General features: G+C 46.5%; 1 protein-coding gene across 2 annotated transcripts; it reads left to right on the top strand.

Moving 5' to 3' along the window:
* Positions 1-170,749: 170,749 nt before the first annotated feature.
* Positions 170,750-1,119,266, top strand: ACSS2 (acyl-CoA synthetase short chain family member 2). 2 transcript variants are annotated; one of them, XM_069652108.1, is made up of 19 exons: positions 170,869-171,146; positions 301,705-301,900; positions 452,914-453,005; positions 500,869-500,972; positions 575,067-575,139; positions 576,504-576,579; positions 630,199-630,313; positions 643,772-643,810; positions 722,445-722,582; positions 782,074-782,244; positions 873,769-873,902; positions 900,650-900,782; positions 910,532-910,588; positions 928,845-928,925; positions 968,771-968,879; positions 995,096-995,164; positions 1,007,627-1,007,803; positions 1,014,998-1,015,072; positions 1,117,407-1,117,740. In XM_069652108.1, exons 1-19 carry the CDS (start codon positions 171,014-171,016, stop codon positions 1,117,532-1,117,534), a joined length of 2,100 nt encoding a protein of 699 aa, XP_069508209.1. In that variant the 5' UTR covers positions 170,869-171,013; the 3' UTR covers positions 1,117,535-1,117,740. The 2 variants fall into 2 exon arrangements, with proteins under 2 accessions (XP_069508210.1, XP_069508209.1); XM_069652109.1 differs by lacking the exon at positions 643,772-643,810 and having other exon boundaries at positions 170,750-171,146; positions 1,117,407-1,119,266.
* Positions 1,119,267-1,134,884: the final 15,618 nt, after the last annotated feature.

Here is a 1,134,884-nt window from a genome sequence, read left to right as displayed (position 1 = left end):
GCCACCCGTCCTCAGTTTTTGCACAGCTGGGAGGCCACAGGAGTGAGAATCCCTTGAGGGTCCCGCGGGAGAAGCAGGGGAGGAGCAGAAGCCAATGTTCAAAGGTAGGGGAACCATGTGCTGCAGAACCGCTAACGTGTAATGAGGATAACATGGCACTGCTGAAGCTGATTCTCTGAATAACTAGGGGAACTGGAGAAAAGGCATAGAGAAAATCTCTTGGCCATGTGAGGGAAAGCGCATCCGTCCCCCTGGATCCCTACACCCTGGTACGGAAACAAAAGAGGGGCAGGTGAGAGTTCTCCCAGGAGGAAAACATATATATCCTGGGCAGGCTACAGGACTGGGTGAGGATGCCGAATGCCTCGAACAACAACCTCCAGTCTGTTGAGAATGCATACAACCAAATCAGTCTGTCCACCATTGAGTTGTCTATTCCTCTGAGGTGAACTGCTGTGAGTGAGATCAGATTGGCCTTCCCCCACAGGTCCATATCCCAAGCAACCTGATCCAAATGCCTGGACCTTGTGCCCTATCTCTGTTCACATGCGCTATGGTGATCGAGTTGTCCGTGTATACGAGGCCCACCAAGCCCTGCGGCTCTGGCTAGAAAGCTCACAGGGCTCGAAAGAGGGACTCCAGCTCCTTGTGATTCAAGGACATCTTGCTTTCCTAAAGAGACCAACCACTCTGGTACGTTCTGGACCCCACGACTTTTCCCAATCAGCAGCACTGATGTTCATGATGGGGCTCGGAGGCGGTGATGGCTCCAACAGAAATCCCCTCAGTAGGTCTGCTGGGACAACCACCATTGAAGCAGGTCTTTGAGCTCTTCTGATATTGTCTTTCTTGTCTCAAAGTGCTAGAAGTATAGCCCCCACACCCAATGTAGGTGGTGGAAGGGGTCGAAGGGTTGAGGATGGAGGCGTGCCCATGGAGTGAAGAACACTGGTGCTGCCATGAGGCCAGGATTCTGAGACAAGTCCTGGCTGGTGTAGGAGGCATGACAGATCGAGAATCACAGTCCTCAGAGACGCATCCCCTGTCACTCTGGTAGTTGGACCATTCCGCTACCTGTCACTAAGACGGCAGTGATGAACTGAGTAGGAGTCAGATGGGATTTGGCAACAATTATCAGGAGACATATCTTTTCCCCTGTGTTGGGAATGGGTTTACCGGCATCCAAAATAATCTGTTAAGTATCTTAATTTGGCGGGCTCAATCACCCCTATTCAACGGTGAGATTTTGAGATTCTCACAAAACGAATTCCCTTTCCCTTCAGCTATCCTCTCCTAACACCTTCGACCATTTAGCCAACAAACATCGGTTTCTCTCCATACATTTTGTAGTTGAGAGTTCACCAACAAGACAATCAGTGATGTCAGTTCACCAAAATGCCAGGGGTAGCGGAAGTGACATCACACGCCCAGGAAGTGACATTTGGCCCGGTGACATCAAAGGGAATAACATTACATGACATAACAGGAAGGACTAACATGTGTAATAATATCTGCATACAATACCATATAGGTGCTAAAGCTGACATATGACCATTTTAGATGGCAGCCATATTTTAATAAGGGCACTCCGGAGCGGAGTGTGGCGAGTGTTTCCTGTGTGGAGAGTCTTGGCATTTTACTTCTTGCCTTTTTGCCTTTTTTTTTTTTTTTTTGCCGCGCTGAGGAAGAGGAGGAGACTTTAAAAATGGCACCTACGCGAAGCGGAGCGTAGCGGAGTGTGGCAAGTGTTTCCTGTGTGGAGAGTCTTGGCATTTTACTTCTTGCCTTTTTGCCTTTTTTTTTTTTTTGCCGCGTTGAGGAAGAGGAAGAGGAGGAGACTTTAAAAACGCCACCTACGCGAAGCAGAGTGTGGCGAGTGTTTCCTGTGTTCCCTGGTGGTCCGTGGGGGGCCTGTGAGGGCCGGAGTGCTGTCCGACGCTCTGAAGCTGGCAAGACCAAGTAAAGTACAAGAGGTCTCGGTAAGAGCTGTGTACGCCTCCACCCCCCCCCCTTGAACCCTTGTCCAGTGGTCAGTTCCATCTGGCCAGCCGAAGTGAGTTGTGCGACAGTCATTGTGGGGAAAAAACGCGGCTCACGTTCTAGTGAACTGCAGAGAATCTGTGGCGGACTCGAGGCCCCTTAGAAAGATACAATGATGAGGGCCAGCGCTCCACCTAACACACGAGCGTACGCCAAGCGGGGGCTAGCTGCTCCAAACACCCAAACATTTAATGCAAGCACCCCCACCAGTACGAGGAGGAATGCCACCGGTGGTGGTGGGGGGGGGGAAATGATGGGAGAACTGTGCCCCAATGTGAGATGACCGCGGCCATGCCGCCCCATTGCGAGACTCATAACAACCCAAAACAAGCGTGGAATGACCGTGTGGCGCCAAATCAAGGCGCAGACAACACTAATGCAGCCAGCAATGAGCTGGATACAGATAGTGAATTTGTGAGATCAAGCGACTCAGAACTTGAGGATGAGGACGAGGATGAGGAAGATGGAGATGAATTGCCTGTAAGGGACACTGAAAAGTCAGCGGAGTGGGTGTCACAGAGAGTGAGAAGCGAGAGTGAGAGTGGATCAAAACAAAACAACAGTCACTCGCCCACCTCGGCAAGAATTATGGAAAGTATAGAGTTGGTAAGGGCAGAACAAGATGACCAGCACGCAATAAGGGGGGGTGAAGTGGGTTGTGAGTCGAAGCTGAAAGTATGCACCGTGATGGTACATTGTGCCCATGCCCACGACGAGTCATCAACAAACAGCAATTACCCACCATTGCATGCTAGGAGTGATGAGCGTAAACATGTCTCTGGTAGGAGGAGGTCGGCAAGCGGGAATTCAAAGTGTGTCCCTCCAGAAGTCCTCGGGGAGCCCAGAAATCATTCTGATATCACACGAGAGGAGGAGGCCACACCCAATGATGAAAGGAACGACAAAAAATCAAAGAAACAACTGAATAATAAATGTGGTGTGCCAAATGAGGTGACCGATTTAACGACGCCTGTCACCCCAGTTGAGACATCTCCTAGCCATGAGAGACGTCCAAGTAGGCTCTCAGGAGATCACGTAGATGAGTCGTCTAAACCACCCCACAAGGGTTCATCGCTAAAGATCCTAGCATGGACAAGAATGACCTCAATGCACAAGGGGAACGGAAAAATCTTAAAGTACCAAGCCCAAAAGACGAAAAAAGATGACTTAGTGTCAAACAAAACAGGCTATTCAGTTATAAACCCCCCTGATGTAGAATCAATCGGAAAAGTGAACATCGGGGTGACTGAAGAGGCCCCCACCGAGGAGTGGGTGTGTGCTGCGCGATGGAAGGAAGGAACACCTAAAGACGGAACGGCCGAGCCGCCTTGTAGAAGAGACTCAGTAGGACTCGCAGATCAACTCCTGAGGGACATAGTGGAATTGAATTCCAACTTGTCAAAACATTGAAAAAGCTCATTAATAACCTGCTGTGGAAAGTCACCTCCACAAACTGATGGCCAAATGACCAAGGAAAAGAGTCTACTTGACATGATGACTCTAGAAGAAAATACACCATCCTTTGAGGCCAGAAATGATGAGATCTTGATCTCACAAAAAAGGAGCCGGACGAAGGTGCAAACAAAAGATTTAAAAGAAACTCAAGACAGAGTTTGACGCCTAAACCGGGGTCCCCGAGCAAGCATGGGACAAAACCAGGTTCAGCAGTGTTGGATGATGTAGAAAATATGGCGTCTCCTAAAAAGAGAAGTTCACAGCCTGGTCAACTTTCGGATTCGATGACTCTGGAAACAGCTATGGACGAGAAGAAGCTAGTGGAGACCATAGTCGGAAAGTTGAGCCTGACACTGATGTCAGCCACAACAATAGCAGTAGCACCATTGCTCAAACTTTACGAAAATCTAAATGAAAGCCTCCGGGACCAAACAACCTTGGTCGCCCTGTTAAACTCAAAAATTGTAAAACTCGAGTTAGATCTGAGAGACATGACGGCTCAGGTTGTGACAACCAGAAGAGGCAATGACATCCCATTAACGGCACTAAGAGAATCTTTAAAAACGACAGCGGAAGACAAAAGACTCTTCGCAGAAGTGACGAAACAAGCTTTAATGCTCTTCCAAAAAGATCGTGAACATAGAACAGCTGAAGTAGGGACGTGTGTCCCCCAAAAAACCCAGCAGAATGCAGAAACAGGACGCATGGGGAACTCAATAGACGACAAAAATGAACTTGTACCAGAGGACAGAACGTCAAAACCAATCCCTCTGCTCACAAAACCAAAAAGTATCCAGAACTGCTGTTCTGAAATAGACTCTGAGATAACCATTGTGTTGAGTGACAGTCCAAAAGACACAAATAAAAAAAAGGTTCCTAGTGCAGAAGACAAAGCGAAAATCAATGAGGCAAAAAGAAAGAACAACAAAGCCAACACGAAAGAGACTAAAGAGAGAGATAGAATCTTGATGACCACAGCCTATGATTTACCACCAAAAGAAGGGAGGGTGGAAGAAATTGACCTTACGAAGACAATACAAAAGGGAAAGGAAGACAAAAGAAGTGAGAATGAAGTTGTGGAGGAGCCGAGAGTAGGCGGTAACGACAATGAGGCGAGGACTACTCTAGTAAACTCCAAAGCTGACGACATGACCGAAAAAAAGAATGAAACTGAGTGGTTTGACATCTTTGACTCCAAAAAATTAAAAGAGAGCACCGGCCTAAACACGCAAGGCGAGTCACTGCTCCAAAACAGAGTAAATGTAAAAAGAAATCCAAAAACCAGCAAATACAGAAGAACAAAAAGCCACGAAGCACAGCGAACTTCTTTCGGAACATAAAAGCGCTAACTATCACAGTAAACAACACTGATCCTACAGGCCCAAATAGTGAAAAATGTACTATAGAGTCCACTAAGGCTGACGGAACAATGGTCGCTGAATTACCTTCAACGAGGAAGACTCAGACCTTAGAGATAACGGAAAAAGAAGTCAAACAAAAAGCCCTAGTGGAGACTGAAATTGATGATGAGGAGGACGAAGAACTACTGAATATGTCAATCTATAGTTCTTCGGTAGTCGATGACGCGGGCGCTGAAGGCGTCAGTGAGACTGACGTGGAAGGTAATGTAAAAAACCAGCACGATAAAAAGAAGGGAGAACCAACCGTGACAGGCAAGACCCCGTCGGACACTGAGCCTGAGAGAGAAAAGGGACAACCAGGTAAGAGAGCCTTCTCATGGCCTCAAACTCCAAAAGAAGAAGATTCTCCCCTAAAGAATAAGTGTCCTAATGAGGGACCTGTTAAACACTTCTTTACGCTAGAAGAGAGACGTATAAGAAGTATCCAAGGTCAAGAAAAAACAATGGTGTGTAACACACCGGGACCAGCAACTAAGTCAATCAAGAAAGGTTCGAAAGACAAACTGATAGAGGTGGCCCAAGCGGCAGCAATCTCAATTCCAGAAAGTGGGAGGGAAACCTCTAATCCTATTGACCATACAAACAAATCTACCAACAATGACAAAGCGACTGAATATAGAATTTTTGTGGAAAAAATCAATTGCAACAAAAGTGATCCGTCGCTAAACAGATACACAGTACTACAGATATTTCAAAAGATCCCAGCACTGAGATCTGTAAAGAGTCCTCAAATTGAAAGGGTTGAAATAATAGCAGACTCTAATCAAACATTTGTCTTGCTACACATTGTGGGAAAAAAGGTTGCGAAACAGATCATGACAAACAAGAGACAACTGTTGAACGCAGGCTACCAAGTATACGAGGTTGACAGTGCATTGGGAGGAGAAGATTGTGGTACCTCGACAGACAATGGCCCGCAAAGAAACAAAAAAGACTCACAGCAGTCCTCTCGACTGGATAACAATGCAAAAATGGAAGGTCACGCCACAGCCAAAAGAAAATCAGTGGGCGAGGATGTTGGCGAACAGCTCTCACTGGAAGATATAAAACTGAAAAAATGTAAAATAACAGTGGAGAACAGCGAGAACATAAAGAGAGTGATGTGTAAGGACAACTCGTCTACAGAGGAGGAATCATATGCATGGGTATGGATAGCAAAATCCCTAAATGGAACATCGAGCTAATGCCTAAAGGAAAAGTTGGTGATAGCCTCTTGCAACACGAGAGGGTTCACCCATCTGCTGAACTCTGCACCCGTACACCTGAGGAATGCCGACATTATATGCACACAAGAAACACGGTTAACAAGTACACCATGTGTAGAAGGCTTTGAGGTAGCTTTCAATCCTGCAATCTGCAAAGAGAAAGGCCACCCAATGTCGGGTCAACTAACCCTGATAAACAGAGAAAGCGGACTGAGAATTAAGAATGCATGGAATATTTCACCCCATCTCCAAATTACTTGTATTGATCCAGTGAACATGGTAACATCAGATAATCAGACCATTTACATCCTAAATGTCTACTGGAACACAACCATGAAATTGCATTCAAAATTTGAAGATGACATCTTAGATGCAATTGACAGCATACTAGTGAGTGAACCACAAGCTTCAATAATTATATGTGGAGACTTTAATATGAAATTGATCGAGATCCCACAATCAAAGCAACAAGTGAATAGCAGAGAAAAAACAAACTATGAGCGATGGCTTGATGAGATGGCGTTTAGAAATCTAGTAATGCTAAATGGAGGAACAAAGGGTGATACTCCAGCTAGACCGACCTGGACACGAGGAACTCAAAATTCAATACTGGATTATATGTTTGTTTCAGGCAATATATTCCAGGAAATTGATTCATTTAAAGTGATTAACACTAAACACAGTGACCACAACATGGTGGTAGCGGAATGGATTAACATCAACAAAATAGAGCGCAAACAATGGAGCCAAGCTCTATCCTTGGTCCCAGGTCGCAACAGACTGCGTATAAATCAGTGCAACATTGTGACAATTACCGAACTGCTACTGGAAGCGCAAGACCAGAATCCCTCAAGGTCAATGGAATATCAACAGTTCTTTGAGATCTACAAAATCAAGAAAAAAACGTCCCAGACGAGACCTGTGATACAAAAACACAAATATGACCCTGAGGTAGCTGCCAGAAAGAGAGTGGTAAGAAAAATTACAAGGAAAATACGTGCCGCAAACCCAGAGGACCTAATGGTGCAGATAAAAAAGGAAAAAAACAAGTATAACAACTGGTGCAAAAATCGCAAGGTAACCATGGAACAACAGGACGCGGAAGCAATGTTGAAGGCTCTAAATAGAAGGAACACAAGAGGCTTTTGGGACATTATTAATGACACAAAGAACTCTGATAAAGCACTACTATCAAGTACAGTTCTGGAAAAGGACTGGGAAAACCACTTCATAGCACTATTAAAAGAAGAAAAACCTTGAGTCCGACAAAAGTGGAGACAAGCCAGCAGTGGGAAATCGAAATGGAGAGAGACGATATACGAACTACCATCAGAAAATGTAACGCCTCTCGCGCTGCGGGTCCAGACAGTTTGTCAAACGCAGATCTTAAGGCAAACAGCAAAGAATGGGCAGACACACTCTTCACCGCCATAAAAAAGGAAGGGAAAATACCTGAGACTTGGAAATCTGGGATAATTGTCCCGATCTGCAAGAAAGGTATTCGCTCAGACCCGGCAAACTATCGTCCAATTGCCTTACTGGATGTATTGGGGAAGGTGTTCGCCTCGATGCTACTAGCCCAATTGACCTTGTGGGTCCAGGAAGAAAAAACATACGACGAACGCCAGTCGGGCTTTGTTAAAGGTGTAGGTTGTGGTGTAAACCTACTCATCCTGAACCTGTTAAAAATCGACGTCATTAGAACGGGACGAAAAATATATCTGGCGTTTATTGACATGGCGAACGCCTTTGATGTCGTGGATAGAGAAACCCTGTGGGAAAAACTCAAAGAAAGGGGGTGCGATTAGAATCTCAAGCACGCTATCCGCGAGCTGTATTCCGACACCTATATCCAGGTGAGACTAGATCGTGAGGGAAACCTAACCAACCCCATACCAACAGAGAGAGGTGTGAAACAAGGATGCCCGTTAGGGGCCACCTTGTTCAACTTCTATATATCCGAAGTAGGAACAGCTCTGGCCGATGTCGTGTCATTTCCACCACAGATAAATGGAGTGCCAATAAACCATATCTTATATGCAGACAATATGGTGATTCTAGATCAGTCTCCTATTGGCCTCCAAAGAAAACTTACAGCTCTCAAAAGTTTCACAGAGGACTTAGGCCTTGACATCAATGTGGCCAAATCGGAGATCCTAATATTAGGAAACCAAAGAGGTATATCTGCAAGTAAAAAAAAAACAATGTGGTCAATAGGTGCAAATAAATTAAACCAGGCACCCCATACAAGATATCTAGGGATCACGATCAACTCTAGCATTAACGACATCCCAATGGTAAAAAAAACTCCTGAATAGCTGTAAATTACTGATAGCTCAAGGTACCATTTTACAGCAAAGATACGGCAAATTTTCCATCGAGCCGATAAGGAGATTTTACCAAGGTAAAGTGACCCCAATTCTCGTCTACGGTGCCGAGAACATGTTCGGGTGTGATTATAAAGTATGGGCCCGATGTGAAAGTCTCTTTTGGAAAAAGATTCTCCAGATTCCCTTAAGTACACCTACAGCTTGTGTATTGTATGAAGTTGGAGCCTCTACCCTCAATTCAAGAATCACCTGGAATAAGCTGGCGTTATTCAGGAAGACACACGTGGAGGCAAACCTCCCATCTGTAAAATTCTTGTCGGAGAAAAAAGGACATGAAAAATCGGCTTTGCATATCTGGAAACATCAGTGCAGAGAGATGCTAGCACAATTGGGCACAGACGAAAAAACTTTGTGGTGCAATCCAGACCTGGTCAAGAGGAAACTGCTCGACTGGGACTGGATTGAAATCAATGACAAAAGGTCATCACAAAAAGCTATGAAGAATACCCCACCAGAAGCTAAAAGACGCAATACGCTTCTGTCCTATTTAATATTGTCACCCTGTAAACGCCTAAGAAGGCTATACCTGAAATTTCGTTTGAACATCTACGAAACCAAGGAAATCCTAATTCATCGCAGGAAGATTCCTATGAACAATTCGAAATGCAGGTTTTGTGCAATTGAAACAGAAGACCTAAAACATCTGGTCCTACAGTGCACCAAATTTAAAGTCCAACGCGAAAAATGCCTCGGAAAGGAGAGATGCAGAGTTCAAACTTATGATCTAGAGGAATGGTGAAAGCACCTTCACATTGGTGAGAGCCGATCACTGGTGATTGCAACAACGAGATTCCTTGACCAAATGCAAACACGACTAGAGGCGACAACACCGTATGGGGAGAATGAGTGACCCCAATAGATGCCACATCCAGTAAGCCAGAAAAGACACACTCAGCAAACAAATAATACTGCAACTAAAGAAAGTGTGCAAATGAACTTTTTCAACTGCCATAAGACAGGAATTAAATGAGATGAGTCAAGTGCAAGTTCACGACCAATCAGTCGCTTTTAAGTCATTTGAGCGTTTTTCTCTGTTCTTTTTCTGTCAAAAATAAGGGCACTCCCTTTATATGCCATGGATAGGGTATGATATGACAAGGGGTTACTCAGCAGCATCAACATGCCATCTTGTACCCATTATGTAGTAATAAATGTCATAGTCATATGCTAAGTAAAGCCCCACAATCCCAGGTACTGCCATAATACAGTATGTAAAGGGTAGCCTCCTATATGCAGATAGTGCCATCATATGTCTGTTACAACCAGAATATGTTTAGCTTTGTTATTGTGATTTATACAGCACACCGCTGGCATTTTTATGGTCTCCAGGCACACTGGCATATCCGAAAAGGAAGGGGGTTGGGAGGGGTCAGTTAGTGAGATTGATAGGGACAAGCGCAAGAGAGCTTTGATGTGCTGTTGGTAGCTTCAGTTCAGATAAAAAGGTCGCAGTGTGCTGATTTGTTTTTAGTTGATCAACATTGTGTGGTATTTTGTGCACGGTTGTGTATGGTTGGTTTGTGTGTGTTTGGGTTAGTGTCCTGTTGAGTGTTGATGAGTGTCTGTAGAGTGTCTGTTTTATTTGCCGCACATGTATGTGTCTGCTTTGTTCGGTGCTGGAGGGTGGTTATGCAGAGCATTAGAGAGTTTTTAGTAGGGTTAGTTGGCGGTCGTCAGAGTCCTTTTCTGCAGTTTAGGTTGAACCGTCTGGTTAATTTTATTCTAAGGTGTTTTGCTTTATTTCTTTCAGCAGCCCTGTTTTGGGGTCAGGTTTTCTGTGTTTTTATTGTGTTGCTTTGCCGGGTTTCCTTCAATGATGTTTCCTCTTTATCTTAGTGACTTAAAGAGCCATGTTTTTAACAGTTTTCTGAATTTTAGGTGATCTTCTGTTGTGCGTATTTCCTTTGTGTTTTGAAGCCAAAAAAGTGCTGGTGTGATGTGTTCTCTCTTAGTGAGTCTTGCTGCTGCGTTCTGTATTCGTTGTAGTTTTTTCATAAGGTATTCTGGCATTCCGAGATCTACCACCATGATTGGTCACCTGCATGACCAAAAGCTGTCCATTAGGGAGTCGGCAGGTGGTCGCTGGCCCCCCACCAAAGGCCCTCACTCGCCCACCAAAGGTAAGCCCACTAGGGCTACACATGGTAAAACTGCTGCATAAAGAAGCAATTTTATAAATATAGCCACACGACTGCAAGTCGCTCATATAATGGCTATATTTAGGCATTACGCACTGCCTGCACCTTGCTCATCGAAACGAGCATCATTTCTTGCCAATGTCAATGTTTTTTTCACTACTGCCATGTTGTTTCATCTGACCCTATCCCTCACAAAATGGGTGCTAAGTCATTGCGCACTGGAGTGCCCCTCTGACTTCCTTGTTATGGTCTTGACTACGATGTGATTGGTCACCTGCCTGACCAAAAGCTGTCCAATAGGGAGCCGGCAGGCGAAGGCTGGCCCCCCACCAAAGGCTATCACTCAAGGCCCCTGTCCCGAGCCTGTCAGAGCTGTAAGGACCGAGGCCCTAACACTAACTTTGTACTCTATCTAATATTACCGCCGGCAACTAGTTGCTAACTATGTTCTACGCTTGCTTTCTCCCATTAACTTTTGTATGATTTTTCACGTAAGTACTCTGCATGTCTACGACAAACAGTGTACCTCGGCTGGATGCATGCATCAGCTTCACTATGTAATTGTGTGCCCTCCATTCAGCCCAAAGCAGTTATAGCCTCCCTAGTCTAAGCGTACTGCACTGTATAGTAAGGTGATAAGGCTCCGGTATTGTTGCGATATTTACATGTGCCATTAAGCCTACAGTCATTCTAATCCTTTGATACAATCGCCTGCCTGATCCTTAGATTACGGCGCTACCACACAACACCTAATCTAACCTTAGGTGCACACATCATGACGACAGTTTTTGTCAGCTGCTGCCACACCCAATCTATACTTTAGCCTTTACAGCGGCACCCACTATTAATGGTATCTAGCCCACATGCGGTAATTATCTACATGCATTCTGCCATTGTTGTTATTACTGCTAAATGTTCTCATTAAAAACTATCGATGCATAATTTGTTGCCACCACTGCCAGTGATCGTGCTAAATACTACTAACCTGCAATTTGCCAACACGGCCTTGCCCATGCCACAAATTGCCCACATACATTTTGCCTTTGCTGCCACCGTCATAAATGTTTTGTTTAAACTGTCTATTTGCATTCTGCCATTGCTGCCACTGTAACTAGTGCTTTGCGAAATGCTATTCATCTGTAACTAGCCATCCCAGCCACAGTTGCCACTGCCTTGATATACAATGTTAACCTACTATCCACTATTACTGCGTGTGCCATTGCCAACATTTCAAACGCCTAAACCTATTAGCAATAGTTAATACACAAGCGTGTCCCATCCACCTCACCCAACAAATCCACCACTAAGAAACACTAAGATTCCTCATGGACCCTACAAACCTAGGGGATCGGCCTTGCTCAGCAGGCTCATTAATTCAGGTAGAGAACGGCCTCAGCCGCTTATGGTGTGCTTGACACCACCCCTCCCATGCCCTACCCCCTTCCTCCTCAAAGCACCTCCCTTCCCTGCGCTAACACTCCTACCCCATGTTAGGCAAGATTGTATGCAGTAAGTACCCTTTGGGTGCACTACATCAACCCTGACCTCCTGGCAATAGGAACCCATTTTGGTATAAGCTTGTACTACACAGGTTGGTAGCGTGTTGAGCAGCCAGGCTTATCTAAGGAGGGGTCAATGTGATCTGTAGGGGAGTTACACAGAGATTCACAGTGACTAGTAGTCAAATAAACACTTACACACAAGGTTTCTTGAATAAACAATTATGAATTTTTTTATCCGTCAGTTAGAATTTGCCTTCTTCAGAAGGGAGCAATATAAAAGCAACACACAAATACACTTCAAAACTACCCACTCTTAGTTTCTAAATCAGTAAAGACCCTTTTAGGATGACCCACAGCCACAACCTTCAATAGTTAGGCTGCTGGGGACATTAATATCTTACTGTTGGCATTTAGAATAGTCTTAGCACTTGGTTAAAGGAAAAGGTGATTAGAACAAACAAAAGACCACAAATATTCTTAAGCAGGTAAATACTTTTGGATCCCTTAAGCAGAGTCATTCAGTATAACAGGTTACGCAAAAGTCAATGGGCAAAAGTCTTATATAGCCTGCAGCACTTCTGGTAGGTAAGTGGAAAAGTCTTTGCACAATGTTTTAGAAGTCTTTGAAGAAAAGAAGAATCAAACGCTGGGCCACAATCTGATTAGACTTGTGAGTAGTAGAAGATGCAAGCAACTCTACAATGAGAGGCAAGTTCTCTCAGACTTTACAGTACCTTTGTATTGAAGAAAAAGTGCAGCAGATGACCCCCGTTCTTGTGCAGCTCTGCATATCTCACTGTTCCTGGGCCTCAGTCGTGGGGATAAGAGGGAGGACTTCTGGGGACTCCTGCACTGCAATGGGACAGTCACCTCTCGCAACCGGCAATCTTTCCAACAAGTGGCACTTCAGTGTTTCAGCTCCTTGCAACGACCGTAAATAGCAACACCACGGTTTCTGGCTGTCGAGATGGACTTTCCTTGCTTCTGGGGTCCCGCACTCTGTTGAGGGGGCTTAGGCTTGGCCAGTCCTGCTTTCTGGGAATCCGGACGATTTTCCTGGAGCTCTTGGCCAACTTAAAAGCAACGCACACAATCTGATGTTCCTCTCCCTGGTGTTTCGGTTTCCAGCAGCAACTCTGTGGAAATGCAACCAGCTCCAAGAGAATGTCCAGGTGGCTTACTTTGGAGTTGATTGGTCTCTCCAACTCAAGGGGAGAAGTCGTCCTTGCAGGGGCTTCTCTGTCGATACGAATTTGTAGTTTCAGCACAGCAGCAGGGCTTCACCAGGCAAAACAACGGTCCAGGAGTTGCAGCAGGCGTCCTCTTCAAGTTCATCTTCGGTTCCTTCGTCCAGTGGTCGACTCTGCCTTCCAAGCCAAAAGCCTCACCTTTTATTCAGTTCTCTCCCATTCATTTCAGCCTAGCTGTCAGTCACCCAGCAGGGTGGCTGTCCTTGCCGGACAGTCAGCCAGCCAATCATTACAGAGTGCATTTGGGTCTACCTGGAGACTAAGCACATGGGGTTTCGGGCACCTCCGTCACTTCCTGCTCACCCCAGACACCCTGGAGCTAGAGGCGGGCTTCACTCGTGAATCATGCCAAAGGAAAAGCGAACAAAGGGACCAGACCTGGTTTGGCACACAGAGTAAATCTCAAGAAGGACCTTTCTATAAAGAAATGGTGAAAAAAGATGACCAGGGCCATTTTAACAAAAATGGCACCCTTGGGTGCTTTACTGCAGCTGCGAACGCAACCCACGGTAAATGCACACCACAGAAGTTAAAAGTAAACCACTGCCACCAGCCATTCAGTGAGAAAAGGGTAACATAAAAAGGTTACATGAGAAGCTAGACAAAGGGGATACTAAGTAACCCCTCCAGTACCCTATTGTAAGATAGTGTGTGCTGGGCCTAGAAAGTTACAAATGTAAGTAAAGTCAATTTCACTTCACTGCTCTTGGAAACAGTAGTTTATCTAAGAGAAGGTATTTAAACCTTTGAGAAATCTGAAAGAGTTCCCTGTGCAAATGCACTGAAGGTGCTTTGTGACACAATATAAAAGATGATGCCTATGGAGTTCGTCAGACTCCACAACCAAAAGAAACAGAGTTCAAAATCACATTAAATAAATGAGAGAGTGGGAAAAAGTGTCTCACTCTCTCCAGTTTTAAAACAATCAAGTCCTCAAAATCCAGCAAAGCTGCTGGGGGTCTCTAAGGTAGAGGGAATTAGCACATTTCTGAGAATACTCTCAAACACCCCATATCACCTCAACAACCCAGTGCAGTGAGACCTCATGCTCCACTGCCTCAGTTAGCCCTCCCTCCACATGTCCCATTGCTGGACCCACAAGGAGATTTAGACTCTCATCTCAGACTGGCCCACATCACACCCAAAGGTATAATACGGCCCCTGCATTGTCTGTCCAACTCTTCACTTTGCAAAGTCCACAGAAACCCCTGATACCTGACACACCAGCTTCCGGGTCGACCCCACCTCAGCAAACCCATACATCACCACCTCCTAAAAGGCCGACTTCTGCTACTCTAGCATACCAAGCGTCACCAATAATTGGAATTGGAGATAGGTCAAAAAGTCCAAAGAATGCTAACCCAAATATTAAGAAATCTGACCACACCGACACCTCTTTACACTTGAAAGGTGCCCTTATTGACGCTAGATCAATCACAGCCCATGCCCTTGACATTGCAGACCTCATCAAAGCCAATGACTTAGACATTCTGGTAGTCACGGAAACCTAGTTCCACACGGCTCCAGGCCCTTCTTTATCATTAGCCATCCCAGAGGGATACACCATTTATAGTAAGGACAATATAACAGCCAAAGGAGGTGGAATAGCTCTCCTAGCCAAAAACACCATTGATATAAGAATATCAGGAGAACTCCCCTTCACCTCTGGTGAATTGATCACCGTGAAAATTGCACTCACGCATACCTATACCCTCACCCTTCACATTGTCGACAGACCTCCAGGTCTTATATCCATATTTGAAGATGACATTACCTCTACTGGCCTACAATATGAAACTCATTGCAAAGCCATCATCCTAGGTGACTTCAACCTTGTCTTGAGGGACACCCTTGACACGCATGCAGGCCTCCTGCCCACTCTATGAAAGCCCAAGGGTTTACACATCATATCTGCTCCCGACTCACGAAAAAGGATGTACCTTAGACTGGATTGCTGACACCAATTGTGCCACCTACATCCTTTCCAACACTCCATCTCCTTGGTCAGACCATAACACCATAATTTTCTCTACCACTATAACAACCAAATCTATGAAACACACCCCACTCACATCCACTCTACCATCCAGAACTTCAGAAAACATTAATGGTGACAACATGCTACCCCTCTTGTCACCAATAACGAATGCTACTTACCCCGATGCTGATCCGTCATTACTAGTCAGCTAGGATAATAAAACCATGGTAGCTACCATTGACTAAGTAGCTCCACTGAAATCTAAAAAAAAGCTAAACCCAAATCACACGACAACCCGTGGTTCACCTCAGACCTGCAAACCCTGCGAGCGACCAAAAGGTCTGCCGAAAACAGTTGGTTAAAATCACCAAAACCTGCAAACAAAGTCCTCTTTCAGACACTAAACAAACCCAAGGTGGGAACCTCAACAATCACTGGCACCTTGAGGTAAAGGCATATAGTAGAACAAAGAATGGTACCAGGGTAGCGGGAGCCACTAAAGAAGGAGGACAGAAAGTTTATAAGAATCAAATTATTATTTTCATTTCATTTTGATTTACATATAAAAATCATTACATATTTTAATCAATTCTCATCTAAAAGATGCATCCTACATATCATGCATTCAAACACTCATTCAACTAATTGAATCCCTAAAACATATGAATATTTTAAGATGTTAAGAAACTTCCAATTAATTTCCATTATATTATTAATGATTTCCGACAAGGGATTCAATTAGTTGAATGAGTGTTTGCATGCATGATATGTAGGATGCATCTTTTAGAGAATTGATTAAAATATGTAATGATTTTTATATGTAAATCAAAATAAAATGAAAATAATGATTTGATTCTTATAAACGTTCTGTCCTCCTTCTTTAGTGGCTCCCGCTACCCTGGTACCATTCTTTGTTCTACTCTTTCAGACACTAGCCAACAATTACAAGGAAGCAATCATTAAAGCTAAAAGCGAATCATGTAACCAGAGAATCCCAAATGCCAAATCAAGCTCCACAGAATTATTTGCCATTCTCCACAAGTTGGAATCACCAGCACCGACTCCAGACCACTCCATCAAAGATCAACGTGCAAAATGCCCTCGCAAATAAAATCACTTTTCTGCAAAATAAAAAAATAAAATTGAAATTAAAAAAAACTAAACTGAACATTGACTCTGCCCCCCCTAACTACATATAGAACCACATATGACCAGTAAATTTACGTTCACGCCTGTATCCACACTAGAAACCATTAATGTTATCAAAGGATTAAAACGTTTGAGATGTAAAGTCGACATTTGTCCCGTCTCCTTTATAAAAGAATGTGCCAACGAGTTGGCACCCTTCATCACCAGCCTCATCAACAGTAGATTTGCCACCAGCACAGTACCCGATGACTTAAAAGAAGCCTGGGTACTACCATTGATAAAAAAAAACTACACTGGACCCTAACATTCCAACAAATTTCCGACCCATCACTACAGTTCAATTCTTACTAAAAATCCTCAAACGTGTAGCCTACCTACAGATCCAAAAATTCCTGGAATCTAACAATCTCCTAGGCCTGAGACAATGCAGGTTCAGACCCGATCATGGAACAGAAATGGCTTTCTTAGACTTAAAAACACAAATGGACCAATTCAAGGACTTTGGAGACTTGTGCATCCTCCTCCTGTTAGACCTGAATGGTAAGACAGATGATGATGAAGGAAGGGTACACCCATCTCCTTGCAACACAGATAATGGAATTACAGGCAGCCGCACCAATGACAGAAAAGGAACTATGGGTAAAAAGAGGATGTACGATGTCCCCAACAGACGCACTGTGGCGTCAAAATAATACCGGAAAAGTGGTCATGCTATTGGCACTGCTGAACTCCGCCCTGGCCCAGCTCCATCATCCAGCACATACAGGAAAGGAAGTGATTGCAGCACGAATTAGGGAAGATTGGTTCTGCCCCGAGTGAAATTCTCATGTAACCAATTTCATCAGCAACTGCCTCACATGCCAACAGTTTACGGCCGGTCTCACGCTGCAAGTGATAAAAGGTACTATACCCCGGCCCAAGGGAACTTTCCTACACCTTCATATTGACTACATTGATATGATCAACGTATGTCAAGGACATAGGTATACGATTGTAGTTGTATGTCCATTCTCCAGATGGATCGAGGCCGGACCCTGCTCACATGCGGATGCATTCAGAGCAGCTAAATTTTTTGTGAGAAAGGTCTTCCCCAGGTGGGGTGTTTGCGAAGTGCTGCGGTCGGACAACGGCCCACACTTTGCTAATGAAATGTTTCAACACATCACATCCTGGGTGGGTATTAAACATAAATTTGCATGTGCATACCACCCGCAGGCCAACAGCGTATGTGAACGCCTGAACGGCCTATTGAAAGAAGAGATCGCAAAAATTCAGCAGCCAACTAAAAAGAGCTGGTTGTACTGCCTTCCGCTGGCCCTGTTTGATCTGAGGAATAGGCCAGGGTCTGATCACCACCTCACTCCCCACGAGGTGGTGACAGAACGTCAAATGCGCCTTCCTTTAACGCCAACATCAAGAGCATTTAAGGACTATGAAAACACTGCAACTGTTCTTGGTGACGAAATGTATCAATATGTGTCTTCTTTGATTACTAGTGTCGCCTTTGTATCTCAACAGCTCTAGCGCACGCGGGGCGGGTCGAAGAGTCCTCAACAAGAAGACACCAACAAGGAACTGGAAAAGGAAGGACTATGCACTATTGCTGAAGGTGACCATGTGCGTCTTCGCAACTTCAATAGAAAGTGGAACGGCCCATGCTTTACCGGACCACACTTGGTAGAGGAGGTGGCTCCCAGAGCAGTGAAACTGCAGGATAAGCGCGCCTGGAATCACCTACACGACGTAAAGATCTACAAACTCCAGACCCGCCCTAGCGTTCACGACCGGGCCATCGGAAGAACAACAACATCAACAGCGTTGGCTACAGAGAAGGATACATCGACCACCGCTGAGGACAATAGTGTCACTACACTTGACCACCCCCCAGATTCCCCAGACACAACCACTGCCATAGACATTGGACGCTTGTCCACAGCCCACCCCATGGTCACGAGATCACAAAGTAAACAAACTTCTGCCCAATTCAGCCCCAGCCCTCCCCCTCCAAGGCCACCACCGATTGAAGGACATTGTATAACAAACTTGGATGTTACACACACATAAAACACTTGTATGTTTTCTCTATTTTTCTCTCGCACATGCAGGTACCGCATATAATTGTACTGTTTAGAAAATAAAGTAACTAACAGTGTGCTCTGCCCAGGAGTAGATGCTGCCCACGGATAATAACACCCCTGAAGCCCTATCACACCAATTTGTATATCATATAAGAAGGCCAAAGTACCTAAAAAGAAGAAGGGTACGCGTATGTTACACCGCATTTGTCTTGGCCATAGAACAATCATTTCCCCATCTTCACTAGCACTTGCCAGCTCTAAGAGATAGATCTCTAAGATTAGCCTGGGAACAGCTCTTCACCTGGGCACTGAACGATTACTTGATAGGGAGAGCTTAATTAACAACAGCTAACAATAATAACCAGCATATTGAGAATTTTCAGGCAGGCACCTTTAATGTCGCATGAATAAGCTGCCGGACTGCAGCAAGGTAAGAGGAAAATGCCGGTGAGACTAGCTCTTGTAATAAAACTGATAGGGGTGTTGGTCATCACTGGTCTGTTGGATGCCTCTGTATGGCAGAAAAGTTATGCTATCAATATTATGACTGCACCCAAAACTAACATGCCCCCTCCCACGGCTGCAACAGATATGACGTCAGGTGGTACTAGCAACCCTAAGGGTAAGGGAAGTAGAGTTAAACGCAGCACATATACTGACAACAAAGGTATCGATAATTACATAACAGATTCAGCACACGTCTCAAACAACATGTGGTACCAGCACATGACCCAAATTGGTAAGCAGACAACAGAAGATAGCTGTTATGTGTGCTCATTGATCCCATACACCATGAGCGCTTCAAGGACATTCGTTGCCACAGAAATACAGGAAAAGACAGCGCGATGTATAGTGTTAAGAAAGGAAGAAGGCATACTATGGCAAAAGGGAAAATGCACACAGTTGCACTGTGAACAACTCTGAATCTAACAACGTGTATATAATACCCAAGTCTTGTGTATATATGTAAAACCCAGGAACGTCAATAAGGTAAAACAGTATTACCAATCTAGGAAAAGGGATGTGGGGTAAACACTTAGGACCTCCTTATGGCTGAAAGGAAAAGTCGGCAAACTCTTTACCCACTATGCTCTTACAGATACTGACAGCGCTAAACCCACGTAGCGGGCAAGCAAGGACAGATTCTGTGAACTGACAATCTGTAGAATACTGAATAAGGCAATTATAAACAGTACTCACGAGGACCGGAAAGACCACTTGAATGTCAGTGAATTCACGAACCCTGTAGATCAAACAGGGACCCAGAAGGCTGTAAAAGCAAAGGGTTAAAGATAACAAAATACATAAGCCCTAGTAAAAGGCAAGTCTGAATAGTGATAATAAATCGTGAGGAAAACTAAAAGGGGAACACTCTGGAACTTGTAACAACAAACCCACACCTAATAATCAATGGAAAATGAATGCAGAACTGTAATGGATAAATCGTGAGGAAAACTAAAAGGGGAACACTCTGGAACTTGTAACAACAAACCCACACCTAATAATCAATGGAAAATGAATGCAGAAGTGCAATGGATAAATCGTGAGGAAAACTAAAAGGGGAACACTCTGGAACTTGTAACAACAAACCCACACCTAATAATCAATGGAAAATGAATGCTGAAGTGCAATGGAAAACATGGAGTGGAATCTCAATAAGTTGGATCAGGAGCAGGGAAAATGATATCACAAAAGGAAACCTTTCCCACCCAATCCAAGGAGAAAAGGCAGTAACTAATTCTACGAAAGTAAATAATAATACATCATGCTTTTCAGTAACCAGGGCAGCATAAAGGGACAGAAAACACCGGCAAACTGGGCTGCATCAAATAGTAAAGTATAGAGAAAGGCTGTCTGCAGACAGAGGAAGACAGAAAGGGAAATTCAGAAAGCATAAATCAAATAAGCGCATAAATCCGAAATCCAGGACAGAGGAACAAGATACAGGAACTAGTAACTGGGCACAAAGCTAGGAACTAGGTACAAGGCATGGAACTAGGAACAAGGAACTGGAACTAGATACTTGGCACAATATCTATGAACAAGGAACTGGAACTAGGTACAAGGCACAGAAACTAGGAACAAGGAACTGGAAATAGATACTTGGCTCAATATCTATGAACAGGGAACTGGAACTAGGTACAAGGCACAGAAACTAAGTACAGGAAACAGGGACTAGTCACAACAGGAACACTGCTACAATGACCAGCGCCGGACTGAAGCAAACTGAGGCTTTTAAAGCTGCTTAACGAGCACACCCCTCAGGCGTGCCGCCTGCTGCACCTGCAGCCACAGGTGTTGCATATCCTCCTCCCAACGTTGTGCTGCAAGGGAGGAGATGATGCAGTGAGCCAGGCATTCTGGGAAGCAGGAGGTGAAGCAGTGAGCCAAGGCATTCTGGGAAACATAGTCATTTGATTTAAATAGCATGCCGGATGCCAGAGAGGAGATGAAGCAGTGAACCAGGCATTCTGGGAAGCAGGAGGTGAAACAGTGAGCCAAGGCATTCTGGGAAACATAGTCATTTGATTTAAATAGCATGCTGGCTGCCAAAAACCAGGAATGGATCCGGAAGGGAAGTAACTGGGAAAATAAGGTTTTAACGCTCCCAATTCATCAGAGCACTGTAGCATAGGGTTCAAAGGAAATGTCCAGTAAGGAATAAACCCCAGAACATGCCCCCAAGTGGCGGGGACGGGAACGAAGGGAGCGAGCCGTGACACTATACCCCCTTCCACGGCCGACTCCAGGCGGCCGTTACTCGCACAAAACATCTTCTTTCCATGACTGGAGCGCTTCGTCTTCGACGGTGGCACAGACGAAAACAATGATCCACGGGCAGAAGCAGAAGGACTGGAATGAATAGAATCAGGCTGCAGTCTATAAGAGTCATAGGCAGGTTTTTGGTAAGGAAAGGACTCATGGGTTGAAGAAAGGCATGAAGGACTTGCAGGACCCGAAGCAGAGTCGGAAGGTCCGGGAAGCTTAGTCACTGGAAGAGGATATGCATACATCTTTGGGGAGAGAGGCAGGCTGGTGCTACATGCCTTAGACAACGGTAGAAGTTCTGTTAGCCTCACTGCCGAGAGTGGACATACAGGAGGTGAGGAAACAGCAGGTTTCAGGAAATGTTTATGTTCGGAAGAGGAAGCTGGCGGCTGAGGTAGAGGTTCGGATACTCTGTCATCCATCTGGGTAAAGGTTTGTGGTTGAAAGTGACAAAGATTCGCCTGCATAAGTTCCATGCCTTGGAGGTCTGGAGATCCAATGGGTTGTACGAGGCTGCCACTCCGATTGACAGTCATGTAGCCAGTCAAGTAGCCACCTTGTTGCACGTGGGATACAACCGCAGGAACGTTTGGCATACCGATAGGAGTGATAGACGCAGTACTTGGTACATCAGGCACACTCGAAGCTGGAGCAATAACAGACACATCTTGAACTGCATCAGTCATATCCTCCTTTTGGCTACTAGCACCCGAATGGTGCAGCAGTAGGGGAACCGTGCCCGTCCCTTCCTTCAGGCTCATGTGAGATCCGGCAACAAAAGGGCTGTCAAGCGGTTTATCCAAACTGGCCCCCAAATGTGAACCGTCCGGCCCGTTATCCTGGTTGGCTGCTTGTTCGATGTCTAGGCCATGGCTGATGGTATCGGTCACCCTCTTGTAACACTCCAGGCAAGTCCAACGGCCTTGCATGTAAGGCTCTCCCAAGTCATGAACCAGCTTGATGTTTTTGGCAGGAGTCTCAGACTCAGATGTAGCATATGCGGGAGGTGCTAATTCTACAGACAAGCAGTTGGGGGAATTAGCTTGTGTAAAAGGCAGGCCTTCTGGTGATCCTCCTGAAGCATAGGATGGGCAGATTGGATGTTCATCCGTAATAAATGGCTGGGATTTAGGAGGTAGCTCTGAAGTAGATGAATCTGCAACATGATCAAACAGAGCAGACGGGTTCACCTCTGATATTGGCAGGGAGGCTGAGCAGGATACAGGTCTTTCATGAACTGAAGCCAAACTAGCAGTAGGCTCTGGGACCGGAGACAGGTACTCAGGATGTGCTACCAGAGGCTTCATGGTGGAAGGATAAACTGCTGGATGAGTCACTGTATCTGAAAACAGGCATGCCAGAGGAAATTCAGAGGCTGAGGGCATGCAAGCTGGAGCCGTCTCGTTAGCTGAAGACAAACTTGTCAAGGTCTTTGGCTCTGACCACGTACATGGTGAAGGCTCTTGAGTGACTGGCAGATATAGCAATTGTTCATTGATTGAAGACACGTTTGACAATGATGACTGCAGAGCCGTGGACTGGGTAGTCGAAGAGTCAATAGTTGTAGAAGGACAGACTGAAGTCCCAGAAGTCGACAGACATATTTGTGGCTCAGGAATGGAAAGCACCTTTAGGGCGGTTGACTCCATGACACCATTAATCAAAGACTGAGCTGGACCCATGCCGTACCTTTCGTTAGTGGATGACACAGAGTCATTTCCAAAGTCTCTGTTAATCAGGATTTCGTCAAGTGTCCATTCCTTTGTCTTAACTTCTGAAGGTGGCAGATTATCAATCAACAGTTCAGGAATCGCTTGCCTGGTCCTTGTTTTAGTATACTGTGGAATGAGTCCATCAAAACAAGAATTATGTACTGTCTTTGATTGTTCATTGTGACAAAAATTGGCAGAAGGAGGAGTGAACACAGAGGTAGCATCGTTTTCCACATCAGCTTGAATGTTTACTTCAGTCTCAGCAGCTGGATCAAGGGCTGAACCTAAGCCTACAGTAATGACTGATTCTGTGTACGCAACCATTGTGGATTGTGTTTGGAATACAGAAGCATGTATGTGTTCAAACTCTGAATTATGACTGACTGCTACAGAGGAATTCTTAGGCAAAGGAGTGACTTGTAAATCTTCTACTAACAGCAATTCCTGACAAACGGTAGAACAATTGTCAGAATCTGTGCTCTGAATAAGTGCTGTGCAAGAAAGAGGACTTTCACTCCCAATAGGTTTTTCATATTGACAAGTATCATGACCTACTAAAACCTCCTCACTCAGAGATTGAACAGTATTCACTTCATCAACGGATAAAGTTGGAGGTGTAGTCAGAAACAATCGTAAAGTTTTATTCTCCTCTAGTGAACTGATGTATTCTCGTCTTAATTCCTCAAGTTCAACTCTTAACATGCCCAGGCTTAACTGTACATCCCTATCAGTAGTCACAAGGGAAGGCATGGTGGCATCGGGGCTGGAACCTGCCCTAGTCATCTGGACGTGTACTGATTGTACATCGTCATTTACTGCTTGCAGGTCTTGTGATCTATACTCTCGCTTACCGACTTGGTCTGTGTTACCCTTAAGTAAACTACTGACATCAGACCTCTTGACATTAGGGACTACAGTAAGTACTTGTGCGGAGGAGTAAGCAGTTGGCTGAGGGCTGAAAACAGAAGTTATGTAATGAACCCCTTCATTCTTTATGTTTGAATCATGAAACTGTTCAATCTGAGGTAAAACACAACCGGAATCATGGGGTTCAACAACAGATGTACTCATATTTAGTAAATCTAACAGTGTTTTATTTTCCACTGCTAAGGCTTGTGCGGACATATCTGGGTCAAAGTTAAAAACAGAATTAGGATCAAGCAATGTATGATGGGCCAGGCGATGGGTATAATATTTTGCACGTAAATACCCATTCGTGTCAAGGAGTTCATTTAAGTCTGAATCAGTGTTTTGATTATCACAGGCAAACGTAGTCAAAACTTTCTGTACACATTTTTTAGTAGCCTTGCTACCCTTCTTTCTTGATCTGGCCGTATACAAACGGGAAGAAGGGCTGGTCATTCTGTTAAGAAAGGAAGAAGGCATACTATGGCAAAAGGGAAAATGCACACAGTTGCACTGTGAACAACTCTGAATCTAACAACGTGTATATAATACCCAAGTCTTGTGTATATATGTAAAACCCAGGAACGTCAATAAGGTAAAACAGTATTACCAATCTAGGAAAAGGGATGTGGGGTAAACACTTAGGACCTCCTTATGGCTGAAAGGAAAAGTCGGCAAACTCTTTACCCACTATGCTCTTACAGATACTGACAGCGCTAAACCCACGTAGCGGGCAAGCAAGGACAGATTCTGTGAACTGACAATCTGTAGAATACTGAATAAGGCAATTATAAACAGTACTCACGAGGACCGGAAAGACCACTTGAATGTCAGTGAATTCACGAACCCTGTAGATCAAACAGGGACCCAGAAGGCTGTAAAAGCAAAGGGTTAAAGATAACAAAATACATAAGCCCTAGTAAAAGGCAAGTCTGAATAGTGATAATAAATCGTGAGGAAAACTAAAAGGGGAACACTCTGGAACTTGTAACAACAAACCCACACCTAATAATCAATGGAAAATGAATGCAGAACTGTAATGGATAAATCGTGAGGAAAACTAAAAGGGGAACACTCTGGAACTTGTAACAACAAACCCACACCTAATAATCAATGGAAAATGAATGCAGAAGTGCAATGGATAAATCGTGAGGAAAACTAAAAGGGGAACACTCTGGAACTTGTAACAACAAACCCACACCTAATAATCAATGGAAAATGAATGCTGAAGTGCAATGGAAAACATGGAGTGGAATCTCAATAAGTTGGATCAGGAGCAGGGAAAATTATATCACAAAAGGAAACCTTTCCCACCCAATCCAAGGAGAAAAGGCAGTAACTAATTCTACGAAAGTAAATAATAATACATCATGCTTTTCAGTAACCAGGGCAGCATAAAGGGACAGAAAACACCGGCAAACTGGGCTGCATCAAATAGTAAAGTATAGAGAAAGGCTGTCTGCAGACAGAGGAAGACAGAAAGGGAAATTCAGAAAGCATAAATCAAATAAGCGCATAAATCCGAAATCCAGGACAGAGGAACAAGATACAGGAACTAGTAACTGGGCACAAAGCTAGGAACTAGGTACAAGGCATGGAACTAGGAACAAGGAACTGGAACTAGATACTTGGCACAATATCTATGAACAAGGAACTGGAACTAGGTACAAGGCACAGAAACTAGGAACAAGGAACTGGAAATAGATACTTGGCTCAATATCTATGAACAGGGAACTGGAACTAGGTACAAGGCACAGAAACTAAGTACAGGAAACAGGGACTAGTCACAACAGGAACACTGCTACAATGACCAGCGCCGGACTGAAGCAAACTGAGGCTTTTAAAGCTGCTTAACGAGCACACCCCTCAGGCGTGCCGCCTGCTGCACCTGCAGCCACAGGTGTTGCATATCCTCCTCCCAACGTTGTGCTGCAAGGGAGGAGATGATGCAGTGAGCCAGGCATTCTGGGAAGCAGGAGGTGAAGCAGTGAGCCAAGGCATTCTGGGAAACATAGTCATTTGATTTAAATAGCATGCCGGATGCCAGAGAGGAGATGAAGCAGTGAACCAGGCATTCTGGGAAGCAGGAGGTGAAACAGTGAGCCAAGGCATTCTGGGAAACATAGTCATTTGATTTAAATAGCATGCTGGCTGCCAAAAACCAGGAATGGATCCGGAAGGGAAGTAACTGGGAAAATAAGGTTTTAACGCTCCCAATTCATCAGAGCACTGTAGCATAGGGTTCAAAGGAAATGTCCAGTAAGGAATAAACCCCAGAACATGCCCCCAAGTGGCGGGGACGGGAACGAAGGGAGCGAGCCGTGACATATAGTATATCTGGCACTATTCCAAACGAGAGGACGATTCCAAGGAACGGTGGTGAGGATGCAGTGGGAGACAAGGGACACATACCCATACGAAAACAACTTCCTCAAGTCATGTCTGAGCTACCGTAAGAGCAGCTTACACGCTGAGGCATTCAGATACGTGACGAGTGGCCCTGATAAAGGAGAAAAGAAGAAAGTAACGCTAGAATACCTGCCATGTGATTGGTACGCCACTGAAGTTCCTGGTGTGCAGGGATGTTGGGAAAGACCACTGATAACAATAACAGGGAAGATATACGTGAACAATGAATGGGAAATAGGAGTGGTTGGGAGCAACATGATAACAAGAGAAAATGTTACCACCATACAGGAACACAACGACAGATGCTGGACGACATTGTGCAAATATGTACCCATGCTGACATGGATGGAGAAACATGAAGACCCAAGAAGCATACTACCGCTGACCGCACCCAAGCTTTGCTACCAACACAAAGGAGATGTGGAGGTGGGATACAACACCAACTGCGGAAGCGTGATAGGACTACCAGAGGGGGGTGCTGGAACGGCAGTAATAATGGATCACTATTAGGCCTGCGGAGATAAGGCATACCACACCTTGCCTCCGTTGTGGAATGGTATATGCACCATGGTACACATCAATGTACCATCACTAGTGGTGCCCAAAAAACATGTGAACATGGGCAATTTCCCCAAAATGGACAAAGGAAACAAGAGGAAGAGAAGGTCCCTACAATCACAAGAGGGAGAGAACAACAACAACAGCAATAACATCCTATCGAGAATGAAAAGACAAGGAGAACCCCTGACAGGAAACTATCTGTGGGGAAAGTCAGAAACAGCACTCACCTTCATCCCACCAGAACATAGATTATTCAGCAGGGCTGCAATGTTCTTCTCGTCAATAATACACCCAGGACAACAAGCATATGCAAATGCAAAATGGCTTCAGATCACGCGATGGGAACTAATGATGACGATTAATTCAACAGTAAACGGATTCAACGCCATAAAAGAGGAGCTGCGAGCGGTAAGAATGGTAGCACTGCAGAACAGATATGTACTGGATCTTCTCACAGCTATGGAAGGAGGAGTTTGTGCAAAAATAGGACATTCATGCTGCACATTTATTCCTACTAGCGATGCAGATAATGGAACACTTACTTAAGCAGTATCACAACTGGCCCAAATGCACTCCAAAATGATGGAAGGAAGTAAAGGAGTGAAGAAGGATACTAGCTGGTTTTCATTGTTATGGTCATGGATGCCATCATGGCTGTCAGATGGACTGAAAGTGATCGTTGGATGCATAATATTAGCTGCAGCAGTGTTGATTGTAATAAGGTTCTAGAAGGCCAGGAAGGCACGCACTACAGACGAAATGATCGAAATGGTTGGCATGCATCCCTTGATGCCAACTGATGATGACCAGCACACGGATGTGATAATAAAGGAAAGAGAGAAACTGCGCAAACAGATCGTCACCAACCACTTGGATCCACCATCTGTAAAGTTGGAGAACCCAAGAAACCTGAGGAGCTATGTTGGAAGATGGGTATACTGCAAACCAGGAGGGAGCTGTGTTAAGACGTACTGGTCATTTGAAGACCATGTCAACCACTATGGACACTTGGGTGGAATAACTAAAATATGGAGAGTAAGAGGAGATAAAGAAAAGGATATGTTTGTGGTCGACAAGTTGGCCAGAGGGGGGACTGAAGTGGGAGAATGGGAGAACAAGCTCCCCCCAAACTCATCGCGACCATGGCCTAGAGGATCGCGGCCCAGGCACCCACCATGAGACGAGTTCGCCTATCTACCAGATGACAAAATACCCTGCTTCAAGAACATAAGGATATGTCCACCAGCCTGTCCGACTCAAGCCGACACCTGCGGCATGGATGAACTCGACTAAGACAGAAGCAACGAGCACCCACATCGTTAGAGATGCCACAACGACCTAGCCAACTGCCAAGAACACACGTGCCACCATGCACACTGGTCACTCAAACACCAGCCTGCACGAAGAACATATTCAGTGCTATGACGTAGGTGACAGACACACCCACTGACACGCATCTTTTTTATTTTTCACATAGGCCCCTTTATAGTAATGCAGAAACGCAAGACGCCTGAAGAATATTGCTTATGACGCCATGTCAAACCGCGACATAGGTACCATGGATTATGCATCCCCACCCATGAACTAGGCCCAAGTAGGCCGCAAGCAAGAGCCACCATGAACACTGTATGAGCAAGAATACAAGTGCTGATCACGCAGAATGAGCCCAACGAGAGCTCGTAGCCAAGGGCGCGATGTTGCAACTCGTATGTTACCAGCCGGCGCCAAGGTCACACCTGTAAGCAAAGCCAAGCACACAGAAGCGAAATACAACTTTAAATGTGCAGAATTCCGCTCCAGCTACGGTCTCTCCACACGTGACCAAGCCAATCTGACAAGGTGCCAGACCCACGAGACAGAAGTCGCCTGGGTCCCATGTCTGGGATACAGGTTGCAACAGCGAAATGGCAATATGGACACCTACGGCGATGGGAATGGCCTGCTCTCAAGCCTATGAGCAAACCTGTACATTGTCTGCACAAACACATAGTTACACATTGTTGCTAGTAACAGGTACACCGCGAGCTGGGAACGACGGTGGTCCCAGGCTTGGGGGCTCGCGAGAGGAACAATCAGAACATGGGGGGACTCATCACTGACGCCACTAACATTAGCCAATCATCAGGGGTCTTCGTGTAACAATTTTCATGTATCTAATAGAAGGGACAGCCCAAGTATACCACCTGAATCATCCTTAACCACTAATATTCTTCTCTATATGTATCCTATACTAACCCTACCACTCGAGGAACCAATCCGAAGTGGCAATAGGTTTTTTCGCTAACTTTCCCTTTGCAAGTAGCGCATCATACTGCTGTAAAAAGGGCCTGCAAGTTTGAGAGTCTGGACGGACGCGTACGATCCAAGACCCATCCCTGCCGTTGTTATAATAAACAGCAGAACCACCTTGCTCCTTGTGTGTGTCTCATACTCGTTTTTGGGAAGCACAGGAGGAGTTGGGGCCTCCCAGCTCGTAGGTCCGCGGACGGCTCAGCCGACCCCGGGAGAATCACCCCGACAAGTTGGAGGCACTGCTGAGATCTGTTTAAGGTCTACCTTTTCAGTTTTTATTTTTCCAAGGCCTCTTGTTGCGAGGAGGCCTTGCGGCGCGGCCCCCTTTGCCGCTGCCCCCTTTTTGAGGACTACAGGACCATCGCGGAACTGCGAGAAGACCGGACGGCGCAATCCGGATATTGGCCCTCGGGAGCTGGTTGAGAAGTATCCAGCCCGCGGTTGGCGAGTGTCCAGACGTGGTCCAGACGAGAGGAGGTGGCGAGCCGCTTGGAGGGGTGCACACAGTCGAGCGGCCCCGCATCAAGAGAACTTGGTGAGTATGTCACACCCAACAAGCAATGTGAGATTGTGAGGGAGGGGGGAGGAGTTGTAATAAGGGCGGCGGGAGGTGTTATTAAGGTGTGCGGCGACGATTGATCAATTAGTGTTGATGGACAAGTGAGTGGTAACGGGACAGGCACGAGAGCCGTCTGCTACCACGTCACGGTAGAAGGGTGGGTGGAGCCAGAAGGCACCACGTGCGGTTGCTCGTAGACACTGATTGGCCTAGGTTGTGGCCACCTGTAAAGGGGGTGTGTGTGGCTTTCCTACGAATTGGTGTTTTCGATCAATGAGTAGATGAGGATCCCTATTGATTGAGCAGTGAAACTCGATAGATAGATGACGTTTTCCTGTAGGAGGTAGCTAGACTCTTGGCAAGTACGGAAGAAAATTGGCTGGTTAAGGCCTCCCGGTGAGGGGCGTGACACAAGCAAAGCGACGCTGAGTGCGCAATCCGATTATAAGAGTGTATTGTTGGTTACCTTGTTCTGGGCGTAACAAGAGGAAAGCTGTGGGGTTAACAGGGACAAGCAGTTAAAACTTATTGCGCGCTCTCTTGAAGTGTAAAGATCTTACCGGTAGTTGTTGAAAGAGGTTGGTGACGTCACCCGTAGGGCCTTCATAGGACACCTTGACCACATTGCGTTGTTGAAGGGTGGTGGGGAAGTAAACCGAGGACAAGGGCAGTGAAACAGAGGTGAGGGAAGTGGGGGGGTGTGCGCGGAGAGCACCGGCCACCCCAAATACGGGACAGGTGGAAAGGGGGAAGTGACCGCGCACAGAGAATGCCGGCACGCTGAGTGAGGTGGAAGGAGGAGGGGAGGAGACAAAGTGGGGCGGCTGTATAAGCACGTCACACAGGGCACGCAGCCGCAGGGGGCTTCGTGCGCGGTGGCCGCAGGGGGCCGTAACGGTATCAAGGAAGAAAACAAACACAGGAAAAAGACTGTATATTTGTAATTGTTATATTTGGCTGTTTTTCTTTTAGCGGACGGTCGAAAGTCCCCAATCTACGGGGCCAGGTAACGACAGCTGTACTGAAGGGAGCTAAAAACACAGTGTAACCATGTCATACGGGTTAGGATCGGGAGGGTGGGGCAATACCCTGACTACCCCCCTCCAGCACAATTGTAAAACACTATCACCCCATAGGGAAAAACTAATCAAATATAGCATAGAATGGACACAAGGGACAGACAACAAAATGGCAACACCCTGGCCGCCTAACGGCAGTTTCGACCCATACGTCCAACACTCACTACTGACACACATACATAACACGTACAAAGGGAAGAAGTTGGCACATCACGTGGAGGTGTTTAATTTATGGAGGATGTTCCAGGGGTCCCGACCAGGGCCAACCAGATGTTCACTGTGGAAGGGACGACAGAAGAGAAGGGGAGCGAGGAAACAAAGGAGGGGAAGAAGATTAAGGAGGAAGAGGGAAACGGGGAAAAGGTGACCAGTAGCGCACAGTGCGCGGGAAGAGACAGGAAGGGGATGAAAGGCCTGGCACTGTACATGAAGTAGAAGTTAAAAAGGAAGGGACCGACGACATGCCCCTAGCGAAAGTAATGAAGAAGGTGGGTTATATGCTGTGACAGAGCTACGAGAAGCAGCAAGGCAACAACTAACGGCAGCTGAGGGTTATTCGAACCCCACGTACAGCCCACCACCATATACAGCTACTGGTAGCTACCCGGGGGGGAGGAGTTGACAAGCACGGTAGGTTCGACTTGCACGAAGGTGCGCACAAGGGAAGGGAAGAACAGCGAAGAACCCATTCCAAACATAGGACACGACGAGTGGGTAGCAGCGCAGGTGCTCTTAAAGCTGCGGGGGACATTAACAGGAGAAGAAAAAGAGGTGGTAAGGAGAATGAACAAGGACGACGCGGATAGCACTGAAATAAGAGGCGAGGAAGGTAACACGAGAGAAGGGGAGCTGTCACAAGAAGAGGAGGAGATGTTGGAGGAACGATTGGCTGAATTAAGGGATGAGCGAATGCACTGATTAAACAGCTCGAGAAAGAGGCACGAGGAAGAAGGAGGGAAAGGAAGGAAAGTAGGGATGAGTTAGAGAGAATGAAGGAGCGAACTGAAGAAAGGAAGAGGGAAGCTGAGAGAATGAAGGCAATAGCAGAAAGGGTATCCCGAGCAGCACAGCGTGACAGGAAAAGAGAGGAAGAAGAGAAAGAAAAGGAAATGGAACTATGGAAGAAGAAAATACTCTCCGAAAGCACCAGGAAATACGAAGAAGGTAAAGTAATAGAAAGTATATTGGAGAGAGAAAGGGAGAGATGGGAAAGGAGGAGAGAGGAAGAAAGGATATTAGAGAAGGTAAGTAATTAGGTGATGGAGGAATTGAAAAAGAAAAGAGAGGAAATAGATGGTTAAATAGTGGAAAAGAAGGAAGAGGAAAGAAGAGAAAGGAAAGAGGGAGTGGGGTAAGAACATATGTGCGTCGGGATGCAGAAGTAGCTACAACATCAGCGCAAAGGGGAGCAACTGATAAATGAGAACAGGAAGGAACGGATTTAATAGACTTAAAAACGGTGACGATCAGGGGAAAAGGACAGATTGGGGGTTGTCGCTCCTGGATGAATTTTGCAGCGAAGAAGAGGAAGTGGGGGGGAGAAGGAAGAAGCGGTGGTAGGGAAAGCTTAGACAAATTATACATCACACGCACAAACAGGAAATCACCCTGGGCATGCAAAAAGAAGGAAGAAGTGAAGGGAAGTGAGGAGCAAGAAAGAGAAGTGGCGGGAGGGCAAACACGTGCAGTTACACCCGCATCATTACGCCCAACACGCCCACCCACACCCGCTCCTGAACACACCCCATATGCCGGCAGGCTCAGAGACCTCCCGGGACGCAGGCAGGAAGAACGGACACACACACCTGCAGTAAACAAAGAAAGCAATAGGAGAAGGGGGAGTAATGAAGGAGAAGCTACAACAAGCAGCGGTAATATGGACATGGCAGATGATCTATTTGACACAGAGGAAGAGGAGGAGTATACAGACTCCACCCCGTAACAACTAGGGGGACAGATGGGGCACAATTTAATGCCACGATAGGAGAGGGGAGGGGTTAGACATCACCACCTCCTAAAAGGCCGACTTCTGCTACTCTAGCATACCAAGCGTCACCAATAATTGGAATTGGAGATAGGTCAAAAAGTCCAAAGAACGCTAACCCAAATATTAAGAAATCTGACCACACCGACACCTCTTTACACTTGAAAGGTGCCCTTATTGACGCTAGATCAATCACAGCCCATGCCCTTGACATTGCAGACCTCATCAAAGCCAATGACTTAGACATTCTGGTAGTCACGGAAACGTAGTTTCACACGGCTCCAGGCCCTTCTTTATCATTAGCCATCCCAGAGGGATACACCATTTATAGTAAGGACAATATAACAGCCAAAGGAGGTGGAATAGCTCTCCTAGCCAAAAACACCATTGATATAAGAATATCAGGAGAACTCCCCTTCACCTCTGGTGAATTGATCACCCTGAAAATTGCACGCACGCATACCTATACCCTCACCCTTACCCTTCACATTGTCGACAGACCTCCAGGTCTTATATCCATATTTGAAGATGACATTACCTCTACTGGCCTACAATATGAAACTCATTGCAAAGCCATCATCCTAGGTGACTTCAACCTCGGCTTGAGGGACACCCTTGACACGCATGCAGGCCTCCTGCCCACTCTATGAAAGCCCAAGGGTTTACACATCATATCTGCTCCCGACTCACGAAAAAGGATGTACCTTAGACTGGATTGCTGACACCAATTGTGCCACCTACATCCTTTCCAACACTCCATCTCCTTGGTCAGACCATAACACCATAATTTTCTCTACCACTATAACAACCAAATCTATGAAACACACCCCACTCACATCCACTCTACCATCCAGAACTTCAGAAAACATTAATGGTGACAACATGCTACCCCTCTTGTCACCAATAACGAATGCTACTTACCCCGATGCTGATCCGTCATTACTAGTCAGCTAGGATAATAAAACCATGGTAGCTACCATTGACTAAGTAGCTCCACTGAAATCTAAAAAAAAGCTAAACCCAAATCACACGACAACCCGTGGTTCACCTCAGACCTGCAAACCCTGCGAGCGACCAAAAGGTCTGCCGAAAACAGTTGGTTAAAATCACCAAAACCTGCAAACAAAGTCCTCTTTCAGACACTAAACAAACCCAAGGTGGGAACCTCAACAATCACTGGCACCTTGAGGTAAAGGCATATAGTAGAACAAAGAATGGTACCAGGGTAGCGGGAGCCACTAAAGAAGGAGGACAGAAAGTTTATAAGAATCAAATTATTATTTTCATTTCATTTTGATTTACATATAAAAATCATTACATATTTTAATCAATTCTCATCTAAAAGATGCATCCTACATATCATGCATTCAAACACTCATTCAACTAATTGAATCCCTAAAACATATGAATATTTTAAGATGTTAAGAAACTTCCAATTCATTTCCATTATATTATTAATGATTTCCGACAAGGGATTCAATTAGTTGAATGAGTGTTTGCATGCATGATATGTAGGATGCATCTTTTAGAGAATTGATTAAAATATGTAATGATTTTTATATGTAAATCAAAATAAAATGAAAATAATGATTTGATTCTTATAAACGTTCTGTCCTCCTTCTTTAGTGGCTCCCGCTACCCTGGTACCATTCTTTGTTCTACTCTTTCAGACACTAGCCAACAATTACAAGGAAGCAATCATTAAAGCTAAAAGCGAATCATGTAACCAGAGAATCCCAAATGCCAAATCAAGCTCCACAGAATTATTTGCCATTCTCCACAAGTTGGAATCACCAGCACCGACTCCAGACCACTCCATCAAAGATCAACGTGCAAAATGCCCTCGCAAATAAAATCACTTTTCTGCAAAATAAAAAAATAAAATTGAAATTAAAAAAAACTAAACTGAACATTGACTCTGCCCCCCCTAACTACATATAGAACCACATATGACCAGTAAATTTACGTTCACGCCTGTATCCACACTAGAAACCATTAATGTTATCAAAGGATTAAAACGTTTGAGATGTAAAGTCGACATTTGTCCCGTCTCCTTTATAAAAGAATGTGCCAACGAGTTGGCACCCTTCATCACCAGCCTCATCAACAGTAGATTTGCCACCAGCACAGTACCCGATGACTTAAAAGAAGCCTGGGTACTACCATTGATAAAAAAAAACTACACTGGACCCTAACATTCCAACAAATTTCCGACCCATCACTACAGTTCAATTCTTACTAAAAATCCTCAAACGTGTAGCCTACCTACAGATCCAAAAATTCCTGGAATCTAACAATCTCCTAGGCCTGAGACAATGCAGGTTCAGACCCGATCATGGAACAGAAATGGCTTTCTTAGACTTAAAAACACAAATGGACCAATTCAAGGACTTTGGAGACTTGTGCATCCTCCTCCTGTTAGACCTGAATGGTAAGACAGATGATGATGAAGGAAGGGTACACCCATCTCCTTGCAACACAGATAATGGAATTACAGGCAGCCGCACCAATGACAGAAAAGGAACTATGGGTAAAAAGAGGATGTACGATGTCCCCAACAGACGCACTGTGGCGTCAAAATAATACCGGAAAAGTGGTCATGCTATTGGCACTGCTGAACTCCGCCCTGGCCCAGCTCCATCATCCAGCACATACAGGAAAGGAAGTGATTGCAGCACGAATTAGGGAAGATTGGTTCTGCCCCGAGTGAAATTCTCATGTAACCAATTTCATCAGCAACTGCCTCACATGCCAACAGTTTACGGCCGGTCACACGCTGCAAGTGATAAAAGGTACTATACCCCGGCCCAAGGGAACTTTCCTACACCTTCATATTGACTACATTGATATGATCAACGTATGTCAAGGACATAGGTATACGATTGTAGTTGTATGTCCATTCTCCAGATGGATCGAGGCCGGACCCTGCTCACATGCGGATGCATTCAGAGCAGCTAAATTTTTTGTGAGAAAGGTCTTCCCCAGGTGGGGTGTTTGCGAAGTGCTGCGGTCGGACAACGGCCCACACTTTGCTAATGAAATGTTTCAACACATCACATCCTTGCTGGGTATTAAACATAAATTTGCATGTGCATACCACCCGCAGGCCAACAGCGTATGTGAACGCCTGAACGGCCTATTGAAAGAAGAGATCGCAAAAATTCAGCAGCCAACTAAAAAGAGCTGGTTGTACTGCCTTCCGCTGGCCCTGTTTGATCTGAGGAATAGGCCAGGGTCTGATCACCACCTCACTCCCCACGAGGTGGTGACAGAACGTCAAATGCGCCTTCCTTTAACGCCAACATCAAGAGCATTTAAGGACTATGAAAACACTGCAACTGTTCTTGGTGACGAAATGTATCAATATGTGTCTTCTTTGATTACTAGTGTCGCCTTTGTATCTCAACAGCTCGAGCGCACGCGGGGCGGGTCGAAGAGTCCTCAACAAGAAGACACCAACAAGGAACTGGAAAAGGAAGGACTATGCACTGTTGCTGAAGGTGACCATGTGCGTCTTCGCAACTTCAATAGAAAGTGGAACGGCCCATGCTTTACCGGACCACACTTGGTAGAGGAGGTGGCTCCCAGAGCAGTGAAACTGCAGGATAAGCGTGCCTGGAATCACCTACACGACGTAAAGATCTACAAACTCCAGACCCGCCCTAGCGTTCACGACCGGGCCATCGGAAGAACAACAACATCAACAGCGTTGGCTACAGAGAAGGATACATCGACCACCGCTGAGGACAATAGTGTCACTACACTTGACCACCCCCCAGATTCCCCAGACACAACCACTGCCATAGACATTGGACGCTTGTCCACAGCCCACCCCATGGTCACGAGATCACAAAGTAAACAAACTTCTGCCCAATTCAGCCCCAGCCCTCCCCCTCCAAGGCCACCACCGATTGAAGGACATTGTATAACAAACTTGGATGTTACACACACATAAAACACTTGTATGTTTTCTCTATTTTTCTCTCGCACATGCAGGTACCGCATATAATTGTACTGTTTAGAAAATAAAGTAACTAACAGTGTGCTCTGCCCAGGAGTAGATGCTGCCCACGGATAATAACACCCCTGAAGCCCTATCACACCAATTTGTATATCATATAAGAAGGCCAAAGTACCTAAAAAGAAGAAGGGTACGCGTATGTTACACCGCATTTGTCTTGGCCATAGAACAATCATTTCCCCATCTTCACTAGCACTTGCCAGCTCTAAGAGATAGATCTCTAAGATTAGCCTGGGAACAGCTCTTCACCTGGGCACTGAACGATTACTTGATAGGGAGAGCTTAATTAACAACAGCTAACAATAATAACCAGCATATTGAGAATTTTCAGGCAGGCACCTTTAATGTCGCATGAATAAGCTGCCGGACTGCAGCAAGGTAAGAGGAAAATGCCGGTGAGACTAGCTCTTGTAATAAAACTGATAGGGGTGTTGGTCATCACTGGTCTGTTGGCTGCCTCTGTATGGCAGAAAAGTTATGCTATCAATATTATGACTGCACCCAAAACTAACATGCCCCCTCCCACGGCTGCAACAGATATGACGTCAGTGTGGTACTAGCAACCCTAAGGGTAAGGGAAGTAGAGTTAAACGCAGCACATATACTGACAACAAAGGTATCGATAATTACATAACAGATTCAGCACACGTCTCAAACAACATGTGGTACCAGCACATGACCCAAATTGGTAAGCAGACAACAGAAGATAGCTGTTATGTGTGCTCATTGATCCCATACACCATGAGCGCTTCAAGGACATTCGTTGCCACAGAAATACAGGAAAAGACAGCGCGATGTATAGTATATCTGGCACTATTCCAAACGAGAGGACGATTCCAAGGAACGGTGGTGAGGATGCAGTGGGAGACAAGGGACACATACCCATACGAAAACAACTTCCTCAAGTCATGTCTGAGCTACCGTAAGAGCAGCTTACACGCTGAGGCATTCAGATACGTGACGAGTGGCCCTGATAAAGGAGAAAAGAAGAAAGTAACGCTAGAATACCTGCCATGTGATTGGTACGCCACTGAAGTTCCTGGTGTGCAGGGATGTTGGGAAAGACCACTGATAACAATAACAGGGAAGATATACGTGAACAATGAATGGGAAATAGGAGTGGTTGGGAGCAACATGATAACAAGAGAAAATGTTACCACCATACAGGAACACAACGACAGATGCTGGACGACATTGTGCAAATATGTACCCATGCTGACATGGATGGAGAAACATGAAGACCCAAGAAGCATACTACCGCTGACCGCACCCAAGCTTTGCTACCAACACAAAGGAGATGTGGAGGTGGGATACAACACCAACTGCGGAAGCGTGATAGAACTACCAGAGGGGGGTGCTGGAACGGCAGTAATAATGGATCACTATTGGGCCTGCGGAGATAAGGCATACCACACCTTGCCTCCGTTGTGGAATGGTATATGCACCATGGTACACATCAATGTACCATCACTAGTGGTGCCCAAAAAACATGTGAACATGGCCAATTTCCCCAAAATGGACAAAGGAAACAAGAGGAAGAGAAGGTCCCTACAATCACAAGAGGGAGAGAACAACAACAACAGCAATAACATCCTATCGAGAATGAAAAGACAAGGAGAACCCCTGACAGGAAACTATCTGTGGGGAAAGTCAGAAACAGCACTCACCTTCATCCCACCAGAACATAGATTATTCAGCAGGGCTGCAATGTTCTTCTCGTCAATAATACACCCAGGACAACAAGCATATGCAAATGCAAAATGGCTTCAGATCACGCGATGGGAACTAATGATGACGATTAATTCAACAGTAAACGGATTCAACGCCATAAAAGAGGAGCTGCGAGCGGTAAGAATGGTAGCACTGCAGAACAGATATGTACTGGATCTTCTCACAGCTATGGAAGGAGGAGTTTGTGCAAAAATAGGACATTCATGCTGCACATTTATTCCTACTAGCGATGCAGATAATGGAACACTTACTTAAGCAGTATCACAACTGGCCCAAATGCACTCCAAAATGATGGAAGGAAGTAAAGGAGTGAAGAAGGATACTAGCTGGTTTTCATTGTTATGGTCATGGATGCCATCATGGCTGTCAGATGGACTGAAAGTGATCATTGGATGCATAATATTAGCTGCAGCAGTGTTGATTGTAATAAGGTTCTAGAAGGCCAGGAAGGCACGCACTACAGACGAAATGATCGAAATGGTTGGCATGCATCCCTTGATGCCAACTGATGATGACCAGCACACGGATGTGATAATAAAGGAAAGAGAGAAACTGCGCAAACAGATCGTCACCAACCACTTGGATCCACCATCTGTAAAGTTGGAGAACCCAAGAAACCTGAGGAGCTATGTTGGAAGATGGGTATACTGCAAACCAGGAGGGAGCTGTGTTTAGACGTACTGGTCATTTGAAGACCATGTCAACCACTATGGACACTTGGGTGGAATAACTAAAATATGGAGAGTAAGAGGAGATAAAGAAAAGGATATGTTTGTGGTCGACAAGTTGGCCAGAGGGGGGACTGAAGTGGGAGAATGGGAGAACAAGCTCCCCCCAAACTCATCGCGACCATGGCCTAGAGGATCGCGGCCCAGGCACCCACCATGAGACGAGTTCGCCTATCTACCAGATGACAAAATACCCTGCTTCAAGAACATAAGGATATGTCCACCAGCCTGTCCGACTCAAGCCGACACCTGCGGCATGGATGAACTCGACTAAGACAGAAGCAACGAGCACCCACATCGTTAGAGATGCCACAACGACCTAGCCAACTGCCAAGAACACACGTGCCACCATGCACACTGGTCACTCAAACACCAGCCTGCACGAAGAACATAATCAGTGCTATGACGTAGGTGACAGACACACCCACTGACACGCATCTTTTTTATTTTTCACATAGGCCCCTTTATAGTAATGCAGAAACGCAAGACGCCTGAAGAATATTGCTTATGACGCCATGTCAAACCGCGACATAGGTACCATGGATTATGCATCCCCACCCATGAACTAGGCCCAAGTAGGCCGCAAGCAAGAGCCACCATGAACACTGTATGAGCAAGAATACAAGTGCTGATCACGCAGAATGAGCCCAACGAGAGCTCGTAGCCAAGGGCGCGATGTTGCAACTCGTATGTTACCAGCCGGCGCCAAGGTCACACCTGTAAGCAAAGCCAAGCACACAGAAGCGAAATACAACTTTAAATGTGCAGAATTCCGCTCCTGCTACGGTCTCTCCACACGTGACCAAGCCAATCTGACAAGGTGCCAGACCCACGAGACAGAAGTCGCCTGGGTCCCATGTCTGGGATACAGGTTGCAACAGCGAAATGGTAATATGGACACCTACGGCGATGGGAATGGCCTGCTCTCAAGCCTATGAGCAAACCTGTACATTGTCTGCACAAACACATAGTTACACATTGTTGCTAGTAACAGGTACACCGCGAGCTGGGAACGACGGTGGTCCCAGGCTTGGGGGCTCGCGAGAGGAACAATCAGAACATGGGGGGACTCATCACTGACGCCACTAACATTAGCCAATCATCAGGGGTCTTCGTGTAACAATTTTCATGTATCTAATAGAAGGGACAGCCCAAGTATACCACCTGACTCATCCTTAACCACTAATATTCTTCTCTATATGTATCCTATACTAACCCTACCACTCGAGGAACCAATCCGAAGTGGCAATAGGTTTTTTCGCTAACTTTCCCTTTGCAAGTAGCGCATCATACTGCTGTAAAAAGGGCCTGCAAGTTTGAGAGTCTGGACGGACGCGTACGATCCAAGACCCATCCCTGCCGTTGTTATAATAAACAGCAGAACCACCTTGCTCCTTGTGTGTGTCTCATACTCGTTTTTGGGAAGCACAGGAGGAGTTGGGGCCTCCCAGCTCGTAGGTCCGCGGACGGCTCAGCCGACCCCGGGAGAATCACCCCGACAAGTTGGAGGCACTGCTGAGATCTGTTTAAGGTCTACCTTTTCAGTTTTTATTTTTCCAAGGCCTCTTGTTGCGAGGAGGCCTTGCGGCGCGGCCCCCTTTGCCGCTGCCCCCTTTTTGAGGACTACAGGACCATCGCAGAACTGCGAGAAGCCTTGACGGCGCAATCCGGATATTGGCCCTCGGGAGCTGGTTGAGAAGTATCTAGCCCGCGGTTGGCGAGTGTCCAGACGTGGTCCAGACGAGAGGAGGTGGCGAGCCGCTTGGAGGGGTGCACACAGTCGAGCGGCCCCGCATCAAGAGAACTTGGTGAGTATGTCACACCCAACAAGCAATGTGAGATTGTGAGGGAGGGGGGAGGAGTTGTAATAAGGGCGGCGGGAGGTGTTATTAAGGTGTGCGGCGACGATTGATCAATTAGTGTTGATGGACAAGTGAGTGGTAACGGGACAGGCACGAGAGCCGTCTGCTACCACGTCACGGTAGAAGGGTGGGTGGAGCCAGAAGGCACCACGTGCGGTTGCTCGTAGACACTGATTGGCCTAGGTTGTGGCCACCTGTAAAGGGGGTGTGTGTGGCTTTCCTACGAATTGGTGTTTTCGATCAATGAGTAGATGAGGATCCCTATTGATTGAGCAGTGAAACTCGATAGATAGATGACGTTTTCCTGTAGGAGGTAGCTAGACTCTTGGCAAGTACGGAAGAAAATTGGCTGGTTAAGGCCTCCCGGTGAGGGGCGTGACACAAGCAAAGCGACGCTGAGTGCGCAATCCAATTATAAGAGTGTATTGTTGGTTACCTTGTTCTGGGCGTAACAAGAGGAAAGCTGTGGGGTTAACAGGGACAAGCAGTTAAAACTTATTGCGCGCTCTCTTGAAGTGTAAAGATCTTACCGGTAGTTGTTGAAAGAGGTTGGTGACGTCACCCGTAGGGCCTTCATAGGACACCTTGACCACATTGCGTTGTTGAAGGGTGGTGGGGAAGTAAACCGAGGACAAGGGCAGTGAAACAGAGGTGAGGGAAGTGGGGGGGTGTGCGCGGAGAGCACCGGCCACCCCAAATACGGGACAGGTGGAAAGGGGGAAGTGACCGCGCACGGAGAATGCCGGCACGCTGAGTGAGGTGGAAGGAGGAGGGGAGGAGACAAAGTGGGGCGGCTGTATAAGCACGTCACACAGGGCACGCAGCCGCAGGGGGCTTCGTGCGCGGTGGCCGCAGGGGGCCGTAACGGTATCAAGGAAGAAAACAAACACAGGAAAAAGACTGTATATTTGTAATTGTTATATTTGGCTGTTTTTCTTTTAGCGGACGGTCGAAAGTCCCCAATCTACGGGGCCAGGTAACGACAGCTGTACTGAAGGGAGCTAAAAACACAGTGTAACCATGTCATACGGGTTAGGATCGGGAGGGTGGGGCAATACCCTGACTACCCCCCTCCAGCACAATTGTAAAACACTATCACCCCATAGGGAAAAACTAATCAAATATAGCATAGAATGGACACAAGGGACAGACAACAAAATGGCAACACCCTGGCCGCCTAACGGCAGTTTCGACCCATACGTCCAACACTCACTACTGACACACATACATAACACGTACAAAGGGAAGAAGTTGGCACATCACGTGGAGGTGTTTAATTTATGGAGGATGTTCCAGGGGTCCCGACCAGGGCCAACCAGATGTTCACTGTGGAAGGGACGACAGAAGAGAAGGGGAGCGAGGAAACAAAGGAGGGGAAGAAGATTAAGGAGGAAGAGGGAAACGGGGAAAAGGTGACCAGTAGCGCACAGTGCGCGGGAAAAGACAGGAAGGGGGATGAAAGGCCTGGCACTGTACATGAAGTAGAAGTTAAAAAGGAAGGGACCGACGACATGCCCCTAGCGAAAGTAATGAAGAAGGTGGGTTATATGCTGTGACAGAGCTACGAGAAGCAGCAAGGCAACAACTAACGGCAGCTGAGGGTTATTCGAACCCCACGTACAGCCCACCACCATATACAGCTACTGGTAGCTACCCGGGGGGGAGGAGTTGACAAGCACGGTAGGTTCGACTTGCACGAAGGTGCGCACAAGGGAAGGGAAGAACAGCGAAGAACCCATTCCAAACATAGGACACGACGAGTGGGTAGCAGCGCAGGTGCTCTTAAAGCTGCGGGGGACATTAACAGGAGAAGAAAAAGAGGTGGTAAGGAGAATGAACAAGGACGACGCGGATAGCACTGAAATAAGAGGCGAGGAAGGTAACACGAGAGAAGGGGAGCTGTCACAAGAAGAGGAGGAGATGTTGGAGGAACGATTGGCTGAATTAAGGGATGAGCGGAATGCACTGATTAAACAGCTCGAGAAAGAGGCACGAGGAAGAAGGAGGGAAAGGAAGGAAAGTAGGGATGAGTTAGAGAGAATGAAGGAGCGAACTGAAGAAAGGAAGAGGGAAGCTGAGAGAATGAAGGCAATAGCAGAAAGGGTATCCCGAGCAGCACAGCGTGACAGGAAAAGAGAGGAAGAAGAGAAAGAAAAGGAAATGGAACTATGGAAGAAGAAAATACTCTCCGAAAGCACCAGGAAATACGAAGAAGGTAAAGTAATAGAAAGTATATTGGAGAGAGAAAGGGAGAGATGGGAAAGGAGGAGAGAGGAAGAAAGGATATTAGAGAAGGTAAGTAATGAGGTGATGGAGGAATTGAAAAAGAAAAGAGAGGAAATAGATGGTTAAATAGTGGAAAAGAAGGAAGAGGAAAGAAGAGAAAGGAAAGAGGGAGTGGGGTAAGAACATATGTGCGTCGGGATGCAGAAGTAGCTACAACATCAGCGCAAAGGGGAGCAACTGATAAATGAGAACAGGAAGGAACGGATTTAATAGACTTAAAAACGGTGACGATCAGGGGAAAAGGACAGATTGGGGGTTGTCGCTCCTGGATGAATTTTGCAGCGAAGAAGAGGAAGTGGGGGGGAGAAGGAAGAAGCGGTGGTAGGGAAAGCTTAGACAAATTATACATCACACGCACAAACAGGAAATCACCCTGGGCATGCAAAAAGAAGGAAGAAGTGAAGGGAAGTGAGGAGCAAGAAAGAGAAGTGGCGGGAGGGCAAACACGTGCAGTTACACCCGCATCATTACGCCCAACACGCCCACCCACACCCGCTCCTGAACACACCCCATATGCCGGCAGGCTCAGAGACCTCCCGGGACGCAGGCAGGAAGAACGGACACACACACCTGCAGTAAACAAAGAAAGCAATAGGAGAAGGGGGAGTAATGAAGGAGAAGCTACAACAAGCAGCGGTAATATGGACATGGCAGATGATCTATTTGACACAGAGGAAGAGGAGGAGTATACAGACTCCACCCCGTAACAACTAGGGGGACAGATGGGGCACAATTTAATGCCACGATAGGAGAGGGGAGGGGTTAGACCACAATACGTCCCTTGGAAGCATGCCGATAAGGAGAATATAAAGTGCAGGCTTCCATCACTAAGTGGAGGAGCGGGGAAATGGATATACGAGATGGAAAAACACACCACAGGACAGAAACTAGCAGTAGGAGACGTGAAGGGTCTATTAATATCGATATTGGGGGACGCGGCAGACGACATTTGGAAGAGGGCAGGATTCCCCGGAGTTACAATAACGAACACATCACATGACTGGGCGCCATTTGCGAACTGCAGGCATGCATTATGGCAAGCCCTGAGGGTACAGTATCCAGACACATCAGATATAGGAGCAATTACGTCAGGCAAAATGCGTGAGGGCGAAGATCCTGTTGATTATATCCAGGAGATTCAGGAGAAGTGGCGCATGGAAACTAGAGAGCAATGGGACAAGACACCGGCAAATTTTTACCACATACTGGTACAAGGGCTTCCGGAGGCAGTACAAAAACAACTGAAGAAGATAGTGGGAATAGAAGCTAAGGCCTGGCCGGAAATACAATTAACAATAGTACACCATTGTAGGATGTGGCAAGAGAAGATGAAACTAAAGGAAGAAGATAGGAAAGCAGAAGAGGCAAAATTAGTGCAGAAAAAACTAAGTATACAATGGAAGGAGTACTAATAACTACACCAACAACAATGACACCAAACCCCACGCAAGTAGTGGCTGCACAGGATCCCTCACAACTACAAATAGCACCACTACCACAACCACCATGACTTATAACACAACAGATGCCACCCCCCCCCCACCATACACGGCTCCCATAGGAGGAGGGTACATGCTACCGGGAAATGGATATTATAACAACACCAGGGGAAAGGGCGAAATAATGAGAGGGAGGGGATATGGCCAATCTGCACAACAGCAAGGGGGAGGATTTCGGAGCTACTACCCCAATGGGCAACAAGGGTACCAAGACAATGCAGGAAGTTTCCCATAGCAGACCAGGGCCTGTATGTTGGGTTTGTGGACTGTTAGGACACATGTCGTGTACGTGTAGAATGAGACCCTCCCCACCAGCATGGGGGGAACAAGGACCACAAGGGCCTATGAGGGAGCAGCAAGGTTACCAACAACTGCAGGGAACACAACAGAGCAGCACACAGCAGCAATTAGCACAACAACAGTTGCAGACATACTCACCACCGCAGCAACAGGTCACAATAACACAACAACACCAAGTACAACCAGTGCAACAGCTCACTCAAATACAGGAACATGAATTAACCCCCATCGATACACAGCTGCAACAAACACAGTTGGGAAGGGTGACTATCTTGGGACACAACCCTTACACAGGAAGCGGTCAGTCACTGTACCCACAATAGGACAGCCCACAGACGTCCTTGGTGTGTCCCATCCTGTCGATAACACCTAATAGTGCGGAGGAACCACGCATTGAGGTAGCGATAGGTGACAAAAAATTCTCCTTCCTTGTTGACACTGGGGCAACCAGGTCTTGCATAAGAGAGGGTAAATTTAAAATGTCAGGTGAGGCCATGAACGCCCAAGGATTTTCTGGGGCTAGAGGGTTGGTTCCCTTTACTGATAACATCTCCTTATCTATAGGAGATTATGACATGTCTGTCCCACTCCTGTATTCAAGGGAGTCGCCAGTGAACATACTTGGAAGGGACATAATGAGCAGGTTAAATATGACAATCTCCTTCACAGAGAATGGCATAATTTGCTCCACACCAGGAATAAACATGCTTACTGCACGACAAATACTGCAAGCGTACTGTGGCCAGACAGTAGCTCGAGCTGAGCCTGTGGATGGCGAGCTGTTCCAATACGGAACAGACATGGCATTTGCATGGATGCCAGGAATAGAAGGAAAGATTTGGAGGAGGCCAGCAGCATATTTGTTCAGGCCTGAGACACCAGCTAGTGAACCAGAGGGGAAGGTGATTTCGGTGAGCATCGAGAGCATCATAGCAACTGCTGATTACATCGCAGTACATGCCCAAGACAGGGAAGGGAGAGCATGGAGAGCAGTGATAGCCCTGGCCGAGGGTTACAGGCTCACCCAGGTGTCTGATGAAGAGCTCTTTTCAGAAGACAGGGGAGAAGGAGAGATGGTATTTATGATGAGTGTAAACACCTGGCTGAGAGTAACGCACAAGCAAGTGGCACAGAAAATGGCTATGGCACTCGAGGCACCTGCATCTACCCCAGTACCATTTTACGAGGAAGATATGGCTAAAGTTCCAACATCACTGTGGAACACCAGTCCCTATGACGTGGGCTGCATAAAGAGTATTGGATGAGTAAAAATAAAGCTGAAAAAGGGTGCAATACTACCTAGAGTGAAGCAATACCCACTATCAAAAGAGGCAGATGAGGGCATATATTAAACCATAACGGCCCTGATAAATAATGGCATATTGGTACCATCAGAATCACCATGTAGAGGCAAAATACCCCATAGCAGCAAACCCAGTCACAATACTATGTGGAATACCAGCAGAGGCATCACGGTTCACTGTGATTGACCTCAAAAATGCTTTTCTCTCAATACCTCTGTACCCAGAATCACAAGACTTAACAAGCTTCACATACAGGAACACAAAATGGAAACACACAAGGTTACCACAAGGGTACTGCGAGTCACCCTCAATTTTCAACAGAGTAATACAGATGGATTTGGGGAACATTGAATTGGAAAGTACGGTGCTGCAATATGTTGACGATATAATAATTTGCAGCACAAGTGAGGAGAGGTGCAGGGAGGACTCAGTGAAAATGTTGACAGTGTTGGCTGAAAAGGGGTACAAGGTAGACAAGGAAAAGTTACAATACTGTCAGGAACAGGTACTATACATTGGTCAACTAATATCCCAGTACGGAAGAAAGATTGCACCACAAAGAGCACAAGCCATATCAAACACGCCACAACCACAAACGGTGAGGGAACTGCAGCAGTTCCTGGGCTTATGCAACTACTGTAGAGCATGGTTTTTTGATTACAGCTCATACATAGGACCCCTGCCCGAGGCATTGAGAGAAGCACACAAAGGCGACAAGACATTGGGATGGACAAGAGAAATGAAGGAGGCGTTTGATGAGTTGAAACACGCTATATCCACGGCTCCCGTACTAGCCACCCCAGATTACGAACGGCAATTTTTCATCTTTTTACATTGCGACTCAGCAGTAATGAAAGCAGTATTGACTCAGAAAACTAGCATGGGACACAAGCCAATAGCTTTCTACAGCGGTCACTTGGACCCTGTTATGCTAGGACATTTCCCTTGCGAACAGGGACTCGCCGCAGCTGCATTTTCCGTGGAGAAATCATCATCAATTACAATGGGGTGCCCCACCACACTATTTGTGGAGCACGCGCTATTTGCAATCTTAAATAAACCTAAGTCCACACTGACCACACAGAGGGTGTCAGGTTATTAGATCATCTTATCTAGACCCGAATTGTCAATTGTTAGATGCAGTACCGTAAACCCAGCAAGATTCATAGCGGAAGTTGTTGAGGAAGGTGATTATGCTCACGATTGCACACAGACTATTGAAAAGTACTCATGCATAAGAAAAGTTGAGGAGGATGCACTTAAAGGGGGAGAGATTCTATACATTGATGGTTCGTCAACAATAGACCAAAGTGATGGGATAAGGCGAACTGGGGCAGCAGATGTAAAAATTACAGAAGATTTGATCTATGTCCCGGTGAAATGCGTGCAATTACCACAGCATTATTCGGCTCAAGCAGCGGAATTGCTCGCGCTGATTTTGGCGTTAAAGGAAAGTGTTGACAAAAGAGTTACCATATATTCTGATAGCGCAAATGTCACATCAACAGTCCACTCAGGGCTGATAAAATGGCAGAGAAGGGGGTTTAGAAGAGCTGATGGCAGCCCAGTACAACATGCACTCTTACTAGCAGAATTGATTGAAGTAATTAATGACCCCCAAGAGATAGCTTTGGTTAAATGCCCGGCACACACTAATGGAGATGACTATATCTCGAAAGGAAATGAAACAGCAGATGCACATGCCAAGCATGCGGCATACTTTGGTGAACTGTGGAACCCCCCAGAATCAGAGAGAGGGAGAGGGAGAGGGAGGGGAATGGCAAGACAGATGATGATGAAGGAAGGGCACACTCATCTCCCTGCAACACAGATAATGGAATTACAGGCAGCCGCACCAATGACAGAAAAGGAACTGTGGGTAAAAAGAGGATGTACGATGTGCCCAACAGACGCACTGTGGCATTAAAATAATACCGGAAAAGTGGTCATGCCATTGGCACTGTTGAACACTGCCCTGGCCCAGCTCCATCATCCAGCACATACAGGAAAGGAAGTGATTGCACCACGAATTAGGGAAGATTGGTTCTGCCCCGAGTTAAATTCTCATGTCACCAATTTCATCAGCAACTGCCTCACATGCCAACATTTTACGGCCGGTCACATGCTGAAAGTGATAAAAGGTACTATACCCTGGCCCGAGGGACCTTTCCTACACCTTCATATTGACTACGTTGATATGATCAACGTATGTCAAGGACATAGGTATATGATTGTAGTTGTATGTCCATTCTCCAGATGGATCGAGGCCGGACCCTGCTCACACGCGGATGCGTTCAGAGCAGCTACATTTTTAGTGAGAGAGGTCTTCCCCAGGTGGGGTGTTTGCGAAGTGCTGCGGTCGGACAATGGCCCACACTTTGCTAATTAAATGTTTCAACACATCACATCCTTGCTGGGTATTAAACATAAATTTGCATGTGCATACCACCCGCAGGCCAACGCTTATGTGAACACCTGAACGGCCTATTGAAAGAAGAGATCGCAAAAATTCAGCAGACAACTAAAAAGAGCTGGTTGTACTGCCTTCCGCTGGCTCTGTTTGAGCTGAGGAATAGGCCAGGGTCTGATCACCACCTCAGTCCCCACGAGGTGGTGACAGGACGTCAAATGCGCCTTCCTTTAACGCCAACATCAGAGCATTTACGGACTATGAAAACACTGCAACTGTTCGTGGTGACGAAATGTATCAATATGTGTCTTCTTTGATTACTAGTGTCGCCTTTGTATCTCAACAGCTCGAGAGCACGCGGGGCGGGTCGAAGAGTTCTCAACAAGAAGACACCAACAAGGAACTGGAAAAGGAAGGACTATGCACTATCGCTGAAGGTGACCATGTGCTTCTCCTCAATTTCAATAGAAAGTGGAACGGCCCATGCTTTAACGGACCACACTTGGTTGAGGAGGTGGCTCCCAGAGCAGTGAAACTGCAGGATAAGCGCGCCTGGAATCACCTACACGACGTAAAGATCTACAAACTCCAGACCCGCCCTAGCGTTCACGACAGGGCCATCGGAAGAACAACAACATCAACAGCGTCGGCTACAGAGAAGGATACATCGACCACCGCTGAGGACAATAGTGTCACTACACTTGACCACCCCCCAGATTCCCCAGACACAACCACTGCCATAGACATTGGACGCTTGCCCACAGCCCACCCCATGGTCACGAGATCACAAAGTAAACAAACGTCTGCCCAATTCAGCCCCAGCCCTCCCCCTCCAAGGCCACCACCGATTGAAGGACATTGTATAACAAACTTGGATGTTACACACACATAAAACACTTGTATGTTTTCTCTATTTTTCTCTCGCACATGCAGGTACCGCATGTAATTGTAGTGTTTATACAATAAAGTAACTAACAGTGTGCTCTGCCCAGGAGTAGATGATGCCCACGGATGATAGCACCCCTGAAGCCCTATCACACCAATTTGTATATCATATAAGAAGGCCAAAGTACCTAAAAAGAAGAAGGGTATGCGTATATTACACCGCATTTATCTTGGCCATAGAACAATCATTTCCCCATCTTCACGAGCACTTGCCGGCTCTAAGAGATAGATCTCTAAGATTAGCGTGGGAACAGCTCTTCGCCTGGGCACTGAATGATTACTTGATAGGGAGAGCTTAATTAACAACAGCTAACAATAATAACCAGCATATTGAGAATTTTCAGGCGGGCACCATTAACGTCGCAAGAATAAGCTGCCGGACTGCAGCAAGGTAAGAGCAAAATGCTGGTGAGACTAGCTCTTGTAATAAAACTCATAGGGGTGTTGGTCATCACTGGTCTGTTGGCTGCCTCTGTATGGCAGAAAAGTTATGCTATCAATATTATGGCTGCACCCAAAACTAACATGCCCCCTCCCACGGCTGCAACAGATATGACGTCAGGTGGTACTAGCAACCCTAAGGGTAAGGGAAGTAGAGTTAAACGCAGCACATATACTGACAACAAAGGTATCGATAATTACATAACAGATTCAGCACACATCTCAAACAACATGTGGTACCAGCACATGACCCAAATTGGTAAGCAGACAACAGAAGATAGCTGTTATGTGTGCTCATTGATCCCATACGCCATGAGCGCTTCAAGGACATTCGTTGCCACTGAAATACAGGAAAAGACAGCGCGATGTATAGTATATCTGGCACTATTCCAAATGAGAGGACGATTCCAAGGAACGGTGGTGAGGATGCAGTGGGAGACAAGGGACACATACCCATCCGAAAACAACTTCCTCAAGTCATATCTGAGCTACCATAAGAGCAGCTTACACGTTGAGGCATTCAGATACATGACGAGTGGCCCTGATAAAGGAGAAACAAAGAAAGTAACGCTAGAATACCTGCCATGTGATTGGTACGCCACTGAAGTTCCTGGTGTGCAGGGATGTTGGGAAAGACCACTGATACCAATAACAGGGAAGATATACATGAACAATGAATGGAAAATAGGAGTGGTTGGGAGCAACATGATAACAAGAGAAAATGTTACCACCATACAGGAACACAACGACAGATGCTGGACGACATGGGGCAAATATGTACCCATGCTGACATGGATGGAGAAGGATGAAGACCCAATAAGCATACTACCGCTGAACGCACCCAAGCTTTGCTACCAACACAAAGGAGATGTGGAGGTGGGATACAACACCAACTGCGGAAGCGTGTTAGAACTACCAGAGGCGGGTGCTGGAAAGGTAGTGATAATGGATCACTATTGGGCCTGCGGAGATAAGGCACACCACACCTTGCCTCCATTGTCGAATGGTATATGCACCATGGTAGACATCAATGTACCATCACTAGTGGTGCCCAAAAAACATGTGAACATGGCCAATTTCCCCAAAATGGACAAAGGAAACAAGAGGAAGAGAAGGTCCGTACAATCACAAGAGGGAGAGAACAACAACAACAATAACATCCTATCGAGAATGAAAAGACAAGGAGAACCCCTGACAGGAAACTACCTGTGGGGAAGGTCGGAAACAGCACTCACCTCCATCCCACCAGAACATAGATTATTCAGCAGGGCTGCAATGTTCTTCTCGTCAATAATACACCCAGGACTACAAGCATATGCACATGCAAAATGGCTTCAGATCACGCGATGGGAACTAATGATGACGATTAATTCAACAGTAAACGGATTCAACGCCATAAAAGAGGAGCTGCGAGCGGTAAAAATGGTAGCACTGCAGAACGGATATGTACTGGATTTCTCACAGATATGGAAGGAGGAGTTTGTGCAAAAATAGGACAATCATGCTGCACATTTATTCCTGCTAACGATGCAGATAATGGAACACTTACTGAAGCAGTATCACAACTGGCCCAGATGCACTCCACAATGATGGAAGAAAGTAAAGGAGTGAAGAAGGATACTATCTGGTTTTCATTGTTATGGTCATGGATGCCATCATGGCTGTCAGATGGACTGAAAGTGATAGTTGGATGCATAATATTAGCTGCAGCAGTGTTGATTGTAATAAGGTTCTGGAAGGCCAGGAAGGCACGCACTACAGACGAAATGATCGAAATGGTTGGCATGCATCCCTTGATGCCAACTGATGATGACCAGCACACAGATGTGATATAAAGAAAGAGAGAAACTGCGCAAACAGATCGTCACCAACCACTTGGATCCACCATCTGTAAAGTTGGAGAACCGAAGAAACCCGAGGAGCTGTGTTGGAAGATGGGTATACTGCAAACCAGGAGGGAGCTGTGTTTATATGTACTGGTCATTTGAAGCCCATGTCAACCATTATGGACACTTGGGTGGAATAACTAAAATATGGAGAGTAAGAGGAGATAAAGAAAAAGATATGTATGTGGTCGACAAGTTGACCAGAGGGTGGACTGAAGTGGGAGAATGGGAGAACAAGCTCCCCCCAATCTCATCGCAACCATGGCCTAGAGGATCACGGCCCAGGCACCCACCACGAGACAAATTTGCCTATCTACCAGATGACAAAATACCCTCAAGAACATAAGGATATGCCCACCAGCCTGTCCGACTCAACCCGACTCCTGCGGCATGGATGAACTCGACTAAGACAAAAGCAACAAGCACCCACATCGTTAGAGATGCCACAACGACCTAGCCAACTGCCAAGAACACACGTGCCACCATGCACACTGGTCACTCACGCACCAGCCTACACAAAGAACATATTCAGTGTTATGACATAGGTGACGGACACACCCACTGACGCGCATCTTTGTTATTTTTCACATAGGCCCCTTTATAGTAATGCAGAAACGCAAGGCGCCTGAAGAACTCGCGTATACGCTTGCTGACGCTTCTCCCACCTCTCGCCACGTGATGACACTATAATATAGACATAATATTGCTTATGACGCCATGTCAAACCACGACATAGGTACCATGGATTATGCATCCCCACCCATGAACTAGGCCCAAGTAGGCCCAGAGGCCAGTGATTAGTTATTAGGAGAAAGACAGTTCAGAAACGAAACTGAAACTGATTTTTTCTTTACCGAGGATTCCCAACCTGACGACAGGGAAAATTCATGAGCATGTGAATCCATGCCAGACCCCATGCTGGAGAACTGGCAAATCATTACCATGCCTGCCTTCGTAAAAACCATTCACCAGCATCCCCCTACCAAAGCCAAGATGCCAAAACCTGACAAACCTAACTCTACCTGGTTCTCAGAGGACCTCTTTAAACTACGCAGGAACAAAAGAGCCTTTATTATATGATATGATATGGCATTTATAACGCGCCTATACACAAGTGTTTCAAGGCTAGATGAGGCAAGGGGGGGGACCAAGGGAGGACAGACAACGATCTTACTAGGCCAGGTGTCATTCAGATCGCGCAAGTGCATGGGAAGGAGGAAAAGGAAGAGTGCAAGGGGGGAAAGGGAGAGGGGAAAGGGCAGTACATGGGAAGTGGAATAAATAAGATAAATAAAACACATACAAAACAGGCAAGTGCAAGGAAGTGCGGACAAAGTGCTGGAAAGGGGACTGAAGGGATACAGAAAAACAGTCCACAAGTGCAGAGGTTGCCAGGGAGGCAGTGCAGGTGGGCAGTAGACAGGGCCTGGGCCAGAGATCAGAAGGGTGGCCAGGTAACCAGTGCAATTTCAGTCAATAGTTCAGCAAGGGACGGGAGGAGAGAAAGCAGAAGCAAAGAGGAAGGTTTTGAGGTGTTTCCAGAACCGGAGCTGGTTCTCCTCGAGTTTCAGGGGGGCAGGAAAGGTGTTCCAGAGAGAGGCCCCTGCCGAAGAGAGTGATCTGCCACCAACTCGTTGCTTGGAGAAGCGACTGACCTTGAGGGAGTTGGAGGCAGATGAGGGGCGAAGAGCTCGAGAAGGAAGGTATTTAGGAAGAGTTGAAGGTATTTTGGCCCCAGAAGGCCTTGTGTACAATGCAGAGGGTTTTGAATGTAATCCTCGCAGCCACTGGGAGCCAGTGCAGAGATTTCAGTCCTGGAGAGATACAATCCCTGGGCTTGAGGCCAAGGACAAGTCTCGCAGTCCTGTTCTGAATAAGTTGCAGAGGGCGGAGAGTGGAGGCAGGAAGATTTAGATAGAGGCTGTTACAGTAGTTCAGCTTGGAGAGGACCAGGGCTCTGGAGACAGTGAGCTTCTGGGGGAAGGATAGGAAGGGAAGAATACCTCTAAGGAGGTGCAGCTGGTAGTGTGACCTCTTAGAGACGTCAGAGATGTGTGGGGAGAAGGAGAGTGCAAAGTCGAAGATGACCCCAAGGTTTTTTGCCTTGCAGGTAGGAGTGGGAGGAGGGCCAAGAGAGGCCGGCCAGAGAGCTGCAGGGAAGGAGGGAGTGGGTGTGCCAATGAGTAGAATCTCAGTTTTACTGGCATTAAGGCAGATGAACATCTGTGCAAAAGGCATCCTACCCCAAATAACCATGATACATTTACCGCTATCTCCGCTCTACAAAAAAGCCATTGTCTCACATACAGCAGAATCATACAATAGGAGAATATCAAATGCTAGTTCTAATACCAAAGAACTCTTCTCTATCTTGAGACCCCGCTCCCCCATCATCTCTGCGACCCCCAATGACAAAGCATGGTGTACCACAATACAAAATGCTCTCTCCCCCAAAACGTAATCATTGTGTGGTTAAATGATTATCCTTGCCTCCAAGTCACCTGCACACACTGCACTTACAAGTACTAATACAACACTCACTGACTTTTCACTGCATTTTAACTTCAGGGAAGTGACTCAAGAACATGTCCTATTTACCATCCTTGCCCTGTAATCCTTCAACTGCAAAGGAGACACTTGCCCAGCCCACATAGTTAAGCTTTGCGTGCCCTCCCTGACCGCGATCATTACCAACTTTGCGAATGTGTCCTTCGCTACCTGTAAAGTACCAGCCAGTGTCAAAGCTGCCTAGATCACACCCTTACATAAGAAATCTTCCTTAGATGCCTCTATCCCCACCAACTGTCGCCCCATCACTACAATCCCTTTCTTCTCGACCGTCTGACTTACTTATAAATACAACTATTCCTTGAGCACAACCAACTGCTAGGGCCAGGACAATCTGGCTTTCGCCCTATACACTGCACAGAATCGGCCCATCTCAAATTAAAAATACAGATGGACACCATCATTGACTCAGGCAATCTAGCTATCCGACTGCTATTAGATTTATCAGCAGCTTTTCATCTGGTGGATTATGATACCCTGTGCTATAATCTCTCACACCACTTCCATTTCTCCCAGGATGCTACCTCTTGGGTCAAATCATTACTTGGTGAATGCACCACCAGAGCGTTCATTAGGGAAGCCTCTGCGGATTCCATCCCTGCTCCCCTAGGCATCCCGCAAGGATCCTGCCTTTCACCCACGCTGAACAACACCTATACGAAGCCACTGTTCAACTTATTGAACGCTTTGGTTGTCATCTATACTAACTTTTATGTTGATACTCAGATACTTATCCCCATCTCAGGTGATTACGCTCTCAACACATCCACAATCAACAATGTTTAAGGCACCATACAGAACTGGATGACTACCCATAACCTCCGCCGTAATGATGAGAAGATGGAACTCCTCATTGTGGGCTACCCTCATGGTCTAAAAAACATTGACCCCCACTGCTCCACTTTCTGCATAGACAGTACTAGCATGCCAGTGCTGCAACAAGTTGAAACACTAGCGGCCTCATCACGGGTTTGGCGGTAACCCTTAAATGTATTTAAGGGTCTGCCAAATCATGGGTTTGGCTGCATTTACCCCCAACTCCGAGCTGGGGGTTAATGCGCCAGGACATTTCCAATTTTCAGGTTCAACTATTGTCGCACCATTCCCCAATGGACCCAATGGGGAATTACTGTTACCGCCAAACCCGTGATCCGGTGCTAATAGCACCGGGGGTTTGACAGTAACGCTATTAGCCCGGGCGGTATCCCAGCGGCCGCCCAATTCGTGATGAGGCCCTAGGTGTTTACCTTGAAGTGGACCCGTCCATGACCAAGCCCATAAATGCACTTGCCTGCACTACCGGCTACACATCAAGGCTCATCGCACTGAGCAGACAATTCCTCTCCCAGAGCACCTGCCTTGCTCTTGCAAGAGCATTCATACTCACAAAGTTGGATTACTGTAACATTCTACTCATGGGCACCTCACCATCTAACCTGGCAAAACTGCAACTACTACAAAATAAAGCACTATGGGCTGCTCTTGGCTTCAAATGATCCCATCAAACCCTTCATGAGTATCTGATTTCTCAGCCCCTCCTGGGCTATGTGCCTGTCAAGCCTGTTTGGTTTCCTTCTTTCTCCCCATCGTGGGCTGGAAACTCATTGAGCACTGTTTAGTGCATTTATTTCACCCCCTTGTGGGGTCTTCTGCTTCTCAGCCTCAGGTGGGCTATGAGCCCATTTAGCCCTGTTTGGTACGTTTCTCTATCCCCTTGTGGGGTCTTCAGCTTCTCAGCTCCAGGTGGGCTATGGGCTTGTTCAGCCCGGTTTGGTGCATTTATTTCACCCCTTAGCAGGGTATTCAGAGTCTCAACCCCAGGTGGGCTATGGGCTCATTCAACCTGGTTCAGTATAGGCCTCACCACCCTCCAACCAGTCTCAGTGTGCAGCCATGTACCTTCTTTCCAGCTTTAGGACTCGGTATTGGAGTCAGATTCTCTGACCCCTGTGATCTGCGACCTTCAACTCTTCTATGGTCTGCATGGTCAGTTATTTGGTTTTCCTTGTCCTCATTCGGGACTTCTGCACCTACACGATGAGACACTGGTACTTCTTGTTGCTTCTTCGCTTGATTCCTGACTCAGCTGCCCACGCTTTCTTGGGGTCTCCACCTTCGTTGAAGCGGTAACGTTCCTCAGAGAGCCCAGGTTCTCCACCCACCACATCCTCTTTGTGGCTCTCCATTCTTCAGAGGAACTGCCTCCCTCCTCTGTGTCTCTGTGCAGACTGCTGCTCTGCAGCTGATTCTCTCCTTTTTGTCTGGCTTCCTTCTGGATTTAAGTTTCTCCTTGAAATGGAGAAGAAGATTCCATTGGCCATCAGTTTCTCCAGGAGGTGGTAACGAGTGCAAGTCCGTAACCAATCCATCCACTTTAAAGGGGCCCTGTGCATTATTAGCATGTTCAATTCCCATATAACCAACACACATTGGGGTCTTGGAATGGAACAGAGGTAGCATGGAACCATGACTTGGGCATTACTTGTCCCAAGAGGCTGAGGGTCACTCCCTCAGCCAACAAACATTGGGGTCTTGGAATGGAACGGAGGTGGTATGGAACCCTAACTTGGGTTTACTTGTCCCAAGAGGCTGAGGGTCACCCCCAGCACGATTCCACTTGCCCGGACCCCTAGGAAGGGTATTGCATAGCGGGTTCACCACTCTAGTCCCAATGGGGGTGGCTCCATCTTGGGGAAAAGGGATGAATTCCCTAGATTCATCACAATATAGGATGGCAGTTGTTCCTGCTGGGGTATTTACACAGTGTAATAGCCTGTATACTTGGTTATTGCTAAATCAACTGCATTATGTTCATATGATACCTCTGCAATGGTCTCCTTAATTCAATTGTGTACAGATTTTGTGGTGTTATTTGTTAGATCTGATGCCAAACTATCACACCATTGATTACTTTCAGTCATAAAATGCCATTTGTTTTAGTGTGTGCGTAATCATCTGTCCAATATGACTTCCCTATGTGATAGATAAAGATGTTTTGCCTAGCCTGCCTAATTTTAATCGCATAGTTTGGTCTTTCTTTTAGCAGCGTACGTGTATCAAAATTAGCGCAAACTCTGCGCTAATGTTTTGAATAGGCAGCTCCCTAGGCCATCCTATCTGCTTTTTCACCCATACACCATCAAATCTTCAGCACCAGCTTTGCACCAAACCTCACCACCACAGGCCATGACAGATACAATTCTAATTATATATATATATATAACTAACAAAATACCTTGTTAAAGGGAGATTATGGTTAAGTTGCACCACTACAAAACCTATGAAATTCAATGCAAAAACGTTGCTACAGGGACGTTATGGTTACAGGTAAAATAGTGGTCGAAGTGTACGAAAAGAAGTAGTGGAACTATGTTCTCTGCTGGCCTGCACCCACTCCCCACAAACCCCATCACCACGCCCCCTTCCAAACACAATGCAAACTCCCAAACACATGCATCTGCTTTTTAAGGGAATGTTCAGTGCAGTGCACTGAAAGTGCAACTTTCAACTTCTTCCTACACTTTTATTTTAAAATGAAACCATTCCGGAATGGTTTCTTTTTAAAATAAAAGCATAGGAACAGTAAAACGTAATAAAAAAAGTATAGGAGCACCACTCCCAACCGCTCATGCTCACTTCGACCACTGTGGTAAAACCATAACTCACGCTACCACTGTGCACTGGAAGGACTAACACCCATGACATCAAATATGACATCACAAATGTCATGGATGACATCACTGGTGACATCACACATCTGGCACCCTCTTTTTTAGGTTAGTGAGATATGTACACTAGGTGATTTTCTTGACTAGGAGTGAGGAATTGCAGAATGAGAAGGTACTACATTTCTATACCTTACCGTTCTCATATGTTCTTACACTGCTTTCCTTAGGGTTCAGTGACATCATATGCTACATATATATACAGGAAGAAGGGAGCCTGAAATACAGCACTTATTTCTGTGCATTAAAATAATCAGTTAGGTTATGAACACTTTGTGGTAGTACTGCTACCTTTTTGCTTACTTTACTTTGTATATTCTGCTATTGGTATGCGTTGTGCTGTCTTTCAGTTTTGTGTGCAGTAGTATATTTATATAGTAACTGAGGGATTGGTAGCTACTTAACACATGTTTAACAGTCCACAAAATTCTAACAGCAAAGCATGCATCATTTCACTATGCAACATGGGGAAAATGTGGATATTGCACCAGTATTACACATGCTGCGCACACTGCTTACGTTTGTACATGAGTTAGGTCTTGTAATGGAAAGAAATATGTAATACAATGCTGTTTATAGCAATACCTTGTGTAATTACCTACTTATGCAATGATAGTTCTCCCTGTGATCTCTGATAGTTTTATGGCAACATAACAAAGACAATTCCTTCTAGAGGCTTTTTATGACAACTACATATACATATGATGTCATCATTGACATTTGTGATGTCATCTTTGATATCATGGGTGTTAGTCTTTGCAGTGCACAGTGGTAGCACGTGGTATGGTTGCGTAGCTTACAATAACTTGCGAATTTCTGGGGTTTTTAGGTTTTACCTATAACCATAACGTCCCTGTAGAAACGTTTTTCCATTGAATTTCATAGGTTTTGTAGTGGTGCAACTAAACCATAACTTCCCTTTAACAAGGTTTTTTGTTAGTGAATTTCATAGGTTTTTAGTAGGGCACTTTAAGCATAATGTTGCTTTAGGGTGGTTTTTTCAGTAAAGGGAAAAGGTTTTTACTAACATATATAGACTTCACCTTTTTGGCGTATGTGCAATTACACAGCAGGTATCCGTAGGACTCCATTAGTGACTGCATGTCCGCATCTTCAAATGCACTTTTAAGTAGTTGTGGAAGTGCACATGTTTACGTTCCATACCTAGACCCATGCATAGGTCATGCACTGTATGCTGATAACACTGCCCCTGTCGCCCGCCCTACGTATTCATGCAGTAGGCTACCACATTTAAAGTATTGCTGTCCACTTCGTGGGTGGCTCTGCAAACTTAGCAATGTGTGGCTAAAGTACTCCTAACTGTACAACGGCCACTTGTAAACAAAGAACAGCAACCTGCAATGTGACATGGGTGTGTTAAATGTGGCATTACTTTGATTTATCTGCTGCTTCCCTTTCCATGACCCTTTAAACAGATACATTGTGAGTGCACTCAGCACTGTGGCGGAAAGTATGAACATGTTGCGTGCCGGTTATACAGTTGAAGAAAACATGTAACTGGAGTGGGACAGTTTGTAGTAAGGCTGCAAAATGGCAAAGCTGGTGCACCTTCTTCACGCACATACTAGTGCATTTAAAGGCAAGTAAGGAAACAGCAGAATATGCACAGCGCAAACAATCTTAATGGTGGTTAGAAAAGTGCTGTATGTGCATGGGTTGCACAGAATAAATGGCTTTGTGGTATAAGTAAATAAGCTGTGGTTGGCGTTGTTGTAAACATTCTTGTATTACACAATGTATGTATATCCGTGAAAGCATAAAGTGTTTGTGCTGCATGTGACGACAACTCAAATTAAAGGACAAAGGAGCAGTAGGCCTGCTACCACCTTTCGAAGAATGACGTTGGGTACTTTCATGTACAGCATTTGCCACATCTGCTGCGGACAACAAGAGGGGCACTCCTGTAGGGCAGCAGAGCTGTAAAACAACCTTTCCAAAGCATATGTTGCGTTACAGACCCTTACCCGGCAAAGGGCATTGTATTGTACATGTAGTGCAATGCGCTACTGTACCCAGGGAAGGTACTGGAAAGTGCATTGCAACGGTCGTTACAGGAGCATTACAATGAGTGCCGCCTATATAGGTGAGGGCCACCCAATAATTCCGTCTCCCGGCACGTCCCCTATAGCATCTAGGCAGGTGCTGCCCCTTCTGTACTGGACCTTTCCTTGCTTTCCTTCTGTGGCGTGTGTGAGAACACAATAATAAATAAAAATGCACTAGGGAACAAAAAAAGGTATAAAAGAAAGCACCTTTCGCAGATGAACAACGGAATTGCCAATGCACACATGCAGGGCGTGAGGTGTGGCATTGTGGAGAACACTGGAGTTCAATCAGTTAGAAAGGAGTACACTGTATAACAAGGTTTCTTTACGTGTTGCAGAGCATTTTTAAGAGAGTCACAGCGCAACACTTACTACAAGAAAATATCACTACTTGCAAGAAAGTCAGCAAGCCAATCTAGATGGGGTGTGCAGAAATCGAGATAGCTGGCACAGTAAGATGAACGTTATAGCTAGGGAAAAGTATTTTTGCTGTAAAATGTCATAATGCCATGGGCTAAGTATGCCATTGGCACATGACAAAGAAATGCACAAATACACTTCTTTGCAATGTACCGCGCTGTCTCCATTGATGGACCAAATAAAAAATGACGCTGCCACATCAGTAGCTGCGTACTGCGATAGAAAGTTATGCAAGAGATCGGAAAGAAAAGCATGAACTGGGCAAGTGCCTTCTTCATCGCAAACAGCACTGAAACCCGTGTAACATGCTGTGCAATGTTCCCTGCACAATGAACAACAATAATATCGTCATGATTGCGTATCACACACACAAACCAAAACTAGGCACTTCATTGTACCTACTCCATAGCACTACACATGCACATCATAGATTAGTAAATGAGTAGTTCACTTTCACTGAATGTATGTCAGCATACCCTAAAATCTGCATGCTGTGCCTCGTAAAACACACAGCCATAACGGCACCCTTGCCATTTCTGTGAACAAATACACAGTGTAGCACCGTCGGTCCGTACACACCACATCCACAAACTTTATTTCCACATCCATAGCCTCTGCAGGCCCATTTCAATGGGCGTCATCTGCTAAAGGGGTGTATGTACCAAGTGCCATCCTGCAACTATCGCGATATTCACAGACATTTCGTGCTGCCCGCACGCGGGAGTGGAGGAATAACTTTCTACCAGGCTAGCGCACGTCAATGGTTGTGGTGGCTCTTAAAAGAACCTTAGTTTTTTGATGTTTTTGTTGTTTGTTTTTTTTAACGTGCTTCCCTAGAAACACTTATTTTGGGGTTTTCATACGTGAATGTATGTTTTCAACTTCAGCTCACATTCTTACAGTAGGGTCTTCATTGCAGTCTATAAATTGTGAACAAACATTTCATTGCCACTGGCCGACAAAGACATTTGCCTTGGAAAGGTGTATGTATCGGGAACCAATGTTCTCATTCTCACAGGAGAACATCCCAGCAGCACTCAAGAAGTCACACATGCTTCTGTTGATGAGACCCCTTCTGACCTCTGGCTGACGACATGAAGCATTGGAATAATCCCACGTGATTCTCAGCAGTATATATGAGAAAAGCACCTTGGCAGTAGGAAAAATACGCTGCACTGCTTTCATCAAAATCTTCAGTTGACTGAACACATGGGAACAAGGCATGTAACCCAAAAAGAAGCCTCCAAAGTGCACAATCACAACATGTACAGTTTCCGACGAGGCCACATGTCGACATTCTAGAAGCAGTCCGCTGAAACAGCACGATTCCCCACCACTCCACAAAACGTCCACTCCCTCCAAACCTAAATTGCTAGACAAGTCTTCTTGGCGAGCATACACGCACAGATCTTTCACAAAGTAATCACCAATGACGAAAACTGTGCATTTTGCCATGTTTGCCAGCCGCAGTACACAAAGTTATGGAAAAGCGAATGCCTCCCTTTCCTGTGACGCACACCCAGAGCACCTGATTGGCCAAAGGCCATATTCCCATTTCCATTGGCCAACATTGTGAGAAGGGCAAAATGTGGCATGTGCCTTTCTCCAATCACTGCGAGGGACGCATCCCGGTGAAGCAGGAGGACTCCTTCTCCCTATTGGTGCTCTTTTCTGTAACGTACACCCTAACCACCTAAGCCATAGTCCCATTTCTATTGGCCAGCATGCTCACAAACGCAGAATGTGGCACGTGCCTTTCTCCAAGTACCCCCAGGGCTGTGCCCCAGTAAAGCAGGAGGAGTCCTTCTTCGTATTGGCGCGCTTTCCTCTGATGCACACCCTGAGCAGCACATGATAGGACAATCACTACAGTACCATTTCCGTAGGCCAGCATGGTGAGGAGCGTCGAATGTGGCACGTGCGGGTCCCCAAGTACGTTTCGGTCGGGTCCTCAGTGCAGCAGTCCCTCTTCCTATTGTCGCAGATCCTAAGCAACTCATTGGACAATCCCCACAGTTCCATTTCTGTGACCGACCACCCGCAAAATCCCTGCATGTGACTTTCGAAGTAAGGGGCGACTCTTAAAACAGTCTGTATTTTTTGTTTTTGGTGTAGATCCTTCTACAAAAACACCTTTTTTGACTGTTTTTAGTAGCTGTTGTGTTTTCTTCTAAGCACATTAGTTCAGTAAACTCTTCACCGCATCCTGTAAGTGAGCAAAGAAAACTGCATTGCCAATGGATGACAACAAAATGCCATTTTCTTGGAAAAACTCTGCATTTCCACAAGTAATAAGGTCATTGTTGCAGACGAACATTCCACAAGTGTATAAAAAAGTGTACATGCTTGTTTTGATGAGACACCTTCCTTCGTCTGGCTCGAAACAACATCCATGAGCAGTAGGCCATACTCTTCGCCGTATTATAGATAAGAAAAGCACCTTGGCGGTGGGGAAAAAAGTCCTCACGAAATCCAGCAACCTCCTCAGTCTACAGAACAAATCTAAGCAAGGCAGGTAACCCATATGCATGCCGCCGTAATGAATTACGATAACATATACTACTGGAAACGTGGTGAGGTCTTTGCAAAGTGCATATCAAAGAAATTGCACTCATACACAGCGTTCCACATTGCGTCCACTCCCTCCAAACCAAAATTGCTGTCAAAGTGTCTTTGCAGGGCATAGTTGTGCAGATCTATTACAAAGGGGTCACCTACAGTCAACACAATACGCTTCGCCACGTCAGCCACCCTCAGTACGCAGAGTGTAATGTACAAGATGTGGCTACTATCTATCGGCGACACCTGGGCAGATTTCTTCCTTCCTCTGAGTCGGCGGACCTCTCCTCCTCACTCATGGCCTCAACCACTCAACTCCTCCTCCTGGGAGACTTCAACATCCACCTGGATGCCTCCTGCCCCCCCTCTGGACTCTTTCGCGACCTCTGCGACTCTCTCTCACTCACCATTCTCCCCTCTGGCCCGACTCATTCTGCAGGGTACACTCTCAATGTTTTGATCTCCTCAGACCTTCCCATCTCTGTCCCCCTCTCCACTCCTCTCTCCTGGAGTGATCACTTTCTCCTATCCTCCCACCTCACCCTCCCTAACCCTCAGGCCAAGCCCCCTCCATCACTGCCACCCACCTTCTTGGTCATCCGACCCAAGAAGGGCATGTCAGTTAAGGCTTTCACCACCACCTTCTCACCCCCTCCTCCCCCTTTGGCTGACTCTCACCCGGACACAGCCCTCTCCATGCTCCACTCCTCTATATCTGATACTCTTGATATCCTTTCCCCTGTCATGAGAATCCACCTGAAGCCCAAAGCCAAGTGCAACTCATGGTATGACTCAGACCTTGTCACCCTAAAACGCAAGTGCAGGGTGGCAGAGTGGAAGTGACGTGCTTCCTGTTCATCCTCTGACAAACTGGCCTTCCGCCTGCTGCAAAGGCAATACCGGCTCTCCGTCCTCACCAAGAAGAGAGCTCATATCCAAGCCTTGCATCTCTGCGGCATCTAACAACTCGGCTGAACTTTTTAAAATCGGCAAGGAACTGGCCAATCCTGCCACAGTCACTACCTCTGCTGTCCCTTCCCAGGCCCCCTGCACGGCACTGGCCTCTCATTTCATTTAAAAAACTCAGGACATCCTGTCCTCACTCTCCTCCTATCGCCTCCCTCCCTCTATTCCCTGCTCTTCCTCTGGCCCTTCTGCAGCCACCCCCCCCTCCTTCTCTACCTTTCCCCTTTTCTCGGCAGACAAGGTTTCTAGACAAGTCCGATCTATGACAGTCTCGTCGAAACAGGTTCACCCCAGTTCCTCCAAAACTATCATGGACCACATCGACTCCCTGGCTCCTGCCTTGGCTGACTTCTGTAATCACTCCTTCACCACCGTAGTCTTCCCATCCCCCCTGAAGCACTCCTTTGTGCACCCTCTTCTTAAGAAACCCTCTGCCGACCCCTCCTGCCCGGCTAACTATCGGCCAATCTCCATCACCCTTCCTGGGCAAGCTCCTGGAGAAACTGGCCATCTCCCAACTTAATCCCCACACCAAATCTATTGGCTGTCTTCATGACCATCAGTCTGGCTTCAGAGCTGCCAGAAGCACAGAAACTGCTCTCCTGAACATCCGTGAAGACTTGCTCTCCAACCTTGACTCCAACACCCCGTGCGTTCTCATCTTGCTGGATCTCTCTTCTGCCTTCGACACCGTCAACCATGCCATCCTGCTCAACCGTCTCTGTGATAACCTGGGTATCACTGGTCAGGCTCTGGCGTGGCTGACTTCTTTCCTCGCTGACCGACCCTCCCAGGTCCAACTTGGGTCCTTCCTCTCCGATATCTTTTTCTCTACTGTGGTGTCCCCCAGGGGTCTAACCTCTCTCCCTGGCTGTTCAACCAATACCTGGCACTCCTTGCCCACCAAACCGCCACTCTCTGCCGCAATTTTCAGTGTTATGCAGATGATACCCAGCTAATTTTCAGGTTACCCTTGGACTCCTCCTCTCCCTCCCTCCTCTCTGACTTTCTGTCTGAAATCCAGGAGTGGTGTGCCGCCAATCACCTCTGCCTTAATGCCAGTAAGACTGAGATTCGACTCATCGGCACACCCACTCCCTCCTTCCCTGCAGCTCTCTGGCTGGCCTCTCTTGACCCTCTTCCTGCTCCCACCTGCATGGCTAAAAATCTCAGGGTCATCGTCGACTCCGCACTCTCCTTCTCTCCTCACATCTCTGACGTCTCTCAGAAGTCACACTACCAGCTGCACCTCCTCAGAGGTATTCTTCCTTTCCTCTCCTTCCCCCAGAAGCTCACTGTCTCCAGAGCCCTGGTTCTTTCTAGGCTGGACTATTGTAACAGCCTCTATCTAAATCTACCTGCCTCTACTCTCTGCCCTCTGCAACTTATCCAGACCAGGACTGCGAGACTTGTCCATGGCCTCAAGCCCAGGGATCGTATCTCTCCAGGACTGAAATCACTGCACTGGCTCCCAGTGGCTGTGAGGATTAAGTTCAAAACCCTCTGCATTGTCCACAGGGCCTTCTGGGGCCACAATACCTTCAACTCTCTCTCCCTAAATATCTTCCTTCTCAAGCTCTTCGCTCATCCGCCTCCAACTCCCTCAGGGTCAGTTGCTTCTCCAAGCAACGAGTTCGTGGTAGATCTCTCTCTTCGGCAGGGGCTTCCCTCTGGAACAGCCTTCCTGTCTCCCTGAAACTTGAGGAGAACCATCTCCGGTTCCGGAAGCACTTCAAAACCTTCCTCTTTGCTTCTGCCTTCTCTCCCCCTCTCCCCTGCTGAATTCCTGGCTGTTACTGCACTGGTTCCTGGCCACCCTTCTGATCTCGGGCCCAGGCCCCACCAGATGCACACCTGCACTGCCTCCCTGGCAAACCTTGCACCTGGGGACTGTTTTCTGTATCCCTTACAGTCCCCCTACCAGCACTTATGTATGCACTTACCTTGCACTTGCCACCTTTTGGCCATTTTACTATCCCATGTACTGCACTTTCCCCTCTCCCCTCTCCCTTCCCCTTTGCACTTTTCCCTTTCGCTCTTCCCATGCACTTGCGCGATCTGAATGACACCTGGCCTAGTAAGATCGTTGCCTGTCTTCCCTTGTTCCCCCTCCCTTGCCTCGTCACGCCTAGAAACACTTGTGTATAGGCGCGTTATAAATGCCATATCATATCATAACGGTTTCACCTCCTCTTCCTGTTAACCACACCCACACTACCTGATTGGCTAATCCCCACACTGCCATGGCAATTGGGCAAGGTGGTGTAAAGGGCAGATTTTGGCACGTGCACCTCCCAAAGTAGCACGTGGGCCGCACCCCTGTAAAACTGGAACAGTCCTACTTCCCTTTGCACTATCTTCTCTGCAGCTCTACTTCTTTGGGTTACTGGTAAATAGGCACAAACGCATCCACCAATTGCATTAAAGCCACCATCATTGAACACTGTCACTGCTGCACAAAACTTGAAATGTACTGTTACACATTTGCAGTACAAATGTCGTGCCATTCCAAAGCATGTCCACTACAAAGTTCAATTAAAGAATGTGCGATTTCTCGATCTGCATACATTCACATAGCCACCCAGGATGTGGCACGTGCAATCCTGAAAGTACTGCGTAATCCACTACCTTTTTGTGATAGTGAAGGTTGGGAGGGGGGGCGTGTTAAACAATATGAAACTGGGCAGGGGATTCAGTCTTTCAAAGTATATGTATAAAGTGTTTTTTATTGTTTTATGTGCATGCAATTTATTATTGTATTTTCTCTTTAAATGCGTTTCTGTTTGCCGGTCCTCACATTTTTAAAACATTCTGGTCAATGCTTTTTGCACAGTGTAAAAGAAAATGGCTTTGCCAATGGCGCTCAAATAAATGCCATTTCTACAGAACCACTGCATATTTTGTGATCTCATAGTGGGTGGAGAACATGCCAGCAGCTTGCATAAACTGAGGCATAATTCTGTTTATAACACACCTTCCGACCGCTGGCTGGGGACAAATTACACCGTCATGGATCCACACTGGTCTTGGTGTTATGCATGAGAAAACCACCTTGGCAGTAGGAAAAAACGCATCACTGCGGTCAGCAACCTCTTCAGGAGACGGATTAATCGGCCACACTACATGTAACCCAAAGGTACACTTCCATAGTGCACCACAACACAGTCCACGTTCGTGACGGACGCCACATATCTGTAAAGGTGAACCATCCCGCCAAAACTGCTTTCACCTTGACAGGCCCAGAAACATCCACTCCTTCCAACCCGAAATTACCAGCAACGCCTCTTTGCACGCAAAACCTGTGCAGATGGTGCACAAAGGTATCACCGACGATAAGCACTGTGCGTCCCTCCATTTCGACCACCCTCACGACACAGTATTTTGACAAAATGGTACCACCCCTTCCTATGAACCACGCCCTAAACTCCTAATTGCCTATTTCTCAGAATTCCATTTCCATTTCCACCCTGCTCATAATGGGAGGATGTGCATGTGCGTTTTCCCCATCTACAGTGACGGTCATGGCCCAGTAAAACTAAATAAATATTTCTTCCCTTTGCACGTTTACTTTTTGCAGCACTCCCCTAATTGGGTGCTGTCACATTTCAAAACATGCATGCACCAATCACATATAAAACCTCTGCATTTCACACTGTCATTTCTATACACCACTCCCTATTTACCGTTAAACACTTTCAGGACACGTTCCGTTTGATTGCAAAGCCCCTCCACCAGAAACCTCTACTAAAGAATGCACTATTGCAGCATACACAAACATCCTAAAACGCCTTTGGCTATTCACAGAACATTGCAACCCTTTCCACACCCACCACAACACTATACAACCAAGCAAGCAACCATGTGGGCACCTAAAATTATGCACAAACGTTGAATACCCATCTCCCCCAAACCATAAAACACCCATTCATAAAAAACATATCAGACTTAGCATTAGCAACAAAAATAGTGCAGCCTGCACAACCCCTACGCACTACCATGTACACGCTATTGTGTCACTGCCAACCTAGGTACACCACATTCACAACATTGGGCCTACTTCAATAAATCTGCACACGGCAGAGTAACCAACATCATATAAACTGCCCTTAAACCATACACACTTCCATACTCACATTACGTACACACTGCACCCTGTGGACACACTACCCAACTTCTCACTGCACCATCTCCTGCCACACACCAAATACTGTAGCATGTTCCAACTATCACCACAACCAGAGAATGCACAATACACGCTTTGCAACTCACTTGTGCTGCTGTGGCACGTCAACAATGTGCTCCACATGCATTCTCCAAAGATCACCACCCTGTGCCTCATACACTGGCAAACCTGCATTGCTCCAGTGGGTCTGCTCCTTGCACACATCCCCCCCACCGTAATTCAACAATACATGTCAGCATATCACCAACTACCACTATACACATATGCACCACTGCCACCAGCACTCCTAACCAACCTCGACACCGCAATGGACATGCACATCATTACATACAACTGTTACCACAATGTATAAACATAACACTGTCTCCGGCACCCCTCCGCCCTTTCATTCACATACTATTGTCTTACCCACTTCCAATCAGAAAGGATTGTTTCACTGGCAGCATAAGCACGACATGTTTACAACATTGCCGATACTGCAAGCATTGTGCACACAGCACACTATCCAAGCACAAATAAGCTGACCTTCAACCATACCCTGGAACATATTGACAGCATAAAAGCATTGCACCCAGTGCCCACACAACGTGACTTTTCACTGCAGCATCTCCAACCACAGGGCACCGCCATGGTGTCATGGGTATGACTCGAACTTGGTCTGTCTGGCGCCGCTGGCGTTATTTCCCTACGAGGAGATTTCCCTCTACCAAGATGGCGTTGCTAATTACCAGTGTTGTTACAGCTCCCTTCCCAGGAAAGAGTATTTACGGAAACAATGCCAGCGGATCCGTGCGTTGCTACACTCATCGTCAGCCACGCTTCGTGAGTTTCCTGGATTCAGCATTCCGACTCACCTATTACCTTTAACTTCCTATCTTCTATTTCATTCACCCTTTCACTATTGTATGTCCCTAGCAGATTTGGTAACTGTGAGCCTTCCAGCCCGTACCCTCCGGTCCTCTCCCCGAGCAACTCTCCTTCTGGTATCCTCCGGGTGTATGTGTACGCCATCCATCTCATACTTCCCCTCATCCTCTCCTGGGGTCTTGCAGGGATCTAACGTTTCCCTTGTCTCCTTAGTGCCAGTTTGATCACCCTTGAACGTGGACTACTTTCCCCATTATCCTCTAGGATTGAAAGAAGTTCGCTATCACGACAAGGCGATCCAAATGCCTCTCGCTCACGGGTAGGCTCTCATGTAATACAGGGCTTAGATAGTCTCCATTCTGCCTTTACCCCGTCTCACTTCCTGATTCCCTCTTCCAGGTCCGACCCTCAATAGAGCCCCGTAAGCCTCCTCTTCCAGGGGTACTTGATTCAGCTCCTGCAACCACCACAGCCCCTTTATTCCGATCAGACCTTGGTGAAGCCCATTTAAGGTATGCCACTTTAGTATTTAGTACTTACCTTCAGAAGCATGGATACTTCCGCCGAATCCCTGTTCCTTATATTTACAGACGGAAGTCCAGTGTCTTATAAGAGTAACCTCTGAATCTATCTCCGCTGAGAATCATGCTTGCCCGCTCAGTCGGCACCTCCCGGAGATCTCCAACGCACCCCAGCAGCACAGGGATTTTTCCCCTTCAGGGGTTTCCCTGGCTCCCTCACTCCACGTCTGGTATATCAGGCGGGGCGAGAGGGGATCAGGTAGATCATTCCATTCAGCCAGGTCGTGTGAAGACAAGGTAGGAGTATCTTTGTTCTTTATTTTGGTTTCTAACTGCCTGCACTCACTAAGAACTACCTCTGTCAGAGTGTCTAGACGTCCTACAAGGCACCTAGTGTGGTAGACTTTGTTAACACATGGAGCTATGCAGTAACAAATTGCAACAGTTACCATAATGTACAAACAAGACACTCTCTCCTGCATCCCTGTGCACTTTCAGTCACATACTATGGGCGTACCCACTACCATGCACAAAGTATTGTGCCACTGCCAACCTACCCATAATCTGTTTGCAACAGTGGCCTATAACGGTTTAAATGTGCTCCACACCCATTCCTTACATGTCACCACCCTCTCATGCACATTGAAAAATACATTACTGCTGTGCATGTCCTCAAGGCCTAGGCTCTTGAATGCATGGCCTACGACCTTCAGCCTTCGCCATGCATCCAATAGTCTAGGCCTTGAGCACACTCACGTCAACGTAATGCTACCATGCATGTCTCCACATCAGCAACTGAGACAATCCACATACACAACACTGCCATCAACACAGTTAACATAATGGCCATGGGGGCAGCTACCATTTTGCACAAACGTGCCACTCGTAGGTAGCAGCACTTCACCCCAACTCCCCCCACACCTTAAAACAACCAATCACGAACACAAGTCGCACTTATCAGAATGCACAAACATACCACATCGTCCACCAGCTTCACCAACAGACTTTTAAAAAGTATTGTGTCACTAACCGCACCAATTTCACAACATTCAGCCTACTTCAACAATTCTGCACACAGCATAGGCCTTGAACACACCTACAGCAACATAATGCCACCATGCATTTCACCATTTCACCAACTGAAACCATCAACATACACACCACTGCCACCAGCAGTGCTATCCAACCTGCGTACCACCATGTAGCTATGCAGCAACAAATTGCAACAGTTCACACAATGTGATAAGAAAACACTCTCTCCTGCACCCCTATACACTTTCATTCACATACTATAGGCGTACCCACTCCCATTCACAAAGTACTGTGTCACTGCCAACCTACCCACATTAAGTTTGAAGCACTAACGCTACTGCACCCAATCTGCACACACCGCACTATACAAGCACCACCCTGTACCGGATGCAGAGTCAAACACGCCTTCCCACGGTGTGTATGTTGCAGCCCTACGCTCCTCAGTGCATGCCCTACAGCCTACGGGATACAGGCTTTGGACATGCACCAAATAGTGTAATTCTTCCACAAACCCACCGCACCTTCATTTGCCCATGCATGCCTTCATGTGCCCAACTACCGCATTCCATCCGCAGCGCACCAACAGCTCTCCCACCCAACCTATAGGTTCCATGTAATGTCGCTACAAAAATATCGGCATACAAAAATATCTCTGAAAAATGGCCGTTTTTTGTGGCGACATTATTGCATGGAACATGCAGGGGACACCCCCGCAACCGCAAATTTTTTATTTTTTAGTTTTATTTATTTATTTATTATTATTTTTTTGCCCCTATCGCCACATATATGGTCACCCAAATAATATTGCCACGACATTTTCGCAGTGATATTATTTACGGCGACCATATATGTGGCGATATTAATACCTGATACCCAACCTATGTCATGTTCAATTCACTTCCCACCTCAAAGATCTGCCACCACTCACCACGAAAAGAGTTTGCCACAACAGGTCGCGGCAGAGGCTAAGGGATCGTTATGACAGCTGCTTCCAATCACCACTTCTCACTCCCCCAGCCATTCCCTCCCTTATTGCCACCAACACAATGTGTATGGTACATTTTCCAGACCCTTCCGCCGCCACACTGTCCTCTGATACACCATGGCGGCTGTCCCAAAAAATGCTTGCAATGACCCAGAACGTGGTGTTGTGGGCCTGAAACAGCAGCGGATTGACCCTTCAGGCTCTGCCCTCTGCTTTCATCGCTGCCGAGGGAGCTCCCCAGTCATTGCGAGCATCTCTGCTGCCCACGGCAGGGTCCGGGTAGCGGGGCTCACGCGCGCCTCTGACATTCAGGAGAAGTGAAGCTCCCATGTCTCCCCAACCAACTGACAGGCCGCCTGGTGCAGCGAGGAGGTTCCTGTTCGTGGCGCCTGGTTGGAGTACCATTTTCTACTGCCCGCTGGCCCAAAGCGGGCTGAATTGCCTGAGGTGGGAGACATCGGCTGGGAGTTCGCACCTGGCTGCGTTGCAAGTACTGAGTCCCCTCTTGGCCGTTGTGAGCAGCATGGCCTGAGGAGGAAGCGTGAGACACAGTGAGCCCGATAACAGTCATACGAGCACAGAGGTGAGGAGATCCTGGGGGCCAGCCTGCCATCCAGAGGCTTCATCTGTGACATCAATGGAGTGTGACAGTGCCCAGTAGCATTCCTGGCCCTGGCGGATCATAAGAGGCCCTACCTCCTTGCCGCCAATTGCCAGCTGGATGAGCGGATGCTTGGTGACCCGGTGGACCAGGTTTTGAGACCCAGGTGCCCTGCGGAGTGCCCGTTCAGCACAGCAGCCACAGCGGGCAAGCACAGGTGAGCTCAAGAGGCAGCAAGACCACATGAAGGGTGCGTATCAGTTGGCAAACATCACTATCCCCCGAGGGGTCCACACAGCACCACCATATGAGAATATGGCGAAAACGCACAAGGTGGCGAAGCCATCGGAAATCACAACCTTACTAATGAGCACCACAGAGAAGCCTAAAAAAGGGGAGCAGGTTAAAGCCATGGTTCGTGTAGAGGACTCTGAAGTGGGTTCACTGCCTCCCCGCTAAACAGTGATGAAGACTGACCTGCAAGATCTCCTTGCTGCCATGACAGGGGAGTATCAAAAAGGTACTGGGGAGTGCCTAAAGAAGATCACTAGTTTGGACAAGCAGGTCGAGGAGGGGGAGAGCAGAAAGGCTGAAGTGGAGGTCACCCTAAGCGAGCATTGCTACGAAATAGGCAATGGAGCCAACAGGATCATTGCATTGCAAGCCAGATGCGAAGCCCTAGAAGCAAAGCAGGAGGACACAGAAAATCGCTCCCGCCTCAATAACATCCACCTGTGGGACATACCAACCATGGTCCCCGATGCTGACATAGAGGAATTTGTGCAAGATCTCTTCTGCTTTGTCCTTGCCCTCCCTGACAGTGCTTCACCGGAGCTGGATGGACAGAGTTCATCTCACCCACCGCTGCACCCACTGGCCTCGCCTCCGAACATCCTGGTGAGAGTGAACTTTTATAAGGTCAAGGAAGAAATTATGAGAACAGTCAGGGGCTCCTCATTCGCACTATATCAGGCTATATATAGCAGCCTCAACACTAACGAAAAAGAAGGACTTGAGACCCCTCACTGCGAGAGAGGAAAATCGCCAATCGATGGGAATTCCCCACAGCTCTGATTTTTATATCAGGTGGCAAGCCATGGAAGGTGCGCTTGATGAAGGAGGCGGAGGAGCTTCTTAACCCGGATGCCGCAGGTGACAGGGGCACGCCTGACAGTGCGCCAGGTACGGCCCCCTCATGGGTCTCCATTGAGTCCTGGGCCTGAGTGAGCAAAAGAAGGAAACCCAACGGCCCGGCCCGCAAAAAGAAAAAAGGCTCTGTGGGTTGAAGCAAGGAAGACTGTGTGATACCTTGCTATGGGGGTGGGGGGGCTTGGGTGACCTGGTGCAGAGCTGTGGGGCTGCAATATGACACCTAGTCGTCATGGGTTTTGGCAGCGACTCACGCTGGGAGCTGCGATCGGTTGAAGGTTGTGAAATGTTAATTGTTGAGGCATTGAACTGGACTCGGAGGTCTCTGGGATATGCATGGGATCTTCTGATAAAGGTATGCGAGGTGATGGCTTGTGGTTGACTGGGTGGGGCCGATTACCCCAGGGAATGTGGGCTTTGCTCTTCTGTTGTTCCCATATTGGGTTGGAAATGGGAGGGAAGTTGAGGTGGGGGAGGGGACAGAGGGGGAAAACTCATAGGGGGTTTATCTGCAACAAATTGCCACCAGCGTGGTATTCATCCCGTGGCTTGTATATAATTTCGTAGCTGCAGACCTCCACAGCTTCAGGCACAAGCCAAGGGTCGCATGTAACATGCCTGTAGCAAGTCATGGCTGACAGCAGTGTAAAACAACTTCATATAAAACAACAAGCAACGTGCAGGGCCTTAACTTTCCAGCAAAGCGAAGGTCAGTCACCCGCAGGCTAACGGGCATACCAGCTGAAATAGTTTGCCCGCAGGAGATGCACTTCTTAGACACAGATGAACAATGTATCAAGTTTGGCCGGTTCCATAGATCATATTTTGCCACATCGGGGGAAAAAAAGGGGTAGCGCTGCTGTTCAGTGAAGAGGTACTTTTAACTGCGGTCATGGCGAAGCAGGACCCAATGGGTAGATATATATACTAGTTAAGGAACGTTTGTTTGAGCAAACACTCACCTTCGCATCAATCTATTGCTCAGGATCGGTTCCTGTGAGCTATCTCCCCAGAGATTGGGCCTGATCACGAGTTAAGCTGTTGCCCTTAAATGCAGAGGTAACAGGGTTACTGCCGCATTTAAGGGTCCACCCAATCTCGGGTCTGGTGTGTTTACCCCCAGCTTTCAGCTTGTGTAAAGACGTCGGTAAAATGACAATTTTCTGCGCAATTACCGCTGGTGGTATTACCGCGCAGTAATTGCATTGAAAATTCCCCATTGGGTCATGGGGACTAACAGTTAGCGCCCAACCCATTATTGGGCGCAAACACCAATAAAGTTGGGCAGTATCCCAGCCGGGATACCGCCTAACTCGTGATCAGGCCCATTATCTCCTTTGCAGAAGGCTGGATCCTCATTGGGAGTGATTTCGATCTGGTACCCAATCCAGCGGCTGACAAAACGCTCCCGCCCACTAGAGAGTACTACAAACAGGCCACTGGGTTCGCCCGGTTTGTCGGGGAAGTGGGGATAGTGGACGTCTGGAGGATATCCAACTCAGGGTTACATGATTGCTCGTTCTATGCCCACGTCCATGGGAGCCTCTCAAGAATACAATGAATCCTCATGTCCAGCGCACTCTTCTCCTGTCTTGGGGGTGTTAGCATTCTGCCAAGGACAATCTTGGACCACGCCCCGGTGGTGGCCCGTATTCGAGCCATCGACTTCCCAGCCATGCTCCAGAGACTGTGGAAACTGCAGTGCTCTTTGCTGCCCGAAGTGGCAATTCGGAATGAAATATCTGCCGCCCTAGCTAACGTCTTCGCAGAAAATACACCCGGGCCCACCCGGATGGGAGGCCCGGGGACGTAAGCTGGGAGGTGGGGGATTTGTGTGAAGTCCCGTGGGGCAGCGCCTGTTTGGCGCTGCCCCACTTAGCATGCACATGGTGGGGTCGGGCTGCTGGGTCCCGTAACAATGGGAACCCAGACAGCGCGTCTCCACGACAGGAGGGTGAGGTGAGAGGGGCAGGTGACAACCGGTAGTCACTGCCCCTTGTCACCTTGCCCTCCATACTTCAAAGGCCCCCCCTTCCCAGCCTGCGGATGCTGGGCGGGGGCCTTTTGAAGTTCAAAGAAGGGGCCGCCTTGCCCCAGGCCGAATTTTGCCTTTATCTGGCTGGGGCAAGGTGGCCCTTCTCATTCTTCCTCCCCGTCAGCCACGAACAGCAGCAGGACGGCTGCAGGTCTGCACAGCAGTGAGCAGCTACAGACGGAGCTCGAGCACATCACAAGAAGTGAGCAGATCACAAGAAGTGAGCAGAGCCCCAGCAGCAGAGCCTCCGTAGCACCGCAAGCAGAGCGTCAGCCTCGGGCATACAAGGACTTCGGTTCAAGCCCCAGGGAGAGCGCAAGAAATTATTTTTGGCCTAACAATTTTAAATTTCTCTCCGGCTCTGGGAGGACACTGGAATCAAGTAAGGCAGGCTCCGAAGTGCTCGAGGAGGTCTGCACGGCGGTGAACGGCCGCACACGGAGCGAACAGAGCCCAAAGAAGGCGGGTCCTCGAGCACAACACAAGGAGTGAGCAGGCTTGCAGCAGCAAAGTCTCCATAGCACGGCAAGGAGAGCATCAGTCTCAGGCATACAAGGACATTGGTTCAAGCCCCGGAGAGGGTGCTAGAATTTATATTTTGCCAAACAATTTTTAAATTTCTCTCCGGCTCTGGGAGGACACTGGAATCAAGTAAGGCAGGCTCCGAAGTGCTCGAGGAGGTCTGCACGGCAGTGAACAGCCGCACACGGAGCGAGCAGAGCCCAAAGAAGGCGGGTCCTCGAGCACAACACAAGGAGTGAGCAGGCCTGCAGTAGCAGAGTCTCCATAGCACTGCAAAGGGAGCGTCAGTTTCAAGCTTACAAGGACATTGGTTCGAGCCCCAGAGAGGGCACAGAAATTATATTTGGGCTAAACAATTTTTAATTTCTCGCTGCAGTGGACAGAGGTCAGCTGGAATTCCCAGACGCACATATCGACAGACCTGCACTAGAAGGAGACTGAGTGAGAGCCACAGCATTTTACCTCGCCTGGGAACTACAATAAGGGGGAAGAGGACCCTGACCCACACAGCAAGTTGGGAAACACTAGGACAACCCATTACGAACCAGCACGCAGAGACCCAAACAGGCAAGAGATGGCCAACGCCTTATCCCTGAAAGACACATTACTCCTGGAATGGGCCAAAGCAGCGGAAGCCGTTCATGGCATGGATGTGGTGCAGGAAAGAATGGCAGAGCTCGCATCCACCAGTCTCAATGAAGATGACGCAGACGCCTTGGAAGAGGAGGTCGACGGCGAGGAGGAGCCGGCAGAAAGGGAGCCGCTAGCTAGGAAGAAGCAGCGCCTTGATGTCCGCAGCATGCCCGCCTCTTCAGACACCCACCCAGGCACCAAAAGAAAAGCAAAATCAGGTACTGTGAAAAGCAATGATTTGGGGCCTATGCTTGAACAATTTTTAAAATGGCATAAGGGTGCGGGTGCTGGGAAAAAGAGGAGGCACAGGATTGACTCGAGCAACTCCAGCAGCGAGAGTGACAGCACAGACACAGAGTCGGAATCGGGGGGCGAGGAGGACCAGGGCCACCTTATAGCATGGGTTGGGCCTAGCCAAGATGTACCGTCTCCAACCCCTCATATGACTAAATATGGGAGGCGCACTGCCGGCAAAAGTGTAAATAGAAGCCTAAAGAAGACCATTGCATGGCACATTGAGCGGAAAATTAAGAGAAAGATATGGAAAAAGCAATTTATTGACATTTTCTGCCTATTGGAATATGAAGATTTAGGTTTTGGCATTTCAAAAAGGGATAAGAAAGAGGAAGAAAAAGAGAGAGCAAAGAGGCCCACACTGGAGAAGAATATTCAGAACTGGGAGGCCTCTTTCCAAATACTTTCCACAATAATTCTAGAAAAATTCCCTGAAGAGGGCACAGCACTGATTGCCTACCACCACAGAATTTTGGAGATTCACAATACCTTTGGGGGGGAGTCTTGGCTGCACTATGATAGAGAGTTTAGGAAGGAGATGCAGAGATTCCCTGACCTGGGCTGGGAGGAGGAAGACCCTAAATTGTATCTTTTTCATGTCCTAAAAGAAAACTCAGCTAAGAGCGCCCAAAGCAGCAAGGATTATGAGCATCAGTATAATAGAAGGGGTAGAAACAGGCAACATAACCAGCGCAGGGCTCAACAGGACAGTATAAATACTAACAAAAACAAACCTCCCTTTCGAAGAACGCCCCCAGGGGGGCAAAAAACAGGGCATAATCAGGGGCAATCTGGCAATCGCAGCAACGGGGGGGCCAAAGGAAGCACTCCGGGGTCCTGCTGGTACTTCAACAGAGGGTCATGTAACAAGGGCACAGAGTGCAGATACAAGCACCAATGCAGCACATGCAGTGGTGGCCACAGCAGCAACAATTGCACAAAAGCCTCTCCTTCCAGGCCCAGCCCAAAAGTCACTGATGGCAAAAACATGCACTAGCTATAGATTAGGCGCCTCACCAATAAAAATCGACCAATTGCAAAAAATGTTAGATAACTACCCTGACCAAGCAGCTAGAGCATCCCTGGCTCAGGGTTTCAGAGATGGCTTCCGGATCCCATTCAAGGGCCGGGGATCTCCCACCATACCCAAGAACCTAAAATCGGCCTCATCCCTAGCTACCATAATAAGCCAAAAAATTGATAAAGAGTTACAACTAGGGAGGATTGAGGGCCCCTTCCAACATCCCCCCTTCACTGAGTTTTTATGCTCCCCCCTGGGCATCGTGCCCAAAAAAGAGCCGGGGGAGTTCAGGATGATCCATCATTTATCACACCCACCCGGTAGCTCTTTCAATGACGGCATCCCTGCCACGGAGGCCGCTGTCTCTTACAGCTGCGTGCAAGATGCGGTCGACCTAGTAAAAATGTCAGGTAGACACGCACTCATGGCTAAAGCAGACATTAAGTCAGCCTTCAGGCTGCTGCCTGTGCACGAGAGCACCTACCAGTGGCTGTGTTTCCATTTTTGACAATAAATTCTATTTTGACAAATGCCTTCCCATGGGCTGCGCCATTGCGTGTGCCTATTTTGAACAGTTCAGTTCTTTCCTACAGTGGGCGTTCCAACAGGCCATGCCCAGAGCCAGAACAGTACACTATTTGGATGATTTCTTTTTCACCGGCCCAGCTGGGTCCCTCCTATGCAGCTCATCCCTAAAAACATTCAGCGAAACTATGCAGGAGTTAGGGGTTCCGCTGGCACCCGAAAAAACTGTAGGACCCACCACCACCCTGTCATTTCTAGGAATAGAGATTGACTCTTCCATGGGCGAGTGCCGCCTGCCCAGGGACAAAATAGAGGACCTTCTTCAGACAATAAGGCAGATAGCAGGCAGGGACAAGGCTACGCTGCGTGAAATACAGTCCCTTGCTGGGAAGCTGAACTTTGCCACCAGAATCATGCCCCAAGGCCGGGTTTTTCACAGGAGCCTGGAACTAAAAATGAGGGGGGTTACAAAGCCACACCACCACATCAGACTGGGCAAGGAAATAACACAAGACCTGGTCATGTGGGAAGCATTTCTTAACAACTTCAATGGCCAAGTGATATGGCGCAAACCCATGAATGGGGCAGACAAAAGGTCCCTGTTCACGGATGCGGCTGGCAGCAGAGGCTTTGGGGTATGCTTTGGTAACAAGTGGTGCGCCGGCCACTGGCCGCCCTGCTGGCAGCAGAGGGGCTGGACCAGGAACATCACATTGCTAGAGATATTCCCCATATGGCTGGCACTCTACCTATGGGGGGACCTGTTGGCCAACACAGAGCTGGTCACATGGTCAGACAACATGGCGGTTGTACACATTTTAAACAAGGGTGCTGCCTCCTGCCCTCTGGTGCTAAAAGTGTTGAGAGAAATGACGAAAGTCACCCTGAAAAATAACATCGTTATAATTGGACGGCACATTGCAGGCAAAGATAATAAGGCCGCTGACGCTCTGTCCCGTTTTCAGTTCTCCACTTTCAAGGCACTAAACCCACAGGCAGAAGCCAAGAGGACAGCGGTTCCGGAAGAGGTTTGGGCCATCATGGACACACCCAAGGCACCACCCGCCAGCCAGCCGGTAACAGCTCTTCCCTGAGATGCCCGCCCCCAGCTCTACCCTCACCCCTGGGCCTGGACAAAAGGGGTTGCCTTTCCCGGCACCACACTCCTACAGGTGAGCCTAAAGGCGTTTTAGGGGAACTGGCCAAAAAGGCGCTGGCACAGAAAACTGCCAAAATGTACAATAAGTGCTTGACTGATTTTGGAAGGATCACAAAAGTCACCAACATCAGGGATATACAGGAGTGCCATGTCAATGACTTCATGGAATGGGCTTTCAAACAAAGCAAAAAGAAGGCATGGGCTTCATCCCATCTGGCAGCAGTTTCATATTACACTAGATTAGCGGGGGCACCCGACCCCACACACGGCGCACTAACCAGATATGCTCTCAAGGGTTGGTCCAAAATGGAAGGGGTCAAGACAGACACCAGGCGCCCCCTCAATTTTGCTAAACTAAAAATTCTGCTAGACACCCTCCCTGCAGTATGCAACAATGCCTATGAGACCTCACTATTTAGAGCCGCCTTCACACTAAACTACTTTGGGGCGTTCAGGATCAGCGAGATAGCCTCCAAAAACACAGGATCAGAGGAAGGGCTGGATATAGGCGACATCCACATGGGGAAGGATTCCATGGCTGTGAAACTGTGCAGGTCCAAAACTGACCAGTTAGGAAAAGGGAGGATCATCAACTTGTACTGCATTGAGGAAACAGAATATTGCCCCATTTGCACCACCAAGGCATTCATGAGCAAGCGCACCAGTCGGGGGGGGCAATTATTCACACACAAAAATGGGTCTGCCCTCAGTAGATTCCAGTTGAGGTCTGTCCTCAAGAAGACTATAATAGCTATAGGATGGAATCCTACTGAGTTTGGATCCCACTCCTTCAGGATAGGAGCAGCCACCTCAGCCTGGATGGGGGGGATGCAAGAGAAAGCCATAAAAGGGATTGGGGGTTGGAGATCGGGGGCTTACAAAAGATACATCAGGAAAGACTTGATCTAATAGTATCCTCCATCTCCCCCCCCCTCCTCCCCCCCTCCCCATACCCCCCCCCTCTCTATTTTCCCTATAACACAGGCTACCCCCCATCCCAGACGGCTTGGATTGTGGGTCACTCTTTCATTACCAGGGCCAGCAGATGGCTGGAGGAAACCCAGGACGGCATGCATTTCCAAGACACCATCACCTACTGGTGGGGTAAGCCGGGCATGCGCTGGGGAGACCTACACGACAAACTCGCCGGCCTACTGGGGGCCTGCTCACCTCCTCCCGATTTTCTCATCATCCACCTCGGGGGCAATGACTTGCCTCAGCTGGGCAGGAAGCTTCTCCTGGCCGAAATCTGCACCTCCCTCAGATCCCTGGCACACATGCTAAGACTTCGAACAGAAGTGATGATGTCGGAAATCATCCCTCGCCAACATTGGCATGGGGCGGAGTGCAACAAAGCCATGGAGATTTCTAGGCGCAAACTGAACAAAGCTGTGGCCAATTTCTGCCTTTTCTTAGGCCTCAAATTTATTAAGCATGGGATCTCGGTACACAACCAGGCCATGTTCTGCAGTGACGGGGTTCACCTGTCCATTGAAGGCATGGACATCTTCACCAGGAATATTTTCTGGACCCTTGCAGCCAGAGGCTGTACTTAATCTATAATCCCTTATTTTGGGGGGACCTGGGAGACGCCGGTCAGCATCCCCTCAGGGTGGCGGCGGGGAACAGCCTCGAGCGGCCCCTAATTGGGATTAGGGCCCCCTGCTCACCTGTTCCCTCTGTCCCCAAAATATTTTTATTGTTATTCCTTATGTGATGTTATGGCTGGTTTTTCTTTCGCACCATGGCTGGTACAAAAATAAAGCTTGTGGCCAAAGTTTTTTCCACCTCACATCCTGGTCGTCAGTCTCCTCACTCTTGCAACTGTCATTTCTGTATTGCCTGTCTTGTCACACTTGTCATCCATCCATGTCACTCGCATGCCACTCCCCAACACAAAAACACTTCCAGGCTTATACACCCGGGCCCACCCGGATGGGAGGCCCGGGGACGTAAGCTGGGAGGTGGGGGATTTGTGTGAAGTCCCGTGGGGCAGCGCCTGTTTGGCGCTGCCCCACTTAGCATGCACATGGTGGGGTCGGGCTGCTGGGTCCCGTAACAATGGGAACCCAGACAGCGCGTCTCCACGACAGGAGGGTGAGGTGAGAGGGGCAGGTGACAACCGGTAGTCACTGCCCCTTGTCACCTTGCCCTCCATACTTCAAAGGCCCCCCCTTCCCAGCCTGCGGATGCTGGGCGGGGGCCTTTTGAAGTTCAAAGAAGGGGCCGCCTTGCCCCAGGCCGAATTTTGCCTTTATCTGGCTGGGGCAAGGTGGCCCTTCTCATTCTTCCTCCCCGTCAGCCACGAACAGCAGCAGGACGGCTGCAGGTCTAAAAAACCATCCCTCCTACCCTGCAAAAACTGTAGGGAAAGGAATATCGAGGGCCAGATAGAAGATGGAACACAATCATATTATTAGGGTAGGCTAAAACGCCTCACTTTATAAAATAAACATAAACATTCAACTCCAAGAAGGGCCTCCTTCTAAAATACCGGGGGGTCTTGTATCTATTAGTTAATATTCTAGGAAAAGACAGTTATAGAAGACCCAGGCGCTCAGAATCCACCAGAGAACATCAATACAGGTGGGAGCGCTAAGGGTTTTACAAAACTGAAAAGGAGAGAGGAACTTGAGCATAAGCTTGTACTAGTATGCCTCAAGTATCCACCCCCATGCTTGCAGAAGGGGGGGTCTCACCACAAGTGGATCAGGAGCAGGGTAAGTACCTAGTAAGGCTCCGGAACCCACCCCCCCTCACATTTTTCTATGCAGGATAAGCACACTGGGGTACGCAAGTGGATCGTGGGCAGGGGAAATTCCCAGCTATGCCCTTAGAACCCACCCCAGTGGCGGAATAGTATAACACAAGCACGGAAGGGGTTTTCACACAAGTGGTTTGAGAGCAGAAAAAAATTCTAGTAAGGCTCTCTTTTTGAACCCCCCCCCCTTTTTTCCAGCTCGCCGAGGGGGTCTCATAACGCAAGTGGATCGGGAGCAGGGGAAGAAACCTAGTAAGGCTCTTTGAACCCACCCCGGCTGTAAAAACAAGCAGCTTTAAGCGCTGAAGGGGTTTCACAAGGCAAGTGGATCGGGAGCGGGGTAAAAACCCAGTAAGGCTCTTGGAACCCACCCCGGCTGTAAAAACAAGCAGCTTAATGCGCGGAAGGGGTCCCGTGGCACAAGGGGATCAGGAGCAGGGAAGACCCTAGTAAGGCTCCAAGAACCCACCCCTGATGAAACAACTAGCCCGCAAACGGAGCGTGGGGGCTTCAAAAACTCAAGTGGATCATGTGTGTAATAAATGCCAAATTCATCTCCGAAGAGTGGACCAAGAGGCTAAAACGCCTCCATCCATGGAAAAGTACAGAACACACAACCCAAAAATAAAAATGGCTCTAAGAACACATCCCGCGGATGATCAAGTGAAAGGCTTCACAACGCGGGGTTCCTGTTCTATCTAGAAATACGGATCAAGAGCCATAACTTCAGCGGAAATCACCCTGTGAGCGAGAGAGGGTGCAAGTGCTAAACCCGGTCGGGTTGGACATCAATAAAGGCACACAAGCGCACACCTCCCCACCTCACAGGGAAAGGACAAGAGAAAGCAGGAGGAACCTGCTCCAAAGACAAACAATTACGAACATGTCACAGCTCACACGCTGTGGCCAAACAATTGTCACAAGCATTCATATGAATGGCGGCGGGGAACAGCCTCGAGCGGCCCCTAATTGGGATTAGGGCCCCCTGCTCACCTGTTCCCTCTGTCCCCAAAATATTTTTATTGTTATTCCTTATGTGATGTTATGGCTGGTTTTTCTTTCGCACCATGGCTGGTAGAAAAATAAAGCTTGTGGCCAAAGTTTTTTCCACCTCACATCCTGGTCGTCAGTCTCCTCACTCTTGCAACTGTCATTTCTGTATTGCCTGTCTTGTCACACTTGTCATCCATCCATGTCACTCGCATGCCACTCCCCAACACAAAAACACTTCCAGGCTTACTCCTCTATGGAATGCTCGCTGTCAACTGTCTGGGACGCTATGAAGGCGGTTATACAGTGGGAATTCATTACGTGCACTGCAGTGCTTCGCAGAACTAGTAAGTTGCAGCAAGCGCAGTTAGAAGACAAGGTTCAGACGGCAGAGCGTGCGCATAAAATCAGTTTAACAAAGCATGGCGGGATCTCGAAAAAGAGAAATCCCTACTGGAGCTGCACTTAGCTAATGCATCCACCCATGCCCTATCACACACCAAGCAGTTTTACTACGCAAACAGTAACAAGTCAAATAGGCTGTTGGTATATAAACTGTATAAACTGAAAAATATACGCACTCGCAAAGACACTGGTGGGTCGGGATGGGTCCCTGAAGTTTACAGATGAGGACAAGTTAAACATCATGCTAGAGCATGACAGAGGCATTATGGTGGGAACTCTGATCAGGAATAACATGCAAGCAAACTACCTGGCCACTACCCCCCCATACCGTCCTGCCGAGGCTGCTCGATCCCCTCGAACACCTCATCTCCCCAAGGAAGTGGCAGCACCAATCAAGTCACCAATCAAGTCCCTGAAGCACACATTGCCGGGCCTGGCGGCTTTACAGCCCGATTCTACAAAACCTACTCACACATCTTGGCTCCCCACCTCACCCCTCTCTAACTCTTTCTTAGTCACAGGGTGTATTTCACCATCTATGGAGGTATTTCTGATGCTCATACCAAATCATGGTAAAGACCGGAAAGACTGTGGCTCTTACGGGCCCATTACATTGATGAACAATGATGCAAAAGTCGTCTCTAAGATTCTAGCCTCTAGACTCTCTGTGGTCCTGCAAAGCTTGGTTCACCCGGACCAGACTGGGTTCATCATGCACCACCAACAATAATATCAGGTGCATCCTAAATCTTATCGATAGCGCTTCAAGGCCGGGACTGATGCTTGGCATTGTGTCATTGGACGCTCATAAAGCATTCGATGTAGTGGACTGGGGCTACCTAGAGAGGGTTCTCACTGACTACAGGGTTGGCCTGAACTTCAGAAAATGGGTCTTGGCTAATTATGAGCAACCTACCACTTTGCTTACAATCATTGCACTCAGGTCCCCAAAAGTAGAATTTTACGGGAGCGCAGGCTGCCCCCTGCCCTCCCTAATGTTTGCACTATCAATGGAGCCATTCACTGCTAGGTTCTGGGCCAACCCACAAGTACAGGGAATTAAGGTAGATGGATACTGCTCTAAAATCTCCTTATACGCAGGCAATGTGCTGCTCTCCCTCACACATTTGGGCTCCTCCTTCGAGGCCTTGTGGCAAGAAATCTTGATGTTCAGTGAAGCTTCTGGTTTCAGGGTTAATTTCTCAAATTCTAGCAACCTGGGGGTGAACATCTCGCAGAGGCAGTATGGAGCTAATCGCAAACAAAAGCCTGCTCCCCTTGGGTAAGGCCAACATCACCTTTCTAGGTGTCCGGAAACCGAACAAGGTCACGCAAACCTACCAGGCTAACTTCCTGCGCTTATTCAGAACCCTGCTGGACCACATAGAACACTGGCACAAGCAAGAGGTTTTGTAGATTTGGAGGATTGCAGCTCTTAAAATTAACCTTGTCCTGAGTCTCCTTTGCCACTGCCTCGCACTGCCTGTCATGTTTCCCGAAAAGGACCTGGGTAGGTTGCAAAGGGGGATGATGAAGATTGTACAGCCCAGGAAAAAACCACAGGCGGCAAAGACGATGATGGTCAGGGGTGTCTCTGATGGCGGTCTAGAGGTCCTGGCAGCACAGCTATCCCTCGCCTTTGCATGGCGCCCAAATAGAAGCATATTGAAGAATCCTGGGCTCTGGCCCCTTTGAGAAACCTGATGGTATTCTCCCACCTACTCCCCCGGGATCCTCTGCTCAGGTGGCCAGGGGATGGCCATCGCTGTTGGATCCAGAACCTGGGGGTGGACAAGCGAGGGAGGATCACCTGAGTGGAGGGTTAAGAGGGATTGGGAGGAGAATACCCCAGGGCGAGACATGGTATTCCCACTTTTTCAATTGTATACCAACGCACTCTCCTTCAGCCTTAATGCGGTATTTCGAAACACACCCCATGCCCCCTCTCCCCATTTTACCCCTGAAACCCTGTTCCTCAGCTTTCATATTTACAATCACATTCCATCCCACCCTCCCCATTTTCAACTAGTACTGGGAAGAAGAAGAGGCAACCGAGAGCAGTGAGGATTACCCATGAGAAACATTTTGAGAAATAGAGGAAAGACTGCCACCAAACACCATTAGGTTGTCCCATAAATAATTAGGCAGGATCAGGCATTTAACAATGACCACTCACACCGGACTCCACTTGACTCTTTTTTCAGGACTAAAAGACAGGCATGTTCTTTTAATTGGAATATTGAAGGTCAGCCAAACCCAAGCCTGACCACACACTTGCAGCCCATCGATACACCACCAGGGTATAAAAAGGGAATGCTCAGAGAGCACAGGGAGAAGCAGTTGAGAGCAGGGGGAGGGTCCATAGCTGAATCCAGCAGCCAGATTTTGAAGCCAGAGCAGAACAAGCACAAGAAGCATTTTGGACTAGAGAAGCCAAGGAGCAGGGAGATGCATAAGGAGAAGCCTATGTAATCCAGAGCAGAACAGCATGCCAAGAGGCTGGCCCTGTGTGTGTGAGGGGGTGCAGCATGGCTAGGGAGTTGTGTCTCCAAGGTGCCAGAGTGAGGCAAACTGTAGCCTGCTGGCCGTATCCGAGCTAATGCTCATTCCCTTGGGATGTGTGCCAGTCCCAAGGGTGTCTGAGGGGCAGGTGGTGAGACCCTGACATCGACCCAAAGCATCCTGGGGAAACCTCTCGGCAGCGCTACACTACCCGGTGAGTTTTGTGTGATGGAGGGAAACTCGGGAGCGTGTGGGTGGCTGGAGCAGAAGAGGAGGAGAAGCAAGATTGTTAAAACGGCACAAAACAGAAAGCAAGTGATTGGTTATAAACGCAGTCCACTATTGTCCATAGAGAAAAGGGCATTGTGGGACTTGTAGGAGAAAGCCAAAGGGGTCTGGATCCCAAATTAATGAGAAAGTCAGAGGGGTCTGAGACACATGTGGTTAAGAAAATAACTATAAAAAACAAGCATTGCCTCAGTAAAAAGGAAACCAGTATTGTTTCAGCAAAGAGGCTATTTGATGCTGACAAAAAGCAAAGTGAGTTGAAAAGCGGGCAAGAGGCCCACATGTAAAATTGAAAGCAAACACCAACGCCAAAGTAAAAGAAAGCGTGCAAGAGGCAGAAGGGGAAAACAGAAGGGCACAGAGGGTGCGAGAGACATGGGGAGACACTGCAGCAACCGCAAGCCAGAAGAGAAGGGAGCCAAATATCAGAGTGGTCAGGCATAGAAAAAGTAAAAAGCAATGCGTTTTCGAAAGCCTTTGATACAGTCCCAGTGTTAACTAAAAGAAACCAGTAGCTCCCCTTCAGAAAGGTGAAGTGGGAGCAAAATTCTTAAAGTGGTACAAATGCTGCTCTTCCCGAAAGAGAAGAAACTGTTGAATTTTGTGCTTCATGAACTTTTGTGTGTTATGAACTTGAAGTGAAGCCATTGAGACCAGAGGGCTACAGCTTGAAGAAAGGAATCCTGTTCTACTAGTAATGTGGGATGGAGAAGGAGCTTAGAAGCCATTTCTCAACCTTATACTCCAGTAGGGTAGTAGTCATTTCATAATTACACTCTCACTATTCTAAGCATTGCGGGAAACTGGGACACTTTTTTCACAGGCTCTCCAGTGGTGCTATATGATCTTACATACCTCTGGAAAGAGAAGAGCCCTCCATTCTCATTTTGGGTCAATTTCCTAAGCGGACAACTATTGCTGGACCAGTCCCCTCCTTATATCCATGTATGCTCCCTACCTGCAAACCTGTAGCATCTAATGACCGTCAGCCATCCGGCATGATCCACTTTGCCCAACTGCTCTTGCAGCTAGGTGCTGCAGAGGTTCTTCAGGTTTCATCCTTCTACACATTCCAGGATTCCAACACACCTCATAAATGGGACCCTTTTAAAAAAAAATTCCAACATTTCAACATGAGCCCCTAACTTTCTAGGTGGTGAGAATATTGAATTCATTCACTGCATCAGCCTGTTCCAGCTCCTCATATGCAACAGCATGGCTATGCTCTCTATTTTTATCCCTTCAGCTTTAGAGGTTTAAGATTGTCTCATTTAGCTTACCCAATTTAGCTTTTATCCTAGATCTGGTATTCTCTTTTTTGTTTAGCATCTCCATTGTTGCATGACCATATAAATAAACCAAAACCTGACTATCCCTCACCCTATGGTTTAACTGTTGAGGTAAAGACGTTGGATCCCTTGACTATGAGTGCATGTTTATGGGCTTTGTTGGCAGGTTTAAGGTTTATCTCAGATTGCGAATAACAGTTTTGAAGTGCAGCCAAACGACCAGCCAGACTAACAGGATACATGGAGACTGCGTGTGGGCCTCATACTTCCACCTGCTAGAACATCAATGTTGCTGCCGCTCAACCGAGTAGATTGGCTTCTGGTTCAGCCTGCATACTGATGCTTCCTCTTCATAAGTGGATTTGGCCCCTGCTACCTGGCCACATCATGGCTACCCCATAGCTTCTGTGGCCTAGTGTCTCCTGACATTCATGTGGCAGTTCTCTCATGGTCCTCAGAACCTCCCTGAGGCTCCCACTGTCATCTTGGCGCTTTGAAACACAATTCTGCTGTATAAAAAGCCTTACTAATGCACAATAAAATAAAATAAATAAAAAAGTTCTCATCTGGGGTACCAGCAAAGCTCAGCATGGCACACACCTATATAGCCTAAAGTCTGGCTGTCACATCACATAGATGGAGTGACAAATAGGGTCTCTGGAAACTGCTGCAGCTCAACTGGAGGTAGAAGGGAGTTGGGTGGTTCCATATGGACTTCTTTTCTCAATGGTATCAGGCACCTGGCCAGCCTTTCCAAGGGGTTCTGACGACAATGCACCCGGGCAAGATTTCACACAGAAATTGAAGTAGCCAGAACTTTTAATTCTGTGATGAAAGAGTTTGCAAGCAAGCGTGACAAGGTGGTCAGCTCAAATTATATGCTCAATACATTTTCACTTTTTATTAAGACAAAATATACAAATAAAAGGAACTTGGCACTCAGAGTTGTGAGCTCGAAGAGGAATTTCCCTACATATAACCAAAACTAAGGATCCGTCGGTGTCTGAATGTCCAAAACAAAAAGTGTCCCATGTCCAAAGTTCTATCCTGACCCTCGCACTAAAACTAAACTTTAAGGTGAAATGGAAAATGTCTTTAACCTTGTGAGGTTTAGAAAAGTGTTCAAAAAAGAAGAATAAATGACTCCAAAGGTTCTTGCTCCAGAGGATGGTTCCCTTTATGCAGATAGATTCATCTTTGTTCTCTGAAGTTTAACATACAACAGTTCCTTGTACCTTTCTTATCCCACAACAATATTAATGTAGAAACTTGTATGACTTTGCAATTATATATCTTTTGAACTGCTGGTTCACACAATCTCTTTCCCTAGTCCTGATGTTTCCTCTCAGGACCTCTTTGGTTTTAACCAACACAGTTCTTTTCTCAGTCCTGATGTTTAGTCTCAGGACCTCTTTATTACACACCGGTTTAGTTACCTGATATTTTGTTCTACCACAACTTCTTGTTTTCACACACTTGTGATTGCCTGGAACACTCTCCTGCTAGGGTTTCTTATATTCACACACTTATGATTGTCTGGTATACTCTCCTGCCAGGGCTTCTTGTTCTCACACAGGCTCTTTGCCCTTCCCCAAAGGTGCACACATACGTTGTTTGTAAATATGTCCTCCGGATATATTATCCAGTCCTGGTTTCTCATATGTCTGCACAATTTAGCTTCATCTGCTTGTAAGGGTTGTGTTTGCAACTTAATTCCCCTTTTAATATTAAGTTCATTCATTCTTTCTCTCTCGCGTGCTTGCCATTAATTTACTTGCATTTGGTGTGGCTGCCGATACGCCCTGGGGGCTACAGTGCCTCTGGGTGGGCTCACCAGCCCTTGTTGGCATTCCTGTATTTCCCACGGTCGCCAGAGAAAGGTTTCTGTTTGCTTCCTTATCGTGACCGCTTCCTCTTGGTTTCTTTGGCTCTCGAGGCTTCCACTTCACACATCTGCTTCGTTCCAGGCTCCGGTAAGTAAAGCGCTGCTAGCTGTCACCTGCGAAAGCCCAGGTGTCACTCGCCAGCTCCTGGCGTTCCTGCGTCGTGCCCTTCTCACGTAGCAGCCTCTTCCTTCTTCGCTGGTGAGCCACCTGGCTACACCATGCCGGTTATTGCCTGCCGGTTATTTCAGCCTCAGGGAGAGACGCTGCTCTCTCCCGCCAGGAGCAGACCTCGATTCCCTGCTTCACTTGCCTTTTAAAATTCACAGGCACAGGTGAAAGCGAACAACAACTAGCGTGGTCCCTGACATTGTGGCCTTCACTGATCTTTACTGCTCTGTTCAGCTTCCTTGTCAAAGTACTTTTACATGTATGGCGATGAAAGTCAATGCTTGGTAACTTCCATGCAAAGTCCTGTTTTCCTTTTCCATACCATGATACAGATACACTGGTATTAATGAGGAGGCTTGGTTCTATAATTTCAGTAGCTTTAAAGTCACAAAACTGGTATGTTACACAGTCACAAGGATTCCTGTTGATGTTACCCAGTCCTTTTAACATGTGATATTGGGGAAGCTGATGTTAGATCTTATTCAGAGTAATCATTACTGCTCCCTGCCATTTCTTCGTTCCAATTGTAGATATATCGTCCCTATGTCACATGGGGAATTAGTAGGGGTGGAGTTGGCAAAGGGTTGTGGGGGAATATTACATTAGGCCACCAGGGCCTAGGAAAGAGAAGGAACACCCCTAAAGGGAAGGGGGGGGGCATGTGTCTTCCTTCACCGATGCCGTGTCGTCTCTCAGAGGATCACCCACCCCCATATGGTACTCCCTCATACAGCCACCCCCAGGGTCTAGATAAGAAAGCACCTGTCTCACCCTGGCCATATGATGGAAGGTTACCTCAGAGAAAGGAGTGATGGCATTATTGGATTCATCACAGAGTCTAGAAGTGGCCTCTACCTGCACTCACATGTTCTTATGTAGTATTAGTTTACTATAGACAGGGTTCCTCTACTTTCTAAGCATATCCTGCTCTGTGGAGCAGGGCAAGCCTAAGGATGCCGATGCCACCACAGAGTCAATGGAGTGGACTGGATATGAGGAACATGCATAACAGTCTGCCCCCCTCTGCCCATGCCTGAGGGGTGAAATTTTCCAGTGTGAAGATGATAAGTTTGTACGAAAAAGGGGTGCATGGACATTGGAGGAGATGCTCCCAAGTACTGTCATACATTCTATAACCCTTCCAATCCACTAGGTACTGCAGACGACCACAGTGATAGCGAGAACTCCATCCCTTACGATTAGCATCATAACAGATTTTAGCCAGTTAGGAAAACAGCTGGTATGATGTTGTTCCAATTGGGACACATGGAAAAGTGAACAGGTATGAGACCATGAGCTAGGTGGTTGGAAGAAGAAGAAGAAGACAGGAGACACCTGCTTTGTAATCTGAAAAGGTCCAAATTATTTTGGTCCCAACTAGGTAGGGACCAATTCTGATGGTAAATACAGGAAAGAAAGCCAAAATAAGTCTCTGACTTAGTAGGTTGGTGCCTCCAAAGGGTGCATGTCGCAAACCCGTTGCCAGATGACGGGGCTTCCTGGAGAGTGTGTAAGGCCTTTTTATGACCATCTTGAATGTCATGAGAAAGTCGATCCAGGGACTGTATATTTAATCTCCATGAGAGGAGAGGTGGAAAATACACTGGGATGGTACACGTAAGTGCAGTAAAGGGGGGATACAATGTACAGCGGAATAGACAGTGTTGTGAGCAAATTCTGCAGTAGATATAAGATGGAACCAATTATTACTTGTAGTTGAAGAAAAGCATTGCTGATAAAGCTAAGGGGTTTGATTGAGCCGTCAGCTCGTCCATTAGTTTGGGGATTGAAACCTGAAGAAAGAGCCCTTTCTATGGCTAGGTTCTTGTAAAGATGAGCCCAGAAATGAGAAACATATTGTGGTCCTTTGTCTGAAAGGCACTTGCTCAGTAACCCAGGTAAGACGTTCTGGTGAAAACACTTTCGCGAGCTGCTGGTACCTGAGGCAACGGATTAAAATGAGTGGGTTTTGTGAAGTAATCTATGGTAACCAAGGTGACAGTATGTCCATTGGTAGGGGGTAGATCAACTATGAAAAATGTAGAAACGTTGTGCCAGGACAGAGTTGGCAGTTCCAATGGTGGATGGTTTCCAGGAGGCACAAACTATGTGGTCTTGGAGTGTAGGCAAATGGTGTACAGAAATGTAATCCCAAATGATAATAACCCATAAACATAGGCCCTAAAAATTGTCAGTGTACTACCTTAGTGATAGCATAGGTACACCTATGACCAGACGGGAAGACTCATGACACAGACCAAGTAACAGCAACTATAATGCCTGAGTTGGAATGTAAAGCTCACGACCCAAAAACATAAGGCCTTGATGTCTGTGTAGCCCTAAGTAGCTTTGACGTTGAATGCAGTCATCTGAGACTCTGGCAGTAGCTTGTTGTACTTTCTGTATGAATAAGGAAATGGCATGAATGAACATGGCCTTAGACAGCAGACTCTCTGGATACTAGAAAGGTTGAAACTCTACGTTCCTGTGGGATAAGAATGCCACAATCACAATGTGGGTTCCTGGAAGGCAAGCAAGAGTTTTTTTTGTTTAAATCTGTTCATTAACTTTCTTGCAGTATGATCATTTATACACTCAAACAGCACTGTAGAGCTGTTACCATTTTCAACACCATTTTTTTGCCAACTTCTACAAAACATAAAGAATACACATAATACCAGCTTGCCTTCCACCATCCTCTCACCTACCATATTTAACAACTCTTGGAAGCCCAGACCAGAATTCCAAAGCCCACCCATCGCAATGTCGACCTCAGGGTTACCCGCCATACCCCTCCACATCGGTTTTATTGTTCCTTTCAATTTATGTGTGTAACTTAGTTTATTTGTTTTTTTAAATCATAATGTTTTGCTTTTTCAACAGAAAAAAAGAAAAAAACATAAGCATGCACATACTAGGAGTCTGATCCCACCCGCCACCCACCCATAATAGTACAAAGCGCACCAAAGCAGCATGAAATATTGACATGACCCAACATCCTGCCCAATAGTGTTAGTCTGTCGTCGTAATCAAATATTGTACATACGGATCCCAAACCTCCGGCGGTCGGGCATGCAGTGGCAAAGTTCAAATGAAAGCAGTCTCCGCATCCTGACAGTATGCACCGTCCTGCAACCATCCCTGTACACTGAGAGGGTGGCCCATTCCCCATGTCATGGCCACCCTTCTGCGAGCCACCACCAACAGCCCTGCAATCTCCCCACCCCCCTGCCGCAAGGGCCCAGTGCATCCCAAAAGTGCCACAACTGGATCTGGCTCCTGTTGGTCCTCAATGATCAGGGAGATTTTCTCAAGTACCCCTGCCCAGAAACCAGAAACACCCGAACATTCCCAGGCCATACAGAGAAACCTGGCCGGGGCAAAGCCACATCTGGCACAGGCGTCTGGTGTGGAGGAGAAATGCCTAAGGAGCCTAACCGGGCTACGATAGACCTGATGCAGGAATTTGATGTGTATTAGCTTGAATTTAGAGCTCAGTGACACCTTCTGGGTTTGTCCCAACACATATGCCCAATTCTCGTCTGCTAAGGTCCTGCCCGAGGCCTTCTCCCACCGCCTTCTTGCCACCTCCCCGTCCCATGGCATGTCTGACATAATGCTGTTGTATATCTGCGGGACCAGGTGGCCCTCTCCCTGGGACTAGAGCACTACCTGTAATAGTGGCCACGTGGGGGGGGTTGTGTGGAAAAGGAGGGAAATCATGCTTTAAGCGCATGCCATAGTCGAAAATAAAGAAGGATATCCAGGGCTGAATCACCTCCTCTCCCCCTTGCCTGCTGGACAGAGATAAACCCATCATTGACAAAAAGATCCCCAAAAGGGACTATGCCAAGCTTATCCACCCACTGAAGATATATCCCCTGCCCCGTTAGAGGCAACCCTGTCACATGTTGTATCGGGAGGAGGGGCGAATACAAAACAGGGACATCCAGCTTCCACACGATCCTATGTCAGACCTCACAGGTGATTTTGACAATATTCCAGGTGTCAAGAGGCACTCTGGGTGCCTCGAGGATCACTGAACGCAGCAGGTCTGGGGCGGCAAGCGCTCTCGCCATCTGCACATGTGGCCTCACAAAATGTGTAGCATACTATTGCCTGAGGAAGTGCGTCCTGTGCCGCTCAAAAGTACAGTTCCAGATCTGGTAGAGCCAGGCCCCCCGTTGTCAATGGTTGCGTTAACGTGGTGTAATTTCGCAAAAAGCAGATCAAGGATGATCCCCCACAGTCATCGAAAAAAGGCGCCACACAATAGCATGGAGGCGTTAATGAAAAGGTACAGAAATATAGGGAGTACAATCATTTTCACAATTGAGATGCGGCCCAAAGGTGTAAGTGGAAGGGCCCACCATCTCGTCACTGCCTCCTGGAGTTGCCCAATTGTCTTCCTATAGTTTTCACGAAAAAGATCATCTCGGCTATGCGACACCTCCACCCACATCCCGAGGTACCGGACACCAGAGGATTCCCACCTAAGGCCTTGAACCTCATAGTCCCCTCCGTGAGGGGGAACATCACCGATTTATTATGATTGATACTCAGATCCGGGAACTCCCCATATCTGAGCACCTACCGCAACACTGTGCTCATATTCCTAATCGGGTCACAATTAAAAGAGCCACATCGTCTGAAACAAGGAGATGAGCAACCTGTGAGGACCCAGCATCAATCCTTTTTGAATGTGACACTCACACAGGATTGCCACCAGAGGCTCTATAGCAAGCGCAAAATAAAAAGAAAGTGGGGAGAGCGGGCATTCCTGTCATGTCCCGCTCCCCATATCGAAGCTCTCGGACTTCACCCGCCCTACCACAATGTTCGCTGAGGGATTGACATATAATAGGGAGACCAGTCGGATAAAGTAGGTGCCTAGCCCCATCCTCTGGAGTACCGTGAATAGGAAGGGCCACTTAATAGTCGGAGGCCTTTTCGGCATAGAAAAACTGCAACCGATTAGTCCGTCAGCTAAATTGCTGTGAGGACCCCAAAAAACAGCGCAGGCCGTACGTGGTATTTCTCCCAGGAATTAACCTGGTCCGGCAGCACCAAGCACAGCATCAGAGGGAGCAACCGATTAGCAAGTATTTTGCCAAATATTGTATTATCCACATTGATTAGAGAGATAGGCCTATAAAAGGCAAAATCTTCAGCTGGTTTCCTTTTTTATGTAAAAGCACAATGTTGGCCTCACGCAGTGAGGGGGGGAGAGCCCCAAAAGCCAGCGATTACATGTACACCTGCAGGAGATCCGGTGCTATGATGGGCGAATACGCCTTATAAAATTCCCCAGTTAGGCAATCGGGCCCTGGGGACTTGGAACCCGGTTGTTGCTTAATTAATTCCAACATTTCTTCTAGTGAGACCTTCCATTACAGCTCCACCTCCTGTAGATATTGCTGCAGACTGTCCGGATACTGCGAGCACCTGGACTCGTAAGTGCTTGTAAAACACATGGAATTCATCCGCAATACCCTCTGTATCCGAGGGGGCACCCGGGGTCTATATTACATTCCACTTGCAGAGGTCGCCTATCAGCCATCAGCAACCGGGCCAGCAAGGTGTCTGGTTTCTGCCCTTCCTCATATTGGCGGATCGGACGGCCTCAACCCAAGAACCGAATCTCTCAGCTAGCATTTGCCCTAAACCAGTCGAGTTCCTTGCGGAGCTCGACCAAGGTACTAGGGTCAGCCATCGACAAATAATCAGTCTCCAGCTGTTTGAGTCAGACTTCCCCCGCCGCAAGGTACCCCCATTCCCCCAGAGGATCCCAATTTCCTTGGCCATGCATACACCTCTGGCATAGCACTTAAAACATTCCCAGAGTACACCCGACGAGGAGACAGAGCCCTTGTTGTGATCGAAGTAACACTTATCTCATCCTGCAGTTCTCGATGGAATACTGGGTCCTCCAATGCATAAGATTTGAATCACCAGGAGTGGGCCCCTCCCCGTCCTCTTAGACGCCCCAGAAGCATGGGCGAGTGATCTGACAACGTTAGAGGAAGAATCCAGCTGTCACCCCACTTGAGCTTCCCCTCGCGGGATACCATTATGTAGTGGAGCCTAGAGCTGGAACCGTGAACCCAGGAGTGAAAAGTGTAATGACATTCGTCCTTGTGCTGGCGCTGCCACCCATCCACCAAATCATATGCATATTTCCTGCACCTGTAGACTCGCCTTAGACACAAGGCTGGTGCCCGCCACGGTTCTATCCATAAGAGGGTCCATGACTGTATTTAGATCCACATCCCACACAATGGTAGCACCCGACACCCTGCCAGCTGCACCATAACCCATTCGAAGGCATTAGCGTTGTCCACATTGGGGCCATACAAGTTCACCAGTGCTACCAGCACTCCCTCCAGGACACCACATGCCAACAAGGCCCTCCCCTCATCATCCCTTGCCATTGAAACCAAGCAAAACTTGACCCCCCCACCTATTAGGATGGCCACCCACCTTGCATAGGAAGAATACAAGGAGATATACCAGTGGCATCCCCAGTGGGATCCGCATTTGTGTTCAGAGGAGGAGGTGAGTCTCCTGGATGAAAGCCAAGTCCACACGGTGCCTTCTGAGATACTGTGCCACCTTCCTGATGTTGGAGGGGGTGTTCCCCCCCTAATGTTCCATGTTCCTATCCGAAATGCCACCTTCTCTGCCGTTTCACAATGGACAAAGACGGTCTCCCTGTAACCTCCAGCTCCTCGCTGATTGGGCAGAAACCAGCCACCAAATAAAGAAAGTGACAGTGAAACACCAGGTTAGGATTCGGACTCCTGTCAAACATAACACACCTGCCTCCCTCCTTCCCCTTCCCCAGCCAACCTCTGTAACCCCCCTTCCCCTAAGACCACATCCAACTCTCCACCCCCACGGGAAATCCCCAACCTGCCTGATGGGTCCACCCACAACCATAACCAGTGCTGTGCTTGGGGCACTACAGCCCGGCCAAGCCGACGAGGGCCCCTCCACCTGTAGGTGGTACACACATTTCCAAGGCAGCCAGTCAATAAAGATCAGAGAAGTCAGCAGTGCCCAAAGAATTGTTCAATAACCCAATCATTTCACTCTACTGCAATTGTCATGAGGCCCGGCCTCAGGAGACCTCCCGGCCCCCTCAACCCGGTTCCCGGCACCATCCTGGGGCCTTGGATTGTTAGGTCGAGGGCGCCCACCAATCTTGTCCAAAAAGGGGCTTGCCGCCTCCGGGGACATGAAGACTTCCCATCGTGCCGAATGTGGAACTTCACAGGGAAGAACATGGAGTATGAAATGCTACAGTCTCTGAGGTGTCTTTAACCCCGGCAAAGGACCTTCTTGAAGCTTGTACTGCCGTCGAGAAATCCTGATGCATCTGGACTTTATCCCCGTCCTCCTGAAGATCCCCTTTCAGTCTAGCCAAATGAAGGATTGTGTCCCGGTCCCTGAAATTCAGGAGGCGAGCAATAATAGGGCGGGGAGCCGCCCCGGTATTGCTTGTGTGGCTGGTATACAGTGGTCCCTCTCAATCACAAACAGGGGGGAGAGCTCAGACCCACCAAAGATCTCATTACACAGAGTTTTGACAAACTCCTCCATCTTGAACTGCCCCTAACGTTCTCCAATGCCCACTAAACGGATATTGTTCCTGCGGGCCTTACCATCCAGGTCCTCATTCTTGGTGGTCACTGACTTGATCTGTGCCTTGAGGGTCGACACCCTAGCCATGAGTGATGCCAATCCATCCTCCAGCCCGACACTCTCTGTTCTACCTCTACCAGGCCATCGCCATGCTTGTCCAGCCGGTGTTGTTGCATATCGACCTTGGAGGAAAGCGAGTGCAACTTGGCGTCCAGCCCTCCAATGCCCACCTTAAGATCCAACAGTATTTCCTTTATGTCCAGCTCCGACACCGGAGCTGCTCCGCCCACCACTGCCCCCATTGGCTCTGACGTCTCTGCCTGGTGTTTCGTCTTAATGTTCTGGAGCAGGCCCCCCCTCAAAAGTGGGTTTCCCCTGTGTTTTGTCAAACTTTCCCATGCTGGGGGCAGCCCTCCGTGGAGAACGTCTCCCATCCGGGGGAGAACAAGGGCGCGAGAGCCCCAAGAACCGGCGAGGTATGCCCTGCAAAAGGACCCGGCGCCAAGGGTCAGTGGTCCCCCACAGGGCCTCGCTGTGTTCCACGTAGCTCCGGCTCTCTTTGACTTGATGTGAATCAATCGGGGCAGGAGCCCACTACCAGAGGCACTGTCGCGGGTCATCGTTATTTAAAGTTAACCAGGCAGGGCGAGTGCCCACTGCCAAAGGATAACAGTCACACAGTCAGCCCCAGCACCCAACACTGTCCGGGATGTCAGCCGCCCTGCCCCTCGAGTCCCAGCGCTACCTGGGCCACAGCTGCTTTCTTCAGGGCCTCACAATGCCCCTCACTGCTCAAAATCACTTAGTCTGTTTGGTGACCTGGACAGAGGCCACACAGCCAACCCCCCTCCCCAAGCCCATCTGGGGCCCCTGGGCACTCACTGAAGGCCTCGGTCGGAGGGAGGACCAGGGGAAGGCACGCAGGCCTGGATCTCCTCCACACCGGGAGCTCCCCTGCCACCTCACACTTTGGGCAGGTTAGCCCAGCGACTTCAATAGAGGGCCTCAGTCATTGCCGGGAGCGGGCTCCCAACTGCCTCCACCCCAGAGCTTCACAGCCCCGCTCTCCTATGTCTCTGCACTGCTGCCTTCACGCTGGTAGGCCTCCGGCAGGTCCTACCTGCACGCCCTCAGTGGGCGGATGCGGAAGACTTGTCGTGGCCCAGTGGGGGGGGGGCAGCTACTCACACCGTTGCCCCCTCACCAAGGAGGCCGATCACAGGGTCCACTCCAGCTGCTGTCCACCACACTCCGCCGCCATGCCAATTTGCGGCAGCGCTTCCAGGTCAATTGTGCCGGAGTCCTCCGGATAAAAAATTATCATAGTTCAGAGGAAGGGTGCCCACAACACCCCGCAGCCCCACCAGCTGGATACGCCTGGCCGTTTCTAAGCCGCTATTGAACAGGATTCATCAGAGCCCTCACACGGAGTTCAATGGGAGTCCACCATCTTGGTCGGGCTCTCTAGCACCACCTCAACTTCGTCTGCTTCAACCTCAAGGAGGCATGTCTTTAAAGGGGGTAAAACATTGATTTTATTCCAGGCCTGAATGTTATTATTTATCTCTAGATTACTCCTATGTACAGACCTGTACCACAGAGTAGTCTCTGATATTGACCAGCGCTTGAGATCAGCCCACCTGCGCAGCTGCCTGTGATTTTCATGTCATGGCAATCCTATGCTTTGCCAATATGCAGGCCAAAGTCCATCAGTTTGGGGACATGCTTCTTGGCCTTTGGTCTGGGGGTACATACCCAAAGCACGCCCCAGGTGTCCATGTGAACCTAGGGATCCCCATCCTTTCTATATGTATTCTATCTGCCACCCAGAGAGGCTCTGGCACCCGGGAGATGCCACCAGTGAGAACCTTGCTATCCTGTATGGCGTCATATATGCCCTGTGAAGGATGTGTAATTGGATTAGCTTGAATCAGGCATTCCTGGAAACCTTCTGTGTGTATATATTATCCCATTCATTTTCCTCAATCCCTCTGCCCAGATTCTTCTCCCACAAATCTTTAACCCTGAGGTCTCCCCTTCTTGAGCCTGCAAGCATTCTGCAATACAGCCTGAACACCGGTGTGCAGTCATAATGTCGAAAAAATAATATCAAATTGCAAAAATGTCTAAACAATAATGTCCAAAAAAAAGTCGATTTTTTTTTTTTTAATTTACATGTTTTTTTGGGTTCCGGGGGTAAAAAAAGGGGTAAAACAAACAAACAAAAAAGGATGGTTGGGGGGGACCCCCCATTTCGAACAAAAAACAACCCAAAAAAATATTTGACATTTTTTTTCTTCGACTTTTTGTTTTAGACATTATGACTTTCGATATTATTTCATTCGACTTTATGACTATAAACCCTGAACACCCCATGTCCACCTTCAGTTAAGTCATTTAACATCACCAGAGTAGAATCTGGTTCTGGCTCACCAGGCAAGACCTGCCACCGTTTCACAGCTTCCTTAGTCAATCTGATGCGCGTCAACAACTGCCCTAGGTGTATGCCATAGTTCGCCATTACACTTCAAATAATTATTCGGCCCTCACACATTCCAGGTCAGCACACTTTATGTGATTAACTAGGAGACCACACAAGCATCAGGCCCTTCCTCTCTTCCAGGCATCCCACCTGCCAGGGGCGTAGGAGACACGAACAATCTGGGGGGGACAGGGGACATCTTGGGGACTTTGCTTTATTTATTTATTTATTTATTTATTTATTTATTGTGTTTTAGTCAAAGAACTCGACTTTTCACAAAATTAGAATTAAAATAGCAGCATGTATTAAATTACAAATATCACTGTATAAAACAAGAGAAAAGAAGAAAAGAAAACAGAAGAAGATTAAAGGATGCAGCAGCAAAGAACATGTCTTTATGTTGAATTTCTGGATTTTTCATGTGACTAAGAGAACATGGTAAGAGAGAGGAAATAACAATTACTTCCAGTGGGCCACAGCTAGGACGCCAGCTCGTTAAGAGGCAGATCACCTGTAAGTGGACTCCTGCCAAATAAAGGAGTTGAAGCCTTTTCTACCAACTGCAAGTTGCTACTTTTTTTGTTTGGGGCAAGGAGACGTGGGTGTCTCTTGGAATGGAAAGATGGGGGGTTTTAAAGAAAGAGGAAATCTTGCTTGTACCTCTGAGTAAGCCCTGTTATGGGAGTAGAGGGACCAGGTGTGTGATGTTGCTGCTTTGACTGTCCTCCGGGGGGTAAGGGGGTACAGCAAACAAGGAGGATGAGCGATCGCAAGCCCACCCCCTTATAGGCACTCCTCACGTCCGCCGCCGGATGTGTCGGACCCGGGGGATGCCTAGTAGGTGGGGTGTATTTGGACCCAGGGGGTGGCAAGAGGGGCAGCCCGATATGTGGGCTGCCCCTCTAGCGCCCCTGCGAGGGCCGGGCCAGCCTCTCACGAAGAGTCTGGTCCCTCTTATTCCATCTCATGCTGGCTTCAGAGCCTAGCCTTTGTTATCCTGAATGCAGAGCTGGACTCTGTTCCTTCCTCATTTAACATTTGCTGCAAAGCCTGATCTATTTGATTCTCTCATGTGTTACTAGGACGGCAGAGCATGGGTCCTCTGCCCTGTTACATTATTCAAAGAGCCCCTCCGGCCTTTCTTTGCCTCTCCCTTGTCTCACTGCTTGCTTGCTTGCTTAATACATACCTCCTTGCTTGAACACTCAACATTTTCTCCCTAACACAGCAAAGGCAGCTGCAGTCTGTCTTAACTTCTATTATTGGCCTATTATTTCTGCTTTTCTGTCTGCAGGGGAAAGGCATTTGCCAGTCACTGCCATGATGGTTCTACCTGGCCATAAGAGGGCAACAGCTAGCCATTATTGGAAGAACATGTGCATATTATGCCAAAGGCTGGCAACTGCCTTCCTAATGCCTACACAAGAGACACAACTCTTGCCTTTGTTTCTAACAGTAATTCAGTGGATGAAGAAACGTGAGAGCACACATATTGCTTATAAATGAAGGGGATGATGTCACACTTGGTTAAGACATTTTTATTATGCCAGGAGCTAATTTCCAGCTGCAATTAAGTGATTACCTTTTAGACTTCTGGCTTTAAATAACGTTAGTATCACCTGGAAAGCACATAGGTTGCTCAACAGGGATCCTGGAGCACGAGGGGTACCCTACTCGTGGGCATGTATGATTGGAGGGCATTCTTGCCCTGTTTCAGAGCCTGGCCCCTACAGCCATGATGGGGGAGGGGCCTATAACCTTTGGGTGTATGTACCCTTTGAGGGTGGGCAGACATTGCGTCCTGCTTTAGCTCACTAATTGCACTGCTTTGCAACTTTATCACACATACCTGTCAGGTGGCATGTAACTCAATGCTACTAATGTTATCAGCCTCAGAAGTCTCGAATACTTTGCCACATCAACTAGGGTACAGACTTGCCACCTGAGACTTATCCATGTCTGAGTCAGCATCTGTTGCCCTGTGGGTAAGACACGCACAGAAAGAGCAGGGCACAGTGCCCTTGTGGGTTTTTCACACTTCTTCCTCAGGTTGGGCACAATTCACTCAGCAGAGAAAGTGGCACATGCTGGGCAACATTCTCCCACTTTGACAATGTCACCCAAAGAGTGAAATTGGCCATTTGAAATACCTCTGTTGACTTATTATTGCGCAATCCACACTGATGGGTTTCAGCACCTGCTTAACACGAGATGGCAATTAAGGGCATTTTCCAAAGCACTCAAGAAGCACAGGGCACCTTCTTACCAGCAACATGCTCACTCATTGTGATCTCGAATTGGCATTTATCTGGGGTCAAGTTAAATGTATTTATTTATTACATGTGTAGCATCACGCAAAACCCCCAAGCATCAAGGCACAAAGTGAACTGCATGGAGCACTTCCATTGGCGCACATTTTTACTTTTCTGCCACAAAATGGAAGATTTTAGCATAAAAGGCAGGTGAAATCACATTGCTTTTCCACTTTGGAAGAGTGTAAATACCTCACGCAATTAGCGATTGCTGGCTGAATTGACAATGGCTTCCTCTGGACTCCACCCGCTTTTACCAGGTTTAAATTCCAAGCAGGTCCCAGAGGAATCCCTTTCCTTATTTCCAGCATGAGAATCCATGGTGGCAGTAAGGCCGCATTTGTCTGGTGGAGCGGGAAATACAGAGGGTCCTGGTGTGTCCACTCAGCTCCCGAACTCCACCCAGAAAATGCACAAAAATCTGGCCAATTAGAAAAAGCGACAGTATTAGTGTTTTCCACCACTTTTTCTGAACCAATTGACCTGGAAAATGCTGCGTTGCATCGGAAGCTGAATGCATTCATTCTGCCTATTATCCCACCGGAAGATTAAGCCAGATGCTAGACACAGGTGTTACATATTCCTGTGCACAATCTGCATTTGGAGAAGTAACAAACTGAGCTACCTTACAAATGATATCTCCTCTGGGGCTTTACCGTCTTAACCCCTTAACTGCCATGGGTGTTTCCCCCCCCAGAGCCAAGGCCTTTTTTGGTGATTTTCGGTATGTCGCCATTCAATCCCTTGTAACTTCTTTGTTACATGAGATATCTCAGCCAAAGTTGGCCCCTTTTTTCCCACATGTAGTCGGTCGTAATGCCACCCAGGAATCCTAGTTTGCTGTAGGGGGGTGAGAGAAAATAATCAAAAAGGAGAACATTTGTTTTTTTTCCAGAAAATGCCAATAAAATGTTGTACAAAGAAGCCTGTGGTGTTTTCCTTGTAAGAGCTACGAACAAATGGTTTGCTGTGCTGGATTCGCCATTTTCCAGGCTTTCAAGAACAGATTGGGCCTCATTACGAGTCTGGCGGTAACCGAGCCGGGAAAACCGGCAGGTTACCGCCGGACTCGTATTACCATTCCGCCTCCATGATTCCCGGAATTACCGGGGCATTACGACCCTGATGACCCGGGAATTCCAGAGGCGGAATTCTGTAAGTACCCATTCCCATGGAGTCCATAGGACTCCATGGGAATGGGGAAGTGGAAACACCGGCACCATGTGGTAATGGTGCCAGTGTTTCCATGTCTGCCTGCAAGCAGGTGGTGTTAAACCTGCCAGATCAGACCTGGCAGGAGTGACACCTCCCGCCTGCAGGACTCTTAATCAGCCGGTCCGGAAAGAACGGTGGTGGCCGATTAACCACCACTGTTCTTTCTGGACCGGCTGACTCGTAATGAGGCCCATTGAGTGGAAACCAAAATAACATATTTTGATATGCTAATCAGCCGTTTTGAGAGAGGTAAGCGATTTTGGCGTTTTTTTTCCAATAGGACATGCGTGAACGGAATGGAAGAAAAGGGTAGGAAAGCTGAATTGGAAGCCAGAAAGGTACACATTTCTGAAAAGTAGACAATATTCCAAGTTTAGGAATGGGTGATTTGCATAGGTCAGGCAACAACTATGGAGGGAAAGATTCCATAGTTTGGGGTGAAATCGGGAAAATGACAGAAAAAAACTCCAATTTCTGCACATTTCACTCTGGTCACCCACCGAAACACGCAGCCAACAACACATGGCCTACATTCCTGCGTTCCCACAGGTTTCCCGATGAAAACGGTACCTCACATGTGTGGGTTCACCTACCTGGGTGCAAAGGGAAAAGCCTAAAACACTGGTAACCCCAAGTCTTTTCCACAGCAGATTTTCAGGAATTTTCCTCAAGTGGACAACCTACAGATTCGGTCCTAGGGGTCGAAGCCACGAAGGAAAACAGGGAACCCCATGCATTTCCGAAAATAAGACACCCGTGGGAATCCACAGAGGTCTGACTTGGTGAATCGCCCCATAATTTATGACCCACAATACTTGACAAAGTTTGAAATTTAGTGGAAAAAACAAAATTTTCACTTTGTCTGGGATTGTGGGTAATAAGTTCTGGGGCGATGCAATCAAGTCAGACCTCTGTGGATTCCCACAGGTGTCTTCTTTTTGGAAATGCATAGGGTACCCTGTTTTCCCTCGTGGCTTCGACACCGTAGGCCCAAATCTGTAGGTTGTCTCCCTAAACCCTTTGGGGGTTACCAGTAGTTTAGCCTTTTCCCTTTGCGCCCAGGTAGGTGCACCCACACATAGGAGTGCATTTCCAGGAGCTTTCACTCGACCGGCGGCGGAACGCCGTGTAAATGCAGAATATACCCTCTGCCTTTTGTCTTTAACTTGCCATGCCTCAAGTGCCAAATTACATCTGCTTTGAGCCGCATTGTATGTAGCCACCATTCCTCTACACAAGCTTCGTGTGCAATTCGAAGATGACCGCCCGCTTGCTGCGAGGTACACCCTCTTCACTTTATTCAATCTGATCCTCCCATGTGATTCTGATTGGATGCCTGGTGCTTTTTTTGCACCTATTGCGAGCCGGCAGGCGATTCGAGCCGGCCCACCAACACTAAGGCATACCAACACCAAGGCTTCTATCCTGCCTGTCCTAAGCCTGTCATGAGCTGTCGGAGCCAGGGGCCACGGACGCTGCCCCAGGATCCAGATACCCTCACAGTATGCATCTGGGTGAGTGTTTGCTAAGCGCCCTTCAGGCACTTCACTTACCTGTTACATGTACGCCCCTACGTCGGACCGCCCTGAACATTTGACTTTCACTTGACTTGCACCGTTGTGCTCTCCATGCCCAGTGTAGCTGCTTTACATTTTCTATGTTCACTGTTACCGTTGGCTGCCCACTAAATGTATGCACAATAACTACCGTTCTTAAACCAATTGCATAGCCTCTCAGCTCTGTATGCTCTACATGCTATAGCGTCTTCGAAAAATGTCTTTGCCCCACTGGCTAAACGTACCTCTAATTCACTGATTGCCTATGACTTTGATTCGTGCCTCGTGTACACTGGCCTGCAATTTTTACCAGGGCCCATCCTCTGTACACCTACAGTGCACATTTGAGTGCTAACCCCTATTACTACTAATCACTGTACCCGCAGTCATTATGCACTTGTAACTCTGTACCTGTACAACGTACATATACTCATTGCGTCCCCTTCTCACCTGTCTAACTACATTCAGTCATTGCTAGCTATATGCACCCATTGCGCCTTCTCTGTAATTCTATGTCTAATAACGTTGAGTCTCTGCTTAGCATTTGCACTTAGGATGCTGCTTAGGTCTTTTTATGTGTGACCACATTTGGTCTTTGCTAAACACCTGTACTCACTGTGCCGGCCTAGGCCATTACATGTCAAATGTAACAGCTAATCAATATTAGACATTGACAGACTCATCTTGCCGCATTAGGTTGCTAGGTATTATCTGCTGTACTTTTTCCCGGTTTGCCCAGCGTAACTACTAGTTGACTCCCTAGACTACAATGTATTGTGCCCTTAGACAACACCTGCATTTCCTAGCCTCACACGCCTGCGCCTTAAAGTTTACACCTCGGCCTAACCTTCAACTTGCCTCCTACGCACTGCTCACCATCCTTGCCCTATTTGGCCCACAGCTTTACCACACTTCTGCCCGACACCACACACCATCTTCAACCACAATGCAAAAAACCATGCTGCCCACATTGGTTGCCAACCTACCGGGTGCACCTCCGTCATGCGACACAACTCTGGCTAACCCATACCTAAATGCACCTGCCCTCTGGCTACAACACTTCACCACCAAACCTACCCCCAACCAACCATGCCCCACTAGCACCAGGAATGCCAGGCTTGGCTCTCGCCTCTACAATAGCAACACATCAAGTGCTACGCATAAACATATACTGTCTCTTCAGACTACATTAACCTTACCTAACCTCCCGAAGCAACCTTGTGACACTTCTTTTAGAAACCAAAGACTAGCTTCCAGATGCCATCACTGGTCCTATCATATGAGCGTCCCTAACATGGAAAAAACCAAAAACACCACTTCTTCTCTGGCACCAACAACTGTCGTAACCCCCACTGATAACTATCCCAACATTGTGACCAAACTCAAAGGTGCACTTATTAACGCACGCTCTGTCTCTGCCCACCCCTTAGACATCGCTGATTTCATCACGACAGAAAACCTAGACTTCCTAGCTATCACGGAAACCTGGCTGCACGCGGCCTCGGGGCCTGCCCTGACCTTAGCCATCCCTGACAATTATTCCTTTATTAGATGTGATAGGGACACTAACCAAACTAAAGGGGGTGGATTAGCATTTATTTTCAAGAGCTCACTCAATCTTAGAGTGGCCAACACACTGCAACTGCCATCTGCTGAACTACTCTCTATTAAACTACTGATTTCTCCCAATCACACAGCCTCAGTGCTTCTCATATACAGGCCACCCGTCCCCACTTCCACATTTGCTGAGGACATCTCATCCATCTTAGCCTCCAGCATTAAGCCAAAATCGCAAATCATCATACTTGGCGACTTCAATCTGGGATACAAGGTCACGAATTACACCAAAGCCAATGACATAGCCACTGTTCTGTCTGACTTTGGTCTCACCCAACATGGGAACGAACCCACTCATATCGAGGGACGTACCCTCGATTGGGTCTCAGACATGAACTGTGCACTAAAGGTAACCTCTGTGACACCTTGTGCTTGGTCTGATCACTACAAAATAATATTCTCCATTAACTCCAGCCCACCCATTGACAATCCGAACATTGCACCACCTACCTTTACTCGAAACAAGAACGATATCACGGTTGAGAAACTACTCCCCCTTATCCTCCCGTTACTGAACACGACCTCGTCCACTTGCTCAGACCCTACTGCCGTCGTTGACACCTACAACCGTGCCATGCTAAAAGCCCATGACACTATTGCCCCTCTCAAACTACGCAAACAAAAACCTTGCAAAAATCTTAATTCATGGTTCACCCCTCACCTACGTGAACTACGCAAAGCAAAAAGAAAAGCTGAGTCATATTGGAAAAGCTCACCTACTCTTGCCAATGGAAATAACCTTACAGCCGCCTCCATCACCTACAAACAAGCTATGCTAACAGCCAAAAAAGAAGTGTACAACATCAATTTCACAAAAGCTCAATCCAACACCAAGGAACTCTTCAAGATCCTTAAGGAACTAGAGTCCCCAGTAGCTCAATTGGAGACATGCACCCCGGACGCTGAATGGTGTTTCAATATACAAAAAGCACTACTAAACAAAATTGCCTTGCTCCAAGCTAAAATAAATGGCAAAAAAGCCTCCTCTCAGATTCAGCGGGTAACCCCCAGTTCTACAGTACCCCCGCTCTAAAGCATTCATTCAAACCCTTCTCCTTCTCACCCCTTTCCATCAAGGAAGTTGAAAACATCATTATGAAACTTAAGCCTTTCAACTCCCAAGGAGACGCCTGCCCTGCGCCGGTCATAAAGGAAGCAGCTCATGACCTTGCACCTTTCATAACCGCCTTTATCAATTCTTCATTCAAATCGGGCGCAGTACACGACAACCTTAAGGATGCATGGGTTATCCCCTTAATCAAAAAACCCAACCTTGACCCCAGCAATCCTACCAACTACAGGCCGATCACTACAGTGCCTTACCTACTTAAAATTCTGGATCGTGCAGCCTATCTCCAAATCCAGGATTACCTGGAGACCAACAACCTATTAGGGCTTAAACAATCCGGCTTCCGTCCAAGACATGGTACAGAGACAGCCCTGATCGACTTAAAAACCCAAATCGAGTACTTGAAAGACAAGGGCATACTAGCTCTCTTGCTCCTTCTTGACCTCTCTGCCGCATTTGATTTGGTCGATCACCAAATCCTCTTCCATCACCTCAAGATAGCCCCCCACTTCTCTGTTGCAGCTACTTCTTGGATCAGCTCCTTTCTGGCAAATAGATCTATGAGGGTCTTTTCCGCCTCTGCCGCAGCCGATCCAGCACATGTCCCTTGCGGCGTCCCGCAAGGCTCCTGCGTATCGCCCACGTTGCACAACGTGCTTCCTAAACCGCTCTTTGATATTCTTGACTATCTGAGTGTCTCTTACACGAATTATGCTGATGACACCGAGATACTCATCCCTATCACTGGCGACTATGTAACCGATGTCAACGCACTCAACTCAGTCTATTCAGTCATCCAGGCCTGGATGGCACACCACGGCTCTGCCTTAACGATGAAAAAACTGAGTTACTCATCCTAGGCTCTCAGCCTAAACTCACAAAACTTGACCCTAAATATAACGCCTTCATTATCGATGGAAATGTCATTAAAGTCACCAACGTCACAAAAACACTTGGAATCTACCTAGACTCCACGCTCTCTCTCAACAGACAAACCAATTCAGTAGCCTCAGCCTCATCGGACATATGTAAACTCATCACAGCTTGTCGTCCCTTCCTCACTACTGACAATTGCCTGATACAAGCCAGAACCCTCATCATGTCTAAAATTGACTATTGTAACGCCCTCTATTTAGGGACTAGTCAAAGAAACCTTGATAAACTTCAGGTCACCCAAAACAATGCCATTAGGGCTGCCCTCAATATCCCTAGGCGCTCACACATTTCTTCCACTAGGCGCAACCTACACTGGCTACCCATTACACTCCGTATTGCACTCAAAACACTTGTTCTAACACACAAGGCGCAAAACAATGCTGCACCTGCTTACTTGTCCTCACGCTTTACACAACATACAGCATCTAGACCACTGAGATCAGCACAGGTGCACACATTAACCATCCCTAGCTTCAAGCTTCAGACAGCTAGGGGTTCGAGTTTCCCAGTCCTGGCTGCTAAGTTGTGGAATTCCCTTCCCAATGATCTCAAGAATGTACCAGCCACCCAATCCTTCAAAAACAGAACTAAACGTTGGCTTCATGAACAAGATGCACTGACCTCCGCCTTGTAATTCTCACAGCGGACACCTGCAATCAGGCCTCCCACTGTACAGACTGTATATTTGACCTCTCTGCCAGTCCGTGCATTAGCTATGATCTCTGTTACTATTCTTGCTGTAAATCTTGTATATATAATGTAATGTAATATTTGTACCTATCTTTGTAACACTCTTCTGTAACCACCTTTCTAAACATGCGCCCTGATTCCCTTGGGCAGGTTGCGCAATACAAATAAACAAGTACAAATAGAGTCCCAGGAACCACCTCCTGCAGTAGCAGGTTCTCCATGTATATGGTCGGATCACTACAATCTCCTTCCGGCAAGCCCAGTAGACCTATATTCCCGATTCTTCACCTTCGCATCTAGGTCCTGCCCCATTGTCCGGAGATCCTTTGTGGCATGCATTGTTTCCATTACATTAGATTCAGCTGCTCCTCCTTTCTCTGTGAGGGAGCGGCCATCCTACCGGAGTAAGTTGACATCGACCTTCACTTCCTCTACATTTGATTTCACAGAGGTTCGCATCGATGCTATGGCTTCCAGGATTTGGTTCTCCTATGGTGGCAAAGCAGGAGGCGGCATACACAGAGTCCCCTCCAGATCTTCAGGGGCAGGAGAAGAGCCTTTGGTGCACAGTTGTGAGTGAAAACCTCTTTCTTTGATAGCTTAGCCCTCCTTTAGGCTACTTTTCCTGCATAGATTACAGCCAAATTATCACTTGAAGGCAAGTAAGAGTCGTATTGTGCAAAACAAAATAGGCACATCTTTTCCGACGGTTGTTTTAACCTTTAAATCACTGTAAAACTTAATGGTGGCCACTTATTTTACGGGATGTCTGGAACATAGGAGCAAGTTCCTATATTCCAAGCAAGCATGTTTCATAGCCAATAGCTCTTTTCTGAGGACGAGTAGTGTTGCTCACTCTCTGCAAGTGTCCTGGACATGTAAGCTAGTGATTGTTCAATTTGAGTCAGGTTGTTCCTGTTTAAGTACTGCTCCAAAAGCATGATCCGATACATTGATTTCCAGTATAAATGGTCTAGCAGTGTCTAAATGCCCAGGGTTCAGTCGGTAGATAAATCTACCTTTAGGGTCTGAAAGACCTTGTTGGCATTATGGTCTTAAAGAAGATGTGTACCCTTCTTGTTGAGCTTCCCGATAGGGAGAATTGTTCCAGAAAACTGTGGAATGAATCTACGATAAAAAACTGCCCAAACTGTGTGTCCGGTCCTCTGGCCTTCTGTGCTGAGAATGTCCTTCGGAACCATGGAATGTGTTCACCAATGCCACTATAATAGTCGTTCCCTATCCCACTACAAATTACAGGGAAGGGAATGATCATATAGGGCAGGGGGTGACTTATTGGTTGTGTCCCTTTTCTTATTCCCCCAATCCAGATCGCCAACACAGGAGCTGGATCTCCTGTTTTGTTTATCTAGAACCATCCGGAGGGGAAAAGTCTGGGTTGTATCACAGGATGGACTCTGCATAGCTAACAAACAAATTTGGCAAGAGTCCAAATAAAGGACTACGGTAGAGAGCCCTAGTGCACTGGTATCACTGCTTGGATTTCTATAATTAATAATAGAAATAAATGAAGAAGATTCCTTATCTAGTATGGAACCAAAAAAACAGGGCGCTCTAATACTAACACTGCAACTTCAGTAGAAGTACAGTAATTCAAGACCCGAAAAATAGAGTGTCCAAAGAAACGGAAAATAATGAAGAACATGAAAACAATCAAACCCTCTCCTCCTTACCTCTCTAAATACTTTAAAATACCTCGAAACAGAGAAGAACAGGGTTGGCAGGAATCTCTGGTCATACGCAGTTTGCAAGACGACGTTAGCCTGTTTCACTGATTGCTTTATGCTTTCGGTCTGCTCCGTATCGGATCACCCGACCATTTTCTGCCAGCCATCTTGATAAACACCAGACCTTTCATCCTAGGATCTACTCTGTGTAACTCTCGGTGGCCACATGCAATTCCTTCTTATAGAAATAATTCAGAGAGCTCTTCTGATAATCAAACATACTTATAGGTAGTAACATAGAAAGGATCCGGCAATGTCCTTTATATTCTTATGGAACTCCCGATGGTCCTCTGGTATCGACTGGTTAACGTGGGCTACCATAGTCTCCCAGGTAGCAAGGGAGCTGTTCGCACCCTAGCCCTAACACTGAGAAATTGTTTAATCACCTTCACTGAGCTAGGAGGTGCCCATTCTAGGATTGTAATGACCTTCCTGGGGACCACTGATATATCTTCAGCTGACAGGATGTGACCAAAGTATGAAATTGTGACCGGATAAAAGGTGTATTTCTTAGGTTTGACGAGAAGATGATTAGCCTGGAGTCATCGTATTACTTCCTATGCATGATGCACATGATCAGTGGGTGACTTGACACAAGAATGTCATCCAAACAGATAATTACAAAATGCAACAATAGATCAGAGAATATCCTGTCCATAAATGATTGGAATACCATAGGAGCAATACCCAACCCAAAGGGCATTATGAGGTATTTAAAATGAGGAGAGGGTGTCCGGAAAGAGTTTTCCATTCATCTATAGTTTTTATCCCGATTAAATGATATACTCCCTATAAGTCAGACTTTGTTAATATTGTGGCACTGTGGACAGCTTCCAAGGTATCTGATAATTGATTGTGACTTTATTCAGATAACGGTAGTCATAGACATAAAACGTAGCTCACTGGTATCCTTTTTAAGCATGAATAATAAGCAAGCGCCAAAAGTGACTTCGATTTGGTATTGAGCCATTCTTGAGACTGGCTTGATAATACACTTGAAGGGCTGTTTTCGTTGCTTCTGACAGGATGTACATTCGGCCGTATAGGACTTGTGCTGAGGGTACTAAATCAATGGCACAATAAGGAGGAAGCACTTTTTGTGATGTTTGTGGAAAACATCCTGGAATATATGATACTGACTGTGAATTATTTGCAAAACTCCAAGACGGCTGTCTCCGTATCTGGTTGATTCAACAAGGTATGGTATACAGATTCATTTTTGAGTTTCAGTACTCTGACCCCAGAAGCAAGGTACCAGCTGTCTAAGTAATAAGGATTATGTATTAGAATCCAAGGAAGCCCCACTATCACAAGGAAATGGGTTTCTTTGACCAAGTCGTAAAACAGCGATTCCTGATGGCTAGCTAGCATCATGCTTGCTAGCTATCGCCATGTGTGCCATCTATCACCATGCTTGCCAGCATAGTTTTTTCCGGTCTGGGGCCAGATAAGAAGGGCAGAACAGTAACCCATTCTATCTTAGCTGCCCTCCTCACCCAAGTCAGGAAGCTCAATCATGGTGCTATTTCTTGAAGAAATAGTTTTGAGATGCAATATGCATACAAAAGCCTCGACTACAGCACTGAGAACGTTCCTCCCCAGATAACGGCCCTCAAGCAGCTCCAACCTGCATAGGCTTGCGTTCTTCAGGTCTTTCCGTAGATGTTATTGGCTAGGAAGGCAAAGTTAGCCACTGCAGACTGTGCCTCTTCTTCCTCTCGGTATGCCAATGCATATTTTAGATCCTCATTCAGGCCTCTTCGAAAGAGAATTATCAGGGCCGCTTTAGGCCTCGCTGTCTCAGAGGCCACTTGCTTGAAACATCTTAATAAGTCAATATATACATAAATGCTATGGGGAAGTTCGACTAATGCTTCCTGAGCAGATGAAGCCCACTGTACGTGGCTAAACAGGGCAAGCAAGTTGTTGACCAAAGGCGTGACCTTGGAAAGAGCGCTATCAGAATGATTCAATATTATGTATCCAACCTTTGCCCAGCCAGTTGAAAATGAGAGCGCTCTAAAAGGTAAACTGTATAATGCATGCATCAAGTAATTTGTGATCTCTTCAGGGTCCCATCAAACTTCCCAGAGGCATGGGCTAACAGGGGGGACTCTATGTCGGAGGCATTGAGGCATTGTGGATTCTAACTAATGGTCAGAGAGTAGTATTCTTGATTTTCAATGCCTGTACTTACACAGTGTGATCACTCTAGAAACAATCAGGACAGAAGCAGCTGATTATCACTGTGTCTTTTGTTGTGCCACAATTCCACACCAGAATTTAAAGCATTGTAGTCTTCTTTCTATTTAGTGTCTGGAATTTTTTTGTGCCTTCTGGTCTTCCCCTTCCTAGTAGGTCCAGGTTTACTGCTGCTCTTCCTCTGTGACCCCCTCCATTGGTTTCTGGGGAGAAAACAAACACCATGAGTTCCCAGGTACTGCCGTTTTAAATGCCCTTCCTCCGTCTGATTGGATTAGGTCTACGTCAATCCTGCCTCTGTGTAGGCTGAAATAGTGTCTGAGCATTGCTTCCCCTTTTCGTTTGTCCTGTGGGGCTCTACTGCGATAGGCCCACCTCCCCAGAGGCCAGCATTGTCTCTTGTGCTTGCGGCTGACTGCCGTCCTATTTCCCCAGGCCACCCTGTGAAGTGTTGTGCTGCTGAAGACAAGGTAAGGGCTTTGATACGACCTGTGGGCCAGGGGGGGTCTGGAAAGTGAGGAGCCCTCTGTAAGGAGCCAGGAATGAGACACAGAGGACTCATGGTTTTGGTAATACACTTTTATTCAAAATAATAAGGGGATGGAAAATGCCTAATGTTGGGGTGGCCCCACAATGAAGAGGGGTTTATGTTTTGTGCGTCATATTGGTGACTGGTGGTGCGGCGAACTGGGCGTGATGTTGCAATTTCATATGTATCCAGTGTAGTTATTTATGGATGGGATGTTACTTTAGTGTTACTTTTTGTTTAGAGTTGATACACATTAGATTTGCACATGCTCAGAAAGACAAGGTAAGGGCTTTGATATGACCTGTGGGCCAGGGGGGTCTGGAAAGTGAAGAGCCCTCTGGTAGGAGCCAGGAATGAGACGCAGACACAGAAGTCTCATGGTTTTGGTAATACACTTTTATTCAAAATAATAAGGGGATGGAAAATGGCTAATGTTGGGGTGGTCAGGAAAGGTCCCCACGATGAAGAGGGGTTTATGTTTCATGCGTCATACTGGTGACTGGTGGTGCGGCGAACTGGGTGTGATGTTGCAATTTCATATGTATCCAGCGTAGTTATTTATCGATGGGATGTTACTTTAGTGTTACATTTTGTTTAGCGCTGATACACATTACATTTGCACATGCTCAGAAAGATAAAATGCTAAAACTACAAAATGAAATAGAAATACGATTCAGACATAATGTGCTATGGAGTTCCCTGAAGCAGGCAATGAGTTTTACAATGCGCATGCAAGAAAGATGGGCCTGTCCTGAAGAACCCACTGTAAAGGAAAGATAGCATTTATTAAACAAGCATGCACACTGAGAAACATATAAAGGGGATTTATAAATCTGTATGTAGTGGGTTTTTATGAATGCATTTAGACTCTTCAGCCAGCAGTTTGTGCAGTGACTTTCAGTTGGCTGGAAAATTCTAGTTCTACAGGTTTGCAGGCTGGGAGGGGAACAATGATTACCTAAAACAGAAGGCCAGCCGTTGAACAGGACACAGGTTTATGGCTTAGTAGTTCCAGAGGGAATAGATGTTATCACTTTCAGTGAATTTAAGTCTTGCAGAGGGATTTGCTCTGGCCAGCAATAAATACGGGGTGAGATGGTGCACGAGGCCATGGTGTTCGATACTCAATTGTTAATTGGCTATATGTGTTGAAGTGGTAGTCATAAATTAGAATGTCTGAATGGAGCCAGTGAGCTGGGGTGGATGAGATATCCATCGATAGTTCAAAGAGAACTTGTTTGCTCAGCTTTTCCTCATACTGCTTGAAGTATCCATGTGGACCATGTGCAATCACAATCAAGGTTAAAGGGCTCAGGCCAGTTGTTACTACTAATGAATGTATGCACACAAATGTTTAACTGTTTGATGATGTCATGACTTACCATGAACAAATCCCAAGAAGGATTGTGCTATGAATATAATCTGGAGGTGGTAGTTAAGATTGTCGATGACCAATGAGAAAGGAAGAACTGGAGAAAGATAGGATTTCTTTGTAGTAGGTTTGCCCTATCATGTGTGGGGGTGGATTGTAATAAAATATATGGGAGTGTTTAACTGTTGAAATAATGTGTATAAATGAGTCAATAGGGTTCAGTGAGACTTGGGTTAGTTCGGCTCAAGAGAGTCATCTTGCTGATATGTGGACGATTGTACAACAAACTTGCTTTACGTACAAAACGTGCACTCGTTCCTCAGGTGGTGGGCCCGCTTTGGGTTAAAGTAATTATGGGCCCACACCCACGCTTACTATCCCTAATCTAGGAGGTATTTCCATACCTCAACCAAAAACAAAGGGCTTTGTCCATTGGCAAGAATAAGCCCACCTTTCTGAGACAAAGCTTATCCTACTTCTGGGTAGCTTATGTACTTAATGACTTAAGTAAAGTTATTTAGAACAACATTTCACTTTCATTTTTAGAAATTAAACAGTAATTAAAGTGACAACAGGTTCATTTCTTCATTTGAGGCTTTTTATTCCTTTTTCCCCAACATGTTTTGAGATTTATATTCTCTTCTTCAGAGGCTTTCAATATTAAACATTTCTACAAAAATAATCAAATAATACAGTCTTGGTTGAATCATTTCACTTTAGTGAAATCTTACATCAACCAATCTTTACTGCTTCTACTGGAACAAAACCTAATTATTAAGCATAATGTAAATGTAATCTGTGGCCTTGTTTGGCATAACATCTTTCCTTCATCAATATGATAATCATTACCAAAGGAAACTTAGGGTGACTAAACCCAAGTCCCTTAAACAAACCAAAAATAGTCATAGGTGCCCCTCTGCGAGAACAAACACGGCTAAATGACCTGCATCCAGACGTGGACCCCTTGCTCACTGTGCTCAGAGAGGCACAGCTCCACCTCACTGATGCCCAAAAAGGCTGAAACACGTGTATGGGGTTGCTGTTGGTACTCTTGTTCAGAAGGGAATTGCCATAGCATTTCGGTGCTGGACTGCCCATGTGGGCGGGACAAAGACTGTTATGCAAATGGATATTTCCCATCTGTGAAAGGTACAGTGAGCTAAAGTATGGCTACACCTATGACTAAATTTGGATTCTTTGCAAACTTACTTGCCCTGATATACTCTCCTGCCAGGGCTTTCCTCATGTGGTTCACTTTATACACTTGCCTTTGCTTTGCATTGATCTTGTATATTTCTGGCATTCACTTTATTATTCTGAAGACATTGTATCTCAAATTCCCTTTCATTCACTTTGCCTGCTTTCATGTGTCCTTGATAATGTTTATGTAGTGCCCCTGTGTCCCAGTTTCCCTTCTCGGGACTCATCGTTCGAGCCCTTCCACAGTAAATGGGTTGCGGCCTTCCAGTGTCCCGCTGTACCCTCACGGCTCCCGCCTTGCTGTGGCGCCCTCTCTGTGTTCGGCCAGATTTGGTACGACTGCTTGGCGCCCACGGCCATCAGGGAGCCTTCCCACTTCTTCCTGTGGTGGCTCTGATACGGCCAACCAGCATCTGTCCCTAAGCCCACACCGAGAGGAAGACCTTTCCCAGTAAGCATATCTGCTCTCCATGCTGGTCTGATTTTTAAATGTCCCGCCACCTATCACAGGTCTGCAAACAATAGGGCATGTGATGTCTTTTTTAATCCATTCAGTCTCCTCGCACCAGTATTTCTATACATATGGGATTGATATGCAGTTTTTTTGGTAGCTTACTCATGGAGTTTTGAAAAATGTCATTAGTAGATTTGGGGGAAGTTTGAAGAGTGATCTTCATTACTCTGTTCAGTATCCTTGCCTCAGTATTTCTATGCAATTGGGATACAGATGCAGTTCTTGGTAGCTTCTTCATGGAGTATTGAAAAATGTCATTAGTAGGTCTTGTGGTCTGTAGAAAGGGGTTTACCATAGTATGCCATTAAGGTATGAGGGATGGAGGGAACATTCCTATAATGGAAAGCGGGATACCATGCCTCGTCTGATGATGTTAACCCCCCCCCATGACAGTCACCTCGCCCGATGTGATCCTCCCTCGCATAGCCACCTCCAGGGTCAGGTAGTGGCTGCCGTCCCCATGCCACATGAAGAGAGGTTATCCTTGGGAAAAAAAGTGATGACATCATCATATTCATCACATAGTCCAAAGTAACAATATGTCCTGTGTCTGAAATCCTAGTCTGGCTCTCAGACTCTAAAAACGAACTCTAAAGTGCAAAGGATAGTGTCTCTGGACCTCAAGGTGCACAAATGTTCAACTTCAACACAAAGATGCAAGTCTAATCAAAAAGTTCCAAGTGGATAATATTCACAGTTCCAAGAAATGGCTCCCTTGCCCTGGTTCCCTTAACCAATAAGAAAAAGTGCAAACAAAGAATAACAAGTTCTTTAGAACCACAAGAGGATAGCTTCATCTTCTGGGGCATTCACAGTTCTGGGGAAATAGCTCCTTTCCCCAGGTTTCTCTTCACGTTTCAAATAATTTAGAATCCTAAGGGCATGTGACTTGCTAGGAATTCTCCTTTTACTGTCATCACTCTTATAGCACATCACAATCTCAAGGGCATTTGTCTTCCTTGAGATACTTCTCCTGTAACTTATTAGACACTCTTGACTTTGCCTAGTATACCCTCCTGCAAGGACTTCTTTGCAGTCTTTCAAATACTTTGTTTTAAAAAAAATGTTTTTAAAACAATTATTATTTTTAGACATACATTCACATCATTGGTTTTATACATCATGCGTACACTTCCATTACTGATCAGCGTGTGTCTACAAAGCAGCATTTTACCTATCCCGCCCTTTGCCCCTCGTCCCTAACCCAACTTTAATGAACAAATGCAGTCAGTGATGGCCCATGCACCTATTTTCTACTTGTGCATAGTCCATAGTTTGTATATGGCTCATGACAGATTGTCTAATCCTATCCACTCTATGAACATCTTCCATTCTTGCAGGTTCGTTAAGCTGTCCGATTGGGCTATATTAATCGCCCTCTGCGATAACGAAGTTTCAGCCTTCGCCAATTTGTAAATGTCTACCACCAATGTTCCATCACCAGTTTCTTCAGGTATTTCCATCCCATGGCCATTCTGAGTTTTGCTAATATGTATGATAGCGCTTCCAATTTCCCAATATGTTTCACGTGTTTTGCCCTTGTAAACATCCCCAGCAAGCAAGCTGCTGAGGATTGCACATTCAATGCGATATCTGCTTCAGACAGTTTATCTGCAATCGATTCCCAGTATTATTGGGCCATGGGGCATGACCAAACCATATGCATCGTGCCATCTTTTTCCGCCATGCATTTGGGGAAGTCTTTCAAATACTTATCACTTTATCACTGAAAATTGCCATATCTTTTCTGCCCAGAGAAGATACAAGACCGGTCGGTACTGTGCAAATTGTCTATAAAGACTTGAACCAACCTTCTTGCTCTAATGTCTTTAAAGACTGCACACAAAAAAATAATAATAAAAAAATCAAAATAAAAAAAATTACAAAATGCAGAGTATCCGTCACTGCCTCACAACCAAAGGGATACACCTTGCCCTCCCTGCCCCCTGACTATCGGGACAATGTGGATCTATTGGAAGGAACTTAAATTGTGCTCAGGTAAGGAGGTTTATCTCACCAGGATTATTTGCCCACAATAGATAGTTTTGTATTGCATATACTGAAATAATTGCCAGCTTTCTATTGATGCCCTATCTTCCATACATTCTCTCTCAGAGATAGAAAATGCTGGATGCTTGAGCTGGGTCGCAACAGCTTTGGTAATTAGCGTAGGATTCATCAGGTGGTATTCAACATTCCGTTTTTTATCTCATCTTCACCTGGTATACTCTTCTGCCAAGACTTTCACACAATGAGTTTTATGACACCATACAATCTCAAGGGCATTGATCCTTGAGAGATATTCTTCCTTCTGTTTATCTTCACCTGGCATACTCTCCTGCTAGGACTTTCACACATTGAGTTTTATGACACTTTTTATCCATGAAATATTTGCCCACCATTTGCGCATTGTTCCTAGTTTCACAGTGATTGTTTCAGTAATACATCTCTCTTTCATACAATGGGCATCTGACCCTTTTTCCAGTGCGTTCACTTTTACTTGGCTTTCTTCCACAATTACTTTGTTTTCTCTTTTTAAGGTGCAGGTTCAACAACCCCTTCGTGGCATAGCTTACATATATGCTATCTTCTTCACCGATAAAGCTTTGCTTGTGTGTTGCTTTTATGATATAAGCCATTTATAACACACCTGTACACAGGTGTTAGGCAAGACAAGGAAGGGAGGACAAAACAACAATCTTACTAGCCCTTGAGTCATTCAGATCGTGCAAGTGCAGGGAGGAGGAGAAGTGCCGGGGGGTTGGGCGGGAGTGCAGGTAGCTCATATGTGCTGCTGGTATGTGGCTTATAAGTGCAGAGAATTGGGGGACTGCAAGGTTACAGATACAGGCCTGTAAGCACAGCGAGGCCTGGAGGCAGTGTAAGGGTAACTGGACATGCAGGAGCCTGGACCCAAAGTTCAGTGGGTGGCCAGGTGACGGGTGTGTGGAGCAGTCAGTGAATCAGCAAGGCAGAGGGAGAGAGAAAGCAGTAGCGAAATGGAAGGTCTTGAGTAGCTTCCGGAAACGGTGCTGCTCAAGTTTGAGCTAGGGAGGCTGTTCCAGAGGGAGGCCCCAGCCAAGGAAAGAGATCTACCCCTCCACTCTCTGCCTGAAGAAGCGTCTGATCCTCAGAGAGTTTGAGGTGGATGAGCGCAGGGCTCGAGAAGGAAGATGCTTAGGAAGAGAAAGTTGAAGGTAGTGCGGTGCCCGGCACCAGAAAGCCTTGTGGACGAAGCAAAGGGTCTTGAACTTGTCCTTGCAGCCACAGGGAGCCAGTAGATAGATTTCAGAGCTGGAGAGATAAAATCCTGGGGCTTGAGGCCAAGGACAAGTCTCGTACTTCTGTTCTGGATAAGTTGTAAAGGGCGCAGATTTGCAGCAGGTAAGTTTAGAAAGAGGCTGTTACAGCAGTCCAGCATAGAGGACCAGGGCTCTGGAGACAGTGAGCTTCTGGGGGAAAGGAAGAATACCTCTGAGGATGTGTAGCTGATAGTGTGACTTCTTAGAGACATCAGAAATGTGAGGAGAGAAGGAGAGGGTGGAGTTGAGGATGCCCCAAGGTTCTTAGCCTCACAGGAAGGAGGAGGTAGAGGGCTCAGGGTCGGCGGCCAGAGTGAGAGAGGAAATAAGGGAGAAGGTGTTCCAATGAGGAGGATCTCAGTCTTACTGGCATTAAGCCAGAGATTATTGAAGGCACACCATTCCTGAATTGTGGACAGGCAGTCTGGTATGAGAAAAGAAGAAGTGGCTGAGGGGATCCAGAAGGAGAGCTGGGTGTCATCCACTCTCAGGCAACCTGGTAACCCTTCCGTTTTCTCTGGGCTTTCTGGGTGCTTGTATGTCCCTCCCGCTTCACTGCTTCAGTTCCCTTCGAGTTGCTGGCTCGGCATGCATCCCGTTAGCCGCTGGGGCCCTCGCTGAGTCTGATTAGGATCCCTGCTGCCTTATGCTCTCGGGCAGCGAGCCGTCTGCTCTCCCATTTGCTCTTCTGCTGCCTGGTTCAACCTCGACACCGTTTTCTGCGGCATCCTCTCCCTCTGCATACTGGTCGTTGTCTGTGCAGCTCAGCATATGCAGCTCTCCCTGCTTGCTGTCAGCTGTGCTAGTTTTAAACTTCTCAACATGATTGAATAGTTTCCAAAGACAATACCGCTGTGTGGGCTTACTGGTTTAGTGATCGTCATTGTTCTATCCCTCTTTCCCATCTCAGTTATCACGTCGTTCATTATGTGATGTAGAGGAAACTGGTATGGGAAAATTTTGCTCCCTGCCTCTTCCTTGTCTCAGTGGTTTATATATTGTTATTTGTGCCATGCGGGGGATTAGTTAACGTAGATCTGGTACATGGATGAGGGAAAGTGTTGCAATATACCATTAAGGCATGAGGAATGGAGAGAGCATCCCTTAAAAAGGGAGGGGGGTATGTGACTTTTCCTAATGATGTCCTGTCATCCCCCACCCCTCCGAGGGTCGCCTCCCCCCAGTGGTCCTCCCTCATGTAGCTGGCCTCAGGGTCAAGTAGCGGCTGCTGTCCACTGGCTATATAGGGAGAGGTTACCTCAGTTAAAAAAGCGATATCAGATTCAACACACCTCTCTGCGGCTTTCCTGGCGAATGGCCAGACAGTGGAGGCCTCTTGGCGGCTCCCCGTTGGATGCAGCGCTGCTCTTCCTTTCGACGGCTTCTCGCTGCAGCAGCGCCTCGCCGGCCACAGCACACTCCTACCGACGGCAGCTTCCTGCTGTGATGGATCCCTGATCCCGTCCCCTGCATCTGTACCGTTCCCGTACCCCTGTCCAGTAGACACAGCTGCTACTAAATGCTTCACCTGGTCCATGCTTATTGCGGCTCTCTGGAATTGCAATTGATCAGCGAGGTATTCGTTTGGTTTTTCAGTAGGGTCTGTGACGAACCAGAAGGAGTCAGACTCAAATACATCACTTTAAGGGTGTTTATTTAACTCAAAAGAAGAAGACAAAACGCCTATCTGTCCCTATTGCTAAGAGGGACTGCCCTTCCTAGTAACTAAACAAAGGGTGCGTGTTTTTAGCCAAAATGAAAATAGTCCCCAGTCCAAAACCTACCTAATATGTGGCCCAAGCACTTTAAAGACAAATCAAATATATACTTTGCACTCTGCTCAGACTTCTCTATTCCAGTTGCAAGCTGTTGACTCAGGATTTCTTCCCGAGTCTCCAGCACAACCCCAATGTTCATTTTTACAGTTCATCACAGAAAAGTCCCTCAGTCTTTCTCTGGGTTGCTTAACAAAGAAATTGAAGTCTTTAAAGAAATCAAAAGTCTCAAGTTAATTAAATGAAGGCACTATTCCCTTAATCCACTTCAACCAGTTGGGTCGCTAGTTTGCTTGTTCCAATTGTATAAAAAATTGAGTCTCCCTATTCCCCTCTTGTCTTGGTTGAATGTGCCCTCAAGGGTCCCTTTCACATAAAGCTTTCAACATTCCACTTATCTTGACAGGGCACTCTAGACCCCCCTCTCCCCTGCCTTGATTTTCTTAGCTCTTCAGGCTGTCTCTTGAGCCTCTGCCAATGTCCATTTCCTTGATTTATAGGGCCCCTTTAGCCCTCTAGGGTTTACGTTCTCTGTGGGTCGGGCTGATCCATATGTGGTTTTATTCCACTGGTTTTTCTTTCCCCTTTCAGGTTTTGGTCAGCTCGCCCCTCTCCTGCCTGGGAAACCCTGGTGCGCTCATTGCCTTTGGGAGAGAGCTCCAGTGCAGTGGCGTCTCTCAGAGGCCATTGACGATTCTTGCTCTCCTCATCGTCTTCATCAAGTAAGTGTTTGGTTTCCATATTCCGTCTGCTTTAGTGCTTTCTTCGGTTCTTGCACGGGAATGAAGGATTGGTTCCTCTGCAGCGCTCTGCGCTTGTTCGCAGGTCCGGGGCCCACCGCGGCTGCAGCATGGCCATGCCACCAGGTACTATGGCGTCTAACCCATTATCGCCTCTGCCATATTGCACTTCTCAACGCCAGCCTCCCAACATCTCTCTTCTGGAGCTAGGTCTCTGCATGCCACTGCTAGCTCCACAGTACAGCGCGACTCTGCCCCTCTAGAATGTTGTGTCATCAGAGGATCGCCTATGCGCAGGATTTCCCCTCTCCATTCAGGATTGGTCGTTCCTTTATTCTTGCTGCCGTACTTCCAGGAGGCATGTTGCATCCCATCAGTTATTGTGTTTCGGGGAAGTTCAGCATTATCATGTGCCAAAAGTACAGAAGCAATGTCAGTGTGTTTTGAGTTTCTATCAACGATGCGTCTCTCCTACTCCCATATAGGCAGACGAGGCATTTCTAAAAGTGAGATCCTGATAGGAATGGGAGTCTGTGTCACCTCGAGGAGAGTCATTCCCAGTGAGGTCCCACTTTCCCATACCCCTAGGGAGGGTTTGCTTTCACCTCTTTAGCCTCAAAGGGGGTGTTCCCCCTCTGGGAAGAAGGGAGGAATTCCCTAGATTAGTCACAAGTTGCTTGAAGAGAAATTAGCCATGCCTCTTAACAGCCACAATGCTCTCTCGACAAGCCGCTGACATCTAGAGAACCACTCATGGGGTAGAAAACCCATCAAGAAGATGTAGCAGGCTAAAGATCGTAATGCACTGGGCAGAGATGGATGCTTCAGGAATTACTTGAAAGGGTGTTGGGGAACAGGACAGGAAACAATGAAAACTGGCAGAAGGATGAGGCAGAAACCTAGGAAGGGGAGGACCCAGAGTCATAGAAGAAGGGAGAGAGGAACAAAGGTAGCAGGAAAGTGAGCAATAACTGTGCGTTTGCAAAGCGCTGCTCCCTGATCGCCAAAGAACTTGAAGAAAGGCAGAAGTGAAGACATCAGCTTCTCAGTTACGAATCCCATCTTGACGCCAGTGTGTCTATGCTTCCAAACACATTTCTTAAAATCAAAATCTGTTCACAATCTAGAGAATATTTGCCCATGGCTTCTGTGATGGGACTGCTGCTGGTCCTTGTAGAGTTCCTGGGAAGAAAAGAAAAATCGTACCTAGGTAAATATCAGGCCAATCACATGTCCTCCAGAGTGGCATTATATAACAATCTTGACCTGTCCCACGACTAGGTGCACAGCTCACAGGTTTGGTGCTTGCAAATGACATGGGGCAAACCTGCACTTGCCATCATCGTTCTGAGGTCAATGAGCAGAGTAACATTTACTTGCTTAACAATAAAGCTATTATTGCAGCACTTAAGCAGCTGGCATGATGCATTATACAAAAACCTAATATTGCATATTGATTCCATCGTTTTATCTCAAAAACGGTAGCAGTCGCTCCTCTCCAGAAAGAACATGGCATGATAACCTGCTCTGAGAGAGTTTGCAGCACACGTTTTTTGCTCACTACCTTTCACAGATGGCAAATATCCATTTGAATATCAGTTTTTGTCCCACCCACATGGGCAGTCCAGCACCGAAATGCTATGGCAATTCCTCTCTGAACAGCAACCCCATACACGTGTTTCAGCCTTGTTGGGCATCATCAGTGAGGTGAAGCGGTGCCTCTCTGAGCACAGTGAGCAGGGAGTCCACGTCTGGGTGCCCCCAGGTAACTCAGGGTGACCAACCCCAGGTTCCTTGCAAATATTTCAAAAACAGTAGCAGGCGCTCCTCTCCAGAAAGAACATGGCATGATAACCTGCTCTGAGATGAGAGTTTGCAGCACACGCTTTTTGCTCACTGTACCTTTCACAGATGGGAAACATCCATTTGCATATCTTTCGTTTTATCATTTATGTAATGCTGCCTTTTTACTTGCATTCTTCCTTCTGCATCATGCTTGTGGTTTTTTTTGTAAGGAAAAAGGGGCTGCAAAGCGGCTCAGAATAGTGTTCCCATGCAAAAGCAGGCAAGAGTCTACATTTCCCATGAGCCTTGGGTTTTCAGTTGGCCCGGCATGTGCGCAAGCTCACTCATGCTATTTAAGTCACTCTCTGGCCTGTGCTGCCTGTTGGCGATTGTTGGCATGGCAGGCACGGGCCGGAGAACAGGTGTGCAGGCGTTCATGGAAGACATATGCAGGACCCGGGCCAGGCGGTGAGGTGGCATGCTCCTGGAAGGCTCTGTCCCTCGCAAGGGCACGGAGCAAATCACAGTGGCCATCCCAGCCAATGCTGGATAACGCTTTGCCTGGTGTGGTGTTGGTGATCCCCTCACCCCCAGGCTTCCGTTAAGTGCTACGAGAAGTGTGTGTGAGATATTTGGGTGCATGCAGCCTTTACTTGAGTGCAACTCGCACACTGTGTAACACTCTGAGCATTCATTCTCTGCAGGCTGATAAGATCAGTACACGTGTCACCGAGTACCGAACATGTGTTTTCCCCCTTTCAGAAGGGAGTCTCATGAACTCATGCTGGGCAACCGCGGGAAGCAGAATCCTAGCGTTTGAACATTAGAACGTTGGGGGTGGGGGGAATTTTTTCATACGAAGCGGGAGGCGCTTATGTTCGTTTGTGGCCGTTTGCTCTTGTCCCCTTCATGTTTGTGGCAAGCTGCTCATGTTCAATGCATTTCAAGGAGTAAACCTTCGCCTGATGACATAGCAGGAGGGTTTGAAGTTATTCCAATGGGAATACCACACTGCTGCAAGATACATGTTTGTATATGTTTGTTGCATTGTGCTTTTGTCCATTTCATGTTGTACGCTGCTGCTCCAGTTATCCATGGGCCATTGTGTGCTAATGTTTGTTGCTGGCAGGGGGTGAACAAGTTAGGAATACATGAATTGTGAAGCTATATCCTAATCAAGAAGGGCGTTAGCTAGGGTCAGGAGGTGATAGGTGTTACACAAGTTTAAGACAAGTGTGTGTTAAGAGGTTGTTTATTCCCCTATGTTCCCTATACCAATCCATTTCAAGTACCCTAAACCTTTTTCTGGTGACCCTAACGACACCTATCTATCCACAACCTCTCCCTAACCCTCCTCCCCCCCCTTAGCTGCCTCGAGGTGCCTGTATATGCAAAAATCAGGCACCCTTGCCAACCAAGGTGGGAGGGGGGGGGGGGGTCAACTACATTTGGCTTCCGTGGCTAGGAAGGAGATGTGCGATACTCCAGGGGTGTGACATATCCTGGCCATCCACATTTCTTCCTTTCTTGCCTTCTGTCTCATCATCACTTTACTTTTTTCCCCCCTTATCCCTCTCCTGGTTATTCCTTCTTATTTTGGCTATCCTTTCCTTTTTTCCACAAGGTTCCTTTAACTAATCAAGGGAATAGGTCGCCTCTAACCAAGAGACTAGGGAGGTGAGCTTGCTAAGCTTAACACCCCATGGGACAGGGCAAGCGGAATTCCACTAGGGGTGACCCTGCCTTAGAATACAGGAGGTCTGTAAGGGACAAGTTTTCCTCACTATCCCCAAGATTGTATTAGTATTTTGCTTGGCTGCATGGGAGTTGAAGTATCTTAAAACATGCAAGAATGGTTGGTGTGGTTTTTGGCCCTCTGTGTGTTCCGAGTCAGTTGGGATTGAGCAAGTCATGGGAACTCCTGACCGAGGGAGGGATACATTTAATAAGTAGTAAAGTCCATTTCAGCCAAGTCACACATTCCACAATGCCACCTAGTAGCCATCGCTGACTTGGCTCAAATGGACTTTCCTACGTTCACATTTCAGGTGAAAGCGTTGTTTCAAACCTTTTTAAACCCATCATCGCTTTCTTGGTGTTATGTATATATTACTGATGTTATTAGCAGCCCTGTCGTTATAGTTAAGTTTCTCAACTCATATGAAGAACACTTTTTGGACAGCTTATAACTCCCCCCCGCCCCCTGAACGAATCCTCACCAAACTGTGCAAAAACGGTATATGGCCCTCTCAGATGGATCATCCGAGGCATGGTGAGGTTTCGTCAAGGGGGAGGGACAAAGTTATAGGGGCGGTCCCAAAATTTCTGTTTTTTCAATAGACGCAATGAAAAAAAAAATGTGCTCACGTCTAAAGCCCAAACCGCTCAACGGATTTTCACCAAATTTGCAGCCGGAGTGGCGGCTTGATCCCGAAAGTGTGCTTTTGTAAATTTGGTGTAAATCCATCCTATAGTTCTTTTTAAAAAAACGTCCCAAAAGTAGGTAAAAAAAAAAAGTTATATATGGGTTCGTCCACGGACTCACTTCCCTGTTCACTCCGCGGACAGGCCCCGATTGGCCCAGAGGCCGTCATGAGGTCCACAGACCCCAGGCATGCTCACAGATTTGACGGTGAGGAGTGTCATATTTTCCCAAACACCCGCCATGTTGGATCTGCCGACAGCCATAACTGACCACGGACGAATCGGTGGGGAAAGTCTGGAAAACACATTTTGGGTAATTTGGTGTTGGAAAGAGGGGCTGAGAAGGGTGGGGAGTGGAAAAATGATGATACAGGGCTCTTTGAATAGGTGGAAAAAGAGCATACGGGTGGCGAGGTAGTCCGTGGACAGAGTCTTGGACGGACAGCTTGAGAAACACATTTGGGGTTCTTTGGTGACTGAATGAGGGTTGGCCAGGGGAGTGGAATATCAATAATATGGGGATGTTTTCATAGGTGAAAATAGGGTTGGCAGTCCATTTTGAACTCTGCAGACATCATTTGAATTGGGAGGTTTATGGCGAGTTGTGTTATTCCAATATGTATTGTATGCCCTTGTTATGTATGGTTTAATTATGGTGTGGTGGTTGTGGCCAGATTCTTGGGTGCATGGCCGTGTTATGCTGTGGTGGATGTGGCCATGCACCCAAGAATGTGGCCCCTGGCCACAACCATTATAATAATATGGGTATAGAAATTGAATCTGGCCACTGGATACAACCATTAAAATAATATAGTAATTATAGATATTGTAGGGGCAGTATACAGTATTTGTAACATGGTGCCATAATGCAATTGAAGTTCAAATAGTACTTATGATTGCTGTACCATTGGGGGTACAGGTTGAGTTTTTTTGTACATGGTAATGAAGGAGAAATCTTTGATTCTTTCTCTGTGAATAAAACAGTACAATATTTTAGGCAGGATTGTTTCCAATGTTTCATTCCATACAATCTCACATATTCATGTATTTTTTAGACCCACATAATCAGAACATTCTAAGCACTATGTTTGAAACATGACTTGTGTTCTGCACAGTTGCTGTTTCCGTCTGCATAATCATTGGGAAAATCCATACAGGATAAAAAAAATGTTAAAAAAAGACTAGATTTATGTGAGTTTAAGTTTCACAGTATGTTTGTTTGAAGTGTGCAGTACTTAAGGGAATGTTTAAAGTGCACAGATTGCATTTGTTGTTACAAGCAATGTTAGAGTATGAAGAATCGTGATGGTGTATTTGCAATGAAGTATAATGAAGGGTATTTTTGAAGTAGTTAGATACTAGTACCCTCCTCATTGGTACACTTTCACCAACCTTTCTCCACACTCTCTGGCCGGCCTCTCTTGGCCCTCCTCCTACCCGCGGGGCTAAGAACTTCACACTCCTCCGTACACATCGGATGTCTCTAAAAAGTCAAACTTCCTACTCCACCTCCTTAGAGGTACTCTGCCTTTCCTCTCCTTCCCCCAGAAGCTCACAGTCTCCCAAGATCTGGTTCTCTCTAGGTTGGACTACTGTAACAGCCTCTTTCTAAATCTACCTGCCTCCACTCTCCGCCCTTTACAATGGTGTCCGGGCAAAGAATCAAATCCGAAAGGATCGAATGCCATAGGATCGAGTTAATTTGACCTAAAACAAAAGGGTCAAATTTTTTTTGTTTTAAATATTTTTTTTTTGGGTTTCCGTTTTGGAAAAAAGTCGTTTTTACCACAAAAAAGGGGATTGGGGCAGCCTACCCGCCCCAAAAAAATGGCCCTTTTGTTTTAGGTCCTTTTGATTCAACCCTTTTGTCATTCGATCCTTTGCATTCGAATCTTTGACCTATAACCCTAACTAATCCAGATCAGGACTGCAAGACTTGTCCTTGGCCTCAGGCCCTGGGATTGCATCTCTCCAGCTCTGAAATCCCTTCCTTGGCTCCCAGTGCATGCAAAGATTACATTTAAAACCCTGTTTTGTCCACAAGGATTTCTGGGGCGTGGGTCTGAAATATCTTCAACTATCCCTCTGTAAATACCTCCCCTTTTTAGCCCTTCGCTCCTCAACTTCTATCTCCCTCAGGGTCAGTCGTTTTTCAAAGAAACGTGCTGGGGGTAGATCTCTTTCTTCGGCGGGGGCTTCCCTTTGGAACAGCCTCCTGGCCCCCTTGAAACTTGAGAACCATCTCCGGTTCTGGAAGCACCTCAAGACCTTCCTCTTCGCTTCTGCTTTTGCCCCTCTTCTCCCCTGCTGATCTGTTTTCACTCTCTCAGTACAATGCTCCTGGCCACCCTGTGTCCTTCGGGCCTAATTACATGCTCACCCACCCGCACTGCCTCTGAGTCACCCCTTGCACTGCGATCTGTATCTGTACCCATACAGTCCCCCACTTTCTTCTCCACTTATCAGATATACCCTATCTGACAAATCATGCACTTGCCTCTGCCTGTATTTATTTATTTGCACTTAATTTATCCATTGCACTTCTTATTTATTCTGTTCTCTCCTTTGCGCCGTGCTGTCCACCTCCCCCCCTTCCTTGCACTTAACCCCTTTCCATCCACTTGCCCGTTCTTAATGCCACTGGGCCTAGCAAGATCGTTGTTTCTCTCCTGCGCTCCCCTCCCTTTGCTTGGTCGCGCTCTGAAACACTGGTGTAGGAGCGCAATATAAATAAAATAGATAATACCCATTGGTGTATTCAAACTGTTTTGCTTTTCATAAGTACAGTTGTACTTTTTTTTAAAGCTATTTTTAAAGTACTTAGATACCTATTGGGGTATTGAAACTGGTTTTGCTGTACTATAGATGTAGTTAGATACCAGTTAGCATATTCTAACTGTTGTTAGTTTTACAGGTCAGTGACTAAATTTAGGTTTAAGGAATATCAAGTAGTCATTTGTTATGTTTTCAGGTAATCCCTGTTTTAGACAAACAAAAGTGTTGTTGCATTCAAACCAACCACTTTTTTAACGTGTGCAGTGTAGTGACCTGCAGTAGTTGTGCCACCAGTATGGTAGATTATGCCTACGGTTGTGAAGGTTTTCTTGCCAAGAGATACTTGCCCGTGTGTGAAGCTAGTAAGCATGCAGTTGTTTTTGGTACCATCTGCGTTGTACCATAAAAGCATTAGTATCAAATATTGGCTATGTGAGTTTATGTGCATGGTAGAACGATTGTCTGAATTGCAAAAAGTGCATAATATGCCACGATTTGCATTTTGCAACAGCTAATGTAATGGATTCACAATTCGTTATAGATACATACACAAATCGTTTGTTATGGATGTGCTTTTGTGAAACATGTTTGCAGAGAGTGCATGTAGGTTTCCACATTTATGAAATCTGGAAGATTTCATTCATAGGTATGATTTTGGTTTCCAGTGCTTGCAGTAAGTACATTAGAAATTTATTGTGGATCTTCCTATGTGTTTATGATGAATTTTACTATTCCTTTACAGTAGTCCAACTCTTGCCGTATTCCTGAGATACTAAGGTTAGGGGGATTTGTGGCATTTCTATGAAGGATGAGCATTTGCAAACACAACCGGTCTCAGCCGTTCAAGTAAACGTTTTGAACAATTGGAACAGAAGACTAATTGCTACATTTGCATAGCAATTTACATCAGTTGTGTTAGAAAATGTAAATGGACCAGAGAGTTCTATCTCCGTCATTTGCTGGACCTTCAATTGTTTTTATTTAGAATAAATATTTCTCTTTATATCTGCTGATGGGTGTGCAGTTGTGTTTTGTTTGTTTGGAGGTATTGTTAGATCTCTTATAAGTTTTCATTAATTTTCTTTTTAAAACATTACCTTGTTGAGGAACAGTTTACATATCTAGATGGGGTGTGTAGAGTGCACATAGTCTGTTGTACTCTACGAGGCAAGGAATGTCAGCCTTGACTTTGTTTGCATTACAATTTACTACGAATAGTCCTTAAGAGTGTACGTAGACGTGAAAGTGCTACATAACTCATACCTTTTTAAAGACTGTGCTGCCAATGCCAATCAATGCCTGATCTGGGTTTAGATTTGTGAATAGTGACTGCATATGCAAGAGACAGAAAGAATTGTTCTCTCCATACATACATGTCTTTGAAAAGAAGGCATCATGCCGTTGAGCATCCTTATCCTTAAATTCTGAAAGTTTGTCAAAGTGGATGTTGACAAACTGAATATTGTCATGTGGATACGTCTGGAAGCCAACAAATGTACCAATTGCTCCATTGACTAAACCTTGCTCTACGTCAAGGTTACGTCTAATAATTACTCTGCAGTTCAGACACATTAACATTTTCACCAATCCAGGAGATAGACTTTTCTAAGCTATTTAGTCGTGCTGTTCCTTATTGACACTTAGGGAGTGTCATGCTGTGCACTTCCAGTTTTGTCTGTGGAGCTAATATGCAATATTTTTTGCATTTCTTTTCTTAACATTGTCTTGTTGAATTGACTACAGCTTGCAGGGGTTGAAATTAAGGACATGCATTTAACATTTTTTTGCGCTTATTGTTCCATGACATCAGGAGCAGATGTGTTACGCCCATATAGCTCATGGATGAGTCTACTATTTAATATGGATTGTGCATCTTTAGAAAGAAGACCAGTTCTAATGCTTTTTAAAATGTTAGCATAGGTGAGGTCGGCAGATTGACACATGTTTTGAGTTAGTCCTCTCTATTGGAAATGTTGCCAGAGATTTAAATTTTCTATGCTGTCAATTGTATTGCAGCACTGTTTGTGTCATAAGGTTTTAAAAATAGGTTCAGCTTTCACTGGTGTTAATTGTAGGAGATCTCCAAAAACAATAACGTGTTTTCCTCCAAAGAGTTGTTCGTAGTCCATCTGAGGTAAATTAAAGCCAACATAAGGTTGGAAACCATGCTTACCTCATCTATTAGGAGCATTTTCATTTGTTTCAGAATTCTGTGTACTTCAGTAGTAGCTTCTGCTGATAGTTTGCATTATTCAAATTTGTTTTTGTGTTCTATTGGAAGGAGCAGTAGTTGGTGTAAAGTAACACCTCCTATGTTGTAGGCAGCTAAACCCGTGGGGGCTGTTACATGTTGTGTAGGAATTTGCTGAGGATTTTAATTAAGAATGTTTTTCCAGAACCAGCTTCACCACTTCCATAGAGGAGCAGAGGTCTATCATTTTGACAGATACAAGTTTTACTTTCATGCTTCAAACCATGTTCAATTTCTTCAGTCACTTCTAGGGAAATGGTAAGTAGCTCATTATTAGCTGTGATTTCAGCACTGACAAGTTTTGTTCAGATTCTGTATATTGATACATGGTATTTTCTACTTCAGTCAGGGCCATTTCTGCTTCATTTAGAATGAGTGGTTCTGCAAGTGGTTCTTGGATTCCTTTAAGAGAAAGACGACTGCCCTCAGGCGCGTCTTCATTTAGTTGTGCTTGAAATTCTTCCTCTTGTTGGTGTTCATTGTCCAACTTTTTTTTGTATTGCCAGAAATTGACATTTGTTATACTGCTTTCATTTGCATTGAATGCAGCTTCAAATGAGTCATGGTTACCTAATAATTATTTTCTTCATAGTTTAAAAAGTTGCAGTAGGGTCATGTAATAAAGTTTTCTATGTTGAGGAGTTTTAAATGAGAATTGTATCTGATTAATTAGGCTGGGTTTGCTACGTTTGACGAGGCTTCCTTCACAAGCTGAGACAACATATTTTCCTGTTTTTTCATCTGGTTTGACATTATTTTTGTAGGAGTAGTTTTGGGCTATGTGGTATAGGCACATATTTTCCAAAGCAGTACTACTGTTTGGGTCGTATGTGTCTTATACATTGTTTTTTAAAATGTCCTGGGTGTTGGGATCGTTTTGGGACATTGTTTCTATGTCTTGGTAGATTTCAGCACTCTTTCTGGATGCAGCTGGAACAAGGCTTAGCCAGACTATGGGCCTCATAAGTTTGCTGGTACCATAGTTACCGTAACTGCAAACTACGCAGTCTGCCCCCGGGTGCCTGTCAGCCCGGCAGGTCCGGCCTGCCGTGCTGAACGGCACCCGTGAGCAGACCTACCCGGTAGCGACGGCACCATTATTGATGATGCTGGCGCTACCCGCCTCCCCATTCCCACTGAGCCCTATGGGGCTCAAATGGTAAGTTTTTAATACCGGCACCCGGAAATTACCGGGTCTGCAGGGCTGCAATGCCCCGGTAATTGCCCATGGCCGGGTGCCAGAAAACAAAATGACTCAAGCAGCAGCCGTGCCAGCACGGCTACCGCCATAGTCGGAAGAGGCCTTAGACTTGCCATATAAGGCTGTGCCTGCGGTCTGCAGCTTCGTAGCATCCACATTCTCTGTGGGAGAGCATTTTTAAGCCAAAGCTGCACAATTTTTGTGACAGTGTTTTGTCAGATGATATGTCATCCCAGAGGTGTCATGAACCGCCGTTTGCGTCCCTTCTGGACTTCGTGGTCCCTGAAACATAGGGGATTGAACTCAGTAATCCTTCCAACATGGCCGCTTGATGCGGAACGCTGCTTGCCAGTCTCTGCGCTACACGCTCTACAAAACAGACACATCACCGCGGCTCTGTGCGTCTCAACGCTACTGCTCGTCGTAGCTGGACGTGTGCTGCCGGAGTTCGCTCTGGGCTAATTTCCTGAATTCTATTTCCCAGTTCCTTGATTACTCCTCCTTTCCTTTCATCCCTCAAACTTTACCGAACTTTCCTGGATTTTCGCCCGCGCTTGAGTCACGGCTTCTGTGCCTCCGCGCGTGATCATTGTTCCTTCCTGGTTCCGTCCCGGACAATCTGAACGAAGCACGCTGGAATCCGAAGACCCGCGCACGGACTTATACAAATCCCGGACCGTGCGAATGAAGTCACAAAAGAAGGTTGCAAGCAAACAGGTGTCAAGACTGCTGTCAATGTCAGAATCCTCTTCCCTCCCTTCCTCCTCACCTGTATCTTCCTGGCGGTCTTCCTCTAAGGACTTCTTGTGACGCCGGGGATTCCGGATTTCCTTTCTCACGTTCTTCCCCTTCTTCTGTAGCAAGTAGGGCCTCTCTCCTCGGGAAGCCACCCTGTCGGCAGGAAAACCCCAACAGAGAGGCCTCCCTGGGAGCCAGACCCAAGAATACAGGGAAAAGCCGACCAGCACAAAAACCCTGTAGCGATCCTTAGAGCTTGATCAGCAACCTTCCGTCTATCTCTCAGATGGCTATTCGGCACCGTACCAAGGTGGGAGCGGTCTGCAATCCGAGGATTGCAAAATCCAAGTGACCAGAAGGCACAGCAGCTGTGGTACGGTCAGTGCTTAATTTGTAAAAAAATAAGTGCCAGTGCCCAAAGATTATTGGTCCCCATAATGCCGGGTGCAGCGCCACCCTCAGTGCGGGTGCGCCGGCCGCCCCAGTTCAGTGCTAGACCTTCCTAGATCGGGCCACGACCAGCCCATCACACTGCTGTTGCTCCATGTCACATGTTTGTCGCTGCAACAACTGCTGGCACTGGCTAGTAGTATATACGCAACTAAGACATGCTCCTCCTGTAATTGCGCCTCGATGCGCCCAGGCTGTGTGAACGCTTTGAAAATGCAAATAAATAAAGCATTCTGTTTCAGTCACTGATGCACTGTATTTGTCTCTACCCCTTCTGCCCCATCTGACAGTCTGTTCAAGTACACCAAGTGTTGTTAATCGGTTACCTCCTGGAAGAGCACCCTCCCCTCAGCCCATTCTTCAGTCACCTCATCCAGGTGTTTTGTGTAATCAATTTACTCTCAAGCCCTTATCAGTCATCGCATCTCATAAATGCATCCCCCTTCACCCTTCCTTCAGGCATGAGCATGGTGTTGTATAACTTGGAAAAAGTCATTTCTGCAAGACATTGGGCCTCATTACGACCTCGGCGGTAGCCATGCCGCTATTGGCGGCATGGCTGCCGCCGTAATCACGTCTGGGTCCTCAGAATGAGGAATTACCGGGCCATTCCGAGTTCGGGAGGCCTGGTAATTCCTCCCTCCAAGGACCCGGACCCGGTCCTTCCCCATTCCAGCCCCCATAGGGCTGAATGGGAGAGGGAGCAAACAACGGGCCATTACGAGTTGGCCCGTTGTTTGCTCCCTCTTCCCCTCGCGGGACCCGGTAAGCACGCCTGGTTTGACCAGGCGTTGCTTCCAGGGGACCTCGTAATGAGGCGGTACGGGGTAAACGGCGCCGGCACATGAGGCTCATTGTTGTGAAATCAACAGCCTGTGCTACTTCTGCTTTAGGGCCTCTTTCCACCTTAACACATATTAAAAAACTAAATATGTTTTGTCACCCAATATTCAGAAGCCAGAGGAGAATGCATATTTGGATATCTCCTTCCCACTGACATGTTTTTGACATACTTCACTAAACTGCAGCGTGTAACAGACACCCACCTCCCTATCTGAGGATTGCATGTGCTCTCATTCGGAGCACATGCTCTGAGCGTATTGTACCCAGGTTAAGGGGTCACATCTGGTGTATAAACCACACATCAGGATAGAAAACATGCGCTGGAATTATGTAAATAAAATGACAGCAAAAGATGGTTGAAAATTATACATGAATACCCAACTAGTGCTTTTATTTACGACGGCAGATTAGTGGGCATGTGCACCAGGTTTATCCGCGTCTAGTTTCAATGTGTGCATCTTTAAGCCTGAAATGGCATTTCAGAAGTTCGTCTTTGCATGGCCTTTTCTCGCGAAGTGCAGCCGGTTCGGTTTCGGCAGAATACGTGCACCGTTCCGGGTCCCCTAGCTGAAGCTCGTTTGTGAACTAATGAGGCCGATAACATTAAAAGGAAGAACGGAAACACTTGGCAAAAATTCATGTTTTGCTTAGATGAATGCTATCCAGGGTCGGACTGGTGCATACAATTGTCTCGAGTTGGGCTTGGCACCAATGAAAAAGTGGCCAAAGTTGCAAACGACAATTAATTCCTTTTGTGACAGACACTAGTGGGACCACGCTGCCGCCCGTGCCCCACCCGGTCCTGGGCTTTGCCCTGCCTTGCCTCAATCACTTAGGCTACCTTCGGTGGGGCCACCACCGCCATGGCCATGCTGAGCCTGATGATGACAAAAATAGGTGCGAGGTGCAGCGGCCCTACGGAAGGTAAGATTTTAAAAGAAAAAACATATATTTGGGTGGCAGGGCCCATCACTTTCAAAGTGATGGGCCACAGCCGCCACTCAAAATAAGTTATTTCTTTTAAAACCTACCTTCCGTGGGGCGGGGCCCCAGCCACCGGCCCAACGGAAGGTCAGGTTTTAAACAAAAAAGTAAAAAACATACTTTTGGGCACAATCCATGGGCCCGGCCGCCCGCGGCAGAGTCATCCATCTCAGTCTGCGGCAGCCGGCAGCCCCTGGTCGCAGAAATTGGCCTGGGCCTGGCACTGACTGCAGTCAACAGCACACTGCACACAGGTCACAGAGACAGAAGCCTGGGCGCGGACGGGCTCCTGGTGGGGTCCTGAATCCTCGGCAGTCAGGACACCACCAGGGGACTCTGCCGCCACCCGGGCCCCAACCTGGGCCTTCCTTGCCTGATCACTTGACTGTGACAGGCTCAGGCTGCACCGCACGCAACAAGCGACTTACCTGCTTTGCTGGCTGGGACTTGGTCTCCTGTCGGGGCCTCAGGGTGGGGGGTGGGGGGGGCCGGCCGGGTGTGCACACTGGCACCGACACAAATGAAAAAGCAGGCAGAGGGGGCTGCAGGAAGCAACTAGGCCGCACCACGCAGGGCAGGCTCTCTCACAAGTCAGGACAGACGACTCGACACCTTCACTTCAAAGTAACTTGTGAAATGAAGGTTGCGCTGCGCTGCCTCCTGTGGCAACAACAACACGTCACCATGTAATTTCACTGGCTCAGAAGAACAGCCAATGAAAACTACACATTCTGTGTTACTATACAGAATGCATCAAATACTGCATAGTAACAACAGAATGGTAGTTTTCATTGGCTGTTGTTTGTAACAGTTTGTTGTTCATTGCTATTGCTGGCCCCTCCCAGGCCCAGCCAGCCATGGCCTGCAGCCTGCAAGCACGAGAGAGATCGAGATCAGAATGACAAATTCCAATGATTTATAATCGAAGCAAAGCGAAGTGGAATAACAAACAAAGCAATTGTACATGCTCTGGCCCCGCATGAGTTCCAGTGCCCAAAAAAAGAGTGCCGGTTTTGGGCACCGGCAACCACCCCCACAAATTAAGCACTGGGTACGGTAAGGAAGGTAGAACAATGGAGTGGAGTAGGACCAGGAGGCAAAGCAGCACAAGCGTAGAGGGGAGCAGATCGATGGCCGCAGAAAGCCACAGGCAGGAGGAAGGCAACAAGCTGAAAGGCAGAACCCGGTAAGCGAGGCAGGAGCCGAGCAAGGCGGAGCAGAAGAAAACAGGTAAGCCACTAAGGAAAGAATAGCGGCCAGCTGACAGGAGGAAAAGGAAAAATAATAACGCCGGGCCGAAACCCAGTGCAGCGCACGCATGAAGGAAAACAAGTACAACGCGTGGCACTGCAGGAGGAGAGGATGTTTCTGCACGGCGGCGGCTATTGTTGAAACAACTAGATTGTTACCAAAACAAACAGCAGGAACATAACGGGACTAGTAATGGCGCCACCATCTTCCCCACAGTTTCCAGCCGGGCATAACAGGAAAAACAGGTGAGAAGGGGAGAGACTTGTGACAGATTGAGACGCCTAAAAATCGATACGGATACAGGGATGGAAGCCGCGGTTCAAGACCTCATGCGAGGCATGCAGGAACTCACCATAGAAGTTCAAAACATTAAAGCTGAGAACACTGCCTTAAAGCAGCTGGTATGGTCTCGCGATTCTGCTACCAAGGAAAGTGCATTATTGGGATGAGTGGTGGACAAATATGATGGCTCTCCAAAGACCCTTCGTGTCTTCCTTGATTCATGCTTGGTTCATTTCACCTTCAAGCCCTACTACTTTTCCACCCCTAGAGCAAAGGTGGGGTTTATGATATCACACCTCACTGGAAATGCATTACCTGGGCAACTCCCTTAGTCAATTCGGGCGACACCCTCCTGGATGATTACAATGGATTCGTGGAAGCCCTAAAGGCCATGTTTTATCGTCCTGAGCAGGTTTACAGCGCTCAAGAACATCTACTTGATTTTCGACAAGGATCCCATGATATGCTTACCTATAGCACTCGTTTCAAACAACTTATGAAGGAAGCAGATTGGTCCCAAGAGGCTAGCGTCACTCTCTTTCGCAGAGGCTTGAATGAAGAAATAAAGGACGAGCTAGCCAGGGTAGCTCGCCCCAATTCATTCCAGGCCCTCTTAGACCTTTCCTTGCAAATTGATTTTCGAATCCAGGAAAGAAAGGCAGAGAAAAAGAAGTCGAAATCATCATTCCAAAAGGCTGTCATAGACCACCCTTCTAGTCCAGAACCCGCAGTTTCTCCGACCTCAGATCCAGAACCCATGCAACTGGGGGCCTTCCGGTGAATGCACCCTATTCACATTGGTCTCTGCATGTATTGTGCCTCCGATAAACATCTTGTCAGAGAGTGCCCTATTGCTCCTCCAAAGCGTTCGGGAAACGCCAGCTCCCGATCCTAGATGGGGCACAGTTTTGGGAGAATGATGTCTGCTCCACATCAATTCGTTCCTTGAACTCTCCTGGACCAAATAAGCTTGTGATTCTTCAGGCCTTTCTATCGCCTTCCAAGAAAGAATCTTACCCCATTCTGGCATTAGTGGATTGCGGAGCCATGGGTATATTCATAGATCATGATTGGGTCACTACTCACAACATTCCACATGAACCTCGAGAGACGAAGCAACCTGTAAGGCAATTGATGGAAAACCCCTATCTTCAGGACCCATAACCCTTCAAACTTGTCCTTTCTCTGACCCTTTTTCTCCCACTTCCCCCCTTTGCTTCCACACTCTCCTCATCTGAGCTGCTTGAGTCAAAGGCTTCGGTGGACAGGTTTCGCCTGGCGAGGTAGTCTTTCTCCTTTTTTGGTGGTAATTGCCCGTCACGGAGGGAAGCCACAGTGAACGCTGATGGAACAGCACGCCTGTGGCTCCCTCCCCGGGAGAAAGCCGATACACAAGGGAAAAAGCCAAGCGGCAGAAAAAACCCTCGTCAGGCGCCGAACTGCAATCTATCTGACTCCAAGTATGAACTTCCGAAGTGATGTAGCAGGAGGAGGTGTGGACTCAAAACGGCAGCGATCCGTAGCAAACGTGAAGCCAGAAGGCATGACTGGTATCCAATGCAGCCCGGCAGGACACAGGAAGTAGAAGACTCAGGTAAGAGAAGAGAAAGCTGAATAATAGGAAGTAGACTGGAATCCAATTGGAGAGGAACCCAGGGTAAACTGAGAGGAGAGAGCAGAAAGAGCAAAGGCACCGGGTCTCAAAGGAGAGACACGCGACCCGGACAAAGGAACCGGAATGAAACTGGTAAGAGGCAAGTAACCAAGAGAAGGAAAACTTGGTGCAGAGGACGAAGTTTATGACAGAACAAAAGCACTGACGATCCAGACAGAGTGTCAGCAGCAAGCGTAAACCCAGAAGCTGGGAACAAAATCCAGAGGGGTTGCAACGCAGCGTCCACCGGAAGGAGGAGGAATAAATACTCCCGGCAGGCTCAGCGCTTAGGGAACTGGGACGGCTGCTAGAGCCGTAAAATAGAGAAAGGACTACCAGTCTCTAAACCTATACTGCCAGCGATACCGCAGAAGTATCCGCCAGTCTCGACGGTGGCAGATGACAGTATGCCCCCCTCCAGTGCGTGAAAACCCAGGCTTACCTGGGTGTAAGCGGTGGAATCTGGATATTAACCTAGGGGCATGTATCTGTGAAGCAGGTTCCCACGAGTCCTCCGACTCGGGGTAACCCTTCCAAGACAGTAAGTATTCCAAACGACCTCTATAATACCTAGAGTCCCGTATGGAAGACACCTCATATTCATCCTTGTTCTTCTCAAGAAAGAGAACCTGACGGGGAACCTTTCTGCAGTGGGGGTCAGGTATGAAGGGTTTGAGAAGGGAAGAATGAAATACTGGATGAATGCGACTGAGGGTAGAAGGAAGCTGAAGCCTAAAAGTGACAGAATTGACTCTAGAGAGGACAGGGAAAGGACCCAAGAAACGAGGAGATAGTTTAGAAGGATGTGTCCATTTGGGTAAGTATCTGGTGGACAACCACACCTTGTCGCCTGCCTCCAACCTCGGGCATTCTTTGCGATGCTTGTCAGCCTGCTCCTTATTGTGTCTTCTACTGTCTTCCAGGCTTCGTAAAGCGGCGGTCTGAGCTGCTGCAATATTCTGTAGAACTTCTTCTGGAGCCGGGGAATTTGTGAGGCTTGTAACATTGAGCAGAAATGCTTTGGGGTGAACTCCGTAAGTACAGTAGAAAGGAGAAAGACCGATGGCAGAATGCTTGGTGGTGTTGTATGTGAACTCTGCTGTGGGAAGCAGAGAAACCCAATTGTCCTGGTGTTGATTGATGTCATCTCCGGTACTGCTCCAAAGTGGCATTGAGGCGTTCGGTCTGGCCGTTGGTTTGAGGATGAAATCCCGAGGAAAGCGCTCTTTCAATGCCTAGTCTGACACAAAAAGCCTTCCAAAACTTTGAGATGTACGGACTCCCTCGATCAGAAATAATCTTGTACGGGATGCCATGTAATTTGAAGATGTCTCTGGCAAAAACCTCAGCCATTCTCGCTGTGCTGGGAAGACCTGGAAGGGGAGAGAAATGTGCCATTTTTGAAAACATATCCACCGTGACCATTATACATGTATATGATTTGGACATAGGCAGATCCACTATGAAGTCCGTGGATTTAAGTCCCCATGGTCAAGTGGGGAGTTCCGCTTGTGTCAGTAGTCCAAGGGGTTTGCCTGTAGGGTATTTGGCTCTGGCGCAGGTGGGGCATGCTTGTACATAATCCAACGTATCTTTTTGAGTAGACGGGTAGTGGGATACACCACTTCAGAGAAGTCTGGTATGAATCATCTGTAGAAATTGGATAAACCAAGGAATCTTTGTACTTCTCGAACTGAAGTAGGGGCAGGCCAGTCAAGAATAGCTTGAACCTTGTTGCGATCCATGGCAATACCCTCCGCAGATAAGATGTACCCTATATATGGTACTGAAGGAACTGCAAAAATGCACTTCTCAGCCTTGACCAAAGGTTGGTTCCTTTGAAGACGAGCCAAAACCTGAGTGACAGAAGGAATATGTTCTTTCATGTTGGGAGGAAAAAATGAGAATGTCGTCCAGATAATTACAAAAATGGTGAGCATGTCGTAAACCATTCGGTCCATAAACCGTTGAAATACAGCGTGAGCGTTCACCAGGCCAAATGGCATTACCCGGTAGTCGTATAATCCGAATGGAGTGCGAAAGGCGGTCTTCCACTCATCGCCTTTGGCTACGCAGAGCAGATGGTATGCATTCCTTAAATCGAGTTTCGTGAACACCTTAGCCCCCTGGACTGCTTCAGTGATGTCTGTGATCAGAGGCATCGGATAGCGATCCCGGATGGTGACCTTGTTTAGAACCCTGTAATCTATACAGGGTCTAAGCTCGTCAGTACCTCTCTTCTTAATGAAGAACAAAGAAGCCCCAGCGGGGGATTTTGAGGGCTGAATGAGGCCATTCATCAAGTTGGTATCCAGATAACCTCTTAGTACCTTTTTCTCTGACAGTGTGAGGGAGAACATTCTTCCAAATGGTACTAAAGCGTTAGTCTCCATGTCAATGGTGCAGTCCTCTGGTCGGTGTGGGGGTAATCTGGCGTGATGATTCTCTTGAAACACTTCTTCAAAAGGTGAGCAGAATCGGGGTAGCGCATGCACTCCCAGATGGGTATCCGGAATGATTGTTACAGACTGTAAATCACACCGATCTTTTAAGGGAAGGCAATTGGTAGTACAGTAGGTAGAAGAAAAGCTCAACTGGTTGTTCGTCCAATCAATACGAGGATTGTGTCTTCGGAGCCAAGGAATTCCAAGAATTATGGGGAAATGGGCTGCTCGTATGATGTCGAACCTCAGCATCTCACTGTGATGGTTGATAGTCAAGAACAGATCCTCTGTGGAATGAGTGATTAGACCGGAGGACAAAGGGGATCCATCTACACCTTCGACTTGTGGGCCTTCTTGACGGGCGATCCTGCGTAGGCCTACTTTATCAGCCCGCAAGGTATCAACAAAGTTGCCTGCAGCTCCGCAGTCCAACAGGGCTAAAGACTCGACTTGCTTACCCTTCACTTTGAGGGCCATGGACAGAACCATGAGTCTCGAATCTTCTTTAGAATCCGGAGCTGACAGAGAGAAACGTAGGGACGAGAAATGGAACTTGATGACCCTCGGATGCCTGTCCCTACTGGCGCCGAGGGTAGTCGTTTCCCCATTTCCTGTTGGGTACCTCCATGCAGTCTTTCAAGAGATGCTCACCCGAACCACAGTAGGCACATAGTCCTTTTTCTCTCTGTCTTCGTCTTTCCGCTGCTGATAGGGGTGTCCTAGTAGCTCCAATTTGCATAGGTTCGTCTGAAGACTTAGAAGGAGAGAGAGAAGGGGGAAGGATGACAAAGAGGGTCCACCAAAGATCCTGAAGTGCGTTGCTTGCGACGTTCAGATCTTCTTTCCTGAAGTCTAAACTCTATGTGGAGAGCGGCTGCAAGTAGATCAGAAAAAGTTGGTGAATGTGGAGATCTGGCTTAATCTCCTCCCTTAAGCCCCTCCGAAAGATAGCGTACTGGGCGGGTTCCAGCCAACCTGCCCAAGCCACCAAGGTCTTGAAGGAAGAAATGTAGGATAGGATGTCCAAAGAACCTTGTCTTACGTCCAACAGTTCCTCACAAGCGGTAAAAGACAACTCAGGTCTTACGAAGGTCTGTTTAAGCAGGTTCTGGAATCCCGTAAAGTCATGCAGTATAGCATTTGCACCGGTTACCAAAGGAGTTGCCCACGCCAACGCATTCCCAGTCATATTTGAGATTAGGAATCCAACCTTGGCCTGATCGGTAGCGAAAGTGCGGGGTCTAAACGTGAAATAGACGGTACAAGCCTCCAGGAACTCTTTTACCCTTTTGGGAGAACCATCAAATTTTCCCGAGGAGAGTGGCATGGGAGGTAATTCCACAGTAGGATGTTCTCTAGCCGATACCATTTGTTTGAGAAGAGCGTTCTCTGTCTTCACTCCCTGTAGCTCTACAGACATAGCCTGGAAAGCCTTCCAAAGCTCTTGAACTTGATCCTCCGCTGACCTCTTGTTATGTTTTGGCGTTGCAATCTGTCCTTTCTCTGACCCTTTTTCTCCCACTTCCCCCTTTGCTTCCACACTCTCCTCACCGGAGCTGCTTGAGTCGAAGGCTTCGGTGGACAGGTTTTGCCTGGCGAGGTAGTCTTTCTCCTTTTTTGGTGGGAATTGCCTGTCACGGAGGGAAGCCACAGCGAACGCTGATGGAACAGCACGCCTGTGGCTCCCTCCCCGGGAGCAAGCCGATACACAAGGGAAAAAGCCAAGCGGCAGAAAAAACCCTTGTCGGGCGCCGAACTGCACTCTGTCCGACTCCAAGTATGAACTTCCAAAGTGATGTAGCAGGAAGAGGTGTGGACTCAAAACGGCAGGGATCCATAGCAAACGTGAAGCCAGAAGGCGTGACTGGTATCCAATGCAGCCCGACAGGACACAGGAAGTAGAGGACTCAGGTAAGAGAAGAGAAAGCTGAATAATAGGAAGTAGACTGGAATCCAATTGGAGAGGAACCCAGGTTAAACGGAGAGGAGAGAGCAGAAAGAGCAAAAGGCACCGGGTCTCAAACGAGAGAGATGCGACCCGGACGAAGGAACCGGAATGAAACCGGTAAGAGGCAAGTAACGAAGAGAAGGAAAACTTCGTGCAGAGGACAAAGTTTATGACAGAACAAAAGCACTGACGATCCAGACTGAGTGTCAGCAGCAAGCGTAAACCCGGAAGCTGGGAACACTATCCAGAGGGGTTGCAACGCAGCGTCCACCGGAAGGAGGAGGAATAAATACTCCCGGCAGGCTCCGCGCTGAGGGAACTGGGACAGCTGCTAGAGCCGTAAAATAGAGACAGGACTACCAGTCTCTAAACTCATATTGCCAGCGATACCGCGGAAGTATCCGCCAGTCTCGACGGCGGCGGATGACAAAACTAAAGAGATCCTACCCTCTATAACTCACCATCAAGAGAGGATCAAATTTGACATCATAAGATCAGCCCATTATCCAATGGTTCTAGGCATGTCCTGGTTACAGAAGCATAACCCCTACATCAATTGGGCAGCAGGCTCCTTGTTTCTTGGCTCTGAATACTCTGTCCCACTGCTTATTCCTAGATTCCTTTACCAAAGTCCTCTGAAAACTCGCAAGAATACCAGCAAAGTCCAGTCACTGTCTATAACATCATCCAAATTCCCAGGGCCTATCAGGCTTACACAGATGTATTTTCAACTGCCATAGTTCAAGCTCTTCCCCCTCACAGACCTGAGGATTGTGCCAGCGATACTGAACCTTCAGCAGTGATCCCATTCGGGAGAATGTTTATTTTATCAGAACCTGAAAAGAGGGCCCTCCGGGAATACCTGGATACTAACTTGGAAAATGGCACCATACGACCATCCAAGCTCCCGGCGGGCGCTTCGTTATTTTTCTTTCCCAATAAAGATACCAAGGAGCTTAGACCATGTCTAGATTACCGTGGCCTTAACCAGTGTACTCTCAAGGACCGCTACCCATTGCCTCTCATCTCGAATATCCTGGAAGCAGTAAGAGGTGCAGTAGTATTCACAAAATTTGATCTCAGGGTTGCCTACCATCTAATTCGTATAAAGGAAGGTGGCGAATGGAAGACAGCCTTTAGAACCCCTTTTGGCCATTTTGAACACCTGGTTATGCCCTTCGGACTTGCTAATGCCCCAGCGGTCTTCCAACGTTTTCCTCTTCGTCATTGTATATCTGGACGACATACTGATATACTCCAAGGACCATCTGAAACATGAAGAACACGTAAAGGCAGTTTTACAATGTCTACGTGAACATAAGCTCCTGGCCAAACCCGAGAAGTGTCTTTTCCATTTATCAACTGTTCACTATCTCGGATTCGTTCTTAGCCCTAAGGGGATTTGAATGGAACCCTCAAAAGGCAGATTCCATTCTATCCTGGCCCGTTCCAACTCAATCCTTCCTGGGGCTTGCTAACTTCTATCGGAAATTTATACCAGCCTTTTCGGGGATTGGCCATCCTATTGTTACATTGCTAAAGAAGGATACCCCCTTTCAGTGGACCTCAGCCTAAGATACGGCTTTCGAACGGTTGAAGTTGGAGTTTACACAAGCTCCCATCCTAGCTCAACCCGACATTGGTTGCCCTTTTCTTGTGGAAACTGATGCCTCCAACTACGCCATCGGGGCAGTCCTAAAATAAGAACTTGATGATAAGTTAGAACACCCCATCGCCTATCTTTCTCGCACCTTGACTCCCAGTGAAACTCATTATTCCGTCCTGGAAAAGGAACTGCTAGCCATCCGCCAAGCCTTCACTGATTGGCGTCATCTTCTCCTGGGAGCCAAACACCCGGTACAGGTCCGCATGGACCATCGGAATCTTCAAGTCCGGCAATCCCTAGAATGTAGAAACAGTCGTCAAGCCCGTTGGGCCTTCTTTTTTGCTCAATATCAGTTTCAAATCCATCATGTCCCTAGAACACAACATTATAGCCGATGCCTTATCCAGACGTCCTGATTACGAAACCCTTGAAGATCGGACTTTTCCTAAAATGTTTCCCCACACAATATTTGTTGCCCAACCAATCACCCTCCTGGAGGATATTCAAATTCAAACTCAGTCCTCTGAAACCTGGAAGGAGTTTAAGAGAAACAATCGATGGAAACTCAAGACAAGGGACAGGTATCTGTTCAAGGACAATCGCTTGGTCATCCCCACTCCTTGACTGCGGCAAAAGATCACAAGCCTATGTCATGATACTTTTCATTCAGGACACCGTGGTATCACTAACACCCTCCGTTTAATACAAATACAATTTTCGTGGCCGAGGATGAAAGAGGATATCCGGATCCATATCCAGACACGTGCAGTCTGCAATCAGAACAAACATGATAAGAAACCGGCAGGTCTACTGCTTCAACCAGCAATACCAACAAGACCCTGGGAATTTATCACCACAGATTTTATCGTGGAACTACCATCTTCCAGGGGATAGCAACTATCATGTTTACCATTGATTTGTTCACTCATATGGCTCATTTTACACCTTTATACAAACTGCTATCCTCATCTGAACTCGCTGGAATCTTCCTGGAACACATATTCCGGCTTCATGGGCTACCCTCCAAGATAATTTCTGACCGAGGACCTCAATACATATCCCAGTTCTGGAAACAATTATGTCGTATACTGGGAATCCAACGTGCCTGGCCCTCAGGTTATCACCCACAGACCAATGGAGCCACTGAACGTGTAAACCAAACTCTGGAACAATATCTTCGTTGCTTTGCCACCAAGGTCCAGGATGGTCACTCTAATACCTGTGGCCGAATTCGCTTACAATTCGGATCATTCAGCTATCAACACCAGTCCTTTCTTCTGCAGTCAAGGATTTCATCCTTCAGTTCTACCTTCCATTCTCCCACACCCTACCCCAGTTCCTACGGTTGATTCCTGGATTGAAACCCTTATTAAATGTACACAAAGAAGCAAAGGAACACTTAGAAAAGGCCCTAAAAGATGTTAAACATCATGCGACTCCAAAAGAAGACCTGGGCCTTCTTTCTCAGTAGGCGATAAAGTCTGGTTATCCTCGAAACTCCTTCCTCAACATCTGCAACCAAATAAACTGGCTCCCAGGTATTACGGGCCCTTTTCTATAAAAGAAATCGTCAATCCAGTGGCCTTTCGACTTCGGCTACCAGAATCATGGAAAAGGATCTATCCAGTCTTCCACACTTCTCTGTTGAAACCATATGTTCAGCCCTCTCGAACTGCTCCAAGATCTACCCCAGTGATTATCAATGACCAACTCGAATATGAGGTTTCCAGAATCTGTGACTCTAGATACCGACGTGGTCAACTACAATATTTGGTCGAATGGAAAGGATACCCTCCCAGTGAGCGCACCTGGGAACCAGTGTCAAACATTAATGCTCCCAGGCTGATTAAAAGATACCATCTTATACATCCGGGCAAACCCGGGAGGAGCTGGGCTTCAGAGGAGGCATACTGTCACAAACCGCCGTCTGCGTCCCTTCTGGACTTCGTGGTCCCTGACACATAGGGGAATTGAACTCAGTAATCCTTCCAACATGGCCGCTTGATGCGGAACGCGGCTTGCCAGTCTCTAGGCTGCACACTCCATGTTCTACAAAACAGACATGCCCCCGCGGCTCTGCGCGTCTCAACACTACTGCTCGCCGTAGCTGGACGTGTGCTGCCGGAGTTCGCTCGGGGCTAATTTCCTGAATTCTATTTCCCGGTTCCTTGATTCCTCCTCCTTTCCTTTCATCCCCCAAACTTTACCAAACTTTCGTGGATTTTCGCCCGCGCTCGAGTCACGGCTTCCGTGCCTCCGCGCGCAGACATTGTTCTTTCCTGGTTCCGTCCCGGACAATCTGAACGAAGCACGCTGGAATCCGAAGACCGGCGCACGGACTTATACAAATCCCGGACCATGCGAAAGAAGTCAGTGCGAAAGAAGTCACAAAAGAAGGTCGCAAGCAAACAGGAAAAACAGGTGAGAAGGGGAGAGACTTGTGACAAGAGGTCTTTTAGCTCTGTTTTCGCAGCTTTGGTGAGATAGGCTGTGACATATCTTGCAAAAGCAGTGGAATTGTCTGCACAATATTGTGCATCTATATTTGCATTCCACAAGAGAGCAATGATTGCATTGTAATCATTGATGTACTGTGAAGCATTGTTTCTTTTAATGTTGTATGTGTTTCTTAGGCCATTTGCCTTTCACACTGTGTCTAAAAGAAGACATCAATCCGTTTACTTGTCTTTTTGTTGAACCTGGTCTAGGGAAACCAAAGCACCATTTGGTGTAGTATTTATATCTACGTCAGCAGTATTTGCCACACTTATGTTTTTGGAAGCGTAAAATTTGTGTACGTAGGTCAGTATGTGTGGTTTCTGAAGGGATGTCGCAGGATATGTATTTGTGAATAACACTGCAAAAAGAGTGGCATCACTGTCATGACCAAATTTAGAAGCATCTTTTATCCACAAAAGCATGTGGATGTGTGGTGCTCCTCTGGATTGATATTCTTTTCTCCAAAAGAAGTGTTCCACTTCTCTGAGGGGAGGGGTACCTTTATTGCAGATGAAGTGCAGCACAGCAATAAAGCGGTAGCATCTTAATACATTTACAGGGTCAAGACAACAGAGTTCTCCTGATATTTTTTATGTCTATTCATTCTTTATTTTGGTTTGCCATGTGTAAGAAGTCATGCAAGTCATCCCATGCATATTTTGCACAATTTAACGTAACAAACCATGTGGGTGGGCCGAGGTGCCTTAACATACAACGTACATCGGCGTGACTTCGGAACCAGTATTCTTTTGTACCACGCATGTTTGCCAAGAGAGTTGTGATACTTGACTGCAAAACATCATCTTTGTCTGAAGCAGTTGGGAAGCAGACAAGTTAAAAAAGTTAGAGCCTGTTTTTAATGTGTGTGCGCATCTAAGTAACAGAGTTGCTAGTTCACTTTCGAACAGGAGGCGGAATGTGTAGTCTACATTTTCTCTGAATATGGGGTCTTCAGAATACATTTGTAAAGAGTGATATTCTGATGCTGTTATTTGTGTGGATCTTTCATCATATCTTCCTCCTTTTCTTGTAGGAAAGAGTAGAGGAACGGAACGTCCTTCTACACTTTTCTCCAATATGCTGAATGGAGATCCTTTAGCTTGACACATTTGATATGTTTCTAATGCATTGTCAATGGTGTCTTCGGAGTGCAGTGGGTGAATTGTATACTGGCCCAAAATATCGGCTGCCGTAATAGGATCTACACGTTCAAATTGGGCAGTTGGTGATGATTCCTGAATTATTTGTGTGGTTTCTCTTAAGTTCTATTCTATGTTCACATCATTGTAGTATTCATTGTTTTATTTTAGCTATTGTAGGGCTTTTCTAACGTTGTTAGAGTCTACTAGTTGTTGCCAATAATTTTTGTCTTTTGTTGGTACACCATTAACTAGGATAATCAAAGATTGATCTATTGACCATTGCACTCCTAGAGTTTCTACATTTTCATTAAGACCTAATGGCAAATATTCTACTTTGCCACAAATGTCTTTTAATAATTCAGAAGGAGGCCATTTGGCTGTTTTGGGTTGAAGGTGTATTAGAGCCTGAAATTAGTGTACTGTTTGGATTAAGTTATTAGTGACAGCACGTGATGGCATTTGGTTATTATCAACCTTTGTATTGCAGTATGTAAAAAAGTATTGAGAGGTCACTTATTTTGTATTTTCTGTTATAAGATATAAAGCTAATTGGAACTATTGGGATTCCTCATTGTCCTCCATTTTGCAAGTCGTGTACAATTGTTGTGCTCTTTTTATAAAGAGTTCTGCGACAAGAGACACATACTTTTCACTTCCAAAATATTCACTTTGGATGTGTTCTATTTGAAGGAGTTCTAGTCGAATATCCCTTAATGTTTAGTTTCGATTTAGAACATCTGGTTTTTTAATCAAAAACTGATGTTTGTCTTCCTCAGGACAAATGGGCATATAAACACGAGTATACATTTAGAAACATAGTAAATAAGTAAGTATCTGTAGGATGTTTCGTCATTTCTTTCAGTGCTTTGAACAACATCCGAGTCAAATGCCTACAACGTGTTCTATAAAAAACAGAAAAACACAGTTAAAAACCGATTAAAACCCGACCGTCCACAACTCATTTCTCCAGCTAGAGTTCCATATAAAGTAAAGAACAATTCACCCTTCTTGATAAAGATGGGGGGGTTGCATCATCCTCCAACCAAGAGAAAAATCAGACAAAGAACAATGTATCTATTGAGACATAGAAAAGAAAAAAAAACTGGGGTTAGTACAGCCCCTAATTCAAGTGTGGGGAATTGAAAACAAAACCACATCATGGACCAAAGCGATATACACCGACATCTGTCTAGTAGCGCAATATCATCCAAAAAACATCTTTCCAATGTAGAATAGAGTCTCTGGTCATCTGAAATGGTGAAATCAACCTTAAGGCACTGCAACATTGTGTTTTGCATGTATCTGTGATTAAACGGAAAGGACTTCCTGTTAGTAAACAAGCAGGCTTAGTATCAAGATACAACTCCGCATTTAAAAGGCACGCGTAGTACAAAACTATTTAATGCTACTGTGTACGGCTTAAAATGGCAAGCATTGAGAGAAAATTGAAAGATTGCTCTTAACAATGCACCTCATGATTCAGCCGTCGGCATGGATAGCAATGCCTTATTTAAAGGCCTGCATAGTGCAAAACCATTAAATGCTACTGCGTAAGGCTTAAAATGCAGAGCACAGAGAAAATTGAAAGGTTGCTTTTGCTAGCAGTACCCGAAATGCAGGCTAATTAATGTCCTCACATTCCAGTGTAGTTGCGCACTGGACAGGAGTCCATGGCTTGTAAATTTTTAATTGTAATTTAGTCTTTTAGTCTCACGGGGATTGAGAAATTGTAGTAAAAGATTTGAAGGATTGTTTCCGTACGTTACACATTGAGCTGCATGGCCATTTGTAGACTGGACGGATTGGTTGTGTGAAAGGGACAGTTGATTGAACGTTTGTTTAATACCCTCAGCCATTACTATGTATGGCAATTGTTTTTTTGTTGTTCTTGTTTATAAGCCTCTTCATTGAAATATGGTTCTGTGCCGCTTGTGTGAATCCATTCACCTTCACAGAAGTATTTATATTGACATTGCGCATGTTTAGAAGTACTTTTTGGAATTTACTGTTAGTGGTTTAATTCGGTTTAAAATTAATATAAACAATTTTCTTTTCAGCAGAATTGCACTGTCAATTAGAGCTTCCAGGATTAGTCTTCTACAGTAATTATTAAGGGTAGAGTGTGACTTTTCAGCTGTTTTCATAAGATTGTGAAGTACTCTACGGTGGAAAAGAAAATGTTGTAAAATTATTTTTTGGAATGCTTAACTGTGGCTACGTTAACATTGTTAGAAATACTGGTAGGGTAATTTCTTCTTCTTTAAACTTTTTTTTTATTTTCATTTTATGTTGGTAGAGGGACCCTAGTTGTTTTAGTGGTTGCTGGTTTAGTTTTGTTGACTATTTTTACTAGCAGTTTTGTTTGCCATAAATTCTGCTACAGGTGGATGAGTATTTGGCATGCTTTTATTTGATCTGCTCTATTTTTTCTTTGTTTTATATGAGTTGCTTTTTAGTAGGCATTCTGTTCCGCCCGTTGGAAAAAAAAAAAGAAGTGTGGGTTTGAAAGTGGTGGAATATATATGCATGTATTGTGAATGAGTGTGTGAATAAAATGGCAGACAAGGCTCTGCGATTGTGCAATGGGTTGACAGTTGTGGTTGGAAAGGTTGTAAGAGTAGCTGTGTGAAGGGCTTGGGTTAGTGCGTAAGAGTGGTAGTCTGAATGAATAAGTAATGACATTACAAGATTTTCAGGATAATAGTGGGGGTTAGAATAATGGTGTTTAGGTGAGAATACAAATAGTGTACATGCTGAGGTGTAATGAGTAAGAACGAAATAAATGTTGATTTGAAAGGAATTTTGTAGGCTATGTGGCTAAACTATACTGTAACAGAAAGAATACTACTACAATAATGCACTTACTTTGTAGGATGTGAAGAGTAGTTTTCTTCAGGTTGTCATCTTCCTGGAGGTTGTTGTTCACTGCAATTGCAAAAGAAGAACTTTAGTGGGTATATATGGTAAAGGTGAAATAATTTTAGTACAAGACGACATTATTTATGAATGTAGATTTTGTTGGAAAGAAGACTTATTGGGCCTCATTACGAGTATGGTGGTAACCCTGCCGTTGCTGCAGACAGGGGTATGCCCAACGGGTCACAGCAAGAAAATGTGACATTTTTATACAATGCAAAATGGAAAATCCTGAGCGTTTAAAAAGCTGTCCTTTTTGGGAGGCTGTACATGAAAGTAAAAAAATGGTTTTGTGGATTCATAGCAGCACAGTGTGTAACTTTCTTTATAAATAAAACAAGAAATGGAGATGGAACCTATTTGTAGAACACTTTTAAGTGCCACTTGTGTGAAAGTTTATGTTGTCAGTACATGCATACTTGCCAATTTGATGCATTCTAATATATAGTTGCTTATTAAATGATGGTTCTTTTCTCTGTATTGTTTCAAGTTGTGGTTGCACTTTTTGCATTAGAAAAGAAAGGTGCACTAGAACTCCCAGAATGCAGATTAAAATGTAGGCGCCAATAAGCACGTACAGATTAGAAGGGGAATGTTAGCCAGTATGCATGTGCGTCAAAGTTAATAAAATTGCACACACCAAGTGTTATTTCAAAATGTTGCACAAATTGTTTCCATTTTCTTTCATTTTTTTAAAATTATGCACAGTACTGTTGTAAATGTATCCATGCATTGCATTTATTAGATTTACTTAATGGTGCTGAAATAAATATAACGCATTGCATTTTGCCATTTTTTCATTCCATGTACATGCCATGCTTTAGTAACATGCATGCAGTTTTCGTTTTGACTTTGCATTGTGAGAATGCCATAGTGTAACTCTGTTAGTGGGAGAAATGGTATTGAAAGTGACAGAAAGAAAGAAAAAAACACTTGGTAGATTATAATGGGTCATATTGGCAAGTATGCATGTACTGTCAATATATTGAACACAGGATCTAGCATTTAAACATGCTGTAGGAATGTTTAAAATGTGCTTTTCTTTTCTTTCACAAAAAAAGACACAGACAGTGCTGCTGGAATTGCAATTATGTATTTTTAAACTTATGAAAATGCCCATTAAAAGAAAATGTTATAACCACATAGCATTGTAAGTAACTTCCACTTGATGTCAGGAGGTGGGACAAAAGAGAGTATGATTTTTGACTATGTTAATGGAGGGTAAGTGGCAGGAAGCCTGTTCATATGCATTTGTAAGAGAGTTGGAAATATACATTTTTAAAAATATAAGCAGACTTGTACTTCTTGATAGATGCAGATGTGGTTGAATCTTCAAACAGAAATCTTGGAGATTTTTATAGTCGTTTTTGATGCAGGTGCAAGTATATAGACCTTATAGAATCTGATGGCAAAGTGAAGAATTGAGCATCATTTCATGTGCGGAATGAAGATTTAATGTGCGGAGAGCACTGAAGAAAATGCAAGCTGTTTTCTAATTCTACAGATGCTGAAACGCAAGTATACTAAGTAATCATAAGGCTGGCTATATGTAGTGAATAGCCTGCAGGTGGTGCCAAAAATATATTATATATGAGTCTGGATTTTTTCCACGCCCTGTTTTAGAAAACTAGGACCCCATGAACAGAAGGGCTGAAAGTATGGCGCAGTAGAAGAAAAAGAAAAAAAAAAAAAAAGAGCCGACTATGAGGGAAGATTCGAGAAAGGTTGTCTGGCCCAAAGTCAAGGGTTGGGGCAGCCAAGAAACTGGTTATCTATTTGAGAAGATTCAATGAACGTGAGAAGTGAGGCGAGCTCCTGTTGAGGTGTAATGGAAAAACACTAGAAATGCCAGAAGAAGCCAAAAGGGTTGCATATTCACCAGATATTTGATACTCCAGATGTAAAGAGAAAATTTGTCACGATTATGATTGTAAATGAAAGGTTTAATCATTTGTCAAGAACAGGTTCAGGGTGGTGCCCCACAGGAAGAGCAAGAAATGTGGAAACGGAGGGGGTGTTCTTTATCGTCCTATTAAGCATTGTGGCAATAGGACACCACTGGAAAGCCGGTGAAGCCTGTAGGTTTGTTAAGGGTAGCGCTTGAACAACCGCACTACCATGTGCATGTGACTAGGGCAAGCCTCACAGCAGCTAATGCGGAGGACTGGTTTGTAACGAACATGTTGCATTTACGTAGTAAATTGCATCGCAAGTCCAAAGTTTACCGCTGGGCATACACTGCAAATGATCTGAGGAGTGATTCCTCGACTGAACGGTCCTTTTCAGCATTTACATATTGACTATGTTGATATGTTGCAAGTATGTAGTGGATACAGGTAGATGATAGTGGTGGCGTGTCCCTTTTCTAGGTGGATCGAAGCAGGTCCTTGTACAACCCCTGATGCCACTTGCAGTGAAGTTTTTAGTCCGAGAAGTCTTTCCCAGATGGGGAGTATGTGAGGTGCTGAGATCCAACAAAGGGTCCCATTTTGTTAATGAATTACTTGAACAGATTAGCTTATTGCTTAGTTTAAAACACAAGTTTTCTTCGGTTTATCACCCACAAGCAAACGAAATATGTGAGAGACTCAACAGTCTCCTTAAAGAGAGAATTGCAAAATTGACATTGAAGAAGGGATGGCTGTATTGCCTGCCCCTTGCATTATATGCAGTAAGGAATCAGCCTGGGGCGGACCACCACCTACACCCCACAAGTTAGTCACAGGGACGCAAATGAGAACACCCTTGTCTCTGCCATCGAGTAGCAGAAGCGATGCCCAGAAGACTGCAGAAACGTTAGGAAATAAGTTACGTGCTTATTTGACATGTATGACCACTAGTATCTCTGTCATTTCAGATCAACTCAAGCATGGTGCGGGTCGGTCTCAGGACACAGATGAAGACCATTCAGCAACCAGACTTCAAGAACTACTTACTGTACCTAAACTATTTGTCAGAGATTCAGTCCTAGTGCGTAACTTTACAAGGAAGTGGCACAAGCACTGTTTTTGTGGACCCTACATTGTTGAGAACATTACTCCCTCAGCAGTAAAAGTCCAAAAGACGCACCTGGATCCACTTAAGTGACGTAAATCCTTACGCTGGTGAGACTGACACACCCCCAACCGTTGATTCACAGAAGCAAGACAAGAAGTTCTTCAGCATGTGCAGACTTGATGAATGACGAGGAAGAAGGACGCCAAGGTTGCTGATTAAATAAATGCATGTGTGAATTTGGACTGTGGCTCACCCCGGACGCTCTTTATAGATATTATAGCAGGAGTGTAAAACTAAGTTCTTGAGTCACAGGAATCTTTGATTTGGACTTTAGAAAGTGTTGACGTTCTAAATATGCCAAATCTTGAGTTTGAGTTAGACGAATGGAAATGTGAGCATTTTCCAGATTGATTCCTCTCTGAGTTTCTCTTTGGTTCATCCCATGGTCCTGTCAGATGCTGATGCCCATAATTACTTCTCGCTGTCTTTGTTTGCATTCTTTAAGTTTATCCTGCGCTTGTTGGATGTAGTACTAACGTACGTGTTTTTCTGCACAATCCTAAAAATGGGCCTGCAATTTGGAGGCTGCTTATGGCGATAGTTGAACAGATCCTGCAGTTACTTGAGTATTTAACAAGGCTGCCTGATTAAAAGATTTTTTCCTTCCTTAAAGCGGTACACAGGCACAATGAGGACTGTCGAGAACGGAACAGATTCGGAAAGTAAGCAAACTCAATGACAGAGAATCGTAAACGGTGGGGATTAATGTATTGTTTTTTCTGATTTTGCTAATCCATACTACTTCATTGGTCCAAGTAAGGTAGAAGTCCCTTTGATTCTTCCCTCTCCAATGACTTATGCAGAATTATCTGTTACAGCAAGACCAAGGCCATTTGTGATTATCCCAACACCAGTGACACATGTAAGGTCACCCATTTCTCTGACAAGTGTTCCTATGATCCCCCCTGTAGGAAGGACCCTTATTGATGTACTTCATGAGCATTATGCACACACCCTCCTTGCAAGAGTGAGTCACAGGAGAAGCACAAGGGAAGACGATATGAGTTAAATAATTATCTAGACAGTGCAGCAAATTTGGGGAACAACAAGTGGAATCAGCACATGAAAAAGGCGGGAGAAAGGACATCCAAGGAGAGTTGATATGTCTCTGCTCGCATACCTTATGCCATGGGGAATTTTAAGATATTCATAGATATAGAAGTAGCAGCACAGAAAGCTCACTGCCTGACGCAATTTCCACTCTGCCATACGAGAGGTCAGTTCCAGGGTCGAACAGAATCCTTGTTATGGGTGACCGAGAAGACAGCTCTAGAAGAAGATAATTATGTGCAAGATTTGAAGACAAGAGAGATCCCACACAAGCGATCATGTGATAAGATATGAACAGCCTGGAATGAAAGCAGGACTCAGATGGAAAATAAACAAAAAGCTTGATTGTCAAGGAAAGAATTATGAAGAAATGCGAACATGTAAGGAGAGGTCTGCTGCAAATCAAGGGAACAGTGCTTTCTCCAGATGGATAGGAGATAGGCCGGATTGTGTGCAAAGCGCCAGCACTTACAGGATACTATGAGCCAGTTCCAAATACTGCAGAGAACGAATGCAAGCATTAGTGGCTGAAGATTGCAAAATTGCTGACAAGGTTGATCACAAAGGAGGCCCATTGCAGATGGTGCCTCTGGCTAGTGCAGAGCTATGCTTCAGAAACAATGGCACAAGAAAGGTTGGAGTGAATCAGCAGTCCGACTGAATTTTCGATGTAGCGGGCATGAAGGATGGAACAGTAGTGAGAATGGAGCACTACTGGGCCTGCGGATCCAGAGTTTATATGAAATTGCCCAAGAACTGGGGAGGTCTGTGTTCTATAGTGATTGTCCATGTTCCAGCATTGGTGATTCCAAAGAGTGACTTGAACATTGGAGAGTTTCCAAAAGCAGGTGTTCACCTGAGAAAGAGGCGATCGGTTATTTCTCAATAGAACAAAAAGGGAGAACTACTTTTCAGCTAAATCAATAGAAGCCATTGATTCTATTTTGTATGAACACAGGTTATTCAGTCAGACTTCAGCAGTATTCGTGATAATGTTCATGCCAGGGATCCAGACGATGGCGAATGCCAAATGGTTACAGATTACCAGGTGGGAGATCCTGCAGACGATCAACACTACCATAAAGGGATTCAACACTATCAAAGAAGAATTGAGAGCCATTAAGACCGATGACCCCACAGAATAGATATGTCATGCACATGATTACAGCTATGAACGGAGGTGTTTGTGCCAAAATCTGAGAATCATATTGCGCAATCATACCTTCTCACGATGACGAGAATGGGGTCTTGACAGAGGCCATAACGATGTTGACGAACTTACACATCAAGACGGAAGACGAAGTAGAGGATATTGCAGATGACAGCTTGTTTGCATCAATCTTCTCATGGGTTCCACAATGGATGGTGAATTTTTTCAAGTTTCTCTGAGCATTGTTGGTGATGATCATGTTTGGATTCTGTGTGATAAGAATAATAAACACACAGTGCAAGAAGAAAGGAAATAAAGCAGTAGGAATGAAGATCATGATCGATGTTGGGTCAGGGTTTGGACCCAAAGAGCTGACAGATGAAGGAATCAGAAAGTATATAGAAGCAAGGGTTCTAGCACCTGAGTGAATGAAGTTCCTGTATCCGAGAAACCACAAGAAGTATGTGGGAAGATGGATCTACTGCAGCACGAATGGACAATGTAGCCCCATGAGCTGGAGTGTTGAGGAGCATGTCAAATCAGCAGGATGTCTAAAAGGAGTCATGAAGATATGGACTCCAAAGAAGCACTTTTTCAGCCGAGGATGTCTAGATGTGAAGACCGATGGGAGAGTGGTCGATGAATCAACCAGAGGAGAGAGTGTAGAGGAGGATCCAAGTGCCTCTACCTGAAGCCCTGTCCCCATTCTTACTATATGTTGGAAACTGGAAATTGCGACACGGACAACGCCAATAATGGTCCTATACCGTGAAGAATCCTCGAAACAAGGTATGCATTGAGAAAACCCTATATGATGTACCGGTGGAGCAATGAGTCTTTTAAAGGAGGTTCCGGAAGAAGTGAAGATGAATGAAAGAGAAGACTGGTGACATCACGAGGCAGAAAGGATGCACCCAGAAGAGATGCCAATGAAGAGATATAGACCTCATAGAATCTGATGGCTAAGTGAAGAACTGAGCAACATTTCATGTGCGGAATGAAGATTGCACATGTGGAGAGCACTGAAGAAAATGCAAGCCGCTATTTTACAGATGCTGAAACGCAAGTAGACTAAGTAATCATAAGACTGGCTATACGTAGTGAGCAGACGCAGGCAATTACATCATTATAAATATCTGTATAGAATCTGGATGTTCCACGTTGTGCTTTAGCAAACTAGGACCCCATGAACAGAAGGGGTGAAAGTGTGGCGCAGTAGAACAAAACAGCCGACGATGAGGGACATTTTTGAGAATGTTGTCTGGCTCAGTGTCAAGGGTTGGGGCAGCCATGAAACTGGTTATCTATTCGAGAAGACACAATGAACGTGAGAAGCGAGGCGAGCTCCCGTTGAGGTGTAATGGAAAAACACTACAAATGCCAGGTTTTATTCATTTAATAGTGTTAAATACGAAAGAAAGAGCTCAAAGAGGGTCTCCCTTCACATGGTCCAAATGAAAATAGACTTTGGGAAAGCTACACGGAGACTTGAAGATAGCTTGCATGCTGCTGGCTAGTGGAATATTCCAGAAGGGTACAAGCGTACCAACCAATTGTAGAGGGCCACATAGCAGAGAGCCCTATAATTTGAAAGCCAATGAAACGTTGTGTATTCCATGATGGCGAAGATGACTTGCACTAGGGGTGGGCATAGCTGTCCACCTGACCTTAGAGACCCAATCACAATCCTATTCCCCATAGAAAGTATACCTAGATGTTCCCCTTAAGCCTATCACAACCCCAATTCGTTTTTCTTATTTTGCCACGTAGTTTGTCAATGATGACGCGTTTTTGCTATAAAAGAAGTATATTTTATGAAATGCGTGGAGACTTATGCTGTGCGACGTCCGTTGCACTCCCTGTTCCAGACAACTGCAATTAAAATATGTTTTGACAACTTCCCGAGTCGGTTTTATTATTGGTATAAGAGTCAAATCTGCATCCCTATCCATCCCATATAGTGCTACCGCGCTTAAAGGGCCTACGCGTTCACTGTGGTTTCCACAGATGAGGGAGCAATGACCAAACTTAGCCCAGGGTGGGGTACGAGCAAGCCAACCACAGGGTGGAGTGAGAACGGACAGAGGCCAACACGGGCCACACAAAAAATTATCCCAATGCGGGGTGCACCAAAACATAACCCAGGGCACAGGGAAAACAGCCATAGCCCTAGAGGCGGAGAGAGAAACCCAAGTCCAACATGGGTCGCAAGAAACCATACCCAAGCCGGGATGTCCGAGACAATACCTCAGAGCGGGCGAAAACAAGCATAGCCCCAGAGAGGGAAGCCAAAGCCCAAAAGGGGCTGCAGGAAACCACAAAGCAGGGTGCCCGTAACCATACCCCAGAGCGGGGTGAGAATCACGGTATCCCAAAGCAGGACCAGAGGAACCCAATCCCTCGATTGGGCACGAGAAACCGTATGCCTAAGCAGGGTGATCCAAACCAGACCGCTGGATGGTGGGGGGGGGGGGGGTGGACACAATACATCAAGATAGGGTGCCAGAACATATACCCGAAGACTGGGTGGGAAGAATCAAAGCGCATGACCACCTGAATTATGGGGACATCCTCATGGGCTGTAACGCCTGTGACTCATCTGGTAAAGTATACCAAGGACACACCCTCCGTGTTGAAGGTGGGGGGAGGAAAGGACATGGATTAAACGATCCCCCTGACGGGACGTAACAAAGCAAACCACTTGCACATACTGGTTGGAACCACTTAAAAAGAAAGACGGACTAGAACAGTCACTCCAGTTTACACTCTCGAAACACACCTAGGTGGAAGTCAGAAACCAACCACCATTCCAGAGCTAGGGCCAAAGGCTTACATGCATCTTATCTTGTGCTATTTTGGTTTCTTTGTAAAAGTCGTAGGGGTAGAGTGCAGGTTACAATAGAGGACTTTTCTTAGTTGTGTAGGGAAAGCCTGACAGGCACCCTATTGGACACATTTACTTTGCTTTAGGATAAAATCTTAAAAATATGGATAGTTCTGGCGAGAGATACACCGAAAGCATTCACAATGCCTCCTTCCCATTCTCCTAATACTACTACCACATTCCCCTGAGGGGTTGCTGGAATGGTATCAAAAGCCTATCTGTTACAGTGGGTTGGCTGTCTCCCCATGCTATAAACTGAAATTATGCTCCAGATACCCCAAGTTGACCTTCAGGAACAAGTTCAAAAGCATCCTTGCTTATTTTGCTGGCATCCGGGTGTCCCCGTTAGCCACAGAACATAGACGTCCATTTCCAGGGCAACAAGATAGCTCAGAGAATTAAGTGTAAACTCCAGACATCGTTACGGCCCTTTTTTCCCCAGAAGAGTCAGCCCTTCATTCTGTCATGGTCAATAAATTGAGTACCATTCAATTAGTTAATTTCAAGTGCTATTATTATTTTTTGTTTTTAGTATTGCGATTAATTTCCAAGCAAAACCTTACACATACAGTTAGACAAGACAACAAATACAAAATACTTTAAAATTACTCATGCTTGCTTGAATCCATAACATGATAAAAACAATCTGAAAGAGAGTATATAGTGTCAACCTCGATGTTAAGCATATCAAAAAGCGCAATTCAAAATCTGTACAGAGCAAGCAACAGGGCAATACTGGTGCCCACCCTTAAATTGTTTTATAAATAATCACTAGAATCACCAAATGCATTGTAAACAAATAGACTAAAATAAAGTTTCCTAAGATCACAAGTCGAATCATAGTGCAATGCCAGATGTTTCAGTGATTCCATACAGTCAGCCCTACTGCATAGTCTGCAAACTCTTGCAGATTTCTCCCAGTGCGATCCTGGGCCAATGCACTGAAGAGTAGGCAATTGGTTTAGCTTAAATCCAATATAAATTGTCCAAGCACGACTGCGGGGAAACAAATAATTATATCTAGACAACTTGTATCTGTTTCTAACAAAGCCTGCATATTCTTTATACATGTAGCATATCATCCAATGCATTTCATACAATCTTGTCTTTGTTTTATTTGGATTTGTTGGCAATTCTTCCACATTAGAGTACATTTTGTCCAAAATCAAATCTATTATTGCAACACTGGTAATCAGGAGGAATTCTGTATAGAGTACCACATCAAAATGCGATATTATAATATGGAGGAACCTTGGATGGCAGGAGCAAAAGGAGGTTTGTGATAATGATTGGGATATCTCTCATGATATGGAGAGGATGGATAAACAGCATGCATTTTCAGTCTGTGTGGCCATTACTGTGCATTTAGTGGCTACATACAGACTCCCCCAGAAGACTGTTGATAATATCGAGAGGTGTTTGCAGATAGATACAATCATTGTGATTTATTTGTATTTTCTCGCTCTGATATGATAGTTTATTTATATAGCGCCTATACATAATGGGCCTGACTCATGGAAGTGTTTTATAATGACGCAATCTCATAGGAACACGTTCCAAGAATCAGGCCCAATGTGTTTCAAAGCGCTTCACAGCAAGGGAGGGAACAAGGGAAAATACAATTACATTTTTACAGACCATGAACAACAAGAATGTGAAATTAACTATCATACTCGGGCTGTCAACATTTCAGATAGTGAACACAGATAGGAAGGAAATGGGAAAGAGACAGGCGACTACCGTACTAGGCCCGACGACATTTCAGATAGTGCTGGGGGGGGATAAGTAAAGGGAAGGGGGAGGAGACAAACATTTGTTGCTATCATACTAGGTCCAGGGACAATTCTGATGAAATAAGTGCATAGAAAAAAAGTAAAGGAGGGCGGGAAGAGAGGGAAAACAGAATAAAACAGTACGAAAAAATATATAAACGCAGGTGCCAACCTTGAAGCTTTATTTCCATGAGGTTCCAATACATCTGAACTTCAAAACTGCGATGTTCAGCCAGTGGGTCTGCATCACTCCCACTTTCTTTCTATTCTTCTTTTAAATATTTAGGTTTTTCACATTTGCTCCCGTTTGGCTGTCCTTGGCCATTACCACCTGACTATGGCAGACCGGTCTTACCCCAGGTAGTTCATGAACTTTTATGTCTGGACCTGCAATACTGAGGTTACATTAAGGGATGTGGGAGGTATAAATAACACATTCAAGATTTGCTGAGACAGACTATAATATTACAGTACATAATATCAGTAAATACTGCAGTACTGACAGTGTACTGGCCACAGTTTCTCCCCTAAAATATAAAGTACACAGCAGCATGTAATGGTTTTGACTTATTTACACATATTTCAAATGTGACAAATGCTTTGCCTTCTTGCAAGGCTGGGTTGTGTTGTAGCGTTGCCTCAGGAGTTTTTTTTTTACTACCATCCAGGTTTACATGGGTCAGCAGAACACCATAGAGACTAAAGGAAAGTTATAATAATCGAAATCAGTTATAATAATCGAAATCTTTCCCGCTATTTCTTTCTTCTGCCCTGTTCTACTTATTCGAGCCAGAACAATGCAACATCTCAGGGAAACACATCCTGCTGCCCTCTCCCCCCCCCCCACCCAGATACAGTGCTGGGACCTTTGGTCTCTGCAGGATCCATGGAGGCCCACCTGTTTGCCAGGGATTGCCACCCATTACAGAGGCGACGCTGCATCCCTTCAGCATACCGGTAAGCCGCTCCAGCACTCTTGAACTCCCGCACCTGTGACTTAGATTCTTGCTGCCAACAGTTGCAGCTCTCTCCTTACGCTGGATATTAATCCTCAGGTGCATCCTGGTTTACTCAGACCAGAGTACAGATCCGATCCACTGTGGGGTGGGGCCCCCCAGAGAAAATGAAATGCCAACAGTAGCTGCTACTCCTCCATACCATGCCCTGTCGCCAGAAAATACGGCCAGTGAAAACAGTACATACATCAGACTGCATACAGAAAGTGATCACAACAAAAATAAACACTTGCCACAATACGGTACAAAAAAAAGCCACATGCCAAGGCTGTCGTTTCCACGTCACGTCTACTGAGTGAAAAACGAAAAACTAGGAGGGTGCTCCTAAAGTGTCCTGTCTCGAATACACTCTACACACCATCTGACCATGCAAGATGAACATGCCCCACCTGTTGGGGAAGGGTATCATTTGTATGTTTCATCCCCTCTCCTAGAGAAACCCCCATCACTTCTGGAACTTTTCCTTTTTCCTCCTCATTCATTCTCATTTGCTTTGACTTTTGGAGCTCTGTTCTGTGTTTTATCTTTACTATGGAGTCTGCTTTCCTAAATATATCTTTAAAGGCATCTATATACCTTCTGCAGCACACAGCACTGTATGTGCAGTGTTGCTGGGAAGCCTTTGGGTTCTTCCTTGAGATTATTTCCTTATCCTTACCAACTACAGTTCTTAAGGAAAGTATCCCCTCTAAAGCGTTATACTATGAGAGATTAGCACACACCACCTTATGTGGAGTGCAAAGGGGATACTTTTCTCTGCTCTTGTCACATAGCCAAGTCTATAGTTATGGCTGGTGGCAGTGGACGTGTACTACAAACTATTGTGCTATTTTTTACTGCAGAATGTATTCACAGTCTCGGTTATGCGCAATAGGATCACCTATGTGCTAACATGGTGACTCCTTTCTTTTTTCGCCATTTCTATCATAGTCCTTTGTTATCACTTCTACCATTTTGGTAGTGGGAGGTGCATGGGTGAGTTTTGTCTTTGGCTGGAACCCTTGGGTGTCCCCCGCCTAGGATCCTGTGTGTCTGGCCAGGCAGAAAGTGGGGGAGGAGTTTTTCACTCCCCCCACCCTGTGTCTGCCAAAGTGCCTGAATGGAACCAGTTCCCACTGGGAGGCTGGCTGTACTGATTGGACAGCCACCCGCCCCTTTCTGTAAAATGCCGAGAGTTTGCATAGGAGTGTGTGGGAAAACTGAATAAAAAGGTGAGGTTCCTGACGTGAAAAGGCAAGTCCACCATTGGAACAGAAGAACCAAAGCTGAAGACGCCCAGAGACACCTGCAGACCCTTCCAATCACTGAAGCGACCACTGCTATCCTGAACCGGTTTTCTAATCGACAGAGGATCTCTGAAGATGACGGCTCCTTCCCTTTGGCTGGTGGGACCAAACGGCACTGAGACAAACTACAAATTGAGCCATCTCCCTAGGTGCTGTGCCTTCTCAGAGCTGCAGACCGCGAATACCAGGAGAACTCCGACCCATTTTCAGTGTATCATCTTGGAAAGGTGTAATCCGTCCATAACTTTGGTGAGCTCCATTTGGACCTCCAGAGGCAAGATCCAAATCATCTAAGCCCCCTCATCAGAGTGCTGGACTTCAGAAGCGAAGATCAACCGGTGAATACCGTCCTTTGTTGGTGCTGAGAAAAAAAAGATGCCAAAACCGCAGACCGACCAAGGAGACTGAAGAAATCTATGCCAAGGGTCCGTTCGATACTCCTTGCGCTGTTCTGCTACTTAAGACTTTGAATCCACACCTACATGACTTTTTCATATAGTTATGGTTTGAACTTGAAAAGCATTAGTTAGCCTGGAAAGTGTCTTCAAAATGTTAAGCTCTACTGCTGTATGATTAACCAAACCTTTTCCTTCCTAAAAAACTATATTATGTGGTTTTGCTAACTAAATACAATTATGCTATATCTATGAAGTAACAAGTGCGCGGTAGTACCGTTAATACGGTAGAACTGTCATTAGTGTCAAACTCTGTAACAATTGTAACTGTAAGCAACTGCTATTGAAGCAGTGGCCTTTGAAAAGTATTAAGAATTCCTATGTGTGTTGGTTAGTGATTTAAGTATTTATCTACCTTACTTGCGTAAATATTATAAATGTATATTTTAATAACACATGTATGTTATGTTTAAGTGTTTCTTTGGACTATTGTTTTTACTGGGTTCTGTGTACTTACGTACAGCTCACATCTTCCTCCTATGATAAGCCTGGCTGCTATGCCATTCTACCAAGATCCTTTGGTTAGTGCAGTCTTATACTAAGAGTTGGGGACCTGTATGACTGTATGACAAGGGGTAGTTTTATGAAGTCTTAGCTCAAGGTGACTTTAGTAAAACTCCCCTAACACCACCACCCTAGCCTGCAATGCACCCTCACTGGGCATCGTTCCTATGTAAGCCAGATCCCTTTCAATTGGCACCATAGGCTGACTGAGGCCCGAGATGGGCCGAGGACTTTGAAAATTTCATTAAAGCAGTTGGCGTCAATGACACTAAAGACTGGCCAATTTATATGCAAACCTGGTGAGTCCAGAAGTCAAAACTGATCAAAGTGCTGGCAGAACGAGACAGTCATACACAACACTCATTGCTGCACTCAAGAGCAAATTTGTCATATAACCGAACGAGGACTATGAAAGATTGCGATCAATGCGTCCAGATACCACAGGAAACCATAGAGGAGTTTGTCCTAGGCCTCCCAAAAAAATAACCCACTGTCAATTCAACACATTCTCTGATGAAGAATCCAAACTGCGTATCATAGTAGGATGCATGTCATCCACATTCAGGAAATATCCCCCCAACAGTCCATCATCAGTGAGAAACTGATGAGGGAAACCGATTTCAGCTACTACTCACCACCTATCGCCGTCAACAGTCAGAATATTTGAGGGGGGTGCCACACACCCAAGCAAATGCTTCAGCTAATTGTCTTGCATGCTCGGTCACCACGCAAAGCGCCTTGGACTCTGAGGTCACCCGTCACATATCCAATGACCACAGCAAACAAGTGTCCAAGGAAAGAATACAAGAACAATGCTTACGGCTAGTGACAGGCCTCGGGAAGCTCAACAGCCCCCCCCCCCGCCCACTTCATGTCCCCCTACTGCCCTAAACATACATTACAAATTAAGGCCAGTTCAACAACACTCAAGAAAGAAAGGATCCCATCAACAACAGTAGGTATCCGATAAATTGTATTTTTTTTAAATAATAAAACAGGGTCCTTACAGCTGACTTAATGGAACATGCCACTGCACCCACACCCTGGGTTTCCCCAGTGGTGGTTGTTCCATAAGACAATTGGCCAATAAGGTTCTACATAGACATGCGCATTCCCGACATAAAAATTTAACATGAAAGACAGGAAGGCTGCAGTATTGAGGACATGATACTCAACAAAGCAATCAAATGTACATTCAACCAAGTTTAACATCAGCTACTATTACATCCTGCGTCCAGAGCAATCATAGGAACCTGTTCAGAGCAAAAAGATTAAAACTTCGCTATCTCGCCTGCAGCAGAAATATTTTCATGGATTCAGCGCCTACTCTTTTCCCCAGACATTTAATTACAGTGATGACATTTTAATTTTCAGCCGCACCCAAGAAGAACACGACCAAACGCTGAAGAAAGCACGCCAAGCACTTCTCCCAGCTGGACTGACTCAAGCTAGACAAGTGTGAAGTGAACAAAGACATCCTCAAATTTTACAGCCACATATGCTCCACAAAAGGCATGATCCCTCCTCACCCGATGAAGGTTAATACCATACACTAGTTACCTCATTCTCAAACAAGAATTCACTTTACAATGCACGACTAAAGGCCAGGTGCCATTTGACGCTATTAAGGACACTCTGGCAATTACACACTGATGTATCCTGCCTCCTGCAGGTGTACAGAAGTCACGGTTGGCGCTAGTCCCATTGGATAGGGAAAATCCTGGATAGCATGCTGCCAGGACACCACAAACCAAGACAGTGGTTGCCCACGTCAACATTACCAGGTCTTTAAATGGAATACTTTCAACCTAAAAAATAAAAACTAAAACAAAATATATATATTTTTTTTAAAAGAGCCTAGCTGTGAACATGTTCACCACTTTCTAACTCGAAAGACCACCGGGCTCTCATATCATTGTTTGGGAATCCAAGAACAAAAATGCTACCACACATGGAGAGGTGATGGGGTGGGGGAGGGGGGGCGTGTGCCTTCAAGAGTATGACTACCAATCATACAGAAGCTGGGGAAAGACCTCAATCCGGAGAACTATATAACCAGAAACCCTGTACAGAAGAAGTACGCAGGAGAGAAATATCTCAATATATAGTGCCAATGCTTTATCACAATTTCAGAATAAGACCTATCCACAGCATTCAGAAACTACCCTATGATTGATTCAAGCTGTGATTGCTTTAACTAAGTACGATAGTTGAGGAGATTTGAAAAGACTTGCATTGGATCAACCAGAAATTAAAATGAAGTAACTACAATGCACAGCGATGGTCCATACTGAGCTAGCAAAGTCTGACTCCTCAGTGCTACTCAGAACGATTAAACTAGTCATTCCCAGCTCCCTGAGGAAGTGTATCATTTACATCACTAGTGAGGGACATCAGGGAATGGTGAACACAGACTCCTCAGGAACCAAGTTGATTTTCCCAAAATGTATGACATTTTACACAACATGATCGAGAGATGCGAGACATGTCACTGTGAAAGCCAACCCTCTGTTGCCACTGAAAGTTACTGAGCTTCCTGAAACAGTATGGCACACAATAGCCATTGACTTTCATGGACGCACATAGGAAGGGGGATATGTATTTGTCCTACTAGATTAATATAGATGTTTCCCCATTATACCAGTTCAATGCAGTGGCCTATAGGGTAGATTATGCTTTCAGTGAATGTGGCACAACTGAGGTGGTAAAATCAGACAATGGACCACTCTTTAACAGCCAAGATTAAAAAAAATAATTAGCAGCTCATCCAGGGTTCACCCACTTCAAGAGTGCGCCCCTATGTCCTCAAGCTAATGGCATGGCAGAATGCTTCATGGCAATGATAAAAAGTCTGCACAAAGCTCAGACGTAGATAATATGTTAATACAGAAGACCCTACGCAGAGCACACAAATCTACTAAAATGTCATCTCATAATGGCTCGTCCATTAGTGACACGCTCCCCCTATGGCGTGAGAAAGATGCAGAGGTCAGAGCAAAAGAAAAAACAAAGGAAAAGGGTATTTTGACAAATTGAAACATTCACAAGAGCGATAAATTTGATCAAGGTAATGACGTACTGTTGGAGCAACAACAATAACTGAAAACTGATTCAAAGTTCCGTCCATAACCATTCCAGGAAATATCACAAAAATTAGCCATTTTTACCACAGCGTCAACTGATTAATGCATCCCACTTCGAACATTTACATCCCACTTCAGACATTTACAAAGATGAAAAGACACCGACACCTAGTGGTGTCACTTAAACTATTTTGTGGTACGCATCCTCATCACTGAAAACGAGGAAAGAGATGTTTTTTGAAGCACAGAACGCGGAGGTTTGTGTGTGTGAAATTCTGATAACGTTTTTAAGTCTTACCTTTTATTACTGGGCTGGGGCAGACACAAGTGTGAAATGGACAATGCAAATACCCCCTTTCCCCGACATGCCACTGAGAAAGAGCCATTGGCATTCCAAATCCGCCTCAATTTGTGTATACGCCATAGTAGATGTCTGCACCACATTAGCCTGTTTTTTTTCTAGCTAGTCTCCGATGTGTCAAAGTTAACATGAAAACAGTGAGGTAATGCAAACGCACGTGCACACTTTAATTAGAAGATGCTTGTGTGAACCAATTCTGTGATGTGAAGACAAGTAGGGTAATACACAGATGTCTGGTTGTCTTGTGCATGTTACAAAGTTTATAGCATCAGGGTGTTGTAGTTTTTATTACGGACTCCTTGATTTCGGGAAGAAGGGGTGTTTAAAATTAATGTTGAAAACAAGGAAATGGGGATTTGTAAAGCATGGGTACAAATTTAGACTGAGAGTGCCACCACCGGGCACAGACAGGTCCGACGTCTGAAGGGAGGTAGACTAAGAGCCAAAACAGCACTGGCAAAAAGTTAATAGTGGCAAACAAAGCAACTGACTAATGAAGTGATTAACCAAGGAAATATAAAAGATTACACATGCAGAAGGGTGCTCAAGAAACCCTACAGGCTGGTAGAAGAGATGTAGAAATAAATAGGTATGCAGGGGGAGGTGGCATGTCCTTTCCAGAACACCACAGAATATGAACATGGAGAAGGGGGGGGGGTTTAGGGTGAAGGAAGGGAGGACAGTTGAAGAAGGAAGTTTGAACACGAGAGAGTTTCGAGAAAGCAATAAAGAAAAGTTACATTAATCCTAAGGGCTCCTGCTATTTCTACGCCGTTCTATTTGTTCTTGTTATACCATTAGCCTTTTTAAACCACGACGACGGCCCGTATATCAGCTGAGAGGGCCCCCCCCCCCCAATAGGGGAATGGACCTCGTCGAATCCTCTAAAGAAAGTCTTCTTTGATAGAGCAATGACAACTGCATACTGGTTTACCTAGTCCATAAACAAAAATAATTCTAAATGATAGCTTCCCTGCTATTGGTGCCGTTTATATTATATCTGCGGTATTAATTATACCGTTTATAACAGAATTTTTTTTGTCCTAAGGTTTATTCTAAAGACCCCTCCACAACTATGGTGTAAAATTATCTTTAAACGTAATGTTGTTCTGGCAAATGGTACCCGCCTGCATCGTTTGTTGGAAATCTCACCGCAACCGCAACCAACAAACGTACACTGCCCCCATTGCTCGAGGGTCAGGAGGCCCGCTGTTAATAAATGTAAGCAAATTACTCCAACGCATGACTTGTCCAAGCCTCGTCGCTATCTGGGTGACACTTGGGGAAGGCTCTGGGCAAAACACGTGCTCGCTGTCAGGAGGTCCCTGTGGAGAGTCCGCCCGCTTTAGGCCCGCGGACTGAGCGCCCCGTCCTTGGGAGTGTCCGCGCTCCCTCTCTGACTGGAGACTAATCACGGATGTTGACGAGAGGCGGTGCCGCAGGCAGCCGCATCCCTCCTCGGAACTCTCCACAGCCAGTCCCTCCATGGCGCGCTCGTCGCTTCCCGGGGAGGCGGGTCCCGCCTTTCAACGGTAGGCCTCCCTCGCCACCCCGGCATTGGCTGCTGGCCGCAGGCCGCCTCCCCTCTCCCCGAAGGACAGCCTAGAGGAGGGGAAGGGGGGGGGGAGAGAGTAACAGGTTCGTCCTCCACGCCAGGAGAGAACCTGGCCCTGTCAAGGAGAAGGGGGAATAAGCGCAGGGAGTAACAGTTCCTCCCCATGCCAGGGCAACCCACCCCTGCCCCTTTCTGCTGCTCCTTGACATTACGGGGCACCTGTGCTACTTCCCTCCTACTGTTCCCCCGGTTACGACCCTTCTGATCCCGGTGCTAAATCCTTGTTCCAGCAGCTTTGTTGATTTCCCCCCACCCTGTGCCTTGCTGTCGCCTCATGATGTCGCTTCCCAGCCGGGGTCCTTCCGACGGGCTATACCGAGCTTCCCCGGAGCTGAGAGAAGAGGCGCATGTGCCCTCCTTCCAACACTACGAGCAGCTCTACCGGGACTCGCTGCGGGATCCTGCAGGTGAGTGGCGGGCAGGAAGGAAGGGGGATCCTGTATTTGACATTGGGAGATGGTGATCTTCGGTATCGGTGTTGCCCCCCTGCACGCAGCGAGGTGCTACAGAGGCGGATGCACACGTAGCTAGACTCCCCGGTTCCGGCCTGTCCTCACCCCGCCCTCCTATTCCTACTCAACGAGTACCAGTGCGCAGCCTCAGTTCGCTGTGCGTAAATCATGGGTAGCCTCCACTGCCCACCCGGACTCCTTAATGCCATAGCTTTCAAGCCTCAAGTAATTAAACCACCCGTTAGGGAAAAAGAGAGTCCTGTTTGGATAATCATTTCAGTGGGAAGTTCGTATTAGAGCAGGCCACTGCATTCCAGTATCCGATCATTCTCAATCACAACTTTAGGCAGATTGAGAGCTGTGCTTCCCACCGAGATTTGTGCTACTTCCAATCTCTGTCCCTTCAGTTCCGCCTCTTCCCTTTAATGCCTCGTCTAATGCCCCAGGCCCCGTGCTGCACGAAGTGCGGCACGATAGAGGGCCTGGGGGGTTAGGCGCAGGGTGGGGGGGATCCCAACAGGCGGGAAAGCAGAAGGGAGGGGCAGACAGAGCGGCGCCCCCACCCACGGAGCGACCAAAAGGAGACACAAGGAGGGAAAAGCAAGGTGTGAAAGTATCAGGGGGGTGGGGGGACAGGAAGGGACACTGCGGCCCAAAATCACCACAACAAAAGGCGGAAGGGGGATAAATACCCCAGAGAAGAAGGAGCAAGACACAACCAGGTTAGGAGCTCACCTCACTCGGGTAAGCTCCCAGCCCCTGGTTAAAGGCGGTAAAGGATTCGTTTTATAGCATTGGTATGACAACCAGGTTAGGAGCTCACCTCACTCGGGTAAGCTCCCAGCCCCTGGTTAAAGGCGGTAAAGGATTCGTTTGGTCGCTTTCGCCTCTGCGGGCTTAAACGGCGTGGTGTCGGTTCTTCCTCTTGGTTTTGCCTCTACGGGCTTTGTTGAGAAAGAGACCGCCGGTGGAGCAGAAGGAAGGAAGACTCACCTCGTCGGGTCGGAGAACGGGACCACGAAGCAAGAAGACCGGAAACCCAGTGCATCGGAGGCGGCGGTCGGAAGCAGGAGAAGCCGGGAGAAGCAGTCCGGGAGAAGCAGTCACACCATCGCCGGCTAGGAGAGTCTGCAGCAGAGACGGCGGTCGGAAGCAGGAGAAGCCGTGAGAAGCGGTCCCGCCATCGACGGTTCGGAGAGACTGCAGCGGAGGCGGCGGTCGGGAGCAGGCGAAGCCGGGAGAAGCGGTCCCGCCATCGCCGGCGAGGAGAGACAGGAAAGAGGAATTAGGTGCCCGCGGAAGAGCCGAGGAGCAGGAGAAGCCGGGAAAGCGCATCGCGGAACAGGAGCACCGAAGAGGAGGAAGCAAGCGACCGCGGAAGGTGCGGAGGACGACGTCACGCATCGGAGGCGGGCATAAAGGCATACAGGAGGGGGCCTTAAAGGGGCAGCACACCACCAAGCGAGAGCGGCCCCAGTGGCCTGATGGATAAGGCAGTGGCCTACTTAAACCAGAGATCGTGGGTTCGAGTCCCATCAGGGGTGGATCCTGGAATTTCGAAAGAGCAACGAGGGGCAGGTGGCACAGGGAGTGAAGGCGCGAGTCGCACATCAGCGGCAGTGCCTGCGAACACAGGTTCGAAGCCCGGCAGGGGCAATCTCAGCCCGCCACCCTTCCGGAGCAGGAAAAACACCCATCAACCAACGGCATTATTGATTTGTTTTAGCCAAGCCAGTTGCTGTGACACGGGCAGTAAGTGGCAGGATTGGCCCTGAAAGTAAATCATACAGCTCCAAAAAGATTACAAAAATTTTCACCAGAAGCAAGAAAAGGAGAGGAATGGAGGAAAAGCTAAGAAAAGCGCAGGAGTTCAGCGCATGGGCCAAAAAGGCAGAGAAAAATTATGGAGCTAAATGGGTCTTGGATGTGATACAGAAGGAGGAAAGGGCTAGGGCAATGTCGCCCCTGCTGCTGGAGGATTCCACAGACAGCGAGGAGGAAGCAGCGGTACCCCAAGGCCAAAAGAGGGCAAAAGGAACAGGGGAAGAGCTGCAAGAACCGGAGAGGCCCAGGAAGAAGCAGAAAAACAAGGGTATCTTAAAATTAAGCAACAGTATTAAGCACAGCTGAGAGACCCGTGGGGCAAGTCATTCTCGGTTGGTGCCGATAGCACATGGAGCAGAACACAGAGTCCTGCGCAGAGCCGGTCGAGCTCAGGTTCGAATCCCGGCAGCATCAAACTCAACATATATCGAAGAGACCCAAAGGCAATAATCTGGAAGGAAAAGCAAAAGGCGGAAACGTAAAATGGCAAGGAGCAGTAAGGTCGGAAGAAAGGGCTAAGGCAATGTCGCCTCGGCTGCTTGAGGAATCCGCTGGCAGCGACGAAGAAGCTGCAGTACCACAAGGTCAAAAGAGGTGAAGAGAGATCTCAAGGGAGCGACATGAAGAAAGAGCAAGAAGAGCACAGGAATTCAGTGCATGGGCCAAAAAGGCGGAGAAGGAATATGGAGCGCAGTGGGTAATGAATGTGGTACAGTCGGAAGAAAGGGCTAGGGCAATGTCGCCTCTGCTGCTTGGGGAATCCGCTGGCAGCGACGAAGAAGCTGCAGTACCACAAGGCCAAAAGAGGTTAAGAGAGATCGCAAGGGAGCCACAAGACCCCGAGGATAAAACGGAAGAAAGGAACCACGAAAGGTATCGTAAAATTGAATAACAATATTAACAAAAATGATGAAAGTGTTAAATGCAGGTATCACGGCTCAGGATAAGTCGCCCAGAGCCAACAAGGGGAGAAGGAAGGAGTACAAAAATAGGGCAGGGGCGGCCATCCGAGGCAAATAGTAGCGAAGATGAAGAGAGGGATCACCTGCAGGCATGGGGGGAAACAAAAGGGGTAATAAGTAAAGAAAAACAGAAAGCGGATAAGGCAGGGGTAGGTCAGGGGGCAGGAGGTCAAGGGCCAACAGACAGCGGGGATCCAATAACACAAGGGCCTCCACAAAATACGGGTCCCCAGGGGTCACCTGCCATTGAAGCAATAACTACGACAGAGCCGCCCGTAGTGAAATAACAGAGCCTACCTCAGTTATGGCTAAGTAGGCCAACGATAGGCAAGGATGCACAGGGTCGGTCCTTAAAGGCACAAAGCATGGTATAGCTATTATAGGAAACAATATGTTCAGAATGATTACGGTAACGAGTATAGGTACAACAGGAGATACGAGACTCCATATGACAGATCAAGGGAGCAGAATTCCCGGAGTAGAGAGGGCGGCAGAGCAACATATCCCCGACGGCACAAGGGGGTGGTAAAGGGAGTAACGGGACAGCGAGGTCGGAGCCAGCACTAGGAGGTGAACCCCAGCTTACCAGTGGCACCCGCAGGGTTCACCCAGGTACCAACACAAGGGACAGTCATAGTCCCAGCAGGGCCACTCACTGGCACAGCAGGAAAGGAGGGTGACCCAGTATGGTGGGCCCACGGTTGGGAAGGACACCCAAGGCCAGTCCATGAAGGCACAGTCATGGCACATTAGGGAGAAGGTAAAGGAGAAAATAGGGAGAAAAGTGTTTATAGATATTTCTTTGAAGGGCCCGGATAGCTCAGTCGGTAGAACATCAGTCTTGCCCTGCTGGAATGCCAAAAGAGAGGACAGAATGCATCAATAGGGGGAGGATGAGAAAGGCGTATTAAGGTACCAAAGAGTTTTTTAAAAATAGATGGCGGTTTTTCAAATAATGTCCACTATTATACTGCAAAAATACCCAGAGGACGGGGTACCGTTGGTGAAATACCAGCAGAGAGTATTGAAGGTACAAAGCATTTAGGGGGGGAAGCATGGAAAAATAGGACCACGAATTTAAGAAAGAAATGGTTTGCTTCCCAGATTTAGGTTGGTATGAGGAAAACTGCAACATGCATGGCCCCAACACTTCAGGGGGCACCAATAGTGCCAAACTCAGGAGGGGTACCGCAAGGTACCAACCCGCAGCCAATAGGACCCATAGGAGCAACAGCAGTACCAGTGGCAGGAAGGGGTACTGAGGAGGGCAACAGTCGTAAAGAGCTTCGACAGCTGGATGACTGCCTTTCAGACAAAAGCCGACAATTATATTACAGAAACTCCCAGAGGGCGGGATAGCATTGGTAGCATATCAGCAGTGGGCGTTAAAAGTATACAAGGCATGCGGGGGGGATGCATGGAATGAAGCAGGAGCACGAGTTTAGAGGAGAAATGGATTGCTTTCCGGATATGGGATAGGACTTTTTTGAACCTGACATATTTAACATAGTAAAAGAAGAGTTGATCAGGAAAAAGGAAGCACAGAAATGGCTAGGTATGCAAGAGGAGGAGGAATATTTCAGGGAGATATGTCTACATATGGGGCGTGCCAGCCCACGGCATATGGATAGAGGGGAGGTTCAGTCCGGCAAGGGGCAGTCTGCAAAAAGGGAGGAACAAGGCCACCGTGACAGAACGGCAAGCATTAGCTGAAAAGCTAAATACGGCGGGAATGGTTCACTAGCTGGGTAGCATTACGCGCAGCGGGAGGGGTGCTGAATAAAAAAGAAATAGCGGTGCAGTCGGATAACATGGCAGTGGTGCACGGGTCGAGTAAAGGGGGTGCACCATGCCCAGCTGTAGTAAGACTGTAGCTGTCACCTTGGCGCAGTTTCAGTGGCGAGAGGTGCAGGGAGCCAAGGCCGGGCACCAGAAAGGAGAAAACGCCCACGCCAAAGAAGGCATGGGTCCCATCAAAAACCCTGAAAAGGGAAGAACGGTTGACTGTAAAGGTTAACTCAAAAAAAAAAAAAAAAAAAAAAAAAAAAAAAAAAAATGTGAAGGCTTGGTAAGGGCATTGGCCAAAAGGAAAAGGAAAAGTGGAAATGTCAAAGAAAAGCTCTGGAAAGAAGTGCAGAGAAAGTGTGTGAAGGTTTGGAAGAGGCATTGGCCAAAAGGAAAGAGAAAAAGTCCATTAAAAACCTGGAAAGGAAAGTACGGTTGACTACAAAGGTTAACTCAAAAGGGAAAGAGGATACAGGACGGGTCATAAACAAGCGAGCAAGGAACGCCCTAATGTACAAAACAGGTAAGCAGTACGAGAAGCAGGTAATAAATGCAGTGGCGAAAACAGGAGCACAGGAGGTGGGCGTAATTTCGGCAAAAAGGGGTGAATGTTGGGAAGAGGCATTGGCCAAAGGGAGAAGGAAAAGCTGGGCCGAGTCATACCATGGGGTTTTTTCAGGGCAGGGGAACTAATGGCCCGTAACACGATAGATGGGGAGAGCCAGGCGAAAAGCAAGGTTCGGATTCCAATAGGGGCGGGCTGACGCGCAGCATAGGCGAGTCATTAAGGGCAATAGCCCAATGTCGGTGGAATACCGAAATTTTCATGTCCGAAATAATTACCCGCAGAACTTGGTATGGGGCACGCTGACGGCAGGCCATTGAGACGGCACGGGAAAAGCTAAACATAGCTGTAGGGAAATATTGTAGGAGCACGGGGTTACACTTCATAAAACAGGGGTGGTCTCAAAATGACCCCGAGTGGTTCCATCAGGACGGGGTGCACTTATCCAACAAAGGGTTGGGCAGATCAAGGCTGGGACAGATTTGCGGACAACATTTTTTCAGCGCTAGCGGCACAGGGTTACAAATAGTTAGGGCAGCAGGGTCACTGTTTTGGGGGGACCTGAGCGGTTTAGCCAAGCAACCCCTCAGGTGTGGCGGCACGTGTCCAGGAAAGGATGCCACAGGACATCGAAAGGGAGGCCAAAGGAATGGGGGCATCCCAACCCCTGGACACGAGGTGCCCAAAAAAGTGCTGATTACTGTACAGCGGTCATAACCAGTGTACAGTGCCATTATTTGTATATAATAAAGGCCTACGGCCATTTTTAATTTTCCACACAAACAGATCTATTGCGTCATCATTTATGGGACAGGGCACATTACAACAGGGTCAAGAGCAGGGGGGGGAACCCACACTACTCAGCCTATGCCCCAGGCCCCGTGCTGCACGAAGTGCGGCACGATAGAGGGCCTGGGGGGTTAGGCGCAGGGTGGGGGGGATCCCAACAGGCGGGAAAGCAGAAGGGAGGGGCAGACAGAGCGGCGCCCCCACCCACGGAGCGACCAAAAGGAGACACAAGGAGGGAAAAGCAAGGTGTGAAAGTATCAGGGGGGTGGGGGGACAGGAAGGGACACTGCGGCCCAAAATCACCACAACAAAAGGCGGAAGGGGGATAAATACCCCAGAGAAGAAGGAGCAAGACACAACCAGGTTAGGAGCTCACCTCACTCGGGTAAGCTCCCAGCCCCTGGTTAAAGGCGGTAAAGGATTCGTTTTCCACCCAACCCACCCTACAAAAAAAGGGAAGAAGAAAACCGGAACAGGAACGCCGAGTACTTCTGACGGTACACGGTAGAAGAAGAAAAAGTCGTAGGCGGCGGCACGTGTCCAGGAAAGGATGCCACAGGACATCGAAAGGGAGGCCAAAGGAATGGGGGCATCCCAACCCCTGGACACGAGGTGCCCAAAAAAGTGCTGATTACTGTACAGCGGTCATAACCAGTGTACAGTGCCATTATTTGTCATTTCAGTGGGAAGTTCGTATTAGAGCAGGCCACTGCATTCCAGTATCCGATCATTCTCAATCACAACTTTAGGCAGATTGAGAGCTGTGCTTCCCACCGAGATTTGTGCTACTTCCAATCTCTGTCCCTTCAGTTCCGCCTCTTCCCTTTAATGCCTCGTCTAAATGCTCTGAGCCCTTGGAGTGCACCAAGTGAATCCCTGAGCCTTTTACAAAGCCAAGCCCTTGTGGCTCATGTGGAGTCACTGAGCCCTCACGTGAAGCCACTGAGCTTTCACTTCCCCCTCCTGGGAAGTCCATGAGTATTTGTTCTGTTCCATTCATGAGAATACATTGAGCCATATGCTCAGTTCTCCTCATGTGAAGCAACTGGGCCCCTGGGAAGCCACTGAGCCCAGAGTCCCCATCACGTGAAGCCACTGAGCCCTCAGTTCCCCTTTTGAGAAGCCTCTGTGCCTTCAGAGTGACATATGCCCAGTCTCTGACTGGCCTGAAGCGCTGAAGTAGACAGAGGTGACCACTGGGGCAGTCCCTGTCCTCAAGTACCCTCTCTGCAGCCTTTGTTCCCCATCAGTGACCCCTATGCACAATCTGACCCTGGCAGTGCAACGTGTGCTGACTTCACCCTGCGTAACCTCCTCACTGTTCAGTGCTGCCTATGTGCCCTGCAGCCCCATTGCACTGTCCCTGTAACTTTGAGTGCCACCCTGTCATCCTTTCTCTTGCATTTTTTTGCCCTATGCGCAGATCCTGACCCCTTCTCTGCCCCATATACCGCCTGTGTCGCTGAAGTTGCCCCTCTCACAGCATAGGTTAGTTGCTTCTTGGTACTTCTGACAGTTTTCAGCAGTGTTTTCTCCCAGGTGTCTTGCTTGTTGTCTGTCAAGATAAAGCGCCTAGATGCCTTCGGGCGCTATACAAATTGCTAAATAAATAAAACATAGGGGCCTTGAATTCTGCCCTGAGACATCTGGTTTTTGGCACGTTTTATATCTTTTGAGAAGTTACTCCAGAAGCAGGGAGTAATTTCAGGAAATGTTCTTTAACCCTCTGGTCTTGCACAACCTTTTTGCGATTAGCAGGCGGTTGGTTGGCCTGTGAGGAGTGGAGGACACTCGGATCATTATTGTGAGATCTTTTCTTGTCTTAACAATGATGCAGAGGCTTCATTTGCATATATTTACATGCACGGTAAAGAACCTTGAATGAGATCCTGGCCTGCAGCAGAAGCTAACATCTTCTTTTGAGCTGGTTGATAACGGGTTGGCCTTAACCTCTTACAGTAACTGCTTAAGACATGGCCCTCCACGTCCTTTTGTAAGCCCTATATAATACGGCAGATGTAGAGAGCCACATCCTACTGTCACCCATTATACTTGAGGATGCTTCACTACTGCGTTTTTTAAACGCTGTTTAAATGTGTCTTACTTGCGGTGTTCAGGACTTTTTGTATTCTTTCGATTAGGTTTGTGGGGAGGCTCTGGTAGAGGGCGTAGCAGGAGACCAACGTTATTTATTTATCGGGTATTTATAATGCGCCTATACACAATGTGTTTCGAGGAGCGAACCTTGAAATTACAGGTGCTCTTACCACTAATGGGTGGTTCACTGTTGATGTGTAGGGTAAAATAATAATTTTTTTGTTTTATCGGAATGAAGGGTGTTATGACCACTCATCCCCACCTGCAAATTCATGCTACGGTCGGCATCCCAGATGAAGCATACGTTTTGTACCTTTATTTTTCTTTTGTACCTTTTCTTTCTTGCTTGAAACAAGGTGCGAGGGGGGGCTAGTGAGGCTGGCCAAGGTCAGTATTTCCGTTTTAGTACCATTGAGCTTGAGGCTGTTTTTCATTATTTAGTTCTCTATGCCTTTGAGTCCATTTGGAACATTCGCAGAATGGTCATGTTGGTTTGTGACCTTTGGGTTAATTTGCACGTCATTGGCCTAGTAGTGGAAGTGGTTTGTTTTGTGTAGTAGGCCCCTGAGTGGTTTGACATGCATGTAGAAATTTGAGCATGTTTAATCGGGCACCGAGAGATGGACCTTGGCCCCTTGATCAACATTCAAACCTTTAATCATTAGACTGACATTGGCAGTGAGGCTGCTTTGTTAATGAATCAAATTATCTTTTTTTAACATCATTTGACTAACATGATCATGGGCCGATTTTGTGCATTCTGAAGCTTGCTAATTGTTTAAGAGCTTAACTTCCCGGACCAGTAACACCAGTTTGCCCTACTGGTCACCAGTGTTTCTTTGTGTGCCCTTGTATAAGGGTTACCATGCCCTTACCCCTTGGGGCAAACTGATTTCTCGCCAGCTTTCTTGTTTCTATTCTTTCACATGATGGTTGCCTGATTATATGATCAGTTCTGTAAGGAGACACGGGTGGCTGTGGTGGAGGCCTTTCCTTCCTCCACTGGAAGGTTATTGAATGCTGTCAAGCCTCCTTCCCGTATATAACAGTTCCCTGATAAAGGAAGCATTGTTGTTAGACATAAAAATAAATTATGTTCTTTCTACAAGGGAATGCATAAAGAAAAACACCAATTGTGATGCAAAAAACACTGATCATTTGCATGAAAGCAAACACTAGAAAACGTGATGTCCCTCCTGGAGTCTGGAAATAAGACAGTTGTACTCATGATGGTCAGCGATTGAGGTTGACTTGTATAGTTTGTGTCTCCCTTCCCAGCGTAGTCCATTCTGAGGAGTCATGGGGGGGGGGGGGCGGAAGGGGGGGGGAGTCCAATCATCTGGTGAGCTGCAAAGGGAAAGAAATGAAACATCAATTTTAAAAAGTGGAATTCAAATGTTGCTGTGCTTTATTACGTAATATTAATAAATCAAAGAAGCAACCCTTTTCTTTGGACATGTTTTCTACGCCTATCTTTCCGAGTAACTTCTAACTTCTGAGGTTTATTATTCTCTAAATAAAAACGCAAAGCCACAACACGCATACATTATTTAAATAATGTGTCCTGTGGCTTTGAAAGTAATCGCACTTGCACTGATATTTTTTTCTTCAAGGAATCTTCAGGGGTCTGGGCACATTTATTATCGTCATCTATCGGTCTCTAGTAGGACTTGGCACTTCGACTGATGAATTTTAGCATAGTTAAAAATTTAATTAATTGAATAGATTATGTCAGAACGATATATGTGTGAATTACTGTACACTAGACATTTTATTTATTTGGCATACATCTGATGATGGTTTTAATTTAAAACTGATTTTAATATGGCATAACTATTTTATGACACGTAATATAGTTCTTTCCTTCCTTCTGTGCTAGCTTCTTTGATTTACTTATCTTTTTACTGGTGGCACTAAGCACTGAACTGATGTTTGGAGTACCAAGGTAGCGTCATGGCTCCAACTATTTGGGTGTATACGCTCTACTAGGCACTATGCACGTTAGCCACTCCTGTACTGAGAATTATACGTTTTTTGATATCAGCACCAAATGTATTTTAGTTTTTAAAGTAGAAATCCAGTTTATTACTGCTTCTATTGATGTATTTTTAAGGTTGAATTGTTATAAAATGTGAAAGGTAAACCAAAAATGGTGAACTTTGTAAACCAAACCACTATAAAAAATAATTAGATATAGCAACAGGGGTTTAGGGGTTTAATGTCATATAGTGGAATGCATGTGTAGTACTTTACTGCCGTGATTCTCACATAACATTTGCGATGGCAATGGAGATGGAGGCAGATAGAAATAGATAGAAAGTCAAGATACCCACACTGTTTACAATGCAATGCCGCCCTCCTTATCTAGGCCAGATGACAAATGCTTCATTCAGTGAGAGCTAAAGCAACTGAGTGGGGAGGAATTCTGAAGCGTGGCTTGAAGTTGGTGGTATCGGAGAAAACAGCATATGTTGAAAAGCAGCTAAGATTTATAATGTTAATGGCAATCACTTGATTTCAAGTTTCTATTTAAACTCTCTAGCCTGAGTTTTCATGCTGTCATCAATTTAATAACCATTTTTTATACTCCAGACCACGTCATTGTGAGGCAGCTTCATGTAATGTAAAATACAGTGTCTGTGGTTACTCTGGTAAGTGCCCATAACGTCGGGTGCCGGAGGGAATAGAAAGTGGCGAAATAGCTCACTTGTTATACATGTAGTTAAAAGCTTTCTGGAATAATGCAGATGCTTTCTGAATACATCACAATTTTGATTACGGATTTTAGACACAGCTTGCTGACAGTGTCTGTGCCCTTTAAAAAAACATTTTTTTTGATGGATCTTTTTCAGATGTATCTGTAAGTGTTAATTAAATGTAGCAAGGTTTTCCCCCAAAAGGAATTGTATGTCAAAGGCGCAGGAAGAGGGTTCCCTTTGACGCTAAATTGACTGGGAAATGAAATGATATTGAAGATCATCCTTAAAAATGCATATGTTGTGACTAGATTCGTCTATGGTCTCTGTTGTGGGGTAAAGAGTTGGGCAGAGAAGAGGTGGAGACAAATGTTTTGTTCAAGCGTTATCATGCTTAGAGTGACTTTATCAGAGATTCGAGCACACTGCCATTCGATTCATCAGCATGCCAATCCTCTGATTGTTTGTAGGTGATTCATCTCCCTTTCAAGTAGATTGTTATTTAAGATATTTTTGCAGGTAGAACACTGACATTCTGACAACTGCCTATCTTAGAAGCTGCAAATACACTAAGAAGGTTGTAATATATTGTTATGGTGCGAACACAGGAGCACTACCAACATTTTCTGACCCAATCTCTGTACACCTGATTCTGTGACTAGTTAATCCAAAGCGGTCACTATGCACACCCATGTATTTTAATCTTCACACCCACCGATATAATCTTATCAACCCTCATAATCAAACCACAAAGCAGGTACTACCACAGTTGAATGCTGCTCTCCCTTGGCGATACTCGCATCGCATGCAATTACGTTTTTTTCTCGTTTAACAGTTTGTATTTTCTTCAGTTATATGTTCAGTTTGTGTTTTACTTTTTTTCACTAGGGTTTATTTCATATTAGTATTTTTTAAAATAATTTTGTCTGCATTTTACCTCTCCACTTCCATATACTTGATAGGTGAAGGGGGAAAAAAAACGGATGCATCCGGGCACTGGGTGAACAACAGACCACATTTATTGTCTGTAGGGTCAGATAGCACAGTGAGTAGAGCGCTTGCTTTGACATCCGTGCAGAGCCTGCCGACGCATGTTCGAATCCCGGCAGAGCCAAACTCAGCCTTTTATTCTTCAGAGGTCGATAAATGAGCATCACACACCGTGGGTAATAATAAGCAGCACTCAGATACCTGAGGTTCGGTAGCACTATATAAATTATAAGCATACAAACATTGTGAGTTAAAGTTCAGGCTTTGGCCTGGTGGAGAGCGGGAGTGGTAATGAAGCCTGCAGAGGGTGGTGTCCTGGAAACATATCACAGAGAAATACAGAAGACCCTAACCTGTAAATAAAGAGTCTCTGGCTCCAGGATTACTGCTGATTACTCACACACAAGTATTGTTATTGGAGGTTCAATATCGGTCGATAGTTGTGAAGATGTTTTGTGTCCGTCTTTTCTGGGGGTTTTGTACATGTTTTGGCTTTGTGCATGTTGTGGCTGATTTGCACATGCCACCCTTTATCTGGTTCACAAAGCTTTATACTGAAGCAAATCTGAAGATGCCAAGAGCATCTTTGAGTTGTGTTGGGAAGGAGAGAGGGTCTTTCCACCCTCCCTAGGCTACTCCAAATGAGAAACAAACGATAGACCATACGTCTGGGGGAAGGGGTGTCTGAATGCAGGGGAGTGCACGATCGCATAGTGCCTGCATTAGGAGCTATATAGTAGAGGTAAGTGTAAACGCCATCTAAGTTATTGGCAGCCATTTTGGAACATAGGCTGAAGTGCAGTGAAAGCACCAACCATGTCAGTATTGGGCCCGCATTATTAGCAGAGGCATAAGCCACACCACAAGTGAGTTTTGAGGAGTTACAAGCCTTCCATTGTCTCAGAGGCTGCAGGCCTTCGCAACTGGTTAGAATGTGTTCTGCAAGGCCACGAGTAGGGGGCAGAGCGCCTCTTGGCAGTTACCATCCCACGATACAGATTGCGTGGCCCCTCGGCGCCAACACCCCCCACGTCAGAGCTTCAGCCATAGTATATTTTGATTCCGAACACCCCCACATAGCACGGTGCCAGCAAGGCCCGGACCACAGACTATAAAGCTGTAAGACCCTCGATTGATCAGAAAGCAAGGCTATCACGCCTTCACACTTGGGTCACGTGATTTGTGCTACGAGGTACCGGGGAGAAATGAAATTATAGCCTAAAACAAGGGTGGAATACCTTGGAAGGTTGCTTGCACATTTGGGAATGAGTGAAGTATGCGAGTTAGTACAACCTCGGCTCTTCCCCCTGGGTTCATATCTGTGTCTGCCAGGTGCACCATTACAGTGATAGAGTAGCATTGTTTTCAAAGTAACTAATTGCTTATTAGGCCCTGTTTTACTCCGGATGACAACCCCAGCAGCACCCACGTGGACAGAGACAGACAAAAAGGCTGGGACCGGCCTAATACCCCCTATGGAGTAGGCCGCCCATGTATAGGATTTCGCCAACCAGCCTTGCGGGTTTTCACTGTATGTATGCTGACAGAGATGACGCCAGGCGCTCTTTTGGCTTACTGCACACCCCTAAGTGGGCAGAAAGTTCAGCGGCAGCAGAGTTCTTTGCTGATGCCCTTCTGTTTTGTAGGAATACAAAACTTGTTATCCCTGCAAGTGGTGTCTTGGGCCTTTTTCCCTGGCGGGTTGTATTTTTTCTGGTGTGAGCGTGTAGGGGCTTGACTTCATTTGGTGACCCCTGACATGATCTACAATCAATAAATACAATTTTGGTTCCCACTACGAATTCCATGTTCAAATACATAAAAGAAGTGTAGAAGTCCATCCGGTATCAGAAGTTGTGCACTTTTTAACTGAGGGCCTCTCATACCTAAACTAAATCAGTTTGAGTGAAATGAAACTCAAGTTTAACAAAAAGGATGTCATTGTGATAATATTACAGCGAGGTGCTACTTCGAATCCGATCAGCGGAGGCAAGTCACTCGCGACTCATAATTGCCAAGTTGGGGATGGCTTGCTTCTGCACTCCCAACAACATCAGGATCTAGGCCTGGTTTTAAGAAAGAGTAACTGTAACATTTTAAATTGGAACTCTTGTGGACACAACCTGTTTGTGAATACTAAAATGAAGAAGGTCTTTGACACATTTGACATTATTTTCCTTCAAGAAACTTGGTTAAGAGAGCTTCCAGTTATTGATGGTGGAAAATAAGATTGCCAAAAAAGGTTTGAGGGAGACCTATTGGAGGGATCTTAACAGCTGTAAAAATTAAAGATGTTCCTCAGATGCTGTGCTTGCCACAATGGTAATGGATTTTAGTGAGGGCAAACAATTCAATATCTTATTACTTGCTATCTACTTCAATTCATCCTTTTCTGAGATAAAAGAGGGGTTGAATGATATTGAAAATGTACTGATTTATTGGCAGAAGGAAAAAAATGGTAGCCGTGTGATTTTAGGTGGAGATTTTACTTGCAGATGTTTAGCCAAACATCCTGCCCATGAAGATGATGCTTGTAAAAGTGTGACTGACATAAAGTCTTCAGTAGAGGGAGATGGGGGTAACCATTGGAGGCTATGGTTGCAATACCTCTCTGTGGGGGTTTATGCTATCAAACCTGTTCGATGGAAGGTTGAAGGGAGAACCGACCTGGTTAGTTTGATATCCTTGTCTACTATTGACTATATCTTTTTAAAGAATATTGGGTGTGAAGAAGTTCAAAATTCTGAGAGAGAGAGAACCTGCAGGAGTGATCTTGCGATGCTGAAATAACCGTTCATAGGAGTGTCGAGGGAAATCTGAGTCAGTATTTGGAACCAAAGCAGTTGGTTGTAACGGGGACCAGAAATAGTCGTTAAATCTGATGGCAACTATGATAAGGTAAATCATGATTTAAAGAATTGGTGCACTAATCTTACAGAAGAGAAATGGTCACTCCTCTCATGTAGAGTTCCCAGTTTTATTATCTAAATTGGGGAGACCTTCTAATGACAACTCTAATTGGTCTCAGCGGTTCTTTACTCAACACCACAGAAACCAGTTTGATAGAGAAATAAAAATAAAAAAGCGTGAACTTTAGTGAGCCATCAAGAAGTTGACTAAACACACTGTAATGTCCTGGGAGAAAAGCTAAAGCAAAGAAAATGGTGTTGAAACAAAAATATAAAGATTGGATTCAGCACTAGAGGATTCAAAAACACATTGGCAAGAATCAGGACCTTATAGATAAGATTATCAGGAAAGATACACTTTCAATTTGGTGGATTCTAAATAACAAAAATGAGACCCAACCTTATGTTCAATCTTGTTCTGTTTCAGAAGAGGTGTGGGTATTTTACTAATAAGTACAGGGCAAGTATTGGTCATATGATTATTTAGATGGGCTTTTACGTTTGATGGGTCTGATAATGTAATGGTAATTGGAAAGTTGAATAACTCCAGACCTAGTGGTCCCAATTGCGTGGCCAGTGGAGTTTTTAAGAACAATCCAGTGCTGTGGTCCGAGATTTTGTATAAACTGTTCTCACACATCGCTGTTGGAGGGCATTGTCCTAAGTCTTGGACACAAGGGACTCTGATGCCAATATTTAAAAAGGGTAAGAGGGAGGATCCATCGAGTTATCGACCAATTTCATTGTTTGATCACCCCCCCAAAAATGTTACACATAGATCTAATCCGCTACAAACTGTTTTCAGGAAAGGGGTGGGAATGGTTTTGAGTGGTCTGGCCCTGTCAGTATGCTATGCATCTCTGATATAGGGGTCAACTTATGAAGAATATTGTATGTGGCAGCGATAGATTTATCTTCCGCTTTTGATAATGTAAATTTAACACGGCTATGGCGGAAATTAATAACCTGGGGGATTGATTTGGGCTGCACATGATACAGTTATTGTATACTGGCAACACAGTAAAAGTCAGACTAAATACTATAGGAGAGCATTCAAGGAGTGTTCCTTTAGAGAAAGGAGCTTGCCAGGGCTGCGGTCTTACCCCAGCTTTATTTAATCTCTATTTACCAGATTTGTGGTAGGAAAGCATGTCCTCACGGGGGTACTCCCCTAAATGGTCTGGCTTGAATGATGTACTACACTCCGCCAGGATTTCAACACCTTCTACTGTGAGTTGGGTCTTATTTCAACATAAATCTAATAACTAGTAACCCAGTAAAATCGTATGTCATGAGTTGTACCACCTGTAGAAATACTAGATGTGATGTGTGGAAGCTGAACAATGAGGAAATAACAAAAGTCGAGTCACTTTGCTACTTGTGGTTTGTAGTTTCAGTAAAGAGGTAATTCGAAAGATATAAAGTAAGGATGGAAGAAAATACCCGTTCATGCATCTCACTGATGAGGTCGGTGAAGAGTAAACTATGTGTGTACTCGCTGATTCCTGACATCGAATTCTATAGGCTAAAAGTGTCTACAATTGTGTTATATGGTAGTGAATTAGCAAATTTTAAGAACAAGAAATTCTTTGACTTATTGGAAGGAGGAATTTTAAAGCAGATACTGGGTATCTCGCCATCAGTCCTAATTTTTATAATCGGATTAGAGTTGAGTCTGTTGTCTTGGTGGGCACAGTACATTAAGAGAAGCTTATCCTTGGTGAATAAGCCATTGAAGACAGACAAACTGAGTCTGAGTTCCTATCGAAAATAACTTCTAATGAAAGACTCTAACACTTTTTTGAGGAAATTTTAAGAGGAGATGCAAAGCATTTATTACTATGGTAGATCTTGATGGTCTTGACTTAGACCATATGACGAAAAACAAAATAATATGTTAGGATAGGATGATGGCTTTTCAAGATCTGGGGAGATTACATTTATATGAGGACATCTTTTTACTCCCGATGAAAAAATTAAGAACGTATCTCTGAAAATTTCCATCTCATGTCTATCGTGATTGGTCTTTTAAATTTAGATTAAATTGTTTGCCAACACTGGAAGTTATCAGTCCTAAACTAGGTATACCTAGGGAACTTCGAGGGTGCCGATTATGTGGTACGGAACCCATGGAGATCCTTTAAGATCTTGTGATACATTGCCCGATACTCAGTAATCATAGGACTTTGAGCTTAGGTCCCTTTAAACATTCGACTGCTTAGGTACTTTTTGATAATCTATGGAGCAGGTTAATGACATGTTCTCAACTTGCTCTTACATTAGCATTGGTTACATTTCTGATGAAAATCTTCTCTGATTTAAGGGTGTTGCTCTTCCTTGTTAAATGTAACAGTGATTTCAGAGAAGTATAGATGTTCATTTGTATTCTCTTGATCGTGTTGAGATTGTAATGTAATTTACATTTTTACTTCCTCTTTTATTTCTGTCTTATACAATATCAAATTGTGTAAAGGACTTTGTGCACTATAACCGCAAATAAAAAAAATTGACCTTCTGGAAACCTCAAACTTGACTCCAAAATACGATTTACCTATGATTGGGCAATGAATAACGTATTGATAGATACCAGTACCTCTTGTTTAAAGATTTTGCACTGATACACAGGAAAAGAGATATTTTACTTATGTGCATCTGCAAATTTCCATCTGTCCAACTTTGTGCAGTTCTTTTTCGATACCACTGGAGCCTGATATCTGCGTTGGGCATGGTGGGCCCTAGAATAGGTCTGAGCAATGATCACAGCCTGCACCAGTTTCTATACTGGAAAGGTATTCAAATGTATTAAACATTTATTAGTCTATTGTGAGGGGACCAAGGATGTGATTTTTCTTTTTAGCACTTTAGCAGCATTATGAGTTATTGTCTTTGGTTAGCAAATTTATTTGGAACAGATTTAGTAGCTTTGTATCAATTATCACCTAACTTGAAACTGGCCAAAGCTCTTTTCAATTCACGATTGTTGCTGAATGAAAACAGTGAATGTATTGTAGCCTATAATGAACTTTATTAAGGCATGCTGACCAAAAGTCAATGTATTTAATTTTAATATCTGATTTGATAGTTTTGATTATGAAGTATTGTAATTGCTTTTATTCCTTTCCTTGTTTTTTTGTTTACTACAAAAAAACTGCAAAACGTTAATTTAAACCAGTTTGCAAAACTCGCCAATAGCCATTTGCTAATGATATTTGACTCGTGGCGAGTAAGAAATGGTATGCTGTCTCTATGTATAGAAGGACAGTCACTTTTTTTAATGGCTGGCTGGTTGCTTGCAACTTTAAATGTTGACCCCTGTTTAAACAATAACACCAAGAATACAAAAAAACCTCCTATGTTGGCTTCAACTCATGGCAGCCTGAATGTAAGGTGTGTTTTTCCGGTATGCTCCCCGATATTATTTTACAGTTAGATGCAAACAATTCCTGTTTGTGTAACTCATGTGGCCTTTGACAACTGGGGAAAAATGGTTCGATCAGGAGGGCACAATGCATGACATAATGCATAATGGGCTCCTTTTGTCGTAAAGTGTTTAGCCAGAGATTCAACCAGGTACTGCATCCTCTCCAGGATGAACAATATATCAGAAGTACGATGTATAAATCCTCTTGGGCTGCACAAGGTCCAAGCATATCTAGCCAGGGGCCGCTGGCATTCTTGCATGTGCTGTCAAATTCCTATTCAAGCGGATTGCGTTTTGAGCTTGTACAGTGCGATGATCATGGACTGGATCTCTTGCCACCACATGAACCCATCATAGGGAAATATCCCAGGATGATGGTTCCCCTTCTTAAAATGCACTTGCATTTTACCTATTTGTAACTACTGGATTTCACACGTGCAGTCTGCGCTGCACTTGCATTTAACCTATGCGTAGCTACTGGATTTGACACTTTGCAGCCTGTGATGCACTTAACATACTCGTAACTACTGGATTTGACTCACACTGCCTCTGTAGTCCTGACTGTAACACGCTTACCTGTACTTCGACAGTAGCCCCCGTACCATGAGGTGTAGCTCTGCCATAGCTGTAATCTAAGCACTAAGAGTAACATGTATGTAACAGCGCCCTGATGCTTAAGGGTTTGGTGTGCTTTATAAATGTAAGAATAAATAAATAATAGATCTTTGCATCCAAACTCAATGCCCTGCCCAGTTCCAGAGCGTCTTCACTTGGCATCCAGATCATGAGCCAGTTGCGATGGATGTGTTCCTTCAGAATTGGGAGAATGAGCAGCTGTATATCTTTCCCTCTTTTCTTTGATCATAAGAGTGATTCTTAGGATATGCAGGCAGATGTCTGCTCCTTCAGGCCAACGTGGGTTTGGGATCCAGGCCTCGTGGAACTTTATATGGATTTTCTGGTTCTGTTTCCACTATTTTACCGATGGCTTGGATTTCAGAAGTGATTGGGTACTCCAAGGAATTTCTGCAGAGACTAATAACCTCATCCAACATTCTTGGATCCGAGGTGCCACCAAGAATTGTAGAGTGGCTGGCTCTAATTGTACTGGCTGGTGTGTGGAATGGGGTCTCACGCACCCCGATTGCCTAGTAATATACATCATACATTCCCTCTATTCTCTTTATACTCCTCAGAAATACTACAGGACTATGAAAGTAGTCGATCCGCACTCTCCGGCAGGGCACACAAAGGTGGACATTCAGCTTGTGGGTAAACGTGCACCATAGTTTGCCTCATGACAGGGGGTTTTGCCACCCTCTGCTAAAGTGCTCCCACTTGTGGGATGTCAATGCGGTTTTCTGATTTCGTTTCTAGCAAGCCTGACGGTTCCATTTGTCAAGGCATCCCTATGCGCACAAGCCACCACTAAAACCCAAGAGACACCTATTTGATGCAACACAACCTTTATAAACTAGTTTGTAGTCATTTGGTTCAACAATCATATTAGTTAAGCACACTGCTTCTTTCCTGGCGGACTGGAGTTCAGATGGTACTGCAAGGACGGATTTTGAGCAAGCATGATGGGATTGTGCACTGCTAATAAGAGCAGGTGTGCTGGGGGGATGGCAGCACTCCCTATGTGGCCCAACTAGTTGAGGTCGGTCTACACAGGGCTGTAATGATGCTGTTTGGGTAGAAGATGAAATACTTCCTATGGGTTTTCTTGTATTTCCATGTGTCTTCATCTCTTGTTTCTAGTCCTCTGTGGTCAAAAATAGCCTTATTTCTGGAATCTGACTGGAGGAAAATATGAGGTACTTTAGGGGAGTAATAAAGGATTGTTTGGAAACCATGCATAGTTTAATGCAAGGAAGCTCCCACCTGACCCCCCTCTATCCCCCCCTGCCTGGCCCAGCTTCGGCAAAAACAGCAGGAAACCTTTTCATACACTGTAGAAAAGATTGGCGTGAAGGAGCTCCTTAATGAAGTGGGGGGTCTAAAAAAATGTTTTCTTTTGGCCACAACCCCTTTAGGACCATTTCAATGTTGTAGTTTAGTTGCATAAGTAGCAGTTAAAAGTAGATTTTCGAAAATGAATTCATGAAATGTGCACATAAACAATTCATAATTATATAACTATGCAATTAAATCATATATATATATACACAGACACAATAACGCATCACAATTTCTAAATATAGAAGCCATAGATAACTATATGTATCCACCTCTGCAGCCATTTACAAAAATCTACCTGTGTCTAATGCTTAATGCAGCCAACAAGAATGTTCAAAACCCCAGCAAGTAGAATTATAATTGTCTTGTTTCAAATAGATACAAGTCAAACGACACTCTCAATAATTAATATTTCTCAGACGCAGAGCAATAAAACATTTTCTTGGATCCTTGTAACACTTACAAAAAAGAAGAAAGTGCATGCTTGTGTCTTTGCAAATAAGATCACATTGACTTGTTGTAGATCGATTCTTATCCCAGCAGCCACACATGTCGCAAGAGGTAGCTGGGAAAGCTCAGTCTTGTGATCCGCTTTCTAGAAGTAAAAGTAGCTATTCTGTTGCCCTAGAAGCCTGAGAGATAAATCGTTTACTAGATGTATTGATTATCAATGGATTTTGGTAAACCCAATTTACATAAGAGCCCTCTCACACAGGGGACCTACTTCGACGGCTTCACATTTTCTAAAGACCTAAAATCGTTAAGGATAATTATTTAAGGCCACTTTCTCGTTTTGACCAAACAGAGGCGTATAAAATGAGCCAACCAGTGGCCAATTGCAGCCTGGGATCTTCAACCTAATTCTAAATACAGAAGCTTATTCGTCTTACTCCTTTAGTTCAAGAAGAAATTTCAGAAACCAGTGTTCCACTCTTGCAAACAGCAGAGATCGCCCAGATAACAGCAGCATACCTAGCCAAACCACCAGATTTGTGCCTTTTAGAGTCGGCATTAATCCGGCTCCAAGACGTTTTGTAGTAAATCTCAAAATTTCTGCATTGGATTGCATAAGTCTAGTAGCAAGGCTCTCCATGCGCTTCCTTCAGGTATTTCAGGTAGAACATCTGATTGCCAAATAATCAAACTGGCTGACTCCAATTTTAACTTGTCCTATATAAAAAAGATTGTACTTTTTTCGCTTAATTTGAGTCGCAATATTTCTGATGTGTTGCAGCTAAAGACCATTTCCCTGGTAGTCATAAAAGCCTTCTGTCCTACGAATAACCTTTGTAGTGCCAGTGGCTGTCTGGCAATAGGGACATCGTCATATGTATAGACTAGGATCTATCGAGATTAAAACTACTCAAGTAATCACCCAAACGATTTAGATATTGGTTGAGCAAGATTGTCATTACTACACAATCTTGGCGTACACCACTGCTTATTGGAAATATCTGTCAGTTCCCCTCTTCTAACAGAGGATACATAACACTTTGTTTCAGTATACAGTTGCGCTATTAAACAAAGTAGTTCATGTTTGATCCCTAGGCCTATTAGAACTTCCCAGCGCAAATGTACAGTCGCACAGTCAAAAGCTGAGGACACATCCATGAAGGCCAGGAAAAGACTCCACCTCCTGACGTCTTAGTATTTGTCATTCAGGAAAGATAAATGGAGACATTGCTCAATAGTTTCGAACCCTTTCCTGAAAATGCATAGTTATGTTCTGTCTGCTCTCATTCACGTTTTCCCTACTGCAGGGTACATACATGTTTTCCCCTTTAGTACTGCATTGCGTTGACCTGGTGTCCTTTTTTATGTTGTCACTTATAGCTGCCTCTGTTTGTGTCATTTATTGAGTTTCGAATAACAAGCAAACAACACCAACAGATTACCTCTAGCCCACGGACTCACCCACCCCATTCCCGACACAAAGCATTAGCTCCCATTACAGACATTTAGGTCTAGGCAGCCAGTACTATACAACAGGAGGAGGAAGTGTTCACTCCAGTCACCCCCCAGGTTCCAGGATGGGAAGCCATCGGCCACAGGCTTACACTGTTGAGCATGATCCAGAGAGGGGGTAGGGAATTACGCAGTTGAGGGCATATCCGCCATGTACTGTCTCAGAGGATGCCAATCCGTTTGTGTCATTAATAAAATAGAAGTACGTTTCCAATCCATTCTGCAGTCTTTTCTTCGTCTCCATAGCAGGACACCGTGCATCTTGCTGGCACCAAATCCTAATGGCTGGCAAAAGCTGAGCAAATTCTGCAGTCATTCCTTTATCTGCATACAGCAGCGGCCATTTTCTGATGGCCAGTTGATCTGTTTAAGATGGTAAAAGATTTGCAAGATGATTTAAAGGACTTAAGCTTTGTTTTCATGCTGCCTACTACATTGATGATTTTTTCACTTTTGTGCTGGAAGGAAAATAACCTCATGTGTGATTCAAAGAACAAATATCACTGATCGTAACTCATGTAGCTGGCAAAACATTCAGAAATTATACTTTATTTGCCAGATGGAACAATGGTGACAAAACACCCAAATACGATTTTGCGTGGTTCTAGAATGAAGTCATCTAGGTGCCAAGAAAACCTACCTCTCCTAATTAATGTGTCAGGAGAATAGTGTTTTTAAGTGCATTGTTTTGTTTCCATACTTCTTGTACAGTCCAGTACCACATGTGATTCATAGGTGGCACTGTGCAGTCTAGTATTGTGACCACAAACCCGATGCAGCATTGCCCTCCCCTTATCGCCATGTTCGAACAGTAGATGAGTGTAAAGGAGGAGATGTGCAATACAAAGATGGACCTTGAAACTCCCTGCTAATGGGCAAAATGGCTTCTGAGCCTGTTAGATCAGTGGATCAGCCATTTTGTAAAAGACTGGTCTCGGGGCTCACGATGTGGACTCTCTACTAGTCATTGGCTATTGAAAAATGACCCTTGCCCGGTAAGAAATGGTGTGCTGTGTAAATGTTTAAATTGAGGTGCAAGTGATTTTTTTATGGCTGGCCAGTAGCTTGCAACTTTACATCTCCACTCAAACCACCCCCCCTCTTCCACCCTCTCTGCTGGTCTGATTTGTTGGCCGAGCTAGATTTGTAGATGATGCATATAAGAGCCCTTTAGTCTACTCTGCCTAGTGTGTTCATTATTTGTTGTACCTGTGCGGATTTGTATTCTTCCATAAAGGTGCTCAATGTTGCTGTTAAATTATTATTGAATTGTGTTTTAAGTGCAACTGTTATTTCCATGCTGTTTGTACAGTTCAGCAGCACGTGTGTTAATAGGTGGTACTGAACAGTCTATCACATGTAGTGCATGGTAAACACTAACCAATGTTTTTGCTTTTTTTGTGACCTCAAAAACGGTGCAACATTTCCCTTCCTCTGCCTCATGCTAAAACAGCCATGAAGTTAAAGAGGGAGATGTGCAATTCAAAGGAAGAGTTTGGGCTTTCCGGAAAAATTAGCAAAACGGCATCCGAGTGCAACACCATTTTGCAAAAGAGCTACTGTGTAAGTTAGGGTTGGAGTTATAGAAGGTTGCCTGTAAGAGCTCTTTTTTTAAAAAAATGTTTTATTGTTCTTGGCTAGTAAATAACCTTTAATAAACCATCACACTATTTTATCTAACATTATACAATGACAAAACAACATCATTCCAAGTTAAAAACATATTAGGTCTCAATTCATAGGCCCCAATACCTTTGTGGAAATAAAAAACAGAACAAACATTATATAAAAAAGAAGAGAAACATAATATAAAATCCTTTCTAAATCTTAAATTCTTAATCCCTAATTCATATTTCATAAAATTAATTCAAGAAATACAACAATAATCAGCTAATAAAGTGACAGAATCTTAAATCTAATTATCCAGTGCACAATAGACTAAATTAAAGCCTTAATAAAACCTGTGACGGCTATTACTACGTATGTAGTACGTCCCGCTAAGCATATATCCCATATCAAACCAGCCTGCCTCATCGGGCATGATTCAAATATCTTCCTCAAATGATTGGACCGTGAACTCTATACAGATTGACAAAATAACATCTGATGTTCAAGTTATTCAATCTCCCCACTTCCCTTATAGAAGCGGCAAATGGCATGCTCCTCAGAAAGCATTTGATATCTTACCAAAGTCTGCTTAGTAAGTATAAGACCCCAACAAAATCGTAAAAAGAGAAATTATATACTCTTATCAAGATAAAGTGAAAGGAAGGGAGCAAGAATTCCAAGCTTCTCATGATCACCCACTAAATGCTTTAGTGAGGGATACGTATGCATATTATCAACCGTACAAGTCCAGTCATACAAGTAAAGGGAGCATTTAACAGTATCTGGTCTCTCCACTAAATCTTCAATCGTACTACCAATTTCAGTCAAAAGCATCTTAGCAAACTTGTACATATCCTCAGTCCAGATACATGCTCTTGCTTACATTAAAACCTTCAAATCAACAAAAAGGGAATCCACAGTAGGACATACATTTTCTGGAGGAAGGACAGAATTTTCCAGAACGCTCTTGCCTTCAATGAAACAATCCCTAATTCATAGCGAATTGCATGCACTGGGACAGACAAGGACAATCTCATAGCCCGCCTCCAAATAAATGCTTCAAGAGTTGGTAGAATATTCCATATAGCAAGTTTGGTATAATCTTCCCCAAATAGCATCGAACAGCAGGTTTTAGGGAGAATTTACCAAATTTGGAATCAACCCTTTGTAGCTGATTTGCCATGGCCAAGACAGCAAAGCTAATCATGATGCTTTCCAATATTAGGCTTTGCAGTAACCAGGAATCCCAGATACATTAACAAATGAACCCTCCCTACGGCCTCATCTACAATATGCCAACAAAACCCAGACTTTCTCGTCCCCTTAGTACACTGTAACACTTTAGTTTTTATCAGGTTAATCTTTAAAGAATGTTTCGCATGAAAAACAAGAAAAAGCATGAAGGAGATGTTGCAAACCTATAGGCGTACACTCAAATAAAAGAAAATCATCAGCATAATATAACCAATATGCTCTCAAATGAAACAATTTGGTTGACACAAAAGTTGTGGATTCAAGATACTTATCAATGTCGGCCATGTAAAGATTAAATAGGCAAGGTGTGATAAAGCAACCTTACCTAACTCCCCGAAATGTTTGTATCCTAAGGGAGAGCAGACCGTCATGGTTAAGATGCACACATATATAGTTTTTTGCATACAGCCCTATAATCGATCTACTGCATCAAATGATGATGATAAATCCACTGAGGCAACATAGATCGAATCATATTTCCATCCCCAAGCTAAGTTCTGGACACATTTCAAGAGGAACCAATCCAATGAGGTACACATTCCTGTGGAAACCAGTTTGCCATTTATTCAATGCATACGACTCCCCGGCCCATTGTTCCAGGTGCGACGGCAAGATTGATGCAAACACCTTGCTGGTCAGAATCAATGGTTGCAATGGGCCTATAATGCAGAGGATTAGTTATATCATCCTTTGTCCAAATTGCCAAATTGGAACAATATAAGCAGTGGACGAAGTAGATGGATACAAATTAGAGGTGATAATACTTAAAAACAAGCAAGATAGTATCGTGTCCCATACAATGGGTTCCCCTTTAAACAAAACGTTCGAAGGACCATTTGGTCCAGCCGCACCTGTACAAGAGAGCTTGTTTATACCACCTTGTGATCCATATCCATTCCAACAGGTGGAAAGGCTGTATCTCCGCTTAACTCCTGAATAAGCTTTGAACCCTCCACCTCCGCATACAAGGCATCAAAATGCCAGACCCACACAGATTCAGGCACTGCATTAATTAAGGTGCTAGACTGGCTACTACCAAACCATTAATAAGGGACCAAAAACCCTAGTATTGTTCTTCCCAAGGGCCTCTAATATGCCCTCTGAATCCTCCTGGAGTCTTTCGCGTCTGAAGGAGCCAATTTCTATAAGACTGCCGTAAGCCTTTGACTACTATAAGCATCTGTTCTGGCAATAGATCACTCCTATTCCATGCAGCCCTCACAGACCGCCTCATATCCTTTCGTCGTAACACCACCTCTATATTATAAACGTGTGGATGATGTTTACCCTGTGAGCCTTTTTCTGACCACAGGTGGTGGACAGCAGAGACTCAATACAATCCACAAAAGGATTCACAGAAAAGGTATCGGTCATCCATGCATCTGTGGTATTTAAGAGAGTTTTAAATAGGCACTGATTTAATTTAAACACATTTGTGTCATTACATTTCACTCTATTACCAGTCACATTAACTATCAAGCCAGAGAGTTCTTTCACGGTTTCCCCTTGTGTTCCCATTATCACCTCAAACCAGGCCTCCAACATGCAATGATCACTCTTCTCAGTATATATAATGTTAAAATTGAGACATTTCAAGAGCAGCCAGGACTCCCCATAAATATCATCAACGTTGAGTGATATATTACATTTGACCAAGTTGGTAATAAGACAACATCTTCCTTTTAGAATATCATGCAGCAGTGACATTCCCAGGCCGATCAGGCCATTCCGCCAAATATCTCAATTTTTCTGTTTATTACCACGTGATTCTTTAAAGAGGACAGTGTCCCTCCAGGTAGAGGTGACAGTCAGAATTTAAATCTCCAACTAGCATAAGGTGTCCCTTTGGATACTGGTGAAGCCAAGCATTCACATAATGCGGAAGCCGTCCAAGTTCTCCTTCAAATCTCCTATGCATTCGTGCCAGTATATATTAAGTATGAGCAGGTCTAGACAAAACTTGCCCATGGAGCTAATATGGGTTACCAGAATGCCAAACAAACATCTTCCCTACCCACAACCCTAAGGGCATTACAAAATGTTGCCATGGTTAGGAGGCCTCCAGAAGGTCAGCCAACCAGTCTCTGCGTGGCAGATTTAAAAGAGATTTCATAGCCATCAAAGACCGGAGGAACTGACAGCCAAGTCTCTTGCAGCGGGACAATCACATAGGATTTCAAGCCTAATTCCGAATCAGAAGAAAGATGTGAATGCCCCTGTGAATTCCAAGAGAGGATACTTAACCAATTCACTGAGGCTGTGTTCTTACATTCTATCGATCCAGTGTTAAAGACGTATTGCTTTTATCAACCAAGACCAATCGGTGGTCTCCTGAGAGCTTCATTTTTTCTTTTAAACACTGGACCTCATCCCCAGATGGATATTCTTCATCAAACTCTTTAGCTAAATTGCCCTTTTTGGGTACACCTTTCATATGAGTAAGATCAAAACCAAAGATCCTTAAGTTGTCTCTCTCATTCATAACAGCATTATACACCAGCCCAGAGGTAAAATACACCAACGACCAATCAGTTCTGTGCTGATCAGGGAAATCCACTCTCTGAATGTCCCCTGAAGAGATGCCGGCTAGACTGGGAATCTCGGAAAGGAGGCACAATATGGTTGTCCGTCTAAGGACACCAGATCTATTACCCGGGAGTACACTCTCGTAATGCAACATGAGAATGCTCAGAATCTCACACTACCGTCTGGCCAATTCTGGGAGGATCTATAACATTAGCGAAGGTTTTCTTGCAGTGCGAGCGTGAGTCCCCCGGACCAAGTGGGAAACGTCACATGATCTTCCATCACCACTCATCAAGTTATCAGCCGGCATAAACGGGTTAAATGAGACACCCCAACTATTATGTGTTCAGTGTCCCTCGTTCCCCATCAGGGACTTCTTCGCCAACCCCACACACTCATTCATGGGCACTCCCACAGTAGCCATAGGTCCCTCAACAGTCATAAGTGCTAGAGCCCCCCCCCCCCCTCCTTGGCAGCCATCAAAAGTCAATCCTACTCGTTACATGAAGCATATATGTTATGAGCCACAAAACCACCGCCATTGGCGTTCCTCCCCATATCAGTACGACTTGTGGTGCAGGTCGCTCCACCTTCAGAGATACTCTCTGTCCAAAGCACATCAGCAATTTAAGCCTACCCTGCGTAATGCATTACTATTTGTTCCACCCATGTGCTCCATTTACTTGTACTCTTATTCTTTTATATAGGGAGGAGGCTGCTCCATGATGGCTAAACACGGATTCATTTTTAACATAGGGGCTATTCTGACGTGCGTGGGTATGCCACCATTTATTCTGTGTACCGTGGCACTGTGCAATAGTATGGAGCCAGGCAAGAGAACTTGGTGTGCAGGTGTGAATTATCACCAACAGGCTTTAACCATTCGATGTACAAGGTTGCAATACTTCTAGACTGTTAACTGGTGACCCTATGCACTAACGTGTCTACAGGAGTCCACTACCACATAAGGTTAAGCTTTTGCGGTGCATTGATATTTTTTCCACTTTTATGTACTGTATTCATATCTATTCTACTTACTCTTCTGTAAAGGGAGCAGGCTGTTCCATGGTGCATGGCTGAACACTGTTGAATATTTGGTAAAGGGGGGATTCTGATGTGCATGGAGAAGCCACAACTGTAATTTAAATAACATGGCATTGTGCGATACTGTTGGACCAGACGGCAGTCATTGGTGTCCAGTGCTGCTCTCTCTCAGGCCTTTTGATGCAGCATTGTGCAGTTGGGCACCAGCATTGGATGCATGGGGTTGCAATACTGTAGCCTGTTAATTGATGGTGCTGTGCAATTTGGCACCTACACATGCCTACAGCAGTCGAGTACCACATATTGTCAATAGATGGCATGCTGCAGTCTCTCACAAGTAATGCACCTGCAGACAAGGTACCCATGTGCCAGGGCTATGAATCTGCTTCTTTAAATTTCACACGCTTCTGAACCCAACAAGCTAGTCCACTACTGCAGGCCTATTCTGGGCAGCGGTGTGCACTTGGGCACCAACATTGGTTGTATGGAAATACACTACTGCAAGCTGTTAATGAGGTAGTGCTGTGCAGTCTGGCACATGTACTCGGAGTGCTGGCAAACGTGCGCCTCTGTACTGTTTGGTGCTGCGATAAATCAGGTTGTGAATCTGCCTCCTTATTTGTCACAGGCTTTTGCGGCTGCCTAGTTGCAGTTTTTATCAATTGACTAGTTGTAGAATGAATGTCCTCTTTATGATGCTGTATAAAACCCATTTAGAAAGCACACACACAATTCGCCTGCTGCGTGTTACTATTCACCCCCCTGTTATGGTGCACAAGAAATAACGATGACTCCACCAACACTTGTGTTCCTGTACACATTTGTCCAATGAACTCTAGCAATGGAGGCACAAAGGTTCTGGGTGCTGGGGAACAGGTAAAAGTCGGGGGAATGCCTATTGACGCATCCAGTTTTAACCCACACAAATTGCAGTATTTGTGTTTGATTTTGAGGCTCATGCATATTACTAAATGTATTGGAAGAAAAAACAAAGTATGCCAGTATTACAAACATAATGAATCCCCGGATTTAGGTTTATTCACATATTGTGCAATCTGTAATGACAACTTTAAACAATTGTTAGTGTCCATCTGATATTTTTTCTTTTACTCCTGACCGAACAGTCCCCCATTAGGATATCATTACACACTATGCCATCCTCGCCCAAGCAGAAAATGAAACGCATTTTTCTGCTCAGTTTGAATACAGAAACGTAACTGGAATATGTGAGCAGGTCAATTTGCGAACTTCCAATATTCATCTTTTGTCCTTCTCACTGATAATTTGATATCTGCTAATTGGCAGGACAGCAGGGGGGGATTAGCGAGAAATATTCAAATACCAAATGACCGAGGGCTCTCATGGACATTTTGGACCACCCGCTCTCGCCCCTCTGCCCCCTTACCTACCTTCGGGCGACACACAGCGAAGTGAGCCGCCGCTACCGCAATACCCTGCGACGCTGGTTCCCTTCACGCACATGGGTCCTTCCTTTTTTTTCTTTTAGTTTTTAGTTTGCTTGTCCCCTGCTTTTTTTTTTTTAATGGAAGTGGGGGGACAACCTCGCCACCCCCAAGGCCCGGCATGTCGATCAAGACGAGTCGAGGACACCCCTGGAACCCCTGCTCCGCTTGAGCGACATTTTCGGAATTTCTTTTTTCACGCTATTTTCGGCATTTTCTCCCCTTTTTTCTTTTTTCCATTTTTTTTTTCTTTTTTATTCGGATTCCTAACAGGTGGGCAGCCTTTCCATTTCAATGGCTGCAGGAACTATTTTGATCTCTCTTGCGGTTTGCCCTTCTCTTTGGGATAGAAGCTGCTAAGAGAAAGCCTATCATCCTCTGTTCAGGAAAGGTGACATGGGGCAATGCTCATCTAATCCCACCCGCCCACTCTGGAAAGTGGGGGGATAATTCACCCCCCACAATCCTCTCTGGTTCCTTCACCTGTATCTCATCGTCATTTAGGAATGTTAGGAAGGCGACTTGAACTTTAAAATACAGGGACTCTATGCTGTATTCAAATCACAATTTCCAAAAGTGAGGTTCTGTATTGGCTGAATTTTCAAATGCCTTTAAACTGAAAGGAGTGCTTGAAGTCATGGATTGCCAATCTTCTGCCCGTTTTTAAAAACAAGCATTGACAAAGGCAATTGCCAATTTGCAAAGCTAGACCTGTTAACTTTCACAATACTTGCACAATACTTGCAAATTATATTTTTCGGAATTGTTGATTTTATTATGCAAAACTGCATAAATGAAGCAATGTGGTGTTTTCTACAACAATTACAAATCAGTGGCTGCAAACGTTCAATTTACTACCTAAACAGGTTATGTCAATGATGGGACTTGTTTCTTCCAGAGCACTATTTAGTTTTGACTTTTGGTTGCATCAATATCATCATTGGATGGCATTCTATTGTCTTGGTATGTTGGCTTGTTGCCAGTATCTGGTCTAGAGACTAATTGATGGAACTCTTTGATTTTTTTTTTTTCTTACTTCCCATGTGTCTCTCCAACTTGAGCTACTCTTGTGCATAGAGCGGTGGATTTACGTCATGGTTTTTTCCAGTGGATTCAGGCAGGTCGAGTGATTTTTGCATTCGTCTATGAACAAACGGTGCTACCATGCCATCCACATAGACCTGCAGGCCAAAATAATGAGTTATTCTGGGCTTTTGTAGGTCATGTCCAATGTTCCCTCTTATTGGTTTTCTCTGTGTGTAAATAGTTTTCTTTCTGCACACGTTATTTCCTATGTGCGCAATGGACTAATGATGTAAGCTACTCTGATCCTGAATATTTGTTACTATTATTTATTGAACTATCCACTTTGAAGGGTGTGAAAGATATTATCCCTCGATAAGCACTGCATTTCTTTGCAAATCCATATAAAAGGTGCATTTTAAAGCACCTTTCCCAAATATGGTGGCTAAAAAAAAGACTTCAAGATCTTCCACAATATAAAGCTATAAATCCTGTGTAGAGAAAAATGCACATTGCACTAAAAGATGGCATTCCAGCTGCTCCCTTTAAACAGTGGGTTTAGTTGTGGCTCTTTGTCAATGCGCATGCCTTTGGAAAATAACCTCATGTGTGATCCAAAGAGCAAATATTACTGATCAGAACTCATGTGGCTGGCAAAAAATTCAGGGTCGCACAAGCTACCCCACCTTTACACACAGATGGCGGTCAGACTAAGTGTGTTCAATACAAAAACTACTGTTCATAAATCAGCAATTGCATGAGGTCAGGATCACTTAAAAAACATTGTATTTAAAAAGCATGTATAAAACCTCCACACAGGACGGAATACACATCATAATGCACATCTTTTTATGAGAATAGAAAAAGGAGGGGTGAATTCCAATGCTACATACACGCATCAATAATGTATAGCTGCACCATGACTACGGATTTAGATAATATTCCCTTTTATAGGTCTTGTAATCTATAAAACCGCAGATAACAAATTGGGTGCAAATCTAATTAGGAAGCCATGCAAAAAAAGGTGACCTGAAATGAACTAATGATTTCACTACAGCTCCCATAATTCTTAGAGACTGCATTAGCAATTTAATTGGATTCACCTGAAGTGAAAGGTGTCAGGTATTGGCAGAATTCATCTGTGTTAGGACGCCGTAATTATCCAGCTTCCACGAGACGTGAGACTTATGGGTCTCGTACTTGCCAAAGAACGGTGGTTACACTCCTTTAAGACCTCGTCTGCCGGGAGCTTGGAAGTTGGCATGGAGACGCTGGCGTCCTCTCATGGCATTCAGTTTTCACTGTGCACGCTGAGGGACGTATTGTGCTCATGTGACTCCCTATTTAAGCCACGCCTGTACGTTATGCCGGCGCTTCTGAATCTTGTATTCTAGCGGCTTGCTATCTCGTATCCAGGTTCTGTCCTTGTTTTTCTCCGCCTTGTTTCCCCGTATTTTGACCCAGACCGCCATCGGATTTGCCTTGCATTACCCCTGTGTACTTTTGCTGCCAGCCTTGTATTTCGACCTCGGAACGCCACCGGACCTGCTTTGCTTTGCTCCTTTGTACTTTTGCTGCCAGCCTTGTATTTCGACCTCGGAACGCCACCGGACCTGCCTTGCTTGCTCCTTTGTACTTTTGTTGCCAGCCTTGTTCTCCAACCTCGGACCGCCCTTGGCTTTGCCTCGCATTGCATCTTTTTGTACTTTATTTCCGCTTGCGGTTCCTTCCGAACTGCCTCAGGATTGTTCATCGTCCATCTCCCACTACATTCTACATTACTCCTGCATTGGAACTTTGGGACTTCTACTTGCTTGGATTGCTTTGGGAACTTTGCATCAGTGGTACATGGACTAGAGACTGCCTTAATGTACCCTTAGGCGTCCTCGTGCCGTCGGGGTAGGTGTTTGCACTTTGGACCTCTGCTTGGATTTCTCCTCCTGGTTCCTGTTTGTTTTTCACTATCTGGTTGTTTCCTTGACATTTTGAATTTTGGTTTGCCACAAGCCCATCCCCACTACTACTTCTCCTTTCTGGGGATTTTCGCAAACTCCTCTTACTGCACAGGTTAGTGTTTGGTTTCTCTTGATGTTTGAATTACTGCCTCGAATTGCACCATTGTGATTGTTGCTCTTCTTGCAGTTGTCTGGGGGTCTTGCCTGTACACCTTGAGAAGACGTCTCGTCCCAGTATCCTGTCCATTGTTGTTCTGGGTTCATCGTTGGCACTCCATCTTTCCGCCAATCAATTGTTCTGCTTGTTCATTGTATCAATTAGTTCGGTAGATTGGCGAGAAGGATTCCTCGGCTACACTACGAGGGCAAGAGCACTACTGTCAAAAGGCAACACAGCCTCCCTGAAGAGTGTTGGGACACAAAAGCGCTAGGAGGAGAACAGCAGCCCAAATGCAGCACAGGGGATCCAGCCCTGTGAATACTTGAAGTAGGAGAACAGCAGTACCAATGCAGCATAATGGATCTAACCCTGTGAATATTTTTGCAACAATTGGGATCTAACCTTGTGAATATTTTGCAACAATTGGGATCTAACCCAGTGAATTGGACACTTTGGGATTTAACCCATTTACTCTTTTTCCTTGTTCAGGTAGTATATTGGCCAGGAATTGGAGTGCGCACCTCACCCCTCCTTTATTTTTTTTACATCTAATTAGGAAGCCCACTGATAAAAATAGCCTCGTAGCATACGGTAGCTTTCACCCCCAAAGCCTAAGAGAAAATCTTCCCTTTTCTCTGGATTTGCCAGAACTGTAGCTCTGTAGAGGACATCGATATCGATAGCAAACAGCTGAGTGCCAGATTGAAAGAACGCGGATACCCCTCTACAGTTGTCCAAGGAGCACAAAAAAGAGCATGCAATACCAATAGGATGATGAGCCTCACTAAACAATCCAGACATCAGGAGGAAAAAATCACCTGCGTGACATCTTTTTCGCCCATAAAACACCATCAAAATTGGAGCATCCTACACACAGATGATTTCTCTATTAACAAACCGCGCTTTGCGTTTAATCGAACCCACAGTGTAAAAGGCAAATTGGTACACACATACGAGCAACCTAAAGTCAGACAACCTTCCCAACATACTCTGTGGGATTCCACATCAGTAATAGGTCACTTCAAATGTGGTAAGTGCTCTGTATGTGCTTTGAACAAAAATATGAAGGAAGTGGACCTTAATGGCCTGTCATGGAGATGACTCTCCTTCACGAACTGCCTGACTAAATGGGTGATATATGGGATCAAATGTCCATGCAGCCTTCTATACATAGGCAAAACCAAAAGAGAAATCCATCAGCGGATATGCGAGCATTGCTCGTGCTTAAAAAATCGAATCACAGACAAACCATTGGTTCCCTACTTCAAGGAAGCCAACACGCTGATTTACTATGGTTTGTCATTCAAACAGTAAATTGCACTCCTCGCGGTGGAGACAGAGACGTCCTGCTTCGCTAACTGGAGCAGAATGGATTTTTAATCTAGATAAGGTTAAAAATGGCCTTAACATTGAATGGAATGTATTCATGCAATAAGATCCATCTAGATTGGCATCTATAGACACCCATCATTTTTTTTTAATGTATCCATGGATCCAACACTGCTGCTGGATACCATAGTGGCCCATTTGACTATGCACATTAACAACTAGCCAAAGGGTGTTGAGTGCAATATTGACTATCATTCTTTGTGCATCGCAGTATTTAACAACGGTACCCACACGCATTACATTTCTGTGCGCAGTCTCACAACGTAAGGCTCATATGGCATCTCTCAGTCCTTCCCAATATGGCAGTTTCACACGTCCTTTGACACTCAAACACTAACGCGCCAGTGTCCTTCAATTCAAGTTTCTCATTTGTATAACGGAATACGCGAACAGTGGAAGGCGGTTACTCACCAGCTACGCTTTGTCTCAGCCGAAAGGATATATGTACGTTTCCTCACTTTGCTATCCACATTACAATGTAACCCTGACACCACATCAGTTTAATAATTGGGCCAACTCTTCGTGTTATCCCAGGTGTAGAGGAGGAGCCAAATACCCTGACCAGAAGCTCTGCCCCCATGTTGCCTGTATGTTGCGAACCCGGAAATTGCGACACGTGCAATACCAGTGAAGATGCCTATACTGCAAAGAGTCCTTGAGACAAGGTTTCCATTGAGAAAACCCTATATGCATTCACGAAGAAATAACAGTCTTCTGGAGAAAGTCCGGGAAGAAGTGTGAAAATGAATGGGAAAGAAGACTGGTGACGTCATAGGAAGCAGAACTGACGCACTCAGGAAAGACATAAAAGACAAATATCAACTTTCTATATGATCTAAAGATGAAATATCAAAGTAAAGCAACATTTCGGGATCGAAATGAAGATGCTCGTGAGAAGAACCACTGAAGAAAATGCAAAGTAATTTTACAATTGTACAGATGCTGTAATGCAAGTAGACAAAGCAATCCTGAGGCTGGCTATGTAGTAAATAGATTGCGGCGATGCACCAATGTGTGTGTGTGTGTGTGTGTGTGTGTGTGTGTGTGTGTATGTATGTATGTATGTATGTATGTATATATATATATATATATATATATTTTCAGTAAAAACACTTTGTTAAAGGGACATTATGGTTCAAAGTAAAACCAAAAAACCCCTGAAATTCGGCAGTTATGGTAAGATAAGCAAGCATAACTCGCGCCACCGTGCACTGCTAACACTAACACCCAGGACATCAAAGATGACATCACACATGTCATTGATGACATCACTGATGACATCACATGTGCATTTACTTTTCATGAAAACTCTGTACAAGAGCCGTTTTTTTTTGTTTTTTTTGCAGATGCTTGACAGACACCTGTTATTTTGTATTTTTTTCTTCTTACTTTACTCCTAAAATCTTCACATAACCTTCTCCAAAGCAACACTTACATTCCAAAACAGCATGGCATTTCCCATAAAAGATAAGGAAATGCCATCTTCTTTAAAATAAACAGCATTACTGGAATCAATATTCTCATTATTACAGAAGAACATATCAGCTCTAAGCATGAAGGCACACATGCCTTGATTGATTACACACCTAGCATTGTTTTGCTGAGGACAAAAAACTGAACTATTGTCCCATGCCCTAGGTAGTAATCCAGAAAAAATTACTTTGGCATTTGGAAGGATGTTCATTACTGCTTGAACCAAGTGTTCCAAATCTGCCAACAAAGTAGGGGCACTGACATAGCCCAAATGGAAAGCACCATAGTGCAAAACTACCACATGGGGGCTGTTCATCCTGCCCATATCTTCACAAACCTGTACAATTCCCTGTACATTGCAATCAGGCACAGTGCTCCCCACCACCTCCACTCCTTTAACATCAAAATTCTTTGCAACATGCCTGCATTGAGCATACTGTTGTAAACCATGCACAAACATATCTCCAAGCACCAACACCCTGACTTTCTCCACTTCTGCCATCTTCACTACACACAGTCTCTTTCAACACAAATCCACAACCTCAACATCTAATTGGCTGATCCCTACAGTCTTCTTTCCATGCTGGATTTGCTGGAAAACCCCGGAGGTAGCACGCCCTGTCCACGGACAGCCGCGGTGTCCGCGGACCGCGTAACTCTTGGACAGCCATTCTACCATTTCCACTTCACTCTCACTGCCATTCCCTCATTGCATACAGCTAAGCAGTCACACAATACGGAGAACGTCCTCAGAACACCCCCATTTTGTTTATTTTCGAACAATTCAGGACACCGCGGGTGTTCTTATAACACATGCAACTTGCCAGTGAACAATACGGACAACGTCCTCAGAACACCCCCATTTTCTTTATGTACGAACATTTCAGGACACCGCGAGTGTTCTTCTGGCTCATTCTTTTTTCTTTTGCTGACCTATCTAGGCCACATGGTTTTCTTCAGTAACAGTCAGAAACTAAAAATTGTATTTTATTTGTAGACGTATCCTACAAGTAGGTTCTTATAGTAAGTCCCTTAGAGTCCAGTCACATCATATGAAACATATACATAGGGGAAGACACAAGCTTTAAAGACATCATTATTTTCATGCAAATAAATGATGATTTCTCTGTTTCAAAGCTGCTATTTACCCTATGTATATGTATATTGGTATGTGTTCTTGTCTCTTTGTGTTTTCTCTATAGTAATGCAATTATGTAATACATGGGTTTTATTAGCTACTTATTACATATTTCACAGTACACAAAAATCTATTAAGAAAACAATTATCATTTCATTATTCAACATATTAACATTATGAATATTATACCTTCATCTTGTACGCTGCACACAATGCTATGTTTCTGCATTAGTAGCTTAGTATACTAGATAGATCCCAATAATAGAATGCTATTTATATCAATGCATCGTTCAAAGCACTAATTAGGGTATGATATTTATTGCAATGATCCTTGAATCCCTTGTACACATATTTCATGAAAAGTACATACACATGTGATGTCATCAGTGATGTCATCAATGACATTTGTGATGTCATCTGATGTCGTGGGTGTTAGTCTTAGCAGTGCACGGTGGTGGCGCGAGTTATGGTTGCTTAGCTTACCATAACTGACGAATTTCAGGGGTTTTTCGGTTTTACTTGGAACCATAACGTTCCTTTAACAAAGTTTTTTTCACTGAATTTCATAGGTTTTTAGCAGCGTAACTTAACCATAACGTCCCGTTAAAAACTTTTTTTATTAGCACGCAAAAAATATACAAAGATGGAGTGTAAAAAGCAATTTCTCAGAGATGGCTGTACACAGAATGTTGCAAACTAAGAATTTATGGTCGTTTACAGTGAAGGTGAGCTGCTTCCATTTTTTGCTCGCGTGCCGTAGAGGCCCACGACTCGCACTATAAGGTTCTATTGTTTTTTGACCTTGACAGACAGGGATCGTGCTAAAAGACTTCTTTTGAAGGAGTGTTGCAAAAACGTAAGACATGATAAGGATGACATTTCTGAAACGAAACCACTTTTATATATTATACCACTATGAGAAAATCCTTGGCACAGACAGAGTCGTATTTTGGGACTGCACTATTAGACAATGGAAAATGCCAATATAATGTAAGTAACCCTTTAGATTATTTTATACCGGAATATAATAACAATAGCGTGGCGTTAAAGCCTGGTTAAGTTGTACTTGTTCGTTCAATGTGGCATAGTGTTTTCTACCGCGCACTATCACCGCCGGATTGGTCCCCTGTCGCTTAGAGGGCTCGGAAAAAGGCTGAGGACATAGGGTGGGTTAATGGGAATAAGTTAACCTGCTCCGTTGCACTATCCTCGCTAGCAAATAGTTTCACGCCCTAATAAATAAAATGAATATTTTTAAATGAAGATCGGCTGGTGAGACTAATTTATGTTTTTTAAAACCGGTACGTCCTTCCGTATTGTCAATGCCACGATTTTCAGACCCCAGCCGATGGTTTCTTTAACTGCCAGGTGCAGCTCCATGTAAGCAACTTCATGACCCTCGCCATTTTATGGGACAATCGCCAAGGACCAATATACCCTTACGCAGTACTAGCGGCTAGAAGCAACATACCAACCATTATGGTGGTCTAATGCCTCGTTGTTGGAGCAGCCTTCCGATTATCAATACGACCATTTGCTTCTTTTATCATAGACCAACAGCCTGTGTACCCTAATGCCTCGTTGTTGGAGCAGCCTTCCGATTATCAATGCGACCATTTGCTTCTTTTATCATAAACCAACAGCCTGTGTACCGCAAAGGAACAGCGCGTGGCTCAAGATGAACTTTTGCTGATCGACAGCAAAGACCAATGCAAATCGCTGAATATTCTCTAAACATTTGATGTGAAATAAATGTACTTTACCAAATGTACAATCTTGCTGTTTACTTTTAAACCACAGTTTCATATTCCGAATTGTGGCGCACTGTGTTGTAAGCTGATCTAACACCCTCTGTACCGCAAAGGAACAGCACGTGGCTCAAGATGAACTTTTGCGGATCGACAACAAAGACAATGCAAATCGCTGAATATTCTCTAAACATTTGATGTCAAATAAATGTACTTTACGAACTGTACAATCTTGCTGTTTGCTTTTAAATCACAGTTCCATATTCTGAATTGTGGCGCGCTGTGTTGTGAGATGATGTGTGTTGTTTTCCGGGTTCTGTGTAAAGTCACGTAGGACTGGAGACGACTGAACGCGTTTGGCTATGCACCCTGTAACGTCACAGAGAGAGGCGGGGAATATGAATGCTTTGATAATGTCAGGCTTAGGGGCGGGACATATGATTTAGTGTCGCAAAAGCAGGTCAGCCAGGTCGATGGCGCAAGTGATAGGATTATCACATAATGTCGGCGCACAGTAGCCTGATTTATCTTTTCTTTAGTGGACCAAAAGTCAGGTAAGGCCCATAGGAAATTGTACTATCAGCGGACATAAGGAGGGTTCTTAGAACACTTTCAACCTGACAACGAACAATACGAACAGCGTTCTCAGAACACCCCCATTTTGTTTAATTGCAAACATTTGGGGACACTGCTAGTGTTCTTAGAACACATTCAACTTGCCAGAGTACAATACAGACAGCGTCCTCAGGACACCCCCATTTTGTTTATGTACGAACATTTAAGGACACCGCGAGTGTTCTTAGCTCAATTTTAGCTTGCTTGCGAACAAACCGGACACATACTCCGTCCTCAGAACACCCCACCATTTAGTTTATTTACAAAATTTCAGAACAGCCGTGTTGTCCGCAGACAAATCGAACACAACAAAAGCGTCTAGCACATAAAAAAAGACAAAACACTGAACCTATCTCATACTCCCCCACCCTCCCCAAACACTCTTACACACCAACACACTCCACTAAATACAATTTTTAAGCCAAGTTTCACCGCGCTGTCCGCGGTCGACGGTGAATGCAAGATGGCGGGCGCCACAGAAAATCTGACGCGCTCCACGCCCCACGCCGTCCAATCAGCCAACACGTCGCATGTCCGCGGACATCACGCAAGCCGCTCGGCCAATCGGGGCGCTGTCCGCGGAGCGAACCGGGAAGTCCGTCCGCAGAGCGAACAGAGATATCACTAATTTTTTTGCCTTAGGTTTTGGTCATTTTTTTAAAAAACTACTGGACGGATTTACACCAAATTTGCAAAAGCACGCTTTCGGGACCAAGCCCCCTCTCCTGCCGCAAATTTGGTGTAAATCCGTCCAGCGGTTTGGGCTGTAGGCGTGTGCAAAGTTTTTTCCCATTATGTCTATGGAAAAAAACACAAGTTTTGGGACCCCCCTATAACTTTGCCCCCCCTGGACCAAACCTCTCCGAACTTTGCAAATAAATTCGGAGTGGGCCATATACTTTTTTTGCAAAGTTTGGTGAGGATTCGTCCAGAGGGAGCGAAGTTATAAGCCACCCAGAAAAAGCTCTTCCTATGGAAACACCAACTTAACCAAAACTACATGGACGCTAACGCGTCCATGTAATTTATAGGAAATGTATAGAGTCTGGATGTTCCACAGTGCATTTTAGCAAACTTAAACCCAGTGAATGGAAAGGGCTGAAAGTGTGGCGCAGTTGGAAAATAGCTGATGGTGGACGAGAATTCAAGAAACACTGGCTGGCCCAGCATCAAGAGTCAGGGCCACTGTGAGCCTGGTTGTCTGTCAAAGAAGCTACATGAACACGAGAAAGAAACAAACTTCAATTTGAGGTGAAATGGAAAAACACTGAAGGTGCCAAGAGTTCATCATTTAATAGTATTTTATGCAACGAAAAGCTTGAAAATATGGTCTCCGGTCACATGGTCAGATAGAAATAGACTTTGGGTTGAGCTACACCTAAACCAGAAGATAAGACCATGCCACACTCCCTTTTATTCTCATGCACAGTGAGCCTCTACAAGGCCAAGTTCAAAGCCTAATTTAATGACAGACCGCAGGAGTGATAATAGATGTTGGGCTAATTGGGTGGGGTAAACAGCGTGCGTGCTGCTAGCAGGTGGAATATTCCAGAAGAGTACAAGTGTGCCAACCAATTATAGAGGGCCACGTATTAAGGAGCCCTATAGTTTGTGTAGCCAATAGAGTGTCAAATATTAGTATGACACGGAAGATGACTTGAACTTGGGATGGGCTTAGTTGTCCATCTGATCTTAGAGACGCAATCACAGCCCCCGTCAGTATGGAACGTATACCTAGATGTTCCCTGTAAACCGATCACTTTCACTAGTGGGTTTTCTTAGTTTGCCACGTAGGATGACATCAGTAGTGACAAATATTTAGTATAATTATGCTGTTTTTTCATATTATGTTTGAGATTGCTTGTGCGACGTCGGATGATGTCCGTTGTACTCCCTGTTTTAGATAATTGTTAATAAAACAGTACCGAGTTTTTCCAACTTCCTGAGTTGGTTTGATTGTTGATGTATGAGTAAATCCTGCATCCCCATCCATCTCAAAGTATTCCTACCTCGTCTTAAAGGGCCCCAGGTCCCGGGGTTCACAGGAAACCACAGTTAAAACCAGTTGTGCTTTCCCTGTTCTCTTGCCCATACAGGACGATGTTTAGGCCCCTGTAGTCTCTCTGCACATCGGCACATGGGGAAAAGTTAAAGGCAGTTTCCCTTTTGCTGGGACGTTCCGTCAGCTAAATCGACGCTTGTACGTTTCTGCATTTCACTATTCCGACCTCAACGGAGTTAAACCCTGACACCTTGTTGTCATTTCAAGTACCCCACTATTGCCTAATACTATGGAATAAACAAGATGTGGTCTATTTTCTTCCGCCCACACAGGATGATGCCTAGCTTTTTTCATCAGACCACAGGCATTTCCAGTAAACCCTCCCCCCGCCCCCCGGTTTGATAAACGGACATCAAATTTAGATGTCCACAGTGCAGCAGCAGCGCATACCCAAAAGGCAATAAGGTAATACACATATGAGTGCGACCATTTAATATATGTGTAAGAATTTGTAGGGATTTACTGAACAAATATTTTAATTTCTTTCCTTATCCTTAGTATCTGGATCACTTTACTGCACCATTGGTTGACGTGCCTTCCCTACTTGCAAACATTAAAGCAATTTCAGGTGGGTGATCAGAGGTGTATTTCTCTCCTTCTTGTAGGGTGTTTTAATTGAGGTCAGTTTTTAAATGTACTTGTGTTTGTCATTTTTGTCCATAGATCTGGTGGGTCAAATAGCATCTGATGGGAGATGAGCCCCACCACGTCCATACACTATTATTCCTCCTGTGCCCTGAAGACGGCTTAAAGGGTTCAATCCTATAAGGAATCAATGTGTTCATTTTGTCCTTCCCTTTAATCCAGAAACACATGGTGTGTTGACACCCCTGTGGATTGCTGTCTAGATTTTCATCATGAACTGCTCTCTCACGTGTGTTACTAACCGCACTACAGATGTAGCCATACATCATTAATGTTACAAATGCAGCTATACATTATTGATGCGCGCATGTAGCATTGGCATTCACTCCTTTTTTTCTGTTATCACAAAATATGATGTGTATTATGGTGTATTTTCCGCCCTGTGCAGAGGTTTTATACATGCTTTTTGAATAAAATATCTTCAGTGATCCTGACCTCATGCAATTGCTGATTTATGAATAGTAGTTTTTGTATTGAACACACTGTCTGACCGCCATCTGTGTGTAAAAGTAGGGTACCTTTTGGGACCCTGTTTTGTTAACATACTGTATTGTACCCTCAACTCACAAGCCTTCCTTGAACGAAAAAGAGGGGCATTTTGCTCAAATGGCAACTATATGGCAAAACATTCAGACATACTTTATTTGCCAGATGGAAAAATGGCGACCAAAAGAAGGGTAACAGAAAACATGGCATTAAGATTGTGTGTGCCACGAGAATGAAGTCATTCAGTTGCCAATAAAACATACATCTCCTAATTAATGTGTCCGGCGAATAACTTAATCAGGATTGCTTCTCCCCAGAGTATAATAAGAATTTCAGTGCCACGGCTTACAATCAATACTACATTGCTCTGAGAACAGAGAGCAGTGACAGCAGTTACTCCTTACCGGCCTTACAGAGAATGTGCATGCCAGGCACTTTTATTCCCTAGAACAGACAAGTACACCCTATAAAAAAGAGGGAGTAAAAACATGCAAACAAAACGCAGGAGCCAAAGGACACATAGGTTACCCCTGGCTTCCACCCAGGAAGTACCACAATATTTTTGGTTGTGACAATGCAAGTGACTTTTTTTTACTTCATGAAAATCATTTCACTCCAAACATCCAAAATTATGGAATCCTATTGACGCTCTACCTGTAACCCTTTCCTGGTAAGTGCAATTATTGGGAACCAAATTTAACTTAGTCACTTTGCTCACCCTTTCTCACTGCAGTCCATACAAATAAGAGCCTCCCTGAGCTTGCTTGGAAAGCCCCCTCGAATAGCTTTGTCTTATAACTAAATAGCAGCACTGCTCAGAGTTGTAAGAGATTGCGTACCATTTCCTGTGACTAGCAGACAAGGCTGCGCAATTCATTATTAATGATAAAACAAGATGGAGAGGATGCTTGATGCTTTAACACAGAACCAAGATTTTATTGAAAAGCTATTGGACCATCAAAAGCTGAGTGCAGAAAATAAAGTTTCCTTGACTGTTACTAGAGGTTGCCGTCTTTAAATGCAAGCCAACAGTAATTTTCTTTCACTGTACTCTACTGCGAAAACATCGAACTTGTTCTTTGAAAGTGGCTCATTTGTCCTTCACATCTAAGGAATGTGGTTGTGTACTCCCTGGGCTCTTGTGCTGCCCTCCAATACTTGTTAATTGGGATCAGAAAGAAGTAAGGTAGGCTCTTAAAGGAGATTGCGGCTGTAAGCCACCCACTGGGATATATGCGAACCAGCAATATTTGCATGCAGTAACATATTTAAATCCTCGCCATGATAATCTGGGCAATTAAAGAAAATGACATACACACAAATATTTCCAGTGCAAACATGATTGTTTGCAACGTCCCCTACTCCTAATATTGTTGGTAGGTTTGTGAAAGTGAAACCATTAATTTATAGGACCGCATTATCACAGCATTCATTAAGGTCTATGCCCAGTCAAACTCTGAAAGCTAAAGGTATGCAGATTAGCCTGAACAGCAATGTTGGTTTCTAAATATGAGTAAGGCCAGGAATATCCCCATACCCATAATCCTTTATCGTTCACGCAAATGTCAACTGTTTTGGCTTGTGCCTTATGAATGATTGGGAAGGTGATAATTGTCTGTGTGTTCTGTTAATGATCGTCTGAGGGGCACTGGGCCAAGCGAACGTGCACCAATCTTAGAGGGAGCATAGATTGTGCACAGCACCAGCTTAAAAAAGGCCTTCTGCCGTAGAGGTGGCAACTGCCGCTAATATTCATAGTCTCATAGGTGGCACTGTTCCTGCCCATGAGTGTCTTGTCTCCAAATTGCCCCATACCATCTTTCCTTCACTCCCTTCATCCCCTACCCTGCGAAAATGCAGGCAGGAATGGGCCAGTGTTAGTTGTACAGTGAAATTTCGACGAGCAAGACACTTACCTGAGGTGGGGCGGAAAGCCGACTGCCTCGGTCTTTGCCACAGCACTATGTGACAGAATGCCATCTGGCGACGATGGGGATAGCCTGAGCTTTTTAGATTTATTTCTTTTTTAAAAACAATGATGCAGGGAATTCCGTATTTTAAAGTCGGGTCGCATTTTCATAATTCTCGATGCCAAAAAGCATACTGCACCCATATAGCTTGCTGGGGCTATCTCCTGTCCTACCCATCAGGGCAGATTCGTAGGATACATGTGCTTTCCTGAACAAAGCAGCTAGAAAACAAAGTTCCACCTGGCAGATGCTTTGTTTTTTGTGTGTTTCTTTTTTTTAAAACCGTCTGTATCTCTGGTTCAGAATATATCCGACTATAATTGTGTAACCCAGGCAGTCTTGTGGCAGATATGATTAATGTCTACATATATGAGCCATGCCTGGTTATGACATAGTGGCCACTGAGATTGTACAGTTATACAGACATAACCATTGGCTGTCATACTATTAGCAGCATGGTGAGCAGTGACTCATTCATGACAGGGCTGGGTGTGCTCTAGTTGTCTGGCCTGGGTGCCTTTTCCAGGAGGTCGACTGAGAACCAGTGCTTCAAAGACCATCCTGTCATCACAATGACCTTCTCACACCAGGGTGCTTATTATTTGAAGTAGGTAAACAGAAGAAGGGAGTGGAGTTAGAGTAGCCCAGACGAGAGGTTCAAATCACAGAGGAGTCTCGCCATCTTGAATTTTCTAGAGCTCCTCCCATTTCTTATCTCCTCTCCCCCACTTTCTACATACTCTGGGTCTGATGTCGGGAGGCAAAGGACCTTTGTTACAGGTGTCTGTACCCCTTACAGGTTTGCTGTAGATCAATCTGCCATGGCATTTTGCTGATGGGAAGCCCCTCCCTCTTTTGGATTCAACTTCGAACATCAAGTCAAGACTCATTCACTGGAAAATGATTGGGGTAGAGTCTACTCCAAAGTCCGCTGCCAGAGAAGTGAACGTTGAAAGCTCTAAGGAAGACAAACTCTCTTCTCCTTCCCCACCATAAGGGCACATTTCAGGTGAAACTGTTGTCTGCACAAGGCCTACTACAACTGGGGAACTGGTAACCAGGACCCTGCCACGGGAGGTGACAGAACCCCTGCTAGTCGTCTCTACAAACCTTCCTGGCTGGCCAGGCCAGAAGAAAGACCTTACTTTTCCCCCGACACCGTGGGATGGATCTCCCTGAAAACCCAGAACCAAGGCAGCGATGCATGGCACTCCCTGCATCGCCAAGCCGTCTTGCTGTTGGTTTGGACACCTTCAACGCTGTCCTTGCTGCTGGTCATCCTAAACCGCTTCTGCAGTTTTGCAACTGAGACCTGCCGAGTGTTCTGGTGTGCTGAACTCAACACTGCCTGCCTTATTACCAGCTTCTATGAGCTCCAAGGCGTTGCTGTTGCAGTACCCTGATGCCATGTTGAGCAAGGCTGCTCACTGCCAAAGGCCGTTCCCTGCTTCACTGCACCGACGCTGGAAAGTCCTCTAGTGCCACCGTTCTGACATCGCCTGCTGTCTCCAGCGTCTTTGACCCACAAGCTGTTGCTGTAGCGCTGAGCATCCATGGAACCTATCCTGGCAACTCCCCAACTCTGCGCAGAAAGTGTCCAGACTCTGGCTTTGTCGTCAAAAACCTGCCTCAACTCTTGAGCCTGTCAATCTAGTGGGAACCACATTTGGATTGGTGGGCCCTGTTACAGCTGATTAGTGGGGGTAAGTCGATTTGTAAACCGGTCAAGCTTTCAGATGCTTGGAGCCAGAGAGGGGTCAGGGGTGATTAGAAAATAGTCTGATCCAGATCTAATCCATAAAAGGCGTGAAACATATACCGCAGGATTGGCCTGAAGAGACAAAGGTATGTAAGGAGCAAAAACGTAAAGGACCTTATGTCAGCCGTATGGTCTGGCACAAGACGACATAAATTCAGGCTTCTTTTTGATAGCATTGTAGACCTAACCCGAGACTGAATTTCCATTTTGGCCTGAGGGTTAAGAAGTTTCTGGTTTGAAGGCGTGTTGAGCGAATGCGCATCGGTATGATATGGCGAAAAAACGAATCGTGATACTGAGACACGCGGAAACAGATTGTTTCTTCGTTCTTTGCACACATTATCTAGCGGCAGTGCACACCGCAGAGGCTTTTCAGCAATGAATCGGTCGATTATACCCGCTGGACTAGCTTTCCATCAACGGAGCTTTGTTTACATTCGAGGCTAAAAGTGAAGGTGTCATCTCTGGCAAACATTTGCCATTTGATCTGCACATCAATACAGCAGGCTCAGATTGCCAAAAGGGATACAGGGCTCTACTTCCACATCTCGTAAAAATGCAAGGAGCGGGCTGCACTTGACAGGCGAAGAAGTGGATGGTGTTAAGGACTCCAGAGTTGCAATAACATCTGGGAATGATACGATATATGGCGTTTATAACGCGCCGATACACAAGTGTTTGAAGGCGCGACGAGGCAAGGGAAGGGAACAAAGGGAGGACAGACAACGATCCTACTAGGCCAGGTGCCATTCAGATCGCGCCAGTGCGTGGGAAGGGGGCAGGGACAGTGCAGTAGAGAGTGCAAGAAAATGGCGGTTTATTTTCGCGTTCCTTGCCCAAAGCATATTCTGTCAGTTTGAGGTCTGGGAAATGGCGGCGACCAGGCACTATGAAAGGAGTGCAGGCGAACCCTCCAGTGAACCTGATTGACAACCCTCAGGCTATTTAAGTCATGTTCGTTAGTAGAGGGGCACTCGCATGACTATTTTCGAAATACTCTGGGTTTTCACAATAAGTTTAAAAAAGGGAAATGCAGCCATGGGCCCATCTGATCCTAGAGAGACGCAGCTTCACCTGAAGCCTAGAGAGTGTCTGGGGTTGCTGTTGGTGCTCTTGCTCAGAGGAGATTTGCCTGGCATTTCACCGTCCTAGCGGGTGGGCCCACATTGATATGCATATGTATATTTATCCTCTGGTAAGGCACAGTGGGCTTGAACGTGATTGTAGACCCCCATGAGTGGGCATCTTCCCTCTGAATGTGATACTCAAGACGCATTTCTTTTCTCAGTAGCTGGGCTCTTGGAAAATCGTTTGACCTGAAGCAGAACAAATATGTACTGGATGCCAAAAGATAATCATGAACCCGCCATAGGGAAATAACTTTTGCATAGCTATTGGGCGAGCATACTGGTCTGTTTACAGAACTGGCCTGCTCTTCAAGTTGGCACACCGACTTGAGAGCCGAAATAAAGGTCATGCGTTTGGCTAAAGCTTTCATGCATGATTTCTGGTGCCTGTATGGTGATGGGAGTTGCTGTGCAGGGTCTGCGAGCATTTTTCAGTAAGCAGTGCAAAGGAGCAAGTGTTTGTTGAGGATGCAATAGGGAGGTGACATTGTAAGTGAAGCAGAGTAGTTTACCTCCCTCGCCCTCCATTGGTCAGAGTGCCATTGAAGGTCTCTTAGCAGTGTGTCTTTTTTTTCTGAATCCGCTGTCCTGCTTCTAGATTCGTTTTTTGATGTTTTGAAGATCGGGTTGCTATTCAGGAAGGCTCTTGTAAAAGGTTTTTTTTCTGAGTCCTGTTCAGAATGAATAAAGTTGGCACCTTTTGCAGATTCGAGTTTAGATGGCTCTGTCACATAGCAGTAAAAATCTACCTTTCGCGATTTCATGCAAGTGGGAATTCGTTTCTAAATGGCAGTCGATTAAAACACTCGGGTTGTTGTCTAGTTTGGTCAAGGGTTGGGGTAACTAATGAAAACTGGGGGAAGAGAGGGTGCAACAAATTAAAGTAGATCTAAGGTACAACACTTGGGTATTTTAACCATTCACCCTACACTAATTATTTGTTCCCGCCTTCACACTTCAGTCCCTTGATGCTTCCAAGCGAAGGTTCTCAGGTTTGCAGACATGCTGGAAAATCTGTGTTGAATCAGTTTACGAGTGAAAGGGTACTCTCCCAGAGCAGCCATTTGAGGGATAACATGTAAATGTTGATGGCAAGCAGGAGCCCTTCGGGACAGTACAAGACCTCTCGGAAATGGCAGTGAAAGGCCAGCAGCTTGATTCTACTTCCCAACACCAAATTCTGTATTGCACAGATAAGTTGCCTGGTGCCATTACATCACATAAAAATGTGAAATACAAGTAACTTTAAAACATTTGTTAAAATAGAAACTGGATCTCTCTACCCGTATCACTAAGATCGGAACAATCTTATTGTACTTTCCGGAAACATCTCAAGACTACTCTTTTCTGAGAATGTGACCCTGATCTAATTGTGCCACACTTGGCTATGGACTATCATTGAATTGCTTGATTTTACTATGTTGTAACTAGTACCTTGATGCCTCTGGGTTTAGCGCGCTTAATAAATGCAAAAATAAATAAAGTAATAGAACCTTCCTTGAGTTAAAATGAACCATAAATCACAGCTTGAGCGAAGGTCAATATTTGATCTAGTGGCAGCGAAAAGGGAGGTGAACATCCAAGCCTTACTCCACCAATGCATCAATGCTTTTAGCTGATGGGGCATTATACTATTTAGGGTCCAAGTAAAGCATACTTTCGCAGATGTGAACCTTTTACAGTTTCTGATGAGTGCCCACAACAATGTTATGTTCACACCTCTTATCCCATGGTAACGCTATTTACTCTAGTAGTTGTGGCATATAAAAATGATAGTTTATCATTATATTGTATTTGTGTGTGTGTGTAATGTACTATCCACCACTTGATAAACCCCCTTGGCCCTTCCTCTCCATCCCCTCCCAAAACACCATCGGCCCATGATTGAGTTCAGCACCAGATCTCCAGCCTTCACTTCAATTGGGGGAGGGGGGGTCCCAGCTCAGTTTCCACGTTTCTCTATTCAAAAGGAAGAAAGTGAACTGCTTTTGAGGAGTCCCTGTTCCTTGTCACCAAGCGCATCCACAACAACCCAGGTTTAGGACAGTTGTTGACCAGAAATCCTAGATTGAAAGAGGATTTATTCATTGGAGCTGAGAAAAGAATGTTTCGCAGTGTGAGTAAATAGTGTGGCGAGAAGAGCTAATGATGATGGTTACAGGATTGACTAGTAATTTGACCCAATGTTTTTTTTTTTTTACCGAAAATGTCATCTTTGGTGACCCAGGAGGAATCTAACAAGATTTTACGAGAACAGGGGAGATTCTTTTCACACTGAAATGCAATCTCCGAGAGAGCCAAGGTGAAGTTGATAAACGTGTTTTTCCCCAGTAACATGAGCGTGTCATTATGTAGAAATATGTTGATAAACGTGTTTTTCCCCAGTAACATGAGCGTGTCATTATGTAGAAATATGTTGCCGAGATTTAACCTATGTTCTCTGAATGCAATGAGGATCCCCAAGAACTGTACACTGCGATAGACCAGACTGATCTTTGCAAACCTTTTACTCTCTTCAGTTCGTTAGAATTCACGGTTTTCCTGTTGCATTGAATGTGTACGTTTTCTATGGCAGAGAGCAATATTTCTATACTATTTAAAGAAGGTGATTAGTGCAAGTTGATAGTTTTTGTGTAATAGGCTTTGAATAATTTTTTTAATGGAGTTTCTATGGCTTGTAGGCAAGGTTTACTATTTTACTTGAAAGAAAGCTTTGCATGAAAGAGAATGTAAGCTTTTTTTGTCATGTAGGAGAGATAAAGAAGTTTGTGATACTGGGCCAATGTGGATGGCCTCCGGCAGACCTAACAACGAAGTATGTTTTAAGGTGGTTAAGGTCCGGTGTAAACTCTCCGCATTACTGGCTCCATGGAGGAACAGCAGCTATTTTTGAAGCCTCGAGGAGATTGCTACCAAAACAAGGAGTGGACACCATAAAGGAGGGGCAGTCTGATAACGGGGATGTTTTTAGTATTTCCTTGTATATTTAATCAACAGCACTGGAAGCTTCCAGAAGAGCAATCTGGAGTGGTCCATTCAAGCAAATAGCAAAATGTCAAAGTTCTTTAACATTCCTCAATGGAATCAAATCAACGTCGCAACCTACGATGTGGTAAAATGTGATGTTCAGTCTACAGTGGTGGTGGGCAGTGTGGATGTTACTTCGTTCTGAGGCATGGCATGTTTCTGGTGCGTTATGCTAGAGGTTTGAATTCACCCATGATTATGATTCGCTTAATAGAGAGTGCCTAAGATCCAAGGAACTGTTAAACAGAGGATGCGCAAGCTCAGAAAATACACAGCGGAAAGGAGGAGGATTTTAATGCATGTTGAGGAAGATAGTGAGTGTTTCGTATGAGATGAAGGATAGGTTTGAGTCAAAGATGTCGTGAGGATTTTTGCTTTCATTAGCAGTGATGGTGCTGATCCTAAACGCTTGGCTATTCAAACAGTAACTGTCTTCTGGTTATGTCTTCTAATGACAGAATTTCTGTTTTCAAACCAGTTTGGAAAAGTTAGCTGTCTTTCCACCAGAAATTGATGTGTTTGAGGTTACTATTGATGTTGATTCGATCATGCTTTTTGGGCTCAACGGAGTTGATCGTAAGGGACTGTCCCCAGGTTCACTTTTGGGACCATGTTGAATTTTGAGCCCCACCCCCGACACCTTATTCTTAATGCTTATCCTTTGAAGAGTGACCTGTGCCAATTTTCCACTTGAACACCCTTGCCCATCTACCCAGAGTGCCCTTTCAGAGAAGTCTTTTGTGTTCTTTTACAGGACAAGGTCTTCTTAGTGGTTGCTGATTAGTAGTTTGCATTCCATATATTGAATAATAGTCTTTATTATTGAGGAACCATGGTTGGGCAGTTTTTTATTTTGAGGTTGTTGGACTATTGCTGTTTGGGTAGCCTGCACAACCCAAAGCGCCGAAGGAGGTATACCTTTCTGGCTGTGCCCGTTTTCCCTTTGTGATTGGGATCACTGCAGGTTTAGTAGTAGTGTGGGGCTGAGTAGGCGGCTTAATCACTACTCAAACCTGCATTTCTGCAGAGCAGTAGTCCTTTTGTCACAATCCACCACATTCATATTTCTTGAGCACCAATTACTGTCCCTCATTTACCAATACCCTCAACCCTTATTGTTCCATTTGGAACCAAGAAAAAACAATACCCTATTTTATTATTGTTTTTAGTGCTTCTGCCTCATGAACCCTCTCTTGGCTATGAAACACAGCTGTATTTTTATGAGTCAACATTATCCTTGATTGGATTTATATTTCGTATTTCAATCTTCCGGGCAGCCCTACAGATAAGGGGTGTATCGGCCCCTTTTGCTCCCTTAAAATAGGCAAATACACCCAGAAAAAAAATGAGTACAGATACCCCCAGCAAAAAACAGGACACAGACACAGAGTGCTGCCCACCTGCTTTCACCCACTCAGCTGCATATATATGTTTGTACTAGTAGCACATTTAGTGCACACAGGAAGAAACTGCTATTATTACTGCCTGATCTGAAGAGGTAAAAATGCATCTTTTAAACTGCATGGATAACTAGCTACAAAGTAACATGTATTCCAAAAACATTTCTGTTTTACAGTTAAAACATATTTGTACTCGCTAAGAAAATACTCTCATTAGGAATGGGACTTAAATTTGTACTCTCTAAAAAAAAAAAAAAAAAGAAAATGTCTCCCAACTATAAAATATAGGGAGTCAAATACTCCTGCGTCAAAGTCTTATCCGCAGCACTGCTTCTGGGTCATTTGGGAGTTGAAATTGTGATAAAGTCTCTTGGTGTAAGCTCAGGTCTTCATTTCATTTTCATGTATGGATTACGTCTTGAGAAGGACAGTTGATTTATAACTAGCTATCCAGCTCACTTCACCCCTCTTTTCCAATTAGGCCCTGAATGATCCTGTGCCTCACATTGTCAGATTTGGTATTGCTAATTCCCCATGGCTATGGTGTTTGATTTGATGTGTGTGTACTCTCTCAGTACCATTTTCTTTTTGGCTTAGGTCCATCCAATTCAAGCAATATACGACATTAGTAATAACTATATTCTTGCTACCCCATAGGATTTATCTGTATATGATCTTTTTCCCCTTCATGGAGAGTGAGAATGTCCTCTAAACAGAGTTGCTCGTAGCGTGGAATCTCACAACTTCTAATGGTATATTGTCTGAATATTCGGATGCATTGAATATTGTTTGTTTCATTTTGGAATGTAGTTTCAGCAGAATATCTCTAGTAGGTATATCTTTATTGTATGTTTTTTTTTCACCACCCTGTACACTTGATAAATAACCACTTCCTCCAGATCTAAATCACATTTTGCATAACAAAGTGGTATTGAATTGTAATTTGCCATAAAATGCCATATGTTTAGCACCTGTAACGATTTTAAGTGCCTTCTTCAAAGAAACCCTTCTTGCTTTCGGGATTGTCCTTCCCTTCATTGGTGACTACAAGTTCAAAGGGGATACTGTTGTCTTGATTCCTTTATAAAATGGTGACCAGCGGTCACGTGTCTCCACCTCATGAGGAAGCGGTGACTAATGGCTGGTGTGAGGGGTCAGAAATGTGAGGTAGACCACGTTGAGATGTTTTCTCAACAAATGCCGGTTTATTATATTATAATGTTGTATGAATGCCTCACTATCCCCGTCCTGATAAGGATTTCCCTGCCTAAAATAAACTAAAGGAAACACTCCAAAGGATATCTGGCCCTCACACTTGTACATATAACAAATAAGGAAATGCATGGTAGTTCAAAACAAAATGATTGAATTCGCAATGTAACCAGTCTCTTTTCATAACCTGGGCGAACGCCCCTTCCACCAGGTTTGAACGTGATTCTGCTTCACTGTTCAAGAAAAGAACACAAGGAAAATCCTGGTTTGAAACAAAGTTCCAGTACAGTTCGATGCAACTTGTCAACAGAAAGTTCTAACACAAAAGATATAAAGCTCCTCCTTGAATAGGTTCTCAGTTCCTCAATAGCAACAGTGTTTGTCTTGGTCAGGATGGTTTGCCACTTTGACAACTCAAAGGAGTTCAGCTTCTCTGACAGCCTTGCACAGCTCTTCCTCAAGTACCACAAATAATGCAAAATGTCTCTTTCAAGACGACCTTGTAGCACTTCAACTTCCATCCGTCCTATTTTCATGCCAGGTCTACAATCTCCAAAGGTTTGCCATCCGGGTATACTCCACTGCCTAAACAGCGGTTCACAACATGAAGTGCTTTTGTGGCCAATGTCAGCTGACAAGAGGTTTACAACCGCTTCACAGCATTCAACAAATTGCAGCTTCAAAACCTTCAACAACTTTTCAGGGAAAACAAGATTCACATTGATACTCTTTAATACTCTTCTGCAAATGATGCGCCGCTCCTTCCGGATATCTTTTCCCAAAAGGGCAGACTTTTTTGCCACTCTTGTTTTCCCACTACACAAGCAACCAAGGACTGACAGGAATAGGGTCTCTTCCTGCCTCTCCCCTGGTTTTGGCAAAGTGTGTGTATCCCAGTGTGTACCAGATGTTGTATACAATATGGGCAACAAGTTTCAGAGCGTATAGAACTTGGATTAGTCCCCCTTCTGCTGTTGGCAATATTGGCTAGATTGTATTTGCCTTGATTTCAGTCTCTCTTGGCTTATTGACATTAACTTTTAACAACGTTGCCCCCTCGGGTTGCTGTGATTTCCACAGATTCACACTTTTAAAATTAGTCATCTGGCTTTGGTAAAATAGGTTTTTGCTGATTTTCCATAGTTTGATATTCAGCATTAACTTGGGAATCACTTTCATTCACACGCGTATGCTGCTTCTGCTGTTTTGCAATAGTTCGGTATTCAAAACTGTTCTGTGCACTACTGTTTCTACGCGATCGTTGCTCACTCGCGGAACACCTGCTTTCAAAACGCGAGCAGGGACAGAGCGCTCTGGGGTCACTGACAGCTTGTGAACTCACTGGCTAAGACGTGCGCCTCTTTTCCCCTCGCAGGACCTATGCTGGTGTGGCTCCTCGTGACCCAGCAAACTGCTTTGGTTAGTCTGCCTTCGCTCATGCACCTTCCAATTGGCGCTTCGCTTGCTCCTGAGTCCCTCTGGTGGACTCCAGCCTCCGAAGCAAGCCCAAAGGTCCTCGGGTGCACACCAGCCACCTAAGACAGCTTCCTGCTGCGCAGCCTCTGCAGAACAGGTCACAAGGGAGAAAGCTGTCCTCCTGCATGCTTCCCACTGCGCGACCCCTGCACTCCCGATTTCTGGGGAAACTGACCCTCTCAGGACCATCAGTTGATATCTGCCAAGCAGTGGTCCCGGCATCTTCTTTCTCCTCCAGCTTCTGCCTGGGCTGCCAGCACGAGCCGCGCTGCTTCTGCTTCTGACTTCCTCTACTCTTCACCAACAATGCCAACTCTTTGGCCTGCACCAAAGGGGGCCTTTTAAACCTCTCTGTCTCCCTCACGTGTGGGTCATCTGCATTAATTAGCTGACCACTCCTGCAACATTATACCTTTTTCAGCTTCTTTGTCCCAGTAATTAGGGAATTATGGGACTTGAAGTCTCTAATGGAAACGTTTTCTTATTTCTGTTTTACAATAAGCCATTAGAAGAGTGGGGCTCTGGGGAAAGTTGAATAAGAAGGTTTCCCATACTTCCTAACCAGCTCTCCTCCCCCCACTCTCCCTTTTGATCACCCCGCACAACACCACCTCCAGGGTCGGGATCAGAAAGCATCTGCCTTTACCTGGCCACATGAGAATGCTCCCATGCTAGGTTTTGTAGGGAATCATTGCTGATTCATTAGACTGGTCATCAGTCATTCATGCCTAAAGCAAGCCAAACACGATGCTAGCGCTATGCATCTTGGGGCCTAGTTTACTGTGCCTTTTGGCATGATAAAACGCAAACAGCCAGGGTATTTCTTTGAGTATGAAAACACCTTTTAGAGATGACCTCTCTGAGTCATTGCACACATGAAAATGACAATGGGGTTATTTATAATTTAATTTTAATGTAACCCATTATTTGCTAAAAGCATGTACGTTTATAAGGCAAGCAGCAATAACAGCAAAGGTAACGTAAAAGCTATGACTCCTAACAGTAAAACTATCACATAAGTGATGAACATGTGGAGTAAGAACAATGAAAAAGGTATTCTAGTTTAAAATGCATGGAAAACACATTTTTCCCTTGTACTGTACGACCAGTCTAAAACACAGCCTCCGCAAGAGCCATTGTACTCGCATTGGAAAGAGAGTGAGAGAGTGAGCCAGCGCACCTAGGCCTACGTGTATTTAGTTTGCTAACACAAATTGCGGCCAGTCAGTTGGTACATCTTATTGTCCGTTCTTCAAAGTAATTTGGTTACATGTTCCCCTCTGTATCAGAGTTAGGATCTTTGTAACTTCAAATATTTGTCTCACTGTATACAGTTGGGGAGGCCTGTTACACTGGGAGGTTTAGAATTTCAGCTCTTCCGCTCAGTATTTTAGGAGACTTCCTTTACATTGGATTTGTGTAACTTCCCCTTATCTCTGTAGCTAAAAGGGGCAGTTAGAAATGTCTTAACTTATACTCTTGAAACCAAATGTCTGCGGCCTGAGTTCGGCAGAACAGGTATCTGCTCCTCGCGACCTGCTTAGGAAGCAGATTCCTTGCCACGTCTCTCCTTTCTCTAGCAAGCAAAGATGGAATTGTTAAAGGTTGGAAACTGAAGTCTTAACCTTTTCAACTCAGTTCCTGCATCAAGTTTAATAATGTAGCATTTTTGCTATGCCCTGCTGGAAACCAGCTTTCTTTGCTAGGGTCTGTGCTGTTTGTTTTCCGAATGGCCCACATTATGTTGTACATAACTTTTTAATTCAACGTGGGCCATGTTAATTCTAATGTGTTGTTCTGATGGCAATTTTTATAAACCACAGTATGGCATGCCCCCTATGCACATTTTGCAGTCTGTTACCGCTATCTTAAACCCATTGCTTTGAGTTGATGACATCATTATAGATGAGGTCATAACCATGAGGGCAGTTATCACGTCACCTCCACCCTCAAGACAGTTGAAATTGACCAGGGAGTGTGCATTGTGGCAAAAATAAAAAATAATGTAACTAAGGGTAACAATAAGATTGGTGCTGTAGAACATAGAAACCTCTGTTCACACTTTAAGAGCTATATTTTGCATGTAAGCTGCCTATATTGTTGGCAAAAATAAAGCATGAACATTTTGATCAATTGTTTCATAAGTAATAACTGCAAATACAATCATGTAAATGTTTTGCAGAGTGCATACTTAAGTGCCTAGAGTTACACCTGTAGGTGGTGTGAAGGCATATCGGAGTAAGACACAGACAACAGATTCTGAATTAACAGTACAACTTTATTAGCTTAAAGTCAGGATGGAAAAATGCCTATCTTGCCCTATACTATAGTGGGATTTCCCTACCAAACCAAAACTAAGGAACGTCAAAGTCCAAGAGTTCAACTTATCTGTCTGTGTCCAAAACCTATACTTGCCCTCACAACTAATCTATACAATGTGTAGGGGTGTCGGCAAACAACAGAACAATGTTCAACACCAAGTTCGGAGCTCTGTCTAGCTCGTAGCATTCTTTCCGCCCCCTTCCCCAAGTATAAAGCAGTTCCAACAAATCTCTCAGGACTGCCTTAAGTTCCGGATGATGTAGAATTAACCATTACTCTGGGTTCCCTTCCTCAAGTTCCAAAACACAGTCCAAAACACAAAATATCTTGAGGCTCCGCCCTGAAGTCGAAGTAGTTCAAACCTCAGGGTTCCCTTCCACAAGATGCACTTTCATGATATGCTGATCGTTTCCAGTTTTTGTAAAGTTCTGCGCCCCACTTGCATCCACTGCATACAGTTCGTCTTTGTGCAATAAAAATGTCTTGGCTGAAAATTGCTATTCGTTTTGGTACATTTCCAAAGTTCCAAAGTTCCCTTCACTTTAGAGTCCAATATACACAGGGTTCACATGCACTGCCAAAGCTCCATTCACTTTAGGTTCAATATGCATTGGCTTCTTTGATTCAAAGTTTGACTTGTTGATTCAACATAAATGAACTTTGCTTGAGTTTAAAGTTTCATTCACTTTTTAAATTGGACCACGGTGAGTTTATTTAAATTGTAAAGTTTCATTCCTTTATAATCTTCATAGGTAACAGTTTTGTTTCAGAGCAATATTCAATACGTATGAAGATATTTTTGTTAAGCTTTGCATTCGGTTTGGCATTCAATATTTGTCAAAGGTTTCATTTAGTTCACTTCGTTGTTATATTCAGTTCATTTTTTTGTAATATGCCTTTGTATTTTGCCTTTAAACGTGCCAATCACTCAGAGACTTTCGAAAACGTGCTTTCATATACATGCGACCACTCCATAAAAAGTATTCTCAATTGTTCAATGGTTAACAAGTTCTGTTGTTAGGTGGTTAGCAAGGATTTGAATCGGACACGTTTGAAAACGTGTCTCATCAATTCACACGACCACTCTGGTACAAAATAACCTTGCACGTAAGATCAAACCCTTGACATGAACTCAGACTCATTTATGACAGCTTTTCATATCTCATATGACCCGTAGTCATTAAAGGTGTTCTTTACACAGACACAACACTTTAACATAGAATTTAATGATGCATAAAACGTGTGCAACACTTGAGGGACAAGTGTTCGTAAGTCTGCAGATCAGCCATCGACCAGGAAATGGTGCGTTTCCTGCTCTGGCAGGTCGTCCGACCACAAAACTGTCAGCTAGCAGCCTTTTTGACCTCTCACAATTCAGTGTTAGCTGATAGTAGCCTTTTAACCTCACACAGTTAAGTGTTATCTGATAAGGAGTTAAGAACAGGAAATTGACAGACGTGAACAGAAACATCTTTCACATTCGCAAAGTCAAGGCCCATAGGGTACAATGGGAAGCACCCGGTAACAAATAAGAAAGATATCCCATGATAACATACAGCCGGCTAAGATAGCCTGCAGAAGTATATGATGCTGTGATGTTGCAGAACTTCACAAAATGTCATAGATTACAGTATAGGCACTTACTGACGGATACAGAGATCTCACTTTGAGATGCAAAAAACCATCTAACGTAGTTTCACATAGGAGTTCTACCTTGAACAAACAAAATGACATGCTAGCTCTCTCTGTTCCAAACAAGAGGATATGATGAACCCACATGTGCAGGGCGTTACTTGATGGATATATAGCCCAGCACAAGGAGGGAGAGCAGCAGCCTTGCCAGTCTATTCTCAAGCCGGAGGGGCTGGGGAGGAGTGCAGAGCAGCAGCAACGTACGAGCGAGGCAGCCAGGACCCAGCTATTCAGAACTCATCAGAACTCATGAACCCCAGAAGGAGCTGATTCATTTGAAGCACACTCCGCTCTAAACTTGAGTGACAGGTGGACGCTTGCTATATGCATGGAGACTGATGGCGTATAGTGTAGTATAGCTTAATAAGAGATAAAGGTTACCCATGAGTTTAAACTAAACCATCACTTGTTCTATTACTTGCACATTCAAACATGCTCTTTGCCCACATGGCAATCCTGTTCATAGGTGTGGTATTATGTTACATCTGCTTTTGCTTCAGCTTGTTAAGTGAGAAGAACCCTCAGAAGATAGGGGGTCATATTAAATGCATAAACATGATAGCTCCTGTATCAAGTGTATAATTCAGAGCAACGTGTTGTGGTATCTCTTTGACTCCAGGAACTTTACAATTCCTGACTGTATATGTTTAATCATGTTGATGAGCACATGAATCTGGGCATACCTGTCGTTTAGCGCTGAGACATGGCCTAGGGTGAGTTTTAACATGAGTGACTGATGACCAAGGGTCTTTTTTTTACAGCCTCAAATGAGGTGGCGATAAGAGGCTTGTGGTCACACCTAATAATAGGCAATCAAAACACCTCAGCATACCTTGTTTCTGCTTTCTGTAAGAAAGGCATGGTATCAAAGCAAGACAGACACAAGTGATCACAGTTCATGAGTGTTTATTAAACTGTAAATTGAGCGAGATAAACACCTACTCTAAACTTAAATCTAAGATCGGAGCAAGCTACGACCATCAAATAATAATAATACTGTCCAAGTGGAGTCTAGTCAAATAAAAGGGCCTGTACTAAGAAACATATTGCCAATCCTTACTGCTATATTACAAAATAGTGTGGGATAATGTTCATAAGAAAAGAAAGAAGCGTTCACAAAAATGATAAGTCGGGATGTTATAGCCAGGGTCTCCCTGCCCCACGTTTTCTAGCATGCGAGAAGGCGGGACTCGTGAGCACAGAACACTCCTGGGCTTTCCCAGCACACAGTTACAGTTCCTTTTCCAGTATCAGGGCCTTCTGTATCTCTTCTCATAAAAAGTCTCTTGCTTCAGAGGGCCTGATACGCCAAAACAACAAAAACAAAAGTTCCTTCGGGTTATCATTACGTGGGGTGAATGCCTGTCACCCTTGGATCTCCCTCTGCCCGGTACCGATCCTTCTCTCAATCGTCAGCCTCCCCCATTCGGGTTAAGACCAACCAATCACTGTGGACATCCCTTGGTCAGGTTCCCACTTGTCATCACAATGTTCATAGGTGTTTTAACACGATGCAGGATTCACTTCCATTGGTTTTCCAGCCCCAGTCAGGCTTTCTTTTAAGACCCAGTCCGACTTTCTCTTAGCCCCCAGTCCGACTTCACATAGTGTCACTTATTTAAAGAAGCAGAGGGTCACAGGCTTTTTCGTGGGCAGTCCAAACAATCGATAAAGGTAACCATTCTGACCCCCCCAATGATCAGCTGTGCAACAATAACAGATATCTTTGTAATGCGTGGGCGAAAATGAGCTAAAACATGGCACCCGTGCGCAACCATTTTGGACATTCACTTCCAAACCGCAATGAAAGTCTACGTTTCTGTGAGCTCAGTTAGAAGGCAGACATACAATGGTTGCAAGATTATATTATGAAACAGATGAGCTCACTATTAAGGATATTTGTTCTATTGTTCGCTCAAGACGAGCCGAGAGGGGAGTTGCAGATGTGGAGGTGCATTGATAAGGGGTGCTGGGAATGAGCGCTGGTGTCGGATTGCAGCACTTCTATGTCTGCGTAGCATCCTAGTCCCAGTGCCGGAAGGATCCAATGAAAGGGGTCAGGATGTGGAGATAAGGGCGTGTCCTGGAGGGTGGAGTATCTAGTACCAGAAGTCCCCAGAAATGGTAAAGCAGGCAAACCAAGGTCAGAACAAAGCGAGCCATTTAGGAGATGAATTAAAGTGGTAAATGGAGTTATCAGCAGTCAAGGCGAGGTCTGTAACAGTGCAGGCAGTGTCCATAACATAAGCAGTCAGCAAATGGGATACCAGTAGGCGGGCCGAGGTCGGTAACAGTGCGGGCAGTGTCAAATTCACTCCGCAAGAGGGATACCAGTAGGCAGGCCAAGGTCAGAAACGGAAGTAGGCAGTAAAGCGGAACCAAAGGCAAGTCGAAGAGCGTAATGCAGGGTCAGCAACAAGTGATCCAAGAGTTCCAAAAGGCGTAACAGAGAATACAAGCAACGCTTCACAAGGTCCACGAATGAAGATCAGAAGCAGCGCCACAGTAGCTGCTTCTGGATTTATAGGGTCCGTGACTATGTCGTTTCCTGGATACCACACAGACCTTGTCTGTCTCGTGGTCACATGAACGAGTATGTTCGCAGGGCGCAGGGTTTTTCCTCCCGAGTTTACCTGAGGCCCAACGTGACCATGGCAACAGCCATGCTGCTTTCCAGGAGCCGAAAAGCGGACATGTGCGGATCCTTAAACAAGAAACTCTGAGCCTCGAACGAGTAGTTGGCGGCAGTTGAGAGCGCAACGGTGAAGGTACCATACGAACCGTGACAAGTGCGCTTATTTTAACACCATCGCGATAAATGCTAATAAAACTACAATCCTTTGGTTTGACAATGCATATAAAAAGTCTTATAAGTTCATTGGAAGGTGGGTACCAGTTTAATTGTGCCTGTGAACCAGATTCAATATTTGGGTTTTTACTATGATGATTCGTTCCCATGAAGAAACAAAAATGTGCAGCTTAAAACTAATGACTAAAATGTCTGCATGCACTTTTCAAATTAAAAGAATTAACAGAGCATATTGCAGAGTTTCAATCAGGCCTCTAATACAATTGTATGTTTCTAAAACAGTCCAAACCGTGTTATATGGATTGGAGGTTTGCCATCTCATGACTGAAAAACTCATTTCATGTACTGCGAGTGGAATTTGGGAAAACACATTAGCTCTTCCCAATTGTGTGCCCATTTCAATTATTTTGAATTGGGCTTGTCCTCTCTTTACGTGGGGATAAAATGGAAATGTTTTACTTTTTATAGACTTATTCTGATTCCCCCAAAGAGTTTGTTGTTTTGTGATTTTAAAAACAGTATTTTAGAACTGAATTCTAGCGCCCATATATGATTTTAAAGCAAAATATGAGGACATTCTTGTGAATATATCGGAAACGAGTAAATCATTATTTGAGAACCCTTGATGTGACACTATGTGCAATATAAAATTCATAATCATGTTATGAAATTGGACAATCCGCTAGGAACGCTTCAAGATATTTTAGTAAATGCCCTAATGTGTATTGGAGTGCACACTTTTTAAGATTTAGATTGGATCTCCTATCAACGGCAGAACTTGTTAAATAGCCTGAGGCAGGATGCAGTCCACGTGGCCGAACTTTTGCCGAGCAATGTACTGTTCTAACCTGAATAATTCACGAGTGTTAATATTAGGGCCATTTGTAAATAAGGATGAATGGTAGCTGATGCCCAACTTTTGGCTTCGTCTATCGAGTGGAAACAAAACATCGCTAACAGTAGCAGTTTTTAAATGTTTAGAAAAAATCAACTTAACATTTTCCCAGTAGGCATTCTAAAATTATATACGTTTTTTAAAATGTTTTTTGACTGATGTACATGGTACTTTATTGTAGCACTTTAATTGTTGTTTGCATGCAATGATTCTTAAATGTGATTCATGTGTTATGATTATTGCAATGGGTTTGGACTTCACTGTTTCTGGACTATGTTAAATGTTCTCTTAAATTGGTCTTTTGTGTAACGATTGCTTTGCTCAAACCAGTATCCCAATTTTTTTTTTAAGTGAGATGAACTTGTGCACCTGGTCAACTGGTCCTGGAGGAAGCCCGATCCTCTGGAAATTGTCCAAGCCCCGTAAAACCAAACCTGATCGTTCCTCGACCGTCGACTCGGGAGTACGATCTCCTCGACATAAAAGAGATAAAAAACGATTGAGGTCCCGTAGTGGTTCACGGCACTCTTCGTCCTCGACTAAGCGATCGAGGAGGAGGCACCATCGGTCGCCATCTTCTTCATCCTTGTCGGACGAAACCCCTAAAAAGAAAGTGCCCCACCAAACATGTGTCATCTGAAGAGTGGGAGGCATTCCGCTTGGAAATGCTGAAAATATTTGAAAGGCAGGGTAAACCTCTGTCCGCGCCTTCTTCGGAAGCCGGCAGGGAGCGGTCCCGACTCGACATGCTCGCGCCCTCGAGCCCGGGTGGTCGAAGGAATATTCATTGAGAACCCTCAAGGTCTCTGGTGAGTAAAAGTCACCCGAGAAGTGACGAGTGTTCGAGGACCTCTACGCCGTCGAACCTGCACAACCCTCAAAGTCAAAATCTTCGAAGGGGGCCGTCGGATCCTGAACGTTATCCAAATCATCGGCGCCATTACTATCAACGCCATTGACGCCAATGTCGACGTCGACGCCAAAACCATTGATGCCGAAAATACCTGTGGTTTCAGCACAGCCTCCAGATCATGAGAAAGCTGATAAGGGTACCAAACCAAAGTTTTCTCTGAAGCCTACAACACCTATGGGTGTTCCTGAAAAATCTTATACCCCTTTGCCAAGAAAAGAGTATTTTAAATCCCTTTCTTCAATTTTTGAAGAAGAAGAAAGGTCTGATCAAGAGGCCTTGAATTTGGAACTCCAAATGTACCAGAATGCTTTATTTCCGAAAAGGGCAAGATGAGAGACCTTGTTGACACTCTGCATAATGCTAGTGATGTTGATACATCGCCTGAAATGGAGTTTGGTAGGCCAGAGCCAGGAGAGCATGCTGACTCTTCGTATCGTGGAATACCTATGCTGGGCTAGACCTCCTGTACAATTTCTCCAAGATGACCTAACAGATATTCTGGACCAAGGTCCACCTACAGACCCGATTTTACTATTCCATGTGGCTCTACAAAATAGGGTGGCCAGAAATTGGGAGTACCCGGACACCATTCCTGCGGTGGATAAATCCCTTGCAAAAAATAACAGACCTTCCAGTAGCGACCCCGGCTATCTGTCCAAGCACCCCACTCCCGAGAGTCTGGTGGGCCAGGCAGCCACGGCTACATCAAATAAGGCAGCGTACCCTACCATCCCTCTAGATAGGGATGACAAGCGTATGGATGGGCACAGAAGGTATTTTCAGCTGGGAGTATGTCCTTGAAGTTGACCAACTCTAAGTTGTGCCTTAGCTAAGTTTTCATACACTCTGTGGGAGTGCATATCCATGGCGGCAGAGCACATTCCAGAAGGGGAGGAAAGGGGCGGTTTCCTAGCTATCGTTAAGGATGGCAAAGAAACCATGCACGAGTCCCTTCAATCTGGATTGGACACTGCGGACAGCATCAGCAGGTCCATGGCTACAAGCACGGTAATGCGCAGATTTGCATGGTTGCAGAAGTCAGGTTTTACACCAGATGTGCAAACTCTTCTTCTAAACATGCCATTTGACGGGTCTCACCTTTTTGGCAACAAGGTTGATGAGACCCTTGAGAGGTTGCAGACCTCAAAGGTGGCTGCCAAATCTTTGGGGGCTGCCGTTAGGCAACCTCAGCCTTTTCGTTCATCAGGACGGTCATGGAGGGGGCGATCCTATTGCTACTACTTCTCATTTGGAAAGGCGAGAGGAATGGCCAGTCAAAGAGGCCAAAGGAAAATCCCTCCTGGTGGACAAGGTAAAAGTGCAAAGCCAGCTCCAGCTGCAGCTTCCTTGCCATCAGCAGCTGCAACAACCGCTTCAAAGCCAGTTTGAGAGCTTGCGTTACGAATCACCGTTGGGGGGCAGACTGTCTCAGCATCTCGAAGAATGGCAAGACATTACTTCAGATGCTTGGGCTCTGGAGACAATAGCCCAAGGTTACTGCCTTCCATTCATATCACAGCCTCACACTAATCCACTGGGGAAACACTCTTTGAGGATTCCAGATCCGCTCCTTGCGCAGGAAATATTAACGCTGCTAGAGCAAGGTGCTATAGAACCAGTACCTGTAGCGGAGAGGAACAAGGGTTGGTATTCCCCATATTTTTTTGATCTCCAAGAAAGACTGGGGACTGAGACCCATCTTGGACTTGAGATACTTGAACAAGTTCCTCAGGAAGGACAGATTGAAGATGGTCACACTTTCTCAGATCCTTCAGGCCCTCTAGTTACAAGATTGGTTGGTGTCATTGGACCTCCAGGATGCTTATTTTCATGTGCCAATCCGTCTCAAGCACAGAAAATACCTGAGGTTTGCAGTTGGCGGCTCGCACTATCGGTTTCGACTCCTGTCATTCGGGTTGACCTCCACCTGATGGGTCTTCACCAAACTGATGGTGGTGGTGGCAGCGCATCTCAGGAGAGGGGGGATTCATATCTACCCCTACCTGGACGATTGGCTGATCAGGACGTGTTCTCCCGAGCAAGCCCTGGATCATCTCAGTCACCTGCCACTCCCTTCACAGACTGGGCTTCTCCCTCAATTACAAGAAGTCGCAGATGAGACCTTCCCAACAGCTCCAGTACATCGGAGCTGTGCTAAACACATCCTTGGGAAACAGCTTGCCACCCAAGGCGAGGGCTCAAGACATTCTTCAGATGGTTACCAAATTTCAGAGTGCCCAGAATCTTCTGGCCTTCGATTTCTTGAGGTTGCTCGGCCTCATGGCATCCAGCATTTTTCTGGTGCTAGAAGCCAGCATGAGAATGACATCCCTTCAATGGGCTCTAAGGACACAATGGTCCCAGTTCTCAGGAAAGATGTCAGACCAACTTCAGATTCCAACCAGGGTCTCCCAGGATCTTCTGTGGTGGGCCTACGAGGACAACATTCTCAAGGGAGAACCATTTTGGCAACCATGGCCGGAGATTACAGTAGTGAAGGACGCCTCACTCACGGTGTGGGGAGAGCATGCCAATGGTCTGACAGTCAGCGGTCGTTGGTCTCTATCGGAGTCCAAACTATGCATCAATCTTTTGGAGCGAAGGGCAATCTTACTAGCGTTGAAGGCCTTCCTGCCTTCTGTACGGGGAAAGAATGTCCTGATAATGACAGACAACACAGTGGCCATGCATTACCTCAACAAAAGAGGAAGCGTAGGGTCACTACCACTGTGCAGAGAGACAATGCAGCTCTGGTACTGGGCAGTTCGAGAGAGAATCTCTCTATCGGCAGTTCACATAGCCGGGGAGGAGAATATGACGACGGACGCTCTGAGCAGGCAGAGCACAGTCTCCCACGGGAGCGAGCTCAGGAAGTCCTTCAAGAGATCTTCGCCCTTTGGGGAACCCCTCAAGTAGACATATTTGCGACCGGAAGTGTGAAAGGTACTGCTCAAGCAAATTTCCTCTGAGAGGAGCTCTAGAAGACGCGTTCGTGGTAGATTGGGAGTTCCCACTACTATACGCTTTTCCACCGATCAGTGTCATTCCTCAAGTAATCAGGAGGTTGAGACGGTTCGGAGGCTGCATGATCTTAATTGCCCCAGATTGGGCCAGGAGAACGTGGTACCCGGACCTTCTGAATATGTCCATCTGTCCTCCGATACATCTTCCACAAAGACAGAATCTTCTCTCGCAAAGGGAGGGACAGGTTGTCCATCCAGAGGTCAACACTCTCAACCTTCATGTGTGGTTTCTGAAAGTTTGAGGTACAAGGATTGGGACCTCCCGGATGACGTGATGGAGGTGTTGCTTTCGGCAAGAAGGCCAGCAACAAAATATCTGTACCGTTGCCGCTGGAACACATTTTGCGACTGGTGCAGGGAAAAGAATGTTGATCCTTTTCTATGTTCAACTCCAGATGTGCTTTATTTTCTCCTTTCGTTAGCACAAAAAGATCTTAACATTGGAACCATAAAAGGTTACCTGGCAGCGCTTTCCATATTCAAGCGATCTTTGGAAGAATGCTCCTACTTCAAAATTCCATTGTTGATTCAATTTCTGAAAGGCCCTACTTCTACTTTTCAGGTTCCAGTCTGGGACCTTAATTTGGTTCTGAAATGTCTAACGTGTGCCCTATTTGAACCCTTGCACACATGCCCATTGAGGTTATTGACCTTCAAAACCATATTGTTGGGTGCACTAACATCTGCACGTAGAGTGAGCGAGTTGCAGGCACTTTGTCCCAGGCCACCCTATACCGTATTCCACAAGGACAGGGTTGTGTTGAGGGTAAAACCCTCCTTCCTACCTAAGGTTGTGCCAGATTTTCATCTAAATCAAAAGATTGTTCTGCTGCGTTTTACCCACCGCCACATCCCAGTAAAAGAAAGGCTCCACATATTGGACCCTAGAAGAGCTTTAAGCTTCTATATTTTCCAAACTAAGAGTGGACAGCCAACTCTTTATTGGCTATACTGGAAGAAAATGAGGACAAGCTGTTTCTAAACAGACTTTGTCAAGGTGGATCATACTTGGTATCTTAGAATGTTACAAATTGGCAGGCAAGGACCAGCCAGAGAGTTTGAGGACCCATTCTACCAGGGACATAGCCTCTTCTGCAGCCTTACAAAGGGGAGCACCTATTCTATTCATTTGTGATGCTGCAACATGGTCATCGTTGCATACGTTCACAAAGTATTATTGTCTGGATGCATCCCACTCTCAGGGCGTCTTTTTTGGTAAGGCGGTACCATATTCGGCCTTATAAAGAGCAGATAATTTTAAATTCTCCACCCTCCTCCAATCCTACATACTGCTTTGGGAGTCTATCAAAGATGAGTAATAAGTTGGAGGACACAATCCAATCGAAGAACAAGTTACTTACCAACTGGTAACGTTCTTTCGACTGGATGTTCCTCCGACGTATTACTCATCCCCCTCCCATCCTACCCCTCTGTAGAATTTCCCATGCAGTTACAGCTTTCATTCTCGCAAGGCTGACTACTGCCTGCCTATGCTAACAGCCAACACGAAGAGGAGGGAAAAACAGAACTGAGGCCAACGGGAGCCGGCGTGCTACTTATATTGCCCGATGACGTCACCCGTGATGGAGGCCTTCGAGGGACATCGACTCAAGGCCATCCACGCACTGCACCCTCTGCCGAAAATGTTTTCCGAAGCAGCCGATCAAAGATGAGGAATACGCTGGAGGAACATCCAGTCGAAAGAACGTTGCCAGTTGGTAAGTAACTTGTTCTTCTAGCTTTGAAACTCAAACCAAAGAAAAAGGGTATGTTCTTAAAAACAGTTTTATTTGTGTGTATGTGTTTGCGTACATATGTGTATGCGTGTGGGGCTGGGTGTCCGGGGCAAAGGCGCAGTTTGTGTCCACTGAGAGCGACATCAGGCCCGGCCTTAGGGACGGTGGGCCGGTCGACCACCCGGGGCGCTGCGTCCCCCAGGCTGCCATTAGCCCCCGCCACGCCAGCTCGAGGGAGTCTTTCAAGGGCTCCCCTGAGCTGGCGTAGCGGGAGAAGGCGCAGCAGGTGGGTGCATTCAATGTCGGGTGCTCAGCACCCGATTGTCACCAAATGTGCCCCTCAGCCGTGGGCGCCTTCACCAACAAAAGGCACCGTTAGCCCCCCACCACGCCCGCTTGGGGGAGTCTTTCAAGGGCTCCCCTGAGCTGGCATAGTGGCCGCAGGCGCCTCATTGTTAGTCAATGCGCCTGCAGCAGCAGAGCGCATTTAGGAACAATAGGCTGCTAATGCACCCTATTCATATAATTACCTCCTCGCCGGAGTGAGGAGGTTAAAAAAAAAAAGTGACACTCCGTGGCCACGCCCCCTGTTGACCAGGGGTGCGCGGGTAAGGGGGGGCGCCAATTTGCCCAGGGCGCTGTTGCCCCTAAGGCCGGCCCTGAGCGACATGATGCAGAACTGGGGTCAGCATGTTAATATGTTACAGCAGATTACAGGATTTAATTGGCTACTAGCAGCTGAAAGGTGGGCAGTGTGGACATACAGTTGAGAGAGACATCCATTTTTTTAAAATATTTTAGAAAAGCCAACATCAACACCTGTTACAAAGTGTTTTATGTGTGCCTTTTAGAGCAGAGGGTAAATTCTATGTTGTTGACTATTTGTTCTGAAATTTTTGCTATTAAATGAATGATTTCAACTGGTTCGTTTAAAAAAAAAAGTATAATTGTAAGCAGCAGCCAAAACCTTACTGGTTTAACTCGAGTGCATTTGCTTGGTTTATTTCAGGAAATATATTTACACCCCTGCATTTTACAAGTTCATCAGCTGAACTTCCCCCTTGAAAAAATAAATATCGGGACGTTCTCGATAGTTCGCCTCTCCCACCTCCACCATTGAGAGTAGACGGTTGGACGCCGTCTCACCCGACTACTGGATGTGTTTTCGCGCAGGGGATTCATGTAATGTATGGCCGCCGATGTCCTGTTGTGCTTGAAAAATGGAACATAAATAACAGGCCTGTGTTGGGCAGGCTCTCCCTCCCCCTCCCCCTTCCTTGGGGACCCAGACTTGCACCACTTGTGTGTCTTTTTATTAAATTAGAAATGGAATGTGTTTAACTATTCTAAATTTGAAACCAAGAACTTGAATAAAGAAACGCCAACAACCACGGCTCCTGTAATGGCTTACGCCCCCTTGTGAATGGGAGAACAATGGGGCTGTTTTAAATCTGAATACCGTTTTTGTTTGTGAAGGCGCAAAAGGGATGGCCTGCACAGGACAAATATCATGTAGAGTGGAAGGAGAATGTTGCTTTGTTCGGCCTCTTTTTGTCATCGCCTATTTATTGTCGCATCATAGGGCTGGGCTTTTCATTTGGAGGAGTGCAAAAGGGCCTGTCCCTGGGCCTTACAGTCATCCAGTGTTTAACATATTCGTTGTCATGTTGAAGTCTTGCTATTTGCTAACTGTGCTGATTCACAATGCTACAGTTATGTATTACATTACATCACATCGGTGGCACTAATAGGAACGCCTTTCCTCACTGTTTGTGTGATGGGATATAGAAAAGGTTTCATGCGCCCCATTTAGTATCAGCATGGGGAGGATTTTAGGTCGCGAAGGGACTGGACCCTGCACTGACTCCTGTGCGCCTAGCTGGCGCAGACTCCGAACTCGCAGCTGTCAGGGGAGTCCACTTCATGCCCGTGGTTGGTCCTTTTGAAATTCATGGACTATTAGATGGAGCAACCCACTTTATAGCGCCACGAACTGCAAGATTATCTCCCTTTATGCCATTACTGGTCCACTGCAGTATTGTTAGCTGGAAGGTTGTCTTGCTCTGTACCGGAAGTTCTCCGCGGTTGCACAGTTATGCCGGTGCAACAGCATCTTACTTAAAAGTATCAACGCTTTCATTCCCTTGAAAGCCCTAAAACAGAAGTGATTAAGATTGTTTGCTTATGGCGAACACGAAACCTTTTACAATTAGGTGATTACTGGAATAAAAAAAAAAACTCGCCCTTTCCTGAGCAAAAAATAAAATAAAACACAAAACGATTATTTTGATTCGTCTGGCAGCTATTCAATAAAACACTTTAAGAAATTGCATTTAGTATAATGTGTTCCCTTTTATTGATTTATCGACCAAGGTAAGGACCCACGTGTGTTTAAATCATTTCCCGTGACGCACACATTTTTGCTGGAAGTGTTTTTTTTTCAGTGCATTGCTGTCTGTAATGCAAAGGAGATCTGCTTTGATCGTTATTGCATATCTTTTTTTCTTCTTTTCTGAATGGAGGTCTCGATGCTTTTCTGCCGGGGCTTTCAGAATAGGAAATACCAATGCAAACAATCTTAAAGGCATACTCTAGTAAAAAATGTTATTGTCCCTATGGGTCGGCCATGTTTTTTTAAGGCTAAGTGGCTCGATTTTAGAAAACTTTCCTATGGACCTTACCCGAGTTTTCGTCCATTAAACGCACGCAAAAACAAGCACCTGGGAGCCGCCATTTTCTGATAATCCTATCTTTTCCCCGATCGCCCTGGCTCACCTGCTTTTGCGGCACTAAATCAATTCCCCCGCCCCTGAGCCTGACATTATCAAAACATTCATATTCCCCGCCTCTCCCCGTGACGTTACTGTGCTGCGTAGGCAAACGCGCCCAGTCGTCTTCTGCGCGACTCCACACAGAACCCGGAAACCAACACAGATCAACTCACAACACAGCGCGCCACAATTCGGAAAATGAAACTGTACTTTACAATGAAACAGCAACACGGTACATTTGGTAAAGTACATTTATTTGGCATCAAATGTTTAGAGAATATTCATATGAACTCCGGAAGACATTTTTTTTTTTATCTGTATCCGCAATAACTGTTCCGTTTCATCTTGGGTCACGCGCTGTTCCATTATGGCACACAGGGTGTTCATTTTCGTAAAAAGAATCACTTTGGAAGCACGGTGAACCGCAAGGCTGTTCCATCAACTAGGCACTAGTCCAGCCTAAAGGTTGATATGTTGCTTCTAGCCACTAGTACAGCGTAAGGGCATGTGGGCCCTTGGCGATCGTCCCATAATATGGTGATCGTGCTCCAGTTGTTGACACAAAGCTGCAGGTGTCTGCTGAAGAATCCGTCCGCCGGTGTCTCAAACAGGTGGCAGTTGCAGAACGGGATCAAATACCTGTTAAGAAAACAAATAAATGATAATTAGTCTCACTAGCCAAACTTCATTAATATTACTCATTTCATTCATTACGGCCGATCAGAAACTATTTGCTTGCAAGGGTAGTTCAATGGAGTATGTTCTTCTCTAACATAAATGCGAAAAGTAACGAGATAAATCTAGGGCAACACACAATGATAAACGATACTCTACATGCATGAGGAATGATATGATATATGATATGGCATTTGTAACGCGCGTATACTCACGTGTATAGTGATACTGAGTGTCAAGTGTATACTGATCGCGCATGGGGATGGGCTGTACAAGGATAGTTGAATACAAATTAAATAATAGGGCCAGCTGGTGGCAAGTGCAAGGTAAATGCCGTGACAAGGGGCTGAAGGATACAGAGACAGTCCCGTAGTGCAGGGAAAAGTGGCTGGGCCAAGGAGCGAGATCGGTGACACCAGTGAACCTGCATGCCCATGTGCCCACTACGAACAGTTTTAACATCTTTTACAGTCTTCATTCATTCATTCATGCATCCATTCACTAAATCTTCATTCCGGTATAAAAGCGTGTAAAGATTTACTTACATTATATTTGAAATTTCCATTGTGTCTCTTCGTAATGCAGTCTGTAAAACGGACCGTGCTCTTGACAATGATTTTTCGTATACTGACCTAAAACTCGGTCTAGTTTCTGAATTTTCTGCCTTATCGTCTCTTACGTTATTGCGCACTCCCTTCAAATGTAGTTCTTTCTGCATGGTCCCTGTCTCAAGGTCAAAAAACAATAGATCCTTATACTTCCAGTGCGACTTGTGGGCCTCATCTGTGCACTGTCCTTCGCATTCTTTATTTGCAACATCACGTAGTATAGGCATCTGTGAGAACTTGAAGTTTAGAATCCGTCTATGTAGTGCGCCGCAATGTGCAAATGCGAACTGGCTTCTCTCCCAAATGCCACGGCCTGCTTGGCTGGCGCGTTCTAAGTGCCCCAATTTTGTCCCCGTTGTCTGCGAGCTTTGCAGCCCAAATTAAAACATTTAATTTTTTGCGGAAGGTCAGGGAAAGCATAAAGTACCACAGGAGTTGAGTTAAAAGTGAGATTTATTGTTTGTTTGTTTGTTTTATTTTTTGCAATACGCAAGCCTCCCCTCCGTTAACAGTGCGCAGCATTTACATTTACATGAGATGAGACATGAGAAAAATATATACATACACATATGTGAGGTGAATAGAGAGAATTCAAAGATGACACCCAGCTTCTTCGCCACCCATGATGGTGAAGTTGGGGGTTAGGTTTACTGGTACACTGTACAATAACATTTATTTACAAAAATACAATCCTATTGCAATTATTTAAACCGCGATTTGTACTTTACAATCAGCTGTGCATCGGGTGGGCATGGCACAGTCGCAATGTTTGGTGGCAATGGATCACTGATCTGTACAGAAACGTCCAAAATTCCATATCTGTGCTTCTCTAACACAGCAACAATAAGGCCTTTCACAAAGTCGAACTGCATTTCATCATAGACTGGTTTGATCACCCATTGCTTACTTCGTTTTGAAAACACCTTGGTGTAGCGAGGCATCCTTACTTTGCCCCTAGTCCTAGATTGTTCACGTCCGACATTGCTGTTATGGGCCAAGACGGCTAGTAGAGTGCGATGTTTCATGCCCCGAAAGCTAAAATGCAAGCGCTTTGGCCTGTACTTTAGGCACATATTGTGGAACACCTCCAAATCTCATGTGTGACAGAATTCTGTCAGTCCTCTCAAATCTCTTGATAGAGTTTTGTCGAAAACAATCTTCTCAATGGCTTTGTGTGTCGGTGATGATGGAATCAACCACTTCTTCTTCCGTGCCTCCTCTGGGGACAAAGGGCCATGTTCACATTGGTGGAAATGTTCATTTGCTGTCCAGCGGTGAACGTTGGTACAGTGGTGCATCAGTGACCGCCATTTTTCAAGTAGTATTTCCACTGACCCCTCGCAAGTTTTTGAGCTCCACCAAGGATGGTTGGTGATAGAATGTGACCACTGCAAAATACCTTCAAAACCTTTTTTTTTTTCCTGCAGCCGAGATTTTGTTATTGATTGATTTAGCAAGATGCCATACGTCAAATTGATGTTTAATATGTGTGAACTGCTCTCTCATTGTCTTGGCAATTGAAACGTGTCTATCCGTGGCTATGAGCTCGATGTCCATCCCCCTCGATTGTAGATGTTCCACTGATTTTATAAATCCTAGTTTCTCCATGGCCACTGAGGATGTACATTGTGTTACCTGCACGACCTCCGAACTCACAATTTTCTTACTATCCATGTCCTGAAAGTGGTAGGTGCAGTACTTGGCAGAAAACCCAGGGCTATCGCACTGTCCATCGCCGGCTAGCCTGAATCGTTTGCCTTCGAATGTACTTGCTAGAGACAATTGTTCAATTCTCCAAGCATCACTAATGGCCGGAAACAGATAATCACGTTGGTATGTGTAGTACAGCATACTAGAAATGAAATGGAGTCCCACAAACTGAAAAAAAGCCTCTAACTTTCTAAAACTGGAGCCACTAAAAAGTGATGCAGCTGCACACAGTAGATTGCCTGCTGGCAGTTTCCCCAGCATCGGTTGTGCAGACCATGAGAACCTATGATTTAATCTACAGGCGGCATTTATTTTGACGTTAGTGCCTTTCATTTTACGAGTCACATTAATCAATGGCTTCCCACATACTTGCCCTCAAACGGAATGCACACATTTCAGCATACTTATAATTTCTATCAAGCAACTGTCGAATACAATGTATTTGCTCTCTTTCATTAGACTGTCATCCTGCGTCAACGTTGTTTCAGCTTTTGACGCTGTGGAGATGTCAACACATTGGAAAGTAATATCGCTGCTATCAAGTATTGTTGCGTCTATGGATGCTGCGGCTGGTTCATTCTCTCTCATTTCAACATCTGCTAATTCAACATTGATGGGAGAACACAACAATGTCGACATGTTTTTTGGTGGCAATTTTTTGGCTGGTGTAGATTGTGTAAATTGATCTGCAACTACTTCAGAGCTATCTCCAATACATTCAATAACATCTTCTTGTGGTGGTCCGGTCGCACAGTAGCTATGGTCCAATGCAACTTTGCTGTAGTCTCCAAACAGAGCTAATTCATGTTCTGGCCATTGGACATGAGCATCTCGAGCCTGAACACGCCTCGCCTCAATTAATAGTTCCTCCATAGTGTACATGGTCTGGCAAGCCACATCTCTCATTCGCTTCAATGTCTGTGTGTGTATAGTTCTGATGCCCACGGGTAACTGGAGGAGAGATTGGAAAAGGGATGTTCAGTTTAAACACAAGACGGAGTGTAGTAGAATTGACTAGAAAAAACATAAAATAGTCCCCACCACAAAATTTTTTTTAAAGTTATTAACTGTTTGTAACTAACCTTTTTTTGTTTTTTTTTCTTTGCAACTTTTTTGACTCGACCTTCAACATCTGCACGCTGTAGCTCCGATTCGTTTCCGCATGTCCTCCCTTCCTCTTGCGCTGCAATGAGTATATTTTCTGTATCCGCATAGACAGCAAGGAATGAGGCTCCATCGAACATAGTACTTTCATTACTATGTATCAAAATATTGTTAGCATAAAACACATGAGGACGAACACACAGGTACATCTCAATAGCCAAATGCGATTTAAACATTGTGTGCAACAATCAAACGACAAGTATTCGACCAGTGATGATCTATTTCGATGGAACTGTCAGTATCCATACCTCCGGCTCTGCATGGACAGCCATGAATGGTTGTATTGGAGAGGAGGCATCCGCATCTCCCTGAAACACAATACTTGCATTAGTATGCTTTTCAATATTGGAAACATAACACACACTTGGGGTCGACGGCACAGGTACATATAAAGAGATAACTGCAAATGATGCATTGTCCAAAAGAATCAAGGAAAATCCAAATATGATCACATTTCATCGACTTATTTCAACGATTCCTTTACATCTGCATCATCTCAATGAGATGTTGTGATTGTGGTGGAAGCTCCGTCGTCTCTCTGAAACACAGTACTTGGATTAGTATGGTTTTCAATATTGGAAACATAACACACACTTGGGGTCGACGGCACAGGTACATATAAAGAGATAACTGCAAATGATGCATTGTCCAAAAGAATCAAGGAAAATCCAAATATGATCACATTTCATGGACTTATTTCAACGATTCCTTTACATCTGCATAATCTCAATGAGATGTTGTGATTGTGGTGGAAGCTCCGTCGTCTCCCTGAAACACAGTACTTGGATTAGTATGGTTTTCAATATTGGAAACATAACACACACTTGGGGTCGAACGCACAGGTACATATAAAGAGATAACCGCGAAAGATGCATTGTCCAAAAGAATCAAGGAAAATCCAAATATGATCACATTTCATCGACTTATTTCAACGATTCCTTTACATCTGCATCATCTAAATGAGATGTTGTGATTGGGGTGGAAGCTCCGTCGTCTCCCTGAAACACAGCACTTGCGTTTATAGGGAAGAAAGTATAGCAAATGGAATCACGTTATATGATCACGCATGATGGAGCTGTCAGTATCCATACCTCGTGCTGCTGAAGAATATCTATGGATGTTGCAAATGTAGTGCGCACTTCCGAAAGCTGTTGCGCCGATTCGTATACTTCAATTTCAGGCTCTGCATCAAGTGTAGGGGTTGATGCTCCATCGACTGCCTGAAACATAGTACTTGCATTAGTGAGGATTACAATTGTGAAAACATAACATACACCTGGGGTCGACAGCACAGGTACATATCAACGGCTAACCACGAATGAACCATTGTGTAGAACAATCAAACAACAAGAATTCCAGCTCTGATGATGATGCTCGATGGAGCTGTCAGTATCCATACCTCCTGATGTTGAAAAACATCTAGAAATGTTGTAGATGTGGCGGACGCTTCAGCATCTCCCTGAAAGACAGTACTTGCATTAGTATGGATAACACTAATTATAACTGAAAACAAACACCAGTGGACGATAACCAAGGTGTATATCAATTGGAAAGCAGTAACCAAACATTCGGTAAAATAATTACACAATAGAATAAAACTATTACTTGACATGCATAAAACAAGTATGTAGCGGATTAGCCTAATAAGAAAACCTGATACGCGCTAGAAGTGGTTGATAACTGCGACCACGTCAAGGATGTAGAATGTTCTTGCTTCAGATTCAAGGGTTAGTCAAGAAGTTGTAAAGGTCAATTAATGATTGATAATGAAATGCCAACATTAAAAATAGCCATGTAAGCCGACAGAATACTTGAAAAATGCTCAATACAACACAGTTCCCTGTCCCCATATATATATATATACATTGCGTTTGTGGGTTATGAAATCGAAAAAGAATATATTGATAAATGTCATTATTCAAAAAACTATATACTCATATCAATATCGAAATTATTACAAGGGATAGAACACCTACAATATCAATTAATCCATTCGGCTACACACTACCGCAAGGCCGAAAGCTAAATCCGGACACTTGACTCACCGGTGGCGGAATGTGGACGAATAGAGTGGGAATAGCGTTTTCGAGCAATTTCCGTGTAGTTCGCCGTTTATTCTTCTTTGTTACCCAAGAAGTTGTGTACATGTCCAAGGAAAAGTGCCGGCTGCAGATGCGGTATCGATCGCCCCTCTTGTCCTCTAAGACTTGTTGGACTCTACTTTCCAGCTCATCCAGTGGATATCCGCAATGTCTGACCCATTCTCTTATTCGATCGACAGTTTTCGGGAATACATGCATTGTAGTTCCTTCAGATTTCGCATGGGTCTTCGAAGGGCAACCGCTAATCGAACAGGCAGGCATTGTTGATAAATCTGAAAAGTAAATATCGACATTATTATACAATCTTCAAGAATAAAGATTTGATACAAAAGTAAATGAATCATACAATGATCAATGCAAGGTTTGTTTTGGTCGCAGGAACTGTACCAGTTCATTATGTGCAGCTTAGTATTTGCATAAATTGCAGAAATGTATAAATGATGTGACTAAAATCTGAACATGTGACTCATCCCTTGGATGTTCTGTATTGCATGAGAAGGAAACATGCTTACATCATAGACTGGATCCCCGAAGGATGCAATTCGATGACAATAGACACAGATGAAAATAAATAGATCTATTGATAGCATAGCAATGGAAACTCTAGTCAATAGCAATGAGACCAATGAACATAGCACTATTGTGTACTCTACTCGCAAATAGATAGAAATTTAAAAATCTGCGAAATATGACTAGGATACATGGCCTTACCTTGACCAACAAACAGTCGGATTCAGCAAGCAGAGCAGTATGTTGCAGGAGAATAGGTGGGTGGCCACAGGTAGCACACTGATGGGTTTGCTCTAAGCGGTCACAGAAGTTCACGGATAGCACGACGATGACCAGATTAGCGTAGATCTCTGTGGTTGCCAGGTAACACATTCAGGAGTTGACTTGCAAAGCACAAAGATGTTCTCATGAGACATATCAAGTGGTTTATAAAGTATTTGGAACAGGGGTGTGTTTGTGAATGAATGACGTATGTATGTCGTGGTCTTAGGGGGGCGGCCTGCTTCAAGGGGAGGCCTGGCTGGAGACACGGGGTCTGAGGAGGCCATGTGACCGATGGCCCCTTGGCGTGGGACACCTTTTGAAGTGTACATGTAGTTTGGCACCTGGGCCTTTCGCGCCCCGGACAGCCCCCCCCATGCCAGCGAGCATCCACCAGCGCGAACCGCCTTTGATACAGGGGGGTGGGATGGATGGGCCTGGGGCGTGCAGATAAGGCACAGGAAGACTGCTGAATGGAGACACACTTATGTGGATTGCAGGGGGGCGGCCTGCTTCAAGGGGAGGCCTGGCTGGAGACACGGGGTCTGAGGAGGCCATGTGACCGATGGCCCCTTGGCGTGGGACACCTTTTGAAGTGTACATGTAATTTGGCACCTTGGCCTTTCGCGCCCCGGACAGCCACCCCCATGCCAGCGAGCATCCACCGGCGCAAACCGCCTTTATATCAATATACAGTATATCGCCTTTATATGAATGATAGTATATCGTTGCTTATCAATAACAAATGCCACATACCGCAGATTCTTGTGAGCACAGACCCACACTTCAACCAGTGTATTATAGTGGCCAAGACCCGAAGGTCTGTATAATCCAATGGTAATTGATAGTATAGATATATGTGATTCATTTAAAAAATCGAGACAAACGTTGTTAAAATAAATGTGGTGTTTTATTTTGTATCTTATTTTCATGACACAAAAATACAAGACTTTAAAGATTATACAGGTCAGGTTGCAGAACAGCGAGAGAAAATCCCCTGTACTGACCGCTGTCACTCGGGAACGTTTCTCTAATGGCACGAACGGCACAGGCGGGTATCACTCTTCGAACGCGGTGTCCAAGCCTCCCGTGAAGCCACCATGTATAGGAACGATAGGCCACCAGCCTGTACCACCTGTGAAAAGGAATGAAACAAACTGTTTTTAAATGACCCAGATAAGTTTAATAAACGTTTGTTGTCAATGACAATTCTTGTAACTAATGGCATTTTACACGGACAAATGCTATCTAGACTATGCACACTATTCAACGCCTTACATGCGTTACAATGATATGTAGATGTAATTTTGGATATAGTAGAAGAACATGAAATAGGAGTGGCATGACAAGCAGAGTATACTTACTCGTTACTCGGATTACGAGGACGAACAGTTGCTCGAAGTTCGTGCATAAGCACCATCAAGATTCTCAACACGGCCCGTGTGAGGCAGGCTGCCCTGAAGTCTGGCAGCTCGGTGATGCATTGCGGTCGTGGCTCGCCTTCCGAAATGTAGGCCAGGCACCCCGAGTTTTCTCGGCAGCAGCAGTTCTCGTCCTCGGTTGGCATTAGCTCGCACCGATTGCATGTGCACCAGGTGGAGACGCCGTCCATGCGACTAGGCCCAGGCTCTTCATCTGTTGAATTGTCCTCCCAACTGCCGTCCGAATCCCCATCGTTTTCGCGTGCTTCCCTTTCCAGTAGTTCCTCCTCGGTATACTCAGGCTCGTACATGTAGGGCATTATTGTAGCCATTGTGTGGTAAACAGAGTAAAATAATTTACCGAGATGGTACAGGTGTTCACACGGGCTACATGCGGCGAAGGTAGCTGACCAGAGCACTGAAACGAGTCACAGAATACTCAAAGTAACACAGAGAGAGGAATGGAATCGAAAATCTGCTGCTGTGTGTTGTGAAACTGTCTGTTTATACTTATTGAGGAAAGAGGCGTCCTGCCATTTCCATGGCGACACGTCATTAGCTGAAGCGCAGCGAATGTTGACACGAGACGTGCTTTGGCGTTGGGAAATGGGCGGTACGAGTCTGCTGATGACAGGCTCAGGGGCGGGGGAATTGATTTAGTGCCGCAAAAGCAGGTGAGCCAGGGCGATTGGGGAAAAAATAGGATTATCAGAAAATGGCCGCTCCCAGGTGCTTGTTTTCGCGTGCGTTTAATGGACGAAAACTCGGGTAAGGTCCATAGGAAAGTTTTCTAAAATCGAGCCACTTGGCCTTAAAAAAACATGGCCGACCCATAGGGACAATACATTTTTTTACTAGAGTATGCCTTTAATCCACTCATTAGTATGTGGTCACATTCTTGTCGTGTCGATTTTGGTTGGGATTTGCTACTGTTCTTTTTTTTTTTTTGTTTTTTTTATTTTGGCTCAGAGGAGGTGCTAAAATGCCACCTATGGTCTGGAGTGGAGGGCGATGACATTTGAGGAGGTACGCATAGCTTGTAGGGGTTTGGTTATTTTCCCACCTGTTGACTGCCCATGACCATGCTAATCTTTCCCCTCCCCGCCCAAAACACCTGTCCTTGAGCCAGCTATGTCAAGCCGCACTATGAATCTTTTTTCCTGCCAGTGTTGCTTCTAAGGAGTCTGCTGAGAGTTAAGGTCTTAATTACAGGTTTGAAAAGGCTGCAGGTATAATATAAATGACAGCCTAGTGTGCCTTTAGCCACTTGATTTATATCTGTTCCTTGCACGGAGGTCCTGTTTAAAAACCTTTACAAAGCTAATATTTTTGGCTTGTGTATAGGTATTGGGTAGGCATTTGCCATGCACTGCTATCTATTCTGAGGTTCTCACAGCATTTTCCAGCTGTTACCTTCTTTTGGCCTGGTAGTATTGTTTGAAGAACATGCCTACAAAAAAGCCCAAACCATTGGCTTTATCAATGCCTGCTTTGTTTTGTTGCTGGTCTTGAACATGTTATTTACAGTGTGAGCACATATCTCCGCAGCAAGCACCTAACGGAGTGAACTATATGTTCAGTAGGTACACGTATACTCTGTAGATGTTGCTAACTAGGGACCAGTCCTCTTTGTGCCGTGATTACTGTAGGTGGAAGGTTCTGCAGAAAGTCTTACTGGCCCTTTAGTAATGCTGTTGGGTGTTTTTAATTGTTTTTTCTCTAAATCAGCCATTGGCTTGAAAGGGAGGGGGGTGGGAGAGGGTGGTGCGCACTTGCAGGGAGGCAACCCTAAACCCCCAACGGGCCACCCCTGCAGTCTTTAAAGCTGCTGGGCCACCAGGCAAATGGCTGACCTGTTTAATGGGCAGTTTTCTCCTTGGCTTGGCTTTACTGAACAGCCTCCCTAGAACACTCTCAGTATCAGACAGATACCCGTGCATGTTATGTTATCTCATATTATATAGTGATTCCTGTAATATGTAATGGAGTCAAAACACGTTGGGCGGTAGGCCCTTCCGGAGGTTACGGTGGAGAGTGCAAAATAAATAAGGGTAGCAGTAAATACAGTAAGGTAGTTCAGAGGAAGTCCGGTAGATAGTTTGATGAGGGTGGATGGAAGATGGTAGATATGTCTTAGTTTGAAGGTGAAGAAGCAGGAAAAGCTTGAGAGCCGGGTAGCTGGAAGCCTGGATGAGGCCAGAAAGTATATGTGCACAGCTGGATCACATTTTTTGTGGGACTCGACTGTATTCTATGTGGTGCAGCGAAATGCAAGAAAGGAAGCGGGAGTGCTTTGTTTAAGGAACACTTTGGTCAACGTCGAAGGATAAGAACTCTATTATTGTAGGTAGGTAACAAACTTGGCCCTCACGCCATTTAACAGGTTAATCAGGATCAAATTAGTAAACTTTGCTTTCTTATTTACTGCAATTCTAAGAAAGAATGATACTGGTGCAAGCTTAATCTGATCATTCAAATAACGTAGGCCAACCTTATTGTGCCATTCGGAAGCATGGGTAATCTCCCGCAGACTTTGTTTTGAAGCTTTTGGAGGTCAGCTGCACTTTGATATCACCTGGGACTAATATGGAATATTCGTCACTTCTCCCCAGAGGGGAGCCATCCCCTTTGAGGGTAGGGAGGTGAGTCCACTAAGCAAGACCCTGCCTAGGGGTCTGGGATCTTGGGACCTTACTGGGAGTGACTCTCTTCCTGTAAGGAACACCCTGTCCAGAATACTTGGTCTGCTTACATGGGAATCGGAAAGACTGTTTCTTCTGTTTTGGATTCTCCAAATAGTGACATTTCTTCAATCTTTTTGACTTCAGCTGGATCTCGCCTGAACTCCAGTCAAAGAGGAACAGCACAACCCTTTTGTTTTTAATGACGTACATAAAATGAGTAACTTTGAATGGAGGTGTGAGAATCCCACACAGAAGCTAGCCTCAGATGGGAAGACTCCCTGGAGGAGTGGAGCTATGCTAGACCGCGGAACCAGCGGTAGCGTTTAAGTGAGCTAATCGTTAGCAAGATGCCAGAAGGCTGGCGTCTTCAATGGCAATGATGCTGAAGTTGAGAGAGACTGAGACTGTGAAGAGACCGTCTCGCCAGGTGGCACAACCACACAGAAGCTGTGGTGGACCAGGGAAGCACATGCACCCATAGAGGTAATGCTGCTGAGCGGGGCGAGTAGATGTATCCGAGGCTGGAGAATCAACACCGATTACGGGAGCCACAAAAACCTGAATGCTGGATACGGGCACACGCCCAAAAGGGGCTCCACTAAAGTAAGCCTACCAGAGTTGGGTGCCCAGGGAAACCAAGAGACATTGATATTATTGATATTCGAGGCTGTGGAAGCCAGGAAAACCCGAACACTGTATATGGGCAGACGTCCAACGGAGGCCTCCCTAAAGCAAGCCTAGTAGAGGTCCAAAGAGCTTTGCAGAGCCCTGGTAATACAAATCATATTCAGCTAGACTGGGAACAGAGAGGACCTGAAGGGTTCCCGTGCTTAAATCCAACACTGGAACTTTGCCAAACACCCAGTCAGAAATGGTGGCATTGCATTAGGGAGACCCTATTTCCATGTAGAGAAGGCAAAGTGGTGGAAGTGTATGAAGAGTTAAAACTAGCCACTCAAAACCAGCAGAGAAGCTTGAAGACCGCATTGTGAGAAATTAACAAACTTTTAAAACCTTCTTTGGAAAGAGATCACAGTAGTAGGACCGAGCAAAACCCTTGGGTTTGGATGAAGAACTATTTCTTTTGGGCACTTTATGAACACCATTAGTTTAGCTTGATAGGTAGGGGATTTCCCATCTTAGAGGTAGGGCTAGAATGGCATTTTGTTATTATTTAAATAACGCTCTTGAACATGTCACATTTTAGTCTGGCTCCTTCTGGTTCACCACACCCCACAGTCCCATACCACATAAGGCAACTTATCCTTTGCTTCATATGTGCGTGTCATCATCTTAAAAGGTTGTGCTTTGAAGCTTTTAGCAAAGGATACAATTTCATTCTAATAACCTGATTCTCAACGTGAGGTTTATTGGTATGTATTTCAGGGGATTGAAAGCCCAAGTAATTGTAGACAATTATTTTAATGTCACTCCACCCAAAATCGAAAGCCTATCTTTTATATAAATTGTATATTTGCTAATAACTGTTTGCAAAGAATTTGGGGTCCTTACCAAAAGTATACCGTCGTCGGCATGAAAACATGGCTCTTTGCACACTAACGATTACTCGTAACAGCCACCAACTGCAAACACCTGACCCATTGTTACCCCTCTTGCATAGTTAGACTGTACTGTAAACTACACCTGTACTCATATCCAGTATCATCTCGATGATTGCATTCTTCTCTATGTAATTGTACGTTTCTAATCGTCTGCTAATGGTAACCTATTTTACCTGTCAAGAAATGCGCCGAGATGGCTCAGGTTTAGGTGCGCTATACAAATGTTCAAATAAATAAATACCATAATATTGCTATTTTAGGGATGTTTTTGTGGTATGTCAGTTAAGGTATCACAAAGTTTGATGCAGTGAATTTGTAAATAAATTAAACAAGAGGGGAACCAGCACACAGCTTGCAGTTCTCTCTAACCCCTTCCCCCTTCCCACTACCTGTATTGGTGAAGTCATTCCATTTTAGGTTGTTAATGCATTTATAGCGTGCACACACAGGCACAGGGGCATAGAGGTGCAGAAGAGAGAAGGAGAGAAGAAAGATTAAGGGGCTAAATGAAACGGGCTAAAATGTGACTGGGAAATACATTATTCAAAAGATTAATCTAAACAAGAATATTTCACGTTTTCTTCCGAATTGCTCATGAGAACTCCATTCCCACAGCTCCGCTGGAATGGCATTCCATGCTTGAGGGGCTGCTGAGAAGAAAGCACCATTCCTTGTTAGTTTAATTTTAGGCATAGAAAGAAAGCTCTTGTCATTTGACCTACGTGCCCTGTGTATAGGTTTCCTTTCTAGTGTTTCACTCAAGTAGGTTGGACTAATTCCTAGTAGACGTTTGTGTGTGATCGCTGAGAGACGAAACTGTATTCTAGCCTCTATTGGCAGCCAGGGCAGTTTTTTTCGAGCGTCTGATAAAGGATCTCTGCTTTTTAGCCTATCGATGATTCGTATGGCACTATTTTGAATGACTTGTAATTTGGAGCAGTCTTCTTTGCTGATCCCGAGGCTGCTGCAGTAATCTAGAATTAATGGTTGCTCTGGCTATAGCCACACAATTCTTTTTTTAAAGTAAAGGACACATTTGAGCCAATAGTTTGCGATGGTATGGCGAGGTTGATATTAAGTTATTAACCTGTGATCTCATGCTCCATGTTTTATCTAGTTAAACACCCAATGTCTTAACTTTCTTTTGTACCTTAATTTGACAATCAGCAGTCTGTATCTGTTTATATTCTGAGGTCAATTTTTGCAGTTTTATGTTGGTTCCAATGATCATAAATTCTGCTTTCTCTTGGTTTAATGTGAGACCATTCAGACCTGAATAGTACTATAAATGGAGTTAATACTTTCAACATCCTCGAGAAAATTACCATTCATCTGTGTAATTCGTAAATGGCACGCTTTTCTCCTCTAGCAGCTGAAAAAGCAGTGCCGTAAAGATATTGTATAAAGAAGGCGATAAGCAGGCACCCTGTGGTAGATCATAACATATTTGCAGAGAAGTTGCTTCTGCGTCTTTACTGCTAATTCTCATGAACCGAATGTCTAAAAAATACTTGACCCAATCTGCTGATTCCTTGGAAAACCCAGTCACAGTGAATAGTGTTTCGATTATTATAGAATGTTCAACTAAATCAAAAGCGGCATATAGATCTAATAACATGAGAAGAACTAGCTGGCCTTTGGCCGTGTGCTGCAAAATTCTAGAATTAAGGTCTAATAACGCGGTTTCAGTTCAAAACCCTTGTCTGAAAATCAGATTGCCATTTATTAAAAAGTTGATTATTAACCAGATGAGCTGAGACTTGTTCATATGCAACTCGGTCTAAGATTTTTAAAAGAAATGGGTTGCTTGTTATCGACCGATAATTAAGAGGAATAAAAGGATCTAGCTTTGGCTTTTTAAGCAGTTGGGCAACCCATTCATTCTTTAAAATCTGGGGCACATGGGATTTGCTAAAAGATAAATTCACAAATTTGGTAATAGGGGCTAACAATGAAGGAAGGCATACTTTAATTGTCACAGCTAGACAAGTATCATCTTGCACATTGTAGGTTTAAGTTTAATTATTAAATCCAAGATCTCACTCTCCGTTACGGATTTAAATCCGAAAGAAGGAATGAAGGTTTCTTTTTTGGGAAAACGTACTCCTATCCTTTCCTTTATGGGGGGGCTTATTCTTGTCGTCTCTTCCTTCTCCAGCATGGGGTCTGGCATGGATTCACATGCTCATGAATATTCCCCGTCGTCAGGCTGGGAGTCCTCAGTAAAGAAAATATCAGTTTTCAGTTTCGTTTCTGAACTGTCTTTCTACTAATAACCAATCACTGGTCTCTGGGTCATACTGCCCCCAGCCAATGACTGCCCTCTACCTAAGCCCTTCCTCTGGCAGCCATCTTCAGATTTTTACTGCACGTTCAAGTGTTGGGAGTCCTCGTGCTATAGCTCTCAAGCTTTTGCTGCGTTTTGCCTTTTCTCTAAGAGTTTTCTCTTATTTTTCAGTCAATTCGAGCCTCAAGCTCCACCGATTCTTCTTCCGATCAACTGAGACCCGTTTCAGAATTTTTCTACGCCCCTCCAGGGCAAATTTTCATTGAGTTTCTATTCTTGGAGGATTCCGGAAGATGTTTGAGGCCTACCCCGCGTGGACATGGCCCAGGACAAAGGAGACGCAACGCCTACTGGGTTCAAGCTGTTTAGGAACTGCCAGGGATGTGGATTGCAGAATGCCTTTAAGGAGGATGAGCACTCCCGGTGCCTCTACTGCCTTCACGCTGACAAATCGCACATGGAGGAGGACTGTGCGTTCTGCAAGACCATGTCCGTCCGCACCGTGAAGGACCATCGTAAACGACTTGCTGACTGGCTGGAGGCGAAGAGCCCAGCAACAGGTGAGAAGAAGTCTGAGCGGTCTTCTAAGACCTTTGAGGGCGCTCTGGCGACGGGGGCCCAACAAAAGGCAAAGCACCGTGAATCCGCGGGCACCAGAAGCGCCGCTGGTTCGGGCTCCTCGGCTGCCAGGCAGGGCGCGATGTCCCCGATGCCATCAACCACGAGCCAACGCTCTGGCTCGGGGAAAAGGAAGTCAGAGAACCCGGGTAAGCTTCGGGAGACACCCCGGTCGATCCCGACGGAGAAAGCCAGGGGGGGGCGAGGTGGTGACCCTCCCCCTAATGTGAAGGCCTCAGACGCGGGCAAGGTGGTGAGGGCCCTGATTCACCCGGCGAAGGCCTCGATTGAAGGAATCGTGGAGGCGCTGGCGCGTAGCCTGTGGAGGCTATCCCAGTGGAACCGACTCCTGGGCCTAGAGTTTCCCTGCCACCCCGGAGGGAATCATCTTTTCAGCCTATCGAGAAGACCCCTGTGAAACCCCGGGACGAGAAAGAGGGGGGGGGCACGGTAGCCATAACAGACATGGATACCACCTCCGAAGATGAGCTGGTTGCCTTCGCAAAGATCCTGGACAAGAAGTTTGAGGAAGTCCGGTCCTATGGGAGGGATCCCGACAAGGCGGACGTAGAGAGGAACGGTGGAGCTGACGAGGAACCGCGGGCCATGGAGGAGACGGAGGATCCCATGCCCCAGCCGCTGCTCCCGTCGCAACCGATGCCTACGCCACAGGACAACACAGGAGCGATCTTGATGGCCATCCAGACCCTGTGTACGGAGATAAGGACAAGGTTGCCCTTACCCCCATAGGACAATCCAGCGGCGCCTGGACCGTCGGGGAGCCCACCGAGCAAGCGGCGGCGAATACATCCACCCCCTCCTATCCAGCCTTCACCTCCTTCCCCTCCGCCCAGGGATGAGACGGGAACGGAGACGGCAACGATGGGGACGGACGACGACGGTGGTGACGACGGGACGAATCTCCCATCGCCGCCTGCCCGGGCCTCCCTTCCTGACGGAATTGGCTCCTTTCACGCCATGATTGCCAGGGCATCAGAGCTTTTCCAGCTTTGTCCAGAAGAGCAGAAGGAGGGTTTCCTCTACCAACGACGGGAGGCCAAGAGGAATGCAGTCCTCTCAGTCCCGTTGCTAGATACCATCAGGGACGAGGGACTATTGCTGCTCAAGAACCCGCCCATGGCTCCTGCGAAGAGGGACCGGTATGAGAAGTAGTACCGGGTCCCAGATTCCACCCTGATGTGCCTCAGAGCTCCGCCGTCCCCGGATTCAGTGGTCTCCTTGGTGGCCAAGAAGAAATCGGCAGGGGCGACGGCATCAACTTCCACTTCCCCACCGGACGGTGAGGGGAAGAAGCTGGATGCTATGGGACTATGAGTCATCTCGTCGGCGGCGGCGATCATCAAGGCAGCTAACGCTCTCGCTATCGTGGCACGCTACGACAGGGAGCTGTGGTTCAAGATGGCTCCCCTCCTGGATTTCCTGCCAGACAAGAGGATGGAGGCCCTTGAAATCCTACAGGATGGCGAGGTGGTGTCGGACCACGCCATCACGGTGGCCACGGACATCGCAACACTGGTTTTCGCCAGATGGGAAACAGCGTTTACCTCCGCCAGCGCGGGTGGCTCAAGGCCACCGACTTCAGTCAGGGCATTCAGACCAGGGTACTGGACATGCCCTTCGAGTGTTGGGCAAGGCAGTAGACGAGTCACTGCAGGGCATCAAGGCGGACACCGAGACGGCCCAGGCCTTGGTTTCTCTCCATCAACGGCGGCCGTCCTTTCGAACCCCCGGGTGGCTGGTCTCAAGGTGCCTCCAAAGTATTTGGTGGCAGTTCCACATCGTACCGCCAAGCGGCCCACTCGTTGTCGCAGGAGGCCTACATAGGCCGCAGCAAGGTGGAGGACATCGTCGCCAAGGAGGCCAAGGTGGCAAGACCTCAGCAAAGCAAGATTGAACCGGCCGTGACGTCAGGCCCCCACCCGAGCACCCCAGTGGGAGGCCGGCTGGTGAATTTTGTCAGCGCGTGGGAGTCCATCTCTACCGACAGTTGGGTGCTAGATGCTCTCGCCAACTGGCACACTCTGGAATTCCAAAGAAAGTGTCCCTGTCTACCACCCGTGGCCAGGAAGGAAAACCACGTGCCACAGCTACTTCTGGAGGCATGAGCAATGCTAAAAAAAGGCACGATAGAAATCGCCCCGAAGAGGCTCCGGGGCTCTGGCGTATACTCGCGGTATTTCCTCGTCCGAAAGAAGACTGGCAGTTGGCGACCCATCCTGGACCTTCGCCGTCTCAACAAATACATCAAGTCCCAGAAGTTCCGGATGGCCACCCTTCAGCACGTGCTGGGACAGCTGGAGGAGGGCGACTTCCTGTCATCACTGGACTTGGAGGATGCTTACTTCCACATCCCCATACGCAAAGGACATTGAAAGTTCCTACGGTTTGTGGTCCAAGGGCAGCACTACCAGTTCAAGGCCCTGCGCTTCGGGTTGATGCCAGCGCCAAGGGTCTTCACCAAGTGCCTGGCACCGGTGGTGGCACGGCTGCGCCTGCAAGGGATCCACGTATATCCCTATCTGGATGATTGGCTCATCCAAGCAAAGTCAAGTGAACTCGCCGTCGATCACACAACGAAGACAGTCCGCCTGCTCACAGAACTGGGATTCTTGATCAACTTTGCAAAGTCCCACTTGGTACCGTCGCAGAATGCCCTGTTCCTGGGAGCCAGACTCGACACATTGGCACGGTTGGCTTCACAGTCGGAAGAGAGGACGAAGGCCATCCTAGGCAAGGTTCAACAGCTGTTCACCATGGAAGTGGCCAGGGTGAGGTCCATCAAGTCCCTGCTCGGCATGATGTCATCAGGCATCTACCTCGTACGTCTGTGCAGATTGCAAATGCGGCCACTAGAGGAGTTCCTCGACGCCCATTGGATGCAAGCGGCGGGCAGCTTCGAAGACCAGATCTCCCTCAACAAGACTTTCTGCCAAGCGATCCGGTGGTGGGGCAACCGCACACATCTAGCGGCAGGCATGGACTTCCAGACCCCGGAGCATCAGTAAACAGTGACGACAGACGCCTCCCTGCAGGGATGGGGAGCGCACACTGGAGATATCCACGCAAGAGGCCTTTGGCTCCCGGAGGAGAGGTCACTACACATCAGCGTCCTGGAGCTCCGAGCCGTGTTCTGGGCCCTCAGGTCTTTCCTCCCGTCTCTCAAGGGCAAGGTGGTGAGGATCTTCACCGACAACACCACCACGATGTTCTACATCCGGAAGCAAGGGGCACCAGATCCGCAGCCCTATCCAAGGAAGCGCAGGATCGGTGGCACTGGGCCGTGGCCCAGGGGATGTTCCTGGTACCCATCCATCTGGCAGGAATAAAGAACATCATTGGCGACTCGCTCAGCAGAGAGCTGCGCTCTTGCCAAGAGTGGGAGCTTCGGCAGGATCAAGTGGATCTCCTATTCCGACGATGGGGCAATCCCCAAATCGATCTATTTGCAACGGCGACAAACGCCAAGTGCGGAGGTTCGCCAGCAGGTTTGCCCAGCCGGGGAGCTTGGGTGACGCATTCTCATTCCCTTGGGACGGCCTGTTCTTGTATGCGTTTCCACCGTTGCCATTGCGACTCATCAGTCAACTCAGACGGGGACCCGGTGCAGGATGATCTTCATCGCACCGGCGTTGCCGAGGAAGATCTGGTTCCCGGACCGTCTGGACATTTCAGCGTCCCCCCCAGTCAAACTGCCAACGGACGCGGATCTTGTCGCCAGGGAAGGAGGCGCCATCCTACAGCACGACCCGGGATTGCTGAACCTGCAGGCCTGGCTCCTGCAGCACTAGAGTTTGGAGGGTACGATATCCCTGCAGACTGCAAGGAGGTGCTTGCAAAGACCAGGGCGTCCTCGACTCTTAAGTGATATGGACACAAGTGGAAGAGGTTCTCTGTCTGGTGCCATGCACAGAAGATCAACCCTCTGCGGATTACAGCTCCTCAAGTGCTGTCGCACTTGCTGTGACTGGCCAAGATGGGGCTGGCTCACACCTCCATTAAAATCCATCTGGCGGCTATCTCCTGCTACACCAGAACTCCGGTGCGGTCGTCTCTGTGGTCTCATCGCCTAGTGATGAAAGGACTGTTCCGCTCGTTCCCGCCGGTGAAGGCTCCTGCCTCGCGTGGGAGCTCAACGTGGTGCTGACCAGGCTCATGGGTCCCCCATTCGAACCATTGCATTCGGCACCGCTGAAGTTCTTATCGTTGAAGACAGCGTTTCTTGTGGTCATCACCTCCGCACGACGAGTTGGAGAGATCCAGGCCCTCTCCTGTAAACCTCCATACCTGACATTCCACGAAACGAGGGTAGTGCTGAGGACGCACCCCTCCTTCATGCCCAAGGTGCCGTCAGACTTCCATCTCAACGAGCCCTTGGTGTTACCTATTTTCGTCCTGTCTTCTTGGTCGCCAGCTGAGAGGACTTTGCACTTGCTGGATGTGGCTAGAGCGCTGAAGTTCTACGTGGACCACACAAAGAGTTTTCGGAAGACTTCACAGCTGTTTGTGAACTTTGGACCTGTGAACCAAGGGAAGGCCCCCTCAAAGGCTCCATTTCCAGATGGCTCTCTGGCTGCATCATGCACTGTCACCGGTTGGCAAACCGACCGTTGCCCGGCCGTCCAAGAGCAACTTTCAACCAGAGCGATCGCTGCTACCACAGCGTTCCTGTCTGGGGTGCCCTTGCTGGACATCTGCAGGGCTGCTACGTGGAGGTTGATGCACACCTTCACGAGATTCTACTGCGTCGACCGGGATTCCAGGGAGGAGTCCAGAGTTCTCCAGCATGGGTCTGGCATGGATTCACATGCGAACCCTCCCTCCAACCCCTCTGCGGCTGTTCTCTTGGTCCTACTGCCGCTTTACGTGCTACCAGATCTGAAGATGGCTGCCAGAGGAGGGGCTTAGGTAGAGGGCAGTCATGGGCTGGGGGCAGTATGACCCAGAGACCAGTGATTGGTTATTAGTAGAAAGACAGTTCAGAAATGAAAATGAAATTGATTTTTTCTTTACTGAGGATTCCCAGCCTGACGACGGAGAATAGTCATGAGCATGTGAATCCATGCCAGACCCATGCTGGAGAACAACAGTTACAGGTAAGTAACTTTTTCCGTATTCAGCATCTGGGCCTTGGTCGTTATCTTCGGTTTGATACCATCTAATTTATTTAAAATGGCTTCTTGAATTAATCCATACCGTGCTTTGTCTTCTATTGGTCCTTCTAAGTCATTAGTGCATGTGTTCTCAAGTTCTTTTAACATTTTAATTAGTTCCTTGGAGTCATGTTTAGCATTTGATATTCTATTACCGTACATTGCCCTTTTTGCGTTAAATAGAGCTAGTTTATATACTTGTGCAACCCTATTGTAGACCGACTTACCTTTCTCTGAATGTGTATGTTTCCATTTTTAAAACTTCCACTTTGAATTTTTGAAGTTCAACCGAATACTATGTGTTAGACTTTTTACATGGAAGCAGTCCGGTCTGCATCGGTTCAATTGTATTCATGGTTTAAGAGTTTCTTGATACGTTTTCGCTATATCAGTGACAGATTCCATCTCCATAACTGACTTTTAATGGGATGGTCCAATTCTCCATTGCCTCTGATGTAATATTATGCATGTTACGTGAAGCAATCCAATTTCTTTGATTATTTTTTCTGATTACTGTTTTGGAACACAAAATATCAAAGAAAATGAAGGACTGATCCGACCATGGACATGGCACTCTCTCAGTCCTATTTCTAACTAGGTTATGAGTAGCAACCCAGTCCAGTATGTTGCCTATAATGTGAGTGGCGCATACAATGAGCTGTTTAAGTTCAATATTCTTGAATAGCATTCTCCAGTCAGAGGATTTGGGATATGATGTCATATCTCAATGCCAGTTAAAATCACCTCAAAGAACACGTTTAGTAGAGGCCTTCAGGGTCGGCAATATAACATTTGCCACTTGATTAGAAACATCTGGCATAGAGTATGGTGCTCTGTATATGACAAAGTTAATAGTGGTGCTAGCGTCTGTTTTAACTTTCATATGCAGGGTCTCACAGCCTGTTGGGCTAGCTATTTCCGCTTCCCAAATTTCTAGCTCAGATTTATGAATAAAAGCAGCCCCCCACACCACTTTCCCTTCAATCTATCCATGTGCATTATTTTATATGTGGCACAGCCAAAGATGAGGATGGCCCTGCAGCTTCATGTGACCATATCTCTGTAATAAGGCAAATGCAAATGTTCTCTACCAAGTCCAACACCTGCACTGTTCTCCTTGTGGACATGGAATGTAATTTGAAGGAGGTCCATTGGCACCACTATGTCTGACTTTGTCCTATCAATGGTATCAAATGCCACTGCCAGATCCATAAAAGCCACATATGAATTTTCATTTGGCAAAAATATGGATATGACTAACAGCAAATAAATATTTAGAAGTTGGTGTTCTGTTCCCAGATCCGCCCTTTTACTTTACTTTAAGTTATTTGTATTGCACAGCCATGGACCCTAAGGCGTTAGGGCGCAGACAGAGGAACAGAAAATGAAGGAACTAACTGCTGAGCCACCTCAAAGCTTCACTTGGCTAAAAAGATACCATTCACGAAAACAGCCACGTCTTCAGCTCTTTCTTGAAGACCATTAAGAAGGTCTGACCTTGTAATGCAGATGGTAGCAAATTCCATGACTTGGGAGCAGCAATAAAGAAGACTCTGTTCTCTACCTTCTTCGTTCTACATCTAGGGAGAGCCAAGTAATGCTGGTTGCTAGACCTAAGGTTCCTACCGTTCACCTTCTCCGTGATAAGATCTTGCAAGTAGGAGGGCATAAGCCCCAATCTGCATTTGAAGGTGATGACCAAAAGTCTAAACCTAGCTCATGCCAATGCAAGGAACTTCTGGCCTCCGAAACGTGGTCACGGCGGGATAGCCCAACAACCACTCTGACTGCTACATTTTGTACGATTTAGAGCCCTAAAACTAAGTTGCGATATAGATAGTACCTCATTACTCTCCACCCATATTTAGAGCCTATTCAGGAAAACCCTTCTAAAAATATTTGAGTTTTCCAAAGGTGATATTGATGTAATTGCTGGGCATCCTCCAGATCGTGGGTGTACTGCTCTGAATATATTATAGCATTAAACACGCAAGTTAGAAGAGGGGCCCAAATGTCTTTATTGGCAATTACCCAGACTTTTCACTTGAACAACTCCATCTCATTTTCTCACCACCTTCTTTTTCAGTTAAATTTCTTTCTAAGTTTGAGCATATTTTGTGGCAGATCTTGGTAGCACGCAATGTGGCTGCTGCTTGAGATAAGCTGTTTGAAAACCTCAGAAATTGTACCATGATGTGACTGGTTGGTTTGTTGGGATCCAGTCTTGGATGAAGGGCCCTATGGCTACACTTCCCACTTGGCTCCATCCCATCGGAGCTTTTTGTGAGGCTGTTCTGTGTTGTACCCCTCTGGTTTCTATCTCGTGGCCTGGTTGTGCTAACAGTTGGGATGTAGTGGTCTGTGTTTTGCTCCGGGAGGCCCCACAGCATGTTCTCCCTGGGCCTCCGGTGTGTCTAGCTCCTTTGGGGCCTGGTTATGCCACATGTTTGGTTGCAGCAGCCCATGTGGTGTTCAGAGCCCTCACAGTGGGTTCTCCCTGGGTCACTAGTGTGTCTAGCTGCTCCTTTGTGGCCCTGGATGTTGTACAAGCTATACGCTGAACCCTCCTCTCCACTTCATCTCCACCTTCCGACTTTGGCCTTTTATGGGGTTATGCGTCGTTTCCTTTGGTTATGTCAGAGTGCCATCAAAATTCTCCTTGCGCTCAGCTCATGACCCTTTGGGGGTCCGAGCTGGGGTTTAAATTCCTGATTTATTTGTGGGTGAACCCCAGTGTTTTACTCCCGCCACCTCTGGGGGACACGTCTTGCTTGATGTCTCTCCCAGCTACTTCTTTCACTAGACTACTGGTAACTGTGTGGCTCCGGGCCCCTCCATTATCTGAGGGTCTCTATTCGGGTGTTGTTCAGGCCTTCATCTGCTTAGCCTTTACAGTCAAAGGCCAGTTGGCTCTCTGCGCTACTGCTTTTTAAGGGATATGATCAAGTGTTTTCTGGTGGCAGGCTCGTTTGTGTATCTGGGTCAGACACAGGGGCAGAATTGTGTGCGATAGAGAAGGGGGATTGTGACGTGGTCATTGCAGTTGAGGTGGGGGGGGTCATCGTTTGAGCATGGGAGAAGATGAAGACCAATTTGAGCATATGCCCTTTGACATGGTGGGGAAGGGTACACTCTGTATAAGGTTCATGGAGTCTGTCAGAGAGAATGGGGAGTCACGCAGGTGTTTTGCTGGTTGAAGTCCCAGAGGAGGATGTTATTAGAATTTGAGAATGTTGCAGAGGAGAGACATTTGGAAAGATCATTGATGAAGTTACCACTCCCTTTGAATGACCTGTTAATAAGATGGAATATAATTGAGTTGTTGTTTGAGAGGGGTGCAAAAGAGCTGTATGCAGGGGTTGGTACTATGCAGAGCCAGTCGATGTTATGGATGATTGCGACCCCACCTCCAGTTTTTCTCGTGCAGTCAGTATGTTGGGCACTATAGCCGTTTGGTAGGAGGACATCAAAGATGTAGGGGGGAGGGTGGAAACCACGTTTTGATGATCACAAGGGCACTGAGATTGATGGCAGGGTGTGTGCACCTCTAACAAGGTGGATGCAAAGAATCTATGTATTTTGCATAGCTGTACAGGGGATATTGACAGGGAGATAGCTGTACATTGATCACTAATGTGGTTTCTTCCACATCTTATGGTTCCCATCACATCCTGAATCCCAGATATAATCATGTCCAGACTTGGGTCTGCAGTGTGACAGCCAGTAAACAGTTGGCTTTCTCTCCCTTGTCATAATGTTTTCCACAAGAATCTCAACTTGTACTTAACAGTGTCTTAAGGTCACTATGCAAAGATTGCACTGTTTCCCTATGGATCTTTTCTGCCTTTCCATCGCCCTCTAGAACAATTCCAGTACCTACATTTTAATTCGTAGTTCATGTTTCCGAGCTGCCCTCAATGTTTTATTTATCGATCCATGTTTCAAAATAATACCCATCGTTCCTCAGTTTCCCTTTCAGGGAACTGAGCAACAAGGTGCCTGCAGAACCAGCAGCGCCTGTCCGTTCAACTCCACTTGCACAAGTATTGGAATCCCACGTAAATCTTCACAAGGAACATGATGTAGGAAGGACAATTCCCCAGCCAGCCATCACACAAGGCCCCCACTTCACAGACCGGTTTGGCATAGGAAGGGCAAAAAGGCATTTGTTTGAAGATAGCATGATCTTGAGCAAGACCCAGAGGCCTGGAGGTGAGGTCCAGAAGGCTGGACAGTACTGGAAGTTATGAGCTGGAGTAGAGAGCCAGGAGGCTAGACCAATGAGTTGAGAGCTGTAGCAAGAAGCAAGCAGTGGGAGAACCGTGGCCAAAGAGGATATTATTGAGAAAGAAGTTGGTGCTGAGAGGGGCGTAGAAGGTGCCTAGACAGGCAGAGAAGGTAGAAGAGAGAGAGAGGGCAGTGAGCTGCGAAGTAGAGAGAAAGAGGGTGGTGACCACAGTGTAAAACAAGGTGTGAAGAAGCTGGATGAGATTTGAAGTCCTTGAATGTGAAAGTAGAGTGCAAGAGGTGGCGCCCAAAAAGGGGAAATTACACGTAGCCATAAGAGAAGAAGAAGATGAAAGTAGTAAAAAGGAGGGTGATGCTCAGTGTAGTGAAGAAGGTGCTGCCACAAAACTGGACATTTGGGACCAAGAAGTGCGCCAAGACCGGAGGATCAAAGTTGACTAATTTTGTTATGGACTGTGTACAGGGGAGGGCCAACTGATATATAAACCAGATCTTTCCCAACGAAAATAATAATAGAACAGTGTCTTCTTCCTGTGTATCTTACAATGATTTTCCCAGTGTCAGGATGGGAGTTCAAGATTTCAAGCTGCCGTTACTGCTCCAAAGTCTCAAAGGTGTCCCTTCACTCACCTCTTTAATATGTTGCAAATCCCCATTCTGCTCTTCTGAGCCTAGTTGCTGGCTTTCCGGTGGCCTGTACCCCAAGATTAAATCAGTCCTCAATGTTCTGTCGTATCTTCGGGGGTGGTTTGAGGATATTGTTAGTGTTAGCAAGGAGAGGGGCAAAAAGGGCTACTCTGTACTAACTTTCTTGCCATGATTCTTTCCACCTCTCTGTACTGTCACTAGGCTCCCTGACCCCCGCTGGAACCTCCTCTCCCCTAGTAAACCTTCCTAGGGCCTGACCTGGCTCTCTGGAACCTCCTACTTTGAAACTACTAGTCGGTCCCTGGCTCCTTGCCTTTCTTTTTAGTATTTTACTTAACAGGTTACCTCTTCTTTATGGTTCTATTCCTTCTCTTCCAAAGCTTTTCAACCCCTAAATGATCTTCTTCACTCGAATCAGGCGTTGTATCACTGTTTCCTCACTTTCCCCTACACCCTCCTCCTGACTATTTCTCAATGTCTCCTTATTACTACTTTGGTCTTTTGACCGTGCATCCCGCTCCACTTCAGGGATTCCTTTCTCTTGCCAACCTTCTATTATTATTCCATCCGCCAACTCCACTTCATATTTAATTGCCTCCTTTTGTATTGTTCTTATTTCCCTCTTTAACTCCACTCCACACTCCCTTCTGCAGCTCCTTTTTGGCAGAATCCGGTCTCCAGTCTTTGCAATCTCTAAGGCGTTGCTCCTCTGCAGCAATCTCTTTTCCAACCTTCTTCAAACAGGAGCTGCTTGCTCCTGTCAACTCCCACACTAGACTGGACTAGACTGGGCTTCTATTGCACCACTCCCCTCCCTCTGATTGGCATTAGGGTTGATAGTCTGCAGCTTTGAGGTTAAAGAGTGCGAGTGTTGGGACTGGCTGGTCTCTCTCACTTCCTGGTATTCAGATGGAGGCATGGAGGGTTTGGCTGACGCTATAAAAACCCTTGTGGCCGTTTTGAAATTCTGTATACAGGGAGAAGCAGAGGAGGCAGTTTGTGTGACAGCATGCTGGGCTGCTGTTGGGCAGGCAAGTGGGCTAAGAATGCTCTAGTAGTGTTTGGGCTCCCCCAGGGTCTCCCTGGTTTTGAAAGGTTTCCCTATGATTTCTGGCCCCTTGAAGGGAGACTTTATCGTCCTTGATCCGTCCCAGGTTTTCTAATTGGGGAAGATGAGCATTGTGGGAGAGGGTTGTTTGTCTTCTTGGTTCCGGTCTTTGAGTCCTGCGACTGGCTTGCTGGTATCTTGTTTGTCTTCAGTGATGGGACTGTTCCCCCACCCCCCCCCCCACACTCCCCTTGCTTAATGTCTCCCCAGCCCCTAATTATGCTTCCCAAATCCTTTTCGGGTTCTGCTTTGATTTCTGAGGGGCATTGTGGGAATTGTAGTTTTCCAATGCCGGCTTATCGGTGTACCCGGTTCCCTGCGTCCCTTAACTTATGGCCACTACACGGCGGTCCCGGAAGGTGACTTTGTCCCAGTGCCCAAAGGGGAGAAGAAGGTGGAGGTGGTATGGAGGTTAAGGCTGTGAATAGAGAGGGGAAGTGTAGTATACAGAGGAACAAACAAAGTACCCATAGAGGTGAAGTAGGTGGGAGAGAGCAGAGAGACTTGAGAGATCAGTAACTACAGTGCCCAAAGGGGTGAGGAAGATCAGGAGGTTATGGGGGAGATTGGTGCTAGTGAGGGGTTTTGGGAAGCGCATCAGGAGGTGGAGGATGAAGCACATCTACAGGTTGGAGGTTTTCAAGAGGTGTTAAGTGTGGCGTTTCGGAGCCTACCGACAGTGGTAAAGAGTTTATAGAGAAGACGAGGGACAAGAGTGTCACAGCTGGTTGAAGAGAACAAGGAGTGGTGAAGACCAGAAGTGGCTCGAAGGAGCAAGAACGGTTTTGGCGAATAATGGAGGGTGGTAGATGAGAATAAGGTGGAATTTGAAGGACTCCACAGTATTTGGCTTGTATACAAATTGGAGATAAAGGATGCAACATGTGACTAAAGAGTGAAGTGTTGTGCCTAGACATAACCTATGTGCCCAGAAATATGAACATTATACGATGATCAATAAAATCTTCAAATAGAAACAATACAAAAGCCTTAAAGCACTGACATGCATGTTTCACCCCGTTTATATTTCTTTTTTAGGGGGTCTTCTAAACAGCATTGTGGGAAATGGGCTGGAACAAGACTGAGCGGCTCTCCGGCAAGACCAGTCTTGCCAAAGAGCTGCCCTGTCTCCAGACCCATGGACTTGCCCATGACACTGATGGATCTGCTCTGAAGCCGCTTTATCACACGGACGTGCAACCCAAACTTCAACAAGCAGGCAGCATTCAGAAAACTCTGCAGTGCTGCTCGTCTTCTGAAAGCGGTCTGCTTGTTGAAGTGCGGGTTGCTTGTGCGTGTGATAACTCTCCTGTGGATCAGGATACTCTAGATCTGTCCTGAAGCCCAGTTATCAAATGCATGAGCAACCCACGTTTCAACAAGCAGACACTTTCAGTAGACTTGGCACGGGAAACTGAATGATATGATATTTATAACACGCCTATACACAAGTGTTTCAAGGCGCGACGAGGCAAGGGAGGGGGAACAGAGGGGAGACGGACATCGATCCTACTAGGCCAGGTGACAGTCAGATCGCGGAAGTGCATGGGAAGGGGGAAGGGGGAAGTGCAGTACCTGGAATAAAGAATGCTGGTGGTGGGACTGTAGGGATACAGAGACAGTCCCGAGTGCAGGGAGTTGCCAGGAAGGCAGTGCAGGAGTCCAACTAGCGTTGGAGGGGACCTGGGCCTGAGAACAGAGGGTGGCCAGGTAACCAGTGCAGGTTCAGCAAGGGATTTAGGAAGGGAGAGGAGGAGAAAAAGCAGAAGCAAAGAGAAAGGTTTTGAGGTGCAATGGTTCTCCTCAAGTTTCAGTGAGGCAGGGAGGCTGTTCCAGAGGGAGGACCCCAGAAACAGCTTAGCCTCATATACTTTTTGCAGCTCTCCAAACCTGTATATATGTCGCCCGCCAACACCCCCCCCTCCCCCCCCACCTATCCTCCCCACGGCTTCACCTCTCCAAGGATGAGAGGGTTCCTCCAATAAAAATAGTTTCCATTTCTAGCACTCCTTCGGGGTGCAAACCACCTCTCAATAACATAATCTACTTCAATGTCTTTACATCCGTGCGTAGCCAAGAATATCATATACTTTGTTTCCTACAATTGAAATTAAAACATCTTTCGTCGATTTTCTCTCGTTTATATTTAAGCCAAATAATGTGGCAATTCCATTTTGTGTGTAATATATGATAAATTATATGATGACGTTTTTAAAGACCAAGTCTGTTCATTCTGAAATATCAATGATATCTGTGCTTTTGTTAAATGTGTATTTTTTTTAGTTCTGGCGGAGATTTAGCGCGCATCCCTTTGTACTGATCTATTTGGAAATCGAAGGAAGCTGAAGATGGCGCTAGAAGGGTTTGGCGGGCCCAGTTGACAACAGGCAGGTATTAGATGCTGGAGAATTAACTACTACGAAACTGGGACTGTATTGGAGGCTCATGGTGGCAAACGAGGGAACCGAGGCCCAAACACCGGGGGAATTGGCAATAGGCAGGTCCAATCCTACTCTGTCGCTATGATGACTAAGGTGACAGCCACTCACCGACTGAACGCGAATTAGTAACTTTTTCTTTTAACACGTTACTTTCCTAAAGGACCCACTTTCTTAACATACATTTTCCAGGACACTACGACCCTGGAAAGGATCCATCATAATATTTTAGTTGAGCTGTATCCCTACCAAGTTTATTTTTTTGACCCTCATACTGTAAAAGTACCCTAGTGTTGTCTGGCCATTTGAAACCAGGGGTGTTTTTTTTTCTTTCCTCCATATTAGACAAAACATGTCATGAAACCTAGAAAAATCTAATTTTCAAGATATTATGATTTTTTTATTTTTTTTTTCAAATGTAAATGTGAAGCTCTTTAGCGTTTGACTCACAGGCACTCCCCCCTTCTGTAAGGAACTGACTGTTTAAAAAAGGTAAACACATTTTGTACTGGACTTCCTCGATGCGTTCATTAACGCACAATGGGATGTTAAAATTCAACGTTGGAAAGATGTAAAAACCCAACAAAAATACTTTCATTACCTAGGGCAAGTCTTCATTGCACGGGTACCCTTCCTTGTTAGAATAATTTCTTCCAAATAAAAAACGTTAGCGATTTAACTTTAACAGCAGTTTTTCTTCCCGCCCCCCAAGATCATATGCACCTGAACCCCCCCTCACACATTTGCCGCACATTTTGAAGGGCAACACCACATGAAAAGTTGCGAGGACGGGAGCCCAAAACGGTCACAAGGAAGGGTACCCAGTGCGGATGTTACGCAACATGTCAGAAACATGTTGCTTGTCTGCCTCTGTACCGGGAGCACAGCCCATCAGTTGAGGATGGACATTTCCTCTTAGTGACGGGGTCAAAATAAATGTGCATATTTTTGTTTATTTTTAGTTTTGCAGAACACTCCATGCAAATAAGTGTTGCTTTCCTAGCGCCAGGCTAAACGGTGTGGGGGGTGAGGGAGGCAATTTAAAGTAAGTGGCCTTGTATACTGGCCTCTTGCCACTATTGATGGCCTTGCTGTGATTGGCTCCTTAAGGAAAAGGGTGGTGGGGTTCATTAGTGGGACAGTAGGAGAGGCAGATGCGAAACCTGCGCTATTGATGGTGCAGGTCGGAAGTACCTGGTCTTGAGTTTCAAACTGCTTTCTATGTGTTCGGTGGAAAAACCTGGCAGTATGTCATTCAAATGGAAGAGCCCAAGATCTGATAGGCTGCGACACTTTAAGCTTAGTTGGACTGTGATGTTTGAGTGTTGCTGGGACAGAAGAGGAGATCTTAGTTGTGGCTCGGTTGGTGATGATGCGCTTATGGTTAGGCCTGGGGTGGCAGTCAATGGAGGGGTTTGTGTGTGTAGTGTGAGGTAGTAGGAGGTGTTAGAGGGCAGTCAGTTAGCTGGGAGAAGGGAGGTCTAGATCTTCCAAGGAGAGCGTAGCGGGGAGAGAAAAGGAGATGGCAAGGAGTGAAAAGGGAGAAAAAATAGCAGGACTATTTTACAGACGACCTGTAGCATTCTGGAATACCTGCGCTGAACATTTTTAGAAACGTATATGTTAACCACCTCATGTAATGCCATATATAGGATACAACAATTATGGAAATGAATCTGCCTACAGCACTTGCCTGTAGTTTTGATTAATTCACAGCATTCCCTCCATCACCTTTTTAGTGTTTATGTATGTTCAGTCATGAATAATCATGTGCTATTTGTCTTTTTACACTGGTTTCCAGGGACACTATCCAATATTAGCTGTGTCCTTGTGCCATGTCAGCGTTTTCGTCTTACTAATTGCAGCTCTCCACTGTTTGCTTGGACTTGAGAAAAACAAATGGATCACTTCCATTCCCTGAGCTGTGGGGAAAAGGCATTAGCCAGTTGGATTTATTTTCTCACTTTCCCTTCCTCATAGCTCAATTACTTTCCTCAACTTCTCAATAAAACCTAGCCTAAACTCCCCTCTTCAACTGGAAATGTTTTACTTTTGCACATTGCAAAAGATCCTTTGTGGGCCTTTCGACACTGAAACCACGCCTTCTGAATAATTTACCTCGTTGGCATATTTAGATCAAATATAACCTTTGAACACATTATCAGCGTCTTTTTTTCCATGGAACTTCCCTACGATTTCCGAGTTTGGTTTCTGCTCTTTCATTTTATTTTATTTATTTGTGTATTTATAGAGCGCCCGCAGCATTTGGGCATCAGGGCGCAACAAGGATACAAGTAGACAACAGAAAGCATGGGACAGGGGTAGATGGGTTAAATGTCAATTTACAGGGATTCGCTTGAATAGATGAGTTTTCAGGGTTTCCTGAAAAGCTTCAGGTTTGACTTAAGTCTAACTGTAGGTGGTAAAGCGCTCCAAAAGGAGGTCTCTGCGGATGGGTAAGGATCTGCAGAGACCCCTGGATCGTGTGTATTTGGGACCCTGAATATGGCCTAGGGTAGAAGAACGTAGATTTCTTAATGGTTGGTATGGCGGGACCATGACTTTGAAGTATTCAGGTGACTTGCCATTAAGGCAGTGATGAACCAGAGTGGCCATCTTAAAGAGAATGCGCTCATGAACGGGTAACCAGTGGAGTTCTCTCCTAGCATTAGAGATGTGGGATCTTCTAAGAGCATTCTTGACAATACGAACACCGTTGTTCTGAATGATTTGACATGCCTGGATGTTTGCCTTGGAGGCCCTGCATGGCAGGGCATTGCAATAGTCCAATCTGGTGAGGATGGTAGCCCGAGCTATGGTCACACAGTTCTTTTCGCTGAGATAGGGGCAGATACTGTGGAGGAGTCCTAGGTAGTAGTTGCAGTTTTTTCTGAGATATTTTACCTGGGCACCTGAATTGAGAGAGGCTTCTATTTGGACTTCTAAAGTTTTAACTTTCTTATGTGTCTCAATTTTGTTGTCTTGAATATGAAAATTGTTATAAGATGGATCAAGTTTGGCCCGTGCCTGGGGAGAGCTAAAAATGAGGAGCTCTGTCTTGCTACCATTCAGGCACAGCCAGTTGTCAGACATCCAGCCCTCGATGATGCCATAGATGAAGTTTATAGGGAGGTAAACTACTGGAAGTGATCCAGTGGTACAATTTAGGGATTTGATTTTTCTCCTGGGAGCCCCAGTTAGTAAAGAGCCTGTTAACTATGAGACGCAAAGGTGGCTGCATAGCGGGGCTAGCCCCCACTGTAACCCCCCCCTATGACCCAACGCACAATTTATTAAAATAATTTACTCAAAGAAAATCAATCACTTAATTCAGAGTCATTTTACGGGCGATCCTAGCAGTGCCCAGGTCCCCAAGCACTTTCTTCGGATGGCTCTTTGCCATTCCCGGGCTCCATCCAAACCGGTGAACTCTCACTTCGGTTTATTTTTCCATCCGGGTGAACTTCGTTACTTTTGGTTTACGTTCTTCTGGGTCAAACCTGTCTCTGGTATCCTTTCTACCAGGAACAGTCCCAGAACCCCCATGCCCCTCTACGGAGTGAAACCCGGGCCACTGCAGTTGTTGAGGAGTCCAACTGTCCTTAAGGTTGAAAGTGCCCATCGTACCCTCCCAGGCTTCTGTAGCCAGCGTTTAATGCTCGTGGCAAGGACCCGCATCATGATTCCTCCTCAGATAGGAACAACCTGTAACTCTGCTACGCTTTGGGGTGGCCAAACCCGCGATCCCTAATGCCCCCACACCTCAAATTCACATACTCACCAAAAGCATCCAGTAGGAAAACATTGTGACCTCTGTCTGACAGGAGTACCCCATCAGGAAAAATATGTATCTGGTCTTTCTCACGTAGCATGCTATGCCTGACAAAGCCCAAGCCCTCCTTCTGCATTTCTCCATTCCATACCTCTGGAATTTCTCCATTGCCCCATGAATCCTCTTCCTAGATTTCTCAACTGCAGAACTTGACCCTGACCTCGGCATTCCTGGCTGGGAATTATTTCAGACCAGAGGATCACTGTGTCGCCCAACATTTGCACCAGGGTCCTTATGACAACCTGCATCTGGCGCAGCAGCCGCCCTTCCCCATCCGGTAATATCATTAACCCTAGGTGGATCACCAAAACCTTGGGAGCTACGATACTTCTTAAATGCCTTTGTATGTGGGCAGCAAGGTCGCCCACCACATTCCCAACACCCCAAGCCGTACCAGTGATGATTTTTTCAACCGAATGCCGCTACCTCTCCGAGGCCATTGACAGGCTCTCTTGTCCGCTCTCGTCACAAAGGAATGCCGATGACCCAAACCTTTCTGCCTGCTGGGGTAATGGAAAATGCTTAAAAAGGCATACATACTTTGAACAAGTCATTCATCCGAGCATGCTCGTCCTTTTTGCATAGACTTGCACAATAGCCTGGCAGTTAAGGGGTTAAAAGGCACAACAGCAAATAACATTGCACTAGTCTGTAGATTACACCCGTCACCAACACCCTCTAAACTAAAAATGCACCGCTGGGCGTGTACTTCGATGCTAGCCTGACCATGACTAAACAGATCAATGTACTTTCCTCCTCCACGGCCTACACTTCCAAATTAATTGCACTCAGCCGACAATTTCTGACACCAGCAAACTGCCTCACCCTGGCCAGAGCACTGGTCCTATCGAAATTGGACTACTGTAATGTATTACTACTGGGCACCTCCAACACCAACCCAGCCAAAATGCAACTTTTGCAAAACAAAGTCCTGAGGGCAGCGCTAGGCATAAAAAAATCAGACCATATATCCAAGACCAGGAAAGATGCCCACTGGCTCCCCATCAAAGCCCGCATCATTTCAAAACATTATGCATCACCCACAAATGCATTACAAAAAAAGGACCTATCTACCTCAATAACACTCTGCATCCTAAAACTAACATAAGATTACTGAGATCCAACGACAAACTCCTCCTGGACCTCCCCCGATTCAAAACCACAAGAGCAGGGGGCAGCAGCTTCACCACTTTAGCCCCCAAACACTGGAACACCCTACCCATCATCATCAAAAAAGCATCCTCCTTCACGATCTTTAAGAAACAGCTAAAAACCTGGTTATTCAACCAATATTAGCACCCAAAGATAGGACCCCTTCCATCGGATACTGTTGTGAATACTTAGGCCACTGTATATTGTTGTGAATATGTTGTAACCTATATCATGTAATGCAACTAATGTAATGTTTGAATGTGACTAATTTCTAAGCTGTCTTATAACCTCGCCGTGACACCCGAGGTTCTGGGCGTGTAACAAATAAAAAAAATAAAAATAAATAAATAAACACCTCTTACGATATTGTGCAAGTCGTTTTATCCAATTGTACAGTGTCCCTTTGCGATGATGCCCAGGTCCTCGTAGTAACCATGTACTAACGTATTCGTGAGACCTGGGTCTCCAACCCTTCACACTCCCATGGCTAATATACAACTTGTATCGGTCAGATTCCTATCTGCCCAACCTCTATATTTCCTGCCCCGACATAACATTAAGAAAAGCAGTTGTGGATGCCCCAGTCCTAAATTAATGTGAAGGCCAACCTCTCCCCTGCCTTCTGTAGCGTAGCAACTAAAACATACCAAAACTGGAAAAAGGTTACTGGTGAACCATCTTTGTACGCTAGTGAATATGCTCCCTTTGACAGTCTGCCCGCCAGGTACTACGAAAGCAGCTTGGCGGGGCAACTACTCATGAAGGTAGAGCTATTTAATGTTATACTTTCCCTTTGCCCTCCTGATCAGTCTTGGACCTCCTAACTTTGATCAGCATTCCCTTGGTAGTAAACAGAGACCTCGCCCAACAACAATGCCCTGCCTGTCCGGTCTTTTTATTCCATGCAACTAGCACGTTGACCCATAATGCCACAAAAAAGGCAATTGCAAACTCTGCCCTGAACAGTGCCACCTCGAAAGCATCGTAGCACACTTTGTGCGTTACCCCCAAAAGCTTGGTCATTATTACAAAATCTACGGGCAGACGTCCATCCCTTCTAGATGAGAGAGAGAGAGCTGCATGCTCCACAAAACCTTTTGTGGGGTCTTCCTTACCACCCAGCTTGCTGTAAAATGCCACCACTGCCAGGTGCCCTGCTGCCCAGCTTTTGGCCTTTACTGTGTTGCATGCCCAGGATACAAACACATGCACCTGAGTCTCCAATGAGTCATTCACATACTCCCTCTCTGCAGCTACCCTCCTGAACTTACCGTAGCTCCTCTGGTAGTGGGCCTTTACTCCTGGCATTTGCGAAAGCTCCCGAGTTCCCAGAGAGCCTAGTCCATGACACCAGTTGCCACCACTCCGTCCTGAAGAGTCTCCGTGTCTTCTGCACCCAGGGTGAACCTTCCGGATCTTGTCCCACTGAAAACGAGAGAGCGTCAGCTGCAGTGTTAACAATGCTTTGAACATGTCGCTACTTAAACTCAATATTCTGAGACCGGCATCTTTCCACCAACTTCCGCAACAAACCCAGTACGAAAGGACAAGAGGCTGACTGTATATCAATGGCCTTGACCACAGCCCTGTTATCTGACCAAAAACGCACTGTCTTCTCTCAGAGCTTCTGTGGCCACAGCGCAAGTGCTACTGCAATTGGAAAAAGCTTTAAGGCCATGATATGCTTAGTCCTGCCCTTCTTCTGCCACTGCGTGGGCCACATTTGCGTGCACAACTCCGCCCCAGGATGACCCCAAACTCTTTGTGGCCTGAAGCATCTGAGTTACAGCCGCAACTCATTACTCGTGAACCACGGGGCCCTCCATAACCTGACGCAGTTGAACCCTTGCAAAAAACGACGCCACATGCGCAGATCTTCTTTGAGGGAGCACTGAACCTGATGTAATGGTACCTCTAAGTTACTCCTACAGTTGTCCTTGCTAACCTACTGGCAAAGACCCTGCCTGCAGGAATAACCCTTGAGGCAAAAGTAAGCGTTCCTATTAGCTGCTGAACCTTCCCTAGGGTTGCCCTTTCTTTTGAAAAGTTATCCTCAATTTCAGCCAACAAACTGTCCACCTTATCCCTTGGCAACCTACAGCAGCCCTTAATAGTGCCAATTTCAATACCTTGGAATCTCAACACTTCACTTGGCACCTAGGTCTTTTCAGATGCCAAGGGCACCTTCAGATTGCCCACCAGTTCCTGGAAAGAGGCCACCGCTGCTGTGCAATCCTGAGCTCCCCCTCTTACCTACAAAAAGAAAGTCATCCAAATCGTGCAGTAGGTCACCTCTCTGTTCCTTTCTGTGTGCTGTCCATTCTAGGAATTAACCAAAAGGCTCCAAAAGTGCACAGGATACCGGGCGGGCAGCACACGGGCATGCACCTGCTGCACTACAATTGACCCTTCCATTGAAACTCCAGCAAGTGGAAACTGTCGGGGTGTACTGGCAGGAGCCTGAATGCCGACTCTGTCCACCTTTGCTAAGAGATCCCCCTTACCAATCCTAGCAACCAGGTTGACCTCTTGATCAAAAGTGTCGTAAGTCACTGAGCAGTACTCCGGGTCCAGCCAATCATTTACCAAATTACCTTTGGGGTAGGGCAGGTGATGTATGAGCCGGTACCTTCCTTGCTCTTTCTTGGGTGCTACTCAAAGGGTGAATTTAATGAAGTTGTCCATTGGGCGTGAGGTGAAGGGGCTCATTATTCAGCCCAATCTCCTCTCTTTCCAAATATTTATTCCTGGCAGTTTCTCAGTTGATGGCAAGTTCTTGGAACGGTCATAGGCCCTTCATAGGGGATGTGGCAACCATCCCAGAACCCCTTCAACAACAATTATCTCTTTCATGGTCTCTGGGATAGTCATTCAGTAACATGTTTGATTTGGTTGGTGTTTCTACTCAATTGGCGCTGGTGCATTTGATCATATGTGTTGACTCCATTCACTCTGTTGAGCATAATAAGTATGGTCTACACAATACTCTTTTGTATTTCATTGGTGATTTATTGAGGTTTTTCTTGATTAGGAGATGATGCCGACACGTGTTTTGATCATAAACAGGTCTTTATCAAGGCTACCGTAGTTAATATATTTGTTTTAGTTTGTCATTTTTGGAGAGTACACCATTATTTGTGACATGTGCAGTGTGATTTGTGATTCAGTGCATGAAGTGAATTGTATTTAAGAATCATATATATATATATATATATATATATATATATATATATATATATATATATATATATAATTTATATTTCTGAGCCTTGTGGAATCTGCTTAGATCACATGCTGTGCATAGGCCGACATCTAGTGGAAGCTGCGGAGTATTACAGTTTGTTTTTCGAAACTCGAAAATGGGCGTCGACACAGGCGTGCCAGTAATACTATCCCTAGTGTGACGTCCACTGTACCCAAGATCCCTCACGCGAGGAGATCGTGAACCGCACTCCCGCGGGCCAGGCGTTAAAAACGCACTCCAAAATACCGGACAAAACTTACAAAGCACTGCCTGGAAAACAGATGTCTTTAATGTTTTTTTATAAAAGATAAAAATTGCATTGTACAAAATAATTGACAACACATAGACAGCAACAGGTAGACAGACAAAAGCAGGACGCCATGGTACGCAGCCTGCAAAACAACGCGTTTCGCGCTAACTCAGCGCTTGATCACGTGATATATATATATATATATATATATATATATATATATATATATATATATATATTCTTTTTTCTAGTACCTTTTTGTGAAGGTTTTACCCAGTTGTTGGTTTAGAAACCTAGTTTAACACATGGAATTGCTCAAGCGTCTTTAAACAAAGAACCAAAATAAGGTCATTTATCAAACCACAAATTCGTCAACATTTTCATTTTTGCCAGTTGGAAAAAATATATAGAGACATGCATTCATGCATCATTAGATTAGTTCATGAGTTGGAGAGAGTGAGCACAAGGGAAAAAAGGAGGGGGGAGAAAATTTAAGGAGAGAGTATTAGTTTGTAGTAGATTGGAGGTTTGTTAATGTCTGCAGAGATGGAAGGTTGGGTCTGGAGTTGGTAGTAGGTGGGTATCTCACCTGGATTTGTAATATGAGTTTGAGCTGGTGGCCTCATAATTTGTTCTTTCCTGGAGAGAAGGTTGGATGATGCGTATTGCATTGGTTTAAATAGTCGTCTCTGGTTAGGCATATCTAGATAAATAGGGCGATGAGTTGATTGGGTGAAGTTTATCAGACAGTTCTGCTTTGAGAAGAGGGTTAAAGCATAGTGATTACTGACTGCCACTAGGGTCTGTTATAGTGTGAAGATTACAGGAGTGCGGTTAAGTGATAATTATTCCGACTAGTCAACAGGAATAAGGCATCGGTTTATCCGTCTCCTTTATTATTTGGTGCCTAGATTACTGCACTCGAGGTGTCTGTGAGCAATTAATCCCTTCGTGACTCCGTCGGTCTGCACGTCGAGCTGGCGTCGTGCCTCGGGAATAGATGGTTTATTATAAAAAGTCAGTTTGGTGGACCGTGAAACGGAGTGAGGGGGGCCTTGACCCGTGACTGTCAGGCAGTGCCAGAGCACATTCTGGAGTTTGTCTCTGTGAAGAAATGTTGACCAGTAAGTGACTTATATTTTCCGGGTAACTCGTCCTGGTGGTCCCAGCGGTCCCCAGTCATGGGAGGGGGCGACCTCACCCTAGCGCTACGAGGACCTGTCCCTAGGCCCACAGGGCTAAACTGGATCCTGTAGCTTGCTTGCTCTGAGATTCCCCAACTCGGGGCTAAAGCCAGTACCGACAAGGTTAAGGTCCCCCCGTTGGAGGCTAAATCTACCAGGGACCCCTCCCTCCCCCGAGGCTAATCTTCTTTGCGGCGCAGCCGATGTTCCCCAAACGAGGGCTAATTGCACCAGGGCTAATCCAGAGAGTCCCTCACAGAGGGCTAAATCTTGTTCCGGCTCAGCCGCAGTCCCCTGCAAAAGTGCTAAATATGACCAGGTCCAGTCAACAGTGGCCCTTTCTGTTGCATCACAGCCATACAAACCTTTATCTCTAGTACTGGACCAACATCAGACTAAGATGACCAAAATGGAGCCAGCTCCCTCAGGTGTCGCATCCATTCCCTTTGTCGCATCCTCAGGGTCATCAACCGCCAATGGATCCTCCCTGGTCCTGGGGGGATGAGAACCTTCTGAGCCTTCACCCACAGCTCCATTACAATGTGATCCATTCCCCCCTAGAGTACAGTGGGTCGGCCCCTACTCGGATGTCCCTACCTCCAACTCTGTCTCTGCCCATCACCTCTTCTCTGCTATATTACGCTGATCCATGGTTGTCTAAGCCACTCTGAACCACTGGCACAGCGCTCACAATTTCGAGAAACAACGCAATGAAGGGTTGTAGTTTTGCTACTTTTTGTTAGAACAATGTCTTTATCCCAACTTTAGTTCCGTGGGACAGAGCTGTGATTGAGCATTGTAAATGTGGGAGTTGGGAGAGGAGATTGCAGCCATGCTGACAAGTCGCTTGATCATCTGACCTTATTGGAAATTAAGCCAACTCTTCTAGTTCAGCATGGATTACATGCTCCCAATAATGAAGTATGCTGGTAAAATCTATTTCAAATCTAGTCTAACCGTTTCATTGCAGACCGGTAAGTCTCACTTTCCTGGCAAAGCTTGTGCTATAGGCACAATAAACAGTCTTCTAACAGAATGTTCTATTCAAGGCAAGACATTTGATTGTTAAGTGAGCATGCACCACTGGTAAAGTTCTTCACCCTAATTTTTGTAGGCATCTGGACACTAAGAGTGTCAGTTAGCTAAAACTATGTTGCACTGTCATGGTTGTTTAGCGAGGACATTGTACCCAGCTCCTTTTCCTTCTGCAGATTAAGGTCTGGATACCCCTGGCAGGGGCATACATCACCATTGGACCTCTATTAACCCTCCTCAATGAAGCCAAGAACCTAGGCGTGACCTTCGACAACCTGCAATTTTCCTGCAAGCTCCTGGACCTGAAGAGAAAAATACATTTACATTTTCATGTTTTAAGGCATATTCTAACATTCCTCAGCCTCTCACAAAGGGTACAAGTTACAAATGTGAAGATGGTTCCTTGCCTGCTGCTGGAGTTCCAAACGCCTAATTCCTAATCACCAGATCATCCAGAATTAGGCAGCCAGCCTGATACTTTGTCTTAAACCTCGGGACCACATCAGTGTGGCCTAACCACTCTCCACTGTGTGAGGAGTCAGAAATGTGAGGCGGACAACTTTCTAAAGAGTTTTCATCTTTAGCAATTTTATTAAATAAAAAGGTTGGTTAAACGTCTCACTATCCCTACCCTGCCAAGGATTTCCCTGCCTAAAATAAACTAAAGAACGCACTCTTAACTAAAGGATATCTGTCCCTCGCGCTTGTACATTCAATAAAACAATAAGGAAATGCATGGCAGTTCAATTGAACATATATATTAATATATGTATAAATATATATATGATTGAACTCACAGTATAATCAATGTCTCTTCTCATAACCTGGGCAAATTCCCCCCTCCACAGATCTGAGCAAGGTTCTGCTTCACAGTTCAAACGAATCAAGGAAATGCTGATTTGCCACAAACGTCACAACACAGTTCTTAAGGATTTGAGCTTGTTAACAAATAGTTCTGTTGTCTCAATAATGTACCAAAAGCAATAGTATGTTCCAACTCCTCTTGGAGTAAGAACGGTTTCACATTTGTCTTCTCCAAGAAAACAACAAGACATGTCAGGGTAACTTTCCACAACCAAACTCTATTATCCAGGCCTGGAAATAGTTTCACTGACTCCTGTAGTAAGGAATCCAGTCCATTCACAATCCTGTGTATTTTGTATCGTGTCTTTGAGGACAAAGGACTATAAGCTGGCCTCTCACTACCTCCCCGGCCTCAACTTCAATTTGAATAGTGTCACCTTTTCCAAATATGCCCTGAATACCTATCTTTTCAAGGAACCCTTCAACAACCACCATTAGAATTCACCTACCACCTGAAAAAGGGTTCATACCCCAGGAAATTAAGTTCAGGAGCCGACACACTCCATATCAACATAGTCAGATGTGACAGAACTTGAGACGACGGATGTGTGCACATTATCTTAAGAGATCCAGCGTTGTTTTCCCCTGATCTTGGCTGACTTGATCGCTAAACATTCGGCAGACCACCAATAGCTCACCATACTAGGAGAGTTAAATATCTGACTGGAAAAGGAGGACAACAAGAGCTTGCAGACAAGAGATTCAAAGGAGAAGTAGGATTAAGTGGGTATAATGGAAGCAAGGAACCATTCAGGGTAGGCAACTCCGCTTCCAGACCGGTTACATCTGGGCTAGGAGAGGATCCTGTATCTCTCAGGAAGGAGAGTGTCAAAAGCATTGACAGAGCTGGCATTGAACTGCGTCTCAGTGAGAGCATGGGTGTTGCGGTCAAAGTCTTGAAGGAGGGAACTGATATCAGAGGAATGTTTGACAGCAGGGCAAGAATTGAGGGTAGCTAGGCAAAGCTGATTGCCACTTTTTAAAGGTTTTCCGAGGTGGGGTACAGGGAAAGGTAAAACTGTCAGTGGGGGTGAAGAGGCCAGAGGGGTGGCAGTGGGAGGAATTGAAGGAGAAGGGAGAAAGTTAATGAGAGATGAAGACGCCTGTCAAGAAGGAGAAAGTTGAACTGAGACCTCATGGCCATGATAGTGCCATTCTGGTAGACATTAATGATGCACCTAGAAGATATGGAGAGTGCCAAGAGATCTTGCCACCTGGTTCCACCATTAATGGGCGAGGAGGAAAAACAGGAGAGGATAGAGACCATATGAGGAGTCCATAGGTCAGGAGTGGAGGAAGCATGACGTAGGTGTCAACAATGGGCAATCCTGGATTGGAGGCCAGGAGGGCTTTCTTAAATATTTTTGTTCCAGACTTCGAGAGAGGGGTAGGAAAGGTGATAGAGTAGCAATTCCAGTACATAGGAGAGATGGAGAGTATGATAGTTGCAAAGGGGGGAGGGGGCGGCAGATGGAAGGGCCTGGACAATGCACAAGGAACTCACCAGGCGGCCTAGCAGCAAGTAAAGTCACGGAGAGTCAAATGCAACAGATGAGACCGTAAGAGGAAAAAAGGGTAAACCGTGATAGGGCCTAGATTACAGGATGCAGCGGGAAGCATGAATGCAGCATTCGAATGTGGAGGCACAGCAACCAGAAATGAATCAGAGTAAAGATACAAGGCATAGCATTTGGCATAGCTGAATTACAGATAGTACTGTGATTACATTTCCCAGTTCAGAGTGAATAAGGCAGGCAGTTAGCACAGCCTGAGAGTTTAGAGCATCAGGATTAAGTTTTCCAAAATTACAGACAAAATGCTCACAGATGGAGTAAGCAAAGTACATTCCAAAATTCCTATATTGGATTTTCCAAAATTAAGGCACAATACCCACATTTGAAGTAAACTAGGCAGATTTAGAACGAACCAGGCTAACTGTGGAGTAGAAGTGATGTGCATTGCAAGATTGCATACAGTAAGCAGCTAACAAGTGTGCACAACTGAACACAGTATGGATAGAACCGGCACAGTAGTAGGTTACAGGCAGGTTGAGTAAATGCTGAAGTGGTGATGGGTAATGCAAATAGAGTTACAAAATACATATAGGTGGGATGTAAAGGTCATGCAAAAAGTGCCTGGTAGAGGTAGAAGGTAGTTCAATGTGGGCCGGTATACAGCAGAACAGAGGCAGGTGCACCGAAAGATAATTAGGGAAAGGGTACAGCATTCGGTGAAGAGCTCTTCTCTGCAAGCTATGTGTCTCTCTTACCATCTCGCTCACATTGGCTATCATCTATAGGCCTCCTGTGGCGATTCCCCCCCCCTTCCTCTCTGAGTGGGCCGACCTTGCCTTATCTCTTCTGACCTTTTCCTCTAAGCTTCTCCTTCTGGGAGACTTCAGTCTCGATCTGAATTCTCCTGATGCGGCAACTCTACCAATTAGCAACCTCTACGACTCTGTCACTCGCCATCCTTCTCTCTAGCCCAACCCACTCAGCGGGGACACCTTGGATGCAATGCACTCATCTCAGTTGATAGCTCCTTCTCTAACCCTCTCACTACTCCTCTATCCTGGTCTGACCATTTTCTCCTTTCCCATCTTGAGGTCCTGGGCCACCCGGCTAATCCTCTGCCTGCACTGCCAGTCTTGTTCTCTGTCATCGACCGATGAAGCAAGTGTCACTAGCTGCTTTTGCCTCCTCCTCACCTCCCCACTGCTATTCACTCTCACACTGACTCAGCTGGCTTCTAGCACATCCTCTGACAAACTGGCCTGTCGCCCGTTCCAAACGCAATATAGACTCTCTATCCGCATCAAGAAAATAGCCCATATCCAATCCTGCATCTCTGGGGCCACAAACAACAGAGCTGAACTTTTCAAAATCTGCAAGGAACTTGCCAATCTTAAAGCAGTCTCCAGTTCTCTGCTTCCTTCTCCTTCCATCTGCACGGCATTGACCACCCACTTCACAACCAAGACTCACGATATTATGTCCTCTCTATCCTCTATGCCCCCCATGCCCTGCCTGCATGCAGGCCTTTCCCTGCCTCCCCTCTCCCTCCCCACACCCTCCTTCTCACCCATAGCACCAAATGAGCTCTCCAAGACTGGCTGCTCTATGAAAGTCTCTTCCAAACAGATGCTTCCCTGCTCCTCTAGAACTATCAAGGACAACATTTCCTCCCTCGCTCCCTCCTTAGCGGAGTTCTGTAACCACTCTTTTGCCACTGGCTCCTTCCCTTCACCCCTCAAGCATTCCTTTGTGCACCCCCTCCTAAAAAAGCCGCCTGCGGATGGGGGCGTGGCTAGGCAGCATGCCATGCGGATGTGTCTGCTGTAAGCTCCGTAGAAGGACGCCTAACCAATCCTACTTTAATGTCCCAAATGCTGCATTTTGATGCTGAGTCCTAGCAGAGGGTCCCCTGATCAGGAGATGCGGGGCTGGAGCTGTTTTAGGATGTGCTGAAACCGGAGTTCTCAACCGCTCCAAAGAGCGGGTGCTGCCGCACAAGATGGCGGGCAGACCGCTGAAACCCCAGCGCGGACACGATTCGGTTCTACGAGGCTGCTGATGGCTCTGCTCTGAAATCCAGGAAAAGCTGAACTCTGTGGAGATCCGGGAGTAGAGATTCACCGCCCTGTTTTGGTGAAGGGAGCCCGTGCAGACGAAGCAGGTGCTGCAGGACGTCTCCCCCTGCGTTGGGCGGCCTGTGAGGTGGAGCAGCTGGGGGAATCTCTCTTGCCGGAGGAGGCGTGAAGAAGCTAGTGACTTCTCCAGGTGCGCCTGGCTGCTGCCGTGCCTCCGCCTCGGAGAGTGGCACTGTTGCAGGGGAGGCGGCGGGAAGGTGTGACTGGGGCGCGTACCCCCTGGCAGTGAAACTCCCACCTTCCTGAGCCAAAGAGTGGAGGCGCAGCACCTTCTTGGCAGCTGCCTGGCCTGCGGTGAGACGGCCGGAGGATTGATCAGTGATTGTGTCCGACTCTGATGGGGGTCGCCCGGCAATGTAATCAGCAGCCCTAATCCGGGAGATATATGAATTGGGATTCTGTTGACGCCTGAGGGGTCTCCTGGCGCATTGACGAATTGTGCATCGCAGAAGGCTCCATTAAGATAGACTTACGTCTGATGATCATCTTCGCCCGCATGCGAGTTCTGTCTTCTGTTTCCCCTGATAATGCCCAGATCTACACACAAGCACAAAAAGAGTGAGATTACAGCGTTCCTGACTCCCTCCACCTCTGTGGCCCAGAAGATGCAATCTACTAAAGCTGATGCTCACGATAAACCAGGGGCAGAATTATCTCTTGATCCTGCATTGTCCAAACAATGCTTCAAGGATATGGTTAGGGCCCTTAAACAAGATATTACCCAAGAGATAAAGCTGGAAATAAAATCCTCTAAGGACTCCCTAGCTCGTTCCATTGCTGATCTGAGTTCCCACTTGACAGGCCTAGAGGCCAGAGTTAAGGACTTAGAGAACATGGTATGTGATCAAGAATATGTGACGGAGGAGCTCACAGGGAGAGTTGGGAGTATAGAAGACTGGCTCGACGAGGTATGGGCTAAACAACTTGGAACTTGTGGACTTGGAAAACTGCTCCAGGAGGAATAATATCTGGCTTCGGGGGCTCCCAAAGCAAATTTCAGATCAAAAGCTCCCTGGCTATGTGCGGACCTTATTTAGATCCTTGCTGTCCCTCAATAATTCAGAGGAGCTGATACTGGATAGGACCCACCGGGTCTACTCGTCAGTCCAGCAGAGGCAAAATCTCCTCCCCGAGTGCTGTCCAGGATCCATTTCTTTAACCAAAAGGAGGCAATAATGACAGCAGCTAGGAAGGCGGAGCCGGGGATCTTTCGTGGCTCCAATTAAACCTGTTCCAGGATTTATCTCCTTATATGCTTGCGAGTCGCATGCGTCTCCAGAAGGTCACTGCCTGGCTCCAAACTGAAAAGGTCTGTTATCGTTGGGGATACCCATGCAAGCTGCTCTTTGATATCCACAACCGGTCATATTCTATCGGGTTGGAGGATGAAGCGAAGGAACTGATGTTGGAACCCACCGATGACGATGCTACTAGGAGAGCTGATGAGTCGAGGGAATCAGCTGCAAGCCCTACGCCGAAAGATGAGAAGGAAGCCCAAAGGCTGTGCTGTTGGAAAAGGGATTCCAAGCCTTGGATCCGGGACTGACCCTACCTGATTTCACTCTGATCAAGTATCTTCTGAAAACATGTGAGTTGGCGAGCATGGCTGCTCTGGATGCGGGTAACTGGCTTATGACCCAGCTCTCTCAGGGCTTCTTGTTCGAAGGGGCGCCACTCTGACTCTTACAGTTAGAAATTATTTGGCAGCGCACATGTTTATTTACGAAGGAGCCCCGTATTCTTGCTAGAGGTTTATGTTGGCAATGGTTGGGTACAGGCTTATCCTCAGTAGAATTTAAGATAAAGATGTTGATGGTTTGGTTGGGCGTCCGGAAATGGATCTCGCTTATCGTTGTCGTTGGGTGGCGATGCATTGCTACGAGGGAGCGATTGTGACCTTGTATTTCTTTCTGTTTACTTTCACCTATTCTGTCATATGGGTTCCTTTCTTGATCTTTGGATATGTTCTACCTCATAACTTCTGTGTTTTTTTTATTACTTTTGGTGCATTTTTTACAATGTCGGCTCCAAAGCTGCTTTGCTGATTTGTGACTGGGTTTCATCTAGGTGGGGGGTCATCATGACTTTCAAGATGTATCATGACAGCGTGGTTGATGGTCATGCTTCTGCTCATGTGCGCTGTAAATCGGAGGGATGGGTATTAAAGCCGCGAAATGTCTATATGGGGTAATGCAAAGGCTGATGCGATGCCAGAGTGATTACCTCGCCCATTAGCTGCCTCACGTTGAATGTGCAGGGCCTAAATTCCCCCCTAAAATGTATGGCATTATTTCATAGATTGATTACCCTCAACCCGAGGTCCTGTTTCTTCAGGAAACTCATTTATTACAGGCGGATCAGTTTCGGCTGGACAATAAGACCTACCCTGTTAGATATGGTGCCTCCTTTGGATTGAAAAAGCGAGGTGTGGCCATTCTGTTGCGCAGGGACTTCCCCTTGAAAGTGAGGAGTGTGGTGCGAGACAAAAATGGCAGGTATATTCTGTTGGTGGCTACACTCTGTGGGCGAGTGGTGACTCTGGTCTTCATATATGCGCCTAATTCTCATCAAGACCTATTTTTACCTTCTTATCTAAGGTGTTGTTTGAACAGGGGGAAGGGGAACTCATTGTGGGGGGTGATTTTAATGCCGTGGTTAACCCATTAATGGATAAATCCCTACCCCCTACTGCAGCTGATGAAAGGAATTTCTTAGCGCACAATTCTCTGTTCCGTGAGCATTCTCTTATAGAGGCCTGGCGATTCTCCCATCAGGAAGAGAGAGACTATACCTTTCATTCCAGGGTGCACAGGGGTTTTTGTAGATTAGATATGTTTCTTATCTCAGACAAAATGGTCCCCCAGCTAATAGACATAGAAATCCTTCCACAAGCCTTGTCTGACCATGCCCCAGTGTTGCTTACATTAGCCCCATTTAGCGGCAGCCCCCGGCCTGCGGGTACTTGGCGCCTGAATGAGCTCCTATTAGAGGATCCTCAATTCCGAATTAGCGTCTCTGCAGCCATACCTATTACTTTATGGAGAATGACACGGGGGACGTGAACTATCTAACTGTGTGGGATGCGGGGAAAGCTGTGCTCAGGGGACACATCGTAGCTCTAGCGGTAGCCAGACGGGAAGAGAGGAGACGGGTGCAATCCCAGTTAGAGACAGAACTAAGCACAAGGGAAGAATTGCATGAAGAGAAGCGCTCCCGGCGGGCACTGCGGGATGTGCGAGTAGCCCGCAAAGCCCTGGAGGCTCACCACATAAGCCAAGCGGCATATGGCATCATGAGAACCAGGCAACATTACTATTCAAAGGGGAATAAGGCTAATCGCCTCTCAGCAGCCAAGCTAAAAAAGCAAATTGTGGGCGCAATCGCATCAACTCTCTGAGGGACCCAAGTGGGAGGTATATTCACAAAGAAGAGGATACGCTCAGGGTAATAGGGTAATAGAGAATTTCTTTATTAGAGAGCATTCAGCTCCTTTTCACAATGACCAGACCATGGCCCAGGACTTTATACGTGAGGCGCATCTCCCCCAAGTTTCCCAGGAATACCGAGATAGGATAGAGGAGCCGATAACTTTAGAGGAAACAGAATTAGCTATTCGCTCTGTCCCCCTTGAAAAGGCTCCGGGCCCAGACGGCCTTACGAATACATTTTATAAAACTTTTAGTGCTGTTCTCTCCCCCAATCTGACAAAATTGTTTAATACTATTTGGGACGCTGGCTTATGTCTAAATCCATGGCTGAATCTGTGACTACCCTGATCTTGAAGCCGGGAAAGGATCCCTTAGACTGTGCATCCTATCGGCCGATCGCCCTACTGAACACAGCTGCAAAATTATTAGGCAAAATAATAGCTGGGCGCCTGGGGGAAATCCTGCTTTGTCCGCAACCGCTCCGCATAGGACAATACCCGCCGGGCGGGTTGCCCTTGCTCCTAAGATCTCGGGGAGACTGTCTCTCTTGTTGTTGGATGCCCGTAGGGCTTTTGGTAGTATGTCCTGGGGCTATTTGGGGTTAGTTTTGAAGGGGTTCGGGTTTGGTTGTAGATTCTCGAAGGAGGTCCTAGCAAATTTCCATTTTCCATCAACCAGGGTAAGGATGAATGCTCATTGGACCCCCTTGATTACTCTGGGCAAGGGCATGAGGCAGGGTTGTCCCCTGTTGCCTTTGGTGTTTGCCTTGTCGATGGAGCCCCTAGCCCAACAAATTCGACTCCACCCTAAGATTCTGGGTTTTGAATCAAGGGACAATGTCCTAAATTAGCCCTTCACGCGGACAATTTGCTGTGCTTCTTAAACGATGCTGGTAGATCTATTCCACCGCTGCTGGATCTTTTGTCCCGCTTTGCAAAAATTTCGGGCTTTGAGGTGAACCCGTCTAAATCCCTTGGGTTGGCTCTGACCGAGACTCCCAGAGAGGTGGCATCTATCCGAGTATGATTTCCCGTGCCATGGACTGATACAGGGATCCCCTACTTGGGAATTAAACTGACTGTCTTATTCGGGTCTCTTCAAAGCCAACATTCCTGTCCTATGGAGGGAGGCTAAAGAGTTGCTCTCACGGTATGAGTCTGAAGAGATTTCTTGGCTGGGACGAATTAGCGCGATTAAGATGGCCTTACTTCCGAGGCTCTTAAGTTTTTCAGTCTCTATCCGTGCAAATCCCAGAAGGGGATCTTATTGATATGCAAAAGGCGTTGAACCAATTTGTTTGGAAAGGGAGAAAACCCAGAATCTCCCACAAACTCCTTACTCGGGGAAAGGCGTCAGGAGGCTTGGAGCTCCCGTCAATTCAGCGATACTACAGGGCCACACAGGTTGCTGCCATATTGACCTGGGTTAACTCTCCGGAACCTCCTAAATGGCAGGAAATCGAAAGGGCGGTGGCTCCTTTCCCGCTAGCCCACCTCCCGTTTAGTTCTGGAGAAGCCCGGAGGCACCTGAACGGGCTTTTGCCTACCACACTGATAACGCTCTGGAATTGGGACAAGGCATGCGTGCAAAGAGGTATCAAATCTGGGTTGGGCCCTCTTTCTCCTGTCACCCAAAATCCGGCTTTCACTCCAAGCTTAGATGCTAGCTCCTTCCAGGGATGGGTCTCAGTCGAACCGCTGAGACTTGGAGACCTATACACAAATCAAGAGCCCCTGACATTTATGGAACGTAAATACAAATTTTAAGTTGTTGGAATCAGTTTCGATACATTCAGCTGCACCACTGGATAACCAACAGGTATACTCGCCGGGCAGTGGCCAGGGAACCCATCGGGATTGAACTTAAACTTCTGGAAGGTCAATAGGCACATAGTCTCAACCTGTTATAGGCTGTTAGAGAATGTTCCCCCGGGGGAGAAACTTCCGTACATGGCAGCGTCGGAGAGGGAACTGGGCGTGGAGATCCCTGAAGAATCCTGGTACAGGATCTGGCACAGAGCTCAGAAGAGCTCCAGATGCACGATTGTGAAAGAGAATGCTATTAAGCTGTGTTATCGGTGGTACCTACCCCAAAGCAAGCTGCACGCAATAAACTCTGATTATCCCGACACCTGCTGGCATGGGTGTGGAGAGAAAGGGGATTTGGCACATTTGTGGTGGCACTGTTCAGTTATACAATCGTTTTGGCTAGAAGTGCGATCCAAGATTAAGGAAATTACTGGGGTATTGCTTCCTATGGGTCCACTGGTGTTAGTGCTAGGGGATGTCCCAGAGGATGGATCCTTCCCGATGTTGGGCCCTAGAGCAACTCTACTCTCCCAGCTGCTCATAGCAACAGGAATTACGAGAGCCCGCTTATGGCAATCTGTGGAAGGACCATATATAGCATACTGGTGGCTTAAGATGTGGGACCTATTAGGCCTGGAAAAGCTCACAGCTATGTAAGAAGGGAAAATGGCTAAGTTCAGACGGACTTGGGGACCATTCCTGGAGTTTGTACAGGATAGGGAGCAGATGTTTTTTCACCCACTCTTGCTGAAATACTTCATGAAACCTTGATGTTGGCAATGTAATTTCTTTATGAACGCTGCTGCTGATATTGTGAATTAAAAGTGGCCTTTGTGTTCTTCTTTTTTTAATTTTTCTTTCCTTCTTTCTTCTCTTTTTTTCTTCCCCCCTTCCCTCTACCCTTTCTTTCTCAGGCTTGAGGCATCTCTTCTCTCTTCCTCTCTTTATTCCTAATGCTTCTGACTGAACGTTCCTAGTGTGCGGACCCGTGTTGGAATCAGGGAGGGGATGGTTATACTCAATGAATTAGTCAACTGATTATGACTGAGGGGAGGGGGGGGATGAACAATTGTTAATATTGTGAGTCTTGGGCGAGCCACTCTTTGTTGAATCACATGGCTGCCCTGTATACCCTCCTTGGACTGAACTTATGGACAAGCTTTGATTTGTTAAGGACTTAAGACTATTATATGAAAAGGGAGGCGAGAGATGGATTTTGATGAATTGTATTATGAGCCTCAATGAAATGTTCTGTTGCTTGTTGATTACTAAATCTTGAAAACCCAATAAAATATTTCATACAAAAAAAAAAACCCGCCTGCGGACCCTTCCTGCTTGGCTAACTCCTGCCCTTTCTCCACTTCTCCCTTCTTGGGCAAACACCTGTTGAAGTTGGTCATCTCCCAACTAATCCGTTATACTGAATCCGTTGGCTGCCTTCACAACCACCAGTCTGGCTTCAGAGCACCCAGAGGCACGGAAACTGCTCTCCTGAACACCTGTGATGACCTGCTCTCAAACCTTAACTCCAACTTTCCTTCTGCCTTTATTCTCCTCGATCTATCATCTGCCTTTGACATGGTCAATCATTCCATCCTCCTAAATCGGCTCTGTGATACCCTGGGCATCACGGACCGGGCACTGGATTAGTTAGCCTCTTTCCTCTCTAATCGGCCCTCCCTAGTTCAACTCGGCCCCTTTCTCTCCTCTACCTCACTCTAGACTTGCGGCGTCCCTCAGGGCTCTATCCATTCGCCGTGGCTTTTCAACATATAGCTTGTCCACTTGATCTCCACCTTCTCTTCTCATTTCCAGTGTTATGCTGATGACACACAGCTCTCCTTTAAGCTTCCCTCCTCTTCCTCCTATTTTCTCTCTCATTTCTGACTGCTATTCAGGCATGGTGTGCTGCTAACAATCTCTGCCTTAATGCCAGTAAGTTTGAGATCCTTCTCATTGGGACTCCTAGCCGTCCCTCCTTCCCTTCTACACTCTGGATGCCCTGCTTGGGCCCCTTCCCCTCATCCTCATGTGAGGCTAATAACATGGGTGTCCTCTACGACTCCTGTCTCTCCTTCGCACTCATATCAGTGACCTTGCCAAGAAGGCCCGCTTTCAGCTTCAAGTCCTCGGAAGTTTCTCGATTTCCACACTTTCCCCCAGCAACTCAATTTCTCCATAGCTTTGGTTCTCTGAAGGCTTGAGTACTGCAACAGCCTCTTCCTTAATCAGCCTCTGTCCTTACTGCGCCCTCTTCAACTGATCCAGAATAGGACTGCAAGACTTAACCTCAGCCTCAAGCCCAGGAGCGCATCTCTCCAGCCCATAAATCTCTCCACTGGCGGTTGAAAGGATTACACTCCAGACCCTCTGCATCATGCATAAGGCTTTCCAGGGTCTGGGCCCTCACTACATTCAACTCTCTCTCCCTAAATACCTTAAATACCTCCCTGCTAGAGTCCTTTGGTCCTATAGCTCCAACTCTCTGCAGATCAGATGTTTCTTCAAGCAGAACGTGGGGGTAAATCTCTCTCTTTGGCAGGAGCCTCCCTCTGGACTGGCCTCCCTGCCCATCTGACTCGAGCCGGGCCTCCTTAAATTCTGGAAGCTTCTCAAGACCTTCCTTTTCTCCTTCCCTCTCCCCCTCCCATGTTAGTCTCCTCCTGCTGCTATGACTGGATGCTTGTGTCCTTTGAGTCTCTCCGGGTTCAGGCTCTCCTTCGTCCAGTCTCCCCCTTCCTACCAGCACTTGCCCTAGGACACCTTCCCTGACCTTCCGAGGCTGGTCCTCCCCTGTCCCCTCGCACCATTACCCCTACTACTGGGTCCCCCTGGCACTTGCCTTCCTGGGCACCCATTAGCCCTTGCCCAGCCCCTTAGGCCCTCTCCCTCCAGCACTTCTCCCAATCCCTATTCATCCCTTTTGCCTGACCCCCCTTGCACTTTTTGGTACTGCACTTGCACGATCCGAATGTCACAAGGCCTAGTAGGACCGTTATTGTTGTTTTCTCCTATGCCCCCCTTCTTGCCTTGTGGAACGTGGAAACACTTTCTGCTGTATATGCGCCATGCAAATGTTTAATAAATAAATACAAATAAAAACACAACCACAAAGTCACATTCTTCAAGCCCGGGCACTCTTCACCTTATACTACTGGTTAAAGGGCCACCCATGAAACTGGACAAATGTTTCTTTAATGGGAATTTCACCAACCTCTCCTCCTTAAGTCAGTTCACCCTGGGAAGACCACTTCCCCATCCCGTTTAGCATCCTCTCTGAAGTTCCAACTTGCAAAATCAACCAAAGCTCCTCTGATGTTAATTAGATCCCAGAAAGGGATCCAACTGAACACCTTCCTGGAAAAACGTGAAGATGCCAAGCCCCTGCACACTCTGCACACAACTAAACACCAGGCAATAATGCTGGATAACCAACTTCATGACATCCATAACTGGATAATCAACACGCTTGACAGCATAGCCCAAAAGCCCTTCAAATTCTCATAAAACAGTCAGCAAATTGTTTACCCTCAAACATAATGACCTCAAAAAGAAAACCGAAGGCTCAAAAATCTGGAGTGGAAATGACCTTCCCGCAGACAAATTGGCCTACTTTCTACTGCTTTGATGCTACTGAGTGGAAACTATCAAATCAAAAAAAGCCTATTGCGTGCATTAAAAGGAATCAGACCAACACGAGCAGTCTTCAAAATCCTCCATGAACTCAAGAAGCCTGCATCATGGCGCCAAAACCATCTCAAGAACTTCTATGTTTTGTAACCAGGACTCATGTCTGACAGAGTCTCCCAGGACCCCCCTTTTTATTTGCATATTTCAAGTAACTTTGGGTCTCACCCTAAATTACTAGGGGAATCCAGACGTGGACCCCTTGCTCACTATTCTTAGAGAGGCACAGCTACACCCTACTGATGAGGTTCAACCAGACCGAAACACGTGTCTGGGGTTGCTGTTGGTACTCTTGTTCAGAGGAGAATTGTCTAGCATTTCGGTGCTGAACTGCCCCAGGGCAGGACAAAGACTGATACGTTTGGGATATTTCTCCTCTGTGAAAGATAGTGAGCTTAAGACTCTGGGTAAGGCTCTTGTAACCAGGACTCATGTCTGGCAGAGAGTCTCCCAGGACCCCCCTTGTCATCTGCAGACTTGAGTTCCACACCACAAGGACAGCAAAGGAACAACTCCTCCATACCCAACAAGAGAAACCTCACAGACAAACGGCTAGCTCAACAATGAACAGCCTTTCATCACTGCTGCACTCAGAACGTCCGTACCAAGATGAACTAATCTAGCAGGATTGCTCCACCTCCCAATGTCTACAGAGCAGTGACTAAGTACTCCCAGAGCTAGCACCTGCCTTTCTAGCCCTCCTCCATGCCTCCATCGGGCAATGAATCATGCTTTGCACCCAAATAACAGCCTTCATCAAACCTTTGCTCAAAAAATCCAATCTAGCAAATTGCAGATCAATTTCCAACAAATCATTCATCACAAAACTCTTTGAGAAATGTATCTACCAACATCTACAGAAATACATTAAAAAAAACAATAGTCTGCTCTGCATGTCTCAACGAGGATTCCGACCAAGAAGAACAGAATCCACACTGTGCTCAATTTGGGGCATCACAGAAAGCAACACATGTGAACTCACCTGATGCATTTAACTGCTAAACCTTTACGCTGCCATTGACTCCATCAGCCACAAGCTCATACTAAAAAGACATTGCAGTAAAAGGAACCATTCTACACTGGATTGCTTCATTCCTTACAGAGATGACTGAAACACACATGACCCCTTTCAGGTCACGTCCCCGCAAGTTGACCTGCAGCGTACCCAAAGGATCCATTCTCTTGCCTCTACTATTCATTTACTTTTATTTTATTGGTCATGTAGAAGGCTCTTATACAGCAAGACAGTGTTTCAAAGCATCACAAGGCACAAGGGAGAATAATAAACAATGGAAATAACAATGAATAAATAGAAAGAAACGGCGGTCCTACTAAGCCTTTTGATATTCTGAGCATGCAAGTGCAGTGAAAGAAAAGGAAAAAAGAAGCATGGGGTGAGGTTAGGTGCTTTTAGGGTCTCCTAGCGGAGGAAGTGCCAGAGGTGCCCGTTAGGGGGGCGCAACAGGTAAGTGCATGAGAGGAGACAACCCAGGGGAAGAGGGAGGTCTACCACCCAACAGGTAAGTGCGGGCGGAGGCAAACCATCCGACAGGCAGGTGTTGGCCCAGTGGGCAGTGCAGGGGTGTGCTGGGGCGATTGGGCAGAAGGCCAGGACTCTATTAGACTCTTGAGGGACCAGGCCGCCAATCTCAGTGACACAGGGGGTGGTTAGCATTGGAGAGGGAAGGAAGAGGAGAAGAGAAAGGTCTTAAATTGTTTGCAGATATTAAGGTGGCTCGGTTCAAGACGGAGAGAGAGCAGGAGACTGTTCCATAGGAGGGAGCCAGCTGAGGAGAGAGATCTGCCCCCAGCTCATTGCTTGGGGAAGCGTTTAATCATCAGAGAGTTGGAGCCAGAAGATTGGAGGGATCTGGAGGAACAATATTTAGTAAGAGAGAGTTGTATGTAACGTGATCTCAGGTTCCAGACAGCCTTGTGGATGATGCAAGGGGCCTTGAATTTGACCCTTGCAACAACTGTGATCTAGTGGAGAGATTTAAGGGATGGAGATGAAGAGTTCTAGGGCTTGAGGCCAAGGATAAGTCTTCCAGTCCTATTCTGGATTAGTTGAAGAGGACAAAGCAAAGAGAGAGGCAGGTTGAGGAAGATGACTCCACTCCTGGAACCTAACAACTCAGGCCACACATACTTCGTACACACAACTAACACCCAAATCATCTGCATATTAACTACTCTACAAGTAATTTACTGGATCACAACACCTCCCTCGCACACATGGACTCCTGGATGGCTTCAAACAGGTTTCAACTCAACCCAGCTAAAACAAAGCTTATGATTTGGGACACCCCACCACAAAACCCACACCAAATAATGGCCGGCTGAAATGGAAACCTGCTTTGCCAGCTGTCGGAAACCTCAGAATCATGATGTCCAGCCACCTTGTACAGGAATCGCAGTTTAAAGGCATGGCAAAAAGCTTCTTCTAGCTCCCAATGATCTGATGTATTATGCCCAACCTGACCTTCATGCACAGGTACATGGCAGTTTTGGCACTTGTTATTTCAAGATTAAATTAGGTCTGCAGTCTTTATCTTGGACTCCTGGAATTCCCACTGAGCAGGCTACAGAGCGTCCAAAACGTGTAGCCAAAATGCCCCAAAGAATGATCGAATCTAATCCAATTCCCCCATCCCTCCCCACATTCCAGTGGCTCCTGATTCGATAGAAATTCACCCACTACAAACCTTACAGAGCACTTTGATCCAGCAAAGATGCATTAGTAATGGTCCACCCTTAACTGGAAATACATTTTTTTTCTCCTTCCCGTCAACCAAGCTCTGGAACTTTGCGCTCAACCACCTTCACATGGAAGACCACCTTACCTTCAAAGAAATGCCAAAACCTGTCTATTCAATACTAACAAGAGACCAAGACCGAAACCTCAAATAAAATATACCAACTCACGACAACTTCAACTCAAAGGAAGCCACCCCACCAAAATCATATGAATGTTCTGCAAATCCACACGCATCCGGCTCCCCATGACAATAATGGAATGTACCCAACCCGCTATACAAGCATATCACAAACCCTCCGGCAATTTTGTCTGCAAAGGATTATATGAAAACAGACTAATTTGATTTGGATATCACAGAAGCCAAATGGAATTGAACCAATGCTACCATAAATGCCCAACAGGATGCCCTAACCAAACCCTGGATGGTGCTCCATTTTCTCTGGTTCTTGTTTCTCTTTAACTCCATATTTCTTCCTTGGATGGTGCCCAGTTTCCCATCCTCTACCCCACTACTTTGTCTCCTCGCCTCCCCTCTCCTCTCCTCTCCTTTCTGATGACCCGACTCCTCATACAATCCATTGCCTCTTTATATTACACACACAGGTTCCCTTCCGCACCGCCCCTCATCACTATCCGTGACCACATCAACCTTCAACGAGTGATGACAAAGCTCACCTCTTTATCCCCCCCCTGCCCACCAACCCACACATCAGCAGCTGACCAGTGCCAGAGCACTACAACCTGAGATCTTGAGCTCTCCTTAATAGGCACATAGCCCATTGTAACCACTGCACCAAAAGCGGAGGCATGAGTCGGGATTCAGGTACTTTCGGCCTGCATCCATAAACACTACAGGTTTTGCACTCTCTAGCCCTTTCACAAATCTCCCCGTTTCTTATAGGGGTATGTTCATCAAGGCCTCATAAAATTTCCCAAAGGGCTCCTATACAAGGCCTCATCACATTACCCGCCAACATGGTACAAAATATATAAACCTACCACTCTAGAACCCAGTGCATAGCAATTGGTACATTGCACAGGGTAATTGAAACATTACAATGCTGTCTGGTACTGGTAAGGTGCAGACACTGATGGGGGTTCCATTCAATGTTCTCTCACTGCAGGTTCTAAATCTTTGACATGTAATGCATGCACAGTTATTTGCGACATGGTTCAACAGAGTTTGCTCTGACAGAAATCTGGATCCATGCAATGCTTCCCAGTAAGAAATCCCACCGTCCTACAAAGCCATATGTCACAGATGGCCTCAAGAACACACCAACTGTTTAAGGGTTTTCTATTGCTTTACTAATGATGGGGCTCTCTAAGGCTGTCCCTTTCTATCTCGTGTTAGGATGTGGGTTCCTTTCCTAACCCAGGCATCCCTCAACCTCGGAATGGTCACTAGAGATCAGTTCCCCCTACTATCTAAAAACTACCTACCTCATGGCTTAAAAGTAAACACCATATCAGTCTAAAATCCTTCCTTTGCGTAGAATCTCGGTGGTCCTTGCTCTATTATTAACTCAAGATGATAGAACGTAAGGGGTTGTGCCTTTCAGACACTCATGCCCCACTTGCTCTGACTCTTCCATGCTCTACTGTTCCTCTACCTATATCTTTGTCACTATCTGTTTTCTACTCCTACTCTCCTCCCTCTTTCCTCACTCACCGTTTCACCTTTCTATACTACCTTCCTCCACCATCCATTCTTCCTCCTCACTACTCTCTCCCCTCTCCACTGCACTACTTATCTTCCCTATACGCACAACTGCTACTACACTTCCTCATCCACTACTCTCCCCTCTCCACTCTATTACCCTCCCCTCTAATACTATGACTTCACCCCACACTCTCCCTTATTTCACTTCCCCAGTCACCTTTTCATTTCCTCCCTAGTCCTGTTAATCTAACTTACCTTGTACGCACACTCAAACCAAAATACCACTCTCTCCTACTAACCAATACCTTACCCTTCACACTCTTCCACCAATTCTCCTCCACACTCCTCTGCTCCGTCCTTCCTCTTGGTCCTCCTTCTCCTCCTCTGTTAACTTGACCCGAACAACCCACATCTTCCTTCTTCCTATCCTCCCTTTTATCCCCCCTCCCTTCACCTTCCATTGGCCCTCCGACTCAGCTGGTTACCCGGTCCAACTGCTATCTCTCCTGTCCTTTCCCCAGGGGAGGTGTTACAATCACGAAAACATTTAAAAGGGGTCTTAAGCCCCTCCCATTTTTCATAAGTGGGCCCAATGAACTCTGGCAATGGTGGCCCGCAACAATCAATGTTCCAGTTTGTTTGAGGGCTTTTGGGCATTTCAAGGTTGTTGGTTTGCCTAAGATGTTGCTCTGCGGCCCCACTCCAGGTGAACATAATATTTAGTGTGCGAGTCCTGCAAGGTGATTTTCACCATGCCTCGCACAGGCATTGCGCAGTTGCGGCTCGCTGCCTCAGAGCAGGCGGATCTGGTAGGAGTGCTCCACTCCAATGTGCTCTGATCTACCATGAGGTGGGTTGCGTAGCGGCTTGTTTCATCCTGGAGTGGCACAGTTGCCTCTGCCTCTTGCTCGCTTGACCTTTCTCTCTCTCTCTCTCTCTGGTGGCTTGCTGGCTGTCCCATTAAGCTGATGATATTGGAGATCCTACAAGACATAGCAAAAGATAATCGCCAGAAGGGTGCTGTGCAGGGATGTGGTGAAAGGCAATGGCACTTATGTTAAACAGGCACAGAGGGAAGGGATTTGGTTTAGGGCCCTCCCAACTGCCACACTCCGCCTCTGGCATTGGAATGGCTTTGGCATAAACACTGGTCGGCCTCACATCATAGGCTGAGAGGGAGTCTCTAACCCCACCTGACAGAGACCGCTACCTGGCTCTGTGACGTATACTAATGGCAGATGATTTACAGATGCATGTCATGTAAACAATTGCATTGCCTTGATTGATAGTCCGTGGTTAAATGGATTGTGTCCTGCAGTATGCATGGGCTTACTGTAGGGGGCTCCCAGTTTAGCTCTGGAAACCCCCAAGCCAAAAGCAGTAGCTCATTTTTTGTCACCTCCATCAGGCTTCACCAAATGCAGCAGTTATGTGACTTGTGGGGTGACCATCCGCCACCTTGTAGCTGGATTTGTGAAGCAGGGAAGGGATTGACGTGTCATATTGTAAGTGGAGAAATAAGATGACCTGTACAGTTTGATTTTAGTCTATCACCACACATGCTTATTATTTATGAAATTATGATCCGTTGGTTCGCAGATAGTAAAGATGTGACCTATTCTATCCGGAAATGACTAGCAGCTGAGATTCCTAATGGGGATTATCGTCTAGTTCGAAGCTGGGTAGCTGGCTTCTGTTACTCGAAGCTTGCATTTAAACTGCATGGAATACTTTATTCCTGTTCACTAAGTTGGCAGCCAAGCTACACCTTGGCCAAATGCCATTCCCCTAAGCAAGGTAGAGTTCTGTAGTGGAGTGAGATACATCAGGGTAAAATGGACGATGAGACAATTTCATTTAAAAACATTTCACGTTTGTCTTATTTTGTGCTGATGGTAAATACAAGTTTGTTTGCTCACTTTCTTTCTTGAAAACTGAGGACATCTTTGTTTGATTTGACCTACTACTGTTTGCATTAAATGTACAACCAGACATGTGTGCTGGTTCTTTGTATATTCTCCCGACACTCATGATGTTCTTTTCACAAACGCTTTTTTACAGAATTCTGGGGAGACATTGCCAAAGATTTCTACTGGCAGAAGCAACATTCAGGGCCATTTCTGAAGTACAATTTTGATGTGACAAAGGGAGACATTTTTGTGGAGTGGATGAAGGGCGCTACCACCAATATCTGCTACAATGCCTTAGACCGAAATGTCCAGGAGAAGAACCTTGGAGATAAAACTGCCTTTTACTGGTAAGAGCATTTTCTTTATAATATTCTCGGTTTTATTTAAATTTCAGTTTGTGTTCCATAGTCTATCCTATAACTGCCATCTCTAGGACGTACTTTCGGACTTTTATCCGGAGGTGATATGGGAGTAGAAAGCAATACAATTTGCTCTACAGTCGTTTTATTTTAAATTAACTAGTTAAAAATGAATTCAGGATTTTGAGATTGCCTCACAAAATGTTCCTTCATTGAGCTATATTTATGGCTGTCTTATAAATGGTATCGAAGGTTATTGGAATGCTTAGTGTGTGCCCTGGTGGACCCTGAATTATGTTTCTCTGCTGTCAGTGCTGTGTGACTGTTTATGCTGTGGTGTTGCTTTAAGCATGGAATTCTCTTCAGTATGCCATCTGAAAATGGAAGAAAAACAGGTTGGTAGGCAGGGTGAATTTTCAGGCAAGGAGGGTGTGTAAAATGTTAGAGGAGAATAGTGCAAAAAGATGTGCAGGTGAGTAGGATTAGAGGCGGGGTGATATTGAAGGTTTGGTTTCATCAGTGTAGTGCCCATCATCCACCTCCACTGCAGAGTTCATGGCCCACACTGTGCCTGGATTCCTGGCAGATGGTTGGTTTGGAGTGGGAGATGGTGTAGTCTGAATGAATGTGTCTCTTAGGACTATATAGAATCCAAAAGGAGGTTTGTAACACAAAAGAAAGACTAAAAACCAATACACCTATCCATCGTACATCGCACCCTTCTATCAATACAGTTGTATTCATATCGCTATCACAACTTGCATGCTTGCAACTCAATGTTTGTTGTGGAGTGCACACGCAAGCACCTTATGCAAATTGAATAACATCTTCATGCTTAAATGTTCGTCACATACCACCAATCGTCAATGTGGATCGTCCCAAAGGCTACAATATTCACAATATAACTTGAGCAACAAATCGGGTGCTGGAATTGCTGCCTTTGACACAGTGACCTGATGACTTGAAACTGCCTGCATTACCTCCTCCAAACACTTGCAGACCTTGAGAACATACTGGGGTATCTCTCCTTCTCTTAAAGCAACAAGGATGACCCTCAATCATTACAAAATGTCCCAGCAAAGCACTGTTTCCCGATCCTCTGATCAATACATGCATTACTCTTGCCACCATATGACTCTCCCCATAAAACGAAAACCCTGTTCAGAAGAATTCGCCATAACTCTGTCAACCACCTTTCCTCCCACGGAAAAGTGGTTGTATGTAAAGAACTTGAACTCAGATGGCCAAGTCCTTAGAGATCGACTGCCAGACCCTCGTCCCCACCAAAAAGTTTGGGGAGATATGGGCCCCTCACCCACCCATCACCCTAATTCTTCCTTTCTTTACATGATGTTTTCCGAATGACTCCTTCACCTTCGACTTATGTACTCAAGCTCTTTATTGGCAATGGTAAAAATACTTGGAAGAGGAGTAGCCATACATCGCCCCAGGTTTATATAGATAGCCACACTTTCACAGATGTTCACCTACGGTGTCGGACTCTGCTGAAGCACTTTGATGGCCACCATCCAAGCGGTCAACTACACTCTTTTCATCCTTTACCTTAGTGACCATACCTCCTCATCCTGCTCCCTCCACAGCATACAGCATGTTTCACCTTGCTGTAGTCAGAGGAGATGAGACACGCCGCTGTGCTCTACGCTTCAGATTGAGCTCACGTATTCTCCTTAATGGTACCCGGACCGCGATGTACTGCGGCACCCCCACCCCCTCCACCCCCAAGTCCGGCAGGATTCTAACTTCCCGGACATTCGAGCGCCATGCTACACCAATAAGAGAGATTCTTTTCTCCTTCGCGGCCATGAGCACTATCAAGATGTGTGTTCGTATTACCGCATACATGAATACATTTTTGTTGAACATTGCTGTTTCCCCAGGGAGCACGCAGCGACCATCCAAGGCTGAGTTCTCCCAGCCATACCACCCTTGGGTCTTTTCCATCTTACGTTGTTCTTTGGTCCTGAGGAAGGCGGTCATTATACCTATCTGCCGAAACGTAGATGTTTGTTTGTTTATTTGTAATGCGCACCTAACCCAGGGGTAGCAGGGCGCAAGAGCAACAAGAGGGTGGTATAGCTTAGGTTACATAAGGCAAAAAGTAAGGAGACCAAGTATGGTTACAGTACTGGACACATCCGCACCATTGATAACCGATACAATAAATCATATTTACAGAAAGTATAATGTACAAAATGTACAAGTTGTAGCTAAACATGTAGGGTAGGTGAGAGGAGCAGGTACATTAGTTGTCGTGTTCCTTGATCCAGTGGATAAGATTGGATCTAAATTGTATGTAAGGAAGGTCTTCCCTTAGGGATGGCGGTAGAGAGTTCCCGTGTTGTGCTGCTTTGACGGGAAAGCTACTCCCCCCGGTCATAGTGCGTTTAAATCTTGGCACCAATAGGAGGTTTGAGTTGACCTTTCTGGAGGGGTAAAGAGGGGCAGAATGGTGGAGACATTCGTGGATCAGCGAGACAGATTTAAGGAAGATCTTGTCTGTAGTGGAGAGCTAGTTGACAGATCTTCTCGTATCTGAAATGTGGGCTTTCTTCGGGAGACTAAGGGCTGCTCTTAAGGCATTATTTTGCAAGATTTGAATCTTGTTTGTGATGTATTTGTTGCTGCCTACGTGTAGGGCATTACAATAGTCCAACTTGGACAGGATCAAAGCTCTGGCTAAGGTGATGCAATTATTGGAGGAGAGGAAAGGTTTGGCTGCTCTGATGAGTTTGCAAATATAAGATGTGGCGGAAGCCATAGCATTAACTTGTTTTTTGAATGTTAGTGTAGAGTCTAAATGGAAGCCAAGGGTTTTAACCTCCTTAGCCACAGCAATGGAATTGTTGTCAATTTCGAATGAAGAGTAGTTCTGTCCAAGTTTGTTAAGGTTAGCTGTTGTGCCCAAGATGAGGAGTTACGTTTTCTCATCATTCAGGCATAGACCGTGGGAGGCCATCCATGCCTGGATGATGAGGGACACTCTATTTACAAAGGCCAAATCCTTGTCATAATCACCCATCAACGGGATAAGGATATAGGTATCATCGGCATAGTTTGTGTAGGTGACACCCAGACCGTCGAGATCATCGAAAAGGGGCTTCGTAAAGATATTGTACAAAGTGGGCGAGACGCAGGAGCCCTGTGGCACACCACGAGTTATAGGTATTGGGTCAGCAGCTCCTAACGGGGAGAAGACTCGCATTGTTCTGTTGTTGAGAAAGGACTGAATCCAGTCCATTGCCTCTTGGGAGAAGTGGGCTGCCGTCTCAAAGTGCTTGCAGAGGATCTCATGGTCGACCAAATCGAATTCTGCTGAGAGATAAAGGAGCAGCAGTAGTGTTGTCTTGCCCTCATCTCTCAACTCATCTATTTGTGCCTTAAGGTCTACAAGCGCAGTCTCGGTTCCATGTTGGGGTCTGAAACCTGACTGTCGGACGCCTAGGAGGTTGTTTTATTCAAGGTAGTGTTGGATTTGTAGGTACGCTATTTTATCAAGGTTTTTAAGTAGGAATGGCACTGTGGTGATAGGGCGGTAGTTGGTAGGGATGGAGGATCTAAATTTTGTTTTTTGAGGAGTGGGAGGACCCAGGATTGTTTAAAGTTATTGGGTATGATGCCTGAGGTGAGGGATGCATATATAAGGTTGATAATGAAAGGGGAGAGTTCACGAGCTGCATCTTTTATGAGTTGCGCTGGGCATAAGTCACCATGGCAGTTTGAAGGTTTAAGAGTAAGGATGACTTTTTCAACCTCTTTGGTGGATACTTTGCGAAAGTTAAAGTCAGGGAAGGCTGCATACGGTGGAGTCAAAATTGGTAGCAGTGCTGTTGTATAAATGTTACTAGATTTCGAGGTGGTAAGAAGAGTGTCTTTTTTATTATTGATCTTAGTTTGTAATGTTGTAATTTTATTGGCCAGAGCATTTTGTATGCCCGTGCACCAGTTTTCGTCCTTGAGGCAGGAGTCTGGGGTTTGGATAGGGGATTCTACCTCTTTCAGAATAGCAAAAAGCTCTTTGGTATTAGACTTGGTTGGGAGATGCGGAGGTTATAGGAAGTTTGTTTAGCCAGGATAATTTCTTTTTTATAAAGGGTAGCTTGTTTACTCAAGTTATTCTTGTTGGTCTCAGATAAGATGGATCTAGTCTCCATATATTTTCGCAACAGCGTTTCTCTAGTCTAATTGCTTTTAGGTGTGGTGTGAACCAGGTATTCACATGTTTGCGAGGTTTACTCTTTCTCATTTTTAATGGTGAGTTGACATCAAGGGATGATAACATTGCTTTGTTGTACATATCTACCATAGTGAAGGGATCAGTGTGGTCTGGGATGGAGTTGAGAGTGGGTAATATCAATGGGAAGAGGTTTTCTGGAGTAATATTTCTTTTGTTTCTGGATCACACCTGCGTCACCATCCAGACATGCAGTAGTGGCGCGCCATTCAGGATTTTTACCAGTGCCACACGTAGACCCCGAGTGGATCCAACAGACATTGAGACCTAGTCAACAGCAGCACCCTTCAGTACTCGGTCCACAACAATTATTCCCCCATTGAATTTCAATTAGTTCCACCACATGTCTTGGGAGGATAGCTCAGGGGGCAACGTGCTCGCCTTGGAAGCAAGACGACACGGAGCAACACAGGTTCGATCCCCGGGTCTGCGCTTAGAAACCTCTGGGTATTAAGCGCGTTAATAACCCATCATGTATCATATATAATACAACCTCTCAACCTTACAGAAAGTGATATGTAGACACAATGAGAGAGTGGCTGTTTACAGAATAGGCCCTGGTCAGAATATACTGTATGATTAAGGCAGCCTGTTTACAATTTGCTTTTGGTTCTGTAAAAATATTGTCTACATTCATATATATACCATTTTTGTTTTGAACTTTTTCTTTCCTTCTGTCTTTCCAATTTTTTGAAATTGACTTTAGGCTTGTTTGATTTACTTTTGTTTGTAGATATTATGCTAGCTTAGAAATTGCTACTACACATTGTATACCTGTGACAAAGAATAAAATAAGTTTCTAGCACAGTGTGTTTTTGCTCCTGTAGACCAAAGAGTGGATACGAGGACATACCAACACGTGTTATTCATAAACACGTTTTGCTGGCTCTCCCTTAGAGTCATCACAAGGACATCACAAGGACATCACACTAGCGGTTAGTTTTATACACCTTGTGATGGGTGTTCTGATCTCAGTAGCCATCCGATGAGACAGTCCACAGTGACCACCAAAGTGGTTTTGCAGCACTGAAACCTGCGTGAAAAGTGCTACATTGTGACCCCACCCAGAATGTTTACTATACATTACAAATCTATTGGAGTGGGGCAACAACGGCAGAAGAGCTGAAGCTGATGGCAGCACTCCAGGGTGAACACATAGATGAAGAGGTGTTCTGGAGAGATGGGTGCAAGAAGGGGAGTAGTGTTTGACAGTCAGCAAGAAGGTAAAGGACTAGGCCGTGAATAGATTTAAAGACTAGAAGAAACTTGAAATGGGCTTGTGCTGCATGTAGAGCCACTAAGCTTGAAGTCTGTTAGCTGAGGTAGGAGAGGAACAGGGGAGGTTGTATAGCTTGTGGGTAGCAAAGATTTGTGTTTATGTTGAGGAGACCAAGGGGTATAAATAAACCAAACAAGGCTTGGCTATATATAATGGGGTAGAACGTTAGATTGGGTCGCTGATCCTAATTGTAAAACAACAATCACTTCTATTGAACCGCAAACTTGCACAGGTCACTACTTTCTGTCCTTCACCACATTAGCAAGTACACCAACTGTCAGGTCCAACTTAATAGCTCCTCCACTCCTCACTAGGAATAAACTGAATATTACAGTGGACAAGTTACTGCCACATGTGATCCCTATTCTTAACAGTATGCCAGACACCTCTGACAAAGCTAGGTTAGTAGACGTATATAATTCCACTATCACACAAGCATTAGATTCTATTGCCCCACTTAAAATGCGCAGAGGTAAACCTAGAGCCCATTTGAACACAGGGTTTACACCTCAACTAAAAGCCCTACGAGCAGAAAAAAGGAAATTGGAAGTCGTATGGAAACCTCTCCCCACCGAGGAGAACAAAATTAACCTATCAAAAATGTTGTCCAAATACAAAGCTGAAGTACTATTCACCAAACGTGAGACTTATAATGGCAAGATCAACAAAGCCAGTTCTAGCACTAAGGAACTGTTTGTTATATTAAGAGAAATGGAAGCCCCTGTATCCCCTGTGGACACTTTTCACAAAGGATAAATTGTGGTGTACCAATATCCAAAATGCATTGACCAATAAAATTGCTCTCCTCCTAAACAAAATTTCGGATAAAAGACTGAACCTTCTTAATACAGGCATGCCCCAGAGTGCCTACAATCAGACCTTTAAACCCCTTCAAAGATTTAAATGTGCCCAAGTTTCTACCTTAGAGGTAGAAAACATCATCGCCTCACTCAAACCTTCAAGATGTCAAGGAGATATCTGCCGAGCCCAGATAATCAAAGAAGCGGCCAGAGATCTGGTGCCCTTTATCACAAAACTAAGTAACACCTCATTCTCATCCTGCAGTGTCCCCACCAACCTAAAGGATGCATGGGTCCTACTTCTATAAATAAAAATCTTCATTGGACCACACGATCAAAACAAACTATAGACCAATTACAGCAGTCCCGTTTTTACTCAAGATAATAGACAAAGCAGCTTACCTGTAGATCCAAGCTTACCTGGAGACTAACCACCTCTTAGGGCTTCGACAATCTGGCTTTAGACCACAACATGGGACCGAAACGGCTCTGATAGATCTAAAGATTCCGATTGACGAACTTAAAGATAATAGGAAATTTGCTCTCTTACTTTTACTAGATCTATCAGCCACTTTTGATCTGGTGGACCACAAAATGCTTTGCAAACACTTGGCCATTGCGGCTCATTTCTCCCAGGAAGCCATAGTATGGATCCAATCATTCCTGAATAACAGGACCATAAGCGTCTTCTCTCCCGTGGCTTCTGCTGACCCTATTCCAATAACATGCAGAGTGCCTCAAGGCTCTTGTGTATCACCAACAATGTATAACATCTTCACAAAGCCATTGTTTGATGACCTTGACCACCTGGGTGTCAACTACACTAATTATGCAGATGACACCCAGATCCTCATACCTCTCAGCGGGGACTATGATACCGACCTGGCCCTAGTGAACAAAATGCATCTAATCCATTCAGGCGTGGATGGCATCCCATGGTCTCTGCCTGAATGACGATACGACGGAGCTCCTGATCCTAGGAGCATCGGCTAACCTTAATAAACTCAGCATTAAATACGCCGCCTTCAACATTGATGGTAATGACATCAAAGTGGCTAAAGAGGTAAAAATTCTTGGCTTCTACCTAGATTCAGCTCTTAATTTAGGCAAGCAAGTCAACGGCACTGCCTCTGCAACTGCATATACTTGCAAGCTGATACACGCTTGTAAACCCTTCCTCTCCAAAGAGGGCTGTATTACATCAGCGAGAGCCCTTATCCTCTCTAAACTTGATTATTGCAATGCCCTCTATTTAGGTGCTAGCAACTACATTGTCAACAAACTCCAAATGCTCCAAAATAATGCACTTAGAACGGCCTTAAGTATTCCCCGGAGACAACATATCTCGGAAGCCAGGAGAAAGAATAACCAGCTTTCAATCAAAGACAGAATTCAGTTTAAAACAGTCTCCTTAACCCACAAATGCCTAAATCACGCTGCCCTGCAATACCTAAGCGAGAAAATTGTCAGAAAATCCTCAGCACATCCCACGAGGACTGCAAACTCAGCCTGTCTTCTAGTCCCCAGATACAATTTGAAAAAAGCAGGGGGGTGCAGTTTCCCTGTTATGGCTGCCCAGCTTTGGAACTCCCTCCCTTCCTCTCTGAGATCAGACCAGTCCTACCCTAGCTTTAGGAAAAACACCAAAAGCTGGCTATCAGCCAAGGACCATTGATATGTCCTAGGTTATTTACAAAGGTCCATTAATATCAATACAATGTCTTTGCTATGTAACTGATGTTATGCACCGTCATTTTGTATTATATTGTACATTGCCTGCCGCATCTGCTGTATATTATGACTGTAACTATGACTTTGTCTTATGGAAATGGAATTTACTTGAAACGCGACCAGATACCTTCGGGTTTGGTGCACTATATAAATCAATAAACAAACAAACAAGCAAAGCAAATGGGTATCGCTAAATGCAGATATAGGATCATTCATTTCAATTTCCTGCACCATACTTACTGTCCACCAGCCAAATTGCATAATTACTATCCAGTGATGCCCAGACAATGCACAAGATGTACGATTGAGGGGGCAGGCTTCATCCACTTGGCATGGCACTGTCCTCAGATTGCAAAGTTTTGGAGGGAGGTTATCAACAGGATGTCTCTTATTGTGAAAGAACTGTTTAGGGTAGATCCGGTGGTGGTCCTACTGTGATTAACGGCAGATCTTCCAAGGCAAGTGCAGAGACTGGCAGGTTTATTATTGGTGTTGGCTCGTAGGAGAGTGGCAATGACCTGGTGAAAGGGACCTGTGCCAAAACTACCTGTATGGCTGCAGGACATTGCATACTTTGGAGAATGCCATCATTCGCACAAGGCCGTTACATGCCCCACCTCCGGACATATGGGCTCCCAATGTGTAGGAGACTCTCCGCCACTGCCGATAGGGGAAGTTAGATTGTTCAATGTGCAAGGTTTTTTAATGTCAGCAATGTATTCTCAGACACTCTGTACTATGTTGCATTTCTTTTTAGTTATTTGGTTGTATGTTTATGCAAATAATAAATATGTTAAAAAGAGAGGCCCAGATGTATGTGGGTGGCGGAGCACAGGGTTGAGATGGGTTTTAGTTGAGTTTCTGATGTTAAGGACATTTGGACTTGCAGCTGTTGTATTGGAGTTTGAGTTGGTGGAGTTTTAGATTTCTGTAAGAGAACCTCAAGGTTGATTTGCTTTGGGGCTGGTAATAGGATGTCAGGGGGAAAATAAATGAGAGGGGTGTAGCAAGATGAGCATGGAGGTAGATTAATTTAGTATTACAAGTTCTGAATATCACACTGCAAAGTGCCTCAAGTATTAAATAGCAAATACACATTTAGAGAGGCAAGAGGTGGTCAAGGGTGATGATGGCAAAGGAGAAAAACATTGGAATATCGGCAAGGGTGGTAACTGAGGGCGGTGATGGGTTTACCAAGGAGAAGGTGGTAGAGATCGTGAAAAGTAATAGGTCCACAATGGAGCCATCGGGGACTCCCCGGGGTGGTGGACTGTTTGCTTATATAGTGCTGAGGTCCTGAATGCATTAGGGCACTGAACATTACAGTAGGGTGCATCATAAAGAACCTGATTTCATTGTGATGCTGTGTATATTTGTTATTAGTTTTCTTTTCATGTAATAAAGTTAGATTGAGATGTCAGATTGAGTAGATGGTTATTCCAAATGCCAGGCCTGTAAATCACACACCAAGCTCTACTGCTCATCAATTTGAGGTTTCCTCTGGGTGGTTCTAGAAGGTGGGTCTCGAAGTACCTCAAAGTTCTTCCAGGGCAATTGCAAAGGATTCGCTCCAATAGATTGTTGTGTTCTGGTGGCGATATTTAAGTCAAGGTGTGGTGACAACTTTACAAAAGATTTGCACTTGCCAGGAAGACGATACTCTGGTTATGAGAGCGAAAGGTGGAAAATTAGCTGCTGTTCTGGCAATGCGAGTTTGTAGGACTGCTATTTATCTCTACTGCTTTTGAAGACATTCCATATAGAGCATTTCCATAATCCATTTTGGCCCCAGTGACAACTCTGATACCGTGCCCTTTGTGTCTCAGAGCGGGGCGCAGATATTTTTGAAAATGATTAATATTATATATGGTAAAGCTTGTAATCTATGCAACCTGTGTAGATGTCTGTAGAGTGTGATCCATGAACACTCACAAGGTGTTTACGTTTGGGAGAATAGGAAGTTTAGTAGAGCCACATCTGTAAATATATATATTTCGGAGGCTTATGGATCTGCTTAGAATAACATGCTTTGCATAGGACATCTAGTGGTAGGTGCGGAGTATTGCATAGTTTGTTTTCGAAGTTTGAAAATGGACGTGGACTGGGCCTGTTTGTAACACCATCCCAAGTGTGACGTGTACTGTACCAGTAGTCCTTCATGCGTCGAGGTCCCTCTGATTGATTGTTTTTTTTCACCATCGTCGTTGGTTGTTTCTAATGCGAAGTCCATATTTTTGATACTTTAAGTGTAGTATAGCTGCATTGTAAAACCTCTCCGTCCTTTCGATGAACGCAGTTTTGATGCACGTTTCAACAAGCAACATCCATCATCCTTCGACTGCAGATTTAGACTATTTCTTCGCCCAAGCAACGGCAGGCTTTGGCCTACACCAGGCTCCGGCCTTGCATTAGGGAGAGTGGAGTGACTGAATATCTTTCACTTCTCTTAGAGAATGCATCCTTTCACTCCCCACTTTTTTTGTCTAGCTGCCTTTTCATATTTTTTGAGAAATGGAAAAATCACCCTTTCAATTCTGTCCTTCGTGTAATAGAAAACGTCCATAAAAGGATACTCATAGAGTGTGTAATCACTGCCTTCCCCGAGACATTCAGAAGGGCGTTGTGCAGACTCTTTAAGCATAGGACGCTCAAAGAGCAGCACACCAAGCGGTTGGTGGCCTATGCTATGATGGCCAAGTCGTATATACCCACCGGCACTTTTGAATCAGATATGGAAGGCCACGGCAGCATCGGCTCCAATTTGGATGTCAAACATTTTAGAGGAGCCTACTAGCTCCCGTGTGTCAGTTCCAAGCCCCGAAAGGCAGGCCCATGTCGCTGCTATGGGGTTGACTTCTGGTCGGCCAAAGCACACACATAAACCACAAACATCATAAACCACAACCCCTAGCTGGCCTTCGACGGGTACGTCAAAGGAAGGCTGCATGATAGTGGAAGGCACCTTGGGGCCTACCGACTCCACGCACCACAAGCCCGATGCGCTTCCACTCTCGCGCTGAGCGCATGACGAAAAGAGTAAACAAGCGCTGATTACCGTGCTACCTCAACCGTCGATGGAAGATGTTTTGCGGTTGTAGAAACCTCAAGACACCTTCTAACAATGGGAAACACATAGAAGCGTCCCAGGAACACCCCAACAAGTGCCAGCTGCCCCACAAGAGGTGCCTAGATATTCTAAGGCCACCTCCCCCTTATCTAAATCTTTTCAGAAAAAGAGGTAAAGAGAAGATCCAGAAGCTAGTTCCCACTGGAAGAAACCACTAAAACTGCTCCTTGGACTAGAGAAAGGTTTGAAGACACAATGGATAAAGTTTCATCCATTGTCTCATTTATGGACAAATACCCATTTAGACAAAAGACCCTAGATTGGCAAATGAGAGCCCCTCAAACTAAATCCCCAAATCTTCATACCTCTCCAACTCATACCGTCATTCACCCATGCTCTCAAACACTGAACTTAGCAGCCTGGCTCCTGAGGTTATAGAATTTGATCACTTGAACCTAGACAAGAGATGTATGAACATCCTGAAGTAATTACGCAAACCTAACACAAGGCACTGCTATTTCAACAAATGGAAACGCTTTGTCTTGTGGTGAAAAACACACAACATCATCCCTATTCACTGTTCACCTTCTCATATAGTACACTATTTACTATATTTTAACAATGAAACAAATTAGACATCGCCTCGCACAACCGCATATGACAATTACTGACTGAAAACACAAACAAACGGTGTAAACCGAACTTAAGCTGCCAACAACATATTATAGCTCGCTTGTGCTTTTCCCGCTCAGTCTAACTAACTTAATCTACCCTCTTGCTTTTCAGATCTGCCAGTGTGCCAGGGGACCACGCTGGTGGCGATAGTGCATGGTGTAACTATCCTTTAACATAACATCTTTTAGACTCACTGTTAGTGTTTAATTCACTACGAGTGCACCTAGCAGCACTTTCAGCTTACACCACTTCCCAAAGTAAAGTATCATGCTGGAAAGTGCACGTTGTAAAAACCTTCAAAAGATTATACCCACCAATTTCAAATCCAGCTCCGGGGTGGGACTTGAATGTTGTTCTTGCAAAGCCCCCTTCGAACCAATGCATAAAGCTAGTCTTAAACATCTTACTGATGAGGCTGCTTTTCTTTGTGCCATTACATCTATAAAGAGGGTGAGGGAACTGCAAGCACTCTAAGTTCAAGATCCATTTGTAATCGTTCACAAGAACAAAGTAGTACATACACATCCACGTTTTTCTCCTAAATTTCTTTCAAAGTTCCATGTTAGCCCATCCAAAGAACTTCCTTTCAAAACCCAAAGAATATAGCAGAAAAAAGCCTCCATACATTGGATGTCAGAAGGGCTGTCATGCATTACATACAAAGGAGAAAGCCAGTAAGAACTGACCATTTCTTGTCTGTAGGCACAGGAAGAGAAGGGGTCCCTGTCTATCAGTTGGCTAGTTCAAAATGGATTGCCAGATGTATCGAATTGTGCTATTCAATAGCCAAGAAAACCTTACCGTTCACGCCTGGAGCACACTCAACTCGGGGCACAGGGGTTCCTCTAGCTTTTATTGCAAATGAACCTTTAGATTTAATTTGCAAAGCTGCTACTTGGAGTTCTATTCACACCTTCACAAAGCATTACTGCTTGGATACACATTCACAAGGTGACCTACAAGTGGGTCAGGCAGTGTTAAACATCTTTTTTCTGCTGTACCTTCTAACAACCCACCACCTTCTCCAGGTTCTGCTCGTTAGTCTATGCAAAGCATGTAATTCTAAGCAGATCCACAAGTCTCAGAAGGCATACATTACTTATCGTAATCACATTTCTGATCCTTGTATAAGCTTAGATTTGCCCACCGTTCCGAAATCGCGTCTGGGTCCGGGTCCTTGGAATGAGGACTTACCGGGCCACTCCGAGTTCGGAAGGCCCGGTAATTCCTCCCTCCAAGGACTCGGACACGGTCCTTCCCCATTCCCATTTCAGCCCCCATAGGGCTGAATGGGAATGGGAGAGGGAGCAAACAACGGGCCATTACGAGATGGCCCGTTGTTTGCTCCCTCTTCCCCTCGCGGGACCCGGTAAGCACGCCTGGTTTTCCCAGGCGTGCTTACCGTGTCCCGCGAGGGGAACTCGTAACGCGGCGGTACGGGGTGAACGGCATGGCACCTTTTACGGCACCGTTCACTCCGTACCGCCAGGGTCGTAATGAGGCCCATAGACTACTAACACCTTTTTTACTTCCTGTACTCACGCATACACTTCATTCTTCCTCATGTCAGAAACAAAACAATCTGAGGGACCTAGACACATGAAGGGCCATGGCTACAGTACATGTCACACTAGTATTAGCAACATGCCCAGTCGACGTCCCTTTTGAAACTTCGAAAACAAACTATGCAATACTCTGCACCTACTATGGTATTACGTATTCGGTACCAGCCCATAATTTCGCAGCTAAAAATGCTGAATCGGAAAATGCCAAATTACAGATGACCCATTTTACCGCACATATATGTGTGTGGGGGTAAAGTTAATAAGAAATCTGGAGTGGTATGGTGGAGGGCTGTTGGAGGGGGGGGGGGGTCACCCCACCCCTGCATAAATATGCAATGAAATGGGGTTAATGAAAAAGAAAATATATTTTGTTTTAAAAATCAGTATTTCGAGGGGATTGGGTCCTCCGACGTATTCCATATCTATGACAGTAATCACCACAGCTGTGCTGCTTTGGAAAATTTTCTGCGTCCTGCGTCGATGACGTCGATGCACCGTGCTCGAGGACCTCCTTCGACGGCAGACGTCATCCGATGTGATAAGTAGGGCGCACGACACCCGTAGCCTCAGTTCCGTTTTTTCCGCGAACGTGTTTGCTTCGTGAATCTCGGTACGCCTCGACTCTTTGGAGTTTCTATTGTACATCTCGGTTCTTCGAACCTGTTCGTTTGTGAAGTTATTCTTCGTGAAGATGTCTACCTCGTCTTCCACACCGCGTCCGGACTTTAAGAAGTGCGGCGACTGTGGGTCCAAGATGTCGGTCACGGACTCCCACGACGCCTGCCTCTGGTGCCTCGGGGAGGCCCATGACACGGATGACTGTGTCGACTCCCAGTTGCTGACGTCGAAAAGCCTTGCGGGAGCGCAAGAAGTTGTTATCGGTAGGTAAGGTGTCCAAGCCCCGGAAGTCGAGGTCTGCGGGGCTTTCGACGGACGACTCGAGGGGCGACTCAACGCGTCGTCATCGGAAGTCCAGTGGATCTCGGTCCCGGAGTCGGTCTCGCCACTCCTCTGCCTCTTCGAGGCACTCCCGGAAGCGCCGTCATCGGTCGTCTTCCCCGTCCTCATCCGAGGACTCCGCCCGTCGGCGGGTCGCTTACCCCACCAAGGATGCGACACCGGAGGAATGGGCGTCCGTCGGGAAGAAAATGTTGGCGATTCGCAAATCGCAGGGCACTGGTCCGTCCGCGCCTCCGAGTGGGGTCGGTCGTGATCAGCCGAGAGACACCGCTCTCACGCCTTCGGGCTCGGGTGGTCATCACGATTCGCAGGAAAGGTCCCGCTCGGACAAGGGGAATCGTTCTTGCCATGCCTGGTCCAGGTTCTGGTCCTCGACGCACTCGAGACCGCGTCAACCTGGAAGTCGTCGGCGCCCAGGATGTCGATGGACACGCTCGGGGCTCCTCCCTCGAGGCCTGTGTCGATGCTGTCGGCGCCGCGTCTGTCATCGACGCCGATTCTCTCGACGTCGGCGCCGATTCACTCGACGTCCTCAACGCCTTTCGGGGCTGTGTCGACGGGGCTACCCCGTGGCTCGGGGGAACCACCTAGGAAGGCTCCGGCCAAGGTCAAGCATGGCTTTGGTTCCAGTTCTGTGCCTTCTTACTGCCATCTGGAATTCATTTCAGAGGTGGATGAGGGCTCTGATGATGGCATGGTGCCTGACACGGTGCCTGACACGGTTCCTGACGATATTCTCTCGGGCCATAGCCAGTTTGAGGACCTGAGGCAGTCTCTGCATGATGCTAGTGGGCTGGACACCTCTCCGGAGGTGGAGTTTTGTGGGCCTGAGCCTGGCACTCATGCCGATTCTTCGTACCGGCGACTTATGTCACGGGTCACCGAGTACTTAGGATGGTCTGCTCCCCCAGGGGAGTTTGTTCAGGATGACCTTACGGATATCCTCAACATTGGTCCACCAACTGACCCGGTACTGCCATTCCATATGGCTCTGCAAAGAAGGGTGGCTGCGGCTTGGACTGCTCCGGAGAGTCTCCCGGCAGTGAGCAAGTCTTTGCCGTGGAAATACCGCCCAGCCAGTAGTGACCCCTGCTACTTGTCCAAGCACCCTACTCCGGAGAGTTTGGTGGTGCAGGCGGCTACAGCTCCAGCAAAGCAGGCGTCGTACCCTCCCATCCCTCCTGATGGGAACAACAAGCGTTTTGACGGCTGGGCGAAGAAAGTGTTTTCTGCAGGGGGTATGGCGCTTCAGGCGGCCAACTCCATTTGTGCCTTGTCTCGTTTCATGCACACTCTGTGGATCTGTGTTTCCTTGGCGGCTGAACATATTCCCGAAGGGGATGAACGGGATGGTTTCTTTGCCATGGTTCACGATGGCAAGGATGCTATGTGTGAGGCCGTTCAGTCGGGTTTGGACATGGCAGATTGCGTCAGCCGGTCCATGGCGGCGAGCACCGTGATACGCAGGTTTGCGTGGTTGCGGAAGTCGGGGTTTGCTCCTGATGTGCAGGCCCGGCTCCTCAACATGCCGTTTGACGGGGAACATCTTTTTGGCAGCAAGGCTGACGAGAGCCTTGAGAGGTTGCAGACCTCCAAAGCTGCAGCAAAGTCGTTGGGCGCTGCAGTTGGCCAACCTCTGCCTTTTCGTCCTAGGGGACAGCAATGGAGGGGAGGTTCCTTTCGTTATTACTCATCCTTTGGTAAAGCAAGAGGAGCAAGATGAGTAAAGCAAGCAAGAGGAGCTGCCAGTCTCAGCTCCTCCGTAGGAGTGCCAGAGGTGGAAAACAGGGTACTCGAGGTGCCAAGGCCACTCGGGCTGTTGCCTCTTTGCCCTCAGGCAACGCCGCAGGCGCTTCAGCTCAGTCATGAGGCCATGTCCCATGGTTCGCCGGTTGGGGGAAGGCTGGTGCAGCATCTTGCAGAGTGGCGCGCCATTACTCCAGATGTGTGGGTTCTGGGGATCATAACCCACGGCTACTGTCTTCCTTTCCGGCAGAGGCCTCAAGACAACCCACCGGGGAATCTCTCTTTGAAGAGTCCGGATCCGCTCCTTGCGCAGGAAATTCAATCCCTGCTGGAGAAAGGCGCCATAGAACTGGTGCCTGTAGCGGAGAGGAACAAGGGATGGAATTCCCCTTATTTTTTGATTTTCAAGAAAGACGGGGATTAAGACCCATCATGGACTTGCGCGGTTTGAACAAACTCTTCAGGAAGGACAAGTTCAAGATGGTTACTCTTTCTCAAGTCCTCCAGGCCCTTCAACTTCAGGACTGGTTGGTGTCTCTCGACCTCAAGGACGCTTATTTTCATTTGCCGATCCATCCGAAGCACAAGTACCTGAGGTTTGCGGCTGGCGACTCGCACTTTCAGTTTCAGGTCCTGCCGTTCGGATTGACCTCCGCCCCAAGGGTCTTCACCAAGCTCATAATAGTGGTGGCAGCGCAGCTCAAGAAAGGGGGGGATTCAAGTCTACCCCTACCTCGCCGATTGGTTGATCAGGGCGCGCTCTCCCGAGCAAGTCCTGGATCATCTGTCAGTCACCGGCCACTCCCTCCACAAGCTGGGCTTCTCCCTCAACTTAAAGAAGTCCCATTTGACACCAACTCAGAGGCTCCAGTACATCGGAGCAGTGCTCGACATGTCCATGGGCCAGTGTTTTCCTCCCCATGTGAGGGCTCATCACATTCAGCAGATGGTGCACAAGTTTCAACTTGCCCAGACTCTCCCAGCGTTCGAGTTTTTGAGATTGCTCGGCCTCATGGCATCCTGCATTCTTCTGGTGCCAGAGGCCAGGTTGCGGATGAGATCTTTGCAATGGGCACTCAAACTCCAGTGGTCTCAGTCCTCCGGCAGGATGTTGGACCCTGTTCACGTGCTGTCTTCGGTCGCCCAGGACCTTCTGTGGTGGGCCGACGAAGGCAATCTGATGAGGGGGGCTCCATTTTGGCTGCCCTGGCCGGAGGTGACGATCGTGACGGACGCATCCCTCACGGGATGGGGAGCTCAGGCCAACGAGTTGACAGTCAGCGGTCGTTGGTCTCCCTTGGAGTCCAGACTCCATATCAATCTGTTGGAGGTGAGGGCTGTCAGGCTAGCCCTGAAGGCTTTTCTGCAGACTGTGCGAGGAAAGAATGTCCTGATCCTGACGGACAACACAGTGGCCATGCACTACCTCAACAAAAAGGGGTGGGGGGGGCAGGGTCACTTCCTCTGTGCAGGGAGGCGATGCAGCTGTGGTTCTGGGCAATCCAGCAGGAAGTTTCGATCTCGGCAGTTCATCTGGCAGGAGACGAAAACGAGACCGCAGACGTTCTGAGCAGGCAGAGTGTGATCTCTTACGAGTGGGAGTTGGCTCAGGAGATTCTCCTGGAGATCTTCGCCCTTTGGGGGACCCCTCAAGTGGATCTCTTCGCCTCCAGTGTCAACCGGAAGTGCGAGAGGTTCTGCTTGCGGGAATTTCCTCCAAAAGGAGCCTTAGGAGACGCGTTCGTGGTGGAGTGGTCATTCCCACTGCTGTACGCGTTTCCTCCAGTCCTAGTCATCCAGCAAGTACTGCAGAGGTTACGGAGGTTCGGTTCCCGGATGATCCTCATTGCTCCGGCGTGGGCTCGGAGGACGTGGTACTCGAACCTTCTGGACTTGTCCATCTGCCCTCCACGTCGTCTTCCCTACCAAGACAATCTGCTCTCACGGGAGGTCAGGGGGGTCAGGTTCTCCATCCACAGGTCAGGTCCCTCAACCTTCACGCTTGGTTTCTGAAAGGTTGAGGTATAAGGATTGGGACCTCCCTGAAGACGTGATGGAGGTGTTGCTTTAGGCCAGAAGGCCCGCAACAAAGTCTCTGTACCGTTACCGTTGGAGGAGTTCTGCGACTGGTGCAGGGTTAAGAATGTGGATCCTTTTGCATGTGAAATTGCCATGGTTCTGTCTTTTTTGCTTTCTTTGGCCCACAGGGGCCTTCAAGTGGGTACCATTAAAGGTTACCTGGTGGTGCTGTCCATATTTAAGCGCTCATCTGAAGAGTGTTCCTATTTTAAAATTCCTTTTAATTTCTCAGTTTCTGAAAGGGCTCACTAATGTGTTCCCTCCGTCACCTTTCCTGGTGCCCGGTTGGGATTTGAACCTTGTTCTCAAGTTTCTGATGGGTGCTCCGTTTGAGCCTTTGCATTCATGCCCTTTGAGACTGTTAACTCTGAAAACGGTATTTTTAGTTGCGGTCACTTCCGCTCGCAGAGTGAGTGAGTTACAGGCGCTTTCAGTTAAGCCACCCTTCACTGTGTTTCATAAGGACAGGGTTGTCCTTGTAGTTTGTCCTTCTTTTCTTCCGAAGGTGGTGTCGGAATTTCATTTAGGCCAGAAGGTTGTTCTCCTCCAAATCCTGGTAAGGAAGAGGAGAGACTCCATAGGCTTGATCCTGGGAGAGCGTTAAGCTTTTATATTTCACGCATGTCCCGGGTCAGAGTGGACGATCAGCTTTTATTAGTTACGCTGGAAAGCGTTTGGGACAGAATGTGACGAAACAGACTTTGTCTCGCTGGATTATTTTGGTTATCTCTGAGTGTTACCGCTTGGCGGCTAAGGACCCACCGGTCGGCTTATGGGCCCATTCTACCAGGGGTATGGCTGCCTCTACTGCCCTGCAGAGGGGTGTTCCTACTCGCAACATCTGTGATGCAGCCACCTGGGCTTCGGTACATACTTTTGTATGTCACTATTCCCTCGATTCCATCCGGGGGCAGGATCTGGCCTTTGGCAAGGCAGTCCTTTACTCCGCAATTTGATTGGGCATGCTAAATTTCTGTTTTCTAAATTCTTTTCCCACCTCCTTGCATTGGTACTGCTTTGGGAGTCTGTCATAAATATGGAATACGTTGGAGGACCCAATCCCCTCGAAGAACAAGTTACTCTCTTACCTGGTAACGTTCTTTCGATGGGATGGTCCGACGACGTATTCCATATCGCTCCCTCCCTACCCTCCCCGCTACAGAATTTCTTATGCGATTGCAGCTTACATTTCCGCAAGGCTTTGTGTGTCAGACTGGCAGAAGACAGGTGGCACACGTTCTGGGACAAAACGACAACTGAGGCTACGGGCGTCGTGCGTCTTACTTATCACATCGGATGCCGTCGGCCGTCGGAGGAGGTCCTCGAGGACGGCGCATCAACGTCATCGACGCAGACGCTGAAAATTTTCCAAAGCAGCACAGCTGTGGTGATTACTGTCATAGATATGGAATACGTCGTCAGACCATCCCATCGAAAGAACGTTACCAGGTAAGAGAATAACTTGTTCTTTGGGATTCTGTGTTTTATTTTCGAAAATATCACATAGATTCAGTAATGTATGCCCTATATAGGCGATTGTTCATTACACTTACATGTTCATTACACTCACACCCTCATCACGAGTTGGGCGGTATCCCTACTGGGATACCGCCCAACTGTATTTGTGTTACCGGCCAACCCTCTGGCGGCATTGCCGCTGGATCACGGGCTGGGCGGTAACTATAATTCCCCATTCCCCATCGGGTCCATTGGACCCATTGGGCAATTTTCAGCGCAATTACCGCTGGTGCTATTACTGTTCTGTAATTGTGCCAAAAATCAGCATTTTTGCGGCACATGTACCCCCAGCTTAGAGCTGGAGGTAAATGCTGCCAGCCCGAGATTTGGCGGACCCTTAAATGCGGCGGTTATAGAATTACAACTGCATTTAAGGGCTACCGCCCAACTCATGATAAGGCCCTTAGTCTAATTGCTGTGGCAGCTGTTGCAATCTCTGTTTTAGTGCTGTTAAGGTTTAACCATTTACAGTTCATCCAACTCAGATGCCAGGAGAGAGCAAATTGTTGTCAGCCAAGTAGGCATCCTGGACATCTGGTTTAAACTTTTTTAGTAAATTGGGCCGTTTGGAGAAGGGGGATGGAGAGCATGGATTGGGAAACCTCAACCTTGAAGTGAACATGGTATGGTCCAGTGCAGAGGTGTTGGTGGAGTCGATAGATGGTGTCAGTGAGAATGATCCATCAGGTCAAGGGAAGTACCATGTTTTCTTACAAATCTTGGAAATCATGCAAATTGCAGTACTGGGAGCATATCGTGCAAAGTTGTATGTGACCATTTCTGGATTGGAAAGGTTAATGGTAACTTTTCCATTCAAGAAAATTTCAATTAAGGAATAATAAAAAAAAAACGAAACTAAAGAAATACCCAATGCATGTTTTACAAAAGATAGAAAGTACTCTAGAAAAAGGGGTAATAAGTTGAAGTTGCAAGCTACTAGCTAGACAAAAAAGAAGCCAGTTTCCTCCTGAGTTCTCCACGTGTACATAGCACACCACTTTTTACTCGCCAAGAGTCAATTCTAACCAACCAGTGGCAGGGACCATTTTGAGGCCAGTCAAGGAGTGCTCAGAGAGTGGGCATTCAAGTTGAAGTTGGTAGGAGGAGGTTTTTGGAAGGCTGAATAAGAGGATGGTAAGAGCCTCAGAGTATAGCGAGTCAAGGATCAAGTCAAGATCGGGGTGGAGATGTTGAGATGGCAAGGAGGCCTATAGAATGTGAGGTTAGTGTGGAGATACGAGCGAAGTACCTGGGAACTCAAAGGAGAGGAAGAGAAACGTTTGATGGATTGAGCGAAGAATGCGTTTGCCTCATTGATCATTGCAGTAACCCCTCCACCATCCCTAATCTCCCATCATGAGTTGGAGGAAGAAGCAGCGACATTGTAAAGGGCTATGAGTGTGGCTCTGTCATTAGAGGTGAGCCACAGTTCCAGTATTGGCATTCCATATGGTGGCGGGAGAGGAGTAGGAGCCACCAAAATGCAGTAACTTGTGTTCATAATTCAGTTATCCTGGGTCAGGTCAAAATGTAGTTATGAGGATGGGGCTTTATAGGAGTAGAAAAGAGGTTACTGTGTCATGGGCAGTCGAGTTCCTTGGAGGACTGGTGGCCATGTTGAGTAAAGGAGTAGGAGAGCCCGCCAAGCTGACAGGCGGCACCCTTTGCCAGCCAATAATAACCTGTGGAACTTACTTGATAAAGTTAAAGAGTGAGGGGCACTTGTTGTGTGATAGGGATTCCGTCCCCTCTCCCATCAAGCTCCCCAACTATGTCTTCTTCAGTGCTCTCAAATGAATGAACAAGCCTCTCACACGGATGATGAATGGAGCGTGAGTCGTTCCGAGAGTCATTCATGTATGCCCCCACCAGTGCGACATGGGCCGACATATTCTGCATTTGTCTTGTTCATTACCTTACACCCTACACGTCATTTAGTGCCTGAAACTTTGTCCCTGACTATGTGCCGTCTGTTGAGTAAGGAGATAAAGGGTGGGCACGTACAGTAGGTCAGGCGTTCCTCATAAGCTTTGGAATGTCTCTTTTTGTCCATTGAATGGATTTAATGATGCTATTTGCTTTTCTTTTCTCTTGAATTCAAGACCCCAAGGGAATGTCGTCAAAAAAGGGCGCAGGCGCTCTTGTGGATCTGAAAGAGAAAAAAGCGGCGGGCAGAGGTTAAAGGGGTTAGAGGGAGACGACAATGCGTTGCCTGTGTTACCGTGTCCTCTAGGTCGTTTGTGGTGTTTCCCTGGTGGCCTGTGTTTCCAGATGGGATACCCGCGGGAGCAGGGTCTGTGCCTTGTTAGGATTTTAATAGTTGGTTTAAGAGATATAAAGTTTTGACTAAGTTGTGATATGCTGAGGTATTTGTTTTGGCCGTATATAGTGTTGGTGAGTATGTGTTGAGTGAGATGTTGAGAAGTGAGATTGTAAGTAGGTTGGGTTCTTTGGGCAGGTCTGCAGGACTAGGTTTCATTGGGTGTTTTTAAGGTTTCTTGTATATTTGTTTCTGGTCCTTTATTCACTGTGCTTTTGAAACAAGGCATTCTCTGGGGTGGTGGTACTGGTGGTGGTGCTTCAGGGGGTAAAACAAAGACGAACAACATAACTAGAATGTTCTAGCCTAGGGACGCCATCCCTGTTGGTCATGTTTGTTTTATTTTTTTAAGGGTTGTTGTGTTGTTCCTTAGAAAATGCAGTGTCGGTGGAGAGTTTACTACAGAAGCCAGATTGAACTGGATTTCCAAGGCCATTATCATCAAGAAGTTAATTATCCGGCCAAAGACCACCGGCTGAAAGACTTAAATAATGGGGAAGCAGATAACACTAGGCGATAGTTTGCAGGGACGTTTGGGTCTGTGTTTGCTCAAATCTGAGATGGATTTGGACATGTTCTGTTTACAAGCTGTGCTGTCTTGCTTGATGTCATGACACAGGGCTTGGAGTAATTGTTTTATGTCTGATTGTGTGGCAAGAAGGAGGAACCGACTCCCCACCCACTGCTCTTGTCATATGCTGTTTAAGAGGGTCTCTTGGTCCACAAATGAGAGGCGGGATATACTTTGAGATACCGTTGGGAGTTTGCAGTAGGCCCTCAATAGGGGCAGTTTTGGGATCCTTATATTTTGGTGCCTGATCATGAGATGTCAATCTCAGATTTGTGTGCCAAATTCTGCAGACGAATTGTGATGCCGACTGCGTTGTTTTACGAGGTGTAACAGTTGTTTCAGATTTCCGGAAAATAAAAGCATTTGAGATGATTCAGCAGCAGTACAGTCCAATCTCCTCAAAGTGTCTCTGAAAAAAGGAAACTGCCTGTAGTATTATAGACTAACACATTCCATCTAGGGAATGCACTCACTTCTATCTGAAAGCGGCCCCCTGATTAAAAACACTTTCCCAGTGCCCAGACCTTTGTTAGCCCCATTAGTTAATGTACATCTGGTGAGCATCATTCCACAATTTGTGTGATCACTGGTGCCCAAAAGGGCACTAGCAAATGTTCTCTAGTGTCCGCAGAACAAGTCTGAAGGCAATCCTTTAGAGGAGATGTCTGCCCCGCAGTACCTGAGAATTACAGGGCCTATTGTGCATATGGCAGCTGAAGCACCCCAGACTTCTTTCTCTCCATAGGAAAATTCGGACTTGAAGGGGTGGAGGGGGCTTCTACCAGGTTGGAAGTTGCACCGCACCTCTCTATCTGCTTCTATAGGAGGCATCGCGAAGCACAACCCACCCAACTGCTCCAACACTCATGAATCTCCTGGTTAAGCACTGGGCTGTTTCTCCAGAGCAGGTACCAGACTCTAAGTTAGGCACCTGCCGTGTCCCCGCATCTGGAGCGGAGGTCTAGCAGGTACAAACTCTGTGAACAAGAAGTTCGTCTCGTGAGCACGACCAGTGTGGGAAGCTGTTTGCCCGAGCTCTCTGTGACGACACCCTTTGAGCCATTGGAAATCTTCCCTCCCTCTCTGGGAAGGTGCTCTTGCATCCGTGCCTGGTGCTTGGGCGCCATCTTGGCAGAGGACTTGGCTGTCAGCCACTAGCAATTTTCTGTTGTATTTCTGACACACCTTTGCATTCATTTGTGTTCCGTACCCTATTAGTGGGGTGGGCGTGGGAAATGTGGCTCGCACATGTTTCTGAATCATTTGGTGCTGGGAAACCGAAAACGAATTTCATCAGCTTGCAAATCATTCTTTTCTTAGGAGTGCTGAAAGTTCAGCACCACATCAGTCGTTGGCCAGGCCATGTTCACTATTCATCAGCTTTTGATGCAATTTTTTGGAACGGATTGTAGATGAAATTAGATTAGATCGCACTGATAATTGGATCCAATCAAATTCATGCCTAAAATGGTAATCTTCCTGATGGCGGGACTCGAGAGACTACAGTGCTAAGGTTCTACAAGCTCTTATATAAGTTACATGTATAGGTACTAAACTTTTGAAATAGGGTCCTAAAACGAGTAGTGGGTGAAAATGAACGACATTGAAAAGTAGACTCCTGGATTCTCGGCAAAGGCTGCAATTACTATGCTGGGCTGCAAAAATGAATTTAGCAGGCCCAAAGGATATAAAGATATAACTTATAGAAGTGGGCATCTGAACATCACTGGGACCACGAGGAAAAATTGCAAATGTAACCGAAGGAAAGGCTGAATGTGAACTAACGTGGGAACGAGGGCCGCTTTGTTCAGCTCACAATGTTGCTTGGACAATTCTTCCTACGACTGACTGCTACTTATATTGACTTTTCCTGTCGGGACCCCATTAGATAAGTGCCTAAAATAAGTTTCAAGTTGCCCAAGTATTAGTTGAGAATGTGCATCATTGAAATAATCAGGAGAGATATAGTCCATCTTCCTGATTCATTCCATCCAGTGATTTTGTACATAATGGCAAAATGACTCTAGTTTCACATCAGCATCCTTATTCTTGTGTAGCCCCTCACATCTTGTTTCATATGGCTCTGACCAAGGATAAATCAACCATGAGGCATAGTACAATGATGTTCTTATTGTGTATGACTACAAGTTCTCATTCAGTCTTATTTTATCAGATTCTAATTCTCTTGTGTTCTTTGCTTAAGTGGCGGAATTGTGTTATGCCTATTTTTCGGTGGGAACATGTACCACATGCAAACACTACAAACGTAGTGTTGTAGTTGTTAGTTGACAATTTTACACATCCTCTTTAATCTAGGATTCACAGCTGTGTTACATCCATGGTTCTTATATGTATAAATGCTGTAACATCCACATAGGGAAATAACTGTTTCCCTGGTAACAAGGATCCCACTGCAGTTTTATTTAAAGCAAAATAATTGGAAGTAAACATATCATTTGGATTTTGTTCTTAAAAACATTGGCTCCTACAATTTGATAATAGTATTGTCATTTCATATCTAGCTACAATATGTATAATTTAAAGTACCTGCTTGCTGACTGAATGTAGGAATACATCTTCATTGATTAAACCTAGCTTGTTGCATGTGACATTATCATCCTTACTCTAGATCAGGCCTCAGAATTGTGTCTGGCCACTGGAGGATGATGATTGACTCGTGGAGAGTAAGAAGTGGTGTGCTGTGTGCATGTGGAGAACTGAGGAGGCACTGGCTTCTTTTTTTGTCTAGCTATTAGCTTGCAACTCCCATTTTTACCCCTGCTTTTAGAGTATTTTCTATCTTTTGTAAAACACGCATTGGGTATTTCTTTAGGTTAGTTTTCTTTTTATTTGACGAATTCCTTCGTTGAAATGTTCTTGCATGGAAACGTTACCATTAACCTTGACCAATCCAGAAATGGTCACGTACAATTTTGCATAATAGGCTCCTAGCCCTGCTAGTCGCATTATTTACAAGATTTGTAAGAAAACATGATCAATCAGGAAAGATGAGCCTTTTGATAAATAGCTAATAACTGAGCAGTATTTCACCTTAGTAGTTATTTCAGGTCCATAAAATGAGCATGTGAACATTCCAACTTTCGTCCTCAATTTCCTAATCTGTATCTTTTTGTGCCACTACCAGAAAGACTACCTTACAAATGCCAGCTTTGTCTTCCGGAAATGATTCTTTAAGCTCCCCTATGATATCATCTAGAGGCCTGACATCCCCACACTTTTTATGAGATTAACAGAAAGAAAGTTGGTTTAATACCATCACATTGGTAGCCATTTTGTTTCTGTACAAGATCGTCCTGTTGTCTTAATCCCTTAAGTGCCACGGGTGAGGTATCTCGTCCTTTGGGATTACCTCCCTGTTGCCAAGGACGAGATACCTCGTCCTTGGAACTTAAGGGGTTAATGAAACAGAAAACGTTAGACGGCATTGTATGGTGAAATACCAAAATCACCAAAAAGGCCTCGGCACTGGGGGTGGGGGTCAACTCATGGCAGTTAGATGGTATGTATATTTTGTTTCAATGCAGTATTTATACTGTATTCACCCTTTCGCACAAATTGTTTAGCTTTGAAGCACAGAATAGATATCTGTTGTTTCATTATTTTATTCATGTTCCTCTTGAGTCAAATTTCACTTATGATGATTGAGTAAATAAACGTGGTTCTTGTATGGTCCAAACTGATACTACTTTCAGGTATGTACCCATTTGACTTGACTATCCTGCCTTAACTATCACCCCCTTCCTTGGGAAACTCTTGGAGAAACTGGTCTTCCCCCAGCTGACCCAGCATACAGAGCTTGTTGGTTGCCTACACGACCATCAATGTGGATTCCGAGCATCCAGAGGCACGGAAACTGCTCTCCTGAACACCTGTGAGGAACTGCTCGCATCTCTTGTCTCTAATTCACCCGCTGTTCTCATTTTATTTGATCTCGCCTCTGCTTTTGATACAGTCAAACACTCCATCCTCATAAAATGGCTCCACAATGCCCTTGGTATCTCGGAGCGGGCACTGGACTGGCTGACCTCCTTCCTCACTGACCACTCCTCCCAGGTTATCCTGGGCTCTTTCTCCTCTCCCACCTCTATCTCCAACTGTGGTGTTCCCCAGGGCTCAACCTTTCTCCCTGGCTCTTTAACTTTTATCTTGCTCCGCTTGCATACCTAATTTCTACGTTCTCCCCTTACTTCCAGTGTTACGCAGATGACGCACAACTCTTCTTCAAACTTCCCTCTGACCCTATCCTTACTACTTCTATCATTCCTGACTGCCTATCTGCCAATCAGTCCTGGTGTGCTGCCAATGATCTCTGCCTCCACGCCAGCAAGACGGAGATCCTTCCCATTGGGTCTCCTGCTCCCTCTTTCTTCCCTTCACTCTGGCCACCCACTATGGGCTCTTCCCTTTCTCTTTCATCTGAAGCCAGAAACCTTGGGCCCAGGCAGCGCATCTCTCCAGCCCTAAAACCTCTCCACTGGTTCCCAGTTTCTGCTAGGATCAAATTCAAATCCTTCTGCATCATCCATAAGGCTGTCTGGGGACGGGGACAAACCATCTACAACTGGCTCTCACCAAATACTCTCCCTCCAGATCTTTACGCTCCTCTGGCACCAACTCTTTGTGTGTCAAGCGCTTCTCTAAACAGCGAGCTGGTGGCCGATCTCTTTCCTCAGCTGGCTCCCTCCTCTGAAACAGCCTCCTCCTTCCTCTCTGTTTTGAGCCGGATCTTCTTAAATTCCAAGAGCTCCTCAAGACTTTCCTTTTCACCTCCTCCTTCCCCCTTTCCTTACCTTGCGAAATCCAACAGTTGCTGAGATTGGTGACCAGGGCCATTATGTGTCCTGTCATCCCCCCGGCATACCTCAGTTACCTTCAGCTTCCACCCACTCACAGCAGTTGCCTGGGTGCCCACTTGCCTGTGTTCTCACAGGCCTGCACTTATTGTGTTGGCAGATGACCTCTCTTACCAATTGATTTCTGCTAGGCACTTAACAGCTGCTTGCAACTTAGTCCCTAGCACTTCCCCCCAATGGAACTCCTACCACTTACCACCTCCCCTTCTCTCGCCCTCACACTTGCACGCTCCAAATCCTCACAAAGCCTAGTAGGACCGTCTCTTTCTTTCTCTTCATTGTTATTGTATTTACCTTTCATGCCCGTGTTTCCTCCCTGCTGCCCTGTGTCCGCTTTGAAACACAATTTACTTGCTGTATAAGCGCCTTTCAAATGCACAATAAAAAAAATAACTATTTGTAAGTCTTGTTGATGTTGAAAGTAATTTAGTCGGGGTGCGGGATCGGAGACCACATCTATAAATTCACGTCCAACAATGTTTTTTCCAAATGTTGACGAGTGGGATATAAGCTAAAGGACACTGTAGAAAGTACCAAGGAAGTATTTTGGGCGATAAGTACCAACCCCGACTATTCAACAGTAATCATTTCACTTCACCTGTATGTGCAACATATCATACCCCTATCCCCCTCCTCTTTCCTAAGCACCTGTGCAAAATCATTCCTTAGTGGAATCGGACCAAAGGATGTTTGCATAGTGAAGAATCGTTTTTAATGAGCAAGGTGGGGATCTTGTGCAGGGCACGCACCTCACTGTTCCCACTTCCACTGGTCCTTTTCTCTGGACTGACGAGACTGATCATTTGCACATCACGCAGGCCATCGCACTGGTATACTTTTGCAGTGTTCTCCGTGTTGTGGTTGTTCGGGCCTTGTTGGTCTTTTCCAGAGTGTACAGGCGTCTCCATCTCCTGCAACTATCATTTCATAGGGTCAGGGGATGTACCTGCCTATCTCGAGCGTCTTGTCCCAGGCCATTCTTCGGCACGGTGCGCCATGTGCATTGCACTTTCTTACCACATGCTTCAATCAAGACTCGCCAGAATTGGCTTTTGCACATTCTGTGAACAGCAAGAAGCCAATGGCAAGGCGCACCCTTTTCTTCACAGCACCCAATTGCAAAACTTCGTTAAAATGCAACTCTGCGTTGGCTTACCCATGATTCCTTTGCAGCTGGATTCTAGAGGTCCTACATTTCCCTTCCATTTGTACCTATTTTTTAAATTTTCATTTGAGGAGAGTCCTTAACCAGGCTGCAAAATTTGACCTCTAGACTAGCCATGCGCTAGTGATAATTGGCTCTTGGTGAGTAAGAATTGGTGTGCTGTCTGTGTGTATATAATTGAAGTGGAGAGGGACTTTTTTATGGCTGGCTAGAAGCTAGTTATTTGAAATTGTGCATCCTGCATTAAACACACAACACTAGTTTTGAAGGCCATGTTTCCCTACATGCTTTAAGCCTCCTTGTGAGCTACAAAACCTAATCATGGTGCCACAGAATTGTAGTTTGCTCCTGGTCGTATAATTTCTTGCACATTTTGTTCCCATAAGGTTTCTGATACCCTTATCTTTTCCCATTAGTGTTTTTTTCTCAGTGGTTTCTTTTTAATGAATGTTTTTTTTTTGCCAACAGCTTCTTTAATCTTTGTTGATTGGGTCTCTTAAGCTACCTTTTAGTTTTGCTTAAATTTCCACATACATCCTGAACATTTTGCACAAGAGTACAGACCAGAGGGGGATGTGATGTAAGGACACACAACATATGAACAATATCCATGCTGACTATGCCTGGTAAGGCCAGTGTTTGCAACAGTAAAGAGAACATTAATGCTGGTTGTTCCTCATAATGCCAGTATTTGCCACAGTAAGAACATTAGTCATGGTGGCTGTGTGTGGTAAGGCCAGTATTTGCTGCAGTAAGAAGAACATTCATGCTGGTTCTTCATCGTAATGCCAGTATTTGCCACAGTAAAAAGAACATTAATGCTGTTTGTGCCCGTTAAGGCCAGTATTTGGCACAGTACAAAAATATTCATGGTGGCTGTCCCCAGTGGGCCAGTATTTGTCAGAAAAAGGAAGTTTGTTTTGGTTTTTATGTTATTGGTTTTTATCCGAAGCGATGGACATAGAACAGAATGGTTTTTAAGAGTCAGTAAATTCCCTAAAGGGAAGCAGGGACACCGGGGTGTACCGGCAGACGTGCCAAAAGCAAATACATGTAAAACATGTGAATGAAAGACTTGAAGGAGAAGGAAATATTGAACCCTTTGTCAAAAGGATAAGCAAACATCAATTAAGAGGCTTTAGGTTTTGCAGGTGTATGCAATACACATTGAAGAAAAGCCCTGGCAGGATAGTATACCAGGCACACACTGTATTAGATAAAGCAGACTCAAGAGGATATTACATTCAAAATTGTGTACTGAGCACACGTGAACAAGAGTGTTTACAATTGAAGTGTGTGTGCAGAGCACACAGTATAGAAAAGCCCTGGCAAGATGGTATACCAGGTAATTGCAATTGTGTTAAAGAAGGCCCTGGCAGGAGAGCATACCAGGAAAGTGCAAGAGTGTTTACATGGGTAAAGTTCTGGGAGGAAAATACACCAGGAAAAGACAAATTGAACAGTATACAAGAAGTATATCAGCAAAAGGGGTCCTGAGAAGTATATATCAGGAAAGGCTGTGTGAAACCAAGGAAACAAGAAGTGAAAACCTGGCAGGATTGTATACCAGGTATCCTAACTAGACAGGGGTAAAGAATCAATTTGTTTTTGTGGAACAGTTGTTTGACCAGTATACAAGAAAGATATCGGCAAAAGGAGTCCTGCAAAGAATATATCGGGACCAGCCAAAGGCTGTGTGAAACCAAGGAAGCAAGAAGTGAAAACCTGGCAGAAGAGTACCTGAAGTATCCTAACGAGATAAGGGTAAAGAATCAATTAGTTGCATTGTAAATTAAGAGAAAAACAACAGAAAAATCCAGGGGAAGGGAACTACCCTCTGGATTTCGGAACTCTGTCCTTCTGGACCTTTTGTGTTGGAGTTATGCATTTGTAACGCTTACCTGGACTCCTCTGGAGCGTAATGCCTTCTCAGCCAGTGGATTTGTTACTTGGGCCCTTTTAGGATTCCTTATCTGTGTAACAAAAATTATAACAATAGAACTACTATAATATTTATTTAATGAAAAGTTACTGTATGACTGTCCACTTTTGGTAATCCCTCCCTTCTCACCTGTGTATGTTGTGTGGAGCTCTCATCCTGTTATTCTACAGGGGTGCGTTGGAAATGAAGAAACTCAAAACTTGGAAGGCTGAGGTGTTCGATAAACTCTTGTCTTATAATGTCTTTGCTTTCCAAGAATTGTCTTTGGTAAGTTTTTGGAGAAAATACTATAGTTGTTAGATTCTGAATAGTCCCTATGTTGGAGAGATCTCTCTTTCTAATATTTTCCTTTATTCTTGCAGGTTCTCAGAATTCGGAAAGGTTAATGGCTGCGGAATGACTGTGACGTTACTCGGAATGAAGAACGTTTATCAAACGTAAGTTCGTCTATAAGGAGTAATTGCAGCCTTCAGGGGACAGCGCGGTAATAACTAAGCAGTGAAAACTTGAAGAAACTTCAGGTATTTAACTTATTTAAACTTCTTTCTTATTTCTATTAAGTTTGTTCGTTAATGAAATACCTTATTTGTTTGCAGGTTTTCGGAAAGCTCAGGAAGAAATACCTTCGGAAGATGTGGAGGCTGCTGAGGAAAACGTCTGAATGAAGGTTCTGCGACCGCGAATATAGGCTGCTGCTTGAAGATACTGCCGCTGTGAGAACTTCTGAAAGAAGATGCTGCGGCTACGAACAAAAACAGCTGACTGAAGAAAGGCTTAGGAGATACTTCGGTTCGGTAAGTCTTTACTGTAACTAGGAATTCTGTTGTTTTTTCTTTGAAAATTAATGTCTCCTGTAATTTTTCTTAGACAGGTTCTGTGAGGAGAGACACCTGTAGTGTTACCCGCTGTAAGCGGAGCAGACGCGAAGCGAGCACTCCAGCTGAGGCAGGGCTTAAGTAGCTCCCTCTGCAATAGGTATAGAATGTGCTGTAAATTATCGATGGACCTGGCGGCGGCCATGCTTAGTGTATGTGACCACTGTAAACACTATGAAAGACTATGGGAGAACATGCTATGAATGGTAGAAATGCAATTTGTGTCAGGCTTGTACCCACCTTTGACCTGCTGACTGATGTGATGTCCCTTGCTTCTCCTGCATGCCTGAATGGGAACTGTGCTCATTTACTGGGATCATGACAGTGTTCTTCTTTTGAACCTTTATAAACCACATAAGGCCAAAGAAATTACCCTTTTCACCCAAAAGTCTGTTCTGCTAAAGTGTGTCGGGGCCTGAATAGTTTTTTAAAATTTCTTTTATTTTTTTATTTCTTTATTTGTTTTTTCAGGGCCTGAATAGTACTTTGGAAAACATGACAGTTTTTGCTTTGGACATTCTGACATTGACATGCCCTTAGTTTTGGTTTTAGGTATGGAAAAACACCTCCAGTGCAGGGACAGAGAGGCATGGCATTTTCTCACCCCCTTTTATTTTAATAAAAGTATTTGACCAAAACTGTGAACCTCTTGTGGCAGAGTTTCATTCCTGGTTCTTCACATAAGCCAGGGTTGTCGCTATAAATAACTTTCATTCAGCATCCTCAATACCAGCAATTATTGCTCTTGCGTGTGTGTGTGTGTGTGTGTGTGTGTGTGTATATGTGTATGTGTCATGCATGCTGGACGTGGTTCTACCTCTTACGCTCATAGAACAGCTAGACCGTTCTATTCCAAATGGCGGTTGTTCGATACGTTGCCGGGAAAACGACGTCTGCACTTTTCACGTCGCTAACTTCACGTGTATTCTGCTTTGTCACGTGAACTACGGCATTACGTATATAAGCAGTGTGGAAACTTCACTCGCTGCTTCTGATCGAATCATTTGGCATTGTGTAGCTGAACCTCCGATCTGCGTCCTTGCAGTTTTCCTCAGCTGCTTCTTGGGCCTTCTATAGCGTGTTTTCCGCCACATGCTGATTCCTGGAGCTGTTTGTTCGCGTGTACTTCCACACGCGCACGTTGTCTTCAAACGCGGCTGTCCTGGGCTGCGTGAATCCTGTTCGCGTGCGAATCCACAAGCGCACGCTATCTTCAAGTGCGGCTGGCCTGGACTGCGTGAATCCTGTTCGCGTCGCTATCTTCAAGCGCGGCTGGCCTGGACTGCGTGAATCCTGTTCGCGTGTAAATCCACACGCACACGTTGTCTTCAAACGCGGCTGGCCTGGGCTGCGTGAATCCTGTTCGCGTGCAAATCCACAAGCGCACGCTATCTTCAAGCGCGGCTGGCCTGGACTGCGTGAATCCTGTTCGCGTGTAAATCCACACGCACACGTTGTCTTCAAACGCTGCTGGCCTGGGCTGCGTGAATCCTGTTCGTGTGCAAATCCACAAGCGCACGCTATCTTCAAGCGCGGCTGGCCTGGACTGCGTGAATCCTGTTCGCGTGTAATTCCACACGCACACGTTGTCTTCAAGCGCGGGTCCAAGACTGCGTGAATCCTATTCGCGTGTAATTCCACACGCGCACACTATTTTCTTCGCGGCTGTTCAGAACCGCGTGTACTTTGTTTATACCATAAAAGGGCGCTATTTCCAACTCCTGCACCTGTGATATTAACAGGGGGATTTATTCATTTCTATACTTTTCTCTACGTGGGAAGGAAGCTTTTCAAGGACTGTTGTAAGGTGACAGTGAACAGTACTTTGGACGCTATCCTGTGGTGCATCAACCCGGTATCTAGCGTGAGCCTCGTTCCGTTCGGGATAAGTCTCCCTTACTAATCTTCCCTTCCTTGTCGTTTGTTCTACTTCTGGATTTTCCTCAAGAGACTTCTGCTGGATTCTTCTGCCCTAGACATAAGGTCAGTGTGTGCATTAATGTCAAATACTGTTCTATCATAGAGAGTCAATTTGGGGCAGTTTCTTATGATACTTTATTTTGTTCTAGGCTCAATTCCTATACCTTACCCACGCCTTTTCCAGTGATCCATCCCTCTGCCTGTTTTATCAGTCAGAGAGTTGTATCATTTGGAAAGTCTAAACTTGACTTCACAACTATCAAATCGTGTGAACAGGGATCCGGAAGACCCTACCATCTGTATCCTTTTGAGTACCGTATCCTTTTCAGTCAATACTGTGGTACTTTATGACAGTATGTATATATATATATACACACTTACACACTTTTATGAACAGCTCTCCGAAGCCCTGCAGGAGCTGGGCATTTGAGGCAGCACTTGACAAATGATGGAAGCAACTTGGAATCTACAACTTACATATGGGTACTTTATCGGACATGCAATGGCATTTAAGGTTGTAGTTGCCATAGTGGTTTCACCTGCAATCATCTACCTTACTTATGGTATCTATACGAATCATGATCAGGCACCCTCGAATGGTAAAACAAGGTTTTACCCTTGCACCGTGGTCTTCAACCTGTGGCTCTCCAGAGCTACAGCGCCCATCATTCCTCACCATTGAATATGCTGGCTTGGGCCGATGGGAGTTGTAGTCTGAAAATACAGGCACGGGTTTCCAGTGCATCCACCAAAACGGCTGAACTTTTCAAGATCTGCAGGAACCTTGCCAATTCTTCTGCAGTCTCCTCCTCCCCTTCTCCTTCCCAGGCCCTCTGCAACGCACTGGCCACTGTAGGGAAGGCAAGGCATCAACACACAGCCACAAGTGACCACAGTTCAAGGATGTTTATTGAATGTCAACAATGGTATGATAAACGCCTATCTAATCCTAAATCTACAGATGGGAGCATACTACCACCATCAAATAATAACGCAGTCATAGTGGTGTCTTGTCAAATAAAAAAGGGCCTATACAAAAAAACTATTGCCATTCCTTACCTCTAAATACAAATAGTGTGGGGGTAGTGTTTATGAAAATGAAAGAAGTTGTTACAAAAATGATATGTCTGGATGCTCAGGCCGTTGGCCTTCCTACCCCACTTTTTCTGCACAGGACAAGGCGGTACACTCGAGCGTAGCACATTCTCTGGCTTCTTTGGCACGAGGATACAGTTCAATCACTAGCATCAGGGCCTTCTGTGCCCAAGTCGCTTTATCAAAGCCTCTTGATTCAGAGGGACTGATGTACTCAAACAAATGAAAAAAGTTATTTTCTTCTTAAAAGTATTAAATTCAGGTGATTCACTCTTCACCCCAGATCCTCCTCAGCCGGGCTCAGATCACTTTATAGAATGTTCATGATATGGCATTTATAACACGCCTATACACAAGTGTTTCAAGGAGCGACAAGGCAAGGGAGGGGAAACAGAGGGGAGGACAAAAACAACGATCTTTCTAGGTCCAGTGACCTTGAGATTGCTCAAGTGCTGAGGAGCGGGCAGGGGAAAAGTGCCAGGGGGGTCGGAGGGAGAATGGACAAGTGCAGGACAGAAAATCAACACAACAGGTAGTGCAGCCAGCAGCTGGCAAGGCAAGTGCGAGAGTTAAAAGGGGGGGGGAGGAGAGGGGAGAGGGGAGAGGGAGAGAGGGAGAGAGGGAGAGAGGGAGAGGGGGAGAGAGAGAGGGAGAGAGGGAGAGAGGGAGAGAGGGAGAGAAAAAAAAAAACCCTTCATGGGAATGATGAAGATCAAGGCTATACATCCCCACCGGGACGGTTGAATCTGGCTGCGGAGAGGATCTTGAGCCATGTCTCTGACAGTGAGCTGTCCGTGTGAAGTGTTTGTGTCGGGAAAGGGGACCGGGGGGGGGGTGAGTTCCCAAGTATCCTACCTGGCAGATGGGGGGAAAAAGTGTTACAGGAAAGGGGATACTGTGTCTCGCTGTCCGTTGTCCCACTTCCACTCCCCGGAGACCCCTCATCCAGGTGATCCTCCCCCACTGGTTTTTCTAGGAGATGGCAGATGTCAGAGGAGTGTTTGACAGCTGAGCGAGAGTTCAGAGTGGCAATGTGGAGAAGGTTGTCACCCTTCAAAGACTCCCGTGGAGGGGTACAGGTCAGAGGTACACCCTAGGGAAGAGTAGAAGGAGCCCTAGGGTGGGCAGAGGTGGAACGAGGAAAGGGCAAGGTAGCCAACGAGGGGGATGAAGGTGCCAGAGAGATGGCAGAAGAGGGAGACAAGGGAGACGGAGAGGGGAGAGAAGGGACCGCAGGAGAGGAAAGGAAGTTGATGAGGTGCGGGAAGTGTCTATCAAAGAGGAGGAAGTTGGCCTGAGGACCTTGAACCAAGATGGTGCCATTTAGGTATTCTAAGATATACAAAAACAAAAGATCAGGGTGAGAGGTCACACCACTCCAACATTCTAAATATATAACACAGTCACTGGAAAAACATTTTTCTTCACATAAATGTGTTTTAATAGCATCTGGATAAAACTGATGGGGATAGAGCACCCAGGAGTGTTTGAGAATACAATACAAATAAGTATGATCCAGTGGACAGAACTGGATCTTAATGCAAAAAAACAGCAACAGCAAAATGCTACTCTTGGTCAATCATAACACTTGTGCGGTCACAGGGAAGAACATAAACTCAATTTCATGAACATGTATACAAAGAGTCACAAAGAACAATAACAATGCTAGGATTGTGCACTGTTCAGGTGGTATTTAACGTCGATACAAAGGTGTTTCGGCCTAAAGGAGCTGTGAAATGCAGCTTGGTGGGCAGGCCTTCATCAGGACGTGTGATGAAACAAATGGTAGTCCCGGGATCTCTATCAAAGACTTATCCAGTGCAAGGGTAAGCAAGAAAAATCCATCATGAGTATAGATGTCTGGACGGCATTGACTGAGCCGTGGAGGAACAAGTGTGTACCTCAAACGGTAAGTAATGTCTTCTAGGTTGATAACGGTGCAGACACCCCTTGCAGATGGTGTCTGTTGACCCAGATTGTCTAAAAGTTACAGTCTGGGCTGTAAGTGGCGGCGTCCGCTCAGAACGCCGACAAAAGCCGTGCAAGTCATTTAGGTAGACATTAATGATGATCTTAGAGGAGTGGAAGGGGGCCAGGAGGGCTTCCCACTGAGTGCCACCATTAATGGGAGAGGGGGAAAAAGGAGTGAGCACAGAAAACATATGTGTGGTCCATAGGTCTGGCCAAGGAACAACAAAGAGGATGTCAGTTAGGGTCTGTCTGGATGAAGCGCTGGTGTAGGGATCAGTGATGGGGAAGCCTGGGTTGGAGACTAGGATATCCCTTTAGAACTTCTTCCTGCCAGACTTACTAAGAAGGACAGAATATATCAATAAAGAAGAAGTTAGAGAAGATAGGAGAAACAAAGAGCACCATAGAGGATGCAGAGGGAGGAAAGGGGGGAAAAGTGGGAGTTGAAGGGGAGAAGAGGGGGGAGGAGACAATAGGGGTGGGCACAAGATGAGGGGTGCAAGCAGACAAGACGAGACCAGAACAAATTAGAGGTGCACGGAGAGCTAGATGAGAAAGAAGAGCAGTCAAGTCAATGTGAAAACAAACCTGTTAACAGAGTGAGAAAAAAGGAACCTGAAAGAGAAAGGAACACAACAGGGAAAGGCAGGCAGAGCAAAGGCTAAGTGCAAGGCAAGATCAGGGGAACTTAAGGAGAAGAGTGAGAAACATTCAAGTAGGCAGTACAAGTAACATCAAGCTAGATAGTGGACACAAGAACAGTGCAGTCGAGCAAGGGGACTTGGAAGAAGTAAGAAGCAGATCACAGAGTAACAGCAGGGCTGGGATGGGGAAGAAGGGCAGAGGGGGAATGCAAGCGATCAGGGATTGCGTGGGAACCGCGTGGGCAGAGGACACGCATAGGGTATTCTTTCTCGGGGGACTCACAGTTCACCCCGGATCCCCCTCAGCCAGGCTCAGATCCTTCTATACAATGTTCAATACTTTGTGGAACCCCCTCTTCCAGGCTCAGATCACCTTTTTTTTATACAATTAGTCTCCCTCGGCTGGGCTTGGACCAATTTCCTTGAGTCATAACTATCGAAGACTTTCGAATGTGCAAAGGGTTTAGCTTGACCTGTTGCAGGACCACTTCGATTTCACAATTTCATTTTACAGCAACATTTTTCAGTTGAATGCCTGACCGGGACCTTCGAATGAGCACCCAGGTGGCGCCGGACCACTCTGTTTATGGTATCTGTCTTGGCTTCAAAAGTTCAGTCACTCATCTGCTGTTTAATTATTCACGTCGCTCGTCACATACGTTTCACACTCTGTTCTTCTTCAGATTTCTCTTTACAATGTTGCTACTTGCAAACTGGGTGCTAACAGAGCCCAGTCTGGTATCAGTCTCCCCGACTCACCGGTTGTGCTGACTTGATTGGTGTTGCATTGTTGTAGGACCAAGGACAGTACCACGGCGGCAAACACTTCTCCCCACCTTGGCTATCAACGCGGAAGAGCCCCGGGTACCTCTGACACACAATGCAGGTCTCTTTAGCTTTAATTCCAGGTCTTATGTTTCTTATTCTCGAAGCCTCTTGAAAGTAATGGTCTTTCTCTGAAAAGGTCATGGGCACTTTCCTCCTTGCAACTCTCGCCGTCTTCTCCTCGTATTACACTGCCATCTTGGAACTGCTGCTTCCTCATGTGCTTTGCCTTGCTCAGAATGTGCTTTTGTGCTCCGCCTTTTATCCGTGTGGGGAAGTGTGATAGAAGTCAGGTGTGTGTAATTATCAGTAATTGCCCGACTCTGCCTTACCATTGTGTTGAGACATGTCAGGTATACGGCTCGGGTGTTAATCTGTTTTCTCTGACAGTGAGCTGTCCGTGTGAAGTGTTTGTGTCGGGAAAGGGGACGGGGGGGGGTGAGTTCCCAAGTATCCTACCTGGCAGATGGGGGGAAAAAGTGTTACAGGAAAGGGGATACTGTGTCTCGCTGTCCGTTGTCCCACTTCCACTCCCCGGAGACCCCTCATCCAGGTGATCCTCCCCCACTGGTCCAACCCCAGCAACTGGATCCAAAAGCGATGGCTCTGTCTTGGCCACGTGGATGACAGATCCCCTGGGTCTAGCGGGTGAGACGCCTTCAGGTGTCTCACCCCACACACTGCCACCAAAACTCGGGACATCCTGAACACCCTTGCTACCCTCCCTCCCAACTCATCCCACACCCCCTTGCCTCCCTTAGCCCCTCCCCCTTTCTCCTTCTCCTCCTTCTCCCCTGTCACACCTGAAGAAGTTACTGGAGTTGTCCGGTCTCTAATAAACAAGTCTTGTCTAAACAGGTCTCCCCTTGCTCATCCAGCACCATTAAGGATAACATTGGCTCTCTTGCCCCCACGCTGATTTCTGGAATAACATTTGTCATTGGATCCTTCCCCTCCCCCTTAGGCACTCGCTAGTGCGCCCACTCCTGAGAAAACTTCAGCAGACCCTACCTGCCCTCCTAACTACCACTCTATTTCCATCAGCCCCTTCCTGTGGAAGCTGCTTGGGAAGTTGGCATTGCCCCAACTCAACTATCACACTGAACTTGTTGATGTTCTCCACAACCATCAATCTGGATTCCGAGCATCCAGAGGCACGGAAAAGGCTCTTCTGAACATCCGTGAAGAACTGCTCGCATCTCTGGACTCCAACTCCCCTGGTGTCCTTATCCTTCTCGATCTCTCTTCTGCTTTTGACACATTCAACCATTCCATCCTCATACAAGGGCTCCATGATACCCTTAGTATCTCGGAACAGGCACTGGACTGGCTAACATACTTTCTTACTGACCGCTCTTCCCAAGTCATCCTGGGCACCTTCTCCTCTCTCGCTTCCTTCTCCACCTGTGGTGTCCCCCAGGGTTCTATCCTCTCCACCTAGCTCTTTAACATCTACCTTGCTCTGCTTGAACGCCCCATCTCCTCCTTCTCCAACTTCCAATGTTACGCAGACAACACACGGCTCTTTTTCAAACTTCCTGCTGACCCACTTGCACCCTCCATCAGCCCTCATTGCCTATCTGCCATCCTGGCCTGGTGCACCTCCACATCGATCTCTCGGCCTCAAACCCTGCTCCCTCCTTCTTCCCTTTCCTCTGGCCTTCCTCATTGGGCTCGAGGTGCAACAATCTCTCTGCCTCAAACCCTGCTCCCTCCTTCTTCCCTTTCCTCTGGCCTTACTCATTGAGCTCTTCCCCCCGCTCCTTCTTCTGAAGCCAGAAACCTTGGAGTCCTCTTTCACTCCTCTCTCCTTCCTCCCTCACACTCAGGACATTGCCAAGAAGTCCCACTTTCAGCTCTTCCTTCTCCAAGGAATTCTCCCTTTTCTTGCTTTCTCCCAGAGGCTCAATGTTACGAGCCCTGGTTCTCTCTAGGCTTGACTATTGCAATAGCCCCCTCCTGAATCTACCTTCTTCCACTCTGCGACCCCTCCTGCTAATCCAGAATAGGGCAGCAAGGCGTATCCTTGGTCTTAACCCCAGGTACTGCATATCTCCTGCCCTAAAAAGTCTTCACTGGCTCCCAGTTGCTGCACAGATTAAATTCAAATTCCTCTGCATCATCCACAAGGCTGTCTGGGCCCGGGGACCACACTATCTTCAACTTTATCTTACTAAATACTCTCCCTCTAGAGCACTACGTTCCTCTGGCACCAACTCTTTGTGTGTAAAGCGTTTTGCTAAACAGAGGGTAGGTGGTCGATTGCTTTCCACAGCTGGCTCCCTCCTATGGAACAGCCTCCTTCTGCATCTGCGCCTTGAGCAGGACTTCCTTAAATTCCGGAAGCTGCTCAAGACTTTCCTCTTTAACTCCTCCTTCCCTTCTTCACTTCTCTGCTAATCCCACAGTTGCTGTGATTGGTGTCCGGGGCCCTTATGCATCCTCGGGGTCCCTGACCTCCAGCACCCAATCTGCCCAGCTCCTGTCTTCCCTCAGCACTTCCTCCACCCAGCAGTTACTCCTAATGTGGCCCTTGGCCATGTAGCACTCAAAAACCCAAGCACTTCATCTGTGGTTCACCCATGAGCCCGGAATCCCCAGCACTTAAGCCCTTTTCCCTCTTCCTTGCTGACTTGCACGTTCTGAATACTCACAAGGCAAAGTAGGTTTGTTCTACCTTCCTTTTCCCTCCATTGCTCTTATTAAATATTGTGTTTGTAATGTATTCCCCTTGTTCCCTCCCCCGACCTGTGGGTGCTTTGAACCAGTATTTTTCTTGCAGTATAAGCACCTAACAAGCAAACAATAAACAAAGAAAACATATAGTGACTGTACCAGGCATAGAATGGTAAAACGGGGGCATTTGGACTGCATTTCACATGATTACCAAAGCTGATCAATGTTTCTTTATATGTTCTTGGTCCAGAGAAAATGCGGAATTCCTGATTTATGTTGATGGGGCGGCTTTACCTGCCTCTTTTTATAAATGACTTCTGCTGACTGATGCCACGTTTGAGGTGGTTTTGTGTCAAGGTTTGCTTTGATTGCAGACTGCCTTAGAATTGATGAAGGGCTCTGTAAAGATCCATAAATCTAGCCTTGTTTTTTAAAAGCAAAAGAATAAAAATGACGGGTGGGCAGGGGTGGCTTTTAATTTTGATTAAGGTAAGCCCATCCAAGGGCATTCTGCTGTTAAAGATATATGTCACAGCATAGGAGGACTTCAATGTGTTAGGACGGAGCTTTAAATAGACTTCCAAGTGCAGTTTTAGCAATCCCTGGCAAACCTGCTGTCAGTTTGATCTTTTATTCAAATATGAGTTTCTAATTTAAGTTCCTGTAATTGGCCACAATTTTATGATTTCTGATGTCCTCACAATACTCAGTCCCATTGTGGCAGTTCCCGCTCACTTATTCCCATCATTCACAGGAGCAGTACAACACCTGTACCAGTGCCTTGGACACAGCTACTATTATTATAAGTGCCAACTATGACAGAATGCAGCCCAGCACTGTAACTACTAGAAGCCCTGCAAATGATCTAGCCTTTTTAGACCTAAGGAGGGGAGCAGTCATATCGCAGTATAATGACCCGCAACCAAATGATGGCAGAGGCGAGCCAGAGAACAAGAAATTGGGGGAAGGGTCATTATTCCAAGCGATAATGACCCCTCCCAAGTTCTATAAAGCTCTCGGCAAATAGAGGTAATAGTAAAACTCTTTCATAGATTTCGTGGTGATATAAAAACGTTACTTTATTAGTGAGTAAAGAAAATAGACAAACCGAGTTAATACATTAAATGTGCTTTTTATTTTGTAGTATTTTTTATTAAGGTTAGTCTTCAGAAATTAAAGTGGCAAGGAAGAGGTATCTCGTTCTTGGGATTACCTCCCCAGTGCCAAGGACGAGATAGCTCGTCCTTGGCACTTAAGGGGTTAATGAAGGAGACCATGTTAGAAGGCTTTGCATGGTGAAATACTGAAATCACCAAAAAAGGCCTTGGCACTGGGGGGGGGGAAACCCATGGCAGTTAAAAGGCGTTTAGAATGAACATTTGATTATTCTGGAGCAAGTTCAACATGAGCATGCATCAGGTGTCGTATAAAAGTAAATTTCTTTATTTAAAAAAGAAAGCATTTTCCCATGTTTTAGCTTTCTCTTTGTTGTGTTAAATAGGATGTTTCAGCAGAGAAATAAATTGCACCTCCCATAGAGGGGGAAGAGTCTTGTTGAAAAACATCTTGCTTAGAAATTGTGTTTTTGTTTCCCTATTTGCTTTGGAAGAGAGAATGTTAAGAGGACAGTCAATACCAGTAGTTATTGACTGTACTCTGAACATTCTGATCGGCTGAGAAGAGTTCAGTAACAATCTCCATGTGCTAATATCCGTTATTACTCATTCCACTGTTCTAACTGCCATCGGTTTTCCTTGCTTCCTGAAACACACGACACTCTTTGTTAAGTGGTAGAGGTGACTTCCATGCAGCACACTTCCGGCTTCTCTCATGGAGGCCAGGAAGGCTGGCGTGCCGCTAAGATCCCATTTTCACGTCATTCATTCTTCGTTTCTCTGAAACATGATGATGTAAACCTAAATATTCTGTTTATTTGTTTTGTGCACCACTGCCATTTTCATGGTTTCCAGGCCCCAGGCGGATTTGAAAGGAAGGGGGTTAGTGGGATTGAGAGGAAAAAGCGTTAAGAGAACTTTGATGTGCTTTTGGTAGCTTCAGTTTGGAAAAACCAGTCACTGTGTGCTGGTTTGTTTTAAGTTGATCGACTTTGTGTGGTGTTTGGTGCGTGGTTGTATATGGGCGGTTCATGTGCATCTTGGGTGTTTTGGGGTGCTTGTAGTTTGCAGTGTTTTTGTGGCGGAGGTATTTATTTTGAAATCTTTTTATCAATGGTTCATAAACAGCACACATGGGATCGTGCACAAGAGTATGCGAAATACAATGCAACATAAAACAGGGCAAACAGCAGAGTAATAATTATAACAAAGCATAGCACGTCAGCATTGTGTCAGGAAACAAACAAAGCAAATGAGTAAAAGAATATGAGGCAGGTGCTTCATGGTTACAGATCTCAATGCACTTAACACCACACAGATCATACAGCAGACAGGGTTGGTCTGGCACACTCATAAGCCAAATATCAGATATAGGAATCTACATCCACCTCAGGGGGGGTCTGTCATCAGAGTGGTGAAACATCGCCTGGATGAGGGCCTTGCAGGCATCCAGGTTCATGGTGGGCTCGTTCGCACTCAGCTGTAGAGCCCAGTACCATTCCCCTGTTTCAGCAGTGGACCACTTCAAGAAATTCTTCCACCGCACAGAGTAATTAGGCCCCCAACATAATTTCTCCAAGACATAGCAATCCTCCGCTTAGCCAGAATACAGACCAAATCCATAAACTTTATTTCATGTCTGGTCTTATCTGGTCAGGGGTATATGCCCAATAGGTATTCCATATGGGTCCACTTGTATCTAAACACACTCCTCCCTCCTCAAGTGTCTGTTGGATGCAAGTTCAGAAGGTACGCACCTTCTGGCAAAGCCAAAACATATGCAGACAGAAAGAATAGGTAATTTAGCCGTGTTCGTTCTCGCAGAGGGGCGCCTATGGACAATTTTTTCATTGTTTAAGAGACTTGGGTTTAGTCACCCTAAGTTTCCTAGGGTCATCCAGACGTGGACCGCCTTGCTCACTGTGCTCAGAGAGGCACAGCTCCACCTCACTAATGAGGCCCAACAAGACAGAAAGACGTGTATGGGGTTGCTGTTGGTACTCTTGTTCAGAAGAGAATTGCCGTAGCATTTCGGTGCTGGACTGGCCATGTGGGTGGGCAAAAGAAAGATATGCAAATCGATCTTTCCCTTCTGTGAAAGGTACAGTGAGCTAAAGTGTGGCTGCGGACTCTCGAGTGTGTACCTTCCCAAAAAACAGATAATTTAGCCGTGTTCGTTCTCGCAGAGGGCGCCTATGGACTATTTTTTCATATGTAGAAAGTTAGTAGGCTCCCCATGACACCACGGGCACCTCGGGGACGTTGTCTTATTGAAGCATGCAACCTTATGAGGAGTCATGTACAACCTATAGAGTATGGTTGATTGCAAAAGTCAAAAGCGGGCATTCCTAGACACTTTTTTGGTATATAGTAAGGCCACATCTCACTGCTTTTCCTCAACTCACAATCCAAGTCAGTTTCCCATGCAGTGTTGATGCGAGTTACACATACACTCACTGTCCGACTTTGATATAGGCGTGTAACGGGTTTCCGGCCATCTTCAAAGTCATGTAACATAGACATAATATTAGTACACTTGGGTTCTTCTGGCCACTCAGGCCATTGGACCTTAGCAAAGTTAGTGAGCCTCAGGTAGCCCAGAAATTTACCTTTATGCAGCCCATACTCAGCAGTGATCTCTTAGAAATCCCTAAACCATCTTTCACCGAAGGTATCCCCCAGCTGCCCTCTCCCCCAGGCATGCCCTCTCCCAGCACCTGAATTGTGGCAAATCACTCTTTTTGTGGCGTAAACTAGCTGACAAGGGCAGATCCAGGGAGTATGGGTTCTGCAGGCCAAGAATTCTATGTATCCTATGCCATATTCTCCTCCCTAGATCCAACATATATGGTTTGCATGGGAAGCAGCTATCCACAAAGCCTCTTTAAGGGCAATCGGCCAAATAGCGCCATACATGAGAGGTATCCAGGGACCCATCATCTGATAACCATCAGCCAGAAACTGCACCTGAGAAGCCAAATAAAGCTTGAACCCCCCGTCTTCAAAGCGCAACCTCATTGCGTATAGCGAGATTCTTTGCCTTCTTCCACTCCAAAGCAACCCCTTCAATAAGGAGTCTAACGATCTGAAGAAAGAGCATGGAATGAGAAAAAGGACATTAGTAAAGAAATATATGCAGGGCAACATCATCATTTTGACCAGGGCTACTCTCCCCATTAGTGAAAGCGGTAACTGCTCCTAAATTCATTAACTCAGAGATTTCCTTCACGGCACCCACAGTATCGATCTCATGCATATTTTCCTGTTGATGCCATGCGTTGACCCCTAGTTATCAAAATGATTGCTTTTCCCATCTAATATCCAATGTTGGCAAATCATCCAAGGTACAGGCACACAACCCAGCCACAGGGAATGTGCAAGTCTTTTCTCTACTAAAGGTGATCCAGGTGAGCTTTGCAAAGTTATTGAAACGCCTTCAGCCGCATCAGGAGATTGTAGGCTGGGTCATGTACGTATAAGAGGCATTTATCAGCATAAAGCGAAATCAAGTGGCGAGTCCCATCCACCAGTATCCCAGCATCTTCAAACTCGGACCGCAAATGCACCGCCAACGGTTCTAGTGCCGATATGTATAGCATTGGTGAAAGGGGGCAGCCCTCTCTGGTGATCCTGCGTATCTCTCAGGGGGCAGAGATGTGTCTGCCCATTCAAATCCTAGCGACAGGTTTATAATAAGTGAGACTAACCCATCTAGCAAATCCCTCCCCAATCCTGAAGCCCTACAAGACAGCGTACATCCAATGCCAATAGACAGAATCAAAGGCTTTGATGACATCAAGGGAAACCACTGCATAGGGGGCGTCATGTGTTTCAGATCTGTCAATAATATACTGGAGTCAGCGCAGGTTCCATGGTGTGCTTCCATGTGGAACAAAGCCCGTCTGGTCGCAGTGTATCAGAGAGGAAATGACATGCTTTAGTCGAGCCGCCAGCAATGCAGTCAATAGCTTGACATCCTGATTGAGCATCGACAAAGCCCTACAGGAGTCAACCAGGCATGAGGCTTCCCTGGCTTACGCACGGGGACTATCATGGATTCACACATACTGTTGGGCAGCGAACCAGTCTCATATGCCTCCTCAAATACTTTGAGTATGGCACCAATGCCTCATTGTATGTCTTATAAAACTCGGATGGCAGCCCATCCCCACCTGCTGTCTTGCCCGTGGCTAGGGCCATTCTGACACATCGGAGCTCATCTTCAGTAATGGGAGCTTCCAGGACAGCTGCCTGTTCATCCGTCACCCGGGGTAGTTTAATACTCGCCAGCGTTTTAGCTATCACATCCATATCCACGGGCCCCTGAACACTATATAGCGACTGATAGTACCTGCTGAAGACATCATTAATGGCTGCCTGGTACCTCCAAGACTCACAACATTCATCCGTGATCTCTGTTATCACATGTCTAGGCCTCTCATTTCTACACAACCACGCTAATAGCCAGCCTGACTTATCTCCCTCCTCATGCCTTCAGGACGTTATAGTCAAACCTCCTAAGACGTTCCCAGGTCTCTGTGCATGTTTTGCACAAGGGTAACAATCCCTCTTCATCAGAACCTGCCCCGCTATCCAACCCCTCCAGTTGCTGAATGTTATCCTCCAGCCTATTCAGCTCAGAGATCAGTTTTTTCCTAATACCACACTCCTTGGCTATCTTCTCCTCACGTACCACCACCTTAAGAGCCCCCCAGATCAGGCTCCACCTATCCACACTGCCAACTTTAACATCGAAGAACTTAGTGATAGCATCATCCAAGTGGTTACCGAAAACCTCATCTAAAAGGGCATTTACAGGCATGCGCCACATTGGAATCACAGGAATTGAGCCAAGTAGGATCCTGGTCACAAAAAGCAGGGAGTGGTCAGAGATAGTCCTACCCAAAGAATCTATACGATTACTGCGAACCCCCCCCCCTTCAGTGTGATGCAGAATTGCAGACTTTATTTTGACCCCCTTTACACCACATATATATTTGGGGGAAGAGACCCCCCCTCCCCCGAATCCTCCGCTACTTGCATTATGTACCATTAGCCCCCCATCCACATATATATGTGGTGTAAAGGGGGTCAAAATAAAAATAAAGTGGGGGCGCAGTAATGGTCTAATTCCCTATCCGCATACATGGCCTCCACAAAGTCAACTAGCGATTGCTTTCCAGTGAATAGATAATCTGTCCTAGTATGGACCCTATGCAGTGCAGAATAATAAGAGTAGGGTCTATTGTTCCCGTTAAGGACCTGCCAAGTGTCCACCATAGAGAGGTCCTGTAGCATAGTACGTCAGGCCCTGGCCGCTGGGGAGGGCTGTGCAAATCTATTATCAGACCTATCCATTCCATGGTTCAGTGTACAATTGAAGTCTCCCCCGCCAAATCCCCAGGAACCTTCAGAACTGTGCCAGCCTGAGCGAAAGAAAGTAGATACATTCTGGTTCGGGGCATAAGAGTGCACAATGCAAACCTCCCTGTGTTCAATGCAACCATGGACGATCACCAGCCTACCCTGATCATCCGCTTCAGTTTTAATCAATTTGAACCGTATTGATCAAGCAATCCACACTACCACCCCCCTGGCATATGCTGAATATGTAAAGCCATACCCAACGCCACCCCATATAGCTGTAATCTTAGTGAGCTCCTCCTAAGCCAGCTAAGTTTCTTGTAAAAGGGCTATGGAGATCCGTTTCCTACGCAAATAGGAAGCAATCCTGAGCCATCTCAAATAAGAGGACATGCTGCGGATGCTCCAAGGTACTATACTAAGTGTGGTCATTCTCCAAGATGCCCTCGTAACCACCCCCCTCTGGCAACACGTCCCTGTCGCCTTCCCACCCCACACCCATCACACCCCCATAGAATGTATCCATCTAATGCAGAAAACTACATCCTTCAACTTCTGCTATAACTGCACCAACACAACCTAGAAGAAAAACAAATTACAGCAACCAATGGTGATAACAAATTTCTGCATAATAGTGCTCAATTTATCCCGTCACCCAAAAACAATTTTGCTCCTGGGTTCCGCAGGTGCAGGGGGGCCTAGAACACCAAAGCCCCCCAGTGGCACTCTCGCCCCAGGGACGTCGGATGCCAGTGTCATGTCAGAGAGAGCAGAGTTCAGTCCAAGTAATCCTAAGTCAAGCTCCTAAAACAATTCAGGGCTATCAATAGTGCACTACTATACGCTCATAGGGTTCGACCAAAGTGCCATGACTTGCCGAGTTGCACTAGAAAGAGGTGTTACTCAACCGATTCCGAACTTCTTTTGGCCTAGGCGCTAGACCGCATTCATCCAGCCAAGCATTAGCTTCGCTGGGGAGGTTGACGAACAGCCACCTGCCCTTGTGGAGCATCTTAAGTTTTTAGCAGGATAAATAAGCATGTATTTAAGGCCCAGACTGCAGAGCCTTTCCTTCGTCGAGACGAACATGTTCCTCTTCTTTTGCACAAGAGGGGTATAGTGCAGGAATAGGGCCAGCAGCGAAGAACCACCATGCCCCTTCCCTGGAAAATGTAAGTATCGTCTTGCGGTCCAGAAAATGTAGCATCCGCACAATAACAGGGCGAGGTGGGGTGCCAGGAGGTGGGTGACAAGCCAGTGACCTATGCGCTCTCTGAACAGTAAAGCCCTGGAAGCCCAAAAGCATGCCAGGACCATTTTCTTGCAAAAGCAAGTTCTCAATATACAAAGTGGGGTCATCTGCCTCATCTCCCTCCTGAAGCCCCTTTATGCGTACATTATTGCGGCGGGCACTGCCCTCTGCATCCCCCCCTCATTGTTCCAAGACCCTGTTCTTGTGTACCAGATCATCTACTGTTGCTTTCAGCGACTCTGTGGCGGTCTTCGTGGACCCAAGCAGCTCCTCAGTATCTGTCACTCATGAGGCCAATGAGCGAACATCCTGGCGCAAAAGGTTTACATCAATCTTAATTGAATTGCGCCAATTTATATTCTAGGGAGGGGCGCAGCACTGCATTGGCTGCGAGAACCTGCCTCATTCCAAGTGTGGTTGTCGGAGGAACAAGGGTGCTGGTATGCTTACCGGCACCCTTGTTTCCGGACCACCACACTGAGTCTGCCTTATCAGACCTGCTGGGTGCAATGGCTCCTGCAGGCAGACTTTTCACGGAAGCACCGGCACTAATAGCAGCGGTGCAGGTGCTTCCGTCTCCCCACTCCCATGGAGTCCTATGGGACACCATAGGAACGGGGAGTTACAAACCTGCCGCCTAACTTCCTGTGCTGCCGGGACTTGTAATGTCCCAAGGGCACTGGGAAGTCAGGTGGCGGAGTCAGTGTTTCCGAGTCAGCGGCAACCCGCTTGTGGCACTGGCTGGTTACCACCGACCTCGGAATGAAGGCCCTTGTCTTCCTGGTCCTTTGCTCGAGGGCCCCCCGCCTGCAATTCACATCAGGTCCCAGGGGTGGGGGATCCTTCTGGGTTTCTTCGGTGCCAAAGGTGTCCATGATAGTCTTCCTCTGGTTCCCTTTTGGCCTGGACCCAGGCATATCAAGAAAGAAACCGTTCCAACGGACCCTGGCAAGGTAGGACAAAACGGGGCCACCACACTCCAAACAATAAGATCTGATAATGTTACGCAGGCATCAAACCCTGGCACTCAGTCAATGCATCAGGGCAATGTCAGATCGGAAATGCTTCCAGGTGGCAGTGCGAGGGTGCTTAATCAATGTAATATGGTATTGTCTAGCCAGGAGACAGCAGGAATGGCCAAAGGTGGACTGAGATGGAAGACGTGAACAGGTAGACGCCCTTCACTGACTAAAAAGGATCAAGAGCACTTTACTATATAAAGGGTGTACTCCAGCAGGCGTACCCCAGCTGACAGCCCAGGGCTCACCCAGACACCCCGGGCAGCATTCTCACCCTGGAGCCCAAGACATCTCCAAATCCGAGGCAAAGGGGAGGCTCTTGCATACGAGCAGATCCACTGGGCTATAATGCTATGGGCATCAGATATGTAGCTCAGGCACCCCACCATAGCGGTATGATTTCCAGCCCTTGCTGAGTGCACAACTCTCCTCGAGTACTATGTCCTCACCCGTACAGGACTGCTCTGTCCAGCACCCTCCACATGCAAACAGGAGCAGGTGGGAAGGACGGTCTCGCCCTTCCCAGTCAGGCAGGCGGCCTAGGCCACCTACCATACGTTGCCAGAGCCTGCAGCACATCAGCAAAACTTGCGCTGTTGAGACATCCCCACAAGCTATATGCCACAGCCATTTGTAGTCCACTCCGCATGAGTCGGCCCCCTGCCAGGGTGCCGTCCAGTATCCGAAGCAGACTGGAGCCGACCCACAGTCGGCAGCTCCACGATCCCCAGGTAGTAGCTACAGGCATGAAGGTTGCCGCATCAGTCTGCACGGGGTGCCGAACCCCTGCAATGATCTAAAATGGCCCAGAAATCCACAGATTAGGCTCTCAGCAGGGTTACAGGGAAGCAGGGCACTGTTGTGAATCTCGCTCAGCGTATTATCAGCTGCTCAGCCGCAAGCTGCTCAGAGCTCCACAGCGGCCGCCATCTTGGATGTCTGCAACGGCAGTAATTGCGGTGAAATATCTGCCGAACGAGAGCACAAAGTCGGCCAGGAGTCGGTGATCTGTGCCTAAGACCTTCCGACAGCAGAGTGTGCAAAATCAGTAAATGAGCGTCAGTGCAGCGGATCCAAACAGGATCAGTTTTAGGAGCTCGGTTCATTGCCTCCTCGCAGTATCAAGGCAAGGTATGTGTCTGGTTTCGTCAGTGTTGGATGGTGGGTATGCAGAGTGTTAGAGTTTATAGTAGTTTTTTTGTCGGCGGTTATCTGAGGTTTTTCCTATGGTTGTGTTGATCCGCTTGGTTGATATTATGCTATGGTGTTTGCATCAGGTGTTTTTATTTCTCTGGCCGATTCAGTTTCCGAGATTTCTAATTGTTTTGCGTTGGTGGTTTTCTTCGCTGGTGTTCCCTCCTTAGCTTGGTGAGTTCATTGAAAAAGTGTAAAGTAACAGTATCCTGCTACTAACTGCCTCCACTGTAGTTCTATTCAGTGCTGCCAGTTTCAGTTTGCTGATCACTGTCAGTGACTGCCCCAGTCACAATTGGAATCCTTAGTCACCACGCATGCCTTTCGTACCCGTGGAGAGGTGAAGTTCAAAGGAGCCAAGAACTGCTGGAGCTATGGAGGTAGGGAAGCAACTGCAGCTATGTGCAGTATACAGACTAGTGACACTTCTGTCACTGGCAAAGTAACTCTCTAATTTTAATGGTAGCTCAGCAGAGGGTTTATGATAACGTTTTCGGTATAACCTCAAATCGCCCAGATGGTGGTGATAATACCATGTCAAACTATAGTCAAACATTTTAAGACGTTTGTCCGAGTTCTACCCCATAAGTTATAAATGGGCATTTGTGGTTGGGTTTGTTTTCAGTCTTGCTTTCAGAGAGGTAGAAAAGTGTTGCTGGGGGCAGCTTAGTAAATGCAAGGAATGGTTAATAAACTAGAGGGGGCAATGGAGTAGTTGAGTAGGAAGAAAGGTTGGTAGAGAGGTAGTGAGTGATTTCAGGCTCCAGAGTTAGATTAAGGGTAGTTTTGGTTCACGCTTTGTGACAGGGTTCAATGATTGGAAGTGGGTGAACTGCGGCATCTGGTGAGTTTAGGGAGAGCAAATCCCTGAGAGTGAGTGAAGACTGGGTGACACTTGGGAGGAGCAGCAGAGAATCCCTGAGACATGCTTGTGCGAGACACGTGCATGAATTTTGTGGGAGAATGTGGCACAGGTTAAGAGAGGTGGTAGATGCCATTTCTTTTTTGTCTCTTGAAGTGAGTGAATGGCCCATGCTATTGGATAACACTTACAAGTAGGATCTGTAATTCCTGAGGGAAGCTTGTGTGAGGCTTGCGCCTGCATAATTTTTGTGGAAGAAATTAGCAGAGTGGTAGGAAGTATCATTCAGTAAGTAAGCACATTTGGACAACGTATCTGGAGCACCCAAACAAGCCAGATGCAGGGGGATATTTGATGGTCTCCAGTTGTTTCCACAAAGTAAATAACTTTTAGGTTATTTACTTTGTGGGAATAACTTCGGAAATACTTTGAAATGTATATGGCCCTGATTACGACCCTGGCGGAGGACCATGGTGCAATTTGCACCATGGTCCATTGCGCAGAGCTGCCAACTCCGCCATGGGGGTTGGCGGACTTACCGCCCCATTCCGACCTTGGCGGGGCGGTTAGTCCCCAATCCCCATTTACCCTTCCCCATTCCCATTTTTGCCCCATAGGGTATAATGGGAGTGGGGAAGGCGTTAATTACGCCACCGTAAATTACGGTGGCGTAATTAACAAGAGGTCCCGTAGCGCCATGGATTTTTCCGCCCGGAAAATCCAGGCGTAAAAATCACCATGGCGCTACGGGAAGTCGGAATCTGGCGGAGAGGTACGCCATGCATTACGCTGGCGTAAACCCCTCTCCGCCAGGGTCGTAATGAGGGCCCATGTGTTTGTGGGTTGTGAGAAGCCTGAAGGTGTCTCACTTGCTAATCCACGGGGATCTGTCATCCAGGTGGCCATGACACGGCCATTGCTAATGGATCCAGTTCCTGGGGGTGGACCAGTGGGGGAGGATCACCTGGATGGGGGCTCCTCGGGGACTGGAAGTGGGACACTGATGTGTGTGATGCGGTACCCCTTCCCTATAGCACCTTTCTCCATCCTACTCTGTCAGATATTCAGAAGTTCTACCCCCACCTCCTCCTCATTTTTCTAACATGAACACTTTCTTACGCTATGAAAGACAATGAACTAACACCAGAGTCGTTTACCTGACATGTCCCAACACTTGTCGGGCAGAGTCAGGCAATTGACAATAACTACGCACACCTGCCTGCCCTTTCCCTTTACAACAGGGAGAAAAGGCGGAGCACAAGAGCATGCTTTGAGCAAGGCCGAATGCACGAGTAAGCAGCCATTCCAGACCGGCAGTTTAAACGGAGGAGAAGGGCAGTGAGACCTGGAGGGACGAGGAGGAGGGAATTGCCCTTTCCCTTTTCAACTCACACCCACGAAGCCTTTGAAAAGGAAATTATAAAACCGGGAAGTCCAGCTGGTGTGTGGTGCGACAGGTGTCAACGGCACACAGGGCCCTCCTGTGCTGATAGCCAAAGCGGGGAGAAGCGCTTGCTGCCGTGGTGGCGTCCTTGACTTCCGAGACAAGAAACTCCAACAGTTCAGCACAGCCTGTGAGTTGGAGGAGACTAATAGTAAACCGAACTGTGCTGGGCACAAGGTTGCAGGCAGCAACATTGTTAAACCAAGAAAATATGTGTTTTGAACTTTAGAGAAACCGAGTAAAAGGTCCAGAAGCAGAGTGATCCAGCACTGCAGGGGCGCTCATTCAAAGGACACTGACACAAGCCCTTTTGTTTTTTTTTTTTTTTAAACTACGAAAACCAAGAGGCCTTAGTGTCAAAAGGGTCCTACGGGGGTCGAGCAAAACCCCTCATACACTCGAAAGTCCTTGACACACTGGATAAAATTGAGTGAAATGTGAAATTGGCAAATCTGAACCTGACTGAGGGATGCCTGCAAATTGGGGGTAAACCGTGATATACCCATAAACATTGTGGTGACAAGTGTGAACCCGGATGAGGGATTTCCACAATGAATAAATGTTTATAAAGACATTGAGACTTTTGAATGATACGTTTTTTTGTAAAAGGCTGTAGAGAACCCGATTGAGGGAGTCTAACGTTAAAAGAAGGATCAGATCCCGGCTGAGGGGGATCCGAGGGACGAGGAGATCGCCCAACGTGAAATACCATACCCACAAATTACAGACCCATAACGACTGTGCCATTTCTCTTAAACATTCTCGATAAAATGGCATACATTCAAATTCAGAATTTCCTGGAATCTAACCTCTTACTTGGATCTCGCCAATCTGGTTTCCGTCCTCAACTTGGCACGGAAACAGCCCTAATTGATCTCAAGACCCAAATAGATGGATTCAGAGACAAGGTTCAATTAGCCTTACTCCTCCTCCTAGACCTCTCGGCCGTATTTGACTTGGCTGACCATAAAGTCCTTTGTAGCCACCTAGACTCTGTAGCCCACTTCTCCAAAGAAGCCATATTATGGATAGAGTCATTCCTAAGCATTAGGACTATGCAAGTCTTCTCACCCTCGTCATCAGCAGACCCTATCCCCATTACCTGTGGTGTACCTCAGGGATCCTGTGTGTCGCCAACTCTCTGTAATATATTCACCAAGCCCCTCTTTGACGAAATGGACCATTTGAGTATCGCCTACACTAATTATGCAGACGATACCCAAATCCTCTTACAGGAGATTATGCCTTGGACCTGGCTTTGGTGAATAGAATTTATGGCATCCTTCAGGCATGGATGGCCACACATGGACTATGCCTGAACGATGATAAAACAGAGCTCATTATCCTAGGCACCACGGCTCACATAAGCCAAATTAACTCCGGACTATGCAAACTTCACCATTGATGGGAATAACATCAAAGTTGCGAAGGAGGTGAAGACCCTAGGCTTTTACCTAGATGCACCCTTAACTTTACAAAACAAGTTAATGCCATGGTATCCTCTACTGCATATATGTGTAAACTAATCAGAGCAGGGAAACAATTCCTATCCACAAATAGCTGTCTAATTGTCTCCAGAGCTCTCATACTTTCCAAACTGCATTATTGTAATGCCCTATACATTGGTGCGAATAAACACATCGTCCAAAAAATACAGGTACTCCAGAATAACCCACTAAGAGCAGCGCTAAACATAAAAAAAGGGAACACATCTCCGCCACCAGGAGAAAATATAAATGGCTTTCCACCTTTGACAAAATCCAACTTAAAATTGCGACACTTACCCATAAAGGTCTAAATAATAAAGCACCACCATACTTAACTGGCAGGATTATCAAAAAAACTTCCCACAGACCTACTAGACCAGCCAACTCCAACTGCCTCCTTGTTCCACACTTTAAACTTTCCACCATTGGGGGGATCTAGCTTCCCAGTTAAGGCAGCCCAACTATGGAACTCCTTGCCTCCCTCCCTAAGAGAACACCAAACCCTCGCCAAATTCAGACAGAACATGACTGATTGGCTCAAAGAAAACGACAAGTAATCTGCCATGCCATAAAACACCTCTTTGCAGAGGCCAGCCCTATTACTTTTGTTATACTGTGTACCTCTCCATGATTTAATGCTCCCTGCGTGATGCCCTTTCTCTCTATACACTTTCTGCATATTGACTCCTATCACTTTGTAATTAGTCCTCACTGAATGTTTATTTGTATATTGATCCTCATTACTCTATAACTAGTCTTTACTCCATGTAAATGGTCTGTAACTAGCCCCTCATATAAATTGTGCTGTCGCACATGACCCTTGCCGTATATCTTGTACCCTTGTAACTAAGATTAACGTATTCTTATGTCTTGCGCCCTGATGCCCTTGGGTCTGGTGCGCACTATAAATAAATAAAACAAACAAACAAACAAACAAAAGATTGCTAAAGGAACCTTTGTTTAGCAATTGCCTAACGTGAGAGGTTACTAAGGGAACTTTAGTTTGACATTCTCCCAAACGTGAAAGACTACTACAGGAACATTTGTTTGTTTATTGTTTATGGTCCAGCATGCCTTCTAAGGCAAGAGACTAACCAGAAAAGAGACTTGGCCCCAGAAGGTCCTGGCATCGTTAAAAGGAACTGTAACCTTGTGCTGGCGAGACCCAGGAGTGTGCTGTGCTCAGAGGTCCCGCCTTGTCCCGTGCTAACAAAACATGGGGAAGGAAGTCCACAGCCATACCATCCTGACTTATCATTTGGTGAACACTTCTTTCTTTTCTTGTGAACATTATCCCACACTTTTTTGGTCACTTAGAGGTAAGGATTGGCAATAGTTTTTTTTAGTATAGGCTCTTTTTTATTTGACAAGACACCTCTAGGACTGCATTATAATTTTTTGATGGTCGAAGCTTGCTCCCATCTTAGATTTAGGTTTAGATTAGGCGTTTTTCTCACCAATTATACAGTTTATTAAACACCCTGGAACTGTGATCACTTGTGTCTGTCTTTACTGTTGCCACCATGAGTTCCTTACAGGGTCCAGAGGTAAAAGGAAGGTGGGGAGGGGTTTGGGGTAGGGGTTTTAATGAAGGGGTGAGTGGGGTTTAGGGGACCAAGAAAAAAAAGAATTCGAAGTAATATTTCACTTCTGTAGCAGCACTTGCGGTATGCTCCAGGAGTGCCAGAATTGCATGTTACCAATGGAATGTATCGTAAAGAAACTCATGTTCTACACCGCCCCAAGTGAAACTGGGGTACTTGCACCTGTACAAGTACATGCATGGCTATTTCACCACAATGATTAACATCCACCCAGATCGACAGGTGAAGTTGCACTTAGCTCCATCCACTATCTCAGGTGCAGAACTTATTTACTGAAGATCAGTGAAAATCCATGCACGGGGTAGTTGAACAGCGGGAGGAGATCGACATTTCCAGGTCTTTATTTATGCCATCACAGGTCTTTAGCTCTGCCAACCCATCCAGTGAAGAGTCAGACAATCATGATGACAACATAAATGCCAATAAATACCATCATAATAATGGAGGATGCGCAAGACAAAGATTATGATTCATTAGAATCCAGGCAGGATCATGTGTTGCTTTTGGGAAGCACTGATACTGAGGAGGAGAATGACACCACAGATACAGAGGCTGTGGTATATTAGAAGCCCATATCCCCACCTGCGTACAGGTTATTCGAGAAACACTCCTGTCACAGAGCTGAAAGTACGTTGCATCTAGAACACCCTTATTGCTATGCCCATTGTGCCCACAAATTGCATGAGAATGAGTCTCGCCCAAGCTTCCCTCAGGTCGAAGTGTTGTGCAAATGGAGTTTTTGCAGGCATCCTAGTGCTAGGACTCCAAGCAGGAGGCAATGCCCAATCTAATGCCAGAACGTTGCCTTGCTAAGCTTAAGAATGCTACATCCAGGGAAGTGCAGTGACGTTTTGATAAAATGCAGTTTTAACAGAAGTCCTGTCAGTCTCACCCAGAAGGAGGAGGGGATGTCCAGCCTAACGCCATCACACTACCCTGGTGAGAACAAGAATGCTATATCCAGCAAAGCATAGCAAAGTGCAGCAGAAGTGGTGTTTTTGCAGTAGGTCTGGTAACCCAGCGCTCCGACCCGGATGGTGGAGGGGATGCCCAGCTCAACATCATTGCACTCCCTTGATGACCTTAAGAACACCATATCAAGTGAAGCGCTGTGAAAAAGCAGTTTTTACAGTTTGTTGCAGCTAGTGGCTCAAGTCATCTAGGAGGTGACCCTTTATTAGCTCATGGATTAGTGAGTTATCTACTCTAGTCCATCTTCTGCTATAGCATCTTGTATCTAAGATTGCAACAAATAATTAACTCCTACCATCAAATTGTTCATTTTCTGTGGACATTGGTCTAGATTGTGGGAGTGTATAGGCAACCAGGGGTCCTATAAGTGACTTGAAACTCATGCCCTCACCCTGCGGCAATCGTATTTATTCATGAAGGGTGTCCACAGGGATTTGTATGCTCACCCCTCCTGCTCGAATGATGGCTAGTAATAAAGTAGTCCCGAATGACCTGGAAGCCGCACATTTTCTGCGCCTATGATTTGGTTCATGTTGCTGGGTGTCTGCGGTTTTATCTAGGAATTTGTGGCTGTGAGATTGCAGATTACGTTTTGGCAACCCTTGTTAAAACCTTCAATCGGGATGCTCCAAGTAGATTTTGAGAAGTGCCCACTTAATTAAAACTGAATATTAGTCTGCACATTTCATCATCTATCCTTAATGGACAGTTTGTTGTAATAGAGATTGGACTCCTTTCTTTTGGAGTCGAAGTTCTAGGCAGAGTTTGAACTATCTCTCAACATAAAGCAGATGAACGTCTTCTCTTTGCTCATTGTGAAAGGAGATGAAATACTATTATCACAAAGCCAATCAAGCAGGCCAATCAACTGATTGGTGACATTGAGAATGTACTAAATAGCATATCAATGCATAGCATTGATTTCAAAATTAGTATATTCAAAACCCAAGTCGGAAGGGTTAAAAAAGAGGTAACAAAAGGATCTCATGGACAATTGTGCTGAGCTAATTGTCAATGCTAACCCCATTGATAACAAATCCAGATAAGAACCGTGGTAAGATCAACAAATTTGATGCCGCTACTGTGGTGGGTCATACAAAATTGAACTTTTGTTCAAGCATGCCCCACTATTCGAATCCTATAAAGACCTGTTAAAGAGGTTACCCCTGGATGTGGAACCTAGATTGTTGTAGAGCTTCCTCACTCTTTCCACCAAGAAAAAGGCTTCAGCTATAAAGTAGCTATCGAGATCTGTCTGACGACTACGCAGACAGAAATCCCAGAGAGCAGTAAGAACTTTGGTAACTTTGGGGATATAGCGTTTGTTGTCCTGTTTATTATGTCTCCCTCCTAGCTACCTTAACTGAAGACCTGGGTTCTCGATTCTTTCCCTCTCCCAAACCAAACTTTGCAAACATTATTTAAGATACTAGTGCATCTGTAATGAGGGACTTCAATGGTTTGTAAGTGGAGGAAAAGAAGGAGGCCTAGCTTGGGGAGCATGATGTCTCTCTGAATATATGTTGTGTCGGATGGTAAAGTATAAAAATTTAACTTGGGAGGCTGAAATTTGCATTGAAACTCTACCTGCTGTGCTAACATCTAAAAAAAAGACTCTTTGCGAAATATAAATTGTCTCAAACAACCAACTCACCCTAGTGATTTCATAACTGCTGCCATGCACAGCCATGAATAGCTTCTGAAGTGTATTGTCCCCTTTATTTGAATGCTACTTGACCTGTAACAAAGGGTTTATCATGGAATGTCGCCGGAGTAGACTGTAAATTACAAGATGCTGGCTGGCATGAATTCTTAAGCCTCGACAGTGTATATGCCTTCAAGATACCTGTGCCATTGAACCAGTTAATTGGCTAGGCTACGTTACTTACTAATGATCTGCTTTGAGGCAACCCGGGGGCTGGCCAAGTGGAGGTTTGTTAATTTTGGTCTTGTGGATTTTAATGTTGGCATCATGAGGGTCCCCTCCAATTCCTTTGATATGTTGGTGCTTAAAGGTGATGACTAAGAGATTGACTCCTCATAGTTCATTGGTTATCTACAATATTTACCCCACTCCAGAACCTATGTCCAATCGGGCATCCCCAAAACATGTGTATAAGCTCTGCATTCAACTCTCTGCATCTCGAACATTCATGTCTGGTCGCGCCTTTGAATGTTCTAATAACTGCAGGAGTGAGGTATGCTCTGTGCGTAACATACAGTTCTATTAATTGTAACCTGGCATTTCTAGAGACTTTTTTGTGGTACCACATTACTCTTGTCCACTCCCCTTCCTCTAAGGTCCTCCCCAATTCCCTCTCCCATCTCCCTTTACATTTCAGTTCGGATCTCAATGTTTGATCTACCAGTATCTCATATATTCTAGAAACAGCATGCCCACCCTATGCCACCGTGAGCAACAATTCGATATCTTTGTTTCCTATAGTTTCCCCCACGCTATCTGGCCACCGCCCTCTCACTCCCTTTTAGTACTGCATTGTGTAGGTGGAATTGCCCTGTGTGTAGGCCGGAGGCCTCTTGCAGTTCCCCAAACGTCAACCATGCGCCATCCTTCCATAAATCCCCTACTCGGACTACTCCACACTCTTCCCACCGCGTCCTGATCACTGGCCTATCACCTGGTTTCCCTTTCAGGATTGCCACTATCGGTATCTGTGGCGAGAGCGGGTCTACCAGTCCCATTTTTCTACAAGCCCTATTCCACATTTTGGTATCCAGTTTTACCAAATAAGGGGTATTGCCCAGTTTCCGAGAGGGGATCCAGAGGAGGGCTATCATGTATCTCCCTTTTATGACTGGCTGCAACAGTCCAGTTTCCATTGTGGGATCATCGGCCATCCATTTTACCACGTTTTGCTGTTGGCACGCCAGGTAATATAGCTCAAAATTGTGTATCTTATGCCCCCCCCGGGCATACAACCTTTGTAATGTATTCAATGCTACTCTGCTCCTCCCTTCCTGCCACATGAACCCTCTACACATCTTGTCAAGGTCACAGAAGTATTACTTCGGGATACAATAGGGAACGTTCTCGAAGCAGTGCATGAGTCTTGGCAGTGCAACCGTTTTGAGTAATGCTGCTCTTCCCATCAATGATAAAGGCAACTTACTCCAGAACTCAACTTAGTTTTGCATGCACTGTGTTAAATTCATGTTCTCGTTTGGGGTCATGATAGATATTAATGCCTAGGTATCTGATAGTGGTCGTACTCCAAGGCAAGGGGGGGACTGGCAAGCCCTCTGCGGTCCTCATCGCCAGCGCTGCTAGTGGAAACACACATGACTTAGTCCTGTTTATTTTAATACTATTAGCCTGCTAGTTATCCAGTTCCTCTAAGATGTAAGGGAGATGCCGCTCGGGGTCACTAAGATACAATTAAACATTGTCGGCGTACATGGACACCACATGTTTCACCCTGCCTATGTTTATGCCTGCGTCTCCATATTCCTGTCGCAGGTATGCTGCCATGGGCTCAACTGTTATAATATATAGCATCAGGGACAATGGGCATCCCTGCCACGTGCCCTTGTGTAGCTGCCATGTTTCCGAGTACGTACTTCCCGTCCGCACCCTGGCCATTGGTTCAGTATATACCAACCTCACCCACCTTCTGCACTCTGGCCCGATCCCCATCTTCGTCATGGTAGCATACAGCCAATCCCAATGTACTGCATCACAACGCTTTGGTCGCGGCTACAGAGGCCACTGCACCTTCTATATGGATATCTGCCGTGTTGTAGATTATATGGTGCAAGCTCCTGAGGTTTTCTGTTATGTTCCTACCCATTACGTACCCCCTCTGGTCTGGATGGATCAATATGTGTATCACTTTGCAAAGTCTGTTCACTAGGATGGCTGTAAGGATCTTACTATCTTGTTTTAGCAGCGACAGTGGTCTATAGGATCCCCAGTCCATATTTGATTTGCCCGGTTTAAGCAGTGGAACTATTGGGGCTTCCCTCATACTTCCAGGGAGGATGTTCTCTCTGTACACCTTGTTGTACACTTTTGCCAGTAATGGTGCCAGGACATCACTATAGGCTTTATAGAATTCCCTCGGGAGCCCATCTGTACTTGGAGTTTTTCCTGTGGGAAGTGTTCTAATCGTGGCCTCTATCTCTTCCGGGGTTATGGGTGCCTCCAATGGCTCAGCTTGGAGAGCGTCTAATCTGGGTAGTGTTATAAGGTCCAGGACACCTTCAATATGTCTTTCCTCCCTTCTCAGCAGGGTCTGCATATAGCGCCTTATAATATTCCAAGAATACCCTATTTTTTCCTGCCTGTGTATTCACCTCTTCTAGGTCTGTGTTATGGATTGAACATATTGGGGGGTCTTGTATCATTGCGTTTGCACAACCAGGCAAACATTCTCTCCGGTTTGTCCCCTTGTGCATGACATCTTTCGAGCTGCTTCATATAGCTAAACTTACCTAGTCTGTCCTATTGCGCAAAGCATTCTCGTTTCAATTTAATTATTTCTTCTATGTGTTCCTTGTCGTGCCTGGCTTCCGCCTCCCGTACTCTCAATTTACATTCTATGTTCTCAAGCTCCCTAGTGATAACTTTCTGTACCCCTCCTGACTCTGCTATCATTTCCTCTCTAATCACAACTTTGTATGCCTCCCAGACTGTGCTCATCTTATTTATACTTCCTTCCTTTACCGTGATGTAGTCCACGGTGCTCCTCCTGATGTGCTCAGCAAATGCTACATCCTGGAGTGATTCGCACCTTAGTTTCCAAGTGGGGATAGGAGATCTCGTGGGGACACTCCATCTCACCACGAGTGGGGAGTGATCAGATAGTACTCTGGCCAAATACTCCAGTTATGAGAATTCCAACTCATGTTCCTCCCCAGAGAGCATATAATCTATTTGCGTGTACACCTTGTGAGGGGCCGAGCAATGGGAGTATACTCTCTCCTCCCCGTGCTGTGCCCTCCATAGGTCTTTCAGTTGAAAGTGCGTCAATAGAGCATTTAGCACCTTGGCCGGGGGGATGGCTTTTTATGTTTCTCATCGGCCCTGTCTTTCGTCGGATCGATGCTACAGTTAAAATCTCCTCACCAGAGCAACCACCCTCCTCTATAGGGTCCTAGCCTCATATACAATGATCTGAAGAACATTGTGGCATCATAGTTCAGGGCATACCTATTCACAATACAAATGTCTTTATTTTCCATCCTCCCGTGTACAATACCATCCTCCCTCCATTATCTGTCTTCATGGTCAGCACTTTAAATGGGATCATAGGGTCTACCCAAATGAGCACCCCCCTCGCATATGTAGAGTATGTGGAGCCCCCCATCACGCCTCCCCACACCCTTTCAAAGCTTTTCTATTTTTGCACATTAAGGTGCATCTCTTGCAGCAAAACTATCTCAACTTTATTCCATTGATAAACGTGTGCACCCTCTTGCGTTTCACGTAGTTGTTGAGCCCCCTGTTGTTCCAAGACATTACCTTATCCGTGCCTGCCATTAGTATAGATTGTTCGAGAGTTCAGTGCGGTCTCCATCCCATTTCAAGCATCAGTGAAAGTCTAACGCAACATTTGATCCTAAGTGCTGGGCTGTCTCCACTCCACCCTCCAGCCACCCCCACTGCAGACCAACTTTAACTCGTCCCGCTATGACTTGCATGCGAGGACTTTCCCGTTTCCGCTCCAGTCAACCTGGTCTCAAGACTAGTCTCCTGGTGCCCTACGGGCGGGCCCTATATGGTAGCCCAAAAACTAGTTCTGCAGGGCGAGTCCACTCTAGGCGCTCTCGCTACTGAGTTTCTGTATCTCATGCTTCTGTTCCTGCTACATCATTACTTATCCTACAGCGTCCCTGTTACTTTTAATTATTGTTTCCAAGTTGCATAAATCCCATAAATCCTTCTACCACTCAACACTGCATGGAATTCTGCGTGGGATACGCTGCTTTCGCCGCCTTGGATGTCATTCTATTCTTTGGTGCGTTGGTTCTGATCCGCTGTCTCAGGGAATTGCACACTGTCCATCCATTCTTTGGCTTCCATTGACGTTTCAAACAAGAGGGACTTCCCATTGTGAAACACTTTCAACTTGGCGGGATACAGTAGCATGTATTTTAAATCTGCTTTCCTGAGCCTAGCCTTAACTGCAATGTACTGGGCTCTCCTCCTCTGAACCTGGAAAATGTAGTCTGGATAAACTGATATCTTGGCTGACGCTCTCTGTATCACTCCTCCCGATCTGGAGAAAGTCAGGATCTTCTCCCGGCCTTTGTAATTGAGCTCTTTAGCTATTACAGGTCTCTGCGGGGCTCCTGGCGGCAGTCGCTTGACAATCGAGCGCTGTGCTCTTTCAGTCGTGAACCCTTGTGTGAGTTTTCTGGCTTCTATTTCTTGAAGCAACATGTTTTCAATGTAGTTGGTTGGGTCAGACCCCTCCGCCCCCCCGGCAGTCCCACGATTTGCACATTGTTTCTTCGAGCTCGCCCTTCCGCCTCCTCTGCTTTCTTCTAGTAGTTTGACCCTCTGTTGTAGGATGTTGATGTCTCTGGCTGCTTGCGTCTTTGCCTCCGTATAATCCTTGACCTGCTCCTCCAGTTTAGTAGTGCGTTCTGCAATAGCATGGACATCTTGTCTCAACAGTCCCACATCAATTCTAACCGCGTCGATCTTGGCTGCCAATGTAGTTTGCAGCGCTGAAATGGCTTCCAGGATCTGCAGTTTCCCTTTGTCTGCCATTACATTCGGGGCAGCTACCTGTGCTTGTCCCTTGTCACCTTTGTCTGCTTCTTGCTGACCGGGTGGGCTCTTGGCAAAGATATCCAAGGTGCTAGGCTTGTTTTTGTTCTTGTGATTCTCAGCCGCCATTTCTTCCTTTTTGTCTCGCAACGTCAGCCGTGTGCCCGCCCTTATTTTTGGGGACTGTGCGACTATTTAGGGTGTCCAAATCCTTCTGGATGGCTGCCAGGAGCTGCGCGTGCTTGCTGCGCCTGCCAATGCAAGCACGTTATCATTGCAACACCACAGTTGTCCTGGAAAACTGGTCTTGTGTCTCTGCGCTCCCTGAAAGGTTCTCTCAAAGTGACCCAGGATCTTTATCCCTGTGTCTCTTAGAAAACATTGTGTAATGTGCCTCTCACTTCAGACTTTTCTTTGATGCAGGCCCACTTCTATCTCTCTTTAAACTCCTTCGATGCTCACTCCTTTTTTCTCCTCCGCCTGGGGCGGGCTGCGTTACAGTGGGTCCTTGCTTTCCTATCAGCGCGGTGCACTGCCCTGTGTTGAGGGCCAATTCACTCTACTGCGGGGACCTTGCCTGTCCAGGACGAGTGATTACACTGTTCTATGTGTTCTTCTCTGTTATTGATGTTGCTTTGCCAGGATCTTTGTTAAACAGAGACTGTATTCCATAGATGTGGCGCACTGGCTGATAACCCAGGCCCCATTAACAAGAACTCTTGTCTTGAAGTAAATGAAGCCTGAGTTGTGGTGCCTCAGGGAGCGATCTTTTCCTAGAACATCCAGTGAATTGACTGCATTATAGGGTTATAAAATATTTGACCAATTATAAAAATGACCTGGATGTGATGGCTTCCCATTTTGATAGGTCTCTTTATATACAATTTAGATTAGTCAACTTACCTTTTATTTTATCTTCTGTCCTGCTTGAATGGCCCTGAGGAACTAAGTGAATATTATCCAGCTTGTTCTATAAGATAAGATGAGGTACTTTTTTTAATGTCCCCCCACTGCGTGGCTTGCCAAGGAAACAATGGCTGAAACCGTGAATTCAGATCGGTGTACACTCCAAGAACCTATTTTCTGATGCTGTTAATCTGCTTAGAATCACATGCTGTGCATATGGTCCGACATCTAGTGATAACCGCGCAGTATTGCATCTTGTCTTTCGGGGACCGAAAGGGGACATCGGCATAGGCGTGTCTGTAACACTATGCCTATCGTGACGTGTAGTGTACCCAAAATCCCTCACACGCCAAGGTCCTCCCTCAGATTGTTTTTTTCCACCTTGATAACTGGTCGCCCTATAGCGGAGCTCTTACATAAGAGACATTGGGCCTCATTACAAGTACATCGGTCCGAACTTAACGCCGCCGGTATAACCATAGCGGCACCGTTTCAGAGTCCGCCCAATCATGACCTGCGTACCCGGAAATAGCACCACCTCCAACCGCCACCGCAGAGTTTAGGCTCACGTAAACTCCGCCTGCACGGAAACCCCTCCGTTACCAGCAATGCTAAACTCCACGAGCATCACAACTAGCGCGGACATGGAAACAACGCCTGAAAAATGGCGTTAAAACCGTGATCACGGTGGCGTTACCGCCGCCACTGTGAACATGACGTTGAACCGTGCCTGCTGACCTGAATCAGGGCACAGGTGCACCAAATCAGCCCAGCTGGACCCAGCAGGCCACTGGGAGCCTACAAAAGGGCCACACCCAGCCCAACACAAAACAGAACCCTGCAGGCAGCAGGTCTAGTAGAATTTACTGGGCTTACTCAACCAATAGGCAGCACTGCACATGATGGCAGTATTGTTGCAGAGGAGGAGGCAGAGGCGTAGGAGGCGCTGGAGGCAACCAGCTAACCCTGTACCCATGGCAAACCCCATTGTCCAGCCGGCACCACCCCGCAGGCAGCCTGCAATACGCATCAGGGCCTCACCCTGGAACCTTACCCCAGGACAGATCCACACACTATACCGGCTGGACCGTCCAACAATCCTGTACATCACTGCCATGATAGAGGACAACATCAGCAGCCACATAGACACCACCACCACTACCCCCCCCCCTCCTGAAGGTTGTGTCTGTTCTGCATTTCCTTGGCACCGGCACCTATCAACACACAGTTGGTGAGCTGCACGGCCTATCACAACCCTGTTTCTCCAAAATCCTGATACCGGTACTGGATGCCTTGCTGCGCCATGTGTCTGAACATATAGCCCTACCCCGTACCCTCCCCGAGGTTATTGCCACCAAGTTGGCCTTCCATGCCATAGCAGGCATGCCAAATTGCATAGGTGCAGTCGACTGCACCCACATTGAGCTGACAGTACCACGTGCAATTGAGATGGTGTTCCGCAATAGGAAACAGTACCACTCACTGAATGTACAGATGGTATGTGATGCCACGCAAGTGATAACACATTGCTGCGCACGTTTCCCCTGCTCAACCCATGACTCAATGGTACTGCGGAATTCCACATTGCCACGGTACATGGAACGCTATGCTGGACAAAGCACATGGCTATTAGGTGAGTACAGCTGCCAATGCACCGACCCTGTGGAAGTGGTGTGTGTGTGTCCAGGGCAATGAGCAATGTGAGTGTGCCGCTGTGACTGCACATGCATCACCCCCCCGGCCATCAACTGAATAGACAGCGGAACCCAAACATCACAAAGCAACACATGACCGGTTACGACAGTGTGCCCGTACACACCTTGCCACATGACACACACAGCCGATACTATCACTGGCCCATACACCTGGAGCCACTGCAAACACCCACCCACAATATGCAACACTGCCCTCCCAATGCACTGGATGCCTGTACATGAGCCGTCCTGCATCGGCTACTTCATCACGGTGGACTGACTCTGCCATGTGTGCACATCACTGCACAATGCCATACTCAGAAGCCAATGTCACCCGCAGGGCAGAGTACACATGCACATCAATGCGATGGTCAATGTCCAGTTGCCAACGTCCTCTACGATGGCCAAAGAACAGTACCACCCACCGGTCCAACCCCTGCATGCCACAAATGCATGAATGAACAATGACACAAGATTGCACTGCATCTGATGAAGACATGATACCACATACACTGACATGTCCCCCCATCCCCATCCACATCCCATTTAGGGGATGCTGGATATGCACTCACGCCATGGCTGATGACGCCTGTACAGAGGCCAAGGAACAGGCATGAAAAGGCGTACAACAGGGAACATGTCCGCACACGTGGCATGATTGAGAGGACATTTGGACTGCTGAAGGCCCGGTTCCGCTGTTTGAGCAGATCTGGCGGATCACTGCTGTACAGCCCAGTGAAGACGGGTAAAATCACGCTTGTTTGTGCCATGCTGCACAATCTGTGCCTGCGCAGGAACATTCCAATGCCCCCAGACGCAGATGATGAAGATGGGGACGGAGATGGGGACGGAGATGGGGACGGAGATGGGGACGGAGATGGGGACGGAGATGGGGACGGAGATGGGGACGGGGATGGGGACGGCACCACCTCCTCTTGGGGGTCCACTAGATGGATAACAAGCACGGGATGCACTGATTCACATTTACTTTTGAGAGAGAGCACATTCACAGCATTGCATGGATATGGTGATGCCAATAAATTAATTGTTGTACTGCAAATGAAATGATGGATGTCCACTCATGTATGTTTTTTGGAAATGATGATATATTGATGAATTAACAACAGGGAAGGAGGTGCAATGGTTAGGGTAGCTGTACACCTGTGACCACCCACCACCCAAATGTGCCCACCCCCAACCAGGCCCCAATATTCAAACCCCCTAATGGACCTCCCCCACCACCCAAACATGCCCACCCCCAACCAGGCCCCAATATTCAAACCCCCTAATGGACCTCCCCCACCACCCAAACGTGCCCACCCCCAAACACCCTTCTAGTCCACATGGGTCCTGCAGTGCCCGACACACATGCCATCATTTCCGTGTATGCTTATGTGCTTGTGCATCCTTGCCCGAGAGCCCTGTTAGCCGACTCGAGCGCCTCCGTGGACTGGCAGTGGTGGATCTGGATGGGGTGGTGGTATTGGATGGCACAGAATCTGGAATAGGTGGCATATGTGCAAGATTCGCCTGTTGGCCAATCAACATGGACTCAGTCATCCTCGAGGTGTTGTCATTGCCCTCCCGCACATGGAGTGCCAGGGTGACTATAGTGCTGGCAAAGCGTCCAATGGACCTTGAGAGACGACGTACCGATGTGCTGTAGCACTCCCTCTGCAGCCTAGATTCCTCAAGCTGCCTCTCCACCAGCTGGGTGAGGTTAGCCTGCTGCTCCTCCATCTGCTGCATGCAGGAATTTAGCTCTGCCATTGAGGGGGTAGGTGACCTCATCCAGGGTGGGCACCTCCCCCTGTGGCCCTGTATCAGACTGCACTGCCGGGGCACTGTTGTCACTACATGCTGCCTCCTCTGCACTACAGATGCTCTCTGTGGTGGGTTGCATTGGCATGATGGGTACCCGTGGCGCCTGTGTTGCATCACGCAGCGTGGACATGGTGGAGATGTTGGTGATGGTGGCCGGCACATGTGTTGTAGTTGCTACTGGGGGCAGAGATGTCGAACTGCTGGCAGCATCCTCCTGGGCAGGGGCGCTGGCTTGCACATGTGCAGGAGCTGATTGCCTGGGCTGTTGTGCAGTATCACTGTCATACGGTTTGGCTGTGGGGACACAGAGGGCATGCATTTAGTTATGTGGTGGTGCCTGATGGGTGCATCACATGCATCATACAGGTTGATCATTTAATTGTAACATTTACATGCATCTGCTTGTTGCCGGTAATGCATTGTAGTGATATGGGTCACCATATGGATCATGATGGGTCCTTTGGCCCAGTCATGCACTGCATGGGGGGGGGGGGTTGTTAATGGGTCCTTTGGCCCAGTTATGCACTCCCTAGGGGGGGGTTGTTAATGGGTCATTTGGCCCAGTCATGCACTGCCTGGGGGGGGGGGGGTTGTTAATGGGTCCTTTGTGCCACTCCTGGCCTCAATATCATATGGCATCCAAAATTGCGCACTTACCAGCATCTGGTGGACTCACTCCTGCCTCAGCATCCCCGATCCCATGGATGCCCTCAAGGTGGAGGACACTGCCCAGCGCTCCTCCCATGTTTGTAGCCTCAGTGGGGAAGGGGGTCCTCCACCTGTCCCACTGCTGCGTTAGCGGTGTGTGGAGATCAGGTTCCGCATCCTCAACCTGAGGTCATCCCACCGCTTGTGGCAGTCCTTTACGCTCCTCAGTCACGCCCACAGCGGTGCACTTGCGTGCTGCTTCCACCCACACTTCCTTCCTCCGCTGCTGTGTAGCACACCGTTGATTGGCACTGAACAGCATCTCAGCATGCTCCACAATGTGTTCAACCAGAACTGCCTCTGGGCTGGAATCCTGGCAGACATGCTGGTGGTCTCTTTTGGCTTCTCAAAGTGTGGATTTTGCTTGTGCTGACTCTGGATGGCAATGGATTGTGCTTTATATGATGGCCACCTCCCTGTTTCCTGTTTTGGCGATCATGGTATTTCCGGTTCTGTGTCCGCTATGTCCATTTCTGTGGATTTTTCCGTGGCGGCGGTTACACCGTTTCTGCGTCCGGACTTTCCGCAACCTTGCAGACGCGGAAACTTTGTTACCGCCGCCACGCAGTCACTGCAGTCCGGACCAGGGAAGTTGTAATGAGGCCCATTGTTTATTTTAAACCGACTTGTCAGTTATTCCCCGTTAAGTCACTTCGACGGCAGGAACAACTTCGACGAAGACTGCGGGGGATTGGTCTACGGCGGTGGATTTCGGCGCCTAAGATCCGATGGCTGAAGCATCCACCTGGTCGGGCTCTCTGGCCGACCTTCACAGTAGGGAGAGTGGGGTCGGGGTGAAAATATTTTCGTTATGTCTTTCCTCTTTCCCCCTCTTTACCATCTAGGTCTGGTCATCTTTCCCTTTTGCTATGGAAAGGACTCCTTTTAGATTCTGCCCTAAGTGTAGGGTCAGATTCCCGTGGAAGGACAAACGCAGGACGTGCAACTCCTGTTTGCCCTTAGATCACGACGAGAAGCGGTGTGCGGCTTGTAAACTCCTTTGGCCTAAGACCCTTAAGGAGCGCCGTGTAAAGCGGTGGGCCGCATACGGTATGTCGCCGGCGGAACCCTCTTCCCCCACCGCCACACCCGCCGAAAGTGACGGGTGCATCTCCGATGACCAAACATCCGTTGCGGATGTGATAGATCTCGAGGCGGACACTTCTAGGTCCGCCACGCCTGTCCCTGACCCTTCAAGGCCTGACACTAGTCTCGCTTCAGGGACAACACCCGGTGACAGGGGCGTTAAAAGAACGCATTACACTAAACGCACAACCCCTCCACCTATTCCGATGGGTACGTCGAAAAAGGTGAAAGCGCCAGCAGGGCCGGCGAAAATTTCGGCGGATTCTTCTGATCGTTCGGATCAACAGCCTTCCCCTCATCCGCAGCAGCGTTTTGCGACTGGGCTTTCCAAAACAAACAAGGGCGCTACCCCTAAATCAGGTTTACACATCGTAGCGCGGAATTTCGATGCTCCGACAGTCCCGGAAGGCCCGTTAGGCCCAAAAATTACAACTAGGCCTCAAGGAGAAAAACCAACTGCTAGGCCCTCTTTCGCCATGGTAGGCGGTAAATCTTCCGATAGACCTTCGGACCCACTAACTCACGCCGATTCGGCGGTAATCGAACATAGTATCGCAATAATTACTTTGGCGGTTGGGCTTATACCTGTTCCATCGAAAAACATGGGGCAGGCGGCAGACAAATCTATAGATACGCCATGGTGCCCAGATTCTCGCGAGACCTATGAGGACAGACAAGAGCCTCTTTCCAACACCCTGAGTGCCAAATATCGGCGTCAAAGGGCGGAAGATGACGTTTTTCCACCCATAGGCCCTTCTAGCTCCTCTAAGTGGACTAGGGAGAAATTTGAAGGGTGTATGGATAATCTTGAAAAAATTATCAATTTTTCTGAAAATCCTTCCCCGAAAAGATCTCGTGGAGAACCTAATCTTAAATCTGCTTCACGTTTCCAAGAAGATCAGCCCTCTGTCCCCGCCTATCATGAAGACATCGTTCAGATGGATACTTATCAGGACATTTACAGTGAAGATGAAGAACCTTCCTTCCTGCAGGGCTACAATGAGGACCAAGCGGATGCCACGGACAATTGGGAAGAAACCCAAGGAGTGGGAACGGACCCATGGACGCTTCCCCAACAAGATCAGGACACTGATGTTCTGTGCCTTGATTCTCCTCCGTCCACCCCGGCTCGCTAGGCCTCGCCTATAGACGACCAAATGGCCTTCAATGCCATGTTAAGGAAGGCAGCTGATCACTTTCAAATCATTACTCAAGAGGCAGTACCTGAGCAAGACTTTGTAGAAGACATTCTCAAGGAGAAACCCCCCTCAAGCCAGGCCATTCCCCTTCTTGATTCTGTTAAAAGAAGATTGGCCCCCTCCCTGGTGTCGCCAGCTCAGACCCTGGCAGTGAACCCAAGAGTAGAAAAATGATTTTGGCCAGCTACTTCGGACCCTCAATACATTACAGGGCATGCCACCCCGATTCCCTGGTAGTGACTACCTCCCGGAAATGGGCAGGAGTACCCCTTGCTACGGGAGAGGCGCCTCTGGATAGAGAATCCAAGAGGTTGTAAGCGGGTTACCTCGGCTGCCGCATATACCACGCGCAAAGCGAATAACACTACGCTGCTGGCGAGTTATGCTGCCGCTCAGTGGAAACTAGTACAGGAAGGTCTTCAGGAGGTCCCAGAACCCGTCAGGTCCAAGCTTCTTACCATTGTGGCAGAAGGCAGGCAAGTAAACCAGAATGTAATAAAAAAACACTCTGCACACGGCTGAAACAGCAGGCAGGTCTCTGGCCCAGGGCTTTTTACTTAAGCGTCACGCTTGGCTTCGTAACTCAGGTTTTAAGCCTGAGACACAGGCCGCTCTCATCAACAAACCCATTGAAGAAACTAACCTCTTCAGGAAGGCGGTCGATGAGGCTCTAGAAATAGCCAAAAAAAGCATGATGCTCTTAAATCTCTGCATCAAACTACTCAAAAACCTTCCCTCCAAAGGGGAGGTAATTCCCGTTGGTCCTTTCGAGGGCAGTCCCGTGCAAGTCACAACAACTATAGAATGGGAAACTTTAATGCTGGACAAACATCAGGAAGCCCTCATACTACCCACCAAGCGGTCAAGAACGCGGCAAAGCCAGAGGTAGAGGCCCCAACCCTAGAGGAGCTGCAGCCTCTGGTCAGAAATGACCGTCAGATCCAGGACCCCTCCCACGTCACCCCGGTCGGGGGGCGCTTAACATCTTTGCTCACGGCATAGGAGGGGATAACTTCAGACCAGTGGGTCATGAAGATGGTCGCCCACGTGTACTGCGTGGAATTCGCCCGACATCCACAATTCATACCACCGTGCTCACAGCGCCTCTCACCGGACCATCTGGAGATCCTGAATCAAGAGGTGGAAGCGCTGCTGGGAAAGGACGCCCTAGAAGCCATCCCTATTCTTCAGGTAAACAAGGATATTTATTCAGTGTACTTCCTTGTACCCAAAAAGGCCCTCACCATGCACCCTGTTCTAGACTTGCGCCCAGCGAACAAGTTCATAAAACCTCAGATGTTTTGTATGGTAACGCTACAGGAGGTGATCCCACTGTTGAAACAGGGGGACTACATGGCAACATTGGACATGAAAGATGCATAATTTCATATTTCAATGTTGCCAGCGCACAGGAAATATCTAAGGTTCATGATAGAGGACAGGCATTACCAATTCAAAGTGCTCCCCTTCGGTATCGCCTCGGCGCCAAGGGTGTTTACCAAAGTCCTGCCAGTAGCAGCAGCACATCTGCGCAGACTATCCGTCCTGGTTTACCCTTACCTTGGCGGCTGGCTCATAACAGGGGACTCGTACGACACATGTTTTTTGAACACCCAAAAGACCGTAGACCTTTCTACATTTCCCTGGTCCGCTCATCTAATGGAAATGTCCCTCTCCCCACCAGTAAAACTACCGTGCCCGTACAACAGGTTGTCTCAGGACAGGGGGGAGACCCTAGACCCATGCCCACAAACTCTGAACTTAGCAACCTGGCTCCTGAGGTCATAGTTTGGACACCTGCAGCTCCCTCAGAGGTGCATGGACATACAGCTAGAAAACCTAACACACATTATTGCTATGCCAGCAAATGGAAACGTTTTGTCAACTGGTGTAATACCAAGGGCGTCAATCCCATCAATTGCTCACCCACACACATTGTGCTATACTTAACCCATTTGTTGGTCACAGGGTTGGGCTTCAGTTCCCTGAAGGTTCATCTGGTAGCTCTTTCAGCCTACACCACATCACAACAGAAGATGTTGTGGTGGAAGATATCGATGATTAAGGCCTTCATCGAAGGGGTTAAGAGGATTTATCCTGCCATTTCTTACCCAGCTCTAAAAGGCCTTTCTAGTGACTATCACTTCTATCAGAAGGGTTAGCGAACTGCAGGCCCTTTGTGCTAGACCCCTTTGTTACAGTCCACAGGGATAAGGTAGTTCTGCGCACTCATCCGAGATTCGCACCTAAATTTATCTCGAAGTTCCACGTGAAGCAATCGATTGAACTACCTACCTTTTTCCAGAATCCCACTAGATTGGTCGAAAGAAACCTACATACACTAGATGTGCACAGGGCAGTCATGTTCTACCTGGAAAGAACGAAACCACTAAGGAAAACAAACCAATTTTTCATGTCAGTGACAGCTGGTAGAGGGGGGGATCCTGTCTCTAAATCTGCTATCTCCAATTGGATTGTCAAATGCATCACACTTTGTTACACTCTCTCTAAGAGAGAACTGCCCTTCAAGCCTAGAGCACATTCTACTCGGGGCACTGGGGCATCCATAGCATTCATTGCAAATGTTCCCCTACAGTCCATTCGCAAAGCGGCAACCTGGAGTTCTGTACACACCTTCACAGAACTCTATTGCCTAAACGCTCATTCTAGGTGTGATTCTCAGGTTGGAGAAGCAGTACTAAGACATCTTTTCTCTACTGTTCCTTCTCACAACCCACCTCCAACTCCGGGTACTGCTCGCTAGTCTATGCACAGCATGTGATTCTAAGCAGATTAACAAGCATCAGAAGACATGCATTACTTACTGTAATAGCATTTCTGATGGTTGTATCTGCTTAGATTCACATGCGCTGTCCTGACCTCCCCGCTCTTGGTGGAAGGAACATAGACCTCTTACTACTTTCTCTCTTCATGTACGTACTCACTATAGCCTTGGGCTCCTTCATGGCAGAAAAAATACAATTGGAGGGACCTCTGCGCGTGAGGGATTTTGGGTACACTACACGTCACGATAGGGATAGTGTTACAGACACGCCTATGCCGACGTCCCCTTTCAGTCCCCGAAAGACAAGATGCAATACTCTGCGTTTACCACTGGATGTCGGACCATATGCACAGCATGTGAATCTAAGCAGATACAATCATCAGAAATGCTATTACGGTAAGTAATGCATGTCTTAAAGTGCAAGTCATCCGCAGCTCACTGTAGAGCGCACACTATCGCTAAATATCTATAAACTGGGATTGGAAAATAATGTGAACATTTGAGAGATAGAATGTCTTGGTCCTACATCAAAATGTACTACTGTCCGAATGTTTTTACCTGTGAATATATTTAGTGTAAAAGGTTTTATTTTAAGAAGGTTTTAATGACTTATTTGATTGACATTGGATTTTAATTGTATGTTACCTTTTTTATTACATACTGGATTAGATACATTTTGTAATATGTTTTTCTTGTAATTTGTTTAATGAATTATTTTATGATCTGAATAAAAATACATATCAGCCAGCAAGGGTCCAAGTGTAATGCAAGGTGGCATCAGGTGAATGCAGTTTGGTATCCGGCAATGTTGTGCATGCATGGATTTCATGGCAGAAGCCACAGAAAAGTTGACATGTGGAATAAAGTGGAGGCACATTGGCATTTACTGCGGCAGACAGTAGATCAGATGTCCATGCTACTTTACGATTTCACAGGACAATGCACACCCCTGCTTTGGGCATGTAATTCGCTTTGTAGTTCCATGCTTTTTCAGCATTTGTGTGCCTGAAAGAAATATTTGCTGTGTCCCAGAAGATCCGCTTACATTTAAGCCAGGCTTACCTGGCCAAGATTCCCCTGTGACACCTGCAGGTGCATCAGAAATTGTCTCTGCACAGCCTGAGAACTCCATGGTCACCCGTTGGAACTTTGAACATGTTGGACAGGCTACATAAGCAGTGCAGTGCCACAGATTACTGCAACACTCACAGCAAAGCCCTAGACGGGGCATTTTTGATACTGTCATTGACAGCTGCACTCTGTCTTCTCTGTGCTGCAACTGTTTGAAGAGGCCACCAAATGGGTTAGCCATCACAATGCGTCCTTCCCTTTGGTGTACCTCCTTGAGGTGAACTTGCCCAAGATAAGGGCGCATGCCTTGGCAGTTAATGTGGCACAACTGTTGAAGGGCCTGCATTCAATCTTCTGTGGTGACCCATGGATAGTTTGATGCATAGATTACATTATTATTTACTATGTATATATTATAATTATGGTAAAAGTGGGAGCTTTGCATCCACATGTCCAGGGAGGATGACTCTTGGTAAACATCACAAGGAGGAGTGTGTGAGCAAATGTGAAAGTGAGCTTTGCCACAGTGCTTGCAACATCAGTTAGGGAAAGAATGCACACAGCAAGAATAGCATCAACCAGCCAACATGTTGCCAGTTACACAGGAAATGCCAAGCTCATGAATGTGGCCATCAACATCTATTGAAAGCTTTGTGAGAAGTTTGGGAACAGCTTATAGGGACGAGATGCTGTGGCACCCCCTCACTAGTGACTTGGGCATCTTGAATACAGACGCTTATCAACAGGAACAGACAGCACAGAATCGGATGCATGGTGCCTACCTTTTGGACAAGTTATTTGTAGGAAGGGATGATGACCCAGTATAGCATTCATACAGCAAGCAGTCATTCTTGATAGTAGCACATGTGTGAGTTGCTACTGAATCTCAAAGTTGGTGCCTCTTTGGAACAGCCTCCCTGCCCCTCTCAGACTTGAGCCGGACCTCCTTAAGTTCCGGAGACTCCTCAGCACGTTTCTCCCAGGCTCTCGCCAGCACTTGCCCATACATACCTTGCGCCATCCCATCCCCTCCCTTCCCTACCTCCTGCGCTTCTGTTCACTGCACTTGTATGTCTGAATGCCAAAAGGCCTAGTAGGACCATGATTGTATATCTACTGTTTTTTTGCCATTATTATGTACTCCCTTGTTCCCTCCCCACTTTGCCTTGTGGTGCCTGGAAACACCATTTTGTTGTATAGGCGCCTAACAAATGCTCAATAAATAAAATAAATAAAGCTGCACCTCCAAAAGAGTTTGGTTGGAGATCATTTTTAGTATTGCCAGGGCTTGCAACCAACACCAGGGTTCCCTATATTACCACGAGGGGCAGGGAATCTTCTAGCATACATACATTCCTTTGTGAAAAATCTTTTTGGTTTATTGAATTATTCGCACATTTTTTGTATGATTTAACCAGAACTTGCATGAAGTTCTTAGGGTGGTATTGTGAGGGGTCAGAAATGAGAGACGGACACAAAGTTGTAGTTTTCTCAAAGTTTGCCATATTTATTAAAGTTAAATGGGGATGGGATAAATACCCATCTGTTCATATCCAACAAACTAAACCTAAAGTAAAGTGGCCTTGTGTCCAAATGTATCTGACCCTCACACTATCATATACAACCAAAGTGCAAAAGGTAAACGTATCTGTTTTCAGTTTAACCAAAATGTGCAAACATTCAAAATTATAATTCCCAAAAAAGCAATTGTTGTGACAAGGGGTTGTTTCTCTTCCCCTGAATGAATTCAGGAAGACTTTTGAAAGAGTTCTGTTTCAACAGTGTTCTATTCAGTTCAATGGAAAATGCCCTTTTCACCCAACACGTCTCTCAAATTAGTAAAGTACATTTCTCTTTCACAAAACACTTGTTTAAAACCAGAGCAACTGTTTCTTCCACACAGTATTCTTCCCAATATGAAAAAGATTATTTAGAAGGATGTAACAACCCTCTTTTCTGTAGAATACTTTTGTCAGGACAGCACAGCAAATGTCTCTTGTTATACAATGGTCTGTCAGGATGATAAAGTAAATAGTTTATTTCCACAACACTCTTTACCACAACATTTCCTCCTTTAAAGCAACTATTTCATTCCTGGTTTACTTGCCCACCAGGATTGACTTTTACTTCATACAACTTGTTCCTTTCCTGGTTTACTCGCATGCCAGGATTAACTTCTACTTCATACAACTTGTCAATGTTTTTTCTGCTTGTGGCAATGTTTCTTCCAAGTTTCTCCACAGCAATATCTCATAGGAGGTGAATTGTACGAGTTTGCCTGGTTTTATAGTCTCTCGGCTGGGGATAATGCGGGTTCCAGACTGATATCTCACGGGAGGAGAATTGTACCTGCTTGGCCCCTTTATCTCCTTCTTTATAGTCTCTTGGCTGATGGCAATGTGGTTTACAGGTTTCCCCAACTGATATCCCATGCATGGAGAATTGCGCCCTTTTGGCCCTTCTGGTTGGTATTTAATTTATGTATTTATTTATTTATTTGGATTTATGAAGCGCCAGCGGCCCATAGGCATCGTGGCGCTGTTACAGAATACTTATCTTGGACAAACAAAACATTTTTACATAGTGAACCAAGTAACAAATTGACATATCTATGATGATACAAAACAGTGTAGCTAGTGAGACAGACATTTTCATAATGAGATGGTACAAAAGACTTGTTCTGACTAGCAAGCAGCGTCAGCGGAACCATTCATCTAAGTACAAATGAATGAGACATTCTGAAGCGAGTGCTGGGCTAGCGAAATAGTAGTGTTTTAAGTGTTTTGCGAAAAAGAGTGATGGAGGGTTCTTCCCTGAGGGCAGGTGGGAGAGCATTCCAGTTCTTGGGGGCTTAGACCGCAAAGCTGGATCCACCTGCTTTGAGTCTTTTGTATGTTGGAATCGCTAGCTGGTTGCAGTGTTGGGTAAGTTTCCGGTCTGTTTGAGGTGGCTCTGTGGATGCTTTCTGATAGGTATGGTGGAGCCGTTTGGGATGGGCAGGAGTAAGTGATAGAGAGGGTCTTGAAGAGAACAATCAAAACCTATCTTTTGATTGTAACTGTTCTTTTCGGAGCGCTCTGGGGTTACATCTTTCCTTAGGCCAACTCACTGACTTCTTTTGGTATCTGTGTCGTTTCTCAGTGCTGCAGTGCAGTATCGATGCATGCAGGACTTGAGTAAACTTGTCAGACCCTCTGAGGCCTGACCGCACCATTGATAGCTCTCCTGCAGCTGCTGTTGCCTGCACGGCACTTCCCGGGAGCTCACCGGCTCTGCCGTGATCTCTGGGTACTCTGCCACACCGGAACGACACTCTGCGGCTCAGGAGCACCTCTCCCTTTCAGCTGGGCTTCTCTCCCCACTGCCGTCCTCCACAAATCCACTTCCTGCTGCGCATACTCTTCAGCATCACACGACTTTTCCTCCAGTGTCGGCTCTGCTTCACCTGCTTCTCTGGTTTCCTCGGCCTCTCTGGCTTCCTTGACTTCATTCACCTGCAAGTGATTTCCAAATTTAAATGTCCCGCGTTGCTCATTAGAATTGTAACAACTAGACTGTACGGTCTCCTTGGCAGAACCGTTAATTGTCATTAGCTCTTTGCGCCTCCTCCTGGTCCTAGTACCATAGACATTGTGGGTCTTGAAGTCCATAATGGTTTTAGAGTTTCCTAGGCTATTTTGTTTCAACTGTTTGTTGAACTGAAGGTTAGCAGAACCAGGAGATGTGATGTCAATGGTATGTGCGGTGATATTGGGGTTAGGACTTTTACCCAAAATAGAACCATTAAAATCAGGAGACATCCCATGTGACACATAGATTCCTAAGGTGGAAACATATTCTGTTTAGGTGGTTTCTCATATACTGTTCTTTGGGTTTTAACCTGGGAGAGATTTACACCAGTGACAGCATGCCATCGGGTATGTGGGGATTATAGGATCTTCATCCTCACAAAAAGAGGTTGTTACATCGCAGACTGAGTTGATGGTTCAACCCCATTTAACTTCGTTTTTCACCGATATTTCCTCAAAAAAAACTGATGGTTTTATCAAGAATGAAAAACTCAAATGTAATGAAGACTCCTCTGGAGAAACAGTGACTCCGGGAATCAAGAGGAAAAACATCTAAAGGTTGAACCTTGTAAGGAAGTGTTTGAAAAAATCGCCTTATTACTCGAATCAATCCCCAAAGAAGAAGGTGCTTGCATAGATATCCACATATTTACAATCAAGAAAAGGTCGAACCAGTAAAAATGCAACATCAGACAGATGGAATGGCGCAAGAAGACAAGAATGAGGGTGCAGAAGAGGTATTTCAACGAGAGTGCCCAATGGAAGCTGAATTGAGCCAACTTCTCCGGCAGTTTCAGAATATTCATAGCGAAATGAAAAACACCATTGGATGGATTAGCGACGTCAAAAATCAATGGGACGGTACGGATTAATGGAACATTCTTAATGAGCGCTTCATATAAAATTCCATCATTCAGAAACTTGGTAACTAATGATATAGAGTGGATCAGATTGCCTAACATGAATAATAACAGGATGTTGTCAAAAATGTTATCTCCTATAATTGCTAAGCTGATCTGGAACCATCAGAGCGATCTATCGATCCTTGGATTGGAAATGGTTGGCTTTCCTCAAATAAAATCAGCCATGGACTTTCTTGAATTTCAACCACCCCCTTTGAAACTGAATAGTGACTCTACAGTTTCCACATTGGGACAAAATAGCTCCAATAAAAACATGGTGGAACAACTTTCTGCCCTTACAAATGCCCTAAACGGACTTAAATGGCTCGAACCATTGATTAAGTCAGCTGTTAACATAAGCTCGCCTCTGGTTGCATCATAAATTCATGACCTTACCATAGTGTCGTGGAATTTTTGTGGCCTCCTGAATTTAATGAAGTGGAGAGAAATGGTAAAGACTGAGGTTTTGCCCAACATTTTATTGGTTCAGGAGACTATGGCGATAAAACATGTAGAATTTGATGGTTATGTTGTCTGTTCTCATCATGCGATGAAAGGGTTGGAAGGGAGACCCACTGGTGGTCTAGCGATTTTGATTGATACACGATTAAATTTCACTACCAATAATGTGCACGAATCGGACATGTTCATCTTGTTGGACATTTCCTTCAAGGTTAGAACAAATGAAAATCTCTTGTTGATCTCATTATATTGGAATCCGAGCAAACTTCAGATTGAAAAAGCGGTTGAAAGCTTGGGGGATGCTCTTAACCTGGCTCTATGTAAAGCACCTGGTGCAGAAATCCTAATTGGAGGGGATTTTAATTCCTATATGGGGAACTATGGTATCAATAAAGGCTCTAATTCGCACTATTGTTAAGCCGCCATTCTGAAAGGAAATACATGGTGTCAGTTTCTTAAAGCTTGGAACATACACCTAGTAGACCATTCAGACACTCATAGCAAGGTTACCTGGAAAAGGGGTCATGCAAAATCATGGATTGATCATATATCAATGACCCTCGAAGGGGCTATCATGTTATCTCACCAAAATTGGCACACTTAAGACCGAATTGGGCGATCATGTAATGATCACAACATCTATTCTGAATTACTTTACCAGGCGTCCTCCTGTAGTCCTGCTATCATTAATTCAATGCGATAGACCAGGTGGTTCGATCAATTGGTCAGCTGCCACTTGCAGGAAATTTACATCTCTAGTGAATAGAGATTTCTGGAAAGACAAAGTGGAGAATGGTATGGATAATTCTGCAATAATAAAATGGAACTGTGATCTGATCGCCTAACACTTAGGGAATACTTCTTTGCTTAATGCTGGGTATTATCCCAGTAAATATAATAGAGGGGAATATTGTGTGGAGATAGCTGCTCTAAAAAGAAAGAAAAATTCCGAGATTCGGATGTTAAAGAAGTCCATGCTGAGTATCAAGGCTGAACATATTTCACAAAAAAAAAAGATCTTATTCAAATATAAAAAAGCAGTAAAAGGAGATTCATGATGCAAATAAATTACATCAAAACCGAAAAATAGTAAATTTACTTTGCAAACGGAAAACTAAAGATATATGGAACATGATAAGATCTCTAGATAAAGGACCTTCACGTGAATTTGATGCAGGAATTGATAGTGCAGCCTGGACTTCTTTTTTTCTTGCCAAATATGCACTGCCAGAACATTTTAGAGTGTGGGATATACCACCTGATTGCCAACTAATTCCCAATGTTTGTCCATGGGGAAAGAATGACATACTTGAGGCCATTCACAAACTAAAAGGTTCTAAATGTGCAGGTCCTGACGGCCTTCCTCCCTGTTTAATTAGGGATGACCCACTATTCTGGTCCTCCATTTTTCATACTAGATTTCAAGAAATATTCCGTATTTAAAGGATCCCCGAGTCATGGCTTACATCAATCATTATCCCACTTCATAAAAAAGGTTCAATTGAAGATCCGAATAACTATAGACCTGTCACGATCATTGATGTTGCAGCAAAAATATTTGCCACTTTAATTTTACAAGAGCTCAAAAGGTTTGCCCGCATCAATGATTCTTTGTGCCCTTCTCAAGTTGGATTTCGCAAATGGATGGGGACTCCCCTTAATGCGTGTTTGTTGGCTCACATTATCGCACATTCCACATGGCCGAACAACAGTCCAATTTTTGTTGCTTCCCATGATTTGAAAGCTGCTTTTGATGGGGTAATAAGGGGCAAATTGTGGGAAAAATTGCGAAAAGCTAAGTTCCCCCAATACCTCATTACTCTCATCGAAATGTTGCATTTCAAAACAAATTTTAAAGTAAAAATCAATCGGGAGGATTCACTTACACAAGCTATTCCATCATTTACAGGGGTTAAGGAAGGTTGCAACTTGGCAGCGATACTTTTCAATCTTTATTTAGCTGACATCGAAGAGTCATGGAACACAGAGATCTTTTGCAATTCGAATTGGAGCCTTCTCCTTGTCCTGGCTAGCGTATGCAGATGACATTCTGCTTTTCGATCAGACGCAGTCAGGTCTTCAATCTAAACTCGATTGTTTTATGCAATATTGCATGAATAACAACCTTCTGGACAACCCACAAAAACCTAACATTATCATTTTTGCAAATAAAAAAAAAGTACGACATTTCATATGGAAAATTGGTTCGTCACCCATTGCAATCTCTGTGACTTTACCGTATTTAGGCTTAATCCTGTCCAGGAATACTTCCTATAAAAGTATGAAGGAACATTTAACTGTGAAAACGTTTCCACTAAAATGCCAAATGAACATTTTGCTAAAGAAAATTTGCAAATTTTCATTGACACCACTCTTGGAATTCTATCTGAAAAAAGTCGAAGCTATCTTGTTTTACGGAGTTGAGCTTGTTTTACATGATTTGGGTCCCATACTAGATCAATTACAAGGACAGATTTGGAAACGCGTACTAGGTTTACCACCATTCTTGCCTAATGCAGTGGTTAGACATGAGCTGGGTCTTAACTCGCTCTCCTCCAGATATAACTGGCGCTTATTAGTGAATTTCGCAAAAATGTTGTTTCCTATCAGAAGCTCGCTATATATTGGGCTAAATAGAATGCTAGTAGATCACACTCCTCCTTCTATGGTGCATTTTAAAGAACGAATGTTGTCACTGTTGGATAAGATTAATCTCCCTGTGGAAGATCTGGAACTTTTTCAAGGGAAAATCAAGAAAAAATTATTGCAATGTGATTGGGCAGACACGTGCGTGAAAATGGAAAGCTATGCCTCATGTGCGGAATATCGTAAATTCACTCACAAACAGATACCACGCATGTCTTATTTAACACTGTGTCTGTGTCCTAATGTTCGTCGTACCTTTAGGCGTTTTCGTCTTGACTTGTTTCATACACGAATTCAGAACAAAACATTGGTACAAAGATGAATTGGAACACATTAATGAAGTATGTCGTTTTTGTAATCAGGCGCAGGAGACTCTAAAACATCTGTTTATTACTGCATCCATTTTGAAAATGTGCGTTGTACAGTTATGAACTCTTTTGTGCAAGCTAATACGATCTCAGCCAGAGAATGGGTATAGATAAAATGTATGTGGGGATCAACGGACACTTCAATAATTAAAACAACGAAACTGGCAAATATTATTGAGAAGGAAATTGAAAGAGTACCTTAATGTTATGAGATTTATGAGTTTAGATAAATATGGATTTATTTTCTTCATTTAAAAAAAATAATAAAAAAAAGGGAGCTAACGTGATAAGTTATTTCATGTCTAAAGTGTTATGTTGATTGTGTTATGTATAACAGTGTGTTTTGTTGTTGGTTTTTAACTCATGTGGTACTGTTTTGGAATGAATCATAAATTATTTGTAAAGGTCTTTATTTTGTTTGACTAAAAACAAATAAAGTTTTATTTTTTAAAAAAAGAGGAACACTGCGTCTCTCCTAAGGGAGTGTCACCACTTCCCCCCCTGATAGCCATCTCCTCCCATGTGATCCTCCCTCATGATGTCACCCCCAGGGTCATGATCAGGTAGCGACTGCCTTCCCCTGGCCACATGGGAGGAGACTAGGCTGGGGATCAGTGATGACTCTGTGGGATTCATTGCAGTATCTTCTACCCATTTGTGTAACTGTTATATGTATCCTTTTCAGAAATGCAGCCACAATTTATTCTTGATATGAATTTGTGGTCTAGTAAACTAAATTCCTCTTAGTAAAAAGATTGCCATTTGATTGTTATATTAATTTACCTCAAAACCATCAAAAACATGTACCTATCCAAGAAACATGTACCAACAAACAACTGTACTAACACTGTCACAGACAATTTGGCATACAATTAATAACAAAATAAAAAATCATTTGTTAAACTACACATTAGCAGCGCAGTTCAATATTAATATATGCACACAGACTCCGGTGTCAATTATGCAGTGCCTACCACATCCCATTCAATACATCGTTCCATGTACATTTTGTCTGTGTAAATGTTATTATTCTACTGAACACATCCGTCAGTTAATATATCAATTAAACCTAGCATAAAGCAAAAATCAATGCCTAAATACCAAAGTGCCATGGGGCATAATGTAAAATAAAAAATATGCCAAGTGCTCACTAGTGATATCTCAATATATATTCTTTATTTTTATTATACACCCAGACGTCCCAACCATTGGGTGTGGGTGACAGCTAGTTTTGACAATTAGCCACTAGCCTCGTCTTCTTAAGAGCTGAATCATATTTTCAACGCACTTCTATAAAAGACCACAAAAAAGACATTTTAGTCTTCTATTGCTGAAAACTGAACACAAATTCATCTGAACTCAAACCTAAGTCATTAAGACATGTTTTTACCTTAGTATCCCAGTGATCATTTCCTGGAAAAAAGTCCCGGAACATCTGTGATTCAAAACTCAAAATAGCAACTACAATATAACTAGGATGTCATTACTGGCTAAACTGATTTAGAGGCCATTATTTGGTATAAGTTGCCAACAAATTACCTGATATTTTCTATGTTCTTTTAGTAATAATCATTCCATCTGGAACATCTAAGTGGGAAACATGGGCTCGCAAAGGTCATTCACCTGTAATGAAGCAGACTGAATACTAAGATTACGTTCAAAATTAACCTACCATGGAGTATAATAATTGGCTAAACTGGTTTTAAGTGCCATTATTAGATATGTGGAATAAAAAATTACCTGAAGCACTCTAAATTCTTATTGTAGTACCTCTGACTAATACGTCTGGGTGGGAATCGTGAGCTGGAAAGGGGCTTACATCTGGAATGAAGCAAACCAAGTACTAATGTTATGGTCAATATTGGCCTGCATAATGTATCCGTTCGATGACACTTAGTTAATATACCGTGTTCTAACTCCACTGACACTGTCCTGCATCTGTTAGGGCTAAACGATGTGTATAGGTGCTCCCAAAAATTATTGTCAATGGTGATTTACCTTTACTGCCATCCCTTCCGCAACAGTGCTAAACCTATATGTCGTTCCGGTCAGGTGATCGACAGGATGGCGTCACGTCGTTTCTAGACAATAACGAAATTGCCCAGAGCGTCAACCTTCAATTCGGAAGAAATTACATGTGTGCAAATGGCACTGTTCTTTCAACCATTACATCCAGATTGGCTCAAAATAGTAAATTAGCTCCTAACTCATTGTGGAATCCATCATTTCAATGATGGTTATTGCTGCTAAGCAGCGAGTAATATCAGTTACCTTATACTGTTAGCTGCAGTGGCTTTTTATTTATAATTCCCAATAATGCTCATATCGATTAATCCTGAAATGTTAGCGTAAATATGACCATTCCAATTCACTTAGCCCTTCAATATGTGTTCACAAGTTATATATCCAAAATTGTTCACATATAGCTAATTTATGCTCCATAGATCACCTTTTTTTTCCACTCATTCACCTTAGTGCCTCTGGCAGTTATGTTTGTGAATGGCCATCGTCCCCATGTTGAGGCCCTTGCTTCTCAACCTCTGCGTCACTTTCTTGCCACAGCCTTCCGCCTTGCAGAAGATTGTACAGTTGTCAACCTTGACGGTCTTCCCCAGCACATTAGAACACATTCACCCAAAGCATGAAATGTGTCAGCCCGGCAGAGAAGTCTTGCACAGTCACATCTTTAGGCTTACTGGTCTCCTCAGGGAAACAACAGGGAGAGACCCTTTCCCTCCTCCTGCCATGGTTGCCATGGTTCCCACAGGAGCCCAGGGCTCAGCTAGTCCTGTTGACAGGTATATTTTTCAGGCAAGTGTGCTCCAAAGGGATAGCATCGAAGTGGACATTTCTTAACTCGGGATAAAAATAACCCTTATGGGATGGCAGAGAAAGAATTATACAAGAAGTCTCAAAGATAGGTTGGCCAATACAAGGGCCATGAAATTGTTTTCTAGTCATGTGTTATGCATCAACTGTAGTAGAGAACAAGGGCGTGTGGCAGTTAAAGAGGGACTCCAGCAGAAACCGAGTCCTTAAACATTCAATCAATGGCTGCCATGGGTCCTGCAAGGGTGTACCATACGTTTGTAGTATAAAGCCAATTGACGCAAAGTCTGGCTGCACTTGAAATCAGTCAAAGCATTAAACAGGCTTTTTGCCACATATGGAGAGTCATTGGCCACTGCAAACAAGGCTAACAGATTTGTAAGACTTGCATTGCCCCCGAGTCACCAGTGTTGTGGAATGTTAGTGGGTCGTCCTCATCTTCATGGTGTGCCTGCGCATGCAGTGACACAGCTGGGTGTATGGGATGGCTCTACGTGTTTTCATAGATTATTTTAAGCTGCGTTTTTTTCGTGCCCTTTTGGTCGTCATGAATTAGACACATTCTTTTAATGCGGTTCCGCCAGCACTCCCTATCCCCTTAAACCCCACCCCTACAAATACATATACGGATATGCGTGTATATGTAAATGCAATTTGTCGATTTCGGCCAAAAGGGCACGAACAAAATCCACACTTTTAGATAGCGCGGCCTTTGGAAACCCATATTACGGTATGGGATATATAAAGCAGCCATGCTTTTTGCAAACACAGGGCAATAGCAGACAGTGAGCCAGGGTCGGACTGGGGCATACACAAATTGTCTCGGGCACCAAATAAATAGTGGCCCACGGTTGCAAATGGCAATTGATTCCTTTTGTGACAGACTGAGTGCTATCCAAGGGGGAGTTTTTTGATAAAATGTGAAGGAAATTGCGCATTTTAAAGAAAATGTATTCAGTAACAATGGTCAGAACTCCTAGCCTCATGATGAAGTAACTCATTAAACTGGCTCACGTTGGCCAAAAAAGTGTCCCACATAACGTTGACCCAAAAACTGGCCCACACTAGCGTTTTGGGTTCGGCCAATGCCCTATTGGCCTGTAGTCCAGTCAGAGCCTGCAGTGAGCTTATTCAGCAAAAAATATTTTTGGCGATCAGTCTTCCCGATTTTCAATGATAGCTGTCCCACCCACGTCCCCAACCACAGGGTCTTGAATACACGGAGCTTTCTCATGGGTCTTCTCCTTTATGGCGGGAAAACATGCTCTCATCTGCTCCTGGGGGAGAATAAGGGTTGCATTATTAGAAGTCCAATCGTCACTGCGCCCAGTCGCCTGTACTAACTGACACGTAGCGCTGCCCAGAACATGCTACACTGTTTGGAACACTGGTTATGATTCTTGTCTTCTGAATGCACCCTTGTTCCAAAGCTCCCAGCATCGTTTGCTAGAAAAACAGAGAGCGGTTTAAACAAAGACAAGTATTAAAAAAAAAAAAAAAAGAAGACATAAGATTGTGACTTCCCCAAGATGTCGCCCAAGAATCTAATCTGTTCTTTGTTTCTTCTTTTCAAAATTATCGACAGACGCTGTGTCCCAATTCGTAATATGTGGTTTTCGCTGTGCGTCTTAAATTCACAATGAAACGTTGGCAAAGCATATTCATGTGGTAACACAGAGCCTTAGCCAGGCTTGTGTAACAAGTGGGACCTGGAGCTAATGTAGTAGGGCCCACACTAAGAGGAAGAAGCCCGTAGAGGAACAAAGCGTAGCAAGGGAGCCCGAACCACTCAAGGGGCTCTCGCGGTAAGGGGACAGTAAAATGTTTTAATGATAGGTTAAAATGGTGCATGTTACAGTACACTTTGTGATAAAGTGGGTAAAAAGCCACAAAGTTAACAATAATTTTTAGGGTGAGACTTGAAATATCCATTAAATGCCAAATCGTCAACAATTCGGAGGACAATTTTCCAATGCATTTTCATAATGTACTTCACAAAATAAGAGGCTTTGCTCTGCAATGAGTACCAGTAAAACGTACCATGTCCCTGCCAAAAAATGTTCATGGTTCAATGCCCTCCCCGTGCACACGCCAGCACACGCACACACACGCACACGTGCACATGAACAAACACCCACATGAACAGACACACAACTCGTACACATTCACGCACTCGTACAGCAGCCGCACACCATTCACACTGCATTAATTCATACACATGCACTTACAGACAACATTTGCATAGATACATATATGCATACATACACACACTCTTACACACACACACACACACACACACAACGTGATGATTCAGTAGGTGTCAATAGTGAATAAGTGACCTAGGCAGGTAAGCCGTTGCTGTGGGCTGCACACCCTTATTACCACTCTATTGGTGGCGTACATATTGATCAATCAGTAACATTCATAATCTGTTTTTCTTGGTCTACTTTTTACTTGTCAGTAGATATACTGAAATAAAACGTATTTAAAATGTTTGTGAATTTTCAATTAAATCATTTATTCGCGGATGCAAAAAGCTGCCAATGCATTTCGGACTATCATTCCCCCTGGTTTAACTGGAAGTTGTGCAAAACTACGAACATTGTGTAAAGACTGTTTGGCGCATCGAAGTGGGCTCCAAGTGGACTGTTGGGCTGCCCGGAATTTGTGAAGGAAGTTTGCTATTTCAAGCCATTGGACTTACATGGGACTTTTCTCGTTTATCACAGCGCGGTGCGCGAGAGGAAGTCCTTGGAAGGCGAAACATCGCATTGGGAACAACAACAATCACTCACACACTTGCTCCGCCCCCGCCTCTGCTGCTTGGCCGCCTGCTGACGCCGACGTCCTATTTAGCCCTCACGCACGCGCATCGCGCGCGCGCACCGAAGTGGGCTCCAAGTGGACTGTTGGGCTGCCCGGAATTTGTGAAGGAAGTTTGCTATTTGCAGCCATTGGACTTACATTGGACTTTTCTCGTTTATCACAGCGCCGTGCGCGAGAGGAAGTCCTTGGAAGGCGAAACATCGCATTGGGAACAACAACAATCACTCACACACTTGCTCCGCCCCCGCCTCTGCTGCTTGGCACCCTGCTGACGCCGACGTCCTATTTAGCCCTCGCGCACGCGCATCGCGCATCGAAGTGGGCTCCAAGTGGACTGTTGGGCTGCCCGGAATTTGTGAAGGAAGTTTGCTATTTGCAGCCATTGGACTTACATTGGACTTTTCTCGTTTATCACAGCGCCGTGCGCGAGAGGAAGTCCTTGGAAGGCGAAACATCGCATTGGGAACAACAACAAGTAATGAACTCAGTCACTCAGTGAACCAACTCAAAGTCTCTTAATAAGGACTGCCGCGGCTTTGCCGCGGCATTTCTTTGCAGTCCTCTAATTGTATCTACTTGTTTGTTTCTTTTCAAGCGTCTAATTTGGCCCCTTTTCTATTTCTTCACAGTCACTCACACACTTGCTCCGCCCCCGCCTCTGCTGCTTGGCCCCCTGCTGACGCCGACGTCCTATTTAGCCCTCGCGCACGCGCATCGCGCGCACGCATCGAAGTGGGCTCCAAGTGGACTGTTGGGCTGTTAGGCAGTGAGGCAGGGTGTGCGGGGCAAGTAAGTATCTTAATATCTAATTAATTGCATTAATTTGAAGGTTGCGATAAATGGTTGCAAGCTTGCGAAGTGGGCACCTCTTGCAATCTTCGTCCAATAAAACACCTAAATTAAGTAGAAAAAATAAAGAAATTCCTTTTTCTAAAGTTATGGAAATATCAGGCTCTTGTGGGGAGACTGCGAGCTCTACCTTAGTACCTCATTGGGGGCCAATTACTGACCAGGACCTAATAAAACATGAGGTGGCTTTTGGATATGCTCGATCCCAGGCACAAGCACCACCTAAAAATGGATTATCCACTGCTGAGTGTAAATTGCACCCCAGAAAGTTGTCACCTAAACCACCTCGAAAAAGCTTTCTTAGTATGCGCATGGATACTGTTGCCCTGGAGCCTGAGCACCCTAATGAAGACACCCCGTCCTCCCCTTCTGATAATTCTATATTAGCGCTGGTGGTACTTGCTGCTTTAGAGAAGCGGGTGAGGTTATCGTTGGGTCCCTCGACTCCTGTTACATTTATGAGCTCAAAAAGAGCTGACGTGCATATGCACTGTAAAGAAGAATTACAAATGGAGGATTTGAATATTTCTCCTCCACGGCTTGACAATACACCTCAGTCCACCAAGATGCCTGTTTCCAGCTCGTGGCCATCCTCCCCGACCCGGTTATCTTCTTCTAACAGGCGGCCTTGTGCAACCAATCACTTGGATATAGATCCCCCTTATTCACCTGCAAAAAAAACATCGGAGCATCCCCTGGGTTTTGACATACTGGAACCTACAGGGGATATTCAATCTCTTGAGGCATCCTACCCGGTCCTCACAAGAATACTCAATCTTTTAGACCGTGGTCACGAATACACCCACTACGAACTAAGAGATTGCAAAACAGCTCTTACAGAAATTCTATTAAAAATTACCAAACTTGAGGGCTTTATATTTGCAGACACCCTTAGACTGGTTCCCGACGGGCCCAAACCATTGCTAAAGGGATTTCTTACTAGGACCTCAGTTACTACCCAAACTGATTTTCCACACTTACCTGCTAACGAATCTAATGATATGAATCCTCCCCCTGTCACGTATGCATTTCCTCAATCTTTTGCTCAAACACTGATGGCCCCCAGACCCTCTGATACACGCCAGATCCTCACGTACGGCCAACTATGTAGTGAAGTGGTTTTACATGCTGAAAAGTTGGACCAGCTTTTCTTCTTTCTCCAACCTAATTTAGGGGAGGAAAGAGTGGGTCCACCCGTGTCCGGCACGGAGGATGCGCATTTACTTTATCCTGATAGTCCTTCGGCACTAACCAATTTATTTAAGTTGGATAGTCAAATGGTTAGTGTGCCCACAAGCATTCCGTCTACAATTGCCAATACGCAAGTTCCGGCTGTTAAAAGCCCCTCAAAACCTGAAGAGCGATCCTTTATATCAAGGAAGGAAAAAAGGCTATTTTTCCGAGCTTTGAAAAGGAAAGCTGCTCGGGAAAAAGCCTCCAAAACATTGCAACAGGACTTGACTCCACCTGTAAAGGGAAATGAAAAAACTAAACTAAAAATAGGGAAGTCTAGTGCTCCTGTAGCACAGACAAATGCTACAGTAGCGCAATCGCATTCCAATGATGGGGAACCTGGGGAATTAATCTCCAACAAAAACCTAAAAAAACAGTACCACCAAATGAAACATTCTATGAATGAAGAGTGTGGTCATTCTGCAACTCAGACGCACCTACCCAACTTCTTTAAACCGATAGATAATAAAATTACCCAAATAGGTAGGCGCGCTGGACCTCTGTCATGTAATAGCGAGAAGGATTTGGACACAACAACTCCAGATGTGTTGGTTTCAGTAAATCATGAATCCCCTTTGGCACCCCAGCCCGGCCCAAATCGAGAGATTGACAAGAAAGTTTCACCTGCATGTAAGGCAAAGGGCATAGATAGGAATCAAAATCTACAGGGGGCACCTCCAGATCATTTGGGGAGGGATCACGAATCACCAGGGGAACCTTCAAAGCCATCTACTACCATTATAGGATGGGAAATTATATCATTCAAAAATGGCATAAAGCGATTAAATCGATCTGCCTTAATGCAAGCTTTCAATCGGATACCTGGTCTTCGCACATTGAACACACACGACATAGAATGGATAACATTGCCACCTACTCAAAACAATCGTATGGTGTGCAAGGTGCAATCTGCCATTATGACTAACCTCCTCTTGCAATATACTGAGGAGTTACGGTTTATTGGCTTAATGCCGTATCCGTTTGACTCAATCGATGATGCCATATCCTTCAATGAAACACCCCTGGCGCCCCCTCCTGATCAACCTCTAAAACTGGTCCCCGGTGAATTGCAGAGTGGGGTAAGCTCTGAGGTGATTGCTCAATTAATAACGCTATCTAATTCCAGCAAGGATTGGTCATGGCTGGCTGCTTTGCAAAATACTCGCAACCCAGCCATGAACAATATTCCTAATTAAGTAGCGTGCTCCTTTATCGATTGTATCCTGGAATTCTTGTGGCTTTAGCAATTTGTCGTCATGGTTTAGAAATCCACATGGTGAAATGGAATGTGATATTATGTTATGCCAAGAAACCATGTGCACACATGAACTCCTGCTACCTGGCTACACTGTCTTGCAAGCAAACGCTCAACGCGGGTCTAGTGGTCGACCGTATGGGGGTTTGGCGATATGCATAAATACTTCATTAAATATACTTGTATTGAATGTTATCAAAGCTAAGGCAATGTTGGCTGCATTAATTGTATTTAAGGAAGTAGATCCTACTCCTCTCCTCCTGGTATCTCTATATCACAATCCCCCAATGATCTCCCTAACGGGTGTATTTCAAGAGCTGGACACGCTACTTGATGAAATTTTGACACTCCATCCCAATTGCAATATTGTACTAGGAGGGGACTTCAATGCCTATTGTACAACAATTAATCTTGGCCCTGAAAATTGTGGAGGTATGCACCAACCTTGGCATAGAGGTAGATTATGGTTGGATTACTTGGAATCCTGGGAGCTTGACATCCTCCCTTTTAGCACCAATGATGGGTGCAATACCTGGAGAAGAGGCGAGATCGACTTGTATTGATTATTTTGCCCTTTCGCGCGGACTGCAGCCCGTTTCTAGCAAAACAACAATATACGATCCTGGGCTCAGCGACCATTATATGATTCATTTGAACCTTCAACTACATGCTGCGCAACTACCCATTGATAATCAACAAGGGTTTTTAGTAGGGGATCGGCCTGGCCTATCGCTTCGTTGGACTACCAGCCTCTGCGATAGGGTCAATGACATGATCTATGCACGATTCCAACTATATCAAAGATCTACCTCTCACCTCCCCACGTCAAACCGAGAGCTTGATGTTCTATTTAATATAACAACCCAGATAATTCAATCCTTGCGTGCCAAGGCAACGAGCCCCAATCTTGGCTCCCCCCCGCAATATTCCAAGTTCATTTTGAAAGCCAAAAGAGCAAAGAGAGCGGCCCTGAGGCAGATTTTCAAAATGGCTCCAAATTGGGCGAGTTATTGCATAGAAAAAAAAAGTATATTAAACACTTATCGGAATCAATGCAGGGACCATAGGCACTTCACTCATAACCAGCTGAATCAAAACATGTTTAACACACTCTGTCACAGGGACAGAAGGTCTACTTGGGGTCTACTTAGGGCAGGAACCTCTGTACTCCCCTCCGACCAGTCATCATCGATTTCAGCACACACATGGAGAATTTATTTTGAAAAAAAATTTGCTCTCCCAGCAACATTTGAAGATTTGGAATTCAAATGGACCTATTTGGCTCCTGCTTCCTTCTTATCATGGGAGATTCCTACTATTGAAGCCGCAATATCTGCCCTTAAATATTCAAAGGCAGCTGGCCCGGATGGGATTCCATCTTGTGTATTTAAACGATACCCCATCATGTGGGCTAGGTATACTGAAGAAACTGTTTGATAACATGCTGGCAACTACATTTACTCCACCGTCTTGGCTAAATTCCATCATTGTCCCTATTTATAAAAAAGGACCAAGGTCTCAACCAAGTAATTTTCGACCGATAGCGCTCATCGATACAGCTGCAAAGGTATTTGCCATTTTGCTCTTAGGTGAACTACAAGCGGTTATTGGTGAGCTCAAGATCTTATCCAAGTTTCAAATTGGCTTCCGCTCAAGGATGGGCACACCTCTAAATGCGTCAATTATGGCGCATCTTTTAGCCAAGCACAAAATTAGAGACTCAGGTCCTTTGTATATGGCCTCGATTGACCTCACTTCCGCCTTCGACTCAGTTATACGAGCACTGCTGTGGAAAAAAATGGTTGAGATGAAGATACCTTCTTACATTATACAATTAATATCAAAGCTCCATTCAAATACAACTTACTTGGTAAGGGTAAATAATGAAGGAGCAACAACTCGCCCAATAAACATCGGCCTAGGTGTCAAGCAGGGTTGTAATTTAGCAGCCACGCTTTTCAATCTTTATCTATGTGGCATCAATGACATTTGGCATACCCATATTTCCTATCCAGCAAGGCTTGGCCATCTCAAGATCCAATGGCTAGCCTTTGTGGATGACATTGTATTATTTGATCGCACGCCCAAAGGTATGCAAATTAAATTAGATCTATTTGCATCCTATTGCCTGGCACATAATCTAAAATGCAATGTTGAAAAATCTAACATAGTAGTGTTCAGGAATCGCAAGAAGGGTAACATCACACGAAAGTGGAGTCTTGATAACTTTCCTCTAACCACAGTTACTCAAATTCGTTATCTCGGATATACCATAACTGATTCCAACTCGATGGCGATGTGGAGAGAGTTTCTACAGAAAAAGGCTGCTCCGCTCGCTACGCAAATGCGATTAGTATACCTGAAGTTTTGTAAGTTTTCATTGTTGCCACTTATGGAATTTTACATCTTAAAAGTAGAGTCAGTTATTCTTTTTGCTTTGGACATGTGCCTTGTGAATATTAGCACTTACCTTGATCAACTACAAGGCTGTATGTGGAAGGGGGCTTTGAGGTTAGCCAAAGCAACACCAAATACTGTGTTAAGGCAGGAATTGGGTCTTACTTCTCTATCTGCACGCCGGAACTGGCGCATGTTGGCTAACTTTGCTAGAATGTTATATCCCCCCGCCAACTGTCTATACGAAGATTTGGGGCAACTAATGACTGCACCAGTACGATCATCCCTGACGACTTACCATGCACAAATGCTTCATCTATTGGATGAGATTGCACTTACACCAGCAGATTTGGAATTTAGATCTAACCTCGTCAAACATCGCATCATAGAAAATGATTGTTGTAAAACGGTTTCTGCGATGGCCGATCTTAAGGGCTACAAGGAAGCAGTACGCTTCTGTTCCTCAAGACGGCCGCATAAACCTTATGTAATCCAGTTTCCTTGTAATAAAGCTAGGGAAGCTTACTTACATTTCAAATTGAACCAATCCCTCACCCTAGAAAGAATTAGTGGCTGGAGCCTGCATTGGCAATTACAGGCGGGATTAGGATGTAGGTTTTGTAAAGATAGTGCAACTCAAGAAACTCTTAAACATCTAGTGATATTTTGCACTCATTTTGAGTCAATACGTGTACTAACAATTGCAAATGATTGCTCACTAACTGAGGCAACTAGGGAATGGATATGGTTAGCCTGTATGTGGGGGACTCGAACGAGCCTCATAATAGCTTTGTACAGACTTCTGCTGGTAATAAACAGTGAACTGGAGAGGATGTTTAATAGGAAAATGGTGTAAGAAACTTGTTGATGCTATTAACATCGTAGCCGTAAATCAGCTGACCAGGTGAAGCATATAGACTAGCTGTGAGAATTCCGCATTACAGTGCGTGGCAAATTCACTTTACTGACATATAGGCCTAAGTCAACACAGATGTCTCTTACTCAAATTTAAAATGGCGAAGTATTTTCATTTTACCTTGAAGACACGAAACGAAGCATTGTTGTTAATGTCCTTTCACAAGTCTGTTATTTTTATCAAAATGAAATGATGTAGATGATATAAGACTACGTTAGAATGTATCAATAATTATTTAGCATGATTTTCAAAATTCTATGCATATAAAATTGTCTTGGTTAGGCAAAGCAAATGCTGTATAAGAAACGAATAATGTAATCTAAATGAAATTTGGTAATGGATTATGTGTCAATTGTGCAACATAGAAAATATCTTTTATAAAAGTTGGGGGCGTGGCTTGGCGCCGATGGCGAGCGGTAGCTGATCTGCCGAGCTCCGGCCGAGACGCCGTTTCCTGATCCTTTCTCTCCGGCTCATGTGCGGCCTCAGCCCTTGCAGAGGAATGTGCGGTCGGGGGAAGCGGTTCTGCATCTGAATAACCATTGGGCCCGCCGAATTGGACCCCCCAGACGCAACTGCGGCCCTAAAACGGCTCTCCCCCCTGCCGCTCCGATCGGATCCAAGATGGCGCCTCGCATCGCAAAGCGGAGCCTATGAGGGGTATCCCTCCCCCAACGGACTTCCAGGCCTGGTGTGGAGAAGCGGAAGCACGAGAAAGGAAAACGACTCCCCCGGGTGCCGCCCGTCTGACAGAGGACTGGCCTGGCGCGGGTCACTCTACCGATCCAGCCCCACAAGATAAAGTGTGCGAGATCCTGATTCACCCGCGAGGGGGTCCTCCCGCCTACTCTTCTGATACCCGCCTCCGTGGGTCGCACAACCAGACACAGGGGCAAAACACAGCTCACGGCCCGAAATTTCAGCTAAGAAGAGGGCCTCACTAGCAACCCCGCAAGCGATCTATCCTTTGAGGCCTAAGTCATCCGCAATCATCACCTCAAGATGGCCGCCAAGAATAAGACCAGAGCCGCCACCATGGACTCCTTTGTTTCCACCAAGGTGAAGACCCCCGCTCATGCCGGGGCCGGCTCCTCTGAAGTCACCCGGACGAGCGAAGGGGTGGCCGCCGATAACCACTCTCAGATACTTGATGCCATAGCCTCGCTAAAAACGCATATAGACTCTAAGATCGACGAATTCAAAATTGATATTCAACTGATCCGCCAAGACGCTCGCAACTTGGCAGAGAGGGTCACGACCGTCGAACAGTCGACGGAGGAAACATCCACGGCCACCACAGCCATGAAGTCAGAAGTTACCCTCCTGAAGAGGAAAGTTGCCTTCCTGGAGGAAAGGGCGGAGGAGGCCGAAGGTCGGGCCAGACGGAGCAACATCAGGATCCTGGGCGTCCCAGAGGGGAACGAGGGGGCAAATACCACATCCTTCGTCGAAACCCTTCTGCTGCAAGAAATAGGGGCCGGCAAACTGACCCAGGGATTCTCAGTCGAGAGGGCCCACAGATCCCTCCTGAGGCGCCCTCCCCCTGGATCGCACCCCAGACCTATAATCGCTAAGATACTGAACTTTCAGGACAGAGAAACTATCTTACGGCGATCCAGGGAGGGGGGCCCCATCGAAAGAGGGGACTCCAAAATCTCCATCTATCCGGACTACACGCAGAAGGTTCAGAGAGAGCGGAATTCATTTGTCCCGATAAAAGCTAGGCTCCGACAACTGGACCTAAAATATAGATTGCTATATCCGTCACGCCTCAGGGTCGTCTACAAAGAGAGAGTGGTATTCCTCGATAATCCAGAGGCAGCCAATATGTGGCTAGAGGATAATAACCTGGCGGAAGGCAAGGACAACTCACGGAATGAGGCCTAACCCCCCCTGATCCCACAAGCGACCCCCGAGTAACAGTAAGAACTATCGTACATGACGCCGGAACACAGAAGGTAATCCAACTTCAGTTTTTCACTTGGAAACGGCCTCGCTCGGCTCCGCCGCCAGGCCCCGCCCCACCCCCAGCGTAGAATTTATCCGGTCTGGGCACCTCCCTGACCCAGCTCGCGCCCGACTCCCGGATGGGCTCCGACGGCTCGAGAGCGCCTGAGCACCGCGACAAAGTTGTAGTCGCTGGGCGCATAAGTTTGAGTTTTGTTATTAGTTTTATTAGTTGTACAGTCTTCATGCTTCTTTTGCCAACAAAAATCGAGATGGGTCCGGGACGTGACCCCGACGACCGAAATTCAATGATATTCCCCCCCGCAGCCCACCTACGGAGGACTAAAGCAGAGCCGGACTCCGGAGACCGAGTCCCGCATCAAATCCGAAACTCAGACCCGATGGCGGCACAGTTCACTGTGATGACATGGAATGTGAGGGGTATGGGCTCATACCTCAGACGCAATCGTATACATTCCTATCTCAAAAGGAAGAAAGTTTCGATTGCGCTTCTTCAAGAGACTCACCTCACGACGGAGGCCATGTCCAAGATTGCAGACCGATGGGCTGGGACTGTGAGAGGGTCCCCCTACTCCAAATACGCTAGAGGGGTGCTAATATGGATAAGCCCGGACGTGCCCTTTCAGATGGAGGGGAGTGAACAAGATAAGGAAGGGAGATACGTAGTGATTTGGGGCACAATGGAACAGACCCCAGTCTGCTTGGTCAACTCCTACTTCCCACATAGCGGAATACCGGCGTACCTCGCCACAATGATTACAAAGCTGATTCGGTACCGGGACCGCACCTTCATATGGGGAGGGGACTTCAATTGTGTTGCTGACGCAAGCGCGGACAGATTGCTGCCCCCCCCACACCCGAGCAACCTTGCATCCCGTGCCCTGAGGGAAACTCTGGAGCAGCTCAATCTAGTGGACATCTGGAGGGCACAACACCCGGCTGACAGGATTTACTCCCACTACTCAGCCCCACACGGAGTCCATACAAGAATTGACTACCTGTTTATCAATAAGGAGCTCGCCCCACGAGCTGCATCTACAGAGTACCTGGGGCGAACGATCTCCGACCACTCCCCACTGACCATGCTATGGCAGTTGAGGGGCCCCAGACCCCCGATCCCCATGTGGAGGATGCCGACTGCAGCACTTGAAGACCTCGAGTTCAGGGAAGACCTTGCCGAAAAATTGGAAGATTACCTGGAAATCAACATGGGGTCGGTATCCTCGTGGGGCACATTATGGGAAGCTATGAAGGTGGTGACCAGAGGTGAAATCATATCGAGAGCCGGCGGTACTCGCAGGCAGTTGCAGAGAACGCTCGAAGCACAGGAGGCTGAGATCTCCCGACTAGAGTCTGCTTACGACAACTCCACAGAGGCCGAGAATAAATTGAAGGAAGCCCGTGCAGAATGTCAACAAGCATGGGAAAGACTGGAGAAATTTGATTTCACCACGCATACCACCCGATCCCACAAGGAATCGGACAAACCAGGGAGATTACTGGCCTGGCTCTGCAAGCGGGAACACCCCAAACACCTCCCAGTGGAGATTCGGGACGCCGATGGGACATCCCACTCGACCCAGCTGGGGATCAATGAAGCCTTTGCCAAATTCTATACCGAACTGTATGCCCACAAGACGCAAATTCCTACTGAAGACATTATAGACACACTTGAGGAGATAGAACTTCCCCGCATCTCACTCGAGCAGAGAGAGGAACTGGAGATGGAGATCACCCTTGAGGACGTACAAGGGGCGATCAGGTCCCTCTCTAATAACAAAGCCCCTGGCAGCGACGGCCTCCCACCTGAGTTTTACAAGACGTATGAGTCCATTCTCACCCCAGTTCTCCACGAGGTCTACCAGGAGGCATACACGAACGGGATTCTCCCCAACACTATGAAAGAAACCATAATCGTCCCTATGCTCAAGCCACACAAATCGCCCACCGACTATGAGTCCTATCGCCCTCTGGCCATGCTAAACTACGATGCCAAGATCCTCACATCCATATTAGCTCGCAAGCTGGCCAGAGTGGTGGGATCCATCGTCCATGAAGACCAGAACGGATTTGTACCTGGGCGCAACACCACTGCTAACCTCAGGAGGCTACAGCATGTAATGGCTGAAACACACGAGAGGGACGAGGACCTGGCGGTGTTGTCGCTCGATGCTATCAAGGCCTTCGACTCCATATACTGGGAATGGATCAGGGAGGTCCTGAGAAGATTTGGCTTTGGAGGGGGCTTCATCAGGTGGATCGAGGTCCTCTATAATTCCCCAATGGCGAGAGTGAAAACGGGAAGAATGGTATCAGCAGCCTGGGAAATACAAAGGGGAACGAGACAGGGGTGTCCACTATCGCCCATGCTATACATACTGGGCCTGGAGCCGATTGCACTATACTTCAGGCAACAGTTTTTCGACGCTGGTATCAAGGTGGGCACTGTACACCACATAATATCTCTATATGCAGACGACGTCCTCCTTTACCTAAGCACTCCCGAAGTTAACGCACCGACAGCACTGGAGGTACTAGATAATTACGCGGAGTACTCGGGGATCCGATTCAGCAGGAGCAAGTCCTCCGCCTTCCCCCTGGCGGGCCTACGCAACATTCCAGAAAGCAATCTCCCAGTGATAGGAATAGGTTGGCAACTGGTCAAGTTCCGTTATCTGGGGATCAACGTAAGCCATAACTCGCTACTCACGCACGAACACAACACTGAGGTCGCCATCATGAGTCTTCGACGCTCTATAAAATTCTGGTCCAAGCTCCCATTGGCCATGGTGGGCAGGGCAGCGATAGTCAAGATGATCGTACTCCCCCGATTCCTATATTTCTTCGTGAACATTTGCCATTACGTTCGACCGCCCTTCTTCAAGAAGCTGGAGGCTATTATCAGGGACTTCCTTTGGGGCCCCCACAGGCACAAACTGTCGCTATCTGTTCTCTCCCTGCCACACAAAGAGGGTGGAATAAAGCTACCGGATCTCCAGTTATACTATCTGGCTGCCCAGCTGAGTCACATAACGAAATGGCTCTCGGACAAACCTTCGGCTGAGTCGGAACTACTGAGGCAATCCTCGAACAATGTGATCCCCAAGGAAACCGTGGCACCCCACACGGCAATCCCTGGTCACCTCACATGTGATTGACCTGGGAAGGAAGATATGGGCCCGGTCCTGCCACATCAGGCGAGTACAACACCCATACTCTCCGGATAACCCCATTTTAGCAGACACCTGCCGAACGGATGCAGACCTCTCCACAGCAAGGAGGTGGGAAGAAGCCGGCATATACACATGGGGCGACATGTACGAGGAAGGGGAATTCAGGGACTTTGAATCTCTTAAGGCCGCCGAAGGAATACCCCCGGGCCAGTTCCTCTGGTACCACCGCCTTAAACAGACTGCCAAGAAACAATGGACCGGCTGGCCGGAGGAACCCTCCCCTGACCCTCTACTCCAAGAAATGCATGACCTCTCGGATGGCTGGAGACCAGTCTCCAGGCTCTACAGCAGACTATGCGACAAACCTAACCCTAAAGGCGAAGATCTGAGGGCGAAATGGGAAACGGACCTTGAGACCCCGATCACGGATAAAGAATGGGAGAGAGCGCTAATATTTCCCAAAAAAGTGTCCAGGAATACCAGATTCGGCCAGATTCAACTGAACGTCCTGTATAGGACATACATGACCCCACATAGGGTCGCCTCCTTCAGTAAGACATCCTCCCCTGCATGCCCATGGTGTGGGAACGATAAAGCGGACATGATCCACATGTTCTGGACTTGCACTAAGGCGATGACACTATGGTCCAAAGCCAAACAGACTTGCATGGACGCCGGAATGACGAGGTACGAATGGACCCCCGGCGAGTGCCTCCTGGGGAATTACCCCAGACCTAGCAAGTCCAAGCATGCTGTCAGACTAATGGACATCTCATGCATCCTGGCTAAGAGAACAATTGCGATGGCCTGGAAGACGCCGTCGGGCCCCAGGCATGAACGATGGCTCAAAGAACTCGAGAGATGGACAGCAGCTGAAACCAGGGCCTGGCAAGAAGGAATCACGTCAAGCGGCGACACCGAGAGCGGCACCCTGGAATCATGGAAGGCCCTCCTCAGAGACGTACGCTTCAGCGCCGACCACAAACCCCCCTGAAATTTGTAGCATCACACTGGCACTATCCCCTGATGCCAGCACTGGAAGGACAGCCCTTGTATGCGACCCCCCCTGCTTCCTGAAACTCTGGGTCGCAGGCCCTAACCCATCCGCCCACTGTAAGTTCGCTGCAACATGAAGATTGTTGTTGGTTTGTTTGGCCCTCCCCCTCCCCTATCCCCCTTACACCGTCCCCTCCCTTGTTTGAACCACCGTTTGATTTCTCGTTGTATTGCATGTTTTTTTTCCCACCAAAATCAATAAAATACGTTTAAAAAATAAATAAATAAATAAAAGTTGTAAAAGTTTGTTGATCGAACTAATAAAACAACGGTTTGAAATAAATAAAAAAAAAAAAAAAAAAAAAAAAGACTGTTTGGAAACCTGCAAACCAGGGCAAGGGAGTCATTCCCACTCATATTTTTGTTTTGAAGGAACATTTTGTTCGACACCATTCAAGACGCAGGAGAAAGGAGCCACTCTCCTTAAAGAAGGAACTTTGTTAGTTTACGCTTTATTTTTTATTTAAACAAGTTTATTAAAAACTTGTTTAAAATACATTTAGACGCGCTGCCTATGTCACTACTGTCCTTTTAACATCATTTATCTCAATTCATCAGTATCTAGCATCATGCATGGCTGTTCATTAGCACTTTTTGCATGTTCTCTAAATAACAGGTAAGAGCAAAAATTACCTTTTTAGTCATTTCCCACCATAAAGCAGATCCACCACTCATCCGCAGCAAGTGATGGACTTTGCGCAATCTGTTCTCCCAAGTGTTTTGTTCGCAGGTTTTTCAGGACTGGACAAAATAGTGTTAGATATTTTAAGGTGTCCTTAACTCTTTTACACAGTTTGCATTTCCCATCGTCTTGGCTTTTTGACTTCTCTTTCGTGTTCAACAAGTTTAGCCGAAAGTTCATAAATGATGTTCTATGATGTTTTGATGGGAATTTTTCCAAGTAGTTCAGCAATTCCTTGAATTTTCTTGTTTCAGCGGCATTGTTGTGCATCACTCTGTGAAGCTGACGTTGCTCAATGGTATCGACCCAGTCCTGAGTCCAGTTTTTTTTTCTCACTGCATTCGGGTTGGTTTGCAAGACATGATTATCCATGTTCAGTTGTTTTAGGATATTGTCACATTGGTCAAACCATTGGACTAACATGGTTTCTTTTTGTGTTCCGTTTGTTGGCGACAATATCTCAAATTGAGGGAGTGTATTCGCAGTTGCCATTTTACGATATAGAGCAAGAGTATTCCAGATGATTTTTGCATTTAATGAGAGTAGCCCCAGCTCGTATCGTATGCAGGCTGTCGGTATCCCTTTAGATAACCAAAGGACTTTACTCCAGAAGCTATTTTGTAATGTGAGCCATAAGGATGCTGTGCATCTTAGAGCACATGCAGCTCCATAAGTTAGTACTGGTACCACTTGTGATTTGTAGAATTCAACCACTGGTTTGATTGAAAATCTACCATATTTCTTATTTATCCGGGCACCTTGTGCCGCAAGTTGCTTACAAGTAGCCTTAGTTTTTTGCATCCAAGTGGCATCATTGATGTTACTGGTTATGACCATACCCAAGTATACTGACTGGTTGACACATTTAATCTTTTCCTCTCCAAGCTTCCACTGATGTTGTTTTGATGTAGGAGCATTTTTTCCTTTCAGATTTTGGAGTATAAGGATCTCGGATTTTGCTGTGTTTACTTTTAACCCATTTTCTTTTACATAGTTCTCCAAGGCAAACAGTTTGCATTGTAAACCAATCAGAGTAACATCCAACAACACTAGATCATCCGCATATATGATCCACCCCACATGCATCCTGTTGATTTTGGGTGGGAATGCGCGTACACTTCCCATGGTTTCACCTACGTCAGCGATGAACATGCTAAACAGAAATGAAGCTAGGGGGCACCCTTGTTTCACACCTCTAAATGTTCTTATAGGTGCAGATAAGGTTCCGTCCTGATCAAGTCTGACTCTTTTGTCAGTGTTTGAGTGCAGTTCTCTAGTCGCTAGGATCAGGCTTGTGGGGTACTTTCGTTGTTTCAATTTAGACCATAACAGGTCCCTTTTTACACTATCAAAAGCGTGATCAAGGTCAATAAAAGCTAGATATCTTTCTTGCTTGCCTGATCACCTCCATTTTTAATACATTGATCAGGAAAAGGTTTAGACCGCAAACCCACACCTTTTACGAAGCCTGTTTGCCTTCGATCAAATGACATGGTGTTCTTCGCCCATTGTTCTAGTTGCTGTTGTAACTGGGTAGCAACGACTTTTCCAAGCACATCAGTTTACTCTTTAGTTATATAGTGTGAGCAATAGAAGTAGGTTTTGACACAGGATGCTGGAATTTACTTTGACTGACATTCTGACAGACATTTTTAGTATTAATTTTGGGGCAGGGAACCCCCTCTTAGAAGATGGGGATGGTGAGGCTCTTTTCCATTTCCACAACCAAAATCATGCCACTTTTGTGCCAGTTACCTTCTTCGACACGCTTACATCATACATTCATACATACAATCCTCACACACATGCGTACACAAAAAACAAAAACACTTTTTCTTCCCTTACCTATTTCCCTCCAGACTTGCCACACTGCTGCTTCCTCAGCTGCTCTGTAGGCCTCCGGCTCCCGCGCAGACATGAACAAGGAAGCAGGGAAAGCATCCTGGTTCATGACATGCATGCAGCAGGGGTCACTCCAGCTCATCTGCTCTGTCCAGCTCATCTGTGCAATGTGCGAATGAGCCGGAGAGCGACCCCTGCAGCTCAGGCTGCAAAGCAGAATCTGTGAAGCCTACTTGTCGCTACTGAGTGGACATTTACAGATTTTGAGTGTGCCTTGCCCACTCGGGCCCTAACCTGTGTATGCCTCTGCAGCTGATCGCAGTTTTGATGCGATCAGAGCTCCCATGAAAACAACCTGGTCTATTCATGCATGCCTGTCTCTGGCAGCGCAAGATCACGTGAACAACAGGGTTCTCCTGACTTTGTAGGTTGAGGGCCTGCAACCTACAGCTCTCCAAATATTTTGACAACTACTCCCTTGATTCCTGGCTATGCTGGCTAGGGATGGTGAAAATTGTAGTCCAAAGCTCCTGGAGAGACAAATGTCACCCTGTCCTAATTGAACATTTCTCTAGTGTAGGGAGGATAGCTCAGGGGCAACGTGCTCTCCTTGGAAGCAAGACAACACGGAGCAACACAGATACGATCCCCGGGTCCGCACATAGACACTTCTGGGTATTAAGCGCGTAATAAATAACCTATCTTATATCATAGAACAGAAGTTAACCTTTTCTCAATCGCTTGTCTAGAAATGTTTTCCAAGGATGAGGTCATGACATAACTTGTGTGATAAACACCATTTGCTTTTAAACATAAATATTAGGATGTGATATTTTTGGAAATTGCTTGTGAACTGCTTCATCCCTTTTTTCTTTTGCTTTAAAATAATTGTATAGAAGGAAAGCCTTAATAACATAGTACCAAGCCACAAGGGCACAAAGTAATAACTTCCCTGTCACTGTACCATACAGCAATGACCTTCAACTAGCAGCATAGTAAACACATTGCATTTAAGAATTATAAATGGAGGCTGGAAAAAAGGAGTAAATGCAATCTACTCAATAACCCATGCATGCCATAAAACACAGGCGGAGTAAAGGTGGTGTGTTGGGAATTGGGAATTGAGCCAAGTCCGTAAATAGTGCCCAGATGTCCCCGTCGTCAGGCTGGGAATCCTCGGTAAAGAAAACATTTGTTTCAGTTTCGTTTCTGAACTGTCTTTCTACTAATAACCAATCACTGGTCTCTGGGTCATACTGCCCCCAGCCAATGACTGCCCTCTACCTAAGCCCCTCCTCTGGCAGCCATCTTCAGATTTTTACTGCATGTTCAAGTGTTGGGAGTCCTCGTGCTATAGCTCTCGAGCTTTTACTGCGTTTTGCCTTTTCTCTAAGAGTTTTCTCTTATTCTTCGGTCAATTCGAGTCTCAAGCTCCACTGATTCTTCTTCCGATCAACGGGGACCCGTTTTGGAATTTTTCTATGCCCCTCAAGGGTGTATTTTCATCGAGTTTCTCTTCTTGGAGGATTCCGGAAGATCTTTGAGGCCTAACCCGTGTGGACATGGCCCAGGACAAAGGAGACACGACGCCTACTGGATCCAAGCTGTTTAGGAGCTGCTCGGGATGTGGATTGCAGAATGCCTTTGAGGATGAGCACTCCCAGTGCCTCTACTGCCTTCACGCCGACAAGTCTCACGTGGAGGAGGACTGGGCGTTCTGTAAGAAAATGTCTGCCCCTGGATTCAGTGGTCTCCGTGGCAGCCAAGAAGAAATCGGCTGGGGCGACGATATCAACTTCCACTTCCCCACCGGACGGCGAGGGGAAGAAGCTGGACGCCATGTAACGAGTCATCTCGTGGGCGGCGACGACCATCAAGGCGGCCAACGCCCTTGCGATCGTAGCACGCTACGACAGGGAGCTATGGTTCAAGATCGCTCCCCTCCTGGATTTCCTGCCAGACGACAAGAGGGCGGAGGCCCTTAAAATCCTACAGGAAGGTGAGGTGGTGTCGGACCACGCCATTGCGGTGGCCACAGACATCGCGACACTGGTTTTCGCCAGATGGGAAACAGCGTTTGCCTCCGCCGGCACGGAAGCAGCCCCTGAATGGCCACTAATTCAAAGCTCCATCATGAGAGTGCTGGACAGCTGAGGATGCAGCAATATAACACTGCCAAGGTGAGCTCCTCCAATTATGCGCTGCTTGTTCAGGGCTTTTAATCCTCTTGACTTAAAAGCCCACAACAACTTAAACTGAAAAAGAAAGAAAATGCACAACACAGCCAAAGCTCGGCCTAATGAACTACATAGTAACTGCCATAACCTGCATCCATCCCCTCCCCCAGCTAACCAGATCTCCCATTGGGCGCAAAGAAAACATAGCAGTGTCAGTGGGAGACATAGAAGTGAGCACAGTTGTCTACTGATTAAAAAAACCTGCAACTCTTTAAGCCAAAAGCACAGCAGTAATATTCCAGACCCTCCCAAACAACATCCACTGCAATAAATGTACATAACTAAAATGTACACATTGGGCCAAGCGTCATCAGGCCTCCCAGCCAATCAGAAAAGCTCTTAAAGCAGGCTATTCCTTGTGGTGTTGCCCGCGTTCTGAGCCTCCTCAGTAGTGGGAGGCTGCTAATTTTTCTTCTGGACAGAAAATATATCATAAGGTGGAATGTAAAGCTAAGAATGCCTCCATTGCCTTCTCGTGTACTGCTGCCCCTTCCTCAAATGCTTCCTTATGTACTAAATCGCTCCATTCTGCAATGAATGTTGACCAACATGTCATCTGAAATGGGCTGGAAACTCTGTGGGTGTCATTGGATGGAATGGCTGAATGTTAGGAAAAGACAGCTTAGGTCCAAGAGTACTGTGACGAATCCGTAGATGTCGTCAACTCTCCCCAAGGGGGTGCTCCTTCCCATAAGGCCAGGGAGGTGAGACCTATACCGATAGTCCCCACTGGGGGTGGTACTCAGCGGGAGGATCTCATGGGGAGTGACTTCCCCCTCTGGGGACAGGCACGACAATCTAAGGCAAATGCGTTACGACACCCCTCACCCAACATAGACAACATATCCCATCCCTTGCACCCCACATCCATGTTGCACACCTCCGTGTATGTTTGTGAGATAGAAAATCCAACATCTACTGAGATGAAGAATTGTAGGGATGACTTACTAGAGACTTCCTTAAAATACACTGGGACGTGGAGGAACTGCTGAATAATGAAGAGTCCTCTGCCGAACTTGAATGAACAGTCTAGTTGTTTTGACTCGTTCAGAATAGAAAACAAGGATGGACTAGTTCCGAGGAGAGAGAGACAGCCGCGGAGAGTCGAACGTCCAGGACAGGAGATTCAAATGCATGCTGCCGAACCAGAGGGAGAGAACTCCTAGGATGCTGATGGCCGGCCGCATCGGATGAGAGGGAGCCCTGCAGCGGCAGGCCATGACACAAGAACACTGATGGGGAGAAGGAAGGCGAACGGCAACCAGGAACAGCGTCAAACAACCCAGAGGGAAATATGAGGACCCTGGAATGCTGGAATGAGACGCTGACACAGAGGACTCATGTTTGTTGCAATAAACTTTTATTAAATGATAAAAGGGGTTGGAAAACTCCTCACTGTCCCGAACTGTCCGTAATCAAAGGAGGTATTCCCCTACCTCAACCAAAGATAAGGGTCTGTCCTGTGTCAAGATGTCCAAAGCAAAAATGTCCTGTGTCCAAAATCTTATCCTAGCCCTCTCATCTAAAAGTAACTCTAATGTGTGATGGATAACGTCTTTGGTTTTTAAAAGTGAACGCATTTTCAAGTTTAATCAAAAGAAGCAAATCCAACGAAAAAGGTACCAACTGAACAATGTTCACACTCCCAGGGAGGACTCCCTTCCCCAGGTTTCTCTCCACAAAACAAGTAGTTCACAAAATGAACAACCAAGTCAAGTTCTTTATAGCCTAGGAGGCTATTCTCCACTTTGTGGTAGTTATTATTCACTTTACCAACTTGGATTAGTCTGGCATACTCTTCTGCCAGGGTTCTTTTAGACAGTTCACTCAATTCACAATCCCAAGGTTTTCCTTAGGATTCCTTTTCATCCTTTTCATGATGCAACAAGGGTGTAGGTCCCAGACTCGCAGAATGCCTGCTATACTCCCCTGCCAGATTTCAAACACTTTTAAAATCTGCAGGTATATGTTTTTCTCCAAGTTCTTCTTTTACTGGTGTATTTGTATATCCCAGATACAAAGCTCATGAAACTTAGTTTGCGGTATGAGCCTGAGGGAACTTGCTCCTGTTTCAGGACCAAGAATGGCTCCTCCAGCTCCCTCCCGGTATCCCATCCTTCCACTCTGGGTTCACCAGTACTTTGAGTACTCCTTGGGCTTCTCCGATCACTCTCACCTTCCTTTGCGCCTTGGCTCTCTCGGCCCTACAATTGGAATCGGTCTGCGTGTTGCGTGTTGCTCCTGCTTCTCATGTGGGTGCAAAGCTCCTTCGCCTCTCATCTGGTTTCGGTCTCTCGCCGGCTCTGCTCCTTTTCCCCAGCTCAGGCAGTGCGGTTTTGCAGCTGGAGGCGTTTGGTGTGGGAATATAAATGGTGTGGGAATATAAATTTACAATTCTACTTTTTGTGCTTAATGTATTTTGATAAGGATGTATATAATTGTCCTGTTTATTATCTATTTTTACCCACCAGAGTTCAGAAGATATATGGCCAGCCAAGGACCTAAATTGCAGACTGAGCCCAAATCATAACTTTTCGAATATTAAAGTGGTCATATAATTTTCTCTTACTCCACCTTACCTGCCAAAATTATGAGTGCATAGAGGTGATTTGGTTTTTTAGTATATACTTCGAAAAAGCCTTGCATATAATTTAACACAGTATAGACATTGGTCAGAAATATTATAAATGGAGCAGTCACCTCGAGCCTCTCACACACCCAGTATTTACATATATATTTACAATCTAGAAATGTCTGCTCTGCTCTTCTATGACCCACTTACACACCTTCCCATGCCCCACGCCAGATATTACTTCAACACATCTCTTATATCGCACATTTTTTTCCTCCAATGAATCCTAAGCAGAGTAAAGTCCTACTCGGGTAAGGTTTACATATTTTGAGAACTACCAGGGTGGTGAGCTGACGCAGTATAAAAAAACCTCATGGTCATAATAACTTGAACATCAAACAGTTATTTGTCTCTTTTTACTAAAATGTTGTACTGTCACTCTCTGGTTTGTGCTAGTGTATTCATGTTTGATGTCATTTGTTTGCATTATGCCTTCTGAAAATGTCAATACATATGCTAATTAGAGGGCCTTGCAGGTCCTTTGCCACATGGCCTCGCAAATCCTAGAACTGGCATTGTTTAGTTTTGAAAAATGTATCTAATCTCTTATGATCAAAGTTAAAGATATAACCAATTCTTTAGTATTGTACATTTTTCCATATTACCTTCATCGCACAAGGCACTTAAGGGTAATTTCCACTGGTTAGGAAAGCCAGTGTTCATATATTTGAAACTGTGCAGAGTTTTTACCATTTGAATCCTTTGAGTGTTCCTTGCTATTTTGTTTTTTGTATAGCTGTGTGTTGGTCTATCTCCATTCCGTGCCAACCAATCAAAGGGTCTACCGGCTCTGCCACTTCACAGCAATGATCCTGGTTGCAGTGCTATCCTGTTAGGACACGCTGTGCTTCTACATTGAAAACCAGCAAATATTCATTTTGCTCCCCTAACCCCTCGTTTTGTGATCACACGCTCAATCCATGTTTTTCTTTTTTCATAGCGTTGGTAACAGGCTGAAATTATCCATAACTTGTGGATTCAAATGGAGCATTTATTTTGTGTCCCTGCCCAAAATGTTTTGTATACTAAAAGCAAAGAGCATAACACACTTACCTGTGGATAATTAATTTCCATTATTGCAATGATTTCCCTACTAATGTCTTCTCCTTTTATTCATTACTTATTGGCATCTGAAAGTGATCTAGTAAAATATGCAACATTCTTGTATTGTGCTTATTTAGTGTTCTTTAAGGGCACTTCAGCAGCTACAGAAGAACGTGATATCTTGCCCACATATATCTGTGCTTGGGTAAAAACGTGGTTAATAAAGCATAGAGTATACATTCTACAAGCTATGTTAATCACGTTTTCAGTTTCGTAATTAATTTGTAGGACATATTTATTTTTTAATGTTATCCATATCTTGTAGTTGGCATAATAATTCCAGTAAATTGTCAAATTGTTGGTGAACGAACGTGCATCAGTCAAATTGGATCTTATGGCCTAGATCTCCTGCCATTACTTTTCTGCAGACCAATAAATATCACATTGCTTAGTTCAGGCAACCAATACAAAATTCACATTGTGAATCACTCAATCTGAAAAGCCTTGTTCAGTGTAGCATCAGCCAGTGTTCCAGATAAGATTTTGAAGTGGGAGCATTTTTCTCCATAATTTGTAAAGTTGGCAGTAATATGATGTTTAGAGAGTAGGAAAAGAAGTCCCATTTCGAATGGTTTTAATTTATAAGCGAGTACAATTTTTTACTGAAAACAAGATGTTTTGGTAATAAATATTTGAGGCATCCATAGTTTCCTCCTGTGGTACTACGGTCCAAACATATCCATGGAGCTGTGCGGGTGGAAGCAGGGACACCGGCTGCTGTGTCCGTTTTCTCTTTCTAATCCCTAATTTTTTCTTTTCCAGTAGTTTTGCTTCTAAATAGAAATAGGCAAAAACTGGCTGATACACCCTAATGTGTGGAGCTGGTATCAGCTCTACCGCTTATTACTCCTTGCCCGTGGGGCAGGCTGGATTCCGCAGGGACGTGGTATACATTCCCTTGATCGGATCACAAGCAAGAAAGGAACACTGGGAGAGCTTGCACTTCCAGCAGGAGAATTTTCACAGATTTTGCCAAGTCTGGCAGCACTCCAGAAATTTCGATGTCGAGTCTGGGCTGATGAGCCATGCCATCTGGAATAGCTCCCAGTTGCACGTTCAGGTAACCTTGAATCTCTGTGCATGTGGCATCCCTCTCGACTTGTCCACCTGCCAAAGTGATGTTAGATATGAGACCTGTTGGCAACTCTGTGACATTGCTTAATTCTTCAATTACAGGCCACTCTCCCAGACTTGCATCTGTATTTGACGTCTGCGCACCTGCCTCCAGGCCTGTAGCCTTCTCTAATTGCTGCTGCCTGTCATTGTGTATTTGGCCCCTAAGCACTAGACAAATGGCATCTCCTGCAGGAGAATTTGGAAAGTGAGACAGTTGAAGACTTGATAACGGTAGATTTAATGGCGTGACGCCTAAAGTTTCATTGAACAGTGTACATTTGTCTGGTCGGGTTTTGTCAGTTAAGGATGAATACTGATCTACAATAATGCAATCTTCTATGCAATCCGTTTTTAGGGAACACGCGCTGGAATAATGTGCAGGATGTATGGGAGACCAGTAACCGTTCCATACAAGAAATTCTTTCAGCTGCCATACATATTTTATTAACCGGGTTTTCAGTGTACACTAGGTCACTCCTCAACCTAATGGTTTCCTTCATTTTCTGGTATACACAGTGCTGGCGCTATCATAGTTTCTTTCTCTCCTCTCATCATAACATGATCAAATAACTCAGCCTCTGTAATGGCCTCATACGTCACTGTGACAGGTCTTGTACCATTTGATGCGGACTGGATAATTCTTTAATGTTTTCTCACGCACTGTAACCTAAACGTACATTCAGCATTAAAGGGATACGTTCGTTCATGTTTTGTGAAGGTCTTAGCTACCCATGTTCTTGTTAGTTTAATAGCAATTTCGGGAGATACACTTGCTGGCGTCACCTCTTTCTTGTTTTGTATCTGCATGTTGTGCGTTAAAACAAACTTTCGCTCCCACTGCGTGAGAAACAAGTTTGGTAACGCTTGGCAGCCTTAGGGCACCAGCCCACAGGTACATAGTGTTGCCCCTGGAAAAAGTCCCAAGTAATATGTACTGCCACATTCCTGAAAAGCAGTACCACATGTGTCACCTTGCCAGTTCACGATTGTCCCAGGTGTCCACCAAAACCAGTTCTTCATTTGTTTGGTTGTAACCGTTTCAAAATTCCTTCAATGGGCCTCATTACACGTTAGGTGGTAAGGGTTTACCGGTACCGGTAAGGGCACCGGTACCGGTAAACCCTTACCGCCTTACTACGAGTTCCCTTTGCGGGACCCGACCTTAACGGCTGGTTTTACCAGCCGTTAAAGTAGGGGGCCGCAAAGGGACCTTCGAGCTAATTACGGTACCGCAATTTGCGGTACCGTAATTAGCACCTTCCCCATTCCCATTATGCCCTATGGGGGCAAAAATGGGAATGGAGAAGTGCCTTGGTGAATGGGGAATTACCGCCCCCGCTCACCTTGGAGTAGGGCGGTAATTCCGCCATCCACCAAGGCGGACACAGTAAAATACCGGCGGCAACCATGGCGCTAATAGCGTCATGGTTACCGCCTACCGTGTAATGAGGCCCAATGTCTTTTTTAAATCCCTTGCAACTCCACATTGAATGTTTGTTTAAAAATGTTCTCCTCACCGGCATACATGCTAAACCAAGCCAGAGCCAGTACACTAGCCACCAGCAACATAACTATCACTATCCTCCTGCAGTGGTTCTGTCTTTTTACAGAAGTTGGCATGGGTCCATGCTGACAATGTCTACTCTGTACAACTATTTCCTGTTCCCACTACCTTCATTGCCTCTACAATGATCTCTGCCTTTATCCCACGCTCTTCTTACCCATAGATCCAAGATACTTGTTATTAATGTACTAAATCTGTAACCGGTGTCATGTCCTATGTAACATTTGCTATTAGCAATGTACTCGTTCTCAATGTACTTTTTCTCCATGTACTTCACTGCAATCTGTAATGGGCGAAATGCCAATGTGCACTTCACTGTAATCTGTAATGGGCGACATGACTATTTGTAACACTTGTAAGTTGCTCTAATGCGCCCAGATACCCCTGGGTTTGGTGCGCTATAGAAATAAATAAATAAACAAACAAACCTATTCGTGGTGAGCAAAACCACGAATGGTCTATACCGTCTGGAGGCCAAGTGCTTCTTCAATTGATGACTTCCGATGTAGACCATTTCTATTCGCTTCATTTGATGGGCCGTCTCAAGCTCCTTCGGTAGTGCTTGATGATCTTGCAAGTAAATATGTGACTGCTTTGGGACAACACTTGACAATATTATAACATAGCACTGTATAACAACTGAATGTTTTCTTTTGCCAGCGGGACAGGGGTTGACTCGGGTAAAAGCATCAGTCAGCCAGTCCGATCTCATGTGCACTTAAACCTGTTCTTTTGTCTGCGGTACTCTGAATACTCAAAAGAGCAAGTGGCGGTGTGTCCAGCCATTTCAAGCCAGTTTTAAACATATATTTCAGATTTTGTTCTTTAGGACCCCGTTTTGTCTTTCCAACGCCCCTGCTGACTTTGAGTGATAGGGGCAATAGAGCCTCTGCTGAATCCGCAGAACACTGCAAAGTTCCTGAAACAATTTTCCCAGTGACGTGTGTACCACAATCACTTTTGATTCTCATGTGGCACTCCAAAGCGTAGCACAACATCCTGATTACAAAATCCTATATGAGGATCAGATTTTCAGCATGAACATGCCTCCACCCAGCTTTAAAACATGTTAGTAACTATGGGCCCAGCCGCCGTGGCATCTGTACAAAATCATATTGAATATTAGCGAAGGCATTGCACATGCTGGATGAGCCCTCAGACACACATTAATGCTTTTGGCAGCATTTCACTTCAGTAGGGCCCTTTTGGCAGTTATGCATACCATAACCATATGTATTGCAAATGACCTTTCGAAGGGATTGTGTCCTACCACGTATTCTACATCTATGACAGGTAATCGACACAGCTGTGCTGCTTCGGAAACTTTTCGGTGTCTGCGTCGATGACGTCGATACGCTGTCCTCGAGGGCCTTCGTCGAGCCGACGTCACTGGATGTTATAAGTAGGACACACAACGCCTCCAGCCTCAGTTCCGTTTTTTCCACGAACGTGTTCGCTTTGGAATCTCGGCACGCCTCGGTTCTTCTCCTGATTGAATCGGTTCTTCGAACTTGGTGGTTTGTGAAGTATCGTCTTCGTTTTCTTCTACCCTGCGGTCGGGCTTCAAGAAGTGTCGGGACTGTGGTTCCAAGATGTCGCTTACAGACCCGCACAACGTCTGCCTCTGGTGCCTTGACGAGAACCACGCCACCGATGACTGTGATGAATGCCAGTCTTTGACGTCGAAGGCCTTGCAGGAGCGTAACAAGAAGTTGACTGTAGGTAGGGTTTCCAAACCCCGAAAGTCGAAATCCAACGGGCTTTTGACTGAAGATTCGAGGGGCGACTCTCTGTGTCGGCGTAAGTCCAAGTGGTCTCGGTCCCGGAGTGGTTCCCGCCATTCCTCTGCCTCTTCTAGGCACTCTCGGAAGCGCTGTCACTGGTCGCCTTCCCAGTCCTCGTCCGAGGACTCAGCCAGACGGCGGGTAGCTTGTCCCAACAAGCATTAATTTCCAGCGGAATGGGACGCATTTCGCAAGAAGATGATGGCGATTTTTCAATCGCAGGGCGCCGTTCCATCCATGCCTTCGAGAGAAGCCGGCAAGGAACGCGCTAGGGCCACCGCTCACATGCCTTTGGGCTTGGGCGGTCGGCGCGATCATCGGGAGCCGTCGAGGTCCCGATCGGACAAGGTGGATTGCTCTAGCCATGCCCGCTCGACGTCCCGGTCCTCGACGCCCTTGAGACCGTTAGACCTGTGAGGTCTTCTAAGAAGACATCGACGCCATCGGCACCATGTCCTTCGAGGGACTCTCTCGAGGCTCAGAGGAAGTCATTGGCTCTGAGGCCGTCGATGGACACGCTCGGGGCTCGGCCTCAAAGCCGTTGTCGAAGATGTCGGCGCCTTGCTCGACATCAACGCCGATTTTATCGACGCCCTCGACGCCTTTTGTGGAGGCTTTACCGGAGGTACCCCGGATGACGGTGGAAACTCTGAGGAAGGCCCAGAGTAAATCGGTGAGGTCTGTGTTTGAACCTTTTTCTGTGCCCTCATCCAGGCATTTATTCCCACCTCTTCAGATTATATCTCAGAGGTGGATGAAGGGTCAAATGTACAAGGGTTTGTCCCTCCTGAGGTTCCTGACGAACTGTTGTCTGGTCATAGCCAGATGGAAGACCTGCGTCAATCCTTGCATGACGCCAGTGGTCTGGACACCTCCCCGGAGGTTGAATTTGGCAGCCTGGTACACACGCCAAGTCTTCGTACAGGCGTCTCATGTCGAGGGTGACGGAGTACTTGGGGTGGTCTGCTCCACCTGTGGATTTTCTGCAGGATGACCTGACGGATATTTTGGACCAAGGTCCACCCACTGACTCGGTGCTGCCATTTCATATGGCCTTACAAAGATGGATGGTAGCAGCTTGGACTGCTCCGGAGAGTCTCCCGGCAATGAATAAGTCGTTGCCGAAACAATACCGTCCAGCCAGTGGTGACCCCGGCTACTTGTCTTTGCACCCCACTCCGGACAGTTTGGTGGTGCAGGCGGCTACGGCCCCAGCGAAGCAGGCGGCGTACCCTACCATCCCTCCTGATGGGGACGACAAGCGCTTCGACAGTTGGGTGAAGAAAGTATTTTCATCTGGGGGTATGGCTTTAAAGGCAGCCAACTCTGTTTGTGCCTTGGCAAGAATCACTCACACTTTGTGGAATTGTGTATCTTTGGCATCTGAACATATTCCCGAAGGGGAGGAACGGGATGGTTTTCTTGCCCTCATTCAGGATGGCAAGGATGCCATGTGTGAATCCGTTCAGTCGGGTCTGGACGTGGCAGACTGTGTAAGCCAGTCCATGGCGGCGAGCACCGTGATGCGCAGGTTTGCGTGGTTGCGGAAGTCGGGGTTTGCTCCTGATGTACAGTCCCGGCTTCTCAACATGCCCTTTGATGGTGACCATCTTTTTGGCAGAATGGCTGACGAGAGCCTTGAGAGGTTGCAGACCTCCAAAGCTGCAGCAAAGTCGTTGAGTGCTGTAGTTCGTCAACCTCTGCCTTTTCGTTCTAGGGGACAACAATGGAGGGGAGGTTCCTTCTGATACTACTCGTCCTTTGGTAGATCGAGGAGAGCTGCCAGTCAGAGGGGCAACGTAGGAGTACAAGAGGTGGAAAACAAGGTACTCGAGGTGCCAAAGCCACTCGGGCAGTTGCCTCTTTGCCCTCAGGCACTGCCGCAGCCGCTTCAGCTCAGTCATGAGGCCATGTCCCATGGTTCGCCGGTTGGGGAAGGCTGGCGCAGCATCTTGTAGAATGGCGTGCCATTACTTAAGTTGTGTGGGTTCTGGAGATTATAGTCCACAGCTACTGTCTTCCTTTCCGGCAGAGGCCTCACGACAATCCACCAGGGAAGCTCTCTTTGAAGAGTCCGAATCCGCTCCTTGCGCAGGAAATCAAATCCCTGCTGGAGAAAGGCGCCATAGAACTGGTGCCTGTAGCAGAGAGGAACAAGGGATGGTATTCCCCATATTTTTGGATCCCGAAAAAAGACTGGGGATTGAGACCCATCGTGGACTTGCGTGGTTTGAACAAGCTCCTCCAGAAGGACAAGTTCAGGATGATTACTCTCTCTCTCAAGTCCTCCAGGCCCTTCAACTTCAGGACTGGTTGGTGTCTCTCGACCTCAAGGATGCTTACTTTCATGTGTCGATTCATCCCAAGCACAGGAAGTACCTGAGGTTCGCAGTTGGTGACTCGCATTTTCAGTTTCGGGACCTGCCGTTCGGATTGACCTCCTCCCCGAGGGTCTTCACCAAGCTCATGGTGGTGGTGGCAGCGTATCTCAGGAAAAGGGGGATTCACATCTACCCCTACCTGGACGATTGGTTGATCAGGGCGCGCTCTCGCAAGCAAGTCCTGGATCATCTGTCAGTCACCTACCACTCTCTCCGCAGGCTGGGCTTCTCCCTCAACTTGAAGTCCCACTTGACACCTACCCAGCCGCTCCAGTACATCGAAGCAGTGCTCGACACATCCCTGTGGCAGTGTTCGTCTCCCCAGGTGAGGGCTCATCACATTCTGCAGATGGTGGACAAGTTTAAACGTGCCCAGAGTCTCACGGCGTTCGAGTTCTTGAGGTTGCTCTGCCTCATGGCATCCTGCATTCTACTGGTGCCAGAGGCCAGGTTGCGGATGAAATCTCTGCAATGGGCTCTCAAGATGCACTGGTTGCAGTCCTCCGGCAGGATGTCGGACCCCGTTCAGGTGCCGCCCTCGGTCACCCAGGATCTTCTGTGGTGGGCCGCCGAGGGCAATCTGATGAAGGGGGCTCCATTTTGGCCACCCTGGCCGGAGGTAACGATCGTGACGGACGCATCCCTCACGGGATGGGGAGCGCATGCCAGCGAGTTGACAGTCAGCGGTCGTTGGTCTCCATCGGAGTCCAGAATCCATATCAATCTGTTGGAGATGAGGGCCATCAGGGTAGCTCTGAAGGCTTTTCTGCCGTCTGTGTGGGGGAAGAATGTCCTGATTCTGACAGACAATACAGTGGCCATGCACTACCTCAACAAAAAGGGGGGGCAGGGTCTCTCTCACTGTGCAGAGAGGCGATGCAGCTCTGGTTCTGGGCCATCCAGCAGGAAATTTCGATCACAGCAGTTCTTCTGGCCTTAGACGAAAACGAGGCGGCGGACGCTGTGAGCAGGCAGAGCACAGTCTCTCACGAGTGGGAGCTGGCTCAGGGGGTTCTCTTGGAGATCTTCACCCTTTCGGGGACCCCGCAAGTTGATCTCTTCACCACCAGTGTCAACCGGAAGTGCGAAAGATTCTGCTCGTGGGAATTTCCTCCAAGAGGAGCCTTAGGGGACGCGTTCGTAGTGGAGTGGTCCTTCCCACTGCTCTATTCATTTCCTCCAGTCCCCGTCATTCCGCAAGTGCTGCGGAGGTTACGGAGGTTCGGTTCCCGAATGATCCTCATTGCTCCGGCATGGGCCAGGAGAGTGAGGTACCCGGACCTTCTCGACATGTCCATCTGCCCTCCATGCCGTCTTCCCTACCGAGAAGATCTGCTCTCACGGGAGGGAGGTCGGGTTCTCCATCCAGAGGTCAAGTGTCTCAACCTTCATGCTTGGTTTCTGAAAGGTTGAGGTACAAGGATTGGGACCTCCCTGAAGATGTGATGGAGGTGTTGCTTTCGGCCAGACGGCTGGCAACTAAGTCCCTGTACCGTTGCCGTTGGAGAAAGTTCTGCGACTGGTGCAGGGTAAAGAATGTGGATCCTTTTTCATGTGCCATTCCTGTGGTTCTGTCTTTTTTGCTTTCGTTATCCCACAAGGGCCTACAAGTGGGTACCATTAAAGGTTACCTGGCGGCGATGTCCATATTTAAGCGCTCGTCTCAGGAGTGTTCTTATTTTAAGATTCCTTTGATTTCTCAGTGTCTGAAAGGGCTAACGTGTTCCCACCATCTCCTTTCCAGGTGCCCGGTTGGGATTTGAACTTAGTTCTGAAATTCCTAATGGGAGCTCCGTTTGAGCCCTTACATTTTTGTCCTTTGAGACTGTTGACCTTAAACTGTATTTTTGGTTGCGGTTACTTCTGCTCGCAGAGTGAGTGAGTTGCAGGCACTATCCGCCAAGCCACCTTTCACGGTGTTCCATAAGGACAGGGTTGTCCTTAGGGTCCGTCCTTCTTTTCTTCCGAAGGTTGTGTCAGACTTTCATTTGAGGCAAAAGGTCATTCTTCCGGCGTTCTATCCTCCTCCACATCCTGGTAAGGAAGAGGAGAGGCTCCATAGGTTGGATCCTAGGAGAGCTTTAAGTTTCTACATCTCACGCATGTCCCGGGTCAGAGTGGACGATCAGCTCTTTGTAGGATACGCTGGAAGGCGTTTGGGTCAAGCTGTTACTAAGCAGACCTTGTCCAGATGGATTATCTTGACAATCTCTGAATGCTACCGTCTGGCTGGTAAGGACCCTCCGGTAGGCCTACAGGGCCATTCTACTAGGGGTGTGGCTGCCTCTAATGCTCTGCAGAGGGGTGTTCCCATTTGTAACATCTGTGAAGCAGCCGCATGGGCCTCTGTCCATACTTTTGTAAAACACTACTCCCTGGATTCTATCCACGGGTAAGATTTGACCTTTGGCAAGGCAGTCCTCTATTCTTCAATTTAATTGAACATTCTAAAATTCTAAATTCTTTTCCCACCTCCATATGTTGGTACTGCTTTGGGAATCTGTCATAGATGTGGAATACGTCGGAGGACACAATCCCTTCAAAGAACAAGTTACTTTCTTACCTGGTAACGTTCTTTCGATGGGATGTTCCTCTGACGTATTCCACATATCACCCTCCCAGCCTGCCCCTCTACAGAATTTCTTATGCGATTGCAGCTTACGTTTCCGCAAGGCTTTCTGTAGTCATACTGGCAGAAGGTTGGTGCCACACGTTCTGGGGAAAAAACTACAACTGAGGCTGGAGGCGTCGTGCGTCCTACTTATAACATCCGGTAACGTCAGCTCGACGCAGGCCCTCGAGGACAGCGTATCGACGTCATCGACGCAGGACACAGATGCCGAAGATTTGCCGAAGCAGCACAGCTGTGGTGATTACCTGTCATAGATGTGTAATACGTCGGAGGAACATCCCATCGAAAGAACAATACCAGGTAAGAAAGTAACTTGTTCTTCTACCCTAAAACCAATCTGCCGATTAACAAGATCTGTTTTTTTGTCCACACATTCAATAATAGCAGCCAGTAAATGTTTTGCGAAGAGTTTTGAAGCGGCAAAGGCAGCTGTTGATTTTGTTGAGCTGCGCCATAACTGTTCTACGAATTAGATTTGGCAGTGTTCTCAAGACTATATGTATCTGTCAGTCCATTTATTTGTATTGTCAGGTGAGTCTGCAGCAGCAGCTAATGGATGGGTTGCAGATAGACTTAGGGTACAGGTTTAGTTGCCAACACGGTCTCGGCTCTTTGGTTTGCTTTTAAATATATCACACATTGCCAATCTTTAAGGGAGACGCATAAATATACAGTTTAGAGGATGATTTTACTGACGGTCGAGGAATGCTAGCTTGGATGCTGCCTTTAACATTCTCATCTCTAAGTACAAAACTGACTTCATCTAAGTATTTCCCTTTGGTTACTAGCGTTGTACAGAAAACCTGCATTTCTAGACACCGTATATCATTCATTTGGCAGGTGTTAACTTCCCATTCCGCTTCCGTGGGTCATCTAGAATTAGTCACCTAACACTATTGACCTAATCTTGCTTGGGGGGAGCGGGGTTAGAAGCCCATGTGAGACTGGTCCAGAAAATACTTAAATTAAAGCTCCTGTTAGTATTGCTCCTGGAGGGTCATAAACGTCTAACATTAACATTTTGTGTTGCCCTTTTATTCAGAGGACCAGGAAAGTGAACAGCAAGTATGCTGCTGGTGGCTTTTATCAGAGGATCCTCCTTAAGGAGAGTTCATTTTTTTCACACCTAGCAACAAACCATCTTTGGATGGAGTCCTGGCTCGTTTAGGTGTAATAACATAGTCCCCTATCTTAAATTCTTCACAGGCCTGTACTTATTATGTCATGATAGTATTTGAGGCTCTTTTTTCGGGTAGGTGTGTGTGTGATTTGGAGCAGAATTGTACTGTTTTTGTCTGCCTTCTGGTGGACTGGCACAGACACAACTGTGACTGCACCCTGAATTTGAATGACTTTTCTGTGAGAGTGCTCTGCCCCATGGAATTACTTCTCATGTGGGCTCCACAAAGACATTTCAGCCACTCTACGCCTGGGCCACTGGGAATCAGGCAGCGTTGGCTGATTGATTGGTTTGGGTATGGAGGATTGGGCTGCTGTAAACCGCTTAATCGAAGTAAATGCAAAATGAGGTGCTTGGGTGGGGCATTAACCGAAGGACATGTTTGCCCCCAAAGAGGCGACCGCTCTTTTCCCCCTTGCTGAAATGGCGGCTTAGTTTTACCTATGTTCGAGGTAATCCAGACGTGATGGAAGTGGAGTAAGTCTAGGTGTACAATTTCGTAAAGGACGTGGTTTGAAAAACAGTATATGATCTGGACTAGCCTCGAGATCTAGGACTCTCCCCATCCTGTCAAAATGAACGACTTCTTCATTGGAAACGAGGAGATGAGCTGGTGTCGTAGCTGCAGGGAACCTAATTTAGGTCCTAGAAGGAAGGCTTTTTACATCTCTACTAAGGCGCGCGTTACTTGTCGCTGCCTTGTTTTTAAGCTGAGAGAATCCATTGGCGTGTGACCATTTTGTCAGATTTGCTACCTCACTGCTGCTTGGGCATTTGTGTGATGTGAGGCCTCTCGCATTCATATTCACGGCGGAACTTTGCTGGAACCGCTCTGTTAACAAATGGCGGTATTCTGACAGCTGTGACGCGCCCTGTTTCTGTTAAGCATCCACCTTGTCCATCAGAGTCCTCCCGGCTCCCTGCTCGACCTTGTTAAGTGAGTTTACGTCTCTTGCGAGACTGTTTTCCAGATAGGGAATAACATTAATTGCCATGCGGTGCCGTATAACTGCAAGAGCCTCGACTCGCTCGCACTGCCCTGTCAAAGAAAATTGATGACACCAGGCCTGATTCAATTAGGCCGTTAAATGAGCAGTGGCATGGTCTAAAAAGTACTGTGCTATTTCAGATCCGCTCTTTTTTCTGATCATTAAGGATGTTATGAAATATTGTGCCATGCCTGCTCATTAAATGCGTTTCTGAAGCAGGCCCACGTGGAGGATTAGATGGGGCGAAGCTTTGTCTCGACTTCTCTGCACCAGGTGTCATCCAGAAAATGGCTCTTCAGGAAGCCTCTGCATGCAGACAACTTTTACCACAACTCATTCACAGAGAGGGCCTCCAGCGTGGGCGCAAAAAGTTCGAGCTCTCTTAACCCATACTTTCCCTTTTAGGTTTTCCTCCACAATGTCTACCGTGCAGATTTAGGCAGTAGGTTACTGTTTTTAAAATAATTCTACCGCCTACATATTTTAGTTACAGATCCTACTACTGCTTTAAGTGTTTATACAATGATAACTCGGGAGTAGTAGCATTTGTACTTCAAGCTCTTCTTTCAACGGCCTGTGGAGTGCTAGTTTAAAATAGGTATGTCCCGGGAGGATAGCTCAGGGGCAACGTGCTCGCCTTGGAAACAAGACGACGCGAACCAACACAGGTTCGATCGCCGGGTCCGCGCTTAGAAACCTCTGGGTATTAAGCGCGTTATAAATACGCAACTAAGACATATTCCTGTAACAGCACCTCGATGCCTCCGGGCTGAGTGAGCGCTTTAAAAATATAAATAAATAAATAGATATGCATGGGCATGCTAAGAAGATAAGCACACAGCTGTTCAACAGGAAAAAAGAGGCGGTATGGCAATAACGACGCAGTTCCTTACAAAGTGGGAATCTCTCAGGAAAAGAGGAATATACATTGGCACCATAGAGAATGCTTAATATTGGGTGGCCCACAGCAATGGAAATTAAAGCAAAAAACACATTTAGGAAGTTATGTGTTGTCATGTTCACCTTTTGATTGCTTTATGTTCCTATATTGTCCTGCAGTGAATGCTAGGATGAGAAGCATCTTCTCTGTTCAAAATGGCACTTGATGCCATCAGGTCAAACACATGTCAAGTGATGCCATTCCCTGTGATGTTATCATTAGGCCTACTGTTTTTGAAACTAATCTTACACACCTGCTCGCATAATGTTGGCAAGTGGGCATCTGCCTTTTATAAAACCTTTCTCTCTTTACGAAGGAGAGCCGTACTCATGCCATTCACGCGATAAGTTTTATTTGGGTTAATTCAATTTCAACACACATGTATTGCATTTTCAATGCCAGCCACCCCACCCTGCCCCCTATTTTGCAAGTCTGAATCAACACAAATGTATTGCATTTTCAAGGCCAGCCATCTCCCTCTGACCCCTCTTTTGGAAGTCTGAATCAACACAAATGTATTGCATTTTCAAGGCCAGCCACCTCACCCTGACCCCTCTTTTGCAAGTCAGAATCAACACACATGTATTGCATTTTTAAGGCCAGCCACCTCACCCTGACCCCTCTTTTGCAAGTCAGAATCAACACAAATGTATTGCATTTTTAAGGCCAGCCACCTCACCCTGACCCCTCTTTGGCAAGTCAGAATGCGAGCTATGTCCTTGCAGACTGGTTGCCTGTACTACTTGAAACTGCTACCATGCTGGTTCTTTCTGGGTCCACTGGCTCCTTCCCTTGTACCTGCTACTTTGCTCCTTTTGCTAGGAACGGACTGCTATCTTAGTGGATCGCTGTTTGTTTATTTAATATAGCGCAAAACCAAACCCGCAGGTAGCCGGGCGCAAACATTACAAGGATACTTGAGAACTTAGTTACAGTGACAAGCAACATAGGCAGTAGGACAGTTCAGCAGTGTTACAGTCTGAATATACTTATACAGTTAATGCCAGGTGTCGGAAGCATAAAGAGCTAAGTAATAATCAACCACAGTTTTGTAGTTCCGGTAGGGTCCAGTGAAATTCCTAGATACTAGCAGTGGTAGTCGGAGGTCCCTATGGGGGGGTCAAGTTAACAAAGGGCATAGTCGAGAGCTGTCACTCAGGACGAGTGGTTCTAGTAAAAGACGGTGATCACATTAGGTGTCATTAGATCGTATCCATGAAAGAACGTTGCGCCTGAAACTTAGGTAGGGTTGGTCCTTTCTAAGTTCTAAGGGGAGTTTGTTCCAGGTTTGGGCTGCTATGACTGGAACTCTGCTGTGGCACAAAGTAAATACTTCGCTCTTCCCTTCCTGCCACCTGGGGATAGGTGATGTTGTAGCTGCTCGTGGGTAGTTGGTGCTCTTGTTGGTCCCCATGAAGATCCAGGAGCAAGCGCCTGCTGTGTGCCATTTAAATAACTTTGTACTTCTGAACCCATTGGTCTATTTCCCCAGTTGACTTTACCAGAGACATTTTGCCCGAAGAGGAAGCCAACAGAAGCTGCACTGCCTCTCATTCTTTTGGCCAACTGCATTGCTGGGGCTTCTTGTAACCTCGGCTAGGCTATTGTTGCCACCCCTCGTCCCCTTCTGGCGGTAAGCACAATTTCTTTTCTCTGCGGGCAATAAAGATGGCGGTCTTCACCGCATAACATTCGGAGCCAATGGCGACCTTATGATTAAGTTTGCCTTGAACTCGCTGAGCTTGGTATTATTCACATGTATTATTATGTTTTTAAAATATCTAGATCCTGCAATGGATGTTCTGTAAATCCTAGCTTTTGGCTTCTGTAAATTTGAATTTCTGTAATATAGTTGTAGTCACTTCCGAGTGTGGTGGCTGTAGGCTGCCCACTGGGCAAGCCTGAAGAAGAAGCTGCTAGGTTGTATTTGTGTTATGGGCATCAGCTTCATGGCGTATAGAGGGAAGGAAAAATAGCAATCGACAAGACCAAATGTAGAATAGCGCAGCCTCTGTCCTGTTTTTGTGGCAGAATCTTAATTGAATGTGGTTGATATGTTTCCAACTATTCCAGTCACCTAACATTTTTATACCATAACCTTAACTAATATTGTAAATAAATATCATAACATCAGCTATTGACTGTTTGTTTCTGACTAAGGATTGGCTTAGTTTTGTTTAGACTGGTGAGGGCAAGAAGCAAAAGCCATGTTCCAGTGAGAGATTGGTGGTCTGACAGCTCAGCGCGTTCAGCGCTGGCTGAGGAGATGGGTGTAGCTTCTGCATTTCACGGATTGGCATCCTCGCTTAGCCTTCTAGGGTTTACCCCAGAGAGAGGATAGGAACCAGGAATCCTTCTGGGACTGAAGAATTTTCAGGTGTGACGTATGACGGGGGGAGCGCATCCACCCTCTCAGGTGTGCCACTCATGCACCTTACGTACACTTAAGCCCCTCACAGCGAGTTTCAGGAAGGGGTGATTAACGATAAACCCCTTCCCCCTTCTTCACCCACAACAACAGCCCCCAGCCCCCACGTGCCTCTATTTCCCCCTTCCACAACTGATATGCTTTCCCGGGGGCGTGCGATTGTGAGGAAATGACTACTGCTTTGCAGCAGTACCAGGATGAGCAGTGGCTTCTGAGCTCCAACTTGGACTCGCAGGGTTGTAGGTCAAAAGATCGACAACCAAAGGGTTGAATGGTCAAAGGATCGACACCAAAGGACCGAAAACCAAAGGATCGAATTTTTTTTGTGTGGTAAAAACCACTTTTTTTTCACTAAACGAAAACCCATCCTTTGGTGTCGATCCTTTGACCATTCGACCCTTTGTATTCGATCCTTTGACCGGACACCAACTCGCAGTACTCCCAGAACAGCGGTCATCTCAATCATAAAGGGAAAAAGGGCACAACATGAAAGGTATGCCCCCTTTGCCACTTAAGGTAGCACAGACTGAGGGCATGCTGGACCCTTCGGAAGGGTAGGAGCCAACATGGATGCATGCAAAACAACAATAGTATGAAAGTGCCAAAATAAAAGAAATGTGGAATCAAGGTTCTATAAAAATATTACTTAAATTAAAAGACAGAAAAACTATTAAAAACAATAACCTCCCACTCCTCGAGTCAGATACACAGAAAATGAAAACTTTGAAGAGGAAAAAAACTCTGGATGTTGAAGAACAGGAGTCCGCAGGTAAAATGTCTTGTAGAAATCGAGCAAAGTTAAAGAATATAGCTTTAAAGCATAAAATGTAGCCATGAATATCATTAGGGCCCACAAAGCAAGGCCCAGGGATACGGAACCGCTGATTTCAACCCTCCCTAATATCACATCAGCAAATACAGTAAACGATTCCCCACACTTAAAAACTAGGAAATGCAGCAAGGGCAGTCACTCCACATGTAACACATGCAGGTCAAGAAGCCATTGTAGGGTGTGAGCGCAACCAACGCCTGTAGAAATGTGCCATCACATGGAGTTAGGGGGAGGGTTTACACACAACGAAAGGAGGTGGACCCAGGGTGTCGTAGTCGGAGAAAAACTAGAATGAAACAGGCCAGCAAACCAGAGAGCTTATCCACTTATTACCCACAGTAAAAAAGAGGCTCTAGTTTCCTCAGTCAGGGTTAGGGGAAACTGAAGTGCCAGGGGGACCGAAGAACAAGGAGGGTGGGAGGAGCTTGGTTATGGGAGAGGTGGTTGTTGGTGGAGGAGGGAAAGAACTGCAGAGCGAAAAAAAGTGGAGGAAACAGGGAAAGACTGCTGTTGGACGAGGGAGAGAGAAGACTGATGATGAAAGAGTGAGAGGAACAGATAACAGATCAAGGCAGAGAAGGGAAACGGATTAGCGAGGAAGACTTTGAGGTGGCAGGAGGGGGGGGGAGAAGGAAAGTTGGCACTGGAAAAGTATGGAAGAAAATAGTTTAAGGAAGTGAACATTGAAGCAAGGGAAGGGTCGGAGCCAGATGGGAGTAGGGAGAGGCTTCGGAGAGGGGCATACAGACTGCAAAGGGACAGGGGCTGAAGAGTTTGAGAGCCTTGTCATCGGTTTACTGTGATTTTATTTCTGAAATAACAGTGACTTACAATTAAGTGCAATAAATATTGCAGGAAAAAATATCGACATGCTTTACCTTGCCCATTGTAAAAATACCTTTTTTCGAGGGAACCCCCCTCCGCTTTATCCTAAATTGTTTTTAGTTTTTTTGTTTTTACACCTTACACTCACCCCTAGCATTACACTTTCTTGCCTTTATTTCAATATTTCTTCTGCTGGTAGGTATTTGTTACCCACTCTATTAATTCTAGCAATAGTTTTTTCATCTTTCTAAATTCAGTCGTTATTATTTTCCTGAAATATCACTGGATACCCTTGTCATCAACCTGTGCCCAGAACGTGGTATGGCCCCCACCTAAAGACAGGGTAGCCAGGAGCTTAATAGCCTGACATCTGGTGGGGTTGGCAAGCATACCAAGGTCTAAAAAGGGGCACTCGACGTCTGGGGACCTGAGCCAGATAACTGAGTAAGAGCCCAGGCAGGGAGGGTTAACCAGGAAACCTGAGCTTGTGGTAAACTTATGAAATAAACATTCAACTGTTCTTAGCGACTCCCCCACACCCCACACCCCCACCCACCATGTGGGTCAATATCTGTCTGGGCCAGGTGAGTACAGCGCAGGAAATCTACAGTACCCGACCAGCAGAGTGACCCCGGCTCAGGAGGGCCAACGTTCATTAGGGACATGTATTAGGGGTCACAGGAACCACAATTTCGAGAACTGTGAGTTACTTTTTTAATCTTGTTACCCTTCCCTTTGATAAATTGGTCAGAGGAAATCTGCTGGACCACAAACTGTGAATCAAACCAAAATCCTTTGCTACTGAGGACCATAGCCGTATCAGAGGCCTAGCCCTGGACTTTATGAACATTCTTTGCACCCATTTCATTACTCTTGACCCTCGCATTTTTATAAGGAAGCTCAGGTTCATTTGGCTACCTTACTCTCACCCTACTTGTATTGTGCAAAATAAGTCTTTGTTAACTCTTACACAAGACTGAAGTCTCTCTTTTTTCAGTTGATGTGTGTCACTTGTCAGCTATCTCCTTTTCTCTTGTGTTTCTCAGTAGTTGAAACGTCTTCATGTAACTCAACCTCTTCTGGTAGTAGCACTTTCATTGCAGGTGCCTCCTTGGTCTGGATGAGCTAGAGGTAAGAGTGGCATCTCAGCTGTCACTGTATTCCTGTGTCACATGGGCATTGACCCGATTAAGATGACTCTGCGGCTTCAGTCCTCGTTGCTGAGATCTATGTGAGACATGCATGTTGCAAGTCTAAATCTCAGCCTTTCATTCTTTCCGAGGTTGATAAATGAGTATCAACTTCTGTTGGGTAGTAATAATAACTTTATATAAAACATTTATGTGATGATTATGATTATTATTATGTAGTGCTTCCTCTTTCCAGGGAGTCAGTAATCCTATCTACTTAACTGCAATACTCATAGCCTGGGGGGGTATTTGTTTAACGGTTGTAGTCTCTGGCTCATGGTCAGTGAACCCTGTGTTGTGCTTCTAAGGGCAGTACCAAATGAGGGGGGAAGCCACTGTGAATGGGGACACCTGCATTGGCGCCCGTTCTGGACAGTGCAGGTGGGAGCCTGCACTGTCCATGCTGATAGGGCATGTCTCTCACAAGTTTAAAAGTGGGCGATCTCCCCTTTAAGGAAATGGACATTGGTAGTTAGGGCCCATAACATGTTCTTTAACATCGCTCTTCAACCCTGCTTTGTTGACTACCAGGAGAGTACCCATAGTTAAATCTATCCACAGGTATGTTTCTGTCACTGCCGCCGGCGACTGGCGTTTGTGGCGAAGGTGGAAACAAGGACGCCATTAAAGTGTTCCGTTACGTTCCTCCTCGCCTACCAGACTCGGTCTAGTTGTTTTCAAGATGGCCGCCGCCGTTTGTATATCTCACTCGGCTGCAGGCGGCTCGGCGCGTTGCAACTGAGTTTATTCCTCGCCCTGTTGCTTGCGCTAGTTTTCCTTCTGACAGTTGTGCCTTGCTATCACGCCTTCCTTACTCTTCCTGTTTTTCTCCTCCTCCCGTTTCCCTACGGGCCCCCCCCTTCTCTGGATCCTGCTTGCCCTCTCCTGTGTTTTGTTCCTGTGCTGATTCTCTGCTGAAATATCTTCGCTCTAGGACTCTCTTACTCCCGGATTCTCCGTTCACTCTTGTCCTACACCCTGAGGGGTACCTACCTGTAAACCGCCCTATTCTATTCCCTCGATTAACAGAGTCACGCCGACCTTACCATTTCCTGGGTTTTCGGCGGAGGACCCATTCAACCTACTTCAGTGCCGACGACTTCCACAACCTTCACGACTACCTTGGATCCAGGGGTTTTTTGCCGTTCCAGTGGCTTTTTCCCCTCTGGCTGTCGCGGAGGGGGGTCACCGTGGGTTTTCTCTGTCTGGGAGTCACGGTGGCTTCCTTCCGAGGTAGACCATATCTTCTAAAAAAGAAGAAGCCTTACATAGGACTGACCCGCCGGAAGAAACTGGACTATTCAGGTGAGGAGGAAGAGATTGGGGAAGGTTATCAATCGAGTGAAGACGAAGATATAGCTGATCACCTAGCAAGTCCCGTAGCCCATAGTGCCAGTACTGATAGTTTCCTTCTTGGTTATATGGGGAAGTCCATATGTGAATAATGTCACAGATGGTCTAAAGAACACGCCAATTCCCAAAGATGGTTAAGGGTTTTAATTAAAATATCTAGGCAAGGCGCTAAGGGCCATCTATCACTCTTTCCTATAGAAGAAGCAGTTTCCTCCATGGCCAGGCGCGCCTACTTCCCCGTGTTAGTATTGAGAGCTTGTTAACACCTACTGTCTAATTTCCACCTGGCTGTCAGTGAGGGCATAAAGTCAATTAGCTGATCTGTCACTCTCTGAGACTTCCTAGGCTGACCTACACTACCATTGAGGTTAGTTCTAAGGGGTGGTAGGGCTGTGCTTTTCATATACTCAAGCCCCACTCTGTAGTCTCAGTTCATGCCCTAATGCTCCTCTCCCTCTTTCTCTCCCGTCTACTGTGTCCTGCTCTGCTGTTCTCTTCCTTTCAACACCATCAAACCTTCTCTCCTGGTGACACTCCAATATTTCTTTTACTTTCTACATTCTACCCCCACCCTCCCAAGTTGCTCCTTCCTGCTACCTTCTACTCTATTACTACTCTCCCCTCTCCACTGCTGCTCACCCCTCTCATCTTAACTAGTCTCCATCCCTCCTTCTAGTAAGTCATCTTTGGAGGGGATTGGGTCCTCTGACGTATTCCATATCTATGACAGTAATCACCACAGCTGTGCTGCTTTGGAAAATCTTTTGGCGTCTGCGTCCTGCGTCGATGACGTCGATACGCCGTCCTCGAGGGCCTCCCTCAAGCCGACGTCACCGAATGTTATAAGTAGGACGCACGACGCCCTTAGCCTCAGTTCCGGTTTTTCCACGAACGTGTTCGCTTTGGAGATTTCAGCGCGCCTCGATTCTACTGAATCCTGTTCTTTCGGTTCTTCGAACCTGTTTCTTCATTGAATATTGTAGGATGTCTTCGGCTTCTTCCACCCCGCCGTCCGGGTTTAAGAAGTGTCGGTGTGCGGGTCCAAGTTGTCGCTGACGGACACGCACAACGCTTGCCTCTGGTGCCTTGGGGAGGACCATGATACGGATGACTGTGTCGACTGCCAATCGGTCACATCGAAGGCCTTGCGGGAGCGTAAGAAGAAGCTGTCGGTCGTTAAGGTGGCCAAGCCCCGGAAGTCGCGTTCCACTTGTATTTCGACGGATGATTCGAGGGGCGACTCTCCGCATCGTCGTCGTGAGTCTGGAGGTTCTCGGTCTGGTAGTCGGTCCCGCCATTCCTCTGCCTCTTTGAGGCACTCCAGGAAGCGCCGTCACAGGTCGCCTTCCTCGTCCGAGGACTCCGCCCGTCGGCGGGTTGCTTGTCCCAACAAGCATTCCACTCCTGAGGAATGGGATTCTTTCTGAAAGGAGATGTTGGTGATTTTTCAATCGCAGGGCTCCGGTCCGTCCGCGCTGTCTGAGGACCCCGGCCGTGGCCGTGCTGGAGACACCGATCGTCCGCCCTCTGGCTCGAGCAGTCGTCACGACCACCGGGCGCCTTCGAGGTCCCGGTCGGACAAGGATGGTCGCTCTAGGCATACCCGTTCCAGGTCCCGGTCCTCGACGCCCTCGAGACCGCAAGAAACTGAGAAGTCTTCAAAGAAGACATTGACGCCGGCGGCGCCGAGGTCGTCGACAGACTCTCTCGAGGCTCTGCCTCTGAGGAAGTTGATGACGCCATCGGCCCAGGCTGTCGAGAGACACGCTCGGGGCTCCGCCCTTGAGGCCTGTGGCGACGCAGTCAAAGCTGTCGGTGCCGCGCTAGACGCCGATTCCGTCGACGCCTTTCGAGGCGGCTTTGTCGGGGGTACCTTGTGGCACGGTGGAACCCCCAGAAAGGCTCTGGCCAAGGCTAAACATGACTTTGTTCCTTTTTCTGTACCCTCTTTCCAGCATCTGGATTATATTTCTGAGGTGGATGAGGGGTCTGAGGAAGGTGAGGTTCCTGCAGAGGTTCCTGATGGCCTCCTTTCTGATCATAGCCAACTTTAGGACCTGCGCCAGTCGTTGCACAACGCCAGTGGGCTGGCCACCTCTCCGGAGGTGGGGTTTGGTAGGCTGGAGACTGGCACGCATGCCGACTCCTCATACCGGCACCTGATATCGAGGGTCACGGATTACCTGGGGTGGTCTGTCCCCCCCTGGGGATTTTCAGCAGGATGATCTGACGGATATCCTCGACCAAGGTCCACCAACTGACCCGGTACTGCCATTCCATATGGCCTTGCAGAGAAGAGTGGCTGCGACTTGGACTTCTCCGGAGAGTCTCCCGGCAGTGAGCAAGTCCTTGCCGAAGAAATATCACCCACCCAGTGGCGACCCCTGCTACTTGACCACGCACCCCACTGCGGAGAGTTTGGTGGTGCAGGCAGCTACGGCCCCAGCAAAGCAGGCGTCGTACCCTACCATCCCTCCTGATAGGGATATCAAACGTTTTGACGGCTGGGCGAAGAAGGTGTTTTCTTCTGGGGGTATGGCGCTTCAGGCTGCCAACTCCGTTTGTGCCTTGTCTCGTTTCACGCATACTCTGTGGAACAGTATCTCCTTAGCGGCTGATCATATTCCCGAAGGGGAGGAACGGAATGGTTTTCTTGCTATCGTGCAGGATGGCAAGGACGCCATTTGCGAGTTCGTTCAGTCGGGTCTGGACATGGTTGATTGCGTCAGCCGGTCCATGGTGGCGAGCACCGTAATACGCAGGTTTGCGGGTTGCGGAAGTCGGGGTTTGCTCCTGATGTGCAAGCTCGGCTCCTCAACATGCCCTTTGATGGTGAACATCTTTTTGGCAGCAAGGCTGACGAGAGCTTTGAGAGGGTGCAGACCTCCAAAGCAGCAGCAAAGTCGTTGAGCGCTGCAGTTCGCCAACCTCTGCCTTTTCGTCCTAGGGGACAACAATGGAGGGGAGGTTCCTTTCGATATTACTCGCCCTTTAGTAAATCGAGAGGAGCTGCTAGTCAAAGGGGCCACCGTAGGAGTGCCAGAGGTGGAAAACAGGGTACTTGAGGTGCCAAGGCCGCTCGAGCAGTTGCCCCTTTGCCCTCAGGCACTGCCGCAGCTGCTTCAGCTCAGTCATGAGGCCATGTCCCATGGTTCGCCGGTTGGGGAAGGCTGGCGCAGCATCTTGTAGAATGGCGTGCCATTACTTCAGATGTGTGGGTTCTGGAGATCATAGCCCACGGCTACTGTCTTCCTTTCGAGCAGAGGCCTCACGACAACCCACCAGGGAATCTCTCTTTGAAGAGTCCTGATCCGCTCCTTGCACAGGAAATTCAATCCCTGCTGGAGGAAGGCGCCATAGAACTGGTGCCTGTAGCGGAGAGGAACAAGGGATGGTATTCCCCTTATTTTTTGATTTTGAAAAAAGACAGGGGTTTGAGACCCATCATGGACTTGTGCGGTTTGAACAAACTCCTCAGGAAGGACAAGTTCAAGATGGTTACTCTTTCTCAAGTCCTCCAGGCCCTTCAACTTCGGGACTGCTTGGTGTCTCTCGACCTCAAGGACGCTTATTTTCATGTGCCGATCCATCCAAAGCACAAGAAATACCTGAGGTTCGCGGTTGGCGATTCGCACTTTCAGGTTCGGGTCCTGCCGTTCGGATTGACCTCTGCCCCGAGGGTCTTCACCAAGCTCATGGTGGTGGTGGCAGCATATCTCCGGAAAGGGGGGGATTCACGTCTAGCTCTACCTGGACGATTGGTTGAGCAGCGCGCGATCACCCGAGAAGGTCCTGGATCATCTGTCCATCACCTGCCACTCCCTTTACAAGCTGGGTTTCTCCCTTAACTTAAAGAAGTCCCACTTTACGCCAACACATCGGCTCCAGTACATCGGAGCAGTGCTCGACACATCCCTGGGGCAGAGTTTCCCTCCCCAGGTGAGGGCTCTTCACATTCAGCAGATGGTGCACAAGTTTCAGCTTGTCCAGACGCTCCCGGCGTTTGAGTTCTTGAGGTTGCTCGGCCTCATGGCATCCTGCATTCTTCTGGTGCCAGAGGCCAGGTTGCAGATGAGATCTCTGCAATGGGCCCTCAAGCTCCAGTGGTCACAGTCTTCCGGCAGGATGTCGGACCCTGTTCAGGTGCCGCCCTCGGTTGCCCAGGACCTTCTGTGGTGGGCCGTCGAAGGCAATCTGATGAGGGGGGCTACTTTTTGGCTGCGCTGGCCGGAGGTGACGATCGTGACGGACGCATCCCTCACGGGATGGGGAGCTCATGCCAACGAGTTGACAGTCAGCGGTCGTTGGTCTCCGTCGGAGTCCAGACTCCATATCAATCTGTTGGAGCTGCGTGCCATCAGGCTTGCCCTGAAGGCTTTTCTGCCGACTGTGCGAGGGAAAAATGTCCTGATTCTGACGGACAACACAGTGGCCATGCCTTACCTCAACAAAAAGGGGGGGCAGGGTCACTTTCTCTGTGCAGGGAGGCGATGCAGCTCGGGTTCTGGGCCATCCAGCAGGAAGTTTCGATCTCGGCAGTTCATCTGGCCGGAGACAAAAACGAGACGGCGGACGCTCTGAGCAGGCAGAGCGCGATCTCTCACGAATGGGAGCTGGCTCGGGAGATTCTCTTGGAGATCTTCGCCCTTTGGGGGACCCCTCAAGTGGATCTCTTCTCCTCCAGTGTCAACCGGAAGTGCGAAAGGTTCTGCTTGCGGGAATTTCCTCCAAAAGGAGCCTTAGGAGACGCGTTCGTGGTGGAGTGGTCCTTCCCACTGCTATATGCGTTTCCTCCGGTCCCCGTGTTCCCGCAAGTGCTGCGGAGGCTACGGAGGTTTGGTTCCCGGATGATCCTCATTGCTCCGGTTGGGGCCCGGAAGACGTGGTACCCGGACCTTCTCGACTTGTCCATCTGCCCTCCACTTTGTCTTCCCTACCGAGACGATCTGCTCTCACAGGAAGGGGGTCAGGTTCTCCATCCAGAGGTCAGGTCCCTCAACCTTCACGCTTGGCTTCTGAAAGGTTGAGGTACAAGGATTGGGACCTCCCTGAAGACGTAATGGAGGTGTTGCTTTCGGCCAGACGGCTGGCAACTAAGTCCCTGTACCATTGTCGTTGGAGAAAGGCAACTTTGGCCCACAGGGGCCTGAAAGTGGGTACTGTTAAAGGTTACCTGGCGGCGCTCTCTATATTTAAGCGCTCGTCTGAGGAGTGTTCCTATTTCAAAATTCCTTTAATTTTTCAGTTTCTCAAAGGACTCACTAATGTGTTTCCGTCGTCACCTTTCCAGGTGCCTGGTTGGGATTTGAACCTTGTTCTGAAATTCCTTATAGGTGCTCCGTTGAGCCTTTACATTCTTGTCCTTTGAGTCTGTTAACCCTTAAGACTGTGTTTTTAGTTGCGGTCACTTCCGCTTGCAGAGTGAGTGAGTTGCAGGCACTTTCAGTTAAGCCACCCTTCACTGTGTTTCATAAGGACAGGGTTGTCCTTAGAGTTCGTCCTTCCTTTCTTCTGAAGGTGGTGTCGGAATTTCATTTAAGCCAGAAGGTTGTTCTTCCGGCATTTTAATCTCCTCCACATCCTGGTAAGGAAGAGGAGAGGCTCCATAGGTTGGATCCTAGGAGAGCTTTAAGTTTCTACATTTCACGCATGTCCCGGGTCAGAGTGGACGATCAGCTCTTTATTGGTTACGCTGGAAGGCGTTTGGGACAAGCTGTGACTAAGCAGACTTTGTCTAGATTGATTATCTTTGCAATTTCTGAATGTTACCGCCTGGCGAGTAAGGACCCTCCGGTAGGCTTACGGGCCCATTCTACTAGGGGTATGGCTGCCTCTACTGCCCTGCAGAGGGGTGTTCCTATTCGTAACATCTGTGAAGCAGCCACATGGGCTTCGGTCCATACTTTTGTACGACACTACTCCCTAGATTCTATCCATGGGCAGGATCTGGCCTTTGCCAAGGCGGTCCTTTACTCTGCAATTTGGTTGGGCATTCTAAATTTCTATATTCTAAATTCTTTTCCCTCCTCCATACGTTGGTACTGCTTTGGGAGTCTGTCATAGATATGGAATACGTCGGAGGACCCAATCCCCGCGAAGAACAAGTTACTCTCTTACCTGGTAACGTTCTTTCGATGGGATGGTCCGACGACGTATTCCATATCGCTCCCTCCCTACCTGCCCCGCTACAGAATTTCTTATGCGATTGCAGCTGACGTTTCCGCAAGGCTTTCTGTGGTCATACTGGCAGTGGTTTGGTGCCACACGTTCTGGGGAAAAAACTCCAACTGAGGCTACAGGCATCGTGCGTCCTACTTATAACATCCGGGGACGTCGGCTTGACGGAGGCCCTCGAGGACGGCGTATCGATCGACGCAGGACACAGACGCCGAAATTTTCCGAAGCAGTATAGCTGTGGTGATTACTGTCATAGATATGGAATACGTTGTAACTTGTTGTACTTTCACTCCCTCAGTCACCTTTCACGTCTCTCTGCAAATCCTCCAATACTCTTATTCACCCGCCATACACGCCCTCTCAGAACACAGTACTACTTGCTCCCACCAACCAGTACCTCACTTTTTCTTCAAAATGCCTTCACACTCCAGTCCACTGTCCTTCCTCCTTCAGGTCTCTTGATCTGCCACCTCCTCCATCTGACATGTGAACAACCCACATCTTCCTGTTTCCTGTCCACCAACGTATCCTCCCCCTCCTTCTCCCATTGGACTTCTTCCCCTAGCCAATCGCGCCCTGACACCCCATTCGGGACTCTTACAAGTGTCGAAATCCATACAAAAGGGGCTAGGCTCTGCCCTTTCTTCTACGCATGGCCGCTGTGCAGGGAAAATGGCACCCTTGTTGGAGAGTACTTTGGTTCACATTAGGGGGCCTTGTTGCATCGAAGTGTGTGGTAGAAATAAGGTGGTCTTTGTCTTTGTTGGAAATTCGCTCAGTGGTTAGTTTGTGATAGCTTGTGTTCGGGAGCTCCATTGCAGCTTTGGAGTGCTGCGTATGCTGGTGCATGGTGTCTCTGGCGGCTGCGCAGACTTTCTACTACTTTGTTTAGCGGGTCTATTGCATCCTGCTGGCCGTAGCAATCTGATGACTGAAGTCGTCCGTTGAGAGGCTCTGACTGGATGTTGTCTTGCGGTCGGTCCGCCCAGGCCATGGCTGTATGTTGTTGGTGTCTGCAAATAAAAGAAAGAAACTGGGCCAGCACTCTGTTCAAGAGGTATAGGGTGATCCACAGTAGTACTGTTAAGATACATTCAGGTACTTAGGAAGGAGACAGGAACTGACGCCCTCCCAATTGCCACCTTCCACTTCTGGAGTGGACATGGCAAAAGCTTCCATCCTGGTAGGCTTCCCACACCAGGCTGAGAGGGATCCCCATCCCCTCTTGACAAAGTCAGATTAATGACCTTGTCAGTCAATCTTTTGCAAACAACTGTTGTCTACCCTCTAGCACCAGCGGCATGCCATTATCTCTTGCTATGCTTACCTGAGACTCCCTGTTTGGGGCATAACACTAGCGCGCTCATTGATACAGAGGCTAGGTCAAAGAAATTGGTTAGAGATTCCACCAAATGTTGGCTATACAGATGACACTACAAGCACCATGTTCTAGTGCATAAGATCCCTTCTAGCTAGGATCCAGCTACCTGCTGCTGTGTGAGGATTCTAAGCCCAAGCTGAGGACTTTGTCCAGTGCTGAGGAGCCAATAAGTGGATCAGGAGGTTCCTTGGTACTAGCTGCTTCGGCTGGTACAGATTCAAAAGAACCATTCCATTCTTTGTCATTTGGTAAGGCGTTCGCACGTTGTGGCATGAGGGGCAAGCCCCATGCCCCTGACCCAGCCAGCGATTCTGTCCACAGATGAGGCGAGCTCTGTTCAGACCTGTTCCTGAAAGACGATGAGATTGAATATTTACTTGTGTGATGCACAAAAACACATGTTCATGGAATTGCACGGTAGCCACAGTATGCTTGCCTGTGTCAAGCAATGACTACAAGCAGAAGACTCGATCACAAAGGCGTTTTTGGGTTGTTGCGAAATCCTTAGGGCAGTATATTCTACTCTACATGATTGCAAATTAGGCTCGCATCATATTGCTTTCTGATAATTATTTTGTATTGCTGCGTAGTTAGTGAATACAAGACTGACGACCTAACAATGGCAGGATTTATAGATCAATCAATCATTCAGAGCTTTGTGTGAGCGTATTTTTTTACAAATCAAGAATGTGACTGGAGTTTTCAGTGAATGTGTGGAAGAAGAAAATTAATTTGCCTATATCTCTGTGTGTCGTGTCTGTGTGTACTGGATTTATATAGCACAAACCTAGCTGGCTAGCAAGCCATTCCGCCCTGTATGAGAAATGCTGGAGAACGAGGAGAGCGAACGACTGGGAGAGACGTGGGTGAGTAGGCCAATTAAGAGGGATCTTTTCACGGAGCCATGTTCTCTTATTTATCGATCTCCAGAGATCTTTGTGAACTCTGTATTGCAGATGTTCAATTCTGCCAGGGCCCTTTCTGCTTTCATAGTTACTGCGTCAATAAAATTAGTAGTATTTACTTAGCTAATAGAAGACTCTTTTAAAATGAGTGCAATGAAGATGAACTATAAAAGCTCAGACTTCGGCGCAGCCATGCACAAATACACCCATGTGTAATGGGAATCTCTGTCCTAGGTCCACATGTATGCTGGGCAGGCTCACTCTTTATACTGTGTTGGACTTGATCATGAAATAGGCCTGTTTCCCAATCATAAGAATTTCGTTGTACTGGGCCTGTGTCGAGTGTTGAGCCCTCTCTAGCAAGATAAAATACCCCAGAAGATGGCCACATTGGTTCAGTGATACCACTGTCCTCGACTAGGCCTGCCAACTTAACTTTGCCCTCTGCCAGACACTCAATGTCTTTGCGAGTCTCGACTGCCTGCAGTCCCCTTTGCCTTTCAGACACCAGCCCGCTCCACCACCTTTACAGAGATGCAGCCTTTTTGCACGTTAGCAATATTCATGGGTTCTGAGGCAACGCAGTGGTGTTTTAAGAACACCTTAACAGCCAGGAGCGTCATGCATTGCAGGCTCCCCCAATGATACCCAGGTTGTCACCTGCTCTGCCCATCCCTCAACTATCTCACCACTCTGTCACCAAGGCTGATACTAGCCTACGTTTGCTTACCTCTGGGGCGGCCACATTTGGGGCACAATTATCAAAATGTTGCTCATGTGCAAAAATATGGAGCAAATTAATTTAGTACAAATGTTGCTGCAAAGATAATACGGAATGGAACAAATGGGGTTAGTCCAACTCGCATTATCTGTATTTTTATTAGGGGAGAAATGAAGCAGACTGTTTTATTTATTGTTTGCTGTGTAGCATGAAAAATACATGTAGTAAACATGTTTCTTTTTATGCTGGAACCCTAGCACTAAAATGGTCTAGTTCTTTGTTTGCCTTGGTGTAAATGACATCTCTAGGTAGTACGGATTGTGACGGCATCCATTTGCTCCTTTACGTATTATCAACGTATTTTGTCAATTGTTAGCACTGATGCAAACATTAGATAATCTGGCCGCACCCAGCTGGGGATTTGACACTGGGGAAGATATGGTTGATAATCCAGAGGAGACACTTGAAATGGAAAAAAAGAAGTACAGGTATTCACCAATGTAGGCCAATGGGAAGGAAGGTTTGCGCTTTAGCACACGCACAGTACAGCCTTGGTGACGCAATGCAAAGCTTCCTTAATACTGCCTGTGGAAGACGTAAAAAGCACAGACAATAATCATTTCATCTGCCCCTGTCTCTCTCTCTCTCTCCCTCTGGACTCTTATTTACATTGTCTTTTCCCTTAGCCCATTCTATATTCTGTTTTATTTTCATTTTAGCTGTCTTTCATGCTTTCTATATTTTGATATCTTCCATGCATTCTCTTTCTAGGATAATCTTTCATCCTCTGTCTCTGTCAACCACCCTTTCTGCCAGAGTCTCGGATTTTCTATTATGTTCATCTGTGGGTTTCTTGTGACCTCTTTCTCATTAATCAATCAATTTATTAAATCGTATTTCTCCATTAAAAATAAATAAACCTGCATTGCAAATCATACTCTCATAAAAACACACATTGTAAATGAGGAAATATACCTAAAGTCTCCCCTGCAACAACAAGATAAAATCATCATATCCAACTCTAATCCCCCCACTCACAAGCAGTGTAAAGACAGAATAAAAGAGAGTCCGTTTAGCCTTTCATGTATCTTGCACGGCGGATCAAAGCAGCCCTAACATATTTACACCGGTTATAAATAAAATCTGTATCTTTACATTTCATAATACCGCAATGCGAAATATTGTTCCTGATAAAATATGGTTTTCATAATTTCTTACGCTTTATCATTAAAGGTCTCTCGCAAGTAATTTCTCTTCCTTCTTTTTCTCAACTTCTTTCAAGATTTTCCCCTTTTTTGTCTTTTTTCATCATTTGACTATATTGCTTTCAGGCACAAAGGCACATTCGGACATTTTGCTTTATGTTGTTTATATTTATTTGCCCTGGTTCTCTCTCTGCAGATGACTCCCTCCAGGACTGTATGGGTCTTTGCACCCACACTCAGCTTCATCCCCTTTTTCTTTCCCTTCACAATTTTGTTGTGTCCTATTCTCTCATCTCTCTTCCCTACTGACTCTCTTGAACACAAACTACTCTTCTTCTGTCCCTTACTCTCTCCCAATCTCCCAGTAAAACTCTTTCCTGTCCCCACTTCTCCTTTCTCCCCCCCCCTTTCTATGCTCTGGTTTCCGCTTACAAAGGCCCCCTTCCCCCTTTCGCTCCCTCTTATTTCTGTCTCTTCCCTCAAACTCTCACATTCTCCACCTGTGTCTCTATTTCCCACTCTGTATTTCTCATTCTCTCCTTCTGTCTCTCTTTCAATGTATATAACTATCTAGCTCTCCAGTTGTGGTCAGCCATGTTTTATTCTGTCCATATTGGCTTCCCTCTTCAGTTGTGTCTGCCTCTATTTGGCTCATCTTCTCTGTTGGCTCACTCTCTCTATTTTCTCTATATAATTTTCCTATGTCTGACAGTCTCTGTGAAATTGTATTCTTTCCCCCCTTCTCTTCAGTCACTTCCACTCTTTCTCTCACTCTTGCTCCAATCATACTCTTGCTAAATAGACTGGGTTTAACCCTGTTCATTCTAAATGGTAGCTGTGGAGATTATCCTTCACAGAAAATATTCTATGCATTAAAAGCCTTGCCCGAGCCCTCTTCATTCATAGAAGTTGTGTAGTGTGTGCCGTTAGGGCAGCAGACAATGGCTCTAATGGGCACAGATTCCGTGCCTCTTGTTTTGTTATGCAGTGTTGGGGGGAGAAGGATAAAACCTGTGACGCAGCCTGGGAGAGTGGGGAAGAGACGAGAAAGAACAGCTTCCAAAAAGGCTGCTGAAAAATATTGTTCATGTCGGCAGTGTCATTTAGCTTTGAGATGTCTCGGTCCTCTGTCTTGACAAACATATGAAGTGCCTGGACTGGGGCCAGGGTAGGACCGCCCCGTTTATGGCACTGCACATATTCTAAAACGCAGTTTTACTTAATCCTTGAAGATAACGTCGACAGTAACACACTTCCTCTCCTCTTCAGATGTGGCTGCTGCGCCTGGACTTGTACTTGCTCGTTTCCAAAAGAATTCCAAAGTGACCTTATTGATGGCAATGGAAATCTAGACGGCATCTCCGACCACTCCAGTTCTAAATTAGTGAATTGAAATATTGGTTTAAAGTTTGGAGCTCTTCTTGATGAAATTATGTGATTTTTTTTTTGTTGTTTTGTTTATCCACCTTCCCACCTTATACGTTTCTGTTGTCTGTAGTGCTTCACAAGGACACACCTGCAGAATCCTCTGCATTCTCATTTGTAGTAAAAGTCTAGACCTCCATTGATGACAAGGTGCATGGGGGGACCTTCTTTCACAGTGCCAGGTTCCAGTGATGTGTGGGATCAGATTATCTAACATTTGCACCAGTGCCAAAAAATGAGAAAATGCTAAGAAGATACAAAACTGCTCAATTCTATTTTATATTAAAAAAATTGCACTGTGGCAAAAAAGATCAAACGTTTCAACTGTTTTCTGCACAATATAAAAATGTGTTTACTGCATACAATTATTTTCATGTTATGCTGCAAACGCAGTATATGGTAAACAGCCGGCTTTATTGTTGCTCTAGTGAAAATATGTTTAGAAAATACAGATTGGGCTAAAGCCGTTTACTCTTTTCCATGTTCTCTAAAGAGCAGAATTGGTGCTCAATACATATTTGCTCCATTTTTTTGCACAAGGCCAAATCTTTGATAATCAGACCTGTTGTTCCAGCATGGCGTAACTGCAATATGTGACATGGGCTTGCAGATATTATGTACTAGGTTCCTCAGAGACACTAGAGCAGTGTCAGCTAAAGATTTACAATGAAGAACTGTGTGCATGGTTTGTATCACATACATTCACAGGTGGACGCATGGATGACAGCAAACAGACTAAAAGTCAACCCTAGCAAAACTGAGCTGATGGTGTGTAATCCTACAGGTTCTAACTCCACCTCAATCCCTTGGCCTGAGGAGAGGGGCCCTTGCCCAAACCCGTCAACCATAGTGAGGACTCTTGGAGTCCAAGCAAATATAAGCCTCAGTCAGCCACACGCTTCTAATACATGCCTGTTGTTGTTGGGGAGTTGAGCGGGGCCAGCCCCCAGCTATTGAAAGGGGCTGACCCACCGCAGGCACTGTTCTGTCATTGGTGGTGCTCTTCCACCACATGGGTCCCCAAAACATGTGTGACCCACACCTTTGTCATCTCCAGGGCGGACCCTTGCTCCTGCAGGGCGGACCCTTGCTCCACGTACGACTTCCCAATCACTGGTTTGTGGCACATGATACATCATTTGTTACAATCTAGTGATAGTCCAGTCTTTGGATTATAAACATGGTGTTTTATTGGTGTACAAATACAGCATAGCCAATGTGGCATATTGTGGCAGAGGTGGTGAAACAAAAAGCCGACGCGTGCTTCGACCGTAGTCTTTATCAAGGCAGAGGTGAAGTAGCAGCAGGCTCGTGGTAGAGCTGGCATCTGGTCAGCCCAGTTTAGGGTGCCAGGTGGAGGCTTCTCACTTCTTGACTGAATCCTTCTGGAACGCCACGCCGATCCCGGCACCAGATAAGGCCAATAATCCTCCAGCTGTATTTAAACACCAATAAAACACCATGCTTATAATCCAAAGACTGGACTATCACTAGATTGTAACAAACAGCAAGAATTTGCAAATATTGGACCCTCATATCCAGCCAGCGCCCACACCTAACAAGGGTTTGTCACCCCACCAAGCATCAAATCACTCAGGAACCCAGGAGTTGGTTTCCTGACAAACTATGTGCCAGGCTGCAGGCAAAACTACAACCACCAACAAAAGGTGCGCAGGGGACTGCCCTGCATAAGCGGCCTGGGGCTCTGATTTTGGCCCTGTCCGTTCTGGCCCCGAGGCAGGCCATCGGCACACCAGGCCCCATGGATGCATGGGCTGCACTGTATATACAGTCCGGGCTCACGGCTGATGCCGTGGCTACACCTGGCATGCATGCCACAGTTCCCTGAGGGAGCTGCGCCTCTCGGCCTCCTGCTCAGCAAACATTTCTTCTTTTTCCAACTGTTATCCTTTAGAATGCTCTCTCGCCTGGCCAGTCCACTACTACTGGGCAGGGGAGCTTTGTCCATTTCCACTTTCTTTTTTTCTCATCTTTTTCTGCACTCCTTCAAGGGTGCAGTCCACATGTGAGGCCAGGTGCCAAAACCTGTTTCTCCATTCCAACATATGCAAGTAGCAACATTGTCACCAAATTGATTTGCTCCATCTTTTTTCACAGAGAAAAACTTTGAATGATCTGTCCCCTGGTTGTGTTTTACAGTGGGTAAAAACCACACAGCAGGTTATCATGCCATGTTCTTTCGAGAGAGGGGCGCCTGCTACCCTTTTTACATTTACCCTTAGATGGGAAGCTTTTTTCGGACTACACTAAATGGAAGTCAGTTTCCAAGATGCTAAATCTTTGGCTATCTGTTTTAAGCTAAGCAGCAATAAAGCAAGGTTAGCAGACTCTGAGACAGTAGAAAGAAAGATGTAATAAAGTAACTAAATAGGCTTATAAGTTCACTTGACATTGCTTTTTACCGGATTTTCTAGTACAGGTGACCATAAAACGAGACGGTTTACAAATACTCGTATGCCAGCATACGAAGACACCTTTTCCTTAATTGTTTGCACCTGCACATTGCACACTACTTTGGGTGAGAATACGATGACCTATTGCACAATGTCACCACTGATCCAGGTTCTGATTACTTAACCAACAAATCACATTAGAAGTGCTTAGGAAAACAGAAGACAGTGATTTTGTCGTCAGAGTTGGGTGGAATGAAAAATAAACCAATGGCTAAGGGTTATATGATAAATTAAGTCATAGCTTTTTTTTCTTTATAAAACTAAACTAATTTAACTTTTTTTAAAATTTAAAAAACGGATTAACTGTGAAACACATGTTGGCTTAACACAAGGAGTTTAATTTGTTTAATATATGAACTCTGTGTCTGCCAGGCTGGCCTCGAATCAACAGATAAGACTTACTCGTAGGTATAGCGTTTTTATTATGTTAGTACCACAAAGGAACACCTTTGTCTTAGAGGGTAAATGGTAAATTGCAACTCTTCTGCAGGAAAACCTGTGGTGGTATGGGTTGGAGGGCCCAAGAGTTTGATCTCCATAAAAGTCTCTGGGTGTGGATCTTGCTTGGGAAGGCCCCATATCCTCTAATCCATCCTTCCCTACATTGTACACAAAGTCTGGAAACTACCTTTTTCCAGGGTAGGACCTCAGCTGCCGATTAAAATCTAGTGGCCACACTTGTGATTTCTCCAAGAACATGGTCTCTTTTGAAATTGATGGGTTTACCAAGAGCAAGGTCTTTGGGTCAGCAGTGTGGGTGCCCGGCTGTCAGGACCCACTGTAGGGACCCTTCTCGTCCTCATGGTTTTTCCTCATACCTCAGCTGGCCCTGCTCTCCTCGTTGCCATAACACATGCTCATACCTTCTCCCACATCGGGCTCGACCCTCTTCCTTATTTCGCTCCCACTGATGATTTCCTATTCCTCCCACAGTACTCCACCTGTTCTTTCACAAAACCACCCTCATTCAAATAAATCCCCTTCCCGTCAACTCTTTTCACCTTCCTGATATCAAGCCACCACCTCCTTCCTCCGCCAACTTCTTTCACCTCCAGATGGGGTTACACGTTTCCTTCTTTATCCACCACCTGATATTTAATGCCTCCTTTCTGCTTTTCCACATCTGCCTTTGTCAGTCTTCTCACCTACTTTTTATATTCAACAACCTTCTTCAATTTGCCAATCTCCTCCAACACTCCTGACCTTCTCGTTGACTGTACCAACCCTCCCTGACAATACTGACACCTCCTTTTTAAACTTTCTGACCTCCTCAAATAGCTCTCTGAACCTCTTCCTCAAGTTCCACAACTTTTTCAGATAACCTTCCCACCTCGTCTTTAACTCTACTAACCTCCTCCAACCATTCTCCACCCTTCTCCTGTCCAGATGGTAATCCATCCTGCAGTCCTTTTCTTCCCCCTCAGGTGTTACCAGCTGTCTGCCACATCCTGCTCCTCCAATCTCTTGTTCTCTGCTCCAAAGTGCTCCTTCCTCTCGTTTGCCAACTTTGTCCGCACGCCCTCTGTCCTCTTCTTCAACATCCCACAAACCCACAGTCGCTGGAGTTGCTTTCATAGCGCCGTGGCCCTTTCCCTGGGATGGCTCTCAGAATTATGGTTTTCAGCCGTGACTTGTGGAAATGCTCTGCTGTGCTTGGCTCTAGCAACTTCTTTCTTCAACTCCCCTGGAGGTGGGCTTAATGCGACTGGAGAGGTCAGAGGTGGGGCAGCCATCTTGGGTCTCACTCGTCTTCTGCCTCTCTCTGTATTCTGCTTGCAGCTCACTGTCTGTTGCTGAAAGGGTTTAACCCCCTGAATATGGTTTTGTCCTTTTCCCGTTTACAGCATGGCATTCCTTAAATTAGCAGCTTTGTTGGAGAGAAAGGGGGGTTGAAGTACCAATATCTCCCCTTGTTCTCCTGTCCCTGTCATTCCAGGTTTTCCTTTGGCAAACCCATGGGAGTATTGGAGAGTAGTCCTCCTCTTCCTGATACATGGAAAAATCTTGGGGGACCTCTATTGAGGAAGGACCCTTCTGTTTTTCTGTTGGCTTTGCTGGACATTCCCGATGGTGGTCTGTGCCCAGTAGCCCTATCCTGGATCCAGTCCAGGTTTTCACTTTGAACCAGTTGGCGATTCTGGTAATGGTAATGCTCATTGCTTGCTAATGTCCCCCTTAATGACCTGGCTACTTGAGAGTGGGGGTTTCTTATACTGGGTGGTTGCAATTAGGCGAGCCATATCACTCCCCTCTGCTGAGTGTGGGGGCGGTGCTTTGTTGGTGACACACGGGGTTTTAGGGTCACCCTGCTAGGCACCCCTCATTTCCAGCAGGGGACCTCGTCACATGTCAATTGGATGACAAATCATCCAGTAAAATCAATTTCTGACGAATTCCGTTTAAATATTGGAGGATGCCGTTTTTTCGCACGTGATCAGGCTGCTGGATCGGGAACTCGCCAGTTCCAGGGTTTCAACATTGCGCTGCTTCTAAGGGCCCAGTCTTGAAGGTAGCGTGACCGCCCCTCCTACCGAGGGGGAGGCAGAATCTCTCATGTTGCGATGTACAAGAATAAAGGCTAGTGTTACAATAATATGTGGACGCTGAGCTGTCCTAGCTGTTTGCACAACACCCATTTGTGATGGAAACAATGTCTGAATGTCTTTGTTATGGCTCTGCTACATTTTCTGCTAGGGTGTATGTCTAGACTGGTTAGTGTAGGTGTTGCTTTTTGTAAATATACATTTTTCTGTCGTTTTTGTTTTGCATGTTTTTCTTTTTTTTAAGTATTTATTTTTCTCCAAAGCAAGCAAAACTATTCCCAAAAGTATAGTTTGACAGATGTGTGGTTTTTGCAGTGGTTGAGGGAGTACACTGATTTCTTTGCAGAGTAATAAAATAATTCTCATTCGCAGTGGGGGTATTTTTTAGGCAAACAGAGAAATATTTGTATTCTAAAACAGTTATTATTTTTAAATCCATACTTCTTTGCACTTAGTAATTAATGGAAATTAGAAGATGCATTTTTAGTTTCGGCTATTAAGTGTCACATAATGGGATATGAGGAGGGACTCCGAGTTTTTTGGCGTTTCTTGGTTATTTACCCACCCATTGGTGCCCATGGCGATGCTAATCCCTATAGCCATTCCCACCCACTTCCTGGCCCTCCCCGGGGATCTCTTTGAGCTAGCTTGATCAAGCAGTAAGAGCAAACTGTATGCTCGCGGTGTATGCCAGTGTTATCTCGAACTAGTCTTCTGAGAATGAGTGGCTTACTTGGAGCTGTAAATGCACTTGCGGTGCAATAAAAAAGTTGTGAACAAGTGTGCATTCGGCTGCTTGATGTTTTCAAGTAGTATGTGCTTTCTTCACTGAAGTCCTGTTAACACGCATTGGCAACGCCAACAGTGTTGGCTTGTGTGCAGGCCTTAGGTAGGCCTTTGGCAGGTACTACTCTTGTATGTCCAGATACTTGCACCATTTTGCATCTGCTACCATGCAAGACTAGTTGGTACCATTACGGCAGTAGCATGCCAACACAAAACCAAAAACTTTTGGCATTGCCAATGCTTGTTACCTTAAAGAGCCTGTTCAGATCAGGCAAGAATAACATTCAAGCTCTTTCTCGTGCAGTGTGTTTTAGGTGGAATCAGAGCAGTTGGCTGCTTTCGGCTTGGAGTATTCGCCTTTTAGTTGAGAGTTTTGGGGAGTAGATGTGGCAAGTATGCTGCTTAGCTGTAGGGCTGATTCTCCCTGCTTAGAGAGGATTTTGGTACTCTTTCCCAGTCTTCAAGGCAAAGACATTTTTTTTCTTGATGTATGGAGGTGAAACTTTGGTTTTCAAAAGCTCAGTAAATGGAGCTGCTCTGAAACGTGTTTTTTAAGGAGGGACCGCCTCTAGTGTGACCCATGACCCAGCTCTAAGTTATGCTACTCTAGGAGTAGGTGCTGTTACTCACAAGGCAGCATGATCTTCATTGGTCCAACAAGAAGCTGCACCTTCAGGAAAATTGCATTGAATTGCTCGAGGTGTTTAGTTGAAAACAAGTTAATATAAGCAAGCATGGCGGAGTACACTCTTCAGATATGCATTGTGGGCAAGCGCCATACCTCAACCTGTGGGAGGCAATACCCTTCCACCACAGGTAGCACAGAAAAGCCCAAACGAAAAACCTAATTTTACCATTCAGACCTGAATGTGATGTCCCTTCGACACCGTTAGATTAAGAATTGGCAAACATGTTTTCTAGCCTCTGCATTGATGGTATGACGTTCATTCATCCCCTGATTTTTTGCCTCTTGCACGTTCAAGACGTCCTGGTAGGATAGCTAAGTGGCAATGTGCGCGCCTTGGAAGCAAGAAAACACGGAGCAACACAGGTTCGATCCCCAGGTCCGTTCTTAGAAACCTCTGGGTATTAAGCGCGTTATAAATAACCAATTACAATGAATAATCCCCCTAACTAACTGAGAGGGGGTTTACATTCTATTAAAGACAAGGAGGCTAGTATTATCACACCCACCCACCCGTGTATTTTGTCTTTTTTGGCAGCTTCGGGATAAGGTGCGATCCAATTGCAACAGAGCCAGGAGGTCTCGGATGGCATAATTGGGCAAGCTAACCCTGGATTCGGCCCTCAGTTCAAGAATACATGTGGCAGTGCTTTGTTCCTTGGGATGGCGTCTACGGTGCAGGCAGCTACGAAAGAGGATGTCCCCTAAAAGTAAAGGACTTATATAAGGGAGGAGCCAAGCCTATTGGATATTGCTAAGGCATGACCTATCCTCCAGTTTTGTTTGGAGTGTTCCCCTTAAGTTAATATTAACAAAAAGAACTTTATTTTAAAACTAAGCTCGTTTTATGTGAAAGTTTGTTTTGTTTTTCTTTGCTGCTGTGGTGTCAAGTAAAGAATTAATGCATAATGGAAGCCTCCTGTCTTGCGTGAGACTGTAATGGATGTACACGGTTGAGCCGTTGGACGCTTCCGGATACAGTACATTTCTCGAGAGTAAAAAGCACCATGTTTTTCCGTTATCTTGTGGAACAGCCACTCATGAAGCTGCTCCTATAGTGGCTGCAACGAGGCTGCTTGCATGCAGCTAAATTGGCGGCTAATCTTGGGACAGCGGCCCTTAACATGATGTGAAAAAATATATGTACCGGAGTAGTCGTTCCGTTTCACAACATTGGAAGTGTTTTTTTTAATGAAAGAAAAGACACGTTGTGCATCTAAATACATTGCTCTGCCCTGTCCACTGCTTTACTGAAGCCTTTGGCAATTCAATCTATGCTTAACGTGCGTCCCTCCATCTCACTGCGCCCCCCCCCCCCCCTTTGCTGCTCGGCCCTGGATCCAGGCGATGCCGGTGACTGTGTTCAGGTCCACCGACTGTACTGGCTCGTGGCGGGAGACCACCGGCAGGTATGTCGTGTACGAACAGAAGCAAGCCAGATGGAACACAGGCTTGTATCTAAAATAAACAGTGCACGCAGGGCATGTTTCGCAAGTGTACAATAATGCTTCGTTTGCTTTCCCGACGACACTCCCATCGCCCGACCAGATCCTGGAGCAAAAAGCACAGAGGCCTCAGCCGCCTGCTGACAATCCGGGAAGGATGTTGCGTGGCAGGCGGCCACGTATGTAGAACGCACGGAAGAGTAGGCTCATTTGCAGGAAGCATTATGAAAGCAAGTAGAAGTGTGCAATTATTTCTGTATATTGAGTCCCACAGTTCAAAACCAGGGGTGGAATGGGAACCGAAAGAGGCCCTGGAAATCATTTTCAAAGTGGCCCCGTTTTAACCATCTTCAGGAAGCCCAACACCTTTCCCATGAGAAAATGTGGAAATAAAATCGGTTAGCGCACAAGAGGCCCAGGGTGCAGAGACCTACCTGGAAATCTCCAGAGTTCCCTATAGGCCAGTCTACACCTGTTCAAGACTTAGCTGGACAAAGGGAGCCTGTCTTACCATGGCAGCATAAGCGGACTGCATTATTTTGAATGCATTCATGCATGTATGGGATTTATGAAGTGCAAACCTAGCTGGGAAGCAACGTAGCGCTGTAGAAGAGGCCACCTAGGGGGTTACGAGTAAGAGTTTGGGGGGCAGTGAAGGAAATGGGATGGATAGGGGAGCATGTCTTGGGGGGGATAGCTCAGGGGCAAAGCGCTTGCCTTGGAAGCAAGACGACGCGAAGCAACACTCCGGGTATTAAGCGTGTTATAAATTACCTATCATATATCAAAGAACACAATTCCTCTGCATCCTAGGTCTCCCTAATGAGAGAGATCACGGGCAGCGGCAGGAGGAATTCAGCAACACACGCTAGTGAGGACCCAAAGTGAAAAGTGAGGACGCAAGGATTTAGGACCACTGAACTCGGCACACAACATATTAGTGAGGAGCCAAGTAAGGCCTCGCTAAAATAGGAAAGCATGGGATGTGTGTTTGACTCTATAGCAGCTGTATTTACTATTGTTCTTTTATAACGCGCTCAATACCAGCGATTGGGTATCTAAGCGCAGGTTCGGAATTCGAACCTGTGTTGCGCTGCGTCATCTTGCTTCCAAGGGTACGCATTGCCCCTGAGCTATCCTTCCTTTCTCCTTTCTTGATATCGTTCTCTCGTATGCTATCGTCTCACTTATGTGAAAAGCACGCAGCCTTTTGTTTTTTAATTGCACATATGTTGAAGTGGGACTGTGCACGCACATGGGAACGGAACATTTTGAAAGATTCAACACTTTTGTGTAAACTTGGTGTGCCCTGCACAAACATATGATTATCCTTAAATGCATTCTACACAAATGCATTAACTCCTGACGATTCTGTCTGGCCTTTAAACCTGGATTACCTAGTTTACCGGGGATCCACCCATCCACCCAGTTTCCCTAATTCGGAGGTAAAATGTGTCTTGGGGCAAACCTACCCAATGTATAGTCCTTCTCCGACACATTGGTTAATCCAATTACGTGGGACAGCCCCTACAATGTGCCGATTTGCCATTCCTTCCATTCCTGATCTGCAAAAGGGCGACTTTTACAAAGGGAGTGTGGCTCATTGGAAGCCCACTTCTCATCAGATGTGTTACTGGACAACCCTCCTGGTCTCTCGGGTCAACATTGAGGAGGCGCTAGCACTCTTTCACACGCACCATGCAGATCAGCAAAAAGGAGACCTCTTGTACAGAGAGGGTATGTATCTCAGGCTGTATTGGGGTTATTCTACCTCATAATAATGTATACTTAGTGCCATATTTCCGTAATGGATTTTGCGGTTTGTCCAATGTTGAATCTCTGGGTCTCGTAGCATCATATGTCAATCTTGCACCCTTTGTCCAGGTCTACAAGAGTGCCTCGCAGATCCAGCAAAAACCCTGGCACTGGGCAGATTGTACTTTAACCATCCTTCTGTTCATTTTTGGCAAAACTGTATGGGACCTACAGACCATGTCTAAATGTTTTGAACCAGTGTTCTCTAATTTGCATCTTCAAGCTTACAAGATGCCATGCTTCTCTAAGTTTACTTTAAACATCCTTAAGTTAAAGCTGGCTTTTGAGAGGTATTGCTTCGTCATTGAACACAAACAAAGACACCGGCTCCTGAGTAGTTGTTGAATACTGCCATATAGTTAGTATCGTATTTGTGACTTATTGTATCCTTTTTGTTGTTGTTGCAGGGAAGGCAATGAGCCCGGCGATGCCGTGAAAATAACGTATAGCGAGTTGCTGCAGAAGGTCTGCCAGTTTGCCAATGTTTTGCGGGAGCAAGGTATTGTACGCCAGAGAATCTGTGCCCTGTGTACACTGTTACAAGTTCACACATTTGTTTCCACTAGTATTTCTTCCAGAGATCGCCTCTGCTCCTTCACCTATTAAATGTACCTTGCCATAAATGGCCCTTCCCATGACCCGTTCCAGGGCTAAGATTGTGTCATACGTGTTTGCTGGGTCCTTTTAGTATTTGTGGTATGTACTCTGATCGTTTAGACTAATGTCACACTGCGAATAACCAGCGTGGGGAAATGCCGAGAACATATTACACATTACTGTATCGCTGTGTGCCATGATCCCATTGGTCGAGGGATCTGGAGCAACAGCAAAACATTAGGGTGCAAGTTGCACAGATTCACCAAATCATATCGGAGTATTGCGCTGTGACTAGAAAAGTGGAATGCTATTGAATTTGAAAATGTCAGGGTGTTGGTAATTGGCAGGGTGCCATGGTATTCATTTTAGTTTTGGCTATTGGGTAAAAGTTGAAACTATTGCAAATGGCTTATGAGGAGGGACACAAAACGTGTAGGTGTTTGATTATTTCCCCCACCCATTTGCCCATGGCATGCTAATCCCTATGTCCATTCCCACTCATGTCTTGCCCCCCCCGCCCAAAACACCTCCTCATGGGGTCTCTTTGAGCTCACTTTAAACCAGCCTTACTATTAAATATAGCACTTGAAGTGCCTGCCAGTTTTTTGAAAGCGGTCTTCTGAGAGTTAATGACTTAATTGGAGCTCTAAACCTGCTAGTGGTGTAATAAAAATGTCATAACCAGGTCTGCCTTCAGCCACTCAATTTATAAGCCCTGCGTGTCCTGCACTGAAGTCCTGTTAGAAACAAGCATTGGCAAAGCCATCAGTTTTGGCTTGTGTACGAGTATTAGGCATTTGCCAAGTACTGCTTTATTTACCCAGATACTCGCACCATGTGCATCTGCATTATTGATAGCCAGCTAATACCACTACGGCAGTGGCTGGCAAATGCAATACCCATACCTACACACAAGTGATAACTGTTGGCATCGCCAGTTCCTGTTATATACCGAGTTCAAGACCTAGTGCAATACTTAAGACCGATTTAACCTACAAAACTCAGCAAAAATCAAAACTTCATCCAGTTTAAAAGTGGCAATTATCTCCTTAATTGTAATTTTAATGAGGGGTATAGGATTACAGTTCTAATGCAATCATGAATTCGATGTCTGCTTTTTATTTATTTTCTTATTTTCTTTTGTATAGCACCGACTTGCGTGTGTTTTAATAGGTCGTACCCATTAATTATTTTATTTTGGAGGGGCCTGTGATATACAGGGTACTTCTGCTGTGAGAAAATAGGACTCACAGGCTTCCTCCTGCTCCTGCAGTTCCATGCCACATTGTAGTCAAATCCGAGAGCACGTATCCAGGAGTTGGCAACTCTCTCAACTCCTACAGACCACACTGAACACCTTTGTGTTTCTTACAGGAATCCATATGTTATTCATTTGTAAATCAAGGATCCTGTATTTCCCTAAAAAGACATTTCTTTATAAAAAATATACATATAACATCGTACACATTTTTTTGTTGTTGCATTTAACAGGGTTCTCACATTCATTCCAGGTTAGTGTCTATCATGTCTACAATATTGCACCATAGAGTTCTAAATTCTCTCATGTCCATATGTGTAGAAGTTCAAGTTGGTTATAGGACTTCTCACACAGAGCAATATGTACGGGGATTCAAAGAAAAGAAGAAATCACATATACTATTTACAAAATCAGAAAGACTGGACAGCTTCTTATCGTGGATCAACTCCTAAATTAATGTATTTGCTCATTCTTCTTAAGGAACCTATCCATTCTCTGTGTTTCTTGAACCTTTTCTTCTATTACCCCTAAAGTGTCTCGGAGGGGTGCTCCCTTTCCATCACCTCTGTTTAGTTTATTGGATGTGTGGATATGCAGATATATTGTCGACACACTGCATTTCGGCCTCTTTTTGTGAGATAGACCACATCCATGCATTGGTCTTCTCATTAGTTGTACCAGGCCTTCTTCAGGACAGAGTAAATTCTTTATGATGATCTTTAATCTTCTAATCCCACATTTTCACAATCTTGTTCGGTGAGCAGGACAGGGACAGGTAACCATATTGAGCGTCATTCCTTCAAGCTCTGTATCAAAGCCTCTGCGGCTTAATCCCATGTGTCAATTAAAGGTCACTGCGATGTATCAAATGCAGACCAATATTCTTCTTTTATATACGTCAGTGGGTCCTTGTCTGCTTGTACAGCGGTGTTGTAAATCAGATCACCACTGCATCTTATCTCATGAACACACTGCCGACGCGGCTGTTGAATGTTGTTTAGTATGCTCCTTGTGTACCTTGATATAGTACTACGCTGGCACAACAGTTTCACTGTAATGTCTGGGACTGTGAAACAGTCTGCTATTAGGTATTTTTTGCCCACTCTGTTATTCCTTTGTAAATTCATTCTTTATTATTTCCTGCAATATTATCACTGCAGAACCGTTCACATCAACCTTGTTTTTGTAGCTCGTAGTCGCCCGATCCTCGATTAAGAGAGTAACTTGCGAATCCATTTGTCAACAAGCAGTGTAGCAGGGGACTTGGCCAGTCTCAGTACTATCCTTTTAGCAATCTTTATACTGACAAAAAAACGGATCCTGTTTGCTCTAGGCAAGTCTGTTAGTTCTTTGTCGTCCCACATTATCAGACCCATTGAAGGGTTAGGATGGTACTTTCTCTCTGAATTTGATATGTAGTAGCTGTAAAATAAAGTAAAAGCATGACTGTACGAGGTCAATACTATTTGATAAGCACATTCTTGACTTGTCCACACAGGTTCTTTCAAAGTGGCAAGCATTTTGAAGAGCTCACTCAGGGGAGTGATCTGACTTGTACGCCCAAATGCTTAGACGCCATTTCCTGGGGGGCTGAGAGTGCCAGGCACTCAGAAGGCAATGATCATGGCGTTGATCTACGGGGCCAGCGATGGCTTTATGTACATTTAGTAGGAGCCAGATTTAGGCGGGCACATTAAAACACCTTTTCCACCTTGCACCTTTTCCCCTCAGCTCCTCTGACGCCCCTGTTCCCCCCGGGTCCTTAGATCACGCCGGGTGTGCCGTTCTGGGAAAACAGAGTTTTAAACGTGATTAATGCAGGAATGACCCAGACCTCTAGGAAAGGACAGGAAACGCCAGGTTAGTTTGTACACAAAGCGACACAAGGATAGACGGGCAGAGGGATGCTGGTGACCGTCTCTTCAGTGATCGGACGTCATCAGAGATGTATTCATTTAGTAACCAGTACACCAGCAGTTTCATGTTTTATATAAAAATGGGTAGACGCAATACACTAACACCCCATTACCAAACCCTAACATGAAGCGGCTGCATAAAAAAGTTAAAACAACCGAGAGTCTTTAAAAATATCCATACGGTCTAGATAAAGTGCACTTTATAGTACAAATATATACACAGCCTTCTTACTTGGAAGGAAGCCTGGCAGGGCTGCCTGTAAATCCGCTCTGCCGGAAAAAGGTGCTTGGATGTGCTCCTGAGCTTCATGCGAAGTGTCCAATTCCTTGGACTCTATTAAGTTGGTGTCCCCACGGCAGCAGCAGTATGGCAGGGCGGCCCAGACGCCTTACCTGTGCTGTGTCTGTCAGGTGCAGCCCAGGCTGGTCCTGAGGGTGTGGGGGGCACCTTGAATTCCTCTTTAGCAACGCTGCATATGTCTGGGGTGGCCGCTCACAATCAACAGCAGGCAGGGGTAGCGGGGGGGGGGGGGTGGGGTGCTCTCTTTGCCGGGCAGCGTATGCCATGAGCGGCCCGGCGCGTTTAGCAGCAGCAGGGGCCACAGTAGTTCCCTAGCCTGGCCATGAATCCGGAGCTGCGCAGGAATTTAACACTTCCCTTCCTGAGAACCACCTGCAATCACCTTTTAGATACAGGGAACCGTAAGATCTTACTTCAGGCAGTGGCACTTTTGAGAGTGAAATACTGTCTCTCTATCTTGGCATATCAATTAAACTAATTCCTAAATTACAAACATTTCAAAATTGGGCTGTGGTTCTGATTTTTGTCATGAAAGAATTTGACCAGATCTATCGGTCACAATGAAAGTTCGGTTGGTTGCCAATAGAAGACATGGTTTCAGTTCCGGTACAAATATGGACATTTTTGAAAACCCTGGCGCCCCACTACGTATCGTACATTAGTTAATCTTTAATTAAGCGCTTAACACCAGAGACCAGTCTCTGGGACCAGGATTCGCACCTATGTTGCTCTGCTAATCTTGCTTCCAAAACAAATGCGTTGCCCCTGAGCTATCCTCCTGCCCACATGGTACAGCCCTACTATCAGCCAACACGTTCCCTTCAATCTAATTATTAGATCCTGTTAGGTGTTGATAAATTCCAGAGGTCATCATTTGGAGGCAAACTTTTGTGTACCTTGGGGTTGTCGTCTGTGGAACAACCTGCCAATTAGGATTAATGTATACTTAGTAAATAAACCTCATACTACTACAGGGAGCACCACATGAAGGATTAGTGCGGTCCAGGCGGTGGTGGGGAACTGCTGTGCTGAAGAGAGCCAGGTCGTTCCACCCACCCAGGCAATGTGGCGCCATGTTGACAACATCCCGGACTGTGCAGGTGAAGCACAGTGTACAGCGTCCCTTTTAGCACTGGCATGCTGCCTTATACATGGTTGGATCAACCAGGTGTCCCTATTATTCGGTGCAGAGTGCCAACTTGGCCCTCCTTAGTGAGGGCCAGGCTCTAGAAAACTGTTCAATGGCACTTCACTCATACTTTTGTTTATCTTTGGGTTATTGCCCGTTTTTGAAAGGGCCAGGTGCAGCTTATGCCCGGGGGGACCTACTATTAAAATTGCAACCTGGGGGAATCCGGACTGTACCATTTCAAAGTAAAAATACACATGCCCCACTAAGCACCAAGGGGCTGGGGGGGTACATAGTTCTCCTTTCAGCTGCTCGCTATGAGCCACAAAGTGAGAGATTGGCTGACATTACTCCAGCATCTCTGGAGTGCTGCCCACTAGCAGCCTCTTTAATTCCTTTATTTGTGTTCTCTGCTTCGTGCCAACTGTGCCCAATGAGATTTGATAACCTATAGATAACAGGGCAGCACTGCCAGCAGGGGTGTTGCTAGGTCTGCAAAAGATCTTGGGCTAGGCTGATGTCGGGACCGGTGGGACTCTGGGCTAGCTAGCCTTTTGGTTGTAGCCCTTGAGGTTTTATCCAGGGCTACAACCAAAAGACCCGGGGCTGTAGCCCCCTCAGCCCTTCCCTAGCAACGCCTCTGGGCAGCAGTTTTTTTTTTAATAGTTCTTTTTATTAAACATATAACATGAACATTAGCTGGTCAATGGTAAGCGGTATTCAAAGACAAAAGGAAAGGGGGAGAGGGGTCACCACATCATTGCTACTACCGTGCGCATGCTGGGGTGGTTCAGGGGAACACACGTGGGAGAGGCGAGGGGGGACAAGGCGGTCAGGCCCCCAGAGGTGGCCCACAGCCTCTGTATCCCCATTGTCTTATACCCCCTTTGGTCTCGGGGATCACGCAAGCTCTGCCCAGTTCCCCCAACCTTAGAGTACTTCCCAGGGCAGCCTCTGGCAGTGTATATCCTTTTCTCCAATGATGCACATTGGTCCATTTCATTAGCCCATCTATTAATGCACAGTTTATCCGGGGATCCCCATGTGGAGGCGATGAGTCTTTTCCCCAGTCCCAGGGCTACTAAGATGAAGATCTTCTCATATTTATTATAGTCCACCTCTCCCCAGATGCCCAGTATTACCGTCTTAGGGTCCAGTGAGACCAGAGATTCCAGGGCCGTACCTATCCTGCGAGTGCATTGGGTCCAAAAGTCCTGAATGACATCACAGTCCCAGAGCATATGGAAAAAGGTACTCTCTTCCCGGTGACACCGCTAGCAGACCCAATCCTCCACCAACCCCCACTTCAACATAGATGTCCTGGAGTAATATGCTTGATGGAGTATCTTGAATTGTATTAGGCGGAGCTTGGAGTCTATCCCAATCTCCCGAGGGGACATCAGGGCCTCCACCCATTCCTCCACTTCTAGCGTGCCCACTACCCGTTCCCATTTTTCACAGAGTCCAGTGAGTTCTTGTGTCCCGAAGGCAGTGATTACCTGATAGTGTTGATGTGACTTTGGCCGGTATCCCAGTGTGGAGCATGTTTGCCTCCAGGGGGGAGCATTTGGGAACATCTGCTGGTGTTGGGAATTGGGTCTGGATGGCGTGTGTGAGTTGCATGTGTCTGAATCTTTCCATCGGGGGTAGCATGAACTTATCCTGTGTATCAGTGAATGTTGCTATGCCCCCCTCTTGTACTACGTCTGCCAGGGTTCGTATCCCCATTTCTTCCCACCTTACAAAATGGCCCAATTTTGAGGATTTCCGGGATTTGTGCATTATTCCAGAGAGGTTGGTCCAGCATAGGTGTCCCTTCCCAGCCCATGTGTCGGGTGGCTTCTGCCCAGACCTTGTGAATCTGCCTCGACATCTCAAGGCCGGCCATGTCCCCCTCGGCCCATAAAGCACCCAGAGGGGTGTGATCGTCCCCCAACCTTTAATCTCCCCTCCTATGTGTGGGAGCCCTGGGTCCCCGTGGAGCCAGTCATTCGCCTCCCCCAGTTGGGCGGCCCAATAGTATGCCCGGAGGCATGGGAGCCCGATATCTCCTTCCCAAACTGATTGCTGTAGGGTTTTCAGTGCTATGCGGGGTTGTTTCCCGCCCCAGATGAGTCCTTGAAGGGCTGTCTCTATGACCCTGAAGGTTGTGTGAGGGATGTGTAGGGGGCATTCTGGAGAACGTAGAGGAAGCGTGGGAGAGAGAGCATTTTAAACAGAGCCGTCCGTCCCAGCAATGTCCGTGGGAGTGCTTGCCAGTGGGTAACGTCTGTAACAAATCTGTCGATCACCGGCTGCAGGTTTAGGCGCGTAAACTTTGCGGCGGTATGGCTGATAGTGATACCTAGGTACGTAAAGTTTTGGGTGGAGACCGAATAGGGGCATTGCCAGGGAATTGCGTCATCGCCGCCCTGAAGAGGGAAGAGAACCGTTTTTTGGGTATTTACTTTCAGGCCACAGAAGGACTGATACTGGTTAAGGATGTTCGTTGCAGCCAGACATGAGGATTTGGGGTTGCTCAAGTAGACTAGCAGGTCATCTGCGTAGAGTGAGACCCGGTCTTCTCCACCCCGCGGGCACGCAAAGCTGGACCACTCCGTTGTTGACCGGAGCCAGCGGTTCTATGGCTAGTATGAATAGCAAGAGGGAAAAGGGACAGCCATGCCTGGTGCCCCGCCCGAGCCGAAAGATCCTGGAGGCAGTCCGTTCACCCTCACGGAGGCTTCAGGAGATTCATATAGCAGTTTGACCCATGCCATATAGTTGGCGCCAAATCGCATCCTTTCCATAATGGCCCAGAGGGCAGACCACCCTACCTAGTCAAAAGCTTTTTCAAAATCTACTGCAAATTGTGCGAGTGGGTCATCTATTTTAGCGGTTGTGTCTATGGCGAGCTGCACCCTCCGGAGGTTCATCCGAGTGGACCTTGACAGTATAAAGCCACATTAGTCTGGGTGGACCAGGGAGTGGATGGCCCGCAGAAGTCGATTGGCGAGGACACGTGCTGGACCTTAGCCTCCCCATTGATAAGGGAGATTGGTCTGTACGAGGCGCAAAGCTCTGGTGGTTTCGGGATCACCACTATGGCTGCTTGTCAGAGGTCATGGGGGAGCAAGCCAGCATGCGGTGCACGTGGCCTATGATCAGTTCTCCTAGCCTTTTCCACGATTCCACCGGGAAGCCATTGGGGCCCGGTGCTTTCCTGGTTTGGAGTTGGGTCAGGGCATCTGTTACCACCTCCTCCGTGATTTCTTTCTCAAGCCTACCTATCTGTTGCTCAGAGTTTTGGGAGTGTGACAGAGTCCAGGAAGTTTGTGTCTGCAGGATTCGGTAGAGGCGGAGGCGGGTAGTAGAGCTGCTCATAGAATGTCGCAAATGTCTCAGCTATCTCGGCATCTTCGGAGAGTAGTTCTCCCGTGGGTCCCTGTATAGCACGCACAAACCCTTTGTTACTTTCCCGCCTCTCTAACCAGGCCAGTGTCTTACCTGCCCGTTTCATAAATCTGGCTACGCATGACCCAGTGGGCCATTCTGGCATTGTCTAGGGCCAGATTCCGTAGTGCTTCCTGGGCCGTCACTAGTGCCTCTTTTGCGGCCTCTGTCCCCATCGCGAGGTACTCTTCTTCGATCCTGGCAATGTTGTCCTCTGCCTCTGTTATTTCCCGGTTATGCGACACCTGTTGGGCCGCCACCAGAGAAATCGCCTCGCCCCGGAGAACCGCTTTATATCCCTCCCAGAGTGGGATGGGGCTTTCAACCGAACCTTCGTTCAGGGAGAAATATTCGTTTGTCTTTTGGGCGAGTCCCTCCATAACTTCTGGGATCCCGAGGTATTATGAATTGAGACGCCAGGTAGACTTGTGCATTTTGGAGCCTTGTTTGATAGACATAATCAGTGGGGAGTGGTCTGAGATGCCACGGGCCAGGTATGTGGCCGTTTGGAGTCTGTGTGTCATGTTGCGTGGGACAAAGAAGTAGTCAATGAGCTATAGAGATTTGTGTGCCCCTGAGAGAAAGGAGAAGCCGGTGTCTGTGGGGTGAAGTGCATGCCAAACGTCTACCCAACGCAGTGCCCTGGCGAATGAGTTTAGTTTGGTCGAGTGGTCGGGGTTTCTGGAGCCCACGTGTGTTCTGTCCCGAACCACATCCATCACCTCATTGAAATCCCCTCCCCCAGTCGTATTCCGCCCCCGTTGCCCCCCAGATCCCATGTACCATATTCCAGTGAGAACCGAGTCTTTGTGACCATATGCTTCAACCCAAGCAAAATCAATAATCAACAACATGTGAACCCCCCACCGCCTCCCGGATAGATCTGTGTCCTCTCCATCTCCAGTCATGTCTGTGATATCCGGATCCCTCCCTGTAATTCCCCCCATCCAGGAGTACCTGTAGCCCTAACTGCGCGCAAAACTTCAAACCGGGACATTGTTAATGTTACGAAGTGCTCAGTTTGTCTGCTCGTGAGCCTTGCTGCCTTTCCTCGGCAGCCGCAAGGTCGTTATCATCCAGCCGCAGGTGTATCACTGTCCGTATCTCGGCCGTGCGTCCTCATCCATTCTCCGTGCCTTTCTCACCTTCTCGTGGGGGCCTAGGTATGTTTTGGTCCAGCGTATCAGGTTGCAGTGGTGAATGGTCCGCTCTGCTTTTTTGGGGCAGGGGTCCACTTGGGGAGCGTTGCTGTCCTGGTTCATTCAGGATTTGGGTCTCCAGCCAATCCCAGGCTTCTTTTGGCGAGTAGAACAGATGGGTGACGCCATTGTGGTGTACCTTCAGAAGTGCTGGGAAGAAGAGTGCGTATTTTATACATAGCGAGTGTAGCTTTTTTTTAACTGAGTCGAAAGACTGTCTGGCCCTCTGGACTTCCCTGGTGTAGTCAGGATAAAAGCCAACTCAGTGGCCATTGTAGGTGATCGGGCCGGTTGCTCGAGCCATCTGGAGAATGGCGTCTCTGTCGTGAAAGTTCGTCAGTTTTGCAATAAGTGTTTGCGGCGGTGCACCTGGTATCAGGCGTCCCGATGGGACTCTGTGGGCGCGCTCAATAGAGAAGAATTTGGAAAATTTGTTCGGGGCAAACGCCTCGGCCAGCCAGTCTTCCAGGAAGAGTTTGGCACTGGGCTCTTCCTCCTTTTCCGGGATCCCGATGATCTGGATATTGTTGCGTCTTGCTCGTCCCTCACTGTCCTTAGCCCTGTTTTCCAGTTGGGACACCTTTTGGGTGATAGTGGCCAGGTGCTTTTCCATCTGCTTTACTGTGTCCTACGTATTGGAGATCCTCTCCTCTGTCTCTCCCAAACTCGCAGATACATTATGGAGGTCTTGGCGTAGGAACGAGAGCTCCGTTGATAGGCCACCTATTTTCCCCTCTAGTGATGATCTCGACTCTCTAATGGCCTTCATGACATCCGTCAGTGAGATGGTACGGTCATCTGTCATCGCTTCGTCCCCCACTGGGGCCTGGGTGGGGGGCACTTGTGTGGCACCCACTGCGTATAGGTCCATTTTACTTTGGAGGGTCTGCTGCTTCACCTTGTCCTTGCCCATGTTTTCTGGACCCCGCTCCTTCGCCCTGTAGACCTTCTTTTGCAGAGGGTATACCTGGGGCCCTGAGGGTCTTGTGTCAAGTGCGGGCCTGCACCCGCCAGTTTTTGAGGTCTATTTGAGATGCTGCCCCCCTTGGGCAGGTGTCCGCGCAGTCTGTTTAATGCGCGTGGGGCTGCTGCTGCTGGTCAAGTCCAGTGTGGCTAAGGCCTCTGGGTGGGGGGGGCCTTTGGGGTGTTGCAGGTGTCTGCGCAGTGTCGTCCACAGGGTATTGGGCTGTCGCTCTCCTCTGCCTTTTCCCAGGCCCTGGGTCAAGGGATAGCGGGTTAATGGGCTCTCCTGGCTCGGTTACACCAGAGGGAGTAGGGTTTTTGCTGGGGGTTTCTAACCTCTTCTCTGGCCTGATGGAGTTGGGCCCAGGTCTCTTCCAGTGCTGCGGGGCCTTGATGTGCCGTCTCTTTCTTGAGGCGTGGTTTCCCCGTGGGCCTTGTCTACGGTCTGCCGTTCTGTAGGTAGCCTTGAGGCGGGGGTCAGCACGTGTCCAGTGGGGTATGTGGGTCCTTGCAGGCTCGTTTCCAGCGCCCAAAGGGGAATGCCTCACCTCCAGTGCAGTGTGGTTAGTCTCAGCCTCCGGGTCTCTGGTGAGTGTCGGCCCTGCAGGCGACCGTTGTCCAGTCGATGTTGGGGGCAGTCTGCTAGTCGCCCCCAGTTGTGATGGGGTCCTCCTGGGGAGAGCCTTCCCCTCTTGAGCTGTACCCCACCCTCCGGTCGGCACTCCTGCGGTGTGACTGGGGGAGAGGGAAACCTCTCACAGTATGTGCCTGGAGTCCCTCATGTCATGGGGGTAAGGGAACTGTGTGCCGCGGGGCCGGGACCCCGGTCTCCTATGTCGCTGCAGGCAGCTCCGCCTCTCCTGCGGTGTCTCTCGGGTGTTGCTGGTGCCCCCGCGGGTGGTGTGCGGGCCCAGATTGCCTTCCGGGGGACTGCGGGGCCAGTGAGGCGCGTGTATCCGTCAGCCTCCTGGCTGCGAGATGGCGACTCTCGGATGGCGAGGGCCTCTCGGCCCGTTTGCTGCTCCAACCGCTTCGATTTTTGTCAGACTACCGGTGGTCAGCTTCCCCGGGTGTTCAGCTGCCTGCTGCTGCCCTTAGCTTGGGGGTTCCGACTCCGGGGGGGGAGGGGCAGGATTCTTCTCAGGATATTGGCGGCTGCCGGGAGCTGGTTGTCAGGATTAGTCAGGCGAGGACAAAGGCAGCGAATATGGCAAGGGAAATGTGCACCCAGGAACTACGACTCAGGTATGCTAGAACCCAGGAGTGCAAATAGAGTGTGACATCAAAACCAATACATGAAAAGGGATGTGGGGTAAGCACCTGACCGCGAGGAAAGTCGGCAAGCGCCTTACCCCCAATTGCTGTTACAGGTACTGACAGCGCTAAACCCACGTGGAGGGCAAGCAATGACAGGATCTGTGTACTAACACTCTTGATGGTATTACATAAGGGAACTTAAGAACTGTACTCACGAGGACGAGATAAACCTCTTGAATGTCAGCTAGCCCACGAATCCTGTTGAAGAAACTGGGACCCCGAAAGGCTAGAACAGCAATGGAAGGAAAACTAAATACCTAAATGGGAATAGTGTTTGTAAAATAGTGAGGAAAACATAAGCATTCACACAGGAGCTAGCTACTACCGCACACCACACCTAATAATCAAAGGGAAAATAAATGCAGAAGTGCAGTGGAAAACATGGAATGGATCCTCTAGGAAGTAAGGATCAGGAGCAGGGAAAAACGAAATAACCTATGCAAACTTCTTCCTACCCCTCCAAGGAAAAGACAGGAAACTAAACTAAGAGGAAGGCTAAGGCAAATGGGTAACAGCAGCAAAGGACAGAGTCAAAGAAATATAGAACACAGACAAACTGGGCTGCATCTAAAAGGGGAAAGCACTGAAAATTGCTGCCTGCAAACAGAGGAAGACAAAAAGGGAAATCAAGGGAGCAGAAATCAATTAGCGCATGAATCCGAAATTCAGGGCGGAGGAAACAAGAAAACGGGAACAAGGAAGTAGGTACAAAGGCAAGGAACCAGGAACCAGGGACTAGTCAAAAACAGGAACACTGCAAACGATGACCAGCGCTGGACTGAAGTGAGACTGAGGCTTTTAAAGCTGTTTAACGAGCACACGCCTCAGGTGTGCTGACTGCTGCACCTGCAGCCACAGGTGTTGCCTATCCTCCACCCAACCTTGTCCTGCAAGGGTGGAGGTGGAGCAGTGGGCCAGGCATTCTGGGAAGCACAGTCATTTGGTTAAAGAAGCATGCTGGCTGCCAAAAACCTGGAATGGATCCGGAAGGGAAGTAGTTTGGAAAATAGGGATTTAGCGCTCCCAATTCATTACAGCACTGTGGCATTAGGTTCTGAGGAAATGTCCAGCAAGGAATAAGCCCCAAAACATGCCCCCAAGTGGCGGGAACGGGAGCGAAGGGAGCGAGTCGTGACAGTATACCCCCTCCTACGGCCCTCTTCGGGTGCCCGCCACCCGTACGAGACTTCTTCTTTCCATGATGGGAGTGCTTTTTCTTTGGAGGTGGCACTGATGGAAATGGTGACTTCTGGTGAGGAAGAGACTCATGGTTCGAAGAAAGGCATGAAGAACTTGCAGGACCTGGAGCAGAGTTGGAAGGTCCAGGAAGCTCAGTCACTGGGAGTGGACCCTTGTAAGTCTTTGAGGAGGGAGGCAGGCTGGTGCAACTTGCCTTAGACGATGGTAGAAGTTCTGTTAGCCTTTCCGCCGAGAGCGGACATGCGGGAGGTGAGGAAGTTGCTGGCTTCAGGAAATGTTCATGTTCAGCCATTAGAGAAGGTGGCGGCTGAGGTAGAGGTTCAGATCTTTTTCTGTCATCCATCTGGGAAAAGGCTTGTGGTTGAAAATGATTAAGGTTTGACTGCACATATTCTACGCCTTGGATGCCTGGAAGTCCCATGGGTTGTACGAGGCTGGTACTCCTGGTGACAGTCGTGTAGCCACTTTGTTGCACGTTGGATACAACAGCAGGGACGTTTGGCATACTGATAGGAGTGATAGACACAGTACTTGGTATTTCAGGCACACTCGCAGAAGGAGCAATAACAGACACATCTTGAACTGCAGCAGTCATTCCCTTCCTTTGGCTACTAGCACCCAACTGGTGCTTCTTGGCGGAATTCTGTTGCACAAGTTCTGTAGGTAATACGCCGGTCTGCACCACCCCCTGTGCACACCCAGGTGAGTGGTTCTGACTCACCACTTGGTCCAGCTTGATGACTCTGAAGCGGGAGCTGGCAAAAGTCTCAAACTCTGATGCTGCATTTTTAGGAGGCTCTGATGCTAAAGTGAAGCAGTTGGGAGAATCGTCTTGTGGAAAAGGCAGGCATTCTGGTGCTCCTCCTGAAGCAAAAGAAAGGCAATCTAAACGTTCATCGACAGTAAATGTTTGGGATTCAGGAGGACTGTCTGGAGCAGTAGAAAATATAGCAGGATCTGATGGTGTAGACAGGTATACCTCTGATGTTGGAAGCGAAGCTAAGCAGGATACCGGTGTATCATGAACTGAAGGCAAACAAGCAATAAACTCTGGAACTGAAGACATGCACATATGATGGACTACCGGAGGCTCTCTGGCTGAAGGATGATCTTCTGGATGAGTCACTGTAGCTGAAGACAGGCAGGCCAGAGGAAACTTTGAAGCTGAAGGCATGCGAGTTGGAGCCATCTCGGTAGCTGAATCCAAACATGTCAGGGTCTTTGGGACTAACCCCGTGCATGGTGGAGGCTCTTGATTAAATGGCAGACATGGCAGCGGTTCATTGATTGAAGACACGTGTACCAAAGATGACTGCAGGGCTGTGGATTGGATCATAGAAGAGTCAATGGTTGTAGGAGGACACACAGAAGTCTCAGAAGTTGATAGACACATTAGTGGCTCAGGAATGGAGGGCACCTTTAGGGCATTAGACTCCTTGGCTCCAGTAACCAAGGACTGAACTGTACCCTTGCAGTCCTTTTCTTTAGTGGGTGACACAGAGTCTCTTTCTTTGTGGAAGTCAAAATCAACCAGTGGAATCACCATAGTAAAGTCTCTGTTAATCAGGATTTCGTCAATTGTCCATTCCTCTGTCTTAGCTTCTGAAAGAGGCAGATTAACAATCAACAGTTCAGGAATCGCCTGCTGGTCTTTTGGTTCTGTATACTGTGGAATGAGTTCATCAGAACATGAAATCTGTACTGTCTCTGACTGTTCGTATTGATCAGAATTGGCAGAAGGAAGAGTGAACCCAGAGGTAAGATCGTCTTCCACATCAGCTTTAACATCTACTTCAGTCTCAGCAGCTGTATCAAGAGCAGGACCTAAGCCTACTGTAGTGACTGAATCTGTGTATGCCACCTTTGTGTATTGTGTTTGGAGATCAGAAGCTTGTATGTGTGCTAGCTCAGAATTATGACAGACTGCTACACAGGAAACTTTAGGTAAAGGAGTGGCTTGTAAATCTTCAGCTAACTGCAATCCCTGACAATCAGCAGAACAATTGTTAGAAACTGTGCCCAGATTGAGCGCTGTGCTAGAAGAAAGACTTTCACTTCCAATAGATCTAACATATTGGCAATTATCATGGTTTACCAAAGTCTCTGCACTCAGGGGCTGAACTGTGTTCACTTCATCAACATCAATGGATAAAGTCTGAGGTGTATTCAGGAATGCGTGCAAGATCTTATTCTCCTCTTGTAAAGAAATGAATTCTTGTGTTAACTCCTCAAGCTTAGCTCTTAGCATGCCCTGCATTAACTGTACATCACTATCAGTAGGCACAGGGGGAGGCATAGTGGCATCAGGGCTGGATCCTGCACTAGCAATCTGGATGTGCACCGATTGTGCATTATCCTCAACTGCTTTCAGGTTCTGAGATTTATACTTTCTCATACTAACTTGGTCTGTGTTACCCTTAAGCAATCTATTGACCTTCGACCTCTTGACATTAGGGACTACCGTATGTACTTGTGCAAAGAAGTATTTGGACTGAGGGTAGAAAACTGAAGTTATGCAAGGAACCCCTCCATTCGTTATGTTTGTACCATGAAACTGTTCTATCTGAGGTGAAGCACAACTGGAATCATGGGGTTCAACAACAGAGGTACTCTTGTATAATAAGTCTAACAGTGTGTTGTTTTCTGCGGCTAAGGCTTGCGCTGACATAGAATCGGGATCAGAACAAAAGATCGAACTAGGATCAGGCAATGTAGGATGTGCCATCCTATGGGAAAAATACTTTGCTCGTAAATGCCCATTCGTGACAAGGAGTTCATTTAAGCCAAGACTAGTGATTTGATTGTCACAGGTAAATGTAGGGGAAGCTTTCTGTACAAGCTTGTTAGAGGCCTTGCTGCCTTTCTTTCTTAAACTTGGCATATTCAATGGGAATTTTAGGCTGGTCATACTGTCAGGATTAGTCAGGCGAGGACAAAGGCAGCGAATATGGCAAGGGAAATGTGCACCCAGGAACCACGACTCAGGTATGCTAGAACCCAGGAGTGCAAATAGAGTGTGACATCAAAACCAATACATGAAAAGGGATGTGGGGTAAGCACCTGACCGCGAGGAAAGTCGGCAAGCGCCTTACCCCCAATTGCTGTTACAGGTACTGACAGCGCTAAACCCACGTGGAGGGCAAGCAATGACAGGATCTGTGTACTAACACTCTTGATGGTATTACATAAGGGAACTTAAGAACTGTACTCACGAGGACGAGATAAACCTCTTGAATGTCAGCTAGCCCACGAATCCTGTTGAAGAAACTGGGACCCCGAAAGGCTAGAACAGCAATGGAAGGAAAACTAAATACCTAAATGGGAATAGTGTTTGTAAAATAGTGAGGAAAACATAAGCATTCACACAGGAGCTAGCTACTACCGCACACCACACCTAATAATCAAAGGGAAAATAAATGCAGAAGTGCAGTGGAAAACATGGAATGGATCCTCTAGGAAGTAAGGATCAGGAGCAGGGAAAAACGAAATAACCTATGCAAACTTCTTCCTACCCCTCCAAGGAAAAGACAGGAAACTAAACTAAGAGGAAGGCTAAGGCAAATGGGTAACAGCAGCAAAGGACAGAGTCAAAGAAATATAGAACACAGACAAACTGGGCTGCATCTAAAAGGGGAAAGCACTGAAAATTGCTGCCTGCAAACAGAGGAAGACAAAAAGGGAAATCAAGGGAGCAGAAATCAATTAGCGCATGAATCCGAAATTCAGGGCGGAGGAAACAAGAAAACGGGAACAAGGAAGTAGGTACAAAGGCAAGGAACCAGGAACCAGGGACTAGTCAAAAACAGGAACACTGCAAACGATGACCAGCGCTGGACTGAAGTGAGACTGAGGCTTTTAAAGCTGTTTAACGAGCACACGCCTCAGGTGTGCTGGCTGCTGCACCTGCAGCCACAGGTGTTGCCTATCCTCCACCCAACCTTGTCCTGCAAGGGTGGAGGTGGAGCAGTGGGCCAGGCATTCTGGGAAGCACAGTCATTTGGTTAAAGAAGCATGCTGGCTGCCAAAAACCTGGAATGGATCCGGAAGGGAAGTAGTTTGGAAAATAGGGATTTAGCGCTCCCAATTCATTACAGCACTGTGGCATTAGGTTCTGAGGAAATGTCCAGCAAGGAATAAGCCCCAAAACATGCCCCCAAGTGGCGGGAACGGGAGCGAAGGGAGCGAGTCGTGACACTGGTGCGCTTAGCTCCTCATCGGCGGCTCGCGCATGCGCAGCTCTGGGCAGCAGTTTTAAGAGTTTCCAGCAGGGCGGATAGGTGGCGCTGCAATGTCAGAGAGGAATTCTTCAAGCACAAGGAGTTCCCTTCTAAGAAGTGTCAGTAGAGCGGGTAATAGAGGGCTCCTCTGAAGAGGAGAGTTACAAATGAGGGGAACACCCCCTCTCAGGTTGATATGGGCCCTCAAAGCCGATATGAACACAGATTTGTAATATACGTATAGCCGGGCACTTCATGGAAAGCAAGTTAAAAGGTCGGTGTGGAGAGCACCTGGAGGGGCGCTGGATACAGCTGAGCAGAGACTTAGTCCTGGAGTTCAAGAAATGAACAGTCTAGAGCTTTCCGAGGCTGGATGCTATGCTGCAGACCCTGTCTAACGTAAGAAGTGGATCTCGACTGTGAACACTTGAAATCCCAGTGACTTTCTATACATTGAAGTTGAAATCACCTTGGTGTACCTGGTGGGACTGCAGCTGGTGATCAGATAGTATCACATATTTAGACTCCCAACAAGGGGATCAAACATAGATGTGATTGCCATCCTAGGGCTCCCAGTCGTCTTGAAATCAGTTATAACATAGTTGGGATCCTAGGAGAGATATTTAAGATAAAAGAGGCACTGTTCAGTGGCATTCAAATTTGAGTGTTCACCGATCAGAGCTTGGAGACCTTCTGAGCGTGAAAAAGGATTTGCATGCAAATGGGGTTCAGACACCTGTTGGATATTTGTGTTACACAAAGACTTGTAGGGGTAACATATTTGCATTTACTCGGGATACGTCTGAGCCATACACCAGGTTTTGGAGATATATAGACATATTTGCAAAAAGCGATATAGGATTAGACAATATCTTTTAGCATCCAGATATATGTATATATACATCTGTCACCCATTAAATTAAGATAATGACGAGTCGATATGACATAATGCCGCCTAATGCCTACTTGAGTGCATTTAGGGATGTGTATCCTACTTGCATGTTTTTGTTATGAGATGTCCTTTGATTCAATTCTAATCTTAGGATGAGGTTAACTGACAATGTTGGTGTTGTGTTTTGCATTTACTGTTCAGAATTAGTACTGTTGGCAACTGAGCATTTAACCCACATAAACAATATCGAGATATATATATTGTATATCACCAACAAGCTCAAAAATATCGAGATATGACTTTTCGTCCATAACATTTAACCCTAACTCAGCTGCTACTCTCATTTCTTGAAGGTATGAAGAACGAAGCCAGACTGACCATTAATCTTCTTTAGTATCATTTAGATATGGTTTTAACTGTGAACGGGGATATGGTAGGTAAGTAGGCTTTCTCTGGAAGGCCTCTTTGGAGGGCTCTCAATAGAAAGAGGCTAGTTGACTCTTGTGTGTGGAACCGTGCTGGGTTGGTTATACTTCTCTTAATCTTCTCTCATCTTCCCGGTTTTCGGTCCTGCTGGCTCACTGTATTGACAATGTTTGGGAAATTAACTTGTGCTTAAAGTTGAGCATGTTTCATATTCATTTATTTATTTTCAAGCTGGGCATGTACCAGTTCTCTCCTCGACTGTGATGAACCGCTTGGCTTGATTCGTATCGGGAAGCGGTAGCCGGCATCTCCCCCTGTCCTGCTTATCAGCATAGGCACGCTACGTGTACCGCTGACATCTGCAGCAACACACTTGGGCTATTGTTTGCGGTCTTACGATAACTTCCGCTGAGGTTACACAGGCCTTGGTTGGAAACAGTAAGGTTGCTTCTCTTCTTGTCACCCTCTCGGTTTGCGCCATCTTTCTCCTCCTCTTGAACTGCTGTGCCTGGATAGCTGTCTCACTGTGTGGTCTGCCTTGCTCGTATTGCACACTTGTGCTCCACCCTTTATCCATGTGGAGAAAGGAAAGGGCAGTCCGGTGTGTGTGATTCCTATCATTTGCCTGACCATTATGTCGGGACCTGCCGGGTAAACAGCTCTAGGGTTATTCTGCCGTCTTCCACAGGGCAAGAAAGTGTTTGTGTCAAAAGGGGGGTTGGTAAATTCAGAAGGTTGAGATTGCTAGGGTTTGTGAAGCAAACGGGAATGACCGGGATTATTATCGTGAAATAAACAAGGGTGATTGTGAGAACGGTAGTGTTTTATCTGATCAAGTTGGGAGTGCAAGAAATAATAATCAGAGGGACGGGAAGGAGAATGACTGGGAGTATTCGCGTAGGACATAGGAAAACAGGGATTCTGGGAGAGGTAGTCTCTGAGTGTAACAAGGTTTGGGCTCCTAGTTGGTTTAACCGAGGTGTATGGGTGATTGGATTTTATTAAGGGTGCTTCTTTCGGTGGAAGGGAGGTAGAAGTGGAATAACCAAAACAAACCTCAGGGACTCCGTCCCCCTCACCTTCTTCCTCGGTATAATACTGCACCTCCCTTTGGTCATTCCCCTGAGCATAAACCTGGGTTTGCCTAACCAGGTGATCCTTCCTCGTTTGTCTACCCCTAGGGTTGGGATTTGAGAGGGCCAGTTCTTCCCTGGCCACTTGAATAAGGGATTCCCAGGATCTACTTGGGGGAATAAACTCAGGTTTCTCACATTTATTACGGGTCCTCCAGTATTTGGAGAGCTTGGTACCCGTCCTGATGGAAAAAATACATTGCTTTGGAGAGATTGAAGAGATCTTGGGGATATAAAATCAACTGGCCAAAGAATTGCCTATCATGAAGCACTGCAACAAGGAAGACTCAGTTCAGTTTGGCTTCTGCTAGTGCCCTTTTAAGATGAAATATCTTGGTATCTGGCTCACCCACGATCCTAATGAAATGATGGTGAACATGCCCATTGCATTCGCAAAACTGGTCTGGCTTAAAACGTTCTCTTTGTTGGCAGAGTAAATGTGCCTAAAATGATAGCTGCCCCGAAAATGTATGATGATCTTGTGATAATTCCTCTATTCTCTGATAAAGGGGTGTACAGCGAGATAAACTAAGCAAGCCAAACCTTTCTGTGGGAAGGAGGGCCTCCAAGATTGGCATTATGGAACTTGCAGCAGCCCGTACAAAAAGGGAGGCTAGGGGTCCCTAATTCTGAGTTCTACTACTTGGATTTCTCAGCTCGTCATGTGCCGGCATTTTTGGAAGAGAAACCTGATGTATGGGCGAAAGAAAAAATGAATAATATGGGTTTGTTGGAACCCCTAGCTCTGACTACTGTCATGCGGAAAAAGTAGATCTTGGTGATGCAGCAGAGTTCATCAAGAGGTGCTGGAACGAGTTGGCACTCCTGATTGACTTGGATCCGTATATGATGGGGAAATCGTTGGTATGGTTTAACCCGAAATGTTTTATCAAGAAAAACAAACTGTGTTGGCCAGCATGGTTCCTGGCCGAGCTACAATGGTTAGACGACTTGGTAACTAGATTCCATATGAGGTACTACAAAAGAAGAAAGGGATGGATGGGTGTTGTTTGGAACAGTAAAGAACATTAAAACATGTAATCCTGAAAAAAGATGTGCTAGATGGGCAAAGAGCCACGGGGAGTGGGTTAAATTAACTCCTTCTGCAGATAGGACATCAATAGCTTTTGCCCCCCGCAGGGTATTCTTTACCCCATAGTTTGACATCATGTATTCCCCTGCTAGCAAAATGGTTGCAGGCGCTGGAACAGGAGATATCTTGAGGTAAATGGAAGGAGTATTGTGAGAATGTTATGTTAGATTAAGCTACAGAGTATTTTGAACTCCAGATAGATTGGCTGAAAGGGGACAGAGTCACTTTTGAGATGCTGATTCTAGGAGGGGAATCACAGCTCGAGGACATATCGTTCCCCCCAGAAAAGGATGACTGCCAAAAGGCTCATACTAAGTGGATGGAAGACCGTAAAGCCGCCAAATAGGGCCGAATGGCTACAGGAAATGTGTAGAATTTCACTGGTTGAAAGAGTCCTATGGGGAAGGCTGAAGAAAAGGAAATTGTTTGAGGGGGGTTTGGTCTTGTTTCGTATCTATTGTCATACAAACTGGGAAGATGGGAGACGGTAGGGAAGAGGAGAATAGAAATGCACTCTGCTTTGATGCCTTTATTGCATATGCATATTTTCCTGTTTGGTTTTGTTTAAAGATAAAGATAAAAATGGAAATTGAAAAAAAGAAACCAATTTTATAGGCCTCTATTTGTACATTTGCCCCCATACCTCATCATGACCCCCAATTGATAATCAAATTCAGAGTCAGGAAAGCTATTTGTAACAGTTACTCATAGTAATAGAGCAAATGCTTTAAAAAGAAAAAAAAAGCTTTATAGAGCACTCTTTTGAAAAAAGTAAGTGAACATCAACAACAGGTATGTTACTATAGAGGATTGTACTCGAGATGTATTCTAATGCCAAAAAAACAGCCATGGAGGTTTAATCCTATTTAGATTGAAGGGTACACCACTACTTAATGACACAAAGAAAAGGTTTAGAAGATGACACTGGCTTCGATATTGGCAGCCATGTCCTTAAGAGATCAACTGGTGTAACAAGACTTAAACAATGCATATTTCCATGTTTTCATTTGCTCACGTATCCAAAGGTATCTCTGGTTTGTGTAACAAGACAACACTAGGAGTCATGGTGTGAAATGGTCATAGAGCCAGTGCTTTGACCTTAAAAGGAAAGATGGGGTCGGGTTCTTGTAACTGGTGCCTTGAAACAGCATCTGATGTTTAGGCGCTTTAGAAAGCCCCAGTAAATACAAATAAATAGATTTGGCTATCTTGAAATTGGCATGCTGTGGATTCTTGCTCCTTTTGTCCAACGAGTATAGCCCTCTCACTTCACTTTTTAGATCACCAACACATTCGTCTGCAGTAACCACGTCCTACGCATTGTTTTGCACTCATTCAGTTGGTATTAAGAGATTGGACACTTTTCCTATGTACGAACAGCAAATTATATTAGTGCATTAGCACGGCTCAGGTAGCCACATTCATGGTTGAAAGGTTCAGGCATTTTTAAGTCACTTATTATGACTGCACTAGGTTGAATGGTTCTAGTGGTTTTCTGCTAAGCCTCTGGTTACTGCAAACCTGTAAAAGATAACCCTCATCAGTGAGACAATATTGCACTTTTTCCAAAATGAACTTATCACTACAAGTCGTGCTAGAGTTTAGCGCGATGTCGGTTTGTTGCTGTGGCACTGCTGCTTTGGACTGTCCTGCACCTTAAAACCCTTCAAAGTCCCCTCACAATCATATTTCTGATACTCACAAGAATAGACTACGCAAACAGCCTCTACCTAGGAATGCTGGATAGACTTACCAAGAAACTCCAAAGGGTGCAAAATACAGCATCCAGGATCCTATTCAGGCTAAACAGAAGAGACCACTTCACTCCAGCACTGAAAAGCCGACATTGGTTACCAGTAAAAAAGCGCATTAAATTCAAAGCACTCTGCATCGCCCACAAAGCCTTGTACAGACAAGGAGCAGAATTCCTCCAAGACAAGATTAGCTGGTTTCAGCCAGGAAGGGAACTAAGATCCAGCAACGACCTACAAATAGAGGCAAAACACTACAAAAAAAGGCAATTCGGCAGAACAACGTTCTCGGGTCTACTTGCTAACATCTGGAATAACAGAACTTAGAACCACAGAAGACCACATCATCTTCAGGAAACTGTTCGAAACCTGGATATTCAGCAGACGATGACAACCTCGAACGGACACCGGCAACAACAACACCCCAGAAAAACAACTAGAGAGGAGATGGGCCAAAGAACCTCAAACCAGAACCGTCAAGCGGCAACCAAAGAGTGGCACCAGAGGCTCCAACAAACTGACCAATTTACTAACCCTTTTTCCCTTCCTGCTTCTCCAACATAACTGACGCCACTACAGCAGACCTTGGACTAGCCACACTCCACATAAACAAACCGAGAACCAATACTATGTCCACACCCACCATCTACAGCTGATGAAGCACACCTAGAGTGAACCACCGACATAGTCCATAAAACATCAACAATGCAACTACACACCACGATGCCCGATTATCTTACAGCCACGACCACCTGTGATTCTGGATTCCTTATGAACACTATCTGACCAGTGCACACGACCAAGCCCATCATAACCCACACAACACACCAACACAAAACACTACCATACACCTGAGGCACTGAATCTGAGCCATACGGTTACAATGCACGAGGTTTCTTGCACAAAGTACCACATGCAAAACAACAGTCAGACGCCAGTTCCTCCAGGTTCTGAATCTATCCTCTCACCCTATCCCCACTAACTCCCTCACCACCGTCCCCTCTCTTGCAGAGCCACGCGAGCGCCTGGAGACTGCCCCTGGGTGGTGGAGGTGCGCTGTACAAATCACCATAACATAGTTTCCATGGCTGTATCCTACTGACTTATTGCGGTTTTGCTACATGGAATCATTAATCCATTACCTCGTAACAATGCCATTTGAGCAAAGGTCGTGGAAGCTTTCTTTTTCTTTGTCAGTGCTTTTCAGCAGAGGTGCATTCACAGTTGTCCGTGTGGAAGAACATTTATTTATAAATATATACGAATAATGAGGTTGGAATGTGCTCCTTTTCACAATGTGGGAATGGGGTGCTGTAAACATTCAAATGTTTCTAGCTTTAGATGCTTGCTTTCAAAAAGTATTGTAGATGTGCAGAGTTCTCAGTGTTCAGTTTTGTATTGGCCCAGTCACTACTAGTTTTTGCTTTGCGTTCTGGGACTTGTGCTTTATTTATGATAGTCCCAGCATGCAATTAGAGAAGCTGAAATGGGTTGCATACTGTGACGAATCCCTTCTCTCCAAAGGGGAGCATCCCCCTTTCAGGCTAGGGAGGTGAGCGCGCTGGTATTAGTATATTTGTTCGAATATATTTGGCCGAATTGCACATTTGACTGATTTTGGCCTGTACCATTCGACCGACTATATTCAAACAAATTGGCTAATACATACCAAACATGTGGAACGGGGGTTGCGGGGTTGTCTGTGTGTATTGGCTTTGGGAGGGATGCAGGGTTCCCCCCACTTCCTCGATATTGGAGACTGGGGACGGAAAGAAAAAAAGAAAAGGAAAAAAAGAAAAAGGGACCCTGCGGCATCGGATCTGACCCTTGTTATAGGGACGGATCTGATGCCGCAGGGTTGAAGTGGACCAGACGGCGAGCAAGCAGGTAAGTAGGGAAGGGTGTAGGTAGTGGTGTTTGATCATTTGAGAATTGATCGCATGTGGCCTGTTTTTCTTTTTAACCGTTTGCCTCGATCAATTCTCATACGATCAAACACCCCTAAACCAGCATGCTCTGCCAGGCCCTGCATATGGGTTGAGGAAAGTGGGACCTCACTGGGAGAGACTCCCCCTTTGAGGACAAGGACTCCCGTTCCTTTCAGGACCTCCCCAGACTACCTATCACAGCCGCATATATGGGACCGTCTACTACAATGAAAAATGTATCATCTTTACATTTGGCTGAAGGCAATGCTACAAGAAACCAAAATGAAAAATGACATGTCTTTTTAAGGAGAGACATGCACTTAACTGGGACGAGTTGAGTATTGTACCCAGGGGAAGTGCCCTGACATCATACCTGCTGGGGGTGAAGCGGAAACCGGTCACAGAGCTCGTCACTTTTGAGGGATAGAAGAACACTAACTATGGAATGCTGGAAGCCCGCCGTATGCAACAACAAAGAAATAGTTGCGAAGAGGTAGAGAGGACCCATGTTCCTGGTGGTGGCCTGAACACATCTACAGCGTTGTGGGCAGGATGCCTGAACAATGACACAGAGACCACCGTTGCAGTAATTGTGAACTGCTTCCTATCACCAGTGTGCGTGTACGGCAGTAATCCAATGAGAATCCGGCAAGAGTGAGGAGCGAGAAACAAGATACTGAAGAGCAGTGCCCAAGTGAGAGCCGAACCTTGCAACATTCCCCTGCATACAGAGAGTTAACGGGGGAACTGGAGATGCAGAAGGCAGCAGGGGCATCATTATATTAATGAAGCACCTCGTCCCAGTCATAAAGACGAGATATTATACCTAAGACTGTATAATTGGAATGGTGAATTCCCCGAGAAAGCAAGTTACGAATAACCCGCTCAACCAGTTTTATATGAAGAGGGAAACTAATCCCAGGCCTGAAGATGAGTTATCACAAGAAGATCACTTCACAAGAGACGTGAAATATCTATGAAAGCGGGATCTAACCATCCGGGCTGGGGAACAAACAGACTGGAAACACTTCCCTGGGAAGAAGGAAAGATACCCTATGCCATCAGAGTTGAAGACTAGAGAATGCCCACCATTGTCACGTAATGAGAGACAGGAAATCAGATTGTCAAGTGAACAAGATAAGAGGAGAGAACCGCATTAAGAGAATTCATGACAAGGAAGGTCTAAAAAGGGACCAAGACCAACCCAAATTAGGAAAGCATGAATTAAAAGACTGGGAAGAGTCCGAGAGTTGAGACAAGAGCGTGAGAACATATCTAAAATTAAGATATTCTAACTATAATACCACAGAATGCACAAAACCTCGAGTATTTTGGAAGACCTACAAGAGTTGATCAAAGAGACTATCCAAGAAGATTACCTTAAGAAATATCTGTACCAAGGAGAAACCTTTATATAAAGAGACTATCAGAAGGAAAGAAAATACCAGGAGATGAAAGACATTATCTTGGCCTATTCAATTTAGTTATGTATAGTGGGCGTGTCAGGTAGAGTTAGTTTGGATGGGGGCCTTTTTTTCTTTGGACTTCCTGACAACTGACAAGCATCTTTAGTTCCTTTGGATAGGCAGGTAATTCCCTCTAATAACAGGGAAAGATAGGCTTCAGTTTAGCTATATTTTCATTAAAGATAATTCAGAATGTCCTCAATGTGTCTGGCTCCTTCTTTCGACCCACCACGCTACTGTGAAAAAACACAGGGTGTTTCACGACCTAGCTTCTGGGAATCACATACTCAGGTGGCCAGGGAAGGACCATCTCTTTTGGGACTGACCCTGGTGGTGGACAAGCAAGGGAGGATCATCAGGGTAGGGGCTCCTCTGAGAGTGGGGGAGAAGCACCCAATGGTGAGACATGGTATCCCCTTTTTCCATAAACACTTTAACCTATATCCCTGCTTATTTTATAGGGAAACTGCAGCTCCCATAATTCCTCCCCACGTTATATTGACAACACTACTGAGCCGAGGAAGATGAGGAATGAGGTCAGACAGATCACTCCTACACGACTGACTTGCAATGGCTCTGTCCCTGTAATAAGGCCAGGCAGAATCAGGCACATAATTCTTACTATGTACACCTGTCACTTGTTAACACGTCGCTCAGGCGAATAAAAGGTGGCAAGCACAGGCACACTGTGAGGGAGGCTGGGTACGAGAAGGAACAGCTCTTTCATGGCTGATGTGAACCAGGCGATGTAAGTCTGATGGCCAAGCGGCTGATCTGCAGTTACGAAGATAGAGAGCCAGGCGCGAATCCTACACTTTCGGGAATCCATAAGCATTCAGAAGACTGAATCCGAGCGAGCGGAAGAAGGAAACCTTCAAGGTACTTGAAAGCAGCCCGCAACCTTCCTGGGTGAATGACAGAGTTTGGGAGGAGTAGAGGAGGTGTTGGAAACGGCCTTGACTGCTGCCTGAAGAGCGTTGATGAAAGAAGACTGATTAACACAACCAGTGAGTTATCGAAGGCAACAAAAGTCTGGTTTGTGTTACAAGTCAAAAGTAACTGTAACTTAAAAGTTGAAGGTTGTGCGTGTGCTGATGAAACACATAATGAAAAGGACAATTGCTGAATTGTAAAACGAACGGATACAAACTAACAGAGTGGTCCTGCGAGATAAAATCTCACACTCAAAAATCTCTATGAAATGTTCTAAGTTGATCAGGACCCTAAGGCAAGAAAGTAACTGTGTTTCTGAAAGAAAGGTGAATGAATGAAAAGCAAAGTATATGAAGTCTGAATATGCGAAGAGGTCAAAACCAATGAACTTTGAACAAGGCCAAGAAGGCAAACTAAAGAAAATAAGAAACTACAAATACCAAGAGGTATTGGTGTTATGTATTAGTTTTGGAAAAGGCCAAGAATACAAACCAAAGAGAATAAAAAAGATTCACTTACCAAGAGGCATTGGTGTTGTAAGAGGAGGAAGATTGGGGATTGTAGAAGAGTGGTCTTGCAGAGGTCTACGTAAAATCGTTGCAGTTTCGAAAGTCTTCGACAGTGAATAGACCCCTGAGACAAAATGTGGGGAAGGGAACCCCACAAAGAAAAAAACAAGCTTGAGTCCAGCAGAGGGAAGCTTATGTTGGATTGTGGGAAAGTAAAGATCCAAAGTGGAACTGTATATTTGTGTCAAGGTGGACAAAGCCTAAGGAAATGATGGAACTACCAGAAGCTTGAAGCTCAAGCCTGAACTGTTCATTTGAACCAGTAAGCCAAAGTGCGCTAGACCGTCTAGACCCTGCAGGGCTGAACTTGAGGTAGGGAGTTGTTATTTAAGCCATTCGGATATTTCTTTTGAGACATATTTTGCTTTTGTATTCCCTTAACACATTTGTCACTTTGAGAAGCTTAGTTTATTTTAGTATAGGCCTTTGTATTTTGACTAGACTGACTTGGACTGTTTTGTTATTAATTTAATGGTTGAGATTACTCCCATTCTACAGTTAGGGGCAGTTAGGAATTCTACCAACCCAACCAAATTACCAAATAAAGGTTTTCAAAACGTGTATCCATTGTGTCTGCATCCACTATTGATACCATGCCTTCCTTACACTCCCCACACTTGATGTGGAGCACCTTGAGAGCGCTGCACATGTAATTCCCATGTTATTGCTTTACGAATACAATGATAATGATGTGTTATTTATATTGTGCTTTTGCCAGAGTGCTTTACATATTTACATACAATATCACCCAACCGAAGTTGGTACTCATTTATCGACCTTGGAAGGATGAAAGGCTGAGTTTGCCTTGCCAGGATTCGAACCTGCGACCTGCAGATTTCGCAGAAATTGCAGCAGCGAGCGCTCAATCTTACCGGCTGAAGGGGATACATTTTTTTATAGATAAAATAAATATGCTGCTTACTGCTTTGGATTCACATAAGGATTACCTCGTGCATGTTTTATACATTAAATGTCCTGTTTAACTGTGTGTAGTTGCACTGTTTACTCTCCGGGGAGAAGGTGTTAAAACACGTAGCATTGATGCAGATTGGTCAATGGGCTATTGGGCCACATCTAGGCTGGTAATTGGGTCAACTTGATCTATAAATAGTTTTTTCCATTTCTGGTAACCCTGTAACTAATTGTGTTGCACAATTAAGAAATTAGGATCTGTGTTACTTTTGCCCCAATCAAAATACAGGCATGGAGGTGCTGTGTATCCATCCTTCGATTTATGTCTTTGTGTGTAATCTCATGTGCCCCTCATTTTTGTTGCCCGCCCCTGCAGTTCCTGTTTTCCACGTCCTCTTCCCTAACTTTGTCCTTGCCCACATAATGATGCGAATACAGCTGCAGACCAAAGAGGCAGCTGGCCTGCCCATCCATTTTCACTGTCAGACCCCCAAAACCCCTGCTTCCGAACCTGGTTTAAAAAATATACTTATTAAATTGCATTTATGCTGGAATCCCATCCTGAGCTAAGCGTGCCGCACAACTTCTACTCGCTGCAGCGTACTAGTTGCTAAACAGAATTAAAATCCTGGTTAGGATTGCATGTATGGTATTATTTCTGCCACCTGGCGGCCTGTGCCACGGTTTCTGAATTCTGCTGCCCATGAGAGTAGAGCAGACTGATCAACGCATGGAAGGCTGCTTTTTTTCTCCAAAATACGTGTTTGCGTGTGAATTTGAAATTCTATGAGTGTGTGAGTGCGAGAGAGTAAGTATTAAGCTGTCATTTTGTAGACGCAGGAATCATAACAATGTGTAGTGCCCCAGTGTACACTGTTAGTGACATTTCATGTGCTACTCTACTTAACCGATCGTAAATTGAATGGCGTTTTATCACATTTTGTCAAATCCGCCATTTCAAACCATTAGTTTAAAAAGAATTCCGGATGGTGGGTAGGACCGGCCCAAAAGACTTACATTATTGAGGGCTCACTTGCTGCACTCAGTTGTTCATAGTGACTCAGTTGAAATATCACTTACCCCTCCACCAAAATTGCTTGCCTTCCACCACTAACCTTCATTCACTTACAATGCTGGTGGACCTTCCGGAGCCTAACCGTGTAAACTGCATACATCCAAGGACATGGCTTCTGGTAGAATGAGCAGCTGAATTGTACTGATCACTTTCCCCACAAATTCAAACGGTTAAAGCAGGGATGGAGAACGGCTGCTGAAAGACCTTTGCAGAGGAAGGATAGCTCGGGGGCAAAGCGTCTTTTGATGCAAGACAACGCGGCGCAACACAGGTTTGAATCCCGATCTCGCGCTTACAAACCACTCGCTGGTATTATCCCATTCTTTGAGATGCTAAACCAGACGTGGACTCCCTGCTCACTGTGCTCAGAGAGGCACAGCTTCACCTCACTGATGAGGCCTAACAAGGCTGAAACACGTGTATGGGGTTGCTGTTGGTACTCTTGTTCAGAGAGGAATTGCCATGACATTTCGGTGCTGGACTGCCCATGTGGGCGGGACAAAGACTGATGTGCAAATGGATATTTCCCATCTGTGAAAGGTACAGTGAGCAAAAAGCGTGTGCTGCAAACTCATCTCAGAACAGGTTATCATGCCATGTTCTTTCTGGAGAGGAGCGCCTGCTTCCTTTTTTGAACCTGTTGAATTTCTGTACACCAGGACTTTATACTCTGCTGTTGCCCTTTTATAGGCAGCTAGGCTGAGTGGTTCTCTGAGTTTGCGCCAAGCATAAAAAAGTTTGATTTTGTTTTTTTTAATATATTTAAGTTTCATGAGCTCATTATTGAACCAAGGATTGTGCACCATAGGTACTTAAGTCTTTAGTTTAACTGGTGCAAATTTCTCTGTAGTTGCGCCTAAAGAGTTCATAAGAGTTATGCATTAATCTGTCCATACACCCTGACACTATCATATGCTCTTACAATTTCACTTATCCATCGATCTTCAAAATCTTTCAGTCACTCCTCCAGCACAATAGCCTTACACATAATACACCCCCCCTTATCATTCATTCACACATCCTCCATTGCTCTTATTCATTAATCAGTCTTCACATTCAATTGAATTCATCCACTGCTCTACATCCTTTCTCCGCTCCCTGCTTTCCCCTTGATATGTCCCCATCTTCCTATGTTTTTGTGCATGAACTGAGAAATTATTTTTCAGCATACAAAAGCTAAAACGATTGGCTTTGTCAGTGCTTCTCTCATTTGATGCCTTGAACATTCCTGTATTTCTTAGATCCCTTGCCATGTCTTCAGCCAGAAAGTGAACACTATAGACCAGGGCTGGCCTGGGTATTGGTGCCTTGGGGTTCAAGCAGATGGTATTGAATGGGCCTACTGTCTTTCATAGTTGAGATTCCATTCCTACATATATGGTTGAGGATTCTACAGTCCTATCACACGGGGGTTGCAATGGGCCCTCTTCCCATTCTGATCAACATTACAACTTGAGGCTCACGCTTTGGGTTCGGTATTAGGGTTGCCTGCCTTGATCATAAAGCTGATGGATATGGTGTATTGCTCTTCCATCCCTTAAGTGTTATTCCAGCTGCCATCCTAGTTTTCTGTGAATTTGGCCTACCGGTTCACCCACACTACTCCACTGGGTATCTAGTTCTGTGAGAATCTTTGCCATTGTTGACATGTGGCCTGGTACCTCTCAGCCTAAAGCTAACAAAGAGATGCAATTTTTGATTGATCTTTAATAACCACAGAGACTATTTGAGGTCAGGCAGACAGTGGTATTGTTGCAAAGATCGTCAAGGATTCTGGTTGGCTTGGTTTTGGCTCAGCTAATTAACTGGATTAAGCATTGTGTCTGGTTTGGGAGGATGAGCAGAGAAGGCAGGGTGCAAGGAGTAGAGGGGCACGTCGCTATCCAGATGTTTTTGCTGACTCACCGAAGCAAAAGGTGAGGGTGGCCAGCAGCATTTTCCACTGTGGGCAGACTGAGGGCCAGATGAGTATTGTGTCTTTCTTTTTCATCCTGATGGGCTTAGCATTTTATGTAGAGGGGTACTTGTCTAAGAATTTCTTCCCACTAAGTAGAGCATTGTTGGCTGTGCTCCCGATGCCTTTTCCTGGATTCAACCACTTCCAAGCATGAGGAGCACCAAATGTGTTACTCCCTGGCCTAGAGCAGGCCGCTCACATAACAATACAAACAGAGAACATAAAGAGGGGAGGCAACATGGTTACGGTAGTGATATGGTCGGAGTCCAGGGATAATGAAGGGCTAAGAGGACCTAAAGTCCTCCTCCATCAAACAAGTGAGTTTTGAGGGCTGTCCTGAACTGAGCGGCAGACGGCAGCTGCCTAATGGTTAACGGGAGATTATTCCAGTTCTTTGGTTCCCATGCATTGAGGCTCAAGTCCCCATATTTCTTCAGATTAATACGTGGTTGCAATAATAGATCTTTGTCATTTGATCTCAGTGTGCGTCTATGTGGCAGTCATTATAGTATACAGCGCATTCGCTTGTTTAAGGAGGTTGGCAGTGATGGCTCTCAATATTTGTCTGAATTTAGTGTAAAGTGGTCTGAGTTGACATTAAGCTGGTCTGGCATTGGGTGTTACTTTGATTGGAGGCTGGGATTGGAAATGTTCATGATGTTTTCAAATGCAGAAAATAGAATAAGCAATACTTGTACTTGAATCAAGAGCTCATTTTGTACTCCCTCCAAAGCTTCCCCACTCTTGGTCACTACCTGTGGCGTCTGACCCAATATTTTCCACCCTGGACATCTTGGCTAAGGCATGGTCAAGAACACGTTTTAGTACTCCCAGGATCACACGGCTGTGTTTGCTATGTTTCCCCTTTCTTCCGACGTCCTTAAACACTTCAGATAGCGTGGTTTGCCTTTCGCTCTCGGTTTTGAGGTGTGCTGTATTGCCAATGCGTTTTTTGGCAGTTGAGCGGGCCGCTTGGTAAGTTGCCATCGGGACACTGTAGTTGCGTGGGGATGCTTTCATTCTACTCACTGCTGCTTGTCTTTACAAATGTCTGTGGTAACCGTTGCTTTGCCGCTCATGATAATCCTAATGGAAGTACACCATTGCCCTGCCTTATTCTGATGGCTGGAGAATGCGTCGTGGCAGACGCAGCACACATTTCCTAAAGACACATTTGCATTCATCTCCTCTGTCAAGAAGCCTTCTGTCCCTTTTAGGCAGCGATTTTGGCTGCTGGTGTCTCTTGCCAGCGGAGTCTGCTAGATTTGAGGCCCAGCCAAAGGGCATAGGGGGGGGGGGCTTTGGTGGAAGAGGGCTGGAGGAGTTTGGAGGGGCAAGGGGTGACCTCTGCAACAGCAGTTTGATAGGAATCAGTAACTGAGCAAAGCAATAGGCGGTGGGTCGCAGCTCAAGTACATGTGGTTCTATGTGAAAATGACCCCCAGGAAAAAGTTGCCAGGTAGGCAATTTGTTTTATTTTCTTGCCTTCCCCCACATATTCTAAAACAGGTATTAATTACTATTCTAAATCCAGTCCTAGAATAATTGTGGAAAGTGCTTGATTTTCGTAAGAGTGCAAATTTGGGGAATTGTCACCCCCTGTTGACCTTTTCCCAGGCAACATTATCACTGCATACCATACAATACTGGCTTGATAGACATGTTCCATGCCTTTTTCTTGTCCCCATGTCTGTCAGCCTTTGGTTGCAGTAAAAGCATTTCATTTAAGCCTTCGGCTCTTGAACCACTTCATTCCCCTTAGTGGGATTTAAATGGCTACTCATCTGCTTGGCAAGTAACAAAAAAAAACAGGCACATGATGTCTGCTTTCTGACGCGCAGTGACAACATACAATCAAGCCTTTTTCATGGTGTTTGATTTTTACAGATTGTGCGGACTCCGTTTAAAAGCTGATGCACTGAAAAGTACTTCAAAATGGATTGCATGGGGGCCGCTCAAAGGGTCAAGAAGTGGTGGCGTTATGTTGAGAAAGTAATCTGAGATAACCGTGGGCTTGAGTGTCTATGCGATGTGGGCCATGCGCTTGATGAGTTAGATCTTATGCATTTACGTTAGCTAGCGCATTCTAGGTCTGAGATTGAATGGCCCAATAAAATCAAATATCTAGGTTGCCTAAAAGAACCACATCTGAAATAGGCAATATTTGCTTTAGTTATTGCTTTGGCAACCAATACTTTCTTGGGATGATGTTGAGCTGGTGATTCACATCCTGGTCTATAAGTGGCACCCTCGGGCTCGCAACCAATAAATGACCAATAGCAGTCCAAAAAGGAGCATGCACCAGGCAAGAAGTAGCGCTGTTTATTACAGCTGGGCAAGCACCAATCGAACAGCACAGTGGAACAGAACTGGTTGATGAAAGCTGACAAACTGACACGCAGCGGACATCACTTTTATACTGCTAATAAAATGTGCATGGAGTTAGAAACAGTTGCACTTCGAACTTCACGTCTTCGTGGCTCCTTCAAAGCTAACTGGTTAGAATACATCATACCACTATAGCTGGACAGTCAAACATGATTGTAGCAAACAGACCTGCCCTTCTCCCGACTCACCCCCTCCCAGTGGTCGAAGTGTATGAAAAGAAGTAGTGGAGCTATGTTCCCTGCTGGTCTGCCCTGCTCCCCACAAACCCCATCTCTGCGCCCTCTCCCACACACAATCCAAACACCCAAAGAAACACACCTGCTATTTATGGGAATGTGCTATGGGAATGTGCACGGCAGTGCACTGAAGTGCAAGCTCTAACTTCTTCCTACATTTTTATTTTTACAACTAAACCATTCCAGAACAGTTTCTTTTTAAAATAAAAGTATAACAACTGTGACATTTAAAAATAAAAAGTATGGGAGCACCGCTCCCGACCGCTCCCGCCTACTTCGACCTCTGCCCCTCCCCATGTGGCGCCACATTGCTACTCACTCCACCCGCAGACAATTTGCAAGTAGTAATAACATAATTATGCTGACCTCCGGGCCTTTATTCACCTGCCATTGGTCAGCACCAAAAAGAAAGGAACACAAGACACCCTGGACTAGTGGGAAGGGAGACATTCACACGCCACCTGCCTGTTGGTAACCTTTGCAAACACTATTGTGAACACACTGCAGGCTTGTTACTTTCCAGGGACAAAAAAACATACCGTCTGATTGGCTCTTCTAGGAGCGCCCCTTCATTCCACTTCCCTGTTCCCATACCCTCTGGCCATCGGCCGATTTGAAACAGCCTGGCTGCCATGCGAGTGCCCCTCTGGGTTAGGTCGATTTCCCCACCTCCCACGAATAGCTGTGGGACTGGCTCACCAACCTTGATTGCATCGTTCGGTGCTGTTCCTAGTGACGTTGGTGTCATTGAGCAGCCAGAGTTCAGCTTCCCCCTCCCTCAGCCACGGTGCACAGGCTGTGTGTTTACAGCTGGCATACAGGGTGAGGCCTACCTGTGGCGCCCCCATGGAGTGCTCTTACCTGTGTTTTTGCCCGCCTCCCGTTTTATACAGCTGATTCCCTTGTGTCCTCTGCCCCCCCCCCCCTTTTGACCTCTAAGGCTAACAACAGTTCCTGTGATCCCCTTGTCTCCTCCCTTGGCGGTGTTCCACTCTTATTCCGGTAATTGGTAGGTGCGCTCCCCTGTCTGGTACTGAAGCAGCACCTTCATTGCACTGGTAAAAGCTAGGTCACCCCCAGATTAGCGTTGGTAATTCACAAAGAGGCATTCATTACCATCTGGCGGAAGATCTACAAAAAAAGCCAAGAATAAGGATTTCTTTAAGTATACGTGAAGCTGACGACGCCAACAGATAACGTGCCTTCCTCTGGTCCCTGTTGAGGATTCTACAAGAAGCAGATAATGGTTGTAAACATTGTGGTAATAGAAGAAATATTTTGTTTTGCAGGGTGTGGGCACGCCCAGGCCTGAAAAAACAGGCCCAGGCCTGAAAAAAACAGGCTCTATTTATGAATGCTTCACCTGTTTAATTCAGCCCATTGAGAATCAGGGCAAATGTGTGAGCTGTTTATTACCCTCTTCCACCCATCCAGTCTGAAGAGGTCCGACCAGTTTTTCACAATCACGTGTTATGGATGCATGAAGGCAACTGTATTGGAAACCGGCTTTTGGCATGCAGCATGCATGCGCACAACTGTCCTTTAAATGCCAGCGAGGAAAGTGAAAAAAAAAAACATTGTTCATTTCATGACCTTGTTCTACAGTTTGTCAAAGGATAAAGCATCTACGTTAAAAGGTCGGTGCTGAAAATGACGAGTCTCAATGCAGCAGCGGGCAAAGCTTCGCATTACGAAAATGTCAAATCCCGCCTTTTGGGATCGGAAGAACCTGCCCTGCATTGCCCCTCTATCTTTACTTACCTCCTTCGTTCCCTCCGGCAGCTCGCCTAGTCTTTCTCCCTGTAACTGAAGTTTCCTTTCCCTAATATGCGACGGGACTTCCGTTGTAGGGTACACTTTTCTTTTATTTCCTTCGTCTTTCTGTATAAGCCTTGGGGGACACCCCGAATGCCATTTTACCATACATGGTGGGCGGTATAATGGCATTCGCCATTTTTTTCCTGACATTTTAGGACATTACCTTGTCAAAGCTATGAGCTGGGGACCGGCGCAAGAAAGCGAGAAGCCATTGCTGTGCCTGTGGCAAATGTTGCAGAGTAACCAGTATAGATTGATAACTGGAATGCTTTGTTCAGCTGAGGCAGCATACTGTGTGGGCCAGTGATACAATGTGTCCCTGTGTTTACTTTCTAACAGGAAGTCGACTCGGCTGACCAACGTCAGAATTCCAGTCATCATTTGATTCTTGTTCTGCAATGGCAGAAATTAATTCTAAAATGGCTCCCCACAGTAATCACTCTGGGTGCTCTGTGTGGGGAACTAATTTACATGTTTACACATAGTATATTGCTATTATCCAAAATGCCACTTCTGACTATTTTAAGTTTATTTTTCAGAATTGTAAAAATTAGGCTTATGTTATTTTTTCAGCACCTTTACAGGCCGATTCATAGAATTAATGTGCACTGAAAATTTCGGCGCAAGCGTGCGAAAACGTGCAATTCGCAGTGAAAGAGCTAAAATTGCAGTGCAAGTGCGAATATCGCAGGGAAACCAGTGCACATCTATTCATGGAAGTCTGTGCGCGAGTAAAATCAGGGATGTGCGCTGAACAAGTGCACGCCGGCGCACATGTCATCTAACGGCGTGCGCTAAGGCCATGGCGAAAGCGCACATAGCGCGGCGGACATAACAAAAGTAGGCGGAACACAGTGCGTAACACTCAGAATGGGGAACAACTCGTGAAAATGTGGGCGTCACGGGGGAAGTACAGGAGGCAAGTGTGCGGAACGCCCACACGCTCGCCTACAACACGTATTCATGGAATCGAATAGGGCACACCAGCGCACGGGCAAAGACGCGCACAGACCCAAACCCGTCCGCCACACACGCCAGGCGGTAGCGTCCCTGCGCTGGAAAAAAATGTGCACCAAAATGTGCGCTAACACAAAGCACGGATATACAGCTTTGATGAATGTCCCATACTGTGGCCCCCTAGGACAAATGACGTGCAAAGGGGTATGCGACAAACAGCGACACCCGCTGTGTGAAAAATAGCGTGTGCGTGTATTTCGGGTGTGCGCGGGAAGTTTTACACGCCATCGGGCCTCGGGGAGCGGGGTACGTGTATTCCAGGGGTGCGTGGGAAGTTTCACACGTGATCGGGCCTGGGTGAGCGGGGTACGTGTACCACTGCGGTGCACGGGAAGTGTCACACGCGATTGGCCTGGGTACGTGTATTTCAGGGGTTCGCGTGAAGTTTCACACGCGATTGGGCCTGGCCGAACGGGGTACGTGTATTACTGGGGTGCGCGGGAAGTTTCACACGCTCGCCTACAACACGTATTCATGGAATCGAACGTGGCTAAGGCATGCGCCCAAAAAGACGGGCCAATCCGGAAACACATACGCCAGCAGAAAGCAGGCGTACGTCGACCCGCGCATCATAAAAGTGCACGCAAACAAGCTCAGACGCCAGGATGAATATACCATTCCTAGCAGCAGTGGCCGTGGGATACCGCAGGAGGAGGAGGAGGATAGTCAGGGCCCGAATTTTTACACCCAGAACCAGCCTTTTTGGGATGCCTGATGACCACGTGTATGGGAGGTACAGGTTTACACCTCACATAATACTCGACCTGGTCAGTGAGTGGGAGGATGACCTCACATCACCCACCCTGTGCGCCCAAGCACTCAGCCCCCTGGAGAAGGTCCTTAATGTACTGCACTTCTTGCTGCACTTCTTGGCCACTGGATCATTTCAGCGGACAAGTGCCATAGTGGGGGGGGGGGTGTCACAGGCCACACAGTCACGCTGCCTACACCAGGTCTTGGCCATCATCACTACACGCCCATCAGTCCGAAGGCACATATACCTGCCCAGAACACCTGCAGAAAGGCAGGATGCCACCCAGGATTTCTACGGGGTGGCACAATTCCCCAAAGTGCTAGGTGCCATTGATTGCACCCATGTGGCTCTACGTCCCCCCAGGGCATCTGAGCACATCTATAGAAACCGCACACACTGGCATTCCATCAACGTCCAGGTAGTATGTGATGCCAAGGGAATCATCACCTCAGTATATGCCAATTATCCAGGGTCCACCCACGACAGTTTCATTTACAGAATGTCAACCCTAAACCGAGACCTAGAAGCTTGGCGGCATGGCGATACATGGCTGCTTGGTGAGTATAAATGCCACTGCACATGCATGCATGTCAGATACTGAGTAATGTCACAACCCCGCTAATGATACCCATCACCACCTCCCCAGGGGACAGTGCCTACCCTCTGAGCACCCACATGACGCCAATTCAGAACCCCACCACGCCACCCCAGGTAAGATACAACACAGCCCACATTGCAACCCGGGGCATAGTGGAGCGCACATTCGGAGTGCTCAAGTCGTGCTTTCGCTCCATTGACCGTTCTGGCAGGCAGCTGTTATACGCTCCCCCAGTAGTGTGCAGGATCATAGTGGCAGCATGTGTCCTGCACAACGTTGCAACACGCTGGGGCCTGGCCGTGGACATGGTGGTGCCCCCATATCCCCAACCACATGCACGCCCGCTGCGCATGGGAGGGAAAGGGCAGGGGGTGAGGCAGCCCGTACGCAGCTGGTGGATAATTACTTCACCTAAAATCACACTCCTGTGGAGTGCACACAGCCCTGGCACATACCAGCTGACTATCAATGATGATGAGTCAAGTGACAGTCAACTGTCACAACCATACCAGCCTGAGATTGTTCACCTGGAAGTGTTCCATTGTGTGCATCCCTACCTACACAAGCACCACCAATGCTGTGTCATCAAGAGACACACTTCTATGCTGCTAAAATCATTACCCCCTTGCAAGATACAACATGACAACAGTGCCATGTCAACCAACCACTCCCCAGCACCGCCACCCAACACACCATGGCATGTCATGCTATGTGAGAGCAAACAAAGGAATCCCCAAAACATGACGCAAGTGTCACAAAGTACAGTGTCCCGAATGGAAACTGGCCACACACAATATGCTCCCAATAATGTAGAAGTGACAACACACATGACCAAATACTTACCACACTACAATGCAGCTACCCAACCCCAAACATAGCATTCACATGACAGTACTAAGTTAAAGGATATGTAGTCTTACAACCTGGTGATGCTAGCACATCGACCACTTCCAACTGTACACTGTTGGTGCCACGCAAATCTCGAAGTGCACTGCTTACAACATGAACTCCATCTCCAAAGTAGATGGCCTTGTGAAGACATGAGGAATGAACCTGCAAATCAGGAGGGAGACATGGATGCACAAGCACACATCAATACACCATGCAGTGTACAATACTACAACAATATGCACTAGGAATGTATACACAGTATTGACTACAGACTGCCCACACATGTCATGGGAGTCCAAAGTCACTGTGTAAGTCACTGTGTAAGTCATTGTCACTTGGGCACACCCTTTTCAAGCCCATGGAAACGGGAAGCAGGAGGGGTGCGTGTCTCACGAACCCAAGCATCTAACCCAAACTCAGGACAAGCCTGCATGTGCCCAGCCGGAATACAGTGGATGCCCACGGGAGCCACACAAGGCAACACACTGTAACAAAAAATAAAAAATGGCCATCTCGGGGACAGGGGGGTGGGGGAGGCCATCCAGGAGGTCCGAGGACAGGGTGCAGACCAACAGCCACCTGTGTGGATGTTTTGCAAAAAAAAAAACACCTCCATGGGCTCATGGCCTGCACGGCTACGCTATCGTGAGAGATTCAGAATCGCTGTGGTCGCTCTAATCACTCTGTGCTGCTGCCGCCACAGGAGGCGATGGTGCTATGGGAGGCAGCCCACGCAAAGCCCTAGTCTGGTCCTCTATGGCAGCAAGCATGCGGGTGTGGAAGGTCTCATTCTGGAGGAATATGGTGCGGAGATCCCCATGCACCACCTGACGTGATGCCCGGACCTCCTCCCAAGTTGCCTGAATCTCTGCTGAGAGCGTACGTGTGACCCACTCCAGCAGCTGTTCTGTCCTCGTGACAGTGGAAGCCTCAAGGTCCACAAGAGTCTGCCTGAGGTGATGGACTTCTACCCTCAGGGCTTCCCTCTGGCCCTGGGACTCTAAAGAAATGGCTTCCCGCAGTGTCTCCAGGGCCGCCTGTCTGTCCCTGTTGGACGCCAACATGTCCTCCCTGAGTGATTGGCAAATGGAGTCTGTTGCCTGCTGTAGTTGCTCCATCTGCCTTTCTGGGGGGGACAATGGAAGTGGCCACCCTCTCCATTGCTTGAGCCATCATCTCAGATGATGCTGCCTGTTGGTTTGCCATACAGTATATGGATTGCTCCCATGCTGTATTGCCTGGTGGCGTACAGCCACCGCGTTGGCGGGCACCACACCTGTCTGGGGCAAGGCGAACTGTGCCTTGCTGTGTCGGCACTGCCTGAGGCTGCAGGACTGCATTCCCCCTCTGATCTGCTGGCCCAGGAACAGGATCAGATGTTGCGGAGTGTGGCGCTGCATCCGAAACCATCAAAGGCGGACCTACCAACACTGACATCCCCATAGTGGGCTGTACCCCTGGCGCAGGGGGGATCGTACAGAACAGAATCCCTTCCAGAAACACCTACCTGCGAAGCCACATAGGTCTCATCATCCGAATCAACACCTGAATAGAGGTCTGGGAAGGTGCACCCAGAGACACCCCTGGAGAGAACGGTCTGCAGCAAGAGTGGGTTCTCACCCACCACCAGACCCCATCCCCCACTGGTGCCCGGTCGTGCCTGAGATCCCTCCTGGGTCTGCACCATCTCCTCGCCCTCAATAGCATCAAGTGCGTCATCCCCTGCAAAAACATGAAAGACAAAAAATGGAAACCGGCATTAGCACCATGGCACACAATTAGGCCTGTTAAGCTACAGAACCAGTACTTGATTGACACATGTCCCACATGACTATAACCCTCCCATGCATGCACTGTCACTGATTTTGAAGGGGAGGAAAATGTCAGACACTGATGACACCAAGATGGAAGAGCAACACATTAGCTGCATGCTGGCTAGCAGTGCCATCACACATTGGCCTGTGAGTGACATGTCCAATCCACATACATGACACATGCCATCACACAGATGGCATGTACCATAGGCATGTCACATATTGTTTGACAATAGGGCTGAGAAATGCGTAGTGAAAGTGTGGGAATTGAAACAATCAGCCTGAATGAACACTGAAAAATACGGAACAATGTTGTTGCAAGATGCCACTTCAAGGGCAACTGGCGTGATGTTGCACAAAATGTCTACTGTGGGCAGAAGGGATACTGTAATAACCAAATCCAGGGACGCAGAATGTTTTGGATGAAGCACATGGGTGACCCAAACCACTCAGGCACACACACCCTCACCTGGCCCTCAATCAGAACCCCTCTCACACTCAACATACACATGGATCACACACACATGCATGTGCACTCACCGGACAATGCCTCGTAATCTGGCAGCTCTCCCACACCTTGGATCTGTTCCTCTGTGACATAGGTCCCAGCAACAGACTCATGTAGAGTGAGTTCAATGTCCTCTTGTGGAGACCCACCTCCAGTCACCAGAGTAGCGGCATGACTTGAGGCCAGCTTTTTCTTTGCCCTGCGCTTAAGGTCATTCCAGCGCTTGTAGCACTCACCAGCTGTGCACCTCACAAATCCAAGGGCACTTATGATGTCCGCGACGGTCTGCCAGTGTGCCTGACGTCGAGCAGGTGTGGTCTTTCACCCTGAAGTGATCAACATTTCGCTGTCATGTGCGGACACATACTGCACAAGTGCATCACGTTCGGCATCATTGAAGCTAGGCTTCCTTGGCGTGCCGGACTGCGTAGCCGTGTCTGGGGTATCAGGCTGTACTGGACAAGCACTCCTCCTCTTTCTTTTGGAAGGTGGTGGGGATCCTGAGTGGCCTACGCCGCTCTGACCACTAGGGGCAGGAGCACCGGTGGACTGGGTAGTTGGAGTGTGGGAATGCACACTGAGCATGGGACTTGGTGCAGGCATTGGCTGAAGTGTGACGTAGTCAGGGGGAATGTTAGCAAGATGGACTGGGACCAACACTGCCCTGGCTGGGAGAGTCAGAGCTGGGGTGGATGGAGCTGCAGCTGCCCCTGCAGCATCCCCACCCTGCCTACTCGGGGCAGCAGATGACATAGCTGCCCCTGATCCACGTGGCCTGGTGACACCAACTTGCACCGCCACACGTGGCCTAGACTTGGCGATCTGGAAGTCAGCCTAGGAGTCACCCTGTGCCAGGTCAGGTGCCACAATGGGCCGGTCCAGCAAGGGCTGAGTAGAGATGGTGTCAGCCACATTTCCCTCAACCATGGGGGGTGGGTATGGGTGTCCCTGACTGGTCCTCCACACATGGAGGGCTAGGGGTACCCTGCAAATCCCGGCCATGTCCCCTACCGCGCCCACCACGCCCACCTCTTGAGGCTCGGCCACCTTTGCCACCCTTACCGCTTGGTCGCCTCCCAACCATGGCACTGATGTTGTTGTGCGTATGGGAGTTGCAGTAAACTATTGTCCTGGGCAATTGGGGGTCAAAGGGGTAGGTTACTAGATGGAATTCGTACCCTAGTGCTCTAGCAAGGCTGTATGTGACCCCTGGGGAAAGATTACGGGTCACGCAACACAGAGGCACCCCAAAAACAGAAAATAACGTGCAAGCAACCCCTCGTAGACCACGTGCGTGGAAAAATGAACCTGCACTACGCTGTGGCACCCAGAAACACAAAAATGAAAATACGCGTGTTACACACAGCCTACAATGACCTCTGAAGGGGTACGCGACACACGGGGCAAGCACAGTTGGTAAATATGTGCGCGACTCACCGTCTGCCTGTAAAAAGAGCGTGAAAAATATGCGCGTGCGTGCGCGTTGGCAACACCCCCGCCAAAAGAAGAATTGTACGCTGTCTGAGGAGACAGGACAAAAGAAGAAGTGAACGCTGTTTGAGGAAACAGGCTCAACAGAAAATCAGAAAAAAGCTGTCAGAGGTAACATGGAGTACGAACTAGAAACGCTGTGAAGTAAATCGCGTGTGAACAGAGTGTACAGAATTCACCCATTCGCTCTCCACGAAAAGCACGTACAAGGAAATTACGTCCTACACGCACCTTTTGAGCCGGCCCACACGTCCAACGTCACTTCCGCGTATACACGCTAAGGCCCTATCCTCCAATTACTCGAGCTGACACTCGGACGTGCAGTTCTTGGACGTGTAACATGCACCCGGGTTCAAGGAAACGCCTGCGTGCGCACGTCACAGACGCGCTTACGCGCTACGGGCCTTTGGTCCAATGAAATCGCGTACACGTGCTGACGCGCTTACGTGCCAAGGGCCTTTCCTCGAATTACACGCTGACGTGCAAGATTTTCATGTGCCAAATCACTCCGTATCAAGCGGGCCACGCGTTCGCACACGGAAGACCACGCTCCTGCCCAGAAGGCCATTTTCCTGCCCCAAAGATCCCCGAGCACGCTCCCATCAGCCATCTGCTGCTGCCTGTCTGCCTGCTGCCCACGTGCCCTGCTATTTGGTGCCTGCACGTCAGCCATCTGCAGGGGTCCAGTTGCTGTGTCCACCCCTGCTGGAAGAGAAGACTCCCGACTGGGATTCCATCGCTCCACAGCCCAGCCCCAGGACCCAGTTGCCCACCAACTCCTGCCTCTGGGGTTGCCATGTCGGGCACATCTCCAGCTGGCACCACTGGCAACCCCCAGCCAGAGAGGCAGAGGGCCACCAGCTTCACTGCCACCGAAGTTGGTGTCCTGGTGGAGCATGTCCTGGGGCATTATGATGCCCTCTTCGGAACATCATGCGCCAACAAGGAAGGACGGGAGAGTATCTGGGACGACGTAGTGGTTGCCATCAACGCGGAGGGGGTGGCAACCCGCGACATCAAGCACGTCAAGAAGCGCTGGGAGGACTTCAGGTCCAGGACCCTCCACAAGGCCCAGCGCCTCGCGGAGGGGGGCCGGGCACACATTAGTACCATCCAGATGAGGGTCCTGGAACGCGTAGGCCCAGCGCTCCATGCCCAGATCCTTCGGAAGCAGACCCGTCTGGAGTTGAGCAGTAAGTGGCCAAGCATTGCTGTATGAGACAGGGCATGTTGCAGTGTGCTGGTAGTCTGATGCTTGCCTGTATGTGTGACATAGGCCATGTATGGATGTGTGTGTGCAGGGACATCATGGTCATGCATGTGAGACCAGTTATGTGTGAACCACATGGTTCATGTGTTTTAATGCAACATGGGGAGCTCTATGTGGAATGCACACATGAAAGCATGGCTGTCTCTGTTCCTGGACATGGAGGGGGGGTAAGGAATGGGTGATGGTGTCATGTACATGTATGGTGCACATGTGTGTGTGCGCCTGAGAAGTGTGTGTGTGACTTTGAAACGCCATGGATGCATGTGACTTTGAAGGCAACATCTTGGTTTACAGGGGCCCTTCTACATGGATGTTGATGTTGATTGCAGACGCCAGGACTGTTTCTGCATGTGTGTTGTGTGCATTCACCCATGTGTTGTGGAATGACAGGATGGAAGTGACATTTGACAGTGCCACTCATGTGTTATTGCTTCCTGTCTAGGGTATTTTGTACTGTACCCTGATGCTTGTGTTCTATGTCTCCCTCTACGCAGCGTCAAGTGAAGAAGAGGGCGGAGACGGCGCTGTGGTGCCAAACGGCGGGGATGCCTCCACTGGGCGGCGACGCAAGGCCCAGCCACCCTCCCAGGAATTACCATCATCCGGGAGCGAGGGTGCTGGTGCTGCGTCTGCCACAACGGCTGTGGCGGAAGGGCCGGGTGAGCCCCCACAGGGGCTTCCAATGGCGGAAGACGGTGTGGAGACATCCAGGTTGGTGGTCTCCAGAGAGGAGGAGGAGCCCGCTACTGAGCCGCACATGGGGCCTGGTGGGGGTAGTACCACTGGTGCAAGTGGTGCAGTCCAGGGCCAGGGTCAGGAGGCAGCACAGGTCCCCGCGGAGGGGCCTGTGCATGTCGCTGTCCTTGACCCTGTGACTGCACCATCATGCACCAGCAGGGAGGCCCCGTCCCAGGCCCGTCCGTAGGTAGGGGAGAGTGCCATATCACCTGCCTCTCCACTACCTATGGGCGAGGGGTCCCGCGACCGTATGGGGTCCGTCCTGGTGGGTGTCGCGTTGCGCACGCGTGTCATTCGTGATGACGTGCGTTCTTCCTGGGCGGAGAACGCACGCCATCACGAAGAGCAGCGTCGTGACATGGCACTGCTGGGGGGGGGGGGCGCCTACATGTGACGCGCACTCTGGCGGACCTCTCCTCCTCTGTGGAGGCTATGCGCCGGTCATTCTCCACATCGTCTTCCAGCCCAGATTCCACCAGGGCCCCCTGTGGACCTGGCCTGACCAACACAGCCAGCTTGGTGGAGATCCCATCCCTGCCACAGTCGGGAGTTGGCGGTCCAGCAGGGGTGGACACCACAACTGGAGACCAGCAGATGGAGGATGTGCAGGAACCATCGGACAGGGCACATGGACAGCAGCAGCAGCAGGAGCAGGCTGTAGGTGGGATCCATGATGGCTCGGGGCCATCAACATCGGAGGGGCAGGCATCGGCCGGAGGGCAGGAGGACCCTGGACGGGAAGTGTCTTCCGTGTGGCAGCGGTTGGGCCATGCGATAGATGCGGAGCGGCAGCGGGCGGAAGAGGCACGGTTCACAATGGTCAGGGCGGAGAACTCCATGCGTAGGGCCCTGAGGCGGGCTGAGTGCCTCGAGGCCATTCGCAGGGACCTGGAGTTCCAGATGTCATCGTCCCTGCGAACCCTCGGGGCCATGAAAGAGGACCGCCTCCAGGACATCGAGCAGGAGTTCAATGATGCCCTGGCCCGGAACATCAACATGTGAGCCGTTGGACTTGCCCGCTGCCCTTGTAAATAGTTAGTTAGTATTCGGTTTCCTTTGGTTTTTTCTTTATTTTGGACCGCTTGGACAATGGACCACTTTTTTGTATATGTTTTTTTTTAATTAGGTAGTAGTTTTTGGTAGGTTTCATTTCTTAAGTTGGGCTCATGGACCCTGGATTCTTCTTCTATTGTACATAGTTTTACATTGGATTCATCTTTTTTGATATTTTTTTTGTGTTCACCATGGAGCAATGGTTTTAACTTTTTATTTTCCCTTGGATTTGATTTTTTGAACTGTGACTTTGGACAACATTTCTTTTTGGATTTCTTTTTCTTGTGTTTTCTTGATTTTCATGATTTATCGGACATGGACCATTTATTTTGTTATTCCCATTGTTGTGTGTTTAATTTGATTTACGTTCATGTTATCTTTAATATATATTTTTTTATGCTTCCATTTGTGGTATCATCTCATTGGTTTCATGCAAGTCATGATATGGGTTTTGACATTCACTTGCACCCATTGTGTGTGTGTGACGGACATGTGTTCATTTACATACTTGCCATTGGGGTTGTATCATGTAATTTGCATTTCTATGTGGGTGGATGCAATACTTGGGTGGGTCTTTGGCATGTGGAGGCTGGCCATAAGGGCCAGGGATCTAGATTGTGATGACGTGTTGGCTGGGGGACATGTGTCGGGGCCTGCTGGCAGGTGCCCCGCACTGCTGGGGGTGCAGGGGACATGTGTGGGGCCTGTTGGCAGGTGCCCCTTAGTGCTGGGGGGTGGGGGTGCAAGGGGACATGAGTGGGACATGAGTGGGGGCCTGCTGGCAGGTGCCCTGCACTGCTGGGGGGTGGGTGTGCAAGGGGACGTGAGTGGGGGCCTGCTGGCAGGTGCCCCTCAGTGCTGGGGTGTGGGGGTGCAAGGTGACATGAGTGGGGGCCTGCTGCCAGGTGCCCCGCACTGCTGGGGGGTGGGTGTGCAAGGGGACATGAGTGGGGGCCTGCTGGCAGGTGCCCCGCACTGCTGGGGGGTGGGTGTGCAAGGGGACATGGGTGGGGGCCTGCTGGCAGGTGCCCCATGACTGCTGGGGGGTGGGAGTGCAGGGGGACATGAGTGGGATCACTAGTAATGCGTTGGTGATCACTAGTGCAAGGTGACATGTGGCTTGGCTGGGGGGGCATGCCCATGGTGGATGGGCTGCCTGCGGGACATGACCAGGGGTGCAGCGTAGTCCCCTGTGGTGTGGTCTGCCTGCAGGGGCCGTGGAGGGTGTAGAGAGAACACCTGGGAGGACCCACACTGCCAATTCACGTGTAGGATTCCCCTGCACCCCTGAAATACACGTACCCCACTCGCACAGGGCCTATTGCGTGTGAAACTTGCCCGTACCCCAGTAATACACGTACCCTGCTGAAATCGCGTGTGGACCTTCCCGCGCACCCCAGTAATACACTTACCCTGCTGAAATCGCTTGTGGAACTTCCCGCGCACCCCTGTAATACACGTACCCTGCTGGAATCGCGTGTAAAACTTCCCCACACCCCTGCAATACTTGTACCCTGCTGAAATTGCGTGTGGAACTTCCCGCGCACCCCTGTAATACACGTACCCTGCTGGAATCGCGTGTTAAACTTCCCCACACCCCAGAAATACACGTGCACTGCTGAAATTGCGTGTGGAATTTCCCCACATCCCAGAAATACACGTACCCTGCTGAAATCGCGTGTGGAACTTCCCGCGCACCCCAGTAATACACGTTCCCCGCTCGGAGTTTGCTGTTTGCCAGCCCTGTATACTGGTCCAGGGTCAGCGCAGCCCTTTGCGCTGAATTGGGAATTTTGATGGCTTTTCCTTGAGCGAGGGCGTTCTTGGGGGCGTAACTGGCGCTGCTGCAGGGTCGCTGCGCCACTCTGCGCCACGGCTGGTTCTGGAGGCTAAAATCCATGAATACGCTGTGCGCGGATATTGATTTTTGCGCACGCGGCTGGCACAGACATTCGCAAGCGCACACTGTGCGCCAGCCGCGTGCGCCACTTTTGTGCGAAATTCTATGAATTACCCTGTTAATGTTTACATGCTTTGCTGAAATAGAAGCTGCTTTCTTAATTTAAATACTTGTGGTTAAGTAGCAGAACTGAAGTCACAATGTTTTTTTTTTTTTCCACAGGCGTGAAGAAAGGAGATAAAGTTTCTATCTACATGCCCATGATCATTGAGCTGGTAGTAGCTATGCTGGCCTGCGCCAGGATTGGAGCCATTCATTCTATCGTGGTAAGAATGTCAACTTTTGAGAAAATGTGCAACTCCACAGGGCTCATTTGTTTGGACCTTTTCACTACTAGAGTTTGCTAAAAAAAAAATTAAAAAATCCCAGTAGCAAATATGACTATTCTGGTTACAATATATGTTGTGTTGAGTGAAAAAAGGCAGTCGTTGCACAGAGGCAATCGCTAATGTGTACACTTGCTGAAGGTGCACATTTTCCACTTGTACAAAAAAGCTAAAATATATACACGCAATATACACACGCGGCAGACGCTTGCAGCAGTCGAATCAATAGGAATCCAATGATTTTTCTATCAGCATGAACATGACATGCTGGTGGGAAAACATTCGGTTTTGTCAAGCGGAGTGGCAGTGAGAGGCTTAAAATGGTGATGGTGATCCCATTCGGTGCCACCATTCCCCCTACTAAATTGACCAAAATCTCCTGGATTGCAAAAAGTGGTATTAAGCCAGCTGTAACACTTTTACACATGGTTTTAACCCCACTTTTTGCACTCTAGGGACTTTTAATATGAACATCAAAGGGACTACTTATTAGAGTAAATTAAACCAAGTTTTGTTTGCAATTCTTTAAATGTGCCCCCTTTTGGATCTGGAGTGTTCACAATACTTCATTGAAGCTTTCTTGCAGGTTAAAGACGTCCTAGGGATAAACAGTCTAAATCATTGTTTTGGTGTTGATCCTAAGAAGAAGCATTATCGTGTGATGGGTCCATAGCAGGGCCGAGGGAATTGTCTTTTTTTAGTTCTGAACCGAATCCTGGAAGGATTTTTTTTTTAACTGAGGAAACAAAAGAAACTGCACCGCCAATTATTAATGCTTTATGTTATTAGTGCTTTAAATCATGCCTATTGTCGGACTCCTCTCAATTCTAAGTGTTGGACTGGGAAGCAAACGCGTGTTGCACGTCATAATCTTGTTCCCACGGTGAGTGCGCTGCCCCTCAAGCTATAGCCTTGCAGACATAGACTCCTTAATTGCCCTTTTCAGCAAACAATTGAAACTTCTTCACCAACAAGCTGCGAGTCTTTGCCTGCGAATGTACATCTGCATTCATATACCCGTGTTTATGCATGAAATATTCTTGTGCCCTATTGCAGCATTTGCAGTCACCACATGACAGAAGTAGCTACAGATTCATGCACACATTTTCCCTTCAAATACCCAGAGCGTTTGCTCTACCCATGACAACATGAAGTAGTTTGCAAGACGCATAGTAGTCAACCATGAGAATATCGCAGTATATAAAACAACCCGAATCAATGTCTGTGTCATATTGAATTTTGCAATGTGTTTGGTAGGCCATCTCAAAGTAGAGCGGAGGGAGGGAGGAATGGGGAAAAGGAGACGGAGTGGGAGCATCAATGAGGCGGCAACAGCATGGCATAAAGGAAGCCATAGTATGACTGTTCAGGAATTTGAAACCCCACTCTTGAACATTCCAGACTTCTAGCTGTGCATAAAGCTAAACCCCTCCTTCCGTTCGGCTTCTTTCTTTTTTATCCTACTCGCCTTCCCCATCTCGTCTCTGTGTGCCCTTCTCTTTTCACTCCCCTTCCCTCTTCCTATTATCCTTTCCTTTCCTGTGCTTTTTCCTTTCCTTTCCTTCTTTCGTTTTTTCCTTTCCTTTCCTTTTTTCCTTTTTTCCCTTTTTCCCTTCCTTTCCTTTTTTCCCTTTTTCCTTCCCTTCCCTTCCCTTTCCTAATTTAATATTTTGGCATGTCAGCCTTTTTATAGTAAGTTTGAGCTCAGTTTTTGGTCGTTACAGAGTATGTATCTGATGCGGTAATTTTTGCGCTGCCTGCCATTCTGCACTTTTTGTTTTTGGATTGATTTGATATTACAATGGAAATCGATCCCAATGCAAATTGATCATGCAAAGGAGGCACTTCACTGAGCAGTCTATTCCATATCACCAGACACATTTTCCAGTGGTTATGGCTTCTGTTAATGATAAGTTGAGGTTCTTTATTAGTTTTGGGCTTCCCTCTACCGAATTTGGTTGCCCCCATCCAAGAATCACACATCTTTTAAATCCCTGGTGAATGAGTGATGTTTTCTTTCTTAAAGTCAGCGTCAGTGAGTGTGCTTTCTTAAAGTCAGCGTCAGGGTCGGATTGGCCTTTCGGCCCGTGGCCAGGCCGAAATCGTCCCTGAGGAGTGGGGCCGGTTTCTGGCCATGCCTGGACCGGTTTGGGGAAAAAAAAGTGAAAAAAAATATATTTTCTTTCACATTTCCTTTTTTTTTTTTCAAAAAGCCTTTCATCCTTCTTAGGTCGATAAATGAGTACCAACAAAGGTTGGGTGATATTTTATGCATATTTGTTCTATAAAAAAAGTGCTTAAACGTAAGTGCAATACAATAACATATTATCATTTGGCCTTGGACGTCTGCTTGAATTCACAGTAATTTAGTGTCCTTAGGCACAATGCTATTTGATGCCATTTCCTGTTTTGTAAAGGGGTGAAAGTTCGTGTTTCATCGTTTCCCGGGATGTCACTTTGGGGTGGGGTCAAATCACATAGCTTCAGTGACGTCATCAGAAGTTAAGGGTCGTGAGGCGAGGGGTGGGCCACTTTTTTGAGGCGATGGGTGGGCCACTTTCTTTTGGGTGACCGGGCCTATTTCTTGTCCCAATATGACTTTGGTCAGCGTCAGATATGTTACCACCCAAATACAATGGGCCTATGAATGGACCGTAAGCCAGGTCATGGTAAGGATGTGGCCAATTAAGCCATCCTTGGATTAACAATATTTCATAGCCTGGGCCCATTACTATTCAGAGCCCTTGACCTCAACCGCCATGCCTGGGAGAGGTAAGACGCCACAAAGTATACAATGTTGATATTCTGGGAATAGGGAAATAATGATAGAGCATCCCCTGTTCTACTAATACCATAAGTGTTTTTAGGTATTTATTCCTCAAACCACCATACTTCTCACAAAAAAACAGGACATGGCATAGGGTCTCTTTGGCTTGGCCACAGGCCTGCCAGTTGTCATTTCTCTCTACTTCCCATTTGCTTTTACGGTAGGCCAGGTTAAGTTGGCCCAACCTAAACATCATGTACAGATATCTAGCATAGGGGTTCTAACCACGCCCAGATAGTTTTCAAACCACAGGCACAATTTGCATTCGAAATTATAATCTCCAGTAACCAGGTTACCACAGGCATTAATCATATCTACTGTGGAGGTCTCCCTCAACATACTCTTTCAACTTTTAGCGGTACCTAATGGTATGTCTAATGGGTTTGTCCAATAGGATTCCAAATGAAGGCTAGTCCGGTACACTTTAACATATACAAACCAGGGCAAGGAACGGCCACCCTCTGAATCCAGCAGATGTGAAATAGTATTGCAGTACACCATGAGCTCTGGAGTGGTCCATGCCTTAATCCAATACAGGACAGGCCTAAGGGCAATGTCAGCACCTATTGCATTGAGCCCAAGTTCTATTGGTGTGCCCAGACATGGGGGTGGTAGGCTGAGCAACCGCTTAAAGAAACCTCTCTCTACCACGTCTTCCAGCTTTTACCTGGGGCATGGCCCCAGATCTCGCCTCCATACAGTGCTGCAGCCTCCGCTTGGCAGTATATATGGTCAGGGCGGGTGAAAAAGCCCCCCATCCATGTGCTAGAAAAAATCTCCAGACTGCGCCACTATATTTGTCCAAAAGCTCACATGATTTAGATAACCGTGGGGTCCAGCTGCCCCTATCCTGCAATCTTACACCAAGATAGTCCAAGCTACGTACTTGCTCCCAAGGGGCACCATTGATGTGGAGTTGATTTTTGGACATTTTTTAAATTTTGGCAAGAAGATCATAACCTTGGTTTTCACAATATTAACCTCCATATGTAGATCAGTACACTTTTTAACAAAGGCTCCCAGGGTGACTTTCAAACCTTAGACAGATGTGGATAAAAAGACAGCATTGTCTGCAAAAAGGAGTATGGGAATAGATTCCAACCTTAGTTTAGGCTGATCAAGGCTGCTTTGCCTAACAAGGCATACAACTACATCAATGTATAGGAGAAATGAAAGTGGGGACACACCCCTGCCTCACTCCTCTTGTTACCGTGAAGGGTTCAGTTAGTTCACCACCTAACCCCAGCGTACCCTTGCTTTGTTATTTGAGGACAAATGTGCTATGATCTGGAGGAGGCTTTCCGGTATCCCTCTTTTGGCCATGAATTACCATAGCTTATCCCGTGGAACGCAGTCAAACGCGGTCCTGAGGTCCACGAACACTGAATACAGATTCATGCTCCTCAGGGTTGTGTATTTCTGTGTGATCAGGCTCAGGCGGAACACCTGGTCTGTGGTATTTAACTTAGCACAGAATCCTGCCTGTAAGTAGTCAATAAGGCCCTCCTGGACCACCCATGCCTGAAGACGTTCATAAATAATTCTAGTGAAAATCTTCCTTACCACATCTAAAAGGGATATGGGCCTAAAATTGGCTTGGTCCTCCCTTCCTCCTTTTTATATATTGGTATTATTCTGGCTTTCTGCCAAGAAATGGAGGTAGGAACCAATTATTCCTTGATGCCTTTCAATTCAATTCCAAACTCATCGATTTTTATCCTGATCACTTTCTCCAGTGCGCCACATAACATTGTCAGTGTGCAGAGTCATCCCTCAATTTCCCCAGGGTATCCTCTACATTCTCCTTCTCTCTAGGTCTTCTTCCGTTCACTGTGCCTGTTTGTGTGCCTCTACTAATCCCCTTACTTCCAGTCCGACCTGTCAAAGGGCGGGTAGATTGTTTATTAGGTCCCGTTTCCTTTTTAATAGGTCTGACTGGGGCCACTTCCTCTCTTCCACCACCATCCTGGAATTCCATGTCACTCAGCACTTGGTATCAATTAGATATGGGTACCGCTATTAGAGCAGGTTTTTCCAGTGCCGTGGATTGAGCATCCACCACCAACTATTTGGGGGTGTCAAGTTCCTTAGATGTACATGGAAGACTACCCAAAGCTATTAGATCACCTCCCTTGGGATGTTGTTCAATGATCTGAACCCTGTTGGACCTACTCATCTCTGGTTGTAGAGCATAATTCCGTCCTTCTTGCCCCACGTATTTCCCTATCTCAAATGTGCCCATGGGGTTCTTGCATTTCTCATCCCTCCTAGTCGTGGACAGTTGTGACAGGAATTACACTTGCAGAGAGGATTTCAGCCGTCAATCCCAGACACCCATGGCTTTCATGGGGGCCAGCACATCATGTTTTTTGCACTTCGGGCCTCCGAGACTCTATAATAAATCCTCAGTTTCTACTATGAGGATGGGTTCAAACAGTTTATAGACCTTCTTGATCCCTTAACTCGGAGAGATGGGCTGTGCTGCTTTCCTTTTCATCGTTGTGGATGCATAAAAATAATATAACTACTATAAAATATCTATTAAAATACTATAAAATATTATAAAAAGTAAAAGAAATTCACAAAAATGCACCAGTCATACAATGCAATTCTTAATACGGTTTACAGTATGATATAGTGTGACACAGTAAGAACCAATAAAATGTAAACCACGATAAAAAAAACCTCAGCAAAAAGGCTGTTAAAATGTATGTATAAGCCCTGCAGTGCCTCAGGATTCAGTTCAGCTTTGCTCGGCGTGATGTCCAACGCATCAAATAGACATCTTATTACACAATAAATACAAGCTGTGAGCCTAGCTGGTCACAGAGAAATCCCCTCTATAGGGTTTCCCAGTTGACCCAAGATCGGAGTACAGTCCTCAAGGAGGCAGGGGAGGCACGCTCGACAGCTCAAGGAGCGTGCTTATTCCGAGGCCCCCCTACCCTAGCCAGATCAAATAAGCAAGGTACTTGGGCTCTGAGCTCCTGAGTTCACCCAAGCGATCATTTGGGATAGTAGATGGATAACTGTTACCGTTGTAACAGAGGATCCTCTGCAGTGTTTCCAGTCAGGATGATATGGTGTATCCCGGAAGCTTCTGCAAGCTCCACTGCCCCCGTAGCTTACAGCAGTAGGGAAAAAGGATTTAGAAGCTGTACTGCCCAACACCACCACAATTATAAATCCCCTTTTCCTCGTTCTCGTCCTCAACCACAAGTCCCGGTTGGCAGCAGTTAATGGGGCAGCCTATGTGTGAGAGCACTGTTAGCTTTTCGATTGCTCTGTATTTAAGATCCCAGCCATTGCAGAGAGAAAAGCTGCTTATAAGGTTAGCGTGGGCAGGGATTAGCCCAACAGCTCTATGGCTACTCGCTAAAGGCAGTTCCTTCGGGTGAGCCCATATTAAATTATCTAGCACTCCCCCCTGTGTCATTCACTAATGGAGTCCACTCTTAAAAAACGTACCCACGCTACATGGGCAATAAAGTAACATTTGCTAGGGGGGCGGCAGTGTCAATTAGCAAAACACTCTTATGTGAGTTACCTTACACGGTCTGTAGTGCCACCAGCCCAACAGTACTGCAGCATCCTTTGCAGCAGCGGGCTTTGCCGCAAGGGCTGCCCGGTAGAGCTTATAAACCTGCTTTCCTACTTCCTGGAGTGAGGTCTTCCAGCTTGGGAAAGTGGCAGTGCACAGGTGCAAAAATAGCAGGGCGCTTTTCAAGAAATTTGGTAAGATTAGCAGCAGAGGTGCATTTCCAAGGGGAAAAATGGACGGCCCACAGTACATCCCAACAGTACTGCAGCACCCTTTGCTTTCATAAATCCAGTTATAATCCTGTGGATAGGCATTCTTGTGTTCATTCTTTTGCAGGGGGTCTGGGGTCACCTTCGAGACCAATAAATTACTGGCAAACACCTTTCACTGGGGTGGTCATCCCAGAGGCCTATTGCGTGTTTGAGCTGAAACCTTTGAACAGTACTGTAATTAAGAGTTTAATTTCCAAAATATTCCAGCCACTTTAACTGGCGTGGTACTCACTCCTATTATACTTTCCTGAGGCTTGGAGCGATGGTATGCTTCTCCAGCATGGGGTTTGGCATGGATTCACATGCTCATGAATATTCCCTGTCCTCAGGCTGGGAATCCTCAGTAAAGAAAAAAACAGTTTCAGTTTTGTTTCTGAACTGTCTTCCTACTTCTACTAACCAATCACTGGTCTTTGGGTCATACTGCCCCCAGCCAATGACGGCCCTCTACCTAAGCCCCTCCTCTGGCAGCCATCTTCAGATTTTTACCGCACGTTCAAGTGTTGGGAGTCCTCGTGCTTTAGCTCTCGAGCTTTTACTGCGTTTTGCCTTTTTCCTAAGAGTTTTCTCTTATTTTTCGGTCAATTTGAGCCTCAAGATCCACCTATTCTTCTTCCGATCAACGGGGACCCATTTCGGAATTTTTTTACACCCCTCAAGGGCGAATTTTCATTGAGTTTCTCTACTTGGAGGATTCCAGAAGATCTTTGAGGCCTACCCCGCGTGGACATGGTCCAGGACAAAGGAGACACAACGCCTACTGAGTCCAAGCTGTTTGGGAACTGCCCTGGATGTGGATTGCAGAACGTCTTTAAGGAGGATGAGCACTCCCGGTGCCTCTACTGTCTTCATAACGACAAGTCTCACGTGGAGGAGGACTGCGCGTTCTGTAAGAAAATGTCTGCCCGGACATTGAAGGACCGTCAGACTCCACTCACTAACAGGCTGGAAGGGAAGAGCCCAGAAGAACGTGAGAAGTAGTCCGAGCGGTCTTCTAATACCTTTGAGGGTGCTCCGGCGACGGGGGTCCAACAAAAGGCAAAGCACTGCTAGTCCGCGGGCACCAGGAGCGCCGTTGGTTCGGGCTCCTCGGCTGCAAGGCAGGACGCAATGTCCCCCACGCCATCAACCACGAGCTAACGCTCTGGCTCTGGGGAAAAGAAAGTCAGAGAACCTGGGTAAGCTACGGGAGAAGCCCCGGTCGATCCCGATGGAGAAAACCAGGGGAGGCAGTGGGGGTGAGGCGGTGACCCTCCCCCTAAGGTGAAGGCCCCAGACGCGGCCAAGGTCGTGAAGGCCCTGATTCACCGGGTGAAGGCCTCGATTGAAAGAGTCGTGTCGGCCATGGTGGTGAAGCCTGTAGAGGCTTCCCCAGTGGAATCGACTTCTGGCGCCTAGAGTTTCCCTGCCACCCTAGAAGGAATCATCTTTTCAACCTATCGAGAAGACCCCCGTAAAACCCTGGGACGAGAAAGAGGGGGGCACGGTAGCCATAACGGACACAGATACCACCTCTGAAGATGAGCTGACTGGCGTCAAAAAGATCCTGGACAAGAAGTTTGAGGAAGTCCGGTCCTACGGGAGGGATCCCGACGAGGCGGACGTAGAGAGCAACGGTGGAGCCGACAGGGAGCTGCGGGCCGTGGAGGAGACAGAGGATCCCACGCCCCAGCCATCGCTCCCGTCGCAACCAATGCCTATGCCACAGGACAACACAAGAGTGATCTTGATGGCTATCCAGAAGTACCGGGTCCCAGATTCCGCCCCAATGTGCCTCGGAGCTCAGCCGTCCCCGGATTCAGTGGTCTCCCCGGCGGCCAAGAAGAAATCGGCGGGGGCGACGGCATCCACTTCCACTTCCCCACCGGACGGCGAGGGGAAGAAGCTGGACGCCATGGGACGACGAGTCATCTCGTCGGCGGCGACGATCATCAAGGCGGCCACCGCCCTCGAGATCGCGGTATGGTAAGACAGGGAGCTGTGGTTCAAGATCGCTCCCCTTCTAGATTTCCTGCCAGACGACAAGAGGGCAGAGGCCCTTGAAATACTACAGGAAGACGACGTGGTGTTGGACCACGCCATCACGGTGGCCACGGACATCGCCGACACATGTTTTCGCCAGACGGGAAACAGCGTTTGCCTCCACCGGCGTGGGTGGCTCCAGGCCACCGACTTCCATCAGGACGTTCAGACCAGGGTACTGGACATGCCCTTCGACGGGAACAACCTGTTCGGCAAGGCAGTAGATGAGTCACTGCAGGCCATCAAGGCAGACACCGAGACGGCCCGGGCCTTGGGTTCTCTCCATCAACGACGGCCGTCCTTTCGGACCCCCGGAGGCAGGTCTCAAGGTGCCACCAAAGGATTTGGTGGCGGTTCCGCGTCGTACCGCCAAGCGGCCCGCTCATCATCACAGGAGTCCTACAGAGGCCGCAGCAAGGCCAAGGAGGCCAAAGCGGCAAGGCCTCAGCGAAGCAAGATTGAACCAGCCGTGATGTCGGGCCCCCACCCGAGCACCCCGGTGGGAGGCCTGCTGGTGAATTTCGTCAGTGTGTGAGAGTCCATCACCACTGACGATTGGGTGCTGGATGCTCTGGCCAACGGGAACACTCTGGAATTCCAAAGAAAGTGTCCCCGTCTACCACCCTTGACCAGGAAGGAAAACTACGTGCCACAGCAACTACTTCTGGAGGTACGAGCAATGCTAAAAAAGGGCGCAATAGAACTCGTCCCGAAGAGGCACTGGGGTTCCGCAGTATACTCGCAGTACTTCCTTGTCCGAAAGAAGACCGGCGGTTGGCGACCCATCCTGGACCTTCGCTGCCTCAACAAATACATCAAGTCCCAGAAGTTCCGGATGATCACCCTTCAGCACGTGTTGGGACAGCTGGAGGAGGGCGACTTCCTGTCGTTGCTGGACTTGGAGGATGCCTACTTCCACATCCCTATACACAAAGGACATTGAAAGTTCCTACGATTCGTAGTCCAAGGGCAACACTACAAGTTCAAGGCCCTACCCTTCAGTTGGAAGTTGGCGCCGAGGGTCTTCACCAAGTGCCTGGTACCGGTGGTGGCACGGCTGCACCTGCAGGGGATCCACATATACCCCTACCTGGACGATTGGCTCATCCAAGCAAAGTCAAGAGAACTCGCCGTTGATCACACGGTGAAGACCACAGTCCGACTGCTCACAGATCTGGGATTCTCGATCAACTTTGCGAAATCCCACTTGGTACCGTCGCAAGACGCCCTGTTCCTGGGAGCCCGACTCGACACAGTGGCGCGATTAGCTTCCCCGTCGGAGGAAAGGACGCAGGCCATCCTCGTCAAGGTACAACGACTGTTGACCATGGACATGGCCAGGGTGAGATCCATCAAGTCCCTACTCGGCATGATGTCATCGCGCATCTACCTTGTGCGCCTATGCAGGTTGCGGATGCGACCACTGCAGGAGTTCCTCGACACCCTTTGGATGCAAGCAGCGGGCAGTTTCGAAGACAAGATCTCCCTCAACAAGACGTTCCACCAAGAGATCCGGTGGTGGGGTGACCGCGCGCATCTAGCAGCGAGTATGGACTTCCAGACCCGACACATCAGGAAACTGTGATGACGGCCCCTCCCTGAAAGGATGGGGAGCGCACACAGGAGATCTCCACGCAAGAGGCCTTTGGCTCCCGGAGGAGAGGTCACTACACATCAACGTCCTGGAGCTCCGAGTCGTGTTCTGGGCCCTCAGGTCGTTCCTCCCGTCCCTCAAGGGCAAGGTGGTGAGCGTCTTCACCGACAACACCACCACGATGTTCTACATCCGGACGCAAGGGGGCACCAGATCCCCAGCCCTATCCAAGGAAGCGCAGGATCTGTGGCACTGGGTCGTTGCCCACGGGATGTTCCTGGTACCCTTCCACCTGGCAGGAGTAAAGAACACTGTGGCCGACTGACGCAGCAGGGGGCTGCGCTCGTGCCACGAGTGGGAACTCCGGCACGATCAAGTGGATCAGCCATTCTGACAATGGGGCAATCCCCAGATCTCTTTGCGACGGCGACGAACACCAAGTGCCGGAGGTTCGTCAGCAGGTTTCCTCAGCCGGGGAGCATGGGCGATGCATTCTTCTTCCCCTGGGACGGCCTGTTCCTGTATGCCTTCCCACCATTGCCGTTGCTTCTACGACCCATCAGTCAACTCATACGGTCCCAGTGTAGGATGATCCTCGTCGCACCAGCGTGGCTGAGGCAGAAATGGTTCCCAGACCTTCTGGACTTGTCAGCGCCCCCCCCCAGTCAAACTGTCGACGGACAGGGATCTTCTATCCATGGAAGGAGGCGCCATCCTACATCACGAACGGGGATCGCTGAACCTGGAGGCCTGTCTCCTGCAGCACTAGAGTTCAGAGGCTAAGATATCCCGGCGGACGGCAAGGAGGTCCTTGCAAAGGCCAGGGCGTCCTCGACTCTCAAGTGCTATGGGCATAAATGGAAGAGGTTCTCTGTCTGGTGCCATGCACAAAAGATCAACCCTCTATGGATTACGGCCCCTCAAGTGCTGCCATACTTTCTGTCGCTGGCCAAGGCGGGGCTGGTACATGCCTCCATCAAGATCCATCTGGCGGCTATCTCCCCAGCTACACCAGAACTCCGGGGCGGTCGTCGCTGTGGTGTCACCGCCTGGTGAAGGAGTTTATGAAGGGACTGTTCCGCTCGTTCCCGGCGGTGAAGGCTCCGGCCCCGGCTTGGGAGCTCAACGTGGTGCTGACCAGGCTCATGGGCCCACCATTCGAGCCTCTGCATTCGGCACTCTTGAAGTTCCTATCGTGGAAAACAGCGTTTCTTGTGGCCATCACCTCCGCACAACGAGTGGGAGAGATCCAGGTCCTCTCCTGTAAACCTCCATATCTTACATTCCACGAGACGAGGGCCGTGCTGAGGACGCACCCCTCCTTCATGCCCAAGGTGCCGTCGGACTTCCATCTCAACGAGCCCTTGGTATTACCTATTTTCTTCCCGTCTCCTTTGTCGCCGGCCGAGAGGACTTTGCGCTTGCTGGATGCGGCTAGAGCGCTGAAGTTCTACGCGGACCGCACAAAGAGTTTTTGGAAGACATCACAGCTGTTTGTGAACTTTGGACCTTTGAACCAAAGGAAGGCCCTCTCGAAGGCTTCCATTTCCAGATGGCTCTCCGGCTGCATCATGCACTGTTACCGGTTGGCAAACCGACCGTTGCCCGGCCGTCTGAGAGCCCATTCGACCAGAGCTATCGCTGCGACTACGGCGTTCCTGTCTGGTGTTCCCCTGCTGGACATCTGCAGAGCTGCTACGTGGAGGTCGACACACACCTTCACAAGATTCTACTGCGTCGACCGGGATTCCAGGGAGGAGTCCAGAGTCGACCAGGCAGTGATGTGCAACCTGTTCGCTTGAAGGTGAGCCTGGTGAGGAGGTAAGAGATGCTTAATGTTGAGTTGTTGAAATGCTTAATGTTGAGCCTTGCCACCTCCCGTGGTTGTGAATGTGTGTACTGCTATATATTCTTGTATTCATGAGCATGTGAATCCATGCCAGACCCCATGCTGAAGAAGGAACAAGTTACTTATCTGTAACTGTTGTTCCCCAGCATGGGTCTGGCATGGATTCACATGCGAACCCTCCATCCAACCCCTCTGCGGCTCTTCTCTTAGTCCTACTGCCACTTTACGTGCTACCAAATCTGAAGATGGCTGCCAGAGGAGGGGCTTAGATAGAGGGCAGTCATTGGCTGGGGGCAGTATGACCCAGAGACCAGTGATTGGATAGTAGTAGAAAGACAGTCAGAAACGAAACTGAAACTGTTTTTTTCTTTACCGAGGATTCCCAGCCTGACGACGGGGAATATTCATGAGCATGTGAATCCATGCCAGACCCATACTGGAGAACAACAGTTACAGGTAAGTAACTTGTTCCTTATCTTCATCTGCCAACTTTAGACTTGCTGGTTCTAACAAGTGGCATCTCTACTTCTGAAATCTCCAATTCGTGGGAGAGTTTGCTTAAACAACCTTTTGCGCAATCTGGGTGCTGTGCACGGTGAGAGTGAAGAGCCCTGCTCCTGGCGTCCTTGCTGGAGGTCAGCGACGAAAGAAATGGTAGACTGGTGCATGTGGCACTGAGGCTGAGAGGCCTTGAGCGTGGTGCTGCAGGGGAGCCTTCAAAGGACCTGGTAATTGGCTGAACGTTGGATGAGTGGAGGGTCCCTTTAATTCACCGTGAACTGAATTGACAGGTACAGTCCCCCCTGCAAGCCTCGCCTGTTTAAATGTGAATGGCAGACTTTAATGTCACACTGTAATGTCTTCTAGCTTTAAACCAACATCAGTATTATGAAAACGCTCAAAGCTGAACATCTCTACAATTCACTGCCCCTTGTCATTGTTTGTAGTGACCTGTTCTATTCTGATTTACCCTCACCTTTGTTTATGGTGCTAAATGATGATTGCTCTTCCTTGAAAAATGCCCATAACATCTTTGATCTAATTTGAGACCTCTATCTGGCCCTTCTATGGCTGAGTAAGTTCTGGCTTAATGAGACTACTCACTTCACTATATGAAACCTGGTTACCTCCACTCTTTAAAATATGTTGTGAATTGCTCTTCATTTGGTTGTGGAGTAGCAACCATCATCTACAAGGTAATTCTCACCTAATGCTTGGAGTTGCCTACTCTGAACACCTTTGAAGCTTTATTACTGACCTGTAACATACCAGATCCTACTAAACTAACCCTTCTTGTGCATTATCAACTTCCAAAATGCTTATCATCCTTTCCTGGCCAAATTTTAGATCTCAAAACTAAAGTAGTAATAAAATATCCTATTCTCTTAGTTTAAGGTTATTGCAGTCGTGGCCTTGAACAACCTTCTAACGTTGTACTACAGAAGTTGATTTCTCTGGGATGAACTCCCGATAGCCCAGCAAATAACCTGTACCAGTAGTCATATTCTTAATCCTGTCTTTTCTCCTTCAAATCCTAAAGTCCCTATAAAAATGCTCAAATCTTCTGGATGGTCTGGTCATTACAGCATCTCTTTTGACTTTCTACTCAAACCTTATGGTCTACATCCTACTGCTCCTCGCTCTAAGATATTATCCTGCTCTTTGGAAGTAATTGCAGTCAACACTTTAGCCTCTTATTTAGATCGGCTTAAAATGCAGCCTCTGACCCCCGACTGTTTCCTGTCCACCATGAATTCTAAACTAACATCAGCAATTAATGCTATCGCTCTAGTGAAATGGACTGTCCTGTAATCATTTTAAGTGGTTCACAGTGCATCGCAGCACACATTATTCCTAAAAACATCAACATGTACTTAAGTAGTCTACATTGCAAATCTTCATAGCTACAAATATGCCATTCACAATGGCAAACGGCTGTATTTCTCATCCAAAATTGATCAGGCCTCCAATTCAACAAAATAAATATTTTAAAAATGTTCAGGAATTTGCCTCTCCCGAGTCATTTGAAATCTGATGATACCATTCCATTCCATTCTCTTTGCAACTCTCTGGTTGATTTCTTCTTCATTAAAGCCCGTTATATTTTCATAGGAAGCACCTCCTATTTCTAGTAGGTTACTTTCCCTTGTCCCATACTTTGATCAATGATCATGTACAGCTCTCTGCCTTCTTTCCTTTTATCCCTGGGAGATAGTTTTGATTCACAATTCAGATCTCCATGCTCTCCTTTTGTCCCGTGTTCAATAAAGCTCATACAATGTATACATGAACCCATCTCTGCTGATCTCTGCCGACTAGTTAACACCTCTGTTGCCTTCGTTCAAGTACCATCTGATTTAAAGGTGGCTACACTGGCACCCTTGCTCATAAGAAAAACCCCTTCACCATCTGAATTGAGCAACTTGTGCCCATATCTTGTTTCTCCTACTTACCCAAAACTTTGAAGCAAGTGATAGCGAATCAGTTGCAGGAATTCACAGAGGCTGCTGGCATAATAAGGACAGCAGGTTTTAGAGTTCAGAGTTCATCTTGGTCAGTGTACTTGATGACCTCAAGCAGGCAGGTGACAGTGTCACAGCTCCGATCCTTTTGGATCTGTCCACTGGTTTCTGGGAGTTACAGCTCTGAGCCACGTCAACTGAATAAATTAAACTAAATCAAAAGCAAACCCCAGGACTCCAATAGGGGTTCCCCAGTGATACAGTGTCCCCTTGTACTCTTACCCTTAAATTATAGTTTTAATTTAAATCCGACTTGGAATGATGAGCAGAGGGGGTCAGAGGCTGCATTTTAAGCCGATCTAAATAAGAGGCTAAAGTGTTGACTGCAATTACTTACAGCCTCAAAATGTAAATGCTAGTAAGCAAAAAAAGAGAATAAATGGCTCCTTGCAGATGGGGATAGACTAGATCTGGTTGGTACAGGACATGGGAAGCAGGGTGTGGCTCTTAAAGAATATATTGTACCCTATGCCCGTGATATGGTACCTACAAGACTTCTAGCACCCTCTTGTATCATTATGGGGTGCATGGTAAATCAATAGCTCTGTGCCAGAGAGATAATTGCCTTGGAAAAATAGTACAGTTATTGACAGGACACTGTAAAGTGCTTTTTTAAAAGTTGTACCTTTTTTGATAGAATGGGCTAGGAGGAAATTGTAAGAGCCTGATAAATACGGCCCAACCAGTAATCCCATAAATGCTCGCTAATAGGTAGCGACACCAAGGTGCCGAATCTCACTCTTCTGAGCTGACTCAGCTGCTGGATTATTGCTGAACCTGAAGACATTCTTTCGAAATTTTTATTTAGGCACTTTAAGCTGCTCAGAGGAACCTTTCGAGACAAAAAACTAGATTAATTATTCTTTCAATCAAGTTTTGGAAATCGCATCAAAAGTAGAGAAAGTCCTGAAGTAATCAAAGTGCAAGTTCATTAACTCACCAAAGCATTAGCATTGTCCCTCTTTGGTCCTCCAGTTTTAATGGAAACTTGGGAGGGAGGTGGTAAGCTCCTGTGGGCTAGACGCAACCTTCATATGGCCATCACCGTTTATCACGGGATGTCTCATGTTTTGCCTGAGTACAGGTTCTGGGAAGAAAGAGATCCCAAGAGTAATTACAATATGTAGTGGATTGCATTTTTAAATGTTTTTTTAACCATTCATCTATGCTTACCGGAGCCGTTCTTTGCCGAAGATAGGCATCTTCCTTGTCTTATTTGGCTAAATTTGCTCTGTTGTTAACTATTAATGTACCTTTTTTTCTGCTCGCCCAGGGCCTGTCTTTCTTCAGGGATCTCCTGGTGTGCCATTTGTTTCCTGTGGTCTTCCCTGTCATCCATTGCATGGTTCAGGTATCTGACCATGATCTGGGTTACATTCTGAAGGAAGTCCCTTTGTGGGTATAGCAAGACATCCCAGAGTACCTCATATCTCTCTCTCTCTATATGCTGGATTCCTTTGCTTTCATTGTGGTATACTGTAGCTGGCAGACCAGAATAGAGTGCACTAGATCCTTTTGTGACAGTGGATTGCGTGGTGCATTTCCCTTTCACTTTGCCATGATCTGCCACAAAAGAAAGTTGTTGGATCTAACCAGAGCAAGCAGTCATCTCTCTCATGGATTTCCCTGGGCCAGAGCTTACTGCTGAAGTATGTGGCTTGATAATGTATTGTAAGTTATATCTACCACAATGTCTGATTCTGACCCCTCACACCCATCCTCCCCGGAGGATTCGGTCTTAGGTGACTTCTTTCTTTCTCGGGCTGAAGATTTTTTTTTGTCGAGATATGGCCGACCGCGGAACGACGCCACAATGGTTACCGGAAATATCTGGAAACCAGAGGCCCCGGATCCATAGCCGCCCGAAGGGGAAAAAGCTGCTTAGTCAAAAAACCCTGAAGCGCCTTCCAAAGGTCTGGCGCAATGGATCCTCTGATGAACCGATATGTGGCAGGTCTGGAAAAGAGGAACTTCCAACAAGGTGTAGGGAAGATGAAAGAGTATATCTCAAGGTAAACCGAATACAAGTCTGAAGGTTAACAGAATGCAATGTCCTAGGCAAAGCAGCAAGGAGCGGAAAGGAATCGAGCGGGCAAGGAAGCCCAGAGAGGTAGGTAAGAGACGGAAGCAGGGCGAACGGAGTGTCGCCAGAAAGGGAGAGCTGCGTGGGACACCTGGAGAGAGAGGTAAGGAGAAACAGAAGACAGTACCTGGAGAGGAGGGCAGGAGGCCGGAAGAACAGCGGGGCTCAGCGGAGCCAAGAGAAAACACTGTGAGCGCTGGCAACAAAATGGAAAAAATAACACCGTTGCAACGTGCTCGCCGCCGGTTTGAAACGCCTGAAAAAGCCGACGGCGGCCATAATGTGAAAAGGAAGACTAGACCGCTGCAGTGCGTTGCGGTCTAACGTGATGGAGACACGGACGCCATGGAATTACTCCATCGGTCCTACAATCACATATAGAAGGGGCGCATGACATGTATTCACCTCCATGATACGCTCGTCAGGGCCACCATGTACAAGAGGCTTTTACTTTGCCATTAGTGCTCCGTGCTCTTCATCAGTACTTTGAAGAGAGTTTGTATGCTCATGTGCATCACTCTCCAATACGCCACCCTCCACCTCTTCTTATCTGTCTCTTCTCACTTTCATTCACCTTTCTCACTTTATTTCACTTACTCCCACTACTTCTACACTTAAACTCTATCACTCCCTTCACTCGCCATACTCGCACTCACACCCACCTCCTCTCACCAACCAATACCTCACCTTGCATATGCTGTCTGTTAATCTCATCCATACTCTGCTGCACTGTCCTTCATCCACTCGGTCTCTCACTCCGCTTATCAACCCTTGACCTTACCGAAATAACCCACACTGCCTTTATCTTCCTGCCCTCATTTATTCCCCACCCTTCCCTTTCCATTGACCCCCCGTCCCACTCCCTGCCTCTGCTCGTTCCCCTGGCAAATCCCTGTCTTGATCTCCCCAGGGGCTTGGTTACAGAGATGAGAAAACTATAAAGTAGCCCTTAAACCCCGTCCTCTTTTCGAACACAAGTCTGCTGGCGTTCCGCAATGTGTCCCACTATAGCAGTTACTTTCAGAGTTTGTATTGTTTATTGAAGGAGAGCCTGGATTGCTGGTCTGTCTTGCACGACGTTCCGTTGGCCTTCTGTTCACAGCTTCTCGCTAGTGAGCTGTCTGATCGGGTCTCTGCCACGAGGATTCTTGCTCTCAACGGCGCTGCGGGACAAGAGAAAACCCTGGCCAGCATGTAATATGGCAGGAATAGGGCACACAAAAGCAGAATGTTGTACTTCCAGCCAGGCACCTGTAGTATGGGCAAAGACTGGGGACCTCCCAACTCCCTCGCCCCAGTCCCGGATCTGGCAGAGACTGCCGTTGAGAGGGGTCCCCACCTCCCCCTTCACATGGTTGGGTCCCTGACCCTGCCACAGTATAAAGGTAGATGAATAGACAAGAGGGGTATTGTACTACAGGGCATCCTTGTTCGTCTACCTCAGTATATGGAAATGCTCTGTTAGCTTGCCTTTGCTCCCTATCTGGACCTGAGCAGTTATACCTTCATGTGGACATTGAAGGAATTGTTGAAGGTTCTGTTTAATCCCCTGTTTGCCAGTTTTTCTTCAAAATATGGTCAGGACCACCAGTTCAAAGGCAGACCTAAAGTTACTTTAGGCCGCGTAGATTTCCCTTTTCTTGCTTGTGCCAAGTTGAAGTTCTTTTGGGAAAATGCCAGATGGGAAACCCCTGCACAGTGGTTCTAGATTTCTTTTACTTCCTCAATGAAGTCTTCCAGTAACCCACAGCAATTTTTGGTAGATCTTGCTGTTCTGGCATGAGGATTTTCATGTAAAACTTGAATTGGGCCTTTAGTGTTTTTATACATTGGTACAATCGCGCCATTTTGAGTATGATTTATGAAAGGTTTTGATGCAGGAGAAAAACGTAAGCTTTCGCCAAGTGGCTACCCGGGCTCAGTCAGACCTGCTCCGATAGCTGTACTGTAAAAATGCACGGCATGGGAATTTTCCATTACCATACTCTTTTATGGCTTTTTAGTTGGTCCTTAATAGTGAAGGCGTATGTTGCCAAAGCCTCTGTTGTGCTGCTAATGTTTCTTCACTTTGATGACTTTTTTTGCGGGTACTTATCCGCACTAACAATGTGGTGCCACCACTACTGGCACCTTACTGAGGACTGTCTTGTCATAAGTGCCCCCTCCATAGTCTGGGAGGTTTGAATTTCTGTATACGTTCTTATTTCAGGAGCTGTACTACAAGGCTTCCCCGTGAGCTTTTCTCTTCCTGATTTAAATGAAAATCCTAGAATTAGACCAGCATTCCAACAAACTGTTCTGTCTTTTGTTCCCAAAAGAGCCACTGGGTACATGCATGTGACCTACCCCATTGAGGCTATTTCTGCAAAAACATTAACGTTGTCAGACCTAGTCAACCTCTAGCAATGAAAGGTAGTACTACTCTTTATAGGCTGTCCTTCTGCCTGTTTACGCCCTTCCGAGTCTGGCTAAGAGGATAGCATCTACCTGTTGTAGGCTCCATCTCTCCAAACGCCATGGCCTTCATCCAATGTTTAGATGATCGGCCCAGCTCCCCCTTTCTAGACAACCTTTGTATGGGCCATGCACATCTGTTGAGTCCTGAAAACGGTCACTTTGGCTCCTTCAGGGGGGTGTCGGACCCTGTCTCGTGAAGGTGAACGTAGTTTTAGAGTAGTTATTCTCATGAGTGCGTTTGTTTATCCAAGGTGAGCCTGCACCACATCTTATCTCACTCGCCCTTTTTTAGTCCGTGCAGAACCTAACTTTGTGGTGGGAAAGGTACATCGGTATCTGATATGTGGTTATTTGTAGCACGGCCCCTTTACTACCAAAGTCTGTCCTGCATGGCTTTCTCCCAAGCCATTCCATTCTGGAGGTTAGTCTGCAAACAGTCCTTGAGCAATCGGTTGCATGTGTTACCAGTTCATTGGCCAGGGGACAGTGCAAAGCTGTTGCTGAAACCAGATCTATTGTTCCATTAAAATAAACACTTGAACATCCTAGCATGTGAATTGTACCACTTGTTGCTCTGGAAATCTACCATGTCTGAGTTGGATGGCTTTGAAAGGGCTGTTTTAGTTGATTGTTGAACGGCATTTCCAGTCAGTGTGAATGCAAGTGCACAGCTGCTGTAGCTTATGTACGAGTTGGCCCTTCAGTATGTACCAATCCCATGGTACCTATTGCCATCTTTATCCACAGACCCAGGCAGCAGCTCCACAATGCATTGTGTTGTAGTCATTTATACAGCGCCATTCCTCCAATTGGATAGCCTCAATCCGTGTTGTGTGTTGGACGCCCCCGGGGACCGAAGTCCAGATATTGGAAAACGTTATAAGAGTAGATTTTAGGTTCTATGAATTTCCGCATTTTAAAAACCGAACACAAAGAATGATTTATTTCTGTAATGTTTGTGTCGTTTTAAAATGCGGAAAAATCACTTTCTGCGTCCCCCCCCCTCAACCCCCATTTGTCCACCCCCTTCCCAGCATATATATATATATCGAGAGAGCGAGCCGTGCCGTGCCGTGCCTGTGGCAGATTTCCACAGAAGTTCTCTCTCGCTCTCTCGCTCTCTCTCTCTCTCTCTCTCTCTCTCTCTCTCTCTCTCTCTCAGAGAGAGAGAGAGAGAGAGCCGTGCCTGTGGCAGATTTCCACAGAAGTGGTGCGTTTATGCATACCCAAGAGAAAATGTTTTGGTCAGTTGTAGGATAACTTCCGTTACTGAGAGTTAATTTAAAATGCCCTAGTGTGGGGGTCATGGCGCAGGGTACTTCCACTCTATTCTGCCACTCCTCAAAAGTGCGTCTACGGATCTGTCTGTTAAGCAGACCCAGCTTGAGGGTTTTCCTGAACTTTCAACGGAAATGGGCCCCCGTTACTGAGGATGAAACCTTAATGGCTCTACTTAAGGGATGATTTAGGTTCTCCACTCCCCTGCTGGTCATTTGTCTCTGCTCTGCCATGCAGAGAATAATAAGCATGGCCCCTGGCAATGTACAGCCCTCACAAGCCTGTGTTGTTCAACACAGGATTTCTCCCCAGAATCAAGGCACCAGATGAGACTCTGGGTGCTCGTGATGCTGATCTAGGTGACATGTAATCCAGCAAGAGGGAGATGCTAGGAATTATGTGAAATGTGAGAAACAAAACAGATAACTTCCCAAGAATTCTTCCCAATCCTGATACTATGTCTATTGTGAGGTCAGATCATTGCAATAGCGATACACAATTTTTCTATTTGAAACTGCTTGTACCCCAAAAAACGTATTTTTGCATTGCTTTTTTGCTTTTGAAATACTTAAATTATATCACATCAAAGCATTGATTGGCTTATATTTGGCAGTAGGTTTCCCAACCGAAGGCAAGAGCGGGCCCTGCATATATCATTTTGAAAGCGACCCGTGCCCATCTTTAGCTGGCCCTGCCAACTCCATTAGAAAGATGCCTCATGCGTGTTATCCTATCCATTGCATTTACTTGCCAATAATTATTGCATTAATCACTGCTGCTCCTTGCATTTGAGGGCTGACACTTTGTAGCCTGATAGCCCACCACTGGCACAGTCGGTTTTTCCTACTTTTGTAAAGTAAGAAGCATGTGTAAAACTTGTACACCTGCTTTTTACGTTCCGCCAGATGTTCTTTGATTTGTATTATAGTGAGGCACAGTGTGAAATTACCTCTTGCACCCCCATCCCTCTGCCATACAAATCTGTATGCATTACCTAGAGCAACTCATTTTGATGGTGGCGGTAATGCATTGTATTCATATGGAATCTGCCTGCTTTTTTCACTCACAAAAAGCAGACCGATTAAATAGGAATCGATTGTAAATGGTGCCTGCCATGAGTAAATGGCGGGCAGCATTTACACAATTTTCATTAAGGAGATCAACAAGGTGTCGAGGCTATTGCGCCTATACTCATACGTCCCGTCCCATTTCCTCCATCTTTGTGGGCGCCTCCCAACATGGGGATAGTACTGTAACCTTTGGCAGCAAAAACATTTGCTTCCCCCTTTAAATTTAGTACAGCCTGCAGGGACTTGCCTCGGGCATAGGAACAACCCCCCCCCCTGCTGGGGCCCCGCCCTCTGGGACCTCACTTCAGTCCCTTTTTCCGAACAGCAGGTGTTGGACCTGGCCGCTAGCTCAGATACTTTTTTAGCTTTCTGCTTCCTCCCCATTTGTTTTTCAATTCTTACTTAACTTCCCTCAATGCATGTGGGTCGCAGGAGGATTTACGAGATGTGCATCATGGGACCGCTTGTTCCCAGCCTCAAGACCCCTGTGCTCTCTGTCTTGAGTGTTTGGGGCCGGACAACCGATGGGGCGCATGTTCGGCTTGCAGCGCTCGGTCACGGGTCATTGACGAATCGGTTGTCATGGTCGTGGGAGATCTTCCACACTTCTTCTCATCTTAAGGACTACGTCCCCAGGACCTCTTGTAAGGACAAGGTAGGCCCTCTGTTCAGCACAGCGCCACAGCTCAGCAACTCCTTCCCCAGGGTTCCCACGGATCAGGGTTCCTCAAATTCAGTTTCTGGTAGGCCCAAGGCCTTTAAGGCCTCTAACGCTTCAGCATGCTCAATTTTCAGATGACAACTGGGACATCATTCAGCAGGCCAGGAGGCTCTCGACTCGGTCACAGTATAAGTGCAAATGTACTAGGTTCTACCATTTGGCTCGTGACAAGGGTCTAGATCCAGTTACATATCTTCTGGATGACGTTCTGGCTTTTTCAGCACACCTTGTTCGTTCAGGAGTTCAGGTGGATTCTTGCTGCATGTATTCGGCAGCCATTGGGGCTTACAAGAATTCCCCTGAGCATGTGTTTTCGGTGGCCAACCCATTGGTCAAGACCCACCTTAAGGGGTTGTCTAGGCCTTTTCCTCCAGTGCTTAGGCCGCATCCGGTCTGGGGCCTCAATGTGGTTCTTGCAGCTTTTCCAACGCAAGCCTTTCGAGCCGATGGCCTCTGTGGACATCCGTTTTGTGACGCTTTTATTGGTGGCTCTCACCTCTGCGTGCAGGGTTAGTGAGCTGCAGGTGTTGTCTTCATGAAAGCCCTTCACCACTTTTCACAATGACAAAGTCATCTTGCGCACTCATCCAAACTTCTTGCCGAAGGTGGTCTCTCCGTAACATCTGAATCAGAATATCTGCCTGCCGGTGTTCTTCCCGAACCCACATTCGAAGTCAGAGAGGGCCCTATATTCCTTGGACCGCAACAGAGTACTCAAGTTTTTTCTCTTTCGGACGAAATCTTTCAGGAAGTCTGAGACATTGTTCTTGATATTTGGGGGCTCTTCAACCGGCTCACGGGCTTCCATTGCCCATAGGATGGTTCAGGCCATTTCAGAGGCTTATACGGCCATGGGCAAACCCATTCCTGAGGGGATTTATGCCCATTCGGTCAGAGCTAAGGACACTGCCGTCGCGTTTCAGAGACATGCTTCTCAGGATATCATCAGCAAGGCTGCTACATGGGCCACTCTGTCTGCCTTCTGTAGGCACTACTCACTGGACACCAGCTCCAGTTGCAATGCTGAGTTTGGTCCGGCTGTTCTAAAAATCCTCTTTGCTTAGTCATAGATATGAGACAGGGTTTCACAGCTCCACCCTATGGTCTTGTACGGTGGATTCACCCACAAGTCTGGCGGAAAGGGGACAGGACATATGAGTAATTAAAATTACTCACTGTAATGACTAGAGTACTCATAGTCCATAGTCCCCCAGTCTCCAGAAGTCCTGCCCACCTCACCCACTAGTATGCCAAGAGCTAATATATAGGTGAGGCGCCTAGGCCTAGGCGGGGAGGTCCAACTGAATTTAAAGGGAGTGCTCATTTTTTCGCTGCAAAACATTCCAGTATCGTCCCCATTATAACTATGGGACAGGCCAGCTATAGAAAAAACACCTTAAGAGGAACTGATAGACGGAATGTGTGTGTGCCTAAACCTCATTAGATCCCTTATAAAAGACCTTTATGTCAAAGGTGTCTGATTAGGTGTTCGACCGTATATGGCATGTCAATTTTGAGTGAACAAACCAAAGGTCTTATTTGATTTGGTCCAGTAGCTCTCGACTCCTGAGACAGGTCGCCCCCTGGTGCCACCGTCACAGATTTTGTATAGTTCTCTCTCATCTTTCTTTGTGTATAAAACATCTACTATTAGAGAAACTATAAAAGATGAGGCGGAAGTGTTGACCACTGATAGGGTACATCTTGAGTCCCCTGCCCCCGGTTATGGAGTCGCGGTCCACTTTCCCCCTCTTCTCGCACTCTAATATACTGCTAGCTATTCAGTGCTTAAAATCTGCCTCCCCTGTGGATGCCATACGCTGGCCCTTCTAAAGGAATCATCAGGTAATATGATTTGCTATGGGTGTCCTCACTCAAGCATGCCTTGATCATCCCTTTGTTAAAAAGAACGTCCCTGGACCACGAAGTGTTGGCCAACTACCGGCCCATCTCACTTCTGCTGTTTATGATGGTCATGGAAGCCTTGGTCCCTCCCCCTCGCCTTCTTTCTAACTTTTTAGAGTCCTCTCAGTACTTTGATCTGTTTCAATCCGGTTTTCAGCCAGGGAGTTGCACTGAATCTGTTTTGAACTCAGTGCTTGATGGATCGGGTTGGTGTCTGTGCCGTCCTGTTATTGGATCTGTCGGCAGCTTTCAACACAGTCGATCATCTGGCCAAGTTCTTGACTGGTTCTCTGCCTTTTTGGCAGACCACTCTGTCAGTCTCTCTCCCTCCCTTACGCTCTGCCCCTATCTTACTTGTATGTGGGGTTCCTCAAGGGATCAGCATTATCTCCCATCTTGTTTAATATTTATACTAGACTCCTTCTGGTCCTTCTCCAGTCACATGGGTTCCGCTATTATTCTTATGCGGATGACACCCAGATTTTGGTCCATTTGGACCTGACTCAGGCTTAGACAGCTGCTCGACTGAGGAAATGTCTTGAGGAGCTATGGGGATGGATGATATCCAATTGGCTAAAACTCAACGCTAGCAAAACGGAGGTTTTGGTTTTAGGCTCTACTTCCACCCACCTGTTCTGGACCGCTGACTTTTGGCCCTCTTCTCTTCGCCCCCTCCCTACGCCCGTCCTGTGGGTCAGAAATTTGGGGGTTAAAATCACTGCCTCCCTGGCCATGAATGAGCAGGTGGCAGCAGTCTGTAAGGCTGGCCATTTTAAACTCTGGGTCCTGCGGAAGGTTCTCCCTTTTATTCCCACAGTCTACCAAGCCCTGGTGGTCGCTGCCCTAGTTTTGAGTGTACTTGACTATTGTAATTCGCTCTACCTAGGGCAGCCTCTCTACCTGATTAAGCGGTTACAACTTCTCCAAAACGTAGCGACTAGATCTATCTTCTGCCCTCCGTTTGGAACACACATGTCTCTTCTGTTCAGGCAACTTCACTGACTCCCCGTTGCAGCTCAGATTATGTTCAAGTCTATGTGCATTGTCCATCGGGCCTTTTATGGTATTGAAGCAGAGTATCTGCAAGCCACATTTGTGCACTACTCCCCTACTAACTCTCTCTGCTCCCAGTTGGTCCTCCTGATAGCTGTCCCTCGGTTTAGGCTGACCCGCTCTGGGGGGCGTGCCTTCTCAGTTGTGGCCGCCAAAGCCTGGAACGACTTTCCCCTTGCCTTGTGGAGGACTGCAGATCACCTTGCCTTTCGGCAGAAACTGAAAACGATATCATTTTAAAAGCATACTTCGAATGGATCATGTCCTCCAACGTATTCCATATCTGTGACATGTAATGTCCACAGCTGTGTACTTCGGAAACTTTTTCGGCAGAGGGCGTCCTGCGTCGATGGCGTTGGGTCGATGTCCCTCGAAGGCCTCCGTCGAGGGCGACGTCACTGGATGTTATAAATAGGATGCACGGCGCCCGTAGCCCAAGTTCGATTTTTTCCGCAAACGTGTTTGCTTCGGAGACTCAGCGCGCCTCGTGTATTCCTCGTGAATAGGTCTTCTTCGACCCCTTCGACTCTGCGGTCTGGCTTTAAGACTTGCTGGGACTGCAAGTCTAAGATGTCGATTACGGACCCGCATCGCATTTGTTTGTGGTGCCTGGGCGAGAGTCATGACACAGACGACTGTTCTAAATGCCAGTCGCTGACTGCTAAGGCGTTGCGGGAGTGTAAGGGGAAGCTCCAGGTAGGTAGGGGTTCTAAACCCAGTAAGTCTCGTAAAATGTCTAAGGGGATGTCCCCCGACGATTCGAGGGGCGACACTCCGCATCGGAAGGAGTCCCGGAGATCTCGGCCCCGGAGTGGTTCCCGCCATTCGTCCTCCTCGTCTCGGCATTCCAGGAAGCGCCGTCACTGGTCGCCTTCCCCGTCCTCCTCAGAGGATGGCGCCGCAAGGAAAGTGGCTTGTCCTACTAAGTCCTCAACTCCGGAGGAATGGACAGCCTTCAGGGAGCAAATGCTGGCGATTTTCCAATCCCAGGGCACAGTTCCGTCCGCGCCTCCTTTTGGCTGGAATTTGCCGATGGAGGTCCCTGGTACTGTGGATCCTCCAAGGAAGGCTACCTCCAAGTCTGTGAGGCCTGTTAAGGATTCCAGACCCTCTTCTGTCCCGAGGCTGCAGTTTTTTCTCCCTCTGGATGACATCTATGAGGATGAGGAGAGGTCTGATTTAGAGTTTGACCATGTTGAGCCTGATGTGGCTCCTGTCTTTTCTGGGGACAGTCAGTTGGAAGAGTTACGGCAATCTCCTCATGATGCCAGTGGCTTGGACACTTCTCCTGAGGTGGAGTTTGGCAGGCCTGAGCCTGGGGCACATGCTGAGTCGTTCTACAGGAGACTGATGGCTAGGGTCACTGAGTATCTTGGATGGCCTAGTCCTCCAGAAGCTTTTGTTCAAGATGACTTAACAGATATTTTGAATCAAAGTCCGTCCTCTGACCCCGTGTTATCTTTTCTTTTGACGTTGCAGAAAAGGGTGGCGGCTGCTTGGCAGACATCGGAATTTCTTCCAGCAGTTAACAAATCGTTAACTAAAAAAATACTGCCCGTCCAGTAGTGACCCCAGCTATCTTTCATCTCACTCCACTCCCGAGAGTTTGGTGGTTCAGGCGGCTACGGCCACCTCGAGGCAGGCGGCGTACCCTACCATCCCTCCTGATAGGGACGACAAACGCTTTGACGGTTGGGCATGCAAGAAGTTTTCTTCAGGGGTTATGGTGCTGAAGTCAGCCAACTCCACTTGTGCCTTAGCAAGATTTTCACACACTCTGTGGAATTGTGTTTCTCTTGCGGCTGAGCATATTCCCGAATGGGAAGAAAGGGATAGGTTCCTTGCTCTCGTGCAGGATGGCAAGGATGCCATGTGTGAATCCCTTCAGTCGGGTTTGGACACGGCCGACAGTGTTAGCCGGTCCATGGCTGCGAGCACCATTATACGCAGATTTGCGTGGTTGCGGAAGTCGGGTTTTGCTCCAGATGTGCAAGCCCGTCTTTTGAACATGCCCTTTGATGGCGCGCATTTGTTTGGCAGCAAGGCTGACGAGAGCCTTGAGAGGTTGCAGAACTCAAAACCTGCGACAAAATATTTGAGCACAACTGTGCGTCAACCTCCGCCTTTTGGTCCTAGGGGACAGCAGTGAAGGGGAGGTTCTTTTTGTTACTACTCTTCCTTTGGTAGGACGAGAGGAGTTGCCAGTCAAAGGGGTCAGCAAAAAAGTACCCGTTGTGGTCGGGGAAATAGGGGTGCCAAAGCCCCTCAGGCAGCTGCCGCTCCAAAACAATCATGAGGCCATATTCCATTGTTCGCCGGTTGGGGGCAGACTGTCTCAGCATCTCGAAGAATGGTGAGCTATTACTTCGGATGCGTGGGTTCTGGATACAATAGCCCATGGCTACTGCCTTCCCTTCCTAAAGTGGCCTCACGACAATCCACCAGGGAATCTCTCTTTGAAGCTTCCAGATCTGTCCTTGTGCAGGAAATCTTGACCCTGCTGTAGAAAGGCGCTATAGAACTAGTGCCTGTAGCGGAGAGGAACAAGGGATGGTATTCCCCATATTTTTTGATTCCAAAGAAAGACGGGGGATTGAGACCCATCTTGGACTTGCGTTGGTTGAACAAACTTCCCAGGAAGGACAAGTTCAAGATGGTCATTCTTTCTCAGGTCCTCCAGGCCCTTCGAGTTGGGGGATTGGTTGGTGTCTCTGGACCTACAGGATGCTTACTTTAATGTGCTGATTTATCCCAAGCATAGCCGGTACCTGAGGTTTGCGGCTGGCGACTCGCACTTTCAGTTTCGGGTCCTGCCATTCCGATTGACCTCCGCCCGAGGATCTTCACCAAGCTAATGGTGGTGGTGGCAGCGTATCTCAGGCAAGGGTGGATTCACGCCTACCCTTACCTGGACGCCTGGCTGATCCGTGCATGTTCTCCCGAGCAAGCGATGGATCATCTCAGTCACACCTGCCACTCCCTCCACAAGCTGGGCTTCTCCCTCAATTTCAAGACGTCGCATCCGACACCTTCCCAACAGCTCCAGTATATCGGGGCTGTGTTGGACACGTCCTTGGGGAAGTGCTCGCCTCCCAAGGTGAGGGCTCATCACATTCTGCAGATGGTGGACAAGTTTCAACATGCCCAGCGTCTCCCGGCTTTCAAATTCTTAAGGTTGCTCGGCCTCATGGCATCCTGCATTTTTCTGGTGCCAGAGGCCAGGCTGAAGATGATATCCCTGAAATGGGTCCTCAAGAAGCTGTGGTCACAATTCTCAGACAAGATGTCGGATCCCATTCACATTCCACTCTCAGTCTCACAGGATCTGCTGTGGTGGGCCAACAAGGGGAACCTGATGAAGGGGGAGCAGTTTTCGCAACCGTGGCCAGAGGTGACAGTAGTGACGGACCCTTCCCTCACAGGATGGGGAGCCCATGCCGGAGATTTGACTGCCAGCGGTTGTTGGTCTCCGTCGGAGTCCAAACTCCACATCAACCTGTTAGAGCTGAGGGCCATCATGCTGGCCCTGTAGGCTTTTCTGCCATCTGTACTGGGGAAGTGTGTCCAGATCATGTCGGACAATACAGTGGCCATGCATTGCCTCAACAAAAAAGGGGGGATAGGGTCACTCCCGTTGTGCAGAGAGGCAATGCAGCTCTGGTTCTGTGCAATCCAGCAAGGAATATCACTCTCAGCAGTTCATCTGGCCGGAGAGGAGAAGGCGGCGGCGGATGCTCTGAGCAGGCAGAGCAGTCTCTCACGAGTGGTAATTGGCTCAGGAAGTCCATCTGGAGATCTTCGTCCTTTGGAGAACCCCACAAGTGGATTTCTTCGTGACCAGTGGCAATCGGAAGTGCAAGAGAGTCTGCTAAAGGGAATTTCCTCCGAGAGGAGCCTTAGGAGACACCTTCGTAGTGGATTGGTCATTCCCACTTCTGTACGCGTTTCCTCCAGTCTCCGTCATTCCTCAAGTGTTAAGGAGCTTGCAGAGGTTCAGATCCCACATGATCCTCATTGCTCCGGATTGGGCCAGGAGAGCGTGGTACCCAGACCTTCTAGAACGGTCGATCTGCCCTCCACGCCGTCGTCCCTACCGAGAGATCTGCTCTTGTGCGAGGGGGGGTCGGGTTCTCCATCCAGAGGTCAAGACTCTCAGTCTTCACGCTTGGTATCTGAAAGGTTGAGGTATAAGGATTGGGACCTCCCGGATGACGTGACAGAGGTGTTGCTTTCGGGCCAGTCGGCCAGCTACCAAATCCCTGTACTGTTGCCGTTGGCGTAAGTTTTGCGAATGGTGCAGAGGACAAAATTATTTTAAGATTCCTTTGATTTCCCAATTTCGTAAAGGGCTCACTAATGTGTTCCCGCCGTCCCTGTTCCTTTGAGACTGTTGTCTTTCAAGACGGTGTTCTTGGTTGCGGTTACGTCTGCTCGCAGAGTGAGTGAATTGCAGGCACTTTCATCTAAGCCGCCCTTTACTGTGTTCCACCAGGATAGGGTTGTACTGAGGGTACGTCCTTCCTACCTACCTAAGGTAGTATCTGAATTTCGTTGAAGCCAGAAAGTGGTTCTTCCGTATTTCTATCTTTCTCCTCATCCTGGTAAAGAAGAGGAGCGACTCCATAGGTTGGACCCTAGAAGAGCTCTGAGCTTTTATATTTCTAGGATGTCCAGGGTCAGAGTGGATGATCAACTCTTTGTGGGGTATGCTGGACGCAGATTGGGCCAGGCTGTTACCAAACAGACCTTGTCCAGGTGGATTATCCTCACCATTACTGAATGTTACCGATTGGCAGGCAAGGACCCTCCGGAAGGGTTGCGAGCTCATTCCACTCGGTGCGTGGCCACTTCCACAGCCCTGCAGCAGGGAGTTCCTATTAGGAGTATTTGTGACGCAGCCACATGGGCTTCTATCCACCCCTTTGTCAAACATTACTCCCTGGATACGCTCCATGGTCAAGATATGGCCTTGGGTAAGGCGATTCTTTATTCTGCCAGCTGATTGGGTATTCTAAATTATTTTCCTTCCTCCATTTTCTGGTACTGCTTTAGGAGTCTTCAAAGATGTGGAATACATTGGAGGACATGATCCATTCAAAGAATAAGTTACTTTCCAACTGGTAACATTCTTTCGACTTGATGTTCCTGCAACGTATTCCACATCGCCCTCCCAGCCTGCCCCTCTGGAGAATTTCCTATGCTATTGCAGCTTACGTTCCCGCAAGGCTATGTGCGGTCAAGCAGGCATTGGATATGTGCATGTCACGCGTTATCGAGGAAAAAACATAAACTGAGGCTACGGGTGCCGTGTGTCCTATTTATAACATCCGGTGACGTCATCCTCGATGGAGGCCTTCGAGGGACATCGACCCGATGCCATCGATGCAGGACGCCCTCTGCCGAAAAAGTTTCCGAAGTACACAGCTGTGGACATTACATGTCAAAGATGTGGAATACATTGGAGGAACATCCAGTCAGAATAACATTACCAGTTGGTAAGTAGCTTGTTCTTCTATTGAATCCTCCTTTATGCCACCCCCGCCATGATGCCATTGGGCGTACGTGCGCTCAACAAGTTCCAATAACATAACATGTTGGGGGACGCCCACAAGTATGGAGGAAAGGGGACTATGGACTGAGTACTCTAGTCGCTACAGTGAATAACTTTAATTTGTTAAGCCTTCTTTTTGTTTGTATCAGTGCAAAAGGGGAAAATTGCATGAAGGGGACATTTTTGCATGCAAGGGCAAACGCCACAGGTCTCAACCTTTAAAATGTATCAGTTTTGCGAAAATGAACTATATATACGTCCAACCCAGACTATACTCTTTTATTAATCCTAAAAAGACCACCTGTGTATTTTTTTGTATTTTTATTGCATTTATAAAGCGACTTAAGCCAAAGCGCTGCACATAATTAAAATAAACGGTACATCAATAAAGTATAAAGATTAGACAACAACAATGCTGAGAGCTAACAAACGGGGACAGTGGAGAGATGATTTTTCAAAGAGACCTGAAAATGGGACTACACAGAGATAGACCGAAGAGAGAGAGGAAAAGTGTTCCAATGAAGAGGGGCAAGAAGCTGAAAAGACCAAAAGCGGGACTGAGCACAGGGAGGGGGAAGAACATTCAACATAGAGGGAAGAACGACGAAGGGAGCGAGAAGGAGTATAGAAAGACACAAGTGCAGCAAGATAATCAGGAGCTAAACCATGATGGAATAGGATCCATAGAAGTAGCAGTAGGATGAACCTTAGCCAACAGAAGTGACACATCAGAGTCAGGATCAGAAGCAAAATCGGAAAGGAAACTCAAAGGAGCAGAACAAGGAGAAAATACAGTATTAGAGGAAGACGAGTTTACATTGTCCTGGTGGACTTTGGAGGAAAAGAAGACCGCAAAATCAGAGGAAGATAGTGTGGAATTAATAGAGGGATCAGGAGAGGGAGGGGAAAGAAGCCGAGTTAAAGTTTGAAAGAGACGCCTTGGATGGGCAGATTGAGTATGAAGAAGATCAGAGAAATAGGAAGATTTGGCAGAGTTTAGACGGTTGTCATAAAGAGTGTGATGAGAGAAATATGCAGAATGATTAGATGAGGATCGATTTTTGAGCCATGCCTTTACAAGTGGCGACGAAGCTGCTGCATGGTATCGAGATGAGAGGAGAACAGGGTTGGGCAGGTTTACGGGTTGGCTGAAAAGCGAAAAGAGGACATAGCTGATCAAGACTTGTGGAAAGAGTTGATGAAAGTGTGGAGGAGGCTTCCTCAACGGAAAGAGAACTAAAGTGCAATAGAGAATGAAGAATATTAGTACAAGTGTCAAGATAAAGAGAAGAGTTGAAGTTGCGTAGGTCGCGCTGAAAGAAAACTTTTGGAGAGGAAGGTGTAGAGGGAAAGAGAGAAATAGATGGAAGGAGTAAGACATAAAGTAGAGTGATCAGATAGGTACATAGGCAAAGCTAGTACAGAAGAGGCGGAGACCGTAGAGAGAAAGATCAAATCAAGGGAGCAACTAGAGATGTGAGTAGAAGGAGTAGAAAGTAGAGATAATAAATTAGTCAAGAATAGAAAGAAAGGGGGGAAGCACAATGAATGGAAGAAAGGTGAAGATTAAAGTCTCCAAGTAGGATAAGCGGAGTTGGACTAGTAAGGATATGACAATATCCTCATAGAATGACTCAAGAGGGTCAGGTGGACAATAGACAACAAGAAAGGAAACAGCATGAGGGACAGTGAAAATCTTATAGATAAACTCAAAGTGTACACAGGAATGTCAACTGGTGAAATGGTAGAAGAGTAAGAATAGCGATAGAGTATACCAATGCCGCCTCTGCGGCCACTGGTTCTAGGGACATGATCAAAGGAAGTCAGAGAAGATGTAAGAGAAGCTGCAACAGTTGAATTATGAAGTAAAATCCAGGTTTCGGTAAGACAGAGAAAGTAGAAACGTAATCGGAGGAAAATGTCCAATACTGCAGATGTCTTATTGTACAGGGAACTTTCATTCCAAAGGCCCAGGTCTATGGCAGCAGAAGTTTCAGTGAGCGGTGGATAGATAAGATTCGGATTAATGCATGCGTTTATGTACCGATTATCCGATTGTTGGCTGTCAGTGGGTAGAGCATTTGAAACAGAAATGGTCATGAAGAAATAAACCAGTACCTTGACAACATTCTGGGAGACGGGCAATAGTATGCCTGGTAGTACTGAGGTGGACGTGGGACCAAAGCGCAGCATGGCTAGATGGCCACAGTCGCGTTTCTGCCACGGACAGCTGCAGATAGCTATGCCTCTATTAGCCCCACTTCTCCACGGCTTTGCCAAAAGGTGGGTTTTTCAGGCCACAGTGATCGGGTGAGAGCGAGTCAGGAGGCGTGGCTTCCTCAGTTGCCGGCAGTTGTCCAGCAACAACAGCAATGCCGAGCAGGTGATTCTCAGACTCCTGAACTCTGAAGCGCAGGCCAGACACCTCATTGATATAGGCTGTGTTTCCGACCTGTGTTTCCTAGACATTGCTCACTTTTGTTCTGATCTTAGCAATACAAATTATTATACAGAATTAAGACACAAATTGAAAAACCAGAATAAATCCTCAGAACATAATTTATATATAACCTGCTATCCTGCCTACTTTCCAAAAGCTGTGGAAAATACCCTCAATTTCTATTGTGGAACACTTTCTTGTACTGTTAAGTCATCTTTTTACAGCCAACCTTGACTTGTTGTGTTATAGATCTTTTATAACGCTGCAAAACACCTTTTCAATTAAATAACTAATAATCGTTATTTTCAAAGTGAAATTAAATAGGGGTTTTCACCGACTTTAAAGGAATGGTTCGATCAAAAATGTTTATTTTCCAAACGGGTCGGCCATGTGTTTTTAAGCCTAAGTCGCTCAATTTTAGAAAAATGTCGTATGGACCTTACCCGAGTTTTCGTCCATTAAACGCACGCGAAAACAGGCACCAGGGCGCTGCCATTTTGTGATGATCCTATCACTTGCCCCATCGCCCTGGCTGACCTGCTTTTGCGGCACTAAATCATATCCTCCGCCTCTGAGCCTGTCATCAGCAGACGCGTACCGCCCATTTCACAACGCCAAAGCACGTCTCGTGTCAACAATCGCTGTGCTTCAGCTAATGACGTGTCGCCATGGAAATGGCAAGACGCCTCTTTCCTCAATAAGTATAAACAGACCGTTTCACAACACAAAGCAGCAGATTTTCGATTCCATTCCCCTCTCTGTGTTACTTTGGGTATTCTGTGACTCGTTTCTGTGCTCTGGTCTGCTACCTTTGCCGCTTGTAGCCCGTGGGAACACCTGTACCATCCCTATTAATGATTTTAGTTTGTTTACCACACAATGGCTACAATAATGCCCTACATGTACGAGCCCGAGTATACAGAGGAGGAACTACTGGAAAGGGAAACACGCGAAAACGATGGGGCTTCGGACGGCAGTTGGCAGGACGAATCAACGGTTGAAGACACTGGACCTAGTCGCATGGACGATGTTTCCACCTGGTGCACATCCAATCGGTGCAAGCTAATGCCGACCGAGGAGGAGAACTGCTGCTGCTGTGAAAACTCGGGATGCGTGGCCTACATTTCGGAAGGCGAGCCACAACCGCAATGCATCACCGAGCTGCCAGACTTCAGGGCAGCCTGCCTCACACGGTCCGTGTTCAGGATAATGATGGTGCTTATGCACGAACTTCGCGCAAAGTTGTTCGTCCTCGTAATCCGAGTAACGAGTAAGTATAATCTGCTTGTGATGCCACTGCTATTTCATGGTCGTCTCCTATATCCAAAATTACATCTACATATCATTGTAACGCATGAAGGTCGTTCAATAGTGTGCAGTCTAGATAGCAATTGTCCGAGCAGAATGCCATTAGTTACAAGAATTGTCATTGACAACAAACATTTAATCAACTTATCTTGGTCATTTAAAAACAGTTTGTATCATTATTTTTCATTGGTGGTACTGGCTGGTGGCCTATCGTTCCTTTACATGGTGGCTTCATGGGAGGCTTGGACACCGCGTTCGAAGAGTAATAACCGCCTGTGCCGTTCGTGCCATAAGAGAAACTTTCCTGAGTGACAGCGGTCAGTACAGGGGATTTTCCCTCGCTGTGCTGCAACCTGACCTGTAAAATGTGTAAAGTTTTGTATTTTTGTGCCATCAAAAAAAGAAACCAAATAAAACACCACATATATTTTAACAAAGGTTGTTTCGTTTTTTTAAATGAATCAAGTGTGTCTCCATTCAGCAGTCTTCCTGTGCCTTGTCTGCACGCCCACCGGCCCATCCATCCATCCAACCCCCTCCCCTATCAAAGGCAAAGCAGAACTATATAAAGTATAAAAAAGTGGTTAGTTTAACAAAAACAAAAGTCCATAACAACAAGTCCAGTGGATGCGCGCTGCCATTGTGGGCTGTCAGGGGCGCGAACGGCCAAGGTGCCAAACAGCATGTACACTTCAAAAGGTATCCCACGCCAAGGGGCCATCGCTCACATGGCCTCCTCAGACTCCGTGTCTCCAGGCTGGGCTCCCCCTTGAAGCAGGCCGCTCCCCCCTGCAATCCACATAAGTGTGACTCCATTCAGCAGTCTTCCTGTGCCTTATCTGCACACCCCAGGCCCATCCATCCCACCCCCCTCTATCAAAGGCAGTTCGCACCAGGGGATGAGCGCTGCCAAGGTGTGCTGTCAGGGGCGCGAACGGCCAAGGTGCCAAACAGCATGTACACTTCAAAAGGTATCCCACGGCAAGGGGCCATTGCTCACATGGCCTCCTCAGACCCTGTGTGTCCGGCAAGGACCCCCGCCCTCACGCTGGCAGGCCACCGGCAAACCACATAATACCACGACATACACTCGTCATTCATTCACAAACACACCCATGTTTGTAATACTTTATAAACCACTTGATATGTCTCATGAGAACATCTTTGTGCTTTGCAAGTCAACTCCTGAACGTGCTACCTGAGAACCACTGAGATCTATGCTAATCTGCTCGTCGTCGTGTTATCCGTGAACTTCTGTGACCGCTTCGAGCAAACTCGTCAGTGTGCTACCTGTGGCCATCTACCTGTTCTCCTGCAACATTCTGCCCTGCTTGCTGAATCCAACTGTTTGTTGGTCAAGGTAAGGTCATGTATCCTAGTCATATTTCGCTGATTTTTAAATTTCTATCTTTTTGCGAGTAGAGTACTCAATAGTGCTATGTTCATTGTTCTCATTGATATTGACTTTAGTTTCCATTGTTATGCTATCAATAGATCTATTTATTTTCATCTGTGTCAATTGTCATCGAATTGCATCCTTCGGGGGTCCAGTCTATAATGTAAGCATGTTTCCTTCTCGTGCAAGACAGAACATCCAAGGGACGAGTCACATGTTCAGAGTTTAGTCACATCATGTATACATTTCTGCAATTTATGCAAATACTAAGCCGCACATGATGAACTGGTATAGTTCCTGCGACCAAAAAAACCTTGCATTGAACATTGTATGGCTCATTTACTTTTGTATCACATTTTTATTCATCAAGATTGTATAATAATGTCGATATTTACTTTTCAGAATTTTCAACAATGCCTGCCTGTTGCCCTTCGAAGACCCATGCTAAATCTGAAGGCACTACAATGCATGTATTTCCGAAACCTGTTGATGGAATAAGAGAATGGGTCAGACATTGCGGATATCCACTGGATGAGCTGGAAAGTAGAGTCCAACAAGTCTTAGAGGACAAGAGGGGTGATCGATACAGCATCTGCAGCTGGCACTTTTCCTCGAACATGTACACAACATCTTGCGTAACAAAGAAGAATAAACGGCGAACGACACGAAAATTGCTCACGAACGCTATTCCCACTCTATTCGTCCACATTCCGCCACTGGTGAGTCAAGTGTCTGGATTTAGCTTTAGGCCTTGCGGTAGTGTGTAGGTAGCCAAATGGATTCATTGATAATTTAGGTGTTGTGTCCCTTGTAATACTTTCGACATTGATATGAATGTATAGCTTTTTGAATAATGACATTTATCAATATATTCTTTTTCGATTTCATAACCCACAATCAAAATCTGTTTATGGGCACAGGGAACTGTGCTATATTGCGCATTTTCAATAACATTACTCTCAAGTATTCTGTCTCCTTACATGGCAATTTTTAATATTGGCATTTCATTATCAATCAATAATTTACCTTTACAACTGCTTAACTATCCCTTGAATCTGAAGCAAGAACATTCTACATCCGTGACGTGCTCGCAGTTATCAACCACTTCTAGCGCGTATCAGGTAATCTTACTTGGCTATTCCGCTACAGACTTGTTTTATGCATGTCAAGTAATATTTTTATTGTATCGTGTAATTATTTTACCGAATGTCTGGTTAGTGCTTTCCAATTGATATACACCTTAGTTATCGTCCACTGGTGTTTGTTTTCAGTTATGCTTAGTGTTATCCATAGTAATGCAAGTACTGTCTTTCAGGGAGATGCTGAAGCGTCCACCGCATTGACAACATCCCTAGATGTTTTCAGCAGCACGAGGTATGGATACTGACAGCTCCATCGAACTAGATCATCAGAGCTGGAATACTTGTCATTTCATTGTTCTACACAATGTTTCATTCGTGGTTAGCCATTGATATGTACCTGTGCGGTCGACCCCAAGTGTGCGTTATGTTTTCAATATTGTAATCCTTACTAATGCAAGTACTATCTTTCAGGCAGTTGATGGAGCATCAGCCCCTGCACTTGATGCGGAGCCTGACATTCAAGTAATTCCAGGGGAAGTGGATTCGGGACTTTGCGTATACGAATCAGCGCAACAGCTTTCGGAAGTGCTCACTACATTTACAACATCCCTACATATTCTTCGGCAGCACGAGGTATGGATAGTGACAGCTCCATCGAGCGTCATCATAGAACGTGATTCCATTTGCTATACTTTCTTCCCTATTAAAGCAAGTACTGTGTTTCAGGGAGACGACGGAGCTTCCTCTACAATTACAACATCTCTTGTAGGTGATGCAGATGTAAATAAATCGGAGAAATAAGTCGATGAAATCTGATCATATTTAGATATTCATTGATTCTTTTAGACAATGCATCATTTGTGGTTATCTCTTTATATGTACCTTTGCCGTCGACCCCAAGTGTGTGTTATGTTTACAATAATGAAAACCATACTAATGCAAGTACTGTGTTTCAGGGAGTTGCTGATGCCTCCTCTCCAATACAACCATTCATGGCAGTCCATGCGTAGCCAAAGGTATGGATACTGACAGTTCCATCAAACTAGATCATCAGAGCTCGAATACTTGTCGTTTGATTGTTCTAGAGAATGTTTAATTTGTGTTTAGCTATTGAGATGTACCTGTGTGTTCGTTCTCACGTGTGGTTTATGTTTTTAATATTGTGATACATAGTAATGAAAGTACTATTTTTCAGGGAGTCGATGGAGCGTCATTCCGTGCTGTCTATGCGGATCCAGAAAATATAGTCGTTGCAGCGCAAGAGGAAGGGAAGACATGTGGAAACAGATCGGCGCAACAGCGTGCAGATGATGAAGTTCGAGTCAAGAAAGTTGCAAAGAAAAGAAACCAAAATAAGGTTAGTTACAAACAGTTCATAATTTTAGGACATGTTTTGTGTTGGGGACTATATTATGTTTTTTTCCTGTCAATTGTACTATACTTTATATTGTGTTTAAAATGAACATCCCTTTTCCAATCTGTCCTCTAGTTACCCGTGGGTGTACGAACTATACATACACAGACAGTGAAGCAAATGAGAGATGTTGCTTGCCAGACCATTTACACTATGGAGGAACTATTAATTCAGACGCGGCGTGTTAAGACTCGGGATGCTCATGTCCAATGGCCAGAACATGAATTGAATGTGTCCGGAGAATCCAGTAAAGTTGTATTGGACCACTGCTACAGTTCGACTGCACCACCAAAAGAAGATGATACTGAATGTATTGAAGATAGCTCTGAAGTAGTCGCAGATCAATTCACACAATCTACACCCGCCAAAAAAATCCCACAAAAAAGCTGTCCACAATGTTGTGTTCTCCCATCAATGCTGAAGTAACAGATGTTGAAATGACAGAGAATGAACCAGCAGCAGCACCCAACGACGCATCAGAACTTGTTATCAGCGATATTTCTTTCAAATTTCTTGATATGTCCTCAACGGCACAGTCTGAAACAACTTTCACGCCGGATGACAGTCTAATGAAAGAGGGCAAATGCATAGTATTCGAAAGTTGTTTGATGGATATTGTAAGTATGCTGAAATGTGGGCATTCAGTTGGAGTGGAAGGAAGTGGGGAGCCATTGATTCATGTGACTCGTCAAAAACAAGGCAGTAACGTCAAAATACATGCCGCCTGTAGATTTAATCATGCATTCTCATGGTCTGCACAACCGATGCTGGGGAAGCTGCCAGCAGGCAATCTACTGTGTGCAGCTGCCTCACTTTTTAGTGTGTCCAGTTTTAGAAAGTTAGAGTCTTTCTTTCAGTTTGTGGGACTCCATTTCATTTCTAAAACGCAGTACTACAAATACCAACATGATTATCTGTTTCCGGCCATTAGTGATGCTTGGAAAATTGAACAATTGTCTCTAGCAAGTACATTCGAAGGGAAATTATTCAGGCTAGCCGGCGATGGACAGTGCGACAGCCCTGGATTTTCTGCCAAGTACTGCACCTACCACTTTCAGGACATGGATAGTAAGAAAATTGTGAGTTCGGTGGTCGTGCAGGTGTCCCAATGTAAATCCTCAGTGGCCATGGAGAAACTAGGATTTATAAAATCATTGCAATATCTACAATCAAGGGGAATGCACATCGACCTCATAGCCACGGACAGACACATTTCAATTGCCGAGACAATGAGAGAGCAGTTCCCACATATTAAACATCAATTTGACGTATGGCATCTTACTAAATCAATCAATAAGAAAATCTCGGCTGACGGGAAAAAAAAAGGTTTTGAAAGTATTTCACAGTGGTCCCACTCTATCAGCAACCATCTTTGGTGGAGCTCCAAAACTTGTGAAGGGTCAGTGGAAATCCTACTTGAAAAATGGCAGTCACTGATGCACCACTGTACCAACGTTCACAGAGGGACAGAAAACCAACATTTCCACCAATGTGAACATGGCCTTTTGTCCACAGAGGAGGCACGGAAGAAGAAGTGGTTGCTTGCATCTTCAACCAACACACAAAGTCATTGAGAAGATTGTTTTCAATAAAACTCGAGATTTGAGGGGACTGACAGAATTCTGTCACACAGGAGAATTGGAGGTGTTCCACAATATGTGCCTAAAGTACAGGCCAAAGCAATTGCATTTCAGCTTACAGGGCATGAAACATAGGACTCTGCTAGCGGTCTTGGCCCATAACGAGAATGTGGGCCGTGAACAGCTAGGACTATGGGAAATGTAGGGATGCTACACTACGACCTTTGGAAAAAGTACTAAGAAATGGGGGTAAAACCAGTATATGAGGAAATGGAGTTCGACTATGTTAAAGGCCTTATTGTTAGTGTACTAGAGAAGCACAGATATGGAATTTTGAGCATTTCTGTGCAGAGCACTGATGCATTGCCACCAAACATTGCCACTGTGCCATGTCCACCCAAAGCAGAGCTCGTTGAGAAGTTCAAATCCCGGTTTAAATAAATCATTGTAATCTGATTGTCTTTTTGAAAATAATGTTATTGTACAGTGTGCATACAAAATATGCTAACCCTAAACCCTCCATTCACCATCCTGGGTGGCGAACAACATGGGTGTCATCTTTGACTTCTCTCTCTAGTCACCTCATATCGCTGACCTTGTGAATATGTGTATGTATTTTTGTTGCTGTAACTAAGTTTCGCAATCTCATGTAAATGCTGCGCACTGTTAACCGAGGGGAGGCTTGCGTATTGCAAAAAATAAAACAAATAAACAATAAATCTCACTTTCAACTCAACTCCTCGGGTACTTTATACTTTCCCTGACCTTCCCCCAAAAAGTCAATGTCTCCATAGTTATGGTTCTCTAGGGCTGCAAAGCTCGCGGACAACGAGGACAAAATTGGGGGCCTTCGAACGCGCCAAGCGAGGCGTTGCAGATGGGAGAGAAGCCAGTTCGTATTTGCACATTGTTTGATGCCTAGTACAAACATGGAGTCGAAAATTCAAGTTCTCACAGATGGCTTTAGACGGGATGTTGCAAAGTAAGAATGTACGCTCATCCAGAGTGAAGGTCAGCGGCTTTGATTTTTTGCTCGCGGGCTGAAGAGGCCCGCAAATCGCACTGGCAGTATAAGTTTCTATTGTTTTTTGACATTGAGAGACAGGGACCATGCCAAAAGGACTTCATTTGAAGGAGGGGGGCAATAATTTAAGAGGCAATAAGGCTGAAAATTCTGAAACTAGACCGGTTCATGTTAGTTCAGTATATGAAAAATCGTTGGCACGAACACATTGGGATTTACGGACTGCATTACGCAGAGATACAATGGAAATGGCAAATATAATGTAAGTAACTCTTTAGACGCTTTTATACCGGAATGACTGAATAAATGAATGAATAAATGAATGAATGAAGAGCAAGTACAACATTTGTGGGATCGTCTTTCTACCGGGCACATGGGCATGCATGTGCCCATTCGACACGCATGTAGACAAACAGTCGTTTCTCAGTGGTTCAACGGTAAAAAAAAATCATTAGTTTGTGTTTCCCTCGATTTATTTTGCGTTGCTTTTAGAGCCGAACATACTCCATTGCACTATCCTCGCAAGCAAATAGTTTCAGCTCTCTCGTAATAAATAAAATGAATAATAGTAATAAAGATCGGCTGGTGAGACTAATTTCAATTTTTATGTTTTCTAAACAGGTACATCCTACCTTATTGCCACTGCCACCTATTCCAGACCCCGGCAGATGGATTTTTCAACCGCCAGCTGCAGCTTCTTGTAAACAACTGCACTACATTGACTATCTTATGGGATGATCGCCAAGGAGCCATATGCCCTTACGCGGTACTAGCGGCTAGAAGCAACATATCGACCTTTTCGGAGGCCTAGTGCCTAGTTGATGGAACAGCCTTGCGGTTTACCGTGCGTCCAAAGTGCTTCTTTTAACAAAAACCAACACCCTGTGTACCATAAAGGAACAGCGCGTGACTCATGATAAACTTTTCTGGATTTGTGGATCGAGAGAAAAGAAAAAAAATTCAATTCCGATTTAATATGCCAATTGCTGAATATTCTCTAAACATTTAATGTCAAATAAATGTACTTTACCAAATGTTGCGTATTGCTGTTTGATTTTAAAGTACAGTTTCATATTCCGAATTGTGCCGCGCTGTGTTGTGAGTTGATCTGTGTTGGTTTCCGGGTTCTGTGTGAAGTCGCGTAGAAGACGACTGGGTGCGTTTGCCTACGCAGCACAGTAACGTCACGGAAAGAGGCGGGGAATATCAATGTTTTGATAATGTCAGGCTCAGGGGCGGGGGCTGTGATTTAGTGCCGCAAAAGCAGTTCAGCCAGGGCGATGCGGCAAGTGATAGGATTATCACAAAATGGCAGCGCCCTGGTGCCTGTTTTCGCGTGCGTTTAATGGACGAAAACTCGGGTAAGGTCCATAGGACATTTTTCTAAAATCGAGCGACTTAGGCTTAAAAACACATGGCCGACCCGCAGGGACAATAACATTTTTTGACTGAACCAGTCCTTTAACCTCGCCTTTCATTCACTGCACCCCTCTTAAATCCGATTATTTGTTCCCGCTCTCATTTTAAATCGGCATATTGTTTTTCTGTACTGCTGTGCCATCTAGTGGACATTTTATTATAACATTTTTTTTTAATTAATGTTCCCTCATATGTATTCTGTTTGATAGGTTAAAACAGGAATGTTTGAAACACTGGGATAGACTCGGAACATTAAATTATACGAAATATGTAGAAAAACAGCATGCATAGGGGTACAAGCTGGGACGATTGCTCGACTGGTTATATAAAAACGAATCCAGACGATAAGGTCAATCAAGAGTGCAGATGGGGGAGAGTGCATAACACAAGAAAGGATTGATAGATGCTTCCTTAACTTCCACAAAGAGATGCACTATTTCTTATCATTCATGCCTGAATGGCATCACATAGTCTGTGTCTGAATGATTAGAAGACCGAGCTACTGCTTCTAGGTTCTCCAGCCAATCTGAAGAAGCTTAGCAACTACTACTTTTCATTCAACATTGACGGTATTGACTTCAAGGTGGCTAAGCAAGTAAAACTTGGGTTTCTACTTAGACTCTGCCTTAAGCCGGTGTAAACAAGTCAATGCTACGGCATCGGTAACAGCTTACACTTGTAAGCTGATCCACACATGTAAACCATTTCTATCTACAGAAATCTGCATTGCTTTGGCCAGGGCTCTAATACTTTCAAAACTTGATTATTGTAATGCACTTTACCTAAGAGCTACATAGGGCCTCATTACGAGTATCGCGGTAAGTCAAAAATGAGGCCGGAATGGTAATACCGGCTTCGTCTACTGGTCCGGCCTATTAACTTCGACAGCTCAGCATTACCGCCACTGATTGGACCGTGCCCCTCCGTACCGGCATGCGTGCGTACACGCGCCCTTCATGGCGGCAATACCGGGACGCCGCTAACAGGAGGACATCACAAGTTATGCGGGCATGCACCTACCGGGTTCCTGAAGGCGATAAATAAGGTCACTACGATGCCGGTATTACCGGCATCGCAGATCACCCATAAATAGCAATCTGCTGTGTTCCCAACTGCCACAGGTGCACACAATCAGCACAGGTGGAGGCAATGGAGTCTGGCCCAGCACAAAAGGAGCACACCCACACACCACACCCCTTACCACACCAAAATGATCCCACTTGCTGTTGCGATTTTGGGGCTGGAGGACATGCCTGTATTGCTACTCCATGAGCAACAACAGGCACTACAGAGGAGACGCAGGAGGAGAAGGATGAGACAGGTCCAGCAAGTCCCACCAGTGCAGCGTACCGGGTAGGCAGCCACCAATCCCTCGCATCAGAGCCAGTCTTTACAACGTAACCCCTGTGCAGATCCACACCCTGTACCGCCTGGACCGGGACACCATCACCACCATTGTGGACATGATACACAACGACAGGTGTCTGGTCAAAGGTTTGAAACCAAAAGGATCGAATGCAATAGGGTCGAGTCAAAAGGACTGAAAACCAAAGGGTCGAATTTTTTTTTAAACATGTTCAGCTCGTCATCAGAAAATCTCTTATTGCGCAGCCGGGGGGCACCTTTCCTGGTAGCCTTTGAAATTCTGAGGTGATTCGGGTTGCTCTCTAGTCGGTACAAGTACTGTGAGGATTGCGATGGATTGTGTTTTTAAACATGGCAGCCAGCGCATTTCCCAATCCGGCGTGATGATTTTACTTCCGGGTCCGGTATTACAAACCTGTTATTACCATGATGGTATTAATGGGTCTGTTATTTACGGGTTGCTCATGGGTGGAGGCGACATCAGTGGGTTTCGTGATGCCGCTATCGGGGGGTTAGGGGTCTTTAATGGCATGGCGGTGCAGCCTTTACCAGCATGGAGGCACGCACATGCACGCGCTCTCGTAATCAGCCGCTATTTGCGGCGGCGAGGGAACTCGGACGCGTTAGTACAGCCATGCGTGTAATGACTGTTTTTTACCGTGATTCTCGCAATGAGGCCCATTGTCAATAAACTTCAAATACTTCAGAACAACAAACTTACAACAGCCTTAAGCAGCCCCAGAAGACAACATATCTCTGTAGTCAGACGGAAGAACGACTGGCTCTCGATCAAGGACAGAATACAACTGAAAACAGTCTCCTTGACTCACAAATGTCTCAACAACTCAGCCCCTCAATACCTGACGGAAAGATTTACCAAAAATATCTCCACACGACCTACAAGGACAATCCTAACATTCCGAACCTAGGACTCTGTTTACAGCAACTTCCTGTATCTTTGTAAATAACTCCTTGTATATATTCTATGTCTTATTATGTAACTATGCGTTTGAATGTAACCTGATTTGTATGCAATGTAACGAAGAAATTGAAAATTCCTTGTAATGCGCCCAGATACCTTCGGGTTTGGAGCGCTTTATAAATAAAATAAACAAACAACGACCGAAACACGTTAACAAACTGAAACCTAGCCTATATATTAGCAAAAAGCAGAATAACAATGCATTGGAAGTCACATCAAGGCCAAGAAGCACGACGGTGGTGGGGTGATCTCCAGAAATGGTCACTGAGGAACCTCGGTTTGGCAGGAAGCAGGTCGTAAGGGACACATGGAGGGAAGTGCAGTCTCTTGGAAGACATTGCTTCAGGAACTATTTGCCTTTGAATATACCACGAGCCAAGCGGAAGAACCCATTTTACAGACCTCTGCAGAGGTGTAACGTAGATAAGAATGCATTGTAAAGTTAATGTTGGCTGATGACAAATAGTGTGAATGACATGGGCTGGCAGTTGCGAGGGAGGAAAATTGGAATACAGACTTAACAATGGTATGATGTACTGCCAGGTACACGAGAATGTCTGTGTTAAGTGAAATGTTAATAAAATATATATTAAAAAATGTATTCTGTTTGATACTGCTTGCCCATATCACTATCCCCAGTCCTTGAGGTGGCAAACGATTAGAAGGCAGAGACAGTCTGTGTAGGCCACTGAGATGGCAACTAACCCTGTTCCACTATCGCTGTGTTCCCCTGAACTTTCAAAATATTTGCTTGCTGGATAACCCAAAAGCACTTGAAATCATGTTATTCAGATTAGTAATATAGTTCTATGGTGACTACATCTTTTCACTAGGATATGGTCAGTCAACCTTCTTATTGTGATATTTACGAGGATTCAATCTCCTGTGTATAAACGTATCTTTTTCCTATTTTGGACCTTGCTTTTTTTTTATAAAGTCTACTTTTAACACACACTCTCTATATTGTTAATGAGAGAATGGGTTCAGGGCAGTCTAAACAAGTGCTGCTCCCTCCTAAAGGAAGTCCAGCCCGCATCATGTTTACTCACTACTCGCCAAAAACATGCAAGTACCTGGAACAATGGCACAAGTATACACAGACCCAGTCACCTTGACATTTTCCTCAGGAACACACACGTGCTCTCGATAGAATTAATAACTGAGAACAGTATTAGAAAGAAAGGGATCATGTGTACACCAACGCCAGTGGGAAAGCTTGCTCTACTAGCATACCAAAGACACTAAAAGGATCACTGAATTTAAGACCGAACACTAAAAGAGTCTCACCTTAAACTCCAGGAACAAGTAAAATCCATGAAGAATGAGAGCACAAACCTGCAGTGCTCGACCCACAAAACCAGGTACAAACGATGATATCCAGTCCTCCAAGGGGAACCCCCACTAAAAGACAGCCCTGAAGACATTCTGGGCACCCACAAACCGGCTACTTTAAACAACCCACTATATCAGCAAGCCGTAGCCCTGATTCCTCACAACCACCTATCTACCACCAGTCCACTCCCAGACAACCAAGTGAGAGCCTGTTCACCCATGAAATGTGAGCTCACATTTCTAGGCTATTCTCAACATCCTTTGGCACATTCGAAGGCTTCCCTGACTCTCGCGGAAACTCCAGCACTGGTGTATTTCCACGCAGGCAGCTCTCGGGGGGGGTGGGGGGGGGAGGCAACACCATAGTCATGGTGCATGCCCCTTGGAGCGCCACTGACTTATTTAACATGATCTAGAGATTTCCCAAAATGCAAGAAGAACCTGTCAAATTCCAGGAGGCGCTCTAAGTAATAACAGACTGCTCCCACCGCACTTGTGTTGACCTAAATCAGTTGCTGCGTGCAGTATTGCCCCAACACACATTTGCTTTTCTCAAGGTACATACAAACTGAGGTATCCAGTGAAAATCTCATTCAAGCAAAATGTTGCCTGGGGCGACATTTCTGCGAGTTTGCACACTGACTAACATAAAACATGCTGACTAATATCAGCAATAAACATACCGCGATCCGTCTAATGGATGAGATATGGTTGGGAAACTCACTGACTCCTGGTGCGTGATAGGATCTCCCTCCGCACGCTTGTCATCACTTATAAATGTTTGTCAAACACCGCCCCAAAATATTTCACTGACAAATTCTCTAGATACCAACCAGCCAGACTTACCAGATCATTCTAATCGTATTGCCTGAAAATCCTGAGGTTCAAATTAAAGACTGAGGGAGGAGCCATCTTCCCATTTCTGGCCGCCAAAAGTTGGAACTCGCTCCCCCTAACTATCAGAGCTGAACCTTCCTTCTGGGACTTCAGAGCCCAAGTAAAAAAATGGCTTCTTGACCTGAAACATTAACAGGCTACAAGTAATTCACTACTCTCACTTACTGTTACTTTGGCACTTTACTCTTACCTTCATGTATCTTGTTTCACTGTACCTCATGCACTGTCGACTAAATTGTAACCAATGTCGATTCCGCTTCTCACTTATATGTTCATTCAGCTAGTCGACGATTATGTAACCTTCTCCTCAACAAGCAACTCAGTCCTTGGTACTATATTTATGTATGCTTTTGTAACCTTGCCATAAGCTACAGCGCCCAGTTACCGCAGGGTTATGTGCGCTTTATAAATAAATTAACTAAACTAAACCACTTTCCACAAGTATACTAGGATTTGAGTTTAGAATAGTAAATGACACCCCTCCTTGAATATTTGGGGAAAGTATTTTAGCGTGCAGGAAAATAAAAATTGCCCCCTTGGCGACATTTTGCAGGCAACCTATTCACATGGATCCCAAACTGGCCAACTGAAGAACCACAACTAACCAAAATCCGAAAGCTTTCATTGACAGACGGGTACAAACTATCCTTGCAATTTGTCCCCATAAAACAGATGGGGCCAAGAACAATTCCTGCAAGCAGGCCAAGGGGGAACACCCTGCAGAGTATTTGAAATAGCTAAAAATTTGTTTTGAACAACATTCAGGGATTATAGAAGCCACATTTACTGCCCGCAGGCGGTATCAGCACAGTTTATGTGGTTGCAGCCCAAGGTGGCAGAAGGGATTAAGGCTATGATGATAGAGTGGAAAGTAAAGGGGGGGTTGGTTGATGTTTTATTAGTGGCACAGCAGTTTCACAAGAAAGAAATGACAGAAACCAAGCATATGGCACTGCATATATGACAGAAACCAAGCATATGGCACTGCATATACAGAGTTTACAACCCTCACAGTGAAGTGGAAGGTTTCCGGGGAGGGGGACGGGGAAAAGGGGCTCCTCAGTCTGTTCAGGCAGGCTAAACGGCCAACAGTTGTTGCCCAAACCCAGACTATAACCAGTGCAATTATTACATACATACCGGACAATGGAAAGCAGAGTGTCCAAATCAGCCTCAGTATGACGGTCGGGCTAGCGGGAGGTCCGCCCCTATAGGTGTTAGTCATGACTGATGTACAGCATTGCCAAGGGGGTCCCAGAACTTGTTGCACCACTGATATTGATTGATCCTACTGCCCCTTATGTTGAAAGTGATGTGCCTGGCTAAAAGGTTTCCTGTTTAGTAGATACAGCAGCGTCACGCTCCACTCTAAGGGCATGCACGTTTTCCCAGACCCCCATTCAGAAGAGATAGTAGATTCCGTTGGCATAGGAGGTACTCTGTCTCAACCTGTGACCACCCATATGATGGTCACGCTGGGCCCGATTTCCGAGCATGCATTTTTACTAATTCCTTGTTCTCCTGTGAATTTGTTTGTAAACTTAGCTGCACCGTTAATTGTTCCTCCGACAGATTGTATTTGGATATCCCTGTTCATAGAGAGCATGAGGAGCTAGCTTTGTTACAAGAAGTTGCTTACTCAAAATCCAAAGAGCGGACTGATACCCCCTGTCCACCAGCCGGGGCTATTGGACCTGGCCCCCACCAGTTTATGGTCAACCCACGCAAACGAGTGTGTATATGTTGAGTGCTGAACTAGTCAAGATCACATTGAATCATGCCGAACCATTACTGTGTGTGCCCAAGGGTCCTATTTCCCAAAGAGCAGAAGAAGGTATTGACCCCATAGTTGAGTTTCTGCTCTGACAAGGTATCATTGTGCTAACCCGCAGCCCCTGTAATACTCTGATAATGCCTACAAAAAAAAATAGGGAAAGGGGTATATCGTTTATACTTCATGCTCTTATCCAAGTTTGCTACTGCCCTCTCCCACCTTATAATAAATATCAACATCCAAGTATCTAAACATGCTAGTCTCCCTGGGTATCTGTAATACTGGTAAATTCTCTTGCGGGATCCCTATATATCTACCCAGGGGGAACAAGCTTGACTTCATGGGATTCACTGCGATCCAGGAGAGCGACGCAAATCGCTCCATTACTTCCAATATATATTGCAGATTTTCCTCAGGATATCTCAGGTATAGCAGTATATCATCGGCATACAGTGATATAAGATGTGGTCCCCCCTTAGTGTAGATTCCCACAGTTTTGTATTATTGTCTCTGGTATATCACCAGGGGTTCCAATGCGAGGATGTACAGCATCGGGGACCAAGGGCAACCCTGTCTGGTGTCCCTACTGAGCTGCCACTTGTTCGAAATAGTCGCCCCCGTCTTGGCTCTAGCCAGTGGGGAGCTGTACAACAATCCTACCTATTTCAGGTACACTGGCCCTATTCCGTATTCTTTCAAGGCTGCTGTCGGCGAAGGCCATCTGACAGAGTCAAAGGCCTTCACCCCGCCCAGTGAGGCAATTGCTACTTCTTGCATATCCCTTTCTGTTTGTTCTATGACACGGTGGAGCCTCCTCAAATTGTAAGATATGCTTCTATGTGACACGTATCCGGTCTGATCTGGAAGTATGAGTTTGCCTATGACTTGTCTCAATCTGTTTGCCAGCACGGCCGTGAGAATCTTGCTATCTTGATTTAACACAGATAGCGGTCTGTATGTCCTGCAGTCCAATAATGATTGCCTCTCTAAGGGATTCTGGTAAACTTCCTGCCTCCAACGCCTCGTTTAACATGACCAGCATTGGGGGGTACTCCCGTGCTATACATTTTATAAAATTCGCTAGGCACTCCATCCGTTCCCAGGGCCTTGCTGGTAGGTAATTGCTTAACTACTGCTTCCAGTTCCTCCAATATGATCGGGGCATCTAAGTCCTCTCTCTCTCTCTCTTCTGCATTCCGCTTCGGTAAGCCTATATCTTCTAATTTTTCCACAATCTCACTCCATTCCCCCCCTTCTACATCACAGTACAATTGTTGGTAGAATTTGAGGAACCCATCATTCACGCCCTCTTGGGTGTCTAGTATTTGACCATTCTCCGCTTTTATTGCTCTAATAGCTGGTCTGGGCGTTTCTTTTTTGTACAGCCATGCCAGCAACCTCCCTGGCTTGTCCCCACCCGCATGTTGCCTTTCCGTATATTTATTATAGTTTAGGTTGCATAGTCTCTCCCAATGTCCCCCACATTCTTGCTGTAGTTTACTTATGGCTTTGGCGACCCCCGGGGAGCTGTCTCCCTTATTCATGATTGCTTCCAGTCCTTTCTCGGCTTTTTGTAGTTCCCGAATTATGCCATCGTGGATCCCTTTGTATTTTTATATGGCTGAACCCCCCCTTCACCGCCACCTTAAATGCCTTCCACAGAGTGCCCTCCGATTTGACGCTTCCGGTGTTTTTTTTTTTTTTTAAGTATTCTATAATATCCTCCCTCAGGTCCTCTCTGCACACTGTGTCTTTCAATGCCTCAGCTCTGAGCCGCCACATGGGGATCCGCGCTCTGGCGGGCTGGTATTGCCATGTTAAGATCAGTGCTGAATGGTCCGAGAGGACCCTCGCTTTATATTCAGCCTGCAATATCTCCCCGGCCATCTCTGAAGAGACAAACATGTAATCCAGCCATGTGTATAGGTTTTATGGGGGCACATAGTTCGATTAATGCCTATCTTGTGGGTGGCGTAACCTCCATATATCTTGTAGCTGAAGTTCCCCCAGCAAGGTTCTCAGGGTCGTGGCAGCAGGGGTGGGTTTACTTTGTTTCTTATCCGATCTATCCATCCCTGGGTCTAGCATGCAGTCAGTCACTTCCTCATATAACTACACCTCCCAGGTATGGGCTGACTTTGCCATACAGGGTTCTAAAATAAGTCAGTGTCCTGGTTGGGAGCATATGTGTTAATAATACACACCGCCTTATTTTCGATCAATCCCCTTATCGCGACCATCCTCCCGTCTGAGTCCTCTGTGGACTGTATTAACTGGAAAGGTACATGTAGAGCAATCCAGGTAATTACCCCACTGGCATATGCTGAATATGTTGTCCCAATAGTGGTCCCCTTCCACTTTCCCCGTATCACCTCCTGTTTATCCTTTGTGAGGTGGGTTTCCTGTAATAGGGGGTGTCTATCTTCTGCCTCCTCAGGTACATCATTATCTTGTTTCTCTTTAAATAACTGTTGAGCCCCCTAACATTCCAGGTTACTATCTTAAGGTCACCCATCATCAGCTGTACCCTGTCCCACTTCTAACCTCTCTTGTCCTTCATGTCATGCGCAGTAGTGCGTGGGTGAATGCTTGTTCCCCAACAATTTCCTCTGTGAACTCTCCAACTCCCCTCCTGCCCACCTCCCATCCCAACCCCAACTGTTGTCCAGCTCCATCCCCTCCAACTCCCCAACTTCTCACCCCTCGCCCAACCCCTTCCATCCCCAACTGCCCAGCTCCATCCCTGGATCTCAGGCAAACCTGCATCTAGTCCGTGGCCCTGCTGGTGCCGGGACTCTGCAGGGGGATACCCTACTATTGGTACCCCAACAAAACTAACTCCTAGTGGGGTAAAGGCGCATTTCCTCATCGCTTCCTGCATTATGCTAGGTGACTTAGAAGCCCTACCATGCTCGTGTTCCAAATTACTATATATGTGTATCCTGATATCCCTATCCCTATGTGCGAGCAGCTTTCAATGTCCACAGCTCTACACAATCATATTAAGCTCCCCAGGCTCTGGCATCCTTCGTGTCAGTTTATAGTACAATATGGAACAATACCGGGTCACTTATCCTGCTCCTGTCAAGGTTGCTTCTTTGTTCCATCCGGGCACCCCAGCGTGTCTAGCCAATGCGCAGTCTCTTCGGCATCTCAAAGAAAAACGCCTTATTCCTGTGAATGACTTAGTTTAACTGGGTAAATCAACATGTACTTAAAGCCCGATTCTCGCAGCCGCCTCTTGATCACTACATACTGTAGCCGTTGTCTCTGTACCCCCAAGGTGTAGTCTGGGTAGGCCGTAACCCATGGCTGATGCTCTAGTCATCGTCCCGCTTTTGCAGAAGTGTTCCAGGATCTTTTCCCGATCTTTATAATTCAGGATCTTGGCAATGATCACTCTGGGAGTGGCCCCCGGTTGGGGTTTCCTTGCTTGCGCTCTTTCCACCATGAACCCCTGAGTGAGCACTCCTGCACCTATCTCTTGTATCAGCATATTCTCCACATAGTTCATAGGGTCCACACCCTCTTCGCCTTCCGGTAGTCCCACTACCCGTATGTTGTTATGTCGCGCCCTTCCTTCTGCTTCCTCCGCTCGAGTTTCCAGGTTGCGCACCTGCTGTTGCAATATGTGGACCTCTGTAGCATTGGCCATGCTGGTGTCGGTATTGGTCTTTACTTTGCTCTCTAACCCAGATGTGCGCTATGACAATGTTCGTACATCCTGCCGCAGAAGGTTGACATCAATACTGACTGCATCAATTTTGAATTTTAATGAGGTCTTCAATTCCGCCATGGCTACATTTAGCTTTGTCTCCCACGAGGATTTCAGATCCGCTATGGCATCCAGGATCTGTTGGTTGCCTCGCGATGGGGTGGCTGCCCGGTGCGGGATTCCCTCAGTATTCGTGGATGCGTCTGGTGACTGTGCCGGCTTAGTGAAGACGTCCAACGTGGGTTGTTTCCCTTTACTTTTGATGACCTTAGACGCCATCACTGTGCTTATCGTAAAGTCTGTTCATGTTCCTGAAATGTTCTTTGTTTAGCAATGTCCGCTGGCCATCTGTGCCTTTTGCGTATGTTGTATTTTCAGCCCGTGCACAATTGTACCTATCACTCAGCTCGGGTTCTTGAGCTGATGTGTTGCTTGCGTCACTCACTCTCCAACACCGTATTTGGCCTCTGTCACCCAGGATCCGTGTAGTGCTATTGTCTCTATTCCAGGTTTCCCCACCGCCAGTTGCAGTATAGCGTCAGGCTCTAGCTGTTCTGCCACATCTACCACATTCAAGTGGGCTTCACTTAGATTTCCGGGCCCAGTGTATTAGTAGGCGGAGCAGGGCTACACTCAATGGCTAAGTCAATGTCATTGTATGCTCATTCCGTCTTGCAGCGTGCAAATGGATGAGGGGTCTGATTTTGACGGGCTTTGGCCCCCCCCCACGCAGCCCGCTCTGGTGCAGGAGCCTGAGTTGCGGTGTCCCTCTGGGTATCTGGTGCTTCTCCTGTGTACCGTGCTAGGGGGGGTCGACTTGCCTTAGGTGTATGTGTGAGGATCAATACCCCTTCGGGCCAGCCACATTGCTCCTAGTCAGTAAATTCTCCTGACTTTTGGTGGCCCCTGCACTCAGTTGCTCCTTGTCACCAGCAGCTGACTCATGCCGAAAATCCTCTCACGTTCTGTGTCCCCGTTCCGGCATTCGGGGTTCCTGCTCACGGTCCCTCTCGGAGTGCTGCAGCCTTACGTTAGCCATGCCTCCTTAATGTCAACGGCTCCGCTGATCCCTTTTCACGCTGATCCCTTTTCACGCGCTGGGCCTCCGCTCTCATACCACGTAGTTATTAAAACATTACCTGCTCAGTTAAAGCACAGCTGACATTCGATCTGTTATGAGCGTATTCTAATTCTCACGCAGCCTTCCATCCGCCTGTGACTGCCTTCACTCGCGCGCGCGCACACCTTTCTACTTTGTATCCCGGGCTCCCAGGCAGACAATGTTCCACTTCTTTCTGCACGCTCTGCACCGGCGCTCGCTCTCGGCTCCCTCGTCTTCGCCTGAGAAGGGCCTCGGGTTTGATCAGGCACAGCGCCACCAGTCCACCTCCTAGTGCACATTGTCCATTTGTCCCCAGGGTTGCTTCTTTGTTCGCTCCGAATCGGGCATCAGCTGTTTCTCGAGCTGGGCGAGCATTAGGTTGCGGCTCCCATTGTCATTATGGGATGCCGTTATATCCGGCTCACTCGCTGCGCAACTTCAAGACATGATTTGTTTTGTTTCTAGCAGCAGCTTCGGCCTCCTATCCCTATTGGGGTCACCATTTTGGTTTCCTTTGTTCGTGGATCGGACACCAACTGTAGCAGCTTCGTTCTATGCAGACCAGGATTGCAGTCTATCTACCATGCTCCTATGCTGCACAGCAGATATTCACACATCCATATGTCCAATTTAGGGGATCACGGGCATTATTTTGCTTGGCTTCTGGTCGGATCAAGTCAGGATCAGCAGGTGCTTCTCAGGAAGCACGTCTTATTCCATGGCTTGGTAGCCACGCCCCAAGACAAATTACACAGATGCTGCGTTGTGCAATACCTGGGCCATGAGATTTCCACTGGGGAAAGACATATGTCCCACGATTGGATTTCCACAATCTAGAAAGTACCTAAGTCCTGAACCAAGAAGCAGATGAAGGGGTTCATCAGGATGATTACTTATTATAGGAAATGGGTCACCGGGTTTGTATCAATTATGAAGCCCCTCCAGAACCTCAATATTGATTCGACCCCTGAACCCCTGCCAAGGTACCATGAATCTGAAGATGCCTTTGTCACCATTAAGCTAGTGCTCACAACGGTTCCGGCTTTGGGTCTGCCGGATTATAGTAAGCCCTATGTTCTATTTTGCGATGAGCGCAACAGATTTTCTCAAGGTGTGTTGACTCAGTTACACAGTGATAAGCACCCACCCCTATCCTAACACAGTGTAGCTCTGGACCCAGTGGCGGCAGGGCTTCCAGCTTGTCTGTGGGCTGTTGCCGCCACTGCACTGCTGATCGAGAAAACCGACTCGCTAGTCCAAGGGCATCCTGTCACGGTTTCTATTCCTCATGCTGTATTGACATTAGTGTTAAAAGGTCAAAGCCAACATGGGTTCAATTCCCATTTTACGAGGTACGAGAAGCTGCTGATTTCCACTGCAAGTGTGACCTTAAGTTACTGCCCTGTCCTGAACCCTGCTTAGTTGTTACCGACCCTTGAGGACAGAGGCCACCAGACTGCCAATTAGTGGTAGACAAACTATTGTCTCCCTGCCCTGATGTGGTTGATAGCCCCCTGTTGAACCCAGACCTCATCCTGTTCAGGGATGGCTCGTGCACCTGTGTCCCGGAAAAGTGACTTTGCATAGCTGATTACAAATAGTGTCTAATGAATTTATTTGCCGTGACAGCCCTTGAAGCCTACAATATCTCTGACATGTCAGTGAATTCTGTAGCTGTGTCTGTCCCTATATCACAACAGAAAAACTGCTGGTAAAAAGGAAAATTCCAGCAGCAGATAAATTGCTCTACATATGTGACACAGAGGTTAACCTTGCAAATCCCATGAGGACCTTGGGAGAAGCTTTTTCACTCATCAGCGAAATAAAAAACTTCCTAGGATCGTTTGGAGCCCCAGTCAGCATCGACCCCCAGGGAGGGGGCACTGTTGTTCACAACACTGTTGCCATCAAAGAATCTTACTTAATGAAGGCATGGGAATTGTGCCACAACCAATGATCGTGGATGCTCCCCTATGGATGTCCGCAGGGGGGAGACGTAGCCCATGACCCTGGGACTTTTTTCCGCACCACTTGTACTAGGAACATGGCCTCGGCTGCTCCTGTGGTTATTTACCCCAGCCATTGACAGCAGGTTTGCAATCGTAATTAGTCTTCCACCAATAACTGTGCACCCTGTCGGGAGGGGGGGACATAACGTTAGCCAAGATGCCTGTTTTTCTTCACATTGCCTGTTTCTATAGGGTCAACTCTCTACCCACAGGTGTCCCTCAAATGGGCCATCGAAATGTAAAGAAATTGAAGAGCATCGAAAAAGGGGGTTCGTGGAAAAGGGGACACAGACTTCACCATGGGGGGGTACCCAATGATTTCTCGTCAGACAAAGGAACTCTTGCACTCTCATCCCCATGCGTGCAAGTAGCAAACTTTACACCAAATCAGCTTGAAGGGAGAGGCGCAGCGTTTCATAATTGTAAATGCAGCCGTTGGTTGAAATCTCTAATCAAATTAGTTGGAAGGGACATGTGTAAGGAGGGGCCATTGATTGCCCTGATACCAGCCCCAATAATTCAAGTGCCACCCAAGATTGGGGTTGAAGTAAGCAATCATCCTACACCTAAACCAGCGGGAGACAAGACACTCTTAAAGTGGATTTAGAAAACTGTGCCTACAGCAGGTATATTCACATGTTTGTGCCCCCTCTGCTGTCACACCCCTTTGGCCCTAAGTGGGTTCACAGCAAATACCATATCTGGCGAGACAACAAGCAGGTTTGGCCATGCTGTTAGCATGTTTAACTGCTGATCACACTAGGCCCCTGGCAAACTGAGCAGGGGTATGGGGGTCACTTTACCTGCACACGGTCCCTAAACTGGCCCCAAACTACCACAAGTCTAGTGAAGCACTCCTAAAAAAGTTCACTCACTAGATCCGGGTAGTGGGGCTGTCTATGTATCGCACAAGAGCAAATCACGCGCTGCACCAGGATCCATCGCCGCAGAAGCAATGTGTTTGATTATATCAGAGTTGATTTTAGAGACCAGGGCATGGTTGAAAGCTTATTGTACTATAACAAGAGATGCCATTCATTGCCAAACTGCTAAATTGAACTTAGCCAGCAATCCTGTAAAAACATGCTGCAGAGGACTGTGCTCTCGGGAGCAAATACTGTCCCATTGGGGAACAGGCCCCTAGGTAATATTCCTCAGACTAGAACCTTAAGGTTTATGGTCCACTAACACCATGCCGTACCTTTAGTTGTTTCAGTTATGCATCCAGCTATCTATGTGCCGTAATGGAGGTTCATTTAGACCACCCCCAATCCAATGCTGTCTCTTTTTGGGAAAATGTACTTGCAACGCTTTAAATCTGTGTAATTTGATGGTTTGATGGTTTTTATCTGATGTGCAGACCTTTATGGCTCTGCGCCGAAATAATGTAATTCTGTCTGTCTTATTAATTGTGATCTGTGAGCGGTCAGCAATGAGAGGCAGACACAAAATTGTAGGGTTCTCAGCATTAGCCGTATTTATTTAAATTCATTGGGGTTGGAAAAAGACTGATCTCGTCCTAAGCAAAAGGGGATGTCCCTACCTATAAAATCAAAACTAAAGCAAAGTGACCTTGTGTCCAAATTACCTCTATCCCTCACACTAACACACAAAATACGAAAAAGGTGCAATAGAGTTTCTATCTTTACTTTCTCCAAATTGTGCAAGATCTTATATATATATTTCTGGAGCATGTGGATCTGGTAGTCGCCGAGTATTATAAGATTTGTTTTTGAAACTCGAAAACTGAGGTTGACAGGGCGTGTTAGTAATACTATCCCTAGTGTGAAGTGTACTGTACCCACGGTCGTTCATGCATCAAGATCCCTCAGATTGTTTCTTTCCCCCATCGTACTCAGTCGCTGATGCCTTTGATTAGTTGAAAGTTTACTAGTAGACTCTTCTTTTTTTTCCTTATTGTTCGGTTTTGCAGCAGTGCCGACAGACTGCTCGATGGCTTTCGACGAACAACCTTATTGCCGGCGACTTGACTGATCGACGACCAGACGCGGCCTACAGTAGGGAGAGAGGGGGGAGGTTCTTCATACTGACCTCTTTAGAGAATGCATATTCTGCCATTCCTTTTCCCTTTTTCTCGCCAAGCTGCCCTTATGATAAATAATGGACAAAACTCCCTTTAAATGTTGCCCTACCTGCCACCGACAATTCCTGTTGAAGGACACGCAGCGAGTGTTCAATTACTGTCTCCCGAGGGATCACGCCGAAATTTGCAAACTTTTTCAACCTCAAACTCTAAAGGATCGGTGCACCAAAAGCTAGGCCACTCACACAGTGCAGGCCGAGGCCTCCATTGATGTGACAGAAGACTCCAGCGAGGGAAGTATCGGGGTCCTGAGTGACGCTGAAGGCGAGCAGGGTTCGTTGGAACCCCATGTGCGGGCCCCCGACTCCAATAATCACCCTGTCGTCTCTGTGATGGAGAAGACACCTGATGGCCAGAGCATACATAAGCCCAAGAACACTAAACACATACCCCACGGCTGACTTTCGACGGTACTGTCGAGCATCGAAGCCTACACGGTGTCCACGGAAAAAGCCTCCGGTTCTTCTCTGTCCTCTAGGTCATCAAGTACAATTTTGCCTCATGACAGGCCTCCGAAACCATACACCATGGTCGGTTCGGACACTGCACACAAAAAGTCCCTCCTTTCGCATGCCGAACAACAGGCGGCGTAAAGCGGATCGGCACCCCCACCAACAAAACACCAAAAATGCAGGAGTTAATCAAAAAACATGTAATTGCTACGCTGCTTAAAGCAAGGTTGCTGAAAAAGTCGCACATTTCGATGCCTTTGTCCTCGAAAAGCACACAGGCTGTAAATTCCCCCCTGTCCCCTCTGTAGACTCTCTCTCAGGGGCTATGCACCATAACTCCCTCCCTGGCCACCCCTGTCACGTCAGGCTTCCCACCTTCATGTGATTATACTCCTGCACAGTTTAATACAATTTTAAGGAGGATGTCAAGTTGTGGACTTTATAGATAATCACTCAGATCAAATAATATCCCTTGGAGATGCTTCACAGCTAGGGGCCTCAACACACCAGCCCCATGCCAAAAAACCTTGCTTTGAGCCACAGCCTGGCACCTCTGTCCTAGGCACCCCAGCCTCGACCTACCAAGGCCCCCTCTCAGGACTTGTACTATGATGATCCCTCCGGGTCACAAGACCCGGGGTCTCAAGGGGACCTTCATAGTCCAGACCAATTCTGTGATGACGATGACATTTACATAATCCAGTCGCCAGACCACCAGACCCAGCCTGTAGCAGATTGTCCCGTTGATAACCAACTACAATATAATGAACTGCTACTGAAGGCTGCACAACACTTTAACATCGACACTCAAGAGGCACAAGTAAACAAGGACTTTGTGGAAGACATTCTGGGAGACAAAAGGTCTGCCACACAGTTTATTCTGCTCCTGCAGTCGGTACAAACATGCATCTAACCCTCCCTACTAACACCTAGTCTCACAGGGGTGGTTAACCCCAGAATAGAGAAACTATTCAGGCCAGCGCCCACTGACCATCTGTATATTAGGGATCAGCTTAAACCTGATTCACTAGTGGTTACCACTACCTGAAAGAGGGCGGCACTCCCCTGGCGTCGGCCGAGGCTTCGCCACGCAAAGAAAGCAAGAAAATCTATACTTTCGGGAGAAAGGTTGCCTCCTCAGGTTACCAAACCAGAATCGCCAACAACACTACGCTTCTAGCTAGTTACGGCTGCCACAAATGGGATGACCTGGAACGCCAAGTTGAAGCTTTCCCGTAACCCATGAATTCTCAATTGTTGAATACTATTGCAGAGGGCAAGCAGGTATCAAACTGCATCCTCAAAAATAATCTTGATGCAGCAGATAATGCAGGCTGCATCATTGCAGAGGGCACGTTCATCGAGCACCACCCCTGGCACAGACAATCAGGGTTTAAGTTAGAAACTCAGGCCACCCTCCTAAACATGCCGTTGGTGTCACTCACTGGATATTATTCCTGGTGATGCTGCAGAGAACCGACCGGATTTGATTGCAGAGCCCTGGGTTGGCCCTAACCCAGGGCCTCCTCTCTGTTGAGGGAAAGGAACTCTTTTCAGTGATATGCCCCCAGATCGTTCAGAACAGACAGTCAAGTGAGGCTGATCACTTAAAAGAGCGGGAACACACACCGCTATATTCACCAGCTGAAAAGGAATAAAACGGTTTTAGTATTAGATGATAACAACTTGTCAAAAGCTATATGCAAGGAACAAGAAATACCTGAACTAAACAGTTGTCTGTGACTTATCTTCCTCGAAGATAGGCTCACCCTGGGAAGAATGAAGTAATAATAGACTAACTATGTGCTGGGTAAGTATTAGCGAGAGAGTAGTTCAGGCAAAACAATACTAATTATAGTGTACCTTCCTTACCTTGTTGTGAAATGCAGGTAGTCAATTAAGGATCAAGGTCCATAACGACTAGTATAAAATAAAGAAAAGGGAGTGTTAGTAGGGGAACTACCACGACAGCACGCGGAGCGCACTGGAGTCGGGTTGGTGCCCTCCCTGCAGAGCGTTCCAAGTGCACTTATAGGAGGTGGTATCTTGGTAAAGCCAAGGAATAAATCAGTAACTCAGGAATCAAGGAGGGATGTAAAGGTGACCAACACAGAAGCAATGTCTTGAGGAAAATAGATAAGTATTATACTTGCGATATACTTGCGATAGATTTTATTATGTCTATCGTCAGGTTCAACTCCGGCACAATAAGCAGAATACATTGAGCTGTAAAACGGTATCCATGTTCTAGCTGCCCGCGTGTCAATGTAAGACCAGTGCAGAGTAAATCCAAGTTAATCCGAGCAGCGGGTGAAAAGTTCAATACACGAAAGGTATGTCAACAGCAAGGAAGATCCAAATCATATCCGTAGGGCGGGCCAGGGGTCTGTTACACAGAGAGCAAAACCAGGTACAAAACAGAACCAACGGCAGTCCGTGCAGCAGGCTAATGGTCTGGTACACAGGAGAGACAAAATCCAGGAGGAGCCAAGGGAGTCCGTGAGACAAGCAGGGGTTTGTTACACAGGAGTACGAATTCACAGAGAACTGAAGACGGAACTTCAAAAAAAGAAAACAGTGAAGTAACTTCAATAGGAAGCGGGTTTCTGCATATGTCACGGATTAAAGTACTGATCATGGCGAGGCTCCGTGCATTCCATTGGATGGAGAAGGAACACCCAAGGATGATGGGAATTGTAGTTCCGCTATGTTACGGGCGATAGTTGTCAGTGCACACCCCGTTTAGAATACATTTTCCAGCATCTGTAGAACAGGGCAGCAAAACTCTGAACCTTCTGATGCAAAAGAGTGCCAGGTCTAGAAACCTGTTTCCAGGCAGCAGAACGGGTAGGTACAGACGTCCTGCGAGGGACTGGTGCCCCCTGTATCGTAACAGGTGGAGTCTAAGGTACTTTTTTGACTTTACAACACTCTCAAATCTCTTGGCCAGTTAACAAATAGGCCCTATGTACAATGGGGCTCCTCAAACTCTAGATGATTTTGGTGTCGGGGTGCTCAACGTTCCACGGGCTATACTCAGGCCGGACAGTCCTCATCTTGTGGCCAATCGCAAGGACAAACGTCCTCTTCCCATTTTAAAAGCGGAAATAAAAGAGCCAGAGGAATGGGCAGAACCTCACCTGTGAGAGGCTCAACCGCTCCCAAACCGCTATAGGTCCCCTCCCATTGCCACTCCAGTTGGAGGCCGAATTTCACACTTCACCCATGCATGGGAGGGGATAACGTCGGACAAGTGAGTGTTGTCCACCGTGGCAGGTGGGCATTGTATTGAACTGTTAAAAAATCCACCCTACTGCACACCAAGACAGAGGGAAATGTCAACAGAAGAAAAACGCATATTGTTGGAAGAAGTAAAGGCACTGTGAAGGGGCCCCTGAGGGACCCTCGGATGTGGAAACAAGGCACAATCACCACACACGAACTGTTACGCTAGACACGAGGTTGTATTCCCAAAAACTAGGGTTTATTGCAAAACAAATAGTCCCAGTTGGCCAAATGGTCCCACGCCCCGCGACGTGTGTCTAACAGACCTCGGGGGACGCAAGAGAGCGAAAATCGTACATCAGTTACATATATACAAAATGAGCATCTTACAATCAGTAATGACACATTTGACAAATTCGATGTCGCCCCTTATTCATTCCCTTTGAAGTGGAGGCGATGATCGACCATGTTGACGAATATGACACTTTAGATCACCATATTTAGTAACAGTTTGCAATCTCGAATTTACAGACACTAGTCTTTATTTGTGAGAACACAGTGTTTCTAGTTTCATGGACAAGCTGCGCGTAGGGGGACTGGCCCATTCCAGGCCTTACTATCTCCTGGTTTCAATTCACGCTCTAGAGGTCAGCTTGCTCTCCGGGGCCTCACAGTGCTCAGAAGGGGGTCCGTAAAGAACATAATTCAAACCCTTTAATATCAGTTTCGTACATTGCTATTCTTTTAAGGAGACTCACTGGCATCCGTGTACTGATTAAAATGCCTTGCTCCTTGCCTTCAAGGATATGTGCGCGAGGGAACCGGGCATTTAGGTCTGGCTCTCCAGCGTAATGTTTCAACATATCTTTAGTAACCTTGGACCATTGAAGCGGAATAATATCTTCAGCAAAGCAGTTTTACATGAGGCAAAGTAGCAGCGTTAGAGAGAACAGAGAGAGAAAACAAAATGGCGATTCTGGTCATCTTAAAATGGCCGCACTCTAGTTAAGCTAGTAACTATGTAATGACTAATGAGCATATATTCTTAACACTTTAAATGAGGCAGTTGGTCTTCGGCCAACCAATTATCCTGCATTGCCTTCCATTCGAGGGATGTCTTATTTTCTAGACTGATAACTGCTGGAAAAGGACACCATAGAGATTGTCCCAGCAAATCAGGTAAACAAGGTTTATTCAACATACTTCCTTGTGCCAAAGAAAGACCTTTCCATGTGCCCAGTACTAAATCTGAGCCCTGGAACAAATATGTCAAACCCCAACATTTTTGCATGGCCACGCTCCAAGAAGTAATCCCACTCCTAAAACGGGGGGACTACATGGCAACACTGGATATGAAAGATGCATACTTTCATATTTCAGTGCTCCCTTAGCACAGAAAATATCTGCGTTTCAAGATAGCGGGAGGCCACTACCAGCATCGCCTCAGCACCAAGAGTATTCACAAAGGTGCTCGTAGTGGCTGCACACCTGGGCAGAAGGTCCATCTCAGTATACACTTATCTGGACGACTGGCGAATTACCTGGGAATCGCCTCAAATTTGCAAACAAAATACTCAAAAGATATAGATCTTCTTTTTAATCTGTGCTTCTCCATCAACAAAAAGAAATTAAGCCTAGTCCCCAGCCAAATAAAAAAAATGTTTGGGGCTATTCTAAAGACAAAGGAGGAGCTGGCTTTCCCCTCAAACGATAGAGTACAAAACATGATGCTGCAAGTACCTCACTACAAAGCCGTCGCCAGATAACTGTACGCAAAGCAGTGTGCTTGCTCAGGATGATGGCCCAGTACAGGCTCTTCGCTGGTGGTCCTGGGACAACCTGCTAAGAGGAAACCCCTTTTGTGTACCACCGGCACAGGCAATCCTAATTACAGACACCTCATTTGCCGGATTGGGGGGGGGGGTCACTTCTTCACCCCACGGCCAGTGGACACATGCTACTGCCCAAAGACACATCCACTTCCTAGAACTCTTGGCAGTCCTCAAGGCTCTTCTGGCCTTTCAGCAACATTTTACAGGTCAAACAGTGCAGGTCCTCACAGACAGCACCACTGCCATGTTCTACCTAAACAAGCAAGGAGGCACAAACTCTCAAACTCTGTCCAAGCTCTCCCAAAAATATGGAAGTGGGCACTCAAGCGGAACATGTTCCTAACCTCTCAACATGTTCCAGGGGAGCGCAATTCTCTGGCAGACCCTCTAAGCAGATACCCTATACCAGAAGAATACGAGTGGCAACTCGACAGAGATATCCTAGACAGAATATTCTCACAATGGGGTCACCCCCCCATTAGACTTGTTTGCCCAGACTTCGCATCCAGGTTTCCCCAACCAGGGTCCAAGGGGAATGCCCTGTGGATGAACTGGTCAGGGAAATGTGCTTATGTCCCCCCCCCCACCACTCCTGAGCAAAATAGTGCACAAGATTCACCAGTAACAAGTAAGTCTAATCCTGGTAGCTCCTATGTGGGCGAGACAACCTTGGTTTCCACAGCTGCTCAAACTGGCGATGTGCGAACCAATCAAGCTCCCGTGACCATACAACATGCTAACACAACACAAGGGAGCATCTCTCCATCCGCGCCCTCAATCTATGAACTTTGCAGCTTGCCTCCTGAAGTCATAGAATTTGGCCACTTAAATATTCCACAAAGGCTTATGGCTATCCTAAAAGAGGTACGAAAACCCAACACCAGACACTGCTATTTATAAGTAACAGTTGTGAGTACTCACGATTTGATGGGCTCCAAAGTTGAAGAATGAGTGTCCCCGCGAGGTGTACAGAGGACAGAATCTGGGCTCAGTGTACCCAGGGGGCAGCACCCTTGGAAACCCTCGTGCAGAAAAAAACTAAGATGTAGCGGAAAGCAGGTAAGCAAAAGGGAATGAACGAAGAAGAAAGTAAAGAACTAGGACAGGACCCTCGCGGAGCAAGGATGGCAAGCCAGAGGGAAATGAAGGATAGAAGAAGCAATACAAATACAGTGAAGGGAAAAACCGGGAAGGCAAATACGAGGGTAGGGGAAGTACAGAAGTAAAGGCGGAACGGAGAGAAGAGTAGTACAAGAATTGTAGCACGTAAGCCAAAACCAAAATAGGAACAGTGGGAATCGGCGGTCACCATAATGGATGAAAACTAGACCGGTAAATGGTGCCGAGGAGGTTTCCACCTTAGGTAATGTGGATGATGCTTTCTCCAGCTCATCCAGAAAGACCGGGAGGGTTTCCTAACACTAGTTCAATAAGTGGAAGAGATTTGTGATATGGTGCATGTCACAAACACTAAACCCAACACAATGTTCCTCAGCTAACATTCTACATTACATGCTTTACCGACTAGAGTGTAGCCTAGTATTCACCTCCATCAAAGTGCATCTGGCGGCTCTGTCAGCTTACACCACTTCACAAAATAAAGTTTCCTGGTGGAAAGTTCCTGTCATTAAAGCATTCATGGAAGGGGTAAAGAAGCTATACCCCCCTTTCAAACCCTCTCTGGGTTTCAATCTTAATGTTGTTCTCTCCAAGCTCATGGGGCCACCTTTTAGACTATGCACAAGGCCATCCTAAAACATCTGACTTAAAAAACTGCATTCCTATTAACTATCACCTCTATAAGACGAGTCAGAGAGCTACAGGCTTTGTCCGTACAAGACCCTTTCTTCATAACACCCAAGGACAAGGTTGTCGTCAGAAGGCATCCCAGGTTCTCACCTACGTTCATTTCAAAGTTCCATGTTAATCAATCCATAGAACTTCCTACCTTCTTTCAAAATCCATCTAAATCAGCAGAAAGAACCCTGCATACACTTGATGTAGTGAGGGCAGTCTGTGAACAAAACTAAACCTCTAAGGAAAAAAGACCAACTCTTTGTTTCCATAGCACCTGGAAGAGAACGCGATCACATATCAAAGACCTCCATCTACAGATGGATAATCAAGTGCATAGAGCTCTGCTATTCCCTATCCAAGAAAGTTCACCCCCAGGGCTCACTCTACCAGAGCTACCTTAGCTTTCATTGCAAACGTCCCTCTAGACGCCATTTGCAAAGCTGCTACATGGAGTTCCATCCCTACGTTCACACAGCATTATTGCATTGACACACAATCTAAAGCAGATTCACCGGTGGGACACGTGGTCCTTAAACCTCTCTTTGCTGGTGTACCTTCTAACTTCCCACCTCCTTCTCCAGATACTGCTTGCTAATTTATGCAGAGCATGTGATCTAAGCAGATCCACAAGCTGCAGAAGGGATACATTACTCACCGTAATCGTATTTCTGTTGCTTGAATCTAATTAGATTCACATGCGTCCTCCCTTCCACCCCTTCTGGAGTAGAAGGCGCATAGATGTTTTTCTGGGTTATCACTGTTTCTGCTTTATCACATCTGTACTGAGTACAATTCATGCAACCTCATGTCAGAAAGAAACAATCTGAGGGACCACGATGCATGAAGGATCATGGATACAGTACACATCACACTAGGGATAGTATTACTAACACGCCCTGACGACGTCTGTTTTTTGAGTTTCGAAAACAAATCTTGTAATATTCCGTGACTACCACTAGATGTTGGACTATACAAGGCATGTGAATCTAAGCAGATACAAGCACCAGTTTACAGGGAGTAATAAATATATATATATATCTATATATATATATATAGATATATAGCAGGGATCTGTCATCCACGTGGCCAGGACACGACCATTCCTTTCGGATACAGTTCCTTGGGGTGGCCCAGTGCGGGAGGATCACCTTGATGAGGGGTCTTCAGGTAGTGGAAGTGGGACACTGGAGGGAGAGATGCGGTATCCCCTTCCATATTACACCTTTCCCCCTTCTTACCAGGTAGGATACCTATGAATTCCACCCCTCCCCTCTTTCCTGACAAGAACACGTTCTCATGGACAGCTCACCTTCAGCGGCAACAGACTAACACCAGAGCCATATACCTGACGTATACTTGACATGTACCAACACAATGGTCAGGCAAGGTCAGGCAATTACGGATTATTACACACACCTGACTTCCCCACACAGATAAAAGGCGGAGCACAAAAGCACACTCTGAGCGAGGCAAAACACACGAGGAAACAGTAGTTCCAAGATGGCAGTTTAATACAAGGAGAAAGACGGTGAATCCAGAGAGGGACGCAAGGAGGGAAGTACCCTTGACATCAAAAGACTGTTATTTTCATGAGCCTTGGAAAATACGAAACCAAAGACCAGGAACTAAGGCTGATCAAACCTGTACAGTGTGTCGGAGGTACCAGAGGCTCTTCCGCGTTGATAACCAAGACGGGGAGGAGCAATTGCCGCTGTGGTACTGTCCTTGGCTCCTACAACAAAGCGGCAGCAGAAAGGACAGCACAGCCGGTGAGTCGGAGAGACTGATACCAAACCAGCTTGTGTTTTGAACCAAGGTTGCAAGCGGCAACATTGTATGAAGAGATGTTAATTTATGCGGCAGCTGCATAACAAAATACTCATGCTTCACAGTGCCAACCATATTGCTGGCAGCTTTGAGCAACATTAAAAAAAATCCCTCTTCTCTAGACTACTACCATCCACTGACATGTAAACTCTGATTTTTCTACTACCCTGGAAAGATGTGGTAGTGTCGTACATCAGAGCTGTATGTGAAAACATGCGTTTACACTGAAGAATAGTAAATATTACACAGTACCTTCCTGTGCATGCAAACAAACACTCTCCCAATGTCAATCGTAATAATCACATGTGTTTATTCTCAAGCACCTGCTAGTTGCGATGTTACCAAAGAAGTGCAAAGCTTCTGATTTGGTCACATTAAATAAAACGTTATACGTGCCAAAGGTCTGCATGGTCCTTGCAGGCAAAGAGAATGCATTCTATTTTCATTTAATTGGTAGTATTGGCACTAGCTGCAACGTATCAGTGACTTTTTCACTGAGCTTTTCTGGTTGTGCAAGTGAAAAACAAAAGAGGTGATGGCTGGAAGGTTTGGAATGAATCCTAACCTCTGGCATTGCTCTGGGCAATCCTCCAGACCATCGTTCTTCGCCTGCCAGGCCATTACAAAAGGGGAAAGACCATATGGAAACAGGCTTGGTCCCATCCCAAAAAGGCAGTCCAGCCTGAACTGCTTGGTCACATCCCTTCTGCATGAGACCACCAGCATCCCCAAACATGTTTCGGCATTGTTGGGCATCATCATTGAGGAATAGCTTGGGTCTCTAGGCCCAGCAGGCACGGGTCCCACGTCTGGACATACCCGTCCCACTCGGGTTTACTTATGCAAAACAAAAGAGGTGATGGTTGAAAGGTTTGGAATTAATCCTAACCTCTGGCATTGCTCTGGCCAACCCTCCAGACCATCGTTCTTCACCTGCCAAGCCATTACAAAAGTGGAAATACCATATGCAAATCAGGCTTGCTCCCACTGCAAAAGGGTCAGTCCAGCCCGAACAGCTTGGTCACATCCCTTCTGCAAGTTTCGGCCTTGTTGGGTCTCATCAGTGAAGAGTAGTTTGGGTCTCTAGGACTAGCAGGCACGGGATCCACGTCTTGGCATACCCATTCCCCTCTGGGTGACTTACGCAAAACAAAAGAGGTGATGGTTGAAAGGTTTGGAATGAATCCTAACCTCTGGCATTGCTCTGGGTAACCCTCCAGAGACCCTCGTTTTTCACCCGTGGTTATAATTAATTAAAAACCTTCCAGCCATCACCTTTAAGTCACCCCGTGTGGGACGGGTATGCCCAGATGTAGGTCCCGAGCCTGCTGGGCCTAGAGACTCAAGCTACTCCTCACTGATGGCGCCAACAAGGCCGAAACATGTCTGGGGATGCATGTGCTCTCGTGTAGAAGGGATGTGACCTAGCAGTTTGGGCTGACTGCCCCTTTTGGCGTGGGCCCTGCCTGATTTGCATATGGTCTTTCCCCTTCTGTAATGGCTTGGCAGGCTGAAAAACGATCGTCTGGAGGGTTGCCCAGAGCTGTGCCTGTGATTATGATTCATTGAAAACCTTCCAGCCATCACCTTTTTGTTTTGCTTGTGCAAGTGCTGATGTCCCTCCTTCAGCTACCCTGCACAGCTAGCCTCAGAATCGGTGCCAGATTATGTTAACAGTGAATTTGTGCCCTGGCACATGACTTCCTATCAGTGTACCCGGTGCTGGCAAACCAGGAAAAGGCAGAGCTCAGCAAGGTGATTTGTGAGAAAATGACTATAGCCCTAGAGGAGTACGGGAATGAGTAGTGGTTTCTAAATTCTAAACTAGTAAAATAGCAGTGAGCTCAATTATAAAGATGAAGCACAGGCAACATAAATGGTGTACATCCCTCCTTCGCCTCTTTAAAGTAGCGTGGGCTAAGAGCAGGCTGTACTGAAGAGATTGTGAGCCAGCATGGAAGCATCCAAAACAACAATAGTATGGTTAAGTGCCAAAATAAAAGAAATGTCCAATCAATATTCTACACAAATAAGACTTTAATTAAATGAAGATTGCAGTCAAATCATTGAAAACAATAACAAACCTATCCCTGTAATGAGATGCACAGAGAATGCAGGCTTTTAAAGAAAAGATCACTCTGGGTATTGAAGAGCAGGTGTCTGTAGGTAAATATTCTTGTAGAAATGTCAAACAAGCTCACTACTTTGCATTGATGATATAAAATAGGATCTTAATTGTCACTAGGTCCCATAGAGCCAGGCCAGGAAGACCGAACCAGCTATTTATTGTCTTGTTTTCTGTCAGCAGGTTCTTGACTGTGTCAAGCTGGGTTTCTGGGTGCTTTCTGGTGTGTTGAGTCGGGTTCTAGTTGGCAAGCTGGCTTGACTGGATTCAGCACAGCGATGCAGCTCGACAAACTGCAATGGCTTGCTCCTCAAAGAAACTTTGAGCAAACAGGTGATGTCGAGTCAGCATATCTCGAAGGCTCGATGTGGTTTCAATGTGAGGAAACCAGAGATTCAGCTCTAGCTTTGAGTGGGATCGACTGGATCCAAAATGCAGTGCAGTTCAAAAGTTGGCAATGGCTTTTCGCTTGAAGATGCTTTCAACAAGCAGTGATGTTCGGTCCTGCATAGTTCAAAGGTGCCCGAGGTGGCTCACATTTGAGGTAGTGCCAGATATTTGTTAGATCTTTGCAGGGGTCAAAGGCATTCAGAGCGCTCTCACTGGTTTGAGATTGCAGAGAGAGCAAATGGCAGCTTGTTTTGGTTCTGAGGGTGCTGTGGAGCTCTTCATCCAGTCCTTGGGGAAAGGAGAGTCAGTCTTCTGCCCTTTCCAGCAACAGCGTTTGCCTGGGACACTTTCAAGGCTGCCACTTAAGCAGGCAGTCGTGGATACAAGTGTTCAGCTACAGTTGGGCTTTCCCCCAGCAGGTCACTTAAAACATTCCCTTGAAGCAGTTAGGGAGAAAGTCTTTTAGTTATTAAAAAGGGTTATTGCTAGTGATATTAGCTTCCAGGGTCTTGTTTGGTTGTCGTTGGGGAGTGTCAGTGAGGAAATGGGGGGTGTCTGGGAATTCCAAGATGGCTGGCCTCTTTCCAGGTGTGAAGGGCCCCTCCCTACCTAATCAGAGACTCCATTGTGGGACTTCCCCATTGTGTTGCCGAGTGCCCTTTTAAGCTCCCGGCTCTCACCTCACCTACTCCCAGAGAAACTATGTCCTGTTCTCCGGGGAAGGTGACAGCTTCCCAGCAGAAAGAGAATCATGGGCAAGGCCCATCATATGGCTCTGCAGGTCCAGTCAAAACCAAGTGGAAATAATAAAGGTCATCGAATTGGATGTTGCCAATTGTAGCTTTATCTCCTCATTTGCCACTTTATCAAACCAGATTTAGCGTTATATTTATCTTTATCCAAAGCTCTATCACAACACAAATGAGGTTATGCAGGAAAAGGTATTTTGAACATGGGGGCCACTACTTTTAATCTGGTTCCAGCAGGCTATTTAGGAAATCAGCTGTTACTCTGTAGCCACCGTGTTCTCAAATCGCATTGCAGCTGCTGGTATGTCAGTAGGCAGGGCCCAGCAGAGTACATGTGTGAACTATACTCTTCAGGCTGAAGCATTTAGAAAGTGGAGGCCCATCTAGCAGATCCCATTTTCTGAGAGAAACCCACCATTATTTCAAATAGCAAAAATCAAAGAAGCTCGGATTGCACACCCTTGCAGATGGCATTCTTTCAAGGATTCATTAGCCCAGAGGCAACCCGGCCCTCGCCCGCAAAAGTGCGGTGCCACGTGCCTCGTGTAATACCCCTGCTCCCATCCGTGGAACTAAAGAGTCCAGTGTAGGCCTGAACCCCTACTATCGCAGCTGCCTGCCCGGCTGACTCACATGGCATGCACCCAGCACTACCTACCCTGCTGCTGTTGTTTAAAAGTGGGACTGGCAGCATGAATGAGGCAGGATGACAAGAGCAGAACACGAATGTATCCAACGTCAAATCAGTCATGTTCAAAGCATTCAGGAACGTGGATGAGCCGTGTTCAACGGTTTTAAAAATTAAACAATGAACTGGGACTGCAGGAGGGCGGGGGTTGGAGGATAGAGAGGACGCACTGAATTTTACTAAGAGTGAAAAACAATTAAGCAAAGATGGCACGAAAAAGCTCAACGCAGATTCAGTTAATAACAAGGAGCTGAGATATTAATGCTGGCAGGGCTGCTCATTGGGCCGGCTCTCCCCGGGTCTGAGATCCGGCACCAGATGTGTAGGCAGATCTCAGGATCCGGCCAGAGTCAGCCACCCCCAGCCTACCTGCGCTGGAATACTTAAAAAATAAAAACACCTGCGACGGCAGCATTGCCTTTTATCGCTGGCTTTGGCACTTGTGTGTAATACACAAAGGGACTTACTGTCGCCTACTGCTCCTGTTAGCGCGGCAAGAAAGCCGTGATGTGCCCAACGTGTCTGATATGACACCTTAATTGACACACTGGCCCGTCTTCAAACACTTGTGCAAAGGAAGGCGCGTTGAGATAGTAGTGTGTCAGTAATGGCCTGCCAGGTCGCCTCCATTGTTTGCGCACAGATCTGCGCCTCCTAAAGACCCAACAGCTCCCCCGCACAACTCCTACAAATAAACACCACACGGAGATCAAAGCATCCCCGTTATTTCTGCAATTAACTGATCGTAGGGCTCAGCAAATGAGACTTGAGACTACAACGCATACAAAATGCAGCAGACAGACTCCTCAAACTACCCCGAAGAGAACACATCTCACCCGCGCTAAAAATACTGCACTGGCTACCAATAAAACAACGAATAAAATTCAAATCAATGTGCATCACGCACAGAGCAATACACAACCAAGGCGCAGATTTCTGAGAGATAAATTACGCCTACACCAGCCGACAAGAGCGCTCAGATCAAGCGACGACATCCGCCTCGAACCGAAACCCTACAACAGAAGAAAACTCAGACGATCCTCCTTCTCTCACCACGCACCGAAAACCTGGAATAACCTTATAAAGGATATACTGAATACAAGAAACCACCTAGTATTCAGCAAACTGCTCAAATCCTGGCTCTTCTCTACGTAACTAGAAGACCGGCGACATGAACGCCTACACCGCTAAAACAAGGATGAACTAAGTTATCGACTCCGGCCCGTTCCAAGTGACAGAACACGACTGAATCCAAGGAATGCACTCCACGAATACATAAAACATAATGAGAGATTGCGACAAGATGAGGACACTAAAGACTGAACACACAAACAGAGCTAGACGGTAGCACTAGGACGACTCACCCATAGCTTCCCGACCTGTACCACACCCGAAGTTCCAGCTGACTAAGTCACATAGATAGTAAGGAAAGAGGACACCACAACTCCTACTCCAACACCTGAGGAGGGTATAGACAAACCACCCTCACTATACACACACACAGTCCACTAGGAAACAGGGAGTGCGTGCGCTGCGCTTAATGATATAGTTTAAACCGAACTAGATTGTGACAACCAGGATTCCCACCCCACTAGCCCCCCTTCAGGTCTCTAAGTGCCCAACTCTCCCGAAGGTTCATGCGGCCACTTCTCGCCTGGCGGACTGCGCGCGCTTCACCACACCGTACCAACAACAAACTACCCGCGCTTGGACAGCGCCAACAGTGCGTTATCGCGCCCGGTTTGGTGCCAAAACCGAGCGCAGCACACAGTATGTGCCAGGCTGGCACACCGCCTCTCTCTCCCTCATGCTCCCTCCTCCCCCGACTGGCCAAGCCCCCCTCCCCCTCACCCACTTTCTTGCTGGAGCGCCTCGGGACCGGCTCTGTTGGTTGGGGTGCGCGATATGGGCGCCTTTAGCATGAAACATGTAATTGAGAATGCTAGCATGCTGCCACACTTATATGGAATTGTGAAGATTACTAGGTGCAGCACGTGGTTGCTTTGGGGAATGTTGGCGTGTCCCGCACTTGGATGGAGTTCTGGGGGCGTTGACCTGGAACCCTTCCTGGGGGATGTATGGGTGTTGGCAGGTGCCGCACTTGGGCGGAATTGTGAATGTTAGCATGTTAAAATATCATATAACTCACTAACAAAAAAAGAAGAAACTCAACATCTCTGTATACTTATAACACTCAAAAAACTCACACAGCCATCTCTCGCACAGCAACCCGCATGCACTTCACAGCACTGCAACAACACATAAGCCGTACCAACAGCACACGAGCACTGACATCAATCCGATACTCGCACCAAAGCTCAGCACCCGGTGATACCGAGTTGAAGCTGCCAACAGAACACCACTCCCCTCACTATCCTACTCCCTCTTCACCTTACTAACCCACCCCACCTTCTCGTTTTACAGATCCGCCAGAGCGCCTGGGGACCAACTCCTTTGGTGACGGTGCGCGGTACAAATACCTTTAACATTTAACTTGCTTAAGCTTTCAATGTCCAACTCGGATCTTTCTGTTGTGCAAAACAAGGGGTGAGACTTAACGCGCTCTCTGCAGGAAGGAAGGGATACACAGCTAAACCATGTTGTCGGCCCAGAGATTTAAAACGGTTTGAGAAAGAAAGAGAATGGTATGTAATGCACAATGCTCGCTATATGTACAACTGAAGGGAATCAGTTGTACATGTAGCGAGCATTGCGCATTACACACCAGTGCCAAAGCCAGCGGTGAAAGGCAAAGCAGCCGTCGCAGGGGCTTTTCTTTTGTTGTTTTTTTTGTTTTTGTTTTATGTGTTCCAGGATTGCTGGATGCAAAGACTATTCTGTTACACTGCTTTGCATTTTTCAGGTTCTAAGCTATCAATTTTTCTTTTTTTTTTTTTCTAGCAACCCGGACATGGCTGTTAAAAAATTCTTCATCAGAACAGTTATAAACCAAATAAATGCCCCAATTCACAGAAGCGTTTTTGTAATGACAAACCCCCCGTGGGAAACGCTCTGTGAATTAGACCCAACCACGCCCCCACCCCGGCCCTTGTGCGATCCGCCACCACATTTTTTCCATTTCCACCACTGAGTGCTGCTGTAGAAAGCTACGTCCGGGGCCTCCACCCTTTCTGTAGCATTTTCATTAACCTGCCTTTTGCTGTATGTGTTCGCATTTCTAACATAACGGAGTACATGCGTATTTGTCTGTGCTATGCTGAAGTGTTTTCTCGCGATCAGTCTGTTATTTCTCTTTGTCAGTTTGCAGGATTCTCAGCGGAGGCGCTCTGTGATCGTATCCTTGACTCTCAGTGCTCCATTCTAATTACTGCAGGTGAGTGTGGAAAACTAATCTGGATGGTCATTTTGAAATGTTGTGCTTTTATGAATGCTTACATTGATCTGTCTGCAGGCAGGATCTGCAAATAGGGGTGTACTGATGTTGAGACTTTGAGCTTTGATGTACCTTGAGGCGTTTGCCTCAACAGGCAGCTACTCCTTTACATGGTGTTGCATTACTAAAACAGCACAGCATCTATCTGTGCCGTGGGAGCTATATTTAACAATTTGCCTGTATACAAGGCGATGACAGTTTACAGTTTGCATATTCTCTTTTGTCACCCATGTGCCCACGGAACATGTGTACTGTTTTCGGTGTGTATTCCCAATGCAGTCCATGGAACAGGTATTTTATGATGCATCCTCATCCTTGGCACCTTCATTGCCAGGGGGAGTTAGTCTAAGGACCTAAACACATACAGTGTTCTTTGGCTATTTCCTTTAATTCCATCATGTGTGCCTCGTGGGCTGATTTTTACCACGTTCCTGTATGCTCTTTATTACCTCAGTCGGTGCCTATTTTGATGTAGTTCACCGTTTTCCCTTGCAAAAGTCCGCTTTCTGTTTCCGAAGGTCTTTGGAAGCTACCTGAGGGAACGGGGCCCCATGTGGCATTGCAACTATGCAGCCAAAGGGGAGACACACGGTTTCCACCAGTCCCAGCATCCCCGGAAATAACTCGCCACTTAGGAAGGCACAGAGCCTGGTTGGTGTTCTCTGGGGTCTGGCCCAACCCTTTCATGAGTTAAAAAGCTATGGAAGTGGCAACTCCCAGCCAGAGATTGTGCGCCCTCCTCACCCCCAGGGAAAAGCTACAAATGCATCTGTTTGGCCGCCAGTGTATTTTTCCAGTGGCTTGAAAGTGCCAGTACAATTTCAGAATTCTACAAGAACTCGAGTAGGAGAAACCTATTCTGCGGGTTGACCTTGAATGTCAAGGCTTTGCTACAGCTGATTTAATTTGAAGTTTCAACAACATTCGACATGATGGTAAAAAAAACCTTGTTGGCTGGATTGAATAAACCAAATGACCAGTCTGTGTGATGTTCTTTGTGGTTTCCCTACGTTCACAAAAAAACGTGCAGCTGGTGTCCAACTCTCATAATCAGGACCAAAGTGTCACAACATTTTACTGAATGTCTTCCCACCGATCACCGTACCAGTGAAGGTGCCTACCTTGAAAGAGTCTCTTGTCCATTTGGTTCTTATCTCCAAGCCCATAGATTTCAACCACCGTGGATGGGTTTCGCCTGTGTGCCATTCTCCCATGTGAAAGCCTTGAAAGCACTCACCATGCATGCATGTACCTGTCTCCTGCCTTTCCCAATCCTCATTCGTGATTCATCTTTTTTCCTGTAGATGGCTTTTATCGGGGGGATAAATTAATTATCCTGAAGCACATTGCAGACGATGCCTTGCGGAAATGTAGAGAAAAGTAAGTAAAGTGAAAAGGAGACAACATTATTGGGAAGGACTGGAAAAGAAAAAGTATAGTAGCAAGCACCTAGCACCTTTTAAAAAAAAAAACCAGCACGGTTTTACATGCATGCACATTCTAGATACCATCTGTGAAGTTATCTGCTTTTGCATTTGATCAAGCCCTGATGTTTAAGCTGACAACGTTGTTCTTCTTGTCTGTCACTTTCTAGTGTCGGAACATGCACCCGGTTATTGTTAATTTGTTGTCATAATTTCTGTGATTGTATTGTTGGTGAATTTTAAACCTATTTGTGTCATTTTTGTGAGTGACTCTTAATTGTTTTTCCATTAGGTGGCCTAGCCACCTATATGCCAAAACGATTGCATTACAGTACAGAAAGGGAGAAATGGCATACGAGGAGGGTCACAAATCCTGTAGGTGTTTGGTTATTTTGCCACCCGTTGCCTGCACATGGAAAAGGAGTGGATGATGTGCAAGTGCAGATTACTGCGGGTTGTAATATTGATTTTCTGTATGAGAGTGGCCAAAAGTGTCTTCACCCTAACAAATACACAGGAGGCGTGTATTATGGTTTACTTCTTTTCAGGAAACGGCAAACCGCTCCAAAATAAAACAAACTGTGTGCATCGGAGGCGGCCGTCGGATGGCAGTGCGACTTGATGCAGACACAGGCGTTATTCCAGCTCCTTTCCTCAATCCTTGCGTGTGTCGAGGACCTGCACTGAGTTGTTTAGTCTGGAACGGCCCGCTTTCCCCCGGGTCGTTTCTTGAGCCTCTGCCTCGGCCATGCCGTGCTGGGTGGCCTGCTGTGGGGGTTTCGTGTGGAGCTTGGGCAGCCAGGAGGATTGGTGAAGTTAGCTGTTCCCCAGCGTGGGGTGCACGTGAACCCACCTTCAATCTGTGGTGGGAGGCACTGTATTGTCGACAGGGAGTTCTGTGCTGGCCTTTTCTGATGCGCTGGGCAACTGATAATAAGATTGATGTGACCTAAAATCTGCATGCTCTACCGTTTTTGAGTAGAGTCCTTCCTTTATATTGGTTGGGTTGGCACTGTGTATCTTCCTTCACTTCTGTTTAGGATCTTCCTTCACTTATGCTTAAGATATGGTCCTGACCAGACACATCACTATGGGTGAATGATAACTCCACAGAAAACTCAGTTAACCAAGGTGCAAGCTGCTAGTGCCCGCAGGAGAAGCCATCTGCATAAAACTAAACTAAGTTTCTCTGAGGATGCCATCGGAGAAATATGACCAGAGGAGGCTAGCGAGCAGGATGAGGATTGGGGAAACGTGAGCAAAGGGTGGTTGGGTCCTCCACTGTCCCGAATGTCAGTATTGAGATGCCACCTTCGGGGATAGTTACTCCATCTCAGACTCATTACACCAATGGTGAGAAATGCAGTATTCCCCCAACGGAAAGTTTGGGACCTAACAAGAATCACTCTCCCTAACCTGAGTTGTCTGCCCAATGGCAACAAGCAAAGGAAAGAATGGCCGACTATCTGTTTTCATGCGGAAACTATCATGACTTTGACTTATTGGACAAAGCTGCAACTCTGCTACGCCAGGAACAGCCTCAGATGAGAACAGTGATGCAGACCCACTGGCTGAACATTGCAGTTTTGAATTTCAGATGTCTTGGAACCTCACAGAAATACAGCTTCAAGGTTGGCACCTGTGTTTTATAAGTTTGTAAGTGCTTCCCGTTGAAGGTTGAAGTTCTGTGAAATAAACAACAACTCTGGGAGTATATGTATAATATTTAGGGAAGGATTGCATTTGAACATCAGGTAGTCACCTAAAAGGAGTTCTTTCTATTTTTCTTGGTTTAGTAAATGCTTCCATGTTAGGTGAGCAATTGTTGCAATATCTCCATGACAGAAAACTATCTCTATGTGCTTTTAAAATCTTCATTGGACAAGCTCAGAAAAGAGCTGGAAAATGTGGGAGGAGCTACTTAATCGTTTTGTGCCTTGAGGGCCATTCAAGGGATAAAAAGACTTCTTCCACAATGCCCTTACCAGTAACAGCCTCAGATGAGAACAGTGATGTAGATCCACTGGCTGAACATTGCAGTTTGAAAGTTTTTTCGCCCTCCCCTCTGCCTCTCTGCTCTTTTCACTGTTTTTATTATATTCTCTTCTCCTCTCCCTTCTCTCTCTCCTCCCCCCCCTACTTTTTTCTGTACACTTACTCTATCAGAACTGTTCCCGGACTTAGTATGATAGTAACAAATGTTTGTCTCCCCCCCCTTACTTATTATCCCCTCTCCCCCTCCAGCACTATCTGAAATGTCGTCAGGCCTAGTACAATAGTCGCTTGTTTTGTTCCTCCCCCTCCTCTCTCCTCCACTCTCCCTCACCTTTTGTAATTCTCCGGCTCTACCAGAAATGTTGTCAGGCCTAATACGGTAGTTGTCTGTCTGCTCCCATTTCCTTCCTATCTGTGTCTTGGCACTTGCACTATCTGAAATGTCGCCAGGCCAAGTACGATGGTTAATTTTACATTCTTGTTGTTCATGGCCTGTAAGAATGTTTTGTATTTTCCCTTGTTCCCTCCCTTGTCGTGAAGCGCTTTGAAACACATTGTGTATATGTGCTATATAAATAAACTAGACACATCGAGGGCCGCTGATATGATTACTGTTGTTTGCCAAACTTCTGTGCAGGTCTGCAACTCTGCAGTAATTGAGAACAAAAGTAGTCCAACTGAGCCTGGTGCCTCGAATGTCTTGAAGTCTTTATTTATTTAATTTATTACATTTATATAGTGCACCTAACCCTCGGGCATCTGGGCGCTTGAACTTAGAAGTATTGTTACAATTGAGATACTTGGTTTTACAAAACAGTTACTTAGTTATACAATACAATAATGCAGTACAGTTACAAAGTAGAATACAGGTTAGCAAACATATGCAGGATATCAAGTTACCAGGCCAAGGGGCAAGCCTAGGACTCTTTCGAGTAGGGAGGTTGATGCTTGATATCCTGGTTGAAAAGCCAGGTATCTAGTTTTTGCAAGAGGACCATAATGAGGGGTCAGTCCTTAGTTCCGTAAGCATGGCATTCCAATAATTAGCAGCAATAACAGGGAAGCTGGAGCCACCTGCTTTTTGTCTTTTGTATCTTTGTGTAGTCAGTTGTCCTAGGTAGGCTGAGCGGGTAGGTCTGGCTGGTTGGTTTTTAGAGATCAGGCTTGACAGGTAGCGAGGAGCAGTGTTAGATAGGCATTTGTGGGTGAGCGAGAGTACTTTACATTTAATGCAGTCTCTAACAGGTAACTAGTGAATATTTCTTCTGAATGTAGTTATGTGTTCTGACTTCGGAATATTGAGTGCCGCTCTGATAGCGTTATTTTGTACAGTCTGGAGTTTCTTAATGTTGTTTGAGGAGGAGCCTCCGAAGATGGCAATGCAATAGTCTATCCTGGAAAGGATTTGCGCTCTATCCAGAGTGAATCGGTTGTCCACAGTAAGGTATGGTCTGCATGCAGTGATAAGTTTGGCAGTATAGGATGAGGCTGAGGTGATGGCATTGACTTGTCGGAAGAGTGTAAGTGGTGAGTCAAGGTAGACCACTAGCATCTTGACTTCTTTGGCTACAGTTTCCATCTATGTCGAAGGTTTGATAGAGTGGTGGGAGGCTCTTAAGTTTTGCTGAGCTGCCTATGATTGTTAATACAGAGCTCGTTTTGGGACATCCAGGCTTGAATGGTGTGTTAGATTACGTTTAGTGCTTTAGTGTTGGTGTCGTAGTCACCTGTAATGGGGATTAGTATTTGGGTATCGTCAGCATAATTAGTATATATGACACCTAAATTGTCTAGTCTATCAAAGAGAGGTTTTGTGAATGCGTTGTACATCGTGGGGGATACGCATGATCCCTGAGGCACGCCGCATGTGACCGTAATAGGGCGAGCCGCCGCCGTGGATGAGAAAACTCTCATGGAGTGGTTCAAGAGGAACAATTCAATCCAACTTATGGCATCATTGCAGAAGTGGGCATCGCTAGCTAGGTGGCTGAATAAGATGTTGTGATTTACTAAATCGAATGCCGCTGAGAGCTCCAGGGAAGGATGGCTAGGTCGCCTCTGTATCTTATCTGATCCATTTGGGTTTTCCAGGGCCATTTCCGTGCGATGGCCTGTGCGGAAGCCTCATTGGCAGAGGCCGCCCAGCTGGTTGTGTGTTTCGAGGTAGTTTTGGATTTGTAGATAGGCTAGCTACCCTGTCTAGTATTTATAGAAGGAAAGGCAAAGTCGTGATAGGCCTGCAGTTGGTTGGTATAGTAGGGTCTAAATTCGTTTTTTCAGTAAGGGAAGCACCCAGACTTCCTTTAAGTTATTTGGTACTTTATTAGAGGCAAATGAGTTATTTATAAGTGGAGTGATGAAAGGTGCCAGGTTGTCAGCGCAATCTTTGATTATCATAGCAGGACAGATGTCACCTTGATATTGCAATGGTTTAAGATCTTTTATGATTTTGTGGTCTCCTCTATGGTAATGGGCGAGAATTCAAACTTGGGGAACGGTTTAGGTGGGTTATATTCCACCGTGGGTTGAGCAGGATTGGTAAATTTCCGTTTTATTTGATTGATTTTTTTTTTTTTAAACAATTTATTACATTCCACACAGAACACATAGATCAGCAAATTAACAATGTCTCACATTAATCAAAAAAGAACAAAATCAACACTGTAACATAAGCATTATAAAGAGTTCATACCAACAAATGACCAATTCAAGCGAGACATCTTCAACATATTACCCCGAATATTCCAAAGACAACACAAACACAAGTGACAACAAATGATACCACAAACGGAAAGGAGAAAATAAGAGAAAGAAAAGAGAAAGAAAAAGAGAAAGAAGAAAACCAAGAAAGAAAACCCATCAACCTCACTCTGAATCCCTTGCTATCAAAGTAATCCTGCATATACATCAATCATAGAGAGCCACAAACGGACCCCACAGCTGCATGTAATCCTCTTCTTTATCTTTATTATGAAATGAAACCTTATCATAGCTTGCCAAGACCTGCAACTCCATCAACCAATCATCAACATTTGTTTTTTTCCTTGTTTTCCAAATCCTGAGTATCAACTTAAACGCTATCATTATAGCTCTATCAATCCAACAAGAATGCCTCCTAGCGCTTCCACGTCTATTTTTCTTGGAAAGCAAAATTATATTCACTGCAGACCTCTGCAAGACAACACCAAAAATCAGATCAATCCTATCAAGTACCTCTTTCCAAAACATCTGCACTCTCGGGCAATCCTACAGTAGATGCAATAAAGTGCCCCTATTAACATCACAACACCAACACAAATCATTAGGTCGTAACCCCAGCTTAAACATCTTAACCGGTGTCCAATACATTCTCCCTACAATTTTTTGTCTAATTAGACGTAAACCCATATCGGGTTCCGAGTTCAAAGTAACCCTTAGAACATTCTTCCAATCCACTTCAGAAATGTCATCCTGAACCTCTTCCGACCAAATTTCTCTCAATCTAGACCATGCTAATTGGAGTTTCTCATCAATAGGCATAAATTGCATATAAGTACTCGCACAGTACTCCTGGCCTTCTAACAGCTTACTAATCTCTGGCTTCTTTCCAATAGAACCATCCACCATATCCATCCTACTATTCAACATAGAAATCAAAGCCAAGTATCTATTCCTCTCACCCAGCATCAATCCATATCTATCTTGTAATTCCACAAAAGCAACCACCTGTCCCCATCCATCACATCCTCCAACTTCAGAATACCCCTATTTATCCAACTCACCCAATTCAGACATTTATTATCTATTTGTATAACATCATTAAACCATATAGAAGCATCAGGGCTGAAAACATAACTCTGATCGTTTTCCCTAAACCACTCTCTCATCACTTTTCTAGTCGCCACAATCGGAATAAACCGCAACCTCTTATTCAGTAATTTACCGATACTGTATAAGTTTCCAAGTTCAAATGGTGCACAAACGTCTCTTTCCATGCGCACCCAAAGAGGTTCTTTTGCATTCTGTTCCCTAAAGTAATATGAGCTTTTTTTCAGCAAAAAGGCTTTGTAATATTTTGTCAAATCCGGGAATCCAAACCCCCCATCCGCAACCTTTTGAATCAGGATATATTATGGAACCCGAGGTCTTTTTCCCGGACCCCACAAAAAAGAAGAAAAGAACTTCTCAATTGGGATTAACTGCTTCTTACATAACAACAACGGAATCGATTGAATAATATATAAAATCTTCGGTAAGAGGACCATTTTGATTGCATTAATCTTCGCCCATAAATTCAACTGCAACCTTTCCCATCTCTTAATCAATAACGACATATTCGTGACTACCAAGTCCAAATTAAATTGCAGCAATTTCTTCAAATCTCCGATAATGTGTATACCTAAATATTTAGCACCCTTCGGAGACCACTTACAATTCCACGAACGCAAGACATTACAATCACATTTGCTAGACAATGGAAAGATCTGTTTTTTCCCAATTCACTCTATGTCCCGACAGTTCCCCCACTTCCTGAAACATATTTTATATGACATCACCACACACCTCAGGGTTTGACAGCATAAGAAGCATGTCATTCGCATACGATAAAACTTTAACTTCAACTTTGCCCACCATAATTCCCTTAACAATCTCACATTGTCTAATATATGCAGCAAGAGGTTCTAATGCCAGATCAAACAAAAAAGGTGACAACGGACACCCTTGTCGCGTGCCCCTCAGTAAAGGAAACAAATCCAAAATCACTCCATTGACCAAAACTTTGGCCCTAACATCTCTAAGAATACATTCCACCATTTTCATGAAACTCGAACCAAACCCCATTTTCCTTAAAGTGAATTCCAGAAACTTCCAGTTAACCCTATCAAAGGCCTTTTCAGCATCAAAAAACCCAATAACATCATTCGAGTCCTTCCCAAAACGTTCACCCACCACATTTAACACAGTTCTAATATTATCATAGCCATACCGCCCTGGAACAAACCCCACCTGAGACTCATCAATCAAATCTCCCACACATAACCTCAGCCTATTGGCCCAAATTTTTGTGAACATTTTTAGATCGACATTCAACATCGAAATAGGTCTATAATTTCCACACTGAGTATGATCTTTATTGGGTTTCGGGATTACGACAATCAAAGCTTCTTTCATTGACTCACACATCTCCCCTGTAGCCATGAATTCATTATAGAGCTTACTCAAAACTGGCGCCAATTGGACGACAAATGTCTTATAAAATTTTCATCATTCATTTGAGATATAGCAGTGCTAACTTCAGCCTCTTCAATTGCAGAGTCAAGTAAAGTCTGCTTCTCTAGAGCCAGTTTAGCGAGTGAAATTTTCCCAAAAAATGTATCTAATTTCTCTATCGTAGGATCACCGTCTTCCCTATACAGTTTCTCATAAAAACTTAAAATATTCACAAATATCTCCATTCCTGTGTAATGTAACACCTCCAGTAGTCTGAATAGAAGAAACAGTTATCCGCCCCCAGGCCCCTAAGTTTACAAGCCAACAATCTTCCATTCCGATCCCCCGATTCCCAAAACTTCTGTTTTGAATAAAACGCACTCTTACTTGCAAAGTTTTGCACATGAGTCCTCAATTCCGCTTCCAATTTATGCAATTTATGCAATTTCAGTTTGTTTTGACCTAAGGCATCATGCGCACAAACCCTCTGCAATTCTCCGATCTCTTTTTCGAGATTTCTAATCCTTTCCTGATTATTATTCTTTACATGGGCAGTCCTACTTATTAGTTCACCCCTCAATATTGCCTTAAAACAATCCCAATCAGATTTAATGCCGGCTGAATCTAAATTTTCCTCAAAGTAGCGGGCAATAAATGCATCTAAGCCCTCTGTAACCACACTATATTTTAGTGTATTAGTCTGCATTCTCCACCTTTTTGGTTTGACACCTACATTATCCAAAAGCAACTGCAAATCCAATAAGGCGTGATCAGAGATTCCCCTTTCCAATATATTCGTGGACACCGTCTGACTACTCAACGTAACGCTAACAAAGATATAATCAATCCTAGAGTATGAGTTGTGAACAGGTGAATGAAAGGAGAATTCCTCGTCATCACGATGAAGTTCCCTCCAGATATCCACAAGTTTGTATTTAAACACAAACGCCTTAAATTCATCACTTATCTTCTCATTATAATATTTACAGTCTGATTTCCGGTCCTTCCTACTATTCAACACCATATTAAAGTCACCCCCCAACACCAATGATTCACCATCCATATCTAGTAAAAGACCTAACTGACTGAGAAAAGACACCGCTGGTGAGCACGGTGCATACACAGTTCCAAACGTCATTTTTTTTCCGTCATGGAGTATATCAAGTAATATGATTCTACCTTCCTCATCCATAACAGACTTTTCAATCGTAACCGGAAGGCCCTTTCTAAATAAAATAATCACCCCTCTAGACCTAGAATCATAACCATTCGAGAACACCCTAGTGTACCATGAATTGGTCAAATATTTTTCAGTCTGTTCATCCAAATGAGTTTCCTGAAGAAAAATCACATCAGCTCTACTTCTCCATAACCTTGCCAAAACCTTGCGTCTCTTCACAGCATTACCAATCCCTTTAACATTCCAAGATACAAAAGCTAGAGCAACCATAACTCTCTATATCTTGCACTTACACCTATGCAGTATCCTCCAGGCTCAAAAGGCAGGGTCCAATGAAAGAAAAGTAACAAGCTAGGAAAGGGCAGACACAACAACAAAAGACGTATACATAAACAGACAAACATAAAATAAATGCATTGTATCATATTTTTAGTCTGAGAAACACCAGACTCAAAATTAGCGTAATTATATACATCAAATACAACATTCTGAACTATACCCACCAGAAACGAAAAACCCCCCGCCCGAACAACATAAGTTTAACCACCAATACCATCCCTATGATAAATAAGCCTATTCTAACTCCCATATCCCTGCCAATCCTGCACACCAATACCCAGTGTATCCCAGTGAGATTCCAATGTGTATATCAAACACGACCTCCACTTTTGCAGCACTTACTAATCGAAAGATTAGAAAAATCACAATGATAGAAAAAAAAAACATTTCCACACCACCCCAAGAAAATCGTTCCTTATGAACCAAACATATATACACAGGTCCCCAAACCCCATATTCAATATATACCCCCCTCCAAACCACATACTCCACCTCTATTGTCATAAGACACCCCCTTCCCGCCAAATAAACAGATGAAGATCATCACCCCCCGCAAGTAAATGGCACCGGACAATACCCACTAATAATCCCATGTACAAAGAATAATTACCCTAGCCAGAATTCAACTGGGAAATAACTAGCTCCACACTCCCCAGCCTACCAACCATCACCAGTTGGAGGTACGAGATTTTGTCCATCCTTTTGTATATTTTCACACCAGGCTTGGTTCTTGATGCAGAGGTCTGGGGGCTGTGATGGTGATTCTAATTCTCGCAGGACTGAGAAGAGCTCTTTAGAGCTAGAGTTGACATTTTCTATACGCAGGTTGTATGCGTTGCTCTTTGCTCGATGGGTGGCTTCTCTGCATTCAGAGGCTAATGTGGCGAATTGTTGTTTATTGTTAACTGTAGGTTTTTTTTCTCCAATTGCTTTCTACATTCATTTTTTTGTTTCGTAGGTCTTTGAGTTCTGGGGTGAACCAATGGTTGATATGTGATTTGGGTTTAGCTTTGCAATGGCCCATAGGTGCCACTACGTTGATAGCTGTCTCCATGGTTTGGTTATAGGTGGCCACCAGGGAGGATGGATCAGCCGTCTTCCCGGTATGTGTGCTAAGCGGTGTGAGCAGTGGTAGCATGTTGTCTGGTGTGATGTTGCGATGGTTGTGTATTTGGGTCACAGGTGCAATGGATGTAGGGGTGCAGGCTTGTGTGTCTGTACTGATTCAGAATAGTATAGTGTTGTGGTCTTGTGGATACTCAAAAAGTACTTGGTTTTTTTTTTCAAAAAAAGAGGACAGGACTGTACCCCTCTACCAGCAATCACTTATACAAAAAAGTCCTGTCTCCTCTCAACTACACCATATACGGGTGAACACCCCCAAACAGGGGGACGCCCGAAAGGATCTCAACACTGAGAACCCAAAACAGAGCTGCACAATAATTAATTTCAACAATTGTCCTTAGGTGTCACGGGATGACACCCTGTAAAGAGAGGCACAGGACACCCAGGAATGGTTTTGGGTGGTTGTGCCGAAGTAAGGTGGACAGATAAGTACACACACAGCTGAAAGTAATGAGAACGAAGAGTAGGCAAGTGTAGCAAGGAATAAGGTACAACAGAAAGGATTCCCTCTAGGGGTGTATGCAGATATAGGAAAAGAGTATTCCACTGACCTTAGGAAAAACTCTAGCCTTCTGCACAGTTTGCTATAACAGAGGCCCTCGCTGTTTGCTCATGGCTTGGAACAACAGCTATGGGTGTCTGTAACGTAGAAACGAGACAAGGGAAGCGGCAGAGGTTGCCTGACGGAAACAAACAGACAAGCTCTGTACAGAAGGGTCTACAAACAGTACAAGAGAAGATACTAACAGACAAATCCAGGAAAAAGGAAGTCGATAGCAAACTAGCAGAAGGAAATGAAGGGAAAGTCGGGTAACAGGATTGGATAGCAGAGGACAGTAAGGAACAAGGTTGAGAGCTCAGAGGAGCAGGAAAGCAATGAGCAAGCCCACAGGAGCAGGGCTGTAAGGTAGGGAGCCCAGAGGGAAAGGGCTTAAGGCAGTGGAGTAAAGCGGGCTGCACGGCAAGGAGCCCAGAAGGGCCGGGCAGCAAGGAGTGAGCTCTGGGGAGCAGGGCCGCTGACTGTAGAAGGCTGTAGAGGACTGTAGAGGGCTGCTAGGCTGAGAAACCAGCGGACAAAGGCTGTAGGTAGCAAGCAGCGGAGCGTGATCGGCTGCAAGGTAGGAAGGCCCGAGTACAAGGGCTGTTGGCAGCGGAGAGAAGCGGGCTGCGCGGCAAGGAGCCAGAAGGACCGGCAGCAAGGAGTAAGCCCAGAGGAGCAGGGCCACTGACTGTAGAAGGCTGCAGAGGACTGTAAGCTGAAAGGTAGGAAGCCCAGAGGACAAGGGCTGTAGGCAGCCGGGGTGAGGCAGGCTGCAGAGCAGGGAGCCCAGAGGACAAGGACTGTAGGCAGCCGAAGTGAGGCAGGCTGCAGAGCAGGGAGCCCAGAGGACAAGGACTGTAGGCAGCCGGAGTGTGGCAGGCTGCAGGGCAGGAGCCTGGAAGACCAGGGCGGAAGGTAGCAGCTGAGCCTGATCGGCTGCAAGGCAGAAACCCGGACGGGCAAAGGCGGAGGCTGAAAAGCAGCAGAGCGTGATCAGCTGCAATGTAGAGAGCCCGGCAGGGCACTGGATCCAAAGCCGGAGTAAGGAGGAACCGCGTACAAGATCCGTAGCTCGAAGCAAAAAGGTGCCGGAAGGACTCTTAATGCAAGAGACTGAGCCCCTGAATGCAGCAGCTTTATACCACACTGCCCAGCCCAGAGGCAGGCTAATTGGTTGCACCTGGCTCAGCACACCTGCAGACAATCGGCCACCTCCCTCTCTGTTCCTGAGCTGGTGGAAGCAGAGCAAATCCCTAGGGCTTCTGGGGATTGTAGTTCCAAAGATGACGAATAGGAATGGCCAGGAATAGATGGTTATAGCCAAGTGCATTGTGGTAAGTGTAGTTTGTTGGGAAAAATAGAAAAGCACCAAAGTCTCGCAAATGGGAAATAAGGTCCCTATTGCTCGCCAATGTATGCGTCCATGGCGCAGGCATGACATTAGATGAGTATTGACATTATAAACTCACAAAATATACTAACAATGATTAATTCTTTATTACAAAAATTCATTAAAAAAACTCAATACACACAATCTACATAAAAGTACAATAAATTATCCAAATAATGGATAAAAGAAAAGAGGTGCAGCAATCAACATCTTGCTAATAACTATCCTGAAGAACAAAGTGATGGAAGGGGGCCCCAGACTATTCACTGCGTTTATAGACTTATCCCAGGCATTCGACCGGGTAGACAGAGATCGCCTCTGGGCGAAAATGTCACGCTGGGACTGTCCAAAAAAAATCCTGGAGCCCATCAAAGCACTATATACAAACACCAACGTAAAGGTTTGTCTGAGCCAGCAAGGATTCCTGTCAGCCTCGATCCCGACATACCGGGGAGTTAAACAGGGGGTGTCCACTTGCCCCAGCTCTGTTCCTCGCGTACATAGGAGACTCCAAGCAATCTGAAGACTCAGTTCGAACATTTCCTCCGAACCTAGAGCAAACAAAAATTAGCAGACTACTTTATGCAGATGATCTAAGTTTGATCAGACCCAAATCGGGCTCTAACGTCAACTCGATAATCTGCGAGCTTACGCAATGGCAAACAACCTTGACATCAACACCGAGAAGACTAAAATAATGATCTTCGAAAAAGCACCCAAGAAGACGGAAAAATGTACCTGGTCCCTCGATAAAAGGAAAATAGAGAAAGTAACAAACTTCAAATACCTCGGAGTAATCTTGGATACCACAAAAAAAGATAAAGCAATGCAGACAAACCTTCTTATGAAGACTCACAAACCGGCTGCACAAGGCAAGGCCATTGATAGGAAATTTGGTAAATTTTTCTCTATCCCTGCCTTAAATTTCTGCAAACAAAAAGCTGTCCCTACCATCACCTACGGTGCGGAAGCAATGCCAGAGTTACCAAAAGCAACATGGGTAAAGCTAGAAGCGCTCTACTGGAGAACAGTTTTGGGCTTACCCAAATCTACACCAGCTGCACTAATAAGGCGGGAACTCAGCTTACTTTCTATGAAGGCCACGGTGAATTAACTCCTTGATGCTCTACAGAAAATGCGTGATGCCAGACAGCACTTACCTGTACACTGTGATGAACAAAGCTCTGAGAGACTCTAATTGCGAAATGCTGAAACGGTGGAAAAATGACAACCAGCTTCTTCTGGAATCAATATTGTGTGGAGATGACGACTTAATCAACAACCCAGTCAAAGTTCTGAAGAAACTAAAAGAATTGGACTGGATTGAGACATTAAAAGAGGCAGATGGATGCAAACTCACCACACACCTGCCTCCTACTTGGAAAAAGCTAAACAATCTTCAAGGCTATATCAAGAAATTCACAAGCAGGCCAGCTCGCAACTTTATTCTAAGAACTAGGCTCAACCTCCTAGACACGAATGAGATCCGAGAAATTAGAGGACTTTCAGCGACGAACAACTGCAGAATTTGTAATGCCACAAACGAGAAAGAGACTATCCTCTTATCCTGCCCAGGAACGGAATGGGTGAGGTCCCAATACGTTAAGTCCTTTTTCTCAAACCCTTTTCTCGCAGATGAAGAAACTCTGTGGTCCAGAATGATTAGTGGAGACAAAGCAGCGTGGCAAATAGCTACTTTGAAAATTTTACAGCACATAACATTAATTCTACAAGATATCTCGAACACTACAACACTGGAAACACAAGTTGACTTATGAGAATAGACCTTGCTTCCCGGTTTACCCTGTCTTCTCTGCGACTACTGCTGACGTGGACGTTGCCGACTTAGATGAGATCATGCTGCGAAAAAATTTGGAAGTTGTAAGAATCAATTTGTTTGATTAAAAACAACAATAAAATTTAAAAATTAAAAAAAAGATTTTTTTTTAAAAACACATAACTTTTCAAAACTGCCTCTCCTTCAATAACCAATATGGAGAAACAAATATTTCATAAAAATGACACGTACACTTCCCGATATGTGTGCTAAGCGGTGTGAGCAGTGGCAGCATGATGTCTGGTGTGATGTTGCGATGGTTGCGAGTTTGGGTCGCAGGTGCAATGGATATAGGGGTGCAGGCTTATGTGTCTGTACTGATTGAGAATAGTATAGTGTTGTGGTTTAACCAGGTGCATGGATTGTTATTGGAGATATGTGTGGTGCAATTATGGTCCGCAAGCCAGTCAAGCGTGCAGCCTTTCACGTGAGTTGGGCCTGTGAAGTGCAAGGTGAAACCTTGTGTTTCAGTGGTATTGGCTAAGGTTGTGGCTTGGGTGTCAGAGCTGTCAGTAAGTCCTAGAATGAAATCTCCAAGGATGAGGACTTTGGATCTAGGTTTTAGGTCTGTGGCCAGTAGCGCGGCTATGTCCTCATCAAAGGAGGAGGTGGGGCCTGGAGGCCTGTAGATAAGACGTAGCGTTAGGGAGGCAGTGGCAGAGCTAGTAATTTTGGTAGACAAAACTTCTCCTGAAGGGAAGGGTGCATTAGGTATTTCTCGTATGTTGAGGTTAGTTTTGGATATGTAGGCAATACTGCCTCCTTTCACAGTGGTTCTATTCTTTCTAATGATCGGGTAGCCGTCTGGTAAGGCAAGGGCCAAAGAGGGTCCGGCTGCAGGGTGCAGCCAAGTTTCTGTTATAGCGATGAAGTTTAAGTCATTTGTAGTGATGAAGTCTGATATGTCCAGGGCATGTATGTCAAGACTTGATGGTTGTGTAGACGATGACACCTCCGTCCCCAAGTACCACTCGAGCAAACAATGAGTTACTGCCCAAGCGATCCGTGAGGCCACAGGTGGTGGACGTCGTCAGCCGGAACCAGGAATGCCGGAAGATGCCCCCCGACCACTGTAAGGCAAACAAGTGGGTTAGATAATAAACACAAACCCACACCTGAATACTTAATGAATCTACAAGGGGGCGTACCCTGAGTAGTTGGCCGGAACCCAATGTTGGTGTGGAGAATGTTGTCTGAGGCAGCCGGCAGAGGTTGACGACAGGGTGGCAGCCTGGCAAGGCACTAGAGAAGGTGTAGTCACCACCTGATGCAGGAAACTCGAAACTGTGAGCCAATCAGGTAGAGGAGTCCTGAATGGTACGTGATCCAAAGAACAGAGTCAAAGGCTGTAACAAAGGGGAAATTCAACAGCAGTCCGATGGGAAGACCGAGGTCGGTTCCAGGAGAAAGCAAGTTCCAGCAAAGGTACAAAAGGGGAATCCAAACCAATCCGAGAGAGGAGCCGAGGGCGTATTTCAGGAGGTAGCAAGTTCCAGGCAAAAGTACAATGAGGGGAAGAACCAGATCAGTATCCAAAATCAATCCGAGGTCGAGGTAGCAAGGTTAGTCCGTAGTCCGTAGAACGCCAAACAGGAATCAGCTGTGAAGCGCGGAATGGCAGTCAGCGCGTCGCTTTTGAACGCTGAACCGGGATCACGTGACCGTGATACCCGTCACGTGATCGAACGTGCTGAGAACGGCTCCCCAGGCGTCGGCAACGGAGACGTTGCAGGATGCCAGTGGCGCATCTCCACGGCAACTGCCAACGCCGGAACGGGAAACGGGGCAGAAGCCGGCGTTGATGTTCCTGGCCAACCCCTTGCCGGCAGGCCTGCAGGTGAGAGCGTGTCCTGACACGTGTGGGGACCTGGTGTGCCTTATGTGCCTGCCGTGTTTTTGTGGTGGAGGTGGTTGGGTTTCGGGGTGTGTCAGAGGGGAGCGTGGATGGGGGCGTGACAATGTACTCGGATAGATCTGGCATTAATAAGGGCTCCACTTGACGTGGGTAGGTGTGTTATCGTCTTTGTCCCTATTGAGATTCGGCCTGGTTTTAATTAGGGAATGTTTTGTCGTGGGCCCTCTCAGTTTATTTTTCTTACTCTGACTCAGCTGGGTAGTTGCCATTGAAATAGCTAGGTTGGTTGTAGATGTGCTAGCGTGGATTTGGCTGCCAAAGGAGTGGGTAGCTATACTTTGTGTTTGGTTTATGTTAAATGTTAAAGGTATTTGTACCGCGCACCGTCACCAACGGAATTGGTCCCCAGGCGCTCTGGCAGATCTGTAAACGATAAGGTGGGATGGGTTAGTAAGGTGAAGAGGGAGTAGGATAGTGAGAGGAGTGGTGTTCTGTTGGCAGCTTCAACTCGGTATACACCGGGTGCTGAGCTTTGGTGCGGGTATTGGATCGGTGTCAGTCTGCGTGTGCTGTTGCTCCGGTTTATGTGTTGTTGCAGTGTTGTGAAGTGCGTGCAGCTTGTTGTGCGAGAGGTGGTTGTGTGAGTTTTTTGAGTGAGATAAGTATGCAGAGTTTGAGCTTATATTGGTTAGTGGGTTACCTGACCTTTAGCATGCTAACATTCGCAGTTTTGTCTAAGTGTGGCACTTGTTGGCCTTCATAATCCCATCTAGATGCGCGCAGGCCAATGTTTAGAATTTTATCTAGGTGTGGGCATGCCAACATTCACAGTCTTATCTAGATGCGGCGCAAACTAGTGTTTAGAAATCTGTCTAGGTTAGGGCATGCTAACATTCACAACTTTATCTGGATGCTACGCAGGCTGGTGATCGCAATTCTAAGTGTGGCACATGCTAACATTCAAGTACAATTATGGCGCGGGCATGCTATCCTTCAATCAATCCTATCTCGATGCGACGCTGGCCAATGTCCACAATTCTAAGTTTGGCCTATGCTAGTCTTCAGGTTTCGCATAGGTGCGGGCATGCTAACATTCAAAGTCCTATCTAGATGCAACGCAGGCTAATATTCACAAATCTATCTAAGTGTGGGCATGCTAATATTCACAATTCTATCTAAATGCGTCTGCCGGTCCGGATATGGTCCGTCCGGTACGTACGATTGGGTGAGTCACTTGAGGGCTTTCGCCTGGGTCTAAGTATGTGATCGGTCTCTGGAGCCTTCCTTTTGTGGCTATGTTCCATGATATCTTATATTCTGTCGAGTGGTTGGTTCTTTGGTTTGAGTGTTTGTCAAATTTGAGAGTGGCCGAGGTTGGAGTTATTTTCATCCTTGTTTTAATGTCTGGGCATTCGAGTGCGTCTCCGTTGTGGTTACGCTGTGAAGAGCCATGATTTGAGGAGTTTCCTGAATACTAGGTGGTTTGTTGTGTTCTGTATATTCTTAGGTAGGTCATTCCAGGTTTTGGGTGCCTGGTGAGAGAAAGAGGATCCTCCGAGTTTTTTTTCTGTTGTAGGGTTTTGGTTCTAGGCGTATGTCGGTGCTTGATTTTAGTGTTCTTGTCGGTTGATGTAGGCGTAGTTTGTCGCTTAGGAATTCTGCGCCTTGTTTGTGTATTGCTCTGTGCGTGATGCACATGGACTTGAACTTTATTTGTTGTTTTAGTGGTAGCCAGTGTAGTATCTATAGCGCGGGTGTGATGTGTTCTCTTCTGGGTAGCTTGAGGAGGAGTCTGGCTGCTGCATTTTGTATGCGTTGCAGTTTTTTTAGAAGTCGTTCGGCATGCCCAGGTATAGGCTATTGACATAGTCTACTCCGGACATGATCAGAGCGATGATGGTAAGTGTTTTTGTTGGCGAACGACAGGAACGGTAGGATCCTTTTTGCTGCTCGCAGGAGGAAGAAACATTTCTTGATTACCGAGTTTACTTGTGGCTCTAGAGTGAGGTTGTTATCCATCAGGACCCCTAGAATTTTTACAGTTGATGATGGTTCTGGTGTGGTGCCGAGCTCTCCTGGCCAGGGGATGTAGTTGTCTCCTCCCTTTTTTGAAACAATCATTATCTCTGTTTTGCATGGGTTGATTTTGAGATGGTTGAGGTTCATCCAGTTGAATATGTCACAAAGGCAATACTCCAGTGTGGTGTTTTCTTCTCGGCTGTCTTGTATGGTGAAGATTATTTGAGTATCGTCAGCGTAGTTGTAGCATGTGAGTCAGTGTTTTTTGATGAGTTTGATTAATAGGTACATGTAGATGTTGAATAGAAGCGGGGAGAAGGATGATCCTTGTGGTACTCCGCACGTGGAGTCTGTGGGTTTGGATTTAAAAGGTTTCATCCATACTGTTTCTGTTCTGGTTGTTAGGAAGGATTTGATCCATAGTAGGGCAGTGTCTGTTATCCCTAGTTCTGCTAATCTCTTTATGAGGATGGCGTGGTTGACAGTGTTGAAAGCTGCAGATAGATCAAGGAGAATCAGGGCGGTACTGTTGTCCGAGTCTGCGTTTGTTTTTAGGTCGTCCCATATTGAGAGGAGAGCCGATTCTGTCTGAAACCAACTTGTGCCTGATCTAGTAGGCAATGCTCTTCTATGAATTCTTGGGTTATTTGGTAGACGTACGTTTCTAGCAGTTTAGCTATGTAGGGTATGTTGGAGATGGGTATGTAGTTGGATAAGTCCTCTACGTTTCCTGTTGTGTCTTTGAGTAGCGGCTTGATGTAAGCTGATTTGAAGGCCTCTGGTACTTTACGTGTTGAGATTGAAAGGTTGAGGAGGTTCCTGTGGTATTCCATGGGGGTTCCTTGTCTGAGAATTTTTTTGTATATGTCCGGGGGGCAAGGGTCTTCTGGAGTGCCTGATTTGTTGCTTTGGTTTACCAGTTTGACGAAAGCCTCAACTGATATTTCTGGGAAGTTTCACAGCTTGTTTGCGTGTTCCTCGTCCGTGTCGGTGGGGTTTGAGCTGTGATCGCTTGGTCTGTTTTGTATGGTGTGTTGGATGGAGGTTATTTTGTTTTTGAAGTGGTCTCTGAGGTCCTCGCAAAGTTTCATCAATGGAATTGGCATGTTGTTGCAGCCCGGTGGGTTTTTTATTTCGTTTATGATTTTGAATAGTTCTTTTTGAGGGTTTGGTGCTCTGAAGATTCGGTTGTCGTAATGTTTCCTCTTTGCTTTTTGTATTTCCTTTTTATATGAGCGTATCTTTTGTAGGAATTTCCATTTGTTTGCGGTGGTGTTGTTGGTCCTCCATTCAGATTCTAGTTTTCGGGTTTTTCTTTTCATGGCGTTGAGTAGTGGGGTGAACCATTTCTTACGTGATGGGGTGAAGGGCTTTTCTTTGCCGATGTCGTCTAGGGTTGTTGCGATCCAGGTATGAAGTAGGGCAACTTTTTTGTCTAGGTCTGCTTCTTCCATGGTTGATGCTTGTGGTTTGCCGAGTTCTAGGAGCTCGGTTAGGTTGGAATTTTTTATGGTTCTCCAATTTCTTTTCGTCATGATGGGTCATTTTTCTTGTTGCTTTCTTGTTGGAGTGGCCGTTGTGATTATGAATGGAATGAAGAGGTAGTCGCCCCAAAGTATTTGAATTGGGGGTGCCTTGGTGATGAGATCCTTGTTGGCGAAGATTGCGTCAAGTGTGTGCCCTGCTGAGTGGGTTGCTCCTTTGACTAGTTGTTGTAGGTTCATGGCTGCTAGTTTGGCGGTTAAGGATTTTTGTGTGGTTGTGGTTTCTTCGTCGAACCAGATGTTGAAATCTCTGAGGATGATCAGATGATTGTACTTGATGGCTAGGATGGTGATTGCTAACGTGAAAGCATCTATGAAAGTCGCATCGTAGGTTGGTGGTCTGTATATCAGTATGAATTTCAGGTTAGTTTTGGGGTTTACTGAAAGTCGTAGTATTAAGGATTCACATTTATCGATGTTTAGTGGATCTTCCATTTTGATGGCCAGTTGTTCCTTGTGGATGATCGCTAGTCCAACCCCCCCCCACCCACCCCCCTTTTGGATTTTCTGTTTGTTTGGATGCATTTGAGGTCTTCAGGCAGGCAGTTGTTGAGGGTGATCTTGTAGTTGTCATCTAGCCATGTTTTGGTTACAAATAGGATGTCTGTGCCTCCTTCTGACAAGAGGTTGTATATTTCAGTTGTGTTTGGACATTGACCTTGCGTTTATTAGGTTACAGTGGATTCTCTGGGTGAGATTTTGTTTTGAGGTTATTTGTTGTTCAAGTTTGTAATTGTCTGTTCGTGGTGTTTCCGCATTGATGTCGGTATGATGAAGAACGGCGACGGCTGCTTCTTCATTGAAGTGGTCCAATAAGTTGATAACAGGGCTGATTAGTCTTGGTGTTTCTGCTCTGATGCTGCTCGGATGAAGATCAGCGGTGGTTTCTTCATTGAATCCGATTGTTGGGTGGGAGGTAGCATTGCTGGTTGTCGGTGCTTCGCTGTATTGTGCGGGATGTAGTGGAAATCAATGTTGCCCCTCGGTTCTTGTGATGTAAGGGGTAATGGGGTCGGAGCCCTCCCACTCTCTTGTTGAGTGCTCCCATCTTTTTTCTGCGTCTTTTAGGAAATTCTTTGCATGTTTCGAGGTTTCCGTGTTGGGGTGTCGGTGTACAGTGGTTGTTGCGAGGTAAGGTGTGAGGTATAAGGATTTTTCTCTTGTAAATTTTGTTCCGGTTATGGCTTTTTTAGGCGTGTTTCCTTCCAGTGGAGCTGCTTCTTGTGGGTTCTGTCGGTGTTGTGTGTTCGTGTCTCTTGTTGCACGATCTTGTTCTCTTTCTAGGCATCCTTTTCTGGGTCGGGCCATTTTCCAGTTAAAGTGCAGGCGTAGTAAGGTAGTTGGTCCTGTATGCTGTGTTGTGCAGTCGCAGTGACCTCGGTTTTTCCTTCTCTGGATATGCTGGGGTGTTCTCTGGCTCAGTGTTGCTTTCCTGTCGGTGGGTAGGGTGTATTTCCTAAGGGTGCACTGTCGGGGGGGGGGTGGGGGAGTTAGGGTGTTAACGGTCTGCTGGAATGGGACTTAATTGAGTTAGGTTGTGGTGGGTTTCCGAGATTGATAGGGTACTGAACTAAGCGCAGTTAGATTATTTGAGAGACCTGTATAGTGGGAGAGAGTCCTATCAGTGCAATCTAAGCATCACACAATGCAGTTTGGAGACAGAACCCCTGCTAGACTTGAGAGACCTGTACAGTGGGAGAGAGGCCTAACCATGCAGTCTAAACATCAAACAACGCGGTTTCGAGACAGAACCCCTGCTAGGTTTGAGAGACCTGTATAGTGGGAGAGAGGCCTATGAGTGCGATCTAAACATCATACAATGCAATTTGGAGACAGAAACCCTGCTAAATTTGGGAGGCCTAACTATGCAATCTAGACATCATACAATGCAATTTGGAGGCAGAACCCTGCTAAATATGAGAGGCCTAACCATGCATTCTAAACATCATACAATGCAATCATCTTCTTTACTTTGGGTTTGGTAAGTGGCTCGGAATCTGAGGTAGAGTAGTTGCTCTACTCCTGACCCAGGCCACTCCTACCTTACTGGTCCTTGTAGATGATGGTTGACGGCCGGCCACTGCTTCCCCTGCAGACACCGGCTGACACTTCTTGGAGCCGCCTCTGATGGAGCCGCCCTTGGCCTTAGGGCCCTTAGCCGCAGGGCTGCACAGACAGGAGGAGAGTCGGTTATGACCTAGATGGGGTACCTATCAGGGATCGGTGCGGGTTGAAAGGCGTGCTTAGGAGAGGGAAACACGGAAGGGAGGCGAACTGGGCAGCGTGGCTGATGGGGCTGCACACAGGCCTGGGGGGGGCCTCTGGGCTGGTGGGGGAGATCAAATTAGAGGCCTAGATGGTCAAAACTCACCGGCAGACTTCCTGACAAAAGTACTCACTGTCCAATCAGATGCGGGGTGGGCGGGTGGGGAGGTGGGAGGAGCGGGGATGCAGAAGAGGAAGAGGGTGTTGGGAGGGAGGGGAAGCAGCAGCCAGGGCTGGAAGGGGCTCGGGGACAACAAAAATGGGATCAAAGGCCTGTGAGGCCTTCAGAAGGTCAACAGAACACGATGCACTCACCGGGCTTCCAGCTGAAGAAAGGCTTGTCATGTGGCAGCCAGGCAAAACCTACCGGTAGGAAACCTCTAACCTTCAGCACTGTTCAGGACAGTGTGGTGAACTGTGTCAGCCAACAGACATCTGCCACCATTAGGGTACGTATAGTGAGCAAGCTAGCCGTGTGGCCCACTGCTTTCAGTACAGAGACAAGAGTCCAGGAGGGAGGCACGCGTGTGGACTCAGTCAAGCCATAAAGATCCAGAGGCGGCTGCAGGCTGGTGGGGCATGGAGGCACTGCCGGGATGATTATAGAAGTGTCAAGCTCTGTTACACGGCAGCATCGGATATTAACCCCATGGTGAAACTACACTCCAGGCAGTGCTTTCTGGGTACTCCATGCACTCAATATCCCAGGGGATCCCAGCTCAGAATCAGAATGGGCTTTTTTATGAAAAAAATGGGAGCAAGCTAAAATACTACTTTATTACCAAAGACAAGATACTCATGGTGAGGCCGGTGTGAGTTCAGCCACTCTTCCAAAGGAGTTCCTTGGATGTTCTGCATTGCGGCCCCTCCCACACAGGAGCTGGAGATGGTTGCGCTCGACTTGCTCGCCACAGCAACACATTGGTTCAATGTGCAGTCAGGTGGCGTTCCTCCACCCAGCAGTCTGTGTAATCGTGTGAAATGAAGCATCGTAACCTCATACAGCATGTAAAGCGCCTCTTTAGCCGAGGAGAATTTCTCTGTTTTTTGTCCTGTCCCTGAGACTTTCGTTTCTCTGACAGATATTGAGGACGGTAGTTCCTAAGAAGTTGTTGTCATGTTTGTGCTTGGTGCATGAAGGTATGTTTAAGGTGGAATTTGTGAGTGCTTTAATGGTGATAATAGAGGTGAGAGTCTTACAACTTTTAAACTGCAGCATTTGGGGGAGGAATGAGGTAGGCAGAATAGTGTTAGAATTGGGGAGTACTTTGGCCATGCTTAAAGTAAGACTTTGGTGAGCAGGTGAGGGTACTTTATGCTGTGAGGTTAGTTTATCACTGCCGTATGTTTGGGTGGTAGACTGTCGCAGGTGGGCAGTGTATTGGATTTGGGCCAGGGCTCAGTGGCTAAGCATGGGTAGTGCCACCCACTAAGGTAAGCACTAGGTTTACACTAGTAGGCTACAAGCAGTGCACAACGATTAGCAAAGTAGTGATAGTATGTCACATAATGGTTTACAATATAAGGGCTAATTGTGGCGCATAATGATTTGAAAAGGGCAGCTCATACATCACGCAATGGTTTGCAATGAGTGGCTAAATGCGGCACGCAATCATTTGCAGTAACGGGCTAGGATGGCTCAACGTCATTAGCAAAGGAGGGCTGAATGTGTCCCACCGTAATTAGCAGTAATGGGCTAGGTGCAACACGTAATCATTAGCAATGATGGGCTAAATGCGGCACACAGAAGTTTGCAGTAATGGGCTAATATGGCACATAATCATAAGCAAAGATGGGCTAAATGCGGCACACAGAAGTTTGCAGTAATGGGCTAGATACAGCACATAATCATTAGCAGTGAGCGGCTGAATGCGGCACACAGAAGTTTGTAGTAACGGGCTAAAATGGCACATAATCATAAGCAAAGATCGGCTAAATGCGGCACACAGAAGTCTGCGGTAATGGGCTAGATACAGCACATAATCATTAGCAGTGAGCAGCTGAATGCGGCACTCAGAAGTTTGTAGTAACGGGCTAATATGGCACATAATCATAAGCAAAGAGGAGCTAAATGCGGCACATAGACATTAGCAGAGAGGGGCTGAATCCATTGCATAGTATTCAATGTGAGATGTCTGCACATGCATCATTGTGTGGCACAAATGTAGAGTCCGGCGAGTGTAAGAATCGCTCGCTAAGGAGGCGGTTGTAAGTTTGCACATGGACAAGTTAAAGGTAGTTTGAATGTGATCCTTGTTGCAATGCAGACTATTCAGCTGTCAAATATGGGCTGAGGGACGGAGAGCGATGGCTTAACTGGAGCCGTGAAGGTGGCTGGCGGTGGGGCGTTAGAAAGGAGGGTTCTGAGATGGCACATGGAGGGGTACAAAGAGCAGACACAGCCAGTTTAACTGTGCATGCCTACGAAGTGGCAAGTATAGCACTTTCTCCAGCATGGGGTCTGGCATGGATTCACATGCTCATGAATATTCCCCGTTGTCAGGCTGGGAATCCTTGGTAAAGAAAAAACCAGTATCAGTTTCGATTCTGATCTGTCTTTCGTAGTAATAACCAATCACTGATCTCTGCGTCATACTGACCACAGCCAATGACTGCCCTCTACCTAAGCCCCGCCTCTGGCAGCCATCTTCAGATTTTTACCGCACGTTCATGTGTTGGGATCCTCGTGCTATTGCTCTCGAGCGTTAGTGCTATTTTTTTCACGTTTTTTCTCAAAAACTTAGTTTTTTCGGTCAAAAGAGCCTCAAGCTCCACCGACTCTCCATCCGATCAACGGGGACCCGTGTCGGATTCGTCTGCGCCCCTCAAGGGTGAAGATTCGTCGAGCTACGCTTTTGGAGGACTCCAGAAGTTTCTCAGGCCCGGTCATGGCCCAGGAGAAGGGAAGCGCGACGCCCGGAAAGCTGTTCAGGGTCTGCCCGGGATGCCAGCTGCAGAACGTCTTCAAGGAGGACGAACACTCTTTTTGTCTTTACTGCCTACATGAGGACGAGACGCACGTGGAGAAGGACTGTGCGTTTTGCGGCAACATGTCGGAGCGGACCATGAAGGACCGCCATCAACGTCTCGCCAACTGGCTAGAAGGGAAGAGCCCGTCCGTCGAGAAGAAGAGGAAGAAATCCGAGCGGTCTTCTAAGACCTTTGAGGACGCCCCAGCGACGGGGGTCCAACATAAGGCCAAGCACCGCGAGTCCGCTGGCACCGGGAGCGCCGAACGGTCGGGCTCTACGGGCGCCAGGCAGGGCGCACCCTCCCCGGCACCATCAACCACGAGCCAACGCTCTGGGTCGGGTAAGAGGAAGGCCGAGCACCCGGCGAAGCTCCTGGAGAGGCCCCGGTCGAGCTCGAAGGCGGAGGGGGAGCGAGGCAGTGTCCCCCCCCTCAAGGATAAGGCGGTGAGCGCACCTAAGGTGGTGAAGGCCTTAATCCATCCGGCCAAGCCCTCCATCGAAACTGTCGCGGCGGCCCTGGCTCAGCCTGTGGAGGCTAGACCAGTGGTGGCGACTTCGGGGCTCAGAGTTTCCCTGCCACCTCGGAGGGAGTCCTCTTTTGTGCCCATCGATAGGACCCCCGTGAAATCCCCCGAGGGGACGAAAAAGGGGGGGCAGGGCGTCGTCGTAGATTCGGCTTCAACCTCGGAGGAGGAACTGGTCGAGGTCTTAAGCCACGGCCTCGGCGTGGAAGAAGACCGGCCCGTCGGGATGAATCCCGACGCAGGTGACGACGACATCGTCGAGGGTACCGACGGGGCCCCTGATCGCCCGTCGGATTCCCCTCTGCCAGCGCCGCAAGACAACTCGGCGGCCATTTTGTTGGCTATACAGTCCTTATGCTCAGAGATAAGGACAAGACTACCGTTGCCGACAGAGGAACCTCTCCCGTCGGGGGACCCAGAACCGGGACCTTCTGGTGTTCCCCCTGCCACGAAAAGAAGGATCCACCCTCCACCTCCTTTTCAGCCGTCGCGCCCCGTCCAGCCCTCCTCCCCGTCCACCCGAGGGGATGATACGGGGACTGACATGGCAGCGACGGGTACGGACGACGAGGTATACGACGAGGATGTACCGTCGTCGCCTCCCACCAGGGCTTCTCCGCCCGACGAGATTGGATCGTTCCACTCCATGATCACCAGGGCATCCGAGCTTTTCCAACTCTGCCCTGAGGAGAAGAAGAAGGAAGGTTTCCTTTATCAGCGGCGCGAGGCCAAGAGGAAGACGGTCCTCGCAGTGCCTCTATTGGACGACATTTGGGATGAGGGCCTCACCCTCCTCAAGAACCCTTCCACGACGCCAGCTAGAAGAGACCGGTACGAGAAGAAGTACCGGGTCCCGGACACGGCCCCCCTGTGCCTCCGGGCGCAGCCTACCCCGGACTCCGTCCTCTCCGCGGCGGCCAGGAAGAAAGCGGGGGGGGGGGTGCGGCCTCCACATCGACTTCCCCACCGGACGGCGAGGGAAAGAAATTGGACGCTACGGGACGCAGAGTCATCTCGTCTGCAGCGACGACGGTTAAAGCGGCCAACGCCTTGGCTATCGTGGCCCGCTACGACAGGGAGCTCTGGTACAAACTGGCTCCCCTGCTGGACTTCCTGCCGGACGACAAGAGGGCAGAGGCCCTGGAGATCCTGCAGGAAGGTGAGGTGGCTTCGGACCACGCCATTACCGTTGCGACGGACATCGCCGACACTGGGTTCCGCAAGTTGGGCAACGGCGTTTGCCTTAGGCGGCGTGGATGGCTCAAGGCTACGGACTTCCGTCAAGACGTTCAGACCAGAGTCCTGGACATGCCCTTCGATGGGAACAACCTGTTTGGGAAAACAGTGGACGATTCCCTTCAGGCCATTAAAGCGGACACTGAGACGGCCCGGGCCCTTGGAGTTCTGCAACAACGATGGACGCCCTTTCGGAGCAGCGGAGGCAAGGGCGCCTCCAAAGGTTCCGGCGGCGGTTTCTCCACCTACCGTCAAGCGGCCCGCTTGTCGTCTCAGGAGGCCTACAGAGGACGAGGCAAGTCTGGCGGACCCCGCCGTCGTCGCCAAGGTCAAGGCGGCAAAGCCTCGTCGAAGCAGGATTGAACCGGCCGTGGGGTCGGGCCCCCACCGAAGCACCCCGGTGGGAGGCCGGCTGGCGAGCTTCGTCAGCGTGTGGGAGTCCATCTCCACCGACCGTTGGGTGCTGGACGCCTTGGCCCGGGGCCACGCGCTTGAGTTTCAAAGAAGGTGCCCGCGCGTCCCCCCCGTGGCCAGGAAAGAACTTCACGTCCCTCAACTTCTCCTGGAGGTAAAGGCGATGCTCAGGAAGGGCGCCATCGAACTCGTCCCAAAGAGATTTCGGGGCTCCGGAGTTTACTCGAGATACTTCCTCGTGAAGAAGAAGACGGGGGGATGGCGCCCCATCCTGGACCTGCGACGTCTGAACAAGTTCATCAAGGCGCAGAAGTTCCGGATGGTCACCCTCCAGCACGTCCTGGGTCAGCTGGAGGAAGGAGACTTCCTGTCGTCGTTGGATTTGGAGGATGCCTACTTCCATATTCCCATCCTAAAGGGGCACCGAAAATTCCTCAGGTTTGTGGTCCAAGGGCGTCATTACCAGTTCAAAGCCCTCCCCTTCGGACTACGGTCGGCACCCAGGGTATTCACCAAGTGCCTCGCACCGGTGGCGGCGCAGCTGCGCCGCGAGGGGGTCCACGTCTACCCCCTACCTGGACGACTGGCTCATCCGAGCCAAGACGAGGGAGCTCGCCGTGGTTCACACGGCAAGGACCGTCCAACTTCTCACGGACCTGGGATTCTCCGTGAACTACGCCAAATCCCACCTGGTACCCGCGCAAGACGCTCTGTTTCTGGGAGCGAGGCTCAACACAGTGTCCCTTCTGGCCTCCCCGTCGGAGGAGAGGACCAGGACCATCCTGGGCAAGGTGCAGCGGATGTTGGTGGCCGACGCGGCCACGGTGAGGTCCATCAAGTCCCTCCTCGGAATGATGTCTTCCTGCATCTACCTCATTCCCATGTGCAGGCTCCGGATGCGCCCGTTGCAGGAGTTCCTGGACGCGCGCTGGATCCAAACGACAGGCAGCTTCGAGGAAAGGATCACACTCGACGAGAGTTTCCGACGAGCATCTGACGGCGGGCATGGACTTCCAGACCCCAGCCCACCAGGAGACAGTGACCACGGATTCCTCCCTGGAAGGGTGGGGAGCGCACACCGAAAATCTGCACGCAAGAGGCCTTTGGCTCCCGACGGAGAAATCCCTACATATCAACGTCCTGGAGCTCCGTGCAGTGTTTTGGGCCCTCAAGTCCTTCCTTCCGTCCCTCAAGGGCAAGGTGGTGAGGATCTTCACCGACAACACCACCACCATGTTTTACATCAGGAAACAGGGCAGAACCAGGTCCCCAGCACTGTCCAAGGAGGCGCAGGACCTGTGGCATTGGGCCGTCGCCCAAAGGATATTTCTGGTGCCGTTTCATCTGGCAGGGATAAAAAACACCATCGCCGACTCACTCAGCAGTGAGCTGCGCTCGTGCCACGAGTGGGAGCTACGGCAGGATCTAGTGGATCGCCTCTTCCGACGGTGGGGCACACCCCAGATCGACCTGTTCGCGACGGCGACGAACTCCAAGTGCCGGAGGTTCGCCAGCAGGTTTCCCCAGGCGAGGAGCATGGGCGATGCTTTCTCGTTCCCCTGGGAGGGCCTGTTCCTCTACGCGTTTCCTCCTTTGCCACTGCTAATCCGGCTCGTCAACCAGCTCAAGAGGTCACGGTGCAGGATGATCCTCGTCGCACCTGCGTGGCAGATATGGTTCCCGTACCTTCTGGACTTGTCAGCGTCCCCGCCAATCAAGCTGCCGGTGGACGCGGATCTACTCTCCAGGGAAGGAGGCGCCATCCTCCACCACGACCCGAAATCGCTGAACTTGCAGGCCTGGCTCCTGCAGCGCTAGAGTTTGGAGGATACGACATACCGGCCGACTGCAGAGAGGTTCTTGCAAAGGCCAGGGCGTCCTCGACTCTTAAATGCTACAGACACAAATGGAAGAGGTTCTCTGTCTGGTGCCACGCACAGAAGATTAACCCTCTACGGATTACGGCTCCCCAAGTACTGCCGTACCTGCTGACGCTGGCCAAAGCTGGACTGGCACACGCGTCCATCAAGATTCATCTTGCTGCGATCTCCCGATACACCAGAACCACGGGGCGGACGTCCTTGTGGTCTCATCGTCTGGTGAAAGAGTTCATGAAGGGACTGTTCAGATCGTTCCCGCCGGTGAAGGCTCCGGCCCCGGCGTGGGAGCTCAACGTGGTGCTGACCAAGCTCATGGGACCTCAGTTCGAGCCTCTGCACTCGGCTCCGTTGAAATTTCTGTCGTGGAAAACAGCGTTTCTTGTGGCCATCACCTCCGCACGACGAGTGGGAGAGATCCAGGCCCTTTCCTGTAAGGCCCCGTACTTGACTTTTCACGACACGAGGGTAGTGCTCAGGACGCACCCCTCCTTCATGCCCAAGGTACCGTCGGACTTCCATCTCAACGAACCCTTGGTGTTGCCTGTGTTCTTCCCGTCGCCTTTGTCGCCGGCTGAGAGGACTTTGCACTCGCTGGATGTGGCTAGAGCGCTGAAGTTCTACGTGGACCGCACAAAGTGTTTTCGGAAGACGTCACAACTCTTTGTGAACTTTGGACCTGTCAATCAGGGGAAGGCTCTCTCGAAGGCTTCCATTTCCAGATGGCTCTCCGGCTGTATCATGTACTGTCACCGGTTGGCAAACCGACCGCTGCCTGGCCGTCCGAGAGCCCATTCCACCAGAGCGATCGCAGCTACCACAGCGTTCCTATCTGGTGTGCCCCTGCTGGACATATGCAGGGCTGCTACGTGGAGGTCGACGCACACCTTCATGAAATTCTACTGCGTCGACCGGGATTCCAGGGAGGAGTCCAGGGTCGGCCAAGCAGTGCTGCGCAACCTGTTCGCCTGAGGTGAGCCTGGTGAGGAGGTAAGAATTGCTTAATGTTGAGTTTGATGTAATGCTTAATGTTGAGCCTTTTCCACCTCCCGTGGTTGTGCATGTGTGTACTGCTATGTATTCTTTATTCATGAGCATGTGAATCCATGCCAGACCCCATGCTGGAGAAGGAACATGTTACTTACCTGTAACTGTTGTTCTCCAGCATGGGTCTGGCATGGATTCACATGCGAACCCTCCCGCCTACCCCTCTGCGGCTCTTTACTTGGTCATACTGCCACTTCACGTGCTTCCAAATCTGAAGATGGCTGCCAGAGGCGGGGCTTAGGTAGAGGGCAGTCATTGGCTGTGGTCAGTATGACGCAGAGATCAGTGATTGGTTATTACTACGAAAGACAGATCAGAATCGAAACTGATACTGGTTTTTTCTTTACCGAGGATTCCCAGCCTGACGACGGGGAATATTCATGAGCATGTGAATCCATGCCAGACCCATGCTGGAGAACAACAGTTACAGGTAAGTAACTTGTTCCTACCTTGGCCTCGTGGTTTTCCCGGCTCCACGGCCACACGCTGACATGAACATGCACGAACAGGGCCCTAAGTGTGGATCTTTGGTGGGGGGCCAGTGTTCGGCTGCCGACTCCCTATTGGGCAGGTTTTGTAGGGCGATTGGCCAATGGCGAGGTTGCTTCGAGCAGCAACAAGGAAGTTGTTGGAGCACAACAGGTGCGTTAAGGCCAGTCAGCCATTTTGAACAGGGTGCTTTTTCGTTGGTGCGGACGTACCATCTGTACAAATGTATCGAGATGCACAGGATGGGCACGTTACGGCGAGAGGTGAAACCAGCAATGAAAATGCTGAGTTTTAACAAATAAGGCACGATTTGTCGTCGCATTGGTCAAATTGATGACAAATTTCTTTTCTGATCAGCGGTGTAGCCCCAGAGGCTTACCTCGCTAGGCAGTTGTTAGGAGCCCATCCCGGGTCTCCTTTTCCTCTGGCGGCGATATTAGCCCCACAGCTTCCATGTGGGAGTTCTCGAAGAAAATTAAAAGTGCTGTAATTCTGAAAATGAATTACAGCACTATTCCATCGCTTTACCATCGTTTTCTGTTACACCCACTGATGAACATAGGCAGGGATGGATGTATGGTAACGGTGTGGACTTCGGCACATCCTTATCCTCTGCGGCTCTCAACTCTTGCATTAAAACTAAAATCAACCCCTTTGGAACTTCTCGCCTTTGTAAATCCGATATGCCATATATTGCAGACAAGTCACTGAGAGAATTGGTCATAGACTCAAATTTTATTATTATCAACTTCACGGCATCCTCGAGGTTGGAACCCAGAGAGGCCCTTCGAAATAAAGTGATGGCCTGGCTTCGTGATAGAACGGGACCAAGTATTGTCATGGATGTTGACTTGAAATTTGGGCTTAGGATCAAGTTAGAAAAGAGGTTCCCGCAAACTAACAGAGACTGCGTAATTATCTGCTGTCTTTATTTAAAGTAAAGGAGAATGCCTTATCTATCCCTATTTCTACGATGAAGGTTTCCTATTAGGGAAAAGAACAAAAGGGTGCTCGTCGGACATCTTACACAAATAAACCTTGTCCTCTGTCCAAACCTATTGTATCCTGTTGACTGACCCTACCACTAATAACGAAAACAGAACTTGCCTGGAGAAGTATTTTCTTACTCTTCCTTCTCCCTCCCCCCTCTACTTGGCTTATGCTGGTTGGTGCTTTAGTGCTTGACCCTCTCCCCAGAGTCCCTGAAATTCTCCTCTTGGTCGTTCAGGCCTTGGCCTGCTCATGCAGTTCAAACAAGTTGCTTGTTTTTCTATTTAAAAAAAGGTACTCACGAACTCCTCACCAAAGTCTTGCTTAACTTAGAAAGTTAGTTCGTTAGGAGTGATACTTGAATCTGTAAATCCTTCAGTTTTGTAAGAGGCTTCCTTTGCTCAATGCTACAAAGGTTTTCAGTCCGTGAACTTTATTGGTCCAGCATGGACTATCTGACTCTACTGGCAGTTTAGATATAATGTATTTCCCACCCTCTGTGAGTGGCTTGTGTTCTCATCATGGACTCTGCTCTCTGGTCCGTCAGGCCTTTTAATTCTCTGGTGACTTTTACCCCCTCACAGCATCTTGACTTTAGGTCACCCCTGCGGGTGTTACTACTTCTTTTAGGTCCCAAAACCCCACTTGCATGATCTTTGTTTCAGGTTCACCCCTCCCTGGGGTTTTTATGTCTCTCAGGACTCTGGTAGCCCCACATGGCCCCTCTGGCTAGTTTGCCGGTTTTGTATTGTCCTCACTCCCTCTTGGAGTGCCTTTGACCTGTGCAGCCCTCCTCCCAATTCTCAGCATTAGATGCATACCTGTATTTTGGCTGCACTGTTTGTTGGGGAGACAGCTGCTCTGGTAGCTGCGGACCAGCGCTCCTCAGGTCGTCTGTTCCCTTGCAGCGGTTCTCCGCCCGGGCATCGTGGTTTGTGCATGCCGGTCTGCCACATCTGTGGCGCTTTGATCTCTCTCTTACAGAGACGTGGGTGTCCTGGGCTCTCCGCCACCATGTTTTCAATATGGTCCTGCCTCCAGGCTGGATTGGTTTGGCACTACTGAGTTGGCTTCCGCTGTGCGTGGCATTGCTCAGGCTGAGGCTGGTTCCCTCCCAGTGGCTGGCACACCTCTTGCAGGAAAGGGTCTCAGTCCTTTTTATGTTCCTTTCTGCAACAAGAGGTGCAACACCATTGATTCTGTGTTTCTGACATCAAGGTGGGGTCCGCAGCCAAACCAAGCATAGTTAAAGGCCCCTGTACCTTATTGATGTGTTCAGGACCCTGAACGTTCCCCTTCAGAAGGGCAGCCTCTGCCACTCTTGTCTCTCTGGGACACCAACAACAAAATATAGAAAAGAATAGAATATCAAGTTTTCCTCTCTTGACTTTGGCAATGTGAGTTTTTGCCCTGAATTGTTGGGCCTTGATTTTAGTATTTTTTGGCTTAGGCAATGCTTGTATATCTCTTGGCTTTGGGCAATACTTGTAGATCTTACTTTGCAACAATATCGCCCCTTTGGTTAGCTGAGTATTATTCAAACCCACGCAATAACAGTCCATTGGTTTGCTTAAAAGAACGTTTTCTGCTGCTTTATAAATGGTTTGGCTTTTAAATTTCCTTTCTCCAGCATAGGGTCTGTGTCATGCATGCTGGACATATTACCTCTGGACCTGGAAAACCAGCTTCACGCAGAACGGGTTATGCTCATAGAACTGCTAGACCATTCTATTCTAAATGGAGGTTGTTTGATGTACTGCCGGGAAAACGATGTTTGCATTATTCACATCGTTGAATTCACGTGATTCAGGGTAGTCACGTGTCTTACTGCAGTACGTTCATAAGCAGCATGGAGACTTTGTTCGCTGCTTCTGATTGCACCAATAAGGCGTTTGGTAGCTGAACCCTTGATCTGCGTCCTCGCATCTTGTCAGTTACTTCCTTGGCTTTCTTCGGCGTGTTTCTTCCACACGTAAACTCCTGGAGCTGGCTTTCCTTCACACGCAAGTTTTGGCAGCACTGTCTGCGTGCACTTCAGTCGCGTGTATCCTCACACGCGGGTTCCTGATATCTTTGCATGCTGCTTTCCTGACTGCCTGTAAATTGTCGCCTGTTAATTCCCAGGCGGACGCTGAAACTCTCCAAGCGCGGTTATCCTGGCTGCGTGTACTTTGTTTACGGGTAAAACCTCACAAAGACGCTGGAACTCTCCAAGCGCGGCTGTCCTGGCTGCGTGTACTTTGTTCGCGGGTAAAACCTCACGCGGACACTGGAACTCTCCCAGCACGGCTGTCCTGGCTGTGTGTACTTTGTTCGTGGGTAAAACCCCACACGGACTCTGGAACTCTTCAGGTACGACTGTCTGGCTGCGTGCACTTCTGTTTGCGTGTAAAATCACACACGGTCTACTCTACTGTTTACACGCTGTGTTCCTGGTTGCGTGTAATTTTGTTGCGTGTAAATCAGCACGCTTTCTACTGTACTTGCAAGCGCAGCTGTTCAGCCTGCGTGAATTTTTGTCTCGTGTAAATCTGCACGTGGTTCTTTGAACTCTTTGAAACGTGTAACTCCACACGCATCCCTGGCACCTGTGAGGAGATAACAGGTGGACTCATTTAATTTCTGTTCTACGTGGGAAAGGAAGTATTATAAACAAATGTTTATGTGATGGTGATTGTGTTCAGTACTTTGGACGCTATCCTGTGGTGCACCAACCCGGTATCTAGCGTGAGCCTCGTGCCGTTCGGGATAAGTCTCCCTTACTAACCTCCCATCCTTTGTTGTTGTTTCAATTCCTGAATTTCTTCTGAGACTTGGTGGAGATTCCAGTTCTAAGCCTACAGGTTAGTGTTATAATTAGTGCTATTGCTGTGCTATCAGTGAGAGTTTAGTTGGGACAACTTCTCATGATGCTTTGTTTATCCTAGGCTGACTTCCTATAATGCTTGCACGCCCTTTCCAGTGATCCCTCTCTCTGCCTGTTTTACTAGTCAGAGAGTTGTATCATTTGGAACGTCTAATTTGACTTCACTACTATCAAGCCGTGTGAATTCAAGGATCCGGAAGAGCCCTACCAATTGTATCCTTTTTGGTTACCGTATCCTTTTCATAAGATAACTTGGTGATTTATGACAGTCTGACATGGATTCACATGCTCATGAATATTTCCCGCCGTCAGTCTGGGAATCCATGCCAGAACCATGCTGGAGAACAATAGTTACAGGTAAGTAACTTGTTCCTTTTAAACATTTTCATTCAGACACAAATGTTACTGTTGCTGGTATCATTAGTTCTGCTTTCAAAAGTAGATTGTAAAGACAATTCACTCATATGCGAGTGATACCTTTTACGCAAGTTATTCTTTCTCGCTACAGTATACTGCCTTCCACTTGCGAACAGGGTTGGAGCACTCTGGAACACTCACCGGCTTTACGCGCTGCCTTTGATCCCCTCGCGCTCCACAGGACTCGTGGTAATGGCTCTTCACAAATAGGCAAACCTCCTCGATGAGTTTGTCCTCGTTCACGCCTCTTCCACATGGAGCGACCCTCACTTCACAGACCTTTTGGTGCACACCAGCCACCATCAACGGTCTCGAGACTCGCATGTGCCCGCCAGCCACCTGACCCAGACTTCTGCATGCTTCCTGATGCGCAGATTCTGCAGATCGGTTCACAGTGTGAAAAGCCTTTCTTCTTCGCGCTTCCCGGTGCACAACTTGTTTTGAGTTTTTGGGAAAAGGACCCTCTCAGGACCGCTGCAGTGGTCCCGGCGCCCTCTCTTTCCTCCAACTCCAACTGAAATGACGTGCCTGCTTCTTCCACAACTGTTTCTCCTGCTGCTGCTTTCTCTTTCTCCTTCTTCAGCATGGGGTCTGGCATGGATTCACATGCTCATGAATATTCCCGGTCGTCAGGCTGGGAATCCTCGGTAAAGAAAAAATCTGTTTCAGTTTTGTTTCTGAACTGTCTTTCTACTACTAACCAATCACTGGTCTCTGGGTCATACTGCCCCCAGCTAATGACTGCCCTCTACCTAAGCCCCTCCTCTGGCAGCCATCTTCAGATTTCTACAGCACGGTCAAGTGTTGGGAGTCCTCGTGCTATAGCTCTCGAGCTTTTACTGCGTTTTGCCTTTTCCTAAGAGCTTTCTCTTATTTTTCGGTCAATTCGAGCCTCAAGCTCCACCTATTCTTCTACGCCCTCAAGGGCGAATTGTCATTGAGTTTCTCTTCTTGGAGGATTCTGGAAGATCTTTGAGGCCTACCCCGTGTGGACATGGCCCAGGACAAAGGAGACACAAGGCCTACTGGATCCAACCTATTTAGGAACTGCTCTGGATGTGGATTGCAGAATGTCTTTAAGGAGGATGAGCACTCCCGGTGCCTCTACTGCCTTCATGATGACAAGTCTCATGTGGAGGAGGACTGCACGTTCTGTAAGAACATGTCTGCCCGGACATTGAAGGACCGTCAGACTGGACTCACTAACTGGCTGGAAGAGCCCAGCAGCAGGTGAGTAGAAGAAGAATTCCGAACGGTCTTCTAAGACCTTTGAGGGTGCGCCGGCGACGGGGGCCCAACATAAGGCAAAGCACTGCGAGTCCACGGGCACTGGGAGCGCCGTTGGTTTGGGCTCATCGGCTGCCAGGCAGGGTGCGATGTCCCCGACGTCATCAACCACGAGCCACCGCTCTGGCTTGGGGGAAAAGGAAGTCGGAGAACCCGGGTAAGATTCGGGAGAAGCCCCGGTCAATCCCGACGGAGAAAGCCAAGGGGGGGAGGTGAGGCGGTGACCCTCCCCCTAAGGTGAAGGCCCCAGACATGGGCCAAGGTCATGAAGGCCCTGATTCACCCGGTGAAGGCCTCGATTTAAGGAGTCGTGGCGGCCCTGGCGAAGCCTGTGGAGTCTACCCCAGTGGAATCGACTTCTGGGCCTAGAGATTCCCTGCCACCCTGGAGGGAATTATCTTTTCAACCTATCGAGAAGACCCCTGTAAAACCCTGGGACGAGAAACAGTGGGGGGGCACAGTAGCCATAACGGACACAGATACCACCTCCGAAGATGAGCTGGCTGGCGTCAAAAAGATAGATCCTGGACAAGAAGTTCGAGGAAGTCCAGTCCTACGGGAGGGATCCTGACGAGGCAGACGCAGATAGCAACAGTGGAGCCGACGAGGAGCCGCGGGCCGTGGTGGAGACGGAGGATCCCACGCCCCAGCCGTCGCTCTGGTCGCAAAGGATGCCTATGCCACAGGACAACAAAGGAGCGATCTTGATGGCTATCCAGACCCTGTGTACGGAGATAAGGACGAGGTTGCCCTTCCCCCTCCTTTCCAGACTTCCCCTCCTTCCCCTCCACCGAGGGTTGATACGGGAATGGAGATGGCGATGATGACGGGGACGGACGACGACAGTGGTGATGACGGAACAGATCTCCCATCGCCCCCTGCCCGGGCCTCCTCTCCCGACGACATTGGCTCCTTTCACTCCATGATCGCCAGGGCATTGGAGCTTTTCCAGTTTTGTCCCGAAGAGCAGAAGGAGGGTTTCCTCTACCAACGACGGGAGGCTAAGAGGAAGACAGTCCTCTCAGTCCCGTTACTAGACGACATCTGGGACGAGGGACTATCGCTGCTCAAGAACCCGTCCACAGCTCCTGCGAGAGGGACTGGTATGAGAAGAAGTAGCGGGTCCCAGATTCCGCCCCAATGTGCCTCAGAGCTCAGCCATCCTCTGTATCAGTGGTCTCCGCGGCGGGCAATAAGAAATCGGCGGGGGCGACGGCATCAACTTCCACTTCCCCACCGGACGGTGAGGGGAACAAGCTGGACGCCATGGGACAACGATTCATCTCGTCGGCGGCGACGACCATCAAGGCGGCCAACACCCTCGCGATCATGGCACGCTATGACAGGGAGCTGTGGTTCAAGATCGATCCCCTCCTGGATTTCCTGCCAGACCACAAGAGGGCGGAGGCCCTTGAAATCCTACAGGAAGGAACATCACGGTGGTCACGGACATCGCTGACACCGGTTTTTGCCAGATGGGAAACGGCTTTTGCCTCCGCCGGTGCGGGTGGCTCAAGGCCACCGACTTCAGTCAGGACGTTCAGACCAGGGTACTGGACATGCCCTTCGATGGGAACAACCTGTTCAGCAAGGCAGTAGACAAGTCACTGCAGGCCATCAAGGCGGACACGCAGACGGCCCGGGCCTTTGGTTCTCTCCATCAACGGCGGCCGTCCTTTCGGACCCCTGGAGGCACGTCTCAAGGTGCCTCAAAGGATTTGTTGGTGGTTCTGCGTCGTACCGCCAAGCGGCCCGCTCATCGCTGCAGGAGGCCTACAGAGGCTGCAGCAAGGTCGGAGGACATCGGCGTCGTCGTCGCCAAGGTGGCAAGGCCTCGGCAAAGCAAGATTGAACGCAAATTTCGTCAGCGTGTGGGAGTCCATCTCCACCGACGGTTGGGTGCTGGATGCTCTGGCCAACGGGCACACTCTGGAATTCCAATGAAAGTGTCCCCGTCTACCACCCATGGCCAGGAAGGAAAACCACATGCCACAGCTACTTCTGGAGGTACGAGCAATGCTAAAAAAGGGCATGATAGAACTGTTCCCCAAGAGGCTCCGGGGCTCCGGAGTATACTCGCGGTACTTCCTCGTCCGAAAGAAGACTGGCGGTTGGCAACCCATCCTGGACCTTCGCCACCTCAACAAAAACATCAAGTCCCAGAAGTTCCGGATGGTCACCCTTCAGCACGTGCTGGGACAGCTGGAGGAGGGCGACTTCCTGTCATCACTGGACTTGGAGGATGCCTACTTCCACATCCTTATACACAAAGGACATTGAAAGTTCCTACGATTCGTAGTCCACGGGCAACACTACCAGTTCAAGGCCCTACCCTTCGGTTTGAAGTCAGCGCCGAGGGTCTTCACCAAGTGCCTGGCACCGGTGGCGGCACAGCTGCGCTTGCAGGTGATCCACGTATACCCCTACCTGGACGATTGGCTCATCCAAGCAAAGTCAAGAGAACTCGCTGTCGATCACACGGCGAAGACAGTCCAACTTCTCACGGATCTGGGATTCTCGATCATCTTCACGAAATCCCACTTAGTACCGTCGCAAGACGCCCTGTTCCAGACTCGACACAGTGGAGCGATTGTCTTCACCGTCGGAGGAAAGGACAAAGGCCATCCTGGGCAAGACGGACGCGGATCTTCTATCCAGGGAAGAAGGCGCCATCCTACATCATGACCCGGGATCGCTGAACCTGCAGGCCTGGCTCCTGCAGCACTAGAGTTCGGAGGCTACGATATCCCGGCGGAATGCAAGGAGGTCCTTGCAAAGGCCAGGGCGTCCTCGACTCTTAAGTGCTATGGGCATAAATGGAAGAGGTTCTCTGTCTGGTGCCGTGCACAAAAGATCAACCCTCTACGGATTACAGCCCCTCAAGTGCTGTCGTACCTGCTGTCACTGGCCAAGGCGGGGCTGGCACATGCCTCCATCAAGATCCATCTGGCGGCTATCTCCCGCTACACCAGAACTCTGGGGCGGTCGTCACTGTGGTCTCACCGCCTGGTGAAGGAGTTCATGAAGGGACTGTTCCGCTCATTCCCGCCGGTGAAGGCTCCGGCCGCGGCATGGGAGCTCAACGTGGTGCTGACCAGGCTCATGGGCCCACTATTCGAGCCTCTGCATTGGGCACCGTTGAAGTTCCTATCATGGAAAACAGCGTTTCTTGTGGCCATCACCTCTGCACGACGAGTGGGAGAGATCCAGGCCCTCTCCTGTAAACCTCCATATCTGACATTCCACGAGACTAGGGCAGTGCTGAGGGTGCACCCCTCCTTCATGCCCAAGGTGCCGTCGGACACCATCTCAACAAGCCCTTGGTATTACCTGTTTTCTTCCCGTCTCCTTCGTCGCTGGCCGAGAGGACTTTGCACTCACTGGATGTGGCTAGAGCGCTGCAGTTCTACTTGGACCGCACAAAGAGTTTTCGGAAGACATCACAGCTGTTTGTGAACTTTGGACCTGTGAACCAAGGAAAGGCCCCCTCGAAGGCTTCCATTTCCAGATGGCTCTTCGGCTGTATCATGCACTGTCACCAGTTGGCAAAACGACCGTTGCCCGGCCGTCCGAGAGCCCATTCGACCAGAGCGATCGCTGCGACTACGGCATTCCTGTCTGGTGTGCCCCTGCTGGACATCTACAGGGCTGCTACGTGGAGGTTGACACACACCTTCACGAGATTCTACTGCGTCGACCGGGAATCCAGGGAGGAGTCCAGAGTCGGCCAGGCAGTGCCGCGCAACCTGTTCGCTTGAAGGTGAGCCTGGTGAGGCGGTAAGTGATGCTTAATGTGAGCCTTGCCACCTCCCGTGGTTGTGCATGTGTGTACTGCTATGTATTCTTGTATTCATGAGCATGTGAATCCATGCTAGACCCCATGCTGGAGAAGGAACAAGTTACTTACCTGTTACTTTTGTTCTCCAACATGGGTCTGGCATGGATTCACATGCAAACCCTCCCTCCAACCCCTCTGCGGCTCTTCTCTTCGTCCTTCTGCCACTTTACGTGGCTACCAAACCTGAAGATGGCTGCCAGAGGAGGGGCTTAGGTAGAGGGCAGTCATTGGCTGGGGGCAGTATGACCCTGAGACCAGTGATTGGTTAGTAGTAGAAAGACAGTTCAGAAACGAAACTGAAACTGATTTTTTCTTTACCGAGGATTACCAGCCTGACGACAGGCAATATTCATGAGCATGTATAGCCATGCCAGACCCATGCTGCAGAACAACAGTTACAGTTAAGTAACTTGTTCCTTTCCATGAACTGCACCTGAGGGGGGGCCTTTTAAGTCTTTCTACGTCCCTCAGATGTGGCTCATTTTCCTTAACAAGCTGACCACTCCTGCAACCTTGCTCTTGAGCCCTCTTCTTCATCCCAGTACTTAAACAATTATGGGACTTGAAGTCCCCAACAGCAAAGTTTTATGTTTTGAAGTTTGATTTCCAATTTTAAACTTAAGTTAATTCTTTCTAGGTGCGATGTTAAGAACATCACAAGAATTTACATGAAAAAGGAAAGGCAGTTAGTTTAAATAGTTACTCACAGATTTCAATTTGGATAATGTTTGAGAATTTTAAATGGGGTTCATCTACATTAAGATGTTTAGTTGGTGGAACAGACACATTATAGCGACAATAAGCCGTCAGACACTTTGGTACTTGTGAAATCTTCTTTCCTTTTTGGGACAAATACTGTGTCTCATGCCACATAATCTCCTCACCACACAGAGCCTCTTCTCCTCCCCGGTAATACTCCTGCAGAGCAGCACCCTTCGGGTCAGGATTGGGAAGTGTCTGCCTTTGCCTGGCCACCTGGGAAGAGACTTTTGGCAGGGTGTTAGTGAGGAATCTCTAGGATTCATCACATAGTACAGTCCAGCAACAACCTTTGCCATCAAATCCTGCCTATGCCGCGCCTCTTTTATGCAAGGGGTCCTCACACATATTAATGTCCTCTCATACCACGAGTGCTTCAAATTTCCCCATCTGTGAATCTTCTCAGTGTACGCTGTTGTAATATGCACGGGCTCGTACATAGGCACACTGGTGGAATGTTGATGCGTTTTTGGCAATCAACATTCCACAGTGGCCGTTGAGCTGAGGGAGTAGTTTATGACATACGCTTATTTAAAGATTGTCCCCTGATCAGTCTAGCCCTTTGATATGCACTAGCCTTGCACTGACCTCCCAGAAATGCCCAGGCAACCATTGTCCTTGGCTCCCTGTTCCATGAATTCACAATTCCACTTGGGAAGGTCAAGACTAAACCATAATACATGGTTTCAAACTGGATATTCACAGTTCAGTTGAGACTTCTTCCTCTGTGTATTAGTGCTTTTCTTATAAACTTGAAGACCTCCAACTACACACTACCGTGGGTGTTTGGGAAGACTGGGTGTTTTGAAATCCAATTCCCATTATTTGTCTTGATTTGTAAAATGTCACCTTTTCTGGTATTAAGGTTTATTAAATACATCAAAGCTCTGATGTTGAAGCACAATATAGGAAGTAAGCTAAACAGTTTCCCTGCCTTTGATTACATGGGCAGGGGCAGCTCCCTGTTACCCACCAGTTCAATTTACAAATCTAGTACTTTATTAATATCCCTCAGATAAGATTACCTGGGAACTGAAATGCAGGAAGTCTGCATGGCTTTCACAAGTCTATATACCTGGGAATATTCTCTCACCCGAAGCCTGGTGATATATCAATGTCTGGAATAAATGGCCACCCAATAAGCATTTATATGCCTTCCCTTGCTCTGACACAGATTTGGGAAATGTTTGCATTTGCCCACAGTTGGTGTACAAGATACAATTATGTTGATGGCACGCAATGGCTACCTTGATTTGTCCTTTTTTTCAGACTGCATGTATGTTTGCTATCCTCAGATTGATGTACAGCAACAATCTGAAAATGCATCAAGCAAACACTGAGATAATGTTTGTGGGCTGACAAGATCTGTAATGGCCATTTGATTTCTGGACTGCTCAGCTTGACATATGTCCTCAGCCTTCCTCCCAGATTAAGAATTTGGGAATTCTGATTGATTCTGACCTCAAACATAACGGACTTAAATGGTTGCGCACTAACAACATCTAACTTGATTTACCTTACTCTCCCACTCCTGGCTTGCACCTGACCCCTGCATCTGAAGAGCCATACTGTACTATAGCCGATTATGTATATACAAATCTGCATCTCAATGGGCCTCATTCCGAGTACGGCGCTAACCAATGGCGCTATTAACGCCGTGGTTGACCCGTACCCGGACCGGCAGCGCCTTGGTGGATGGCGGAATTACCGCCCCATTCCAAGGTCGGCGGGGCGGTAATTCCCCATTCACCAAGACTCTTCCCCATTCCCAAATGAGCCCCCATAGGGCTCAATGGGAATGGGGAAGATGCAAATAACGGTGACCGTTCATTACGGTCACCGTTATTGGCTTGGAGGCCCCTTTGCGCCCTCGACTTTAACACCTGCTCAAAGCAGGCGTTAAGGGCGAGGGCGCAAAGGGAACTCGGAGTATGGCAGTAAGGGATTACCGCCACCGGTCTCGTTACCGGTGGCCGCTATCCCTTACCGCCATACTCGGAATGAGGCCCAATGTCTCCTTGGCCCTCCAAGGCTACGCCTCTGTATTACATGTATTTATGCACCTGTTGTACTTACTGGTATGCACCTGTTTATGCTATGTAACCCGGCTATAAGACTTCTTGTACTGTTTGCGCCCGGCTACCCAAGGCTTTGGTGCGCATTACCAAATAAATAAACAAACAAATAAACAAACCATGATTCCACAGGTTAGCCCTGTAGTAAAAAGTATTTTTTTTAAAACGAGAAGTCTCTTCAAGAGCATGGTCCAGGTGATAATCACACTTGTGCTTTCTATCCTGTACTATGTGAATAGCGTTTACTTGGTCATGCAGAACTATCTAACAGGTATTAGCAACGATTGCAAAATGCAGATGCCCATGAATTGCTCCAACGTTACATATTTGACCAGGTCACCTGTGCACTTGGACTACAGCACAGACATGCTGTCCTGCGTCTTCTCAGAATAATGCATATGGGATAAAGTAACCCCTACAGTATGTTATAAGGATATTGCAAGTCACTGAGGAGTTCCGTGACCAAATAGAGGAATGAGGCTGTAGAACGTATTCTTTTTACGTACGGTAGTGGATATGTCATTACTTATAATAACATGGCCACACACGCTCATCCCCTTTAATACCTAGCATCTTGCTTAATCTAATGTAAGAGCTCCTCCATTTGCCGATCCAGATCATCAATGTAGAATCTGAGTGGATTTTTTTTTTTTAAAAAAGCTAATATGCAGCTTTAAATGTTTTGCAGAAAAAGTTTAAACATTTTAACAAAATGCGTTCAATAAACGTTTTCATTTTATAAGTAATAACATGTAGCTTCTTGCTCACGCGTTAAACTTCAGCAGTGCACAAATTAAACATTCTACTATAAACAGTTCCTTGTTAAATAATCGCTGTCAAGTGTCACGAAAACTATTTAACAAGCAGGTATTTGAAAAGCTTGTAACAGCTTTAATTAAGGGCTGCAGTGACACCTGGAATTATTCATTCTGAGCTTTGCTGTCTCAAGCAGCAAGCATTTTGAAGTCACAACTGAAGCGTTATAACTGGAGCAGCTGTGATGTCATTTTCTTATTACTGGTCAGTTGTGATATCACCATTAGCCTGTAATAAGAACATTATTTATACGGGTATTACAGGCCGCCTTGTATTATAATAGCAATAACGTAGTAATCAACTCTTCGGACATTATGGGCCTCTTTTTGTTTATCAGCATTTTCGGATTCCATATGCAAAAGGTCGGACTGATTTTATCTGAAAGCAAATGCTTTCAAACAAAAGCATTACCGGATGCAGGATAACACACACCCAGTAGTGCCGCATTTCCCTGATGGAGTCTAGTGGGACTCCAAATGGGGAATAGCTGAAATGCCCACTTATGTTTACTGCATTTATATCACATGAAATAACAGTGAGCAAGGTTGGCTGTGTTTGCTTTGGATACCCAATGTGTACTATTTTAGATGTGTGCATGTAAACACAGTGCTAATTTTTGGCACTGTACCTTTTTAGACTTCTTAGTATTTTATTGTAACATACACCGTGCATCTATTTAAAATATATAGAACTATTCTTCCCGCATGAACATTCAGAATTTGGAGTATAAAGAGACACATTAGCCTTGACTTTTAGGGAAAGACTTTGAAATTGAGTACTTTAATTTAACTAGCGTTGTCAATTTTACGCCTATGACACTATAAAACCATATTTATTTTATAGATTAATTTTACATTTTAAGTAAGCATAGTTTACTGTCATGTTTCTGGTTTATGGTCTTAGTCTTAGTTCTACCACCTAACTTTCATTGGTAATTAGTATACCACAATTAAACAACATTACAGCGGCCCTGTACAGACTGTTTAGCACAGCAGAGATTCACATGAAATGCAATAGTTTGGTTAATTGCACAGTAGAAACTCTCATCTCAGAACAGGTTATCATGCCATGTTCTTTCTGGAGAGGAGCGCCTGCTACCTTCTTTGAAATGTTTGCAAGGAACTTGGGGTTGGTCACCCTGAGTTACCTGGGGGCAACCAGACGTGGACTCCCTTCTCACTGTGCTCAGAGAGACAAAGCTTCACCTCACTGATGAGGCCCAACAAGGCTGAAACACGTGTATGGGGTTGCTTTTGGTACTCTTGTTCAGAAAGGAGTTGCCATAGCATTTAGGCGCTGGACTGCCCATGTGGGCGGGACAAAGACTGATAATGCATTGGTTATTTCCCATCTGTGAAAGGTACAGTGAGCAAAAAGCGTGTGCTGCAAACTCTCATCTCAGAACAGGTTATCATGCCATGTTCTTTCTGGAGAGGAGCGCCTGCTACCTTCTTTGAAATGCACAGTAGAAATGTCAACGTTCAAATTATTGGTGTATGCACAGTACCTTCCCCGTTTGTTTTTGGGTCGGTGAGACATAGGAATGGTGGAGATTTAGGTCTCTTCCCTCTCGTTTGTGTTTGCTAGTTCTATCAGACATATCTGATGTATCAGGCTCGATTCGATTTCCTCATTTTCAAGATACATTTTTTGGCACTGAGGCATGCCAGGTGAAATAACCTCTGATTCTCAACAGTTGCTTTGCCTATAACCCCAAGAAGGTATTTTGTCGGTGCAAGTGAGTGGGATACATCTCTCATTTCTTCCAGCATACCTGCCACCTTGGACCAAAATTCCAACACCTCTTGGCATGACCAGGACATGTGTAGGAAGTTTGCAGGCATTGTATGACATTTACTGCATTCACTGTTTGCATTACGGGAGAATCTAGCAACCTTTGCAGACGTATAATGTATCTGGTTTGAGGACTTTCAACTGTATTAAACAGTACCTTGCATTTAACAAGACTTGATTAGTACGAAGGCAGTATCTTGTCCATACCTCATCAAGCAGTTTGGGCCCAATATCTGATTCCCACGACTGTGAAACTGTGATAGTCCTAATGTTGTGGTGTATTGTAAAATTTCAACACCATCTTCCAGTGAATTGTGTCCTGAGTAACAATATCAACCAATGAGTCTGCATCGGGTTCCACAGGGAAGGACGGCCACTTCTGCCAGAAAGCTGTGCTCATAAGGACATATTGCAACAGCGTGATCTGATTGATTTTCCCCCTCCCACACCTCCACAATCTTAGCAGTGAATTCTGATATCGATACAAACCTCCTGTCTGGGAGCATATTACCCATTTAAAGCCTGCCCTCTGTGCCCCATTTGAATTGTATATGCTCTTTTATGGAGTTGGCAAGATATCGAGGAAGCCCCATAGGGGTGCACTTCTGCTGTAGTTAATGTTAATCCCCAGCAGCTGGAACAGGCTGTACCAGGCACTGACTGTCACCCGAACGTACAATTATCATCATATTTTTTTGCCAAACATGACAGAGCGGAGGTTCAGCAGTTTTGCCCAACATTTTTCTACATGACGGTGAGCAGGGGATAACGCCTACCAATGATCCACAAACCAGGCAATACAGCTCAAAATCAGGGGCTGCAAGACCCCCTAACGCCCCCCTCCCAACCCGCCAGGTCGTGGAGTTTCACCATTTTTGCCCACACAAGTTTGGCGGTACCTGAACCCCAAAGAAACTTTGATGCTAAGGAACGGATTGTGTCGAAGAAGGCTGTCCAAGGCCAAATTGGTAGGTTTTTGAAATCATAAAGGAGTTTGGGTAGCACTATCATCTTCAGAAGTGATAGACGACCATATAAGGATATTGGAAGTCTAGCCCAAAGCTCCAATTTAGCCGTAAGAGATGGGAGATACGCTGTTAGTTTATCCGTGTACAAGGACCTAGAGGACCTGGACACACTGACCACCAGACACGTAATATTGTTTGGAGCCCATAGTAATCCCAACATATCGCTGGGTGGTTGCGTGTTGTCCGTCAACAGAAACAGTTCTGACTTGGACCAGTTCATGCGATAACTGGAGTACTGGGAGAAGCCCGGATTTTCCTCAAGGATGAAGCAGAGGTTCCATTCCGCATTGCTTGATATACAGAAATGCGCAGACCGCGATAGTTATGCTTCGCACGGATACGTTCGGCCAGGGGTTGGATACATAGAACAAAAAGGAAGGGAGACATGGGGCAGCCCTGTGTTGTCCCTTGCCTAAAGAAATGACATATGATGACGACACACCATTCACTCGAATGCTTGCCAAAGGAGAGAAATATAGTAGCCAAACACAACTAATAAAAAATGGCGCATATCAATATGAGTCAAGGACTGTAAACAGAAAGTTCATCAATACTGAATCAAATGCCTTTTCTGCGTCAAGGGTTGCGGCCACAGCGTTCGCCTTGGGATTCATAGGTGAGAGAATACCGAAAAGCTGCCTCAGATTAAGTGCAGTCGATCTAGAGGGCGCAAACCCTGCTTTGTCCGGATGAATTAAATGTGGCATTAGCGGCATCAGCCGACTCGCCAAAAGTTTGGTGAAGATTTTAGCATCCTTGTTGATTAATGTCAGAGGGTGGTGGAAGCTTAGATTTTCGTGGGCTGGGGTAGGTTGTTTGGTTTTAGTAGAACGGTTGTGATCGCCAACCACAACGTAGGGAGGAGTAAGCCACAATCCATGGATTTGTTCCAAACCTCTACTAGGGGCAGTGCAACTATGCGTTTATACCATTTAAAGAAGTCTACCACCACGCCGGCAGATCATAGATTGTAGAAACAATCTCTTCTAATGTTATGGGTGCATTCGAGGACACAGCCTCCAAAGAAAGAGTTGGAAGGTGTACATTCTCCAGGTATGTCTTCATAGCTAGCACTGATGTCTTGTTGTGATTATAGTAGAGAGTTTTGTAGTATTTCATGAAGGTATCACTGTCAGTGTAGATGCCACCATCTGATGTTTGTATTCCCTTTAACCGTTGTGCCTCTGACATTTGATCACATAGCTTGAGCGAGAGCTCAGCTCGGCCTATCAGCTTCCCTGTATCTGCGTGCCATTATGGGTTTATTATTGTGGTATGTTTCTCTTTCCACCGGGTCACCCAGTAGACAAACAATGGGTTGCACTCCATAAAAGCTTTCAAGGGTACATATTTTTGTTTCTTAGATTTAAGTCTGCCCTAATTGATTTGAGTATGTCTATGGATGTAGGCAGTGCCACCCAACAACAAATGCTTTAAACGCCTTCCACAGGGTGGAGTGTGAGGAAACCAAACCTGTGCTGGTTTCCAAAAAAGCAGATATTCTCCGACAATGTTTGTGCAAACGCCTGATTGTGGAGCGCTGATGGAGTTATTGTCCATAAAGGACGATACGGGCAATGTATGCCAATTTTAAGTGTGATTATAATTGGGGAGTGGTCTGAATAGGTGCGTGGCAGCATGCATCATTTATCAATTACAATGATTAGCGGGGAGGGGAAACTTTGTGTCATGCACAGTGGAGTGGTAGGTCTATTCCCTAGCATAAGGCTGTAAACTGCGCCAGGCGTCCGTTAGTTGGAATTGTGCCATAACTTGTATAATGGCTTTTGCAGCATTAGAAGAGGGTCTACATGTTGCAGCGGAGCAATCAACATCCACACTTAGAATGGCATTGAAGTAAAACCCCCTCCCCCATTATTATAGGGAGATCCTCTCATGTGCTTAGGAGTATGGCCAATGGTGTGTAAAATGTGGGGTCATAAGTATTGAACAGGAGGATTTCAGAACCAAATAGCTTCCCCCTTTATGATAACATACATAGCTAATGTAATGTACAAATAATTGATTCAGAGTGTTGAAATAGGAAGTCGTGGTGGATTAACGTTAGACCCCCGCTGCCTGTGACAAATAGGAGGTGTAGCATCTGGTCTTACCCATTTAGGAGCAAATGCGTTTTGTATGTTGGGCAGTGCATGTGTTTCTTGGAGCATTAATAGTCGGGGAGAGTGGCACTCAATATGTCACCAGTTTCCTGATTTTCACTGGATTGTTAATGTTCCGTATATTCCAACTAAGGAATGTTACACGGCTTGGCACATATGAGGACAAAACGATCTCTGCAACAAATGATAAAATACTCTGGGCCTCATTACACGGTAGGCGGTAACCATGGCGCTATTAGCGCCATGGTTGCCGCCGGTATTTTTCCGCGTTGGTGGATGGCAGAATTACCGCCCTACTCCAAGGTGAGTGGGGGCGGTAATTCCCCATTCACCAAGGCTCTTCCCCATTCCCATTTTTGCCCCCATAGGGCATAATGGGAATGGGGAAGGTGCTAATTACGGTACCGCAAATTGCGGTACCGTAATTAGCTCTGAGGTCCCTTTGCGGCACCCTACTTTAACGGCTGGTAAAACCAGCCGTTAAAGTCGGGTCCCGTAAAGGGAACTTGTAGTAAGGCGGTAGGGGTTTACCGGTACCGGTGCCCGACCGTTACCGGTAAACCCCGAACGCCAACCGTGTAATGAGGCCCTCTGACAGGTATAGCACCTCACTGATGCAATAAGTAACTTTTGACCAGAACCCTCAAAAACACCCCTTCTGCCCACCCCAACTTGACAGTGACACCCATGTCAACCCGTATCCTATTGAACTTCAGTGGCGACGGTGCGAGCAACGTGCTTGCACAGTACTATAGAGCAAGAGCAGCCCAACATTGTATACATTTACTGTACACAGGTCAGTGCAAATTCAGAGCAGTATCACAATTGACTTCTTAAAAGGATAATGACATGTAACAACTAGCACATTATGGTACACAGGTACTGCCCATGCAGGGACCGGATACCTCTGAAAATTGTCAGCAGAGGTGCTGTACTGTAGATCAGCCCATGCACCTACCGTTGACCTAGGCCTGGGGCCAAGCTTCTGAATCAATGCGCTAAACTCACGGCAGCTCCCACGGTCCCAGCGGTCTTAAGATGTATGGTTGCCTTGATGAAGGATTTGACATTCATAGGTGATGTGCAGAAGTGTGTGTCCCCTCCATATTCTAGTCTTAGTTTTGATTGAAACAAAATAGCATAAGGTACCCTTCGGATCCCTTCAGATCTCTGAAAGAGTCGTTTAACTGTATTGAACAATCTGCATACTGACTGGACTGTCAGTGGAAAATCTGGATAAGTAAACACCCTGCTGGATTCAAAACGTTGCTCCCCTCGCTCTTTAGCCAGTCTCAGGATCATAACCCTGTCTCTGTAGTTAAGCAGTCTTGCTATAGTAGTACATGGTGGAGCCCCTGGTTTTGGCAGCTATAGGTTCTTTCAATAAGGAACTCGTTTTGGAATGATGGTTTATCAAGAATTGTTTTAAGGAGATTCTCCTCAAATATTCCATAGGTCCCTTGGAGGGTGCCTTGGGTATCCCTACAATATGCACATCATTGCTCCTAGATCGGGATTCAAGATCCTCGTACATTGTTTTGACTAGCGTTAACTCTCTCTTAAGGTTTGTAACATCTTCCTCCACCATGACCATCTTGTCCTCTTCATCACTGATTCTACTTTCTGCATGTGTAATTCATCCACATTCTTTTTCAAGCTTAGCGCGTATCGACTAACCCGCGCAGCATGGTCTCCATTATGGGATCAGGGCCAGCGCAGGACTTGGGCTGGAACAAGGCGGAGTGGCACTCTGGCAAAAAGTGTCTTGCTGGAGCAGCGCTCCGTCCCCTAGACCCAAGTGGACCCAGATACAACTCTTACAGATCCTGTGCCTCATCGAGCAGACCGCTTTCAGAAAACTCAGCATTCGTGCTGAGGCATCTGAAAGCAGTCTACTCGTTGCAGGTTGTTGCACAACCCATTCTTCAATTAACATCCAGAACTTGCAATATTGGATCCTGCATACAGAAACTGCTGAAGCCTCACATACTGTTTTACATCTGTTCAAACTGGTGTATATGTCCTGCATTTTACAGTTATTTATTTATTAGGGTGAATATTGTGACCCATCAAAACAGAAGAGTCCATTATTCGCTTAAAAGGTTTTCATAATGAGTCACTATAAAACATGGTTAGCATTTAAATTGGTGACATTATGTTGTTCCCATAATGCTCTTTGCTTTTATGCAAATCACCAGGATTGGGTTCTATATGGAGATACTGGGCCTCATTACAAGTCTGGCGGTACTTGCAATATTTACCAGCGCCTGGCTTGCCGGAAACACATGGGATTATTACCCAGGCGTTCTGGGAAGTCAGGGGCAGGTAAATGTTAATCCCCATTCCCATTTGAATCCTATAGGACTCAATGGGAATAAGAACCACGGAAGCACCGGCAACGTTAATAACAGTGCCAGTGCTTCTGTTCTGTCTGGCATTCGCACGCAGAGTCATACTATGCTGGTCTAGTAACAACGGTGCCGGTTGGCTTACTGGCACCATTGTTACAGGACCGACATGGTTGTGATGAGGCCCACTGTGTTGTGCAACCTGGCCATGGGCCACGCCCCTTGGCCTCGCCACCTTCTTCCCAAAGCCCTGTTGCTCCTAAGAAGTGACGGTTCCCCCAATAAATGCTTTCCATTTCCAGCACTGATCAGGGGATGTTGTTCGATCATGCCTCCTGCCCCAGCTGACTACGATGAGGCATGCTAAAACGAATGGTTGGTCTCGGCAGGCTTGAGATCCTTGTTGTTTCTCGCCCGTATGGGGTTTTTGACGTGTTTTCCTTTTTCAGGACCTGCACTATGTGATTGAGAGCGAACTGAACGGACTGACAGGTTTCTATATTTTTATATAGAATTAATTTCCAACTATCAATTGTTCGACCAGAGTTGAGCTTGCAGGATCAGTGGTGGTGGTTAAGTGACAGCATTAGTGTAACGTCACATGGAGGTGTTCTGTGACCACTTAGGTGATGGTTGGTGCTTTAGGGTTCCATTTCACTTTAGGCACACTTATCTGTGTGTAGAGGAGTGTGTTTGGATAACGAAATCTGTAGCCATGCCATGCCTTTGATCTATTCCTTCACTGGGTTTGATGTATAGTCATTGGGCGCATTCGGAGCATGTGTTTCTTTTGGTAACCACCTTCACTATAAAGCAGATTTCAGTCCTGAATGCAGTTCTATTGTCCCCCTCTTTATTGCCAGAAAGAATTGTGACTGAGTCGTTCTCGGATGACCTTAACCATGGAGTAGACACATTTAAAGTGTCGTATTCATTACACGTTGACCATCCTGTATTTCAAGTGACAACAGGTATGGTGTTTGAATAAAGGTGTGGTTAGAATCAACACATGTAATGTGGTGTTTTAGAAAATGAACTATGTGGTTCAGAGTAGCGCTTACGTGTGATGTGGTGTTAATTGGTTTTGTTTTGTAGTGTTTTTATACAACGCAGATTGTGACACTTGTGAACACTTGTCAAGAATACAGTAGAAGAACTGTTTTTTGACAGATGAATTGACCCAAATATATGGGTGGAAAGAGTTTGAGAAGATACAATTGTGTGTTTTGACCCCTGAAGAATGTCAAGCACCATGTGTATATGACAGAAACATGTTGGGTATAGACGTGAATATCATCACGTTTGTTAAATGACATTCAATGTCCAGGTGTATCTCTGATTTGGTTATCAGCTTAGACAGAGGTATAGGTTATTAGTTGAATTTTGTATTTTTATGTTTAGGTTATATGATCTCCTTTTTTATGATTTAAGTTAGAAGTTTGGACACTTCTTAACTGTTGATCAAATAACTGTTGATTTAATGTTTTACACAATTAGTAGTACTTGTATGTGAATTATATTTTTTATTAGAATAACATGTATCTGTTTGGTGTACTTGTGAGTTGAGCACTACTTTATGACTAATTGCCTTTTCTGTTTATATTGTGCATATTACCCTAAAAGTGGGCATTGTCATCACACCGTGTATGATTGGGGCTTACCCGAATTAATTAAAAACATGGGCACACTGCTTACCCTCTCGGTGTGCGACAAGCAGGAGAACATTTGTTACTCACACGTTCCATATATCTTGTTATATGTTCAGTAAGGCAAAGGGTAAATCTGACTTTATGGCAAGAAGGGAGCCGCTTTAGGCAGTATGGTGTTAAGGTAGAATGTTTCCGCGCAGGATAGATGCCCATGACAGGGCTCGCAAGGGTCCCAGAGCCTCCAATAATGGCAAATAGTTTGTAGTTCACTTTAACAAGGCGTGCTCAAGAGCTGATCTTGTTTCCCAGCCTTCTGCTCCCAACAGCGGTGCCAAGTCGGATCGCCAGATGGGGCCGCGCCGATGTACGACGCTGGTCACCGCGAGGCTCTATGCAGCAACAAGCGCCACAGCAGAGTCTTGTGACCACTTGGAAGGGGTTCTCAGTTATGGTCTGCTCTAGCACACAGGGTAAAGGAAAGGATTTGTTGTTAGTTTCAGAGCTTTGCTCCTAGCTGGCCATCTTGTTTGTCTCTGAGCAGCACCCTCGCTCGCTCCAATTTGTTTTTAAGTGTTTATCTGGACCTGAAAAAGTCTTGGAAAATAGTATTTCATTTAGTTTAATAATGCTGATGCATACCATTCTTGCTATGAATACTGTTAGGTAAGTTAATAGAGTGAAACATTTGAACGATTATATGCTTTGGGATACCAACTGCCCTGTTATTTCTTTTAACATCCTTGATTTCGTTTGAATGTGAATATATTCAATTTACGTTCTTTGACAATCAAGTGGTGTGTCAATGAGATTTATTTTTAGTAACTTATAAGATTGGATCTCATTTTAAAACGTATCACTTCCCCCTCTTACAGTTTTAGTGCTATGGAAGAATTACTGGCATAAGATAACATAAATAAAGGGGGCTGCAGGCATTTGCACTTCTATGCACTTGGGTCTCCTTCGAGTATTTTTCAAAATTTCCAAGCGGTTAAAGAAAAGTGTCCACAGGTGAAATCGCTATAATACCCTTTTTACCCACTACATTTTGGAAACATGTAACTGCCTCACATAGTTAGCAATTATGGGAAGCACTTACAATGGATTGCTGTGGAATCTGTCTGCTTTTAGTTCAGGCTAAAAGCAGACAGATTCATTAGGAATCCATTGGTTTTATGACTGCATGAAATTGTCATGCTCCAATAAAATCAATCCTTTTTGTAGATAGAGTGGAGAAAACAGTGGGGCTTGTTAAGTCTGCTATATATCTCCACTCTGCCTGCAAAACATTTGAACAAGCAGATTGTCAAACTTGATGTTTTTTCTAGGCTTATTAAATCTGCGGGGCTAAGAATAATTGTCAGAACAAGTTACTCACTATAGTAAGTTCCTCAGCTCCTTTGTTCATTTGCTCGCTAAGCCTTCTGCTCTGTCTGCAGCCAATCGTGGTAGGCCCATAGAAAAAGAAACTTGTGCCTGGGAAACAGTGTGTCTGTAGTGGTTGGACCACCCACACACCAGGGAATTCTTTTTGTGTGCCAAGTGCAAGTGCCACTACCAGCTGTTGCTTTGAGGGTGCAGATGTTAATACAAAGAGAAATGTGCCTTGATTTATCTCAAAAAGGTGTACTGCCCATATACTGGCAAGTCCGAAAAGGCCAGTTGTAATCAAGTGAATGCTTTGTGAACCATGGGCAATTTGGCTGTGCTGTGATGAGTACAATGATTTGTTTGTCTGTTTGTTTTAAGGAATTTTGCTGTTAGGAAGTGCATTGTGGTCAAACACTTGGGAAGAGATGAACTGCTGTCGGATGGGACTGGCTGTATGTCACCGCCTTCCAAGAGGATTTGTCCAGATTTACAGGTAGGAATGTGCCACAAAATGCTGAGCTGATGGATGAGAAAAAGGCCACAGTTTTCACTGAACATTACTTGATGGGATGACTGCCCCACATCCTAACGTTTACTAATTATGCTTGCTGCTACTGCTTTTACATGCGAGAATTTGTCATCGTTTAAATGGCTCCTCACAATGTGGGTCTAAAACTTAGCTCACTAAACTTACTGTTACCCTAATTGCCTACTATGTTTTCCGTTTGTAACATAACATGTTCTTTCATAGAGCAAAGTAGGTATGCGTGTTTCCTAAAACTACATCTCTAACATGGTATAGAGGTGCCTAGGCAAATGGCATAGAAAAGGAGGGTGAGGTCCAAACTATGGTGAACTAACTGATCTCAAAATGACCTAAAACATCTGGGAAGTGTCCCTTAGCCAACTGAGTGTTCCTAAATATAAATCTAAGTTATGTTTGCACATTTGACACCTATTTAATGTTTCGGCTTCCTTTGGGTTAGATTGATGCATTTTGATGTGTTTGCGGCTATTAACTGAGGTAGCGTTTTTAAGTTGTTGGTTTGTCTGTTGCTCGTCTATGATGTTATTGCTGTGCCGAACATTTAGTTATAGATGATATCCCTTCTGTACTGTTGATCAATTGTATAGCTTGTTGACAGACCCTTACCCCACCCTCGCCATGGGCAAACCAATAGTCCTAAGGTACACACAGTTCGCGAGAATGTGAGTTTCCGCCCAGCAGGGAGACAGGGAAACTGATGGTATGTTGCTCATGATACAGGACATCATTCTAACATGCCCAGATGCAACAGTAAATTCATTCCTATCATTGCATGTTTGCAAAAACCTACCAAATTTAGAAACGCAGACCTTGAAGGAAGGTTGCGATAGTGTGGTAGCCAACCGTAACTTTGTAGCACCATCTGAGAGAGTTGGTGACACAATGGACCCACTATATATTGTTGCTAGTTCCAAAACGTATAGAAGCCTAAGCGGTTGCTGTGCTTTCGCTCTCTTTAAGTGTGGTGTTGATATGAAAGCCAGTTGGGGCCTTTCCTGCACTCTATCGCATGAAGACTGGTTGACACTTAAAACCCTGGTGCGAGATATCTTATGTTTTGTAAATTCAAAGCAGACGAGTGGTTATTCCTGCCGCCAGGCATCACCCTTTCCTAAACGCTATCATTAGTGACAACCTGAAAGCAAACAACTCTAGCCAGAGTGCGTCATTCCCGAAACCCAGTCTCTTCATCCAACCCAAAAATTATCTCACTGGAATAAGAGACTTTTCAACCGCTAGACAGTAAGAGAAAATGCATTGTGTACTGCATAAAGGACTGAGCGTCCCTAGTAAAGTCTGTTGGTGAGCCTTTTCGTCCCTCTCCTCTTCCCACTAGTGGTGCCATAAAGTGACGGTGTTCACAAAGGGTACCTTACTTTCTATCCACAATCACTCCTCCGCTCTGTGCTGTTTAGGTTACCTGTTTACTCCCTTCTTTATGTTTATAATTTCATCTGATGAATCGGATTAAATTGTTCAGTCTTCATTTTCATAACTACCCAAATGAAACGAAACTCATTGTGAAATTAACAACAAATACGTACTGCTCAACAGTTGCCAAATATCCATTAGCACCTGGATGCACAGTAGCATACTGAAATATAATCAGTTACAGGCTTGTGTTGGGTTCTAGTCCTGGGCACACTTATTCTACACCAACTCGAATATCCAGGGAGAGTGGGATTTGGGGGTATTTGAATTTGACTGCCACCACATTTTTCATGATTCCCCACTGTCCTTCTGAGGGCTTCACAAGCTCACCACTGGGCATTCACCATTTTTCTGTTCTTTCTTAAACTATCCCACATAATGTTTGCTAAATTACTACTGGTCTAGTGTTTAGTTTTTCTGTTTTTTTGTTGCTTTTTATAACACCTGCTGACCTTTACGAGCAATAGAAAAAGACCATATCTATGACTAGTCCTCCTGTTTTCTGTATTCTGTTTGGTTTCAAGACCTCCAACCGAGCCACGTATATTTGGGGGTTGCCAGAATTTCCTTCATGATTGACCAGAAAATATTTGTCAGCTACTGTTAAAGAAGTCCACTGTTATAATGGGTTCCTCTGAGATCTCTGAATGAACCTTTCCGGCTGCCTGAATTTCATTTCTGGTTTACCTTTCCATAAAAGTAAAGGGCTCAGCAGGGTTTCTGATTAACACCTCTTTAAGGCTGCAGATTATGACAATTGTAAAGACTTCTTTCATTCAAGGATGCTTAAACCTCATGCCATATCTAGATCACTCTCACTCTCTTGTAGTGGCAAATATAAACTTTGCAAATATCCTTTACATTTACCTGCCAACCTATCTATCTCCTGTTTCACCTACAGCTTTTTCAGAATGCAATGCCCCAAGCATTACTCAGACTCCAGTTCAGAGATCTCTTGTGCTCTTGTCCCCCCCGTCCACTGGCTCCCTATGGGTGGTCCCATCAAGTTCAGAGTACTTTCCATGGTCCACTAGTCTATTCAGAACAAAAGACCACAAATCAAGGAAAAACAAGACTGAGAGCCCTCTTTGGGGAAGCTGAAAAGATCTAGTACTGGATTCTAGCAAGAAATCTCTCCATTACAGCAATCCATGTACCAGAAGCGATAGTCTGAACAAGTGTTTTTGAGATGAACCTGCATGGGTTTTAAACAACGAGGTTCTAGGAAAATCTTCAACATATATGGAGTCATCTTTGCAACAAGAGAAAATGCAAAATGCTGAGACTTCGCATCCAGGCTACAAGAACAGGGTTAAGGGGGAAATACTATCTGGATTGACTCGTTGAAAGATTTTCTCTATGCTTTTCCAGACTCCATGATGATTGATTCTTATGGGCATGTCAGTGGTGGAATGGAGACCTGAATCACTTGTCTGTCCAACCACAGTGGACTCTGCTATTCAGACAGGATCTCCTGTCCAGATTAGCCCAGAAGGTTTTTTATCGTTATCTTGCTACTCTAAACCTAACAGCATAGTTCCTGAAGTTGTACAGTATGGCCAACTGAATCTTACAGGAAGAATGCGTCAAGGAGGGGAGAAGAACTGTGACCAGCTTCTGCAAGAGGTTCTTCCTTTGGTGTCTAGAGGGAGGAGCCAATAATGTATCATTCCAGGAAGAAACTCTCCTCCCTAATCGTGTGTGGTTTCATGTTTCCTCCACGAAAATTACACCGCTCTGCCATAGGAGCCACTGGAAAGAATCCCTCTCATTTTTTATTTTATTAGTGTTTGTGGTTTAAATTTAAACCTTACACTATATGATACAAACATATAAAACATAATCACAGTGACAATATAAATTCCGTAAAGATGCATTAATTCAGAAATATATAAAAATATTACTCAATCTCTCAATTAACAAAATAGAACAGCTAATACGAATGCCTATAACCATATCAAGTGTAACCTATATAAAAACGGTATCAATGAATTCAGAAGCGCAACTGAATGGGCACTGTACAGTCTTCCCCAGAGTGATGGCCAAGGTGAAACAGTCACGCTTGTTATGTGTTTGTCAAAACAAAGAACTCAGATTTGCCATGGGTTCACAAAACAAAATCAAATGTTTGAGTCTCCACTTCTTTTGAGCAAAAACAGCAGTGTGAACTGCTATAGTTGGGCCACTGCCATAAATTAGTATTCTCTCTCATTTGCAACAGATTTAAACGAAACCTCAAGATGGACAATCTAATTTTCTGAGATGCAAATCGGATGAAATAAAGAGCTAACTGCCCCAATGATTTATGAATTAAGTCTAAATCGTCTGTACGTTTGTATTGCCACATATTGCAATGCGTTTGGCACCAATCCTGCATCCATACATTTTTCTTCTGCAATTGTAGGTCCTTTATGACCTTCTTCAAGTTAAAACCTCTTACTTCAAGTTCTTTTGGGCATTTTAATACAGGAAATATCGACATTAGAAGTGTTATGTCTAAAATCATATCAAAAGGCGCTTCCACAATAAACTCATATTTAGTGAGGCTATGCCCAGTTCAAAGCGAATTACGGTCATTGGGGTGCTCTTTGGTAAGGATAATCCGTTCCATGATAAACCTTCCAGAAAAATAAAATCAAAACCAAGAAGAGGTTTTAGAGGGCTTGAAGAAACTGTACATTTCCACTAGTAGGCCTTTTCACGTATGGGAGTTAAATGTTCTCTATAAATGAATGGGTCATCCTGTCCAACCTATGCATAAAGCAGACCTCCAACATTTAACTTGGATAGGGGCTTTTCCGGTAGTGATTTCATCAGCCAGATACGGTCATCTTTTGTGTAGTTCCCTTTCACAATATTTCCTAATCAAATGTAGTTCTTCTAACAAATTGCTTTCCTTCTTAAAGTCATTATAGATTTCCATATGAATCAACCTAATTCTCTCCCTACCTTTTTGCCTAATCTCTCTTATCTGGCTGAGAGATCCCTTCACACACCAGATGTGAAAAGGGCCCTTTATTATTACCATGATCAAACAAAAGAAGGGAGCACAAATAGATAACTGTTGGTGTAAGGTCCATAGCTATATGGATAGTGTCCTGTATTTTACTACGGTACCAATAAATGAAGAAACCCTTGCCAGGTAGACCAGGAGCACACTTTACCACAGGTAAAGCAGCCACAACTGCTCTTCTAAGCATTGTCCCACTGTCTGAGATCTGCAAGGCAGCCATATGGACATCTGTAAATAATGGCACTAAACATTAGTGTCTAGTGTGATGAATCCTACAGAGTCCTCATTAAAACCCTACCTAAAGTCTCCTCCCAATCAGTCAGCGAAAGGCAGACACTTCCTGATCCTGACTTTGGGGGTGGTGTTAGCTGGGTGGATCCCCAGGAGGAGAAGGTCCCCGGGGCAACAGAAGGTCTTTGTGGGATGAGACGCACTACTTCTCTTCAGGGAAGGGAATATCGATGGTCCAAGGGGCAACAGGAGAACTTGTGGGATGAGGCACAGTACTTGTCTTGTTCAGGGAAGGTAATAGCATTAATACTGGCACTTGTAATACAATGTTGCCAAAGAGAACTATTATTCCCGGAAATTCATGATCAGAATATGAATGAAGACAATCATAACCGGTTGTGTGTTAGAAGTGAGAAAAACACTTGTAAAACTTCCAACAAGAAGCCCTGTAAGTCCCAGGAAAATGATATAGAGAAGTCTTTAAAGACCACCAATTTACATCCTGAAAACCCTCATTATACTGTTAAGCCACTTGTATTCTTTATTCCTTGTTATACTCCTTTAAGGAATATACGTGGAGGAAGAAAAGAACTTTGTGGTGAGAATATCATAGTGCGAAGTGATTTTCATGTTAGGGATTTCCCATCCCAGAATGCCCATAGTTCTGGGGTGAAGAAGAGGGTTGCAGAGGCACAGGGTTGTAAAGTGCAGCCCATTAATGTTAATGATCCACACCTATGGGTAGCTGTGACGTATGAAAGGCCCCCTGGTGCAGGCCATTAGACCAAGATGTTGGAGGAAGAAGCCGGCGCAGCAGCTGGAAGGCTGTAGTAGTAGTAGTAGAAGTAGTAGTACTAGGTGGTGGCAGAGTTTTGTACTTTCCACAAAGCTGCAGAGGAAGAAACTGAGACGCCAGGACGACAACGGCAAGAGAAGTGAATATCGGTCCTGAGAGGGTCGCTGGGGCTCAAGATTTCATCTGCAGAGGTCGTGCAGCGGAAAGCGCACCTTGTTTTTATTCTTACCCTTGTGAGGCCTTTGCAGGTGGCAGGCGAGCACCTAAATGCAGAGAAAAAGAAAGACGCGAGTTGCGGGAAGCCTTACCAGAGAGGCTGCAGAGTCGCGTAGAAGTCATGGAGCAGAGGAGTTGGAAGCCACGAGGCAGCCGAACGCACACTCTAGAACCGGTGAGTTCACGGCAGAACTGTAATCCCGGAGTGCTCTGAGGTGCGCGCTGATCAAATCCAGACCTTGTTTATTTTAATTACCGAACTGACATAAAATAAGTTGACTACAAATTTATGACACATACCAAACTGATTTAAAATCAATGTGTTGCCAAGATAGCAACTCAAACCTCCAAACCGAAGACTGGAATTATAACATTGGGTTACAGTAGAAGGCAGACACTCAGAGGGGCAATATGTTAATAGAGAATGCACACCACTATTACCCAAGCCAATAAAGACTCATAAGAATACAATTAATAAACAAACAAGTGTTTGGTGGTCAAGCCAAAAGAAGATCATTGAGCTTTTAAATGTTAATTGAAGAACGTTGCCCTTTTGTAAAGGTTATTATACTAAGAGGTGATTTAAAGAGCCATTGCCTACTAAGCCAGAAGGTGTGAAGAAGAAGGATGATTATTATTAATGTTTGGTAAATAATACAGAGGTGGAGCCATATTTGCAGGAAGGCCGCCCCTCTGATAAGAGGTTCAGGAGGAGGCGGAGAGCATTGCCTGTCTTGCCTGTGGCAAACGCATAGGTGTAGGGAATAGCACCAGTGTGAGTCTTGTCTCCCTTGAAGAAGTCCTTAAATCTAATTGTGAAACAGAAAACATTGTTAAAACCTAACCTTTTACCACAGAAGTGCTTGAAGTGAGTAGCTTGGCCTGGAAAGGAAGTATACCAGGTTCAAGAACTTTGGTAGCAATTGGTTCTGTTCTGGCGTGGGAGTATACCAGAACGAAGAGTGGTAGAAGCTGTAAACCTGTCATGGGGGTAAACCAGGTGAATGTTTTTGCAAGTACTGTGGTGGGGTAAACGCATATAAAGAAAACATTTGAAGAATCACCTGAGTGTTTTGGTGAAGTAGTACTGAAACTAAAAGTGGTGCCAAAATATCCTGACAAAGACATTTATTTTGAAACCAATGAGGTTTTGAAGTATTCTTTGTTGTTGAAGTATTCTTTATTAGCAATGAGAAACTGTTTCAAGATCTTCTATTTGAAATAGACATTGTTGATGAAAAGAAGCAGTCTCAAAATGTGTTAAACAATTGTGCACCACCTGTGGAATCCTAATTGGAACTTTGTTTTCTCAACTTGGGTTAGGAGGTCTGAAGTGGAACTTTTTATGAGGCAGGATTGCCTTATCTTCTCTGAACATTCAAACAAAAGTCTGCTTGAATCTGGGGAAGGGGCATTCACCCAGGTTATCAGAAGAAGTAGCTATTACAATGTGAAGTCAACTGTTATATTTGTTGTTGAATTGTCATATATTTCCTTATTGATTTGTTGTGTATTCAAGTGTGAGGGACAGAACCCTTTTGTTAGAGTGTTTCCTTTAGTTTATTTTAGGAAGGGAAATCCTTGTTAGGGTAGGGATAGTGAGGCGTTTAACCAAAGTTAACCTTCACAAAGTTGTCTGCCTCACCATTCTAACCCCTCACACTAGACTGTGATGCTAAAACAGATATATAGTTGGGTCAGGCTTCTTTAAAGACGATTTTGACTGGACTACATTAAAATAGTGGAATCATCAAGTGTCATTCACTGTCTATAAATATCAATGAAGATCCCATGGTGGAGAAGGGATAGTTAATTACATGTAATCCAAGTACAACTTGCCCACCATGAATATCGGATGTAGTGGTTTGATTTGAGAGGACTCTGGTTATCCTTCAGACGCTACAGAACTTAAAAAATGGACTGTAACCTGCTGCTAGAGCAGCCAATGCAGAGAATCTGCCAACATATGCTCCTAGTAGGGAAACGCCAAACGTCCCAGCTCGCCAGATTGCTTTTGTTCAATTCTTAATGATTTACTAGTTATGAAATGCTTTTAATTTATTTCTTTTTGCAAAGAGACATTTCTCAAACGTGTTCCAGGGTCTCACCCCAAGGTGGAGATAGTGTTTATGAATTCAAAAGATACCCATGTTGGAGAACTGCGATTGCATGGAGGTAATTTTCCCATCCTGTTCTTCACCTCTTCAGGGGGCACTGGAAGTGCTGTCTAGGGCAAGCAACAAATACGATTACTAAATTAAGATTACAAAAATAAAATTCACAAATGTACAGTAGCTGCAGAGCAAATGCACCATAGAAATGGAGTCCTATAAATTGTATGATAAATAACTCCAAAAGATGTTGCTGCCCCTTTGCCCTTTCCACTCCATAACTACTGTTATATGGAATTGTAGTGGTAGAAAAGGTGCACTAAACCTGCAGCGGAAAACCAGTAGCAGAGCAGGATGTCCAGTATCTTGATCAGGCGAAGGCTTATATGGAACTAATGCTGCTATGCACCGCTCCACATATTGCAACTTCACATCTTGCTAAATGGATACATTAACTTTCTTCAAAGGCACTGAGCTTATAGCATCAGAAAAAATAAACTTTTGTTGTTATTCAGAGCCATCTAGATTTGCAGACTTTAGGAACATGCTTCAGTTCTCACTAGGCGTTATCTTCAACTTCATAGCATCTGTTTTTTAAATAAAATTAAGTGTCATGTGCCGCATATCCTGGCGCATGTGGCCCCGCATCTGTCTAGGAGCCTGTGGGTATTCCATCACGTCATAGCATCCAATAGCGGTCTAGTTGTTTTTCTCTGGCGTATTCCCAGAGCTTATTAGCCACGCCCTGTCTTTCCCACAGTGCGTTGCAACCTCTTCGGTCAGCTGTGCTCTTATGTGCTGCCACTTGTTGCTCTAAACGCTATGCGCCTTTTGTTGTTTTTTCCTTGTCCCGTTCCCGGCTTCCTTGCCGGAACGTCTCTGCATTTTTTTGTGCTTTTCTGTTGCTCCGCGGCATGCCGCATCAGTGCGGCCACGTTACCCTTCTTTCCTCCCCTCTTCTGTTTACTCGCTTTCTACCTGGCTTTCTCCACTTGTTCTTACCTCAGGTTCCACTAGGTAAGAGTTGTTCTTTGTGGCTTCCTTTGTACTTTCTTTCTTTGGCTTGTTCTTTTTCGGAGCCTCCGACTACTGCTTAGCAACTTTGCTGTGCTTTGGTTATTACCGGTGGAGCCCATCTTCCATCAAGGATCCAATCGGTTGCTTTCTGTGGGTTTTTTGCACGCCATTCTGGGCTTTTTCCCCACTATTTTGGTCCCTCTCGGGGAAGGGGTCATCAGGTGGGCTCTCCGACAGGCCTTCATTGTGGCTTCTCTTCGAGGGTGATCCTGTCTTCAAGCTAGAAATAAGGAAGACTACCGGGCAAGAAGATATCTATCTCCAGTTGCCACGGACATCGCTCTACCAGGTGAGGAGGAGGAGGAGGAGGGAAAAGGGAGAGTTCCAGACGATCAGAGAGTGGAGGTTGACAAAGTTAGTTCCAAAGTGCATGAGTATTTATGCACAGTCTTATTTATATCTCTAGGCCACACACATGTGCCCAGGTATGGCTTGAACCATAAAGATAAATGTTAAGTTGCTCTTGCCGTGGTGAACTGATCATTGATAATAGTCCTTACCGTTGGAGAAGGAAGTTTGTTTAATTACGCTACTTGCAATTAAAGCGTTGGAATGCTCTTCCTTGTCATCAGTTTGTATTGTAACAGACAACAGACGTTACATATAATGCAACATGCCAAGGGATTTTCAAATACTTTATTCAATATGTCAGGTTGTTGGGAGGGTTTTAAGTTGTATCGCCACTAAAGGGCAGCATTGTTTCTCTTGGACTAACAAGTTACTGGGATCAAAGTCTCTGGGGTCAAACAAAGTCTGGTTTACAGATGTGACAAGGGTTTTAATGAGAATAAATAAGCTTTCAACTTGTATTCTCACAGTATGTACTAAAAGAGACAAGTGGGGTTCCCAGTCTAGGGATTCTTCACTCCCTATCCTTACTCTCTCCTGAGACATCCCTTCTGCACTTCTCACTCCTCTACGCTCCTTCCCTCTCTAGGTCTTGTCCCTCCTCCCCCTCACACCCTCCTGTCTTAACTCTGCCCCTCCCTCCTGATGTTACTGCGCCTTAAACACTCCCTCTCACTCCACCTCTTGTACTGTCTTTACCTCCCTCCTAGTCTGCCACTCCTCCTGTCTACACTACCTCCTATGTCCGTCTCTAAGCCTTCCTGTCTTCACTCCCTTCTATATGTCTCCTACCCCTCTACCTAAACTCCTTCCAGGCGCTCCTGACCTTATTTTTCTCTCTCTCACTTTCTCCCTCTTTCTTTTGCTCTTTCTTTCTCACTCACAGCGCAAACAAATAACAGAATTGGTACCACTCTCTCAATCCCGATACCTTAGCTTCAATCGCTCCAAACATGCCAAATAGTCTCCTCTTAGTCCTTCACCTCTTACGACCTCCTCTTTGGTGTCTTGGTTTTCCTCCGGCTCCTCAAACCTCACTGAACACCTCTTACTAACAACTGACTCTGATGACTTTATGTATTGCTCTCTTCCTGTCGGGAAATGTCTCTTTGCTCCTATTGGGTACTTCCGCTGCTTCCCTGGGCGAATCTCTTCCTTCTCTCTCCAACTCCTACCATGCCCTCTGCTTTTGGGCCTGAATTTCCCCTGGAAGTCTTTATATGGGCTTTTAGCCTTGCCCCCTTTCCAATCTCCATATTGGTTGTTTGTTCTGTTCCTCTACTATCCTTAGTAAGCCACTGTTCAAACATGGTTTAGTTAGTGTTCCTGGTTCTCCCATGTTCAGTTCTGCTGCATCCACATGTCCTCTGTAGCCAGTCTAGGCTTTGTGGGATAGGAGTTGGGTCATATATTTGGCTCCTCAACGGTGTAAGCATAGTTCATTTCCATTATGGCAACAAGTGTGTTCCTTCTGTTCCGCGTCGGGTCTTGTCCATTGGGCCTAGCGCATCGTGATGCTTGTATGTTTTTCTCGGGGCGATGCTGCTTCCCGGGAACTGTTATCTATCCCAGGGGTCTGAGAAGTCTGGTGTAGCTTTAGTTTATTAGCAAGCGAATAAAAGAGTACAAAAAGAGACCTAGCCAGTACAGAGTCGTATGGGCATTGTCAGGTTCAATTCTATCTGCAATCTTCTGGCTGAAGGGGATTTTCTTTAGTGAAATAGCCACACACCTATCATGTAATAACGACCACCTCACACAGATAACCAGGGTAAGTGAGTCGTGGTTTATTTTTCAAAGCCATATTTGTACACAAAAGCAGCAGAAGGAACATGTTTAGACAAGATGGGGAACGCTCCTTTCCACCAGCTCCCATCACTTGATGACCTTGTCAAAGGAGATAAGCTGAAGGGCGTTTGAGTCACCAGGACTGTAATTTTGATCTATGAAACAGATGCCTGGCCTTAAGCTGAACTGTGCTGTTTGGGAGAAAACCTACAAGTCACTCTGACTTGTGATATTTTTATCTAAAAGAAAGATGCCCTGCCTTAGGCTAAACTTTTCTTAAGGGAGGCATCCCTTCTTTATCATGTGCTGGCGGCTAAATTCTACATGGGTCTTGTTCAGCTTGTGGTCATGAGCACGCTTCTAACAAAAACAACTTTTCAAAGGGCCAGCATTGGTCAGGTTTATGAGAGCAATATAAAATGACAGAATGTATAAAGACAAAAGTTCAACATAACATCATCAGGACAGGAAAAGTGTTACTACGTAAAATGCAAGACTCCACACGTACCAGAGACAGGGGTTCATCTCTACTTCCCCACACTACCTCTGTGGTAGGTCTGGCTCTGGCATTGGCCCGGTTAGGCCACCTATCCCAGTTTGAGAGGGGTTATTGTCTCCTGTTGACCCTGCCACACAAACAAACATCTCTGGGCTTTACACTCCTCAATTGAGGGATACCTACCCTGTTCCTTATCCACACTTGGCTCTTTGATCAGCTCCTTGACTTATCTTTCTCATGATTTCATAGACCTGCTTGCCTGGATCTCAAGAACCTATGTGTGCTTGCATGATAGATCTTGGCAGGAGCAGGCAGTGTAATAGAATCTTATTTCAGGAGGCCAGTTTACAATGCTATTCTATCAGCAGTTTACTACTTCTTGCCACTTCCATATCAAAAGGTAAAGGCTGTAGTCCCCAGCATCCCGTCCGGGTCTATGTTCTCATCGATTTGCAAAGTTGTCGTGCATATGGGGTCCTCTTCTTCCTCTCCCCTACTTTCCTCACCTTTTTTCCTCTTAGCCATCTCCTCGACGTTCTGCCACATGCTTATACCTCCACCCGAACCATCTCTCTCTCAACCCCTTAATTAAGGGTGTGTTTGCCTGTCTTTCCTATCTCTTATTTCTCCACCATCACAGACCTTCACTCTATCTTCTCTTTGTACACTCTTATTCCACCCTCCACCTTAACAGACTGTTCTCTCCCCTCCAACCACCTCCTTAATACACGCCTCTTCAGCACTCCTTTCAACCTCCTCATAATACTCTTAAAACCCTCCTTCTCTTCGTCTCTATTTTGTCACCTCCAACTTCCTTCTTAATAATCTCCTCCGCTGCAAATGTTAATGTTCTGCTGCACTCCTTCCTCCTTCTACCTCTCCTTTTGATCTCTGTCCCTCAAACTACCTCACTCCTATTATTGTTCCTCCACTCCTTACTCTCCAGCACTGCTTTACACTCTTCCCCTCCATTAGCCTCCCCTCCTGCTCTCTGGAAACCTAGCTCGGGCTCCTTCTCCTCTCGCCACCAGCCTCCTCTAACGTGCCTTCTCCTAACTAAGTCTCTTCTCTAGAGTTCCTAAACGTCCTTCCCCTCTTGTGCTGGGAGAAAGCCTTTATATATATATAGGCATGTCTTAAATTACTGCAGACTGATTGGCTAGTCCGGTCACATGTCAAGTCTGAGCATGCTTAGTCAAAGGGGTTCTATGTAGATCTGTCCGTCTGGAGTAAGTCTTAAGAAATGCTAGCCACCGTCTTCAATTTCTGTCCAGAATGCTCTCTCCCCTAGATGGCTGACTGCTACATTGCTTCGGGTTTACATCTTCTGGACCCAAAGCAGTACATCTGTCTTTCTGTTCTGGCCTGGGTTTTCCTTTGGAAAGAGGAATTGTTGGAGAATGAGTCCTCTTCCCTGCGATTACTAAACCCTGCCTGCACCATTTGGTCTTGAGCATTTCCTCTTTCTGGGAACATGGACTGGTTCCTCTGCAGTCTTCTGCCTCAGGGATCCCCAGTTTTATTGTGCGGATACCGTCTGTTTTACATCTGACCCAGAGGTGGATTCTGGGAGCCCTGATTTCCGGAGTTAGGCTTCCAAACTGGGCTGGGTGACTTGGCCTCGGTCTATCACTGGCCTTAAGGACCATTGGATGGCATCGCTATGTCTTTCGATGACTCTGAGGGCACTTCCTAACAGTATACATAGGCGGGGACTATGAATAAACACATATTAAGCAAATCATTTTAACAACTAACCTGTTTTACAGAATCCACATATCTAACGGCCTCGGTTGTATCTTGAGCCCAGGTAGATAGCAGAGCACCATGTAGGGACACACGCTCAAGTTTGTACTCATCTAAACCCAACTTCATCTTTGTGGCTTTTTAACAGGAAAGAAAGAATGCGAAACCAAAGAAATGCTGTCTGAAGGTATTTACACCTGGCTGCTGCTTCCTGCTCTGAATTCCTTTGCATCAGTATGTTTAACACTCTGTCTTCTGATCTAACAGCATCTCTACAACGTCTGTGTAGTTAACACTCTTCCTTCTCATCTAACCATGCCTCTCTGCCACCTTTGTGGTTAACATTCTGCTTCCAGAACTAACTGCACAACTTCATATAACTATTTTGACGGCAAGTGTGTTGTGTGGCGCCGTCGTAGTTGCATGGTAGCAGTAGAGTAGTAGTAATGCTTCTGTTGGTTAATTGCTAACTGTGATTCTAAGACTGGCACTATGAGATGCCATTGTTTCGATTAATGTGTACGTTTCTATTGAGAGCAACTGTGCTTGATGGTGCGAAGTGTGGTTTGGGTAATAGACAGTTTTGAAAATCAGATTGGTGAAGTAATGGGTCACAGATTTTAGATTCGCCTCCAGTGATGTCACATGTTGCTGCTTTATGTACTATGATAGTTCATGGTTTGCCTTTTCTTGTACATTGTCAGGTCTGGTTAGCACAGACCAGAACCAGTATTGTATGCATCCCCATGTTGTGTCCCAACGTGATCAAAGCAGAATCTGAGATGGAAGGAGGGAAAATCGAACTGATGAACATTGAGAGCGGTAGAAGGAGGCTTCTGTTTTGTCTGAGATCTCAAGTTGGTCCTACATGGGTGTGGCGGTGCATAGGGAGTGAGAGTATGCAGACTTGGGGAAGACCGAAAGCACACAGAGAGTTCTTGTGAGAATTATTATTTGAGGTCGAAAATAGTTTGTTCAAGTTGCTGTCAGTGGACATCCATTTGCATGACGAGGGTACAGAACCAGTTATTAGTGGAGGCATGTAAACAGGAGCAGCCCAAAGAAAGCTATTATGCTAGCTGAGGTCATAGGCAGGTAGGGGATTGTAGCATGAATTTGTCATAATTGCCATTCTTTCATTTGTTTGAAAATAATAAATACCTTAGTAGGCATCGACTTGAAACCTTAGCTGCGATAACACACTCTGTGCATTATATCGACCAGAAAGGTTGCCCATTTCCTCTTGACTCGGTGACGTACAATTTCCTGCCACTGAGGAGGTATGTCGAACCGCCAACATCATTTTTTGCTTCACTACCAGACAGACTACTCAGCCTTTAAGCTTTGGTTTGCTGGAGACATTATTCTGAATAATGGGGAGGGTTTAAGGCCCCTACCTTGAAAAGGCAAAGCAATAATAGATACTGGTTATTTGGTGTATAAAATCTACCTTAAAGACTCTAACATTTCCATGACTCTACTCTTTTGAGCTCGAAAGATACTTGTCGTCTTCAACATTGGTGGCCTTAAACAAGGAAGTCCTTGACATCCAGGTCACCAAAAAGAGCGCAAAGCAATTCTTATGAAAAGAAGTTGTTCAAATGCTTAGTTTTGCAGACAAGTTCATTGAAATCTGGTTCAGAACCAAAACAGGTTGCCACCTTAAAGATTTAAGCTCCTTGAAATGCCGAAGAACAGGATTTCTTAATGGGCGAGGGAACACCTGTCTTTTAGGTCACGGCACTGTGCTCAGTATGGGTGCCAATACATTTCCCATGGGGGAGGATTCCATTTCCATGAGACTTAAACAGAAAACCTGTGGCAGGGAAAGGGCAGAGTGTTTGGTTCTGACTGGAGGCTCCTGGAAATCCATTCTCCCACCTGGCATTGCGGCAAAAGTGTGGCCATGCCCCCCTGCGGCGGGTAAAGGGTGCAGTGTTTGGCACTGCAGGTGTTCGGCGCTGAAGGGTAAGAAGGCTAAGGAGATTGGTTTTCATCTGCCCGGAATTTGAAAGCAGCGACTCAGGTGAAGTTTATGGTGAACATAGCAACACGTGTTCCTACTTTTGTGTCACCTTGTGCTTACTCACTGGGACTTGTTGGAAGAGCGCTGCACTCATATGGCAGTGCAGTTGATGGGCTACTGGTCCTTGTCTTCCTGGTTGGCGGCAACTGCAAATTAACGTGTAGCGCTGTGTTTACCGTTAGCTACCGGCTGACAGGCTTCTTTGTTAATTTCTAAGCGCTCAACTGCCATAGTACTATTAAATACCCAGACATATCAGGTTTGTGGGAAATTGGGTGTGATCTAAACTTTGTTCTTAGCAATACGACCAAGACTTACTCTTCATGTTGAGTAACTGGAGGAGCTGGAGTCTCATACCCACCTTGGCGTTGACTTTGCTGATTGTGCAATTAGCAGCATTGTGGGGTGTGGGGAAGAATCAGATTATGGATGCCCCCTAAATCAGTCGGGCATGCTCCTCCTTCCTGGCACCTGTTGTAGCTCACATACATTTATGCCTCCTCTGGAGGGAAACACAGACTTTTTACCTGTATGTGAGGTCCATGTGAACACGTATCTGATATGTGAACAAGTGTTTGATAATACTTAATTTTTTATTATATTGCTGCAATTAGCTGGCAGGATACAACTTGTGCTTGATTAAGGACGTTGGGCTGCAGAAGGCAAAGAAGAGAAATACAGTCACCCACCTGAAATCACCCACCTTGAGTACTTGGATCAATTGGTAATTGTTTTTTTGAAAATAGGTCTAAAAGGAAAGCTGTTAGTTCTTGAATATATCTTGAATGTTCAAACCAATTAAGGTGGTCAATGACGTTCTATTTGAAATTAAGGGATTACTTTATCACATTGATGGCCCCAATGGAAGACAGTGCTCTGCAGATAAGGTAGGGACTCCAGTGGGAGGGGCAGGTTTTAATTGTGTGGCTGCAGATGTGACTTGTCATCACTCACTGATTTCATTCTATGAACCCTTATTACTACCTAAGACTAGCGTTTGTACTGCACGAGCATGTAGGTCAAGTAAGGACCAGCTTGAACCCTTTGAAGTTAAGAAAAGACCTGGGCAGGATTGAGGGGTAAATTGTGTGCTTCTAATTGATGGCAGGCGGGGAGATGGTACTTTAAGTATAGTAAATCGTATAATGAAATGCCACCCTCATGGGGAAAAAGTGGGACCTTGAATTGAAATACCTGAAACAGAGGCAGAGACTGCAATTGAAATTCAAGATCCTATGGCTATGGTGAGAAGTGAGGTGGACCCTGGTGATGCGGTACTTTCGCTGCTTTGAAGGACAAAGATTCTATGGCTTATATCCCTGATAAGGGTTCTAACAGAGCATATAAGAAAGGATCTGTTGCAAGGAATAGCGAGAAAGACTGCAGGTACACTTCCATTAATTTAGCCTCCAACAAAAAAGAATGTGACTTGTGTGACCCCATTATGCCCTATATGCATACTGTAGATGCAGAGATCATGGGTCTGCTAGTATAAATGAAGTCTCTAGTCGTTGACAAACTGGGCATTTGCCTAAGAGATTAAAGTATTCAAGGTGAATGTTGCTACACTGCCATCCAAGATTGTAGATAGTCCTGTGAGGTGCAGGGCTCCGTTCCAGGTGGGGCATGGTCTAATTCCCCATAGGAGAAAGGTAGCCTGGCATCGATCTTGCCTGTTACTTCAGATGATATGAATGTCTATCCCAGGGGTCATTGTAATCGAAGTCCGGTGTGCCCGGAGCATGCCCCAATGCCCATCAGAAGACGGGCTCAAAATACAATTCTTGGCAACCATTAGTGTGCCTGGATACCCTAAGAGTAACCGATATGCAACATAGGGTCAAGAACAGCTACACCACTGATTGTAGATGTTATGGAGATGGGTTTAGGGATCACTCTGGGAAACCACCTTATGTCACTATGATCAATGTCCCGAAACAAACGGTATACCTATGAGTATGAGGAGGCACTGAACAACAAGTGCATCTGTTGGATAAGACATGTTAAGGGATGCCTGTCTAACATAAGATCAGATATAGTAAGATGCACTTGGGTTCCAATGCTTAATCATCATGCTGATTATATCCAAGTTTTTCTGCGGTCGTGGGACTTGGCCGATGGAATCCTAGCAATTGACTTTCAGGCATTTCCACCAAAGGGAACCTCTATTTTGATCAAATTCCATGCCCCCATATACAATGATCAAGGGATGGCAGACCATAGACATTAGCCCCATTTGCAGTTAGGGGGGACCCTACCAGCAGCCACAATACAGAGATATGGGAACCCAGTGAAGGAGACAGTTGAAGGAGACTTAGAAGAAGTAGACTGACTGGGTCGGTAGCCTAGCAATCCTGTTTTAGAAATGGGTTGTCACTTCCTGTCGTGGAATATATCCGGAATAGCAAAGAATCTCGAGGACACATGCTACAATGACTTTTTGAGGGGGTTCCAGGTGATTCTTCCACAAGAAACTTGGGCCATGGATATGGTAGCTATACATGGATATCAAGTCTTCCGTATTCATGCTAGAAAAGGTCCTAAGGGTAGACCAAGTGGGGGGCAGAGGCCCCATTAAACTGGGAAGTGACGGTCCAAACAACGGGAATGGCGGATCTCCAGTATCTGGTTATTCGCACTGGGGATGATGACTCGATCCTTTTATTCAGTTCCTAAAATAGACCATATGAAGCCAGTGGGTTAGTGGTGGTGGAACAAATTCGAGAATTGATTAACTCATGGAGGGGTTCGAATCATTTGAATACCCGTACAATTGTGGTAGGCTAGTTGAACATGCAAATAGAACCCGTAAGAGAGCTGGAAGGGTTGTGGGAAGACATGTCCTGTGACATCCCCACCCTGGTAGCAGATCACCCAAAGCGGGTGCATCAACTTGCTATGGATACGACCTGTGTTTTCTATAATATGGAACTGAGGGCCTATAAGGGCCGGTTCCCAGAAGACCAGCCTGTAAAACCAACCTTTGTCAGACACAATGGTGTATCCACCATTATTTCAGCAAAGGATTGGGCAAGGATTAGCCATTGTAGAATCCATGAAAGGATCGTAAGTGACCATAAACCCCCTCAGGGCCATGATCGATTGAGGAATGTCCATTGACTCATTATGATACGACCCAGGGTCGGCTGAAGCCATGGAACTTACTGGCCATGCCCAGAAGTCGGTGAAATAGACTAGGGTGGATGTGCAAGATTCAAAGTCTTCTATTTACAATGTAATCCTGGAAATCCTTGGAATCATCTGCACAGACAGCACTCTTGACCTGTAGCTGCTGACTGAATTTGATAAAATGGTAGAGAATTTGGTTCCTCTTTTAAACTATGCAGTGCCTAGAGTTAAAAAAAAACTCAAAAAAACCAAACCAGGTTGGTATGTTAAAGCCTGTAGGGATGCATAAATTAGGGTAGTGGAATGTCTAAAGGCTGATGGGCCGGTGGAGAAGTCCCAACCCCGACTGTACAGAACTGATTACAAATCCATATCAGCAGGGAAAAAGAAAGATTTTGTGACCCAAAGATGGGAAGCTCTCTTACAGGCATATAAAGAGGAGGACTAGATCTCCTATTGGAAATTGATTGTGGGCAAAGAGGTGAACAGGGATTTAAGTCTTCAATACTGCGTTCCGGGGGGAATCTGGCGGCAGCATTTTGCAAACCTATATGGTAAACTAGGCACGGACCAAAACCAAAATGTGATATTGGATCCCATTGTGATTCTAGGGGGAGACTCTCATTTAATATAGAGGAAGTCCAGATGGTAATTGAAAGCCAAAACAGTGGGATACCCCTAGACCTCTATAAAGACGAGTTAAAGGTCTGGGGTCCAATATTGTGTAAAATCTTTTATGTAGTAATTAGACTGGGTATAGTGCAGTGCTCTTGGCAAAATGCGGTAGTTGTACCGATTTATAAAAAGAGTGCGAGGGTTGGAACAATCCCGATTTCTCCCCAGGCATGGCCCCAGACAGCTTCCAGTCCTGGAGGGAGTCTGGTTTACTAAAAACTAGAGATTTTCTAGAAGAGGGACGGCCCATTGCATTTGAGAGATGCAAGTCAAAATTCGGGGTTGATGAGCGGGCAAGATTCCAATATGCCCAAATCCGGCATTGGATGTCCCATAGGGTGGTCCGGGAAAAATGCTCCAGAGAGTTATCGGCCCTGGAACTCTCCCTAACAACCCCTACTAAAAGAGGAAGAACCTCTGCCCTTTATCATCTCCTAGACAGAGTAGATCCCTCCAGAAAAGAGAGGTACATGCTTGAATGGGAAAAGGATCTAGGAAGGGAAATCGAGATTGAAGAATGGGAGAAAATTTGGACTAGACTGCACAAGAGTTCTCAGTGCATCACAAACAGGGAAGGCGGCTACAAACTCTGCTACAGGTACTATGTCACCCCAGCTCAACTCAACAAGGCCAATCCGAACATCCCCAGCACCTGTTGGCACAGTTGCCCTGCCCCCGGCTCACTATTTCATATGGTCTGGAACTGCCCTAAGGCAGAGGCATACTGGAGAGAGATAACACATCAAGGAGATTAACGGTCTCTCTATCCCCTGGGATCCCGGAGTCATCCTCCTGGGCGAAACAGGCAGAGGAGCGTTCCCAGTCTCAGGCCATATCCCCCGTCTATGCACGCACCTACTCCTAGCGGCAAAAATTGCAATGGCCCGGTTATGGAGAAATGAAGACGGACCCTCAGTAGCACTATGGTGGTCCAAATGTTGGGACATAGCGGTGGCCTAAACATTTGGGACCCATTTATGGACTACGCAGCCAAGTTCCCAGCTCTTACCAGAAAGACCCGACTAACCAGATGGCTCCAAGGTTCCTCGCTTTACTAAACTAGAAACTTAAACCAATTCAACCCAGAGCGCAGGAACCTGCTCGGACACCGCTAATGGACAGGGCCATGGACAACAGAGATCTGGTCACCAATATTTACCTCCACCAGCCTGATAACCCGATCTGCAGTATTACGCTGTTGCGACTATTGATCACTGCAATGTTGATGTTGTGCTTAATTGTACAACCCAATAAAATGTTTTTATTAAAAAAAGGGTGGGAGGGACTCCCAAGGCAACTACCGAGCTATTTCACTTTTAGATGGTGTGGGGACCGATCTATGCTTGAATTAATGTTTAGTGACGCTAAATCTTAAGCACAGTGCTCCTTGGGAACTCAAACAAAGAAAGCATTGCTGCACAAATTGTCTTGCGAATAGAATACCCAGGAAGGGAAATCTGTGCCTGTAGTTCAGATCAAGTCTCTAGGCCCAACAATAGACAGCACTATGGCATTTCCTTCTTGCAGTGGTCTAGGTTTATTTCAGATACCAGCACCTGAGATGGTGAAAAAGGTGAAACTATTGATAGGAATGTTGCCATTATTCATGCATTTATTGTCAGAAGTAGGTGGAAAGTTATGCAGAAATGACTCACCAGCTGGTTATTCTTGCATGAGCAGATCTACATGTTGTGTCGAACATTTGGTGCTATCCGTCAAGTGTGAAAATAGGACCAACCGAAGTAAGGGAGGGTAAATTACATGACCATCTTCACAAGTGACTAGAACAACAGTCTCCCTTATGAGATGTAAGTGGCATATGTAGGCATGGGTGCAATAATGAAAATATACTACAATGGAGACTCTGCATGATACAAATGTACTTGAACTCCCAGCAATAAGATGCTGTCGTGACTAAATCGGGAGTTGCCTGAACGAAAAGGTCAGAAAGATCTGTCACAAAGTGCAACGTTCAATGACCCTTCAGACGGATGTAGTCCTGTTGACAGGTCATGATCATCACTTCATAGATAACTTAAAGGGCAAATTTCAACACGCTAACAAGTGGAATATAATCAATCATCTTATGGAAGAGGCATTTTTAAAATGGCAGTGTGCACCCATTATAAATCCTTCCACCCTCAGAAGGGGCTATTAAAGACTATCATATTGATTGCCTCTGGTTTACCATATTCAGCTTTCAATTCTCTAGTGGTTTGTCATAAGAACGACACACAAGAGACGTTTTTCAGTGCAGCTACACAGGTGAGGCTGGCAGATGCTCCCATCTTGTTAAGAATACATGATGGGATCATGAGGAATGAGAGGGTAGTGCAAGGCAGAAGTCCTATATCAACCTGCGTATTAAATCCAGTGTGGGCGTCATGATAACTGAAATTGGCAATATTAATACTGTCTCTGATTGATCCTCAGAAAGGTAAGGATACCTACCAGAAGAATGTGCTTATTTATTAAGAACAAATATACGCTGATCTGTGTAAAAGGGGATATTGTCCGTAGTTTGTGAGGTTAACCTCATACTGAAGTTCTTGCTATACTCGACACAGAGAGGACTTCAGCCACTGTGCTCTTGGCTGCCATATCAACACACAAAAATGATCCAAATTGTGTTTAATTTTTAAATATTGCCATAGGAAGACGATTCATTAAATGCTTGAAGATTTTCTTGCTAACACAAAAGCTGGAACCAAAGTGTGAATTATGTTTTTTGTGGCTGTTAAAATTATTATTGTAATGCATGCTTAATTCTATTACAAGACCGGAGGCGAGCATTATGCTTATTCTCCTTTAATCTGCTAACAGCTTTTCAAATCTCTCTTTCAGTATAAAGTATTTTATTTTTACACAAGCCCAACTGGCTTCAAAAAACAAAGAAACCACATCAACAACATGACTGTAAATGGAGCTGATCCTACATGTCTCATGATCCCCTTTCAGTCTAGTAGTCCGAGCCTCCATCAATGAGGACTCCTTCCCTAGTATAAGTCTGTCTCTGTTTAGGTACTTTCCCCTTCTTTTTTGCTGCTTTCGACAGCTTTAATTATCATATCACCTTATATAACCTCAGAGCATTTACTGTATAACCACTTATTTGAGAATTATTAATAATGCCTTATAACGCACAGCGTTTTAGTGCTGCCGCGTTTAGTAGCATTTTTCTGACGGGTTATTTTAACAGCATAAACGTGTGCTCGCGACTATTTATTCAGCATTCCTTGTAAAGCGCCCGCGAGTGACCTCGCTCGCATTTAGGGCAGCTTCTACTGTAATAAAGTGCAAAGGTTTATGCGGAGCCGGAGAGATAATACGGCCTGTGTACTTGATGACGCACATTCTCTGATCGCGCGCATGCGCATTAGCATCGGAAAGTCTCCAACGTTCCTTTCAGAATGGGAGAGCGGTTACTATTGATTCCGGAGCTACGACGGCTTTCGCTAGCTTGTTTTCACCCGATTTCACAGCGTTCCAACACAGAATAAGAGGCTGAAAGCATTTCTAATCAAAAAAAAGAAAAAAATATATATATATTTCTGATGCTTGTTAATCTGCTTAGAATCACATGCTGTGCATATGGTCCGACATCCAGTGGTAACCGCGGAGTATTGCATCTTGTCTTTCAGGGACCGAAAAGGGACGTCGGCATAGGTGTGTCTGCAACACTATCCCTATGGTGATGTGTGTAGTACGCAAAATCCCTCATGCGCCGAGGTCCCTCAGATAATTTTTTTCCGCCCAGATAACTGGTTGTCCTACAGCAGAGCTCTTACTAGAGACATTGTTTATCTTGCCGAATTTAATCGGTTTATGCCCCGTTAAGTCACTTTGGCTAATAAGAACATCTTCGACAAAGACTACGGAGGAATCGTCTACGGCTGTGGTCTCGGCGCCTAAGATCCGGCCGCCGGATTTCCAAGTGGTCGGGCCCTCTGGCCGACCTACACAGTAGGGAGAGTGGGTTCGGGGTAGCCATATTGTTATTATGTCTTTCCTCCTTTCCACTTCTTTCCCTTTCGGTCTGGTCATCCTTCCCTTTGGGTATGGAAAGGACTCCTTTTAGATTCTGCCCTAAGTGTAGGGTCAGATATCCTTGGAAGGACGAGCACAGGACTTGTAACAGTTCTCTCCCCCTCGAGCACGACGAAAAGCGGTGTTCGGCGTGCAAGCTCCTTAACCCTAAAACACTTAAGGATCGCCGTGCAAAGCGGTGGGCCGCGTACGGCATGTCACGCGTGGAGCCTCCCTCCCCTACCGCAAAACCAGACGAAAGTGACAGGGGTACTTCGGATGACCAAACGTCCAATGCGGATGTTATAGACCTTGAGGTGGACACATCTAGGTCCGCCACGCCGTCCCCGACCCTTTTTCAGGCTCGACTCTGATCTTGCTACAGGGACTACACCCGGCGACAAGGGCGTACATAAACATCGCACTAAACACACAACCAGCTGGGCTGGTTTCCACGGACGGTGTTTGGGCTACAGCTACATCGTCAGAGGCTTTGTCCCACGACAATTCGGTTACTATCAGGAAGAGCATCGGTAGGATCGCAGCGGCGGTGGGCCTTACCCAGGTTCCCGCAGAAAGTTATGGGCCAGGCCGCGGAAAGATTTTCGACGAACTTAGGCCGCGATTCCGATGACTCTTACGTGGATAGTCAAGCGCCTCTCTTAGACTCCCTGAGAAGTTCCTCTCGACGCCAAAGGGTGGAGAACATTGTTTCTCCCCTCCTAGGCCCGTTTATGTCCTCTAAATGGACTACTGAAAAATTCGAGGGGTGCATAGATCGGCTGGAGCAGATTACCAGTTCTGCTGACCAGCCTCTGCCGAAAAAGGCTCAGGTAGACCCTAACCTTCAAATTCAAGATGTGCAGCTTCAGGCTTTCCAACAGGAAGACGTGGCCCACATGGACACATACAGGGACATTTATACTGAAGAAGAGGAATCCTCTTTTTTGGATAATTATGGAGTAGATCAACAAGAGACTACGGAGAACTGGGAGGAAACCCAACAAGAAGGCAGGATCCTTGGTCACATCAAGATCAGGACTCTGATATTTTGTGCGTTGATTCTCCTCCTTCCACTCCGGCTTGCCAGGCTTCCCCTGTGGATGACCAGGTAGCTTTCAACACCATGTTCAAAAAATCAGCAGAATTCTTCAAAAAGAGGCTTTGCCTGAGCAGGATTTAGTGGAAGACATTATTAAGGAAAAACCTCCCGCAAGTCAATCCATTCCCCTCCTTAACTCTGTTAAGAGGCGGATAGCTCCATCTTTAGTCACACCTGCCCAGACAAGGGCCGTGAACCTGAGAGTCGAAAAATTATTTCAACCTTCTCCTTCCGACCTCCTATATATCAAGGGGCATGCCATCCTGGACTCACTTGTGATGACCACTACTCGTAAGAGGGCAGGGGTACCGCTTGCCATTGGAAAATCGCCTCCGGACAAGGAATCTAAAAGATTGTATGCCCTAGGCAAACGTGTCATGTCAGCAGCGGCATATACCATTCGGGTTGCCAATAATACTACACTATTAGCAAGCTATACCGATGCACAATGGAACCTGCTCCAAGAAGGCCTTCAGGAGGTCCCAGAGCCGGCCAGGACCAAGCTTCTCGCCATTGTTGCGGAAGGAAAACTGGTTAACCAGAATGTGGTCAGAAACTTCTGGCAGAGCCCTTGCACAAGGGACTCTTCTGAAGAGACACGCATGGCTGCGTACATCGGGGTTTAGACCTGAAACTAAGGCCTCGCTCATTAATATGCCCATTGAAGAGTCTAACCTCTTTGGGAAGGCAGTTGATGAAGTGCTGGAGACAGCCAAGAAGCAGCATGAGACCTTAAAGTCTCTGCAACAAATTACACAAAAACCCTCGTCCCAGAGGGGTAATAACTCTCGGCGGTCCTTTCGAGGACAAGCTCGTGCCGGTCAAAACAACTAAGGCACGGGAAGCTTCAACAATAAACAAACATCTGGAAGCCCCGCTTACTATCCCTAAAGGGTTCAGAAAAGTGGCAAGGGTAGAGACAGAGGCCCCAATCCCAGAGGAGCCACGGCCTCGGGTCAGAAATGACCACCAGGTCCAGGTCCCCTCCCATGCCTCCCAGGTCGGGGGGGGGGGCGATTAACATCTTTCCTCAAGGCATGGGAGGGGATAACTTCCAACCAGTGGGTCCTAAAGACGGTCGCCCACGGTTATTGCGTGGAATTCTCCCGACCTCCACAGTTCAGACTGCCGCGCTCACGGCGCCTTTCACTGGACCATCTAAAGATCCTGATTCAAGAGGTGGAAGCACTGCTGGGAAAGGACGCCATAGAAGACGTCCCTATTCTTCAGGTAAACAAGGGTATTTATTCAGTGTACTTCCTTGTACCCAAAAAGGATCTCAGCATGCGTCCAGTTCTAGATCTGCGGCCAGCGAACAAGTTCATAAAACCCCAGAAGTTTTGCATGGTAACACTACAAGAAGTGATCCCATTGCTGAAACGGGGGGACTTCATGGCAACATTGGATATGAAAGATGCATATTTTCATATTTCAATGTTGCCAGCGCACAGAAAATACCTAAGGTTCATGATCCAGGACAAACACTACCAGTTCAAAGTACTCCCCTTCGGCATCGCCTCGGCGCCAAAGGTGTTTACCAAAGTCCTGGCAGTGGCAGCAGCACACCTGCGCAGATTATCAGTCCCAGTTTACCCTTACCTCAACGACTGGCTCATTACGGGGGAACTCGTTCGACGCTTGCTTTTCGAACACCCAAAAAACAGTAGATCTCCTCTTCAGCCTTGGCTTTTCAATTGACGAAAAAAGAAGTCCAGCCTAGTCCCCAGCCAAGCAAAACAATTTCTGGGGGCACTAATTCAGACGGAAGACGGTCTTGTCTTTCCCTCCAGCGAGAGGGCTCAGAACATGCTCTCTCAGATTCCTCAATATGTAGCCAGTCGAGAGGTGACGGTACGCAAAGCCATGCGGTTGCTAGGGATGATGGCGTCATGTATATACTTCGTTCCCCACGCGTGGCTGCGCATGCGTCCCATGAAAGAGTGGCTCAACAGCCAGTGGTGTCAGGCCAGCGGACAATGGGAAGATCTGGTAGTTGTCTCGCCAGCCCTCGTTCTCTCTCTGCAGTGGTGGTCGAGGGAAAACCTCCTGAAGGGGAAAACCTTCGCCTCCCCTGCAGTGGAAGCCACTCTCACGACAGACGCATCTCTCACGGGGTGGGGGGGCTCACTTGCTTCAGCAGACAGCACACGGAGTGTGGTCCCCTCAAGTAGCGTCCAATCATATAAACTTACTGGAGCTATTGGCAGTGTTCAAAGCATTGAAAGCCTTTCAGGTACAACTGCAAGGGAAGACGGTGCTGATCTTAACAGACAGCACTACAGAAATGTATTACCTGAACAAACAGGGGGGGCACTCACTCTCCAGGGCTATCCAAGCTGTCCCAAAACATTTGGATATGGGCTCTCAAACACAAGATGTTTTTGTTGTCCCAACATGTTCCAGGGGAACTCAATTTTCTAACAGATGTACTCAGCAGAGATTTTCCTCTGCCAGAAGAATACGAAGGGCGACTGTACGAAGACATTGTATCCAGCGTCTTCGCAGAATGGGGGTTCTGAGAGATCGACGTGTTCGCTACTCAGGAGAACGCCCAATGCCAAGACTAGGCCTCCAGGTAACCCCAGAACTGGTCCAAGGGGAACGGTCTCTGGATAACTTGGTCAGGGAAATTTGTCTACGCTTTTCCCCCGTATCCCATTCTCAACAAGATAGTGCACAAGATGCACCAGGAACCAGTTACCATGATACTAGTGGTCCCTATGTGGGCCCGCCAACCCTGGTTCGCCCATGTCCCTCTCCCCACCAGTCAAGCTGCCCTGCCCGTACAACATGTTGTCTCAGGACAGGGGGGAAACCCTACACCCGTGCCCCCAAACCCTGAATTTAGCAGCCTGGCTCCTGAGATCATAGAGTTTGGACACTTGCAACTCCCTCAGAGGTGCATGGACATACTCAGGGAAGCGAGGAAACCTAATACACGTTATTGCACGTTATTGCTATGCTAGCAAGTGGAAACGTTTAGTCATCTGGTGCAATTCCAAGGGTGTCAATCCTATCGATTGTTCACCCTCACACATTGTGTTGTATCTAACCCACCTGTTGGACTCTGGGTTAGTCTTTAATTCTCTAAAGGTTCATCTGGCTGCTTTGTCAGCAGGCCATCACAGCAAAAGGTATCGTGGTGGAAGATACCGGTGATTAAAGCCTTTATGGAAGGCGTTAAGAGGATTTAGCCTCCCATCTCTCACCCAGCCCCTGGATGGGATCTGAATGTGGTTTTAACCAGGCTCATGGGAGCTCCCTTCGAGCCTATGCATAAAGCAAGTCTAAAAGACCTGACTTATAAGACAGCCTTCCTAGTGGCCATCACTTCTATCAGAACGGTTAGCGAACTACAGGCTTTTTCTGTTTTAGACCCCTTTGTTCCATGTGAACCAGTCAATCGAACTACCCACTTTCTTCCAGAACCTTACTAACATGGCCGAAAGAAGCCTTCACACACTAGACGTGCGCTGGGCAGTCATGTTTTACCTGGAGAAAACTAAACCACTAAGAAAGACTAATCAATTCTTTGTTTCAGTGGCAGCTGGTAGAGAAGGGGATCCTGTCTCTAAATCAACTATCTCAAGGTGGATTGTCAAATGCATCACACTATGTTACACTCTTGCGAAGAGAGAACTGCCCTTCAAGCCTAGAGCACATTCTACTCGAGGCACTGGGGCATCCATAGCATTCATTGCAAATGTTCCTCTTGAGTCCATTTGCAAAGCGGCAACCTGGAGTTCTGTACACACCTTTACAAAACACTATTGCTTAGACACTCATTCTAGGTCTGATTCTCAGGTGGGACAAGCAGTACTAAGACATCTTTTCTCTACTGTTCCTTCTCACAACCCACCTCCAACTCCGGGTACTGCTCGCTAGTCTATGCACAGCATGTGATTCTAAGCAGATTAACAAGCATCAGAAGACATGCATTACTTACCGTAATAGCATTTCTGATGATTGTATCTGCTTAGATTCACATGCGCTCCTCCGACCTCCCCCTCGGGGTGGAAGGAACATAGACGTCTTACTACTTTCTCTCTTCATGTACTCACTCACTATAGCCTTGTGCTCCCTCATGGCAGAAAAAATACAATCGGAGGGACCTCGGTGCGTGAGGGATTTTGGGTACACTACACGAGCTGACCACGACAGCTGACGCGCTCGACACTTCTTCCGGTCTGGAACACGCGGAATACGACGCCCTCTTTCGTACCGCAGACTTGCAGTCCCCTTCGATCTGCGTAATCGCTTGCACGGCTGGTTTACAGACAGCAACCGGGTTCTGCCTCAAACTGAATGAAATCCCGGCGAGGAAAAACCTTTTTTACAACGAATTGTTTTTCTTCAAAAAACAACCACGACCAATTGGATCCACTTTTGTAACAAAGCGGCATTTCTTGGTAATGCGAACTTTAAAGACGCACTAGATTCCGGACGAAGCATTAGTCACTAACGCGCCTTGTGGTCACCCCTTTTTTCAACTTTTCTCTAATAAAAAGCATCACAGAATTAAATAGAGATCCCTTTCTTTCCACTGGGACCACAAGCCAACTTCTCCTTGGCTAATCCATGCTAAGCAGACCATAGATTCTTCACCTCATTTAATACTTAGTGGGTTCTGTGTTAAACAAGCACAGCTATCAAGAAGTATTTAATATTACCAAGTTGCTATACTGTTCTGTTCTCCCATGTCCTGAAGACGGCTACACCTGCATCAACAGACAACTGTTTTGTGCATTGCCTGATTGTTTAGGATGCTTTTAGCCGAAACATATGTCGACTTTCACAAATAGAAACCTAAGATATCTAATAGGTTTTCATTTAGATAGAGCTGGTTAAATCAAACAGTGCTCTACTCCTAAAGGCTTGCCGTTGCACATTTAGTGCCTATGCAGTACTATGCTTCACGTACTAACCGCACTTAACTCTTAGTTTTGCCAATAATATATTAAATTGCTGTAATTATGTTTACACTCATTGCAAACTTTTTTCTACCACTTTTTTGAGTGGAATTTTTAGATTGGTTTTTATCATATAGGCAAATAAAATTAGTTTTGTTATAATTCATTGGTTGTGTCTTGAGGTACTTCTGTTATATGTTCACTTATTTGTACCTCTCTTTCCTTTTGTGAACTGAGTGTCATCATCACACTCACTTATTTTAAAGAAATGTTGCATTTGTTTTGACCTCTAACAATAGGCACATTATCGACCTAATTGTGGCGTGAAGAGATAGGGTTACCACCCCCCCCCCCCCTTTTTGCTCTTCTCATAGGTTTTTCCTGATCCCTAAGTGTGGTATTTCCTAGAAATTGGATCTCTCCTAAACATCTAAAACAGATAAGCAGTACTAAGACATCTTTTCTCTACTGTTCCTTCTCACAACCCACCTCCAATTCCGGGTACTGCTCGCTAGTCTATGTACAGCATGTAATCACATGCTAGAATCCTAAGCAGATTAACAAGCATCAGAAGACATGCATTACTTACCGTAATAGCATTTCTGATGATTGTATCTGCTTAGATTCACATGCTCCCTCCCTACCGCCCCGCTCGGGGTGGAAGGAACATAGACTTCTTACTACTTTCTCTCTTTATGTACTCACTCACTATAGCCTTGGGCTCCCTCATGGCAAAAAAAATACAATCGGAGGGACCTCGGCACGTGAGGGATTTTGGGTACTACACACGTCACTATAGGGATAGTGTTACAGACACGCCTATGCCGACGTCCCCTTTCGGTCCCCGAAAGACAAGATGCAATACTCCGCGGTTACTACTGGATGTCGGACCATATGCACAGCATGTGAATCTAAGCAGATACAATCATCAGAAATGCTATTACGGTAAGTAATTAATGTCTTTTCCACTAATAACCATCTATTTTGGAACGCTTGACCTAGCACTTCTGTGCTCTGAACTGGTCACTTTTACAGAGCCTTAGAGCCTGTGGCTGCACCCCATTTAATTGGGCTTAACATGGCCTCTGACAGACCAGAGGAATACTGGTACGATTACAGTGACCAGGAAACAGAAGTTCAGGAAGAAGAAATAGATTCATCCCAAAGCTTCAAGAGTTCTGGGAGATTCCCTTGTGAGAGCAGTGGTGCAGGGTGTGCAGCCCATTCAAGACAGACTACGGGTCTTGGAAGAGATTTTGGGCACCAGAGCTGGCTTACAGGATGATCCAGGTGAGGGGACCTTCACTAATCAGCCTCTAGGCGACACTTCAAGGGGGAGTAAAGTCGCCCGGAAGACGAAGCACTCTTCTACCCCCCCACCCCCACTGGGCTCAAAGATGGGGAAAATAGATAAGCCCCAAGAGGCTGCTGATGCATTTAATAGACTAAAAAATGCCTTCTTATCAAAGACATCCGCAGTGCCCAGCCTCTTACCCCAGGGGCGGATAATGTAGGGGAAGCTCCGTCATCCTCAGACGAATTTGGGCAGGAGAACGGACAAGAGGAGGATGTTTTCAGCCTCGACAAAGAGAGCATGAAAGAGCTAAATTCCAAAGCCAGCCTAGTGGAGAGTCCACAAGAAGAAGACACATCGGACACGTTTGAGCCAGAGTCCATTAGGCACCCAAGGTCCAGGGAATGGACCAGGTCTCCGAGGGTGGTGACTTATATGTCCCAAAAAATAAGAAAGCCGCTAGAGAAGTAGACCAGGTTTAGGCTCAGAGCCGAATGCCCCAGACCGGACCTGGCTGGTAAGGTAGCAGACACCCTGGAACACGATCCGAAGATGCTCACATTTGTTACAAAAGCCAACAAAGACACACGGAGGGGAATGGACCGTGCATGGCGGTCCTGTCAGGATAAGATCCTGGATCTGACAGGCCCCATAGCTAAAATTATGGACTTAGCGGAAAGATCCAAGGACACGGGCAAGCCAGTAGACCCCACTATCTTAGCAGGCTGGGCCCAGCGTGCCGTAGGTCTGCTCGGAAACGCGAACAGCGCCATTTCAGCCGAGAGAAGATCTATGCTCCTAAAAATAGATAATAAACTTGGAGACTTAGCATCGTATGAAGCAGGCGAAGGAGTGCAGGGCCTACCATTTGGCGACACGTTCGTCAAGGAAATGAACAAGTTCGTTGGCACCGACACCGCTCGAGAAGGCGCAAGCCTCAATAAGAAAGGTATTCCCTGGATGGGTTTTTGCAGAGGCCGGCCGCTACAGAGGTCGATCGACCAGCCGCTTCAACTCAAACAGAAGACCTCAAGGTCCGAGGGCCCAGTACTGGGAGACACGGCAGCAGGATGCCTTTTTCCCCAATAGGAGCAGAGGTTTCAGGGGCCGCCGAGGCAGAGGACACTTCAGGCAACAAAACAACACCCAAAGTGAGAGAGCATTTAACAGCATACCCCCCGGTAGGAGGGAGAACCTCGCTTTTTATGAGCAATTGGCGCAAGCTTTCATCAGACGCATGGGTATTACAGACAGTACAGGGATTCCACCTAGAATTTGTAGAAACCCCCCAAATAGCACCCCCACAGCGCATGCTTACCCCACAGGCAGAGAAAGAATTCATCTCTTAGCCGATCTTCCACGAAAGAACGATTGGCTAGCGTGCCTAGATTTAAAAGACGCTTATATTACGATACCCATAGCACCTCAATTCCGGCGTTTCCTGCAATTCAGGTGGAGAGAGGAAACATGGAAATTCAAGACCCTGCCATTCGGCCTAGCCTCGGCACCTTGGGCTTTTACCAAATTGCTGAGGCCCCTAGCGACAGCCCTAAGAGACCAGGGAATCCGGATGATCATCTATTTATGAGGAGAGACTGCAGAGAGACTGCAGAGACAGGTCCAATGGGCAGCGTCACTGATCTCGGGGCTAGGTTTTCTCGTCAGCACCGAGAAATCCTCGCTGACGCCATCCAGAAGGTTGGATTTTCTAGGTTTCACAATAGACATTAAGAAGACCACCTTGGAACTCCCGGCGAGCAAGATAAAAGCTATCAAGAAGGATCTAAGAGCGGCCCTGAGGAAGCAGAGTATATCGCTTCGGTATCTAGATAGTGGGGCTTCTGGCAGCATCCATCCAGGTGATTTTTCCAGGCCCTCTGCATTATCGAGCCCTTCAGAGGCTCAAGATCAAATACTTGCAGAGGGGATGGAGATACCACCGGCTAGTGCCGTTGAACGAGGACAGCAAGACCGAGCTGCACTGGTGGCTCCACAACATGGAAGCCTGGAATGGTCGGACAATCTTCAGAGATTTTCCAGAGCTGATCATAGAATCAGACGCCAGCAGATCAGGTTGGGGAAGCCAGGTGCGGTCACACAGAAACAGGAGGAAAGTGGTCTCAAGAAGAACTAACACTGCACATCAATTGTCTAGAGCTCTTAGCGGGGTCCTTCGCAGTCAAGGCCTTCACCAAAGACGGAGCACAATGCTGCATCCTTTTAAGGATGGACAATATTTCGGCAGTGAAGTATATCAACAAGCTGAGAGGCACAAAGTTCAAGATGTTAGCAGAGCTAGCCAAGGATTTCTGGCACTCCTGTCTACAGAGAGAAATGGCAGTCAAGGCAGAATATCTGCTGGGAGCAAAGAATTCAGTAGCAGACTGGAACTCCCGATACCTGGTAGACTCGAGCGACTGGAGACTTCACAGGTCTTGCATACAGATCTCTTTGCTTTGAGACTGAATGCACAGCTGCCGAGATACCTCAGCTGGAGGCTGGACCTAGATGCAGCATGAACAGCTGCACTTCTGGGGAGAACACACTCATTCCCCTTTTCCCCCCTTCGCGATGCTGGCGAGGGCACTAGCAAAAGTGCGCAGGGACAGAGCGAACCTGGCGATAGTGACACCGGAATGGAAATCTCAAGCATGGTTTCCAGTTCTGATGGAAAATTCCACGGATTTCCCCCAGAGGATGTCTCACAGACCGGATCTCCTCTCAGATGCAGTGGGAGCTCCTCACCCGCTAATACAGGAGCAGACACTGACCCTCCTGGCCTGCAAGATTTCAGGCATAGATGGTGCCTGCCGGGCCTTTCAGAGGAAGCTACAGACCTTATCAAGGTCTCATGGGCTCCATACACGGTCAGGAGCTATAATTGCACTTGGCAGGCCCGGGAGTTATGTTGCAGGAGGAGGAGTATTTCTCCCATTTCAGCTCCTATAGTTCAAGTCATACACTTTCTGGCATCACTGACCTCGGGCGAGAAAGCCTTCAAGACAGTAGGAGTATACAGGTCAGCCATATCAGCCGGACACGAGCTAGTAGATGGCGCCCCAGTGGGAGAGCACCCAGCAGTAGCCAGACTGATTAAGGGTGTGAAGGTGAGCAAGCCACTGCTACCAAAGTATTCATCCCTTTGGGATGTTAATAAGATTCTGCAGCTATTTGAGCAGTGGCCAAGAAACGACCTGCTATCACGCAGACAGCTGTCAGGAAAACTAGTCACATTGCTATGCTTAGTATCCTGCAGAAGAGTGTCGGACGTCAAAGCGCTCGAGATAGACAGGAAAATATTTTATCCAGAGGGAGTGCCATCTAATATTGCGCAGCGTACTAAGAGTAATTCCAAGGTCATTAGCTACCCTTACTTCCCGGATAACAGCAAGCTTTGCGTAGCTCAATGCATAAAAGCTTATGAAGCAGCGACAGCAGACTTGAGGCCGACAGGAGTAACCCAGTTACTGATAGCGCGCAGGAGACCATATAAAGCAGTGGCGCCAGCGACCATAGCTAGATGGGTAAAAGAAGTGATGGAACTAGCGGGAATTGATATTTCTGTATTCAGACCCCACTCAGTCAGAGTTGCAATGGCTTCCAGAGCTTTTGCAGTCGGAGTTCCGCTGCACGAGATCATGAAAGCGGCAGACTGGTCCAACGATTCAGTGTTCAAAACCTTTTATTTCAAACCAGTCTCTAATATTGCATCAGCAGTAGTACAAAGCTTTGGACAAGCATAATGCTCGCCTCCGGTCTTGTAATAGAATGAAGATTGCCCAAGCGCTCAGCGTAGGAAGTCTTGATTCTATTAAAGACACGGAGGCGAGCATTATCCCATCCTCTGGGAATTCGGACATAAAGGACAAAATAAGTTATTCTATCGGAATTTAATCAATGAACAGTATGTTATGTCAAATGATTTGTAACGAATTACCCTCCCTTACACTATTGATCTCTTTTCACATAGGAGAAGAGCAGAATAATTATCGAGAATGAGCTTCTAGCAGAGCAGCAGGGAGGATCAAACAAGCTTCCAGAATAGAGAAGAGAGCGAGTTCATTATGGGACTATCATATAGACTGTTCTGCTATAATGTTACCAGTGCAAAGACAGACAAAAAGAAGAGGAAAGTGCCTAAGCAGAGACAGACTTATACTAGGGAAGGAGTCCTCATTGGTGCATGGGATGGAGGCTCGGACTACTAGACTGAAAGGGGATCATGGGACATGTAGGATCGGCTCCATTTACAGTCATGTTGTTGATGTTGTTTCTTTGTTTTTTCAAGCCATTTGGGCTTGTGTAAAAAAGAAAACACAAAAAATATACTTTATACTGAGAGATTTGAAAAGCTGTTGTTAGCAGATTAAAGGAGAATAAGCATAATGCTTGCCTCCGTGTCTTTAATAGAATCAAGACTTCCTGCGCTGAGCGCTTGGGCAATCTTCACTGTGACATCAAATATTTGTCATGGAACGTGCCTTACCTGATTGTTAAAAAAAAAGCTTGCAGGTTCAAAAAGAAGTTAGAATGTGATACTAAGACAAAATTGGATTGGATTAGATTTTTGCACAAATCAAACAATTGTGCTGCTAGCTTTTCTACTAGGTCCTCAGATGCCAACAGAATGTATCTTGCATGTGCCAGATGGCGAAGGAGCCCTGAAATATTTTATCATTAGAACTGAGAGCACGGGTTAGAAGCAACCGTTGGATGTCACTTTTGGACAAATAACGAGAGATCTGATTTCCAAATCTGAAATAAAAGATGGACCATTTTTTTGTTTCACTATGAATGAAGATTTTCCAGAATAAGATTCTATTAAAAACACAGAGGCAAGCATTATGCTTCTTTCTTTAATATTCTTTCAACACAAATTACTGGGCAGCAAGATTTATGCTAAGCAAATGTTCCAGAAGCCATTGAACTTGCTTAGATGCTGATATCCTCCTACTCCAGGAAAAAACCTTGGTAACCAAACCAATGCACCACAACACGAAAAGAACTTGCTGGCCTCTGCTTCCCAAGAGCCTTTGCTAGCCTGAACTATGGCCACTAAACATGTGACCTCCCATAACCAATGTCCATCCAACAGGTCCCTTAAAAGCCTGCAGCCCTACTCCTGCTTCCTTTTTTTTTTCCTGCTCAACAGCAAGATAATACCTTACACCTACATATATATTTATGGTAGAGTGTGTATTGTGACCTAGTTGAGCTTAATCCGTTTACTTTATGGTGGATTATATTGTGACCTACTTGATTTTAATCTGTGTATTTTATAAGTGCTGTCCTTATTCCGTGTGTAACCCCATACTTATTTATTTATTTATATTGCGCGCCATACCCTGAGGTATCAGGGTGCAGAGGATACAAGAAGTCTTTCAGCTTAAGTTACACATTGGTATATAAGGTATAAATCAAGAAATCAAGAGATTAATGTACAAGAAATGGAGGATGCATACAGTACAGGTAGATCACTATACAGACGACATGATGACCGAGAACTCTTGAGATCTATTTACAATGCAGTGAGGTGGGTGAAAGGGGCCTTACTGGTCATTGCCTTTGAGCCAGTTGATGTTTGTTTGGTCCACTTGCAGGGATGGAAGTAGGGAATTCCAAAGCTGTGCTGCTTTAACTGGAAAGCTACTACCCCCAACCTTGGATAATTTAACTCTTGGGACAGTGAGGCAGTTAGTATTAGCTGTTCTGGTCGGCCTGGTTGAAGATTGTCTAGTGAATCTCTCACTAAGGTAGCAGGGCGCAGCATTATTCAGATATTTGTAAGTAAGAGAGGCCGTTTTCAGCTGGATTTTGTTACAGGTGGATAGCCAATTGTTATGTCTCCTAATCTCAGAGATGTGCTCTCTCTTTGCTATACCGAGGGCAGCTCTGAGGGCATTGTTCTGGAGAGTTTGAATTCTCTTTATGATGTTCTTGTTGGCCCCTATGTAAAGGGAGTTAAAGTAGTCCAATTTGGACAGAATGAGAGCTCTGGCAAAGATCATACAACTATTCTTGGATAAGAATGGTTTACCAGCTCTGATTAGTTTGCATGTATATGCAGTGGCGGAAGCCATGGAGTTTACTTGTTTGGTGAATGTGAGGGTGGAGTCGAGGTAAAAGCCTAAAGTTTTTACCTCTTTGGCTACTTTAATAGAGTTGCCATTGATATTAAAGGGGAGATGTATTCAGGGCCAAGTTTTTTGAGGTTGGAAGTGGTGCCCAGGATGATGGGCTCAGTTTTGTCATCATTCAGGCATAGACCATGTGCTGCCATCCATGCCTGGATGATGAGGTAGACTCTATTCACCAAGGCCAAATCCTTGTCGTAGTCCCCAGTAAGTGGTAGGAGAATCTGGGTATCATCTGCATAGTTAGTGTAGGTGATACCAAGATGGTCCAGATCATCGAAGAGGGGCTTGGTGAATATGTTGTACAATGTAAGTGAGACACATGATATGGCTATAGGGTCTGCGGCTGCTGAAGGTCAGAAGACTCTCATAGTCCTGTTACTTAAGAATGATTCTATCCAGAATGTGGCTTCCTTTGAGAAGTGTGCTGCTGAGTCCAGGTGGTTACATAAGACCTTGTGGTCCACAAGGTCAAATGCAGCTGAGAGATCTAGGAGGAGATGTAAGACTGATTTTCCCTTGTCCCTCAGCTCATCAATTTGGGACTTCAGGTCAATTAATGCTGTTTCCATTCCATGTTGTGGCCGAAAACCTGATTGGCAAGCTCCTAAAAGTTGGTTAAACTCCAAATACTTCTGTATTTGTAGATAGGCAACCTTATCTAAGATTTTGAGGAGAAATGGCACTGTGGTAATAGGCTAGTAGTTAGTTGGTATGGTTGGGTCTAGGGTCTGTTTCTTAAGGTACTTTCTGTATTTGTAGGTAGATAAGTACTCAGGACTCTTTGAGGTTACTTGGGATGGTGCCAGAGGAGAATGAGGCATTAAATAGCTTCGATATTAAGGGTGCAAGATCTCTCACTGCGTCCTTAATGAGTTGGGCTGGGCATTGGTCGCCCTGGCAGTTCGAGGGTTTGAGGGAGAGTATGACTTTTTCAACCTCAAGAATAGAGATTTTAGAGAAGCTAAAGCAGAGTGGAGAGTTGTGAGAGGGCACAGGGGTATTGTTAAATGAGGACAAGGTAGTTAAGGAAGCTTTTTGTTTTGCGATTTTATCCTGAAGGGTAGTAACTTTGTTGGCTAGTGCATGCTGAATATTACAGCACCAGGTTTTGTCCTTTGTACAGGTGTCTTGCGCTGGGATAGGTGTTTCTAATTCTTTTAAGATTACAAATAATTCCTTCATGCTCGAGTTAGCTTGTGAGATTTTATTGCTATAGGATTCTCGTTTAGCCAGGAGTATTTCTTTCTTGTAATGAGATGATACATTGCTGACAGTGGTTTTATTTTCCACAGAGGGAAGTAGTCTCCATGAAGCCTCACATCTTTTTTTTCCATTCGTAAGGTTTTTAGAGGTGTGGTGAACCAAGAATTCAGGAGGAATTTGGGTTTGCTTTGTCACATTTTAAGAGGGCTAATTGGAGTCCAGTTTTGCTGTCATAATTTTGTTGCACTCATCGGCTAGCATATTAGGATCCATGCTATCCGGTAGAGAATTGAGGGTAGGAAGGATATGGGGAAGAAGTCTATCGGCCGTGATATTCTTTTTGCTCCTAGTTAGAGTAGGAGCGGATAGAGTATATTTAGGGGTAGGCCTTTTAGTTGCTATTGTGAATGACAACAGGTAGTGGCTGTCCAGGCCTGAGGGGTTATGGTGGTGAGTGAGGCATTGCACTTATAATCCGCCACCCAGGCGAGTGTTCTACCTTTGTTGTGTGTAGGTAAATTCACTCTCTGGGTGAAGCCTAGTTCTGTCAGGATGTTGGCACTGATAGTTGCTTGTTGGTCTTTAGGGTCATTAAAACCCAAGTTGAGGTCCCCTAGCAAAAGTACTTCTGAGGTGCTTTTTAGGTTGTCAGAGAGAATGGTGAAAATATCCTCCTCGAATGACCCGATGGGTCCTGGAGGTCTGCATATGAGGTGAATGGTAAGTGACTGGGAGTTAGCGATAGGTAGTTTGGCTGCGGGAGATTCACAGGATTTTATGTCTAGGGAAGGGGCTAGTCTCATGGATGAGTTAGATTTGGCGATAAGAGCTATACCTTCTCCTCAAGCCTTGCATCCATCTGCTCTCGGGAATGGTGTAGTTGTCAGGAACTGCTAACATGAGGGCAAGGCCTGCTGCAGCGTGCCGCCAGGATTCGGTGATGGCAAGAAAGTCATAATTTTCTGCCACAATAAGGTCAGATATCTCAGTGGCAAGCGCGACTAGAGATTCTGGCTTTTATTAGAGCCCCCTTGAGGTCTGGGGCAAGGCTGTCTGATAATGGTGGGGTAGCCTGTACGGCGGTATGAGGATTAGTCTGTTGAGGTTTTCTGTGAGAGGGGTTATGCGTAGGAAGAGAAGGTGGGGAGATAAGCGCAGGCTTTTCTCTAGTAGTAGTTTGTCTACTGGGTGGACATTTTCTCAGAAGTTCAGAGTTAATCATAGAGCTGGCAAGTGGTTCACATTATTTGGTCAGTCTAGAGCAGAGCCTTATGTTCCTGGAGGCTATATTGCAAGGTCTATTAGAATAGGGTGGTTCCTGGGGGCGGGGTGGGGGGGGGTACAAGTTACTGAACAATTGTCCATAGGCTAGGTCGTTAGGATGGGATGAGGTGGGCATAATACCCAGAGTCATTACGATGTTAATTATAATCTTACGATCTAGGTTCTTGTAGGGTAGAGGGTCTCGTTAGGCTAGCTAATAGGCCTATTGCTAATAGAATGCCTAAGGAGACTAGGTTTAACACAGTGTCAAACATATTGCTCTGAAGTTCAGTTTAGCACGGTATAGCACTGTGGCTATGACGAGTCACAATAGACTCAAACAGTATGGTAACAGCTAGTTGTGATAACTCGTTAGAGTTGAGTCACACCTGCGGTCCGATCCGCATTGCGCAACATGCGTTACCCTCGTCTAAAGGAGTGAAGATTGCAGAGAACGGCACCATTCTGGCAACGCTGGAGGTTGCTAGGGAAACAGAGGTTGTTCTCGAGAGGTCACGTGACTGATCAGCTGATCGCTACGCTGCTAGCCCGTAGCTCGACACGCCTCCTCAATTCACGTTCGAGTGTCCATAAAGGAGTCTGTAACGCCGGAGGGGGCGCTTCTGATTAGTGTTACTTTTTCTTACTACTTAATGCCGTAATCTGTGAATTCGACCTTCGTTATCCATAAACGACCATTCTCTTGTCTCCCCCTTGTTACTTGGTTTTGACACTCTGGTTTCCGACCCGGACCGTCTTAGACCCAGCGCTCAGCTTTCTTCCTGGAGCTTCTTGTTACATGCTCCTGCTCTGAGCTGTCCACACCCAGCGGGATACGATCCTTGAGCTACGCCTACCTGTCGCCGCACTAGCAGCATACTGTCTTTCTACTAGACCCGAGAGACGACAGCTGCTATTGTGGTTTCCGCCCGCTGCATCTCTTGTGAACGTTGATACAGTCGAGGCCCAGCTGCAGCCCCTCCACATCTGGTAAGAATGAATCTTCACTTTTCCACATGGGGTTGCTCCTCCACACCACAATCCTCTGTACTAATCACTCTATCACGTCAGAAACTATATTCAGAATAATTTGTGGTATATCAACGAACATCCTTATACGGAAACTGCTCTTCTTCAACATAACCAGACATTATCTGAGAATCACCCGTGCAATTCAACGAACGCTCTGCTGCCTACATTGCACGATCCCGAATCTAGTAGCGGCCCTCGTTCCGTCCGGGGAATTCCCTGTACTAACCTTCCCTTTTCTTATTTTGTCCTACCGTTGTTTCCATACTTGGGCACTTCTTTAAACTACAGAGGGTAATAGTTTGTTCTTCTCTTAACTATTTCCCTGCAGGTTCATCACTCTGACCCTAGCTAATTTTCACCATTACATTCCCCTGTAGGTACAACCAGTCTATCACCACCTGTATTACAGGTAGTTGTCCTATTAATAGAATTGTGTTCAATATTGCCTTTTTATCCACTCAGTGTTAACCATCTGTCCTTTCTTTACAGCTTGGTGTAGCGGTGTGGGTATCCCCGCTCTTTTGGGTAATTTACTGTCTTAGCTGTTATCCTATAGATAGTAGGAAGGTCCATTGCCAAAAAGAGTTTCCTCAGTGAGAGGGGGTCCGGTCTGGTCAAATCCCCGGTGGGGTTTATGCCAGCAGTGGCCGAAGTTCTGGACTTGTTGAACAGCTCTTGTGTGGTTCGGAGCCAACGCCCCGGCCTGTCTCCACGGTGGTGCGTTAACAAGTTGCTAGATCTAGGCCAGTATTTATTACAGTGAGTCTAGACAATATTCATTATGTTTTGTGCATGTAGGCAACAAATACAGTAAAAAGCTAAAATTGAATACAATCAACTTCAGGTGTCTCAGATATGGCAATGCAGCAACTTAAGCAACTTTCCAATATATTTGAATTTATAAAATTGTAGCAGGCAGAAATCGAATCACAACTAATACAGTATTCAACTAGTTGTAAACACTAATTTAAGTTGCTATATCTAGGCAGGTATTGTGTTGCAGTGGGGCTATGCAGTATTCATTGTGATCATGCAACTGCAGTAAAATGCTTGTAAGGCATGTAACTTCAGGAGTCACAGATAAGGCAATACAGCAGCTTAACAGTTTTCAATATATTCAAATTGTTAGAGTAGTAGCAGGCGAAATATGAGTCACGACAAGTGCAATAATCGGATCGTTACTCCCAGATATAGTGAGTCACGATGCAGGCAAACTCAGGTGCTAGCGGAGCGGCAGGTACAAGTTGGATATAGCTGTGAGAATGTACTTATTTAGATTACAAGCAGATATATAGGCAAACACGTAATGCTGATAAATGGGCGGGCGACAGCGGTCCGTGCAAAGCAGTTAATTTGGCTTCACAATATAGTAATTACTGTAATGGCGACTCTGGTGGTGATAGAGTAGGATAGATACGGCAGCAACCATATGTGGTGAGGGTAGACTATTCCGTAGAAATATAGGGCTGGCACTAGTTACTATCCTCAGCGTAAGGTGTACATCAATAGTCCATGTTATTAAAGTTTGGGATGAAGCGCAATACCTGCATGCTGACACGACGCCAGCCAACACGTGAAGAAAGTCTCTCGATGTGGCGTGTGTGTGTGAGCGGCTCCTTGCGCCTTGTGGTAAACCGAGGCAAACAGGGCCTTACCCCTCGTGGGCCATCCCATGAGAGGGCCGGCTTCCGCCTGCCGGCGGATGCTCTCTGCTGCAGTGTTGCCAACTTGGCGACTTTGTCGCTATATTTAGCGAGAAAGTGCGCCCCCCTAGCGACTTTCTGCTAAAAAAGCGCCTAGCGAGAAATCTAGCTACTTTCTTCCATTGGTTTGGGAATTACACTTTTTTCTATTGGTTTCCAAACCAATGAAAGAAAAGTAGCTAGTTTTCTCACTAACAACTGACCTAATGCGGACGTTACTCTTGACTTGACAGCTGTGGGGTCACCAGTGTATGCAACAGCAAAGCGTGACCCCATCCCTCAGCCTGTCAGGCTCAGCCTCCATTTCGTGCAGTGCTGCACTGATCAGGCTGCTGATGCAGGGCACTGGCAAACGTTGCCTTTCGGCTCTGCGGTTTTTCCCCAGTGAATTTAGAATGTGAATTCAATATTCACTTGCATTAAGAATATTTAACAGATTTTAACATCTTTCCATCGTGTGCGGTCAGTTGTGTATTTTAGAAAGCTCCATTAGTGCATTTTGTCAGAATAAACCCACAAGGCTGCAGTCAAAAATGTTTGAACAACTGTTTGAACAACTGTGTTGCAAAAATGAAAATAGCAAAACATAAATACATGTTAAACTTTTTATTCTAGAAGTAAACTGTACTATGATAAAATATCAATACATAATTCAGTATACGGCTCGATCCGGGAAAGTAATGAATTCTCTGGGGCTCTATGTACCAGGACAGGCAACCTTAAGCCACCTGGAGTCACACCTAGTACATTCTACATGTTTTCAGACATACTGGTGCGTTCGTAGAAGGGTGATTTTTTAAAGTGAAATTCACAGATGTTTGCCTCTCTGATTTTCAATCACCCGTCATGCACTTGCCCAATTATGCAAATTAGGCGATGACGTCATTTAGCTACTTCTAGCTACTTTTTCTTACTGAGGAGTTGGCAACACTGCTCTGCTGTAGTAGAGCACGTTGCCAGGCGATGAGAAATCAGATATCGATGCAGCCATTTTGTGGCATGCCGCTTGTAGGCATTTCGGTGCAATAAGGGAGAGCCCACGTAAAGCTTTTATGTACCCGCTCTGTGGGCAACTTCTGCATATGTAACTAATTCTCTTCAGGTGCTCACTTTGTTGCGCTACATCGGGTCATCTCCCTCTCGTCGGCAAGCCAGTGAGGATTCCCATTCCTTCCTCGTAGGCCTTCGCATGCATAGCGGGCAGTCTTTCCCTTGGGCAGCGAGGCGCCGCACCTCGGCGGGGACTGCATGCAACTGTTACAGGCGGGCCGGATTGGAATCATTCCGAGCAGTCCGTCCGCCCGCTCCCAGAAGGGGAAACACCAAGGCGGCTTTCTATGGTTCTATTCTCGCCTCTCCTTTCCCCGGCGCTTGGTGATGCATTTCTACACACCTCAGAAAGAGGAAGAAACCATCTGTACGAGCGTCGGGCAAACAGAGCAGTACTCCATTACCAATGCTGGGCAATATTAGCAGTCAAGGGTATCTTGGTTCCATCAAACACAGCAAGCAAGGTCGTGCTGTGTTAAGGACTCTGGCGCAGTGAGAAATAAAAATAAAATAAAAAAAGAAATCATATATCTCAGACATAATATTTGACTTAACACACATCAGAAAGAGACATTTAAAAAAAAGCCCTTCTCGCCAGCAGTACATTCTCTGAATTCTCTGACAGGGTGGCAAAATATGACCCCGAGGAAGACCAGGATTGGTCAGAGGAAGAGGCCTGCCCAGAGCAGGAGTTGGCCCTGGTAGGCAGTTTCAACCGAGTACTTGGGTCCTCTGTAGAGACCACCATTAAGAAGACAGTTGTGGATATGCTGGTGCACACACCCAGCTGTGCCTAGAGGTGCACCTTGGGAGCATGCCCAGTACTTCTAAGGGGTTCACCCAAAAGATCAAGGGCAACCTCCAAGGGGGATGTAAGCCGGCTCGCAAGAGGCAGGATACCTCACCACCAACCAGAGCCAGCAACAGCCGTTCACTCCAACACCTTCTCGAGGTTGAAGAAAGACATTTTGGAAAGGAAGGAGACCCCTTCCGCTTATGGACCCTTTGGCCTGGAGGAGAATAAAAAGGGCAGCAGATTCTCTAGCCCAAAGGATGTGCAACAGGGCACTGACAAAGACCCTTCACCTCAGACGACAGGATGAGGAGAGGAGGATCTGGACGAAGACCCACAGGCTATCCAATCCAAAGCCCCAGCTGCCCCCATACTCATTGAGAGTCAGCCGAAGAGGGAAATGAAGGAATTCGACTCAGACCAAATGTTTATCCTGGAGGACCTAGTTCACCACAGATCCTCGGACTGGACCCTGCCCACTAGGAAGGCAGAGTACATTAGAGCAAGGCTGTGGAAGACACTGGATAAAGAAGTGTGAGCAAAGCTCGGAGCGGAATGCCCACGGCCAGTTTGAGAGAAAAGTGCTGCTCACTGCGCAGCAAAATGACAGGATGATTAGCTTTCTTGACAAGAACAGTAAAGACCCCAAGAAAGGAATAGATCGGGCATGGAGGTCCTGCCAGGATAAGATTCTGCAAGTCACTGGGCCATTAGCTAAGATCCTGGACCTGTCTGAAGAGGCCATGGAGACAGGCAGGGCTATAGACCTGCTCCGCTTATTGGGATGGGCACAGAGGGATCTCTGCCCCCTGGGCAATGCCAATTGTGCAATATCCGCAGAAAGACAAAATGTCATTCTCATGAAGATTGACCCAAAGCTGGGCGAGCTATCCACTTCCGAGTCAGGGTTATTTGTGTTGAAAGAATATTAAAGAAAGAGCAGCATCTCAATGTCACCTGGCCTAGTAAGATCATTGTCTCAGTCTTCCCTCTGTTCCCCTCCCTTGCCTCGTCGCACCTTAAAACACCTGTGTATAGGCGCGTTATAAATGCCATATCATATCATAATGCTTACATCTGATCTTGACATAGAATCCAATTACAGCAATTAACTGACACACCCAAAGCTCACTTTGTACTGCCCAAAGTGTCCCAATATTCGGGGATGCAGATAAGAATTAGAGGTGCCAGTATTTTACTGCATATTTTGGGAATTTGTAAGTAAAGGTATATTTTTGGGTGTAAAACCATTTCTCATTCCCAGCTGGTGTATTTAAGGCAAGTAAAAATATACCGTATTTTTTCTATTTATTTTGTATTGTAATCCAAACATTCTTTGAAGGTACCAACACCAGTAAATAAATTAAGCATTTGGTTTAAAGGCAGTAATTGCATAAGTCAGTAGTATAGCAGGGGTCCTCTTGATTGAAGGCACTACTAATGCCACTTGCCTGAGTACATCTTCTGAGCAGTGCAGATTGCATAAAGAGTTATGTTTCTCTGTTTTTGTGTTTGGGAGTACTGGCACCATTTGAGGGCATAAGAGGTAGGCACCCGACCTTTCTGGAGTCTTGCTATAGCACTTCTAGAAAAAAACAACTATAAAAGATATGTAGGTCTGCTCTGTGGTATGCAATGCATATGCTTACAGAACTCTGTTGCCTTGCATAGAAGACCAGTTGCATAGGCTAAACAGATATATTGAAATGTATTCAGGACTACTATTTTTTATTTTATTGTTAATTTATAACACACTTGATACCAGCGAGTGGTTTCTAAGGACGGGATCGGAACCTGTGTTGCACCGCGTTGCCTTGCCTCCAAGATAAACGTGTTGCCCCTGAGCTATCCTTCCTCCCCTACCGCCAAACACGCCTGACGAAATAGGACTACCTCACTGATATCTGTGAAAATAATGAAATTATTCTACATTAAGGGGCTTTTTGTGTTTGCGAGATATAATCTAAGGGTTCTGATTAGACATGTCCTCCAGTCAGTGTCCACTCGATAGGCTTCCAGATCGATTACTATGATCCACAACCTTGGATTGCAATTTGTAATCGTTTATTTTTACAGCGCTTGTAACACAAGTGAAGTGCTTCAAAGCGCTTCAAAGCGGCAAGGGAGCAAGCAGATACAGTAGTCATTCTTAGGCCTTGACGTTTCCGAATGATCGAACAAAAAAGTAACTGGCGTTATAGGCCTGACAGCGTTTCTCCTAGTGCAAGTGCATGAAGTGTTTCAGGCGCAACCAAACTAGGGAGGGAGACAAAGGGGGGACGGGACAGGACAGAACTTACTAGCCTAGTAAATTCAGGTCATGCAAGTGTACAGATGGAAGTGCGGGGGGGGGGGGGGTGAACAAGTGCGCCCAGTGCAGCAGGGCCCTGGGTTAAGTACAGAGAGGTTACCGCTCTCATAGAACGTATGCTGAAAGTGCAGTAGTGCTGAACATAGTGCAGAGGACTGGAGGCAAGTGCAAAGTGCAAAGACTGGCAGGGGGTCGGGGGGCTGGGACCCATACGGCTCTGAGGTGAAGCGGGCAACCAGTCAGCAAAAACTGGACAGAGTTAGGGAAGCGAAGGAAGAGTGAGGCAAGAGAGAAAAAGTGAGGAGCTTAGCAGGGGAGAGGGAGAGAGAAGGACGAAGAGAAGAGGAAGGCCTTGAGGAGTTTCTGGAACTTAAGGAGCTCTGGCTCAAAGAGAGAGGCAGGGAGGCTGTTCCAGAGGGAGGCACCTGCCGAGGATAAGGATTGTTTGACAGTTGTATCTTCTATGCATACATGGTAGCAATATACATGGTTGAAAATGGAAGTATAGAAGTGATTCATCAACAATAGACTACCTAATGAGTTCTTTTACTCAGTTTAGGTGTGACAAGGACATGACAGCAGTTGGTAGTCATTGAATTGAATCCACCTGTCTACTCATTGGTTTGTAGATGGTATCCTGACGACAAGCACCTTTAGAGTAGAGACATCAGAAAAGTTTCTTTAAAAAAATGTACTGTAACTTCCAGACCAAAACAATTTTTTGGGTACATTCAGAAGTTTGATATATTTGATTTGGGGAAAGTTGGGATACATAGGGGTACTGCTATGCTGTTGGTTTTTCATTAAATGACTTGCTTGGTGTACATATACTGGATATAACATAATCGTATTTTATTTAATTAGCTCATCAGAAGTAATGTTTATAAATGTTCCAGGGTCTCGATGATGCTAAAATGACTGCCCTGAGCAGGAGTAGTTTTCTGTCGTATGGTCCCTAAAAATACTGCAGATGGTCAGACTATTGACCAGAAGCCATTCTTTTCCAATATATTGTACACTGCTGTAGCTGTCATTTCCATTACAAATCTGTTTGTTCCCCTGTTGTCCTCGATATGATCTTCTCCCTTTTGCCACCACTTCACTGATCCTTTTGGCAGTTTTTTGAGTTCAGGATAACAAGATTGTTGTCTGACAAGAGCAGCCACTTGCAACTTGGGAATTCAGTTGTGTTAGTATTGATCTGACTCACAACATCAAACTACTGTATCTGTGACCCATTCCCTAACTTTAAAGTACTCCTACATCCCGTCCCTTTCCTCCATCCTGTATGGGCATCCCTCGCGGGGGACGGGAACGGAACCTCTTTTCCACCAGAAAGACATTCCCCCTTTAAATGTATTGGCGTGCTGGGGTGCGGCCACAGGAGCGCAGGCTACCTTAACGCCGCCCACCGGTGCCACACCTCAGTGCCCTTCTCCGGATCGACGGGAACGCACCGCTCCCACCGGCGCTCCTGGGTGAGGTCTCAAGCCTTGTAATTTCACCTCCTTTCCCCAAAATCTGTTCTTCTCTTTTTTTTTTTGTTGCAGATTTGGGAACACCGTCCACCGGTGCCCTAGTTTGTTCCCGGCGCATGTCAGCCTCGACAGGCTTTATGCTCGCCGTGCGACAGTTCCTTCCCCACAGCAGATCTGCACGCACTCTATCTCCAGTGCCTTAGTGAAGACCACGGATGGGACGGGTGCTCCACGCTTAAACACTGGCTCGCGCATTGGAGAGAGCTGTTCAACAAGACTCCTCCACAGAACATCAAGGACTACGTCCAGAGGAAGACAAAGAAGGTAGGTGCCTTATTCTCCAAGGCACACCGCAGAGGCGACTCGTTCCTGGGGAAGCCCTCTGGTAAGATGGGTCAATCTGGCCCTCACACCGGCTCAGGGAGCACCGAGGTTCACGCAGCTACCAGCCCCATGGCCGAGGGATCCAAGGACCCTACCGGTTCCACAGCCGAAGGGCCTGTGAGCTCTACCACTACCGGGACTCTTCCCGGGGGGGCCCTGCCCTAATATTGGGTCTTTATTCGAGTGGGTGCCTATACGCAAGGCCAGCACGGCTGGCAAGGAGGCCAAGGGCACAGCCTACCAGATGTACACACTAGGTGCAGTTCTGGACAGAGCCGGCGCAGACGGGCATGCAGGCAGAGCCCGGGAACACCCCGGCTACAGGTCCACATGCTCAAGGCAAGGACAAAATGGCAGCGGCACGAGACAAGATGGCTGCCACTCCCAATCCTCAAAGACGGGAACACACACAGGCAGGTGCGTAGGCCCGCCAGCCAGGCAATCAACAGATGAGAAGCTTTACTCCAAGGGCAGACTGTGTACCAATGTCGCCCGTCACCTGGACCACGTCATACCCCAACATCTCGGGTTTCAAGTACAGTGACCCATATACGGACAAGGGCTGGGGAGACAACGGGCGTATTCCACACCGCCTCCGGTACATGATCGCGGTCAGCCAGCCTGTGAGGACAGGATTTTCGACAAATTCATGTCTCATGCGGTCTCCACAAATGGGCTCCATTCTCAGGGGCATTATCAAGGACATGTGGTCTCCGGATTCTCCCACGCAGCATACCTCAACACAACCCATGCTTCTGCCTACAGCTCCGCCTCCGCAGCAGCCCATTCTTGAGGCTCCAGTAGCACGGGTGCAGAATACCTTACCGAAAGCACCTCCAAAGGATTCTGGCGTCAACCTGCCCCACCTCTACCCCCCTGCCCCCCCAGGGCAGATGACCTGCAGGACACAGACAAGGAGGAGCAGGACACACCGTCCTCGAAAATAACGCCTTCCATAACAGGATTGCTGGCCTGTCGGAATACCTGGGCATTCCCCAGCCCCAGAAGGAGATTCATGAGGCAGGAGTTCTGTCGGAGGTCCTAAGCATCAGGGTCGAGGCAAGGTCTGGGTTCCCCCTACAGAAGGATGTGCAGAGTTTGTCCAAGAAGGGGTTGCTCAAGCCACACTGCACACAACCCGTTAACAAAAAGCTGGATGCTAAATTCAGACAGGCCGAGGGAGACAGCATGCTACTCTCGACACACCTCCAACCTCTGTCATCGGGTATTGCTGCAGCATCCATGTATGCCAAGCCCCAGACTTCCTAGTCTAGTACTGCCACGGCAGCTCTCTTGAACAAAGAAGAAAAGACTCTTGAATCTTACGGCAAGAAGGTCTACTCTAATGCTGGCCTACACCTCAGGCAGGCCAACGCAGACGCCACCCTCATTGCGGCTAATCAACGCCTGTGGAGGAAAAAGCAGACTTCCTGCCTGACATCCCTAAGGACAAGCAAGCCTCATTCAAAGCGGGCATAGCTGAGGCAAAACCCGTGGCACAGGACATGATGGAGGCCACGGTAGGTCACATCGGCACGGCTAACAGAGCGATCTGGCAACGGACATGAGGCGCACATCCTGGCTAAAAGCTACCAGGTTCAACCCGGATCTCCAGGATAGAATCCTGGACCTACCCTTCGAAGCGGGTGATCTTTTCCACTGCACTACTGATGAAGAGCTGGACAAGAAGAAAATCAGCTCTGACAGCCAAGTGGCTGGCGATTCTTACCAAACCAGCAGTGAAGCCTTTCTCACAGGCACAGTTGCGCTCAAACAAGGGCTGATCTTTTGGTGGTTTCCACAGGTTCCAGGACTGCAAAGCCTGTCAGCCTGACAGTGTTTAAGTCAGCACAGGCGAAAACACCACAAAGCCTCAAATAAGGGGTTCTTCCAGTCCCCCTCCCACTCATCAGCCTTTGAGCAGAAGAAACAATGACAATTCTTTTCAAGTCCACAGCACCCCAGGATGGCCCTGCACAGTCAGGTTTTGCAGCCATAGTTTGCGGACGCTTGGATCATCTTAGTTGTGTCCTGGGACTAACAGTTACCTCTTCCTCCTCTTCCTTCTCCACTCCCGAGTTCACCCCCTCCCTCACAGATTGGTACACCATCACTCCTAGCAGAGATTTGCTCCATTGTAGAGAACGGGGTGGTAGAGGAGGTCCCTCCCCCCCAGCAGGGGCAGGGCTTTTACTCCTGCATCTTTGCTGTTCAAAAGAAGAACCAGCGGGCCTGCGAGTAGTGTTGGATTTGTCTTCCCTGAATCTTTACCTACCCCCGCAGAAGTTCAGGATGGTGACGCCTGTGTGGGGGAGACTGGGCATGCTCCCTGGACCTCAAGGACACGTATCTCCACATTCCTATTGTGCAGCCTCACCGGGCCATCCTCAGTTTCTGGGTCATGGGCCTGCATTTCCAGTACAAGGTTCTGCCCTTTGGGTTAAATTCATCTCAGAGAGTCTTCACCAGGCACATAAATGCAGTGACAGCTCTCCTCAGGTCAGAGGGGCTGCATGTCTATCTGTACCTTGATGACTGGTTAGTCAGGGCCTTGTCTCCGGAGCAGGTCCGAGCCTCAATGGACCGGCTCATCTCCACCCTATTCAACATGGGGTTTTCAATCAACTACCAGAAATCTCAGCTCACCCCTACACTGATGCTAGTGTTTCTGGGCCTGTTGTGGGCCACACAGCAGCAGAGGGTGTTCCCCACCGGGGACAAGATTACACTGATTCGGACTGCCGTCTCCCATTTCTGCAGCAGGTCAATCACCACGGCAGGGTGGTATCAACACCTTCTGGGTGTTCTGGCAGCATGCCTCCTGGTGGTCCCTAACACCAGACTCTGCATGAGAAGGCTTCAGCTGCATTTTGCGGATTCCTGGGATCAAGAGTCAGGCCATCAAGGGGCCGAGGTCTCCATCCCTCGACATTTGGACCACAATCTCAAATGGTGACAGCAGGAGGAGAACATCTTGGTGGACAGGTCGTTCCGTCCACACCCCATAGAGTACACTATTAACACAGACTCCTCCCTCTATGGGTGAGGAGCCACTCTGGGAGCGCACTCGGTGCATGGGCTCTGGACCTAGACCGACCTGCAGATTCACATCAACTGGCTGGAACTTATGACAATCTGGTTGGCCCTCAAGTCCTTTCTCCCGACCATCAAGGGCAGGTCTGTGTGCATTCAGACAGAAAACACGTCCTGCATGTACTATATAAACAAAAGGGGCACCAGAATCAACGGAGCTGTGCTTGCTGACCCTGGAAATCTGGGAATAGGCTATCAGTCACGAGGTGTGGATCTCGGCGAATCACCTTCCGGGAGAATCCAACCTGAAGCAGACGGGCTCAATCGCCTGGCTGCTGACAATTACGAGTGGCAGCTGAATGGAAAAATACTCGAAGAAGTGTTCAGCAGATGGGGTCACCCCACCATAGACATATTTGCGATAGTAAACAACCGGGCGTGTCAACAATTTGCGTCTTGGGGAGGAAGGGGATGCAAATCTCTAGGGGACGCAATCCAGATACCCTGGGACGGAATGTGGGCATATGCATTCCCACCCACACCCCTGGTTCACAAGTTGGTGAGCAAGATCAGGAACTCCAGGAACTTGAAGATAATCCTCATAGCGCCTTGCTAGCCGGCACAACCCTGGTTATCGGATCTGCGCTAGCTGTCAACCCAGCCAGAGATGATGCTGCCCCTCGGGAAGGGCCCTCTACTAGCGCAGCAGGGAGGTGCAGTTCTACACCCCTCCCAAGAGAGGTTAGCCCTAAAGGCCCGGTTCCTAAGCAGCTAATGCGCCAGCACCTACAGTTGTCTAGCGACAATCTGGAGATCTGTAACGCTCACCTGATTCCCACAGAGACGCTGACCCGAACTGGACTGCTACCGTTTCTTCTATCGTGAGGCGCAGGGCCCGGAAGATGCTCTGGACAGGGCCTCCGAATTTGGATTGCCTGGCTTGTAGAGTAAGTTTTCTGCAGGTGGAAGAAAAGTGTTTGATTACCAGCTGGGGTGGATATGTGTTCCCACCAATCTCCCGTTTCTCACTCTTCTTGACCCCCAACTTGGTTTCTGCGAGCTCTCACCTTAGGTATTGTAAAGATGAGCTCTCCATCCTGCTTCAGGTGCAGGGGTGCGTAGAATCCAGTTACGTCACTGGATGGGAAATAGTTGTGGACACTGTGTCCTTTCGTCTCTCCTGCGGTAGCCGTAAGTATGAGTGTCTTTTCTCCACAGGAGCCGGGGCCCAGAAACCTAAAGCTGGTAAGTCTCTTGGTGGGTATTTGTTCTCCATGCTTAGTTAGTGCTCACCATGTATTCCTCTTATGCAGGTGCTGGGATGTAGCTGGCGTTGTAGCCGCGGTGGAGGAAGGTAAGTGAAAGAAAAGCGACTGCTTACTTCTAATGATTGTCTGTTTCTGCTTACAGGTGCCGAGATGCTGCCGGCGACACAACCGCTGTCGCGCGTGATGAGGCACGTAAGTAAGTGGAAGAAATGTGGCCGCTTTAGAGCGGGCACCTCTAATGACTGTCTTTTTCTGTTTTTCAGGTGCCGAGATGCTGCCGGCGTCGTGGCCGCGGTGGAGTTCGGCGAGGCCACGGATCGGTAAGGCAAGGCGGCGCGGCTTTGAGAGCGCTGCTAATCTTGTACCTTTCCTTTGCAGGATCGTCGGAGGTAGGATTGCTGAGGCCGGATTCCGGTAAGTAATTTCTAATGCTCGCCTTCTCTTTTCTTGTCTGTTTGCAGGTGTTCCGGGTGCTGGTGGGCGTGTCAGGAGCCAGGATGCAGGAGCCGACTCGGTGATCGTCCTGCTGCTGATGCAGAATAACGCGAAGCAGGTGTATTCCATCGGGCGTGGTTTAAATAGCAGAGAAGTGCTTCAGGTGTGTGTTCTTCCACCGGCCCCACCCAGGTAAGAAAAGAGTTCCTGAATAGAGGAAATAGTTCCTCCCAGCCCTGATGGCTGGGGACTTCAGCCAGACTGGATTGTTCTGGGTAAGTATGCAGCATGGTCTGCCTCAGGTAAGTCCACCTAAGCATTATTACACAGTTTATCAATATGAGCCCGGCGCCTATGGCGCCGGGACTGAAGTCCTTTATGAGCCTGGCGCCAAAGGCGCCAGGACACGGTCCAAAGGGCTCCTGTAGGGGTCTGCTGGGTCCGGAGATGTGGAAGAAGGGTCTGCTTCCGGGGGCGCTGGGCCAGTCCTGGCTCCTCGGGAGTAGTGCTCATGACAAGATCAAAGTGCCAGAAGTCAGGCTACGTGCAAGCAGTACAAAAGCAAATGGACGATATTCTGTTTTTGGGCTAAGGAAAATGGGGTGAATCGACTGACATGCACCATGGACCAAGTCTTATCATTCTCGGCCTATCTCGCCAGATCGGGTGTCCAGGCCTGCCGAACATTCCTGGCCACCATTGGCGCATACAGCAACTCTGACTCTCCTATCCTGCCAATCCAGTAGTGAAAAGACATCTGACGGGCCTGACTGAAAGGGGCCCCTAGGAGTCCCTGCGTCTATGGAAACAAGGCGAGTCACCACACACGATAGATACGCCAGACACGAGGTTGTATTCCCAAAGCTAGGGTTTATTGCAAAGCAAAAGTCTCAGTTGGCCAACTCGGTCTCACGCCCCGCGACGTGTATCTCTAGACCTCGAGGGACGCAAGAGAGCGAATTACGTACATCAGTTACATATATACAAAATGCATATCAAACAATCAGCTATGACATGTTTAACACCCCCCTTTATTGGGTTTCTTTGAACTTGGTGTGATGATGGACACTTTCGACAACTACGACACCTTCAAATATCTTCAAATATCTATTCTAGTAACAATTTGCAATTTGTGAGTGCGGAGGCATCTTTCAGTTGTTGAACAGAACACAGTGCTTCTGTTCCTGGAAGCGAGCTACATACGGGGGAAGAGTTGCATTCCAGACCTTGCTATCTATGAGGTGCTATTCGTGTCCTGGGAGCCGACACGCTCTAAAAGGGCTCAGCAAGGGGGGCCGTAAGAAGAGCATAATTCAAGCCTTTAGCTACTTTATTCTAACATATTCTACCATATAACGAGACTGGCTGGCACCTGCAAAATGATTAAATGCCCTGCAGCTCTGCTTCAAGGCTACACCATTCTTCCTGGCGCTGCCTACGTTGTGTTTCAACAAACTTTTGTTATCCTCGCGGCCCTGCGGCCTTGTCCTTTCACGTGCAGACAACAATGTTTTACAGTCGAGCAGTGTAAGCAGAAAATGTACTGCGAAGCAATAAGAACAGAAAGCAATGAGCAATGGTTAGAAAACAAAATGGCGATTCTTGTTACATCAAAATGGCCGTTCAGAAACCTATATTCTGTCATATCGTGCATGAGACAGTTGGCCCACGGCCATCAAAATACGTTTGCGGTCACCTATGAGAGGGACCTTAATGTAGTGCTATGTGCTATAGCCCACAAACCATTTGAACCCATGGCGAAAGCAGACATTAATTTGGTCACTCTGAAGCCAGTCCTTCTGGTTGGTCTTAACGTCAGCTCGCAGAGTGAGTGAGATCCAGGCGTTAGTCGCATCGGAACCATACACTAGATTTCATAAAGACAAGGTTGTGCTGCGCACACACCCCAAGTTCCTTCCAAAGGTGGTGTCATCCTTTCATATCACTGAGGACATTGTGCTCCCCACATTCTTCCCAGACCCCAAGGAATTCTCAGAGAAAACGCTCCACTGCCTCGATGTCAGGAGAGCATTGCAATTCTATCTGTTCAGAACTAAGGGCATCCGCAAGACGGACGCACTGTTTGTAACATTTGGAGGCTCCAGACCTGGGCAGCAAGCCTCCAAGGCATCCATATCTCGATGGATGACGGCAGCGATACAGGTGGCATACAAGGTGCAATGTAAGGATCCATCACAGGGCATCCATGCAGTAATAGCCAAGGCAACCGCAGTCGTGTTCCGGCACCATGTTCCCTGGCAGGTGATCAACAGGACAGCGACATGGGCTATTTCTTCAGCTTTTTGCAAGCACTACTGCTTGGATACCATTGCCAAGTCAGATGCACCATTTGGCCAAGCGATGCTGCGTAATCTTATTTGCCTAGAGGGTCAGGCTCTCCTCCACAGGGCAGTGTGTCGGTTGTAATCAGAATAGTAATGGACCTTTACTCAAAATGTACTGATAAAAAAAAAATTATAATTTTATTATACATGTCACATAATATACTGTCCTAAAACATAAACAATTAATGTAAAACACTCCACAATAAGGCAAACATGTATACACAAATAATCAGTAGTGGAGAGGATCTCTGTATCTCAATCCATAATGAATTACTCACTTCGATGATCCATTCAAAATCCGTATTAAGTATATCCTTTTTCAATAAAGTGTTTCACTAACAGGGCTTGTTCAATCCTGTTTTTGTAGGTCTTATTACAAGGCCCACTCAATATACTAAAATTGTGCCTTCATCCTTTTAGGAATTTATAGGAAGACCAGGGCCCCAGGAAGTCTAATCCAGTGCTGGTCCCTTTTGACAATACACACAAGAAGAACATTTCGAAGGGATTGTGTCTATCGACGTATTCCTTATCTTGATAGATCATCTCCCGCTTGGTGGCCTCGGAAATCTTTTTTTCAGTAGAGGGCGCTGCGCGTCGATGTCCCTCGAGCCGATGTCCCTCGACAGCCTCTGTATCGGCGCCAACGTCATCATGCGTATAAATAGACTCGCACAGCGTCCGTTGCTCAGTTCCGTTTTTCCGCGCTTCTTGGGCCTCGGAATCGCGTCGCTCAGTTCGTTAGTCAGAAAATATATTCTTCATTGTTTCTCGAGAATACCAACTCTTACTCGATGGCTTCCTCATCCGAACCGACGACTCCACGGTCCGGCTTCCAAAAATGTCGAGACTGTGGAAAGAAAATGTCATTGACAGATCCTCACAGGATCTGTTTGTGGTGCCTGGGATCGGAGCACCAATGTTCGGAGTGCGAGGAGTGCATGTCCATGACGGCGAAAGCCTTGAAGGAGTGTAAGGGGAAGCTTGAGAGAGGTAAGGCAGTTAAAACTCCTTCGAAAGTTTCCTCGGCAGAGTCGAGACATTCGTCTCCTCGCCGACACAGGAAACATTCTCGTTCTAGGTCTCGAAGCAGTTCCCACCACTCTTCGAGATTCAAGCATTCAAGTAAGAGACGTCGAAGAGCCCCTTCTTCGTCTTCTTCTGTTTCTCCGGAAAGAGTCACCTGCCCCACAAAACATAGCTCTCAGAATGAGTGGGAGGAATTCCGTAAAAGGATGATTAGCGTCTTTTAGAAAGCAGCCTCGACCCCCTCGAAGACAGCTCAGGGTGAAACCCTGGGTGAAAGACCCGAAAAATCTAAATGCTGCGAGTCGTTGCACCCGGTGAAAGAAACTACTCGAGAGCGTCACAAACCCTCGAGCAAAGGCACTGTGCCATCGACGCCATTGTCGAAGGTCCCTTCGACGCATAAATCTGCGTCATCAACGCCATTATCGAAGGGCTCATCGACGCATAGGTCGATCGAATCGACGCCGTCTTCGACGCCGAAAAAGAGCAAACCCACGGCCGTCACTACCTCACAGCCAGTGGTCATACCCAGAGCCTCTAACATGACTTCGAGGTCATCGACACCCTCGAGTAGGATCCCGATCCTCTCGAGTTCTTCGAGGCCACTTCCAATCTTCTCAATGCCTTTTTCGGTGTTTTCGAAGCCTTTAACGTCCACGTCGACAACGTCGACGTTTTCCCAACCAATTATGGCAAATTTAGCCCCTTCTGCTCTGGAAATGGGATTTAAGCCATTTCCAAGGTCTGATCATTTCAGACCTTTGTCTTCAATTTATGAGCAAGGGGGGGATTCGGATCAAGAAAGACCCTTTGGGTTGCAGAGATCTGCAACACCAGAACCAGAGGAATTTACCTCTGAGGAAAATAGGTTGAAGGACCTTCGAGAATCCTTACATGAGGCAAGTGGGTTAGATACTTCCCCAGAAATAGAATTTGCCAAACCAGACCCAGGGGAACATGCTGAGACCCCTTACAGAATTTTAATGGCAAGAATTATAGAATTCATGGGTTGGTCTACACCTTCACCTGCATTCCAACAGGATGACCTTACAGACATTTTAGTTAAAAGCCCACAGGAGGATCCTGTGGTTCAATTTCACGCTGCATTACAAAGAAAAATATTGGCTAACTGGGAAACTCCTGAGGTTATCCCGGCGGTTAACAAAAAGTTATCAGCCAAATATAGGGTATCTACTACTGACCCTGAAGTCTTGTCTAAACATTCAACTCCAGAGAGTCTGGTTGTTCAAGCAGCAACTGCATCAGGCAGTAGATCGGCATACCCTACTGTTCCACAGGACAGGGATGACAAAAGATACGACTCTATGGCTAAGAATGTTTTTTTCTGCATGTAGCATGGCGTTGAAATCTATTAACGCTAGTTGTACGCTCGCAAGGTTCAGCCATACACTTTGGGAGTGTGCTTCATCAGCGGCTGACTGCCTCTCAGAGTCTCAACATCTGACAGAATGGCAGGCTATTACGTCAGATGCTTGGGCATTGGAGACAGTTGCCCAAGGTTACTGCCTGCCTTTTCTAGGCATTCCTCAGAGTCATCCACCGGGGAACAGCTCTCGGAAAGTTCCAGATCCGCTCCTCTTGCAGGAAATTGTAGACCTGCTGGGGAAAGGTGCCATAGAACCGGTACCTGTAGCGGAGAGGAACAAGGGCTGGTACTCCCCCTACTTCCTAATACCGAAGAAGGACGGAGGACTGAGACCTATCTTGGACTTACGAGAATTGAACAAGTTCCTCAGGAAGGACAAGTTCAAGATGGTAACTCTTTCTCAGATCCTTCAGGCCCTCCAGCTCCAGGACTGGCTGGTATCTCTGGACCTTCAGGATGCTTATTTCCATGTGCCAGTCCATCTCAAACACAAAATACCTGAGGTTCGCAATTGGCGGCTCTCATTATCAATTTCGAGTTCTGCATTTGGGCTGACCTCTGCCCCGAGGGTCTTCACCAAGCTAATGTCGGTAGTGGCTGCAAGTCTAAGGAGGGAAGGGATTCACGTCCACCCCTACCTGGACGATTGGCTGTTCAGAGCTGTATCTCCGGAACAAGCTCAGATCCATCTAGATTATGTCTGCCACTTCCTTCACAAACTGGGCTTCTCCCTCAACTTAACAAAGTCACAGATGATACCATCACAGAGACTCCAGTTCATTGGAGCGGTGCTGGACACTTCCCTGAGAAAAGCCTTGCCACCAGAGGTGAGGGCTCAAGATATTCTGCAAATGGTCACCAAGTTTCGAAATGCCCAACGTCTCCCAGCCTTCAACTTTTTGAGATTGCTAGGCCTCCTGGCATCCTGCATTTTCCTTGTGCCAGAGGCTCGCCTGAGAATGAGATTTCTTCAGTGGGCACTAAGAACTCAGTGGTCGCAATTCTCAGGGAGAATGACAGATCTCCTTCAGGTTCCGGACAAGGTGCTCGAGACCTTCAGTGGTGGGCCTGCCAGGAGCACATTTTGAAAGGAGAACTGTTTTGGCAACCATGGCCGGAGATAAAAGTAGTCACAGATGCCTCACTCACAGGATGGGGAGCCCATACCAACGACTTGACCATCAGCAGTCGTTGGTCTCCATTGGAGTCCAGACTACATATCAACCTGTTAGAGCTGAGAGCAATCAGACTAGCGCTGAAGGCTTTTCTGCCATCTGTACAGGGGAAAAATGTCCTGATAATGACGGACAACACAGTGGCCATGCACTACCTCAACAAAAGAGGAGGCGTAGGATCACTGCCGCTGTGCAGAGAGGCGATGCAGCTCTGGTTTTGGGCAATCCAAGAAGGAATCTCTCTATCAGCAGTTCACTTAGCCAGAGAGACAAACTTGACAGCAGACACTCTGAGCAGGCAGAGTACAGTCTCCCACGAGTGGGAACTAGCTCAGGAAGTCCTTCAACAGATCTGCACCCTTTGGGGAACCCCTCAAGTGGATCTGTTCACCACCAGCATCAACAGGAAGTGCAATCAGTTTTGTTCAAGGGAATTTCCCCCGAGAGGAGCTCTATGGGACGCGTTCGTAGTGGACTGGGAGTTTCCACTTCTGTATGCGTTTCCTCCAGTCCCTGTCATTCCTCAAATGATCAGGAGGTTGAGAAGGTTCTGGAAAGCCATGATCCTAATTGCCCCGGACTGGGCCAGTAGAACGTGGTACCCGGACCTTCTGGACATGTCCATCTGCCCTCCAATTCGTCTTCCACTCAAGGAGAATCTTCTCCCGCAGAAGGGAGGTCAGGTTCTCCGTCCAGACATCAGAACCCTCAACCTTCACACTTGGTATCTGAAAGGTTGAGATACAAGGATTGGGACCTCCCAGATGACGCCATGGAGGTGTTGCTTTCGACAAGAAGGCCAGCAACAAAGACTTTATACCGCTGCCTTTGGAACAAATTTTGCAGCTGGTGTAGAGAAAAGAATATCGACCCCTTTTCATGTGGTACACCAACGGTGTTCTCTTTTCTACTCTATTTGGCAAATTCGGGCCTTCAGGTTGGCACTGTCAAGGGCTATCTCGCAGCGCTATCGATCTTCAAGCGCACTGCAGAGGAACCATTGTATTTCAAGTTACCCTTAGTAATACAATTTCTGAAGGGGTTAACCAATGTCTATCCTCCAAGACCATTCCAAGTTCCCTTATGGGACTTAAATTTAGTCTTAAATTTCCTGATGGGTACTCCTTTTGAACCACTACACTCTTGTTCACTAAGGTTTCTCACCCTTAAAACTGTCTTATTAGTGGCATTGACATCTGCTAGGAGGGTGAGCGAATTACAAGTGCTAACTTGTAAACCCCCTCATACAATTTTTCATAAAGACAAAGTTGTCCTACAAGTGAAGCCTAATTTTCTCCCAAAGGTGGTTTCTGAATTCCACATCACTCAGAAGATTACCTTGCCTTCATTTTATCCCCCTCCCCATCCGGGGAAGGAGGAAGAAAGGCTGCATAGGGTGGACCCAAGGCGGGCTTTGAGCTTTTACATCAGCAGACTTGCTAGGATTAGGCAAGCAGACCAACTGTTTGTAGGTTACTCAGGGCACAAATTGGGTTTACCGATAACAAAACAGACCATTTCCAGATGGATTATTTTAGCCATTCTGGAATGTTATAAACTGGCAGGGAAAGAGCCTCCTCAAAATCTTAGGGCTCATTCAACCAGGGGTATCGCAGCCTCTTCGGCCCTCCAAAGAGGGGTACCGATTCGAGACATATGTGCGGCTGCCACATGGTCATCTGTACATACCTTCACAAGATTTTACAACCTGGATTCCTCCTCTAGCCAAGAGACCAGAGGCAAAGCTGTGTTTTAGTCTGTTCATTCCTGAAGGGAAAACATGGCAATTTTACTCCCACCTCCAGTTACACACCACTGCTATGGGAGTCTATCAAGATAAGGAATACGTCGGAGGACACAATCCCTTCGAGGAACAAGTTACTTCTTACCTGGTAACGTTCTTTCGATGGGATGTTCCTCCGACGTATTCCTTATCGCCCCTCCCATCCATCCCCTCAGTAAAACTTCCCTTGTGGTTACAGTTTACGCTCCTTCTAGGTCAGTAACCAATTCATGTAAAACAACTGTTAAAGTCAAAACGGAACTGAGCAAAGGACGCTGCGTGAGTCTATTTATACGCATGATGACGTCGGCGCCGATACGGAGGCTGTCTAGGGACATCGGCTCGAGGGACATGGACGCGCAGCGCCCTCTACTGAAAATGTTTTGTCCGAGGCCAGCAAGCTGGAGAGGATCTATCAAGATAAGGAATACGTCGGAGGAACATCCCATCGAAAGAATGTTACCAGGTAAGAAATAACTTGCATCTGCACCCTTGATGAATGTCCAGCATACATTTTCCTTGTTAGGACAGAGAATTGTGCAAGTTGGGCTATGTTTGCAATGAAATTGTTCACGACTTACACATCAAAGTGACTGTAATTCATTTTGGATTGAGATACAGAGAGCCTTTCCACTATTGATTATTTGTGTATACATATTTGTACTGTTGTGTAGCGTTTTACATTCATTTTAATGTTTTAGGACAGGTATAATAGGTGTGATATGTATGATAAAAAATATATTTTTAACAGTACATTTTGTGTCAAGGTCCCCTACTGTTCAGGTCTCTATTTGTAATTATAGGTTGAAGCGCTTATTTTATATCATTTTATATCCTTCCTTTTGTATAAATCATGTTGAGTACCCACTAAGTAGGAGGGCTGTGAATCCGCCAAGTGGTGTTAGCCGTTGTAAGACTAGGTCAGTTGTAATCGCCCATCCAGGATGGAGGAAAGGGGATGGGACGTAGGAGCAATAAAGTGTTACTCACCGGAGTGACTAACTTACTCCTGGTCCATAGTACCCCTTGCTCCATACGTCCCACCATCCATCCCCCTATAAAAAGATCAGTGAGGTTTTTAAAGTGTAATACAGCCGACGTGTCAAAAGGGGACTGAGGTCTGGCGCCGGTGGGTGGGGTTAAGGAAGCCCACGCTCCCGGGACCGCGCCTCCACGCGCCAGTAAACGTTAAAGGGGAAATATCTTTTTCTGATGGAAAAGAGGTTCCGTTCCCATCCCTCGCGAGGGACGCCCATAGAGGATGGAGGAAAGGGAACTATGGAGTATGTTAGTCACTCGGTTGAGTAACACTTAATTAATTCACTGCTAAAGCTATGAAAGTGTTTTGTTCTGTGGTTGTTTTTTTTAAATGTTTATATATAAACCATGTGAAGGCATCATGAAGCTAGACACAGACAATAGACTTAAAGTTCGAACATAAGATATTTATTAACTTAAATGTCATGATGGAAGAAGGCCTTACTTGCCCTATGCTAAGGTGGGATTTCCCTACCTGAATGAAACTAAGAAAAGACTGAGTCAAAGAGTTCAACTTAAAAGTCTGTCTGTGTCCAAAAACTATGCTTGCCCTCACAACTAAAGCTACGCAATGTGTAGGGATGTCAATATTAAAAGAAATAGTGCTTAACTCAAAGTTCTGAGCCTTTTCCAGCTCCCAGCTTTTTTTTCAGCTACCCTTCCACAAGTGCAAGAAAATTCCACAAAGGTCTCAAGATTGCTTTTCTCAAGGCAATACAGTTCCAAACAATCCTTAGGGTTCCCTTCCCCAGGTTTCAAGCAACACAGTTCGAAAGTAAAGAGGTCTTGAGGCTTTGTTCTCAAGACAACACGTGCAATTCCTCAAGTCTCAATGTTCCCTTCCCCAAGACACTAACTCTGCTACTTATACTTGTTTCAGTCTTTTCAAAAATTCAACCTAACTCAAGGTCCACCTGACTCTCCTTCTGGATTGCTTCGCCAGTTCACTTGCAGTGTCTCTCCTTGGTTTAATTTCACAATGTCTGGCTTTCCTCATTCAGAGCTCACTGGTCTAGGCACAGTTGTCAGACCACATGATCCACCCATCACAGATCACGCAACCAGGATCCCTAGGTGCTCCAGCCCACACAGCTTCTTCAGCACTTGCCCGTGTGTGCCAAGTCACATTCACTTAGTTCCTCTGTTGACGTTTTGGCTTTGTGTAGTTTTACACTACTCTGACTTCTCCTTGTTAGCTTCCTGGCTCTGCCATTATGTGTCACACACCTCTTGCCAGTCTTTGACCTTGCTGCACTGCATCCACTCGTAAAAGTTCACTTTGTGGGGGTTTCTGTTCATACTCCATCATTGTATGGCACTCTTTCACACTGGCGCCCGTTTTCCCTAGTTTGCTTTCACATGGGTACTTTAGTTGCCCTCTGATATTCACTTTGCCCATAAAGTTTTATTCTATTTAGTATTTAATATGTCTAACGTCAAGGTTTCATTCAATTTGGTGTTCAGTAAGCATGCAACATGTTTAATTTTAAATTTCCATTCAGTTCGGTATTTAATATGCATCAGTAAGGCTTAATTGCAAATTTCCCTTCAGTTCGGTATTTAAAATGTATTCGTTATGCTTAATTTCAAGTTTCTGTTCAGTTCGATATTCAATATGCATTTGTTGTGTTTATGTTCAAGAACTGTTACTGATCTACGGTCCGTAGGAAGCACCCTGGTGCCAAAATGCTCTCCCTGACACTCACTTCCTCTCAGCTTGCGAGGCTGGCGGGCCAAACTTTGCAAGCCCTGCTCGCATGCCGGGCATTTTCTTCTGCACAACAGCAATTAAAATGCTTCTCCCAGATGCAGATGCCCTCCTCTCTTTTTCTGGTTCGCTCGCAGATCCTTCTGCTTGCTCTCTGTCGGGGAGGCTCCCACATCTGTGGCAACGGCACGGCCCACTTGTCTTGGGCCCACAAGTGCTCTGGGATATTCGCCGTAATCCTGGCTCCTGCTCCGGTCCTACCACGGCTGCCTCCACACAAAAAAGGGTCCCCTGCTTCCCCCACACATGCCTCCGTGTAGCTCTCTGAGTACTGTTGTATAGCACTAATTTCAACCACTTAACAGGTTGCAGGTTTGGATCCTTACTTAGGTTTGCCTGACTTTGATTAAGGGGACATGCCTGTCTTTCACCATACTCTGCAGGCATCTTCCTCGTCCCAGTACCAGAGTGGTGTTCATTACTCTGTCTCCTCTTCCTCGTCCCAGTATTTTCAAATGGTAAATGTGGACAAATGAGGGGAGAGGTCTTGCTGTAACACATATAGATTGGGGGAGGGATAGGTTGGTCATCAATAGGGAAAGGGGGATACCATATCTTGCCTGCATGCACCCCACTCCCATTCTCCGAGGACCCTCCACCCAGGTGATTCTCCCTCACTTCTCCACCCCCAGGATCCAAGAGTGATGGACTTTCCCTGGCCAAATCAGAAGAGGATCCGAGGTTTTAGGAGTGAGAATACCCCAGATTTCTCACAACCTTTACAAACGTTCTGAAATCTTTACAAAAATGTCAGTAACACCAGAGTAGTAGACATGTCAGTGGAAGCAAGCCTTCTCAGACTTTAATAATCCACAACACATTTTATTCTGTGTGCAAATAATTACATATATTGCACTTTTTAAGATGGAGGCTGCCGCTCTCCCTCTTCCCCAGTTGTTCTTGTACTACCTGTGCAGTTGCCATCTTTGTGAGGGGGTAAGCAAGTATGTTTGTGGTTGTTTGCCATATCCTAGGCTCTGTCATTGTGAGGGTTAAAGTAGCATTTTCCAGCATCCGCTATATTGCTTTAATTGAGAATTAGATTGCCTTTCCTTTCCTAACCTCTATTTTACACCTGTAACCCTTTGTATCTGCCTCAATATCATTCCAACTGTGCCCTTAAAAGTTTATACTTCTAATTGCATCCGTTGGGTTGTGCCACATGTGGCGATGTCCTCTGTCTGGTTTTGGAAATTACAATGGCAGTCCTTCAAGAGGCCAGGTTTCACCTTGAGCTAGTGGATAATGGACCTGGGGGAGGTATGGGAAGGGCTGGAGAGATACGGTCCCTGGGTTTAAGGCCAAGGACCAGTCTTGCAGTCCTGTTCTGGATTAGTTGCAGAGGGCAGAGAGTAGCGGAAGGCAGATTGAGAAAGAGCCTCTTGCAGTAGTACAGCCTAGAGAGAACCAGGGCTTTGCAGAAAGTAGACATTGAAGAGCCAGGTGAGAGAAAGGAGCCCTGGGGCACACCACATGCGGAGGGAGAGGTGGTTGAGAGAAAGGACCCAAGTTGGACCTGTGGGGGGTAGGTCCAAGAGAAAGGAGGTCAAGCACTGAGTCGTTGGATCCGGATGGCGTGATTAACTGTGTCAAAGGCAGAGGAAAGGTCAAGGAGGATGAGGACAGAAGGAAAGCTATAGTCAATATTAGTGAGCAGATCTTCACTGGTGTTCAGGATAGCTGTTTCCTTGCCTCTGGCTGCTCTGAAGCCAGACTGATGGTCATGGAGATAACCAACAGATTCATTGTGGAGAGGAAGCTGGGAGATGGCCAGCTTTTCCAGGAGTTTGCCCAGGAAAGTAGTGATTGAGATTGGACAATAGTTTGCCGGGTAAGTAGGATCAGCTGAAGGCTTTTTAAGGAGGGGGCGCACAAGGGGGTGCTTGAGAAGAGAGGGTAAGGATCCAGTGGCGAAAGCGTGATTGCAGAAATCGGTCAAGGCTGGAGCGAGGGTGTCAATGTGGTCCTTGATGGTTCTGGAGGAGCAGGGTGGCACCTGTTTGGATGACACTTTCATAGATCGGACTTGTCTAGAAACATCATCGGGTGTTAATGGAGAAAAAGAGGAGAAAGAGGAGAAAAGAGGAGAGGGAGAGGCTGCCAGAGGTTCATTTTCAGCAAGCATGAGGTGTACTCAAAGGAACTTGTCAATCCATGCCTTCAATTACCACTCTCAGGTCCAGACCCTTGGGGAGAAGAGCCACCCAGGGGAAGGAGGGAACACAGTATAAAAAGGTGATGCAAGGCATAAAATAAGCAGTATTGCTTCGCAATGGAAAAACACAAAATTGCTTACCATTTTATTGAATGTGTTGCAGAAAATAAAACCTGAATTTCAGGCCAGTAATGCCCAGCTGATTTGACTTAGGAGATGTGTTGCTGAACCAGTTAGCATTGAGCCTGATCCACATAGTTACAATTGCCCTTCAGGCACAACGCTTGTACAGCGGAACCCAGACTCAGTCCCACCTGCTGTCACGGGGTAGGTTATGGTGCGTGATTGGTGTTGAATAACATTCTGTCCTTGGGTCGAACACCTCCTGTAAACGCTCAGGCAGGGCCTTACATCCTACACACATTCACATGCAAATAAGGACGGGAGACGGAGCTCATTCCAAACATCCTCTTTATTTACCGTCATTCCCAACAACTGCCCACCCCCAACATGTCCCTCCCTAACCCCAACGTCACTTCCCTGGGGAACAGCCCGCAACGGCAGCCTTCCCACAGAACGATGTGGACGGCCACATTCAGGTCCATTGCTCCGAGGCCTGACATCTCCCGCCTTTTTATACCAACAGTCCGCTCGTGTCTCTTACCCCATTTCTTCTATGAGTCTCTGAGGCTTCGTGTAACTTCTCTGAGGTCGCCGGGGGCCACCTGGCGTTGGGGGTCCTGCTCGTTCTGGAGTGCATCGCTCTGTTCCTTCATCTTAAGATGCTTCGCCATCTCCTAGGTAGTGTTCATCCACCATGTCTTTCCCAGGCTTCTTCGTTCGGTTCCCATGTTTCATTAAGTGGAGTCAACACTCTTTTGAATTGTGAGACATTCTGGGTTATTGAAGAGCGCCCTTGCCTTTCAGCCGTGACCATGTTGCCCTTTCTTTGTGTTACCGTCAACAGCTCTGGGACGAACATGGCATCTTCTTTCCTCCCCTTTATCTGGCGCATCAACACTTGGTCACGTGGTTCCCCGTTTGACTCCTGTGCCCTCCTGCGCCTGTCTGCTGTTTGCTTCATTTTTTCTTTCACCTCCAGGTCTTTCTCTTTGGCTTGAAGCTCCAGTGGCATCAGAGGTTTGGGTGTCGGGTCCTCCGGTAATCTTGTCTTCACTGGTCGCCGGAACATTAGGTCCGCAGGGCAGACCCCTGTGGTGCTGTGTGGGGTGTGTCTGTATTCTCGCAGTAGCTGATATAAGGCCTGTTCAAACGGCTTGTTTATTTTGGTGGCTATCTGCAGTTTTATTTTAATATTGGCCATGAACTTCTCTACTGTTTCATTTGCTTGAGGCCAACTTGGAGTTATTTTCCTATGATGAAAGCCCATGTACCTGGCAAAGTTCTGAAAGTATGCACTGGCGAAAGGCAGGCTGTTGTCTGATTTATCACTCTGGGAACTCCATATGCTGATGCATGCGGTCCATGGATGGGATGATGCACGTGGCGGCCATGCTCTCCACTATCTGCGCTTCTGGGAAGCGTGAGTGTTCATCCATCAATACCAGGACGTACGTACCGTTTCGCATCGGTCCAAACATATCTACTGCCAGCTCATCCAAGACTCGGTCTGGCAGCGGGGACATTTGCAAAGGGTTTGGGTGTGGCGGAGGGGCGTCTTGTGCACAGGTTGTGCATCCACCTACCAGTGACTCCACCAGGGAGTCCAGTTTTGGAACCATACTTTTTGCCTTAGGAGTCATTTTGTTGCTGCCACTCCTCGGTGTCCTTCGTGTGCCAGCTGTATCGTCTTCTCTCGAAGGGACTCGGGTATTACCAATTTGCAGCCCTTCTAGATGATCTGGTCTTCCACGATTGAGAGTTAATCTCTAACTTGGTCAATCCAGCGTATGCCATCTCGTACTGTCTCTGGTTCTTGTTTCACCTGTTGTTTCATGTGCGCTTGTTTGTCTGTTACTATGCAGTGCCTGACGATCCGTAGGGCTGGGTCTTGTTCGGATTTGCTGAATACTTCCGACCATTCTATGGGGAACGGCTGCAAGTGGTGTACCACGTAGTTGATGTACACGTCGGCTATGGAAGGTTGTGCCCGTGCAGGACCCGAGGGGTGTCGAGATAAGTAATCAGCCGGATTGTCCTCCTTTCCCGGGCGATGTTTGATGCTGAATTTGTAATCTTGTAGCCTCAACCCCCACCTTGCTATCGTCAGAGGCATCCTTGCTTTGGGGTCGCCGTAGATGGTGAGCAACGCTTGATGGTCTGTGACGACCGTGAATTCCTTCCCGTATAACAGGTGAAAGTATTCACAGGCCCACACCACTGACAGGATCTCTTTCTCGGCCTGGGAGTAGGCCTGTTCCGTGAGCGGGAGGCTTCTGCTGGCGTATGCCACTATGAATACCTTGGCAGGGTCCTCGGGGTCCCTCTGTGATAGGATGGCCCGAGCCCCACAGGACTTGCATCGACGATGACCTGCGTGTCCCTGTGCGTGTCAAAGTATGCCATATATTCTGCTCTTGAAATGGTGTTTCGGATGGACTGGAATGCTTGATGGCACTCCACTGACCAGTCAAATGGTTGGTCTTTGTGCGTGAGTAGTCGTAGAGGGCTGCTCACTGTTGCGTAGTCTTTCAGGTATCTAGAGCAGTAGCTTTCGAGTCCCAAAAAGGAGCATAGCTCCGACGTGTTTGTGGGGGGCAGTGCCATGTTGAGTGCAGCAACCTTGTCTGGGTCTGGTCCGAAGAAATGTGACCAAAAACCTTAGGGATTCCTTGCCGAATTCGCACTTGTCTTTGTTGAGTGTGAGGCCTGTGGTTTCCATGGCGGCGCACACTTGGTGCAATGTGGTGTCGTGCTCTTCCTTAGTTTTTCCAAACACCAGCACATAGTCCGAGTAATTGAGACAGTTCGGTATGTGACGGATGACGTTATGGATCTCCTCCTGAAAGATCTCATCGGCCAATGAGACGCCAAAGCTGAGCCTCTTATATTGAAATAAACTCAGATGTGTTACAAATGTTGTGATGTATCTGGATCCTGGGCTTATTTCGCTCTGATGGTATCCTTTTGTCAGGTCTAGTTTAGAGAATACCTTGGCCCCGTGGAGGAGGTGGATCATGTCAGTGAACCTTGGCGCCTGGTGTCTCTCCCTCTCGATGGTTACGTTGGTCCTCCTCATGTCCAAGCATAAGCGTATCAAGCCATCCGGGGATTTTTTTGGAACGGGGACAATGGGTGACACCCACAGCGTTGGTCTCTGGACGGGCTCGATTACTTGCAGTTTTATCAATTAGTCCAGCTCATCCTCCACCTGCCTCTGGATGTTAACCGGATTCCCCTGTAATGTTGCGCCACTGGCGGCACGTCTGGGTTGATGTGGAGGTGAACTTTCCTGTTTTTCAGTTTGCCTAGCCCCTTAAACAGTTTCGGAAATGCGTCGTAAATCGCCTCTGGGGTGCGCCATTATTTGTTATAAGATGTGTACGAGGCCCATGTCGACTGCTGTTTTAAAGCTCAGGATGCATCCACTGTTGGCCTCTGTCTTTAGGATGTGCAGGGGAATTTTTGCAGCATGCGCTTTGAGTGCACACCATGCCGTGGGGGTAGATGTCCACCGTGGACTTGCGTATTTTCGGTTGACGAGATAGCGAGTTGTAGGCTTGTTCGCTGATGATGTTCACCGTAGCGCCCGTATCAATCAGGAACTCTAATAGTGTGTCATTCACGTGTAGTGTGAGGATCGGGCTGTGTTGGGTGGCCGTTGCGTTGTTCAGAGCCCAGACATGCCCTTTCTTTCGCTGATCGTACTCTGACGACAGGCTTTCACTGCTTGAGGGTGAGCGCATTTCTATGTATCGGACAAACCGCCTTCTCTGACTGCGTCTCCCTCCTTCCTGGGGTCACCTGTCTTCCAGGGCATATGCACTCCTGCGCTCCTTGTCGTCCCTTCGTGATGATTTGTGGTCCCACTCAGTCCTGCTGCTTGTCGGGCTGCGGCGGGTGGTCCTTCTGCGCTCCTGCGTCCTCTGCCTGTTGGGAACGGCTGGGTGGCATTTTTGCACACAGCCCTAAAGTGGTCCATGCCACCGCAGGCGGCGCATTGTTGATCCACAGCGGGGCTGTGATGCTGGAAATGCATCGGAGGGACAAGGCCTCCGTATCCTTGTCCTTTACTGTTTTTATCGTGTGTTCTGTCTTGTTTTCCACGCAGGTGTTCATGTGGACTCTTGGCGGGGCAGCTCTCTCTTTTGGTTTGGTGTACAGACCCATGGGTTACCCTTATGGCTCCCATGGGTGGGGGTACAACCCGTTGCCCCTAGTGAATGTTTTTGTGCACCTGTGTGTGGCCCACATAGCAGGGTACGGGCTGGTGGCAGCTCCATGCTGAATTTGACAGGTGCTCTGAGTACACTCCATTTTGTGGATGCCCAGGCCCTGCCATTGGAATCAGTAGATTCCTGATGGAAACAAGATGTCCCCCATGGCCTTTTGCCTTCCATCACCTGTTACCTTGTTTTCCCAAAGTCCTGGGAAGCCCTGACTCTGTCCCTTCCCCCTGACTGGATGTTGGGTGGAAGTTCCATATATGGTGTTGTTGTGAAGTCCAGGCCAGACTGGCTGGAGCCTTCCCAGTGACTGTGTGTTGTGGGTACGCCTGTGGGTGGGACCTGGGTGAATGGAGTGTGTGACCAATATGCACTTCTTGTTGTGGATATCTGGTTTCTGGTGTTTGACACAATGACTGAGACAGCCCTGCCCGAAACTGGTATGAATGCAGTGTGGAGTGTTGAATGGCTGGGTACTTGTCCCAATACACATAACGTGTTGTGAGTGTCTGGAGAGAAGTGAATGGCCTGAATGCACTATGCACCTGATTGGCTGCCTGCCTGCCTGCATGGATGCCCTTCTGACCGATTGGTTGCCTGAGTGTAACCCAGCAGAATGAATGGGAGATCAGCTAGTATATCTGGGGACCTCTCACTGCTAGAATTCGTGTTCAGAAGCTGAAGAGAAACTGGAGTTGAAACTGAAGCTTAAACTTGAAGCCCTGCTGGAAGAGAAGTCTTTCTGTTGCTCTACTTCATCAATCTGAAAGCTGCTGTGTCTCCAAGGACTGACCAAGAGAGGACCTGGTAAGGCGCCCTCTTCCCGAGCTACGAGGTACCATCGTACACCAGCCGATCTTTGCCAAAGCTCCCTGGTAGACAGACCTATGACAGGCTGCCGACGGAGACAGGGACTGCCCCGGAATCCCAAAGAGAAGTGCCCGGACTGTTGTCCGCCGCCGTCGCCGACCGGAGCCGCCGTTCTCCCATTACCTAAGAACTTTCGATTCACGGACGCGCTCGTCTGCACTGCGGCCCGCCTTATCCTGCCGGAGAAGGCCAGGTCATCGACGCACCGAGGAGCATCCACTGGTGGTTTTTCCGCCACCCAAAGACCACAGAAACGCAGACAACTCGAACCCTTGCAGGGCCACAGTTCGTCAAACTCTTTGCGGTCCAGATCTACCGACATCGAGGTGCCCCGCACGCCTCTTCCTTGCAGGACGTTTATGCTTCCCCGTCGACGAACACCTTTAGGAACGAAGCTGCCACTTCACCGCCGTAGTTCACCGTGTTCATCGCTGGACGTTAGACGACCCGTGGCTCCTGCCTTAAAGGGAGTGCACTCAAGAAGGGCCGTCGGTTTCCCGACGAGGAACTCTACAACACCAGGTACTTTGCGGTTCCTGAACTATTGGAAAGATTCTTGTGAACAATATATGGACTGGGCTTGTGATATATCTTTATTCTACAGGGTGCCCAGGTGGGGGGGGGATCTCCACACAGAACTGTGTCTAACTGTAGAGGCCAGTATTCTGCCTATTGTTCTCATCATCTTGCTTTCCTCCTATATCTATAGTTGGTTACTTTTATTCCTTGATCTGTGTGACGTTTGACCAGAGTATAGTTGATGCACTTTAATGAGATCTGATAATAATTGTGGTACCACTTTAGAACTGTATATATTTGCCATTGTCGATTTTCTGAGCACAAAGTGAGTTACTGTGATAGTGTACATAGCCTTGAATATTAATTATATAAAGACTGCTTTAACTAATAGTGTGTGGACATTCCTTTGTGGGGGCTTGGGGACTACACTGTACTTAGGAACCAGCCTGCATCACCTCCTGAGAAGCTAGGCCTTGATTGCTCGACCAGCGCTACCCTATAGAGAATCTTGGCTGGGGTCCTCTGTGCCTCTCCTCTGCCATACAGAGAGCAGGAGTACAGACAACCCCCTCCAGTCTTTACAGGGGCTTTCCCCTGTGTGTGGATAGTCGTAGCCACACCTATAGCATGTGGCGTCGGACCGTCCACCGCCTTGGTTCGTGGATGATTCTAGTTTGTTGACCGTGTCTGCGGGCGTTGCGGGCTGTTGTAGGTTTATTTTACCCAGATTGTCTAATTGAGATTCAACAGCTGCTTCCATCCTGGCTAGGGCTAGTATTTCTTCCAGTGATCTCTGTTTTTGCAGCAGTTGTTTTCTGAAGGATTGGGACAGACAGCCCGCTATTACTTGCGGCCTTGGGGCTTCCTCATTAGAGTAGCGATGGAATTTGCAGTATTTTTGTTTGATGCACAGGTGCATTACGAAATTATCCAGCGACTCGCCTTTTTCTTGTCGGGTGGAGTGGAAAATGTGGCGCTCATAGTCAATGTTGGTGTGCGGTGCAAAGTATTCTGACAGTTTACAGTGTACTTCTTCATATGTTGCGGTGTCGCAATTAACCAGTTCTCCTGCTATGTCTCTCACAGCTGGCCCTATAGCCACTGATAACGTGTATTTTAGCCTGGCATCGTCTGTGAGGCCCACCGCCCCTGCATAGAATTTGAAATCTCTTAGCCATGTGGCCCAACGGGGCCCGAGGTTTGTTGCGTCTCGCGCATCGAAGGGGTTGGGCATGTGCATTACCTGTGCTGTCCCTCCTGCCGCTGGTGCCTGATTGATGTCACCTCCTGCTGCTCCATCTGTGCCCGATGACGCTGTGGGTGCTGATGATGATGCCTGATCAGTCATGATGAGGCTCTAGTGGTATGCCTCGTAGCTTGCTTGGGCACGTGTTAGGTGCTTTGCTTGTGTGTCTTTCTTCAGTCTGATTTGGTTTTTGGTCACTGGTGTAAGGAGAAGAAAGGCAGTTTCGCAGTTTTTGATTTTACCAGAACACTAAATGCTCAAGTGTGGGATTACAAAAAGCAGGGGGGGAAGCATCCCTGGCAGTTTATCATGTCGTTCTAGAAATGTGAAAACACATCAAAACACTCTACTTTAAAGCTAGAATAAGCCTGATTTAAATTGTTCCTTGCAAGATTGGTTCCAAATATGAAGAACTCGGTTTTAGAGCTATTGTGACACATCCAATTATTAATCATCAATTCCCTGATGGATGCATGGATGGAGTTGAGGTTGGCCGAGTCGGTAGCGTAATCTCCGCTCGGGTCCATTATAAATTGTAAGTCATCAGCATAGTTGCTGAAAAGGAAGCCCTTTGTCTTTAAGAGTGCTGGAGAGATGCAAGCCCCATGTGGAACTCTGTAATTAAAGAGGACTATATCCCGGAACAAGCAAGGAATTGTTTCTGCCTAATTATTAGAACCACTTTTAAGAACCTTGTTATAATGCCAAGCTTGCCTTCTCTGGCAGAATGGTGTGCACCAGAGTCACATATGCTGTTGCCTAGTGGTTAAAGGGCTATGAAGAAATGTCATATGTCATGGGAGAAATGGGTATGGAAGGAATGACTGTGGGAGAAACCTGCCTCTTCAGGGGGACCTTCCTACTACATCCATTGCTTTTATGGCCTTTGTTCTTTTGAGCATTTTGGTCACTCTGAAGCAGCCCAAATAGTGGCATGGTGCACACCAAGTTGCCCTTGAAAAGAAGAAGCCAGGATAAGCACCTTATGTTTTCACACACAGTTCTTAAGATGAGTTTCAATGACTTTTCAATGACTTTTGAACCTTGAATAAGAGGGTGATGTGCTGAATAAGCTATCCTGACTAGCCAGTGAAGCTCTCCAGTAGCTAACATGGCATGCCTCCTTTCAATAAAGAAAGGTTTTTCCCAAGATATACGTTCTCTTGCCACTCTTGTTTAATATCTAGCTCCCAAGATAATGGCACTTAAGGATGTTCAGAGATCACAATGTCAGACAACAAAAGGTCACATCACTCCCTTTAAACATTGAAATTTGGATGAAAGCAAACGCCTACATTTCCCTCATACTCGCCATAGAATTCCTGATTAAAGGCTTTTAAAGAGCTTCCAAAATGTTCAAAGAAGCTGGACTCTACAAAGAAATACAAAACATGAATGAGTGGGCTCAAATGTGGGCATCGGATTGTGTGATTCATCATTACTAATAACCTCATCCGTGTACTAAAAATATTGTCAGAAAATCATCTACCTCCGAACTCCTAAATTCAGAACCGTTGCACACATATTCATACCAAATATAGATGACGTCATCTTAGTTTACAAGAGTATTCCTTACAACAAGGGCGCCACACTCCACCAGACAGGGACCCTGTTCCGATTCAATGTTACGCTGGTTTTGTGAAAATTTAAATCCTATCAATACACAGTGATATTGATATTTTATTTGTATCGCGATCGTACACAAGTGTTTCAGCTGGTGGCCCTTTGAAGCATTTAGGCCTTAGCAGAGTGGGCCCATTCATTGTGCGTTCAGAGTGCATTTTCCTCCTGAGAGTTTAAAATAGGTGGGAATTGTGCATCCTGAAGTGCTCATTTCAGTAGAAATGTTATGTAAGGGAATGCATGGAATATCTACATTACTTCAGATGCCAGATTACCAACAGAAAACAGAGCAGTTTCACGGTAGCACATCATGGGTGCGCCCATCAGAAGCCTGGAAATAGTGGATGCACAGAAGACTAATCTATGTGTTCCATGTCATCATTGGAACAGGGTCTGATAACCCTGCCACAACTACAGGGGGGAGCATATCTGTAGAGATTACACCAATGTAAACTAATGGTTTTGGAGAGCTGTATCTCAATCTGCAGCTTCAATTTATTTTTGTGGTGTACGTTTACGATTTTAAGTTTTTCGTGCATAGGAAGCTTGTCGCACCTAGAAACACTTGTGTACAGGCGCATTATAAATGCCATATCATATCATATATATCACAGTCCTGAAGGAGGAGTGCACAATGAGGATGCAGGAGTAATTATTGTGCTAGACTCGCTTTCAAGCTGGTTGCAAGTAAGCCAACCTGTTATTTATCTGCATGTATTTGGCAGGTTAAATTCTCGCTGGTCACTGCATTGTTTTATCTTGCATTCGTATTCCATGCGTGGAGCCTGCTTTGCTTTTAGTGCAGTCATGCACCCAAATGGTCTACAGAGAATCCGCTGCTGGTGACAGCGTCTCTCTCTCCCACAATACAGCACATGAAGGCACTGCAACAGATGTTCTATGTTCAGAAAAAAGGTCCTGGTCCGGCCTGTCCGTTTTATGTTCAACCCACACCCCCCCCCCTGCCCTGGACACTATAAAGCAACGTGCAACTCCTTTACAACAATGCATCAAGATCACTTGTAGCTTGACAAGACAGTGGATCGCTAACAAGCAAAGACCACTCTGAATTCAGTACACTACTCCTGGTCTGCAAGATTTTATTCCAGGAATCGCCACAAAGTCTAGGTCAAGGTATATCCCATAATCCCAGTCCTATGGAACCTTCGCTGTGACCATCCTGGACTCAGTCCCCTACAGCTTTGTTTTAAAAAAGCCTTAAAAAACGTAGTTTTTTAAATTCTGTATTGTGCATTTAGTTTACACATGGAAAACCTTGCAAAAAAGATACAAATTAAGATAACAGTAAGGTAAGACATGCAAAAATCCTAAAAACCTATTACAGCGTAAAATATTTGGTAGACAATATGCGCATTTCAAATTTTAGAATAGTGAATATTCAGTTGCAAGTTTTATTTTTTAAATAGCCGCAATATTCCCAAATATATAGCAATTACAAAATAATATGTTGCAAAGGTACTACATTTCACGATATGAAACCATCCATTAGCATTCCCTTAAGATTCATCCAATTTTACAGCAAGTAAAAACTGATAAAAATCTTTCCTTAATTTCCATGAAGATAAGTTCTGCAAGTCTACCGTAAGGACTAACACGGTGCTAGTCGAATATCTTCTACATAAGCCGAAAAGTACCTTTTTACGTTTATCTAACATGCATGGGCATCCAATAACTACATGCTTTAAAGATATTTAAAACTTAACATCTGCCTCTGACCTCTGCACCTCCCCTCTGATTCCTTCTTTCTAGCAATATGCCAAGCTCTGTATAAAGTTGCCCTACCTGCCACAGTAACACTATAATATAACGAAATACAAGAATTCTGTATCTGTTAAGTAGCACTGCAGGTACCAAAGCAAACAGGATGCCTAATTTTGGGTACAGAAATTAGATTGTTTATGGTCTCTTTCTAAACATCTCAGAGAATGAAATAATGTGTGGCAAATTGAGAATATGCGTGATTGAGATATATAGAAAGAAACCCTGGTCAGAAATGCAATAAAGGATTGCAGGTAAAGCATGTGGACACTTGGGAACTATGGAATAAGCTCATCGGTGAACAATGATAAAAGGATAGCAAAGTGGTATACAGTTTAGAGAACGAGGGTGCCAGAATATAATCATATTCAAGTCAATGCAAGATTGCAACGCAGAGAAAAGATCCAACGGTGAACCTATAAATGCAAAGGTATGCAGGCGGAAAATTGGAAATGTTGGACCCAAAGCCTGGAAAGTTCTCAAACCTAATCTGGAAGCAACAGGCAACCTAATGCGGTATGCCCAGTAGGGGACCCCCTTATTATGCTAGTCTCTGGGGTTCCTCTTTTCCCAGGAAAATGTAAGGCATTCCTTTTCTTCTCTTTCGTCTCGTCCTTTTCCTAGCACTTTGAAGTAACAAAGTGATGTGTTGCACGAAACCAAACCCTGTAAATACATACCCTCTAACATTAAATGTTTAATTGGTCTGTCTCCAATGAGTTAGCTAAGTAGCTTTCTGTTTTTTCTTTATGAAAGAATCATGATTGATCTTTGAGACACTTGTTTTCTAAAACAACTTTGTACAATTTAGGAAACATGTCAGAAAAGTGATTGACTTGCTTGCAGAGTCTCACTGTTAGAGATGACGGAAAGACACAATGGTGTAGAGGGATTTACTGTTTAAAATAATGGAAAGTGGCAATGGTGCAACTTATTACCAAAAATAGTAAAAATGAACTTAGAAAAGCTGTTCCATTTGTCGGTTCATTGTAAATACTGTAAGAAAATGCAGAGGACAACCAAACATGCATAATAAAGCTATAGGTAGCAGGTAGCTCACCAAGTAATAGCATGAAAGTAAATTGAAGGATGTTGAGTGTAAGTTCTGATATGAGCAAAGTACATTCTGAAAAATGTGAATGCCTCTTCTAGGTAAGAAATTAAGTGTAGCAAAATAGAAAATACTGCAACTTTTTGAGTGCAGAGTACTTAACGTACATACAAGAATTTCCTGATAACAATATGTTTGAAGTGGGCATTTTGGGGGCTGGGCCTACAAACTAAGTGCATTTCTTTAAAGAAAAGCAATCAATTTACTGTGAACCTGTTTTGACTATTTCAAAGAATAATTTATTATACGCTTGGTTTTTGGAGCACGGTTATGAGGTTAAAGAAAATGTGTTTGTGTACTATTTTTTTGTACCCAGTTTTTATACACAGTTGTAAAATGCTCAGGATGGTCACCGGGGTTGGTGAGGCTAGCGGGCACATTCAGCCCAGATTTTAGTTTAAATGTTCTTGTGGCTACTTTTATTCATACTTAGTGGAAAAAGAAAATTGGATAGTCACTGTCGCTGTTTGTGTTGTTTCGATAGGAACCGGTACCAGAGTTCATGATTGCCTTCTTTGGGAAGTGTTTTGCTAGCAGTGCTTCCTGGTTGAAGAATAAAAGCCCTTGGACTTTTAAATCCTATGGCCACCTGCAGTTGAGTTCTGCTAACATCTCTGAGGGTTGCTTTGGATAAAGGGTTGTACTCTGTAGTAACTATGCAAGAACGGCAGATGGTAACAATAACAAATCTATTCATGAAAAAGGATTGTATAACTAATCATTATTGGAGCCAAGAGGTTACTGGTGTGTAACAGTATGCTCTGTCCTGATAGAGCATCTACTGAAGGCTCTGGAATTCCTGTGAAAAGATGTAGAAGTGTAAGTCAGTAAGATAAACCACTCCCAGTATAACAAACTCATTCAATGGATCATCTCTTTTAAAAGAGTGGTTTCCCTCTTGTGACAGCATCATGAAGGAAGACACAAACAACAGATTTCAGATTCAAACAAAAAGGTTTTATTAACTCAAATGTCAGGATGGTGGAAGGGTTAACTTGCCCTATCCTAAAATTGGATTTCACTACCTAAAGAAACTAAGGAAAGTCTGAGTCAGAAAGTTCAACTTCAAAGTCTGTCTGTGTCAAAAACCCATACTTGCCCTCACAACTAAAGCTTAACAATGTTTAGGGATTTCAACAATGAAAGAAATGGTCTTCACAATAATGTTCTGAGCTCTTTTTAGCTGCTGGCTTAATCTTCAGCTCCCCTTCCCCATGTTCAAGACAGTTCCACGACACTTTGGAGTTCCCGTTTCCAAGTTCAAACAGGCACCTTGTACTTGCTCTCAATCTCTCAATGTTCAAGATTAGTTCCAGATCAACTTCATACTGCTTTGGGTTTCTTACCAGATCATCAGGTTGCTTTCCCTTGGTTTGCTTCAGCAACCTCCTTGGCTTTTCACAGTTGGGGCTCCCTGTTCCTGGTGCAGTTGTTGGACCGCACGGTCCATCCACTACAGGTCACACAACAAGGAGCCCTAGGCTCTCCTGTCCGCACAGTTTCTTCTGTGTTTGTATCTGTATCAGGATTGACACTTGCCAACCCTCTTATCTGCTCACAGTTGGGGCTCCCTGGTCTAGGTGCTGTTGTTGGACCGCACGTCCACCCACTACAAGTCGCACAACCATGAACCCTTATTAAGCTCTTGGCTTTGCCGCAAAGTGTCACAACTCCTTTTCCAGTCTTTATTCTTGTCACGCTGTATTCCTGCTTATATTTCACTTCATGGCAACTTGGTTTCTTTACCACTTTGATCTTGTGTTCACTTTTAATGTCCCCATCTTTGCTTTCTTTTGTGATGCATATAATTTCATATTTGGCTTTCAAATGGGCAGTCGCCCCATTTTGCCTTTCTTTCGTGATGCACACAGTTGTATAATAGGCTTTCAAATGGCCGTCTCTGTAGTTCATACACATTTGTCATGGGCTCATACCTTTGCCTAAAGCTTTCATTTAGTTCAGTATTCATTCTGCATGATCTTTCACCCCGCCGCTTGCATGTTTAATGACTTTTAATATTTTCTCCAGTTCGGTTTCTCATGTGCATGCATTTCATTAATTCAGCTTCCATTGAAGGTTTCCCTTAACGCCCCAGGAGTGCCGGCCTTGATTAGCTTCCCTATGCACTCAGCGGTTCTTGGCAAATCCACCGGTCAGCTGTGCACCTTGCTTCCACTTTCACCTGCACACCTTGTTTCGTTTGTGAGCCCCGCTCGACTTTCGTTTTCGCACTGCACATGACCGTCAGCTCCACTTCCCTTCTGTGGACGCTGTTGGTCGCTTCCTTTGTTTGCAAGCCCCGCTCACACTTTCAATTCGCTCTGCACACAGCCGGCAGCTCAGCTGTCCTTGTGCTGTCCGTATACTCGGTTGTATACAAATTGTTTGTTTTACAACTGTTCGAATGACAATTGACCTTTTCACAATTGACTGAATTGTGAAGGTCAATTGTACCATATATGTGGGGGGAACCCCCCACAACCCTCCACCCAACGCCAAACCCCCCAACACCCCTATATATATCTATATATATCTATATCTATATATATATATATATATATATATATATATATATATATATATATTACCAAACCGATTCGGTCAATTGTGAAAAGCTCAATTGTGACCCTTTAAATTCGGTCAATTGTTCATTCGAACAATTGTAAACGAACAATTTGGGTAATACCAGTCACTCACCCTTCTCTTCCTATGCCCGCCGCTCCGGCGGCGCACCTTGGACCATTGAGGCCTCTCCAATTGTGGTTCTCTTGCAGTCCGTCGACTCCTACACTCCCCAGTCTGTTGGAGTCTCCTTTTGCCTGTGTCCCGTCTCTCCTGCAGGTCCCACCTCGGTTGCCTCCTCGCAGGTGTGGTCTTTCGTACTGCTGGTCTCCTCCCTTCTTATACACCTTCTTATACACCTGCAACCACTTGACAGGTTGCAGGTATGAATTCCAAATTGTAATTGCCTGACTGCAATTAGAGAATCTTGGGACGTGCCTGACCCTTACAACACTCTGCAGGCTTCTTCTTCAGTACTAGAGTGGTGAAATGTGTTACTAGTGTTCACTACACCTAGTCACCTATTCCTTGTCCCAGTACTAGAGTGGTTTGAATGAGGGGAAAAGTGGGGAGATCTGATGCAATAGCCTATAAAGGCTGGTGAAGGGTTAGATTGGTCTTCATAAGGAAAAGCGGGATATCATGTCTCGCCTATGGGTACTGTGAAACAGGCTTGGTGATACCCAGTCAATATATCGAAAACATTAGAGTGGTACACTTCAGAGTGGACCATAATACCGAAAACATTAAATAAATATATAAAGGGTAGTGGGGTAAAGGGTTTAAAATGGGTCGGGATGGAATTGGGGTGGCGTTATAAGGGTAAAAAAAAGTAGGGTTTGGTCCCACCCACCCCTGCCAAATTGGAAACAAATATCGGTCTTTTTCTGTATTTTTTTTCGCGATGAAATGTACCACTCTGTAATGTCTGTCAGTAAAATCAATATAATCAGGCATGGTATCAAGAGAGACACAGGCTCAAAATTAACAGTTTGAAAACCCTTAGTATTATACTTTGTGGGGTTGGTGTAAAGCCTACCTGGCCCTAACTCTAAGGGGATTAATCCCATAAATGATGCTTCTAAGGGCCGTCGATGTCCGTAAGTCCAAAACCAAAGTTCGTCTGTGTCCAATTATATGCTTGCCTTAACTAAACAAAATGTGTTGGGGGATTTTCTTAAAGGAAAACTGGTGGCTCAAAAAAAAGAAAAGGAAATATAAACCGCAGCTGGTTTCAGGTAGTCTTACCAATAGGTGTAGTTGCTCTTGCCGTAAGTCAACAGTTCACATTGTCTCTGGGTCCCCTAGGGTTCCCTTCCCCAAGCTTTGATCCTTCCAGTTACAAACAATAAAAGACACAGTTCCTGTTAGTCCTCTCAGGGCTTCCTTCCCCAAGTCTAGGCCTCTCTTCACCAAGTGTAGCAATGTCTTTTGTGGGCCTCTTAGGGTTACGTTCCCCAAGCCTAGGCCCCTCTTTACGAAGTCCAACAAACAACTTTAAAAGTTCCTCTTGTCAGGATGCACTGTTCAATGTACAATTCTGTCATGGGGGGGTAGTCTCAGAGACTTTCGAGAACGCCAGGCTCTTTGCTCCTCCCAGGCGCGAACACTCTGATCTCTAACCCCTCTCCTTATTCTCTGACACCGTTTCCTCTTCTGTGCCGCTTTCACTTTGTCCTTTTCCACTTTACTGTGCTTCCCGCACACCTTTTTGTCGTACACGCTTGCAACTTTTTTCCACCTTTCTGTGCCCCCGGCACACTTCTCTTTTCTTTTCACCATGCTCTCTTGCACCTCCAGTGTCTCACTGTGCTCTCTTACACTCTGTCCTTCCTTCGGGTCACTTGCACCCTCTTTCTCACTTATGGGTTGTTTTCACCCTTTATTAACTGTCAGTTTTCCTTCTCACTGTATGTTTGCTGTCTCGGTTTCGGGTCGCTTGTACCCCTCTCCTTACTTTTGAGTCTCTCTCACACCCACCCTTTTTTTCCCTGCCGCCACTGCACTTTGCTGTCTTTCGCCGCTTTCCAACTTTCGCTAGCTTCGCTTTGCTTTGACCGTTCTCTTGCTTCGCTTTGCTTTCGTCCCACTTTCACTCACCAGGCTCGTCTCTTCAACTACATTCCTGCTCCCGCTCCAGCCACCCACACGCTACTGAGTTTCTCTCTGTCTCCTGAGACTCACCAACAGTAGTGCAGCGCCGGCGATCAGGTCAAATGGGTTTGTGTCGAGGTCAGGGTCTCACCACCTGCCCCTCAGATACCCTTGGGACCGGCACACAACCCAAGCGGAACAAGCACTTTACTGAACACCGCCAGCAGGATACAGTCTGCCTCGCTCGGGCTCCCTGGAGACACACCTCTTCAGCCCCTCACAAACACAGGGCCAGCCTCTCTGCATTCCGTTCTCCTACAGATCCTCCAGGCTTCTCTTCCTGCAGTTCCTCTGGTCCAGTCAACATCCCCAGCTCGCTCCCTGATTCTGGCAGAACCACACTTTTTATACTGTAGGTGAAAGTCAATTGGAGTCAGGTGTGCACAGTTGGGGAAATGTGCCTGACCTTGCCTGACTCTATTAGTGGGGCAATTCAAAGGTGTCAGATGCTAGGCCTTGCTTTGTATCCCTATGTTGTTTCTATGGGTAATCATCATTGCTCCCTATTGCATCTTCCTCATCCCGATTCTTATTGGAAATGGGGAGAGGGAGATGGGTTGAGATTGGAAATGCCCCATAAGACTCAGGGGGCTTGGACTTTTCTCATCCTCTTTTAAGTACTAGGTGTGGGGATGTGTTTGGGCCTATTAAGGTGAGTGGGTGATGTTTTCCATCTTAATTTATTTGGGTTGTTGTGGTAGTAGTAATAACGGGGGGGTTGCTTCTAAATCCCTTTGTTAACTGGAGGGGGATAACTGGGATGAAAAAGGTGGTTTTACAGCATATCCTGTGGGTTTTGAGGAAGAGAGACCAGGTTAGTGTCAAGGGTTGTAAAATTGTTTGGTCTCCCTAGATGTCTAAGATGTTTTATCTTCCCTTTTCTTGAGGGAAGGTCAAAGGGTAGGACAGGACTTGGAGGACCATATCCCATGAACAAAGAGGGAGTGTAGGATGGATTTGGGCATGGGACGAGGGAATATCATGTCTCGTCTTCCGACGCTGTCCCTGCAGTCCCCAAGGACCCCCCCTGCCCAGGAGATCCTTCCTTACTTGTCCACCTCGAGAGTTGGGATCCAAAAACGATGGCCCTTCCCTGGCCACCTGAACAATATATCCCCGGGGACTAATTGTGAGAACGCCCTCTGGTTTCTCACAATACCCCACTCCCAATCCCCAATGACTCTCCACCCAGGTGGTCCTCCCTCGCTTCTCCATCCCCAGGGTCGGGATCCAAAATGGATGGCCTTTCTCTGGCCACCTGAGAAGAGGATCCAGGGGGAGTAAGAGGGGGGAGTAAGAGCAAGGACACCCTCAGGTTTCTTACATACCCTTACATACCCTTCCCCAAGGAGGGTTGGACTGGGGTGCTTCACAGGGAAACAGACAGAGGAAGTCTGTTACCTTGCTATTGGCCCTTCTGGTATTCTACTGTGAAGCAGTAAGGTTGAAGGTCCAGGAAACACTGCATTACCTGAGGGTTGGATTCCTTCCCCTGACTGATCCATACTAGGGGGAGTGGTCTGGTATTAGGTCTTGGTATTGGGCGAAATCTACAAATCAGGAGCTAATACTTTAGGTGGATCACTGCCCACATAATTGCTGATGACTGAGTAGTTCTTCTCCCTGCGGAATAGCTTTCTGCTGATGTACAGAATTGGATGTTCCAAACCATCATGGTTTTTTGATCGAACAGCTCTTAGCCCCATTAAGGAAGCATCAGTCTGGAGGATTAATTCTTTGGAAATATCTGCAACTTTCAAAATGGGGCCCTGGCATAGGGCTTGTTTCAAGGTTGTATAACAGATCTCGTCTTCCTTTTCCCATTTGATCTTTTGGGGCTATGCATTTTTCAATTTGTCTGTCAACCTGGATGTTTTGCTGGAGAAATTTGGCATAAACCTGCAATATTACCTCATTTGTCACAAAAAGGCCCGTAGATCTTTCTTAGTTTTTGGAGTGGGGGTATTGAGAACCGCTCTCACCTTCTCCTGCTGTGGTTGGACCGTACCATTACCCACAAAGAACCCCAAATACTTAACCGCACATTGGGCCTGCTTTTCTTAACACTCTCATTACTCTGTAAAGGTGGTACAAATGATCTTCCCATGTCCTGCTATGTATCACCCATTTCATCTATATAGGATCCGCTGGAATTCTCAGTATGGCTGTATGATCTTATCCATCAGTCTCTGGAATGTTGCAGGAGCTCCATGCAGACCAAAAGTCAGGGCTTTAAAATAAAACATCCTATGGGAGTGGCAAAGACAGTCTTTTCTTTATCAGGGCCATACCCTTTTGTTAGATCTAGCGTTGAAATGTAAACCGCATTACCCAACCGGTCTATCAGATCATCGATGCGGGGCATAGTCTATACAAAGCCTACAACTTGCCTCGGGTTTTGTCATCAACACAATGGGGGAGGACCAAGGACTATTAGAAGGTTCGATGATGTTAGCCTCTAGCATGTTTTGAACTTTCTGGATGATGGTATCTTTTGGAGTCTCGAGCAACCGATAATGTTTCAAGTTTACCACTTTGCCTTCGGGAGTGCGGATGTGATGATAAATACCCTTCATTCTTCCCGGCTCCTCTCGAAGCACATCAGTAAACTGTTTTATAAGGTCATATAGGTCTTCCTTTTGATTGTTACTGAGGTCAGGTGAAATTAAGGCAGATTTTCTGTGTCTTCTGGTAATAGACAGGATACTATTATAGCCTGGGACTCCAAAGGATTTTCCATCCATTACTTCAGTAAGTTTATATGATAGACTTGGGTTTTAGGACCGCAGTCTGGTTGTGAGATCTTATAATTACAGGGACCCATTTTTTCCAGTACCTCGTATGGTCAATATCACCTTGATACCAGCTTATTTTCAGAAGTAGGCAATAGTACTAGCACCTTTTGACCCTATGGAAAAGGGCCTTAAAGAAACCTTTTTTTTTAATCATAGGAGGGCTTTTGTTGTTCCTGTGCTTGAACCATTTGAGTCTGTAATAAAGATCCAAAAGCCATCTTGTGTTCTTTTAACCTATTTGAAAGAGTGGAATTGGGGCCTCCTCTCGCTCTTCCCTTGTTTCTCTTAACATATCCAGGACATCCCGGAGTTCGCGTTCATAAAGGAGTTCAAACGGGCAGAATCTTGTTCAGGCCTGAGGGGGTTTCTGAACTGCGAACAGGGCCCATGGTATCATTTGATCCCAGTTCGTACCATCCTGTTCAACTAACTTTCACAGTATAGTTTTGAGTGTCTTATTAAATCTTTCAGCAAGGCCTTCTGTGGGAGGACGATACACGGATGGTCTTAGTGTCGTGACATGCACTTCCCCCATAAGCTTACTCATGACAGTAGAACCCTGGCCAGTCATTATCTTCTTCGGAAACACTACTCTAGAGAAGAAAAGGAGCAGGTGTTTCAGGATTTTGTTGTGTTGTGTTGGCTGTCAGGGGGAACGCCTCGGGATATTGTGTAGCATAATCTACGAGGACCAGAATATATGTATTCCACAATTTGGAAGTTTCCAGTGGTCCAACAATGTCCATGCCAATCTCGGAAAATGGGACCTCAATTATTGGTAACAGATTCAAGGGAACTGGTGGTGGTATGTGAATGCTAGTTTTCTGTCTGATTTTGCTCGCCTGAATGAAATGTTTAATGTCAACGTGGATTCCGGGGCAGCAAATCTTGTTTGCTATATGGGTCTGAGTTTTGGACTGCCCCAGATGGCTTCCCTTCAGATGTGAATGGGCTATCTCTAGGACCACCTGCTTGTAACCTTTAGGGACCACCAACTGTGTTTTTACCAAGCCCTCTGAAGTGGTTTCTCCTCTATAGAGAAGTACATGTTTGAAAAAGAAAGTGTCCCCCTTTTTCTCACAACCCTCTGGCTCTGATATCACTTGCAAAAATGCTTCAGCTAACAAAGGGTAATTTCTTTGGGCAAAGGCTAAATCTAGAAGTGTCTCAGGTTCTTCCTCTTTAGCTTTTTTGGGTTCATGGTTGGGAGGGCCCTCAGATGTTTCCTCGGCCTCTCCATGCCTCGAGTTCCTCTATCTTTATGTGCATTTTTAAAGCGCTCACACAGCCAGGGGGCATCGAGGCGTTGTTACAGATATTTTGTTGTTGTCTTAGTTGCATATTTATAACACGCTTAAATACCCGGAGGTTTCTAAGCGTGGACCCAGGGATCGAACCTTGTTTCTTCGTGCTGTCTTGCTTCCAAGGCGAGCACGTTGCCACTGAGCTATCCTCCTGGGGTGATCTGTGATCTGTTCTTTCTGTCCCGATTCTTCCTTAAGCGTAGGGAACCTGCTTTTTCAAGTACCCCTTGAGCAATTTTATCCCCTTGATGAATTTGGAATGGTCCTTCCCGTGATTTTGTAACAGTACCTTAACATCACCTCTAAAGTCTGAATCTATTACTCCTGCTAATATATCAATTCCAAATTTCCATGCCAGCACTGATTTGGGTGCTAGTCTGATATATGTATCAGGGGGTTGAATTAGTATCAGATCAGTGGATATAAGTCTTCTGACGCCTGGAGAAATAATCTCATCCCTACTACTACTACCAATATCAAACTCAATAGAGCCCTTGGTAGCTACTGAGAGGTCTGATACTCTGGCACTTAGCTTTTCAAATCATAGGCTCCCCAACTTGTATTGGTTAAGCCGCATCCCACTTCTGACCTCATTTGTGAAGGCATCATGAAGCAAGACACAGACAACAGATTTCATATTCAAACAAAAATGTCAGGATGGTAGAAGGCCGAACCTGCCCTATCCTAAGGTATACTTTCCCTACATAAAGAAAGTAAGGAAAGTCTGAGTCAGAAAGTTAAACTAAAATAAACTGTGTCCAAAACCTATGCTTGCCCGCACAACTAAAGCTAAACAATGTATGTATAGGGAAGTCATTAATTAAATAAATAGTGTTCAAAATAATGTTCTGAGCGCTTTCTAGCTCCTGGCTTAATCATCAGCTCCCTTCCCCAAGTTCAAGACAGTTCCACAACACTTTGGAGTTCCCTTTTCCAAGTTTAAACAGGCACCTTGTACTTGCTCCCAGTCTCTCAAAGTTCAAGATAAGTTCCAGGTCAACTTTATACGGCTTTAGTTTTCTTACTAGTTCATCAGATTGCTTCCCTTGGTTTGCTTCAGTAACCTCCTTGGCTTTTCACAGTTGGGGCTCCCTAGTCTAGGTGCAGTTGTCGGACGGTACGGTCCACTTACTACAGGTTGCACAACCAGGAGCCCTAGCCACTCCTGCCCACACAGGTTTTCTGTGATTGTATCTGTATCAGGATTCACACTTAACAGCCTTCTTATCTGCTCACATTTGGGTCTCTTTGGACTCGGCGCTGTTGTCAGACCGCATGGTCCACCCAGTATAGGTCGCGCAACTAGGAACCCTAGGTTCTCCTTGTTAGCCTCTTGGCTTTGCCACAAAGTGTCACAACTCCTTTGCTAGTCTTTGGCTTTGTTACATTATATTCTTGCTTATATTTCACTCTATGGCGACTTTGTTTCTTTAGCACTTTGTTCTTGTGTTCACTTTCAATTTCCCATCTCTGCTTTCTTTCGTGATGCATACAATTTCATATTTGGCTTTCAAATGGTCCGTCACCCCATCTCGGCTTTCTTTCGTGATGCATACAATTTTATATTAGGCTTTCAAATGGGCAGTGTCTGTAGTTCATACACATTTGTCAAAGGCTCCTAGCTTTGCCCAAAAGCTTTCATTTAGTTCTGTATTCAATCTGCACAATCTTTCACCCTGCTGCTTGCAGGTTAAAGGACTTTTAATATTTTCTCCAGTTCGGTTTCTCATGTGCATGCATTTCATTCATTCAGCTTCCATTTTCGGTTTCCCTTACCGCTCCAGGAGTGCCCCGGCTGGAGTGGCTTCTCTCTGCATTTGCTGGTACTCTGCGACTCCATCGGGCAGCTGTGCACCTTGCTTCCGCTTTCGCCTGCAAGTCTTGTTTCGTTTGCTCGCCTTTTGGTTTTGCACTGCACACGACTGGCAGCTCCACTTCCCTTCTGTGGATGCTATAGGTCGCAGCCTTTGTACGCGAGCCCCTCTCACTCTTCGGATTCACTCTGCACATGTCCGGCAGCTCTGCTGCTCTTCTGTCAGTCCCTCGCCCTCCTCTCACAATGCTTGCTGCTCCGGTGGCACACCTTGGACCAATGAGGCTTCCACAATTGTGGTTTTCTTGCAGCCCATTGACTCCTGGGATCCACAGCCTGTTGAGGTCTCCTCCTGCGAGCATCCTGTCTCTCCTGCAGGTTCCACCTCGGCCGCCTCCCCGCCAACAGGCATCCCTGCTGGTTTGGTCTTACATACCGCTGGTCTCCTCCCTTCTTATACACCTGCAACCACTTGACATGTTGCAGGTGTGAATTCCAAATTGTAATTGCCTGACTACATTTAGAGGAGATCTTTTGACGTGCCTGAGCCTTACAACACTCTGCAGGTTTCTTCCTCGTCTCAGTACTAGAGTGATGAAATGTGTTACTAGTGTTCACTACTCCTAGTCGCCTCTTCCTCGTCTCAGTACTAGAGTGGGTTGAATGAGGGGAAATGTGGTGAGTTTTGTTGCAATAGCCTTTAAAGGCAGGTGAAGGGTTAGATTGGTCTTCATAAAGAAAAGGCGGATACCATGCCTCGCCTATGGGTACCCCACTCTCAATCCCCAAGGACACACCACCCAGGTGATCCTCCCTCGCTTCTTCAACCGCAGGATCAAAAAGCAATGGCCTTTGCCTGGCTACCTGAGCTGAGGATCCAGGTGGAGTAGGAGCGAGGACACCCCCAGGTTTCTCACTCTACAAAATATTATTCTTCCCTTAGATTATTTGTGCAATATTAATGTTCCTTTCAGTCTGGCTCTTTTCCTATGAATCTGGAAATCCTGGAGCCTGGCTTCATGTGGATCCCTATGTCGCTGGAAATGCCAGAGATACCTTCCCAGAAGGCTTCTTTTCAGTGGATTATGCTCTGTTACCCATGAAGTCTTTTTTTTGGAAAGGTGCATTTCTCCTCCGCGGGGCAATGTGCTAACTTACACTCTTGGCCACAGTAATTCTTTGGTATGGATAAATGTCAGTGGTGGAAATATGCACTCTTTTACCCATAGCGAGTCACGCTTGCACTAAGGCGCCGCATTCTGGCCGTCTGAATTTTGTAACCACTGTGCGCTCTTTTCACTCTCGTCCCCTGGAAATGTTCTGTGAAGCGACTGGTTCTGCTGCTCTTCGAGCAGTTTGGAGGATTAGATTAATGAGAAGTCGAGCACTGCTTCTCAATGCTGTTCTTTTATAGTCTGACTTCTATTACACTTCTTGCGTTTATGTCCAGATTCAGTGACTTACCTGTTACTTTTTCGTGCATTGAAACAATCAACTCTTTCCCAATTTCTCCAGCCCACCTCTGGACACAAGAGTTGTGCGACGTGACTCTGGGCCAAAATAATGGGTGGAAAAAGGTGCCAGCCAGAAAAAACCTCCAGTGCAGAGAAGTCCTTTGGTCCATGATCACTCGGCTGATCAAGCCAAGTCCATGCAGCATACTACAGCACAATAACCATGGTGGTGAAAAGATTTGCTAAACAAATGTCTATCATCTGGTGGGAATAAAGAGCAAATGGTATCAAATTAACAAATAAATATCTAATTGCAAGTCAATCTAAAGTCTCCTTTATGGGCATTTATGAAATAGCTAAGCCTTATTTAACACAGGTGTACTTTCAGCATCAGCGTTTTTTTGTCATTTTATTTTAATTTGTAGTAGATATTTTGACCCGTGAAGGAAATGGTTGAGGCCAAAATGTTATGTAAATGTGCCGATGCTTTGAGTAATGATACAAATATTATTTATGATCTACAAGAATGATAAAGAAGCACTAATGGGCGCTTATGCCTTCACAAGGTAATATTTTTCCTTAGTATATTTATTTCAATCTTGTTTTTATCCCGAAATGTTTTCATGAATTTGGTGTCTTTTTTATGTAGTTTGTGAGAATATTAATGGAGACATCCAAATACAATATTACTGACTCAAATGAAACCACGAATACAAATGACGACTTGGCAAACATGTGTGGGTCCAAACGTCACCAGAAAAAACAAGAAGAGTGCGCAAGTTAGTGAAACCAAGAACATTAGTGCACATAGAAAAAGAAAATCTTTAGGGTGAGATGAAGCATGGCAGAAAGACATAGAAAGCCTGCTTTGGGAAGATCTACTTTGAGAAGTCTTATTGAAGGGCATCTCATGAATGGGGTTTGTGAGGGGGCAGAAATGTGACTCTGATACAGTGGGGCATGGTGGTTCGTAAATACTTTTATATATGAATAAAAATGAAAAGAAAAACCCTATCTTGCCATATCTTTAAGAGGGGGTTCCCTGCCTCAACTAAAAATACTACATCTGTCAGGATATCCAAATCAAAAGTCCACAGTCTGAGACCTATCTCTGTCTCTTACACTTCAAATTAGACTAAAGAGGAAAGAAAGGTGTCTCCTTGGTCCAGATGAATTGCTCCCTTCTTTGCATAATGAAAAAAAAGTTCCCCAACGTGGAACAGGATCCTTGAGGGGATGTTTCCTTATCCCCAGGTTGCAAGTGCCTTTAGAAAACAAAATATAAAGTTCTGAATTGGAAGGTGTCTTGAAGTTAAAATTCAATCTTCACTGCTGGGGGAATGTCTCTGTGCCCCAGGCCTTTCTCTGGCTTTTGGTACAGTTTGACAACCGATGAGTGAATGTCTCTTTTCCCCTGGTCTTGGATGCGATTCCCAGACCCCTGTGTGCAGACCTGATATGCTTCCATTCCAGGTACTGTGACGAAGAAGAGGGGATTGTGCTTCTCTTCTTCACTCGTACACCTGGTTCACTATCCTACCAGGTATTCCTATGACTGATTTACTTAAGGCAATCTCTGTTTATGGATATGCGACCCAGACCCTGCTTCTCAGGTTTTTCCAATCTTCCCCAACAACCGGGGTACCGTCGAGTTCAATGCTCTGTCTCCTCTGTATGGACGGAGCATTCCATCTGTTCAGGTTCCCTTGTTCTTTCTCTCACTGGCTGTACACTGAATGCGGCAACATTGCAGCATTGCCAGCGGGACAACTGGAGGCTTTCTCCACAGCCGCTCTCCCTCTCTCCCGGTCCGGACTGCTCAAGCAGCTCTGTATGCTTTCCTGCGTGCTCTCTCTCTCACGGGGTAGGTTTCTTCTGTGGCGCCTCTACAGCAAAGAAGGCTAGGTATCTGGAGGCTCTCTCCATGACCACCTGGTTCGAGTATTGCTTCTGCCTGGCCTCCTTTCTTCAAACTCTGCCTTTGGTCTGCCAACTGCAGACCGGATCGAGACACCTTTGAAGAGGTCTCCGCGTCCTGGTTAGCAGTCTCCTCTCCACACCATGCCAGACGACTTCCTGACCCTTGGCTCCTCCTAGGAGGATCTGTCTCGCTGGTCAGGGTCAGTCCTTCTTCCCTTTTAATTATCCTTGTGCTAGTTTTGGATGTAAAATGTCTAGACCGCTCATGTTGGTTCCACAGAGTGTCCTTAATTGCTCCGCAATGCTTCCTAGTCCCTGTGGTTGTTCTTACTTTGTTCTAGAACTCCTGCCTATCCCTCCTTGTCTCAGTGTCGCTTACTTCTGTGGCACTACACAAATACATAGGAGAGAAGGGAAAAGATGGAGAAGGTGTGGGTGAACGAGAGGGGGAGAAGTAGATGAATACCACGTTCTCATGAGATAGTCGTCCCTGGTCCCATAGAGGGGGATCCCTTCCCATGTGATCCTCCCATTGAGTACCACCCCCAGGGGCACTATGGGGTAGCAGCCTCACCTCTCTGGCCTCATGGGAAGGGGCTCCCCCTAGCAAAGCAGGAATGTCTTTGGGCTTTTTACTGCATGAAGCAACCACGATGGTGAAGCAATACCTAGCTAAATAGTAGTACACATCTTCGCAACCTAAATGCTGTGCAATACAGTCTGGTCGGTTAAATAGCCGGAACATCTCTCTAGCCGCAAACTTGCTGTGGATCACCACCAGGCCTACTCGCAACTCAGTGGGCAACCATGATAATCCCAGTGCATGACAATTTCCAGCTTTTTTTTAATGGGTAGTCTGTGGTCATACCAAAGATAGCAGATTAGAAGTTGCAGATTAAATTGTATGGGTACGTGTGTGGAAACTTCATTAAATCAATTAATGCAGTTCTGTGATCATCCAAATTTGTCTAGCAGTATTGTTGAACAAGGATAAATAAAATGGAATGTGCTTAATTTGAAGCGTCTATCAAAGTTGGTTCTCAATGTATCTCTAATAGTACTTGTTTTTCTAAAGATTTCAGAGGTTTTGTTCACAAAATGTTTCTTACACAGACCGTTATTGCTCTTATGTGGTGTTATAAACCCCTTCTATCTGTCATTGAATAATTGGACTGGACTTTGCCAGCATTCCATGTAATTTACTTGCCCTAGTTTTGAGTGTTCCCTTTGATTCCAAGATTTGCGCTATGCTGGTTTTCTATCATTTGCATTTCTTCTGATGTAGAGAATTGCTTTCCATGCTAAAGCTTTAACTACTGATGGGTGCAGCTTTGTTTTCTCAGCCATACTTCCTGTTTGTATCCATCTGTAATGCTAATATGTTCTTCTTCAGACATCCTGGAACCCATGTGTTGATATATGGTGGCATGACCTCATGAAAAACTCCAGTGATGTGTGTGAGCCTGAGTGGGGCGATGCTGAGGATGACCTTTTTATTCTCTACACTAGTGGATCAACTGGAAAACCAAAGGTATGGACTAGGGCTAAGGAAGAACTGCACATGTATCTCTATGGTGTTATGAATTTGATAGCTGTTTGTGTAATTCATTTTTGGGATAACAAAGCCCGAAACCAATCATTTCCATTCAGAGTGAAATTTAACAGTCTAGTGTGGTAGTGCACAACTGGGACTGCATTTTGCCACTGTGGTATTCTGTATTTAATCAGTGGAGATTGTTTGAATGCATGGGCCATTTGAGATACAAGGTACAGTGCATTTTGCTGACAATAACATATGTTCTCCAGAATTGGATCTTTCACAGATTCACATGCTGTTTCAATATTCTGTCGTCAGGCTGAGAATACTCAGTAACATTAAGGCAGTTTACATTTAAATGTTAAACTGCAGTCACTTTAGTGCTCTTTTAATTGTTTTGGGTCATATTACCCCACAGCCAATAGGCAGAGAGTCCCTTAGCTCCACCCATGAAGGCCATCGTGAGATTTTTTACTACACCTTCAAATGTTGGGAATACTCTCATAGCTCCTTCATTCGACAATTTAAGACTTTTTTCTGTAATTTTTCATCAATATTTGAGTCCTTTTTGCAACACTTCCAGCGAGATACTTCATATTTTGGTGGTCACGAGTGTTTTTACATCTCTGGTGCCTCCCTGCTTTTAATACTTTTGCCACTTTAGGGTTGAGCCCTATTGGTGGTCTCCTATTGACCCAACCATGACTGATTCAAGGTCAAAGAAAAGTCTCTTCAAAGCACGTTCCACTTGTCACTAATGTCTATGTGGAGGACCAGCATGTGGATTGTATCTGTTGCCTGTACCTGTGCCATTCCTTCTCCAACAAGACGCTCCGAGACCAGCACAGAAGGTTGGTGACTTGGCTTGATGAGGGTATGGTGGCCTCAGAAGTTGCTTCGGTTCGAAGCCAAGGCTTGCTCTGCCATAGCAGACAGCAGGAACGTACACGCTCTTCCAAGAGGTTGAGGTCCCACGAGGATGCTTCCCGTGGAAAATTGGTGAGGAAGGATTATGTCACCCACACTCATTCTGCCCGGGATGGGACAGTTAACATACCCAATCTACCATGTGAAAAGCCAGAGTCCACGAAATCTGCTGTGTCAGTTTCATCTACTGCTACTCTGACGCCATTTGTGTCTATGGCACATTGGTCCACTAAGACGACAACTACATTGACTCCTCCTCATCCACTGTGACGAAGCATGGCAAGTCTGCTTCCATCCCGTCCTCGTCCATCACTCAGTTGACCTCCTCATCTGCTCCTCTGTCAATGACTGCTTCATCCATCAAAGCACAGTCAATGGCCAAAACACCACCGACAATGAAGACATCTACCCAGCTAATGACGAAAAAACCTCAGTTGAGAACAGTTACCACTTTGTCTGCCACAGAAACCTCCATCGGCTCCACGAAAAACAGCCTCTGTTTGCTGTTGGTCTTTATGCTCCTCCTGCTGTTCCGGGCCCTTCCCAGGTGCACCCAATGGAAATCCTTGAGCATGTGATAGACACTGATTTTGGGGAACCGGAAGGTCTTTTTTCAGATGACAGAGGAAGTCCTATCGTTACTCCCTCCTGCCCAGGCACCACCACCAATGCAACCACTTCCAACCATGCAGCTTCCATGTACCCTTCGTATTCCAGCTGCTCCTCAAAGTGCCCCCAGTCAACCGGAGTCGTATTTCACAGGACATTTTGTCTACACTCCAAACTGTGGTGTCTGAATTGCAGCACAGGGTTCCTTTGGTTCTTTCTGCTCCATGGATGACAACTGTTCCACCAGCTTGTTCTAGATGCCCTTGTGGCGTCCCTCCATTGGCTTCTCATCCTACTGAACTCTCTGAATCGGAGACAAACAATGACACCTCAGGGTGGGACTTCTTCTCACACTATAACCAATGAGTTTGATGACCTTGTTATTGTGCACGTCAAACCTGATGATCTTCCTATTCAGATTTTCCACCTCATGAGATTGGTACTTTAAATTTTCTTCTCTCCAAGGCTGCTAGAATATTTGATTTGCTCCCAGAGGCGAAAAAAAGACTCCCTGTACCAATGCAGAGAACAGGCTAGAAAGACGGTCGTCTTGATAACCATACTAGATGAATCTGGGAGGATGGACTCCTAACTATGAGGAACCCCTTTTTGACCCCTCTGACAAAAAGTACAAGGCCCCTGATAGGGACCCTAAGTGCCTTTAGAGCGCAGTCTAGCCGGATTTGTGGCCTCCGCTGTTGCACTCAAACGCTCAGCAAATCCTTCTCTGTTATCTGTGTGCTGTAAGTTAGGAAGGCAGGCAGTTGGATGCTTTGGGTAAGCACATTATTTCAACTGCAGCTACTGCTATCAAAGCCTCTAACTCTTTGGACATTGTCACACTACGCTATGACAGGGAATTGTGGTTCAAGCTGGACCGCATTCTTCTGCACGAAGGAGGGGGAGCTGCCTTCGACAATGCCATTTCAGTTGTGGACATCACTGACACTGGTTTCCAGCAGTGGGCAGCAGTGTGGTGCTTCGCCGACAAAGATGGTTAAAGGCTACCAATTTCTTTATGGAAGTACAAACCAAAATAGCAGATGTGCCCTTTGATGGAGAGGACTCCTGGGGGGAAAAAGCATGACCACCCGCTCCAAGCCATCAAGACCGACACTGCCAGGTCTATGGGTACCCTACAACCATGCCTGCAGTCATTTTGTGCAGGGAATTCATCGTTTTTGAAATCCAACGGGGACTATAGGCCATCTCACTGGTTACAGTCCTATTGATCATCCCATCTATCAGTCGGGAGACACCTACAAGGGAAGTCCCAGTCCTGCAGGGGCAACCAGATCAGCTTGGCTCCTGCCAACCAAGGGATCAAGCAGGTGAGCAGGCTTGGCCAATCTGCAGACTCATCCGCCACTTCCACTCCCCTGTGGGGGGACGCTTTTCCCAATTTGAATTTCTCACCGAGTGGTCCAACATTACCAAGTGGGTTCAGTCATTTCTCTACCACGGTGTCACCCTGTAGTTTCAAAGCCTACCGCTCAACGTTCCTCCATCCACACAGCTAAAAAACATCTTTTGACACTTAGGAAGTATGTGCCCTCCTCTTCAAGGGGGCCATAGAACGCATCCCTTAAGTCCAGTGGGGACTTGGGATCTATTACAGATATTTCCTAGTATGGAAAAAGTCAGGTTTGTGAAGTCCAATTGTGAATCTTCGGCTGTTGAACAAGTTTACCTGTTCAGACCTTCAAGATGGTTACGCTTCAACAGGGAGATTTCCGGTCTTTACTAGAACTGGAGTACTTCCATGTTCCATTACATCAGCACCACCAGAAGTGCCTCTGTTTCACTGTGGCAGGAATTCAGTATCAATTCAGGGCACTACCCTTCAGCCTCAAGGCATCCCCAAGGGTTCGGGGTCGTGTCCAGCAGCAGAGCCATGAAGACGTGAGCCAGCAGAGCACTGTGGCGCCCTGTTAATATCCTGCATTCATCCTAACAGAACTATGTAATTTTGGACAACCGTGAAGAAGAAAAGGAGGAGAAACTGATCGCTGCTGAGGAGAAGCGAAATTGATGCGGGAAAGCGAGAGAGAGGGGGAGAGAGACAGCTGCCTCATCAAAGCGCCAGCCATCTTGCAGGGGGAAGCCGTGCGCGGTCTGCCGCAGCACTCAGATGAGGCACTCTGAAATCGCCCGAACACCGGAAGTTATAGAGGAGAAGAGCCTTGCCCGCAGATACTTTGGAGGAACACAGGCGGCGGCCCAACAGGCAGGATCGCAGTGTGGGGAGGAGGGCGAGATTGCTCCCTATAGATTGTGAGCTCCATGCCCGACTGGTGGTGGACCAGCAAACAACATTGGAGAGCGGAGGAGGGATGCTGCTACCGACAGAGCGAGAGCTCTACGCAATGTACCCAGCTGGTGAAACCGAGGCAAAGAGGCACAGAGCACGCAGAAGATATGGAGAGGGAACTCTGGGCCTGAATAGAGGTTCAAGACAGAGGCTGGTCCCATATTGAGAGCTGAACTCCTGACAGTGCTCCTGATAGTAGGAGCAGCAGCTGCATGTTGGGATAAACACACAGTGACAAATCCAGCGTCCAGGGCAACAGAGGGGGCAGCTCAGAGTGACAATAATTGGGAAGAGGAAAAATCCCTCTGGTATATGCGCAGCACTTTCATAGAGACAGTGCACGAACAAAGGGTATCCACATAATTTGGGTGTACACATTTCTATAGCAGGCAAGGGCCATAACAGCGCATGGTAGTGTGCAGCGGCTGGGAGCATACTGGCTGACTAAGACCAGGGGAAGGAATATTGGACTTGGAAGAGTCGGGTTTGACCAGGCAGGTGTTTGTTGAACCAGAGGGAAGGGCACCCCCGGAATTAAGTCTGAGACTAACCCCCCGAGTAAGAGCGATCGTGAAAGGGCAACAAAAGATGGGGCATATGTGGGAGCAAAATCGAAACAGCACAAGCAGGCTGCAGATCGGCAGGAGGATAATGCAGGGATGAACCAGCAACTGGAGGGGTGACAATGGAGTGTCTGAGGATGGCAATACAGGACTCGAGGAAGGCACTAGAGAGTAAAATCCAGGAGGTAGGGGTGGATGCGACCTTGATACATGCAGGTTTAAAGAAAGTGAACAAGAGTATCTGGAGTAGAAAAACGGGCCAGTGACCTTAAAGATGTGGTGGCACAGCTGCAGAGTCAGGTTAAAGGCTTAGTGGGGGTCACAAGGGTTCTTGAGGATAGAGCGGAGGACATGGAGGGCCGCTCTCAAATATCATTTCAACGTAACAGGCTACTTTTACCCACAGCACTGGGAAGAAGAATTTTCAGGGCAGTAGGCAGTATCCCACAGCCTCAAGTAGGGCTGATAACTCAGTATATGTTTCAAAGGGAATGAATGGCGGTTAAGATGGGGACATGGAATGTCCAGGGATTGGGTAACAGGGCCAAACGAACCAAGGTATGGAATTTCTTGCAGCAATATGGTGTTCAATTGGGTCTGCTGCAAGAAACACACCTAATAGGGCCGGACCTGGAAGAGGTTAGTAAGCAAGTGGGGGGGGGGGAGTGGTGGTAGGATCCACAGTTTCATTGTATTTCCGGTGGTGGGGGGGACTGGGGTTGTGTGGAGAGTAAGGTACCTTTGCAAATCGAATCAACCAAAGTGGACTCAGAGGGATGTACCCGTTGTGGTAAGGGGAAGATTGGAGGGGCAAAGTCTCTGCATAGTAAACTTTTATGTGCCTAACACGGGCGATGAGGAGTACTTTCAGGAGGTACTGGCTTTAGTAGATTCGGGAAGGGCTGATATCTTTATGCAGGGCTGGGATTTAATTGTTATCTGGATCCGATTAAGGACCGGTCTAACACAGACACAGTAATTAGGCAGAAGTCCACAAGGTCATTGAATAAGGTGGTATTGGAGTTAGACCTCATGGAATTGTGGAGAGGGTCTCACTGGGATGACAGTGAATACTCCCTGTATTCACAAGTTCATCGGTCGTACTGTATGCTAGATTACTTATTTGTGGGCAGGGAATCTGCACATTGATTTGAAAACACTCTATATTTATGGAAGGTTCTATCAGACCATGACCCGTTGGTGACAATGCTTAAAGGACACGCCAAATGCATGGCTATACCGACATGGAGACTGAGGGTGGACTTGTTGGAAGATGTGACATTTCGAACCACCATATGGGAACCGTTTGGGAAGCCCTAAAAGTGACGATTGGATGGGTCTGTATTTCTAAGGCTGTGGGGGTAAGGAGAATTATGTTGGATGCCCTGAAGGGATCTGAACAGCAGTTTAGAGGTCTGAGGTCTGGAGAACGATGTGGGTAAAGGGCACAGGTTGGGGAAAGACCTAGCAGACGCACTTCTTAACCAGCAGCAACGCCAAAAGGCGTTTTTCAGGTTTGGCAAGAGTACACGAGGAAGATGCATGGCGAGGGGGACAAGGCTGGGTGCCTATTAGCTTGGTCGATACGAAAAAAATCCCCAAGGGGGGCTATCCTGCAGATCTATGATGAGTCAGGGACACCATTGGCCACGCAGCAGCATATAAACAAAGCATTCTAGGTATACTATAAAAAGCTATACACCAGTAAAGGCACATATACAGAGGAGGAAGCAGTGGACTTGTTAAACATAGCGCATATACCTTTGCTGTCACAGCATCAGAGGGAGGAATTGGATGCTCCCATAATTGAGAGGGCACTCCGGTCAATGCAAAGGGGCAAAACCCCAGGCAGGGATGGGTTGCCGGTGGAATTTTACGTCTTAACCTACGTAGTTATACTGATTGCACAATTGAAACAAGTGTATGAGGAGGCATTTCAGAAGGGCACCCTTCCGAATACTATGCGAGAGGCGCTGATTACAGTGCTGTTGATACCTCAAAAAGATCTGAACCAATGCGACTTTTATAGACCTATCTCTCTTATTAACGTGGATGCCAAAATACCAGGGAAAGTGCTGGCATCAAGACTGCCTAGGGTGATCCTGGATCTCATACGCCTGGATCAATGTGGATTTGTGGGTGGGAGAAACGCCTCCATGAACGTTAGAAGATTACATTATATAATGGAACAGGTACAGGGTTTTAAGGAAAAACTAGCGATAAAGGCCCTGGATATGCAACCAAGGCTTTTGATTCTGTGGAGTCGCCCTAGCTGTTTCTTGTACTAAATGCATTTGGGCTAGGACCCAGCATTTAGAAGTGGATTTGCCTACTGTGTAGAGACCCAGTAGCGCAAGTCAAAATGGGGGACTGGATCTCTTCGCAATGACTGCTAGGGTTGCCCGGTTTCCCCATTGTTGTTTGCCATGGCTCTGGAGCCCATGGTGGGGTACTTTAGACATTACATCTCAGAAACCGGGACCAAGATCCGAGGCATTACCCAAAACATATCTCTTTATGAGGATGACGCACTGTTGTATGTCAGCAATCCAAGGGAGAACATCCTGATAATCCTGGAAGTGTTAAGCAACTTCAGACAGCTCTCAGGCTTCCTGATAAACCGGGAAAAATCTCTACTGTTCCCGCTGGCAGCCTAAAAGAACGGCAGAGGGAAACCCTTCCTCATTGGGAGGTGAGATGGGAATTGTAATCCTTCCGATACTTAGTCATTACAATTTTCCATGAGATGGAAGAAACCTATGTTCATAATGCAGGTTGGGCGTTATTTAGGGTCGCAGACTCAGTGGAATTCTGGAAAGCCTTACCTATGTCCTTAATGGGGAAGATCGCTTTATGTAAAATGGTGGTACACCCGAGACTGTTATACTATTTTGCCAATATACCGTACACAATAAAATGCATTTTATTTTTTTTAAAGCTGGATGCAAAAATAGGGCTATTACTGTTGGTGTCAGGCCATAGGCGAGTGGCTTTAGATACATTGTGTCGGCCTTATCTTGGGGGGGGGGGTTACACATCCAGATTATGAAACCTACTTTATAGCAACTCAGCTGCAGACAGTAACCCACTGGAGCCATTCACCAGAAGGAGATCAGACGAGGTTCCTACAGGGATTCCTGTGAAATAGGGAAGGGATTGAATTAATGTGGAGCACAGTGGGAGTGGGCCATATATACGCAGTTCTAAGGATGATTTGGAATAATCTCCCAAAGAAATTACATAGATCCAGGATGTACAGCCCACATTTGCCATTAGAGTTTGCCCCGATTATACGGGACACAGTTAAATGTTTAGACATGGCCAAAATACGTAGTAAAGGCTGCACTAGGCTAGGGGACCTGTATGTGGAAGGGAAACTTCTGCCATTCGAACAGTGGATACAGACATACAACATATCGAAAGGTTCCTTTCTGGGATATGCACGACTAGTAATGAGGTTGGCAGACTTATGGGAGGACACCCCAGAGGAGCCAGAAACAAACACGTTGTTGCAGCGGATACTAGACTTAGACAGGAGCAGAAGAGCGATATCAATTTTGTACAGGGCAATAGGTGATAAGTGGATTTGCACATAGGAACAGGTTAAAATAGCATATAGGAATACGTGGTTTTGTTTAATTCAATATCATTTCTTACATAGAGTTTACATGACTCCGTCCAGATTCCATTCTATTAACCCACACATTTCTCATTGTTGTCCACGGTGCGGAGGAGTGTCGGCAAGATTCTGGTATTTAACCTGGTATTGCCACGTCATTACAACGTAGGTTATGCCAAAGTTAAATACCTGTATGATACTCAAATAAACATTTTTTTAAAAAAACATTAATTACCTGGACACACAGCACATATCACTGCACCCCAGAGATGTGTCTACGGGGAAAGAATACCTGGGGGGAAACGAGTAAAAATAAAAAAGAAAATGGTGCGATTCCTATTAATATTGGCAAAAAGACGGATCACAAGATCATGGAAATGCCCTAGTAGTCAATTAGTGCAATCCTGGGCAGTGGATGCGCATCGTAGGGCGATGGCAGAGTTGGAGATATTAAGGAGGCAGAAAGATCTGGAGACGCATACGTCTTCTCAGTTGTTTGTGGCCTTACCCACAGTTGTGGCTGTGGGTAAGGAGCTGTCCAAGTCCTCCATCTCCCGCTGGCTGGCTGACTGACTGTATTTCCTACTGTCACTGCATCACTAACAGGCCTCTTTTTGGTTGGCATACCACACATTCCACGGGGGCCGTTTCTTCCACTACCGCATTCCTCTCCACTGTCCCGCTGTTGGAGATCTGTGGAGCGGCCACATGGCGGTCTGTCCACACCTTCACAAGTTTGTATTGTTTGGACAAGGATTCCGTGCAGGAGTCCAGTTTCAGACAAGCAGTGCTCGGTCATCTGTGTGCATAAGGTGTGCATTTCCTGATGGTGAGTCTGTTGCCTCTGTCCATATTTTGTATTGTATGTATATACTGCTTCATAATCTATTCAAACAGCAAGTGAATCTTTGAAAGCTACAGTGCTGGCGATGGAATAAGTTACTTGCATGTAACCAGTGCTTAAAGTGGGCCGGGGCCTGCCGGGGCCGGGCCCCGGCAGTCTCCAAAAAGTGGGGCTGAGCCGGGGCCCTGCCGGGGCCCCGTCCCACCGCCCGCAACATTGGCGGGATGCATTATCCCTTCGCGGCCGCAGCCGCGACGGGAGATGCATGCGCCTGCCATGAAGTCAGGCGATCTGACAAAAGTGGCAGCCAACCACAGCGACGCTGTGACTGGCTGCCACTTCTGTCAGCCATAGTAACTGCATCTGGTGACCCCTCGCGCGAGAGGTCACCAGAGGTGGTTACTGTCCCTTTGTTTCCCCAGGTCGCCGAGGCGTCTTTAACATTCGGCGAACCTGGGGATTCCTCGACATATTTCGAGGTTTATAAAAGATGGCTTTGAAAGTACACATTTCAAGCCATCTTTTATAAAGCTTTGCCGACGGACAATTTTGTCCGTAGTCAAAGCTTTATAAAAGACGGCTTGAATTGTGTACTTTCAAAGCCATCTTTTACAAACTCGAAATGTTTAAAAAAGATGGCCTGAAAACTAGGCAAACCGTAGGGTATGCACACAAATATATATAAATGTTATATATTTGTGTGCGTACCTTACTATGGTGTGTGTACTGTGCAAGCCATGTTTTCTAAACATAGAAATATGTAACATATTTCTATGTTTAGAAAACATGGCTTGCACAGTACACACACCATAGTAAGGTACGCACACAAATATATAACATTTATATATATTTGTGTGTATACCCTACGGTTTGCGTACTTTTTAGGCCACGCCCCTCCCACAAGCCACGCCCCCAAATGAGGGCCCCCCTCGATTTCTTACCCCACTTAAAGCCCTGCATGTAACCATTGGCCTCTTTCATAGATTCAAATTCGACACTCCCTCCTACGCCACTTGGCTCTTCCTGCCTCATTTTTCTACTTTCACGTGTGACTTGCTAAATCTGAAGATGGCCTCCAGGGGTGGAGCCAAGGGACTCTCTGCCTAAGAGAGCACTAAAGTGACTGCATTTTCAAATTTAAATGTAAACTGCCTTGATGATACTGAGGATTCCCAACCTGACAAGAGGGAATATTCAAACAGCATGTAAATCTATGAAAGATATCAATGCTGGAGAACAGGAGTTGCAGGCAAGTAACTTATTGAATGAGAATATTGTCATGTAATGCCAAAGCAAGCATTACAAAAAAAACTGATGTGAACAGTTGTCTTTTTGATTGTGTGAATCTGATGAAAAAACACATTGTTGTTTATAAGAAACTTAAGTTGAGCACTATTCCAGGCTTACTATTCGCCACTGCTGAGTGAAAACTGACGTGTGGCAAGTAAGTAGTGTGCTGTTTGCTTGTGGAGAATTGAGAGGGCCAATGACTTTCGATCTTTGGCTACTAGCTGCCAACTTGAAAATATTACCACTGATTTTCATCAGGCTTACTCCATTGCCAGCAGTGGTTTGCTGTTTGCCTTTTGCCTCCTTGTGAAGGGACAGGTAAGTGTGCCGAAGTAGTTTCAAATTTCAAAACGTGCGACACACAAGCAGTATATGTTTTTGCCTCATCCTATGGAACATAAAGCTAATTATAGGCTAACTAGGGGGGCTCTGCCCCCCTGTCGCACAACTCCCCAATAGGCTTGCGTCGCTCGCCTCCCCCTGATGACTGATGCGCGTTGAACTCTGCTGCTTGGGCGCTTGTAGGGATTACCCACCTAGGGCTTGCTTTGTTTGCACCCCTTGCCCCTCCTTTGAGGAATTCAATAGTTAGACAGTATACCAGCAAACATGGAGGAATGTGAGACGGAATGACAGCAGACCCATATCTTTAGTGCATACAATGACCCCAATTCAAAGCATCACGGTACCGTCACTTACACAAGTTCATCACACAACTTAATCAGTTAATATCAGTTAAAACACTTCAAACTCCTTAGGAATTGTAGATTTGGACTGGATACAATCAAAGTTGGGTGCATGCGGGATGGAATGACACCAGACACATATGAAATGTTACACAAAATCGTCACTTATACAAAACTTCATACACAACTTCATCAGTGAATGAACTCCAGTAAATGGATTTCGAACGCCTCACGAATTGCAGTTTGGGCAGCAAGCCATTAAAGTGGGCGAAATGTGGAACGGAATGACACCAGACCCATGACTGTAGGATCGGCAATGACCTCAAGTGAAAGCGTTACAAGAAAATGTTACACCAAATTGTCACTTTTACACAACTTCATCAGTAAAAACACTCCAAACGCCTTAGAAATTGCAGATAGATTTGGACAGTATACAATTGAAGTCGGCTAAATGTGGAACAAAATGACACCAGACCCATGTCTGTAGGACATATGTTGCCCCAATTAAAAGAGTTGCAAAAAACGTTATATAAAAAGTTACACGAAATCGTCACTTATGATTTTATAATATAGGGTAGATTTGCTGTTAAAAATTGCCTAATCACTTGTGACCTCTGTGTCCCCTCTAGCTCTCAGCCTCTAGTGCTTTTTCAACTACTAGGGTTTATGGACTGATGACTGGAATAGGGTTTATGGACTGATGACTGGAGTTTCTTCTGTAATAATATGATTGCTGAAGGAAGCATGTGTTCAAAATAGTTAACAGTCAATGGTTCTGAGAAAGTGGATCATCATATCAAACACTGTCGGTCTTAGATTTCTAAGATGTTTATGGCCCCCAGAATCAAATTAAACTTTTTCTGTGCAAAGACAAGAACTTCTTCCCTTTTGAGGGAAAAGTAGTGTCCAGACAAACCTACCCAAGCTAGGAAAGCGTATGTCTTTAAATACTTTTCTACCAGTCTGACACGTGGTTTGCTCTGATGGATGGCTCGAAAGGCACTTCATGTGATGGGGGTTTTAGAAATAACCTTCTGCAACAACAGCAATAAAGTCACAATTACATAGGAGAAGACAAGTGGTGGGGCTGCCCATGTTGGAAGGTCCTGAAGAAGCTTGCGGGTTTGGAATGGAAAGCCACTAGGGAACCTTTTGGGAAATACTAGTTTATTTTAAAATTAGTCAAAGGGAATGAGCAAAGTAATTAATAGACTGATGCTATGTGAAATGGAAGGAGCATTCAGGTGCAGGAGGAGTGTGGGGGGATGGTGGGATTGATTAAAAACATAAGTCGTCATTTAGAAGCACTTTTATTTTCTTTCAATATAGTCCTGACCCAGTGAGCATATTTCTCATCACATTAAAGGTGCACTTTCAAATTCCTGGCCTCTTGTTTTGCAGGAATTGTGGCATCCTCTAACTTCAGGCCTGCCTATGCCTTTGACCCATTCAAGATTATGAGCACCAAGAAATCATCTAACAAGAAAGGGAATTGTGGCTGTCATTTAAACCTTGGTGCTTCTGATAGTTACTGTGTTTCTCATTTACTAGATCCAACTGTTCCCTTTATACTTGTGTCTTCTATGTGCATGCCTATCAAGGACCATCTCACAATTTTTTGAAGATGGTCTTCAAGCTTTTATCAAGTGTTGAGCCCTGATCACTCAAAAAAAAAAGGTACTCGGTCTTAGCAAGCAGTGTTTAAACAAGCGCATTTTTGATCATCCTACCAAACCCTACTCTGCTACTCTGCTGCTAAAATCTCTCTTGGACTATTACTGGAAATTCAGGAATTAGTCTGATTCAATGCTATTGCAAGCTTTTCAGAGAGGTTACGGTTTAACTATTTTACTTTGGCCTGTAGATTGGCCTGTCAGGTGTGTCAAAGAACCAATAGATGGGGGAGGGAATTAATGAAACAGGAAGACAGATATATAAGACGACCCACAGAGACAGAACAATGTGAATGGTGTTTGGGTGCGGTCAGGTGGTGTGAAGGCGAATGGAAAGACCAGGAGGAGAATGGAAAGTGGAACATAGTGATCAGAAGTTTGACGCGGTGTTGGAGGGTTGTTCAGATAAGTTGTTGACTTTGAGAGTGATACCAGCTATGCGACTGAGGCTGTGAGAGTGCATGTGGGAATACGTTTTGAATTAGACTACATTGAGCGAAAGCGGGCTGTGTGAGAGTACATTAAATGGACAGATTCGAGAGGCCCTGGAGAAATCTAAACAGTTGAAATCAGTTGAAGCCAGTAGAAGTGTGCGTATGGCTAACAGTAACCCCACCTTAACTAAGGGGTTCCCCCGTTCAAGTGACAAAGACGACAATGCAGGCACCTCATTCGACTTTAAGAAGGATTCAACCCCAGCGCCTTCTAACCAATATAGAACACTGTGTGTTAAGAAAACTAATTGAAGGACAGCTGTCGATAACCAAACCGCACCATGAGACTCGAACCGGCCTACAAGGAGCACTGGCCTATAGGCAAAGGCAACCCGGAGTACCAAAGACCATTCTGCAAAAAACCATTACTGGGGAGTATTCCAAGGTATTCCTTGTCAGCTTTGAGAGGGCAGCAGAAACTGCTGGATGGTGTCTGGATGGATGTGCCAGGTAGGTTTATGTTTGTTTACGTTTATTGAGTTTATATAGCGCTTTACTCCAAAGCGCTTTACAGTATAACAACAAGGTACAATAATGAAAGAAGCATTTTTAAAAACATGAAACAAACCAGTGGTACAGTATGCTGAACAATTTACTCAAAAGGAGAGGAAGGGGGGTTTGGGGGGAGGGGAGAGGAGGTAGGTGAAGGGGGTTTCAAAGTCAGATTTGAGGTCAGGAGGAGTGGGAGGAAGGGGAGGAGGGAAGAGGAGGGGGGGAAGCCCCGGGGTGACCTCTTACCCCCCTGGTGGTTTCAGTATCTAATTTGAGTCAGCGGTAGGAGGGAGGAGAAGGGAGGTAAAGGGAAGGGGGGCAGGGGGTTTGAGGGGGGAGAGGTAGGGAAGGAGAGTCAGGGGGGAGTGGAGAAGAAGGGCTTGCAGGGAGGAGCAGAAGGATGAGTAGGTGGGGGTGGAGCGGATAGAGAGAGTTAGGGAGTTCCAGTGGAGGGGGCCAAGAGTTGGAAGGAGCGGAAGCGTGAGGAAGCGCAAGGGGCTGGAGGGGAAATGAAGGGGGGCGGTGGTTTTAGGGGGGAGAGAGGTAGGGAAGGAGAGTCAGGGGGGAGTGGAGAAGAAGGGCTTTCCAGGAGGAGCGGAAGGATGAGTAGGTGGGGGTGGAGCGGATAGAGAGAGTTAGGGAGTTCCGGTGGAGGGGGCCAAGAGTTGGAAGGAGCGGAAGCGTGAGGGAGGCACAAGGAGCTGGGGGTACCGTGAGAAGGTAGAGATCAGCTGAGCGGAGAGAGCGGGAGGGAGAGTAAAATGAGAGGAGGGAAGAAAGATGGGGGGCGAGGTCATGGAGAGATTTGTAGACAAGACAGAGGAATTGAAATTTCAATTGTGAGAGGAAGGGAAGCCAGCCGAGTTGAGAGAGTGAGGAAGAGATAGTCTTGACTGCCAAGAAGAAATAGAGTACGGATGGAGGAGTGGTAGATGGATTTTAGGGGAGTCAGGTGAGAGACAGGGAGTCCAAAGAGAAGAGAGGAGCAATAGAAGAAGCGGGAGAAAATAAGGGAGGAGATTAGCAGTTTGGAAGCGTGGAAGGTGAGAGAGGAGCGGATCTTGCAGATGTTGAAGAGGTGGTGCCGACAGGCACGAGAGGTTAGAGAGATGTGGTTGGAGAAGGATAGAGAGGAATCAATATGGAGGCCAAGATTGCGGGCATGGGTAGAGATGGGGAGATTGGAAGGGGGAAAGTGGATGAAAGGAGAGGGGGAAGGGGAGACAGTGTTAGGAGGTTAGAAAAGCACTTCAGTCTTGTCAGTGTTGAGGGAAAGAAAATGGGATGACATCCATTTTTTTATAGCCGTAAGGCATGTAGAGAGAGTTGGGTGGAGGTCGGAGGTGAAGGAAGAGAAGGAGAGAAAGAGTTTGTTGTCATCCGCAAAGAAGTGGTGGGAGATGCCGAAAGAAGAGGGAAAAGAAAATGTCCAAGTACAGATCCCTGGGGGATGCCATAGTTCAGGGGGAAGTTGGAGGAGGTGCGGCCGCCCCAGGAGACAGTAAAGGATCAGTTGGAGAGGTAAGAGGAGAGCCAGGAGAGGACAGAGCCTTTGAAGCCGAAGGAGGACAGAGTGCTGCGAAGTAAGGGGTGACCTATGGTATCAAAGGCTGCAGAGAGGTCAAGGAGGATGAGAATTGAGGATTGCTTAGCGTGATGAGCAGTGAGGAGAGAATTGAGTACATAAGTGAGAGAAGTCTCAATGTAGTGTTTCGGGCGGAAACCAGACTGCGATGTGAGGAGGGAGTGAGAGGAGACGAAAGCTGAGAGTAGACTAGGCGCTCGAGGAACTTTGAGATGAAGGGGAGAAGGGAGATTGGTCTGAAGTTGAAGGTAAGAAGAGGGCTAGCAGAAGGTTTCTTGAGGATAGGGATGATGGCAGCATGTTTGAAAGCTGAAGGAAAGGTAGCAGAGGAGAGACAGATGTTAAAGAAGGTGGTTAGATAGGGGATGAGGAGAGGGTAGACTTTGGGGATGAGGGAGGTGGGGATGGATCAGAGGGGGCAGCGGTAGGGTGAGTTTTGGACAGGAGACGGGAGACGCAGGTTGGGGTGATAGGAGAGAAGGTGGACAGGTTAGCAGAGATGGAAGAGGAGGGGAGAAGGAAGAAGAGGAGATGATGTTTTGGCAAAGAGAGAGAATTTTGGATGAGAAGAAGTTGGCAAAGTCAGAGAGAGAGAGGGGAGAGTTTGTGGAAGGGTTAGAAGTAGGAGGGGAAAGAAGGCGAGAAAGGGTCTGGAAGATACACGGGGGTGAGAAGCTTGTGAAGTGGAGGAGGTTAGAATAGTAGGAGCACTTGGCAGATGTGAGGCAAGAGTCATAGAGAGAGTGATATGAGAAGTAAGAAGATTGGTTAGTCAGAGAAGAGGATTTGAGCCAGCGTCGTTCGAGACGGCGGAGGAGGCGAGGCATGGACTGAAGATGAGAGGAGAGCCAGGGTTGGGGAGGTTTGTGAGAGGGTGAGAAGGAAGTAAGAGGATAGAGATGGTCAAGACTGGAGGATATAGAGGAGGACAGTGAGGAGAGGGCATTGTCGGCCGAGAGGGATGAGAAGTCAGGGAGAAGGGGAAGGTATGTGGCACACTTACGCAATGGGGAAGCCCAGAAGTTCTTCAAGGCCTTAAATCTTGATAGAACCACTCCCTATGAAGATATCAAAAGGTGAATCTTGGAGCAATTGGGATACGATCAAGAGCATTATCATATAATGCTACAAACCCTTTGTTGATGCCAAGGAGAGACTCCCAAGGCAACTGTCCTATCGGAAATGGATCCGAACAAGTAACTTGGGACAAAGAAGTTATGAAGAGACAAAATACTTGCTAATAATTATTGAGCAGTTTTTTTGACTCCCTAACACCATACCTTCAAAAGATCATATACCAGTTCCATTAGCCAACCAGGAAGGAGACAATCCAAAAAGCCAGTGTACGTCAATGGGCTATATACTCCATGGAGTCACTGGGTGGAGCAATTACAAGATGTGAGAAGGCAGTTTCCCCAGGAAGTAACTCTCCCCACACCCCGACATCCCCAACCCCATACCCTCCCCGATCAAGATAAGTGGAGAGAAAAAGGTGGAACTTCCCACCAGCAAGGACAGGAGTCAACCAAGACCTGGATTCCATCCAGAAGTAAGATTTCAGTATTATGCTTGTGGGAAATTTGGGCATATAGCTTGATTTTGCCCAGACCAAAAGAAGAGCTGATAGAGATTGGACTCTTAAGACCCAATTATCTGGAAGATGCTCTACAGAACCCACAACTTGACCCAAAAGAACAAACCGGCCAAGAATATCTTCTCCGGTTTTTGTTTCTCAGGAGTCCTTCTCATGGACAGTCTGCTATATGGGAGAGATGGACCAGAAGGTTCACCTTCCCATTCTGGTCCAGGGGAATCCCACAAAAGCCTTTTTGGACTTTGGAAGTAGACTAAGTGCCCTTGGGGCTATTCTGGCCTTCTCCCAGGAACTAAGTACACACCCACTAACCCAAATTACCACAGTCCATTGTGACAAATCAAAGAGATGTGTCCCTTCACCCCAAGGGGATTCCCCAATCCCCCTTGTAAGGCTAGGGGTGTAAACCGACTCCGCAACACCCTCCCTAGGGGTCGAGGCAAGTGGGACCTCACCGGGATAAAGACTCCTGTTCCAGTGAGGAACTCCCAACAGTCATGCACACTATGGCCTGTATGACAGGCTCTACAATACCAGAATCCTGTGAAGATAAAGACTGGGACGAAGACACTCCTCAGAGATACCATCATCTTATAAGAAATGAACATGTCCTTTTAAATCACAGTTTGCAACTCACTGAGATTAGTACATTAAATAACGGATTCTATATGAAGAGTAGGGAGAATTAGAAATGCATACGTGGGTCAGAGAGGGCCCCACACTGCCCAGGATCGAGAGGAGGTTGAGTACGTACCAGAGAGGAGAGCAGCGAATTTGAAACTTGTCCGACACAAGAAGCTGGGATGCCAACATCATGGGGCAGCCCTGGCACGAGAGAGCAACAGGGCAGCAGCTTGATACAAGAGGCTGAGACGCCAAAGTCACAACGCAGCCCCTACACAAGAAAGCCACAGAGCAGGAGCCCAAAACGAGAAACTGGGATGCCAGAGCCAAGACTCAACCCCCAGTGTGAGAGCAAGGGCATAAGCCCAAGAGAAGGTGATGTCGAGACCACGAGAAGCCTGTGGTGGATAGCCGGTCCTCGAAGTATCCTCGATACCACCACGGCTAGAGATGCGGCGTGTCCGTTCCCTCATCCGAAGACTGGGACACGTAGAAAGAAAAGAGACCACTAAGAGAAGTACGCTGAAGAAGGCAAGATGTCCATGTTCCGAGGCCCAAGAAGAGCTCGCCAAGAAGCAAGGCTCCTGAAGACAGGGCCCTTCGTAAGAGAAGATAAGATGGATAACGGGAGACCGAAGAGGGATCATTGTTGCTGATGTTTGTTAATCTGCTTAGAATCACATGCTGTGCATAGGTCCGACATCCAGTGGTCACTGCGGAGTATTGCATTTTGTTTTTCGTAGTCGAAAAGGGGACGTCGACAAGGCGTGTCTGTAACACTATCCCTATAGTGACGTGCGTTGTACCCACAATCCCTCACGCGTCGAGGTCCCTCAGATTGTTTTTTTCCGCCCAGCTTATGGTCGCCTTACGCGGAGCTCCTAGAGAGACATTGCAAAACACTTTCTACGGACCTCGGTCCTTAATTTATACTTATTGTTAAAGATCCCTCCCCTCGACGTTCGCTGTGAAGCTGTTTCTCCGCCGAGCAAGTTTTCGACGGAGGGGAAGAGACGGAGGAGATCCTTCGGCACTGCCGAACACGTGGCCAGGCCTCGCCGGCCAACATACAGTAGGGAGAGTGGGGGTTCGAACTTTTATCTTCTCGTCGAGAATGTCTTTCTTTCTCCCCTATCTTTCCCTTGGGGTTGTTATCACCAGTTTTTATTGCCTCAGCTATGGAGAGGACACCTTTTAAGTTTTGCCCACGCTGTAGGGGCAAATACACTTGGAAGGACAAACACAAGCTCTGTAATCGTTGCTTGCCCCTCGATCATAAAGAGGACAGCTGCGCGGCCTGTAAGCTCTTGAAACCAAGAACTCTTAAAGAACGGAAAGTTAAGAGGTGGGCGGACTACGCTATGTCGAAGTCAGTTTCCTCACCCGCCGCTGCTGTTACAGAAAGTGACGAGGAGGGTGATAACTCGACGTCCATTACGGAAGTCATTAACCCCCAGAAGGAGCGCTCGCGCTCCTCGACGTCCGTCCCCGGCCCCGACGGGCTCGGCTCACGCCCTGCTTATGGGGATGAACACCCCGGCGACAAGGACGCACACAGACCCCATAGGCCTAAGCACACAAACCACGGCTCTTCTTCGTTGAGGACGAAGGATCCATCAGCGCCGAAGGGGACGCAGGGCACTCCGGCGTCTTCCTCAGACCGTAAGGGTCTCAAGCCCCACCCGCAAACGCAGCCGCGACCAGCGATTGGGCTTTCATCTAACACGGGCGCTACCTCAAAAACATCCGACGTAACGCTCCATAGAGCGGCTGTCGAGAAACAACGCGTAACGCAGGCAACGTCGACTCCAGAACCCTCTACTGACGAACTCGTTGTCGAGAGCCTGGCGAGAATTGTTTACGAAGACAAACGTAAGCGGACGACGAAACAGACGTCGAATACCGCACCAAAAGATATAGAAACGCCGAAAAAGCACAAGAGTAGCCAGGAAATGCCCCCTTCATCTAAGGGCACTTCTGAACTACCGGAGGGCTTTTCTGAGGGCGACGGAAACCTTTCGTCGACGTTGTGGGAGCGTTCTAAGCGTTTGGAAGGTGAAAACACTGATTTCCCCCCTCTAGACTATTCAGGGGTTCCCCATGAGACCCTTGAAAGACTCCATTCTTGTATGGAGAAAATGGAAAGGTTTTTGGGTAGCCAAAACCCACCCACACCCAAAAGACCAAGAGAATGGACCCAGGATGACCCTAGGGTCAAGATTCCTAGGCTGTTTCCCCCTTCTACAGACGCATATGACCTCACTGAAGAGGAGCAATACCTCCAGGAAGATGAGGAGTGTTTGGGTGGAGAAGAGGGGTTTGAAGAAGACCCTTACACTAGTGCAGGAGCTTTTGAAGAAGATACAGCTACCTCACAGCCCTGGCAATCCCCATCAGTGCAGCCTTGGCAATCCCCATCAGTGCACTCAGACCCTGATGTCTTTCACCCTTCTCCTCCCAAGGACTCACCTATTGGAAACACCTCCCCCATAGATGACCAACCTTCACTTAATGCACTATTGCGCAAGGCAGCAGCACATTTTGAAATAGACACAGGGGAGACTCTTCCGGACATAGACTTTGCAGAAAAAGTTATTAAAGAAAAAGCCCCGGTTAGTCAGTCTATTCCGCTCCTGGCTTCTATAAGGAGAAGAATAACTCCTTCCCTTTCCAATCCGGCCTTAGTCAGAGGGGTCAACCCTCGGATAGAAAAGCTCTTCAGCCCTTCGTCCTCTGACCCTTTGTACATCAGGGGACATTCTATTCCGGACTCCCTTGTAGTTACTAATACAAGAAAAAGAGCGGGGGTACCACTATCCACTAGTGAGGCACCACCTGACAAAGAGGGCAAGAAGCTCTATGCACTTGGGAAGAGAATCACGACCTCCGCCGCCTTCTCAACTAGGATTGCAAATAACAATTCCCTACTAGCTAGCTACGCAGATGCACAGTGGATCGTGGCCAACGCCAGCAGCAAAGCCAACAGCAATTTTACTCTGCTACCAACTGGCCCTCTAACCAAAGCACCCAGTTCAGTCAAAGAGGCCAACGTCGTGGCAAAGGAAGAGGTCGCGGCTCCAGCCCCAAAGGTCCCACGCCCAATACCAACAAATGACCCGAAGATTCGGGTCCCCTCCCATGCATCACCGGTCGGGGGCCGGCTAACATTGTTCCTTTCAGCATGGGAGGGAATAACGTCAGACCGCTGGGTATTATCCACCATAGCCCACGGATACTGCATCGAATTCAACGGTTCCCCGAAATACAGACCCCCACGGAACCGACGCATGACACCGGAACACCTCACTATTCTTCTTCAAGAAGTAGAAGAGCTACTGAAAAAAGAAGCTATAGAGGCTGTCCCTCTATCTCGGGTAACAGAAGGTATTTATTCAGTGTACTTCCTTGTACCCAAAAAGGATTTAACCATGCGCCCTGTATTAGATCTACGCCCAGCGAACAAGTTTGTCAAACCCCAAAAGTTTCGTATGGCAAACTTGCAGGAAGTAATCCCACTGTTATCACAGGGGGATTACATAACAACACTAGACATGAAAGATGCATACTTTCATATTTTAATGTTGCCAGCGCACAGAAAATACCTCAGGTTCAAGATAGAGAACAAACACTACCAGTTCAGAGTACTACCCTTCGGGATAGCATCTGCACCAAGGGTATTCACGAAAGTACTGGCAGTGGCAGCGGCCCACCTGCGCATGTTATCCATCCCGGTATACCCTTACCTCGACGACTGGCTCATAACAGGGGATTCTTACGAAACATGCTTCTCCAATACCCAAAAGACCGTAGACCTTTTGTCCCAACTGGGCTTTTCCATCAACGAAAAGAAGTCCAGCTTAGACCCCAGCCAAATCAAACAATTCCTAGGGGCTCTAATTCGAACAAAGGACGGCCTCGTCTTCCCCTCCAACGAGAGGGTCCAAAACATGCTGTTTCAGATCCCCTATTATGTGGCAGGTCGAGAGCTGACGGTACGCAAAGCAATGCGCTTGCTAGGGATGATGGCGTCATGTATTTATTTGGTACCTCACGCGCGCTTGCGCATGCGCCCAATGCAAGAGTGGCTTTACAGCCAGTGGTGTCAGGCCAGCGGACAATGGGACGATCTAGTGGTGGTCTCGCAGGCCTTGGTTCTCTCGCTACGGTGGTGGACAAAGGAAAACCTGTTATTAGGGAAGACTTTTGCCACACCGCAGTGGAAGCCACTCTAACCACAGACGCATCCCTTACAGGATAGGGGGCTCACCTATCCCATCAGACTGCTCACGGAGTGTGGACTCCGAGCTTAGCATCCAAGCATATAAACCTGCTGGAACTACTAGCGGTGTTCAAAGCACTGAAAGCCTTTCAGGAACACTTACAAGGAAAGACAGTGATGGTCCTCACAGACAGCACCACAGCCATGTACTACCTCAACAAGCAAGGGGGCACTCACTCTCCAGGACTGTCCAAGCTGTCCCAGAATATATGGAAGTGGGCTCTCAAACACAGCATGTTCCTACTATCACAACATGTACCAGGGGAACTCAATCTGCTAGCAGACAAACTCAGCAGAGACTTCCCCCTGCCCAAAGAGTACGAATGGCAATTGCACAAAGACATCGTCTTAGACGTCTTCACGCAATGGGGATTCCCGGAAATAGACCTGTTCGCAACCCTGGAGAACTCACAATGCCAAAGTTACGCCTCCAGGTACCCCCAGAACCAGTCCAAGGGGAACGGTCTGTCGATTCAATGGTCAGGGAAATTTGTTTACGCCTTTCCCCCGACTCCCCTCCTCAACAAAGTGGTGCACAAGATGCACCAGGAGCAGGTTACCATGATACTAGTGGCCCCAATGTGGGCCCGGCAGCCATGGTTCGCTCACTTGATGGAGATGTCCCTATCTCCCCCAATGAAACTTCCCTGCCCGTACAACATGCTGTCATAAGACAAGGGCAGGACACTGCATCCATGCCCTCAGACCATGAACTTAGCAGCCTGGCTCCTGAGATCATAGAATTTGGACATTTACATCTCCCACAGAGATGTATGGACATCCTCAGGGAAGCCAGAAAACCTAATACTCGCCACTGCTATTCTAGCAAGTGGAAAAGATTTGTCATCTGGTGTAGAGGTAAGAACATCAACCCGGTTGACTGCTCTGCCACTAACATTATTCTGTACTTGACCCATTTACTGGATTCAGGTCTAGTGTTTAATTCCATTAAAGTCCACCTAGCGGCACTGTCTGCATACACCACTTCCCAACTTAAAGTGTTGTGGTGGAAAATACCAGTTATCAAGGCCTTCATGGAGGGGGTAAAGAGAATACACCCTCCGATAGCTAACCCAGCTCCCGGATGGGACTTAAACGTGGTACTTTCTAGACTCATGGGCACTCCTTTCGAACCCATGCACAAGGCAACTCTTAAATACCTCACTCTTAAGACTGCTTTCCTAATAGCTATCACCTCCATTAGGAGAGTAAGTGAACTACAGGCTCTTTCTGTACTAGGCCCCTTCGTAACAGTTCACAAGGATAAGGTGGTTCTACGCACACACCCAAGGTTTGCACCAAAATTCATCTCGGAATTTCATGTAAACCAGTCTATAGAACTACCAACGTTCTTTCAAAGCCCTTCCAGCTTGGGAGAAAAAAGTCTGCATACATTAGATGTACGCAGAGCTGTCATGTTCTACATGGAAAGAACCAGAACACTGAGAAAGACTAATCAGTTATTTGTCTCGGTGGCAGCAGGAAGAGAAGGAAATGCCGTTTCTAAGTCCACTATATCTAGATGGATTGTACAATGCATCACTCTCTGTTACACTCTTGCTAAGAGAGAACTACCCTTCAAGCCAAGAGCACATTCCACTCGAGGCACGGGGGCGTCCATAGCATTCATTGCAAATGTTCCCCTTGAGTCCATCTGCAAAGCGGCTACCTGGAGTTCTGTGCACACCTTTACAAAACACTACTGTCTAGATGCACACTCTAGATCTGACTCCCAGGTGGGACAGGCAGTATTAAGACATCTTTTCTCTACTGTTCCTTCTCATAACCCACCGCCAACTCCGGGTACTGCTCGCTAGCCTATGCACAGCATGTGATTCTAAGCAGATTAACAAACATCAGAAGACAATGCATTACTTACCGTAAAAGCATTTCTGATGGTTGTATCTGCTTAGATTCACATGCGCCCGCCCTTCCTCCCCGCTCGGATGGAAGGAACATAGACATCCTTTCCTTATTTCTCTCTTTTCTGTACTCACTCACGTCTAGAAGGCTCCCTCAGGGCAGAAAAATACAAACAGAGGGACCTCGACGCGTGAGGGATTGTGGGTACAACGCACGTCACTATAGGGATAGTGTTACAGACACGCCTTGTCGACGTCCCCTTTTCGACTACGAAAAACAAAATGCAATACTCCGCAGTGACCACTGGATGTCGGACCTATGCACAGCATGTGAATCTAAGCAGATACAACCATCAGAAATGCTTTTACGGTAAGTAATGCATTGTCATCTTGCAGATCACTCGTGCCAGTATAAATTATGAGACACTTATCCTTGAACCAGGTGAACCTACATTCTTGTGATGCGAGTGAAAGAAAGAACATTGTAAGAGAAGATCAGAGGAGAACAATATCCCGAGAAAGACATAAAACAAAGTCTGAAATCACTGAACTTAAATTATCATGAAAACAGAGATAAGGACACTGAGAATCTGAATGTTAAAATACTAAAATAATGACAAAAAAATACCCTGGGAGAAGGGAAAACCCATAAGATATTTCATACGATATTTCATACCAGAAGAAGAGGATGTCAAAAGGGAAAGGACATTGTGACTCAGAGAATATACCAGAGAGCCATTTAAATAAGCAAGTAAGACACAAAGCAAGTTGAGTTCTGACTCGCCCAGAGAGGAAAGGCCACCTGAATAATAGTATCTTCCTAGGATACACTGGAATTTGCAACTAAGAATATATATCTTGGAAAATAATCCCAAAAGGGGGGTTCCCAAGGAGAAGGAAAAAGTACAGAGCGCAATTGAAGAGTTACAGAGACTAATCAAAGAAGTCACAAGAGATCATGTGAGAAAGAAGCCTACAGATGGGTACTAAAGTACCCTCAGGAGAAGGGAGTAATTCCCGGATATAGGTTAGTGTTATAGTTTTTGGGTCAGTTAGGATAGTTTTTGGACAGCGGACTATTTCCTTTTGTACATTCACGACTGACTGATGAGCATCTTAGTTAGAAATATAGGTAGGCACCACCCATTGAGATCGGGAAAGTTAGGCATTATCCTTTACTTTAATTAAAGTTTGTGAATCATGTCCTCACAGAGTCTGTGTCCTCTTTCTGACTCGCCACAGCATGGAGACATGACTTCTTTCCCCTAGCACAAGTAAAAATTCAAGTACAAGAGGGAACCCGATGCTCTGAGAAGGTGCAAGGGTTTTTAATTTTAACTTTAGGCTGGTCTTTCGGGCCATTCATCTTCTCATTTGAAAAGCACAATCCTCCCTAACCCAGGCATCCCTTCTCTCCAGGATAGTATATACAGCATATTTCACCCTACTGTCTGAGGTCTTACTTAGGCTAGGCATGGGGACCTAAATTCAGAATGCCTTTTCTATCTGAACTCCCTCAGGGACTTCCTAAACTCTCCCTACACTAGCCAGGGGTTAATGATATAAAGTGGTTACTTGAATGTGCCATACAGATACTCTGCCTTACTCTGTCACCCTTTGTTCAGGCCCACTTACTCCTCTCCCTCTCGCCCTTCCTGCATGTCTTCCTTACTACTCTCAGCACCGCCTCCACACTTTGATGTTACTCTTTAATATAAAGCACTACAACTCCCTCCCCCGCACCACAACTACCACTCAAAACCCTACTCAGACACCCTCTTTTCACTAACACAAGCACTTCAAATACACTCCCATACTCATTGCCCTCTAAGGCACAGTCGCAATGCAGTACCACTTGCACTCACTCACTAACTAATAATTGACCTGTTCCAGAAATCTCCACACTCCACTTACCCTCCTGTAAGGAAAGCATGGTATCAACAGTAAAACAGACACAAGTGACCACAGTTCAAGGGTGTTTATTGAACTTTCACAAGGGTGAGATAAACGCCTATCTAAACCTAAATCTACAGATGGGAGCAAGCTACGACCATCAAATAATAATAATGCGGTCCTAGTGGAATCTTGTCAAATTAAAAGGGCCTATACTAAAAAACCTATTGCCAATCCTTACTAAATAATCTGGGGTGATGTTCATAAGAAAGAAAGAAGTGTTCACAAAATGATAAGTCAGAATGTTTGGGCCGTTGGCCTCCCTTCCCCAGGTTTTCAGCACAAGACAAGGCGATTCACTCGAGCAAAGCACACACTCATGCTTTTGAGGCACTAGGGTATAGTTTCATTTTCACAGTTCAAGACCTTCTCTGTCCAAGCCTCTTTACTTCTTGCAAGTCTCTTGACTCAGTGGCCTGGTATACAAAAGTTCGGTATGGTAACGCTGCAAGAAGTAATCCCTCTACTAACGCAGGGGGATTACATGGCAACATTGCACATGAAAGATGCATACTTTCATGTTTCAATGTTGCCGGCACACAGGAAATACCTAAGGTTCATGATAGAGAACAAACACTATTAGTTCAAGGCCCTTCCTTTCAGCATTGCCTCGGCCCCAAGAGTGTTCACAAAGGTGCTGGCAGTTGCAGCAGCTTACCTGCGCAGGCATCCATCCCGGTTTATCCTTACCTCGACGACTGGCTCCTAACAGGGGACTCCTACGGAACATGCCTGTCAAACACCCAAACTATTAGTCAGCCTGAGATTCTCCATGAACGAGAAGAAATCCAGCCTCGACCCCAGCCAAGTCCAGCAGTTTCTGGGGGCTCTAATTCGGACAGAAGACAGCCTTGTCTTCCCCTCCAACGAGAGGGTTCAAAACATGCTGTTTCAGATCCCTCAGTATGTAGCCAGTCGAGGGGTGACGGTACGTAAGGCCATGCAACATTTTAGGAATGATGGCATCCTGCATTTACTTGGTTCCTCACTTATGTTTGCGCCCTTTTTGCCCCATGCAAGAGTGGCTCAACAGCCATTGGTGTCAGGCCAGCAGACAATGGGACGATCTAGTGGTTGTCTCGGCATCCCTCGTTCCCACTCTGCAGTGGTGGTCGAGGGAAAACCTCTTCAAAGGGAAAACCTTCACCGACCCTGCAGTTGAAGCCACGGGGTGAGGGGCTCACCTCCTTCAGCAGACGGCACACAGCGTTTTGGCCCCAGCTGTAGCATCCTACCACATAAACCTGTTGGAGCGGTTAGCGGTGTTCAAAGCACTGAAGGCCTTTCAGACACTGTTGCAGGGAAAGACAGTACTGATCCTCACAGACAGCAACACGCCCATGTACTACCTGAACAGGTAAGGGGGCACTCACTCTCCGTTGCGATCCAAACTGTCCGAGAACATTTGTAAATGGGCTCTCAAACACAAGATGTTCCTATTGTCTCAACATGTTCCAGGGGAGCTTAATCTTCTGGCAGACGTGCTCATCAGAGACTTCCCACTGCCCTTAGAGTACGAATGGCGACTTCATGAAAACATTGTCTCCAACGTTTTCACAGAATGGGTCTTCCCAGAGATCGACTTGTTCGCAACTCTGGAGAACTCACAATGCCCACATTACTACGCCTCCAGGTAACCTCAGAACTAATCCAAAGAGAACAGTCTCTGGATACCATGGTCAGGGAAATGTGTTTACGCTTCCCCCTGCCCTCTGACTCCCCTACTCAACAAGATTTTGCACAAGATGCACCAGGAACCAGTCACCTTGATATTGGTGGCCCTGATGTGGGCCCGCCAACCCTGGTTCTCCCATCTGATGGAGATATTTCTCTCTCCTCCGATGAACCTACATTGCCTATACAACATGCTATCTCATGACAAGAGGGAAACACTTCATCCATGCCCGCAGACTCTCAACTAGCAGCCTGGCTCCTGAGGTCATAGAGTTCAGGCATCTCCAACTTCCTCAGAGATGCATGGATATACTTGGAGAAGCAAGAAAGCCTAACACCAGACATTGCTACTCCAATAAATGGAACTGCTTCATCATCTGGTTCAATTCCAAGAGCATCAATTCCTTTGACTGCTCTCCTACTCATATTGTACTATGCCTGACTCGCCTTCTAGACTCTGGTCTAGTTTTTAATTCCCTGAAGGTTCACTTAGCTCGACTTTCAGCCTATACCACGTCCCAGCGAAAGGTGTTGTGGTGGAAGATCCCAGTAATTAAAGCTTTCATGGAAGGGGTTAAAAGAATTCATCCCCCTATTTCTAACCCGCTCCCGGATTGGACCTAAATGTGGTATTAATCAGACTTATGGGGTCTCCCTTTGAACCTATGCACAAGGCAACCCTCAAAGCACCCACTTACAAGACCGCCTTCCTAGTGGCAGTCACTTCAATAAGGAGAGTCGGTGAACTACAAGCCCTTTCAATTCTAGACTCTTTTGTCACAATTCAGAGATAAGGTGGTTCTGCGCACTCACCCTCTTTTTGCGCCCAAATGTATTTCTAAGTTCCATGTGAACCAGTCAATAGAACTACACACATTCTTCCAGAACCCGACTAACGTGGCGGAAAGAAGCCTACACACACTGAATGTATGCAGGGCAGTCATGTATTATCTGGAAAGAACTAAACCACTACAGAAAACAAACCAGTTTTTCATTTCAGTAGCGGCTGGTAGAGAAGGGGAACCTGTCTCTAAATCAGCCATCTCAAGGTGCATTGTCAATTGCATCACACTCTGCTACACTCTTGCCTAGAGAGATCTGCCCTTCAAGCCTAGCGCACACTCTACTCGAGGCACTGGGGCTTCCATAGCATTCATTGCAAATGTTCGTCTTGAGTCCATTTAAACTCCGGGTACTGCTCGATAGTCTATGCACAACATGTGATTCTAAGCAGATTCACAAGCATCCGAAGACATGCATTACTTACCGTAATAGCATTTCTCATGATTTTATCTGCTTAGATTCACATGCGCCCACCCTTCCTCCCCGCTCGGATGGAAAGAACATAGAAATCTTACGACTTCCTCTCTCTTCTATATTCACACACGATAGTCATAAGGCTCCCTCACAGCAGAAAAAATACAATCGGAGGGACCTCGACGCATGAGGGATTTTGGGTTTACTACGCGTCAAGTTAGGGATAGTGTTACAGGCACACCCATGTTGACATCCCCTTTCGATCCTCGAAAGACAAGATGCAATACTCTGCGGTTACCACTAGATGTCAGACTATATGCACAGCATCTGAATCTAAGCAGATACAATCATCAGAAATGCTATTACGGTAAGTAATGCATGTCATACCCTACACAGTGGGTATCAAGGAAGCCTGGGTTAGGGTGGAGGGAGCCCACATGAGGTTGAGAGACCATACAGGGAATCCCACTACAGTTGTCTACCTGCAACTGGAAAAGTCGTACAAAGAGACTATTACTCTCATTCAATAAAAACCCTTGAACGGTTCTTTGGATTTTATTTTAGTTACTTAGTCATCTCTTGACACCGACTTTAAGATGTCCTCTTCAATCTCTAATTTTGAAAGGGCTATCAGAAGGTCGATAGAAATGTTTATGGGTGAATTATATTAACCCTTTACAATGACTGTCTTTTATGAAATACTGACCCCCATGGTGTTCGTAAAAGTACTGTTATGTAGGACCTCTATGAAACCACATGATGCGCATACATCAACCTCCAATTGGATCACTGTGTGATTGGAGCCTAGATCCTGCAGATGTTTTACCCCTCTGTACCACTGTGGACACTCCCTTTGATCCTACAATTGTCTGTTCCCTTCTTCAGATCAGTCTTCCTTGGAGATCAAAAGCCCTTCCAATAACTTCTTGTGGCAAACAATGGCATTAGATTCATTCCTGCCAATTTTCTCAGAGCTTATGGCCATCTTTCTAGCTCTGAAATCAGTCCTCTGAAGCAGCTTTGTTGTATGCCTCTTGTCTTTTTTGGCCGAAGACAATGCTTGCAGAACTCTTGGCTTGGACAGTGCGTGTACTCTTATTGGCCTAGGGCAATGCTTGCCCCATGCTTGGCTTTGGAAAAACGTTTGTTTCACTCTTAGCTTGGGCAATGCTTGTTCCATCGAACTCACAATTCAATATTCAGTCACTTAACTTCAATGCTCCTCTTGCTCCTGAGACTCTCGGCTGTACTTCAGCTCTCAGCCACGGTCACCAGCAAGCTTCTACTGCGCTATCCCTGCAATTAGGTTCACATGGGGAAAAGCCGTCTTTTTTCACGCTTTCCGCTGCGCAACTTCTGCACTTCAGATTTAGGGGGAACAGGACTCTCTCAGGACAGGCGCTGGAATCTGCTTGGTCCAAGTCCTGGCGTACCTTCTTTCTACCAACATCTGCTTGGATTGCCAACAACGTGCACTTGCTCTGCTGCTGCTACGGCTGTGACTATTCCAGCCTCACCTCCATCTAATGGCCTGCACCTGAGACAGCCTTTTAAGCCTGTCTCAGGTGTGTGTCGTTTTGCTTAACAACCTGACCGCTCCTACAACATTGCTCTTCAGCCACCTTCCTCGTCCCAGTACTTAGGGGATTATGGGACTTGTAGTCCCCACCAACAGAATTAGGGTTTCTTATTTCTTCTATTGACAATAAGCCATTTGAAGTGAGGGGTTGCGGGAAAAATTAAACAAGGGGCTTACTCAGTCTTCCTGACCAGTCCCCCCCCTGTGATCCTCCCACAGAACACCACCCCGAGGGTCGGGATCAGAAAGCGTCTGCCCTTCCCTGGCCCCATGAGAAGAGTCCCTGGCCAGGTTTGTGGGGTGAATCATTGCCGATTCATCACAGCCCCTAAGGAGTTACGTAGCTGAAGGAAGAAACAGACAGAATGGTGTCACCTTGCATTAGCACTAACACCCGTCACGGACACCAGGGCTAGGGAGGGGGGAAACTGAGGGAAGTAGAGAGGGTCCACCCTAGAACCAAATTAGCCTTAATCCCGGTTGGCCTTAAAATCTCTGGGGATACCAGTCATGCTGATCCTTCTGTAATAATGTAGAGCGAGAATAAACATCCTTAGATTGTCAGTTGGTGTCATACTGTCTTTCAAAGTGATGCTCTGTCACATTGGGGAGATTGAGTGTTAATACTGATTTTCTATACACTGACCTGGGCGACAGATGTATAGAAGGCCAACCTATATTGTGACAGAGACAATTCTGGGAGCTGTAGCCAATCCAGTTCAAGGTAGCAGTGACAAGAGGTTGCGGCTAAGTCTCGAGAGGTGGTGCACTTGTAAAGGGTCCACAATGAGTGCACACAAATGAATGAGAGTCACAAATTACACTTAGACATTATGTATAAAAATACAGTTATTTATTTATGGCCAAGCAACACTGTGAAAAATGACTACGAACAGATAGAAGCATCACACAACACTAATTATAGAATACATATATACAGTCACTAGAGTAGGGCGTAAAACAGATCAAAACCCCTGTAATGGAAAGTGTAGATTAGTTTATTCACTACAGGTCCACACAGAATTAGCCCTAGCTTCAAAATTCCTTCCCTATGCAGTTTGCCCAAAAGTTCAGGAAAAGTTCTGACAGTTTGTAACGCTGGAAAAAAAGAAAGGTAGGGTCCCTGGGGTCCAGTGAACGATTCCAAGGGTTGGAGCACAAGTAATTTTAACTAACATAAGTGTCCCCAACTTTGAATGCTTGCAGAAGCAAGCAATGGCAAAGCCAAAGTATTGTAAAAGTTTTAGAAATGTTAGCAAAACTTTTAAAGGGAGTTTAGGGGCAGGTAAGAACCACTGTAACTCACACTCCGTACTCCGACTCTTCTGATGACTTGGCAGGTCAATGGAAGAAGGTCTGAGGTCGCTTTTCCCGCTGTCAGACTTAGTCCTTGATCCGCAGGGGTTGCAGGTTCGAGCAGATCTCCGGTTGGTGTCTTTGGCTGGTGCAAGGACTCTCGGTGACAGAATGCAGCAAAACATGATGCAGGACCCCTCTCAAGACTAGATTGGACTCAACTCAGGTACGCTGTTTCGGACAGCGGTCATTGCAGCACGACGACGCAAAGGGACTCACTTGTCGTGGTCAGACTTTCCCTCCTATCTCGGGTCCCCTTGATGCAAGGACACAGATATTACGCTGAGGTAAGTCTTGTTGAACAAGCTGAGGATCCCCAGGTTCCAGGCCTCAACGCGGAACGGCGACGTCAGCAGCCCGGTAGCCCAAACTCAGAGCTGGTCAGCCACAGGGCAGTCCTGGGGCACTTCTGAAGGTTCTTCTTCACAGGGTACCGAGCAGACGTCAGGAATGGATGTTCCTCCACTCCACGGATCGCAGCTCCCTCGCAAGATTGCGGAAGATCGACAGCAAGACAGGGCTCTTCCAGGACAGCAGCAGAAGTTGATTGCCAATCCTCCTTCAGATGGGTCTCCGGTCTCCTCACGGGTCTCACAGCTGGACAGGAGTCTTGGCTCCTTCATATTTCTCCAGGGTCACTCTAGAGTGGGTGCAGGGGTCCACTTCTTATCTCAAAAGCCAGGTAAGAGTAGAAACACCCACTAGCCAATAGCCGAACTAGCCCCACACACACTCCAGCAGTGGTCCAATCAGGACCACTGGCGGGAAAACTCATGCATAACACTCAGACGCACTGAAACCAGTTTGTGGATTAGGACTGGACAGTCCCAACCCACGTCCTGCCAGCAAACACACATAGCCCTCCAGTAGCCCATCAAATACCTCTGCTTTCCCGGGCATTGGACGTATATATAGGGGTTTTCTTGGCCTCTCATGCCAGGAAGAAGGCTAGAAGACAAGATGGCCAAAGGACAAGCAAAAAACCTTGTCGCAAAAACCTTTTCGCATGGCCATGTTTGGTCACTAGCCACAGTTAGTAGCCAAACGCAGTAAGGCTAAAACGAAAAGCACCAGAAAATGTGTTAAACTTCACTGCTGCCACCAGCTTGCCCATTTAGCACACCTAGAGTAACCAAAAATCCTTTGGGTGTTAGTCTAGGACAAAAACAAACGTGTACCCCATTGTACTGCATTGTAAGATGCATTGTATAATGATAACAAGTTACCACAAGTGATAACAAGTTACTAAATGTAGCAACAAAGTAACTAGAGTAAGGGAAACAATGTGTCCCAGTACCGACAGCCTGAAGGACATGTCAGTTTCCCCATAACAGATTAGCAAAAGACAATATATTGAAGCTTAAGGGTTCACTTCAAAAAGTACAGGTCAGGATCAAAAATAAAAGCAAAAAGTTTGAAGGTCCATTAAAATGGAAGGTAAGGTGCAGTAATGATAAATCTTTCCTAACACCAAGCTTTTTTGGGAATCCCTGGGGTAGAGAGGGAGCCATATCTTGTGAGCAAGGGCTGAGAGCAATATTGTGGAGGTAGTAACAGTGGAATTGGGTTGGAGGCGTGGATTCCAAGAGGCGGGAGTGAGACAGAGCAGCAGCTGCTAACATCAGGTGGCATAGACACTAGTGAAGAGCAGGAGGTAACATCAGGGGTGAAATAGAAACTAATGTGGAATGAAGGTTGGAGAAGGGAAGACGCATTACAGAGGTCGTAGGAGGAAGAGGCACCAGAAACGGGAGTTGGTCCGGGTCACCATAGAGTTGGAGGGTGAGTGGCTATCCAGGAATATTTGGAATAGGAAGAAAAGGGGCTAAAGAGTGAAACCAGAGGGACCTAACCCTAGTCAAAAACCCAGCTAGCTAACATTGGCAGGTTCTTGCTGGCCAGTTTGGCCCAAAGCAGGACCAAAAGGAGATGAGGAAAAGGCTAACTCACACAGGAAAAACAGCACCATGAAATGCCAGGAACCCATCAGATGTCCCAGGATCCCTGAATTCTCATTTTCAGCAATCACGCTGGAGGAATTGACAGAGGTAGTGAAACATTTGAAAACAACCAGCGGAGGGATGACCCGTTTTCCGCTATCATCATGAAAACATGCTCCCCTACACTGTTAGCGGCTATTCTCCAGTTTGTGAATGCATCTTTCAGAGAGAGCACTGTGCCTGATGTACTCATACGTTCATGAGTGACACCTCTATTGAAAAAAAACAGCCTGCCCAAAGAGGACCCACTGAACTACAGGCCTATCACAAACTCAGCCTTTCTGATCAAAATCTTGAACAGGGTTGCATATATACAAATAGCCAAACATATAGAAAGCCACCCCATTCTAAACTGTCGTCAATCAGGTTTCAGAGCAGGGCATAGCACCGAAACAGCGCTACTGGACCTCAAATCCAGGCTTCTATCCAATATGGATAAGGGAGAGGCCACCATGATTATGCTGCTGGACCTCTCAGCTGCATTCGACCTGGTGACCACACGTTGTTGGTCACCAGGCTCGAACAAGTGGCAGCATTCTCCCCAGAAGCTTCGCGGTGGCTAGCTTCCTTTCTTAAGAATCGGGTCAGTTGCGTTTATTCGGACATAGCTGAAGCAGATAAAATACCGGTCGAATATGGAGTCCCTCAGGGAGCAAGCTTTTCGCCCTGCTTTTATAACATTTTTACTGTTCCCTTCTTCTCCATGTTGGTGCAAGAAAACAACTGTTTCACCAACTTTGCGGATGATACACAATGTATCATCCCTCTGACCGGAAACCATACACAAGACGAAGAGTGTATAAATAATTCCTACACGTGTATCGAAAATTGGATGGTGCAAAATGGTCTAGCACTAAAAAGGCCAAAACTGAGCTCATGATTGTGGGTACTCCTAGCCGGATCTCCAAGTTAGATCCCAGGTACAGCAACTTCCAGCTTGGTGAAGTCAAAATTGACACCCTCAAGAAAGTTTAATTAAGGGTGATCCTTGGCCAACACCTTTCTATGAAAGCTCATGTGGGAAGTGTGGTATCAGGTGCAGCTTACTATTTCAAACTTTTCGCACACCTTCGACCCATGATCTCCCAGGCAATTGCAGAAACTCTGCCTAGAGCCATAGTGGGAGCCAAAATGGATTACTGCTGCAGTCTGTTGACTGGTATTAGTAAAACAGAAATAAATCGACTGCAAGTTATCCAAAATGGAGCAGTGAGAGTGGTTGCAGGTCTGACCAGACGTGACCATGTCACACCTGCCAGAAGAGCTTTACACTGGCTCCACATAGAGGCCAGAATCCATTATCGCCTACTACTCATTACCTTTAAGAGTCATTTGGGTATTATGCCCCTCTACTTGAATGAACTCATCTTGCCAAAGAGCACTTCACGATCTCTTAGGTCGCAGGAGACCAAAATGCTAATGATCCCGAGAAGCAAATCCAGGAAAGCCGAAAAAGGAGCTTTTGCCATAGCAGCTACGACAGCCTGGAATTTTTTGCCATTAGATCTCGGGCTGGAAACCAAACTTGAGCTTTGCAAAAGAAAGCTTAGCACATGGCTGTTTGATTAAGGTCCTCTCCTGCTTTAGTCTATGACTTCCCCTGACTGCCATCCTCTTCTTGTTTTTTGTTGTGCTGTCTTGTCCGCACCATCATGCCTACGGGTTAATTGCTGCACATTATAAATCTTTTAAAGTAAAGTAAAAAAGTAAAGAATAGTTCAGGAAGGTTATTGTTGGAGAAGGGAGGCAACGGGGGGAATAGTCAGTGTTAAATACATTGCTTCACAAAGATGGGGGAGTTAATTCCTTGTCAAGTAGACTCTTTTGCTCCAGGTTTAGCCTCTTTATTCTTAAAAAATATCTTCCATTTCTTCGGCCTTCCCTTGACCACCATGTCATATAGAGGGTCCAGGTTCGGACCAGCATTGACTAAACTGATTGGAACCAATGCACGATTCTACTTGACCATCACCCTCAAACCAATGGGCAAACTGTGAAATCTAATCAAACTATCGAATAATCCTTGAGTAGTTGTTTACAACATCAACATTCCTGAGTGCCTTATTAGGTCAATCTGAATCTAGGTATAGCGATTCTGTACACTCAGCCACAGGATCTTCCCCATTGTATTTCTTGCATTCCTCCTATAGATTTGACCCATACTCTATCTCACATGTATTACAAACTCAAAACAGTCAGGCAAGCACAGGTGTCACAGCAACACACAGCAAACCGAAGCAGACTAATCTCTCCACCCTATGCTGTCGTGGACAAGGCATGGGTGTCATCCCTGCATTTGCGGCTGCAGGGAAAAAAACCTCATGCCTCCTTAAATTGGTCCTTACAGCATTACTTGAGTCATCAACCCAGTTGCTGAGGTTGCGTCTCCCCAAACCTTGGAAAATAAATCTGATATGCCTTATCTGACATCTTAAATATTTTGTACCTCCATGGTTCATCTGCCCACCACACCGTTGCTTCAATCAGTTCTGGGCTCTGAGCATTATGAGGTGATGTCTATTCTGAACTCTAGAATAGTTAAAGGAGTTTAAGGGGATCTACAATATCTGATAGAATGCAAACGATAAAGGCCTGAGCAGATATTATGGAAACCGGCACTACATATGTATGCCTCTAGTCTAGTTTCCATGTTCATTCATTGGCATCCAAATCATCTGTGTTGGTCACAGGCCTTGAGAGGGATGGGGAGGAGGGGAGGGTGAAACAGTCACAGTACCTTTTCATAGCGGGGTGAGCTTGGATCAGGACACTATTATCTCGGCAGCTCCCATGGCATCTCTGGGTGAGACTATCTAAAGAAACTACCTTTCTAGGCTCTCTGAGCATCGATGACGCAGAGATGCACAATTGCCGCTAACATAGCAGTCATTCATATCTCTGTTGCCTTAAAACCCTCATTCTACAATTCCTTCTGGTTACAAACCTAGACTTCAATCTACTGAAACTGCTTGTGGGTTTTCCTTCTGTACCTTGGTTGGATCTTTCCTTGTTGTAACGTTAGTGGAGCCGTACTATAGACTTGGCCCTTTGTGTTGCTTTTTGTTTTATATTTGAATCCTTTTTGCTTGTGTCCTGTTTTTGCATTCGGACATTAACAACTTTGGAGGATAAGTACTCCCCTTGCCTATTACTGCATTATGATAGTGAGTAGGCACTGTAAGCTGCCATGTTTAAATACTGTTCCTCACTCATGCAAGGAGAAGACTGTAGAGTGTATTGAGCATGTCTTTGCAATGAAGGCCCCTCGCCCAGCTTATTGAAATTCTCGCCTTCACATCTCTCGCTTCTGACGTGTTTCCCTTTTGGCATATGTAAGCGTGTTTTAGGCTCCCGCTTTCTTAGGTAAAGCAGCACCAGTAGGCGGTAGTCATATCACAAGTTCTCTCACCTACTTCAAAGCGTTTGTGAATATTTAAGGTGTATATTCACCTTGACTAACTGAATTACAACAAGTTGACCTCTCTGATAAGACTAGCCAACATGAAAGAACGCAGCTGGTGTCAAAGGCTTGTGTAATGAGGCTTTGTTATCCACCAGCAAGATGAGTTCAGTATGTGACTGACCTGGTGGACCACCCCTTCCATTGGAAAACATGTGTTCCATTGGGTAGAAGTGAACGGGGCACAGAGGGCTGGGGGGAACTTTTACTGAAGTCCTGTGCTGCTGTAGGGTTTTTACTAATAAAGTGTTCACCAATCAACCAGAATCGTAAGTGGTTATTTTTCTGTCACACATACTTCTCTATTATTTAGTATTCAGCCCTCGTTCCATCCGGACCATGGCAACTCTGACATTTGTTTTGCTTTTCTAGTTTTACGAGAACATGTATTCTGGTCTCAGACATTTTAATTGTATCAGCTCTCCTAAGTTTATGGTTTTCCAACAGTGCTTCACAGATGAGATATGGAACTTGGGAGGAAAGGGAAAAACTAGAATGCAGGGGAGGGATGAGTAAAACAACAGTTTTAACTTACGCTGTGTGTTTTTTGGAGCTTGGGAGAGAGCCTTCAGGCCATTCCTCTGCCTTTTTGGCCTATCCCGCCACACAGGAGGGCCTTCGTTGGTGGGTAGGAAGGAAAATGTTATCCCCTAGAGGGACCTCTTAATACACTTATAATACTAAGCAACATTAAAGAAGATTATATCCCCATAATCCATTAATGCTATTTAATTGGCTTGATTACTGCCAAGAGTTTGCAGATCACTATTAATTTAGAAAATCATACAGTTTGTGCCTTAACTTTGAACGGTGACTGGGAGCAGTACAATTTTTAAAACATTACCAGTAGCATAGTTTTCAAGCAAATACAAATGAAAGGGAAAATATGAAGATAATGAAAATATGAACATGCAGAAAAATAACTGAAAGAGGTCAAACGGCAAACAGCATTAAATGAGCACAAAAGAAGCAATCAAATGCTGTTTACCTAAAGTAATTATCAAGAGTAACGCACAATCCCGAGACCAATGAAATTCCTTAGATGGGGAGCTGAAGCTAGAAATTACTGGCTAGATTGTCTGGTGCATTTGAAATTGCCTATTTTCAGTCTGAGAATGGCATTTGAGTCTCTCTGGCTCCCCCAAACTGGCTGCTTCAGGGTAAGTACCCAGAGAATAGTTTAGGCTATCTTTGACTAGAGTGGATGGAAGCCAGTGAACCAATATCAGAAGTAGTGTTCCCTACGTGCCCCCTCTAGGACTTGCAGAGCCACATTTGTCAGTTGGAGCCAGAAGATGAATCCTCCTGGGCTGCCTCTGAATGGTGCAGCCCAGGGAGTGATGCGGAGTGCGGCCAGTGGAAGTCCGCCCCGTCTTGGTCAGACTGGGCGGTGAAGGTGGAGCAGGGAAGTCTGCCTTGCCTTTGTCCGGCAGGATGTGAAGGAATGATTCTGGGCACCACGTCCTTGACAACTCTGCAGGAGGTAATTCCATTGCTGAAGCAACAGGATTACAGGGCCACCTTCGATATGAAAGATGCATACTTTCATATTTCAATGTTGCCAGTGCACAGAAAGTACCTAAGGTTCAAGATGGAGAACACTCACTATCAGTTTAAAGTACTCTCCTTCGGCATTTCCTCAGCCCCAAGGATATTTACCAAGGTACAGGCATAGGCTGCGGCTCACCTGCACAAACAGTTAATTCCAGTGTACCCTTATCTAGACGACTGGCTCATAACTGGAGACTCACGGTGAACAACCCTTTGTGGGTCAGGGTTCTCACCTTCGGTGTCTGAGGAGTCATGGGCTGTCTTCTTTTTCTTCTTATCCTTTCCTTTTGATGTGCTCCGTCCTGAATGAAGATAGGGCCTGTCCCTGTCAGAGGCCACCAAATCGTCAGGGGACAATTCAGAAACGTGGAACCCCAGGGGGACAGACCGAGCCACGGGGGCAAAAGCAGAGGCTGAAAAACCCACAAGGCTGATCCGGACAGTTTCTTGAATGATGTGGAGCGGTGAAATACTCGAGCGGAATGTAATGAGATGAGTGAACCAGGGGGAAGAAGGAATCCTCTCTATTACCAAACAAGTTCAAGGAAGGGACGCAGAGAGAGAGAAAAAGAGAGAGAGAGCGCGAGAGAGCACGAGAGCACGCACGGCAAGGAGCCGAGCCGATAACAATGCAGGCCAGTAGAGCAGCGCAAGACGCCAGGAAGCAAGAAGACAGGATAACGAAGCAAGCGAGAAAACTAGCGTTTTACTCGAAAGGAAGGCAAGGGTTGCAACGCAAGGCTCCGTTGCTGGTGTACGACTGAAATAGGGGGGCATCTTGAAAGAAGACTAGACCGCGGTTACAGCTTTGCTGAAACACGTGACCGCAAGTCAGCTGTACCGCCAACGTTTCCATAGCTTCCACTTATGCGCCATGACAGGAGAACACACAGAAGACTATAGACCTTCTTTTCAACCTAGGGTTGGCAATCAACGAGAAAGTTAAGTATTGTCCCCAGCCAAGTCAAACAATTTCTGCGGGCCCTAATTCAGACAGAAGACTGACTAGTCTTCCCCTCCAACGAGAGGGTTCAAAACATGTTGTTCCAGAGCCCTCAGTATGTAGCCGGTCATCAGATAACCATACGGAAAGCCTTGTGGCTGTTGGCGATGATGGCATCCTGCATCTTCCTCGTTCCACATGCCCGTCTGCGCATGAGTCCTATGCCGGAGTTGTTCTCGAGCCAATGGTGTTAGGCAAGCGGTCAGTGGGACGATCACGTGGTTGTCTTGACAGCCCTCGTTCAGTCTCTGCAGTGGTGGTCGAAGGAGAACATCCTGAAGGGAAAATCCATCACCACCTCGCAGTAGAAGCCACTCATCACAGATGCATCCCAGTCAGGATGGGGAGCACACCTTCTACACCAGACCGTGCACGGCACATGGTCACAATCGGAAGCGAACAGACATATCAACCTGTTGGAGCTACTTGCTGTTTTCAAATCCCTAAAAGCCTTTCCGACACAACTGCAAGAGAAGACCGTTCTGGTCCTTACAGACAGCACCACAACCATGTATTACTTGAACACACAGGGGGGCACTCACTCTCCAGGGCTATCCAAACTGTCACAGAACATTTGTAAATGCGGACTCAAACACAACATGTCCCTACTGTCGTAACATATTCAAGGGGAACACAATCTTCTGGCAGACGTGCTCAGCAGAGACATGCAGCTACCCGAGTGGCGCTTGCACAAACACATTTAATACAACGTCTTTGCAGAATGGGTGCATCCAGACATTGTTCTTTTTACAACACAGGAGAAATCACAATTCCCAGACTATGCCTCCAAGTATCCCCAGAGAAAGTACAAGGGGAACGGTCTCTGGATAGCATGGTCAGGGAAATGTGCATATGCTTTTCCACCAGTTCCTCTCCAACAGGATAGTTCACAATATGCACCAGGAACTAGTTAGACTAATCCTAATAGCACCAAATTGGGCTCATCAGCCATGGTTCTCATATCTCATGAGAATGTCACTTTCCCCTCTGGTGAAGCTGCATTGCTCATACAACAAGACCAGGGGACAACATGCCCTCAAACACTCAATTTAGCAGCATGGCTCCTGAAGTCATAGGGCCTCATTATAACTTGTGCATAATGGGTTTAACGGCGCCGGTAATGGTGCCGGCGCCGTTAAACCCATTCCGCACAATTACGCGGTCCCCTCGCGGGACCCGCTCTGGACGTCTGGTTTTTCCCTGACGTCCATAGCGGGTCCCGCGAGGGGACCAAGGAGCTAACGGGCCCATTCATAATGGGCCTGTTGTTGGCTCCCTCCCCATTCCCATTGAGCCCTATGAGGGCTCGAATGGGGATGGGGAAGGACCGGGCCCGGGTTCCCTGAAGGAGGAAATACCGGGCCCTCCATACTCGGAATGGCCCGGTATTTTCCCATTCAGGGAACCCGTACCCGGACACGACTTTGGAGGCAGCCATGCCCTTATGAAGGGCATGGCTGCCTCCAAAGTCGTAATGAGGCCCATAGAGTTCGGGCATCTCCAACTGCCTCAAAGGTGTATGGACATTCTTAGAGGCATGTAAACTTAACACTAGGCACAGTTATTCCCGTAAATAGAAACACTTTGTCATTTGGTGCAGTACTCGTAACATCAACCCAGTTGATTTTTCACTCACACACATAGTCATGTACCTAAATTCTCCTCTTAGACTCGGGCCTTGTTTTTAATTCACTAAAGCACTTTTGTCACAAGCACTTTTTTGCAACTTGCTGCACACTGACCAGAGCAGTGACTATTGGACCTTACGACACTACGGAGCTGCACAACAAGACCTTGCCTGGACCAACACTCCAGCGTGTTCCACAGTGCCTGTCTCGGCTCTAGGGGCTACTAAGCCTGCATGCCTTGCATAACATTGCATCCAATCAAAGCACTCAACATCCGGTGTGACACCTTTATAGCGGCATCAACTGAGGAGTGACATTGCTGGGAAAGAACAAACTTAAGTGCGGCTGAATCCAGCAGATGGACGGTACGACGAGTTCAGGCTGCGACAGATTCACAATGGCCCAGTAGGGTCCTGCTGAAGTAAAACTTCAGGAACATGACTCAGAGGTTGAGATTTTGGTGCATGCAGAACGCATTGCACGCTAAGGCCGCCAGAACAAACGTTATGCCCTCAACAAAAAATAAACAGAAGGCCACCATCGTGGACTCCTTCGCAGATCGCGGAGGATCGCAGGCGCCGGCCTCGACGGGGAGTGGAGCGAGTACAACAGATAGTGTAGCCCATGCAGTCCCACAGTGTAACGCTCACCTGATTCCCGTAGAGGCGCCGGTCTTGACTGGGCGTATACCGTACCTTCAAAGGTGATGTGTAACACACGGCTGGCTCTTTGGGCTGGACCTCTGTGCACTGTATGTCTGACTCGAAGGGTAAGATGTCTGCAGATAGAAAATATGGGATTAATGAACTGGGTTATTGAATGTCTCTCTCTTCTTCCCTTTCTCTTCTCCTGTAGAACCCCAAAGGTTAACGCTCTCACCTTAGGTAAGTGAACGCCGTGCTCTCCATCTGCCTCGGGGCAAGGTGCTGTAACCAGTTTCTTCACTGGATAAGGGGAGCAGGCCTCTTGACTTCAGAGGACTGCTGTCCGTCGTTTACTGCACGAACGGTAAGTTTTGAGTAATTCTAATGTCTTTAAAAGTCTTTAGTAATGATGTCTCTTGTTTTGCAGGGTTCCGGCGATGGTGGATGACGGGCTGAAGTGAGTTGAAGATGGAGCCCGTGTGATGAATAGAAGCGCCTGGAAGCACGTAAGTAAGCACTTGTTGCCTGCTTCACGATGCGCTCTAACTGTCTTTTTATTTTGCAGGTACAAGTTCGGAGCGGCTGCAGGGTGCCAGAATACCCACTGGGTTAGATGTGGAAAGGAGTAATGGCACGTGAGTATTAAAGTTCCCCAATGTCTTTAAACGCACCTTGTTTTGTCTTTCCGATGCGGGATGCAGCGCCGAAGGCCTCCGGAGCGTGCGAAGAGTTGGTAAGCCTTTGTCTTTCAGATGCCGGAATGCAGTGCGAAGACCTCCGGAGCGCACGAAGAGTAGGTAAGCCTTTGTCTTTCAGATGCCGGAATGCAGCGCGAGGCGTTGGTGACAGCCGATGGACCAGGTAAGTGAAGCGCTGTCACTGAAGACCGTAATGCTAACCTGTTCTTTCTTGTCTTTATAGGTGTTGCTGAAGACTGGATTCAGGATGGTAAGCCTTTTTCCTTAGGCCCAGGATCAGATGCAGAAGACACGATGAGCGTTCTGCTGCAGAGGATGCAGAATAACGCAAAGCAAGATTCATCCATCGGGTGTGGTTTAAATAGCCTCCTGTAGTGCTTAGGTGTCTCCTTCCACAGCCACGCCTAGGTAAGAAAAGAGTTCCTGCTTTCCAGAAGAGTTCCAGTGTTCTGAACCTAGGGAGTGGCTCCTGCCCCACCCAACAGGAAAAGTAGTTCCAAACAGAAGAGGATCAGAGGCTCAACTGGCAGGCAAGTAAGCAGCATGGTCTGCTGCAGGTAAGTCCACCCAAGCATTATGAGCCCGGCGCTTCCAGCGCTGGGACTGGGCATATTTATGAGCCTGGTGCCACTGGCGCCAGGACTGGGTCCAAAAGGTCCCAATTGGGACTGGTTGGCACTCGGAACCTGGGTTATGGATCTGCTTCCAAGGGAGTTGGGAAAACCCTGACCTTTTGGAAGTAGAGATCATGACACACAGGAGGACAAGGTACTATCAGCAATCGCAGCATTAAGATCCTCCTTAGAACACAAGATCAATGAGGTTAAAATAGATGTGCAACACTGACACCAAGATGTGCGGTCTTTGGCAGAGCGAGTCATAAACACTGAGGAACTTTTGAAAGACACAGCTGCCACCACCAGCGATCTAGCCACCCAGCTGAAAACCCTTGAGTCCAAAAACCCTGTCCTGGAACAGAAAGCTAAAGATGCGGAGGGCCGCTCCTGCAGAAATAACATCAGAGTTCTTGGCATACCAGAAGACAGAGGGCAGAGACCCAATGACCTATATAGAAAATTTGTTCCTGCAGGAGATCGGCCCGGGCAAGTTATTGCAGGGATTTGCTGTCGAAAGAGCCCACTGATCCCTACAGCGGAGTGATACAATGAGGTGGCTCGAATGTAACTATCTACCCAGACTACACCCCCTTAGTGCAGCAGCAACGAAACAGATTAATCTCAGTTAAAGCCAAGCTGCGGAGAAAGAGAATTAGGTATATGCTCACATACCCAGCGAGGCTCAAAGTGATACACGAAGGAAGGTCGAAATTCTTTGATAGCCCAGAGGCAGTGTCGATGTGGATGGAGCACAAAAAATTTGAGACGTACGAAGATTCTACACAACGGGAAGTGGGATCTGGTGCCACCAAGACAGCAGCTGACATGGGGGCATCACTGTACCACACCGTAACATGGTGCCAGGAAAAGATAAGCTGAGAGCGCACTCTGGTAATGATGGCGTCTACAGCGCTGATGCAAAATTCACTGAAGGTTCGACCCGCAACTACACAGCGGCCTACGATGACCTGTACAAGTTGCCATGGAAACTGTTGTTAATATGCCAGAGCTGGTGACCGAGCCCACTGAGCGCTAATGGAATTCACCCCAATCCATCGGGACAGTCGACGAGTGACACTTGTCGATCTTTCAAGCCGGTGCCTGCTGGAGGACCCAGGCAACGGTAGACCCAAGTAGACTAATTCTGTTTGGCATAGTTGGAACTCCATGTTCCGGAGGGTTGGTTGTTCATGTTTAGTCTGATTTACCCAACCAATGTGAATTTCTCTACCCAGTATTTGATTAACTGTCCAAAGCTGAAGATCACACGATATTGACCACTGTATAATAGCAGAACTGACAGTGCACACATCAGATATGCTACATGCGCAGTGCTACTCGTACCACCACATTCAGATGTGTCCTAGGGCAGCGTTTACCAGTGCCTTATAGTCGAGGAAACATGTGCAGATCATGACGCAGATTAAGATCGTGACATGGAATGTGAAGGGCCTTGGCACATATATATGCAGAAATAGAGTCAAATCATATCTTCAGCACAAAAAGATTTCAATAGCCTTGTTACAAGAAACCCATTTGACAGCTACGGAGCAGAAGGCAGTAATAAAATGCTGGGGAGGCACAGTATATGGGTCTTCATACTCTTAAGTATGCAGGACGAGTCCTTGTATGGGTCGATGGTTCACTCCTATTCCAGTTACTAAGTTGCGAAAGGTACACAGGGGGCCGATACATTATCCTCAGAGGGTATTTGGGTGGCACGGAATTGGTCATAGTCAACTCTTACTTTCCAAACCAAGCTATACCAACACACATCCAAACATTATGTGCATGTATGACCCCCTACAGAGATGCCTTCTTTATATGGTGTGGTGATTGTAACCGTGTCCGTGACATGGCATATGACAGATCCATACACTCAGGTGCAGTTCCTCCCCAGCCACAACTGCACTCAATACTGCCCTATCTGATCTGGCCTTAGCTGATGTTTGGAGAGAGAGTCATCCAGATTCGAGAGAATACTCTTATTACTCTTCCCCACACAATCTGCACACTCGGTTAGACTACATCTTCGTAGGCACTGACCACTTACAGGAATTTGCAAGTGCCGAGTATATGGGTCACATCGTATCAGATCACTCCCTGGATATTGTTACATGGAATCGAGGGATACCGTGCCCCCCTGTCCCGACGTGTCACATGACCACAGATGCACTGTCGGATCTAGCCTTCCGAGAACAACTCTGTGACAAAATAGACCTCTTCTTGAAGGAAAACATTGGCAGCGGTAAAAGTTGGGGGACTGTTTGTGAAACCTTAAAAGTGGTCACTAGAGGTGAAGTTATTGCAGGGGCTGGTGGAGTCCGTAAACAGTTGAGAGCAGAGCTGGAGGTCTTAGAGGTCAAGGTTAGGGAACTAGAGTCACTGCAACCACACGCGCCATCTGCTGGGTGGGCCCTTGGGGGTGCTCGGTCCGACTACCGAACCACTTGGGAAAGATTGTCAAGGTTTGACTGTCACCAGCACGGCACGCACACATGCGGAGGGCGACAAATCTGGGAAACTGCTCCCTTGGTTGTGCCATAAGGAATATCCCTGAGCCCCAATTACACTTCTACGTGATGAATATGAGGAGCCTTGGAGAGCGCAGACAGCAATTAATGACATAGTAGCCACATTACACTGCCACAGCACCCATATACCATCTAATGACATAGCAGAGGTCTTTGCACAGATCAAACTTCCATGCCTCTCTAGCAGTCAACAGGACCGTCTAGACCAACCCTTCACCTTGCAAGACCTGGAGGAAGAGATCACCGTATCAGCCTCAGGTAAGACCCCAGGAGGCGATGGCCTTCCAGCTGAGTTTTACAAAACATACCAAACCACGCTAGCACCGACACTTTTAAAGGTCTTTGAGGAGACCTTTGAAACAGGTGAACTCCCGAACACGATGCGCGAAACATGGAAAGTCCCCATCCTTAAACCTTGGAAACCAGTGGATGTATGTGATTCATACAGACCCTTAGCTATGCTTAAATGCAACGTTAAACTATTAACTACGATGGTTGCCTCTCGGCTTTGTCGGTGCATAGCAGCGTTAATACTCCGATCAAACAGGGTATGTTCCTGGTCTTAGCACCACTTTAGATTTACGCAGATTACAACGCATAATTGATCAGACAAAAGGGTGCTCAGAGCAATACGTGGTAGCATCATTAGATGCGGTTAAAGCTTTTGAATCGGTATATTAGGAATGGATAGAAGCTGCGCTAAGGGGCTTTGGGTTTGGAACATTCTTTACGAGATGGGTTAAAATACTTTACACTTCCCCCGCCACTAGGGTCAGAACAGGGCGATACATATCGAGGCAGTGGGACACACAGAGAGGAACCCGGCAGGGATGCCCGCTCTCCCCAATGCTTTACATACTTGCGTTAGAACCCATTGCGGCATACCTCAGACAGGTGTACTATGAGGGGGGATACGCATACGGGACACCACACACTACTCTTGTAGGAACGCCGACTATGTAGTATTATACCTATGCCAACCGCACCATAATCTACCCATATTGGTAGAAATACAAGACGACTTCGCAAGGTTATCGGGGATTACCTTCAACAGACACAAATCATGCTTATTCCCCCTAGCTGTCATGAGCCACAGAACACGCCCCTTTTGGACTTCATGGTCCTTGTCACAACGGGGCTTACACTCCTTGATACTCCCAACATGGCCGTCTAACGTGCAACATCTTCCTTGTCTTTACGTCAGACGTAGCGTATTTACAAATAGGCCGCACACCCGCGGGCCTGCGAGTCTCAATGCTACTGCAAGCAGCGACTAGACGTGTGCTCTGTAGTTCGCTGCACCGTTATCCTTGTTCCGGGACCTCCTAATTCCATTCCCATTACGCTCTTCCTTCTTCCTTGTTTCCCGGACTCGTGTGCTGTGTGCTCACCTTCTTCGTTCCCGGATCCCGGAGTGTCTGTATCCTGGAGCTCTGAACGCACACTGGAGCCAGAAGAGGCTCGCGCGGGCTTCTACAAGACCAGGTCCGTGCGTAAGAAGACACCGCCCAAGAAATCCTGCGCTGGTTGGGTATCAGGTTTTTATTTTCTCTTTCTCCTTTTTCTTCCCCTCCCCTGTTTTGACCCACCCCCCTTCTTTCTATTTTTCCTTTCTGCTAAAAGGTTTTTGGCTTGTTTGATTATACTATATGATGTTGCACATGTGTAATTTAACACTGTGCATCCACTGTATCAAATGAAAATGCCAATAAACATATTAAAAAAGGGGGCGGGGCTTGGCAGCCATGGACTAGGCTGCTCTTCTCGTGAGCTCCTGTGATCCGACAAGTGATCCGAACAAGCGCACGCACTTGAAGCGGTATTCCAACAAGAAAATATGAATAAGGCAATGGGAAAATGAAGGGACTCCAGCGCAAGCAACCACATGCAAATCGAATCGACAGAACAGAAGTTACAGATCATTGAAGAATGCGCTGGGCACAACGAAACTGGCAGCAAAATGGCAGCGGTCCCTGAATAAAGAAACCCTTTGAAGTAAGGACTTTGATCATATCTTGGGCTGAATAGGACGAAGGAGCCCGTACTCCAGCGCGCGAGGACTGCAGCCCCAGCAGACGTAATACCTGGTGGAGGGGTGAAGTGCCCGGTGAGGTGAAGACGATCGCGTCGGGGTGCTGGAAGGACCGCTGCTGCGGAGAGTGACCCTGGGAGCGCCCGAGACGGTGAACAGGACAACCCCAGGAGAGGTGCACAGGTGCCGGTGCGGCGGGGACCAGGGATCCGGAAGAGAAGGAGCGGAATGTCCATGGACCGGTACGTCTTCCGCGTCTTAGAGCGGGGCTGGAGGAGGTCCCGGAAGACAGGAAACAACTGGTGTCCGCGCGTAATACAGCAGACGCCTCAGACGCAGGCTCAACATATGCGCGTCTGCAACGAGTGGTCGCCCATTGTGCAGAGCGAGAAGCGAGCTCGCACAAGTGTTTGCAATCCTCACCGGGGAAACTCTTAAATTTTAAATAAAAATAAAAAAATATATTAAAAAAAGCAACAAACATAAACCCATTTGGGCCCAACAAGTGAAACAGCCGTCTTTCACGCGAAATTCCTGGGTCCCTTGGCCAGATGCACTACCAAAAAAAGACTAACACAGTGGCTGCCCAGAAGCCTGAGTGATAACGATGCATGTGCCTAATGCCAAGGATCCTTAAGACCTCAGGTCTGATGAGCCACCTCAAACGCTTTTCAAACAAAATTGGGTCAAGGCACAGTGCACCTGGCTTGTGTTACTTCAAGAAGAAGGCGAAAAGTGGAAGACTGTTCATGGGGATATAGTGTAAAGGCATAAACCACGGGGCAAGTGCGGCACCAAGGGGGAGGAGGAAGATGGAACCAAGCCCCAGACAGGGGTGGCGAGATAGCAGGCCTTGAGGCATAAGGATGCAGCTACCGGAGGCGTACCCCCACAATCAAAGAGTAAGGGTGTGGATAAGTGAGTCAGACACCCTCGACGAAGTGCGTGAGGACCACTGGACTGCCCAAAATGGGCGCTGAACCACAACATGGCACAGGTAGCCCCGCAAAATGCCATTAGGCCAGCAGAGCTAACATCTTGCCCGTCCTACACTGCCAAAACAGAATCCCAGTCCTGGAGGAGGGACGGAATACATTCTAACAGCCAGTATGCATCACTGCCTGAGAAGTGGTGGCGCACACGGAACACATAAATGCGATGCCTTGTGGAGACTGAGCCAAGGCTTGAGCACCGGACTGGTGTAGTGCTGGGGCTCTCATTGAATAACTAAGAGTACGCAGGGCTGAAAGGCCAGTGGGCTACAGCTGCAGATCCCACACGTGGTGGATCCGCACACTGAGAAATAAGTGCACACAGCAGCCAACACCACAGGGAGCCCCGCACCTGCAATTTAAGGCCGCGGGTTAACACAAGAACCAACACGCCACCGATGAGACACAACCTTGGGCAGTAGACGGGCAGGGCCAAAGACGTCCAGTGCAATGGCTCTCAAGGTGGGTAAAGTTAAAGGCAAACAGCCAACAATGGACATATTTACCAAACCGCAGCAGTCCCCGACCACGCCTGCACAAGCCATGGCCACTAAACCGGGAGAGACGATGTCGCCGAGGGGCGATCACCTGATCCTAGCAGCCATTACGGAACTAAAATCCTTGTGAGGGGCTGCGATGGCATATCTGAAAGCGGCACTGGAAACCAAGATCTATGCAGTGGGGATAGAGGTCAACCTACTGCGACAGGATGTAAGAGCGCTGGCGGAACGAATGAGTGGCCTAGAGAGCGCCGTGAAAACCAACGCGGAGGTCAGCATCTCCAACGCCAAGGAGGTCCACATATTGAAACAACAAGTTTCCAACCTAGAAAACCGAGCTGAGGAGGCCGAAGGGCGAGCAAGACGCAATAACATACGCATGGTGGGCCTACCGGAAGGAGAAGGAGGCCTGGATCCTACAGACTATGTGGAGAACATGAACGTCCAGGAAATCGGGACTAGCAAGCTCTAGCAGAGGTTCGCGATTGAACAAGCGCACAGGGCCCTGATGAGAAGGCCTCAACCTGGGGCTTCTCACCCACGCAATTATAGCAAAGATATTGAACTAGAGAGACAGGGAGAAGATCCTGGAATTTTTTCAAAAAGGTGGGACAATAACGCGGGCGTCGCCGACTGTCACCGCATACCCGGATTATACCATGCTGGTACAGAGACAGCGATATAGCTACGTGGCGGTGAAAAGAAGATTGCGAAACAGCCGGACTCAAATACGTGCTTTTGGATCCTGCGAAACTCAAGGTCTTACACAAAGGCAAAGCACACTTCTTCGAAACCCCAGAGGAGACGGCATACTGGCTGGACGCCCAGGGCTACCCAGAGGCTGGAGACAGTCAAGAGCGAGATGTACAGGATAAGTGACCAGGAGCCATGCTTGATATTGCGGGGGGCAGATGAAACTGCAGCGGTGATATCTGAAGAGAGTGCAATGGGCACGTCAGAAAAGTACAAACGCTAATTAACTGACACTCAATAGGTGAACTTGTTGGACTGGAATATAGAAGTGTACAAGGTAGATATGAGCTATAAGTGTACTGCGATCTAGGGCCAATATAGGAGACACTGGATGTAGACGACCTATCCCCAGTAGGTTGAGTAGTTGAAGCGCCAGTAGGGCGATATCTCCCTGCTGTGCCCCGAGTACTGGCAATAGCCAAGAAAAGGGCTAGATGCGGGGGGGCCTGAGATCCAGGGATGGAGCTGGGCATCAATCGGGATGGGGGAGGGAATGTAGGGAGTTGGAGAATAAGTTGGGGCAAGGAAGGGAGGGGGGAGGGAGGGAAGTTGGGAAAGTTGCAGTGTTATCAGTTAAGGGTAGTTTAAGTTGTGGAACGAGCTTACACACACCAGCATTGGCACTCCAGGCAGGGGTTGGGAAGATACAGAGGGAGGAGCAGGAAACGGCTGGAACATGGGGATCGTAAAGTAATTTCTTGGAACGTCAGGGGATTTATTAGCTACCTAAAAAGGAACAAGGCCATGATGTATCTATGAAGGCAGAAAATAGATATAGCCCTAATACAGGAGACTCACCTCACAAAAGAAAAATTAAAGGTGATCCAGAAGAAGTGGAGAGGGACTGTCATTGGGGCAACATATTCGGCTTACGCCGGGGGGGTGATCACTTGGGTAGAACCGCAGGTCCCATTTCTATTACTACAGTCCACAGTTGAAGCAGATGGGAGGATGGTGGCAATAGGGGGGCTAGTGGAAAAATGAAGAAATATGCATTATAACACATATGCCCTGAATCAGGACACAGTGACATACTTCAAGACTCTATATAACAAATTGAGTTTGTATCTGGGAGGGGCGGTGATCTGGGGTGGTTATTTAAATTGCACACTAAACCCAAAGGTAGACAGGTCACATAATAAACAAGACAGGCCTGCCTCTGCCGCCAAGGCCCTGCAGACTCTGTTGACAGTTTTCCGGCTAGGGGATATATGGAGGGTGCACCACCCACAAGACAGAAAGTATTCGCATTACTCTGCCTCACAGAATTTCTACTATAGACTAGACTACATGTTCGCCATGCAGGAGGTGATAGCAGAAATAGTGCAGATAGAATACAAGGCAAGGGTCCTATCGGACCACTCGCCATTGGTTCTAATATGGCAATACCGACCCCCAAGGGCCAAGATTCCACAGTGGTGACTTAGAGCCGAAGCACTGAAAGATACAACGTTTAGGGAGGATCTGAGGGAAGACATTGTAAGGTACTTTGAGACCAATACTGGGAGCGTTGAGTCGGCCGGTACACTATGGGAAGCTTTCAAGGTGGTGGTGTGAGGGATAGCAATAGCCAAATCCAAAGGGCTGTAAGGAGGTATATTAAGGGAATTGCAGAAGGCTGAAACCAAACTAGAGATAACCCTGGGCAGGGGGGTGGCATGAAGGAGGATGCCGAAACTATAAGCCAACTGCAACAGGAATGTGCAGAACACTGGGAGAGACTATGTAATCTGAACTATAAAAAGTATGTAGAGGCGCAGCATGCGGGGGGAGACAAACCGGGAAGGATGCTGGCATGGTTGTACAAAAGTGAGACCCCCAGACCCACGATCAGAGCAATAAAAGGGGAGGATGGGCAAATAGCGGACACCCAAGAGGGCATAAATCGAGAGTTCCTTCAATACTATAAAACTCTATGGGGACAAAGAATGGAGCGACAGCGGGAAGATAATGGACACACTGGAGGACATAGGCTTGCCACGAATAAGCGCGGTAGAGTGAGAGGACCTAGATCCTCCAATCACTCTTGAAGAGCTAGAAGAGGTGGTAGTGCAACTACCACAAGTAAGACCCCAGGAGCTGATAGACTCCCCAGTGAATTTTACAAAAGGCGCCATCAACCACGAGCCAACGCTCTGGCTCGGGTAAGAGGAAGGCCGAGCACCCGGCGAAGCTCCTGGAGAGACCCCGGTCGAGCTCGAAGGCCCCATCGGAGGGGGAGCGAGGCGGTGACACTCCCCCCCAGGAGAAGGCGGTGAGCGCACCTAAGGTGGTGAAAGCCTTGATCCACCCTGCCAAGGCCTCTATCGAGACAGTTGCGGCGGCCCTGGCTCAGCCTGTGGAGGCTACACCAGTGGAGGCGACTTCGGGGCTCAGAGTCTCCCTGCCACCGCGGAGGGAGTCCTCTTTCAAGCCCATCGACAGGACCCCCGTGAAACCTCCGACGGAGAAGAAAAAGGGGGGGCAGGAGGTCGTTGTGGATTCGGCCTCAACCTCTGAAGAGGAGCTGATCGAAGTCTTAAGCCACGGCATTGGCGTGGAAGAAGACCAGCCCGTCGGGAGGGATCCTGACATAGGACACGACGAGAACGTCGAGGGTGCCGATGAGGCTCCTGACCGCCCCTCAAAATCCCCTCAACCAGTGCCGCAAGGCAACTCGGCAGCCATTTTGTTGACTATACAGTCCTTATGCTCGGAGATAAGGACGAAATTGCCGTTACCAGCAATGGAGGAACCGCTCCCGACGGGGGACCCGGAGCCAGGCCCTTCTGGGAGCCCTCCTCCTAAGAGAAGAAGGATTCATCCTCCACCTCCTTTTCAACCATCGCGCCCTGCTCAGCCCTCCTCCCCGTCCACGACCCGTGGGGATGATACGGGGACGGACACGGCCACGATGGGTACAGACGACGAGGTTTACGACGAGGATCTTCCGTCGTCACCTCCTCCCCGGGCCTCCCCGCCCGACGAGATTGGATCGTTTCATGCCATGATCGCCAGGGCATCCAAGCTTTTCCAGCTCTGCCCGGAAGAGAAGAAGAAGGAAGGTTTCCTTTATCAACGGCGCGAGACCAAGAGGAAGACGGTCCTCGCTGTACCTCTACTGGACGATATCTGGGATGAGGGTCTCGCCCTCCTCAAGAACCCATCCACAACGCCTGCGAGAAGGGATCGGTACGAGAAGAAGTACCGGGTCCCGGACGTGGCCCCCTTGTGCCTTCGGGCACAGCCGACCCCGGACTCGGTCGTCTCCGCGGCGGCCAAGAAGAAAGCGGGGGGGCTTCGGCCTCTACGTCGACCTCCCCACCGGACAGCGAGGGAAAGAAATTGGACATGATGGGACGCAGAGTCGTCTCATCGGCAGCGACGACGATTAAGGCTGCAAACGCCTCAGCCATCGTAGCCCGCTACGACAGGGAGTTGTGGTACAAGATTGCCCCCCTGCTGGACTTCCTACCGGATGACAAGAGGGCGGAGGCCCTAGAGATCTTGCAGGAAGGAGAAGTGGCGTCGGACCACGCCATTACGATAGCGACGGACATCGCTGACAGTTGGGCAACGGCGTGTGCCTTAGACGGCGTGGATGGCTCAAGGCAACGGACTTCCGACAGGACGTGCAGACCAGAGTTTTGTACATGCCATTCGACGGGAGCAACCTGTTTGGGAAAACAGTGGACGATTCCCTACAAGCCATCAAGACGGACACAGAGACGGCCGGGCTCTTGGTGTTCTCCAGCAACGACGGCCGCCCTTTCGGAGCGCCGGAGGCAAGCAGGGTGCTTCCAAAGGTTCCGGCGGCGGATATTCCACCTACCGTCAAGCAGCCCGTTCGTCGTCACAGGAAGCCTACAGGGGACGAGGCAAGTCGGGCGGACCCCGCCGTCGTCGCCAGGGAGGACAAGGCGGCAAAGCCTTGTCTAAGCAGGACTGAACCGGCCGTGGGGTCGGGCCCCCACCGAAGCATCCCGGTGGGAGGCCGGCTGGCGAACTTCGTCAGCGTGTGGGAGTCCATCTCCACCGACCGTTGGGTGCTGGACGCCCTGGGCCAGGGTCACGCGCTCGAGTTTCTAAAGAAGTGCCCGCGCGTCCCCCCTGTGGCCAGGAAGGAACATCACGTCCCTCAACTTCTCTTGGAGGTAAAGGCGATGCTCAAGAAAGGCGCCATCAAGCTCGTCCCAAAGAGGCTTCGGGGCTCCGGGGTTTACTTAAGATACTTCCTCGTGAAGAAGAAGACAGGAGGATGGCGTCCCATCCTGGACCTACGACGACTGAACAAATTCATCAAGGCACAGAAGTTCCGGATGGTCACCCTCCAGCACGTCCTGGGTCAGCTGGAGGAGGGCGATTTCCTGTCGTCGTTGGATTTGGAGGATGCCTACTTCCATATCCCCATCCTAAAGGGACACCGAAAGTTTCTCAGGTTCGTGGTCCAAGGGCGTCACTACCAGTTCAGAGCCCTTCCCTTCGGATTGAGGTCGGCACCCAGGGTGTTCACCAAGTGCCTCGCACCGGTGGCGGCGCAGCTGCGCCTGGAGGGGATCCACGTCTACCCCTACCTGGACGACTGGCTCATCCGAGCAAAGACAAAGGAGCTCGCCGCGGAGCACACGGCGAGGACCGTCCAACTACTCACGGACCTGGGATTCTCCATAAACTACGCCAAGTCCCACCTGGTGCCCGCGCAAGACGCACTGTTTCTGGGAGCGAAGCTCGACACAGTGGCGCTTCTGGCCTCTGCGTTGGAGGAAAGGACGAGGGCCATCTTGGGCAAGGTGCAGCGGATGCTGGTTGCGGACGCGGCCAAGGTGAGGTCCATCAAGTCCCTCCTCGGAATGATGTCGTCTTGCATTTATCTCATCCGCCTGTGCAGGCTTCGGATGCGCCCGTTACAGGAGTTCCTGGACGCTCGCTGGATCCAGACGACGGGCAGCTTCGAGGACAAGATCACACTCGACGAGAGCTTCCGACGAGCGATCCGGTGGTGGGGCACCCGTGCGCATCTGACGGCGGGCATGGACTTCCAGACCCCGGGCCACCAGAAGACAGTGACCACGGATGCCTCCCTGGAAGGGTGGGGAGCGCACACCGAAAATCTGCACGTGAGGGGCCGTTGGCTGCCGACATAGAAGTCCCTCCATATCAACGTCCTGGAACTCCATTCAGTGTTTTGGGCCCTCAGGTCCTTTCTTCCGTCCCTCAAGGGCAAGGTGGTGAGGATCTTCACCGACAACACCACCAACATGTTCTACATCAGGAAGCAGGGCGGTACCAGATCCCCAGCCCTGTCCAAGGAGGCGCAGGATCTGTGGCATTGGGCCGTCGCCCAAGGGATGTTTCTGGTAACGTTTCATCTGGCAGGAATAAAATACACCATCGCCGACTCGCTCAGCAGAGAGCTGCGCTCGTGCCACGAGTGGGAACTACGACAGGATCTAGTGGGCCGCCTCTTCCGACGGTGGGGCACACCCCAGATCAATCTGTTCGCGACGGCGACGAACTCCAAGTGACGGAGGTTCGCCGGCAAGTTTCCCCAGCCGAGGAGCATGGGCGATGCTTTCTCGTTCCCCTGGGAGGGCCTGTTCCTATATGCGTTCCCTCCATTGCCGCTGCTGATCCGGCTCATCAACCAGCTCAAGAGGTCACGGTGCAGGATGATCCTCGTCGCACCTGCGTGGCCGAGGCAGATATGGTTCCCGGACCTTCTGGACTTGTCAGCATCCCCGTCAATCAAGCTGCCAGTGGACGCGGATCTTCTCTCCAGGGAAGGAGGCACCATCCTCCATCACGACCCGAAGTCGCTGAACTTGCAGGCCTGGCTCCTGCAGCGTTAGAGTTTGGAGGTTATGACATACCGGCCGACTGCAGAGAGGTTCTTGCAAAGGCCAGGGCGTCCTGAACTCTTAAATGCTACGGACACAAATGGAAGAGGTTCTCTGTCTGGTGCCACGCACAGAAGATTAACCCTCTACGGATTACGGCTCCTCAAGTACTGCCGTACCTGCTGACGCTGGCCAAGGCTGGACTGGCGCACGCTTCCATCAAGATTCATCTTGCTGCGATCTCCCGATACACCAGAACCACGGGACGGACGTCTTTGTGGTCTCATCGTCTGGTGAAAGAATTCATGAAGGGACTGTTCAGATCGTTCAAAGGGGTAGATCAGTAGAAGCACTCCCTGATATTCTATAATTAGAGATTGATTTACTCAATAATGTGTAGAAATATACATATTTTTTTTGAGGTGCGGGGGAGGAAACGTGAACCTGGCACAGGATCACAATAACAGTATAAGTAGAAACAAAAGACGAGGATCCGAAGTTAGGAACCTTCCCGTCCCCTGCACTCTATCATAAGTCCATCAAATGATGGTTCAGCAATTTTTAAATGCATTTGTTGTAGTTAACTAATAATGTTCTGATCAAGTTAGTAGTAAGAATGAACACTCAGTGATTTCGTAAAAAACCCAATAACAGGGGGGGGGGTTTAATTAATGTCACAGTAAATTCACCATACAGATTTGAAGTGAAGAAGCCAAAATGACTGTCTAAAAAAAAACATGAGAACAGTAAACAATGATAGTCCATTTATACAATTTGTGGCTATGGGAATAATTCAGATCGTTCCCGCCGGTGAAGGCCCCGGCCCCGGCGTGGGAGCTCAACGTGGTGCTGACCAAGCTCATGGGACCTCCGTTCGAGCCTCTGCACTCAGCTCCGTTGAAGTTCTTGTCGTGGAAAACAACGTTTCTTGTAGCCATCACCTCCGCACGACGGGTGGGAGAGATCCAGGCCCTTTCCTGCAAGCCCCCGTACTTGACTTTTCACGACATGAGGGTAGTGCTCAGGACGCACCCCTCCTTCATGCCCAAGGTGCCGTCGGACTTCCACCTCAACGAACCCTTGGTGTTGCCTGTTTTCTTCCCGTCGCCTTTGTCGCCAGCTGAAAGGACTTTGCACTCGCTGGATGTGGCTAGAGTGCTGAAGTTCTACGTGGACCGCACAAAGAGTTTTTGGAAGACGTCACAACTTTTTGTGAACTTTGGACCTGTCAATCAGGGGAAGGCTCTCTCGAAGGCTTCCATTTCCAGATGGCTCTCCGGCTGTATCATGTACTGTCATCGGTTGGCAAACCGACCGCTGCCTGGCCGTCCGAGAGCCCATTCCACCAGAGCGATCGCAGCTACCACAGCGTTCCTATCTGGTGTGCCCTTGCTGGACATCTGCAGGGCTGCTACGTGGAGGTCGACGCACACCTTCACGAAATTCTACTTCGTCGATCGGGATTCCAGGGAGGAGTCCAGGGTCAGCCAAGCAGTGCTGCGCAACCTGTTCGCCTAAGGTGAGCCTGGTGAGGAGGTAAGAATTGCTTAATGTTGAGTTTTGGATGTAATGCTTAATGTTGAGTCTTTGCCACCTCCCGTGGTTGTGCATGTGTGTACTGCTATGTATTCTTTTATTCATGAGCATGTGAATCCATGCCAGACCCCATGCTGGAGAAGGAACAAGTTACTTACCTGTAACTGTTGTTCTCCAGCATGGGTCTGGCATGGATTCACATGCGAACCCTCCCGCCTACCCCTCTGCGGCTCTTCACTTGGTCATACTGCCACTTCACGTGCTACCAAATCTGAAGATGGCTGCCAGAGGCGGGGCTTAGGGAGATGGCAGTCATTGGCTGTGGTCAGTATGACGCAGAGATCAGTGATTGGTTACTACTACGAAAGACAGATCAGAAACGAAACTGAGACTGATTTTTCTTTAACGAGGATTCCCAGCCTGATGACGGGGAATATTCATGAGCATGTGAATCCATGCCAGACCCATGCTGGAGAATAACAGTTACAGGTAAGTAACTTGTTCCTTATCACACGGTAGAGGCAGAACACCAGCATAACACTGAGAAAGCAGTACAGAACATCGAAAACAATATGAGGTTCTGGTCTAAGCTTCCCTTGGCAATGATGGGAAGAGGGGCGCTGCTGATGATGGTAGTATTGCCTAGACTATATTTTTTCGGGAACATACCATACCTGATACCAAGGCGATTCTTTATTAAGCTATAGAGCATATGTAGGGAATTTCTATGGCACGGGACTGGGAACAGAATCGCCCTTTGGACGTTGCAGAATATGCATGATAAAGGGGGTTTAAAACTGCCGAATTATGAGATCTATTACATAGCTAGTCAACTACAATATGTGGCCAAGTGGTTATCAGAAGACCCCACCTCAGAATCGAGATTGTTGAGACTAGAGTGTGCCCCATTCTTCCTAAAAGAAGTGATATGGCTGCCCAAATTAGAGTTGAAAGAGCGCTCAAAGATGCTGGTGATGGGATGGATGGTATGGCGAAGACTTGTCAGGTCATGGAGAACCCAAACCCGTGTTCACCACAAGTGCCGCTGGTCGCATTAGCGGGAGGGGATGGGCAACTAATGAATACAATTACGAGACACTGGGAACCGGTGGGAATTGTAACAATGGGAGACATATGGCAAGAAGGGGAGATAAAGGAATTCGGGGCGTTGGTGGAGGAAACTGGGTTGCATGCGGGGCAATATATAACATAGAACAGAATGGTACGGCGGATTAGAGAGACATGGTTGGAAATGGCATTAGATGAGCAACCTGACGCCACCATAGAAACGATATATGATATAGCAGAAGGAGGGCATGAGATATCCAGACTATATGAACTATTGATGTCCAAAGTGGGGAAGGAAGTGGCATAATTAAGACATGATTGCTAAGAAGAGGTAGGTGTACCCATGAGTGACGGGATGTGGGAGCGGGCCCAAGGGTACCACAAGAAAGTGTCTAGGAATGCGAGGCTACAGCAAATACAGCTATGTATAACCCACAGGGCATATATGACTCCCCAAAGAATAGCTAGATTCAAGAACGCAGAACGGCAAACATGCCCCAAATACGAAGAAGAAAACGCTGGGATGACACATATGTTTTGGGCATGCCCAGAAATTGGGAAATTCTGGGAAGAAGTAGCCCACTGGCTAGATGAAAAACGGATCAAAATAAATGTCGAATCAGCGTGGGCATGTTTGGTAGGAGGATTCCCTAGGCCACGCCAACAAAAACATGTGAGTAAATTTAAGGACTTGGCATACATACTTGCCAAGCGAAGAATTGCCATGGGATGCAAGGGATGCAACAGACCTAAGATAGAAGTCTGGTGGAGAGACCTTCAGAAATGGACTGAAGCTGAAAGAGCAGTGTGGCATGAAACAGGGTGTAGAGGTGGGGAGGAAGAAGCAGAAACCCTGACAGCCTGGAAACACTTAGTGGCTACACTGTATGGGCACACCCAAGACTGGTCGAGTGACCAGGACTCTGCTGAGGGCACAGAAAAAAAGAACCCCTTTAGAAGAAATTGATGTGAACTGAGAAGTGGAGTATGCTTGGATGGGGGGGGCGTAGAGGGGCAGGCAGCAGATATTGATGGATAAATGCACATTTTGAAATATTACGACATGTTCCTCAGGTTTGTTGAATGTTGTTTTGTTGGTGATAAAATCAATAAAAATTGTTTTAAAAAAATATTTAAAAAACTAATAATAAAACAACTTGTTTTTGTAACGAATGCATGTTGTGTACACTACAGTAGCTTTCTTGCACAAATGGTTTGCTTGGTGAATTAGCACCTGCATGGTGTTTTTGGTGTAATTCATGTACCTGTCACATGGTGGCGCTATGTTCCGATGTAAGACTACTCATTTTTAGACGCAAGAGATTTTGGCGTTGTAGAGAAGCATAATGTGATCTAACTACCTCCCCCCTTCTATGTTGTAGGGAGTTGTGCACACAGTTGGTGGATATATGATCTTCACTGCTGCTTCATTTAAATATGTGTTTGATTACCACCCTAATGACGTGTACTGGTGCACAGCGGATATTGGATGGATAACCGGACACTCCTATCTCACGTATGGACCTTTATTGAATGGAGCAACTAGTGTCTTAGTAAGTGTTTCTAAAGCAAGCAACCCTTTAAACTCTACTGCTATATGTTTTTGTATTGAATTATGTGTTTTAGTGATCGTTTGGTAGTATATATTTAGTCCTTGAACATATCCCATATTGATTTGAGTGGATTTTGTTCCCTGAAGTTGGACCTTTTCTTTTTTTTTTCATTTATGATACAAAAAATATCTCACACAACAGTTACATTTCAAAAAAACACACCGAAACACTTAATACTAATTTAAACAACATCACTTAAAAGTACTTCTCCTTGATTCATAACACTTGATATCTGTTTAAATGTTTGTTTTAAAACATTTACTAAAGCTAAAATAAGAGACAATTGTGTACTTGCCATGAGTCTGTTCCATAAAAAGGCATCATTAACATTTTCAATTGAATGAACAAGAGATTTAAAATGTATGATTCTCTATTTGATGAATCCAGTTCAATCAATCACAAGATGATAAAGTGTCCCAGTGCAATTTTCTGTGCAAAGTCTGCAAGATCTACGTTGGTGGGGAATATTTAGTTGAAGACCTATTATTTCAAGTGTTGGCAGGCAATTCAATCTTAATTTCATATACCATTGCAGTGCCACAGCGGATGGAAATTTCCTTAAGTACAACCTCAAGACTCTACTGGGAATATAGATTGTTCCATAAGTTTTCATTCTTTTCAATTGCTGCAAATCATCTGTGTCCCAAATGCTATCCCATTTATTAACAGTTCTTGTAAGAGCCAACTGGGTTGATGCTTTATCTATATCCATTGATGCCAGAAATTGCTGACACCTCTCTTTAAAGCTCTTGACAAAGTTGTTTGTTTCAGCAACCATCATTTGCTTCAAAAAGTGAGTTATGCCTAAATCCACAAACTCATAGTGACAAACTCTTATAAATATATATGGACCACCATGATTAGAGTCGCAATTCAAGTCTGATGAAACTAATGGAGACATATTTCGGTATGGACAAGGCTTCTTTTAGAACTCGACCCTCCAGTATGTCTAGGGTTTCCTATCTTTAAACGACATCAGCTATATTCCATACAAGACCATTCAAGTCACCTTGAAGCTAAAGAATTCAATAAAGGGGACTAAGGAATAAGCACAGAAACGTCTATAGATGATTCTAATCATAGAGGTACATGTTCTTTCTTTTTTCGTCTAGCCCCCTTTTTCTCAGTGAGAATACGTTTTTATTAGCAAATACAAGACCTAAATAGTAGAATTCATCTATTTCTGGAATTTTAGTTTGGCTCACTCTCCATACATAGCTCTCTTGAGCTCTTCTGTTAGAGATTACCATTATCTTTGAGTGGATTAATAGTTCATTTGTTCTCCTCCAGGTACTTAGCTACTCAGTCCAAAGCACGCTAAAGACCAGCAGTTGTAAAGTCGAGAAGAAGCAAATCATCCGTATAGGCAATACAACTAGTTTTTAACTCACCACATTTTAGGGGATAAAAAGACCATTCCTTACTGCATTCTCATAGGTCTGACATATATAGATTGAACAATGTAGGGGCTACCACGCATCCTTTATCTTACTCCTTTTTTTATTGGGATATTTCTAGAAAGATCTCCCCTTGTGTTTAGTCTTATTTTAGCACTTTTATCAGAATGGAGTGACCAAAGTATATTCAACAAATCGTTTTCCAGACCCCTCTTATCCAATTTTCTCCATAGGATCTCACAATCTACATTGTCAAACGAAGTTGAGAAATCCAGTACTAATTGGCAGGGAGGTGTCTCCAATGTGCCCGTGTGCCAAGTAAAATGAATATTTTTGCTTGATGATAGCTGCCAAGAGGAAATGGCAAACATCAACCCTTGGGAGTGGATTTTGGTAGACCAACATATTATGGTGAACAAGAAGAAAGTGAGATGTAGCCAAACCCAATCAAAGTAAGATAGCAGAACAGCAAGGTTTAACCTCAGGAGGCATGTGAGAGTGGTATAGGGCTACATTGAGGTAAGTACAAAAATATGCCATGATTTATTATGCCTTTAAAATAGGTACTAAGCAAGTAAATCCTCTAGGCGATTATTTTCACAGGTGTACTATAAAACAGATACATACATTCACCCTAACGAGAAGAAAGAAAGCATATGATTCATAACCAGTGTAATATTAGTAAATACTCAGATGCATGAAAATCAGCAAAAGACACTTTAGTATAATCACAAAACAGCCTCGCTAACACTTTAATGAGTCCAGTCCTAAGATGGTTTGGGGACTTGTGCCCTAAAGTCATGCCTTACAAAGTTACACTTTTCAAGTAGGTTTACTAAGAGATTGGATGATGTCAGTGGTTATGATACAAAGTTCAAAAAGTTGTAAAGTTCAGGTAAGTAAAACATACTCAATCATAGATACTAGGATAGGCCTAGGAAGCCTCTAGTGAAGCAGGCAATAGGATGAGTAAGGAAGCATGGCTCAAAGATAGGCCTGATGGTGTCTTTGTATTGCCCATGCTTGGGGTGGACTTGGGAAGTGTCAAACAACTTCCATCTATGCTTCCTGTTGCTGCACAAGCAGAATATGACCAACTTTGAGGGACATGAGGCGCAGGCACATTCTTCAAAATAAAGTCCCCTTTTCTATAATGGTGTGTGTGGATGTAACAAGTGGGGGCATGTGTTTACTCATGCAATGTATGTGTGTCAGAGGCGGGGGGTGCCAAGTGATAATGCCACTAGTATTTTGACCAGACAGACTTCGAGTGTGTGTAGGAAAGGTTTAATGATGCAGGTGCCACTTTCCAACATGCATTAACTCATACAATAACAATACTGGAACTAACAGCAAAATAACGTGAGTCTGTACTTACATTGTCAGTACTGACCTTATTTGACACATCCATGATGAGTGTTGTTCTTACAGTTGCAGTACTGACATTGCTGGGCAAAGTTACCATGAGTGTTTACACAGTGGCAGTACTGGCATTAATTGGGCAACGTGCTAAGGCAACATGACTGTGTTTTAACAGTAGCTGTACTGTCATGTATTGGCACAGCAAGCATGAACATTACTTACAGTAGCAACACTGGCAATATTGGGCACACAGATTAGATTATTTACATTACTCCCAAAGTTGATTGAATGAACTTTCCAAAGTTGCAGCATCATCACTAATTGTTGCTCAGAAAAGCTGTTTTTTTGAGAAAATGCCACAACCTTTTCTATTTTGCACATTAGCTGATTTTAAAAAAAAATAATCAACACCTTGGCAACAGGCTTTTTTTATTTTTTAAATCAAACGCCATTATCTTTATTTCACCCTTGCATTTCAGAAATATATATTTACATCGGGCTTGGGCCATCCGTCTGGTTATTGTTGTTTTTCGTCTCACTCAGCCCTCAACGGTTGCTCTATATTTTTTCCTTCACTAAAATATTCATTTAACTATCGAGGAGACTTATCTTCTTGGGAAAGCCACACAAACGATGTAGGGATACATCTCCAAGGACACAGCATTTACGTTTACTCATTTTAGATACAATGGCCACAATTCATTGTTGGCGACACCCTTCTGTCTCTTCGAATTATGAGGATTGCATTTCTGAATACATTCTAGTAGGTTCTACTTGCTGTCACATCCAGCCCACCTCACAAGAGAATTGTATGAGAATCAATAGCATTCAAAGCCTACGGGTCCAAACGTTCACCACAGTAGCCTGACAACAATGGACAGCCGACCTTGCGTTAACATCCATGGCAGAATGTCCAAAAAAAAAACGAAGAGGCGGCTAAGCGGCTGCCATGCAAATTAGATCAAACATAACATGGCACTGAAAAGTCAGTGATGCCATTTGTGGGCATACATACACACTTTTGGAAAAATGCAGCTGCAGTAAATGCAGTTACAGTTCTAACACCCAACATAAAAATGGGGCCACCATGAATGACAAAGAGCTATCTTTTTATTGGTCCATGAATGACAAAGAGCTATCTTTTTATTGGTCCATGCCCACCGCCACTGGCATACATGAGTTGCTGCTACTGTGAATAGGACAAAGGGCAGAAAAGGAGTTGACTCTGGTGCAAGTGGTAGCATTGCACCCATGATGTGATTGAGCAATCAGGTCCCAAAAGTAAGAGCTTATCATATCCAAAGATATGAAGGTGTGCAGCAAATAGCCTTTCTTTATAGCAGGGTCCAATTCCAATGTAATTTTATTGCGGCAACATGCCTTCAAAAGTACATAAACACGTATAATGTTAAAATATGTATACAATAAAATCGCAAAGAATAATACTGCCTCACAATAAGCACAGAAACACATAACAAGAACACACTAGAACAGCCATAAAACCATTATATGATTGGTACATCTACAGAATTTCACTTTCTGATCCTTAAAGCTACCCTTGCTATTACTTTGTAAGATCAAAGAAATGACCGTATGCGGGACCAGCAATAAAGAAAGTAAAGCAGGCTTAAGCAACGTAAAACATCTATGCAGCAATACTGGGAGAAGATTCTTCTGCATAATCTGTAAATACCTTGGGCACAAAATGTGCCAAGCTTTCTACCAAGAGCTGGTAATACGGACACGTTAAGGGATTTCAGGGATGACACCAGCAGGCAGAAACGCGGCCAATTGGCAGCAGTTTGAATTGAATCTTCGAAGTGTAATTAAAAATCTCTCCTTGCGGCTGCAGTTCTGAGAGCCCGTAGAGCCTCTGGAGTCCTTGCTGGAGTCTTTCTACTGTGCTAACTGCTTGGAGGGTCATTGTTAAAACTTGCACACGGCGCAGTGTATTCTGGGTCACAGAGCTCTTTTTTTTGGGGCCAGGGGGAGCTCTGACCTAAATGAGACGCCTTATTTTTTAACAGGTAGTCTTATGAGAGTATCTGTACTGTGATAAAAAAGTGAATTCTGTGACTTCCAGTCCTATGAAAGCATCAGTACTGCAGGACTCAAACTCTACTCAGAGAAGTGTAGTCCTGTGGACATTTCTATACAGAGTACAGCAAAGTGCATTCCTTGACATCTAACTCAGGTTGTGTTTAGCAACTTGGTGTGGCAGAGTGCAACAACTGGACTGCATGTCCCAAGAGGCAATCTGCCTACACTTAGTTAATCTGCAATTCTTTCCCCCTATGAGGGGAACAGTGCATTCTCGACCTGTAGTTATGTGGGGATGGCTATACCAAGGCAAAGTGCATTGTTGCTGATTCACAGTTATGGCTTCTTTAATGCGTGAGATAGTGCATTCTGGGATAAACAGTCCAGGGGGGCGGGCCAAATTGGTACAGGATAATGAGGAAGGCAAATTGGATTCCTGTGGTGACATCAGTAATGATTGGGTCGCAATGAATTCTGGGGCCTCAGCAATGTACTACAGGGATGGAGGAACCATTAATTTTGGTACTACTCCTCTGTTGGAAGAACAAGGGGTCAGTTTTCGCAGAGGAGACATCCTCGCGGCTCCTGTGGACGTATAGATAGAGGCACCGCTGCACCCTCCACTTCCTTGCCATCTGCACCTACCGGTGCGTCAAAACCACTCTAAAGACTTAAAACACATGTCAGGTAAGTTCACACAGCATCTGAAAGAGTGGCAAAGTATTACTACAGATGCTTGGGCTCTACAAACTGTTGCCCACGGGTACTGCCTACATTTTATAAGAAAACCTCAGAACTGTACCCCAAGAGGCCGGTCCTTGAAAGTACCAGATCCACTCCTTTTACAGGAAGTTCTAGCCCTGTTGGAGAAAGCTGCTATGGAACGGTACATGCAGCAGAAAATAATCAAGGCTGGTACTCTCCTTATTTTCTAATTCCGAAAAAAGTCTGAGGGTTACGACCCAACTTGGACTTGCGATGCTTGAACAAGTTCCTCCGGAAGGACAAGTTCAAGATGGTCACTCTCTTGCAGATCCTCCAGGCCTTTCAGGTCCAGGATTGGATGGTGTCTTTGGATCTCCAGGATGCTTATTTCCATGCATTTATCCATCACAAGCACAGGAAATACCTGAAATGTCCTCTTAGGATGCTTTCATTAAAACAGTGTTTTTGACAGCCATTACCTCTGCTCGCAGGGTTAGCAAGCTTCAAGATTTATCCCCTAAGCCACCTTTTACAGTCTTCTATAAAGACAAGGTAGTCTTGAGGGTTTGTCATTTGTTTCTACCAAATGGTGGTATCAGAATTTCATTTGGCGCAGAAAATTGTTTTGCCTGCTTTCTACCCTCATCCATCTAAGGAGGAGGAAAGACTCCACAGACTGATCCCAAAGAGAGAATTAGGTTTTTATATTAGTAGGCTCTCTAAATTGAGACAAGATGACCAACATTTTGTTGGCTATTCCGGCAACAGGATGGGACAAAGGCTTACAAACCAAACGCTCTCTCGTTGGATAATCCTGTGCATTTCCAAGTGCTACAATCTATCTGGTAAAGAAGTTCGGACATCACTGGCATGATTGAATCCATCAAGGCGAAGCTAGAAAAGACAGATTTGCGGTTTATAGAAGCTGAGAACAGAGTAGGAGTGGTGGAAGACAATGTTTCTTGGCTGAAGACTGATGTAGCTGCCCTCACGAAACAAGTCCAAGCTGTCACCAGGAAGAAAGGCGAGCTAGAAGCCCGGTGAAGGTGAAATAGTATTAGGATCATTGGAGTCCCTGAGAATAATCTTGAAGGCTCCATGGAAGACTTTGTGGAGAATACTATTCTTTCCCTCTTGGATAAGCTCAAGCTATCACTGCAGTTCACGATTAAGCGTGCCCACCGTTCAATGGCACCTAAGGCTAAGCCCGGGGTGCCACCTTGCCTGATCATCGCCCGCCTGCTAAATTATCGTGGCAGAGATGCGATCCTCCGTCTCGCCTGAGAGATGGGAGAGCTACCGTTAGGCTCCAATAGACTGCACAACTACCCGGATTTTCCTGTAGCTTTACAACAGGAGAGAAGAAACTTTTTGGCAGTGAAGAAAAGACTTTGAGACCTAGGCATGAAGTATGCAAGGTTCTATCCTGCTAAGCTCCGTATAGAATGCCGCAGCAAAACATACTACTTTGCCAGAGGAGGCCATGAAGTTCCTCGGTGAATGTTCCACCGCAATATGAAGATTATTTAACTGGTCTTTGTTTTAACTATGTTTTTTTTCTGTTCATCAATTCTTGTTTATTCCACGTCTGGACGCCCCCCGCTCTTGGGGACCCCTACTCGATAAATATCATTGTGCACAATGCATACTGGGGTGCATGCCCCTGTTACTTTTGTTATTGCCAGTTACAGGAGTAATATTTCTGATTGATGCCATGTTCTTCCTTAGCTGTTGCAGGGCCCGCGCCGCTACCCGTGCGCCAACCCCCCCGCCCAGGCAATGTTGCACAGTATAGTTGGGTGGTTATTCTGGGGGCACTACCTTGTGGGGAAGATGAGGGTGGTGGGTCGGGAAGTTAAACTAGGGATATAAATAGCACTTGGTGACGGCAGAGTAGTTCTATCGCAATATAGGAGATGCAAGGCTTGTGTTATGCCCCACGTGGGGCAGATCATGGTTTCATGGATGTATGCACACTAATAGTGGATGGTAGGTGAACTTACATGTATGAGTTGGAATGTGAGGGGGCTTGGGAACCCAGTGAAACAGAGGAAACCTCTGCTCTATGTAGAACGTCACCATGTTAAATTACTATTCTTGCAAGAAACCCATGCCTTGACCGTGGGCTGTGAAGGGTTCGCCAAATACTGGGGCAAAAAGAGATTTTACACCACATACTCTACACAATCCAGGGGGACGGGGGGCAATGATTTAGCTCCATAACTTGATACTTTTTATGCACAAGAAGGTCCATTTCAACCCATTGGGGCGGTACACACTGGTTTGTGGGTGTTGGCTGGGCGAGGTATGTTATTATTAAATGTCTGCAGTCCCAATGTGGATGGCTTGGCGTTTTATGTTGAACTTGCCGATATGCTAACTCTGTATACCTTGGTGGCCATGCTCGTGGGGACGGGGGGGTGGTTTTAATACTGTCCTAGATGAGAATTGTGATAGATCGGGCCGGTCCCACCGTGTGCTGACTAAATCCGCACTGGCAATAGGTGCGAAGGTGGCTAATCTAGGCTAAGTGGACGCCTGGAGGGTTCTCAACCTGGGGGATAGCACTTACTCATACTATTCTACATTGCAAGATTGTTTTTCACGCATAGACCTCTGTCTGGTTTCTGATGCACTGCTGGGGGGAGGAGGGGTTGACACGGTGGGTATACTACCTAGGACATACTCTGATCACTCTCCTGTCTTGGTGACCGTTTGCCTGGATGAGCTCCCTGGGGTCCATACTAACTTGCGATTTAAAACTCAAGCACTGACAGATGTGGTCTTTGAGACCAACCCGGCTGAGTATGTACTTTATTTTGAAATGAACAGGGGGCTCTGTCCCCTTGGTGGGTACTCTATGGGAAGCATTTAAATGTTATATTCGTAGTATAGCAATGGCCACAGAATGCGGGAGTCCTTGGGGCCATTAGGCGTGATATCTGAAACATTGAAGAAAACCTCCACCTTTTAGAACAGCGGCACTCGTCCCTTCTCCCGGCCACTACATTCTCACAGGTTAAGGCAGCGATAGACGACTTTATAGACAGTGAGAGAACTGACGTTTTTAGGTGCACCAATGGAAGCGAGGCAGTATGGGGAGGGCGAGCGTCCGGATAGGTTACTTGCTCGGTTAGTCAAGCCAGTGAATGGTGGGTGCTGTATCCCGCTGGTCAGGAATGAATCTGCTGCCTTGGTTCATGCATTGTCAGAATTACATGAGGTATTTGAAACTTTTATTCTGGGTTGTATGCGGATAGGGATATGTGCACGGAAGCTGATATAGATAGGTTCCTGAAGGGGCTCCCGCTTAAGTGCGTAAACTCAGTACAAGTCCTTGCACTGGCTTCAATATATGGGCTTTTGCAGGGTCTTCGGGATCCAATGGTGGAGCTTCCTGTTAGATCCTGAGAAGTATTCCGTACTTGGGTATATTAAGGAAGCTTATGGTTCCCCAGGTACAGTCTCTTCTCTGTATAGACTAATACAAGACCGAATAAGTAAGCCTTTAGCAAAGGTACAATCTAAATGGGAGCTGGATATGAATCTAGAGATCTCGGACGACACCTCGGGGGTCATGTGTGCACAAACTTGTGAGGTATCCTTTAACTTCAATTTTCGATTGATACAATTTAAAGTCCTCCACAGATACCATTTTACGCCGGCGAGGCTGAAGCTGTTTTCCCAAGAAACTGCGCGATGTTGTCCTAGATGCGAGTGGGAGGAGGCAGGGTACTTGCATATGGTGTGGAGCGGTCCCAGGTTGGATGATTACTGGAAAGATGTCTGCACTATCCTCACTGATATGACGGGTGTCGAGTTAGACGCCACCCCTATGCAATGTCTCTTTCATGTTTTTGAACACCATAGTGAGAGTGAACAGAAACTGGTGAATTATTCTGTTGCTCGCTATGTGATGTTTGCTACTGCACTGGTCAAAGCCCACGGTAACATCCACTGACCAATGGCTGAAGGCTGTTGTCTGGGCTAGCGATACTGAAGAACAATGGGCTGCTATGAAAAGCCAGCGTCGAACCTCCCGAAAGATATATGGCTGCCCTTCAAGGCCTATATATATCGCACACTTTTGGTGACACCCATCATACTAAATGGACTTATTATAACCTCCCCCCCGTCCACTCCTCTCCCCCGGGCCACTATGTTACTATTGCAATCTTCATTTTGGTTCCCATTTCAACATGGATGTTGCTGTCCAAAACACTTGCTGTTGTCTCCTCTTATGCAATGGCAATAAATATGCCTGCATACTCACTGCTAGATTGTATGCTTATCTTTTGCAAGTAAATTCTGTAATGCGCTGTACCAAGTGCTACAATAAAGACAGTTTAAAAAAGAAAGGAATATACTATACTCATGATCCATGGGTCTTGGGTTGAATTATAAAGAAGTGCTACCCTCTTAAGACAAAGACAATTTCCTTAAGAAAAATGTTTGCATTTGGGCTAATTTGAATACCCACAATGCCTTGCTGGTGTGGCTTGGAACTGGAGGTGAACTTCCAGCAATGGCTACTAGGTGGCGTGTAGTGTGTGACTTGGCTCAAATGGATTATTCTACATATATACGCTGCCTCTCTGCCCACCTTCCCACCCCCAAATCCCTCTCCTTCCTGTAATAATCTGTCTTTGGTTGCCACCACAAAACAGGGTTGACCAAACAGGCTGTTCAAACCACGACATTCCCTCTGCCACATCTGCCATCGGCACAGTGACATTTATAAACTTGGCCTGCTTGGAGCTGCTGGGAGAATGCATTCTCCCAAATGCATTCTCCCATGCATTTGGGAGAAGGTACATATGTATGTCAAGTGCATATACATGAGAGCGACCTACCTTAGGAGCGTCACATTGTCCGGCTTGCAGATGTGCACACACTTTTTTTTCTGGTCGTTTTGCTCTCATTGAATACCCTACTGTGTTCTCATTTCCCACGAAAATGTCGTGCACAGATTGCATGTTCTTATGGGAGTGGCTTGCTCTATAAGTGCATACGACTTACGGCAGGCACACTGAGAAAGAAGCCGGGCAGTGCGAGGCACATGCATGAACACACGAGAAATGGGTAGCAACAGTGGGATCAGGTAAAGAAGCCGGGCAGTGCGAGGAACATGCATGAACACACGAGAAATGGGTACCAACAGTGGGATCAGGTAAAGAAACCGGGCAGTGCGAGGCACATGCATGAACACACGAGAAATGGGTAGCAAGAGTGGGATCAGGTAAAGAAGCCGGGCAGTGCGAGGCACATGCATGAACACACGAGAAATGGGTAGCAAGAGTGGGATCAGGTAATGAAGCCGGGCAGTGCGAGGCACATGCATGAACACACGAGAAAACGGTTGCAACAGTGGGATCAGGTAAAGAAGGCGGCCAGTGCGAGGCACATGCATGAACACACAAGAAATGGGTAGCAAGAGTGGGATCAGGTAATGAAGCCGGGCAGTGCGAGGCACATGCATGAACACACGAGAAAACGGTAGCAACAGTGGGATCAGGTAAAGAAGGCGGCCAGTGCGAGGCACATGCATGAACACACAAGAAATGGGTAGCAAGAGTGGGATCAGGTAATGAAGCCGGGCAGTGCGAGGCACATGCATGAACACACGAGAAAACGGTAGCAACAGTGGGATCAGGTAAAGAAGGCGGCCAGTGCGAGGCACATGCATGAACACACGAGAAATGGGTACCAACAGTGGGATCAGGTAAAGAAGCCGGGCAGTGCGAGGCTCATGCATGAACACACGAGAAATGGGTAGCAAGAGTGGGATCGGGTAAAGAAGCCGGGCAGTGCGAGGCACATGCATGAACACACGAGAAATGTGTAGCAAAAGTGGGATCAGGTAATGAAGCCCGGCAGTGCGAGGTACATGCATTAACACACGAGAAATGGGTACCAACAGTGGGATCAGGTAAAGAAACCGGGCAGTGCGAGGCTCATGCATGAACACACGAGAAATGGGTAGCAAGAGTGGGATCGGGTAAAGAAGCCGGGCAGTGCGAGGCACATGCATGAACAGACGAGAAATGGGTAGCAACAGTGGGATCAGGTAAAGAAGGCGGCCAGTGCGAGGCACATGCATGAACACACGAGAAATGGGTACCAACAGTGGGATCAGGTAAAGAAGCCGGGCAGTGCGAGGCTCATGCATGAACACACGAGAAATGGGTAGCAAGAGTGGGATCGGGTAAAGAAGCCGGGCAGTGCGAGGCACATGCATGAACACACAAGAAATGGGTAGCAACAGTGGGATCAGGTAAAGAAGGCGGGCAGTGCGAGGCACATGCATGAACACACGAGAAATGGGTAGCAAGAGTGGGATCAGGTAATGAAGCCCGGCAGTGCGAGGCACATGCATGAACACACGAGAAAACGGTAGCAACAGTGGGATCAGGTAAAGAAGGCGGGCAGTGCGAAGCACATGCATGAACACACGAGAAATGGGTAGCAAGAGTGGGATCATGTAAAGAAGCCAGGCAGTGCGAGGCACATGCATGAACACACGAGAAATGGGTAGCAAGAGTGAGCCCAGGTAAAGAAGGCGGGCAGTGCGAGGCACATGCATGAACGCACGAGAAATGGGTAGCAAGAGTGGGATCAGGTAATGAAGCCCGGCAGTGCGAGGCACATGCATGAACACTCGAGAAAACGGTAGCAACAGTGGGATCAGGTAAAGAAGCCGGGCAGTGCGAGGCACATGCATGAACACACGAGAAATGGGTAGCAAGAGTGGGATCAGGTAAAGAAGCCGGGCACTGCGAGGCACATGCTTGAACACACGAGAAAACTGTAGCAACAGTGGGATCAGGTAAAGAAGGCGGCCAGTGCGAGGCACATGCATGAACACACAAGAAATGGGTAGCAAGAGTGGGATCAGGTAATGAAGCCGGGCAGTGCGAGGCACATGCATGAACACATGAGAAAACGGTAGCAACAGTGGGATCAGGTAAAGAAGGCGGCCAGTGCGAGGCACATGCATGAACACACGAGAAATTGGTAGCAAGAGTGGGATCAGGTAATGAAGCCCGGCAGTGCGAGGCACATGCATGAACACTCGAGAAAACGGTAGCAACAGTGGGATCAGGTAAAGAAGCCGGGCAGTGCGAGGCACATGCATGAACACACGAGAAATGGGTAGCAAGAGTGGGATCAGGTAAAGAAGCCGGGCACTGCGAGGCACATGCTTGAACACACGAGAAAACTGTAGCAACAGTGGGATCAGGTAAAGAAGGCGGCCAGTGCGAGGCACATGCATGAACACACAAGAAATGGGTAGCAAGAGTGGGATCAGGTAATGAAGCCGGGCAGTGCGAGGCACATGCATGAACACATGAGAAAACGGTAGCAACAGTGGGATCAGGTAAAGAAGGCGGCCAGTGCGAGGCACATGCATGAACACACGAGAAATTGGTACCAACAGTGGGATCAGGTAAAGAAGCCGGGCAGTGCGAGGCTCGTGCATAAACACACGAGAAATGGGTAGCAAGAGTGGGATCGGGTAAAGAAGCCGGGCAGTGCGAGGCACATGCATGAAAACACGAGAAATGGGTAGCAACAGTGGGATCAGGTAAAGAAGGCGGGCAGTGCGAGGCACATGCATGAACACACGAGAAATGGGTAGCAAGAGTGGGATCAGGTAATGAAGCCGGGCAGTGCGAGGCACATGCATGAACACACGAGAAAACGGTAGCAACAGTGGGATCAGGTAAAGAAGGCGGGCAGTGCGAAGCACATGCATGAACACACGAGAAATGGGTACCAACAGTGGGATCAGGTAAAGAAGGCGGGCAGTGCGAGGCACATGCATGAACACACGAGAAATGGGTAGCAAGAGTGGGATCAGGTAATGAAGCCCGGCAGTGCGAGGCACATGCATGAACACACGAGAAAACGGTAGCAACAGTGGGATCAGGTAAAGAAGGCGGGCAGTGCGAAGCACATGCATGAACACACGAGAAATGGGTAGCAAGAGTGGGATCATGTAAAGAAGCCAGGCAGTGCAAGGCACATGCATGAACACACGAGAAATGGGTAGCAAGAGTGAGATCAGGTAAAGAAGCCAGGCAGTGCGAGGCACATGCATGAACACACGAGAAATGGGTAGCAAGAGTGGGATCAGGTAAATAAGCCGGTCAGTTTGGGGGACGCACGTTATTATTATATGTGTTGATAGCGGGAACCTGACTCGGCAGCAATGGAACGCTGTACACATATTCATCTAGGTAGCACATATCAAAGTACTAAACAGCAGGTGGAAAAACATGCGTGTACAATCAGAATTCACAAACATCAGAGAGCAGCTCTGGCCCCAAGACCACTCTAATGGTGTGCAAGAGGCAGACCTCCATACGAATTGCAAATCTGGCGCACTTGCTAATCCCGAAAACCAAGTGTCCTTCAGCCACTGGAGGACTTTTACTCCATCTCCTCCGGCAGTGGAACTGCAAATGGGCGGTTTACTGTTAATATGAAACATTCTTGTACATTTTGACAATTAGAACGTGACAACGCAAAATAATCGGGCCACCCAAAAAATTGCTTATATTTATTTCGCTTTTTGCTATATATGATTGACATTTTCGCGATTGGGTTGATGGCAGCGATCGAACACTGCTTAGTATTCTTGACATCATTGATCTATTCATTTGAATGTACAAAGTGCTTTATCCAAAGCGCTGTACATCCAATTCAAAGAAAGTAGCAACAGATAAAAAAGCCCACAATTAAAGAGTGAGAATAAAAAGTAAATGGGTCTTTAGAGATGACTCCTCTGCTGTTTTGCTTATAGTAAGGCCATGCTCAGTGGCTGGCCTCTTGCATACGGAATAAAGGCAACGCAGTAATGCAGCAGATTCAACACAATACGTGGAATTTCATCAGGACAACATCTGGGTAAAGTTAGCAGTCAACATGTATTGTTTTTTTACTGCAGTTTTCTCAGTGACACTGAACTCGAACATACACTGTCTGCAGAAACATTAAGACCTGAAATTGCACACAGAACATGGGAACCAAAGCGGGTAAGGCTGCATGCAAACTAGTGCTAGTGTCTTTGTCCAAAGGTTGCCCTGCAGTCTGGGCACCATCTCTGCCTTAGCCGGTGGCAAAAGAGATTGCAATAGGGTAGAAGATGGCACAGAAAATGAAGTAGCAGATAAAGGCGTGTTTCAACGCACCATCTCTGTGGATAAATTGGAAAAACAAATACAAGTATGCAAGCACTTAATTACCTTTTGAGTAGTAGTAATGTTTTTTTTCGGGAATACAGAACATTCCCATAAAAACTGCAACAATGAACAACATAATTACACGGCAACGCATTTAAAACCAAAAATGTCCACCATCATTAAAACCATGGAACATTTGAAAATGACAAACAACATTTCAGGCAGTTTTTAATAAAAATGTTCTCGCAGTTAAGGCATTCTTTAGAAATGATAATAGACCCCAGCCCACACATACTGAGTCCGTCCATAACAAATAACACCAAGCACACGTTCAAACTGAAGGAATCCCTCCCTGACCCTGCAAGAATGGTTTGGGCGTGTGCTCTGATAGACGAGAAAACGGGACAAAACGATAAAAAATGGGCCAAGTCTTCTGTATCGCGCCAGAAAAATGCACGATGGTTTTTCGTTGGCATTGGACCAGGCCACCACCACTGCTCTTAAATGAATACAATTAAAGTGAAGCCTGTTAATAACAACAGACTGAGAAGAGTTCTGTGCCCACCGCATATACTTCTGGAGACCTGGGCTCGCAATAATCGCATGCTTCCTATTAGCAGGCCTCAGGATCTCAGATGACTCCCTTTTGTCCAGGATATACTGGAGTACAAATTTCAGAGCATTGTAAGGCATAACATCTGTCGTATGGAAACATTGAGCCACGTCCACTTCTGCCAGCATTGCTTTTACATGCCAGGGGTTCGTCAAATGGGAGTCCCTTGGAACCAGATATTTAATTAGTTGATGAGTTAAACCAGCTTTGCCGTTTCCCCAAAATCTGAGCCAGGGACCTACAGGCTGAACTGTGATAAGATCACTAATAAACCCGCAACCCAATTCCTGGTGCACTGCAAAATGCAGGGCTGATCGAGGGAGCCCTAGTGCTCTTTTAAAAAAAGGTATTCTCCACTACCTGGATGGGCTCGACATTGCTATATCCCCACAGCTCCATGCCATACCTAGCAACAGAGATAGCTTTCCCATCGTAAACCTTAAGCACCAGCTCGACCGGTTTAGTTTTGAACATGCCCATAGCTCTTGCCACCCTCCCTGTAGCCTGTTTGAATCTTGCAGTCTGCTTGTTAACATGGGCTTCAGCACTAACGTTACAGAAATTATGGCCCCCAGGTAGTCGAAACTATGGACTCTAGGGATCAGCACACCCTTACTAAACATGGCTTGCAGTTGGGGTGGACACTTCCCCCACTACAGACCAGGACAGCCAATTTTTGGGCATTGACATTTAGATGCAATGAGTCCATGAATAAAGCCTAGTTATCAATCAGGAAATGCAAGACTCTGGGAGTACTGGCCAGAAAAAACATCCGATTTGCATAAACCAGTAGTGGCACAAGCCTGCTACCCAACCTAGGGACATCCGGCATGGATTTAAGTAAGTGGTCATAAAGATCAATGCTATACAAACAGAAAAGCAGGAGGTCCAGCACACAGCCCTGACTCACCCCTCCACCTGGAAAAGGACAGTGCACTGTCCATGCACCCCACTCCTCACACTGTCCATTGTGGAAAGATGCAATCTCGCCAGGAGGTCTACCAATGCACCTGGACAATTCATGGATCTGAGCACACACCAGAGCGTGCCATGATTGACCTTGTCAAAGGCGGTGCTCAGATCCATGAAAGCAAGAGAAATGGGCTCCTCCTTAATGTACAATGAGTGAGCCACCACCAAATAGAGGTTCAAGGACTGCTCAGCAGTTCCAAGACCTGGTCTGAACCCCAACTGGATGGGGGAAAGAGTATTCATAGATTCCACCCAGGACTCCAACCCAGGACTCTAACCTCCCCAGAAGTGCCCTCCCTATGATTTTAAACACAGAGGGCCTCATCACGAGTTTGGCGGTAACCCTTAAATCCGGCAGTAGCGCTGTTACCACCGGATTTAAGGGTCCGCCAAATCAGGGCTTTGGCGGATTTCTCCCCAGCTCTGAGCTGGGGGGAAATCCGCCAACAATTTGCGCTTATACCGCCGGCGGGAAGTCTGCCGGCGGTATGAGCGCAAAATTTCCCCATTGAGCCCAATGGGGAAAGGGCATTCCCGAATGGCTCAATGGGAAATAGGGATTTCCAAATCTGCCAAACCCGTGATCCGGCGCTAATAGCGCCAGTGGGTTTGGCGCTAGGGCAGATAGCGCCAGCACTATTAGCGCTGGCGTTACCGCCCAACTCGTGATGAGGCCCAGAGTCTGTGTGACGCTTGTAGTGCCCTCAGCCCCATTTTTGTAAATTGACTGAATCACTGCACGTGACCAAGAAACAGGGTTCATGCCGCCTGCTCAGATGACATTAAACCCCAAAGTCAGAATGAGGCCCCGGATATCCAGTTCGGATAAAAACAAGTCTGCTGGGGGCGCTGTTGGGCAGCGTGCAAGATGGCTGCATCTTCTTGCGCTACGTGCTCCGCAACGCCTTTTGAAGTGCTGCAGACTCATGATCCGGATCGCCCGACCGGCCCCCGAAAAAATTATAACTGGTGCCGGAACCCCTGGGGAGCGATCAGGTCGGGTATAGTGCCCATGAACCCAGCGCCGTAATCAGGAGCTGTGTGAAAGGAGGCCCCTTGGTTTGCCACTGGAAAGCTGGCGGGCGGCAGTGCTGGTGCCTCTGGGGGGAAGGAAGGAGCCTCGTGTGTTTGTTGCCGCTACGTTGGACCTCCTGTGGTGGGACCGGATTGGCATAAGCTGTTGGGGCAGAAGAGGCCTGTGGTGCATCGCAGGGCCCGTTGGTCGCGGCGCTGATTGGGAATCCTGTTGCTCAGCTAAGACTCCCTTGGAGGGCCTGCGGCACGACGGCTGCCATGGGTCCGGTGCTGGTGGCCTGAAAGGGGATTGTGAGTGGAGTGGGCCCCCCTCCCGGCGACATCCTGGTGAGGTGGTGGTGCAGAGGTTCCACTTGCACCCCCAACATAACGTGGAGGCTGGACAGCTCGGGGATGCGGCCGACCCTGCACCCCGCTGGGGTGATTAGATCCTGGTTTGGCAAACCTGAGTATGGCATGTAGAGGGGCCGCCGGCGTGATTTCTGCTGCTGCAGGCTACTGGTCTGTGTCCATCCTACACCCCCTGGAACTGAATAATTGAGCCTCTGGCTAACCAAATCCTTTGGGGCACCCTATTGCAGCCTGCGCTGTTCGGTACACCAGTGAGCGCGAGTGGGCAGGGAAGATGAGCACTGGACAATTCCTGTGTAAAAGGGATGGTGACACTTAATCTACTTAGCTGGAATGTTTGTGTGCTTGGCAACTATACTTACTTCACTAGGCATAAAGCCAACATTTTGTTCTTCCAAGAAACACACGCTGTGGCATCCACAAATAAATCATTTGCCACAACTTGAGGTAAACATAGGTTCTTCACATCCTACTCATTCCAATCCAGAGGGGTTCTAACTCTGATTCACAAATCCCTTAAATTTAAGTTGAAGGGTACCAAATTGATGCTGAGGGTCGAACTGTTGTGGTGCATGGGGTGCTTGAAGGGGTTGAAATCGTGGTAGTCAATACATAAGGGCCGAATGTAGATACTCATTGCTTCTATGAGGATGTAGCAAAAGTGATCCTAATCTGGGGGTAGGGAGAGCAGTACAGTTTTTATTCGTCGGTACACGACATGTCTTCCCGCATGGACTTGGTTTTGCTATCTCGACAACTAGTGGGAAGGGTGCATCAGATAGATATTCTACCCCGTACATTTTCTGACCACTCATCACTATGCAGTTCATGTTTGGTGGGGGTGCGCAAAATAGGACAGGCTGGAGATTAAAATCAGAGGCATTGCATGGTACATGTTCAAATCTGACATATGTGATATGATATGATATTTATAACGTGCCTATACACACGTGTATCAAGGTGCGACGAGGCAAGGGAGGGGGGATAAAGGGAGCACAGACAACGATCCTACTAGGCCTGGTGTCATTCAGATCGCGCAGTACATGGCATAGAATAATAACAATAGGTGGGGTAACGGCCAGCAGGTGGCAAGTGCAAAGGTAAGTGCAGACATCAGGTGTCAAGTGCTGGTAGTGGGACTGTAGGGATACATAAACAGTCCCCAAGTGCAGGGGTTGCCAGGCAGGCAGTGCAGGTGTGTGTGACTGGCGGGGGAGGGACCTGGGCCCGAGAACAGATGGTGGCCAGGTAACCAGTGCAGATTCAGTTTCAGCCAGGAGGTCAGCAGGGGAGAGGAGGAGAAAAGGCAGAAGCAAAGAGAAAGGTTTTTAGGTGCTTCCGGAACCGGCAATGGTTCGCCTCAAGTTTCAGGGAGGCTATTCCAGAGGGAGGCCCCAGCCCAAGAAAGAGATCTGCCACCAACTCGTTGCTTGGAGAAGCGACTGACCCTAAGGGACTTGGAGGCGGAAGAGCGAAGAGCTCGAGAGGGAAGATATTTAGGAAGAGAGAGTTGAAGGTAATGAGGCCCCAGACCCCAGAAGGCCTTGTGGACAATGCCGAGGGTTTTGAACTTGATCCTCACAGCCACTGGGCTTGAGGCCAAGGACAAGTCTCGCAGTCCTGTTCTGGATGAGTTGCAGAGGGCGCCAGCCTAGAGAGAACCAGAGCTCTGGAGGCAATGAGCTTCTGGGAGAAGGAGGTGCAGCTGGTAGTGTGACTTCTTAGAGGCGTCTGAGATTTGCGGAGAGGAGAGTGTGGAGTCGAAGATGACCCTGAGGTTTTTAGAGGACGATATCTGTAACTTTTTTATTAACCACACCCCAGGTGCTTCATTGCAGGGCATACTGTGGCAGACGTTCAAAGTATATATCCGAGGGATGGCCATGTCAAGAGAATTTTGGGTTCTCCAGAACATTCAACGTGACCTCGTCATGTGTGAATGCCAGCTTAAAGATCTGGAGAATACGTACACTACACCGCCCTACGCCCCGGTCCTGCCGTAAATCCACACTTAGCTGGAGCACTTCCGAGCCCACGCGCAGCCAGAGACTAAATACTTTGAGAGACCGGCGGCAGCAGAGTGCTATGGGCAGGGAGACCGCCCGGCAAGAAAGCTGGCTCGATTGGTTTGGGCAGAACACAGGCCTCCACAGGTGGATGAGATTCTAGATGATTGAGGAGAGCCTAGGCACTCGTATCAGGAGATCGTTGAGTTATTCACTTGCTTCTCCAAATCCATATATCGAGCTGTCCCAGTGCGGGGGAGCAGTCTATTCACTCCGTGTTGTAGGGCATACCTCTGTCCAGGCTAGGGAACAGATTAACATCTCGTCCACTGTAGATGAAAAAATAGATGTGATCAGTGACCTCCCCCATCTCCTACGGGTTTGGGAAGAGGCGCTAGGGGCTGCGATCCTGCCGGCATTACTCTGTGAAGCCACCATTACCTTCTCCTGCATGAAGTCTGGCATGGATTACCTTCTTCCGTATTGGGGTCTGGCATGGATTCATATGCTCATGAATATTCCCTGTCGTCAGGCTGGGCATCCTCAGTAAAAAAAAAAAAAAGTTTCACTTTGGCTTGAAAACAGTATTTTTCCGCTAAACCAATCACTGTCCTCTGGGTCATACTGCCCCATCCAGTGACAGTCCTCTCCCTAAGCTCCACCTATGGTGGCCATCTTCAGATTTTTACCGCACGCTCAGTGTTGGGAGACCTCTTAGTGCTGTCTGAGCTTTTTTAGATATATTTGGAGTTTGTTGGTAAAATTTGAAAGTTTTTGACACATTTTTGGACTTATCGTTTGACCGGAGCTCGACTACCGGGAGCGGAGATCTGCTGTCGGTGAAGATCTTACTTCATTGAGGATCTTTTGTCTGCCTGCATCCGGACCATGATGAGGAAGGATGCAAGGTCTGCCTTGTTTTTCAAAGAAGACCAAGAAAGACCGCTACAGCAGGCTGGTGGCATGGTTAAAATCGGATAAGGCCTCTAACTCTGGGCATGATCATACTTCTCCCAGAACCAGCCGGTCCAACGATCAAACTCCCTCAGATAAGGGGGTGAGGTCCTTTGAGGACGCCCTACCCGCATGGGTCCAAAAGAAAGCAAGGCTGCATGCCATGGATCCCAATGGGTTTGCCGCTGCTGTGGGTCCCGGCTCGGGAAGGACAAGGTCGCCATCACCAACCACATCCACGGTGAGCCTGCCGGCGAGGGTTGCCCACTAAAAGAGAAAGTCTTTGACCCCTTAGAAACTCAACTTGCCATCAGCAGACAAGGCAACGAAGGGGAATTCCAAGATTGGCCCTTCTCTGCCTCCATCGACGTCTCAACCAATTTATACTAGCTCCGATGAGGGTGACGACCTGCCCGAGGACTACTATTCAGACTACAAAGGGGCCCAGGGACCCTTGTTGGAAGGTTGGTCGCTGCAGAGTGAACTCTCTCCTACCTCTCCAGAAGAGGCATACCCACACAGAGCCTCTCATTCCTTCTCACCTCAACCCAGAGACGTTTTGTTGGACATTCCGACCATGCTGCACACGCTGGTATAAGAAATTCAGCAAAGACTGCCGCCCACACCGGGCCCTTCTCCATCGGGAAGTCCTCCAAGACTGCTTTCCGGAAGTCTTTCTGGGCGCAAACGTAAGTCAAAGGACCCTGCCGTTCTGAGGCACCAACCGCCGCCACCACCTCCTCCTCCACCTTGGGTTTTGACCCCGACAGGGGATCCTGCCATGCACACGTATACAGTGTCTACGGGTACGGCAACCGAAGAAGTCGATCGTGTCAGCGGACAAAGACACAGCAGGTGCGGATGACCCGCACAGGGCCTCTCCACTGGATGAGGTTGGCTCCTTCCATTCAATGATGTCCAGGGCCTCCAAACCTTTTCAACTGGTGCCCGAGGAGATGAAAAAGGAAGGTTTCCTTAATCAATTTTGCGAGTCCAGGCGGAGGACCATCATGTCTGTGCCTTTGTTGGACGATATCTGGGATGAAGGCCTACTACTGTTGAAGAACCCACTCACCGTCCCGCCAAGCACAACAGGCTTGAGAAGAAATACAGAGTCCCGGACTCAGCCCAAAGGTGCCTGAGGTCCCAGCCTTCACCTGACTCTGTGGTCTCAGCTGCGGCCAGGAAACATTTTGCGAATCTGTCCTCATCAATGGTACCCCCAGACCAGGAGGGGAAGAAGCTGGACACTATGGGGAAGAGGATTATCTATATGGCTGCCAGCACCATTAAGGTAGCTAATGCATTGGCCATTTTGCTGTGCTACGACCGGGAGCTCTGGTATAAGCTGGTTCCTGTTCTTGACTTCCTACCTGACGACAACAAGGCAGAAGCTCTTGAACTGTTGCAGGAGTGGGAGGTGGCCTCGGAACACGCCATCACAGTGGTGGTGGACATTGCAGACACAGGATTCCTTCAGATGGACAAAGGAGTGTCTGTTCATTGGCAGGAATGGCTGAAAGCCAACAACTTCAGGCCGGACGTTCAGTCGAAGGTGTTTGTCATGCCATTCGACCGAGATAACCTGTTTGGCAAGACGGTCAACAAGTCTCTTCAAATCATCAAGACTGACTCGAAGACGGCACGTTCGCTGGGCACCCTGCATCAACGTTGGTCGTCCTTTCGTTCCTCAAGGGGAAAACCTGGCAGGTCCTCCAAGGGCTACACCTCCCCTTATCGGCAGCCTTCCTGCTCCACGACGAAGGAGGCGTACAGAGGCCACTCGCAGGCATACGTTGGCGGTGGACAGTGCGGCGCCACCAGCAGGGCAGGGCCCCAGCTCCTAAACAGGCCTGAACCGGCCGTGGACTCTGGCCTCCACTCATGCACCCTTGTGCGAAACCGGCTTGCGAGGGTCGTCCGTGCATGGAAGACCATCTCCACCGACAGATGGGTGCTGGAAGCTCTTGGACAGGGGCACACCTTGGAGTTCCAATACAGGTGTCCTCGTAGTCCCCCTGTAGCCCAACAAGAACAGTACATGGCGCAGCTGCTACAGGAGGTCCAACCCATGTTGAAAAAGGGGGCGATAGAGCCGGTTCCCCAGCACCTCCGGGGCTCTGGGGTGTACTCCAGATACTTTCTGGTCCAAAAAAAGACAGCAGGCCGATCCTGGACCTGCGACACACTAACAAGTACCTGAAGTCCCAGAAGTTGAGGATGGTCACGTTGCAACACATGCTCGGGCAACTGGGGGAAGATGACTTCCTGGCGTCTCTGGACCTGGAAGATGCCTACTTCACATTCCCATCCATTGGAAGCACCACAAGTTCCTGCGGTTCGTGGTGCAGGGTCAGCACTATCAGTTCAAGGCACTCCCGTTCAGCCTGAAATCGGCCCCAAGGGTCTTTACAAAGTGTTTGGCTCTAGTGGCGTCGCATCTTTATCTCAAAGGCATCCACGTCTACCCTTACCTGGACGATTGGCTAGTTTGATCCCGGTCCCATGCTCAGGCGAGCCAGCACAAAGTGAGGACCGTGCATCTGCTGACGGATCTGGGATTCTCTATAAATTATCGAGCTTGGAGCCATCGCAGAACGCTCTGTCCCTGGGGGCATGACTCAACACAGTGGCTTGCCTGGCGGCTCCCTTGGAAGTGTTAGTGGTTGCCATCCTAGGGAAGGTGCGGCGCCTGTCGTCGGCGCGGCCGGCTACTGTGTGAGCCGTCAAATCGCTGTTTGGCATATTCTCCAGCATGGGGTCTGGCATGGATTCACATGCTCATGAATATTCCCCGTCGTCAGGCTGGGAATCCTCGGTAAAGAAAAAATCAGTATCAGTTTCGTTTCTGATCTGTCTTTTTTAGTAGTAAACAATCACTGATCTCTGGGTCATACTGCCCCCAGCCAATGACTGCCCTCTCCCTAAGACCCGCTCCTGGCATCCATCCTCAGATTTTTACCGCACGCTCAAGTGTTGGGAGTCCTCGTGTTTAGCTCTTGAGTTTTTTTACTGCGTTTTCACGCTTTTTCAGGAGATTTTCTAATTTTTTCGGTTAATCGAGCCTCAAGCTCCACCGTTTCTACTTCCGATAATGGAGACTCGTTTCGGAATTCTTCTAAGCCCCTCAAGGGTGAAGTTTTCGTTGAGTTTACACTTCTTGGAGGATTCCGGAAGATCTGCGGCCTACCTCAACGGACATGGCCCAGGACAAGGGAAGCTTGACGCCCGGATCCAAGCTGTTCAGGAACTGCCCTGGATGCGGATTATATAACGTTTTCAAGGAGGACAAGCATTCGCAATGTCTCTACTGCCTTCATGAGGACAAGACGCACCTGGAGAAGGACTGTGAGTTCTGCAAGAACCTTTTGGAACGGACCAAACAAGATCGTCGTTCCCGCCTTGCCGCCTGGCTGGAGAAGGACACAGCAGGTGAAAAGGCGAAGAAGAAGTCTGAGCGGTCTTCTAAGTCCTGTGAGGGTGCCCCGGCGACGGGGGCCCAACATAAGGCCAAGCACCGCAAGTCCGCGGGCATCGGGAGCGCCGAAAGGTTGGGCTCTTCGGTTGCCAAGCAGGGCGCTACTTCCCCGGCACGTTCGGCCACGAGCCAGCCCCCTGGTTCAGGGAAGAGGAAGTCCGAGAACCCGGGTAGGCCGCTGGAGCAGACCCGGTTGATCTCGAAGGGGGAGCGAGGCGCTGACCCCCCCCCCCCAAGGCGAAGGCCCAGGACGCACCTAAGGTGGTGAGGGCTTTGATCCACCCGGCTAAGGCCTCTACCGAAGTGGTCGCTGCAACCCTGGCGGAGCCGGCTGAGACTACGCCAGTGGAAACGGCCTCTGGGCCCAGAGTATCCCTGCCACCACGGAGTGAATCCTCTTTCCAGCCCATCGCTAAGACCCCCGTGAAGCCCCCGGCTGAAAAAGAGGGGGGGGGCCCGGTGGCCAATACAGACTCGGAATCAGCCTCTGAGGAGGAACTGGTGGAAACCGAGAAGGGCCTCAATGAAAGGTCCATAGGCCTCAACGAGAGGTTCATAAGCATCAACGTGAGGTTCGAGAAGGTTCGATCCCACGGGACGATTCCCGCTGACGTGATCGAAGATAGCGACGATGACGACGAACAGGACCCAGTGGAGCGGCCATCCCGTCCGCCGCAGCCATTGCCCGAGCCCCAGGATAGCTCGGTGGCCATTTTGTTGGCAATCCAATCCTTATGTACCGAGATAAGGACGAGATTACCACGCACCCCGACGGAGGAGCCAGAACCAGGCCCGTCGGGAAGCCCTCCGAACAAACGGAGGAGAGTCCACCCCGCTCCGCCCTTCGTACCTGCGAGACCGGTGGACCCCTCATCCCCCTCGCCGGACCCTAGAGAGGATACAGCGATGGGGACGGACGATGACGGCGGCGATGGCACAGCGGACATCCCGTTGTCACCCCCCCCCCCGCGGGCGTCTCCACGCCATGATAACCAGGGCATCCAAGCTCTTCCAGCTCTACCCTGAAGAGCAGAAAAAGGAGGGGTTTCTGTACCAACGACGAGAGGCCAAGAGGAAGACCGTCCTCGCGGTGCCTTTGCTCGACGACATCTGGGATATGGGGTGTTACGCTAACCTGACTCCCACGGAGGCGCTGGCCAGGATCGTGCTGCTGTGACCTCTTCTAAGGTGTTGTGCGGGGCTCAGAAGATGGACTGGACCGGACTCCCAACTCCTGCTTGTCCGGCTTGCAAAAGTATTCTTCTGTAGGCAAGAATAAGGGATTAACTGTCTGCGGGGAATGCTACCAGCCTCCCCCTTTCCCCTCTCACCCTCCTCGAAACCCTTCTGTGCTTCCCGTGGCGTCTCACCTTAGGGTCTTGAAGGGCGAGCTCTCCTTCCTGCTTCTGATGCAGGGGCGCGTTGGTATCCAGTTACTTCACTGGATTCTTGGTTTTATGAGAACCAAACTTGCTTGGCTTCCAGGTAAGTTCCTTGAAAGGTTCCCCTTTTGTCCTTGCATCAATATGCTAATGTCAATGTCTTTTTCCCCATAGGGACCGGGGTACGGAATTCCCGGGGAAAAGGCACCGACCCGAGATGCGAGGTGCAATCCCTGTAGAAATCAGGTAAGTCTTGATGAGCGTTTTTGGGTAATGTCTTTTCATTCGCTCATTGACGCTAATGTCTTTTTCCCCATAGGGGCCGGGGTCCGGAAACGCCTGGATGCGGCGCGGACCCGAAATGAAAAGGGAATGACCCAACAGGTAAGTCTTAACATGGAGGTTTAGGTTTCCTCATTCCCTTCTCTCTCTCACCTTTGCTCTTGTCTTTTTCTCCCTAGGCGTGGAAGCGTGGCTGCGAATCCGGGTGGTCGCTGCTGAACATGGAGGCGCCCTGTGAAGGTGAGTGGAATGCGGCGCTGCTGCGGTCGATGCGATGTGCTTTTAAATTAAGTGTCTTCCTTTGCAGGATCGTCGGCGAGCTGACTCCGGAATGCGGATCTTGCAGGTAAAGTCTTTTCCTTCTCCTATTCTCTCTTTCTCTTCCTTTGTAGGTGATCAGGATGCTGGCAGGCGTGGCAGAAGTCCGAATGCAGGAGCAAACACGGTGAGCGTCCAGCTGCTAGATGCAGAACAACGCGAAGCATGTGCTGCTCTTCGGGTGTGGTTTAAATAGCCTGTAAAGTAGTTCCAGGTATGTATCCTTCCACTCAGATATGTATTCTTCCTCAGACCACACCAGAGTGATAAAGTAGTCCAAAAGATAAAGTAGTCCCATTCAGTCCTCAAGAGGGCCTGGATGTAGCAGCACGGTCTGCTTCAGGTAAGTGCACATTAAAACACTTACACACATGTCTTGCTTTATGAGCCTGGCGCCTAAGGCGCCAGGACTGGGGTCCAGAATGAGCCTGGCGCCAAAGGCGCCAGGACTGCGTCCAAAAGGCCCCAACTTGGGCCTGCTGAGACGTCCTTGGGGAAAATGATGTCTGCCTCTGTGGTTGCTGGGCTGGGCCTGGCTCCTTGGAAGTAGGCATCATGACAAGGGGCTTGCTGTCCTCAAGAACCCTTCCACGACACCAGCCAAGAGGGACAGGTACGAGAAGAAGTACAGAGTCCCTGATGCCGCCCCCTTGTGCCTCAGGGCCCAGCCCACGCCGGACTCGGTCGTCTCGGCAGCGGCTAATAAGAAGGCAGTGGGCGCGGCGCCTTCAACTTCCACTTCCCCGTCGGACATCGAGGGCAAGAAGTTGGACTCTATGGGACGACGAATCATCTCGTCGGCGGCGACGACGATTAAGGCGGCCAATGCCTTAGCGATTGTAGCCCGCTACGACAGGGAGCTCTGGTTCAAGATCGTTCCCCTGCTAGACTTCCTGCCTGATGACAAAAGGGCGGAGGCCCTAGAAATTCTGCAGGAAGGCGAGGTGGCGTCGGATCACGCCATAATGGTGGCAACGGACATTGCCGATACCGGATTTCGCCAACTGGGCAACAGAGTTTGCTCCCGACAACGAGGATGGCTCAAGGCGACAGACTTTCGCCAGGACGTCCAGGCCAGAGTGTTGGACATGCCGTTCGACGGCAACAACCTTTTTGGTAAGGCGGTGGATGAGTCTCTACAGGCCATCAAGACTGACTTGGAGACGGCCCGGGCCCTTGGGGTGCTCCAACAGCGACGGCCCTTTCGGAGCTCCGGAGGCAGACAGGGTGCCTCCAAAGGATCCAGCGGTGGTTCCTATACCTACCGCCAGGCGGCACGCTCTTCCTCCCAGGAGGCCTACAGAGGTCGCGGCAAGCAAGGGGGATCCCGCCGTCATCGCCAAGGAGGCCAAGGCGGCAAGGCCGCCTCCAAGCAAGACTGACCTGGCCGGGTTGTCGGGCCCCCACCGAAGCACCCCGGTGGGAGGCCGGCTGACGAAGTTCGTCAGAGTGTGGGAGTCCATCTCCACCGATCGTTGGGTGCTGGACACCCTGGCCAACGGGCACTCGCTGGAATTCCAAAAGAAGTGCCCTGGCATTCCACCCATGGCCAGGTAGGAGAATCACGTCCCTCAACTGCTGTTGGAGGTAAAGGCGATGCTCAAGAAAAGTGCCATCGAGCTCGTCCCCAGGAGGCTCCGGGGCTCCGGAGTGTACTCAATTTACTTCCTCGTCAGAAAGAAGACAGGCGGTTGGCTCCCCATCCTGGACCTGCGTCGTTTAAACAAATACATCAAGGCACAGAAATTCAGGATGGTCACCCTCCAGCACGTGCTGGGACAGCTGGAGGAAGGCGACTTCCTATCGTCGTTGGACTTGGAGGATGCCTACTTCCACATCCCCATTCTAAAAAGGCACAGGAAGTTCCTCAGGTTCGTGGTTCAAGGACGCCACTACCAATTCAGAGCTCTACCGTTCGGATTAAAGTCGGCACCCAGGGTTTTCACCAAGTGCCTGGCACCAGTGGCGGCGCGGCTGCGCCTGCAGGGGATCCACGTCTACCCCTACCTGGACGACTGGCTAATCCGGGCGAGGACAAGGGAACTCGCCGTCGAACATACGGCGAGGACCGCCCGGCTACTCACAGAGCCCCACAGAGCTGGGGTTCGCCATCAACTACCCCAAATCCCACCTGGTTCCATCACAAGTAGCACTGTTTCGGGGAGCGAACCTCGATACAGTGGGGCAATTGGCCTCCCCTTCAGAGGAGAGGACCAAAACCATCCTGGGCAAGGTGCCGCGCCATCAAGTCCCTTCTCGGGATGATGTCCTCATGCATCTACCTTGTACCCCTTTGCAGACTTCGGATGCGTCCGCTACAGGAGTTCCTCGGCGCCCGCTGGTTTCAGGCGACAGGCTGCTTCGAGGACAGGATCCTTCTCGACGAGGAGTTCCGTCTGGCAATCCTATGGTGGGGCACCCGGGCTCACCTCACTACAGGCACGGACTTTCAAACCCCTCCGTTTCAGGAGACGGTGAAAGACGGACGCCTCTCTGGAGGGTTGGGGGGCCCACACCGGAGTACTCCACGCAAGAGGCCTTTGGCTCCCGGAGGAGAGGTCTCTACACATCAACATCCTGGAACTCCGAGCAGTGTTCTGGGCGCTCAAGTCGTTCCTTCCGTCCCTCAAGGACAAAGTGGTGAGGATCTTCACCGACAACACCACCACAATGTTCTACATAAGGAAGCTGTCATGATGCCTACGTCCAAGGAGCCAGGTCCGACCCAGCAACCCCAGAGGCAGGCATCATTCCCCCCAGAGAAGTGCCAGCGGGCCCAAGCTGGGGCCCTTTGGACACAGTCCTGGCGCCTTAGGCGCCAGGCTCATGTTGGACCCCTATCCTGGCGCCTTAGGCGCCAGGCTCATAAAGCTAGACATGTGTTCAAGTGTTTTAATGTGCACTTACCTGATGCAGACCATGCTGCTACATCCAGGCCCTCTTGAGGCCTGAATGGAACTACTTTACCTGTGGGACTACTTTCCACCTGGGTGTGGTCGGGGAAGGATAGATACCTGATCGGTGGAAGGGTACATGCCTGGAACTTCTTCCAAAGCTATTTAAACCACGCCCGATCAGCAACTCACGCTTCGCGTTGTTCTGCTCCTCGCAGCTGGACGCTCACCGTGTCAGCTCCTGCATCTGGACTTCAGCCACGCCTGTCAGCATCCTGGGTCGCCTGCAAAAGGAGATAAGAGGGAATTGGAGAGAAAGAAGACCTTACCTGTTAAAACTGCATCACAGGGACATCACACCGACAATCCTGAAAGGGAAGACATCATTTTAAAAGCATTTTGTTTCGATCGCTGCAGCGCTGCATTTCACTCACCTTTCCTGGGCGCCTCCATCTTCAGCAGCGATCATCCGGACCCGCACCCACTTCCCAGAGCCTAGAGAGGAAAGACAAGAAGACAAGGTGAGAGAAGGAAGGGAAAAAGGAAAAGCTCAGTTTCCTTCTAAGACTTACCTGTTGGGTCATTCCCATTTCATTTCGGGTCCTGCCGCTTCCAGGCATTCCGGACCCCGGCCCCAATGGGGAAAAAAGACAAAGACATTGAATGAGCGAATGCAAAGACATTACCTGAACGCTCATCCAGAACTTGCACTTCGGGTCGGCGCCATATCTCCGGCATTCCGAACCCCGGCCCCTAAGGGGAAAAAGACATAAGCATTAGCGCTTGCTGCAATAAGACAATGAACATTATTATTAAGCTTGAACTTTTGAACTTGCAACAGAACTCTTACAGCGCCTCACCTGAATAGTCAAGCTTATATGGAACTCCCATCAAACCTCAATCCAGTGAAGTAACTGGGTTTCAACGCGCCCCTGCATCAGAAGCAGGATGGAGAACTCATCCTTCCAAACCCTAAGGTGAGACTTCACGGGGAATCGTGGAAGGGTATCGAGGAGGGTTGGAAGGGAGTGGGAGGCTTGAGCATTATTCCGTCAGTAGGTAATACTCCCTTTTCACGCACAGGGGAATATTCCTGCGAGCCAGAAAAGCCAGAGTAGAGGGGCCCTTCCTGTCCATCATCAGAGTCCTGCGCTTCACCATTGAAGAAGCATCAGCACTCGAAGCCAGACCTGCGCCTCCGTGGGAATCAGGTGAGCGCGACAGAAGCAGGGGGGCACCAGATCCCCAGCCCTATCCAAGGAGGCCCAGGATCTGTGGCACTGGGCCGTCGCCCAGGGGATGTTTCTGGTTCCCTTCCACTTGGCAGGAATAAAAAACACCATCGCCGACTCACTCAGCAGGGAGCTGCGCTCGTGCCACGAGTGGGAACTGCGCCAGGACCTAGTGGATCGACTCTTCCAACAATGGGGGAAACCCCAGATCGACCTGTTCGCGACGGCGACGAACTCCCAAGTTCCAGAGGTTCGCCAGCAGGTTACCACGGCCGAAGAGCATGGGCGATGCTTTCTCGTTCCCTTGGGACGGCCTGTTTCTATATGCGTTCCCTCCGTTGCTGTTGTTGCTCCGCCTCGTCAACTAGCTCAAGAAGTCCAGGTGCAGGATGATCCTCGTCGCACCGGCGTGGCCGAGGCAGATCTGGTTCCCGGACCTTCTGGACTTGTCAACATCCCCACCAGTCAAGCTGCCGGCGGACACGGATCTTCTCTCTAGAGAAGGAGGCGCCATTCTCCATCACGACCCACAGTTGCTGAACTTGCAGGCCTGGCTCCTGCGGCACTAGAGTTTGGAGGGTATGATATACCGGCTGATTGCAGAGAGGTTCTTGCAAAGGCCAGGGCGTCCTCAACTCTCAAGTGTACGGTCAGGTTCTCTGTCTGGTGCCATGCACAGAAGATTAACCCTCTGCGGATTACGGCCCCCTCAAGTACTCCCGTACCTACTGTCGCTGACCAAAGCTGGACTGGCTCACGCCTCCATCAAAATACATCTGGCGGCCATCTCCAGATATACCAGGACTACGGGACGGGCGTCCTTGTGGTCTCATCCATCGCCTGGTGAAGGAATTTATGAAGGGACTATTCCGATCGTTCCTGCCGGTGAAGGCTCCTGCCCTGGCGTGGGAGCTTAATGTGGTACTGACAAGGCTCATAGGGGCCCCATTCGAGCCTATGCATTCGGCGCCTTTGAAGTTCCTGTCGTGGAAGACTGCGTTCCTTGTGGCCATCACTTCCGCACAACAAGTGGGAGAGATCCAGGCCCTTTCTTGCAAGCCTTCATGACACGAGGGTGGTGCTGAGGACGCACCCCTCCTTCATGCCCAAGGTGCTGTCGGACTTCCACCTCAACGAGCCCTTGGTGTTGCCAGTTTTCTTCCCGTCGCCTTCGGCGCCGGCCGAGAGGACTTTGCACTCGCTGGATGTAGCTAGAGCGCTGAAGTTCTACGTGGACCGCACAAATAGTTTTCGGAAGACGTCACAGCTGTTTGTGAACTTTGGATCTGTGAATCAAAGGAAGGCTCTCTCGAAGACTTCCATCTCCAGATGGCTTTCCGGCTGCATCATGCACTTTCACCGGTTGGCAAACCGACCGCTGCCCGGCCGTCCGAGAGCCCATTCGACCAGAGCGATTGCTGCTACCACGGCGTTCCTATCTGGTGTGCCCCTGCTAGACATCTGCAGGGCTGCTACGTGGAGGTCGACGCACACCTTCACAAGATTCTACTGCGACGATCGGGACTCCAGGGAGGAGTCCAGGGTGGGCCAAGCAGTGCTGCGCAACCTGTTCGGCTAAGGTGAGCATGGTGAGGAGGTAAGAATTGCTTAATGTTGAGTTTGGATGTAATGCTTAATGTTGAGCCTTTGCCACCTCCTGTGGTTGTGCATGTGTGTACTGCTATGTATTCTTTTATTCATGAGCATGTGAATCCATGCCAGACCCCATGCTGGAGAAGGAACAAGTTACTTACCTGTAACTGTTGTTCTCCAGCATGGGTCTGGCATGGATTCACATGGGAACCCCCCCGCCTACCCCTCTGCGGCTCTTCTCTTGGTCATACTGCCACTTTACGTGCTACCAAATCTGAGGATGGCTGCCAGGGGCGGGTCTTAGGGACAGGGCAGTCATTGGCTGGGGGCAGTATGACCCAGAGATCAGTGATTGGTTACTACTAAGAAAGACAGATCAGAAACGAAACTGATACTGATTTTTTCTTTACTGAGGATTCCCAGCCTGACGACGGGGAATATTCATGAGCATGTGAATCCATGCCAGACCCATGCTGGAGAACAACAGTTACAGGTAAGTAACGTGTTCCACGTCCTCCTGCTTCAAACTCATCCTCCTTTGTAGACTACAGATGGGACCTCTCCAGGAGTTTCTGGAAGCAAGATGGCTGCAAGTGTTGGGATCCTGGATGGACAAGATCCCCCTCAACGAGGAGTTTCCGACGAGCAATACAGTGATGGGGCGTGCACTCTCATCTCATCCAAGGGGCCCCATTCCTAGTCCCTCCTTACCAGGAGACAGTCACCACGGATGCTTCTCTGGAGGGTTGGGGAGCTCATACCAGACAGTTGCATGCCAGAGGCCTCTGACTGCCCGAAGAAAAGACCCTGCACATGGAGCTTTCAGACCGTCTTCTGGGCCCTCAGGTCTTTCCTGCCGTCGATGAGGGGTAAGGTGGGGAGGATCTTTACAGACAACACCACCACCATGTTCTACATCCTGAAGCCGGGTGGGACGCGCACTCTGGCTCTCTCCAGGGAGGCTCAGAATCTGTGGCACTGGGCCATTCGGCAGGACATGTTTCTCGTCCTCTTTCACCTGGCGGGCACCAAGAACACCATTGCAGACTCGCTCAGCAGGGAACTATGTTCTTTCCACGGGTGAGAGCATCGCCACGACCAGGTGGATCTTCTATCCCACAAATGGGGTCATGCACAGATCGACCTTTTTGCAACGGCAACAAATTTCAAGTGTCCGAAGTTTGCCAGCAGGTTCCCACAACCCAAGCGCATGGGGGATGCATTCTCGTTCCCCTGGGTGCGACTTTTCCTATATGCTTTTCCTCCGTTCCCACTCCTGCTCCGAGTGATCAACACACTCAGTGTCGTTGCAAAATAATATTTGTCACTTGGCCGTGACAAATCTGATATTCAGCCTTGCTACGTCTGTCGGCAGTCCCGTCCATCATAGCTGCCACTACTTCCGGACCTTCTGTTCAGAGAGCGGCAGCGATTCTTAAAACGACTCAACGTCGCTGAACCTCAGGGCCTGTCTCCTGCAGCCTTAGAGTTTGGGCATTATGCTTTACCTGTGGAGTGTAAGGACATCCTGGTCAAGGCCATGGCCTCCTCAATGTTGACATGCTACGGCCATAAGTGGAAGCATTTCTCTGTGGTGCAGGGCTCAGAATATTACCCCTCTGCATATCACAGCCCTACATCTCTTGCTATTCCTGCTTTCCTTGTCCAAGGCTGGACTGGCTCATGCCTCTTATCAAAGTGCACCTGGCTGCCATATCCCGTTACTGCAGGGCGCCAGGTAGGCCTTCTCTGTGGTCGCACAGACTTGTCAAGGAGTTCCTCAAAGAACTCTTCGGGCCTTTTCCACCAGTGAAGGCTCCTGCCCCGGCATGGGAGCTCCATAATGTTTTGGCTAAAGTTATGGAGGTTCCTTTTGAGCCAATGCATCAGGCCCTGTTCAAGTTTCTATTGTGGAAGAGGGCTTTCCTCGTAGTGCCCTGTAGGGCAAGCAGCTGTACTTGTCCTTACACGGTTCAAAGGTGGTACTGCATATACACCCCACCTTTATGCTGTAGTTGCTGTTGGAGTTCCACCTCAATGAGCCTTTTGTGTTGCCTGTCTTCCAAAATCCATAATCAGCAGCGTGGAGGGCCTTGCATTCGCAGGATGTTGCTTGTGCCTTGAAGTTTTACGTGGCTTTCACAAAGAGTTTTCGGGAAAGACTTCTCAGTTGTTGGTAACTTTTGGATCTGTGATTCACGGAAAGGCTCCCCGGCACTGTCATCGACTGGCTAGCAGGTCGGTGTCGGGCCGGCCCGAGAGCCCACTGCACCAGAGCCCTCCCAGCAACAACAGCGTTTCTCTCTGGTGTGCCCCTACTCGACCACTGCAGTGCTGCAAAGTGGAAGTCTACACACACCTTCACAATGTTCGACTGCGTCAACGGGGATTCCAGTGCTACGCAACCTATTCACTTGAGATGAGTCTGTGTCAGGGGTAAGTGTTTATTGCTTCTGTTGAGCCTTGAGCATTGCCTCCTCTCGTGATTGTGTATATGTACTGCTATGTAATTGTTATTCATGAGCATGTGAATCCATGCTATCTGGCATGGATTCACATACAAACCCTCCCTCCTGCCCTCTGTGGCTCTTCTTGGTTCATACTGTCACTTTACGTGCTTACCAAATCTGAAGATGGCCACCAGTGGTGGAGCTTAGGGAGAGGACTGGCATTGGATGGGGGCAGTATGATCCAGAGGACAGTGATTGGTTCATAGGAGAAATACAGTTTTCAAACAAAAGTTAAACAATGTTTTCTTTTACCGAGGATTCCCCGCCTGACGACAGGGAATATTCATGAGCATGTGACTCCATGCCAGACCCATGCTGGAGAACAATAGTTACAGGTAAGTAACTTAAACCATTTGGCTTAATCCAGGGAAGGCGGCCAGTGACTGTGGATCATACAGACCTCTGTTAATGAATGTAGATACAAAAATATTTGCTAAAATTATAGCAAATGGATTGCTCCCCTTGATGCCCCATCTGGTGCATGGTGACCAGACGGGATTCATTCCTGGCAGGTCCATAGCTTTGAATGTTCGTTGTTTATTCAGTGTTATTTCCCGCCTGACCCCGAGGCCTCAGCCGTTGCGGTTGCACTTGATGCACAGATGACCTTCAATATGGTCTTGTGGGAATATCTATTTGTGGTCCTTGCCAAATGAGGGCTTGGAGAAAACATGATCCAATTTTATTAAGCTCCTGCATTCTCAGCTATCAGAGGCGTTCGTTCTGGCGACGGGGGACGCGTCAGGGTTGTGCCTTGTCCCTATTGCTGCTTGCTCTGGCATGATTAGAATGCGCCACAAGAAAAGAGGGATCAGACTGTCTGGTTCCCCATAAATGATCTCCCTCTATGCAGGACATGTACTTTTGTATGTCAGATTCATGCATTTAAGTAAACCTTGACCCAATTATGCAGGACATTACAGAGTTTGCCTCATTTTCTGGGTTCACGATTAATTATACAAAGTCCGAAGTTCCCCTGACAGACGGCATGACTCAGCCATGCGGGACGTACCCCCTGAAGTGGAAGCCAGACAGCTTCAAATATCTAGGGGGTCCGGGTAGCGAGAAGTAAGAGGGCTTTCCTGTTGTTCAACTACGAGGTGCATGGGACTTATGTTATTATAATAATGTTGCTGATCAATGGGTGAAATGGCGGAATGTTCTGCTCTCATTAGCGGGCAAATTGGCTCTGGTGAAAATGATTCTCCCTATTTGTTTACCTGTGTACCCATATGACCGGACAGTGATTGTTTTGTTAAACTTCATGGCTCCTTGTCACAATTTCTATGGCATGCAGGAGCAGTTTGAAAAAAGTGGAAAGAATTGGCATTACCATATATGGGGGGATTCGCAACATGTAATTTTGAGACCTACTGACTAGCGGCGCATGAGCAATTTGCAACATACTAGTATGGAGCTGAGGGGCTTCCCCCGCACGTTCAATTGGAGCGCCTGGGTGCTGGTAATGCAGATATGAAAACCCTTCTTCTTGATGCCACATATACGGACGACTGCCCTTTCGACCCCTGTGCACACTGCTGGGCATGGCGCACTATTTTCCGGCTGACCAGGGAGAATGCCCCTACTACATGTGGCTGCCCTTGTGGAACTTCCCTGGGTTGGGCTGAACCTGGGTTGGGGCAGTTCGGGGAGTGTGGGAGAGTCTAGGTTAACAGGCATTGAGAGATTCTGGGCGGGGGTGAGGGAGGTTCCTTACCATGGACACTTGGAAACAGGGACACAGGGGTACGTTGGTGGAAACTCAGCAGTACTACTGGCGACGGGCAGCAGTGTCTAAGTGGTGGGAGGCATACCCAAGAGAGCCTTCGGAGAATTCATTTCTAACATACATTTCTAATTCCTCTGGGTATCGCAGAACTCTTGCAAAACTGTATAGAATGATTGTGGGCAAGTCTTGCAGGGGGGTGCATGTGCGCAAGATCTGGGAGTGGAGATTACGGAAAAACTGTGGGAAAAGATGTGTACCCTAACCACAACAATGTCATTAAACTCAAGATTTAAACTTTTCCAATACAAGATTTTGAATAGATTGCACTATACCTCTAGTAGGCTTTGTGGGATCTACTCAGACGTGGATGGTAAGTGTCCTCGATCTGGAGGGTAAGCCCCCACACGTAGATTCTAACATCCCTCAATCACCTTTGCGTTTAACAGTGGCCCCGCTCCTAACCCATGTTTCTATGCAGAATTGGGAACCAGATAGCAGAACTCTTCCAAATCAAAGCAAGCATTTGAATCTGGCCTCCATTATCTAGTGTGAAAATCCACACTTCCACTGCACAACATTGCAGCGTAAAAATGAAGATGAACGGGCAGGTGATGCACATTCAGTGTGGAGGGCAATACAGAGATTTTAGCGCAGGAGTGAGTGGGGCTTGCAGTGCTTTATTGTGCAATTCAGGACAAACCTACATGCCTTTAGGAATTTTGAGAAAAGGCTTTACCTAGAAGATGGCATTGTTGGAGTGACTAAATTGTCAATGGCTATACTATTCACCTCACTTTCAGCTAGAACTCGACTGTTTCCAAGCAAGGGAAATGTAATATAATTTTGTAATCAAATGTGCGAATTAGATGTTTGAACCACAACCCTGCTCCCTATGCTATGCAAATTCACTATTGTACATGCCACAGTATGCAGTGCCAGAGATGAGAAAAACACTATGGGATGCCATCTGGTGGGTGGAGAGTGAGGCTGATCAATGGGTGCTAGCCTAGAAGTTGAGGCAGGTAAGTGACAGGCTTGTAAAAGTGTAAAGGGGAGAGAAAGACTGAAATCACACTACATTTCAGAGAGAAGACTTGAAATGTATGCAAATCCCTCAATAAATCAACCTAGCAAACTAGTTGAGAGACTGACTGTCTGAACAATAAGAAGTGCACTGAACCGGAAGGTGAAGCAGTGGTACTGTGGTGATTAGATTAAAGTTCATGCTAGCACATGGATAGGGTGTTTTCTAGACCTACAAATAAGGACTGCTTCTCTGCTATCTATCAAACAAGCATTTAAGACGCTATCCTCCATGATGATGGGTTCCAATGATACTGTGCTTTCTGCCAGTGGTGTCTTCTTGTGTATTGAAGACGCTGGGAACGGCAGGTGGTGCCAGGTTGGCGGTGCTGGTAGACTCTATGGCCTTGGGTGCAGAGAAGCCAAGGCTGGTCTTCGGTGGCATGCAGGCTCGACTGACTCAAAACTGCATCAGGGTACAGCAGCAGGGATGTCTTGGAGCTCAAAGAAGCTGGTAACCAAGCTGGCAGTGTCGAGTTAGGGATGCTAGAAGATTCAGCTGTCCTTTCTCAAATGCAGAGATATCAGTTCTTCGACGTTGAGCTAAACTTGGAGATGCCAAAGTGGTCGAGCATAGAGGTTATAAAGGATTAAGGCAGTTCCCTTAGAGCAGCTTGGATGGCGTTGAAGTTCGATAAACCGGCGTCCATGTGGTTCCGAGAAGCAGGGAGAGTCGGGGGCACTGCCTTGGTTCTGTGGTTGCTGGGAGATCCAGCCCAGGGTCTCGGAGGCAAGGTAAGTCCTTTCTTCAATCTGTCCCAACCAGGAGGATTTGTGGAGGGCACTTGCAGGTGTTCAGTCACCTCTAGTGGCAGGGCCCTCGGTACCATTGCCTCTTTTGCAGTAGGGCCTGGGGCAGAGCAATCTTACCCAAAATGTGCCCTTGGGGTGCATAGGGAGAAGAATGTTCCTCTTTCATGGGGCCTTTCACCATCACTGCTACAGCAAAGGGCTTTGGAATAGACTGTAGCCCAACTGAGTTTAAGTCAAAAAGGATTCACTTGAAAGTCCAAAGATGAATCCAATAGGTTTAGGGTCTCCTCCCTTTATATAGGCAACATGCTACAGAGGATTTGTCCAGAGAAAGCTGTTGTTCAGGGTCATTTCTGCCTGCTGTATCAAGTGTCCTTTACCTGCTGATGTCATACCCAGGGCGCCTTGTCTGCAGGAAGGTGGACAGGAAGTTTTCAAGCCATAGCAAAAACCAAGATGGTGAGACTCCTCTGGTCAGAACCTCTCACCTGGCTACTTTCCATTTGCCCCTTTCCTATGTCTGCCTACTTCAAAAGAACTTCATTAATGAGCACTCTGTTGTGGGAGGGCCATTGTCATGACCAGTCCGTCTTTGTGAAGCACCGCTCCCTCGCAGGTTATTTTTCTCATAGGAAGGTGTTGTTCTCCATCAGGGGAATCAAAGTGAAGCTTTCTGGACTGGGTTCCACATGGTTGTTGTGGGTACACCAAGGCCAGACAGCTAATACACATCCAGCCCTGCCATGCATCAGTCACAGCATACTAAGCCGTCATTAATAAAACAGCCAATCCATGTGGCTGTACAGTTGTGTAATCTCAGAAGGCACAATGTCAAAACCAGACCCAGATATATCTAGATATTAATATATTAATATCTGCCACACAAATATTATATTATGAACCAGAGGTGCAGATGTTTAAAAAGCCACCTCTGCCTGTTGAAACTTAGAATTCGAGCCTCTATGTTCACGAATTCACATTGATCTTTGAACCTGCCAAGCTGCCAGTGCATGGCAACTGCTGGGGATGTCTGGGGATGTCAGGAGACTATCCCAGCAGGGTACAAATGTGCATTACATTTTTTAGCCTGGAACATTATGAAAGAGGGATCTGATTAGCATCTCACTTTAAAAAATTAGAAAAATTAAAAAAGTTCACACTATTTAACCCACGCCGATAGCATTCTCTTACATGGGGTCACGCATAAGGAGACAATAGGAAAAACATCAATGTACCTAGCAAAGGCAAAATGAACCAGGCTTGTAAAACCATCAGTCACAAATCCCTCCCCAACATGGAACTCTCCACTCCTTCCTACAAATGGCTGCCACTATAACGGAGCTTTGACCAAAATTCACTCAGTACACCACGAAGCAGCTCTCTGGCACTAGTATGTATGTTCAAGAGCTCTGGCATAGCTTGAAATCTCTCTAATTGGTGAAGGTGGTGTGAGTTGAAGGGGTACAAAAATTTAGCTGACCAAAAGAATATAGCATACGTCATAAAAAATTGTTGTGGGATTTGTTACGGTGTCAAGAGGTACATGTCGCACAAACCAAACGAGTGATCGTATTGCAACCGCTATTTGGGCAAATTATTTTTATTTATTGGTTGGCTCGCAAGACTGATTCAGACCCTGCCAAGAGACAGACATTGTGCCTCTAGAGGCGATCCTGGGATGAATTGTCCCGGAGGGACAGCTGAGGTAGGACAGAGACGGAAGCAAATTTAGGACGACAGCTGATTCCACATATTAGCGTTACAAACTCCTAGTCCAAAGGAAGGAATATTGGTGAAATGTTAAGTCCTAGCTGTGTGTTGTCCACCCAGTATCCATTCCTTAGTGTTTGACAAGGCAGATGAGGAGCATCTGGAGGCGAGTGAGGAGGTGCAGTGAAGAAAAGGGTCTTCCACTTCAAGCTATGGTCACAGCAGACCGGCAGGACCTAGATCCTGGGTTGCAAGCGTGCACTATGAGCACTAATAAAGAGGTGTTGATATTGGGAAAGCTGCATGCTGACAGAGGCTAAGACTGAGCAATCGTAGGCTTTGTTTGCGAGTAGCAGTGCACACTGGCACAAAAGAGGTGAAGAGGAGCGCAAAACACAAGTCAACAATGTAGACCAAAGCAAACAGTCTGACACATATCCTTTCTGAAAGGGAGGAGGAAGAGATATGGGAACAGATATTTCCAAGTACATAGCCTAGATTGAGGCATAAAGCCCCCAAGGGGAAATCCATGGAACCAAAGCAAAGGGCACCAGAACTCTGGAGATAAAAATGAAATTGTGGGGAACGAAGCCCAGTACCCTAGTTCCAGTTGCCAATCGTGTGCAAAGAACATTCATTGAGTGTGAGAGGATATGGAGGATATCGTCTTAATGAGGAGACATGAACAATTGAAATGTTGTGAACTAAAGTACAGGCTAATTCTAACGATACTTTAGAGAAAGAGAAATCGTGAGCTGGAATATGCAGTCCAGTAACTAAATCAAAGAGATTTGAACATTTAAAACAGTGGTAACAAAGGTCCAAACCAGATATCAGTATTGCGCGACAAAATTTATGCATTCTTGGAAAAGAAATGCATTTTGGCTAACACAGTCTTAAAGTAAAGAGACAAGAACAATTGGAACCCTTGGAACTAAATAAAACTAGGTCTTGTCTGATGAGAAATTGTAAAGGGAAACAAATGATGATATATTTTATTTATATCGTGCTCATACACAATTGTTTGAGCGTGACCAAGCAAAGGGAAGGGAACAAGGGAGAACAAAAACAACGATCTTATTAGCCCAGTGAAATTAAGAACGCGCAAGTGCAAAGAAAAGGGAAAAGGGGGGAAAGTGCATGGAAGGGGGAGAAGTGGAAAGTGCGGAACAGAGGAGAGAACAAAATAAATAATAAGTGCAACAAATAAAGGCAGTGAAAAAGTGGTAGTGCAGCCAGCAAGTGGCAAGTGCATGATTAGTCAGGTAGGGAATATCTGTTAAGTGCAGAAGAAGAATGGGGGCTCAAGTTTCAAGGTGGCAGGGAGGCTGTTCCAAAGGGAGGCCCCGGCCGACGACAGAAATCTGCCCCCAGCACGTTTCTTTGAAAAACAGCGGACCCTGAGGGAGTTAGAAGTAGAGGAGCGAAGGGCTTGAGAGGGGAGGTATTTACGGATGGATAGTTGAAGGTATTTTGGACCCAGGCCCCAGAAAGCCTTGTGGACAATGTGGAGGGTTTTAAATGTAATTGTTGCATCCACTGGTAGCCAGTGAAGGAATTTCAGAGCTGGGGAGATACGATCACAGGGCTTGAGGCCAAGGACAAGTCCTCCAGTCTTGTTCTGGATTAGTTGTAAAGGGCAGAGAGTGGAGGCAGGTAGATTTAGAAAGAGGCTGCTGTAGTAGTCCAGCCTAGAGAGAACCAGAGCTTGAGAGACAGTGAGCTTCTGAGGGAGAGAGGAAAGGCCAGAGTACTTCTAAGGAGGTGCAGTAAGAAGTCTGACTTATTAGAGACGTCAGAGATGTCTGCGGAGAAGGAAAGTGTGGAGTCAAAGATAACCCCGCGATTTTTAGCCTCGCAGGTAGGGGTAGGAGGAGGGCCAAGTGAGGCCAGTCAGAGTGAGGGGAAAGGATGGTGAAGGTGTACCAATGAGGAGGATCTCAATCTTGTTGGCATTTAGACAAAGATCTATGGCGGCACACCAATTTTGAATGGGGATTAGACAATCAGAGTTGAGGGAAGGAGAAGCGGTGTCTGAGGGAAGCCTGAAAATGAGTTGGGTGTCATCAGCATAGCACTGGAAGGTTGAGCAGAAAATGGAATAGGCGAGAGTTGCCAGATATTGGTTGAAAAGCCAGGGCGAGAGGTTAGATCCCTGGGGAACACCACAGGAAGAGAGGGAGATAGAGGACAGGAAGGATCCAAGTTGTACCTGGGAGGGTCGTTCAGAAAGGAAAGAGGTCAGCCAGGCCAGAGCCTGAACAGTGATAACCAGGTTGCCACGGAGACGATTGAGCAGGATGGTATGGTTGACCATGTCGAAAGCAGGGGAGAGATCAAATAGGATGAGGACATACAGAATGTTAGAGTCAAGGTTGGAGAGCAGGTATTCAAAGATGTTGAGGAGAGCAGTTTCCATGCTTCTGGCAGCTCTAAATCCAGATTGGTGGTCATGGAGAGAGCCAACAGAGTTGTAATGACGGTTAAGCTGGGAGATGGCCAGCTTTTCCAAGAGCTTCCCCAGAAAGGGAGTAATGGAAACTGGGCGATAGTTAGCCGGACAAGAGTGATCAGCTGTGGTTTTCTTGAGGAGAGGATGCACAAGGGAGTGCTTCAGAGGGGAGGGGAAAGATCCAGAGGCAAAAGAATGGTTACGGAAATCAGCAAGGGCCGGAGCGAGGGTATCAATGTGTCCTAAATAGTTTTAGAGGAACAGGGATGGACCTGTTTTGATGAGACTTTCATAGATCGGACTTGTCTAGCAACCTCATCCGGGGAGAAAAGAGGAAAGGAGGAGAAAGAGGGGGGGGGGCCTGAGGAAGGGTCAGCAAGCCGGGACGGAGAGGGGAGAGGAGGGAGAGGAGAGGGGCGGAGGAGAGGGTGGACACGATGTCTTGGGTTTTGGAATTAAAGTCAGAGGAAAGGGCATTACAAAGAGCCTGGGAGGCGAGAGAAGAGGTAGAGATTGCAGCCGGGTTGGCCAGCTCCTTGCAGATTTTAAAGAGTTTGTCTGAGTGGTTGGATGCCGCAGGGACGCAGGCTTGAATGTGGCCTCTCTTCTTGGAGCAGACAGCAAGATGGTATTGGTTTTGGAGCAGGCGGCAGGCCAGTTTGTCAGAGGATGAGCAGGAAGTCCATCATTTCCTCTCAGCTGCGCTACACTTACGTTTAAGTGTAGCTAGGTCAGAGTCATACATGGAATTACACTTGGCTTTGGACTTCAAACGGATCCTCATGACCGGGGCAAGAACATCAAGAGTGGCAGAAATGGGAGTAGAGCAGGCACAGAGCTGTGTCAGGGTGTAAGTCAGCCTGAGGTGGGGGAGAAGGTGGCAGTGAAAGCCTTGATTGACACACGTTTCATGGGCCAGATGTCCAAGAAGGTTGGTGACAATCTTGGGGAAGGCTTGGCTTGGGGGGAGGAGATGGACAGATGAGAAGAGAGGAGGCAGTGATCACTCCAGGAAAGAGGAGTGGTGAGGGGAGTAGAGAGGGGAAGGCCAGAGGAGATCAAGACATCAAGTGTGCGACAAGCAGAGTGAGTCGAGCCAGAAGAGAGGATGGAGAGGGAGAGTGAATCTCAGAGGTTGCGAAAGAGACGCAGATGAACAGGGAGAATCAGGATGGATGTCGAGATCACCAAGGAGGAGGAGTTGAGTGGTTGAGGGCAGGAGGGAGGAGGAGAGGTCCCCCTACTCTGAGAGAAAAGAGGTAATTTGACCAGAGGGCCGGAAGAGAGTAGCCACATTGAGAGAGTGGCTAGGAGAGGAAGAGAGCCTGCAAACAAGGCATTCGAAAGAAGAGTAAGTCTGGGTGGGGATGATAGAGGCAGGAATCCACTCAGGGAAGATCAGGGCTAACCCCCCTCCCTACAGGCCAGTTGGATCTGGGGGCAGAGAGGATCTTGTAGCCGTCTGGGGGGAGGGTGTCAAAACTTGTGACAGTGCTGGCCGTGAACCAGGTCTCGGTAAGACCGAGGACATCAAGGTCAAGTTCTTCTACAAGGTGGCATATGTCAGAGGAGTGTTTGACAGCAGAGCCAGAGTTGAGAGTGGCAAGATGAAGAAGGTTGCCAGCCTTAAAAACCTTCCGGGGAGGGGTACATATCAGGGGTTCGCCCTGCAGAGGTGTGAAGGGAACATGAAATGGGGCAGAGGCGAAAGGAAAGGTGGACAAGGTAGCCAAGGGAGGAGAGTAGGGGACAGCTGGAGATGAGAGGAAGTTGATGAGGCGAGGGAACCATCTATCAAAAAGGAGGAGGTTAGCATGAGGACCTTGCACCATTGTTGCACACTGGGAAACAGTGTCCATTCTAAGTCTAAAGGTACTTGCAAGAATACAGTGTCATGCATGCTGGGAAAGAGTACTTTTAAAGCCAGACTAAGTAAAAGGCTGATGAACCTTTAATTCAAAAAACTTTTGAGTAATACACATGTAAGTTACTGAAACAGTGAGTGCACCGTCCGTTCCAATTCTACTCAAAGACCGAAGGGGGGGGAGGTGTCGGACACGTGTGACAAAGAAACATTGGTTCCAAACAACGATGGTATGAGTAACTCTTATTCAAGAAAAGACCGCAAAAAGCATTGATTTTGAGGATGAAAGCGCACTGAATGACCAGAACCATCCAGAGAATGGAAAAGGCAAGTAACTATGGATTACAAAAACCTGAAGGTTTGAGAAAAGTCCAAACAGTGTCAACTTGAATTTAAATACAGTGACACCTTCTACAGAACAGCATATCATGAATACATCCAAGACTAAGAAAGACGCAACGATTTATCATTTAGAGATGTATTTGGTCAATATTTACGCTGAAACTGAGCTGGATTTTTCTCAGAATAAACATAGCATGGTCTGGGGGGGTCTCCTCATCAATATGTTTTTTTGTGGTCAGACTACGGTTCCCGTACCCTGTTCCAATGAATGATGAGATGCAAGATTCCCAGGGACCCTGACCCCAAGACTATCTAGAACAAAACTGCCTCCACTAAGCATGCACAATTATTCTCCGCAGGGACAGCCAAGGAGAGGTGGAGGGGTAATTTCTCAGGCCCAGGGTGACCTGGCCCACCAGAACCTTACTGAGAAGTCTGACTATTCGTCACAATTTCTGGGAAGCAATGGTATCTCAATGATTCCACAGGCAGCTGGGCGGTAGGTAATATGTCCACAAACACACTACAATATAGTAAACACAATACAGATCTTAGGACAATATCTGAATAGCACTGGAGAATAGAGATACTCCTGTAGTTGCAGATGCCAGTCAATATGGAGTACAACGCCTGTCCCAAACCGCACGAGGACGCATAAAAAAACAGAGAAATGCACTAGCGCAGAAAGAAATTCCTGAACGGAACTAGGGTGAGACTTGCAGCAATCCAAGCGATGGCTGGAGCCACCACAATTTACAAGGAAACAGATCTGAGATACAGAACTACAATCCAAAAATGCAGGTCAAGGAACAGTTTGGGTTGGCAACAGGAAATCCAATCGAGGTAAGGGCAAGGTAAGAAGGAATACTGGAAGAGCAGGAACAGGACAAGAACGTAACAGGACAAGGAACAGAATAAGGTGAAGAGAACTAGAACGGTAGGCAAATAGGGACTCACCGAAATGTTGTCAAGCCACCCACAGCCAGGACCGCCATCCCTTTTTAGGGATCGAAGCGCTCGCGTGACAGCGCTTGATGACATCAGTGTCTAGCTGCATACAAGCCGTACGTAGCACACCTGCTGTTTGGACATTAAGTGCTGTCAGTAATCCACCAGGGCAGCCCCCAGGCCAGTCTTCCGATGTTCCCAAACGTGACACTATAGTGCTGCTGTTGGTTGCTAGCCTCTGGCTTTCACCCTCTGATACCCTATACTGCCTCTTCCTGGGGGCCTGGTCTTTCTCCTTTGATACAAGCAACTCTTCCTCACTCTGGGCTGGCCTGCATACATGTGACCCCCTCCTTGTTTGTACGTCACCACCTTCAGCTGATGTTACTACATTCTTCTTTTTGGCTTCCCAGTCCTCACCTCTCTCAACCACAACGCAATATAGTTTTAGCAAGGGTGGAGTTAATCGTGGCGGGACTCCCTTTCTCCTGCGCACCTCCTCTTTTCTTATTTCCGAATCTGACCAACAGCCTGGATCCTGGTTTGTCGAGGAACCAACTCCGGGGTTCCCATTTGTTTATAAGAATTGTGGGGATGACAATCTCTGGATCAGTTGGGCGCTGGTAGGATGTGGTGGTCCAATGGTCGCTGTTGAGCGATTTGATCAATTATATGGTCCAGTCAGGTCATAGTCATTAATTTGTTTATTTTTGGGTAGTTAGCACCAAAGAAAACATCATTGTAGAAATGAAAGACAAGTTTTTGACATCGTAACTCGCTACACAGCCGACGCTCAACAGCGACCATTGGACCACCACATCCTACCAGCGCCCAACTGATCCAGAGTTTGTCATCCCCACAATTCACAACGCAATATACTTGGTGTCCCTTATCTCAATCTCCCCCATCTTTCTTCCCAACCTCATGTCCTCTTTGGCTTTCTGGGAGCCACTCGTCATCACTGTCACTACTGGTTTGTTATGTAACCACCTCATCCTTGTCAGTTACAACTACCTGTAACATCCTCTCCTTTCTTACTGATACCACCCCCTCCTTTTGTAACTGCCTCCACTGTTTTACTGACACCACCACTTCCTGCCGTAACCCCCTCAACATTCTTTCTGATACCTCCTACTCCTTTATCTTAGTTGTGACTTAGTTGTGACCATCTTCACCTCTCAACTAATATCACCTTTCCACACATCTGCAGTCCCAGTGTCTCTTCTCGAAACGCTCCAGAAACCAGCTTTCTCCAAATGCAAGCATTCTGCTTCTGCAACCCACATTGGCAGACTGAGCTGCTTGGCTCACACAGGGAGATCCCCCACCTTCCTTGGGTGCCTGTGTGGGATTCTCAGTGCGGGTTTGCACTTGTGGTTCCCAATTGTTGGATGGCTAGAATTTGCTGTTGCTTCTTACCTTACTTGGGTTGAGTTGGCTGAAGGGGCTGGTCTGAACCTATATTGATCCTGGTGGTCATTTGGGATTTCATTTGCGAGTGTAGAAGGCCTGGGGGAGGTTATTGTGAACATGATAACCTTGCATGCTGCTGTCATATTGTTTGGAGAGGTGTGGGTGCTTCTAACCCTAATTTCCTGTCTCCTGTGGTGTTCATGGGTACTTGCCAAGTTTGTGGACTTCTGTGAGTGTGTCCGCAAACCCAGAGAGGTCTACAAACCTTGCAGAGTTTGAGAGGTGGGTTATGGTCCCAAAGAGGCCCTCCTTATTGCCTTTTTGGAGGTTTTACAGCCATTGGATGCTGTCTTGGGGTATCTGGAATGGCAGGGCGTCTAGTGGGGTCACGTTGACAGTTTCTGGCTAGGGAAGCATTTGCCCCTGCCATGTTGCGGAGACCACAGAAGGTGACCCAAGGATCCACCTCATACCACCCTGAGACCATCATCGACTGTTTCGTGGAGGCATAGGTTTTCCTGGGACTTTAGGAAATGTGAAGAATACAAAAGAGGACAGCTGAGCAGTCCATATGGGAGTTCGGATGGTTATCCAAAGAGGCGGTGAAGAAGGGAGGAAGGTGTAGGAGTAAGCGAGGTGGCCCAGCATGCTTAGACCTATAGCTATACCCTTATTTATTTATTTCTATATTTGTAAAGCGCCTCAGCCCGAAGGCATCAGGGCGCTGCTGCATAAAACCAGTTACATGTAAACATAGGTGCAGGCAGTGCAGGTTAGTGTAAGACTGGCCTTGGGCCATAGTTTTTCGATCTCCTTTCTGGCAAGAGTGCAATGTCAAGAGATGTTCGTCTGGGCAAAGGAACTGCTCAGCATGGAGCGACTTAGGTGAATAGCCAGGTTTTTGCGGAATGGTCAGTTTGATGGTTCTGTTCTTAGGGCAGTGTGCAGGGCATTCCAGTTGATTGTTGCCACCGTCGGGGAAACTTAAACCTCCACCTCTGGCTCTTTTTACTCTAGGTAGGGTTAGACGGTGGGCATAGGTGGTTCTGGTAGGTCTGTCGGATTTGGATCTCACAATTATTTGGAACAGGTATTGAGGCAATGTGTTGGAAAGGCATCGGGATGGTGAGTGCGGCCCGAAAGGCATTGTTTTGGATTGTTTGTAGTTTCTTTAGGTTCTGCTTGGAGGTTCCTGCAAAAAGGGCATTGCAATAGTCCAGTCTAGCCTCTGATTGCACGGACGATTGTTAGGCAACTGTCTAGGGTCAGGAAGTGTCTAGCAGCGTTGATAAGCTTGGCTGTGTATGCTGCTGATGAGGTGATCAAGTTTGCTTGCTTGGAGCGGGTGAGCGATGCATCTAAGTGGACGCCCAAGGTTTTTACTGATGCTGAGGTGAGGATCTGTGTCCCGTCAATGATGAAGGCGGAGAATTGGGGGTATATGTTCTTCAGTGTCATTTGGGGAGCTCATCAATAAGATTTCTTATATATATATTTCTGATGTTTGTTAATCTGCTTAGAATCACATGCTGTGTATAGGTCCGACATCCAGTGGTCACTGCGGAGTATTGCATTTTGTTTTTCGTAGTCGAAAAGGGACGTCGACAAGGCGTGTCTGAAATACTATCCCTATAGTGACGTGCGTTGTACCCACAATCCCTCACACGTCGAGGTCCCTCAGATTGTTTTTTTCCGCCCAGCTACTGGTCGCCTTTACGCGGAGCTCCTCGAGAGACATTGCAGATTTCTTCTCCTCGACCTTTGGTCGTTTTCCTACTTAATATATAACACATCGATCCCTCCCTCGACGCAGTTGTGAAGCTGTCTCCACCGAGCAAGATCTTCGACGGAGGGGACGAGCGGAGGAGATCCTTCGGCGTTGCCGAACACGTGGCCTGGCCTCGCAGGCCAAATACAGTAGGGAGAGTGGGGTCGTGGGACATCTCTGGTTTTTTTCTGAGAATGCCTTTCCTTTTCCCCTTCCTTTCCCTTTGGGTCGTTATCACGATTTATTGCCTCGGCTATGGAGAGGACACCCTTTAGGTTTTGCCCGCTTTGCAAGGGCAAGTTTACTTGGAAGGACAAGCATTCACGGTGTAACCGCTGCTTGCCCCTCGATCACAAAGAGGAGGGTTGCATGGCTTGTCGGCTTCTTAAGCCAAAGACTCTAAAAGACCGTAGGGTCAAGAGGTGGGCAGCCTACGCTATGTCGAAGGCCGATTCTTCACCCGCCGCTGCTACCACCGACAGTAACGAGGAACGTGATAACACGACCTCCGCTACGGAAGTCGTAGACCCCTCTAAAGAGCGCTTGCGCTCTTCGTCGTCTGTCCCCGGCCCCGACGGGCTCGGCTCACGCCCTGCTTATGGGGATGAACACCCCGGCGACACTGACGCACACGATACCACACATAAGCACACAACCCATGGCTTTTCTTCGTCGAAGACGAAGAAAGCATCAGCGCCCACGGAGACGCAGGTTCCACCGGCGGCCTCCTCGGACCGTTCAGGTTCGAAGCCCCTCTCGCAGCCGCGACCAGCAACTGGGCTTTCGGCAAATAAGGGCGCCGCCCCCAAACCATCGGCCGGAGCGCACCAGCAGAGAGCGCACGCCGCCGTAGAACGATTGACACCGTAACGTCGAAACCACAGCCCAAAGCTGACAAACGAGTCGCAGAGAGCTTGGCGAGGATCGTTGTAGCCGACGCCCAGAAGCGTACGCCGAAAGACACATCGAGCGCTACGCAAAGGTCGAAAGACACGCCGAAAAAGCCCGAAGAAAGACAGGGACTACCCCTTCAGTCGGGGGGACCCCCAGCACACCGGAAGGCTTTTCGGAAGGCGACGGGACACTTTCCTCAATGTTATGGGAGAGGTTGAGCCGTTTTCAGCTAGATGACACTAATTGTCCCCCGCTAGACCGCTCAGGGGTACCCCATGAAACCATGGAAAGGCTCCATCTCTGCATGGAGAGGTTTATGAAGACCCAGAACCCTCCTACTCCCAAGAGAACAAGAGAAGGGCCTCAGGAGGACCCCAGGGCCAAATTCCCGAGGTTATTCAATCCCCAGCAGGACACAGCCTCAGATTTCCATAATGTGTATGACCTCACTGGTGAGGAACAATACTTGGAGGAGGAGGATGAATTTGTGGACGATGAAGAGGGACAGACCCAGGAGGAAGGTCTGGAAGACAGCCCAGACATGGTAGGAGAAGGCTTCGGAGAAAATCCAGAAGAAGGACCTTTTCATCCCTGGCAATCCCCATCAGTATATTCGGACACTGATGTCCTGAACCTTAATCCTCCTGACAATTCACCTGTTAGAAACACGTCTCCCATTGACGATCAGCCCACATTCAATGCCCTGTTGCGCAGAGCAGCAGCACATTTCGAACTGGACACTGGGGAGATCTCTCCTGAAATAGACTTTGTGGAAAGAGTAATTAAGGAGAAACCCCCGGTCAGCCAGACCATTCCCCTCCTCGCTTCAGTGAAGAGAAGAATCATCCCTTCGCTATCCACACCCGCACTAATCAGAGGAGTTAATCCAAGAATTGAAAAACTTTTCACTCCTTCACCCTCAGACCCGCTGTACATCAGGGGACATTCCATTCCGGATTCCCTTGTAGTAACTAATACAAGGAAGAGGGAAGGGGTGCCGCTGTCCACCAGCGAGGCACCACCTGACAAGGAGGGCAAGAGGTTATATGCCCTTGCAAAGAGAGTCACATCCTCGGCTGCCTTTTCGGCAAGAATTGCGAACAACAATTCTTTGCTAGCTAGCTACGCAGACGCGCAGTGGGCCAAACTGCGCAAAGACGCCGAAGAAGCGCCGGAACCTCTACGTACACGCCTGCTATCAACTATTGGCGAAGGAACCCAGGTCAACCAGAGTATTGTAAAGAACTCTCTGGATGCTGCAGAGACAGCGGGACGTTCCCTGGTTCAGGTAATACTCCTAAAACGCCATGTATGGCTGCGCAACTCAGGGTTCAAACCGGAGACACAGGCGTCTTTAATAAATAAACCTGTTGAAGACTCAAACCTCTTCGGGAAAGCGGTGGATGAGGCTCTGGAGATGGCTAAAAAAGAGTTCGATACTATCAAAACTCTTGACCAGATCTCTAAGCCCACTACCAGACGTGGCTATGGCAACAAAGGCTTTTTTAGTGGCCAACGCCAACAGCAGAATCAGCAGCAACACTACCCTGCCACCAATTATCAGACCAATAGTGGGCAGTACAGCCAAAGAGGCCAGCGCCGTGGCAAAGGGAGAGGTCGGGGGTCCACCCCCAGAGGCTCCCAAGCCCCCAATAACACCAAGTGACGCGAAGATTCGCGTCCCCTCCCATGCAACACCGGTCGGGGGCCGGATAACATCCTTTCTTCCTGCATGGGAGGGAATAACGTCAGACCGCTGGGTACTTTCCACCGTAGCCCACGGATACTGCATCGAATTCAACGGTTCCCCAACATACAGACCCCCTAGGGGACGACGCATGACACCGGAACACCTTGCCATCCTTCTCCAAGAAGTACAACAACTGCTGGAAAAAGGAGCCATAGAGGTCGTGCCTCTATCTCAGGTAACGGAAGGTATTTATTCAGTGTACTTCCTTGTACCCAAAAAGGATCTAACCATGCGCCCTGTATTAGATCTGCGCCCAGCGAACAAGTTTATCAAACCCCAGAAGTTTCGTATGGTGACCTTACAGGAAGTGATCCCACTGCTATCACAGGGAGATTACATGACAACATTGGACATGAAAGATGCATATGTTGCCAGCGCACAGAAGATACCTCAGGTTCATGATAGAGGGCAAACACTACCAGTTCAGAGTGCTACCCTTCGGCATAGCATCGGCACCGAGGGTATTCACGAAGGTACTGGCAGTGGCAGCGGCCCACCTGCGCAGGTTGTCCATCCCAGTTTACCCTTACCTCGACGACTGGCTCATAACAGGGGATTCTTACGAAACATGCTTCTCCAATACCCAAAAGACTGTAGACCTTTTGTTCCAGTTGGGCTTCTCCATCAACGAAAAGAAGTCCAGCCTAGACCCCAGCCAAATCAAACAATTCCTAGGGGCTCTAATTCAAACAAAGGATGGCCTCGTCTTCCCCTCCAACGAGAGGGTCCAAAACATGCTGTTTCAGATCCCTCAATATGTGACCGGTCGAGAGGTGACGGTACGCAAAGCAATGCGCTTGCTAGGCATGATGGCGTTGTGTATTTATTTGGTACCTCACGCGCGCCTGCGCCCTATGCAAGAGTGGCTCAACAGCCAGTGGTGTCAGGCCAGCGGACTATGGGACGATCTAGTGGTGGTCTCGCAGGCCTTGGTTCTCTCTCTACGGTGGTGGACAAAGGAAAACCTGGAAAGAGGGAAACCCTTTGCCACACCCGCGGCGGAAGCCACTCTAACCACAGACGCATCCCTCACAGGATGGGGGGGCTCACCTATCCCATCAGACTGCTCACGGAGTGTGGACTCCGAACGTAGCATCCAAACACATAAATCTACTGAAGCTACTAGCTGTGTTCAAGGCGCTAAAAGCCTTCCAGGAACATCTACAAGGCAAGACTGTGTTAGTCCTTACAGACAGCACCACAGCCATGTACTACATCAACAAGCAGGGGGGCACCCACTCTCCAGGACTGTCCAAACTGGCCCAAAATATATGGAAGTGGGCTCTCAAACAAAACATATTCCTACTGTCACAACATGTACCAGGGGAACTCAATCTGCTGGCAGACAAACTCAGCAGAGATTTCCCCCTGCCCGAAGAGTACGAATGGCGACTGCACAAAGACATCGTCTTCGACGTCTTCACACAATGGGGATTCCCAGAAATAGACCTGTTCGCAACCCTGGAGAACTCACAATGCCAAAGTTACGCCTCCAGGTAACCCCAGAACAAATCCAAGGGGAACGGTCTGTCGATACAATGGTCAGGGAAATTTGTTTACGCTTTTCCCCCGACTCCCCTTCTCAACAAGGTGGTGCACAAGATGCACCAGGAACAAGTGACCATGATACTGGTGGCCCCAATGTGGGCCCGACAGCCATGGTTCGCTCACTTGATGGAGATGTCTCTATCTCCTCCAGTGAAACTCCCCTGCCCTTACAACATGCTGTCACAAGACAAGGGCAGGACTCTGCATCCATACCCCCAGAACATGAATTTAGCAGCTTGGCTTCTGAGATCATAGAATTCGGACATCTACAGCTCCCGCAGAGATGCATGGACATCCTCAGGGAAGCCAGAAAACCTAGCACGCGCCACTGCTATTCTAGCAAGTGGAAGAGATTTGTCATCTGGTGCAGAGGAAAAAGCATCAACCCGATTGACTGCTCTCCCACACATAATGTTCTATACCTGACCCACTTATTGGATTCAGGTCTAGTGTTCAATTCCATTAAAGTCCACCTAGCGGCACTTTCTGCATACACCACTTCCCAACTCAAAGTGTCATGGTGAAAGATCCCTGTTATAAAGGCCTTCATGGAGGGAGTAAAGAGAATACACCCCCCGATAGCTGACCCAACTCCCGGATGGGACCTTAACGTGGTACTTACCAGACTCATGGGCTCACCATTCGAACCCATGCACAAAGCATCTCTTAAACACCTCACTCTTAAGACTGCTTTTCTAATCGCTATCACCTCCATCAGGAGAGTAAGTGAACTACAGGCTCTTTCTGTTCTAGACCCCTTCGTTACAGTTCACAGTGATAAGGTGGTTCTACGCACGCACCCAAGGTTTGCTCCGAAATTCATCTCGAAATTCCACGTAAACCAGTCTATAGAACTGCCAACATTCTGTCAAAATCCTTCCAACTTGGGAGAAAAAACTCTGCACACACTAGATGTGCGCAGAGCGGTCATGTTCTACATGGAAAGAACCAGACCACTGAGGAAGACTAATCAGTTCTTCGTCTCGGTGGCAGCAGGAAGAGAAGGGGATGCAGTTTCAAAGTCCACTATTTCTAGATGGATTGTTCAATGCATCACTCTCTGCTATACTCTTGCTAAGAGAGAACTGCCCTTTAAGCCAAGAGCACACTCTACTCGAGGCACGGGGGCGTCCATAGCATTTATTGCAAATGTTCCCCTTGAGTCCATCTACAAAGCGGCTACCTGGAGTTCTGTGCACACCTTTACAAAACACTACTGTCTAGATGCACACTCGAGATCTGACTCCCAGGTGGGACAGGCAGTATTAAGACATCTTTTCTCTACTGTTCCTTCTCATAACCCACCGCCAACTCCGGGTACTGCTCGCTAGTCTATGCACAGCATGTGATTCTAAGCAGATTAACAAACATCAGAAGACAATGCATTACTTACCGTAAAAGCATTTCTGATGGTTGTATCTGCTTAGATTCACATGCGCCCACCCTTCCTCCCCGCTCGGATGGAAGGAACATAGACTTCCTTTTATATCTCTCTTTTCTGTACTCACTCACGTCTAGAAGGCTCCCTCAGGGCAGAAAAATACAAACAGAGGGACCTCGACGCGTGAGGGATTGTGGGTACAACGCACGGCACTCTGGGGATAGTATTTCAGACACGCCTTGTCGACGTCCCTTTTCGACTACGAAAAACAAAATGCAATACTCCGCAGTGACCACTGGATGTCGGACCTATGCACAGCATGTGAATCTAAGCAGATACAACCATCAGAAATGCTTTTACGGTAAGTAATGCATTGTCTTCTGAGGCTTGTGGAATCTGCTTAGATCATATGCTGTGCATAGGCCGACATCTAGTGGAAGCTGCGGAGTATTACAGTTTGTTTTTCGAAACTCGAAAATGGGCGTCGACACAGGGCGTGCCAGTAATACTATCCCTAGTGTGACGTCCACTGTACCCAAGATCCCTCACGCATCTAGGATCCCCAGATTGTTTTTTTCCGCCATACTGGTCGGAAGCATCTTGCGGAGTCCCCTGGCCTTAGCCATACTTTTGCTAAAATTTAAAATTATTAATCTATTGACATCCTTCCCCACCCCAACGTCGAACTTCGACACTCGACGCCGGCTGGAGAAGAAATCGACCGTCGGCTGCTGCACGACGGATTTAGGCCGCTGGCCTCGGTCCGGGCCTGGTAGGCCGCTGGCCTCGGCCCTGCAAGTAGGGAGAGTGGGGGGTGGTACATACTCTACACTCTTGGTATATAGGTACACCTTATACATTTCCTACACTTAACAGCCCGCTGCCTCAAGGTGCGTATGGAGGGTACCCCTTTTCAATTCTGCCCCAAGTGCAACCGCAAATACCCTTGGGTCGACAGGCACGCCACGTGCAATCTCTGCTTGCCGAGGGACCACTCCAAAGCGAACTGCAGAGCGTGTAGTAGGTTTAAACCTAAGACACTTAAGGACCGTTCAACGAAGCGTTGGGCTCACCACGCCAGGCAGGCGGCCATGGCAGCCGAGGGCGCCTTCAGCGATGGCAGCGACGCTGTACTTTCGGACGGCGAGGGCATTACGGCGTCGAAAGACAGCCGAGCGCAGGTCCCCGACCTCGGAAGGTCGTCCGGCAGGGCGGCTATGGGGAAGACCCCCGGCGACGCAAGCGCTTCACATACTACACACACTAAACACACTAAGTCCAACCGAGACTCGACGACGTCGAGTTCTCGGAAAGAGGCACAGACAGAACTGTCCGATTCGGTGTCCTCTGGGCGCTCTCGATCAAGATCGCTGCATGACTCCAGGCAATCATCCACTCTTGCCAAGAGTGCCTCGCTCCCTAGGCTAACAGAAGTTCGATCGTCGGAAGACGAAGACGACTTCCACCCCCAGGCCGCGCTCCAGGAGGCGGAGCCCGCAATTAAAGCCAGCGAGGCCCCACGCTCGAAGGACAGGGACACCTCTCCCGATCCTCGATGCCAAGCGTCGAAAAACTCCGGAGCCATTAAGGGACAGGGAAAACATTTTTCTACGCACGGGGAGGGGGGAAAACAGCAGAAGAAACTACCTGTACATTCTTCCACACCTGTGAAACACTCCACCCCCCCTAAACAGACAGACAAGCCCAGGTCTGCTGATAGGTCCACAACCAGCAAAGCTACTCAAGATAAATCCCATAGACTTGCTGAGAGAGTCATTCCCAGTTCCAAAAAATGGTCCAGTGAAGACATAGATAGGGTCATGTCAAGAATGTCTTCTTTGGCTGATTTTTATGATAAAAATCCATAACATTTCCTCTCGTATGATCCACAAGGGGCCACACCCTCAGGCTCTACTGATCCTATCCCCCCGAGTAAGAAGGCCCGGTTTGAAACCCCGATGAGGTCTGAACCCTTCGAGGTACAACCTTACGCAACACCATACTCACGGTATCAAGAAGAGGCTTCCTTTTGTGGAGACCAAGAATTTGGTATGATAGAAGAGCAAACCGGGACGGGATACTATGGGGATGATGAGGAACAGGAAGAAGAGGAGGATAACCCGGAAACATACAGAGTAGATTCCCCGGTAGAGAACGAAGCCCCGGTTACCGACTCCCCGGTCGATAATCAGCCCCTCCTAAATGAGGTTCTCGCTCGCGCAGCAGAACATTTCCACATTGACACCCACGGTGTACAGGAGGAAAGGGACTTCGCAGAAGAGTTGGTGGGAGAAAGGAGGCCGGTTGCCCAGACCATCCCTATCCTTAAATCCATTCAGCGAAGAATAGATCCGTCCCTGGTGAACCCAAACCTCACCAGAGCAGTCAATCCCAGGGTTGAAAAACTTTTCAGGGCAGCTCAGTCTGACCCTCTCTATATAAGAGGGCATCTGAAGCCAGACTCCCTAGTTGTTACCAACACTCGTAAGAGGGCTGGAACACCCTTGTCTTCGTCAGAAGCTCCTCCCGACAAGGAGAGCAAAAAACTATACGGTTTTGGCAGGAAGGTAGCCTCAACGTCCGCCTATCAAGCAAGGATTGCTAACTCCACCACCCTGTTGGCCAGCTACAACTGCCATCAGTGGGAAGAAGTCGCGGCTCTCATAGCCTCTGCTCCTGAACCGTTAAAGGGCCAATTAGCTCGGATTTCCGCAGAGGGTAGAGCCGTGTCTGGTTGCATTTTGAAATCAACCTTCAACGCCGTGGATAACGCAGGCAGATTGATAGCAGAAGGTACTGTTATCAAGAGACATGCGTGGTTACGGCAGTCTGATTTTAAGGCAGAAACTCAGGCATCATTGTTAGACAAACCGGTGGAAGCCGATCTGTTGTTTGGTAAGGCGGTCGAGGACGCACTGAAAAATGCCAAGGACGAATACGAGACACTCAAATCCCTTGGCCAGTTAACCAATAAACCCCCTAACCAGAGAGGGAATAGTAATTTACGTCGCCCACGTGGCCAAAATTCCCAGAGAGGATCTAACTATTCCCAGGGGCAGGGTACACAGTGGAACAACAACCAACAGTCTACCCAGGGTTACGGCAGAGGTAATAGGAGAGTTTGTGGTAAAGGCAGAGGCAGCCCCAGCAAGGGAGGCGGCACGCCTCCACCAAAGCAGTGACGCTCAGTTCAGGGTCCCTTCTCACGCAACCCCAGTAGGGGGACGCATTTCAAACTTCACCCAGGCTTGGGAAGGGATCACATCAGACAGATGGGTGCTGTCAACAGTATCCACGGGATATTGTATAGAACTACTGCAGCGTCCCCGGAACCATCCTCCACGACAAAGAGTACACTCCTTAGAACGTCAGAAGATTCTCCTCGAGGAGATCGCCATTCTTCTACAAAAGGACGCGATAGAACTCGTCCCAGGACACCAGGTAAACAAGGGTATTTATTCAACTTACTTCCTTGTGCCAAAGAAAGACTTGACAATGCGCCCAGTATTGGACTTACGGCCTGCCAACAAGTATGTCAAGCCCCAAAAATTTCGTATGACCACGCTACAAGAGGTAATCCCCCTCCTAAAAAAGGGGGATTACATGGAAACCTTGGATATGAAAGATGCTTATTTTCATATTTCCATGTTCCCAGCGCACAGAAAGTACTTGCGCTTCAAGGTGGACAGTCGCCACTACCAATTCAAGGTACTGCCCTTCGGGATAGCTTCAGCACCAAGGGTATTCACCAAGGTACTGGCGGTGGCGGCTGCACACCTACGCAGGGAGGCAATCCCAGTGTACCCTTATCTGGACGACTGGCTCATAACGGGGGAAACCCCAGGAATTTGCAGGACAAACATTCAAAGGACTATCGACCTCCTCCACGAATTAGGCTTCTCAATCAACGAGAAGAAGTCAAGCCTGGTGCCAAGTGTTAAGGTGTGAATCACGGGAGAGTTGCGTACCTGAATTCCTGGTTGATCTCGACGGGGCAGCCAGACTGACGAGAAGAATTGGTGACACTAGCCTCTCCTCTACCCAGAATGGGTACTGGGTAGAAGATGGGCCGATTCCCAACGCCACAAGCTGCTCTCTCCTGGTTTCAGTGACGTCGGGACTGTGCAAGCACAGACAGGAGAAGTTGAAGGAGCTAATCCTTAAGGTGGCGAGGCTCCAGAGTTCAAAGTAGTCAGGGGAAAACCCCAGAAGAATGGCGCAAGATGCTATGGTGATTGGGAGTCCAAAGATGTGAGAGCAGTACTTCAGAAGCTGGCACTGGGTGTTGTAGGAGTTGAGAGTCCCAAAGAGTGGGAGCCGTACTCCCGTGGCTAGCACTGGATGCTGTGGTAATGAGAGTCCAAAGGAGTGGGAGCCGTGCTCCCGTAGCTGGCACTGGATGCTGTGGTGATGAGAGTCCAAAGGAGAGAGGGCAGTCCCAAGAAAGGCACTGGTGATAACCACTAGGTACAGGCTTGGCCAGGGAGGAGAGGAGGGAGTAAGCAGGCAGGAGCACTGGGCTGGCAAGGAAGAGGAACCAGGAAGAGAAGGGAAATCTGACTGGGACCAGGGGAAGGAGAAAAACTGGAAGGGAACCACACCTAGCCCGAGGGGAAAACCCAAAAGGCAGCAGGCAGGAGGAGAAGGGAAGCCAGAGGCAGAGTCAAGGGCCAAGGCAACGCTGGACAAAACAAGGGAGAGCAAGTACACGATCCGGAACAGAACGCGTTGAGACGCGATCTGCTCCCGATCCTCTCTCTCCCTTTATGGGACCCAGAGCGAGGCTTGAGCAGCAAGCTGCTCCAATCCTGGGCAACCGCTCCACGGCGCATGCGCGGGACCCTGACCGCGGTCTCCCGCGCACGCGCCGAGGAGCTGCAGCCCATGTCCCCGAAGCTCTCCCCCTGGCGCCTCCCCAAGCGCGAATAGAGGCGCCAGGAAGGAAGAGCGCGAGCAGCGAACCCCGGTCTCCCGGTAAGCGTGACACCAAGCACCTCAAAACAATTCATAGGAGCAATCCTGGATACCCAGGAGGGGTTGACCTTTCCTTAAGAAGAAAGAATTCGGAATATACTTCTGCAAATTCCGCATTATCAGTCCGGTCAACAAATAACGGTACGCAAAGCAATGCGTTTACTGGGCATGATGGCGTCATGCATTTACCTGGTCCTCCACATGCGCGCATGCGTCCCATGCAGGAATGGTTGGCGAAACAGTGGTCTCAGGCAAGTGGTCAGTGGGACGATCTAGTGGTCGTTTCGCCAACACTGGTACAAAGCCTTCACTGGTGGACAAGAGAGAATCTCGCAAAGGGGAAACCCTTTTACGATCCCGAAGTACAGGCAGTAGTCACTACAGATGCATGTCTGACGGGGTGGGGAGCTCACCATCTCCACCACACAGCTCAGGGTCTCTGGTCTCACTCAATGGCCAAGAACCACATCAACCTGCTAGAGCTTCTGGCAGTATTCAGAGCGCTTCAGGCGTTCGAGCCCCATCTACTAAACCTGTCAGTGCAAATCCGGACGGACAGCACTACAGCCATGTTCTACCTGAACAAGCAAGGAGGGACTCGCTCGCCAAATCTGTCCAAGCTTGCCCAGAAAATCTGGATATGGGCACTCAGACGGAACATCTTCCTGTCATCACAACATGTTCCAGGGGAGCTCAATTCCCTAGCGGATGCTCTGAGCAGAGACTCCCTCCCAGAGGAACACGAATGGGTTCTTCACAGAGAGGTCGTAGAAGATCTCTTCTCTCAGTGGGGTTTCCCCACTATAGACTTATTCGCCACAAGCGAAAACAAACAATGCCCAGGATTTGCATCCAGGTTCCCCCAACCAGACTCCCAGGGGAACGCCCTGTGGATGAACTGGTCAGGGATGTTTGCGTACGCTTTTCCACCAACTCCTCATCAGGAAAGTGGGAAACAAGATGAACAGGGAATCGATGACGCTCGTCCTAGTTGCTCCCATGTGGGCAAGACAACCGTGGTTCCCACACCTACGCAGGATGGCGGTGTGCGAGCCCATCAAACTTCCAGCCTGGTACAACCTACTGTCCCAGCACCAAGGTCAAACAGTGCACCAGCAACCCAACTCAATGAACCTGGCAGCATGGCTCCTGAGGTCATAGAGTTTGGACACCTCAAATTGCCACAAAGGTGTATGGACATCCTAAAGGAATCTAGGAAGCCAAACACAAGGCACTGTTACTTTGACAAGTGGAAGAGGTTTGTTATCTGGTGCCAGAGTAGACAAATCAACCCAGTTGATTGCACTCCTTCCACTATTGTTACATACATGCTCCACCTGCTAGATGCAGGATTGGTTTTTAACTCACTGAAAGTACACCTGGCAGCTCTCTTGGCTTACACCACTTCCCATAGCAAGGTGTCGTGGTGGAAAGTACCAGTAGTTAAAGCCTTCATGGAAGGAGTAAAGAGACTTCACCCTCCTATTTCAAACCCACCGCCAGGGTGGGACCTTAATGTGGTGCTAGCCAAGCTCATGGGCCCCCCTTTCGAACCCATGCATAAAAGCAGTCTCAAACACCTGACTTATAAAACGGCCTTCTTAATAGCTATTACTTGGTCAGTGAAATTCAGGCTCTGTCAGTGCAGGATCCCTTCTTTACTATCCATAAAGACAAACTGGTTTTACGCACACACCCTAGGTTCTCACCTAAATTTATATCAAAATTCCATGTAAACCAGTCCATCGAGCTTCCGGCTTTCTTCCAGAACCCGCAAAGCTCGGCTGAGGTGAAACTACACACCCTAGATGTGCGTAGGGCGGTCCTCTACTATGTAAATAAAACAAGACCGCTAAGGAAAACAGATCAACTGTTTGTCTCCGTAGCTACAGGCAGAGAGGGGGATCGCGTCTCTAAAGGTGCCATCTCGAAGTGGATTATTAACTGTATCCCGCTGTGTTACTCACTCTCTGAAAAGACTCTGCCTTTTACGCCAAGGGCCCACTCTACTAGAGGCATTGGGGCCACTCTGGCTTTCATTGCAAATGTTCCCCTCGACACCATTTACAAAGCAGCTACTTGGAGCTCTATTCACACTTTTACTCAGCATTACTGCATTGACACCCATTCCAAGGTAGATACACAAGTGGGACAAGCTGTTCTAAGACACTTATTTGCTCATGACCCTTCTCACATCCCACCTCCTTCTTCTGGTAATGCTCGCTAATCTATGCACAGCATGTGATCTAAGCAGATTCCACAAGCCTCAAAAGGGATACATTACTCACCGTAATCGTATTTCTGATGCTTGTATCTGCTTAGATTCACATGCGACCCACCCTTCCTCCCCTCCGAGAGAAGGCGCATGATTGCTTGTAGTCTTACCTTTCTGTCTATCTGCTTGGATTATCTGTACTCACGCTACTCCTCATGCTACCTCATGTCAGAAAAAAACAATCTGAGGATCCTAGACGCGTGAGGGATCTTGGGTACAGTGGACGTCACACTAGGGATAGTATTACTGGCACGCCCTGTGTCGACGCCCATTTTAGAGTTTCGAAAAACAAACTGTAATACTCCGCAGCTTCCACTAGATGTCGGCCTATGCACAGCATGTGAATCTAAGCTGATACAAGCATCAGAAATACGATTACGGTGAGTAATGTATCATATATATATATATATATATATATATTTCTGAGGCTTGTGGAATCTGCTTAGATCACATGCTGTGCATAGGCCGACATCTAGTGGAAGCTGCGGAGTATTACAGTTTGTTTTTCGAAACTCGAAAATGGGCGTCGACACAGGCGTGCCAGTAATACTATCCCTAGTGTGACGTCCACTGTACCCAAGATCCCTCACGCGTCTAGGATCCTCAGATTGTTTTTTTCCGCCATACTGGTCGGAAGCATCTTGCGGAGTCCCCTGGCCTTAGCCATACTTTTGCTAATTATTGAAGTTTAAAATTATTTATTGACATCCTTCCCCACCCCAACGTCGACCCTCGACACTCGACGACGGCTGGAGAAGACATCAACCGTCGGCTGCTGCACGACGGATCTGGGCCTCGGAAGGCCGCTGGCCTCGGCCCGGGCCTAGTAGGCCGCTGGCCTCGGCCCTGCAAGTAGGGAGAGTGGGGGTGGTACATACTCTTCACTCTTGGTATATAGGTACACCTTATATATTTCCTACACTTACCAGCCCGCTGCCTCAAGGTGCGTATGGAGGGTACCCCTTTCCAATTCTGCCCCAAGTGCAACCGCAAATACCCTTGGGTCGACAGGCACGCCACGTGCAATCTCTGCTTGCCGAGGGACCACCCCGAAGCGAACTGCAGAGCGTGTAGTAGGTTTAAGCCTAAGACACTTAAGGACCGTTCGACAAAGCGTTGGGCCCACCACGCCAGGCAGGCGGCCATGGCAGCGGAGGGCGCCTTCAGCGATGGCAGCGACGCCGTACTTTCGGACGGCAAGGGCATTACGGCGTCGAAAGACTGCCGAGCGCAGGTCCCCGACCTCGGAAGGTTGTCCGGGAGGGCGGCTATGGGGAAGACCCCCGGCGACGCAAGCGCTACACACCCTACACACACTAAGCACACTAAGTCCAACCGAACCTCGACGAAGTCGACTTCTCGGAAAGAGGCACAGATAGAACGGTCCGACTCGGTGTCCTCTGGGCGCTCTCGATCGAGATCGCCTCATGACGCAAGGCAATCATCCACTCTTGCCAAGAGTGCCTCGCTCCCTAGATTAACGGAAGTTCGATCGTCGGAAGACGAAGACGACTTCCACCCCCAGGCCGCGCTCCAGGAGACCGAGGCCGCAGTTAACACCAGCGAGGCCCCACGCTCGAAACAAGATACCTCTCCCGACCCTCGACACCAGGCGTCGAAAGTCTCTGGGGCCTCCAAGGGGCAGGGAAAACATTTTTCCACGCACGGGGAGGGGGGGAAACAGCGGAAAACGCAGCCTTCCACTCCTGTAAGACCATCCTTCCACCCTAAGCAGACAGACAAACATAAATCTACTGGGACATCAACATCCAGCAAGGGTACCCTTGATAAGTCCTCTAAGTTGCCTACTAAAGTCATACTCTGTTCCAAAGAATGGTCCAGTGAAGACATAGACAGGGTCATGTCAAGGATGTCTTCCTTAGCTGATTTTTATGACAAAAACCCAGAACATTTCCTTTCGTATGACCCTCAAGGGGCCACACCCTCAGGCTCCTCTGATCCTATCCCCCTAAGTAAAAAGGCCCGGTTCGAAAGACCTGAACCCTTCGAGGTGCAGCCTTACTCTACTCCATACTCTACTCCACACCCCAGATACCAAGGACAGCCTTTCCCTGAAGGGGACCAGGAGTTTACAATTATGGAGGAACAAACCGGGACTGAATACTATGCGGATGATGAGGACCTGGAGGAGGTAGAAGATGAGCAGGAAATTTACAGAGTAGATTCCCCGGTAGAGAGCGAAGCCCCAGTTACCGACTCGCCAGTTGATAACCAGCCCCTCCTTAATGAGGTTCTCGCTCGCGCAGCAGAACATTTTCACATCGACACCCACGGTGTACAGGAGGAAAGGGACTTCGCAGAAGAGTTGGTGGGAGAGAGGAGGCCGGTCGCTCAGACCATCCCTATCCTTAAATCCATCCAACGTAGAATAGATCCATCCCTGGTGAATCCTAACCTCACCAGAGCCGTCAACCCCAGAGTCGAAAAACTTTTTCGGGCAGCCCAGTCTGACCCTCTTTATATAAGAGGACATCTTAAACCAGACTCCCTATTGGTTACCAACACTCGGAAGAGGGCTGGGACACCCTTATCGTCGTCAGAAGCTCCTCCCGACAAGGAGAGCAAAAGACTGTACGGGTTTGGCAGGAAGGTAGCCTCAACGTCCGCCTACCAAGCAAGGATTGCAAACTCCACCACCCTGTTGGCAAGTTACAACTGCCATCAATGGGAAGAGGTCGCGGCGCTCATAGCCTCTGCTCCTGAACCGTTAAAGGGCCAGTTGGCTCGGATCTCGGCAGAAGGGAGAGCCGTGTCTGGTTGCATATTAAAAGCAACTTTCGACGCCGCGGACAACGCAGGAAGATTGATAGCAGAAGGTACTGTTATCAAGAGACATGCGTGGTTACGGCAGTCGGGGTTCAAAACAGAAACCCAGGCTTCATTAATAGACAAGCCGGTGGAACCCGATCTATTGTTTGGGAAAGCGGTCGAAGACGCACTTAAGAATGCCAAGGACGAGTACGAGACTCTCAAATCCCTTGGCCAGCTTACCAACAAACCCCCTAACCAGAGGGGGAACAGTAATTTTCGTCGCCCACGCGGCCAAAATTCACAAAGAGGCAACTATGCCCAAGGACAGGGTACACAATGGAACAACCAGCAGTCTACCCTAAGTTACGGCAGGGGTAACAAGAGAGGTCGTGGAAGAGGCAGAGGCAGCCCCAACAAGGGAGGTGGCACGCCTCCACCAAAGCAGTGACGCTCAGTTCAGGGTCCCTTCTCACGCAACCCCAGTAGGGGGACGCATTTCCAACTTCACCCAGGCTTGGGAAGGGATCACCTCAGACAGATGGGTGCTGTCAACAGTGTCCACAGGATATTGTATAGAATTACTGCAGCGTCCCCGGAACCACCCTCCACGACAAAGAATACACTCCTTAGAACATCAGAAGATCCTTCTCGAGGAGATCGCCATTCTGCTAGAAAAGGACGCGATAGAACTCGTCCCAGGACACCAGGTAAACAAGGGTATCTATTCAACTTACTTCCTTGTGCCAAAGAAAGATTTGACAATGCGCCCAGTATTGGACTTACGGCCTGCCAACAAGTATGTCAAGCCCCAAAAATTCCGTATGACCACGCTACAAGAGGTAATCCCCCTCCTAAAAAAGGGGGATTACATGGCAACCTTGGATATGAAAGATGCTTATTTTCATATTTCCATTCTCCCAGCCCACAGAAAATACTTGCGCTTCAAGGTGGACAGTCGCCACTACCAATTCAAGGTACTGCCCTTCGGGATAGCTTCAGCACCAAGGGTATTCACCAAGGTACTGGCGGTGGCAGCTGCACACCTACGCAGGGAGGCAATCCCAGTGTACCCTTATCTGGACGACTGGCTCATAACGGGGGAAACCCCAGGAATTTGCAGGTCAAACATTCAGAGGACTATCGACCTCCTCCACGAATTAGGCTTCTCTATCAACGAGAAGAAGTCAAGTCTGGTGCCAAGCACCTCAAAACAGTTCCTAGGAGCAATCCTAGATACTCAGAGAGTTGACCTTCCCTTCGGAAGAGAGAATTCGGAATATACTACTGCAAATTCCACATTATCAGTCAGGTCAACAAATAACGGTACGCAAAGCAATGCGGTTACTGGGCATGATGGCGTCATGCATTTACCTGGTCCCCCACGCGCGTCTGCGCATGCGTCCCATGCAGGAATGGTTGGCGAAACAGTGGTCTCAGGCAAGTGGTCAGTGGGACGATCTAGTGGTCGTTTCGCCAACACTCGTACAGAGCTTACACTGGTGGACAAGAGAGAATCTTGCAAGGGGAAAACCCTTTTACGATCCCGAAGTACAGGCAGTGGTGACTACAGATGCATGCCTGACTGGGTGGGGAGCTCACCATCTCCACCACACAGCTCAGGGTCTCTGGTCTCACTCAGTAGCCAAGAACCACATCAACCTGCTAGAGCTTCTGGCAGTATTCCGAGCGCTTCGGGCGTTCGAGCCCCATCTGCTTAACTTGTCGGTGCAGATCCGGACGGACAGCACGACAGCCATGTTCTATCTGAACAAACAAGGAGGGACTCGTTCGCCAAATCTGTCCAAGCTTGCCCAGAAAATCTGGATATGGGCACTCAGACGGAACATCTTCCTGTCATCACAACATGTTCCAGGGGAGCTCAATTCCCTAGCGGATGCCCTAAGCAGAGACTCCCTCCCAGAAGAACACGAATGGGTCCTTCACAGAGATATCGTAGAAGATCTCTTCTCTCAGTGGGGTTTCCCCACTATAGACCTATTCGCCACAAGCGAAAACAAACAATGCCCAGGATTTGCATCCAGGTTCCCCCAGCCAGACTCCCAAGGGAACGCCCTGTGGATGAACTGGTCAGGGATGTTTGCGTACGCTTTTCCACCAACTCCTCTCATCAGGAAGGTGGTATACAAGATGAACAAGGAATCGATGATGCTCATCCTAGTTGCTCCCATGTGGGCGAGACAACCATGGTTTCCACACCTACGCAGGATGGCGGTGTGCGAGCCCATCAAACTCCCAGCCTGGTACAACCTTCTGTCCCAGCAACAAGGTCAAACAGTGCACCAGGAACCCAACTCAATGAACCTGGCAGCATGGCTCCTGAGGTCATAGAGTTTGGGCATCTCAATTTACCACAGAGGTGTTGTAACGCTCACCTGATTCTCGCAGAGGCGCCGGTCTTGACTGGGCGACTACCGTATCTTCAAAGGTGATGTGTAGCACCCGGTTGGCTCTTTGGGCTGGACCTCTGTGCACTGTATGCCTGACTTCAAGAGTAAGATGTCTGCAGACAGAAAATATGGGATTAATGAACTGGGGTTATTGGGGTGTCCCTATCTCTTCCCTTTTTTGCTCTCCTGTAGACCCCCAAAGGTTAACGCTCTCACCTTAGGTAAGTGAATGCCGAGCTCTCCATCTGCCTCGGGGCAGGGTGCTGTAACCAGTTTCTTCACTGGATCGGTAGCGCAGGCCTCTTGACTTCAGAGGACTGCTGTCCGTCGTTTACTGCACGAACGGTAAGTTTCGAGTAATTCTATTGTCTTTAAAGTCTTTAGCAATGATGTCTCTTGTTTTGCAGGTTCCGGCGATGGCGGATGACGGGCTGAAGTGAGTTGAAGATGGAGTCCGTATGATGAATAGAAGCGCTTGGAAGCACGTAAGTAAGCGCTTGTTGCCTGCTTCACGATGCGCTCTAACTGTCTTTTATTTTGCAGGTACGAGTTCGGAGCGGCTGCAGGGTGCCGGAATACCCACTGGGGTTGATGTGGAAAGGAGTAATGGCACGTGAGTATCAAAGTTCCCCAATGTCTTTAAACGCACCTTGTTTTGTCTTTCAGATGCAGGATGCAGCGCCGAAGGCCTCCGGTGCGTGCGAAGAGTCGGTAAGCTTTTGTCTTTCAGATGCCGGAATGCAGTGTGAAGACCTCCGGAGCGCACGAAGAGTAGGTAAGCCTTTGTCTTTCAGATGCCGGAATGCTAACCTGTTCTTTCTTGTCTTTATAGGTGTTGCTGAAGACTGGATTCAGGATGGTAAGCCTTTTTCCTTAGGCCCAGGATCCGATGCAGAAGACACGATGAGCGTTCTGCTGCAGAGGATGCAGAATAACGCAAAGCAAGATTCATCCACCGGGTGTGGTTTAAATAGCCTCCTGTAGTGCTTAGGTGTCTCCTTCCACAGCCACGCCTAGGTAAGAAAAGAGTTCCTGCTTTCCAGAAGAGTTCCAGTGTTCTGAATCTAGGGAGTGGCTCCTGCCCCACCCAACAGGAAAAGTAGTTCCAAACAGAAGAGGATCAGAGGCTCAGCTGGCAGGCAAGTAAGCAGCATGGTCTGCTGCAGGTAAATCCACCCAAGCATCATGAGCCCGGCGCTTCCAGCGCTGGGACTGGGCACATTTATGAGCCTGGTGCCACTGGCGCCAGGACTGGGTCCAAAAGGTCCCAATTGGGACTGGTTGGCCCTCGGAACCTGGGTTATGGATCTGCTTCCAAGGGAGTTGGGAAAACCCTGACCTTTTGAAAGCAGAGATCATGACAGTACCTCCCCTCAAGGCCCCTCCCAAACCGGGCTTCTCCGGGGGTTTTGGCTTGTCAGGAAATGTTCGGTGAAATCTTTTGATTAGGCGAGGAGCGTGGACATATTCAGCAGGTTCCCAGGATCTCTCTTGGGGGCCGTAGCCTTTCCAGTCAATTAGGTAAAATAGTTTAGATTTGGAGATCTTGGAGTCCAGAATGCTTTTGACTTCAAACTCGAGTTCTCCATCAACTAGGATGGGTTTTGGAGATTTAGTTAGTCGGGTTTGAGGTTGCACGGGTTTTAATAGAGAGACGTGGAAGACCGGATGTATCTTCATGTGAGGGGGCAAGTCCAACTTGACCGCTACTGGGTTTATTATGGTAGTGATGGAATAGGGACCAAGGTATCTTGGGTTGAATGTGCGTGGCCCTTTTAGAGGTAGATACTTGGTGGATAACCAGACTTGGTCCCCTACTTGATATTGAGGGGCTTCCTTCCGATGTTGATCTGCTCCTTTCTTGTATTGTTCTTTAGCCCTTTGAAGGTGAGAAACAGCTTCCTTAAAGGCTTGGGTGATTGTAGAATGCAGGTAGTCTACTGCTGGTGTTTCAAGATCTTGGAGGGGATCCAACTCCGAGGTTCGAGGGTGACTGCCATACAAAAGAAAAAACGGTGTTTTCCCAGTTCCCGAATGGACAGAGTTATTGTAGGCATATTCGGCTATCCAAAGGATGTCTTTCCAAGTTTTTTCAGTTTGTTGCAGCATGCAGCGTAAATACTGTTCCAGAGTTTGATTGGTCCTCTCGGTTTGTCCGTCGGTCTGAGGGTGGTGACTGGTCGATAGTCTCACATCAATTTGAGCCGACCGACAGCAACTTCGCCAAAAATGAGAAATAAATTGACTACCTCGATCCGAAATTAGAACCGAAGGAAAACCGTGTAGTCGGAGGATGTTTTCGAGAAATTCTCGGGCCAGAGTTGCTGCTGTTGGCAAGCCTTTGAGCGGAATGAAATGCGCCATCTTGGAGAATAAGTCCACGATTACTAGAATCGTATTGTATCCGGAGCATGGAGGTAAATCGGTGATGAAGTCCATAGAAAGCGTATGCCAAGGGCAAGGTGGGATGTCAATAGGGCGTAAGAGGCCTGCTGGTCTTTCCTTTTGACTCTTGTTTTGGGCGCATACTCCACAAGACATTATAAAGTCTCTAATATCTTTTTTCCAAGACGGCCACCAGAAGTAGCGCTTGATCTTTTCTGAGGTCTTGGCCATACCGGGATGACCTTCCATTAAAGAATCGTGATAACAGGAGATTACTTTTTTCTGTAAATCTGTGCTGGGTAGGTATAATCGTTCTTGGAAATACAATAAGTTGTCCTTTACTGCAAAGTCCCTTCCCTGCAGATGCCAATTTTGTATGTCTGCTGGAGTTACAAGTTGCCTGACTTTATCCTTAACTTCCTCTATGGATTCTGTGGCGATTACACCCAGAATTCTTTGTTCGGGAATGATTGGTACAGGTTTAGGGTTGATCAAGTGTTCTTCCACTCCCATCCGAGAAAGGGCATCAGCTTTACCGTTCTTTGTACCAGGTCGATAGGTAATTATGAAGTCAAACTCGGCAAAGAATAATGCCCAACGGAGTCGTCTAGAGGATTGGGCTTTTGCGGTTTTCAAATATTGCAGGTTTCGGTGATCCGTAATCACAGTAACGGTGTGTCGGGCCCCCAGCAGATAATGCCGCCAAGCCTTAAAGGCAGACTTGATAGCCAGAAGTTCCTTGTCAGTAATCGTGCAATTGATTTCAGGAGGCGAGAATTTGCGGGACCAAAATGCCACGGGATGCAACTGATTGGTTACCGGGTCCTTTTGTGATAGAACTGCCCCCATGGCAAGGCTTGAAGCATCAGTTTCCACGATGTAGGGGAGTTCGGGGCGAGGGTGTTTTAAGATTGGTGCAGAGATAAATTTAGTCTTCAAATCCTGGAAAGCTTGTTCCGCCTCGGTAGACCATTCAAAACGTTTGTTTTTCTTTAACAAGGCAGTGATGGGCTGGACTATTCGAGAGAATTCGGGGATAAACCTGCGGTAAAAGTTAGCGAAGCCTAACATGCTTTGCACACCTTTTACGGAGGATGGTGATGGCCATTTGAGAACTGCATCGACCTTCTTTGAATCCATACGTACTCCGCCAGGTGATAATATGAATCCCAAGAATTCAACTTCAGTCACGTTGAAAACACATTTTTCCAACTTAGCGAAAAGTTTGTGTTGACGCAATCTTTCGAGGACCATTTTCACGTGTTTCCGATGTTCAGATTCCGATGAAGAATAAACGAGGATGTCGTCAATGTAAACAACAACACACACATCTATGAGCTCTCTGAGGACATCGTTCATAAAATATTGAAAGGCGGCCGGGGCATTGCAAAGTCCGAAGGGCATGACCTGATATTCAAATAGCCCATACTTGGTGCGGAAGGCAGTCTTCCATTCATCGCCCTCTTTTACTCGTACCAAGTGGTAAGCTCCTCTAAGATCCAGCTTTGTATATATGCATGCTTTTCTGACTTGGTCCAGGAGTTCAGGGATCAAAGGTAACGGATATCTATTCTTAACGGTGATCTGGTTCAGGGAGCGATAATCGATACAAGTTCTAAGGTCTCCTTCCTTTTTTGGAACGAAGAACAAAGCTGAAGAAGCAGGGGACTTGGAAGGACGAATAAACCCATTCGCCAGGTATTGATCCAGGTATTGTCGAAGGTGAAGGTTCTCAGGCTCGGTGAGGGCATAAATTCTACTACAAGGAGGAGTAGATCCAGGTATCAGGTCTATCTGGCAGTCATAAGACCTATGAGGAGGTAGAGTGTTAGCCTGATCCTTCCGGAAAACATCTTGGTATTCAAGGTATTCGGGAGGTAACTGGGGAGTCTCTGAAGAAATTGCTGCCAGTGCAACACCAGGTGGAGGGTGACAAGTAGAGACACATTCTGTAAACTGGACCGTTCTTGCTCGCCAATCGATCAGAGGATTGTGTTTCTTCAACCAAGGTATTCCTAGAATAATCTGAAACTGAGGGGCCTTGATCACATCGAACACGATCTTCTCATGGTGTCCATCTTGACTTACTAGCGTCACCTCTTGAGTAGTATGCGTTACTGGCCCGGAGGCTATCTCCGTACCATCCACTGTAGTAATGACGTCCTTTACAGCCTTGGGACAAAGAGTTAGATTCATCCTCAAAACCATTTCATGATCCACATAATTGCCGATGGCACCGCTGTCGACGTAAACTTCAATTGCATGTAATCGATCCGGATTATCAGGGCTAATGAGGACCATAGGTATCACGAAATGCGAGGTCACGGAACTGGTTTTCACGCTCGGCAAGAGGACCTCTATTCTTGTCGGGCGAGGTCGTTTCCCTGCTCAGAGTTTGTAACTTTGGTAACTGCAGCTCCTACTGCCTTCTTGGCAGGTTTCACCGGACAGTCTCGAAGAAAGTGCCCTGAGTTTCCGCAATATAGGCATAATTGCAACTGTTTTCTCCTTTCCCGCTCCTTTTGTGTTAGAGGACCTTTCAGACCCCTGATTTGCATGGGTTCCCCGGAGTCTACTCCTTTGGAAGGAGTTGGCGGTTTGGAAAATACTCGAGCATCAAACTTGGAACGGTCGGCCTTCCTGTTCTGCAGTCTATGATCTATTTGAACGACCAAGTCTATATAATCCGAACAGTCTTGTGGGGGATTCACTACTTGGGCTAAAACGTCTTTGAGCTCTCCACGTAGACCTCTGTAAAACAGCGTAATCCTTTTGTCCTCAGGCCATTGAGTTTCCACTATTAGTCTATTGAAAGATGCAATATAAGCCAAAAGGTCTTGATTACCCTGTCGCAACGAAAGAAGCTCATTGTCCAAGGCCTGCCCCTGTGAATGTCTTGCGAACAGTTTTTCCATACTAAGCTGAAAGGCTTGAAAATCATGGAGAACCGGATCATCTTGATTAACTAGAGGGATCGACCAGTCTGCCGCATTGCCACTAAGGTACGAAAGTACAAAAGCTACTTTAGCTTGATCAGTTGGAAAGGCTGCTGGCCGGCATAAGAAGTGCAACCGGCACTGATTGATAAATACTGCAAACCTCTTTGGGTCACCAGAAAATCGTTCGGGCGGAGCCAGAGGTACATTCCCAGGTAGGTTGATCTGCACTGGATTCATAGAGGATGTTGAAGGAAGATTTGCCCCTGATGTGGGTAACGGGGTTTGTCCGGCTTGTGACTGTAGCAATTGTCTAGCAAGACCGTCTGTTCTCTCCTTGGAAATAATTAGTTCCCTTCTTAGAGCATTCGTTTCCTGACGAGCTGCATGCACTTCTGCCCTTAGTTCCCCAAGTAACCGGGCTAGATGGTCAGTATCCGAGGTTTCCATAGCGCCTGGGCGAGAGTTTTGCGGTAGGCTTTGCGTTCTGTAACGCTCACCTGATTCTCGCAGAGGCGCCGGTCTTGACTGGGCGACTACCGTATCTTCAAAGGTGATGTGTAGCACCCGGTTGGCTCTTTGGGCTGGACCTCTGTGCACTGTATGCCTGACTTCAAGAGTAAGATGTCTGCAGACAGAAAATATGGGATTAATGAACTGGGGTTATTGGGGTGTCCCTATCTCTTCCCTTTTTTGCTCTCCTGTAGACCCCCAAAGGTTAACGCTCTCACCTTAGGTAAGTGAATGCCGAGCTCTCCATCTGCCTCGGGGCAGGGTGCTGTAACCAGTTTCTTCACTGGATCGGTAGCGCAGGCCTCTTGACTTCAGAGGACTGCTGTCCGTCGTTTACTGCACGAACGGTAAGTTTCGAGTAATTCTATTGTCCTTAAAGTCTTTAGCAATGATGTCTCTTGTTTTGCAGGTTCCGGCGATGGCGGATGACGGGCTGAAGTGAGTTGAAGATGGAGTCCGTATGATGAATAGAAGCGCTTGGAAGCACGTAAGTAAGCGCTTGTTGCCTGCTTCACGATGCGCTCTAACTGTCTTTTATTTTGCAGGTACGAGTTCGGAGCGGCTGCAGGGTGCCGGAATACCCACTGGGGTTGATGTGGAAAGGAGTAATGGCACGTGAGTATCAAAGTTCCCCAATGTCTTTAAACGCACCTTGTTTTGTCTTTCAGATGCAGGATGCAGCGCCGAAGGCCTCCGGTGCGTGCGAAGAGTCGGTAAGCTTTTGTCTTTCAGATGCCGGAATGCAGTGTGAAGACCTCCGGAGCGCACGAAGAGTAGGTAAGCCTTTGTCTTTCAGATGCCGGAATGCTAACCTGTTCTTTCTTGTCTTTATAGGTGTTGCTGAAGACTGGATTCAGGATGGTAAGCCTTTTTCCTTAGGCCCAGGATCCGATGCAGAAGACACGATGAGCGTTCTGCTGCAGAGGATGCAGAATAACTCAAAGCAAGATTCATCCACCGGGTGTGGTTTAAATAGCCTCCTGTAGTGCTTAGGTGTCTCCTTCCACAGCCACGCCTAGGTAAGAAAAGAGTTCCTGCTTTCCAGAAGAGTTCCAGTGTTCTGAATCTAGGGAGTGGCTCCTGCCCCACCCAACAGGAAAAGTAGTTCCAAACAGAAGAGGATCAGAGGCTCAGCTGGCAGGCAAGTAAGCAGCATGGTCTGCTGCAGGTAAGTCCACCCAAGCAACATGAGCCCGGCGCTTCCAGCGCTGGGACTGGGCACATTTATGAGCCTGGTGCCACTGGCTCCAGGACTGGGTCCAAAAGGTCCCAATTGGGACTGGTTGGCCCTCGGAACCTGGGTTATGGATCTGCTTCCAAGGGAGTTGGGAAAACCCTGACCTTTTGGAAGCAGAGATCATGACAGGTGTATGGACATCCTAAAAGAATCCAGGAAACCAAACACAAGGCACTGTTACTTTGACAAGTGGAAGAGATTCGTTATTTGGTGCCAGAATAAACAAATCAACCCAGTTGATTGCACTCCTTCCAACGTTGTAACATACATGCTCCACCTGCTGGATGCAGGTTTGGTTTTTAACTCTCTGAAAGTACACCTGGCAGCCCTCTCGGCTTACACCACATCCCATAACAAAGTATCGTGGTGGAAAGTACCAGTAGTTAAAGCCTTCATGGAAGGAGTAAAGAGACTTCACCCTCCTATTTCGAACCCACCGCCAGGATGGGACCTCAATGTGGTGCTAGCTAAGCTCATGGGCCCCCCTTTCGAACCCATGCATAAAAGTAGTCTCAAACACCTGACTTATAAAACGGCCTTCTTAGTAGCCATTACCTCTATAAGAAGGGTCAGTGAAATTCAGGCTCTGTCAGTGCAGGATCCTTTCTTTACTATCCACAAAGACAAACTGGTTTTACGCACACACCCTAGGTTCTCACCTAAATTTATATCTAAATTCCATGTAAACCAGTCCATCGAGCTTCCGGCTTTCTTCCAGAACCCGCAAAGCTCAGCTGAGGTGAAACTACACACCCTTGATGTGCGTAGGGCGGTCCTCTACTATGCAAATAAAACCAGACCGCTAAGGAAAACAGATCAACTGTTTGTCTCCGTAGCTACAGGCAGAGAGAGGGATCGCGTCTCTAAAGGCGCGATCTCGAAGTGGATTATCAACTGTATACAGCTGTGTTACTCTCTTTCTGAAAAAACTCTGCCTTTTACGCCAAGGGCCCATTCTACTAGAGGCATTGGGGCCACTCTGGCTTTCATTGCAAATGTTCCCCTCGACACCATTTGCAAAGCAGCTACTTGGAGCTCTATTCACACTTTTACTCAGCATTACTGCATTGACACTCATTCCAAGACAGATACACAAGTGGGACAAGCGGTTCTAAGACACCTGTTTGCTCATGACCCTTCTCACATCCCACCTCCTTCTTCGGGTACTGCTCGCTAATCTATGCACAGCATGTGATCTAAGCAGATTCCACAAGCCTCAGAAGGGATACATTACTCACCGTAATCGTATTTCTGATGCTTGTATCTGCTTAGATTCACATGCGACCCACCCTTCCTCCCCTCCGAGAGAAGGCGCATGATTGCTTGTAGTCTTACCTTTCTGTCTATCTGCTTGGATTATCTGTACTCACGCTACTCCTCATGCTTCCTCATGTCAGAAAAAATACAATCTGAGGATCCTAGATGCGTGAGGGATCTTGGGTACAGTGGACGTCACACTAGGGATAGTATTACTGGCACGCCTGTGTCGACGCCCATTTTCGAGTTTCGAAAAACAAACTGTAATACTCCGCAGCTTCCACTAGATGTCGGCCTATGCACAGCATGTGAATCTAAGCAGATACAAGCATCAGAAATACGATTACGGTGAGTAATGTATCCCATATATATATATATATATATATATATATATATATATATATATATATATAATATTTTATTGGCCTATAGGCCTTTAAAACAAGATCCTTCTTGACACTTTATCACCCCGTCATCTCATGTGATGAAGATCAGTGGTCTTCCATATGTTGAAAAAGACCTTTTCTCAACACCCCAATAAGATTTCTGTCTTGTCATCGTTTAGGATAGGACATTTTCTCCCATCCAGGATTGTATTGTTGAGTAGACGCTATTGACGGTGCGGGAGTCTTCCTCGTACCTGCCTGTCAGGGGTAGGAGGATTTGTGTGTTTTTGCCATAGTTAGTGTAGGATATACTGAAGATGTCTACGAGGTCAAAGAGGGGCTTAGTGAATATGTTGTAAAGGGCGAGGGAGATACAGGAGCCTTGAGGGACTCTGCAAGGGCGGGGAATGGGTGGAGAGTTGACCAAGTCGGAGAAAACTCTCGTGGATCTGCCCTCTAGGAAGGATGCTATCCATGACGTTGCCTCAGGTGAGAAGTTGGCTGTGTCTAAGAGGTGATGGCATAAAGATTCGTGATTTACCAGATCAAAGGCAGCTGAGAGGTCTATTAGGAGGAGTAGCGCAGGTTTACCCTCATCTTAGAACATGTCTAGCTGTTTTTTTAAGTCCAGGAGGGCGGTTTCTGTGCCATGGCCTGGTCTGAAACCTGATAGGCCCATCCCCAGCATAAGGTTTTCTTCTAGGTATGATTGCATCTGGATGCAAGCTGCTCTATTTGGTATTTTTAATAGGAATGGCACCCTGGTGATGGGGCAGTAGTTGTTCGGAATGGACGGGTATAGGGTTGGGTTTTCTAACAGTGGGAGTTCCCAGGATTCTTTGAGGCTTTGTGGGACTTGGTTGTTTGTGAAGGAGGCGTTGATGAATGTAGTGATAAAGGGTAATAAGGTTTCTGCACAGCCTTTGATGATTTTGGCTGGGCAAATGTCCCTTTACACCTGAGGGTTTTAGATTTTTGATGATGTTGACTGTTTCTACTTGCAAGATTTCTCTGAAGCAGAAGCGGGGTGTTTTAGGCGATTTAACAGGGGGAACGTAGCGGGGGGAGTACTTTAGTCAGTGCTTGTTTATTTTTTATTTTCTGCTGGAGTGTGTTGCTTTTTAGGCACATGGTGTCCTGGATCTTACAGCACAATTTTTCATCTTTGGAGATGGTGTCTGAGAGGTGCGGGGGGGCGGGTACTTCTAATTCCTTGAGGATTTTAAAAGGTTCTTGTGAGTTGGAACTGGCATTGGCTATTCTGATGTTGTAGCTGTTAGCTTTAGTGGTGATAATGGCCTGCTTGTATTGTGTGGCTATCTTGTTGAAAGCAGCTTTGGAAGAGGCTGAAGGCGATTATTTCCAGGTGCCTTTGGCCTGTCTTTTGTTATTGCTCAGGGCTTGGAGATCCTCTGTGAACCAAGTGTTGATGTGGCATCTAGGTTTTGATTTCCGTAAGAGAAGCGGGCTACCCTGTCTACTGCTTTGGTGAGGGTGCTGGCATAGATGTCCACTAGTACATCCGGGTCTATGGAGTTGAGGGAATCAGGGTGGAGTCGGGGGAGGGGGGGGGGTATTGATTCTCTGATGTTAAGATCCACTCCCCAGTCTAAGGTCCTACCTCTGGTGTGCGTTAGGGTGGTTACACGGTGTACAAAGCCCTAGATCTGTTAGTGCAGTGGCCACAGTGGAGGATGTTGTGTCAGAGGGGCCATTGAGTCCTATCCTAAATTCGGGTCACCCAGGAGTATGATCCTGGAGGTAGGTTTGATGTTCTCTTCTATCATGAGCAGGAGATCAGCTTTGAAGGCTGAGTTGGGCCCTGGGGATCGATAGATGATGTAAATGGTCGTGCAGTCAGAATGGGAGGTGGGGAGTTTTAATGAGAGGAGCTTGCAATTTCCACCCATATTGCTTTCTATGGGTCTTATGTGGAACGAGTCTCTGAAGATAAGTGCTACCCTCCGCCCTTAGTGTAGGGTCTGTCACGTCTCAGTATTGTGAAGCCTTCTGGAAGGGCTAGGGATAGGATAGCTCAGGGGAAAAGCTCAGGGGCAACGTGCTCACCTTGGAAGCAAGACGACAGGGAGCACCAAGGGTTCGATTCCCAGGTCCGCGCTTAGAAACCTCTGGGTATTAAGCGCATTATAAATAACCTATCATATCATATCATAGGGCTGGGCCAGAGGCCTGGTTGAGCCAGGTTTATGAGATGGCTAGTAGGTCTAGGTTTTGCAAGGTGATTATGTCGTTGATGTCGAGGGAGTGGGCGGGGATTGATCTGGCTATGATGATGGCTCCTTGACTGAGGTCAAGAAACCTGCTCGGTGGCTGTAACGCATATCCTAATTAAAGTTAGAAAATACTGAGGAAATGCTTAATTGCTAGCCAGCTGTAGGCCATAAGACAAACCAATGCCAGGTGTCATAGAACCGGAGAAAGGAATGGACAGTTGAGAGGGTTGAGTGCTTCAGCCAAGGGGGCGACCGTTGGCTGGCAGGTTACAATGACTTAAGTCTGACAAGCACCTGAGGGTGTGGAATTCCTGTTAGCAATTTGTATTTGGTTTATTTCAAACCTTTACAATATATTCAGACAAAATCTTTTCAGGATTTATTTAGGGTACTACGGAAGGCAACTAGAGATTTCATCTGGGAAGGGAAGAAACCATGGATTAGCCATCGCTTGTTAACGACACCAAGGAGGATGGAGGGGATTGGCGCTCCCCAACTTTCAACAATAGCACAAGGCAGCGCATTTGCGGGTGATACGGGCATGGTTTTCACAGAATGAAGGGACACCATGCACTCAGATGGACAGGGCAGTGGCACAACACAATCTGAGGGAGGTCTTGTGACTCACGCGCCTCCTTAGGCCAAAACAGCTATGCATGAGCACCATTACAAAGGCGCTAGCGGACACATGGGATAAAGCGGCGAAGAAGCAGGGGATCATGACTTCCCATCACCGTTCACTCTGATTTTTAATTACAAGGATTTCACCCCGGGTCTGTAGTGGGGCCATTGATAAGTGGAGAACGGGGGGCTGTAAGAAGATCAGGGACAGGTTTCTGGGAAATAGAGTGAAATTCTTCCAGGAGTGCAAACAGGACTTCGGAGTGGGTGAGGGCGAGAGACTAAGGTACTTCCAAATAAGACATTGGGTCATGAACGGGGCTATTAGACAAGTGGCCACCCGTCCGCTCACCCCATTCAAGAAGTTCCTGTTGACAACTGACGGATCAAAGGGACTTATCTCTGAGCTATACAGACTACTGGATGAGGCACCCCCCCCAGCAGAACTGGCCATACATGGCCCGATGAGAGCGGATGCTGGGAAAAGTGGTTACTAGTGAGGAATGGGAAAGGCTCTGAAGGAAAATTTCAAAGGTGGTGAGGGCAGCACAGCTCCAGGAAGCGTGTTACAAATATCTATTCGGGTGGCACTACACACCAGCACGGCTACATAGCATATACCCAGAGGTACCCAAGGAATGCTGGAGAGGATGCGGGGAGGAGGGAACAGCAGCGCACATTTGGTGGGAATGTCCCAAAATCAGGCCGTTCTGGAAGGAGGTTCCCCAGGCACAGGGTGGGGACTGGAAGGGACCCTAAACAGGTCCTGCTGGGACTGAAAGGGACGGGGAGAGCGGGGGGAGAGAAAAGACAACAGTGATATTAACTTTAGCGGCAATGACCCTCATAGAACAAAAATGGAAGGGTCTGATGGTCCCGCCGGAACAGGAGTGGCTCCGAAAGGTATGGGAACTGGTAGCCCTAGAGTGGGCCACATATGCAATGAATAACAGTTTGGGGAAATTTGCAACGGAATGGGGGGGGAAAACTGGCCTTCCTGAAAGGAGATTTTAGAGCCCAATGCTGCCCACAAAGACTGAAATCCCTGGATCTGAACTAATGAAGCCTTAGGGGGTCATACAAATCGAAAACAGAGACTGCAGGCTGTCAAGAGTTTGGGGGGAGGGGAAGGAGAGGGTTTAAAAACACACGTTGTTTCATCAGTGCATAAATAATTTGTCATCATATTACCGTGTACTGCCTAAAATCAATTCGCCAAATAGAAATTCTCAAAGACATAAAACATTAATTACATTTTTCATATGTATTATTATTATCGATCCCCTACCTAAAACCTTATCCTTTATTTATTGATTGTAAGACCTGTGAAATTGCTCACACATGTTACAAGTCTCACATCAGCCCTGTAAGTGAATAATCCAAGGGTCCTAATTTTAACGATTGTGAGTACCCTGATATGGCAAGTCTGACCGGTGTTGGATTTACTCCCAGACATCCATTCCATATAAAATGACCATAAACACATTTTAAATCAATACCTAATTCCTTAAAATAAATAATTCTCAACTGTGAAAATGCAGTGCAATTCATCAATAAATGTCTTCGTGTTTCAGTAGAATTCACATCTCAGCAGAAATGTCAGGTTGCCTCCTCATTGCCAATCGTTTTACGTCTTAGTAGCATCTCTTTGGTATATAACAGGTTCCATCTAAAACGTAAAATAATTTATCATTGATGGAGATTGGCAAATATATTCAAATAAGGTGCTACTGTTACTCTGTTTTTATGCTCTGATGGATGAGACAGAGAAGGGTATGTATGAAACAAATCCACTGTGTCGCACCAGTCCGAATGATACAATGCATTTTTGGCTATCCTTGGATTGTCCTCCAGATCTTTAAGATTAAATCCAATTTTACTTAACGTTTTTTCGCAGTGTTCACGCAGTTTAGACAAGAAAACTCCTTGCTACAATTCATTTACAGGTTCACAGATATCTCATGAAATAAAGAACCTGCACAAAATACATTTATTTTCAAATAAAAGCAAAGAAGTCTCCATCTCACCCTTACTTGTAGGGGAGAAATACCCAATTCAAAACAAATAGCAGCTAGTGGGACTGAATTAGGTACTCTCAGTACCCTTCTCCAGACAGCTGCCTCAATTTTTATCCAACTGATTGTAAACCCATGTTCCCCACAACTCTATACCATGTATCAATGTTGGAGTTGCTTTTCCATCATAAAAGGTCAGCACCTACTTAATAAAAAAACAACTTGTTTTTCGAAAAATGTTCACCATTTGGTTAGTTAAAAACAACGCTTTTTGTTTGAGCACAACAAAGATGGACATCTGTGGTAGCCCCGTAATGGTAAAACCTAAATGTATGGCACTTTATTCCCTTTTCAGAGCGGTATGTCCTAAGAACCATTATTGCATACACTGCTTTTTCCCCTTAGAATATTTTAATATTGTAGTCTTACTAGTGTTAATGAACAGGCCATTATCACCAGCAAAAGTTTCAAATGCATTTAAAAGGAGTCCAATATGCGTTTTGTCAAACATAAAAATATCATCCGCGTATGCGAGCCATGAAATCTTAAAAAGTCTTTATTTAGGGGATATAAAAGCAGCTGAGCTCACATAGTCTGCAACCTCAGCCACATACAAATTAAAGATGCAGATAGCCAAAAAACACATCCCTGCCTCAAACTTGTCCTGGTCTCAATTCTACGGGGCAGATGCCCCTCCTTTTTCAGTCTGCCCCGAAAGCCCGAGGATTCATGCAAACCAATAATAATGTTCAGCCGACCGATATGTCGATCTGTAGATACAATGCTGTTAAATAGTGTAGTGAACAAATGAGCCCAGATTAATGGATTAGCCTTGAATATTCTATTTGTTAACTTGTTGGGGAGTCACTACAATTTTTAATTAAAGATTAAATAGATCTGGGTCAATAGAAAGAGCACATATCCCAATCTCACCCCTAATTTGACACACCTCCATAGGACAAAGTTAGATCCTCTTGGGGTACATTTTTTCAAAATGCATCACCCATTGGTCCTCTCAACCTGCATTTAATTTGTTTAACTGGCCACTATCCTGAGCATTGATCACTTCCCAAAAGGAGTCTACATCCCTATTTCACAGTATCTCTATCATTTGCTGCACATCAGTAGTTTAGCTCTATGCGGTTTAGTAAATTTCCATACTTCATCTTCTGTTTCTATTTCAAAGCATGTGGAGTTAAGATCACCCACCAAGATTACGCGGCCATCTACTTTCTCACATTTCCAATGCAAAATGAGATCTATAATAATACTTAAAAACTTGTCCAGGTCACTCATGCCTTTATAACAGTAAACATTTAGCAATAAAAGGGGCTTAAATTCACAGTCTCCTTGACAATAATTCGACCACTAAAATACCATATGGGAGATTTGGGAATTTGGTAACTATTACATCTTGGCAGGATTTGATGGCCAATATTAATCCCCCTGAAGGGTGACTCCCTACACTAGCATTGTGTAAAACCATGAAGAACAGGAGCTTTGTCAACCAGGTATCCTGTACAAGTCTACAGCAAAAATGTTTCAGCAACAGCATTGTATTTTCATTATTGAATAAATGGGTACTCCCCCGTGAATTCCAAGAGGCTATTTTCATTCCCGCCTCTACGCTAAAGGGGTGTTTTGAGCTGTCTTTCATCACTTTCTCCCATTCTCATTAATGCCGATGCAACCCACGACCAATCAACTTTGTCCATACTATAAATGTTTCTGCTGTTAGCAACCTCTCGATCTAACCCCTGCGCAGCATGTATAGATGCAATTAAATCACAACCTCCATTTGTATAATCATGTACATAACGCTTAGCAGAGAATTCCCTTTCAATGCGTATGCCAAAACCGAAATGTTTAAAGGTGGATTTTCCTTTAGCACCACAGAAATGTAGCACGCACCTTTTTGTTTTTACTAGTTCAATAAATACCACACAATCAATATCATGCGTAGACAGCAGAGGCATTACTAGGGGGGGCTGTGGGGGCTATAGCCCTGGGTCTTTTGGTTGTAGCCCCGGATAGAAGCTCCGGTTCTACAACCAAAATTCTACCTAGCCCCGAGTCACGCCAGTCCCGACATTAGCTTAGCCCCCGATGTTTTCCAGACCTAGCAACACCCCTGGTAGACAGTGCATTAAGATTAGGTATTTCTGAAAAGATACCCAAAATGCTAGCTCTATTTAAACAATTTGGAATATCTTGGTTGTACATACTCACTACCTGCACTTTGTTTATGGGCGTGGGTTGCAACTGTGCAGTTATGGGTGTTCCAGAGGATATTGTCCTCGATCTGTTATATATATATATATATTTCTGATGTTTGTTAATCTGCTTAGAATCACATGCTGTGCATAGGTCCGACATCCAGTGGTCACTGCGGAGTATTGCATCTTGTTTTTCGTAGTCGAAAAGGGGACGTCGACCAGGCGTGTCTGAAACACTATCCCTATAGTGACGTGTGTTGTACCCACAATCCCTCACGCGTCGAGGTCCCTCAGATTGTTTTTTTCCGCCCAGCTTCTGGTCGCCTTCACGCGGAGCTCCTCGAGAGACATTGCAACCCTCGACCTTTGGTCGTTTCTTCTACGAAGATTAATACAGCACTCCCTCGACGCAGTGTAGCTGTTCTCCGCCGAGCAAAATCGTCGACGGAGGGTCGAGCGGAGGAAATCTTCGGCGCTGCCGAACACGTGGCCTGGCCTCGCTGGCCACATACAGTAGGGAGAGTGGGGTCGTGGGACATCTCTGGGTCTTTCTGAGAATGCCTTTCCCTTTCCCCTTCCTTTCCCTGGGGGTGTTTATCGCGATTTATTGCCTCTGCTATGGAGAGGACACCATTTAGGTTTTGCCCACTTTGTAAAGGCAAATTCACTTGGAAGGACAAGCACTCACGGTGTAACCGCTGCTTGCCCCTCGATCACAAAGAGGAAGGGTGCGCGGCTTGTCGGCTTCTGAAGCCTAAAACTCTAAAAGACCGTAGGGTTAAAAGGTGGGCGGCCTACGCGATGTCGAAGGCCGAAGGTTCACCCGCCGCTGCTACCACCGACAGTGACGAGGAACGCGATGACACGACCTCCGCCACGGAAGTCGTAACCCCCTCTAAGGAGCGCTTACGCGCTTCGTCGTCTGTCCCCGGCCCCGACGGGCTTGGCTCACGCCCTGCTTATGGGGATGAACACCCCGGCGACACTGACGCACACAAAGATTCACATAAAGATAAGCACACAACCCATGGCTCTTCTTCGTCTAAGTCGAAGAGAGCTTCGGCGCCCAAGGAGACGCAGGTTCCACCGGCGGCCTCCTCGGACCGTTCGGGTTCGAAGCCCCTCTCGCAACCGCAGCCGCGACCTGCGACTGGGCTTTCGGCAAACAAGGGCGCCACCACCAAACCATCGGCCGGTGCGCATCAACAGAAGGCGCAGACCGCCGTACAGCGCTCGATACCCATAGCGTCGAAAACTCAAGCTTCCGCCGACAAGAATGTCGCCGATAGCTTAGCCAGGATCGTTGTAGCCGACGCCCAAAAGCGTACGCCGAAGATTTCGTCGAGCGTTACGCATAGAGCAAAGGATACGCCGAAAACACCCGAAGGAAAGCAGGGACTACCCCCTTCAGTCAGGGAGTCTCCCGACACACCTGAGGGTTTTGAGGAGGGCGACGGGACACTTTCCTCGACGCTTTGGGAGAGGTCGAGCCATTTCGAGGTAGACAACTCGAGTTTTCCCCCGCTAGACCGCTCTGGGGTACCCCATGAAACTATGGAGAGACTCCACCTCTGTATGGAGAGGATGGAAAAGTTTATGAGTACCCAAGCCCCTCTAACTCTCAGAAGAACTAGAGAAGGGCCTCAAGACGACCCCAGAGCCAAAAAACCGAGGCTGGTCGATCCCCTGCTGGACACAGCCTCAGACTTCCAAGATGTATATGACCTCACTGGGGAGGAACAATACTTCGAGGAAGAAGATGATTTCATGGACAACGAAGGACAGAACCAGGAGGAATGTCTAGAAGACAGAACAGACATTATAGAAGAAGGCTTCGGGATTAGCCCAGGAGAAGGACCTTCGCACCCCTGGCAATCACCATCAGTGTGTTCCGACACTGATGCCCTAAATCTAACTCCTCCGGATAATTCTCCAGTTAGGAACACGTCTCCAATTGACGATCAGCCTACTTTCAATGCACTGTTGCGCAGAGCAGCAGCGCATTTCGAACTGGACACGGGAGAACTCTCTCCAGAATTAGACTTTGTAGAAAGAGTCATTAAAGAAAAACCCCCGGTCAGCCAGACCATTCCACTCCTCGCCTCAGTTAAAAGGAGGATCACCCCATCGCTGTCCACTCCCGCATTGATCAGAGGGGTCAATCCACGGATTGAGAAACTTTTCGCTCCTTCACCCTCAGACCCGCTCTACATTAGGGGACATTCCATACCGGACTCCCTAGTTGTATCTAATACTAGAAAGAGGGCAGGGGTACCACTTTCCACCAGTGAGGCACCCCCTGACAAGGAGGGCAAGAGGCTATATGCCCTTGCAAAAAGAGTTACTTCCTCGGCTGCCTTCTCAGCAAGAATTGCCAACAACAATTCCTTGCTTGCGAGCTACGCAGACGCGCAGTGGGCCAAACTGCGCAAAGACGCAGAGGAAGCACCGGAGCCTTTACGTACACGCCTACTGTCGACTATTGGCGAAGGAACACAAGTGAACCAGAGCATTGTAAAAAACTCTCTGGACGCGGCAGAAACAGCAGGACGTTCCCTGGTACAAGGAATACTCCTAAAGCGCCATGTATGGCTGCGCAACTCAGGCTTTAAACCGGAGACACAGGCGTCTTTAATAAATAAACCTGTCGAGGACGCCAACCTCTTCGGAAAAGCGGTAGATGAAGCCCTAGAGATGGCCAAAAAAGAGTTCGACACTATCAAGACTCTTGACCAGATCTCTAAGCCCACTACCAGACGCGGCTATGGCAACAAGCGCTTTTTTCGTGGCCAACGGCAACAACAACAAGGTCACCATCAGCAATACCCTGCCACCAATTACCAAGCCAATAGTGGCCAGTACAGCCAAAGAGGCCAACGCCGGGGCAAAGGGAGAGGTCGGGGATCCACCCCCAGAGGCTCCCAAGCCCCCAACAACTCCAAGTGACGCGAAGATTCGCGTCCCCTCCCATGCAACACCGGTCGGGGGCCGGATAACATCCTTTCTTCCTGCATGGGAGGAGATAACGTCAGACCGTTGGGTACTTTCCACCGTAGCCCACGGATACTGTATCGAATTCAACAGTTCCCCATCCTACAGACCCCCGAGGGGACGGCGGTTGACGCCGGAACATCTTGCCATCCTTCTTCAAGAAGTACAACAACTGCTGGAAAAAGGAGCCATAGAGGTCGTGCCTCTATCTCAGGTAACGGAAGGTATTTATTCAGTGTACTTCCTTGTACCCAAAAAGGATCTAACCATGCGCCCTGTATTAGATCTGCGCCCAGCGAACAAGTTTATCAAACCCCAAAAGTTTCGTATGGTGACCTTACAGGACGTGATCCCGCTGCTTTCACAGGGAGATTACATGACAACATTGGACATGAAAGATGCATACTTTCATATTTCAATGTTGCCAGCGCACAGAAAATACCTAAGGTTCATGATAGAGGGCAAACACTACCAGTTCAAGGTGCTACCCTTCGGTATAGCTTCAGCACCAAGGGTATTCACAAAGGTACTGGCAGTGGCTGCGGCCCACCTGCGCAGGTTGTCCATCCCAGTTTACCCTTACCTCGACGACTGGCTCATAACAGGGGACTCCTACGAAACATGTTTCTCCAATACCCAAAAGACGGTAGACCTTTTGTTCCAACTGGGCTTCTCCATCAACGAAAAGAAGTCCAGTCTAGACCCCAGTCAAATCAAACAATTTCTAGGGGCTCTAATTCAAACAAGGGACGGCCTCGTCTTCCCCTCCAAAGAGAGGGTCCAAAACATGCTGTTTCAGATCCCCCAATATGTGACCGGCCGAGAGGTGACGGTACGCAAAGCAATGCGCTTGCTAGGAATGATGGCGTCGTGTATTTATTTGGTACCTCACGCGCGCCTGCGCATGCGCCCAATGCAAGAGTGGCTCAACAGCCAGTGGTGTCAGGCCAGCGGACAATGGGACGATCTAGTGGTGGTCTCGCAGGCCTTGGTTCTCTCGCTACAGTGGTGGACAAAGGGGAACATGGAAAAAGGAAAACCCTTTGCCACACCCGCGGCGGAAGCCACTCTAACCACAGACGCATCCCTCACAGGATGGGGTGCTCACCTATACCATCAGACTGCTCACGGAGTGTGGACTCCGAACGTAGCATCCAAACACATCAATCTACTGGAGCTACTAGCGGTATTCAAGGCGCTAAAAGCCTTCCAAGAACACCTACAAGGCAAGACAGTAATGGTCCTTACGGACAGCACTACAGCCATGTACTACATCAACAAGCAGGGGGGCACCCACTCTCCAGGCTTGTCCAAACTGGCCCAGAATATATGGAAGTGGGCTCTCAAACAGGACATGTTCCTACTATCACTACATGTACCCGGGGAACTCAATCTGCTGGCAGACAGACTCAGCAGAGATTTCCCCCTGCCCGAAGAGTACGAATGGCGTCTGCACGAAGACATCATCTTCGACGTCTTCACACAATGGGGATTCCCAGAAATAGACCTGTTCGCAACCCTGGAGAACTCTCAATGCCTAAGTTACGCCTCCAGGTACCCCCAGAACCAATCCAAGGGGAACGGTCTATCGATGCAATGGTCAGGGAAATTTGTTTACGCTTTTCCCCCGACTCCCCTTCTCAACAAGGTGGTGCACAAGATGCACCAGGAACAAGTGACCATGATACTGGTGGCCCCAATGTGGGCCCGACAGCCATGGTTCGCTCACTTGATGGAGATGTCTCTATCTCCCCCAGTAAAACTCCCCTGCCTGTACAACATGCTATCTCAGAACAAGGGCAGGACTCTGCACCCATGCCCCCAGAACATGAATTTAGCAGCTTGGCTCCTGAGGTCATAGAGTTCGGACATCTACAACTCCCGCAAAGATGCATGGACATCCTCAGGGAAGCCAGAAAACCGAACACTCGCCACTGCTATTCTAGCAAGTGGAAGAGATTTGTCATCTGGTGCAGGAGTAAAAGCATCAACCCTATTGACTGCTCTCCCACACATGTGGTACTATACCTGACCCATCTCTTGGATTCAGGCCTAGTGTTTAACTCCATTAAAGTCCACCTAGCGGCACTTTCTGCATACACCACCTCCCAACTCAAAGTGTCGTGGTGGAGGATCCCAGTTATAAAGGCATTCATGGAGGGAGTAAAAAGAATACACCCACCGATAGCTGACCCTGCTCCCGGATGGGACCTTAATGTGGTACTTACCAGACTCATGGGCTCTCCATTCGAACCCATGCACAAAGCATCCCTTAAACATCTTACTCTTAAGACTGTTTTTTTTTAATAGCTATCACCTCCATCAGGAGAGTAAGTGAACTTCAGGCTCTTTCTATTCTAGACCCCTTTGTTACAGTTCACAAAGATAAAGTGGTTCTACGCACTCACCCTAGGTTTGCTCCGAAATTTATTTCTAAATTCCACGTAAACCAGTCTATAGAACTACCAACGTTCTTTCAAAATCCTTCCAATTTGGGAGAAAGGACTCTGCACACACTTGATGTACGCAGGGCGGTCATGTTCTACATGGAAAGAACCAGACCATTGAGGAAGACTAATCAGTTCTTCGTCTCGGTGGCAGCAGGAAGAGAAGGAGATGCGGTTTCAAAATCCACTATTTCTAGATGGATTGTTCAATGCATCACTCTCTGCTATACTCTTGCTAAGAGAGAACTACCCTTTAAGCCAAGAGCACACTCTACTCGAGGCACGGGGGCATCCATAGCATTCATTGCAAATGTTCCCCTTGAGTCCATCTGCAAAGCGGCTACCTGGAGTTCTGTGCACACCTTTACAAAAGGTGTCTAGATACACACTCTAGATCTGACTCCCAGGTGGGACAGGCAGTATTACGACACCTTTTCTCTACTGTTCCTTCTCATAACCCACCGCCAACTCCGGGTACTGCTCGCTAGTCTATGCACAGCATGTGATTCTAAGCAGATTAACAAACATCAGAAGAGAATGCATTACTTACCGTAAAAGCATTTCTGATGGTTGTATCTGCTTAGATTCACATGCGCCCACCCTTCCTCCCCGCTCGGATGGAAGGAACATAGACTTCCTTTATATATCTCTCTCTCTTTCTGTACTCACTCACGTCTAGAAGGCTCCCTCAGGGCAGAAAAAATACAAACAGAGGGACCTCGACGCGTGAGGGATTGTGGGTACAACGCACGTCACTATAGGGATAGTGTTTCAGACACGCCTGGTCGACGTCCCCTTTTCGACTACGAAAAACAAGATGCAATACTCCGCAGTGACCACTGGATGTCGGACCTATGCACAGCATGTGAATCTAAGCAGATACAACCATCAGAAATGCTTTTACGGTAAGTAATGCATTCTCATATATATAATATGCCACCTGCATATAATTGTCTGTCCTGGTGACCCCTTCAGGACACTATACAAAGCCTTCTCTTCTCCTACCACATTTGTTTTACTTTCGTCCATTCATTCTCTCTGACTTCTACCGCAGCTATCTCAAACATTAGAGAAGGCATTTGTGCCCCCCGCCCCGTTCAAACCTGACTAAACGCTACCAACACTGTTTCTTTTTATTTCAATATCTGGCCAGTATAGCTTCCTCAGAAGATCACCTCTCAATTTTTGGATTAATGTCCCTGATAGAGTAACCATCCCTGGTACTTTCTCCATCAGGTAGGGCAAAACATACAGACTTCTCCTGTCTAAACCCCTTCTTATTCTCTGGTTGTGAGTTCACCATAGTACCAACCAGTTGAGGGGAGGGCCGTCAATATTTAAGTTTCCCTCCATTCGTGGTCCCATCTCGGGAACTAATATTACCTCATTCTGTACTGCCATATTAACAGTCGTACAAACATCTAAGCTATTTCAAACCTCGTCTGAAGAGATTGTAACATTTCAGCCACGCATTCACTTTCCTCCATACTAGACTCCAGTTGAGGTATAAGAGCCTTATCTTTTTCCGTCACCCCTGTAGACATTCGATTAAATGTCTCAACAACTGTCAAATTTCATAGTAGAACTGTGTGCAAGGATTTTCCTTTATACCTGTGGTTCTTAACATTTTTTGTTTTTTTACCATACGTCTTCCCTCCCAACTTATTTTTTCCTTATTTATTTCACCTGAAGTACTTTTCAATGGATCATCTTTAATGGTAATGATGACACCCATAATTTCCACTTCCTTCTCACTTGTTTCAACACTATTACTGGGTCTGTCATATTCCTTCAACAAACTACCCTGATATTTCTGATTTCCCTCCCTTAAAACATTAACAAGTCTACAGGGACTCATGGGATAATCTGCACTAGCCAGCCTAGCTTGTTGATTTGCTATAGGAGTAGGCGGTTTAGTTGTAATTTGTGAATTAATCAAGTGGTATCCCTCCCCCATCAACTAAATTTTTTAATTAATTTCACTGAAAAGCAATGTGCGATCTTTAACTTTGTCACAGATGTTTTTGTATAATGCGACGAAGGAGCTGAACACCATATTCAAAGCAGAGATAGTAGGGGGAGGTAAGCCAAATCCGCTCGGTCACCTCTTGCAACGTGTGGTACATAGATCGCGTCTCCTGCATTTCCCCAATGACCATCTCATATTGTTCTTTATTAAGTCTGTTAACTCTGTGGGTGGCCCCAGACCAGAAACATCCCCTGTCTGTGGATCTAGATCGCCTGTGAAATCTGCAATATCCTCTACATCATCAGGTTCCGGGTCTCCACAAACTCAATGATACTGAAGTCACATTGGAGCTCTCAGTACGGGTTATTGCACAGATCGATTTAATAGGTCTAATTTCTGTGCTTGTTTCCTGATTCAGGAAAGAAATCAATTATTTTAAGGCCAGCAATCAGAGTTGCTAAGTTCGCAATAGTTATGTCTGCTTTCTCGCGCAATGCCAAAGCAGTTCCTACATAACTTCCTGCAGGAGTTTTTGAGTCACCAAAATTCAGCAATAGTTTGGAGACCAAAACATTGTCCGAAATGCCACCATGGTCTCTCATCTCAAATGTTCCACGTCCCCTTGTAGGAACAGCCCCTTCTCCACCACTCTCGATATTTAACGAGGGAGTGGTTTGACTTCGGAGTGCCAGCCATAGGGCCTTCATTTCAAAGTAGTTTATAGAAACTTGTATCTACTCGCACCAAGTCTCTCCCTGTAACTGGTTTGGTAAAGGTTCTCGCTTCCACACTGCCAAAGAGCTTAAATGCACTACACTTGTAGCGCACTTGTAGCACACTTGGCTTGCGCGTGCTTCACGCTCCAGGCAGTTTTAAACCCCAGCTGAGGACATGCTTTGTGCACCGAGCTGCCACTCCCAGGCACAACCAGCAGATGAAGAATCTCCAGGCTTTGCTGTGGATGTCACATTTGCTGAAATGTAAGTAACTCTGATCCGAAATTCAATAAGGACACATGACACTATTTAACTGCGCCACACTTGTAGCACACTTACCTTGCCTGCTGGCAATTGTCTTGGGTATCCCCTAAGGCAAGGGAGAATAATACAAATGCAACAATATTTGGGAAGGAGCCACCAAGGAGAGAGGGATGACCTGGGCCAGGAACTCTTGGCCATGCGACAGTAGGTCCTAATTTTGACACTAGGAACATTTGGGGCTCTGACCCTAGGTACTGCTTTGCTTCTAGCGAAATTGTCGATTGAGAAATTAGGTCTAACTTAGAAAAAAACTTCCCTCATTTGTGTTACTCCTCCGTCCTGACTGTTTTCTCAGCTATCCCTTTCTGAGTCAACCCTTAGCTTGATAGACCTTCATCTAAACCCTACTTTTGTGAAATATAGAAGTGTCAAACATGAACCAGAGTCTCAAGCGTCATTTTGATCCCACACCATCAGAGACCTCGATTTAATAAACTGTCCCACTGGGAGCCAGGCAGGGCTGTCAAGGCTGCCATTGTTTGATCTATCTTTCTCGTGTTCAGACAAACCCTGTATGCCCGATTGTTTATTGGCTATGGAGTTTCTTTTCTTAAAGATCCTATTAGTTGAACTGCAAATGTGCCTGTGCTCTCCTTATTTTTATCCTGTGGTTAGTTAGAAAGAAGATAGTTGACTCCACTCTACCTCAGGAGTTATAGTTTAGTGCTTTAGAAAAGTAATTCTTCTAAGAAAAGTTTCAACAATTAATTGTAAAATGTTGCTTTTGTGGTCCAAATTGCTTCTTAAATTATGTCAACTTTTCCCTTATCCAAGTGCATTGTTGGCTGTGGGAGCTGGAAAGGAAGATGCTGCTGTTATTCTCACATGATTTCTTTCTGTTTAGTTTGAAGGTCTTCCCATCTACCCCGATGTTAGCCGAATGTGGCAGATTGTTGACAAGTACAAAGTTACCAAATTGTACACCGCACCAACGGCAATCCGTTTACTCATGAAATTTGGAGATGAACCTGTCAAAAAGTAAGCAGTGTTTTTCTTGATTAATCCAGTGTGTCTGTTGGAAATTATGATCATATAGATAGCCTCAACAGTTAGCAATGTCTAAGCCTGTAAACCTTGCTTTCTTTTAATTGTTGAAAGGTTTTGAGTATTTCACATGAAGTTTACCTTTATGCACTTTGCACTTAAGGATTTGGGATCGTGAGAAACCTGAAGGTGTCTCAGAACACGACCATTGCTATTGGATCCAGTTCCTGGGGGTGGATAAGTGAGGGAGGATCACCTGAATGGGGGGTCCTCGGGGAGTGGGAGTGGGACGACGGGTGAGAGCGGTATCCCCTTACTTTAACAACTTTTCCCCATCCTCTTACGTAGGACATTCCAAACCATTGCCCCCCCCTTTTCTAACTCGAACACTTTCACACAACACAAAGGACAACGGACTAACACCAGAGCCGTTTACCTGACATGTCCCAATATAAGGGTCAGGTAAGGTCAGCCAATTAACCTGAATCACACACACCTGACTGCCCTTTCCTTTCCCCAGAGGCATAAAAGGTGAAGCAAAAGAGCACAGTACGAGCAAGAAAAGTATAGCAGACAGCACGACGAGACGGCTAAGCAGGCACGGCAGTTCAAGCCAAGTAGAAAGGCAGAAGGAATCGAGAGGATGGCGAGGAGAGAAGTGACCTTGCCCTTTTCATCCCAGACCAGCGGGATCTTCATGGAAGAGAGCCTAAGTCCGCGAACAATAGCACAAGTGTCCTACAGCAGATGTCAACGGTTCACGGGGCACGCCGATAAGCAGGAGCGAGGGAAGTTCCCGTTCCCATGGTACTGGCCTTGACTCCAGAGGAGCCAAAAGCCAAGCGGTTCATCGCAGCCAGTGAGTCGAGGGGAGAGCCAATAAGAACCGGGCTGTGTTGAGTGAGACTCGCAAAGTGGCAAGTTTTGAACCAAAGCTGAGAAACTTTGAATGAACTGTAAAGGGGAGACCAGTTACACAGAGAAATCGGCACCACGTGTGTGCCAACTTCAGAGACTCGGGTCGAGCCCCATATGAGAGAAACTACAGATGCCAGAAGGCTGTAGGAGGGCCAGCGAAATAGGTCAAAGTGGTCATACAGAGTGTCAAGCAAAATCCCCATACAATCGAAAGACTTTGATCTACAAGTCATGTGATAGAAAGGGAAGTGAATCCCAAATACATTGAGTTGTGTAAAAAGACAATATTGAAAGTAAAGGGGGATCAGCACCCAGAAGAGGGGGACCCAGGGCCGAGCCACTATCACCCTAATTGAGTGCCACAGTAAACCCGTTGAAGAGAGGCTAGGAATCAGAGGGGTCGGACCCAGCATAGGGGTTTCCAAGGATGAAAAGTTGTCACCCCAAGATTGAAAAGAGTGAAAGCAAAAGTTGAGAAACGGCAAGAGTGAACCCGAAGGAGGGATGCCAGAGATGAAGCTATCACCCAAGTATTGACGGTCAAGAGGGGCCCAAGCCCGACAGAGGGAGATCCAAGGGTGAAGCTATCATCCAAACTTCAAGTAAGAAAAGAACTGACATATAAATTAAGGAATACGATAAGTGAAGGGTCAGCGCCCAGAAGAGATGACCCAGGGGTGAACCCATCACCCAGCGAACATTTAGAACCAAACTTTTCATTTGGTAAAGGAACTTTTGTTTTGTTATTTGAACACGTCAGGTCCTCGAAGGCCAGAGACTTTCAAGTGAAACGAGACTCGGACATCGACGGCCCTGATAGCGGAAAGCTCGAGAGTGTGTCCTGAGAACTGCCATTTGAACTGTTATCTCATGATGGAGAAGCCCGAGACTGTACTGTGCTCCAAGCTCCCATCTTACCCTGTGCTTGAAATTTAGGGAATGGAGACCCAGGCTACTGCATCCTGACATATTATTTCAGAACACATTTCTTTTCTTGAGAACTATCCCACATCCCTTTTTGTATTAGTTGTGAGGTTTCGCTATAGGTTTCGTAGTATAGGCCCTGTTTATTTTGACACGCCGCCACTAGGACTTCCTTATTTTTCATTTGATGGTCAACACTTGCTCCCATCTCAGTTATAGGTTTAGATTATGTGTTTTCCAACCTGCATTCAGCATTAATTGTTCAATAAACACCCTTGAACTTTGATCACTTGTGTCTGTTTTACGTGTTGCCACCATGAGTTTTTCACAACGTACAATGATAATAAGACAGGCTTGATATATGTGATATTGGGCAGTGGGGCACTATCATTGAATTCAAAATATTGAAGCCCGTAATTGGTTAATAGGTGGTACTATGCAATATGGAAACAACAAACATTGTGAGCATGCTGAATGGCAAGTCGCAGACAATATCTTCAATAGTGCTTGCTCAGGTGCTGGACATGCTTGTGCAGCATGGCCTCAAGCACATCTCCCTGCCCACCACCTTTGCACAGGTAAATCAGACAAAGGAACAATTCTATGCAGGTGTACCGAAATAGGAAAGACAGCCTTCTTTAAACATGCAGGTGACTTGTGATGCACACCTGACCGTGATCCACTGCTGTGTCCATTTCCCAGGTTCGACCATGACGACGTGGTCCTGTGCCACATGGGGGCCCCACAGGGGCAACCTCCCTAGATTCTGCATCGGTACAAACACCATAAAAAACTTGTATAGGGTTCAAAACTTGGAAGTGTACGCATCAGGGTTCAGTAATGCATGCCGGCACAGCCCTTTGCATGAAGGACCCTGTCCTCTGACACAACACATAAGAAGTACTACACCACATGACAAGACCCTGCGTGACAACATCCGGGCATGACTAACACATAATCCCACATATACAAAGATTGCACTCCAGGTATCACAATGCATAGGGTAACAATACCTACATAGGACAAGGGACAATTCTCCTGTGTCAGATGACCATGCAAGACTGCGAGACAGCTATGTCATGAAGGCTAACACAATGAATTACATTTTTGAAGTGCATGATCACCATCAGATTACACCGATGTCGCGAGAGGATAGGTCAGGAGCAACACAGGTTCGATCCCCAGGTCCGCGCTTAGAAACCTCTGGGTATTAAGCGTGTTATTTCTCCAGCATTGGATCTTTCATAGATTCAGATTCTTGAATATTCCCTGTCGTCAGACTGGGAATCCTCGATGATTCAAATAATATTACATTTTTTTTTTTAAATATCCATTATTTCCATAGAAATATGAGTGCAAATAGCCCATCATGGTCTATGAGCCATCCACTTGTGCAGTCCCTCCACCTCACTTTGGTCGTTTATGGCCCCAACCAATGAAGTGGCAGGGCTTAAGCTCCGCCCCAGACTGCCAGCTTCAGATTTTTCACAGAAGTCTGACAGAGGGAATCCTCCAGCTCTCTGAGCTTTTCGTATATGTTTTCCTTTTAGGTATATTTGTTTTACACATATTGTATCTTTTTGAGATCTCCTGTTCAAGAGCTTTCTGCTCTGTGTTTTCAGAAAACACTTTTGTTCATCAAAAAATCGTCGAGTGAAATCCTCTTCAGAACATGGCTGAACTTCCATCTGCCAAGAAGCCTTCCCTATTCAGGGACTGCACGAGGTGCATGAAGAAACTTGTCTACATGAAGGATCCTCATGATCAATGCATCTACTGTTTATATCCTCATGATGTAAATAAATGTAACATTTGCAGGACTTTTTCCAACAAGACCCTGCAGAATAGACACAGAAGACTTCTCCATTTAGAAGCCAAAGGTCTATCTTCTGACGAAGAATCTGCCAAGACAGCTCCTGTACATTCTTCTAAACCATCTGAGAGACAGATTTCTAAGAGAAGGGCCTCTTCAATGTAAAGAAGTGTCTCACCTTCTCACAAAAGTAAAAAGAAGGTGGATATACTCCCTTTGAAATCTGGGGATCACAAAACGCAGCATCCTGAAGAAAAAACCACCTCCAAAGGTAAGGAGGTGTTTTAAAAAAAACCTGGGGGGGTCAATCGTCAACGGATAAGCCGTCTACCAGCAGTCATAGTAATAGGGGTCCATCGACGACCAAGCCGTCAATGAAACCCGTAGCGTCCATGACGACTACACTTCAAACCTTGTAGTCGAAATCAGCCTCCACAAAACATTTGTCGGCGGAGTCCCATAACTCGTCCGCGAAGATCCCGTCAACGGATAAACACACTCACCCGTCGACAAAGTCATCGTCCACGAAGACACCGTCGACGAAGTCATCATCGTCCACAAAACCACCGTCGACGAAGTCCACATTGTTACACCATCCAATGAATAAGCAGTGTTCCCTTTGCCAGATGAACCGATAGGAACACAACCTTCTCCTTTGAGAGAGATGACAGAACTCTCAGACATCATTCTTCAGGAGAAGTTTTCAGACACAGAGTTTGTTGGCGGGCAACCTTGCCTCACCCCCAAGGAACACAGTCCTCCCTGGTAACCAACTGTGGAGGAACCTGTCGATCCTTATGATCCAGTCATCATAGAATCAATGCAAAGGATCATCGAAGAATTCAACAGACGTCAAGCGGAAAACAACAAGTCATCCATACCAAAAGAGGTAACACCTCCTCACAGTATTTCACCTCGGCATAGCACACCTAGACAGTCTCCTTCCAGGAGCAGGCCACGTAAAAGGGCACATTCACCTCAGCCTCCTCGCAGATCCAGGAGCAGAATGCTCAGTACTTCACCGACAAGGGCCCCATCTCCTAGATTATCACCTAGGCCAAGGTCAGCTGTTCGAGATCTTACTATTGTACCTTCAAGAGCGGGCGCTAGAGGCCCGTCCAAGATGGTGACGTCCCTGTGCGCTCCCAGCACACACCTGAATGAATCCTGTCTAATCGCGGCATCCCTGATGAGCATCACTCAATATTTGCAGGTGTAACGTCTGAACTTCCCAGGATTGGCCCGGCGGTCGAAAGAACAGTGAAAATCGGAGCTTTCCCCATCGAGTGGGCCGCACCAGCTGGGCACATAGACTGCAGAGCTACGCCACACGTAAGGAGACAGCCGCTGCGCTGTGAGACGTGAGAAGCCGGAGAGAAGGAAATGCTAGAGAGCGGGAACAATCGCTGCGGTGTGCGGAGCAAGAGCCCCCGCGACCCGCTGCCAGCACCGACAGCAGCCGGGCCGCGTGCCCCCCTTCCCGCCGAGTTGCCCACGACCCGACCCTCTACACCGCGCGGGGACGGAGCGGGCAGCGGTTGAAACATCCTTGCGTCCCGGCAGAGGGGCTGGATCGGTCCTCCCCCTCACTGAGACGAAACGAGGCCAAAGCGGACGCCAACTTCCAGCAAAGAGGTGAGGGGTAGAGGCGTTGCGGGGGCGGTGTGGTCACGAATTTGAGGAGAGGAGCGGGAGCAAAAGTCAGCACCACCAACAATTTACATCCGCGTTGGGACTCCTGATAAAAAAGGCCATAAACTGGGGGCACCGTGCAATATTGCTGGAAGCACTAGCCCAGTGGGTGCCATCCCAACGCTATGAGTGTTCCCCACCTCTATGGACATATAAGAGGCGCACCGCTTCACCAAAGTACACACCGCCTACCACGGATCTATAAATTCATACCACACGCGCCGTAAGCCTCCAAGAACAATGCCGAGACAGCCCCCCCAGCGCCAAACCCCAACAAGAAAGGGAACAATAGACATCAACTCAAACGCAGATTCCGCCCTGACCCTGCCGCACTACGCCAACCTGACTGGGCAACAATCAGTAACAGGCTGGCAGCGCTCTGCTTTGCACTTGCCATAAAGAAAACAACGGCCCCTCTGTCTGCCAACACAAAAGGATAATCCATTCTTTTTAAGAAGAGCAAAGTCTCCAAATCGAAGTCCTCGCCTCTGCCCTCAAACAGTGCAGTCCCTAACAACATTCAGGAGTCATACCCTACCTGGGCCACCATGGGCAAAACCGACAAATCCCAGAGAAAACTTAACTTCTATGCAGGCCCAGCGCCCAAAGCTTCCAGATCGACATCTGAGAAATACTAATGGACTTGAAGGCCGGAATAGGCGGCCTGGACAGCAAGACAGACACACTATCGTCCAAAGTAGACCTTCTCCAACACCGTCTTGAAAAACACAGCGACAGACTGGACAATGTCGAGCAAAGAGTCTCAGATCTCGACGATGGAGATGCCTCACCCACCACAAGAGTCACTACATTAGAAGGTCAAATGAAAACAGTCTTGGCTAAAAATGAAGACCTAGAAGGGCGTTCCAGACGGAACAACATAATGGTGATTGAAATTAGAGAACAGCAATTACAAACCAAAATGGAGGAACATATCGAAAAATTATGCACAGAATTGTTTGGACCTACTGAGCTGTCCCAACTGTTTGTAGTGGAGAGAGCCCACAGGATCCCGTCCACCTAGACCGATCATAGCCAAGCTGCTAAATTTTAAGGACAGAGATACGATATTGAGGTTGGCAAGGGAGAAAGGCAAACTTCAGTATGATGGCGATGACATTCAGTTCTTTCCTGACTTCTCCCCATCAGTACAGGCCCAGCGAAAGTCCTTCACCTATGTTAAGCATAGACTCCGCGACAACCAAATCCCCTATTCGATGCTCTTCCCAGTGAAACTTTGCATCCAATATGATGGAGGTACACAATACTACACTACCCCCGACGAAGCCACACTATTCCTGGACAGACAAGGGTGCAAACCAGCCAACCAAAACGCCGGACCATCGAGGAAAGAAAGAGTGGGTAGAATCCCTACCTGAAGAATAAATGACACACCTGCGCACCCCTAAATCTAAACTTTCCATCAGGGCAAAATCAGCATTGGGAATGGGAGCCGACTCTTGGAGGGACACCCGCGCCCCATGCACAGCATGTTTCTAGTTCAAGTTGGGGGGGGTTCCCAACAGACAAGTTGGGGGTTGTTCGTGCAAAGGGAAAGGTTTGGTTGTTGACGTTCAAGACATGCGCCACCCGCCGCCGCCCCAGTTCCTCAGCCCACAAAAGCTCTTCATACTCCCGGAGACTCCGAGATGGTACCACGAAATGCTGTCAAAACGGTCGAAGAAGCAAAAATCATGTGAAACCAGTCGCCTCCTCTCCCTGCGGGCACCAAATCACACATCACTGTGACGATTCAAGGTAGCAACATGGAATATTTGAGGGGGCAACCACCCAGCCAAGACAAGGAAGGTCCTGCAGCTCCTCCGACACCATAGGATAGAGGTGGCAATGATCCAGGAGACACACCTCCTCCCCCAGAACGAACACCACTGGGCCCGAAACTGGGGCTGTCACCATTATTTCTCATCGTATTCATCCTACGCCAGAGGAGTGTCAATCCTCATCCACTCATCACTAAGCTTTCACCTGATCAAGACTGAAAAAGACGAGGCGGGGAGAGCCCTCATGGTACAAGGGGTGGTGGCAGGTGAGGAAATAGTCTTGGTCAACTCTTACGCCCCTAACACTGACGGAGCAAATAACTTCGATTGGGTGCAATCTAGACTGGCACAAGTGGGCAACGCAACCATAATCTGGGGAGGTGATCTGAACACACACCTCAATCCCCGGAAAGACAAGTCACAATCAACAATGGCGAATCCATCCAAGGCCAGCCTACAAGTGCAAGAAATCTGCAAAGCAGTCGACCTAATAGACATATGGAGACACCAAAACTGGGAAAACGGAGATTACACATCACTCCAGCGTCCACAACTCGAGCTCGCGCATTGATTATCTATTGGTCTCATCCCACAGCAAGTGGCAATAGGGTCCCTGCCAGATACTGCCCAAAACCTTCTCTGATCACGCCACTGTTATACTCGATTGCAGTCTACCAGATACCAATCCGAAGCCACCACACTGGCACTTCAAGCCGGGAGCACTCACTGACCATGTGTTTGCAACAGAGCTACGAGAGGGACTTTGTTGGAATCACTCAAATGTTTTGCAAGGGGGTGTGCCTATCCAAAGAAAATGGACTCTTGAAACTAATTCACCGCAGACTAACCACCAGCGAAAATCATCTAAAATCCCTAGAACACCGACAACACACGACCAACGAAGCCCTCACCCGTGCAGAGCTGAAGAAAGAACTTCTCAACTTTAGGACCCTAGCTGAGCGTGAAATAAAATTCTTGGGGCACAGACACAAGATCAGGCAATACGCCGAAGGCCAGAAACCAGGAGAGTCCCTTGCCCGCCTGATTGCAGCAGATAGAAAGAAAGCCCACGGTGGTAGAACAAATCCGATCCCCACGAGGAGACTTGGTGCACAAAGAAGGCAAAATTGTCGAGGTGTTACGAACGTTCTATCAAGAGCTATATAGCGCCAACCACCCATCGGACACAGAGGCGATCCGTACATATCTCAGCGATACTGAGCTATATTTGGAAGAGAGAGAACTCCGGGAACCCCTAAACGACCCCATATCACTTGAAGAGATTCAAGAAGCAATAAAGAGTTTACCCTCGTCCAATGCCCCCGGTCCCGACGACTGATTGGTGAATTCTACAAATTCTTTGCCCCTACCATAGCCCCCTCCCTTTAAAGGTCTATGAGGAAGCAATTGAGTCCGGCATTCTCCCCCAAACTCTAAGAGAAGCTAACGTAATTCTCCTGCATAAAAAAGATAATCCCCCCCCCCCCCCCGAGGATTGCAAATCCTATCGTCCAATCTCTTTAATCTCGATAACAAAATCCTCGCAAAAATTCTGGCGAAGTAGATTACTACCACTAATGCAGAATGTTCGGGGTGATGGCAGCACTCGATCCCAACCAGCAGGCGATAGCTGTGCTTTTAGATGCCGAAAAAGCCTTTGACGCTGTCGAGTGGCCCTTCATGTTCGCTGTATTGCAGCAACATGGGCTCGGGAAACAATATATCAAACTGGTCTCCCTCCTCTATAATCAACCCCAATCTGCGATTACCCTAGGAACAACAAAATCTGCATATATAAATCTCCAACGCAGCACCAGACAGGGATGTCCACTATCTGCCCTGATCTTTGCATTAGTAATGGAGCCTCTAGCAGCCGGCCTTCGAGAACGACAAATTCAAAGAGGGCTAAATATTGGCCCACATAAACTAGTAATATCCCTATATGCCGATGATATTGTCCTCTACATACAAAACCCAAGCAAACATCTCAACCCCATCATGCGAGAAGTCATAAAGTTTGGGACGGTGTCAGGGCTAAAAAGCAACTACGCCAAATCTATTGAATTTCCCCTAAACAGCAATACCAGTCCCTTCGCGGATGATTTTAATTTTAAATGGGAAACCGCTCATGTCCGATACCTGGGGATCCAGATGTCCCTGAATCACCTCGAAATATTCAGAGACAATTATGAAAGCGCTCTCAAGGCACTACGCGAGAGGGTAAATAGGTGGAAAACTCTCCCACTGACCCTGTTGGGGAGGGTATCACTAGTGAAAATGGTAATTCTCCCTAAACTCGTATATTTGTTCTCTAACATTCCCATCCTATTGTCCCGACGCTTCCTGGGGACTGTGAGGGGTCTAGTGCTAGACCTAGTCTGGACGGGCAAACCAGCGAGGGTGGCATACTCATCACTCACGCTTCCAGTGACGAAAGGTGGCCTCGCACTCCCCGATGCCGAAAAATATTACTGGGCAGCCCAAGCCCAATATCTCAGTCATTGGTACTCAACTCAGTTCATAAAACCACATGTACACATCGAACAAGCCCTTGCCTCGCCGGACCTGCTGAGAGCCGTAATTATTAGCAAGCAGGCGGTACCTCGCACAACACTAAATATAGTGCAGTCCAGATACTCCATTTGGCGGAAAATGGCTGATAAATACAAAGTGCAGACTAGATACTCGCCCCTCCTCCCCATCAAATTTATCCCAGGGATACCCCTTACCGCTGAAAAAGTATTCCTCAATTGAGCAGACAAATGCAAAATAAGCATGCTAGTCGACCTCTTCGTCCATGGAACCTTCATGACGCCCCAACAGGCGAAAGAGAAAGGCAGCACCACCTCCTTAGATATATTTCTCCAGCATGGGGTCTGGCATGGATTCACATGCTCATGAATATTCCCCGTCGTCAGGCTGGGAATCCTCGGTAAAGAAAAAACCAGTATCAGTTTCGTTTCTGATCTGTCTTTCGTAGTAGTAACCAATCACTGAGTACACGGAGTGATACAGGCAAAAGGTGAAGGAAAACTGGTGTCATCAATATACAGAACTCTGCTAATGGACACATCGCCAATGAACTCCAAAACAAGAGAACGATGGGAGAAATCATTGCAAACATCTATCCCAGATGAAGAATGGGATTACATACTACGACACACACAAAAAGTGGCACTAAACTCACGATTCGAGCAGATCCACTTCAATTTTCTACACCAAACCTACTATATGCCCCAAAAAAGGAACAAGCACCACCCAGAGCTAAATGCCACATGCGACAGATGCGGCGCACCAGTAACCGACTTCATACACCTCGCTTGGAGCTGCCCACCAGTAGCCAAATTTTGGACAGAAGTGCTCCGCGAAATCGAAGCAATAATTGGCGAAGAGATTAGACCAGACCCAATCATGGCGTTACTATGGCTGACAAAAACCCTAGCACAACCGATGAGGAAACTAGCAAATATACTTCTGGTGCTGGCACGAAGAAGAACAGCCATGGCTTGGGGCCGGGGCACAGCTCCTACATTAGCAAACTGGAGGAAGGACATCCTCTACTGTCAGGAAGTGGAAACAAAATTCATAGGAACACTGCCACTGCATGCGAGGCCTCCGGACATATGGGGCCCTTACATACTATATCTGCTCTCCATTGCTGACTCCCCAGCTTCGCCTAACCCAACACAAACTGGAACCAGTGGGAACTAAGGACCAGGACCAACACACCATCTAAGAGGACTGAGGGTCGACAAACTATAACAACGGAAGGGCGGGGAGAATAGTGGGTGGCGGGTGCGGGAATGGTGAGGACTGGGCAATTACACAAGTTACTTAGCCTGCAGTTCAGGCTAGTTTGTATTGTTGTAATTGGAAAATGCAAAAATAAAGTTTAAAAAAAAAACTATTGTGCCTTCAACCGCATCAGTCTCAGACTGGCAAGAGGATCCTTTCTGAGAATTTTCTGACCCTGGGGAAGGGGAGATTAGAGCGAATGGGATGATTACATAGTTGAAAAACCCCATAAGAAAGACTCTAGGAGATTCTTCACCACCAGAAGATTTGGTAACTTTCCATACCATTATTGGCAAAACTGCAGACTTGTTCAAGCTTCAAGTCACATCTGAAGAGAAAAAGTCAGTGCTTTATGAGCACAGGGATAAACGCAGGACTGTCGCAACCATTCCTGTTCTTGATACCATATGGGAATCTGGGTCAAAGATATTGGCTACGCCTTTATCTACTGCTGCTCTGGTTTCAAGACCAGAAAAGAAATATAAAGCTCCTGGCACAGTGCCACTTTGTATAAGGGGACACACCAAGCCAGATTCTGTTATCACGGTGGCAGCGGGAAAAAAGTTGGCCAATCCTGCATCACCCTTATCGGCACCACCGCACAAGGCAGGGCATAAATTAGAGGCCATGGGCAGGAAGGTATCCTCGTCAGCCTCTCACATCAGAGAGCAATGCCCTAGCCATGACAGGGCGTTTTGACCACGAGCTATGGTTGTGTATGTTTAAACTAACCCGACATTTACCAGCGGATCTTCAGGAAGAAGCCAGATCAATCATAGCAGACGGGGAAGCTACCTCAGATCATATGATTGACACAGCAGTGGACGTGGCAGAATCAGGTTTCAGACAAATGGCTCACTGAACGGTGCTGAGGAGACAGGCCTGGATGAAGGCTACAAATTTCAGACCGGAGGTCTCAGCTCAAATATTGGACATGCCCTTTGATGGGCAAGACTTATTTGGTAAAAAGATAGATGACCACCTCAAAGGAATTAAGGCGGACACGAACACAGCTCGAGCCATCAGTTCCCTTAAAGATAAGGACAAAGACCGCAGATCTTTTTGTTCCTTTTGAGGCTCATTCTCCAAATTCAGAGGCTTCAATCATCCCTCCTATGGCCAGAAAACACAGGGAAACACTTACCAGAACAACAGATACCACCAAACCTCTAACAAGTACACCCAGAGGGGAAGGTGTGGGTCTACCCAGAGCAAGACCCAGGGCAAGCAAAATTGACAAATCATACCTTTCCCCTCAACGTCATACCCCGGTGGGGGGGAAGAGTGAGTCGATTTCTCCATCGTTGGCAGTCAGTCACATCGGACAAGTGGGTGTTGCAGGTGATCGAAAAGGGTCACACTATAGAATTTCTAGATCAACCTCAATCCCTTGCTCCCACTCCTCGCAAGGTACATCTTTTAAGGCATGTCTTGTCTGAGATTCAAGAACTGCTCCTAAAAGCAGCCATCAAACCAGTCCAAGACCAACAGAAGGGAAGAGGTTTTTACTCCCGTTTCTTCCTGATCAAGAAGAAAAACGGTCAGTGGAGACCTATTCTGGATCTAAGTGCGCTCAACAAGTTCATCAAGTGCATCAAATTCAAGATGATATCCCTGCAAAGTGTCTTACCTTGGCTAAACCAACATGACTTCCTGGTCACCCTAGATTTGGAAGACGCCTACTTCACATCCCCATTCATCCTGCCCGCAGACATGCCAACCCTCCCGATTTAGGCTGGAGACTCCCGATTTTGAACTGAAAAATATTGCTATTTTTCACGTTCTCCCACCTAAAATAAATCTAGCCCCAATGCATGCCTACGGGGAAATTAATTTCTCCCCAAATTCTCTCATGAAATCTCCCTCCTAGGTGCCTCAGAATGTTGGCATGTATGCAATAGGGGAGTTACACTTCAAATTCTGTGTTCTCCCGTTCTGCCTGAAGTCAGCTCCATGAGTTTTTACCAGCAGCAGTAGCAGCAAAACTCAGAAGGACAGGAAATGAATTCTTCCCATATTTGGACGACTGGTTGATAGGGGCAAGCTCACACACAAACTTGCACGCCTGGCGGTTTCCAGAACAATTAACTCTTAAAAGGGTTAGGTTTCTCCATCAACGAAAGGAAATCCTGCCCAGTGCCCAACAAAACAGTTCTCTTCCTGGGTGCGGACCTCAACACATGCATCCCCAGGGTAAGACTCTCGGTGGACAGAATAACAGCTATTCTCCACTTACCACATGGTTCCTAAACAGAGCGGCAACCACGGTACGCTCTTAAAAATCTCTCCTGGGCATGATGTCCTCATGTATATTCCTCATACCAAATTGCAGACTTCACATGCGACCAATCCAGGAGGCCCTGGACCACCAATGGAAACAGGTATTCTGCTCATGGGAGGATACAGTCCAACTACCGCAGACATTACTCAAAGTACTTTGATGGTGGAACTCACCTCAAAACCTGCCACAGGGAATTCCCTTTGAGGCACCGACATCTATCCTTCTCCTCAGGACAGATGCATCACTGTCCAGCTGGGGGGCCCATCTATAGGACTTTCAAACCAAGGGCACTTGGTCCGCTCAAGAATCTCAACTGCACATCAATGTATTAGAATTCAGAGCAATACGGTGGGAGCTGAAAGTGTCAAGGAGTTCCCCCCTTCTCACCTGAGTTCGATCTTTGCTGGATTTCTTGGTCGATGCCTTCTTGCGAACTGATCGAGTCTTGAATAAAGCTGCACGAGTCTCTTCCGACTCCAGCGTGCGTTCAAGGTTCCGGGATGCAGGGATCCAGGAGTCCGGGAAAGTAAATGGGTGCGCAACAAGCACACGAGTCCAGTAACCAAGAAAGGAAGGAAAGGGACTAGGATGGGGTAAACTGGAAGAAGCAAAGGATACAATACCGCGAGCTACGGAGCACACGTCTGGTCGCTACTTCGCAATAGCATTGAGACGCGCGGGGCCGCAGGGGCGTGGCACATTTATGAGACGTACAACGTCCGCCGTGAAGGCTGATGCGAGGCGTGTCATGTGATACGGCCATGTTGGAAGAAATAATGAATACAAGCCCCATCGCGATAAGGACCAGGAAGTCCAGAAGGGGCGCGTTCTGTGGGTCATGACAGAAAGCCTTCCTTCCGGTATTTGCCGGCCAGGTGGTTACCATCCAGACAGACAATACGACCTCCATGCATTGCACGAACAAACAAGGAGGTACCAAGTCAGAAATCCTGTCACAAGAAGCTCAACTCCTATGGGCACTGCACCGCAGAGTACAAATCAAAGCGGAACATTTCCCCGGAGTGGACAACGTCCTAGCGGACAAACTAAGCAGAGAGTTCACGACTTCACACGAGTGGGAACTAGACGAGAAAGAAGTCCAACAAATATTTTCCAAATGGGGTCATCTGCAGATCGACCTGTTCCCCACCAAAGCCAACAAGAAATGCCACAAATTTGCCACCAGGTACCCAGAATATCGGTCAGTAGGAGATGGGTTCTCGGTGGATTGGTCAGGGAAATTCCTTTGTCTTTCCCCCATCCCTCTCATATCGAGAGTTCTGCGCAGGCTGAAAGAACAGAATTGTTCAATGATCCTGATAGCTCCGGATTGGGCCCGGCAGATCTGGTAATCAACTCTACAACACCTCTCCCGACGGCCCCCGATTCACCTCAAAGCTCCACAGGAGCTTTTGACGCAGCAGAACCGCAAGGTCCTCCACCATTATCCAGCGAGCCTATCTCTAAAGGCCTGGTTCCTGAGCAGCACAAATGAGTGAATCTAGATTTACCTGCAGATTGCTGGGATATTATCAAGGCATCTAGAGCTCCTTCAACTCGAATTACCTATACCCGAAAATGGACTAGTTTCTCCAAGTGTTGCGAAACATCATCGGTGAACCCTCTCACAGCATCAGTCGAGCAAGTGCTACCCTACTTACTGCACTTGGCCAAAGCAGGATTATCTATATCCTCTATCAAGGTTCATCTATCGGCCATATAGGCATATACAATGCACCCATATAAATAATCATTGCTCACTCTACCAGCTGTTAAGATGCGACATGAAATTCTTATTGTGGAAAACAGCTTTCTTGATAGCCATCACGTCTGCCAGGAGGATCAGTGAGTTACAAGCTTTATCATCAGAACCTCTTTTCACTTTGTTCCACAAAGACAGAGTCATTCTGAGAACACATCTAAAATTTCTTCCCAAAGTTTTGTCGGAGATGACTCTCACAGAGTGCATTGTCCTCCCTACTTTCTTCCAGAATCACACATCTGATGCAGAAAGATCTCTACACTCGTTAGATGTGGCAAGAGTCCTAAAGATTTATCTACAAAGAACTAAGGAGTTTCGCTCCTCCAACAGATTGTTCATTGCTTTCTCTGGATGCACTAAAGGTCAACATATTTCTAAACAAAGTTTGGCACGTTGGGTCTCTCAATGTATCACCCACTATCATCAATCCAAAGGCGACCCCCTCATCAGACCTCCTTCGGCGCACTCCACCAGAGGGAGAGCAGCTTCAGTGGCGTTTCACGCAGGGGTAGCTTTGAAGGACATTTGCAGAGCCGCTACCTGGAGCACTCTGCACACGTTCGCCAAGCACTATTGCCTGACAGAAGATACCAACAAAGAATCTGCAGTGTGCCAGGCAGTGCTCCACCATCTCTTTGCATAAGGTAGGATCATCCTTCCTCCCACTTTTCCCTGGATATGTAAACTTGGTGTGGCTGTATGGCAAAGGCTTGCTGAAGTTTTTTCTGCATATTTATGTATTTATGATGTGGGCATGTTTTAACTGCTTGGTATTCTATTCAAGCATTTAAATCTATGAAAGATCCAATGCTGGAGAAGTCTTAGTTACTTACCTGTAACTGTATTTCAAAGGGATTGTGTCCGCCGACGTATTCCTCATCTTAGATATATCTCCTTCCAGCTCTGCTGGCCTCGGAAATTTTTTTTTTCTCTAGAGGGCGCTGCACGTCGACGTCCTCCGAGTCGATGTCCTTCGACAGCCGCCGTGTCGACGTCATCCTGCCTATAAAGGCCACGCGCAGCGTCCGTTGCTCAGTTCCGTTTTTCCGCGCTTACTCAGTGCCTCGGAATACCGTTGCTCAGTTCTTAGTCAGATTAATCCTATTTACCTCGAGTTATTCAATCCGTACTCGATGGCTTCCTCGTCGGAACCGACAACTCCTCGATCCGGCTTCAAGAAATGTCGAGATTGTGGGAAAAAGATGTCGTTGACCGATCCTCACAGAATTTGTCTGTGGTGTTTGGGAGCTGAACACCATTGTTCGGAGTGCGAGGACTGTATGTCCATGACAGCTAAGGCCCTGAAGGAGCGTAGGGGGAAGCTGGAGAAAGGTAAGACTTTTAAAGCTTCTTCTTCATCGACGAAGTCGAGACATTCGTCTCCTCGTCACCATTCACGCTCCAGGTCTCGGAGTGGGTCTCATCACTCCTCGAGATCGAAGCACTCGAAGAAGAGACGTCGAAGATCCCCTTCTCCGTCTTCCTCTGTTTCGCCAAAAAGAATCCCTTGCCCCACGAAACATAGTTCCCGGGCTGAATGGGAGGAATTCCGAAAAAATATGATGAGCGTCTTCGAGAAAGCGGCCTCGACCTCCTCGAAGACTGCCGAGAGCGATGCTCTGGTCGAAAGACCCGAAGGTCAAAAACGCCGCGAGTCGCAGTACCCGGCGAAAGAAACCTCTTGTAACGCTCACCTGATTCTCGCAGAGGCGCCGGTCTTGACTGGGCGACTACCGTATCTTCAAAGGTGATGTGTAGCACCCGGTTGGCTCTTTGGGCTGGACCTCTGTGCACTGTATGCCTGACGTGTAGAGTAAGATGTCTGCAGATAGAAAATATGGGGTTAATGAACTGGGGTTATTGGGGTGTCCCTATCTCTTTCCTCTTCTCCTCTCCTGTAGACCCCCAAAGGTTAACGCTCTCACCTTAGGTAAGTGAATGCCGAGCTCTCCATCTGCCTCGGGGCAGGGTGCTGTAACCAGTTTCTTCACTGGATAGGTAGCGCAGGCCTCTTGACTTCAGAGGACTGCTGTCCGTCGTTTACTGCACGAACGGTAAGTTTCGAGTCATTCAAATGTCTTTAAAGTCTTTAGTAATGATGTCTCTTGTTTTGCAGGGTTCCGGCGATGGCGGATGACGGGCTGAAGTGAGTTGAAGATGGAGCCCGTGTGATGAATAGAAGCGCCTGGAAGCACGTAAGTAAGCGCTTGTTGCCTGCTTCACTATGCGCTCTAACTGTCTTTTTATTTTGCAGGTACGAGTTCGGAGCGGCTGCAGGGTGCCGGAATACCCACAGGATTAGATGTGGAAAGGAGTAATGGCACGTGAGTATTAAAGTTCCCCAATGTCTTTAAACGCACCTTGTTTTGTCTTTCAGATGCGGGATGCAGCGCCGAAGAGTTGGTAAACTTTTGTCTTTCAGATGCCGGAATGCTAACCTGTTCTTTCTTGTCTTTATAGGTGTTGCTGAAGACTGGATTCAGAATGGTAAGCCTTTGCCTTTCAGATGCCGGAATGTTAACCTGTTCTTTCTTGTCTTTATAGGTGTTGCTGAAGACTGGATTCAGGATGGTAAGCCTTTTTCGATAGGCCCAGGACCGGATGCAGAAGACACGATGAGCGTTCTGCTGCAGAGGTTGCAGAATAACGCAAAGCAAGATTCATCCACCGGGTGTGGTTTAAATAGCCTCCTGTAGTGCTTAGGTGTCTCCTTCCACAGCCACGCCGAAGTAAGAAAAGAGTTCCTGGTAAGAAAAGAGTTCCTGCCTTCCAGAAGAGTTCCAGTGTTCTGAATCTAGGGAGTGGCTCCAGCCCCACCCAACAGGAAAAGTAGTTCCAAACAGAAGAGGGTCAGAGGCTCAACTGGCAGGCAAGTAAGCAGCATGGTCTGCTGAAGGTAAGTCCACCCAAGCATTATGAGCCCGGCGCTTCCAGCGCTGGGACTGGGCATATTTATGAGCCTGGTGCCACTGGCGCCAGGACTGGGTCCAAAAGGTCCCAATTGGGACTGGTTGGCACTCGGAACCTGGGTTATGGATCTGCTTCCAAGGGAGTTGGGAAAACCCTGACCTTTTGGAAGCAGAGATCATGACACCTCTCGAGCGCGTCTCGAACCCTCGAGCAGGACTATGACCTCCAAACCTTCCTCGAAGGTTCCGTCGACGCCGTCGACGAGGGTTCCGTCGAGGTCGATGTCTTCGACGCCGTTGTCGAAGGGACCTTCGACACACGGGTCTGTCGACTCGACGCCAGATTCGACACCGGCGTCGACGCCAAGAAAAGTCACAGTTACCACACATCCAGTGACTATCCCCAGGCCCTCGACGTCGATGGCTTCGATATTGTCGAGTAGAATTCCAATTCTGTCGAGGTCTTCGAGGCCTCCGCCTCTGTTTTCGACGCCACGCTCGAAGCCTTCGACGTCGGCGTCGACGACATCGACGTTTTCGAGGCCAATAATGACAAGTTCGGCACCCTCTGCCTTGGAAATGGGATTTACTCCCTTTATGAGTTCAGAACAATTGAGAACTATATCCTCAATTTTAGAAGAGGGTGATTTGTCTGAACAGGAAGAGTTACAGGGACCTGTAACCCCAGTTAGAGAGGAATTTTCCTCTGAAGAGCGCAGATTAAAGGATCTTCATGATTCTTTACATGAGGCAAGTGGGTTAGACACTTCCCCTGAGGTGGAGTTTGCTAAGCCAGACCCGGGGGAGCATGCTGAAACCCCCTACAGAGCCTTAATGGCCAGGATTACAGAGTTCATGGGGTGGTCTGCACCTTCACAATCTTTCCAACAAGATGACCTCACGGATATTCTTGACAAAGGCCCACAGGAGGATCCTGTGGTGCCTTTTCATAAAGCTCTTCAGAGAAAGATCATGACAAACTGGGAAACCCCAGATGTAGTACCAGCAGTAAATAAAAAACTGTCTACAAAGTACAGGGTATCTTCTACAGACCCAGAGTTTTTGTCTAAACACCCATCCCCAGAAAGTCTGGTGGTACAGGCAGCATCCTCTACTGATGTCAAGACGGCTTATCCTACCGTCCCACAGGACAGGGACGATAAAAAATATGATGCTATGGCAAAGAAAGTCTTTTCAGCATGTAGCATGGCGTTAAAATCTGTTAATGCTACTTGCATCCTTGCTAGGTTCAGCCATACACTTTGGGAGTGTGCTTCTACAGCGGCTGACTGCATCCCGGAGGGAGAAGAAAGGGATGCGTTCCTGAATATTATACAGGACGGTAAAGACGCTATGTGCGAATCCCTCCAGACGGGCATTGATTCGGCTGACAGTATCAGCAGAGCAATGGCGGCAAGTACATCAACCAGGAGATTCGCTTGGTTGAGAAAGTCGGGTTTTTCCCCAGATGTGCAAGCCAGGCTCTTGAACATGCCATTCGATGGCTCTTCTTTGTTCGGGAAAAAGGCGGATGACAGTTTAGAGAAACTGCAAACTTCAAAAGCAGCAGCAAAATCCCTAGGAGCTGCAATCCGTCAGACTCCTTTTCGTCCCACAGGAACCTCTGCGAGGGGCAAGTCCTTTCGCTTCTACTCCGCATTCGGAAGAGGTAGAGGACGACCGGCTCAAAGGGGTCAAAGAAGATCTACCCGAGGTGGACGGGGTAGATATTCAAAAGCCGCAGCAACAGCAGGTGCCTCTTTACCATCGGCATCTGCATCAGCCGCCCCAAAACCACTCTGAGGACTTCCCTCACAGGACACCTGTAGGAGGCAGGTTGACTCAACATCTGACGGTATGGCAGGCTATCACGTCAGATGCTTGGGCATTGGAAACAGTTGCCCAAGGTTACTGCCTGCCTTTCCTACGTATACCTCAGAGTCATCCACCGGGGATCAGCTCTCAGAAAGCTCCAGATCCGCTCCTCTTGCAGGAAATTTGGGACCTGCTAGAGAAAGGTGCCATAGAACCGGTACCTGTAGCGGAGAGGAACAAGGGCTGGTACTCCCCTTACTTTCTCATTCCAAAGAAAGACGGAGCAATGAGACCCATCTTGGACTTGCGAGAATTGAACAAATTCCTCAGAAAAGACAAATTCAAGATGGTCACTCTTTCTCAGATCCTCCAGGCCCTTCAGTTCCAGGACTGGTTGGTATCTCTGGACCTTCAGGACGCTTATTTCCATGTGCCTATCCATCTCAAACACAGGAAATACCTGAGGTTCGCAATTGGCAACTCTCACTATCAATTTCGAGTGCTGCCATTTGGGCTGACCTCCGCCCCGAGGGTCTTCACCAAGTTAATGTCGGTAGTGGCTGCAAGTCTAAGGAGGCAAGGGTTTCACGTCTACCCCTACCTGGACGATTGGTTGATCAGGGCTGTTTCTCCGGAACAAGCTCAGATCCAGCTAAATCACGTGTGCCACTTCCTTCACAGACTGGGCTTCTCCCTCAATTTAAAGAAGTCACAAATGATACCATCGCAGAGACTCCAGTTCATAGGAGCGATCCTGGATACTTCCCTGGGAAAAGCCTCGCCACCAGAGGTGAGGGCTCAAGATATTCTACAGATGGTTACCAAGTTCCAGCATGCCCAACGTCTCCCAGCCTTCGACTTTTTGAGGTTGCTAGGCCTCATGGCATCCTGCATTTTCCTAGTGCCAGAGGCTCGCCTGAGAATGAGATCCCTCCAGTGGGCACTGAGGACTCAGTGGTCACAATTCTCAGGGAGAATGACAGATCTTCTTCAGGTTCCCGGCAGGGTGGCTCGAGACCTTCAGTGGTGGGCCTGTCAGGAGAACATTCTGAAAGGAGAACAGTTCTGGCAACCCTGGCCGGAGATAACAGTAGTCACGGATGCCTCACTCACGGGGTGGGGAGCCCACGCCAACGACTTGACCATCAGCGGTCGTTGGTCTCCATCGGAGTCCAGACTACACATCAACCTGTTAGAGCTGAGAGCCATCAGACTTGCGCTGAAGGCGTTTCTGCCAGCTGTACAAGGGAAGAACGTCCTGATAATGACGGACAACACGGTGGCCATGCATTACCTCAACAAAAGAGGAGGTGTAGGATCACTACCCCTGTGCAGAGAGGCGATGCAGCTCTGGTTTTGAGCAATCCAAGAAGGAATCTCTCTATCGGCAGTTCACCTAGCCGGAGAGAAGAACTTGACAGCGGACGCTCTGAGCAGGCAGAACACAGTCTCCCACGAGTGGGAGCTAGCTCAGGAAGTCCTTCAAGAGATCTTCGCCCTTTGGGGAACCCCTCAGGTAGATCTGTTCGCCACCACGTCAACAGGAAGTGCGACCTGTTCTGCTCAAGGGAATTTCCCCCGAGAGGAGCTCTGGGAGACGCGTTCATAGTGGACTGGGAGTTTCCGCTTCTGTACGCGTTCCCACCGGTCCCTGTCATTCCTCAAATGATCAGGAGGTTGAGAAGATTCCGGCAAACCATGATCCTAATTGCCCCGGATTGGGCCAGGAGAACGTGGTACCCGGACCTTCTAGACTTGTCCATCTGCCCTCCAATTCGACTTCCACTCAGAGAGAACCTACTCTCACAGAAGGGAGGTCAGGTTCTCCATCCAGACATCAAAACCCTCAACCTTCACGCTTGGCTTCTGAAAGGCTGAGGTACAAGGATTGGGACCTCCCTGATGATGTTATGGAGGTGTTGCTTTCGGCAAGGAGGCCAGCAACAAAGTCTTTATACCGCTGCCGTTGGAACAGATTTGGCAGCTGGTGTAGAGAACAGAATATCGACCCTTTTTCATGTGGTACACCAATGGTTTTGTCCTTCCTACTATATTTGGCAAATTCAGGCCTTCAAGTTGGCACCATTAAGGGCCATCTCGCAGCGCTATCCATCTTTAAGCGTACTGCGGAAGAACCATCCTATTTCAAATTACCCTTGGTAATACAGTTTCTAAAGGGGTTAACCAATGTTTATCCCCCAAGACCATTCCAAGTTCCCCTATGGGATTTAAACTTAGTACTAACTTTCCTGATGGGTACACCTTTCGAACCTCTCCATTCTTGTTCGTTAAGATTCCTTACCCTTAAAACTGTTTTATTAATAGCACTTACATCTGCTAGAAGGGTGAGTGAATTACAAGCTCTTTCTTGTAAACCCCCTCATACTATATTTCACAAAGACAAAGTTGTCCTGCAAGTGAAGCCTAATTTCCTCCCAAAGGTGGTTTCTGAATTCCATATCACTCAGAAGATTGCCCTACCATCTTTCTATCCTCCTCCTCACCCGGGGAAAGAGGAAGAGAGGTTACACAGGCTAGACCCTAGGAGGGCTTTAAGTTTTTACATTCGTAGACTAGCCAGGATAAGACAGGCAGACCAGCTGTTTGTAAGTTACACAGGTCACAAGCTGGGGTTACCAATAACTAAGCAGACCATTTCCAGATGGATCATTCTAGCCATTCTGGAATGTTATAAACTGGCAGGGAAGGAGCCCCCTCAAAACCTTAGGGCTCTCTCGACCAGAGGTATTGCAGCTTCATCGGCCCTCAAAAGAGGCGTGCCGGTTAAAGACATATGTGCGGCCGCTACATGGTCGTCTGTCCATACCTTTACACGTTTTTACAATCTGGATTCCTCCTCCAGTCAAGAGACTAGGTTTGGAAGGGCTGTACTGCATTCTATTCATCAATAGAAGACAGCGTGAAGTCAGTACTCCCTCCTCCGATAGTAGAATACTGCTATGGGAGCCTATCTAAGATGAGGAATACGTCGGAGGACACAATCCCTTCGAAGAACAAGTTACTTCTTACCTTGTAACGTTCTTTCGACGGAATGTTCCTCCGACGTATTCCTCATCGACCCTCCCATCCATCCCCGCAGTTCTACTTCCCTTGTTGTTGCAGCTTACGCTCCTTCAGGGTGATTGGTTAGTCCAGAAAGTATTATTGTGGGCTACAAAACGGAACTGAGCAACGGACGCTGCGCGCAGCCTTTATAGACAGGATGACGTCGACGTCGATACGGCGGCTGTCGAAGGACATCGACTCGGAGGACGTCGACGCGCAGCGCCCTCTAGAGAAAAAAAATTTTTTCCGAGGCCAGCAGAGCTGGAAGGAGATATATCTAAGATGAGGAATACGTCGGAGGAACATCCCGTCGAAAGAACGTTACAAGGTAAGAAGTAACTTGTTCTTCTCCAGCATTGGTATCTTTCATAGATTCACATGCTCCCACCCACCTCCCCTAGAGGCTGCTCCTACACCATCCATCATACTGTAGTCTCTACGGTTCAAAATCTGAAGACGGTTGTCTGGGGCGGAGCTTAAGACCTGCCACCTCATTGGTTGTGGCCATAAAGGACCAAAGTGAGTTGAAGGCGCTGCACAAGTGGATGGCTCATAGGCCATGATGGGCTATTTGCACTCATATTTCTATGGAAATAATGGATATATTTTAAAAAACATTTTTTAATTTTATTTAAATCACCCAGGATTCCCAGTCTGACGACGGGGAATATTCAAGCATCTGAATCTATGAAAGATACCAATGCTGGAGAAATACAGTTACAGGTAAGTTACTAAGACAAATAACCTATCTTATCATATCATAAAGCATATGGGAGCATATGCATGAGTGCCCAGTACCAAAGATACACTGATTATATAAATGGGGGATTCCCCTAGTGAGAATGAGCATTTCACTCCTCATACCATTAGGCTTGTCATAATTGATGTTTCCACATTGGTCTCTGTGTCCCTGAATGTTGCCATTCATAGATTAGCTGAAATGTAAGGAATCGGCCCATAATTTCACAGCGAAAAATGCCGAACTCAAAAATGCAAAATTTCCAAGTGCACAAATCACTCAATTATAGGTTTTGGGGGGGTGGAGGAGTTGAGGTAGTAAAAGATATAAAGGCAGTATGGGCAGGAATGCGAGGGTGTCTCCCCCCACATGTAATTGCAGTGACGTGTGGAAAGAAAATCTAAATTTTTGTGTTCGGCATATTATTTTTCGTAGTTATCACACAGATCCATCGTGCCATGACTTCTTAGTACACTTGCTGATTGTTCCGCAACCAACACCTATCCCCATTGCCTTTGCAGGTATTCCCGCTATCCCCAGAGCCTGTGGCTGATGACACCTGTGCAGAGCTCACAGACAGCACTGGAAGTGGCATATAATGAGGCACACATTTTGATTTCTGACCCACATTTTGGGCGCCTTTGCCTCCTGACATGCTTGGCATTACCTGTAGGGTTCAATGCAACAGGAAGTTTGTGTTTTTAAACGGAATGAGCTTTCAAAGATGGCCATCGCTGTGCTTCCTGTTCCCTGAATGACGCTTTTTCTGCTCACTGCTTATTCCCCCAGCAGAATTACTGTGGCAATAAGACCCGAGTCGGCGGGCCAATACCGCCCCAGGTAATGCCCCGCGTTTTGAAACCGGGGGAAAAAAAAGTCAAATAAAATGGCCGCCGGGAAAGGGAAAAAGTAGTCCGTTTTCCCTTTCCATGGCGGCCATTGGGAGCGTTCACTCCTGAGGAATAGAAAAAAGAAGGTAAGTGGGTTTGGGAGGGCGGGGAGGGGATAGTTTGCAGGGGAGGGGGGGAAACGTACCTGAGTCCCCAGTGGGGGACGAAGGCAGCCTCCAGCCTTCGGGAGGCTCAGAGCGGGGATTGCCCCGTTTCGAGCCTCCTCATTGGCTAAGCGGCTGCCATGCCCCCCGCCGGGAACAAACGCTGGCATGTTCGTAAGTCCATGGGAATACCATGTGGTATGGCTCAGAAAAGAGCCAATCCACGTGTAGTATTTCCCGTGGACAGAGCGTGCCGGGTACTAATGTTTGGTCATGCCTACACTTTTACAGCAGTAATGCTAATTGCCCTGAAGTGTGGGATTTACAGATCACTATTGATTTTTTAGCACTGATTCCGCTGAACAGAATTACTGTTACCGCTGAAGATTGTGCACACAGACGTGGCCTCATAATTACGCCTTATGCCATGGCGATAACAGGGATTCCATCCAGCGGAATTAGCACCATCTTGACCACTTGAACCAATAATGAGGTATGTTTGGAAATTGTAAGGTAAGTGTGATTTTATGGGTGAGCTGGTTTGGTGGGAAAATCCAAAAAGCTCCAATGTTTCATAAGTAATCACTGCTCACATTTCAGTGTTTGTGAATGTGCTGGGCTTCTTAAACCCAACTCCCAAATGGGAGGAATGCCAGCATGTTAACCCAACACATTTACACATTTATAGACACTGACATTAGTGGAGGGATTACTTATGAAACGTTGGAGTTTTGGGAATTTTCTGCCGGATTCACAAGTTTATCAGAGAGAATTGGAGTTACAGAGAATTGGAGTTCTATTATATCTCTATTGGCCCTGAAGAGGACCTTGTATGGTCTAAACACGTGTGGGCTGTTTCACGGAATTTGTTATCCATAATAAACAAAGAAAACAAGAAAGTTGTCCTTATCTGAATGAAGCTCGATAGTTGATTACCCGCATTCTTAAATAGTGTCATTAAAAATTGTTGATTGAGCGCAATGGTGTCTGCAATAACCCTTTTCTTTCGGCTTCTGTATTTTATTAGTGGTGCGGCACCCTTTCTTTTCCATGTTATCAATCTCTTGTCATGGCAGAAATTCTACAGTTCTCCTGATGGCCAACCGATCTCTTAGTAAGAAATCACATGAACGCGCATCAGAGAAATTAGAGTTCTCTTATTAAACTGCGATACTCCATCAGAGAATGAAGTGCCATTAGTAGAGTGGTCTAATAACTGCCTATTATGATTTTTTTTCCTGCTGCTGCGATAGTGATTGAAGCATAACATCCTTCTGAGGATGTAATGCGCACAAGGCTCTCTGCCCATTTCATTTGTAATAGCTCTCACCCTAACAGAAGAATGTCTGCAAACCACATGGCATGCATACTAATGTGCTCAGCTTGGGCTGTTTGAAGCCAGGCTTTAGCTTTAACATTTAAAAAGAGGATGTTGTCTGGTTTCCCTAAATGCTTCCAGAGCTTCTTCAGTCCCTTCACTTCTTTCAAAAAATGCAAGAGGAATCGTGTTGGGCCCAAGCGTAATCTCCTGAAGCAAAGCACACTTGTTCATGATGGCACAGCCCAGCACGGATTGTTGCCAGGCTTCCACCTGGACTCCTCCCGGCAGAGCACCACCATGCCATGTTTCCCAAACACTGCAGGCAGTTCTTTCTTCTTCACGCATAGGTCCAAGTATGCAGAAACAGCCATCAATGAGCCAGTGAATTCATGCCAGTGTTGCCAGGCCAACCAGATGCCCTGATTCCAGCACCCAATCTCTTTTTTTCACTGTAGCATTGATTGTGGCCATAGAAAACACCACCAAAAAGCATAAAAAACAGTAATAGGTTCTTGGATGAAGGTAAACATGCTGAATGCAGTTACTAATGGCCATAACCTCAGATGAAAAAGGCCTTTCAATAGGGGGATTCACGGTGTGGCTTAGGTTCAAATCCGACAGACCAGACAATGTTTTCAATCTACTATGCTGTCTGATGCCTTAAACTTAAAATAACCGTTGATAGTTTCCTTGACAATGTATCGTATTTGCAGATCCTTTCATAGAATGTCTCCTCCGTTAGAACATTACGATTTTGCAAACATAATATTTGGTCTCACACAGTTTGACAATTGCAAATCTGTTCGACTACATTTACTAAAATAAGCCACTTTACGCAATGATATTTTAAGTAAACTTTACAGATGGCTGGTTTGCGCCGTTTGATTTTGCAGTAGCATAAAAGATCAGTATTTGTGTTTCTTTTTTGTAGATCATGCAGGAAATCCCTTAAGATCTTGGGAACAGTTGGCGAACCCATCAACCCAGAAGCCTGGCTGTGGTACTACAATGTTGTGGGAGAAAAAAGATGCCCCATTGTTGATACCTTCTGGCAGACAGAAACTGTGAGTTTTTTGTTCTAGGTTTTAATTAGCTAGTGCCTTCTTTGGGAAAGCAAGGGTGGGATGGGGGTTATCCAAGTGAACAAAATAGATTACATCGTTACACGTTGCATTTAGTTATGTTTCAGCCACTTAGTCTTGGCAGGAATTTCCGATGCAGTGTATTCCCACTTAATTAGGGGGTGGGGGTCTTGCAAGAGCATGGACCACTACGTCTTCAGCAATTCATAGCGAATGCTAAAGTGATTAAAGTTACCCAAATGCATTGACCAGATGTTGGGCTCCGTTCGGGAGACCACACTATATCATAGCGGCACACTGGCTTGTGTATCTAAATCATTATGCATCAGGCAGCAATGCTAATTATTTTTCCCTATGGATGTACCGCCAACCTTGTGTGCATTCCTGCCCAGCCTCCTCCCCCAACAATCTAAATCCTTTTGTCCTACATCCCTCTATGGCAGTAAATGGAAAATGCCAAATTTTACTGCCGGCGTTCTGCTGCTGGCATAATCACCTTGTAATGGGAAGCAAATTTAAATATACATGGGCTCATGTTCTGGGGCCTGGGACCCGCTACATCCAACTTTCTCTCCCGAAATACCTCCATGCTAGAGTCCTTTGGTCCTCTAGCTCCAACTCTCTGCAGATTAGACGTTTCCCCAAGCAGAGAGTGGTGGGTAGAGCTCTTTCTTCGTCAGGAGCCTCCCTCTTTCTGGAATAGCCTTCCTGCCCCCCTCAGACTTGAGCCGGGTCTCCTTAAGTTCCTTAAACTTCTCAAGACTTTCCTTTTCTCCTCCTCCTTCCCTCTCCATTGCCAATATCCCCCTGCCGTCGCGACTGGTGCCTGTCACTTATGTGCCTTACTGGGGCCAGTCCCTCCTCAACCAGTCCTCCCCAGTATCTCGTAAACAGCACTTGCCCTCAAGCACCCTTCCCCGACTAGCCTGATTCTTGTGCCCTTCCCACCAGCTGACCCTTACCCCTGTTTGCCATAGCACTTGACCTCCTGGGCTCCCCTTCAGCACTTGCCTGCCCCCTGGGCCCCATCCCTCCTGCACTTCTCCCCTACTCCATTCCATTAGCCTAGCCCTTCTGCCCTGTCCTGCCCCGTCCCCCTGCACTTATTGTCACTGCACTTGCATGGTCCGGATGTCACAAGGCCTAGTAGGACCATTGTTGTTTTCTCCCCTGCCCCCCACCCCCCAACCCCTCTTTTTTTGTCTTGTGGTGGCTTGAAACACTTGTGTATAGGCGCCATACAAATGTCGAATAAATAAATAAAATGTTCCGCTGTGCAGACTGTATAACAGTGCGTAAAAAGAGCGGTACATTTTTTGTGCTCTCTGATTTTATAGCATTTTTAAGGTGGAGTGGTGCGCGCAAAGTTCATAATTTCCGATCCTACCACCCCCATCCACTCTGCCTCACAAATACAAGAGGCTCTTAGACCACCTGCAATTTTGATGCGGTTAGAGATGCTGAAGAATCCTGTGGAATCTGTCTACTTATTGAACCTGCAAGAAGCGGGCATCTTGAACAGAAATTCATGTAAATAGCTTGTGCAAAGTAAGGGCATGGCACGCGCATTTATGATACATGTTGGTACTGGATGTAAGCAAACACTGAACCTGGTGGTCCTCAACCTCTGTGTTCGCATTCTACTGAATAACCCCCCAAAAAAGCACAGAAGGGACTGCTGTCATGTTAGTGCAATTACAAGTGGTCCTCTAGGGTTTATTTACTGAGTTGGTCATAATAAGCACCTTTGTGTTTTAGAGAATTAGTTGGAAGCTTTGCCCTAATAGTTGGGGTGGAGTAGCACATTGCTATACAAATAACAATCGTATTCCTGGAGGTATTATATGAGAATGAGACATAGACTTAGATGATGGGCACTGTAACCCCACTTCCTACCATTCATTACCATATGTTACATGGCAAGCAAGAAGCCTAGGGTATTCCAAGGGACACGCAAATGATAAGTGTTGCTGTACGACTGAAGAAGCAAATACTATTTGGGCCATACTTTCTGGGTTACCAGATCTTCAGTCATACTTTTATGGTAGGTATGAACATTTCAGGAGGATCCTGGTTGCAATAGGAAATGGTATTTATTTTGATTCCCACCAGGGGTTGAGTCTTTTCTTTCAGAGATTCATATCAGAAAAACTAACTTTATTGCACCTCCTTGTTTATATGTTTCCTGTTTGTGGTTGATGTTGGGTGTTGTCAAATGTTGACTGTGGATATTCCAGTAAACCACATTGTATTTTATTTGCCACGGGTGTGATAGCAAGCTAACTATGCTCCCAGCAGTTACCATCTTGTTTAATATTTTTAAAACTGTCCCAAAAGCAGGATAATCATGCATGTGCAAAAAAAAATTAGTTATTTGTACATTTTCTTTTCTGCATTATTCAAAGATACACGTTTGTTTTTTATCCAAGTAAATAGCGGTCAGAATGCACTTGATGAAAAATTAAATGTTTATTTCTCACAAAACTATTAAAATCATACATTTACCATCATGGGTATTGACGCTAGCAAAACCACAAAGGTTCGCTGTGCCTCTCTGGGCTTCGTCAAGACAATGCTTTGGGAAAAATCTTTTTTTGTTGTTGAAAATGAAAATGTTTGCCTTAAGGTATGTCAACAATGCTCAGCCACTTTGTGTAAATAACTGATCCATGCACACTTAGACGGCTAGTTATAAAAATAAAATATATATTTAAGGCCAAGTAAACACAATGAAAATGACTATAAGCAAGTAATACTATTACACAACATTCATATTAAAGTACATATATACAACCCCTTTAGCCAGTGCAATAAAGTAGCAATCCCACCCACCCCACAATACTAATAGGAAAGGCACTGATTAGAAATTGCACTGGCAGTCCACAAGAATACAACCCTAACTTCAGAAGTCCAACCCTAAGTTGACTGTGAGCCTTGTATCCTAAACGTTCACAAACGTTCCAGAGGTTTTTGGAGCTGGGAAAAAAGTTAGGAGGAGGGTCTTGTGGATGGGAGAATGGTTCCAAAAGGCAGGTAATCATTTATTGTAGTAAATAAAACTGTCCCCATCTTTCGGCAACATGTTTTGCTAAGGCCAAGCACATGTAAAACTTTTAAGTGTTCAAAACAATTACAGGTGGAGATAGGGGGGCAGGTAAATATTGCTGTACTTCACCCCCATACTCGGGTTTCTATTCAGACTTTGCAGGTCGTCAGAGGTCAGTTTTCCCTCTGTTGGTTCTAATTACCATAGCCAAGGAGTCGTGGGTGCAAGAGATGTCCCGGTTTTATACAGAAGCTGGTGCAACCTGTTCCTGTCGATGAATGCAACTCACACCGATGCAGCACTCCCCTAGGCAGCGGACCAGATGCAGGGAAGCCGGTTTCGACGATTGTCACCCATGCGCAGCGGCACAAAGTGTCACAGCTCTTGTAGTCAGTCAGCCTCCTATCTCGGATCCCGTTGAAACTGGAATGACAAAATATTGCAGGTGGGACTCTTGTAGAACAAGCTGGGTGGTCCCCAAAGTGCTGAGACGAAACACTAGGCAACAATGCCTCTACTGCAGTAGCTCAAACTGATGTTGGTCAGTCCACAGGATGGTTCCAGGAACGCTTCCGAAGACTCCAGATGGCCGCGAACCGAGCAGATGTTGAGAATGGTTGTTCCCAACACTCTACAGGTTGAAGTACCACTGAAGGCCTTCTAAAGATCATCAGCCAGACAGGGCTCCTCCGGCACATCAGCAAAAGTCGGTCCCCAGGCTTTTCTAGTACAGGTCTACAGTTCTTCCAATGTCTTCATAGCTGGGCAGACACTTGGCTCCTGGCAGGATTTCTCGAGGATCTCTGGGGCATGGCTGCCGGACTCCTCTTCTTATCCAGAAACTCAGGTGAGACAGAAACTCAGCCCACCCAATGGAAGATCTTCCCCTCAGACACCCTAGCAGTGGTCCAATCAGGTCGACTGATGGTGAAACACATACATTCTCTCTATGCATACGGAAACCAGTTTGTGGATTGGGACTACACAGTCCGAGCTCACATCCTGGGAACACACACACACATAGCCTTTCACTAGCCTGCGAAAACCAAGCCTTTCCTGGGCAAGTGCATGACCATAAAAGTATTTTCCTGTCCTGACAGGGCAGGAAGAAGGCCACAAGACAAAAAGGCCAAAACAACAAGCAAAACACTTGTGACACGGCCATTTTGTGACACTAGCCACAGTTAGTAGCTAAACATGGCTAGGCTAACTAAAAGTATTGCAAAAATAGTAAAAATGCAACTGCTGCCACCAGCTTGTCTTTAGGCACATCTAAAGTATCCAACAAAAATCCCTTTGAGTGTAGTTTAGGGTCATCCAAAGGAAACACCACTGTAATACATTGTGAGATGCATTGTGCAATGATAAAAAGTTGCCCGCCCAAAAAATAGACATGTAAATAGAAAAGGGAAATATAGTTTCCCTCTACTGACAGCCTGTAGCACTAGTCAGTTTCCCTATAACAATGGGCAGAATTGCAGTGGAGTTAAGCTGAAGGCTTCACTTTACTGGAAAAAGTCAAATCGATAAATACTTTATTTTCGGTTTCACTTCATTTACAGAGAGAATAAAATGCAATGCAAAATAGACTCTTAAAACATGCTTAAAAACAATTGTTAAACTATACAATACAAACTATTGTGGTCGAAATTCATAAAATTAGGTGAACATTTTCTTCGCATAAGCATAAAAGAGGCGGTAACATACTCGCATAAATCATTAACAAAGCATACATCAACACAAGACAAGACAAAATTCATTGCATCAAGAATGGACCTAATATTACCAAAAAATAACTTCTCAAACATTCCCGTCTCAAATCTAAAAGTCTTGTGCAGATAAATAAAACATGCGATAAATCCTCTACAGCCTCACTACCACAAGTGCAAAGCTTAGTATTAAATTGCCACATCATCCCAGCCCTTAATGGTAAAATGTTCAATCTCACCATAACCAGGATGCATCTATGAACCAGTGAGCGAATAGTGCTCACTGAGGAATTCTCATAGTGAGCACGATGTGGCACCATTAGGTGTCCCAGTGAACGAACATTTTTCATGCTATTTATAACAAGATCAACTTCTATCTTTCTTTCTTTTATTTTCAGCTGTTCAGTCATCAAACCCCCCCTCAGGTCATCAAATCTATTCCCCATTTTCTATGCCAAAGGGAGCTTTCCTTGTACCAAGGGCATATGAAATAGGTGGTGGCTTGTGCTAGCTCTTCCACTAGATTCATGATTTCCGGCGTCCCTGAAGGGCTTGGGTATAATTTGTGAAAATATGGATGAAACCTAGGTTCAGGCCGAACACCAATATTTGAAACCCCAGTGTCAAAGGCAAGAAAAAGACCCTGGGTGCTATGAGTCACACCCAACAGCTCTTCCTCGAAGGGATATGTGTAATGCGATCCAGGACCATACAGCTCATACTGCCCCAAATTTCGCTGCCATGCAAAACAGAATAATTGACCTTTGCTTCAACACTTGGATGCATTTATCAAAGCAGAAGCCACCTTATTCATGATAAACTCCTTTTAAGCCACCCAGGCTTGTCCGTAGGCGGTTTTCTAATAGCTCTAAATTAGCAGACCATGAACACTTACTGGAAAGCAAGACCCCTAAATAGCAATATGATTCGTTAATATTAACATTTGTAGACCAGTTGTACTTCCTTTTATTAGTGCCGAAAACCACTATCTTTGTTTTCTTTACATTCTATTTTAAGCCATTGGCTTGCTGCATAGCTCAAGCTATTGACTAAACCCTTTGTCAAATCCAATAGAATAGCAAATCTATAGTGCATGCTCATGTCAAATAGGCTTTATAACGGAAAACCAAAGGTTAGAACATTGTATAACAGTACGAGTTGGCATCAATGCATAATAGTCAGGCAGTGCATAATGTTCATCCTTTTGACCGATAGAAAGGACAAGTGGTTACTCTTCCCCATCTTTTTTTGGCACCCATCCCAAAGCTGTGAGGGTACGAAGATCCATTCAATAACATGTCATATAACTTATAATCTCATTTCACATGGACTTCACCTCACTGCACTCACATAGAAACTGCATGCACACCCAATCTCAAAGACCTGCAGCTCTATAAGCCCTATGTAGACATTTATGACATATTAACATGAACCAAGCATTCTGTAATGAACCTGATGCTATCATCACTTCTTCCTCTGAGGTAGTCTCTCCCTGTGTGGCCAGGAGACGGCAGCCGCAAGCTGATCCTGGCCTTAGGGGCAACTGTATGAGGGAGGACCACCTGTGGAGAGACAACCATTGGGGGAGAGATATGATCTCTGTAAGGGAGGATGCATATCCCCCATTTCCCTTGAGGGAAGTCCCCGCCATTTCCCTGGCCTTAATAGCAGATTTTGACATTCTCCCTCAACCCTGTACCAGACCTACTTTAAACACTCCCCAACAGGACACAAAGAACAATATATCAGTCAATGGCATTAGGAAGAAGCAATGAGCAGTGATCATCACTCCCCAAAGGATTCTGTATCAATTTCCTCAACATCACCTACGGGATGACCTGATCAGAGATCGAGTAATAAGGGTCACAGAGACTGGCAAGTTCAGAGGCCAATCTAGACTTTGGAAACTCCCCAATCAGCTTGTAAACTTAAAAACTGCTGTTGCAGCAGCTAAAAGACAGAGTGAATCTGTAGAGCTGCAGAGACTGGACGACATGGCATCCTGCGCAAAATGCAAACTGAATAGCTTAGACGTGAATGCTGAGGGAAACCGCATCCGAGTGCAGCCAAGCGGCAGCAGAGAGAGCTTGAAGGCAAACGGCACAATGCAAGAGGCAACGGGAACAGTGTTCTGAGTCGGCAATGGCAAAACGGTGGGTAGACTGCACACCGACCAGACGACCAAAGAAGCAATTGAGAGAGCTGCAGCCACTGAGCAGTCGGTTACCTGCACGAATACCAGCTGGAACACTAGGGAAGAAGACACCACGAGAATCTACCCTGCTGGAGAAGGAACTAGAGAGCACAGGACGCGCTGCTCAAGTGAGGAAGCAGACAAGAACCAGCACAGCAGAGGCACTGCAGATGTCCAGTCGCACGCAGAGTTCAAACACTGATGTGGAAAGAAGCCAAGAAGCGCAGGATACACAAAGAGCACTCTGTAAACCCGGGGAAACAAAAGGCATTACCGGGTTGCTGGAAAGTGTGCGCTGTTGTAAGACAGATATTCCCAAACAAAGCAAAATATGTGAAGAGGCTAAAACCTATGAAAGCTATACCATGGATTGTGCAGAGGCTAAAACGTATGAAGGCTATACCACGAATGAGCAAATAACGAATGGGTTATTAAACCCATACCAAAAAGCAAATCGAGTGAAAGCAAGTGAGCATGAGGGAGGGGAGAACACCACATTGATAAAACAGAAATAGATTCAAACCAAGATACGCCAAGGGCTGGCATTGTGTCATGGATAAAACAAACCTGTATTAAAGTACTGTTTTGAAAGTCCTGGTAGAAGAATACACCGGGTAAAGAGAATTATAATTAAAGTGATGTTATACCCAGGGACTGCATTGCTCCATCCCTTAAATCTCTCCACTGGCTCCTGGTTGCTGCGAGGATCAATTTCAAGACCCTCTGCATTATCCGCAAGGCTTTTTGGGGCAGGGGACCCCGCTACATCCAACTTGCTCTCCCGAAATACCTCCCTGCCAGAGCTCTTCTGTCTTCTAACTCTAACATGCTTCAGATCAGATGCTTTTCCAAGCAGAGAATGGGGAGGGGGGTAGATCTCTCTCCTCCGTGGGTTCCTCCCTCTGGAATGGCCACCCTGCTTCTCTCTGACTTGAGCCGGATCTCCTTAAGTTCCGGAAGCTCCTTAAGACCTTCCTCTTCTCTTCCTCCTTCCCCCTCCCCCTGCCCTGCTAGTATTCCCCTCTGCCCTAGATTGGCGGCCTGGTAACTTCAACAGTATTACAAGGCACCAGCCCCCCATTGTCCAGTCGTCCTGTGTACTTGGTCGTGCCTCACCCACCCCCACCCCCACCCTCTCATCCTGCACTTGTCTGGGTGGCCTGCACCCCTGGAGCCATTCCAGCCCCTTACCTCGCACTTAGCTTGTGCTCCCTTTTTGCCCTGCTCTCTCTGCTTCCCTGGCCCCCACTGGCCCTTCTGCCCTGCTCATGCACTTCCCCACCTTACCTCCCCTCTGCACTTCACGTTACTGCACTTGCACTATCTGAATGTCACAAGGCCTAGTATGATCGCTTCCATGTTTGTACTTTCTGTTGCCCCCTTCCCTTTTGCACCTTGATACATTGTGTATATGCGCATTACAAATAACCAATAAATGAAATAAATAAACTGTCAACATTTGGAACTTTTTGTTGGAGTATATCTTTTCATTGAACTGGGACATCTTGTGCACCTGGCTCTTCACAATTCCTAGAGACCTCCTTAGCGTGTTTGCATATCACTGACAAGACCTTGTTTTCATCTGGCCCACCCAAGTCAGCTTCTCATCTATTTCTTGTCTTCAGCTGAACCTAAGAACCTGTTGGTACTAATGCTCTATATATCCGTATTTATTTCTTACCACACCAGACAAGCTGTGTCGTAGTTTTAACAAGTTTAGGTTCGGTTGGCTCTGAAAGAAATTCAGCCTTTTTTTCCTAAGCACAGCAGCCGCCAAAGCGAAATTCAAGACTTGCCTACAGCTAAATCCCTATTTGCTAATACAATCATTAAGTTTCAATCTGCTATTTAGGTATGTAGCCCACGCTGTACCACACTCATTAGCTTGTCACATTTAAATTCCCTTAATTCATAGTGTGCCTTTTTAAATACCGATTTTTCAAATGGGGTCTATTTTTAGAGTAGCATGGGAAGCTCTTGGAATTACTATTCAAATTGGGCCAAATCGTTTCAGCCCATGAATGAATTTGAAGGCACCAAGGGGGAATACGGCGAGGGATCAGTGGGGCATGGTGACCCATTCCACATGAATGAAGTGGGCAAAGGTGGCCAAGGGAGTTTGTGGAGACTTAGAGTTGCACAATTGTAGTATTTTGTTGTAGTGGGCGGGCGGAGAGTTGGAGAGGATGACCTATGAGCCGGCTTAGGCAGTATTCAAGGCAGCTAAAGACAAGTACAAACCAAAGTTTTAGCAGAGGGGAGTAAAAGCAAGATCTTGCATATATTCAGCATGTGGCAGTCATAAGAGTGGAGTTAAGGAATAGACTTTAGTTTGTCGGCAAAGAAGACCCCAAGTTTCGAAGTCTTTGGGGTTGGAGGTGAAGAGGCCAGAGGGAAAGCATAGAGGAACAAAGAGAAGGGCGCTCAGACATCAGGAGCTGGGAGATATATGATTTCTGTCTTAGTCAGCATTAGGCATTGAAATGCAGTAACTTCATGTGAATCATGAACCTAGTCATTCAATTGTAACCGTTGAAGGTAAAATGTAAAATTCTATATACATAGAACTCTTAAAACATTTTATATGGTGCAAGTCAAAAAGACGCCCCATATATGCAGAAGTATGCAATAATTGTACCCTTGTGTTAATAATGTGTGGGTGTACATAGAAAACGGATTGTTCTGGTTCAATACTTTGTCCTTTCAGGCCAAACACAAACTATTTGCTTCTATTTTTAAGAAATGTGCATTAATTCTTCATTGTGCGGTTACATTTTTTTAGGGAGGTCAAGTGCTAACACCTCTTCCAGCAGCCACGCCTCTGAAACCTGGATCTGCGGTGAGTGTCTGTGCAGTCTTCTTGCTTTTGTATCCACGATGTACATTTTGAGAGGGAATTTCCAACATATTTTAAAGATCATTAAGCTTGGGTACCAAAATGTATTGGTACCCAAGCTTAATGATCTTTATTCTTCTTTCATCTCTAATGGTGAAGCCTTAGGGTCCTTTGGCAATGCTAATTGTGCTCCCTAAACCCAATAAAGATCCTGGACTGGCCAAAAACTATAGACCCATATCTCTGATTAATACTGATTGTAAAATCTTCGCTAAAATCGTAGCTAATAGACTTAATCCCTTTCCAAATTCTATCAAGAGCTATATTCATGAGAAGTAGTACCTAACAGCACTCATGCTTCAGACTTTCTCAGCCACATTCATCATGCCTCATATGTTAATACTAATTTCCAAAGATTAAATGCCCTGCTACATGTTCGTGAAATATATAAGGCTACGAAAGACCTTAAACAATGTAAAGCTCCCGGCCCAGATAAATTTTCAATTGACTTCTTTCAATAGCTGGTCCGATAGCACAACGAGTAGAGCGCTCACTTTGACATCTGTGCAGAGCCTGCTGACGCAGGTTTGAATCCTGGTAGGGCCAAACTCAGCCTTTCATCCTTCTGAGGTCGATAAATGAGCACCACACACTTTGGGTAATAACAAGCAGCGCTCAGAGGGTTCGTAGCTCTATATAAATGCTAAATTATTATTATTATTCAGTGTGATATTGTTATCACAGCCTTAAAATGATTTAGGATGTTATTGGCAATTAGAGGCCACAGTGCTAGTTTGTGAAGCTGGTTTTCACATAGAAAGCAAACAGGGCTAGATTTAACTCGTTTCAATCAGTGCCTGGAGATCAATTTATAATACCTTGCTCACAGTAATTGTCATTATTTTACACCCGACTATATCAGTCTATTTACCAATGGTCTAGATATGACACTTTTTCCAGGTGCTAAATGCCAAGCTACTTAGCTAAGATTTGAACTAAAGCAATTGCGGACCCTGGAATGTACGGGACCAAGAATGGCTTTGCCAAAGAGCCTCGGAATTTGTAGATTGTGTAAATAAACACTCTATTGAATCACTAAAACGTCTTGTTCTCTTTTGTGAGGCAATTGCACATTTGAAGCGCCCGCCGAGAGTTTTTATGAAGTGACTTAATGGTGGGTCATAGCATAACTAAGTTTTTGGACGATTTGATTACGTTACACAAATGATTTTTATACCTATAATGTATGAATTTTGTTATTTTTAGATTGTATTTTTTATATGTGAATTTGTGTATGCTTATTTTGTTTAATGTGAAAAGTTTTATCTCTAAAACAACACACAAAATAAAATACAAACATGAATTAAGTTAATTAAAAACAAGCTTACTGCATTTAGGCTTCAGACCATAATGAACTGGCTGCATGTCATTAAACACAAATAAAAAAGGACATGTAAAAAAACAAGATCATCAATTTATAAGATTATACATTCTCTTATACTCGGAGCAGCTGGAGGGGAGTTGCTGGATGTGCATCCTTATGATAAATGTACTTGACTCCGGTTGATCTCCCAAATTAAGATAAAAAAGAGGCCTAGCAAACTGCATAAACACACACGGTACTTTCGAGTTCTGTCTAGGTTTCATGCATATTACAGAATGCAGAGTGTTATGTTTCGTGAATGGGCTTTGGATCTTTGGAATGGGGGAGGTGTTCAAGAACCACATCCCAAGCCAATAATATTAAGCTATTTCATAAAATAAGTGCACTACAGGATGTTCTGGTCACTTAAGTGTCACAATCTACCAGAGATTATTTTGTTTAATGTTGCCTATTTCTTCAATGAAATACAAACCTTCAAAAGGAGTCCATTTCTAGAACTGGCGGTTGGAGAGATGGCTGCTTGTGGACCAAGCTCCTGCCCAGAAGATCCTCATATATATATTTACAATGGCAAATCTAATCAACATGTCAAACCTCCTTCTTCAAAAAGATCCAGGTTGGGGGACAATGAACTTGCTGAGGTTTTGGAAGGTGGAGCCCAGCCATCAAAGAAGGTCAGAGAAGATGGATTGGCTGTCTCCGCGGATGGTCAATCAGCTAAGGATTATTTGACTGAGATAGTGGATTGTGCTCTCCATTGGGAAAATCAAGCAGATAGTTTTGGAAATGAAAGAGGATCAGGCAAAGTTGAAAAAGCAGACTGATGCCCTGGAAACTAGGGTCTCTGGCTCTGAAGACCAGCTTAAAGCCCTGGAGGATAAAGTCTCACACTTGTCCATAATGTTGGCTACTGCCCATAAAAGGATCTCTGATCAGGTAAACTACTCGCCGCAGTCCAATAACAGGATTACTGGCTTTCCAGAGGGTATTGAGAATGGTCGCCAAGCAGACTTCTTGCAAAATATTTCGCCAAAACTGCTGGATTTGCCACCAGAGAAGTTGTTGGAGATTGAAAGGGCTCACCATTTGCTAGCCCCAAAGCCTGCTGTTGGTCAACGCCCTGTGCCTTCCTGGTAAAGTTTTGAGTTTCCCTGTGAAAGAAATGCTGTTGATTGCCAGGGATCTTGCTGAACTAAAGTGGGGTGACAGTTGCAAAATCATGCTGTTTAATGACTACAGCAGAGAAGTTAGTGCTCAGAGGAAATTGTTTTTTGATTCCAAGCATCTGGCTAGAGAAAAGTGCCTCAATTACTATATGGTATATCCTGTAGTATTTAAGGTTGTGGTGGATGGCTCCACGCATTCCTTACAGATGATCTAAAAGCTTCCTACTTTTTGACAGACTTGCAGTTTGAGCATGCTAAAAGTGCTTGTTCATCGAGGGCCAATTATTGATAGTATTGTTGGGGAGGGGAGGGGCCCCTGTCGAGACTTCTATGCTGGAGGTTCTAGTGCGATTGTTCCCCTGACGCCATGGATCTTCAAGACGATAGACGTAACATTTCGTACTTTTTCAGCATGTTTCTTTAGTATATACCGTGCCTTGTGGCCTCAGTGCTTTTCATGACTGTTTCCGTTTTAGCCTGCACGTGAGTGTTCTGCAATCTTGTGTCACACGCTCTTTTTGTTGACTGTTTTTGTTTACCACCTTTGCTAACTTATGCCTCTGTTCATGGCCTTTAGCTCATGGCCTTTAGATTCCTCTCCTATACTATGTTGTTTTCTGCTACTTCCCACTTTCCTTTGCACTGCAGGTCTTCTGTATTTGTGCTTACTCCAAGGTTTAGTTCACTCTCTTCCTGATTTTAATGTTGCATGTATGCTCGGAATGCAGAGGTCCTCACAGCCACCCTTGTTGGGTTACGGTTTATACTTAGGTTTAGAGCTAAAGAGAGGGGTTCTATGCTGTTTTCAGGTTCCTTTACTTCATGCTTGTAGTTTTGTGTGCATTTTTGCTGTTTAGCATGCATTTTTGTGTCCATATTTTATTTTAAGATGTGGGTAGCGGCTGGTTGTTCACTTCCCTTCTTACACTATGTTCCAGTTTGTGTCTGTGTGCATGAGTTCCCCCCTTTTAACTTATTTATTTATTACTATTGTTTACAGGCTGGTTTCTGGTTTCTCGTCCTATGTGCTGTGGATTTGTGTATGTAGCGTAGGTGGATTTTTGATTGTGTGCCGTTTACCCGCTTTTTATATTTCACAAGATTGTGGCAAAGTTTGGCTTGGAGGCAAAGGATATTTTCACTGTTCCAAGCTGAATTTCTGACAGCTTAAAATGTTTGTTGACATGTCAAAGGTGTAAATAACCCTGTTAAAAGGAGACAAATACCTTCTTAAATAAGATGGAGCTGGACATTTTCTTGTTACAAGAGACACATCTGCAGTTTGAACATGAAGATTACATACTAGATTACATTTAGCCAGGTTTGTGACTCGGTGGACTAATGCATCCACTACGGGAGCCTGTGTATGACCTCATGGTGACAGGTTTGAATCCCGGCAGGTCCACTTAGCCCTTCATCCTTCTGAGGTCGATAAAATGAGTACCATTAAGTTAGTTAACAATAAACATTTGTTATTAGCGCCAAGATGTCCTTTCGGGGTTGAATGTGCCCTTTACAAATACATCTGCTATGTTATGTTTATACTGACCAGTGCTTACATGGAAGCATTCGCAAGTACATGTGCAAGTTAGTCTAGGGGTGTAGCCATCTTACTCAACAAAGATTTGAGGTATGCTGTAGACGGGGTGGATGAGGACTCAGAAGGAAGATATTTTGGGATTAAACTACGAGTGGAGTATCTAAAAGCGGAACTAACCATGAAGAAACACATCACAGATGGAGAGGATGAGAGTGCTCTGTCCTCCGCCACAGCTTACACTTCACAGCTCATATCTCTAAGCAGACAATTCTTGGCTCCCAACAACTGCCTCACGCTCGCACTCTCATCCTCTCCAAATTGGATTGTTGTAACGTCCTTCTCATGGGCACCTCAGCCGCACCTCAGCCTTTAACCTAGCCAAACTTCAGTTACTGCAGAATAAAGCACTGTGAGCTGCACTTGTGCTAAAGCGTTCTGACCATATCTCGGCCATCAGGCGGGAGATCCACTGGCTGGCAATTAAAGCAAAGAAGTGCATCTATGAAGAGGTACACACCTACCTCAATGACACTCTCTCCCCGAAACCTCCAGCTCGAGTACTTGGATCCAGTTCCCGTATCTCCTTGGTCACTCCCAGCTTTGGGAGCAAAAGGGATGGAGGCTCTAGTTTTGGGGTCACTGCAAAAATGTTTAGATAAAAATGTTATTAGTTATTTTTAATTCACTAAAATCACTGCATCCCTTTCTATAGGCAATGCTGTGATCTCTGATCACGCCTATGTAGAGTTGGCTACAGACAGAACAGATCGGCTGCTGCGGTGAGAGGGTTTAGACATGGGAGGCTAAATGTGTCTTTATTGTCGAATTCTGATTTCGTAAAACAAGTTGAATCTTAGATCTCATTTTTTTAAGGATAATTTGTGTTACGTAGTAAGAATCTGTGGTTTTGGACGCTTTACAAGCTTTTGATGTGGTAGAGTTATTGGCTTTGCGTCCCATAAGAGGAGACAGGGTTTGATGGAACTTGACAGATTGGAAAAGGCATATAAATTAGCAGAGGAGATGTACAATCGTTCACCATCCGTGGTTAACATGTCCTCTATGTTAGATGCTAAACTGTCTCTCGATTCTGAATTGCATTCTAGTGCTGAGAGCGATCTGTTTTTTACTAGCTAGGCTTTTTGCGAATGAGGTGAGAAGTCTGGTACGTTGTTAGCCAACCAGCGTAAAATCAAAGAGAATGGGAGACGGGTGCTTTTTATTTCTAGTGAGGACGGGTCAATCTTTAGGAGGAATTGAGATATTTGTGGGGCTTTTCATAAGTTGTATGCTTCTCTACATAGGGAGGATGGGTATATTACAGAACTTGGGGTATCTGATTTATGGGATCGTGTTCTTTCTGGCCTGGAAGAACATGACAAGCTTAATCTCGAAGCGGACGTTACTCTCCAGGGCCACATAGTGGTTTTAGGTATTTAGGTGTGCAGGTCAATATGGATATTGATTCACTCCTTGGTTTGAACATCAGCCTTAAACTTACAGAGATTGCGGTGTTGTTTCTCAAATGGAAAAGACTGAATTTGTTGCGCTCGGGTAAAATGAGCGCAATTAAAATTACTCTGCTCCCAAGTTATATTTATTTAGCATGTTCCCTCTTCCTCTTTCGGGGAAGCTGGCACGTGACATTAATACATTACTTGGTCCACTATTTTCGGGTGAAGGTGTGAGATCAAAGATTCCAAAAGATATCCTTTTAGGACCGGTGTACTTGGGTGGCTTTTGCTTTCCTCTAATTAGGCAGTATCATGCGGCCTTCACTTTGCCTACTCTTTGCAGTTGGTTCTTACACCATGTTGATTCTCCGAGCTGGACCATAATCGATGATGATTCCGTTTCTCCTACCCCCCTTGATAGTTTACTTTGCATGTACAGTAGGCTTCCGAATAGTTCAACTGCACCTTTTATTAAGCATGTTCAACAGGTTTGGAAGAAAAGTAATGTGGCCCGTGGTGATAAGTTCTTGCTTTGTGCAGACTCATGTTTATGTGTAGACCGCACTCTCTCTTGGATTTACTGGCAACAGACGGGTATTTGGATAGGCAGATTCCATAATGGCCAAACTCGCAATACAAATTCAGAGTCTTGTCATTATTTGGCCTTGCAGAATCTTTTTGACGTGTTCACGCTCCCCCTAACGTTTGTTTTTCCACAATTGTATAATTGGCTAAAAGAATGTCTCTCTCTGCCGCTTTTCTCAATGAGCTTCTTACTCCTTTTCAATTTATCTTGGCATCTTCATGTGGCAGAGATCGCTGGTATTGGGATCTTGGTGGTAAACTCTCAGATAATGAATGGTCTGGTATATGTGCTGGTCCCTGCAGATTCAAGATTGACTTGGATTTGCTCTTCACACAGCAAATGATCAATTATTGCATCTACTGTTCCCCAGGGAATCTGCTGTCCTGTAAGTTAAATCTGGGTAGGGTATGTTGGAATTGCAGAAGTGTGGCGGGTACCACTTTACACATGTTCTGGTGTTGTCAAAATGTCCAGTCATTCTGGGGAGATGTCCTTCAGAGTACAGACCTTGTGTCTCCCCAGCACACCTATCTTTTGCGTTTTGGGTTTATTTCCGACTGACATTAATTTGCCGGTTGGTAAATTCTCCTTGTACTACAGAGCTCTTGTGGTGGCCAAGAAACATTTTGTTGCATTGGAAGAACGATGTCGCGCCCACTGTTAATGACTGGCTTCACAGCATGTTGCTCCTCTCAAGCAGGGAGAGAGTGTCCTTCCAGTGTAAGCAATGACTTGATAAGTACACAGCCATTTGGAATGCTTTTAATGATTTGTACATTTAGCTCTCCCTCCCCCCCTTTTTTTCTTGTTATTGTTGTTATTGTTATTATACTTATACCGCGCCAAAGCCCGTGGGCATCCAGGCGCCGAGAGAGTCGGTAGTTTGAAGATAGGAGGCAACTGCAGTGAGGAAATTATTCATTGTGCATGAAGAGAGCGGTTTTCAACTGCTTTCTGAATGCCACGTAGTTCTCAGTTTTTGACAGCAGTGTGGGTAAGGTACTCCAAGCCCGTGTTCCCTGTACATGGAAAGCACGGCCGTATCCATGAACTCGTTTGACACAATGTGTTTCCAGCAGGAAACCCTCAGCTGATGGCAGATTTCTTTTAGGTTGCTAAATACTCACCATATCTTTCAAATAGGCTGGAGCATTTCCGAAGATTCATTTATGGCATATGGACAGCAATTTGAACTGGATCCGTGCTGCGACCGGTAAACAGTACAGTTTCTTTCTTGCTGCAGATGTTGGTTCAGAATGCTTCATCAGAAATATAATACGAACGGCCGTATTCTTTATTTTTTGTAGTCCTTGTATGTTGGCCCTGTTTGCACCTCCCAGCAGGGCGTTGCAGTAGTCCACACGGGGGAGGATTACCGCTCTGACAAGTTTAGTGCAGTTCTCTATGGAGACCAGTGGGGCCACTTGCCTTAGCACCTTAAGGTGGTAATTAGTACTTTTAGTGATGACTGCTACATGAGCATCACTGTCCAAGCTTTCTTCCAGGTAATTGCCGAGGGTCTTAACCTTGCGCACTACCATGATCTGGCTGCCATCGATCTCAAAGCTGGTATAATTAGGACCCAACCCATCTCTGGCCTGCCAGGGACCGAACAACATAAGTTCAGTCTTTGCCACGTTCAGGCACAACCAGTTCGCGGACATCTAACACTTGATAGTCTGGTATTTGGAGGCGCGCATTTGGTACAGATAGCTGAGGTATTATGAAGAAGCACTGCGCTTGCTTCTTATGAGAAGCGGGATAAGAAGATCACCGATTGGGATTAGAAAGCAATAAGAAAGTAGCGTTTTCTGCAGAACGAACAAGCGTTTCTTTATTTTCAAAAACCAGCATTGCGAGTTGACAAGGGGCTCTTGCTGGTGGCCGTGTGCTTCCTGGAGGAGGCGGGGCTTGGGCTGCACACGTGTCGTGTCACGTGATCCACATCGCCTTGAAAAGGCCGAGCCATCCGCCCTAGGGGCGAACGCTGCTGCACTCCTTTCAGTAGCATTTTCTGCAGAACGAACGTTACTTTATTTTCAACAACCAGCATTGCGAGCTGACAAGGGGCTCTTGCTGGTGGCCATGTGCTTCCTGGAGGAGGCGGGGCTTGGGCTGCACACGTGTCGTGTCACGTGATCCACATCGCCTTGAAAAGGCCGAGCCATCCGCCCGAGGGGCGAACGCTGCTGCACTCCTTTCAGTAGCATTTTCTGCAGAACGAACGAATGTTGCTTTATTTTCAACAACCAGCATTGCGAGCTGACAAGGGGCTCTTGTTGGTGCTGGTGCCTGTGTGCTTCCTGGAGGAGGCGGGGCTTGGGCTGCACACGTGTCGTGTCACGAGATCCACATCGTTCGCAAGCAACAAGGCACAGAGGACGAAAGGTAACCCTTTCCAACAAACATTAGGCTACCCTCACCGTATTGTAAGTACATTGGGAATTCTATTTTGGCTGCTATTTGAAGGGAGTGACTTTAAAACACAAAACAACTTGTGATCGGCCCAAACCTGCGAGGTTACATCATTTTGGGTCAAGAGCCCTCTAAACTGTTAAGCAAACCTTTTGCAATGGATGAAAGTCCTGTCCTTCAAAAAAAAAAACAGATAGGCCAGAGCGTGTCTCTTACCCCGAAGTGGCCAACATTTGTAAAACGGCCTCTTCTGAAAACATTTTGCAATCTATAGTTGAAATAACTGAAGGGAGGGTTGACGGCCTGAGTCTGGAAAACCAGGACATGCTACTGTTGCCTCAATGCCTCAAACAGCGCCTGGTATCAGTGAGATGCATATTGGAGGGGAGGGCAAGGAAGTCCCTGGGCCCACAAATGAAATGTTGTTAATGGAATCCTCGACGGAGAAACCCAAAGAGGCCTACCAGAGTTTGTCATCACAGAGTTCTTCAAGCATACACAACAAATTACCAACCTCAGCTAGTGAAAGCTTGAACTCTAAATCTACTTTTACTACCTCTTTTGCCTCCGATCTGTTTGTCTTTGGCACAGAAAACCAATGTATTGAGCGTTTGGCCAATCCATGAGGGTTAAACAATGGTTGGAAACCATTTGGTATCACCACCCAAACGAGCTACATAAATCCTGTTACAAACAATGAACTAGGCTCTCACAAGGACTATTCACAGCCGGGTGGTTTTGATCCGGCAACGATGCGGCCACCCTCTAAACAAAGGGAACACAGGTAGCTTGTTTCAGGAGTTGATGGCGATCTAACACACCAAAAGGGAGGAAAATCCACTTTACCTATTAATTCAAGCAATAGGGGCCTCTCTCCAAGACCTCAGAAAGGGGTCTTTCCACAGCAGGCTCCTTTTCACAGTAAAAGATTCAGGCAGCAACCCTCTCCTACGGATGAAGACCTTTTGACGGTGCTGGCAACATCTAGAAAGGACTCACAAATTGACCCCGAAATGATCACAGCTTTCGCCCTTGTCATGGCTCCCTTTATGAAATTGATAGAATCACAAAATGAACAGCTGCGGGATCACACTACTACTATAGCAATGTTATATTCTAAAATGATCTTCGTAGAAGGGTTCATTTCCGCTATACAGTCCAATTTGGACAACAACGCTGACCAAACTGTTCAAATTTTAAAGAGTATCATTTAGCCAATTATAAAGGAAAAAGAAACAAGAAGGTCTGAGAAGCTCAGCCCTGCAGTGGCGGGAGTAGGGAGTGCTCCCATTGCTTCGGTAAGCTTGACCAATCCAATGGTCCCAGGATCAGTTCTTACCAGCAAGGGGCCAGATCAAATACACACTCCATTAAGCCACATGGATAAAACAACTAATACCAACCAAAATCCGAGGTTTGCAGACTTTACGGTGATGGCTGGTGGCAGTTCTATCAAAGACAAAAGTTCAATCTCGCCCCCCTCTAGTACTGTGTCTTCAGGAATGTGTGTGGCAAATTCAACAGTTAAATTTTATGACCTGTTTAAAAAACCTAAGAAGAGTCAGGCCCCGCAGGAGGGTGAAAAACTAGAAGTCAACAAAAAAGGAGGAAAAAACCACGGGAAATCCATCCCTGCAGAAACAAAGTAAATCCTTGCCCTCTGAGACCCTTAATTCACAGAAAGCTCACACACGCACTAGAGCAGCGTTCAGACTCGCTCTACCCAGAAATTTGGTTCTACCAGAAAAATCGTCAATTCACCAAAGCTACTTCAAGAACTCACAGGTGGTGTGATAACAATAAAGGACTTACCAGATGGAACTAAGGGCAACTCAGATAATGATGGTTCGAGTGAAAATGATAACTCACTCATGGATTTATCCGTCTATACAGACACGATTGATTCCTGTCCTGAGGAAGTGGAAACTACCTCCTCTGAAAACACAAGTTCTGCTGAAGAAGAAGACTTGGTAGAAAACATCAAGCCTAATGAATTCGATCACAAATGGGAAGTACCCAAACAAAAGCTCAAAGATTGTAGTGTTGTTCTGGCTGCACATACTACTCCGCCAAGAGCCAACCTGAAGGCACCAGGAGCGGGGACAAATAAGAAAGTGTTGTGGAAATCTAGAGTTCACAACCAAACAGAAATCCCGGACCACTCCAGGGTCCAGGACAGGGTGGATGGGGGCCCTACTAGAAACCGGGCCTTCAAAACACTGGAAAACAGGAGAAACTCATTGGCACTGAAGAACAAGGACACAGGAAAAAGCAGCAGTCCGCAAAGTGTGCTGCTAAAAAGTATAAGAAGAACAGTGACTTGGGCAGAAAATCCGAACACTGAGAAATCATCGGAGCCCAAAAATGAAAATGTTGATGAAGGATCCGAGACAAATACCACTAGGGGACCCTTCAAATTGTTACTGTAGAGAACATTGGGCTACGATGACAATCTGATCATGAATCGGGCAAATGTCATGAGACTTCTGCATTCCCTAAGCTCATCCGACCAATTAAAATCCAAGGACATTGAATGGATTGAATTCCACAACGATCAGCATTACGACAGCGTGATCCTGCATATGGGGGAATGGAAGACCAGATGCGCATTACTAAATCTTGGCCCTAAATTAAACCTTTGTGGGTTCTTGCTTAAAGAGTTGGAGGAGGTCCAGTGTCCTAATTACGAAGGCACTAGGGACAGGGACCAGGCTGTAGGAAGTTCTAGAAATACTACATCAAAACAAAAGCAGGTCCAAGTTGCGCATGTGGTGCTAACGGCACAGGGAAAAACACTAGTGGACGCCCGCGGGGCCTCAACACGTACCGTCTCGGAAAAAACTGAGGAAACCCATGGGAGCAGCCGGGAGGACTGGAGTTGGCTTGCGGGGTGTCTCGCATATAAATCATAATGCCAGCCAAATCCCCCTAGAGTCTTCGAAAGCACATCTCCAAAAGAGCATAAAACCATAATGAGTTTGAATACTAGGGGGTTCACACACTTACTAGATAACCAAGCAGTGAACTTAACCAAATACGATCTGTTCTGTTTACAAGAAACTTGGTTATGCGACCTCCCACTTCTCGATGGGTTCGAACTTTTCTTAAATCCAGCCGTGAAGGGCCCCAAAGGGAGACCGATTTCGGGCCTCTTACTGGGCATAAATCGTACAAGTGGATTAAAGGTGATCTCATCCACAAATCAAAATACGTGGATACAACTGACCATGGTTCAAACATCTGCCGAGGGTTTGGATGAATTAATGGAACAGAAGCTGCTTTTATGTAATGTATATTGGCGACCCTTGGAAAGACTGGAAGATAACTTCAAAGACGTGCTATTAAAAGCCATAGACTATGCCAGGATCAAGTGTCCCAAATTAGAGGTCCTACTCTGTGGTGATTTCAATATGGAATGCTTTGATAAAAAGGGGAACAAAATCGAGTCTCTCCTATTGACGCATACGAAGAACATGCTAAGAGGGGTGGACATCGAAAAAGAACTTATAAGCAGAAACATCCAGATGATCAATGGTAGTGTGCGGGGAGACCAACCAGCAGCACCAACTTGGAAACGTGCAAATCAACTGAGTACGTTAGACTACTTCTTCGCAACAGAGCAGCTGACGGCCAAGATTACATCGTTGACAGTGGTCCAAACCGAACAGAGTGACCACAACATCTTGGAGCTTGTATGCGAGGACTGGGAGGGACACCATGTCCTACCGGACACACACACTTACCTGAACATCATTTGGATTTGGATCCGGCTGGTAATCGACTCAGAATTTAAAAAAAAGATCTAAGTGTGTTATTGGACACTCTATTGAAGTTAAAATCGGACAACCAAGATTATTTGACAAACCTCATTGATTACAATGACGCACTAAATGTATTCCACACGAAGGAACTGGCAAAGGGTGGTTCTCTAACCACCAGACACATCTACGACCACCAACTTGTCGCTAAAAAAAGGAGCGTCCACAGGGCTAGGAGGCGTTTTAAAAATTCGCAATCAGCGGTCGACTTATCTCTGTATAAAAAAATCAAAAATACCTACAAAAATTGGCTCCGTCAACACAAATATCAGTTGGCACATCAAGATAGTCAGAAGATGATACATCTAGTCGCCGGTAAAAACATTGCGGGCATTTGGAAACTGATAAGTGATTTATCCACGCCCGTTGAGTCAAAAACGGGAAACCCAATATCTGCAAAGGTCTGGGAGGAACACTTCCTGAAGCTCTACTCCACGGGGAAAATCTACGAACCACAAAACCATCTATCCTCGGACAAACCCTGGGACCTCAAATTTGAAACACAGGATATCATAGACCTTATTAACAGCTCAAATTCCTCAAGGGCCGCTGGGCCAGACGGTCTAACAAATGATATCCTTAAGAGTGACCCAGAGAAATGGGCACTTTTTATGTCATCCTTGTTCAATAATATATAATCTCTTAAAAGATACCTCAGTCTTGGACCAAGTCCATAATAGGCCCGATATTCAAGAAGGGCGATCGGGCCGATCCTTCGAACTGCAGACCGATCGCCCTCTTGGACGTCGTGGGGAAAATATTTGCCGCTGTGGTCCTGAGACACCTGAATGATTGGAGTCGGCTAACTTTCAATCAAGACCCTTGGCAGTCGGGTTTTCGCAAAGGTATCGGGACTTCCTTGAACATTCTACTCATAAACATCCTTAAATGTATGATCAAGGAAAAGAAATATAAAACCATCTACATCGCATCAATAGACCTTGAACAAGCGTTTGACTCTGTTGACCGCAACCTCTTGTGGTCTAAATTGAGGAAGTGGGGCTGCCCGAACAATTTGAGAGAACCCTTGGAGGCTCTTCATAATGGAACAACGCTTAGAATCAGATTGGATAGAACAGGAACACTCCCGAATAATGTCATCTCTAACAACGGGTTGAGACAAGGTTGCCGTTTGGCTCCTGCTGTGTTCTGTTTATTTATATCAGACATGCAGGAGGCTTTTGGACCAGTAAGAAGTTTTCCACCTAAGATTGTGGGGACTCCAGTGGGCAGGCTGCTGTTCGCCGACAACCTTCTTCTACTGGACCAGACTGCGATAGGTCTACAAAGACAGTTGAAAGCACTAGACCTGTATGTCCAGGAGAACGGCTTCAAAATAAATCCCAAAAAATCGAAAATTCTGGGCCTAGGAACATCTAATAGAGCTAAAAAATGTAGATGGCATTTAACAGGAGAAATCGTTCCCGTGGTCTCTTCAATGGTCTACCTAGGAATCATCTTAAATGATAGTATTCGAGATGAGCAAGGAGTTGCAAGGTTAAGAAGCAAAACTAAAAATCTGGCTTCCCAAGCGCTCTTACTCAAGCGACGTTACTGCTCCTTTTCACTTCGTCCTCTCATGGGCTTCTACAAATTAAAAGTATCTCCTACCTTGACGTATGCGGCTGAGGCTAATTTTTTTATCGCTCCAGAGGTGTGGCGTCTGTTTGAAAGTCTCTTTTGGAAACGAGTTTTGAGACTACCGTCATCTATCCCGATCGAAAGTGTAAGAAAAGAACTGGGGCTAACCTCTCTCTACAGCGCAGTGGTCTGGAAATCACTATCACTCTACAGAAGTGTCTGGACCCGCCGGAAAGAAGTGGATTTCTGGCTATAAATGAAGAAATGTCTGAAGGATCAATTCCAGCCATAAATCTATGGCAGTCAACTTGTAAAGGTATCTTAGACATGATTGCTCAAAGCTCAGTTAACCTAATGCAAAACCCAACTAGAATAAAGACAAAACTCTTAGATTGGGACTGGATTGCCACGATGGACAGGCTTTGTGCCTTCCCGTCTATTTCTGTGGGCAAGGAAAAACATTATAGTCGAGGCACAGTGCTTCCATACCTAGAGAAATTTCCTTCTGCCCAGGAAAGACAGCTTCTTCTAAGATTCCGCCTAAATCTTTTTCCGACGAGGGAGGTACTTGGAAGGAGAACTAAAAATAGTGAACATTGGTCTGTTCTCTGTCGCTGTTGTGGTCAGGAGGTTGAAACCTTGGAGCACCTGGTAATTAGTTGTGCTGCTCTTTCAGCCTACAGAGAAAAATGGCTGGGGAAACACTTTGAGAACTTGGAGCTCAAACCTCCAGACGAGAGGTGGCGTATTTTAAGATGGGGAGGAAAGGCATCTCTAACCTTGGCTCTACTCAACTTTGTAAAAGAGATTTTCTTTAAGTTGGATGCGTAGAACTCTTTACCATCCCTTTAACTCCCCATACATATTTGTTGTACCTTGTTTTTTAACTTAAATTTATTGCTGATTGTTTTGCATTTAAAGTTTTCTTGGAAACTGATTGATGCAATAAAAAAAAAAAAAAAGAGTCTGGTATGCGGAGCCCAGCATCAATTGGTCCCTCTCATAATCCCCGCTGATATCCAAGACAAGTTGGATGTCATCAGCATAGTTGCAGAAGAACAGATCTAGCAACTCCAGGTCTTTACACAAAGGGAGGATGTATATGTTAAACAACAAGGGAGAGAGGCAAGCCCCCTGTGGCACTCCACAGGTGATGATTTCCACTTCGGACGCACCCCAGTGGACTTGTGAGTGACGACCCTCGAGGAAAGACCTGAACCAGCTGATTGCCTCCGTAGAGAGCTCGACGGCAGTGGCCATCCGGTCGATGAGGATTCCATGATCTAGCAAGTCAAAGGCTGCTGATAAATCCAGTAACAGGAGCCCTGACTTGCTAGATTCCAGCTTCGAAAGCATGTGTGTCTGTAGATCGAGTAAATCGCTCTCGGTGCCGTGGAAGCTCCGGAAACCCGACTGTTTCCCATGCAAGATACCCGCCCCCAAGACATCAGATTGGAGCAGTACGGTGGCAACCTTGTCAATTAGCTTGAGAAAGAACAAGGTGTTTGTGATGGGCCTACGATTAGCCCCATCAGTTGGTTCCAAGCCCACTTTTTTTAACAGTGGGGTACTGCAACGCTCTTGATAAACTGTTGATTAATGCAGGTACAAAAAAGCGAATTTAAGTACCTGCAGAGAAAAGGGACAAAGAGGTCCTTGTGCTCCAGTATGTCCTTAAATGGAAGTCATTCTCCTGGGCAGTTCGTTGGATGCATTGTTTTGAGAATTTCATGTATCTCTACCGTAGATGACTTTTGAAACCTAAAACCAATATGTATCTCTGGTTGGTGTAGTGTGTACTTTTGGGAACTATTTACTGTGATCTGATTGTGGTTCAGTGTAGTCATCTGGGGATATAGATTTTGTCAAAGATTCCTTTATTATCTTATTTTGAGCTTTAAGTAATTTATCAGTGAAGGCTTTCTGCACTCTATTGCGGTCTTCGCTTGTGGGTTTGATGGGAGGGTTGGTTGCAGCTGGTTTTTCCCAAGACCTGAAAAGACTAAAGAGCTCCTTCGTTTGATCCCCGGCCAGATTGATTTGATCGTTGTTGAAGCTTTTTTTAGTTTCTATGATCTTGCCTTTGTAATGCCTGTCTTTAAATTTCCAGACCACCATGTTTTCCGACGAATGATCTGCTTGCCATTCATGTTGTGCCTGTATTTTAATAGCTTTAAGTTCTGCTAGGGCTGGTGAGAACAACTTCTGGTGGTTAGGGCAGTCTCTCACAGTTTTAGCTTTCAGAGGTGCATACTGATATAACATGTCTGTGATTTCCTCGTTATAGCTGTTAATGAGAATCTCTGGACCATCAGAATCATTAGTTTTAGTCATCAGACCCTGCATACATGCAGCTAAATGAGAAGAGGTGACAGTCTTAAAATTCCTAGTTATTATTTTGTGTGCAGGTTCTTGCATTCTATACAGTTGCCTGGGAAGTTTCATCAGACAGGAAAAAATAAAATGATCGGAGCAGATACAAGGGATTGTAATAATGCTCCCAATTGGAATGTTTCCTCTGCTGATCCAATCAAGGGTGTGACCCTTAATATGTGTTGGTTCCGAGTTCTACACGATAATATGATGACTTCAACATTTTTTCCAGTTCTAGTGCTTTTTTATCATGTGGGTCACCTTTCCAAAGATTAACATCGCCCAAGATAACCAAGGCTGAGTTGGCTGGGTCAGTGTTAAAATGTATGGATTCAACTGGTGGCCGATAGAGCAACACCTTGTTAATACTATGCTGGAAGTTGAAAATCAGTTTGACATGAACGATGTTACAACCGGCACACTCAACCTTGGCCTCATAGAAACCAAGCTGTTTCTTACAAATAATCGCCACTCTCCCTCCCATGGTCCCCTCCCGGTGCTTCCCAAAAGACACATAATCAGAGGGGGGTCACTTGTTCTATGGTGGGGCCGTGTGCCTTGGTCAACCAGGTCTCTGTGAGGCACATGATGTCCATTCTATGGTCCAAGATATAATCGCAGACATCTGATGCGTGTTTCACTAGAGACCGGGTGTTCAGTAATGCCATAGTAAGGTGGGCATATCAGTTCTTTCATACTGATAGGCCTGTTGGCGTTGTGCTTTAGATGTGTTCTAATTTAATTTCCCATTATGTATAGATGTTTATCTTTCTGAAAAATCCAAAAATAATTGTAAAAAAGGAGTCACTTTAACTTGAAGATTGCAATAATGAGAGGGGGTGGCAGCCAGTTCAATGTGTAACTTTAATTATCCCTCACCGTTGATGATAGTAGACAGGGCTGATGGGACACCTACACCTATTACGGACACATCTCCAACAGCATAAAGGTGGATTGGAGAGGCTACCAAGTTGCTACGAGGTGTATATCGTAAATCTCATGAAGAAATAATGGTACACAAATGTGTATAGTTTAGAAGAGAGCAGTGAGACGAGAGGTGTAGGGGGAGGGAGTGTAGAGACATTCCTGTGCCTCGAGGATATAAATACAAACAAATTATATATGATCTTAACATAAAATATCTGCACACCCACAAAATCTAAAACCAAAAATATAAGTAACTGCTTTTTCTAAAGTGCCTTTCGGTGTTTCCTTTTCGATTCATATCCAGAAGATACATTTCTCAAAGAGTGCATATTCCTAGAGTTCTTGCTCTGACTTCTGACCAAGGGCTCATGAAATACAATTTATCGTGGGAGGCTCAGAAGTAACAAAAACAAGATCCTTTTCCACTAGAAATGTGTTAATTGTATTAACCTTTCGACAGGAGCACAACAAATTGTTTATCCAATTCAAAAAAGGATGAATTGCTCCAACACTATAATTTAAATGCAAAAGCAAAGGCAGAATTGGCAACAAAGTACAGCTTGATGTTCCATTAGTTGGGCACATGTGCAGACAGGAGCACAACAAATTGTTTATCCAATTCAAAAAAGGATGAATTGCTCCAACACTATAATTTAAATGCAAAAGCAAAGGCAGAATGGGCAACAAAGTACAGCTTGATGTTCCATTAGTTGGTAACATGTGCAGACAAAAGGCCATCGTTCTCCTTCTCCCTCCCCCGCCCCCATTGTATGTGTCTAAGACAAACCAACATGTCTGAATTACCTAAAAAATTGTTTTCTGTGCTTTTACAGTCAGTTTGCACATCCTTTTAATTTGACGTAAAAAGCATTTCATTTTTTTAATGTCTGATAGTTTACACTTGCTAGTTTTATGACTGGATTCCAAACATGAGCTAGCATGTATTTCATTTTACTTAAATGTGCATATTATAATGGCATGAACATTAAGAAAAATGTCTTTTCTTCATGCCTAGACTTTTCCATTTTTTGGCGTGGTTCCTGCGATATTGAACGAATCGGGGGAGGAGCTGGACGGAGAAGCAGAAGGATACTTGGTAAGGAAATTAGAAGTTTAATGTTAATTACTGTCATCATTAGCCACCCCATGTGTTGATATTAGGAAGCAGCGTTTCAAGTTGTAATCCACTAACCACACATACACCAATTTCCCTCATTTGTACAGAATAGGGTGAATGCCACCGCTCATGCGCACCAAATGTGAACAGTAGTGCCAACATCTTGTAGTTCCACATCTACAAAACATTAAAGGATTAATTCATTCATTTCCATTTCTCCTAGTTTTTTGATAATGGCCAAAACACTAAAACATTCTTTGGCATTGATTGACTTTGGTGACCCAGATGACCGAGGCTCTAAGCAGACATTTACTTGTCCTACGTTTGTCCACCACGTCGTTCCCGGTATCTGTCCAATATACCTATTCTCAGACCAAGTCTTCATGCCACTCAAACGCTCCCCATTATAAGACTCTCACTGTCTCCCGTGTATCTGTTATATTACAATTTGTAGGCACCTTTGTGACCAAAAGAGCTTGTTTCCTTGTATGTATGTATACAAATAAGAGGGAAGTTGGCTCCTGGATCATGGCCATCAAAGTCAGTGTATTTACTGTGGCCCCTATGAAACCTGAGCAATGGACAGAAAGAAAGGGAAACAAACAAATAAGGCTTGCTCATTTAGAAAAGGCAGGTGAGGACCGCTTGGGCCTAGAGAACCTGCGTGTGTCATCAAACCTACTGTGACGGGTCAGTAATTCGAGGCAGACAAGTGCTTGTAGTTTTCTCACTATTTGACATTTTATTTTGACTAGAAAATGCAATGCAAACCTAACTAATCATTCTCTACCAGGGAATTCCCTACCTGGTCTATGATCTAAAGGAAAATCTCTTGGCATACACAAAGCTGGCCCTTACACTAAACAATAAAACATTCAAAGCAAACCATAAACAACATAAATAAAAGATTACCAAATAACTTAGATGACTTCTACTTGTCCTGGGTATTTCGTGTTCCCCGGGAATGTCCAAAGTCAGTTTCACCCAAAGAAAAGTAAAGTCTTAAATCAGTTCTTCAAATGTTCCAAAGAAAACAAAGTTCACCCAAATAAAAATCCACTGATAACAGTTCCTTCTTCAGTTGTTGAAATGTTCCCCTTTCCAATCTCCACAGAGTAAACACACCCAATGGTAATCATGGATAACCTCATTCCAGGTTAGCTTTGACAGCGTTCAAAACAAACGTACCACTTCTGCTTCAACAACTTTCCTTCTTTTGTATCCTCTGCAGCGTCTTTGGTATATCTTGTCAGGATACTTCTTCTGTGGGGGTTGCTTTTTCCTCGAGAACTCCCTTCTACAAATGGTACTGTGAATGCAGACTCCTTTGCTTCACAGTTTACTACTGCTTCAACTACATTCAATATTAAGTGTTCTGACAATATTCTAGACAACCACAGTTCTATTGGTTCTGCTGCGACTTGAATGTTTAAGGATTTATCATGCAACTTAGACAAGAATCTTCGACCTTCATAGGTGGGCATGGCAGTCTTCTTTCCTATGCCATAAGAAAGGGCAGCCTCTTGGCCACTTCTGTCTGTTTTACAGCTACCACTAGAATCTGTCTTGGCTTCTAGACTGCTTATATCTCTCAGCTTAAACAGTCTCAGCTTCACAGATCGTTGATCAGTTATTTTAACATGTACCCAGTTCCCTTCCCCAGCTTTATGTACACCTTTTGGTTTCCAGTAGTTACCCTTAAGCAGTAGTGCCACACTTCCAGCATTGGATCAGAGGACACTGGATTTGTAACAGCTTCAACAACTTCAAAACATTGGTGTTTAGGTCGTAATAGGGCTGGTTTCACCTTATAAGGGATCTGCCTGCTGGCTTGGGTAATATTAGTTCTTCTCTTGACTTCAGCAACTTCTGCAACTACTATGTATTTGTTCTGAATGTTACAGGAGTCAGGTTTCACTGTAGATACAAAATTAGATACACTTGATCATTCTTTGATGATGAATTTCAATGTAAAGACTTGCTTTCCCATATATTGATATAGGGTTCTGTTTCAGCGTGAATCTGGAATCAGAATTTCTTACACGCAACCTTTCTTTGATGTACATATACTTGTAACAATTCGGGAAAGTCAGCTGCTACTGTGTGAGTGGTTATTATTAAAGTTCTGTCTCTTGATTGGAGACATGCAACCACTCCGGTACACTTATTGAAGGTAACAATGGGAAATAAAAGGTTTGTTTCAGACGCAAGCACTTTGACTGGTTTTAAACATGCGCATGATACATTTCCCTTTGTTCAAAGACTTCCCGTAACAATGAACAAAGTTTACTCACTTCTACTGCTACGCAAGAGTTCAATTAGCTGGTTACAGTTACCGGCAAGGAGTTTCTTGTGAATTGGATTGTGGAGCTTCATTCAACGGCTCCAAAATCACAGCGGTTGCGGGCAGCTTCCACTTCTCGACTTTCTTTCTGCTACTACTGCTTCTGGCACTCTTGGGACCCACACCCCTCTGCAGTATGGGTGTCTCCGGTCTGGCCTCGACCTCAGAGAGTCTCCTTCTCTCCTGCTTCCCTCAGGTTGCTTCTGCACATGACTCTCGGGTAGTTGCACAACCTCAGCTCTGCATTCACAGCAATTAGGTGCACCTGGAAAGACTGCTAACTTCTCCCAGTCTCTTCCAATGCAACCACGTTCAAACAGGGTTTGTGAGCACAGGACCAACTCGCAGCCTGCAGGTGAAATCTCTGCTTCTCTCGCTCCAGCGCCCCTTATGTGGTCACACTTCCTTGTGAACTGCCAGCCTCAAGCTCTGCTTCTTCTTCCTCTGCTTCTACTGCCGACCTTCCAGCTCCTGCTCCATCTTCTATCTGCCCCCTCTTCCTGCTGCAGCCTTTTATACCTTTCAGGTGGGGCTCTTAGTGTTAATTGCATGACCCTGGCAAAGGCTATTAGACCTGCTTTCCTGTCTATTACCTCTGCATGCCTCTTCAGCCCTCTTCTTCGTCACAGTCCCTGAGGGATTCTGGACCTGTAGTCCAGTTTAAGGAAATTAGATTTTCCTATGTCTTTTCTACTTTTAATAGTGGTTTTACTCCCCTTAATATTTTTAGAAGACGGATTGTGGGGCGTAACATTATTAGAGACAGATGGTAGAAAAAGGCAACACCTTCACCACTTCCACTAGTGTACCCTTGATATTGAGGACGCTGTTTATTCTCAGGGATACATAATCCCTGTTCTGTTGACATAATAGGTTGAGGAATTACAACCTCGGGGCTCACCAGCTCAGTCCTATTAGGAGGTTGATATATATTAAAGTGGCAATAAGCTAAAGCCTCCTCTGACCTAACGGCAAGAGTATCCCATCCAGGGGACAACTACTGTGCTTTATCCCATGTAATCTCCCTGTAAGAGATATTTTTTTAGAGTATTTTTGGTTAGTGGTATTTACTTTGGTTGGTGGTATTTTTGGTATTTTGTGGCATAGTGGTAAGTCTAGCTTTATAGTACCGCCTGATAATTGCTCTTATACCGGGATTACTAACAGTAAGTAAATACTGGACTTAGTACATTCTCAATGATGACTTTATCCTTTGCAGTATTTTAACTACAATACCACGTTATGCCCTTTTGGCTTGCATCTCAGAATACATTTACCATGTAAATGAAATATGAACGAACACACACACGCACGCACGCACGCACACACACACACACCCCCCCCCCAGTGTACAATAACCAGTTTGGTTGCTGCTTTATCACACATGGCAAAGTGAAATTACTGAAGGCGGTAATATAGGCTCACTATTGGTTTTTCCCGGTGTGCCGTGTTACCATCACGGAACACAATATGTAATACAAATTGTTAGATGATTCAAGTGTCAAATTGTAATTGTTTATCAGAAGCTAGAAATATGCAAGTTATTCAGAATGACATGTACAATGCACAAAATCCACATTGTATTTCAAACATAAACTAAGCCTTTTTTGCAATGGGTTTCAAAACATTCTATTTGTGACAATGCCCAAAGTTCTGCCAACATCAGCTTTGAAGTTCACAACAGACTTGGCAGGGTACGAGCTTCTGTCACATCTGAATTTTATCACATTAATGGAGAAACATGAACAGAGCTGTCTACATTTAGAATTTACAGTACAACACCTAAAAAGAAAATGATTTACCCACTCTACACCATCTAATATTAAGCATTCACTCATTAGCACGCACCTCAAATTAACTGAACTCACCAAGGATAATCTTTAAGTGTGTGTCCCGACCTGCTGGCGACCCCAGTCTAGTTGTCAGACAGAAGAAATCTTTATCTGGTCGACCCCCTTTTCACCATTGAACAAGCCCACTGATTCCTCTACCAAAGTCAGCCAAAGAATAAGAGTGCCTGGGACTGCAACCTCTCCTGAGAAGACTGGCAGCTCCCGAGCCAGTGAGTGAGAGAGAAAAAGAATATAGCCCTTTCCTGAGCAGCCTTTTTAAGCCTTAATCTCAGAACTAACAGAATATAGAGAGGACCTGCCACCCTCTCTTCTCTCTATCCTCCTTCTCCTCTCCTGGCCCTCCTGCGGCCACCTCTCCTCTTCCCTTCTCCTCCTTTCCTTTTTTAACCCCTGATAACGTTTCTAGACCAGTCCGATCTATGAAAGTCTCATCAAAACAGGTTCTTCCAAAACCATCAAGGACCACATTGACACCCTCGCTCCAGCCTTGGCCAAAATCTGCAATCACTCTTTCGCCACTGAAACCTTCCCCTTGCCTCTGAAGCACTCTCTCCTTAAGAAACCTTCTGCTGATCCCTCCTGTCTGGCCAACTATCGCCCAATCTTCATTACTCCTTTCCTGGGCTAACTCCTCGAAAAGCTGGCCATCTCCCAGCTTAACCTTCAAACTGAATCTGTTGGTTGTCTCCATGACCATCTGTCTTGCTTCAGAGCGGCCAGAAGCTCAGAAACTGCTCTCCTGAACATCCGTGTAGACCTGCTCTCAAACCTCGATTCTAACCTTCCTTCTGTCCTCATCCTCCTCAATCTTTCCTCTGATTTTGATACGGTCAACCACGGCATCCTGCTCAACCGGCTCTGTGATAATCTAGGTATCACTGATCAGGCCCTGGCTTGGCTGAGATCCTTTCTAACTGATCGACCCTCCCAGGTCCAACTGGGGTCCTTACTCTCCTCTATCCCTCTACCTGTGGTGTTCCCCAGGGGTCTAATCTTTCTCCCTGGCTGTTCAACCAATACCTGGCACCTCTTGCCCACCGCATAGCCGCCCTCTGTTCAAACTTCCAGTTCTATGCAGATAAAACTTGGCTCTCCTTCAGACTCTCCTCAGCCGCCTCTACTCCTTCTTTCATTACAGACTGTCTTTCTGCAATTCAGGAGTGGTGTGCCGCCAATGATCTCTCCCTTGATTCCAGTAAGACTGAGATCCTTCTCATTGGAACACCAGCTCCCTCCTTTCCTCTCACTTTCTGGCCGCCCACCCTGGGCCCTCTTCCTTCTCCTACCTGTGAGGCTAAAAACCTTGGGGTCATGTTCTAGTCCACACTCTCCGACATCTCTACGAAGTTAAACTACTAGCTGCACTTCCTCAGAGGTATTCTTCCCTTCCTCACTTTCCCCCAGAAGCTCACTTCTCTCTAGGCTGGACTACTGCAACAGTCTCTTTCTGAATCTTCCTGCCTCTACTCCGTCCTCTTCAACTCATCCAGAATAGGACTGCAAGACTTGTCTTTGGCCTCAAGCCCAGATATCCTATATCTCCAGCTCTGAAATCCCTTCACTGGCTCCTAGTGGCAGCATTGTCCACAAGGCTTTCTGGGGCCTGGGACCACACTACCTCCAACTCTTCCTAAATATCTGCCTTCTCAAGCTCTCCGCTCTTCCAATTCCAACTCTGAGGGTCAGTCGCTTTTCCAACCAAAGAGTTGGGGGCAGATCTCTTTCTTTGGCTGGGGCCTCTTTCTTTTACAGCCTCCCTGCCTCTCTGAAACTTGAGCAGAACCATCTCCTTTTACGGAAGCAACTGAAGACCTTTCTCTTTGCTTCTTTCTGCTCTCTTCCGCTCCCTTGCTGATCACCTGCCTGTTCCATGAACTGGTCACCCTGTCACCCTCTGAATTTGGGCCCAGGTCTCTGCCTGTCCAGCTGCATTCCTGCACTGCCTCTTGGCTCCACTGTACTTGTGGTCTGTTTCTGTAACCCTACAGTCCCCTTCCTTGCACTTATTTGCCACCTGCTGGCTGCACTTATGATTATGTGCACTTTCCACCCATTGGCTGCACTCTTGTTTTCTCCTTTGTCCCGCACTTCTCCATCCTCCCCTACCCTCAGCACTTATCCCCTCACCCCTTCCTTGCACGATCTGAATGTCAAAAGTCCTAGAAAGATCATTGTTTTGTCCTCCTTTTGTTTCCCCCTCCTTGTCCTGTCGTGCCTAGAAACACTTGTGTACAGACGCGTTATAAATGTCATATCATATATCATAGGTCATACCTACATAAACGGTAGAAATGCCTGCCCCTTTCTGTGACCTCGTGTCATTCAAAACCACCTCCCTTTTTGTCAATCAGCCAGCCCTCTCGACAGCCCTGACCGTGGTCATCCTGATTGCTTATTTTGGTAGCAACGGAAGCAAATAGCTACATCTGAGCTCTGTTTTTCTGCTCTAAAAATCTTTTAAACAAAACAATATCTTTAGCAGAACGGATCGCACATCCCACACTTCTGACTTGCCACGTCTTCATTCAAACACAGCACACCCTTAATTCTGCACATATTATTTATTGCATTTCCAAGCTAACCCTGCACAGCCCAAATGCCTTGCACACTGGATTTATCCATATGCACCAAGCTTAAAATGCATGAACTGATTTGCACTGTTTGTTTGTATGGAATATATTATATGTTGGATGGATAAGGTAAGTTAGTATACGTTGGTCCCATGTTTTTATTTTAGTGCAACTCAGCCAACAACTGTGGTATCGTGGTGCAAAGTGATAACACCCTGTTATGCAATGCCCAATTCAAAACCTTTATTTTTTAGCATGTGTTCTCTGCATTCTCAATATTGACATCTACTAAATTCAGCCTGGGTCTCGCACACAATGAGTCTCACACTCTTGCTCACCCGAACTGGGACCAATCTTTTACCCTTGTTGAAATGCAGAGTCCTAGTTGAAATTCAAACTACGTTTCCCCACATCCCCACTACCCTGGGCCTTGTCACCACCCAGGTGATCCTTCCGCAGTACACCACCCCCAGGTTTGGGATCAGGAAGTGTCGGCCCGCTCCTGACCACCTGGGAGGAGAAATTAGGCAGGGTTTTGGTGGGGGATCTGCAGGATTCTCCACACTACACTAGAAGGTTAATGCCTACATTGTAAAGGCACAACAGATCCCAGCAGAAGGGTCTGTATGACACATTGAATGGTCTGCCTCTTTGACTTATCGGTTTTAGCCACTTTGCTGCAGCCGCATTTGTAGGGTGTATGTCAAGGACATGACCATCCCTATCCTGGATAACACAAGAGGGATTGGCAAGGACGGGAAGGGCCACGTCCTCCGCATTCTAGTGGTAACCGTTACCTAACTAACACATGCACTTCTGCTGTTTTGGTTTTCAATACTTTATACCTTTTAAAGTACATTTTTCAAACATGTCTGCATATTAGCTTTACTGAAACTGTTCGCTAAATGAAAATGTGCTAATACCTTGAATCTTTAGGCTCTGACGTCAAACTCCTCTTCTGGTCTGTTATGCACTTCTTTGTATTGATGTTCAGTTATATAGCGCTTCACGCTGGACTACTCCCGCGTCTTAAATTAAGCCCTGTGACCATATTCTCTGGGGCTCGCTAAGAACTACACATCCTGTGTTAATTACACATGTCCACTCCTACCAGTGAACGTTGTTTGCTGCAGAACCTTAAGAGAGCTGTTCCGCTCATTGGTCGCAATGCAAAGCCCTCCTTTGCAAGTTCACAGTTCGCTATTTATCTCCTGTACCACAAAATAGGAGGATGCAAGTAGAAGGAGTAAAAGGTCTGTGCTGTACATTAATGGCTGCATGGAATCCATTGGTTACACTGTGGGAAATCATGCTCTTATTGTAGTTGCTCCCTCTGTATGCCAACTAGCTGCCCTACACTCACTTTGCTCCTTGTTCAGTTTACAGATCTGGCTATCACAGTGAAGTGGGGTGGGACCTTCGAGGGGGCTGTAGGTGGTGTTCAGTATCTCTTCGGTGTGGATGTTCCTACAGGATGTTATGCCACCCAGTTTGTGTGACGTGGGGCCAGCCTGCACTTGGCAAGTGTGAAACCTGACTGGGCCCTTCATAAAGAGGGGAGTCTGACATTGGATCCTGGCTTCCCTTCGCTCTAGGCCCCGAGCAGAGGTTCTACATTGACTCAAGAGGTGGGGAGGGGGCTAATCCTGCCCTACGTGCCCTCAGGGCCAAGGCGTGGTCAAGTACGTGGACATAGCGGTTGAAAAGGGGCGGACGGACTAAAATAGGATTAGGAACTACGACCTAATACCATTTGGCATCCCCAGAGAAGGGTTTAAGGAATCTCTAGGGGCCAGGGAATGCCGCCTGCTGCACTATTCATCCCTGGGGTGTTAAACTGTTAAAGTTCCCATGAATGTAATTCATACATTCACTGAACTCCATGTCTAATCTACAAAGTTATTGTAACTTGTGCCTATCTGAACATTTTGCAAAGATTGGCGGATGCTGTTTTTCCACATTTCAGTTGCTCTAAACCCATAACAACGGTTATGCAGTGATTTTTTCGAATGGATAATAACGAACAACATTAATGTCTAAACATTTTTAACGAAACAAAAGTCGAATTTTATTTAAATATATATATATGGGCGTGAGTTAAGTGGGTAAAACGGGTGGGGAGAGCGTTGGGGTGGGAATATAAATGAAGAGAAACTGACGGCTTGGCGTGGACACCCCCAAATAAGAAAAATCTGTATTTTTTTCGTTTTGAATGTTTAGTCATTAATGTTGTTCGTTATTTTCTGTTCTTTAAAATCAGATGTAACAAAGCTGGCTCAAAAAGTCTTATTCTCTTCTACTGAAGCAGAACGACTAAAATAAAGAATAAACAGTCCTATGATGGTATTGCAGTGTCAAACCCTGTCCCCCAACTCCATCACACAAAGTTTGCATTGGCGAGTAGAAAGGAAAAGACACACATCTGCTGTGCTCTGAGGCAGCCTTGTATTCTGCACATTTTAAAACCCCAGTAAATGAATAATGTTTCGATGGCAGCAGACACCTCTTTGGCTTGCCCCTTTCTCAAGACAACTACAGAGACATTGTAGCTTCTCCTTGTTTAATTTTTCAGAAAACTACTCTCTACCAAAAAACACCTCTCAGCATATAGACTGAGCCTCGGCGGCCTTGCTATGGTTAACATTTGGGGGTTTGCTGGCCCGTGGCAACCTTGTTGTGCTACAGAACTTGACGCCAGTCAAATAGATCTACTTTGATGACATACACAGATTGAGGGTGTGCTGTCATGAAATGGAAGTTAGGGTGGTGGCACATTGACTAGAAATGAACACTGAGATGGCATTTTTGGAGCTTGTATCTCCATGTTGACTGTAGCTGTCAGGAAAACCCAAAGGTCTTACTAGAGGTATTGGAAATTGCATCATCCCTATTACCTAAAACAGAAACCAAGATGGCACCTTTTTGGTTCCCTTTTTGTGAACCAACAGTGCAGGTCTAGTTCTCTTCAAGATGGCGACCTCCTCTCTCCCAGTACCATATCTTTCCAGCACGGGAGCAGGTAGGTGCGTCGCCACTCGCTCCACACCTTGTGCAGCTACTTGTATCACGCTCGCTTGCTAAGCAATTCTCTCTTACCTTTCTTCCGTTCTGACTTCGATCTTTCTGATTCTATATCTCCGTTATATCCACCCTTCCTTCTTTCTCTCTCCAGGCTGCTATTCTTAGCTCGCCTTACCTACCATTCCTCTGGGTACCTTGCCTAATTGTTACCTCTCGAGCCCCGGCTCCTTCGCCTCTGGCGACTTCTTTGCAGTACTGCTCCTGTCTCCCGGAGCCTTCCTGTTACGGCAACCTCTCCTGTTACGGCAGGCTCTGCCCCTTGCCGTGTTCTTCTTCACAGTCGGAAGCCTCCTGAATACAGCGTCCTGGTTCCAATTTCTGCAGAGCTTGAATTATCTCCTGAACACCTGCAAAGTCGCCGACATCTGGTTTTATTCCCCAGAGGGTTTCCCGAGGGTGCTACCCACGAGGCGCAGGGAGCCCAGACACTGGTCTCTTGGGTGCTTTCTGGGAGGCATACCATTACTTCAAATAGAAGATAGGAAAAGAAATCCCATCCCAGTTGAGGAAGAGACAGCCCCGTGAGTACCAATTGTTGTGCTATTGTTAAGAGTAGCTTAACACCAGAACTGGGTGATAACTCTTCGCCCCCACCCGGTTGTAGTAAGAGAAGCTTAGGGTTTGGACATGGGTTGGTAGTTAACCTGACGAGAAGCTAAACGCCTGATTCTTTCATTCTCTTCTGGTCAAGTATAAAACCTGTTGCTACCAGCAGAGTATTACTGAGTCGGGGTGCACGCAGATGTCATGCTGAAATGTAACACATGGAATAGCACAAAGGCTGGTGTGCCAAAATAAAATTGTTGATGTGACAAAGTACAACACCTGAGCTGACCACTTTGATCTGTCAAATTGACTGCAAGAGTGCACCATGTTTTATTGTTTCTAACCCAGCACATTGAAGGGTGGGGCGATGCCTGAAATACACAGCTGGGCTACTGTCCGCCTAATAGTACACCAGTGAATTATACTACAACTCAACCTTCCCAGAAGTTGACATCTTTAACTCTAAAGGATAGACCTTTTTTGGCCCAGACCCTGCACCACAGCCTCAACAGCTTGTCTCCATTTCAGGACAAAATGTAAATGTAAATATTTTGGAATATGGGCAGTATGAACCAGAAATGTGCTAACTTCACTTGGCAAAATGTTTAATTTCCTCAAACTTTACAAAAGAACATTCAAATCTTATTTTTAAAAAGACTGTTGCTGTAAAGTCTGTCTGCATCATCCTCATCCAGAAGGAAATGGAACTGAATTATTGTTTCTGAATCGTAAAGTAAACCTGAATGATCACCGCCAGACATTCTGACTGCATTTGATGGAGGACGCATCAGTAACCTGCATTGGCAAAGTCAATAGGTCTGACCTATAAGTACTACAGCTTTTTTTTCTCTTCAACATTAGGATATATTTTGTAAGACTGTGGAAAGAGAACTGTATCCGAGTAACAGTGTCCTTGGCTCTTCTTTGTTTACCAGCATTCTGTTAATTTCTATGCCAGTGGTGGACATCCTGCACCCCTGTAGATGTGGTCTTCCACCCCCATGCTCCTTCATCATCGACATTGCTGGCTAGGAATGATGGGAGCTGTAGGCCAAATCATCCTGAGTGCCACATGTTAAGATGCTTCCAACTTATTGATTTTCCCAGGATAATACATTTAGTCAGGTGGGCATGATGGAAGATGACTATTTGACCAAGATCACACAATGTGGGCAAGCGGACAACCCATTAGACCATTCTGGAGATCGGCTGTGCAGTGAGCCTGAGCCTGGCCGTTCCCAAACAAGGTAATACACACTATGGTTTTATTTCTCCACAATGCTTACAACATATCCCCTGCTTCTGGGGACTACTACAAATTACCTACCAGTGAACTGAAGTTTAAGCAGACATTCCTGCAGCAGATGTTTTAATCTGTCTTGCTGATTTTGCAACTTTCAATTGTGTGACACACATTTTCACAGCAATGAATGGTCTGCAGACTGTGCAAGCTGTATGCATGCAATCTGGCCTACACACACGGGCTAGTCTCTACTACTTGCCACTAATCTAAACAATGAAGAGGTGCCATTGGGGACAGAACACAGTGCGAGTTGGGCCTTCTGTATTTACATTTGCAAATTGTGTAGCTCACATTAGAAACATAAGTGATACTCACTTGTACAGCACTGAACCGAAGTACGAAGTGTAGCCCTGGAACCCCGAGAAAGCAAAGAAAATAAACTGAAAAATCCTGCGGCATCTTTTTTTTAAAGTATTTTTTTATTTTTTACTTTTCACATAGCTACTTGCCAGCCGTAAATTCAAACCTTGCTCATTAACTATTGTTCTTCACGAAAATCCAGGTATAAAGGCCAGTAGCGTTGAGCAAACACATAGCCATACAACGCTCCATTCTGTCCAGAGACCGGAGCAGGTTGACCCAGCTTCTTTGCCTTTGCATGGTTTTGCACACTATACTGAAAATAAACAGAGGTTACCCGCAGGGAAACAATTACCTCTGTCGGCAGTAACTTCATCCCTATCCTCTTCAGACATATAATCAGTGAGCAGCAGTAAGACAGACCAGGATGACTCATCAAACATTACCAGTTGTGAGACAGACATGCTATCTAGGAAGACAGACTCAAAAGGGTTCGTTTGAAAACCTTTATTTACTTTGGTTCCTGGGTTGGTGTAATTCTGGCCCTAACTCTGAAGGGGTAATGATGGGTGTAGGAGACACATACATTCTGGGGGGGACAGGGGACACCTCGGTATTTTTTATTTATTGTGTTTTAGTCAAAGAACTGGACTTTTCACAAAATTGAAATTAAAATAGCAGTACGTATTAAATTACATATATCATCACTGTATGAAACAAGAGAAAAATATGATAACAGCTGTAGTATTTAAGTGCTCTCAAGATTGGTGGGTCCAGTTGTGTCGGTCCGTTTGTCCGTTGTTTGTGGGAACAGGGGTGTCCCCTGTATCGTGGTCCAATTCAATCATTATATCATTTTATACGAAAGGCACTATTGATGTGGTTACCTCTTATTCGCAAATCAGCCTGATACATATTGATGAAAAAATCTGTTGATATCTCATACTGTCAGAATTAAACAAGTGAATTGGGGAATATGTCATCCTGACCTGAATGCAGGGAGGATTCAGACCGGGCTCTCCACATTCGACCACACGTTTGTGTTATGGCATCTGATTAACAAGGCTGGAGCAGCAAAGAACATGCCTTTATATGTTGCATTTCTGCCTTTGTCATCGGACTATGAGCTCATGGTAAGAGAGAGGAAATAACAATTACTTCCATTGGGCCACATCTAGAAGGCCAGCTCATTAAGAGGCAGATCACCTATAAGTGGACTCAAATAAAGGAGCTGCAGCCTTTTTCTACCAACTGCAAGTTTCAACTTGTTTTGTGTGGGACAAGAAGACGTGTGTGTCTTGGACTGGAAGGATGGAGGTTTCAAAGAAAGAGGAAATCTTGCTTGTACCTCTGAGTAAGTCCTGTTATTAGAGTAGAGGGACTAGGTGTGTGATGTTGCTGCTTTGGCTGTCCTTTATTGAAGCCTGGGAGGCCACAATCTTCATCGAACTTGATGGCTATAGGCTAGAAGTCCTGTTTTTTTAAAACTCTTATTGCATCAACAGGCCACCAGACTAGAATGGCTATTGTGCCAAGCTACAAAGCCAAAAGGCTATAAACCGCGTTCAATACATCCATGCCACTCGGGGCCTGTTTCACAAAACCTTGCACTCGAGCAAATTAGGAAATGCCCTGAGCATCTTCGAATTCATCCCGCTACTTCCTGCCTGATTCACAAAACCTATAGCTGGAGCAAATCCCCAGCTGCCAAGAGCATCTCTGAGATGCCTTTTGAGCAACATTTTGGATGTGAGCATGTCAAAGATGTTCCAGGCAACTCCAAATTTGCTTCAATTTTAGGCTTTGTGAATAAGTTATAAGGTAGCATGAGCACACCTGTGATGCCTAGCACATCTTCTGATTTTCTCCAGTGAACATATTCCTGAATCGTGCCCTCAGCGCCTATTAAGGATCAATGGTCAGTGCCTGTCAAGGATACCTACACCTCTTCCAAAGCATGGAAAACCCATGAATAATAGGTGGCAATTGGAGGGTCGCAAACTCCGGACTTCACTGCATTAGCCCTACTCCACCCATGAATGCTGACATTTTAAATCTCCCATCACTTGGTCATTCAAAATGCCACAGCCAGACTGGAAGCTGGAGGGAAACTAGGTCATCCGTCTCTGGCAATCTGCCTGGTCCACCAATGCAGACACAGAATAGCCTCAAAACAACTCAACACTTGAAGAAAATATATGGCACCCTTCTATGCACTTCCTTTCCTTATCCCGTCAAAATCTGCTCCAGAATCTTAGAATAGGGTGCACATTGATAGGTGGGGAGGTGGGAGAGTTGTATTGGGTTTTCGGGACACTAGAGGAGTACCTCCTCACATGCTTCCCCACTGAAGAAAACATCCTTATCTTCAAAAACAAGCTCAAAACTAGCCATGAACTGACCTGCCATGCCTCCGGTGAGAAAGAGCAGTAAGGGGGTGCCGATCAGTTGGTTGGTTTGTTGGTTCATCCATGCATTCCTTCATTCATTCTCTCCCATAGAGGCCAAGTCAATAGAATAACTGTCCTCAACCACTGGTATCCAGTTAATGCAGATGAATCCCATTCCTCACCACTGAGACAGGCAGAATTACCATCTGAGTTGCAGGCTCCTGCCGCCTAGTGTTTCATCGACCTGAACCACAACGTCTCTTCAAGCACAGCAGCTTGCTGTACTTGTGAAAACATCTTTTGCAGGGACCGGTGAGGCATGACAAAGAGGCTGATGCCGGGCCCTGAAGCCACTCAAATTAGGGCTTCTGCAGGAACGCAATGTCCTTCACACGTATGACCCTGCGATGCTTTGGCCATGCTTGGTGACCCATAGTGGCTGCCGCCTCTTATGGTATGGGGTCTTCTCCATTCGTTGCTTCCGAATGATCTCGCTTCCTGTCAGCAGTAAAAGCTGCATTCGGTTGACATTGTGCCACCCTTACACAAGGCTTTCTCTGCAGCTGTATCGGAACCTTCAATCACCCTTTTCTAGAGATAACCCTTGATGAGAACTCAAATTTTAAGCCTGTTCTTATAAGTGGGACATTGTCACATTTGGTTATTTTGCAGAAGCTTTTCGGGGACACGCGGATATGGTGTGAAAAACTATGACTGTCCTCCCAAATCAAGTTGCCCAGGTCCTCTTCCATTGGTTGATCACTGCAATAACAAAGCCACTGTCTTGTCCATAAGCAGACAGTGAACTCTGCGAGGCTGGACACTGCACCACCCTTAGCTACAGGGCAGCCATACAGCTGCAGTTCCACACCCAAAGTACTATAGCGCTTAGAGTACTCCTGCACTCCGGACACTAAGCACTGCCCATGTAAGGGATGCTACACATAAGGTTACCATATGTGATATAAGGCACATCTGCTAGACCCCCCCAAGTCTATAAGAGTCCTTCATTTATGGACATATGGACCAAGAAGAGTGTGCAAACTTAATAATATTCCCTTTCTTTTCAAAATATTCTTTTGGGGGGACCAGAACCTCCATCCCATGATAGTAATGTCTTTGAAGTGTAAAGCACAGTAGCAGGTCCTCCCAATGGCCCATCCCGTTTACCTTCCATCCATCCATGGGGATTATGAGTTGCAGCCCTCAATATGTTGACACTGTGTGCGCAGAAGTAGCGAATGCTGGAGATAGACGATGGTGCAGAAATGGTCTGGTGCCAGATGCGGGTGGTTTCACCACTACTAGCATGCTAGAGACACTTTAGGCCCAGCACTTAATCTTTTAACACATCAATCATCACTGCCTATGCATACCCCGTCCCCATAGCAGAGCACTGAATGGGGAAGGTGGCTGCAGCCGGCCATATATTATGCCTATTAAGATCTCATATGGGATCACAGCGAGCATTCACAGCTGGAAAGATGATTCTCCCATTTTGTCCTCGATTTACTCATCATTCAACCTTATGGCGGCTGAGACAAAGCTGTTCTCATCTTGTGCTCCAGTCAGACTTCCTGGCCACTGGCCGCCATCCGTGGTTGGATCCCAGCATTACGGTTCTGAGGAAAACTTAGCTGCTTCCTCTTGTTCTTGTGGTGCCTCTACTGTGGTGCTGTGGCACATCTGAGGATTTTCTACATACCACGCTAATGCTTTCACTAGGCCTTCTGCACGCTAAAGTAGTAGGTCTTTTGACCTACTGTAAGGTGCCACTGAACTACACGCCTTCTCTGGCTCCTCTCCCTGATTTCATTTCTATGTTTGCTCTTATGCACAGGGGCCAGCCCGGCCAGAGAGTCAGGTGCCAGAATGCTTAAGGCCGATTATTGTCACTCTATGGGTTTGTGTCGTCTTCAATGGGAATGCTTTCTCCATCAGAGAATCTAGCCTTCATACATGAAATATTAGCAAACCACAAAGGGCCTGACAGGAAAGTTAGGAAACAAATGTTGTATCTGCCCAGCAGGGCCCGACACGACATCACACACACACACACACACACACACACACAGGACACTTCACGTACCTTAGGTAGCTGTTGAGTAGTCTGTCTGTCTCTCTCCCTCCTCGATAATCAAACGCTGTCAGCAGTCAGCACGAGAGCATGCGTCGCTGCCTGGCTGCTCCACTTCGTTCTGGAAAACACAGGCAGAGGCTGCGCAGAAGTGCACTGTGCAGGGGCACGTGTAGTTTGTTTCCGGTAGCCCGGGCACATTCCAAATGCGCAGGCGTGCGGCATGCATGAGGGAGCTGCGAGCAGAATGTACTTTTAGCCTGCAGACATTCGGCAGAAGAACTTTTGCACACTGATGGCTGCAACCTGCAGATGTATTTTTATACGCTGCACAATGCAACTGCAGACAATGCTGTTCAGAGACACTGACACAACAAACACTTGCATATTCTGGGGGGATAAATGCCATTATATCCCCACACTTAAAATTGTGGGGGGTGTTTTGTGCCTCCTGTCCCCTGCATGTCCTATGCCCATGGGGGTAATTCCCTCAACTGATGTTGCTAATGTCCGTCGCTGTCTAAGAGTCCAAAATAAAAGTCTGGCTGTGTCTAACCCTATGCTTGCCCTCTATACAAAAATTTGATAGGAAGTATATTCAAAATAAGAAAAAATAGTGGTTCAACAAAAAATGGAGTTGCTTTCAGGTGGTCTTCTTACCAGGTGCTGCTTGGTCAATGTCACACAAATGAGTTCAATCCACAGGCTATTCGTAAGACCTTCTCCACAGGTCCCTTGTAGTTATTCTAACTCCCTTCAGTGTCTGAGTTTCCTGGGGTTCCCTTCCCCAAGCTTCAGCTTAATCAAGTTTAAAAAACACCATGGAAAATTGTAACAGTTCCTTTTCGAAAGCTTCTCTGGGTTCCCTTCCCCACACTTCAATCCACAGTACAACAAAACTAACAAGTCTCCAACTTGACTAGGCCTCTTGGGTTTCCCTTCCCCAAGCTCAGGCCCCTTTCAACCTTTAAACACAAAGTCACTGTGATCGGGATGCTTTCTTTGATAGGCCTCTCAGCGTTCCTTTCCCCCAAGCGTTAGGCCTCTTCCAGCTTTCAAACACAAAACACGATTTAACACAGTTCTTTCCTGAGTTCATAGGGTGCCTTTCCCCAGGTTTAGGCCCCTTCAATTCACAAAACAAACTCTGCTGGTTAGGATTAACAATCCTTTCCACATACCATCCTTTAATGGGGTAGAATCGGAGGCTTTCGAAAATGCCAGGCTCTTGGCTTTTCCGAGGTGTGACCACTCTGACTCTTTTCCCCTCTCTTTTTTGTTTTCACTTTTCCTGATAACTTTTTGTTTCCTTCAGATGTTTCCTGTACTCCTTTCTTCTGCTTTTCTTTCTGTACATACTTGCACCCTCTTTTCTGCTTTCCCTGTTAGTGTGCCCCTGGCACTTGTCTTTATCCTTTTCTCTTGTGCTTGATTCCACTTTCTCTCACTTTCTGCTCTGATCAGTCTTTTACTTGCTTTCCACTCTTATCTGCTTTTCTTACTTTCTGCCTTCCTTTTGCTTTCAGCGATGATTTTAGCCTTTACCACGTTTTGCTTTGCTCCTGCTTTTCAGCCGTGCTTTCAGCCTTTATGCTTTTTGCTTCGATCTTGCTCTCCGCTGCGCTATCAGCTTTTATCGCTTTCTACTTCGCTCTGGCTCTCCGCTGCGCTTTCAGCCTTTTCGCTTTCTGCTTCGCTCTTACTTTCAACTTTTATACTTTCCTTTCTTTCCAATTCGTGCCTCTTTTCCTGTCCGTGCCTTTCTCCCGCTCCGCTCTCATCTAAACGCACGCTCCCGAGTTTCTCTCACATTCTCCACGAAACTCAGCGGGCTGCGTGGCGTTGGGAGGCGGTTCCTCCAGGCGATGCAGGGTTAAGGTCAGGGTCACACCACCTGCCCCTCAGCCATCCTTGGGGTCGACACTGGCCCAAGGGAACAAGGACTTTCCTGGACCTGGCCTGCAGAATACAGGCTGCGCTTCTCCGGCTCCCTCGCAACGCTGCAACACCCAATCCACACCGGGCCACGCGCACCGTTTTCCTCCCGCCTACAGATCCTGCTTCTCTCTACTACTGGACCCCACCGGTACGGACTGCATCCCCAGCTCGTTCATTCAGCTTTGAGAAGTCATGCCTTTAATAGCTGAACATACAGTCAAGTGGAGTCAGGTGTGAATGGTTACTTACAAATGACTGACTCTGCCTTACTCTGTTAATGGGATAGTGGTTTTCTCTAAAGTAGGTTTCCTTTACTTTCCCCATGTTATTCCTATGGGTAATCAGTATTGCTCCTAGTCGCCTCTTCTTCGTCCCAGTGTTATGTGGAAATGGGGAGGGGGAGATGGAAGGGGTGCTGAGATACCCCATAAAAACTGAGGGAGGGGGGCTTGAGGTGTGATGGTGAAAGGGTGTTCTCTGCCTGATCCCTCGTGACCCTCCACTCAGGTGACCCTCCCTCACTTGTTCACCCCAAAAGTGATGGCTCTTCCCTGGCAACCTAAATAGAGGATCCCGGGGTAGTAGGCAGGAGAACACCGTCAGGTTTCTCACATAGTGCAGAAATAGAGTGCCCTTTTTAAACAAACTGAAGAGGTACAAGAAAAGCACCAGATTGAATATTCTAAAAACGGAAAAAAACAAATGCAGGCATAAGAAATACAACAGATCTAAATACTATGATGACGCAAAACTGCACTAAAACCCCTGGTGGAAGCACCTCAGGAATGCAAACAAGATCCAAAAAAAGAGATCACAACAAATAGATTTAGTCATGAACCTGTCTAAACTAACCATCAAGAAACAAATAGTGTCTCACTCCCATCCCATGTACACCAAAAATGTCTGAGCTAACTCATGTCAAGATTTAACCATGTTCATATATAATTAGACAGTCTATCCATTTTTTGTTTTAACCGACAAAAGTCAGAATTTAATTTGCAATATACATAAAATAGTAAATATTGTTAACAAATATCCTGAGCTCTACCCATTTCGGGATTAATGTCCATTCGTTAGGTGCAATACTTCTTAAATAAGGTCACAATTTATCTTCAAGCTCCAGGTTTAAACAAATCTAAAGAAAGGTAAATAAGAGAAGAATGGTTTCAGTTCAAGGATCTCGTAACCAAGACAATATTTTACATTTAGAAGTGTCATTTCGACTATGTTCTTGAGTAAGTGCAATGTTACATCGCGTTAGTGATTTCTTGCGATTTAATGAACTTGTCAATTCCTCCACTGAAAAGTACTCTGTATAGGTTTCAACAAAAGGTAAACGATGTGGCTCCTTCTATATAAAAATATGTGGAAGGTACAATGTATAAGGCGTATACTTAAACTGTAAGGATAGAGTCATAAGACTGGTTAGAGTAGCGCTTACCTTATAATATAGGTAGCCATTTGACAAGTAAATGGAAGGTAGTGGATTACCTCATGGGCATCCTGAGACTGTGGTGATTCACCATGTATAGTCAGAAAACTTGAATTCTGTAATCAGAATAGGATCTGACCAGTATTTGATCTTCTATGTATAGGAATGTTGAAAGTATATTTTAGATTACATACTTTAATTTAGAAAGGTGAGACATACACACATGGTGAGGAATTTAACAAATCAGAAATAGGAGAGGTCAATAAGAGGATCTGGCTGTGGTCCAAGTAGTTTCCAATCGTGTTTTATCTGAGGCTGGATTCAGCTCAGTAGGTTCTGTGAATTAGATATATAGTATTAGGTATCATGGATATAAATATAGGTATAAGTAGTCTCTGTGTGGAAAGAAGTTCCAACTGATGTGTGCCTAGGTCTTACCTAAATCGATCTGGCTTTGAGGGTAAAATGAAACATCAGCACACCAACACGCTGCGGAATCAGTGAGCAGCAGTAAAACAGACCAAGAAGACTCATCCAAACATTACCAACACAGAAATAGTGTGCCCTTTTTTAGACAAACTGAAGAGGTACAAGAAAAGCAACAGTTTGAATTATCTAAAAACGGAAAAACCATATTCAGGCATAAGAAATACAACAGATCTAAATCTATGATGTCAAAAAACCACACCAAAGAATGAGGGGAAGCACCAAAAGGCCACGGCAGAAGCACCTCAGGATTGCAAACAAGATCAAAAAAGAGAGATCAAAATTCATAGATTGTCATAAACCTGTCTAAACTAACCATCAACCCAGACCTCCCATCGCCCCATATGAACTTTTATCATTTAGCCCCTCTTCCAGTGTAGATTTTCAGACCAATTTAGACATTTACAAATTATGTAGATGGCTCAAAATCCAAAAATACTTCACAGCACCAGAGAAAAGAAACATTGAGGGACTGCAACCAACACAGTCCAAATTAACTGTGGAAATCACTGAAAATACAGTTACTCTACTTAGTCTAGAAGATGTGGAGGAAGAATATACTATTGACCAATTTCAAGGGAACAAGATATCCCCATGTATCTCTATAATGAAGAAACCTTTCTAAAACCACATTCAAAATGTATCCCAACCTTATCAGATAATGTAATTGATCTCTTTAACAAAGCTGTATCAGCAAACCTTAGAAAAACTACTTATTACGTTTTAAGAAAACTACAGCAAAATGTGACCTACAAGGAAAGACAAGCACGTATGGATTTGAAAAACAATCCAGATATAATTACTAAATCAGCGAATAAGGGCGGCAAAGTAGTAATAGTGAATAGAGAACACTATGAACAAGAAGCACAACAACTGATTGATACTAAGTGCTATGAACAACTACTAAGTAATCCCCTCCCAGAATTAACCAAAGAATTGCAATTGTTGAGCAAAAATGGATACGATTTAGGTTTGCTTAATGAAGATTAATACAACTACATGAATATTCCATTTCCAATAATGGCGACTATATACTTTGTACCCAACTTTCATAAAATATTCATAAAATTCCCACCATGCAGACAGTTAATCAATGGGATTGGATCGCTATCTGAAAGGATATCGCAATACATCGACATACTACAACCACTGGCTTCAAGTCTAGCATCATTCATCAAAGACACAAAACATGTTATACAACTTTTGAGAAGCTTAAAGATGCAATTGACGAGAGAGGGGGAAAACCAGAAACCGAGGAGTCCGGCACCACATGGGTGCTCAGGCAGGAAACTCTGGGCGATTTACCCGATGGTAGAAACTACCGTAACCAGAAGCCCTTGGGAAGAGGAGAGAAGAGGTCAAAGTGGTCATATAGTGGTCTTGTAAAATCCTTTGTACCGTTGAAAGTCTTCAACAGACAGATGATTGAGAAGCTAAGGGAAATGAGTCCTGTTTGCTGAAGTCCCTATGAAAAGTGTTTTGTAAGGTCAGCAAGAGTTAACCTGGCAAAGGGAAGCCGACAAAAAGGGGCGAAGCCCAAAGAACTGTTTAAAAAGACAGTAAGATTTTTAAAATTAAGAAAAGCTACAGTGAGCCTGGAAGAGGGAGGCAAACGTCGAAAAGGTGTCCGTGCCCGAAAGAGAGAGATCCGGGTGGAAAGTTTTCACCCAAAGTGCATTGAAAAAGGAACTGTTTAATTGATTTGTTGAATACGATTTTGTGAAGGGTCTACGACCAGAAGAGAGACCCAGGGGTCAAGCCATCACCCAAGGTATACGTGAAGCAGAACTTTGTGTTTGTTTGTTGGATACATCAGTTCTCAAAGGCAAGAGACTTTGTGAAAAGAGACTTGGCCATCGAAGAGGTTGATACAGAACTGTCGGCTCGTGCTGGTAAAGCTCTAGCTTGTGCTGTGCTCAGGAGATCCACTTTGTCCTGTGCTCAAACCTTGGGCAAGGGAGACCCCTGGCTAAAAGCCATCCTGACTTATGATTTGAGAACACTTCTTTCTTTATTGATACCCTATCCCACACTCTTTCTGTAATTAGTTGTAAGCACTTGGCAATAGTTTTATTTTTTATAGTATAGGCCCTTTTATTTGACACAATGCCACTAGGACTGCCTTATTTTTCATTTGATGGTTTCCTCCCATCTTAGATTTAGGTTTGGGTTATGCGTTTTTCCACCCTGCATTCATTGTTCAATAAACACCCTTGAACTGTGATCACTTGTGTCTGACTTTAATGTTGCCACCATGAGTTCCTTACAGGTGTAAATGACCAAGTCTTGTGTGCCTCCAATAGAACTGAGCTAGGGCATGCCTCGTGATGGAAGCTCCATAGATGCGGCTCATCTTCCACCACACCCCCTTGTTGCTCTTTCAATTGCTTCCATTCGAAGCAAAGTGATAAGACATCAACAAATTGTGGGTGAGGCTTGTGAATCCCTCACTCGCCGTTTCCGCGTTGATTCTATCGTTCTCTCATTGAGCCCATCACTCAGGGGCCCAATGTTTACGTGTTCATTTGTTGTCTTTGTTCTCTTTATTATTGTTTTTTTTCTACCTATTGGGGAGGATGGTTGGATGTTTGGAATATGGTGCAGCGGGAGAGTTTCTACTTTCATTGTGCTACAGATGGGATCCTGCATATGGGGCTGGGAGGTCCACTGTCGGATCTGGTGTGCCAGTAGACTGTGAGCGAATGCCTTTGGTTGGGTGAGCTGCAGGGTGCTCATTCTGAAGTGGGGTAAGAAGGAAGAATGCTGGCGAAAGGTACCAGACATGGATGACTCATGTTCATTTTAGAACTCTGAATATTCAGGGCCTAAGCGATACGATCAAATTGCGTAGAATGTTGAATTTGATGAGGGATGAGGGAGGGGGGTATAGTTTTCCTCCAAGAGACCCATCTGGATAGAGGGGAAGTGGACTGGACACACCTTCCATGCTCCCTACCATCGAAAAAGAGGGGTCTCTATCCTTATCCATAAGCGCATCCCATTCACTCTGTGGTATATAGAGCGGGATCCTGAAGGGCAGTTTCTTCTGGCCAGGGGGTGTTGTTCCACCAGAGTGTTTCCCTGTTAAACATTCATGGGCCGACTGATGATGACTCTGGGTTTTTCCCGCATGTTTTTACGCAGTGTACCCAATAGATAAGCCCACTCACGTTTATTTGGGGGGTCCTCAATGTCTTTCTTTCACCAGGCTGGGATACGCAGCTCTCTCCTATTGCCCATGACCCACTTCCCAAAAAAACACAGGCACTGTTGCTCCTGATGCAGGATCTTCGATTGCGAGACGCCTGGAGAGAGCGTCTCCCGAAGCAAAAAGACGAGAGCTGTCAATGGTTGACCAATGTGCAGACAGACCCATAACAATCTCGGACCATGGTCCGGTGGCTCTGCGGATACTGTTCCCAGCTATGCGTACACTGCCTCCGCCGTAGAGACTACATTTAGCGTCAATACAGTACCCTAACTATATAGAGCGACTGGGGCAACACATAGAACCCTTCTGGGACGAGAATCTGACAGGGTTTCGCGGCAGCACGTTGCTGGTGTTCTTTTAAGGTAGTACTTAGGGGGCATTGCATCACTGAATGGTCATATAAATTGAAGGGCTGGAGGTAGCACGAGCAACAGCTTCAAAGGGAGCGTCTAAGGTTGGAGCGGGCACATAAGTCCTCCCGGATAGGTCCATATTGGGCAAACTCCTACGCTGCCGAAGAGAGCTTTAAGAGTGCACTACGCTACGAGCGCAAAAAGTCTTCTCTAAATGCACCCAATCCTTTTCTGAAAACAATAATCGGCCACTACGATCAATGGCTGTTCGATTACGGGCCACCAGAGAGCGCAACTCATTGATGCAGTTAAAGATGATTCCGGCACCCTGCTCACTGATACCAAATTGATCAACGATCACTTTGTTGCTTTTTATCGCCAATTATACGTGGCTCTGCCTTCTCCCACTGATGAGACCCTGTCCAAGTTTTTTAAGACTTCAGCTACCGATGGTGACGGCGTAGGATCTGTGTAAATGAAACATCCCAATTGAAGAGGGGGAAGTAGTAGCTGCCATTATGAGGCTGGCTGGAGGAAAGGCTATCAGGCCTGACGCCCTTCCGATTGACCTATATAAAGCATTGGCAGACAAGATAGCCCCGAGACTTACAGTGGTTTTTAATGAGGCTAAGGTGTCGGAGCCCTACCTGACTCCATGCTTGTTGCCAACATTGTAGTGTTTTCCAAACCGGGCAAAGATCTGACTGAGTGTGGTGCTTATAGGACAATATCTCTTATTAACACTGATGCAAAGATTTTGGCCAAGTGCCTGTCAAGCCGATTGGACCCCCTTCTCCCGAGACTGGTATTTGCGGGCGTCACTCGTGTGACAATCTGAGGCGGTTTGTAAATGCAACTGTCATTAAGGCGGATTGTGACAATATTGTTTTATCCCTCCGTGCCAAGAAGGCATTCAGCAAGGTAAATTGGAGCTATATATTAGCTGTTCTGCAGGCTGTTGACATCGATGGATCCTCCCTAGATATGGTCCGGCTACTATATGTTGATGCTCGTGCGTCAGTGGTCACAAATGGTTTTACGCCCTTCTGGTTGCATTCGGGTACCCGGCAGGGTTGCCCCTTGTCACCCATCCTTCACTGTCTAATTATTGAACCACTTGCGGCCAGGATTCACCGGAGGTATCACTAGAGGAGGGAAGGGACACTGCATTTTTTTATACACGGATGATGTTCTTTTATATCTCGCCAGATGGAGAGTCAGCCTTCCTCATATCCAATCCATATATTTCAGCTTTGGTGAACTGGCAGGTTATTGGGTCAACTATGATAAGTCACAGGTTATGCTACTCAGCACGGATAGCCCCTGGGCCCGGGGGGGCCGGAGGGGGGGTAAATATCCGTGCATAGTGACATAACCTCAGACTTATCATAGTTGACCCAATAACCTGCGAATGCACCAAAGCTGCAGAATATGCCCTGTTTAGGCTGCAAATGAATAACATCAAATATTTGGGGATTTGTGTTGGCCCCTCGGTACTCTCCCTAGCTCAGGATAACTATCCTGCTCTAATTTCAAAAACTCATAGTTTTGTGCAAAAGGAACTCACTACCATTATCGCTGCAGAGTAGGATCTAAGTGGTTTTAAAATGAACACACTTCTCAAATTGGTATACCTGCCACAAATGATTCCCTACCCTATGCCCACGGGGATGCAGCGTAACATCGATGGACATATGGGGAAATGTATCTGGTGCCACAAGAAGGCTAGATTAAAATCTGAATGGCTTTGCGCCTCCAAAAAGGATGGAGGAATAGCACTGTCGTGTGGGACTCCTATCACCTCGTAGCGCATTCCTGCTGGATCAAACAGTGCCTGAATCCGACGGAGGAGGCCAGCTGGAATGAATCTGAATTAGCAATCCTGCGGCCCCTCTTGCCTAGAGAGGTTGTGGCTCTCCCATGGTCCCGCATTTCATGCCACATTGGGTTCAACCTCAAAATCCTTGCTCCAGCTGCTGAAGAAGCTGGGGTGCAATGTTCAGTCGATCCCAGGATGGCTCAGTCTGCGTGTACTTCTCATGACCAGCAGGGTGGGGAAAGAAAGATGTCCCTACTCTAAGGTTTGGCGGCAGGTTTGTAAAATGGATCTGTTTGGGGGGTGTGTCCCACTTGCCCTTTACTGAGGTTAGGACAGCGCTAGGCTTGCAAGGAATGGCTGGCTAGAGCACAGGGCAGAGATTTCGGTGATTCGTGTTCAGGTGACCGAGAGCTCATTCTCAAGTACCCCCTTGGGCTGTGAGCTAGAACTAGAAAATGATCAGCTAAAATTTCCCAAATTGAAGGCTTTTTATTTACTGAGCATCCCGAACAAGGTAGGGAGGAATACGATATTAGCCAAAGAATGGGTGGCCGAATTGAACACCCAAATAGACCGTGGACACCGGTACACCTTTTCACTGATCAATGAGGTTTCCTTTAACATGGTTAATAGAGAAATCCAGTATAAAATCATCCAAAGATACTATTACGCGCTAACTAGGATGGCAGCAATGAAATTGTTCTCATCAGCTGACTGTGGGTGTGGGCGACCAGGTACGCTGGGACACATGTTCTGGTCGTGCCTGGGGTCACACGAATTCTGGGAGAAGATCCACTATACCGCTGGGTCAATACCAGGTGTAACATTAGACCTGGAACCTAAAACTATGCTTTTTGGTATAGGTGTAGACAATGGCCATGAGGATAGAAATGTGATCAAGTTGATAGATACACTGTTTGCTGCCTGGAAAACCATTTTGGTCAACTGGAAGTTGCTGGAAGGCCCACTAATGAGAGTCTGGGAAGATCTGGTATCTAATCTGTGTAGACTGGATAGATTACAGTATGCTAATAGACGAGGTATAGAAAGGGCACAAGATCGGTGGGAACTGTATGGGCAGTACATCTGAATATTAATTGGAACATAGTGGGAAGGCATGGTTGGGCCACTCCAGGGGAGGGGGATGGTGGGAGAGTGTAGGAGAAGGGGGAATAGGCGGCACTATGGCAGTTCAGATAAGGGGACGTGTGTTTATTTTATTTATTTATGTATTTATAACGCGCCGAAGCTCGCAAGCATCAGGGCGCGACAAGAACACGAAAAAAAGAGGTCACAGGACTACATAAAAAAGAAAAGAGGACTCAAGGGAGTCCAAGCTGAATAATTAACGAATTACCGGAAAAGTAACGTTTTCAGCTGCTTCCTAAATAGGGAGTAACTGCTTTCCAGTCTGAGGTTATCTGGAAGCTCGTTCCAGAGTGCAATGGCTTTAGTGGGAAAAGCTCTCCCGAGTCTAGTAGCTTTGACTCTAGTATGCTAACTTTAAGTAGCCCTTTTTTAGCTGATCTTAGGCAACGGCTTGGTTCATAACAGTTAAATTCCTTTTTAAGGTATGATGGGGCCGTACCGAATAGACAGCGGTGGACAAGTGTCAGAGATTTGAATTTAATACGCTCCTCTATGGCGAGCCAGTGGAGGCCTATTCGGTCGTGGGTGATGTGCTCGCGCTTGGATTTCCCGGTGATAGATCTAATAGCGTTGTTCTGGATTATCTGGCATTGTTTAATGCAGGAGTTACTTGAACCAAGCATCAACGCATTCCCATAATCCAGTCGGGACAGAATCGTGGCTCTAGCAATGGTGGCGCTATTTTTGGCGTTGAGATATGGCCATATGGCCTGAGATATGGGTTGACACCCAGCAAACATCCGACCCAACCTGATTGAACATACTGCCGGCCCCACCGGGCGAAATGTACTATAGTTATGTCTGGTCGCTATTGCTTACCCGGAAAGTTGGGTGAGGAGAACAGACTTACCAATACTCGAGGGTGCGGGCGTGATGGTCATCCAAGGTGAACAGGACCCGGAATGAGTTACCCCCACCTTGAACTGAACTGTATTCAGTGCTTTGTATATATACCCTGAATCCTCCCAAGTGGGGTTTACTGTTTTTCTTCTTATTTACTGTTAATAAAAAAGATTTAAATAAAAAAATCATAACAAAACTACATAATACTTAAATCTAGATCATTATTATATAATGTGCTAAACCAGACGCTAATATCAATGCTCAAATTCATACTGACAAACAGTATATTTTGTTTCAATAACAAAATCTATCAGCAACAAGGAACTGCCATGGGGTCAAACTATGCCCCATCATGTGCAAATCTCTTCATGGGGAATTATGAGACAGAGCGTGCATGAACTCATCCATCATTCACAGCCAACAAGAATGTAGTGTGCTGGGGATGCTTCATTGATGACATCCTAATGATCCACTATTACAGGGATTGAAATTAAGATTGAATAAGCAGGAGCTAAAAGCAGCTCCTCGGTATCCAACATTAACCAGTGACCAGGAGCAACAACGACCGGACGAGGAGCTAGTACATAGCCTTCTGCAAATCTAACTTCCACATAAGTGACAAAAATGTAACTGTGTCCATTATTTATGACCCCTTCTGATTTATATGTCATACAGATGTGTCCTAATGTTTATTTATAGATTTTCCCAAATGCACAGAGTTAAATTCACATAGGTGCGTTTGTTTGGCATCAGTTGGCCTGGGGAGCCAAAGGTAGCTCCTGGTAGCTGTTGCTATCAAGCTAGCCAGGCTCTTCTATGCTACAAGTAGGAGCTAAATATCTCAAAGCTCCCTTCAATTTTGAACCCTGCTATTACAATATGTCAAGTAGCGCAACACCAATGACTACACCATTAAACTTACGATGAACGAGGACACAGAAAAAATATGTTTTTTGAACTTGAACTTATGTAAAAACAATATAATCCAAACAACTCTGTATATAAAATCGATAGCAGGAAACAGTACCTTACATGCAATCAGTAAGCACCCTAAGCACATTATAGGCAACTTCCCATTTGGAGAGATGCTTAGAATTAAAAGAAATTGCAGTGATAATCAGGACTACACAGCACATGTAGAGAAGACAGTGAACACATTTAAACGGATACAGCAACAAAATGATATGCAAAGCATTGACACAAGCAAATACCAAAGAAAGGACAAAGAAACCAATGCAGAAAGCAATATCACTAATAAGATTAGATTCATCACTACGATGTCCGCATCATACGTAAAACCCCAAGTAAACATTGGAACATACTGTAATTGAACAAAGATGCAAGCAAATATATAGATGATCAACTGGCAATAACCTTTCTGAAGGCACACACCATAAAAATTCAGATCGCCCTAGTTTTCTGAGGCCCAGAAACCCCCCAATGATCTAACATCTATGTGGAATCTTTCACCAATAACAGACAACTATAAATGTGGAAATTGTAAGATCTGCCCGCAAATGCTGAATGACAAAGACACTATAGATCTACCAAAAAGGCAACACTAAGAAAATACAAGAATGTATCAACTTTAACACCTGATATGTCATTCATGAAATATGATGTAACAAATGGTACATAAGAAGGACCATTTGTCCACCAAAGATAAGGATCATGGAAAACCTCAGAGCTGTCAAGAACAATGATACCAAGTATCCAATGGTGACCCACTTCCACACAGAACATCATAAAGAACCATTGGAAGATATCACATTTGTAGGATTAGAAAGAATGGATTTACCACCCAGGGGGGGAAACGGATATCTGCTTTTGCGACGGAAAGAAGCCAAATGGATTAACATAATGGACACTTGTGAATCCGGCCTCTATCAAGGCAATGGGCCTCATTACTAGTCAGGCGGTAACCCTGCTGGTGCTACCGGAGGGTTGCCGCAGGACTCGAAAATTATACCGGCGCCTGACTTCCTAATGTTACTGGGTTATTCCAAGTCGACGCCTGGGAAGTCAGGCGCCGGTAAAATGTAAGTCCCCATTCCATAGGACTCTATGGAAGTGGGGACTCGGAAGCGCTGACACCGTTGTTAACCGTGAACGGTCTGCCTACCGTGGCCGCTGAGCCCAGCAGGTTCAGACCTGTCGGGCATAGCGGCCACAGCAGGCAGGCATGTAGTTTGCCGGTCCAGAAACAAGGGTGCCGGTGACCTTACTGACACCCTTGTTTCCGGACCGGCAAACTTATAATGAGGCCCCATGAAATGTACAACTATCTGTTAAGTATGTTATAAATAATTGTTTTATCAACAATTCTTGCGATTTATGGAGAAGAAATATGTAAAACAGACGACAAAGCATACTGACCAAGCCAAACATATAAAATATAGGAACCTCGAAATAGAATATATATTTTTTTAAATGAGCTCGCCAATTAATATACAAAATTCACTAAGATTGAGATCTATTTTTGGCAAGAAATTTTTAAACCATTCATAGCGCAAAACTAGACAGTATAGTATATTGCCATCCAAACACAAGGCAACAATTATAATAGTCAATGCACGTTACATGATGACATCATTGTGTCAACAAACGTGCTATCACAAAACATGTAACTTGACAACCTTTAGATTTCACAGATTAGACAGCCCTAAAAACTAATAAATAATTACAGACCTAGTTCCAAAGATGCTTTTCTTTGAGACACAATAGCCATATTCTCATTATTCATATGAAACAATTTTCATCTGCGCTAGCCACGTAAATCCAAGATGGCCTCCACATAATTTGGAACGTGATGATGTCATTGCAGCATTTGAAGCGATGACACCATACACGGCATTCTTAAACCAAAATGATTGAACGTGGGTTCAGCCTCAAATACACTTTACTTTGAGGCATATAAGCAATAATTTTATGACTCTCATGAAACAAATTCCATTTGCGCTAGCTGTGCAAAACAAAGATGGCCACTGCATTGCTTTGAATGTGATGACATCAGAAGGTCAATTGTATCCTGTTACTACTAGAAAACAAGGTAATTTGTTACTTTGAATTGAAATTATGCATCACCATATCACTGAAAAGTAATCCAGATAGGATACTGGAACCAAACAAACAAATATATATGTCTTTTAGATACTGTGCAGAACTTAAAATATGAACAAGGCAAATACAAACCATCCACCTATTTAGAGACAAAAAGGGTGAGTAATAAACAACACATTTTAATCTTTGGTCAATAACCACACTAGAACTTGTGGCCTTAGCTGAACAATATATTTTACTTTATTATCATTACTCTTTTGACATATAAATTGCATGGTTCTCATTATTTTTGTTTTAGATCCATAATCAATTACAATAATACAAGCCAAAAAAACACCTGATGCCCCACAAGAGTTACTGTCATAAAATACGTGTTGAGGTTAAAAAATGTATGAACAAAATAAACTGTGGATCTTAAGACTATATGAATCAAGCAATTGTGGATCTCTTTCTATCTCTCTCTCTCTCTCTCTCTCTCTCTCTCTCTCTCTCTCTCTCTCTCTCTCTCTCTCTCTCTCTATTGTGAAAATGTGTTTCTATGTTCGGGGTTGGCTCCAGCCCCATAACAGTTGGTGGGCTGAAATGTTGGCCCGAGGTCGGCCTACCAGACTGGGGTGTACTGGTGATAGTGAAATCTGACCAACCTCACCCATTCGCCCTGTGCTATCAGTATAGGCGCTTTCGGGAGATTGCAGAGTTTTCAAATTTTCCAACAATAGGAAGTTATGACACAAAACACACACAAAGCTATAGGAGACCCACACGTACATGTCAGCTACAGACCTGGGCAACGCCGGGTGGGACCGCTAGTGACAATAAGGCCAACTTTTATGTTTGAATTAAGCAAGTGAATATTGTATTGTGATACACATTGACAAGGAAACATGTAAGAAAACAAAACACTTGGAATTTTATGTGTGAAGATAAACACTTTGAATCTTAATATAAGTTTGGACTTTAAGTGTGGCATTCAATGAAAGGTTTGAGGTTACAAATCATATTTACAAAACAAACTACCTTCATTTATATCAGAGGTATCAATTTGAATTTAATATCAAAAATCCTCAAGAAAGAAAATAAAAAAGGTACAACTCCCTTCAAGACTTCCAGCCATGATTTTTTGACTATCATATTGTAATTTTAAATTGAATATAGCCAAGCGCAGAACTAAGATCCTTTAAACCAGAAAACATAATTTTGATATTGGGCAGCCACAATATTTTGAGTTCTTTCTCAGCGACGGAAATGCCACAAATATTTAATAACTTATTTTCTGCTTGGTTTGACCTATGACTGCATCACAAAGATACAGCTCTATAAGGAGGAATGTACAGAGAGGGTGAAAAATGGAGTACTGCAAAACATGTTGGCAGACACATTTCAGAACTAATGAGCCAGGGTGAGCAACAGATTGCTCTCTTCAAGAACACCAGGGTCGGCACCATCCCCAAGGGGACCATTTCTGTATCCTGCATCCTATATTCCAACTCTGGATCGCTTCCTCATCCTGAACATTTTTACCCACATTTCAAATCCCATCCCTAGCCAAAAAATGAGGGTGGATAAAAAGACAGAACCGGATACAAATGGAGACCTTTTCTATACATCCTCCTATGTTGTACAATATGGTTTGGGGAGAAACTGTGCCAACACATTGACATATTGCCTCCAGAAAAATACTCCTTCTGGAGACCCTTTCAAGGCCAGTGCCTACCCACCGTGCTATGTTCCCCAGCTTTTCCCGCCATTGATTTTCTCAGTACCACTGAACAGAATGCCAAGCACATGCAGAAATATTTGATTCCCGCTAGCCTTGTCTTGATTTTGGTTCACTTTTTTGTGTTGTAAATCCTGCAGGCGGCTGTTACTATCTTAACTCGAAAGATGTCAGAAGCATATTTTTCATACAGGCAGTAAAGGTGGGTGGTCTGGTTGCGGGGCGCGTGAGCAACGGAAGACAAGGGGAGCAGTTTGCCGCACTGAGAGTGAGTAGTGGATGTGGGGCGGTAATGAGGTGAGCGATGACTGAGTGGTGAAGGGCAGAATGCATGTTGTGTCAAGTCTGAAGGATGAGGGAATTCTGGGCACCTAATAACTTAACATTGCCTGGAATTCCTAAATCCTTAATTGGCTAAGACACACCACGTGTTCTATAAAGGGTTCTAATAATAGAGTTGGCCCTGAGGTATCACACTTGGGACATAAGACCAGTACAGACGCTAGCATTGGGATCCTGTCACTGAGGGAATTACACCTGCTATCAGCATTTACACCGAAGATCGCCTCGCTCTGGGTCAACAAGGCACAATTACCAGGGTGCAATCAAAAGTTCTTCCGGTGAACAGTGATCAAATCTAATACAATGAAAACCATTAGGATCTATAATGCTGTATTGCTCTATTCCTTTAGCTTAGGAAGGGGATGTTTCTAAGGAATAGTTTTCTTCTACAACCAGTAAGTAGTTTTACCAATCATAGCAATATTGATATCAGCATGGCATGAGATCCAGCAAACAGTACAACAAGGTTCAAGTATACTGATGGCTGAAGCTGGGGTGGCGGTGAGAAATTCAACTCAACAAAAGGAAACCTGTGTCCTATCCCACTTTGCAGACGCATTCAGCATCATGGGCATATCCTAGAAGTTGACCGCAAGCAGGCTTCGCATCTGCTGCATGTAGCGATTTACAACAGCCCCTTGCTTGGCGTTCCCAGGGAACAAGGAGGTCAGGAGTGTACTCCTAATATTTTCAAGAAAATTAGATGAATCATGGATTTAAGGCTCCACAAAAAATGCAGACGCTAATCGTTCTTAATGCTCACAATAGTGGATATAATCCTGCAGATTCAAGCAGGGTATTTTCTGTGGTTCTTGGACCTGCTAGATGCCTATGTTTGTGTTCTGGTTCATTTAAGCACTGCCTTTAAATCAGGTTCTTCATAGGAAACGAGCATTTGTAGTTCAAAGGCCCACAATTCAGATAGCTTTTTGCACCCAGAATGTTCAGCTTAGTGTTCTAAAACAGGTGGCTGCAGGGATGGATGCCATGTTTTTTCTTATCTGGCTGATAGACTGTTCAGAGACGAACAGCAAGCATCTTTTATATCTTGCCATTTCACTATGATAATACCGCTTTCATTGTTGGAATCTTGCATTCAACAAGCACAAGTCGTCCTTGGAGCTGCAACTGCAAAACTGCGTTCAGTTACTAGGAGCTCTTAGAATGCAGCCGAGAACACCACCAAGCCAGCAGGCTACAACAGGTACAGAATGGCATATCTGTGTTGTTCCAAAAAAGTAGTCAGGGGGTGGTTTGGGGGGTCGTGCAGTTCAAGGCACATCTGGGTTGTGCCACCTTTTAATATCCAGGCTAATGACAGACATTGCAAGAAAATCGCCAGGAGGTATTATAGTTGACTAGAAGCTTCAATCATAACGAAAGTATGCTCTCCCACAATCCACAGCCAGAAGTGGTGGTTGTAATAGACAAATTGCTAGAAAGCTGGTGATCCCACTCCAGCTCCATGTGAACCAGGGGCCTCTGGTTGGATGGAGAAAGGAAGTTGCATGTCCTCATCTTGGACATGTGGGCAGTCAAATTGTCAATTTTGGTGTTTTGCCACAAGTCAACTGAAAGCATGTTCTGGTCCACACAGACTGCACCATTACATCGTATTACATAAACAGGCAGGGAGGATGTCCAGAGGAGTGCATGATTTGCAGACTGGGTTTACAAAACATCTGTTGATGGTATTTGCATAAAACTGGGTACAAAACATACAATCAGATCATCTTAATGGGTTCACCAAAATTCACAATGCCAAATGCCTGTGAAATCCATTGCACTGTTTCCACAGAAGAGGTCATTCAAGGTAAGTGTTTTCAATGGCCTGAAAGAATGAGTTAGTGTATGCTTTTCTCCCATTAACACTGATACCTCAAGTATTCCAGAAGTAGAAATCCTCAACATGCAAAATGATTCTGCCAACCCCAATGTGGATGTGATAATTCTGGTATGCGAATCTCCTGGCACTGACCATAGCAGACCACATTCCAACTACCTTCAAGGAAACAAAGGTGGTCCTTTATCACAGACCCGCAGCCTTCAACTTAGCAGCCTGTCCCAGAGGTGCTATAGCAAAGGACTGCAACCTTAGGCACTCCATTTGTTTTGCATTATGACTCCTGTGATCCCACACCATTCACTATGCTGGCTAGGAGGATGGGAGTTGTAGTCCAAACCATCTGTAGATACCAATGCTGCAGACACCTCTGTTAGAGAATTGAAGTCTACTACAAATGTGCATGGAAGTATTGACAAATTCAAGAGTGTTCATCCAACACTTAATACTTTTGGCAAATGGAAAAGGTTCTGCGTCTTTGTAAAACTGCACACTTAAAGTTACTACTTGCCTACCACAAATAATTCTGCGATATCTAGTCTTGTCTGACAGTCAGTACATAAGCACTGCTCAGTAAAAAAAATCTACCTGGCGGCAATAGCAAAATACAGAAAGAAGTCAGATACTTTGTTCTCAAACCCACTTGTGAAGCTGTAATTGACAGTAGTTTGGTAGGTCAGAATGAGGAGACAGACCAATAGGTGGCCATTTCCAAAAGGTTTATTATACAATAATAAATAAAATGCCTAACATTCCCTGTCCTAAGAGTGTCCCTACCTAACACACCTAAACTAGGGCGCTCGTCGTCAATGGTGACGTCCAAAGTAAGTCTGTCCACTGTCCAAACCTAAGCTGCTCTGACCTTACCACTATTAATAAACAACTAAAGACCAGGAGAATGACTCTCTTCTACTGGATTACTTTTTCAGCAAAGTTATCCTCAGTGCTGGTTCTTCAGATGGTCTCTTGCTATCTCTCGAAATAAGTCCTTCAGTTCTTTTAAGGGGCTTTTCCAGGGCCTCTTATATTGGTTCCCTTAACAATTCAGATTTATCGGAAGACTTTCTCTCTTTCTTGACTGAGTCTCTGAATAGGTGTTGTACCTCACAACCCCTATTTGTTATTTCTGATCTATCTTCTCACTGAGACAAGCAGGTTCAGTCCATATTTGGGTCTTTCTTTTCTGATGTTCTTGCCACTCATTGGGTCGAATATGTTAAGTCTCTGAATAATTGCCACTCTTCTTGTATTATTGACATTCACTGGGATGAATATGAGAAGTCCCTGAATGAATCTTACTCTGGTTGTACTTTGGTCATTTATTTGGATGAGTATGATTACTCCTCTCACTCTTGACATTCACTGGGACGAGTATGGTAAGTCCCTGAATGATCCTCACACTTGTACTCTTGCCAGTCACTGGGACCAGTAGGATTAATCCAATCATTATACTCAGTTTTCCAAGGTGTATAAATGGGAGTGTCCCACTTATTTCCCACACCCTCTTCCCAGGGTCTCCCGCTCTCCCCTTTACGCTTGGTGTAATGGGGCCTGCATCACCGGGTCGGCGTTGTTCTTTGCTTCTATTTCGTTGTCTCAGGACAGCTTCTCTTTCTTCTTCTGTTCGCTCCTTTGACATGCTCTAGTGTCGGCAAAGAAAGGGATATTTACTCTTTCATCTTTCTGGCCACCACGTTTCATGGACTCTCCATAATGCACTTCAGGCCCGTCAGGTTTGGGGCTCCTCTGTAGCCCTATACGAATGTGCCTCCAGGCCCTACCAGCTTCTGGACAATGTCTCGCCAACATGTTCTCCAAGTAGTGCACTTCTCTGCACTCCGTCTCTCCTGGGTTTTGCCGACGAACAAACCAGCGTTCTCCCCGAGTTACCAGCTTCCCTCTGCCAGCCAGTTTATTACTTTCCTGGTCTCTCTTCCTAGTTCTCTTGACCCTCCCACTTGTACTCCACTATGCTGGGGCTTCCCCAACTTCTTTGGATAGTCCTTTCTTTGTGTTGGAGCTACGCTCTTCAAAACTCCTTTAGGTTTCTTCATTACAGTGATTGACAGGCAGGTATTCTTTATCACATGTTCTTACTCTTCACAGTACCAGGCTGATACTTTTCTTCTGTTCCATTACAGTAACCGCAATAAGAGTAGTCTAGTTGTCTGTCAACTAATAGGGTAGCACTGGATATTTGAGAATACTGACATAGGAGTTCCTCTTTGGAAAGGGAGTCCTTATCCCCAAGAGGGCAGTCTCTCCCTTGTGAGGTCCTGCTTACCGCCACCCCAAAAGGGAATGGCTCACCTCCCTAGCCTCACAGGTAGGGGCTCCCCTCTTGGGGGAAGTGACTGAATATCTCGATTCCTCACAGTAGTAACAGTAAGCTCCTTCCAGAAAAGCTGCTATTACCTACATAAGAGTTGAATATGGTGATCACCAAGTTCATGTTGGCGCCCTTCGCACCAGCGCATTCTGCTGACTTAAATATGTCACTTGGAAGACCACTTTCCTGGTTGCAATAGTGTCAGCGTGCTGTCAGTAAAATGCAGTCTTTCTAAGCATCTGAGCTGTCCATCAAGTTTCACGCAGACAAGTATACGCTCCTGATGTAGCCTTAATTACTCCTTCAGAGGGTCTCGGCACTCCCACATTAATCAAGAAATGAAAATGTCAGTCTACTTCAAGGACCCTCTTTAGAAGTGCAGCGATCATAGGTGCCCAAGTTACAGTATTGACAAGACTAAGGAATTCAGCCATACTTACTTACTTTTCAACAAAAAATGAACACTCAGTCTCAAAAGCCACAATAGCATAGATGGATTGGGGACTGCAGCATATACTCCTGTATGGCAGATACCAGGCTGAGCGACTGGGCATTTTGCTAGAGGGAAAGTTGCAGCAACATCATTTCTTGGAAACGCCATACAACTTGTATGACGATGAGGGCGTACTGCAGGTACTATTATCCTGGACAAAGATGCAAGATCAGGCAACGTTCCTATTTCTTGCTACTGTGTGTATATTCAAATACACATGTGAATCTAAACACTCCAGTGCTGAACTAAATAGATTTTCTTCCTAGTTCGTTTAGATCTTCAGTATTGATATACTGCAACACACCTATCCTCCTGGGAGGTTGAGTGTTACTCTCACATCCTTCAAATCCGAGATACGAGGGATATTGGGGGTAGAGTTAGGAGGTCAGCATTGCATTTGGATAAAACAAGTCCTACCAGCCTTAATGTAGGGCCTATACATAATTATGTTTAAATAGAAGTATTACTAGGAAACATATCTTAATTAAATGCAATGTATTCCTTTTTGATGTCTGAGAATATTCAAATGAACATGGGAATCTATAAAAGATACAAATGCTGGAGAACTATACCTGATAAGTTGTTCTATTCTACTCACTGTAGTGACTGCTGTAGTCCAAGGTCATGATTTATGGTGAAAAGGGGACTATGGACTATGGACTAGCAGTACAGTAGTCCCTGTGGCGAGTTTCTCATTCTTCACTTTACGGATATTATACTTAGTTAGGCGGTTGTGGCCATTGGGCATTTGTCAAGCCAATCGGCTGCAGTCACAAACATCTGGAATGTATCCCATGCTGTTATTGTCCGCAAATAAACCTTTTTGCCAACCACCAGAATGCTAAGTGTACGTAATATGCGTGCCCTCTGGGTTTTGGTTACAGCTTTTCGGGAGGCGCTCTTTCTCTTCACAAGGTCGTGCTTGGCGTTTCTCTTCTGATCCTGACAAATCTTCAGAAGTTCAGTTCCTCTGTCAATTCCTCACCATATTTAATTTTCAGATCCCCATCTGGTTTCAGGCGCTCTGTCAGGAGCCAATTGTACTTGGAAGGAAGTGCGTATTCTCCCCTATCCTTGTTCGGCCTAGGAGCTTAGTTACTGAAAACCAATGTTTGTTCAGTCCTCCCAATAACAGACCCAAACAAACGGCTTTGTTTTTGTTACTGTGCTCTGGACATAAATATGATTACTCTTTGGACTTACTTAGTCTATGTCGTGTCTCTCATAACTTATTTGAGAAGTACATGGATCCTCAACGATTTAGCGAAGCAACAAAGCATCACGTTTATGTGTGGGAACCTGCTCTCAAATTAGATTTATTGGTATGGGTAGTATAGCTCAGTGGCAATGTACTCATCTTGGAAGCAAGCTGACGCAGAGCAACACAGTTTGAATCCCGGTTCCGCGCTTAGAAACCTCTTCGGTATTAAGCGTATTATAAATAACCAATTATAATATTATTTAAATTTGGTAGTGGGCTTGCTAATGCATATACCGTATAAACCTACAGCTTCCTGCAATCTGGGTGAAGTGTCCTGGAGATTTATGAAACGTCACATTCATTTCTTGCCACGTCTCCACAGTATAATAGTGGTACATGTGTACAGCTTAATCTTTCAACCCAAATTAACTTTCTCACCAGCTTCTCAAACACGAGATCATCCTCCCAGTCTTCCAACCACCACCTCACGTTTCCTCAGCTCAGGAGATATTGCATAATCCCTACACAAAATCCATAAATATCCTTTAAAAATTATGCATTGTCCAGCACTGTTTTGACACGTATATTGCTGGTATTCTATGCATGTTGGGATTTTTAAGGGTGTCGAGTTGGTTATGAGAAAGGTTTACACAGCCCCACTCTGCAGATTAACCAGTTGGTTCTCTATGAGGAAGGTGCAGGATTTTCATTGGTCCCCTTAACCTGAGTAGCCAGACTACTTCTGCGGATTACATATCCGTGTGCTGCTCTGAGCATGTAGCAAAGCATACAGTCAGAAGTTGTGTCCCTACATGTTTTTGGAGCATTTGTTATAACTTTTTCTTCAATAAAAGAAACCCCATGAAGATGAGATCTTTGTTTCATGTACATTGATTCCTTTTTACTTCTCATTATGAAAATGCTGTGGTGGCAAGTCACAAAATAGAAAGTGAAACAAAATGTAGACGTGTGGTAAGTCCCCAGCAAGACCTTTCTTTGATGGCAGGGCCTACCAATTTGCATTGGTTTGGCTTGCACTTCCAAGCAAGAAGGTCATACACTCATTAAGTGATTGTCCTGCGCAGCTTCTTTTTATGACAGAGTTGCTATGAAGTCTGACAAAGCTTTTTATGGAATTTTTCAGGTATTTAAGCAGCCTTGGCCAGCAATAATGCGCACAGTCTACGGAGACCACCAGCGGTTCGAGTTCACGTATTTCAAAAAGTTCCCAGGCTACTATGTCACTGGAGATGGTAAGCTGTCATTAACACTTCTTCCGAATGTGTGCTCACGTTAGCATTGTAAGCCACTAGAATAAAGAGACATAAATACAATTGACAGTTGTCATCTGATAAGGTAATCTTTACAAATGCACTAACTTGATACTACTGCCCCAGTTGTGAGAAATCAAAACTCTGTCAGAAGGTATCTCAACCCAAATGAGCGGCCTCCCATATTCAATTCCTCCGCAGCTTGGGCCCCTACAATATCCTACATCGTAGCGTCCCAAGTGTTCTTTTTCAGTTGGGAAGAAGTCCATGTGACTCTACCTGCTTTTTCTTGGTCTTGTTCTGTGGCTTATTTTTCAGGCTTTTGCGCATGTATTCTTTATGGTGTAGTATTTGTCCAACAAATCTTGTGGGCGCCTAATGTTTCAAAATGCTGTACCCAATACCACATCTAATTGCTCCTGCCAAAAGTGTATATTAGAAGCATTTCAAGAACATTTGGGTTGCTTCCCCATTTGTTACAATTTCGTAATATGGGTGAAATGGGAATGGACCGGAAGAACTACAATTGTTCTTTGGGCCTGCACTCTTTTCCTGAAACAATGTTCTGAACATTTAGCTTTATTTTGAGTCATTTGAAAAAAAAGATAATGCCTGTTGTTTTTGCTTCATGAGTAATAGCAGTTAAAACTTGTATTTACTTTATTTACGACAATATTATCCGTCCTTCTTTAATTGGTCTGCTATGTTTGTTTGTTTGTTTTATATAGCGCTCCCCACCCAAAGGTATCTGGGCGCAAGTTTACAAGTTACACTTGGGTATATACATAGAATAAACATATAGAAATACAGGTGAAATACATTACATAGGATATGGTACATTAATTAGGATACAATTATAGTAAAAATGGATGAGGTATATGGGTGCAAGTTTGCAAGTTGCACTTGGGTATGTACACAGAATAATCATATAAGAGTACAGGTGAAATACATTGCATTTTGTATGGTACATCAGTTAGTAAACAATCATAGTAAACATGGATGATAACAAAGGTTGGTGGTTTGTCGAGGTCAGAAATCTGTAAAGGGTCCACAGTATCAAGTCAGACATATGGCAGGAAATGTTGATCTAGGACATATTTACTCTGTCCTATAAATACCATTGATCTCCTCTGAGTCCAAAATAAAAAATGTGAAAAGACTTTTTTTCTTTTCACACCTGTTAGGAATGATTTTCTTTTTGCTGATTTGACATCTATGGAACCTCAAACTATTTGCTGCTGTTTGGGACTGACCTGACTTTTGGATGTAAATAAAAGCCTTTTGCTTTCCTTGGCTTGCTTAGCTCATCTGTTTTCGGGGCACTGATCTGTCCCAATGGCTATCAGTGCAGGGGACTCTGTTCTCCATTGTGAAATTTGCAGTTTAAAATAAACTGCACACATCACCTTACAGTCAGGTGCAGTAAGGATACTTTGTCTCTTTTACTTTGACTTTTGCGACCTTATAGTTACTTGCTTGATGTTTCCAAAACGGATTGGTGGCAGCAGATTTATTTCTACTGTGTTATTTATTTTCGCTTGCACTTTTGCATTTTTACTTTATAATGCCTTTTAGAGTTCTCTAAAATGGCTGTGCCAAGAGATATCACCATGTAGTTTGGCCATCTTGTCTTTTGCCCTTCTTCCTGCTCTCTCACAGCTTCATTTGCCATATATGCTAAGTGCTTTCCCGAACAAAGCCTCCTCTTTCCTGGGCAACGCAGCAGTATTTGTTTGTGACCGAATGTGGGGGCTGGGACTATCTCCCTAAGTCTATATCCTGGCCAAGGTATGTAAGTTGCTGGCCAAATGTGGTAGTTGAAAACTGCCCATGACTAGACAGCACCTTCCAGTTTGAATGGTGCCGAACCTTGCCTTTGGTTGGCTTTGAGGCAATTCCTGCTTGAATTCTAAATAAAAGGACTCCAGCCAGGCTTCAGATCATTATTGAAGACAAGACCCCTTTGAATAGGAGCATCTTGCTGAAGACCCGGAGTTCTTACTTTCCGTCATCCAGCATTGTTGTCTTTAACCATCCTGGCAAAGCCCTGCTCCTTTGTTGTTGTCCAGTTTATCCGATTATCAGTGCTTCGAACCCTGGACCACAGGAAACAAGAGGTCACAACCCCTGCTTGAGGATCATTGCCTTAGAAGCCTTTTGTAGCATTTAGCAACCATCATGTGGGCTGACAAACTTCTTTGTGGGCTACCTTATTGCATCAGTCATCGTCTTGATTTCAGACTTGGGATTCCACAAACACTCAACTTGTGAAACCAAACAATGACCTTGTAGTTAATGACCTCGTAGTTATTTTTAATAAGTATAAAATAATGTATGAAGGGTAATCTGAAAGCCGAGTCTCTTAACCTAAATATATACAGCTATATATGTGTATATATATTCTTTCGGGAGGGAAACCTGCACATGAACTGGGTGAAGCATAAATTTGATGTGGGTTTTAGTAGGGTACATTTGGCACCAAGCGTATTTATTCATTATCCATGAAATACTACTGACACATATAAGACAATGTTTTTTCTAGGATACACCAATGTGATTGTAATGTGTGACTTTATGCAATGATCACATATAGTACGGTAACACTATATCAAATGCGTATGTACGAAGGAATAGAAAATCACATGGTTTTTGACCTTTACAGAATGCAGAAATGGTTAAATCGCAAGAATTTAAAATGTTTCTCAAATAGAAATAAGATATTTGCATTTTATTGATACATATGGGGTATAAAATATGTATACATTGTTACTAATAGGGCAATAATAATGGGATTGTAATGCATGGTCCTGAGTTTTAAACATTCCAATATGGCCGCCATTTCAATATGGCCGCCATTCCAATATGGCCGCCATGAAAATCAAAGTAGAAACAGAGATGGGATGGCCTCTGCAACTATGGTGACACTATAGATTACATGGAAGATCCACGCGACATCCCATTACTGTGCGAGGCCGACGCAAGGAGACTGGATCGAAAGCAGACAGCGTGTGTTTCTGGACGGGGGAAAGGAGACATTTTTCTATGCCCGCATTCAAAATATACATAAGGGGACACACGGACTACCTGCTAGTCAGAAATAATGTGGAGCACACAATGCGGGATTGCCCAAAACTAACGCGGTGGGATGCACGTAACATTTATAGTTGGTGTTTAATAACGAGGGGCACATAATGTGGATAAGGTACCCTAATGACTAAAGAACTGCATAAAAGCGAGGCGCGGTACTTATCTTATTCAAAATTATGCATGTTTAAATCTAAATATAAAAACAGGACCGTTTATTATTATATCTCACGGTATGCTGGCAAAAACCTAAAGGAGGGGCGTACTAATAGCGCATGATAAAAGATGTTAAAGTAAATATGTGTAAATGGTTCTATGATGAATATGCAATTGGATTGCAAATCTATTTTACATTATCTAACTATAGGGATTTACCCGGGATTAATAAGAAATAAAGACGGGTAAGAGAGTTTTTCGCTTATTAATTCATACTCGTGCACAAACGGAGAGTGACAAATGGAAGATGCTTTTAACCCACACCAAATAATGTATTGCCTATTATATTATAATACAAGACAAAAAGGATCAAGGAGGACTAGTAAAAAAGAGGTTTTTGAAATAGGAACAAATAATGCAAAAAAGGACAAATGAAGAATAATCATGCTAAAACGTTTTTTCTTTATTTCTCTTTTTTATTTTTATTCTCTTTTCTCTTGTTTTGTCTTTTGTCTTATGTTTGTTCGTAATGATTGGCAAATACCACTATTTATGTCTTTTGGGGTGAAAATCTTATGTTTTTAATGTTTATTTTTCAAATTATGTAAAACAATCTTCGAAACCCTCCGTTCTTTTTTGTTCTTCTGTGGGGTTTAACATATGAATATGCTCAAACAATATTGGACAAAGAATATGATTTGTCTTTTGTTAATGCCCTATTTGTTTTGAGAAAGGCTCATGAGCAGCCGAAACACGTGTAAACAAGGAATAAAGGGCTTTTTGTGTTTTTGAAACAACTTAAGTGTGGCGCAATCTCTTGAGTGGCAGACCATTTTGATTTTTATGAAACAAGAGGCCTCCCCACTGCAGTTACAGCTCTCCAGCACGCAGCGGAGCCTCTCAGACCAGCTTTTTTTTTTTCCACCGCGAGGGTTGGCTTCAGCCCTGTGATCATGATGGGCATCGCTGATTTCCACCTGTATCGTGCCTTTGGGGGTGTGGTGGGGTTCGCCTGAGGTCATCAACATTGTGGTGGTCCTTTCTTCATCACAACACGGTTGTCCAGCTGTCCAGTGCCATTGAACCATCTCATCAGAGCACGAAACTGCCGACCAGCTGGTCGAATGTAACCTCTGCACCAGAAACCCCTAGGCCACCCTTCTATGGAAATAAGTCTCGAAGCACAGGGCCAAGTAATTTCTGGAGCCACTTAACTGGTCCCTGAGCTAATCTAAGTACAGGGGAGTGACCATATCTGTTTCCACCCCCCATTCACCCTGGGCCTCCCTAGGACATAACGTCCTTTCCCTACCTCTTCCTTGTCTGGCCATAATTGTAGGACTTATGGTCAAGGATCATTCCCTAGGTTTTCCCCTAAGGTAGTTTGAGTGGGAGATGGTTTCCTAAGACCTTTTCTTCCATTGTTCTTAATTCTTAAAATACTTACTAACTGCCTTTTGGGTTTGTCAACACTGGCTCAGACTACCTTACTACCTTAAAGACTCATAGCCTGTGGTAAAGGGTGTTATTGGGACTTTTAACTCAAAAGGGCATGTGGCCTCATCTCTGCTAACAAGGGAATGACTTTAAAGTATAGAGTCTTCTAATTATACGGCTGTGTGTTGTGTTCTAACTCTTTTCTTTCTACATATTACTTCTCAAATTGGTTTACTACAGTAGCTTGTCTTTTCTTCACTTACTTTGCTACACTGAATTATTCTGTGGCTGGTCTAACTGTGTTTAAAAGTAAAGTGTAGGTGCTCTGTTAGCAGAGCACCCCAAAAGTGAATGTGTATATATTAACAGTGTATGTTTGGTGAATTACATACCTGTGTTTAACTGATGAGATTTGTCCAAGGCCTCAATAAATATAATTGTATTTTTATACAATTTGCCTAACTTGTATTAAAAGTGCTCTGTGTATGCTTAACTGAAGCCTTGACTTTGCTGGCACTCCCCTAAGTCTAAACCTTACTGCTCAGTCTCACAACCTTAATAGTTTGGCTAGACATTAGTGTATTTCCCTGTTCATCAGAATAGGGTGTCTTCTTGGTCTCTCAGAATCTGTCCACGTGGCCGATTCTGAAAATCCCTCTTAACAGCACCTAATCTTAAAATTATTGTTTTCATTTTAAAATTACCAAAGTAAAAAAGATGAAAATTGCATTATTTCATTCATGCCTCAAAGAAAACCCCAAACATTGTAAATCCAAAATGTCTCTCATTGTAGTAGTCTTTTGTACGGTCACCTCCAGGACAATGCTTTTATATCAGTTCCAGTGTTTAGAATTTCAGTTGATGTGTTGCTGTTAATTCCTAATGCACTCAAACTCCTATTGTGATGGTTGTGTGGAAGTCACAAATAGTTTGTCACATATAATAAAGACTTTCCATAATAACTTACTAGAAAATCTTAATTCTATTAAAGACACGGAGGCGAGCATTATGCTTCTCTTTCTTTTATTATTTCATAAACAGAAAGCTCAGCAGCAAGTGTTACCTTACTGAGAGCAAAGGTATGCCTGACAGGCAACAGGTGCATTAAAACACATAAACATTACAAACATTAGCATATAACTGTTTCAAGAACTAGAAAAACTCCATTTCCCAGGAGACTCTAATAAAGTTCAGCAAAAGGTCACCAACACGTGACCTCAGTCCACCAATAAACCTGTAGCTGTCCATACAAACAGTCCTGGACATGATGTAACTTCCTCTTTCGAGGCTGCAAACTTGGCTGTTCAAGAAAAAACGGTCGAATGAAACTGCAACTGAAGTCGTCTTGTGGCAGAAGAAAAAACAGAGCCGATCAGGAGGGCTTGTCTGTAGCCGCTGTCAGAGTAGAGACAAACAACTAGAGTTAGTTTATGCGTGAGAGAACCCTAGTTCCCCTTATGGGTGTGGGAGAGAAATTGGTGTGTTATTCTGACATGCACATAGTTAGAAAAAAAGCAATAACCTCCCCCAAGCAATGCGCTCAATTACTGTCTTGCGCTGCCATTTCCCTCGCTGGGCGGGATAATGCTCGCCTCCGTGTCTTTAATAGAATTAAGACTTTCTAGTAAGTTATTATGGAAAATCGTTATTATATGTCAAGACCGGAGGCTCACATTATGCTTGTTTAAAGCTTACTTACCACAATGGATGCTGGTTGTTCTACCGGTTTCAGGTAGAATTGCTTAAATATTGATTCACCTGCCCAGTCCGCCATCCTCATGATATCTTCTAAGCGGACTCCGACTTGAAAGGCTTTGGAAGCTATGGCTCCTCTCACAGAGTGGGCCCCAAAGTGCAGAGTATCTATTCCTGCTTGAGTTAGAGTCCAACGCACCCAGCGTGCTAAAGTTGGAGCACAAACTGCCTTGTGTGGTTTATGCAAGGCTATCAATAATTGCCCATTAGGAGAAGTCCTAAGCGGGGCTGTCACTTCCTCGTAAACCTTCAAGCATCTAACTAAGCAAAGCTTGAGTTGGTCCGTGAAGCGGGGTACGAAATCGCCCTTGAGTTACATTTCATCCTCCTGTGTATATGGAACACTACACCATCAGGAGAAAAAGCCCTGCCCGCTAGATCGAGAGCTCTGACGTCCGAGACCCTCCTGCAAGATACTAGGCAGAGCAGCGTAGTAAGTTTGCCAGACAGGGCAGTACGGGATAACTCCTCATTAAGGGGCCATGACAGAAAAATATTCAGATATCAAACTTTTATCGAGGAACACGAAATACTAGCCTCTCAACAGTCTGGGTTTTGCCCCAATCATGGGGCTGAGACTGCGCTGCTGGAATTAAATTCCTATATTGAATAAATATATAAATATATAAATTCCATGAATATGCAGGGGGCGCAGAAGCCGGCTGCCTGATCCGGCGCCTCTTCTCATCAGGTTGAATCTCTTATAAAATAAGACATCAAAAACAGCAATTTTCTACTTACCTTTTTCCGTTCCTGCTCCTCGTCTCCTGTGGCCACTCTGACAGTGACTTCACCAGAAATCGGAGCCGCCTTCAGTCGTATCTGGATCGTCCCTCGGTGGGGCCTCCTCCCTGAGGCTTCCCACCTCTGCGTCCTGCGGGCTCAGGTGTGCCTTCACCCGCGGCCCTCCCCACTCAGCTGCGAGAGCGGCTGTCCAGGAACACCAACGAAGCCTCCCTGATCCTGTGCCTTCCCGCCTCTGCATCCTGCGGGCTCAGGTGTGCCTTCACCCGCGGCACTCCCCACTCGGCTGTGGGAGCAGCTGTCCAGGAACACCAACGAAGCCTCCCTGAGCCTTCCCGCCTCTGCGTCCTGCGGGCTCAGGTGCGCCTTCACCCGCAGCCCTCCCGACTCAGCTACGGGAGCGGCTGTCCAGGAACACCAACAAAGCCTCCCTGATCCTGTGCCTTCCCTCCTCTGCGTCCCATGGGTTCAGGTGTGCCTTCACCCGCGGCCCTCCCCACTCGGCTGCGGAAGTGACTGCTCACGAATGGACCACCGGCTCACCCGCCTTGACTGCCTGTGACCTCTGCCAACACCTCCACACTGCTCCTGGCGCAGCCGCCTGCAGCCCGCCCCACTCAAGAACGGGAGCGGGTTCGCAGCACCAGCCCTTCTACCCCAGCTGCCCGAGCCACCCAGCGTGAGTGTTCCGGGTGTGCTCTCTCCCGCTTCTATTGCCACTCGGCCCTCTTCTCTCAGGGGCGGGCGCAGCTGCTCAAGTTAGCGGCATCAGCCCTCCTGCCTCGACCACCGGAATCCTCCCGCTGATGCTTCCACACTGCTCTTGGCACCTCCACTGCACAGGTTCCACCTTGACTGCCTGCAATCTCCCGACGGGCCTCCACTCTGTTCTTGGTGTCCCCCCACCCGGCCCTCACGACGTCACCCGCACTGCACTGCACAGGATCCCCCTTGGCTGCCTGCAATCCTCCGACGGGCCTCCATTCTGTTCTTGGTAGCATCCCCACCCGACCCTCACGACGTCACCCGCACTGCACTGCACAGGATCCACATTGGCTGCCTGGAATTCTCCGACGGGCCTCCATTCTGTTCTTGGTGCCCCCCCCCCCCCGGACCTCCAAATATAGCGACGTCCTACCAGCATTGTTTTCGGCCCACCTCTACCACCCTGAACTGCCATCTTGTCCTGGGAATCCCTGCTGACTGCGGCTGGAACCACCTCATTCTGCACTTGAACTCGGCCTCTACTGCCCTGAACTGCCATCTTGTCCTTGGGAGACCCTGCTTCATCACCCCGCACAGAACGTGTCTGCTGTAGGCTCCCACCTGACTGCAGCTGGAGCCCCCTCATTCTAAACTTGGACCGACCTAGCTCCTCCACTGTCTTCAGCCTCTCCACTGCCCACGCCAGCACCACTCTTAGCCTCATGTCTATCCCCCGCCTCCCTACCTGGTGTGTTTGCCCTGAACTCCCTTCTCCCAGCGATTGGAGCCACTACACTCTGCCTTCCACTCTCTCCATAGTCTCCTGACTACTTCGGACACCCGACTACCCTCCAGCTCTGTACGTGACATCTACTTGCCCTCCTCCTTGCTGGCACTCACCTGCCACATACCTTACAGTCCCTCCGACCTGCCCCCCTGACCCCCTTCAACTCAGACCCAGCAAGTATTGCACTTGCCTACCCTTACTACTTACCCCTACTGCTAATTCTCCTCCCCATCCTCATCTTAGTCCCCAGCCCAATCCCACTTAGTTTCACACGTGCCTACTTCCTACTGTTCAGCCCCAGCTGCTAATCCTTCCCCTCCCTCACTCAATGTGTCCATAGAGCGTTGGCTCTACTCGAAACTTCTACACTGGTCTCTGTTCTCACCATCACCAGTCGCATCAGCAGCGAGCCTCATAGCTCCTCGAATCTCCAAATACTCTGTTATGCGATCTACCAAGCCTCTTTCTCACCACCCTCTCTTCCCCTCCTCTCCCTTCTCCCACTCTCCCTACCTTCTCCTTTCCCTCCTACTCTCCTTTTCCCTCCATGCCCAGTCCCCTCTTCTATCCCCTCCGTCACTCCTCCCATCACAATCCCACCCTCTCTCACCGCCCTAATCTTATTTACCCCCCCACCGCCCATCACTCCAGCCAAATGAACATGGCGCTCTGGAACGCCAGATCCATCTGCAACAAGACCGCAGCAGTTCTTGACATTTTCATCCATCTCAACCTTCATTTCCTATGCTTAACTGAAACTTGGATCCCCCATAACACTTCTGTACCCACTTCCCTAACCACTTCCTCGTCCTCCTTCTCTCGTATCTCTCGTGCAACTGGCCGTGGGGGTGGCATTGGCCTCCTCTACCACCCCAAATACCTCTCCTCCACCTCCTCACCATCTCTTCCTTCTTTCCCTTCCTTTAAATTCCTTTACAAATCTTTCTCCTCTCCTCACCCTATTTCCTTTCTAATTATCTATCGTCCCCCTGGTCCTCTTTCTTCCTTCTATGAAGATCTTGACCACCTTCTCTCGCTTATCTCTCCCTCCCCCTCTCCTCTAACTGTGCTTGGCGATTTTAATCTTCACCTTCCTTCTCCCCCTCAACCCTCTCCCCTCTTATCTATCCTCGACTCCTACCTCCTTTCCCCCCTACCTTCTTCCCCCACTCATTCCTCGGGCTCCACCCTAGACCTCATCTTCAATTCCTCTTACCCTTCCTCACCAGTCTCCACTCTTCCTGTCTCTCTCTCCGACCATGCCTTACTGTCCTTCTCCCTTTCTCCCCTCCCTCACTCCTCTGCTACTAGCCCCTCTCCTTCAATCTTCTCACGATGTGACTTTCGCAACTTTGATCCTTGCCTCTTTAATGACACTTGCTCTTCTTCTCTCCCCTCTCTCCAAGACTTCGCTTTACTGTCAGCGAACGATACTCTATCCTCTCTTTCCTCTTCTATTTCCTCCTCCCTTGATCAACTTTACCCCCTTTCTCTCTTCCGCCCATCTCGGAAACCCTCTCAACCTTGGCTCACTCCTCAACTCCTCTCTATGAGGCGCCTTCTCTGACGTCTAGAGAGACTCTGGCTCAAAACCCCCTCGCTTTCCAACCAAACCTCCTACTTCTCTTACTATGCTCTCTGACTCTTGTCTTGCATCGGCTAAACGCTCCTACTACTCAAACCTTCTCCACTCGCAAGCCTCCCACCCTCGTCGTAGCTTCCAAACTCTCTCTCGACTCCTCTCCCCTCCCACTCCTGATCCCTCCTCCACCTCTACTCTTTCTCCCTCTGACTTCGCTAACTTCTTCTCCTCCAAGATCCTTACCCTTCAGCAAAAAATCAACTGCTCCTTGGATCTTCCCTCTACACCTCCCTCCCCCCCTCCTCCATCATCTTGCATGTCCTTCTTCTCACCCATCTCCCCTTCTGAAGTCTCCACCCTCCACTCCAAAGCACACCCCACGTCCACCCCAACGGACCCTCTCCCTTCTCTTCTTATCCCTAAGATCTATCCTCTTCTTATCCCCTACCTTACCTCCTTCTTCAACATCTGTCTTTCTTCAGCTACCTTTCCCTCTGCTTTCAAACATGCCACGATCATCCCTATTCTGAAGAAACCTTCTGCTGATCCCCTTCTCACTTCTAACTTCCGACTCATCTCTCTTCTACCATTCCTCTCCAAGCTTCTTGAGCGGCTCGCCTACTCTCAGCTCTCATCCTTTGTCACCAATATCTCTCTCCTACCCCCCCCTCCCAATCTGGCTTCCGTCCTAAACACTCCCCTGAACTGCTCTCACCTATATCCTTAACTCCCTCCTCTCTGCTCAACATTCTAAGCAATCCTCAGTCCTCATTCTTCTTGACCTCTCTGCTGCCTTTGACACTGTCGGTCATCCCCTTCTTCTCCAAACTCTTTCTTCCTTTGGGTTCAAAGACTCCGTTCTCAACTGGTTATCCTCTTATCTCTCTTCCCGCTCTTTTTCTGTTTCCTGGGGCGGCCGGTCCTCTCCTACCCAACCTTTAGAATACGGCGTACCTCAAGGTTCGGTACATGGACATTTCCTTTTCTCTCTCAACATCTCCCTCATAGCCCTTGTTATCTCCTCGTTTGGCATCTCCCATCACTTCTATGCTGACGACACTCAACTCTTCCTTTCTTTCTCCTCTTTCTCATCAGACCTTCACCAAATACTATCCTCTTGCCTTACTGCCATAAAAAACTGGATGTCTTCCCACTTTCTCAATACTGACAAGACTGAAGTCATGTTCTTCCCTTCTAACTCTCTCCCCCTCCCTCTCCTCCGCCTTTTATTCACTTTCCTCCCTCTAATCTTCCAATCTCTCTCCATGCTCGTAATTTAGGCATTCACTTTGACTCCACTCTCTACTTCTCCCACCATATCTCTCTCACTGTCGCTATCACCTCTTCAATATTCGCAAAATCCGTCCCTCCCTCACCTTCCATGCTACCAAACTCTTAACCTCCTCCCTTATCTTCTCCCGCCTCTTCTACTGCTCTTCCTTATTCTTTGGACTACCTACTTCTCATCTCGCCCCCCTCAAATCTATCTACCATTCTGCTGTTCGTACCCTCTGTCTCCTTACCCCAGTGACTCCATCTCTGGCTCCCTCTCTTCCCTTGTCTGGCTTCCATTTCACTCCCAACTTAAATTTCACTTTCTCTGCCTCGTCTTCAAATCTCTCCATGGTCTTGCTCCCCCTTATCTCTCCTCCCTCTTCTCTTTCTACTCTCCCTCTCGTTCCCTTCGGTCTGCGGACCATTTCCTTCTCACTGTTCCCCCGGCTCCTTGTGCTCCCTCCCGTTTCCGCTCTTTCCAACTCCTAGCCCCTCTGCACTGGAACTCCCTTCCTCTTGCAATCCGCTCGATCACCACCTTTTCCTCATTCCGCACCTTCCTTAAAACTCTCCTTCTCCATTCTCCCCCTTGAAACCCCTTCCCTCTCCTCCCTCACCTCCCTCCTTTTCCTTCCCCCTTTGACCACCTCCCTCCCCCTCCCTTACCTCCCACCCTCACCTTCCCCCTCCCCCTCCTATTCCCCTTCACCCCTGCCACCCGCCCCGCCCTATTCCACTACTCCCCCTATTCCCCTCAGTTAATTGCTCTTTTTGCTGTTTTGTTGATTGATTCATATTGTTATTTGCTGCTACCGTTATTGTTTATGTTTATGTATCAAGTTGTTCAACTGTACAGCGCTTTGGCGTAAAGCGCTTTATAAACCAATAAATACAAATACAAATATTGCCGGTCTTGTTGACAAAGGTCATACAGCCCTGTTGCTGTTATTAGATATATCCACCGCGTTCGATTTTGTCGATCACCAACTTCTGGCAGATAGACCAATCACAATCGGTAAATGTTCATTTGAAGCATCAGCCTGGTTCAAATCATTCTTGGGCCCACGGAACATGAAGGTAACAAAGGATAACGCCTATTCTATGGCATCCCTATTACTATGTGGTGTTCCGCAGGGCTCATGTCTTTCGCCTTTACTCTTTAATATGTACTCACGTCTTCTCTGCGCTCTTTTGTCAGCTATGGGCATTTATTTCGCCAATTATGCTGGCGACATGCAGATTGTCATCAAACTTACTGGTGAGTATTTAAAAGATGCAGAGCATATTAATTACATCTTTGCCGAAATTCAAAAGTGGTTGGCGTTAATTTCTTTAGCCCTCAATAATGCCAAAACTGAGCTGTTGATCTTAGGTACCCAGCAGAGATTAAAGAAACTTGACACAAAATATGACAACTTTTTGATTGGTCAACATGTTATTCCTGTATCTAAATCTGTAAAAACTCTGGGGGTCTTTTTTGACCCTCAGCTATCTTTCATCCGTCAGACCAATTACCTTAAATCCTCTTGCCATTATTATATCCAGCTTTTATGGCAGATACGTCCATATTTGTACAAAGAAAATCTTGCTCTGATCGCAGCTGCAATTGTAAACTGTAAGTTGGATTACTGTAATAGTCTGATGATTGGTACCTCGCAGGCCAATCTTAAAACCTTGCAGGTCATACAGGATAGTGCAGTACGTGCTGTAATGGGCCTCAAGCGCAATATGCATGTTTCCGATGCCAGGCCCAGCCTACATTGGCTGCCAGTGCAACAGCGATTACAACATAGGTTTAACCATTGTGTTTAAATGCCTAAATGGTAAAGCTCCATCTTATCTTACTGCTAGGCTAAAAAAGAAACTAGTTACCCGTCCTCTGCGCTCAAGCAGTAATATTGTCTTGGGTCAACCTCCATTTACCCTGAAAAGATTTGGAGGTGCAAGCTTTGACTCTTGGGCACTGGCTCTATGGAATTTACTTCCCAAATTTCTTGCTAATAGTGATTCCTTGTTTATCTTTAAGACACAATTAAAGACCTTCCTGTTTGACAAAGGTTAGGACACATCTGTTCTTTCGGTACAATGCTTTTGCACTGAATCTTGTATCCCGCCATATCTTACCATCATTTTGGCCTCTGTAAGTACTGGATTCTCGCGGTTCTTTGTTCTTTGGTTCTCTGTTTGTCTTTGTTGTCTGTCTCCTTTCTTCTTCTGTGTGCGCCCTGAGGCCTTCGGGTTAGTGGCACAATACAAGAAGATAGATAGATAGATAGATAGATAGATAGATAGATAGATAGATAGATAGATAGATAGCACTTTGTTAACGTCCCAAAGATTGTAAGTCTGATGCCCTTAAGCAATCTGCAAACGAGTGGTGCTTTCCTGCTGGGATCCCCTGAATGAGGTCATGACCGGCAGAAATAGCTGAGTGGTAGGCGTTAACTGTCCTGTAGGCGAGACCTCTTTCAACTAAAGATGCCAGGAAATTCTGAATTTCCTCTACAGGTGCTGAAACTGGATGTGAACCGCTCCTTCGGCACCAGGCGCTCCAAGAGTTGTAATAACTCTTGAGGGTATCGGGGGCCCAGCTTTCCTCGATGAGGCTGACCACCATGCTTAACATGCCGGGAACTCTCCATCTTGACCTGAAATCCTCCAGGATGCTAACACCAGTGATCCGCTGAGGAGAAGGCGGTGACGCTGTCCTGACGGATCCGGAAGGAGATCTGGAAACTGGGGTAGAAGGATTGGAAAATCCGAAGAAAGTTCCAGAAGAACTGGATACCAGGTCTGAGAGGTACAGACAGGGGCTATGAGGACCAGATCTGTATGCTCCTGACGGCCTTCGCCAGGGTCCTCGCTATCATGGTAAACGGGGAAAAGGCATAATGGATCCCCTGGGTCCAATGCTACAGAAAAGCGTCTGTCGCAGCTGCTGCCGGATCCGGCCTCCAGCTGTAAAACACAGGTAGCTGGGTGTTTAGTCGGGATGCAAAGAGGTCTATGGACAAAGGGCCCCAGACTTGTTGGAGGTGGAGAAAGACTTCTCTGTTGAGCCTCCAGACGCTGAAATCTGTAGAATGGCGGGAGTGCCAGTCCGCTACCACGTTTGTGAGACCAGGGAGATCCTCTGCTGTGACTGAAATTCGATGCTCCAAACAGAAATGCAAAAAGTCCTTGGCTAACTCCGCTAGAGGTCTCGATTTGGTTCCACCCAGGTGATTGATGTACCTTACTGCTAAAAATGTTGTCAATTTTTAGCAAGATACAACAACTCGCTCTGCCTCTGCCAAAAAGGCACACTGCAAAAGAGCCCACAAAGAGCTCCAGGCAGTTTATATGCATCTCCAGCTGCCTAGGAGACCAAGTCCCTCCCGTGGCGACAGAGCCGCATCTCGCTCCCCAACCGGACTGACTGGCGTCTGATTCTATGACGATATCTGGGGTGGATCCGAAGATGGCTGTGCCATTACAGTCCTCCATGTGACAGCCACCAGTTCAGCTCTGTTCTCGCTGAGGGCGAGAGTGCCAGACACAGAGTAGGAGAGGCTCCGTCTCAGGTGCTGACCCTTGAGCCTCTGCAACGGTTGGTAATGAAGGGGACCGGGAAAAATTGCTTGAATGGAAGAAGATAGGAGGCCTATTACCCTTGCTAATTCTCGAAGAGATATGAGGTCCCTCTGCAGGAGTCTGCGAATCTCCCTCCGAGTCGAGTTTATCTTGGCCACGAGAAGATAAAACTGTGAATTCTGGGTATCCACCACGAACCCGAGAAATTCTAGATTCTCGGATGGAATGAGGATCGATTTTTCCCAATTTATGAGGAAACCAAGACTGTGTAGCAGGTCGATGGCCAGCTTGACCTGTTGCTCTATCAGGGCTTGAGAATGTGCCAAGAAGATGATGTTGTCTAGGTAGACTATCAGTCTGACACCTTGCTCTCAAACAAGCTATTACGGGCCTTATGAGTTTGGTAAAGGCCCAAGGTGCTGAGGAGAGCCCGAAAGGTAAACTTGTGCACTCCCAGTCTTGGTTTTTCCAGGAAAACATGAGATAGCTTACGTGGGCTTGGTGTATGGGAACTGCGAGGTAAGCGTCCTTCAGGTCCAGGCGCACAAGCCAGTCGTTCGGTCTCAAGATGTCCCTGAGCATGTGAATTCCTTCCATCTTGAAATGATAGTAGACAATGAAATCGTTGAGAGCCTTTAGATGTATTACTGGAGGCACTTTCTGCTTCCTGCGAACCAAAAATATAGGGCTGAAGAAGCTGCCTTAGCTCGAGCAGGGGCGAATCGCCTGCTTTAGGTATAAGCTGCATATTTTGCTGTCTAGCGCTATCTCGTCTGCTGTTGACATTATTAATGGAGCGGGGCGACCAGCCTGATAGGGTTCAGCAAAAAACTCTGAAGTGCAGGCCGCGCGCTACGTCCCTGACCCAGGCATCTCCTGACAAGGAGTCCCATGCTCGCGCAAAGAGAGCTAATCTCCCCCCTATGGGCGTCTGCGGCGCGGGCCCTACAATGGGTACACTGACCTGTGGATTGTTCTTGGGCTTGGTATCTCGCTCCTCTTCTCCAGCCACGACCTCTTCTCCGCCATTTTGAGGGGAAGAAAGTGTCAGAGCGGTCCTGCCAAGAACTGTGCTGATCCCTGGCGTGTTGAGGCCTTCGATCAAATGCGAAGCGAAGTTTTTGCTACAATGTTTGTAGCAAAAACTCTTTTGATGAAGGCTTGAGCCTTGTCTAAAGCTGTAAAGGTGCTGACAAACTTTGACATCTCCTTCATGAATGGGTCTCCAAAAAGCAGACCTTGGGCTGCTGCTCCTGATTCAGTGTCTGCTAGGTCGCCTAGCTTAGCATCAATTTTAAACAAAATGCCCTTACGACGCTCAGCCCAGATGGCACAACTGGCATTACCCAGTAAACAGAGTGCTCTTTGAGCCCAACCTGAAAAGATCACCGGGTCGATGGAGTCACCAGAATCAATGGGCGCTTCGGCCAGGTCCGTGATCTTCGCTAGGGGATCAGTGACTTCCAGGACCCTGTCCTGGCAGGACTTCCAGGCGCGGTCAATGCCCTTCTTTGGGTTTATAATATATCCCCCTGGTTAAATATAATTTGGGGTTCAATTGAGGCTCTTTACTGTCTACGGAATTTATGCACTTTTGAACTAAGTTAGGCACATTGCACTTTTGCTTACATCCTAGGATGTTTAGTAAAATAATATGCACTTTAACTAGATATGTTTAGTATCAATTATATGTTTTTAAGCTGTTTTTAATTGTATGGCAATTGTACATGTGTTTATTAAAGATTGATTGAATATATCTCTATGATTCCTTGACCTGATCTGTCCCCATATTTAGCTCCCTCACAGTGCGCAGCTTATTCCATTGATTGATTCTATGGTTCTATTCCCATGAACTTCCTTTTTCCCCTCTGGTGGGTCTGTCTTACTTTGGTTCTCCCCTGGGTTCATGGTGTTGGGGACGCCTATTTTTGATTATATACTTCTTTGGGTCCTTGACATTCTTTCCCAGAAAGGTAATCATTTTGGAGTCTAACTCTGGAGTGAGAGCTACTTTCCCCAGAATCTCGGGATGGGGCATTCTGCTCTCAGCCTGGCTCGGACTTCTTTATCCAGAGGCCTGCGCAGCCTGTGCTTGATGTAATCAGTTGTTCTGGATGACGGTTCCCAGTCGGTAGATCTGGGGTGCACAAGGTCTTCCGGAGTAAACATTCCCCTGGAAGGAGATTGTTCCCCGGGTTACCTTCTTGGGGATGGGGACTGCCGCAATCCCCGAAGTTGATGGTTGCGACCCTATGGTTTGAGTGTCCTCCTCAGAGGATGAAGGGGATTGATCCCTATCATAGACCCCTCTAGCTTCGTCGTCGGTGCCCTGTCGGTATCCCTCTGGGCTTGAGGTTCTAGTACCCCTGTTGTCTTCCTCGGGGTGAGAGGGTCCATCAAGGGAAGGGGTTTCCTTCCTGTTCATAAAGGCCTTTTTCAGCCTGGAGAAGGCGTCTGAGACGGCAGCAGTGGCAGGTTCTTGCTGGCTCGGGGGGGGGGGGGTCAGAGAGTCTTTGCTCTTGTGAGCCGGAATACATCCCCCTTTACTTGAAAGATGCTTTCTCTTATGTGTCTTCTTTCTCCCAGGCGGGGAGGTCTCCTGGAGATGCTCCTCCATACTGTCTAGGCGCTGCTGGATAGGCAGGAGCATCTCGGACACGGCCTTCTTGATGCTGTGGTCTCAACAGAAGATCCCAGTACCTTTTTGAGGCTGTCTGCCATTGCCACCTCATCAATCTGATATGCTTCCTCCTCATTATCAGACCAATCTTGGCTTGTCTGAGGGAAGTATTGAGCTGCTATAATGTTGAAATCTGATTTCACCTTTCTATCACACTTTTAAAAAAAATGTTTTAATATAAATGTCTTGTGGGCAACAGACCGCCTTCTCTCAGCCCACTAATGTGTTAAGAAAAAAGGGGAAAGTTGTGTAGAACTCTAATGCTTTTTCCTCCTTGAAATGATAAATCCTCCTTCTATGGAGATTATCTTCTGTGTTCCTTTCCGTGTTTTCTTTTTTTTTTTAATGCAGAAATGAGAAGAAAATGGGAAGAAAGGGCTTTAGAATGCTGTAGCTAGCGTTACTTATCTCTTGCTGTGAGCAGCAAAGAAAGAGGAAGTTACATCATGTCCAGGACTGTTTGTATGGACAGCTACATGTTTATTGGTGGACTGAGGTCACGTGTTGGTGACATTTGCTGAACTTTATTAGAGTCTCCTGGGACATGGAGTTTCTCTAGTTCTTGGAACAGTTATAGGCTAATGTTTCTAATGTTTGTGTTTTAATGCACCTGTTGCCTGTCACGCATACCTTTGCTCTCAGTAAGGTGCATAAAAACCTACTGCTGAGCGTTCTGTTTATGAAATAATAAAAGAAAGAGAAGCATAATGTGAACCTCCGGTCTTGACATAGAATTGACTGTCAAAGAATATAGTTGTTGTAACAAGTTTATTGTTAAATCATAAGTGAATCTAATGGGCCGACGTGTTTCGAGAACTGCTTCTCTACTTCATGGCTCTCAGTATTTATAATGTAGCTCTGCATAAACAATCATAACAAGGTTTCTAGTAAATGATGTTTGTATCGTGAAGAATTTCTACATGATTAATCTGTTATTGGCATCTGCCAATCAGTTACATCTGCCTTTGGCAGTCACACACCTCATTATAATGAAAATCAAAAAGATTATAAAGTATCCAAAAAATAAATAATCAATGCATTTAGCTATCATGAACATACAAATCAATATGCGCATGCGAGAGGGACAATGAACAAAAAAGAACAAATGTTAAAAATGGATATTCACTTGGTCGGGGACATTCCATTAATGGTTGGTTTAGTATTCTCAATCGTACAAATCATCTCCACCGTGAGTAGAGTCTCTCTCAATGTGATTCTCTAGAACCGTCTTGTGCCCGAATGCAACCGGAGCATAACAACCTGTATTTTCATGTCAATAAGGGTTAAGCCTTTAGTTGGGTAGAGGTGGTATATTATCACCTTGAATCTCAACATAACATAACAATCTGTTACCAATGAGAGTGCATGTTTAGCTCTAACCTGCGTATTCTAACCTCCACCATCTAGGAGCGCAATAAAAGGTCCAAGTTTTGGAATCAGAAAATATTTGTACTAACCCTATGTAGGCAAATGACACGTTACGTGACTGACTTCTCAAAATAAGTATGCTGTACAGGAAGGAATCGAAAATGCACGTTTCCGATTATATGGGAAATTCCAGTGAGACTGGTTCAAATAACACTAGCGGAATTTATTTTAAGCACTCGCATTTATATTTGCCAAGGTAATTAATGAGTCTGGGCATTCATTCGCAAGTTTATTGTTAAGGAAAATTATCGAGAAGGTACATTGTGTATCTCTTATAGTAGTCTTAATTCCATAGTGCCCTGTTCAGTGCGTGAAAGTAAATATCCAGTTACGATATTTAAAGTGTGGATTCCGACGCTCAACCTCGTGATAATGTAAAACTGAAACAAATTTAATATGTGAATTAAAAATGCAACGTGGGCATCAGCGTTATTCTATGTTGCTACTGTCAACTAATTCAAATGGAATGCATCGACCTGACGTCACATATTCTATCACATGTGGCTATGTTTCCAGTTATTCTACTGTCGCTTACCTGATCTGAGGATAGTCCGGTTTCCCTCGGTCTTTCCCTCATTAAGCAAGCGCACTTGCTGCAAGCGCATGTTAAATGTTAAAAAGTTTCTGTAGTTGTCATAGGAACGTGTGTAATGGGTAGCGAGGAAGGACTCTTAACATTGTGTTCTTCCTTGCTGAGATAAATGGGCTCCATCATAATGCCCCCTCTTAATATTGAAAAATGTGCTGCAAGATGGCGGTATCTGATGTCCCTTGATAAGATATTACCAAAATTAATATATTGTTCTAAATTCTGTAGCAAAACGAAAAGGTGATGGCTGGAAGGTTTTGAGTACATCATAACCACGGGTACAGCCTCTGGCCAACCCTCCAGACCATTGTTTTTCAACCCGCCAAGCCATTACAGAAGGGGAAAAACCATATGCAAATCAGGCTTGGTCCTACCCGAAAAGGGGCAGTCCAGCCCAAACTGCTATGTCACATCCCTTCTGCACAAGACCACAAGCATCCCCAGACATGTTTTAGCCTTGTTGGGCATCATCAGTGAGCAGTATCTTGGGTCTCTAGGCCCGGCAGACTCAGGACCCATGTCTGGGCATACCCGTCCCATTTGGGGTGACTTTAGCAAAACGAAAAGGTTTAAATTCTGTGCCACATAATTGATGGTGTGTATAATGGGTTGCAAAAAGGTGATCTGGCCAAGTCTGGCGGGTAAACAATCCTATGCATTCTGATGCGATAAGGACTTTCTGGAATAATTAGCCTCGATTGGTCCCAGACACAATTAAAATAAAATGGGTTCCGTCAGTGCGCTAGAGAGGCTTTAAAATGGAATCCTGAAAATGACTTCCTCACCTCTTCTTTGGCGATCGTCACATTTATTCCTGAGAAGGAGCTTCAAGTGAGGCAAGGACACAGCCGCTAGGAACTAAAAAGAGGACTAGCAGTCCATTAAATTCGTAAAAGCAATATCGATGCGGTCCGTAGTAAAAAAGCACAATAGAAACAATGCAGAGTCTAAATTACAGAGACACAATTAAAAATAAAATGGGTTCTGTCAGAGCGCTGGCGAGGCTTTAAAATGGAATCCTGAAAATGTTCTACGTCAGGATACCAGGGGCATTCTCTCCCTGGCCGTCTCCAAGGAAGCGCAGGAACTGTGGCGCTGGGCCTTTGGACAAGAAATGTTCCTCGTTCCCCTTCACCTAGCAGGAGTCAAGAACGCTGCAGACTTCCTTAGCAGGGAGTTGTGCTCCTGCCAAGAGTGGGAACTTCGGCAAGACCAAGTGGACCACATCTTAACCAAGTGAGGCAAGCCCCAGATCAACCTATTTGCACGGCCAAATACCAGAAGTTCACAAGCAAATTCCATCAGCCAAGGATCCTGGGGGACATGTGCTCTTTCCTTTGGGAAATGATGGTCCTGTAAACATTGCCTCTCCTGCTACGAGTCATCAACACACTCGGACAGTGTCAGTGCAGGATGATACTCATTGCCCCGGCATGGCCGAGCCAGATTTGGCACCCAGACCTTCTCAGCCTGTCCGCGTCGCTGCTGATCAAGCAGTACTGGATCTTCTCTCCAGAGAAGGAGGCGCAATCCTGCATCACAACCCAGGATCGCTCAACATGAGGGCTTGGCTCCTGCATCGCTAGAGTTTGGAGGATATGAGGTTCTGGCGGACTGCAGGGAGGTCCTTGCCAAGGCCAGGGCATCGTTGACTCTGAAGTGCTACAGTCACAAGTGGAAGCATTTTGCTACATGGTGCCGGTCGCAGAAGATTTACCCCTCTGAGGGTCACGGCCCGCAGATTCTTCCATCCTTGTTCTCCTTGGCCAAGGCCGGTCTGGCGCATGCCTCTATCAAGGTACATCTGGCGGCTATCTTCAGCTACACCAGGTCTCCAGGAAGATCTTCACTTTGGTCTCATTGACTTGTCAAGGAGTTTCTCAAAATACTTTTTTGATCTTTCCCGCGAGTGAAGGCTCCTTCCCCGGCGTGAGAACTTAACATGATGCTTACGAGGCTCATGGGGGCCCCCTTCGAGCCCATGCAAGTTCCTCTTATGGAAAACAGCCTCCCTGGTGGCCATCACCTCTGTAGGAGGGTAGGTGAGATACAAGCCCTGTCCTGCAAACAGCCATATCTGACGTTCCACGAATCAAGGGTGGTGCTCCGGACACACCCCTCCTTCATGCCAAAGGTTCCATCGGAATTCCACCTCAACAAACCTTTTGATGTTACCTGTTTTTTTCCTGAAACTTTCGTCTCTGGCTGAGAGGGTTTTGCACTTGCTGAATGCTGCTCGTGCCCTGAAATTCTATGTGGTATGCACAATGAGTTTTCAAAAGACTTCACAGATGTTTGTGAACTTTGGTCCTGTGAACCATGGGGAGGCTTTTTCCAAGGCTTCCATCTCAAGGGGGCTGTCCGGCTGCATCATGCACTGTCATCGGTTGGCAAACCGACCGCTGCCCGGCCGTCCGAGAGCCCATTCCACCAGAGGGATCGCTGCAACGACGGCGTTCCTGGCCGGTGCTCTGGACATCTGCAGGGCTGCTACGTGGTGGTCCACTCAAACCTTCACAAAGTTCTACTGCGTCGACAGGGATTCAAGGGAGGAGTCCAGATTTGGCCAAGCATTGCTACGCAACCTGTTCGCCTGAGCTATGTCTGTTCCAGAGTTAAGAGTGTATTGCCTCTGTTGAGCCTTGCAACCTACCGTGGTTGCGTAATGTTGTACTGCTGTGTATTAGTTATTCATGAGCATGGGAATCCATGCCAGAACCATTCTGGAGAAGGAACAACTTACCTGTAACTATTGTTCGAGGGGATTGTGTCCTCCAACGTATTCCTCATCTATGACCGGTAATCACCACAGCTGTGCTGATTACCTGTCATAGATGTGGAATACGTCGGAGGAACATCCCATTGAAAGAACGTTACCAGGTAAGAAAGTCACTTGTTCTTCTCCAGCATGGGTCTGGCATGGATTCACATGCAAACCCTCCCGCCTTCCCTTTCTTGGTCATACTGCCACTTTTTACGTGCTTACCAAATCTGAAAATGGCTGCCAGAGGAGGGCCTTAGTTAGAGGGCTGTCATTGGCTTGGGGCAGTATAACCCAGAGGACAGTGATTGGTTTATGGAAGAAATACAGTTTTTTTCTTTTACCGAGGATTCCCAGCCTGACGACAGGGAATATTCATGAGCATGTTAATCCATGCCAGACCCATACTGGAGAACAATAGTTACAGCTAAGTAACTTGTTCCTTTTCGTAGTTTACAATGCTATGTGATGCCACTTCCTGTTTTGTCAAGGGATGATAGATTGTGTTCCAACGCTTGCCGTGATGTCACTTCGGGGTGGGGTCAAATGGCATCACTTCCTGTGATGTCATCAAAAGTCAAGGGTGGTGGGATCTGACTTCCACTACCCCTCGCATTTTGGTGAAATTATGTCCCTGTCATCCCTCACCAGAAGGTTATGGAAAAATCCACAGCAGGTGTTAGTAAATTAGGTTACTATTTGCAATGGCTTTCTACCATCGAAGGCATTCAACACTAAGGTAGATTGTGTGATGCTTTATTTTAGGCTATAAGAAAGATAAAAAAAATCTTGTTAGGGCGAAAGACACATTCTGTATAAAGAAAACCAGTTACAGCGGCTCACCTCTAAAAATATCTATAACACAGAGATGTGTAAGTACACACATTGGAAGTCTATCCCTATGTTTGAAGGATGTCACTACTTGGAATACAATGTTAGAATGGATGCAAAACATTATTAACAATGTGTTTGCCTAACCTTTTGCTGCATTAACTCGCCATGTTGACGATCCTGATTTTAAAGGCTTAAAATATGTTAGCCAGATTCTTGATCTCCCCTTTTCTTCCTCGCTTCCAGATTTCTTAGATCTATGTCTCTTCCCGCAGAACATTGCTGGTAACCATCAATGCCAGTGTCATTCCTCTGTCATACTTAATGCAGCACACCATTCCCTGTGTTGGTCGGTCTCCATGCTATCTGCGTTGTCAGGTTTTGGAACATTCCTTCCCCACCCCAAAACATGTTCTTTAAAGCCCCTCATGCCACCATCTGTTCTTAAAGCGCCCCTCCCCGCAAGGTAGCATTTGTGTTTTAGTGGGCACGGGGTTTGGGGCTGCTTCACTCTCCTTTCCTGTGTAGTTGAACACCACAGTGCACTTGCACCCACCAGCATTCAACTTGAGAATAGATTTCTGACTTCTTTGTTATATGGGCTGGGTCCTAATCTATTCAATGAAACCTAGCAGAGGAATGAAACAAAGGGAGAAAGCAAGTTCGGCCACAACCGGGAGGGCTCCTCGAACCTGCAGTCAAGATTATTAGCACTACACGAGAAGGAAATTTTGCCAATTGGCCCCTACTTTAAAGACACAAGCAAACTGTTGCATAATGACACTTGAGGTCCTAAGTTCTCGTTAACTGACAAATACGCAAATAAGACTACTTCTTATTATATCATTAAAATTGTTTATTCTGATAAAGATCCATTAAACAAGCACAGAATACACACAATATAAAAAGCAAAAGGAGAATTCATCATATCAGCTTTATTTCAGTAAAAATACTATAAAAGCACATACAAACAATGCATAAAATGAAGCTTAAAATCGTACAATACATATACAATACTAAGCGTTCGTGCAAATCAGCATATTAAACATATACAATACTTTATATCAGTTATGCAAGTTAAAGGCATAGGACAAAGTTAAACTAATCAGTCTACAATGCTTCCTATAGTTAATATACTTTATGGGCAAAATACTTACAATGAACAGCAGTCCTACGCCAGTGCTTCCATGGAACGTTTTCTCCTTAAATAGCTAAGAAAACCCAAAGAAACAATATATGTGTCGGCTTGTAGTAAAAAGGTAAGGGACGGAGAGCATTGAATAAATCTTGCTTGTGTCAATAGGGGGTTAATTGTCCTCTTCCTAATTTCCATATACCAGGGACAGAATGTAACAAAATGCAAGAGGTCCTCAGTTGCATCTTCACAGCACGGGCAAACTGGATTCTGGGCGTAACCCTGCCAATTCTTTGTATTGGCACGCAGCAGCAATAAATCAAAACGTGCTCTTGTCAGAATCCAGCAATCTGCTGGATTATTACTGTATGTCAGGAATTATTACTGTATGTCAGGAATCTAAGTGATTTGCCCGTGGCTGAAACTACCGCGGGCAAAACGTTTGCATGAGAAAGGTGCGAACTACCAAACGTTTGCACCTTTCTCATGCGAACACACATACATACTCACACCCACACACACAACACACCCATACACCCCACACCCTCAGCACACCCTCAACATAAACGTAACCTTCATCGTCACGGTGGGTTCCTGCAGCGCCAGTTCCCTTTCACTTCCGTGATCGGGAACCGGCGCTGCAGGGTCCTTTTCTTTTTTTTTTTTTTTTTAACGGAAGGCTGCGGGGTTGTCCCCCGCAACCCCCATTCACTATACCATGAAGTGTATTGAGCGGGGCGATGCAGAGGACACCCTCGCAGCCCTCGTTTTTTTTTTTTACCATGCTACCACCAAACTTTTGATGTTCGAACCTTTGGTGGTAGCATTTTTAGAACTTTTGGTCATTGCGACCATTTATTTCCGGTAAAATCGTCCTATACCGTATGTCAGGTAGGGCTGTAAAACATCTATTTTTGACATAGTATGCTTTCTGTTTGAACCTAACAGCAGCCCCATTGATTCACATCTGACCTTGATGGAGTCTTGTATGTGCTTTATATAGCTATTCCTACCCCCGCATGGACAGCCAATTCACAGGACATTAGAGGTTGGGAATATTAGCTTAGCTTAGACTTTCATGTATGAATTTTAGCCACGGTATCCTCCTCCAAAAGGAGGATTAGAACTGGTGATACAATCATGATTCATAAACGTCTGTTAGATATACAATACATTTTAAAAGAAAGCATGTCAATCTTATTATATGTATAATCCAAATTATATTAGAGCCACGTGTCAAACATTTTTGCAAATAAACATTTGAACTATGTCTTGTAGGACACTTATTGAAAAGAAAACAACTGAGGCAAACTGAAAATAAATGTTGCAAGCTGGAAGCTTCCAGTTATATTTTCCTAACTATCTCCAGATTTATATTTTCGGCACTAATTCTGATGAATGAATGTAGTATACAAATTACTGGTGTACCTTTTGGAGGTAAAATGGGAGCAACATTAAGCCAGGCAGCACTTATGTTGTCTTTATTGGTGGAGCATGCAGCATCCCTTCTGCCAGTGCCTAACTGTAAACACTGCCATCACCCTTTGGATACTGTTCTCCTTCAAGGTTTTGTTCAAAGTGTGTTTCTTTAGCTACTGTTTTTCTTTGGTTCTATGCCAGGGAAGCACATATCAAGTGAGCAAATACATTCCTTTTTATTTTTCTTCATTCCTCAGGATGTCGAAGAGATAAAGATGGGTATTACTGGATCACAGGAAGAATTGATGATATGCTCAATGTTTCTGGTAAGATCTGGGATGTGATTGTACTTTAAAGACCTCTGCTGTTATTTTAATACTATACACTGAATTCGGATTACATCTCGATAGGTGAACAGTTTGTGACAATGTGGTTTAATTTGAGTAAAGATGTATAATATTTGGGCTACATATTCATTATTAGTATTAGGTTATTATGTTTTTTTAACGAGTACTGATTGGTTGAGTACAGCACCTTTCACGCTACCAGGCAGATAATGCATTTTAGCAAAAGACAACCACACATAAATCATCTTTAGCAGAGCTATTTCTATCTCATAAGCTTTAAATAAATTCAAAGAGTGGATTTCATTATGACATAAATCTTTGATTCTAAATTGTGTACTAGTGTGTCCTACAGACCAGGCCTTATTCGATCACATGTTAAGATTAGCAGACAATCCCAGTAACAAACAACAACATTGGGTGTACATAGCTTTGCTATAAGCAATATAGTACTCTGGTCTCTGCACAATCCACCTAAAAAAATGTGAGTGACAATATCGCAAAGCCCTACTCTGCCCCCCAACCCTTTATACACTACCTGTTCTGCGGTTCTAGTTCGGAACCGCCACTGGGAATGATTGTTTCACGTCTGTTTGGCCATATGGGGGGAACACTTACAATTACGCCTCCCCGAACTCCTATCAAAAGCGAGTTATTGGACTCAGGCGCGCAAAAAGATCACACATAAACTATGCATTATCATAAAACAAATGGCTCCTCGTTATAGGCCCTTTATTCACTATATATATATATATATGTAAACACATGGAGGATGGAAGAAACTAGCACTCCATGCACGAGGTCTTTAAGTCCCAAAAGGATGAGAAAAAAAAAAAACTCGAATCCAAGTAGGAAAAAACGAGTTTAATGGAAGGTAAAAAAATATATATACACGGCAACAACACACAGCAGACAAAACAGGACGCCTAGGCAGTGTCCTTAACGACGCGTTTCGCGCTTCCCTGAGCGCTTGTTCACGTTAGGAGGTCGTGTAGAAAATGAAAGTAGATATTTACAAGTTAGTCCTTTTTCCATGTTGCCAACCGGCTTAAGCTCATAACCTTGCACGCCACCATGGCGGCCATTTTAGAGTGTGGTAAAAAGCTGCATGAGTCATAGAGAAAGCATGTTAGACCCAGCAAGAAAATGCAAAGCACATTGAAAACCAACATTTAAATATTCGAAATATACATTGAATAAATGTAGAAGGCAGGCAATATAATAAATGGCAATAACATTTGTTGTACAGGAATAAATACACATAAGCAAGAGATGTAAATTCATACAAAGTCTGCAACTAGTGCGCAGCTGTGGTATAAAATGCAAATAAGTTCCTATAAAAGCTAGAAAGCTAGTCGTGCCAAAAGCTAACAATTATAAATACAATACTGTATATATATAAAGTGCAAGTGCAAGTATATATATATATATATATATTCAGTGAAAAAACTTTGTTAAAGGGACGTTATGGTTCCAAGTAAAACCGAAAAACCCTTGAAATTCGCCAGTTATGGTAAGCTAAGCAACCATAACTCGCGCCACCACCGTGCACTGCTAAGCCTAACACCCAGGACATCAAAGATGACATCACAAATGTCATTGATGACATCACTGATGACATCACATGCGCATTTACACCAAGCACTGTTTTTGATTAATAGAACATGGGAAAACAAACTTGAGAGAGTGGTAATACACCATGTATTTGGTTTGAGAAGGATGGATGGACAACCCAGGGAAGTAGGAGAGGGTGTCAAGACGCCAGGTATTTCGCTTTTTGATGTTGGGGGTGGGAATATGAGATGGGTAATAGAGGGTGGCTGCAGGACGGTTCATTTTTGCTTTTGGATATGGGGATAGCTGCCAGCCCGTGTAGTGTATTCGTCCCTCATTTGTATTTATTTGAAGAAAAGGGATGTCAATTTACATCAGAAATGACTTTTAATAACACATTTACAGATGGCAGAGGCATTCCCTCGGAAGGGTACCTGTACAATAGCACCAAGATGAGAACAAGTGGTGAAAAGTTATAGGTTGTGAACAGAGTGGGACATAGACTGGGGACATAAACAAAGATAAAATAAAATCTAAAATGCAACTGACTTGCAAAGGGGGGAGGGAGGCAAAGTGCTTCAAACTCAAGAGGATTTCCCTATAAATAGACAAAATTGCATTATTATGCGGCACTGGTGGGAGTAGTGGGGTCAGGTAGAGAGGATAAGGACAGATCAGGGGGAGCGCCCTATTTGTCAAATAAGTTAAGGTTAAGCCAAGCTTTTTAGTGATCCGCCGTCTGTTTGGCTTTGATTGTAATAGTCAGTGAGTTCCAATGGTGCTGGGCAGTAGGGAGGGATAGTGGAAACACAAGGAGGCATAATGCGTGGCTTGAAACAGTGATGTGGATTTCAGAGGTACAATCAGAAACGTACTGAGGTGGAAAACTATTGATAGCATTGTAAACTAGTAGAAGGAATTTGAAAAGGGAGCGGTTCTGCATGAAAATTAACATGTCTTTTCAGAATCGGCCCTGTGGACAAATTCTGAGAGACCATCCTATTCTGGTAAATGGGGAAACACTAATGTCTAGCCACACTTTATCTGGATAGTTTGACTGAGCAGTCAGGCTTAGACTTGGGAAGTGTGAGAGTAGTAACGGGTTCAGTTAAATGCACAAAGAGGGCTCAAGTTAGGTAGAATGTATACAAATATGGTTATTTATTTAGGCCTTAGACTAACTCAAAGCAATGTAACACCACAGGTAAGCAATACACTAAACATTTATTATATATATAGGTTCACCTTTGGTCTGCTCTGCCATTTATAACGTACCTATACACAAGTGTTTCAAGGTGCAATATAAATGCCTTTAGAATACAGTTAGATTAGTTTCAGAATGCTTTAGGATAGCAAAGCAAGTGAATACAAGAACCAGTTAGAGAACTACTATGAGGAAAGTAAACAAGTTAGAACCACTCTACCAAACCTTAAAATATAAGTTACTACACCGGAACAAGTATTTCCCTAACTAGGAAAGATGGGGCCTATTGCTCTAGAGTCACAAGTCCTAAACCAGTCCTCTTCTGAAGGGAAGGAGTCTTTTTAAGCTTGTGAATAAGTGCTGGCAAAGCCAACAGGCAGTTTGTAAGGGTCTCAAAGTTAAGAAATAATTAAAGAAAAGTTCTTAGCCAACCCTCTGCCAATCCAACCAACTTAGGGGAAACCCAGAAGAGGATTTTTGAATAGAACTCCACTGATCACAGACCGGCAAGGGAGAGGTAGAGCAAATACTTTATGCCTGTTAAACATGGAGTTAGTGGTGATTGGAACATGTACGTTTACTCACCCTCTGCACTACATTCACTGAGGGTGCACGCTACAAGTTGGTGAAATTGGTGGGCCCCCTTATCTCGTGCCTTGGTTCCACTGAAGGTGGTCTCGGGTGCAGAGGTCACTTTCTGCTTCAGATTTTGGGTCCAGCTAGTTAACGGTTCTGTGCTCCAAAGGGTTGGTTGTGGGAACTAGGCAGCTGGACACCTCTGCTAGGCTGAAGAAATGGTCACCAGTCCGGGGTGAGGACCTCAGAGCACCACCAGGGCACGATGCAGACGGCGCTCAGCGATGGCCACTCCAAAAAAGTGGTGGAGGTCTACCCTTGTGGTGGGAACAGAGACTGGTCCTGCAGCGCCACTCTCCATGTTGTAGAACTGCAATTGCAGTGGGGAGGCTTCTTGTTTCACAAGTGAAGGATCTGCAGAGTCCCAAAACTCAACTCAGGACGGTGACATATGCAGCGAGGTAACACAGGAAGAAGCTGGTCAGCCCACAGGATGGTTCTGGGGCGATTCCGAAGGCTTCCAAGGGCCGGATACTCAAGAAGAGATTGTACTGGTTGTTCCTGCCAGTCTAGCGGGCAAAACACTGATGAAGGCCCAGGGCTTTGCCAGGACAATTGAAGAAAGCAATGCTGCCTGACTTTCCAGTTCTTCAGAAGAATGCTCGATCTGAAGAATGGCGGCAGGAGTCCTCCCTTTATCCAGGATTCAAACTGCTCCTGGGTCCACCAATGGTAAGGATCTTCACCATTCAAACTGGCAGGGTCTGTCCAATCCTGGACAGCCTCTGGCTACCACATCGGCCCAGCAACAGAGATACTGTGGCATGGATGTGGACTGGGACCAGACAGTCCCAGTCCCATATCAGGTGACAAACCCATCCTGCCACTTTGCCTGTAAAAGCTGGGGCTTTCCCTGGGAAAGAGCTTACCTTATTTGACAAATCCAGCCCTGTGAGGGCAGGAAGAAGGCCAAACTACAAGCTGGCCAAAAGGCAGGCAACAATCTTATGGCACCACCATTTTAGCGTATATGGTACTCTAAATGGCATTAAGCGTTTAAATGCAAATATGTACGAGACAATCAAAACTAAAATGTTAAAGTATCTGCTGCCACCAGCTCATCATGCAAGCAACCACAAAGTCACAGATCTCAAACCTATGGAGACACAAAGTTTCTCTACCTCACTTCACTGTAAGGTGACATGTGTAGGGAAAAATAAACCGTTTTGCTGCCCTGCTGGCCTTGAGGACTGATCAGTGCCTCCAAAACAGATGATCTTAGCAAGGCAAGTGAAATGAAAAGACTTCACTTGCCTCCAAATGTCAGAACAGGTAACAGACAATAGCAAAATGTTAGGGTGTGCCATTGATGTCTATGGAGGGAAAGCAGCCAAAAGAAAATCTTTTCTAACTGTGAGCCAACCAGCATGGTGTCAGGCGGTAGATGTGGGGGAGGATTTGGGTAGGTTGGAGAGATTGCGGGTAGCAAAGTTTTGGACTTTGTCTAGTGGAAGGAAGGTGTAGAGAGTAAGGCCAAGTATTATGCTTGATTAGTAGTCGAGATTGCTGAATATGGAGACTAGAGTTTTTTTCGTAAAGTGATAGGTAAGAAATTGATGAATTTTCCAAATGTTGAGAAGTTTAATGAAGCAACAGAGGCGGTGGCAGTGATGAATTACTGAAGTCGGAGGGTGCTATCAATGGGGACCCGAAAGTTGCAAGCCTTGTGGGAGGGATCAAATAGGTCAGGTGGGAAGGAGATTGGAGAGGGGGTGGGTAGGGATGGCATTGGAAGCCAGGAGAAAAATGACTTCCTCTTTTGAAGAGTTCAGGTTCAGGCAGCGCAGAGCCATCCAGTACGGATTGCAGTGTGACAGTTGCTAATGAGTTCTAAGGTGGCTGGGATGAAGGAGTGACAGGTGAAAACGTTTTGAGTGTTTTCAGCAAAGAGGTGATCATGAAAGCCAAAGAAAGAGAGCAGCCTTTCTAGGGCAGACTCATATAGGATTAAGAGCCGGTGTCCAAGGACTGATCCTTGGGGGACAAAACACAGAGAAGTTATGGGTCAGTGGTTTGCGAGTTCAGGAAGATTTGAACAGAGCAACATTCCAGATAGGAGGGAAGAATCTTTGCAATAACTTCTCCTTTAGAGTGAGAAGGAGAGAGGAGTGGTCAACAGTATCGGAAGCGGCATAGAGGTCTGCAAATGATTAGTATTGAAGATAGTTTGAAGTGGTGAGAACGTGAGAGAAAGTTGGAGAATATGCATGAGTGCAGTCCCGATGGAGTGTTTACTATGGAAGCCAGATTGTTGTTGATCTTCAAGGTCATTATGTTCTAGGTCCTTAGTGATCCAGTTGATGGCCATCTGCTTAAGGACCTTAGGGGAAAGGGGAAAGCTGGGGGTTAGCTAAGCGGGATGTTTGAGTTAGCAGAGGCCTTCGGTACCAGACCTTTTACTCGACCGAAACTACTTTTTGCTACAACTGCTGGTAATTAAGTGGTCACCAGTTTAGATCGTAGTCCTTTTAAACAGGTTGAACTGTCCAACTGATAGACTTTTTTGTGATTAGCAGGCCCACAAATCAAGAAGGTGAGAAGAGAGCTCTGATGGGAGGGTGTTGGGGAATGCATATTGGGCGGCATGCATGCAATTTGGGAAGGGGGCTGAGGTAGAAGGGTGAAACGTATGGTGGGGAATGCTTGCAAGGAGTTGAGGGGGTTTGGTGTGAGAATGTATGGTAGAGTAAGCTTGTAATGTGGGGGATGGGGCAGCGCTGGTGGGACAGGGGTAACTAATGGAGGTAATGGGGGAAGGGTGGCAAGGGTTGGGGCAGTGAAGACATGGTGAAGCAATGGAGGGGGTGTATGAACCGTGGTTCCAGGGGGCAACCCCCTGAAAGGAAGAGGAAAGGGACGGGAGGGTGTTGGGGGACAGGTAAAAAGGCTTTCCACCACCTTCGGTCGAGCAATATGAAACTACTCATAGGGAATAATAGGGGGCGTGCCGTTGGGATCAGGTAGTAGACGATCAAGCAGGTTGTACTCTATAAATGACAACCAAAGGGTTAGGACAATTGCAGATTTGAAGGAGACAGAGAAGAGTCCATAGTTGCCAACAGGATCCTTTCCAATCTGTAGGATTGCACCAGCGTCCTAGGTCACACCGCACTTTTGTTGTGCTAGTGGAGCAGGGCTAATTAACAGGAGGAATAGGGGCAGGGGTGGTAGGAGTTGGTGCAAAACGTGGGTGGTGGTGTCCAGGTGGAGCAATGGGGGGGTCATAGGAAAGGGTATTAGAGGGGGGCCCACCAGAAAGGTAGCCAAAATGGAGGGTGTTTGGGGAAATCTATGAATGTATGGGGTATTCTTGCAAGGTGTTGAGGGGGTTGGGGTGGGAAAATATATGGTGGGGTATGCTTGGAATGTGGGGATGGGGTAGGACTGGGGTAACTAATGGGTGGAATGTAGGACGGGTGGTAGGGTTTGGTACAGCACATGGTAGTGGGTGAAGCAATGGAGGGGTGTATGAAAGGTGGGTCTAGGGTGGGTCCCCCTGAAAGGATGACAAAAGGGAGGGAATGGTTTTGGGGGAGAGGTAAAAGGGCAGAATTGGAGGGGTTTGTTTTGCAAGGGGATGAGCAGATGCATATGTCAGCCACCTTCGGTTGAGCAATATGAAACTTCTCATAGGGAATAATAGGGGGCATGCAGTTGGGGGTCGAGTAAAAGATCATATTGTAGTCTTTAAAAAGACACACAAGGTTTAGGGCAACTACAGAATTGAAGGAGGCAGAGAATAGTGCAGAGAGGTTGGTGGACAAGGTAAAGGGGAACAAGTGGAGGTGGAGGGATTTGTTTTTCGGGAGGGGGCCATCAGTTGCATATGTCAACCACCTGAAGTTAAGCAATATGCAACTGTTCATAGGAAATAATGGGGGCCGAGCAGTTCTGGTCAACTAAAAGACCATCCTATCATATTGTAGTCTTTAAAAAGACACACAAGTTTTAGGACAATTGCAGAATTGAAGGAGGCAGAGAATAGTGCAGAGAGGTTAAAGAGATCAGAGAGATATGGCTAAGTGATGCCAAGTCGTTTGTCTTAATGCTAAGACAGTTTGTGAAGCAAATGAGTCGATAAGAGCTCAAGCTGAGTTAGAGCTGCGAAGGATGGGTGATCATTTGGTAGGATAGGCCAGGGGGAAGCATTTGAGAGGAGAAGGGTTTGGAGGGAGAGGTGGTGCAATGGGAGGGTGGCAGAGGGAGAGAAAGGAGTGGTGTGATTGTTATGAAGTTTGAGAGGTTTTTGAGGGAAAGCAGTGAGGAAGTCATTAGCAGAAATGGAGGATAGTGGTTTTATAGGTGTGAGCACAGCTTGGGGGTAGATCAAGTTTGCAGGGGTGTCTGCAAAGAGAGGAGATAACTTTTGTGAAGAATACATAATGAAAGGCAGAAAAAGTACAGTCAATGGAAGAGGCATGATTAGGGACAAGAGACTGGAGAGAGGTCCTCTCGTATTCAATGTTATAGAGTGATAGAGTCCTGCTTGAATTTCTCCTGGTCATAGAAGAGTGTAGAATAGGGACCTTGATGTTAAAGTGAACAGTGTAATGTTTCGAGGGAGAGGGGTCAATTGAGAGGTGTGAGGACGAGCATGAAGTGGAGGGAAAGATGAGATCAAGAGTTCCCACCAGAGTGGCTAAGCTGGGAGTAGAGGGAGTGGTCAGATAGGATGGGATTACGTTCAAGGGAGGTGGCTGTGGAGGATTTGGGAAGGTTTCTGTCTCCCAGCATGACAATCAGGATTTTGTTATCCAGTTATTCAAGGTGAAGATGAAAGTTCAGGTCAGAGAAGAAGTTGAGAGGTCAAGCGGGACCAATAGAGATTCTGAACTGGAGAGGAGTAGGAGCAGGGAGTTGAATTATGGCATACACATAAGAATATGTGATGTCAGTGGGGGAGCAGGGAGACAGTGGTGAGGGCCTTATTAATAGGTAACACCAGACCCCCACCCTTCCCAACATATCAGGGATAGTGGGAGAAGGTAGCAGAGTCAGTGTGGAGAGCTCTTAGTGTAGTAAATTCATGAGGATATCCGGGTTTCTATGATATGTGATGATTCACAGGATCTCGCCACTTCTCCCCAGAGGGGAGCCCTTCCCTGTGGGGCTAGGGAGGTGAGCCGCTACGCAACATTCCCCCTAGTGGTGTAAGCAGGGTTTCACTGGGAGAGACTCCCCTCTTGGGGAAAAGAACTCCCGTTCCATCAAGGAACTCACAAAATTCCTCTATGAAGAACCATTGAAACCATCAAGGCTTCAGGAGAAAATTCCTCCACAAGTCAGTGTTTTTATTGTACTGTCACACCAACTCATCATCAGACAAACACAGATACACACATACTGAGGAGAAGAATAAGAGGATAACAGAAATAAAGATGACCCAGTGGTTGGCAGCCAACCTGTTACACATTTCGATTGGTGGTCTCTCTGGGCTCGTAACCGCTTCTGCGGTATGCTTCGGAATAGTACTTCCAAGATGGTTCCTCATTATAATCTCCAGGTGGAGTGCAGCGGTCCAGTCTCTGCACGTTCTCCCTAGACGCAAACAATCGCTCACGTGATCCTTTATCCGGAACTGAAGCCGAGAATTCTTCACGTCGCTTCTGTTGCCACTAGGTTTCTATTACCTTGCTATCCTTCCAAGATAAGACTTTCTCTACATTACTAACCTTGTTTTCTCCTCTCCTCCCAGATCGCATCAGCAGGGTCTCCCGTCGGCTCTACTTTCTCAAGCCTCTCGATCCGCCATTCTAGCACTTCCCTCCTTTACCAACCCAAGCTCACCGTCCCAGGCTTTGTCATATATTTGGAAATTAAAGTGCATCCTCTTTAAGAATCTTTTCATCCTTTCGGTGTGCTATACTTACCCTTCTATTTGTTGTAGCGACCTTGTACTCCATCCGTCTTGCTTCCGTTCGATTAGTACGGTCCTGTCAGTACTTACTACAGCCGTCGCTGGTGAGATGAATTCCCTTCCTCATATCTTTCCACTATTCTGACTTCCTCCTTATATTGAAGATCCTCTCTCATCTCCTGTCTTCATTTTTGCATTCAGAAGAAACCTTCCCGTCTGCCATCCATTGCCAAGAACCGGAGACACCTCGCAACCACTCTGAGTCACCAGATTCCCAGATTTGACCAGGGTTTTCTTCCCCAGAGGGTTTCCCTGGTGGCCCTGTCCTTTCTCCTGGTTAACCTCATTCCGGGTCGGGGAGGGCAGGACTGTTCCAGGAGGGCTTTCACTGCTGCATTTGGCTCTTCCAGATTGGACTCTTCTGTCTGTCAAGGTGAGATTGTTAAACATTTGCCATTCAGTTGGTGTTAGTAATACAACCATACTGGGATTAAGAAGATTGAGCAAGTGAGGAAGAACGCTCATGAGAGAGAGAGACAAAGGGCTATGATTCTACGCCAGGGAGGGACCAGTACTTCCTCTTTAAAACAGAAGAACAACCAATGTATGTTGTTGGTGGAACCCGGGAGGTTCAAAGCTGGCGAGAGACCAGTGAGCCACAGGAAGTCCTTGTCCTAGAGGACTCCGGCAACCACAATGCGGAAGAAGCACAGAGAGGGCCAAGAGCCAAACCGTGTATCCCCAAGAACGGGAATCGAGACGGTGACGTGACTGTAAAGAGGTGGACCGGCTGGTTCTCAAGCAACACCCAGACCACAACTGCAAATGCTCAGCGGAGCCGCACTCTGGTGCCTGGAGAAAGAAGACATGTTGGACTACAGAAGAGACAAGAGGCAGCCCGACCGCACAGGAAGAACAGGTGATGTAAATCCTTCAGAAACAAGGTAACGGGAGCGGCTATTGACCGTGGGGTGGTGGGGGAACAAGGCAGGAAGAGCCTCAGGGGACTAATCATACTTGTCCCATTGGTTGTGACCTTAAAGAAAGTGAAGATAAGATATAAGTGGACCCATCATACTTGTCCCAGTGGTTCTGAATACCCTAAAGGAAGTGAAGGGTGCAAAGGGACTCGACATAATGGTCCAGATAGCCGTTTAGAGACACTGCAAGAGTCCAAAAGGGAGAAGGGTCAAGACCCTATTGTGTGAAACCAAGGAACTGTATTGAAAGCAAAGGGGAAGCAGAAAAGTTGTACAAATCCCCTAGAATTATTAAAGGATTCGATTCACATGGTTACTAAGAACTATTTGAAATAGACTGTTGAGGCTGAAAGAAGCCTGTGCAGGAGAAGGGAATCATTCTCTTGGATCCCTTTTTTTCTTTTGATTAGTGGCAGGGTTTGAATAGGATAGCTTTTGGACGGAGTACGGTTCATTGCTTTGGACTGCCTTACTGACAACAAGGCCCATAGTTAGTTTGTGTCAGGTAGGGCAAACCTTTGTTATAGGGACAGATAGGTCTTCTTTCTTAATATTTTAATAAAAAAGAATTCTAAGAATGCCACCATTTGGTCCACCTCCTTCTGACCTACCACAGATAGCAAAAATGGAAGTTGAGGGTGATGAGAGTCAAAGTAGTCAGCGATGTAGGAAGACCTGTTGCAGAGAGATTGTGCATTCCACAAGCCAAGTGAAAGAGTGATGGAAGGTGGGGCAGAGAAGCAAGTGTTGTGCGGTAAGCAAAGGAGATAAATGTTCATGGAAATCCTGGGGGAATGGGAGCATCTGGATTGAGGGATACAGGTGCCAAGGGCAGCAGGGTGATGGAGAGCTACGGAGTGGGGTGATTGAGGTTTAAGTAAGACTAAGTTTTGCTGAAGGCTATGAGAGATGGGGTGGAGAAGTGTGAGTACAAGGAGGAATGGAGCAAAGTCAAGGTGCTTGCCGGGGGTTAGGAGAAATAGGCAAGTTAAGGAAGGTGTAGCCCAAGTGGGAGAGGGGTAGGTTGGTGAGCAGAAAAGTAAGTGGAGAAAGGTTGGCTGGGAAGGAGCAGGTGCAAGTTCTGATGTGGGCAAGAATGGGGCAAACATAACCAAAAGACAGTTAACAGGCCCAAAACAGTTATGTTCCGAGGCCCTGTGAGGTAATGGCAACTCTACAGTGAATGGAGAGTGGCTGGGTGGATGAATCTCTGTGTGTACGGAAATTGGGCGAAGGGCAAGCACAGCAAAGTCCTGGCATGAGCAGGGGCTATGGCTATAGGCCCTTTTGAAACACAAGCCCAGACAGGGACTTACCCTTTGCTGCTTTTGGCCCTTAGCTGCAGACACCCGGGCTAGACACACATGGGAGACTCAATAACAAGTGTTTTGCATGATCCTCTGGGAGCCAATCAGAGTGCTCAAGACGGATTCCAGACCTCCAGCCAGGATGCAGACTTTGTCCTGGCTGTCATATTTCCCGTCCTCCCCCCGAAATGCAAATTTATAGGGACAGCAAAAGAGGTGAAAAAGGGATGCTGGGAGCCACAGACAACCTACAATTGTAGATGGACCACTATCAGCAACTTGGTGCATTTCATAAGAGGCTTCTGAATGACATAGGCAAGAGTCAAGATTAAGCTGCCTATCGGAACCCCCCGCAGAACATATCCCTGTTGTTATCTTCATTTATGTGCATTTGTCTTCAACTATATTAATGACCTGTAGGCTGCCACTGTGCATTTGCTTATGCCACCTTGAATAAAGAAAGATGTTCCCTGCAACACACTAAAGCGGGGCAAGATGAATGGTTCATATGGCTTATTCTGTTCTGCCTTGGTAGACTATGTTGTATAGCTCAGTGGCAGCGCGGTCGTCTTGGAAGCAAGACGACGCAGAGCAACACAGTTTCGAATCCCGGGTTCACGCTTAGAAACCTCTTCAGTTAAGCGTGTTATGAAAAAACAATTGTATCTTGTAATTGTTGTAACTTGTGCCTTCCTGCTTGCTGTTGGTGGCCTACATAACCAACAAGAATTGTATTAGTATAGCACCGTCCCTGTGTTTTACAAATAGTGCGTTGGGCGATAGTAGCCCGTTTGGAACCATGGAAACTTTTATACATTACAACAGATCATAAGGAAAGGAAGCACTGCATCAGTCTGTGTGTTTTCCAGCACCGTCTCACAAAATATTTTTTCACCCTGTCTCCAGGACACTTGCTGAGCACTGCCGAAGTGGAGTCTGCACTAGTGGAACACTACGCTGTGGCAGAGGCAGCAGTCGTGAGCCATCCACACCCTGTTAAAGGAGAGTGCCTCTACTGCTTTGTAACTTTAAAGGATGGCCATGCATTTACCAGTACACTAATCGAGGAACTGAAAAGACTAGGTATGTCTTATTTATTGTGTTGACATTTTGTTTCACAGGCAGGTTAGGGTGGAGGCAGTCAGGCTCCTGAGATATCAGAGTCCTCTGCACTGTAGGTGAATCGCATTGGGTTACCATGAGAATGCTCTTATATGGGGAAAAAACAAATGTTCAAGAAAAGTCATAAGATGTACACCTAAAAGAACTCCCATCTAGGGTAGAGTATCAGAATTTACTGCTCTGTTTTATTTATTTATTTTATTTTATTGTTCGCTTGTTAGGCGTTTCTACAGCAAGACAATTCTGTTTCAAAGCGCCCACAGGGCAACAGAGAGGGAACATGGGAATGGAACACATTAAATACATTAAAAAATTAACTACAGTGGCAGGAAAAAAGGACGAGCCTACTATGCCTTGTGAGTATTCAGAACGTGCAAGTGCAGCAAGGAAGAGGGCAGTGGGGGTAGGTGCTGCGGTGTCCATGCTGGTGGGTAAGCCGCATATGGAGTGCAACGTATGGTAAGTGGTACACGGCCTGGAGCCACGTTGGGTGGAAAGTGCGAACCTCCAGGGTGGAGGGTGAGCGAAGGCGAGTGTTGGAGGTAGACTGAAGCAGGGGCGATTGGGTGTGGGAGGTTAAGGGCCTCGAGGATGCATAAAGGCTCTGACACCAATCGCAGCAACTGTGAGATTAGCAGAGGAGTGAAGAAGGGAAGGAAGACGTAAAGAGGAAAGTCTTGAGAATCTTCTGGAATTTAAGAAAGTCCTGCTCAAGACGCAGAGGGAGGGGGAGACTGTTCTGTTTTGTCTTTAATTCTGCATAAATACCCATGGGGTGCTATGGACTCCAACAATTGCCAATTACGCCAACATCACCCCACTTGTTACTCTGGTAAATTTCCAGAACTGGGTGGTGGTAACGGCAATCTAATTTGGCAGTATTGGCGTGAAATTACTGACAAACTCGTCATTGAATTCTTTCTTGCTCTTTGTCGGGGGATGTCATCAGGAAAACGCTGCCACTTCGTTCCAGGTATATGGGATAAGGATGTTTCTCCAACATGGGGTCTGGCATGGATTCACAGTCCTCTCCCTAAGCTCCTCCTCTGCCAGCCTTCTTCAGATTGTTACCGCACGCTTCAATGTTGGGAGTTCTCGCGTTTGCTCTGCGAGCTACCTCTGCATTCTTTCATGGAAAAAGGTTCTATTTTTGTTCCAAAAGAGCCTGTGTGCTATTCTCTGCATCTGCCGACAACGGGGATCCATTGTCGGTGAAGTTCAGTGCCCCTCAAGGGCGAAGATGGCGAAGTTTCCAGAAGTGCCCTCTGACCATGACGGAAGAAGAAAGGAAGATCCCTCTTCAAGTCCTGCACCAAGTGCAGATTTCAAAATGTGTTTGTGTAGAACAAGCACCTGCAATGTCTCTATTGCCTGCTTCTGGACCACAAGGAAGGAGATTGCGAGATATGCAGTGGCTTCTCCAAGAAGACGACGAAGGCCAGCTACAATAAACTGGCTTCGTGGCTGAACGCCAAGGCCTCTGTCCTGTGCTGCAAGGGCGGTCGGTCTGAGGAGCGCTCTTATATAAGTCCTGTGAGGGCACCTCACCCGTGGGGGCCCAAGATAAGGCCAAGAACTGCAAGTCTGGGTACACTGGGGTCGCTGCCGAAGCGAGTCCCACGGCAGACAGGGCGCTATGGACATCATCTTCCACCTCCATTGCCAGCCGGAAATCAAGCTCCTCCTCGAAGAGAAAGTCATCCAACCCAGCTAAACTGCAGGGGAAGCCAGAGAACCCACGGACCGAGGAGAAGGCTCAGCTGCGCAAAAAGGCCCAGGCGGCACAGGAGAAGTCTTTGTCGATGATAGAGCTGTTGGCGGCTGCTCTCTCGAAAGCTAAAGGGGCTGACCCTGAGAAGGTAGGCCCCTCAACGCTGAAGGTATCCCTCCCTCCAAGGCGCAAGCCCGCCGTGGTGACTTTGACATGGCCTGCCGGCATGCCGGAGAAGGGGGCACTGTCTCAGAACCCGGTTCCAGCCCCTCGGGGTGGAAAAGGGGGAGGGGCTATGGCCCAAGCCATGGAAATTTCATCCACTACGTCGAGGACCTGGAGTCCCTACACATGGTCCACGAGGACGTGGAAGAGGATGATGACGGCACAGGGCCTAGTGTTCCGATCACGCCAGTTCCACTGAGGGATGTGTCTCTAGACATCCTATCAACCCTCCACACCTTGGGGTGGGAGATTCAGAGGAGGATGGCGCAAAGGCCCCCGACCATCCGACGTCCCCATTTCAACCTCCAAATCCGCGTCGCGCCCCCTTTGCCCCAGCAGACCCAGACACGGGTACAAGGATGGATACAGCCATGATGACAACGATATTGTCAGAGCTGACAGCAGGTCCCCGCAGTTTAGGGCATCCCCACCGAACAAGGTGGGGTCATTCTATTGCATGATCGCTAGAGCCTCCGAGCTGTTCCAGCTTGTGCCCAAAGAAACCAGGAAGGAGGGTTTCCTGTACCAGAGGAGCGAGGCCAAGAAGAATACAATCATGGTGATGTCCCCCCCCTGGATGACGTGTGGGAAGATGGTCTGGCCCTTTTGTAGAACCCTTGCACGGCTCCAACCAAGCGGGATAGGCTGGAGAAGTAGTACCAGCTACCAGAATCTGCACCCAAGTCCCTGCGGTCGCAACAATCGCCTTATTCGGTGGTTTCGGTGGCTGCGGGGAAACAGTCATCAAACCCGTCTTCTTCAATCCCTCCGGACAGTGAGGTTAAGAAAATGGACGCCATGGAGAGGAAAGAGATTTACACTGCGGCGTCCACCATCATGGCGATCCTAGCCAGGTATGACAGGGAGCTGTGGTACAAGCTGGGTCTGATTTTGGAGTTGCTCCCGGACAACAAGAGGATGGAGGCGATAGTCCTCTTCCAGGAGGGAGAAGTAGCGTCGGATCACGCAATCACAATGGCGCTGGACGTTGCCGACACAGGGTTCCGGCAGATGGGGAACAGTGTCTGCCTTTGTCGCCAAGGCTGGTTAAAGGCCACAAATTTCCACCAGGAGGTCCGAAAAAAAAAAAGGTACTGGACATGGCTTTCGACAGATAACCTTTTCGGGAAGGCCATTGACTAGTTCCTACAGGCCATCAAGGCGGATATGGAGACGCCCTGTTCCCTGGGCACCCTCCAACAGCAGCACCGCTCTTCCCTTCACTCCTCCAGTGGAAAGTCGGGCAGGTCTCCTAACGGTTTCTCCTCCTTGTACCGTCAGCCTTCCAGATCCACGACCCACGAAGCCCACAGAGAACGTTCTCAGGCCTACAGTGAAGGAGGACAGCGTCGCTGTCGCCAGCAGGGTACAGGCGCCAAAGCAATCCTGAACCGGCCAAGGTGTCAGGCCCCTACACGTGCACCCCAGTAGAAGGCTGGCTGACGAGGTTCGTCAGTAAGTGGGAAAAGATCACCACCAACAGATGAGTGCCGGACGCTCTCGCCCAAGAACATACTGTGGAATTTCAGCACGGGTGTCCGTGGAACCCTCCAGTGGTCCCTCAGGAGCAGCACATCCCTCAGCTCTTGAAGGAGGTACGGGCCATGCTACTAAAAGGGGCGATAGAGCTGGTTCCCCAGCAAGTCCGGGGCTCCGGAGTATTTTCTAGATACTTCTTGATGAGAAAGAAGATGGGAGAATGGAGGCCCATTCTAGACCTGCAACGTCTGAACAAGTACCTCAAGTCTCCAAAAATGAGGATGGTCACGTTGCCGGACGTGCTCGGCCAACTGGAAAGAGGGAATTTCTTGACTTCGCTGGACCTGGAGGACGCCTACTTCCATGTCCTCATTCACAGAAAACACCGGAAGTTTCTATGCTTTGTAGTGCAGGGACAGCACTACCAGTTCAAGGCCCTCACCTTCAGCTTGAAGTCGTCCCCCAGAGTGTTCACAAAGTACCTGGCACTGATGGCAGCCCATCTGGATCTACGGGGGATTCACTTGTACCCATACCTTGATGACTGGCTTATCTGGGCTCGCTCGCTAGAGTTGGCTGTCAGACACACAGAGGTGACGTCAAAATGCTGATGGATCGGCGATTCTCCATCAATTATCCAAAGTCCTGCTTGACACCATCGCAGAACGTGCTGTTCCTCGGGGCCAGACTCAATACAGTGTCCTGCCTTGCATCACCCTGGGAGGAGAGGGTAGCAGCCATTCAGGGGGAATGTGCAGCGGCTGTTTATGAAGACGGCCGCAGTGCGGGCCATCAAGTCGTTGCTCGGCATGATGTCGTCCTGCATTTACCTCATCCGACTCTGCCGGTTACAGATGCAACCTCTTCAGGAGTTCCTGGACGCTCGTTGGGTACAAGTGTCCGGAAACTTTGCAGACAGGATCACTTTGGATGACAAGTTCCGTGGGGTGGTCGGGCGTCCGCTCCAACATCGCCCGGGGCACAGAGTTTCAGAACCCTCCATTCCAGGAAACGGTCACCACTGCTGGGAAGCCCACACCGGACGTCTGCACGGCAGAGGCCTGTGGCTACTGGAGGAGAAGGATCTCCATATCAACATCCTGGAACTACGGGCAGTGTTCTGGGCCCTCAAGACATTGCTTCGGTCTCTGAAGGGCAAGGTGGTGAGGATTGTCACAGACAACACCACCATGATGTTCTACATCAGGAAACAAGGGGGCACTCGAACCCCGGCACTCTAGAGGGAAGCACAAGACTTATGGCACTGGGACGTAGGACAAGACATGTTCCTCGTCCCTCTTCACCTAGCAGGAGTAGGAACACCATTGCGGATTCCCTCTGCAGGGAATTTGCGCTCCTGGCACGAGTGGGAACTTCGGCAGGACCACGTGGACCACATCTTCGCCAAGTGGGGCAGGGCCCGATTGATCTATTTGCGACGGTGGAAAACTCCAAATGCCAGATGTTTGCCAGCAGATTACACCAACCACGAAGTCTGGGGGACGCGTTCTCTTTCCCGGTGGAAGAGATGTTTCTGTACGCATTTCCCCGGTTGACTCTCCTGCTAAGAGTCATTGATACTCTGTGTCAGTGCAGGATGATACTCATCGCCCCGGCATGGCCGAGGCAGATTGGGTATTCTTGCCTTCTCAGCCTGTCAGCGTCACCTCCGATCAAGCTACCAGTGGTCACGGAACTTCTCGCCAGAGGAGGCGGTGCAGTCCTGCATCAAGACCCAGGAACGCTCAAACTGAGCACTTGGCTCATGCAGCCCTAGAGTTTGGAGGAAATGAGTTGCCTGTGGACTGCAGGGAGGTCCGCGCCTAGGCCATGATGTCATTGACTTTAAAGTGCTATGGTCACAAGTGGAAGCATTTCACTACGTGGTTCCGGTCGCAGAAGATTACCCCTCTGAGGTTCACACCACGCAGATTCTTCCATATTTACCATCCTTGGCCAAGGCCAGACTGGTGCTTGCCTCGATTAAGGTACATCTAGCGCTACACCAGGTCTGCAGGAAGGTCTTCTCTATGGTCTCATCAATGAATTCCTCAAAGGACTTTTTCGTTCATTCCTACCGGTGAAGGCTCCTGCCCCGTCATGGGAACTCAACGTGGTGCTGACGAGGCTCATGGGAGGGTCCCCTTTGAGCCTATGCATCAGGCCCCTCTCAAGTTCCTCTTGTGCAAAACGGCTTTCCTGGTGGCCATCATCTGCGCCAGGAGGGTTGGTAAGATACGGGCCCTATCCTGCAAGCAGCCATACCTGACTTTCCACGAATCGAGGGTGGTTCTGCGGATGCACCCCTCTTTCATGCCGAAGTTTCTGTTGGAATTCCACCTCAACAAACCTTTGATGTTGCCCGTTTTATTCCCCACGGAAACCTTCGTCACTGGCTGAAAGGGCCGTGCCCTGAAATTCTACATGGCATGCGCGAAGAGTTTTTGAAAAACTTCACAGCTGTTTGTGAACTTTGGTCCTGTGAACCATGGTAAGGCCTTGTCCAAGGTTTCCATCTCAAGTTGGCTCTCCGGCTGCATCATGCACTGTCAACGGTTGGCGAACCGACCGCTGTCCGGCTGTCCGAGAGTCCATTCCACTAGAGTGATTGCTGCGACAACGGCATCCCTTGCTGGACATCTGCAGGTCTGCTACGTGGAGGTCCATGCACACCTTGACGAGGTTCTACTGCATCGACAGGGATTCCAGGGAGGAGTCCAGAGTCGGCTAAGCAGTGCTATGCAAGAGTTGATTGCCACCTCCCGTGGTTGTGTAATGTTTTACTACTCTGTATTCGTTATTCATGAGCATGTGAATCCATGGCAGACCCCATGCTTCAGAAGGAACAAGTTACCTACCTGTAACTATTGTTCTCCGGCATTGGTCTGGCATGGATTCACATGCGAACCCTCCCTCTGTCCCCTCTGCACCTCTTCTTGGTCATACTGCCACTTTACGTGCTTAACAAATCTGAAGTTGGCTGCCAGAGGAGTTTTTCTTTCTACCGAGGATTCCCAGCCTGACTGGGAATATTCATGAGCATGTGACTCCATGCCAGACCCATGCTGGCGAACAGGTAAGTAACTTGTTCCTTCTCCCTGTTTGATATCTTGGTACTTTATTTTAAACCCTAGTATATTTCTGCTCCTCGAGTTTCTAATGTCTCCAGTGATCATCACTCATTGAGCCAAGTAGAATGGTGCGGTGAAAAATCAATTTTCTTAAGCACGCCACACTGTTTCAGAAGTGTCTTCCAAGGGGAGTGTGCTAGCTTCTAGCATTCCTTGGGTGTGGGGTCACATGTTTGGGCAGCACTTTGGGAAACACTTGTGTATAGGCATGTTATAAATGCCTTATCATATCATTTCAAATCGATCTGCATGTTAACTGAAGTCATGTATGAAACCCTCTTTTTATGGGGTAAGTGGAGGGAGTACTTACAAAATACCTTTGCAACCACTGAACATGAGTCCCTTATCCACTCTATGAAAGGTCAATAATTTGTTTTTGAAAGAAACCTTACTTTGTGCTATATCCTACCATGGCATTTGGGCAACGAGAAGATCGCAGGCCTGTCTGCTGCTAATGCAATGGAAACTGACAAAATAAGCCTTCAATTCTTATAGCTTTTGTTGATTAGAAGAAACAGTCATGTTACCTGTTTGTTTAAGCTTCATATGTTTGTATCTAAATTGTAGAAAATTCATAGCTGCAGCTCTTGTCTGTGTTTTGTTTTGCAGTCAGGGAAAAGATTGGACCAATTGCAACACCGGATTATATACAGAACGCCCCAAGTTTGCCAAAGACACGATCAGGTAAGAATGCATTCTTGCAGAAAGAGAATGTTTAATGTAACATTACTATGTCCTCCCTACATTCTTACTCTAGTTTTGTATGAGTCAAGACTTTATGCTGATTGAATCAAATCAATTTGGGACGCTATGTCTGGCAAGAGGGACTAGATTTCCTGCTCGTAGGATCAAATTGGCATCCCCTAGTGTACCAGCGTAGTTTCCCTAAGCAGCGCTTCTCTGCAAAGTTAAGCCTTTGATCTCTTCCTCGAATTTCAGAAAAGTTTTCCAAGCACTGGTCATCTCCCACTTGGTCAGTGGCAACGCCCTACTTGCAGAAGCACCGATGCCCCACTGAACACTGTCCAGCCCGCAACACTGCACATTTTCACAAGACTAAGAGAATGTGACCAATTAACTTCTTCTCAACGAGTTGCAAAGAGCTGTACTGGCTTTGCTTTCAAGCATGCATCATGTTCAAAACTGTCTACATTATCTACAAAGCAGTCACAACATAAACGCCTTTCTACTTTCCGAGAAACTCACCTTCGAATGGATTGTGTCCTCCCACGTATTCCTCATCTTTGACATGTAATGTCTATCCTCATCTGCTTCGGCAAAACATTTCGGCAGAGGGTGCTGTGCGTCGAGTCGATGTCCCTCAAAGGCCTCTGTCGAGGGTGATTTCATGGAAGGGTAAATATAGCACGTGAAGCGCCCGTTGGCCTCCGTTACGTTGTTCCGCAAACAGCGTTTGCTTCGTGTGAAATTCGGCGCACCTCCTCTGTGACGTTTGTTACAAAACATTGACAAATCATCGAGAAAATGATGTCTTCTTCGACACCATTGACGCCAAAGTCTGGCTTTAAAAAATGTCGAGATTGCGGGTCAAAGATGTCTGTAACCGACCTGCTTCATATCAGTCTGTGTTACGTTGGGGAGGACCACAATACTACTGATCGTTCCAAGTGCCAATCCATGACGGGAAAAGCCTTGAGGGAACGGAAGGGGAAACTTAAGGTAGGAAAAATCCACAAATCCCTTAAGCCCCGACCCGCAAGGCCTTCGACCAACGAGTCGAGAGGAGACTCTCCTCGGTGGAAGAAGGCTAAGCGTTCTAGGTCAAGGAGTGGTTCCCACCACTTGTCATCTTCGAAGAAATCGAAGAGGCACCTAAAAAGGTCACCTTCGTTGACATCTTCATCTAACGGTTCCCCTGAAAGGGTTGCTTGCCCTACAAAAAAATCAACGCCGCCTGAAAGGGAAGCATTCAGGGTGGAAATGTTGAACATTTTCAACAAACTAAAGAAGTGCTCCGACCGAGCCATCGAAAGAAAGCCGGAAAGGAGAGGTCTCAACCATAAACCCACGCGCCCTCAAGCCTGGGTAAAAGGCCTGATCCGCATCGAGAGCCCCTGAGGGCTCTATCTGAAAAATCTACGGATCACGAGAAATGGGGAGAAGTTGAGGTTGTTGACACCTTCGATGCCAGCAGTGCATTCGATGCCCGCCAGGCCCTCGATGCCTACTAAGCCCTCGACGTCGAAGTCTTCACGCCAGCTGCGCCACATTTGCCGACTAAGCAGTCACAGCCAAACGCCCTTTCAAAATCCGCGCAGACAAAGAAAATGTTGACGACTTCGACGTCGAAGTCTCCGGGTGCAAAACCAGACAAAATATTTGCTCCTCTCGCGAAAAAAGATTTTTTTCAAGTCTTACTTCTATTTTTGAAGAGGAAGAGCATTCAGACAACGATGTAGCCCCATTTGGTTTACAGTACAGTAAACCTAATGTACCAGAAATCTTTATATCTGAAGAAAGCAGAATGGAAGATTTGTATGAATACTTGCAAACAGCAAGTGGAGTTGATACTTCTCCAGAGCTGGAATTCGGAAAACCAGAACCAGGTGAACATGCTGACTCTTCTTATAGACAGCTCATGCCAAAAGTGGTCGAGTACTTGGGTTGGAGTAGGCCCCCATTATCCTATGACCAAGACGACCTCACAGACATTCTAGACAAGGGCCCACAAACTGATCCAATTTTGCCTTTTCATGTGGCATTTCAAAAAAGGGTGGCTAGGAACTGGGAGACTAATCCTGCAGTCGACAAAAACTTAACCAAAAAATACTGCGCCTCCAGTAGCGACCATGACTACCTGTCGAAACACCCCACTCCGAAGAGTCTGGTGGTGCAGGCAGCTACGGCTACTTCGGAACAAACAGCACACACTACCATCCCTCTTGATAGGGACAACAAGCGCATAGATGGATGGGCGAGAAAGGTATTTTCCAATGGGAGGATGGCATTAAAATCTGCCAACTCCACTTGCGCCCTCGCTAAGCTTTCGTATACTCTATGGGACTGTATCTCCATGACGGCAGAGCATATTCCCGAAGGGGAAGAAAGGCATGGCTTCTTAGCTATTATTAAGGACAGCAAAGAAGCCATGTGTGAGTCTCTTCAATCAGGAATGGATTCTGCAGATAGCATCAGCAGATCCATGGCTACCAGCACCGTGATGCGCAGATTTGCGTGGTTGAGGAAGTCAGGTTTTGCACCTGATGTGCAAGCTAGGCTTCTCAACATGCCTTTTGACACTTCACATCTTTTTGGCAACAAGGCTGTCGAGAGCCTTGAGAAGTTGCAGACCTCAAAAGTGGCTGCCAAATCTTTAGGCGCTGCTATTAGGCAACCTCAGCCTTTTCGCCCCAGTGAACAACCTTGGAGGGGTGGATCGTTTCGCTACTACTCTTCAGTTGGACGGGCAAGAGGAATGGCCAGTCAAAGAGGCCAGAGAAGATTTCCTCATGGTGGACGAAGTAAAGGTGCAAAGCCAGCTCAAGCAGCAGTCTCCTTAACATCGGCCTCTGCAGCAACCGCCACAAAACCACTCTGAGTTCTTGAGTCACAGTTCACTAGTGGGGGACAGACTGTCTCAGCATCTAGAAAAATGGCGAGACGTTACTAAAGATGCTTGGGCTCTGGAAACCGTAGCCCATGGTTACTGCCTTCCTTTCATAAGAAACCCTCAGAACAATCCACCGGGGAACCGCTCATTGAGAATTCCGGATCCGCACCTTGTGCAGGGCATTTTAACCCTGCTAGAGAAAGATGCCATAGAACCAGTACCTGTTGCAGAGACGAACAAGGGATGGTCCTCCCCATATTTTTTCATCCCCAAAAAGGAGAGAGGACTGAGGCCCATCTTGGACTTGAGATACTTGAACAAGTTCCTCAGGAAGGATAAGTTCAAGATGGTTGCACTTTCCCAGATCCTTCCGGCCCTCCAACTCCAGGATTGGTTGGTGTCATTGGACCTTCTGGATGCTTATTTTCATGTGCCCATCCATCTCAAGCACAGATAATACCTGTCATATGATGCATGCCTCCAGACGTCAGGATCAGGCCAGCCTTCCCCATTTGCAGGCTCCCATGGGGACCTTTAAGGCCCCAAAACGTTGTCAGAAGCCTTCCTGGAGCCAGTCCTGGCGCTGTTGGTGCCAGGCCCATATGATTTAATCATGTGAACAAGGATTCAGTGAACATGGAGGCACACATAGCCCAGTCTGGAGGAACTGAGCCATGCAGTCTAGCTTCCAGTGTGTGGCTGGGCTTGGGACTACTTTACCTGGGACTATTTGATCAAGGCTATGTAAACCACACTCAAAGGACAGAACACGCTTTGCGTTATTCCGCACTCCTGCAGCGTAACGCTCACTGTGTCTGCTCAGCTCCTGTTTACCCGGTCTTCAGCCATGCCTCAGGAACCACAGACCATCAGCACCTGTTGGAGAAAAGGAAAGAGAGATAAGCAGAAGAACAGCGGTTGTGTCCTTACCTAAGAGAAGCAGTCTTCTGCGTCCATCCGGACAGCCTTCTCTTCTGCTGTTCCCGGGAACCATTGCACCTGCAGAAAGAGACACAAGAAGGAAGAGTGAATACTCACCCAGAGGCGACAGTCTTCCAGCATTCCATCAAAGCGGTTCACGCGATCGCTGCTCCAGAGTCACACTGCACCTGCAGAAAGAGAAAACGAAACATCAGGTTAGTCGCGCAAAGGAGAAAAACCATTTCTAAACACATCGACGCCACGCTCTCACGCTAATACTCACTTGCAGAAATACGGCGCAGCGTCGTAGTGAGGAGTCCAATTCTTCATCTGGCACCTCCAAAACCACACCTGCAAAGGAATAGGCACAATAGTGACAACTTTGGCAACAAAAGAACACTTAAGCAAAACTGATACCAAGAACCGAATGGTATCAAAACTTACCTACTGAGTCACAGCTGGTCTGGATTCCTCTACAGGCCGCAGGATCCGTGACGCAACTAGATCCAGAGAAAAGCCTATTAACATTAATGCGCCCCTGCAATCAGATGCAGGACGGAGAGTCCACCATTAAAACACCTAAGGCAAACGCCCACCCTTGAGAGAAGCAGTGAGACAGAGAAAGACACGTGCAGACGTTCATCGCTCAGCTTCGTGCAACGCCCCCGTGGAGACCAGGTGAGCGTAACAATACCTGAGGTTCGCAGTTAGTGACTCGCATTATCAATTTCGAGTTCTGCCATTTGGGCTGGCCTCCGCCCAAGTGTTTTCAACAAACTGATGACGGTAGTGGCAGCTAGTCTCAGGAGAGGGGGGGATTCATGTCTACCCCTACCTGGACGATTGGCTGATCAGGGCGCGTTCTGCCGAACAAGCCTTACATCATTTCAGTCACCATCCACTCTCTTCACAGACTGGGCTTCTTCCTCAATTACAAGAAGTCCTATATTACACCTTCCCAAAAGCTCCAGTACATCGGAGCTGTGATAGATACATTCTTGGGAAAGAGCTTGCCACCCGAGGTGAGGGCTCAAGACATTCTTCAGATGGTGACCAAATTTCAGAGTGCCCAGAGTCTTCCGGCCTTTGATTTCTTTAGGTTGCTCGGCCTCATGGCATCCTGCCTTTTTCTGGTACTGGAGGCGCGCCTGAGAATGAGATCCCTTCAATGAGCTCTCAGAAGACAATAGTCCCAATTCTCAGGAAAGATGTCAAACCGACTTCAGATTCCAACCAGAGTGTCACAGGATCTTCTGTGGTGGGCCTGCAAGGAAAATATTCTGATTGGAGAGCCTTTTTGGCAACCATGGCCGGAGAGTACAGTAGTGATAGATGCCTGACTCACAGGGTGGGGACCCCACGCCAACGATCTGACAATTAGCGGTCGTTGGTCTCCATCGGAGTCCAAACTACACATCAGTCCTTTGGAGCTGAAAGCAATCAGACTAGCGCTGAAGGCTTTTCTGCCCTCTGTACGGGGAAAGAATGTCCTGATAATGACGGACAACACAGTGGCCATGTACTACCTCAACAAGAGAGGAGGTGTAGGGTCACTACCACTGTGCAGAGAAGCAATGCAGCTCTGGTACTGGCCAATTCAAGAAGGAATCTCCCTATCGGCAGTTCACCTAGCCGTAGAGGAGAGCACCGAGGCGGATGCTCTGAGCAGGCAGAGCAGAGTCTTCTGTGAGTGGGAACTAGCTCAGGAAATCCTTCAAGAGATCTTGTCCCTTTGGGGAATGCCTAAGGTAGATCTGTTTGCGACCGAGATCAGTCAAAAGTGTGAAAGATATTTCTCAAGGGAAATTCCCCCAAGAGGAGCTCTGGGAGACACGTTCGTAGTGGACTGGGAATTTCCACTCCTGTACGCGTTCCTTCCGGTCCCCGTCATTCCGCATGTAATCAGGAGGTTGAGAAGGTTCAGGAAACACATGATCCTAATTGCCCCGGATTGGGCGAGGAGAACGTGGTACCCGGACCCTCTGGACCTATCCATCTGTCCTCCGATGCCTCTTCCACAAAGAGAGGACCTTCTCTCATTCTAAAGGACACACCCTTGATGCCATCTTCAGCTCCCACAACCAGATACATCTGGTCTGATCACTTCATCGTCCCTTTCACCATCCGCTCCCCTGCCTCGGCACCCATCCCTGAACCAGCCGCCCCCCTCCGCCACAAATGCTGGAAGAAACTAAAGATCCTCCCTGACCTAGCTGAAGCCCTACTTCACAGATCCCCCACAACCATCCCCTGTGATGAACCTTTAACCATCGACTCTTTTGACTCATGGCTCAGTAACTCACTAATCCCGCTCATCCGCACTTGCCGCTCCTCCTCTCGCCTTGGTCCTTATCCCAGATGGTTTACTCCTGAACTGAAGATTGCGAAACAACGAAATAAATCCCTGCAACGCAAATGGCGAAAAAGAACCACCCATCTGATTAGATCCACCTTCGCCTTGCACCATCGCTACTATTGTGGAAACATAGAAATTGACATGAGGCCGGGAAGCCCAAAAGGAAACACACCAACACAGGTTACAAAGGACATACAAAGCGCTTTATTTCAAAGTTACAAAGTTACCAAAGTCAATTGACATGCGAATAGCTATTCGGCTCTCTGACTAACACACGAACCTTCAACGTTAGGTTCGCACTGAAAGTGGGAGAGACCGACCATCGGGATGCTTGGGTTTTTATACATTTAGTACTGCATTGGCCAGCCCTCTTACAAGTTAACCATTTCTGGAACCATGGCTAGGGTTCGTAGCCAGGTCGAACACACAATTTCCATACATTAGATCAGTTCCGCTGATACGGTTACATATTTACACATAGGTTAAACAGAGGACAGGGTCTTAGTTCATGACCCTAACAAGTAGCCTACGGACATATTATTCATTCACGTGTGCGGAGGTCACCATGGCCGGAGTCTTACACGAAATGTCATTCGGCCTCCATTTTGTGATTCAGGGTGACTTCCACACTCCAAGAGTACCTAAAATGGCGGCTAGATTCAAGATGGCGGCTTACACGATACATTAAGGTCAAGACCTTGCCGCGGAACCTATGTACATAGTATCCTTTAGACAGCTTGGCGTAGGCCAACATACATTTAAACGATGCGATTGGGGTCATAATATTATATCGATTTCCACAGACCCTCCTTTTGGCCTATGCCAAGTGCTAAAACATTATTTCCTAATACTTTTGAAAATACTTGAAGGCATCAGCATCCATAGGTTCCGCGTCATTGTCTGAAATGTCAATAGCCATAAAGTTGTTCATAAGAACTTCTTGCAACATGAATTCTTTAGATGCTGTCTTCGGGGTATATATTCTACGCCCTATTGCGCTCATAACTTGGGCACAACATCCCCCTATCATTCCGCATATACTCGGGAGGCATTGAAAACAGCAGCAAAGGAATAACAGAGTCCCTAAAATACCTAAAATAACAGACAGCACCTTCCACCCCCAAGATCGTAGAGAATCCCAAAACCAAGTACTAAGGTTCCAATCTCCTACGGGGATATGGACTTCAGAACTAAGAGTGTGTAAATTCTGAATTGCTTTGAATATTGTTGGTGAAGTATCTGGTACAAAAACACAGCAAGCGGACCCCACTAATTTACATACTCCACCTCGTTCAGCTAAAATGACATCTAATGCCATTCGATTTTGAAGTGCTACCAATCTTATCGCCTTTTGCTCTAAGGTCATATTGTAAAGTATGTCCGTGGTCCGGTTGATTGTTTTCTCCAACACCCTCGCTAATCCCCTGATGTTTTCTGAATTTGCTATTTGTCCCCAGAAGGGAACTACTGATTTGGCTATATCCCCGAACACTTGTCCAGGGGTATCTCCATCCTTATCCCGTCGCGGGCGAGCCTTAGATACCTCTAAGGTACTGGCTATAAATACACCTGGTAACAATATCCCTAAATAACAAGTCCCCTGCCAATCCTTGGGCAACCAGGGAAAAGCTAAACTACCACACACAAAATAAACCGGTCCCCCTACATACAAAGGCCTATTTTCCCCAGTCAAATTTACAATATTTATACAAGGCTCGAAATCTCCCATTGGCCTAGTGCCGTTTCTTTGTACACAGAAAGGGACAGAATCAGGACTGTGATTTACAGAATAAGAAGGAGGCATGGCATCCTTATTGCCTATCGGAGCCATCTTGAAAGAAACTAGATTTTGAAAAGGAAAAGAAAGTTTATCAGACGGCCTAATAGAAGCAATATTAGGTCTACTCCTATTTGCGAAAAGCGAGCATCCCAGGGGAGTCAATTCACGTTTTTCAAATTCATTCAAATTAGTCCCATCGAAGTTCCCTGAGATGCTATCATTCCATCGGCCAAAAAAGAGTGCTCTAAGAGAGGCATAGCAAGAGGTTGTTAGAGGTAAGGGATGTATATACCATCCCAGTCCCTTGTTCCCATGTTGTGGTAAGTGAGTGCAGACCCAACAATTACTCCTATTAAAAATTGCATGCGTAGCATTCATCACTATCATCAAAGTGTTATTATAATATTTCTGTCTATGCCGAGAGTCCCTAGGGGACAGAGTGTAAAGGTGTACAGAGGGAGTCAAAACAGTTGGTACAATTTTGGTCGGTAACAGAGGCTTCAAAGGATAAATTTCTTCAAAGTACCAAAGTCCCATGGCAGCAGTTGCAAAACTAACAATAATCAAAACGAGAACACAACAGTACGTTTTCGGGGCCCAGGCACATTGTCCATTGTTCGAATTGGTCACCTCCTTATCTAATAGTTCAATACGAGGAGCAGCGGTGAAGGCGGCAGGCATCATAGTTATCCCGATCGACGGCCCCAATGTTCGTTGCTGGCGGCACTTCGGCCGCGCGACTTCTTAGTCCTTCCCAACCCTAGCCAACAGAACCCTCCTTTTCTGTGTTCCAAAAAAGGGAAAGACAATAGTATTTCAATCACTCCTTTTTCTCCCAGATGCACGATACTCGTGCGGCGAGTCTATTTTCGTGGTCGAAGGTTGTACCTGATGGTACCCAAGTTTGTTGAATCCAAAAGCAAAGTATCGTCGCTCCCTGAGGGGAGCGTCGTATCAGTAGCGACGGAAGTCGCAGAGCTCGAAACAAGGTTTTCCGGAAGTGATTGATCAAGGGAGTGCGGAGACAAAATGGACGGCTCCCCGAGCTCCTCAGGCTCAGAGAACTTCTCCGACGCACTCACAACGCTGCCTGCTACTCCGAGATCAGAGAGTGTAGCACCAGCGAGGGGTTCTGTTTCTTCTGTAACGTGTGGCGTCGGGTGAGGGATCTTCTTGATATGTGTTGCATGTATCCAGTTCTTCTTTCCTGCCACCCGCACTGCCGTCCTGGTGACCAATAAAACCTGGTAGGGTCCCCGCCAGCGAGGCGCGAGACAGGAAGACCTTTCGTAGGCCTTCACCAGGACCCAGCTGCCGGGCAATATATCGTGTCCTGGGCCCGTAAACCGAACAGGTAAGGCGGCATTCACCTGGTGGTAAATGAAATACAGATTTTTAGTCAATTGATTACAATAATCTATGAGCAATACATTCTCCACGTCCCTTAGGGCTTTAGGTTTAGGGAGACCCCAAATATTAGCAGGCCTTCCCATTACTACCTCGAATGGAGAGAGCCCAGTTCCAGTCTGGGGTGTGGTGCGCATAGCTAACAATACAATAGGTAAAGCATCTGGCCATTTTAATTTAGTGTCGGCACATGTTTTTGCAAGTTTGTTTTTCAAAATACCATTGTGTCTTTCTACCAACCCCGCACTTTGAGGGTGCCTAGCTGAATGAAAACATTTCACTATCCCTAAGGCAACACATATTTGCAACATTACGTCTGCGATGAAGTGGGGGCCGTTGTCCGACCAAATTATCCTCGGGAGCCCAAATTGAGGAAAATAGTCTTTTACCAAGATCTTTGCGGTGGTCATGGCGGTAGCATCTTTGACGGGGAAAGCCTCGACCCATTTGCTAAAAGCACAAATGATAACAAGAACATATTTCAAGTTATTACATCGCTCCATTTCAATAAAATCAAGGTGAATGGTTTCAAAGGGGACAGAGGGGGGCCCGAAACTTCCCCTTGGAGTCACTGTCCCTTTACCCACATTGTGCTGCAGGCAAATCATACAGTTCTGAATGTATTTTTTTGCAGTTTCCAAAATTTTATCATTCACCCAAACCTGCTATAATATCTTCGCAATTTGCTGGGCACACACATGTGTTGGACCGTGTGCCATCGTGACCATTGCAAATACATAAGAATCAGGAAGCAACCATTTCCCGTCAGATGCGTCCACCCAACACCCTTCGTCATCCAATTTCCCCATGCCTTCAGCCCATTTCCTAGATTCTTCAACAGAGGCATCAGTCTGAATATCTCGCACAGACCCAATGCCTTCATCTATTATACAACCATCTCTCACTTCCCTCGAGGTGTACATGTCTATGCTAAGGTCTGTAGCTGTTTGTCTAGCTATCAAATCTGCAAAAGCATTTCCTCTTCCCACATTGTCTATGACCTTGCGATGTGCTGCACATTTCATGATTGCTAATTGTTCAGGGAGTGAGAGCGCAAAAAGTAGTTGTACTATTAAGGGACCATGCTGAATCTTGGTCCCGTGTGAGGTCAGAAACCCTCTTTCCGACCACAGTTTTCCGAAATTGTGAGCCACCCCAAAGGCGTACTGACTATCCGTATAAATGTTAACTCTATGCCCTTGGGAGAGCTCACAAGCGCGGGTCAACGCTATAATCTCTGCGGCCTGCGCGGAGTTATGCGGAATCCTTTTAGTTTCTACGATCTTGTTCAAGGTAGTAACTGCATAAGCAGCTGTAGACGTGCCATTCGGAAGTTTAAAACAGGAGCCATCACAAAACAGCTCCCCTTCCGCATTCTCCAAAGGAGTATCTGAGAGATCTATTCTGCCCTTTGTTTCTTGTTCGGTGGCATACAGGCAGTCATGTGATCCGTCATCGCCGCAAGCAGTAGTTTGCGGGAGAGGCAAAAGTTCAGCCGGATTGAGAACACAACACCTTTTAATTTGGATATGAGGAGCAAATAGAATTAATTTGTACCTGGTCAACCGGGCAGAAGTAAGGTGTTGTGTTTGAGTTTTATTCAATAGAATATCGACAGAGTGAGGTACCATCAAAATTAAATCGTGGCCTAGGACCATCCCCTCACTCTGTTTTACAGATGCAGCGGCAGCAGCAACAGCGCGCAGACATCGCGGCAAAGCGCATGCAACAGGATCGAGGGCGGAGGAATAATAGCCGCACGGCCTATTCTTCCCTCCATGTTCCTGTGTTAACACAGACAAAGCACATCCATTACATTCATGCACAAACAACACAAAGGCCTTATCGTAATTTGGTGTACCCAGAACCGGTGCTGAACACAGCGCGGCTTTGAGAAGCTCAAATGATCGTTGATGTTCCGATTCCCATGGCAATGGCAGAGAAATGCCCTTCTTCGTCAAAGCCAACATCGGTTTTACCACTAGGGCAAAGTTCGGGATCCACAGTCTACAGTAGGACGCCATCCCTATCAGGGCTCTGACTTCCTTCTGTGTTTTTGGGACAGACATGCCAGAAATGTGTTTTATTCGTTCAGGTGTCAATCTTCTCCCCTCCTTTGACAGGAGGTAGCCTAGATAGGCAACCTCCTGACAACAATATTGAAATTTCTTAAGTGAAGCTTTGTGACCATTTTCAGCTAAATGAACAAGCAACAATATAGTGCCTTCTTTACAAGCTTTCTCAGAGTCTGCAGCCAGGAGCAAATCGTCTACATATTGTAGCAGCGTGCAAGTAGATGGTAATTCAAGGGTGTCGAGCTGCTCTTTTAAGGCTCTACTATAGATACTAGGACTTTCAGTATACCCTTGAGGTGCCCTTGTGAATGTAAACGAGCGTCCCCCCAAGGTGAACGCAAACAAATACCTGCTCTCCTCATGTATCGGAATACTAAAGAAGGCGTTTTTTAAATCTACAACACTAAAGTGTGTAGCCGTAGCAGGGATCATTGTTAAGATCGTTGTTACATCAGGCACGATTGGAAATTGTGGGGCTACAACCCGGTTAATAGCACGAAGATCTATTATAAACCGGTACGGAATTGCATTGTCGCCTTTCTTATATACTGGCAAGATCGGGCTATTACATAGGCTACCTGTAATCTCTTCGATCACTCCACGATGTACAAAATCGGAGACAATGCATTTCAGAGCGCGCTCTCCTTCAATTGAAATTTTATATTGCGGAATGCGCGGTAGCTTAACCCCATGTTTCAATATTATCTTAACAGGATCGATGTGCAATATCCCGACATCATTATCGTCTATTGCCCACAAACATTCTGGGACAATGTCAAATTCGAGAGGTAGAGGTCGGGTCAAGTATTGGGAGTTAAAGGGTTGCTGTGGTGAAACTGTTAATCTTATTCCGTCAGGGGAACAATGAATCACTGCATTCAGTTTCTTCAACAAATTCAACCCCAGCAAATTTTCTCCACAGTTTGAAGTAAGAAGAAAAGGGCACTGGTCTGTAAAAGGACCCAAAGAAACGGATACCGGCGCAGAAACCGGACAAACAGTTGGTATGCCAGAGAACCCTATAGAGACGTTTGTTTGCCCTGACAGTGGGATGTTTGGAACCCTCGAATGGTCGATGGAGCACTTTTGTGCTCCAGTGTCGATCAAGAACTGATGTTTCCTATTCCCCACCAATAATTCAACATAGGGGCCCTTCTGTATAACGGGAATAGGTAAAGGTTCCAAACGCTGCTTCGGGCAATCCTAGTAAGGCAGAACTTCATCAAAGGGAAGTTCCTCAGAAAGATAGGCGGCAGAAGGGTGATCAAATATATTTCTCGAGTCCATACTCGGAGTCTGACTTTCCCGTGAAAAAGGTTGCTGGGGATCTTGTAGAAGCTGACCCCTATCAGGGCCCCCTGCTCCGGGGCGGCCCCTTGGTCGCCTACCCATACCTCCAAATGTGCCTCCTGACCTCTGACGAAGGGCAGGGCACTGTGCTCGCCAGTGACCTTCCTGGCGGCAATAAGCACACTGATTAATATTTATAGAATTTGGAGGAGTATTTCCTCTTGGAATATACTGACCTCTAGTCTGCGTCATACCTCCTCTGGGGTTTCTGACAATTTGCTGCAACAATACCTTAGTCTTTAGGTCACCCCTTCTTTTTTCGATTTTCTCTTTTTCATTATTAACCCGATTCTCATAATACTGAGCCATATGCAAAACCTCTGACTGAGATTTTGCCTGCCAAGCGCTCTCTGAGGACATAATTTGTGACTGGATGTCGGGCAACAATCCACGCACAAATTTGTCCACAAACAACCTCTTCCCCGACTCTGTACCTAAATCCTGTCCACTGAAGTCGGAGAACACCTGTTCGAATCTATTAAAGAATTCAGTAGTACCTTCAGTTTTCCCTTGGACGCAGGCCGTAAGCTTGTCCCAAATAATCCTTTTTTCAGGGATTATAGTTTTTAATTTGGCAACTATTCTATCAGGTAAAGTGAGTATTACCTGGGGTGGTTTCTCACCAGCTGGTCGTTCCCCATCTACTCTAGTTAAGTTTACCCATGTATCCCCTAACCCCGGCACATCATCTATTGTTCGTACCTGTTTCCATACATCAACAGGTAAAAGCACTGGAAACAATAAATCCATGTCACTTAAGGTGAACACAGAAGACTGCAAAACGGATTCTATTTCTTTGTAAAACCCTGTCGGGTTCTTCCTGATATCAGGGACTGATTGTCTAATCGTGTTCACTTCCTGTCGAGAGAACGGGACGTGAACAAACTGTGATACGTAATGTGCAGGGATATCCACCGCGGCAGCACCAGTCGCCGCGTTGGCGGGGATTTCTAATTTTGGGACAAGGGTCGGAGGGACCTCTCTCATAGGCAACTGAGATATAGGGACCTCCGACCGCTTACTGAGCAATAAGGCCAAATCGAGCGCTAAAGCAGCTGTAGAAGTGTCGGGCGAAAAAGCTCTTTTACAAATACCCAATAACTCTATGGGGCAACCAACCTTCTTCCTTATACATTCCTCCTGTAAGTGCTGTACCATCACTTGGATTACCTTCCTTTGCATCTCTATCGTGTATTGACTATATGTGTCATACACCTCATCTGGCGGTATCGATGAATCCGAGATCCATCGAATCGCGTCTTTGGTACAAATTCGTACTTCCTCAGGTGCTGAACTTCGGCACGAAAGGAACCGTTTCTGTGCATACATCCGGTCGTCCTCATCATCCTCGTTTTGTAACCTTTCAAAATCCCTCCTAAACTCAAACAATCTGTCAACATGTCCATATACTTTCTGCTCTGTATCCCTCGAAAGTGCCAAGGCATTCAGATCTCTCACCCCTTGTGGGAGATCCGAAGTCTGCAATCTACCCCACATTACACCTAAATGAATCCCCAGTCCTTCAATAAAAACGTTTTTCTCGGGAAAATCATGCAAATTAGATAATGTTGAAAGTACATCAGTTTGATTACCTTTTTCCATGCAATGTTTAGCCCAAGCAAATAGTTCCTGTTTCCTGCCCGCAGGAACAGTACTACGAGTCACAATTTTCGACCCTGCACCGGGATCTGATTTAGTGAACACGGGACTCCCCAGAATCGGAGGTGTAGGTGAACCTAACAAGGGTGCAGGGGAAAGAGGTAATGTAATAGACGAAATAGACAGAGGAGCGACAACCAAAGAACTAGGGGCAGTAGGCTGCGCAGGAGGAGTAGGAATAACGATAGGAGCAATAGCAGGAACGGGCAAGGTGCCCACAACGGGAGCATACGGAGGTGGCGCTGAAGAATCAGGCCTCCGTTCGTTTAATATTTTCTCAATAAACTCCTCGGAAACATGGAAATCTTTAGAGGGGTAAATTTTCTGGACCCCGAGCGAGAAAGCTCTATCCATCTTCTGAGTTTCATCTAATCGTTTTTCCTTGTCATACAACAATGCCTTTTCGGCATTCGTTTTATGACGTCGTGCATGTTTATCCCTACTTTTAAGCTGTTGTAATGCTTCCTTTTTCCAATTTTGTAACACATCAAAGGCTGCTGGCCTAGCCTTCTTTTTAAGCAAGATCGACTCTAAGTATTCAATACGGGGGATCTCAAAGCTACCATTGATTGGCCACTGAAATTCGGAGGCATTTCTGGTCTGTCTGTGCCAAATGTCATTAAATACAATACTACCAATGCCATACTTACAGTACATAGTACACGCCGGCGACCCCTCCTGTGGTGCCGGACGGCTAAATTCCAAAGATTGTCGATCGCTGCGGAACAGAACCCTAAAGCAGCTAGACAATTTCCCAGGCATTTCTCAAAAAATTGGTGTTACCTGGTCCAATAATTGTGTCTGCAGATACAATACGCCAAATTCAAATTGTCAGGGTTAAATTAAGAGCCGGGTCACGACTGCACCTGACCAAACCTAAGGAGGACCGTACGGTTTACAAAGGACTTCAACTAACAAATTTTACCTGCGTTCGGTGGTTTCGGCAAATCTGCCCGCCTCGGAATTGGACCCTCGTCAAGATGCCGTGTCAGACCGCACGACTATCGCCCAAGGATCGGATCGTGCAGCGCTGCCGAGGTATCGCGTCTCGATCGGTCGGGCCCGCAGAATCACACCGTCCGATCCCGATTCGATAGTCTGCGTCAACCTTCAATGATCCGGCATCAATCTTGAGGGTCCCTATTCGGGCGCCAACTGTGGAAACATAGAAATTGACATGAGGCCGGGAAGCCCAAAAGGAAACACACCAACACAGGTTACAAAGGACATACAAAGCGCTTTATTTCAAAGTTACAAAGTTACCAAAGTCAATTGACATGCGAATAGCTATTCGGCTCTCTGACTAACACACGAACCTTCAACGTTAGGTTCGCACTGAAAGTGGGAGAGACCGACCATCGGGATGCTTGGGTTTTTATACATTTAGTACTGCATTGGCCAGCCCTCTTACAAGTTAACCATTTCTGGAACCATGGCTAGGGTTCGTAGCCAGGTCGAACACACAATTTCCATACATTAGATCAGTTCCGCTGATACGGTTACATATTTACACATAGGTTAAACAGAGGACAGGGTCTTAGTTCATGACCCTAACAAGTAGCCTACGGACATATTATTCATTCACGTGTGCGGAGGTCACCATGGCCGAAGTCTTACACGAAATGTCATTCGGCCTCCATTTTGTGATTCAGGGTGACTTCCACACTGCAAGAGTACCTAAAATGGCGGCTAGATTCAAGATGGCGGCTTACACGATACATTAAGCTCAAGACCTTGCCGCAGAACCTATGTACATAGTATCCTTTAGACAGCTTGGCGTAGGCCAACATACATTTAAACGATGCGATTGGGGTCATAATATTATATCGATTTCCACACTATAAAGCTGAAATCCAAAAAGTCAAAAAAGCCCACTACAACAATCGAATTCTTAACTGTGGAAACAGCAGCAAAGAACTTCACAAAATCATTTCTGAATTCGTCAAACCAACCGGTACCTCAGTCCAATCTAACCCCATTCTAATCACTCTGCGACTCGCTCTCACTCAACTTCGACACCACTGCGCTCAACAGAACAACTTCTCTTAACAACAAACTGGCCCTCCTCTCGCTGCCACAAAATCTGTCTGCACTATCAACCACCCCGCCCGCCACGGCAACAACAACTCCACCCATTTTCGACTCCTTCAAACCAATCTCGAGAGACAAATTTATCGACCTTCTCTCTGCTCGAAAACCATCTGGCTCCCCCCTTGACCTCTGCCCCGCCTCAGGCCTCAAAGAAATATTCTCATCCACCTGCTCAGGAGAGTATGCAAGAACCCTCCTAAACGACTCCCTCAGCTCTGGAATCTTACCTGATGCCTTCAAAATTGCACATGTCTAGCCTTTTCTATAAATACATCCCTCGACCCCAAAAACTACCGCCCCATCTCGAACACCAGATTCCTTGCAAAACTGATCAATCGAACCACATAATCCCAACTAAACGCCTTTGTCGAACCCAACAACCTCCTTAACCCCACACAATCAGACTTAAGACCGCGTCACAGAACCAAAACCACTCTGGCCTCAATCTGGGATGATCTTAAGATCATCGCTGACTCTGTAGGATGTGCGGCTCTAATCCTCCTAGACCTCTCTCCCGCCTTCGACACAATTAACCACTCAATCCTACTTGACCACCTCCACTCCCTAGGAATCCGTGGAACCGCTCTCAAATGGGGATAGCCTTCTTCCTCAACAACAGGAAACAAATAACCCTCCTCTCCACTTTTGCCTCGGCCGCTTGACCAGTCAATACCGGGGTACCAGAAGGAGCAAGCCTTTCAGCCCTCCTATTCAACCACTACATGTCCACCCTCCCTGGAATCATCCGCCCGCACATCATCCTGTTCTGCAACTACACCGATGATACACAAACCATCCTAAAACTCGTAATCTCAGACTCCAACTCTCAGCCCGACCTCGCAGCCTGCCTCCTTGACATCGACTGTTGGATGACTACAAACCACCTCCTCCTAAATCCCACTAAAACCGAAATCCTGGTGTGCGGCAACACCAAGCTCCTCCTCCACCCTCTACCTTGGCCCACATCCATGGGCCAACCACCCACCACCTCTGCAAAAGTAAAAAACCTTGGATGCACTCTGGACTCTGACCTAACCCTCTCTCGTCAAATCAACAACATATCTAAGTCTTGTCATTACCACCTCAAAATTCTTAGACACATTTCTCCCCACCTCTCCTTTCCTAACAGACTTGCCGCTGTTATGTCTATTGTAATGTCAAGACTGGACTACGCTAACTCCCTCTATCTTGGAGTCCAGGCGTACCACTGCATTAAATTGCAAAGAGCACAAAACGCTGCCACCAAAATGCTACTAGCACTGGGCCCAAGAGACCACACCTCCCCAGCTCTCGGAACACTCCACTGGCTCCCAGTTGGACGAAGGGCCACTTTCAAGACCCTGTGCATCACCCACCGTGCAGTGCACAAGACCAGCCCTCTATACCTGCAAGACAAGCTAAAACCCTACCTCCCACCCCGCACCCTAAGATTAGCTCCGCCCTCCTTTTAGTGATCCCAACCACCAACTCGGTCAGGATAGGAGAATACTCGTTCTCAGCCATGGCCCCCACTCTATGGAACTCGCTTCCACCGCACATCCGACACACCGCAAACTACTAAAAACGTAGCTCTTCCCAGAACACCAATGACCTCCTAAAGATGTGTCTGAATCCCCCAGTAACCCAACAACGAAACACACAATGAAACTATCCTACCTAGTGTTCAAAACCTCTGACCCTACCCATAAGGTAGGATAGAATGGATGGAATAGATGGAATGGCTGGAGTGGATGGAGTTGATGGATGCAGTAAACGGAGTGAGTGGACAGAGTAGACGGAATGACAGAGTTGATGGAGTGGAGGGAATAAAGGAGTAAATGGAGTGGATGGAACTCGATGAATGGATATAACTAGATGGTATGGACGGAATGTAGGGTGTGGAAGGAATTAGATAGAGTGAATGAAGTATATGGAGTGGATTGAATGGTTGGAAGTCCTGGAGAGGATGGAATCAGATGGAGTGGATGGAACCTGCTGTAATTGGATTGCATGTATAGAGTCGATCGAATGGAATGAGCGGAATAAATTGAATGAATGGAATAAATGGATGAGGTAGATGGAGTGCATGGATTAGGTAGAGCAGATGGAGCGAATACAGCAGATAGAGTGTGTGGAGCAGATGGAACAGATGAATGAATAGATTTGATGGAGTGGATAAAATCAACTAGATGGAGCGACTAGAATTGGATGAAGTGGATAGAATAGATGGAGCAGACAGGTTGGATGTAACGGTTAGAATGGATGGAACGGATAGACCAGATAGAAAGAATGGAATAAATTGAATGGATCGAATGAATAGAATGGATAGATGGGATAGAACGGATGCAACAGATAGAGTAGAAGGAGCAAACAGAATAGATGGAGCAAAGAGTGGATGGAACTGATAGAGTTGACAGAACGGACAGAGTGGATGGAACAGAAAGAGTAGATTGAACAGACACAGCGGATGGAACGGACCGAGTAGATGGAACGGACCGAGTAGATGGAACAGAAGGATGGAGTAAATGGAACAGAAGGATGGAGTAGATGGAACAGAAGGATGGAGTAGATGGAACAGAACGAATGGAGTCGATGGAACGAATGGAGTAGATGGAACGGATGGAGTGGATCAAACGGAAAAAGTAGATGAAACGGAGAAAGTGGATGAAACAGAGAAAGTAGATGAAGCAGATGAAATGAAGTGGATAGAGTAACAGAGTGGATCGAATTGGATGACTTGAATGGAACTGGACGACATAGATTGAACTGGACGATTGGATGGAAATAGGTGGTACTGGGTGGAACTGGATGAAACGAGCGGAATGGATGGAGTGGAGTGAGTGACCTAATGGGTGGAGTGAATAGAATCAGATGACATTGATGAGACCGACAGAATAGATAGAACTGGATGGAATAGTTAGAACTGAACAGATTGGATGGAATTGGACAGAGTGGATGGAACTGGACAGAGTGGATGGAACTGGACAGAGTGGATGGAACTGGACAGAATGGACGGAACTGACAGAATGGACGGAACTGACAGAATGGACGGAACTGACGGAGTGGATGAAACGGATGGAGTGGACGAAACGGATGGAGTAGTTCAAACAAAGAAAGTAGATGGAACGGATGGAGCAGATGAAATTATGTGTATAGAGTGACAGAGTGGACGGAATGGATCGAACTGGATGACATGGTTGGAACTGGACGATTGGAGGGAAATAGGTGGTACTGGATGGAACTGGATGAAACAAACAGAATGGAGGGAGTTGATTGAATGACCAGAATTGAACACATTGATGAAATTGGACAGAGTAGTTAGAACTGGATGGAAGAGATGGAACTGAACTGAGTGGATGGATCTGGACAGAGTGGATGGAATTGGACAGAGTGGATGGAATTGGACAGAATGGATGGAATTGTTGCCATATATCTGTATCCCCCTATATACGCTATATATCTGTATCCCCATATATATCTGTATTCCCATATATACCTGTATCGACCCCTGTCGCTATATATACTTATGTCGCTATGTATGTCCCCACCGTCCTGTCCAAGGGCCTTGTCGCAGGCGCTCCTACAGATATCACCATATCACACCACTATTTTTTTTGCTTGTATGTATCCTGTATAACTTTGTGTAACCAAGCTTTGCATATACGTGTAACTGCTGCGCCCTGTTACCCCCGGGTATGATGCGCATTATAAATAATAAACCAAAGCAAACCACGCTCATTCTCCACTATACACCATCATTCAACTAGAACACAGCTATACCCTGATAATTCGGCCTAGCTGTTCACTTACGAATACGACCCCATGACCACCTCATCACCCTATTAAAACGCAGGTAGCTGAGCACATTCCAGCCTAACTGTTCACATAGGTGTTCCTCAGGCCTAACGCAGCCAGAACCCAGTCTGAGTATCCACCCACCAGACTGCACACATCCAACTGATATCTTCTGCACTACACCTATCGCTAGAAAGCAGTTTTCATCCAACAACTATACCAGCAATACACGTAGCCGGTGCACCCATGCACCATACAACACTATCTCCCTCTACTGACTTGAAATATGGTTCCCAAGGGTGTTCAACCTACCAGCTCTTTAAAGTCATACCAATGATATATAAGGCGCTATATAAATGCCAAGTAACATAACATAACAAGAGGAGGGTTGGGTTCTCCATCCAGAGGTCATGACTCTCAACCTTCACGCTTGGTTTCTGAAAGGCTGAGCTACAAGGATTGATACCTCCCGGATGACGTAATGGAGGTGTTGCTTTCGGCCAGAACACATGAACAAAGTCTCTGTACCATTGCAGTTGGAACACATTTTTCAACTAGTGCAAAGAAAAGAATGTTGATCCTTTTCTGTGTATAACTGGATGTTTTATCCTTTTTGCTTTCCTTAACCAATTAGGACCTTCAGATTGGCACCATTAAAGGCTACTTGGCAGCGCTGTCAATCTTTAAGCGCTCCTCAGAGGAATGTTCCTATTTCAAAATCCCACTGGTGACTCAATTCTTAAAAGGGCTCACTAATGTGTTCCCTCCATCTCCTTTCCAGGTTCCGGTTTGGGACCTCAGTCTGGTTTTAAAATTCCTGATGTGTGCTCCATTTGAACCTCTGCACACACGTCCGTTAAGTTTATTAACTTTCAAGACAATCCTATTGGTAGCTCTGACATCAGCCGGTAGAGTGAGCGAGTTGCAGGCACTTTCAAACAAGTCACCCTTTACCATCTTCCACAAGGACAGGGTTGTTTTAATGGTCAAACCCTCCTTTTTTCCCAAAAATCATTTCAGGCTTTCATTTGAGTCAGAAAATCGTTCTGCCTTACTTCTATCCTCCACCTCATCCTGGTAAGGAAGAGGAAAGACTATAGGTTGGACCCTAGGAGAGCGTTACGCTTTTACATCTCCAGAATGTCAAAGTTGCGAGTTTCCCACACTTCACATCCTCAAGAGCAGGCAACACCAGCTTCTCCTTTGCAGCTCCCCGCATTTGGAATTCACCCCCCACCCCACCCCCCCAGTATCCTTACCCAAGTTCAAAAAGCTATTAAAAACTTGGCTATTTAACAAATTCCAATAATTTGTCACAAGTTCCTCAGCGGACTGGGTCACCCTCTCAGCAACCTAGACAACTCACTGCAAAGAACAATGATACCCAAGCTGTACATACCACTCTGTCTACTAAATGCTTGGTATTTTGAAAGTAGACTGTGGCTACTATATGTATGTAAAACTGTAAACATTCTCTATGTAACCTTTATACGATAACGAAGATATATGCAATTTACGCCGTGACACGCACGGGTTTGGGTGTGTAACCAAATGTAATAAATAAAATAATTAAATAACCTTTATCGCATACACAGGACACAAACTAGGACAGGCTGTTTCCAAACAGACCTTGTCTAGGTGGATAATTCTCACAATATCTGAATGCTACAGGCTGGCAGGTAAAGACCCTCCTGAAGGTTTGCAAGCTCATTCCAGCAGGGGCATAGCTACATCTACAGCCCTTCAAAGGGGTGTTCCTATTATAAATATCTGTGAAGCTGCAACATGTTCTTGCATGCACACGTTTACTAAACACTATTCTTTGGATACTTCCTATGCTCAGGATGTTGCTTTTGGCAAGTACTTTACCTTAAATCGTAATTCCACACCCTCCTCTAATCATAATACTGCTTTGGTAGTCTGTCAAATATGAGGAATACGTGGGGGAACACAATCCATTCAAAGAACAAGTTACATACCCCTGGTAACATTCTTTTGACTGGATGTTCCTCCCACGTATTCCTCATCGCCCTCCCAACCTACCCCTCAGTAGAATTTCCTGTGCTATTACAGCTTCCGTTCCACCAAGGTTGAGCATGGTCATGCCCATATTTATGGGCATCTCTACCGCAAGAGGAGGAAAAACAGAACTGAGGCGAACGGGCGCTGCATTTGCTATATATACCCTTCAATGACATCGACGGAGGCCTTCGAGGGACATCGACTCACCACCATCGACGTACAGCGCTCTCTACCGAAAAAATATTTTCTGAAGCAGCTGAAGTTGGACATTACATGCCAAAGATGGGGAATATGTGTCAGGAACATCCAGTAGAAAAGACCTTTCCAAGAGTAAGTAACTTGTTCATCTCTAGAGGTCAGCGTACCACTAGCAATCCACATCGCCAGGCTGGAATCGAAAAACTGCAATGGGGAAAACACAGGCGATTGCCCTTTTCTTGCAATGCACCCCGTCTCTGGGCCAGGTTTCCAATGCAGATAAAACTGTGCCCCTCCATCCTACACTTCAGGAAGGACCCAAAGACATTACTCTTCTGAGAACATCTCCCCAATCCCTGATTGCTCCATGCAACTCTATTTCACCTCCTGTGGAGTTCCCCACCTTCCCTTCTCCACTTAGCCATCCCATCTTCTCTACTACCGCTGCACCCTACTTTTTTTTTCTTTTTTTTTTAAAACATTTTTTATTTTTTATAACACACCAAACATTACAACAATTAGGACTTCCATATCCATGTCTAACAAGATAACATTACAAACTCTGTTCTTCAGTCCCGCTCCCTCCCGCCCCCCAACTTGAGCCATATTGTCCATAACATCAGTCTGTATGTCCTCAGGCGGGTCGATTGTCCTCCGCTCATACATATCATCCTCACTGTAATCGGGCTGGGGGGGGGGCCACCATGGTGGCCACCAATTGCCTCCATTCGATTAGCGGTCCTACCTCCTCCTCACCTCCCCTACTAACCGCTTCGTACCAAACAACCGTCTCTGCCTCGGCCGATTTCAAGAGGTTAGCCCACCACAACTCTATCCTGGGCCTGTGAGCTGCCTTCCAGCAAATTGCAATCCTTCTTTTGGCCAGGATGTATGCCAGGTCCTTCATCTTGCTAATGTGCCTCAGATGGCGCGGCCTAGGGAAACCTCCTAGCATGCATGCCCAGGCCGACTCCACCTCCAGCTTAATACCTTTTTCAGCCAGGCGTATTTTCAGTTCAGCCCAAAATCTACCCAACTTCGTCCAAGCCCAGAACATGTGTAACATCCCGGCTTCCTCCTCCCCGCACTTGGGGCATCTCTGGGTCATCTGGCCCCCAAACCTAGCAATCTTACTGGGGGTCAGATATGCCCTATGCGTGACATATAATTGGATTTGTTGGAGCCTCGCGTTTCGGGACACTCTCTTATGATATCTCTGGGCTCTATCCCATGACCCATCCGACATAGGCTCTCCCACCTCTTCCTCCCATAGCTGTCTCAATTGGGACAATTCCTTCCCCACCTTGGACCCCAGTAACTCGTATAAGCGGGATATCTCATGCCCACCCTCCGAGATGTCATAAATCATTTCCATGGCGGCGTCCGGTTGTTCCGTGAGCACCATCGCCGACCATTTCTCTCGCACCCGCTTAACGATTCTGGAGTGGGTTATATGTTGCCCCTTATGCACCCCTCTGTCCTCCATCAATTTCTGGAATTCTAACGCCTCTCCATCCTGCCATATGTCTCCCAAAATGGCCAGGCCCATGGGTTCCCAGTATCTTCGGACCCCTTGTATCAATTGGGGGTCCTCTCTGCATAGCGCCGCCAATGGCACCTGCATGGAAAACGGAGCCGGGTATCCCACCAACCGCCATGCTCTATGCCAAACCTCCCAGCCAAGCACCAACAGCTGTGCCATCTGTAGTACCCTAGGCTTAGGCAGCCACACCACCTCTCTAAGGAAATAGGGAGCCGGTTCGATACACAATAGCCTAGTTTCCGCTGTTTCCTCCTCAGACAACCATCTAGCCACGTATTGCAATTGACCCGCTAGGTAATATAACTCGAGGTTCGGCAGGTTTATTCCCCCCCTGTCACACGAATTCTGTAATTTCCAAAGAGCCACCCTGTTCCTGGAGTTATGTCATATGAAGCCCCTGCACAAGCTGTGGAGACTAGTGAAGAAACGCCTAGGGATCACATGTGGGATATTTACGAAAAAGTGTAACAGTCTGGGCAGGACTACCATCTTGGTTAGAGCTGCTCTCCCCATCATGGCCAGAGGCAGTCTGGACCAGAAACCCATGCTATTTTTGATACCTTCAACTGCCTTCACCGTGTTGTTTTTATGTTCTTCTCCCGTCGTATGGTATATGTCAATACCAAGGTATCTGAACGACTTGGTTTGCCAGGGTATTGGCAATACCGGCAGACCCCCTGGTGGAACAAGTCTATATCTCCCTAGGGGAAACATATTAGATTTCTGGGGGTTTACCGCTATGCCGGAGAGGGCGGCATATCGTTCCATCACCTCCAGGATGTAATGTGTATTCTCTTCTGTGAAGCACAGGTACATGAGTATATCGTCGGCATATAATGAAATGAGGTGCAGACCGCCAGCAGTGCGTATCCCAATTACTCTGTATTGTTGTCTAAGGCAGACAGCCAATGGCTCCAACGCTAATATATACAGCTTAGGTGACCAGGGGCAGCCCTGTCTGGTGCCCGTGCTAAGTTGCCATTTGTCTGAGATCACGGCACCCGTTTTAACCCTAGCCATTGGGGAACTGTATACCATATTAACCCACCTAAGATTCCCTGGGCCCATTCCATAGGCCTCTAAAGTTGCCAGCAGCCAGGGCCATCTTACTGTGTCAAAAGCCTTGACCGTGTCGAGCGAGATGATCGCCAGCTCCCCTGGGTCCCCTTCTGTCTGATCGATTATGTGATGCAGTCTCCTATGATTATCAGTTATAATCCTACCGGGGACATAGCCTGTTTGGTCCGGGTGTATCAGCATGCTGATAACTCGCTTAAGCCTGTTTGCGAGCACTGCCGTAAGGATTTTGCTATCTTGGCTGAGCATCGACAGGGGTCTGTATGACCCACAGTCTGTGCTCGGCTTACCTGGCTTTAAGAGTGGAATAATCACTGCCTCGCGTAAGGACTCTGGCAACCTGCCTTGCTCATACGACTCATTAAACATAGCCAGCAACAGGGGTAACAGCTCCTGTTTATAGGTTTTGTAGAATTCGCTCGGGAGCCCGTCTGACCCACGGAGCCTTACAAGTGGGTAGGTGTCGAATCACTCGCTCAAGCTCCTCTATTGTGATTGGGGCGTCTAGATCTGCCCGTTCTAAGTCGTCTAAGGTAGGCAGGCCCATGTCTTCTAGCGCGTCCCGGATTTCTCGGTCCCCAGCTCCGCCTGGGTCCTCATAGAGCCCTTTGTAGTATCTGAGGAACTTGTCATTCACTGCCTCCTGGGTGTCCAGGATCTGCCCTCCCTCTCCTCTGAATACCCTGATCGCGGGCCTTGGTGTCTCGCTTTTATATAGCCAGGCCAGCAACCTTCCTGGTTCGTCTCCCCCCGCATGCTGCTTCTCCACGTATTTCTTGTAGCTTAATTTACATAACCTGTCCCAGTGTTCACAACTAGCTTGTGGAAGCTGTCTCATCCTGACCCCGTCTTCCTTGGTGGTGCCTCCCCTACGCATAATGTCTTCCAACTCTTCCTCCGTTCCACGCATCTCTCGTTCTATGCCCCCCTGGAGCCCTCTGGATTTTGACATAGCCATCCCCCGCAACACCACTTTAAATGGCTCCCACACAGTTCCCATCGATCAAACACTACCAGTGTTAATCTCAAAGTACTCTGTGATCTCCTCCCTTAAATCCTCCCGGAATCCCGAGTCCTGCAGAGCTTCGGCTCTAAGCTTCCTCGTCGGTATCTGAGCTCTAAGGGGTTGGTGTTGCCACTCCAGGACCAGAGGGGAGTGGTCTGAGAGCTCTCTAGCCTTATATTCCGCACCTCTCATATCACTTAACCAGATCAGCAGCGGCGAACACGTAGTCCAGTCTCGTGTGCAGATCATGTGGTGCCGCGTAGTGTGAGTATTGCCTATCGACTGGGTGCAGTTGCCTCCAGACATCCGCAAGATCAAAGTCTCTCAGGAGGGCCTTTAGCACCTTTGCAGCCGGGGTGGGCTTGTTTATCTTATTGTCTGACCTATCTAGCTTAGGGTTCAGTACACAATTAAAGTCTCCTCCCCATAGAATCCCGCCAACCAGTAGGGGGCTCATCTTACCATACAGGGTCCGAAAGTAGGCCGCTGTATCCTGATTAGAGGCATATAGGTTTACAATACTCACTTCCCGATTTTCCAGCATCCTCCTAATAACGATCAGTCTGCCTTCTGGGTCTCCCGTGGACTGAAGCAATTGGAATGGTACGTGGGGTGCTACCCACGTGATAACTCCTCTTGCGCAGGCCGAGTATGTGGCACCCGCTATGCTCCCCTTCCATTTCCTCTTAACCACCTCCAGTTTCTCCCTGGTGAGGTGGGTCTCCTGCAACAATGCTATGTCAACCCTCATCCTTTTCAGGTACATCATAACTTTATTGCGCTTCAAATAACTATTGATGCCCCTAACGTTCCAGGTAACCACTCTAAGGCACCCCGACGCCATGTTTGCAATATCCTGCCCTCCCTCTCCGCCCACCCTCCCGCCTGTTAAGCTTACCATATTGGCTCATTACCCGCCCGCCATCAACAAACTCCCCTTCCCCCCTTTTTCCCAACAACAAATCCCCACACACCGCCCTTACCCTCCCCCCAACACCCCTCCCCCAGCCCCAACAAGTGCCCAGCTCCATCACTGGATCTCAGGCGACCCCGCTTCTGGTTCTGCCTCGAACTGTCGAGGGCAGAAGCCCGGCAGGGTGTCACCGGTCTACCGGTAACCTAACTAAACTACTCTAAATGGGGATATGAGGACTAGCTCTACGAGGCTCCCCGACTGGGTAAAAATCTCAGTGCTCACAAATCAAGTCCCAATCTGACCTAATCATACCAACTCAGAAGCTACATTTAATGCAATAATCAAGTCCCATAGTCTTAGGCTGCGGCACCCTCTGGTGCCCCGTCCATAGATTACTTATCTCTGCCTTCTCCTTCTCCTATCTGGATGCCCGACTCCTGGGGGCAGCTTTGTGTGTCGAGCCACCCCATAGCTTCTTCCGGGGTTTCGAAAAACAAGGTTCTGTTTTTATGGAACACCTTCAGCTTCGCCGGGTAGAGCAGCATGTACTTGTGGCCTGCTTCACGCAATCTTGGACAGTTCCAAAGTTCATGCGGCTACGTTGTACCATCAAGGTATAATCCGGGTGTGCGGTTATATTTGCTGTCCCTCTTTGTATCGTTCCGCCCTTACGGAAGTGTTCAAGGATTCTCTCTCGATACCAATAGTTGAGGATCTTAGCGATCACCGGCCTAGGGGGGTTGCCCGGCAGCTGCCTCCTCGTTGGAGCCCTGTGCGCCCTTTCCACCGCGAACCCCTGGGACAAAACTCCTCCAGTTATCTCCTGCAGCAACATAGATTCAACGAACTCTGTAGGGTTGGATCCCTCAGCCCACTCTGGAAAGCCAACAATATTGATGTTATTCCTTCGGGCACGTCCCTCCGCCTCCTCCGCCCTGCATTCTAGATTACCCACACGCTGCATTTGGGCGTGAAGATCTGCTATATGTGTTGCACAGTCCGCTGTGTTCGGGCCCACCTCCTTTTCCAGGTTCTCTGTGCGTTCTGCCAACAACATGACATCTTGTCGGAGAAGGTTCACTTCCTCTTGCACTGCCCCGACTTTCAGCTCCAGTGCTGCTTTCAGTTCAGTCATAGCCAGACCCAGTTTGGTCTCCCAGGCTACTTTCAGATCTGCAATAGCCGCAAGGACCTCCTGGTTGGTGCCCATGGTGACTGCGCTCCCAGCAGAGATCTTCTCCTTGCTCCTGGTTCCTTCAGAGCCCGGCGGTGTTCTGGCATACTCTTCCAGCGTGGGCTGCATACTCTTCGTTCTTAGTGGTTTGCTGGACATGGCGTCGTGCCCAGGAGTTGTGGGCAAGCCTCCCCTCTCACCAGCCCCAACGGGATGAGCCTGCTGCCGGCGTTGGGGCCCGGGCGGGCTGTGCAAGGGGTGTCTGGGAGCCAGTTAGTAGCTGCCGGAGTGGGTTGCGCCCTCCCCCGTAACAATGTAGCTTCGCTCCAGTCTCGTTAGCGCGCGCTCTTATCGTCAGCTAAACCAGACTCCATTTGTCGCACTAGCTGTGAGTTCAGGCAAGTCCACCAGCTCATCACAAGTGATGCTCATATGTTCCTCTCGTTGCGCACTTCCCTGCCCCCAGCACTCTGGGCATCTGTTACTGTTTGAGGCACTTGACTTCGAGAGGCAGACCATGCCTATTGTCCCCACAGCATCCTTCTTCACTTTGGGCCTACCGCCTTATGGGCTCATAATCTATCCATTGTGCTCTCACCACTGCCATGGAATGGGGGGGGGGGTGCAATTTATCTTGGTGTCACCAGGTTAGCTTAAGTGTGGGAGTGCCAGCAATCCAGTTTCAGCAGCCCACATTACTGACTCATTAGAGACCGTCTGCAGCAGCTTGTCGGTATTGTTAAAAAGAAAAAACAGCAGGAATGAAGCTTAATGAGTCTCCAGGGCGGTCGCACGCAACATTCTTTTTGTCTTCCTTCCAGCCGGTGGCCCATGTTATTCTCAAGCGTTTGGAACCAGGGGTGTTATGACACCCGCCCCTCATGGTAGATTCCCAAGGCTCCGTCTGTGCTATTGCTAGGGTTCGCGTACGTCTTCCGAGTGCCCATCTGTTCTATTATATCTCCTTTGTTGGTGCCTGCGCCTGCCTCAGCCACATGATGCGCATTCGTTCGGGAGCAGCATTTGATTTTCACAGCTGCGAGTGCAACTGTATCCACAGTTCCTGCTGCCTGCAGGGTCCATCAGTAACTGCGCCTTGCACCCACAGCCCGCTGCGCTCACGTTATGTCGGAAAAACGATAATGCAATCACGCTGAGCTCATATTATGATTCCGGGCAGCAGGTGTGTTTCCCCTGCAGCTGCGCTCTGCATCCGCTGCTCCATGCACACGAAGCCGAATCTTCCCTTACAGTTCCTTTGTTCTTGGTAACGCCATTTTGAATCCACACATCCCGCGCCTCCACACTCTGGTCTCATGCCGGACTCCGCATCAGTGTTGTCTATGGGTTTCAGGTCAGCAGCAGGCTCTCTTCTTATATTCATGTTCGTCCACATGCATTTTCATCCATTGTAGGCACTTGCATGTGCACATTTTATACAAAGTGCAGCAGGATCATCTGGAGCTCCTCAGGAACACGTCTCCTCACATGGCCCTGTAGCCACGCCCCCACCGCTGCACCCTATTTGTATCCCACCTAGCTATGTCCCCTTTGTACAGCTCTCTGTTGCTTCGTAGCTAGGTTTGTGTTTTTTAAATCACAAGCATTCATTTGTTTGAAGATTGCTGCATGAAGCTAATCGGTAGGAGATCAAATATGCACCTACATAGCATATGTTGATAGACACTGTAAGGTAGGAGAGTGTGGCTGTTCAGATCTGCAGATTACTGTTTACATGTTTAAATCTAGTCAGGGTCTACTCTGCCCTTCCTCCTCGTGAGGTTGATAAACTGAATTCCCCTAAATTGGGTAATAGTAATGCATAGGTATACAGTGTCTGTTTTTTTTATAATGCTACAAAACTCTTATACTAAGATACAAAGTCATATTGCTTTTCCTGGAACATGTTGTGGTTATGGGTGACTTGATCACCTTAGTCACCTCCCTCAAGAAGCTGTTTTCTTAAGAGTGCTTCTGAAGATGTGAGCTGCCGAAATCCCCTACAAAACTCAGAGGCTTAAGACACGCTCCCATGTCTGATAGCTTAGCCTGTAGAGAATCCACCATGTTTGAAATTTAGTTGAGGGCAGTATTGACAATTGATAAGTCGCTGTCGCTGTAAGATGTAGTAGGCACCATTGTGGAGAGACACTAGTTACAGGTCTTTGTCTTGCATTGCCACACTAGCAAGGACATGCCTGTGTGCCATTGTGACTGTGCTTTCCCCATCCAGCTTGAGAGACTCAACTACTGATTGAGTGCTACATGCCCAGCTGTTTTGGCAGATCCATCAGCTTTTGCTTGTCACACAAAAGGAGTCGATCTGCAGCCCTTTATGGCCAGAAAAATGTAATTGGAAATAAAAAAGAAAACAATTAAATGAATTCTGCTTGAAATTATGATGTCTTGAGAATCTGAAGTCCGTGTATCCACTTGTACAGGATTAGGTTGGACTAGATGGGCAGAAAAGTAAATGCATCCCAGTTCTCTATAAATGAACTGTTTGAAGGGCCTGCTCCTGGAAACAATTTTGGGCCCAAACGTACTTGTAGCCCATTTGAAAAGTACTTGGAGTCCTCCATTATTTAAGGAGAAATTGCAGTCTGTGATTTGACCTCTGGACCAATCGAGTATAAGAAGAACTGACAAGCCCTCCCAGAGACGCACACCTGCCCTGCCGGGCTCACTTGTTCATGCAAGGGGATCCTCTTCAATGAACAGTTGAACTAGAACCTCTGATTGTGATAGTCTTAGGAAGCCCAGAGATTTCATCACTGGCAGATGACTAAGGAGGGTTGTCCTCCTCCCTTCTCCTGTTCCTTGACGTAAGCATCCAGATCAGAGAGTAGCAAGTTCATTCTGTGGTTGTGGGTAGACACATGCTTTTTACTTGTAACTGAGACCCACCCTCTGCATAAGAGCTGAAGCAGTGTGCCTTTTAGGTGTATTCCCCATCCACCCTCTCCCCTGTTTACATCCTCGGGCTTCAAAGAGTGAACAAACTCACTAGGCTTGAGGACCAGTTAAAGGTGAATAGCTCTATTTCAATCTTGTGCAACCTTAAGACCTTGACCGCGAAGAAATACTGCTGCTGGGTACTGATACTGAAGTTCTTCCCTTTGAGCCACGAGTAAGCTACTAGTGATCACCCTAAACGTCTTTGACCATGATGTGAGAAAGTTCCACAGACGCCTACCCTTGATGTGAGGTGCTCGTGAGCACACTTTCAATGAAGAGCACAGTGAAGCTGCTTATTGTGAACATTTGTTTTTTGCAGCTTTCCCTCTTTTGACATAAATGGAACCAGCCCACCTTTTTGCTCTGACTTGACCCCTGTCTTAACGTTTGGAGGTAATGTGAGGGGTCCGAAATGTGAGGCGGATAACATTTGGATGATTCCTCAAAATGTGCCATTTTATTAAATTATAAGTTTCAACAAACGCCTCACTATCCCTACCCCGACGAGGATTTCCCTGCCTATCAAAACTAAAGGAAACACTCTAACAAAGGATATCTTGCTTCACTATTAAACATAAATTACACAAGAAGATATATGGTAATTCTCAACAATATCAACAATTGTATTTCTAATATATTCACAGTCTCTCTTTATAACATGGGTGAACGCCCCTTCCCCAGGTTTCAAAATAGATTCAGTTCCAATGTTCAACAAAAAGAAGGAAATGCGGGTGTGCAAAAAAGTTTTAATTCAGTTCTTAATTCCTTCTCTTTGTCAAAAGCAAGTTCTGATAACCAATGTTCAATCAACAGAAGGATTTCTCTTCTTCCATGAACAATGGCTTCCACTTCATCAAATAGCATCAATGGTGTACTGAATGAAAATGCTTTGCCACAACTTATGAATGTCAAAAAAGAAACACAACTCCTTGTCAGATTCCAAGCAACACAACTTATGACAATGTTACAGAAATACAGCTTCTGGTTAGCACTTCTCAATCTCTTTTTGTAGTATCATAAATCACAGTTTATATCTTTGTCAGGATGACTTCACAGCACCTCTGCTTCTACCTAGATAACTTTCATACCAGGTTACTTCTGCAACAGCTTACCATGCGGGTCTACTCAACTGCCCGATAGTGTTCCACATTAAACTGTGCTTTTAAAGTTTTAGATATACTGATAACAAAGTGTTTTCACACCTTCAACATGTTTGTAACTTTTCAGAAAAGACAATATTCGCATTAGTGTGCCTCATCACCTTCATGTAGGCAAATTATGCTTCCTCTGAACATTCACTTTTCAGAAGGGCAGCCTCTTTGCAACTTGGCTTTCTGCAACATCAACATTTATCACAGCTTCATTTATCACAGCTTCAACAATTTGTAACTGTGACTTTGAACAACTTTACAGAAAAGACGAGATTCACTTTAGTGCTCCTCAACACTTCCAAGTAAGCAAGACACTCTTCTGAACGTTCACTTTCCAGACAGGCAGTTTCTTTGCCACTCATGGCTTTCTGCCACATCAACAACCAACAAGCTTGCAAGGATGTTATTCTACCTTTCCTTTTAATGGTTTTGGCAGTGCGAGTTATACCAACCTTTAGGGAACAATTACAATCATCAAGCTTCACCTTTTTACCATCTTGCATGTTCCTCTTCACTCCCTGCCCACCAAAGCAGCTTAGTTATATGCCTGGTTGTTAGTGCCTCTTGGCTTGTACAGCTCTTGGCTTTAGTAAATGCTAGTTTCACTCTTGGCTTGGGCAATGCATGTTCCCTCAATTGACAATTATCAATGTTCAGTCACTTAACTTTAGTGTTACATTATTTTCAACTGCTTCATGATTGACTCTTCGGTACACCTTTACCTCAGAATCTTTTTTAAGCACACATGACCAGTTTTACATCTGTTTTCAGAAGGTTTAGTATTCAATTAACATGATTCTGAGTATTTTACTCTTACGCGTGTGCTGTTCATGAAGTTCACTCATACACGAGTGTTACTTTTGTAACTTCCCATCGTCCGACAATCAACGGTCAGTTTTAAACTACTTTAATTCACACGCGAGTGCTTTTGCTGGGATACAGTTGGCCGCCTTTGTTTATGCAAGGGATCAGAATGCTCGGTAACACTCACTGGCTTCTGTATTGCTCCCTTAGAATGCTGCAAGACTTGAACTGCTTCTGGCTTTGTTGGGACACACATTCTTCCTCTGTGAAGGCATCTTCTATCCCATCATGCAGTCATGGTGGCCAATCTCGCTCCTGGGACCTCAGCTGTACACCAACTCTCGCCACGGTCTCCGGCATGCTTCCTGCTGTGCACTCTCTGCAATCAGGCTCACATGGGTAAATGCAGTATTCCTTCACGCTTTCCACTGCGCGACCTCTGCACTTCAGATTTAGGGGGAACATGACCCTCTCAGGACAGGCAATTGAAAAATCTGCTTGGTCAAAGTCCTGTCGTCCCTTCTTTCCACCAACTTCTGCTTGGATTACCAACACTGTGCTCGCCTTCTACTACTGCTCCTGCAACGATTACTCCAGCCACAGCTCCACCTAATGGCCTGCACTTGAGGGGGCCTTTTAAGCCTCTCTACTTCCCTCAGGTGTGGGTCATTATGCTCGACAAGCTAACTATTCCTGTAACATTGCTGCTCTTGAGCCCTCTTCCTCATCCCAGTAGTTAGGGAATGATGGCACTTGTAGTCTCTAACAACAAAAATAGGTTTTCTGATCATCTTTCCATTTTTAAATGCAGATGTATTCCTCTCAAATTCCTTTAAGGGAAAATCAAAAGAGTTTACTTGGAAAGGAGAAAGCAGCTATTCAAGTCATTATTTAGAGGTTTCCTTCCACTGTACCTCTGGGAGTAAGGGGGATTTTTAACCCTAGAAGTCTCAAACCGTCTTTCCTTTCTTAAGATGTTTAAAGATGTCACACCAGCTTTACCCACATCAAAATGTTTCATGTGTGGTTCAGCTACATCATAACAATAGGCCATTACATGGCTTGGTATCTTTAGAAGGTTCTTACCCTTTAAAGATAAATACTGTGTCTCATCCCACGGGATCTCCTCACTGCTCCTGGCCTTGTCTCTTCCCAGGTGATCCTCCCGCGGTACACCACTCCCAAGGTCGGGATCAGGAAGCGTCTGCCTTTTACTGACTTTAGGCAGGGTTTTGGTGAGGGATCCATAGGATTCTTCACATATCTTTCCCCTAAAGCCCTGACCTCCCAGTCCAAGTTCCATTTCCTCTTTTCCTCCACCTGCCTTCCCCGCATTCGTAATGGGTTTACAGGTTTCACAGTCCCAGACTGGATCATCTATAAAGAACTCTTATTGAGTGCATGAATTAAGAGGGGAGTACAAAGAATCTTTCTTCCTTACTTGATTATCGAGAAATTTCCTGGTTTTCAATTTTATCTGTGACACTCCAAAAATCCATTCATCAAAATAGGGAACTTCACTACCCAAGATTAAAGATGTAGGCAAATCAGTTATTACTGCGACCAACACCGAAAATTGCTTCCCTAGAATGGTAACATCAAGTGTAGTCAAGGGATGTCACAACATATTATTTTTCCACCTATGGGTTTCCAATTAGGTGGAATGATGTTAGTTTTTACACCAGAACCTTTACTTGCAGAAACCAACTGAGCCTAGATTGTTTTCCCTTGGAATACTACAGAGACCCGATAACTATTTTTCTCTGCAGTACAAAACAACACATTTGGTTGATTTACTGTGGCACACATCACCTTACAGTGAAGTGCTGCAGAGGTACTTTGTAACCTTTCATTTTATTTCTTTAACATTTCTGTTACTTTCACAGTGGGTCCAAGACTGATTGTTGACAGTGGATATTTTTCGTATGCCTTTTTCATTTTTACTGCATGCACTTTTACATTATGCCAATTTGGGTATCCTTAACTCAAAAGGGCTGTACCTTGCATTTTTCTCCCTGTCTTTTGGGCATCTTGCTATTTGGCCTTCTTTCTTCCTTTTTAGGGCAGGAAAAGCCTTCTAGGTCCCTTTCCCGGACAAAATAGCAGTGTGTGCATCCTGGATTTTGGAGTTGGTACTGTCTTGTCCCAATCCACATTCTAGTCAGTGGGTGTCTGTTGCTCGGCAGATGTGGGGTAAGAGGCTGTCCACATCCCAGTTTGGTGCATTTCCTTACCACCAGTCCTGTAACTGTACTTCAGATAGTCGCTTGGAGCCAAGACTCCTATGAAGACAAGCAGCCTGTTGAAGATCCGAAGACTGACTTTGAAGCCAACAAGCATTGCATCAGCCGTGTCCTGGCAAAGCCCTGTCTCTCTACATCGATCTCCAGAAAATGCTTGTCGGTGCTTCACCCCTTGAACTGGTGGAACTAACCAGTTAGGACTCCGGCATGATGATCTTGCCTTCAGAAACCTCCTGGAACATCCTGTGGGCTGACGAGCTTCATTCAGGGCATCTTCGGTGCATTGGTTCCTGTTTAGAGAATTGAATTGGAACTCCTCAGGTCATCTACTTGTTGCCCAAGACCTGTCCTCATGGAGCTGCTGCTCTCCAACAAAAAGGGGCCTTCCTGGAGCAGTCTTCTTCAGCAGCATGAGTGTCACCTCCTGCCCTCTGATCGGGATGTTCATTGCTGTTACCCGCCTCAGTCGTGTCCTCGGTGTCTCCTTTCGTCGTGGGTTCTCTGGTCATTGTCCCGTAGATCCTGAGCCATCCATCTTCAAAGCATTTGGTACTGTCTTGCCGGAGTGCGGACTTGCTATCTAGTCGGACCCAATCCTGAAGCCTAAAACAACCACTCCACCTTCGGCCCCTAGACCACCTGCAAATGGGCCTTCGACTGAAGTGGACACCATGGTCCTGAGCGCCCTAGACACAGACCCTCAGGGAATCTGTGTAAGAGGCGAGGGATTGCATGCCTTCTTCCACACCATGACCCCTCGCTATAGGGATTGTATGGGCGTTACGTCCACTCCCTAACTCTTTCATGCCCGGTCTTGATCGGTTGAGTTCTGGCCAAGGATCCGCCTGGGTTTCCCCATGTGTGGTGGGATTGGGAGAGTACCCGTAATCTACTTGACATACTTCATTTTCATATTTACATCTTCAGTGCTTTGTGTCTGAAACATGTATCTATCTGTGGCTTTGCCAGTACTAGTTCTGCACCTGTAAAGCATTCCAACTCCCTGCAACAGGTTCTTTATCTGGGTTTTTGACTTTTCCAGTGCCACCAGGCCTACTTATTAAGAAGTAGGGGCCTTATATTTATAAGGCAAGTTTTATGTTGTATGTGCTTTGATTTGTGTTTTATTTCATTTTCAGTGCTTCAGTTACAGTTTTTTTAATTGCTATACTGTTTCACTGTTTATTATTGTGTGGGAGTGTCAGAACTCACCTGGGTCGACGCAACAACTGGCACCGCTGGGTGTTGAGGGGTATTCATATGAGCTTACCTGTGCCATTTGATCCGCATGGTGGCCTTCCATGGAGATATCTGCCTAATCCAATATTGCAGACTTCCATTTTCGGGGCTGCTATCGCGGTATGGATTTAACCAGAGAGACCAGCTGAGGCAAGTGCGTCTTAATGTGTGTGAGCACTGTGCGTATGCATGAACCTTTTCCCGTTTGCCCTTCCCTTCCTCTTCCTCCTTCTTTAATCCTTAAGTGATTGCTGGGTGTCTCTGCCTTCTGGATACCCGGCTCCAGCTTCCAACTGAGTCTCAGCCCAGCTTATCCTATTACTATGGATAGTACAACATTGAGCATCAGAGTCTTCCTCAAAGCTGCCTTCCTCACTACAATATTCAACTATAGATGTTTTCTCCTGTACCGATCAGATCACTTTCTCTGAGGTCACCTTAAACAGTGGTCCCTATTACACAGCAAGGTGGCCTCTGCAGAGGGAAGACCCGATTCAGCAAACCCAAGACCCAGGGCACCTAGGTAAGGCCTGCCCTTGACAGGGGGATCTCTAGTAAGATCACTGTTTGTGTGTGCCTGTTTGTGTAGGATTGTGTACTTCTCCAGCATTGGGTCGTTCATGGATTCACATGCTCATGAATATTCCCTGTCGTCAGGTTCGGAATACTCTGTAATATTAAAGCAGTTTAGCTTTAAAAACTAAACTGCTCGACACTTGTATAGCCTTTTGCTGTCAATTTAGTTCATCTGCCCTAACCAATGACAGAAGCCCTCTGTAGCTCCACCCCTAGAGGTCCTCCTCAGATTTGTACTGTTTACGTGTTGGGAGTCCTTGTCATTTCAATCGTAGAAATAATCGATTGCGTGTCTATTTTTTAGATGAAACTTCAACTTTTTTCTTTAGCGTCAACTTGTTTTTCACCATCTGTCACTTTTGTGACTGCCGGTAGTGGGGCTACGTTGCTGGTGAAGAATCTAGACCATTGACACAAGAGGCATCCCTCTCCAGTTTAAAGCCTTGGTGGATGCAGCCTGCAAGAATAGCCTTTTCAGGCCCTGTTCAAAGTGTCGCCTCAAGAACATTTTTGTACACGATTGACATGAAAAATGCATATATTGCCTGCACCCGGACCACGAAGTGGACAACTGCTCCATTTGCCAGTCCTCATTTAAAACTTGTAGGGATTATCATTGGAGGTTGGTGGTGTGGCTGGCGGAGGGGGCCAGGGCCTCTGCCTCGGCCTGAAGTCATGCCTCTGCCAGGGTTAGCAGGCCCATACAACTGACTCCCTCTATAAAGAGGTTGAGGTCACATGAGGACACTCCCCTGGGGAAGAAACCTAAGTGGATAAATGGGGACATAAGTCTGTTGGCATCTGCAGCTGCCCGATCTACGTCTACATCTGCGTTGAAGGGTGCTTCCATGGCTGCGTCGTCTATAATTACGACTACTAAACACTTGTCCCACTCTTCATAGAAGAGAGGTCCGTCAACATCCATGATGACGACCCTGTCGACGAGCCACTCAGCCGACGAGCCGCAGGCGTAAATCATCGTCGACATCAGCTACTTCGTCCATGACTTAGTCAAGGACAGTCCTGTCTACGGTCTATCGAACAAAATCTACCTCCTCATCGACAACTGCTCTGTCCACAATCGCTTCATTGACTAGTACCACAGTCGCCAGGATTGCTCTGCCTCCAAGACCGGCGTCGGCACCATTGGAGTCCACGGCACTGATGTCGACCAGTGCTCACTTCTTTCCTAGGAGTAAAGTGTGGACAAAGAGATGCCTCCAGCACTCTCCTTTCTACCACAGCCTACAAAGGCCATGCCACTCTTCACACTGGGACCTGCAGGGTCAGCTGGATCAGCAGCCCGTCCTCCCCTTGTATGGTGCCCCCGGACAAGGAAGGCAAGCAACTGGACGCTTTTGGAAAGCAGGTAATCACCACTGCCACTACCACCATTAATGCAGCCAATTCCCTGGCTATTCTCGCTAGATATAACAGCAAATTGTGGTATAAGATGGGTACGATCCAAGAATTTCTGCCTGACAATAAGAGGGATGAGGCCCTACTATTGCTACATGAGGGGGAGGCTGCTTCGAATCATGCCATCACCGGGACGCTGGACGTAGCAGGCACAGGTTTCCACCAGATGGGCAACGGAGCAGTGCTAAGGTGCCAAGGGATGGTTGAAAGCCACACACTCTCCTCCTGATGTGCAGGCTGAAGTAATAGACCTGCCTTTAGGAGTGGACCTCAAGAGGAAGAAGGTCAATGAGCCATCAAAACAGACATGCACACTGCTCTTTCCTTGGGTAGACTGCAGCAGGGAAGGCATTCCTTTCGCTTTGTTAAGACCAGATTCTCCAGGACCTCCAGACACTTTCAACCTTCATATCGTCAGCCGTCTCCCACCAGTTTGTAGGATGCATACAGAAGGATGTTGCAGTAGTATAGGGGTACGCAACAGTGACGCAGTGCTTCCGCACAACATGCAAACGCCATAACAACCCTGACCAGCACCATGTCCCTGGCCCCCACTTCAGCACCCCAGCGGGAGACCAGTTATTGCAGTTTGTCGAACAGTGGCACAACATCACCACCAACAAGTGGGTGCTCAACATCATTCAGCACGGTCACACGCTGACATTTCAGAACAAATGTCCCTCCATTTTTCCAGTGTGAAGACGGGAACAACATCTGACTCTCCTTAGAGGAGGTCCAGTCATTGCTAAATAAGGGGGCCATAGAAGCTGTTCCATCGCCACTCCGGGGCTCAGAAACGTACTCGAGACACTTCCTGGTGAGAAAAAAGTCTGGTGGGTGGAGACACATCTGGATCTCAGGCAACTCAACAAGTTTCTAAAATCGCAAATGTTCTGCATGGTCACGCTTCAGCACATGCTAAAACAGCTGGAACACGGGGGTTTTCTCTCGTCCCTAGATTTGGAGGATGCATACTTCCACATACCCATCCATTGGAAACGCAGGCGTTTCGTTCGCTCTGTGGAGCAGGGGAAGCACTACCAGTTCAAGGCTCTGCTGTTCGGGCTAAAGTCAGCGCCAAGGGTCTTCACCAAGTGTCTAGCGCCGGTAGCTGCACATTTGCAATGCACAGGCATTTGCGTTTACCTCTGTCCTGGACGACTGTCTGATCTGTGCCCAATCTCACCCGCTAGCCATGCAACTCACCGAGAAGACCATCCAATGCCTGACATATCTGTTGTTCTCCATCAACTTTCTGAAGTTATGCATGTGGCCATCTCGGAACTCTCTGTTGCTTGACTCACAACTAGATCCACTACTTTTTGTCTGGCTACTCCTTTTGGAGGAGAGGGGTCAGGGCCATACTCCAGAAGATTCAGCAGCTGTCCACTCTGCAACTGACATTTCGTTCAATCAAATAGCTACTGGGGAGGATGTCATCCTGCATCCTTCTTGTTCCTCACCTTAGGCTTTATATGAGACCTCTCCAGGAGTTTCTGGACACCAGGTGGAAGCAGGTGTAGGGCTCCTGGAACGACAAGATCACACTCAGCCCGGCATTCCGCCGACCTATGCACTGGTGAAATCATTGGCAACACCTAAAACAGGGCACTCCTTTTCACCCACCAACGCATCAAGCCACGGTACTGACCGACACCACCCTGGAAAGTGGGGTGCACACACAGGCAACTTCCACAACAGAGGTCTCCGCCAGCAAGAAGACAAAATGCTTTACATCAATGTGTTGGAGCTTCGAGGGGTTTTTTGGGCCCTCACGTCTTCAAGCCCCTGTCCAAGGCAAGATGGTTGACATCTTCATAGACGGAACGACTACCATGTACTAAATCAGAAAGCAGGGAGGGACACGCTCCCCAATTCTATCCAAGGAAGCACAAACGCTGTGGAACGGGCGATATCCCACGAGATGTTCCTCATTCCGTTTCACCTGGCCGGGATCCACAATGTCGCTGTGGATTCCCTTGGCAGGGAACTGCGTTTCTGCCAAGAATGGGAACTCCATCGAGACCAAGTTCTTCACCTTTTTTCGAAATTGAGTCGTCCTCAGATCGACAAGTTCGCCACAGCAGCCAACTCCAGATGTGCCCAGTTTGCCAGCAAATAAGGCGTCTGGGGGATGCTTTCTCATACCCTTGGAGGTACTGTTCCTCTATCCATTTCCTCCAATCCCGCTTCTCCCAGGAGTCATCAGTACACCAACAGTGCCGATGCATGATTATCTTCATTGCGCCAGCGTGGGATTGTCCGATTTGGTACTCCGACATTCTTCATCTGTCGATGGCACCTTGTGTCAGTGTCCCTCAGCTTCCAGACCTGCTATCCATAGAAGGAGGATCCATCCTCCACTATGACCCAGCGTCCCTGCAGTTGATGGGTTGGCTCCTGCAGGTCTAGAATGTTGACATTTTGCATTACCTTTGGAATTCCGTAATGTTCTAGCGAAGGCGAGAGCTCTGTGCACGCTTTCCTGCTTCAAGCGCAAGTGGAAACATTGTAAAAAAATATGTTTTTAAATAAGTTTATTAAATTTTATTTAAAAACAAACCATAAAAAAACCATTACCTTCGCTGGACGTTGCCCGTGTTTTGAAATTGTATATCACTCACATAAAAGAATTTCACGAACTTCGTGACTTTTCGTGACTCTTGGACCTGTTGAAAAAGGGAAGGCCCTGTTGAAGGCTTCCATTTCCAGGTGGCTATATGGCTGCATATCGCGTTGTCATCTACTTGCAAACAGGCCATGACTTCTACTATGACTTTCCTGTCTGGTGTGCCCCCTGCTCAACACTTGGGGCAGCTACGTGGAAGTCGACTCATACAGTCACGAAATTCTGCTGCATTGACAGGGATTGCAGGGAGGAGTGCTGTGTCAGACAGGCGGAGCTTCACAACATATTTGTTTGAGGTGCGTGTTCCAATGTTGAGTTTACATGGCTTCTTTTGAGCTGTTCCACCTCCCAATGGTTGTGTATGTGTACTTTTATGTAATCGTATTAATGAGCATGTGAATCCATGAAAGATCCAATGCTGGAGAAGGAACAAGATTCACATGCAACACTCCCTCCTAACCCGTTTTTGCTCTTATGGTTCCTACTGCCACATTGCGTGCGCTTTTGAATCAGAGGATGCCCTCAAGGTGTGGTGCAAGGGAGAGCTACAGTCATTGGTTGTGGCAGTATGACCCAAAGTAACAGCTATAGCCTATACAAATGGCAAGCAGTTTTTAGTGAAACTGCTTTAATATTACAGAGGATTCCTAGCCTGATGACGGGGAATATTGATGAGCATGTGAATCCATGAAAGATAACAATGCTGGAGAACAGAAATTACAGGTAAGTAACTTGTTCTTTCTTTCTAATTTGACTCATTTGAGAGCTGTGTGTGGCGCTCATTGTACCATTTCACCACCCCATAGCTCCTGAACTCTTGCTCTTTTCTGCTCTGCTACACTACCTAGTAGAGTTTGGCTGGATCTAGTGTCAATTTCCCTGTTAATCAACTAGGATGACTCTCAGAACCCTCCCACAGGGCTAGTTATGAAAATCCATCTCGACACTGCCAAATTCCCCAGTTGTTCCTCTCCAGAACAGACTTGTGAGGTTCTCCATTTTGCGAACCCTCCGCCAATTAAATACTTTGAAACTTGTGTGCATCTGGCCCACTCCCCTACCGGTTGAAGCTTCATAACCCCTTTTTGCGCTCATTGAATATTTGTACTAAAAGCGCTTATTCAATGCAATTCAAATAGGTTTTTTTCTTTTGAAATACCAACATTGTTTAATTGATATGTTTAGGGCATTGCCTGGTTGACCTTCCATTTCATTCATCTCCCTCATCAGTAAAGGACTTGATTGTTGGACCACCTCTACTCATAGGTGACAGCTAGCAGCCCTTTGGTGACGGAGTACATATAGTAGCCTCCCTGGGATGGCTTGGGGATTGTGGTATACTTTCATTTGATACATACTAGGGAAATCACTTGACGAGGAATGAATACCATCTGAGCAGCCATCCATATCAAGAAGTCTGCACCTAGAGCAAAGAGTGACCAGATTTCGGGAACTCTGTGAGCCCACAGTGCTGGAATAGCAGAGATAAGAGGCATTCTCTCTGAACTTCAAGAAAAGACAAATAGGGAGAGTGTTGGGAATTCTAGTTTCTGCGATTTCAGAGCAGATGGAGGTGGGATTCAACACGGCACCCAGAAAGAAAGACAGTGATCTGAGCGGACCATCCTGACTGCTTTGTTCTACTTATTACTTTTGTATGGGACATTCCCAAATTACTTTTTTAGTTAACCAATTTCAACATCATACAATAAGCTAGTGAACCAACTATGCAGTCTTGGCATCCTTCATGGTCCCTCCTGTCTTACATGATACTGGATGGCTTGCCGAGGATTACACATTTGATTGTGGTTGCTTTTGATTTTAAATGTGTTCGACGTGCTAGACATGTAAGACTGAATGAGCGTAGTTTTCTTTCTGTTAGCCTGCTGCTTTAGTCGCTACTTCCTTTGATCACACAGGGGAACCTTTGTGCGTATTGACATGCGCGCCTCAGTCTTGGAGGGCCATTTGTAGCCTCCTGATAGAATTTTCCTGGCTTTTCTGTTATGTCATTGTAAAGGGATTTCTTGTGGACAGTCACATTTTTGCTCTACCTGTTCATTGTGACTGAGAAATGTTCACTTCTTTTCCATGTTCTGTACATGAGAAACGTGCACCTCTGTTGTACTTGACCTGTGGGTAGGGTAAGGCTGCAGTTCTGCTGCCTGTCCTGCACCTGTTCTATGTGAGGGGCATGTAAGTGGCTACTTTCCCATGCGCTACTTGTGTGTGGGCAGAAGCTTGTCTGCTTTTGCCTGTGGTATGCATGTTCAATGTTTGTGAAGGAAAATAACCTTTACAATAGTTTACCAGTTATTTCTGATTTTTGGGCTTCATTTGCTGTTTCCTGTCCTGTACCTGTTCTATATGTAAAAGGAGATTTCACTCTCTTTGCCAGCACAGTACCCTTTTAGCTTGTCTCTTAGGAATCTCACTGCTATCATTTTGTGTTGGTTGGTTTCTTTTTATTTTATTTTTTTACATATTATGCTTCTTGCCTGGCAAGTGTCTTGTTTTTTCCAGTTCCTTACATCCATTTGCTTCTGGGATTTGGGTAAGTTTCTTTTTTATTGTCTATTTATTTATGCTGCAGGATGTCATTTTGACAAGAAATTGTTATAATAAAGAGTAACAAAGGGTGGAGGCATTCCCTTTGTCGGATGCCTTTACAGTAATGTTTGTTGGGTTGAATGAGTTGGACCAGGAGATAAAGGGGTACATAAATAATCCAACATTATAGCACCTAGGGCCGGTAATTACAGCAAGTTCCATATGGGTAATCCTAGAAGTGGGTTTGGTGGTCTGTTAGGTGGTGAAGTTGAGGAGTAAAGGGGGATCCTTTGGATGCTAGCAGGTGGAGTTTGACTGATGGCGATGCGTTTGATGTTGGGGGTAAGAGCATTCTAGTAGAGTGGGGACAGTAGAAAAGAACATATGTTTTCCCGCAAACCATTTTTGCCAAAGCCTTGTTTCCCAGGTCTGGCTTCGGTGCTGCAGGAAAATATTTCTGTACGTGCCCTACAGCTGCAGCCACAATTCTCTCCCGTCTTCCTCTCTTCCTCACCCATCCCTTTCTCTGTGTTCTACACGGGACACCCCTGCAGCCCTTTGCCTCCTGGCCTGCTCCCCTTTGCATTCGGTTTCTCCCCCCCCATATACTTGACCTTTATACCCACACCTCACCCCAGTCCTCCACCTTACCAGAGACCCCAACGGCCACCCCTCCCTGGTCCCCTCCTCACGTTTGCACGGTAAGCACATACTCATTCCCAACAGCCTGATGTTCAGCCAACGCAGCCTGTTTGGGTGGGGGAGAATTACGATCAAACTGGCCAGTTCGATCAAGAATAGAAGCAAAAGCAAAAGGAGGCACCGTGGGTTGCTAGAGGAAGACGCTTCAGAGGAACAGGGAGCAGAGATTCTATGAGGCAGGGTATAGAGAGATGTATTCGACCTGGTATTGGAGGCAAGGTCATGGATTGATTTAAAGTTTAGGAGTACGAATTTAAAGGAAGAGAGCAATTTTTGCATGGAGAGCCACTCGGCTCATGCTGTGGGCCATCTCTGGGTAGAGGTGGGAGGATGGTCTGAATATGTTGAAAGATGTTTGCTTTAAAGCTAAGAGAAATATGTGTATGGGGGAAGAACAAGGAGTTGACTCAAGCAATAGTCCAGATTGCTGAGCACTACAGTATAGAATAGTTTCAGTAGAGTGTTTGGTGAAGTGCTGGCATATTTGTCTGACATTGAGATTGAGTCTGGCTCCAGTGGCATTGGCTATGATGAACTAACAGGTTCAGATCACCATCAACGAGAACCTCAAGGTTGCAATCCATAGTTGAGAGGATGAGGAAGTCCATGAGAGCGAAAATGGCGGATGGCTGTTTGACAGTTGGATATGCGTTCAGCGGTTGCAGGAGTGAAGGAAGGGAAAGATAAGATGATATGAGTATTGTCAGCAAAGAGGTGATTGCTAAAGCCAAAAAATATTTGAAAAAATCTTTACCCAAGGAGGAAATGTATAGAATGAAGAGGAATGGACCTAGGACAAACTGTTCTTTGGGAAATGCCCATAAGGAGGGGAGTTTGGGGAGTTTAGGGAAAAGACGATAGAGGACCATGAGCTGGATAAGGAGTGGTCGGAGAGCTAGGATAAGGCATAGTCCAGTGCTGTGTTTATGAAGCCAAGGAAGGAAAAATAGGAATGATGGAGGAAAGATCTACTGCATCAAAGGCTGCGGAAAGGTCTAGGTAAATGAGGTTAGAGGGGACGTGGGTGAGAGCAGTTGCAGTGGATTGGTTAGACCAAAATCCAGATTGGATGTGGCTGCAAAGGGAATATACCTTGTGATAATTGACTATGCCATGGACAACAACTCTAATGGGGATTTTGAAGTGGTGGAGTTGGAGAGAGACAGTTCTGTAGAATGAAGTCTTGTTGGAGTCTGCAGCATTTTTAAGTAGCAGTATTACTGTGGCTGTTTTGTAGCAGTCCAGGAAGATTCCATGAAAGAGAGTGAGGTTGAACAGGATGGGGAGGTATGCCGGGGTGATAATTGCAAGTTCTTTGATAGATGTGTAAAGGGATTGGTGCACAGGATGGATTGGTGCAGCAAAGGGTGGGTAGCTGAAGTTTAGTAGGGGAGGTGAGAGAGGAGCGGGATGGTGAGCAGAGTGTCCAGGGGATGGATGGTGGAGGGGAGGAAGATGCAGGAGACATAAAAGGAAGGACAGGGTGTCGTTTATTTTGGTGATTTTAGAGTAGAAGTAGGAGGCAAAGAAGTCAACCGAGAGAGGATGTACTTGTTGAGTAGAAAGCATGACCTGGTGGGTCATGGGTAGTTTACATGGATGTAATTGGAGAGAGAATACCGGATAAGAGATGAAATGACCAGACACGACCAATAAGGTCAGGTTGCCCATAATTTTATCAGGGGACCGGTAAAATGTGAGACACTATAATCAACAGGAATCAATTAACATACAAGTTGTCGGGATCGCCCAATTGTTCAGGAAAACTTAGAGGTCCAGGAAAACTAGCAGTTGAGGATGGCTTTTCCTTAGTTTTGGCTCTTCTTGATTTTCTAGTTGGACTAAGCCTTTTTTTCAGAGTCTCTACCGGCTCCGTGGGTTTTGGGATGCTCTTGGCTTACCCTCTGTTTACAAACTCGGGCTTAAGGAGACCCACACCATCCATCTGTGTTCTCCTAGTTAGTCTTTCTTCACAATGCTCTAGTCTCACATTGCCCAGTACTTGTCCTTTTTTAGGCTCTTTGCAGATTCCTAGGGCTCCCAAGACAAACTTGTCCTGGCAGAGTCCACTGCTGGTCTCAGAGTCCTGGATGCAGGCCAGGGGAGGATGTTAGGATGAAGGATTTGCCAACTACACTGCTCCTGTAGTCCGAAGGGGTTACCAAGACCCATTGATCCAGCCCACTATTATCTCTGCTCTCCTGCTCCTCAGTCCTCTCCCTTGCTCTTTCCACTTCCCTTATCAATTCCTTACAAAGGTTCTTACTGTATCTATCTCTCTTCTCACCTTCATCCTTCTCCAGCTCTCGTCTTAGTTTATACTTGCTTCTCCTCCCTTGCCCCTTTGCGTCTTTCTCAATACCCAGCCTACTATCACAAACAAAAGGTTTGCTACAACCTCCACCTGATGCTCTCTTGTTTACCACTCCCTGTCCTTGCTGTTTTTCTCACTACCAACACTGTCTATGTAACACGCTCCTTCTCTCCCCTCACCCCATTTCTTTCCCTCCTCTTCCTTGCTACCTTCACTACCATTACTACCTTTACTACATTACTACCATTTTTATGCAGGCCTATTGGATTATCAGAGTCATCGATCGAATACATTTAGTGAAATGAAATGCATGCTTTACAATGCTTGGTCTCTGGTAGCTCATGCTGCCAATGGTTATGATGTCTTGCTAGATTTTCAGCCTGACTGTCTGCTTGTTACAGAGTCTTGGCTATCTCATTCTTCTGGTCCAGCTGTGGTCACGATGCTCCCTGAGGAGTATGATATACTTTGCCCGGATCGCCTTTCAGATCACCCTGGAGTTGACTTCCTGTCTACTGCCATCCCCTGTCTATAAGTACTAGGATGGAAGCTTTATTAATTTGCATGACTACTTCTGCCTCGAAGTCTGTCCATTTTTGGAATGTTTATCGCCCCCCTCGCTCTGATTCTACTTTTGTTGATTCTTTTGCAGACTTGGTGGCTGGTCTGCAGTTCATATATGCTGATCTATGAGTGGTTGATCATTTCAACTATAAATGCAATTATCCTGCTGATCAAGATGCTTCTCATTTTATTGATGCAATGGCTGATTTGTCTTTGATTCAGCTAGTGATGGAGCCTACATACAAACAGGGGAATCGGCTTGATCTGATTTTCTCCAAAGTTATAGGTACGAGGGTCCAGCCCTCAGAGTTGCATGGTCCGACCATTTTTTATACCCTTTGTTCTTGAGTTTTATTACGTTGCATCGGTATCCCATAATCATAATATAGTGAAACGCAATTGGCGTTTAGTTGAGTCTACCTCTGTCTTCTTGACCTTTCCTCCATGACCTAAGATCTTCTCTACGACAGCTGATTTACTAGCTCCACTTAAAAATATCAGAATTTGTGGCTGGGTGGCTGAGCCCTGAGCTACATCTTAAACGGAGGCAAGCCGGACGGAAATGGTGCTCCTCCTACTATCTTAAGGATAGGTTGTTTCTTCGTGTCAACGCGATTACTTATCATAGGCCCATTAGTGATGCCAAGCGGAATTTATTTACCAGTCGGATTGAAATTGCCTTTAATCAACCTGAAGAATTGTTTAATGTGGTGCCTACCTTGTCCTCTAATTCTGCTCTGCTTGATTCGTCCCCTCCTTTGCAAGAATTTTGTGATTCTGTGACAAACTTTTTTGTCCAAAAGATTGTGGATCTTCGTGAAGATATTGTTCAGACCGGGCTGAGGACTAATCAGCTGGCCACTCCTCTGCCTTTTGCTGATTATGGGGTGCCGTCCCTGTTCCTGACCGACCCTCCCCACTCCTGGTCGTCCTTCCCCTCTTTTTCTTCAATGGATATTATGTCTGCTACCAACAATATATAATCTTCATCTTCTGTGGATTCCATCTCTTTGAATATTCTAAAAAAGATTATGCCTTGCATTGTGACCAACGTTGCTTCTACTATTAATCAGTCCTGGTCTATGGGGGAGATTCCGTCTGAGCTTAAACATGCCCTGGTCATCCGCTTGCTCAAAGAGCCGTCTCTCAACCCGTTGGTCTCCGCAAATCTTTACCTGATATCATTACTCCCTTTTCTTATGAAACTCCTAGAGTCCTTGATTTGCCCTCTGCTTGGTAGGTTTTGTGAAGATTCCTACCTTTTTGATGTGTTTCAATAGAGTTTTCGACCAGGTCATGGCACTGAAACTGTGTTGGTGTCTGTCCTTGACGACCTAGCAGGCCTTGTTGATCAGGGTGGTGTGGCTGCACTGATTTTATTAGATCTGTCAGTAGCTTTTGACACTATCAGCCACTCCCTCCTACTCAGTCGTCTGTCCAGGGTGGGGATCTCTGGTACGGTTCTGTCAGGGTTTTGTTATTTTCTCTCCAAACGTTCCCAGTCTGTCTCTTCTGCCATTCTGTTCTGCACCCTCCTCTCTGTATCTAGAGAGGGGGGAGGAGGGTTTAGGACTGATTGTATTGGGGTAGGGGGTCATACCACATTCTCTGATAAAGGTTGTCCCCAACCTCATAGAGGGACTCCTTCCTCATGTGATCCTCCCTCTCTGCACCACCTCCAGAGGGACTATTGTATAGTGGATGCATAGTCCTGGCCCAATTAGAAAGTCTCCCTTTAGGAGAAAAGGGACATCCTCCGATTCATCACAGTGGGAATTTGCTAACCCTTCTGGTGTGGTGGCCCTCATAAAGGCTTTTCACAATCATTTGCCTGACTTTATAGCAGATGAAGCAAACATTTTGAGCTTGGCCTCAGATTGCCACAAAACTAGTGGCCTCGACACCACGCCTACTCTCAAGATGCAGCAGGCCTTCCCGATTGTGCATCCTACTGTGCAGTACAGGAAAGCCATTGAGAAGTTAGTGGCTGCATTGGACCTCGGGGAGCCATCCAAACCGTTGCTACCATCTTACAAATATTTTAGATAAGGGCCTTCCAACTGAGACAGTGTTTCCCTTTATGAGGTCATAGCGGACCCTTGTTCCGACCGTATGGTAGATCCTGCGTACCTTGCCCGCGGTCAAAAATGAGCTCATAAGAATATACAACAAGCCGGCACTGGGGGACCATGTGTTCCTTTCAAGATATCAGTCTTGTGGTTCAAGCGGCCCCAGCCAATATAACCCATCCTAGTCTTCCTTGGCTATGCCCTCAAACAGGGACAGGAAGAAGATCGATGCTCTTGCTAAGAAGGCCTTTGCGTGTCCTAGCCAGTGGTGGGAAGGTCTGAGGGATGCACCTGAATCCAGTCTCTCAGATCTCATGACTAGCTGTTGAGAGGATGCTGTATGAATGCTGGAGATTAACGATGAAGCCATCAAAGTGTTGATGTCTAGTCACAGGCCTACTACAGGGTCTATTATTTGCATTCAGTGTCAAGGCATCATGAAGTACGACACAGACAACAGACTTCAAGTTCAAACAAAAGATTTGTATTAACTTAAATGTCAGGATGGTTGAAACCCTTACTTTCCCTATGCTAAGGTGGGATTTCCCGGTATCGCACCAAAAGCTAGTACATAAAAAGCTGAATGAGCGCATACGGCTCGGTTAAAAAAAATCTTCGCCCATAATGCCGAACAAGGGGAGCAGCGGTTGCGGGAGCGTCGCCCGTTCGGCATTATGGGTTGCGGGGGTGTCCTCGGCATTCTGGGCTCTTTCTCAGCCCCGGATGCACACACTTTGGTCTGGAGGCTTCCTGGCTTGTGGGGGATACAGAACCCACTTACATCTGGTACCACAAGTTCACTGGAACTTCTGCCGGTATCCATGTTCTTCCTCCTACTCCACCACGGCTGCCTCCTTTCACGGGTCTCCGGCTGCTTTACCTGCCACGCTCTGCCCTTCTGGGCTGGTCTCCTTTATACACCTGCAGCCCCTTCACAGGCTGCAGGTGTGGAACTCTGATTAGTCCTGCCTGACCACAATTACAGGGACTTGTCTGACCTTCATAGTTCCTTACAGGCATCTTCTTCATCCCAGTACCAGAGTGGTAACAAGGAGTAATCTTCATCACTCTTAGTTGCATCTTCTTGGGCTCAGTACTGTGTTATATGTGAAGATTTGAGAGGAACTGGCTTACAATAGCCTACAAAGGTTGGGGAGTGTTACAGTGGTTGTCAATAGGGAAAAGGGATACCATGTCTCGCGCAAGGGTACCCCACTTCCAATCCTCAAGGACCATCCACCCAGGTGATCCTTCCTCAATTCTCCACCCCCAGGGTCAGGAGCCAAGAGCGATGGACTTTCCTTGGCCACGTGCGCAGAGGATCCAAGGGGAGTAGGAGTGAGAATACCCTTAGGTTTCTCACAGCAGATGGAGAAAGTTTGAGGGGTGTGGCGGGAACGAGGTTCCTGTGTTGTGTCCTGCCTCCTCAGATTTTGAGTTTTTGCTGTCATTGGCGAAAAAAGGACTTCGGGTAGTTGCAGTTAAGGGTTACTTTGCTGCCATTCCAATTTTCAAGAGGCCCCCGGAGCAAAGTTTTTTCTTTATAGTTCCCCTGGTTGCACAGTTTTTGAAGGGCCTAACTAAGTGTTTCCACCAATGTAATTTGTGGTTTCTTCTTTCAACCTCAATTTGGTCCTTTCCTTCCTAATGCCTTCTCCTGCTGTGGCAACTAGGTTTCTTCCTCCGACCTGGTGAGGTCTCCTTGGCAGTTGAGGTAGAACTTTCAATTGAGTATGGCCCACTAGCCTGCTCTTACCTCTAGGCACTTTGGCCTCTGGAGGTTTCCTCAACCGCCTCGGCCCATTCAAGGGCAGGGCCATCGATGACTTACATTTATTTTTAGCATGGGCATGGAGGTCACCCCTGAACTCCTGGATCAGAAGAGACTGGTTATTGGTGCTAACCACATGCACCCGTTTGCCTTTATGTAGTTTTTCATTCCCCTTAATCATTTATGGTATTCTGGTCTATGTAGTGGAGGCATGGTATCACAAGTATGACAGTGACTTAATGGATACAATTTGTAAAACCTTTATTGTAGATGTTGGGGCTGCAGGAGAAACTCCTACTTTGCCCTACAACTAAGATGGGAGTAGTCTCGATCATCAAACAATAAACAAAACAGTCCTATTGGAGTCCCTCAAATGAAAATGGCCTATACTAACAAAAACCTAATGCCTACCCTATCTCTTGTGCAAAAAGTGTAAAAAGGAGAAATGTATGCAAAGGAAAAATCTGTTCAAAAGGATAAATGTGGTTGAACCAGCTCTCCTCCCCACATTAGACCTCACAGAGTAAGGCTGTCACTGTAGGCAGGATGACACACTCTGGCTCGGTTTTCATTCACAGTAAACCGTTCCAAAACGTGGATTGAGGCCTGTTGTTAAAGTGGCCTTCCATGTTAAAGTGTCTTTTCTTGACAAAATAATGCTTCAACAACAAAGGTCCCCCTCTGTCGGGCTCAGACATTTCCCCACAAAGTTCACGTAGGTCCCCCTCCGTCGGACTCAGACCTCTCACGACAAAGTTCAACACAAACAGGCAACGGGCTCCCTTCCCCAAGCTTATTATACTTTGGGTCTCCCTCTGTCGGGCTCGGACCACTTTCAGATGTCAAAGACTTTCGAATGTGTGTGGCTTTCTTCACAGACCACTGCAGGACCACTTCGACTCAAAGTTCACGTTTTAACTTTAGCTCTCCCCTTCTATAGAATTTTCTCTTGCTTACTTCACTTTTGCTGTTCATTCACTTTATTGCTTCAAACAATATACCTTTCACAGAGACTTTCGAGTGGGCTACTTCCTTTTGCCAGACCACTCTGTTTCGCTGATCTCACAACTGTCCTTACTTCAAAGTTCATTCACAGGTCTGCCTTTCTTCACATCTCATCCACATGCGTGCAGCCTTCAATTGCGATATAATGTTTCTACTTCATTTGCTTTAACACGCACCGGTCTCTCAGGTTGTGATATTTCCAAAGCGCCATTGGTCTCTGTGGCGCCGTTGGACGCACAGACGTGTATCATCCATTTTTCCTTGCAAGATGGCGGCACGTATCAGAGGCGACGGTGCAGTTTTTCCTTTAGCTGGAAACGGGAAGTCTCCGCCTCGTACGCTGTACACAGGATATCAACCCACCGTAACAACGCAAGGATGCATTGCTACTCCATTTACCCAACGCTCCTTGAGTTCGATTTCTAAGCTTACTTCCTATCTCTGTCCTTCCCTGTTTTCTATGTGCATACATTTAATTTTCAAATCTTCTTTCCAGACTGTTCCAATCCCCGGACCAACATCGCTTATCCAGACTCCCCTTACACCGAACTCTGTCTTCTTCGTTCGTCCGGCACTGACCTGCGAGATTCACTTTCAAACAGCCTCGTTCTTCCAGCGGCTACCCCCGGATCGCTCTAACAGAGAGAACTCCCACGAGCACTCTCCCGCTTTTGGCTACCCCATACGCTTCTCACAGCGAGGCTCTCTCATTCCCCCTTTCCAGGTACTTACCCATTTCTTTAAAATCTCTTTCGCCCCTACTTCCAGGACTCACTATTCTATTTATCTTTTATGCTCAGCATTGCCACGCTAAGCTTCTCTCTCCCGAATACTGACGTCTTTTCAAAGTACCGTCCACTCCGAAGGGTATGTCACTCTAATTCACTCACCTCTTGTAATTTCCAACTCCGTCTTAAAAAACAATCTAACTCCTACTTTCATTATTACTCAGACAGAACATTCTCTGAAGACTCCCGAAGGAATCCTCATGAAGGGTCATCACTCCTGAGTTGACGGCATCCCGGATACAGGTTTTTTTTCCCCAGAGGGTTTCCCTGGAACTGCTCTCCCCCAACTGACTAATCTAGTCGTTGCAGTGGTGGGAAGAGGTTCAGGGAGATTCTCTAGATCTTCCCCCTGCATTAAATCTTTGAACACAACCAGACCCTCACAGATTTCCATTTTTGGGTGGGTACTCTGCTATGGTATGCTCAAGAACTTTATCTCTGCAATAATTGTGATACAGGTCGCTTGCCAACTCACCGGCTGTGTGCTTCTCTTTCTTGGTTTTGCTATTTCCAATTCACGAGTCAAGGTTAGTACCTCAGGCTTGGCCTCGCCTCCCCAACTCTGCCGTTCACCCAGTAGGGTCGCTGGCATCCTTGAAACACAATGCAGTCTTCACTTGTGGGATCTGGCCTTCTCCACATGTCTTTCACGGCCTGTCGGAGGCACCGACTTCCAGTATATGATCTGGCATTTATAACGCATCTATACTCAAGCGTTTCAAGGCACGACCAGTAGGGAACTCTTGGGATTTTTGACCTGCTGCTCTCGCCCCCTGGTCCGTCGTTCTGCTCCAGTATGTGTGCCTTCGTCCCGGAAGTTCAGCTCATACTCGTGTTCCGCCTTGCTCACAGTGTGTCTTTAGGCGTTGCCTTTTATTCGTGTGAGGAGAGCTAATTGGTATTAGGTGTATGCACTTAGAGTAAAGTGCCTGACCCGATTAACGGGACATGTCCAGTACGATGTGGGAGAGTTAGTCTGGTTACTCTATCACCCTCTTCCTCGGCCCAGTGTTTGTGTAAAAGGGGGCAGTTGGGACCTCGGAGTATCCTACAAAATAGGGAAGAATACCGCAGCTCACCATTGGCTGCCTCACCCCCACTTTCCGAAGACCCCTCCCCCAGGTGATCCTCCTGCACTGGTCCACCCCCAGGAACTGGATCCAAAAGTGATGGCCGTGTCCTGGACACTTGGATGACAAGTCCCCGAAGGAAAGCGGGTGAGACAACCTTTTGTTTCTCACATCTATCATTTATCTGCAAATGCGTTTTTTCCTTTTTACCATTCGGACAGGAGACCGCTAGATTGTAGTTTCCATTTCATCATCTCTTTGTCTCGATCCAAGACTGAAAGTAAGTACAGATCAGATGATATCAATGCTCAAGGGTTTCAGCTGGGAGTATTTAATTCTCACCAAACAAACAAAATGAGACTGTAAAATATACTAAAGTCATTTGTTCACTTTTCACCCATTTACGTGCTAACTTTGAGATTGGAAGAGTCCTAAGCTTTCCATGTTTTAGAACAAGGACCTGCTGGTGGTCTTTATAACTTTAGAAAACCCAACCTTTTTCACTGTAATCTTAGGATATCTAATGATAGAATGCTTCTTCTTTGAGAACATTTCAAATAGTTTCTTGCATGGCAATAAAGATGCACAATATTGAGAGAATAGGCTGCACTCATTCTACTTTAATGAAACGTTGGCGTAGATGTTGGAGGATCACCAATCAATATGTATTCGATTCAAGACCATAAAATCAACAGTAATACAAACATACTTCCAAATATTTCATCACATGGAATAATTCCAGCATAAAATAAAATGTAATCGGTGCACATATATAAGTAATATTTTTTTTTTAATCCGGTCAGCCCACAATAACATGCTTGTGTAATTTCATTTAGGAGGCGAATAAAAGTGTAAAAATATGATCCAGTGTAACAAGTAGACCATCATCGAAAATCTGTTTCTGACCCACCAACCTCTGTATTACATACTGTCTGTGCGTAATAATGGTAGAATCATCCGGACCATGGTAAAAGAAGTGGAGTGCCTGGTGTACTAGTCTGATGTTCAGAATCCTATATACCATAATAAGCACTTTCTTCTCACATGCAAGTAAATTGGACAGAAAATTTGAAATTTGGCAATGTTTACACTTATCAAAATTGCCTACAGTCCATTTCCCCCAACACCCTTCCCTGGTGCCAGAGGCAGACCATTTCTATGTAAAAACGGCAAGAGGTAGGTTTCCTAGTCTAAGTTTCATATTGAAGGTTTTTGTTTCGCTTTCTATAGTTGCAACTAAATAGAGCTCTAAGCCATGATACATTTTAAGATCTAGGTACCTAGAGATCAATCCTGTCTGGACGATCTTTGACATCTGTAATGCAAATATTTGTACTTCTGATGGATTTGTGTCTTGTCAACTGTCACTGAATTGACAAAGGCCATGTCATTTATATTTGTTACATTTTTTTGATATATCCCAAATAAGGCGCACTCAGGGTGGACTTTGTGCTCCATGCTGAGCAAGGACATCTTCTTAAGCTTCCCTGTAAAATCAAATGGTTTGTTGTCTTACGCTTCACCCAGTATAGAATAGATTTTAATTTTACATCATAACCGACACGATTTATCCCTACTCCAGACATAACAGAAATGAGGGAGTACTCTTAGGTAACGAGGAATTTTTTTATGGTATTTATTTCATTGGACTCTAGATGCATAAGATTGGAATGGCCCCATATTTCAGCTCCATGAAGGGCAAACACATTTGCACATCCCTCAATATTTCGAAAGGCTAGTTAACTGATCTTCATATCCTTTGGAAAATGTGGAAACATCACAGCCGTGTCTCAAATAAGATAGTGAGGCCTTTGATATCTCTTATCAAAGCATACCATACACTTGAAGTAATTTTTTAATTTCCAGTTCCACAATTCTTGTTATCTCCTTTTCCTGTGTGACCCCAATAGCTATTGGTTCATGGGCAGTGACAAACAAAAGAGGGCGAGGGGGCAATCCTTTTTAGTCCCCTTCCTGATTCAAAACTTACCACATAGTAAACCGTTTGTGTGGAGTAAACCATTTGTGTGCACCTATGCTGTTCAACCCCTACTACAAGTGTAATAAATAATTACAAAAGTCTGAAGGCAAGTTTTTAAAGGACCACAGCCATTCATTTTGTTGTATTTTGGTTTTGTGTACAATGCTGTATGGAAGTCTTCAAAGTACCTTGTAGAGGGGTAGGGAATATGGAAAGATACAGAAGAGAGAATATTATTCACAGCAGGCCAGGGGCCAAATTCTTTGAAGGTCCATTGATGATTTAGAGATATTTTGAGTAACGCAGCTCTAAGGGAGCCAGGTAGAACATTGTGAAAGTTCTGGTCTCGGTAAGTTCCACCGGTCGTGGGGGAGGTGGCTTGGAGCTCAAGAGGTTCATATTGTCAAAGCTTCCGGCCTCCTACTGGGGGAAATTTGGAACATTTTCTTGAGGAGGTGTGGTTTTAAGGCCTTCATGACACGCAGGTGGTTCTCCTGGAGTGATGGGCTTTGTGGGAGCTAATAACAGTGGACTTTGTTTCGAAGCCCTACAGGAATAAGTCCAGTGTTTAACGATGTTAGGTTCCCATATGTAAACCCCAGTAGATTTCACTTGACAGGTTTATGGTCCTTATTCCAGAAGGCCATGTAGACAGTGCAGAGTAGCTTGAATTTCACGCTAGCTTATACCGGAAACTAGGGAAGTGTTCAATTTTGACATGATGTGGTATATTCTTTGAAGACCCAAGCCTAATCTTTGTGCTATGTTCCAGACTAGTTGGATGAATTTCAGAAAGATTTTTAACAGAACCCTATATAGGTAGATGCAATCACCCTAGTTACTTCTATTTTGTTTTGATATTTGAAGAAGGTGAGGATTTTGACTAGCTTGTGTACTTGAAAGTGGCTTTCCTCGTAATCCCAGAATCAAAGGTTTGTTTCTCCCAAGATTATTAGCATTTTCTACTTGTTTGGGGGAAAGGCCATATGCTTGAGCCTAGGATGAGAATGGTCTCTGTCTTTTGCGATGCCAATTGTGACAAGACCAGCATTGTGGCCCTGTCATGGGGGTTGGGAACCCGACCCTTCCCTGGTACCTGGTTACAGGCAGGCCCCTCCTAGGTCCTCTTTAGCGTGTTGGATGGCGTCGTGGCCACCAAAGCCTCAGCATTATGCCCACAGAGGGACGGCAACGCCAGGGCTCAGGAAGGCCGGGCTGCTCCAGCCGGCCCAACTCCACAGTACACCACCAGGAGACGCGGACCGGAGCTATGAAGAGCACAGCTCCAGCAGAGAGAGAGTCTGCTGGAGCCTGCGCAAGAGGGAGCGGGGCCAGCATCTGCAAGATACCTTCCGCACAGCAAAAAGCCGGCACGGCAGAGAGCTGGAGAAAAAACATACGTTTTGGGAAACCGAGTAGGCCACCAGGGGAGGTTAAAAACAACCTGCAAGAGTGGGCAAGATGGATTTCAGGTAACCTCAGTCCCACAATATATCCAAACAGGGATTGTATCAAACTAAAGGCCTCCATGAAGGGCAGACAAGTACATGTCCCACTAGCCTACCATGGTAGTTAATAGCAAAAGGCTCACTAGAAGGCCTTATCCAACAGGGACCTGTCTTGAAAAGGGGCGTTTCTTCCTCGGGATCAGCCCTTATTAGTATAAATCACCCAATTCCACCCAAATGACAGGTCCGCTCATGCCAAGCAATGAACTCATGCTAGTGAAATGACACCTTCAGTATAAATTTAGCATTTATTAGACATATAGCATAATATAACATAACAATAAATTTAGCAATGGAACTTGGGAATCAATAATAGAAAAAACAAAACTTAGAGAAACACAGTCTTACGTCCCTTGAGATGGTATCATTAATCAGCGCTAGGAGACCCGGGTCATCTTAAGCTAACTGCTGCCAGCCCCGCTCACAGATAACAGCGCTGCAAGGTGCCGCAAAGAGCCTCATCATGTTCCGGCCCTCACTCTTGCTCGAAGCCAGTCCGCGGATGGATCCCCCGCCCAGTTCTGGGTGCGTGCACCTTTTGTGCTCTCGTGGCGTCAATCAACATGACGCACAGTTCCAGAACATTCGTCGTGCAAAATATGTTTGCCCATGGAAAAACCCAGCTTTCTCTGAGATGCTCCGTGCTCGTATCCCTCCCTTGGAGCCCTGTCTGCGAAAGCACTGGAATGTCTTATCAGCGTGGGGAAGACAGTACCAGGCCTTCTCAGAGAGAGAAGGTATGTTTACAAAGCCTGGCAGAGCCACTATTGCAAAGGCAGAATATTCTAGGAGAAGCTGAAATCAATTAACCCCTATGGAGCAAGCTCTACCAGGCCTGCACTCATATCTTGGTGTCTATAGCACTTCAAAGATTGGCTATCGAAATGCTATATAGGTGCTATAATGCTCCAAACACTCCAATACAAGTCTCTATTAGTTACTAAACTGGGGCCTCCAACCTGCCTGTCTATGCACAATGAATAATGTAACCTTCCACCCCTCCTAGGCCTGCACATTCCTTGTAGCTCACTACGGCTTAAAGTAGGCGCTACCCAGATTACTTTCAGAATTTAGCACATACTTTGAATAAGCTATTGGTTTTTAGCTGTTAATGCAGCCATATAAGGCCGTAATATGGAAATATGGCACTTTGTATCTTATGACATTCCACCCCTTTTCAAAGTGTGGGCGACAATGCTGACTAATATCCATCAACTTTGTATGTAGTGCAGTGATAAATGAGGTAGTTGAAAACCTTGGGGCTTTGCAAGAGGTTTAAGCAGACTGTCTGCTTGCGGTAAGTCAGCGTGGCATGCAAGGTTAATAAAAACTCTACCTAAACAAAAATGTATACAAAGAGAGTAGTGACATTTACCCTAGCCAAAACCTGGCCTACACAAAAATACCTAAGAAATGATCATATAACTGATAATCAGTTAAAAAGCAGCATGCGGTTAAAATAGCAAGGCAATCTGGTGTAGTCTGATCTACAATGCACTATTGCATTAATGTATGGTTACCAGCTCTAAACCTGGCATCCTTCCACTCTAAGGGCCTACCCACCCCCCTGATACCAGGGCATACAAATGTGACTATGGGGTATGTGATTAGACACTTCCCCCATGTTAGTGGAACCCAACCAAAAACCATCTAATTTCATGAGCAAGATGAACCCATGGGCATCAGGTTTCTAAAAAAAACTGTTCTACTGATTTGCATCAAAACTTAATATTGCACCAGCAATCAAAAGAACAAATCAAATGAATTACTCTAAATGTCTACAATAAAATGTAACTCTTTGCATCAGTGTGCTGGAGACAGCCGTCCCCACGAAAATATGAAACTGGTTGGTTTAACAAAAACAGTGTCATAAAATATGTCATAAAATGTGTATCGAGTCAGTCATGGTTTCATTTACCCACCCTAAGGCTGTAAAAATATCCTGTGTCTCAAATGTTGTCATTTCTAATTAGAGCTCATACACCTGGCAGCATTTCTTCGACTCAAGAACCATAACATACACACAGCTAACTTTGGTGTGCGCACTCATTTTATCTCAAAATATATTACACTCCTGCTCGCATAACTCTGCTGCCCCCACAATTCATAAACACTCTCTCGGCTACGTGCAACGTAGTAATTTTCGAGAAAAGAAAAAGCAATTCAGTTGGAAGAGCAAAACATTTAGTTTTTCACAGATTCATCTCAAAATGCATTTAAAAAAAAACAATTTTTCAACATGTTGGTATTCAAGTGCTGTTTCACACAGCTGTTTGTGGTGCATGATGTCACAGTCCACAACCCATTACGGTTGCTTTGTCCACAGTCCTTAAACAAAAAAGCCATAACAATTCCAACAGGTTATTAAAACCATCAAGTGAATCATCCGAGAATGTGCAGCGTCAAGTGTCTGACAATATGCCAAGTCCGCACCATGACAGTTCTGTAAAAGTTATTACTCTGTTGGGCACTTTTCGCAGGTTGTAGAACACACGTCATCTCACACGTAACACACGTTAGCAGCATTGAGTGCGGTGCAGGGCAGGTTCAAAGTTCACATGGCACCCCGCAGTGACCCGCTTTCTCTGAGAATGTGTCTGCTTGACTGATCAGTAGTACCCGAAAATTGCACACGACTACCCCAATCATGGCACGCTACTTTTCTTGGTTTTTTGACTAGGCAAAACACAAACAGAAATGTTAGGATTTCATAAAAGTACAATATCAGTGTTATCCACCCGTTTCCTTAATACTTCCCCCATGTTCAGATGTCTCATCAGGTAATTGCACACTTTATCATTGCTACCACAATCATTTGTCACCCTTCTGCGTGTTACTGGGGGCTTATTTGGGGGCTTATTTGCCATCAAACATATGGGGTGTAACTGCCTAATCACAAACTCATTTGTGCAATGCGATCGTAGTTGGTCAATGGTACCTCCAATTGATCTGTGATTTTTTGCAAAAGCAATACTATAAATACCCAGATCACACTTCTCAATGGATCAATGCTTTTCTTTATCACCAAAGCGATCACGAATGCCAAGCGCCAACTTCCTTCCAGTGTCTCATGATCTTGATTTAGGTTGCCCTGCTGGCATCACTCCATTTTCAAAGGTAAAATCTTTTAGTCAAATACTGCCTGCCGTTGCTTGCATAAGCAGCCTTGTTTACTTTTTCCAGTTCTCCATACAGCTAGTGTCTTTAAAGCCTCTGGGTTTCCACTTGTCAGTTTCCCAAAGGGTGTCTGCTGATTTCTTGGGCCACCCCTTGAGAGCGATAGTCTGAGTCAGTTCCTTTATTTGCTTCAGCAAATCACTCATTCTTGCACTAAGCCGTGAGGCTTCTGTATCATGGCTAATGTGCAGTGTTCATGTTACACTCCAAAGCCCAGTTCTGCATGTTGTCTCTTGCAGAACGGCTACCTTTGTCAGTTTTGCTTCCATCTGGAATGCCATAACGTCTTTGTCAGTTTCTCCAGCCCAGGCAATGTAACTTGCATTTTGCTGGCTGTGTTTTTTCACTTCTCAAAGCGCCTAGAGGTGTCCTCTCCAGTGCACAGTGCTTTACTTCACTTCACATGGGGCACTGGGATGCAACTTGCATGGCAATGTCTCTTGAAATGGGCAGCTGTCTTTTCTTAGCCCATTCACAGGTTCACAGTTTCCCCAAATGTTCAGATGCGCGATGCGCCCAGCCTGCCATTTGCATGCAGCATTTATTTTTCTTCCAGTGTTGATACTGGGCGAATCCTTTGCCTCTGATCAGCTCCATTATTGTATGTCAGTGTCAGAAAGCATGCATGCATCGGCCTGCGCAAGGTAAATTGTGTTCTTTTTGACCTTCTCACTCTCGGCAATTACTGCCTTCATTTCAGCATTCTGGCTTGCACCCCCCACCTCCTTCTTTGCTCACACTGACAGTGTTTCCTCGAGGGGAATGGAATGTATTGGCAGCCATTGTTTATCTTTCCTCGTGCATGGCAGCGCCGTATGTAAGGCAAGCTTGTTTTTGTGCTCTTATGCCTATAACTCAGCTTATATGCGCGGTTGAAAACACCACTTCACTGGACAGTGCACGACATTCTGTGCTTTTCTGCCTTCCTCCCACAGCCATTTCACGCACCTAGCCCATGACAGGAATGTCTGTGCAATTTCTATCCAAACCACAAGTTGCCGACACAAACTTTCATTTTCAAAAGAGGCACTTTTTGTCTTTAGATTCAACTTAATGTAATTCTGCAAAGCGTCTTTCAGCCTGTAGAAAGGCAGGCTGTGATCAATGTCCAATTCAAAAGCATATTTTTTCCTCGTAAACTTGTAGTTTGGCTTCACAAGCTCACTCCAATGCAGTGTGTGATCTTTCAAAAGAACCCTCAACCCACTGAATCTTTGTGCTACCTTCTTACGCACAGATTTTCCAATCTGTTGTACCATTGCCAGACCAAAACAAATCATTGCGCTTAAAAATGTCACTTTTAGTGCAGTTCCCTGGACGACTTCTGCATGACTAGCCCACACTCTTTTCTGCTCGTGGGCTATCAATGTGTCAACAACTTTTTCACCATGTATATAATGTGTAAAACATACATCCCTTAATAGCAACATTTCTTCATCTTTAGCAGCAAATCCATGGCATAGAGGGAGAACATTTAAAAAAAGGTAGCAGGCGCTCCTCTCCAGAAAGAACATGGCATGATAACCTGTTCTGAGATGAGTTTGCAGCACACGCTTTTTGCTCACTGTACCTTTCACAGATGAGAAATATCCATTTGCATATCAGTCTTTGTCCCACCCACATGGGCAGTCCAGCACCGAAATGCTATGGCAATTCCTCTCTGAACAAGAGTACCAACAGCAACCCCATACACGTGTTTCAGCCTTGTTGGGCCTTATCAGTGAGGTGAAGCTGAGCCTCGGAGCACAGTGAGCATGGAGACCACGTCTGGTTGCCCACAGGTAACTTAGAGTGACCAACCCCAAGTTCCTTGCAAATATTAAAAAAGGTAGCAGGCGCTCCTCTCCAGAAAGAACATGGTTTGATAACCTGTTGTTTGCAGCACGCGCTTTTTGCTCACTATACCTTTCACAGATGTGAAATATCCATTTTCCCTGCACGATTTCTGCATGACTAACCCACACTCTTTTCTGCTCGTGGGCTATCAATGTGTCAAAAACTTTTTCACCATGTATATAATGTGTAAAACATACATCCCTTAATAGCAACATTTCTTCATCTTTAGCAGCAAATCCATGGCATAGAGGGAGAACATTTAAAAAAAGGTAGCAGGCGCTCCTCTCCAGAAAGAACATGGCATGATAACCTGTTCTGAGATGAGTTTGCAGCACACGCTTTTTGCTCACTGTACCTTTCACAGATGAGAAATATCCATTTGCATATCAGTCTTTGTCCCACCCACATGGGCAGTCCAGCACCGAAATGCTATGGCAATTCCTCTCTGAACAAGAGTACCAACAGCAACCCCATACACGTGTTTCAGCCTTGTTGGGCCTTATCAGTGAGGTGAAGCTGAGCCTCGGAGCACAGTGAGCATGGAGACCACGTCTGGTTGCCCACAGGTAACTTAGAGTGACCAACCCCAAGTTCCTTGCAAATATTAAAAAAGGTAGCAGGCGCTCCTCTCCAGAAAGAACATGGTTTGATAACCTGTTGTTTGCAGCACGCGCTTTTTGCTCACTATACCTTTCACAGATGTGAAATATCCATTTTCCCTGCACGATTTCTGCATGACTAACCCACACTCTTTTCTGCTCGTGGGCTATCAATGTGTCAAAAACTTTTTCACCATGTATATAATGTGTAAAACATACATCCCTTAATAGCAACATTTCTTCGTCTTTAGCAGCAAATCTATGGCATAGAGGGGGAACATTCCAATACTCTAGGGGCAATTTAGAAAATATAAATTGTCTTTCCCCCCCAAACCATTGCAACTGATTTTTTTTGTGAGTCTCTCACCCATTGTAAGCACGGCACAGCTAAAATGCAATGAAGCCAATTTAGTGTGTCCCATTAAACAGAATGCACCACCAGCACCTGGAATTTACATTTGCCAAAAATAAAACCTCTTTAGACTCTCAACACAGCTGTTACTCTTTCTCCTAAACTAGACTCATTCCCACGATGTATTCAGGAATGTCAACACTTAAGAGCATCAGTTTCAAAAAGGCGAACCTTCGCCAGTTTACATTACAGCCTCCCACACTCGCTGGGGCTGAGTCACAATGTTCGAATCACCATTCACAATTTGCATGTCAAATATTCGCTACTTTTTCCTGCCCTCGTGCCAAAATAGAGCGAGAACTTTGTTTCACTTTGCAATCCAAATTACAACTTTTTCAAGGGAAACCGCATGAAAAAATTCTTTCCTAATCAACAATAAATCTTTCCTCACCATTCCTCGGAGCGCATCGAACAGAGCCATTTCCCGCTTTGCTCATTGCCTTCTGCTCCCTGGCATCATTCCCAAGCAGTAAGTCAGCCACGACTGATTTACTGAAGCGGAAAATCTTAACCACACAAGCTATCGGCCGCAGCGAACCGCCACACAATTGCTGTCATTTTGTTGTCTCAGAGCTGCAGTGAGACGACAATGGAAATGTGACGGCCTGCTCCTCAATCTGCACTGTGTTCTCTCACACAATTGTCGTTTCCCCAGCAAGGCACGGCTCTGCACGATCCCACCAAAGCTGCCACCAAATGTCTTGAAAAGGGGTGTTTCTTCCGTGGGACCAGCCCTTATTAGCATAAATCACCCAATTCCACCCAAATTACGGGTCTGCTCGTGCCAAGCAATGAACTCATGCTAGTGAAATGACACCTTCAGTATAAATGTATCATTTATTAGACATATAGCATAATATAACATAACAGTAAATTTAGCAATGGAACTTGGGAATCAATAATAGAAATCACACAACTTGGAGAAACCACAAAACTTGGAGAAACATAGTCTTACGTCCCTTGGGATGGTATCATTAATCAGCGCTAGGAGACCCAGGTCATCTTAAGCTAACTTCAGCCAGCCCCGCTCACAGATAACAGCGCTGCAAGGTGCCGCAAAGAGCCTCATCATGTTCCGGGCCCTCACTCTTGCTCGAAGCCAGTCTGCAGATGGATCTCCCGCCCAGTTCTGGGTGCGTGCACCTTTTGTACTCTAGTGCCGTCAATCAACATGACGCACAGTTCCAGAACCTTCGTCGTGCAAAATATGTTTGCCCATAGAAAAACCCAGCTCTCTCTGAGATGCTCCGTGCTCGTACCCCTCCCTAGGAGCCCTGTCTGCGAAAGCACTGGAATGTCTTATCAGCGTGGGGAAGGCAGTACCAGGCCTTCTCAGAGAGAGAAGGTATGTTTACAAAGCCTGGCAGAGCCACAATTTCAAAAGCAGAATATTCTAGGAGAAGCTGAAATCAATTAACCCCTATGGAGCAAGCTCTACCAGGCCTGCACTCATAGCTTAGTCTCTATAGCACCTCAAAGATGGGCTATCTAAGCGCTATATAGGTGCTATAATGCTCCAAACACTCCAATACAAGTCTCTATTCGCTACTAAACTGTGGCCTCCGCCCTGCCTGTCTGCGCACAATGCATAATGTAACCTTCCACCCCTCCTAGGCCTGCACATTCCTTTTGCTCACTACTGCTTAAAGTAGGCGCTACCCACATTACCTTCAGCATTTAGCACATACCTTGAATAAGCTATTGGTTTTTAGCTGTTAATGCAGCCATATAAGGCCCTAATATGGAAATATGGCACTTTGTATCTCATGACAGGACCCCAGTCCCTTAGAAAGTTCTTTACTCTCCATGGAAGAAATGCAGTTAGTCTGCACAGCAAAATGGCTCACCAGCCCTTATCAGCCAGAGTAGGCAAGAGTGACCAGAGTGAGGAAGCTATTGGAGAGAGGCGGTCTGTGGAGTATGTGTGAGTGAGTGGAGAGGGTGAAGATTAGAGGTACAGTAGGAGTAGCAGGTTGGTAGTGGTAATGGAAGTGGGAGTAGTAGAGTGGTGGTGGTGGGAGAAGAGGTGGTAGTTGTTAGCAGTGGATGGTAGTAAGTCTTAGTGAGTGGTAGCTGTAGTACCAACAGGGAGTGGGCGAACAGGAGTAGTGGAAGGAGTAGCAGTAATAATGGAGAGGCAGTAGCAGTAAGCAGTAATAGCAGCGCAAGCCAAGAGGAAGGAGGGAGGAAAGACTAACAGTGGAGTGGTATTTGGGGATCAGATTGACAGTAAGAAGAGAAGTAAGATCAAAGGGTGGAGGTGGAAAGGCGGAGTGAGAGATTGGAGGGATAGTAGCATGGTGGGAGGAGAACATCTTAGTAACCCAGTGTAGTGGAGGTGGAAAGGCAGAGTGAGAGATTGGAGGGATAGTAGCATGGTGGGAGGAGAACATCTTAGTAACCCAGTGTAGTGAAGGGTCAGGGAAAAAGAGAGAGTGACACCGGACGAAAGAAGGCACCATCCCTAACTCCCTATACTACTAGGCGGTATAGGTTACATAACGTCTAGAAAAACCACAGGAAGTTAAGCTAGCCAGCGCTTTAGGGAAACCACCAAGGCTATTTGTCAAAACAACAGACAGATTGGTGTCCCCATTGTAGAGCTAGAAATACTTTGTTAAGGACGCCTGGGATAAGGAGGGGTAAACCGGCGGGAAATAGAGAGCAACGTCCCTAGCGCCAATTCCCATTAAGAACCGGTGCACCCAAAAGAACCCTGTTGGCCATGCAGTCATTCTATTGTAAATTTTCAATAAAGACCCTTGGAGAATACTACCGACTCCATTGTGGTTATTTGTACCAGACACCCCATCAGGTGTGGTGTTAGAAGCGGGATCCGTGATGGCGCGACAGAGGTCAAACCCACACCCTAAGAACAAATACATCCTGAATCAGCGGAGAGTGGAAGCAATACCAACACTGGAAGGGCCCACGTCGACCACCCTTTTGGAGCCTAACCAAAGGGTACATGGAGGTGATGAAAAACTGACTACGACCAGAGAGCCTAAACGAATCACATACGAGTGCATTGGAGACACATAAAAACAGAGAAGGAGAATTTATTTTCCCTATGGTCATAAACTCAGACCAAGTAACCCCATCAACCGTGGATACAACAAAGATGGAGGATGTGATAGAGGGGCAGCTACATATCATCCGGCAGCAACAAGATAAGCTGCTTATCAGACTGTGATGAATAAAAGACGAGAACAACTAGCTATTCCCCGAGCATTGTTCAGAAGATGGATTCAGGAGAAGATCCTGCAGCATTTTTTATGAATTTTGAAAGGGTCGCAGAGATGGCCCAATGGTATTTGGACCTCTGCACTTGTTATATTACTGCCCTCCTAACAAGAGAGGCCCAAAAAGCTTTCCAGGCTTTGAACCTCGACAGAAGAACCCCAATGATGACATTAAGAGGGGAATATTGGAATGGATGGGACAATGCCGGGAACATTACCAGGTGAGGTTATGTCACCTACGGTTACGGCAAGGAGAGACGCTCAGATACATGTCTTATCGAGTTCGAGACCTCATCAGTAGATGGCTAGCCGATAAAAGGCTGGATGACGTGAAGGAAATGTTAATCCTGAAACAGCTTATTGATTCTCTCCCTCCCCATCTGTAGAAGGTTGTGTGGCAGTTACACCAGCCAAGCCAGGAGGAAGCTATTCAAACAGCTAATGCACACCAAAGAGGTATGTCCTTTAGGGATGCCGGACTGGTCCCAAAGAGAACCACGAAAATTTGACCCACCATTAAACCTATAGAAGACGATCCCTTTTTGAGGATGCTGGCCCCAGTATTTCCAGGCTCGCTCGGGGCCCACCCTAGAACACCTATGCCTACCAAAACCCGACCCAGAGCCCCTACCTCCACAGGAGTCTGGCTGGCCAATTCCACGTTAAGACCTGAACCAATTTGGTGCTACGAATGATGTAGAATTGGACACATTGCACGGTTCTGCACTGAACAACCCAAAGAAGAGCCCATGGAAATCAGACTCCTGCAAGAGACTCAATACCTGAGGTGGAGGAAGCAGCATATGCCCAGAAAGAAGAATATGCCCCCAAAGATCTCTGCAGGAGGAGGAAGATCAACCTAAGACAGACGGTTGGGCCATATCTATCGCTGGGGAGAGTACCCCACAATTTCACCTACCCGTGAAGGTCAATGGTCGCCAAGTAACCACACTCTTGGACTCTGGAATCAAAAAACCAGCAATTCTAATCCTGCCTAAAGATTTATGGCCAGATGATCTATCCCGAATCATCTGTGTTCATGGGGATGCAGATCTCTATCCCCAGGCCAAAGCGAACATCAATGTGTTAGGCAGGGATCTAACCGTACCAGCCATTGTCATGCCCACCCTCCCTGAAAAATGCTAATTCGGACAGACTTTCCCGTATTTGCTCTGTGCCTTCAGGAGAGTCAGAAATGACAAAATGCACTGCAGGAAATGATAGCCCTTAGGAAAATGAAAACTTCAGATATGAGCCCCAGACAACAGTAGGACAAATAGAAAGGAAACAGACAGGTGACCCCGGGAAAACTACTGCAAAGCAAGAGTGGAGGTATGTGACAAGGCCAACGTTGTGGCCCTGTCAAGGAGGGGAAAGGAGCCCGACCCCCAACACCCTTCCCGGTGCCTGGGTGCGGACAAGTCCCCTCCCAGGACCTCCTAACAGTGTCAGATGGTGGTATGGCCGCAGAAGCCTCATCAGGATGCCCACAGAGCGAAAGTGACCCTGGGGCCCAGGAAGGCTGTGCCGCTCCAGTTGGCCTGTTGACATAGCACGCCACCAGGAGACGCAGACCAGAGCGATGAAGAGCTTGGCTCCAGCAGAGAGTGTCTGCTGGAGCCCACGCAAGAGGGGGCAGGGACGTTGCCGCAAAGTAGACTGATCCGGCCCGGCGGCTGGAAATAAAACGCAACAGGGATGTTAAAAACAAGAGTGGGCAAGACTGCCTCTGGGACCTCAGTCCCACAATATATTGCCCTGTAAGCAACCAGGAATTGTATAAAATTAAAGGCCCCTCACGAGGGACGTTAATAGCAGAAGGTCTACTAGAGGGCCTTATACAACTGGGACCTCAGTCCCACAGAAACTCCTTTACTCTCCTTGCAAGACATGCAGTTACTCTGCATAGGAAAGGGGTGGGACTTACCAGCCCTATCCGCCCTTGCCAAGCCCTCTCCCTGTCGCACCCCTGGAGCCAGATAAGCGTGGGGTATATAAGTAAGCATGTGTCAGTGGCTTGGTGTGGGTTAGTTGGGTGAGGACAGGAGGCGGTGGAGTATTTCCAAGAGACCAGTGGAGGCGACAGTGACCGGAGTGCATAAGCTATTGGAAATATGGGGTCTGTGGAGTATTTTTGAGTGAGTGGAGAGGGTGAGGGAGTAGAGGTAGAGTAGTAGTAGTGAGGCGGTAGTGGTAGCGGAAATGGTAGTAGTCATGGGTGTAGTAGAGTGGTGGTTGGAGAAGTGATACTTGGTAGCAGTGGATGGTGGTAAGTCTTAGTGAGGAATAGTCGGAGAAGTGACAGGGAGTGGGAGAACAAGAGTGGTTTTAGGAGTAGTGGTAGGAAACAGAGAGGCAGTAGTAGTTGTAGCAGCGGAGGAGGGAGGAAAGAATAACAGTGGAGGAAGCAGTAGAGTGAAAGTTGGTGATCAGATGATAGTAAGAACAGGAGTAAAACGAGAAGTAAGATCAAAGGGTGGAGGTGGAAAGGCAGAGTGAGAGATTAGAAGGATAGTAACGTGGTGGAAGGAGAACATTTAAGGAACCCAGTGTAGTGAATGGTCAGGTAATGATGTGTGAATAAAGGGAGAGTGACAGCTGGCGAATAAAGGCACCATCCCTAACTCCCTATAGCACTAAGCAGGAAATAGAGAGCAACGTCACTAGCGCCAATTCCCATTAAGAACTGGTAGATCCAAAAGGACCCTGTTGACCATACAGTCATTCTATTGTAAAGTTCCAAAAAAGACCCTTCGAACTTATTACCAACTCCGTCATGGTTATTTGTGGTGGAGACCTCATCACACAAGCGGTTCAATTTCTATATGGGTGGAGGCTGCTGATGCCTCTCCACTCATGAATATGTTGCAGCAACCATATTGTCTTGAGAAGTTTACATATGTTTTTTCCAAGCCTGATCAGCATCTGAGAGTCATCAATGCACAATTTGTATGGGTCTCAAGTGATTACATAACTGAAGAGAGGGTCATTATGTAAACATGATCTAACCACACTAATATTGATAACCATTTTGGGCACCTATAGGATTACGTTGAGTTTGTTCATGGACACAAAGACCAATCTTTGTGATGCTGGCTAGTTTTTGTTATGATAAGTACGGAGGATTCAAGGCATTGAATGTGGGTCCAGGGATAGGGCAAGTTTCCCCAAGGTAGTTGGCTGGGAGAAGTCCATGGCTTTGAGTATGTCTTCCGTGATTGTGAAAAGGGAGGTTTCCATCAATCTGGATGGTCTGAACCATGAATGGTGTTCCAGAAGAATTGAGCTTGACTTGTCATAACCTTGTAGTTGTTCTATTGAGTTTTTCTCCTGGTTTGTCACTTCTATAGGCAAGTTGGCATTCGGGAGAACATATACCAGATTCCACCCTCTTTTGTTCATCTACCCCATCCTATTTTTTAGGATACTCTGAGATCCCAACTCTCCCCCAAACCCCTTTATTATACAAACACTGGGCCGAGGAAGAGGGTGACTGAGAATAACAAGACTGACTCTCATACATTGTACTGGATATGTCCTGTTAATCGAGTCAGGCAAAGTCAGGCACTTGACTTCATGTGCATACACCTGAGACCAATTAGCTCTCACGCAGATAAAAGGCAACACCTAAAGAGACAATCTGAGCAAGGTGGAACACGAGTACGAGCAGAACTTCCGGGACAAAGGCAAACCTATTGGAGCAGTGCGATGAACCAAAGGAAGAGAGCTGCGGGTAGAAAACCACCAGCGTTCCCTACTGGAGGTTGTTGCCTCCAACAGGCCGCGAAAGACACGTGGAGAAGGCCAGATCCCACGACTGAAGACTGCATTGTGTTTTAAGGACGCCAGCACACTCCCAGGTGAATGGCAGAGTTGGGGAGGCGAGGTCAAGCCTGTCGAACTAAACTTGACTTGTGAATTAGAAAGGTGCTTTGTTTAAAGCAATAGAGCGAATGAACAGCCAAAGTGAAATAAAGAAGATTAATTCCCAAAGAAGGGAAGAGTGAAAGTAAAACGGTGAACTTTGAGTCAAAGTGGTCCTGCAGTGGTCTGAAAGTTAAACCATGCACATTCAAGTGTTAGACATCCGAAAGTGGTCCTAGCCCTACAGAGGAAGACCCGAGGTGAAATAAGCTTGGGGAAGGGAGCCCCCTTGCAAGTTTGTGTTGAACTTTATCGTGAGAGTTCTGAGCCCGGCAGAGGGGGATCTTTTGTGAATGTTTTGGTAGAAACATTATTTTGGAAGTCCGAGAAAGATACTTTAACGTGGAAGGCCAGGCGGGCCTCGAACAACAGATTTGAACTGTGTATTGTTTTGGAAACTGAGCCAGAGTGTGTGATCCTGCCTACAAGGATCGCCTTACTCCGTGAGGTCTAACGTGGGGAGGAGAGCTGGTTCAGCCACATTATCATTTGAACACAGATTTTTCTTTTTGCATTTATTTCTCCTTTTTCCTTTTTACACTTTTTGTACAAGATATAGGGCAGGTATTAGGTTTTGTTAGCATAGGCCATTTGTTAGCATAGGCCATTTTGATGTGACAGACTCCACTAGGACTGCATTATTTATTATTTGATGGTCGAGACTACTCCCATCTTAGTTAATGGGCAAAATATGAGTTTCTCCAACCTCATCATTTTCAATAAAGGTTTTACAAATTGTATCCATTGTGTCAATACTTGTGATGCCATGCCTTCCCTACAGATCTTTGTTGGATTTCTCAAGGAGCAGAGTTAATCTTGCCTTTTTCAGCAGAGTGAGTACTTCTCCTGTTGCAAAGAAGGCGCTACGTAAGGCAGATCAGCATTTTTTTACTGCAGGATAAGCTCTGCAAAGTTATTACTGGATACCTAGATGAGACCAGAATTTCATTGTGCGCTCTCACAAATGTAGCTCGACACGCGTCAGTTTGTGGGCATCCTAATTTTCATTACCAGTACTTTCAGCAGCGTTACTGATATGAAAAGGAGGTTAAAGAACTTGTAGGAAAGTTGCAAGACAACTCCAATAATATTTTCACATGCTCGGTTTGTATCTCGTAAGTGTATAGAAGTGCTTGCCCTGTGCTCATTAAGGTTTTTCATGTATGCATCTTATTAATGATGATTAAAGTTTGTGGTACTTCCAATCACTAAGATTGCCTACGATTGCCGATGTGAGGGCTTGGATAGTTCTAAACAGCAAAAATCTGTTTGATACATTTTTACTATGGATTTGTTCGTTGTGTGTGTGGTAAATGTTATATTTCATAAATACTTGGTAGAAAAAATTTAAATAATTGAAAATGAATACTTTAAAATGTAAATTTGCTTTGGTTTGAATACATTAAAGACACAAGCCTTGCTTCACGTTAAGCGTAAGTATAGGAATCCTAACATTTATTGGGAATATTACTGCCGATAATAGAGTTTCTGTTGTGGGCCATAGGAAGCTCTGTTTGTGGGATGGTATGCAATAGCTTTAGCGGTAATTATGTTTTGAGAAAACTAAGATAATGGCAGCTCTTGTAGATGCAGTAAACGGAACAGTTTCTGCAGATAGAGAAGTCAATGGGTTGGGAGGCAGTGGGGCTGTATAAAAGTCAGACGTGGCTTTATAATGAGGACTATTTAACAGTGTCAAATTCACTCAACTGAACTCCTTGAAACCAGTAAAGAAACTGCAGTGTCATCTGTTGGAGAGATGTACTAAAATATGTTCCATGGTTGTAGCTGAGATATAATTATGTAAAGTGGTCTTATATGTCTTCCTTGTTTGCTTGTCTCGCTGCCCTTGTTTCAGCCCTTGATTGTCCATACTCAACGAAGACTGCTCATGGTCCTGTACCGAGGTTCTTGGATGGTTTTTCAGATTTCTTTTCATAAGCATTTCTGAACCATTCCCTCTACATGTTTCTAAATCTGATTTTGACCTTCTCTTACTTTGCACTGCACGCTTAGAGTAAAAAAACAAATTGTTAATGTCAAATTACTTTATACATCAATCCGCTATTAGTAAACCCATGAGTCCTTAAAGTACTTAAATCATTGTCTGAATCGCGTGTCAAAAAGATCAACTTCATTTTCATTGGACACTTATTATCATATTAACATCTTCTTGGACAAAGCTGCCCAAAATGATACTGACCTCTTTCAAAGCTGCATCTGTTCCTTTCCTTTATATACCTTTCCTGGTATGCTGCCCTGGACTGCTTTTGATTCCTTATCCAGCAAGTCCTTGGCTTCTCTTGGCTGTGATGACACCTACTTTTCTTGCGGACAATACAATTCCAGCCAAAGTCTGGAAATGTTAACCTGCCTCATCACTCCTGTCCTTGTCTTCTGTTATTGATGCCTCTTTAACACTGGGACATTCCCTGTATCTCTTTAGATCAGACTTCCTTCCCCGCTGCTGAAAAAGCCTACACTGGAAACTGACATTTTGAGCATTTATCAACCGATTATCATCTTCCTTTTATTGGAAAAAGCCTTAATGATGCCTGTTTAGTGGTTTTAATAGACGTATGTGCAGTATTTGATAGTGTCACATATATGGCTGTAAAAATATCTGTATGAACAAATAAGCCTTGGCAGTGTAGTCCTAGAGTGGTTTCTTTCCTATTTGTATTCCGGCAGCAAGCTGTTCATTCCAGTTGTTGGTTCCGCGTGGCATTCCGCAAGGTTCAATTATTTCTCCCATTGCCTTCAAAGTTTACATTGAACCTTTATGTGGCAGTTCAAATATGCAAAACCAATATTTTCAATATGCTGATGACACTCAGCTTTACCTGAAAGTGTCTTCCCAAGCTGATATATTCGCTATTAAGCAATGTTTGGATGATATTGAATCCTGGATGTCTCTTGCCAATTTGAAACTCAGTGCCTCAAAAACTGAATATATTCTTTTTGCTAGTTCCAACAAACTGTCTCCTCAATCCTGGCTGCCTATCCTATCTATGATGTTTAATTTAAAGTGTTTGTTTTATTGTTGCATTTACAGTTTACAAAAAACCATACACAACAAAGTACATATAACAAAATATAAAAACAATTCATCAAATTTCATATTCTAAAAATAAGAAGGAAGGAAAAAGAAGTAAAAAAACATACAATTACAGCACAAAACCTTCAGTTTACAAAATGATTCCCTTCCAAAGCTATATTTTTCTTATTCAACTCAGAAATAAGAAATATAAGAAAAAGATTCAAAGATAAAACCAAGGAAATAGCAGAACCCCACATACAACAGCACCAAAACACATTGCTAGATACCTGTGAACAGTCAGTTGTGTAGTCCCTAAAAAAACCTGAGTCGTTCTACGCCAAAGAATGTACACTCTACTACCAAGTATTTCAGAGTCTCGCGTGTATTACTTGCCCCACAAAACCTACATTCCTTGTGCATTACACTTGGCCCCTCCTGTATATTCATGTTGGTCCAGCTTTTAATTTTCTCAAAAAGAGGTAATTGGTTTAATCTGAAACGCATGAAGTTCATGCGTATAATAGGACACATATAATAGGACAAGGAAACTTTTGAATATATAGCGGAAAACATTCCTTAGTATGTGTAAATCTAGAATACTCCACAAATCCTGTATATGAGTCAATGCAGTCAACCGTTTCGGCCCAGTCGGACCTGAACAAGATCTTTTTGACATGCCCCGGTCTAAGGATCAAGTCCTCTTCAGATGAACAAATGTGGACCAACACAGAGCACATCCGTTCATTAAACTCTCTTAAAGATGGTACTGATCCTGCTAACATGACAACCTTAATATTCTCATAGAGGGAGTTTTTGGGCAGGGCAATTATTCTTCTAAATAAAGACAACTGTCTCCACACATACCTAGCCTTTAAAGAAACCAGACACAACTCATGTCTAAAGATGGTGTTTGGAATAGCCATAGAGAGACCAAGTACGTTTTTCCATAATACTCTCTGAATAGTATTCAAAAGGTCACCCATGTTCTGAGAGCAAAGGCCAAGTCCGTAGAGGATTATAGCCTCACATTTGGCCAAATAGTATCGTCTCTGGGGAATTAACAAAAATGTACATACTTTCTGCTTTCGAAATTTCCTGTGAGCAGTACGTTTCTTGGCTTTATCACACAGAATAGATTTCTAATTTTCAATGCTGACCCTGCTAGCCAAATACGATCCCAAGTAAACTACAGTCTTGACCTAATCCACAGTGCCTGTTCCCAAAGTCCACGCATATTGGATATCTTTTCCTTTTGGTTAGAACCAGGACTTTAGATTTAAAGGCATTAGGGAACAAATTGTTTGCCACTGCATACTCATAGAAAAGCTGCATCCTAACCCTGAGTCCTCGTGGAGTTCTATCGAACAGTATGAAGTCATCCGCATAGGCCATCCACTCCAGCCCTACACTCCCCAATCTCGCCAGTGCAATGGAGGGGCCCTGCCACAGTCCCTCAGCATCGCACGTATAGAGATTTAAGAGTGTCGGAGCCAGAGAGCATCCCTATTTAACCCCTGTAAAGATGGGTATCTCAGAGGAGAGAACACCATCTTCAGATAAACATACACAGATGGATGTTTTAGAGTGCAATAAGGCAATCAACTGGGCCATTTTACGGGGAATGCCCAGAGTAATCATTTCGCACCAGGACTTGGATCTAATCACCCCATCGAAGGCACTAGACATGTCCAATGAAGCCAAATACACGTCCCCAACATGCAAGTGGTGGACATAATGTCTAAGATGGGAAAGAATAGCTGCATTTAAAGAAGTACCAAGCTCAACGAGAAACCCCACCTGAAACCTACTCAGAAGGTTATGTTCCCTGAAAACAAGATTAAGGTCCCTTAATAACAGAATAGAAAAAACCTTACTTGCAGCATCCGTTAGAGCTGTAGGTCTGTAATTGGACAAATCCAATTTATTGCCCCTTTTAAAAATGGATACAATAATGGATTTAGACCAAGAAACAGGCACTGTGTGAAGCAGAAAAATATGGTTGAACATAGGTTTTAACAGCACAACCCAAATGCCAGGGTCTTCTTTAAGAACAAAGGGGGGGAATACCGTTGGGACTGGGGGGCCCTAGATGGCTCCAGTTGGGCAATTGCCCAAGCGATATCCTCCTTGTTCCAATTATAGATACCCTTCTCAGGTAAACCCAAATCAAAATGATGCAATGCTCCAAAGGCCTCAGGCAAGGCATATTTCTTGGTGTAGAGGATACCCAAGAAGTAGAATCTATGGGGCAGTCTGTATTCCCTTTAACATTCCCCAAATGCCTGTTAACAGTCGACCAAAAATGGCTGTCTTTACCCTTACACAAAAGCTCCAACATTTTTTGATGGCATAGTTCTTATGCCTCAAAATAATAGAAAGTTTGAGTTTCCCATAATCACAGGGTTTAAGAGCACCCTTCCTCAAAGCAGCAAGCTCTTTTCTTTTACGGGCCTTAGAAGATACAATTCTGTCATAACACATTTCTTATGGGGATTCACAGAGCCAATAGAGTCCCTAATTCTACAAATACAGGCCAAAATAATATTATATGAAGAGGTTCCACCACCAACCTCAATTTCACGGCCATAGAGAAACCACCAGACCTTTTGAGCAACACAGAAAGGAGTTGATTGAATTTAAATACAATTTTCTTATTCCACTTAACTCTCGTGCCCCTGTTATTGAATTCCAAACCTGCCAAATCCGGCCTAATACAAGGAACAGACCTGGGAATAGTCGAAGTAAAAGAAATGGGTAGATGGTCACCCAAAGCAAGGTTAAAATGACTAAGATAACCACACTGTTTCCTAATGCCATCTGAGACATAGAAATAATCAATACGAGAGGTCGATGCTCCTCTATGCCAAGTATGTTTAATGGCAATAGAAGAGGGCGAGTGATCCACTAAAGACATGTCCCATTCTTTAAGAAAAAGATCCCACCCAATGCCTCGGCTAAGGTTCACGTGCTGAACCGAAGGAAGAGCCCCCAGTGAGTTCCACCAGGCACCTTCTGCGCAGAAGGAATTAAAATCCCCTCCCAAGTTGACTTGAAAACCACAGCCCCTCTGAATCCAGTCAAACAAAATCTCTCCAATCCCCTCCTCAACAGTTTAAAAATTAACAGAAATAGGGTTCCAGTAGAGATTAAGTACCAATATCGGAGAGAAGCCAGCACCCAAGTTTAACTCAATAGCCAAGAGCCATTCCAGGCAGCACCGAATTTCCCATGAAAACCTCAGATTGCAATCTATATCAATGGTTAGACCTTCTCTCGGATGCCCTTCATACCCCCTAACCGCAGGACAGAAAACAGTATTATACCCCGCTAAAAAAGGATCAACCATCAACATAATTTCCTGCAGTAAATATATTCTAGGAATACTAGTACAGGTCGAATTATGGAATAAATTATACAGATTAGAGCAACCACAAGTATTCCAAGATATAACATCAGTGGTTATCCTGTCATGCATGTGTTGTACCTAGCCCTAGACTCTGTAAAGATCTAAGGGCAGGTTGTATCCATGACCAGTCCTGGCCATTACCTAAGAGGTTAGAAATAAGAGATATAACATTTCCAGAGTCACCCATAGGCACAGGGTAGTCCCCACACCTGTTTCAGGGGTAGATACCACGGGTTGTACAAAGGAAAGAAATATTTTTGCTTCCGCAGAATCATGCAATTCCACCAAGTCAAATCCCATGGATTTTACATTACACTGTTGGTCCCAAACCATCGAAGCAGCCATACCTGAATGAAAGAAGCTAACCATTCTGCCATTAGCTACTCTAGGGAGAGATGTGGCATCAATATCATCAGTAGTCATTGATCTGAGAAGCGGAATTGCCTTAAAGAAAAAGCCAGTAACCCGACCCTATTAAGGCTTTTCCCCTTTATGCCATTCTCAATAGGTAACCAACCTATAATTTTACTGCTTGGACGTGGAGCATCCCCTGTATCCCCCAGATTGGACCCTGCACCTGCCTGTGAGCCCAAACCTGGCCCAAAATACACTGGTACTGCTCTATCCAAGACTTGAGCAGGAGCCACTGCACCAACATGTTGTGTCAGAACTGGGGAACCGGTACCACCCACCAGAGAACCGCAGTGCCCCATCCCCACATTGGGCACCAGCAGACCTCTCATAGGTTGTTCCACTTGTGTATCTTCCTGAGTAGACGCAGAAAGACCTGTAACCACCACCCGGTTGGCAACATTGGTAGAGGCAGTAGGTTGTAAATGACCAGTAGACGTACGAGCATACATTGTACTAATCACTTTACCAAATGCTGTCATTTTTGTCTGTTTAGTTTGCACGCATTCCAGCACATTTTCACCCTGGACCCCATTTTTAGATCCCCTAGAGCTACCTGAAGTCTCCAACGGTAATCCATCACCTTTAGTAGTATCCTGACCTGTCCGGGGCAGTTCACCAATGCCTCACCCAGTAAGCCTTCATCATCCTGTTCAGCACAACCCACTTTGTCAGCTATCTCGTGATGGTTTAACTTACGAATAGCCTTGAGGTTGGAATTACTCCCCTTAGTCTTCACAGAGGGCATATTTTTTTTTATTTTATTTTTAGTATTTGATGTTTTCTTCCTATGCCGTTTTCCCCTGATAGGATTAGTGGGCACTGACTGTATATCCAATTCATTTTCAATAATAGAAAGATTGGAGTCATCCACCAGAATTGCCTCCTGTTCTGCAACACTATCATGCAGATCACCCATTGCTTCTATCGGAGCTGAGGGACTGTCTGAGCATTCCACAGCCCTTTTATCCATTGACAAGGAATAAGCAGTTCTTTCAGCTTGATCACAGACCCCAACAGTGGGGCAATGCTCTACAGGGTCTCCGTGGGGTCTGCCTGAGAGTGCCTCCAAAATAACAGACATTTTCTTATCCAACCTCACCAACCTAGAATTGAAATCATCATTAGGATTAGTTCCCACAACAACAGATCTATTCATTGAATTCACATTATTGAGTAGATTCTCATATCCAGACATACGTAAAGTAAGATAATTAAAGGCCTTCTGCCGAGCAGCCATAGCCCCCCCCCGCAGATTTTCCTGAGTATCACATAAGACCTTCAGTGCCAAGTTTAAACTGATGTGTAAATTAGACAAAAGTGGGGAGATTAGTTCACATATCCCCTCCTCAGACATACCAATACGAGCCCCCTTCATAGGCTGAGATTCAGAGGGTAACCCTATTTTGGGAACACACGGACCAATTGGGGAGTTCATTGTTGTAGTCGAACTAGGGAAGACTTTCACATGAGAAAGCATGACATGTGATGAATCCAGATCAATATTATCACGCATCAGATCCTTAGTAGCATTTACCGCCCTATGGAACGAGTCCTCTAAACAGCTTTCCAGAGTTAAGTCCTGTTGTGAGGTAACAAAAGGGCCGACTACAGGACCATGTTGGTTTAAGTGACCCCCATCGCTTACAGGCAAACAATGATTCACATTACTAGGGGGTACACCCTCGGTAGACCTTCCAAAGACAAACACATTAGATCCAGAACATTTAGATGAATTTTTAAAAGCACCCCAACCTGAAAATTAGCCCACCAGTCATTCCACGGTTTCCAGTTAGGGCACCAGCCTTCCTTCTTTAAGGACCCAATGGGTTGAGAAGTGGAAGCATGAAATCTAACAATTTTCCTCATTGCCAGAGGAGCTACCATATCATCAGTTTCTTGGAGGCACTCAGCAGGATTGATTGTAGCACCAGTTAGAGTAACATTACCCCCGGCTGGTACCTTTTTATCAGCATCCGGGCTCCTTATACTGTCATTAGCCACAGATAAAAGTACAGGCAAGGCCTCCTGTGTTATTTCAACATTAAGGTGAGGAATATACTCCAAGTTATGCACTGGTTCGGGTTCCATATTGCAGGTACTGGCCCCGAAACCACTTCGCAGGGAGACCATAGCAAACAAAAATGAAAATGAAAAAGAAAGTCAGTGTTCACCACAACAAGCTTCAAACAGGAAACACAGCTCAAAGGCAGTAAACCCACAGGCACTGTGTCCCCTGGTAAAACAGGCACCAAGTCCAACTTGGGTCAAAGGGAATTGCCACACAGCACTCCCCCGCAGTCCCCAAGTACAAGAGGGAATCAAACGGGATCAAAGGAGACAAACCTCCAACAGTCTCCCTCACGGGCCAAGGAGCTACTGGCCGTATCTTGTGTGCATCGCGCTCAGTTAGTCACGGTAGAGTAAATTTCAGGGCACCTCCGGCATTACAGTAGTTAAAGGAAAACAGACACCCTCTACGCCGCCGTCAGCGTGACAAGCTAATGTACAGTTTTTCTGCTATTGACCTTTAACTTAATGTCCTGAATACATCAGTACCCCGCAAATAGAACAGACCAGGTCCTCAGTGCAAATGTATCCGGAAGTAGGGGCTAGCTGTTGCTATGTCCCCTTTCCTCGCCTCCAGAGCCGAACAGCAGCAAAACAGTATAAGAGTCTGCAAACGCACCGCCCTTTTCACCGCAGCCGGTTTTAACACTGCAAGGGTTCGGTTCACAGTATTTCACTTCCTGGTGTACCAGGGGACGGGGCTTCCACTTCCAGCTGGCTTTAAAGGAACAGACACCAGTTCCTAAAACAAAGGTAATATGAAGATTAGTACTCCAGTACTCGAAACGTAGGATGATATAAACACGTGCTAAGAAGAATAACAGCAGAATCCAAAATATTTCAGCCCTGTATCAGTAGAGAGCCACACCAGCAAAACAGCACAAGAGTCGGCAAACTGTTACATGTAGTCAAAACTCTTGGCTTTTATATTGATGATACATTTTCTTGGAAAGATCATATTATCAAGAAATCACATGCTGCTGTCAACTATTTCTATTTAGCAGAATTGAGTCTTTTTTTTCCATCTGAACTCTTCCCTACTATGGTACATACCCTAGTGCTTTTCCATATTCACACCTCTCATTTTGCTTTGCTCCCTTTTAGATCTTCTTTTCGTGCCGCGGCAAGACGTTTGTAATAGGCAAAAGAAAGTTTGACCATATTTCACCCGTTCTATCCAAACTCCATTGGCTTCTGCTCAATGCTGGGATATGCTTTTAGAGAGGATGTTTGGCCTACAAAGCAATTGTACTTCATCTGCCTTCATATTTAGCTAGGACATTTCACATATCTGGTGGCAAACAAACCACTAGATGTAAGGCCATTCTACACCTAAATATTCCAAAAGGCTTATATTGCCTAGTCGAGCCTGCTCCTTTTCATCCCATTTTTTTTTGGAACAATCTTCCTACTGATCTTATACTTGCCCCAGCTCTACTGGTTTTCAGAAAGAAATTATAAACCTATCTATTTCCCTGCTGAACTATGTATTGCTCTCTCATTTCTGAACGGTTCCCTTTTATATTCTGTCCTTTGATACCTGTGGGTATGATTTGCGCTCTATAAAAATAAGTTTAAAAAAAAAATGAAATCAAGGGGGATCCAAGATGGCCGCCGGGGTGAGGAGTCGCAGCTAAACCGCGCTCCGCCCGGGCCGCCAAAAATAGCACGACCGAAGCCGTGACGGACCGTCTTCCGGCCCCCCCCCCCGACTACAAAACTGCCCCCATACATCCTCCCCCCAGCGAGGAAGCAGGCGCTGCGGCGAAGCGCGCGCCGCCATAAATCCAAAGAGTGAGGCAGACAGCCCCTCCCCCATCGGCGCCGGAGGAGACTCTCCAACGTCGCAGGGGGCCATCCAGCGCGGCATCGGGAGACCGGGAAGCACCGGCCGCGAGCGAGCGGGATCGGGGACACAGCGGACCCGGAGGACAGAACTGCCCTCACATCACCCCACACCGCCCCGAAGTGAGGGGAGAGCGGTGCGCAGCGGAGCCGCTGCGGCGCCGGGAGGAAACGGCGCGAGCAGGGCGGACCGCAGGAGAGGAGCAGCGGGGGCCGCCCTGCACAGAGCGCACAAGGAGGACGAAGCGCAAAAGGTGAGCCGGCCCGGGGGGGACCAGAAACAAGGCGCCCGCGCGTACACACCCCGGGGGGGGACTCAAGACAATAAGAAGAAAAAAAAATATATATATATACCTTTCTCTCCGGCACCAACTAGATTTCCCCGGGGACACAAGGAATCACCACGCAAGTCCCCCCCCACCCACGCAGGCAGGATCCAAGGCCCACAAGACAGGGGTGAGGAGAGGGGGGAATCCCAGGAAGGAGAAACACACTACTGCAGAACCCCCAACAGATAAGAACCTCTCGGAGGACAAGAAAGCGAGGAGGCCCCACCGGAGGACTACAAGAGGGCGCAGGAGCCCCATAGACTGTCTGACGGAGCGCCCGATCATGTCTAGAGCAAAAGGAAAGGGGAACCCCATCCAGCAGACTCCCCAAACAGCGAAACAAGGGGCCGATATCCTACAAATGTGGTCAACAGAGGGGACACCACAACCGAGAGGGAGAAACCAGGGAGATTCCACAGGGGAGGCAGAACCACTATCCCAGCAACAGCAACCACCGACCAGGGAGGACATGCAAACCTGGTTCATGGACCTGCAGGAAAAATTCATGTCTACAGTCCAGGAACAATTTACATCCATGAAGAACGAAATGAAACAAGCGGTACAAGACATGAGAACCGATATAAACAACCTAGAAGAAAGAACAGATATAATGGAAAAAACGGTGCAAAGTCTGGAAGAAGACACGAGACAAACAAGCGAAACGCAAGAACACCTGGTAACACTCACTCACAACTTGGAACTACAATGTGAGGATTTAGAGAACCGCTCTAGACGCTCCAACATCCGAATCAAGAACATGGCGGAATCAGTGCTAGACAAAGATCTGAAGGAAGCAGTGAGAGAGGTGTTCAGAGACATTCTGGGAACACAAGACATTGAAGATATCGGAGTCGACAGAATCCATAGGGTGGGACCGAAAAGAGCGGGGGCCCCAGGGGAAAGACCTCGAGATGTCCTGGTGGCTCTATCTTCCTACCCGCAGAAAGAACAGATTCTCAGGAGAGCCAGGGAATTGGAGCATATTAAAATGAATGGGCAAGACATCCAATTGTATCAGGACTTGGCACTAATAACCCTCCAAAAAAGAAGAGCAATGGCCCCACTGGTGAAAGTGCTAATAGAAAAACAAATCCGCTACAAATGGACCTTCCCATTTGGGCTACTATTTACATGGGAAGGAAAACAGAAAAGAGTGACCACGCTGGAAGAAGGCCTCAGTACGATGGGACTACAAGATGAAGAGATGGAACAGGGGGAGGCCACAAACAAGAGAGAGCGAACGAGAAGACCTATGGGCTGGGAATACAGCAAACAGAAGAAGGCAAATGCAGGGAGGGACACCCGGAGAAAGGTACCATGAGGAACACAAGAAAATCATATACTTGGGGGACAGACATGGAAACGCTGCTACTGAGACCCTGTCGGGGGGGAGAATGGGAACGGAGCTGAACGGACAATTCACGGACGGCGGTCTGGTCGAGACCCAACGATCTGGAACTCGCTAAAGACAAATGGTTCAATGGGGTTTAGGAATCCCCATAACATACCCCCCGAGGGTATGGAGGGCAGGGAGCGAAGGGCGCAACGCCCTAGTGTCAACAGGAACCCTCGCCCTACTCGGGGGACAGTTTGGTTGTTTTAATGTTCAAAGTTGGGGGGGAAGGGAAGTTCAAGGGAAGGGAAGGGATCGGAAGAATCAAAGAGTTGAATCGAGAACATAAGGGGACCGAATGCAACGGCATACAGACAAAATAGAATGGGGATGATACGCTGTTTGACCTACAATATTAGGGGCATGAATCACCCAACAAAAAGAGCGAAACTGGAGAAACAGTTCAAAAAGGGGAAGGCGGATATACTACTCCTCCAAGAAACCCATATTAAAACTAAGGATAAGCAAAAAATGCGGATAAAAGGATACAAAATATGGGCACAGGCAACGACAACGGAGAAAAAAGCAGGAGTCCTGATAGCGATAAAAGAAGGAAAACACATAAAACCACTAGACACTATAATAGATAAGGAAGGGAGATATACCTTCGCCAACGTGGAAATCGAAGGATATCGCATAACACTCGCCTCAATATATGCACCCAATCAGGGACAGGATGGCTTTCTCAGAAACGCATTATCGAAACTGGAAGACTTCGCTAGAGGGGAAGTGATATTGGGGGGGGGGGGGATTTCAATTTGGCGTGGAACCCACATCTAGATAGGAGCACAGGAAACATACATGGACAGGGGGCGCCATCAAAACGTCTGATGAAACAACAAATGGACCAAATGGCTCTGAATGATGTTTGGAGGGAACTGAAGGGTGAACAGAGGGGATACACATATTTCTCACATGTTCACAATTCCATGTCCAGGATCGACTATCTCTGGGTGTCGGTGGGGCTACTGGGAAAGATACAAGGGCTAGACAAGGGCACAATAGCCCTCTCGGACCATGCCCCTCTATGGTTGGACGTGACTCTCCCAGGGAGGAAGAGCGGGCTATGGAGATGGAGGCTACCGCAGGAGTTGATCCATGACCCAGTGGCAGGGGAGGCCATAAGGGAAATGATAGAGGAATACTTCATACAAAATGATACAGGGGAGGTTGCAATGAGCGCAGTCTGGGATGCGTTCAAAGCAGTTTTGAGGGGAAAAATGATAGCGATGAAAATCACGAGAGATAAACAAAGGCATATGTGGGAAAAAGAGCTGGAAAAAACAATCGAGGAGATCCAAGAGAAATTGACGATAAAACCCACAAAGATATTAAAAAAATCATTAAAACATACACAAGGCCAACTAGAGATGTTACGCACGAAGGGCGCAGAAAGGAACCTACTCTATCTGAAACAGAGATACTATATAAGAGCGAACAAAGCGGACAGACTCCTGGCGTGACAATTAAGAGCGAAACAAAAAGAAACAACGATTAAGGCCATATGCGATGCGAAAGGGGTCATTCAAACTTCCACGCATGACATGGGGGAAACACTGAGGCAATATTATCAAACGCTCTACTCCACAGAACACCCCAATATAAACACCCAAGCTTCATACTTAGAGGCCCTAAAGATCCCGAAAATCTCAGAAGAAGACAAACAGTCACTAGAGACTCCTATCAGTGAAGAGGAAGTCAATAAAGCCATAAAAGGACTCCCAAGGGACAAAGCTCCAGGCCCAGATGGGTTTACGGCCCCATTTTATAAAAAATATGCAGACATATTGACCCCGATCCTAACAAAACTCCTGAACTCATTCAAGGACACCGGTAACGTGACCCCCACAATGAATGAAGCGAAGGTGCTGGTGTTTCACAAACCAGGCAAAGATCCAATAAACCCTGCATCATACAGACCAATCTCCCTAATCAATCTAGATGCAAAAATATATACGAAAATCCTGGCAACAAGGTTATCCCCGCTCCTCCCTAAACTGATAAGCGGGGATCAATCAGGCTTTATTCCCGGCAGGCAAACCCACGATAATACTAGGAGGCTAGCCCACCTGGTCGAAAAAATAGGGATAACCCACACCCCAGCAATACTACTGTCAGTAGACGCCGAGAAGGCTTTTGATAGAGTGGAGTGGTCAATACTGTTTAGGGTCCTGGAATCCATGGAGTTTGGGGAACAATTTATCGCGAGCATTAGAGCAAACTACAACTCCCCGTCTAGCAGAATAGTCATTAATGGCGAGCTTACTGGCAAGGTGACGATAACGAGAGGAACGAAACAGGGTTGCCCCCTATCACCACTATTGTACGCTCTTTTCCTAGAACCCCTCCTAATTAAAATACGGGAGTCAAATTCACATCAAAGGGATAGAAATGGCAGGTCAGCAACACAAAGTAATTGCGTATGCGGACGATATGCTAATAACCTTGGAGGACCCTGAATCCACATTATCAGCTACAGTTAGAGAATTAGAAAACTATGGGACCATCTCAGGTCTAAAAATAAATAGAAAGAAATCAGAGATCCTCATCCTGGCAGGGGATAGAACGAACATAGAAAGGGAAGCAAAAATACTGGACCTCAAGATAGTACAGGAAGGTATAAAATATCTGGGAATAATTGTACCTCCAAAAATAGAACAATTCTATGGGGAAAACTACCCGTCGCTAATTACAAAAATACGAAGGGAATTAAATAGATGGAATCCACTACAGATATCCTGGTGGGGCAGAATACAATCAGTCAAGATGACCATCCTCCCAAAGGTACTATATTATTTTCAGGCTCTCCCGGTGGGTGTCCCAGACACATTCTTCAAAACCTTAACAAAATTGGTATTGTCCTTTATATGGAAAGGAAAAACGCCGAGAATAGCCAGGATGGTCCTCACGGCCCCAACCAGAGAAGGAGGAATGGCGCTCCCCCATTTTAGAAAATACTACCAGGCAGCACAGCTTAAAGTCTTGAGGGAGTGGGTGGGGAGAATCCCCAACAGATATGGGCCAAACAAGACAGAGCAGTAGCCAGGACCCCACTGGTAGAACTCCTCTGGAAACAGAGGCAGCACAGGCACGAAAATTTAAGATTAAGCGAAATCATGAAAACCACGCTGGAAGCATGGGATAGCCAAACAAGAAAAGGCACAATGACCACGGCGATTGGACCCTTTACACCCATCTGTAGAAATCCACTATTTCCACCGGGGATGGAACAAGGGGCATATGACAGCTGGGAGAAGGTTGGCATTACTAAAATAGGCGAGATGTTTGAGGACAAAGAAATCATCTCCCTAGAGTCGTGCTTGGCAGGTATGAGAATCCCCAAAAGCGATAGATATAGATATGAACAGCTAAAGCACTGGCTAAACTCTCCGATAATCACTGAGGCAGCAACCAGGGACCTTACAGGGTTCGAAACATACATCACATCCAACACGGGGGAAAAAAAGTGGGTATCAACTTTATACAAATACATAAACTCACAAGGGGAAAGCATTAAATGGTCATACAGAATAAAATGGGGCAGAACATTGAGGGAGGAGCCAACGGATAAACAATGGGAAGACCTATGGAAGCAGATCCCCAGAATGACCCGATCGGCACAAACTAGAGAGATGTGGGTCAAAGTTATGACACAGTGGCACTACACTCCAGAGAGGCTCCATTCAATGTCCCCAAACACACCCAATCACTGCTGGAGAGGATGTGACGAAGCGGGAACATGGAGACACATATGGTGGGACTGTAAAAGCATTAGACCCTTTTGGGAAGAAGTGATAAATGAGATGGACAAAATATTCCCGGATGTGGGGTTGATGGGGGATGAAGTGTGGCTCTGTGGAATTAGAGACGATACAGTGAGGCAATACAGCAAAACGCATTGGAGAACTTTCATGGGACTACTTATAGCAGCATGGACCACCATTGCACAGAACTGGAAAAACAAAAATACCCCACTGACCTACACCTGGCTTCAGAAAGTATGGGCCCATATAACAATGGAGAAAATTACTCACAAACTTCAAGGAACAGGAGACCAATTTATAAGAGAATGGGAAGGGACCCTGCAATACCTCCAGTCAGACTTTATGGAGCAATGGTGCCCCCATAACATAAAAATCTCAGACATATTCAACGCATAACAGGAACCCGGGACAAAATGACTCCATCCGACCCGAGGGGAGGGAGGGGGGAGGGGGAAGGGAAAGTTATAAGTTTCAATGTTATCTTCTTTATGTAATATCGATGTAAAACTAATAAATACAAGTTTAAAAAAAAAAAATGAAATCAAGAGAAGGATAACATTGGTGGATCAAGGGGGATACTTCTTGTGACTTGTGCTGGTAATACGTCGGAATTGGAATAATCAGGACGCAATATCCTGAAGGTATATTTACATAAGGAGACTGGGTAGGGGAGAGTTATTACTTGAGCTTCAGTAGATTGTTATTTTTATATAGTAATTTTATCCAATTTTAAAAACCTCATTATATTAAAGGCAAAACCATTCCAAAATAATAGTTGTTAACCCCAGCGGGTCTTGCTTTTTTTGAGCGAGGTATACAGATAGGTGCGTTGCTGAACAGATGTCCGTTTGGTTGAGTTATATGATTGTTTATGTATGGTTGTATAAGTGGCGGTTGAGTGGGTGATAGCATATATAGACCATACACAACCAGAACTGTCCCCAGGCACTGTCCAGCTCATCCTTGTCTGGGTTGCACCATACCTGTGCCTCAGTTTTAAAGTGTCACCGTATGCTCAGGTAGTGTTACTGGTGGCCTGTTACTACTCTCATGTGACAGATATCGGAATACTAGCCCAATGTTTCCAGACGCTTCCAACAAATCCCAGGTTTTGGCATCATATGTATAGGAAGTTCCATAACATGTCCTGTTATATGCCAGGTACTAGTATGCAGTCCCCAGTCACTCACTTATGCACACACATCGGGTATTGCCATAATATGCTACTGCAAAAGTACCTTGTGCCAGGTATGCCACTGGTATGAAAAGAAACGAATACGTTTCATATGCTCTGGTACTCTTGTGACATATGACGAGTATTTTCACCATATGTAGTCCCTGCCTAGGGCCAGGGAGTTCTTCCTTAACTTTATATTCCTGCGCTGTGCCTATGTACTCCACCATACAATGCTTTATTACATTATAGATGTCCTCTCACAAAGGAGTAGGCCTTCATACCTGTCCAAACATAAACTCACATACATTTTTATTTTTGTATGGCGGTAAACACACCTCACAGGCTGCTACGGAGTGCTTGGAAGGTTGAGCAGTGAGAATTTAGTGGAAGGCGTTGGCGAAAAGATGAGGTTTTCTGAGTTTTCTGAATTCCAGATAGAAGATCCCAGTTCAGAGGGGACTCAAAATCCCAGAGGAGAGGACCAGAAAGCATGACGGAGGTCAGGTTCAGGAAAGAAGATCAGCGATTTCTGGAAGGCATAGTTCATGTTATCCTGATGTGACCTGGCCATGTGCCATGAATAGACAGTGTAGGGACTTGAGGGCCATATTGATGTGGTGGCCACCTGAGCATGGATCTGGCTTGATGGTTTTGGATCACTTGTAGCCTCTGAATCGATAGCCTTGCAATAGTCCAGGCTACAATAGTTGTACCAATTTGCATTTATAGAAATCCACACAGTAGCCCGTCTTTTTCGCTGACTCATTGGTTTGGGCCTTTTTTTTCTATCTCACATGTTTTACCATTTTTTGCTGCAAACAATAAATGGTAGCTTTGGGTGAGGCAATATAGGATGGAGGGATATAGAGGCGGTGGGGCGGATGGGAGAGCGTTTGCGTTGCTCTCCCACGTTTTGCAGCAACAAAGGTAATAAATATGCAGTAAAATAATTGGTAACCACCCCCACACGCTTACTCTGACATGCATACCTTCTTTCACACACACCTGCACGCCCACACCCATAGTCGCATACATTCATTCTCAAAAGTACATGTACAGGTGCCCGCACAGAGGAACACAGACATTTTGTTTTGTAGCACACCAAGTGCACATTTGCTTCTAGGAACTATGCACTATCACACACACATTCACTAACATACACATAATCGATGCATATACCAGCACACAGAGGCTGGTAAATAGATAATTGCCATCTGGTGCTGATCATTAATTATTCATTGTCTTCATTTACATCGACTGTGCTAAACGTTGAGAGGGGGTGGAGATATGTGGGGAAGAAGGCTTAAGTAAACATGTGTTATGCCATTTCTAAATGATTGACATTACCTCCTACCCTCCATCCATCTTTTTAGCCCATTAAGGGGATTACAGTGCAAAATCCCTGCTCTTTCAGGGAGCTGCTTTTACCCTTAGCACAAGCTGCTAGTGGGTGAGCACTGTATATTCTCGCCAGCTAGATGCAATATCAACGCGTGACCTCTTACTTTGGAAGTGCTAGTTGCTGAAATCAAATCAAAATGGCAATATGACGATTGGTAAATATGAAGATGGTCAAAATAAATTTGCCTGCTACAGTATTCATACACACATTTTTGTAACGTTCCTTTTATAATTATGAATGGATTGTGAATATACTAATTTGACTTGGACTGTACTTGTGGATGGGGGTCGCTATTAATTAAAAAATGGAGTGAAAGTATTTTCTCTGTAAGTAAATGCATGGTGGGGATTCCTTTTGAACGTATGTTCTCTAAGACAGTACACAATTCTGTGCGAGGTTGGTCCGACATTTACAGTAGGTTTTATTTTTTTATTGTTGCATCCATGGTTTATAGGAAACATTTCACAACATAATAAACAGTAGTACTCAAGGGCATTCTTTGTCTAATTGCAAAAACAAATCTGGTTCTGAAAGTTGTTTCATAAGTGATGACATCATCAAACACCACTGGAATACTTGCTGAAAAGTGTGTGTGTGAATTAGCCTTTTGCCTTGTTACATAGAGCAAGAAAGCTGGCGTTTTATAAATACATTGTGTGTTTTAATGAAGGAGGGGAGTGCACCCCCATTAAGTCTTCCATCGGGCCCTATTTCCCTCTTCCTTTCTTTTTTCTGCATGGCATATTGACAGCCTACGAGTTAATCCATTGAAGGTTTCCAGGGAAAATGTGTCTTGGAAGAAGTCAAGAGGATTACTGTTTTAGGAAAGGTTTAGGGGAAGTAAATGTTATTCTAACTGGAACGGCATAAATGGCTGGTGAGTTGCTCCTGCATCAATGAAACTTTATTGTAGTATTAGGTTTTGGCAAGTTGGGAGATCCTGGGTTTGAAGCCACACAGCCACATGTGTCAGGAATATTACTTCATACCGCTGGGGCCAATTTACAACTAAAAGTATATTTTTAAAAAAGCTTTAATTGCTTGTATTTTTATTGTATGCCTTTTTTTTAAATGATATGTTAGTCTGTTTATGCCAATACATGTTTTTGCATTTAGGTTCCTTTTCAAGGTAATAATTCTGTAACCAGTCAAAGAAAAAAGTATATAAAATAGAGATAGGCAAGAGATTATATCATGTAGTCACTTTATTGTTTTAAATATAAGATATATCCCTTAATTATAAATATGTATAGGGTTGAAGAATTTTTCATGGCTTGTTTCATACCCATTTATGAATTTGTTAGCCAGTATGATTGCTTTTGGCAGATTATAAAAAAATGTTTGGGAAAAGGTATGAAGGCGAAATGAGGGAAGACACATGAAGAGCTTTCTCAGAAGTATTGGGGCTAGAGGGAACACAGCGAAGAAAGGAGAACAAATAGGAAGTAGTGGGTAGTGCTGCCAGCAAGATTAAATAATTACTGGGTGGGAGTAGGGTTGATGGTGACACGGAGGAGAAAAATAAACAGCGTTCTCCGAAGTATTGGTGGAAGTTGGAACACAGTGTATAAAGGGGAAAAAATAGGAAGTGGTGGATGGTGCTGCAAGCAAGATTAAATAGTTGGTGAGCTTTTCTGGAATTGTTTAGCAGAGAGCCAAAAATCAGAAAATAAGCACAATGAAAGAACTGAAAAAGTCCCCTGGGGTGCACCAGGTTCCACTTGAACACACGGCGGAGTGCAAGGCTTCAGATAAAATAAGCATTTAGTGTGGTTTGGCAAGCTTGTCCATGCCAGACTAGAAGGTGCTGAGTCCAGCCTACCGGTGAAAATTTTAATCGCACTAATCGCTAAAGTGGCCGCAGTCTTTGCCTATTGAAATAATCCCATGTTTGCATGCCCCATTTGTCAGTTAAACTTGTGGTTAGAGGCATGGCATGGCATGCTAAAAAGTGAGTATGTTGCCTAGAAAGGCAGTTGGGGCTGAAAGTAATCTGAAAAGAACGATGTATTTGCATTGATAAGCTTGTATTGGTCAATGAGTTTGTGTATCTTGGAGTGAAGTTTAACTAACATGGACAAATCACATCAGGGTACAACTTTGAAAATAGTACATGAAGCACAGCCAAATATTCATTGGAAATCTTTGAAGCCCTCGTCATTTTCCTAGGACCCATTAAATATCGGTATTACCACCGATCGCTTTCAGGAAGGGGGGCGTGGGTCCTTGTGATTAATTAATGGTCATTGAAAAGGCTATACGTATAGGTAACTGTCTTCTTTTGAATTTGAAAGGCTTATTTGTATCAAGTGGAATCAGAGGTGTGCTTGGTATAAGAACAATATCCAAGTTCCACTGATTACACAGGCCTCTATGATGTGTCTTTGTAGATGCACAATTGTAAACCTTGTTCTATTGCAGAGTCCCTGGGATGGCATAAGATTGCATAGTAGCATAATTACAACACCTACTTTCAGTTTTAGCTCATGCAGAGGCACTCATCCTACAGTGTTCCGCTCTTTAGAGACTGAAACATTGAGCCGGTAATTAACTGTTCATTGACACTTGAACAGCCATGCCCCCTGTGAAGAGAAGTGGGGATGGAAAGAAGTAACTTGAAATGATTCTGAATGTTTGCGATAGTGGAAGGTGAAGGTGACCGTGTAGGACCATGCTCATTCCGTTTGTGAAAATGATAGCTGTTGTTGAAGTGGAAGGGCACACAGAGGTGCACTTTTCCATCTGGACAGCTGAGGGTAACCCTATATGGAAACATACCTAAGCGTTTTATATATATAGATGGGTCTTGAACACTGGTTCAATAATCCATCTGAGATTCCAGAGAATAGAACAAATTTAATGAGTAATACATTTCATTCCTACGCAGTGAACTGTGGAGAGGCAGCACAGGTTGTGCAAGAGTGAGTTAGAGGTTGCATTTTGCTCAAATCAAATATTGCCTTTGAACATATATTTATTTATTGGATATTTGTAAACCGCCTATGCAACAAATTGTGTTTCAAGGCGCCTCAAGGCAAAAAGAGGGTGGGGGGACAAGGGAGAAAGATACAACAACGGTCCTACTAGGCCTTATGACATTCAGATCGTGCAAGTGCAGTAACAAGAAGCTCGTGGGGCAGGGAGAGAGTACAAGTGAAAATTATTTATCTTGGGTCAAAGGTCGATGATCCAGAACTTTACTTTTTCCTTTAAGAAGTAACCAGCTCCCACTGCTAAGCATTGACTGGAAGCCATTGGCTGTTGTATTGTAATAATGACTGTTTTCCTACATTTCTAATAAACATTTTAGCGTTAATTGGAAAAGAAGAATATCTTCATGATCATAATGAATTATGTAGAGTCAGTGATGATGTATCTTTAACTGCTGTTTTCATATGTCAATATGATTTTATGAAAAAGTATTTTATTTTTTGAATTAATCGATTTTTGAGTTGTTGTAAATTGACTAGATTTTGTCATCTTCAGACCAAAAAGACAGAAACTTTTTTGGAGTCACCTGTTTGGTTGTTCATTCATTCATTGTCAGTCTAAGAAAATACATTTGGCATAGCCCTTGCCATACATCTCTAATAGATTCATTATTGTTCATGGTGATGTAGCAATGCCTTACCACGGTTATGCTTGTGCCTAATTAATTCCCATGTGGGTATGTTATTAATCAGTGATTGACGGTGGCCACTTTTTGCATACAAGACAAAGTTAGCTGCAGTTGGCTAGCAATGAATCTCGTCTCAATGTTGTTATTGTGGACATACGTTTCCAGACGAAGAAAAAGAATACTTTGTTTGCTGGAGGTCATTATCGGTTTCAGTTGGTTGATGTAAATCCATTCTAAGAATCTGTAGTTTTGACATAAGCCTGATCCATATTAATAAAAGTGTTACTCCTACGTCCCATCCCCTTTCCTCCATACTGTATGGGAGTCCCTCGCTAGGGACGGGAGACGGAAACCTTTTTCACCCCAAAAAATCTTTTTCCACTTTAAATTTAGAGGCGTGTGGGGGTGCGACCCTGGGAGCATGGCTCCCTTCACTCTGCCCACCAGCGCCACTCCTCAGTCGTCTTTTCTGCGTCGACAGGAACAGACCGCTTTCCCCAGCTCTCCTGGGTTTGGCTTCAGCCTTGTAATTCCACACGCTCTTCCCCGGATACTGTCTTTTTTGTTTTTGTCTTCTAATCGTAATCAGGTACTCAGTCCTCTGGTGCCACGGTCCTCCCCGGCGCATGTCGACGTCCTAGGGCTTCAGCAGGTGTCCAGCCTGCGAGGGGATCTTCCCCAAGTCCGACACCCACGCTCTTTGTCTGCGATGCCTTGGCCCCGACCATGGCTGGGAAGGTTGTACCGCATGCGACGCGCTTACACCGCGTGCTCTGAAGAACAGGTTAGCTCAGTCAAGGGAGCTCTTCGAGATACGCCTCTGGAGGACTTGAAGAACTTCGTCAGACACAAGTCAAGGCCACTCTTTGATATCGCACCCCTCAAGGGTAACTCCTTTCCTAGGAAACGTTAGACTGCGGGGGCCGTTCAGGTTCTCACACCAGCACCGGTACCGAGGCTCATTCAGCTACAGGCGGCCAAGCAGAGGGGTCACTAGATCCTTCCGGAGACAGTGCTGAGGGACCGGAAGGTTCTTTTACCGGGTGTCTACCAGTGGGGCTATGCCCTACTACCAGACAAATGTCTGAGGCGGCGACTGCACACAGCACTACCAGCGACTCAGCCGAGGGCTCCACGCCTACCAGGCCTTGACCTGAGGTGCAGGGTAGGCCCTAAGCTCCACCACCAAGAGTTAAGGAGGAGGCCGGTCCCAGTGAGCCAGGCACCACGATGCAGGCACGTGATGAAGAGCTCGACAAAATGGCTGCCGCGCCAGACAAGTTGGCCGGTCGTCTGACACCATCCTCGTTCGGGGAGCAGGTAGGAGATAGAGTGTCCAGGTGGGTCCGGTCTTCACCAAGTACATGGCCTATGGTCTATGGCTTATCTTTCAGCGTCGCAGGGTAGATATCCCATGCAACCAGCAAGGCAGAGTAGACCCAGGCCCCACAGTCGCCCGCTACTCCGTCAATACCACCTGCCACCCCACCAGCCTGTGAGGACAGGTTTTTTGAGAAATTCCTCACACTGATGAGGTCCCTTAAGATGGGCTCCATCCTTCGGGATGTTATCTGGAACATACTGCCATCAGTCCTGCCACCAGCGCCTATAGTCATTCCTCGTATGGCTCCGTCCCCTAGGTCCCGGCCCCGCTCCAGCCGCCCATGCCTGATCCTTCGATTCCGGCTCCCCTGCCTCCTACAAGTTCAGGCTGTTCACACCAGCCTCCGCTCCAGTCTCCACACCTCAGCTGCGACTCCCAGCACTCCTCCCCCGGCGCCAGACCAGCCTGACACCCGGGTGGACACCAATAACAAGGAGGACCCCAACACACCATCTTCAACCAAGGCCTTCCAAGAACGAATTGCAGGTTTGGTCGAATACTTGGGGCATCCACAGCCCGAGGTGGAACAACCAGCGGGGGTCCTGGCCGAGGTTCCCACTCTCTGCCCCGCGGCTAGAACAGGGATCCCGATGCAGAAGGACGTTGTCGCCTTGGCCAAAAAGGGATGGCTGAAACCCCATTCAGCCCTGTCTACCAACAGGCGCCTCGACACCAAGTACAGGCAATTGGAGGGGGAAACACTCTTGTTGTCGGCACACCCTTTTCCACACTCCTCGGTGATTGCCGCGGCCTCTATCTACTCGAAGCCGCAGTCTTCCTTGGCCACCTCGTCCTCTGCTCTGCTAGGCAAGGAGAAAATCTTGGATCCATATGACCCTTCGTCAGTCTAACGCAGATGCCATGCTCGCAGCCATTAACCAGAGGCTTTGGTGGAAAATTGCTGACTTCCTTCGAGAACCTCTGGTACACAGTGAGGCACGGTTTAAGGCGGTACTGGCAGAAACAAAGCTGGTGCATTAATACATCATGGAGTCCACTGTGGCGCATATTGACACCTCAGGCCGGGCCATCTGCATCACCACGGACATGAGAAGGACGGCGTGGTTCCGGGCTCCCAAGTTCAACCGAGACGTCCAGGAGTGCATATTGGACCTTCCATTCGAGGGTAGCGACCTCTTTGATTCTACCACAGTTGAGGAACTTGATAAGAAGAACAGTTCCCAGACTGCCATAGCCTTATCGATCCTCAAGAAATCCACACCCAAGACCTACAGTCAAACACGTTATGACAAGGGGCGGGCCTTCTGCGGTTCCCGGGGCTTCCAAGAACTACGGTCCAGGCAGTCGGATTGTTCGCCGAGTCAACACTGCCGCAAGCAGCACAAAGTGGGAAATAAGGGCTTCTTTCAGTCCCCTTTCTCAGCCCCAGGCTCAGAGAAAAGAAGGCATGACACTCCCCTCCGGGTCCACGTGTCTCCCGGGGGGGCAGACTTGCCCTTCACGCACAGCATTGGCGTGTAAGGTTCGCGGACCCCTTGATTCTATCAGTAATGTCCTCGGGTCTCCGCCTACCAGTACCTCCTTCCCCACTCACCACTCCCACAGATTGGGACGACAACTCTATTGGCGGAAATGTGATTGCTTGTACAGAGTCAAGCAGTGGAAGAAGTCCCAGCCTCCCAGCGGACCATGGGCTTCTACTCCAGAATGTTCACCTTACAGAAGAAGAACCAGGCTGACCTGAGAGTTGTATTGGACCTTTCCACCCTGAACCTTTCACTTCCGCTTCAAAAGTTCAAGAGGGTTACCCCAGCTCTTATTGCGGAGACACTGTGCAAGGGAGACTGGATGTGCTCCCTGGATCTGAAGGATGCATACCTGCATGTCCTGATTTGGCAGCCACATCGATCCTTCCTGAGGTTGTGGATCATGGGCTTTCACTTCCAATATAAGGTTCTACCCTTTGGCCTCAATTCAGCCGCCAGGGTCTTTACCAGGCTTATGAATGCAGTGGCAGCCCATCTCTGGGCCCAGGGGTACCATGTTCCATAACTAGACTGGCTCATCAGGGCGAGATCTCTGGAGGCGGTCCAGCACACCTCCTCCGCCCTCATTACTATGCTATACGAACTGGGATTTTCCATCAATCTCAAGAAGTCACAGCTGGAGCCAACGCAGAGCCTGGCTTTCCTGGGACTCATCTGGGATACGAGCTCCGAGAGAGTTTTTCCCAGGAAGATTGCAGCCATCAAGATTTCCCAAAGATTTACTTTGAATAATTTGTATTAGGTTTTGGCTATTAGTTGGTATAAGCCACCTATAAAGCCGAAACTATTGACATACATATACACACTGCTCACACACAAACTGCCTGATCCATGCAGGCATTGCTTCCTCATACTGACTGCCCAAACACAATGCTGTAAGGAAGGCATGGTATCAACAGTAAAACGGACACAAGTGACCACAGTTCAAGGTTGTTCATTGAACTTAAAAAAGGGTTTGAAAAACGCCTATCTAATCCTAAATCTACGGATGGGAGCAAGCTACGACCATCAAATAATAACAAAGCCCTAATAGTGTCTTGTCAAAATAAGAGGGCCTTTACTAATGAACCTATTGCCAATCATTACCTCTAAATACAAAAAGTGTGGGAAACAATGTTACGAAAAAGAAAGAAGTGTTCACAAAATGATATGTCAGGATGTTCAGGGCGTTGGCCTCCCTTCCCCCACATTTTCAGCACAGGACAAAGCGGTACACTCAAGCTTAGCACAGTCTCTGGCCTCTCTAGCATGAGGATGCAGTTCAATCATTAGCATCAGGGCCTTCCATGCCCAAGTCTCTTTGTCTTTCAAAGTCTCTTCATTCAGAGGGTTTGATGCGACAAACAAACGATAAGTTCTTTTCCTCTTTCAGATTTTCACAAGTACTCAATTTCTTAGGCGATTCATTATTTACCTCTTATCCCCCTCAGCCGGGCTCAGATCCTCTCAACACAATGTTCGTAAATTATTTATGCATCCAATTTCTCATAGGATATTCTGTCTCTGGGGACTCATGGATCACCCTAGATCCCCCTCATTGGTGCTCAGATCTTGGATACCCTCAGTCGTGCTAAGATCCCTTTTAACACAATGTTTAATTAGTCTCCCTCGCCGGGCTCGGAATAATTCCAATTTCCAATATAACTTTACACAAACTTGCTTTAACCAAAAGCTTTTAGCTGATCTACCTCTGCCGGGCTCGGACCAACTTCATATACTTTTCTATCAACTATTGAAGACTTTCGAATGTGCACATGGTTTTGCTTGACCCGTTGCAGGACCACTTCGATTTCACAATTCTTTATCACTCTTCACATTTGCCACCTTTCAGCTGGGTACCTAACAGAGACTTTCGAGTGAGCACCCATGTGGTGCCAGGCCACTCTGTCTATGGTATTGTATCTTGGCTTCAAAGTTAAATCACTCATCTGCTGTGTAATTGTGTTCGCGTCGCATGCCACATAGGCTTCATACACTGTTGTCTTCAGTTTTCACTATACAATGTTGCCGCTTGCAACCATGGCTTCAACACAGAACGGTCTGGTATCAGTCTCCCCAACTCACTGGCTTTGCTGACTTAACTGGCGCTGCTTTGTTGTAGGAGCCAAGGACAGTACCACAGTGGCAAACAGTTCTCCCCGCCTTGACTATCAACGCGGGAGAGCCCCGGGTACCTCCGACACACAATGCAGGATTCTTCAACCTTGATTCCTGGTCTTAAATTTCCTATTTCCAAAGGTTCATGAAAGCAACAGTCTTTTGTTGAAAAGGTCAAGGGCACTTCCCTCCTGGCAATTCTCTTCGATTCTGCCGTCTTTCACCTAGTATTAAACTGCCATCTTGGAACTGCTGTTTCCTCATGTGCTTTGCCTTGCTCAGAGTGTGCTTTCTTGCTCTGTCTTTTATCCGTGTGGTGAAGTGTAATGGAAGTCAGGTGTGTGTAATGGTCAGCAGTAATTGTCTGACCCTGCCTGACCATTGTATTGGGACATGTCAGGTATACGGCTCTGGTGTTGGCCCGTGAGCTGTCGGTGAGGAAATGTTTGTGTTGGGGCGGTTTGAGTTCCTAAGCTTGGTAGGATGGGGTAAAAGTGTTACAGGTTAGGGGATACCGAGTCTCGCCATCCGGTGTCCCACTTCCACTCCCTGAAGATCCCTCACCCAGGTGATCCTCCCGCACTGGTCCACCCCAGGAACTGGATCCAAAAGCGATGGCCGTGTCCTGGCCACCTGGATGACAGATCCCCAGGGACTAGCGAATGATATGACTTCAGGTTTCTCACACTGCTCACACACGCACACACCCTGCCCCCAAACACACACACAGCCACACATTGCCACCATTAACAATGCCCCCCCCACACGCACGCACACACACACACAATACTCCGCAAATACACACTGACATGGCCCACACAAACAGCCCCCACCACACACAGGTGCGCAAACCCCTTGCCCCGCACTCCTCCCCCCCCACACACAGACCAATCCATGCACAAATAGGGTTGCTGTCTTGGAAGGGATTATGCAGCGTTTTTACGCATAAATTGCACAAATTAATAATAGGGGGATATGCACTTATCCACGGATGATTGCAGTTTTGTTCAATCCATGCACACTACCTGCAAATGCTTTTCACACACAATGGCCACAGCCACACACACACACTGCCCCTCACATTCTCACTGCCCCTCAGACACACACTAATTGCCCTCCAAACACTGACCCTTTTCCACAGACCCACACATTGCCCCCACACACTGCCCCCACACAATCACACACTGCCCCCTCCACACTCATCCCACACATTGTGGCCATACAAACAATGTGGTTCACTTACACTGCTGCGCATGCACATCGACTGTCTGCCCCCATGGACGTTGCCCTGAAACGCACATTGTGAGCTGCCCCCAAGAACACTGTGGCCCCACACACAAGGCCCCCACACACACTGGCCCCTACACACAGTCACATGCAAACACTACCACCACCCAAGACCCTATATAGACTTCCCCAACACAAACAATGTATACCAAGTGCCACCACACACTCCTCCCACACACTCTGCGATTCCACCACATGCACTTCCTCATCACATACTGCCCCCACACATGCTGATCTCCACACCCACTCACTGCCCACACACCCATGATCAAACGTGCACGCACTCACTGCCCACTAATACAAACCAAGGCCTAAAATAAGCAATGTTGCCAGCAATCTGCTATGTAATTCTGTATTACATTGTCACTTGTGGCACAGGTGGTGATTTTTTATTACCCTATTCAATGAAAACACAGCTCACCCTCCATTCCTCTCTTATCAGTGCTCTCCCCATCGCCCTTTTCTCTTGTTCACTGCAAGTTCAAAGGGCCTAAAGGAGATAGAGTGCAGCAGTAATCATCTACTCCATTCTTAAATGCCAAAGGCCTTTGTAGGAGAGCTAGTCAAGAAACATTGTTTTCAAATAATTGCAAACCAGAAATCAACCAGGATGATACTTTTATTAAGCCACATATATTATGTTTGGCAAAGACCAGTATGTGGCAAAACCCTTGCAATTCCATTGCTAAAAATATAAGTTGTTACATAATGCATAATTTCTACTGTAAAACACTGCATAGTCTCCATGTTTTTAATGAAGGTTTAGTGTATCTAAATCTCAGTGTCAACTATATTTCATTTTGTAAGGGGTAGGTGCATAATATTGACGAGTGAACACTTATGAAAACGTACATGATCACACAGCCAAATGCTTTTGATGGAAAACCTAATTCTGTGACTCCTCGTCATTCTATCTTATTACCCTATTGTTACAATATTCCACCTAGATTGCCTAGTTCGCTGTCTGCTATGCCATCCACTCTGCTTAGTCTCTTACTTTCTTTCCTCATACATAATGAATACACAAAGCTAACTAGATGTTAACTAGATGTTTATAATAATCAATAGTTCCTTTTAGTCTGTACATGTACAGACCTACTGCAATACCATACGTAATCCGTCTCCAGAGCTCGCTTTGCTCTATGATAATGATTTAATTATAAATTAGCACCTGGGAGAGAGAGCTGGCCAGTCATGAGTCCTGGAGCGAAAGTATGCTGCTCCGCTGCCCACCCTTCTACTTGTCCTTTAAGGCGGTGCCCCGGGCTGAGCCCCCACTGAGTGCCTCACCTCGATCACCCCCGCCCCACCAAAACCCCCAGCCTACTCCCCTGCCCGTTCACCTGCTCACCTTCTGGCCCACATCCAGGTCCTGGAAATAGTTATTTCCAATCGCTGACATGTGAAATTTCTTTTTAAGGCAAGCATATAATTGCGCACAGCCTGGCTCCATTCATAACTATAATAAATGCTATACTTGGGCCTACCTGGCTTCTGCTGGAGGGCAATTACCGGCCATACCCTCCCCCGAAAGTTGTATTTAACACTATATAGACTTTGATGTCTTTGACAGCGAAGGGCCATCTTGTCCACCTGAAGTTGACAATTACCCTGCATGCTGCAACGTCCTACTATATACTTCCTCTCCAGCTATGACTTTCCTTTAAAATTGTCAATCTTTTGATATATGAAACTTCTGAGCTTCTTCTTACTCAGTAAATGATGGGACAAGCATACAGTATATGGGTTACTCCCCGGTGCAACACCAGCTGCACGAACCGTGCACTGAAAACTGTTTTTGGAATCTTTTATCATATTTATTTATGTGTGTCTAACCTTTATATTTTACAGACACTCTCACCTCACTAATGTTCCACTTCAGAGGTACACAGACATTCTGTTTTGTTGCTCATGTTATGTCTTGGGTACAAATCGCTTCTGGTGATTTTAAAAATATGAGCACAAAATTGCTAATCAAATAAGTTAGTTTGCAACTGCTAATCCATTTTTGAAAACTGATGTATGCCTTGCAAACACTGTCCATACAACACACATTGCTCCCCCACAAACACTGCTCTCCCACATATCCATCAACCCAAACACATTAACCGCATACACTGCCTCCCACATTGCCCCACCACACACCCACTGGGACGCATGCACACTGACATGTTCCATGCTGACACTAAAGCCAAAACGGTTTGCTTTGTCAATGCAGATTTTTAACAGGACTTCAATGTAATGAACATATCTAAATCAGGTGGCTGAAGGAGCATTTGTATTACACCAGTAGCACATTTGTAACTGCAATTACGCCATTATTTCTAAGCAGGCTGCTCAGAAATAACACTGGCATGCCAAAGTTTGATGTTACTGCTTGATGGAACTCGCTTAAGGAGATCGAAGGAGGATTTCTTTTGGGCAGATAGGGACAGGTAGTGTGTAGAAATGTCCATAGGGATTAGCATGGCCATGGGCTGTCAGTGGATGATTAAATAACCAAACACCATCCGCAAAGCTGCGTGTCCTTCCTCACAGGCACATCTCGCTCCTCGCTGCACTCAAATGCAACCGTTTTGCTTCTTAGAGCCGCTTATGCACCACCTAATAGCCAAAAGTAAAAATAATCTGTGTCGACTGATAGAAATTTTTGCTAGCCAGAACAATAACGCTTCTCTTACAGGCACAATTCTAAAACTTCCCCCAATTTACACTTTACACAGTAAGTACAAAATTGCTGATACTGTAACAGAGCCTTCAATATAATGCACCTGGCCATCACTCAATATATGGGTCTGCCATTTTTAAAAGGAGTACCATTTTGTTTTGTTTCAGGTAAAATTGTGAGGCGGATTTTGCGACAGATTGCCAAAGGAGACCGAGAACTGGGGGACACATCAACGCTTGCGGATCCTGCCATCATTGACCAGCTGTTTGACAATAGACTAAAGACTGTAGCCTAGGCTTTAGTTCTGTATAAAAAGTTGCAGGGGGAACCGACAAACACACAGATGAATGTAGAAGAAGCAGACGCAGCTACGGAAGCATCACGGAATGGGTGGTTTTGTTTGTCACCTACATCTTGTTTTCATTTTTTAGCAGCTAATAGTTCCATGTGATTGGTTTCAGATCCGAAATTAAAGGGGGGTGGTGGGTTTGCGCAATCGGACCTTTGAGGTGGTTTGTCATGTTTGTGTCTGTCTTCAAAATGTTAATGTTGATTGTCAAAATTGACCCCATATACAACTGTGCCCCTCGTACATATACTGTGCATTCTTCCATGACTTTCTTAGTATTTTGCTTTCCATTGATCTCATTCTTTTTCATAGATTTCCCCCTGTTTGTGGTGTTCTGGTATGCTGCTGACATAGGTCCTACGGCGTGCACTGAAGATGGTGCTTTACAGTGTTTGGATGAAGCCGTTACCTCGTTAGCGTTTAGTTATGGGGGCCAAGAGTGAAGGCCATCCTGAAAGACTAAGCGCGTCAATGACAGTCCGAGGCACCACGCTCCTGTAGGAAAGGTTGAATTTGCGTCAGGAACAGTTTGTCGTACGTGTTTTCATCACGCTAGTTCAGCTGAGATAGGTCTCAACTTCTCCATACCTCATACTGAGCTGTGATCCAGAAGTCTTTTCCGAGGGCTTTACTTGTGAGAATTGTAGCCCACGGGAAGGATCATTGCTCAAATTCTGTTTTGGATAAAACTTGAATTTTCAGATTGGTATTGTATTCCTAATGAACCATATGTTCAAATAGGAACCATTCCCAGCTACAAAGGAAAGCAGGTCATCTTCCTAGTGTTTTGGGTTCCGATGGGTTGTCTGGTAGCCCCCTTTGTCCAAGGTAGTAGTAAAAAATGGGGAATTTGCAGTGAACAGGCTGTCGATTTAATATCTGCAGTAAAAGTCCAGGAGTTCTTGCCATGAGTTCTTCCTCTTAGTATCTTAGAATGTGGTTTGGCCTACTGACTATATGATTTCCCAAGTTAATGCATTTTCTGTCAAAGGTGTGACCTGTGTTTTTTTTATATGCGGCCATTTTGACGTCGTCCTCCCTTGTGATCAATGATCTGTCATTGTTATGAATGTGGTGGGCCAGGCTGCTGCAGCGGCATTATTCCAAGTGCAATCAGCCTGCAGTAGCCAAGCATCCAGTCCAGTCATTCTAGCTTGGAAGTGTTGCTATTAGAAGATCATACTTGTGCCGTGGTCCTCTCAAATGGAAGCAAGCAGGTTCCCGTCTGGGTCTTGTTTCTATCTTCATTTTTCGTTCTGGGAAATGAGGTTTGGTGGGACGACTGCTTACATTGGGCTTCCTAATCATCTGACTTTAGAAGTGTACGTATCAGGTCTTAATGGCATGCACCCACTCTACCGGCCAGTCTCCTTCCCTCTCTGCTGCGTCTGATTGCTTGAATGAAATGCCTCTTTAATAATCCCCTAATCTCGAAGAGTGGCTGGGAGTAAGTAACTCCAAATCGCCCCAATGATCGTCTTGGTTGAGGGGAATAGCATGTCTTTGCTAAAGCTGAAGTACCCATTGGGAATATGTGAAGGTATATTTTTGTACATGGTCTCATCAACAAGCATGCACCTCATGTAAGCTACAAAGATGCTATCTTGAAAAAAGCCATTTTAATATATTGACTGTAATCTGGGATTCATTTTATTGAGTAAAACTATTGTTTATTTTAGTGTGTGTAGGCTTTTCCATGCTTTTATAAGTTGGGAGGTTATTCTTGGCGTGAAAGGGAATTTTGGGAAGGGGGCTCAGGGGTAATCGGAGCACTTCGTAAGCATTTTTTTTGTAGCTCTTTTGGTACTGACATCTGTATAGATAATACTTTATAAAGTCTAAACCTGACTGTGACATTGCCAGGCTCTCAAGCAAGTCTCTGTATTGAGGACACACGAACGTTTCCTCATACGTGCAGCCATGTCTAAATTATCAGCAGTTGGTCCAGGTTGTTAAGATTTTATTTTTAGTTAGGGTCAATTCAGTGGCATTATTTTGCTTCCCCTCTCCTTTTTTAAAGACATGTCTTTCCCATTATAGAAGAATGAAAAGTGAAAATGTTTTGAGCTTTTCAATCATTTCCATTTTTGGCTGCTTGACAGATAGCATTGTCGGATACTTCTTTTCTGTTTAATACTCATTCATGTTCACAAAATTGACTTTCTCTCAGCTGTGTGACAACATTGGGGCAGCGTAAAAAGGCTTCAAGAGACAATTGGGAGTTTATCTTCTGAAATGTCCTTGTTTCAGCATGTGTATGGGCAATACATTGTGTGCTCAGCAAGCCTATAGTAGTCCCAGGATCCCATCCACTATGGGCATGTGTGCAGTCTACTGCCAATCGCATGGAATAGCTTGGAATGGACTCTCATTTAGGCTTGGCTAGGCCCAGCTGCGGTTGCTAAGCATGTTCAGACAGAGTTCAAGGAAAACCAGCAGAGCCACTATGACCAACTCACTTACCCATGTCAAGCCATGGAGCCCAGCTATATCGGTTCCCAACAGCTGTGGGATAGATCGCCCCCAATACATCAGGAAGGTATCACCCCTCTCATTTGTGGGAATGGAATGGAATACTTGCAAGTTCTTTGATTTTGGGAAAAACATTCCACTGCACTACATGGCTATTGGAAGCCTCAGCCATTTTGTTTCTCATGTACTTATTGGTCCACACCTGACACAGGTGTCAATGAGGGGTTCGCTGCTGTTTGTTTGACTTTTCGGAGAGATGTAAGGCTTCTTTTTTAAAAATATCCAGCAACTGATGTGGTCATTCAACAGATTTTTTAACTCCGATGTCACAATTAAAAAATACAGTAAACTGATTCAATTAGCTTGCCGCTGTTAGATAAAGTCGAATCGGGCCATTTGATGAGTCGTTTGAGAGAAGTGCAAATCGCTTCTTCCTGCATCGGGTCCGTTTGGGATGAGTAAATATGGCAAGGTGAAATAACGTTACAAGCCTTCCTAGATTGTTCCTCTTCACTGTGAAAATGTGTCCGATTCTGTGTAAATGTGAGCCATCCAGCCCCAGGATATGAGAGTCCCCAATCTCAAACTGGTGAACAATGCAGAGGTTCTGTGAGTCTATTTCATCTCTCAAAGCAGTTTCCAACAAATATACTGAAAAATGTACTCTGCTGTCATTATTCCTTCTAATCTTTAACATTGTGTACCCCTCTTCATAATATTGCTAACAAAAACCATTGCCATCTTAAAAAGTTCCTCTGTGTCAGGGGACGGTGATGGTAACAGACTAATAGCACAATAGAATGTACTGACATACCCACATTGCACTCTAGTCTGACACCGCAGAGGTTTTCAATGATCACAGATCACTTTTACTACAGCAGAATTTGGAATCTAGGACCTGTTTTGCTGAATGACAAATGGCTGATCTGTCTGTCAGCGATCATCTTTTTCTGTTGCACCCAATGCTTTATTACCTCTTCTTTTGCTATTTGGCATTATTGTAATATTTCAGTACTTTACCATTTATTCACCAGGCTTAAGCTACCAAAGAAGCAGACTTTTTAAAATGGTGTTTTCTTCTTATGCATGTTTATACGTGCAGCGCCTCACCTGTACAGACTGCTTTGGTCAGGAGCATAAGGGCGTTGGAAGAGGCAGAATGGTGATGAGGCCTCTGATCCTGATCTTTAAGATCGGGGTGACACCAGTGAGCCCAGAAGACAAATATATAATTCCCCTTCCTGATCAAGTTCTGTACATTTTCTGTAGTGGAAGTCTAATGCCATCAGCTGTTTTTGGGGGTCCTGGTCCTCAGTTGTCACCCCTGATGTTGGAAGTTTATCAACACAAAGCCTATGGTATCATCACCATCAGGGTTTTCAGCTGTAACTTCAGTGTCCCTAATGGTGTAGACTGCCATACTGGCTTGGGAGGGTCTGCTTTCCTCTGTGCTGGCGAGAGGTTTCCAAGTCATGCTCTTTTTCAGTTGTACCAAGCAATGGTCTTTAAGTTCACTGATATGGCTAGGAGATAATTGGCAAATGGTTTCACTGCTTGGGGACATCTAGTTTAGTCTGCATGCTTTGTTCTTATTTAACAGACACAAGACTGCAAACATTGTCACCCTATTGTCCGCGGCTAGGAAGCATTTCCCATTTCCTTCATGAGAAAGACAGCACTATTGCTGCAGGAGTCATTCTTTTTTTAACCAATAACTAGTTGAAGTCCTAAGTATGTGCAGACGATAGAACTTCCAAGACGTCTCCAACAGTACTTGAAACTTTGATGGGAGCATTCCCCCAAAGAGCTCTCACCCATGTCACCTCAGTGAGGAAAGGGTATCTTCTTTTTGGTTTAAGAGCATCCGGATATCTGACGTGGGATTCTGGAGCCAACGGAGGGATATGTTGTGCAGCTCCTTCAGCCACATCTTTATACCCCTTTGTCCCACCAATAACTTTGGAAACTGTAGGCCCTTTTCATTTTATTCACAATGGCAAATAGTGGACACAATCATAGCTTTACGAGTTACATGAAGGGTTTTGTGACTTGAGGGAACAAAAATAATTCGTAGAAAAAGTAAAGTTAGATTAAAGATTTTGCTATGGCCTGGCTCTTTCCTACTTTTAAACACTGGCTATGTAGTCTTGCTCACCAAAGAGTTCCTCAGGTTGGTGCTGGCAAATCACCATTAAAAGTCCACCATTTTGACTTCTGGTCAAATCAGAACTCCAAGAGTATTCCAACAACAGATGACTGTCTTGGCTACACAGCTGGGAAGACTGATTGTGCAGCTGTTTCGCTGCCTGGATATATGGCTCATATAGGCATCACCCACAGGATTGGCCTACAGATCACCTTTACATGTGGCCTTCTTCTTGGGCTGTTTTGAAAACCGAGTGAAATATGATTTAAGGTAATGGCCAGTAGGCTCTTTTCCTGTGGACCTGAGTACAGTAGGCTATGCTCCTGCACATATTAGCATTAGAAAAACCAGGTTAATCAATGTACCTTTTACCTTGCAGGTTTGTGCACTGTGCAGGAAAGAGAAAATCATATCTGGTAGTTTTAAGAAAATATCCATTCTCTTTGGCTCTGTTCACTTGATTTGATGTGGGATTATGAAGATCTGGGTTGTTAAACCAGGAGGAATTGGATAGTTCACATGTTCGACTGTTGCCCGAGATTTTTAGAATTGTGACCCGTCTTTTGTTCCAGTGGAATTTCATTTTTTGAAATATTTTTTTTTTCTTAACGAGAAAGCATTCCTTTTAACCAAAGCTGTTACCTTTAATTTAGTAGTCCTGCTACAAAATGCATTTGAGGACCTGCTTTTTTCCAGATGATTGCCTACTGATCACAGCAGGGTCTGCACAGCTATCCTAAAGTGAAGGCGGCAAACCAGAAGTTCACCAGGCTTCCTGCGTGCACAGAATAGTGGGAGGAACTTCCATGCACAGCACACAAGGCACTCTGAAATGTTTACCTGTTGGTAGGAGTGCTAGATAAAATCTATAAATCAATGAATTTTTTTGACTAGAGGAATTGGGTTTGTATCCTGTGTCTAAATGCATACATTCTGAAAGGCAACCAACTTTGTGGGGTGCTGGCGAGGACATGCCTAATGATTTTACACAAATGTCTACAGGCAGCCCTTGAAGGCCATTTAGATAAGGTGATGAGTTTGATCCGGGCTGCTGAATTCTTTATATGACTCAAGCATGCTGAAGTTTCAGTGAACCTAGATACAAACGGCGTCAATGATGTAGACTTCTTTGGAAGAGTAATTTCTTTTAATGCTGTGTCCTCTGGAAGACGAGTGAGATGCAGGCCTTTCCTGTATAGTTTTACTACATTGTTAACCATGTGTATTAAGTTATCCTCCATACCGATCTTCACATTATACCTAAGGTGGTCTTCTGCTGCTTACCATTTAAAGTCATATTTTGCTCTGATGGTCTGACCACAGGCCCTTTCTCTTTTGGGAAAAGGATGGTATACGGCAGGAATTTTGAGGGGCCTTTGCACGTTGCCTGTTAAGATCCATGCTTTTGAGCAGGACAAACCAACTTGTCATGGTTTTTGGCAAAAAATGCACTGAATTACCTTTTGCGATACACTGGGGTCAGATGCAAGGCCCTCTTTCAGATGCTCCACTCTTTTACCTGGCACATTTCCCAGTCCAGGGAGGTTAGATTTGATGGAGTAGCCCTTTACAAGCTTTTTGTTTGGCTTTGCTTTTGGTCTAAGATGAACTCCTGGACAAACCATAGACTTTAAAGGAGTGGAGACAAAGCGTACCAGTAATATACTATTCCTGCCTTTCCTTAATTCCACAGCTGATCATCACATTCCCCCGAGTTGCCCCTATTTGACTTGCGTTGTCAATGTTCTGATGGCATTCTATCTTTGGCGCTGAACTGAAGCCACTGGTGAACCATTGGGAGGGCTCACAAAATGGCAAGTGGTAACTGGCACACTGTCTTCTGGTCCATTTCAGATGTTGGGCCTTATTCAAGTTGGTGATGTGCTAACAGGACACATAAAATAAACAGAGCATTTACTAACATTGCCATTAAAAGCAGTATGCTGTTTTGTCCTGTTTTGCATATGTCCACTCTTATTCCAAAATTAACAACAACCTGCTTCATTGTGTAAAACCTATTATGTATTTAGAGCTGCCTCTCTCGTACATATAGGAGTGATCCATGCTAACTAAAGCAGGTCTTTCCTTGAGGTTATTCCCTTGACATGATAGATGAGAGCCCGAGGGGGATTCTTGATCCAACAGAGCAGTTGGTCAAGAAGGTCCTCACCTGAAATTTCATGTTTTAAATCTTCCAAATTCAAAATTGCATGCATTTTGTAGCAACAAGGTCATTCATTGAGGGAAAGAAAACTTGGATATTAAATGAAAAGTTGTCTGAGCAGGATGGGAAAATTATTTCATCAGATTGATCTGAATAGGTTTCAGAATAATTTGACAAGTACAAAAACAATGATATTGTACAGTTACAAGGTCATCGCCCAACAAAAATAAGATACTGTCATAGCTGTGTTGTTTTATAAAAAAACAAGTGCAATTCAAAATCACTGAGTGAGTGACCAAATTGGCTCTGATATGTTTTGAGCAATAATTAACCGACAACAGAGGAGTGGTTTACGAGTAAGACAGGTAGAGCGGGCAGAGTGATATGGAAGCTAGGTAGCATATAGAACTGTATACACAACCTGCATCTCCTAGAGACAACTAATCTCAGGATTCCAGGGCATTGGTGCACTCCGAGTGTTCAACCTCTCTGATGTGATGACAGCCCAGACAAGCAGAACTCAGGATCTCACTTCATGCCCTGGTCTTTAAGCACCTTGAAGCCGAAGATGTCTCAGTGCAATAAATGTCCATGTTATTTCAGTTTTGTTTTCTCTATCCTAGTAAGGTTGTGACTTCAGTATAGTCAATCATTCAGATGCCAGTTGTTAATGTTCCCGCCAGCGTGCTACTCAAAATATGATTGCAACGTGGTGCTGGGCAAAGTGATATCAATGGTTTAAGGAATCAATGGGAGAGTGCAGCCATATTTGAAACATCCGTAGAAAGAAGGGTAGGAACTAAGCGACCCAGATCAGTGAATGTTTTGTACCTTTTGGGAGCACTGCGCAAGGACATTTTAAAATCCACATCTCCTTGACGTGTACAGCTCTTGACGTAAGAACCAGCACTTTATAATGCATTGGCAGCATGGTGCGTTTGTATAGCCTTGTGTACATCAATGGGTTGATTACATTACATACAAATGAAAAGCCCTACTTCAGTCTTGCAGTGTACCCCCCTGAAGGATTAGGTAACGTTGAGGGCCACATGCACTGGTTGAATTCCTTCTGTGTCTGACTTCCTTGTCTGTCAGTGTCTACTTACTTTGTGTCACTTAATCTCGTTGTTTGTGTGGCTTTCTAGTTGTGTATGTTTTTTTTCAACGTGTAAGGGATGGTACATAAACAAAATACAGTACGTGCCAATCCCACTGATTATCAGGAAATTAAAGGGAACTAATTACTAGTCACTAAATGCAGAAGTTAAAATGAAGCAAGCCGCTCACACACCCTCCTCACTCCATGGGACTGTTTTGGATATCTGTTGTTCCTTTAATCCCTAATGATGCACTCCAGACATGTTATACCATTTTTGCTCCTTGTACGTCTGTGAAGTTGGGATGCTACTTACTGTACCTATGTTGTTGCCAGTAATCAAGCTGTGGAACCAGTTTGCTAAATTTTCTGGTACACAGCATCAAACTACACATGCAATTCTGTCTTGTTTTATTTTTACCAATGTCTACTGTATAATTTATGGATACAAATCAACCAAAAATATGGTTTCGAAATCAATAAAACTGCAAAATCACAACATACTCTTGCAAAGGGCTTTATGTACAAGGTCCTATTTAAATATACTTCCTTCTGTCATGTCATGGCTACTATAACCAATCTACATTGCCAGGAAGGAAATGGTTTGGGGAGGAACATTTATAGTGTTCACTGTAAACAGAGTTGGATTTTCTTGTATCCAGAAAGGAGCTCAATTCACTGAAGCTACAACTCTGCTCGGGAAGAGAGACGATGATTATGAAAAGATGGAAGAGAAGACCGACTATCCAGCCAGAATGTACTCTAGAAGTTTGCACCAGGCCAGACATGAGGGTTGGGAGTTTATCCCAGAAGAACATTGTTAATGTATTTGTTTTTTTGTTAAAGCATTAACATGTTTTCAATTACTCTCCATTATGTACTTTAGAACTACATCCTAGTCCATTTTCTCAAACCCTTATAAAATATCACATTATGTTTAAAATATCACTCTTACCAAATCATATTTTATTAAGTGCCATTGCCAAGTAGTTTTGGCATTATCGCTTGTTAGCTGACTGCTCCTGAGTTATGCTCCATAGCCAAAGACTGATAAAGAGTGAGGTGATCAATAATGCTATTGTGCCCATACTCAGATGAAAATAAGGCCATACTCCAAGTCCCACCACACCTACCTCTTACCTATGGTATGTCCAACCCATGGGCCTTTTGCATTTATTTTTATTTTATTGGGCATTTGAATGGCACCTATACACAGGTGTTTCCAGGCACCACAAGACAAGATGGGGGTGCGGGGGGAGGGGGACATGGGAAATCATAAGAATACAACAACAAAAACGGTTATATTAGCCTTGTGACAATCCTACCATGCAAGCGCATGACAATGTGATATGTGCAGGGGGTGGGTAGAGGGAGAAGTGCAGGAGTGGGGTACCCCCATGGATGGCGGTCAGGCAGGTTCTGGTCAGGCCAAGGCGGCAAGTGATATGATATTTTATTTGTATCGCGCTCGTACACATGTGCAAGGGGAAACGGGGGGAGGAGAGGAAGAGTGCAGTGGATAGGGAGGACTAAGTTGGGATAGTCCGGGAAAGGGAGCCCAAGGGCAAGTGCTGGCAGAGGATGCTGGGAGGGACTGGTGGGGGGGTGGTCTGGTCCCTGTATGACTCGGAAGGGTCCAGGCCCAGTCGCAGCGGCAGGTGGAGAGTTTAGCACGAGAGGGAGAGAGGGAAGGAAGAGGAGAAAATGAAGATCTTCAGAAGTTTCTGGAATTTAAGAAGACCCGGCTACAGTCTGAGGGAGTGGGGGGGGCTTGTTCCAGAGGGAGATGCCAGCCGAGGAAAGGGATCTACCTCCCACTCTCTGCTTGGAGAAGCATTTGACCTGCAGAGAGTTGGAGCCAGAAGACTGAAGGATTCTGGCTGGGAGGTATTTTGGGAGAGAAAGCTGGATGTAGAGTGGTCCCAGGCCCCAGACAGCCTTGTGGATGATGCAAAAGGTTTTGAATTTCATCCATGCAGTCACCGATTGTAGCGCTGGAGAGGTGTATTCCCTGGACTTGAAGCCAAGGATAAGTCTTGCAGTCCTATTCTGGATTAGTTGGAGGGAGCGAAGGGAGGAAAGTGGAAGGTTGAAGAAGAGGCTATTGCAGTAGTCAAGCCTAGAAAAAAGCAGGGCTCTGGACACATTGAGCTTCTTGGAGAAAGTGAGGAAAGGTAGAATGCCCCTGAGGAGATGAAGCTGAAAATGTGACTTCTTGGCAAAGTCCATGTTGTGTGGAGAGAAGGAGAGAGAGGAGTCAAAGATAATCCCAAGGTTTTTTGCCTCACAAGTGGGTGAGGGGAGGTGACCCAAGGAGTCTGGCCAGAGAGTGAGGGGTATAAAGCTCATGGCAAAACCCACAAACGATTTTGAAAAGGCAGCATGCAAGTGAGAGAAAAAAGCCCTTCCCTAACATGCCACGTCCTCTGGCTACGCCAGCACTGCTTTTATCTGCCCCATGAGGACTGGATGCTGTAAAGGCTCAGAGCTCAACAGTAGACCCAAAACCAATTTCGAAGGGATTGTGTCCTCCGACGTATTCCTCATCTTAGATATCTCCTTCCAGCTCTGCTGGCCTCGGAACATTTTTTCTCTAGAGGGCGCTGCGCGTCGACGTCTGAGTCGATGTCCTTCGACAGCCGCCGTGTCGACGTCATCCTGCCTATAAAGGCCGCGCGCAGCGTCCGTTGCTCAGTTCCGTTTTTCCGCACTCACTCAGTGCCTCGGAATACCGTTGCTCAGTTCTTAGTCAGATGAATCCTATTTACCTCGAGTTATTCGATCCGTACTCGATGGCTTCCTCGTCGAAACCGACAACTCCTCGATCCGGCTTCAAAAAATGTCGAGATTGTGGGAAAAAGATGTCGTTGACCGATCCTCACAGAATTTGTGGTGTTTGGGAGCTGAACACCATTGTTCGGAATGCGAGGACTGTATGTCCATGACAGCTAAGGCCCTGAAGGAGCGTAGGGGGAAGCTGGAGAAAGGTAAGACTTTTAAAGCTTCTTCTTCGTCGACGAAGTCGAGACATTCGTCTCCTCGTCACCATTCGCGCTCCAGGTCTCGGAGTGGATCTCATCACTCCTCGAGATCGAAGCACTCGAAGAGGAGACATCGAAGATCCCCTTCTCCGTCTTCCTCTTCCTCTGTTTCGCCAAAAAGAATCCCTTGCCCCACGAAACATAGTTCCCGGGCTGAATGGGAGGAATTCCATAAGAATATGATGAGCGTCTTCGAGAAAGCGGTCTCGACCCCCTCGAAGACTGCCGAGAGCGATGCTCTGGTCGAAAGACCCGAAGGTCAAAAACGCTGCGAGTCGCAGTACCCGGCGAAAGAAACCTCTCGAGCGCGTCTCGAACCCTCGAGCAGGACTATGACCTCCAAACCTTCCTCGAAGGTTCCGTCGACGCCGTCGCCGAAGGTCCCGTCGAGGTCGATGTCTTCGACGCCGTTGTCGAGGGGACCTTCGACACACGGGTCTGTCGACTCGACACCGGCGTCGACGACGAGAAAAGTCACGGTTACCACACATCCAGTGACTATCCCCAGGCCCTCGACGTCGATGGCTTCGATATTGTCGAGTAGAATTCCAATTCTGTCGAGGTCCTCGAGGCCTCCACCTCTGTTTTCGACGCCACGCTCGAAGCCTTCGACGTCGGCGTCAACGACATCGACGTTTTCGAGGCCAATAATGACAAGTTCGGCACCCTCTGCCTTGGAAATGGGATTTACTCCCTTTATGAGTTCAGAACAATTGAGAACTATATCCTCAATTTTAGAAGAGGGTGATTTGTCTGAACAGGAAGACACATTTGAGTTACAGGGACCTGTAACCCCAGTTAGAGAGGAATTTTCCTCTGAAGAGCGCAGATTAAAGGATCTTCATGATTCTTTACATGAGGCAAGTGGGTTAGACACTTCCCCTGAGGTGGAGTTTGCTAAGCCAGACCCGGGGGAGCATGCTGAAACCCCCTACAGAGCCTTAATGGCCAGGATTACAGAGTTCATCGGGTGGTCTGCACCTTCACAATCTTTCCAACAAGATGACCTCACGGATATTCTTGACAAAGGCCCACAAGAGGATCCTGTGGTGCCCTTTCATAAAGCTCTTCAGAGAAAGATCATGACAAACTGGGAAACCCCAGATGTAATACCAGCAGTAAATAAAAAACTGTCTACAAAGTACAGGGTATCTTCCACAACCCAGAGCTTTTGTCTAAACACCCATCCCCAGAAAGACTGGTGGTACAAGCAGCATCCTCTACCGATGCAGACGGCTTATCCTACAGTCCCACAGGACAGGGACGATAAAAAATATGATGCTATGGCAAAGAAAGTCTTTTCAGCATGTAGCATGGCGTTAAAGTCTGTTAATGCTACTTGCACCCTTGCTAGGTTCAGCCATACACTTTGGGAGTGTGCTTCTAGAGCGGCTGACTGCATCCCGGAGGGAGAAGAAAGGGATGCGTTCCTGAATATTATACAGGACGGTAAAGACGCTATGTGCGAATCCCTCCAGACGGGCATTGATTCGGCTGACAGTATCAGCAGAGCAATGGCGGCAAGTACATCAACCAGGAGATTCGCTTGGTTGAGAAAGTCGGGTTTTGCCCCAGATGTGCAAGCCAGGCTCTTGAACATGCCATTCGATGGCTCTTCTTTGTTCGGGGAAAAGGCGGATGACAGTTTAGAGAAACTGCAAACTTCAAAAGCAGCAGCAAAATCCCTAGGAGCTGCAATCCGTCAGACTCCTTTTCGTCCCACAGGAACCTCTGCGAGGGGCAAGTCCTTTCGCTTCTACTCCGCATTCGGAAGAGGTAGAGGACGACCGGCTCAAAGGGGTCAAAGAAGAACTACCCGAGGTGGACGGGGTAGATATTCAAATGCCGCAGCAACAGCAGGTGCCTCTTTACCATCGGCATCTGCATCAGCCGCCCCAAAACCACTCTGAGGACTCCCCTCACAGGACACCTGTAGGAGGCAGGTTGACTCAACATCTGGCGGTATGGCAGGCTATCACGTCAGATGCTTGGGCATTGGAAACAGTTGCCCAAGGTTACTGCCTGCATTTACTACGTATACCTCAGAGTCATCCACCGGGGATCAGCTCTCAGAAAGCTCCAGATCCGCTCCTCTTGCAGGAAATTTTGGACCTGCTAGAGAAAGGTGCCATAGAACCGGTACCTGTAGCGGAGAGGAACAAGGGCTGGTACTCCCCTTACTTTCTCATTCCAAAGAAAGACGGAGGACTGAGACCCATCTTGGACTTGCGAGAATTGAACAAATTCCTCAGAAAAGACAAATTCAAGATGGTCACTCTTTCTCAGATCCTCCAGGCCCTTCAGTTCCAGGACTGGTTGGTATCTCTGGACCTTCAGGACGCTTATTTCCATGTGCCTATCCATCTCAAACACAGGAAATACCTGAGGTTCGCAATTGGCAACTCTCACTATCAATTTCGAGTGCTGCCATTTGGGCTGACCTCCGCCCCGAGGGTCTTCACCAAGTTAATGTCGGTAGTGGCTGCAAGTCTGAGGGAAGGGATTCACGTCTACCCCTACCTGGACGATTGGCTGATCAGGGCTGTTTCTCCGGAACAAGCTCAGATCCAGCTAAATCACGTGTGCCACTTCCTTCACAGACTGGGCTTCTCCCTCAATTTAAAGAAGTCACAAATGATACCATCGCAGAGACTCCAGTTCATAGGAGCGATCCTGGATACTTCCCTGGGAAAAGCCTCGCCACCAGAGGTGAGGGCTCAAGATATTCTACAGATGGTTACCAAGTTCCAGCATGCCCAACGTCTCCCAGCCTTCGACTTTCTGAGGTTGCTAGGCCTCATGGCATCCTGCATTTTCCTAGTGCCAGAGGCTCGCCTGAGAACGAGATCCCTCCAGTGGGCACTGAGGACTCAGTGGTCACAATTCTCAGGGAGAATGACAGATCTTCTTCAGGTTCCCGGCAGGGTGGCTCGAGACCTTCAGTGGTGGGCCTGTCAGGAGAACATTCTGAAAGGAGAACAGTTTTGGCAACCCTGGCCGGAGATAACAGTAGTCGCGGATGCCTCACTCACGGGGTGGGGAGTTCACGCCAACGACTTGACCATCAGTGGTCGTTGGTCTCCATCGGAGTCCAGACTACACATCAACCTGTTAGAGCTGAGAGCCATCAGACTTGCGCTGAAGGCGTTCCTGCCAGCTGTACAAGGGAAGAACGTCCTGATAATGACAGACAACACGGTGGCCATGCATTACCTCAACAAAAGAGGAGGCGTAGGATCACTACCCCTGTGCAGAGAGGCGATGCAGCTCTGGTTTTGGGCAATCCAAGAAGGAATCTCTCTATCGGCAGTTCACCTAGCCGGAGAGAAGAACTTGACAGCGGACGCTCTGAGCAGGCAGAACACAGTCTCCCACGAGTGGGAGCTAGCTCAGGAAGTCCTTCAAGAGATCTTCGCCCTTTGGGGAACCCCTCAGGTAGATCTGTTCGCCACCAGCCTAAACAGGAAATGCGACCTGTTCTGCTCAAGGGAATTTCCCCCGAGAGGAGCTCTGGGAGACGCGTTCATAGTGGACTGGGAGTTTCCGCTTCTGTACGCGTTCCCACCGGTCCCTGTCATTCCTCAAATGATCAGGAGGTTGAGAAGATTCCGGCGAACCATGATCCTAATTGCCCCGGATTGGGTCAGGAGAACGTGGTACCCGGACCTTCTAGACTTGTCCATCTACCCTCCAATTCGACTTCCACTCAGAGAGAACCTACTCTCACAGAAGGGAGGTCAGGTTCTCCATCAAGACATCAAAACCCTCAACCTTCACGCTTGGCTTCTGAAAGGCTGAGGTACAAGGATTGGGACCTCCCTGATGATGTTATGGAGGTGTTGCTTTCGGCAAGGAGGCCAGCAACAAAGTCTTTATACCCCTGCCGTTGGAACAGATTTTGCAGCTGGTGTAGAGAAGAGAAGATCGACCCTTTTTCATGTGGTACACCAATGGTTTTGTCCTTCCTACTATATTTGGCAAATTCAGGCCTTCAAATTGGCACCATTAAGGGCTATCTCGCAGCGCTATCCATCTTTAAGCGTACTGCGGAAGAACCATCCTATTTCAAATTACCGTTGGTAATACAGTTTCTAAAGGGGTTAACCAATGTTTATCCCCCAAGACCATTCCAAGTTCCCCTATGGGATTTAAACTTAGTACTAACTTTCCTGATGGGTACACCTTTCGAACCTCTCCATTCTTGTTCGTTAAGATTCCTTACCCTTAAAACTGTTTTATTAATATCACTTACATCTGCTAGAAGGGTGAGCGAATTACAAGCTCTTTCTTGTAAACCCCCTCATACAATCTTTCACAAAGACAAAGTTGTCCTGCAAGTGAAGCCTAATTTCCTCCCAAAGGTGGTTTCTGAATTCCATATCACTCAGAAGATTACCCTACCATCTTTCTATCCTCCTCCTCACCCGGGGAAAGAGGAAGAGAGGTTACACAGGCTAGACCCTAGGAGGGCTTTAAGTTTCTACATTAGTAGACTAGCCAGGATAAGACAGGCAGACCAGCTGTTTGTAGGTTACACAGGTCACAAGCTGGGGTTACCAATAACTAAGCAGACCATTTCCAGATGGATCATTCTAGCCATTCTGGAATGTTATAAACTGGCAGGGAAAGAGCCCCCTCAAAACCTTAGGGCTCATTCGACCAGAGGTATTGCAGCTTCATCGGCCCTCAAAAGAGGCGTGCCGGTTAAAGACATATGTGCGGCCGCTATATGGTCGTCTGTCCATACCTTTACACGTTTTTACAATCTGGATTCCTCCTCCAGTCAAGAGACTAGGTTTGGAAGGGCTGTACTGCATTCTATTCATCAATAGAAGACAGTGTGAAGTCAGTACTCCCTCCTCCGAATATAGAATACTGCTATGGGAGCCTATCTAAGATGAGGAATACGTCGGAGGACACAATCCCTTCGAAGAACAAGTTACTTCTTACCTTGTAACGTTCTTTCGACGGGATGTTCCTCCGACGTATTCCTCATCGACCCTCCCATCCATCCCCGCAGTTCTACTTCCCTTGTTGTTGCAGCTTACGCTCCTTCAGGGTGATTAGTTAGTCCAGAAAGTATTATTGTGGGCTACAAAACGGAACTGAGCAACGGACGCTGCGCGCGGCCTTTATAGGCAGGATGACGTCGATACGGCGGCTGTCGAAGGACATGGACTCGGAGGACGTCGACGCGCAGCGCCCTCTAGAGAAAAAATTTTCCGAGGCCAGCAGAGCTGGAAGGAGATATCTAAGATGAGGAATACGTCGGAGGAACATCCCTTCGAAAGAACGTTACAAGGTAAGAAGTAACTTGTTCTTCTTGTTCAACTTGTTTTTGCCTTTCTTGCATGAGGTAAACTAAAATGAGGGATCTCTAAACCAATCGTGGTAGTAGGGGTCATGGAGTAAAATAACAAGTTGTGAGGTTTCAGGCCATTTCCCTACTGGCTTGCACCCAATGGTTCTGAGTCAGCCTGTTACTCTGGGTTAAGGCTTAGTCAGCCTGGTAGGTCAAACAGTCAGTCCCTGTTCTTGTTATTTAAATTGCTTTTGGTCACTTTCTTCTCGTCCACTTTGTTTCTTGATCAGGTTAGGTTAGCCGGATTACTGTGGTGGTCTTCTTGAACTTGCTGCTACGTGGCACCATGCAGGGGTTAGGCAACAGGCTCTTAAATCCAGCTGGACATAAGAGTTCTATCTCATGTCTTCCCTGAACATGCTAGGTGACCCTGTTGGCAATCCTATTGGTATGGCTTGTTGCAGCTGAGGGATCAACATAAATATTCCAATGGTTTAGGATGCACTATATAAAAGAATGGGGAATGATCAAAGATGAACAATTGCAGCTTGCTTAAGGACGGTAGTCTGCCAGCCTGTGAAATGGATGTCATTCAGTCTGTGGGGTTTCAGGTATCCCCTGCATGTATTTCTGGTCTTGGTTGGGTGGTTGCTCTGTAGTTGCCTGATCAGGAATTTGCATTCCTGGGTGGTCTGCTTCACCTGTGTAGGCATGTGGGGCCCTGGGCCCATCATTCCTGCTGCTGAAATCTGAAGGAAGCTGTGCCACACTGCTTAGGTCCAAGGTATGGTGAGACACTGCTAGCATAGAGCCTTTGACAGACCTCACCATAGGCAATCCGCTGGTATGTGTCCTATCGGGTGGATGTCTCTTGGCCTCCTTGCCTCATCACCCCACAATGATCTGTCTCTCATTATCTTCCCATACTGACTTTCAGGCCTCTCGCTCTCCTTCTCCACTCTCTCTTACCTTCTTCCTCCGTTTCCTCCTTACCTGCTGTCCGCCTTAGCACTGTCGATCTCACTTTTGTTCCCTTCCTCCTACTTCTCAGTACTTTTCTCCCAACCTCCTCCTC

This window comes from Ambystoma mexicanum, chromosome 3p (genome assembly GCF_040938575.1).
Source record: "Ambystoma mexicanum isolate Mex_15411 chromosome 3p, UKY_AmexF1_1, whole genome shotgun sequence".
Classification (NCBI taxonomy): domain Eukaryota; kingdom Metazoa; phylum Chordata; class Amphibia; order Caudata; family Ambystomatidae; genus Ambystoma; species Ambystoma mexicanum.
The sequence above is the reverse complement of the archived record's forward strand: the minus strand, read 5'-3'. Positions and strand labels throughout refer to the sequence as shown.

Coding starts and splice junctions, on each gene's coding strand:
- ACSS2 (XM_069652108.1), top strand. CDS start 171,014: ATGATGTCGCTTCCCAGCCGGGGTCCTTCCGACGGGCTATACCGAGCT. Junction 643,811..722,444: donor CAAAGAAATGCTGTCTGAAG/GTATTTACACCT, acceptor GTTCTTCTTCAG/ACATCCTGGAACCCATGTGT. Junction 1,015,073..1,117,406: donor TTTGCCAAAGACACGATCAG/GTAAGAATGCAT, acceptor GTTTTGTTTCAG/GTAAAATTGTGAGGCGGATT.